The sequence below is a fragment of the Lissotriton vulgaris genome, chromosome 1_1, assembly GCF_964263255.1.
Source record: "Lissotriton vulgaris chromosome 1_1, aLisVul1.2, whole genome shotgun sequence".
Lineage (NCBI taxonomy): Eukaryota > Metazoa > Chordata > Amphibia > Caudata > Salamandridae > Lissotriton > Lissotriton vulgaris.
In genome coordinates, this window is record NC_141685.1 from 1,920,639,095 (window position 1) to 1,921,792,527 (window position 1,153,433).

The window sequence follows — 1,153,433 nt, forward strand, 5'->3', positions numbered from 1 at the left end:
AGATCAAGCGGGGGAAAAGGTAGATCCGGAGGGGAACAGCTGGGCAAGTGGAACCGAAAACCTGTAGATATAGAAAGCAAGGGATGAGTGGAAAGATAACCCTCAGCTGGTACCTAGCTAACCAATACACTACACATTTACCTCACCTGCAATATCCTACAGGTGTGCAGAAACGAAGGAATGATATAAAGGGCTTCTTCTAGATCCCCTGGTTTTCCTACTATAAGACACAACAAAAGAAAGCATCAGTAAACCACTGTTTCACTCCCTTTCAGTAACCTTAATCAGATGGACAGAAAAGATGTAGGTAAACCTACCCAGAAATGGGGATGAAGATAACCAGAATGCCCAGTACATAAACTCAGTAAATAACACTCCTTTCCAGTATCTTCCTAATAACTGATAACGATTCCCCCTCCGAGGAAATGTATGATTAGAAGGTTACAGGGTTAGCGCAGGAAGCTAAAGAATCAACCCCAGTATGATTCATACATCCCCTAGAATGTTTGTTCACCAAGTAAGTTCCTGGTATGAAAGTAATAACAAAATTGATGCCCAGCGCAAAGCAAAACACAGCGTCTGTACAGATTCTTCTCTGCAAGCGCAAACAGGAAAGTAACATTTATAGAATGAACAAGCGGCACCTAAGCCTAGGTGTCCTGCAGTGACAGGAGCTTCACGCTCCCCGTAGATAGTTCTGGAGCAGTTAAACTCAAACACAAGCACCCCACTCGATATAAGGGAAACCTGAAACAGCGTTCTCCGCTCTCGATATGGGCGCTTCCTAAGCCCCACCACAGTAATCCACAATCCAGGTGTAGAGAACACCGGTAAACCGTTCTCGTTGCGGGCGCTTCCTAAGCCCCACCACAGTAATCCACAATTCCGGAATAGCGATAACGTGAGCTTACCGCAGCCCACCTCCACAAAACGCCAGCTAGATCTCAGGAAACACGAGCAGAAAAACTACTCGCCAGGCAGGATAATCGGCAACGCTTCCATCGAAAATCGCCATGATATCCTTTTCCGGTCGCACAGCGTCATTCTAGCGCGCTGCGCGAAGGTTCATGGGAAATGTAGTTTTCGAGCTCTCACTGACTCGCATGGCAGTCAGTGATTTACCAGCGGCCGGGGAATCCTGACACAATGATAGCTGGCGCCACCTCCCTCACATACAAGAAACTCATAAATAACTCACCTAACCCCCTGAACTCCCTGAGGGAGGCATGGGAGACAGACCTTGGGCTGCTGGTGGAAGATAACTAGCTAGAAGTGGTACAGAGTCCCCGGGTATAGCTATACTGGCATGCTTTTGACTTATCCAGTAACAACAAAACTTCCATAGATCTTACTCTTCTAGGACACTTCTGGTTAGGCTGGGACACTGTGTCTCCAGGTATTGGGCTAGGGGTTGTGGCAAAGTAGACACCTTTTTTCACATTATCTGGGGTTGTCCTTACATCCACCATTATTGGAGGGACGGCACACAGGTTATAACCAAGGTCATGGGATTGGAGCTCCCTCCCGGTAGAGCCTCACTGGCTCATCCTTTATGTGACGGGTGATACAAAATGGCCTAAATATCATATAATATGGCTCAGGGTGGCGGCAATAGTAGCAAAATGGAATATTGCCACAGCTTAGGGGGGGTGCTTGAGTCATTCACTGCAACTGCTAGAATGGGAAAATGACTGAGACTGGTGCTGTGGGGCCAGAAAGTGCTATAGGCTGTCCACGTAAATGGGACACGATCTGGGGTATGTGTAGGTTGTACAGAGGCTACTGAACAAGTACCAAAGGGTGGCTGCGAAAACTTGAACATTACCAATGGTCAGATGGTGTGACAAGGGAGCAAACACCCAAAAAGTAAGGGGTGTTGGGGACTAAAGATGTGGCCTTTACACTGGGGGTTATTGAATCCTGGTGTCAGTCACTGGAAATTGAAGGGTTCTCTGCCCACCACTCCAGTACATAAGAAGAGGGGACTGTTTAGTAAAATATTCGCTACAAAGCCTGAAGGGGAGGGAAGGGGAAGATACAGTTGGTGCGCACAGGATAGAGTCTGATACCATTGAGGGACAGCATAGATCTGTCTTAGGAGGATTGTGGAGGGAGGGTGGTATGTTGAATTTTCCTGTAACTGATGTAAGCACTGTACAATTGCTTTGCTTGTTACATTGGCTGTAAACTGAGCAGACGTTAATAAAGAGAGGTTTAAAAAAAGAAACTTTGAAACCGCTTTCAATTGAAACATTCAGTATCAAAAAAGTTGGGAATGTTGACTTTTGTCATATTGATATCCACACTTCATTAGTACTTGACAAAGTAGGATATTTACAAAACAGTAATATGTTGCTTGTACGAAACTCTAATGAAAGATCTATACTCCAAAACGACTAGGTGACTGCTTGAAAACATGTAGTCAAACAGCCAGCCTTTAAAAAAAATATACAGAAGAGCGGGTGGAAATCCTAAAACCGATGATCAAAGCCTATGCAATTTAAAGTTTAGTTTTTTCAAAATTCTGTATGTATTTTTTTATTTATTTATGTATTCATTGTTTTCTATAGCGCAAACTAGACCCAAAGTTTGAGTGTCAGAGCGCTTTACATTTCCAACACCTTCGATATCAGCAGATATCACAATACTTTCACGACAAGAATCTGTCTATGTATTCCACTAATATTTGCATATATTTATCCATACACAAAACAGATATAATGAGGAATAATATAAATCATTAGATTACAATCCAAACTGTTGCGTCGTATTTAAGTTTAAGATAGGACCATTCCTGAGTTCTTCTATATCCAAGCTGGTAATAGTATTGTTATGTTAACACATTGATCGTTAAGGGAGACATTTACCCATCAGAAAGGACTTAGGGCTAGATGTAGGTAATTGAAATTTACTGATTCCAAAATACCGAATTTTACCGATTCGGTATTTTAGAATCGGTAATTGGGATGTAGGTAAAAGATCTGTATTTTTTACCGATTCGGTAAAATTCGGTATTTGCCATTCGGATTTTACTGAATCGGTATTTACCGATTCGGTATTTACCGAATCGGTACTTCCCATTCAATCCTATGGGCCTTTTGGCCCATAGGAATGAATGGGAAATACCGATTCGGTAAATGCCGAATCCGTAAATTCCGATTCGGTAAATACCGAATCGGAAAGGAAAGGAAAGTGAAACTTAGGAGTCAGCCAATCAGGTACTACCACCCACCCCCTCCCAACCAGAAAGTGGCTACACCCAGGCAGCTGGAAGTAATTAGAAGCTTTTGGAGAGGCTGTGAAAGCAGAGCTGAGTCCCTGAGCCACAGGAAAACATTTGTGCTTTTAAAGTTTGAAAATGGCAAGCAGCAGTGAAAAGGAACTTCCAGAGAGGAAGAGGAAAATCAAATTTAGCACCATGGAACTGCAGGTCCTCGTGGAGGAGTTGGTTAAAGAACACCACAAATTGTTTGGAAAGCAGTCCCTGACTGTGGCTGAATCTGCCAAAAGAAAGATTTGGCTGGAAATGCAGTCGAAGGTGAATGCTGTAGGAGTGACTCCAAGGGACATAGATGACCTGAAAAAGAGGTGGTATGACCTCAGGAGCATTACTAAGAAGAAAATTGCAGAGCTCTACAAAGAGGCAAACAAAACTGGAGGAGGGAAGAACTGTGCACCTCCCGTGACTGAGCTGGAGGAGCTGGTGGGGTCCAACATTGAACCAGAGAGCGTCTGTGGACTGGGAGATGCAGACAGCTCAGCCAGAGCTGCCACCAGAAAAGGTAAAATGCATGCACAGCAATCACTCCCCCCATCACCCTCCCTTTTCCCTACGTGGCAAAGTTCACCCCACTCCAGTAGAGGTAGCACTATACAGGAGCAATGCATTATGGGACATGTAGTCATTAAAAGACCTACCATGTCATACAGCACAGCAAGCAACAAGTTAGGCAAAACATATCAGTCATAATGAAGCTGAGGCAATGTGTACAGTGTTTCAGTGAGAATAATTTAATTGTAGAAGCAGTGAGGCAGGAGCACAGAGTTAATGTACGCTTTTATGTCCACAGGCGAGACGTCTCGCAGGCTTACCAGGGAGAAGGAAGGCACTGCACCACAGAGGGATGACGGCCAGGAGGCAGGCACAAGTGCAGAGAATGTCACAGAGGACACTGGTGCATCAACACCACTGCCACCATCCCAAGACCTTGAAATGTCTCCACCTCTGAAGGCGTCCCCAGAACGTTCAGGATCCCCTCTGCTACTGTCCACACCTGACCTGCCTGCATCATTGCCGCAAACAACACATGCAACTCAAAAGAGCAGGAGGCATGCAGTTGCTCCACTGGTTGAAATGGAAACTTCAGCAGGTGAAATGGAGGGGGATGACACTCAAACCTTGGCTGGGGAAGGAAGCACTGGCACATAGCAGTCCAGTGCAGATGTTGCCCGTACATATACCAGACGCCGCAGGCCCAGAGATAGCAGTGCTGCACAACATGTGGAGGGTCCCAGTGTCTTCCATGGGCTGGAGGGTAGCATAGTAAAGATTCAAAGAATGCAGGGGAAGGCCATTCAGTCTGTGCAACGCCAGATGAGGCACCTGAATATAAATATGGAAAACATAGGGAAGGGCATCAGTGCACTGGTGGATGAGAACAAAGAGATGGCATCAAATATGAGGGTAATGGCTGCAGGGATGCGGGAGATGGCCACAGGTGTGTGGGACATGACACAATCGGTGCAGCTTCTGTGCACTAAACTGGACCAGGACAGGTTAGCAAGGCGCAAGGACAGGCAGCAAGCGCAGCAACAAACTAAGGCAATGAACCGCCTGGCCACAGCCACTTCCCTTCTATGCAGACGATGCATCAACATGCAAGAGGGACTAACACACAGCAGTAATGAGGTGTCTAGGGGCCTTGCATGGGTGACCAGTGCTGTAGAGGTGCTGATTAATGCACAGACAGCACAAACTGCTGCTCTGGATGTACCGGAAAGTGAGGAAAGCACCAGTAGGAGCAGCATGACAAGCCCCCCTGTTGTTGAGACACGGAGGAACAGCAGGCGCCATGGTGAGCCAACAGCCCAAACATCCAGTGAAGACAGTCAGCCACTTTCATCTGGCACTGGTAGGTGTGCCCGGAAATGACTTGTACAGCCCACACTCCATGACCTTAAATGGGGAAGTGAGCCAGGACTACCATTATTAAATAAATGACATTCATGTTTGCACATTTGTGCTTTTGAGTACCTGTATAGTGCCAAATATTAAACTACGTTGGGTGCATACTCCACCTGTCTGTGTCTCTTTACTTACTCCAAAAAAGTTCTGTGTGATCTCTGCCCGTCTCTTTCTGCCATCTGTTGGTTTCGTAACTCGTGCTGTGTTTGGCTCAGGCAGTGCATGTTCATCATTGTGGTCCTCTTAGTCGCTCAATTCCACCCCTGTGCCCTTCTTTGTAGCAAGGTTGTGCAACATTGCACAAGTTGCAATTATCTTACAGCAGATGATTGGTGAGTACTGCCGTGCCCCTCCACTTTTGTAGAGGCAGCGGAACCTGCTTTTTAACAGCCCAAAGGTGTGCTCCACAACGTTCCTAGTGGATTTGCGTGCCACGTTGTATTGTCTCTGGCTGGGGGTTGAAGGGTTGAGGTAGGGTGTCAGGATGAATGAGCAGACGGCATATGCACTATCCCCTATTTGTAAATGAGAAAGCCATTACTCACATGCACACATACACATACATCTGCAATATCTATCAGGGTGTGTCACAGTGTGTCGCCTAGCAGGTATCCTTCACCAAATTCCCCCGCTGTCAGGTGTGTGTATATCCCACTGTTATGAAAGATGTAGGAGTTGTGGGTACTTCCTGTGAACTTGGCCACAATATCTGTGATTATGTTGTTGGCATCACAGATTACCTGTAAATTGATAGAGTGGGTTGACTTACTGTTTCTGTAAATGTACTCTGTGGCAGCAGGTGCACATATAGGGATGTGGGTGCCATCAATACAGCCAATGATGTGTGGAAAATGTGCAATTTGATAAAAGTCAGTCTTGGTCTTCAGCAGTTCCACGTGTGTGATAGGGAAGCAGATGTAATGATGCACTCTCTGCATCATGGCCTCTAGGAAGTCCCTGAAGAAACAGGACAGGCAGCTCTGAGACACCCCACCTACAAGAGCAATCACCCCCTGGTAACTCCCAGATGCAAGCAGGTGTAGGCTACAGAGCACCTGCACATGGGGTGCGATGGCATGCACCCTTGGGGTTGGGTGCACCAAAAGTGGGTACAGGCCCCTGATCAAGTCCAGGATGGTTTGGGGGTGTATCCTGTATCTTTACAATATCTCTGGCTCAGTGATTTGAAAGAGCGTTATCCTCTGTCTGTAGACTTGCTCCTCCCTTCTCCAGACCCTCTCTCCTGCTGCCTGTAGCCGTAGCTGCCTTGCTATCATGTAGAATGCTGCCATTCTGGTCACACTGTTGCATTTTGGGGCCTTTTTTATAGCCTGCACCTGGTTACCACCTGCTTTCAATCCATGGTAAAAACCGACTCTTACATACTGAATTTTATGAAATTCGGTATTTTAGTAGTTTCCTACATCTCAAAGCTCATTTTTTACCATTTCTTATTTACCGATTCGGTAAATAAGAATTCGGTAATTTCCGAATCGGTAAATACCGAATCGGAAGATTCCGATTCGGTAAATTACTGACTCGTATTTACTGAATCGGTCTTTTTTGGGCCCCTACATTTCAATATCCAAATACCGGTCTGTAACGGCCGAAATTCTGTATTTTCGGCCGTTACCGACTGGTATTTGGCTACCTACATCTGGCGCCCAGTCTCCTTTTTGAATCATGGAGCATAGGTGATTCTTCTGATATTCGGTGGGAGCAAATTCCAAATCCTTGGTGCAGCTCCCATGAATGCTCTATCGTAAGTTTTTTCTTATGGAAGAATGCTGGTTTCAGTAGAAAATCCTCTGATCCCCTCGAGGGTCTAGTGCCTCGGGCACCATATAAATTGCATAGAGCGAATCTTACCCCTACTCCCGCCTTCTGGTGCTGCGAACAAACTGAAGGGTACATGATGCATATCCCCTGGTTATGGTCTATTCTATAGATTTATTGGCAAACCATGTGGCATACTCTGAAGGAAACAGGCAAGTTGAACAATGAGCCCTCACCGGAGTTGGCAATTCCACATAATATCCAGGACGACACACAATTCAAAATACTCAAATTAAAAAATAGATAGCCTTCTCCCTGGTAGTAGAAAAGATGTGGAATGGAAATGGAAATCTAATTTACCGCCCACATATAATGAATGGGAGGAAGCCCTATACACTTGGGAGACGTAAGCTGAATGAGCAAATACAGATATTAAAAATATTGTGTCCCCATTTTCCTCTTACTAGCCTAATTTAATCCTTATATAAGGAGTGAACATATCAGAACTGAACAGAGCAACACAAAATAAATATAATGGAGTTCCACTGTTTCAAAAAGCAGAACAGATAGAATACATTCACATTAACAGTTAACTCATATGTGTTTTAGTCTTGCCACCTACGGAAAAATAGCATTAACTGTTTTTTAAATGCTCTTTAGAAAGTACGTTGAGATTTACAAACCCTATAATACTAACAGGTCGAGGTTTGCGAGTAACATTGATGCTAAAACATTCTTTAAGATCCTTACATATGTAAGTAGATATGTCTAACAGGAAAATCAAACAGATTTGCTATCTGACACAACGTTGTTTCTACCTGGAGGTATGTGTATGGCTTTGATTCCCCTTTTCTCTTTCTTTTCACATTAGTCGTACGGTAAACACACAAGCCACAAAAAAATTCTGATTGTTAATTACTGTATCCTATTGATTCACCTGATGTATTGATGTTGTTGGATGTAAACATCTCGTGCAATACTCATTAACATGTTTATAAATGGATAATCCATATTAGGGTAGTGCTACGTTTTCCTTTTGCAGTAAATGCACTAGTTCTACCCAAAAAAAGTTCTAACGTTTTCTGTTCAGCCACAGTGAAGACCTGCTGTATAAGCAGTAAAGAATTCTACTTTTCAGAAGGAGTGTACAAGATTTATAAAGATAGCTTTAATAGACATATAATACGTAATACATCTGCACTAGTCATGTTTTCTACTAAGATGAATGTGCTGTGCTAAGGAAAAGTGTTTATTTATGTGGGACTTTATCCTACTTAATGAAGATGCATAGATTAAATTAGGACTCCTTCAAACCTATAAACATTTTTGTATGATTAGTTGTTTGTATGACTTTTTATATGACATTGCATTCGTGATTAAAAAGAAGGGGGTCATATTCTGATTTTTTGAATGCCATTGTAAAATGAGTTTTATGCATTACTTATGTTGTAACATTTATTTTCTTTTTTTGCATTGACATTTTTTAAATGTTGTGCATCTCTCTTCTTGAAATGCTATTTCGCGAACACCAGTTTCATAATCCAGTTATTGACTTCTGCAAGAGAAAATGTTCTTTGCTAACAAAAATGCATTTATTAATAATGTACAAAGCCTTATGTTTAAATAGCACAGATACTAAAAATGAAGATTTGCAATAGGCAATCATACTTAAATGTTATATCATAAAGGTGAAGTAAATAAGTGCAGGCTTAACTTAGCCTTACAGTCGATGCCATGTTGTTGTACTATGCCATTTCTGCAGAGTTATCATCAACATTTTTCTCTTCCTTTACCTATTATTCTTACCTTCTTTTTGTTGGCATTAGGACTCTGGACACTATACCACTACTAATTAGTGCTAAAGTCCATATGCTCTCTACTTTCAACAGGGTATGGTTGGTTTACCCCTGTTTGGCATGCTTAATTTACCTGTACGACCCTTGTAAAGTGGTATCCCATTTACCGAGAGCTTGTAAATTACTTGCTACTAGTGGGCCTGCAACACTGCTTGTGCCCCCCACAGTAGTAGCCTTTGAAACCTGTCTCATGGCCGGCCACTGCAGGGCCTGCATGCGCAGTTTACTACCACTTTGACTTGCCATTTAAAACTGCTTGCCAAGCCTTAAATGCCCCTTTTATCACACACAGGTCACACCTAAGGTGGCCCTAGGTAGCCCTATGGGCAGGGTGCTGTGTAAGTAAAAGGTAGGGCATGCCTGGCCCATGCCGTGGACAACCAAGGAATGGGCCAGGCGGACTAAAACTGCGCTGTGGTTCAATAAAGAGCTAGGGGCGCCCAAAGCGGCGTGCAAACGTCTTGAACGTAGTTGGCGTAAAAACTACAACTTAGAGCACAAACAGCAATATAAAGACAGTCTAAAAAATACCATTGACTCATAAAAGTAGCAAAAGGTGCATTCCTGAAAGAGAGGATAGAATCCGCAGATAATTCATTCAAGGAACTGTTTACTATACACACAGAGCTTACGGCTCCAACTAGGATAACAGCCCAAGACATCTTTTCTGAAGAAATCTGCAAATCAATTGCGGACTACTTCGTGAATAAATTAGAGAAAATATACGCCTCCTTTCCGGCTGAGACTGATCAGCTTACTAATCATTCCAACAAAAGAATGACACCTGTCAAAGAAATGTATTTAAAATGCTTTACAGTACCCCCCAGACAGGAAATGCTGAGACTAGTGAACAGTATTCAATCAGGCTCCCCTAGTGATGCAGCTCCACCCAAGTGTTTTAAGAACCAGCTTGAGGTGGTAATAGACCATATTAGCAACATGGTCGCTCTCTCATTCAAGGAATGCCACGTGTTAGATGAATGGAAGAGGGCTCAGGTGATACCCCTGAAAAAGAAACCTAACCTCCACATCTCTCAGCTTGCGAATCTTCGCCCTATTTCTCTTCTCCCGTTCTGTATGAAAATAGTGGAAAAAGTTGCCAACACTCAGCTCATGGTGTTCTTGGAAGAGGGCCAGCGTCTTCACCCGTCTCAGTCTGGGTTTAGGGCTTGATATTCAACCGAGACAGCCCTTCTCTTCTCTACAGAGAGGCTTAGACAAATAGTAGATGAGGGACAGACGGCAGCGTTGGTACTATTGGACCTGATTGCGGCGTTTAACATCTTATCTCATACCACGCTGCTGACCCGCCTTACAGAAATAGGAGTGGAAGGACCGGCCCATGAATGGATACAATCCTTTTTAAAAGATAGAAGTTTCCAAGTTCACTGTCCTTCGTTTAAATCTTACCCTAGATGGTTAAGGCATGGCGTTCCTCAGGGCTCGAGTCTGAGGCCGACGCTATTTAATATATACATGGAACCCCTGGCTAGAATTGTGGCACCGTATGGAGTGGACATCGTGACATACGCAGATGATGCGCAATTGATGATTACCCTAGCACAAGGCCAGAATGAGGCAGCAGCAAACTTTTCCTCCTGCCTTAAGGAGGTATCTGAGTGGATGAATGACAATTGTCTACGCTTTAATGGCGATAAAACTGAGTTACTGGTGATTGGAAGAGCTCCCACAATCTGGTCATCAGCCTGGTGGCCATCTGAGTTGGGGCCCACACCCTCCCCCTCAGAAACGGTGAAGAACCTCAGTGTCTTCTTGGACTCAAGCCTATCCTATGGACAGCACATTGGAAGGCTAGTGGGCAAATGCTATGGAGTCCTTAAAACCATACGTAAAGTACTCGACTATTTGCCCATTGACACCAGGAAATCTGTCATACATGCACTAGTCACCCCCATCTGGATTATGGAAACTCCCTGTTTATTGGTCTGAGTAAGAAAGGGTTACAGCAGCTGCAACGCGTACAAAACTCGGCTGCCAGATTGGTCCTGAATTTGTCCAGAAGAGCCTCAGGGAAACAGGCTGTTAAGATCCTCCATTGGCTACCCATGCAGGAACGCATCCTGTTCAAATCACTATGTATTACACATCGTGTAGCCCATGGAAAAGGGCCAAGCTATCTTCAAAAGCTTCTTACGATCCATCGCCCAAAACGCAATTTGAGATCATCTGGGAGCATGCTGTTTCAGGTTCCTCGCATCTTCAAAGCACGAATGGGAGGTCGCTCGTTCAGATACTTAGCTTGTAAGAGATGGAATGAGCTCCCTATCGAACTCCGCATGGAACCATCGGAAGCAAGATTCCGACTTAAATTGAAAACATACCTATTCCCTCAAACCTAAGCCCAGTATTTTTACCTCGTCCCCCCTTTGTGGTGCCAAGTGCAGAAGTTCTTGCTCGCTGGACGGTTTCTCTCCATAGCGCGGGGACACACTGTTATAGTGTAACCATGCGCTCTACAAATGGTTTTATTATTATTATTATTATTATCACAGTAGTAGCCTTTGAAACATGTCTCATGGCCACCCACTGCAGGGCCTGCATGCGCAGTTTACTACCACTTTGACTTGCCATTTAAAACTGCTTGCCAAGCCTTAAATGCCCCTTTATCACACACAAGTCACACTTAAGGTGGCCCTAGGTAGCCCTCTGGGCAGGGTGCTGTGTGAGTAAAAGGTAGGGCATGTGCCTTTATGTATTGCATGTCCTGGTTGTGACTAACAGCCTATTATGTTTTTCACTGCTGTGAGGCCCACTCCTTTCACAAGCTATGGCTGGGATTTTTAAAATATATTCTTAAGAGATCATTCCTGATCAGAAAGTTGCCATGACCGGAATGTTTAGAATAGTGCTGATAAATCATACTTTTCTGGCGTAGTTAGATTTTACATTACTATTTTAGAAATTGCCCTTCTAGAAAGTGGGCATTTATCTGTGCTTATGCCTATTTGTGCTTTGCAGTCTGACTTCAATACATGTCTGAGCTGGGTGACAGCAACACGTAGTGTATACTTTCCAGACAGCCACAACACAGAAAGGGCTGGGTGTGATAGTGGATACATCTGCATTCCTCTTCATACAGATAGTCTTCCTGGGAGAGGAGAGGTCGTTCACACTTTACATTTGTATAGGGTGTACCTTGCCCTCACACAAAGGGCTGATTTATTCCATTCTGATGTTTGAAGCCAGAGCTGGGTTGAAAGGTATTGTTGCACTGTTCTAAGGTTTCCTTTGAAGTCACCCCTTTACTAAAGACATTTTTGAGTATAAGTACAGGAGCTCTAACCCCATGTTTTTAGACACTGCGTGGGACTTGTTACTAGACGCTGCTGACTCTACAAACTGCACATTGCCAGAGGACTGCTCAGAGTGTGGGAGCCCATTGACTGCACAAAGCACTGAACTAAGTTGAGGCTGCCTTCACCTGGACCATCAGCAGTAGTGTGAAGCCAGCAGGGTCGGACAGAGGAAAGTGCCTGATCCGTGCTGCACGTGTGAGCTTGCTTTGCTCTGCGCAGGTCACGGAGGAGCCAAAGGACACTTTTTCGGCATAGTGCCAGTGTCCACGGAATTGGTTGCCTTCTCCCCTCCTTACCAAGTGGAGCGGGAGGGCGACGGCAACATCGTAATTCCCATGAGGAATCCGGAGGTTGAGCCCAATGGAGAAATTGTTTTGGGATAGTAATCCCAGAACTTACCATTAAACACCTAAGAGAAGTCCAGGCCTGCCTGTGACCTACAGCTTGGGTTTTAAATCCCACCTTTTCAACCAGGCTCAGAAAAATTACTATAACTTCGTGCTAGGAGTGCATGGGTTCCTGTGCTTGTGAGGGCTTATTGTTACTGATGTGCTTATGGTGATATTTTGTGATTTATGTACTACTGGTGATATTTGGTGAGTTATGTGCCTTTGCTCTAACCAAACTGCTACATTTGATGCCCTGAAGTTATGATGTATGTTCTTTTGATCCTTGTATTGTTCAGGATAAAGTACTATCTCAGTATTGTCATAATAAGCACAGTATTTATGATTCATGTCGTTTTGGTCTTGGTTTATTTATAATATTCTATATTTGTATGTAATCTTGTGTGGAGTTTCTTGTGGTGTGTTCATTGTGTTCCTGTGTGAGTATGTTGTGCAAACGCTTTACATATTGCCTATGATGAGAAGCCTGACTTCTTTGCACCAAGCTACCAGAGGGTGAGCACAGGTTACCTTCAGTGTTTAACTTACTTGCCCTGAATAGAGTGGTGGGTCCTGCCTGACTTAGGGTTATACACTAGCCAATCTTAAACCACATTTCTAATGCATGTTAACCTTAAAATAATGCATTAATATTGAAAGGGCTTTTTTCTCATTTAGATTGTTGTTTGCGTGAGTTGTTTTTCTTCTCTTTTCAGCAAATGTTGTAATTTTCCAGAGGTCTTCTGTTACCTAGTGAATAGGCACTTCTTTTGTGTTAAACTACTAATAGTCAGGTTCTCACCAGGAGGAGAAGAGGCAAACGGAAGAATAAGTAATGGGAAGAACAGTCTGGACCACAGAATGCGGGCGATGTAACTTTTCAAGGTCTAATGTCAAAAGACAATTGTACCAGCATGAGAAAATCGGGAGTTTGTCTATTCCATGGAGTGTACTGAAATTCTGTTGGAGAACATAGGAGATGAACAAAAATAATTGTGCAACTTAGAATATTATGTGTTTATATTAGTCTGTGTATCTAGAGTAGTGGCCAGACCAAATGATTAGGGATTACGAATTCCTACCCTAACTCTCTAAGAGAACTTGTCTTTGAGTTTCTAATACTTCTCTACATGAGAGGTTGCTTAGTGTTTATTTTGAATTGATTATCTGTTGAATTTGAGCTGAGAATACTTTCCAGCTTATTATGCAAAGACTTTATGCTTGCGCATGGAACACTTTCCAGCTGATTATGTAAAGGCTTTATGCTTGTGCATGGCTTCTGTCATCAGAACTCTTTATTGAGTATTTCAACTGACAACTTATTTTCACCTTATCCTAATATATTTAGCTTAGGGAACTTCCTTTATGGAACACGCTTGCGACATTAGGATAATAATATTGTTTATTGTTTTGACTAATGTATTATTTAACAGTAAATCGAAACATCAATTATTGGATTATGTTAATTACTAATGCTGATGCTTAAAAGTTTCATTCGTAGCGAATAAAATTGAGAACCCTGACACACTGAAAAAGTAAACACTTTTAACTCTCAAACTTTTCCTTTTTGACTGTACTAAAAGTTCTTTAAGATTTAATATGTTATTGGACTAACATAGATGAATGCTCCTTACATCTCCTTCTCAATGATCAAAGGTCAATAGGGGGTATTTAATGATTACACCTGAAGATTAAGGAATAGAAAACCCTGATCCCACACTGTTCTGCTGACAGCTGCAAGAAATAAACAGGTGATGGAAGGGATGCTTGATTTAATCTCAGGCACAGGCGATTACTAACTTACACATTCCAGACAATTGTTTTTTGCTCACTGTGCCATTCTGGAGATAGACCCACCTTCTGCAAGTCAGTCTTCTTCCTTCTTCAGTCCAGCCTGAACTGCCAGGCCATGCCCCCTCCAGATGGAAAGAAAAGCAATCCCAGACCAATTTGAACATGATTACGGCTCATCAGTGAGTTGCAGCTTGAGTCCTCTGATACACCAAGTGTGAGACTCATATCTGGTAATAGCCATTGCACCTAGGGTGTTCACTGCAAAAAGCAAGGTGATGAAAGGAATGCTTCAATTAATTTTATCCACTGGTGATTGCTTGGGTTGCATTCCAGACCATCGTTTTTTGCCCACTATGCCAGTCGAGACAAAGGCAAGGGTCTGGAACAAGGTCCAAACATTTGCCAGGCACCTAGATGAAATCAAGCATTCCTTCACCAAAATTGTTGGTTTTTGCAGTGATGTGCCTAGTCGTCGGTCCAGTGCTCATTGTGCCATAGGATCACATATACTAACTGCTTTTCTAAATAAATCTCAAACAAATTGTTAAAAAGCAATTCTTCAAGAGAATTCCTAAACTTCGGATGGTATGCCTCACTGTGTAGATACTCATTTTAAAGGATATATATTTTAGCCATGAAACTCCCCATTTTCTTTTCAATTTGGAACCTCTTCTATAACATGAGACTCCTCAAGACTCAGTCACTCTAGTGTGTCAAATAAATTGGTTTTGAACACAGCAACCTTCAGTGTCCTCCTTTTACTATAAGATTAACTGCTGGAGTAAACATGCTCTTAGCAGGTTGTGGAAGACATATTATAACACACATGTTCACAAATGAAGACTGAGCAAGCCAGCCTATTGTCTGGCTCAGGCTAACATCTTTGCTCAGGTGGGGCCCGTGGAAAATTATCTTTTCCTACTTTGTCACCCTCGTTTTTCTTTTCTTTTTTGGACACTATTTTTGATGGCATTAGGACTTCCTGTGCAATGTGAAACTGTTTTTCAGTGCCATGGCATGTGCTCAGCCACTTATATGGCACCGTTGAGATTGACTTTCATCATTTAGTTTATTTAACATTCCTGTAGGTCCTTAGTAGATAACTCAGAAAAGACACCAATAACATGGTAGTTAACAATCATATGTGGGCTGCAGTGTGCATTTACTCAACCCACATAAATTACAAAAATATATGGGCTTCCAGGAGTACAATTGTGTTCTGGTTGAGGTACATGTTAAAAGCACTGCAGTAACAGATAGTAAGGAAAAGTGTATTTTTCATGAAAGAAATCCTATTTGTATTTATTGTTAAGTCTTATCCAGAGTGTGCCTTGTAATAGAAGGATACCAGATTTCTCTGTTCACAGCCTATGAGGCCCTTATACAATGAGGTTTTCTGATTTTGGAGAAGATCGCCATCTTGCATCTTTCCAAAAATGTTGTATTGGGTGAGACTGGCAAGAGCCCATGGGGTGCACTCACTTCTGACTTCCTGGACTCTGGGTAATCTTCCTAGAGCTGGTTACACCACCTCCCAGACTCTTCCTCTAGGGCTGCTAGGTAGTGGACCCGTTGAAGTGCCACGAAGGAGGGTCATTTAGGACTTATTTGTGATTTGACCTATTGTGATGCACAGGGAAGTGGGCAATGTGGACATTGGCAACTGTGTACTATCACCCTGTGGAACACTGAAAGCTTGGTTGAATAGGGAGTGCATTTGCAGAGTGGTCAACTATGGAGTACCTGGCAGAAGCTGTGTAGGATGACAGCCTTCGAGACAGTTCAATAAAGCTGATGTTTCTCAGGAGAAGGGAGCAGTGTTCTCAGTGGCTTTGATGGGCTTGCGAAATGCTGAGTCAGGAAGGCCATTAGCTGCTTGACCAGGTGGCTGGGAGAGGCCCCTGGGGGAAAACGCTGCAAATGGCAATAGAAATGGTGCACCAGGGACCAGGATAGTCTAATTTCATCTGATTTAATCTTGCTGCCTTTTACCCTTTTTCATCAGCTGTCTGGGTGCCTTGAGACTGGGCAGATGCAGCAACTTCTTCAAACTTGACTGCATGCTATTTCATTGCAGCCCTGTGAAGAGGGCTAGGGTGAAAATACCTAAAGCATAATAAGCACAATTAAAATACCACCCTGTGTCGGTTTGGTTCCTCCTAGAGAGAAACTTACTGGAAATTTGCGCTGCAGCAGACTTGCATTCTCAATGGCAATGGAGAATGAGTCCAGGGGCCATGGTACCATTGGGCAGACAGGGAAGGCCTCCACTTCCTGAAAACAGCTGCTCCTGCTCCGAAACTATCTCTGCTCTGAGTCTCAGGAGCAGGTAAAGGAAATAAGTGCACCTTCAGTGTGTATTTGAAGAAAATAGAAACCTTCTCAGAGGTCTCACTGATACCTGGTCCTTTTAATCCAACAAAGAAGAAATTGGCACAAAAGCTGAAATATAAAATACATATTTATTTACCTCAGATTAGGGAGACTACGTCACACAATACCTTCAGAAACTGTGTGAGGCAGTCTAAGGAGCACAAAGGAGGGGCCTTACATATGCTTAGGGTTACATAGTCAGCATAAGACCAAGGGGCAGTCCTAGCTCATGTAAGCATGCAAAATGCCTAATATGGGCATGCAAGATCAGCTTGCTCAACAAAGTGGGAGGAGAGTTACTTCTCCATCCACCAGCAAAAATAGCCTGACAGTTATACAAGAGGAGCAGGTGCATTCTACTAGCTAGGCCCTTCTGAGCACGTGCAAGGTTCTGAAGAGGGAAACAGCACATGGCGAGCACATGGCTAACTAAAATGGCTGCCAAATACAAAAATGGCTTTCAGCTCATGCTAACAAATCCCTGCAATCTTTAACAGATGGTCCTTTTAGCATGAGCTAAAGACAATCTCATGATCCAGTAGGAACACAGAAATTATTTGCACATTAATTTTCAAAAATGTATCACTATCCTAATTCATTGCTAGGTGGCCATTTTCCATTCTAAACATTTCATTAAGCGGGTATATTGAAGGTATAAGCAGGAATACAAAGGGAACAAAGCATTGGGTCATAATTAACATACAAATAGCAGGAGAGAGTAATGACCAATATCACGAACAGAATTATCCTTTTTCACAACCCTAAGCAAAAGCAAACCCTAGAATCATCTAGTAAACATTTTCAGAGCTCCTATGCATTTAAGTGACCATTCATTTCAATTTCAGAATCGCAAAAAGCACATATCTAATATATACAATTTCACTAGACTTTTACAGTGTTTTTTTATGAGGGCTAGAACATCAATTTAATACATTCAAGGAAAGGGCAAAGTCACATTTTTCAATTGCTCAGAAAAATGTTTTTCATGCAGAATAAATAAAACTAATGCAAATATTAAAGCAACTAAACTGATTATTACAAAAACAATCCTGGCTCCAAGGGACCAGGAGGACCCCCAGGGCCATAGGAATTAGGACAAAGAGCTTCAAAGGGCTGCTCCTCCTCAAAAATGGGACGACTAAAGGGGTACATTATTAAGAAGAAAAAGAAGAAGTCCTTGGAGAAATTGAAGCCGCTGTACAACCAAGCCAGAGGGGAGTCTTCTCCCTGTGTCTGTTTGAGCCTCAAAGGCAGGCTCTTGTTGTTTCCACGGTGGAGCTGCACAACTCAAACTCTAGAATCACAGCCCAGTTTCAAGGAAAAAGTCTCTTCTTGTAGGATAGGGCAGTCACCCACCAGGGCAAATGCTCTCAGCGATCCTGTCCAGTGTCTCAGGTAGTGCACCAGTTTCCTTCACTTCAATCTAACAGGCACCAGAGACACAGCACCTGTACCATAAACTTAAGTCCTTCCCTAACTCCTGTATTGCTTCTGGTGCACTGCTCATTCGTTGGGGCCACCCATTTTCATCTAGTGTGCTCAGGTATCTCTTGACCAACAAACAAAGGAGCAAACTTGTATTCACTTTAGGACCAGGATTCAGAGACCTGATGCTGGGATCTCTGAAGCAACCCTTGTTTCAAAAAGGGTCACCTCAAGCAAAGCTTCCTTGCCGTTCTGGTCGGTCTGTGACTCTCAGCTGGGCATCAAAAACGTACTCCACAATTTATCCTTTCTGGTTTGTGACCCCGTCTTTCGCCCAAGACAGTGGCAGGGATACACAATTCATCCAAGGGCTTCTGCCTTCACTGAGATCCTAGTTACCAAGCTGGTTACCTTCACTTTGGCTTCAAGCTGGACTGGTGCTGACGCTGACTCCCCAGGCTGAATCTGATGTCCGTGCCCCTCAGGCAATGGTTGTAAGGCAGCAAATATCTATTGGTGGACAGAACAAAAGGTCTTTAGACAAGGCACAGAAACGGTCTATCAACAGAGAGGATAGTCTCAGAATATTTCCTAGTCTTGGGATGCCCCATATTTTAGCAAGACACCCAAGAACCACTTTCATCTATCTATGTGAGAGTAAACAAAACAACAGCCTGGACCATTTGGTAAGTATAAACGGAACTCTTTGTGACCTGACAAGAGTAATACATCACCCAATCCTGAGCAGCCAAGGAAGTCTGTATTCATTTACTAAATTGTGAGGAAAGGAGAAAAACAACACAGACATACCCTAAATCCTTACATTGGTGTATTCCTCTGTACTAATCTGAAAACCCTCAAGAGGAAATGTTCTACATTTTTGCTCATAGATTTTACATTACTTGTATAGGACTGCAGACACTTCTAAAATGATTTCTCTTAATAAAAGCACCTACATTGTATGCTTAGGACCATGCTCCCATGTTATAGGAGCAACAGGAAAATCTAAAACTGCTAATTTAACAGGGGTTCTTACCTATAAAACAATATTTCCTTCAATAATTTTTGCTAAGGATCACGTGGGCATCTTCCCTGCGTTCCACTTTTCATGATCCAAAGCAACATCAGCTCTAATAAGGACTGCCAGTTTATTTACACAGACTAGCTAATAAAAACTAGCAATGCCCTTGCAAAACTATGTAGCATGAGAACAACATACAATAATGATGTTATCACCTAAGAATTTTAGAACAAAAACTACCCACATCTAGTTCCCCTTAAAGGTCAAAATAAGGGAACAACAATCCAGACTATTCATCCTGTCCTAATTTCATCAAACAGGATAAACAGTAACATAACAAATATACTTATTCATTTTATTAATGCTAACAATGTTTAAAACGGTATTACTGAATAGCCAATTAAATGTCTCATTGCTATTTCACAGACAGCTTAGACAGGCTAAAAAAAATTGAGAAAGGGAGAGATAAACATACATTTTACCTGCCCTTAATTTGTAGAGAAGCCAGCTTTTTTCCCCCATTTCGACAGTAGGAAACCTGAAACAGGTTTCACTTCTGTCAACACTATCAACCCCTATTTGTAGCAACTGGGCATAAACAAAGTTGGTACATTTCAAATTTAAGAGAGCTATAGAACATGAATAATTAACCGCCAATTCCGTTAACAAATGTACAAGTGTAACATGAGGGCACATGAAGTCAAACTAAATTTCATTGCCTCAGCTTTTGTACAGTAATCCTGACTAAAAGCATTAGTGCTGTTATGTATATGGCAAAACTTTCTGTTAATTAAAGTTCACATATACCATTATATAGTTTTCTATCATATGAGCACATAAAGTGCTTGCTTTTGCCAAAAAAAGTAAAACTTCTCCTTCTCTCCCCTGTCATCTTTCAAAAAGTTTCAGAGGTCAAAATGTCAAAGCAAACCTTGCTCTGGGAGCCATGCTAGGCTTCTAAATATAGAACTGACAGTTAACCCTTCCCAGCTGTCCTATTCTGTGTGCAAGGGTTCCCATGCGGCTTTCTCAATTCAGAGTCACCTTTAAGACAGAAAGCTGGAATGCAGACCCATTCCCCTGTTTTTCAATTTAGAGTGCAGAGAATAACTTCTGCTGGTTTTATATGAAATGAAATGAAATGAAAACAATATTTAATAAAGCGCACTGCTGCCAAGCGGCTTCCTGGCGCTGGGAGACCTGGGTCAGAACTCACAGAGGGGGACAGAGGGAACCTAAGAAGGAAAAGCCAAGGAAAAAAGAAAAGTTTTTAGGGCTTTACGGAAATGACTAAAGATAGGGATGGAGCGAAGATGAAGTGGGAGACTATTCCAGAACTGGGGAGCTAGGACAGAAAGACGAGTGCCCCCGGATCTAGATTTGCGAAAACGGGGAATGTGAAGAAGGGAGAGAGAAGAAGACCGGAGGGTACGACTGGGAACGTAGGAAGAAATGAGGGAAGTGATGTAAGCAGGGGCAGAGCGAGAGTGGGCACGAAAGGCAAAGCAGGCTAGTTTGAAAAGGGATCTGAAGCGGATGGGGAGCCAGTGAAGGGATTTCAAAGCCGGAGTGATGCGAGAGGATTTGGGGAGGGAGAGAATGAGACGAGCAGCTTGGTTTTGAATGGCCTGTAAACGTCGGGATTCGTAGGAAGGGATACCCACGTACAGGCCATTGCCATAGTCGAGGCGAGAGATGACTAAAGCCAGGACTATGGTTTTAAGCGCGTCAATGGTAAAAAAACGAGAGATTTTCCGGATAAGGCGGAGGGAAAGGAAACATGAAGACACAACAGAGCTAATCTGGCTGTGCATGGTTAAGTCAGAGCTGGCTTTAATGCCAAGGGTACGGACAGAGGAAGAGGGCGTGGGGGGGGGGCCAAAAGAAGGGGGCCAGTGAGCAGGGGACCAAGGGTTAGAAGGGCCACCCGTGAGGACAAGTTCCGTTTTATCAGGGTTGAGCTTGAGATGGTTAGCGCTCATCCACTCAGAGATGAAAATAAGAGTGGAACTGAACTTGGGAATAGAGTCGGGAGAAGAAGACAGATCAAAGACAAGCTGGAGGTCATCTGCGTAGTTATATACAGAGACCCCCAGCTTGAGAAGGGAAGAAACAAGAGGACAAATGTACAGATTAAAGAGGAGAGGGGAAAGAGAAGAGCCCTGAGGAACACCACAGGTGACCGGACGGGAGGGGGCAGAGAAACCATAGAGATGAACGGCCTGATGCCTATCCTGAAGAAAGGATGCTAGCCAGGAGAAGGCCGCGCCCCGAATGCCCGCTGCGCTGACACGGTCGAGAAGAATAGAATGGTCGACCGTGTCAAACGCAGCGGACAAGTCGAGAAGCACCAAGGCTTGGGGAAGGTTAACATCTGCCTTGCCCTTAAGTTCATCCAAAACCGCGAGAACCACCGCTTCTGTAGAATGGCCAGGGCGGAAGCCTGCCTGGTGGGAAGCTAAGAGGCCATTGTCCTCTATGTATGAGGAGAGGCAGGAGGTAACGTGGGTCTCTAGGATCTTACCCAGGTAGGGGAGAAGGGAAATGGGACGGAAGTTAGCGGGGAGGGAGGGATCTAGACCAGATTTTTTTAGAATAGGGAGGACGACAGCAGATTTAAAGGAAAAGGGGACAGCACCGGAGCAAAGGAGAGCCAGATTTGACTTTAATCAGGTAGTTGTGAAACAAGTCAGAAGAGATAGGGGGGAAAATGTCGAGGGAAGAGGAAGAGGGAGTGGCAGGGCTGGTGAGGATAGGCTGAGGCACAGTAGGAATGTTAGCTTTAATTTTCGCAATCTTGTCAATAAAAAAGTTATTGAGTGAAAGACAGAGGGATTGAGAGGGAACCAAGCCGGGGGAAGAGCGATCAGAAGTGGCAAGATTGCGGACCAAAGAGAAGATTTCGCGGGGTTTATTCACGGAGAGCGATACTCTCTCCGTGAAATAAGAGGTTTTGGCATTAAGGACTGCTTTTTTGTAGTTGGTAAGAAGTTGTCTATACTGAACGCGCAGAGGAGGGGAATACTGACGTCTCCAGAGGCGTTCCGCCCGCCTGAGATCAAGTTTTAGTGCCTTGAGCTCAGTGGAGAACCATTTGTGCGCGTCGTATGGACGAACCGCTTTGATCTTTTTAAGCGGGCCACACGGTCACACGAAGCAGCAAGCCATGAGCCCAAGGCTTTGGCCTGGGATTCAAGGGGGAGACAAGTAAGGTCAGGAGTGGAAGAAACCAAAGAGAGTGAAAGGGAATCCAGATCGGTTTGATTCCAATTACGGGCTAGAAGGTTTTTAGGGGGAGAGGGTTTGTCAACCACACCTAGGTGAACAGAAAAAGAAATGATAAAGTGATCGGACCAGATACAAGGAGAGATGGAGGGAGGTGAGGCTAGGGGGCAAGACGACCAGATTTGGCCAAGTATATGGCCATGCACGTGGGTCGGGACAGTGACGTGAGAGGTAAGGTTCAGACAGTGAAGAGTGGCAGAGAAGTCTTTGGAAGAAAAGTCTTCCTTAGGGTCTCCTGGCCAGAAATTGAAGTCACCAAGAAGGAGCACAGAGGAGTTATTGACCACCAGGGTGGCCAGCAACTCCTGAATAGAGGCTACAAAAGAAGGCATCAATTGAGGAGGGCGATAGACAAGGACCACAGTGAGAGGGGAAGGGAGGTTGAGGGAACGGGCCACCAGGTAGTCCACGTTAGAAATGGGGGGGTGAGGAAGAAGCTGAAATTTCAGTGGCGACCGGACAATCATCGCCACCCCCCCACTTGCCTTACCATCTGGGCGGTCACCTCGGAGGGCATAGTAGGTGTCAGGGAGGATGGCTAGAAGATCAGGAAGGGAGTCAGTAGTGAACCAGGTTTCGGTCAGAAATAAAAAATCAGGAAAATCAGTGGTTAAAAAATTGAAAAGTGCAGTCTGGTGTTTAACTGCGGACCGGGTGTTAAGTAGGTAAGCAGAGGCAACCGTAGGGGCGGGAGGGGGACGAGGAACCGGAGGTGAAATAGAGGGGAGAAGAGGGGAGTCAGGAGAGAGAAGGGTAGGGTGGGGTAGAGAAGAAGAGAGAATACCGAGTGATTGTAGGTGATGAAAGGGGAGAGGGGAAAGCGAGGGAAAGGCAGATAGTGCAATAAGTTACAAATACATGCAGTATACGTGTCTAAAAATATAGAAGTCCGCTGATTGTATTATTCCTAAATGTATGCATTTACTGAAGCCCAAGGCAGTTTAAAAGCTGCTCTGAATGGCAGAATTTGTTTTCAAATTAGTGAATTTTACCCAATTTTGATGTTGATATTTGAGGCACTTAAAAATTAACATCCTATAATTGTTTTGCATAATAGTCATCCTCAGAATGTTCTCTACACAGTCCAGAGATGGGACATTAGAAATATCTCATGTATACCCTTATAAAAATGAGATTTTTACGCCTGCGCAGAGTGATATTTCATATGCAAATTTCCTCATTATGCGGTACAATACAACTTAAATTTAATTTTGATGCTAGGAGGTCACAGTATGAGCATTAAGCTTTATACATATTAAAAAACTAATTTAAAAGCACTTATTTTTTTAAGAGTTTTTTTTCCATTTAATTTTTTTTAAATAAAAACAATCATTTTGATAATTTCACATATGAAAAGCAAGCTGCATCCCTTGCCTGTCATATTTAGACACATTCATTCATAAGCCTAAGCACAGAAGCCTAACTTGAAACATGCAAAGTTTTGCGCCAATTTTTTAAATAGACGATCATTATTTAACATCAGAACCACGGATATGCTTATGTAAAAAGGCTTTAAGGAAGGAAATCCTTACTTTAAATGTTTTCCTGTTATCCAAAATAATGAACCTGATTTTTGTAACTTTTTAAAGCAGCAGTCTGAAATCCAGGATTTTACACTGTGTTTCCACTTAGCTGAGTCAAAGCCCTTCCTCTCCATGGCCTACAATCAAAACAATATCTGTTTCTCAGCGGCAGTTAAAACACAGCTGTTGGAAAGCTTTTTTTAGTGTTGAAATGTAAGCATGGTGACAGTCTATTTAAAACTGAGGCATTTCAATGCATGCTCTATAATATGTGTTTAGTTCAGCAACATCCAATTTACTCAGATGATGTGTTTGCCCGTTTATATCTAACACAATGTATCTAAGGAAAATGCTGTAACATGTTATAATTGTTTATTTATTGCAAAACATACAATTTCGTTTTTGAGGCCTATTTTATTCCTATTGAATGTGAATTCTAATTTTATCTTTTAAGCATTAGCAGTTTGTACATGTGCATAGTTGCTTACTCTATCAATTTAATAGTAACATGCAGTTATTTAGCATATCATATCGTTCATTTCTGGATTTTTATTTAATTTTTATTTAATATTAAATGAACGACATTTTGCATAACAGACTGATGACAGCAAGAAAACACAAACAAACACATTGACCTAATTCCAGACAAATAAGGAAGGGGTCATACACTCAGAACACATAATACAGCGCGCTTAAGGCTACCCATTATTCCACAAAGAGCGCAATCGCTATTTACTCCTGACGGACAATTGGCTTACCACTGACTCCATGGTCTCCACTAACCTGGCCCTACCGGCAGGCTATAGGCTGATTACCCAGAACAGGCTTAAAGGCAGAGGGGGTGGTCTAGCAGTCATATTTAAAACTGCCTTTCAATGTTTATTATCCTCTCTGTCTATTCCTGATTGTGAAAGCGCTTTGTGCAAAAGCTCTCTCTCCCACAACATTACCTATACCGGGCTTCTCATTTATCGCCCTCCTGGCCCAGCCAGGGCCTTTCAAGAGGCTCTAGCTCATATTGACTCTACCCTTGTTTTAGGGTCAGCCAATTTAAATATTATAGGGGATCTCAATCTACATTTAGATTGTCACGACTCCCATCAGATCGCCAATATTTTGGATGACTTGGAAGCCTATCAATTGGTTCAATTGGTTGTGGGACCCACACATCAAGCTGGTCATTTACTTGACCCAGTCTTTTCGAATGTTCAAAAACTGATAATGCTTCCCCCCTTCCGCTGATATGGACTGACCATTACCTTATCTCTATGTACCTGGATTTAGAAGAAACCACACTGAAAGACCCGCCAATCGTTGTGGAAACGTCCCTAGCACAAACTGGACAAAACCACCCTCCAAGCTACGCTAATAGCTTCCTGTCCGGTTTGGCCCCCTGATACTGAGGCAGCCGACAGAGCATTTAGGGTTTGGATTAATAATTCACTCAATCGACATATCCCGAAGAAACTGTCTGAGTCCAGGGGTGCTCTAACTCACTCCTGCTCTAATGAGACTCTTCGAGTAGAAAGGAAAAAGTGTAAAATCTTAGAGCGGGCATGGAGGTGGTCATACGACGACGTTGTCAAACACACGTACAGAAAGGCTTTAAAAATCTATCACAATTTAGTTCAGAAAACGAAAGCCTTTTTTTATGCTGCAACCATCGCTTCCAGCTCTAATCCCTCTAAAGCCATCTTCTCCTTCGTGAAAGATATGCTGCAACCTGCAATAGGCTCCAATGATATCATATCCTCCAACACCCAATACGACTCCCTGGCAAAATTCTTTATTAATAGGTGGACTTTATTTATAGCGCCTTAGACTCTAAGCAATGTTATGTTATGTTACGAGTTTGTTGAAGCGCGAACAGCTGCCCCAGCAACGGGGCGTCCCGGCGCTGAGAAACCATAGCATAACCAACTGAGAGGGGGGGAGGACAAGGGATTAGGGCGGTGGGAACAGGTGAATTTTCATTGCCTTGTGAAAGGCGGACAGATTGTCAAGGCGGCGGATGTTCGGGGGAAGGGAGTTCCAGAGTTTTGCTCCTAACACTCTGAAAGAGCGACCCCCAACACGGCAGAGTTTCGTGTGGGGAACCACTACTAGATGTTGCCCTAGGGAACGCAAGTTGCGCTGGGGGGTGTAGGGTGTAAGAAGCAGGCGGAGGAGTTCAGGGCCATCAGTTTTGAGGATTTTAAAGGCAGTGGTAAGGGCCTTAAATTGGATTCGAGCTTCCACTGGGAGCCAGTGGAGTCTTTGTATAGTAGCTCTAGCAGAGCATCTTCTTGGAAGGCCAACAATGGCCCTGGCCGCAGAATTCTGAATTTGTTGAAGCCTAGTTGTCTCTGCTTTATTAGCGCCTAGCAATAGGACGCTAGCATAGTCCAGCCGGGAGAGGATGATGGATTGGACTATGAGCTGACGTGTTTTGGGATCGAAGAACCCAAGAATGGGATTAAGGCTTCTTAGTAGGCCAATACACGTAGCTGCTACTCTTTTGGTGTGAGTTTGGTAGCTCAGCGAGGAGTCCAACCAGACTCCCAGGTTTTTTACCAAGGATTTAGGGGGAGGGGTGGTGCCCAGTGAGGATGGCCACCAGTGGTCGCTCCAGCAGCTGGGGTTCTTGCCAAGGAGCAGCACCTCGGTTTTCCCTGCATTCAGTTGTAAGCAGTTATCCGTCATCCAATGGGCGACTGCAGCTAGTCCATCCCTAAATCTCTTGGCAGAGGTTGAGGGGGCCTCAGTGAGGGTGATTACCAACTGTGTGTCGTCGGCATACAACACCAGCGTGAGGTCCCATTCTCTGGCCACTGCCGCGAGAGGCTGCACATACAAGTTAAAAAGGGATGGACTGAGTGCCGAACCTTGTGGGACTCCTTGGTCGATAGAGTGGGATCGAGAGGTGAATGGGGGTGCTGAGACACGGAAGGATCTGCCCGTCAGAAACGAGCGGAACCAATCGAGGGCCTGGTCACTGATCCCTATATCTTTCAGGCGACTCAGCAGGATGTTATGGGAGACCGTGTCAAAGGCTGCGCTGAGATCAAGTAAGGTCAGCGCAGCACTTTGACCGGCATCTAGTACCTTCCGGAGATGTTCATTGCCCGCCCAAACCCACGGCAAACCCCATTACCTGGGTAGCCTCTGACTCCTTAGAGACCTTGTCACCTGTGTCCTCTGAAGACTTACTTATTTTGACAGCGAAAGTTAAATCCGGCTCACCTGACGAACCTGTAAAGCCCGAGACCTTTAAAAAAACTCTACAACTGCTTGCTGTTGGAGGGTAGGACATTTATCAACAACTCCCTCCAATCAGCTGTGATTCCCAATTCCTGGAAGCATGCAAAAGTTGTACTGCTACTTAGAAAGCCCACTCTTGATTCATCCGTACCAGAGAACTTCAGACCTATATCTCTGCTTCCATATTTGGCCAAGATTATGAAATCCCATGTCAACACCATCCTGACTAACTATCTAGAGTCCAATTCTATTCTAGACAGCTCTCACAACGGGTTCCGCTCAAAACACAGCACGGAATCAGCGCTTTTGGCTGTTACTGAGCAGCTCCGGGCAGCACAAGACGAGGGTAGTACATCGGCACTGGTTTTACTCAATCTTAGTGCCGCCTTTGACACGGTCCCCCATAAAATTCTTCTCCAACGTTTGGAAGAGATCGGAGTCAAAGGTGGAGCCCTGGCCTGGTTCACGGCATTCCTGTCAGAATACTCTTTCCAGGTTCATGCCCCCACTTGCTTTTCCAATATCTACCCTCTAAAGTGCGGTGTCCCCCAGGGCTCGGCTTTGAGCCCTACGCTGCTCAATGTGTACGACCGCCCTTTGGCTTTGTTAGCCAAAGAACGTAACATCAAAATGACATCTTATGCAGACGACACCCAGCTGGTGTTCACTTTTACTAACAACCCGGTTGCTGACCAACTGAAATTACGTGAGGATGTCATGGCCATCTCTGACTGGACGACTAATAACTACCTGCAGTTGAATTCTGCTAAAACAGAACTGCTCCTGGTAGGCCGTGACACCCATAAATGGGATTCCTAATGGTGGCCCATGCAATTAGGCTCCCCCCACAACCTAATAACACTGTCAAAGATCTAGGGGTCTTGATGGATACTGCCCTTACTTTTGAGCCTCTTCCGATTTTGTAAAAGGATGTGACAAAAAGCATTCATCTATAACTGTGCTGACTACAGCCTTCAATCTACACTGTGGACAGCAGGGTTCACAACTTGAATTCAGCTTTGCATCAACACTATGGACAGCATTAAATCCAGCCTTGCTTTATTTAAGGCAGAGACAATTGTACTGTGTCCTCAGATTCTGTTAACTGTTACAAAATAGCATTCATCGATCTTTGTGTCGACTACTGCCTTCAATCTACACTGCGTACAACAGGGCTCATAACTTGAATTCAGTTTTGCATCAACACTACACACAGCATTGAATCTAGACTTGCTTTATTTAGGCAGAGAAAATTGTACTGTGTTCTCAGATTCTGTTAACTGTGACAAAATAGCATTCATCGATCTTTGTGTCGACTACTGCCTTCAATCTACACTGCGTATAACAGGGTTCACAACTTGAATTCAGCTTTGCATCAACCCTACGGACAGCATTGAATCCAGTCTTACTTTATTTAAGGCAGAGACAATTGTACTGTGTCCTCAGATTCTGTTAACTCTGACAAAATAGCATTCATCAATCTTTGTGTCGACTACTGCCTTAAATCTACACTGCTTACAACAGGGTTCACAACTTGAATTCAGCTTTCCATCTACACTATGGACAGCATTCAAGATATCCTTGATTTATGTAAGGCAAAGATTATTTTGTTAAAGGATGCCACAAAAAACATTCCTCAATGACTGTAGTGAGTACTCTTTTCAAATGTACACTGCAATCAAAAGAGTTTACTGCTTGATACCATTGGCGCACAAGCACTACAGACAACATTAAATTCAGTCTCGGTTTATTTAAAGCAGAAAAATAGGACTGTGTCCTCAGATTTTGTTAAAGTATCTAACAAAAAAAAGCATTCCTCAATGTCTGTGTCAGTTGAATGAATAGTGGGAGCCAAGCCATGGAACTCGGCTGCGATGGTGCCGCCAAGCTCCACTGGAGAGAGAGGTGACTGTGCGATCCCTGGGTGAAGGCGGCGGGTGGAGCGATGCTCTGTCCCCCATGGAGCTGAATGCAACTACACCATGACTTTGGTGCCAGCTTTTTGCCTCGGAGTTGAGCACTGCGAGTGCCCGGATGCACAGTCGGTGAGATTATTGCAGCTGATACCCGATCCAGCCCGCGATTGTCTGGACCCGGGCCAGGATTGCATCTCTGCTTTCTCCCCCCCTCCCACCTCGTTTGTGACCCAGCAGCTGACGGCCCAGGGAGCATTGGCCGTGAATCATAGCCCTCTCCCTTCGGTTATGGAGGACTGATCCCAGCAGTGGAGCTGCGCAGTGGGCGAAGGGCGGCCCACTGCATATAAATTATTGAAGCAGCTATTTGGGGGCGACAGTAGGCACAAAAATGAGCGAGACATCCAGGGCAATGTTTATAGACCAACTCCCCTGAACTCTGAGTCAAACTAGAATCGGTGCTGCCTGACTTCAAAATGGCGCTTGCGGAGGACATAATGCCTCATCATATCTCCGGGCCCTCTCAAACAACCATACCCTCGCCAGGGTATCCTTTCCTATGCTGCGTCCCTCCTCTATTGGAATCCTGCTCTCTGTGTTCTTCTTCTAGTTTCATGACTTTGGTGACTTTTGTGCATCCCGCCATTCTCTTTTTTTTCTTTTTTTTGGGAAATTGTCTCCTTCTATACCAATGACCCGGACCCGCCATTTTGTCTGACCTTTGTCCCGTTCCCTTTTCCCTCACAACTCCTCCTGATGACCCTTGATCGTTTTTCTCTTTTTGCTGGACTGCCTTAAATATATATATATATATATGTAAATATGTATTATATAATTGTCAAAGCCTAATTGCTGTTAAAATGTAATCCTGTGTGAATTTACTATTTGTATATATAGAACTCTAACCACTAGTATATCTAGTAGACCTTTGTACTTACTACCATTCCTATTTGACTTTAGAGTTTTTCTGTTTGTATCTCTTCCTCGAGTGACTTTACAACTTGTACATGTGCAATTTTTTCCTGTTTTTATCTCTTCCTTGAATGACTTTACACCTTGTACATTTGCATTTTTTTCTGTTTGTATCTCTCATACAACTCATGTAATCCAAAGTCCTTATTTAACACAACTGGTTCTTATGTAAAGCGCTCTGACACTTTCGGGTAATGTTCGCGCTATATACAATCACATTAAATAAATAAATAAATATAATACTCTGCGGACAGCAGGGTTCACAACTTGAAGTCACCTTTGCATGTATACTACGGACAATAAGGAATTCAACCTTGATTAATTTAATGCAGAGACAATTGTATTGTATATGTTCAGATTTTTTCAGATAGAATGGCAATTGTACATGACGCATTCCAGTAGACAAGAGACATTATACCACTGCGACCCCCCCAACCAAAAATCATCACAGGGTACACACACGCTGAGTTCTTTCGGTACCACTAAATAACTGCACCACAAGCCATTTCCCCGTAGCCTTATTAAAGCACAATTCACTAGGCAAAAATCATTGCTCCCAGTACAGCCCCCCCCCCTGCATTACGCATTAACGCTGGATACGTACAAGCTCAGCGCCAAAGATACTACTAACTCAGTGGACCATAAATCTTCGGAAAGAAGAGTGAGCAGTTTTATGTCAGCAATGAGGCATACTATCACTTTTAAGTGGAATTCATGCAGAATCCAATCGACAAAAGACTTTAATCCAATAACTGTGCCCCCTCCCCCCAGACCATGCATCATCGCAGAATATGTACACGCTAAGCACCAAAGGTACTAGTAACTCAGTGCACCAAAAATGATTATCACGTGGCCTTACTAAGGCACCATTCACAACACAAAAAACATTACTATCAGTACAGCCTAACCAGACCACGCATCATCACAGGCTCCACAGAACCTTCTTGTTTTAGAAACCACTAACTCAGTAGAAACCAAACTAAGTGTAACACCAATCAAACCCTACACAATATCCCTTTATTATGCTTTCTTGAAAAACGTATTCTATATCACTTATAGATTTAGTTGAATATTAAAATGCACGCTGCATACATGTTCGATCTTCCACTTCCACTATATTTGCAGATGATGCACTCCACCCTAAGATCTACACTGCGGACAGCAGGGTTTACAACTTGAATTCACCTTTGCATCTACACTATAGAAAGTAGGAAATTCAACCTTGATTTATTTAATGCAGAGACAATTATACTGTATGTATTCAGATTTTGTTAAAATAAGTGAAAAAAACATTGTTCTGTAACTGTACTGACTACTAGTTTCTATGTACACTGTGCACAGTAGGGTTCACAACTTCAATTTACCTTTACATCTACACTACAGACAGCATTCAATTCAGCCTCAATTTATTTAAAGCAGAGAATAAAATAGTGCTGTTGCCCTGCTCGTATGTGCAAGCACCTTCAAAGGTGAATCGTGTGAACTATGATAACAAAGAATGTAGAAGATTGCGCCAAAATGTACCTCCACCACCAGCAATACCAAGTACCTCTGGGTTATCACCTTCAACATCGCCACCAGACATACGTCCCCAATTTGAGAAAGTTATAATGCACTGCATGAAGAGGAATCGTTTAATTTGTTATGGAGAGCAATCAGTACACCTAGTTTTCACAGCAATTGATAACCATCAGTGCTAGATTTTTTTCCCCCTCATAGTTCATATAGTCTAGTATGCAACAGTGAATGATTTCAATGCAGCCCATTCAGACCACGCATCATCACAAGGTGAACACATGATAAACACCAGACGTACAGCTAACTCAGTACACCGTAAATAATCGCCACTTGCCCTTGTTAAGGCAAAATTGAATAGTCAAAACACAGTTTTACCAGTGCGGTCTGCCTAGACCACGCATCATCGCAGGCTCCACACAAACCGCCCCTACCTCAGTGCACCACAACTCATGAACACTTTACAATAGAACCTTCTGTGTATTATTTGACATACAATTCTCCTACCTTTGTACAGCAAAAGTCATAAACCGTTTATAATTAAATATCTGTATATGAAATCGTGATTACTATTCTACTTCTTACCAACAACAACGTAATAAAATGGAGTCCAGCACAAGTGCCCATACCCACTTCAACTATTTATCTGTGTCTGTATATTTATTATGTTTGTAAAATGCTGCTCCTGCACCCTACCACATTATATTGTGCTATAAATGGCGTATGCAACCATCTTACCTGTGACAGTAAGTGTGGGCTATTCCTCCTTTTTTTTAAGCATATTTATATAGCGCAAAATCAACCCAAAACTAATAAATTTTCAGGCACGTGTACGTTAAGTCATTACTCTACAATAACAGGATGTGGACGCAACTCCGAGGCTCGAACACTGATTTCCAGCACCAAGTTCTACAGTGTACCTGAATAACCACATATGTATATATATATATATTTGCTGCCCTTCATGTGCCAAAAACTGCAACTTAAACCTTTCACAGCCCTGTATTACTACAGCTTCAACACTCCACTGAATGTACAACATTCATAATCACAGAAATACGTCATGTCCACCATCTTTTATATGTGCAACTATGAACGAATATAGAGTCAGTAATACCCCGTAACTTCCATGTTGGCCAAGTTGTGGGACTTTACAGATATAATGACACATTTGTTTTTAAGACCCGGGTGACGTCAGCACTACAAAACTGACACCCAAATTACTTGATTTCTCATATAGCTCACGATGGAACCACGCTCATAGCTCTAAAATCATGGTTCAGAGCCTCGCGCAGCACTAGCATACGTCAGGCCAGCCCACTGCACTTACGCTTCCAGAAAACACAACAACGCTACATGGCCCAAATTTAATTGTAGTGATTTCTTAGTTCCAGGTCTAGTTGTCAGAATGGCACACACACACTCCCTCATGGCTGATAAACACCCACACCACACCCATCCAGAGCATCTGTCACTACACACGTGACCGTACCAATAAAAAAGCCGGGGCACACGTGTTCTACGCTATTTTACAGTTGCTCCCATCCCAGCACAAGCACTGTGATGGCCCGTCCTGGTGGTTCAAACACCTCATGTAGGCCCGAACCACCGAGTTGGGGGGCCCACCACTACGTGTGTGGCCTCTTTGGTCACTGAGTTAGTGGTGTCAGAACAGAAGCACTGAGCGGGTGAGGAACCAGCGATAATAATGGGAGCATGAATATGTCGTTAGCCATACTGATATCAAGACTCGGTACCATATATGAGACTTCTTAGTGGCAGATCGGGACTACATGATGCAGAAGGTGTCCTGTCCACGGAAAGGTGAGCATTGAGGCCTGGGTGCGCATCGGAGGGAGTCGAAGGGCTGTAGCAGACTGGATACAAAGAAGCAACGCAGCGATTTAGACAAATGCAGTCCTATATAGTGTATCAAATTACATGTACATTTTTTTTTCCAATAGCATTAACGTTTTTATAATCACTCAAATGTCCGGAATATAAACTATACAAATAGTTCTTTTAAATGTGAGAGGGAACGTGTGTGAAAGGCCGATGTTATTCAACTCCACATTAAGATAGTAACAATTACTAAACATAACATATTTCTTTTACTAGCTTTTAAATGTAGAGCTTCAGGGTGCATTATGTCCCAGCACGTGGTGAAAAACATAATGGTAACAGAAAGTTGAGCTGTGAATATTCTTTGCTGTCACTCTCTCACTTCCTCTCTCCTTTGATAAAAAAATTACACACAATGTTAACTTCCTATTCATCTTACAGGTTGTGTTTCACAAATTGGTGTCCCCCCAACACCTCTAAAACTGAACGTTCGAGGATTCTGCAATGAAGCATGGCCATCGTAACAATGTTTGAGAAGGCTGCTACGACACGTGGTGCACCGTCTTTGAATCACGCCAATGGCACAAGGTGAGCTAAGAAGCTGCTTTCCGAAACAACAACAAGTCATCTGTGAAAGGCGAGCGTGGGTAGTGTGCAGCAGCTTCACTGCGTAGGAATGTACAATTCCCTCAGAGCAGTGACAATAGATAGATTACAACAGTCTGAGAGGCAAATCTACAAGCCCCTTACACCACTTTTGTATATACTATACTATGACTAACTCTATATACTATATTTCAGATCACTAAACTGGAGGGTGCACTATGAACCAGCACATACTTGGACACACAACCAAGGCAAAAGGTGAGCCTCGAGTATTTTCTCCACTATTAACTGCTCCATCTATAACTTCCACTGTCTCACAGTTTTATTGCATTATTCTCTCTCTTTCTCTCCCTCCCTCTCACATCATTTCTCTTTGTCTTTTAAAGTTATGGACGCTGCTGTCCTCTCTTACATGTAGAACCAAAGCTGAATTCAAGTTGTGAACTCGTTGGTCACAGTGTTTACACAAGGTAAGCAGAGAGACCTAGATATACAATGCCTCTGATTAAATGCATTACAAATGAAAGATCTTATTTAAAGCCCCTTTCGCCACTTTTGCGTCACTTTCAACACGACAAAAGTAACACAAAACTGGTGCAAGAGTCTTGTAAATAAGCCCAAAATAATATTGTCCTGCATAATGACTTGATCTCTCACCTAAATCTGTCTCATCTCTGAATCATTTTAAAGACCTGTGGATCTGTAATGTAAATCTGACGTAGTACGCACTTCCATACAGACACCGCTTGAACGCAAGCCTATAAGACAAGTGAAATGTATCAGACACACTGCACACGTTAAAAGAAGGAAATATTCTCAACTGTTAATTTGATTTGTAATGCTTGACCTCATTTAGTCACATCCATCTAATTTTAAACACTAATTTTCTTTTGTGTTTTGCAGATTACCTACCGTACTTCTATTGGAGTCTATATCTCATTTTGTTTATTATATTGTTTTGTTAAAGTTATGTTTCTAGTTGTTTATTGTATTGTTATCTTTAAGTTACGTTTCCAGTTATTTATTGTTTTAATAAAAGTTAATTAAAAAAGAATTTATATATATACGTCTTTTTGGGGTAGCGGCCCCCAATAGAAATTATATTTGTAATTTTAAGTATAATTCTGAGGCTAACTCTTTATCATATCTTTACCAGAGTCTATACCTACGACTAATGGTTCCTATGGAAAAGTTTAAAAACTCCAGCACAGTAACTTTTTTCCATTACCAACATAGTGTGGTGAATTTCTAACCTCTGTGCTCATTTAAGTGTTACATGAACTGTTACTACGGTAACAGGCAGAAGCCCGTTTGGTGGTAGAGTTGAAAGGCTGTACAAAAACTGTTATATTAACCCTGGACCCTCTACAAGACCAAAAAGGAAAGAAAAGTAAAACAAAACACTGTGTACCAGATTTACAACCCCCTTGCACCACTTTCGCGTCCAAGGCCTGCCCCCTACAAAATTAAAAGTATGTGGGCCTCAACGACCCCCCTCAAGCCCCGGGAACCACCACCCCGGTAATTTGTGTATTGTGAGAGACAAACTGCGTGACCCTATGTCTAGAGCCCATGAGAGCCCTGGAGACCGCAACACCCCACGGCCAGCTCGTGCAGTGTCCCGGGGTGCCTACCCCCGGTACACTGCTGTTGGCTTTGAGAGGGTGGGAGTCTTACGGCTCCCGCCCTCCCATAGCAAATTTAGTTTGCATTTTGAAAGACAGAGCAGAGAAATCTGTTCTCACTTTCAAAATAAAAAGCAGATTGCATTTCCACATACAAGTTAGCATCTGCCCTTGCAGAAAAGCAATGCCGACTCCCGAAGAACGCGTGAAGCCGACTGAACCGTGGGGGCATTGTAGCTCCCCTCACGGTCCCCAACATTTTTTATAAGACCCCGGGGATAGGGTCCCCGGAGATATTAGAAATTACTGATAGGGGCTATTTTTTCACTGTAAAATTACAAGCCGCGCACCCAGCGCAGCGCTCAGTTCGGCCCTCTAGTGTGCACGCGCTGGATGCATGACTCTGTAGGGTGCGCGACTCCAACGTCTTCGATGCACATCTTCTTCGCGTTTGGGGGCTGGCATTACTTTACCACATCAGGAGCTACTGACACACAACTCCCCATGTGGAGAAGCAATCTGAGAAAACAGATTTCCTTGCTATGGGAGGGCGGGATGGACACCCCGGAGCACTGCAGGAACCGGCCCTCCCACAATACATAAAGCCCCAGGGCGTGGTGGTCCCTGGGGCTTTGGAGACCTTACAGCCCCCCCCTCCCTCGCCATACTTTTTTTGTAGCCCCGATGGGTAAAGGGGCTCTCGAGTGCTCCAGGAGGGGAGCCACGTAGTCCCCCTCCCACAATACATAAACCCCCGACAGGTGATGGTCCCCGCGGCTTTCCGGACCTTCAACCCCTCCCCCCACCATTTTTTTCTTTTTAGCCCAGGGCGCTGACGATCCCCAAGGCTGGGTGCCCCTCTGAGCTCCAAATAAAATTTTATAACTTTGCCTCTGGTATTTAAGCCCCCAGAGATGAATTATTTTTAAAAAACTCCTTTATATTTTATTTATTTTACGGCATTGTCCACGCACCCTACACGCATCCCGTTTTATTCCCCCCACAAAATATGTGGGGACCCCTAAGCAGGTCCAGAGGGTAACATTATTTCTACCCGGCCCCCTTTCTCCTTTTTGAACACATATTCCACTGACTTCCTCAGCCTCGTTTCTACCGAGGCACAAAATGTCTGCCAACAGTTCCTGCTTTCGAATGTTTACAACCGCTTGACAGCCAATTAGCATTAAGCGCGTGATCGGGATGGTGCGCTTATGCTACAATACCAATCCTCGCACAATCCACGAATCCACCGCGCCTATAGATATATATGTACATTTAAATGTCATTTTCTCGATAAACTACTGAACAGATTTACACCAAATAAACAAAAAGCATGAGTCTGAACTGAGGACTACCTCTCTGCTAAATTTGGTGACGTTTTGGGACCCCCTTTTTTCTCTGCCCTGCTTTACGAATCACCCCCAAACTTTCAGGGAAGGAGCGGAACTGAGCTGGCAAAAAGTTTGGAAAATTTCAAGAAGATTCGCGAATCGGCGCCAAAGTTATTTGCAATAGAACATTGCAGTTTCCTATGGATAATAGGTCCTAACTATAACCACCTACTGACCCTCGGACCGCAATGTGCTCAACTACCGGTGCTCAGCGTAGGGGCCGGATCATGGCCCAAACAACAATTTTAGTCCAAGGATGCGGCACTCCAGACTCGGTATTTATTCAAAGCTTAGTTAATTAACACTTCAGCTTGACCAACTCGTTTCAGCCTACCTCTGCTTTTTTCACGGTAAGTGAGCCATCCTTTGTTTTTACTTTATATCTCATGTCTGCCGTAATGGGGCATTATGGGATATGTAGTGTTCTTATAATCATACATTGTATTTACAATTTATCAGACGTTTATCTCTTTTTCACTTTTTAACTTGTAAACATTGCAAAGATAATTGGCAGCAAGTTTACGCGCTTACTTTAGGGTATGGTACCCATTTTTATACACACATGTTTGGCAGCTTCATTTGAAAAACAACATTATTTCAGCTCTCATGTTGCATTCTGGAATGAGTAGCGCAGCCTTTTACAACCAATTGCCAAGCCAGTCATTAAGTCTCTAGTCCTGGTCTCATTGTATTTTTTTGGCATGATATTAATGTGACCATACCAATGGTTTAGTACTTTTCATGTCATGAGTGATGTCACTGACCATGTCATGAGTGATGTAATATGTGACGTCATCAGCAGTGCATTGTGGGCACGTGAGTTATAGATAGCTGAATTAACTGTAACAGGGGAATTTCAATGGTTTTGTATGAGTGAAATGTCCAGCTAACTATAACATGTGGGAAACCTATGTTTTTTTCAGTGAATTTCTAAGGTTTTTTAAATGCTAATTCCTAACTATAACATGTGTGAAACCTATGGTTTTTTCAGTGAATTTCTAAGGTTTTTAAATGCAAATTTTGAACTATAACATAGCTGAAACCTATGGTTTTTTCAGTGAATTTCTAAGGTTTTTTAAATGCTAATTTTGAACTATAACGTTGCTGAAACCTACTTTTTTTCAGTGAATTTCAAAGGTTTTGTAAATGATGATTTTTAAATGTAATACTTGTTATCTTTTTTATACTGATTTAATACATTATTTTAAACCATTTATTTTTAGATATTTAATTTTTTTAATTACATTACATATTTATAATATAAATTGTTTTTGTTTAAATATTGAAATTGTAATATTTTTTTTATTTAATATTTTTTAATTTATATATATTTTATATAGCAGGCACTGATATTCTATGGAAGGAAATTCAAGTTACTGGTAAGTAAAGTTACATTTACTTTTCAGGAATAGTAGTGAGCTAGATTGGGTAATTAATTCCTCTTCAATCCAGAGGTCCCCTGTGAGCCAACTAGCCCACCAGGTACCTCCAGTATGCACCAGGCAGCAGTATTGCAGAGAGTCGTTCAAAGGGCACGCCCCCTTTTTACAACACTCTGCAATACAGCTCCGTGGCGCTTACTGGAGATACCTGTTGGACTAGTTGCCCCCTAGGGGACCTCTGGATTGAACAGGAATTAATTCCCCAACTTAAAACGCCTCAGGGCATGTTTGCACACACATCACCTCAAGCCCCGCCACCTACCTTCACCACTGTGCTAACGCGCCCTGTAGAGTGTTCTAAGTTGGGGGATTAAGTCCCTTCACATACTGGGGGTACCTGGGGGCCAACTAGCCCACCAGGAACCTCCAGTATGCACCAGGAGGCTGCATTGCAGAGACGTGTAATGAGGCCATGCCCCTTTTTACACCTCTCTGCAACGCAGCACCCGGGCATGTTTATCCCCTTGCATACTGGGAGTCCCTGGGGGCCAACTAGCCTTTTTACACCTCTCAGCAACGCAGCCCCCAGGCGTGTTTGCAGAGGGGGAACTAATTCCCCTTGCATACTGGGGGTCCATGGGGGCCAAGTAGCCCACCAGGAGCCTCCAGTATGCGCCAGGGGGCTGCATTGCAGAGAGGTGTAATGAGGCCAACCTCTTTTTTACACCTCTCTGCAACGCAGCCCCCTGGCGCGTTTGGAGAGAGGGAGAACCAATTCCCTTTGCATACTGGGGTCCATGGGGGCCAACTAGCCCACCTGGAACCTACAGTATGTGCCAGGGGGCTGCGTTGCTTTGCCTTGGGGGGTGGTGGTCTCCGGGGCAGTGTGGGGAGAATTGGGGCCCCCCAACACTTCTTTTATACTATGTCCCCGGGATTTGGTCCCTCTGGGAGGTAATTTGAAAAAAAGCAGACCGGAATAAAAAAAAAAATTAGGACCTTGAGGGTCCTTGTGGGACCACCTGAGCAGGCCTCGGGGGTCAAGCTGTTTCTACCCTGCCCCCTTTTTGCGTTCTACATGTTAGTTTTTCTGCTTTCTTGTGCCTCGGTCTACCAAGCACAAGATGGCTGCCAACACTTCCTGGTTTTGAGTGTTCACAGCCAATGAGCATTCAGCTCGTACTCCGGAAGGTGCTCATACGGTACTCATACAGTACTCGTACCCCGCAATTTCTGTCCCCCCAAAAAAATTGGGGGGGACTTGGGGGTCCTTGTGAGACACTTTGAGCAAGCCCAGGGGGTCAGGGTGTTTCTACCCTGCCCCCTTTTTGCGTTCTACACATTTGTTTTTCTGCTTTCTTGTGCCTCAGTCTACCGAGGCACAAGATGGCTGCCAACACTTTCTGGTTTGGAGTGTTGACAGACAGTTGACAGCCAATTAGCATTCAGCTCGTGCCCGGGAAAGTACAGAGTACAGTAAGCTTACAGTAAGCTTACCGTATGCACCTCTAAATATACTTATGATTTTACTTTTGATTTTCGCAGGAACTACTGAACCGATTTACACCAATTAACAAAAAGGGTCATCAGCGAACCGAACTCTACCTCTCTGCCAAATTTGGTGCTATTCCGTTCAGCCATTCGGGCTGTAGCCCTGGCTAAAGGTCCTATGGAAAATTGCATGGGGAATACATGTTTTGGGACCCCCCTTTTTTCTCGGCCCCTGCTGCACGAATCACCCCCAGACTTTCAGGGAAGGAGCGAAGCGGAGCAGGCCATTTTCTTGGAGAAATGCACGAAGATTCATTCACCGGCGCCAAAGTTATTCCAAATAGAATGTTGCGGATTTCCTATGGAAACTAGGTTTTAACTATAATATATATTCACTGAAAAAACCATAGGTTTCACACCAGTTATAGTTAGCTGGAAATTTTACTGACATAAAACCATAGAAATTCCAACGTTATAGTTAGTTGGACTCACTATAACAAGAGCGCCTGCAATGCACTGCTGATGACGTCACATATTACATCACTCATGACATCGTCAGTGACATCACTCATGACATCACTGATGACACCAGCCAGTGAATGTGTGTCTTTCTTTAAAATTTATATGTTTAATATTTGTATTTGTAAAGGTTGATGGAAGAATAAATGGTTAAATAAGTGTGTAAATGGATGTTTTTAAAAAAAAAATGATTGGTTAACTGCCTTATTAAGTGCATTTTATTGAATACATATATTAGCGAGTAACTTTTAAATATTGAAATATATGTATCAGTGTTTCACTTTGTGTATAAGTAGCTGCATGGGTTGGTGACTGACTCACTGTTTGTATGTGTTTTGAAGACAGCATATGTGCAGGACTGTATGGGTGGATGAGTGTGTATATGTGTGTGTTAGTGAGTGAATGACTGTCTCACTATTGTCTTTTTTAGTAACGACATATATTTTAATCTAGTGTATGTGAGTTTTGATGTATATAAGTGAGTATATGTGAGAGTAAGAGATTGTAAGAGTTCCTGTTTAAATAAGTATAATTTTATATAAGTGATTGTTTAAGAGAGTAAGTATGTGTAAGTTTCCTTAGAAGTAAAGAGGTAGTGTGTGTATAGTTTTATATGCAAATAAATGGTTGTTCAATAATTTATTTGCATGTGTGAGTATGTGTGTGAGTAACTTTTGGATGACTGTCGGTGTATAACAGGATGTATAGATGTATCACTACATATGATGAGTGAGTATATGTATGAGTGACTATATAGAACTGTTTGTAAATGAGTGGATGTGTATATAGATGGTGGAATTACTGAATTGGTTGTTGTAACTGGTATGGGTATCTCTATTTTTTTGAAAATGTTAGTTTCTATTTTCGAATATCTATTTCAAGGGTTACATTACACTAAAAGGAGGTCTGTCACTCTATAAAAAAAGGATGGTGTCATAAGTGATGTCATGAGTGATTTCACTGACGATGTCATGAGTGATGTAATATGTGACGTCATCAGCAGTGCATTGCAGGTGCGCTTGTTATAGTGAGTCCAAATAACTACAACGTTGGAATTTCTATGGTTTTATGTCAGTAAAATTTCCAGCTAACTATAACTGGTGTGAAACCTATGTTTTTTTCAGTGAATTTCAAAGGTTTTTTAAATGCTAATTCCTAACTATATGTAGGGCCTAAAACCTATGAAATGCAATATTTTTTTATAATGAATCCTATATTGTATATTTATATACTTTTTTATTTATTTATTTATTTATTTATTTGCCCTAGTGCGCTCCCGGTGCGCGCCCTGGTGTGCGCACTGGAAAGCGCATTTTTTCAGAGCGTCCCGGGTCGCGCACCGGTGAGCGTCCCGTTAGCACTATTGCAGCGAACGAAAACATCCTGACGTATCGCGTAGCCGCGTCCGCGTGATACGCATGGCGTAAGCGCACCCGGAAATACTCGAGCGAATACGATCGCACAACGTATTCATCTGACGCGCTTACGTGATGCGCCCCGTGGCGGGCCCCCGAGCGCGCCCGGGGGTGCGACGCGTAAGCGCGTCGGGTCATGTGACCTAAAAATAACACTTTTTATTGGTGCAGAACAGTTTTGGTTTCTAAATGATGAAAGCCCGGGTCATGTGACCGAATAACACTTTTCATTGGTTCAGGACAGTTTTATTTTCCAAATGATGAAAGACCCCACCTTTTTTCCTTATTCTGACTTTGTCCTTTGACTGAGGAAGACCTGTTTGGAAATCTATCAGAAATAATTTGTACTTTAAAATGGCTACAGTAGTAGCAGCAGCTGGAGCATCTGCACCACCACTACCACCACCAAGAGGACCACCACAACATTACATTGGTGGTCAAGAAGAGGAGGAGGAGGAGGAGGAGGGGAGAAGGTGGCGGCAAGAAGACAATACCCCATACAAACCAAGGCAGCACATTGTATGGAAGTTTTTTTCTATCCCAGAGGGCAAGAAGAAAGTCAATGCGCCCAAGGTGACTTGCCTAATCTGTGGCATGGAACTTTCAAGGGGGAACCCTAACAAAAAATATTCTTTTGGTAATAATACCATGATTAGACACATGCAGCGTTAGCATCCGAACAAGTATTCTGCCGCAGAGGTGAGAGAACTGGCTAGTAACCCTCCCCAATCTTCAACCACCACCTCCAAAAGAAAGCAACCCACTCCTTCAGGACCAGAGACAAGGGAGACGATCCCTTGCATACAACCACGGTTTGAGGAATTCAGATTTACATGTATTTTTTCTGGTAAGACCATCTCCTATGGTGAACAGAGCATAAAGCTCATCCTCCTTGCTGGTGACAACCACAATTGCCCCCCAAAAAAACAATTTTTTTCCAGATTTTTTTTTGCTCCAGTTGAGCCATTTTCAATTCCCTGTTTTTTGTTTTTCCCCATAAAAATAACAAAAAAATATAAAATAGTTCATAAAAGCCAAAAAAAGTACAAAATGTTAAAAAAAACATTAAAAAAATATAAAACAACAAAAAGAAGAAAAAAACAGTTCTTTTTAAAACTACCTCCAATTTTTAAAAAAAGGCTACATTTTTTAAAAACTCTATCATTCTTTTTTCCCATGGAACGCTTCCCGGTACGCTCCACGGTGCGCGTACCAAGCGCTCCCCCCACGCAAATCAAAAAGAAAATATTTTTTATTGCCCCGCGGGGCCTTTTTATAGCACCAACATCAAACCTAGGAGGTCAGGGGGGTCTACTCTGCCCCCTTATGGTCATTTCCCCCTTTGTTTTTGCCACCTCTTGTGTCTCGATCCTACCGAGACACAAGATGGCGGCCGCTCCCGACTGTTTGGAATGTTGACAGACACCCGAGATTCAATCAGCTTTCCGCGCGCGAACTCACGTACCGGGGCGCGGCCATATTTTATTTTAGCTGTTTTGTAGCGCGCTCATATACTACCAGAGTGTCCTGGCGCGTAAAAAGAGAAACAAGCAAGTGGCCGGAGGAAAAAAGTAGAGATCTAAATTTTCTTTTTACTATTAGTATTTTAATAAGCCGTTCTGAAAAGATAAGTTTTAAGTGCCTTCTTAAATATCACAAAATTTTCAGTTAATCTCAGGGAAAGGGGGAGGGTATTCCAAGTCCTAGCCGCGGTGACAGCAAGTGATTGGCCTCCTAAACGAACTCGCTGAAATCGGGGTACTCTTAAAAAGTTACAGTCAGCTGAACGCAAAGCCCGAGTAGGGACATAGCGGGTAAATCTTTCCCTCAAATAAGAAGGGCCAAGGTCATGAACTGCTTTAAAGGCTATGGTAAGAATTTTAAAAGTTATCCTCTGCACTACTGGCAACCAGTGTAGTTCCTTCATGTGAGTCTGAGTACTTTCTCTATATGGCACATTGCACAGTAGGCGAACAGTCGCATTTTGAATGATCTGAAGCCTTGCGATTAAAAAAGCCGGAGAGCCACACAGCAGAGAGTTGGCATAATCGAGCCGTGATAAAATAAGGGCCCTCGCAACCGACTCTCTTGCTGAAGACGGCAGATAAGGAAAAATCTTCCTCATGGCTTTTAGGGACCCGAAGCACACCCCAGTGAGTCTTTTTATGTGTGCTTCGAATCGCAGATCCTCTCCAAACCAGACTCCCAAGTTTTTAGCAGGAATATTGACGGAGCCTGGCTGGGGAAAATCGGAAGGCCACAGAGTTTCTCTGAAGTTGGGCGAGAACTGGCCATACAGCAAGATTTCTGTTTTATCTTCATTGCACTTCAGCTGTGCTGCTGCTAACCAGTTGAACACAGCGGAGAGGCATGAACGCACAACCTCAGTGTTAGTATTCGCATCTGGCCACGTAAACAGGAGTTGCGTGTCATCCGCATACGCTATTATTTTTGCTCCCATTTGTTCAGCTAAAAAAATAAGAGGAGTGAGATATACATTAAAAAGGAGGGGGCTCAAAGTAGAGCCCTGGGGTACTCCTGTAGTAAGGGGTTTAATCGAGGATGAGTAAGGAGGAATCCAGACCTGCTGAGACCTATCTGAAAGAAAGGATTTCACCCATTCCAGTGCAGAACTCACTATGCCGATATCGGCCAGCCGTGCCAAGAGAAGTGCGTGTGGAACAGTGTCAAACGCAGCAGAGAGGTCCAATAAAATTAGGACCGCTCTGCCGCCACTGTCTAAACACCCTCTAATCGCCTCTGTAACCTCTACCAGCGCTGTCTCTGTGCTATAGGCTGCACGAAAGCCAGATTGGGCTGGATGTAACGCCCCTGAAGTTTCAACAAAGGCATTAAGCTGGGAAAATGCAAGCTTCTCCCCAATTTTAGCCATAGCTGGCAGAAGAGAAATAGGTCTGTAGTTGCTCGGCACAGCTGGGTCCGCGCCTGTTTTCTTTAGCAATGGCAAAAGCTTAGCCTGTTTCCATATTTTAGGGACAGTTGCAGTAGTAAATGATAGTCCTATTATTTGGGAGACTTCAGAAGCCACTACTTCGGCTGCTTCGGCCAGCACCCGGGCCGGGCAGACATCCCCGGGAGCACCAGATTTTAATGATTTAATTGCTGCCAGGGTATCATCGACCGAAGGGGGGATAAGTCTCTCCATGATGATGATGGGTGGAACCTTAGTTTCATTGTTATCCATCATCTCATATCCTCCTCCAACTGTTCTCAAACTTTGTTGAATGTTAGCAATTTTCGTTAGGAAGAAGGAGGAGAGCTTTTCACACCATTCGGTAGAAGGACTCATAGATACCTGCTCAGCACAGGGAGAGAGAAAGCTCTTCACTATCGAAAAGATTTCCCGACTGTTGTTATTAGCTCTCTCAATTCTTTTAGAGAAAAACTCAGTTTTTGCATGTTTAATGCTAGTATAGTAATCTCGCTGAGTTGAGTGAAACACTGCTTTAGCCTGTGGACAGTAAGCTGATCTCCATGCTCGCTCCAGTTTCTTGCAAGCAAGTTTCAGAGTACGGAGGTGGGGCGAATACCATGGTTGAGAAGGAGTCATCCTATTTCTGCCTGAATCAGCCTTCTTCGAAGAAGAGGTCACCGCTGCTTTCATCCATCTGTCGTAAACCTGCAACGCAGAATCCATATCTGCCCCTAAGATGGGTCTGTTCAAATCAAGGTAGGTCATCAAATTACCCACGTTGATTTTTGGGGGGCCCATTGTTTTAGCAGACTTGGGAAGATCTCTCAAGGCAGACCAAGAGAATCTAATCAACTGATGGTCGGACCAAGTAACTGCTTGTGGGGCCTCGACCATCAGTGGGAAGTTAGTGCATACAATGTCTAAGATATGGCCACCAGAGTGGGTAGGGGAGGAAACCCATTGGGTAAGGGAGGCCAGATCAAAGTAATCATATAGCAACTTTCTTTCTCGGCAATCCTGGACATCAACGTGGATATTGAAATCACCCAGCATTAAAAAGCGTGAAAACCTCAATGCACGGGGAACAAGAGTCTCAGAGAGAGCTTTAAGAAAAGGGCCAGAAGGACCTGGAGGCCTGTAAATAAGGGAACCACCCAGTGTGAAATGAGGGGATAGACACAAGGCAAAATTTAAAAGCTCACCATCAGCTAAAATATCTGAGTCTTCCACCTTAAGAGCCCAGCATTCTCTAAAAATAATTGCTAGCCCCCCGCCCCTGCCACCCATCCTGTCCTTCCGTTGAATTTTGAACCCTCTAGGGATTGCCAATTCAATATCAGGAGCACAGGAATCATTCAGCCACGTTTCTGTAATAAACAACAGGTCTAGAGTACCTTCTTCTAGTAGAGCGTAAATGTCAGAAGCATGTTTGCTCATAGAGCGGGCATTTATTAGAGCTGCCGAGATAGAGCCCAGCTCAGAGACGGGTTCAGGACTGGCCATATCATGTATACAGCAAGTAAAACCACAGGTAGAGCACGGGATAAGACTTACAGGGTCAAGTATAGTACAGTTAGATCTTTTGTCTAATGAGGGGCGAAGCGCCATCAGAGTCGCACGAGTATATATAATGATAGGGCTGGGCAAGAGCGATGAATGTCCGCTAGCCCGCCCTGCGTCCGCCACGTCCGAGGCGCGGACGGGCGCAGACGGGCTGACCTTTGGCTTACCTTACCTTACCTTACCTTACCTTACCATAGATATATATATATATTTTTTTAACCTAAATTACTCAAAATCCACTGGAGAACATGTCTTGAGACATAGCAAAGGCACATTGGGCTACCAGTCCCTACAATTTTGCCAAGTTTGGTGGAAATCCATTCAGCCGTTCAGGTTAAATGTGAGGTCGACCGCCCTATGGAAATTAACATGGGGAAAACACGTTTTGGGACCCCCCTTTTATCTCAGCCCCCGCTTGACGAATCACCCCCAAACTTTCAGGGAAGGACCGGAGCGCCGCGAGGCAAATTTGAGGAAATCTTCAGGCTGATTCCTCAACCGGCGCCAAAGTTATTCACAATAGAATATTGAGATTTTGCATTGAAAATAATCCTGACTATAACTACCTACTGGCGACCGCCAGTAGGTAATATATATATATATATATATATCTATATATATAAAAAAAATATATATATATAAATATATATATATTTGTTGCAGTTTCACATAGCGCTAAATAGACCCAAAGGTATTGGAGCGATTTGCATGAGCACCAATTAAGTTACACAAGGACACATTCAAGTGTACTATAGGGGGCCATTAACCGTTTGGTGGACAGGAAGTGTGACTGTACATTGACTGCATGCCTGCCTCGCGAAACCCACACTTCCCTGGCCTCATTTAGAGATAGGGAACCCCTAGGATTCAGATGGCAGAGTCTCAGCTGGGTCCAACATCAGAATTCCTGTAAGGGAGAGAATGTGGCCTTAAGGCCAGAGTGGGTCAACCTTGACGCTGGGGGACACTCAACAGCCTGTGATTCTGGGCAAATCACTTAATCTCCCCGTGCCTAACCAAAAACAAGCATTTTCAATGCAATAGGTCTCGCATTTGTGAGAGTTTGAGCTATTGACATTGTAAATGACAAGGCCTTTTATTTATGTAACATATAGCTTTACTTCACATTTCCAGATCTCTGTTGGACTAATAAACATACACTTTTAACATGACCTGCAGTCATTCCCAGAAACCAAACACCAGAAGCATATCTTGTGTGGGACTTTCAAAAAGACATTTGCTTGCAATAGTCCCAAGAAGGTTAAAACTCTGCTGTTTTTAGAGGGGATATGTTCCCCTGCACGCTGGTTTTAAACTAATTGTAGAGAAAAACCTTGTCAAGTCATGAGAAAAATGTGAGCGCTAGCTCTGGATATTTGTACGAAGGCATACAAAGAAAGGAATTGATGTTGGCATGCAGAGGTGGAGCTTATATGCGACTACACTCATCCCTGCTGGGGAGGAACGAGGTCAACTCGGAGCTGCACTTTGCCACCTACAGGTGAACAGGAACCAAGCTGTTTTAAATCTTCCACATCAAGTCTGATGCCTGGGAATGTTCTAAATGGAAAATCTGTGGTTAGAAATATCCATCAGAATTCAGAAACGTCACCAATGATTGTGCAGTTGATAAAGGCCACATTCTCCCTTCCGCAATGCTTTCTTTATTTATTTTTTGAAACATTATTCCTCATTTTACAGTTGAGAACATAAACATTTACATTATCCAACGTCTTCACCAAATCTCTGAGAGCCACAGTTGAATTGGCTTGGGTTACTAGTTATGAAGCCAATCAAACATTTATTAAATACTTTCAAGTCTAATGTTTATGTTACTCAAAAACCAGCATACCATTGATGTCTAAAGTATCACCTGTTCGACAGCCCTCTAAAGTTATTCTTGTCTATTTATGTCTCAAGCCACTAATCAAATTCTCCCTCCATTTTACTACCCTAAATGAGTGCATCAGAAATGCTGAAATGGTTCGCTTTAACCTGATTTGTTGCTCAGGTATCTTTGTCTTTTGTGTCCTCCTCTAACACCATTCATACTGCTCTATGGAGGTCTGGTGGGTTTGGCAGCTTTTCGCATCATATCCACCTGTGCAGCAAGGCCATCTCTTACCTTGTCGTCTTTCCTAGACGCACCGATGTCTTTCCGCTGCCAAACCCCATTCAACAATATCTTTTTCTAATCCCTATAAAATTGGACCTCAGGAGTGCACCCAATGTATGAGTATCTAGCGTTTCGCCAAGTCAGTGCCAAATACTGTCAATTTGTGTATCATCCTTCTGTTTTGGGTTTGCAGATTATTACCATCAGTCTTAAATGTTAATGTTGGCATATTACCCATCATCGGGTGCAATCTAGAGTAATCTATTATCCCCCTACATAATAAACTTATATGTATGTAATTCGCCTCTGCGCCCCCCTCCCCCTCCCACAGACAGACACATCTTGGTCTGTTTCCTGGTAAATTCACTTCAATTTCACCGTGGGATGAATTACCCCAAATCTGCACACCACAAGTCCAATTTTTGCTAATTTCACTTTTCCGCCAAATTAAATACTAACACTATCAATGCGTAATAAAATGCATAGTTCTGCTGCAGTGAAACAGATCCCCCTAACATTGCTTCTTTCACAGTATTATTGAGGACAATGTCTTAAAAAGCATACGCCAATAATGACTTCTAAAAGCTGGTAATCCGCCCCCTTCAAATCCAGGACTGCCTGCAGTTCTAAGAGATAATCCCTAAATCGCCTTGTCAGCCACCTCACTCCTCAGCTCCACGGTGATTTTGGCATTAAAGGAAAGCTCTTGATCAGCCATGGGGGGAGATTGCCCTTCACTTACTTCAATCCTTTTTCTGCAGCAAAATGAAGCTCGTGCCGCTGCAGCAGCCCCTCTCTCAACTATTTTCCTCTGCTGGGAAATTAAGAGAGGAAATTAGCTTTGTACCCCATCGACAGAAAAAAATCGAAATTAGGACGGCCATGTTTTCTAAAATTGCATTAGGAATGATCTATGTAAAAGAGTGAAGTTGTTATGGGAACAAGTACAGGGCGAATATAGATTTTCATATTTACACAAAGCAACTACTGTCGATTCCAACTGTGTTTCATCAACAATATTGATGCTTTGCTTTGCTGCCTTTGTTTTCGCTGGCGGCTTGGGAGGATGGCTCGACATAGACTATTAAAGTAACTCGTTTAGCATCTGTGATCACGTGATCAGTGTTAACAAGTTTGCTCAATGACTTAACACTGTAAACGGAGAGATGTTCTTGATAAGGCTGTACTTGTTACAAACTAACATCACACTTGCAGCCTGCAGGACCTGTGTCTTAATGGAACAGGCGGGTTTATTCACAAACGTGAACTTCCTGAAAATGTGGCGGTCGATCTCAATTATACCGAGGCCGTTTGTTATTTCTTAAATTTAGAAGTGACCAACCAAGCAGCCTGAGTCAACAGTCTATGGCAAATGTCTTAAACGTAAATTGATTTTGGATTTAATCTTTTCGATCTTACACACCAAAGGAATACATTGTTGGCGCAGTGCAAGTCCAGGCAGCTCAGCGAGGCACATTTACAAAGAAACCCACCACCACCCATGCATCAAGTGGAAGCGCTTCTTTCGTCGTTAACTTTAACTTTTTGCAAGGATTACCTGTACTTCTCAATGTAATGCCCGTCGCAAAAACTTCAATTGCTATTTTGCGATACTTTGCCACACAGCCTCAGCTAAAAGTGACCATGGGGGTCTGTTCACAATCGGCTGCTGTACTGAGCTCTCCTCCAAGAATTCAGATCCGACCGAATCTGTATTAAACTTTCCAAAATAAGTACACTGACTTTGAGTTCTTCATGGAAAGTTTCGTTCAGGCGCATCAAGCAGTGGCCAAGAAAAGAGGGGGTCGTAAATGTGACGTTTTAACTCTTAAAGGAGTCTTTACTCCTGGATACAGAAACAAAATTGGCTGAAGGAAAGAATATTAAACTTGACATAAAATAATACAGTGCCTTTGCTTGGTTTGGTGTAAATATTTACAGTAGCTTTTGGAACTAATGTGTTCCGGTCTGGCAATGATGAGATGAAATCTTAGAGAATTCTGCACTGTTAATTTGCAGATCTGTAAATCCACAAATGATTTACAAATCCACAAAAAAACATAAAGGCACATCATTGGATGCAATATGCTTTACACATTCACAAATTTGCTGGGCTCAGATTGGTTGTTCATTACAGAAGATCTGCTACGGAGCTCATTACCAAACACAGTTCACTGAGCACTGTGTTGGGGCAAATATAACACGCACTGGCAAAGTCAAAAGTTCTGGACTATCCAAGAGGTAGTGGCATTGCTGATATGTTTTAGCAATGTTGTGCACCATAGTGGCTGCTGTGCATCAAGGCAAAAAGTAAGTTGGATAAAGGAGAGTGGCATGGAGTGCGTGGCATAAAGTAGAGTAGAGCAGTGTTGTGGAGTGATGTGGAGTGGCATACGGTAGAGTTGAGGGCCGTGGAGAGGAGTGAAGCGGAATCTCATTGAATAGCACATAGTGTCATGGAGGAAGTGTAGTGTCATAGAGTGGAATGGCATGCAGTTGAGTGGCATAAACTGGAGCACAGTGTCAGTTGATTAGAGTGATGTAGAGTGGAGTGGCATAGAGTGTTGTGGAGCGATGCAGATCAGAGTGGAGTGGCATAGAGGGTGTTGCATAGAGTGGAGTAGTGTTGTAGAGTGGAGTGGAATACAGTGGAGTAGATTGTCATAGAGTGCGGCATAGAGTGGGGTAAAGTGGAGTGATGTGTCGTAGAATAGAGTGGAGAAAAGTGGCATGGAGTTGCATAGAGGGACCTTGTAGAACGTTGTAGAGTGAAATAGTGTTGTAAAATAGAATAGAGTGGAGTAGAGTGACACTGAGTGTAGTAGAGTGTCAGTGGAGCAGATTTGAATGTAGAAGAGCATCATAATGTGGAGTAGAGTAGAGTGGAGTGGAGTGGAGTAGAGTGTCCTAGAGTGAAATGGCATAATGTACATTGGTGCAGAGTAGGTTGGTGTTGAGCGCAGTGGTGTGAAGTGCATTGGTTTTGAGAAAAGTGATGTAGAGTACATTGGTGTAGAGTGCAGTGACGTAGCATAGCATAGAGTGCTGAGGCATAGAGTAGACCGGTGCAGAGTAGATTTTAGTGGTGTAGAGTGCAATGGCATAGAATGGAGTAGCGCAGAGTGGAGTGGACTGGTGCTGAGTGGAGTCGAGTGGCATATTGCAAAGTGGCTTAGAGGGAAGTGGTGCAGGGAAGAGTGCAGAGGTGTAGAAAAGAGTGGCATAGAGTTGAGTGGTGCAGAGTAGAGTGCGATGGCATAGAGAGCAGTCATGCAGAGTAGTGTGTCAGAGTGCAGTGTTGTTTTAAGCAGGGTCATATAGTGTTGCAGAGTAGAGTGGTGCAGGGTAGAATAGAGTGCTGTAGAGTGCAGTGATGTAGAGTGCAGTGGTGTAGAGTGCTGTAGCATGCAGTGGCACAGAGTGCAGTGGCATAGAATAGAATGTTGTCGAGTTTAGTGGCGTAAAGTGCAGTGGTGCACAGTAGTTGTCATAAGTGCAGTGGCATAGTGTGGATTGGTTTTGAGTAAAGTGGGGTAGAGTGCATTGTCATAGAGTGCTGTGTTGCAGAGTGGAGTGGTGTGGAGTGGAGTGGTATAGCGTGCAGTGGCCAAGAGTGCAGTGGTGCACAGGAGAGTGGGGTAGAGTGCACTGGCATAGAGTAGAGTGGTGTAGAGTAGAGAGGCATACAGTGAAGTGGTGCAGAATAAAGTGGCGCAGAATAGAGTGGCACAGAGTTCGGTGGCCGAGATTTCAGTGGTAGAGAGGTAAGTACTGCAGAGTAGAGTGCGGTAGAGTGTATTGGTTTTCAGTAAAGAGGTGTTAAGTGCATTGGCATAGAGTACAATGGCATATAGTACAGTGGCATGGTGTGGAGGTGCATGGTGCTGAGTGACGCTGTGGCAGAGTAGATTGTTTCAGAGTAGAGTGAGGTGGCATAGAGTGAAGTGGGATAGAGCAGAGTGTAGGAGTGCAGTGGTGCCATGTAAATTAGAGTGGCTTAGAGTGGATTGGCGTAGAGTGCAGTGGTCTAGAGTTCAGCAGCTTAGAATTCAGTGGCATGGAGTTCAGTGGTCTAAATTTCAGTGGCATAGAATGGCGAGTGGCAAACAGTGCAGTGTTGCACAGCATACTGTTGTAGAGTGCAGTAGTGTATAGTAGAGTGGCAAGAAGTGCATTGACATAGAGTGCAGTGGCACAGAGTAGAGTGGTGTACAGAGCAGTGGCATACAGTACAGTGGTGCAGAGTCGAATAGAGTGCATTGATGCAAAGTAGAATGGAGTGGCATTGAGTATAGTGGTGTAGAGTGATTTGGTGCAGAGAGTGCATAGGTTTAGAGTAAAGTGGTGTGAATACATTGGCATAGAATGCAGTAGCATTGAGTTCAGTGTTGCAGTGTAGGGTGGCATAGAGTGGAGTGGTGCCTAGTGGTGTAGAGTGTAGTGGCGAAGAGTGCAGTGGTGCATAGTAAAGTAATGTGCAGTAGAGTGCATTGGCATAGAGTAAAGTGGAGTGGTGTATTGTGGAGAAGCGGTGAGTAGAGTGGTGCAGAGAAGAGTGCAGTGATGCAGTGTGGAGTGGAGTGGCGTAGTGTGGAGGGGTGCAAAGTAGAGTGCAGTCGTTGGAGTGGTGTAGAGTAGAGTGGGGTATTGTGGAGTATACATGGCATGGTAGAGTACCGCCATTGCAAACATTACATCTTTAATTGAATTAACATTACATTTGCAATCACATACAGTTTTACTGATAAACTTATACAGCTCACAAACAAGAATGTGTGTAAATGTTATCAACCAATGTATTGATTTAGTCATCAGCAAAGTTCATTCATATACATTTAAATTTTGTTGTGTGCTAGAAAATCAAGCATTTGCAATGCAATAGGTCTCACATTAGTGAGAGTTGGTGGCAATGCAATAGCTTAAACTCTCACAAGTGGGAGACCTATTGCATTGCAAACATTTGTTTTTTTACTAGCGCCCACTCGGCACTTTCACATTCTTGAATACCGTGCCCTTTTCTTTAGACAATTCATATCTAAAGAACGGGGCGTGTCTGACATTAAAGTGAAACCGCGGCCTCTATGAATGTGAAAGCGCCTCATGGGCAGTAGTAAAAAATAAAAAAAATAAGCACAGCCTCTAAATGTGGACTGCACTGCTAAAATAAATGAATAAAAAAATGCAGCCACTATAGTTAAAGCGCACCCCCATTAGAAAAAATTTAAATAAAAGCGGGTCGCGTGCTGCGAGGTAGTGGTGGAATAGGAAAAGAGCATTAACTAAAATAGTGCTCCTTGACTTATAAAGCAGACCATGTACCAACACCAGTAAAAGGTCCAGTCATTATGGGAGGTAACAAATTCAGACAAGGCATTACCAAGGAGGGGCTAACAAGCCAAATAATGGCTTGGAAGCCAGCATTTACGAAGGACGATGACACAAGCCAATCAAAGTCATACTCCACTACTGCATGCCTTGCAGCAGCACATGCGTGGACCAGGCTCGACCTAAAAACATCTGTACAGCCTTCCTAAGGCAGACGTCCACTAGCCAGCATGGTTGTCACATAAATCCTTTCACATTGAAGTCAGAGAAAGAAAAACAAACTCCAAGTTCCCTGGAAGACACAGCCTGACAATTGATCTCTGTCTTTGTATGCATTACAAATGTGACAATACATGAACAAGATTTAAAGGCCTGTTTACAGAAAGCTTGTGGAACAATACAGTAAACACATTTTGGGAAATGAGAGCAGGCTGGACTGGCCCTAGCGGGCCCTGGGGGTTTCCCAGGTGGGCCGCTAGGGTGGGGGGTGATTTTGGGCCCCTGGGGGCCGTTTTTTACAGGGCCATTTTGCAGCATAGCTGAAAAATCGACCCTCTAACAAAATTCCCTAAAACCGACCCTGGCAAATGGCTCGGCCGCTCCCAGGGGGGCCGGCCGAGCTCTTTGCCAGGGCCAGTTTTGGTTCCCAGTCCGGCCTTGAATGAGAGGGACAAACTCGCGCTGGACAGCCTAAAGCGAATAAAGGCAACAAATAGAAATCCAGAAAATGTGAGTTACAAACCACAAAGCCAATCGTAAGCAGCTGGTGGAATGCATTCCTAGGTCAAATTCTGAATGCCCCCAAGATGTCTTTAGCTGTGCTGTCTAGTAGGCTGGAAGCTAGGAAAAAAAAGGTTATTTGTGCATGGTGAACCTACCCTAATCTCCAGGCCCAAGCAGAGGGCCTAAGAGGGATCCCTCCAGAAATAAAATAAACATTAAAAATAAAAATGTATTGCCAAGCACACAGTAAGCTGATGACATGATGGTTTATTTCAACTGCAGTAGTTGTCTTCCTAGTGTTGAACTTGCTATGGTGCAGATGTATGATTGCAACAAATATCTATCTCATTTGGTTTCTTCACCAGGCCCATTTACCGGAAGAAAGTCTTTTTTTTTAAATGCTTCAAATATGCTTGAACAACCCAGATGATGCTAGCATGCAGGGTGTTGAATAATTGTTTTAAACATTGAGATGTGGACCAGTGGACATGTATTATTCTTGTGTTCTGATTTGATAAAGAAACTTTTGCTCACACCACTAAGATTCCACAGCTTTCCTAACTTACTGTGCAAGAATTTTGTGTAAGATTTTTGATAAGCATGGGCGGAAAATTCATTCCGCTCGCGGAATTTGCGGATTTTTGGCAATTTTGTGGTCCGCAAATCGCGCAAATTTGCCCCAAAATCCACAATTCGCTAGTTGGCGATTTCTTTTTGCTTGGTCGCGCTTCAAAAATACAATCGCGCGCACGGCGTTGACTTACCGTGATTCTGAGTTTGCCGAGTTGTTTTCCTCTCGGTTTTCGTGCGCTGCACCATTTTGGATCTGGCTGCATGATCGCGTGAGACTTTTCGACCGCGAGTACATCATGGAGTCCCGCCATCTTGCACTGTGAGACTTTGATAACGCGAATAGGTCATAAGGGCCCACGATCACGCATCGCGAGAGTAAACAATTGTGATTACGTAGATGCGACGCGCAGCTGACATCCGGCGGGCGATTTGCACAGCTCGCTTTCCCGAAGTCGGAAAAATTGCAATTCTGCACAAGAAATCTATCGCTTGCAGCATAAATCTTCTGAAAATGATGATTTGGATTAGAATAACTCCTCAGATTGACATTTGGCCGCACTTTTGTTTGTGCAAGGAGTCCATTTTTGGGGGGGTGGGAGGAAGGAAGTGCCCCAGAGTCTCCAACTTCCTGTTCCTGTCCAGCAGGCTCCTTCCAGTGCTTTGTCCATGTGCTGGTCACTTTTCATTTGGATTTGGAGCTGGAAGGAGTACTCTTTGTGGCTGCTACTGGATATTTGTATTTGAGGACTTTTTGTTTGGATCAATTTTGGATTTGAGATTTTACAAGTAAGTTGGTGTTGTTTGTTTGGGGCATTGCAGTTGCTGCAACTACAATTTATAAACTTTTTCACAACTTAAAAAAAAAAATTGTGGGTAGCCACAGTATCCAGTAGGCCCAGGGTTAGTCATGGGTGCATGATACAACTGTTTCTGTGAGTTGTGTTGAACTTAAATATTTGCGACATGGATGGCATGGAATTGAATAGCTCACTGTTATATGTGGAAGTTTTTTTAAATTTTGGGGTGCATGTTAAAGCCACACTAGCCAGTAGGCCCAGGGGTAGTCAGTAGTGCATGGACCAAGTCTTTCTGTGAGGACCACCACCAGACTCTATACCCACTGTCTAGAAAAAAGACACACACCTGAGAGCATACAATGGCTCATCCTTGAGGCACACCCCACTATTACACAGACCGCCCTATTCAGACTAGAACAGAGATGGGTCCACCGTTTGCAAACAGCACTCAATGGACTCAATTAAGAAATACCGTGGGCTCTACTATCCCGATGATGGGGTTCCTTTATATCCCCCTGCCTCACCATCCATGTATAAACTTCTTTGAGGGGTTTGTAACACAACAATGGAGTATAACCCCCTCTTCCTCAAAAGTAACAAGACCGGCCCGCAACCCCCTTTTCAAAGAAGACACATATCCTACTCCCCCAAGAAATAGGTGTACATGTCAAAATTCAGTCTGTAAGAGGAACTAACGTGCCAATTGAGTAACTGATACACAGGGATAGGACACATTAGTGTATCCCTGACTTCGCCACCAGTCATTTACCCTGGAGTACTTAACCCACAACTACCATCAAAAATGGCCGTAACCTTTCTTTGTTCGGACGAGGAGCATAATGTGACAAATAACCATTAATGAAATAATTCCTGTTTTTTCACATAAGAGATAATGACTACTGAGACATGGGTAATTACCCTGGCTTTTGAAAACACACACGTCCTACTCCGTCGAAAAATAGGAGAACATGACAAGATTCAATCTGCAATATTAATTAACGTGCCATTTTGGTAACCTTTCACTCAGAGCTAGGACAAGTGAGTAGATCCCTGACCTCACCACCAGCTAACTACTCTTTAGCACTACACCCACGATTCCCATCGCAAAATGGCCACAACTTTTCCTGGTTGTGACAGGGAGCTTCACTTGAAATAATATACTTTTACGAAACAATTTTGTTTTTTCCACATAAGACGAAATGACTACATAGACATGAGTAATATCCCTCTTTTTATAGTTATTCTTCCCTTTTCAGAGTATTATCTCGTTATTCCCCGTCTTTCCCTGACATTTCCAAGATAGCCAGCACCACCCTACGATGGCTGACACCCTCGAAAGACAGCCCAGGCCAATTCAGCCCCACCAGATAACGGACGCAATCACGCATACCCACGCTCACCACCAGAGACGCATCCCTGCCAGAACCAGTAATCCATGGCATATTTATACGAGCGACCGTGGAGCACCCATTACCACCCTGAAGAGCGGCGGTAGAGGTAGGTCGTTCAGGCAGTTCCGGTACTCGGAGTAGGTAAGCGCCAGGATGGGTTCTCTTATAGAGGTGGCTAAAAGGGTCCGACTTACTCGCCTAACCAGCCTGGGTTCACCAAAGGGATACTACGGCCCCTGTGAAACCTACCTATCCCTGGGCTTGTTTGGGTGAACACGACCGTGGAGCAACTTTAGTCATAGCAAACTGCACCCATGACCTTCATAGTGCTTCCTTCGCCGGCCTCGCCGCCTCCGGTATAACCAACGCAATACGGGGGCGAACACGAGTGGGGAGTCGGTACAGGCATGCCGCTTTGACATGTTAAGGTTGATCTAGACACATCTGATCCTCCCGAGACGTGTACAGATGTGCCACACTTACCCCACAACCCGGAGTTCTGCTCATGATACGGGACCGAGTGCCGGGGCAGGTTGAACACTATCTTTGGTGTCTATATGGGACACCAGTGACCTTGACCATCTTTGCCTCCTGGAGCATCTGAATTTAGTTCTTTGGGCCAATGGTCTGCTGCTTGCAGTCGATTATACCGTCAGGCACCTAAATGTTGTGGGGTGTCTAGGCTTGACCCCCACCCACAGAAATACATCCTGGTTGTTTTGACTCTCCTAAACTGTTTTTTAACCTACCCTAGGTACACTACTGTTGCCTGTCTTTTTTACCGCCGCTTCCAGATGAGGCTCGTCCTTTCACCATGTTAGGTGAGTCCCATAAAAAAGCGGCAGATCAGAATCTCACAGCACTGTACTAATGTGTTACCAATATCGATATTGACATGGGTTTCGGAGTGTAATTGTTTTTAATATAAATGAGATAGGCACAGATATGGCACTATATGTACTTCGTTCACCTACACTTTAAAAACAAGTCATGTTCTTTAATTAAACTAACCATGTTTTTTTAAAGATACTTTTTGTACATGCCTTTCCTTCCATGCCTCTCTCTTTCAACAGGTGGCCACATCTCCCTAGGAGGATTCCCCTAGGTGGACTTCCAAAGTGGCAAGTATAACCGCAATACTTTCCACGTGAAATTGTAGATAGTAACTTTTTTACACGGTCCTGAAGAATCGCCCTAGATCTCTCCTAGACAACTTGATGGCCAGAAACATGTTGACCACTAGGGAGTAGAGTAGAGTTTCCTGTACCTTACACAGAGAACACACTACCCTCCTTTCTCTTTTAGTCTAGGTAATGTATCCAACTGAATAAAGCCTCACTGAGGAATCCTTGACCTAGTTTGAACTCACCTCACGGACATCTACTTGAGATTAGGCCCTCTCACCCCCACTGCACCTTTACGGCGGAACAAAATATCTCCGAAAAAGAGCCCCTTCAATGCATTGCAGCACCGGCCCAAACGAGGTGCAGGCTCAAATGGTGAAGCATGACACCTAGATTGCTGGGTTTGTGAGAGCCCTAGTTCCACAAGGAGGAATTCCCCTCCTCCTTTTACCCTGCTTTGGCCCCCATGTTTTCCTTCCTCCACCGACACACTTGCTCAGGTGGTTTTAGGTGACAACCTATTCACCTAGGAGCTGGGTACTATTTCTTTTTTTTCACATGTGGGTGGGGGCCATTTTGAGGCCTGGTCCAGGGCCTGGCCATGTGGGTGGGGGTCTAGGGGCCATTTTGAAGCCAGGCAGTGTGCTTTGTACCATAGGCCTGCACCCAGTCTGCCTTGCTTTCATCCATTATGCCCAGGGGTACTCAGTGGTTCATGGACAAAGTCTTTCTGTGGGGTCTCTTAAATTTAAACATCATTTAGGGCATGGATGGCATTGGATTGGGGTGATTTTTGGGTGTATTTCGATTTTTGGGTGTTGTTGGGCCCTGGTCCATGCCCTGGCCATGTGGGTGGGGGCCATTTTGAGGCCTGGTCCAGGGCCCGGCCATGTGGGTGGGGGCCATTTTGATGCCTGGTCCAGGGCCTGGCCATGTGGGTGGGGGCCACTATGATACCATTTCCAGGGCCTGGCCATGTGGGGGGGGGGTCTAGGGGCCAATTTGAAGCCAGGCAGTGTGCTTTGTGCCATAGGCCTGCACCCAGTCTACCTTGCTTTCATCCATTACAGTGGTGCATGGACCAAGTCTTTCTGTGGGGTCTCTTGAATTTAAACATTATTTAGGGCATGGATGGCATTGGATTGGGGTGATTTCTGTGTGTATTTTGATTTTTTGGGTGTTGTTGGGGCCTGGTCCAGGGCCTGGCCATGTGCGTGGGGGCCCTTTTGAGGCCTGGTTCAGGGCCTGGCTATGAGGGTGAGGGTCTAGGGGCTATTTTGAAGCCAGGCAGTGTGCTTTGTGCCATAGGCCTGCACCCAGTCTGACTTGCTTTCTTCCATTATGCCCAGGGGTACTCAGTGGTGCATGGACAAAGTCTTTCTGTGGGGTCTCTTGAATTTAAACATCATTTAGGGCAGTGTTTGCCAAACTGAGGTCCGCAGACCCCCAGGGGTCCATGACAGATTCCCTGGGGGTCCATAGGCAACAGTTTTAAAAGCACAGAAAAGTTTCTTGTATAATTAGCAGCTTTCCAGCAACAGTAAAAGTGCCAAGATCATGCCAGTGATTAATGTACCTGCTGGAGTGTGAGGAGAGTTTTGGCAGCTTTGACTTAACTAATGTAGCACAGAGGGTTAATGTGTCTACTGCAAAGAACGTAGTATTTTATGTGCATAGGTTCGTGGTTACTGCTTTTGTCACAGAGATTCTTTCGTTACTGTGCATTCACAAGTGACAATTGTAATGTAGCAGAGGGACCTATAAACTGTCATCAAAGAGCTGCTTGCAAACTGCATTGTATAAGTTAGTAACTTATGTTTTTCCCCAGTCATTCATTATCCTGATGCTGCTAAAAACATTTTTGATGTTAAAGTCAGTGCTAGCCACCGTGTTATGTTCTAAATCCTGAGTTTGTGCTTTTCCAGACCAAGCACTCTTTAAACATTTTATATACACACTGATTTACGTGTATGATTAAATGTCTCGATATGTGTGTGATGTAAAGTGCTCTGGCATCCTAGAATGGGATGAGAGATTCTATAAAAACAAATGAAATGCATGTGACAGAGGGGCTATTACTTCAATATAAAATACTAAGGGCCAGATGTATGACCCGTTTTTATATGTGCAAACGGGTCCGCGAACCCGTTTGCGCATGCAAAAACCTATTGGGCCATGTACATTGCCTATTTCGCCAGTCGCAATTTTTTAGCGATGCGCTAAATACGTTTTGCAACTTGCTATTTGGAACGAGCATTTCCTTCCAAATAGCGAGTCTCAAAACCATGTACAAATCTTTTGCAGTCGCAAAACATTCGCAATTACCACCTACTTCAAGTAGATGGTAATGCATTTGCAAATCGGAAGGGGTCCTCAGGGGACCCCTTCCGCTTTGCAAATGCATGCAAAATTACTTTTTAAGGGCAGGCAGTGGTCCCAGGGACCTCTGCCTGCCCTTAGAAAATGAAACAAAAATGTTCCATTTCCTTTTTCTTTAAATGCATAGTAAATGGGCGGCATTTTCTTTTTAAAACTTCTTTATTTAAAAGCAGTCTCATACATGGTGGCCTGCACAGCCCAGCAGGCCGGATCACTGACAAAACATCGACAGTCAAAATATCGAGAGGACAAAATATCGAGGTAAAAATATCGACTGCAAGAATATCGACTTCCTATCTTCAAACAGGCAAGTACAAAAATATCGACTCCAAAATATAGAGTGTTAAAAATATAGACTGTCAAAATATCTAATTTTTTAAATGTCTTAAAAGTAAATTAAAAGTAATATAATAATTAATTAAATTAATTTAAACATATTTAAAATACTTAAATAAATGTAAAATGGAGAAATAATCAATGTAACAAAATAAATATATATTTTAAATACATATATTACCTACTGGCGGTCGCCAGTAGGAATATATATTTAGGATTTTTTCTCTATGGGATTTTTGAAAATTCTATGTCTAATAACTTTGGCGTTTGTGGACGGAATTGGCTGAAATTTTCAGGAAAATGGAACATTTTGTTTCTGAGCAGCCCCTGACAATTTTGGGGGGTTTCATCAAGGGGGGGCCGAGAAAAAAGGGGGGTCCCAAAACGCGTTTTTCCCATGTTAATTTCCATAGGGCGGTTGGCCTCACTTTTAGCTCGAACGGCTGAATGGATTTGCACGAAACTTGGCAAAATTGTAGGGACTGTTAGCCGATGTGCCTTTGCTAGGTCTCAATATATGTGCTCCAGTGGATTTTGAGTAATTTAGGTTCAAAAAAATATATATATCTGGGCGGAGCCTAACCACACATCTGATCTGATTGGCTGTCAGCACTTCATCCAAGAAGTGTTGGCAGCCATCTTGGGACCAATATACATGATAGCACCTCATTAAAAAGCATTGTAGTTAATAGAGGGTTTTAGGACTTTAGTTACATTATAAATCATTTGTTGATGGTACCATACTCGTTTTAGGAATTGTGGTGGGTTCTAAGGTGATTTTACCATGTGAAAAAGCCTTCTGCTGTGATATCATGAATATTGGTTGAAAGAAAACTAATATCTCATGATTTTCCCACAGTGGTTTGGAAGGGGATCTATAAGCTAAACTGAAAGCATATTTTCTGTAAATTCACATTATCTTTCTCAGTCATGTGAAAATGAAGTCTGACATTCTCAGTAAAACATGTACATCCAACAAGGACAGAGACTGTCAGTTGATTCCTTTGTGCTCTACTGCAGCCTCCTAAAGTGTTCTAAAGAACAACTAGAGCGCTAACAGTCCTACGTATTACAAAGGTATAGCACACCTGGAGCCATCGTGATGGGAATAAAGTGGTAACTCTTAAAACATTTAATTTAAAAAGGAACAAAATGAGGGGGTATATTATGCAATAGAAGGTATTATTAGTGCTGCAGAAAGAAAAATTAGAGCACATTTTGAGTGACTTTTCAAATCCTCTTCTATTTCATTAAAACATTCTGACATGCAGTCTCCCAAAATGGCCACCAGAGACAAAAGAGCCCAAATGTAGCCGAAATATCACCCAGATGTAGCCCAAGTATAGCCCAATGACAGAATGTCCCAGAGTGTTCTAAAGAACAACTAGAGCGCTAACAGTCCTACTTATTACAAAGGTATGGCACACCTGAAGCCATCTTGATTGGAATAAAGTGGTAACTCTTAAAACATTTAATTTAAAAAGGAACAAAATGAGGGGGTATATTTTGCCATATGAATTATGATTAGTGCTGCAGAAAGAAAAATTAGGGCACATTTTGAGTGACTTCTCAAACCCTCTTCAATTTCATTAAAAAATTCTGACATACAGTCTCCCAAGATGGCCACCAGAGACAAAAGAGCCTAAATGTAGCCCAAATATCACCCAGATGTACCCCAAGTATAGCCCAATGACAGAATGTCCCAGAGTGTTCTAAAGAACAACTAGAGCGCTAACAGTCTTACTTATGACAAAAGTATGGCACACCAGAAGCCATCTTGATTGGAATGAAGTGGTAAGTCTGAAAACACTCAATTTAAAAAGGAACAACATGAGGGGGTTAATTTTGCCATAGAAAGTATGATTAGTGCTTCAGAAAGAAAAATTAGGGATCATTTTGAGTGACTTCTCAAATCCTCTTCTATTTCATTAAAAAAATTGTGACATGCAGACTGAAACATGCACTTTGAATACCAGCAGCAGACGTCCCTGGTGAGCAGTAGCTTTACTACAGTGATCTAATGTGCAACTAGAGTGCTAACATTCAGAATTTATGGCAAATGTGTGACACATCTGAATGCCTTCTTGATGGAACCAAAGTAAACAAGCATTGAAAATGCAATAGATCTCGCCCTCGTTTAAGTTAAAGCCATTCTGTTTGTAATGAGGTGGCTTTTTAGCTTTGCTTTTATTAGTGTTTTTTCAACTTTCATGTAAATAACATGCATCTGTATGCATATATGTATATGTATGCATGCATTTATGTTTGTATTTATATAGATATACAGATGATATATGTTTATATATGTATGTATATATATATATTCACTGAAAAAACCATAGGTTATAGACCATATATAGTTAGGAATTAGCATTTACAAAACCTTGAAAATTCACTGAAAAAACCATAGGTTATAGACCATATATAGTTAGGAATTAGCATTTACAAAACCTTGAAAATTCACTGAAAAAACCATAGGTTATAGACCATATATAGTTAGGAATTCGCATTTACAAAACCTTATTTTACTCACACAAAACCATTGAAATTCCATATATAGTTAGTTGCACTAAGAGGTCCCAGGGACCTCTGCCTGCCCTTAGAAAATGAAACAAAAATGTTCCATTTCCTTTTTCTTTAAATGCATAGTAAATGGGCGGCATTTTCTTTTTAAAACTTCTTTATTTAAAAGCAGTCTCATACATGGTGGCCTGCACAGCCCAGCAGGCCGGATCACTGACAAAACATCGACAGTCAAAATATCGAGAGGACAAAATATCGAGGTAAAAATATCGACTGCAAGAATATCGACTTCCTATCTTCAAACAGGCAAGTACAAAAATATCGACTCCAAAATATAGAGTGTTAAAAATATAGACTGTCAAAATATCTAATTTTTTAAATGTCTTAAAAGTAAATTAAAAGTAATATAATAATTAATTAAATTAATTTAAACATATTTAAAATACTTAAATAAATGTAAAATGGAGAAATAATCAATGTAACAAAATAAATATATATTTTAAATACATATATTACCTACTGGCGGTCGCCAGTAGGTATATATATTTAGGATTTTTTCTCTATGGGATTTTTGAAAATTCTATGTCTAATAACTTTGGCGTTTGTGGACGGAATTGGCTGAAATTTTCAGGAAAATGGAACATTTTGTTTCTGAGCAGCCCCTGACAATTTGGGGGGGTTTCATCAAGGGGGGGCCGAGAAAAAAGGGGGGTCCCAAAACGCGTTTTTCGCATGTTAATTTCCATAGGGCGGTTGGCCTCACTTTTAGCTCGAACGGCTGAATGGATTTGCACGAAACTTGGCAAAATTGTAGGGACTGTTAGCCCGATGTGCCTTTGCTAGGTCTCAATATATGTGCTCCAGTGGATTTTGAGTAATTTAGGTTCAAAAAAATATATATATCTGGGCGGAGCCTAACCACACATCTGATCTGATTGGCTGTCAGCACTTCATCCAAGAAGTGTTGGCAGCCATCTTGGGACCAATATACATGATAGCACCTCATTAAAAAGCATTGTAGTTAATAGAGGGTTTTAGGACTTTAGTTACATTATAAATCATTTGTTGATGGTACCATACTCGTTTTAGGAATTGTGGTGGGTTCTAAGGTGATTTTACCATGTGAAAAAGCCTTCTGCTGTGATATCACGAATATTGGTTGAAAGAAAACTAATATCTCATGATTTTCCCACAGTGGTTTGGAAGGGGATCTATAAGCTAAACTGAAAGCATATTTTCTGTAAATTCACATTATCTTTCTCAGTCATGTGAAAATGAAGTCTGACATTCTCAGTAAAACATGTACATCCAACAAGGACAGAGACTGTCAGTTGATTCCTTTGTGCTCTACTGCAGCCTCCTAAAGTGTTCTAAAGAACAACTAGAGCGCTAACAGTCCTACGTATTACAAAGGTATAGCACACCTGGAGCCATCGTGATGGGAATAAAGTGGTAACTCTTAAAACATTTAATTTAAAAAGGAACAAAATGAGGGGGTATATTATGCAATAGAAGGTATTATTAGTGCTGCAGAAAGAAAAATTAGAGCACATTTTGAGTGACTTTTCAAATCCTCTTCTATTTCATTAAAACATTCTGACATGCAGTCTCCCAAAATGGCCACCAGAGACAAAAGAGCCCAAATGTAGCCGAAATATCACCCAGATGTAGCCCAAGTATAGCCCAATGACAGAATGTCCCAGAGTGTTCTAAAGAACAACTAGAGCGCTAACAGTCCTACTTATTACAAAGGTATGGCACACCTGAAGCCATCTTGATTGGAATAAAGTGGTAACTCTTAAAACATTTAATTTAAAAAGGAACAAAATGAGGGGGTATATTTTGCCATATGAATTATGATTAGTGCTGCAGAAAGAAAAATTAGGGCACATTTTGAGTGACTTCTCAAACCCTCTTCAATTTCATTAAAAAATTCTGACATACAGTCTCCCAAGATGGCCACCAGAGACAAAAGAGCCTAAATGTAGCCCAAATATCACCCAGATGTACCCCAAGTATAGCCCAATGACAGAATGTCCCAGAGTGTTCTAAAGAACAACTAGAGCGCTAACAGTCTTACTTATGACAAAAGTATGGCACACCAGAAGCCATCTTGATTGGAATGAAGTGGTAAGTCTGAAAACACTCAATTTAAAAAGGAACAACATGAGGGGGTTAATTTTGCCATAGAAAGTATGATTAGTGCTTCAGAAAGAAAAATTAGGGATCATTTTGAGTGACTTCTCAAATCCTCTTCTATTTCATTAAAAAAATTGTGACATGCAGACTGAAACATGCACTTTGAATACCAGCAGCAGACGTCCCTGGTGAGCAGTAGCTTTACAACAGTGATCTAATGTGCAACTAGAGTGCTAACATTCAGAATTTATGGCAAATGTGTGACACATCTGAATGCCTTCTTGATGGAACCAAAGTAAACAAGCATTGAAAATGCAATAGATCTCGCCCTCGTTTAAGTTAAAGCCATTCTGTTTGTAATGAGGTGGCTTTTTAGCTTTGCTTTTATTAGTGTTTTTTCAACTTTCATGTAAATAACATGCATCTGTATGCATATATGTATATGTATGCATGCATTTATGTTTGTATTTATATAGATATACAGATGATATATGTTTATATATGTATGTATATATATATATTCACTGAAAAAACCATAGGTTATAGACCATATATAGTTAGGAATTAGCATTTACAAAACCTTGAAAATTCACTGAAAAAACCATAGGTTATAGACCATATATAGTTAGGAATTAGCATTTACAAAACCTTGAAAATTCACTGAAAAAACCATAGGTTATAGACCATATATAGTTAGGAATTCGCATTTACAAAACCTTATTTTACTCACACAAAACCATTGAAATTCCATATATAGTTAGTTGCACTAAGAGGTCCCAGGGACCTCTGCCTGCCCTTAGAAAATGAAACAAAAATGTTCCATTTCCTTTTTCTTTAAATGCATAGTAAATGGGCGGCATTTTCTTTTTAAAACTTCTTTATTTAAAAGCAGTCTCATACATGGTGGCCTGCACAGCCCAGCAGGCCGGATCACTGACAAAACATCGACAGTCAAAATATCGAGAGGACAAAATATCGAGGTAAAAATATCGACTGCAAGAATATCGACTTCCTATCTTCAAACAGGCAAGTACAAAAATATCGACTCCAAAATATAGAGTGTTAAAAATATAGACTGTCAAAATATCTAATTTTTTAAATGTCTTAAAAGTAAATTAAAAGTAATATAATAATTAATTAAATTAATTTAAACATATTTAAAATACTTAAATAAATGTAAAATGGAGAAATAATCAATGTAACAAAATAAATATATATTTTAAATACATATATTACCTACTGGCGGTCGCCAGTAGGTATATATATTTAGGATTTTTTCTCTATGGGATTTTTGAAAATTCTATGTCTAATAACTTTGGCGTTTGTGGACGGAATTGGCTGAAATTTTCAGGAAAATGGAACATTTTGTTTCTGAACAGCCCCTGACAATTTGGGGGGGTTTCATCAAGGGGGGGCCGAGAAAAAAGGGGGGTCCCAAAACGCGTTTTTCCCATGTTAATTTCCATAGGGCGGTTGGCCTCACTTTTAGCTCGAACGGCTGAATGGATTTGCACGAAACTTGGCAAAATTGTAGGGACTGTTAGCCCGATGTGCCTTTGCTAGGTCTCAATATATGTGCTCCAGTGGATTTTGAGTAATTTAGGTTCAAAAAAATATATATATCTGGGCGGAGCCTAACCACACATCTGATCTGATTGGCTGTCAGCACTTCATCCAAGAAGTGTTGGCAGCCATCTTGGGACCAATATACATGATAGCACCTCATTAAAAAGCATTGTAGTTAATAGAGGGTTTTAGGACTTTAGTTATATTATAAATCATTTGTTGATGGTACCATACTCGTTTTAGGAATTGTGGTGGGTTCTAAGGTGATTTTACCATGTGAAAAAGCCTTCTGCTGTGATATCATGAATATTGGTTGAAAGAAAACTAATATCTCATGATTTTCCCACAGTGGTTTGGAAGGGGATCTATAAGCTAAACTGAAAGCATATTTTCTGTAAATTCACATTATCTTTCTCAGTCATGTGAAAATGAAGTCTGACATTCTCAGTAAAAAATGTACATCCAACAAGGACAGAGACTGTCAGTTGATTCCTTTGTGCTCTACTGCAGCCTCCTAAAGTGTTCTAAAGAACAACTAGAGCGCTAACAGTCCTACGTATTACAAAGGTATAGCACACCTGGAGCCATCGTGATGGGAATAAAGTGGTAACTCTTAAAACATTTAATTTAAAAAGGAACAAAATGAGGGGGTATATTATGCAATAGAAGGTATTATTAGTGCTGCAGAAAGAAAAATTAGAGCACATTTTGAGTGACTTTTCAAATCCTCTTCTATTTCATTAAAACATTCTGACATGCAGTCTCCCAAAATGGCCACCAGAGACAAAAGAGCCCAAATGTAGCCCAAATATCACCCAGATGTAGCCCAAGTATAGCCCAATGACAGAATGTCCCAGAGTGTTCTAAAGAACAACTAGAGCGCTAACAGTCCTACTTATTACAAAGGTATGGCACACCTGAAGCCATCTTGATTGGAATAAAGTGGTAACTCTTAAAACATTTAATTTAAAAAGGAACAAAATGAGGGGGTATATTTTGCCATATGAATTATGATTAGTGCTGCAGAAAGAAAAATTAGGGCACATTTTGAGTGACTTCTCAAACCCTCTTCAATTTCATTAAAAAATTCTGACATACAGTCTCCCAAGATGGCCACCAGAGACAAAAGAGCCTAAATGTAGCCCAAATATCACCCAGATGTACCCCAAGTATAGCCCAATGACAGAATGTCCCAGAGTGTTCTAAAGAACAACTAGAGCGCTAACAGTCTTACTTATGACAAAAGTATGGCACACCAGAAGCCATCTTGATTGGAATGAAGTGGTAAGTCTGAAAACACTCAATTTAAAAAGGAACAACATGAGGGGGTTAATTTTGCCATAGAAAGTATGATTAGTGCTTCAGAAAGAAAAATTAGGGATCATTTTGAGTGACTTCTCAAATCCTCTTCTATTTCATTAAAAAAAATTGTGACATGCAGACTGAAACATGCACTTTGAATACCAGCAGCAGACGTCCCTGGTGAGCAGTAGCTTTACTACAGTGATCTAATGTGCAACTAGAGTGCAAACATTCAGAATTTATGGCAAATGTGTGACACATCTGAATGCCTTCTTGATGGAACCAAAGTAAACAAGCATTGAAAATGCAATAGATCTCGCCCTCGTTTAAGTTAAAGCCATTCTGTTTGTGATGAGGTGGCTTTTTAGCTTTGCTTTTATTAGTGTTTTTTCAACTTTCATGTAAATAACATGCATCTGTATGCATATATGTATATGTATGCATGCATTTATGTTTGTATTTATATAGATATACAGATGATATATGTTTATATATGTATGTATATATATATATATATTCACTGAAAAAACCATAAGTTATAGACCATATATAGTTAGGAATTAGCATTTACAAAACCTTGAAAAATCACTGAAAAAACCATAGGTTATAGACCATATATAGTTAGGAATTAGCATTTACAAAACCTTGAAAATTCACTGAAAAAACCATAGGTTATAGACCATATATAGTTAGGAATTCGCATTTACAAAACCTTATTTTACTCACACAAAACCATTGAAATTCCATATATAGTTAGTTGCACTAACTATATATCGCGCACCCGCAATCCACTGCTGATGATGTCACATATTACATCATTCATGACATGGTCAGTGACATCACTGATGACATCACTGATGACATCTCAAATGACATCACTGATGACATCACTGATGACAACATCCAGTGACTGTATGTTTCTGTAAAGTTAAAATATGTCTTACATATTGAAGAATGAGTGGATGTATAAGTGTCTGGATGAAGGATTTAGTAGGTGCATGACTGACTGTATGAGTGAGTGATTAAATGTGTCTCACTGAGTGCATGGGTTAGTGACTAAACTGTCTTAATTTGTGCATCATTATGTCTGTTGTTCTGTAAACTGTTGCATGTGTTGATAAGTAGCTATATGAGTAACTATATGGGTTATTGATTGGTTGCTCAAGTATTTGTATGGGAGACTGAGTGTGTGTGTGGGTGGCTGGGAGGTGTATGACTCTGTGCATAGATGTGTGAGCAGTTGATTCACTAGATGTATGGTTTCAAAAGTGCATGTGGAAACAGCTGTATGGGCGGTTGACTGTGTGCATGAGTGTATTGGTGAGTGAATGGATATCTCAGTGCTACATGTCAAAGTCAGTACATATGTAAAACACAGTACAAGTGAGAGTTGACATATATAAATAACTGTGCATAAGAGCCAGTGAATGTGTGAGTGGCTGTATGGATAATTGTGAACTTGTATCAGGGATTGTATAAGAGAGTAAATATGTGTTAGTATATGTTTGAATAAGTAAAGTTTGTATAACTGTATAGTTGAGGAAATGGAGGTGTGATTGATTCTTTGCATGACTGACTAGGTGTGTGAGTAACTCCATGGATGAGTGACAGTCTGTGAGTGTCTGTTTACACTGATTGTATCTAAGGTTATATTAGAGTCTGAAGAGGTTCATCGTATTATCACATGAATTATATCATCAGTGATGTGATCAGTAATGTCAAATGAGATGTCATCAGTGATGTCATCAGTGATGTCATTTGAGATGTCATCAGTGATGTAATTTGAGATGTCATCAGTGATGTCATCAGTGATGTCACTGACCATGTCATGAATGATGTAATATGTGACATCATCAGCAGTGGATTGCGGGTGCGCAATATATAGTTAGTGCAACTAACTATATATGGAATTTCAATGGTTTTGTGTGAGTAAAATAAGGTTTCGTAAATGCGAATTCCTAACTATATATGGTCTATAACCTATGGTTTTTTCAGTGAATATATATATATATATTATTTACAAAACATATACAATATTTTTACCGTAGGATAGCGAAAGGGTTAAATTTACTGTAACGACTCCAATGAGTACAACAGTAGGGAAAGCATTGGATAGCGTAGGGGTAAAAATTACTATTCCCACTCCAGCGAGTGCAAGAGTAGGGAAAGCGTTGGATAGCGTAGGGGTAAAAATTACTATTCCCACTCCAGAGAGTGCAACTGTAGGGAAAGCGTTGGATAGCGTAGGGGTAAAAATTACTATTCCCACTCCAGAGAGTGCAACAGTAGGTAAAGTGTTGGATAGCGTAGGTGTAAAAATTACTATTCCACTCCAGAGAGTGCAACAGTAGGGAAAGCGTTGGATAGCGTAGGGGTAAAAATTACTATTCCAACTCCAGAAAGTGCAACAGTAGGGAAAACGTTGGATAGGGTAGGGGTAAAAATTACTATTTCACTCCAGAGAGTGCAACAGTAGGGAAAGCGTTGGATAGCGTAGAGGTAAAAATTACTATTCCCACTCCAGAGAGTGCAAAAGTAGGGAAAGCGTTGGATAGCGTAGGGGTAAAAATTACTATTCCCACTCCAGCGAGTGCAACAGTAGGGAAAACTTTCCATAGTGTAGGGGTAAAAATTACTATTCCCACTCCAGTGAGTGCAACAGTATGGAAAGCGTTGGATAGAGTAGGGGTTTAAATTACTATTTCAACTCCAGTGAGTGTAACAGTAGGGTAAGCGTTGGATAGCGTAGGGATAAAAATTACTATTCCAACTCCAGAGAGTGCAACAGTAGGAAAAACATTGGATAGCGTATGGGTAAAAATTACTATTACCACTCCAGAGAGTGCAACAGTAGGGAAAGCGTTGGATAGCGTAGGGGTAAAAATTACTATTCCCACTCCAGTGAGTGCAACAGGGGAAAAGGGTTCATATTATATCATCATATAAGGACCGTAGAGTTACTGTTAACATCTAATTTGAGTATACATCAATTGTGAAAATAACATATAAAAATAGTGACAACTATTGTTTTAACAACAAGTAGGAATCAATAGGAGACCAGAAGGATTGATAAGAAATCTGATTATGATTAACTCCATATAATGATAACTGGGCACCTCTTCTTGTGAAAATATTCCAGGACCACCAAGCATGAATAGAGAGAGAAGAAGCATCTTTCCAACAAAAAGTGACTGATTTTAACGCAGCCAAAATTAAGAAATTAAACAATTTTGCTTCAGAATCTTGAAGAGGATGAGTAAGCACAACTGATTTACAAACTAACAATTTATAAGAAAAAACATCCTGAATAGGTAATATTTTTAACAAAACGTCCCAAACTTCAGACAAAAATTGTGAAATTATATGGCATTCAAATAGCATGTGGCGTAAGGACCCAGGATGTAAATTACAGTGCCAACAAACATCAGATGGAAGTAATTTAGCACGATTCAGCCGTAATGGTGTCTATAAGGAATTAAACAAAATATAAGCATTAGTTTGGTAGAGAGACACCGGTAACTACCCAGAAATGCAATTAAGCCAAATAGCTTTCCAAGAATCATTAGATAAATGAATGGAAAGTACAGTGTTCCAAAATGTTGAAATGATTTCAATATTGGTACCTAATGTAGTGGCAAATTGTTTATACAAAATGGATACAGTATTTGAAGATGATGAAACAGCGTGGAGATAAATTATCAAGTCAGTTGTAACAGTAGTGGGTACACCATTCGGGAAAGAATCTAAAATTGAGTTACACAGAGATTGATATTTAATTAAATTATTCTTAGGCAACTTGAATTTAGATTGCAAACTGTCAAAAGTAATAAAAGCATTATCACTAAATACATCTTTAAGGTAAAATATACCCGCCTTAATCCATGAGTTCCAAAAATTCACATTTCTATTCAGTTTAATAATAGTACTATGCCATAACGATATATCCATTGTAGAGCTTAAAGGAGAAGCAAAATTGACATCTAAATCATTAAAAATTAATCTGGATGATTTGAGTATGGATGAATGGTGCACAACAGTAGATTTACTAGACATTGTGATCAAAGAGGGTAACGGAAAAGGAGCAACAAGTGATTTTTCTATATCCAACCAAATAGGAGGGTTAACAACAGGTGAAACAGTGAACCATAAGGAACTTTGTTTCAATATGAATGATTTGTGATAAAGAAAAAAGTCAGGAAGGCCAAACCCTGCATTATATCCTCCGCAGCTTGCTCAGCGCCATGATGCTCCCCTGGGAGCGAACGTCCGCGCTTTACAAATGCACATAAATATCAAATATCAAATATTTAGGTATTTGTAACTTTCTATAAGCAATGCGAGGAGGCATATTATTCCACAGAAATGTGGATAGCAATTTATCAATATCTTTGTAGAATTTTAAGGGAAATTGAGTGGGTATCATAGCAAGGGAATAAAATATTTTAGGAGCAATATTCATTTTTATAGACTCCATTCTCCCCCACCATATGAGATGGAGAGAAGACCATCTAGATGTTTTATTTTTAACATAATCAAGTATAAAATTACTATTTAATTTTAACGTTGATGGTAAGGAGGAAGAAAATAAAATACCCAGATATTTCAATTTGTGTTGTTGCCAAACAATATCAGATAAAGGTAACATATCAGAGGTACAAAGAATATTTAAAGGGAAAAATTCTGTTTTATTAACATTAAGTTTATAACCGGCGATTGCGATATATTTGGCAATAATGTCTAATAATGAGGGAACAGATGAAATTGGATTACTAATAAACAATAACACATCATCAGCATAGGCTAAAGTTTTAATGGTGACATCTTTAATTGTAATACCTTGAATATCAGCACAATTACGTATATAATTAAGAAAGGTTCAAATCCTAGCAGAAATAAAAGCGGTGAAAGGGGGCAGCCCTGTCGCGTTCCTCTAAAAAGGGAGAATTGAGTAGAAATTTGGCCATTGATAAATAAACGAGCAGTGGGAGCAAAATAAAACACAGAAATCATACGAATAAAAGAGTTAACAAAATTAAATGATAATAAAGTTTGAAATAAAAATTGCCAATGAATTTTATCAAAGGCTTTTTCTGCGTCCAAAGCCATAACTCAACCGGGAACAAAAAGGGTAGGACTTTGTTCAATAACATGTAGTAGGGTTCTAGTGTTATTAGCAGAGTATCTATTTTTCATAAATCATGATTGATCAGGGTGAATAATAGAATGGAGTACAGGAGCCAATCTAGAGGCAAGGATTTTAGCATATAATTTACAGTCCTGATTTATTAAGGATATAGGATGGTAATTGGAAACTAGGGTAGGATTTTTATCGGGTTTGGGAAGAACAATAATTAAAGCATCAGCAAAGAAGCCTGAAATGGTTCCAGAGGAGCTAAAGTATGAAAAAAGCTGAAATAAATAAGGTAAAAGATGAGGCTGGAATTCAGCAGGGATACCATCAGGGCCTGGAGATTTATTCTTTTTAAGTGATTGGATGGCTTTCAGAATTTCACCCTTAGTAATGGGCAAATCCAATCCAGTTCTATCTGAGGGAGTAATTTGTGGTAAATCACAAGAATTCAAAAAGGTATGAATTAAGGAACTATCACAAACTTTGGTTTGTTGTGTAAGTTTGAATAAAAATCAAGGAACTCTTTAACAATATCATTATGTGACAATGCAATCTTACCCCGAGGACCATGAATTGATGTAATCTGCATTTTATCTCTTTTAATGCGCAAATAATTTGCAATGAATTTTCCAGACCTATTGGAATTGAAACGAAATCTAGCATTGGATTTAGCAAGTTGAACCCCAGCTCTTTTACTAAGAATAGAATTGAATTCATAACATAGTTTTTGTAATTTAGCTTTGTATTGGAGATTATTAGTAGTAATAAATAACTGTTCACATTTTGCTATTTGTTTCTCCAAATGTTTAATATTATCATTAAATAACTTATTCTCGTCAGCCATAATGGAGATTGTAGCACCTCTAATGTAGGCGTTAAATGCGTCCCATCTATTGATAACAGAAGTAGAGTTTTCTGGATTAAACAAAAAATAGTCTTGAATAGCTTGTAATAATTTAGGTTTATTATGCTCATTGAGAGCGATACTAGTATTCATACGCCATCTGGTTTGCTTAGTAAAATTTGATGAGATATTTAAAACAAAAGAAATTAAAGCATGATCTGATATGTCAATATTACCAATAACTGGTGTAGTTGCAGTTTGAATAAGAGATGGAGAAATTAAAAAATAATCAATTCGTGAGTGAGAATTATGAGGGTTGGAGAAAAAGGTAAAACATTTTTCAGTAGGGAAGTGTAGCCACCAAATGTCAGCTAATTTGGTAGTTTGAGTAAACAATTTAAAAGGCATGAAACACCTTAGGGGGACGCAATCTAGTTGTAGACAACCAATCTAGCAATGGGTCAGCAATAACATTAAAATCACCCCCAACAATTATTGGAGCATTGGGCGAATTTTGCAAATTCACGATCCGCGAATTTGCGGATTTACGAATTCGCGATCCGCAAAATTTGCGAATTTGTGCGAATTTGCGGATTTTTGTTTTTTGCGTGTTCGCGGGGTTTTTTGCGTGTTCGCGGGGTTTTTTGCGTGTTCGCTGGGCTTTTTGCTTCTTCGCGAGCCGCTTGCATAGCGAAGTTACCCGTGCAGTCGTTTATGGGAGAGGGAGAGAGAGATAAATAGATAGATAGATAGATAGATAGATAGATAGATAGATAGATAGATAGATAGATAGATAGATAGAGAGAAAGAGAGGGAAAGAGAGAGGGAGAGAGAGAACGAGAGAAAGAAAGAGAGGCCGGATCTCTGAAGGGCCAGATTCCTGAGTTGCCCCTACAGAACATACAGCTTTTTATTTTTAGCAAAATGCATATGAAAATTGTGCTGTAAAGGTCTCTTTTAGTTTAACCCCTCCTGACAACTCAAAATGGGTGTATTTGCCATCCTCTCCCTTCTTCCTGTTTTTTATATCTGTAAGTGCTTCCTGATGAGGTTTAATTCCTTGGACAGGTGCCTCGTTACCTACTTGTAACTTTTCTCTGACCCTGCTTCAAGGGTCAGAGCAGGGTCAGAGAATAGTTGCAAGTAGGCAACGAGGCGCCAGAAAGCAATTAGCAGCAGGTGTCCAAGTTGAAGTTAATTTGTTTGTAACCCTTTTGTAAAAGGTTACAAAGAAATTAGGTTCAACTTTTCCACCTGCTGCTGTAACCCTTGCTTGGCTGAAAATTCGTCCCCGCTGATTCGCGGATTTTACTGCGATTTCGCGAGATTCGCGGATCGCGAAATCGCGGAAAATCCGCAAATTCGCCCGCGAAACGGATTTTACACCGACCCTTAACCCAACTTTAAAACTTCAGTGGTGATAGAAGACCAAAAAGTGGGATCGTCCGCTGTAGGTCCATAAATATTAAGTAAAAATAAAGTAGAATCATTAATTTTAATTTTAGCTATTATATATCTACCCTCAGAATCCGTAATTTTATTAAAAACCTGACAATGTAACCGCTTCGCAAAGAAAATAGCAACTCCATTTTTCTTTCCATTAGCCGGTGAGAAAACAATAGTGTCAACCCATTTTTTATTCATATAATGTAGTATCTTATCTTCAATATGAGTCTCTTGCACAAAGCAAATATCAGCTTTACAACTACCTAAATAATCCAAAAAATTTGTACGTTTAACTGGGTGTCTCAAACCTTTCACATTAAGAGAAACAATTTTAACATTGTGAACAGTAGCCATTATAAAAAGAAAAACAAGGATAAAAGGCAATGGGACAAGAAGAGATGAAGAAAAGCAAAATTGAGAGACAGATTAAAACAGCAACTCTATATTTTAGAATAGAAGAGGAGGAAAAGAAAATAGGGAGAAAGGAACAAACAAGATACATAAATAGAAACATAGAAACGCACACACGTTCCACAAGCATGGCCAGAACCGTTAAAGCCCATAAAGATAAAGATGAGTCATAAATGTGTCATTTAATTTCTGACTAGAAGGAGTCAAGTATTAGGGTCATTAGTATCCCTTGAAAGTGGAGCTTGTTGGTCAAGGAATTGCTTCAGGTCTTCAGGACATTGAAAAGATTTGGAAAAGTTATCTTTCCATATGCGCATTGTAGAAGGATCAAAAAGTCCATATTTGACACCAAGGCTCCTGAGCTGTGGACGACAGGCAGAAAATTCTTTACGTAAAGCAACCGTCTCTTTGGCAAAGTCTTGGTGAATAAAAATGTTGTGACCATTCCCCATAAGTGAGGGAATGTCTCTTGCAGCTTTCCTTATCAAGACAAGATGGCGATGATGCAGTACCTTAAATATTATTTGCCTGGGTTTAGTATGGCGAGGGTTACGATGTGAAGGGATTCTATGGGCTTTATCCACTTCAAATTTTTCCGGAAACTGGAGATTCAAAAGACCAGGAATCAGAGATTCCAAGTATGATCGACAATCATAACCCTCAACTTCTTCAGGCAAATAAAAAATGCGAAGGTTGTACTGTCTATTTCGATTTTCTAATTCCAAAAGTTGAACATGCATAGGATGAATTCTAGCCACAAGAGGTGTAAAAGCATCAACTTTACTTTTATTATCTTGTATTTTGATGGCATTATCAGAAATTTTCATTGACAGAGAAGCCATATCTTTGGCACACTTTTAATATCAGAGGCAATAGCGTCAGTATTAATGCGTAATGCCTGAATTTCTTCCAAAATTAAGGACAAGGAAGGTTCAGAAGACTCCACCACCTTAGACTTGACTGGAGGAGGGGAAACTTGCTGTCTCCTTTTATTGTTGACTGGATTTTTTTTCCCATTGTGAGGAGAAAAAATCCACAAATAGTCAAAAACGATACACAAATGTGTAAAATAGCACACAATTATTAATTGAGTTATGCAGTGAAAAGAGCAGTGAAAAACTCTTAAAAGCTCTTAAAAGTCACTGGTGCAGCAGATATATTGGACTGTAGGCGTGGCTAGGCCCAAGCCAGGCCCTTTCCTGAGAAGCACTCCTCCCCCTGAGTATACAAAGCAGGCAGTACCTTCATGTGCAGCTGGGAGCAGGAACCAGGAGGCAGGGAAACAGGCTTCCAGCTATAAAAACTGCACCAAAATCGCTTAGGAGGTGAGAATCCATGCAAGTCCCCTCATAAATTCAGTGAAGTTGACAGAAAATCATCGTTTTTGTGGAAAAACGGGCCGACGATTTATCGGAGCCTAACTGGCGGCAGCCATCTTAATTGACGGGCTCGCGCGTCTCCATATTTAAATAATTGTAATGAAATTACTTCCCACCCTATTCCCCTATAAACCCACAACCCGCTACAGAAAATAAATTACTAAAATTAACATGTTTATCAATGAATCAATTAAATGTAATTACCAATTATATTTTCATTAATTGCCAATCAATAATTAATTATCAATTAAGTCTAAATAAATACCCACAAATTAAATTACATATTTAATTAATTATAATGAATTTACTTCCCACCCTATTCCCCTATAAACCCACAAACTGCTACAGATTTTTTTTTATAACATTAACATATTTATCAATTAATCAATTAAAATTAATTACCAATTATATTTTAATTAATTGCCAATTTTTAATTAATTAACAAACAATTCTAAATAAATACCAATAACTAAAATAACATTTTTAATTTATTATAATTAAATTACTTCCCACCCTATTCCCCTATAAACCCACAACCCGCTACAAAAAATAAATTACTAAAAATAAAATATTTATCAATTAATCAATTAAAATTAATTAGCAATTATATTTTAAGTAATTAGCAATTAATAATAATTTAACAATTAATTCTAAATAAATACAATAAATAAAATAACATATTTAATAACTTATAATTAAATTACTTCCCACCCTATTCCCCTATAAACCCACAACCGCTACAGAATTATATTACACAAAAATTTAATATTTATATTAACTTACCTTAAATTCGATATTTTTGTTGTCTATATTCTGTCTAGTCGATATTATGTCCATTCTATATTTTTGATTCGATATTATTGCTATTCTAGTCAATATTAATTTTATCTAGTCGATATTTTTGTAGTCTATATTATGTCTCGTCAATATTATGTCTATTCTATATTTTTAACTCAATATTGTCTCTAGTCGAAATTAAAAACTCGATATTTTGACTAGTTACCCAGCAGGCCACCATACCTGGGAGGGCTGGCATTCCCAATGTGTTCGCAAATTGCGAGCGGCTCATTAATATTAATGAACCTCGCAATTTACTACCCCATTAGGAATCCCAAACAGTGTTAAACACACTGTTGTACATTTCATTTAGTGACTCGCCATTTGCCACTTGCCATGTGTCGCCAATTGTGAGGTGCTAAATGAAATGGTCGTACATCCTTAGTACTTTGAGTATTTGTTTTGTATGTACACGTGTGTATTTTTTTCGAATTACTGTATTAATATTTGAAATTTAACTCATACAAATTGCTTGGGGGTCCCCGGCTTCCAGTGGTGACTCAATGGGGGTCCTCAGGAGTCAAAGGTTTGGGAACCACTGATTTAGGGCATGGATGGTATTGGATAGGGGTGATTTATGTGTGTATTTTGATTTTTGGGATGTTGTTGGTGCCTGGTCCAGGACCTGGCCATGTGGTTTGGGGCCATTTTGAGGCCTGGTCCAGGGCCTGGCCAGGTGGGTGGGGGCCATTTTGATGCCTGGTCCAGAGCCTGGCCATGTGGGTGGGGGCTATTTTGATGCCTGGTCCAGGGCCTGGCCATGTGGGTGGGGGTATCGGGGCCATTTTGAAGCAGGCAGTGTGCTTTGTGCCATAGGCCTGCACCCAGTCTGCCTTGCTTTCATTCATTACAGTGGTGCATGGACCAAGACTTTCAGCGGGGTCTCTTGAATTTAAACATCATTTAGGGCATGGATGGAATTGGATTGGGGGGATTTTTCTGTGTATTTCGATTTTTTGGGTGTTGTTGGGGCCTGGTCCAGGGCCTGGCCATGTGGGTGGGGGTCTAGGGACCATTTTGAAGCCAGGCAGTGTGCTTTGTGCCATAGGCCTGCACCCAGTCTGCCTTGCTTTCATCCATTACAGTGGTACATGGACCAAGTCTTTCTGTGGGATCTATTGAATTTAAACATCATTTAGGGCATGGATGGCATTGGATTGGGGTGATATTTGTGTGTATTTCGATTTTTTGGGTGTTGTTGGGGCCTGGTCCAGGGCCTGGCCATGTGGGTGGGGGGGACATATTGAGGCCAGGCAGTTTTTGCCATAGGCCGGTAAGCTTGCGGTTGTGGGCCAGTAGGCCTAGGGTTATATGATGAATGGGTGCATGAAACAACTCTCTCTGTGTGGTCTCTCTTCTATTAATTTAAACATCCATTTTTGATTAGAATAGCAATTTTTATTTTGGATCTTTCTGTTTTTGGGTGTGTTGTGTTAATAATAATAAATGCCTAGTTGCAATAGTATTAATCGAAGCACGACATATGCAACATTTATTTAACTGATGTTCCTCTGGCTTCTTTGCTTTTAGGTGCACAAAGACTGAGAACCAGGAATGTCCTGCTGCAGTGTGTGCACAACGTCACGTGACGTCACGTGTGGCCACAGACAACTCTGCAACTCGTGCAACTGTGTCCTGCTGTTCTGACATCTGAAGAAGATGGGCCCAAAGAAAGGTGGCCGTAGCTGCTCTACCAAAAAAGTTGCCAGTGCCACTGCCAGTAAGATGGATCAGAAGAAGCAAGTGGCGCCACTTACCAAGGAGACTGGTGTGCCGACCGACACTTAATTTGGGGGAAAAAACTGCGCCTGCAGCAGCGGTGTCCACCAGGGACCAAGCTGGGAGCAGCACTTCCGCTTCATTGGTCTCAGTGCCACCACGCCAAGTTAGGCCCAAGCCCATAAGTGCCGCAGAGGCAGCCACTTTCATTGTTTTTTCACCATCGACCAGTGATGTTGGAGTTAACTCATCGCAAAGTAGTATCCAATCAACACAGGGTGTAACTCATCTGACGAGTGTTCAACCACAGCCGCAACGACAACCACAGGTGCAGCAAGGAGAGGCGCAAGGAGAGGCGCAAAGAGAGGCACAAGGAGAGGCACAACTGCCCACAACGCTTGTTCCTCCAGAAGTAGCTGCACATGAGGAAATCGAGATTCATGCAGAGGTATCAGCTGAGCAAGCCACTCCTGATGATCCATTATCTTCCAGATCCCCAGCAAGGAAAAGGAGGGCTACTAGTACAACTTCTTCTTCAAGCCCACTTCCTTCTGATGATCTAGATCTTGATTGGCACCCACCAATTCAGTCTGAGAAGGAGGCACGCCATGAGCCGACAAAGCTAGGTAAAAGGAAGGTTCCAGCAAGGCGTTCAGTTATGGCTGATGATGAAGAAGAAGTAGAAGTGGTGTATTCTGCTGCTGATGAAGAGTCTGACGATGACTACCCAGTCATCACAGTCGTCACTCCAGCCCCAGCGGGCATGCAGCAGACAGACATTTTTACCCTATCCCGAAATGCTGCGCTGGATGTGGGAGGGGTGGCAAACACCACAGCATCCAGTGGGAGGCGCACCTAAGTAACATCCGGAAAGCCAAAAGTACAAATCCAAATGTAGCCATTGATATTGCATCTGGTGATGACGAGGAGCTGATCGTGCTGGGGGAGGTGAAGAAGCGAGAGACATTTTTTTTGGTACACACAGTACCCCTGGCAGCTGCACTGCAGTGGTAGCGTCCACACCCTCTACCCCAGCAAAATCTAGGAGGCACAGTAAGAGTCTGGTAGAGACACCAATGCGGAAAAAGTACATCAATGAGCCTAACTGGGTTGAAGAAGTCTGGATCATCATCACATATGAAATCGGTCCAGACCACCATTAAAAGCATGGTTTGGTCGGAGGCGCCATTTGAACGCAACCACCCAACAGCACGTCTGTATAATGCAAGGCTGGCTAAAATGTTAGCTCTGGACCTTCTCCCTTTTTTCGTGGAAGGGGTGGGTTTTCTATAATTTGTGGCAACAGTCTGCCCTAAATGGAAGGTTCCTAGCCGGTCCTATTTTGCCAGAGTTGCGGTTCCAGCACTACATCAAGATGTGCTGGACGTGATTGGGGCAGCTTTGCAGAAGAGTGCTGTTCACACTATCCACCTGACAACAGACATGTGGACCAGTTGCCAAGCAGTTGTTTACATGTGCATCACTGCACACTGGGTCTCTTTTGTGGGGGTTAGAGAGAAGATAGCTACAGGTGTTGACAGTGTCACAATTTTTCAAGCTACTCAGAAACATGCAACTGTAGCCATGTTTGCCATGGAGAAATCTCATTTGCAGTAAACATGTTGGAGAAGTTTAACAGTAAGGTCTTTGAATGGCTGCATCCAGAAAGTGCATGATTGGTTATGTTTCCACGGATAATGGCAGTAATATAGTTAAGGCCATGGCTGATGGTGGCTATTTCAGAGTGCCGTGTTTGGCGCACAGCATTAACGTTATTGTTCAAGATTTCTTGAAAAAAGAAAACACAGTCCGCAAGTTACTGACCACCTGCCGAAGAATCTGCACACATTTCAGCCATTCTTTTAAGGCCCGGAAGCAGCTGAGGATCATTCACTGTGACCGTAGAGTGCCAATCAGAGGACTCATCCAGGAGGTGGCAACATGTTGGAACTCAACCTTCTACATGCTTGAGTGTCTGTTTGAGCATTACTTGGTAATCAATGAGTATGTCTTTCACGCACGGGCTGCTTCTATGAAAGACATTAGGCTAGAGGTGGAGGAATGGGACCTAGTTAAAAGCCTGACAGACATGCTTTGTCCTTTTGAGGTCTTCCCCGTAAAGTCAGCAGGGAGGACTGTACTTTGGGCAAAACTATACCATAACTGAAGGCGGTGTCTTCAACGTTCCGAGTTGATGCTGAAAAACAAGATGCATATTGGTTGGCGGAGAGCTTATTAAGCCGCCTAGTTGACAATGCAAGGCTTAAAGCAATACATTCAGAACAACATTACATTTGTGCCACTACTCTGGATCCACGGTACAAAAAGGCACTGCCCAGTAATACATTCACTCCTTTTTCTGAAGCAGATGTTTCCAAGTACAAACATTGGCTAGCTCTGTCAGCCAATCGGTTTGAAAAAGAGCGGCAGGAAATTGAAGGAACCACCACAAGTACTACTGAAGCAGCAGGCCATCCGGCGTCAAGGTCCACTTCTTTGTCCGAAGGCAGTCACTTTCCGTCAGAGCCGTTACCGACACCAGCAACCGTATCATCATCACCTGCACCAGACCCAGCCATAATATTGTCGGAAGCGGATTGGGTAACTCATCAAGGGTTTGCTCGTTCCAGTGTTGATGCTAAGGCAACAGATGGTACACAAAGTGGAGCACCCCTTGAGGACCTTGAGTGAATGGTGCATGGCTATCTGGATGACCCAACAGAGGTCTTCTTTGATCAGAACCCATTGGTGTATTGGTATGGGAAAAGGCCTCAATGGCCACTGATCACCAAGCTGGCTATAAATTATTTGTCTTACCCACTCGCAAGCGTGTCTTCTGAATGTGTTTTCAGTGCTGCTGGTGCCATTGTAACTTCAAAAAGGACCCGCCTCTTGCCCTAAAATGTGGAGAGGTTAACAATGATCAAGATGAATCAGCACTTCATACCGCCAGATTACAAAATACGTGAATCCACGCAGGAAGAAGAGGACACCGACTTAGGTGACGGAAGTTCTTCTCTGTTAGCTGACCTACTCCCATTTCAATTCACAGAGTTTGAGGACGAGCTCTACTTCCCTGACACCTAGGCTTAAAATACTTACTTTTTTCGTCCTTATTCAGTTTTATTTCTGTGTGTCTTTCTTTGTTTTGCAACTTTAAGCACAACAAAACTCTAATACCAACAAATCCATCAACAGCACTGTCTTCGTCTTATTTCCATATTGAAGCAAGGTGCCGCTGTCTGCATTCCTGAAGTTCACAAGTTCACAACTCAGTCATGCTTCTCTATTCTCCATCTCCAGACTCCACCTATCCATTTTCCTCAAGGCAGATGGCCGGATTATGCAGAATCAAGAAACTGTTGCTTCGTAGCCAAGTAACCTCAAAAGAAGTGGAACTGGAATGACTGACTATGCTGACTGTTATTTCTGAAATTGACACGAGAGGCTGCCCTGTGGCCCTTCACTTAAGAATAAGATGCTGACAAACAGTGGAACAGGTAATGAATGATGAGATGGCATGCAGTGGACAACACTGGCTGTCTGGCTCTGATGAACGCAATTGCTGTTTGTTTGTTGTGCATGAAATGAATCCTATGTGTTCTGTTATTATTTAATCTTTTACACACTAAATGTAACTCAAGTCTACTCTGTTTACCTTGTTTAATGCAAATTGTACTTCTATGCAGGGGCCACTACGTTGTATTTTTTAATATGGAAAATGTCCTTGGACTCACTGTGTGTAGAGTAGACTGTGACTGCATGAACAACATTGAGTTTGCCAACACCATGATGATGATGAGTCTAGGCATGGGCGAATTTTGCGAATTCGCGATCCGCGAATTTGTGGATTTGCAAATTCGCGAGCCGCAAAATTCGTGAATTTGTGCGAATTTTTGTTTTTTTGCGTGTTCGCTGGGTTTTTTGCGTGTTCGCGGGGTTTTTTGCGTGTTTGCAGGGATTTTTGCGTCTTCGCGAGCCGCTTGCATAGCGAAGTTACCCATGCAGTCGATTATGGGAGAGGGAGAGAGAGATAGATAGATAGATAGATAGATAGATAGATAGATAGATAGATAGATAGATAGATAGAAAGAGAGAGAAATAGAGGGAAAGAGAGAGGGAGAGAGAGAACGAGAGAAAGAAAGAGAGGCCGGATCTCTGAAGGGCCAGATTCCTGAGTTGCCCCAACAGAACATACAGCTTTTTATTTTTAGCAAAATGCATATGAAAATTGTGCTGTAAAGGTCTCTTTTAGTTTAACCCCTCCTGACAACTCAAAATGGGTGTATTTGCCATCCTCTCCCTTCTTCCTGTTTTTTATATCTGTAAGTGCTTCCTGATGAGGTTTAATTCCTTGGACAGGTGCCTCGTTGCCTACTTGTAACTATTCTCTGACCCTGCTTCAAGGGTCAGAGCAGGGTCAGAGAATAGTTGCAAGTAGACAATGAGGCGCCAGGAAGCAATTAGCAGCGGGTGTCTAAGTTGAAGTTAATTTGTTTGTAACCCTTTTGTAAAAGGTTACAAAGAAATTAGGTTCAACTTTGCACCTGCTGCTGTAACCCTTGCTTGGCTGATTCGCGAGATTCGCGCATTGCGAAATCGCGGAAAATCCACAAATTCGCCCGCGAAACGGATTTTACGCCCACCCTTAGATGAGTCATGATGACCAAAGTTACATAATATCTTCACAGTCACTCACGGGGATGGATGGATCATCATCGTCGATTTACGGAGGAACTATGGCCATTTCGTGAGTGGCAAACAGGTAAACAAGTCAACAACAACCAAAGCAGAACTACATGTCTGTCTAGTCATGGTATGGAGTGGTCGATCCAGTGTAGTGTTATGCCAGAGTCCAGACAGCGGTTCATGTAAAATTGCGGCTATGAAATTGAGGTTTAACACCGTCTCAGATATAATAAACTGTGGGAGAACCAATTGAGATACATTTTGGGGTGTTCAAATACTGGGGTAAAGTTTTGCTCCCACAGTAGTAAAATCTTAACATAAATTAAACAAAATTTCAAAAAATCTTTGAAAAAACACAGCTATGGTAAAATTATGGCTACAAATAAAAACTTACAAATCACTGAAATTCACCAATAAGCTACCATGCCATGCACTACTTTCCACTTAACATCCTTCATGACATGCTACATGACACCAATGATGACATCACTGATGACATATAAAATGACTTTGATGAAGACACGGATAACACCATCTATAATAGTGCTATTGACATCAGACTGCAAACTGTGAAAGCAATAAAAGAAGGTGCCTATGGCTGTTATACAATAAAGATTACCTGTCTGTAGAGGAGTAGGCACAGAGCCTGCCATCAACATTTTCAGTACACCGCCGGAGGACCAATAAATCCCTGACCCTCCGTGGGTCTCAGGATTTGTGAATCATGCAAAAATACTGTTCTGTGATCTGCATCGTACACTTTCTTTGCATCAGGCATATTAACCTTTGGATGAGTCAAAACTGTCATTAGGCACAACTCCTGCTCTCTTCAGCATGAACACTAATTACCAGAGTTATCTTGCCATTTTTATGGTTGCATGAATCCTGCCTGACACACAAGAAACACATCAATTTAAAAGCATCTTCTGCAAAGTTATTTCCTATCACTGCGCCCCTGAAACCATTGCTCCCAAACTCAGCGCCATGTGCACCTGCACCTGTCTCACCAAGCTTACCTGTCTGCGCATGTGTGCTCTCATTGGCTTTATGATGTGCTGATGGGGATAGATTAGTGGTTGTAATGTAATGATGGACCCCTTTCTTCTTCCTAATAATGTAGATCTTGGCACTGCTGTTGGCACTCCTAATTTACTCGTAGGCCACACCCTACACATAGAAATTAATATTAAGTATAGTTATGCATCATCAAGGTTTGACCCTTAAGTCTCTTTAAAATAGCTTAGTGTTGCTAATGTGCCCAAATTTCAAAATGATGTTTGACATTCGTCCTATTATATTGCGCCAATATGGGGCCGTTTTTTAATCTTCAATTCCATACTTTCCATCCTGTTCTCCTCATCTGCTGGGTCCCCCTGAACCTCTTGTCTCCACAACCTTGCCCTGCTGCACCGCTGTTACCCCTTCTGCCTTCCCTGTACACCTACCCCCTTCTTTTGGCCTTTCCACTTGCACTGTGTCTATTCCCTTATGGTCCACTATGCCCACCCCGTATCCTTCACATACATGCCTTTCTGCAGCTTTGTTCCCCAACTCTCTTGGTCTTCTCCAGCAACGACACCTGTTGAAACCTTCGCTGGCAGTTTTTCCCTTGTCAGTTCCAATCTACCTGGCATCAAGGTTGAAGCTGACACTGAAGTCTGCCGCCTAGCCAGCTGCACACATCTGTCTTGAAACTGTGTACCACTGGGCCTCGCCTGTGTTCTGTTTTCATCCTGTAGCACACTAGGAACAGAAGGATTAGCATCTCTCCCGACTTTATTGGCACCTTGTTGTAAACCACCACTGTTCAGCCTCCAATGTGACATCATCGTCCACCACCGCGCCTTCCTCCAAACTGTCCATGTCATAATCCAGGAGGCTGCTCTGAATGTTCCCGCTGGCGGCATCAAAAAATCCTCCCCAGACCTTCTTCTGTCAGTGATTGTCCACTCCCACAATGAAGTCCGGCCAGCCGTACCAGGCCCACACTTTTCTTCCCCTTGAGGTGTGTGAGTCGCACCATATTCTCCTGAGTCTGCCGCTTTGTCGTTCTCTGCAAGGAAGATGATAGGACTGGTGTGCTGGCCCCTTGCACCCTTGACCCTTCTGGCACCCAACACCGCCTACCTTGCGCCTTCACTCCTCTCGCCTGAGCATTCCCTTCACATGTGAGCTATCTGTCTACTGGGAGCACATCCCAGTAGGTTAAGCCCTCCTTTCACTTCTCAACTCCCTGAGGCTCCTGTCTTCCACTTCCTGCTGGTGTGACACCATCCCACACCGCCCGGGTGTCCAACTTCCTAGGCCGCTGCCTTTCTACCATCAGCGATCCCTCCTGCATCTTGCTTGTGTCACCTCTTCCCTTCCCCGCCTCAGCCTCCTCCTCCTGACTGCAATAAAGAAGTGCTGCCCCCCATACTGAGGCTGGACCTCTGTCTGCCACTTTGGCCGTGCCTCCTCTCCCTTGCCAAGTCTGCCCCCCTTCCATCTTTCCCCACTCACACACTACCCTTAACCAGAATTCCTCTGCTCTTCGCCCCATCCCCTAATGTCACTGTTTGGCCCTCAGGCCCGCCTGCTATGGTCACTTGACAGCCCTCGGGCCTGTTCTGCTCACAGGACTCTCCCCAACTGGGCCTCTTTTTTCCCTTTCGGGACTCTCTTCGCACTCTTGAGCAGCTCCAAGTGCTAACCAATACTGCCTTCTTAGGCAGCGTTGCTGACGACTGTGAAGGGGAACAAGCACAGACTATGGTCGACTCTCCCTCCAATGCATGACGCTCCGGGTGTCCCAAAACCACCTCAGTGCTGGCCGCCACGACCCACAACATTCTCAGCACATGCATCACTTTGACTTCTGCCATCCTAAGCCAAACAAAGTACCACTTTCTACCAAAAGACAACGTTCCCAATTTTCTCCTGCTGCAATTCCTTAACAGCCACCAGGTCATCTTCATGTGAAATAACGGCGATGTAGCCCAAAGTGTGCAAGTATACCCTACTTGGGCTACCACCTTTAACAGAAAGTAGCCCAAAACTCCTATTGCCAGTCATCTAGAGTGCACCACCTCCCTCAACATTCCCAGGAGACAGACCTCCCCTTGGTCGATAGCCCCCAAACCCCTAATTTCAGAACATTTTTAAGATCAATAAATCACATGTCAATGAAAGGAGCAATCATCAACTACCTGAGAGGAGAGGTGATCAAATGTTTTACTTTCACGATTGATTTATTTATTTTAAAGCCCAAATAGAACATGGGAGAGAGCAAGTTCGCACAGCGGGACTGGTTTGAGGTGAAGTGGCACATCAGCAACCTATAGGGACAAGAACCTGGCATTGGGACAAGGAACTGGCACTTAAGAAAGTTTTTATGAGTTGGCCTACACAGATAGTTATTGCTCACAAAGAACGAATTCTGATTGGTTACACAGGGGTGCTAATGAAGAGTAAAGACCAGCAGGAGTAATTTATTCAAACTCCTGGCACCCGACTACTAATACCCATGAGTACATTGACCCGGAAGTACACTAAATGAACTCTGAAAAACGTAGGCCTTTTATTCGCTTACTGCTGTAAGTGGAGTACTTTTGTTCAAAGCTTTATCGCTCGCCTAGCATTTCGTCTAGTACTCCCCAAAGGCAGAATGACTAAATTGTCGATAGCTGGGATTAGAGTTTCACTGCACTCACTACATGTTCATTTTCTGCCACTTCATAATTCACACACACAAACGCTCAGTGAACGCAATTAGATGGAATTTTGTCGTCGATGTAAGTCATGTTCAAGATTTGAAAGGCTTTTTGCTGCAAGAGTATTCTCGCCAATCTCTGCAATCAGCAAAATTGCCTATCATATATTAATGAGATATTTAGATTTGTACAACTAAGTGGTCTTTCCTTTATCGAGGGTTTGTATGAACAAGATAATTAGTCCAAGAGTAAAGTAATTTCTCTGGAAATTACTGTACTTCGCCGGAAGGGACTGGTCCATTTTTTCAACTTGATGCGTGCAAATTCTTTACCATGCATTTACAGAAATACTTGTTAGGATAATTGATTTAATTTCAGTGCACGTCAAGATACTGCAGTTTCAAATGTAGACATTAACCATAATTATGATAAGTATGTGGATTTATATTAACGTTTTTCACTTATCCTTCCCATGAAATGTGCTTATTTTTAAATTCAAATGTAATTCCATGCAGTGGAGTTGCATGGAATCCGACCACGTTCTCCTTCGAACCTTCTACGTAACGCAGGGGCATATTACCAAGCAATAGCGATAATTATCGCTATTGCTTGGTTAGCGGGAAAAATTTACCGCTGAGCTGCGGCGATTTTTACCGCAAAGAAACCTTGGTATTACCAAGGTTTATCGCAAATGCGATAAAAATCACCGCAATGCATGAATATCGCTGAAAGGTCAGCGATATTCATGCATTACCGAGCTAATGCTCTTAGCCATGTTATCCACCTCCCATTGGATAACATGGCTAAGAACTGCTCAGGGCAGGTGTTAGCTTTTGGAGATATTCGCGCTTAGTGCGAATATCTCCATAAGTTGGTAATAGGAGATAGCGATGTTAGTGACTGTTTTCAGTCGCTAACATCTTGGCACGCCTACTTTGCATGTCATTAGTGATAAATATCACTGAAATGCAAAGTGGGGCCCAAGATGGTCGCTATCTCCTACTAGCTGTCGCTAACTGGTGTTAGCGACAGCTAGGTAATGGGGAGATAATTTTATCTCCGCTTTCTTGGCTTTTAAAGCCAAAAAAGCAGAGATAAACCCCCTTGATAATATGCCCCGCAGTTTTTCAAGTGAGACATAGGAATTGCACTTCTTGCATAACGTCCGCCATTTTAAAAGTGACATTTTGAGAAGTCCTGGCTCTTAAGCATATGCCGGACATGTTTAATTGTTCCATTTATACCAGTCTTTTTTCGATTATTGCATTATTATGGAGTTTAATCTTTCTTGCTCCATTATTGATTTTAATAATTCCATTGGGGTATCCTCCTAATCTCTCACTTTACACCTCCCATTCCTGACCTACTTATTCTTCACTAGCACACCTGCTCCATTTTCATCTATGCACTCAATGTAGTGGCCTTGGAAGGATGACATATGCATGGGCGTCGATTCACCAAAATACTAGTGGCAGCAGAAGTGACATCATACATCCGTTGAGTCCAGTGAAACAATTGACCATCATCTAAAGAAAAGCACAGTCAATGACATCCTTCCACAAGAAAGTAAAAAAAAAAATAATAATAATTGACTATGAATCCCAGTTAAAACCTGCCCAGATTTTATCAAGTTTCCTCAAAGAAGAAGAGACTCTTCCTTTAACCAAGTCCATTTCAGACTCGTAAACGTGTCTCAGGAGGGCCCACCATTCAACTGTCTTTGGGGGAATAGCATAAATCCATGCCCGGGCTATACATAACCAAGCACAGACAATCATAATTGTCAATAAGCACTTGATTCCCCCATCGTACTCTGACTTGACCCCCATCAGTATCTCTTTAGGGGATAGTGAGACTTGGAATCCAAGGACAGAGGACATTTGCTTGGTGACCCCATCCCTGCTGGGCCTAAGGCAAACATATGCACAATATCAGCAGCTAAGAAAGTACATTTGGGGCACCCGACTTTATCCCTAGGTATATTTGTGCCCCATTAAGAAATCTTCTCAGGAGTATAGTATAATAGTCTTAAACTGTTACAATTTGAAATTACTGGAGTGTACCGAGCAATCGACGATCTCCAGTGCCCTATGATTCTCACAAACACGGATATCGGAGGATAGAAGCCGACTCTATATTGTTGCCAATACCTCATTATCATGAGTGGCATACTGAGAAAAGTCCTGATATATTGCACTGATCTATGGTTTCTTACCTAATTTATATAGATTTAAAATTAACTCTATTCCTTCAAGATCCACCAGGTGCTTACACCCTGACAAAAAGTAGTCTCTCACTTGTAAATACTTGAAAAAATAGTGTTTAGGGAGCTCATGGATGGCCTGCAGACTGGCAAATGAGTAGAAGCCATTCAGATCGTACAGCTGTCCAACAGTCTGAACCCCATATCGTGTCCAGGCCCTACCTATAGAATACTGAAATACTGATAGAAAGCCAGGATTATTGCACAGCATGTTTTTTTATTTAAAAAAGCTATAAATAATTTATTACAGATTTCCTGCCAAATTTGAATGCATCCTTATACCCTCTTATAGTAATTAGGGTCTCCAGCTGGTCGAAGAGAAGACTAAACTCAGCCCCTAGAGCTAGCTAGAAGCAAAAAGCTGCTCTATCTGGGTCAGCCGGGATTAATAAACTGTGCAGGTGCCGTGAGAACATCAGATCAGGGAGTTGAAGCCCCCCATGTTTAAATGAAAACTTCATGAATCAAATTGCATGTCTTGCCCGCTTATACCCCCAAATAAAACTTCCAATAGATCCTTACAACTTCCTAAAAAAGGAGTCAGGACCCGTAGTCGGATTGTCCTAAACAAATAGAGAATTTTTGTAAGAATATTCATCTTGACAATATTGCATCATCCAATAAGACTAAGGGGTCAATTAAGAAAGAAAGACACTGAATCGGATTAGGGTCTTCGGAATCTGATTCGGAACTTGTCTTTCCGATTTGGAAAGGTTTCAGAACAAACGCTTACGATGATCATAAAGCATTCAGGCTTTCCGACTCCGTTCCGGATGGCATTCGGATGAACCGAGTAGTTCAGATCCGACTCATACAGGTCTACAGACCCCGTCTCTGACCTAGAGATAATGCTGTCAGATTCGGACAGCCTTTCCAAATAGTTTTTTTCGACTCAGAATGGCAGTCGAAATCTGACTAGGGGGGGGGCCATAGCAGGCCCCCCTTCACCCCGGGCTTTCAGAACCAGTCCTGTGGGGATCCCCCTTCCCACAACTATGCACAGTGTGGCAGACACAAAGGGGTGCCCACCACAGCGTGCACAATTTTCCTCAACTACTCATTTTATTCAAAGGAGAGCCTGTGTATTCAGTCGGAACAGAGGCCCCTATGAAGTCAGTGTGAGTCCGATAAAATCATATCCGGAAGCATCGAAATCGGTCAGTCGGACTCCTTAGATCCAATTCGGTCGGAAACCATTCCAAGACCAATTAGGTCGGAATGCTTTTCCAAATGACGTTGCATTCAACCCCTAAGTTGGAGTTTATTCCAGGATTTCATCTTAGTAGTAACTGATAATAATTAAAGGCTCATAGTTCAGTTTAGTTATGTCTCTAACCTCCAAGCATTATTTAAGCCCCAGGTTACCCCTGAGATTGGAACATCTGGCTTGTAATTCAATAAAACCTGTGTTTTTAAGATGTTGACTTTGTACCCTGAGAATCTCCCAAAATGGGCGACCTTCTTAACAACCTGTCCCAATTCTACTTCTGGATTTAATGCAGCATCCTCTGCATATGCAGTAAGTTTAAGTTCATGCCCACCAAACACTCGAGGCTGGATACCCATGTTCACATGCAAAGATCGTAGATAAGGCTCCATATACAGAGCAAAAAGAATGGGAGACAACGGGCAACCCTGGCGGATCCTGCGGTGTATAGAAAATGTATTTTAACAACTCCCTATATACGCCACTGAATATGCCACCCTAGCCAGTGGAGTCTTATATAATATTTCGACCAACTGAATGAATTTATCCCCAGGCAACATGGTCAACGGCCTTCTTCATGCCTAATAAAATCATGCCCATTCTGGTGTTGGATTTTGATGCATGTTAGAAATGGGGGTCTCTAGTTGGCAGAGGTAGGTACCTTTGTCCAATTAGGGACCTTTGCTTCTAGTCAGGGTAAAGGGGATTTACACCTTAGATAACCCCTGCTCACCCCCTTGATAGCTTGGCACTAGCAGACAGGCTTATTCCAAAGGCAATGTGTAAAGTATCACCTACGGGTCACCTACGTCTACCTGTCGCTGCTCGGGTGCGCCCGAGCAGTGACAGGTAGACGTAGGTGACTCGCCTTTGTCCGCTTCTTCCAACTAATATGTTGGTTCCAGCGATGCCCCTACCTCCTGCTTGATGCAACTCAACTAGAGTTCCTCTCCAGTTTTTATTGACACCCTACATTTTAGGAGTGTCTCCCCAGAAGTAGATTTTCCTTCTGGATGACCAAGGAGTTAGGACAGGGTGCGTCTTTTAGGGGGCGCACCCCTCCCACTTCCTTGTTTTGGTCCTGAAGAATACCGGGGATTGCCCCACAAGGTAGAAACATGTTGACCAACACATAAGTAGAGATAAGTAGACCGTAACCCTCCTACTACTATCTCACCAATATTTTTAACATTGTCCAGTTACTTTTTTATTAAAATCTATACAAAAGCATTAACCAGGACAATTTTAACACTTACACCTTTTTTTGTTTACATCCCACACTTCACTACCTGCTCCACTGTAACTCAGGTGTTGAAGCACACCCAAGTGACGCTAGGCCACTTGGGTGGGCCCTGATGATGAAGCAAGTCACCACTAGGTGGTGAGTGAGGGGTTTACTAACAAAGGAACAGTGCTTCCTCACTTCGGATAAAGCCTTCATCCTCTTCATCGGGTAATACTCCTTCATTTGTTCTTTTACAATCAGTGCTGCAGCATTTGATGTACCTGCCCTGGCATACTTAGTGCACTTTACTAGGGACCTACTGGTAAAACAAATATACCAATCATGGATAACCAATCACAATAACAACTTACATAGACAGCATATTTACTTTAGCACTGATCAACAGTGGTAAAGTGCAGTGCCCAGAGTCCTATAGCCAACGAACACAGGTCTGGAAAAAATAGGAGGAAGAAGCAAAAAGTTTTGGGATAACCCTGCAAAAAGGGCCATTTCCAACAATGCAACACTAACTGCTGCAATTGCTGTGTTAGTGTTACTAGTTGTATCCCTTCGTACAAACCTGTCCTGCTGTTGGGAACTAAGACGGAAAGTATGGTACAAGTCGCATTGCTTGAATCTTGGCGAACAACTTGACGTCTAAGTTAATAAGAGGGATAGGTCGATAAGACCCCATATCCTCTTGTATTTTTTCTAGAATAGCATAATATAGTCATATTCCACAAATCTGGAACATGTCCTCCGCTCATAAATATATTGAATCAGATATAAAAATTCAATCGCTATTAGTTTTTAAACAACTTTGTAAAACTCCAAAGGAATTGTGTACTCACCCGTGGCCTTACCTGACGGGAGAGACACCATGGCAGCCTCCATCTCTCCAAAGGAGAACTCAGCCTGTAACACTCTGGCCTTATCTTCCCCCCAATGGGGCTGCCTGCACCGATGTGCATACTCAATAAATCCAGATTTGTTCACTACTTGGGCCTGAAAGTATAACTCATGGTAAAATGAACCAAACTCCTCCATAATTGCTTCAGTGTTATGGTGAACTGTACCATCTAAGCCTTTGATAGGATGAATAATACTTTAAGACAGCCTATCAGCAACTTGATGGGCTAGCACATGACCCATCCTGTCTCCATATTCATATTGCAGTTTTGTTCTTAATATACGTAGCTGCTATCTGCTCCTTCAGACCCTGCCCAAGTATAGATGACTTTTCAATCAGTTGGAGAAAGATGGCCTGCTCGCCCCCACCGTCTTGAAGAATTTTTTGTGTATATAATATTTCAAGCTGAAGGATATCTTACCTCAGTAGATGGGCACCCTCTAGAGCAGTTCTATTTTCTTTAATAATAATTGCAATGTAATACCCAAGACTAATGAGGGTGCTGCTGTGCCTGTATTAGTGGGGAAGAATTCCCTTAAATGACCTGTAACATACCTTCCATATTCGCCATTAGACAGAAGATGGTGGGGTAATGAAAACACAGAGTGACTAGCTCTAGCTTCCGTAAGACAGAATGTAAATAAAATTGGATTGTGATCAGAAACAATCCTGAGGCAAACCTCGATTTCTGCACTTGCTAAGAAATGCTTGCGAGCGAGAACCATATCAATCCTGGAATAGTGTTTGTTTGGGCATGAATAGAAAGTATATCCTGGATTGGTAGGATGGGCAGTCCTCCATGCATCACAGAGTCCATGTAACCAGAGAAAGTCATAAATTGAAGCCCTGGTTCTGGGCATACGTGGAGTAGTGTACTTCCATATACAATTACAATCGTCCATTATGATTAGTTCACCCGCCCGGTCCAGCAACACAAATGAAATCATGTCGAAAACACCCGGGCCATCAACATTTGTCCAATAAACTGCACAAATAAAAACATTTCTGTGAGTATAATTTCAACTGTGCTAATGCCCATCTCCTCCTGGAATTCACTTCAGTTTTCAAGACCTTAAATTTGAAATTCTTTGCAGATAAGATAGGCACCCCGCAGATGGAAACCAATTGTGAAGTACAGATAATTGTATTATAGCCATTTGCCTAAATAAGAAACTATCCTTGTATGCCACATGAGTCTATGTAAATGCTAACATTTGGGGTCTATACATCACAATTTCCTCATGTACCAACTGCCGCTTGCTTCATGAATTTAAGCCAGAGACATTCCAGTTCATACATTTTATCCTAGCCATTATCCTATGAGATTTCACCAGGCAGCCCCCCATACTCTGGACCTTATTTTCTGAAAGCTGTAGAGAACAAATACAAATATCATTGAAAAGTTAAGAGCATTCAGACATATTTTACTCACCTCCCACCCCCACCCTCCACACCAGGCCATGTTCTCTGCTTAAGGAGGCTGTCTAGTGTGGCCACCCCACTCAGCCCAATGCCAAACCCACAGCCAACCCCTTTGTTCATTGGAAGAAATCATCCCAGGTCACTGAGCTGTCAAAGGATTGACAGCCATGAAGAGAGTGCCTCCCTCCACTCCGTGTCTTGACACCCCCCCACCCATCAACCATCAAATCACCAAGTCATATTAGCCAGCAAGCAACCAGTACTACTGAAAAAAACACAAAAGAAATTAAAACCCTGAAAAAAAAATAGAAGAAGAAAAGGAAAAACACATAGGAATTGTATTAAGAGAGAGAGAGGGGTTACAAAAACTACATTACAGACTGCCATAGGCTATAGAACTAAGTTGTAGAGTCCCTCATACGGCTCAGGGTCTGTGAGGCATCTGTCTCCAAATAGCACATCAGGATACTCCAATCCTTAATGATCTTAAACCGGGCTGGTTCTTGCAAGAAAACGTGCAATAAATTGCTGCAGCTTCCATTGTCAAACCATAGTAGCCTTGCAGAAGTCTGAGAGTGCTAAAATCGACATTCCATCTACTGAGACAGGTGCTTTAGGGAGTACCTTAAGTGAAATTGCCGGCCTAAGGAGAACGTTCCCAACATAGATTAGGATTGGGCTGCGCTGGTTTAGAATTACTCAGATTGTGATTAAGGTGAAGACAGTCGGCCCGCTACATTTGTGAAACCCAGTTCTAATCCATCAGCTCTGGAAAAGCTTTTGCAAACAGTTGCACAGTGTATTGGCAAGGGTCTGCCCCCTTCTTCCACCTGGTATTCCAAATATCCTAAGGTTGTTTCCCCTCTGGCGACTCTCCATATCTTCTATATTGGTTTGGAGATACTCCTACTGACTGCTATGATTCCTGATAATGCAACTACAACTGTCCCAATCTCCACACATCAGACACTCGTTATTGCAGCTTGGTAAACTCTGTAGGAAGGTGGGTAATCTTTCCCGACATCTCAGCAATTGATGACTGCATTTTCAGATTGTCTGCCCATGACTGAGCATAATATACCTGTGCCTTAGAGCGCTGGACTCAGGGAAGCTATAGAATTGCCATGAGAGATGGTTTTTGGGCAGTTCTTGAAAGTTATCCTCTTTGCAGGCTTCCTGAGGTAGCGGTAGCTTGGAGCAGTTGGAGGGGGTACCACAGGATAAATCAGCAGTTGATTAAGGGTGCTGGTTTTAGCCATTAAGGTGAGAATGCTTCTCTAAAGGTTGTTTACCTTCAGCTGCTACAGTCAGCACTGCTGATAAATGTGGAATAAGTGCCATCACTTCCCCCTTTAAGGTAACCCTCTTCCGGAGAGAATTGCTCTTAGCACCAGAATCCCCCATCTTTCCTGGCTGCTGTAGCTTCAAAGGTTTACTAGGCTGACATTGTATGAACGCCTCTGGTAGCTTCCTCTTAATATTACCACACCCCTCCTGAACGAGCTGCCCATCTTCCTCCTGACTGCAAAGTTTATCGCTGCCGTATGAAACAAGGGGGGGCTCACCCTTAAATAGCTGCCTGTCATGGTGGCCTGCCTGATGTGAGATTGGCCGGCCATTAGATTCTAATGAACCTGCATTAGAGTCCCAGTCTGAAGCCACTTCTGCCCCACCTCCTTGTTCCCCCAAGGAATCTGATACTGCACTCACTGCTTTTGTGCAGCCTTCCAGAACTTGCTGAGCTGCCAGGTGGGACAGTTTATCTCTTCCAGGAGAAGGTGAAACCGGAAGATCGCTATGATTTCCGAGTCGAAGCTGGGGACTGGTAGAGTGATGCATACCAGGCTGCTCTGCCAAATCAATAGCAAGATGATCACCTTCTGTCACCGAATCCTCAGAGGATGTGGCTACCACAATACTACCTCCAGTCACAGCTGCCGACATTAGTGCCTCCGTGAACAAAGCCCATTAACCAGAGGCTGATCCCTCGTTGACTACCAATTGAAGGCATGCCCTTGCTGCACCAAATTGCAGCAATTTCAAAATAAGGGGCTCAACTTGGGATTTTGCATGTGAGGAGTCCATTGCTTGGGGGATTACCTCACCCTCTTCATTGGGTGGCCACACCTGACCCTGATCCTGGGTCTCTGCCTTGTGCCCCTTTGCTGCTCCTCAGGTGCCTCTCCCCTGCATAAAGTCGTCACTCACTGAGGAGCCAATGTAGAGACGTATGGCCAGCTGCTGCAAATCAGCGGCTGAGAGTATACTCTTGCAAGTCAGCGTAGCCTGTTAGAGAGCCTCCACACACCTTGCTCCCTCCTTCTATGAAGCCCCACAGCACCCTGATCATCCTGAGCCGTACTTGCTTTGTGTGGCTGCTGCTAATAGAGCATCTCTTTCTCGGCTCCATCTCAGTGGGTAATGCTGCTTGTCACTGCTTCGAAAAGCCAGTTGAGGGCATTGCGCAAGGTCACAAGAGAGCTGTAAGTGCTCTGTGATGGGATCAACCTCCATCTTTCTTCTCCCGATCAGCGTATTTAATTTTTTTGAACTGGAGGATAATGTGCAAGAAAAAGTTATTGGCTCACAGCATTCCTAGGATTGTAAATGTTTATATTTATGATCTTTGACGACTCTAATCTCAAAGGTGAAGATATGGTTGCAACTTAATTTTTCATGTATTCACAATAAAGAAACATGATCATTTATTCATCAATGTTAGTTTTTATTTCACTTTCTTGTTTATTCAAAGTAGCATTCCTCTGCTGAAATTCCTTATTTTAAAGTACTGGATCCCAGTGGGAGCAGCAGAACATAAACAGTGCTCATCAAGAGGCTGTTTACCTTCTGATTTTGGGACTGATTTTGCCACCTCTGTGGCCAGGGGTCCGAAAGGAAGTGCCATGGTAGCAGGAAGCAAGCCAAGGGATGCATCTACGACCCCAGGTGACCCTTAAATGATGTCCTTGTTCACACGTTGGTGTTTTTACATGATCTTCCTTTATTTTACTATTTAGCATAATGCAAATACCCTTACCAATGGCTCCTATCTTTTCTTATCCTCATTCTTATTATATTAACAATTTAATTAATAAAACGAATTTCGTAGTGCGCCTTGCATCGCAAAATGCAATGCAGTGCGAGCTACGAAATTCGTTTTATTAATTAAATTGTTTACTTACCTGCAATTATCCATATGCCGGTTTTTAGCAATCTCCACCCTGCCCCTCCCCCTCCCCACCCTCCTGCCCCACCGTAACTCCCTCCACGAGCCGTCGCTGTTGTATGAGGCGTTTAACTTACCTGCTACTAAGTGAATCGTGGTTCTAGAAATAAAATAGCAACTTAACTTTTTATACACAAACAATCGGTGTGGCTTCAGTCTTTAGGTGTGAGACATAATTTCTTACTCGAGGGTGTGCAACCAATATATAACACTATCCTCCTAATAAGACAGACTGCTCAACCACACTACCACAAAGGAGAGTAAGGTATTATCTACTTTAGTCTCGGCTATACCTCTGGGTATCCACTGGACTCTGTTTACACTATACCTTTCGTTGGTATTATATAGACAGAGTCAACTTCCTACAGTCAGGAAGCACTTTGTCATGAGAATTATGTTTTGGGCAAATTTTAATTTAAAATGAATTGACACTAAATTACAACATGAAAGCCTTATTTAATTGTCCTTTTTGCAGCAAATGTAATGAAGTAAGGAGGAAATATTCCCTCTTTGACAATGTCCTGCTTACATTCCACCACAACCATGCTTGTTTGTTTGTACCTAAAGTTACCATCACCGCATGTATTCCTCTGGCATTCATGGAACCTTTGAGAATGTGGTGACTACATGAAAGGTAAAGCCAGCGTGTTGTAACTTCTATTTTGTGTGTGAATATGTAGTGAATAATACACAATGTGAAAGTATACAATTATGTTTATTGAACGACAGCACTAAAAACCAGCTCCCTGTGAGCCAACTGACCAAAAGCCTGGCAACATTATATTAGTACACATTAGTACAACACAGAGCAATGTATATTGCACACGTCACTCTTCCTTGAATATAAAACATAAAGTGGTGTTAGAAATTGTAACATAGTGCAACTTGGACTCTATGTTCAAAATACCTACAGCATTCTCATATGTTATCTCACAATTTTACAGGCAGATAAACACTACGTTTTTCACACTTACCGGCACTCACTGCTGCGCTTCATTCTTTTTGCATCTTCACTCTCATCCATCCAATCTCAACTTCATTTCCACTTCTTGTTCTTGCTAGACTCTCCTCACTATTGACCCTACTTGATATATAACTCCATTCTTCCATTATACTTTCACAGTCTTACTCCTCCAGTTACAAACAGTCCATATTCTCTTACTTCCAAACCCTTGAGGCGGGTCATACACTACACTTCCATTTAACCTTCCAAAACACATGCATAAACCTTCATCACTTTGCATTTTCTTACCACAAATCATAATACTTCTGAGATGCCAACACACATCTCTTCATTTACCCATATAGGATTGGTGAACTTAGATTTCGCCTTTAAACTTTTTAGCACCTGTCCGTGCTCTAACCAACAGAACTACTTTCACTCCAATATAACTAGCACCTATGACTCTCACCATATTGTTTCTTCTACACAGCTTCGGACTTTTGCATGCTGCTTTTAACTTTTTTAGCTGACCACATGCCTTCTTATCCATTGTGGGCTGCCTTTAGAAAAGGGCAATCTGCCCCACATTGCACTAAAAGACTTAAACCTATGGCATCATTAGTTTTGACTCTAAAGGACTAAATCGCCTTTTCCCAACCCACAATTGATCCTTTCGACCTTTCCATTTCGACAGAGATGCTAAAAGTGCATTTATGCTCACTTCCTAATGCTTGCAAGAAAGTTTCCACTTTTCCAGGCTCAGGGTCTTTTGTTTAGACTTTGGCAGAGTGGGAACACTGAGGTAAATGGACATGCTCCCACCCCACTCAATTCAGTTTCCCCACAGCAAAGATCAGCAATCGGGTGCTGTAAAAACAATGTACTTGGTCATAGTTTAGAGAGACTTCACAATGAAACTATCAGGCCGGGGTCACGCACGTTTTCTGATAACCAAGCCAAAGTTTGGTGGTTGCTCTAGGGCTCTGAGAGTGGCACAGAGAAGTAGCCTTGAGCGCGACATTGCTTTTCACTCCAAGGAAAGAGGTTTGACAGACGGTAGGTAGGCAGTTATTTCTCGCAAAGAAGGTATGCTGTGCAATCCTTTTTAAGATACTTGAATTATATGCTTGCTGTTTTCTGCTTCTGCTAAATGTTAACAAAGCACTTAGACTTAGCAACAAGGTGTTAGGATGCTAGGAATGTACTAACCATGTTAGTACTGTCCATGTTTTATCCGCTGGCCAAGTCATACACTGCTGCCTTTATTTTCAAATTCTGTGTGGTTACCGTTCATGTTTTATGCACTAGGCTTGGATTTTAGAAATAAACATTTTAACATTTTACTCTGTGTTTCTAAGTGCTAATTTGAGTGTTGTATTCATTAAGGAAAGACAGTTTGAAGTTCTACTCTGTCCCTGATTTAATCTAGAGGGACTAATCATCGTTACAGTATTGATTAGCAGGTTGTGTACTGGATTTCTAATTCGTGTTGGTGGGTTGAACTAAGTCCTTGCACTAGGGGTTTAGAAATCTGACTCCTGCATCTTTGGGTGGTGGGGAGGGGGTAATGGGGTTGGGGGGTGTCCAGATCTTGACATTTGGTGCCCAACATTGGTGTTCTCAAACTATTTGGATTCTTGAGTTGATTTTATAACACCCTCAATAAAAAAATATTACAACTATACTGTTGTAATATTCATCTCCTCCTTTGGATCAAACAGGAAATAAATATTTTCTGTAGGTTTGTGAAGCTTGACTCTTAAAAGGTATTCCTCATCTGTGGCCATAAAATGTGATGAAATTGCCTTCTGGATTGATCGCACGACCAGCCAATTAGAAGTGGTCTATCCTCATACAACACCTGAAGACAATTATAGAATTCTGAATATGTATGTGTCTTTCCCTTATAATTGTACCATCCTTAGAGCAGTGCAATCCTTAGGGAAGTATATTTGCATGTATGTACACTACTTCCTATGGCACACAGTCATTGGCTGTACTATCTGATGTCCTAAAAAAGTACAAAATTAACACAAAACTGAACCAGCTTTTGACCCAGAAATGAATTTAATAGGGATTTTTTAAACAGTTTGCCGAATTATTCTGAGCAACATCCTCTAAGAAGCAGCAGCTTTTGTCATATGCAATGGACTTCCAACAGTTCCCATTCTAGAGCACAAATGGGAATTGCCTAAAATAAATTCTAAAACATACATCTTTGGGCCGTTACCCTTTGGTATCATAAGCTGCCAAACGGTATCACAAAACTAAAAATGAGACTGAGGGTTCAGTTAAAGAAAGAGCTACAGAAGAAACAGAGAGGAAAATAAAATAAAAGGACTGGATCTCCATCAACCCAGGAGTCCAGCCGGGGTGATTGCACTTTGAGGGACCATGACAAAAATAACAAGCATTTGCAATGCAATAGGTCTCGCAATTGCAAGATTTTGAGCTACTGGCATTGTAAATGGCAATGCCTTTTATTTATGTGCTTAAAAACCAGCAATAATGAAAGGAATTGTCATTTATAATACCAATAGGTCAAAGTTTCTAAAATGCGAGACCTATTACAATGCAAATGCTTGTTGTTTACAAGCACCCCATGCTGTGCTTACATGTTAGTAGAGGCCACACCCCTTTCTTCAGACAAGCCGTTTCTAAAGAAAGGCCTGCGGCCGCTATTAAAATGAAAGCGCGGTACGGGGCGCTTTCACCAAAAAAGCATTTGTTTGCCAAGTTGACAAACTAATGCTTTTTTTGTAAAAGCGACCAGTGAAAGCACACATGGCACACTGAATGTTGCAGGACAGCATGCTGTGCCTGCAGAAGGAGGAACTCAATAAAGAAAATAGCGCTTACAGACTAAATAAGAGTAACCTGTAACAACTGAAGTAAAAGGGCCAGTCCTCATGGGAGGTTACAAATGAAGACAAGGCGGTACTAAGGAGGGACTAACAAGCCAATGCACGAATCAGAAGCCAGCACTTACGAAGGACAATGACACATGCCAATTACAAATATGGGTGGAGAGTGGGCGTGGCTTGCTGTCCGTACTCCAATACAGCATGCCTCGCAGAGCAGCGCATGCGCTGCCCAGGCTCGACCTAAAAAGGCATGATGCTTGGGTCATTGCAGGAAGGATGCAGTGGACCTCTGTCTGCAACATTGTCCGTCTCTGTAGCACTGGGACTGCTCTTCTTTGCTGTAGGTACCTTGATGTGGCACAGCTGAGGTTTAGGCAAGCGTTTTTTGCCGTGTTTGCCTACTTTCTTCTTCACATTGTGCAGTAGTGAAACACTTGTACTTGTACAGTGATCAGATGACTGCTTTCACTAGTACACTATTTCCAAGTGTGTGTATCCAATTGCCTAAATTGACAGGCTCACACACTACAGCTACCACGATGCACAGCATGTAATATAATAGGTCAGTCTTAAAAATGGTGTGCTCTTGACGGGTTCTTGCATGTTTCCATTACAGGAGTCACCATTAGCAGTGACGGAACATAACAGACTGCTTCTGAGGACAAGTGGGTACTAGGAGGTGTAAGGCCCCATCTCTGCCTAGTGGATGCAAGTGTCTGCGAATTTGATGCTCAAGGATACTGAGAGCTGGCTGGCACGGGCTGCAAGGGGTGGGAAATGTTCTCTGGCTCCGATTGGGAGGGAGTCTCATAAACAGCTATTAGGATACCCAGGTAATGGTTGAGTTGCTCATCCCGTTCAAGTATTTTCTTTCCGTTTCCAGTTCTGGATATGCCATTATACATCTAGAGCTTCATTTACCTTGATGCAAATAATACACCAGGCCAATTTATTGTGTTCTTGCAGTTAATAATAAATGCCTCCCTGGGTCAGATCTGCAACCTTCCAAAGTGTGAGGTCAATTCCCTGACAATAGTGGCCATACTGTGAGTGGAAGAAAGGCCAATTTATAAGACATTAGTTTTTTGCATTCTCAGAGAGTCATAATCACAATAAGAGGTAAAAATCAAACAGTGTATCCCAAAAAAGTCTGTTTACGTATATACGTTGGACTATAGTACACTGCTCCCTCGATGGGCATCTACCTATTGTCTCCTGTGAATTTTGTGGCATGTTGGTGCCATAATATTTGCATAAAAAACATATTACTGCCCACATCATAGAGGGTTTGGCAGGGTTTTAATAGGAAGTGGCAGCAGCCCAGCATTGTGAGTACCTTACCCCCATTCATGATGAGTAACTCTATAGCTATTGTACCATTGCACTTTACGCTGTGGTGGTACTGATGTTGCCAATGGATACAAATCATGTGAGGCATTCACCACTTCCTGACATATTCATGATTAGTGGATTGAACTACCACTCCACCATGTTGTGTAGTGGAGTTCCTGTATTCCCAATAGGCTCTGCGCATTGGAATAATATATCCTATAGATTTGACGTATGACTTAGGTCGACTAGGTGTCTATCGAATATATTAGACTTAATTGTGAGTGCCAGCTAGCTCAGAGGTCACTAGTAACTTTCTCGAATACACAAGAAGGGATTCGTTTCTGACAACCGCATAAACATGACAACTTTGTTTCCCCAAGAATAAATGTATCTTCAGAGTCGTGGAAACAATAGATAGATATTTTACTCAGTCAATCGTGCATGCTTTGTTTCATCAGAGGTGCAGAGAACTAGAGAGACAGGCGTTTTCAATAAAAGGATTTATTGAACTGTCTTCTTTCTCATGCAAGTGAACCGTAATACTGGTTGCAAAGTATAATGCGTACAGTAAGAAGAGTATTATAAAATAATACTGTAAAAGCATTGTATGGTTTCTGAAAGATAGATAAATACATACATAAATAATAAAGGTTAAAAAGTACTCAAATGGTGCTTCTAAAATACGCCTACACCAATGTACCTAACCTAAGTCTAGTAAAAGGAAAGAAGTAAGTGTGGTGTAGCATAGGTTTAGTTTTTCTTTGCCAAGAATCTAACCAAGATTTCTCTTAGGGCCTAATCAGCTCCGTACCTTGCTTTTAGAATGAAGGAGGTCTGGTATATCTGTTTCGGGACTCGATTTCCCAATACCCCACGAGGGGATCTTGGAAACCCTGGAGCTGGATTCTCAGTGAGAGAAATGCAGCCTCTTGATCAGTGCATCAGGTGGAGGGTCGGCTTCCTTCAGCCTTTGCTGTAGCGAGCTGCGTCGGGCAAGTAGATGGTCGAGCTGCTCCAAACCACAGTGTGTTTGCTAGGACGAGTGTAGGCATATTTATACCTTGAAGGTGCCTAGTTTGACGTAAAGTTGGGTATAATAACGTCATCAAAGAATCCCAAGGGAATGGTAGTTCTTTGAAAACTCCATGAGTTCTTGGACAAATCAATATTCAAGGAAGGGGACGTCCCTGACTGCTGAAGCCGAGTTTTCCAAGAAATCGTTGTGGCTTTTTGGAACGAGTGGAAGTAGCCATGCCTGTATTTGGACTGCATGGGTTATGTCTAAATATGGTTATGATTGTTATGCCTATATAAGGGCAATGTGAATTGTACCTATATAAGGGCGTGAATCGGTAAATTTCGCTCGGATCCTAAAACGCTATACAACAGTTGGTATGAAAATGGACGCATGGTTTTCTGTTATTTTAATGAATGATAGCACCTGTCTCATTATTTGCCAACACCTTCTATGCTTCATTGTCCAAGATCACGAAATAAACTAACACTGTGCCATAAACCAATAGCCATCTTTATGTAAAATTGTGTTTTATAATAAAAATGCATACCAGTTTCCTAATCTCAACCCTTTTTTTGTTTACTTGATGCCCGTGTTTTTCATCTGGAGACGGTGGGCATGAGTAAGAGTTGGGCAGTGATGCAAACCCTCCAGTTTCTTGAACAATTGCTAGATCTGTTGAAATAATGACTGGCTCAATCCCCTACTTTGATAAAGCAAATTCCATCTGTCTATTTCCCTCCAGTCCAGAACTACATAAGGCCTCTATTGGTTCAGGCCATGCCAGTTGACATGAATAAATAGCAAGCTTGCTTTAAAACCACTAAATATGTTTTCCATCACGAGCAGGGAGCATGGAAAATAAAAGCACTCACTTACTTTGAGAGGAGAGTGGCAATTTGTAAAGTCTGCTTTGTGGCTGCAATGACTCCTGCAGCAAACACTGGCCAGGGAATCGTGAGGCTCAGCAGGTGCACAGGGACTCTGACTGGTGTGCCTTGGGCGGCTGGACCACCCCAGCTGCCGCCAGTATGCATCTCTGCCACTGGTGGGGAGGGTGACTGGTGTCAATTCAGGCACCTGAACCCCTTAACTGTTTGGGGAAGGGTTCTGGAGCCATTGGCACAAGCAGGGCAGCACTACCTCACTTCCTGCTAAACCAACCCAACCCCCATAGACCTTGTGCACACCATACAGAGAGTCAACACCCAATAGAGAGCGTGAGCGCTGGCCCAGTACCTGGCCACATTGCTGAGAGCGCAAGAGGGGAGCGTGTTTTCAAAAAAGGGTTGCGTCATGCTCATGTAACAGAGTAAGGTAGTTAATAATAATTTAACCCATTTAAAAAAAACGTGTAAAAAATAAGCTACAGCTGGACAGAGGTCGAAAAATAAAGTAAAGGAAGTACGATGCTAAAGTAAGGAACAGTGGGCTCAAAGATGTCAACGGCAGACTAGAAGCGTGCGTCTCGTCCGTGCAATTTTTTGGGGGGGGTCGTGAGCCACAGCCTCCGTCACAAGCAAGAGGTGGGGCTCCCTCTGTAAAGGACTGTGGAAGGAGGAAGTGGCCTCTGCCCATCAGGCCAGTCATTTGAAAGTAGGAAACTTGCACCATGCCCCCTCACAAGCGTTCAAACCATAACAAGCAGCGTGCGCGTCCCTGCTCGCTCCCGCTGCAATACTCCATGGGAGAGAACTCACAAGAAAAAGGTGGGATGTGCACCCACCATTAGCCATTTGCAGGCTAGTATTTTTAAATGACACACAAAAGTCAATCCAAATCGTGAGAGGAGTCAAACTCCACAAAGTACAGACAATAGATCGCCTAGCAGCGCAAGCGCTGTTTAGGCTGGACTTAAAAAGCTGGATTGTTATTAGTATTCTGATGGCGGTTCTACACATTCTTTTCAGGGCTCTGGCAGTAAAAGGTCAGATAGGACTGGACCAATTGAGAATCTAAAAAAAGACAAGTACACAAAGCAGAAAGGTCATCCGGGTATGACGTTAAGGTTAGTGTAAAGGAAGAAAAGGAGATATTACCCTCCATGATTCACTTAAAAAAAATCTGAAGCAAGCTAAGAACAAAATCTGTGTGCTATGTACACTTATGTGGAATGGGATTTGGGTGACAGCGCTTCTGGGCAGTGCAACAGAACTGGAAATAGTGCACTAGCCTTTTCAAAAGCTTCTGGTGGTAATTTGAACTGAAGGATATATACTCGTTCAAACTCCAGATGGACATATAAACACTCCAGATATGGTTTATAATGTAAAAAGATAGACTGAGTAAGAAAGACCTTTCAAAATTAAACCAATTGTTTGGTCACACTTACCAAATGTCTAAGATATCTTTCTTGCAGAGGATGGCTGGCCGCCACACCTTTACACAGAATGTTCCCTGATGAGAGGACGGAATACTGTCAGAATTTCTTTCCTGCATAGCTGAGGAACTCTGGGAAAAGTATGTATAAGAGTGGGTTTAAAACAAGCTGCAGCACTATATAAACTCGGCGTTATGGGTAAAATAATTTAATTAACATTTTCACATGTCAATCCCTTACGGAGTGAACCTCAACTAAAGGCTCAAAATCCTCTGAAGGCAGACAGTAATCGCGACATAAAATCTATTTCAGATCAGCTGCAATATCAAGGCCTCATGGTGTCTTGTAGTTCCACAATCAACAGCCCTCTTTTCTGAGTTTTAAAATCTGACAGTTCATATAGACTACTTTTAGACTATAAAGTTTAACTCATGCGCTACACAAAACGTTCATATCACAGGACTCATGTCAAACCTGGTGTGAAAGATATATAAAAGTGAGTATCCACCTGCCTTCTAATTTCATGAATTTCAATTCTGTTTCGAATGATTGCTGATGGGCTATAAGACTAGTCCTGGTTTATTTGTAGCATGCATTATGGAGATCTTACAAAAAGATCAAGAGGCACTATCTTACATTGATGACATTTACAACACAGTTAATGCCTTAAAACAACGCCTAAGGTGGACAATACTGACTACACACAGTTACAAAATTTAAAAAAATCTAAAATTGCTTACTTGAAAGTGATTTCCCTCGTATATGAATTATCCTGCGAGTTTAGGGGCTTGGCACCAGACATCTTGCAGAAGTGTGCCACTTTGTAACGTCCAAATACATTAAGAAAGTTAAATGCCCTAAGGAGATTTCATAACTTCGGAAGGACTTATTTGCCATTTTATGCTCAGCGAGTGAAGCCTTTGTACACCCTAATCTCTCCCACGTTTTCTGAAACATATTGGACTGTAAAATACACAGCTTTCTTAAATGGAGTGCAAGCAGATATGTTAGAGATTAAGGGGCATCATTATAAACGTTTTGTGTCCCCCTTGAACCACACAAGGGGGCACAGGGAAACTCAAAACCTAAGTAGGATCTATCAATAAATTCAAGGCCACCTTTCATGGCCCTACATGGCTTGATAACTACAAAGCAACGCAATGCAGCGCAAATTATTGCAATGCGTAACTCTGTCCCATTGAGGCGTTCCCTGGATGAAATGTGGGTGTCCCCATGCATCCATCGATGGATTTTGGCACATTCCCAGATTTACCATTACTGGTAGACCTGAAATGCATCAAAATGCTACTCATCTCCAAGTGAGGCAAAAAGTGGAGACATATCTTTATTTCTCTTTATTTGTTCCTCTTTCTATGTGTGCATTCTGCAGCACAGATAGAAAGAAGGAAAATGCCTCAGAGGAATGTTTTTGTCTAGGAAGGTCTACCTTCCGGCAAAAAACAATTATGTCTGCAAGGCAGGCACCCTTGCACCATGGTGCTAGGTTGCCTGCGTTGGGAGCCAAAAAGGAGCCAGTGCAAGGAAAGGACAAGAATGCATTGTATTATGTTAAATATGGTGCATCCCTCCCCTTTCCCTTTCATGCACCCAATAAGGTGTCTTGCTGCACAATGTGAAAGCTTCATAAATATGCCCCTAAATGTTTACAGACAATATATAACAAAACAAATGTAGTTGTAAGAATCATCCCCAGTTTCCTGGACTACACTTACATAGTTTTCAATGTGGGACAGATAGTTTCTATTGTTTACAAATAACATTTGCATTCCACAGGCGAATTACGCTTCACTCCTGTACAGAATATTCTTACTGCAGCACAGAAGTCCATTTTGAAAGATCGCCCTTTGGCACAAGGGAAACTAAATTATAGTTTCTCCTGTTCCTACACTAGAAGTGGAGACAAAAGTAAATATACCTAGTGCTCGTGCTGTACCATTGTATTGGATGCAGTGGACAACGTCTTTAAGTGCAGTTGATGCACCTATGAGTATGATTGGACTAATTTCTCCAATATACCCAAAATATACAACAACCTTCTAATATTCTACCATTGAGGACTATAAGAACATCTTTTTGGTTCTGCAGACCCGGGGGTTGTTCCAAAGCAGAAATACTCTGTGGCTGGCACAGCAATGCAGGGACTTTTTAAAAACAGTGAATTCAAACTGATACAGACTCACACTAAAACGTTAGATGATTGCACTCCACAATTTGCAGAAATTAATGCCTTGTTGTTAACACTACACAATGTTGATCCATCTGTTCCCAAACTGTGTGGGATTCATTTTTCTGTGTAACATTTTAATTTAGCACATTCGCAACTGAATGGATTCAGAGATTCAAAAGTGAAAAAATCCCAAAAATAAATAACTCTAGAGAAAGGTGGCTGTCTTAAAAGATAAGCTTCATTTGGTCCATGTTCAACATATCGAAGTCCATAAAAGTGAGGGAATTCATGGCAAATTGAAAATTGCAGTTAAATTAGCTGCAAAGGCAGCGGTTCATACTTTTAAAGTAGCAGCGGTAACCAGATCTCAAACTAAGATTAACACAGACATGTTGGCAGTGATACAAGCAACAGCTAACTTTGACTGGACTCCAGATGGCTTTTCCTGCTAATACTCCTATACCCTCAATCAAGATAAGAGCTAGGCAAATTCCTAATGAGCAGGTTAGATTAGACCTAATAAAAGCAGCTCATGTGGAGTTAGCGTCTACTCTAGCATGAGTACCACAGTAGCCACTGCCCAGCAAAGATATTTGTGGCCTTAACTAACTAAATAGACTTAAAACTATGTATGGCAATGTAACATCTGCCAACAAAGAAAATGTTTGACTGTTCCACGGCCGGCGCAGGCTCCCTTCATATCTCAAATTATCCATTTGGGATAATTTACTGTGATCTTTTCAGGTCAATCAATCCAGTAAACTTATTTAGGTATATATTTGTTGTTACCTATTCATGCTCCAGATTCCTCTGGGTTAACCTGAAAAAGAATGCTGATGCTTGAGCAGTAATAAATGACGTGCAGTGCTTAGTAGCAATGGGTGCAGTCCATAACTTTCATTCAGATAATGTACCCACAGTTGCCCCAAAGGTGCTCAGGGATGCTATGTCTGCTTTTGGGGTATGGCTGCAATACTCGCAACCATTTCATGAGGAGAGCAATGGGTTAATAGATGACGGAAAACCTAAGCAAGTCTTGACCTCCAGGGTATTAAATATGGGACTGAGTTGGCTATATATCGTGTATGGAGTTCAGACAGCATTAATTCATTTGCATAGAGGAGTTTTAGGTGGTTTCACTCCACATGAGATGCTCTTCAGTGTATCAATGTATTTGCTCAATCTTGATAGTCCTGATAGGTGGCAGAAGTAAAAACATTTGACCTGGGCCAATGTTTGAATGTCTTGCAAAATGTCCAATGGATCTGTGACTAGATATCTAATTTGAAGCATTTTGACTCTGCCACCGGCGAAGATAAGGTTACTAGAGCTGCTGACGGAAGTCTCCCCAAAGTTGGTGAGCTAGTTCAAGAAAATATCCCTGATAAACAAATGTTTAGGCCATCTTGCAGACTAAACATCCCAGTTCTTGGTGTAGTTGACACAAAAATTGTAATCCTGCATCTGTTACCTCGTTTACAGCAAGGTGTTTATTTATCACATTACAAAGCACTACATGGCTGGTTCTGTTCACCAGACCACCCTTGACATCAAAAGGTCTTTGTAGTGGACCTTTACAACGCCTCCCTTAATTTTTTCGAAAAAAGATAAAACAAAGCAGCCATGCTGAAAGCTTGAGTTTTAAACTATGCACTGTAGAGCTTACTATGCTTCCAGCTTTACACCAAATGCCAACTTCTACAGAAGAGCCTAATACTGTGATTTTAACAATCCCAACAGTTTCTTCTACTGCTGTGGTTTATTTTGAACCACCAAATGTGTCAACCTCAATTGGAATGATGCCTTTGAAGGAAACACCACTTTATGAAAATTACTCTGACTTTGAACTAGATGAAATGTTGACACATTCCACAGCTGCTCAACGTTTCTGCTGGCTTTATGTTTGCTATTGGTCTACCTATACATTTCCCAAACCACTGTGGTCCTATTTCAGGATTGTTAATTCTACTAATGTGGCTCATCATGTTGACAACACTCTTGCTCTCCAATAAACAGACATTACATTCCCGATGAAAGTGTGCCACTTCACGTAGTTTATAAACTGCAACCACATTTTTCTTCTCACAAACATGGCAGGAGCATCACTCTGTGAACATCACATGTATATCCTATGCTACACTGCATATTTTGGAGTAAGGTTTCTTATTAGATCATGAGATCGAGTGAGATCCTATAGATACTGTATGTCTTTAACATTGCTCTTAATGATATTATAATACCTGGTCCCTTTTCAGATCAATGGGACATAACATTTGTTAAAAGAATGTTCAAGGACCCCTTCAGGCCTATATCACTTTGACCAATGGAGATCATTATTTAAATGCTGACAATCATAAACAATGTTTTGTTTCCACCACTGTGGTCATTATTAAAAGCACAGAACTACCACTCCCCAAGAAATATTTAATTATACAGAGTGTGAGCAATGCTATGTTCCATTCATACATAGCAACCCGAGTTCCCAGATTTAGAAAAATCCTTATTTCAGTAGTATTGACAGGTCAGATCCCACCGACTTCTACTATTTCTAGAAAATAAACCTCAACATAACCTGATTACCAATCACAAGCTGATATATTCCCATCAATTTGTTGAAAATCATGCAATGCAAGGCTATGAGTATTGCAAAGAACATAGGAAAGAAACATGTATTTGGAAACCAAATTTCAGCAGCTAAAGGGCAAAGAAACCTTATTTAAAGCATCTGTAATTCCAAAATAAAGTAAAAAATCTGAACAAAGCTGTCGAGCAGACCACATGCTTAGCATTTTGTTTCATAAGAGATTTCAAGGAACCCCCAATTCCAACAATCATAATAACCCAGTTTTCAAAATGGAACCGAAAAGAAAACATTACCGATTCCAGGATGTATGTCGTTACAAAGTATAATTTTACAACGCATACCTTTACAACGCATTTTTTACACCGCAACATCCATTACAACGCATTCCATTACAACGCATGCCATTACAACGAATTCTTTGAAACTACCTTTACAACTCATTCCACTACAATGCATACTACATTTACAACGCATACCATTACATTGCATGTATGGTAAGTATTGGATAGGGTAGGGGTAAAAATTACTATTCTAACTCCAGGGGGTGCAACAGTAGGGTATGTATTGGATAGTGTAGGGATAAAAATTACTATTCTAACTCCAGGGGGTACAACAGTAGGGTAAGTATTGGATACTGTAGGTATGCATTGTAATGGTATGCGTTGTAATGACTGCGTTGTAATGACATGCGTTGTAGAAGTATGCACTGCAGTGACATGCGTTGTAATGGTTGCGTTGTAATGGTATGCGTTGTAATGGATGTTGCGTTGTAAAAGTTTCCTTGTAAAGGTAGTGCGTTGTAAAAGTTGCGTTGTAAGTGTTGTTTCCCCCGGTTCCAAGCTAAATAAATTGATTCAGGATGGCACTTACAGTTCAACCATGTTACAGCCAAAAGGGCTATCCCTGTGACCAATTGATATTGATGTATGCATATTGGATTCTTTCCAAAGCTCCTGGTCTCTTAGCTGATATCCAGACCCTATATCGAGTAAATATAAACCTATAACTGTCACCACATACAATGTGGAAAAGCTGTGTTAACAATGGTGAGCACATTTCAGCTTCATGGCTGTGAAGGAACATCTTTCCTCGATTTAGATTTTTCACAGGCTGGTGGACAGAAAGTGTGGATTTTATTAATGATACAGAGGCTAAGATTATTATCTCCTTTTATTGTCTGATCACAGCAGCAACTATAGAGAGAACCTCAAAACATTCCAACAAAGTATAAAGTCCAGCAACGCAAGGCCATCTGGTCCATCTTATACATTTGGTCCATTGTGTAGACTAGGAATATGTTCTGTCACAATAGATATTTCTTTCCTCCCAAAAGTCTTTTACCAAATCTGCTAGATCTTTTGAATGTGGTCTGCCCATATTGTTAATGTACCTCATGGCCGACGCATTGTCCATATGGAGCATCACACAACATTTCTTCATTCCTTGGGTAAAGCACCATATTGCAAATAATCACAAAAACTCACATCTGACTCTAGCGCTACTTCCGGCTCCTCCTCGAAAACGGCTGTGCTGTGCCATGCCTCCGCATTCCTGAGCTATCACTCTAACTCTTCTTTCAATTCCTGATCTAGAGATATTATCTGGGAATATGACCAATTGAACCATAAAATTTCGCTTTAAGTCTCTGAAGGCCCTGATAGTACTGCTGACCAGGGAATATTGCCTAAATTGTTAAGGCTAACAGGCCCAGAATCCTTGCCAAAACATTTAAAGGCATTCCCTTATTCTCTAACACCTTCCTCAATTCCTTTTGTAATTTCTTTAGTTTTTCCCTTTGATAGTCTCAGCTTTTATTGCTACGTGTTCACAATAAACCTTAGAAACTGAGTTTCCTGTCTTGGGGTCACACAATATTTCTTTATAGTAATTTATAGTCATTTCTGTGTGCCTCAAAATGACTTCCTTGTGCTGACCCATAATAAGTATGTCCTCCAGGTAAATCATTAGCCTTGCTCCTATCATCCATAGCCATGTTGCCACCGGCTGAAGTTCTTTGGTAAAGCACCCGTGCTAAGGAGAGGCTGAACGGGAGACTGCAAAATTGTCATAACTTGTCCATCCAGCTGAACTGGAGATATCACTGATGAGGTGGCCAAATTGGTATAGTCAAATGTACATCCTTGATATCTAGCCTCATTAGCCAATCTCTTTCATTAAGACATCCATTAACAGATACATTCCCTTAATTTTGAAGTGGCGATACACCACCCACTCATTTATTTCTGTTAGGTTTATCACTAGTTGCATACCTTTGTATTTTTTCTTGACAAGGAATATATTGCTGATGAAACCTACACCACCATCTCTGCCCTCCTGAATGGCCTAATTTGCCAATAAATCCTCTACTTCTTGTGTCACAAGCTTTGAATCTGCCTCTGAAAATCCTATTTCCTGAGGTGTCTTTATCTGAACTGGAGTATCTATAAACTCCAGTTTATATCCCATGACTATAAAATTTAGGGATCCTGCGTCACTAGCCTCCAGTTCCGACAAAACGGGGCCAATCTGCCTCCCACTTTTATAGAGCTAGCTGAAAGGCCATTCAAAACTCTTACCTGCAGATATTTCTCTTTTCCTTTGAGCTCCTCTGGAGGACCTGCACAAACCCTTTGTTTCTGGGAATACAAACCATGGTAGGATCCAAACCCTGACTGGGTGTCGCATAAAGGGTCTCGACGAAGGTGGTCCTCGGGCGAGGAAACGACTCCTCGCTCTCCCGTCTTACCAAAAATCCCATCCTGAAAACCGTATTGATACCTTTTTGGGACTTTTGAATGAAGCTAATGACTAATGTTTTTGCCCATATCTTTGGCAAAATCATCTCAGAAGAGATGACCCAGAGAGGTGGAAGTCTTACCTTATTTGGCAGCTTGATCGGATTCGGATTGATCTTGAGGAGAATACCGTTCCTTCTTTCATTAGAGGGAACAGCGTTAGCATTGCCCAAAAGGCAAATGGCTCTCTGAACCCACTAGTGTAACTGATTGACACCAAATGGCGTCTCATTAAGATAGGCACCCTCTGCCACATCAAATATCTTGGTCAGGGGGCCAATTACGTCCAAAAGATGACTTTGGCCTTACTTTAATCCTCTGTCTAGGCCCTTCCTTGGGTCTTTCCCCCTTTTATAAATAAATTCCATTACTATGGCATCCAAATCTTGGGTTATAGCGATCTTATCAGGAAGGGAAGTGTGCAAGCACTTGGATCTCAGCCGAGATCTTACCTCCTTAGGTATCTCCCTTCTTAACCAAAAGGAAATGTAATCAGCTACATGCTGTGACAGCACCCATTTGGGGGATACAAGGTGTTTTTATTAAAAAGGGGTTGAACATTTCTTTCCCTAAAGGATAAACTATTCCCTTCTTTGAACCTGAGGCCGTAGATGCCTCTTCTATTTCTCCATAACCCTTTGGTTGAAGTTAAATTCTAAGGTGTAAGAGAGATCAAATTCTGGCTCTGAAGCCCATCACTATCAATGGATACTGGAAAATCTGGGCCTTTATCCTGCCCATCCATAGTGGCAGAAGCACCTATCCTGTCATCAACACCATCAAGTGTCATGTCTTCCTCTTTTACCTTTGCTTTCCTGGTTTTACTATTATGGTTGTCATCTGAAGTTCTTTTTTGTAGAGTCTTACCTACTCATCCTGAGCATTTAGGTTGTTCTTAAAACCTTATGTTTCCTAGAAAGCACTTCAGATTTCTTGTTGATGGTGTCTTCTAACAACTCCATCAACATCCCAAGTTCTTTGTTTACCAAACAGACTCCAACTGCAAAGAAATCCTTGCAAACATAATTCAAATAATGCCCAGCCATTACAATGTTTGCATTAGTTATAAGGGATACAAATGTCCCAAGCTTGCAAAATGGCTGCTGAGGCTCATGCCCGGAGTGTCGCCAGCAGCTAGGGTATTTTCTTCAAATGCACCCTTTGAGCAGGAAGAATTCCTTCCACATCAATAGGTGCAGACGCTTACTCGGAGAAGTAAGGGGTTTTGTTTGTTATGTAAATTTTCAGCACTGTTAGGACTTGTTTAAGGGCAATCAAAGTACCTAAACCTGAGATCAATCAGCAGCTGTTCAATTAAATTCAAAAGAAAAAAGTTCCTAAGACAAGGAACACAAGATGTTACCACACTAACATCATATATACAATGAATGATTAATAAAACATGAAACCAGGATTTTTGTTTGTCTGAAAGTTATTATTTGAATTCAAGGCAAAAGATATAAATTTCTGTACAAAAAATGAACATTGACATAGGACAGGGTACATACATAGATATAATATGGATATTCAAGGTGTTGGTTGCTTTTCCTTTGACATATCCAAAAATAAAGTCCAGACTGCTGGGACACAGTACTTAATTGATTTCCACTACCAATCAGAAGAAAATCAAAAGCTGACATGAAACAAAATATGCAGAATTGGACTAAACAAGTCGACGTTTCGGTCTTTTTTCGAATTTTCTTAAGACCATCATCAGGACAAAATAGTGGTATATACAGTTGATGACCCTCTGTAGAGAAAACAAAATGTATTATAATATGTACAGTTATATTTGAGTACCTGGTTTACCAGCTCTTAGCATAGAGTTACTTATTTATTATACAAATCTAAACATATTTACATTTTAATAATCGCATTTAAAGTAGCAAAGTTATTTAAAACAGTCGGTGTGGCGACTGGTGCGATATGCATTAGAAAAAACAATGATAAGTCAGCAGGATCCCAGTTCGGATAGTAATTACGGTGATTCCTGATTGCTGTTCAATTAATGGTAGCTTACACTCACTTTTTGAATCAAAAACACGTCAGTTTGGAGTTTGTGACGGCACCCGCACCTTCAATTATGGCGTAGAAATCGGGCAATGAACTAAATCAATTTTACGTAGCATACACTGTAAGAGATGAAAAGCGATTTTTAACTATTGTCTTTACTACAATACAACACGTGGCTATTAGCGTATTTTCAAGGTCAGCAAGGATTACAGGAATTTACCTCGTAGTGAATACAGTGCTGTAGTGGGCAGGTTCTGGCGGTTAGTCCAATTTATGTCGCTTTTCAAATCGCTCGAGTTTGTCTAAATAAAAAAGCAATGCATGGGTATTTTAATGGGGAAGATTTGACTAGTTGTGGTCATGAGTTGTTGCATTATGTCCGATATATCACAGGAACAATGTTAAACGAAACATTTTGCAATTCTCAAATAATTAAAACCAAAGCGGGTTCGCCTTGACTGAAAGCATTAAATGTTATGCCAGACACATAACATTCGTGAAGATGTAGGCTAATTTTAGCCAAAAGAATTGAGCAACAACCAGGTGTTGCATTCTGGGCAATAGGTTTAAAAACCAAATATTTGCACAAAGGTCGGTATTGTAGCCGAGCGTAAGGGCAAGGCGTCATCAATGAAGTATTTGCATGGAAATGGTGGCGGTGCAAGCTAATCTTCGCCATATAAGTAAACACCAGAGGTTGCATTATGTGCAATAGGTTAAAAATAAGTGTTTAGGCTAGAGGTAGAAATTTTAGCCGAAAGCAGGGGCAGTGCACCCAGGGCAAAGTATTTAACCGGAAAAGTTATAAGCTAAACAAGTTAAAAACAAGGAAGCTGCCGAGTTGGCAAGCATTAGCGGTAATTGTGCCTTCAATTTACTTACTTGGAGTTTTTGGCCACAGAACGTCAAATCGGTACGATCAGGATTGCAACAGTGTAGCAGTTTCACTGTGTTTATATACCGCTGTTCGGCAGATAACGAGTCGCGTAATATCGCGATGTTACGTGGTGGTGCTTAGAACTTAGGAGTTGACTGCATCCAAGGTGGCCATCTTAGCATATGTTGTTCGTGTTGCAAAGCCGTGGCTATTGCCATGTGGTCTATTATTTAAGGATTGAATCAGGTTATTTATCTATGTTTTGGGAATGATAAGTCGAGTAGTGATATATTTTATCTAGATCAGGCAAATTGACTAGTCATCTTTAAACCGGATTATAACTTGTGTAGTTTGCATTAGTGATTCAAACTTACTGCGGGTGCCATATCTAAAAAGGATGGCTTGACCAAATTATTTTGTTTGAGAGTATTTAGCAATTGTGCGATGTAGCATTATTAAAATAAGAAAAGTGATTTGATTGTCTCAAACAGCGAATCACTCTTATAAGAATATTTTGCACAGTTATTTTCAAAACATGAGAAAATAAGAATATAATATAACAAGTGGCTATCAGTACTGTCACCAATACGGTGCTCACAGTCTAGCTACTTATAATCCTTCATATCAGAAAAATAAATCATCTAGTACAGTATACATATTTACTAGTTGAAAAGTACATAGCATATATTAATGTATACAACTTGAACTGGATTACATTATTAACAGAACAGAGTAAGCAGATTAAGTCAGGCACGCAAGGGTATGCCATTCAGTGCATGAGTTCAATCAATTTTTTACACTTTTGGCTAACTCAATCCAGCGGTTTTCCTTAATGATCAGACTTTTGTCGCATTTCTTTTGTCTGATAGATGGTTTAACAACATCAATTACCCACCAGATCATATCATTTTCTGAATGTTTGACAGAGGAATAATGTTCTACTAGGGGGGCATTTTCCACTTTGCAGCGAATCCGTGATTGATGTTGATGGATTCGCTGCTTGATCATTTGGGTGGTTTTCCCTATGTATAGTTTGCCACATGGGCATTGTATACAGTAGATTACATTGGTGGTTTGACAGTTGGAAAAGTGTCTGATGGTGAATTTGCGTGCATTAATCTCAAATGTTTTGATGTTTTTGGTTGTTTTGCAGGCCATACACTTATTACATCTGTAGTGGCCGAGGATTGGGGATAGCTGTTTCATATTGTCAACTGTGTTGACATCCTGTTTGTCATACGCATGTACCAAATGGTCTCTTAGGTTCGGCCCACGTTTGAATGAGAACATCGGTTTTTCTATGAATTCAGGTAATTCCTGCAAGAGAGACCAGTTTTTAGTCACAATCTTTTTTAATTGCTGGCTGTATGTCCCAAATGTAGTCACACAGACTAAAGGTGCCTGGTTATTTTTGATCTTGGTTTGCAATAAAGTTTCTCGATCATTGTACCAAGCTCGTTTCATGGAATTCTTGAGGAGTTTGTTTGGATAGCCTCTCTCAAGTAATTTGTTCTTCAGAATTCTCGCCTCATGGAAATAGTCACACCGTTTGTAGCAGTTTCTACGTAATCGTAGAAATTGCCCAAAGGGTAACCCATCGCGAAGGGATTTCGGATGGTGGCTATTATATTTGAGCAAGGTGTTGCGGGTAGTGGGTTTAGTATACAAAGTTGTATAAATTGTATTTTCCTCACTAGCTCTAATTGTTAGGTCGAGAAAGTTCATTTCATGAGCATGGTAATCCAAGGTAAACTGTAGGTGTGGATTTCTTTGATTGACCCATATATGAAATTGTTTCAGTAGTTCTTGTGAACCTTTCCATATAAGGAACACGTCATCTATGTATCTTAGCCAACATGATATGTTGGCTAAGAATGGATTGAGGTTGTTATAGATGAACTCATTTTCAAAGTGGTTAACATAAATGTTGGCTATGTCGGGGGCAAGTTCTAAGCACCACCACGTAACATCGCGATATTACGCGACTCGTTATCTGCCGAACAGCGGTATATAAACACAGTGAAACTGCTACACTGTTGCAATCCTGATCGTACCGATTTGACGTTCTGTGGCCAAAAACTCCAAGTAAGTAAATTGAAGGCACAATTACCGCTAATGCTTGCCAACTCGGCAGCTTCCTTGTTTTTAACTTGTTTAGCTTATAACTTTTCTGGTTAAATACTTTGCCCTGGGTGCACTGCCCCTGCTTTCGGCTATAATTTCTACCTCTAGCCTAAACACTTATTTTTAACCTATTGCACATAATGCAACCTCTGGTGTTTACTTATATGGCGAAGATTAGCTTGCACCGCCACCATTTCCATGCGAATACTTCATTGATGACGCCTTGCCCTTACGCTCGGCTACAATACCGACCTTTGTGCAAATATTTGGTTTTTAAACCTATTGCCCAGAATGCAACACCTGGTTGTTGCTCAATTCTTTTGGCTAAAATTAGCCTACATCTTCACGAATGTTATGTGTCTGGCATAACATTTAATGCTTTCAGTCAAGGCGAACCCGCTTTGGTTTTAATTATTTGAGAATTGCAAAATGTTTCGTTTAACATTGTTCCTGTGATATATCGGACATAATGCAACAACTCATGACTACAACTAGTCAAATCTTCCCCATTAAAATACCCATGCATTGCTTTTTTATTTAGACAAACTCGAGCGATTTGAAAAGCGACATAAATTGGACTAACCGCCAGAACCTGCCCACTACAGCACTGTATTCACTACGAGGTAAATTCCTGTAATCCTTGCTGACCTTGAAAATACGCTAATAGCCACGTGTTGTATTGTAGTAAAGACAATAGTTAAAAATCGCTTTTCATCTCTTACAGTGTATGCTACGTAAAATTGATTTAGTTCATTGCCCGATTTCTACGCCATAATTGAAGGTGCGGGTGCCGTCACAAACTCCAAACTGACGTGTTTTTGATTCAAAAAGTGAGTGTAAGCTACCATTAATTGAACAGCAATCAGGAATCACCGTAATTACTATCCGAACTGGGATCCTGCTGACTTATCATTGTTTTTTCTAATGCATATCGCCCCAGTCGCCACACCGACTGTTTTAAATAACTTTGCTACTTTAAATGCGATTATTAAAATGTAAATATGTTAAGATTTGTATAATAAATAAGTAACTCTATGCTAAGAGCTGGTAAACCAGGTACTCAAATATAACTGTACATATTATAATACATTTTGTTTTCTCTACAGAGGGTCATCAACTGTATATACCACTATTTTGTCCTGATGACGGTCTTAAGAAAATTCGAAAAAAGACCGAAACGTCGACTTGTTTAGTCCAATTCTGCATATTTTGTTTCATGTCAGCTTTTGATTTTCTTCTGATTGGTAGTTGAAATCAATTAAGTACTGTGTCCCAGCAGTCTGGACTTTATTTTTGGATATGTCAAAGGAAAAGCAACCAACACCTTGAATATCCATATTATATCTATGTATGTACCCTGTCCTATGTCAATGTTCATTTTTTGTACAGAAATTTATATCTTTTGCCTTGAATTCAAATAATAACTTTCAGACAAACAAAAATCCTGGTTTCATGTTTTATTAATCATTCATTGTATATATGATGTTAGTGTGGTAACATCTTGTGTTCCTTGTCTTAGGAACTTTTTTCTTTTGAATTTAATTGAACAGCTGCTGATTGATCTCAGGTTTAGGTACTTTGATTGCCCTTAAACAAGTCCTAACAGTGCTGAAAATGTACATAACAAACAAAACCCCTTGCTGGCCATTCTCTATTATAATAAACTCTGCCCGAGCCCGCAAGGGTATATTGGGTTGCTCACCTTCTTATACATTACTCGGAGAAGTGGCACACCCAATCCCAGCAACGATGTTTGCCAATAAATCGGTGCGGTCGCATGTTGCTAAATGCACCGCATCGAAGCACCAGGAGTAGGCTGGGCTCCTCAGCACAATTCAAGGAGCTATACGGGTGCCAATCAGAAATTTGGTGCATCTCCCGGTGGCTGTGAAAACCGCTGGAGAGAGGCTGGAGGCCCTTCAGAGCTACGGATGTTCTAAACAAAAAGGGTAGAGCTACGGATGTTCTAAACAAAAAGAGTATACTCCACAGACTGAGCCCACAGCAAGTGCAAACAAGTTTATAGCAAATATGAAATCAGAAGTGTGATTAAGTTACAACAAATCAAATATGAAAGCAGCAGGTCTCAGTGGGGGGAAGACACTTTACATGTTGACATTTGCCCATCTAGCAGCATGCACCACTCACACACGACCATGCAGGCACTGCCCAGCAAAAGTTCAGTATAATGGCAGAGCGCACTTATCTTGTGAGCAGCAGCAACAAAAGAAGTAAGATGGCTGTGCATTGCTGGACTTTATACTTTGTTGGAATGTTTTAAAGTTCAGTTCTCTCTTCTGTTGCTGCTGAGAGCAGGCAATAAAAGGAGATTTGCATGATGTGAGCCTCTGTGTACTGACATAATATTAGTGAAACAATGCTTTTCAATGCCTTATTCCTGGGTCTGCAACAAGCCAAAGTTAAATACTTTGCGGGTGATTAGGATGGCGGGCGGACTTAAGTCCATCCACCACCCTAGCGGTAATGGAACCGCCCGCCAGCCATGCGGTGGTCTCACCACTCCATTCATGATGTGACCGCCACCGCAGCGGTCGCATCAGGCATCTTCAACTTTGCGGCGGGTGCACCCGCTGCAATGGTGAAGATGCCATATTGTGCATTGCCATGCACAACATGGCAGGCACTGTGCAGCTCCTGCCACCTTGTGCATGGTATTGTAGGGAGGTACCATAGGGGGCCCCCGAGTGCAGCCCTCCACTCACCCGGGGGCCTGCAATGGCCCCCCAATTGAAATCCCCGCCAGCCTATCCATGGCGGCATTGCCACCATGGAAAGGCCTTGAGAGCCGCATATCCTAATATGGATGGCGGTGCCTGCTACTGCCATATTGTGGCCCAAGTCCACCCGGCCAGCAATCGGAACAATTGCCGACCGGCAGAAAAACGGCAGACTCACTTTGCATCCATCGCAATACCCCCGCCATTATAATATGGCGGGGGTAAATCGGGTTGCGATGACGGGTGGATCGTAACTGCCGGGCCAGCGGTGGCAATCCGCCCACCATCCTTATCAACCCCTTTCTGTTTGCAGCCAGTTATGCAATATATAATGAAATGCAAAGATACTCGGAAAAGGATGGAACCAAAATAATTCTCCAAATGAGTCTATTCTATAAGCACAATAATGTCATTGTCCCTTGATCTTCTAAAACAAAACTTAAATCTATTACAACATGGGTGTGGTCATTGCCTTGGCAGCCTATCAGTGAGTGCTATTTTCAAGACCTATTATCTGACCTCAACAAAAATAACCATGGCTATAAAGGTATCCACCTATACTCTACTAATTATTGAAGAAAAGAAAGATGCTCCATTTTCTGTAGCAGAAGACTCACTTATCACATGACTTCAACATGGAATAATGTCACTGACTCGGATTATCTTTCATGTTTATGAAAACCATAAGCATTAGTCCCTAGGTGGTATAAAAAAATGCAGAACGCTTTCCTCCACCTAGTATGGGAGTTACCATTTGAATATACTTGTTACATATAAGACAATACTGCATTCATAATCACAGTGGACTGTCCAAATCATGTAAGTCATTAACTCCTGTGTGATTCCATTACTCTGCAGGGTGCCTGTAATCCTTTGAAGCCACGATAAAGGTTTACATTGGTACCTGCACCTATTTCATCACAGCCCACCATACCATTGTAGAAGTCAATAATTAATAAAGCAAACATGCAGTAAGATTCAAAGTAAAATACTTTATGAAACACAGTATAATGGAGACAGCCTTACAAAGGTGGATGGCTTGAAGCGTAATAAGTTAGCGGGGTTTTTATATCTTTTTGATACATCACCCCTCATTAGCACACCCAGTCAGGGCATTTACGTGGCTTAAGGTATTGGATATTTCCAAACATTTATGCAATCATTATTCGAGAAGTCATTTAACCCTACTTTGATATTGATTTGCAACTGAAGAAAAGTGGTAGTATGCTCATAGTCATTTGCTTTCCTTTGTTTCTCAGAGCCTTAAAGTCACTAAGAGTTCAACCGGACAGCAGACCTTTAGACACTCTGCAAGCTCCTATTGAATGTCACAAATGAATCTTGAAACAAAATAAATTCCACATTTCCCTCTCTGACTCTTAATAGTATCATTTACTCAGTTTCAATGGCCTTCATTGCCATTCTTCCTGCTTAATGGTATGTTTCATTAGATTACATTCAGTTCTACATATTGTTCAGTTATTTGCTGGGGCCTGCAGAGTATATTGTAGCTCAGATGAAGGAGCCACAAAGCGGCACAACAATTACTATTATGCAAAGAAGTACCGAAATACCAAGTCCTACTAACACTGCCTCTAGTATACATGTTGTTAACTATCCACACAAGTCAATAACCAGAGAATCTGATAATCCTGGTTCTTGTTTGTATGGTGCCTCTTGACTTATGTGGTGGACTTCATTTATTGTCTGACTAATATTGTTACTATTGGGAGATATGAATGTGCAACACTGCTGTCCCAACACCATGCACACCCTACACTCTTTAGCCAGCAAAATATCCAGTGTCATCTTGTTCTGGATAACTACAACCCTCATTGCTGCCATTTCATCGGTAATAATTCCTAGGACAGCTGTTGAGTCATCAGACATGTCATCATTTAATTTTGCTAATTAATTTAGCTGATGACTAATATGAGATACCTCAAGCGTGGTACTAGCCGTAGTAGGCCTGTCAGCATGATACTAACCCAGTTAGCCATTCTCCTTTGTCTCATCATTGCTTTATTTGCTGCTGGCTGCACTTCAGGAAAATGTTGGACATGGAACATTCTGGGCATAAAAAAGGATCGGTAACCACTCCCATATCACCCCACAAACCTCTGGGAACAGTTGGGAGTGTGTTGACCATCCACATATAAACACTCCCTTGTATGCAAATATTTCTGTATTAGGTCCTGGGCTCTTTCTATCCTGTGTGTGAATCTATTAAATCGATGCAGGTTCTATTTCCCATACATATATGTTCCTGCACTGAGGTATATTTTCCCATTTATTGTAACAGAATGTCAATTACATGATATTATATAGTCAGCATAGTCAGTGGCACCTGTTAGAGATCAGGAATGGAGTGGAATATAAAAACAAAACAACACTTACCTTTTTGGACAACCGTGCCTCTCCTCCGCTTCTCTTTACCGGAAGAAGCTTAAGGAAGCACCCAGCGAACAGGCTCCCCTGAGCAAATCACAATGCCGTGAATCGGCACTCACATCGCGACAGGGAGCCTGTGCATATTCCCCACCAGGCCTTCCATTATAGCCTGGCGGGTAATATGCCAAGTGCAGATGACTGCTTGGCCAGCCAAAAATGTCCAGGCAGCAGTCATAAGCACTTAGAGGCCCATTATGATGGCAGGGGCATTCCGCCCGCCATCCACTCTCGTTTTCACCCCCGCCATATTAGTATGGCGGGGGGACCTCGGCGGACGGAAAGACCATCCGCCGCTTTTCCGCCCCGGTCCCCTTGCGGCCGGGGCGGAAAAGGAATAATATGGTGGCACTGTCTATCAGACACCGCCAGCCATATTATGATGGGCTTTTGGCAATGCCTTTCCGTGGTGGCAATGCCGCCACAGAAAGGCAGGCGGACTTCACTCCTGGGGCACCCTGCGGGCCCCCAGAGTGAAGGAGAGTAGGGGGGTACACACCCTTCATTTGCATTGACAAAGCGGCAGGCACCGTGCGGTGCCTGCCGCTTAGTAAATGCAAATGCAGAAATGCATTTTTAGCATTGTGGTGGGCGGTGCAGAGAGCACCGCCCGCCACAATGCTAACAATACAGGATGTGCCCGCCACTGTGGCGGGCATATCCTAATACCCCCCACGGGACCCCCGCCCTTATGGTGGGCGGTCCCTATTACCACCAGGATGGCAGGCGGGCAAAGTCCGCCCGCCATCCTAATGACCCCCTTAGTGTGCACAGTCCTCTCCTCCTCTGACCCTGATCACCCAGCCCTGCACCGCCCTAACCCTGCCGCCAGCCAACAAAATAAAACGATAATAACCTTATTTTTGTTTTCTTTTTTTCCCTTTTCACTGCTCTATGAACAGACGTGCGATGCTCCTCCGCCTTAGCGGAAGAGCCGCCATTGGCCATTGTCAATAATGACAAGCAAGGGGAATGCACAACAAAAGGGCCAGAATATATGCATAATAGTGCCACTATTCAGTGGTCAATTCTCAGACTGGAGAACACTTGTTCACATTTTGACAACAATAAATTGTAATTCTTGAGCCCTTTCTCTGGAAACTCCCGCTGGTGATTCAGGAAGAGATTTTTTTTCTTGGCATTCCCTTTCAAATCACCGAATTGTATGCAATAATATCCTGCCTCATGAAACATTTCCTATGTAGCTGTTGTCAATGACACTACAATAATGTAAGTCATATTGTCTTTGATGCTGGTGGGCAGATGTGTGCAAAGATAACAGCTTTGTATATTTAAATCTGAGACAAATCTCTCAAACAATACAGCATAATAATTTCCTTTGTACATATTTTCTAATTTGGCCAGCCTCTCTACTGTAGCCACAGTACCAGAGATTTCAGTCACTAATTTGTAATCATTCACAGTTCCTCCCTTTCTACCAATCTCTGAACTTTGATGTGTTCCTTGAAAACATGAGCAAAACAGTCACTATCATTGCTAACACAAAGGAACACAATACTATCACTAACCAGGGCCACTTTCTGGGGCTTCTTGCTGAGGTCTCAGCCATCACGCATAGAGAGGTCAAACCAGTACTTCCTGTGTACTTGTCTTTGGCCTCATTTGACCATTGGTTGAAGACAAATAGGTTTCTTTGACTTTAAGTTATGGCCTGCTTTTGTAGTAAGAGGTGCACGTATCTCTTGCTTAGAGTTGACAATACTCTCCTGCCTCTATTCTGCAGGAACTTTTCACTTTCCATGCGAAACAGACACTCATGAACTCAGTCTGACACATTGTCAGTTTTTAACAGTTCCTAAAATTGGTCTTCCGCCGAGGCTGAAGGCAGTGGCATCTGTTATAGCCTTCTCATACATGTGATCATCAAGGTGTAAGATGTGTCCAATAGTTGCTGATGGATCAGGAAGGGTCTGCAGTATCTGATAATGAATAAAGACCAATATGTCTGTTAATTTCTGGCAATAGTGGAGTGCCATGTGGCTTCTCCTTTACACTGCACCCAATGCTCGTGGGTCGTTAGTAGAATTTTTACATCACGCCAACCCTTCTGCAGATAGCATGGATTACTCAGGAAACAAATGCAAATGTGTTGCTCAAGCTGAGGAGCCTTGAAACCCAATAGCACTGATTCAGGCATACAGCAAGCCATGGCATCACAGTTCTTTATTGGGTATGATCCTATTATGTGTAAACAATCACCAGTACATATTTGAGTTTGATGATAAAGGGAATTTCAATAAAATCAATTTGCAAGCTTTCAAAAATCCTTGAGAGGGGCTACTCCAATTCTTGTTACAATGTATCACATACTGACAGTACAAGATTTGTAAAGTTTCTCAGCTTGTGAGGGCACAGGAAATAAATGGTCCTTTGATAAAAACAGAGCTATTGGTACAAGAGGGAAGCAAAAAGTTCTGGGATGACCCTGAAAAAAGGGCCAAGTCCAACAGGAAGGTTTATGTCTGGCAATGGGTTAGATTTGCCAGATCTTAATGGCAGCTTAAAACTGCATACTGGCTGCAATGGCTGGCCTGTGACAAGTTTAAAAGGATAGTGAAGTGGCTGGCACAATAAGTACAGCAGACCCACTAGTACCATTTAGGTACATATTTGGTCAAACCATATCTCCCTACTATTTGCACACATCAACTGATTTACATTTTGTAACTTGTTGCTGCACATCTCATGGCTCAAAATAGTTATTCAGGGGCTAATTATGATTGCGGATTTTCCGCATCCTCCGGGCCGGCGGAAGCCACCGCCGGCCCGGAGGATGCGGAAAATCCGCAGCGGACCCACCAAAGACCCACCACCACATTAGGATGGCTGGTGGGTCCTGGTTTCCGTCCGCAGATTTTCCTCCGCGGTTGGCTTACAACCGCAGAGGAAAAGCACTAATCTGGTGACGGTGTCTCTCAGACACCGTCCGCCAGATTAGTATGTGCCTGCAAACATGCTTTTCCGTGGCGGCTTTTCCGCCGTGGAAAAGCATGTGTAACTTCACTGCGTGGGCCCGTTGCGGCCCCCTAGGTGGAGGGGCGGTTGGGGGGGTGCACATGGGGGGTACCTATGGTACCCCCCTGCATTTGTATGCAGAAAGCGGCAGGCACCGCGCAGGGTTATCCCTAAACCTTCTGCTTCTTTCTCCTATTTTTTCCTGACTTGTCTTTGTTGATTTTAGGACTCCAGGCCCTTCACCACTACTGATCCGTACAAAAGTGCATATGCTCTCTGTGTAAATTGTGTTATGAATTGGTGTGTCCATGATTGGCATATTTGATTTACTGGTAAGTCCCTAGTAAAGTGCACTGAGTGGGCCAGGGCCTGTAAATCAAATGCTACTAGTGGGCCTGCAGCACTGATTGTGCCACCCAGAGAAGTAGCCGTATAAAGGTAACTCAGAGTCTGCATGCAGTTGTGACTGCCATAAGTCACCCCTAAGGTAGGCCCAAGGTACCTTTGTTGCCAGGGTGCTGTGGATGTTAATGGTATGACATGTACTTCTGTGTGTGTCCTGTCCTGGTAGTGAATTACAGTGCATTTAGTTTTTCACTATGGAAAGGCTATCTGTCCCATAGTGACAGTACAAGATTTGTAAAGTTTCTCAGCTTGTGAGGGCACAGGAAATAAATGGTCCTTTGATAAAAACAGAGCTATTGGTACAAGAGGGAAGCAAAAAGTTCTGGGATGACCCTGAAAAAAGGGCCAAGTCCAACAGGAAGGTTTATGTCTGGCAATGGGTTAGATTTGCCAAATCTTAATGGCAGCTTAAAACTGCATACTGGCTGCAATGGCTGGCCTGTGACAAGTTTAAAAGGATAGTGAAGTGGCTGGCACAATAAGTACAGCAGACCCACTAGTACCATTTAGGTACATATTTGGTCAAACCATATCTCCCTACTATTTGCACACATCAACTGATTTACATTTTGTAACTTGTTGCTGCACATCTCATGGCTCAAAATAGTTATTCAGGGGCTAATTATGATTGCGGATTTTCCGCATCCTCCGGGCCGGCAGAAGCCACCGCCGGCCCGGAGGATGCGGAAAATCCGCAGCGGACCCACCAAAGACCCACCACCACATTAGGATGGCTGGTGGGTCCTGGTTTCTGTCCGCAGATTTTCCTCCGCGGTTGGCTTACAACCGCAGAGGAAAAGCACTAATCTGGTGACGGTGTCTCTCAGACACCGTCCGCCAGATTAGTATGTGCCTGCAAACATGCTTTTCCGTGGCGGCTTTTCCGCCGTGGAAAAGCATGTGTAACTTCACTGCGGGGGCCCGTTGCGGCCCCCTAGGTGGAGGGGGGGTTGGGGGGGTGCACATGGGGGGTACCTATGGTACCCCCCTGCATTTGTATGCAGAAAGTGGCAGGCACCGCGCAGGGTTATCCCTAAACCTTCTGCTTCTTTCTCCTATTTTTTCCTGACTTGTCTTTGTTGATTTTAGGACTCCAGGCCCTTCACCACTACTGATCCGTACAAAAGTGCATATGCTCTCTGTGTAAATTGTGTTATGAATTGGTGTGTCCATGATTGGCATATTTGATTTACTGGTAAGTCCCTAGTAAAGTGCGCTGAGTGGGCCAGGGCCTGTAAATCAAATGCTACTAGTGGGCCTGCAGCACTGATTGTGCCACCCAGAGAAGTAGCCGTATAAAGGTAACTCAGAGTCTGCATGCAGTTGTGACTGCCATAAGTCACCCCTAAGGTAGGCCCAAGGTACCTTTGTTGCCAGGGTGCTGTGGATGTTAATGGTATGACATGTACTTCTGTGTGTGTCCTGTCCTGGTAGTGAATTACAGTGCATTTAGTTTTTCACTATGGAAAGGCTATCTGTCCCATAGAATAGAAGAAAACTAGGATTTTATTTCTCACAGCACACCATTAGTCATTATTTAGTCATTTGCAATTTTATCTCATCTGTGGGTATGAATAACCCCAATTCTTTTACTCAGATACAATGTCAACAATACCAATCCAGAAATTGGAATTCAAAACAATTAGTCTTTTTGTTTCTCAGTAATCTTTATTTCCATATTTCAATTGATTCATATAAAACTCCCAGCACACGATTTGCCTGTCCCATAGAATAGAATGGGAGTTTATTTATAACATCTTATAAATATACCTCCCATTGGGACCAGATAGGAAGGTAAAGTTTGGTTTGCCTGAACTCAGAATGTTAAAATCCATCTTTTAGTGAGGGTGATTTTTACATTCTGGGTTTGAAAATACCACTTTTAGAAAGTAGGTATTTTCTTGCTTAGACATCCAGTGTGCCTCTGCTAGGATGTGTATCGACTGTCTGGCTATGACATGACAGGGGCTGGAGAGGTGCAGTGGCTCAAGAGAGTCTGGATAAGTCAGGGCTAGGCTTCACTAGCACCTGAATAGGCCCAGTCTGCATTTAGAGTGGTGGGAGGAGCTTTTCCTTGCACCTGAGTAGGCCCTGTCTGTTAAGCAGTGAAAGGACTGGAATGAACTTTCTGCAACTTCCTTTTTGTGGGTTTCCCCAAGGGCTTGAGGTAGAGGTTGCACCCTGTTCAAGAAGTCTCAAGAACAGGAAAGACTTCAAGTTCTTCTGTTACCAGCAATGGGGACTGTGTGTTTTGTGCTACAGCAGAAGAAAAAGCAACCCAACGCCGTAAACGACGCCGCATCCGACGCCGCTGACGACTTCGTGTCCTGAAGGCACCGTCACACTTTGCACCGCAGCCCTGGCCTCACCGACGACGCCATCTGATGCTGCCATGAGCCACTGCTTGCATCGCGACCTGTGGGCAATGCTCTCCACACTCCCTTGCGTCACGCCGCCACCATGGTATCCCTGACGATGATGCTCCACGCTGATATCAATGCCGATGCTTGCACCATGGTTCGAAGGCACCGCTCGTCCTGCACCGCAGCCTTGGCCGACTGATGCTGTCATCATCGACTCCAGTTCTTCAGCCGACTACAGCGTTCCAGCAATGACCAGGCCACTGCTTGCAACGTGACCTGCCAGCACTGCGACGAGCACCGCATCACTTTGCACCGCAGCCTTGGTCTCACCGATGCCGCTGGATAAATGTCACTGAGCCGCTGCCTGCTCCACGACCTGAGGGCACTTCACCCCACACCGCTGCACTTCGCACGGCTGCCAGACACCTGCCAACCCTGGCACTCCCATCTTCAACCACGAGGTGTTCAATCTGCAATGCATGTGGCTTCAAGGCCAAATGACTTCTGCACTGACCTCTGGAACCAACGCCTGCGGACACCGCCCTTACAGGGTTCATCGAGAGGTCGCCGACACCCTACATTTCTGAAGGTACTGTTTTGCGGGTCTTCCCAACATCATAGCTGGCCCGCTACACTAGGGTCTGCAAGAACTGTTTGAATGTCTTATTCAAGACGCTGTGATGGTGCAGAGACAGAATATCAAATAAAAAATATCGATTTACACAATTATCGAGTTAAAAATATCGATTTTTCTTTCAATGTTATGTATTTTAGTATATATTTTATATGTATGTGAGGTATGTTTTTTGTATATGATTTGTTTGTATTTTTAATATATTTGTTATATTTTTAGTAGTTATTAATTTTTTTATGTGATTTTTGCATTTTTTATTCTGTAGCGGATTGTGGGTTTAAAGGGGAATATGGTGGGATGTCATTTAATTATATTACATTTCATTAATATTTTTTTATTTAATATTATTTGTTTAATTGAGATATTATAGTGTTAAATGGGTAAGGTAATGTATTATTAATTAATTTATATTGGTTGTTAATTAATTTTAATTAGTTGATTTTCAATTAATCATGGTAATTGTGTAATTATTTTGAGTGTGTGTTGTGGTCTTTATAGGTGTAAAGGGTAAGAAGTCATTTATTTTTAATTCATGTATTAATAATTAGTTGTTAATGAATTGTATTTAATTAGTAATTAATGATGGTAATTGAGCAATTAATTGTAGGCATGTGTTGCGGTGTTTATAGGAGTAAAGGGTGGCAAGTATTTTGTGTTTAATTATTATATAGTTGTTAATTAATGTTAATTATTTGATATTTATTTGGTGTAATTATTTATTTTTGTGTGTGTTGTTTTTACTCTTAAAGGGGTAAAAGGTCGTTATTATAAACATTCTTAAATATTTAATTATAGTAATAGTTTTGCTTTTAAAAATAATGTTAAATATTGTTTTATTATTCTATAGTTTAGTTTAGCTGTGTTGTGGGTTTTATGGTGTTAAAGCATCTATACTCAATGAATGTTTTTTATTCATACGATTGTTTTAATTGATTATTAATTATGGAAATAAATATAATTAAAAATGTTGAAGTGTTTTGTTATTGGTGTGGTGTTATAAGTTAGGAAATAAAAGAAACACATTTATATTTTAATTAATGTTTCTGTTTGTTGATATTTGTTACTTTTAAATAATTATCGTTTATAAATGTATTTATTAATTTATTTTCTATATTATCTATAGTTTTTTATATGTAGTTAATATTATAATATTTGTTCTTTTTATATGTTTAATATATTTAATGTTATATAGTAAAATATTGTTTATTTATTTTTATGATTTTAAAAATATTATATTTTTAGTTTTTTTCAATAAATTGGTATTAGTAATTTTTGTTTCTCTGCTATCAAACACTTGCACTAATGTTGCAATCACTGCAGTGGGAATAGTAATTTGTACCCCTCTGCTATCTAACACTTTCCGTACAGTTGCACTGTGGAGTAGGAATAGTAATTTCTGCCCCTCCGCTATCCAACACTTTCCCTACTGTTGCACTCACTGGAGTGGGAATAGTCATTTTTACCCCTCCGCTATCCAACATTTTCCCTACTGTTGCACTCACAGGAGTTGGAATAGTAAATTTAATTCCTCCATTGTCCAACACTTACCCTAATTTTGCACTCACTGGAATGGGAATAGCAATTTTTACCCCTCTGCTATCCAACACTTTCCCTACTGTTGCACTCTTTGGAGTGGGAATAGTAATTTTTGCCCAGCCGCTATCCAACACTTTCCTGACTGTTGCACTCACTGGAGTAGGAACAGTAATATTTACCCATCCGCTATGCAAAATTTTCCCTACCGTTGCACGCACTGAAGTTGGAATAGTAATTTTAAAAACTCCGCTATCCAACACTTACCCTACTTTTGCACTCACTGCAGTGGGAATTGTCATTTTTACCCCTTTGCTATCTAACACGTTTCATACTGTTGAACTCTTTGGAGTGGGAATAGTAATTTTTTCCCCTCCGCAATCCAACACTTTCCCTACTGTTGCACTCATTGGAGTTGTTATAGTAAATGTAATTCCTCCGCTATCCAACACTTACCCTACTTTTGCACTCACTGGATTGGGAATAATACTTTGTTCTTCTCTGCTATCCAACACTTTCCCTACTGTTGCACTCACAGGAGTTGGAATAGTACATTTAATTCATCCGCTATCCAACACTTACTCTATTTTTGCACTAACTGGAGTGGGAATAATAATTTTTACCCCTCCACTATCCAACACTTTCCCTACTGTTGCACTCTTTGGAGTGGGAATAGTATTTTTTTCCCTCTGCTATCGAACACTTTCCCTACTGTTGCATTTATTGTATTGGGAAACTTAAGTTTAAGTTTTTTTTGTAGTTTAATGTTTTAATTTATTGTAGAATTTTTTTACGATTGATATATATATTTCATTACTATATAATCTTAAAGTTTAAAAATTAAATAAAGAAAATACTGAATATTTTTAAGTAAATATATGTATACATTTTTATGTTTGTGTGTTTATATTTATTTAATTTAGTTTATTTGTTATATTTAGTTAAAATATATATTACATTTTTATGTTTGTGTGTTTATATGTATTTATTGTACTTTATTTGTTATATTTAGTTAAAATGTATATTACATTTTATTTATTTTGTTAAAAATAACATTAATTTTAATATATTTACTATATATTATTTTATGTATATTTTTAAATCAATATTTTTTACATCAATATTTTTTACCTCAATATTTTTTTTCAATATTTTTGCACGTACATATTAAGTTATTGGAGTCGATATTTTTGTAGTTGATATTTTTTATCCGTTATTTATAACAGTGATGTTTGTTACATCGATATTCTATCAGTGAACCCGCCATGATAGCCCCAGACAGAGCTATCGACTTCAAGGAACTGTATTTCAAGTCTATTTTGATTACTGAAGATTTCTGAGAACTGTATGGTGGGTTTTTATCATTTTTGTTCTTGTTTTTGACATATAAAAATATTGGATACATTTCTGAACTGGTGTTGTGTCCTTTTGTAGTGCTATTACTGTTGGTTATGTGCAAATTCTTTACACACGGCCTCTAAGATAAGCCTGACTGCTTATGCCAAGATACCAAGGGAATAAGCAGGGGTCATTTTAGGAGTCTAACTTCCTTATAGTGACTAGAATGAAGGGTCCCTACTTGGACAAAGGGCCAAACCCTGGCAACTAGAGACCTCCATTTCTTGTAGTTGCAAGTTCTTTTGTTTTGCAGTAAGCAAATGCATCACCTAGTGACACCTAATCATCTGATGACGTTAGGGAAGCACATTTCTTTATGGGAATCTTAGATGGTAATAATAGGGCTGGCAGAAGGTCATATGTAAATGCAAACCGTTTTTCCTTCTTTTATCCCTCCCCTATCCTTCTCAATCCAAATAAGAGACTAATATCTACCATTCAAATTTATTTCATATTTCACTAAACTAATTCAACACTAATCCTTTATGGGTCCCGGAGTAGCTTGTTGCCAAAAAGCACTCAACACCCCATCAGGGGTAACAAGCGCTAAATGAATGCAACCCTTTTTCCCTCTTCTATCCCACCGCTAATCTTCTGAATCCAAATAACTGACTAACATATCCACCACTCAAATGACTTTTATTTCAATATACTAATTCAACACTAATCCTTTATGGGTTCCGGAGTAGCATGCTTCTCACCAAAAAAGTGCTTTGACGCCTCGCCAGGGGTAGTAAGCGCCATATAAGTGCAATTACAATACAATACAATATGTAAATGCCACAGAAAGCTATGAATGCAATACATGGCAGTGATTCTTAATCACAAGTCATGAGTCAAATGTACATGTTCCTAAACTTGCCTTCTCCCATGAAAACATCAAAAGTTGTATTCTGTCAAAAGCATTTCACAACTGTCTCCATTCAGAGAAAACAACAAACAGTATGGTTGGCATCTATGTGAAAACTGACAGTTTAGAATTTTATAGAATAAATGTTATGCCTGGCACATTGGGTCACATGGGCCATCCTGGTACATGCAAACAAAAGATACCTATGAGCACCTGACCACCACAGTCAAAATGAATGCCAAATTAATGCCAGGTTAAGGGGACAATGCTATCACTGCCTTCTAACTTTCGCTATGTCCCACCCATGAAACTCTTTCTCCTTCAACCCTGATCCAACCTTCTTCAACTGCTATTGACATTTACTATATGCTGCTGAGTCTTTCAGGTAATTTTCAGTCTTAATGTTCTACAACTCATTCACATACAGTAACCAGAAATCCACATACAGCCTATCTAATGTGTCCCCCCTTACAAATGCAAGAGCATTAGTCTTAAAATACAACACTTCTAAATATGTCATTTCATACTGACATTCCCAAACTGTTGTTGCAGGGTGAACTTTTCACCCTTTAAATGTGCTATCTATAATAATAATACACGTGTGAAATGCAGGAACTGAGTCAGAGTGGCACCATTTATTAAAGAACAATTTAAACAAGGAATGTCAAAGGCAGATTCTTAATCAAAAATAGCATTGTGTAATCTAGAAGAAAACAAGTTTCAGAGACACCTTCCTAGATGAAAAAGTAAATTATGCAATTTTGTAAGTGTAAAAATCATGGCAATGCAGAGGAGAGAGAAAGAGGCAATTTCAAAATATAATAAGCATTATAGCCTCAGTCAAACTTCCTAGAGATGGCTGAGGTGGCACACACATGCCTCATGACTCAAGGGTTCATTTGTGCGAGGTAGTCTGTTGAGTGGACTGAAGAGCAAATCTTGTATGCCTCGCTGATGTACCCAGGTACTGCATGTCTAGAATGGGAGGTAGCTCCCTCTCTGTCATTGCGGCCACGGCTTGGAATGCCTTGCCCTTTGAACTGCGACATCAGCCACCTCAGGCTGTTTAAAAAACATTTAAAAACTTTGCTTATTAGGTAATCTTCCAGCCGGGTCTGCCTCCCTCTCTCTCCACCATTTGGCTTTCTCGTCGGGACACTTCTGAGTAGCCGTGTGCGTTATAAATGGAGGCTAACATAACATAACATAACATTATACTCTTTTAATGAGGAACTATTGACCACAGAATAACAACATTAGCAGGTGATTTGACCCCAGAACATGACACACTTTAATCACTTCTTGGAAACATTAGGAGGAACACAGAAGTGACACTAAATTACAAAAGTTTACCAAAAGGTCACTTGATGTTTGACCATAAATTATAATGAAATTGAACATTTATCGAAAATGATATGCGCCACTTTTTGGAAACTTTTTAAGAAAGTAGAAGAATACAAAAGCACTTCTCAGAAACTTTTTAAGAAAGCAGAAGAATACACAAGGTTTGAGGCCACTTGTAGTTTTTAAAGCTATGGAAAGTCCCATTTGGCCCAGTCGGCCCCCACTCCTACTCTTGGCCAAATTTGTTTTCCTAAATGTTCCGAAAGATGTCATAGGAGAGATACAGCTGAATATACAGGAGGGCTTGGGGCCTACAGCCTCTCTGGACGCTCAAGGCAGGGTGGACAATTTTAACACAACCATGTCTCTGGGCCGGCAGGGACTTATGCTTCAGATGTGGACAGAATGGGCCTGGGTACTATATGGTAAAACTAGAGCCTGCTTTATTCCCTCCTTGTGTTCATTCTTGAACAAAAGTCTTACAGCATACCTTGCAGGCCCTCCTTCTAGTCGGTGTATAACAGGGGTGTCATTCACACATTTGGAACATTTGCTCTCCTGCATCTTCCATAACTCTATATACTTCCCTTCAGGTATGTCAATGAGGGATGTATATGGTGTCTGTGTAGGTGATGGTGGATCCATATTTAAATCCTATCTCAGTTAGCATCTACTGCTAATGTTTTTGCTGAATATTTCCTAGAAACACAAGATTTGACACATGATTATGCTTTTAAACATAATTTGACATGCAAAATGAGAAATGAGGAAAAAGTTTTTCTGAATATGGTAGAAGAAAGAAGACAACAATATAAGAGACGAGAAAAAGTGAAACAGACTAAATCCACAAAATGGTTATTTTCAGATGATAATATTGAAGGACATAATGTAAATGTGGTTATAAGAATAGATACACCATGTTAGGGAAATTATGTATTCAAAGAGCTAACACTGTGTATGACAATTACTTTGTGGGTGCTAGTCAATGTGAAGATACATATTTTATCAAAGGGGGATGGGGATTTAAAGGTGGAAATGACACAGTTTTTCTCGGAATTTATTGTCTTTGTGGGAATAAAGCTTATCATAGGTTACCTGACCACTGGTATGGTTCATGCTATATTGGATTGGTCTTTCCAAAAAATGTTCATGTTGACAGAGGTACGAATAGAATTCATGAAATAGGTAAATCACTAAGTCGTAGAAAAAGAGAAACTGTAATTGAAATAATAGGGGATGTTTTTGGAGCACTGATACCAGCAGTAGGCATATCATTTAATGCAAATCGAATTAGAAAATTGTTAAAAATAGTAGATAAACTGTTAACAGTCACACACTGGAGGATTTATAATGGTTAACACTGAAATGTTTTCTATGAGAAGTATGGTAATGCAAAATCGACTTGCTTTAGATATAATTTTGGCTAAAGAAAGAGGAGTCTATGGAATTTTAAAAGTCCAACACTGTTGTACATACATCCCTGATAAGAGTAAGAACGTTGAGAGATACTTTACAAATATTACACAATTGCATAAAGAATTAGAACCACTAGAAGTAGAAGGTGTTCTTGAGAAACTTGGTAGAAGTTTATCAGCAGTTAGAAATTGGTTTCATGAAATAAGTAGATCTATAATAGGTGAAATACTAATACCAGTAACTGTAATAATAATAGTGAATTTAATTTTGAGATTAATTTGTCAATATAGGCAGAGAAGAAATTTCATAAGGTTGTAGAAAGATTGAAGAAAAACATGACAGGGAAAGAGAAAAAGGTGCTATTGAGATGGAACAATTTAAAGAAACGTTTTATCAAGATACAAAGAAATTAGAAGAAACAGAAATGTAACAAGTACTAATTTAAAAAAATTGAAACATGTTGAGTTCAAAAATTTCTAAATTTTGGGAGGTATTTGGTGATAAAATCACCAAAGGGGGAAGTTGATGGAGCAAGGTGGAAACAATAAATTTTGTATACCCCTTGTGAGAATGACTTTCCATAACAGTAATAAGTACCAAATGTGTGGATTTGAAAATTAGCCAACATAGAATAGAATGCGCACACAAATACATGTGGAATATTAATTTGCATGGAATTGCTAAGCATAATTTACTAATTTGTCGTATATTGTGTCATAAAGAGTACGCATTTGTTATAATCTAATTGAGAATTGCATGAATGTGCTTTTGTCTGTTTATTTGTTGCATAAATCATGAAGAGTGTTAAATCAAATTGCGCATATATGTTGCTTAAAGCTAGGTAAATACTAACCGGGATCTCATTTGAAAAGGGGAGGTAAACAGAAAGGGCTTTATTTCGTAAATGTACATTTATTTGTGATTGTTTCTGTAATAGTTCCTAAATTGAGGCCTATGTGAGCCAACAAAGATGGATGCTGACTGAAATTCCGAGATGGCGGTAGAAGTGCGCAGGCACCAGATCGGAGATGTGAGCTGCTTGTGACTGAGCAGTCTGGGTCAAGGACAGTGTGGCCCATTTCATGGGACCCAAGCCAAGTTGTTGAAGTCGTCTTATGACGTGGCGTTTTCCACACTTGGACTATCTGCAGTTTCACGGATGGTGGACTGGCCGGATGACTGTCGAGTGCATCTCTTGTTGAATGTTTTTCTGGGGAGCTGAAAGGCGTTGAGGTTACCCCGCGAGTCAGCTGAAGGTGTGTGAAACGCCCATGTGTGTGTTTAGACACACGCCTCTGGAGTCTTTACGTTGTTGACCCAGAACCGTTATTTTGGAGTACTAAGGAGAGCCCGAACTGTATGTCCCTGAAGAGGAGGTTGGCTGTACCCCCAGGGTTGTGTCCCCTAATTGTTTGGGGGGGACCGCGTGAGCCTTTTAAGTACCCTTGTCCTGATGAAGCCACAAGAAACTGTTGGCGGAAACACGACCGCGACTGCGTCGACATCTGATTAAGGAGTCCTACCATACAGTATATTTTGTAAATAATATCAAGCGCTTTTTGTAATCATTACTTTGATTTTGATTAGGAGAAATAATAACTTTTGCGCTATAAGGACTACCTTGGTTGTGATACTCCACTCAAATTGAGGAGTGGGTATTTACAGAAAATTGATTGTGCTTTTCTCTTTTTTCTTTTTGTTTAGGGTACACACTGTTGTATATATAATGTATATATTGCATTGATAGGTTTATTTTTCTTATTGTATATTGTATATATGTTGACCTCCTTGTCTTTTGACTCTTTATATTGTCCTTATTAAATCATATCATTTAATGACGACAGAAATCACAGTAAATAACAGGATAATAAATTGTATCTTGTTTTGAAGTAGCTTATACGTTATTGATTCCTCAATACCTCTTTTTCTATTTTTTCATCTTCATGATGCTCCTTGCCCAGGTATGGGAGGGTAATTTGGGCAGAACCCCTGTTCATTACGTAGAAGTTGTTGAAGTCAGCATATTGATTCGTGGGAAAAGTACATCAACTAACAATTTAAAGGACACTTCTAAGGCAGTAAAAGTTAGGACAATGGTACCCCAGTTTTCCGCAACACAAGGATCACTCCGCACAAAATTGAACTGTAAAACGATGAGGTGATGCTCATCCGACTCTAAATTGACCAATCACAGACATTCCAGGACATAAGAGTTACGAATTTAGACAGATAAATTAGTGAAAAAGGGTATAAAAGAGGACATTTGAGACATTGAGAAAAACTCGCTTTTTTACTTGATCTTTGCACCACGAGACGCTGTCGGTCTGCCCAATTTTTCCTATGGCACAGGGACTTTTACATTTTTCTGAATTTTAACTTTTGAATGGGTGCGAATTCCTTGGAGAGAGAGAGAGAAAGAGACAGAGAGGTTTTAGTTTGGAACTATTACATTCTATGCTGATGTCTGAATCTCAATATCTTGGTAATATGCCTCTGACTTATTTTTCAAAGCTGTCATGCTAATAAATGAATGTTATTGAAATTTAACTTTTCTTTCAGGATTTATTGCATAACTGAATTACTTTCATTTTAGTAAAACGTAGAGCTCATGCTAGGAGATTAAGGGGCAGATGTATCATCCGTTTTTTTGTCGCAAACGCAGCGTTTGCCACATAAAAATCTGCAAATGCGATGTATGAAAAAAATTGCATTGCAAAATTAAGGAATCAAAAAATTTGCGATTCCTTAATTTTGCGCAAGCATTTAAGGAATCAAAAGCGATTCCTTAAATCCTATGTAAGAAACATTAAAGTTTTGCGATTTCACACTGAGAAATCGCAAATTACCACCAACTTGTAGTTTGTGGTAATTTGCGAATTCTTTTACAAATGCACTTTTTGGCATTTGTAAAGGTGCCATGTGGCGCTCATACATGCCCTTAGGGCATGTATGTGCGCCATTTGCGCACACATGTAAATTTCAGGGGTGAGGCAGGGTGTCCTTAAGACACCCTTGCACCCTTGAAATTATTCTCAATTTGCGATTAGCAAATTGCGAATCGCAAAATGAGAATAACTTCCCATTCCTTCCTATGGGCCTCCTGGCCCATAGAAATGAATGGAAAATTATTCCTTAATTGCGATTAGCAATTTGCTAATCGCAATTAAGGAATTTGAAGAAATCGCTAAAAAATTGCGATTTTCTACATCCCAAATTTCAATTCTCAAATAGCGATTTCTAAAAAAACGCTGTTTGAGAATCGCAAATGATGGTGATGATACATCTGCACCTAAATCTCGAAATAAAAATTTAATAAATGGAGAAGTAAGCAGGTCTTGTTGTCCTTTAGTTAACTTTTACTAGCAGATCCATTAAATAAATGAATAGTTGGGTGTTTTAGAATTCTTCTTGTAGAAAATCATGGTATTAGAAATAAACTGCAGTTGTAAATAATGTATATAGTTTAGTTCAGGCACTCCGCTATAGCACCGTGACTCCTCTTTTGGATCCTTACTGAATACTTGGAGCAGGGTAAATGTGTGAATGAATGCAAGGTAAGAATGATGGGCCCAGTTGTGAGAAAATAGTAAGTAGCTCCGCGGGTTAAGGTAATGTTTTATTAAGAATTTTTGGAGCCGCGCAGCACCACTGTGTGTTTGTGGGCTGATCTGCAGTTGCTTTGCTGCCAAGGAGAGGGGAAGGACTTTGCTGTTGCTGTGTCCCTTTGCTTGAAGAGATCTCCAAGGGCCTGAGGAGAGCTGGCCTCCTGTTAAGAAGTCCCAGGAACAAAAGGACTTCACCACCAGCTTCCCCCTGAACTCTGCTGTATGAGTTCTGCCCTTCCTAGAGTGCTTGATCCAATTGTGCGGCCTCTGGAAGTTGTGCCTGCTGTTTGGGGAATTGGACAAGAAGAAAAGAAGAAGATCTGCAATTTCCACGCATCGCTCGCTTGCGGAGCGCATACCTGACAGTGCGAGGAAATTCCCGCTGCCGCGAAGATCGAGATAATTACAGTGCCTGTTGCCGCTGCAAGAACCGATGCATCGTTGGTTTGCGGAACGCATCGCCCCGGTGCGGGAAGATTCCTGTTGATGCGAGTATCCTCACAGAGCCTGTCGTCGCTGGGTGTGATTGCCGCACAGCTTGCTTGCGGACCGCATCACGTCACTGCGAACATCGTCGCAGAGCCATCGCTTCGAGTGGCCGCGAGAGGAGATCAACGCTGCGCTGCGCTGCGCATTGCCGCCGCACCTGAGATCGTCGCCGTCCTGAAGATCGTCGCATCGTGCCTGTGCGAGACACTTCCTACCGAACCAGCGCACCTGAATCCATACAAGGTATCGCATCCCTCCCCATACTGACCGGATACATCGCAACACGCCCGCTGCATCCAGCGGGGCTGTCACATCGCCTCCCCAGGGTATCAGGAGTGACGCATCGCTAGTTTTTCAACGCTGCAGCTTCCATTTGGAACTTTTATCGCATCTACAGGTACTTTGGGCTAAACGTGTGGCAACTGTGGATTAATTTGACTTAACCCCTAGAACTATTTTAAAATCATATTCTTGAACTGTGTATGTTGGATTTTTGTTGTTTTGGTCTTCTGTAGTTTAGATAAACATACTTTATTTTTCTAAATTGGTGTGGGGTCCATTTGTGGTGTTTTCCCTGTGGTACTGTGAGTGTTGGTACAAATACTTTACACTTTGCCTTTGATAAGCATGTCTGCTCGTGCCAAGCTACCAAGGGGGTGAGCAGGGGTTATCTAAGAGTGTATCCCCCCTTACCTGGACTAGAAGCAAGGGTCCCTATTTGGACATTGGTACCTACTTCTGCCAACTAGAGACTCCCAGATCTAACATTGGTGGTCAGCGGTGAGGATTTGAACTTGTATTTGTACTTGACCCACAGTAATTGGTGTACATCACTAGTTTAGTGCAGACCACTGTGCAACCACATACCGTGTTTTGATTTTTGGTTCTACTTTTGAGTAACTCTTCAAAGCATCATGTCTAACCATGAGAAGGCAACAAGTGAGCCAGCAGAATTGGAGTTTTGCATTGAGGATCTGTATTCATACAAAGTTGAGCAGCTCAAACAATTCTGCAAGGATCGTGGTTGCCCAGTGAAAAGCAGCTCTAAGAAGAATGAGCTGCAGAGAATCTTGAAGGCCTGGTGGGAGGTCCAAGATGGAAATGATGCAAGTGGTAGGGATGGGTTTCAACCCCAAGATTTACCTGTGAGCAACCCAGGCTCTAGGCCTGGCAGCACCCATTCCAGAAGGGGTTTCACTCCAGAAGAGTTAGAGGAGAATCAGAGAGTGAGAAACTATGACTTGGAAGTCATGAAGTTAAAAATGAAGCAATTGGAAGTGGAGAAAGACAGAGAAAGGGCGGCGAAGGAGAGCAAGAATATCAAGGCCAAGGAGTTGGAGTCCGGTTCAAATGGTGGCAAAGATTTGGTACAGAATTATAACAGGAGTGAGGATATCTATGCCCGGGTCTACCTCGTTTGAAATTGCTTTAAGGATAAATGGTGTGCCTGCACAGCATTGGGGGGCGGGCCTGTGGAAACATTTTGAGGTTTCTAGGAGACGTGCTCTAGAGCCTTTAGAATTAGCAGGTGCCATGACCTACCCCAATATGAAGGAGGCCTTATGTCTCAGGTATGGACTTACCCCCTAACAATATAGGCTGCAGTTTAGGAACTCCAAGAAGAAAGAGTCTGAGACTTGGATGGAGTGTGTGAATCTATGCTCACATGAACTGGAAGGTTGGATGAAGGGCAGCAAAGTAACTGATTATAAGGGGTTGTTGCATTTAATGAGTAGGAATCACTTGAGTAGTCTTTGTGTTCCAGAGCTGTGCCAGCATATTTAGAATGCAAGCTGACAGACCCCATTGAGCTTGCTAAGGAGGCGGACCGCTGGACCAGTATCAGGGTCCATAGAGGAATTGTGGGTACCACAGCCAAATGTGGGCAGGGTCCCCAGCAGAAGAGTGGGGGAAAAGGAGTTCTCTCAAGGGCCCCAAAACAGTTTCCAGGGAAAGGAGTCCCAACCCCCCAGACCTAGACTAACCTAGCCCCCTAGGGGCAGGCGGGACAATCGGGATCCCCCTACCTGCTATCACTGCAATGAGGTGGGACATATTGCCCCTAGTTGCCCAAAGAAACCGACAGCACCCACTGGTTCTCAAAGACCGGGTTTAGTGAGTGTAGCTTTGAGAGATGATTTAAGTTCTAGTGAAGGGGTGGGACCAGCAGTAATGACCCTTGTCTCTTTAGGAGACCAAAAGATGGTCCAGGAAACCTACCTGCCCCTGAACACTAAGAAATACGGGCAGTGGGTGACCATCAATGGGAATAGATGCTCTGAGAGACACAGGAGCCAGTGTGACATCTGTAAGGTGTCAGTGGGTGTCTGAGGAGCAGGTCATTCCCAATGTACTTCACCCAGTAGTTGCAGCTGACAACTCGGTGCTCCTCTGCATGGTGGCGCAGGTTCCATTTGAGTGGAGGGGGGTCTCAGGTCTCTTGAAGGTTGTTGTGAGTCCATCCATGCCTGTAGACTGTCTTATAGGAAACTACCTGGAGAGTTCCCCATGGAAGGAGGTGGAATACAAGGCTCATATGGAGATGTTGGGTCGGCCTGAGTGGATCTGTGTGATGACTCGGTCTATGGCAGCCAGTAGGGGTGATTCAGCAGACCTGGAGCCTGAAACAGTGGCCCAGATGCCTGCCAGGAAGAGAAGGGGCAGGGGGCACAGGAAACCCGGCCCAGTCATTCCCACAGCCCAGGAAGGAGCAGAACCTGAGAGGGATGCCCTGGAGCCTACCGGGGAACAGGTGGCTGAAATGGGGGACCTACCTGAGCTGACCCATTGGCAGCAATAAGGTGGCCCCTCCAGGGAGGAGTTCTGCAAGGTGCAGATGGAATGCCCTTCTCTTATTGGTGTGTGGAAGCAAGCTGCAGACCAGGCAGCAGGTGGAGAGTCCAAGGATCTCTAATTCTCTACTGGGAATATGGGTTGCTTTATAGGTCACTGAGCCCGGTGCAGCCCATGTGCTGGTGGTATCCGAGCACTTCAGGGCCTTCCTAATGAGTCTGGCTCATGACGTGCCTCTTGCAGGACATCTGGGGCAAGACAAGACCTTCTAAAGGCTTGTCACCACCCACTTCTTCTGGTCCCAGCTGAAGAAGCGTGTCAGTACATTCTGTAGGACTTGTCAGACTTGTCAGGCAAGTGGCAAGAGCGGAGGGAAGTGCAAGGCACCCCTCCAACCCTTTCCTGTGGTGAGCACCCCTTTCGAGCGGGTGGGCATCGACATTGTGGGGCCACTGGACCCCAAGACTGCCTTAGGCAACAGGTTCATCCTGGTCTTGGTGGACCATGCCACCTGGTACCCAGAAGCTGTCCCTCTCAGGACAACCACAGCACCCGTGGTGGGCCGTGCATTGGTGGGGATATTTTCCCGTGTGGGGTTCCCCAGAGAGGAGGTCTCCGACCGGGGTACCAACTTCATCTCTAGGTACATGAATTCTCTGTGGGAGGAGTGGGAGGTAACTTATAAGTTCACCACTCCTTACCACCCTCAAGGAAACAGGTTGGTTGAAAGGTTCAACCGACCTCTGAAAGGTATGATTATGAGCCTTGTGGAGCCCATGAGATGGAAGTGGGATTGTTTTTTACCGTGCCTGTTGTTTGCCTACAGGGAGGTGCCTCAGAAGTCCTTAGGGTTCAGTCCCTTTGAGCTTCTGTATGACCACCCTCTCAGAGGACCACTCACTCTGGTGAAGGAGGGGTGGGAGAAATCCCCCAGGGAAACCCCCCAGGGAAACCCCCCAGGATGTGTTCAGCTATATGCTGGCCTTCCGCAACAAGACACAACACTTCAGGAAGCTTGCTCAGGAGAACCTGGAAGCTAGCCAGGAAGAAATGGAAAGATGGTACGACCAGAATACCACTCTGGTGGAACTTCAAGCTGGGCAGAAAGTGTGGGTGATGGTGCCAGTGGAGCCTCGTACGCTCCAAGACAAGTGGACTGGGCCATATGAGGTGGTGGAGTGCAAGAGCGAAGTAATCTACCTGGTTAACTTGCAGACACCCAGGCAACCCCTAAGGGTCTGACATATGAACCGCCTCAAACCCCACTTTGAGAGGTCTTATGTGACAATGCTCCTGGCTACAGATGCTGGAATGTAAGAGGAAAGTGACCCTCTGCCTGACCTCCTGGCAGCCAGGGAGCAAGATGGGTCAGTGGATGGTGTGGTCCTCTCGCCCACCCTGACCCCGGAACAGCAGAGGGACTGTCGCCAGGTGTTGGGTCCGTTTGCCTCCCTGTTCCTGACTGACCCCAGGTGCTTCCATGATGTGGACACTGGAGATAGTCTACCTGTGAAACAGAAATTTTACAGGGTAACTGACAAGGTCAGGGACAGCATCAGGGAGGAGGTTTCCAATACGTTGGCGCTAGGGGTAATTGAGCACTCCAGCAGCCCCTGAGCTAGCCCAGTGGTCCTAGTACCAAAAGCTGCTGAACCCAGTGCCACTCCAGAACTCCGGTTTTGTGTGGACTACCGTGGGCTCAATGCAGTCACCAAGACTGATGCACACCTCATCCCCGGAGCTGATGATCTCATGGATCGGTTGGGCGCTGCCCAGTACCTCAGTACATTGGACTTAACATCTGGGAACTGGCAGATTGCATTAACTGAGGGGGCCAAAGAGAGGTCTGCATTCTCAATGCCAGAGGGGCACTTCCAGTTCCATATCATGCCCTTTGGGTTGAAGAACGCCCCTGCCACGTTCCAGAGACTGGTCAACCAGGTACTGTCCGGGCTGGAGAAATACAGTGCTGCATACCTGGATGACATTGCTGTGTTCAGCTCCACATGGGAAGAACACTTGCAACACCTCTGCGAAGTGTTGAAGGCTCTGCAAAGGGCAGGCCTCACTATCAAGGCCATTAAGTGCCAGATAGGGCAGGGATCTGAGGTGTACTTGGGACACCAGGTAGGGAGCGGTCAGGTGGCGCCCCTACAGGTGAAGATTGATACCTTTCTGGCTTGGGAGCCCTCCAAGACCCAGACAGAGGTGAGAGCCTTTTTAGGTCTCACATGGTATTACCGAAGGTTTTTCAAGGGATATGGCAGCATTGTTGCGCCCCTTGACAGAGCTGATTACAATGAAGCAGCCCGGGAGAGTGAATTGGACAGATGCCTATAAAACTGCTTGTGATGCCCTGAAGACTGCCATGTGCACAGCCCCAGTGCTCAAGGCACCTGATTTCTCCAGTGAGTTTGTAATGCCGACAGAGGCTTCACAGCATGGTGTGGGTGCAGTACTCTCACAGATCAATGACGAGGGCTTGGACCAATCTGTAGCCTTCATTAGTAGGAGGCTACTTCCAAGGAAACAGAGGTGGAGTGCAATTGAAAGGGAAGCTTTTGCTGTGGTCTGGGATCTGAAGAAGCTGAGGCCCTACCCATTTGGGACTCACTTCCGGGTTCACACAGACCACAGGCCCAACAGATGGTTAATGTAGATGAGGGTTGAGAGCCCAAAACTGTTGAAGTGATCCATCTCTCTACAGGGAATGGACTTTACGGTGGACACGGCCCTGGCACAGAACACGCCAACGCTGATGGTCGGTCCTGGTTTTTCCGCCTTAGCGATGAGAACTCCCAAGAGGGTGGGTAGTTCTCCCAACTTTCAGCTGGAGGGGACACGTGTTAGACCTGGCATCTTTGGTATGGTTTCCCCTGACTTTTTGCCTCTACCTCTTGTATTTTTGACGCTGTGCTGGATTTCGGTTTTGCTGGTTTAGATGCTTTGGGCGCTTTGCCACTGCTGATCAGTGTCAAAGTGCAAGTGCTCCCTGAGTAAATTGTTATTGTGATTGATTATCCATGATTGGCATATTTGTATTACCAAGAAGTCCCTACTAAAGTGCACAAGAGTGTGCCAGGGCTGCTGATTCAAATGCTACCAGTGGGCCTGCAGCACTGATTGTGCCACCCCCATGAGTAGCCCTAAAATGGTGTCTCAGGCCTGCCACTGCAGTGCCTGGGTGCAGTTGATAACTGCCATGCTGCCGTGGCCAGTGTCCATACTGACCAGGCCTAACCCTTCCCTTTCTGTACACATTGTACACTCCTATAGAAGGCCCTAGGTACCCCCCTGGGCAGGGTGCAGTGTATATGAAAGGTAGAGCATGTACTGGTTTGTGTTACATACTCTGGTAGTGAATTACAGCCATTTTCGTTTTTCACTATTGAGAGGGCTATTTTGCCCATAGGCTATAATGGGGAATGATGTGTATAATGTTTACCAGCATATCTTCCTATAGGAGCAAGATAGAAAATTAAAGTCTGGTATCCCTGAATTCAGAATTTAATAACCTATCTTTTAGGAAGATCTTTTAAGTTTTTAAATCCTGTGTTTGAGAACAGCACTTTTAGAAAGTGTCAGTTCTCTTGTCTGACCTTTCTGTGTGCCTTGGCCTGTTTGTGAATTGACTGTATGGTTTGTGAGTGACAGGGGCTATGGAGCCCCCAGGAGGCTGGATGAGTCAGCCCTAGGCTGAAAAGCTGCATCTGCATCTTGAGTGGTGGGAGGGGATAGCACCTGGGCCTGAATAGGGCTGTGCCTGCCTTCCAGAATGCTGGCTCCACCTCCTGCCGGGCGGCTGACGACCCTGCCCCTCTCCTTGAATGGAAAGGAGAAGTCAGGAAAACAAAGTGCTCCAGGACTGACCAGAACTTGTTCTGATTAAGCCAAGGCCTCTCTGCCTCCAGAGAACAAAGGAAAGACTGGTATAAAAAGGCTACCCAGACTACAGAACACTAGATCATCCTGGAATCAAGAAGGAACCCCTGCCAAGGAGAAAGCTGGAAGACTGAAGAGGAAGGACTGTCCTGCTGTATGTTTGTGGGCTGACCTGCAGTTGCTGTGCTGCCAAGGAGAGGGGAAGGACTTTTGCTGATGCTTTGTCCCCTTTCTTGAATGATCTCCAAGAGCCTGAGGAGAGCTGGCCTCCTGTTAAGAAGTCCCAGGAACAAAAGGACTTCACCCCCAGCTTCCACCTGAACTCTGCCATATGAGTTCTGCCCTTCATAGAGTGATTGATCCAATTGTGAGGCCTCTGGAAGTTGTGCTTGCTGTTTGAGGAGCTGGACAAGAAGAAAAGAAGAAGATCTGCAATTTTAAGGCATTGCTCGCTTGCAGAGCGCATCCCTGACAGTGCGATTAAATTCCCAACCCCGCGAAGATCGAGATCATTGCAGCGCCTGTTGCCGCTACAAGAAGCAACACATTGTTCACTTGCGGAACGCATCATCCCGGTGCAGGCAGATTCCTGTCGCTGCGAGTATCATCACAGATCCTGTCATCGCTGGGTGAGATCGCCGCACCACTTGCTTACGGACCGCATCACGCCGCTGCGAACATCGTCGCAGAGCCATCGCAACGAGGAGCCGCGAAAGGAGAAGATCGACGCTGCGCTGCGCATCGCCGCTGCACCAGAGATTAACCCCGTCCCGAAGATCATCGCATTGTGCCTACCGAACCTGTTCACCGGAACCCATACAAGGAATCACATCCCTCCCCATACAGACCGGATTCGTCGCAACACCCCCTCTGCATCCAGCGGGGCTGTTGGATCGCCTCCCCAGGGTCTCAGGAGTGACGCATCACTTGTTTTTCAACACTGCAGCTTCCATTTAGAACTTTTATTGCATCTACAGGTACTTTGGGCTAAACGTGACGTAACTGTGGATTATTTTGACGCAAACTTTTTTAAAATCATATTCTTGAACTGTGTATGTTGGATTTTTGTCGTTTTGGTCTCGTGTAGTTTAGATAAAGATACTTTATTTTTCTAAACTGGTGTCCATTTGTGGTGTTTTTACTGTGTTACGGTGAGTGTTGGTACAAATACTTTACACATTGCCTTTGATAAGCCTATCTGCTCATGCCAAGCTACCAATGGGGTGAGCAGGGGTTATCTAAGAGTGTATCCCCCTTACCCTGACTATAAGCAAGGGTACCTATTTGGACATTGGTACCTACCTTTGCCAACTAGAGACCCCCAGATCTAACAGGGACAGTAACCTAGCACAGTGTGGTGCATTATAGAGACACTAAACCATCGCACTTCTCTGGTTCACATGGCCACCAAACTACACAACAACATTTGAACACAAAATCACCATCCAGCACATTCCTAAAGCCAAAAGCCAGGAACCTTAGAAAGCTCATTGCAACAATCTATTAACCAGACTAAATGAAAATATCCAACCAGGAAGTGCTCAGTTAAGTGATCTTTGGAGGCTAATGTTATTGAATGTGATTAAAGAGATGATAGTATCAGAATCAGTTGCATAATCAGTTAGTGAGATGGAGACATATCTGAAACTCTACAGTGTTAGTAAGTAAAGGGTTAGTCCCAACACATTTATTATTCAAAGAAAATACTTTTTCCAACTCACCTGGACTAATGACTTTATCTAGGTAAGGTCCCTGCAAAACATTGACCTGTTTTTGCTTATTTTAATTTACCACAACGTCCCTTTTTTTATAATGTATTCCCTTTCTTCCATATCATATGTGCTTCCTTTTCTAATTCTAGGTATTGTGCAAGTGAATTGCTATTTTCCACATTATGAACAAATGGTTTTAGAGTGATTTGGCATACCACACTTGTTGCACCTTAGTGCCACATACTCACCAATGTTACCTGCTCCTTCAGGACATTAACCATCTACACCACACTGCATTTGATTGATACTAGCCCACTATATTGCACTGCATCTTAGACACATGGGCACATTATATAGCGCTCTGTTGTAGAGACACTAGCAGAACACACAGTATTGCATTTAAGGGATGGAGGGCCCTCACACTGCACCATATGGATACTAGGTCTTTAACTCTTGCAGTTCAGAGGCACTAATAAAGAACACTACTAAAGCCAAACATCTACGCTATAGTCAATCTAGGACCACCACATCTATGACCAATAACTAATCATAGTGAACCATTGGGATGCTAACAAACTATACTGCATGGCGTCCCAGGGGTGCTAACCTGCCACTCAGCACATAAAGTAAACTAAACCACTGTACTACTGTAAGGAATTGGGTTATTAATTGAGAGGAGTAATAACCAACCTCAATAAATAATCACATTTCTTGTCAGGATGAATCACTAAATTCATTAAATATACCTGAACTCAATCCTCCTGTAGCTATGGCACAGAGCAGATAGACTTAACTTAGGGCAATGTATAAAGTAATAGAGTCAAAAAGCAAAACAATAAAAACCCAAACTGAATTAATATTTAAGAAACAAAATGATACCAAAATACATCGAGGGGAACCAGCGTTATGAGTTTTTCAAAATTAAAGGGAACATAGCACCGAAAAGCACAAAGCGTCATAGTCTTTGATCGCAGTAGACCAGGAGCTAGTTTCAATTTGAAGCTGACTGTGGTGGTGCATGGGCAAAAGAAACAATGGATGGACGGATTGCTGGACAATGCAAACATTCATCCCCAGTCACAAGGATGAGGGTTAAATCCATTATTCTTTTGCTCACCACACCACCACCATCAATTGTGTGTCTTTTGCTTTCTCGCCCTAAGTGTGCCGGGGATGCCCGACGTGGGTCCCAGGCTCACTGTGCCACTGGAATCAAGCTATCCTGGTTGATGAGGGGTGAAACCCCGAAACCGATCCTGGGATGCTTGCTTCCGGTCCAGGGATGACATGTCTAGGCAGTTCGAGCTGGACCGTTCCCCCTGAGGCACAGGGTCAAGAAATGAAATGAAATAAGATTTGTAAAGTGCATGGCTGCCCGTGAGCGTCCCAGCGCTGGTGAGTGTGCTAAATAAGAAACGTTAGGGAAATAGCCAGGTTTTCAACAATTTACGAAAAGAAAGATGGTTGGGTTGTGCCCGAATTGCAGGAGGGAGGGAATTCCACTGTTTGGAGGCGTTATAGGAGAAAAGACGTCCCCCCGTTCGGGCTTTCTTGATCCTGGGCATAGAGACCAGGTGAAGGTGAGTGGAACGAAGAGCTCTGTTAGTTTTGTAGGGCACAATGAGATCCTTCAGAATGGCAGAGGGTAAGGATTTAAAGTATACTCTTTCATGTATAGGCATGTATAGACAGCCAGTGAAGTGACCTGAGAGCGGGTTTAGCTGAACAGTGGGGCTTAATGCCTGTAAGGAGCCTAGCAGCTGTGTTTTGGACAACTTGAAGTTTAGCAGTTACCTTCTTGGGGGCGCAAAAGATACAGGGCATTGCCATAATCCAGACTTGACAAAATGAGGCCCTGAGTCAAGAGCTTCCTAGATTGACGGGGGAGCAGAGGTAGGATTTTCCGGGAGGTGCGCATGAGGCAGATCACCGCAGTTTTCCTGGCTTGAGTGTTAAACGTGAGTTCTTGGTCCAACCAAATACCCAAACTTTTAATGTCAGGTTTGGGAGTCGGGGGCGGGCCCATACAAGGTGGCCACATGGTTTCAGGGCAGAAGTGTGATTGATTGCCCATGACCAGGATCTCAGTTTTGTCATTATTTAACTTAAGTTGGGAACTGCCCATCCAGCTAGATATGTCTTCAAGACAGGAATAAAGATCCGAGGGAGGACGATCCAGCTGACTCAAGGATACGATAAGCTGGGTATCAGCATACGTCAAAGGTTTGACCCCATGTGGGGTAACTATTTCCTCAAGGGGGGACATGTACACATTAAAAAGCGTAGGGCTCAAAGATGAACCCTGGGGGACGCCACAGCGTACCGGAGTAATATTGGAAATAGAGTTCCCCTCAGCCACCTGAAAAGTGTGGCTGTGGAGGAAAGATTTCAGCCAAGGTAGGGCAAGCCCCGTAACTCCCAGACGCTCAAGCCGGTGGATCAGGGTTAGATGGTTCACGGTGTCGAAAGCTGCGCTCAGATCCAGGAGGATCACTGCCACTGATCCTCCTGAATCTAAGATCTTTCTGGTCTCCTCTACCATCGCAATCATTGTCGTTTCCGTACCCTGACCAGGGCGGAATCCTGTCTGAGAAGGCTGGAGTAAGTCCCCTGATTCAAGGAAGGCAGTTAGCTGATGGTTAACATATTTCTCTGCCACCTTGCTGATACCTGGAAGTAGGGAGATGGGCCGATAATTGCTCAATACCGAAGGATCAAGGTTGGGTTTTTTGGGAAGGGCTTTTACTATTGCCCTCTTCCAGTTCGGAGGGACAATGGCCTGTGAAAGAGAGGTGTTAATCAATCTGACCATTGGGGTAAGGATGGTAGATGTAACTAACTTTAAGATGTTAACTCGAGCTGGGTCTCGCGGGGAGCTGCTCATGATGGATTGAAAAATAGGAAGGAGTGTGTCTTCAGTGATGGGGAGAAAAGTGTCAAGAGTAAGAAATGCTTGCTGGGAAACTGCTGAATGCCTTTCTTCCGGCTCAACCGGTTTACATGGAGGGAGAAGCCTCAGAATGTTTTGGATTTTAAGATCGAAAAACTCTGCCAGCTCGTTACAACGATGGTTGGAGGGATCCAAGGGAGGAGAAGAGTCCAGGGTTTTAAGAAGTTTCTTCACGATACGAAAGGTTTCCCTGGATGAATTTGATGAGGATCTAATTTTTTCCTCAAAAAAGGCCGCTTGTGAAGATTTTAAGGCCTTTTTGTAGTTTAGAATCGTGTGTTTATAATCTGATTTTTTTGGGGGGTCGAATTCTTTCCTCCAAGCCCTTTCCGTCTGTTTACATAATATTTTTGGGAGGCGAAGTTCATTAGTAAACCTGGGGGAAGCGGTTTGTCCCCGCGGTTTGAGGGCGGATTTTTTTGGGGAGAGCTATATCTAGTGAGCTTTCAATCCATGCCGAAAACTGAGCATCTACTAATACAGGCTCACAATCGGAAGTTGGAGGGGAAAGTTCAAGGATTCGCTTCCATTCTTCCGGAACAATTTTTTTCCAGGGACGAACCTGCATACTGGTTGTTGGCCTAAGGCGGGAGGTGTCGGGAATCCGCCAGCTAAATGGTACCAGGAAGTGATCCGACCATGGCATAGGAAGAGGTGCCAGGACTTTAAGCTCAGGGATGTTGGAAAATATGGGATCTAGAAGGTGCCCTGCTATGTGAGTGGGTTGGCAAGTCCCCAAATGAAGTTGATAGGCTGCAAGATCGAGTTTCAGTTCAGTTGCTGCGTTATCTCTGGAGCTGTCAAAATGGATATTTAAATCTCCTAAGATCATAAAATTCGGTAAGGTGCTAGACAAAGCTAGGGAGGTTTCCAAGAGGGAACTACAGAACTGCCTACGGTACCAGGAGGACGGTAGATAAGAACCCCAGAGAGTGAGTTACAAGGGGAAAGTTGAATGGAAAACTGAGCGTTTTCGCAGTCTAATACAGGGCTGCCATGAAGGCGGCAAATAAGGTAGTCTTTATAAATTATTGCTTTTCCCCCTCCCTTTCCCTTCGGTCGGTCGATATGTTGGATAAGGAAGCCCGGGGGCAGAGCCGGAACAATATCTGGGGCTGAGTCTGATCAAAGCCACGTTTCTGTAAGGAACAGAACCTCCATCTGATGGTTTTCTAGCAGTAAAGCTAATTCATGTGCGTGCTTGGGCAAGGACCTGCAGTTCAGCAGGGTCATGTTGATATCACGATCAGCAGTGTGGCAAGGCTTATGATTGGATAATGCATACGTGCAATGGAGGCAGTGGCTGTGGGTATTCCCAATTGAAATAGAGTGGGCACATGACGGCAAGGGGGGCTGTCTTAATTGAAGCAGATTGTCCCTTGGGTAGACTGGGGATGTCAGGGAGTTGGGGGGTATGGTACTAGGCCCTGGGCACGGTCTGGCTCGGACGGGCGCAGACGGGCTTACCTCTGGCGCACCTCCGGCGCGCCAGCGGCAGGCCCACTGCACGTATCCGCTGCGCTGTCGAAACATGGCGGTTTTATGCAACTCCTCCTGCCGCCTAGCTCCAGCGTCGGGCGTGCCAGGGGGAGTGTCGAGCCGTGTGTGTCCGCCCTCCACTCAAACAGCATCAGCTGCGGTGGAACGGGCCTGGAGCACACGAGCCTGGGGCCTGGGGACAAAGTGCCTGTGCCATGATTTGCATATGGCCAGGTGTGGCATGGTGAGCAAAAGAATGATGGATTTAATTTAACCTAAATCTCTTGACTGGGGGTGAATGTTTTGATTTGTTCTCCATTCCATCCATCAATTGTGTGTCGTTTGCTTTCTCGCTGCAGTGATGCATGGGTGAGGTACAGTACCCAGGTTCATCCACAGGAGACCACTTCTAAAGCACCCCAGGACCTCACGTGAGGCACTTAGAAACTCACAGGATTTAAGGCAGAGTCCTACAACATGGACCAGTCCAGGTCCAGTGGCACTGATTAGCTGGGTACTTTCAGGAAAATGTCTCTTGTAGCTTAGTGTATCCCTAGGGAAACAGCCTTTACAACAAAGTCCTTATCATGCAATGCGTTTTCCACACAACCTTTACCAAACAGACAATGTGTAAAGTATTTATGCAACACTAAAAGTGAAATAAAGTCGAAATACTACACAATTGAAAAATCTCCCCAAAAATTAGAAAAACGGGAGTAAAATGTTATGAATAAAACTACAAATATCCAACAAGGGGAGCCGGAGATACTACTTTTTAAAGTTTTAAGTAGAAATAATGTCAAGAACCACAAAGTGCTAATAATTATCACCGTAGAACAGGACATAGACACAGTTTGAAAGTGACTGTGATGGAATATGGGTCGAATCCACTAACCAAGGTTCATCCTGGTCAAAGCTTTTACCTTCTGACTGTAGTCTTTTAAGTCTCAATTCACCCTAGAAGTACAGTTGTAAAGGTCCCTGAAGGGAGCCACTTACAGACTCCCAGGTGTCAAGTTAAGGCCCATTTGCAAGTGGTCAGGTGGGCAGTTGTAGGAAAATACCACAAATAACTTGTTGTGTCCATGTAGCTTTAACGCAACTGTCTTCTCCCAAGGTGAGAGGCTACTTATTACAATTTTACTGTTCCTTACCACCAGGTTTACAGTAATCAACCAAACAAGATTGGAGTACAACAAAACTAGTCCCCTTACATCTGAGGGACACCAACTTACTGCAATCCACTGTACGCTAGGAGCACCAACCACTACACTGCTTCCTATGACTACTCCTCACCATAATACATTGTGCGCCACTGACACTGCACTAGCCCCTAGAATCAGTAACTCATAAAAGTGCACTCTTGAGATGCTAAAGCATTATACTGCACTTCATCTGTGGACCACCATTCAACTACACCAAAGGAACACTAAGCCACTAAACGGTGTTGCATCCTACATAGATTAGCCCATTAACACTGCATGGTGAGGACATTACCCACAATAAATGGCAATCTTGGAACAATGGACTGCAGTTTCAGGAAGCCAAATCACCACACGCTATGAAACCACTTCAAAAATACTATACTGTGTGTAAACTCATAAACATGTACTCAATGCTCATTGACCCAAAATATTGAATTGCACTTTAGGGACACTAATCCTTCATACTGCTTGCCCACACTGCACACTACAGAATTTAGCACATGACACTTCATTGCCTCCAGGAGCTAATACTCCACCACATTGCACCACACAATATGAACACCAACTACTCAAAATGCATTATATCCTACAGACATTAACATTTCAGTCTACTCTGTAACCAGGGAACTCTAACCCTCTACACAGCATTGACTCCATGTGACTCTAATGTAGCGCAATACTAGGGACAGTAGTCTAGTAGAGTGTATTCTACCAATAATAACACACCACATTTCACAGCATTCTTGGAAGTCTGGCCTTCGGCACTGTTCCTTATAGACAATAAGCCATAATACAAGCCAGCGGAACTAACCACTTGCACTGCAGTTTAGGGACACAAAATCTTTACAATGCAGATTGTAATACTAGTGGCCAAAACACCTCACAGCACTGCATCTTTTCATATTTCTGGTAATAATGCTACACATAACATCCTAGAAGTACTAAAGCCACACTGAGCCATAGTGGCATTCAACTTCATCCTATGGATGTTAATATTCGATGCAACACATAATCCAAGTTTCACTAAACTACCGTTTTGAATCTTAGAACCAATATCCACAAACCTTTACTGCATCCCAGAGACATTCAACATGTGGCACCTTAGTTACACTAATCAATTACATTCCACTACTTCCTATGAATACTAAAATACCGAAAGCCATTCCATCTCATGGGTAGTAGCACATATATCCATATATGACATCCTAGGAATATTACACCATCACACTGCACTCTATTCCTAGGATACAACCTACAATGCAATAAAGGGCATTAATTAATTGAACTGCAGTGCACCCTAGAGATACTGACCCACTCCGCTGCACTATATCTCAGGTTCTTTAGACGACCCAATTATGAGTAGTGGGGAATAAGGTGTGGTATTTACTGCAATTGGTAGGTTATTGACAGAGTATAGCAAATGCCCCCATTTCAGAAGTAAATCTTCTCTCTTAAATTCCCATTGCCTGTGCTTCCCTTATGGCACTGCAGTGCATACATTCTTAAGGAGTTGAAACTGTGGTGTTAATAAGAGGCACTGTAATATGAAACCTCAAGATACACATATTTCAAACACTAACTTCTTTAATGGCTGAAATTCACTAACCACAAATATCTAGAGGACCTTTTTATCCTTACAAGCGTAATCAAAAGTTCAAAAACGTTCCTCTATTTTTGTAATGTTAAAATCTTCCACAGTACTTCGTTTGTGAATAATCCAGCCTCTGATATTTCTGTCTTCAGGGTTTCACTGAACCAAAGGCTCAAAATTTCAATAGAACCAAAGGCGCCAGTAAAAAGCTGAGGAAGGGAGAATGATTCTGCTGAAACGTGCTGTGTTGCTGTGGAGACTGATATATGAGATATATGGGACAGTGGGGTTTTCACAAACGAAATGCTATGGAAGATTTTAACTTTCCAAAAATAAGGAATGTTTTGGAATTTTTTAAGCAAGCTTGTACGGATTAAGTGAATTCATATATATGTGTGTTGAGTGGATTTTTGCAAATTAAGAAGTTTTTGTTTTAATACAATAAATCAATTTCTGAGTTTTTCAGGTAGGAAGAAGTAGTAACAGGCATAATCTGTGTTACCTTACTGAATTCTTTGTGTTTTGCCTTTTTACACAGCTGTAATGTAATGTAAGTTGGATTTGTAGAGTGCTGCTGTACCTGTACCTGCAGTGGGGTGAGAGCATACTGTTCTGGCATACACAAGAGATACATTCAATTATTTCTTTAGTAACTTAGGATTTAGAAACTGTCAACAACTTGTAGCTCTGGGCCTACAGTGCAGGCAACTTAAACACACAGTTACATTAATATGAATATAATGTCATCCTGCACATTATGCATACAGAAATGATGGTGTCTCTAATACATATACATTCTAATTAAAGGTGCACGTTACATTTCTATGTTTAAGATGTAGAATAAATTCATTTAATAAACACAATACACTGCAAACTATAATAACACATGTAAATATATTGATTATGAGTATAATGCACCAAAATAATGTAGAGTGCTGTAAGTGCTCTATCAGTCGGCCCCTTTTATGACTAGTGTCATAACACCAACATCTTTTACTCTCTTACAGTTTTCTTTGCATAAAAGAGATCAACCTAAACAAACGTTGTAGGTTGCCGTCCCTGTCTGAGTCTTTCTAACCCTTTGAGATGCAGATAATGACTGTCCTGCAGTTGTTCTAACTGCTATTCTTGTGTCTTCAAGGAGTAGTTCTCATTATGACACTCCTTTTGCCATTTGTAAGCTTTGATGGCTCCCAATAATACAATGATACTTGTGACTGCTATTATGATGGGTTTCAAAATGTATCCCATTATTCCTTGTCCCAAGCTTCTAAACCAGCTACCAATCTTCCCAAATCTCTTGCTGATTTGTTCCCAAATTCCATCTGCAGCCAAATCACAGAAATCTTGATGTATCTCAGAAATATTACTGATATATTTTCGTGTAACCCGACTATTGTCAGGAATGTACGTGCAGCACTGTTGAAATTTCAGTAATTTACAGACTCCTCCGGCTCTTGCCAAGAGGACGTCTAAAGCTAGATGATTTTGAAGAACCAAAGCCCTTATCAAGACCATTTCTCCATCAACCAGTAATACAATTTGGGCCGTATTCACAGAGAGTTTATCTACTATTGTTGCCAACTTTCTGATTTTCACATCATTCAAGATCCCATCCACACTTGGAATCATAGCTCCAAAAACATCTCCAACAGTTTCTCCAGCACTTGCACCACATTTTCCTCTGTGAACGCCTTTTCCTTCTAAGGGCTATAGATCATTTACATGAAAGATTTTGGGGAATACCACTGCTAAATCGCATGTACCATACCAATTCTTGGGCAATTCCACATAAGCACTTTTTCCACGGACAAAATACACATTTGGTACTATGGTCAATTTGTCCAATAACACCTTTGTTATTGCCTCCTCTATTAAGATGATGTGTTCACAATCACTCTCACCCACAAATATTTTGTCATAATAAGTTGATAGGTGTCTAATACATAACTTTCCTTTTTGCCAGAAGTCTAAAGCTTTTGGATCAGAATTTCCCATTGCCTTATGATCTAATTCTTCCTGTGGTACAAAAGGGGGTGGTGATGGATGGAGCACCTGAACCAATCAAACACTCACACCCAGTCAAAAGATCTGGGTTTAATCCAGTTCATACATGCCATATGCAAATCAGTCTGACCCTGTGCCTCATGGAAACAGTCCAGCCCAAACTGCCAGGCCATGCCTTTCTGGACCGGAAACAAGCTCCCTAGGACCGGTTTCTGACATTCCAGCCGTCTTCACCCAGGCTTGCTTGAATCCAGTGGCAAAGTGAGCAAGGGACTCACGTCTGAGCATACCCTGCCAACTTATGGCGAACAAAGCGGTACAAAAGGGGGTGATGATGTACGGAGCATCTGAACCAATCAAACACACCAAGTCAAAAAATCTGGGTTTAATCCATCACCGTTCTTTACCCCACTCTGCCACCCCAGTTCAGACATGGCCATATGCAAATCAATCTGACCTTGTGCCTCATGGAAACAGTCCAGCCCGAACTGCCAAACCATGCCTTTCCTGGAATGGAAACAAGCTTCCTAGGACCGGTTTCTGGCATTCCAGCCGTCTTCAGCCAGGCTTGCTTGAATCCAGTGGCAAAGTGAGCAAGGGACCCACGTCTGAGCATACCCTGCCAACTTATGGTGAACAATGCGGTACAAAAGGGGGTGGTGATGGACGGAGCATCTGAACCAATCAAACACTCACACCCAGTCAACAGATCTTGGTTTAATCCATCACTGTTCTTTAGCCCACTCTGCCACCCGAGTTCAGACATGGCCATATGCAAATCAGTCTGACCCTGTGCCTCATGGGAACAGTCCAGCCCGAACTGCCAAGCCATGCCTTCCCTGGACCTGAAACAAGCTTCCTAGGACCGGTTTCTGGCATTCCAGCCATCTTCAACCAGGCTTGCATGAATCCAGTGGCAAAGTGAGCAAGGGACTCACGTCTGAGCAGACCCTGCCAACTTATGGCGAACAAAGCGGTACAAAAGGGGGTGGTGATGGACGGAGCATCTGAACCAATCATACACTCACACCCAGTCAAAACATCTGGATTTAATCCATCCCCGTTCTTTAGCCCACTCTGCCACCCCAGTTCAGACATGGCCATATGCAAATCAGTCTGACCCTGTGCCTCATGGGAACAGTCCAGCCCGAACTGCCAAGCCATGCCTTCCCTGGACCGGAAACAAGCTTCCTAGGATCATTTTCTGGTATTCCAGCCGTCTTCAGCCAGGCTTGCTTGAATCCAGTGGCAAAGTGAGCACGGGACTCACGTCTGAGCATATCCTGCCAACTTATGGCAAACAAAGCGGTACAAAAGGGGGTGGTGATGGACGGAGCATCTGAACCAATCAAACACTCACACCCAGTCAAAAGATCTGGGTTTAATCCATCCCCGTTCTTTAGCCCACTCTGCCACCCCAGTTCAGACATGGCCATATGCAAATCAGTCTGACCCTGTGCCTCATGGGAACAGTCCAGCCATAACTGTAAGGGTAACAATGCCCTTTCATCTGTCTATACCAAAATGCCATTTTCTCTCTTTTCACATCCTGCTTTAACCCATGATGCTGTGAAACAGTAAAGGTTTTGGATCCAACAGCTGCCCAGCCCGGATCTCAACAACAGGGAAAACAGAACAGGGTGGCTGGACAGGGATGTTAACAAAAACAAATTCCAGTCACGTAGTCAATGTATACCACGTGACCACCTGGTAGAAATCCCAAACTGAATTTATTTTATTTTAACTTAAATTGTTAAGGGTTCAAAAGCACGGACACTAACAAAACAACTGTTACAACAGTGAGTTCAGTGATGACGCTATGTACAAATATACAGATTATACAAATTTACAACACTTGCAAAGGTGAATCAAGCAAGACAAATGAGCAAGACACACCAAAAAAAATATACAAAGTTCAGTGAACAACATCAATTGTCATTATATACAGTGCAAAAACTTTCAAATGTAAGGCGAATATGTGACCAGTCCATAAGAGTATAAGACCATGGGACAGGCGGGGAAGATGGAATGCAGTGCCTGCCTGTCAACCAAACCTGTGGCTAATTGTTTATAACAGGTTTGCCTAGCTAGGATCCACAGTAGCTAATGAAATTCTATCCTAGGGGCATCCTTTAGGTTTGCCACAGGGTGGGAATGTCGACGCGTTTCGAACCAACGTGATTATAGGTTCTCTTCAGGACGGGGACTGGGAGCTGTGATTCTGCACAATGGCACAATAGCCGAAGTGTCGGTTAACCTCCAACAGGAAAGATTTCTGTGCTTCAACCAGCAGTCGAATGGAGGTAGGGTGCCCGTGGGGCGGTGCACAAATGAAGACGGAGACAGCTCACATGTTGTAGCGTCTCAGTGTGGGAACTGAAATCCCACCAAACAAGGAAGTCTATTCCACGCCAGCAAGCAGTGAATGCTGTGGGTTCGTATTTTGAAGCAGAGATTAAATCCGGCGATTAAATCCGGCGTACCGATCAGCGCTGCTGATCGGTACGCCGGATTTAATCTCTGCTTCAAAATAGAATAGATGGTCACTCGAACGCCATCTCCGATAGTACAGGCACGTATCAGAGCAATACTCTGTTCAAACAGGCAGCTTCAACCACCCCCACGGACAGCAAAAGTTGCTCTCAAACACCCTTCATTGTCTCTTAGACATGAACCATCAACAAAAACTATCAAATCAGATTCGAGCAACGGACAATGTCAGGTCTGGGTTTGGTAGAAAGTTCAGTGACATCCAGACAGTCATGCTCTTCTCAATCTTCTCCTTCCTCTTGTGGAAGAGACAACAGTGAAGCAGGGTTCAAAGTTGTACAACGTTTTAATGTAACATTTTCAGAAACCAATATAACCTCCTCATATTTTGTAAGTCTATTATTTGTCAAATGTTGGGTCTTTTTTCTTGTCATTAGTAGTTCAACTGAATGTGGCACATAAACAATAAGAGGGTGACCCATTACTATGCTCTCACATCTCTCAATGCTGACACCTGTTGCAGCAAAGGATTTGAGACATCGGGACAACGCAAAAGCTACAGGATCTAATGTAGTGGAAAAATAAGCCATTGTTCTATGGGCACCTCCATGTGTCTGTAAAAGGACCGCTAATGCACATCATTCTTTCTCACAGTAGAAGAGTGAAAACGCTTTATTATAAACTGGCATTTCCAGGGCTAAAGCATAACATAGGCTCTCTCAGAGCTCATGGAAGGCTCTCAAGCAATCATCATCCCATGGTACTGGATCACTAATGCCCTTTCGAGTCAACCTTGATAAGTGGCTTTGCTTGCAAGTAAAAGTTTTGGATCCACTGTTGACGATAGCCAACCATTCTCAGAAACATGCAGACTTCTTTCTGTGTTTTCGGAGTTCCCATTTGCAGATTCGTCTCTATGAGATATGGTGACACCCTTCGTTTTCCCTTTTCAATTCGGTGACCTAGATACTGCACTTCTGTTTGACAATACTGAAGTTTATTTGGGGATACCTTGTGTCAGTCTCTGATGCGACCAACAGGTCGTCGATGTATTGGACCAGAACTGAGCTCTGGGACATTAAGAGCCCTTCAAGATTGTTTTTCAAACACTGGCTAAAAATAGGGGGACTTCCTGTATACCCTTGAGGGATTCTACACCATGTTAACACACGGTCATCTATCATAAATGCGAAAATATATTAGCTATCTTCATGCAATGGTATGGAGAAAAACGTCTGGCACAAATCGATGAACATGAACCATTTGGCCTCAAATGGAATTGGAAATAGTATAACAGCTGAATTCGGTACCACAGGGCATAATGGGATCATGATTTCATTGACGCTGCGCAAATCCTGCACTATTCTGTACTCGCCGCTAGGCTTCTGCCGTTAGTTCCATTATAGGTGAATTACAGGGACTTCCTCTTATCTTCTTCAAAATGCCTTATGCAATCATGGACTCAATTACAGGTCGTATCCCAGCTACAGTTTCTGGAGTCAATTTATACTGCGGGATTCGTGGGAATTCAGCATTTGGTTTGACCTGTATCAACAGGTTCAACCCCTCGGATCTATCCTATTTCCTCACCTGTGAAATCCCACACCTTCGGAGAAACTGAATCTCTCAAGTCGTATGGTAGGTCTTCTACTGGGAGGACCACGAAATGTTCTGCACACAAACTCATATTGGCCAGCTTAAAATCGGCATCATCTTCATAGGTTTGCAACTCAACACCCCTCAGAGTGCATGATATGGTACAATTTAGCTTCCACAAAAGATCTCATCCCAATAGACAGACTGGGCTAGAATCACATACCACAAATTGATGTGTGTCCTGAAAGGGTCCTATTCACACAGGTAATTCATTTGTTAATGGGTTAGTAATTTTCAAATTAGTTACTCCCACCACTTGGATCGATTTTCCTGACAGGGTTAAATCTGGGACCACTTCTGTCGTACTGTGGAGCGTGCAGCTCCAGTATCTATTACAAATGTAACAGGATGTCCATTCACCTTTGCATCTACGAATGGTCCACTTTGATCTACCTCCAGGTCAGCACCAAGTGCACTCCACCTGCACCCCCTCTGACACTCATGAGGATCTTGTATTTGATCTAATCTATATTTTATCTCAAAATAAGGCATCTGGCGATATGTCTGATTACTTATGGGTATTCTTGGAGACTTTAGCATCTGCACTTCGGACTCACAACCTCCCCATACATGGATCTGGGTCGTGTCACAGTATTTACACCTTCTGACATTTGTCCCTCTCGCTCTTATTGCAATTGATTTTCTGGATTCAACCTACACTCACGCTTCCATGCCCGATTTTGTTACAATAGTGGTAAGCAGTAACACTTTTTTGATTTGCCACCCACTCAGCTCCCATACCTGCATCTGCACCCCTTCCTCTACCCTGTCCAGGTTGAGGCACCGTCTGTTGGCTCATTCCTCTACCACTTCCTCTTCCTCGACCCATTGCTCCTCCAACTCCTTGTACCCAGTCAGGCCTTTCGGCATTTCTCAACTGTACAAACCTCCATTTTTTTTCTTTTGTGCTGCCTCTACCTGTTCACTGCAATATTCTGCATATCTCAAAATTTCGTTGACAGATTTATTCTGCCAATATATCAAGTGGTGCTGTATCATCAGACTGATATCAGATCTCAACCCTAACACAAACTTAGAAACAAACTGTCTTTCTCTGAAATTTCGGAGCGACCTGGCAGTGGTCGCTGAGTAGATTACCGCCAACTGCCTCCAGCTGAACGCCATTAAATCAGAGGTGTTGTTGGTGGGGAAGGACCATGGTCTGTGGAGTGAACCCTGGTGGCCAGAAAGCCTGGGTAGTGCCCCTCCTCCGAAGCAGGCTGTCAAAAATCTGAGGGTATGGCTGGACTCATCCCTTAGCTACCAAGTTCAAACAAAAAAAGTAGCAACGACCTGTTTTGGGATTTTATGGAGGCTGAGACCCCTATTGGGCTTTTTCAATCCACCCATCCACCGGACCATAATTCAGGCATCCATAATGTCCAGATTGGACTATGCCTGCTCTCTGTATTTAGGGGCTAATAAGGCAGAGATTTTGTGGCTACAACGAGCACAGAATGCAGGAGCCAGATCCCTGATGGGCCTGCTTAGGTCCTGTCCGGTGTCAGCCATTATTCATCAGCTACACTGGCTGCCGGTGGCCAGGACAATTGAATTCAAGGCCCTCTGCATCACTTTTAAAGCTCTGAAACTTAACACTCCCAGTATCCTGGCCGATATAGTTACTCCCTATGTCCCCACACGTGAGCTACGCTCACTAGGTCAGCACCTGGTATGGGTCCCTAGGTTCTGGAGAGTGCGGGCAGGAGACCGTTCTTTCTGCAGTAGGGCAGCCCACCTCTGGAACTCACTGCCTACCCACATTCGGAGCCATACCAACTATTTGGCGTTCAGGAAGGCCATTAAAACCTACCTGTTTTCCACAGTGTAGCCACTGAATTTCCATTTCAGTTGCTTTGCTGTAAGCGCCGGACGCCCCTTTGCTGGGGCAGCTGTTGCGCTATACAAATAGTAGTAAGATAACATATCATAACATATCTTTTGGCTCATCAGTATTCAATCCACTATGTTTTTTAAATGCCACTAAAAGTCTCTCATAATAGTCATGCACCGATACTTTGGGGTCCTGAGTAGTACAATCAATTTTAAGCCAATAGACAGTCTGCGGGGCCACTTGAGACAGCAATCGTCAATCATGTAATCATTTGTTCATATTTATTCATCACCTCAGCTGAAGGAACATTAGTCACCAGATCTCTAGCTGGTTCTGCAGCAGGCCATTCGACGGCAACCTTATATGCTGCCCATAGATCACCTGGAACGACTATATCAAACAAGGTATTCAAATCAATCCATGACACCTTCGAAATCTTAACAAACCTATCAATTTGTTTATACCAGTTGGCAGGTTTCTCACTCAGCTACGAAAATCATTGGTAAATGTTGCTAAATCGCCCCTGCTTCATGGCAAATGCACATATCCCCCATTCTACACCTCTCTCAGAGGAAAATTTCCTGCTGCTCTCATCCCCCCACCTGGAGGCGGAGTATCTCCTTTCACACTCTTGGCACTTTTCTTTTTAGCCCATCTTTCTTCCCATTTATCTAATTCTCTCCACGGTCGCATTACTATAATAAAATCTCTAATCTGTGCTTTTAGCCCTGTTGTTCGCTTTTTCTCTAAATCTTGCTCAGTATAATTCAATCTGCAACTTCCCTGCATCAATTTCGCTTTTGGCCAAATCCACCTTATACCGTCTTGCCAACTGTACCAATGTTTTATGAGCTTGCTTTGCCTTTTTAGTAACATCCTTAGCTACAAATAGCAACTCACTTGGTTTATATGTATCAATCTTGTCCAATGGCAGATTCCTTCTATCACTTCATCTATTTCAATTTTCCATCAGACCACATCTAACAATGTTGCCTTCGTTGCCACTTGTATAGTCCTCTGACCCCTCTCACTTCCTGTTTCTTTCCTGCCACAGCGTTGTGCCCTCCTTAGACCTACACTCTCCTCCATTCTCAACACCGGACGACTTTATTTCTCACAACTTCGACTTCTCCAATGGTTACCCTCACACAAAGCTTGTGGTTGAAACATTACTCTGGGGGCTTCCCGTCTCATATCCCGCTCTTCACTCAGTAACACTGATTCCCTCACTGGTCGAACCCACATTCTGATGTCCGAACTAAAATTTACCAAAGGTCCTGTTAGTCTTTGTTCTGACCCACTGTCCATCCTCGATGGATCCTCAGTGGTTGACATCGGAGTATTAGCTTCCACTGGTATCTGAACCATACCTGCACCGCTGATTGTAAGACTACCTCCTGACATAGTTTCTTCCCCTTCTCTGGTCTGCTGTTGGCTTTCATTCATGCTCTCATTTGGGTTATAGTTTGAAACCACAGGTCCAATGGTAACTGGTACCTTAAGAGAGTCTGGTAACTGCATGACACATGCATTACCATTGTGCCCAAGATCTGCATATCCTGGCCCTCCAGATCCCATTGGGATCCTTATTAATACCGCCATTCTTCCTCGTACTCCTGCTGTCTGCTCTTATGAACCTGTTTGATTTACTCCTACAACTTCCCCAGGCTGCTGCATTCTCTCTTGCTCCGATCTAGAATCATAAGGTGGAGGACGTTCTGCCAGCAATCTCTCTAGAAAGCTATCATCTGTATCACTATCCTCTTCTGCCTTACTCTGTTCTTCAAACCCTTCTTTTAGCAACCCTGTTCAATGTGTACGTCCAATCCCTGGCAGAGGTAGCCAGGAGGCACGGAATGTCTCTCGTGTCCTACGCTGACGACACACAGCTAGTGGTGGCATTAAATGACGAGAGTTGCCACGGCGCCCAAAAATTCCACCAAACGCTCGTCAACATCACAGAATGGATGACGGCGAACTACCTCCAGCTCAACACCGGAAAAACGGAAGTGCTGCTGGTGGGAAAAAAGACAGACACTTGAGGTAACAGCTGGTGGCCAGAAACCCTCGGCCAATCACCTGAACCAAAGGACTGTGTCAAAAACCTAGGAGTCTGGGTAGACTCTGCCCTAAGGTTTACCCACCATACTAAAAAAATGGTGGCCACCTGCTTCGGCATTCTACGGAATCTTAGTCCTATCCTAGGATTTTTCGACCATCAAACCCGTCAGATGATAGTCCAGGCAGCCATTCTCTCAAGGCTGGACTACGCCAGCTCCCTCCTGCTAGGAGCTAACATGGCAGAAAAAACTAGACTCCAGCGAGTCCAGAATGCCGCCGCCAGGGCTCTGGTAGGACTCCCCTGCCATACGTCTGTGGCTAGCGTCATTACAAAACTCCACTGGCTTCCAATGGAGAAAAGGATTCACTTTAAAACGCTATGCCTAGCATTCAAAATCCTAAAAACAGCCTCTCCCCCATGCTCTGTCCACTCCTGTCAACCTACGTCCCCCGGCGTACTCTACGATCAGAGGGGCAGAATCTAGCAACCGTACCTCGCATCAAACTAGCCAGGATGGGTGGCCATCATTCAGATATCTGGCCGCCAAACTCTGGAATGGCCTCCCAGACCAGATTCGAGTGATGCAGGACCTGCTATCTTTTAGAAAAGCAATCAAAACACACCTCTTCTGTTAAACAGTATTCTCCCTACTTTTCTCCCTCTGACCCTATCCTCCGTCCAATGTCTCATACAGAAAGCGTCGGGACGCCCCTTCGCTGGGGCAGCCGAGCGCTATACAAGCACATATAACATTAACAACATTAACATATAAGTGTTCTCCCTCTATGGTATCTACTCTCCAACTCTTCAACTGTGTATCCCACCTAGCATCCTGATATGCTTTCATTGCTTTCTTCATTCTTCCCTGTGAAGCGTCTCTTCTTTTTGCCATTGCTGCTCTCATCCATGCATCTAATGCCTTAAATTGTGATGGTCTAGGTGGAGGCTTCAGAGAATACATCACTCCTCTCAGCTGGTACAGCACCTCCATCCGAAATGACCCATAAAGAGGAAAAGTCAATTCTCCCTCTTTCTCTGTAATTTTATGCCAATTTTGCAGCCACACTATAGTAAGGAGTCCTACATTGGTTGCCATATAATGAGCTGGCGTATCCTCTGGTGGAGCTTCTTCACCCACCCGAGTTCCCACTCCTGTGTCGCCTCTACATAAATCACGCAACACCTTAAACCATCTCATTGTGAAAATCAATTATTTGCAATCCTGAATTCAATATTAAGCTCTTGATAAACTTCCACCAATCCCAGTGCGGCGTTACACCAATCGACCAATCCCAGCGTGGCTCGCACTTACGTCACAACTCCCTCCATGCAGCGGCTCACCCTCCTTTACAATTTCACTTTGTACACTCGCTCACACATTCGTACACAAGTGACTGTATAAGTAAAAGTTATTATCCGAGTAACTGCTTCCTACTACAGCCACAAAAACTTACAGTCACATAAACAAGTAATTGTCCGCCCGCTAAAAGAACGATCGAACACTCTTACAAGAACATCCACTGTGACCCCCGACATGCGTTGGTCACCTAATCGCCGTAGTCTACCCTTCATACCTGAGGGTTTCCACCGCAATGTTACTGCTACATTCACACAAAGTTCCCTACCACAAGTGGATCGCCAATAGTGCTTCACGACACCCACAATTTTGATCGGACAATCACATATACAAAACTATCCCGTGATCTTGGACTTCTCTTGAGTCCACTCACCAAAACCTTCATGATCCACACGTGTCCAGACCAGTAAACCGATTAACCCACAGTCACTCAACTTGCATTCTCACTTTGCAAGACAACACACTTAATTCATCACCGCAATCTAACACACCACAGTTTCATACTCACGCTACCACCGCTTCCAAAACACCATCAGCATCAGCCGACCTCCGTCAATATTTGTTTCTCGCCATCATCTACTCCAAGTTCAGAGCCCAACATTCCACCGCTTTTTCTCTAAATCCCTCAATATCCCCTCACTTTAGAGGCAAACCATCCTCTGCTACCATTTGATTACGCTAAATTTAGACCTTGCCTTCCCTTCCAAATTTAGCACTGATGGTCTTTTATTTGCCTGCTGAAAGTTGTTGAGGGGAATAAACACGCCAAGATTATACTTACAATTTAGTCACATTTAAAGGACCACAGACTCCGAATTCCAGTTTATGGATTTATTATAAGGCCAAAAATAGTTGAATATACATGCATCGAAGAATCAATGAATACAGGTACATAAAAATCAATACCGAGCCGAACCTACGCATATAAAAAATAATTCAGCATGGAAGGCATAAGGTGACAAATTCAAGGAGTAAAAAACAACACAGGATGGAGGCTGAATTTAATTCTTTATTCATTAGGAAGGAAAGCATGAATTATCTTTCCCTACACTACTCTCTCTCAGGTTTCTGGCTTGAGTACCCTCACTTCTTTCCCAAAGGTGTCAGCACGTGTAGACTTCCTAAGAAGTACTCACGTCAAAATGGGTCAGATAGCTTTTAGGCTATGGAGCTCGCTATCAAGGTGTTCCTTCTCCTTTAAAAATCTACAAGTCTGATTTTCTGTCCCTGCACATAATACTAAAAGACAAGACTCAGCACCACCTACATGCATCACATGACAAATTATTTTTCTTGCAAGGTTCCTCAGTAGATTTCCATTACTTTGTTAATTAAATTGTCTATTCTTCTAGTGGCCTTGCGGTTCAGATAGGCCATGCACAGAAGTTATCCTCCCTTCCCGCTTCTCAGACACTTCAAAGACATTTCGGTTATATCCTTAAACTAAGAATAACGAGGTTGAATTCCTGTACCTGCTGTGGGGTGAAAGCATACTGTTCTGGCACACACAAGAGATACATTTAATTAATTATTTAGTAACCGAGGATTTCGAAACTGTCAACAACTTGTAGCTCTGGGCCTGCAGTGCAGGCAACTTAAACACACACAGTTACATTAATATGAATATAATGTCATCCTGCACATTATGCATACAGAAATGATGATGTCTCTAATACATATAAATTCTAATTAAAGGTGCACATTGCATTTCTATGTTTAAGATGTAGAATAAATGCATTTAATACACACAATACACTGCAAACGATAAAAAGACATGTAAATACGTTGATTATGAGTATAATGCGCCAATATAATGTAGAGTGCTGTAAGCTCTCTATCAAGGGTATCCAGGCGCTGAGAAGGTGAGTGTAGGTGTGTGGTGAGGCTGGGCCTGAATACAGGCAGTTAGGATGGTCCTGCAAAAATAATAATTAAATAACCAGGTCTACAGCTTCTTGAAGAATTCAGGAAGTGAGGTGGAGACCCTGATGTGTTGTGAGAGGTCGTACCAGAATTTGGAGGCTAAACCAGGAAGATTTGCCAGGTTTTTGCACAGGCTACTGGGAATTCTGATTTAAGACTCCATACGGTACTCTAAAGACGTTACCCATGATATTGCATTCTATGTTATGTCTAATAATCCACTGGACTGCATCCTAGGTCTACTAACCTACCACATATTATTGTACGTGATGGACACAAAACCAGCACATTGTGTAGCAAAATAGTGACAAAGTGCAACTAAATTGCATTGCATTCTAATGGACCTAGCTCAAACCATTACATTCCTTTAAGCCACTGCACTGTATTGTACTTTACGAGCACTATCACATCACAGTGAATTTACCACATTGCACTGAATGTATTGAATCATAGAGATATTACACAACCACACAACACTGTGAGGATGCTAGTACACTACACAGCAACTTAGGGGCATTATCCAGTTGCACTGCAAAGTACCTAGCACAACTTACCGACCACACTTCACACCATACTACAAACACTAATACAACACACTGAGCTCTTGATACACTAACCCATCATCTAGTCCACTGTACCCTCTGAATGACAACTCAATAGACTACACTACGACCAAGAGGCACTATCCACTGCACTGAATCTAGTGGTCACTAACCAAACACAATACATTGAATCCATGGTAAACTGTATTACATTTCAAGGTTGCTAAGGATCACACTGCACTCTAGAAAAGCTATGCTAATGTAGTACACTGAATAATAACTCCACACATCACCTTATGGACACTAACCTACCGTACTCCACCCTACTGACACAAACCCACTACATTGCAATGCATCCTTCTGAAACCTACTCGTCACATGCCCTTCTGGTTTTTAGGACATCAAATGTTGACATTGCATCTTATGGAAACTTAACATAGCACATTACACTGTACTTTAGAGCTATATATCAACAACATTGCACTTTACCCAGTGGGCACCAATACAAAAACAGCATTTCATTCCAAAGATACTAACTCGATATATGGCACTGCATTCTATGAGACACTCACTCATCCCAATGAAGAACATTTTAGGGATACTAAAACACACACCAGTTGACCACCCTGCTATACAGTGTAACTTTCCCACTACTCTGAACTTTACTCTAGGAACATTAACCCACTAAACTATGTTGCACCAGAAGAGCACTTATCTACTACACTGCATTACAATTTGTGCATCCCTGGGATACTCTCAGCCAATGCTGATGTTAAACCATACAGAACAAGCATGGTGGATCTTTTGTGCCCATACTTATAATGGAATCCTTAAACTACAAGTACTGGTGTGTTTAGTGTTTCCTACTGAAAAAGTAGGGTTGGCTGAGAGGGACCCTAATAACAAGATGCATGGTGAGAGGTTTATGTAAAACCTTGATATAGGTCTGAGAGCTGTTTACAATTTGATAAGGATGCAGTGAGCCAACCCTCTTACCATTGACTATCCGGTGGACTTCTTCGCTGATTGAAAGGTATAGAGAGTTAGGAATCAATCAATCAATTTCAATTAACAGTGCAACCCATTTGACTACACAATAGGGACCAGGAATCAGTGACTATAGTTTAGAAAGTGGATTACATGTTAGCAGTCAGGTTAAGATAAAAGAAATCTTAGTACCCTAATGTAAAGAGACAGATAACAACCGGAAAACTCAACCTTCTGAATAAGTTTAGGCACACCAATAGAAGGCAGACAAGAAGTTCAGTTACAGCAATACAAAAGATAAGAGCAAGATTTGAGGCTCAGAGAAGAGTTCCTGATTTTCTCTTCCATACATGAGGGAAGTCTAAAATCTTCTAAGCTAAGTCCAGACTAAGGAAGATGGTTCAATAACCTAGCAGGATCTCAAAAATCAGGGAAATATAGAAAAATAGGCAAGCGTGTGAAGTGCGTGAAGGTGTTAGCATTTCAGGAGCTCGGTCAAGAGTTTTCTTGAGTCAGGGGAATAAGTGTTAGCCTAAGCCACATTCAGCAAAGAATCAAAGGGAATAAGCATAGAGGTATAAACCTCTCTAAATTCAAGGGAAAGTGGTTATATCCTCAAACAGGATGAACTTCAGCTATTTGCACTAGACTCTCCCAGGGAACACCCCTCTGTTTGCATCATCAGGGGATTCATTGTATTTTCCATTCTCGTGCTTAAGCTGCAAAATTTACCAAATATCCCAGGCCAAACATGGGTACTGTATTGTTCTTTTTTCAAGTACAATTGTTTGCAACAGTGCTGAATGGACACTTTCAGTTAACGTCTGGCTCTCCATATTTCTTGTCAAGGTCCTTTTCCCAGGCCCTCTCTATCTATCACTAATACAGTGTGCATCTATTCTCAAACTAACAAACCATGTGAATGTAGCTGCAAGGAAAGAGACTTGCAAGCAAATAATGGAAAGTAGCATTTTATGCAAGAAGAAACATAGGCCTCTTCCTGACAACTTAAAGCATTAAATCAATAGTGCACATTTAATATATGTGTGCACATTCAAAGATAAATGAATACAACTCTCAGTACATAAGATTCATGTTAAAGTTCATAAAGGTAAAATAACTTTGAGCATAAGTCTTTAAATGTGACTAAGAACTACATTCAAAGGCACAGGTGAAACATTAGTAAACACATTTCATCAATCCATTGTCTTTTCTAATGTGGATATGTGTCAATAGTGTGAGGATGGTTTATCCAGTCACAGAAACAATAAATGTTCATTTAATAAAGTTAAAGCACACAGTATACATGAATTCTCTAATCCTACAATAAATGCTCTTCAATAATGATGTCAAGTATAACACTTTACATTAATATTGTTAGGGCACAAAGCAAACAGATGCTAAATGCGAGTTTATATTGTGTATTTGTGATGTGTAAGGGTGGAGCCCAAAATTACGCTGCTCCACCATACTACGCTTCCAATCGGTCACCTCACTTCATCCACTGTAAGTCAAAAGATACCGAAACATAAATCTTGATCATCCAACCTGAATTCAACACCATTTGTAAGAAGGAGATCTCCACAAATGGATATGACATACTTATGCTGTTTTCTTCAAAAGAGGTACAGTGCTATGTTTCGGAAAACATATGTTGCTGTTTTAATTCTTATTTTATTTCACTCCTAAAATCAATGGTGTCCTGTGGTTTTGATGTTGAATTGGGGATTGATTCTTTTGTACATATCTATCTTATCTGTGTTAGTGTTTTGATATTGGAACTTGGGAGTAATGCATGCTAAATCTTAAACCTCTATGTCAAAGTCTACAAATTCTCCAGTTCCATATGTGAATAGCTAATCTAGTTGTTTTTTGCTTCTTTGCATTCTGGAATTTAGAGTGCTGATTTTATACCAGGATCAACAGCACTAGAAAATCTCAGAATGCAAAGAAAAAAGTGAACTGCATCAGCTGTTCATGCATGGGACTGGGAAATTTGAGAGCGCTGCTATATTTAGCATGCAAACATTCATATGTGTCAAGAGTCACATGGCAAAGGTCTATTGTTACAGATTACTCCATGTTCTCAAGGACGTTGTGCTCCAGTACTGAGTTATCATTTATCAACCGTATACATTATTTGAGTTTTCCGTAATACCACCATTTTTTCCAATTGATTTACCACATTTGAAACCCATAATTTATCAATGGAAAATCAAGCCCTGGAGCTGCTGGTTTTTGTTCACATGACGTCTCACAGTAATTTAGGTAAGTAATTTTATTTGGTTGAAAAGGGTGGGGGGGGGGTCCTTGAAAAGTGGTGTGAACAAAGAAGTGTAACTAGAAGTTGTTTCCAGAAGAGGGAGCTTATGTAATTAACAGCACAGCTAAAAACATATAAACTGCAATAGTGTTCATCAAATGGTGTTCCTCCTGACCAGAATGTTTGTTACTCTCTGATTTGATTTTTCTGTTTTTGCATTCAGGGATATCACAACTCAAACATACGCCTAAAACAAGCCAGGCTAATCGGATGGCCTATACATGCTTGCAATATCAGATACATGGGCAACAACAATGATTTTATTGCAAATAAGAATTGAAAATGTTTCAATTCTAAAAATATGAAACTGTGAACTAAACATTACTAACGTTTGTAAAACAGGTAGCGGTCTTCAGAGTGTCTCAATCATGCTTGTTCACCCCTTAATACCACTTTCTTCATTAGTCTCTCACACCTATGCCCGTTTTCTTCCCACAATTTTCTTAAGTCCTCTTCATCACTCTCTTTAATCTCTCCTTCTGAGTATACTTCCTTGCATCACCTCCCTTTCCCATACTCAGTCTCTCACACATAGGCACTCTCTTCACCTGTCAACATAGCATTTTGTTTTCCTTTATCAATGTCACTATTTCAACAGCTATGTATCACTTCTTCACACACACTGACATAAGATGGCAATTACAAAACAGTTATGTGTGTTCTGCAAAAAAGACCAAGGATTAGATGAACATGTAGGCTGAATATCTTAAGATCAAGCAACAGGCCATTACAAATTAGCACTGCCTTCAATCTTAACTCCACTCAATCACGTGCAGTCACCAACACACCTAGATGTGACTCTGTTCACAGTATGCACTATAGCAGAGTCAAGTTGCATGAAAAGCACTGCAGAAACACAGCATTCAGCATCAGCAAACGTTCTTAGGGAATGCAAGATGAAGTAAACATGAAGGATATGAATAGGAACTGGAACACTGACTTAGATGAACTTAAAGGTTTTCTTTTTACAGTAAGTGTTGAGAAATTGATCAGTGCTTTCCCTGTAAAGTTAAGGACCTGAATATGTGGGCTGCAATGTCAGTTGTGACGGTCCCACTTAAAAACATGGAGTCTCGGACGGTTCAGGATGTGTAGCCAACAGCGCAGTGTAGTTTCCTTTTAGACATAGCAAGTAGGGCCTCAAACCTGGTCCGTAAAACACTCTTGACAAAAAAGCTCGAACTATATCAGTTTCAAATATGAATGGGGGTTCTTGTAACTACACTTCTTTCGCTGGTTTGCAGGGAGACACTGTTTTTAACATGAAAAAAAAGAAGTAAAACATGGCTTCAAGCCGATAGAGCAATGTGTTTTTGCTTGACTTTGGGGAGTGCTTGTGTAGTGCCTAAGTATTGTAGCGCCTTCTGTGAGAAGAACAGAGCTCTTCCCTTGCCCTGAGGGAATAGCATATATCTGACCACTTCTTCAAAATAATATTATGAGTGTGGATCCATTTACTGATGCGTCGGTCTGTGCTGAGGGACGTGAAGGCTGCTTGCCTAATCGTTCTTTTAAAAAAGATTGTTATTCGGTGCCTTGGTTTGATTGGCTCAAATAAAAGGAAACACACACTAACCCACCCAAAGCACGTTTGTTGGTTAAATCAGAGCAAATGATCCTAACCATGCTAAGAGTTTAAAGCGAATGGCTTAAAACCTCAACCTTGTTGAAAGTCACCTTGATGATCGCAACCCACTCCTGGTAATCTGACCCCGGTCTTGTCACCCGGTCTTGCTCACTCGCCGCGATGCTCTCTCATTATTTGCCAAGAGTCACTGAAGAGGAGTTGTTATAATTTGCTATTTATAAATATATATATCATTATAGAGTTGTAAGTTACTAACTTTATAATGCTGTATCAAAAAGTGTATTCACTCACACTATGCAGTCTCTTCCGCAACCCCTCACCCCTTCCTACTTTCCCTACATGGTATGTTCCAGTGTCACTGACGGTTGGAATGTTTCCATCAGTTGAGCCTGTGAGGTGACACCGCAGGTTATATGAAGATTTCTGACTAAAGATACATCTTTTGAAAGATTCTTCTTTCATTATAACAGGTGTCTTCTCTAGTCCTGTGTTTTTTGTATTCCATTCTGCTGGTTATAGCCCTTAATCATAATGGAGAAAATAACTAAACTGCAGAGCTCTCGAGTCCATGCCTTAATAACCCTTCCGGCCATCGTTTTTTTTCCTTTATGTTCCTTCACTTATAGTCTCGTGGTCAACAGAACTACAAATCCCAGAATTCAAAGAAAGACATTTTTATTCATTGATCTGGTAACTTGCAGTACTAACGTGCGTATTTAAAGCACGACTAGGTATATTAACCACCAGACGTTGCATATTTAGAAAGCAATCACGTCATGCCTGACTTACAGGTGACGCTTTCAACCAACCCAGGTATTTCAGACTTTGCATGCTGAGTATTTAGACCCATGCCCCATTAGTTATATTGGGAAACATGAAACTACAAGTGCCATAATGCGAATAACGATTGGGTAAAATTAACACCAGGCAACTGAGAGCATGACACGATGCCAGGTGCACGCGTTTTCTTCGTAGTAGAAGGATGCTAAAGGCATCTTTCAGGGTTGCACTCCTTGCCGCTCAGATTGCATTATTCGTATAGCGGGCTCCACCTTTTAACACAATCCCTTTATTTTTTTTTTAAAAAAATGTAAGCTATTTATGTACACAAAACTTAAAATGGTACCCAATGGTTGGGAGACGGTTAACGCGCATTACTATTTTGTTAGCATGGTGAACCTTGTCACATGGTGCGCGAACACTGTAACCTAGGAGATAGAGATTGGTGGGTGGAACCACAAGAGGGGGCTCTGGTAGAAGTTTCCAGTGTGTCTGATGCTGGGGACTGGAGAGCTCAGCGAAAGGAGTTCCTGCTTCATCTAAATGGTTGGACTGCCTATTTTTTCATCTATGGTGTGCAATGCAAAGTGGAATAATTAAAGAGCCCGCTGGATGTCCAAGCCACTCTGGGGTTGCATCAGTCAGGTAAATGTGCTTTTTATTCATCATATGCTGCTGGGAAAGTTGGGCTTTATCACAGCGTACCAAGCGGTGTTTATTCTAAGGCTAAGCAGGTGGCTGCACATGCCTTTCTCTTTTGTGTGAGAAATGCTGCTGCCTGCCCATAGCGCTGCTCACGCAAGGACCCGCCGGGCGTGTGTAACGTGCGGCGGGCGAGGGGTGCTTCGCACGGGGCATTGTCACGCGCTGTATGTGCCGAGCCTCCGAGGAGAGAGCGTGTGCCTCAGTGCATTGTGAAGCGTGCTGTGTGGGGATAATGTGCTTACAATACAATGCGCCTTCATGGGAGCCGCGGATAGCAGAGTCATGCTTCCAGGAGCGCCGGAGCAATGCGATTTGTTGCATCCTTGGGGCATCAGCAGATTGAAGCATGCGCTATTTTCTCTCATGTATGGTTTCATTATTGCAAACGCAACGGAAGAAACGGCTCTCCAGTGAAAGTTAATGGCATTCAGCGGCGTTCGCCTGGTTACCCTGGTGTCACGGGTGTTTGCTGGTGCTCAGCACTAGGTGTTAGCCGTCAAGCAGTCTCTCTGTTGTGCCCCCCTTGTTTAGTTCTGTCACCAAAGCCAGTGCTCGCCGAGCATCCTCTGAAATTGTATGTTATGTGTCTGAAGCGAAGGAATATGCCGCGGAGCTACCACTCACAGGGAATTATGCGTCATGCCAACAACCATGTGTGCAGAAAGGTGCCTCTCCCCTCCCCCTTTCTCAGAAGGCATCTCGGTTCCGGCTGACGCGCGAACACCGTTCCTCTTAATTGTATGTTGAATGTGTCTGACGGGAAGCAGCAGCCCTGTCTTTCTTAAGTTTTAGTCGGCACGTAGTGATTTTTTTGCCTCATTTGTCATTATTGATTTTCCTCTCTACAGTCCTCATCCCGCCCTTCTTTTTTGGTTTTGCTTGACTGAAACCATTGTTATAGAAGACAGTGGGGATGCGTTGCTTTTAATCCAGACCTGTCAGACACCCTATAGGAATAGCGGAGGGTGCAAATAAAGTTCAGTATTCTGCCCATTTAGGTATCTTCTGGTGGTGTTTTGGTGATTTATACTTACTTCACCCGCAGGGGCGTAGCTTCAGGGGGGTGTTTGGGGAAATACACCCCATAACAAATGTACTTTATGATCAATGGTTGGGTACAGGTGCTTTCAGTTGGTTATGGTGAAATGCCTGTCGGATTTAACCAGGAATGTTTACGTAGACTCAGACAAAAATGCACACACACTCTCTCCCTCTCTGTTTTGAAGAATATATGACGTTACAACGCAAACCATTACAACACATGTTTTTACAACGTGTTGTTTACATGTCAACTACCATTACATCGCATGATTTTACAACGCATACCAAAACAACGTATTTTTTAAAACTACCATTACAACGCATTCCATTACAACGCTTTACATCACAATGCATAACATTACAACGCATAATACTTTTAGTGCAACAGTAGGGTAAGTGATGAATAGTGTAGCGGTAAAAATTACTATTCCCACTCCAGTGAGAGCAACAGTAGGGAAAGTGTTGGATAGCGCTGGGGTAAAAATTACTATTCCCACTCCAGTGAGTGCATCAGTAGGGAAAGTGTTGGAAAGCGAAGGGGTAACAATCACTTAACGCCTTCCAGTGAGTGCAACAGTAGGGACAGTGTTGGATAGTGTAGGGGTAAAAATTACTATTCTCAACTACCCCTCATCCCATTTCCACCCTTAAACTTAAAATGTTACATTACTTACCTTACAATGCACTGTGATGACATGCTTTGTAATGGCATGCATTGTAATGGCATGCGTTGTAATGACATGTGATGTAAAGGCGCTTGTGTGGTAAAAGTGGCGCTGTAAAGGCATTGCGATGTAATGACTGCATTGTAATGAATGTTTCCCTGTTTTGAAGGTCCTCGAAAATGTTGGTTATTTAAAAAAGATTGTGTTTTCTCTCTTAATACTCCTACTAATCACATACCTCTCCCTTCCCACTGCCCCTTAGGCCCCTCTCAGTTCCCCTGCTTGTGGTATAATGTATTTTAACATTATATGTCATCAGCTTGAACATTGAAAATTTCGAAGATCAGCCCCCTAATCTTACTGACCAAGCTGCGTCCCTGTATACATGTGCACAAATTAAACAGGTACACCTCAGTAGTGTAATGCTAAATGATGCCCCCCACAGGATGTAATGATAGGCCTCTGTGTCCCCCATATGTCACACATATATTTTGGCTGTGGGCTTACAGAGGCCCCTTAAAGTGCTGCCCTCCTGAGCCGCTGGTGCACCTATCTAAGCAACCCATGATTAATAACTGGCTATTTTGGAAGAGTTCTGTGGTAGTGTGGGTTTATGTTTTAAACACTCAAACTCTAGGTAGAAGTTTTAAACATTTACTCCACAATGCTCTCAAGATTCTCAGGTCCATGCGTGATGTGCTCCTTCAGTAAATGTTTTTATTTTTTAATTCTGGGACTTGTAATCCTGTTTTATAGTGATATAATACGCAATATAGCAATCATGAATATGAAAGCAAAGTTTATACTTATTATTAAAATCATGCAGCTTTTTTTCTTATTATTTACTTTCAGCCTATGTTACCTATATCTTATATAACACGATTTTCTTGGGAACATGTATGCTTGATCTTTGTATTAATATGGTAAATGCATTGTTCCAATGTACCCTCCAAAAAGAGTTTGTACTTAGCTGCCTTTATCATTGATAAGATACATTTTGCCAGGCCCTATGGACACCCTGAGCAATTTGCTAAAATGCACTACACGCATTTCGAAAATGAGCTGAATAGCATACAACCATTAGAGTGATGCTGCTTACATCACTAGTGTGAGTTAAAACACCTCTAGGTACATCACCCCTACATTCTACATTATTCAACACTCTCCAATAGCTCAAAATATTCAGTGAATGCCATGGAAATACACATTTACACCTTAAAAATGTCCTTGTTATGTAGAATTTGTCCGTAGCAGTGTATTACAATTATTTAACTTGAGTGCGTGCCCAGACATCCACTAGTATATAATCTATTGCCAATGGTCATGCTGGCTTTTCTCACAGATTATTTTGTAATAGGCCTCGGCCTTAAGCTACAACTTACTATGAAACATGCCTTTATAACCAACATGAGGCACCCCCAGCCTTTACCTTGTTTAACATGGAGTACAATTTTCACCCTATACTTTACTGCTTAGAAATGATGCACCATATAACTTTCAACATGTTCAACCACACTTGCCTCTAGTGCTTACACTGCTTCCGTTATATGCACCCACATGTGTACACACAGAAACTCTATGCTGTAATATCACCATAGTGTTATTACTTATGTCATAAATTATGTCATTTTATCATGTCATGAGTGATGTAACATGTGAGGTCATAAGTAGTGAATGGTGAGGTCGCAGGTTATAGTTAGCCCAGTAAACTATATCTTGTGAAATTCCAGATTTTTTTATTGCTTTTTAAAATATTAATTTTAATCTATTACACCTAAGTACAACATCACTTTAACCTTTTGTTTCTTTATGCAAGCATGCACATATACTTACAACTATAACTCCTCTCAATCTCTATTTGAGTTTTTTCTTTACTGTTTTGTGATATAGTATTTCATTCTTTCTAAACTCTTTCACTAGTATGCAGTGATTGCTGTGTTAAAGTTGTTTCTTTGCCACATTTCTGCTGCACTTATGACATTAAAATGAGCTGTAGCAACATTTATCTGAAGCCTTTTTGACAGTTGTCAACATTTTTGATAATCTTTCGTACTACTACCTCTGGCTTTGAGGAGCAGCCAAGATCTGTCTTCTTTCAAAAAAGATCTTAAGACCTACCTGTTCCCAAGAGCAATGTAGTGCACCTCACCTGATGGTTAGATATGGTCTCAGCGCCAGGATACCCTTCTGGGTGACAGTCGCGCTTAATAAGCATTAAATACATACATACTACTGGAACATTGATTGCAATGGAGCATTGATTTCACTATAACTTCTGGCTACCTCATCCGAAGCAAAAAATTAAAATACATTCTTGTGATAAACAATTCCTCATGGAACGTTATTTTTTTATGACTGAATGATGTTTAGCTGATGTGAGTCTAGCCACACCTTGGACTTAATATGAGTACTTGCGAAGTCAGGCCTTCAATTTCTTGCAGAATTCAAGAAGTTACAAAGAAGCTCTTATGTGTAGCAGCAGGTCATTGTAGCATCTTCTGGTCCCCCATCTGCAAGGCATTTTGGGATTAAGTGTACACTCTTAAGTGATTTGCTTTTCTCCTAAATCTCTGCACTTGGATGCTTAAAATGGAAATATTTGGTTATAAATCCAACTGGTGACACGGTCTGCCCTTGAAACTACCTCTGTTACTCACATGAAATAGTTAATTAGCATAATTTGCAGCAATGTTCTGTTTGAATCGTATGAGGTGAAGCATGCACTGTGCTAAATATCGAAGTTGGTTCAGAGCTATAGAGTACTATGGTCTCATGTCTTAAATAGATGTAGCTATTGCTAAACTAAAAGTTGGGCCAAGTGAATGGCAAAAACTTAGATCATTCTGTTTAGAACACATGCAAGGCTGAATACATTTTGTCAAAGTGGAACGTTTACCAAGAATCTTTCATCTCGAATCCCCTCTGGTAAAAAGAGTTAGCAAGCATGGGGAATGTCACCAGGTCTGTCTTATAAATGAACGTGGCTCTTCCATCACTGATGGGTCTAGGTGCTCAATAAGTCATTGTAAATTGACTGTGTCACACATTCTTGCACTCATGTACCCATTATCTATCCACTAAGGCATTCTTTCATTTACCCCGATACAAACCTCCAATAAAACACACACACACACACATGCACAAATGCAAGATAAATTAAAAAAGAAAAGTAGAATAAAGAAAACATGCTGCCATCTAAACAGCACATTCATATGCTTGCAACATCAAATACATTTGAAAGTAAATGAGGTAGGCCATCTTGCAATGGTTTTGTACATAGTTTTACATTGTTTTCATGTTCCAGCATGGCCGCCAGATGTCGAACCAACATGTTGGCTATCATGGAATGGCAAAACTGTGTTACACCATGGACAATATTATTTCATGATGGTTGCCTGGCTTGGAAGCCGTGATCCTGCTGCACAGTTCAGAGGAAATGAAAGGCAGGAAGTGGCCAAATAACATTGTCCAAACAGCAGTAGTTTACTTACCCTTTACGACATCATGTAAGCTGTCATAGATGGAAGCAGAGTGTAAATGATGCTCATACAATGGTAGAGGAGGGATGACCAAAAGCCCCTCTATATATGTATTTGCATACATATTGCAATTTCAAAAACTTTATTCGACAGAATGTCATAAAAGCAGAAGACATACATTATATCACCAAACATTATAAATAATACATATTGCACATAGTTTTATATATATTTTTTAAATATGTTGATTACAAGGTGCTGGCAGACAACTATGCCTGCCAGGCCATCTGAAGGGAATGGCACAGGAATTCTTTCTGCTCTTAGGCTTGGTAAAACATGAACACCAAAATCGTTGCCCACAGTAGTAATCTGAGATTTTATATAATAAAACACTTGCTTTAATTGACAATCCACACTAAAGGTCTATTGTCAATAACATATGCATTTGATGATAAACAATAATAAATAAATCCTGTCCACTGCCTTTATTATAACTTTTCATATTAAACAGACAAGACCTACAGCATGAGGCATAATGTTTCCAAGTGAAACAATAGGGTATGCAGCTTTTATAATTGGCTTGGCTCCGGAATCGACTCAGACCTATTGTGCTGAGCATAAGCTTTCTCATGAAACCTTCAGATATACTGTAATGACATTTCAAATATGTAGAAAGCTAGAGCTGTCAAAACAATATAAACTCTGTCATAAGAGAGGCCTGAGAAGAATTTTCATGATGCAAATATTCTATCCCCATGTTTGGCACAAGTGGGCCATCAAAACCAAAATCCTTGCCACTGTTATGTTATGTTATGTTATGTTAAAAAAATTTATACCGCGCACGTACACCGAGACGGTTTCTTGGCGCTGATAACAGACATAACAAACTGAGGCAGGGAGCATTACTCAAAGGCTAACTTAAAAAGGTGAGTTTTCAGGGTTTTACGGAACAATTCGTAGGTGGGGCAATGGCGAAAGGAAGAAGGGAGGGAATTCCAAAAAGTGGGACCTAAAAAGGAAAACCGGAGGCCGCCGTGTTTTTTTCGGCGGATCAGTGGAATGCAGAGGAGATTATCGGCAGAAGATCGAAGGCTGCGGGATGGGAGGTATCGCTTGAGTTTAGAAGAGATGAACTCAGGGGCGTGGTTGTGAAGGGATTTGAATAAGGTGCAACCGAGTTTAAAGGAGCACCGTTTGGCCACAGGGAGCCAATGAAGGCTCTTCAGAAGGGCGGAAACATGCTGGTGTTTGGGTTGACGAAACACCAGGCGAGCAGCCTGGTTCTGAATTAACTGGAGTTTTTGAAGCTGGTAGGCGGGGATCCCCGCATACAGGATGTTAGAGAAATCGACCCTGGAGATGACCAAGGCCAAGATGGTTAGAATGAGTGCCTCTCTGGTTAAGAATCTACCGATCTTGCGAATCCTGCGCAGCTGGAAAAAGCAGGATGATGTAACTGCAGAGATCTGAGGTTTCATAGATAGATCCTCCGAGATGATCACTCCTAGACTTTTCACGGTACTGACCGGGCGAGGGGGGACGCCAAGGGAAGGGGGCCAAAAATTGTCATCCCAAGGGTTGGTGGGGCCGCCCACCAGGACGAGTTCCGTTTTGGACGGATTCAACTTAAGTTGGCTATGAGCCATCCAGTCAGAAATTAGTAGCATTGTAGTTTGGATGTTAAGACGGGAGGTGGGGGAAGTGTCCAGGGGGAAAATCAGTTGCAGATCATCTGCGTAGTTATATATGGTGGCTGGGGAGTGACGAAGGGATGCCAGAAGTGGTTGCATATATAAGTTGAAGAGAAGCGGGGAAAGGGCAGAGCCTTGGGGAACACCACAGGTGAGGGGGGTGAAAGGGGCGGAGAAAGTGGAGAGGTGGACAGCCTGAGAGCGGCCTTGCAAGAAGGATCGAACCCAATCAAGGGCGACCCCACGGATCCCGGCGTTGCTGACACGGTCGATCAAGATAGTGTGATCGACCGTGTCAAAAGCCGCCGACAGATCTAACAAGACAAGAGCCTGGGGGATGTTATTGTCGGCACCGGTCCTGAGAGTGTCCATTACTGCCGCAATCACCATCTCTGTGGAATGTAGTGGGCGAAAGCCAGCCTGATGAGGGTCAAGGAAAGAGGAAGTTTCCATAAAGGAGCTGAGGCACTTGGTTACATATGTCTCCAAGATCTTTCCCAGAAAGGGGAGGAGAGAGATAGGTCTATAATTACTCATCACAAGAGGGTCTGCGCTAGGCTTCTTCAAGATGGGTAACACAATGGCCTGCTTGAAAGCCTCGGGAACAACCCCTGATGTCAACGAGGAGTTGAGAAGGGCCAGGGCAGGATCGGGGCAGAGCCTAAAGATTTCTTTAAAGATGTGGGGAGGGCAGCAGTCCCTGGGGGAGCCAGAGCTAACTTTATGGAGAAGACTGTGAAATTCAGTGATAGAAATAGGAGGGAAGGTGTAAAAGTTCTGGACATTTTCGGAAGGGAGAGGGAAAGAATTGGAGGGAGAGGGTGGGGAGATATTATTTTTAATTGTGGAGATCTTGTCTTGGAAAAAAGAGTTGAGCTCATCACACAGTGCCTGGGTGGGAGCAGGCGGAAGGGTGATGCGATCGGGGAGGGAGAGCTCATTGACGATTGAAAAGATGTCCTTAGCTTTTGAAGCCGACTCCAGAATCTTGCCTGAAAAGTAAGAAGTCTTAGCCTCAAGAATAGAAGATTTATATTTACTTAGTAAAGTAGTAAATTCAGTCTTGAGTACAGGGTCGTACTTCTGGCGCCAGCGACGTTCAGCCTGGCGAAGGGCCAGTTTATCAAGTTTCAGCTGGTCCGTGAACCATCGCTGGGCGTCATGGGGGCGAGAGATTTTAATGGACTTTAGAGGGGCTACGACATCGGCCGCTGCCTTCAGCCAGAGCTCAAGAGTGGAGGCTTGGTGGGATACGGATTCAAGGGCAGGGGGAGTTGAGGCTGCCAAGAGAGAATGGAAAGTGGTCATATTGGCGTTTTTCCAGTTACGGGCCATAATGCCAACAGGGCGCGGAGGACGGTGAAAACTGGGCAGGTCGACAGAAAAGGAGACAAGATAATGATCGGACCAGGTACAAGGGGTGATCAGTGGAGGCGAAGAGTCAAGATTGGCCAACCAGACCTGGTCGAGTATATGTCCCTTGCAATGAGTGGGAGTGGAGATCAACTGCTGATAATTCAGGCTGGTAAGAGTTTCCGTAAACAGTTCTGACAGTCGGCTCTCTTGGGGATCAGAAGGCCAATAATTAAAATCACCCAGGAAAAGAATTCTGGAGTGATTAATAAGAAGCTGGGAAAGGAGTTCCCCAACTGAGAGAGCAAAGGAGGGCATATAGGTAGGGGGTCTGTACATGAGGACACAGACAAGGGAGGTGGAGGATGAGCGAAGCAGAATAACAAGGGTTTGAGAGTGAGGGATAGGGGTGCAGTCTAGGATGGAAAAGGCGTGTTCTTTGCGGATAATGGCTGCGACTCCACCGCCAACTTGCCCTCCGGGCCGATTTACATGCAGGATATAGTAGCCGTTAGGAAGAGCCCAAGGATATCGGGTACAGAGTCTTCTGTCAGCCAAGTCTCTGACAGAAAGAGAATGTCTGCGTTGGTGTCATCTAATAGGTGGAAGATCTCAAGTTGGTGTCTCACCATGGAGCGCGTATTGAGATAGAGGATCTTAAGGGTAGCAATGGTAGGGGTGGGAGAAGGGGAGTCAGCGGAGGCGGGGAAGGGAACAGGGCCAGGTGGGGAAGGGAACGCCGTGCAAGGGAAGTTGGAAATACCGCAATCCTGAGCCCTCCTGAAGGCCTCAGGGGGCAGCGGGACAGGGTGTTGTAGAGAACATAGGTCCGCTGATGAGTAGCGGAGCGTAGGGACAAGGTGGGAGGCAGCTAGGCGCGGCCCGGCGCGGACGGGCGCAGACGGGCAGGACTTTGGCTTGACTTCGGCGCGACGTCGGCGCTCCCGCTGCGTTCGTCCGCTGCGCTTCCGCCAATCCGCCATTTTATGTGGAGAGGGCGTTTAACCACTAGCACGCTGACCTGCACTGTGTGAAGCAGGGCGGAAGTGGGGAAAGGAGGTGGGTGAATGGCGCTCTGCAGGCGACCCTCCGCGCAAACGGCACTCAGCCGGGGCGGACCGGGGTCTGGAGCATGAGGAGGCAGGTAGGGAACACTCGCTGAACGCGAAATAATAAAGCACCAAAAGATAAGAAATTACTGTCTCATTTAAAAGCACAACAGCGCTAAATGCAAAAGATGCGGAAAACCGCTTTAAAATCTGTTAATCAGCTCTACAGTATGGTAGTCTTGACATTTCATGTAGCAAAATACCTGTCTGCATTCACTTGCGTGTTGTAATAGCAACACACATTAAAAAGCTTATTGCATTTGAAATGCTTTTCACAATAGGCAAGTCAGGCATACTGACTTTGTTATAGTGGAGAAGTGTGGCTCAATGATTAGAGCGGCAGACCCTGATGCAGAGGTCTGGCCCGGGACCAGGGTTCAATTCCCTGCCTCGGCGGGTCTTGGGCTCAAAATTCCACGGACCTGATAATTCTCGCCTTGGTGCCTATTCCAATCATGGAGTCCCACTCTGCAACTCTGGGCAATAGCTTGCTTAATCTCCACAACAGCCCCCACAACGCTAAGGATGCCTGGCTTCCACCCTGGGGGTGCCCAGGAGTGGACGCCTCACAGGGAAAGCCAGGATGGGTTCCACAGTGGTATTGGTACAAGCGCCTTGAGAACCTTGCGGGTGAGTAGTGCGCTATACAAGTATCAATTTACATTTTTACATTTACATAACTTTTCATAATGAGCAGACCAAACATATGGAATCAGGCAAAGATTTTCCTGGTGCACCAAAACCTTCTACAGCCTTTACCACTGTAATCAGCATGTGCCTAATAAAGTGTGCATAAAGCTGGCAACTATCATACATACTGTTATAAAATTTCAAATGTACAAAATCACTGTTGGCAAAACAAAGTACAACTCCATTGAAAGGATCTAACAAGGAATGTCACAGTGAACCCTTTATACACTGAGGGTTTTGTGGAGGGTGGACAGGTGTGCCAACCCATATACCCTTGCGTGCTATGGTAATTTGTGAGATTTGGGGTAACAACATACTTGTCTACCACCTCTAACACAGTGTCTGTCATAAACAGATTAAATCTATTGCACTGGGAATAACCTTTGCTAGTGAGCCAATCAGCCTGCGGTCTTTATAATTGACTGGTTAGTAGAACCAACTCCCACCTACTGTACTTGAGCATACGCCTTTCTACAAGGCAACCATCTGCAACAGTCATAAAATGATAAATGCATACAAAATTACATATCGATAAACAAATCGAACCTCTGCTAAGAGGACCTAAAATAGGTAATCACAGTGCAAATCTTCCCTGTCCACAGTTTGTCAGAGAGGATAACCAAAACCCTTGCCTACTATGGTAATCAGATACTTCACATAAGGAAATAACTCCTTGTAGTCTTTAATACTGACTGATAGGAATCCCCCTTTAAATGATTATTACCTTCAACATACATTTAATACATTAAGACATCTGACTTTATATTAACTTTTCATAATAAACTGATCAATCCCAAAGCCTTGATGATTGGATCTTCACTCCTGATGTAATGAGCATAAGCTTTCCCACAAGACAAAAAGCAATACAAAGCACTGTTTTTCTGTGTACGCAGATAACCTCTGCCCATTTAAATGCTGTACTAAAGAAAGCCAATATGTAGGTGGGATGTAAGCCACTCTGTCAGAAGTACTTCTGAAAGCTCACATAAGATCTGGCAACAACTTCTTTGAAAATGCAGATTAAAAGATGCAGGATTTTACCTCGGTGATTCCATTTCTGTGTGTTTCAATGTTGTCTGGATCACAAACAATGTGGTATTTCATGCCTTGAGGGTGAATTATATTTTTTGTGAAGGTAAAAACCAAGGCAGGCTATAAGTACAAGAGCTGGCTGATTATAAAAAACAATATTCAAGAACACAAGAAATTGATAAAAATGATTACTGCAATGGACTGAAATGATATCAAAAGAGATACTCTTTAATATAAATATAAAAGATAAATGTACACATAAAGTTAATAAATTACACAATAAACATATTAAATCATGAAGTTCATGTGATTATTTTCAGAATATATAAAAAGACTTCATAACATATAAAAATGATTCTTTATCTTCAAAAGTATTCTCTAATTGTAGAGAATGAGGCTGCGTGTCGTGTGTCAACGCGTTTCGACAAAAACATTTGTCTTCATCAGGACAATATTGGATGGTCAGCCAAATTTTTCTAGACAGAAAGATACAATGATAACATTTAAAATAAATTTAAATTTAAGATCACAGTGCATTGCTTCTCATAGGACATAAAATTATTCTTAGATTAATCAAGTTCATCAGCCTAGCTCATGTAATAATGCGAAACATATTTAAGAAAAGTAGTAGGAACAACCACATATACATATTCCATCTTTCACAATTATCATACACAGGACTTAATCCTTTCCATTTCAATTACAGACATGTATCATAACCTCATAGAGGTTGGTGTATCATCCATATCATTTAATATCCTAAGAAAGTCACCCTACCAGTTTGTCAGAGAGGATAACCAAAACCCTTGCCTACTATGGTAATCAGATACTTCACATAAGGAAATAACTCCTTGTAGTCTTTAATACTGACTGATAGGAATCCCCCTTTAAATGATTATTACCTTCAACATACATTTAATACATTAAGACATCTGACTTTATATTAACTTTTCATAATAAACTGATCAATCCCAAAGCCTTGATGATTGGATCTTCACTCCTGATGTAATGAGCATAAGCTTTCCCACGAGACAAAAAGCAATACAAAGCACTGTTTTTCTGTGTACGCAGATAACCTCTGCCCATTTAAATGCTGTACTAAAGAAAGCCAATATGTAGGTGGGATGTAAGCCACTCTGTCAGAAGTACTTCTGAAAGCTCACATAAGATCTGGCAACAACTTCGTTGAAAATGCAGAATAAAAGATGCAGGATTTTACCTCGGTGATTCCATTTCTGTGTGTTTCAATGTTGTCTGGATCACAAACAATGTGGTATTTCATGCCTTGAGGGTGAATTATATACTTGGGTTAAGTTTAAGAACATTTCTTTTCCAAATGAAAGGACATTTGATATTACATTATGCCAACATGCACTCTCTAAGTATCACAAAATGTTTTGTGAGACTACACGGCTGGTACATGCTGAAAGTATACCTAGTTTTCAAGTTCAGAAGAACGGAGTTTTTTCAATGGCCTTATGAGATCTGTAGTGGCTCAGAGTCATAGTTATAATAAAGTTTAAATGTATATTTGTGCTTTTCAAATGCAGAAAGGGTCACACATTCAGATATAAAGAGATAACTATACATCAAACATCGGGGTAATTTGATATCAAGGAACACATGTTTCATCAGACATCCCAATAAGGTCAAAGGTTCATAAGTGACCCTTACTCTCTTCCGAGATTCATTGTTAGCCTGTACTGCGCTCCCAGACCTAAAGCCATGACTCAGAAATTGTTCCTATCCCAACCTTCATTTATCATGGTGAGTAAGTTATAATTCATACAGTGGGAAGGGTTTCTGATATCAGTGTTGATGTCTTGGGTTGTACTGTAATTAATTTGCTACTCCATCGAATCAAAAAATATACCTGTAATGAGTACATAGGATTACTTTTCATATATGCAGCCCTTACATTTGTTTTTCAGTTCCATCTTCAGAGAACCATTGGAATGATATTCAGCAACAGTAGACATTGAACTCTGTGAATAACATTCAAACTACATCCAGAATATAAATTAGATGTAGTATATTCAAAAACCTTAAATACAGTATTCAAACACCTGTACAAAAAAGGGGTTTTCGCAGTTATGAAGTTACATAGAAAGCATTGAGCAGTACATCATTTTCAATGAAAGTATCTTGATGGGGGCAGAGTCACCATGCGGAGGTGTCAAGGAAACTTGCAAATATGAGGGTGCTTCAAAGGGGCATCCCCTCCTAATATTGAATCGCAATGAGATGTATTAATTGTTTGTACCTGTAGTGCCTGGCTGGTCACTGTTCTAGTGGTTATGTTACCAGCCTCTCCCAAGAGCTGGCTTACACCCCACCCTACACCCATCCACCACAGGACATGAGACCCTGACAGTAAAAGAGGCTGGGCGCACGTGCCCCGGGCCAGTTCTACACCCTAACTAACTGTGTCTGTGTCCTTACTCTTTATGCACGGGACCTAGGGCCCCTCAACATTACAGCATCCTTTACAGCAGTTTCAAATCACTGAAAAGTTACTGACTCTTCAAAGGAAGTGGGTAACTCAATTATAAAGAGACGTTATAGTCTCTGTATAGCTTCCCATGGGGGGCCTCAGGGGGAGCAGAGAGTGGCCTGGAAGACCACTGCCATGCACCCCTAAAGTCTTAGGCTAACTGAAAATGCTTTTATTTTTGAAGCAGCTCCTCTACTTTAACGGGACATGTTGAAAAAAAAACGTTAAAGTTCTCGTCTGGGAGTGCAAACACAGGGATTGAGGTTTGCTGTTCCTTGCAGGCCTTCATTGCTGTGTTCACAGCCAATCACGGGGGAGTGGTGATGTATGACAACGTGCCTTATTAAAATTCATTAACCAGGTCAATCAGCCACCTCCAGCAACTGTACATTTTGCAATATAACCTTTCAATACATATGTCACATAGCAAAAGGTTTGGGCAAAATTTGCTTCCACGATTTGTCTCATGCCATTTTGTAGCTCAGGCTCAAGGTGCTATATTTAGAATTTTTCAGATATGGAACATCTGCCAAAAAGTGGTGCCAATCCCTCACACCTTGTATAATGTACATAGAAGCCCCTTACGCGCTAAATAGGGAGGTTAGGACATCACACATTTTGGGTGGTGTCCCTTATATGCCAGTCATTCAATAACGCTCAAAGATAAAGCGTTTATTACCCATGCAGCAGTTTCACAATTTGAGACGAGTGACATTCTACATGTTACTAATTACCACTCTGGTACTATCGAAGGGCCCCATATATTGCGTGGGGCTCACATTGAGGATACTTTGAATTAATAACTGTGACCCTCATATATCTTGGCTACTACGTTTTTGTTCCAGTGCTTTGCCAACCTAACAGATGTCGTAAACATTTGTTCCATCCCCGAGGATGAAAATATGTATCGAGTGTACCAGCATATTACCAGGCAGATCCGCGTCGCCGTCAGATTATTAATAGAATCATACACAGATACAATCTCAGAAACAAATATCTTTAAAGTAGGTAGATTTATGACAGTAATGCATACAGCAGTGCACCTCTTCATATCAAATAGGCACGCCTAATGAAAACTGACTCAACATTTTGTCTTTCGAAAAGAAGTGCATTTCTTCAGAATATTAAATGGGTCTGCGGCTAGATTTAATTCAAGCCCTGCCGAGGGAAGATATAGATTTGTGTCAAATTTCGCAGACGTCAAGAAATAATGCTGCAACATTTTTGCTTTCTGCATATTTTTGATATTCTTCTGTTTATGGGCACTCTTTATGCCGTATTATAAATATCAAAAACTCGTAGAGGGGAAAACGCTCCAAGAAATGTGCACTGCTGTTGAACAAATGTTCAAATTACACTAATGTATTCTGTGCTCATCTTGCATTTAGGAATTTAATGAGAGTGCACGTGCCTGTTCTATCGTTGCCACCTCATTATTTCGCAGCTAAATTGCACACTGAGAGTTCACAGTATGGATTGATTTCCATCAGATTTGCATTTCCAAAATGCAACCTGCCGCTTTGTTATGTTGATGCCCCAGTGCATTGTGGTAATTGCTGTTTGGTCAATTCCTTATATGTGAAAACATATAATTTGGTCATATGTTGCAAAGAGAAGGTTTGGAGCGCATATGTATAGTACTGAGAATTAGGTATGGGAATATAATAATGCTTGGTATGTATTCTTTATTTGACTACTAATCAGTGAGATGTAACTGGATTTATGGTCTCTGATGTCTGATTTAATATTGGATTACAGCAGTCTTCAAAATTCCCAGATTTAGGAGTTAGGTTGTCATGTACAGTATGGACGGAACCGAAAATCCTCCATTTTCTGGAGGAATCTCTGTATACAATGCAGAATCCACTAGGCTAAAGGTATTCCTGGAAATCTATTGTGGAATAAATTCACTCTCTGGATTTTCTTGCGGAAGAAATTCAGAGTTAAATGCCGCTATTTAGAGTTTCCTCAAAATGTTGGGGGATTTTCAGCGAGACCCGACTGGGAACTGAAACCGACCTGGGAAAAAGCTCAGGCGGCCCAGGGGGAAAGCGGGTGGAAGGTTCCTAGTGGAAAGCTTTTTACCGCTTTTGTTTCAGGGGGCAGATATTGCAGCTATGCTGTAAAACCAGCCCCTGGTTACAAAAACGTCTCCTCAGGGGTCTAAAGCCAGCCTCCACCCTGGTGACTCACCAGAGAAACGCCCGCTGCCTGCTACGGCCAGTCCATTCACTTTACTCCGTTCGGCGTTTGCCGGAGTTTACTGCCCCCCATCCTGCCCCGCCCCGCCCCGCGCACTCCCTCGAGGACCCGCCACTGGGCTTATCCAAGGCCCACACAGTGTTAACAAGTGTAAAAGCTACATAATAATTAAGTAATACTATCAAAAAATGTACCCCATTACACCACATCATTTCTTTTTCTTGCCGCATAATTCACTTAACCTTGCTGTATAATTTGGCCCTCCCCTGCTGCATGATTCCAGTTGCCCTGCCTTTAGTTTGTAGAAAGGTCATGTAGCATCAAGACGGCTGAGGAGTCTCTGCCCAGTGGTTTGAGCTTGTCCTCTGCCAAATCGAGCAGAACGTTTTTTTGCCTTTGGTTTGTTTAAAGGCCAGTTGGCAGCCATGCAATAGAGACTCACTCCATTAAGGTTTTAAAAAGTAACTTCTTTAATCTTGCCAAACTATGGTGGCAAGTTGTGTATTGGCTGTTAGCTGGAGGGTACTTTCTATCAGGTGTTAATTTCTTCACAAATAATGTTGCTTGATTGAAAGCCTTTGGTCAGTCCTTTTTGAGGGGTGGTGATGTTAAACATTAGTGCTGGCAGTGAAGGTCAGAAATCCATTGGAAGGTGGTTGTTTTTTTTTGTTTTTTGTTTTGTTCCCTAGCAATTGTTAGGGAATGATGGCTGTGTAGAATTATATTTCTGAGTTAATCCAAACATCATTCTTCCATATCTCTGTGTTTAGTAAGAATTACAATGTCTTCAAATAATTTGTAGACCATGTATTATTTTTGGCTGCTGCCAATTCAGTGAATTCCAAGCAGATTTTCTGACGCACTTCCTGTCATAGTGTTTTGTGTTGTCGAACGTTTTATGGTTGTCTTTCATATGCTGGTGGCTGTGTTATGTGTTACGCTGCACATTGGTACTGTACCATCACCATTCCAAAAGATAGCCAGCCCTTTTCAACATAACCTGCTTTGGGTTGAATCATCTATTGGTTAGATTACGTTATGGTTTTGATCTTTTCAATTTGACCTGAGTCTCTGTATAGAACTCCAGTGATGTTTTCATAGAAGTTCTATGGAAACCACACTAGGCCAATTTCTTGATGTTTGGTTCTAACCATTTCAAATGTCTCATAATTTATCATTGCAACCCTTTGAGGGACACTTCCAGTGTCTGACTGAGTGATATTGTTGCTGTCCCATTGAGCAGAGCGGTAGGTGCTTGAACCGTGAGCATGATAATTGAATAGTGTGTTTCATGACTCGGGTTGTCCCTTCACATTTACTAACTGTTGTAGCAGGGACCCAAGTCTAATTGTTGCCTGCCCTTCATGTGGAATTGATAATTGTGTAAATCAGAATTGCTGTCAGTCTTATTTATCCTGTACAGTGCTCTGCTGCCTTTTGGCTAGTTTCACATTATAAAAATACCATTAACATACATGCACCCAAATAACATTCACAACAAGCAGTTCTCAGACAAAGAGGCTTCATTGGCGCTGGTGTTGGCTGCTGTGTTCCTGCCCTTGGCTGTCTGGAGCATCCCACGTGCTGCCTCACTTGTGAACCAGTGTGGAGCCGGGCTGCTGGAGTCACAGCTGGGGACCCCTGTGTAGGGAAGTGGTGGCCATGCCACAGTGGGATACCTGTGGCGATCCAGAGCCACATGAATACTAACTTGCTGTAGATCCCCATAGGGCAGGAGGTGGCCTGCGGGTCATACTACCTGATAGACTAGACCCAGAGCTTGAAGGCCCGCCTCTTTGCTGGCTGTCTCTGTTTGCTGTGCTGGTATTGGCCGAGGGAGCACATGAGATGGGAGCGCTTCCCACCTTTGCAGGCTCCTTTTTGATTTTTGACCATGAGCCTTGGGGCGTCCTGATATCGAGCGCCTACCTGGAGGAGGTTCCCCCTCAGTGAGGAAGTCCTTATTATCTCTCACTTGGCCCGGTGCCCAGCTGTTCAGTGGGGAACTTGGATTTTTCCTGTCTGCATTTTGAATCTTGGTGGTTTGGCCAACACTGCCCCCCTACCGGGACCTAAATTAACGCTGAGTCTGTGGTGGGACTTTGTCCCCCCAGAGTCCTATGAGGCAAGGAGGGGCCAAGAGTGACTAACGCTAAAAGTACTAGAGGGAGCCCCCTGTGCAGGATGCAACTTTGCCAAGAACGGGTCCTTCTGTAGCCAGACAAGGCTGGGCTGGGCCCACTCTCTTTTGCCTCAGAACCTTCACCTATTACCCATCTGGTAAGTGATACTTGTTATCAGTATGGGCAAATGCAAGGCTGGCATGGGTCCATTGGGCAAGGGTGACATCCCTTGCTTTACTACCACCATTGACAACATGTTAGTAAAGGGGCATGAAGATAATCTCAGAGGAAATCACGGTGACTGAGCGCAGATTATCACATGACCTTGGCCCTGACAGCATGGCCAGCCTGGGAATACTTCCACTGAGTAATGTATCGAGTCCTGGCATCACTGAGTCTCTGAACCTTTTACAGATCCCTCCTGTCTAACAGAATCCGATTTTTATGCAACAGAAGGGTTACCACTTCCCCAGACTCCCATCTGCAATTTGTTAGAACCCGAGCCTTTGGGAAAAGGTTGTTGCAAAACCACTCGTGAGAAGATCCAACGCCGCATGACAGTGCCAACTGTCTAAATGTCATCCTACCCAGTCACATACCAGATCGATGCAGACTACGTTCTGTGCCAACACGGCTCAACCAAACTACAATATTTTGTGCAACAGGCTATGTGCTCTTCTAGAGTAAAAACTGAAAACCATTAGGACACATCTAAGACACATTGAAAGTACTACGACTGATATTATTCCCAAACAAAATTCTTCTGAGAGCACTGGCCCAGTGTTAGCATCTCTGAATGACTCCATATCAAATAACAGGGCGATTTCCCCAAGTTGGTCCCTAGCAAATGGTGATATCACAGCAACTAGAAGTCACATATCTGGGCAAGGACTGACTTGGAAGAGGCATTAAGGATTCCAAGAGGAGCATCCAAGGGATGATCAATTCCCACCCCGGGAATTCATCAATGAATGATCAATGACAATGCCCCCCAGGACAGAAATCTTTGAAGATTATACATACCACGGAGATGGAACAACATGGCTCATACCTGGTTGGAACTTTGACAGAACTTTCAATGAACCTTTGATGATGCCACCTGGGTGTATACCAAACTGTTGGTACTTACCTTTGTGCACGAGCAACCTTGGTTGATGCCCAATGGAGCTGTCATATGCAGCTACAGAGGAGTATGGCCCTGGCTTCACCCCCTCTGACTTAACCTACCCAGTCGGACATCTGTCATTGTTTTCCTCGTTTCCCCGTTGTGTTTCCTTCCTTCCCCCTCCCCCCGTGATTCGTGATTTAATTTATGTAACCTGTAACTCTCTGATTCTCATGTAAAGCGCTCTGATACCTCCGGGTCTAGCCAGCGATATAAAAAACTTTTCAAGTAAACTAAAGTTGGCCAAGGGAAACCAAAGGGTACTAGAGCAGATCAGACCCAACTGGGGCTCAACCTAATCCCTCACCAGAGGACGTCACTGACGAGCTCAAGCTCGACACGCAGGGGAACAGTACCAAAAAAACCCACCAAAAGTGGTGGCTGTTAACATTTGAAAGTGGTGAGCATAAACGTTGGGCATGACTTTTATAAGGCAAGCAATGTTAACAAGTTCTATGCACAAACCTGGGGTCCAAGGGTAGTCCCTCTCCTGAGAAGGAAATGAAAAAAAGATTTGCAAATGGTGCATTTTAAAGCAAATTAATGTAGCGATAAAGCAAGGCTTATTAAGCAGTGGGAATGTATAGTCTTGAAATATTAAACACCTTAAAAACTGCCCCATATCTTCTTGCATTCATTTGTTCAACAATTAAAGTAATGTGTAAATTGTTCTGCATGACAGCTTTCGCCCTTTAAAATGTATGCTTGCCCCGTGTCTTGCACTGCATGTAGCATTAACTTTGGAAAAATATGCTCTAACCAGATTTCTAGAAGCACCCTCAATTCTAGCTGGAACCAATCATATAGAAGTATGTGCAGACAGGTCTTTAAGTGAGATGATAAAAGTGTGTGCTCTCTATAAAGGAACATGCCAAATACATTTCTGTGATTGCCATAGTGTGCCATCAGACTGGTATTTTGTCTAGATAAATGGCTCAGCAACTGACATACACCTAAAGCCTGTCAGTGTGATTGGTTTTGTCACTGGGTGTTAGCTGTTTAAGATAAACGAGTAAGAACAATGATTTCTTATAGATAATTAACGTTTGAAATATTTTAATTCTGAAATAGTGTGTCTGTGAATTAAATAGCATTGAGGCCTGTGGAATGAGTTTTGGCCTTAAATTATGTGTGCTTTATGTTAGATATGTATCCTCTCTTTCTCTGCATATCTTGTCCATCTGCACATCTTCAACCCCCTCTCTTTCCTCTACAGCATCCTCTTTTCATTCTTCCCCGAATGCCCTTCCTCGCATCTCTGTCACTTCACCGCCCCCATTATGCACTGCACTTCCCTCAAATTTAAACACTTTAATTTCTCTTAGTTTTGCCTTGAAAATATTTTGACATCAGTGTACCCTCTTCACACACACATCGACAGAATTCCAGTTGCAAATTGAATTCCAAACATTGTTCTGTGTGCTCTCCAGAGAAGCCAACCCACTGACAGGCATTTTGTTTGGCTTCAGTCTTAGCACCTGAGTGCTCAATCAAAGCCCCTCATAAACACCTGGCATGGCCCAAGCTTCAAAGTATGCACAAAGAAAATATAGATAAACAACATCATTATAAAATAGCTAACTTGTGGGGAATGCAAGATTAAGTAAAGAATGTAAAATAAGAGAGGAACTAAATCGCTTAAATGCATGCCCTCGATGTTTTTAACATTCATTGTTTGCAAATCAATCCATGTATTTAGCGTCAGTGTTAACTTAGGGGCATGTACACAGGACAGTTTTAATGCCATCCATACATCAGAGAACTGGCCACTGTAAGCACATGTTACACAGTAAGCAAATATCTCTTGCTTTGGGCCTGACTCGGATATTTGGATTCATTTTTGCAAGGGAACAAGAGCGAACCCTGCTCCTTATTTGGATCCATTTCACAAGTGAGCAAATGCCGCAGTTCCACTTCTAAAGCAGCATGCAATGTGCGGCGAGGGCCTAGGGTGTCTCAGTGGGGGAGCTTAGAATGATGAGTGGTCTCAGCGCAATATACAGAACACAGCATTAGCTTGCAAACACTTACCGTTACCGAGAACAAGGCACCGGATCTGACATGCTTGCATCCACTCTCACGTATGAAAGGGTGGGATCTACGCCGATGGATGTCTGAAATCACACAGTGATGACGTCTCCTACACCCAAAACTGTGACGCGTACAATGTGCATACAACCAGAGACCCCAAATGGCAATGAAGGGCTTTAAAGCAGAAAACCCTTCTCTGTGCGTCACGTTAAGAAAGTTGATTTACTGCCAGTCTTTTATCTCCTACTTCAGAGCGAAGCGGGACAGGCAGCCTGAAACAGATAACCCATACTTAAGTACATCAATTTATTTAGAGATACGACAGTCTCTCTAAATAAATCGATTTATTTTATATTTTTTAATGTAAAGGTGGAGGAATTTTCAGCCCCCTGGCCTAATGGAGAAACCACCCCTGCCCACCAATCTGGAACACATTTTGCTGCTAATAAATCCCACATGGATCTTCCCCCTGCTTCTTGCCCCTATGTTCTGGTGTTGGCAGGAGTTCCCTTCCCTCTCTTTAAGGAATCCTTCAACAGAATCCTGGACTGAGCTACGCAATATGAGTGCTGACTGGCTCATCAAGTACAAACGCTTTACTAGCGCACATTTAGAGTTTTATATAGCACGAACTAGACCTGAGACATCAGGTATCAGAGCGCTTTACATGAGCACCAGTTTTGTTACAGAAGGCCACATTCATTTTTGTTAGGCACAGGGAGATTAAGTGATTTGCCCAGAGTCCCAGGATGTTGAGCGTCCTTGCCGAGACTCGAACCCGGTTCCCCAGCTTCGAGGTCGACCGCTCTAGCCGTAAGGCTACATCCTCTCCATCTTAATGAGATATTAATGGTGCATAGGGGGATGGTGGGTGTACCCTTTTTTAGGAAGGCTATTGACAGGAATTGTATTGTTGTGAACTTTCGTGGACCCCAAACTGTAAAAAATTTGTTCGGAGTTCAGGAGGCAGCCTGTACGATTAACACTAACATATGTTTACTACACCTGGGCTACTTTTATAAAGCAAATGTGTTAGGACCTTCAGGTAATCTCTTAACACACAGTACTCTTAGGCCTCTGCTCATAATAGGTTTGCCCTATTCAGCGTTCTTGAGGGTTTAGATTGACTGGGTCTTTTACCTACAGATAGTAAGGCAGCTTTATCCCCCATTTTGTGAAACAGCCACAGTGTTTCACCATTACACCTCCCGGTAATACTGAATGCCAGTGAGACTTGGCCCTGAGAATATTGGGCTGGAACGTGGTTGGCCTTCAATCTAAAGTCGCAATACCTGAATGCATAACCTTTATAAGGCATGTTTCAAGAAACCTCACCTATGCAGGAACTATTCGTTGATGGGTTTAAATTCCTTAGTTTCCCTGCAATTCCTCCTCAATCCAGGCACAGGAGGGGTGGCCTGCCTAAATGGGTGAACCTTTCAGTGGGAGGTGGCATTGAGGCGATCGAAACCAGTAATGATCATTTCCAGGTCATGAGACTTAAGCAAGATATTATTTTGTATTTCATAAATGTTTGTAATAATGACTTCACTAATGTCTTGAATACCAAGTTCCCGATTTTATTTGATTATATCTCATACCTGCAAAATGTAGTTGCCAGTAAAGGTCTTTCTGTAGAAGTTTGTTTGGCTGGGAAGTTTAATGCTAGGCTCACTGCTGATACCGACCTTTTGTTAACTCTGGCCTCAGATGCAGGAAGCACCTTAACTAAATCAGTGATTTGCACTAATAATAGAGGATCTGAGTTGGTGAATCATTTGGCCATGCAGGCTCTTATCACTGTGGTGGACATTACTGGTAGCAGTGACCACACAATACCTACTGATTGGGGCAGAGGGTGTTCTTTCATAATAGATTATTTCTATCTTTCATTCAACCAAACTGATCTAGTACTACAAGGGAACGAACCCCCCTCAATTTATGGGGGCCATAACCATCTTGAAGTGGTAATTGCCCTGCCTCCTAATCCCAAATTCAGGGTGGAGTGTGGAGCCAGCAACTTGCCAGCTTCAACTGACTGTGATTAAGGCGGAGAGCTGTTTAACCCGCCAAACTTTTCCATACTGTGATTATTGACAACCTAAATTTGGTAGAGATATGTCTAGCAGACTGTTAGATCTGGGGGTCTCTAGTTGGCAATGGTTATCACCTTTTCCAAATAAGGATCCTTACTTCTAAGTCAGGATAAGGCGATTACACTCCTTAATAACCCCTGCTCACCCCCTTAGTAGATTGGCACGAGCAGACAAGCTCATCTCAGAGGCAGTGTGTTAAGCATTTGTGAATATACACAGTAATACAGGGATCCCACTACAGATGGACGCAACACAGGTTTTATAAAAATAAGTATTATTTATATAGACTCAAACACAAGACCGCAAACGCAAAAATCCATCATACTACACTTAACATTACTTAAAAGATGATTAAAGTCTTTTAGTTCAAGTTGATGGTAAATGCGACAAAGTTCACAACAAAGTACCTAGATACGTAATGCAAAGTGAACAAAAGGCTCACAAGAGGGGAGATGCATCAGTTCCGTGACCCGGGGGAACGGTTGCGTCCTTTCTCAATGCTTGCGCAGAGTAGGGGACTCGTCGTGAGCCTTACCGGTGTGGAGGTGATGCGTAGATTCTCGGTCTGTGGGCACGTTGCGGTGCGCAAGATGGGGGAGCATCCATTACCACGCAGTTTTTACACCGCACTACCATTACAACGAGGGCTTTACAACACAAGTCGTTACCACGACTTGCGCTGGAGGGCGCTCTAAGCTAAGGAATAGTAGATTTACTATCCCGACACCTTCCCTACTGTACGTAGGCTGGTGTTGGAATAGTAAATCTTACTATTCCTAAGTCCAGCACCCTACAGCGCAAGTCGTGGTAACGACTTGAGTTGTAAAGCCTGCATTGTAATGGCATGCGGGGTAAAAGCCTGCGTTGTATTGACATACAACCTGCAAGATGGCACCTTGATGCGATGCGATGATCCAGTTGCGATACGAGACGATAGGGCCCTTGAAGCGGCAATGTGATGACGATGCGATGACGCCCTGGCAGCCTTGCGACGACTCTGTACTTTGGAGCCGCAACAGGCCCTGCGACACGCTTCTCCGGTGATGCGATGGCGACTCTCACGATGGCTTCACGCTTCTCCGTTGATGCGACAGCAGACAACTTCGATGAACACACGATTCCAGGGAGATGCGACGAAGGGTCGCTTCTATGGCGTTGCGATGATTTCAGCTGCGGCGGTGACACGCTTCTTCTCAATGCTTCGCGCTTCCAGCTCCCAGTGGCACGCAAGTGACTGCAGTCAGAATTCCCAGCAAGGAAATTCAGGAGGGAGCTGGAGGTGATGTCTTTTGTCCCTGAGATTTCAGCAAGAGGCAAGCACAGTTCAAGCCCTATATTCTGTAGATGAAAGTCCTTACAAAGTTCCTTCTCCTTTCCCTTGGCAATGAAGCAACCACTGCAGGCCAACCCAGCAGACAGCACACTGGCAGAGGGGCAGTCTAAACTCCGGCCGCTTCATTGGTTCTTCTCCTTGGCAGAAAGGTTTCTTGTTCCAGAAGTGATCTAATTTCTTGGGATCAGGGTCCCAATGTTTATACCCCAAAATCCTTTGTTCTCTGAAGGCAGAGAGGCATCTGCCTAGTCCAAACCAGTTCCTGAGCACTTTGTTTACATGACTCTCTTCTTCCTTTCACTGTGCAGGGCAGAGTCATCAGCCGCCCCACGGGAGGTGGAGCCAGCACAGGGGACGGAAGATACAGCTCTGGAGCACTCTGTTGACATGATTCCTCCTCTCCTTTTAACAATGCAGGGCAGAGACATCAGACAATCCACAGGGGGTGGAGCCAGCATTGTAGAGGGAAGGCCCAGCCCTATTCAGGTCCCAGGTGAAACTCCTCCCTCCCATCTAGATGCAGATCTCTCCATTCACCACTAGGCTGCCCCAGCCTGTCTCCTGGAATTCCCTAACCCTGTCACTCACAAACCCAGACAAGGAATACACAACCCAGAAGAGGCAGGCTCAAATGGTTAGGCAAGCAAATACCTGATTTCTATAAGTGGTATTTGCAAACACAGAATATTAAAATAAACTTTGCTAAAAGATGTATTTTATTATTCTGAGTTCAGGCATACTAAATTCGAATTTCCACCATGTTCCCCGAGTAAGTTAGGATTATAAGAATGTAATAATCTTAACTGCTCATTCTGGCCTATGAGAACAGGTAGTGAAAAACGAAAATGGCTGTAATTCACTATTAGGGCATGCTACACACATCAGAGCATGTCCTACCGTATACTTACAATGCACCCTGTCCTTGGGCCTACCATAGGGGTGTCTAATATGAAGCAAAGGGAAGGTTTAGGGACTGGCAAGAGGGTGCACTTGGCCAAGTTGACATGGCAGTGCTAGACTGCACACAGGCCTTGCAATGGCAGGCCTGAGACACACTTTATAAGCTGCTACTGTGGGTGGCACAACCAGTGCTGCAAGCCCACCAGCAGCATTTGATTTACAAGCCCTGGGCACATATGGTGCACTGTACTAGGGGCTGAAAGATGAATCAAATAACCCAATCATAGAGTCCAATCAGTATATCAATTTAACATGGGGAGCACTTGCACTGTGGCACTGATTAGCAGTGGCACAGTGCCCAAAGCATCAATCCAGCCAAAACATATTAAAACAGAGGAGGCAATCCGTCAAAAATGGAAGGGAGACTCAAGCCAATGATGTCAGGTCTAACACAAACAGTGACCCAGAACATGAAGAAGTTCGGGCTTTCACCCTGCTCTGCCTGAATATTCAGAATATGTTATCATGCCCACGCAGTATGTCCTCTACTAAGCCTAGGTGTCACAACCACAAATGTTCCGTGGCAAATCGTTAACTGCGGAAGTATTTAAATCACGTTGCCACCCCAATAACCTGCCATATCACCAGCGATGTCTGATTAACCCATTTCAGCAAAATGTATCCTCCTACCCCAGCATTCCAATAAGGGAGCTCCTCTGTGGGAAATTTCAAGTGACTTCAAGCAAAGTGGAAGACACCATCAGTCAGAGCAAAGGTGGTAAGGCTGAAGGGCCAGATGGAATGTAAATCGATCTCATCAGGATTAAACGTGATTTCTGGGTACTGTTACAGCTGAACGTTTTTAATGTCCTGACTCAATCTACTCTTCACTGCACATGGAATACGTAGACCTGTCTAGTTGATAGACACCATTGTAAAAATTCTTGGGATAGTCCTCTATAAGCGAATAAGAGAGCTGGCAGTGGAAAAGTCCAGTCTGTATCCATACGGCTTTAGGAACCAAGTTGGCATGATAGAACAATGTTTAAATCTATCTTCAATCATTAGGAAATATACCATTGCTAAGCAATCCCTCGGTATTTGGCTTTTATGGACCGGACCACAGCGTTTGACTGTGTTATTTGCTAAAAACAGTGGTAAAATCTTCTCTTGCAGGGTTTGGATGAGGCACTGGCACACTTTCTCGCATATTTTCACAAGGACATGAGGGTTAGGGTTAGAGTATCCACAGCTGGAGAGGTCATGCCTGACATAGGTGTCTTCCATGGTGTCAGACAAGGTTGTGTCTAGGCACCAGTTTTATTTATTTTATATATATTAACAATCTCCATCCATTTTTAACGAATATTACTTCTGATGTCCCTAAAATCAATGGCTCCTTGCTATTCTCCCTCTTGTGACACTGTTCCGATGTCTCATACTCCTTGAGACTTGGTTTTGTAGATTTTATGGCCAATTTTGCGAAATCTTATATTATGGCCTGCGGGCCTAAGAAATGCTGTATGTCCACATTTTTAATAGGTAATATCACTTTAAATTGCACTGGCACTTTTTCATATTTGGGTTCAACATTTGCAAATACATGATCCTGGGCTCAACACATAACGCATTGCAGGATTAAACTCACAAAGGCATTTTGGTAAATATAGTTTAACCCAGCCTAGTGGAGGGGGTGCTCTACTAACCTTAATACAAATTTATAAAACAAAATGTATACCCACTGCAACAAAATTTGGCGCATCCGTAATTATAATATTGTACAGAATGAAAAAAATGGTTTTGCTGAAGAGTTTTAATGGGACCCATCTTGCCCTCTAACTTACAGAACCGGGTATGCCATATATTGAAGACTACATCAGATTCTGGCGACCCTTACTATGGCTGTCTGTTTGGAAAAATAAGGAGGTGAGCCTTACTAGAGATATTATTAAGGACTGCCTCAGCTGTGACAAAGGCTTTGAAATCCCCTGGCTTACCAGTGTGGAATCTAGCCTGGCCCAGTCAATTTACAGCAGGCATTTACGGACTCTGAATCGCACCTAAAAGTAAATAAAAAGCAGTTTGCACCAGACCCTATATGATTTAGCTGATACTGAAAGAACATCTGTAGAGAGGTAAAAGACAAGTGTAGCTGCTTATATGAACTCTGTGTCTTCGGACTAGCTCTTGGGATACATAAACAAGCCAATGGGGCATTGGGAACAGAGCTTACAGTTTCTCCACTTGGCAGGCACAGTGAAATATGTTATGTTTCCCATTGGGCTACAGTTCTAATCTTGATTCCCTGTCCTTTCCTTGTGATGGGAAGTCTGCCCAAATAATGCTGCACTACACATATTTCTGTGGATATTACTGCCATGTACACAAGACATTTTCTGGTTCCTTTTTTAAAAAAAAGTCATATTAGCAATTTTAGAGAAGTTTCAAATGTATTTTTTCAACTTATGGATGATGAAATGATTATTTCGGTGCATTCTTGAGGGCAGTGGTATGAGCTTGTGGGTCTATGAGCACTCTGCAGACTTGCTATAATGATTGATGTACTTTCTGTCTGTTACTTTGCGGAAGTTGGTATCCTAGGCTATTGTTTGCATTTCTTTTTTTTATTTTCTCTCATCAAAAATTCTTTTAATTGAGCATCAAACAGAGCAAAACAATTAGGATGATGACCTCAAAGCCAACCGAGGGCACGCAGGCTCCGGGGTTGCAAAACATTCAGCTATGATGGGTTCAGCTTCATATGATCCTGAGTCCAGTTACACCCCCTCTCAAAATGAGTGATGCCAATTTAAAGAAAACATAACTTAAGGAGATTCGGGATACGAAATACTCAACCTCAAACCCCCCTGCCAAAAAATAACACCCCCCCCCCCACAGTGAAAAAGTGAAAAAGAAAGAAGAGAATACACATGAGGCAGTTTGTGTCCTGGCATATTGACTAGCGGAGAGTTTAAGACAGTCTCAAAGTATACCTTAGGGGTCTCAGTGTGTCAAAGTTTCCAAGCACCTCGGATCTCTGCTGGCGGGGAGGAGGGCTTCAGGGGGACCTCAGGCATATATGGTGGGATTGTCCTAAGATACGGCCTTTCTGGGATAAGATCCTCTCTCATATCAAAGACATGTTGGGTTATCCAATTCCGATCTCCATAGATTTTGCACACCTTGGAGTTAAAGACCCAACCTTGGACCACCAAACTGCAGCCGACAAGGCGATTATGTGGACGTGTTTGGGGGCGGCCAAGCTTACTATAGCAGCTGCATGGAAGAAGGCGGATACTCCGTAGACATCATTATGGCATGCTATACTGTGGAGGATACTTTCCATGGAATGTCTTGCAGACATTTTTCGCGACAATTACAAAGACTTTGAGCTCTGCTGGGGCCCACTGGTAACCTTCCTATCTCAGGGTCTGCCTTCTGCGGTTTGCCCTCCGACTGTGCGGGCCAGGCACCTCTTCCAAATATAGGTTTCCCCTTGGACGTTTACATTGCTTTTAATGCAAGTATATTTTACTGTGCATATTTATGGATACCTAATATTTGAAAAAAGTTTTACATTTAAAAAAAAATTCAAGACAAGCTTTTTTCCTGTCTATAAACCCAAAAGTTGAAGTCTGCTCCATATTCCCTGCAGTCACTTACCCTGGTTGTGGTATAGTTAATAAAATAGTACTATTGGCTCTCTAGGAGGTAGATATTCATAGAGAAGTATGAACCACTGGAGCTTACCACACAGCATGATTCATATTCCATATGGAAGATTTTCTGGTTCTGTAGTATGGCATCAGTGAATATGTTTTAGATCCCAGTGAACACAAAGACACACCACTATTCCAAAATCAACAATTTTTGAATCTCCTGGTATTTTATTACAGCCTAGTCACTGAACTAATCTACCTTGATTCATAAGACTGTTGATAACTGGGTGTCCCCGTGGAATCTTACGGTCCAAACAAATTCAGGCTATATAGTGGATCTGTATATAACTGGGCTCTACAATAGGCATACTCCTTGTTTTACATGTATTGATGCTGTTTGGAACACTGGGCTCATACAGAGGTGAACTGGGGTAGAACAGTAATAGCGTCTTACATTAATCGTACAACATTTAACATTTCCAGGTGATCACATTCAGATAGGGAGTGTTTTTGTGTTATAGAATTAATGATTTTGTATGGTAAGTATGCCTTATTTCATTCCTGATATCTAAATATACTCACAAGGATCATTTGAAGAAATCCTGGTCCATGGTATTTAAACTGGACATCTTTATAACTAGACCATTTATATCAGACTTACTGTCCACACTGTTTGAATAACAGGAAGTGACTTGTAAATTATGGTCTCCCCCCATATTTCAGAGTGAGATCACTAGGGGTTATTCTTGAGGAGCATATTCTGTGAAGAGAGTTCCCTCCATTAGATGGGAAAATTCACATGAAAATGAAAGACAGCCCCCAGATGCCCCAGCAAACATAACATTGTGGAATGGGTGCCAGGGCAGGAACACAGAATGTAATTTCTAAAAGAGTAGTAGACACGTTTTAGTCCTTGCAAGTGTATATTTGTAAGGGGCTTGATGTTCCCACTGAGGAGAACGTTTTGAATTCAACTCAGATAGGATGATACCTTTGATTCCACTGCCAAAGGTAACATAGAGAGCAGATTTGATCTAATGACTACATAGTTGAATTTGAATTCCAATTAAGTTAATCCTAATCTTGGATTTGGAACTTGACCAAAAGTTACTTGATTCTGCTTTACCTCATTGCACCTTAAATTGTGAGTATGCATAGTTGTGTTATTTGTATGCGCAACATCTGTATAAAAATGTGAAAATTGCCTTCCTTGGGGAATAATAACCTCCACCAGGGCTACTGTGTGTGTCTTTTTTTTTTTTTTTTAGTTTATAAGATCAATACAGCTTCCTTCACAAAATAATCATATTTGTTCTACTGAATCAACTCACTGTATGGAAGTACAACATTACATTTTAAGAAATTTCATGAAATAAACCAAAATCTGTGGTTAGTTGGTATCTTGCTTGACTTGTTTTATGTAATGATATGCTGAATGTAAAAAGCTAGGTGCGTTACTGGCAGGAGGCTGGTTCCAGCAGAAATAGGCTGTCAGACATTTTCTGCATGAACAAGTCTGTGGCAAACAATTACAGAAATCATGCAATGTTCAGTTTAGGGGGCATTTTTCGAATTTCAACTTTACAATTAACATTTTGCCCAGGAGGACACATTATTATAAATACAACATTACTTTCAATCACGTTTCTTCATTTGTTACACATATATATAAATACATACAATATTTAAATCTTTTCACCATACCAATGAGGCACTACCTGATAATTATCTATATGTAGTACAGACAATACAAACAAAAGTGTGCCTGAATGTTTTAGGTGAATAAACTAATTTACCTTAATTTACCAAGTTCAGCATTCAACCATTATAAGGTAATGGCAACAAATGTTTGCTGATGCTCCATTTCGGCCTGTTCATTCTGCTTTGTTGCTAGCCTTACTCAGAAACAAATCAATGCTCTCATTTTATTCGCTCATAGGTAGCCAAATTGATTCTTTGCATGGGAGAACAAAGTACTTTTTTCAACTCTGTACAATATAATGCATTTATAAGAGATTACTTGTTTGCCGTTTGCTTTTAATCACAAACATGTGAACATATGAATTCAACAAGCACAAGAATAGAGGAAAAAAAAACACATTGTACAAGTAAATCAGTTAAATCAATAGGACAATGAGGTGCAGATGCAATAAAACAGACAGAAAAGAACAGTTGCATGCAATCAGAGTAAAAACGCTCATTAAGAGAGATTCCTACCTGGGGTAAACTTAAGTACTATCAAATAAGATGTGAAATTTGAGGAGCTGTTAAATGACTACTCAAATTTGCCATTTGTATGGAACATTTATTTCAAAAGTACTTGTCCATAATATTACATTTCAAGACTTTATTCGGATGCAACGTAGTCTCCATAAAAACAACACACAATAGAACAAGGACATAATAATACAAAGTGCCAGAGGATTACAAATATAAAAACAGAATCAAAACAGAACAATATAGCAATAATATCCGCAAAGATTTAGACCACATAGACCTAAGAGCTCGTACAGCAGATCTTAAAAAGGTCCCAATTTGCAAAACAGCTCATCATTGGAAAATTGAAGTAAGAACCTAAAAGCATGACAACATTGTCTGACATTATGGTAACTCTTTTTTTAAATGGATTTAAGAAAAATATGGTGTAACTTACAAACAATTTACAGAAAAAAAATGCAAAATGTAACATTGATTGACCTGATACTTAAGGACAAGGCCTTGGATCAAGATTCTACAAGAAGCCTAATGGAAAACATAGCAGATATTTTATTGTGTCTGAACATTCCTATCGACCCTGTGCCCACCGGATATAATTAGGGGGGCAATCAAATTCAGTCACTCGTAAATAAACAGTAACGCTGGTTTTCCCTTCCACTTCCTTTAATCGTCGGGAGTCCTCCGATTTATAAAGTGCTTGTGCAACAATCATTTTTCTTAATCAGTGTTAAAAATAGGGGTCTGTAGATGGCAACGGTTTGCACGTTTGTCCAAGTAGGGACCCATCTTCCTTGTCAGGGCAAGAAGGATACACTTCTAAAACAACCCCTGCTCACCACCTTGGTAGTTTGGCACTAGCAAACAGGTTTATCTCCGAGGCAGTGTGTAAAGCATTTGTGCTCCAATACAGTAATACAGTGAAAACACTACAAATGGACACCACACCACTTTAGAAAAAAAAAAGTAATCTTTGTCTAAACCAACCAAGACCAAAACAACAAACTATAGATGCAACACTCTCAACACAAAATACCTTGGATGCGTCACAATCATAAACAAAACCCGCTTCAGGTAAGGTGATGCATTGGTTTCTTACGTGCAAGGAAGGTGATGCACTGGTTCCTTACTTCAAGGGAGGTGATGTTTCAGTTGCATACTGCGGTCCTGGTGTCCTTGTAGATTTGGTGCCCCGGTGTGATGCGTCGGGATCAGGATGCGTTTGTTCGAGAGGCGGCAGCAGCAAAGGCAGCAATGGCACTGCATTGTTCTCTCCAGCTGCGGTCCCAAGATGCGTTGGTTCTTGCACAGCAGGGCCAGCGTCGGAATCGGTGCTGTGATGTCGTACTTCGGAGATTGGGGCACTGGATTTAGCGTGCAGCGATTTCTGCAGTCACGGGCAGGCCATGTGTCGGTTTCTTTAGCCGCATGCTGCGATGTGTCAGAAAACAGTTACAAATGTGTTGTGCATCTCTTTTACAGCTCCCAACAGCAGGACAACCTCCAGAGGCCCAACTCAGCAGCAGACACCCCTTGGCAGGTCAGAACTCCCAGCAAGGATGTTCAAGGGAGCTGGTGGGGAAGTCTTTGTGTCCCTGAGACTTCAGAAGAGGAGATAAGCTCCACTTCAATCCTATGGAGATCTTCTTCAAGCAGGATACACAGCACACAGCAGATTATTTGTCCTCTCCTTTGCAGAAACAGCCACTGCAGGCCAACCCCACCAAGCACACGGCAAAGTAACAGTTCTTCTCCTTTAGGTTTCCTAGCTCTTCTCCTTGGCAAAGGTTCCTCTTGAGTCCAGAAGTATTCTAAAGTTCTGGGGTTGAAACCCCACTATTTATGTTCAATTTCTCTTTGTTCTCTTGTGGCAGAGAGGCACTGTGCTCAGCCAAAACCAGTTCTGCCCTCTCTGGTCTAGCTTCCCGGCAGGAGGTGGAGACAGCATTGTCTAGGGAAGACCAGGCCCATTCAGGTGAAAGGAAATCCCTTCCCCCTACTCCAACTGCACCCCAGGTCTATTCAGCCCAGCCCTGCCTCATCTAGGAAAAGCAGGAGACACCTCAACCCCGCCAGTGGCTGTCTACAGCGAATTCACATCCCCAGCCCATGTCATTCCACAGCCAGACAGTCAATACACAACCCGGCACACAGGATGGCTAAGCAAGAAAATACCTACTTTCTAAAAGTGGTATTTTCAAATCTAAAAATCATCTTCACTAAAAGATGTGTCCTTATATTCTGAGGTCAGGCATACTAAACTTTACCTTTCTATATTTTACCAATGGGAAGTTATATTTATAAGATGTTCTAAATAAACTCCCATTCTATCCTATTGGACAGATAGGCTTTAAATAGTGAAAAACAAAATTCTCTGCAGTTTACTACCAGGACATGTTACATACATCAGAACATGTCCTACCTTTAACATACACTGTACCCTGCCCACATGGGTACCCTGGGCTTACCTTAGAGGTGACCCACATGTAAGAAAAGGGAAGGTTATGGCCTGGCATGGGGGTGCACTTGCCAGGTCGACATGGCAGTAGAGACTGCGTGCAGGCACTGCAGTGGCAGGTCTGAGAACCCTTTGCAAGGCTGCTTGTGTGGGCGGCAAAGTCAGTCCTACAGGCCCACTTGCAGCATTTGACTTACCGGTGCTAGGCACCCACAGTGTACTGTACTAGGGACTTAGTAGTAAGTCATCAAGCAAATCACAGAAACACCATGATCTTCTATGTAAGGGAAAACAAGTTCTTTATGAGATATAAAATGTGAACATGATCTGTTTGCAGACAGACGTTTCCAATAAACTCCATTCTCTTTGAGCTGAAAAGCCTTGCTATTTGTCCATATAATGTCAACAGATCCTGACAGAAATGTGTATTATGATCTATTTAATAATTTGAAATTGTTAATATGTGGAAGAATATTATAGGTTTCCTTAATCTTTCTTCGATCACTTATAGTGCTGTGCCTACTTTAGAATGAAGAAGTTGATATGCTGGTTGTTTGAGGTTTCTTTGTAGTTTCATAAAGAGGGGCATGTCTATTTGTTAATCTTCTGCCTGTTTACTGTGAGGTCATGAAATTCATTGAGTTCATAATTTCATTTTCCTTAGAATATTTGCTGCATGATGATGCGGTTAATGCTGCCAAAGGACATGTTTGTGACATGTGCTGCTTCAGTGGTCAGTCTTACAGTCTCAAATCTCAAGTTGTATACATAAATGATAGTAGATGGAGGATCCTTTCTTTAAGACACAGGCATCACTCAGTTCCTCCTAAAACTCTACAACATCAATTAAATTCTTGCAAGAACAGCTTCCAATCATCAGTGTGTGCAGATTACCATCTGCCTTCAATGAAATTCTACTAAAATATCATTCCTTCTATCGCTTGAGTCCTACTGGGATTATATAAAGCGATTCCGCATCCCTCAAGGCACAGAAAACACCACCTTTCAGAAAGTTGAGATGTGACAGCTTCTGGAGTGTTGTGGACAGGGAACTTTGATCATGTTTCCTTACTTTTGAAATGGCTACCCTGGTTGCAAATCGAGATTTTCATTTAATTTACGTTTATCTGTTTAACACACATTAATTAAGAAGCAGTCCCAGTAGGATCAAAATATTCAGAAGGAAGCCATTGTGCAAACTTTTGATAACATATCCTTGTTCGTAAAGCAGATAAGCTTCTCTAGCTCTGTGTTGTTCCCAGAAATATGAACACTTTTTAGCAGCTTTATAAGCACTTTTGTCAGATCATACACACTTTGATTATGTATCTGGTTGGTCTCCCGATTTCTGCTTGAGTTTCTTTCTTCCTGATTAAAGAAGAATCATTTTACCCTTTCCCTTTGACTGTGGCAATGGAAGTGTGTTTTAAACGGCTCCCAAAACTGTGCAGTAATTATTAATAAACATATCTAGTATAATAATTGAAAAAAACAATGATAATTGGGGTTGGAAAGACACACAATCTAATGTTAAAAACACCAGAAACACTGAAAAAAGTTATACTTTAGTGAATTAACTATAGCTTGTGCCCCCATCATGCACTACTTCTAACTTTCCATTTTACATCACTTATGACATCACTGATTATATTTAAATAACAACATCATCGAAATTATTAATACGATCAGTCAATGACTTTTACAGTGAGTTATAAGCTTTGCGAATGAGGAGTAATAAACTACATAAATAGATGGTTGGACACTTACAAACTTGTGTGTAAGCGTTCAAAAGATGCAAAAGAAATGGGATATTTCAAAAGTGAAGCACCTAGAATAGATATCATAGTCTTTTGAATTGTGTTTACCCAAATGATGGGTACAGTGCGGGTTTGTCGCTTGAGGAGAACTAACAGTTGAACATCATTGATTAATAGACCCTTTGGTAAACCTTTTGCTGTGAAGGGCTGATGGCTGAGCAAGTTGAGAGGACACATTAGAGTGGAAGATGGCAAAGCACAGTGGGGTTGGCCACATGCAGGCGGTAGGGCTCAGGGCCTGGAACTAGGTCCAGCCCACCACCCAACCCCTGTTGTATGTTGGATGCAGAATCTGCTGTGACACCAGGCTTTAGAGACAACCCTCACTGCAAAGCCCTCTGTGAACGTGTCTACATATGGCTAAAAATGTTGTGCTGTTGAGGTTTTATAGTTGTGGAGGGGAGCTGTACAGGGCCTTGCCGAAGCCTAGGAACTGAGCCCAAGTTCTGACCAGGGGCTATGACTTAACAGGCTCAGACTGGGAACCCAAAGCAGCCCTGGCAAATTTTGTAAGGCCAGCCTACATATATTCTGTAGCCAGGGAGCAGAGTAAGGGAGCCTGCCCACTATAAGAGGGGTTTGTCCTTTCTCCCCCCAAGAAAATATGGAGGCAAAAATTGTGCGTTCTACAACAGTTTTCATTACACATTTCAATTGCATTAGCTTTTAAAGCATAGCAAATAATGACCTTAGAGCGGCGATACTCAAAGTACGGCCTGCGGGCCAATTGCGGCCCGCCAGGCCATTCCATGCGGCCCCCGTGGAAATCAGTAGGGACGAAATCGGCACCATTTCTGCCTGTTGTAATTCCTCGGGGGCCGCATTTGCCGGCAAAAGCATGAAAAGGACATGCGATGACAACCAGTGTCTCGCATGCTCGCCGTAGCCCCCATCCTCTTCTGCCTCTCTGCGTCACCTGCCATTGAGGCCGTGCTGCGCTGCTCAGGCCGTGTGGCCTCTTTAATCTTTCAATTGGTGCCGGTAAAACAGAGCTGTCTCTGTAGTTAAATTTGTTTTTAAGGCCCCTGGTTAGTGTTTTAGCCCAGCCCAGATTTTCCTTCTGCATGGTGTCATAGCAGCCGCAAAGTGTACAAAGAATAAAAAAAATAAGGATCCAGCAATGTCCTCACATGAATCCATGGACTGCCCTAACCTTTTGTTTATGGCATGATTTCACTTTAGGTATATGGGATGCTACAGGCTCTCGTTTCACAGTGGTGCTAAACTTTACAAGTAGAATTGGGGGAGATACACCTCGGAATCAGCCCAGTAGGATAATTATATATAAAGCCCAGCTTCTCACTTTATTAATTTGTGCTATTCCGCTTGAAACATTTATGCGCCTGTGTTACACACCATATTTCTAACATTTACACAGGCAATTCAGCTTGCTTTGTGCATTGCTTTAGAAAGTGTATGACTTTTTAGTCATCCAACACTACCTGTCTGAGTCGTGGCACAGATGTAGGATCATTTGTTTTTTTTACACTGATCCCTCCCCTCCCACCGACCCCGCCCCCATCGCTCTGGTCCATCTGTGCGGCCCTCGGCCACAATCAAGACTGCAATTTTGGCCCCCGAGAAAAAGTTTGTGAGTACCCATGCCTTAGAGTTTACAAGGATTCAGAAAAGGGGGTGGTGATGAACAGAGTGTCTGAATTAAGCAGACCACTCTTACCCAGTCCAAAGATCAGGGCTTGATCCATCACCGTTATTTATCTCACTGCACCATCCCAGCTCAGAACCTGGCTATATGCAAATCAGTCTGTCCCTGGCCCAGTGCATCATGGGAACAGGGCAGACTAAACTACCAAGCCAATTCTTCACCAGAAAGGAGACAAGCTACCGGGGACCAGTTTCTGGCATTTCAGCCGTCTTCGGCCCGGCTTGCTTGAATCCTGATGGTGCAGTGAGAAAGGGACTCATGTCTGAGTATACCCTGCCACACCTATAGTGGCCAAAAACGATTCAGAAAAGGGGGTGGTGATGAACAGAGTGTCTGAATTAAGCAGACCACTCTTACCCAGTCCAAAGATCAGGGCTTGATCCATCACCGTTATTTATCTCACTGCACCATCCCAGCTCAGAACCTGGCTATATGCAAATCAGTCTGTCCCTGGCCCAGTGCATCATGGGAACAGGGCAGACTAAACTACCAAGCCAATTCTTCACCAGAAAGGAGACAAGCTACCGGGGACCGGTTTCTGGCATTTCAGCCGTCTTCGGCCCGGCTTGCTTGAATCCTGATGGTGCAGTGAGAAAGGGACTCATGTCTGAGTATACCCTGCCACACCTATAGTGGCCAAAAACGATTCAGAAAAGGGGGTGGTGATGAACAGAGTGTCTGAATTAAGCAGACCACTCTTACCCAGTCCAAAGATCAGGGCTTGATCCATCACCGTTATTTATCTCACTGCACCATCCCAGCTCAGAACCTGGCTATATGCAAATCAGTCTGTCCCTGGCCCAGTGCATCATGGGAACAGGGCAGACTAAACTACCAAGCCAATTCTTCACCAGAAAGGAGACAAGCTACCGGGGACCGGTTTCTGGCATTTCAGCCGTCTTCGGCCCGGCTTGCTTGAATCCTGATGGTGCAGTGAGAAAGGGACTCATGTCTGAGTATACCCTAGCACACCTATAGTGGCCAAAAACGATTCAGAAAAGGGGGTGGTGATGAACAGAGTGTCTGAATTAAGCAGACCACTATTACCCAGTCCAAAGATCAGGGCTTGATCCATCACCGTTATTTATCTCACTGCACCATCCCAGCTCAGAACCTGGCTACATGCAAATCAGTCTGTCCCTGGACCAGTGCATCATGGGAACAGGGCAGACTAAACTACCAAGCCAATTCTTCACCAGAAAGGAGACAAGCTACCGGGGACCGGTTTCTGGCATTTCAGCCGTCTTCGGCCCGGCCTGCTTGAATCCTGATGGTGCAGTGAGAAAGGGACTCATGTCTGAGTATACCCTGCCACACCTATAGTGGCCAAAAACGATTCAGAAAAGGGGGTGGTGATGAACAGAGTGTCTGAATTAAGCAGACCACTCTTACCCAGTCCAAAGATCAGGGCTTGATCCATCACCGTTATTTATCTCACTGCACCATCCCAGCTCAGAACCTGGCTATATGCAAATCAGTCTGTCCCTGGCCCAGTGCATCATGGGAACAGGGCAGACTAAACTACCAAGCCAATTCTTCACCAGAAAGGAGACAAGCTACCGGGGACCGGTTTCTGGCATTTCAGCCGTCTTCGGCCCGGCTTGCTTGAATCCTGATGGTGCAGTGAGAAAGGGACTCATGTCTGAGTATACCCTGCCACACCTATAGTGGCCAAAAACGATTCAGAAAAGGGGGTGGTGATGAACAGAGTGTCTGAATTAAGCAGACCACTCTTACCCAGTCCAAAGATCAGGGCTTGATCCATCACCGTTATTCATCTCACTGCACCATCCCAGCTCAGAACCTGGCTATATGCAAATCAGTCTGTCCCTGGCCCAGTGCATCATGGGAACAGGGCAGACTAAACTACCAAGCCAATTCTTCACCAGAAAGGAGACAAGCTACCGGGGACCGGTTTCTGGCATTTCAGCCGTCTTCGGCCCGGCTTGCTTGAATCCTGATGGTGCAGTGAGAAAGGGACTCATGTCTGAGTATACCCTGCCACACCTATAGTGGCCAAAAACGATTCAGAAAAGGGGGTGGTGATGAACAGAGTGTCTGAATTAAGCAGACCACTCTTACCCAGTCCAAAGATCAAGCCCTGATCTTTGGACTGGGTAAGAGTGGTCAGCTTAATTCAGACACTCTGTTCATCACCACCCCCTTTTCAGAATCATTAGAGTTTACAAGGATATGATAATCTTTTTCGGGGCCCTCAATGATTCCCTTACTATCATCCTCCAACTGTTTCCCTCATCTCTCCATAGCCCCTCTCTCACATGTATTTTGTTTGTTTGTTTTTGAGTGCCTTTCATACCAGTGTGGGGTGTAGGAGCACTTTACATCTTACACACACATACATACAGAAAATGCTACATGAAACAAAGGGGTCTATGAGGTGTAGGAACTTTTGTGAGAGAGTGATCAGGAAAAGCACAAACTCAGGATTGAAAACTTAATGAAGTAGTTAAGGTTGGCATTACGAATAAGAATTTATTTATACTCAAACAAATCCTTTTTTAGCAACATTAGGACAATGAAAAACTGGGAAAAATCATACATTTCTAACCTGTATCATACAGTTAGCCTGCAGCTATTTGATGGCAGTTCATAGCTCACTGAGATAGATTATGATTACAATTTATTAACTGCAAAATAGCAAAAGGATCTCTGTGACAAAAGCAGTAACCCTCTGAGCTACGCACATAAAATACATTTCTGTGATTTGCATGATATGCGTGTTTTGCAGCAGGCATGTTAACCCTCTGTGCTACCTTAAATGAGTCAAAACTGCCACTAGACGAAACTCTGACCCCTCTCCAACTGGAATATTCATCACCAGAGATATCTTGACACTTTTCTTTTTGCTGAAAACTGCTGGATATACAGGGAACTCTTTGCTTTTGAAACCATAATATATTTCAAAACAAAGGGAGGAAAGTGAATGATTAATGGAATATTCTTGTTTGCTGATTTTATTACTAGGACTGATATTGAAGGACTGTTGCAAAACTGTCCCCCAGTAACAAAATATACCCCCACCTTTCCAGCCTCCCAGGGAAACAGCCAATGGCTGGTATGGCCAGTCCAGCCCTGATTAGTGATGTCATCAATGATGTCAATGAACATTTCATGGGTGGTGTATTGTGATATCATAAGCAGTGCATGTTGGGGATGCAAGATATAGGAAGATCACTAAACAATGACTAGTGTATTTCAGTGTTTTATTTTTTTTATGTTAGCACGTCTCGTTCCAAAACTTTAATAGAATGCCATTTTAACATATGTTTATTTCAATATAAATGAATGCACGTTTATCTGTGTATATAGATATATATTTCACAAAAAAAGTTACAGGGACGTTATAGTTAGGAAATAACATTAAAAAACAAAGAAATTCCATGAAAAAAACTAAGGTTACAGAGACGTTATTGTAAGGCTACAGAATGAAAAAAAAATCAGAATTGACTGAAATAACCAAAGGTAACAGGGACGTTATAGTTAGGCTCAGATTATAGATGCACAAAACCACAGAGATCCAGCAGTTACAGTTACCTGAGCTAACTATAACTTACACACTCGCAATGCACTGCATATACGACTTCACATATTACATAACTCATGACATGGTCAGTGACCTCACTGATAACTTCTCAAATAACATCCCTTATACTACATTTCGTATCAATTTTACCAACCGGGGACCGTTCCCTGAGTTCTGAAATGGCAGCTGTAACTTTCTACTTTGGTTGCGACCAACGAATCACTGCATTGCAGTTGGCGCATGAATTCAAGAACTACTGCAATGGATTTGTGAAGGATTTGCTCCTCTAGATATACAAATTTGGTTTCCATTTAATATCTCAAACCACTTAATTGATTTACACCAAATCACAAACAGCACTCCTTCTGGAACAAGATCTAGCTTACAGCTGAATTTGGTATAATTCAGTTTAGAGGTTTGGGCTGCACTCATGTCAAAATTCCCTATTGAAAATTACACGGGGAAAATGCGTACTAGGCCCCCCTTTTTCTCAGCCCCAACTTGACGAATCACCACAAAACTTCAAAGACAGCAGCTGATCTCGGGTGCTTACTAGTTTTGAAAACTTCATGAAGATTCGCCAAACGCCATTAAAGTTATTAGCAAAACAAAAAACCTTTTTCTGTGGAAAATAGGGGGGTGATTACGAGTCTGGCGGTTTTTGATGGTCAGACTCACAGTGGCGATTCTGTGGCCGTCCTATTCTGATGCAATTTGGATCACCACAGCTGCGCCTGCTGGGCAGTGTTACAATGAAGAACAGACACCCGTAGTGAAGCAAGGCTACAGCAAAAACAGGGGATACGACTATCCAAAATACCCCGTTTTCAACTAGAACAAGGCAGCACACCGCGCCTTCTTAAACGTTTTTTTGACAACAAGTGGTCCACATATATTGAATGGTTCACTTAGCCCATCCCCAGAATTGGCCCAGCAGCACTCCCTGACGTTTGCCAGATATAACGGTCGGCTAATTATACAAAAACGTCCACAGATCGACGGACCTGAACTAAATTCCACAATCGTTATTGGATAGGAATGACTATAATAGTCCGCAGATGGTAAAAACATCTTTTGATTACCTGAGAATCACAGCCACTACAACTTATAAGAAACAATACGTTAAAGAAACATACAGGAGACCTATGAGGATCCAACTGTATGACAGACAACGAAAATTACAGTCTTGATAAAGGTGGCACCGAATCAAACGCAAATCCACCGAAACGCGTCGACGCAAGCTTAAGTACAATTCATGTTGTTCCTCCCTGATGCATATAAGATTGTGAGGTTATAACACCAGGGCAGTTTGAAACTTTTTCTGTGAATGTATGCCTTGTAAAACTTTCAAATTTTATGATTTACATTTTAGTTTTGTCTGTCCTATATTTTTGTGCAGGTCACAAAAAGATATATCTGTTTTTAATTGTGTGTTTATACTATTTTACAAATGTATTGTAAGCTTTTTTAATATCTCAATAAATTGTTATGTACTTTGAATGTTGTTTATATTCTTAATTTGAGGAGCAAAATTTCACTTTGTTATAGCTAATGTTTTAGCTTTTCGTGCACATTACCCAAGGGAATCAATCTGTTTCTTACTCAGTGTTACAATGGACCAGGGTGTCCAACATGCAAGGCGGGACCGCTGTGGTCCGCCAAGTATATTTCGAGTTTCCCAAACAACCAACCTTTTTATGGCAGTGAGCCTGCCATGAAAAGGATTGTGGTGGTGAATCCTCCTTCATGGAGATGCACAACATTTGCCACCCTGTTTGCATGCACTCCAAGTTCCAGAATGGCATTGACTTCACATACCTTTTACATACACTGCACCCTGCTCATAGGGCTGCTCAGGGTCTACCTTATGAATGACTTCTATGTAAAATAAAAAAGGGAAGGTCTGGGCCCGGTTATCTTGCCTGGTCGAAATGGCAGTTTAAACTGGCTCTGTAATGGCAGGTATGAGCCATGTTTAAAGGGCTACAGAGTGGCTGGCACAATCAGTGCTTCAGGTCATTCAGTATTTAATTTACAGGTCCTGGGCGAATATAGTGCACTATACTAGGGACTTATAAGTAAATTAAATATTCTAATTGTGGTTAAGTCAATGTTCCCATATTTTGAGAACAGAGCATATGCACTTTAGCACTGGTTAGCAGGGGTAAAGTGCCCAGAATCTTTAAAGCGAGGAAAAATTAAGGCATCAAAACAGGAGGTCAGAAGGCAAAAACGTCAGGGGAAACCACACCAAGGATGCCAGGTCTAACAAGCCCTTCTTTATTTCCAAAGTGCCTCACATGTAGAAAAAGTGAGCATGCACCTGCTGAGTTACTGGGCTTATATAATATACCCCGTGGAAGTCTGTTTGATTCTGTGAAAAACGCCCTTGAAGCACAAAGGTTTCATCATTTTCTGATACTTCAGTATGCTGTGACCAGTGTTTTAAATATTTACATTTCCTCTGTTTTTGTGGTCTGCTTTGTTACAGACCTTTTAAACAACCATCATTTTATCTCAGTTCTTCAAGCCTTAAATGATACGTTTTGGTGTTTTACTTCTTTATTGTTCATGTTTATTTTCTAACATAAACATTTTGCTTCATTGAAATTGGAAAAATATGCATAGTATAAATAGATATTCTGACAGCAATTGTATTGTAACAATACTCCATTTTTTTATTTTCTTTTTCAGTAATGAACTGGGTAGTCTCCATTTGTGAGAAATAAATTTTAAAATCAAATTTCGACTTGCACACCATATTAGAATTGCACCTTAGAACGTGTTTAATCCTTTGCAAAAATATTTTGCATAGAAAAAAATAACACGTAGGGAAATTGTGCCTGCTTTAAACGTGTAAAGAATCACTTTAGAATGCATTTTAACTCTGCGAAAAGAATGCATAATTGAATCACACCTAGGGGAAATGTACTTGCTTTAAATGTGTAGAAAAATAACCTGAAGAAAAAAAGATAGCCATAAGCAGTCCTGATGACATGTTCCTTTAGGACGCGAAGATCTTCAGTTAGAGCACTGCATCAGGTCCTAGCCGACCACCTATTCCATCCCTGTGATATTTTGACAATGTGTCTTGAAATCTCCCTGAGTCTTTTTGGGTTTGAGAGTGCCTCATAATTCTGGTCGATTCTGTAACTGCAGCGATGCTCAGTCATGGCCTGCAGTCTCCTTTAAGCGTGTATGGGGGTGTTCACTTAGACCACCAGTCTCGGAGGATGCACTAGGCTAACTGAAGCAGAACCCCCCCGCCCAGCCCATTCCCCTGTTAAAATATCAGTGATAGAGGAATGATCATTGCAATCAGGCCCAGACTGGCCGTTACGGGCACCGGGCAATCCCCCGGTGGGCCGCATGGTTGGGGGCCGGTTTTGGCCCCCTGGGGGCCGTTTTTGTTACAGGGCCGTTATGCTGCAAATAGCATTAATCAAGAAGAATCAGGATGAATGAAGGTAGTCACGGTCAACAGTAGCTACTACATTTCTTTTTTTTTTTATCTCACTTGGAGTTGTTAACGAAAGACTAGACAATTGACTTTCCGTTCCTAGAAATGGGTTTTAATGTAGCATTCAGCATTGTAACACATGCCTGAAAACATATAACAACCCCTTCTGGAAATCAAGTTCATCCTTCATGTTTGCATACAACATTGACGTAGAGGGCATCTTGATCCGTGGAAAAGGGAATTTAAAATATTGCACACAAATCATCTTAAATATAAGCATATACCCTTCCAGTGAATGTGGTGAATGCATGAGATTAAAAAAGAAAGTAAGACATCTAAAAAAGTTTCAGGAAGGTGCTAGACTAGGAATGCCCAGTATCAGAGATTCGTAAGCCTCGTCTGAGGCTCGTTCATCTGTGCTTGGCTGGATGAACATGCTGTGATTACTCCAGTGCGCTACAAACCAAAACTGTCAGGCCAAGAAAAGCATTTTTAAAAACGTCTGTATCAATTATTTTTCAAGCACGCATTGATTTTATTTATTTGAAACTTAAGTATGTAATTTATGTAATGAAAAAATTTAAAGTTATTGACCGCGGTAATTGCATAGGGTTAACTTGGACAGAGCAGGAGACTACATCCTTCATTCTGAGCAGCCTGGTCAACCACTCGATCATGTTGGACCCCCATAGTAAGCAATACCGGGGTCCTGGGGCCAAGTTTGCTGGGGCATTACAAGTGGGAATCTGGGGTCAGCCTTATAATTGAAGAATTCCCATGGGAACTGATAGTTCAGTCCCTTATTCGCCTAGTAATGTATTTATTTCTCCACGGAGATATCAGCTGCTTTGCAGCAGAACTCGTAATTCCGACGTGGCTGGTAACTCCTATTACCGATCCAATTAGAATTAATAGGCCACTGGTAATGAGGGTCTAAATAGCATGTATCTTGTTGTCAGACAAGGACAATTTTGATGTGAGTAATTAATTGTTCTGTTAGAAAACATGCTGTAAGCAAGGTAGATGTGCCGTTATGTGTTGTATGATATCTCTGTTATCCTTTTGTTGTGGAATGTGCTCATCTTTCCCCCCCCCCCCTCAACGTACATAATAATTACGTTTTTTTTTACTCATTTTCTTTTCTAAACGTAGGATTGAACGCCTCAGTATTTAAATCACAGAGATACTTAAATGTGTGTTTGTGGCCTGACCTTGGGTATTTCTTCCCAAATATTGTTTTCTGGTTCCATATCTTTTCTTGAGATGCTGTTCATTCTTCCCAGGGACCTTTTATGGTGGCAGCATTTTAACAGTGGGGAAGAGGCTCCGAATTACTAAGGTGTCATAGGTGAGCTGCAAAGCTCGTATCTGCACATCAGCAACTTTGTTTTGTCATCCTCCTTCATCGTAGGTTGCAAATGCTTCTATAGGTGGGCCAACTAGAAATGAGTTACAACAGTGAGCAGCTGAGCTGTTAAACACACTTTGAAGGGCAAACATTGTTGATGTTTTTGCATCTAGAATGAGATCATATCAACAAAAAGAAAGGAAATAGAGTTTCTTGCACAAGCAGAATTTCGAACAAACACAATTTAGTAATGGGGTTAAGTAGTTGAGTAGAAAGAGCAAAGACCGAATATGTCAATTGGGAGAAGCAGGATCTGGGTGGGAAGAAATGTCTGCTGTTGGGGTGTTGCCTCCTGGAAATAACGAAACACAGACCAGGCGATCAAAATGGAGAATATGCCCGTAAATCAATCAAAGCATTTATATAAATTTGGGTGTCGAAACGCGTAGCGTTATCCGGAAATAAATCTTTCCTGATTGAATCTCCTTGAGTGCGCGGCTTTGCTTATGGGCAAACTTGTGAATTTTCATATATATATTTATATATATATATTGTCTAATTATTTGAAAAGCAAATCTTCACTTCTAAATCCACATTCGGACTCGAGCCTTTAATCTTTGAACTAAGTCTGACAAACTATTTCCAGATTATTTTCTTGGTTATTAATTTTTAATGGCAAAATGTGATCAATCAAGTATGTGTGCTACATACTGTAAATGAAGGATCTTGTAACAATTTATAGCACCATACAAAGCTTATTGTAAATCGCAAACAAGCATATTATTTTAACTAGGATTTTTATCTGACTACAACAGATAGGGCCAGGTGTAGGTAATTCCGATTTACCGACTCTTAAATACCGAATCATACCGATTCGGTATTTAAGAGTCGGTAAATCGGAAGGGGGCAGATGTAGGTAAATCTTATTTCAGAATTACCGAATGTGTATGATTCGGTATTTACCGATTCGGTAAATACCGAATCGGTATTGCCCATTGATTCCTATGGGCCTTGAAGCCCATGGGAATCAATGGGCAATACCGATTCGGTATTTACCGAATCGGTAAATACCGAATCCTGCAAGGGTGCAGGGGGTGTCACTTTGACACCCTCTAGCACCCCAAGTACAGGCTTGTGTGACATGTGGCACACATACATGCCCTAAGGGCATGTCTGTGTGTCACATGGCCCAGGTGTACATTCACAGATGTGCTGTACACCCGAATTCGGTATTTTACCACCCAATTGGATTGGGTGGTAAAATACCGATTTCTGAAGGCCTGTAGCACTGTAAACAGTGCTACCTACATCTGGAATTTACCGAATCGGTCAAATTACCGATTCGGTATTTTACAGAGTCGGTAAATTTACCGATTCGGTACATTTACAGAATCTGTAAAATGAAGGGCCCTACATCTCAAAATCCAATTACCGGGCGGTAACGGCCGAATTCGGCCATTACCAACCGGTATTTGGCGACCTACATCTGGCCCTTAGTGTCTTAAAATATTTTCTATTCCAGACGCTCCTGTTCCCCTACACTTAAGCAGTTGTCCTTACCAAAGTTGATCTTTCCTCAGAGAAAATATTCATGTTCTGCTGTGCATTAATGATAGAGCTGTTTAGAATACAAGCCCTGGCAAGCAAATATGCCTCCCTTATTTATGAAGAAATCTTGCCAAAGCCCATGCTCCGACTTGTAAGTGAAAATACAAGCCAGACCTATTAGCTTTGGCAGTGCTTGTTCATATTGCGAACTCAGTTCAACTAATGACTGTGTTGCTTCTCTACAATTGCCAAAAAAACAAGATTTAAATGAACCCAACGAGTACCAAAAACCCTAGCCAAAATGAGACATTCCATCATTTTTTTCAAGCTGAAATGTTATATGCAGTTACTAGCGGTACCTCGAGTCAGACATAAGCCCTTTCCCCATCTTAGGCAGTTACTAAGGGCACTTGTGCCAGTTACAAGCAATTGCTGTAAGCAGGCTGAAGTACCAAAGGTAGTTACTAAAGGCCCTACATGTGTCCAGCATTGCCAGCCTCAATCTCAGGATCACCAGAGAATTATAAATAATGCAGTAAAACATAACACTGGAAAGAAACAATGTCATGAAATTCCACTGTGCTTTTATGTTCATCATGCCAGAACCAAGACAGAGTGGCTTCAACTTTTACATTAGCATATTCACTTTCACAGGTCTAATCATTGTTCCTTGCGTTCGGTGACATCAATTAAAATGCTTGTGCTTGATCATGATGCTGATAGCCATTATCAAGGATACAAAGATTGGGCAGAAAGTCAACCTAACACTGAAAGGCATCCCAATCACATGTATATGGGAAAAACTTCCGTTACAGTATGTAGAACAGCTTTCAAGCCATTAGAAGTAGTCCTGGCTCTGAGACTCTGCTTGAAATCAGTGCCACATATTTTTTGCTTTTTTTATTATTATTCTTTTAAAGATTTTGAGTCTATCTGAATGTATGTTTGGCTTTTAGCTATGGCATAGTTTACGATTGAAAAATGTGCTGCTCTTAAAGGTTGAAATAGTTTGTGTTTTACAACCAAGTGCTCAATTTGAGACCTTTGGAATGGTAGGCTGTTACTGGGTATCGAAAACCTTCATTTTGCTGTGGCCTCAGTCATTTCCGACGTATGACCGAACATGTCTCTTGGTTTCACAGTAATCCAGCGAGCAGATGAAGTGCTGATAGTGTTTCACCTCCATGCCCCATTTCAATGATCACCCTCTGAGAGCCCCTGTCATTAAGGGTCTGAGTGTGTGTAGTGACCTTCTTTACAAGTGAGTCAGTCAGTCTTTCAAGAACTGCAATTGATTTCCCTTATCATAGCGAGTGAAGCAGTGCAGAGTCGGATGCATGGCATGCAATGGGAGACAGAAGATGAAAGTCTGTGTAAGACAATATACAAAGTACAGTTATTGTATTGTATTGTATTGTAATTGCATTTATATAGCGCTTTCTACCCCTGACGAGGCGTTGAAGCGCTTTTTCGGCGAGTAAAATTACTATTCCCACTCCAAAGGGTGCAACAGTAGAGAAAGCGCTGGATAGCGTAGGGGTAAAAATTACTATTCCCACTCCAGAAGGTGCAACAGTAGGGAAAGCGTTGGATAGCGTAGGGGTAAAAATTACTATTCCCACTCCAAAGGGTGCAACAGTGGGGAAAGCGTTGGATAGCGTAGGGGTAAAAAATAATATTCCCACTCCAGAGGGTGCAACAGTAGGGAAAGCGCTGGATAGCGTAGGCATAAAAATTACTATTCCCACTCTACAGGGTACAACAGTAGGGAAAGCGCAGGAACTCAAAAAAAATAATAAACCATCTGTCAAATTTAGTATAAAATTTAATGTAGATTATAAACATATTTAATATATACATTTAAATCTATTATTATTAACAAACACCTACACACCTAAAATTAATTACTCAATTACATTTAATATTTACTAATTAATTATTGATTAGTATTGTATTTTCAAAATATTTACATAATTAATTGACAGCTTTCACACCATATATAGTTATAAACACCACAACTCAAACTAAAATGTATTTACTCGTTTAAAAATAATAATTATTTAATTATAATTAATTAATCATTAATAAATTAATTATTCAATAAAAATGTAATTACTTGACTACATTTTCACTTAAAAATTCCAGTACACACACCTAAAATTAATTAAACAATTAACATAATTATATATCAATTAACTAATTGGAAATAATTAACTAATAATAATTAAACTATTTATATTAAATTAACACATTAATTAATCAATTATTTTAATATATTTAAATTACTTCCCACCCTATTCCCCTATAAACCCACAACCCGCTACGGAACTATTAACACTAAATTCAACATAAAATACATTATTAACTAATAAAATGCTACAAAATATACAAAATTGACAAACAATACTCATTAAAAACACTAAATTACTTATAATTATTAAAAAATCGATATTTTTGTAAACTATGATTTTGTAAACGATATTTATTACAACTATATTATTGTTATCGATATTACTTACCTGTCTGTTGATATTCTGGTCAAACTATATTTTTGCTATCGACATTTCTTCTTGTAGATATTTCTGCGGCGATATTAATGTAACTCGATATTTTCCCGTCGATATTCCCGCTCTACACCGTTTTTTTCTTGTATGGTGGGATTTTGAGGTGAGATGCTCCTTTAAAGCGGAGATTCCTTTGTTAAATGTGTTTGGTGATTTTATTCCTGATGAAGAGTGGTCCTATTCCATGTATTGCTTTGTGGGTGATACAAAGCAGCTTTAACATGGATCTTCTGGCAACCAGTAACCAATGCAGGGCTTTCAAGGCAGGGGAGATGTGGTCTCGCGGTTTGATATGCAAGAGTGGTCTGGCAGCCGAGTTCTGAATCCGTTGTAGTCTTTTCATGGTTGTTAAAGCTGATCTGTGGTAGAAGCTATTGGCGTAGTCGAGTTTGGACAGAACAAGGGAGATGGTAGCTTGAACCTTGTGTGGAAATCCCAAATGAGGGGAAATTTGTTGCAGCGTTTTTATAGTAGCAAAGCTTGATCTTGCTAGTTCATCCACTTGGGCATTCATCGACAGCTTGGAGTCCATGGTCATTCCGAAGTTTCTTACTTCCTTCGATACTTTAGGCAGTGATCCCAGTTCATCAGGCCATGCGGCAAGCGGGTTGTAATTTTTCCAATCGCCACATGTATTTCAGTTTTTGAAGCATTCAATTTGAGATGGCTCTAAGTCATCCACTGATCCACGGCTCTGAGACAGCTGAATATTGGTGATTTTCCAATGTCGTTTGAGCATTCCAGTTGTAGGAGTATTTGCGTGCCATCTGCATAGTTGCAGCACATGAGGTGAAAATTATTGATCAGTACTGGTAATGACTTCATGTAGATGTTAAAAATCATGGGCGAGATGATAGAACCTTGAGGGACACCTGCTTTTGTGGAGTACGGTTTGGACGAGAAAGGTGAGGTATGGATGACATTAGTTCTGTTTCGTAGGTAGGACGCGCTCCAGTCTAGAGCAGTTCCCTCTATGCCGGCTTCATAAAGTCTTTGTTTCAGAGTGTCATGGTCAACCGTGTCAAAGGCAGCTCAGAGGTCCAAGAGGAGTAGCGCAGCAACCCGGTTGCAGTCAGCTGTATTCTTTGGGTCATCCCAGATGGCAAGGAGGGCAGATTCAGTGTCTCTTCCCGGACGGAATCCTGTTTGGAAGTCTGAAAGTATGTCATTCTCTACAATGAATTGTGACATCTGGGCATACGCCGCTCTTTCTATCAGTTTGCCCAGGAAAGGTCCATTTGTAATGAGTCTGTAGTTGTCAGGGTTCAGCGGGTCCAAGTTTGTTTTCTTCAGTAAAGGGCGTTTGTATGACTTTTTGAGTTCTTGTGGAAATATTCCAGTAGTTAAGGAATCGTTGATAATTCTTCTTACTGGAGTGGCAGCAGAGGTTGTTAAAAGAATTGTCTTGAAAGTTTGTGGCGGACAGGGGTCAGAAGGGCTGCCGGCAGGCCTGCTTGCTTTGACCAGGTCTATAAATTAATTGTGTGAGATGTATTGGAAGGAACGAAGAGACTTAATTTGAACATTCTTGTATTAATGTTTTGTACAAGGGTTAGTGCTAGTGCTTTGTTTCTGTTTTAAGTACGAGTCCAATGTTCCTGCTTTGTCCGTGAAATGATTTGCCAGTTTGTCTGTGAAATCTTGAGTAACAGGATGAGTTCCTTCTAGGCAATTTGGTTTGGGAAATTCATTGAGTATTTTATAGAATTCTTTATTTGCACATTTAGCATTTTGAATTCTGTCAGAATAGTACCTTTTCTTAGCTTTTTTGATAGCCGACTTGTATAATCTGTTAATTTTCTGTAGGTGAAGTTTGTCTTGTTTGGCATTTGTTTTGAGCCAGGCATGTTGCAGCTTTCTAATTTGTTGTTTTATGTCTTTTATTTTTATGTTTCTCCAAGGCGCTTTTTTTCTTTTGTTCTGTTGTGTGGTTTTGAGTGGTATCAGGATGTCAAAAGCTTCCTGTAGCCACTCATATAGACTTTGAACAGAATGTATGGTTTCCAGATGTGTACTGGATGGTAGCTGTGTTTCCAAGTGTTCCAAATTGAGTTTGTTCCACGGCCGATAGGTGGGTGGATGTAAGGTAGTTTTAGGTGAGTCGCTTAGCGTTGTTTTATGTTGGAAAGCAAGCAAGTGGTGGTCTGATCATGTGACTGGAGTTATAGTTTGAAAGGCAACTAGTTCAGTGTTAGCAAAAATGACATCTAGGATATGTCCAGCGGTGTGTGTCGGATTGTGGACAATCTGATGCAGGTTCAATGCGTCTAGGCCAGTGATTATGGTTTTTGGATGGGTCATGTTGGGTTTATCAAACCAAATGTTAAGATCACCCAGAACGCATAGGTTGGAGTGTATTGTTATCAGGTTTGAAACTGTGTCTAGAAGTGCTTCTGGGAATGTTGCCTTGCTAGGTGGATGTCTGTAAAGGAGCAGGAAGTTACAGGCGGAAGACAGTGTAGGATTGCATCTTGTTAGAAAAGCCGCACAATTCTTTATGGAGATGTTGTCAATTTTAGTGATATGTATTGTTTGCCTGAATACAACAGCTAGACCACCTCCTTTTTTTGGATATACGATTTTGGGTGATTATTTGATAGCCTAGAGGAACTGCTTCATGCAGGACTGGAGCCATATCCTCTCCCAAACATGATTTGGTTATGAATAGTATGTCGGGTTTTGCATTGGTGAGAAGGTCGTAGATGTGACCAGTTGCTAACACATCTATGTGAAAGCAATTAAAACAGAAAACAATACATTAAGGTTATTTCATAGATGTTCAGCAGTTCATGTATTTTGGGAAAATAGTCAAATTAAACGTTAGATTTCGGGATACTGAGACACACAATATTTAAAGGTGCTATGCCCTAGTACTTTTGATACCTACACAATCACAAAGAAAAACGTGAGAAAAATTCCTAATTTGATTGATTGAATAACAAGCCCTAAAATATCATGGAATGAGTATAAAAAAAGGAGGTTTAAATGTTAAGGGAAAGTCACAAGAAGCGGAAAACACAGAAAAATTTAAAAAATAAAGGGAATTGGAAAATGCGTGCACATAAAATGAGAAAGACAAAACTGGATTATCAAATGCAAGCTGTTAGTGTTGTAGGGGTGTACTTACTGCAGTAACCTTAAATAGAAATACGAGTAAAAGTAGAGGACAGAGGGATGATACAAAGAGGCCAAAAATGGGAAATTTAAGGTGAGGAGTTTTAAACGAGCATGATGCACTTCAAGAAACTTTCACAGTAGATACTAATAAAATATAGAATGGGGGTAAGAATGAACAACCAGTGACAAATGTTGTAAGAGTTAGATAGAGTATACTGGGTTGGCAAAAATGCTACCAAGGGATCAGACTTCAGACATGTGAGGCTTTGCAAGTCCTGCTGTGGAGTGAGGGAAAAAAGTGGGGATTGGAGGTGATTATCTCTGAAAACGGTTTGTGACCAGAGTATATACCCACATCAAGGGGGAAAACAGAAGAAAATGATCTGTGGTGACCCACTGAAGAACACAACCTGGGGGAAATTAACATGAAAGGCTTGTCAGGAAGGGTCGGCCAACTTTTTTTAATCATTTTCTTTGTCCATGTCAATTCCAGCCAATGGCATAATTAACCAGGCCCTGCACCAATCCCACATTAACTTGTGGTGGGATTATTAAAATAGGTGCTCATTTCTGGAGGAGACCTGGCCTGCAGTTTGGGCAGCACTGTCCCTATTGGAGCAGGAAGAAGACTGATTTACATAGGGCTGGCCTCTGTTTATATTAGCACAACAGGCCACTCTTCTCACAGTAGGAGGAAACAGTGTCCTTGAATATGGCACCAGGTGATTACCACGGTCTGAGATTAACTCAATCATTCCTTCCATCACTTTTTTGCTTGATATAGTATTTGTTAGCACTCCTGCACTGTTCATTCCTTCCCTCCAACCATTCTTGAAGAGCATGTAGGCAACCCCCCAACTCTTTTTGGGAAGATTGGTGGTTTTGCAGAAAGGCATTAGCTTCACTCACCCTTGTAGGACATTCTGATCCCCAGTGGGGAGATGAAGGGGTTCTGTGGTGCAGGCCTCTGGAGTGTGTACAGCAAAAACTCCAACTCTTGAGGGGAGACATCTGCGTCCTCATGATTAAGTCCCTAACTTCACTTACCCTTATGGGGTATTCTATCTCCCAGTGGTTAGATGCAGTGGCTTCAGGTGCAGACCCACGTTCTGTAGCCCCTGTAGCTTTGCTTAAGTATCTTCATGTAACCCTAGAGCGCACTGTGGTAGAGGACAGCTGTCCCATGGTGCCGCGTCTTGTGCCCATTAGCCATTGATGGACTTATGAAAAATATTGTCAATCGCCTTGGTTTTCTACTTTGTCTACATCCCTCAAGAGGTGCATGGGCCTATAACAGGAACCTGTATGGGGCTGACAGAGATTCATTGATTTTGGTTGTAACAAATTCCTGTGTAAATCCGGGAATATTTGAATGTGCATGTTCTTCAAAAATGACCAGTTAACTGCAATTGATTAGGGGTAGCATCACAAAAGAAAACGGTAGTAAGTTCCATTTGTGTGATACCAGATGTTTGTTTAATAAAACTCAACATGCATTATGGTCTGGGTTTGGCCATCTTTCTACTTTATACTGATACGACAAAAATGTAAACTACTATTTTAAAATCTGCTTCCGTAGCTCATGAAGAAGTGGTTTTATTGTGTTTCTTTCCGTTTTACATATGCCCAAGCATTCTTTTGAATATGGTGAATATATATGCAAATGTGTGAACGCTAGAAACATTGTCTTTTATCTCAAATTTCCTCTGTAGCCGCTCCATGAAGTGCACAACCATTATAAAAAAAGACTGAAGTCTTTCCACACCTGAAATATATTAAGACACATTTATAGCCAGAGTAGTTAACAAGCTATTTTAAAACAGATTATATTAAGTCTGCTGGCTAAAATGATCAGGAATCACTTTCTTTCATACACTGCAACAAAAAGGGACTAATTTAGAGCAATACAATAGTGAGCCTTGAGAGGGATCCCAGGGGTAAGCAATACTAACTGAGAAAGTCCATGTGGATTCTGCCAAACCTCAAGTTGAGTTTTCATTACTATACAGTGTTGTTGATGAATGGTTCTGAGTTTTGGACTAGGGTGACTCTCTGTCAGAACCCGCTGCTATAATTTAATGTTGTGCATAGATATCATAACTTTGGTCATAGCATAGGGTGGGTTAATCTTAGATTCAGCTTTCGGTGTGATGTGTAATAGAAAGCCATTGACGGTATCCTTGTAGGGTCTGAATTTTTAGTTGCATTGCCCTTAAAGTATGCTATAGGTGTGTTCTTTTCTTTGCTTACAATGCTTGGTAACTGATTGCTACATATATAGTTACTGAATGTTATTGCTTTATGTATTCGCTATCTTCTAAATAATTTACCTTTTAAGCCAGGTACCTGGGTGCCTTATCTGCTTTTTGTAAATCCTTTTTTATTTTAATATTTCTTTGTCTGCATTTTGCATTGTTTTAATGTCATTTAGATTTTAGACAATGTAAGTATCGACATTTCGTTGGGCAATTGGCAATGTAGGATTCGTGTATGTCATCATATTTTCTCAGTTGCATTGATTGCTCTCTTGGGTGGGTGTCATCATATAAATATATTGGTAATCCCAGTGTTGGATTTTGTTAACTTCAGCAAAAATAATGCATGCCTATCTGTGAGTCTGCTTGCTCAATCTATAGAATGATTTTCCTATATGAATATAGATTTTCCTTTCAGTATGCAGCATGACGACTCCATCTTTGCTATTTTTGTTCAGTTTGCGCTAGTGAAGTGGAACCCTGTTTGGCCCATCGGCAAACATACTTTGCCTTCTTAGCAGACAGCACGGACTAAAATCAAAAATTGATAACTAGGTGGAAAGTTAACAAGCATGTCTAATGATTTGCATTCGGTTGCCCATAAGTTCAATCAGTGTATGTTCAGCATTATATGCTGGATGAATGACAACTCATTAAAAATCAATATGGACAAAACCGGTCTTTGGCCCTCACACTCCCATTTGGTCTACTGCCTGGTGGCCCGCAGACTGCGGTCCCCTTCCTGCTTCCTGTTCTGGTCAAAACTGCTAAAAATCTGGGGGTCCTCTCTGATGAGGGCTTGTCTTTTGACGCGAAGGTGAACCAAACAGTCAGCACCTGCTTTCACGTCCTCAAAATCTTGAGGAAAGAGTTGTGATACATCCCTTCGGAGCTGCAACGGCTCACCAGCATTACACTAGTCACCTCCCGGCTAGACTACTACAACGCTCTGTACCTTAATATCAGCGCAGGTTCCCTGAACAAGCTTCAGGTGATACAAAGCGCTGCGGCAAGGCTGATTCTTAACATCCTGAAATATCAGTCAGCCAAGGAAGGAATCCGAGCCTTGCACTGGCTTACCATCAGGAAGTGCATCTCCTTCAAGGTTCTGAACTTGGTGTACAAAGCTATGCATAGCAAAGGCTCACCACATCTTAAAACCATGTTTCAGTGGTACACTTCATGGAGAGCCTTGAGCCTCTGAAAAATTTTGTCTCTCCCAGATTTGCATGTTCAAATGGGGTAGGCGCTCATTCTCTGTGGCAGCCGCCAAACTTAGGAACTTTCTCCCCCCTCCTATTTCCATGGCAGACTCACTTCCGGTCTTCAGGAAACGTCTGAAGACCTGGCTCTTTGCCTCCTAGCTGGCTGTTGGTAGTCTCACTCTTTTTTGTTTGCCTAGCACCTTGACATCTTTTGGTATAAGTGCGGTCTATAAATACTACCCTATCCTTTCCTTTTACTACATGTAAGGCACCTCTAAGGTAGGCCCAATGGAGCCCATTCACACATTGAAGTGTATTTTAAAGGTAGGACATGTACTGGTGTGTTTTACATGCCATGATAGTGAAAAACTGCTAATTTCATTTTTCACTATTGTAAGGACTATGTCTCCCATTGGTTATGGTTGGAGCTGCTGGCAAGTGTAACTTCCAAATGGGAAGAGATAGAGATTTGAAGTTTGGGGTACCTTAACTCACAATTTAAAAATGCATATTTTAATGAATTTGGTTTTTAAATTGTGTGTTTGAAAATGGCACTTTTAGAAAGTGAGCATTTTCTTGCTTTACCATACTGTGCCTCTGCCTGCCTGTGCAATCTACATCTGTTGAATAGTGACAGTTGGACTATTTGTGCATTCACTCTATACAGTCACGCAAAGGGAGCAGGGGTGTGCCCTGTATATCCTCATGGCCCATAACCAGGCTGATGGGTCTTCTGAGCTAGAGTGGTGGGAGGGGTTGTCACGGATACCTGGATAGGGCTGTGCCTGTTCTCATACAAAGCTGTCACCTCCCCCCTCCTTACTACCCCCTCCCCCCAGAGTGTGTCTGGAGCCAGGTCAGAGAAAAGCCAGGTCGTGTTCACTGCAAAGACTTTCCTTTGAAGTTGGCCTACTTCAAATGCAGAAACTGGTATATACGTACTGGAGCTTTGAAACCCTATCTTCAGAACACTTCTGGACCAGAGGACATTCTGCCAGAAAGAAAAGCTGGATGTGGTTGGAGGGGAACTTCTACTCTGCTTGTTGCTTTGTTGTGCTGGTCTGCTGCCTACTTCTTGCTGCCTCTGTCCTGGAAGTGAAAGGACTGGACTCTGCTTTCTACATCCTGCTTGCCAAGGTTCTCCAAGGGCTTGTGCATAATTGCCTCCTGTTAAGAAGTCTCAAGGCCATCAAAGACTTCAGCTGCAGCCCCTGAACTCCTCTACTGGGAGTTTCAACCTGCCTAGTTGTGACAATTCCATTTCTGGGCCCCTGGGGGTGGTTTTGCTACTAAGAACCACGAAAATCCATGCATCGACGCTCTGCGCCTATTTTTCGGATGCAACATTATGTGTGGTCGAAAAACCAATGCATCGCTGATTTTGGCAAAGATCAAAGCAGTGCCTGCAGCATGGTGGACAGAACACCGAAGCCCAAGTCCAGAGCACTGCGTCACCAACGTCTGTGACACACGCTCCGAATCAGACTTGAGCCCTGCTGCATGACTGAAGAAATCAATGCATCACCTGCTCCGGTGCTGGGAAAGCAACGCAGCCCCTGTTCCGCTGCAACATTGACCCAACACGTCTGGAATTTTGATGCAGCATCCCTGTGCGCCAAGTTATTGCCCCCACAGTAATGCACCGAGGCTGCATGTCCAGAGATCAATGCATCACCTCCATTTGCAGCAAGGAACACTTCACCCTCCCTGACAATAAGGAATTAATGCATCACCTTCCTTTTGCTGCAGTAAGGAACCCATGCATCACCTCCCCTGGCAGTAAGGAACCAGCGCATCAACTCCCCTGGGAGTATGGAACCGATGCATCGCTTTCCTTTTCCGGCACCTCACCTCCCTTGCACCTGTTTTCATCTTTGCTTTTAATGCAACTATTTCAAACCTTTGTAAAGTGATATCTCAACTTGTGCATGTTGGATGTTTGTCATTTTGGTCTTGTTTGATTCAAATAAATATTGGTTATTCTTTTAAGCTGGTGTGGTCCTATTTGTAGTCTTTTCACTGTTACTGTGTGTGTATGTACAAATGTTTTACACATTGTCTCTGAGATAAGCCTGACTGCTCATGCCAAGCTACGCTACCAAGAGGGTGAGCAGGGGTTATCTAAGCAGTGTAATGCCCTTACCATGACTAGAATAAGGGTCCCTACTTGGACATGGTGCAACCACTGCCAATTAAAGACCCTCATTTCTAACAGAGAGAATTTATTGAACTGTGAGCGGAGAGCTCAAATATGAAGTTTCTCCTCCTCGCTGCCTTACTTTTCCGCTTCATTACTCTTCCGTGCCTAGGCGATTGTATGCTGAGGTATATATATTTATATATATATACATACTTATGCACACGTTTTCATCACTTAAGCTGCCGAACACATATGGGTGGGTTATCCATCGTGAGGATGCACTCACATAATATTTTTAAAATGTAGAGGGTCTGTCCATGTTGTCTTCTATTATAGCAGCAATTGAGAAAGGCATGTGAGCCGAAATAAGTCTTGCTAAATAAATTGAATGTCCTGTGAGATTTGTGCATGTTTGTTCCCTTGTATCTTTTCCTTTCCCTGGGAGAACTTTGTTTTAAAATATTACGTGAGTCCATCCTCATGACGGAGAACCCACCCGTCAAGTGTTCGGCAACTAAAGTGATGGAAAACCTGGAAACTGAAGTAATGTGGAGTCTGGCATAACAACCACAGCCTGATTAGCCATTTGTAAAATCGTGAATCATGAATGCCGGATAGCCAATGCCCGAACCACTGCAAATGGACTAGTGATACAAGTAGAACATGAAAGTTATATTCAAATCTGTGGCGAAGGCTCTTTTGGACAGCCATACAATTGGAAACAACGTGGTAATAGGCTGAATGGGGCGAGCAGGAATATGTGCTTTTGCTCTTGACATGGTAGGTTGGAATGAGATCGGTTCCTGAGAGTAACTGTGAGTGGCTCATATAGAGCGTTATTATGAGGGGGCTTAAGTATATGGCCTATCTGTGGTACGGTGATACATTATTACTGACTTCGCTGTGCATTGCCTATACACCGCTCTATGGGAATTGTCATTTTTACAATGAGGCGAATCATATTTGAAGTGAGTCGGTATGGCAATAGGCAGGATATTATGTCACAAAACCAAGATGGCGGCTAGAAGGAAGTAATAGTCCCCTCGTTTGCCCTGAGTTACTCTCCAATGGGAATGACCTTTGCACTTTTCAAAAGTAGCAGGTCTATCCATGTTTGCTTCCATTATAGCTGCAATTGAGAAAGGCTTGTGAGCGGAAACGTGTTTTGCTGAATAAATTGGATGTCCTGTGAGATTTGCGCCTGTGTGTTCCCATGTATTGTTTCCTTTCCTGGGGAGAACTTTAGTTTAAAATATTTTCATTTTTTGTTTTGAATGCACCCTTGGCGTTCTGGCTGCACACCGTACCACGCAGGACTGGAAAAAGTGTGTGTATGTATATATGTATATGTATATATATTACCTACTGGCAGTCGCCAGTAGGTAGTTATAGTTAGGACCTATTTTCCATAGGAAATTTGCAACATTCTAATTGCAATAACTTTGGAGCCGGTTGACAAATCTTCGCGAAATTGTAAGAACTTGTGGGGCGCTCCGGTCCGCTCCTATCCTGAAAGTTTGGGGGTGATTCCTCAAGCAGGGGCCGAGAAAAAAGGGGGGTCCCAAAACATGTTTTCCCCATGCAATTTCCCATAGGAACCTTTAGTCGCAGCTACAGCCCGAACTGCTGAACGGAATTACACCAAATTTGGCAAAGAGGTAGTACTTGGTTCAGACTCATGCCTTTTTGTTAAATGGTGTGAATCTGTTCAGTAGTTTTTTATATAATAAAGGAAAAAATATATATATATTTGGGGGGAGCCTAACGATACATCTCATTGTGAGATCTGATTGGCTGTCAGCACTTCATCCAAGAAGTTTTGGCAGCCATCTTGGGACCAATATACATGATAGCACCTCATTAAAAAGCATTGCAGTTAATAGAAAGTTTTAAGACTTTAGTTACAGTTTAAATCATTTGTTGATGGTACCATACTTAGTTTAGGGATTGTGGTGTGTTCTAAGGTGATTTTACCATGTAAAAAAGCCTTCTGCTGGTATATCATGAATCATGTTCGAAAGAAAACTATTTTCTCATGCTTTTCCCCCAGAGGTTTGGAAGGTGATCTATAAGCTAAACTGAGAGCATATTTTCTGTAAATTCACATTATCTTTCTCAGTCATGTGAGAATGAAGTCTGACATTCTCAGGAAAACATGTACATCAAACAAGGGCAGAGACAGTCAGTTGATTCCTTTGTGTTCTACTGCAGCTTCCCAGAGTGTTCTAAAGAACAACTAGAGTGCTATCAGTCTTACTTATGACAAAAACATTGCACACCTGAAGCCATCTTGTTTGGAATAAAGTATTAACTCTTAAATCATTTAATTTAAAAAGGAACAAAATGAGGGGGTTCATTTTGCCATAAAAAGTATGATTAGTGCTGCAGAAAGAAAAAAAGTATGGCTCCTTTTGAGTGACTTCTCAAATCCTCTTCTATTTCATTAAAAATAATTCTGACACGCAGACTGAAACATGCACTTTGAATACCAGCAGCAGACTTCCCTGGTGAGCAGTAGCTTTACTACAGTGATCTAATGAGCAACTAGAGTGCTAACATTCAGAATTGATGGCAAATGTGTGACACATCTGAATGCCTTCTTGATGGAACCAAAGTAAAAAACTGAAAGTATTTCCTTCTGATGAGACTGCAGTAAATGAGGAAATTAAGAAACTTCATAACAAATAAGTCTCCCAATATGGCCACCAGAGACAAAAGAGCCCAAATGTAGCACAAATATCACCCAGATATAGCCCAAGTATAGCCCAATGACAGAATGTTCCAGAGTGTTCTAAAGAACAACTAGAGCGCTAAGAGTCTTACTTATGACAAACGTATGGCACACCTGAAGCCATCTTGATTGGAATAAAGTGGTAACACTTAAAACATTTAATTTGCAAAGGAACAAAATGAGGGGGTTCATTTTGCTATAGAAATTATGATTAGTGCTGCAGAAAGAAACATTTGGGCACATTTTTACTTCTCAAATCCTCTTCTATTTCATAAAAGAATTCTGACATGCAGACTGAAACATGCACTTTGGATACCAGCAGCAGACTTCCCTGGTGAGCATTAGCTTTACTACAGTGATCTAATGAGCAACTAGAGTGCTAACATTCAGAATGTATGGCAAATGTTTGCCTTCTTGATGGAACCAAAGTAAAAAAATGAAAGTATTTCCTTCTGAGGAGACTTCAGTAAATGAGGAAATAAGGAAACTTCATAACAAATAAGTCTCCCAAGATGGCCACTAGAGACAAAAGAGCCCACATGTAGCACAAATATCACCCAGATGCAGGCCAAGTATAGTCCAATGACAGGATGTCCCAGAGTGTTCTAAAGAACAACTAGAGCGCTAACAGTCTTACTTATGACAAAAGTATGGCACACCTGAAGCCATCTTCATTGGAATAAAGTGGTAACACTTAAAACATTTAATTTGCAAAGGAACAAAATGAGGGGGTCATTTTGCCAAAGAAATTATGATTAGTGCTGCAGAAAGAAAAATTAGGGCGCATTTTGAGTGACTTCTCAAATCCTCTTTTATTTCATTAAAAAGAATTCTGACATGCAGACTGAAACATGCACTTTGAATACCCGCAGCAGGCTTCCCTGGTGAGCAGTAGTTTTACTCCAGTGATCTAATGTGCAACTAGAGTTCTAACATTCAGAATTTATGGCAAATGTCTGACACATATGAATGCCTTCTTGATGGAACCAAAGGAAAAAAATGAAAGTATTTCCTACTAAGGGGACTGTAGTAAATGAGGAAATTAGGAAACTTCATAAAAAAATAAGTCTTCCAGACGTGGGTTCCATGCTCTCCATGCCACGGGAGTCAAGCATCGCATCCCATAATGCGCATGTGTTGCGAAGGCGTGGGAGCAGGAGTCGCGGACTGGTCGCATACCAATCACGCACATCACGTTATATTAAATGTATATGATGTAACTGAAAATCACGCAGATGTCGCACACTGTATGCGGATCCTTCACAACTTTTCTAAAATGGCGGCTACAATCTGCGCACCCACCGTGATGTGTACGCTTTGGGTGTGCAACTCAGAAAAAAATTGGGAAAAAATGTAAAAAGAAAATTATATAAATATATTAAAAGAAAAAGAAAATGAAACAATATTTCAGTTTGATTTAAAGGTTTTTTGTTGCAATTTTCTGAAAAATAAATAATGTTATTAAATGAATAAAATATTTATAAAGAAACAGTCAAAAAACTGTAGAAAATCAGTACAAAAAATAGGTATAACTACTATTACACTTTAAAATTAGCATTTAAAAAAACTTTAAAATTCAATGAAAAAAACATAGGTTTCAGAGACGTTATAGTTAGAAATTAGCATTTATAAAAGCTTTGAAAATCACTGAAAAAACCATAGGTTTCAGAGATGTTATAGTTAGAAATCAGCATTTAGAAAACCTTAGAAATTCACAGAAAAACATAGGTTTCATGGGTGTTATATTTAGCTGGACATTTCACTCTTACAACACTATAGAATTTTCTCAGTTATAGTTAGTTCTGCTAACTTTAACATGGGCGCCCGCAATGCACTGCTGATGATGTTACATATTACATCATTCATGACATGGTCAGTGACATCACTGATGACATCACTGATGACATCTCAAATGACATTACTGAGTACATCACTGATGACATCACACATGTGACAATCTGATACACCTCATCATACACTAGTATAATCTTTCATCACTCACTGTAAAATACACAGTACCATATTTGAAACCATTGACACACCAATACCAGTTACTACATACCCACTCACTGATTCCTAAGTCTACACACACACCTACCCATTCAACAACAGAATCACTTGTACATGCAGTCACTAATTAATAGAACACTATCAAATGCACTTATACACATATATAGACATTGACACATCAGCAGTCATCTTAGTCCGTTATGCGGTCCTATAGCCCAATGACAGAATGTTCCAGAGTGTTCATGAAAAAAATGTATCACACTTACATTTCCTCACTTACACAAATATACACACAACACCTAATGTATTCAAACACATAGTAACTCATATTTAATATGTTAAAAAATCATCATTACAATTATACACTCATTCATATAGTTACTCTCACAATCACTGACTCTTACATATACCTATTACCTATTTATGTACCCCAACTCTCACATACAGTGCCTTTTATTTGTTTTACTTGGTTGAAGATGTACAACTAAAACATATATTCGCTTACCAACACATATATAAATACATTCAGTCACCCAAACAACTTTTTCCACATGCACTCTTAAACCTATACACCTAGTCAATCAACCATTCACACATCTATGAATAGAGTTACACACAGCCCATCCAACCACACGCAAACTCAGTGTCCCATACAAATACTCACCCAACCAATCAATAACTAATGTACACACTCATGTAGTTAGTGACCAACTGATGCAGCATGTTATACAACAACAGAGACAGTGATGCACACATTCACATAGTTTAGTTACTAATCCATGTATTAAGAGAGACACTTTTTAATTGCTCAATTAAACAGACAGTCAGACAGCTACTAAATCCTCCATCCAGACCATTATATACCCACTCAATCTTCAATACAGATTGGTATATATATGTAATACATATTTAAATTTCAAACTAAACCACATTCACTGGATCATGTCATCAGTGATGTCACTGACCATGTCATGAATTATGTAATATGTGACATCATCAGCAGTGCATTGCAGGCGCGCGAGTTATAGTTAGCAGAACTAACTATAACGGAGGAATTTCTATGGTTTTGTATGAGTGAAATGTCCCAGCTAACTATAACACCCCTGAAACCTATGGTTTTTTTCTGTGAATTTCTAAGGTTTTTTAAATGCTGATTTCTAACTATAACTCTCTGAAACCTATGTTTTTTCAATGAATTTCAAAGCTTTTTTAAATGTTAATTTCTAACTATAACGTCTCTGAAACCTATGTTGTTTTCAGTGAATATATATATATATATATATAGATATATATCTATATATATATATAGATATATTCACTGAAAAAACCATAGGTTATAGACCATATATAGTTAGGGATTAGCATTTAAAAAACCTTATTTTATTTGCACAAAACCATTGAAATTCCATATATAGTTAGTTGCACTAACTATATATCGCGGACCCGCAATCCACTGCTAATGATGTCACATATTACATCCTTCATGACATGCTCAGTGACATCACTGATGACATCACTGATGACATCTCAAATGACATCACTGATGACATCACTGATGACATCTCAAATGACATCACTGACTTCTCATTTGACATTACTGATTACATCACTGATGATATCATTTATGTGATAATACATCTTCAGACTCTAATATAACCTTAGATACGCTCAGTGTAAACAGGCACTCACAGACTGTCACACATCCATGGAGTTACTCACACACCTAGTCAGTCATGCAAAGAATCAATCACACCTCCATTTCCTCAAATATACAGTTATACACACCTTACGTATTCAAACATATACTAACAAATATTTACTCTCTTATACAATCCTTGATACAAGTTCACAATGATTCATACAGCCACTCTCACATTCACTGGCTCTTATGTTCAGTTATTTATATATGTCAACTCTCACATGGAGTGTGTTTTACATATGTACTTAGTTTGACATGTAGAACGGAGATATCCATTCACTCACCAATATACTCATGCACACAGTCAACTGTCCATACAGCTGTTTCTACATGCACTTTTGAACCCATACACCTAGGGAATCAACCGCTCACACATCTATGCACAGAGTTATACACCTCCCAGCCACCCACACACACACTCAGTCTCCCATACAAATACTTGGGCAACCATTCAATAACCCATATAGTTACTGATATAGCTACTGATTTAAACATGCAGCAGTTTACAGAAGAACATAAATATTGATTGCCAAATTAAGACACTTTAATCACTAACCCATGCACTCAGTGAGACACATTTAATCATTCTCTCATACAGTCAGTCATGCACCTACTAAATCCTTCATCCAGACACTTATACATCCACTCATTCTTCAATATGTAAGACATATTTTAACTTTACAGAAACATACAGTCACTGGGTGTTGTCATCAGTGATGTCATCAGTGATGTCATTTGAGATGTCATCAGTGATGTCATCAGTGATGTCACTGACCATGTCATGAATGATGTAATATGTGACATCATTAGCAGTGGATTGCGGGTCCGCGATATATAGTTAGTGCAACTAACTATATATGGAATTTCAATGGTTTTGTGCAAATAAAATAAGGTTTTTTAAATGCTAATCCCTAACTATATATGGTCTATAACCTATGGTTTTTTCAGTGAATTTTCAAGGTTTTGTAAATGCAAATTCCTAACTATATATGGTCTATAACCTATGGTTTTTTCTGTGAATTTCATTGGTTTTTTAAAAGCTAATATCTATAGCTGTAAAATATATTCTTTATTAAGTGACGTATCACGTAGCCCGTGAGACGCCTCATGATGCATCGCATAACCGTGACGTATCGTCTCTGCAGCGCAAACCAAACCCAAAACGTAAGTGCGCCAGAACACGCTTAAAGATATATATATATTTTTTTAACCTTAATTAGACAAAATCCACACGTGCACATATCACAAACGTTCAAAAAACACAATATGTCGGACTCCCGTTACGCTGCCGGTTAGCTGCCCGGTTAACGTACCAGGAAGCACCTTTACCGCGAAAAATCGCTATTTTTTTTTTTCACCCCCCAGGGAACTTTAATAGCCCCCTCATCAATCCTAGGGGTTCAGGAGGGGTCTGCCTTACCCCTTTCATTCATTTACACCTTTTTTTTTTCCACCTCTTGTCTCTCGATCCCACAGAGAGACAAGATGGCGGCCGCTCCAGACTGTTTACAATGATAACAGCCAATCAGCTTCTCCTCAGACTCCCGTTACACTGCCGATTAGCTTCCCGGTAGCTGCCCGGTTAGCTGCCCAGTTCGCGTACCAAGACGCGTCTCTACGGCGAAAAAATCGGATTTTTTTGTTTGTTTTTTTTTGGCCCCACGTGGCTTTATAATATCCCCCTCATAAATCCTAGGGGGTCAGAAGGGGTCTACCTTGCCCTCTTTCCTTCATTTCCCCCTTTGTTTTGGCCTCCTCTTGTCTCTCGATCCTACCGAGAGACAAGATGGCGGCCGCTCCGGACTGTTTACAATATTGACAGCCAATCAGCTACTCCTCAGACTCCCGTTACACTGCCGGTTAGCTTCCCGGTTAGCTTCCCGGTTAGCTGCCCGGTTCGCGTACCAAGACGCGTCTCTACGGCGAAAAAATCTTATTTTTTTTTTTTTTTTGGGTTACACTGCCGGTTAGCTTCCCGGTTAGCTGCCCGGTTAGCTGCCCGGTTCGCGAACCAAGACGCGTCTCTACGGCGAAAAAATCGGATTTTTTTTTTTTTTGGGTTACACTGACGGTTAGCTTCCCGGTTAGCTGCCCGGTTAGCTGCCCGGTTCGCGAACCAAGACGCGTCTCTACGGCGAAAAAATCGGATTTTTTCTTTTTTTTTTTTGGGCCCGGCGTGGCTCTATAATATCCCCCTCATCAATCCTAGGGGGTCAGAAGGGGTCTACCTTGCCCCCTTTCCTTCATTTCCCACTTTGTTTTGTCCTCCTCTTGTCTCTCGATCCTACCGAGAGACAAGATGGCGGCCGCACCGGACTGTTTAGAATGTTGACAGACACCGGAGAGCCAATCAGCTTCGCTTCGCAAAGTTCCGATACGCGAAAAGTTCGCGAACCGGAGCGCTGCCCGGAGCGCTGTTACAGATATATATCTTGATTTAAACGTTAATTTCTCAAAATCCACTGAAGCACATATATTGAGACCTAGCAAAGGCACATCGGGCTAACAGTCCCTACAATTTTGCCAAGTTTCGTGGAAATCCATTCAGCCGTTCGGGCTAAAAGTGAGTCCAACCGCCCTATGGAAATTAACATGGGAAAAACGCGTTTTGGGACCCCCCTTTTTTCTCGGCCCCCCCTTGACGAACCCCCCCCAAATTTTCAGGAGCTGCTCAGAAACAAAATGTGCCATTTTCCTGAAAATTTCAGCCGATTCCGTCCACAAACGCCAAAGTTATTAGACATAGAATTTTCAAAAGTCCCATAGGAAAAAAATCCTAACTATATATACCTACTGGCTATCGCCAGTAGGTAATATCTATATATAGATATATATCTATATATATATATCTATATCTCTCTCTCTCTATATATATATATATCAGAAGGAAGTTTTAAATATGAAAGTGCTTTGCCATGTTGTAAAGTATGATTATGTTAGAAATTTCTAAGCAAATACTGGATTTGTATTGAGATGTAACAACGGGGTAAGTGATGCTAGTAATATTGTTACAGGTGATAAAAGCTGAGCTCACTGCAGTACTGCCAATGGATTTTGAGAAGCAACATTCCCGCTCTGGCATCATTGTTGTGCATAAGTATGACTTATGTGTATCTCATAATAAGGGCTGATGGGCTATGTATAGAACTGACTCGTATTGCTTTGCTTCTTGCTGTAAACACAATCTCCATATTGTAGTGATTGGGAAAGATTTATCTTGAAAATGGCCATGCAAAAAAGTTCCAATTGCCAATTAATAAATCACAGTTTGGAAGTCACTCTTGGATTGCCCTTTTTCCCACTGCGTAACTTCTTATTGTTAGTCTACACGTCCCAGGATGCAACAAAGGTGTGTTCTCCAGTTGAAAACATCAAATAGTTTCAGTGTCATAATTGTTTGTCTACAGTGATAGGGAATAGTTATACTTCTTTGCTTTCCATTATTAGAAAGGGAAGTGGAAAGTGATGGAGCCCTTTGCCCTTCAAACAAATCTACTTCTTTGGTCAATAAATCCTATAGTAGCTTGAAAGGTAAGAGGGAGGTAAACAGCATTCTCAAAATGTATTAACAGTTTAACACATTTGGTCACACAATAAATCCAAGACTGTTAAAGATGGTTAAGTTGATTTATTACCGACTCAAAAACAAAGGGATATAAATGAGTCTCAAAAACATATTATAAAAATATAAAATGACTAAAATGAGTCTGAATCTCTGAAACAAATTTAGTCTGAGAAACATGAAACATACAAAAAACTCAGTAGCGGCAATACAGAATATAAGAAACAATATTTGCAGATTGAATTGTAGATTTCGAACTTCCTGCCTCATTCTGATTAAACTCAAGAAAGTCTAAATATTCTACTCCACTATAGTAAGGGAAAATCTTAGTGAGTCAAAGGTGTCAGCATACTGGAGACTTCAGCACAAGTACTCCAGTGTTTATCATAAAACCACACTTTGAGATATAGTAGTGAGGTCTGTACCTTTGGCTAGTCAAAAAGCATCTGAATTCTAACTAGCAAAACAATACCAAATAATGCAAAATGCTCATAGAAACTCCACGCCCTTGCCTCCAATACTTTTCCATCTACCCAGTAACAATTAGAAATTCTTATTCTCTTCCACAGTCTCTAGGAACACCAATTGACCATGAGCTCCTCCTTTGTGTCATGAAACTCGTCTCCATCCTCGTTAACATTTTTCTCTTGCAAACGCAGCCATCCCGTACCTTGTTATCACTACATTGGACAATAGCCTTTCCACTAGCTAACGAAGCCTAGCTTCCACCTGCAGAGGAGAGGAATAAAACATGCAAGCAGACAACTTTGACTCTGAAGATTAAACGTAAAAATCACCAAAAGCATTAGTTAGACCTTTAGGCATGCTATAATAATCATTGTGCACCCGACATATGAATATATATGTATATATGATGATTAAAGTTACAAAGTGAAATATTCATGTAACTATAAGGGAGAACAATAATTTAATATGAAATCTTTAACCATTAGTAAACTCTGATAAACCCACTGCACCAGGCTGCATTTTAGCACATTGCTGAGCAATCTAAGCCTTTAGAAGATTCATATCAGCAATCCAGAAACTTATGCAAAGGAAAACATTAGTATGCACACACAAATTAAAGGCACATAATGCTCTGGTTCCTTACCAGCAATCTTCATTACTCCAAGTGCTGGTCTTCCTCGCCACAGTAATCAACTCAACACATGAGCTTTAGGCTCCCACAGAAACTCTAAGTAAAAGAAAGTCAGCCTACTAGCCTCCCATCCCTCCAGTATGGCCCCCATCTCCATCCACCAATGAGATGAAAAGCGGCACCACACAACACAAGACCTGTAACCAAAGTCCCATAAAGATGAAGCCCCCAAAGAACGGCCAGGAAACTATACTGCGGTGAGGAAGACCAGGACTCGGAGTGATGAAGATTACTGGTAAGTAACCAGGGCATTACCTCCATGTCTGTCTTCTTCAACACAGTAATCCACACATCAGCAGATACCAAAGCAAAATCGGCTTCATCGATTACAGAAGACAGCCAACACACAGAAGGCAGCAACAACTCTTTAATGACACCACATGGGGAAGAAACAGAATCTTAAGAATCAATCGAATCAACTGAACCCAGAACAGAAGTGCAAAAGCAACAGAAGCACTTACCCCAACCTCAAGCTAGTAATGCTTCATAAAGGTATGAGGAGAAGACCTCGTGGCCGCCCTGCAAATATCCTCCATGGATATACTCATGAACGCGCCCAAGATACTGCCACAGAATGAGTAGACCTGCCCTGAACAGGATGAGTGAGAACACTGTCCTGGGTCTCAATACCAACAGAATAGCTTGCTTAAGCCAATGACTAAGAGTAGAAAGGGAAGGCTTCAAGCCCTGCCAAACCAAAAGTGACAAACCGATTTTCCACCTTACAAAAAGAAGAAGTGCGTGACAAATAAATCAACAAAGCATGCTTCACATCCAAAAGGTGCAACAAAGACTCCTCTGGGATCGGGAAAGAAAACAGGAAGGACCACCTTCGCAGCCCTATGAAAGAAAGAAGCCACCTTAGGTACTCATGCAGCAAAGTAGGCCTTAGGGCATGGACTGCTTCGAATCCCTATGCACCTTAGGCACAAAAGTCGGATGAGTCCGCAATACCATCCTATCCTCTACAATGCTCAAAAAGTGGAGATGAACAAAAAAAAGACCCCAATTCACCAACAAGTCTGGCAGAAGCCATCTCCACCAAGAAGACCACCTGCAAGGTCAAAAACTTCAAGTCCGCAGACTCCAGGGGCTCAAAGGGAACCCACTGCAAGGCCTTCAACACCAATGGAAGATCCCACAGAGGTGGGGACCACATTGGTTTAGGGCTCCAAAAAACCAGACACTTCAATAATCGAGCAACCAGAGGCTCAAAGGCCACAAAAAGGGAACAATGAAATGCCTGAATAGCTGCCCACTGGGCCCAGAGAGTAGAAAGGGCCAAACATCTATTACATCCTTCTGTCAAATAATGAAAAACACCAGCCGGATCCACCCATCAACAGACAACCGCTGACGCAGACACCAACCAGAAAAAGTGTCCCAATGCTTAGCAGAAGCCCTCAAAGTAGCCTCCACTTGGGAACAACCACTATAGATCAGAGCCTGCCATTCAAGAGCCAAGCCTGAAGGCTCAGGGATTGGAACAATGGAAAGGGAACCCGAGGGCCCAACAAAGGATATGGATGAAACTGAAACGTCCAACCAAAACGCACCGCCAACTCAAACAACAGAGGAAACTATGGGCGAGAAGCACTAAAGTAGGCCTGGGCGGTTAATTACGTCCTGCTTGCGGAATTTGGGTAATTTCGCTTTCCGCGGAGAACGCGAAATTGCCCAAAATTCAGCTTTCCGCGACTTTGCAAAATGTTTTGCTTGTTCGCGTTCTCATAATGCGTGTTTGACAGATATTTACCCCCGAGCATGCAAACAGCAATTGCGAACAGGAAAAAAGCATAGAGAACAAGCAATTCCGCATGTTCGTGGAATTTCTGCGTGTTCGCAGAGATTTTTACCGTTTCGCGGAGATTTGCGTAACACGATTACGCAAATTCCACCCACCCCTACACTAAAGCCCCATCCCTCCTGATCATCTGCAGATCTGCCGGAATCAGGGAAATGGGGGGAAATGGGGGGAAATGCATACAACAGACCCTGAGGCCATGGGAAGGACATTCCATCCACCTTACAAGTACTGGGACATGGAGATAAACATCCTGCTGGTCTTGGGAAGCCAGACAATGTCCCTGATTGATCAAGGGAAGAATCAGTTGTAGTAACACCATCTTGAATTTTTACAGGGTGGATGAACCAATTCAGCCATTTCAGATCCATCACTGGCCTAAGGTCTCTGTTATGTTTCTCGACCAGCAAAAGAATGGAATAAACCCCAAGCCCCAACTGTTATGGTACACCAGAATCACAGCACCCTTTTCCCCGAGACTCAGAAACCCGCCCAGGAGAGCCTTTCTTCTCAACCCATCCAGGGAAAAAGGCGTGATCTGAAAATTGTCGGGCATCAGTAAACACCAATACGAAACCCCTACAACACCACCTGAAGGACCCACTGATCCGAAATGGAACCTATCCACCTGTCCGCATAGAGAAACAGGTGTCCCCCCACTTGGACTCCACTCACAGCCATATAGTTGGGGTTTTGCAGCAGTGGCGGAGGCGGAAGAAGAGGCAGAGAACTGGGACTTGTCAGCAGAAGGAGCCCCCTTCCACAAAAGGGCTGGTGAGCCCTTCCCTGCCGAGTAGAACCAAACTTCCTCCTAGCACCAAAAAATCGAGGATTAGAAGACCTCTCTGGAGCCAGAAGTTTGTGATCCTCAGCAGACTTTTCCACTATATCCTACAGAGAGGTGCCCAAAGAGCTTTACCCCAGAGAACGGAATCTTCATCAACAAACTCTTTTGAACAGCATCTGCCTTCCAAGAACGCGACCACAACTGTCAGTGAGCAGCGACAGAAGGGACAACCAAAGAGGCTGCTGCCCCCAAGGAATCAAAAGAAATGTCAGAAAGAAGCTGCAACTGTTGCTCCATCACAGCGATTGTGGGAGAAGTGTCCTCGCCCTGGTACATCAACTCAACCAAAGACTGGAAGTCTTTCATAAAAGACTGAATAGCATATGAGGAATAAGCAGCAGCTCTAATAGAAAAATTGGAAGTAGCAAAAATACATTTAACAGCCGAATCCACCTTATCAACAGGGTCTGCCGGAGAAGCATCCTCTGAAATATTAGCACCCTGTGAAGACAATCCAGCTAGCAATAAATCTACTTTCACAGAAGCAGGAAACGTATTCGCCAAGTCCTGCAAAGGATAGCTCCACGTCAGAAACCGGGCAAACCCACGTTTATCAACATCCTTCCATTCAGTTTCCAAAACTCTAAGAATGGAAGAGTGAAGTAAGGACTCAGCTTCCTTCTTTAAATACCGAGAACATAAATCAGTGTCGTCCTCAGATACGCCTGCTTCAGGAAACAACAGATTAGAGCGAATGTGTTGAAGGACGTCTGTCAAGTCCGAACCATGCACATAACGACCATTAAGCTCCACATCCTCCTCCCCATCAGAATCAAACGAGGTACTCGGTTCTAATTTAGACTTTTTAGAAGGAGGAGCAGTCTCTTTGTCCTGAAAAGCAGCAGCCACAGCAGACTGAATAATCTGCGGAATAACTGCTAAGGAAGGAAGAGGTTCCAATGGCCCTACCTCTTTACTGTTATAGGTTTTCTCAAAGGCCCACCATAGGACTATTGGCAGGAAAGAAACACCAACTGGCTCTGCAAACACTCCATTTAAAAAAATGCCATGGTCATCATGGAAACATTTCCCCAAATGCATTGGGGTGGCTGCTGTCAGGTACCAAGCATGCTTGCCAACAATAAACAGACCCCGAAGGCCTGGCGTGAATGGGAACCATTGCCCACCAAGGGGCCGGCCAATATGCCTCCAACTGGAAACAGGGGACCGATAAAGCGCAGCTGGACCTCTTCAACCACATACGGCTAAAAAGAGCATCTCTTCCATGTAAAGGCCAGGTACTACTCGATTCCGACCATGCCTCCCCATTGAGAGTAGACGTGGCTACAGAACCAAACAGGATGGAGGGCCACAGAAACCACACCCACAGACCACGACCCACGATCAAGTCCGCTCAGGCAGGACATAACAGGTCAGATTGACGTAAATAATTAATTTACTCTCTTAATTTCTATGCAGGTAGGTACTTAATCAATAATAACTCAATCAGAATGAAGGAAAACAGAGTCCGTGGTGTAAGAGTTTCTAAGGGGTTTATTCCTCATAAAGGAATCAGGATATCATGTTCTGACCACCACACAGGGTGTCAGAAGGGATAGAGCGCTAACATTTTATTAACAGTACATAGCTTATATACTTATTTCATTCCATAAGTCACAGTGCAAGAGGCGTAACAGCTGAGAGAAGACAAGATAACAATATTACACGTGGTACATGTACGTAATCAAGAGGCGTGAACTAGAGGTGTGTTCTGGAAAACGTCACTGAAAGGTGTCCTAAAGGGGTGGCACTAACAGAAAATGTGGCAATGTCAGCAGAAATCGGAAGCTTGGATGCGCGCGCAGCTGGATGACGTGTAACTGGAGGGGTGCAGGGGACTTGACATTTACACTGACGGAAAGAGACAGAAGTCTGGCATGTCAGATCAACTTGTGCTTCTATCATATCTGATATCTGATGTTTGGGAACTAAGCTATCTGGGCAGAAAGGTCTCTAGAGCAGAAGCTATTCTATACTTGCTGTGAGTGCGTGTATAAGCGCCTGGGTGTCTGTATGAGAAGCGTGGGGCGAGGGGCCTTCCATGAAAGCATGGCAACGGAGCTATGAATTACTTGCACAGAGACAGGTCGGCCCTTTAGCCCTGTAGCTGAGGAGGGATGTTTACTGAAACTAGCAGGAAGGAATGTATTTTCGGGGAGGGAAACAGATAACTCGAAGGTTATAGTCAATCTTGGCAGGCAGCAGGCTGAGCTGAGCACGGAGGGCCGCGCTAGAAGTAAGTCAGAGTTCACGGATACGGGGGCTGCCTGGGCAGAGATTTCTTGGAGTTAGAAGCCAGAAAAGAGGCTCGGTGGCAGAGATTCAGGGCCTACTTCAGCCAGGGCTGAAAAACGTAGGAGTACACTACAAAAAGACGTTGGCATAGCATACTTAGGAACGGACCATCCAACCCATTCATGGTGGGTCTGAAAGAGGACAAGTTAACGTTGGACGCAAATGTATTTGCGTCTTCATAGCTGGTACAGGAGGGAAGTTACATGCACTTTAACTCGTACATGGAGTCGGTGGGGTACGCGCTAGGGAACATAACTTGACCATAAAATTTATATTACCTCATTCCCTCCTTGTTCCCTACGGACCCTTCATGATATATCGATCCTCATGAATCGATCAGTCTGTTCTTGTAACATTATATGTTCATCTTTCTTTCTTTGACTGTTTGAGAGACAACTGGAATGCTCAATGCAGGATGTGGCACACAGTCCACAAATCGCTGGCCCACACTGTAGGCACAGGCAGCAGCTGAATACTATAACAAGGCCAATGCCTAGGAAGGATAAGATCTTCCATCCCCAAGCTGTTAACGTAGTCCAGAACCAACCGGACCAAGTCCAGGTGCCTGGATTCTGATGTATCTGATTTGCAATTTTATGCAGACGGGTAATAGCTTGATAGACAGATGGTGCATTTTGTGGAATGAAAACACAGCAACTTGACCCGATGACCTTACAGGCTCCACCTCTATCTGCCAAGATGACGTCAATTACAAGACGATTTTGAAGGACAACAACCCGCATAGCAGATTGCTCCTCAGTTAAGTTACCTAAGGCGGAGGCAGTTTCATGTACTACTGCTTCAAGTGTTCTGGTTAATCTGCGTATCAATTTACTGTTTTGGACAGGTCCTAGGAAGAAAAAGAATCCTTTATTGAAATCAGTGTACTGTTCCCATGCCGTTTCTGTGTAGTCGACAAGGGGAATATCTCTTTTGGGTCTATTCGGTGCTAGATTCGTATTTCTATGGTAATCAGGGGGAGCTAGAAAAACAGGTGGCAGAAGGAATGCAATGTAACAGGTACCATCCCAATCTGGAGGCAAACGTATGTATGCGGTATGACCACAAACAAAGTAGGAATGACTGGTAGCTTTAAAGGACGATTTACCATGATCACTGAACTCGACCACAGTAGTGCATTTACTATGACCCACGTGTACTGAACCTTTCTTGCTAACACATAATTCACCTGTGACTGGTAATACTAACATATGGGGCAAAACTGGAGCAGCTTCGGATTCAACAGTAAGGATCATAAGGCTAATTGTGTAATTACCTAATCCATATACTTCATTTTCTAGATCAGTTCCTATTCGAGTGGGAAGTCCCTCTTTATCAGGGTAACAGACGTTGAGCAGGACTAAGTTCAAGTTTCCCCAAACCCAGCCCCCATCGAAAACAGCAATATCAGGATCTAAGGAATTAATTATTTTAAACCATGCTCCACAGGAGCCATTGTGAGTGAACGGGTACGGAAAGAGGGGCAGAGCTCCCTTGTAATTCTGGTAGGGAGGGAGTCGGCCACATATCCAACAGTCCGTAGCATTATTTGTCTGATGGGAGTGATGTAACATACTAATGAATGTATTGTTGCGCAGCGCAAGTCGGTAAGAGAGTTCATGTGCAGGAAGTTCACTAAAAGTGTGTTCAGCAGAGACATTGTAAGCAGATTGTTCACGCCTGAAAATAGGCCAATATATAGGTAGCAGAATGCTGGCAATAATAATTAGAATACTTAGAAAAAACATTATTAACAACGTCACTATACAGTGACTACGCAGTGATTTGTAGTAAGTACGTTTCTTTGCTTCTCTCTCTCTCTCTCTATCTCGATCTAGGGGATACATGTCAGAAACTATTTAACCGATTCACCTAGGGGAGGACTTAAACAATTAAACTGTCTGACTTGCTAGATCGGAGCTTCATTCGATATAGTTCTTGGGGAGTCTTTTCTCGTTTGCTAACGGTAAAGTCTTTCGTTTCAACACAGTCTTTGGTGGGGGTGGACGAGTCAGAGTCCTGTTTCAGTCCGTTTTTTAGTTCATTGCAAAGTTTGATGTGACTCGAGTGGACCCACCCCTTTCTCCCCTCGATTTTCACAGCGGTCCTGGTCGTAAGGAGGACGGTCTTCGGAGACTTCCAGCGGGGCTCCAGCGGACTTTTCCGGTCGAAATTCCGGACGAGTACCAGGTCCCCAGGACGGACCTCATGCGCCTTCACATCGGTATTGTCAGGGAAGGCTGCGGCAACCTGTGAACGACATGATTGGAGTGCAGACATCAAGGAGGCAAGGTAATCTGTCAACATATTACAATCAACATCTGTGATTTTCTTCGGAATGGGCGTCCCCCACATATTCGGTGGTCTGCCAAAGACCACTTCGTACGGGGATAGCCCTGATCTTGAGTGGGCGACCATTCTCATGTAGAATAGTGCCACGGGCAGGGCGACTATCCAGTCGACCCCTTTTTCCTGACAGATCTTGGCAAGGCGGATTTTTAGTGTCTGATTATGCCTTTCTACAAGGCCTGCTGCTTCGGGATGTCGGACACAGTGGAACCTCCACTGATATCCTAGCAAAAGGGAAACCTGTCTCATCAACTCGGACGAGAACGGCTGTCCGTTATCTGAATACACGACACGGGGCAAACCGTACCGTGGGAAGAATTCACGAACCAACTGTCTGGCAGTGGTCGGAGCAGTGTAGTCTGGGACTGGGTATGCTTCGGTCCAACGGGACAGAGCACAAACAATTACAAGGACATATTTAAAACCTCGACAGCTATTCATCTGGATATAATCCATCTGGAGGACTTCAAAAGGGTGATCGGGAGGATGAAATCCTCCTTGCTCAACAGGGACGCTTTTACCTGGATTGAACTGACAACAGATCATGCAAGTACGCACTTTCTGTTTTGCTGCTGCTCGTAAGTGTTTGTTGTACCAGAGATTCTGTAAACTGTCTAACATCGCCTTCTCTCCTAGATGGGCCGGGCTATGTGCTGTATTTATCATGACTTGAACCATTGCGTCAGGGAGAAACCATATAGATTTTCCCTTCGTCACCCAACCTTGATCTGTCTGAATCCCTCCTAGTTCAGTCCATTTCTTTATCTCCTCTGGAGTAGCATGTGTCTGGATATCAATTACGTCTAGGGCGGGATCTCTAACTGCCATACACTTTGTTGGTACTATTGTTTTTGTTATGTCAGTAATCTGGGTGTGAGTTAGTGCTGTATGTTTTGCTGTCTGATCTGCCAGGTCGTTACCCTGGGAAACAGAATCTGTGACTTTAGTATGTGCCTTACACTTCATGACTGATATGCCCGAGGGCAAATGTATTGCTTCTAACAGTGCTTGAATGAGGGGGCCATGTTGTATCTTGGCCCCATGGGAAGTCAGAAAACCTCGTTCTTGCCAGAGGACTCCGAAGTCGTGTACAACTCCGAAGGCATAACGGGAATCAGTATATATGTTAACATTTCTGTTCTTGGCTAGAATACAAGCTCGGGTCAGAGCGATGAGCTCCGCCGCTTGAGCAGACAGTGTGTCAATACGATGTGTTTCTTTAACTTCGGTTTCAGTGGTCACGGCATACGCGGCCACTAATTCTCCTGTACTTGTTCTCATGCATGAACCGTCCACATAAAGTGTCAGATCTGGATTTGTCAATGGGACATCTGTTAAGTCTCGTCTAGGCTTAGTTACTGCATTAATTATTTCTATACAATCATGTGGGGCTGGATCTGTCATAACTGTAGGTAACAGTGTTGCTGGGTTCAAGATACTGCAGCGTCTGATTTCTATGTGTGGCTGGAATAGTGTTAATTCATAACCTGTCAATCGCGCTATAGTCAAGTGTTGAGTCTGGGTTCTGTTTAACAAAACCTCTACAGAATGTGGAACTTGTACTGTTAACTGATGACCTAGAACAATTGAATCGCTCTGTCTGATTGCTAACGCTGTTGCTGCTACTGACTTTAAGCACGCAGGCAGTGCTTGGGCTACTGAATCCAATGTACTAGAAAAATAAGCACAAGGCTTATGTGAACCTGCTTGATCTTGAGTGAGGACAGACAACGCTGTACCATCACGTTCTGTAACAAAAAGTGTAAACGGTTTGTTGTAACATGGTGTCGCTAAAACTGGTGCTTGACATAAGGCTTTCTTTAAGTCTTCAAAAGCTTGTGTGTGTTCCTGAGTCCAAGGGAGGGCAGTCGAAGTCGCTGCCTCCTGTGTCGTTAACTGGATGAGTGGCTTGGCTAGAAATGCATACTGGGGAATCCATTGTCTGCAGTACGAGGTGAGGCCTATGAAGGCCCGCACTTCCTTTTGTGTCTGGGGTTGGGGCATATTTGCAATTAACTGAATGCGATCGGGAGTGAGCTGTCTCCCCACTTTGGACAGCAAGTGACCCAAGTACACAACTTGCTGAACACAGAATTGTAGCTTCGAAGGAGACACCTTGTGTCCCTTGTCGGCCAGAAAGTGTAGAACTGTCAATGATGCTTTTTCACATTCGGGCTCACTTCGTGCGGTGATCAGCAGATCATCGACGTATTGTAGTAAAGCGGTGTTAACTGGCATTTGAATACAATCTAGTTGTCTCTTCAGTGCTTGACTATAGATGCTGGGGCTTTCTGTGAATCCTTGAGGTGCGCGCGAAAATTTGAAACTGCGTCCATTTAAACAGAATCCGAAGAGATATTGGCTCTCTGGATCAATAGGCACGCTGAAGAAGGCGTTCTTGAGATCAATTACAGTGAAGAACGTTGCTTCTGAATCAATAGCAGTCAATAAGGATGAGATATCGGGGACCACAGGATACTGTGGGATAATGCATTTATTCAATTCTCGAAGATCAATCACCAGCCGATATACTGGCGGTGCATTGGGATCTGTACGTTTAAGAATCGGAATGATGGGCGAGTTACAGATATTGGAGTCGGTCTCGACGACCACTCCTTGGGCAATGAGCTCTTCAATGATTTTCAGTAAAGCCACTACAGCATCGGGTGGTAACTTGTATTGTCTGATTCTGGGTAATACAACACCTGCCTTGAGTGTAACGCGGTATGGTGTAATGTGCATACATCCTACATCTGTTGGGCCTTTTGCCCACAAGTAATCAGGTACATTTTTTAATCTGACGTCAAACTCACGCAGAACATAGTGACCCTTGAAATCCCGCAGAAAGAGTCTAACTCCCTCCGGGGAACAGCAGATTATAGCTCCTAGAGCCTTCAATGTTTTAATTCCTAATAGATTTTCTGGACATGATTTCGTGAGTAATAAGTCTGTAACACGTGATAATGGACCCACAGCCAGGGGAACTGGTTCGGACACTTCATTTACAATAGGCTGTCCCGAAAAACCAAGGGAAACATTTTGTGAGCCTGAGAGGGGTGCCCCTGGAACTTCGTCATGACTTATTGTAGTGCGACTTGCCCCTGTGTCAATTAAAAATTTTCTGTCTTTTCCCAATACTTGACTGTGTACATAAGGACCTTCTTGATCTACAGGAATCTCAATAAGAGGCAAGCCACCTTCCCTCTCTAGGCTGTTTCATGTATATCGGGAATATTCGGGGTAAGCAGACTGGGCATACTGGTACATCTGCTGTGAAACCTGCTGAGTTGCAGCAATGGGCTGTGGCTGTGGTACTGCTACGGTCTGTGCTGTCTGTGCGGATGCATGCATAGGCTGTGTATTCTGTGTAGACTGATGCTGGTTATGGTCTTGTCTAGGCGGATGCGGTCTTTCTTTAGTTTTACCTGTCGCTATGTTATGTTTCAGAACTGGGCATTCGTGTACGTAGTGACCTGGCTGCTTGCAGTAGTTACATGTCCCTTTAACGGGAGCCGTAGTGTGACTTGTCTGGGTCGTACCTTTTCTGTGACTGTCGGATGGGACCGTCTGAGCTACTAACATTTTCATTTTCGTGTCTTTCATACGTTTCTGTTCCTGATCTTGTTCTTCTCTAATTCTGTTCTGGTGATATTGTAACATTTGTAACATCTGGGATGGCGTATTTGCTTGCCATGTACTCTCGACCTTGTATACTCGATTTTTAACTAACGGTAGGGAATTCTCTACTAACTTTGATACAAAAAGATGTGGGTACGACTCGCTACTTGGCTGGAGGCCACTATTAATAATAAAACATTTCTCGAATCTTGAATAGAAGTCACTAGTATCTTCATCATGTTTCTGTTTACAGGACGAGATTGCATCCCAATCCTCCTTTCTAGTTGTCAATAATCTGGGCAGGACCTGTACTATCAAACCTGGTAATGCTTTAGTTTTGTCCCCAAGGCCTAACCCTGGGACCCGTTTCTTTTCCTCTTCCTCTATTTCTGCCCAGGCAATCTTTGTGTCTCCCACCTCCCATTCCTTTTCCTTTAATTTCTCGAATATACCCGTGGGCAATAATACTTTCAACATTTTCATGATATCATCATATGTGTAGTCCCCCATTAATAACATGTCTTTAAGCTCTCTATGGAAACCTGCAGGGTCTTTATCATGGCATGGTACTAGTTTCTTCATTTCTAACAGTTCTAATTTAGTCAGAGGCGTGTGTACATACACGCGTTTCAAAATTTTATCCTCACCCATAACAGGGTGTACTTCTCGTAAGGGGTTCTGACTTTCAATACCACCCCCGCACTGCATATGGTACATTTTCCTTTCGGGAGGTGGGGCGGGAACATATTCAGAGCTTACAAAGGTATCATATCTGTGTCGTTGTTCTAGAATTATTTGAATTAATTTAGTGCTTAAGCCTCTCCATCTATCCATCAGTAGTGCTTCTAGTGTTTCGTGTAAAGGACCTGGATCAGAATAGTGTTTCCTGTATTTGATGAGAAGGTGCTGAATCATGTATACACCTGCTAATTTCTGTTCGTCGGGGGAGAGGTTCAGAAATGTCTGCGCTACTGTGTCATCATTATATATGTCTGCATTTTCGGCCCATGATACAGCTGATCGGGCTAGTTCTTGTTCATCCATAGAATTGAGTACATGGTACCCAACTCGATCTCGAAGCCGCTTGTCAGTTTCCTGGAACTGATGCTCAGCAGAATTCGGATTTGTTAAGGCAGAGAAGAAAACTCTCTTGCTCTCCGGACGGATACCCTTCCTAAGGTAAGTTCCCTTACCTACATATGCTATTGTTCCTATATCTCTTTCGGATTCTTCCCGTACTTCTTCCTCCTCGGAGGAAGCCTTTTCTTTCTCTTTCTGGTGTACTGCTATCACTGCTTTCTTAATCTTCTTATACATAGACTCTATGCAATTTTGTCTGTCATGTTTTCCATCAGCTATATTTTGACCCCACTTGTTCAATGCGTCTAATTCACTCTGATCTGTTCCGGGCCTGTCTCGTTCTCTTATTAGACAGTTTATGAAAAATCGTAGTATCAGTGCTTGCATGCCAACTTTCTGTCTCTCCATGGCATCCTTAATACTGTCAGAGTCCTTTCCTGTTTGAACAAACTCATATATTCTGTCTAGACGATCCTTCATTCCTGCATAGCATAACAAGCTATCAGTAGCGGATCTTAACCGTAATGATGCCAATATCATTAAATCGTCCTTTCCGGGTACTGGATCATATCTGCAGACTGACATGTTTTCTTTCAATGCGTCGAGGCGGGATGAATTAGAGGAGTGGGGAGACCTGTAGGTGAGAGGACTCTGCATATCTTTGAGATTGAATCTGTGAGTTGGTGGCGGGGTCTGAGGACCCGCGGTCGCACCTCCTGAAGCGGAAGCTTGTACATTACCTCCCTGTGGAGTCTGTATCTGGACTGGAATTTGTCGTTTAGGTGGATCAGGTAAACGTGGTTTCGGTAGGTCAGTTTTGAGTACGGGAAGTGGCGGGGCTGGCGGAACAGGAGAAGTCTGTTGTGGTACCGGCGGAACGTGACCTGGGGGCGGAATACCACCCCCGTCCCTGTCTGTAGGCAGGGCACGAACAGGCAGATTGGTGTAAGCTGGTGCTACATCGTCTAAGTATGAATTTAGGAATATGTCTTTAGTAGTCTTATGCATTACTTTAGTTGGAACTAATGGTGACGGCAAATTTTTCGGTATTTCTGAAATGGCGTCAGGGGTACCTTCGGCCAAAAGATACATGTTGTTCACTTGGCTATTTCGGATGCGATCTATTTGTTCTGATTTTATTCGAATTCCTTCAGTAACTAATTCGTTTTCTTGAGCCTTTTCTGATTCTTTAAGTCTGTCTTCTCTACGGAGTGCTCTTTCAGCACGTTTATGTGATTCCTTACGCCAAAATTCTATGGCGTCTTTCTGAGATTGTCTGGCTTTCTTTTTCCGTAATACCTCTTCTACCTTTATGATGCACTCGGCATCCCATGTTCCGTTAACTGGCCATCGGTATCTTTCCTCTAAGTGCTTGGTATAATCGGTCCATAATTCTAGATACAGGATGGCGTCTATGCCATGCTTATTATACATGAAATTACCTGGAGTGTCCCTAGGGGGGATTGGAATCTCTTCCTCTAACATCCCTTTCCTAGTTCCTATCTGCTTTAACTTGTTGAAAAACGGCATTGTGCCTACTTGATACTGAAATGCTTGATTCTTGATACTCAATTTCGATTGTAACTATTTATACAAGAAAACACAATAATGCACAAAAACATTCACATTCATACCACGACATTAATTACAAAAAACATTTAAAACATAGATGACTACCCCTCTATACTAGATGTACTGCTCAACAGTACAGATACACTGTTGTAACAGTGCAGAATTTCAGAAATTCGGAATACTAGATATACTGCTAAACAGTACAGATACACTGCCTAAAAACAGTGCAGACCGGACTTGCGTACCCAAACCCGTCTAGATACGACCCAGCAATGGTACTCACCGGGAAGCACGGAAAACAGAAGGCCTCGGAAAACTCGACTGGACTCGACTCGGAACTTCGGAAAACTTCGGAAAAACTGGTGGGCCTCTTCACACCTCGGACCTTGCTTCTTTCGGCTGGGCTCTGGTCGGGATCCTCCGCACTCCTCACCGCCTCGTCTGGGCACTGATTGCAGTCTTCGTCACCTCCGTGGGTCAGAGGGAGATGCAGGAAATCCTGCCAGTACACGTGTGTTCCATCTAACTGATGGCAGGGGACACAGTATGCAACGCGCCAACCGGCGCGTGAGGTGGGGGAGGGGTCCCTGTTCGGGCGCCAAAATGACGTAAATAATTAATTTACTCTCTTAATTTCTATGCAGGTAGGTACTTAATCAATAATAACTCAATCAGAATGAAGGAAAACAGAGTCCGTGGTGTAAGAGTTTCTAAGGGGTTTATTCCTCATAAAGGAATCAGGATATCATGTTCTGACCACCACACAGGGTGTCAGAAGGGATAGAGCGCTAACATTTTATTAACAGTACATAGCTTATATACTTATTTCATTCCATAAGTCACAGTGCAAGAGGCGTAACAGCTGAGAGAAGACAAGATAACAATATTACACGTGGTACATGTACGTAATCAAGAGGCGTGAACTAGAGGTGTGTTCTGGAAAACGTCACTGAAAGGTGTCACAAAGGGGTGGCACTAACAGAAAATGTGGCAATGTCAGCAGAAATCGGAAGCTTGGATGCGCGCGCAGCTGGATGACGTGTAACTGGAGGGGTGCAGGGGACTTGACATTTACACTGACGGAAAGAGACAGAAGTCTGGCATGTCAGATCAACTTGTGCTTCTATCATATCTGATATCTGATGTTTGGGAACTAAGCTATCTGGGCAGAAAGGTCTCTAGAGCAGAAGCTATTCTATACTTGCTGTGAGTGCGTGTATAAGCGCCTGGGTGTCTGTATGAGAAGCGTGGGGCGAGGGGCCTTCCATGAAAGCATGGCAACGGAGCTATGAATTACTTGCACAGAGACAGGTCGGCCCTTTAGCCCTGTAGCTGAGGAGGGATGTTTACTGAAACTAGCAGGAAGGAATGTATTTTCGGGGAGGGAAACAGATAACTCGAAGGTTATAGTCAATCTTGGCAGGCAGCAGGCTGAGCTGAGCACGGAGGGCCGCGCTAGAAGTAAGTCAGAGTTCACGGATACGGGGGCTGCCTGGGCAGAGATTTCTTGGAGTTAGAAGCCAGAAAAGAGGCTCGGTGGCAGAGATTCAGGGCCTACTTCAGCCAGGGCTGAAAAACGTAGGAGTACACTACAAAAAGACGTTGGCATAGCATACTTAGGAACGGACCATCCAACCCATTCATGGTGGGTCTGAAAGAGGACAAGTTAACGTTGGACGCAAATGTATTTGCGTCTTCATAGCTGGTACAGGAGGGAAGTTACATGCACTTTAACTCGTACATGGAGTCGGTGGGGTACGCGCTAGGGAACATAACTTGACCATAAAATTTATATTACCTCAAGATACACAATTATTCTACTGCAGGCAGCCCTCCCATAAGACTCCAGAACCTCGCTCCCCTGAAATCCGCTAAAGCAGGACGCGGGGAGCGTGAAATACATAATAAATACAAAAAGAGAGGTCACCCAAGCATGCCTAGCACACCTCAACCTCAGGGATACCAGAGTCTGATAAAGCAGGACCTCGAACCACCTTACCTTCAGAACAGGAAACCGCACTAAAAAACAGGTCTTGTGTTGTGTGGTGCCACCTTTTATCCCATTGGTGGATGGAGGTGGGGGCCATGTTGGAGGTATGGGAGACTAGTAGGCTGACCTTCTTTTACTTGGAGTTTCTGTGGGAGCCTAAAGCTCATGTGTTGATTACTGTGGCAAGGAAGACGGACAAGGAGGTAATGAATCCACTTTATATATTCAGTGCACCATCTTTCAATTGTTTACATTGCATCACACAAATATATCAGGCCAAAAATAGAATATATGTGGCCTAGCCAAATGTATTAGAGGCGGAGCCAAAATGTAGCTGCTCCAAAAGAAATGGTGAATAGATGTTATAGACTAGAGAAATTACTATCTCCTTGATAAAGTTGTTGGTTGAATAGAGAAATGTTTAAATAAAGACTCCTTGATAGATTGATTAATTATTATTGTGGCGCAAGGCATGCTCATAATGACATGGGAATGGCTGGTAGAACATTTATACCTACTCGCAAACGGAGTAGGTCTCCCCTTTACTTTTTAAAACGGACTGCTGCCTGAAGCTTGTATGTCACTTACCAACGATCACAGGGGTGCATCTGCGCATCTGTGCATATGAACACTCAACCATTTTGCGTTTGTACACGTAACAGTTTGTTTGCTTGCGCAGTTTGCAACTACCTCATTTTTAAGGTTCAAAATTCATTTTAAAATCATAACATATGAAGAAGCAGAAAAGAAACGTGCATCTCTTTTAGTACATTTTACCTTGGCACCAAAGTATAAAGAGAAGCTCTAGATATTGTTATTGTTATACATACTTGTAAAGCGCAACATTCATCCTACCAGGATATCACGGCGCTGCGAGATTGAGCAGTAAAACCTAGGGCAATTACCTGGGACTTATTGGTTATTCTGGTGTGGGGAATAATGCAGTTTTTAATTTTTTCTTAAAGATGGGGTAGGAGTCCGTGAGTCGGAGGTTGATGGGCAGATCATTCCAACATTTGGCAGCAATGTGTGAGAAGGCACGTCCGCCCAGCCTGGATAGCTTGATCCGTGTGATGGCTGCTTTGGCTGAGGCTTGTGAACGTAAGTTCCGTGCTGGAGCATAGAACTTAATTCTATTCCGTAGAATGTAAGGGCCAGTGTTGTGTATTGTTTTATGGGCGATGCATAGCATTTTGAACGTGGCTCTTTGCCTCATGGGCAGCCAATGTAAGGCTCTCAAGCAGCTTGTAGCTGAATCATACTTTCTCTTATTGCAAACCGCTTTAGCTGCAGCGTTTTGGACCAGTTGTAGTTTTCTAAATAAGTAGTCCGACATACCAACAAATAGTGAATTGCCATAGCCCAGCCTGCTAACTAGTAGTGACTGAATATGAATATGAAATATTTCACCAATGAACAGGCTGTTTAAATGTTTGAGATTGTCACTTTTCTTGTTTAGAATTATGGAAACTGAAAAAGTGATGATTCTCATGTAAAATGTATATATGCATACATAAGCGTGCCTCCTTATCCAGCATAAAGGGGTGCAGGCCGCAGTAGTGCATATTATTTTTTTCTTCTGCTGATTACAGGTGATATTTTATTTCCCTCAACTCATCTTTGCTCATATTTTGTACTGGATGCACGGTATAAAGTACACAAATCATAGCATTCATTATACAAACCTTTAAGTCACGACTTCATTTTCAGAATCATTTTCTTTATTTTAGGTTGGGTCTATTGGTGAGAACGCAATGGATTGTGGGTGCCTTACGTGTCCGTGGCGTAGGACGTGGCATTTGCTCTGTTCTTTGCGTGTGCTTAGGGCCGCTGCGTGAGAAGCAATGGGAAGCTAATTAGTGCATTGTACCTAAAATTAAACTCACTTAAGCAGGACCACATGCTGGCTTGAATTCTGAATCTCATTAGGTCCCGTTGAATCTGGTGATGTGAATAAGCAAACCCTTCCAATCGCAGGCTGCAGATTGTCATGGTTATCAAGTACCACAACATCACCACACATCCTTCATTAGGCTCCTGGAAGAAGAATGAATGTGAGCTCTCTTGTCCAAATATTGTTCTGTCCTGCCAACTACACTATGACAGGCGCGCAACAACAGAAACAACGGAGATAATCAAAGTGGTTTCATTGTTGCCCTTTGGCTAGTAAACACTTCAAAGGTATTTATTTATTTTATTATTATAGCGCGAACATGACCCTTGCGAGTATCAGAGCGCTTTGCAGAGTTACAGCGAGCAGAGTAGTGAAAACAGTAATGTTGCATGAAATACACCTCACTACCAACCGATTCTCATAATTCCATCGTTCATAACAAAATATTGTCATAGTTCGGACCACTGCAAGCACCAGGCAGTGTTGAGTAGCAGGGCGTAAAAGATGTGACTGCACCGAAGAGCGCATTAGGTAGCCGGAGGTAAGTTGTTTTGTAAGCTATTGGGGAATGTGTTAATAAGGAGTTCCTTGACTTCTTTCTTGAATGATATAATTAAATAGAGTGTCAATCACAAGCACATATGTCAGACTCCGTACATTTACACTCTCTCCTTTCTGGCCTGACAGGACAATTACTAATCGCCATAAAACACACGGAATAGCCGTTTGGAATATCTTGAAGTTTGTTATATTGCCCCGGCCGTTTTTCTCGCGTTTTCTTTTCTCTGTAATCACCTCACCATGTACGTCACGCACCATGTAAATATGATTTTCAATAAAAATGTACTGAAATAAAAAAAAAACACATGGAATAGCTTGAGCATGGGAACATAAAACAAATTGTCAACTATTCACCCAGAAATGTGGAAAAGAGTGTAGAAACACCATCCCCATAAAATATTCGTCATGTAAACATACATTTGCAGTGACACAACAATTAAACGGTGCTCTAAAACAATTTACCCAAAAATCGCTAATGAGGGCATTTGTGTTTTTATAGGTTAGTAATTCAACATGGCATTAATGCCCAGGAAAACACGCCCATAGTATTTGTTTGAATGAGGGGATGGTTGAGGTTTTTGGGGGGATATTGATCGTTGATTTGTATACTATCTGGGGCAAGGTCTGTAAACCGGGTGTGAGAGGTCAACTTAATGAAATAACATCTCTTTTCCTATTCGTACAGCAATCTATGAGAAGAGGGGTTTTCGGTTCCTTTTCGGTGTTGCAAGTGATCCATCTCCGCAGAGTAATGTGGCATCGCTTTAATATAAAACTGTACTGAATTCATTATGAGACTCTTCTGCATTTGTCTGATTATTACTAGGAACAAAAGGGGAATCAAGCAAGAGGCAGCCATACCCGGCGATATTTCTTAAATGTTTGCCACTGTGCCAGAGAGCTAGCTCTCTTGTAATTAAATGAAGATTAGATTAGGGCATGGCTTCATATTTCATTGCACGGTACATTCATCTTTGATGAAAAATACTTTGTTCATTTGTACCAATGTGCATTCCAATGTTAATTTTGCAAAGACAAATGCACGCAGAACAGTGCTTAATTTGTAAATATAAAGTGCCAGGGCTCTGACCAGGAGACCACTGCAGCTTGCACCACCAACCGGCCCTGTCATTGCTGCCAAAACAACTACTAACCATCTCTCTTGCATGTAAATACTATAGTTCAGATTATTTCAAAGCTAAAGGAATGGCTAGGGAGGCAGGTATTAGCAATTTTAATGTATATTGTATTCCTTAACAACTGTTGTTCTGCTCATTTCTAAATTAGATGAGAAGTGCCACCATGTGGTAGACTGTTCTAAGTATGGTGTTGACAATTAGGTGTCGATACTGAGCACCGGAAACCAATAAAGTTCCAGTGCTGAGCACCGGCTCAAATTAAGCACTGTAGAAAGACTCTACAACTAATGACCACTTGCGACTGGTTGTGCTAGAAATATCACGAGGATTCTGTGGGTGGGGGTTGAGGGAGGATCTGTGCTGATGACCTGTGACTCATTTGAAAGAGGGGCAGATTTACCACACCATTCACATGCAGATGTCCTCTGTAATTGCTATTGCCTTTAAGAATATTAGTCCTATTCATGTCAATTATCCCTGACTCCTCCCAGGCCACCTGATGTTTTAATGGTGCGTGTAGCTTGGTCCATTTTTAACTCCTCTCATTCAGGTGTTTTAAAGAATGCTAATCAAAGCCTAGTACAAAGCACTACGGCAGCTACACTGATGTAAGTCGCAGGTGTCTGCCTCAATCAGTCAAGAACAGAATAACTGCATTGCTCTATCAGTGGCCTAAAGAAACTTGAGGGGGGACTCCTGCAAAGTAAATGTACGGCCCCCCATGCTCCAGGCCCTGTCCCGAGTCCTCAGGCTAAGGACCTGCCAGTGCCTGAGGGGGCCTCCAGCGCTTGGGCTCCCTCACCCTGCACCATTGGGGCAGCGGGGGCTTTTGTTATGCCACTGTGCTCTATGAATAGCGTGGCTGTGTTCGAATTTTACAATGCCTCTCCAATCACATTTTGAAGGGCATTGGTAAACTACTATATGCTTCTGCCAGTTCCTAACTTAAGGGCCAGTTATATATTAAGATATATCGGTCTGTGGTGATCCTTATGACCACTTCCCCAAACCCTGCATGTATCTGGGCAGGTTTATTAGGGTAAGCAAGCATGTCTGCTGTTGTGTGCTGCAAACAGGGCACCATCGTCTGGAAGATACATTAATTGCAGTCTTTTGATGGCATTCGTAAAAATCTGTGATGTATTAATGTTCTTGACAATTTCAGTGGCACAAAATAGTTTCACTTAGATTAACATTATTTCCTATGGAGTTGTATTTTAAGTGATTGCCTGCATTATTTTCTGTGGGAGGGTGTTACATTAGCAATGTTTGGCCATGTGTAGGCCTGAACATAATACTGCACCCGTTTGGATGGAGTAATTAAACTTTGTAAATCTGGCTCCCCCCGCCCCCTGTTTCAGGGTACGGAGACGTGTAAAAACACCCTTCTGAGTAACTTTAACTAACTTGTAAATAGCGAATAGCCAAAAGTAGTAAAGTTACTCAAAATTGCAAGAGTATACTTACATGTTAACTTGCTCACAAATGGAAATTACCTTTCTATACAGCCTATTGTAACTTTTGTTTGGAGGGGCTGTACAGGTGGCATAATTACCTCAGTTAAGTTTTCAATAGTAGTGATTCATACATTGCTGATTAACCAGAACCTGCATGCATAAAATGTACTCCTAAAACGAGCTTATCCTTGCAGTCCATTGACGCTGACAAGTCTTGCTGCTTTAGTATATCTAGTGCGTGGTCCTTTATGATGATGTGAATGCTGAGCTTTGAAAAATGAGTTCCCATGTGACTCATCGCGTCTGTCTGTGGGATACACGTTCCATTCCAAACTTGAGCTAATTAAGAGTGATGGCAGAAAACATTACTTGATAGAATCGCTTATACATTCAGCAGTTGAAGTTCAAAGCAGGTTAAGCTTGTTGCTGGGTTAAGGAATTTCATAGTACAAAATATACATGTCATGTTAGGTTATCTATTAGTTTTAACTAATTGCTAGGTTACTTTCTTAAAATGTTTATTTGATCTTTTGAATATCTACACTGAAGGCCTGATTCAGAAACAGTTTGTACATCCTAAGGTACATAGATATATGCTTAAATATTACGGTCACTGTCAAGTACTTTGCTGGTTCAGCAGTATGGAAGGAAAATATGATGTGTACACCGTCTCTGGCATATGCCCATTTGCTCGAAGCTTTACATGTGTAGAATAATCACATTTCAGGAATTATGCTCGCATTACAGACAGAAAATAATGAAAATCAAAGATGTATTTTGAAACATTTTTGTGGAAATCATTGTAGCTGCTAATGTTTCTCTTTCCTGGCCCTCCAGCCTGTGGCGATAGGTGTGATGATTAACTTTACCACACTGTCTGCACCACTCCTATAGGGTTTATTCAGGTGTAAGTAAATGATGCGTCTAGGAAAGTAGTTTACAATATTTATGAAAACCCTCAAAGTCACAGCTCTCTGGTTATAATCCTCATTTGCATAGCATTTTTCAAACCTTTCACCGGTCATAATTCTATACATTAAGTATTGCTTGCCAATGTGTATGTTAAGCATCCTTTTCATAAGCTCTGATATCGTAGATGGCAAACTCTGCACATGTAACTTAGAATTTCACCCTTAATAAATCATTATCTACTGATGTGTGCATGACTCGATATTATTCATGTGTTAGTTGGAAGTTTGGTTAACTGAACTCATTTTGTCGTGAGCTTCCCATTGAGGCTTTTATCAATAATTGAGGTAAGGTGTTCATTGAAAACATTGGTGTGCAATCAAAGGATTCAAAGAGTTTATTTTGCTATATATTACTATCTTAAGGTCAATCACAAAAATGTTTCCTTTTTTGATTTTTGTTACTTGAAATAGTAATTCAAATACAGGAAAGCAATGAAGAAATGTTCTTGACCTAAAGTTATCTCTACAGTGAGCCAGAGCACTACACGTAACATGTACATTAAAGGAAGCAACAGCTGAGCCAATTATTATAAATGATGGAAGTTTGAAGAGCAGTTTCTTGCTGACAATATTAATTATTTTTAAAAATGCCATTAAATGAAGAATCCTAAGTACTAGAGTATATGTGCCATCAATCAGACACGGGGTTACATACTTAACTCTCTGCCAATAGTTAAAGGTTGCTCATTCAGTAAAATCCCATTAAAAGTCTGACTATTGTGTTTCACGGACTTTGATAAAGTAACACAATTGGTCATATATCAACTAGATGGAGGCCATAAAAAAAAACAACACATTTTCTGGTTAATAATGAACTGTTCCAGAATTGCAACATGCAGGGCACAGCTGCCGCGATAGAATAGTAAGAGTATTTGTCAAAGATAGCATATGAAATCAATCTTCTGTATAGGGTTAGTGTACGTTTGCCCTTGGTGGTTACAAAATCTTGAGTTTCTTTCAGCAATATATGTAGCTATTGAAGTACATCCCAAACAAATTCTGATTATATTCAAATGTTGTTGATATAAAGGCTGCTTTCAGCTCTCTAGCAGATCTGGTGTAATCCGCACCCTTAAAATATTCAGTGACCTGACTTAAGACCAGAAAATAAAACCCTACATTAAAGGTGAGAACGCTGTAGTCTATTTACGGTATGAGTAGGATAATTGGATGACAATAGTGTTAACCTGTTTATGTGACGAGGGATTTTCATAAATTTGTACTAACAAACAAGGAAGAATTGGGTGAATCTATATTTCTTTGTCTAATTGATGCAGAAATCAGCTAGACAGAAAGAGAAGACCATTTTAGGCCTTTTTCTGTTGTACACTGAGTCTACTTTTTGCATAGAATTTTAGATTAGAAGGATTCCGTAGAAGCCTTTGTGATCACTTAGACACTAGTTACCATTAAGTGAACTGCAGTTCAGTCACGGGAGAATTGTTAAACAAGCTCTGCATGTTACTTATGAAGGTACGAAATTGTGACCCATTACGTAATGCGGTGCTATGAATATTAGGAACTAGTCGGGAAATCAAAACCATTACTGAAAATATCTGGCATGTGGGAAAACTAAGTTCTTGCAGAAATGACTAACCAACATACAGAAGTAAAGGAAAAGGTGATTGACTTTGTATTTCAGGCATTGTAAACTAGAAATTGGGCCATAAGAAGGAAACCTTGGAGAGAATTTTAAATCTGCTGTACTATTTTCCAGTAATTGTATTTCTTAAGTTCAGGCACAATAGAGTAACTGGATGGGCTCCACATATGCCAATGTTTACTAATCCTTTTTCCAAAAAAAATTAAGTTACCAACCAACTAAAAGAAATTCATGACAACTTAATTCAAAATAATGAGACAGACCTCTTTAATGTGTAGTTTATCGAAAATAATTATTTCTATTTGTATATTTTAAGTTGGATTGGGCTTTAATGGAGCTTTACAATAGGATTTTAAAACATTGGGATTTAATGTAATATTGATTTGACTCTAAAATGTTTAAATTACTGAGTAAATGTAGGAAAGATGCTTTCTATTGAGACCATACCCAACTGCTCAATCAAAGACAAAGTTACTGTGTTGGCAACTTGCGAAATTAACCCAGACTTATTTATATATATATATATATATATTTTTTTTTATATATATATATATATATATATATATATATAAATAAGTCCGGGTTAATATATATAACCTACTGGCGATCGCCAGTAGGTAGTTATAGTTAGGACCTATTTTCCATAGTAAATCAACAACATTCTATTCCCAATAACTTTGGTGCCGATTGACGAATCTTCGCGAAATTTTCAAAACTCGTGGGGGAACTCTGGTCCGCTCCGATCATGAAAGTTTCACGGTGATTCGTCAAGCGGGGGCCGAGAAAAAAGGGGGGTCCCAAAACATGTTTTCCCCATGCAATTTCTCATTAGAAACTTTAGCCGCAGCTACAGCCCGAACTGCTGAACGTAATTACACCAAGTTGCTTAGAAAATCAAAAGTAAATTTCCATATATATCTATGGCTGCGCAGGATCCGCGCACCCTCCCGATGACAAGCTGTATGCTAATTGGCTGTCAACACTCCAAACCAGGAAGTGTTGGCAGCCATCTTGTGCCTCGGTAGAACCGAGGCACAAGAAAGCAGAGAAAAAAACTCAAAAACACGAAAATGGGGCAGGGTAGAAACACCCTGACCCCCTAGGCCTGCTTAGGGGGTCCAACAAGGACCGCCAGGGCCAAATATTTTGTTAAAAATCGGCAAAATCCGCACCGGGTGTGAGGATCCGGCTGATAAAAAAAGGAAGCGCAGGCTCCCGCGCTTCCTTGCTAATTAGCCCCTGTGGTTGGGCAAGTCCTGGGGGCAATATTGAAATGTAATGGGGTCCCAGAGGGGCTCCCCAGCCCCGGTGACCGCCACCCCGGGGCTTTATAAAATTGTGTGGGGGGCTCACAGCCCCCACCTGCCGGGGACCGCCAACTCTGGGGCTTTATAAAATCATGTGGGGGCCTAAAAGCCCCCCTGACCCGGGGACCACAACCCCCATTGCTTCAAAAAAGAATGGGTGGGGGTTTAGAGCCCCACCAGCCCCAGGGACCACCATCCCAGGGCTTTAATTATAAAATAATACATTCTGTGAAGGGGAGCTTAAGCCCCCCCACATGCCCCGGGCCCCGGGACCTCCCCGGGGCGCTAAGTATTATAATTGGGGGGTCCATGATGGTCCCTCATGCCCCGGGGACCACAACCCCCCGGGGCTTTGAAAAATAATAAGTGGGGGGCTCAGAGCCCCCCACAGCCACGGTGACTGCCACCCCGGCGCTTTATTTATAATATAATTAACCTGTGTGGGGGCGGCTTAAGCCCCTTACATGCCCCGGGGACCACCACCTCCCGGGGCTTTTGTAATGTTGGGACGGGGGCCGCGCAGCCCCCCTCCTGGAGCCCTGTCATGGCCCTCTAGACCGCCACCCCCCAGGGCCAGCTCCTGCAGTGTACTGGGGTGCCCACCCCTGGGACACTGTAGTTTTCTATGGCAGGGTGGGAGCCTCGTGGCTCCCGCCCTGCCAAAGCAAACTGCTTTGGTATTTGGAAGCTCTTCCAAATACCAAAGACGATTGCTTTTCCACATGGGGAGCTGCATCTTTGCAGCTCCCCATGTGGAAAAGCAATGCCGGCTCCCTCAGGACGCGAGGAGCGGCGGGACCGTGGTGGGATTGGGGACCCCCCATGGTCTCCAACAGAGAGGGCCAGCCCCAGGGGATGGGGTCCCCGGGGCTATTAGTGGGCCGGGAGGGTGGCCACGCAGCCTCCCTCCCCCCCAAAAAACTAAATTAGCGAAAAAAAGGCCGGCCCAGGGGATGGTGTCCCCGGGGCCATAAATGGCCTAAGGAGAGGGGCAAAGCAGTCCCCCCTCCTAAAATTCAAAGAAAAGAAGGCCAGGCCCTGGGGGAGGGGGTCCCCGGGGCCAATTATAGCCTCGGGTGGGGGGCCACATGGCTCCATTCAAAAATATTATTTTAAAAAAAAGGGGTCAGGCCCTGGGGAATGGGGTCCAAAAGATTAGGAAAAGAAGGTGGCCCACACAGCCCCCTTCTCAAAACAAAAAAAATATGAAAAAGACTGGCATCGGGCTGGAGGCCACGCCCCCTTCTTGCAGCACTCTGCAAACGCACCCCCTGGCGCGTTTGCAGATGGGGAACGAATTCCCTTTGAATACTGGGGGTCCCTGGGGGCCAACTAGCTCACCAGCAACCACCAGTATGCGCCAGGGGGCTGCGTTGCAGAGAGGTGTTCTGAGACCACGCCCCTTTTTACACCTCTCTGCAATGCAGCTCTAAGGCGCCTATCGGAGGTGACTGGTGGGCTGGTTGCACCCCAGAGACCCTCAGGATTCAAGGGGAGTTAATCCCCCAACTTAAAACGTGCCATGGGGCGCGTTTGCACAGTGGTGAAGGGAGGGGGTGGGGCCTGAGGTGACATGTGTGCAAACACGCCTTATGACGAATTTTAAGTTGAGGAATTAATTCGTCTTCAATCCTGGGAGTCCCTGGGGGCCAATTAGCCCACCAGGTACCTCCAGTATGCACAACGGAGCTGCATTGCAGAGTTTTGTAAAAAGGGGCTTAGCCTCTGAACACCTCTCTGCAACGCAGGTCTCTGGCGCATACAGGAGGTTCCTGGTTGGCTAGTTGGCCCCCAGGGACACTCAGGATTGAAGAGGAATTAATTATCCAACTTAAAACGTGACACAGGGTGTGTTTGCACACATGTCACCTTAGGCCATGCCCCCTTCCTTTACCATTGTGCAAATGGGCCCCGTGGCGAGTTGTAAGTTGGGGAATTAATTTGCTTTCAATACTGAGGTTCCCTGAGGGCCAACTAGACCAACAGGTATCTCCAGTATGCATCAGGGAGCTGCGTTGCAGAGAGGTGTTCAAAGGCCATGCCCCTTTTTACATCTCTCTGCAACGCAGCTCTGTGGCGCTTACTGGAGGTACTTAGTGGGTAGTTTGACTATAGGCACCCTTAGGATTCAAGGGGACTTAATCTCTCAACTTAGAACGGCCACAGGGCGTGTTTACACAGTGGGGAAGGAAAGGGACGGGGCCTGAGGTGACATCTGCAAAAACTCCCGGTGGCGCGTTTTGAGTTGGGGAAATATTTCCCCTTCAATCCTGAGGGACCTGGGGGGCCAACTCGCCCATCAGGTGCTTCCAGTAAGTGCCACTGCGCTACATTGCAGAGAGGTGGTGCAGGCTGTTCCCCTTTTTTACACTTCTCTGCAGTGGCACTTACTAGAGGTACCTAGTGGGCTAATTTGACCCTAGGGACCCTCAGGATTCAAGGGGACTTTATCTCCCAACTTCAAAATTGCCACAGGGCGTGTTTACACAGTGGGGGAGGGAGGTGACATGTGCAAACACGCCCTGTGGCCCATTTTAAGTTGGGGAAATAATTCCCCTTCAATTCTGAGGGCCCCTGGGGGCTAACTAACCCACCAGGTGATTCCAGTAACCGCCACTGCTCTGCGTTGCAGAGAGGTGGTCCAGGCCATGCCTCTTTTTACACCTCTGTGCAAATCAGCTCTGTGGCACTTACTGGAGGTACCTAGTGGGCTAGTTGGACCCTAGGGATCCTCAGGATTCAAGCAGACTTTATCCCCCAATGTAAAACGCCCATAGGGCGTGTTTGCACACATGTCACCTCAGGGTCCCCCCTCTCTTCACCAGTGTGCAAATGCACCCTGTGGCGCATTTTAAGAGGTAGTTTTAATCCCCCTGCCCTATTATGTACTAGGGGCTTACAGAGGAGGTCATGCTAATCACAGGGGTACCCCTACGCAAAGTGTTCCCTAGTGTAGGTAGGTGTTTTAACTGTATTCTAAGTGTGTTTTAGCATAGCACTGGCTATACAACTGGTTAGTCAGACTTAGTTACCACCAGTACCCATCTGAAAAAGTTGGGGGTACAGGATGATTTTGCAACAAGGCCTCTTTCTGCTCCTCTGTTTGTTTTTTCTGCACGTCTTACTTGTTCCTGCACTTTTCTTCGTCTTTGAGGATTTTCGTTGCTTCTTTCTGCATTTCTTTTGTTTCTTTCTGTGTGTTTTTTCTTCTTTCTTTGCATGTCGTACCTCTGTAGGCATTGATAAAAACTAGCATTTAAAAAAACTTTGAAATTCACTGAAAAAAACATATGTTTCAGGCATGTTATAGTTAGGAATTAGCATTTAAAAAACCTTAGAAATTCACTGAAAAAAACATAGGCTTCAGGGGTGTTATAGTTAGCTGGAGATTACACTCGTACAAAACCATAGAATTCCTCAGTTATAGTTAGTTCAGCTAACTATAACTTGCAGGCCCGCAATGCGCTGTTGATGACGTCACATATTACATCACTCATGACATGGTCAGTGACATCACTCATGACATCACTGATGACATCTCAAATGACATCACTGATGACATCATCCTTGTGATAGAGTGGCAGATCTCCTCTCACCCTAATATAACCTTTAATACATAACTTTTTCAAAACAAGGGACCGACCAATACCATTTACAACACACCTATTCAGTAATTCCAAAATCTACACTCACATCCACTTATTCACCAACAGGCCTATACAGTCACTCATACATGTGCTCACTCATCATATGTACCTATACACCTATACATCCTGTTAGACAATGACACTCATCCATAGTTACTCACACGCATAGTCACATGTGCAAACAAAGTATCAGACATCCATTAAAGTGCATATACAGTGATACACACAACGCCACACTTACTGCTACAGAAACTTAGACATACTTACTCTCTTAAGCAATCCCTTATAGAAACATATACTAATTTATACAGGAACTCTTCCAATCTCTCACTCTCACATATTCTCACTTATATACACCAATACTCACATATACTAGTTTAAAACATATGTAGTTACTCATAAAGACACTATTGAGACATTCCTTCACTAACACACCCAGACACACACTCATCCACAAATATTGGGCCATATGTATCAAGCACAAATGCGTTCGCAAATGCCGAAATTCTCTGAATTTTGGCGTTTTCGATCGCATTTTTGCTAAATGGTATGTATGAAGCAAATCTGTGTGCAAAATTTGTGATTCCTTATTTTGTGATTGCATTTAAGGAATCGCACATTTTGTGATTCCTTAAATGCAATGTAAGAAGGACCAAAAAAGTGTCATTTTGCCTTAAAGAATCACAAATTACCACCAACTTCAAGTTGGTGGTAATTTGCGATTTCTTTGAAAAATTCACTTTTTTGCATTTTTCAAAGTGCTATGTATACAGAGTACTATATTTGAATCCATTGACACACCAATACAAGTTTCTAAAAACCCACTCAGTGATTCCTAGATCTACACACACATCTAATCACTTACCTATAGATTCACTCATACATTCTTTCAATGATCGATAGAACACTATCAAATATACTTATACACTTATATCGACATCACACAACAGCACAAATCCTATTCAGTTATGCAGTCATCCTACTCACTTATGCAATCAATTGATCATACTTACATTTACACAGCTACACACTTATACAGACACCACTTTATTTATTCATATAGATAGTAACTCATACTTAGTGTGTTATAAAATCACTATTACAAGTATACAGTTCTCCATACAGTCACTCAAACAATCACTGAGTCTTATGCATACTTATTTATATACAACAACTGTCACATACATTGCCTTTTGTATTTCTACTTTGTTGGACATGTATCATTGAGAAATATATTTACTCATTGCTACACCCATAAAGACATTCACTCACCCAAACAAGTGTTTCCACATGCACTCTTAACCTCATATACCTACTGAATCAATTATTCACACATCTTTGCACAGTCACACACCCACACCCAACCACACAAACATTCACTCTCCCATACAAATACTCAGCTAACTAATCAATAACTAATATAGACTTGTATGTAGCTAGTAACCAATTGATACAGCAGTTTACACAACAACAGACAGAGTGATATAGACATTCACACAGTTTAGTCATTAACCCATATATTTAGTGAGACACTTTAAATTAGTCACTTAAACAGTCAATCAACCTGCTACTAAATCCTCTATCCAGATATTTATATATCCACTCATTCTTCAATGCAGATTGCTATATATATAATATATATTTAAATAACGAACCAAACCACATTCACTGGATGATCTCATCAGTGATGTCATTTGAGATGTAATCAGTGATGTCATCAGTGATGTCACTGACCATGTCATGAATGATGTAATATGTGACATCATCAGCAGTGGATTGCGGGCGCGCGAGTTACAGTTAGTACAACTAACTATAACCGAGGAATTTCAATGGTTTTGTATGATTGAAATGTCCAGCTAACTAGAATTCCCCTGAAACCTATGTTTTTTCCACTGAATATATATATATATATATATATATATATATATATTTATATATATATATATATATATATATATATATATATATATGTGTATGTGTATATATATATATATTACCTACTGGCTATCGCCAGTAGGTATATATAGTTAGAATTTTTTCTCTATGGGACTTTTGAAAATTCTATGTCTAATAACTTTGGCGTTTGTGGACGGAATCGGCTGAAATTTTCAGGAAAATGGCACATTTTGATTCTGAGCAGCCCCTGAAAATTTAGGGGGGTTTCGTCAAGGGGGGGCTGAGAAAAAAGGGGGGTCCCAAAACGCGTTTTTCCCATTCATTTTTCCATAGGGCGGTTGGACTCACTTTTAGCTCGAACGGCTGAATGGATTTGCACGAAACTTGGCAAAATTGTAGGGACTGTTAGCCCGATGTGCCTTTGCTAGGTCTCAATATATGTGCTCCAGTAGTTTTTGAGAAATTAACGTTCAAACCAAGATATATATCTGTAACAGCGCTCTGGGCAGCGATCCGGTCCGCTTACTTTTCGCTTATCGGAACTTTGCACGCAGAAAGCTGATTGGCTCTCCGGTGTCTGTCAACATTCTAAACAGTCCGGAGCGGCCGCCATCTTGTCTCTCGGTAGGATCGAGAGAGAAGAAGAGGTGAAAAACGAAAGGGGAATTTAATGAAAGGGGGCAAGGTATCCCCCTCTTGACCCCCTAGGAATGTTGTTGGGGTTATTAAAGCGTCCCGTGGGGAAAATAAAAAAAAAAATGATTTTTCACGGTAGAAGCGCGGCCGCGAACTGGTAGCGAAACGGGAATTCGCCATTTTGTGCTTCGTTAATTAAATTACTAGTTATAAGTGGGTGCGGGAGACGTATCCTAATCCCCTATGTTTCCTGAGGGTGGCTGAGGAGGCTGATATATGTTGATACATCTCTTCCAGCGGCTGTGCGTGAGCTTTTTTTTTTTTTTGCTGCGTGACAGTCCGGAGCGGCCGCCATCTTGTCTCTCGGTAGGATCGAGAGAGAAGAAAAGGTGAAAAACTAAGGGGGAATTTAATGAAAGGGGGCAAGGTATCCCCCTCTTGACCCCCTAGGAATGTTGTTGGGGTTATTAAAGGGTCCCGTGGGGAAAATAAAAAAAAAATGATTTTTCACGGTAGAAGCGCTTCACGGGCCGCGAACTGGGCCGCAAACTGGTAGCGAAACGGGAATTCGCCATTTTGTGCTTCGTTAATTAAAGTACTAGGTATAAGGGGGTGCGGGAGACGTATCCTAATCCCCTATGTTTCCTGAGGGTGGCTGAGGAGGCTGATATATGTTGATACATCTCTTCCAGCGGCTGCGCCATCTTGCCTTTTTTCGAATGCCACAATTTTGTCGTGCACGGCAGCCATTTTAGATGCCAGGCTGGCCCCAGGCTATCACCTAACCCTGCGGATGTAGTTTATGGCCCCAGCTGTAGAGAATTCAGACATGCCAATCCTCCTGATTCAGGCGTGTGAGTACTGATTTCAGTGCTAGTCTCCCGCCTCCCGATTTCTGCAAGCAAAAACCCGGGGGCATATTACGAACAACTAGCGATAATTTTTGTCTCTAACTTGTTTAGAGACAAAAATTATCGCCGCACATCGGCGATTTTTATCGCAGATAAACCTTGCTATTATCGCAGAAAAGTCAGCGATATTCATGTATTATCGAGCAAATGCTCTTAGCCATGTTATCCACCTCCCATTGGATAACATGGCTAAGAACTGCTCAGGGCAGGTGAAAAGTCAGCGATATTCATGTATTATCGATCTAATGCTCTTAGCCATGTTATCCACCTCCCATTGGATAACATGGCTAAGAACTGCTCAGGGCAGGTGTTAGATTTTGGAGATATTCGCGCTTAGCGCGAATATCTCCAAAAGTTGGTAATAGAAGGTAGCGATGTTAGGGACTGTTTCCAGTCGCTAACATCTTGGCACGCCACTTTGCATGTCATTAGTGATAAGTATCACTGACATGCAAAGCGGGGCCCAAGATGGTCGCTATCTCCTTTTAGCTGTCACTAACTGGTGTTAGCGACAGCTTGGTAATAGGGAAATAATTTTATCTCCGCTTTCATGGCTTTTAAAGCCAAAAAAGCGGAGATAAACCCCCTTGATAATATGCCCCACGATTCCTTGGGGGTTTCAGCTGACAGGGCTTGGTATTGTGTTACATGGTAATTTTTCCATGAAACGTCAGAGGGTCGATGCAGGGGTTCTAGAAGAGGTGATAAACCATTTAAGCCTCATGAACAAGCGCATGGTCTTTTAAAGATTTGTGAAGTACTCGGGGCGGCGGTGTGTGTGTGCCCTCTTTCAGGAGCGGGCGGGGGGGCACTGCCAGCAAGTTGGCAGGTCAGGTAGTGTTCAACACGTGCATCACCCTTTCTCTGCCTGCTATTGCGCTCCATGCTTCGGAAAGGTAAGAAAAAGAACGTGCATTTGAGTTTGAAATGTCCGATCCTGCAGCAGCACACTTCCAAAGCCCACACATGACAATAACCCGATTCAAGGCCCCATTCACCCGTTTTTAAAAAAATAGATAACACTCCAACAAAGTAAGGTTATAAAACTTTATTAACAACTAACTTTAACGAACGGAACAAAAACTAAAAACATTTAAACATTTCTCAACACAAAAAGCAACAATGGTTAGAAGCTGTCTTTTGTGCGAATAGTCCCAAGGCAGCACAACGTGCAGAGTTCTGGACGGCACCCAGGTGATGTCGCCTGGGTGCCGCACTGGTTTAGGGATCCTACAATGCTGCTCCGAAAATTGGCGTGGGGCGTCCCGGGTGGGGCGGGGGGAAGCCTCGTCAGTAGCGGTCTGTTGTGCGAATAGTCCCAAGGCAGCACAACGTGCAGAGTTCTGGACGGCACCCAGGTGATGTCGCCTGGGTGCCGCACTGGTTTAGGGATCCTACAATGCAGCACAGAAAAACAGCGTGGGGCGTCCCGGGTGGTGCGGGGGGAGGCCTCGTCAGTAGCGGTCTGTGTCCAGTGTCACATGGCTGACACAACATGTACGACAGGCACCCAGGTGATGTCCAGTAAACTGCCGCACTGGTTTTGGTATCCTACAATGCTGCTCCGAAAATTGGCGTGCGGCGGCCCGGGGGGGGGGCGTGGGGGAGCCGGCGTGAACGGGCCTCCCCAGGTGGCGGCCATCTAGCTGAGTTGCGCTCGCTCTTGCGGCCACAGCGTCTCGCTCACCATGTTGTTGAGTTGCTCCCACTCTTGCAGTGCAGCGATAGGCGGCTGCCACATGGCTCTTAAAATGGCGGACAGCTCCTCGGTTTTAGGCCTGGTCCACTGAAATGGTCCTGGGACACTTTGGAACTCGGACGCTTGCCTGCTAGGGCTTGGGCTCCATTCTCGAAAAGCGTCCCCTCAGCCGTGAAGATTGTATAAAAGTCTTGGGGGCCCCCGACTCCCGCAGTCTTCCGGTGGGGAGCGGCTGCCATGATTGCTCGCGGAATGACCACGACGGAGCCACGAGATGGTGGTGCTCTCATGCTGACGCCAGCTTCAGTCTGAATGATCCAGAAACAAGGTGGGGCTTTCATCGTTTGGGAAAAAAAAAATTTCTAAACCAATGAAAAGTGTTATTTTTAGGTCATATGACCAAGCCTTCCATCTTTAGGAAACCAAAAGTAAAATGAACCAATGAAAAGTTTTATAAACAAGTCACATGACCTGTTATGCGGCATAGGGCTACAAAAAGCGTAGAAAATCCGTTGGCACGTGAGGCGGCGTCAGTAGCGGACCGATGTGCGAATAGGCCGAAGGCAGCACAACGCGCCGAGATCCGGATGGCACCGAGGTGGTGTCCAGCAAATTGCCGCACTGGTGTGGCCATCCTACAATGCTGCGCCGAAAGACGGCGTGTCCAGCTGAGTTGCGGTCACTGTTGCGGTACAGTGACTCGAACGCGCCGAGATCCGGATGGCACCGAGGTGGTGTCCAGCAAATTGCCGCACTGGTGTGGCCATCCTACAATGCTGCGCCGAAAGACGGCGTGTCCAGCTGAATTGCGGTCACTGTTGCGGTACAGTGACTCGAACGCGCCGAGATCCGGATGGCACCGAGGTGGTGTCCAGCAAATTGCCGCACTGGTGTGGCCATCCTACAATGCTGCGCCGAAAGACGGCGTGTCCAGCTGAATTGCGGTCACTGTTGCGGTACAGTGACTCGAACGCGCCGAGATCCGGATGGCACCGAGGTGGTGTCCAGCAAATTGCCGCACTGGTGTGGCCATCCTACAATGCTGCGCCGAAAGACGGCGTGTCCAGCTGAGTTGCGGTCACTGTTGCGGTACAGTGAGTCGAACGCGCCGAGATCTGGATGGCCCCGATGTTGTGTCCAGCAAGTTGCCGCACTGGTGTGGCCATCCTACAATGCTGCGCCGAAAGTCGGCGTGGGGTGCCCCGTTGGCTTATGAGGTGATGTCAGTAGTGGACCGATGTGTGAATAGGTCGGAACCAGCACAAGGCACCAAGATCCGAATGGCAAGTCCTGGATGTTGAGTGCCTCAGTTGAGAGTTCTGAGCAGTGCTTGTAAGACTATCTGAAGTTTATTATAAGAATCAGAGTAAGTTGAAGACTGTCTGAAGCTTATTTGCACCTGCTGCAGCTTCACTAGGTCCGGCGGAACTTTTTTCCTTTTCCTTTCTGCTTCTTTTCCTACAATGCGTTTCATCTGAAGACACGACCAGGTCCCTGAATGTGTGCAGGAGGACGCTATTGATTGAATGAAAATGGCGGCTTGACACAAAGCTGACTCAAGCGTTACTGTTGGTGCTATACAGACAAAAATTGGTTTTCAGTTTGTACATTCTTCAGGTTTTTTTTTCCATCCAAGTCTGATTGAGAGTTTGTAGAAAAATGGCTTCAGATTTTCCACATACTACTCTTCAACATTCTTCCTAAATGTAACAATGTGAAACTCACTAGGAGAACGGCTGTTTCTGTTTCCTTTCAAAATGCTGCCACCAATATTTTCTGAATGGAAGACACCATCTTGTAGCATAAAGGGCCGAAAGGGGTTCTGGTCTGGCCGATGGTTGGTGGAGACATTTTGACTATATCTTGGACCTGCCCGGCCTCGCCCAAAATGGCGCCGGTATAAATGGGACTCGTAACTCCTTGCCCGCAAATGTATATCTAGAAAATGTTATTGTAAGTGGCCCTGTCGTATTTTAATTACAAAATGTACGTCCACCGATTCCGCAACTGTTAGACACCTTTGTTCTTGTCACCTAATGGCCCGCTCGTTACGTTCTTCTACAATGTAAATGTCTCCTCATCATATACGATTTCAGTTTGCTCCGTGGCCGGCCCACGTGGTTATAGGCCCGTATTTGTATACTGACAATTTCACAATAAAGGTTTTTAAAACAAAACACGGTAGTAGTATTTACATTTGTAAAGTTTTTACTTTTAGTGACTGTTTTCGAATCAGTAAAAGGCAAGTGAAATAAAGCAGTCCAATTACACGACAGATAAAAGGTATAATATGTAGGAACGCAGTAAAGATAAATGGTCAAGGGCAGTTGTGTTTTTCATGTCTGCAACATAAAGTGATCGATAAGAATCTGATAATCAGGCGTATCGGCGACTAAGACAGCAGGCCGAATCTCTTTTACTCAACGGCTCCGTCATGGAAGGAAGAAACGCCCTTTTTCTCGAAAAAGGAATATATTTTACTTGCAAGACAGTTGTAAATTTTCCGGGAAAGTACATTAGCCTGGAATATTATAACATGTGTTTGAAAAAAAAATATTGTTCGAAAATAATAAAAAGCGTAATTTTTAGGTCATATGACCAAGCTTTTCATCATTAAATTAACAAAAGTAAAATGAACCAATGAAAAGTTTTATTAACAAGTCACATGACCTGTTATGCTTTCGTTACGCGCTGCGCGCCGCGCCTCGGATCACTTCCGGGTGCGCTAACGCGGCGTGTCATAAAACGCATTACGCGACAACGTAGGTCAACAATATAGTCTAAATGTCTCCACCAACCAGCGTTCAGAACACAACCCCTTTCAGCAGTCCAAAAAGTTCTGTTAAATGACAACAGAGGGGACAGGCAACAAGAACCATCAGTCAAAGAGGGGAGGGCAAGTTCTTCTCTTCCGGGTCATGTTGGGGCGCTACCGGAACTGATCGAATTGGTAGTCTATAGTGTTTCTGGATGTTTCAGACTAAAGCTGGCGTCAGCATGAGACCACTACCATCTCGTAGCTCCGTCGTGGCCATTCCACGAGCAATCATGGCAGCCGCTCCCCACCAGAAGCCTGCGGGAGTCGGAGGCCCCCAAGACTTTTGTAGAATCTTCACGGCTGAGGGGACGCTTTTCGAGAATGGGACCCAAGCCCTAGCAGACAAGCGTCCGAGTTCCAAGGTGTCCCAGGGCCATTTTAGTGGACCAGGCCCAAAACCGAAGAGCCGGCCGCCATTTTGAGAGTCCTGTGGCAGCCGCCTATCGCTGCAGCGCAAGAGCGGGCGCATCTCAACTACATGGTGAGCGAGACGCTGTAGTCGCAAGAGCGGGCGGTAAACAGCTGAATGGCGGAAGAGGCACAGTGTAGCAAAAGCGGGCGGAATGGCAACTAAAACGATAAAGGGGCGCCCCACTACAGCTTGTCTTCAGGTCAAACGGATTGTGGGACAAGGTCCAGAATTGAAGAGTCATCAAAAGGCAAAAAGTTCCGCCGGACCCCGGGAGCCGGCCGCCTATGTCAGGGGCGATCTCAGGCTACACCAGTGCTATAAGACTTGGGGAGGGTGTCGGAGCCAAGCGTCTTCTCCGAGTCCATGGCCATCACACCGCCCCTCAGGGGCCTCCGTCAAGCTGTTTAGGAAGGTAACATATCACATTGTTTTCTAATGCAGTCAGGTCCACAAACGACACTCACTTACTTTGAGAATAGTGAAGCTGCAGTAGGTGGAAATAAGCTTCAGACAGTGTTACAAGCACTGCTCAGAACTCTTAACTATGGCACCCAACATCCAGAACTTATGCTATTTGAGAATGGTAGTGACATCGAAGCATCTCAGGGACCAAAACCATTAACGTACTTTCACGTATGAAAATCTTACTTGGGGAGGGGGCAGGAGCGAAGCGCCCCCTCCCAGTCAGCGCCACCACACCGTATGTTGAAAATCTGAAGCCATCGTTCTACAAAGTCAACCAAACTTGGATTGAAAAATCTAGAAAAATGTACAAACTGAAAACCAGTTTTGGTCTGCATAGCATCAGTAGCAACGCTTGAGTCAGCTTTGTGTCAAGCCGCCATTTTGATTCAACAAAGCACAGGCATTGAAAAAGGCTGAAATTCAGAACTCTAAACTATGGCACCCAACATCCAGGAGCTTGCCATCCGGATCTTGGAGCCTTGTGCTGGTTTCGATCTATTCACACATCGGTCCACTACTGAAATCATCTTATAAACCAACGTTATGTAAATAGTTTTTTAATAAAATGTTTTACCCTGTTTCTTTGCTGGTGTGTTGTCTATATTTTTAATATTTGCATAGGGTTTGTCGTTATTTTGTGCGGGATGGGTGATGGAGCCGAGCTGTCTTGCAGCCCTCATGGTGTGGAGCTCAGTTCATCTCACTATTTTCGTATTTCTCATGAAGGGTTGTTCCTAATATTTCTATTTTAGCGAGGTCAAAAAGAGATCCAATTAGTGGCCTACTGATTTTGCTTGATTACTTTTATTTTTTTACACGATTTTTCACTATCTGCAAAGACTAAACAGGGTATTGCGACTTTGTGCTTGTTTGTAAATAGAGAATGATCCAAAGAGAACCAATTCTAAAACAGTAAATGCTTGGACAACAATCAATCAAATGGAGAGACAAGCAGGCACGACGGATTACAACGGTGGTAAAGGCCTGCGTTAACTACCCTTCAGTATCTGCAAAGAGAGAGTACTACTAAGACAAAAGAGGGGAGGGGGGGGGTGCAGCGTTCAAAGCACATCAGCGTGCATAAATACGAAAATGTTTTTATCTATCACGTACTTGACATTTTAAAGCTTTTCATATTTGCTATTAAAAAACCAATGAAATTCACAGAAAAAACCATAGGTTATAGTGGATATATAGTTAGGAATTTGCATTTAGAAAACCTTGAAAATTCAATGAAAAAACCATTGGTTTTAGGCCATATATAGTTAGGAATTAGCATTTACAAAACCTTATTTTACTCGCATAAAACCATTGAAATTCCATATATAGTTAGAAGCGCTAACTATATATCGCGCACCCGCAATCCACTGCTGATGATGTCACATATTACATCATTCATGACATGGTCAGTGACATCACTGATGACATCACTGATGACATCTCAAATTACATCACTGATGACAACTCAAATGACATCACTGATGACATCTCAAATGACATCACTGATGACATCACTGATGACAACTCAAATGACATCACTGATGACATCTCATTTGTCATCGCTGATCACATCACTTATGTGATAATACAATGAACCTCTTCAGACTCTAATATAACCTTACATACACTCAGTATAAACAGACACTCACAGACTGTCACTCATCCATGGAGTTACTCACACACCTAGTCAGTCATGCAAAGAATCAATCACACCTCCATTTCCTCAACTATAAAGTTATACACATCTTACTTATTCAAACATATAATAACACATATTTATTCTCTTATATAATCCCTGATACAAGCTCACAGTGATCGATACAGCCACTCACACATTCACTGGCTCTTATGTTCAGTTATTTATATATCTCAACTCTCACATGTATTGTGTTTTACATACGTACTTACTTGCACATGTAGCAATGAGAAATCCATTCACTCACCAACACACCCATGCATAGTCAACCGCCCATATAGCTGTTTCCACATGCACTCTTGAACTCATACTCCTAGTGAATCAACTGCTTACACATCTATGCACAGAGTCACGCACCTCCCAGCCACCCACACACACACTCAGCCTCCCATTCAAATACTTGGGCAACCAATCAATAACCCATATCGCCACTCTTATAGCTACTGATCAACACATGCAGCAGCTTACACAACAACAAACATACTGATGCACAAATTAAGACAGTTTAGTCACTAACCCATGCACTCAGTGAGACACATTTAATCACTCACTCATACAGTCAGTCATGCACCTACTAAATTCTTCATCCAGACACTTATACATCCACTCATTCTTCAATATGTGAAACATATTTAAACTTTACAGACACATACAATCACTGGATGTTGTGATCAGTGATGTCATCAGTGATGTCATTTGAGATGTCATCAGTGATGTCATCAGTGATGTCACTGACCATGTCATGAATGATGTAATATGTGACATCATCAGCAGTGGATTGCGGGTGCGCGATATATAGTTAGCGCTTCTGACTATATATGGAATTTCAATGGTTTTATGCGAGTAAAATAAGGTTTTGTAAATGCTAATTCCTAACTATATATGGCCTAAAACCAATGGTTTTTTCATTGAATTTTCAAGGTTTTCTAAATGCAAATTCCTAACTATATATCCACTATAACCTATGGTTTTTTCTGTGAATATATATATATATATACGTATATATATATATATATATATATATATATATATATACATATCCGCACACTTCTCCAAAACGAAGAAAGAGGCCACACCAGGGAAAGGCTTGGAGGGAGCTTTAATCTCGAGCACATCACAACATGGTGAATGCATTTCGGCTATTACTGCCTTCTTCAGCGCCAGGGTTAGTAGTAAGAAGATCGCAGCCCAACTACCTGCTTTAAATGTCCTGCTGCGTCCTGGTGAATAGACATTTGCTCCGCCCCTCTAGGTCCCAAACGCTAACGCCTCCTGTGTGTTGCCTGGTACACGGCAACTACAGTTCCCAGAATGCCCCAGTCCGTGTTTGTGAGGCATTGCGGTGGCGGAGCAGTCATTCAGAATCCAACCCCCAAGTTCCTCAGTGCGCCAAATCAAGCTCTCTCCTCCAGTCCCTGACTGCAGCAACCCCCAAGTCTCCGGAAAGCAATCGGCGGTGGTAAAGCAGGAAATCCGCTTCTCCAACGTGCAGTCAATGACTAACACCCCGCCCCACATTTTTCCGAACCTGGAGGTGGACCAAGGATATCCAGGTGAGTGGAAACAAACAAATCAGCCGAAGCAGGTACCAGTAACCCAAGGTCAGCTTGATGCTGCAGGGGCCCCCAAGTGTGGCACTGGAAAACCACACTACAATGTCCGCACAGGGTTAGTAGTAAGTTAGTAGTAAGAAGATTGCAGCCCAACTACCTGCTTTAAATGTCCTGCTGCGTCCTGGTGAATAGACATTTGCTCCGCCCCCTAGGTATATATATATATTATGTTATGCAAAAAGACCCACATAGAACTGCTGTGATCAAAGAACACATTTTGCTCTGAGCTGTGCTTACTAGGTTCTTTTAAAGTATTTTATATAATGCTTTAGAGAAAAATAACTTAGAAGCCTGTGTAAAAAGGGAAATTATTCTCTTTGCCATGTTAGTTCTTAAATGTTGCTACAGTTAACAAGATACTCGTACTTCATAGCAGTTGATTGCCATAAGATGTTTGCCAATTTACATTACTCAGATTTTAGTTCAGAAAAGTCTGGGGTACACCAGTTTCTGCAAAGGTCTGCGCTCCTTTTTAGGTCTTGCGCCTAGCGTTGCAGTGCACAGCAGTGCTCAAGCAGCATAAGACCTCTTGTAAGGGGGTTTCGAAAGCTGACCACACGCTCGTGCGAGTGATCAGGCTTTCGCCGGCAGCCATTGTTTTAAAAAGGAATGTGATTGGGCAAAGGAGGGCGCATGTCCCGCCTTTGCCCCGCCCATTCCTGTCCGTGTCTAGCTGCGCAGCAACGCGCGTTCACCTTGCTGCTGCGCTCCCTCGCCCCCGCTCCTCTGTGGTGCGCGCGCACCACTAGTTTCGATACCCGGCCCGGCTCCTCTGTGGTTTAATCTGTTCTGGGTTTTTTTGCATTCTCCGCGCTGTGAAACAAGTAATGAGAAAATAATATTAATCATTGGGATTTTCTGTAGGTGAAGTGGTAAGTGACTTCTTAGTGTTTACTTTTGATGTAGAGAGCTTTTATTCCACTTCCAGAAATATATTTCCTCTAATGTAATCATGATGAAAGATTGTATTTGTAACTACCTGTTCTAACACCCAGTGAAAATAAATGTGATGCCACATTTCTCATGATCTCATCCTGGTGAAAGGCGTGATGTCCACACATGCTGCCACTTGAGTGTGTATTCTTGTTAATGGTATAACGTCATATCTGCCCCTTGGTCAAAAGAGCTCTGCACCCATGGTTCCTGTCCAGTTTCTCATGCCTTCTTCCTTTTTCAGAGCTGCTACTTTTACTCCCAAACGGCACTGAGACAGTGTCTACATTCACCACCAACTCTCATCGCTGCACCCCCCTCCCCTCGATGCTGCAGGCAGTGAGTGAGTTTTGTCTTTGAACTGCTCCCGAACACCCCTTGACAAACGTTGTTCATTGACTTCTTCTGAAAGCACACCTCTGCAGAAGTTCAGTCACTACTGCTCCTACATTTACACCAACAGGATTTCAAAGGTCACTCCCACATCTTTAGTCTCCCTTCCTATAGCACTCTAACTACAGACCGTACACCCCCTAGTAGCTCGAACCCTGCCCTCCACACCCTCCCCAGTGTGTCGTGATGCTGCACACTTGCTCACGCAGCACATTATAGCGCATTCCTGGAGCATGGAATTTTTGATGCGGTTTCCCAAGAGTTTCTTTGGCAGCGCCCTTTATGGAGTCTGCTGTGTTTCCGCTTTGCTCTGGTCTGTGCATCTGCGGTAACTAGGAACTTCTGTGTAATTATGAGTGACATTCAACGACTATGAGTGACTCTTTCTCACAATCAAAAATCAAGCAGTGAAAATACTGGAAATGTCTCATTGTAAGTTTTTTATTTAGCCACATATCCTAGAATAAAACAACGTATAATTTAAAAACAAATAATTCTTATAAAGCCGTATTTTATTAATATCAGCAATATTGTTGTTTTATGTGAAACATTTCGCTACCAATGCCGGAATTTCTCTGTTATATAGATAGCACATTAAAATAAAATAAATATTCCAGAAGGTGACCTTATACCTTCCTAACAAAGTTTGCTAGCAAGTATAAGGATATTGATGTCAGTCTGCAAGACATGACAAAAAGGTGTACATTATTTGAATGCGTGATTAGGTTGGAGCGTGAGATACTGGCAGCAGAGAAGGTCATTCCTGGGTCCAGACTTGCAGTTTGGACATGTTGATTTGTCATGTGAGGTCAATGTTATTAACATGATCTGGAGAGCCCCCAATGTGCAACATCAGTCTGGCATGAGAGGTTGCTCACTGTACTCGATGCGTGCGCCCAACAGGATTCACTTATCTGGCTCCATAATGCAGCAGAAGTGCCCAACTTCCTGCCACTGAAGCCAAAGACAAGCAAGTCAGAGAGACAGGAGCAGCTCAATGAGACAGAGAGGCAGGTCAACAAAACGTGCAACAAAAGGAGCTTGAGTCCTCTCATAAATTATGATAATACTAGTCGCGACAAGCTGACAGACTGATTCGGTCTGCAGCAGATCAACAACAGTTTGAACTCCAGGCTACTCTGTCCCACATGGGACCCGGCCGACTCGAGTCTTCCAAACAGGATGTGAGATGCCCCAAACACGAATTCTTAGCTGCCTATATCAACCAGCATTTGCAATGCAATACTTCTCGCATTTATGCGAGTTTAAGCACTTGACATTGTAAAGGGCAATGCCTTTTTTTATGTTTTAAAAACGAAAACAAAAATAAAAGGCATTGTTATTTGCAATGTCAATAGCTCAAACTTGCGTAAAAGCGAGACCTATTGCATTGCAAATGCTTGTTTTAGTTGATAGGGTGCCCGCTATCAGTACTATAATTCAGAAAAAATCATGTTCAGAACCATATAAACAGTGCAGAATCTTTGATCTGAATATCTTCTGCATGTAGGAGCCGTCTAATATTTTTAAATGCAAGGTTTCTTAACTTGGGCTTATATCATGATGCAATTTAGAAGGGTCTGTGTTTAAGATTGACTGAACTGTAACCATGCACATTTTAAACTGGATCATGGTCACATTAGTTCTGTATATACTGATAGCAAGCAATGAATCCCTTAGGTGCACTGAATTGTGCATCAATTCTCAGGGCCTTATCTGAGTAACCAATAGCTCTTGCTAAGTAAAGGTTTAGCCATTTTGCCATAATCACCTAAAATGTTTAAAATGAGTTAAGGTTTTTCTGCGCCTCAAATAAATGTAAGCTCTTTAAAAGTTCTAAAAGATGAATCACAATGTCTGACTTAAGAATTTAGCCACAGAGGACACAACTGGCAAGATATTTTCCACGTGAAATTGTAATTTGCATGCAGAAAAGTGGAGGTTGTGCATATAAAACCCAAATCCCAATTAACTAAGTCAGAATGTTAAAATGTTTATTGTGTAGGTATTTGGGATAAAGTACCCCCCAACTTTCAAAAAGATCTCAAGTTGCACAGGAGATCTGCACCCATACAGAATCACGAGGTCATAGGTCGAGTACCTTTTACGAGGCCGCTGAAATACTCGGTGACTTGCAACATCATTTTTTAATATAATGATGGGAGTGCGTTATTTACTATAACGTGGGCCATTTTATTTCCGTAGCCTACCCAAGTGAGCTCACATTTTTCTAGGTGAGGTGTGGCATCTTCCAGGTATACTTTTTCTTTTGACTCGGGCTGATAATTGTCAGTGTTGTAAGAGGAATGCAAATCTTGAACTACATTGTGAAAAACATGGCAATGTATGAAAACAATAGAGCACAGCAGTGCCACAAAATGGAGAAAAGAGGGAACTGAACACCCTTTAAGTCAGTGTTTGAGAGGCAGCACTTTAAACTCGGTGAGCCATCAAACCACCTGAGGTCATGTTTGCTCATCATACATGCTATCTTTTACTGGTGCTGAGCATCGTCTGGCTTCCGTGCAGAGGACTTCCGATGGAGTGATGGCAAAGAGATGCCAGGGAAATAGTCCCACTTGGAAAGAGTGAAAGAGCATGTTATGCAAATGTACTGCCTCCGTTTAGGCAACCAGACCTCCATCTTATGATTGTGAAAGAGACAAACAGTGGAAGGCCGTGTTGACTGGTGACCGTGATGGATTATCGTGAGCTCTTCTCTGTGAAGACGCTACAGGGCTCCCTCTGCCCATGGGCAAAGATATGGAGTGACGTAGAGGGGAACGCGGATGATGTAAGGAGGAGAAGAGGAGGATGTGCTCTGATGTCACCACTTCCTTGTAATTAGTTATTACAAACACGTTGTGACAAATGTATCCGAAGTACAACTTCCTTTTTAAACAAAGGAGGTGCCTTTTTTATAGCTTTTTCGAAAATTGTTCGTTAAATGAACAATCATGAGTAGAAAGCAGGCTATTATGAAAGTATGTGTACTTTTATGGCTTTAATTTATTACATGAAAGCTAGAAGTCCCACGTTACTTTATATTCGGAATTATTGCTATTTTTTAAAGTGCCATGTTCAATTGCATATAATATGTTTTGCTACAAGTTACTGGCTAAATATTGGTGCGTTTCGTTTTTCACTATATAATCTGCATTTGTTCTACTTATTTGCAAATATACCTCATTCTGAAGGAGCGAGAAATCCAAAATATCATCTTTTGTAGAAGGGCGTTAGTATGAACATACCCGATAAAATACCTTCTCTTGTACATTAAAAGGACATTGCAAATCAGCGCAGAGTTACATGGCCTTATAACATACATTATCTTTAGAATATGCAGCAGGCTATAGTTCATCCCGAACACATTTCCGCTCCTCCTTTTATATTGCGATAGTGCGGGGAATGAGATTTTGGTATCAATTTATGATCAAATTAATAATCTATCTCATTCGTTAATTTTGGACCGCTAATATCTGTCGTTGAGTAAAAGACAACTCCCACATAGGTTTAGTTAAACCCCATTAAATGACGCCACTCTGAAGAACCACTTACAACTGATAAAGTTTTAAAAGGTTTATATAAAATCAAATTTGAATGCAAATTACAATCCTCTCAGGATAAATCTCAAAGTATACAAAGAATACAAAATCAATTAAAGCTTCGATGTAAAGTGGTTCCTTTGCGTCATCTACAGAAAGAGAAAATAATCAAGTTAAATCTGTCCCTACTCTATACTAGGTGACATCCCTATTCGCAAGTTTCTTCCCTAAAAAGGTGTCAGCAGTTTGACTTCCAAAGAAGTTCAAACTCTCTTAGCCTCTAAAGGTAACTTAAGTTTAAGAAGCAGTACCCTCTCTGCCTACCCATCCGCTCTTCTAAGGGTCCTCGGCCTACTGCTCCCTTGCGCTCTGATCTCTCTCAGCGCATCTGCTCAAGGCATCTACCCTTGCCTTCGCTCTGAGCAATTCACCTCGCTGTTCCTAATCTCCAATTGCTCATTGCTACCTCCTCCCCGGGGTGCTGTCCCTAAAATACACAATCACAGTGTGGGTGGAACGCCCCTTGACGCCCACCACGGACTTTCCCCGATGATGTCAGTTTCTGGCTCTTTCCATTGCTTCATCTCCTCGCGTCATCCGTTAGGTTGACCCTTCTCCTTAGATGTCATCTTCATCTTCTCGTTGACGACTTTTAGTTGACACTTTCATCCAAAGTCAGATAACCTTAAACAAGACCTTAACATTACAACTCTTTCTCTGACCTTACTAGATCCTGTGAATGGTCATTCAAAACAAAGCTCAAATTCCAATCGCCTCCTCTCATGTTTAGGCAATAAACTTCGTTCGACATTTGTCACCTTAAATCTAACAAATGCTAGACTCTTCGGCTCGCACCTTCATGTGAAGACTATTCATGACTCCTGTGAGCCCACTAAATTACATACATTGGACTACACTCTTGCGAACCCTTGGTCATTCAGGTTATAATCACAAATGACCTAAATTCTTCTAGCATTCCTACAAACTTCTTCTCCACAATATAACCTTTAACATACATTTATATATAATCGTATCTACCAAATACTTCGTTCATAAGTGAATAGATCTTAGCTAAAATACAATTTCGTAGAATATAAACCTTAATACATAGAATATAAATTTCATAGAATACAACTTTATTCTCATTGGTTACTTCGTTATGTATGCTCTCTGCACGTTTCTCCATGTTACATTTCTCGCCGTTTCTGCATTTAAAGCTACACACGTACATGAATTCTACTCTGCACGTTCTACTGTTCGTAGGCATTTCTACATTAGCCCACTACGTATACGAGCCTTCTAAATCTAATGCATGTTTAACGTGTAAATACATTTACGTTTCCTATACCATAATATCACTTTAATTGACTTTATGCTATAGTCATCAACTTCACATTACGATATGCATTTCATTCCTACGTTTATAACATATACGTCTAAATATGGCTACGATATACTTTATATTCAAATTGCGCTCTCTCAGTTCCCCCCTTTGATGACTTTTAGGAGTCATCACTAAAAGCAATTTGAATACAACCCTTTATACAGAACTAGTTACATCATTTCCTCTTTTCATCATTTCAAGTGCTCTCAAACTTTTATACTGTTGATCTTGTAAAGCAGCTAATCTCCTTTCTTGTTCTTTCATCGATCTTTGTAACCGGTTCGTCTTATACCATTTATATAGTTTCACAAATCCTAACAATGAGATTATGCAAATTAATACTATTAATACAGGTTTTAATATATACCATATAATACTTTTGCCAAGGTTAGCAAACCAACTCCCAACTTTTCCTACTCCATTACCTACTTTTTCCCAAACATTTATTTTTGTCAAATCTTCGATTTCTTGGTGAATCTGTGTAATGTTTCTTATAACCTTCTCAAGTGGTTTTGAATTATCAGGAATATAAGTACAACATTCCTGAACCTTCAAAGATTTACAAACTCCGCCTTCTTTTGCTAATATTACATCAAGAGCAAGTCGATTCTGAAGAACCATTGCTCTAATCGATTGCATCTCACCTTCTATTAGCATTAATGATCTTGCAGTACTTGCAGATAATCTATCTACGACTGTAGCTAGTCTCCTGATCTTAACATCGTTAAGTATTGAACCTAACATAGGAAACATCGCTCCAAATACGTCTCCTACTACTTCTGCATCTCCTACTTCCCTTTTCATTCTTGTCGAAGCCTTTCTTTCTATTATCGCTAAATCCTTTGCATGGTATATTTTGGGGAAGACAATTGCCAAGTAACACGAACCATACCAATTGTCAGGCAGTTTTACATAGGCATTTCTCCCACATGCAAAATATACATTAGGAATAGCCTGCATCCCTTTCATAAAATCTTTCGTATAATACCCTAGCTTAAAAGCATGCTCACAATTCACTTCACCTACGAATTCACTCTCATAATATGTCTTGCTTCGAGTTAAACATAACTTCCCTTTCTGCGTTCTATCCAGTGCTATTGGACCATTGCTACCTTTCTTTTTATGTGCCTTCTCTTCTTCGGTCCAATCAGTTTTCCACTGTCCTGACATTTTTAAAATTTTCTGCCTTCTGGATCGATCATCTACTTGTCCTATAAACTTCTTTTCTACCTCTGACACTTTGCAAGTCAGATTATTTCTGCGTGCATATGATGTATCTAACGTATCCCAAGGAAGAAAGAATTTGGCTAGTCTATCCTCCTTTTTGTAATAGTCCCACTTATTCATTTGCTTATAATTCGGAACTTCTGGCAGTACCGAATCATAATTTGAAAAGTAGTACTCGAATCCTTCTCTACCATAAAATATACTAAGCAGTAAGCTACATGTTATCCCATAAGTCAATGGGAGATGATGATATTGGATGCCCTCGTCTACAGAAGCCGGCAATTGCATACAAACGTAGCAATCTTTGGCCTCCATGGCATCGATATATTCGTACAACAGTTTAGCATATGCGTTTGACCTAAAGTTTCCCTGTGACTCATCTACATGTAATCTACGAACTTCATCTGCTAGTAACGCCTTTTCACGTATAACATTGCTCTCCTCCTTCTTTCCCTCCAGAGCAGGTTTCAAAGTCGTTACAATTTTTACATCTGCTATTTCTTTATCGGTTTCATGTCCTACTATGTATGATATTGTCACTACTGTAATTATGAGAAATATCACTATCGCTATAAGTGTACCTACTATACATCTAGCTTTTCTGTTTGGGTTGCCGTTCTCCATGTTGTCAAAACAGCGTGACTCTTTCCCTTGCGAAAAAGTTTATCAGTTCAGTCCTTAGCTTGCCTTGTTTTCTTCTCGGTTTGTAAAGTTCTTTTTATCAACAAAAGTCTCTTTTTCGCAACAGTGTCTCTTTATTTTTAACAACAGACAACCCTAACCCTTCTCCGTTCTCTAAATGTAAACCCTAATTTTATTCTTCTTTCCACTCGGCGCTAGGTTATCTTCTTCTTTATAACTTATATACAAAAGTCTTTATACATCAACAATTATTCTCGTACCTGCAGCTCTTGCAACAAGTTCCAATAATTCAAAACGAATGACTTTGTCTTCTTCCTCTGATATTTGATGACCAAATGTTGGAAATTGTAATCTGTTCAACACTAAATCCTTAATCCGACTCAAGTATGGGGGTATGGGAAGTGTGAAAGTCAGTAACCCCTCAGTCTCGAGTCCAGGCGTCAACATCCATATCTCCACTGCCACAAATGGATCGAGATCGATTACTTTCACACTCTTCACTCTCCCAGATTTCTGTCCCCAAGACATCTGCTAGATAAGTCCACTCTGGGGTGGCGTACCTTCTGCAGGGCACACGTACCCTTCTCGACCTTCGTGGACTCTCAGTTCCTGAGTCTGTCGTTTCTTCCTCCTGATCCGATTCTTCAGCGATCGGGACAAGAGTTCTTTCTTGCTTTTCTTCCGAGCTTGGCCTTTTCTTTCTCTCCGGCCAACTGGCTTCTTCACTCCTTGTTCTTCTGCTCCTTGTTCTTGGACCAGTCTCTTGGTCCCTCTCAGCTTGTTCGGTATCCGATTCAGTCTCCCAGTTACTTTCTTCTCCTGAGACGACTTCGGTCTCGCTAGTGTCTTGACCTTCGTCGACTTGTTCCAACACAGGTTCAGCCTCTTCGATCACCTCCACAGCTTGGCTTTCCCCCTCTATGGCTTCTCCGCTTTCCACCGGATTCTCATCCGAGAGAGGAGCTGTTTCTTCTAGAGGTGTTGGCACTCTTCGAGTGTGTGAGGCATGTATCCAGTTTGGCAGGCCTCCACACTTCACCGCTGTGTTCGTGACAAGTATGACTTGAAACGGTCCTCTCCAGCGCACGTCTAAGCAGTTCTTCCTGACATGCTTTTTCACCAGGACCCAGTCTCCAGGACTCAGGTCATGGCACAAGTCTTGTGCTGATGGAACCTCTGCAGCCTGGACCTGGAGGGACACAGAATTAATGGCATCAGATAGTCCCTTGCAGTAGTCCAAAATCAAGTCGTCTGTGATGTTCACTAGCGCTGCAGTTGGAACCAATGGCAATCTCATAGCTCTCCCCATTAGCACTTCATGTGGAGAGAAGCCTGTTTTCCTATCAGGTGTGCTACGTATGCTCATAAGAACCACTGGAAGTGCGTCTGGCCAACTCAGGGATGTCGATGAACAAACTTTAGCCAGTCTGGACTTGATTGTACTGTTGATTTGTTCTACAATCCCTGAAGCTTCTGGTCGATAGCTGCAGTGTAACTTCTGATCAATATTCAAAGCTGAGCACAACATCTTCACTATTTCGCTATTGAAATGAGTTCCTCTGTCCGATTCCAAAGAGGATGGCACCCCAAACCTCGGTATTAACTCTCTAAGTAACAGTTTCGCTACTGTAAGTGTATCGCATCTACGTGTAGGGTAAGCCTCAACCCATCTAGAAAATATACAGACAATCACTAAAACGTATCTGAGTCTGTTACATGGAGGCATTTCTATAAAATCAAGCTGCATTCTATTGAAAGGCCCCCCAGACCTTCCTATGTGACTCAATGTAACTGGTGTTCTCTTTCCCACGTTTAGTTGCTGACAAATCGCGCATCGCTGACATACTGCTTCTGCCGCTACTCTAAACTTAGGATTAAACCATGTCTGTCTGAATACTCTCACCATTGCATCTCTTCCTATGTGTGCTGATCCATGCAATTTCCTTGCCATTGGACTAACAAGCTCATTTGGTAAAACTGCTCTCCCATCGGCAGAAACCCAAAAATTCATCTCGCTTTTCTCACAACCCGCTGTTTCCCAGCCCTTTTTCTCATCATCTGGTGCATTCTCCTGAACACTCCTTAATTCATCCCACGTATCCACAGTGTCTAACAACATTGTCAATTCAGTTCTTTCTTGAATTCCCCCCACTTTCACATCAGTGTGAGAATATCCTTGTTCTGCACAATAACGTGCTACTTCATCAGCATAGCGATTGCCCTGCGACACAAAGTCTACGTTCTTCGTGTGCGCGGCACATTTGACAACGGCTATGGCTGACGGACCTTGCAATGCTTCTAACAAAAGTCTCACGAATTCTCCATTCCTAATGGGAGAACCCGAGGAGGTCATGTAACCTCTTTGAGACCATAACTGCCCATAATCGTGAACTACCCCGAAACCATACTGGCTATCGGTGTATATGGTGACTCGAAGTTTGTCGCCTGCTAAGCAAGCACGAGTCAAAGCAACAATTTCAGCTACCTGTGCGGAGTGTACTCCTTCCAGGCAAGCGGCTTCTACAACTCTGGTAATCGTGCAAACTGCATAAGCTGCTCTCAGCTGACCGATATCGTCTCTTACGCATGAACCATCAACAAAGAAAATTTCATCAGGGTCAGTCAATGGCTCATCTACGATATCAGGTCTCGGTTTGGTGCATAGTTCAGTCACATCAAGGCAGTCATGATCTGTACAATTTTCATCTTCCACTTCATTCGGAAGTGGCATCAAGGTAGCAGGATTCAAGACGGAGCATCTTTTTAGGGTCACATTCTCGGCAGCCAGTATGACCTGCTCGTAGCGTGTGAGCCTACTATTCGTCAGATGCTGAGTCTTCGTCCTGGTCATTAACAATTCCACAGAATGCGGTACATACACCACTAACTGATGTCCCATCACCACGCTTTCCGATCTCTCAATGCTGACACCCGTTGCAGCTACGGATTTGAGACATCCGGGCAACGCTGCGGCTACTGGATCTAATGTAGCCGAAAAGTACGCCACTGGCCTACGCGCATCTCCGTGGATCTGAGCTAAAACTGCTAAAGCGCATCCCTCTCTTTCGCAGCAGTAAAGCAAAAATGGTTTTGTATAGTCAGGCATTCCTAAAGCCGGGGCGCGACATAAGTCCTCCCTCAGCTGCAAAAACGCCATCAAGCAGTCTTTGTCCCATGGTACCGGATCCCTCACTCCTTTGTGCGTCAGTTGTAATAACGGCTTTGCCTTCAGTGAGAAGTTGGCTATCCACTGTCGACAATAACCGACCATGCCTAGAAACATCCTGACCTCTCTTTGTGTGGTAGGCGCGTTCATTTTCATAATCGCCTCTATTCTGTCTGGAGACACCTTCCGTTTCCCCTTTTCAATCCTGTGGCCCAAGTATTGCACTTCAGTCTTACAATATTGCAATTTACTTGGTGACACCTTGTGCCCGTTCTCGGCCAAGTGATTTAACAAGGTGATGGTGTCTTCTCTGCAAGCTTCCTCTGTTTCTGACGCAACTAGGAGGTCGTCTATGTACTGGACTAGAACTGAGTTCTTGGGCAGTATTAGACTTTCAAGATTTCTCTTTAAAAGCTGGTTAAAAATCGATGGGCTTTCTGTATACCCCTGAGGGATACGACACCATGTTAAAACGCGATCTTCCAGCTTAAAAGCGAAAAGATACTGGCTATCTTCATCTAAAGGAATCGAAAAGAAAGCCTGACACAAATCTATCACAGTAAACCATTCAGCTTGGAACGGTATCTGAAATAATATCACTGATGGATTCGGTACCACTGGACAACATGAGACAACAATACTATTAATCTTTCGAAGATCCTGCACTATTCGGTATTTTCCACTAGGCTTCTGTAAACCCATAATCGGTGAGTTACATGGACTACCCACGATCTCCTTCAGTATTCCCTGTTTAATCATGGATTCGATCACAGGCTTTATTCCTGCAATCGTCTCTGGTGTCAACTTGTATTGTGGTGTTCTTGGGTACTCAGCATTGAGTCTTACCAAGATCTTTACTGGTTCTACTCCTTTGATCAAGCCTATTTCTTCTCCAGTAAAATCCCACACCTCAGCTGACACTTTCTCCCTCAAGTCCTGTGGAAGCTCCTCCACTGTCAGGGTAGGATATAATTCCACACATTCCTGCGAATTTACAACTTTGAAATCGGCATCTTCATCGTTGGTCTGTACTTCTACTCCTTCAGGTGTGCAATGTATTGTGCAATTCAGTTTACACAACAGGTCTCTTCCTAACAAACACACCGGGCTAGAATCACAGATCACGAACTGATGTTCGTCACTGTAATTCCCTATCTTTACTGACACTGGTTCTGTCAGAGGATTCGTCATCCTCTTGTTTGCGACTCCTACCACCTGAATCATTTCTCCTGATATCGGCAGACCTGGGACTACCGCTGATCTCAACGTGGATCTAGTGGCTCCCGTATCCACCAAAAAGGTTGTAGGACATCCAGCTACTTCAGCTTCTACGTATGGTCCTCTCTGATCTACTTCCAGGGCTGCTCCTAAAGTACAGTCTTCTTCCCTATTCACTCGTTGCCCTGTAAGAGGATCAACGTAGTAGCATTCTTCTCCTCCTACGAATAATGGCATTTGTCTGTAGGTTTTCCCTCCATTCGCAATTCGAGGCGGTTGAGGAAACGGGGCTCGAGGAGTCTGAGTCCCCCCTTTGATAAACTTTCCCTTCGGGACTGTTGCTCCCTTAACCACGTTGTTCTGTACCTCTTCCTCCTCCTGTTCTAATTCCCCTGTCTCAATATTGTAAGGACACTCGCGTCTCCAATGTCCCACCTCGTTACACTGATGACACCTGGTTGTCCTTTTCAGTGTTGCGATATCCATTCTCGGTCTCGGTCTTTCTTCCTCTTCTCTGCTCTGATTATTCGGTTTCTTTGCTTGCGCTCCTGTTCCCTGCTGTCGCTGTCCACCCTTTCCAGCTGCTTGCATCTGTACTAACATTAACTTTTCCTTGAGCTTCTTCGCCTTCGAGTCTATCTCATCGCTACAGTATCTTGCATACCTCAGAATTTCGTCTAAAGGTTTGTTCTGCCAACAGATCAAGTGCTGTTGAATCATTAGGCTTATGTCTGGTCTCAGTCCGAGAACAAACTTCGACACAAACTGTCCTATGTCCTTAGGATCCATTACGTCCAACCCACTATACTGTTTGAATGCTTTCAGTAACCTCTCATAGAACTCGTGAACTGTCTCTTTAGGCTCCTGAGTTGTTCGATCTATCTTAACCCAGTCTATGTCTTGCACCGGCACTTTCTCTTTCAGCCATGTTATTACCCTTTCGTATTTTTCCATGACTCTGTCTGATGGACCACCTGTCTGGGTATCTCTCTGAGGCTCACAAGTGGGCCATTCAATACTAAGTTTGCATGCCGTCCACAAATCTCCGGGTACCACGATATCGAACAATGTGTTCAAATCGATCCAGAGAACCTTAGAGATCTTCACGAATCTCTCTACCTGCTTGTACCACTCAACGGGATTTTCTCTAAGTTTCGGGAAGGAATTAGTGAATGCCGCTAAATCCCCCCTACTCCATGGTACATGCACGTAGTTTCCGTTCGCGATTTCTCGCAAAGGAAAAGCTTCCATTCGCATTAGGTCTGTATCCTGAGACTTCACAAGTGTACTCCGTCTGACAGATCCCTTCTTGGACCATCTTTCCTCCCATCTATCCAGATCTCTCCAAATTCTAATACACATGACCAATTCCCTTATGTGTACTCTCAGCCCAATCGTTCTGCGCTCATCTAAGTCTAGATCCGTGCAATTCAGCCTATGATTGGCCTGCAAAGCCTTAGTTCGTGATATGTCTATCATGTACTTGTCAGCCAGTTCAGATAACTTTTCATGAGCTGCTCTTGCCTTTCGAGTAACATCCTTGGATAAAAACAGTATCTCATCTGGAGCGTACAGCTCTAACCTCTCGATTGCCACTGTGCCGTCAATTATTTCAACTAAGTCTGATTTTAAACTCATTACATCTATGCGTCTTGCTTTTATTTCGGCTTTCAGTACGTCAGTCCTAGGTTGTTCTCTTGCATCCCTCTCTCCTCCACTATGCGCCCTACGCCTGAGCACAGGTGAGTTATGAGGAATCTTTCTTCCATCTCTTTGTTCCCACCTCTCTAAATCCCAAGCCTTTCCATCTTCCCTTGGGGTGTGGTGGAACAATACTCCATCCCTTAATCCTACACTCCGTCTTTTCGGTTCGGTTTCTCCGGATACAAGATAAGATCCTCCGTGCTGTTCTAAACCACTGTAACTCGCTTGCTGTCTGGTATCACTTAACAGACGATAAGGTCCTTCATGGCTCTCCATGCTCCCGCGATCTCTTTCGTGATCACCGGATGTATGGCGAGACGTTTCGCGACTCCCTAAATTCTCATGACTTCGTCCACTATCACCGGATGCATGTCGAGACGCTTCGCGACTCTCCATGTTTCCGTGATTCCAATGTTGCACATTTTCATCCGGAGTATGGTGTGTGCATCTGAAAGTGTTCCGGTATTCCTGCGTCTTTCGTTCTCCTTCACTAAAGGTGACGCGAGGCACTTCGCCACACCCTGCACTCCTGTCATCGCACATTTGCCTATTGCCACTAATGGTAGGGCAGTTATCTCTTCTGCTTCCTTGACTCCCTCTCTCCCACTCTGGGCTGCTTTTGCCAGCTCCACAATGAGAGAGGACCTTATTATCCTGGTCTCTCCATTCAGCTCCTGTTTCTAAACTTTTATTCCTAGCCTCCTCAGCAGTGTCCCATTCTTTCAGATATTCCCTTAATTCCTTATAGGATTTCGGTTTTGGTCCCCTCAAATCCATCGATCCTCTTTGACCCCCTTGTTCTATCCAGGGACCCGTTGCGGAATCTAATGGGGTACTCCGACTTACTGGTGCTAATCTCTGTCTTTGAGGATTCATCGCGTTATTCCTATTCTCCATCTCTGCCCTTTCCCTGTCCCATCGTGCCTGTTCCTCCTGCTGGACCCCCTCTGGGTTGTAGATTGACACAATAGGGCCTATGGTAACAGGTACTTGTAAAGCGTCTGGCATTTGGTACGACCTTGCACATTGCGTCTCTGGCACCTTCTGGACCACGAATCTTCCCACTACTCTCTGTTCGGAACTAGTTTGGGGTATTTCCTCACTCTTGTTGGAGTCCCACTCTGTTACTGGGATCGATTTATATTCTCCCCATCTAGCTCCTTCCCCTTGCTGTAATATGGGACTTGCGGATTCACCGCTATACGGAGGTGGTCTCTCTGTTAACAGCCTCTCTAACAGTTCTTCTTCCGTTTCGCTATCCTCGTCTTCCTCTTCTAGGGGTTTCTTTTCTCCCGTAGCTTCTATCATGGTGAACAGTTTGTCTGCTTCTATCTTTTGCACTCTCCACTTCTTAGCTTCCTCATCCCATTTAGCATCCTGTAATGCCTTTACTGATCGTCTCACTCTTTCTTGACGCCTCTTTACGCCTTTTGCGTGTGCTGCTCTAAACCATGCACTAAGAGCTTCGAATTGTGTTGGCCTCGGTAGAGGTCTTGTTGCAAGCATTACCGCTTTCAATTGGTTCAACACGTCTAGCTTAAACGTTCCGAATCTCGGAAACGTCAATTCCTTTTCTCCTTCTGTTAGCCTATTCCACTCAGAAATCCATAATATCGAGTGTAAGCCTACATTTACTGCCATATGATAAGCTGGTGTGCCTTCTGGTGGAGCTTCTTCTCCGGCATATAAGTTCCTTCTATTCTTCCTAAAGATCTTTCTTAAACCCTTAAAGCACTTCATTTTTGATGATCTACGATTTTCCTCTTATTAATTCTCTTCCTTATTTACGTCCCGATGACAACCACCAATCCCGGTGCGACTCTCGCTAGTCAGCCTATCTCAACGCTGTTCTACGCCGACTGACCAATCTCAGCGCGACTCTACGCTGACGTCACTTGTTCCCTCTGCAGCAATTTCCTTCGTTTCTCAACTCGTCTCGCGATCTCACATGCGTTTCATTCATACGCCGAAAAATGACTACTTCCGTCCAAGCGATCACTTTTCTCTGACTGTACGGCCACAGTCTAACTGTAATTGCCACCTCAACTGGCGAGACGTCTTTCCTCGTACGGTCAGACGTTCACCTCAACTGATAGGTTACTTTCACACAGTAAACGTACGACCAGCATGCGTTTACTCATACACTCACTCAAACGCTCCCCCTATCATCGGTCTGCGGGCGATCAATGGTACCTCATGACCCCCATTACATGGTAGACAAATTACTCTGGGTGTTCGATACACCCGAACCACTTAAGCCCTCTGGACATAAGATTTTATCCGGTTGCGCGCGCTCACAACCTTCCCTCAATCACACTACAGGCATTCAACTCCGCTTGACATTACAACACAGGAACAACATAAAACACCGCAATCTTACAACGCATGACCCTTATACTCACTCTCGACCGATTCTGCTGCTTTTCTCTCGACGCACCGTCAGCACCTTCTTCGGCAGGGATTCGTCTTCTGGTCGTCGATGACTAGGGACCTTGGGGTGAACTAAACCTGGCCTAGGTTGTCTTCCTCAAGAAGATAACCATCATACTCTGCTACCAACTGCGGGGAATGAGATTTTGGTATCAATTTATGATCAAATTAATAATCTATCTCATTCGTTAATTTTGGACCGCTAATATCTGTCGTTGAGTAAAAGACAACTCCCACATAGGTTTAGTTAAACCCCATTAAATGACGCCACTCTGAAGAACCACTTACAACTGATAAAGTTTTAAAAGGTTTATATAAAATCAAATTTGAATGCAAATTACAATCCTCTCAGGATAAATCTCAAAGTATACAAAGAATACAAAATCAATTAAAGCTTCGATGTAAAGTGGTTCCTTTGCGTCATCTACAGAAAGAGAAAATAATCAAGTTAAATCTGTCCCTACTCTATACTAGGTGACATCCCTATTCGCAAGTTTCTTCCCTAAAAAGGTGTCAGCAGTTTGACTTCCAAAGAAGTTCAAACTCTCTTAGCCTCTAAAGGTAACTTAAGTTTAAGAAGCAGTACCCTCTCTGCCTACCCATCCGCTCTTCTAAGGGTCCTCGGCCTACTGCTCCCTTGCGCTCTGATCTCTCTCAGCGCATCTGCTCAAGGCATCTACCCTTGCCTTCGCTCTGAGCAATTCACCTCGCTGTTCCTAATCTCCAATTGCTCATTGCTACCTCCTCCCCGGGGTGCTGTCCCTAAAATACACAATCACAGTGTGGGTGGAACGCCCCTTGACGCCCACCACGGACTTTCCCCGATGATGTCAGTTTCTGGCTCTTTCCATTGCTTCATCTCCTCGCGTCGTCCGTTAGGTTGACCCTTCTCCTTAGATGTCATCTTCATCTTCTCGTTGACGACTTTTAGTTGACACTTTCATCCAAAGTCAGATAACCTTAAACAAGACCTTAACATTACAACTCTTTCTCTGACCTTACTAGATCCTGTGAATGGTCATTCAAAACAAAGCTCAAATTCCAATCGCCTCCTCTCATGTTTAGGCAATAAACTTCGTTCGACATTTGTCACCTTAAATCTAACAAATGCTAGACTCTTCGGCTCGCACCTTCATGTGAAGACTATTCATGACTCCTGTGAGCCCACTAAATTACATACATTGGACTACACTCTTGCGAACCCTTGGTCATTCAGGTTATAATCACAAATGACCTAAATTCTTCTAGCATTCCTACAAACTTCTTCTCCACAATATAACCTTTAACATACATTTATATATAATCGTATCTACCAAATACTTCGTTCATATGTGAATAGATCTTAGCTAAAATACAATTTCGTAGAATATAAACCTTAATACATAGAATATAAATTTCATAGAATACAACTTTATTCTCATTGGTTACTTCGTTATGTATGCTCTCTGCACGTTTCTCCATGTTACATTTCTCGCCGTTTCTGCATTTAAAGCTACACACGTACATGAATTCTACTCTGCACGTTCTACTGTTCGTAGGCATTTCTACATTAGCCCACTACGTATACGAGCCTTCTAAATCTAATGCATGTTTAACGTGTAAATACATTTACGTTTCCTATACCATAATATCACTTTAATTGACTTTATGCTATAGTCATCAACTTCACATTACGATATGCATTTCATTCCTACGTTTATAACATATACGTCTAAATATGGCTACGATATACTTTATATTCAAATTGCGCTCTCTCAATAGTGTGCTGGTTATTTTGCAGCTGTGACATTTATGCCCATGGAGCTTGTTATTAAAAAGGGATGTCAGTGGAGTGTGTAATGCATATGCTGTACCATTTCATGAAGTTGTATATACGTAGGTGTTTGCCATTTACGATGCCATCTCTCTCAGATACTTGCACATTTTAGTCTGCATTGCAGTAGGTAAATTTAGGAAAGGGTCAAGCTGACACCAAACTGAATCCTGAACGAGAATGATGGCCGGAGATTTAAGGTTTACACACACACCAACAGTTTTTTGTTGTTGTCCCTTAATGAATTCGTTAAGGGCATGTGGTCTGTTCCATAAGTGTTGGGAGTAAAATTGTTAAAGTGTTTGAAGTTAGCACCACAGGACACTCGGTATTATTGTAATTATCATTCTTTCCAGAGGTATTTCAAAAAATGAACATGTGCACAATACATTTAAATCTAGGTACTTCTATATCCATGACCACTGACTACTTCAAATACTGCAGAGAGAAAGATGTATGCCTATGGAGAAGAAACAGGATCATGGACAAAAGAAGGCGGCTCCATGACTAGGAAAGGATAGAAATAAAGCAAAAGCTTGGGTAAGCCTAGGGGTTTCCTGCTATTGAAAAGAAGGGTCATATTCCCATACTGATGGTTACATTGTTTGCTAGGAGAAATTCTGCGCTTTGTGACAAGAGCCATAGTAACGGTGAATGCTGTAAATGTAAACCCAAGTTAATTGAAAACATTAGATTTAAAAGGCATTAGTGATGAAGTACCGTTTTTATAGTCGCGCAGCACTACTAAAATGTCAAATAATATTCACTTGGTACATATTTAATCCTGCCACAACAGAAGCATTGTGTGCATTAAAAAAAAGATGTCACTATAGCAACAAATTCTGAAGTGTACTATGATAGTGTGTTTATTATTCTTGAACTAGGATCCGCATGGAAGTCATTTGGCAATCACCAGAGGTTACAGCTGTGAACCCAAGCTGCTCCTTGCGACCCTGAGACTACCTTTGGGACCCCTGGCCTGAGATATCACAAAGGCAGTGGCAGGAACTGAAGGGGAAGGGGGATCATATGAGTCGTGTTTATCCTCAGTGGCTCTAGACAGGATTTTTAGGGGGCACACAAAAGGGCTACAGATAATACTTGTGTGGGGAGGGGCAGGGGGAAGAGTGAAGGAGAGGGAGAAATGGAGAGAGAGAGAGATTTCATTAAAAAAACAAAGGTTAAAGTAATGTTAAAGTTAGGCAAGGTTAGGGGAATATGTCCCTGACAACATTACTGGTTTTATCAAAAATAACCACAGGCATGCAACAGTTGTAGTTAGCATAGCTAACTATAGCTTGCACCACCACCATGCACTGCTTATGACCTCACATATTACACCACTCATTTTCTATGGCATTATATGACATCACTGATGACATCTCACATGACATTCTTTTGTACAAATTGTTCTATAAAAAAGCTCAGAATATGAAGCAACATTACTGGTATCATACATACATACCCCGTAGGTAAAGCAAGCTTGTGTTATGTGCAACATTGACCCTATACCACACACTCAATGGGTACTATGAACCACAGATGAAAGGATAACCTATACTGCACAAGGTGTTTAATCTGTATACAACCGTTCAGGGAAAGCCAAGTTTCTCAAGACACTGAAGCCCTGTTGCATAACAAATACCCTACTATGGACAGTCTTTACCTGTATCGAACCCTTGACTCTCACTGAACCTACATGGAGAAATGAAGTGGATATAAGAAGAACAGTGGGTAATGTTAGCACTTTACTCGATGGAGAGATTTTACTCTGTACCACACTGTTTGCAGGCAGTGACACTCTCATGAGTAAAACACCCATGTGCGTCATTTAGAGGTAGTCAGGGGTAGCAGCTGTGATCTTTAGCTTGCTCCATGCTACTCCTGGCACTTCCTTCGAGACCCCCTGGCCTCAGAGGTGGCAAAGGGTTAGCCCCCTCTGAAGCCAGCGCTGCAAAGGAAGTGCCAGGAGTATCAGGGAGCAAGCTAGATGGTCACAGCTGCAACCCCTGACTACCTCCAAATGATATCCATGAATACATCATGGAGTATTAAGAAGTATCCACTGAGAACAGAGTGCACCCCAGGCAAAACTTGCTTAAATAGTGAATAGTCATTTAAAATAACCAGGGTCTGAAGGTGCTGAAGAACATACTACCTGCCGTTTTCATACTGTGGTGAAAACATTACAGATAGCCCATCTTCTGAAGCAAAACAAGCACATAGGTTAGTGCATGGTGTATAAATTGTTATGTTAAGATGATTCTGTCTAAGAACACAAGGCTGCTTGCAAAGCTTATTAAGTAGTTTATAGAATCCTTGCCCTGCTGGAAACCTTTTCTACAGTACCAAAAATCTTGTGTGGAACATACTGGACAGTTAAGGCAAGGTAATGGTAATTTTAATATGCATGATTAACTAAAACCGTTGCATTTACATAACACATGTATTCAAAATGAATTATACAGTTAAAATACAATTATTCTTCCTATTTAATCTGTTGTGTCAATTTAGGGATTATTTACGGTTAGAACCATGATGGAGCATCTCTGGGATCCATTTGTCCTTTTACCCTGTAATGTTGTTTTGGCTGCGAGGGAATCCTACAAAAATGTGTGTATTGAAAAATCTTGTGCAAAATGCCGCATTACAAAATAGGCTTTAAAAAAATGTAGATCTAGGTTTCCTCCATGACAGTCTTAAACCCACAATCCTTGTTTTTTTGGCTTGAAGTTTGCTGTTCTGCCTTTTAATTTAAGATTAGTATTGTTATGTCATATGCAAAATGTTGCCGTGCATAATAGGCTTTTTGAAAACACATAGGTCCAGGTTTCCCCCATGACCGTCTTGCACCCACAGTCCTTGTGTTTTTTGGCTTGCGGTTTGCTTTTCCACCCATTTATTGTGAAATTAGTGTTGTTATATCTTTGTGAAGATTATGTGATATACAAAGCTGGTATGGTTCTGTCTGCAGTCTCCTCTCTACTATGTTGAGGAATTTTGTGAAACAGCAGGTCAGTTGCATGGAAACAGCTTAAAAGAAAGCCAACACCGACTGTCTACAGGAGTGAATCCCAATTTGATTGAAGAGAGGGTGCAGGAGTATGTATCATTCTTTTGCTAAACTTGTGCAGTTGCAGATTATGTGGACAACATCTTTCAATCTGTGGCTACATAGTCGGCAGGTGTTGTCTCCAGGTTTCCTCTTCAATGGTGGAAGGTGAGGTAAAACCAGTGATATGCCCATCCAATATTTTAAAAATTTCTCTTTCAGAAGAATATTGAATCCTTCGTTCAGGTATATTTGTGGTTTAGCTGTAACATGGTTGTTTAGTACTTGTTAGCCATGTGCCCTCTTCACAAGTACAGCCTTTTCTTCTTCCATTGACAACACTTTGAAGGATTTAGTAACTGCTTTCTTAAAGCTTGTGTGGGTCGCTGTTGACTCCTATAGGCTATTCAGGCCTAGTTGGCGTTGGCAGTCTCTAAGGTGCACTCCAGCTAGTGAATTCCCTCTTAGTGATAGTTCAGCCTAGAGTTGCCAGTTTAATTTATATTGCTCTTCCACTCTGATCTTATGCCAACATTTTACAAATGCACCCCTTCTAGCCAAGGGTTGTTTCTGTAGTCCAAACTCTATTTTTATTTGTGCGGTAGTACGGAAGATCAAAAATCGTTCTGTACGACCTACTGATAATTTTTTCCACAGCTGTGGCATCTCTTTCTCGCATTTTTGCATTGCCACGCTCCTGCATGTTTTTGACAGAAGGGGTTTTGTCTGCATGACCTCGAGTAGGAGTGCCAGAGAAGGCCCAGCAAGTGTTTTTTTTAGCCTTCATGGTAACGGTTATTATATTGCCTTTTCGTCTTAGTGCTTCTATTTGAGGGTTGAAGGAACATTTGTTGTCCACCAGGAGTCCTAGGTATGTGTAGTCCTCTACCCTTTTTTAATAAGTTTGTGTCCAGATGCCAACAGGGTTTTTACTTTTTGGTGAGATTTATGGCCATTGGTTTTGTTTTGCCTAAATTGATCTTCAAAGAATTCTTGTGAGAGTAATCTTGACTTACGTTGAGTAAATGCTGGAATCCTATTGGTGTTCGACTTACTAAGACTAAATCATCAGTGTATAGAAGGTTGGAGATGGTCGTCTTGCCCAGCTTGGGGGCGTGCGATTTGCATTTCAATAGCCTTGCAGGTAGATCTGCCCTGAAGAGGTTGAATAACATGGGAGCTAGGACACACCCTTCTTTCAGCCCCTTGGTGATTTGGATACATCTCGATAGGTGTGTTCCAGCCCACAGTTTGACTTTTACCCATGAGTCTGTGTGTAATAGGACCGGTTGTTTTAGTAAGGCTGGTGGTATGCCCCATCTTTTCAGCTGCTGCCATAGTTTCTTTTGATTAATGTGGACAAATGCTGGGCTGTAGTCAATGAATAACATGTATAGCAGTTGTCTGGCTTCCTTTGCGGTGCCAATCAAAAGTGTTAGTGTCATGATGCTAGTGGTTGTTCCCATGTGTTTGCAGAATCTGGTCTGGTTTATTGGTATGATGGATGAGGAGGAGGCCCAGGCTTTCAGTTCTTCCAGGATCAATCCTGCATAGTATTAGACATCATTGTCGATCAGGGTGACAAGGTGGTAGTTTTTCACATTGCACATGTCACCCTACTTGTGAATTGGCGAGAATATTGAACCTTTCCACGATTCTGGGATTTTTCCGTTGGCCATGATCTGGTTGTATACAGGTACCAAGATAATGGACCAATACTGTGGGATGTGTTTGTATAGCATTGACTAGGTCCCGTTTGGACCTGGGATTCCTTCCGGTCTCCCTTTTACATTTGCCTCATTATCTGTTGTTTGTTATGTTAAATGTTTTTTCTTGCAGATTTTAAAGTGCTCCATTTCCAAGCCGTTCTTTTCCTGCTTCAGAATAATTTTTGAAATTTTTAGGTCCAAGTTGCATCTCGTTGCCTGTGTTTGCCTCAAAGGCTACCTCATGTCCGTTTCTTCCTGGGCCAGGATTGTTGAAGTGGTCTTTTTGCAGTTTTTAGGTTCCAGTTGCATATCATTGCCCGTTTTTGCCTCAAGGTCTTCCTCATGCCCATTTCGCTCTCGGCTAGGATTGTTGAAGTGGTCGCAAAGATATGTGGCCCAGTCTTCCTCTGGAAGATAGGAGTCTTTTCCTTGATGGGGATGGCATTATAAGGAGTTAATTGTTTGCCAGAGCTTTGCACTGTTCATGCTTTTTGAATCTTGGAGAAGCTTTACCCGTATTGTTTCATTTTCTTGCCTCTCTGTGGCCTATTTTGTCTTTTTGATGCTTGCCTTAAAAACTTAAAACAGGTCTCCCCGAAGGGAGTTCTCGTATGGTTTCCGAAGGATCTTCCTTAAGGTTTGGATGATCACAGATTTAAGTTTTGTCATTTGGAACATGTTGTCATTAGGTGGGTGTGTCTTGCTTAGAGTTCCTTTTCTGGTTCCAAACTTCTCCCTGAGGGTGAGAGTTAAGTTCCCCCACTTAGCTAAAGGGCTCCTTTTTTGGTTGGAGCATTCAAGAATGATAGATTTGGTTAATTCTAAAAGCTTCTCCACTGAATCAGGGTTGCACTTGATCCTTTTGTTGTTAGTGGTATATTCTGTACTATTGCTGTAATTTCTGTGTGTAGTGGGAGAGTGACATTACACAACAACATGAAAGGGAGGTTCCCAAAAATTAAGCGGACCAGTAGGTTCCGAGATTAACAATTGCCCACAGAACAGCTGATAATCTTTTAAATTATTTTATTTTCATTTTCATTTATAAAAAATTAATTATTTCAGTAAATCGCACAACATATATAGTTAATATAGCGTAAGCCCAGAACTTAAAGAAACATTAAAAACATTTCTGCTGACTCATTCATCCAAGCATAAAATCAGTCATACTCATACAAAAACACATGTATCTAAGTACCAACAACTAAGCAAAGAAAACACTCAGACTCTCATCAGTCAGACAGAAAAAAGCGCTCGCAGACATCGCACGCCAGCACAACCTCAACATCATCTCCTACGCCGACGACACCCAGCTGATCCTCTCCCTTACCAACGACCCCGCCACCGCCAGAGCCAACCTTCACAAAGGGATGAAAGAGGTAGCCGAATGGATGAAGAACAGCCGCCTGAAACTGAACTCAGATAAGACGGAAGTCCTCATCCTGGGATCCTCACCCGCCGCTTGGGACGACTCCTGGTGGCCCCCCGCCCTAGGCAGCGCACCCAGACCAATAGACCACGCACGCAACCTGGGCTTCATCCTGGACTCCTCCCTCTCCATGACCAGACAAGTCAACGCCGTCTCCTCGTCGTGCTTCAACATCCTGCGCATGCTACGTAAGATCTTCCGGTGGATCCATACCGAGACCAGGAAGACGGTCACCCAGGCCCTCGTCACCAGCTGTCTGGACTACGGCAACACCCTCTACGCCGGAACCACTGCCAAACTCCAGAAGAGACTCCAGCGGATCCAGAACGCCTCAGCACGACTCATCCTGGACATCCCCCGTCGCAGCCACATCTCCGGACACCTGAGAGACCTGCACTGGCTCCCGGTCAACAAGAGAATCACCTTCCGTCTCCTCACCCATGCACACAAAGCCCTACACAGCCAAGGCCCAGGATACCTCAACAGCCGCCTCAACTTCTACGCTCCCAAACGCCAGCTTCGATCGACCAGCCACGCCCTCGCCGCCGTCCCCCGCATCTGAAGAGCCACCACAGGGGGACGGTCCTTCTCCTACCTCGCTGCCAAGACATGGAACTCCCTCCCCACCCACCTCCGCCTGACCCAGGACCACCTCGCCTTCAGGAAGCAACTCAAGACCTGGTTGTTCGAGCAGTAGCAGATCCCCCCCCTCCCCCAGCGCCTTGAGTCCCTCTGGGTAAGTAGTGCGCTATATAAATGCGATGATTGATTGATTGATTGTTCTGTGGGCAATTGTTAATCTCGGAACCTACTGGTCCGCTTAATTTTTGGGAACCTCCCTTTCATGTTGTTGTTTAATTTGACTCCCCTGGTGGGTTGTTCCCTTCCTGCATCCTTCTCTTAGGTTCTGGTTCAGGGTCCCTCTTCTGTTTTTGTATAGTGGGAGAGTGACACCTTTGAAGATAACTTCATGTGGTGAGGGATCGCTCTCGATCGGTTCTCCAAATCTATATGAAGAGATTTTGTGAAACAGTGAAAGTATCTTGAATGTGCAGTCGATATATGACAGGCTGTACAAGCTAGCACACTCATTGGATGATGTCATCAATGATGCAATTTGAGATGTCATCAGTGAAGTCATTTTTCAGGTCAGGGAACATGGTATAAGTGATGTAATATGTGAAATATTATGCAGTTCATGGTGGGGGCAAGTTATAGCTACCTCTGCTAACTGTAACCGGTGAATTTTTGTATTTTTGGTGTTCAAAAGTTAATGTTGCACTGACATATTCAGCTGACTAGAACATTATTTTAACCGTTAGATTTTTCTGTGAATCTCTCAGTTTAAAAATAAAAACAGATCTTTTTATCATACCTAACTATAACGTTACTTTAACCTCTGTTTAGTTGAGTGAATTTCAAGCTATTTTTAACATAAAGTAATATTTTATTAATATACAGCCCACAGGGTTTTATATTTTTTAAAGAGGAGGGTGCATGTGGTCCTCCTATCAAGTTCTTATTAGTCTCTGGGGACCCTGCCACACATTGCCGTTTATTTTGGGGTTCTTATGCACAGGGAGAGGGCCACTCAGCCACCCTCCCCGAGCCTTTAATAGAGCCTGAGGACCCCATCCCCCATGCCCATGGTTTTTTAAGGGGAGGAGGCCACACAAACCTCCTGGGGACCCCATCCCAGGACCTTTTTTTAAAATGAAAGGGGAAAGGGCAGCATGGTTTCCCTCCCAAAGCCTGATTCGCCAGGGTTTTTTAATGTTGGGAAGGTGTTGCTTGGAACCCCTCTCCGAGCCTTATTAGGCCCTGGGGACCCCATCCCTGAGGTCTATGTTAAAAGGAGAGGGGCCACACAGCCCCTCTCCCTGAGCTGTTATAGGTTCCGGGGACCCCATTCCCTGGGATCCATATATTAATGGTGGGAGCTCCAGTGCCCACCCAGGGCACCCACTATAAATTTGTTGGGGGCCAGCAGGGGGATCACCAAGGCCCCCACAGCTGCAAAGGACTCCTCGCATGCAGCGGGAGCCAGCATGCATTCCTCCCACAGGGAGCAGCTTCCAAAGCCTCCCCCTGCGGTTGGGAGCAATATTTGTATCTGTTTCCCTACATGCATCAGTGCATGCAGGGAAACTGATCACATGTCTGCTCCCTGCTAGAATGATTATTTTCAAAGCTCCTGCCCACTAGGAGCAGACTTTGTGTTTGCTCCCGCTTGGCAGGAGATAAAAAAATGCTCCCACCAAGTGGGAGAAACCAATGGTTTCCCTGCCTGCGCAGGTTAGGGCAGAGTCTGTGTCCCAGGGTGGACTCCCCGATGCATAGCTTGTGAGGCGGTCCCAGGGAATAGGTCCACCCGGGGTCTTTAAAGGCTTGAGGAGGGGGCTGTGTGGCCCTTTAGACATATTTTGGCCCTGCGGTGGGTCTGGTATGGCTCAGGGAGTGCAGCGCTCTCTCCCTAATTTGAGACATTTAGCGCCAGGGATATGCTCCCCAGGAAACGTCATTGCTTCGGGAGGCAGGCCACATGGCCCCTCCACTTATTAAATGATTTTAGCTCCAGGGGTGGACTCCCAGGGCCTCTGATAGCTTGGGGAGGGGGTCAGCATATGCCCTCTCCACATATACATGAAGATAGGGGCTAGCTAGCTAGATTGCCTGCTAGACTCAAGCGCGCAAAACTATTAAGGATTTACAAATGTTTAAAACAGATTAAACATTGAACTTAAAGCATGATAATCAATTGCTTCAATTTATTTTTTAACTAAAATATTTATTATATCAACTTTTTGTAAGTACTCAATTTAACAACTTCACATAATCAAAAACAACTTCACTGTGGTTCTCAATAAACACGAAAAATATATAGAGTTGATTGATGCAGTTTTCTTTCTTTTTAAATAATGCAGATGTTGATAGCCCAATGCATTTCGGTACTTTTCATTGTCCCTTCGTCAGGGGAAACATACCTGAGTTATGTTGTCGATATCACCCCACCGTGATTAGTACTTCTTCTTTTGGAAAAAGCTCGAATCAATGACACATTTCCGTGAAATAACAATACCTTAAAACTCGGGGAACAAACACTTCCTAGATAGCCCACATATACCACGTTTGACCCCAGGGGTGGGCTCCACTGGGCCTCTGATGGCACACGTAGTAGGGGTCAAATGTTCCCTACTATTAATAAATCATTGCAGCCTTGGCTGTCATTGGGCTTTGGGTTGTTTTCAATCCCGCTGGAGTTCTATGGTATTGTGGTAATATATGCCAATTTTACTTATATATTTATTTTTTTTGGGGGGGACAGGGTTGGTTTTGGCCGCACAGTGGTCCCTCTAGGTCTCCCAGTGGGGCTTAGAGGGTCAAGGCACACTGCCCCCTTTATATATATATTTTATAAAACATGTTATGGACCGGGGACTAAGGGCCAGACGTTAGTAAGTTCCATTTACCGATTCTAAAATACCGAATTTTACTGATTCGGTATTTCAGAATTGGTAAATTGTATGTAGGTAAGTATTCGGTAAAGTTTACCGAATCGGTAATATTCGGTAATTACCGATTCGGTAAATACCAAATTGGTAATTCCCATTCGGGAATTACCGAATCGGTAAATACTGATTCGGTAATGGGGGAACACATTCAAGGGTGGCAGGGTATCACATTGACACCCTGTTGCACCCCTGAATAGTGCATGGGTGCACATGTGGAACACATACATGCCCTAAGGGTATGTATGTCTGCCACATGGCACTTTTGAAAAAGCACAAATTTGCTTTATTAAAGGTTTTTGATATTTACCACCAACTTTTATTTGGTGGTAAATACTGAACTCTTAACCATGCAATGCACTCATCTGAGTGCTCCCTACATTTCAGATTCAGTTATTTACTGATTTGGTATCTTAAGGAATCAGTAATTTACTGATTCCTTAAATTACCAATTCGGTAAATTACCGAATCTGAAATGTAGCCACCTACATCTCAATAGCCTAATACCGGTCGGTAACGGCCGAAATTCAGTATTTTCGCCCGTTACCGACCGGTATTGGGCTACCTACATCTAGCCCTAAGTCTCCAAGGCCTGTAATGGCTGCAAGCAACATTTTTCTCATGTTTATGGCTCTTGCAGGTGTCAGACTCCATGGAAGCCAGATGACCCAAGGGAAATAAAGCTCCCAAGGCCAATTAGAGCACAATATTTTTTAATTGGCGCTCCTGCAAGAGTCTCTAAAAACACTGTCGGACCCAACATCAATCAATCAGAGTACTTGTAAAGGGCTCTACTTACCCGTGAGGGTCCCAAGGCACTGAGGGGAGGGGGGTGCTGCTACTGCTCGAAGAGCCAGGTCTTGAGGAGTCTTCTGAAGGTAAGTAGGTCTTGGGTCTGCCGTATGTGGGTAGGGAGGGTGTTCCAGGTCTTGGTGGCGAGGTAGGAGAAGGATCTGCCGCCGGAGGTCGTTCGTTTGATGCAGGGGACAGCGGCGAGGGCGAGGCTGGTGGAGCGGACCTGACAGGTGGGGGTGTGGAAGCTGAGTCTGCTATTCAGGTAACTGGTCTGGCGTTGTCGAGTGCTTTGTGTGCGTGGGTGAGGAGCTTGAAGGTGATTCTCTTGTCGATGGGGAGCCATCAGGTGGGGGGTGATGTGGCTGTGGCAGGGGACGTTGACGATCAGTCGGGCGGAGGCGTTTTGGATGCGTTGTAGTTGTCGTAGGTGTTTGACTGGGATTCCTGCATAGAGTGCATTGCTATAGTCCAGTCTGCTGCTGACGAGGGCCTGTGTCACCGTTCTTCTTGTTTTGGTCGGGATCCACTTGTAGATCCTGCTGAGCATGAGGAGGGTGTTGTAGCAGGAGAAGGAGACGGTGTTGACCTGCTTAGACATATAGAGGGAGGAGTCGAGGGTGAATCCTAGATTGCGTGCATGGTCAGTGGGTCTTGGTGCTGTTCCCAGTGTGGTCGGCCACCAGGAGTCGTCCCAGGCTGAGGGGGTGGGTCTGAGGATGAGGACCTCCATCTTGTCCGAGTTCAGCTTCAGAAGGCTGCTCCTCATCCAGTTGGTGACGGCCTTCATTGTAAGCATGAGCGTGAAATCCGTTACGCTCGCGGATTTTGCGGATTTTCGGGAAATCCGCAATCCGCGAATTTTGCGGATTTCCCGCAGAATCCGCAAAAAAAAAATCCGCGAACGTAACGGGTTCAAAAGTTGAACCCACACTCATTTAACTATTTTACAATGGCGCCAGCAAGCTGCCAGCGCCGTTGTAAAATAGTTACAAAGTTAGCTTGCACAGGAACCACTAGATAAAACGAAGCAGGTGCTTCCTGTGCAAGCTAACTTTGTAACTATTTTACAACGGCGCTGGCAGCTTGCTGGCGCCATTGTAAAATAGTTACAGCCTTACACAGGTCACTCAAGGGACCCCTGCGCCCTTCAGGGCGATTGCATAGTAACACACACATGGTCACTCGAACTAGTTGATGCTCAAAATCAGTGACTCATTCATTAGCCCAAAAACAATCATGAGCGTCTTCGAGGCTGGACAGGTGTGCCTCTTCCCAAATCTACTGTGGAAAATCAGCTGTGATGCTGGGTAGAGGCCTTTGCATCCTTGACTTTCATGAGCGCAATCCCCGTGCTGTTCCTGTGACCAGGAGCTTCTTTCTCTTTTTTTTTTATGTTCGCACGGGTTGCTGCAAGTTCGCACGCGTTTTGTACAATTTCGCAATTTGCGAAATTGTACAAAACCCTCGCGAACTTGCAGAAACCCGTGCAAACATAAAAAAAAAAAATCCGCGCGGATTCGCGGATTTTGCGGATTTTGGCAATCCGCAAATTCGCAAATCCGCAAATTCGCGGATTGCCAATCCGCAAAATCCGCTCATGCTTACTTCATTGGCTCGTGAAGGTTGGTTTTGGCAGTGTGTGGGTCCTTGGTGAGGGAGAGGATGAGCTGGGTGTCGTCGACGTTGGAGATGATGTTGAGGTCGTGATTGCGGGCCACTTGTGCGACGGGGCCATATAGACGTTGAACAGCGTCGGGTTGAGGGATGAGCCCTGGGGGACGCCGCAGATGATGTCAGTGGCTTCGGATCGGAAGGGTGGGAGGCGGACGCTCTGATTACTGCCGGAGAGCAAGGACGTGGTCCAGTCAAGAGCCTTCCCTTGGATTCCGGCTTCTAGGATGCGTGTCATTAGAGTGCGATGGCAGACCGCGTCGAAGGCGGCTGACAGGTCCAGGAGGATGAGGGCTGATGTTTCGCCATTGTCTAGTTGGTGCCTGATGTCGTCTGTGGCTGCGATGAGGGCTGTCTCTGTGCTGTGGTTTCGCTTGAATCCAGACTAGGACGGGTCCAAGATGTTGTTGTCTTCCAGGTGGCAGACCGGTTGCATGTTGAGGGTTTTCTCGATGACCTTTGCCGGGAACGGGAGCAAGGAGATGGGCCGGAAGCTCTTGAGGTCCTTGGGGTCCGCGTTGGGATTTTTGAGGAGGGCGTTGATTTCGGCGTGCTTCCAGCTTTCCGGGAATGTCGCTGTTTCAAAGGAGATGTTGATGACTTTCCTTAGTTGGGGTGCGTTTGCCGTAGACATCCAGATAAACAATTTTTTTTCAACCTTAATTTCTCAAAAACTACTGGACAAATTTACACTGAATCAAAAAAAGCACAATCTGTGGACCAAGAGCTAGCTTCCCGCCAAATTTGCCTTGTCTAAAGAAGTGTATGGAAAATGTATGGGGATTCTATGTTTTTTGGACCCTTCCCTTTTTTCTTGACACACCCTTGATGAATCACCCCAAAACGTTCCATGCACAATAAGTCCAAAAGTAGCTAACACCATTTTGGAAATTTTTGTGGAGATTTGTGAAACGGTGCCAAAGTTATTAGCAACCCAAAAAATGTTTTTCCTATGGAACAGCTGACCTTAATGGTGACCACCTCTAGATAATAAGTATAAATACATTCTCTTCACACTGGTTGGAGACTGCAGAGCAATCTGATAAAGGGTGATATCGAATGGCACAGAACTAGCCCATTCTAAAATCTGTGCTTCAGTAAAGAGTGGCTTCTACGCTCAGAGAGTGATAGTGTGATAGTTTTACTAGTCCACCTTTAACGCATATTGGCCACTCCATACGGCCTTTTTTCACAAACAACAAGTGCCATATTTGTGCAACTATACACAAACCACTTCATGTGTCATAAGTGAACATAAACAAAATTAAAATGAAAAATGGATCTAAAAAAAAGATGGTGATTGGCTGCCAACTACATGAAATAAATAATTCAAAGTCTCACAATACATTTTATGCAACTGGGACACCCAAAAATATTAATTAATACAACAACCTTTTGCATATGTTGACAAAATCAGAAAAATGAGTTCAGCCTCAGTGGACAACGGTGAATATGTGTTTATCTCTATATCTGTTTGTCAATGCTCACCATATTGAAAAGAAAAGGGGGATACATAGGAAGACTCGTGTTCAAATTGGGCTGTGAGGTCCTAGGACTTTAAGGATCTCATAAATGTGTAATTAAATCCTCTTCCATGTTGAGACCTCCTTGTGTATTCTGATATATTCCTGTTGATTATGTTTTTTGTATACGCCAATCATCGATCAAGTATCAGTCTATCTGTAAAGGAGCCGGAAAGCTCTATCGTGACACGTGGAACACAGCAACTCAGAATTGAATTTAGGTATTGCCATGTATAATGAAGGTACATTGACATCTTGGATTTATTTTCAACTTTCTATGTATTATTGTTTATTGTGATGTATTGTTTTTTCTTATATATACATTTATAGATGACTAGATTAATAAAAACGAATGCAAAAGGTTTCTAAAGCAGATACAAGATACAAATTATTTTTGTACCACATCTGTTTGTTAGCGTGTGTCTGTATATATGTGTGTGTGCTGGAGTTCTGCGGGTCTGTGTGGCCCTTATCAGTGTTTCTTTAGCCTTGGTGAGCTAATGTTCCCCGGATTTAAAGAGCCCATGGGGTGTACCCTGTGTGCCCCCTCCTTTTTTTTTATCAACAAAGCCCTAAGGAGCTGGTGGTCTCTGAGGCTCAATGGGTCATAGGGGACGCCATCCTAGTGTTCCTCATTGAACATCAGATATATACAGAGCACCTCTTGGGAATTCCCAAACAAAATACATGGCGTCTCATTTGTGAGTATATTGGTAAACATGCGAGTCCGTTCTCTATGTTGTTGCAGGCCATGTAATGTTTAAAAACATGGCTGCCCGACGATTCGGTAAACATCGAGAAATGTTGTTACTGAAACGCGTCTGTTGGTTGTGCGAGTTTTTCTGTGAAAATAAAACAACAGAAACGCCCCAGGAGTGCTGTTCTTCTTTACACGGGACCGTGGTATAGAAGGCGTTTTGGGATATATATATATATATATATATATATATATATATATATATATATATATATATATATATATATATAGTGAGGTCATGGAATTAACTGCAGACATTGCTAGGTTAGTATTACTTCGTATATTCTTCGCAGCCATTTGCAAGCGTTTATATATGGCTTTATTCTCGTGGAGAAACTGCTGGTGCATTTGTGCATGAGAACTGTCTGCCCTTCACACATTTAGCTGTACACTGTGCTCCTAGTCTGCACAGCATGTTCAAAGTCGAAAAACAATGTATGCTGTTGATTCACTTTGGTCAGTCCCGCGCCCATAAACACAACATAGGACACAGCTGCACTACTGAAAGTCAGGTGCTTTTAATATGGCATTGCATGCATGAAAAGGCACTTGGAGAGATTCATTCCAGCAAAGAAGAGCTGTGCTTGTCCTGAGATATGATTCCTTGCATCTAAACATGGAGATATGGGGTCACCCTGACATTATAATTAATAATTAACATTAGTCCCTTTGGTTTTGAACATCAATGGCAGTTAAGGATTCAGAAGATCACGCCTTATGCTATTTACTTAGAGACATGGACTGGCACTAATTAATAGTACGCTAGCCGTACCTAGATGACTGAGTGTTCCCTAGGGGTATATAGTCCCAGCGTTCAATGCCACTTTGATTATGTGAAAGTTTTTACAATACACACACCGACAGTACTATTGTTTATATTGCAGGCAGTGTACATAAAAGGAGTTTGCACACTGTTGTTGATTGCAATTGAATTGAGAAGATATAGATGGACACGTTTTTTGCATCTCGTTGAATTCAGTCACAGAACAGACAGTATCACATTGTGAAATATCGCCCAGTTGTCATTTTCAGCAGTTGCAGCTCATCCGTAGTAAGTGAATGAGTACATTGTGGAGTACAGTGACTTAATGTATCCTAGCGCAGCAGTTCTTTGTTCTAATGATTGGTATGGTTTTTTTGTTTGTTGATATCAGCAGAATTACATGCACAAGTTTCCTTTGTCTACAACATTTCAGTTCCCTCACCTCATATTATGAGTTGAAAAGTGAGTATTGCTGCACTTTCAGTCTCACATTTCTCACACAGTTGTGTTAGTCTCACCTTGGTATCTCATTATAGGAGTTTTTTCAAAATGTTTTTTGTTTTGTATACACGCTTATGGTGGCATTATTTTTCACTACTCTTTTGGCATTTGGTCTCATAGTTGCACAACTTTTTTGCGGTGACGGTCTTTTCTATTATTTGTCAGTTTTCCCTACTATTCGGTTTCATTCTTTCATATTTTCTGGGTTCGTTTTGACCTAATATGAAGCTCATAATTCATGCCTATGTTCAGAATGTTTTCTCAGTGTTGTTGGTATTCAGAACTGCCAACATAAATATTGTAAATAGTGAATTGAATTTTTTGTACTAATTATAAACATCACAAGTTAGTGATAGGTTGTTGATACTATGTTTTAATTTTTTTGCAGTGCCCCTGAAGAAGGGAACCCCCCGAAATGCATTTGGCCTTTTCCTCAATTTTGTTCTATAATTTCATAAAAGTCATTTTTTTGCTGTAATCATTATAGTATGACAATTGCGTGACAATGCTTTTATAACAGTTATATGACATTGATTTTCTCAAATTCTGTATGAACTTGTTTTTGATGGTAATTTTGAAATTGCAATAAAAATGTATTGATTCAAAAAATACATGTTTATCTTTTGCAAAGAGATTTTTCTGAGTGATTACTTGGTGTTTCAACAAATAATAGATAAAGCTTTTTCATACTTGTTATACCTTTAAAAAATTGTAGTGCGTTTGGTATACTAGTGGAATTTCCACCAGTGGTTGATTATTGTCTTGGGCTGGCTGCCTTCTAACCAAACAGCACACAAACACAGTCTAACTGTTTCTACTATACTGAGTACTTGACGTAGAAAAGGGTGTGCGCAGGCAAATAACTTTTTCGTCACCCTGACAAAGCCTAGAGGTCTTCTATACATATGATAAACAAGCTTATAGCACGGGGAGGGTGGTAAGGCATTGTAGCCCTGTTTCCACTATTATTATTAGATGATTTCCCCTTTTGTGCTTTATGGAATTGTAACCATGCTGGTTATATTGTTCTTATGCATTTTGCTGCTTGTGTTGGCTAGTATACTGCATTGTAGAGCACGTTAATTAAAATAAACTTTTAAACTATACTGTGTCTATGTTTACTCATGTTGTGGACAAGTATGAGTGTTTGATTGAAAGAGTGTTCTTCTTCCCGCGATTCCTGAGAGGGACGGAGTGGCATGTTCTAGGATGTCTAATCATTGGTAGCTTCGCTGTAGTATGGAGAACGAATGAAACACTATAGCTAGTCGGATTGTGGTTCTGGATAGTGAGGTGGGTTTTCTGGTACACCACTACACACCGAGGTCCTGGTTTCCTACGCATAGTTCTGTGTATGTGCAGAATCTCTGCAACAACATATATATATATATACACACATATATATGTATATATGTATATATATATATATATATATATATATATATATATATATATATGTGTGTGTATATAAAATTAGTATCTGCATTACAAACCTGCTGCATTACTATATTTATCTTGCACTTAATGTTGCGTCTTTAATTTATTGTTGCTTCTTTTCTTATTTCATCAATATTAATAACTTAATGCCATTATGTCAAAGATCATGTTGCAACACCTCCCCTAACAATATCACTGTCAAAATGTAATATGATGTCACATCCAGCGATGGCATCAACATTTGGGGGATGTTGCGTCTGCTATCATTTTGGTAAGTAAATGCCAATGAATATGAAGTTGGGAGTAGTTTTGCAATTTTGTGAACGGTCTTTTTAATTGCATCCCTCTCCTTTAACACCTGAATACACATGGTGGCAAATCTGTGAAATTTTACCTGATGAATTATCTTTGCCCCAATAGTACATGAACTATTAGTCTGGGCTAATGTCTCTTGGAATATTTCTGAGACATAGTATGCAAAAAATGTTGTCTCTCTCTTCAATTGGTGAATCTGCAATTTTCTCAATGTTCTTCCTCAGAACTGTAACAGTAACACTCCTGCCCTCCAAAATCCTATAAAACCTCCTCAGCTATTTTACATTGCTGCTTTTACTGCTCCTTCTGGGAGTCGGCAGTATCTGTCACAGCTATGGTCATTGACCTGATTCCAAGCGTGTCTCTGGAGGATTTACTTCTGATGCCTAGAGTCCTATAATGACATTCACAAGGACCCCCAATATGTTCTGATTCAGATAGGATCTTGGTTCTGTAGTTTTGACTGGACTGTTCCTATTGGAGTAGGGTCAAGATTGATTTGCTTATGCTTATAGCCAAAGTGAGGTAGCATCGTGTGGAAAGTATCGGTGGACTGGGTTGTGGCCCGAGTTATTACTGTGACTGGGATTTATTCAAGTATTCCACCCATACCTTTTTGTATACTTCAGAGTCCTATAATGGCATGGACTAGGACTTCAACTCTCTCCCTCTATATCTTCTTGGCAGCCTTCCTCAGACTACACCTTCCACAGCAGAGGGAAGGTGGATCAGCAAACCACAAGGGTCAAGGGGTCGATCATTATGATACTAGAGCCAGGTTATCACAAAGAGCATGTTATAGAGAAGGAATACATTAATTACATACAGAGGTAATCAATCACTCTGGGAAATGATAAATATGAACTCCTCACCTCTGCCAAAGTTTGCTGAAGCATGCACAGGTCATCTTTTTTGCTTGACACAAAGAGTGTTAAAATGGGTCAGTTCAGGTTGGATATCTGCCAGGCAAGAAGGGTACAAGAGATATAACAAGCTCTCTTAGTGCGATTGAAGGCAACTCATCCACTCAGTATAGGTTTCACAGAGTTGTTGTGTAAGTTATTACAGACATTCTCCTCCTAAGAGGTGAGTTGAGTCTGAGAAAGTTTCACTTCTTTTTTTGAATCTTTTCATGGCTTATCTCTTGCAATCCAGCCCTGGTGGGCAGAGGTACAGGGAGACTTGGTTCTTCAATAAAGCTTCGATAGTGTTGGCCGAGTCTATTCTTCAGTCTACTGTGAGTGTTGGGACTCCTCAGCCGAGGTAGTTGCAAGCTGTACAAATGTCTTTGATTGATTGATTGATTTAATGCATTGAGCATGTATTATCCCTACCCTGGGTGGCAGGGAAAGACAATGAAGTGATACAGAGATGCTGGAACTCGTCAGAAAAGTGAGAGACGACGATTTTACCGAGCACAGTAGTATTCCTATTAAAACATAGATTTCCTACTCCAATGAATACCATGCCTAACACCTTTCAGCTTGATGTCACTTCCTGTGGTTTAATTTTCTATGATGTTACATCACATGCACATTAGAGGGGCCCCGCATGTTCCATTTCAGCCGGTATCGCAAAAATCCTTGAACCAACCCTGCATGTGACCAGTGACTGAGTCATTTACTTACAATAAATGTGGGTGCTTGCTAGGCACTCATGACAGCTGCTTGACCTGTGGAATAGAATTGTTTATTCTACCAGCTGTGTCACTTTCATCAACACTTTGTAAATACCTTGTGCCTTCCCCAAGCTTGAGCCTTGAGTTTTTAGTCATGACCTCAGCGAAAGTAGTGCTGAAAATATGCAGCTTTCATTTTCCTTTAAGAATTAAAAAAAAAAAAATTCAGGAAAACACTGATGGGCCATGCATATGTTTACTGCAGTTGTTCTAACAGATAGCGAGCAGCTGCAACGATTAACTTAAGATCCATAACAATTTTGCAACAGCAAAGTACCAGAGTAATTTATCTCACATGATGCCTTTGAAGGATCCCTTTTACGGTTTCCGCTTCAGCAGCTTGATTCCTACGAATATAAGGAAGGGGTATTTAAAATCACTTCATAAAATCAATTTTGCGACAGGAAAGCCCGCTTGCGATAACATTGGCATTTTGTCCGTTTTCCATCATTTCCTATATGGCTGAGATACCCGCCACCCCCTCTCAACACACTCCCCAAAGGAGGGAAACCGGAAACAGTTCTTGAAGTTTTTGGAAGAGGGAGGGAGTGACCCTCCCCGGCCGTATTTATTAAAACAAAAAATTATAACATTAAACAGTTTCATATTAATGTACAATTTCATTACCACATTGCGATGTTTGGCTAACCTTAACAGATTCTCTAATACAGAGGTTCTCCTAGCCGAACTAACAACCTACAAAACATTTTCTTGAAATATTGAAATTGTACATCCTAACGTTTAAGGGCCAACGGCAAGGTCGTAACCGGTGTCAAGATCCCTAACCAGAAATACCCCCCCCCCACTTGGGAGGGGCGACAGCACTGAGGCGTACCTCAAGTGCAACTACCAATTTCCCTTGACTTGACGGGGGCCCCAATAAACTCGACGCCACTTAAAGGTCGTTCGAGGACTCGTGTGAGTATCTAGAAGGTAGCGTAGACCTCCCCCCAAACCCCACACAACTTACCACATCTGCCGTCGCAGACGTCACTGGCCCCGGGAAATTCCCCAGGAGGGGGCTGTAACCCCTCCTACACAGGAAGGGGCCTTGACCGCCTTTCCTTTCCTTCCGGCGGCCTCTCCTTAGACAGGACCGCCTCCCCGTTGAGGGGCCAAAGGCCACCTCTCCCGAGCGCTCCCATCCGTGTTGGGTGACGCCCACTCATAGGGATCTTCCAATTACTGCTCACCGATCATGACCTTACCGCCCGACCAAAATAAATACGACAATGCTAACTAAACCAACAATACATTGGCCACTATGACCAAAATAAGCATGCTTATAAATGGACACTAAAAAACCGCATATCTTTAATCACAAAACATACATAAAATCGACCAACTTTATTACATACTCAATATCAACACGATAATACCACAACCTGTAAACGAAATAGAATTATCGATCCATTTTATTACAAACAACTGGCTGTCTTCAGGGGCTGGTGGGTGGGTCAAAATTGGCTCTTCGTTCCGTCTCGAGCTCACGTGCAGCGAGGAGGTGCAGCTTCAGAGCACAGGAACAAGAGGATGTCTTCTGGTCTTGCGTCCCTTTTTATCCGTCTTCAGGGCGGGCGTAAACCCGCCCCTGCCTGCCCCGAGGGCGTGGCCAGCCGCGTCAGTGTCTAGGCCAGCCCACTCTAGGGCGGGAAAGGGCGCGCCCCGGCTACGCCGCTTCGGGCATACCAGCCGAGACGCGCCTCCCGCCCAAAATGGCTTCCCGGGGGGATCGAGGCACTCTGCCATACGTTCGGGGGGACCGAGTGGTCGCCCCTTTCCATATGGCTGAGATACCCGCCACCCCCTCTCAACACACTCCCCAAAGGAGGGAAACCGGAAACAGTTCTTGACGTTTTTGGAAGAGGGAGGGAGTGACCCTCCCCGGCCGTATTTATTAAAACAAAAAATTATAACATTAAACAGTTTCATATTAATGTACAATTTCATTACCACATTGCGATGTTTGGCTAACCTTAACAGATTCTCTAATACAGAGGTTCTCCTAGCCGAACTAACAACCTACAAAACATTTTCTTGAAATATTGAAATTGTACATCCTAACGTTTAAGGGCCAACGGCAAGGTCGTAACCGGTGTCAAGATCCCTAACCAGAAATACCCCCCCCCACTTGGGAGGGGCGACAGCACTGAGGCGTACCTCAAGTGCAACTACCAATTTCCCTTGACTTGACGGGGGCCCCAATAAACTCGACGCCACTTAAAGGTCGTTCGAGGACTCGTGTGAGTATCTAGAAGGTAGCGTAGACCTCCCCCCAAACCCCACACAACTTACCACATCTGCCGTCGCAGACGTCACTGGCCCCGGGAAATTCCCCAGGAGGGGGCTGTAACCCCTCCTACACAGGAAGGGGCCTTGACCGCCTTTCCTTTCCTTCCGGCGGCCTCTCCTTAGACAGGACCGCCTCCCCGTTGAGGGGCCAAAGGCCACCTCTCCCGAGCGCTCCCATCCGTGTTGGGTGACGCCCACTCATAGGGATCTTCCAATTACTGCTCACCGATCATGACCTTACCGCCACAGGCCGGATAGTTGACCGGCTATCCGGACCCCCCAAAAAGCTCCTACCTAAAGGTCATGCTTTAACGTTTTTAACCATGCTAAGAAGTCTCCTATGAGTAAACCATTCCCCACCCGAGACAAATGCACACCATCCCCCGCATACATACTGTCATCATTAATACAGCCATGCGAAATAGAATGCAATGTCCCGGAACGGAACAACCTACTCACTTTGTTATTAAGCTTTCTAACAGACTGATTCAAAGCAGGAATAGAAATAGCCCCCCGCCACACCTTTCGTGGGATCATATGGGACCACGCAATTGTGCACCCCGGAACTCTCCTCGCCAACCAACTTACAGTGGAAAGCATTGCCTCCAGGAGAAGTCGTCTACCGGTGGTGACCAAATCATTGCCCCCTAAATGCACTATGACTATAGACGGCGGTGACCTCGTCCGCCCTAACAAAACCTCAAAATATGCTTGAAACTGGTCAATACAGAGACCGCCTCTTCCGTAGAAGGACACCCTGTACCCGTATTCCCCAGCTACGTGAATCATATCACCTGCTTTGAATACGTCCGCGGCACGCCTCACGTATGAGTGGCCCACGACCCACACCTCCTTTTTCACAGCCGGTGATGTCTGACCGCTGGCCCGGTGTTGGGTCGACTGCATAGTCCGCCCCGCCTCGTAGGCTTGCGCAACTGAAAACCAAACAAAAAACAAGAGGCGTGAGTACGTCATTACAGCTTTACAACATGTGCAACCGCACATACCTCTTATAACAATTGGAGGACCAACGCCCCACTCGTTTCACTTGTTCAACATTAAGACCCCTGGCTGTAGCTTCCGTAGCAGCCCCTATCCGAAAGGAATGGGTCCCAAACTCGCCCGGGTTCAAGCCCGCAGCGGCAATTGACATCGCAAGCACCCGCTGAAACTGAAATTTCGTCAGTGGGGTGGCGTCCGCGTGTCTCAACAATGTCCCCCCCATAGTGCCACTCTTCGTGCTAGGTAATCTTCTAAACACTTTACCGGACACATGGAGGACCCGGGAATCCTGCGTATGATTATGCAGTCACCCATCCCGTCTTGATCGGTCTTGGACCTGACAAAGGAGATAGTCATTGCCTCTCCTCTGATCTGAACGTGCTCTCGGCACAAACCCCCTGCCACATCCTGTTTGTTCCTTGCCACCAGTTCGCTTACCCGCATCGCCCCGTGAAATGCTAGCGTAAAAGCGGCTCGGAACAATACCGCCTCGAACTGAGATGAACATGTGGCAGGGAGTGTAGCCAACAACTGGGTCAACCTATCCAAACCTATCGGGCGCCTCTCATCTACTCTGCGACCCTCAAGGCGTTGCCACCCACGCAGCGCTTTCTGTACAACGAAAGACGCTGTCGGGTCCTGGATACTATGAGCCCTGGCAACAAAGGAAATAGCAGCACGATGCCTCTGGGCCGTAGCCACAGATCTCCCAGCCCTACGTAAGGACATCAGAAAATTCACTACCCATTCCTCGTGGCCCCAAAGCCTCTCTCTATCAGTCCCCAAAAAGGCTACGTAGGACCTAAACGCCCCTTCATATGCTTTCCTCGTCCGTGGTGCTAGACTCTCTCCCACGAGGTGACGAAGTTCGGGGCACCGAGAGACCAGAGAGCTTCGGGGAAGGGTGCCGGCTCTGGGTCCGCTGAGGGAAGGAAACCCGAGAAAGCCTGCATATGAAAACGAGACAGTGCATCAGCCGCCTGATTCATTACCCCTGGGACATGTTTTGCTCTGAACAGCACATTCAGTTGCATACACAGTAAAACAATTTCTTTGAGCAGTCTTAAAATCAGTTTACATCGTGCTGCCTGACTATTGATGCACTCGACCACGGTCATATTGTCAGACCAAAATATCACAGAGTGATCTTTGAACCCTTCTGGCCAGGTTCTCAGGGCCACCAAAATGGGAAAAAGTTCCAGGAAAGCAATATTACTTGTCAGACCATTGTCATGCCACCATGTCGGCCACCTTTGTGCCGACCATTTTGTGCCGAAGATGGCACCAAAACCTATGCTACCTGCTGAATCTGTCCATAGCCCCAGCTCTTCAGAGGATACGGCTGGTTTGTTCCAGATGACTCGACCATTAAAGTCCGCCAGAAATGCTAACCAAATACGCACGTCCTGGCGGACCTCAGCCGATAGTCTCGTGCGATGATGGCCCTCCTTTAGGCCGACCATAGCCTGGGCAATTGAACGAGAAAAGGGGCGGGCCATCGGTATAACTCTCAGGGCAAAATTCAACTGTCCCACCAACTGCTGTAATTGATGCAGCGTAACTTTAGATCCATTTAGACACACTTGCAGGGCTGCCCTGAACTTCCACACCTTGTCAGTTGGCAAACGAAAACAACCTTCTCTGGAGTCTAACTCGATCCCCAGAAACTCGAGGCAAGTCGCAGGACCCACCGTCTTACCTGGTGCCAATGGCACACCAAACTGCTTCATTAATACACAAAATTCGGCCAAGGCCCGGCCACATTCTAGATCCCCGGCTGCCCCAAGGAACAGAAAATCATCAAGGTAATGCATTACATGTTGGAAACCCGTCTTCTTTGTGAAGACCCATTGTAGAAAACTACTGAATTTTTCGAAATAGGCACAAGATATAGAGCACCCCATCGGCATACACTTATCCATGTAATAATAACCCTGAAACATAAAACCTAGGAGACGCTGATCGTCCGGGTATACCGGGAGCAACCGGAACGCTGACTCGATATCTGACTTCGCCATCAGCGCCCCGGGCCCCAGGCGATTCAAAATGGCTACGGCCTCATCGAAGGATGCGTACCGCACCGAACACACTTCTGGGTCTATTGCATCGTTTACAGAAAGACCACGTGGAGCTGACAAATTATGAATCAGTCGAAACTCACCCGGGTCCTTCTTGGGGACCACCCCTAAAGGAGAACAAACAAAATTCTGTACCGGGGGTACACTAAATGGGCCGGCGACCCGACCTCGAGTAACCTCTTTCCGGATCTTTTCCTGAACAACGGTCGTATGCTGCAGGACGGAAAGTTGATTTTTACACTCCTCCACGCCCTGAAAGTCCCCTACCGGGATGCGGAAACCATACGAAAATCCGTTCCGCAGCACCCCAGCAGAAGTACGATCCGGGTATTCACTGAGCCAGGGAATCATCGCCAAGGTATCAATCGGGGTAGGTAAAGGCGCCCCTCGGACTACGTTAGACCTGTTTGGCGCCTCCTCTCCCCCCGTTATCACCCGTTTTGGCTCTGCACGTGGACTCAGGATGGGACGACCCGCACCCACTACATTCATGTTTAAATTTACACGATCCCTGGGGCCTGGTACATTCAATTTTAGACCTCCAAGTTTTTTAACGTGCAACACTTGAATTCTGCACTTTTAGAGAAGGTAACGGAAAATGCCTGCAGCACGTTACATGTGGAAACGGGCGACCACTCGGTCCCCCCGAACGTATGGCAGAGTGCCTCGATCCCCCCGGGAAGCCATTTTGGGCGGGAGGCGCATCTCGGCTGGTATGCCCGAAGCGGCGTAGCCGGGGCGCGCCCTTTCCCGCCCTAGAGTGGGCTGGCCTAGACACTGACGCGGCTGGCCACGCCCTCGGGGCAGGCAGGGGCGGGTTTACGCCCGCCCTGAAGATGGATAAAAAGGGACGCAAGACCAGAAGACATCCTCTTGTTCCTGTGCTCTGAAGCTGCACCTCCTCGCTGCACGTGAGCTCGAGACGGAAGCTCGAGACGTGAGCTCGAGACGGAACGAAGAGCCAATTTTGAGCGTTGTAATCTTTCTTTTTGTCTTACAGATATGTGAGACAGCAATTTCAAACGTGGAAAATGAAACACTTACGTCTAAAATTGAGATATAGTCAGATAGCCCTGACTTTCTATCACAAGCTGCTTTACATTCTTGATGTTGTGTTGACCCTCATCTGCAAAGTCAAACTTTACTACCACAGCTAACACAATGCAAAGTGGAGGGATATCAAAATATTTATCTGCCTAAACTTCTCGCATATAAAATGAGATCGCACCAGAGGCTTACTATTGCTGTGTATTTTAAGATCATGCGCTTGCACCTGATTGGCAGATGGCGCTAAATCATAGTGCCTAACCCCACTGAAAACAACAAGCACACCGTCTAATACGCAGGCTAATCTGAGTAGCCGGGCAGGTTCGTGTGTCAGTTGTGGCACTTTATCGTTTTTCTAGGTTCACTAAATTGCATATTTGCATTACTAGTATTTCCTTTTGCACGCTATTGCCTTCGGGTGCTTGGCTCCAGTTTGATTAATAGAGGTGAACAGAGCAGCCAAGGCACACATGGGCAGATTTACAAACCCCTTGCGCCACTTTTGTGTTACTTTTTAACATGGGAAAAGTGACACAAAAGTAGTGCAAGGGGCTTGTAAATCTGGCCCATAATGTATTAGCTAAAAGAAGGCAAAATGCAGTAAACTTTCTGTTCTGATGACCAGCATCTAGTCATCCTGTCCTTTTGGTCATGTGTCAAGTGCCAACTTGCTGTCTCAAATGAAATTGCAGAGCTTATAGTCCTTGCTGCTGCAACACCAAATACTACAAATGTATGTTCCATATACTTTTTAACAAGCTCGAATCCCCATTTCATATGCCGAAATGCATGCTTGTCAATTTATTTATTGCAATCCGTAGTTCAACAAATGAGCACTGCCCTGCACATCATGGTTCTGTAAAGGCCTTTGAAATTGAGCAACACTCATAAAAGCGTTGAGGTTCGATTACATGAGAGGTTTCCAGCAGTAGTAGTGCATAGATCGCAAATAGTTCAACTGATTATCTTGTATACAGGAAAAAACAAGACGTGGGACTGAATGAGTTTGCAATACCTTGGCCCAGGATGCTATGGCAGCAGCTCCTGACCGCCGGTCCAATAGGCGGCTTGAAAATGATAAGCTACTGAAGGAAGATAATGCTCCAGAGTGCTGTGCCAAACCCTTATTGGAATATTTAATACGTTTCTGCTCAGAACAGCCTATAAACTTGCCCACGTTCTAACCAATGTATTTGGAAAAGTGTTTTGTTCAGTTATTGATTCAACCCCATTACACTAAAGTAAATCCAAGTTGCCATGTGCAACCTTTTCATCCAGTCCTGGCTTTTAGTCTGAAGCAAATTGCTTTTAGGGATCTTGTAATCTGCCAGCATACAAAGTGTGATTGACTAAAGAGCCAGAACTGGTCAGAGTGGTGTACCTCACTGACAAGCCCCAAATAGATCTAAATCAGTCTGGGATGTTTGTGTTCCCATTTAGAGGGCGCCTGGCCTTCCTATTCGGGCTGGATTGTTGCTTTTAGAGCATTACCATGGCTGATTTGCATATTGCTGTTTTGTGTCTGAGCAGTATGTTGGTCACAAAATCAATCAACTGGAATGAAAGCACTTATTATTTGCCAGTGGCTGAGATTAATTTACGCATTCTACCAATCACTCTTTTGTCTTCCCACATTACAAAGGGCTACCTACCTGAATGACCACTGTTGACATAGGGCCACTTGACTGCTTTGTCAGTGGCAGCAAATCTCTCCATCACCTAAGCCTCTTTGTCTATCAGTACAATACTTCCAGGCTCGGTGCTTGATTAGTAAAATATTAAGTGCCAGGGCTCTGACCAGGAGACCACTGCAGCTTGCACCACCCATCTGCCCGGCCATCACTGCCAAAACAACTCCTAACCATCTCTCTCGCAAGTGAATGCTACAGTTCAGATTAAAGGAATGGCTGGGGAGACAGGTATTAGCAATTTTAATGTATATTGTATTCCTAAACAACTGTTGTTCTGCTCATTTCTAAATTAGATAAGCAGCGCCACCATATGATAGATTGTTCTAAGTATGGTGTTGACAATTAAGTGCTGATACCGAGCACCGGAAACCAATAAAGTTCAAGTGCTGAGCACCGGTAAGCACCGGCTCAAATTAAGCACTGTCTAGGCTATATTTTGCCTCATCACACCTGTAGCCACTCCTAACCATTTTCTTTGATATTGACTCACTTCAACTTACCCAGTCCTGATGCTTTTCCGGTGTATTCTGTGTTCACTTCTCTGCCCTTACTTCCAACCACTGATTTATTATTATCCATTCACCCAGCCATTCCCATAAAGAGCCTCACCTATTGCCTTTGCCAGTGTATTTTCGTTTTACAATTTAGCATTCCATTGAAGCGTGAGTGTTTCCTTCCTCTCTACCCTCCTTGTTTTTGGGTTCTCTGTGCATTTTTTTAAATTTCTTTCCTCCTTCCCTGATCTCCGCTCCGCTCCCAGGCCTGATTCTTATTTTAGTTTTTGCTATATTTCACAGTTATAGAGTGCTACTGGGCTGCTTGCTCACTTTATTGGTAGTTACACAGATTGAGCGGAGGAGCTTTGCCCCAATTAAAAATCCCCCCAAAAGATAAAAAATAAAATGGTAATTAGTTACCATTTTATTTTTCATCTGCCGAGTGTCAGGGCAGCGGCCGGCCGCTGCTGAGTGACAGAAGCATGTCACTCAGCAGGGAGGAGGGTGGGCTGTTATGGTACTGTTTAAAGTGAGCATGTCTTTTGGCCAGTTGATTTGCGATGGCCAGTCACACATAGGCACGCTAAACACCACTAACCCAGCTGTCTTATGGCAGCTGGGTTAGAGAAAGCCAAAGTCTCCAGAACATTGTAGAGCAATGAGTGAGGCTGTTCCCACCAATCCTAGGTCTGCTCTCAATCTGATGAGTACATAGTGTTTCCGTTGGGTAGCAAATAATTCCTTTAGGCATGCAATAGTAATAGTCATTTTGCAGATAAACATGAATTTTTAGACACAAACACACTACACCAAATTTTCATCAATAGGTATATATATATTTTTCGTTTTTTATTTATATATCAAATTCTTTTTGTGGAATGTGGGCTGCCAAACAATACAAAGTGTAGTGGTTCGATAGTGACTGTTATGACATAAAGTGAAAAAGTGAAGGATTGAAAACAAAAATGAACAAGCATTTGCAATGCAATCGAGCTCGCCTTTGGGACCTTATATGTATTTAGCTATGCAGCACATTAGCCTGGGTGCTGAAAAATCTACTGTTCTTTAACATGGGGGGAAAGTAAGCTCCAAACTGCATGACACGCCAGGTGTGGGCACATATTTTGAGAAATACCTCCTTTCAGCGAGAAATGGTGAAGTCCAAAGCTCTGGTTTTAATATAAAATCAGGGCCTTCATGGTCATATCACTGAAAATACAAGATTTGAAAAATATATTATTGTCTACGGGTACTCGTGGAAAACAATTTCTATGGACTGGAATCTAGAGAATGCTAAATTGATTCTGGTATTTTACTGACCTCTGCTGGTCGTTTTCTATGAAGAAAGTTAAATAGAGGCAGTTGCCAGAAAAATGTAAAAAAGAAACTCTCTAAGAAGAAAACAATTCTAGTATTTTACTGACCACTACTGGTCGTTTTCTATCAAGACAGTTAAATAGAGGCAGTTGAACAACCAGAAAGCAATTCTGGTATTTTACTAACCTCTACTAGTTGTTTTCTATCAAGACAGTTAAATAGAGGCAGTTGAAAGAAAAAAAGTCCCTAACTGGAAGCAGACAAGTCCTAGGGCTGATCTCCAGATCTCACAAATTACATACACATATAAGTGGGAAGGGGAACGGACTGCTGGGGGGACACTTGGTGGCCTCTGGAGCTCGGGCCAGCTCCTACACCGGTGATGGAACTTAGAAACCTGGGAGTATGGCTCGACCACACCCTTTGCTTTACTACCCACACTAAGAGAATGGCGGCATGCTGTTTTGGTGTTCTGCGTGGGCTGAGGCCGGTGCTCACATTTTTTGATGCTCCGACGAGACAGTTGGTCATCCAAGCGACGATCATCTGCCGGCTGGACTATGCCAGCTCGCTCCTGCTGGGAGCTAACCAATCTGAGATCGTTCGCCTGCAGCGCGTTCAGAACGCGGCTGCGAGAGTAGTGGTGGGTCTGCCGAGGTCCTGTCCCACGTCCAATACTTTGCGGTCCCTACATTGGCTACCAATGAAAAGCCGAATCCACTTTAAGGCCCTTAGCCTTGCCTTTAAAATCTTAAAAGGATCGGCACCTGAGATCCTCAATAATCTCTTATCCGCCTATGTCCCGACTCGCTCTCTCAGATCTCTTGGGCAATCCCTCGCGGTTATCCCGCGTTTCAGGCTTAGCCGGATGGGCGGTCGTTCTTTTCGTGTGAGAGCTGCTGCTCTCTGGAACTCTCTCCCTTTGGAAATCCGCCTGTTAGAGGATCTATTAGCATTCCGTAGGGCCGTGAAAACTTACTGTTTTAACTTCTTTTATGCTGACTCCTGCACTTTTTGTTTCCTTTTGCGTTGTGTTATGTTCACCTTTTCCATGCGCCAGGACGCTCCTTAGCTGGAGCATCTGTGCGCAAAATAAATGTTGATAACATAACATAACATAACATAACATAAGTATATACTTAAGTATATACAAGAGGTCTCGAATGCCCAAACTAAAAAGCAATAATACATAAATAACACAAATAATGGTCAATATATTTAAATCTCTGTCCGAGAGAATAATTACAGTGGTAACCTGAAATTTCAATTATTTATGGTTACACTGTTATCGGACATGAGAGAATAATACGTCGACGGTTAGACCCAAAATGTAGGTTTCATAAGGATATCACACTGGGTCTTTTTCAGGAAGGAAGGGGGTGTGACAGCAGAGTCTTGCGAAATAGAAACCCCTGATTTGGGAACCGCTTTGAACGATTTGGCCCGTACACGGTCTCAGATTTCACCACTTTTTAGTGGCCGCCCCACTGTATCACTAGTCAACTGATTACCTTTTGGTAGGAGGATTTACGCCTTGTTCCTACTTCGAGAGGAAAACACCCTGATGGACTTTTCTACCTCTTGATGATGCCCTGACAAGACGTCCTATTGCACTCCATCCAGGATTGGAGGAGTACATTGCTCTATGACTCAGCTGTCACACCCCTTTCCGCTGAAGAACACCCACCACCATGTCCTTATAAAACAGACATTTTGGGTTGAAACGTCAACGTATTATTCTCTCATGTCCGATAAAAGTGTAACCATAAATAATTGAATGTTCAGGTTACCACTACAATTATACACTTGGGCAGGGATTTAAATATATTGGCAACTCATTTTTGTAATGTATGTATTATTGCTTTTTCATTTTTAATTTCAATCCTTCACTGTTTTCACTTTATGTCAACAGTTACTATTGAAACACTACTCTTTGTATTGTATGACAGCCCATTTTCCACGAAAAGAATTTGAGATATATATATATATATATATATAAAAAAAAAGAAAAATATGTATATACCTATTGATAAAAAAATTGGTGTAGTGTGTTTGTGCCTAAAAATTCATGTTAATCTTCTAAATGACTGTATTACTATTGCATGCCTGAAAGAATTATTTGCTACCTGACAAAACCACTCTGTCGGTTAACACGTCAATACCCAGGTTCCGAGGGACACTGGGTTGCCCCATTGTCTTTAATTGTCTCAATCTGATGAGGGCAGCCTTAAGATTGGCTGAGGAAATTGCTGCTTCTGGTTCCTGTGTTGGAAAAAGAGGTCCAGAGGGAGGGAGGGAGGACGTCACAGAGTTCAGGTAAGTTTTTTTTAATATATATATATATATATATATATATGTATATGTATGTATATATATATATATATATATATATATATATATATATATATATATATATATATATATATATATATATATATTATTTTAAGCGTGCGTTCCCCCGACCTCCTCCCACATAGATGCTAGCCACCGCTATACTTACACAAATCTTGTTTTTCTTTTTTTTCCTGCTAATTTACTATTCTAACATGGCTGTCCACCTATATGTTACTATGCATATGCACACATGCATTACTATACCTGCATGCTCATGTATCACAACTCAAGCACACATATCAGCAATATTTTGGAATGGGTCCTCTTTAATAGAAAATAAATTGCAAAATTGCCAGACATGCTTGTGCATTCATCATGAATGTGTTTACATGCTATGGGCAGTAGTAAAAATGGTTGGCAAAGCATATAGCTTTCCCTTTTAGAGCTGAGACCCACTGGCTTTGCACATGATTGCTTGTTTTTCGGTTTTAGTGTCATTTGCTAGCAAACATCCATCTGAAAATGCCCTCCTGTCACACACAGGTTCAGCTTCTCTGCTCCCATGATGAGTGACCTAACGCCACCGCTCTCTAATGAGCTGGCGCGGCACACTAAGCTTCAGGGTATGGCAGAGATTTGATGGGATTCTTTTCCAGGTATTTGCCTCTTCTCACTTGAAGCCTTCAGTAGATAAGGAATATGCAGTGTTCTTGCACATGAGATCTGTTTTTCATAGAGCATTGCCTTCAAATGTCTTTCTGTGCATACCTGCGAGAGAATATAACATCCTAAAACAGTTTTTTGTTGTCCAACAAATACGTGAGCAAAAAGCACCTTTACACCCTTTCAAATGCCATTGAAATTGATGTTTGAAATAAACTATAAATCATTGCAGTAGTAGTGTGGCATCTGTGTCTTAAAACAAAATAAATTGGGATAATTGATGGTTTTTCCTGTCTGCACTCTTGCCTAGGCACCCTTGACAAAAATGGCATGTGCTAACTAATTTATAAAGAGGCATCTAAAATGTGTCAAAACCAGACTATCATTGCACATTCTAGGAGTATCATCTTTATCTTGCAATTCTCCATTCAAGTACATAAATAGAAAAAAAATGTCATATCCACATGCGCATTGAAATTAACTACTACAAAATTTAAAACACAAACTTTCCAAGCTCATTAAAGCAATCTGCCATTGTGGTACTACAGCGGAATTGGTAACATTGTTTGTATTAATTAGGAATGTACACGGATCGTGCCTTAAATGCTACTTTAAATAATCAGTTAGTTGTAGGAGGTTTTGTGTCTAATCCATACTTCACAAGCATGGTAGAGGTCCTCTCCTGTTCTCAATTAGTCTGAAATAACAATAGTCCAAACAATTTGTACCTCTGTTTTCATAGATTATTGTAAATCAAGGGAAGATTCATATTGTCCTCCAGACCATTAATGATTCAAGTGCAAAATTTGCAGAATGCATTATTTCACCACCACATTTTCAAGAGCAGTCATGTCAAAACAGTACATCAGAGCACTGATTCTTGTAATGCATTTCATTTGATCTCATGATCTTTGCCGTGCCGTAGGTTTAAAACTCACGGGGTTCTTTAATCAAAGAGAATACCCTTAGGAATTAACCCATTAGAACAATGTGTCTCAATCGTCTAACTCAAATGACGTATTAGCTCTCTTTTAGAAACAAATAATACACAAAAGCAGTGATTGTAAATGTCCAAGGCAAGGGCATAACACAAGCCCCTGCGGCACACTTAAGGGGACTTCCTTCTGGACTTCCTTCTGGCAAAGCAAATGAATATCTGTGAGATATGCGATGCGATGCTCTAAGGGGTCCCTCATCATTTTCTGCCAAGGCGCCCATTCATTTTGCTTTAAGTCAATAGTCAAAAGACCTCAAAAGTATATCCGCACAGAACATCTAGGTATGTGCAGTGCATCAGCTGGATATCTTTAATTTTCTGACTATGGCTTCTATTTTTGTATTATTACTTTCATATGCAATGTTTTGTTACAGAGTAATTGACTGAGTTCAGCCTCTATGTGAGTGAGAAAAGAGGCAGTTTATTTCCATTGTAAGAGCAGATATATGTGTGCAAATCAGACTCCTGTAGCAACGATACGAACATCAGTTAATGTCTTGAAAATAGGCTGTAAATAGAAATTATGTATTAAATTGATTCTTGCTGAATGCTCACTTCATTACTTTAACGAAGGATTAATAAAGGGTGAGAGAGTCTCGGGGTATCTGCTCTAACAGACTCCTTTGCTCCTATTTTACTTTTTCACGCTTTATTCACTGCTTTTTCGTGATTACATATCTTTTTATGAATGTTTATCTTTTTCTTTCATGGTATTTTTTCATAACGGGCGCTGACTCTCTTATGCGGTAAGAGGACCAAGGCAATGATTTGCACGTGGTGTAGAGGACATAGGTACCTTTTTCATGTACTCTACTTTAGTTAGGTCACTACAGTTTTTTTTAGATTAATATGTTTTCACACTATTCAAAGTCTAGGCATGTTCTGGTTTATAATGTGCACGTTTTCCCTCTCAATTTCTATTCATTTGTTGCATTGTAATTTTGATTAATTACAGAGAGGATATTAGTTAGTGATTCTGCAATTTTCTTTTTTATAATAGGTTATATGTCCATTTTTTATTTTTTCCTTTTAAAAAAAAATACATTACTGTTTGTGGTCACTATGTGTTTATGGTGCGTGGCAATATTGTATATTACTTTGTTATTGAAAGACATTGTATTGGCCCTGATGAAGCAACTTTGATGTTGCAAAACATGTTTTGGACTCTTATCTATTTAGGTAAAAATAAAACTGAGATACTTCAAGCAATAAGAATTCCCCTTTTTTTGTTCTCTTAATGAAGAATTAAAATATTTAAGTCAACCACTGATCCAGTGTCCAAAAAATGTCTGTATATTAATCTCGATAGACTACACAAAGCATTGAATCACTATTTTCTCAAGTCAAGCCAAGTCTTGGCTGTCTGTGTTGCACATATTTGTGAGTGCTAAGGGGAAGGCGCCACATTTTTTTGAAGGTCTGATCGTCGGGTTAGTAGAGCCTTTTTTCCCTTCCTGGGTTCAGCCGACTATCTCTGGGTGAGTTTAATTTTCTCGACCCACATCATTTTCCCACTTTTCAGAGCCACACCACTTTTATGTTGGGTTCAGATAGTGTTCCAAGCCTCCAATGAAATTAAATGAAATTTTGTTATAAACCTCTTCCAAGATCCACAATGTGTTAAAATAGTAGATACAGATTTCCAATTCCATAGTACCACAACCTAAAATAAAGCCTCCAAATTTACAACAGAATATTAATAGGCCACTCATGTCTTTATTGGCCTTCTTAAAGAGCATCTGAATTTAGATTGACCATGATCAAAACTTGTGAAGGTGAGCCCCAAGGAGTTCTATTGCCTGACAACCTCCAAATCAATTCCCCTTATTGCCTATGTAAAGGTGTGCTCGATACTACCAAGTTGTATGAGGATTGTTTTTCATCCACTAGTACGCATTTTTTGATAATAAGGTAAGCTTGTGTATGTTCCAAACTAATATGGCAAACTTCTGCTACATTGCCAGCATTGGGAAGGGACCAGGTCGACACAGATTACAAATCGCAGGCTCATTTAGGATCTCCATACTGAAATCTACAGCATAGCAAACATGGCAGGATCTGTAGAATGTCTCTGTGATGCTCTCCTGTTTGACCTGTGATTTCTTTGCACCACATCTCTTCAGCTGCTCCTCCCAGCTTCATGAAGATCAGTGTACTCAAGTGAGCCAGATGGATCAGAAAACCTCTGTGCATGCACGATTAGTCCATGTTGCCTACAGCATCCCCTTGTCATCTAATGCACAGATTGTGCCATATCAAGAAACCCTCATGTTAAACACACACACACACACACACACACACACGCACACACACCCACCCACACACACACACACACACAGACACGCTCCCTCTCTCTCTCTCTCTGTTTTATTTAATTGAAATGTTTCATAAGCAAGCACTGGTCAGCAGTGATGTGTGCAGCAAAATGTGTTTGAGGGAAGGATAATATCCTTTATCCACCTATCCTTTTTCCACATGGAGGCGTACAGAACAAGTTTGTTTAAATGTTCTCTCTTGTGCATTTTTGACACAGTGGAAGGAAGTGGAATACCAATATCACTGCTATAGACTGGGTGCAAGCCAAGTAACCGCCATTTGGGATTAGCACAAAAGCCTCGATTCCCGCACTTTGCAGTAACAAAGCGGTCAGATACAGCTAACATGTCACTGATCATTCCAAAACCTCGCTCTGACATCTCCAGAGTAGTGCATCGCTCTGGGCTTGCATGCTCCAGGGTATGCAGGAAGGAAGCAGTCCATGGTTTTAATTTGGCCAAACCCATAACAGGTGCATTGGATTGTGCACGTCTCATACCTTAAAGTGCAATGTCAGAATCGTCGGCTAGAAACGTGGGGTGCATTAAGGGTCGAATTACACTGCTATTATATTTCTCTTGAGTTGAAGGACTACCGTGTATCGATACTGCTGTTCGGCTGCATAACAATGCCCGCTTGGCTGCTTGAAAAGGAAGTGCAGGACCACACTCTGGGTTTCCGCTCCCATTTTAAAACCAATCCCTCAGAGCGGTGTTTCAGTTGTGTTTGACTTGCAGCTCATGTATCAGTAGATGAAAATGGTTCGTCGTTTTGCTTTGTTTTCTTTCTTTTTTATTACTTCCTGCCCCCCTTCCTTATTGCAATAAAGATTAGCGGTTGATTTGTCTGCTCGCCGTCCTCCAGCTCCATTTTTCATTTCATAAAGATAATACTGCACGATACGTGGGTGGTGTTCTGCCTTCTGTGATTTAGAACCTGGGAAATGTTCCTTCACAGACTGTGTTGACTGGAATAGATGTCTGCAGCTCGAGCTCAAGTGGCAGAAAATTTCGACATGACATTTCAGTTTTTCAGTTTTAATGAAACCTGGGGAATGAGGCTTCTGAGTAAGGCGGTCATTAGGCAGCACGACTTTCAGCAAGAGCGGCACTCAGATCTAAGGCGGTTCTTTTTTTGTAAGAATGAGTTATGCTGTAAGTGTGTTGGGGGCGATGCAAGTGCATGTCGCTGCGTGTTTGCGTTCCCCGCCTTAGAAGCGGAAGCATGTTTTTCTGTTACAAATGGAGTTTTCGTATTCAGCACCAATGTTCTCTTGGGTTTGTCAATGCTTTTTTTTTCAGACATGTTGACCAGAAACGCAGACTGCTGTGCAGCATGGCTTAAAGAAAAATAAGCGCTAAGACGTGGCCAACGTCGAGCGTGTCATGGCGTTTATTTTTTTTTACACAGGTTGCGTTGCAAAATGGCGTAAAGTAAAAATAAAAACAAAATGACATGGCCAAAGTTGACCACATCATAGCATTTTTTTTAAATCCAGGTGTGAGGGGGTTTAAACTACAGCAGGGAGGGAGCAGCAACAATGGACAGGAGTAGAGGGAAGCATTTGACCAATCTCAACCATCTGCCCGTTTTCTGCACTAGGTTGTTGAAGGAATAAGAGCTGAGCTCCCCAAAGGTCTATGCTTCCATGGCACCAGCATCCCGAGGCTGATGCTTAATGCAAAGGCCATTACTATGCCTTAGGTCCAATCAATCTTAATTTGTAGAAGGAAAAAAATATATAGTTTCCGGCTTCTACTGGACTAGCATGTGTGGTGGCATTTCTTAGGCTCACAGAAAGCTTGCGCATCTCTGCCTCTCTTCTCTAGCAGAGATGAGACTGTGCTGTGCAGCCAGCAAGGGGAGGACAGCTCAGGATGCAAGTGCTTTTAGAAAGAAACTTATTAAAGATGTATGTGCCCTTAAATGACAGTTTCCTTATCTATACCTTGCAGTTGAAAAGGGTACTCTAGGTTACACCCATATTTCTGCAACAGCTGGTATTTTACTTAAGGGCGTTTTTGTTGATGGAAACCATTTCCTTAGAAACGACTGGAAGTACTTTTAAACATATAATCACAAAAGGCACAGAGATCTATTAGGTAGAAAACTACAATTCCTAACTGTGCCTAGCAGTTGGAATGGCTGCAAATGTGTAATACACGTTTGCTGTAAATGTCAGAGTATCACTTTTTGAAAGGGGAGAATAGCTCTGGGGAGAGCTGGATGTCTGTCTCCCTGGCAGTGACGTTGATCTCTGTTTGGTGGAAGGTTTTGCTATACAGTTTAACAAGAAGCTTTAATAGTGTTGGGCACTTACCCTGTGATTTACCTTTCTAGATGCCTCAGAGGTAAAGAGGAGTTAACACAATTAAACAAATTCAATCTACAGTGTAGCGGCGGAGCCCATTTTGCCACATATTAAGGAGCAGTAATCCGTAAATAGGGTTAGATTTGGTTTATTACAAATTAAGGGGCAAATTGATGTATATAAATCTCAAGAGCATATTATAAAGATACAAGATCACCGCAGAATATCCAAAGTGTCAAATGAAATTAAATCTATACAACATAAGACATACAAGAACCTCACTTGCAGCAATACAGAGAATAAGGAACAAAATCTGGTGATCAGTATATACGTTTGATCCTCCAGTTTATGCATGAGTCAATATAACATAATTTTAACTAATCCTAAACTTGAATTAGGAAATTGGGACCCAGTTAAATTTGGAACGTGTCAGTATTGAGGAGACTTCAGTAGAAGTTCCCCATATCAGTAAAATTGCATAACAAGAAGCCACACAGTAAGAGCAGTGTGATAGGCCTGTGCTCCTCAGAGACTCTCTGGAATATAGTCTAGCGACTAAAGTGTGAACGCCTGTTAAACCCACAGTCCATTGGAATGTTACTTAACTCCAGTAACATTCCACCTATGAACAGTAGGAATTGCCATCAACTCGATCCTCCTCTTCCAACATTTCATACATCAGGACATCCTTGAATGTCTCCCATCTCCAAATATGACATGAATAGGTCTGCACATACAATTACAATAAATGTAAGATGTTAATGAATGTATCATTACTTGGAAAGTATATTTCAAGTAAATGCAATATAACTCAAAATACACAGATGTGAATGTGTATGAGAACTACAAATTGTAACATTATAATGAAGGGATAAGAACACATAGTTATATAAATGACTACTTTCTACCATGACAATACTCTGGTAGTAGGTGTAATGCGTTATTGCACATTAAAATGCTTAACCTCATCACTCCGGCGCAAATTCCGCTGCAGTGCTGAAGGTTCTAATCGCGGGCGCGTTCATGACGGCTCCCGGCCGTCATCAGCACACGCCCACCGTGACGCATGACGGCTGGGAGCCGTCCTCAGCATCGAAGAGGTTAAGACGCACAAAATATATTATGAAAATGCACATAAATATTGAGCTTCTATGACGTACAGGAGTGGAACTTAGATTGCTCGTCTCCAATAGCCCAATATGAAAGGACATTGACATAAAGCTGAACAAAAGCCTCTTCTGTCCCTGCTGGGGGCACGCTGAGCAAAGCAAACTTTATACAAAGCTGCTGCAGCAAGTCATGAAGACATGGTTCAAAGTTAGAGTCAATCAATCAGTGTTGGTGAAGTGTAACTACTCACCTGCGATGGTTTCAAGGCGTGGAGGAGGGCAGCTCCGTTGAGTGCTGGGGTCATCCAAAGAGACATGTCTTCAGGTTCTTCCTGAGCTGGTGCAGTGTAGGGTCTTGTTGGAGGTGGAGGTCGTTCCAGGCCTTGGATGCGGGGTAGGAGATGGATTTCTCAGTTTTTGCCAGTCTCATCTATAGGCAATACAGCTGATTTCCTGTAAAGGGTGAATTGCATGAGAGGCCAAGGCGTGGCTTCCATTGTTTAAAATGTGATTAAAATAAAGGCTTAATTGACAAATGATGAGGATAAAGCGTCAAAATAGAAAAACACGTCAAACTACAAACTACACAAGGACAGGCCGAAGGTTGTCAATGAAGGAGAGGAACTGCAGAGATATGACTTCTGAGTGCATGTTAAAAAGTACAAAACACTACCTGCAGGAGTCTGAGGCCACTGAAAGGACACTGAGCAAAGGTAGCAGTGCTTGGTCCATGCTCCATGATAGGGACAAAGATTCAAAGCCCAGGAGGAAGCCAGTGTTGAGAAGGAGGCGCTGACCAATAGGAAGCAAGGAAACAAGAGTGACGTGGGAGTCAACCAATGGGAAGTGAAGATAAGTAATGGGAAGGTCCTAAGCCCCTTTTAAGATTTATTTTTTCTTTACAAGAGATTTTACAAGCAGAGAGCAAGCCCTTTGCAGGCAAAACTTAAACAACAACCTAAACTTAGCTCCTAGAAACCTGTCTCACCAGATTATGTAGCAGAGTGCCAATGTGCACCAATGTGCTTTTTAAACCTCAGTGACCTATTGTGAGGGTGTTCTATTGAGCACTATTTTTTAGGTAGCTGATGTTGTTTGTGGCACCAAATAGAATTAATGGTATTTTGTCAATGTAGAAAAAAACATTCATTTATGCTTCTTTAAAATGGCACTCACTGCCACAAAAGAAGTTGCACTTACATTGAGCAAGATGCAGCTTAGTACCATATGTTACATGTTAAGTAATGTTGCACTGCATTGCTTTATTTCTTGTAGAGAACATTGCTCTTTTGTAGGAACACACATTGTTTGTATGAGCAATTATTTTTTGTCACTGCTAAACACTAACTGCTGCAAATAAATAGCATAACTTTACAGTCTATAAAATGATGATAAATAGCACTTCAGTTCAAATTAGCACCACCCTTGCAGATTATGTACTGCAGCCTCTATACATTATTTATATGCAAAAAGAGAGAATGGATGGACTCAGTTGTCATTGCATTCTCAATATCACAGAGGTACTAGAACTTATATAATCTCACAGATAGTGCCAACATGTAAACTGTGAAAAAGATAGGAAATCGCCTATTTTAGGAATCAATTTTGAAAATGAATAAAAACTGTGGGATTATTTGCTGCAAGGTGATATGGGGTAAAAGAGTACAGTGCGGTTGGTGGGTTGATGGTGCAGGAGGAGCAGTTGCTTGATTGAATCTTGTTACATTATAGAAGTTTTATGTACCTGTTGCCCAATTTCCCTTCTCCATTTTCCCGCCAAATTTCCAAAAAGGCGTTAGTGTCCAGCTTTCTCTTATGTAGAGGCTCTCCATCTGTTGTACTCCCAGCAGGCAGGGTTTCAACCATTGCACAGCACTGAGGCAAGTCTGCTAGTCATCATGGATTACATCCACATAAAGTTGGACATCAGGGAAGGAGCTACACTGATTGCTGGATCTCAGTGCCGCTTTTGACATCATCTATCACTTGCTGGCTATATCTCGCAGATACATCAGGACACTGATTTGCGCTGTTGTTCCCGCTAGCAGCTGGACCTGTTCAAGCTATTAGGGCTGATCCCGCTAATGTCATGGGAAACCTTTGTCAGACAAGATTTGGTCCCATTATGCTAAGGCCGATTTATTCTGCCTTTTCTAATTTCATTTAAAAATTGGTTCATTCAGCAGAAATCAGCTGACTGCTCTCACTTCAAATTACATGTCCTAATGATGACCCTTATTCCACTACGGTCCATTGACGACTATAGCAATAGGAACTGTTTATTTTAAATTATTGTGGTACCCAAGATCCTGGGACCCAAATTGTACATTACTATTTTCCACTTTCTTTTGTATCATACATCCGCTGCACTTTACTTCCTTTTTCACTGACTGTGTGATCACCAGGGCACTGACTAACTTTTATTAAGCTGCAAAATATATGTATGAAGTTTACAAGTGGGCCCTCTTGTCTTTCATTGCTGTTTTGAGCATCTACATTATTTGTATATTAAATAACGTTTGGAGTTATGGGTGCCAATTTTAACGAGGGTTTTTAACATGGCTGCGGAGACAATGACTCTACCAACATGGGGCACGGCTATTATAGATCCAATTTTTAAGAAGGGTAACAAATCTGTTCCCAAAAATTACAGGCCTAATTCACTTTTAGATTCACTGATGAAAGTGAGGAGTAAAGTCTTGCTATAAAGACTTGAAGAATGGACCTGGGATTACACAATACCTTTGCCTGTCCAGTTTGGATTCAGGAAAGGCCTGGGGACCTCAGAGCAATGTGTGAACCTTGATCTACTCTTAGGCAAGTACACCTGCGCCAAAAGCTTCAGATTATACCTCCGTTTTGCTGATATGAGCAGCACCTTTGATGTAGTCGATCCTACTCTTCTTTGGTGTACTTTGCTTGCTATGGGGGCACCAAGGCCAATGATCTATTTTCTGGCCAGATTATATGAGGATTTGATGAGTAAAGTATTTTTATGGCCCAGGAGGAAATGCACCAACACCTTTGCAGTTAAGCGAAGCATTTGGCCAGGCTGTGTACTAGCGCCTCTGTCATTCTATTAGTTTATTAACGGGGTAGACAAGACCTTACAAGTAGTGTATGCTGATGCACCCCATGTGGCTGGGCAGCCTATTCGTGTACTTTTGTATGCAGACGATGCTGTCCTGCTGGCCAGGACTCCAGTGGGGCTGCAATGTTTAATGGATGCTTTTAGTGATGTTATTGCCTCTAAGAAATTAATTATGAATAGAAGTAAAACCTATACTATGGTCTGTGGGTCACAGAATAAACAAAGTAGAACCTTTTTTATTGCTCAATCGCCTGTGACCACGGCTGACACTTTCTGTTAACTGGGCATTTTTTTCCCAGGTAACGGGTCGTGGACTCATGAAATTACTAATTTCATGAACAAAATGGCTAGAAGCACCCATGGTATTTTTAGGTTTTCAGCAAAACTGGGCTCTAGACTGGTCAAGGAGATGACAGCAATTTGTAGGGCAATTTTTTTATCGAGTGCAACTTATGGGGCTTATAGCTGGGGTTACCACAATAGTTCTGCGCTACAGACGTAGGAAAACAGTTCCTCAAACGCCTCCTTAGCCTACCGACCTCGGCTTTTTCAGCGATCATACATAAAGAAGTGGGGCTACAGCATCTTATAGATATAGTTGCATCTCGTCCGTTCCTGCTCTGGTACTCAATATCGTCCAAGGAGGAAAACGGTTTTACAAAATCATTTATTTTATACTTTCTCTTCTTGGATAATGCCATGCAGATCCCCTGATTAGGTTACACCAGTTAGCAGTATAGTAAAGTATTTAAGATGCCAGTATGGGCCAATCCCTTCCAAGTATTATTACTTAGGAAGTTGTTTATCAGAGAAAACTTTATGAATCACAGGAGGGAAGTTCGGCTTGATTGTGAATGCAGTAAACCACCTGTAAAGTTTTATTTAACACTTCTTTCTGATGTGGGCTATCAAGATGATCTAACCTTCATTCCCAGCCTTATGCATCGCTTTGTATTAATCAGATTCGGACTAGGAATTGTCCACCATTTAGTGGCTTTCCCCAACATGAAAACTTGCCCTCCAGCCATAACCCTTTGGCCATGTGATGGATAGAGCAAGAAGAGCACCATGTACTTCATGGTGATTTTTGTTTTTTGTTTGGGATTTAGGAATTAATATTTAAAACCATTTTTGCTTGCATATGGCAGTGGTTCGCATCTTGCCGCAGTAAAATACTTGTCTGAAATTAACAATGCCAGGGTTTGCCTTAATGTGGCACTTTTTATTATAAACGCCATCAATGCACGTAAAAGTGTTGTATCAAACCCATGACATTTTTTAAGAAATTGAGCTACTTTTTAAAATATAATTTTTTACGTGTTTTAAAGATGATCAATTTTGGTCCCATGTTGCAGACCAAGCATTCTCTGCTTCATTTTTTTAACTACTTGATATTTTTCATGTCTAACGCAACCACTTTTAATCTATGCACATTTTTAGATTTGACTGATTCTGGCCCCATGTTGCACATCAGATGTTATTTGTCGTGTTGTTATTATATACGTAATTCAATTAGTCTCGATATGTATGTACACTTTTATGGTTGTTTTACACATACCGAATAAAGTTTTTGAACTGAACTGAAATCTTTAAATTAATTAACTTTGGTACTCTAATTGAGCACACCCCAAGGAACCTCTGTTCAATTTGCATTTACATGAAATGTTCCAGGCAGTTTTTGAGCTGCCTATGTTTGATAAAACCAATTTGAAAAAGATAGTCAATGGTCCATTTTATGGATTAAACTTGAAAATTAATTAAAAAACGATTGAAATGTTTGCAGCAATATGACATTTGGATCGTAAGAGTATGGTGCAGTTGATTGTTTGTTGGTGGAGGTGGAGCAGTTGCCTGGTGGAAGCATATTACATTATAGAAGCTCTATCTGACCAGATGACCACCTTTATCAAAGAGAACTCCATCCTAGACACCTCCCAATCTGGATTCCGCAGCAACCACAGCACCGAGACCGCTCTCCTCACCGCCACAGATGATATCCGCATGCTACTGGAGGAGGGACACACCGCGGCCCTCATCCTTCTAGATCTCTCTGCAGCTTTTGACACCGTCTCTCATCGCGTCTTTGCAGCCAACACAGTGATTTAAGGAGCCGCCCTCGACTGGATCTGATCCTTTCTCTCTGGCAGAACCCAGAGGATCAGACCCCCTCCCTTCCTCTCCGAACCCACCGATATCAGCCGCGGAGTACCCCAAGGCTCATCACTCAGCCCCAGCCTCTTCAACATCTACATGGCCCCCCTCGCCGCCATCGTTAGACAGCACGGGCTCAGCATTGTATCCTACTCTGACGACACCCAGCTCATCCTCTCACTCAGGAAGAATCCTGAAGACACCAGATTCTGTTTCCAGGAAGGGATGAAGAACGTGGCAGCCTGGATGAAAGACAGCTGCTTGAAGCTCAACTCATAGAAGACTGAGGTCCTTAGCCTTGGATCCTGCAACTCCGCCTGGGACAACACCGCGTGGCCCCCGCCCTTGGGAACCCACCCATTCCTACTGACCACACACACAACCTCTGCATCATCCTCAACTCTTCCTTCTCCATGAACTGCCAACTCAACGCCATCGGATCCTCCAGCTTCAACTGCCTGCGCATCCTCCGCAAGACCTTCAAGTGGATCCCCTCCGACTGCAGAAAGACCGTCACCCACATACTCATAACCAGCAGACTGGACAACGGCAACACCCTATACGCTGTAATCAACAGAACTCTACGGCAGAGACTCCAGACAATCCAGAATGCCGCTGCTAGACTCGTCCTCGGAACTCCGTGTCCCGAACATATGACCCAACACCTACGAGACCTCCACTGTCTTCCCGTCGAGAAAAGGGTCACTTTCAAGCTCCTTATCCACGCCTACAAATCCCTCTACAACATCGGACCCGAATACCTCAACGAGAGAGTCTCCTTCCACGTACCCAAGAGGAACCTCCACTCCACCGACCTCGCACCTGCAGAGATCCCCCACATCCGCAGAAAGAGAACATGCGGGAGAGCCTTCTCCTACATCGCAGCCAAGACCTAGAATGAGCTAACCGTGAACTTCAGACGTTCCCCAACCCTGCACACCTTCAGGAAGGACCTCAAGATCTGACTCTTCGACTGACCCGGAGCTGCCCCCCGCGCCTTGAGACCCTCACGGGTGAGTAGCACTCATTATAAACCCCTGATTGATTGATTGATTGATTGATATCCAACTTTTGCCCAGTTTCTCTTCTCCCTTATCGAGCTGAAATTCTGAAAAAGGTGTTAGCGTTTTGCTTTCCCCTTATTTAGAGGCTTAACGTCTGCTGGACTCCCACCAGGCAGGATTTCAACCATTGCATGATACGAGACAGCTTTGTTAGCCATCACGGATGACATTTACATGACGTTGGACAGTATTAGTCATTGCTGGATCTCAGCACATCTTTTGACACAAGATCCCATCCCATACCATTATTAATCAGCCCTAGAATACTGGCATCTGTGGCCTCACTGGAACCAGTAACAGGCGGTGTATCTTAAAGCCAAAGCCACTAAAATTATGCAGTAGGGGAGCACTAAATTATGTGACAGGGTTGACTCTATTTTGTGGCTAGAAAAGGCAAATTAGGCTGCATAATGCAGCACATTTTTTGATATTATTGATTCTTTTGTGATTTTTACACATGGCAATACTGTCTGGGTACAGATTTCACCTTATTAGTCTCAGTGAAAAATGACCAGTTGACCTTTGTGAAGGGTCTTCCAGTGTGACACAAACATGTCATCAAGTTTTTAGTAACTTTCGATCCGTCTGAGCTAGAAGCATTTTTTTGCTAAAATGTGTACACTATGCAGCAAACAATGGATTATGTGGCAAATCCATAATTACGTGAACAATGCAGTGGACGCAGAATTGTATCATTTCAGTGGGTCTGCTCTGGCTCAGCTTAAGCCTTTCAGATCCAGCTCTAAGCCAGAGCAGTGTTTAGTTTCACAGGGTTCCATATTAAATCCCCACTTTTCAACATCTCTGTTTCCCAATACTAAATTGATTAGCTGTTTTGGCTTTGCTTGTATATCCTATGCGGGTGACACCCACATCTTAATCTCTCCACAGGGACTAAGTTTCCCCAAGGGTAAGTTGTTGAGCTGCATGTCTGCTGTTGCAGAATGGATGAAGGGTCATTCTCTGAAACTCAATGGGGATAAAACCAAGATAATTCTCTTTTGTGGACACTTCAGTGTGTGGGCCTTGAACGGGTGACGAAAGAATGTAGGCCCTGGCCCTACTCAGAAAGACATAGTAACAAAAAAGTCTGGGGATAAAAATGGATATCTTTCGATTTTTTCAACCAAATCAACTTATTAATATCCCCTTTTTTTGATTATCTTGTTCCACTAAATGAGGTAATTCCTCTATGTGACAAGTTTTGAGCAAGACAAAGGTGCATCCCATCAATCGTTCCTTCATAGACTACTATAATTTGCTTTATTTTGACTTTCCAAGAAATCAAATCTACTTATTCAGAAGATTCAAAAGGTCACTGTGAGAGTGCTTCTAAATCTTTTTCCCTTCGGCCCTGCGTCTTCTCACATATGTATGCCGCACTGGCTACTTATGCAAGTACACATCCAGTTTAAGGTGCTACGTTTTTGTCATAAAGCCTTTTGCAACAAAGGATCTAGCTTTCTACTATCTAGACATACACTCCATCCCATGGTCTTAAACCTCTGGACACCCAATGTCGGCTTTTTTTGCATGGTCAACCCAAAATGTTTTGCCTTCATCCTCCTGTTTTCTAAGCTAATTTTTGTTGGCCTTTAGAAATCTGCACACTCTACCACTGCTAATCAGTGCTAATGTGCTTGTGCTCTCTCCTTAATATGTGTTGAAATTGGCTTACACCCGCCACATTTCATTTATGTATAAGCCCCTAGTAGAGTGGAACTACATGCACCTATGGCCTGTAAATTAAATGCTATTAGTGGGCCTGCATCACTGATTGTGTCTTAAGAAGCCCTTGAAACATGTTTGAGACCTGCCATTGCAGCATGTGTTTGCAGTTTTAAACTGCCATTTTGACCTGGCAAAAGAAACTTTTGCCAAGCCTAAACCTTCCATTTCAATATATATGTCAGCCATAGCATAGGCCGAAGGACCATAGAGCAGAGTGCAGTCTATTTAAGAAGTAGGACATGCATTTTTAAGTTTTACATGTCCTGGTGGTGAAAACTTCTTAAATTTGTTTTTCACTACTGTGAGGCCTATCTCTTCCATGGGATAACATTGTGTTGCCTTACTATATTTAATAAGTGCTAACTTTTAATTGAGAACAGCTCAACCTTTCATGTTTGGTGTTTGAGAAATTAAAATTAAAAATACAATTTAATAGTAAAGTCGTATATTAAATTACAATTTTGAAAATGCCTCTTAGAATTTTCCTGCCCTTATTACTTGGAGCCTCCAGTCAGGTCACATGACTGGGTGTAGGTGACAGATGAATTGTGTTTATTTCCGAAAGACAGTCTCACAATAGAGGAACTAGGAGTGTTGGCATGGGCCATCGACCGGCACAATGGGGGGGGAGGGGGTTTGGGGGGTTAACTGAATAGGCTGTGCCCTGTATTCAAACAAAGGACTTGTCACCACTCCATTGTTCATACAGGCAGTTTGGAGTTTGGTCAGAGGAGGCAGGGAGCATCAAGGCCTACAAATGGAATTATTTTGAAGCTTCTCTTACTTATAAGTGGGCTCCAGATATAAACCTCAGACCCAACTCCTGAGTATACTCCTGGGTTTATGAATGCTACAAAAAGACTGCTGTGCTGCTATCCTGTCAGGAGTATGGCCACTCTGCTGCCCTACTACTCTGCTGCTCTCTTGGCTGAAGCCCTGCTTGCTGAAAAAGAAGACTGGACATGTACCCTTCATCCCAGGCTGAAGTAACTCAAAGGGTCAGCAGACTGACCTTCTGTTCTGCGTAAAAGGGACATGACATAAGCTCCAAAGGCTCCCTGCATCTGCCCAGCTGACCTGCTGCCTGACCTGCAACTGGGCCTGCCTGAGCCCTACTGGCCTCTGATGGGGTAAATTCCTGACCACTAAGATGTGGCCCATAGGTCCTGATCCCTTGGTGTGGCCTCAGTTGAGCTCCTCTCTAGTGAAAGGGAGAATTCCGGACATTTTAGGGTCTTTACGAACATGAATGGGCCTGTTCGTGCCAAGGTGCCAGCAAACACAACTTCACGCCACAGCGACCACCGAGGACACCCAGCAGCGTTAGATTCACCAACGCAAAGCACCAGCAATGACCGTGTGCGATGCTCAACAGGGTTTTTGTGCTAAAGTGTCAACCGTTCATGATGACCATCCTGCTCTTTGTTCTACATTGACTGCCGTCTGCGAATTCCTCACTGCCCCTCGAGGCCCATTCCATCGTGAATGGAACTCTTTGTGCTGTACTTTAAAAGTAACTCTTTCAAAGGGACTAACCTGGTCCCTGTATCTGGCTCACACTCCATCACAGCCGGCCTGAACGTGTGACTTTTACTCGATAACCATATGTGGTGCTTTACTCACGTGAAATCATGTGATATTGCATATCTCCGGTTCTACTACTTGGATTTTTGTCATTTTAGTGTCAAATAATTTATTACATTTTATCTATTTTTCTAAATTGGTGTGGGATTTTTTTTGCGATGTTTTCACTTTATTACTATTTGAAATGCTGCATGAATACTTTACACATTGGCTCTGAGTTAAGCCTGACTGCTTTGTGACAAGCTACCAGAGGGTTAAGCTCAGGTTAATTTGGGGTTTGCTTGTGTTTCACCCTGACAGAGATTGTGGCTCCTGCTTGAGTAGGGTTTCACCCCTAAACCAGTAACCCAATTGCCAACACCCAGCTCATGGCTCTGCCTCGCTTCAAGGACTCTTGGTTGGGGGACAGAGCATTTGTCTTGGTCCCACTTCATGAAACTCTCTGTCACTCGACTTAAGGGCAGAACTCACTCTCTGTCACTGGACTTAAAGGCAGAGACTCACTAAGGTCGGATTTTTGCCTTGAAAGTTATTCTGCAGGTCAGCTCTTGGTGCCAGGATATTTATAAGGTAGGTGCTGCACTTTAAAAACCATTTCTTGCTTTCATTCATTCACAGCTTTTACCACTGTTATGATTGCAGAATGTCCTCCTACCCTTGAGATGTAAGTAACCCACAGCCAATTATATTAAAGCTGATCATATCACTCAGAACAATTCCATGCCTCCAGACCTTAAAAGTCATCAATGTTTGGGCCTGCCCATAATTGAAGACTGCCTTAATCTGCAGATAAAATCAAACAATGATAGGAGAGGAAATGGCTCTAGTGCGGTGCATTAAATTAACTACACAGGGCACCAAAGATCTAATCCAGATAACAAAAAGAAACCTACTGGGGAGTTTATCACAAAATATTCCCAAAATTTCATAAATCATTTGGCTCAAGAAATTGAAAGGGTGAGCAGAGAAATCACAAAATCCACGTTACCATAATTCACACAGTCAAGAACTGTAAAATGCCTTAGTCAAAATAATTAGAAAATATTGAATAGGTGTCCTGTGGAAATAAAGTAGTGCACAAGCCTAACTGCTTCACACCAAAGTGACATACTAATATTGAATTTCATGGCAGAGAGCCAAGCCTTCAAGTGTTAAAACTGATCAGGAAATCAATCTCTCCTTCTCTGTCGACAAGGGATGCATGCCAGTACTGAGCAATCCCAAATGGTCCCACCTCAATTCGTGGTCCAACTGACCCTAATATTTTTTCGCAAAGCCTGGCAGCATTTTAGCAGTGGAGAATGAAGTATTTTTTCAAGGAAGGGTGAAGTGGTATTTTCATGATGGTGTTTGGATTGCAATTGAAAATTAGGGGAGCCGGCTTGGAAAGGTAAGGTAAGGTTCCCAGGTCTCTGACACATAAGAGTACCATGTGTTTGGGAATATCTTTGTTGTAATCCATTCAGAAAAACCTAACCTACTCTTGATAGTGTGTTTCTATCTTGCAAAATGACAGCTAAAATGTTTGAGGTTTTCATTTTTGCTAAATCATGAGATTTGCAATGTGGTATGCAATGTTATGCTCTTGTGTTGAACTGTTAATGTTTTTGACCTGCTGTAAGAAAAGAGAACACAGAGCTTGCCCAATGCTTTTTAGGTCTCGCCTGGTGTTAGCAGCGTGCATGCACTCCTCTCGCCATGTGAGAGCTTCTTGGAATCAATACGGTTCCAGAAGTCATGTCGCTGCTCCGACTGCAATTTTGATTTGTGCGCGTCGTTTTGCGTCATGGATTATGCAAAACACAGTGTAATGATTGCACCGGAGGCAATCATTAAACTGACGGTTGCCACCCTGTCAGCTTTTAGCCCTGCCCAGTGGGCATGGACAATGTGCTCTGTACAGTAAAATCCAGTGAGCAGCGAAGAACTGCTTGGCAGTAGGGTCAGAGGGGAAGCAAATCGCTCTGTACACTAGAATCCAGTGAGCAGTGATGAATTGCTGGCAGGATGGTCAGAGGGGAAGCAAGTCGGGATCAGATTCTCTTCAAGCCATCCTAGATTTAAATACAGATGTCTGTGAGGGCGCTGCTGAGAGCGCCATTTCCTTAGTTGGTTATGCCCTCTCTCCTTTTCCAAACACACTTTGAAAATGTACCCGGGACAACTGCTGCATGTCCCTGATCCTGGCCGCCCCACTGTACACGTTGGACTGACTGCACAAAGATAAATCCGTACTTGGCGCATCGTTTGCTAAGCTAGGTTGCCTGAGGCCGCCAGCAACAACTCTACGCTGCGAGAGAGAGAAATATGCCAGGCAGTGGTGAGCATGAGTTTTTAACACACCATTTCCTTGTTCAAGTCATCATTCTCGGTTCCGTTTCATTTAATCTTACTTACAAGGGAACCCTTTTGAATAATTCAAAATACATTTAAGAAATTTTTACAAATGAGCCCGAAAGCTAAATAAGCACAACCCCTGGCATATGGACGCGTAGGGCGCTATTTAATACTCCAAAAGTTGAGCTTTTGCTTCTAGATTGCAATTGAGGCATAACCAGGCCTTTAAGTGGGGCGGGTCCTGCCGGTGCTCAACCCCGCTATTTTAAAAAGCAGGTGCTTAGACGAATCCCTAACAGGCTCTCCATTTTTGCCCTCTCCTTCAGGGTAAAAACACTTTTTAACTCGGCAGCAGTATCACCCTACATTGCCTTCGGGGTAACTTCAAAGAAACGCATTAGTACTTTCACAGTCTCATCATGTCGAACAAAAGCATTTTTAATATTATATATAGTTATGCCAAAGGTGTTGCTTATTTATCTTATGCAAATAACGATTGACAAAGCCAATAATCCTAGACTGTTGTGGGTGTAATGTTACATGTTGTATTATATGTGTGGATGCAATGATAAAAGCAGCAAAATACCAGTGCTCAGCAAAGATTTTTAGCTTAGGTGTTTTAAGCCATGCCAATACTGATATCGACCATGCCCCTTTCAGAGACCCCCAGTTTATTCATCTTACTTAAAACTCTGGGCGTAACACAGACTATAGTACTTTACATCCCCCTCACAATGGGTGGTCCCTGATTTAAACTAAAGCCTTTGAATACCTGTGACACATGACTCTTTGGGCAGGGTTCTGCATTACATTCTGCAGGGACCCCATCATTTTGTGTTACAACACTAGTGGATATCCTGGTTTTGTCAATATTGGTTACGTTGGTGACAATAATGGGTCTCACCTTTGGGACATTATAAGTGTTCAGCCATGCATATTGTGCTGCATAATTAAATACTTATAAGGTCTCAACAGTAAGACGTATTGGCTATGCCAATGCTTGTTGCTTTTATTACGGCACATGCCACCTATCTGGGACACATAACAAATGGACCTGCTGAACCCTATTCCACAGTCAGATTTTCAGGAACATAGTTGGAAACACCATAGCAACCACATGCACGGTTTAGTAAGGTTTAGTATAACTATGAGAGTTTGATTTCAGAAGCATTTAAGAGAACATAAATGTTTGTCAATGCTATTCATGCAATAAACCGCTGTTAAATGCACCACTCGGATGTGATATTTTTTGGGCCATTACTGTATGTGTTTAGTACTTTAGTGAGTGAATACGACATGATCCAGGTTACAAGGGGCTCGTTAAATTGTGATCACTGTGCAATACATTTGCCCAGGGATCTCAATTACAAGTGATGTGATGTGATGATCACGAACAGTAAATGCTACCAATCATTACATTTCACCAGGTCAAACCTACCAGAATTAAATAATTGGAAAAGGCCCTGTATTTACCAGGACATGTGGTTTATGGTTCAGTAAACTCAACATTCCCCAAAAGCTCAGAATATTCAATAATTATCACATCCGATAAATTCCAAACACCACAGTATCTAATTTTTATTAATCACAGCCAATTTTCTTTCACAGCACACCCTTGTATTTGAAGAAAAATTAGTGTTGGGAATGAAGTATGTAGTAAGCGACTACTGACATTCGTAGATGTTGAAATAATTAAGATTTATTGCGCACAGGTGCCCTGCAGCAACCGGCAGGGGAAGGATCAAAGGGCAACTGCCTCACAGAACACAAGTTGCAAACAACATTCTAAATGAGAATTATATCTAACATGCTAGAGGATAATGGTAGATACACACATCAGAGATAAGACCAATAGAAAGTAGCTATTTGTTAAAATATGACCCTAGCTATCAATGTGATGAAACTGAAGGTTTATCTAATCTTAATCTTTCCTGAGGCAGTTCCATTCTTTTTACTGGTACTATGCGAAAATATTCTGTGGTCCACTGTACCTATTTTAGGGCAGCCTTTAAAGCACAAATCTTGCCTCTTTTAACCCAAGGGGTCAGGACTCAAATATGTATATTCAGGATACCAACATATGCTAATAATAAACCCATAATCCCTAGGTTCCTTAGTCCCCATCTGATTCATCACAGGTGGAGTGGAGATGAACAATCTCCCAGACAGAGAAAAAACATAAGGAATGCTGGACCCCCTACGGCACCCCCTCTCACCGGGAGTACTTAACCAGTACTTACCCAGCATTCGTTCTCTTCTTTTTTTCTGACAGCCAACAAAATGGGATGAGGAACATACTGGGAGCTGCTCCTGCTGGGCGGAAGTGGTGGTGTCCCCTTGGGCCGTCCTGCCTGCTGGGTTGCAGGACAGTGGTGGTTCTCGTGCCTCCTGGTCTCCTGGGCTTTCCAGGAGGCTCGATTGGCAGAGTCCGACCTTTTGTGGCTGGGCACAGGATCCAGCTGTGCATGAAGACCAGAGTGTGTTGAACATCTTACTGGAGGCCAAGCCATGGGAGTACATGCTGTGTCTTCAGCTAGTCCATTGGCCTAAGGTGGAGGCACCAGGGTGGACTCCTAGTTTGCCTGGCTTCAGACGAGGAAGGACGGCTAGAGTCCAGGCATTCTGGGAGTGGAGTGGGCACATACGCTTCCCCAATGGGTATCTGGGCAAAATACAAGGGGGAAAGGATTATTTCTGGCGGCCTCAGGGGTCAGTACCGCATAGCGGTTTTGAGAGTATTTTCACTGGATATTGTGCTGCTGTTGTGGGTTATTCCACATCATTGCAGTGTATGCTGGGAAGAGAATGCACAATGGGCAAGCACTCTACAAAAAGGAAGCATGTGAAAGAGTCCTCCTCCCCCACTTCTTTCTTCTCTTCTCTTTCTCCTCTGGCCTCTAAGTGTCCTAGTGAAAGCAAAGACACTAAGCTGATACTTCTGATCAAGGAGACATTAATGGAGATGGGAGACTCTGGTAAACTGAAAGGGGTGGTGCCTGTCCCTTCTTCACCTCTCTCAGGTTCAGAAGAGAAGAGCTAGGGTTCAAAGGAGCATTAGGGCAAATATGTTTCAAGACAAATGTTGCCTGCCCTAATTAGGCATGTAAAGGTTAACATGGGGTTTACAGTTTGGGAACAGCCTGAAACTTCTTCTGGTGGTCTTCCGCAACCGTTTCTGAGTGTTGCGCCTCTGGTTGTGCTGGTGTACTCTTATATTACAAAGGTCCAGAAGTGCAGATGGAGGGATTCAGACAAGATTATGTGACTGCACTCAATGACCAATTTGTACGCTTTGCAGGATATGCAGAGGAAGTTGTTAGATGCCATTCCAATTGACTCTTTTGTGGCCAGTCTGGTGGGCAGGACAGCCTTGACGGAGGATGCAGTAATCAAGGAGTAGATAAGAAGGGGGATGCCTCTCTTTGGAAGGTGCATTCCAGCTTCCATGTGGCTGTTTGTGCTGAGATTTATTGGATCTATGCAGCTCAATCCCTAACTATGGATGTCAAGGCACAGTATAGATCCTTGGACGATGCTTCTGATTTCACTGGGCTACTGGAAAATATTGTGTACCAGGTGGAATGTCTCTCAGATGTGTCATTTGATGTGGTGCGGGCTACAGCCTTGTCTGGAGGAGCATGTGTGGCTGTTCCCTGGAACTTGGTTCTGAAGGGCTGGCAGACTGATTCTGCCCAGAAGGCTTCTACTCTTTGTTTGCCTTTTCATTGGGGAGAAGAAGTCCTTTAAGCCTAAGTCTCCTTTTTGCCCATCCGCCTGGAGACACTTTCCATGGCGTCAGGGGATGTTCTCAGCAGGAAGGTGTCAGGATCGGAAGGAGAAGTGGAATTTATGGTCAGCGGTCACCTCCAGTACTTTCTCAAGGCATGGTCAATATCTACTTTAGACACCTGGGTGTGGGACATGTCAGACACAGGTAACGGATCCTTTTTGGGGTAGTTCCTTCAACATCTGTGGTCCACCCGACTCCATGGCCCTCCAGGGAGGAATAGCAGGTGACATTATTCTGGAGGATTTGTTCCTTGCGGAAAGAGAAATCCATTCAGGAGATTCCCTCATTAGAGAGACACAGAAGATTCTACTCCATTTTTTCTGGTACCAAACGCTACAGTAGCTTCCAGCTGGTTTTGAAGGATCTAAACCAGTATTTATCACAGCTTTCCTTCAAGATGAAGACGCTGCTGAGGGTCATTCATCTTGTGTTGCAGGGGCATCTGATGTTCACCTTGGATCTGCAGGATGCATATTACCATGTGTCCATCCATCCACATATCCAGAAATTTCTGCAGTTTTACATCCTGGTGTTCATTATCAGTTCCTGGTACTCTTGTTTGGCCTGTGGTCAGCCCCCAGGATAATTACAAGGATGGTGGTCCCACTGGTGGCGTCCCTGCATCTCCAGGGGATTCACCTTTGCCCATATCTGAATGAATGGCTGCTCCATGCTCCCTTGAACGAGAGCTTCTTTCCCATCTGAAGTTGGTGTGTGCATCCTGAAGGCGCATGGATTTCTCCTGTACTGGGACAGGTGTGAGATGGTGCCTTCTTCGGATATGATGTTCATTGGGGCTTGGTTCAGGACTGACCACATTTGAATGTTCCTTTCTACTCCAGGATTGAGGGGCTACAGTCTCTGGCCCGGAATGTGATGAGCAGGACCTGCCTGCCTGTCTGTCAGTAGTTGCACCTGTTAGGGTTCATGGTGGCGAGCAAATTTATTGTCCCACGGGCCGAGGTTCATTTCCGGCCTCTGTGGATTTATCTGCTGTCTTTGTGCAATCCTTGTTCCAAAGACTTTTCAAGTGGATTGTGCCAGTTTCTCAGGAGATTCTCACACAGCTGGAATGGTGGTCTGTGCTTAGTCATCTGTCTCTGTAAATGTAAATGTAAATGTATTGCGATTTATATAGCGCACGTATCACCCGAAGGCATCAAGGTGCTTGCCTTGGGAACCCGTCCTGGTATTCCCCTGTGAGATAACCCCAGCAGGGTATACACAAGGTGAAAGCCAGGCATCCCGCCGCGAGGGGCCGTAGTGGAGATTAAGCAAGCTATTGCCCAGAGTCGCAGAGTGTGAACCCATGAGTCGAGTAGGCACCGGGACGAGAATTATCGAGTCCGTGGAATTTTTGAGCCCAAGACCCGCCGAGGCGGGGAATTGAACCCTGGTCCAGGACCGATCTCAGCTTCCGGGTCTGCCGCCTCTAACCCCTGAGCCACACTTCTCCACTCCACTCTCTCGCTCTCTGGGGATACCTTTGCAGCTGGAACCTCTGCTGGTATTTACGAATGATGGCAGTGCCTTTGGCTGGGGGGCAACTCTGGGGGAAAGGTCCCTGCAGGCCCGTTGGTCTTCCAGAGGGGAGGGGTTTAATGGTAGTATCCAGGTTGTTCTGGAGTTTTAGCCTCTGCTGGAAGGGGACAACCTGGTGATTTGGTCCCATTACTAGGTGACGGTTACTTATCTGAATATTCGCGGGGTGGGTCAATGTCCCTAATTGCGACAGTTCTACTCTTGCTACAGTGGGAGGAGCGGCATCTTCAGTCCCTGGTGGCTGTCCATAACTGAGGGGTGGACAATAGGGTGGTGGATGCCCTCAGTAATTTTGTTCTTCCCTCTCCCGAGCTGACTCTTACCCGAGGGGGCTTTCATCAGATGTGCAAGAGATTTGGTGTGCCTTTCCTGGATCTATTTGTTTCCTGGCACAATGCTCAGGTTCTGCGGTTTTGTTCTTGTTCTCCTCAACAAGGGTCTTAGGAGATGGATGCTCTGACTATTCCTTGGCCGGGCCACCTTATCTGTGGAGGGAGTCCAGTGTGGTGGTGTTGATGATGTAATTCTGTCCCTGTCAGTCATGGTTTCCCATTCTCAAACTGATAGCAGCTCAGGGTCCAAAGATGATTCCTTGCTTTTCCTCTTCTGCTACAGGCAGTCGAGTCTCCAGCTCTCCCATGGCTTCAGCTGTCGATTTGGAAGTTGAAAGGAGGGGGTTGCAGAGCAGGGGGCTTCCGTGACCTTTAGATGTGGCTATCCAGCAGTGTTGTCTGCCTTCTACTTTAAAATGTGATGAGTGGAATTGCTGCAATTTTCAGCGGTGGTGTGGGTCACTCCAGCTGTCTCTCCTGGAGTGTTCATTGACAGATATTTTGTAGTTCTTATGGGATGGGTTTGAGAAGCTCTTGGCAGTATCTACCTTGTGGGCCCAGTGGGCGGCTATTAATGCATTTAGGGCCCCCTGGGTTAACCTGGCTGAATTAAATGATCAGGTGGCTCGGCTGCTGCTCTCTTTCCAATCCTTTGCTGACGCCCCTGTTACCAATATTGAATTTGCCATTGGTGTTGAAGGCTCTGTTTTCTACTCCCATTGAGCCTTTGGAGTTGGTGGACATTACGTATTTTTTTCATCCTCAAGGTGTTTTTCTTGGTGGCCATCACTTCCGCCTGGCGGATTGGTTAATTGGGGCTCCGATGGCCAGGAAGCCCTATTTGTCATTGCAGAGGATGTTGTGGTCCTGCAGTTGGACACCTCCTTTTTTTTCTAAGGTGAATTTTCAGTATCATATGTCTCAGGTGATAGTTTTAGCCGCTTTGGTGGTTGACCCTGGCTCAGAGGCTGGGTTGCATTGGGCCCTGTTGGACATGAAGAGGGCATTGCAGGTCTATTTCGAGCATATTGGTTATTTTTACAAGTCTGAGGCTTTGTTTGTTTCCTTTGGGTATCTTTTGAAGGGGGATAAGACATCCTTGCTGTCCATCAGCTGATGGCTCAAGCAAGTGATTGGGTTGGCTTATTCACTGGCAGGGGCGAAGGGTCATTCAATGAGGGGGGTGGCTGCTTCCTGAGCCGAGTTACGGAGCGTGTCCATTACTGAGGTTTGTTGGGTGGCCAATTGGGCTTATTCTAATACCTTTGTCATTATCGGCTTCAAAATGTATTGGGGGGATGATGTTAATTTTGGGTTGGGAGTGTTGTAGGCTGTGTGATCCTGACTGTTTTGCTCTTGTACTGTGTTGAATAAATCACTTTGGGTACGGCTGTATGTTGTGGTGTCCTTAGTGTTGTCTTTTTAGGCTATGAAGGAGGGGTCTCTGACTGTCTTTGGCACTCTCTACTTGTAATGAATGGGACGACGTCTAAGGAACCTAGGGGTAATGTCCTAATACTTACCTATCATTTTCATTTCTCCTGGTTCTGTTTTTTTTTTTTTTTTTTTGCGTTTTTTTTTTGCGTTTTTTTTTTTGCGTTTTTTTTTTTTGTCCTCATTAGCCAAAAAGTCGATCCAACAATACTCTTGTCCTCTCAGACACGAGGACCGACCCCCCCGTAGCCCCTCGGAGCCCAATGTTGAGCTCCAGGTGCCCCGAGAGTCAGCCTCAGTGTCACCAACAGAGCTTGGACGGACATACTCCCTTCAGACCAGTTCGGCCAGATGTCCCGTAGCTATACGATACCACCATATAGGACAGAGAGATTTTAGGCCTAATCATCGGACCCGGGGGAAAAAAAAAAAAAAAAAACCCCGGGTTGTCTAACTATCCCTCGTCCAATCAATCAAAAAGTCCCAAAATTTAAGCGATCGAGGGCTGCATGTTCTCGATAGATCCAGCCTTGATGTTGCATAAAGTGAAGACAGCCACTCTGCATGTGTTGGGGGATTTATGTTGACCCAATTTTTACAAATTTCTCTTCTTGCCAGTAAGATGGCATAAAACAGGAAATCTCTCTCTAATCCCTTAATATTGTGGTTTAGTCCAAAAATTATTAAAGACCATGTGCACGTAATCGTGATACCCAGAATAGATTCAAGTGTTGTTCTGACTTCATGCCAAAAAGTGGCTATATTTGGACACTCACAAAACATGTGAAGGTCTGAAGCTGCTGGTAAAGAGCATTTACAACAGCACTTCCCTGTTTGAAATTTCGACAGTCTTTTAGGGGAATAATACGCTCTGTGAAGTGTGAAGAAGTGGTTGCATCTCAGCCATGCTGGCTTGATGATTTTGTAAAGAAGGGTGAAAGATTCCTCCCAAATAATCTCTCTATCTGGTTCTCCCTCCACACCCCAAAGTTTTTCCGGGAGGTTAAAATCACGCTCACCATCCTCTATAATATGCCAATAGAAGAGTGCAACTTCCTTTTTCCCCGCAATTTTTTCCACTAGGATATTTTCTAAAGGACTCTCCTCTCCCATCATTCCTTTTTTCTTAATTTGAGTCCGAAACCAGCTTCCTATTTGTAGATATACTATCCAGGAGAGTGATGATGTTACTTTTTGCTTGAAAATTTCCCAGTCAATGATTGATCTTTCCAACAGCAAGTCTCCCCACTTTGTGATCCCTGCGTCTGACAGGACTCTTTTGACTATGTTGACTTCTTGTGATGCTAGCCCAGGTAGGTCCCAAATTGGTGCATGTTCAGATAGGTATCCTATTCCGGCCTTGGGCTTTATTTGAGACCATTCTTTCAAGATGCTCAATAGTGTCTTTAGCCTGATTTTTTTGAAAAACTTCTGGTGGCCGAACTTGAAAAGAAAGCCATTAACCGGTAGGTCCGAACCCAGTAGCATTGCCTTGTACATAAACCCATTTGCATTTCCCCAGGGGAGCTTAAGTAACATCCTAGAATGGGTTAGATGAAATGCCCAAGCGTAATATTCCAGGTCTGGCAATGCGAGCCCTCCCTTTTCTCTTCTCCTTCTCAATTTTTTCCAAGCTAACCTGCTGGATTTATATCCCCAAATGAAGGAATTAATGTTCTGCTGACATTTTGCAAGCTGTTTGGTATCAAAAACTAGCGGGATGGCGTTGAAAATAAAAGTAAATTTCGGGAGAATACTAATTTTTATCAGGCTAGTTCTCCCATAGATATTAAGTGGGAGGAAGGACCAGGCTTTCATCAAAATTTGGGATTCTCGCGAAACACGTGCTAGGTTATTTTGCGTCAAGTGTTCTAAGTCGTTAGTTATTGTAATTCCCAGGTATCTCATTGACGATTTTACAGGGAGTTGAAGATTTGGAATATTCCAAACCATCATCTCGGTTTTTCCTGCATTAATTTCGTAACCCGAGAATCTCCCAAACATCTCCGCCTTCTGTATAATTATGGGAAATGCCAGTGTGGGGTCAGTTGTATAAATGAGTATGTCATCGGCATAGAGACCAATTTTCTTTTCCCAGCCCGAAAAAGTAAAATGTGGAATATTGGTATCCTCCCTGATGGATTGTGCAAACGGTTCAACATATAAATTAAAAAGGAGAGGGGACAAGGGGCAGCCCTGCCTTGTTCCTCGGCTAATTTTAAAAGGAGTTGTCTGTGTACCATTTATTAATAGGGATGCTCTAGGGTTGTTATATAATAAACCTATGGTCCTACAAAATTTGGGTCCGAGCAGAAATGTATTCATTATTGAATTTAGGTATGCCCAATTTACTCTATCGAACGCTTTAGTAGCGTCAAGGGTCATGATGGCCAGGGGTAGACCAAAGGTTGAGGCAATGTCCGTGGCTCCCACCAGATCGTAGGTTAGATCAGCCTACTGCCGGCCTCTAATAAACCCCTTTTGATCAGAGTGGATTATCGACCCAATCTCGCTTCCCAATCTCGCAGCCAAAATTGAGGTAAATATCTTATAGTCACTATTGAGAAGCGAGATTGGGCGATATGAACCACATTCGGCTGGGTCCTTGCCTGTTTTTAATATTAAGGTTATATTTGCCTCCCCCCAGGAGCTTGGTGGTGTCTGCCCTCTGATCATTATGTCATTAAAAAGGTTCGTAAGGACTGGGGTAAGCGTAGTATTGAGTACTCTATATAATTCTCCTGGGAGGCCATCTGGTCCCGCGGCTTTGCCCTGTGACAATTGCTTGATGGTGTTAGAAACTTCTAGTTCCGTTATGTCTTTATCTATTTTATCCGTTTGGGAGCTCTCCAATACCGGAAGAATTATGTTATTCAGCCATTCGTTCCTTTCCTCTACATTAACATTCAGTTCCTCAGTGTATATATTCTGGAAGAACTCATTGAAGGCTTCCCCTATGGCCATGATCGTTGACCTACTATTAACTTCTCCAGCGACCCTCACTTCTTTGATAAAATTTCTAGATTGATCAGCTTTAATTTTCCAAGCCAACAATTTTCCTGCAGATTCACCATATTCGAAGTGGGCAAGTTTGCTTGCCTGCCATCTTTTATTTATCCTCTCCTGTAGTAGTATGTCTAACTTGGCTTTTAATTCTGTCTTCTCCTCTTGATTGTCTGAAGGGAGCTGGTCTAATGCTTCAAGATGTATTAATTCTTGCTCAATATGTCGGATTCCCTCATCATATTTCTTTCTCCTGTATGAGGCCCTTCCTGTAATACACCCCCTTATGAAGGCCTTCCAAGCCTCCCATACTGTAACCAGAGAAGTAGAGCCTAAATTTTGCTCTAGAAAGGAGGCTGTTTCATACATCAAATAATCTTTCTCCTCTTCCTCCAATAAAATTGTTCTGTCGAACGACCAGGAATGGTGAGTGGGCTTCTGATCTAATTTTACAGAGAAAGAAATAGCAGAATGATCTGACAGGTGTAAAGGGAGGTATGTTATATTTTTAACCCGATCTTTAATAGAGCGACTGAATAGAGCGTAGTCAATCCGTGATTTATGTCTGTATTTGTAGTTGTGGTAGGAGACTCCCATAGCATTGCCAGACCTTTGTCTCCATAGGTCTATTAAACCAAGATTCGACATACATCTGAGTAGTGTGCCCCTCATATTACTATGCGCAACCGCTCTGGAAGTAGGGGATTTATCTAGCTTTGGGTCTAGGACAAGATTAAAATCTCCCACCCATATTATAGGATCGGAACAGGTAATCAAATGGTTCTGCAGGGTGTTTAAATAAGAAGGATCGTCCTGATTAGGTCCATAATAGCTGATAATAGTAGTGTCCTTCGAATGTAATTGAACATTAGCTATCAGCCATCTACTACTCACATCCATTTCCCAACTCGTGATCTGGGCCCTAGCTGCTTTTTTGAAAATGATAGCTGTGCCGCGGATACTGGTATTGTGGTCCGTGGTTATAAATTTATCAACCCATTTGAGCTTTTTAAGTATATCTGTAATTTCCTGTTTATTCAAGTGTGTTTCCTGGATCGCAATGATCTGTGCGGGTGAGTCCCTTAGGTATTGCAAGATTCTATTTCTTCTAGCCCTAACACGCAGACCATTTACGTTCCAAGATATGAATTTAATGTCTGCCATTGATATTTAGCCAAGTTTCCTGCCCCCCTCCTCTAATTCTTATTATTTTAAAAAAAAGCCTGTTGTTAATTTTATCTTTAGCTATTTTGACCAAACAGCTGCTTTGAGAGACTGATGGATCTATATTCTTCATAATTATTGTATTCGGTTTATGAGGACTTTTATTTTTTGCTTTTCCCTTCCCATCCCCCCCTCCCCTGGAAAACCCCCCCCAACTTACTCTGGCTTGATGTATTGCCAGCTTGTCGTCTCTGACGTTTTCCTGCTCCATGCCCTAATACCTATTTTGTTGGTCTCTATATCTAAGATAAAGGTGGTGTTAACTCCTAAAGTCCCAATTATATTTCTTTATGTATTATGCGTTATTATTATTTATCTTTTTATTCCCAATGAAGATTATCGGGTGATCGAGGGTGGATTTCAGGCGCTAATATGGGGATTGAAAATAGTCCCAATAGACGTTATACCTCGAACTTTCAAGAATAAATAAGTAGATCTATAGTAAGGTTCTGAGGTTGATTAACTAATGTTTATCTGTCACTCGCTCCTGTTTAGTTTTCCTGGATTTAAACTCAAAATTATATATCCAGGCCCAAATTTAGATACTTTGTGTTTTAGCATTTCTTTATTTGTCCCTTGATTTTCCTTTTCTTTTTTTTTTTTTTTTTTTTTTTATATTTTTTTTTTCACCCCATTTCCTATTTCCTTTTTCTTTACTTCCTTTTTCCCTTCCCCTTCTTCCCTACTACTTTTTTTTTTTTTTAATTTTTTTTTAATTTTTTTTTTTATTTTTACCCTCTCCCTTCGTGAATTTTGTTCTTTTTCTTGTTTCTCAATCTATTTTATTTTCACACCCCCCTTTTTTTTTTTTTTATTTAACTCCTTTTCTGATATTATCTCATTTAACAAATTTCTCTGTTATATATTTATATTGTGTTATATTATTATTATTTATTTATTTATTTATTTTTTTTCACCCTTGATCCGGAGGGTTCGCATGTTCGCTAATAGTAACAAGTAACTCTTCAGCTTCCAAGGGGGATTTGACATTGTACATTTTGTTATTGTACATTACCCTTAAAAAGGCAGGGAATCTCATTTGAACCGTCGCTCCTAGGCTTCTGAATTTTTCCATCCTTTGGCCTAGCTCCCACTGTCTATCCAGTGTAGTTTTGGACAGGTCCGACCTCACTTCAAAAGAGAAGTCTAAAGCTTTCAAAGTCTTGGCTTTGAGGGCTGAAGTCAAAATCCTCTCTTTTAGAGAATATGTTAAGAAGTTCACCAGGATCTTCCTTGGCTTATCTCTCCCAGGTTTAAGGCGGAATGGGTCCCTGTGTATCCTCTGAATATCCGCTTCTATCTCGGACACAGATTCATCCATATTTAGAGAGTCTTTTAATATAGTTGCAACAAAGTTCTTTAAGTCTCCACCTTCTTTCCCTTCCGGTATTTTTAGGAGCCTTAGGTTATTTCGTCTAGAAAAGTTTTCTAGGGATTCCACCCTCTCTTTTACTGTATTACCTTCTCGTCTTAATGTTTGAATCTTCCCCTCGGCAGCCTCCAGTTTTGCCTTGAGTTCTTCAACACAATTCTCTAGACCCCCTGTTCTTAGTGAGAGACCGTCCACCTTAGACTCTAGATTTTCGCACATTGCACGGATCTCTGATTGCGTGAGTCTGGATTCCTCGAAGCATCGCTTTGATTCCTCAAATCCGTTTCTAATTTCTTTCCTCATGCTAAGAAGTATGGCTTGAATAGTATCATCACTTCCATTATCCTCAGCGTCATCTTCGCAGCCCCGTCTGCTTAGAGACAAATCATTTGTATTACTTCCCGCTGCATCGGTGAAGGCTTGCTGTTCCTGTGGGAGGGTTGCATCCGCGACTCGGTCTACTGGGTCTTCCATCCCTATACCTCTAGCTGGGTCTCCTTTCGCTTCTAGTTTTTTTTCCTTATCTCCCAGATTCTCGAGTGTGGCTGTAGGTGTTGCAAGGCCGGCCAACACCCCTGACGTAGATGCAGATTGTGCACAGGGAGGTTTTTGGGTCTCTTGATTTATGTTTAAGACCTGGGGGAGGACCTTAAAGTAAGACTTCAGTGAGGGTGTGATTCGAGGGATATTTTTAGCTTTTGTTTTGGAGCCCCCTTTGTTTAGACTGGCCTTATGTGGCAGCTCCTTTGGAGCGGTATAGCGCAGCTGACGTTCTTTCCCCCTCTTCGATAACCTTTGGGCAGGAGGTTGTAATGTATCAGTTGCCAATTCGGCCTCAAATTCAGACTCAGATTCAGACTCAAGCTCTGCGTGAGGCTGCTCCCCTAGGCTTTTTTCGGTCCCCTGCACTTGGGCTATATCACTGGAACCTTTAGCAGCAACTAATTCTTTGCCTTTATTACTGCCTTTTCCTTTCCCCCTAGCCTTTCGCTTCCCCAGGATTCTAACTGTAGTTATACTTGAAGTCTCACTTGATACCTGGCTAGAAGTGTGTTGTGCGTTGAATCTGAAGGTACTAGATATGGGGTCTGGTTCTTGCGAGCGGTGATACCCCTGTATATCTATGGGGTCTATAAGGCCCTGGCTATCCAAAGACTGTAGCTCGCCTCTCAAGGCTGACAAACCCCTCCCCCTCTGCTGGTCCCCTTTGCCGCACCAAGTAGATGTTGCCCCTTTTCTTACTGACACCGCTGCCCTTCTGCTCCTACGAAGCTCCACGGCTGCGTCACCCCAGCGGTAAGGTGCGGGGGAAAAAAACGTACCCCAGCACATTGGTAGTTCTATCAAGGTTTGCCTTTTTACGCAGCACTAGTACTTTTCCTATGCTTTCTAGTTTTCAAACTTTTCCTAGGTATAGCAAGTGTAGCAGAGTGGCAACGTGGAGTAACACAATCAGACCCTGTGCCAACTCGAATAACCCCCACAGGCAAAGTCTCCGTGACAACACACTTGAATCCAAATTGAAAATCAGAATTAGAGACCCTTTTTTTTTTTCCCTACTCGACAATCTTCAGTATCACAAGTGCTGCTATTTCTTTAAACTGTGTTTGTTCTGTGTGCCTTGTGCTCACTTCCTGGAAACATACATCGCCTAAAGTAACAATGTCCCGGAGAACATCTATCAAAACCAGCGTTTTTTTTTTCCTTTTTTACACAACGCTCTTACACTGTTCACTGTTTACTGTTCACAGCTGCAGTTCACCGTGACCTTAAAGCTTAAAGCCCCGACCGTCTTTACATTCCCTTAAGCTCTGAAGCCCTCTCCCGTCCTTCTCCAGTCCACCGCTACAATACCTAAGCTTTCCCGGTAGTTTTCTAGGGGTTTTAAGGGCTAGGGCTTAGAAAAAAAAGCACGTTTTCAGCCCGTTTTCACTCGCCGCACAGAACACTGCAGCCCTGCAGGTCAGGCGGCTGCAGCACGCCGCGGAGTGCGTCGCGAGCCCCGAGAACTCGGAGCTGCACTGGCCTCTCCCGCTCACTCTCGCTCCGATGTGGGGATCACAATCTACTCACAGATTTTTCCGCCGAACCATTTCAGGCGGACAAGGACACACGAAGGAAGAAAACCAGCCCTGCTGAATCGCGCCCGGGCATATCTTCAGGAGCTCCGTCAAAGACGAGCGCGCCGCTCTAGTTCGCGGCCGCCATGTTTTCCCTCGACCTATTTCTCCTGGTTCTGTTGTCATCATCCTATTTATTATGCCCATCCTCCCTCCCGAATGGATGCTTTCATATTGGAGGGCTTGGTAGTTTAGAACAAATGCTGGGTAAGTACAGGTTAGGTACACCCAGTGGGAGGGTTGGGGCCGGAGGACCAGCAGTCCTCATATTTTTTTTCTGTCTGGGAGATGGTTCATCTCCACTCCACTTGTAATGAATGGAAAGAGGACAACAAGACCGGTGGTAATGAAGATTACCTGCAAGAAATGAGGTGGCTAATGTCCTATTACTCACCGGTAATGTCCTGATGTAAAGAAATAGTGAAAAAAGGAAGGTGATGAACAGATGCAGATAAGTTTCTATGTGATGTCCGAATGATAACCTGACAACATTTGAAACACTTGGTTGCATTGGAATCAGAAATGCTCATTCAACCTTCAATGGACTACTTGAAGGATTTCACTCTGATGAAAGAATAATTCTATCAACAGTGACCGAGTCACGAAAATGAGGGGGGTTTGCTGAATAACTATGTGCCCTATTAAGTAAAATGCAAAACAGTATCCTACACTTTAAGACCATTTTATTCTGCCTTCTATCTATTTCAGACTGGAAATTATTCAAACAAAGAAGTCACAGATGTTATTTCCCATCTCAAAATCTCACTGAAAGCAGAACAATTCTGAAAATGACATTAAGTGGCTATTTGATTAAATAATTAAGACATCTTCGTTGGTAGGTCTGAATAATAATTTATTTAGGGAGTGGCTAAGAATCTCTAAATCATGCCTACTGTGTATGCATTCTTTTTTAACTGCAACTAACAAATCTGAATTGGACCTGGCAATCGTATCAACCGTAAGGTCCTTTGCTACATACTGCAATGTTCTGTCCTATCTTATTAACCATGCTTTTAAATGCCAAAATGTGTCTTGTAGTTCAAGTAATCAAACATCATCATTGTTAATTCCAGATTTACTTAGATGGCAGATTACCATGAAAATGGGACTGGAAAAAATGAAAGTCACTAACTTTTTAGACCGAATACACCTCTGGAGGAGGGAACTCCTCAGGCTAAATTGTGTGAAATCCAGTCATCACAGTGGGTGGTGCAGGAACAGACCTCGGACTTTGAATGACCTTAAATAGTGGGACTGCCTTGGCCCCAGCAGAAAGCCAAATCTTGGAGCAATGGCTAAACTTAATCTTACCGTTGTTACACAAATAACCACAGTGGTCAAAACAAACTTGCTTCAGAAAATACTTCTGTAATTTAAACTTTCTAAAAAGTCAATCTTGCATAAGTCTTGGTATTGTCTAGTGAGTGTGCAGAGGCAATTTAAAACACTGCAAGCATTAAAACAGTTTTTCCCAAGATAAACAGATTTGAACAAAAATCCCAGAGTGCCCCTCTCACGGGGATAAATGGTTGTTTCTAATCCCTGTTCGATTCTCTTAAATGTTGCTGGACCCGATACACCTTACTCCGGCAGAGCTACATCCATGGAGGTACAGTGACATTTTCTAAGGGTTGCATGTCCAAAAATGAGGGACCATGACACATTGTCTTTTTAAATATTTCTGTCTTTGGTGGAAGAGCTGAGCGGCCAGCTTTCCTTCTTTGTATTTAAGTATATTGGGCGAATCAATGAGACGGCTAGAGGTGGCTGCTACTAAAATGTATGTATGTATGTCACCTTTTTGAGAATATCTCATGGTGAAGTCCAAGGAGCTTTTTGCAAGAACAACCACAATCTATATTGACACAGTTTCTTTAACGGTTGGGGTGATGACGTTTTTTTGTTTTTAATCATACTGCTGAAGCAAAACATGGAATTTGGTGTGTTTAGAAACTATTCTGCAGGTTATGCCTCATTTGGAAATTAACAGTGGTGGCTGCTCGGGATCCGAAGCTGTGTGGCGGGAGAGAGGGGAATACAAAAATAAGCATAGAAAGGTAAAGTGCTTGAATCAGCCAAAGGGAATTAGTTGAATAGCCAGGTCTTCAGCCTCTGGTAGAATTTAAGGAGCAAGAAAGAGGTCATGATGTGGGGAGCGAGAATGCTAAACCGTCCGTTCTGCTTTTGTGGCTACTTGGGTGTGTGCGAGTGAGTGAGACTGAGCACAGTTGTCTGGAGGAGTTGGTTGTTAACCCCTTCTATGCTTATGACGAGCTCAGCTCTTCATGAGGCACAGTGGAGCTGAGCTCATGACGAGCTGAGCTCGTCATAACGGCCGCGGACGGCCCACGTGCAGCTAATTCCCCGCCTGTGTGAGGGTTCTATTGTTGTGGGCAGAATTGTGACGAACTCAGCTCGTCATGAGCACAGCTCCACTGTGCAGCATGACGAACTGAGCTTGTCACGGGCACCTCTGCGCCACGCGCAGCCCTTCCTCCCGCACCGCGGGGGAATTAGTCCTGCATCGAAGGGGTTAAGCTATATTACTCATATTTTATGCAGTGCCTTGTATGCGTGCATCAGGAATTTGAATTGCCACCATTTATGTATGGAGAGCCACTGGAACCCTCTCAGATGTGTGTGCAGTGTGGGAGGTCTTTGATGAGTCTTGCTGTGGTGTTCTGGACGGTCTGGGGTCGGGGGTTGAGGATTCTGGTGTAAAATGCATTGCCGTAGTCTGGTCTGCTTGAGGTGAGGGCTTGTGTGATGATACGTCTCTTATTCCGTGGTATACATTTGAAGATATTGTGAAGCATGCAGAGTATAATGTAGCAGGAGGAGCTGACTTGTTGACCTGTTTTGTCCTGTTGAGTATGTCATCTAGGATGATTCCTAGATTTCTTCTGGGATTAGTTGTGGTGGGACAGAGTTACTGGATCTCAGGAAGGTGCTGGAAAATGTCTGCATTATGCAGCCAGGGCCCCTGGAATTATGCTATTTTGTGGCATTCTCCACACAATTATGAATTTGCTGCATTTGCCACATAATCCGCTGCATAGCATATACATTTTCACAAAAAAAATAATTGTTTGCGCTCAAAACAGATCTAAAGATACAAAAAATGCAGCAACACATGTCACCATGCAGTGGAAATTATTTTCAAAAGATCAACTGGTTGCCTTTCTGTTCCTTATTTCTGTATTAGGGTGCTAAGCTGGTAATATTGAGGTGAAGTAATAATACCACAAAATATGCTGTATGATTTTGCTTTTCATGCTGCATAATCCTGTTGGAGAAGACCTTCTTTTGCGTGGTACCCCCCCATATTTTTGCCTTCCAATGCTGAGCCCCATTCTGCTGCCTAAAAGACTCTGCATTTTACCCTTGCCTCCCAGAGGTAATGTGATTGTGTTTCCCCTTTTAAACATTGGTAAACTGTCTTATACCTAATTGGAACCTTTAATTGACTTTCAAGTCCCTAGTATTTTTTACTACATGTACCCAGGACCTGTGAATGAAATGCTACTAGTTGGGTGCAATACTCATTCTGCCACCCACTAAAGTAGCCCTGGAAAGCAGATCTCTAGGTCTGCCCTTGCAGCTGTGTGTTTGCAGTTTTTAACTGCCATCGCAACCAGGCAAAATAAATCTTTTGCCAGGCCTAACCCTTCTTTTTTACTTCTTATAAGTCTCTCCTAAGGTAGGTTCTAAAAGCCCATAAAACAGTTTGCATGGTAGGACAAATATGGTCAAAGGTTTGCATGCCCTGGTAGAAAAGAATCTCCATAGTCCTATTTCACTGCAGCCATGCTGATTCTTTCATATGTAAGCAATTTCATAACTTCACTTTGGGACTAGCTAGAAAAATGGTTCAAGTACTCATTGGAATTTAAAATTCAACATGATGGTCAAGTCACTTTCAGAAAGTTGGCATGTTCCTGCCTAAACCAAATGTGCCTTTCTACCAGTATCCAGGGTTACCTGACTGTAAATGGCTCTCCTGTGGTGTAAAGTGTAACCCTACTAGACATTGGACAAATGGCCTAGGTGCAGAAGAGTGAGGGTCCTCCTGATAGGATGGATGGGGAGGAGCTGTGCCCCAGCCCTGATTGCATTTCAAAGTGTACCCATCCCTTCCTGACTTCAGAAGAATTGTACCCTGTCACTGGCAAATGGAGCTCAGAACTGGGCCTGACTGCCCTCTGTTTCACTAGACAGGCTTGAGCTAAAACGCAGGGGAAAGAGAAGACCTGACCAGATCCAGTTTTGCGGTAAGACAAAGGGGTGTCCCCATCGATAGACTGGCACTGGGAATAAAAATGGCATCCCCAGGACCTTAACTCAGAATACTCCTGGACCTGAGAAGACTGAGAAGAAGGATTGCCCTGCTGTCTGAAGAAGGAACATTGGACTTCTTGCCTTGACCCCAGGACCTGAGAAGTGATTCCAAAAGTCAGTTGGATGATTCCTGTTTGAGGTTAAGGGACATAACAAGGTTCCAGAGTAAGTGTGAGCGGGAAATCCGTTACGCTCGCGGATTTTGCGGATTTTTGGGAAATCCGCAATCCGCGAATTTTGCGGATTTCCCGCAAAATCCGCAAAAAAAAATCCGCAAGCGTAACGGGTTCAAAAGTTGAATTCCCACTCATGCAACTATTTTACAATGGCGCCAGCAAGCTGCCAGCGCCGTTGTAAAATAGTTACAAAGTTAGCTTGCACAGGAACCAGTAGATAAAACGAAGCAGGTGCTGCTTTATTTTATCTAAGTGCTTCCTGTGCAAGCTAACTTTGTAACTATTTTACAACGGCGCTGGCAGCTTGCTGGTGCCATTGTAAAATAGTTACAGCTCACAGCTCACTCAAGGGACCCCTGCGCCCTTCGGGACGATTGCATAGTAACACACACATGGACGCTCGAACTAGTTGATGCTCAAATTCAGTGACTCATTCATTAGCCCAAAAACAATCGTGAGCATTGTCGAGGCTGGACAGGTGTGCCTTCTTCCCAAATCTACCGTGGAAAATCAGCTGTGATGCTGGATAGGCTTTGCATCCTTGACTTTCACGAGCGCAATACCCGTGCTGTTCCTGTGACCAGAAGCTTCTTTCTCTTCATCTGCTGAACTGATCTTTCTCTGACCTTTTATTCACACAAGACGAGGCACATACCCTACTGGGGACATTGTGTTCGCACGGGTTTCTGCAAGTTCGCACGCGTTTTGTACAATTTTCGCAATTTGCGAAATTGTACAAAACCCTCGCGAACTTGCAGAAACCCGTGCGAACATAAAAAAAAAATCAGCAAATTTGCGGGAATTCGCGGATTTTGCGGATTGCGAGTTCGCAAATCCGCAAAGTTCGCGAACGTGAGATTCGCAAAATTCGCCCATACCTATTCCAGAGGCAATTTCTGCTTTCCGGATTCAACTGGACCTGACCTGATCTCCTGTCTTGGCCTCTGAGGGGTGAATCCTGACCACCTAGTGCTATCCTCAAGGTCCTGGACCCTTGGCTGGTGTCAGAGTGTACTTCTCCCTAGCTTACTGAAGGTCTCACAGGATGTGATGTAGAGCAATCGAGGACCTCGCATTGCAGCACTGCACCGCTCCTGATGGGCAGCCTTACTGGATACGACACAGAGCCATGCTTTGCAGCAAAGTGCTGTTCCTGATCACCAGCTTTATTGGAGGCAGTGCAGAGGCTCACATTGCAGCACCGGGCAGCCCCCGAAACAAGGACAGAAGGTACAACTCCCAGTAGGTTGAACCTGACCCTGTATACCCTATATGCTGCCCGAACTCTAAGGGTCAGCCTGAACTTTAAACGTTGTTCTGGTCTTGCTTGACCAGATACCTGAAGTTGGCGCTTTATGATGCTATTTTTACCAAAAACTTTAAAAACACGAAACTCTGGTTTTTCCGATTGGATTTTGACATTTTGGTGTAATTTTATTTATTAAAATGTACTCTGTCTCTAAATTGGTTTGGGATTGTTCTTGTGTTTTCAATTTATTATGGTTTCAGTACTGCATAAATATTTTACACATTCCCTCGAAGTTAAGCCAGACTGCTTTATGCCAAGCTACCAGAGGGTTAAGAACAGATTTATTTAGTAAGTTTTGTGGTTCACCCTGACAAGGATTGTGATGATTATTTGTGGTTGGTCCTCACCCTCTCAACTAATACCCAAATCTTTTACGCCCTGCATTTTGTTCAGTATATCTCACTATATCAGTACATACTATCACTTTTAGAAAATAGCCTATTGAAAGCACTTGCTATATGTATATTCCACCTATATAAAATCTTGAAGGTAACTGTCAGATTGAGTAGATCTCCACTTTTTCTTTTGGGTCCCCATTTAAATCTTTTTCCTTTTCTGGACATTTTGTGAGACCCAGATCATTGTTTTTCTTTTGGTCTTGTTTGTGCGGTTCTTAATTTCATAGTAAAAGGCTTCTATCATTTCCAACAGTGGCTGAAGAACATTTGTGGAAAGTGCAAGCAGGATTGATTCATCCATCTATAGTAGACGTGGCACCTGGCAGTGGACTATCTCTTGGTCATCGTGAGCGGTTGCTACCTTCAACAGTCATGCTGCACTCGTCATCCTAGCGCGTGGAGGCTAACCTTTATCTGATTAACTTCAGGCTGCTCAGATGGTGCATATTATAGGTAAGGCTCTTTAATCAATGCAATTCTAATTATTTAGGAACTTTAAGTGTAGGGGAGGTGTGTTTTAGTCACATATTAGCCATGAAAGAAGGAACATAGATTTCGAAACAGAGGCTTTAAGTGCTTATTTCACGGCTATCATGACAGTTCTCTCAAGGAATAGGTGAATCATTAGTGATGTAAATTGAGAAGAGAGTATAGCATCCTCTTCACTGCCTGTCAGGCCAAAAGTATTTCTTTCAGGCAATTATAAATGATCAAACTCCAATCATACTAATACGTCTTTGCCTTGGTACAGGAATTTTGACATGCTTGTCTCCAACAGCTACTTCTATGCCCTTTGAGGAATATAGTGGACTTGTTTCGGTCTGTATGAAAATTGTAAATTAGCTACACTTGACGTGTGATGGTCATTATAGGATAATCGAGGATTAAATATGGCTCATGCTCTGATTTGTCGATTCTATAGCCTTTGGTTGAGTTGACTTGATGACGTATCATTATAAATAGAAACTAGTGTTTTCAGGGTTTAAAGTAAAGCATTATTTTTCATACCAAACTGTTTTAGAGAAGCATTTTGTTTTGGGCTGCTTTGCTGTGACCACCAAGAACAGACAGTTTGACTCCTTGAAACATAACCTTAGTTCTTCAGTTGTAGCAACATCACTAAACTGTTTGTGTCATAATGTAAGAGATGAAACATCTTTATCCCGAAATTCTTGAGAACTCTAGTTTTGAAGCAGCTTGAGATACATGGGTGTGGAAACTGGGTTCACATGAGGGAGTATTTAGACAAACGAACCCATGTGTATCAAAAAGTATGTGCTGTGCCAAAAAAAGAGAGCAGCCTGACTGAGAAACACAAAAAACTCAATAAGCTCGTAATGAGTTAACAACCAAAGATTCTTTGTGTTATGTATGGGGACACCATACATCCCAAGTCGGAAAACTTGGTGAAATGTGCAGCTGTAAATGTGGCCAAATGTAGTTAAATGCTTCCAGTTTCAAAGCAAAGACAGGTATTTCTGTGATTATATTAACCCATTTCTCGAGCACCTTGAGCAGGTGTGGTGATATTGCAACTTGAAATTACCACACCCCACGGTATTGGGATGTCCAGGAAAGGAGTGGTATTATATAGCATTAGGGCGGTAGGAACTCTTAATGAGGACCATAGAGACGTGAAGACATGTCAGGCCAACGTCTCCTACCGCGTCATCGGCCTGGTGGGGCTGGCACTGTGCAGTTTGGAGATAGGTGCTGTGCAAGATGCATTGAACCGTGTCGACGTTACACTGGTTGTAGGCAGAACATACTATGCAGTGTTTGCCCAAGTTTATTTATTCTTGAAGCCCAACGCTAGACTCATGTAAGGGTTAACAAATCCGCCGTTTCCTTAAGCTTTACTTTACTCTAAGCTACGTTGTCTGTGTTTAGAATTTGAAGCAGTTTGTGTTTCAGAAGAAAGCCCTATTTAAGGGTCAGCCTGATTTGTGTGCTGGAGGATGGTCCTAGACTAAACCATGACACAAGCACTGTTCATGTACCGGTGAAGCATTTTATTTTATTTGTAATTGCATTTTTTCGTGAAGCAGCAGATGCAGTGGCTTTCAGGCAGGGCCCAAAATGAAAGAAAATATACAGCGACAGGTTTAAGATTATGAGCAGGAGGAGTTTTACAAGATGGTAATTGGATAATAAAATGTTCATGAGAGAGGCGGGAAATATTTGTATGTTGCTTTCTTATAACCAACAATTTATTGAACCAGGTGACTTACGAAGCGCTGAATTTTTTCGTCTTAAAGTTCTTAGGAATTTCGTATCCTTCAGCCTCTGAACTGGTGTGATGCTTTCCACAGCTTTGAATACTTTTCGCACTTGGTCGTCTTTCTCACATTCCCATGTTTCTTTTCGCTTTTAATATATTACACCTTTGCAAAATATGATTTTTTATTGTGCTAATCCTGCGATTAGATGTACTGTTTGCTCATTTAAGTGGTTAGCTCCTGGAAATCCTTCATGCGCTCAGAATGAATCTAAAGTTAATATTTAGGGGCCAGATGTACGACCGTTTTTTCCGCAAAATGTGTCTGGCCCATGTACAAACCCTATTTTGCGAAACCAATTACCAATTCGCAAAATAGGGCTAGCGACTCGCTATTAGGAAAGGGCGTGCCAAGGGCGTCCCTTCCTAATAGTGAGTTTAACTGCAATGTCTGATTGTTTTGCAACCGCAACCCTCGCAGTTTACTACCTACTTCAAGTAGGTGGTAAGCCACTCGCAAACGGTACGTGGTCCCCTAGGGAACCCCTTCTCCCTTGTGAGTGTGTGCGAAAATATTTCTCAAGAGCAGGCAGTCCCAGGGACCAGAGCCTGCCCTTTTAAAATGAAACTGAAAAGTTTCATTTTTCTTTTTTAAATGCATCCCGTTTTCCTTCAAGTAAAATGGCCAGCATTTTTTTTTAACTGCTTTTAAAAAAAAGCAGTCACAGACTTGGTGGTCTGCTGACTCCAGTAGGCCACTATCCCTGGGAGTGGTAGCCATTCGCAACGGGGTCGCAAATAGCACCTGCCTCATGAATATTAATGATCAATTTTCGACCCCATTAGGAATCACTAACCGTCTGAGACACTGTTGTAAATTACATTTTGCAAGTCACAAATTGTGAGTCGCTAAGCCCTAGGTTTTTTTCATGTAAATTCAATCATAAAATATTGTATTTGTGGTTATCTTAAAGATACCGCTGAAGATAACTTGTGCTTTAGACAGTAGTTCATTTGTAAAACAAATAACTGCCAGGGCCTTTGTCAGAAGGTCACTGCGGCTTGCACCTCCGGAGACCCTCACTAGTGCTGCCAATAACAGTACCATCACAACTAACCATCACACTCGTACAAGTGTGACAAGTCAGACTTTAAATATACGTTTCGTTTCAAAAACTTTATTCGATACATAAAATGAATCATAAAAGTATTGAACATACAATTCATCTTGCCTCACAGTGTTAAAAAGAATGCCAATTTGAAAGCACATTTATACCAGAATTTTTTTAAAAAGACATGATGATAACAGTAAAAGAATATACAGAACATGATATTCATTTAAGAAATTTCTATACATGTGGTACTACCCATACTTCTTCCTAATCTTTAGTGAGATTCTAATGAAATTTAACATAGAACAGCAGATTTCTACAGAGGATAGTGAAGACAAATATTCGCACCCTTCCTTATAAGTGAGAGGTTGCCTCCCCTTCAGGATTGGTTTGATAAACCGGAGTCTTGGCTCCTTATATAAGGAGCAAAAGAGGACCAGATGTAGGGTACTTTGCCTATCCCTGTTATTACAAGGACAAGGGGGCAGCCTCTCACACCAACCCCCTTGTTTCGGAAATGCAAATAGAAAATGGAGAATCTCCAGTCTAAACCTTGTTAAAAGGAATCGCCATTGCACGTTAAGGGTAAATTTTAAATAGAACTGTGGTTGGGGTTTACAGGCATGTGCAATACCATTATCAATAACATTATCCATAGACGGCTGGTTCAGTGACTTCAGATACTTTGTCTTTATGTCCACCTTATAATTTCCCTCAATTTTTTCTGGGTTATAAAAATAAGAACTAAGTCCAATTTTATTCAACATGTTACAGACATAAGACAGCCAGGGAATCTGTTTTGAGTTTTCTAAAGCCATGCAATCCATGATAATATTCTTGGTAAGTTGCAGGTCTTCAGATTGCCAGATTTTGCCCCATAACAGTAAGGGGGACAGGCGGATTGTATCAGAAACACTGACCATACCGATTTCATTGTGGCAAAAAGTGTTTGAAGAACTTTTTGGAACTGATAGGACCCTTTTTATAAAGTTATTTTCCACCACCTGTATCACAGATGGCGTTTCGGTCCCCCACACCCCTGCCCCATAGGTGGCTACGGATAAACATTTTGAGGTATAAAGGGTTCTGAGATGCATGATGTGCTTTTGCCCCAGTTTGCTACAAAAGCGGAAAATACCCTCTATCGCCCTTGTCATATTCTGGGCTCGGACCTTCATTACCGGTATCCAACTTAGTTTACTATCAAACAGATTACCAAGGTAGTTGAATTTTCCCACTTTCCGAATTATGCGATTGTTTACCACGAACTTCCTAATGGTTGACCCCTTTGGGCCACAAGACATTACAAAGGATTTTTCAAAATTTACCTTTAGATCGAGATCAAGCATGAATGTGTTAAAAGCATCTAGACACACTTGCATGCTATTTCCTGTCAATGTCATTAGGACCCCACTTTAAATATACATTAAACATGACTAACACATGCTGCCCAAGCTCTTCTTTTGGGATTTTAATGTATATTTATTTATTAAACAACTGTTGTGCGAGTGCCGAGCACTGGAAACCACTAGCTCAAATTAAGCACTGGCGTTAGAGTGTATATGCAAGATTCAGTGTTTCTTTTGCAAATGTTAGCTCTGGTGATGTTTTAAGCATCATGCCCTGCTTGATCATTCGGTTTGGCTTGTAACATTTGGATGTGCCAGAGTCTAATGGAAGGACGATCGGATACAGGCTGTGGTGTGAGTAGTGGCAATGTTGACTTTGTGTTTGGAAAAACAGTTAGTGTCATTCTTCAGAGAATGATTTTTGCTTATTTGCATGGATGTCATCTAGTGGTATAAATTGGGACCATGACACCAAACACACATTGCCCATGTGTGTTTGGTGCCGGGGTCCTTATGGGCCTGGGGGCTCGGCCCTCCCATTTTTGTGCTCTTTTTCAGTTTTACCCTAGGCAGTGCATGCATAGTGTCCACAACACATTTTGTTTACATACAGTGGTCTTACAGCCCACCCCTAGCTTACCATTTGTTAGCTTCAGCGATGCTTTCATTTCCTTTGTTCCTGTTTGTCTTGGAATGTCTGCGTCATGTCCTTTTTTTGTGTTTGGCCTTCCCCTAGAGCACGGACAAAGAAACTGTGTCTTTCCACTGCTCCTGTTATTTTAGCTCCTTTTCTCTTGGGTTCAAGCACTTAGGGGCAGATTTACATTGCCTGACGCATCTCTGCAAATCGGCAGAGATGCGCCAGGAAAGATACGTCACGCAAATCCATCCTTGCGCCACCCATGATGCAAGGAAGGGCAGATGCGTGACGCATCTTTTGGCTTACGGGCGGTGCATTGCTGGAGTCGCGTCACAAGCGCGACGCAACTCCTGCAATGCACAGGGACCATCCATACATTACATGGTGCATCGCTCCTTACGCCTGCTTCAAGCAGGCATAAGGAATTGACGTAGCAGCTTTGGGTAAGTGACTCAGTGAAATCTTGCAGATTTCACTGAGTCACTTTCCAGGGGCGTTCCTGCGACGGAACGCCCCCCCCCCTGCACCGGAACGCCTACATGAAACCTGACGCAGGGCCTTGCACCGTGACGCATCTCCATAGATGCGTCATGTTGTAAATGCCTCGTAGGGATGCGCCACGTTTACGCCGCCTTGCGTGAAGCAACAGCGGCGTAAACGTGGCACAAGGGGCTCGTAAATCTACCCATTAGTGCTTGTGTTGTCAGTCCATTTCCCATATCTCCATCCATGTAGCTTCTGTAAATTCCCTCCCACCCCCTTCCATTTTGCTTCTTTTCACTCCCAATCTCCTACTCAACAATGTCAGCAAATCAACTCATATATGGCAGAGAATAGGTCCGTCATTGTTTCACAGAATATGCATATCCTAATACTGTGAAGTGAGTGTGATCCTGCAAGCCTTCCAAATAAACACTACAGCATTATTCTTTTTCCTTAAATATCATACAGAGTAAAATAATATTTCTGATGCATTCTTCTACTTTGCCCAAAATACAATACTCACAAGTGCAGTGCTTCTGTGAAACCTTGACAAAACGCATGACAATGGGTTCTCTTCAGGCATTAGGAATCCCGGAGAACTCTGAGACACTGACATTGCCATTTGAAAGCATTCCTCGAGGGCACTTCATTCTAAGCCATTGTACTCTGCACCACTCTACATCGCTCCACTCTACACCACTCTACTCTGTCACTCCACTCTGCACTACTGCATTCTACACCCCTGCACTCTACAATGCTCTCATCTGCACCATTCAACTCTACTACTACTATGCCACACTACTTTGCAACACTCTACGCCGAGGTACTCTACTCTATGCCATTCTACTCTCGGGCACTCTACTCTCTGGCACTCTACTCTATGTCACTGTATTCTATGCTACTCTACTCTACGCCACTCTACTTTGTGCTACTGCACTCTAAGCTATTGCACTCTATGCCACTTTACTCTGTACCACTCCACTCTCCACAACCTACTCTGTGCCACTCCACACTATGTCACTGCACAGTACACCATTCTAATTGACTCTGCGTCACTCTACTGTCACTGCACTTTGTCACTGCTCCACGCCACTCCATTCTGTTGCACTCCGTTCTACGCAACTCCATTCCACGCCACTCCCCAGAATCATTAGTCAGGCAGTTCATTGCCCGATAAAGGCAAAGGCACTCAGAAAACCAATGTCGCATGTGGATCTTTTTTATCTGGTGGAAAGATGATTTAGAGAAGCACCATGAATGATAATACTTGAAATTTAGGAGCCATTTTTGCCTAAGACTGAGGAAGACCAAAAGAAGCAGGATAAACCTTAAATGTCAACATAATCAAGATGTTATAAGCAGGTTATTTATTTTTTCAGCAAACGAAGAAGATAAGAAGTTGTCCAAACGAAAACCTGTTTTTTATGCTTTCATTATACCAAGCTGATGTCCATCAATTGGCTTATGTCATGTAGGCCATCTTCAAACCGTGATGTTTTCTTTGAGCTCATTGCCTTAAGGGACTTGTGCTATGTTTTAAAAAGTATAAATAAATGGGTAAACATATCTGGTTGCAAAATACCAATGATCAAAGCCCAGGATAGGGTGAAGATATCAAACATGACCTGAGGCATGTGGACGTGCTCCTCCCTACTACACCTCACCATGGACATCCGTCGTACTTTATTTTGTGCCCCTGAGCTTTGAGTCACCCGATTTTCCCATGAGACATCTCACCCTGTGCTGACCTGAGGCGCGTTTTCCAGTGCTTGCCTAAGGCGTGTCACCATGTACTGCTCTGAAGTGCAACACCTTATGTTCCGCTGGAGACGATCGCTTTGGGCACTCCTGATGCACAAAGTCTTGTGCTCCTGTGACGCACTTCACTTCAATGTGTCCCTCTTCCTGCACATCATCCTTTAGTGTGTCTGTGATACACAGCATCGAGGGAAAAAAACAAGTGAGCTATCTGTTGGAAGTGTTTGTCAAAATGAAAATGATCAATTCATCATTCGTATGGTAAGCTAGATACTTACTGTAAGGATGGCTGTGTTCATGATGTGTACATGCCTACAGGTATTAAAGACCGTGCCAGATTGAAAAGCAAAAGGGACCAGCCCCAATACTGCATCAATAGCGGATCAAGTCTGACCACTGTTAATGGTCCTCCCCCCAAATATTTTAAGCAAGCATTGGCAAAGCCAATAGTTCTCCCCTATGCAAGAGCTATTGGCTTTGGCAATGTGTTTGAACCATGTTGTACTCCAGTGGGGCTGCTGTTCAGCATGTCTAAACGTTAGTGTTGTGGAGTGTCATAGAGTGGTGTGGCGAGGAGAACAAAACAGAAGGACATACAAGAAGTTGTCCTTGCACAATTGCAGGCAAGTTCTGGGTGTTCTGCCCCAAAAGCACACTAAAACCACATTGAATTCAACCTTGTGTAATGTAACTTGTGCTCATGTAAAGCATTCGAATACCTAAGGTCTAGATTTCACAATAAAAAAAATGTTGTAAAAAAATAATGTCTGTCAGGTTTTAAGAGCTGTGCTGCGCTGTGTAATAACCAAAGCTTGAATGTGCAACTTGCATCCCTAGCTGCTATGAGCCATGCAATTCGGGGTACTGCATAACTATTTGCTGGGAAAACAGGCTTTCATTACTTCAGGCTCAAATAGAAGCTCCCACAAAAGCGACATTCATCTAATCTAAAACCTGCAGTGTTGCTGAAAAGGCAGTCCCTTGAAATCATGGAATGTCATGAAATATGGAGCTGGTGATCAATGTTTATGCTGGCATCTTTGTTGATATCTGCTGAGGTTGTTGGTTAGCTCATGACTTCTTCTGTGCTGTCAGCCAGGGGCGTAACACAGGCCCTGGGGGCACTTTTGGGGCCACACCCTTTAAATGGGCTCTCGTTCAACCCAGGCGCAATCAATAGTTGTGGAACCTGGTAGACTTGGTGGCCCCTCATCAAATCCTACAGTGCGCCCCAACATTTTGTATTACATTACTGCTGCGCCGAGTGAAGTCACGTCTTTGGTTCCTTCTGGAGAGGGAAGATTGTATCGATAGAACCATACTTCTCTGGGAACCGCAGCATACCATACACCTGCGCAGTCCCAAGGTTGGATCATCAGGTTAAGTCACAATATCAATCTCCACTATCACACCCTGAATGCCAGATACCCAGGATCACATAGGTGGTATTAGTCCATGGAACAAAACAATTATTGACAGTGTTTGGTGCAGATGTACTCTTCTCCTGTTGAATTCACAAACCTTTCAAGAAAAATCCACTATCTGATTCACACCACGTTCGCACACATCTGAAATACTCGAGATTTTGGCAACATCAACCAGCATCTCTTAAAAAAATTACTTTCTAAGTTGGCAGGATTCATATTGGCCGGTGCATAAATTATGCTAGCACTTGCCACTCACAGTGTGCCAGTTGCCTTTCACAGGGACTCCCAGTGTGTCACGCATCCACTCACCTATTTCTAAAAGAACACATACACAGCACAGATTACATGTCGGCCGCATATTTCTAGTGCATCGCTGGATCACAGTTCTATAAGATAGCCTAGTAAGACAAGGGTCTGACTGCGAGCGAAATATTCCTGAAGAAGTACACGCTTTGTGAGCTGAGCTGAGCTGTGCTATGCAGCACTGCTCGTGTGCCATGTCTGAGTTACTGTATTGAAGATACATAAGTCAAGGGCATTGAATGTAACTTGCATGGTGAAACAGGGGGGCAAAAGAAACTGAGCATTGTAAAAAATTGGGTTTCTGTTTGGTGGGGGGGGGGGGGATTAAACATAAGCCACAATCCTTGTCAATGTGAAGTCACAAGCAAAATCTAAATTAACATGTCCTCAAACCTCTGGCAGCTAAGCACAAAGCAGTCTTGCTCAACTTAGAGGCAACGTGTGAAGTGTGTGTGCAAAACTTCAATCAGTAACATAGTAAAAACACACCATGAAAGAATCCCACACCAGATTTAGAAAAAAAGATAATTCCTTTAAAAAATAAAACAAGATCAAAATGAAAGAAATTCAATCAGTAGAACCGGAAACATGTAGTTTTAAATATTTCAGTGGAAATTGTGCCAAAAAGCATAAAGCCCCAACTCTGTATATCAGGTCATGCCGGCCCAGAGAAAAAGTCACAAGTTCAGGACAACCACCATAGAGTGTGGACTGGCTACAGGAACCCAGTGAGGCTCGCTGAACAAGAGTACCTTAAATCCTGGTTTGCAGAGTGTTGCGAGGTCCTGCACCGAGTATGTGTCACGCAGCCGAGGTGATGCGTCTGTTTCAAGGAACTGAGGAGCTATGATGTGAGGTCCTGCATCATCGTCAAGGATCCCATAGGTCCTGCATTATAGTCGAGGATCTTGTGGTTGAGGGCTTGTGATGTGAAGTCTGGCATAGAAAATGTGTCATGCAGACGAGGTGATGAGTCAGTTCTGACAAGCTGAGAGGCTGCGATGTTAGAGCCTTGATGAGATTTTTCAATGTGAGGGTATAAGTTGGTGAAGCGTTGCACAGCAGTTCCAATGTGGGCTGCAAGGTCAAAGCGGAGTTCTTTGCATCAGGAGAACCCCTGCAGCAGATGCAATGTGTCGGCTTAGATGTGTCCACAGATGAGCTGGCAGAACTCTTTCAGGCCCACTTGCAAGGGCCCCGGACTGGGGAGACAACACTTGGAAGGGTAGGACTCACAGAGGGCAGAATCCAGGAACTGGGTTCATGGTTGTTGGAGCCTTCTGTCCCAGATTCTCTGGTCAGGAGAACAGCCAACTAGCCCTTGGAATCACTTTGGGGTCCTAGGTTCAACAGATGCAGGCCCAGTCCTTCTAACCCAGGGCAGCAGGCAGCAGATCAGCACAGCAGGGTAGCTCTTCCTTCAGAGTAGCAGTCCGGAAGAGTGGCAGTCCTTTCAGCAGCACAGCAATCCTTCTTCCTGGCAGAGTATCCACAGGTTCAGAAGTGTACAGAAGATGTGGTGTCTGAGAAACCTATAGAGAATATTTACAAAGTACACTGGCTTTCTGCCTTCCCTGCCCTGGTCCCAGAATAACTACAGTGGGTATACAGCATTTTGTATGGGGCAGGGCACAGCCTATTCAAGTGTAACTAGTGCTGTGCCCAGCTCGGCCTTCCCATCATGCCAGTAATGGCCCATCCAGACTCTCTCTATTGTGTATGGCAGTCTAGGAGGAATATACAAAGTCCAACTGTAAACTACACCCAGTCATGAGACCCGGAGACAGGCTACAGGTAGTAAATGGGTAAGTCAGGAAAATGCTGACTTTTTAAAAGTAGAATTTTCACAATTGTAATTGTATAATCTGACTTTGCCATTACATTTCTGAAGACCCCAAACATGAACATGTCATCTGCTTCCATTTGGAAATGATCACTTATTAAATGTAAAAATGTAACTCCAATGTTAGCACTAATCAGTGCTTCAGGCCCACAAGTAGCATTTAATTTGCAGGCTCTGGTTTCTTGTACTACCACTATACTAGGGACTTTAAAGTAAATTAAATATGCCAATTGGGAATATGTCAATGTTACCATGGTTTAAGGAGTGAGCACATATCATTTTGCACTGGTCAGCAGTGGAAAAGTGCACAGAGTCCTAAAAACAAGATCAGCTAAATTTGGGGTAAGACCACACTACAGCTGAAAGGTCTAACAGGCATCTCATAGAAAGAAGCTTGTTGTCTAAAGTGATCAAGGTTCAATCACAAGACTACAGTCTCCTGTTTATTTCTACTTTCACTTTTCCTACAGTTCACTTTAAATGGCAAATCAATTAGCATCTGTAATTACTTCACAAGACCTGTTTCTGAAAGAGGAAATAGTTTCTCAATCACAGCACAAGCAGCAAATGATTGCTAATTAAGAGAAATCAATTTGTACTTCATCCATGCGCCATACAAAGAAGGGAAGTGACGAAGGAACTGACACCTGGGACAAGCTGCTGAATAAGAAGGCATTTAAGCAGAGTGATTATGATACTGGCGAATGGTAAGTAATGGGTGGGCTGAAGCCCCTTTCAAGGACGCTTTTTGTTTTAAATACAACAGGTCGCCAAGCAACAGCAATGCATCTGCGCTGCCTGCAGGCTTGACCTAAAAATGGGAAAAGATTAGTGCATTTGACGACACAATTTTCATTGTATATTGAACTGCTTTCAATTGTAAACCTTACAGATATTGAGAGAAATATAAGAGAGATTGATTCCGTGTCAAGACATCATGTCCCCTTTCGTGGCCTTTAATTTTTAAACTATGTGCATTCTTGGGCTTTCAGCCTTTGTTTGTTTCAATTGAACAAAATGTTTGACACATCTGATCTCGATTTGTGAAAGGAAATTCCAGTACTTAATACAGTTTCTCCCATTGTATCTCCCCAACGTGGGGTGACAATGAAACCCTAGATTAAGTTGTTACTGCGCAACAGTTAAATAAAAAGTTGTTACCCCGGTATGATCTTTTTAATGCTCAAAGCTGTCTAGAAAGCTGTCTGCCTCTCATTACCTATCATTCAACCAGCTTCCTTTTAATGCTCACGCTGTCCTAAGAGATATCTACCTCTCATTCCCTTATCATTCAACCAGAGTTAGGCAACACATTCGCACCCAGAAGACCCAGTATTAGCTCCAGACTTAACGGAAGTAGAGCCAAAAAAAGGTGTAGTATGCACAGAATTTACAAATTGTAACCTGACAATGTATATTGCGTTTACAATCTTATTTATTAAAAACTGATATTAAATTCCACGAGAACAGTCAATGTGGACACTCTTTGTCTTGCAATATCCAACACTGATGTATCATAATCACAACACAATTTTTGAAATGCACTGTTTTGTATATGTGTCCAGGCTCAAAAACCCGGAATTTATTTTTTTCATGTATCAACAATCAAAACGCAATTTTATAAAATGCAATTAAAAACACAGTTATTTATATGTGTCCAAGCTTAAACCCAAAGGATTGTTCGTGTGTCGACGCGTTTCGGTGGTATCTGCCTTTTATGCAACACCTTCCTCAGGACAAATGATTAAAAACAGTATATTCTGCGAATAAAAATTAAAGACGCATATTCACTATTACGTTCTAATATATATTGTGGCCATATTGCATACATCTTTTAATTCATACATGGTTTGATTTAGTTACTACACAGTACACACCCCTCTTGAGGAAGAAAATCCCTTGATTTCAAGGGTATAACTCCGGCCTCCGCAGGTTCTGTGGTGCAGGTGGGCCCTCATCACTCCAGAAGTCCCGTTACCCTTCAAGGGGCTCCATTCAGTCTAGGATCAGTGAATACATGTGAGATATTAGAGACTCAAGGGCCTCATCACATTCTGCTTGGTGTGGCCATCATTTTGCGTTACTGAATGCTCTGGATTACCATCATGTTCCAGGGTATGCATTTGTTCCACTGTGAATTGACGATATGCATAATATTGCATTTTAAACCACCACTTGCCAGGAAAACCTTGTTAAAAGGACAATTGCTTATGGAATTGCAGAGCAGAGTTTTCTCACAAGCCCTTTGGAATGCAAGATGCTCAGACATAGTCTGTTTAAAGCACATCAAATTATTCATTCTTGATCTTGAGCTCAGTGTTTTTTGTGGATGTTGAGGACTTCCAACATCTGTTCACAGTGCCATTTCAACTTCTAAAGTATGACCCTGCATGAAGCAGGGGTGTCTCAGGCTTGATGAATGCACTGCTCTGTAGGAGTGGGTAGTATGATAGCTGATATTGCGCGTATAGTGCAACCCCAGAATGGCAAGCAAGTGTATTTAAATCATGAACATGAAATGTTCCGTGAGTGGAAATTGAACGCATTAGTTATGCCCTGGCAACTACTGTCTGTACAGTGACGATTATTTATTAGGCCTATCTCATCCAGAGTGAGGAAGAAATATGATCACATCACCCCCATCTTGATGGAACTCTAGTATCTTTCATCCCCAGCCTGGACAGTCTTCAAATCCGTTTATGCAGCCCAGTACGTGCACCTATCCGGCTGACAAGATCACTGTTTCTGTGGCTTTTGGCACATCCACAGCAAGGCTGCCATTGCTTTGGAGACAAAAATTGTTAAAAAAAAAGATAAAATGTATCATAAAATAAATATATATATACTTAGAAACATAGAAACCCTAAATAGAACATTTGTAGAAGAAGCTGATTTAGAGCCTTTGTTCCATTTCATGTCATTGGCTTTTTTTTTAATACCTGCATATGCATTATCCAATTTACTTGTCTATTGTTGGCCTGGCCCTAGGCATCCTTAGTGCTCATCATTGCAGGAGGCTGGATGGGCTTAAGCAGAGCAGCAAATTCCAATAAGTTTCTCAATGCAGCCTTGGGATAAGCAGCTAAGTTGTGGCATATGTAGACTCTGTGGTGTGAACAATGTGTCTTCAAGCTGACATGACTCCTTCCCTGGCTCCACTCTTTCCCCTGCTCTCACAGAGATAGGCGAGGTCAGCAAGCCTCACACCCCACCCACCCTACCCTGAATCTGTACTACTCTGGTAAAAGGTTTGCTTAGCGAAAAATGACTAAGTACAGGATGGAAACCAATGTCCCAGGTTCTGTCATGCCTTGGTTAAGTTATACATGTTGGTAGTGGGCCCCACTCCTTTCAATGCAACTTGTTGCTCAAAGGCACAGTACCACTTTACGTTTTCTGATTAAGACCTCTTCAGACGTCAACACTAAAAATGATTAATAACTGTACACTGGTAAAATTACATCATGAAAATGATGAACTGGCAAAAGAAAAAAATCATCAAAGGAATTCACAGATAATACGAAATAAATACATGACTGAAACATAACTACAGTGGAGAGGTGTATTTTTCCTTATTACAAAACATCTTATTTTAAGGACATAAATAGCACAATCCATAAATCGTGTACCAGTCCTTTGACTGTTATAATCATCTTAAAATAGACTTTAAAAATGTACACTGATAATGGGGTACCAACTATTTTGCAGGGGAGTTTTCCAGATCAATTCATCCACTTTTGTTAATTTACATTTGAAGTACAATGGAAGTATATAGTGTTTCCTAACTTCAACAACAAGTGTATTGGGACAAATATGGAGTACGTGCCTTAGGCCTTGTGCCCCACTGGGACAGATCAGAAGTACTGATCGCAATTCCGGTACCTGACCAAAACCCTTTGTAAATGTTCAAAGGCAAAGTGCCCATCTGAGCATGAGTGTTATTCTTCTGATACTGTGATCCAAAGTTGTAAGTGGATATTTTAGAATCGGTTTGAAGGCAACAATTTCAGGAAGAGGTTTCTATATTTTTAAAGACAAACGGTGGGTGGTACAACATGAATAACTGAGCCTATGTGTTTATCTAAAATAGCTTAAGTTGGGTAGGGTTTCAGATGCGCTATTGAACATTGCAGTCGTAACAGAGCTACAAGGAGATTTACATTAAAAGTGTAATCTTTCGTACATGCTTCCAAGGTTTCCCGCTTTAACGAGGCTGTCAGAGTGCTGACAGAGGCATTTATTAAATTATAGGCCCATCTAACCATATTTGCTGTGGCTAGAGTTAAACAGACTAGATAAATGACCAATTTTCAGGTGAATGCTTGAACAAGGATTGCTTGACCTAGAGAAAGAAATTTACAAAGAATCTTCTATTTGTAAAAGCTTAAAGATGCCATTATTGAGTGGAATGTACTCAAGTGCATAAGATATCACTTTATAAATTTCTAAAACAAACCTAAAATGGTATTTACCAGCGGAATTATAAAAAGCTTCCGAATGGGCTTAAGCCTCTTTTACTACTTGTGATTAAATGTGACTTATTTTCTGGATTCTGTGTGAAGGCTCTGCCCAAGTAAGTATATATTTGTACACTCTCCTCTAAAAGGCATCGTTTTAGTCTTTCCAATGTTTATTTTCAGAAAATGATCCCCAGCATACGCATGTAAAGCATCCAAGTTACGTTGTAGACTTATCGGAGTGAGATCAAACATGACCATGTCATTTGCATACAACAAAACATACAGGTCTTGAGAGGCAATTCTAGGAAGAACATTCTTAATGTTACGAAATTGGGCTGGTAGATCTTGATGATAGATCAAAAAAAAAAAGAGGAGCTAATATGGAGCCCTTTTTCAAACCATTTTTTGTGGACATTTTTGGAGTTAGACCTTTATTACCACCCATTATTATTTTACACCAAGTGAACGAGTGCAAGGGAATGACCAATTTTACTAAATCAGAGGATATTCCTAGTCAGACTATTTTCTTCCCGAGTTAGTCTGTCCACTCTGTCGAATGCAGTTGAAAAAACAACAAGAATGGTGTATAAAAATTGTGGTTTTAACACAAGGTATTTTTTGATCAGGGTTTGACAATCGCTATGTTGTCTGTCACTGAATGTTTACATCTAAAGCCGGCCAACACCATAAGAAATTATGCTTGTTTTGTTGACCTATTCTTCGATGTTCTCTAGAATACTAGTTGCAAATATCTTTCCTATGGCGCCAAGAAGGGCTATTTGCCGATAGTTACTTAGTATGAAGCCGGAGCCTTTCATGTGCTGTGGGACAACTATACATCCAGCCCAGGAATACAGGATTGGCCCTTTTCCATAGCAGTATGTAAATTAGGGGGCTATAAATGTGCTCCAAGCTCTAAGAGCCTCCTTCAGGACTTTTACTGGAATCAGATCCGGTCCCATGGTTGCAAAAGATCTTGCTATATACTTCTAAGTCCCTTGATCTGCTTAGTTGTTGGATGTTTTATTCTTTTGAGGTGAATGCTTAAAGCTTGTGAGGAAGATGGGAGTGCCTCACATTTATCTTTGCCAATGTTTTCAGCATAAAGTATAGAAAAGTAGTTACCACTCATAAGCTGGGTTACGGTTTGGAGGCAGGAGTTGCTTATTTCCATTAGACTTCGCAATAAGATTCCAAAATAGCATGTCATTTTTCTTAAGTGCAGCTTGGTGTGAATCTATCCAATTTTGTCCTGCTATTTTCCTTTTAAAAGCAGAATTAGTATTTTTCATTTTTTCCATAAAATAAGGATTTATTTTCTCCTATATTCAGAGAATTCGATTAATTGTTGCCACAATAGTTTGTTCATTTCTCCATCCCTGGGATCTTTTTTTAATTTTGCCTTCTTCTATAGTGGTTTACTAGATCCATGTATCTTATGAACAACTGTAGAAATGTTCTCCTCAAAGTCATGGAAGAGATCTGTCTCACCTGCTATTCTTTGATCCCAAGAAGAGGTAATAACACTACTCATGCTAGAGATATTGCAAGAGTTTTAGAAAATTCTAAATTGTCTTAAATCAATTAATGCAGTGCCATTAATGGCTTTTAATGACCAGTTTGAATTTGTGGAGCTCTGTAACTCAAGTATCAAGTGCATGATTGTATGGTCCCTGCCTTAATTAAATTATACATGCAGCTGAGAAAACTTACAAAACAAGTTGTAGCTGGAGATAATACAATCAATTATTAAGAATCCAGAGACTCCTCTTTTTGTGAAAGATGCTGAGATTTCCATTTTCAGCTCTCTCATTTAGGTCCATCCCATTGATGCCGAAAAAGTAAGTTGAGGAGTAATCTACCAGGTTTATCTGTCTTCCTTTAAGAGGGGAAGATGGAATCGGGAATGCACCACACTTCTTTAAGTTCCTTATTTTTGTGGGCATTTAATGCTGCATTTGACATTTTTAAATCTATTATATTTACAATATTTCATGAGATGTATTTACATGTTTAACTTTAAATTGGTGCAGTATCTTGCAGTGCTCTGCTCTGAGCACTCTGTGAACAGCAAGTGCAGCCCAGGTGAAGGTCCACAATCCCACATGCTGGCAGTGGCGGCTTCTCCAATAGGGCGGAGGAGCGTCCCCCCCACTAGTTTCTTGCAGTACGAGAAGCCTAAAAATAAACTGGTGTTTTAAATACCATTTTATGTTTCTGCTTCTCGCACTGCGAGAAAGCAGAAGGGTATGCCTGGTTGGTTCGGGGAGGAGTGAGCATAAGGGTATGCCTGGTTGGGGGCGGGCGGATTTGCTGAGGAGTAGCTTGGCCAATGCTGTGGGCCCTGACTGTTTGGTTGGCCCTCTGGGGCCAACCAAACCAGTCATGTGTACTGTGCCTCTGTCATGTGCACTCTGCACTCTGGCCTCCTCATAGGCGCACAGCTGGGCGCTGTCCCCACCAATCGCAATGCTGCCATTTCAGTGTTGTGATTGGCTTAGGGGAGGGAGGCGGCCTGTGTCTGCTTCCTGTTGAGAAAATGCGGGACTAGACCAGGAGCTGAGGCAGCATGGGACCCAGTAAGGTAAGTTTTTAAAAATTTTAATTAAACCCCCCTCTGCTTCCCCCTCAAAAACCCGCATGACCCACCCCCACCCAGCCCCCCACCCGCGAGTCATGCTGGCTGCGCCTGCATGCCAGTCCCCCAGACACTGATAATTTGCTACTCCTTCTAGTGAGGGCCCATTGGTGTAGGTGGGCAGTACTAGCAGTGGGGGCTCCTTCGCTAAGGCGTAGAAGTGTCGCCCCACGGCTCTGTGAGCAGTAGTTAAAGAAAACTAAAATGATAATAACTCTAGTTATTATCATTTCAGTTTTCCTTTCCTGGTGCAGGGCAAGGCAAGGCAAGGCAGGGCAAGGCACGGCAAGCCTGGGCTACCAGAGAAGGGCAGGGGAGGAGTGGTTTGCCCACTTCAAGGTGTGCAACAACACTTTGACGGGCCCTCTTGGCTAGCCATACCGTCATGCGCACTTTGCATGTTCTGCAGCCAAGCTGCATTACAGTTTGGGTGCAGATTATGCCCCAAGCTCCCATTCCCTACCTGATTGCAGATCCACGGTGCTCAGACCAATCACAGCGCTGTATTGCAGCACTGTGGTTCCCTAGCCAACCAAGCAGCCTGGGTGATTCCTGTTCCTTCTTCCAGGAGCCGGAGGCGGCGGTTAGCAGACCGAGAGGCGGTGGCCGGCCAGGTGGCCAGCCTGACGGTACGCGTTTTTTTTTCATTTGGAACCCTTCTAATCCCCCAGCCCTGCCACCCCGGTAAATAGCAGCTGCCACTGAGGGGAGACTATTAGTGCTATGCTATGTCGGGCTTACATAGTCTGCTGCATTAGTTGCTTACTAATGATGCACTAGATGGCATAAGTAATGCAAATGTATGCCCTGTCCTGGCCTGCAGCATTAACCAGCACATGCAAGAGACGGTTACAGTGGTACCCAGGCCACAAAAGTATGCCTCTGTCCTAATGGGGGATTGCTTGGTGACTGTTGACAGCAGACTGACCCGGATTTAAAATTATTTGGAGTGTTTGTTCAGTGTAAATCGATTACATACAAATTCACCCCTACCCACTGAAAGAATTGGCAAGCCAGCATCTTCAGGTAACAATACCACTGATAATGAAGGATGAGAGAGACCTACCTCTCCTTGAAAGAAGCCAGAACTAAGATCCGAATCTTTTGGCATCAGACCCAGTCACACTCTTTTATAACTTCCAGCAAATCTCGCCCCAGTCTCAACATAGACACAATATCCCCTCAAGTGCCTACAATCTATAGGGAAGGATGTGTTTAGAGATGGAGAAGAAAGTTTGCTCTTGTGTCTAGTTTTGACTGTATATGCCTGTCAGCCAGTAGATAGCTGGGCTGCCTACAGATGTCAGCTATGTGCTATCTAGGTGAATGGATTTCTTGTGTGCTATATGAAATGTGATCTTTGTTAAGGTGCTTGAGCAGTGCTTAATTTGTGCAGGAGCTTTCAGGTGCTAAGCACCTGCACTTTTTTAACAGGTATTGAATTTTTCTCCCCAGTGAGATGAGCCCAATATTTTTTTTTTTTTTTGTGTTCAAATCTTTTTTATTAGACAATGAAGGGAAAAGGGAAAAGAAGTCAGTTGTGGACCAATAATACATACAATCATGTCAGTACATTGTTGAGATCAAGGAAATAAGAACTAAGAATAACAAATAAGAGAGAAAAATAAATAAATAATAAATAAGCAATAAAATGGAGTAACACACCGCTCTATCCAGAGCCACACCACAGGACGGGTATACAGTCAAGCATGAGGATGACATTGTGACACGAAGAGACAGTGTATTCACAGGAGGTGTGTCCGAAATGGTTATGACAACCAGATTACAGTTCCGCAGTACGATGTGAGGGAACAGCATCCCCGTGCTCTCGGTGTGGGTTTGATTAAAGTTAGTTCCCCAAAATAAAATATACAGCATGTAAGCAACCATCTTGTTCATGCATATTATGTCAAGAATACAGCTTATGAAACCACAATGGAACTCAACAGGGCAATTGCAAAATCATACCTATAGAGTATAGTAGTGTGTTGAGCAACTATAGAGTAGCAGTATGTCTCCGGGTGGGCACTCATCAGGCGTTCTCGGGTGTCTAGTGTTTACTCGGGCACTTACACGGCGGGTCAAAGGAAAAGGAGGCTATGTCCAGGGAGGTCCAGAGTTTCTTGTTGGTAACTTGCCAGGGAGATGAGTGTAAGGCGGGATTGTCTACTCCTCTGATACAGGATAACCACTCCTTCCAAGCAGTGAAAGAGACCTCTGAGGCTGCTTTCCAGTGACAGAGGACCACCTTACACGCCAGGGTTAGTAGGAGGTCGAGGAGTTGGCGATCATGATCTTTTATTAACATCGGGTTAATGGCCCCCAGAATTATGTAGATAAATTCCCTCTTTGGTTTAATGGCAAATACGTGTTCAATGTAGTCAACGACATTGGACCAGTACTTGTGTAGCATAGGACAGTTGAACAGCATATGCGGCAGGTCACCGTCAGCTAGGGAGCAGTTCCAACACGTGGGGGTATCTTTTAGATTAAGTTTAAATAATTTTTGTGGGGTCCAAAACACTCTGTTAAGTATCATGTATTTGGTTTGCGAGAGGATTGGAGAGACTTTGCGTGTAAGAGCCGAAGCGTGGATCCTGTCCCAGTCAATAACTATCCCTGTATTGTTAGGCTCTGATTCCCATTTAAGCTCGTTTCGCTCAGTGATTTGCTTGGTGTTGGCGCGAGCAATTTGTAAACTTTTGAAATAAAGTGTCCCGATGATTGCAAGTGAGGGAGCGTCGACTTCAACCAAGGTGTTGAGAGTGTGAACAAGCGTGTGGACAGTGCTGACTTTAATTTTAGGAATGTGTAGAAGTCAATTGGCTGAAGGGAGTATTTCGATTGGATCGTTGCAAAAGGCAGTGGCGTGTGCCCATCGTACAGATCCGACACTACATTGATTCCTTTGTCTGACCAGTGTTCCCAGTTAGGGGGTGAACCATTGACCTTTATAAGTGGGTTACGCCATAGAGATGAGAAAGCCGACTTCTTTATCTGGAGGCCAGACTTATGTGTGTGGTCTAGTCTCAGGAGAGCTCTTTTGGTGTTAAGCATGATGTACTTAGAATGTGTGAGGTGTGATAGATCCATGGTGAATGTCGCTGCAAGTTGGGCTTTGCCTATAATCGACTTTTCAATATTGATCCACAACGGCGTGTAGCCAGGATCTTCGACGAGCCAGGAAGACCCTTGCTTACACAAGAAAGCGGTTTGATAGTTTCTGAAGTTGGGTAGGCCTAGACCACCTTTAAGCTTTGGAAGCTGCAGTTTTTTCATAGAGATTCTTGGTTTCTTCCCTTTCCATAGGAAGTTACTAAGTAATTTGTCTATTTTTTGTAGGAAGTCTTCTGTGAAGGTCATGGGGAGCATGCTCGCCATATAGTTAATTAAAGGGGTGATCATCATCTTTATTGTCTCCGCTCTACCCCACCACGACCGGAATTTTGGGGACCATCCTTCCAATAGTTTTTGTACTTTCTTGAATAATATATCTTCATTAATTTTTAGAGTCGTGATTAAGTCTTTCTCAAATTCCAAGCCTAGGTATTTAAAGCTCTTTGGTTGCCAGGTAAGCCCAGAGTCGCCTAAAATATTTTTATCGCCCATATTATTTAGCATTTTCACCTCGGTTTTGTCCTTGTTGAGGGAGTATCCGGACACACAGGAGAACTCTTTGATCGTGGAGAGCAAGGCAGGTATAGCTCTATCCGCCTGTTCACTCATGACTAAAACATCATCGGCATATGCTGTGAGCTTGATAGTACATTCTTTAAACTGAATCCCTGCGATGTCCGCATTCTCCCGGATTTCGTATAGAAAGGGTTCTATTGCCAGGAGGAATAGTGATGGGGACAGGGGGCACCCCTGTCTAGTCCCTTGTTCTAGTTTGAAAGGGGAGGAAAAGGCTCCACCAGCCCTTACTCTAGCAGTGGGGCATGCATATAGCGACATTACCATTTTAGTAAATAGAGGACCCAACCCGAATTTATGAAGGACTGCCTCCAGGTATGTCCAGTCCACTTTGTCGAACGCCTTTTCTGCGTCGAGTGTAATCACCGTAGTAGGCGTGGAGAGAAGCTTAGCTTTATCGATTACATGAGCTAGGATTCTGGTATTATCACTTGACAATCTATTTTTCAAGAAGCCAGCTTGTGAAGGGTGTATTAAGGACGGGAGCACCTTCTGGAAGCGTCTTGCTAGGATTGAGGCAAACAGCTTACAATCCAAGTTTATCAACAAGATGGGCCTGTAATTTTTAGTTAGTTTCAAGTCCTTCCCTTCCTTGGGTATCACAGCTATCACTGCCTCAGCTAACGTTCCTTTCACTACTCCGGTAGTACTCATCTCGTGGAACACGTCTAGAATTGGTGACTTAAGGGTTTGGGCAAAGCATTTATAAAATTGTGCCGTAAACCCGTCTGGTCCGGGGGCCTTCCCACTCTTAAGGGTCTTGATCGCATTAGTGACTTCTACCTCCGATATTGGTTCGTTTAAGGATTCTTGTTGTGAGGGCGTAAGTGTTGGTAGTGCACATTTGGAGAGGTAGTCCTCCACTCTCTCTCTCCCCACGTTCGCGTTCTTAGCGTATAGTTTCTCATAGAAGTTCTTGAATAAGTTGGCAATTTTATTGGGGTCTGAAATGGGGGTGCCTGTATCATCCAGTAGAGAAGTGATCGTGTTTTTTGAATTTCAAATTTAAGGTAGGCCGCTAATCCTTTTCCTGCTTTATTAGAGTCGCAGATTTTAAAATGTTTTCTTCTATCTAACTAGACTCCTGCCTTTTCACTTACTAGTTTATTGTATATATATTTTTGATTGGACAGGTCAGTCAATAACTTGGCACTTCTACTATTTAGATATTCGTGTTGGAGTTTTGAGATGTCTTTTTCTAGTTTTAAGAGGGCAGCATTGCGGTTTTTATTAATTGCAGATGATATTTTTATGATGAGTCCCCTTACGGTGGTCTTTAATGCTTCCCAGCGAATTAAGTCCGAGGTGTCTCCCTTTTTATTGGTTATTAAGAATTCCTTGAGAGCGTTCCCTATGTTTTCTCTATGTTTCTCATCATTCAAAATGGCCTCATTAAGGCGCCACATCGACTGACGGATAGTCGGTTTGACATTAGTTAGACTGAGTGATATACAAGAGTGGTCGGAGACAAGTCTTGGTGCGATGGCTGTGTCCTCTATTCTGGCTACAGCGTTTCTAGTTATAAATATGTAATCAATTCTTGAAAAGGAGTCATGGGGCGGGGAGTAAAAAGAGTAGTCTCTACCGTCTGGGTTTTGAATATGCCATGTGTCTACCATGTGAAATCTGTTACATAGCTTAGTGAATTCCTTATGGGCTTTGCCCGATCGGAAAGCGCACTTAGAATCCCTATTCAGGGCCGGGTCACGCGGAAGGTTGAAGTCCCCTGCTAGTATGTGGACTGCCGAGTCCGGGATGGTGTCGATCTGCTTCACTAGTTCTAACCAGAAGGAGGGATCATGCGTATTGAGTGCGTATACCGTTGTAATGTAAAATTCAGTATCATCTTTAATCAATTTCACAGAGATCCATCTGCCCTTGGTATCCACGGATGAGGAAACTACTTCCACATTCGCTTTCTTAGCTAATAATATCACTACCCCTTTTTGTTTGGATATAGCTCCGGAACCAACCACCTCAGTAAAAAACTTGTTACGAAGGGTGTGAAAGTGTTTTGCCTCCAGCTTCGTCTCTTGTAATAGGGCTATGTCTCCCTGTTGTCTGCGTAGGTAGTTGAGTACTTTTTGACATTTGATCGGTTGGTTCAAACCCTTCACATTTAGTGAGAGAAATTTAAGGTTAGCAATGGTTGTCGTTCCTATCGGAGTATCTATATTAGGAGCCATCAACTATCATGTGTAGGGCATATTGACATACCAAAATGAGGCGTATTAGTAACAACGGGCGTGTTTTGGTCTGAGCCCAGGTGGAGCAGCACCACGTCGGAGACAATGTTGGCATAAGCAATTAACGTAATAGTTTCAAGAAGCACATTTGGTTGCAATAAAGGATGCACAATAGAAAAACAAGGTAAAACAATACACAAAATGCAAAAACAATCCCTCCCTCACCCTACAAACCTCCCTCCACCCTCCTCCCTCGCCCACAACCCACCCCTCCCACCCCAATAGTAGAAAAGGAACATGGCGACTCGGGAACGACGACCTCGAGACCGCCTCCAAACAGCTTACTCACAACTATTAATCCTAGCGGCTGCAAAACACATTTTAGAGGAAAAGTGAAACAAGTATGCAGACAACGAGATATAACAATGATGCTGTAACAGTGAATTCAGCAGAAGCCACTACATTGATTGTAGCAGTGGGAACTAAGCACACCAGTAATAGCGGGTGAAGTACCATGAATGTACATAAAACCTAGGAGGTGTGCTACAGAATAAAGCTATAGCATATCACGTTATTTTAAGACATAAGATCACTAGCATAGTAGTTAAATATAACTTGTGAAACAGGGTCTTGAGAGACTGTTCTGACACATTCAGGATATTAGCAGAGTCTCTGGCATAGGGCCCAAAAGGATCGCAGAACAGAACAGAACAGAACATGCCGCCAGGTGGGTAGACTTTAACTGAACAAAGAACAATCATATTCGTGGCAGTTTACCATGCACCACTTTCGGTCATTGTAGTTAACAGGTGGAGGACACGATAAGGATTTTACTCATAAGTAACGAGACAAGTAATGAGATAACAAGGCCATTAGGCCGACGGAGTACACTGGACATAGTGCAAAGCAAAGACACCCAAACCTAGATCAGGTCAGGTTAGGTGCATTATGAGGAGCCAGGAAACATGAGACTAATAGCACCGGTAATCAAAAGCTCATCCTAGGCCGGATTCAGGGGCGCCCTGTTGAGCTGAAGGGGAGACCTCCATGTTGCCGTCTCCCTGGTTGGACAGTTGGTGTCGCAATTTTTGTGGGTCAGAGAACACATGAGTCACACCCTGTATTGTTACTTTCAACTTTTTCGGACCAATAAAGCCATACATGTGACCAAGTGTCTTCAGTTGTGGTCTCAATGCAAGGAAAGCTTTCCTGGTTTCCATAGTTTCCTTACTGAAATCTTGTGAGATGAAGATTTTGTGACCTTTCCATAGCACATGGTTATGTTTGCGTACGAAGGTAAGTATCTGCTCTGTGTGTTGGAATCTTAGCGGTTTGCACACAATCGCTCTCGGGCCCTTCTGATCCTTAGTGATTCGTCCCGGTACTCTATGTGCCCTATCGAACTCCAGTGGCTGAGTGAAGGTTAGATTTGTGGCCTGTGTGAACCACTGCTCAGGGAAGGGTATGCATGATTCATGGGATTCTTCCGATTTTTCTGGCATACCAAAAATTCGCAGGTTCCCCCTTCTATTTCTATCCTCCAATTCCGCAACTTTCCTCACAAGATGATCCGAGCATAAGGAGAGATTCTTGATGGCTTCACATGTTCTATTTTCGAAGTCTTCCAATTTACTTATCCTGCTCTCGGACTCCGTTAGTCTCGAGTTGATGACTTTTATATCCTGGCGGACTGCAACAACCTCCTCTTTGGTAGATTTGGCCAAGTCCCTAACTTCTTCCAGTCTCAGAATTGTCTCCATAGCTTCTGCCATTCCTTTATTCCCTTTGACTGGCGTCGGTGGGTCAGATTTCAGGCGCTTAGAGTTTTTACCATTATCCTTGTCCCCCATTCTTAACTTGTTTACTGCGATTTGCTGTGGTATTGCCGCCGACTATGGATTCTAATGGTTGGACTGATCTGAGGCCCTGTTGTAGTACTGACCATCAGTGTGCGCCACCGAGCCTAACTTAGAACACAGTTGTTATCCTATAATTATCTTGGTATTATCTTGGTGTTCACCAACCTCACAGCGCTGTGTCTGAGCTGTGTTGTGACAGTGTAGGGCAGCACATTAGATACTTATCCTGCCTTATTCCGGTGCTCGTGAGTAGTGAATAGCGTTTTACTGATCGGAAGATATGTATGTATTACCAGCATATTGGCTGCAGAACTCCCCATGAACACTCATCGGCAGGAGCCGCCATTTTGTATATCGCGTGTGTTTACTCCTTGTAAATAGCAATTGCAAATGGCTGCTGCAAAGGCTGAGGTACTGGGTTTTCTCGGAACCAATACTATTACAATAACCCAGCGGTGTCAGGGCAACACCCAAAGACCCCGGATTCCCCTGTCTTGGCAAACAGAGACACTGGATACTTCTCAATGACGTCAAAGACCAAAGTTTATTGGTTGCAACCAGGGACAGAGGTCTACGAAGTACACACGGGTAGTTCGACAGAGACTGCACCATCTCAATGAACAAAACTCGGTCTTTTATGCCGAAAATTACGCTTCTGGCAACATCACAATTTACATTCGGTGCATACAAAACTGACCAATGAACAAGTAGCATTTCAAAAAGTAACGAATCACGACAGTCAAAGATAATCCCACTTTCCGTTGTCCAACCCACCAAAACGATCGCACACATGTTAGTTTCCTGTTCGATCAGGCCGGACAAACCCATCATAAAACCTTCAACCCAGATCGATGAACATGTCGTAAAGGAAAGGCAGAAACAGATGGAAAGGAGATAGAGGAGTGGGAACGGTGGGCCATAAAATCGGACCACGTCCTGTTCTTTGATCTTTATCAGTGCAGCTGCTGAACCAGGAACTAGTGCAGCTGCTGAACCAGGAACTGGTTCAGCGGGATTCGCCCCAGGCGAGGAGTCAGTTCGGCCAGGTCAACCAGAAGTCAGCTAAGGCGTACGTGTCAAGGACTCGTTCGGCCACAATCATAGGGCCTATGTTAGGGCAACCATACAAGATGGCTGCCACATACAAAATGGAACCAGAGGGTTCAAACTAAATCCTCAAATGCAGAGTGTTCTATATCGATTCATACGAAAACACTCAGACACGTTAGACTCGTCATTTGCGGTCTGCTGACACCAAGATCGTCCATTTCCGACAATCTTTACAAATCGGGTTTCGGAACTATCGAACCCAATTCGGGACCACGGAACCACAGACCCTCCTTTTGCCCTATCATAGGCAATAAACCCAGACCCATTTTAATCTGAATCCGGATCTATATTCATCAGGTCATCGATATGCTACTGTAGCATCATCTTATTACTATGCATCTCTCTCCGGACAGGTTTCCGTACCCACAAAGTAGCACAAAGACCACAAATAGCCGGAGCACACTGTACACAGAGACAGAACATGAACAGAATCGCTAAGACCATCCCAATGACCATCTAAATCTTCCAACCCCAAGTGGATATCAATCCCCATAACCATCCCATCAAAGACCAATCCCCTTTGTCCAAATGGACAGAATCGGAGATTTTGTGCAATTTGGAAATGGCTTGGAAGACTGAAGTGTCATAAGTCTATCCGACTGGAGCTCAGCAGTCAGGTTACCAAGGGCACCGGCAGTCTCAACTATGGTGGACTCAACTACTCTCGTAAGCTGACGAATATTCCTGCTGTTAGCCATAGGTCCCCAGAACGGCAGAAAACCCTTAAAGAAATCACCCAATTCTTGTCCTGCAATGTCTTCTTGGCTAAAGACACCTCTAGCAATTCTCATCTTGTGATAATCTGCCGCAGCTGTAAAAGTGGGGGGGGGGGTAACAGAAAGGAAACAAAACATGTGCCCGAAAAGTCATGGGGCAACCATGTGTATGCTTTGTCGTAGCAAACAAAGTAGGTACCCTTAGCAGCTAAGAACGCTGGGGAAGACTGAGATGGAAACACGTAAGTCTCAGCGCAAACGCTCTTCCCTAACTGAGCCTTCGGATTCTTACCGTTGCCCTGCAGACAATAGTAGCCCTTATGGGGCACTATCCAGATCGGTAGAGGACTTTTCGCACGCTGGTTAATACTCAGACTTACTCCATATCCAGTAACGTTCCAACCACTATACGGTTGCCTCTCGTCTTTCGGAATAGTCTCTACTGCATTAGTCCCTTTAATCATGTCGACTATGCCTCTAGCTATAGGACTATTCTTCGGATTATCTCTCGGTGAACGTAAGGGGTCAACACTGTGGGCATATATGAACATGGTTCTGTAAGCTCGGATCGAACCATTCAAACTAAAGGGCAAGACCAAATAAGGAATTCCTTTATCGGTTGTATGAGGCATCAAACCACAGATCCAGCAGTTCGTTGTATTGATCACTAACTGATGCTGGTGCCAAAGCTGTATGAAGGAATTATTAGCGAACTCCTTACGTCTGACTACCTCATATTCAGGGAAAGGGTGGAAAGAATGAGAGGAAATAGTAGGTGAAGGTGTAGTTTGCACAGTGGAATCAAACGTCATTTTAGAAACAAATGCTACATAACCAATTACAAAAATCACAAAACTCAATAGTAAAAGTATGCATGGTATCAAAAAGCATTTCTTCGACATTATTTTGCAAATGTGTTTTCTAAAAGTCAGTGTCTGCACAGGTCTCTCCAACTCAAAGAAATCCATCCTAAACTAAGGGTGCTGCCCGCGGTGGTTGGTTGATTCTGCTTGAGAGTGCCTCTGCTGCACCGAGGAAGGCTGCCTCAGACCAACAGAACCCAAGACCTAGTGTCTCAGACTTACACTCCCAAGACTGGTAGCAACCGCGACCCTAGCAGCAAGAACCGGATGGCAGCTCAGAAAAACAAAAATACGTAGATCCTTGGTGGAGAATTAACCTGCAAACATTAAAAAAATCAACTTTATTAATCTTTATTTGTCCTTAATTCTCGATCTCAAATTGTATCTGTCTCTTCCAGGTAATTCTTGATCGGCAAACAAAAGATGAGGCTCGGTAGTGTCCAACCGCTCTGCAGGAGGTATTGATGCTTGCAAAAGACGATCACTCTCCAGTTCTGAATTAGTCCCAATCAAACGAGCATCACTGAACGTCACAAATTTCGGGATTGTTTCTGTTTCGGAATCTGCAAGACCATCCTGAACCCACTTGTCATAAGGTAAAGGTAAGGGTGCTTTCTTCGTATGGGAGCCGTGGATCCAGTGGCGTTTCCCACGTACTCGCACCGCAGATCTCGTCGACAAAAGGCCTTGGTAGGGCCCAGTCCAGCGGGGCTGCTTGTTCTTCGTAGGCTGGAAATTCCTAACGAAGACCCATGAGCCAGGTTCTATGGCGTGACCTGGATCTTCTGTAGCTTGTGGAAGAGAATTGTGTACCTGTTGGCGTAAAACACTCATTTTAGTTGTCAATTCACGCAAATAGTCAAGCAAAACAGGGTTTTCGAGGTCACTAAACCTTGTTGGTCTTGGTACACCCCAAATATTCGCCGGGCGACCAAACACAACCTCATACGGACTCAAACCCATTCGTGAATGCACAGTCATTCGGGTGGACAAAAGTGCTAATGGCAAAGCATCGGGCCATTGTAAACCAGTGCTCTCTTGAATTTTGGCTAATTTAAGTTTCAGAGTGCCATTATAACACTTGACTAAACCAGCTGATTGGGGATGATTTGCAGCGTGGAATTTCTGCTTAATCCCAAGACCGTCACACACTCTCTTCATCACTTGACCCACAAACTCACTTCCGTTATCACTCCATATGATTCTCGGCAAACCGAACCTAGGGAAAAACTCTATTATCAAAGCTTTCGCAGTGGACAAAGCAGTGTTGTCCTTAAGGGGGTAAGCTTCTACCCATCTAGAAAAAGAGCAAACAATCACTAACACATACTTTAAGTTGTTGCATCTTTCCATATGAATAAAATCTAGCTGCAAAGCCTCGAACGGATACGTAGGAGGAGCAAAATGACTAGCTGGTGTTGGAGTTCCCTTGCCAGGATTATGCAACAAACACACCATACAATTCTTGACCAAATTCTCTGCACATCTGGGTATTCCTACATTCTGCCAAACCGGAGTCAACAACTTGCAAATCCCTTTCAATCTAATGTGTGCCAATCCATGTGCCATTGTAACAACTGGAAGCACATACGCGTTTGGCAGCAACCATCTCTGATATTCGGACAAATCAGTCCAACAACCATTCGAATCCAACCTACCCTTACTCTCTCTCCATTCATCCAACTCTTTCTCTGTAGCCTCACTCTGGATAATCTTCACGCTCTCAATGGTGTCTTCGCACATGCTTTTCTCTGGAACCCATCTCGCTGGTCCCACAACATACATTCGACTCATCACATTCCTAGCAGTTTCTTTCGCAACTTCATCCGCAAACGCATTACCACGACCAACATCATCCGTAATCTTTCTAGGGGGACTACATTTCACAATCGCTATTTGCAAAGGTAGCGTAAGAGATTCAAGAAGTTCATTCACCAGCTGCCCATGCTGGATTTTCGTCCCATGCGATGTCTAAAATCCACGTTCACGCCACAATCGTCCAAAGCTATGAGCCACACCAAAGACATACTGACTATCAGTATACACATTCACTCTTTTCCCTTTCGCCAACACACATGCTCTCGTAAGTGCAATCAATTCCGCCGCTTGAGCAGAATTGTGCGGGATACGTGCAGCTTTGACAACTGTATTTAAAGTCGTCACGGCATATGCTGCAGTGGTATCGCCATTTGGTAATTTAAAACACGAGCCGTCAACCCACAAAACATCATTACAATCAGGAAGAGGAGTATCCCTCAAATCTATCCTCCCTTTCGTCTCTTCTTCAGTTCTCAAGAAACAATTGTGTTGCTCTTCGCTATCATCGTCTGTCTCAAGCGAAATCGGCAACAACGTAGCCGGATTTAGGGTATTGCACCTCTTGATGTGCACATGGCTCACTAACAATGTAAGCTCATACCCTGACAAGCGAGCACTAGTCAAGTGCTGTGTCTTCGTCCGATTCAACAAGGTATCCACTGCATGTGGAACCATAACCACTAGCGTATTGTCCATAACCAATCCAGCAGATTGTCGAATCGAAACAGCCGCTACTGCAGTTGCTCTCAGGCAACTCGGCAACGCTCTAGCCACAGGATCTAAAGTTGACGAAAAGTACGCACATGGGCGTTGCTTCCCGCCAAATTGTTGAGTCAAAACCGATAATGCACATCCCTCTCTTTCATGGACATACAATGTGAAAGGCTTGCTGTAGTCGGGAGTACCCAACACAGGAGCCGAACACAACGCATTGCGTAATTCAGAGAAACTCTTTTGGCATTCCTCAGTCCAAGGAATCGGATTTGGAGTATCCTTAACCGTAAGAGCTATCAAAGGCTTCGCTAAAAGGGAAAAATTTGGGATCCATTGTCTATAGTACGACGTAATACCCAAAAACGCATGTACTTCTCTCTGTGTCGTAGGGACACTCATTCTCGCAATAGTCTGGATTCTTTCTGGGGTCAGTTTCCTTCCCTCCTTCGATAAGAGGTGACCTAGGTAGGTAACTTCTTGGCGACAAAATTGCAATTTCGAAAGAGAAAATTGTTGATGGCATTTAGACAAATGAGACAACAAGGACACAATGGCATCCTTACATATGTCTTCAGTATCGGCAGCGACCAACAAATCGTCAACATACTGGATAAGGGCCGCACCTTCAGGTAAGGCCAACAAGTCAAGTTGCGTCTTCAGAGCTTGACTGTAAATTGATGGACTCTCGCAATAACCTTGAGGAGCGCGCTTAAAGCGGAAACTTCGTCCTCCTAAAGAGAATCCAAAGATATCTCTACTCTCTATGGCAATCGGGATGCTGAAGAAAGCATTCTTCAAGTCGATCACCGAAAACCAGGTAGCAGAAGCTGGAATCAATGTCAGTAACGCAGTAATGTCGGGTACAACAGGGAATTGCGGAACAACGATTTTGTTCACTTCAGGAAGGTCGATAACAAACCTATATACAGGAGGCTGTGAAGAATCAGTTCCCTTCAGGACAGGCAAAACCGGACTATTACACACATTACCTCGAGTCTCTTCAATAACGTCCTTGTCAATCAGATCATAAATGATCGCTAAAAGCGCTCGCTCACCATCACTTGAAATACGATATTGCGGAATGCGTGATAACTGAGCATTCGCTTTCAACGTCACAACATATGGGGGAATGTCTAACAGGCCCACATCATTTGGACCTCTAGCCCACAACGAATCTGGTAAAGAAGACAATTCAGGTGGGAGACAATCTTTCGAGACATATATCGGAGAAATCACGTTCTCACCTAAAGTAAGATGTACTCCTGACGGAGAACAGTACAAAGTCGCATACAATCTCTTCAACAAGTCAAGGCCTAGTAAGTTCTCATTACAACCTGTAGTCAAAAGAAGGGGAGCTTCAAACCTACGAGGACCAACAGAAAGAGGCAATGGAACGGAAATCGGATTCATATCGGGGGCGCCAGAAAAACCTATAGAAACATTATTAAAGCCAGACAAAGGTGCGCCAGGGAGTTTAGAATGCATAATAGAACTCTTCGTAGCACCAGTGTCTAGCAGAAAAGGCTCTGACACACCTGATGCAATCACTTCCACGTAAGGTCCACTCTGATCTACCGGAACTGAAACAACTCCCTCTCTTTGTCCATGGCTGTCCTAACAATCATTACCTTGCTCTCCATCGCCTTCAACATAGTAATAATCTACGTAGTACTGTGTAGACCTACCAGAAGAATTCTGCTGTTGATCTTAACTGTTCATTGAATTCTGCGGAGGTAAAGGGCGCGCGTTCTGTCCGCGACCTCTACCTCTAGGCACTTGTTGAGCACCTCTACCTCTAACACCAGGAGCACTATTTGCACGTTGCAACAAAACCGGACAACTGTTCTTATAATGGCCTTCTTCTCTACAATATGCACACTGATTAGGCTCATACTGAATACGCTGTTGTTGAGGAGTCTCGTCTCTTTGCGAGTTCCTCGAATACTGTTGAGGCTGCTGATAATCGCGCTGATTATTAACACGAGGTGGATAAGCTTGTTGTAGAAGAACTTTAGTCTTCAATTCCTTAGTCTTCTTATCCGCTCTCTCTAACTCATCCTTACGCCTATTCTCGTAGTACTGAGCCGTAGCAAGAATTTGCGCCGAAGTAGAAACAGGCCAAGCACTCTCTGCATCCTTTAGCTTAGTACACAACTCAGGAAGAAGATTGTGCACAAATTTATCAAGGAATAATCTCTGGCCACCTTCGGTAGCCATATCCTGACCACTATGATCAACAAAAGTTTCCTCGAAATGCGAGAAAAAGTCTGAAACAGACTCTTCTTTCTTCTGCTTAGAAGCTGACAATTTGTCCCAATTAACACGGGCTTCAGGCATTAAAGTCTTCATGAAAGTGATAATCCTACCAGGAAGTTCAGTAATAACATCTTCAGGCTTAGCACCTCCAACTTGTCTATCATTTGCTGCAACAAGATTCACCCACGAATCGCCCAATTCATTATCATGATTTGTATGCCGAATGACATTCCAGATGGACTGTGGAACAACATTCCCAAACAGCATATCTATGTCCGCCAGATTCATAACGCACGAATTCACAGTTTGCGTAAGTTCTTTATAATATCCTGCCGGATTCTTCTGCGGATCTGGGAAAGTCTGCTTAAGCGACAGAACTTCTGCACGCTTCCATGGTACATGAACCCACACATGCTGAAACTGCGCTAAAACAGGTGGATTAGCAGCAGCATCAGCAGGTCTCCATACTGGAGGAACCTCCCGCATCGAATATTGACGTGCATGTCTCCTAACTGACGAATCTGGCTCAAACAGCCGTTCAGTAGGAACATCGCTACGGAGCAACAGTAACGTCGATACCGCTTTCTCAGCATCAAGTAGTCTCACAATCGTTCCTTTGGCAAACTCCGAACGCAATCGGGACAATTCTAAAGGAACTCTACCCAACTCGTCCATCCATTGTTCATGAAGGAATGCACACATAAGCTCAAAAACATAACGCTGCTTTGGTGCTTCCCATTGTCGGAAAACATCCATAATACCTTCTAGATCATACTGGGACTTATACGTCACCCATCTACGTACCATATGGTCAAGGACCACTCGTTCATCTGTATCGGGCAATTGGCTACGCGACTGTCTACGCTCACTCACAGGAGACATACCCATTTGTCCCAAAATAGGAGTCAGAAAATTAGAAAAGGCAGCGGTCACCCGCTGTCTAGGAGAAGGAACAGTCGAAGGACAAGTGGAGACGAAACAGTAGTAGTAGTAGGATCCATAATCGGAACAGGCATAGAAACAGTAGTAGCAGGAAAAGGCAAAGTTGGCAACCCTTGAGAAAGCTGCGCATAAGGAACAACAACCAACAAAGAAGCTGGCTGCGGAGGAATAACAGGAGGCAAAGCAACAGGAGCTTGCACGGCCACAACAGGTTGTGGTGGTGCCGTAGCATTCTGCACATAAGGTGGCGGTGAATTTAGCAAATGCGACATCAAAGGGTCTTTCACAAGATCCTTTTCGTCTTTCTGCTCTTTAGCCGGCAAGACTGGGTAGCATCTATCTACCGCTAACTTCCTCACTCTAAGCATCTGCTCACTGTCTTGCTCTTCTTCATTATCTCTGTATGCAACGGCAGCTTGTACCATTGACATACCCTTCCTATTCTTCTTCGCTAACTTAATTTCTTTCTGTTTGGCTTCTTTGCGCCATATGCGGAAAGAGTCAAACATCGCCGGCCGGGCTTTCTTCTTGAACAACTTCACTTCAAGATTATCTAAGACTTCTGTCTCAAAACTACCATAACGGGGACACTGTAGGACACCGTCATTCTTCGTATATCTAATCCAGACCTCATTATAGCTAATAGGACCCCCACCATGCTTCACATACAAGTCGTATGTAGGAGTTCCGATCGGAGGAACCGGACACGAATCCTCTAACCGGGAATCCCTCATAGTACCACAACTAAACAACTTCCTAAGACTGCTAAAACCAGGCATCTTGCTCACTAGTCTAGCTTCAAACAACAAGGGTAATCTAAAATCAATAAGCTCGTGAATACACGAATCCCTTGGCTTTGGGGCCTGCAAGTACCAAATCAAAGCTATCCACTAAAGGATACAAAACAAACTAAGAACTAGGAGACACTCCCTTTATACTTAACTGAGTTGTCGATGGCGTCACTAGAAGACCCGTCAATCGTCTCGCTCTACAAACGTCTAAGGCTCTAAAACAGGGCAACAGTCAGGGCAGCAGTCCTTCGTAGCCGTCGGGACGCGGGAAACCTCGCAGCAAAGACCTTCTGTACCACGTCGACATACAAGGGTCGGTGAAGTGGCTGGCCAACCTCTGGAATTTTCACACGAAGCTCCTCACGAACCTCTGGTTTGGACCGGTACCGTTGAAGTCGCCCCACGTTGGGCGCCAATTGAGAACCAATACTATTACAATAACCCAGCGGTGTCAGGGCAACACCCAAAGACCCCGGATTCCCCTGTCTTGGCAAACAGAGACACGGGATACTTCTCGATGACGTCAAAGACCAAAGTTAATTGGTTGCAACCAGGGACAGAGGTCTACGAAGTACACACGGGTAGTTCGACAGAGACTGCACCATCTCAATGAACAAAACTCGGTCTTTTATGCCGAAAATTACGCTTCTGGCAACATCACAATTTACATTCGGTGCATACAAAACTGACCAATGAACAAGTAGCATTTCAAAAAGTAACGAATCACGACAGTCAAAGTTAATCCCACTTTCCGTTGTCCAGCCCACCAAAACGAGCGCACACATGTTAGTTTCCTGTTCGATCAGGCTGGACAAACCCATCATAAAACCTTCAACCCAGATCGATGAACATGTCGTAAAGGAAAGGCAGAAACAGATGGAAAGGAGATAGAGGAGTGGGAACGGTGGGCCATAAAATCGGACCACGTCCTGTTCTTTGATCTTTATCAGTGCAGCTGCTGAACAAGGAACTGGCTCAGCGGGATTCGCCCCAGGCGAGGAGTCAGTTCGGCCAGGTCAACCAGAAGTCAGCTAAGGCATACGTGTTAAGGACTCGTTCGGCCACAATCATAGGGCCTATGTTAGGGCAACCATAAAAGATGGCTGCCACATACAAAATGGAACCCGAGGGTTCAAACTAAATCCTCAAATGCAGAGTGTTCTCCTATATCGATTCATACGAAAACACTCAGACACGTTAGACTCGTCATTTGCGGTCTGCTGACACCAAGATCGTCCATTTCCGACAATCTTTAAAAATCGGGTTTCGGAACTATCGAACCCAATTCGGGACCACGGAACCACAAGGCTCAACCAGCATAACACACGAGTCAATGCTACAGCTTTTGTCCACATATGGATGTTTCAGGTCACCAGAGACTTAGTGTCTTTATAGGTCTTCTCAGTTCTGCTCTGACATTGAAACACAAGTTAGACACTGTGGGCGCTTATGCCGGTTGATAGGCACTTAACTTGTCATATCATTGACTGCAGCGATATATTCAAAATTGTGCATGATCGGGAGGGTTAATTACCTGCACACAGTTCCTCGTACTCACTATCGGAGGCCACAGTAATGATCACGGTATCGGAGCGCAGGGTGACTCAAGCGCGATATCAAACACGCTGGGGAACCGCCATTTTAAACGGTTATCTCCCGCACCGCTTTTCTCCACATTTGCACGTTCGCCAGCAGTCTTATTGCAAGATCCATTTACTCACGACTCTGTTGCTGCAGCGTGTTGATCCATAGCCGTGCTTCGCTTTGGACGGGCATTTCCAGCAAGTGTGATGTGACGCGACCGGCGATCAGGGAGACCGCGTGGATGTATCCGGGTACGGGCTCCGTCATGCAGCACAGTTTCCACCGGTCAGGGCAAAACGATCAATTTACTCCTGTTTCCTTGGGCGGATCTGGCTCAAACTTTCCGCATCGTCAGTTCTGGTGTTCCGACAGCCAGGCACCCGTTTTGGCCAGGAATGGAGTCGGATTGCAGCCCTTTTTAGTACAATTAGTCACAGACACTTGGAGGAGGACAGAATTACGCCGCCATTTCTCCGGCGTCCAAGCCACACCCCCCCGAGCCCAATATTTATTAAAAAGAATTGTACCTACCTGTGCTGCGTCGTCCTCCTTCCTGCAGGATGGCCCTCCCAGGTCCAGGCATGATGACTGCATAACGTTAGTGATGTCAGTAGTGCACGCCTGCCTTTCAAGGAGCATTTTCTTTCACATTGGTTGAGAGAGGGCTGATAGGTGGGCAGACTGGGTCCTGGAAAATTCCGGTCTCAGCAATAACCTTAATACGACATCCTAGCTGCTTCCTATTAACAACTTGCATGCACTGAAATGAAAACCCAGCAGAAGCAGGCCATAAATTATTCCTTTTGACTTGTCATTTGCATTGCATGCTGATGCTCTTGACCTGGGCCGGGGGCCCACCAAAACACATTAGTTGCCAGTGATCTATTGGAGCCAGTGCCGAGGAAACTGCAGGCCACAGGACTAATCTGGTCCGAAATAAAGTGCATCTTCTTGGGGGAAGAGGGGGTGATTATCTGCTTATATGTATTCATGTGCAGAAATATATGTTTTTAATATGAGTTCTACAGAGGGCAATTTAAGATTTGAAAATATCAGGATTTCCCCACATTTCACACATATTTTACATTAAAGAATATGGTTTTCATGAAACTGTGAAAACGCACATGAGCTGTCCGGAGCAGAAAATGCAATGCTATGACACTCGATGAAATAGCGCGGACATTGACTGAGGATGTGAATGTTCCCTGGATAGCTTTATAGATGTTTACCTCTGCCCTGGGAAACTCGACTGTTGTTTTCTCTGGTATCCCAACTTAATAATCATGCACAAGTGGAGAGGCTTAGGCCTGATGGAACGTCCTGAGAATCAGAGCATGGTTCTGTGGATGGGTGCACTAAGCAGTGGACTACTCTTGGTGTCCATGGACATAATCATGAAGGAGCGGTGGCATCATGCTATTTTTCTCATCTGTAGTACATGACAGACCTGTTTCCTGCTCTTGAATAGTGAGATGGTTACCAGGCTCTCGGTAAATTTCCACTATGTTATTTATGTTCGGGCTCTGTGCTGACATCTCTGAGTGAGTGGCGTGTGCATGGAGCGTATATAGGGTGGCTGGTAGTGCGCCTCCATAATGAATGCAAGTATGTGACTGTGAGGCCAATGGGGTGTATTTTGGAACACCCCTGATAAAGCATGATACAAGATGGAAGACGAGAAATAACCCTCCCCAGGCTGCAAAGGGGGTTGTTGCCATTCCCGCAATTTGGGCTGAGTTTGATGTGGTGAGATGAGGGGGGTGGAGACAGGGCAGCTTTAGGTATAGTGTCTGAGGCACTGCATGAGTGCCTTATGGGCCACTGACAGAAATCTGCTTACGCTATTCACAGAGAACCTGCACCTATGAGATTATTCTAAGCCTGATATGTTTTTGCCAATTTTCCGTTTATTACCTGCTACAAACACCAGTGCCCAGGAACATGGCCCTTTACGTGGTATTTTGCTTTGTTATAATAAAGTACTTCTCTTTTATAAAACAGAAGCACAGACGTGGACATTCACCATTTCATGGTTTGTGGTATCTGTTGAATTTTGAGTCTCCCCAGCTACTCTGAGGGCAAGTGCTGAAAGTGCGTACTTGGCGTTCAGGTGGCAGTGCCCTGGCAGGCTGACCAGGCCCAGGACAAAGGGCTCAAACACCAGGTTTGTAGCCTCGCAATCCCTGCTGCCCCACGGGCCTGGCAGCGGCCGATACATTACACACCCTCTAACGATCAGGAACATTTTCTGCACGTAACAGAATTTACGTACTAATTTGAATGCTTTTCTCTTATCCCAAATGTTCCAACATGACTGACATTTTTTTTAAGTTCATTGCCTTTTCCAAAATCCTATACTTAAACTGTGAATAAGTTCTTTTAAAGAGATTTATAAAATGGGTAGTTTCAAAATATGTCCCAAATCGTTGAGTATAGAACAGGTATGTAAATGCAGAACCACGTTAGACAAAACACTCAATGAAACCTGAAATTCGAACTACTGTATCCCTGGGTACCTGTGCAGTAAGAGGGCAGGTCTGTTCTCATTTAATTCCAAAAGGAAATGGACATGTTTCAATATCTATAAATCATCTTCCAATGGAGAACAGTAGTGGTCTATTCATTGCCTAGTAACTATGTTACGAGGCATCAAGCTCAGCAAAGTGTATTATTAATGGTATGGAAATGCACTTTGCGATGACTTGGGCTATGACCACTTTATGGTTAGATTTATATCCTGGAAGTGATTAAAGTATTTTGCCGACTGAACAGAATACGTTTCCCCTTCAACTCATTTGTGGTTTATTTATGTGCCCAAGACATTCCATTTAGACAAATGCATCATGGAGTTTTCTCAAATATTTAGCAATGGCTGCAGCGTTGAATAGTGGCAAAGATGTATCTTTGTTTCAAGGGGTCATGGGCATTACTTGGAAACTTCTCCCTGCTATAAATCCTCTACATATTGTGTACATTAATCTCTTAGCAACTTCCTGTTTAGTGCAAGCTAGCCAGAGTCGATGACAAGTAATTGTACTACCAGGCACTTATTAGCAACCATGAACGCAGCATGATATGAAACTCATTTGAAACGTTCCTTTCCACACAAAGATACCGTCTGCAAGAAATGGTAGAATTGTCTGCAGGGTTTTAGCTTCATCTAATTGACCGTATCTGTAGAGAAGGATCATGAATGAAGGCATGCCGGAGAAAACATTTACTATTTTGCTGTAGTAAATTGTGCGAGATATATAGAAAATGTGGTTGTTTATGCTAAAAAACAGAACCTGTGTTATTGTAGTTCTTTTTAGGTCTTGGCCATGAGAGCACTGTTGTGAAATACACCTACTTTCAACGATAAACGTAGAGTGGGGTTCGGGATCCCCCTTTCAAGCACTGGCATACTTAAACCAGCATCTTCCACCCTTTGGCTGGAGACTTTGTCAATCATGTCTTGGTGTAATTTGGTGTAAATGTAGCCCTGAGTGGCAGCAGTACATGGAATAAGGGCTCTGAGAAGACTGCACCCTGCAGATGAGCATTGGTGCCTCCACACCACTGGAATCCCACCCTAGGAGCAAGCTTCTGATGGGGGACCTTCATAAATGGCACTTTGCAGAGCATCCCTCATGCATCTGCTATCGCACAAGGCTGAGGACCTATCTACCTGTGACAAAAAAAATGCATCATCCCTATGCATTTCGGGCGGGGCCCTTCGTCAGGGGATAGCAAAGAATCGATGGGTCAGTGTAGCAACGCGCCAAACGCCGTGTTGCCGGAGGTTAGACTAACCTCCGGCAACACGGCGTTTGGCGCGTTGCTACACTGACCCATCGATTCTTTGCTAACCCCTGACGAAGGGCCCCGCCCGAAATGCATAGGGATGATGCATAGATCTATGGATGTTGTTTAATCGCTTTCCTTAACGCTTCGTTTCACAAAGGAGTTACTATGAAGATTTAATATGTGACCCATTAAATAAATGAACTTTCTAAAAAGATTACCACGACTACACTTGTTTGAACTACTTGAAATTTACTGATGAAATTATAATCTAGGAGCTCACCCTCCAACCGGAGTGCCCTTGGAAACAGTGCAAGCCATTCTTGCACTCCTTTGTCTTTTGTTCAAGTTCCAGTCCTTACCGGCCGGAAGGGACTATTTCCTGGCACCCTAAAATACTTACAATCTGTTTACTTTATTATTTTGATGAACATTTTATACTACGAGTGCCGCCATCTCCCATCACTTTTGACAAAAAAAAATGCCCCACATGGCTGCTAGTTAGTAACCCGTGCCCTGATTCCCCGCTACTGCATGTCCAGCCTTCAATGCATGGAACATCTTGAAGCAGGGTCTCACAGCCAAAACCTGGCCTGAAGTGAAGCTAGAGCACAAAAAGATTTTTTGAGGTATCCTACCCAGAAGAGGACCAGCTGAACACAGATGTACAGGTGTGTTCAAAACCTGTCAAGTGAGCTGAAAGATTATGATCCTTCAATTGTATTGATGGGGCAAAGGTACGTAGGAGGAGTAAATGTAAACCTGTTTCATAGTATGAGTGAACGGAACAGATGATTTAAATAAACATAGCCGTGGTCTAACCTAGCAGTGTTGCATCAACTTATATATGCGCCAAAATGGAAAATCAAATAATCCTTAATGTCATATTATCCCTTAATTACTCTACACAGTCTTTGCTTTACTCTGTCACGGCTAGATTCAGAGTCTGAACAAAAGATGTAAGCACCTCACCTTTGATTGAACCTGGTGAAGAAGCATTTGTTAAGTAGTGACTCATCGGGTGTACCTTACATCATAAACCCAATGAATGATTCTATCACCAAGTGGATAATCCCTGGGCTTGCAAAGCACGCCATCATAATTGCCATGGATGAAATGCGTTTTGGGTGCTGTTTCCCTGACCTTGGTAGACAGTGATCTGAGTTCCATTTTTTGTTTCTGCAATGAAAGAATAGCATGCAAGTCTTTGTATCCGTGTATGCCAAGGAATAGTAATATAAACAATTTAATGCACCTGTATTGTAAAATTAAAGCTGAGCAGTTTGTTTAATAGCATTTACATTTTTTTCCACATCCTGGTTCCTGTAAATCTAGGCTTGGCGAAACCCAACGCCATTAAGTTATAAGTACAGCACCTCATGTTTGTAGGTGTTGGAAAGTGGTTTTTAATAGCAGGGGTAATAAGACCACAATCACAAGAAAAGGTCCAGTCAAGGTCTCAAAGTACTCCCTTGTTATGTTATGTTATATGTTTAAGTGGATTTGTAGTGCGCACCAATACTCTCGAGTGTTCTGGTGCGGAGGTTGGCTGGGGTCAGAGCGAGAGGCACTTTAGAAGGCCTGACTGAACAGATGGGTTTAAAGATGTTTTTTAAAAAGTTGAATCTCTTGGATAATTTGAAGATCTGGAGGGAGCGAATTCCAGGCCTCAGCTGTTTTAACAGCGAGTGACTGGCCTCCCAAGCGAACTCTTCTAGCGCAGGATAATCATCCGGCGGAATGAAGCAGATCGCAGAGGGCGGTTCGGCACATAAAGGGCAAACCGCTTCCTGAGGTAGGTAGAACCAGAGCCGTGAAGGGCACGGTGTGCCAGGATAATTGCTTTAAATAGTACTCGCTGGGCCACCGGCAGCCAATGCAGTTCTCAGAAATATTGTCGGGTGCTGGATCTCCTCGAAGCGTTGAAGAGGAGTCTTGCCGCGACATTCTGTATAATTTGGAGTTTAAGCAGAAGACAGCCGAGCAGGCCTATAAACAAAGCATTGGCATAGTCCAGCCTCGACAGGATCAGGGCACGGGCGATCATCTCTTTGTCCACCCTCGGAAGCAATGGAAAGATTTTTCTGAGTGCCTTGAGGGTACTAAAGCAGACTCCCGTCAATTTTTTTACATGGTCAGCAAACCGTAAGTCCTCGCTTAAACATACCCCCAGATTTCTGGCCGGTCCATCCTCGGAGCGTGGGCTAGGGAAGTTGGGAGGCCATAGGCAATATCTAAAATCCAGAGGAAACTGCCCATGAAGGAGGACCTCAGATCTATCCTCATTACATTTGAGAGAGGCTCAGGCCAGCCAGCGAAATGCTGATGTTAGGCACTTCTGAGCAGCATCAGTGGGCAGGTCTGAGCCCCTCCAAGTGAATAGCAGCTGCGTATCATCAGCATACGCTATCACTTTTGCTCCCAGCTCCTCAGTCAGGTAGACCAGAGGGGTTAAGTATATGTTAAAAAGCAGGGGGCTTAAAGTGGAATCCTGCGGAAGCCCCGTTGCTAAGTTCCTGACAGAGGAAACACAAGACCCCATGCAAACCTGCTGTGAACGAGAATCCAGAAAGAATTTCACCCATTCCCAGACCAGGCCCGAGATCCAGATCGCTGAAAGCCTGGCCAAGAGCAATTTGTTATGTTATGTTATGTTATTACCATTTGTATAGCGCCAAAATCACCAATGGTCTCTAGGTGTTTGTGAGAAACATAAATCTATACCAGGGCTACACAACCCGATGCTTGGTCAATCTGGGCGAGGATTAACCAAAAGCCTGAATAAACAGAAAAGTCTTTGGTTTTCCCCTGAAGGGGATAAGGGAAACTTCTCTGCGCAACCTCTCCGGTAGCTTGCTCCAAAGCTGAGGAATCATCACTGAAAAAGCTCAGCCCCCCATGTGGCTTTGTCAAACCATGGACAGGACAACAAACTTGCCCCAGATGATCGGAGGCACCGTCCTGGCACATAGCTCTTCAGCCATTCCTTGAAGTAATCAGGTGTCGTTCCATGCAGGGCTTTGTGTGCAATAGACGGACACTTAAACGTAGCCATCTGCTTGATTGGGAGCCAATGCAGTTCTTGCAGCAATGATGTGGCATGTGCTCTTCTGGGAAGTTTGAAGATCAGTCTTGCTGCATCATTCAAGACCATCTGAAGTTTCCCTGATAATATGTCAGGTAGCCCGATGTATAATGAGTTACCATAGTCCAGTCGTGACACAATCTGCCGACATTTATGGTACGCATGGTGGAGAACGACAGGAGGTGTACAAGTTTCTGGAGTTGCCTCATAAGGCCCACACAATTCCCCACCAAAGCGGTCACCTGGTTGTTCAGTGTTAGCTTGTTGTTCAACCTAATGCCCAGACTCCTTGCTCAACCTTTGGTAGCTGGCAATGAGCAGACAGGCTTAACTTAGGAGACAGGTTTTGTAAAGCATTTAAAAACACCTCTACATTAAAGAAAAATTAGTGCTTAGAAGTGAATGCCACTTAAAGGGTTAAAGTTATACTAACTATCATTTTGATACTTTGAAATATAATTTTAGCTACTCTCTTTAAATAGTTATAATAAAGTACCTATGGAGCCATTCGCTGCAATGAGGAAAAATGTAATTGGCAGCTTTTCCCGCACCAGGGCAAATAAAACACATTTTATCATGTCCATGTTTATAGTTACAAGGCACCCACCCCTGTGGCACCCAATGGAGACTTTAGGGGGTGACTTATATGTACAAATAAGGTAGGTTGAGACTTTGGAAGAACTTTTAATTCAAAAGTCGAATTTTTGATGTAATTTAAGTTCAAAAGCAGCCTGCAAGGCAGCGCTGGCTTAAAAAAATAACAGCAGGCACAACAGTAGTGAACACATAAGTATATTAAATCTACTGGACCTCTAAACCTACATGTCCTACCATATACTAGGGACTTACAGCGCAAACAGGTCCTGGTTTCTCACAGTAGGGAACATCATTACTTTAGCAGGGGCATCACAAAGGGATTCTTCTTTCCTTGGATCTAGCTCCACACTATATCAATACATGAAAGATACAGATTATGGCCAACTACAATCCAGTGTGTAGTTTCCCTTCACATGCAGGATTATGGATTGCAAAAATTCTAGGCAAACTTGGAGTTTATAAAGTGGCTTACTTAAAAAACTGGACTGTTGATCAGGTAGGAAAGTGTGTACAGATGCAGAAACAGTATTGACCTGCATATGAAATATATTTCAAACTACTCTGATGATGGTAACCAGGGCTCATTGATTCTCCTTGATCTCACACTAGTTTGGCACGGTGGCCCAAGAAATTCTGAATAAACATCTGGAATATCAGCATTGACCCTAAATTAACCTGTGCTTAGCTCTCTGGTAACTTGGAATGAAAGCAGCCAGGCTTAACTTGGAGGCACTGTGCAAAGTATTTGTGTAGCACTTAAACAGTAATAAACTTAAAACACAACAGAAGAAAAAGTCCACACCAATTTTGAAAAACAGAGTAAAAGGCAATACATTATTTAACACCAAAAGGACAAAAATTTAGTAAACATAACTGTAGATATGCAATTTCAAATGTTTCAGGTACGTATAACTCCTATAAGCATATGGCATCATATTCGATTATCTGATCGTGCAAGACCCGATGAAAGTCACAAGTTCAGGTTGACTGTGATGGAGTGGGCTGAATAAAGGAACTAAGACAGTCCTGCTGAAAAAGTTTCCTTCTAAAGTCCAGCAAAAAGAGTACATCCAATTTGCAGTGGAGGAGTCTGCTTGGAGAGCGTTGCAAATGGTCATCACCTGTAGCACCAAAAATCAGGCTGGTCATCGCAGACAGTCTTCACTGTAGCCTGAATACCTGGTCAGGCATTGTGGATGCTCATTGTTGGAGATTCGTGTTGGAGGTTACCATGGGCTGTCGATGCTGTAGCACGAAGTACAGCAATGTTGAGGACCACCGCTGGCAGTCGCTGTAGTGCAAAGAGTTGGGTTCACTGGAGCTTTGCAGTCAGTGTGGGATTTCTCCTTTTCTTCAAGGAGGAGCTCAACCGCTACCACGTCAAGGGTCCAGCACCTGGGAGGTACCTCTTTGGGGTCAGGAACTCACTCCAGCAGGGCTCAGGCAAATCCATTTATGGGTCCAGTGGGTTCTCATGCCAGCACGTCAGCTGGGCAGTTGCAGAGAGGTCCCTGAAGCTTGTTGTGTCATTGTAACTCAGAACAGGGGATCAGGCAGCTGACCCTTGCAGTCACTTCAGCCTGGGCTAAATTGAACAGAATGAGTCTTTCCTCCCAGAAAGCAGGGCAGGCCTCAAGCAGTAGGCTGGCCCTCTGGCAGCAGGGAAGTCCTCCTTCTGTGGTATCCACAGGTCCAAGAGGGTCCTCAAGAGTGGGTTGAGTGTCCCCTTTTTATACCTGATGCTCCCTTTGAAATGGGAGCCACTCCTGGAGTTTACCCCTACATAGGTGTCTGTAATATCCTGCCTCCTTGCCCTGGCCCCATTCTGTCTGCAAGCACAATAGTCTAGTGTGAAGTCATTTGAGTGTGAGCTGCTGCTGTGTCTCTGATAACAGGTGACATCCGACCTCCTCCCCCCATCAAGTCATGATGGCTCATCCTGCCAACATCCAGGTCCTCTATTGTGATACTGTCTGTGAAGAATCTACAAAGGCCCACTGCCAACTACACCTAGTCATGTGACCCAGAATATAGATGGAAGGCACCACATGGTTAGGACAAGAAAATGCCACCTTTCTAAAAGTGGAATTTTAAGAATTGTGACTTAAAATGAGACTTTACCATTAAAGAGGATTTAAAATTACAATTCCTTAGACCCCAAACAAGAGATTCCTACTTGCTCCCAAACAAAAGTTAATGAAGATGTAATCCTTACATAGTGAAAAACGAATTTGAGAGTTTTTCATTACAAGGGCATGTAAACTTTAAAGGTACATGTCCAACTTTTTTAATACATGCCTGCAGGCTGTGTATGGCCACCCTAGAGGGGGACTTGTATGTATTAAAAAGAGAGGTTTATTTTGTCAGGTCAAAATGGCAGTTTAAAGCTGCACACACAGGCTGCAATGGCAGACCTGAGACATGTGAATAGGCTACTTTAGTGGTTGGCATAACGGCATAACGACTGCTACAGGCCCACTAGTACCAGTTAATTTACAGAGCCTGGGGACATGACATGCAGTACACTGTATTAGAAACCTTACTATATAGAACTCTGCAGCTTTCACAGAGCAGAATGTTTTTAGTTTTCTGTTTTATAACCTCGCCTAATGCAAAAATGCAATCCTGAATAGAATTTTGCGATGTTAGCATCTTTGTTTAACAATTAGCTTTATATGACTGTAAGGCTGTAACACATACACTCTATAGAATTAGCGCTTTCATGTTACATACAATTAAGGCTAGCTTGCATGTCACATGTACGTATTATCAACACATATTCTGCCACACACTGCACACAATTGACACTCACATCTTTATCCACCTAATCAGCAAACAAGGGAATTAATATTACAACACTGTGTTTCTAGATCACATCTATGCCTGGATAAAGGAATCTATATCTAACCCGCTATACTGTTTTCTAACCTGGCCTGTAAATACCTCATTAAATTGCATCAGCAGGTGAAAAACCTGCAAACCAGGCTAGGACTTAATTTTAACATTATATTGCACATTAAAAAAATTCCATGCAGGGAGAGTTAGAGATTTTCCTCAGAACTGGTTGCTTACTAGGCAAGTAAATGAAAAGAATACTTTTGGCGTACCCCAAAAGTCCTTGAATGGCACCAACATGAGGCCCGTATAAAAAAAATGGTGTGCTTTGTGGACAAAGGCCTACTGGAGTAAAGGACCAGTCAATCTTCTATCTCACTTAGTGGCAAGTTGGAATGTCAGATCCATTTACCACCCTCCCACTAATAGTCAGATGTCAAAAATGGAGGGGCTGCACCCTCTCAGTCTATGCTCAAGACAATGGAGTGCCTTGAATTTGGCATAGAGATTTTGTCCCTAAGACTCCATTAAATATGCCTACCGAAAACATTATTGTTCTGGGTTGCTGTTTGAATAACATTAAACATAAAAGGAAAAAGCTGATCCATGAATCCCAATGTCACGGTCAAACACTGAGTTGATTGCACACACACATCTTTCAAACCTCTTCAAGAAGAAAGACAAGTTGTATATAACAAATTAAATGGTGAGGAAAATTGCCCCATGCTCTTATCTGTTATACAATAGAAAGGAATATCAAACTATTGCACTGAAAGGCAGTATATGGAGAAGGACCACAATTTGGGGCAACGCCTCCTATTCAGGCAAATTCTAACTATCCACAAAGTATGTTATTTTCCTCCCCCTTTTCCTTATTATCAGTTTAATTCCCACTCTTGAGTACTGCATCAAGTTCAGTAGCAGAAAGATACTGTTGACTTCAAAATATTTACCCATGCTTCTTTGACCCAAATATATTATAACATCCTTTCCTTTATGAAGGTTATATCATCTAAATAAAAGTGAGCTTTGATTGAACTGAAAGATAGTATGTCAGTGGTCTACAGAACTGATGCAACTAAAATATAGTAAGTGAGGATGCACTCCTTCCCTTATAGGTTTCATATAACTTTAATGACCTTCATGTTGTAGTGCGTGCGAACAGATGCAGCGAAACGTCCCAAAATCGCAGCTTTCATACTGAAGAGTCCCAAATGGCACATGACTTCTACGCCAGTCTGTCGCACTTCTGAATTCAGGAATTTTTCCTTTTCAATAATCTGCTCCATACTATTTTGCCAGTTTTTATCTTTAGTACACCAATGGTTATCCATACACTTTTTTTCTAAATGCTTCACGTTTAAAAATCACTGCGGAGACAGCGTAGTGCTACCATGATTCTTTATTTTGTAATTTTCAAATGAATACTCAGTGCCCATCCAGGCCTTCTATAGCATCACGTTTCAAATGAATAACACATCACAGTATACTTATATACTTCCACCCAATGCATTTCGAGCAATGTGGCTCTTTGTCTGGGGTCACTGGAACACAAAAAAAAGGAAACAGCTCAACCCTCGACTAAATGCACTACGCTGTCTCCGCGGTGATTTTTCAACGTGAAGCATTTAGAAAAAAGTGTATGGATAACCATTGGTGTACTAAAGATAAACATTGGCAAAATAGTATGGAGCAGATTATTGAAAAAGAAAAAATCCTGAATTCAGCAGTGCGACAGACTGGCCCAGAAGTCATGTGCCATTCGGGACTCTTCAGTGGTCTACGGAACGCCATTGCTAAATAATAATGTGTTTGCTGTATATTATTACAATATTACACACCTGCTTATTCTGACGCTCAATGTGTAACCCGGAGAACTTTCTGCATTACATTTTGATTTAGAAACCTCTGAGTTTTAACTTCAAGGAACATTTTCTGGATGAATTTTATCTTACTACCATTTCTACCTTGGCGTCTGGCATTTTTCCTATTTAGTTTGCTCTGTACATCTAGGGGAGTAAAGCCTTATTGAGCAAGTGTGATTCACAAGTGGTGCATTAAAGTGGGGAGTTGATTTCACATATTTAAGTTCTGCTGTTAGATTTCAATTATTTAAACGGTTTCCATAGTAATATAAAGCAACTTATTAAATTCTGTCAATGCTTTTACAGATGTAATATTCATAGTGCCACACGTGCAATACATTTCCTGAGGCTGTGGCCTACAAAGAATACATATAGAGAGTGGCCCAGCTGTAAAGTGTTCATGTACTCGGTCAATGGAATTTCTTATGAAGATCAGTAGTCTGCGATTCCAAGGACCTACTTTTTTTCCCACCCTGTGTAAGGTGACCCGCAAATTTGTATATTTCCCACATGGGTCATTGAATCCCTATGAAATGTAAAGATCCAAGCAGCTACTGCTAGCTATCCCCAATGCTTGAAATGAATGAGAAAATTGTTTGATCATTCTTACATAGTCACCATGTTGAGCCATAAGTCCCACAACAATTGTTGAGTGATTCCCATTATAAAATGCCATATCCTTCATCTCTTAGTCATCTTCACATCTAGATTTACAGAAATAGGTGACCTTTGTCGCCTTGTAATTCTATATAGGTGTGTATATGATATTTGTATAGTGTGAAAATAGCCAAAAAGCAGAGGACTGCTGAACAGGGGACTTTGATTTGTAAACTACTAACTATAAATAATTCATGTGGACAGCAGCATCACTGTGCAACCTATAAGGAAGCAGAGTGAAGATTTCATTCTCTCCTCATTGCTAAACAATTCACAGACACCTGCAAGGTGAAATCTCCTCCATGCGAGGCATCTCTTCTCCAGGTCCGGACATGTTGCGGGCAACGGGCAATCCCCCGGGGTGCCGCAAGGGTGGGGGCCAGTTTTGGGCCCCTGGGGGCCGGTTTTGGTTCCCAGTCGACCCTGTTCTTCTCTAGCCTTTTCAGAAACTTAATTAAGGCTGTGAAATTATTAATTCACGCGAACATGAAAACTATAGTATAAGAGAATAGTGATCAGTCATGTAGGCTGGATGAGACTTCAAACAAACTCAATTTGGATTGATCTACAGCAACAATATGAGGAAAACATTCAATTTTATATTGAATAGTGCATTTCACTGCCCATTTACTCTTTTGGAAAGTCCCAAAATTAGGAAGTAGGACAAAAACTCATAGGCGTAAACAAAGCAGTGCCCAATCATTATTGAAAAAAATATTGAAATGTATCTCTCTGTAAAATCTAAAATCATGAAGTGCAATTAAAGTTTACAATAAAAAATTACTACATCCTATGTTTTGTGTATTCCTTTCATTTCAAACATCAACAATTCACTGATCTCAAGCAGTGGGAGAGCACAGCACTACTCACAAATGCATAACTGATTTTTGAATTACAGTTTTTAAGCAAATTATGTCTGTGTAAATTAGCTGATATTATTGCAATTTAAAATACGGCTAGAACAAAGGGGGCCCCTGAGGTTGAATGGGGGTGGAGACACAGGGGAATGAGGGCAATACAATACAAGAGAGGTCTCCACCCGAAATGGATCAAAAGGGCGCTAGTAAAGACACCAAAAATTGGATCGCCCTCCCAGCAAGGTACAGCAAATAAACAAGGTTAGAACATATTCAAAAATTTGCTTTATTCAGCATTTATTTATATATACAGTCAATTAATGTTTTAAACTTTTCAGAAAAAAGCGGAGAAACCCCAATACTACTCAGTAGGTCTAAGAGACAGATGGCATTCCTACACCTATATCGTTTTAAATGAAAGTTTAACAAAGAAAATCAATTTTCAAAGATACACTTCACTTATATCTTTGAAAATTGATAGTTTTTTTAATTTAGCTTGAATGATTGGATCCTTTATGGATCAGGACGAATGAGATTGTGTGAATGAGGAATATGTGTTGTGTTGAATGCTTGAATGATTGTGTTGTGGGGATGTGTATCTTTTCTTTAACTTTTTCTTTTGGGATTTATATTAATGAACAATAATCGACTGTATATATAAATGAATGCTGATATAAGCTCATTTTTGAATATGTTCTAACCTTGTTTATTTGCTGTACCGTGCTGGGAGGGAGATCCAAATTTTGGCGACTTTACTTGCGCCCTTTTGATTCATTTTGGATGGAGACTTCTCTTGTATTGTATTGAATTTAAAATATGGAATGTGTGTTGTTCTACACATATCACTAATTCTGCATATAGTGATTAATAATGCAATTGTTCCTCTCAGGAACTATTTATAGTTACGAACACACTTGTATTCAGAGTACAACAACAATGCTGTGACCATTATTTTTATGATCACATGTAAATTGAGATAAGCAAACACGATGTGATGGATGTTCAGGAAATAGTCATAGATCGGAATGTGTTGTCTATGGAATTTTGTTTGTGGATTCAGGTCGTCAAATCCTGGATAATGAAAAATGTATCTATAAATGCTCTTGATTCACTTTGGGAACTTCTCAAAAATGCTGAGCTGGTAAACACTAGTCCAAAATAGAGTCACAAATAAGGGTGACCTAACGCAAACAAACCAGATTATTCCTTAAACTGTTTTTGCATAATTATATATGAAAGTTTTATATTTGCGTTCTGCATGTGACATTTAAAAATAGTCTGATACACTGATATATATCCGTGAAGTTTTGTTTTCATAATCTCACAAGCCATGTGCCCAGGCCTCGCACTTACCGCACTTACCACCTCCCAGTTACTGTTCTCTAATTGGCTGTTTAAATACTGAAGGTATTTTAACTATGGAGATATTATCACTTACTCTGTAAAAATATACATTGAAAAAACTGTTAAAATACATTATGGATTCGAAACAAAATCTAAAACCCACCGGATTTGTCTAGCTATGATTAGCTGTACAAACCTCATTACAAATGGCAGCACAAATCACAACATTTATGTGATCCCTCATGACCTCTGTTATCAGCTCACCCTTGACTTAATCTAGGAGGTCACCATGGGTACTGAGTAATATACAGAGTAATTGGGTTTGATGTGTGCAATGCTTGCTTCTTCTGTGGCAATCATGCTGTAATAAATACTTACTTTGGGTTAGCCTTCTGCTTAATATTCACTCGGTTTTTCTATTGACTGTTTAGGTGTGTACTTCCACCTCCATTAGTAAGTATGAGGGACTATTTTAGATCTGAAATCAGCCGGCAAGTGGCCCAGAAGCACTAGGGAGCAAGAACCGAAAATTCATCAGAAAAATAAATGCTGCAAGAAAAAAGGCTTGCTTTATTTTCTATAGCATCCTGTAAGAAATTGTGGGGCATATTACCAACAACTAGCGATAATTTTTGTCTCTAACTTGTTTAGAGACAAAAATTATCGCCGCACATCGGCGATTTTTATCGCAGATAAACCTTGCTATTAACAAGGTTTATCGCAAATGCGATAAAAAACGGCCAAAATGCATGAATATCGCTGAAAAGTCAGCGATATTCATGCATTATCGAGCAAATGCTCTTAGCCATGTTATCCACCTCCCATTGGATAACATGGCTAAGAACTGCTCAGGGCAGGTGTTAGCTTTTCGAGATATTCCCGCTTAGCGCGAATATCTCCAAAAGTTGGTAATAGGAGATAGCGATGTTAGCTACTGTTTCCAGTCGCTAACATCTTGGCACGCCCACTTTGCATCTCATTAGTGATAAATATCACTGACATGCAAAGTGGGGCCCAAGATGGTCGCTATCTCCTACTAGCTGTCGCTAACTGGTGTTAGCAACAGCTTGGTAATAGGGAGATAATTTTATCTCCGCTTTCTTGGCTTTTAAAGCCAAAAAAGCGGAGATAAACCCCCTTGATAATATGCCCCTGTGTTACTGGTTTAGGGAGATAAAACCCTTCTCAAGTAACAACCACAATTCTTCTCAGGGTGAAGTTACAAGTATAACCTGAATTTAACGTGTACTCAACCCTCTGGTACCTTGGCACAGAGCAGTCAGGCTTAACTTAGAGGCAATGTGTAAAGTATTTGTGCAACACTTCAAACAGTAACAAAGTGAAAATACATCACAAAAGGAGCCCACAACAGAGTTAGAACAGAGAATTTTTTTAAATAAATAACACAAGAGTAAAACAACAAAAATCCAATCAGCAGAACTGAAGATAATGAATTTTAAAGGTTTTTTGTAAAAATATCACCAAAAGCCTCAAAGTGCCAACTGTGGATATCTGGTGGCGCCAGACCAGGACAAAATCACAAGTTTAGACGGACTGCAGTGGAGCACGAGGCAGCTACAGGGACCCAGTTAGGCCCACTGAACAAAGTACCTTCAATATTAGTTTGCAGAGCATTGCAAGGATCTGAGTCGAAGATGTCAAGCAGCTCAAGTGATGTGTCGGTTCCCAGATGCAGTGAGGCTGTGGTACGAGATCCTGTTGCATAGTCAATGAATATCCCATTGACAGGGGACTGCGAGACTCATTTTGGAGTCACGGAGGCATCACGCAGTAGGGGTGGTGCATCGATTCAAAGAGTGTGATGCAGAGCCCGTCGTCATTGTCGAAGCTGCCATTGAAGAGATGAGACAAGGATGCGTCACACAGTGGCAGTTTTGAATGCAATGTGGACTGCAGCAGCTATGCAAACCTTTGTGACAGGTCCAGTTTATTCAGCAGCAGCAGAGATGCGGTTCTGCTCGGGTTTGCACTGTGCAGCAGAAAAGATGAGTTGGTTTTGCTGTATCCACAGAGACTCTCCAAACATGTTAATTCCACTTCCAAGAGTCCAGGACTGGGGTGCCATCACTTGGCAGGATACACTCACAGAGGTCAGCGCCCAGGTGCAGGGTAAAGGTTGTTGGGGCCTTCTGTCACTGAAGCCCAAGTCAGGAGGCCAATCCACTAGCGCTTGTAGTCACTCTGGGGATCTGGTTTCAAGAGATGTAGGTCCAGTCTTTCTCACGCAGGCAGGGGCACAGCAGGTCAGCACAGCACAGCAGTCCTTCTTCCTGGCAGAGTATCCACAGGTCCAGATGTGTACTGATGTGGTGATGTCTGAGGTCCAGTATTTATACCCAATTGGGCATTTGAAGTGGGGGAGAAGCTGCTACAAGTTTCCCTTTCAAGTACTGAGGCATCCTGTCTTCCCTGTCCTTGCTCCATACTAACTACAAGGGGTTTTCAGCCCTGTATATGAAGGCAGGACAAAGCCTAATTCAAGTGTAAGTATGGCTGTACCCAGTTCCTCCTTCCCATCTGCCCGGGTTATGGCTCATCCAGGAACGTCTAAGTTCCCTATTGTGTGTGGATGCTAGGAGGATTACACAAAGCCCAACTGTAAGCTATGCTTTTTTTATGGTTGTCACACATTTTATACTGTAGCATTGTATTCACATTTGGGTCGATCCTGTAGTGCTCTAATCATGTGTATTACTCTAGATTCCTTCATTAAAAATTATATTCTTGATAGTCTTAAAGTACAGGATATTGAAGTTATGCAGTCTTAAACGGATTAAAGCTTGATAACTATTATAGTCATTAATAGTAAACTGTTATGGTACCTTAAAATTGAGAGTGCTTTTTGAATGCCATTTTGGATAACCCTTGCATTCTTAAATTAGTCAAGACCTCAGATTTACCATCTAGCTAACAATGAGATTTCATTCTGAAAATTGGCAGGGCAGTAATTACAGGAAAGGTTTATCACTATGGAAGATCTCTTGTACTAATCACCCTATGTTTTCAAATGATTGACCTGATAAGCATCTTTTGACTTGATTTATGGCGTTTTATAATTTATGCAACATAAATGAGAGCTCAAGCATAATTGACTTTTGCTATCAGGGTAGGAGGATTTGTAATCTGATTCTTAAAAAAACATGTGCTCTTTTTTAGTAATGTTACCAGCCCTTAAAGTGTTCATAATAAGCGCAATGTTGTGAGAACTAAAATATGACTTGGCACACTTTGATTGTTGGTTCTCTATCCAATCTTTACAGCATATTACATTGCAAGATATTTGGATATTTATTATGCTTGTCTGCATATGGCTCATAATGCATTACAGACTATTGAGGAGTGCTTGGATGATAAGGCTGAGAACTTTAGCATTATTCAGGCTTCTCACCGGCTTAGTTAACCCCTTCGATGCTCATGACGAGCTCAGCTCGTCATGAGGCACAGTTGAGCTGTGCTGATGACGAGCTGAGCTCGTCATGAACAATGGTAGATCTGGGAATCCAGCCCCGGGGGGGGGGGGGGGGGGGGGGGAAACCTCTAGCAGCCAAGGTGTTAAAGGATACCTATATGTTTACATGCTACAGAGGCTGTTTTAACTTTGCGTGCCGAAAAACTCACAAAGAACTCAAAATGTTATGTTATGTTATGTTAACATTATTTATACAGCGCACAGCTGCCCCAGCAAAGGGGCGTCCTGGCGCTTAGACAGATACTACAACATAACACGCAGGAAGAGAGAAAAAGGAGGAACGACTACCCAAGTACAGGAAACAAAAAAGTTTTAATAGCACGCCTGAAGGCGGACAGATTATTCAAAGCTCGAATGTGCACTGGGAGTGAGTTCCACAGCCCTGCGGCAAGCAATCGGTAGGAGCGGCCACCCATTCTGCTAAGTTTAAAATTACCTATTAAAGACTCCATGCCAGAATGAGGTTGCTTAAAAAACAATTTAGTAGAGCTAGATTACTGAGGATGTTTCAACTGAGAGAAACATCATAGGTAGATATAAATAGTTATTTTACAAGCAGCAAATCAAGTAATTTTTTGAAGTGTGTTGCCTTATTTAGGCAAGGCAATGCAGATGTTATATTACAGGAAGGAGATGTCTCCACTGATTGTTAGCATGGGCACTGTGAATCCTAATATGCTGGTAAAGATCATCGGCCAGATTCATCAAGCTTAATTGCGCTCGCAAAGGGCCAGATTCTGAGAATCTGGCCCTTTGCGAGTGCAATTTTTGCATTTGGGATACATCATCCCAAGTGCAAAATTCGCTATTAAAGTATTCGCACATTTGCGAGGAATTGCATTTAAGGAATCTCTATTTGAGATTCCTTAAATGCAATTCATGAACCATTTTAAAATTGCGAAATCGCAATTTTGGGCCGCTATTTACCGCGAGGTCAAACCTCGTGGTAAATAGCGAAAACTTAGAAAAATGCCGTTAAATGCATTTTTCTAAGTTGCATGTTACACACACACATGTCCTTTGGACATGTGTGTGCGCAACACCAATGTAGATTACATTTCAGGGGTGCTACAGGGTGTCCTTTGGACATCCCTAGCACCCTTCAAATCGCTTCCTTATTTGCGATTAGCTAAGTGCTAATCGCAAATAAGGAATGACTCCCCATTCCATTCAAATAAGGAATGACTATGGGCCTAAAGGCCCATAGTCATTCCTTATTTGCGATTAGCAATTAGCTAATCGCAAATAAGGAAGCAGTAGGAATCGCAAAATAAATTGCTCTTGTAATGTACGAACTGTGAAGTACTTAATTACCTCACTAGTCCAAATACAGGGTAATGAGCCTAAGAGCATGGACATCAATTTATTGAACTGCCAGAGTTAAAAGACGTGACATTAGGCACCTTTTGCCTTCTGGTATGAAGTTGATAACTTTACTCACTTTGGTCCCACAAAGTATGATACTAAAACGTGAGGAAATATGGAAGGAGTGAAAACTGCAGTGAGTACATCAGACCCCAGAGACCAAGATTAATTAGCAAGGGCGGTGCAGAGGGTACCAAACAGCTCCATAATGAATGCTCTCAATTGACGCCCAAGCCTTTACATGGGTGAGAGATGGGAAACTTGTTGGCATCAGCAGACTTCAGTCTTTTCACTCACATGAACCATGGGAGCTAACGCCTATTTTAGCAGTGAGGCTCTCTTATGTACTATGAAGGGCTTGCCAGCTCTTGAAACCTAAATACTAAGGACATGATTACTCGTCTGGCAGAGTGGAATTGCTGTGCAGAAATCTTCTCTGAATGATTACAGCTGGTTCGGTGTTTCTCCCCAGATTTCTCAAGGGCAAAAACGCCAGATCTCAATTTTACCACCCAGAAAAACACCGCTGGTAAAATTGCTTGAGAGGTTGGCTGCAACAACAGCCAAGTCTCTGTCCCCATCCATGGCCACGCATTTGTTTTTGGCAATGGGGGCACAATTAATGCTCCCCACTGCCAGGGCGTATTTTTCCACTTTCCTTCCTTCAAATTCTCAATTAACCTTTACTGACATGCCCTCCAGGGATGTATGACATTATGACGCATGCTTTTACAACGCATGCTGTTACAACGCAGGTTTTACTACGCATACCTTTACAACTAATTACACTTTGGGGTGCTGGATAGTTTAATTTACAATTCCAACTCAAGTCCCCGTGGACACTAGGGAAGGTGTTGGATAGTAAATTCAACTTACTCCCTATCCTAGAGCGCCCCCCAGTGTAATGCGTTGTAAAGGTATGCGTAGTAAAACCTGCGTTGTAATAGCTTTGCGTCGTAAAAGTTTTGTTGTAAAGGATGTTTCCCGCCCTCCAGCTCACATTTAACAACTGCTCAAGGCAGGTGGTAAATGCAATCATTAATCCCCTCAAACCAGGGAATAGTGTGGAATTCTTCCCTGTAAAACTGAATCCACTAAATAGTTCTGCGTTCCAGAGTGATTAATTGCACAGCACAGACGGGATGTTACCACACTGTAACATTAACTTAATGTGCTGAGTTTGCGCTCAGCAGTACAGTGCAACTCCTAATCATATAATATTTTCTCATTTTCCATGGTGCTTGGTACATCGACAAAGAGTCAATTTGCCTAACAAAAGAGCTTCATTGTACTGATTGTATACATATATATTCCTTAATTTTTGCATGTCACCAATACAATAGTTTACTACCCCCCGCCCCCCATCCAAGCAAAAACAAAACAACAACATCAAAAAAGGTTTTGTTGCCGAGCAGGCGACAAGGTGGACTTGTATATACGATAACAACAAATAAGTGTTCTGTGTTTATCAAATCATAACACAAAGTAAACAAAAAAGAAAGAGAAACAAAAGACCTTAACAGCAGTAAAGTCCCAAAGAAGAAAATCAGGAGCGTGTGTTCATGAAGAAACGGACAGATCCTCCCTGTCTCTGTGTTACAAGCCATCCCCTCACTGGGGCCCAGATTTGAAGCCCCCTTTTTCAAGCTCAGTTACCTTTGTGTGCATAAACAGCCCTTTCTATATGATACATTGAAATTAACTGGGCTAGCCATTGATTAACTGATGGAGGAGCAGGTTCAAGCCAGGCTGTTGATGGGCATAGTCTAAATACAGCCATAGCGAGAAACAGGAAAGGAGATGGAGCCGAGGAGAGAGCTTCCTGCTCCTGGACCCCTAAAAGAATCAATTGGGATGTAACCTTGATCCACAGGTTTATTTGTACCTCAAAACAATGAGTGATATGCCTTCTCGAATTCACTAGACCCGTGCAGTCTGCCAACATATGAACCAAGTCTGCCCCCTGCTTCCTGGCAACGTGGACGGTTCGTACCAGAGACCCCATCCCATTTACAAATTTTGGCCGGGGTAATATATAGATTAAACCAAGTTTTATAGTGTTGTATCTGCAAGTTGGCGGATATAAGTGTTGAAAAAGCTAATATTAGAGAAGAAAGAGTGTCCTCCTCTGTTGACAACAATAATCCCAACCATCGAGTAACATGTTTCTCAATATCATCCCCCATCCTATCATTTATTAGTTTATAGATATTTCCAATCGAAGGTGTATTCCTTGCTAGCAGATCTAAAAGTTGAATCCTATTGAACCCCTCCTCTTTTCGTCCCTATGAAATCCCTAATTTGTAAATATTTAAAGAATTCATTGTTTCCATAAAGGAATTTACTCCTCATATTTTCAAAAGTAGTAAAACTCTTGTCAAAAAACAAATCCGCAAAAATAAATGTGCCAAGGGTTTTCCCCCAGCACCTAACATAGGGATCATGGAATATATCCGGTAAAAGAGGGTTATCATGAAGGGGGTATAAAGCAAAAACGTCCGACCCCAAGTTTTTTCCTGACACTAGTCCACACTCGAAATGCAAATAAAAGTACCTTGAACCTAACCTTTTTGAAATAACCGAATTCTAATTGCCGGAACAAGCATCCACGAACCACAGCTCCAAGGGTTAATTCATAGCATGATGGAAAAGTATTCCGTGCAAGCCCTTCCTGATCTGATTCAAACAACAGGGGGATTATTTGTTGCAGCGCCGAAGTTTAGTACTGCCCATCCGCTCGTTCCCTGGGAAGGGAAAGGAACTTCAGGGCCCTCCGGGGTCTAGCATGCGCCCAAAGAAACATCCCAATCATGCTGTCCAAAGCCTTGAACCACATGTTATCCACCTCAAGAGGTATAGCTCTGACAAATTACAAGTTTCAAGGAAGGAACTTCATTTTTATTAAATTACATCTCCCAATCAGAGAGAGTCTGAGATTATTCCATCCAAGTAACTCCACCTTGGTTTCATTAATCAATTCATTAATCCAGTCCAATAGTGCTGCATCATCAATGATGGCCCATAAACAGAACAAAGTGTAAAAACCCTACCATCATGAGTGCCTTCTACAATGGCCCATCTTTCAAGTTTGTCCACCCTGGGTCTGATGTATCGAATCTTGCCTTTGCGTGCAAGTATCACCACCCCACCAGTGCGGGGGCCTTGCAGAGTTCTGGAGATAACTTGATACCCTGTAAGTTCCAGTAGATATTTCTGGGATCCCTCAACATGTGTTTCCTGCATACAAAGTATATCGGCTTTTAAATACTGCACTTCAATATTAACCTTCTGCCTCTTCTGATAATTGTTCAGCCCATTGATATTGATTAGGGCTATTCTTAAACTAGTCATCTTTTATTATAATACAGTGTTAGCTGGAAGATGCCTGCCCGATCAACCACAAACTCAACCCACCACCATGCTTGGATTCAAACAACCCCCTCCCTGCCCAATCCACCCTCTCCCACCCCCCACCTTTGCCATGAGCAAAAGGGTCACTCCTGACCCTGGTGATTGTGCTTACCCGCGAGCTACCCCTGCTCCCTCAGCCGGCTGCCCCAAATCACCCAGCCCCCTGTCAAAGCCCGAAAGAAGAAAAAAAAGAACAACATCAAAAGGAAAAGAAAACCCCCTTCTACAGAAAACCTGGATGGCCCTTCCAGAGAATCCAAGAAGATATACTCTCAAAAAAGAAGATCAGTTAGAGGAAGAGATACAGGCTAGCAAAACACCGCTTTTCAGCCAGAAAAGAAGAGATGCAGCCAAAGGTTTGTCTTTTCTTTTTTTTCAACCCAGTCCAGTCTTGTTAGAGTATTCTTTCAGGTATTCTTGTGCCTAGACCTCCGAGAGGAAAGTCTGAGTATTTACCTTGAAGATCACCTTGAGACAAGCTGGATTTAGTAGGAATACTTGCCATCCTAGCTGTTGAAAAGGGGAAAATAACTGCTGGAGTCGCCACCTCCTCTCGACTGTCACATGGCAGAAATCTAGACAAACGAAAAAGGTATGGTCTCTTTGCTTCCGGTCTTACCTTGTCAAAGATCACCTGCCATAAAAGGAAATTATCGAAATAGAGCAGGATGGCTCTAGGTCTCTCCGGCTGTTGAGAGTTGTTTTTCTTGAGATTCAAGGGGAACTGGTGAACCCTTTGCACCTCAGATTCCCAGTACCATTGGGCAAGTTTGGGAAGACACCTTTTACGTAGTTCCAGCATAAAGTGTCTAATGTCACTTCCCTCAACATTCTCTGTGAGGCTGAGAAACCATATGTTGTTTCTACATTGCCAGTTCTCAAAATGCCCCGGTTTCCACATCAAGTCAACAAGCTGGGTCTCTTGTATGTTTTGCCTTTTCTCAACTGTTGCACAGCCGCCTCTGCTGCCTACATCTGCTCCTCAACTAAGGTGATCTGCTGTGCCATCTCGGAGTACATTTTGGAAACTTTTCGCACTGCGCCTTGTATTTTCTTTGTGGCTAGATGAGCTCTCTTATGATCAACTGTGGCCTTGGACTGCATCTCTTTCAGCATAGAGTAGGTCGCATCCATTGTGAGTGCAGGATTTGTGTCTAGTGGTGGCACCCTCTGTGGTGTGCCCAATCTCTCTACCTCCACATCGCTATATATCTGGCGAGTTGCCGAATAGACCCACTTCCGTTGCCTGGTGATGCTTATGGTGGCGCCCTCTGTGGTGTGCCCAATCTCTCTACCTCCACATCGCTATATACCTGGCGAGTTGCTGAATAGTCCCACTTGCGTTGCCTGGTGATGCTTAGCTCATGTCCAGATTCCTTCTCACTCCTCCTTGATCTTCCACTGTGCCTTTTTGAAAGAGAAAGATGCTTTTGCATTGAAGGCTTTGACATTCCCCCACTCCGGCTATCACCCGATGAACATGGAACCAAGTCATCATCTGTCAATTCCTCACTGATGCAGGAGAGGTCTGAATCGTCTGTTAGGGAGAAAAACGTTTCTGTAGCCTGAGGGGATCCTCCTATCTGAATTGTGTCCTTATATTCTGGCCTATCCCTAGGGGGGCGCTCTTGTCACCCCTATTCAATTCCCCATTCGAAAATTTAAAAGTACTTGACGCTGCCCTAAGCCCCAGCCTCCACCGTCTGAGCAGTAAACTCTTTCTTTTTTCCCACGTTTTTTCCCAAATCCATTTCCTTTTCATTTTTTCTTTGCGCTATGCAACCCGGCAGATTTAGATCAGTCTCAACAGTCCCCCCTGGGCTATTACCTTCTACCATCGCAGGCACAGCGCGGGGAGATGCAAAGGCAGAGGACTTACCCCGGTCTTTTAACTATAGCCCCACATTTTTACCAGAAAAAGATTCTGGTATAGAAGGTTGTCTTTCTCTGGATGTTTCGAGAGAGGTCATAGTCCTTGGTGCTGTCTGGGAGTCTGCTTTCGGCCCCTCTCTGCCACTGAGGTATTTCCCAGCTGCGGTCCCCGTTGTTTCCTTAGTTCTCCTTTTAGAGTCATCATCTTGTTGTGCAGAGAGGAGCGCGCAAGAAGGTGACCGCGGAAGCTCCACCCTCTCCCTTTGTGGTTGGAGTGTTTTAGGCAGTTATAGAGGTCTCTGTGGTGGCTGGAGCCAAGGGATGGTCCCGCAATTGCTGATGGAGAAAGCATGCAACTCTCCAGGCGATCCTACCAGCTACCAGCAGTCTGACGGTGTAGCTGAGGTGTCGCCGGAAATGCAAACTGGCACACTCAAGAAAGGAGGTAGATTTGAGCATTGGCGCTGGGAGCTTGGAGCAGGGACGAGGATGCAGCCACTGTGGAAAACTAAGCAGCAGCCATCTTGCTCCTCGGCATGTTAAACTGGATATATTGCATATATATATATATTCTAAGGTAAGTCGCAGCAGTATAATCTAAGATGAAGAATTTAATATCTGGTAATAAGATGGAGCCATCAAACAGAAAAATAACATGGTTAACTCCTTATAAAAAAAGGCTTTAATTTAGTTGGCTGACGGTATTGCAAAAGTTAATTAATGAATTAAATTGTAATTACATAATTTGGACTTTTGCAATGCTTAAACGTTTTTAGGTAAGATCTGCTATAATACAATTTTGATATGTGCAACGGGTATTGGGCGCAGGGACAGCCCTGTGCAGGGCCACGGGGCCTATCATACAGCAAGGTCTGTAGCTGGACTCACCATAGTTGACCATGCCGGACTATGTTTCACCTCTGGCTAAGCTTTGTTCCCAATTCTACACTGGCGGGCACCCCTACTGCGCACAGTCTTTTGACTTTCCACAGGGAAGGCTGGCAGCAGGTCTGGGCGACTTACCTGGCTCTACACCCAACCCATTATGGAAGACCAACCCCACATGCATGGGCTTTGACAATGCACAGTGGGATAGGTGAAGGGTCTGGTGTAAGCCAGGCATTACACCCAAACTACAGCAGGTAGCAAACTCCCACAAAGCATGTTTTTTAATATATATATATATATATTTTTTTGTGGGTCCAGTTAGAGGATCCACAGACTTGTGGTCTTTGTTGGATTTCTGGGGTATCTGTGGACCTGGTTTTGGGTTCACAAACCGTGCAAACAGAACAACAAGGACCTTTGAATCATGTTGTGGGTTCACAGTCCCATGCCTGTAAAAGTTGCAGAGGGTTTGTGAACCTCAGCCGAGATTTGTAGATCTCGGCATCCTACCAGGATCCAAAAGTCTGGAGTCAGAATCCGAGACACCACAGCAAATCAACTTTTCTTTTATTCAAACACAGGGGAGGTCCTTTGAGCCAGAGTCTGTGGTACTGTGTGTACTCACCTTACTTCTTTTTTCCAGAATGTAGGGACAGAGTCCAGTCTTCTGGTAATTGAGACTGCTGTATTCTTCCTTAAGTCGGTGCCACCTAATCACTTTGTTCTGGGTTCTCTGACCCAAAATGGATGATAGAAGAAAATCTCACTCATTCAATGGAATTTACATTTTGTTTTTGGGTTTGCAGAGTTCAGCAAACCTGGATTTACAGACCTCCATTAATTAAATTCTCAGATGGCCCTTAAAATGAACCTCTTCATGCCCACACTGCGACACTTTTTTAAACATTAATTACTCAAACTACTAAATTGATTTACATCAAGCCAAGCCTTGAGTAAAGTTATACCAACATGCCAAAGTTGGTATAATTCCATCCAGCTATTTTCTTCTGAATCAAGGAGAAGTAAATCCTACAGGAATTAAAATAAGAAGTGCCACTTTTTGAACCCTATTTTTTTTACTTCTGAAGACAATATAAGGATGTAGCCACAGTATCTGTTTCTCATACATTGCAGCCATTAAGATGGTAATGTCCCCTGCATGGTATGCTGTGCGCCTGCTGTGAGTGTTTGCATGCATGTCTATCTGGTATTGTGTCATGCACTCACCTGGTGCCAACCGCCGAGACAACACTGGACCGATGCTGGACCATCTATTCCTCTCAGGTCCTAGCCCATGCAAGGAATGGAAACTCCTTAAACAAAGTGCGTCCCCTGGGGGTGGGGGAAATGGGGTTGCGATAAAATAAGAAAAGAGAGACTTTTGATAATTGATCTGCTCTGAGACCTTCTATGTTTGTGAAGTAGATTTGCTCAGGACCTGAATCTCTGTTTTTGCGATGACACAATGTACTGGCAATAGCAAGAGAAAGCAGTTGCCATCAATATACTAACAAGTCTCTACATACAATGAACATTCATTAACTTCAGTGATACAAACTTACAGGTTTCATCAGCAGCTCAGCATGGGAGCAGAATAACCAGAACCACAGATTAGAGTGTATCACTCCTAGGAATAAACTTGACTATGTACAATGTTCATACATGTATCAAAAACTCTGAAGAGCTTTCTCTAGGCACTACTGTTCATCAGAGAAACACAGAGCTCAAGTATTTAATCCTTGTAAGATACCATTGTAGCGCCACGGTAGCAGGAAGGGTTCAGACTATAAACACACAAGAACTGTTGGAGTAATTCACAGAGAGGACATGGAGGAAAAGTCTATAGTCTTTGAAAATGGGGATACTCAGTCCTGTTTACTACTGTAATAGGTTTAGTGTGCACTAATTTGAGTACTTAGCCTAGTTCTTCTACTTGACTGAAGTTAGTAGAAGATCTCAAAGCTTTGACTCAGGGGGTCCAGAGTAGCTGTGCCGGAGGGAGTGAGAAAGTAGACAGCAAGGGACCTCATGCCAAGGGAACCACCGGTTGGGATGGACTTGAGAGAGACTGAAGCGCTTCTTGTTTCCGGCTGGAAATTTAGGTGAATGGGAAGGGTGAAGCTTGTTCCACAGAGAGCTAGGCCAAGCCACGATTCAGATTTGGCAGGGTTTATATACCCTCTTGAAGGCTCAATAGCTGTAGCTAGTTCAAGTGTGGCAACCGGGGCACATGGCCATCTGGAAGGTACTCGAACCATGGGGGAAGAACATGTTAGTACACTATTTGACCTTACTGAATGGACAGGTGCAACTTGTTGATCGGAACCAAATAACTGGAAACTAATGTATCATTTTCACTCGAACGTGCATAATGGAAAACCACACCAAGGCCCTAGGAATAGTGAGAGCAGTAAACACATTGGTTCACTAGATTTGGGGAACGCTTGCAGGGGTTCAAGAGCAATGGAAATTACACTGCTGGGGAAGCATCGGTAATGAGGGTGCAGGTGAAACATCAGTCCTGATATTACTGCGTCCCATAAAGCGCCATTGAGGTGAAACAATATGAGCCCTGCGTGCTAGGCATACTAGACAGAGGGCACATGAGGGGGTTGTGGCATATTGCAACTTTCATTTTTTACCTGGAGGCGCGCTAATCTAGCCTGTGTACAGAGGCTTAAGCTTGCCACTGACAATGTGAGGACGAGGATCAATCAGACAATCAATCAATCAGACTACTTGTAGAGCCCACTACTTACCCGTGAGGGTCTCAAGGCGCTCAGGGGAGGGGGTGCCGCCTCTGCTCGAAGAGCCAGGTCTTGAGGAGTCTTCTGAAGGCGAGTAGGTCTTGGATCTGCCGTAGGTGGGTAGGGAGGGTGTTCCAGGTCTTGGCGGCGAGGTAGGAGAAGGATCTGCCGCCGGAGGTCGTCGTTGGATGCGGGGGACAGCGGCAAGGGCGAGGCTGGCAGAACGGAGCTGGCGGGTGGGGGTGTAGAAGCTGAGTCTGCTGTTCAGGTAGGCTGGTCCGGCGTTGTGGAGTGCTTTGTGTGCGTGGGTGAGGAGCTTGAAGGTGATCCTCTTGTCGACGGGGAGCCAGTGTAGGTCTCTCAGGTGGGGTGTGATGTGGCTGCGGCGGGGGACGTTGACGATCAGTTGGGCGGAGGTGTTTTGGATGCGTTGTAGTCGTTGTAGGTGTTTGGCTGGGATTCCTGCATAGAGTGCGTTGCCGTAGTCCAGTCTGCTGCTGACGAGGGCCTGTGTCACCGTTCTTCTTGTTTCGGTCGGGATCCACTTGTAGATCCTGCAGAGCGTGCGGAAGGTGTTGTAGCAGGAGGAGGAGACGGCGTTGACCTTGCTTAGCCATGGAGAGGGAAGAGTCGAGGATCAATCCTAGGTTGCGTGCATGGTTGGTGGGTGTCGGTGCTGTTCCCAGTGTGGTCGGCCACCAGGAGTCGTCCCAGGCTGAGAGGGTGGGTCCGAGGATGAGGACCTCCATCTTGTCTGAGTTCAGTTTCAGACGGCTGCTCCTCATCAAGTCGGCGACGGCCTTCATTCCCTCGTGGAGGTTGGTATTAGCGGTGTGTGGGTCCTTGGTCAGGGAGAGGATGAGCTGGGTGTTGTCGGCGTAGGAGATGATGTTAAGGTCATAATGGTGGGCCACTTGTGCGAGGGGGCCATGTAGACGTTGAACAGTGTCGGGCTGAGGGATGAGCCCTGGGGGACGCCGCAGATGTTGTCGGTAGCTTCGGATCGGAAGGGTGGGAGGCGGACGCTCTGGGTTCTGCCGGAGAGGGAGGACGTCCTGTGACTTGGAGGAGCACGCTATGAGAACTCAAAGAGAACTAGTGTCCCTGTTTTGGGTTTAGCACATAAGATGTTGATGGCAGCATACTAGGTTTTGTGAGCTTGTTTAGTTGTTCAACCCTTTCTATTTGTGCTAAGCGTGTGTCGTACTGGTCCTGCTTGCGTAACTGTCCTCTACTATGTGAAAATCTATTACCTTGCACTGACATCCTGTGTGTAGGTTGTATGTTTTGACACTGTTGCAGCTGGTGACCACAGATTATGGTTTGGTTTCTGAGGAATAGGAGTATCTCTGTGCAAATTTGTGGTTCTGGTCACATCAGAAGATTTGTTTGCACTTACCAAACCTCACAGGCCAGGGCATTAAATTCTGGCTACAAAATCTTTTCCTTTCTTCACTAGTTCTAAAAGAGTCCATAGAAGGCGGTAAAACATGGGGGCTGCAGCCCCTGAAAGAAGACTAGGTATGCCGTGTATGTTTCAGGAGACAGGCAGAGACTGATGCGCATCCTTCATGAAGCAATTTTCTGCTTTTTGCTCTCTTTCCTGGAGCCCACCTCTGCCTCTTATTGGCTGATCATCTGACAATGAAAGGAGGAACCAGTATCTGGAGGTTTAGTCCTTGATACATCAAAGCTCAGGAGAGCCAATTGCTTGCCCTGAGGAAGGAAAAACTGCTGTGTCTGGAAGCACCCGCCTGCTCTCCGCCTAACAAATACACACTGCACAAGTGTGATTTGGGCATCCTTGACATCACCTGCCCTCACTTCCCCAGTCTATAGCTGCGTACACAGACTACTTTGCTGCTCTTCGATTGCCAGACTTGGCAGTAGAAGAGTAGCACAACAGGCTGTTCTCTTCCTCCATGTTTTTCTGGAAGGGCATAGTAATGGCCCCAGCTATTCCTGAGGTACTTGTTGATCTCCAGTGATTTTTAGTCTCATTAGGAGATATGTCACCTTTGATTTGTTTGGAATAGTTGTTTGTCATGAATTGTGGAATTAATTTGATTTTACTTCCTTTCATGATTTATTGTTGATTTGTTCATGTGTTTGTTGTCCTTTTTAATCTCTGCTATATAAATATACTGATATTTTCAAACAAATAAGATGGGAGGCGGACGCTCTGGATAAGATGGGAGGCGGACGCTCTGGGTTCTGCCGGAGAGGGAGGACGTCCCGTGACTTGGAGGAGCACGCTATGAGAACTCAAAGAGAACTAGTGTCCCTGTTTTGGGTTTAGCACATAAGATGTTGATGGCAGCATACTAGGTTTTGTGAGCTTGTTTAGTTGTTCAACCCTTTCTATTTGTGTTAAGCGTGTGTGGTACTGGTCCTGCTTGCGTAACTGTCCTCTACTATGTGAAAATCTATTACCTTGCACTGACATCCTTTGTGTAGCATGTATGTTTTGACACTGTTGCGGCTGGTGACCACAGATTATGGTTTCGTTTCTGAGGAATAGGAGTATCTCTGTGCAAATTTGTGGTTCTGGTCACATCAGAAGATTTTTTTGCCGGAGAGGGAGGACGTCCCGAGCAAATAAGATATTCCTGTGTGTTTGTGCTCTCAACTTGCATACATTGTTGTTGCCTAATGACACTTTGGTGAATGTTACCCTAGGACTCATCCCTATATTATTCCTTCCAGAGCATTGCTATTTGGTAGACAGTAGAGGTGACTGGGGTTTTCTGTTCATTGGGATGACGTTTTTAGGTCAGAACTGCCTTTTGTCTATCCCGGATTGCTACTTCAAATAACTGAGGACAGGTACAGGTGTAGAAAACTCACTTTTCATTGTGCCCATGTTGTGGGTGCTCCAGTTTGGAGACATCCCCAGTGCTATCTGTTGTGGGGTGCACCAATGTACTTAAAGGTTGTGCCTAAAGAGCAGTCTAAGAAAGTCAGTTGAAAGAAAACCACCCCAAACTGGTTCTAAAGTAGGAGACAGTGGACCGACACCTCCTTTCTGGACAATTTACATAAAAGTGGGACCCAACCCATCCCACTTCATTCTAGTTAATTTTCTCATGAAGAAGAAATGGCTGCTATGTGGCCAGGGCTGGTTTCTGCCTTACAGCCAGTCTACCAGAGGTGTAGGAACATGAACTGTATTCTGCACATTCTCCTGCAGGAGGGTCTGCCTCATGCCTCTCAACCTACCTACTTGCCTGCCTGCTGAGAGAGGGGTAATGGGATTTGTCTGTCCTTGCAGAAGGAAAGACTGTCTGTCCAGGAGGAGACACAAATCAAATTCCTGGCTTGAGAAGCAGCCAGGGTAAGTGGACTGTCAGAGACATAAAGAAAGAGAAGCCAAGAGTGACCGATGCTAGAGTGGGACTCCTGGTCTCCCAGCAGTTCCTGTGAGAACTTCTAAAGAATACAAAGATCCACACTCCGACCCAAGGAGGGCTGCATCTACCTCCTCATGTGTATTGTCCCTTATTCATGCTTGGAACAACTGTGCCATATGTACTGCCCGTGACAGGGCTGTAACTGCCTGATCGCCGGTATACAGCATATCAGCTTGGGTTGGGCTGAAACTGCCCCTGCGTGTGCAATTGCCCAGGATGGGGTGCAATAGGCATGAAAAGCCTCTGTGTCAGCCCATAAGAACACTACAATTGCCAGGAGCATGTGTGCAGTGTTGCAAAGACCTGTCAAATTACTCCAGATGTTCAGGGTGGCTATACAAGATTCTCCTGACTTCCTTGGTGGCTGCCACTGAAGCTATACTTAATGGCCACAGTCCTCTCCTGCACTGGGACTGATTTGTTGATCTCCTGCTAAAGCAGTGCAAAGGATTAAAGAATGATTCTCTATCCACTATGACAACGAAGGTAAGAATCTGAGTAAACATTGACTGACTGCGCATTTGACTCGTTGGGAAATGTAGTCTGCACTTGAGCTTTAGTCATGATTTTATCACAGTTTTGCTGGGGGACATATCCAAATAGGGCAATCTAAGTGGGTGACAGCACAGAGTGAGAGGAGAAACATAGTCTTGGGTATCATGTTGTATGGCAGTTTGAGCTGTGTAATACTAAGTTCTGAGATTTATAATTTTCTAAAAGACTACTACTGGGCTAAACCTTAAAGTTATTTCGTCTGTGGGTTGCTTGCCTGCTGTCTATAGAGCTTGTCCTCCGTTTGCTACCTCCGTGAGAAGCCTGTGAGTACTCGCCCTTGTTACTCTAATGGTTAATTGTGGAAAGGGTTGTACTGGGGTCAGTTTTCAAAGCCATAGACGGACGGGCCACAAGACACCATTGGTAAAAGACTTCAACCTCCCCGATTGGGATCTATTCCCCCTTTTTTGACCTGAGGGCTCACCGAGCAGACTCCGAAAAAAGAGACTTATTGGTATATGCATAAATGAATGCCAACTGACGATAATTAAAAGGAGTCATGAATGAAAAGGGTTGAATAATTAGAGAAACATTTTCACTGTAGCTGACTGCAAAGTCTTCACCTTGTGGCTTTCCTGGAAATTGTGCTTGCGAAAATCTAATTAAAATTTAAGCAAGATAAGAAATTGAAGGGCTTATTATATAAAGAGAGTGAGAGGCAGACACCATCCCAAACTTATGTTAATTAAAGCTGAACTATACAACTGCTGCTTCTCGTTCCGATGCATAATGGTACGTTGAGCACGCAAACATGGTTGGGCTCATTGCCGTGCATACGTATGTTTATACACCACTCAATCAATTCCATTTATAAAACGCACTGCTACCTCACTGAGAAGTCTTGTCGCTAGCAGAAAGAACACCCAAAGAAGAGAGCAGAGAAATGGCTGACAGCTGCCTTAACTAGATTGAAAAAGATGATTTTTAAGGACTTTCTAAAGACCGCTTTAGACGAGCCGCTTCTCAAATTAAGAGGAAGTGCATTCCACACCTTAGTTGCTAAAAAGGAACTGTCTCCTCTTCTGGCCCTGTAAATACAAGGGATTGGGAGGAGTTTGGGATTATTGGTTCTCAAGAGTCTTGCTTGTGTGTAAGGTTTGAAATGGCTCCTAAAGTAGAGAGGGCCCCTTTGATGATAGGCCGTGAAGACGAGGATCAGAGCTTTAAATTGGATTCTCTTATTAACAGGTTCCAATCTAAAGATAGTGCCAGATACAGGACAGATTGGACATGCCCTAATGAATAGACTTGGGACAACCTCTACTGCAGCTGCTCGTTCTGCTTGCCATTGGGACTCGACTCACCCTGGGCGATGGGGAGGGCGTCTCTTCAAGTCCTGTGCATTTCCAGATCATGTTCCTGTCACCGATGCATTCTGGCTCCGTGTAAAGCCCAAAAGGGCCAACCACAACACACTCTGACGACTCTAGCCTAGAAAACACTTCTCAGAGTGTGAAGGACCAACAGAGCCACACACATTGGAAGAGTGTGTACCTTTTTCCACATTCTGCTTTTTGTGATAGACAACTGCATATTGATGTACCACACACGTGAATTATGCCACCCACTGAATAGTTAAAATGAACCTTGAATTGTTTCTATCTGGTCAAACATTACAGGAGCAGGTTGAAGTCTCCGTTAAATACATCGAAATATGTGTCATTGCTGTAATACCTTTCCTTACTATTTTCCACTTCAGTCTGACTTTAATGTGGCCTCCTATTAAGAATATTATCTTATTGCATGTTTGCTTTTTGAATGCACTGATAATGTTGTTCTCAAACTGTGCATTGCCTATAGAGGCTAGGAATGGAAATCTGGCGTAGCCCAAATCAAATCTTGCTTTATTAAAATTAATTGCGTCTATGGTCAGAAAAGCAATCCCTCCCAGCCCAGAACCGCGACTTGCTCTTTTCAGTTAATGGACTTGTAATTAGATGCCTTGCTGGGCTTTGTGCAACGTGTTAGGTTTTCAGTTCATTACGGATGTGGTAATTTCGGAATATTCCTTTTTTTCTCCTTTTTAATAAATGTGATCACTAAATAGTTGTTAAAAAGCTAAGAGGATTTTGCCATTGGATGGTCTAACGTGCATTATGAATTCCCAGCAGCATAAACACGCCAGGCCAGATTCAATTAAGCAGGGCGGTGCGCTCGCTCGCGTGGTACAATCTGTTAGTCACAAGACGCGAACACATTTAATAGCACCGAAGGCAGCTGACTCTGGGCTCTAATAAGAGTCTACTTGGCACATACTCATAGAAACTGGCAACATTTGTGATCCTAGGATTCGAATTGATAGCCATACATATATTTTTTTTAATCGAGCGTGTTTTGTTCCGAGCCAGAGCAGTCGACTTGTCATTTGAACGTACCTGTGCGAGAAATCTGTTCATTGTAAATCTGCCAAGATCGGTTCATTAATGCATGAATATTTCATGCAGGCGCGGGCTGATAGAGGCTTTGCGGATGCGCTCATTGTTGTGTCTCCTTTGTACATCCTGATAAGCGGTATCTGTCTCTTGTTGTCTTTCTTAACATCCCACATTCGGGTTGAGACACTGCAATCATTGGTACCACAACAGAGGAAGTCGATGCCCGTCCCTTTTCATTCAATGTGTTTTGCCTGCTCAACCTTGTCTGCGCGTGGCACTAAAGAAGCGTCGCAGATCTGGCTCGGAGGTAAAACGCTGTGAGCGCAACAGCCCCCAAAAGCTATGCTTTGGAAGCTCGCTACCTCACCCGGGAGCTCTTAAATGGCGGAATGATGACTCAAGGGTCCACGTGGGACCTGCTAATGCAGGCAGGAGAGGAAATAGAAGTCACCGCCCGGAACAGCGTCCTCCTGGATTTTCTCTATCGCATGCATTGGGTGTTTCATCACATTTAATGGTTTCCTCTGCGTGGGCAACCACGGTGCTTGGAATATTGAAAGGGAAGGGGCCCAGCCTGGGTTTTATTGCTGGATCTTCTGTATGTGTATGGGCTCGAAATACTTCATTTCTCCACAGCATCCTTTCTAGGAGCAGGAACTTACTTGCCTTTCAAATGAACGTCAATGCTGCACTACTGTCCCAGATAATGTTTATTTATAAATTACCCTGGAGCAAATGGTATTTTACAGCAATTCTTTTTCTGCTGCGTTATCTTGTAAAAAGATTAGGGTCGGCAATTAGATCCAATCCATCCTTCTAATCAGAGGATGTGTATGAACGCATCCGCAGTACGCTGAACGGGCCAGGCCGCGCGCAGTGACGCGGCCTCTTCTGTGAATTTGCCAGCACGCAAGCTTCTTTCGGGAATCGATGCATCACTCCGGAAGTCTCCCGTGGGATTTATTACCTCATACCGCCCTTCCTCCTGCTTAAATATTCAGTAGGCAGTCGCACAGAAAACTGCTACCTTTAAAATAGGCGGCGCGGGAGGTCGGAGGTCGCCTCGAGAGGCGACCCTGCAGTGTATGTCTCTTTCATATTCTAAAGAAGGCACCCGCTTTGAATTTGCATTTAAAGAGCTGTTCGCGGATCTTTCAATTGCTTGGGCATATCTCTAAAATAGGGGGACATTTATCATAGAGTTTTCTCTCCGATCTGGGAGTGCCGAAGGTATCTTTAAGCACCCTTACAATAATTTGTTATGTGACAATAAATCACACTGTGTCACATGATTACTATGGCAACCGCCAGGCGTGCCTTGATCGAAGCTTTACAGCGGGAGGTGCAATTTTCTGCTCATCAAGTGCGCGTGGTGATTTACTCGTTGACACCGCACGGTGGCTGTGGCAGTGTTAATGCCCCTTAGCGTCTCCGGGGACCTCCACCAACCCCCCCTTTGAATCCCTTCCTCACACCGACCTTGGAGAATCGTCGAGCACTGTACAATCTGTAAATACGTAATACAGCACAGGTGGCGAAGTTAAAGCTGCTTTTTGTTTTTAAAAACATAGTAGTTACAAGTGGAGGCTTTACTGTCAGTTGCACTTGGGAAAATTATGTGTATAGTACTGTATTCGTTTAAAAATAAATTAGTTGACTATAAAAAGAAGTGGCCGAGCTGACTGAACTTGTGTTCCTTTACAATGGCAGCCACAGTAGTTCGTAGCAAGTAAAGCCTAACCTAAAGAATGCATCAGTAACTATTAGTTACCCTTTACACTGATTTAAGTATTAGAATACACCACCATACAGAATCTAATGTAAATATGCTCTGGAATCTACATACACACCCCCACATAGGGATCTTCATCGGACCCTCGAGATCAGAAACGTCTCATAGCTTTACATTTTCCGCAGGTTTTGTGTAATCAATGCAATAAGTCCCAGCTTTTAAGACAACAATAATTTGCATGCCAAGACTTTAGGTATTTTTCTATTATAATGTGCACAAGCCTCCATCTTCCAGTTCCAACATGTAAAGTCCTGTTGACTAGCTGACATGGAGTATGTTGTTGCCTGTGAACTCCTTCTGCATTACATTTATATAAGGTCAACGTTTATTGTTCAAAATGCTTGAGTTACTCTTAACACATAAACACAACCACCCCTCAGTGATGATTTAGGTGTGAGAGGGAAAAGGAATAATCAAACGTGAACTAAAAGCAGCGCTTTAAATGGGTGGTACTGTCCGGTACGGAGTACCAACACTTTTTTGTTTTGAGAGGGAGAGTACCGACCTAGACCTGCCCATTTCTGCTTTTCACTCCAGGTCAAAATTTAAATTACTCCAGCACAATTTGCAGTATTTCATGAATTTTCCCTTACACTTGTTATACGAAATTCTGCTATTGTGGCACTTAAAAATATACTGCAAATGCACCATTGGTGGTAACAATTTAACACAAATGTACAGGAACAACAGGATGCAAGTGGCTGTTATTCATGGTGCTTCTACGGGTTTGCACCTTTTTTTATACAACAATAAAGTGTAATTTTGCTAAAAGATTGCATAATTACACAAACACAGTTTATGCACACCCAAAAGCAAACCCACTGGCTGTGGCACTGACTGTCTCCAGTAGCACCAATTGTGTTTCTCTTGGAGCACTGTCCCTCTCTTCCTATCTTTATATAGTGAGCACCTTCTCTGTACTCTCCATTTAGGACGCTGTGCACTTTAACGCTGCTTAACAGTGCTAAAGTGTCTGTACTCATTCCTTAAAACATGGTAACATTGGTTTGCCTCCAATTGGTATATTTCATTAATTCACAAGTCCCTAATAAAGTGGTACTACATGTGCCCAGGAGCTTTAGAATAAATGCTACAAGTGGGCCTGCAGCTCTTATTGTGCTATCCACTTAAGTATCACTTTAAAACATGACCCAGGCCTGTCATTGCAGCTTGTGTGTGCAGTTTCTAACTGCCATTTCAACCTTTTGCCAGGTCTAAACCATCTTTTTTATACATATAACTCACCTCTAGTGTAGGCCTTGAACAGCCCATAGGGCAGGGTACAATGTATTTAAAAAGTATGACATGTGTTTTAAGTTTCACATGTCCTGATAGTGTAAAACTCCTAAGTTCATTCTTCACTGCTGTAAGGCCTATCCCTCCCACTGGATAACATGGGAGTTACCTTATTACATTTAATAAATGCAAACTTTTGTTTGGGAATAGATAGGGATGTCAAGTTTGGACTCAAATGAAGTGTAATTAAAAATCCTCTTTAATGGTAAAGTCAGATCTTTAGTCACAATTCTGAAAATGCAATTTTAAAAAAGTTAGCATTTTCTTGTCTTAACCATCTGGTGCTTGCTTCCTGTGTCCAGGGTCACATGACTGTGAGTAGCTTATCTGTTGGCCTTTGCGTATCCTCTCAGTGAGTGAGAAAAAGGGGGGCTAGGTGTTAACAGGATGGTCGGCGCAGGGCTGTTCCTTTACCCACTTAGATTTTAAATGACTGTCTCCAGAATACACACAAATGAACCTGGCACTAGTATGCTTTCTCCCCGACTGCTAGGAGCCTTGGCAGGTGAAGGGAGGAACTTTCCAGAACCTGATATGGGGTAGCCATGATGTTCCCCTCACTTCAAAGGACAGCACCAGGTACAAATACTGGAACCTCAGAACACCTTCTCAGTACACTCCTGGGCCCGTGGACACTACAGAAGTATTGCCTTGTTCCTCAGAGGACTGCCTCGCTGCTTGAGGCCTGCCTAGTTCCTCAGAGTACTGCCCTGCTGCATGAGGCCTGCCTTTTTCCTCAGAGGACTACCTCAATGTTACCAAAGGATATTTCTGCTGCTTGAGGCTTGCCTTGTTCCCCCAGAGGACTGCTCTGCTGCTTGAGGCCAGCTTTGTTCCCCAGAGAATTGCCCTTCTGCTTGATGCCTGCCCTATGCTGTAAAAAATAAGTCTGGGCCTGCTCCCTTCATTCCAGACTACTTGAGTGACTTCAAAGGTTAGTTGTTTTACCCCCTGCTCTGAGCTACATGGACGCAATAAGCTCCTGATTCCTACCTAAAACTGCCCAGCTGACATGCCGCAGCTATACCTGCAGGCTTCTGCTGGAGTGAGTTCCTGATCCCCAAGAGGTGCCTACCCAGGTTCTGGACCCTTGACTGGCATCCGCGAGCTCCTTATGTGTAAAAAAGAGCAATCCTGAAGTGTTGGGCTCTTTCTGACCATGAATCGTCCCATTGACACAGAGACTCTGCTTCCCACAATGCCCACTAAGTTCCAGCTCCCTTGAACCAAACTCTTTGCACCTCTGCGAAAACCAGCAATGTGAGATCTGCACTTCGTGCTACAGTAATGACAGCCCACTGTGACTGCTAACGTGAAGCTCAAGGAATGCCCATCGTCAACGACCATCATCAGTGCCTGACCAGATTTTCGCACTACATTAGCGACTGTCCACATCACCAGGCCTGCTCTTCGCCCTACAGCAACGACCTTCTGTGACGCTCCTCATGGCCTCCTCTATCATAAACTGAACTCTTCCTATCAGAATTTGAGAAGGTAACTTTTTCAGCTGGACTTACCAGGTCCCTGTATCTGGCCTTCACTCCATCACAGTCGGCATGAACTTGTGATTTTTCCCCAGTGTAGCACGACCAGATGACCACAAGTAGAGCTTAGGAGATATACTTACTTGGAACTTTGAAATCTATTATCTTCCATTCTACTGATTGAATGTTTGTCATTCTGGTATCATTTTATTTATTAGTTTTTTCCTATTTGTTTTAATTGGTGGGTGTTTTTTCTTGTGTTGAGTTTTCTCATTATTACTGTTTGAGTATTGAATAAATACTTTAAGTATTGCGTATAAGTTAATCCTGACTGCTCTTGAGCCAAGCTACCAGAGGGTAAAACACAGGTTAATTTAATTACTTAAGTGGTTCGCCCTGATAAGAACTGCGGGAATTGCTTGAGTAGGTTTGTCACCCCTCTCAATCAATCACCCAATTTCTTACATAGTCCACCCAGAGACTTTATCAATCAGCATGAGGAGGTGTGTATGTTTTTACTCTGAACATGATCTTGATCCTATGGGGGCAGATGTGACCTTTGTAGTCAACTTTTTATCAGTTCTAGAATCCTAGGGCCTTTCAGACAGAACAACCAATTCCCAAAGCTAGGTTCTGTCTGCTGAACATTCTGTGGTAGCAGACCACTCAGTGGAGGGCAATTCTTTGGTTACTGAGCTCCTCAGGGGGATTAGATTTGTTTCTTTCCCTTAACCCAAATATTCAGTCCTATGAGACATTACCATTGTGATTCGTTTTCTCCAAGGTTACCGTGCTAATTACTTTTTATTCAAAAAAACAACTGTCAAACAAACTCACCATGTTGATCCTGTCTTGCATCTTATCAGAGAGTTCCTGATATTAAGGTCTTGGATTTGGCAGGTGGTAACTTCACTCCAGAAGGTCATCCAAATGAACTAAAACTGATTAAAAATGGATCACATGCCCACATTTCCCCACAGATCCCAAATTGTGTGTTGCCTGTGCTCTTGCAAAATATGTTGTGAGATCTCAGATCATCACTATCTAGCCACTTCTTCATTTTCCTGCTTTGGCCTTATAGCTCAGTTATGGTACCCACATTAGACAGGTGGTTTCATTATATTTTTGTCACAGGTCAGCACAGATTTATCCAGTTTTGGAGTGCAATTAGTCATGTGTGCTGTGGCCTTCAATTTCTTCGCATTGGATGCAAGCCTATAGGCCATTAAATGCATGGCTGTTGGTCATAGGGGTACACATTCAAGCAATTCTATTATGTGCCAATAATTCATCCCCATCTTCACACTTGAATAATCTTCAGCCTCCGGTCCTAGTATACAATTAAATATTTTCTAGCATTTGGAGCAAGAATGTGGAATTCTATTAATGACACAGGGGAGAGAATTATTCCACCCTGTGGTGCATTGCAAATATTGATCGGGTAAATATTTTGCATTTGGAAGTGTTTTGAATACTGTTTATTAACCACCAGTTGTTTTAATCAGAGAAAATGACTTCTTCAACTAGTGCTCTTTTCTGTCATCAGAGATCAAAAGCAAGAATGAAACTCTTAGAAGATATGGCAGGATGTTTTCAGAGAAATAAAGAGAGGTACTCCAGTGGTTAAGTGTGTTTTTATGTTATGTTTGGTGGGTGAGCTCCCAACTTGGGAGTGTTAGTTGTTTTCTATAAGAACAATGATTCTTGTAGTTTATGTTCCTGTGTTTGATGTTCCAGTGTGGCTTATAGTTAATAAAAGCAAGAAGGAAAATACATAATCCTTGCCTTTGTGTCCTTAAAAGAATTGAATTTCTTGTTCATGAATGGTCGAAAGTTTTAGATTTTTACTAATAACACGAGGACAAGCACAGCCTGGATCAAATGAAGTGACGCGCAGCCAGAATATTTAGGCCCAGAGAAAAGATTATAGGGCACTGCATGCCTGAAGGAGAGAATTTTAGTTTTCTAGCTGGTGTGGAGATTTCTACTCTAAGCAGTGTTATATGGGGGTTGTAGTATATGTGGGTGTAACAAAGTGTATTAAGAAGTATTATAATGGAATGTATTTAATGTAATGTTTGTGTTACCTTGTATAGTTCTGGAACTCAGGGACACACTGGAACATTCTTTAAAAGACACAGGTTGTGATTGGTCGTTGGTTTTCTTAAAGCCTACATTTAGCATGAAAATTGACCTTGGTTAACCTGGAAGAAAACGTGCTTGCCATTAGAAAATGTGTTTAACTTAGTCATGATTATAGAGAAAAACATAGAAAATGTTTATTTAAATATGAAAAATAAATCATGCAACTGCAAACCATAGGAGAAGATGTTTTTTAATGTGTAAAACAAACGTGCAACTTAAATAAAGTAGTGGGCCCTCAAACTTAGTGTGCTTCTATGACTAGCCCTGAAAATTTCTTTAGAATTGTGTTTGACATTGAAATAAATTGCCTTTTGGGGACTGCTGACCTAATATGACTGCAAAATCATTCATCAATTTAAAATGTGCTGTTCTAAGAGAAATATATTTGTTTGCTCACACCATATGATTTCCTTTTTTCCCCCAAACCATTATTTTTAATGAATAGAGTATTAGTAATGTTAAACTTACTGAAGATATTGTTTTGCATGGTCTAATCAAGACATTACTGATAGAAATGTTTTGTTGCTTTAGACTAGCCCTTTGCCCAATAGGGTTGGGCGGAATTTGCGTAGTCGCGCTATGCAAAGGTCCGCGAAACGGTAAAATCTCCACGAGCACGCAAAAGTTCAGCGAACAGGCGGAATTTTGTTTCGCCCGTTCGTGATGCTTTTTTCCTGTTCGCGAACACTGTTTGCGTGCTCGGGGAGAAATACCTCAAGAAAACATGCATTTTGAAAGCGCAAACAAGCAAAAAATTCCACAAAGCTGCGCATCGCAGAATTTTTGGCAATTCCGCGTTCTCCGCGGAAAGCGAAATTACCCAAATTCCGCAAGCGGAATGGAATTTACCGCCCAGGCCTATTGCCCACACAATGGGATACTGGCAACAGTTAGTAAAATAGGCGTGCAAGGGTTCTCATGAGAACCTTCCTTCATGTATCTAGTGCAAGATTTTAGAATTTTTTTTTATAGCTTCTCACCGGCATGAATGCTTACCATGGGAAATGGGAGGAGAGACGACAGACCATTGAAAGTCCCATTTCCATTGGACAAGAATGACTTAACCGTGCTGACTGTTGCAATAATGTTCTATGTTTTCATATAGACCTGTTCCTCGTCAGAGATAATTAATGCCATTCTATCTTTGATGCCTTAATGCCATCCTACCGTGTATGCTTTATGCATTGTTTTCCCTAATTCCTACCCAAATTGCTGTGTTCTGCTCCCAACAATTCCTTTTACTCGGACTCTTTTGCAGCAAGCTTTTCTCCTCATATTGATCATAGCTACTGCTGTGGTTAATTTATGTTGATTTATTAACAGTTGCTTCTGCAACTGGATGAGGAACAAGGCTGAGTTTTTGGAATTGCTCTTTATGAGGAGTTCCTTCTATGACTAAATAGAAGCTCCAGAATCTTTCTCTTTTCAGAAAGAACTCTTTATGGGTTCTTATTTAGGTTAGGACTCCTAGATTAAGATTGTGACTATTTCCTTTATGGAACACGCTGTCCATTTATGATGACTCTACTAACGAAACCTTTCTTGACATTTCTGTAACTTGACTAATATGAATAAAAATGACAAAAACAATTACTAATCTCTCAATGGGAAAAATAGCTTGAAAATGATTCCAAACCTCTCATCATTGACTGAACATTAAGATACAGAAAGTTGATGATCTTATTTGAAATGCATTCAATTATAGCTCCATTTAAAAGTGGTGGCAACGATCCAGTTGTCTGAAGACAGAGTGATACCAAAAATATGAGGCCGCTGCCGTTAGTGCTTGGGGTTTGCACTGGTCATCAATTTGCCCCTTGTGGGCGCTGATAGATCAATTCTGAAATAAACTCAAGTTAATTTGGATTCATTGGAGTTTCTGTACCCTTATTTATCCTTGTTTGCAACATAATTTTGGCAACAATTGAATTTTTAAGTTTTTGCGACCCACCGACCTGTTTCTTTCTTCCCTGGCTGTTTGCGTGCATCTATTTTCGCTATTTACAGGATAATTAGGAAAATATCTGTAGAATTTTACTTTGATGAGAAGTATGTGGCAGGCAGTAAAAATATTAGTCTTCGCTTTCTCTCATAGTTATCTCTGGTAGAGAATGTTTATAGTGCAGGGCATTGTGAGGAGTAACAGTGTGTAATGACTATTTCTGATGCCACTGAACCTTGTAAATTTGCTGAGAATGGGTGAAGGGAAATTTGTATGAGTGATGAATGTCTTTGCAAAGTCAAGAAGTACCTTGTTTCTAGCTGGCCTAGTGACAGAAATATGTACTTTAAATTTCGCTCTTTTGCACTGGTTGCTTTAGAATTGTCTTTAGGTACTGGCATTGTTTTGAGACAGGATCGTTTTATTCCACCTGTTGGTTTGCAGGCTGTGATTATTTCTATTGTACATGAAGGCTATATGAGCGTCACAGTGATTGCTAACAGGGTGAAAAAGCACACTGGTGGCCTGGTATTGATGGTAAAGTTAAAACCTATGTTGACAAGTGTGCAGAGTGCTTGTGCTCGGATAAGCATTGCAAGGTGAGCATTAGTCCCTTATGTCCAGTAGAGTGGCCCAATGTATTGTGGGAGAAGATGGGACTTGATTTTGCTGGTCCGTTCAATATCTTGAGCAATAAGAAAAGATATCTAATTATGGCAGTGGGCTACTTTTCCAGGTGGCTTTATTTAGTATTCGTCATGATGAATGATACCCTTATTGTTGTTACATTTTTGGAACACTTCTTTCAAGTGGAGGGTCCATGTAAGGAAATTGTAACAGACAATGGGTCGCATTTTGTTAGGTGAAATTATGTTGTTTCTTAGGAAGCATGCTATTAAGCATGTTATAATGCCTTTGTATAGTCCATCTTATAATGGCCTTGTGGAAAGGGCTAATTGCATGCCTAATGAAGGGGTGCACACTGCAGGGGCAAACCAGCTAAATGTGAAAGATTATTTACAACAGGAGGTGTGGAGTTACAATATTTCTCCTCACAGCATGACGGGTGTTGTCCCTTTTGTTCTTTGGAGAGGTAGGAAACATCTTTCTTGCCTCAATCCAGCTTGGCTAACTGACAAGGTTGGTAGTACCACCAGTAAAATGGATTTAGATGTTATTTATCAACACGTAAGAAGCAAACAGAGTGAAGTCGAGCAGTATTTTGATTTAGCTAAGTTTGTGAAAGAAATGGATGTTGTTCCTGGAGACTGAGTTTTAGTTTAAAAAAAGACTATGAGAGTGATGAAAGGGGAGTACACATTTTCCAACCCTGTCAGAATTTAGAGAGATCCCAAACAGGCAGTGCTTCTAGAAAACAAGGAGTGGTGGAACAAGACTACTCTGGTGAAGCTCAGCAATGAGCAGGCTGTAATAATTTAAACAAATCTCAATGGTCTGAAAGCGGCGGAGGCAAATGTGAGTAATGGGGATTGGTTCCATCTAGGTGTTTTAGCTGATAATACTGGTCAGGTGCTGGATGCGAGGGAGCATGCTGATGTTGGTGTCAAGCACTGCCCAAGCAGGTTAGAGCAGTGGGGCAAGGGAGTGGGGGAGGGATTCGACCTACAAAGATGAGGGATATTTAAATAAAAAAAAAATTATATATATATTTTTTTATTTTAAGTTTCCCTCGGTGGTGTATGTTGACCCAACCGAGCCCGCCCCACCGCTCTTACATGCAAAGTCCACGCCTGGTTGGTGGTTTGAGTGAAACTGTTCATGACAGTAGTGAAGACGGTTATGTGGTGCATTGTGATAGTTCTAAGAGTGTAAGAACTAGATCAGCCTCTATCAGATTTAGAGATTATCTTAGCTTTTGACTTTATTTATATGACAGTTCTGGTAATATTAGTATTAGACCTGATCTCTTGGGTTTCATATGTAATATTACGTTTTTTATTTGTTTGTTTTGCTGTGTTTAGTTTATTTAAATTCAAATTAAAAAAAGCTTTATTTTGGCCTTTATGGACATAAAAGCACAGAGGAAAAAATACAGCACAGTTTATAAATATGAATCTTACAGTGATAAAATGCATGTGCATTACAGTATTAAAAACAATTTTGAATATGAATATTAGAAAAGTACTACTTAACAAAACACATTTTCTAACGTTTAAAAAGGGAGTTAAAATTATGAATATGTTTTTTACAATAATAAACTGAAATGATCCAATTGACACAGATTTTAATATGGATAGACGTGCACACCACATAGAGAATAAATATCGGGAGATTGAATACACAATGGGTAGACTGGTGTCATATTTTAGGAGTCCATAGGCCTCCACACAATGCTTTGTCCCAAGATTCTGGCATAACTTTTGTAGTCATCGGTATCTAACCTTCTTGTATGCCGGGCAGGCAAATAGTACATATTGATCCATCCCCGGATTATCTGCACCGACCGGACAGCCCTGGGTCAATGTGTCTCCCCATTTATTTGTAAAGGCACGGAGTGGTGATACACCGTGCCTAAATTGTAAATAAAGTTTTTTAGCAAGGGGAGGCTGTATGACATCAAGAACAGGTTCTAGCTTATATTGATCTTTGGTCTCTAAAAAAGATAGGGTTAGTATGCCAGTGTCGGGATTGGCCTTCATCTGGTTGAGTTTAAACCCACAGGTCTCCCATCCTCATAGCAGCCAAGGTGTTTTTAATATAAGACAGCCATGGGATTTTGCAAGCTCTCTGTAAATTTAGCACCCCCTGTAGCTCTTCTCTAAAAAAAACTCAAGCTCTGGAGTAATACAGAGACGGCTCCAATAGAGATGGGGCCTAAGGGCAACTTCCTCTGCTATTGGGCTGACCCCAAGGTCCATACGGAGTGGCATCAGTGGTGTACTTTTAGGGTGACCTAGTAGCTGCCTAATAAAAGAGTTCTCACTCTTAGATAGGGGATCAGATGGTCGATGCCCCCAGATTTCTGCCCCACACAAGGCCACTCCCCTACCCTGGGCTTTGTAAATTTCCATTGCTGGACCAACCATTGTGTGGGTGCACTTCCTAGAAATCTTTGCTATCCCCCTGGCTGTCTGAGCCAGCTTTATGCTAGCCTTCTTAATTTGTGCATTCCAATCCATTTTATCAGTGAGTACTAAGCCTAAGTAGTCAAAGACAGTCACTTTCTCCAATGGTTTCCCATCTAAAAGAGGGTTTTGTCACGTGGTGTTACCTGCATTAAAAAAAAACATAAATTTAGTGAGTTTATCTCCAAACCCCTATTTTTACAAAATAGATGGAAAATATCCAAGGCTCTCTGTAATTCCATTGGGGATTTGGATAATAAGAGGGTATCTTCGGCGAACATCATTACCGGGACCTTGTTGTTGGGGCCTCTATGTCCCTCCCAGCAGTCAAAACCTCCACCAGGGCATTGATAAATAGGCAAAAGAGGGTCGGGCCAGGACACACCCTTGTCTTATCCCTCTGTCTGTTGGACTGGGATCAGTAAGCTCACCATTTTACCGTACCAAACTTGGGCGTAGTTGTGTTCATGGAGCTGCTTCATCTGGTAACAGAGGTAAGGGGGTCCCCCAAATCTAATCAGATGGACCACAATTTGTCCCTAGTGACCAGGTCAAAGGCCGGTTTTGGGTCCACAAAGATCAGATAGAGACTGCCTCACTCCAAGAGCACTGGCTTCCAGTACAGAAGTTGCAGCCTGAGTATCTGATCTATTGTGGACATCTTAGCTCTAAAACCTACCTGGTAACAGCCTAGTATAGAATGCTCCTCCATCCAGCTTTTCATTCGATCCAGTAGCACTCCTGCATATATTTTTTGGGTGACATCTATGAGGCTTATTGGACGATAGTTAGAGGGGAGGAGTGGTGAGCCCTCTTTATAAATTGGAATAATCTCCGCCCCCAACCATGACGAGGGAATCAGCATTCCATGTCGGATGGCATTAAACAGGGTCCATAAGGAAGGGGCCCAGATATTAGGTTTGGTGCGCCTTAGAGGGGGATACCCTTCTCAATGCACCCATTATCTCTTTCAGGGAAAATTCTATGGCAGCAGAATTATCGGACTGCAGGTAAGTACACTCATTAGTAGCTCTTCCTGCTTCTTCCTCTTCCCTTGCATAGAGGGCTTCAAAATGGATCTTCTAGATTGCTGCCCCCAAATTTGATTCTGTTGCCAATTTACCCTCTGTGGAGCCAGTATTGACTGAATTTCAAAAAGGACCGCATATCCCTAGAACATAAGTCAGATCTCAAGCGTTCCCATTTGTCTCCGTCCCACCGTTTTTTTTGCTGTATTATTTATGTTTTTATGAGCTATCCGCTTGTCTTTTATCATGGTGAGATCTTTAATTTTGATAGCTAAGACTAGAGCTTTCTTAGCCCACCAGCAAACACCATTATACAAGGGTATAGGTTTTACTAAAGGGAATGCAAAGTTTGCCAAATCACACACTAAGCCTTAATGGATTTTCCTAATTTCTGCTCGGGCAGTATCGGAGGCAACAATATAACTAAGTTGATTAGCTGCCTCAAGGTAAGGGATGACAGTTTGATAAAGGGAAGATACCCTTTCCTGGGAATTGCAGAGAGCCTCCCATTTAACTCTCCTCCTGCAGTTAGTTAAGAGTGGCCTAGGTCCAATTGGGTATTGATTTACATGAGTATACATGGGACAAATTGATACCATCTCTAAAATCAAGGCATTATGATCGCTATCGTGACGGAGAATGATCTTAAAATCAATCACTCCATGCCAGGATTTAGTGACCAACAGGCTATAATCCAAAATGGAGGAGCAGCCCGGTCTATTGTAGGCATGGTTTGCCAGGGAGTCAAATTTAGTGCGCCCATTACAAGCACTAATAGAATGAGTCAGTGTGAAGGTATTCATTTGGAGTACCAGGAGTAGTTGTGGGGTCCAAGCCTGAGTGGCCGGTGCATTCGGTTCTGGTATAGCCCAATGCTGGTCTTCCTCATTAGCGTCGCTCCCAATTAAGTCTTTCGGGGTTTCATACTGGCAGTTAAAATCACCAGCGAGAACCACCAGGGTATTATCTGGGATAGTGTGCAAAAAACTTGACAATTGTTCAAGAGTTGTCAACTTCTGGCCCATAGCTAACTGGGTGGGAGTAGACATTGATTGTAGCCACTCTGATCTTAGTGGGAAAAGTCAGAATGACACAAAGGATATCTTGTGAAGATGTCTCAACCTGTTTCGCAGTGCAGCCCAGATGCATGGCAATCCATGTGCAAAGACCTCCCACAGGTCTACCCCTTCCCCCACTGGTGGCTGCTAGGCAAAAGGTGGCATAGTCTAGTCTATGGGTGCCCTCCCTGGCCCAGGTTTCTTGGTACATGCAGATGTCATTTGCATGGATGAGGGCTAGCCACTTTGGATTTTCTAGTTTAGAGGTAAGGCCCACAATAGTCCATGATAAAACATAACGTTTAGATAGATTTCATAGTGGCTGCTTTGGGTTATCTGTAGCTGGTACAATCGCTACCCTTGGGTTTTCATCTAGTCCCATTTCTATCACTATTCCTCCTGCGGTCACGTGACGAATTTCGTATCACTCTTCATAGAGGGATCTAACTCGCTTGCACTAATCAACCCGATCACCGAGCACTCGGCAAACGCCCACCTAGCTTCACAAACGAACATGGAAAATACACGGCGTTTATTCAAGTAAGTGAAAGAGAATACCATTCTCTCATAGCGTACAAACACGATCCTCGTGTTTGGGTAACATTGAAAGCCGTTCTGGCGTTTCTGTTAAAACCTTAGATAATTTACGTAAGCACACGTTACTAAACTCGCACTTCATAGTCACTATAAATGGGCCTTTAAACAACCAGTCACGATGACTCCTTGACCTTTAATCGGCACACCATTTAAGTTCACTGAGCATGCCATCCTATCTACAACCCGTATTTTTAACGTATACAAACGCCATTAGACCACAATCTCACTAATAGTGCCCGAAATCACACCCTCTGGGATATTGAGCACAAAGATTTTCACAACATTCAGATGATAGAGCGCGCAGGTCACCCGATCCTTTTTATATCTACGCTGGGCCCAATACATGTTTGTCACTATTTACCATAAATCAGGTAACCCACACACCGCTATCAGTAATTCGAGGATTTGTCCTTTCTATTTATGTACGTGTACCTGACTTACCAAATCCTCGAGAACAGGTACCTATGATCACCATGGATCAGGAGCTGAGTTTGAGTTCAAGTAGATAAACACCAATACCATATACATTAAATTTGTTATACCTTGTAATAACCACACACTCAAGAAGTTTCAAAAACCTTTATCTTATTAAAGTTCGTTTTCATATGCCATGAGAATAAGATTTACACAGATCAGACTATCAATAACTAAGATCAGAAATACAGTGTAGCTATGAATCAATGTAAGGAGCATTTAGAATTTTTTTTAGGAAATATAAGGGACGGAAACTAGAAACACGCTATTATAGTCCCTGAAAACACATCTCTTCCCCATATAATGCCCCATTGGTGCCTAGCCTCCAAGTTCCATGATTTATCAGCGCTGGGACGCCCCGTTGGGGCAGCTGTTGCGCTTTACAAAATACACAAATAAAAATAAAAATATAGTAAATAGACCTTCAAAAATGTTACTAAAGGCGGGTAAAGAAAGGGAACATACTAATCAAAAGTAACTTTCCTAATATGCTATCAGTTAAAGAGAAAAACGTAACTCATGAAATTTCGATATCAACCAGTACATATTTCCTATAGGGAGGGTAAGAATGGGACATACTATATATGAAAACAGTTTCAGTGTTTGACTAAGGGTAGGGGGAAATATGGAACAGGCTAGAAAACCATTTGCATGAAGGACAATTTTATATAAATATAGAGAAAAAAACATAGGCAAGTTTGCTTTATTAAGGAAATAGGAGAGAAAGATTTAGATAGACAAACACCCACATATATTATATTTACCTAGGACAGAATGAGGACTAACCCTGGCCGCGGGTCAGTTGGGAAAGGCGGGAAAGGACCCTCAAGGACTTAAGATGCCAGTAGGCGAGCAGGTACAGCTCATGGACAAATCAGGACAGGATCACCCCAGGATTGGATCAGGACTGGGCTCATGGAAGGGTACGACCAACACCTGCAGCTTCGGATGCAACGCCTGCGCTACGCCCTCTCTGCAAGGAATCTGCCAATAACCCCGATTGTGTTCTCGAATCTCCCAGCAAAGTGCTTCACCAGCACTTAAAGGTTTCTCCACCCCAGACTTTTGTGGAAATTACGGACAGAGTGCTCCGCAGCTCTCTGTATCAATCACCTATAGAGTTTGTAGGTTCAGTGACAGATCAGCTATTCGGACAAGTCGGACAATTTCTCTTGCTAAACCTAGGCCGTTATACTGTTTTTGGGTCAGTAGACCACCCACAAATGTTGCAAGTGTATGGATCCCCAACTTCGGATTGGACAAGAGAGGTGGTTAGGTCATTGTCACCACCTAGAATTTGGTGTACCCACAATTAAAATTCAATTTCTTGAACCCACCCCTTACAATCCAGTTCCCATGGCATAAGAATACAGAAACAATAGCTCACACAGTGGAATTTCAAAATTGTAACAATTTCAGGTGCAGTTCGGCTCTTCTCGCTGGGTCGTAGGTCGATTCCCAGGAGCATCTCAGCTTTGGCAACCAGCTGGCTAAGTTCCACTACTGCGTGATTCGGTTTTCCTTCATCACGTGGTTAGTGCTACATGGGCTTCAAAGATGGAGTGGCTACCCGCTCCCAGGCCCACAATAAGCGATACATGAAAAGTAAGCGAAAACAATTTAGAAACATAGAAAAAATGAATACACTGTATACCATGATTGGCTTCACTATACCCCTTACTTTATAATATCTATAGCATTAGGAGTTAAGCAGAACGAAACATCTGAGCAAAAGCAGCGGTGGCAAGCAAAGAGCATGTTAGAATTAAGCGGCAATTTTTAGCAGTACTGCGCATGAGCGAAAAATCCCTCCAGAACTACGAGTGCGTCACATCACATGGGTATGACCGACGCATGCGCAGACTGAAATCCCGCATAGCAGCGACCATATTAGTTGCAAGCGTAGTTAGGATTAATAAACACATAGGCAAGCGTCTCTGGGACACCCGCGTGTAGTGTTAAAGTTTAAAATTAATAATCAAAACAAATTGGTTATTACGTTAAACATTATGCAAGGTTTTTGAATTCAAGCAAGTCGCGTAACATGCGAATCCTTGCTCCATCACAGGCACCCTCAGCACAATACTAACTGTTCATACTTTGTAGCATATAGACATGACAAACATACCACATATGTCGTTTTTTTTGTAGATGCTCCCAGATGAAGGGTTTTCACCCAAAATGCATTGGAGTTGGAAAACGCCATTGTTGAAACAGTTGAAAAAGTAAAAACTTTATTGATGATGTGGAGAAACAAGCATCAATGAACATAAAAAATAAAACTTTATTTTGAACTCTTACAAGACCAAATACATTATTTCATCGCTATATGGAGGATTATTACCCCAATACAAGTGTGCCCTATGGGATGCCATCAATTTTCAATTGACAGCACTATTAGACATTACAATCGGCTTAAGGCCATTCCCATTATCATCAGACTTAGTGGGTATAGTTGCTGTGGTTGACTGCCACTGGGCTATAGATGTTTGCACAGAGTTCAATGATGTGACTGGTGTGGTATAGTTATGGAAAGACCCCTCCATCCCCTCATTTTGGATGCTTTCCTCCCTGGCAACCCTCCTTACTTACTGTATTACTTTCTATCTAGCGCTAACGGAAGTCTTGTACAATTTCCTCCCATTCGGGTGGTTTCCCCGATAATCCCTCTGCAAACTTAGCTCTGATTTCAGTGGCTTAGATGCTTTTAGTCAATCAACTTGTTCTAAGGTTGCAAATCTATTTGCAAGTGGGAGATTAGAAAACAACAAATTCAGTTGGTCTTGACATACAATGGAATTTTGCTCTCACCAGTATCTGGGTCATGCCCTGCAGACTGTCCACGGGCTGCTTTCTGGGATAAGTCTCGGGGGATAAAAATAACTCAATGGAAGGGTCTTATGCCCCCTTCATGCCTTTGATGGATTCGCATTAGGAGGGTCCTTACAACCTTTGGATTTCTAAAATTGATTACAATAATGTCACCAGGTATGTCTTTTCCACCCATCCTAACCTGCGCGTGAATAAAATCTCGTTTCGATCTCTATAGGAAAATTGAAGTTGATTTGACAGCCAGAAAATACATTTATTTTTTAAGTTATAGTGTGATTACCTTTGTCCTTTTTGAGTTCTGGGACTTTAGCTACGATCAGAACATATGGTGTGGAATCTGGGGGGAGATTAATGTATGATAAGACTGGGCTACCCTCTAGTGCCTCTGTTCTTAGGTCCTGAGCCCCAGTTGCTCTATGCTCTAATCCTGGGTTCCGTGTATTATGTTCAACTTGGGCTGTTTCTTCAAAGGGTCTTTGTTTCCTATCATCCTCCCTACCTCTTCTGGGCTCTTGGCTTTGCAGGCTAATAACCTCACTTAACTTGCTCGATATATTCGTGTGGGTGACGCCACCCTCCCTATTGTTCTGTATTTGCGTGGGCAGGCTCAGGATAGATTCCGGGGCATGGTCTTTTTCCTGGTGTGCAGTGCAGGCAAGAGACATACATTGGTAATGTGGGACATCCACCCTAGAGTCTACTTTTTCCATATAAGCACCTAATAAGGCTGTTAGTTTGTCAACCCGAGAAATCAGAGTAGTCAACTCCTCAATTATATTTCTAATTTCTGAGTGTAGATCCTTTACCAAATTGTATACCCAAAATGGTTTTTCTGTGCCTTCGTTCACATCCCCACCCAACACTTCCCTCTGCAAATCCCCATTTTTTTTTACAGGATATTTAGTGCCCCTCTTCTGAGACCAGCCTGCTTTCATAGCAGATGTAATATATCCTCTCTTCCGTGATCCAGGAGGAAGATCCTCGATATGGAAGTTCAAGGGTGGTGCTTCATGTACCAGGGCCCGACTCTTAGAATGGGCCCTTAGGAAACAGATTCTGCAGATTGTTGGACCAGCAATATTTCTGGGCTGGACAGGGGAGGAACTAGGTCCAATGTTATTGATAACTGTCTTTCAGTTTGTTCAATTTCATTTGTAACTACACCTATAGACCTCTGAAGCATCTTGTCAATCGAGGTTGACTGATGGCATGTTGGCGATTGCACAGTTAGTGATGTTTTTTTCCCTATACAGGGACATCGCCCCATTTTAGCTATCTAACAAGCATTAATTATTTTTTATCAGTATTCTTTATAGCAGATAGCAGTACAGTACGTGGGGTGGGTACAATCCAGCCAAGGGCTGCTGTTAGGACACAGGGCTCCCAAGCAGGAGAGGATGTGCCCAAGTTAAAGAGGCAGATGGTCCGTTTTGATCAGTCAGCAGGCCAATTAAACTGCAAAGGCACCCACCTTAAAAACCTGCTTCCCGCATATCTCCATAGGTTGAGAGTAGTTTTTCAACTTGAAGCCAAGGGGAATGTCCCTGCCCTGCCACCTCCTGTCGCTGACGGGCACAGATGGGCCCTCCTCTGGCCCGGGCACGCCCGCACGCATCCCACGCTGCAGGAGCCTGCCGTTCTTTTTAATGCGCCTCCGGGCGCAGGAAAGGTGTCAGAACTGGCCCCACTGCCTCCTGGGGGCTGTAGTCTGCGGCACAAGCCGTTCCTCTCACGGTTGGAATTACAGGCATCCCATGCTGTGGGAACCAGCCACTCTTTTTAACGCGCCTCCGGGCACAGGAAAGGCATCAGAGTTGGTCCCACTGCCTTCTGGGGGCTGTAGTCTGCTGCACAAGTCGTTCCCTTCACGGTTGGAATTAGGGGCGTCACGCGCTTCGGGAGCCCACCGCTCTTTTTTACGTGCCTCTTGGCGAAGGAAAGGCGTCAGAGTTGGCCCCACTGCCTCCCGGGGGCCGTAGTATGCTGCACGAGCCGTTCCCCTCACGGTTGGAATTACGGGCGTTGGTTTATTGTATAAGGGGAGATGGTGTTATATGGGTATTGTAGTTTGTGTGGGTGTCATAAAGTATGTTAGGAAGAATTGTATTGAAATGTATGCACTAGGTAGAGTTCTGCAACTCAGGGACACACTGGGCCATTCTTGAGGAGGCACAGCTTGCAATCGAATGGGGGTTTCATGCTGAAATAAACTCCAGTTCTTTTGGATTCATTGGAGTTTCTTTGCCCTTACTTATCCTCATTAGGGACAGGGAGCCAGCTAAGTGCACTGTGTGGAATATTTTTAAGCAATGACAGCTAGAGGGTGCGTAGCTTTCCCAGTGTATAAAATACTGAAAGGGTCAAAGGTTTTAGATTGTGACTCTGGCTGAAAGCTTAACCAGGAGTATGTACGCACTCTGCTGGGTTTCCCAATTATGAATCTTGTGCTTAGCTTGTGCTCATGACCTGCATTCCACAAAGGCTGAGACAAGCTAATTTCCTTTAAAATATGTATTGAAATGCTTTTCCTAACACTTTACATAAGTCAGGTAAAGCTCTTGACCACTGCTGTGACAATGTGCAATGTTTATTGCAGCTCTAGGGTTCATCTTTCAAAAGACCAAAGTGAGGGACTGACTGCCTGTTTTTAATGTTCAGAAAGTGTCCTGGAAATGGTTAGGGGAATATACAGATGAAGGAAGCTATGCCCTGCGGTGTGTTCAGAAATTGAACAATTTGAAATGTAATGTTACCATAATTATTTCAGAAACCGAATGTCCAGAGAGCAGGGATCTGAGCCCTAAAGGCAGTTGAATAGTGAATGCGTAGTATTATAACCAGAAAGTAACCCTTACACTACAGCCCAATATTCATGTTTAATATCATATTTAGAGTTGGTGGATACACATCACTTCATAGGTAATGGAGCAGTGCATAACATGCTCCAACCTACATCCTTTCTTTTCTCAAAATAGAAATTTGCAATATTAAGAATTTAAGAATCAAAAATATTCTAAGGTTAAACAAATGAATCTGCATCTACTCTTTTTAAAGCGTGAATTTCTTTAAATGCCATTTATGAAGAAAATGCATTGATAATTCTATAAAGCAACAGTGGAGGGGGATCGGGAATACTAAAAAAGCCAGACTCTTCCATTTTCCATACATACAAGAGACACAAGAGTGACATTTTGTCACTGAAATCTTTTTTTGTTTCATGTTCTTAAATCAGTGTGAGCATTACTTGAAAAAGTTAGATTTTCAAATCAGAATTGGAGGTTTCTCTCCTAAATACAGAGACAATGTTTAGTGACGCACCATTTATTCTCTCACCAGAAGCATAAGATTACAAGTATTACATTGCAAAACAAATTCTATTGGAGCCAGCTAACACCTAATGTGGGTCAATGTGAGTCTCGGATGTTCTTAATCCAGCACTGATCCAGTTTCATTTGCAACAGTCCATTCTTTTTTTAAGTTTGAAAAGCTTTATTGAGTTGAAGAAAACAATGTAAAACATCAGTACAATAGCACAAAGAAAGAGCAGTAGGAATTAAAAAAAAATTGGGGAGAATAAAGTGCCAATGAACAAGAAAGGCCCCAAAAGGGGGAAAACATTATACAAAGAGAAAATGCTTTTATAACTTTTCATTTTGTGTTGAAGAAAGAGAGAAAGAAAGAAGGAAGAAAGGGAAAAAAGTGGGGATGGAAGGAGAAGAGCAATAGAAAAATTTATGGTATTAGAGATAAAGAGGTATGAAATACAGAGAAGTACATAGTAATAATAATAACAGTAATACTAAATATAACAATAACATGTGATCAAGAGGCACTTTTAGATAAAAAGTCTGTTAAAGGGGACCAAAGTAAATCACGTTTTATCAACAACGGAATAGAAGAAGCACATGCACGATCTAGTCTATGATGATGGCAGAGCAAATTCCACCAAGCATTATAAACCACGTTTGTAGTGTCTTTCCAATTAGTTGTAATAATTTGAAAAGCGATAGCTATGCAAAGATCAATAAATTTACGAGTATGGAGTGGGACATCCCAAACTGGGGCCAAACCACCCAGGAATACAAAAGAAATAACAAAGGGAACATTAGTAGATACAATCTTATTAAGTGTAGACCAAATGTGGGACCACATAAATTGGACCTTAGGACAAAAAAAAACCCATGTGAACAAAGTCACTAGGAGTGCATGAACAGGACCAACACTTCTTAGTGTCTAAGTGCTGGAAAGGTTAATAAGGAATTGTCAGAAATAAGATGTTGGTAAGTGAGAATTCCTTTGTCAATCCATTCCTTCCAAAAGAGCGCATGATTGCGTAGTTTAAGAGATTTATTATACCAAAGTGGGGTATTCATATGAAGAGTAGATGGTACAGAGAATGAACGAAAAAGGGCAAGTGTTAAAGCTTTGGAGTGTTTGAAAATGGGAGAAAGTAACTTAGGAGGTGGTTGAGTGAGATTGGAGGCAATAAGGAAAGAGAAGGGATGAAGTTGAGCCAATTCCAGAGAGCTCCAAGCCGTAATAGGAGGAGACGAGGTCTCAAGGAGAAAAGGCCAAATTTGCTTGAGAGTAAAAGCAGAATGAAAGCGTGAGATATTGAGGAAGTTAACACCACCAAGATGTTTAGGTTGTTGAAGACGGAGGAGAGAGACTCTAGCCTTACGCTTATTCCACAGGAATTTGGAAAAAAGACTATTGATAGACTTAAAAAAGAAATGGGGGAGAGAGATAGGAAGCATGGAGAGACAGAAGTTCACAATAAGAAGGAGCATCATTTTAATAGTGGAGAGACGACCCCACCAGGAAAGAAAGAGAGGGGACCAACGATCTATAAGATTAGAGAGCTTTTTAAGGATATCGGAGTGATTAATTTTGACAGTTTCTCTAATTGTGTTAGCATATAAAACACCAAGACATTTGATAGAGCCAGAGTTCCATTGGAAACCAGAACCCTGAAACATGTGAGGAAGACAAAATTTATTGAGGGGAAGGACTTCAGTTTTATCAATATTTAATTTATATCCAGAAACAGAGGAATAATCATGTAATAAAGAAAAGAAAGTGGGAAGGGCAACAACAGGGTTAGAAATGTAAAGCAAAATATCGTCTGCATAAGCAGTAAACTTAATCTCAACATCTTTATAAAGAAAGCCAGAATAGGAAGGGGATTGTCGAATTTTCTCAAGGAAAGGTTCGAGTGCCAGAACAAAGAGAAGGGGGGAAAGTGGACAGCCTTGTCTGGTTCCTCTATGAAGGGGAAAATAATCAGAGTGCATACCATTAATCCATATAGAAGTAGAAGGAGCAGAATAAAGCAACTGAACAAATTTAAGAAACGTGGGACTGAAACCGTGCCAGCGAAGGGCGCCAAACATAAAATCCCAGTTGACACGGTCAAATGCCTTCTCGGCGTCTAGAGTAATGGCAGCCAACGGACCGTCCATTTTAGCAGAAGGATGAATGATATTGAGAAGGGTTCTAGAATTGTCTGTAATGGATCTTCCCTTAACAAAGCCAGATTGATGAATGTTAACCAAATCGGGGACAATGGAATTAATCCGCAAGGCCAGAATTTTCGCATACAATTTACAATCAGTATTAATGAGGGAGATGGGTCGGTAATTTTTACATAGGGAAGGGTCTTTATCTTTCTTTGGGAGAAGAACTAGCATAGCCTGCGAAAAAGAACCTTTAGATTCACCAGAGGAGAGAAAATGATTAATTAACTGAAGAAAATGAGGAATCAAGATAGATTTAAAGTGGAGAAAAAAACGAACAGTAAAGCCATCAGGGCCAGGTGTCTTATCTTTGGGGAGAAGAGAGAGAGCAGCAAGAATTTCCTTTTCTGAAATCGGGGCATCAAGAGAAGAGAAATCCAACGAAGGATTGGGAGATTTGGGGACAGAGGTAAAGAAAGAGTCTAATTGCTCTACAGAGGGGGAAGACTCAGGAGTGTAAAGAGAGGAATAAAATTGAACAAAGCAATCCAGAATGTTGACATCAGAAGACTGGAGCGAGCCTTGTGAATCTTTAACCAAGACTATTTTCGATTTCTGTTTTTTAATTTTGAGATAATTTGCCAGAGCCCTACCAGCTTTATTGCGACCACCATATACCTTTGCATTAAATTGAAGAAGGTGATTGGAGGCCGATTCCCAGGAATGTTTATTAAATTGCAATTTAGCGGAGATGAGAGAGGAAAGAGAGTCAGGAGAGTTGGAAATGTAGGAAAGATGCTCTAGTTCTTTAATGCATTTTAAATAGGAGGAAGCTAGGGATAGCGCTTTCTTTTTTTTACGTGAAACAAAGTCAATAATACAACCCCGAGCAGTGGCCTTGAAAGCATCCCAAAGAAAGTGAAAGTCAGAGGTGGAGTGTAAGTTAGTAGTGAAAAAGTCATCCATGAAATGAGTAAAGTGTTCAGGAGAAATCATTCCAAAAGGAAGAATCAATGCCATTCGGACCATAGACATTACAGAGAGAAAGAGGAACATCATTAACAATGCAATCAAGGAAGAGCCACCTGCCATTAGTGTCAATAGTTTCATTTAAAATTTGAACAGACAACGCTTTATGAAATAAAATAACAACACAATTTTTGTGATTAATAGCAGGAGAGCAAAAAACATCCCCAACCCATTGTCTGCGTAACATCGATAACTCTTGAGTAGAAAGATGTGTTTCTTGTAAAAAGGCAATTTGACATTTTAAACGAGCAAGATGAGATAAAACACGTTGTTTCTTGATAGGTTTACGAAGACCCTTAACATTCCAGGAAATGAGTCGGAAACCTTTCATATGAGGAGATTAAAGAAAAAGTAAAAAGAGAGAGTAAGACAGGTAAAAAGGGAGAATTTATAGAAAGAGTGGCAAGGAGAGCTAAAAACAAGCCAGATATAGTAAAAAGAGGAACAGTGGAAGTAGTAAAGAACCCCAAGTAGAAAGAGCGAAAGAAATAGGAGTGGAGGTGAAATAAGGAAAAGTGAAGAAATATAAATGGAGGAGAAAGAGGAGAAATGAGTAATAACGTAGTGCCAAAAGGAAGAGGAAAAAAGAGGAAGAGTAAGGTAGGTAGAGTAGAAAAAACACCATTGCGTCGGAGAAGAGGAAAGAAGAATGATAGGGGAAGGATGAGTGAAGTAAGGATGCTGAGAAAGACCAAAAAGGAGAAGGAAACCAAAAAGGAAAAGAAAGGGAAAGGAGAGAATAGTGAGGAAAAAGGAAGTGGGAGCAAAATGCTACCCAAAAAAGACAGTAAGAAGAAGGATGGCAAGGGAAACCAAAAAGGTTCCAGCCATACAGAACAATTAACGGAGAAAAGAGACAATAAAGTGAGAGCGGGAGCAGCAGGGAAAGACGACCACACAGAAGGGAAAATGTCAATGAACCCGGTCCGAGGAACATGAAAGAGAAAGACAAGAATAAGAACAGGGAATAAAGGAAATAGAACCCAAGACCAAACACGACAATATAAACAAATGGAGAAGACTTACCGAACAGTTAGGCAAGAACAACAGCGAATTGGACTATTGAAGACTAAGACAGGACAGTACGATGGAGGGGCATACAACCAAAACATAGAACTTCGAACCTAGAAGACAACGGAAGACAAGAAACCAATTAGATCATGTGAAATAAAACAAAAAAACAACACAAGTATGGACGATAGGCAAAGCACAAAGAGGAAGACATGAAGAAATCAAGGGTCGCCTTGTTCCATGGAGTCTTCTCTGCGAGAGTGGATGAATCTGCGGAGATCTGCCGGGTCCTCGAAGCTATAAGACCTTTCTTTGTATGTGACCTTGAAGAAACAGGGATGAATAAGTCTGTATCTAGCATTCATGGAGCATAGTGTAGGCCGCATATCCAGAAATTCCTCTCGACACGTCGCAGTCTGTTTGGAGACATCCTGAGAGAAAAAAAGTTTATGTCCTGACCAAAGTAGTTGCTTGTGTTGCTTGGCTGAATGCAAAACAGACATGAGGTCAGAATATAGAAGAAAATAAGCAATAATGCCTCTAGGTTTTGAAGAAGAAGAGGAATTTACTGGTCCAAGACGATGTGCCCTTTGAATATTCAGATCCACATGTTTAGGCAAGCCGACTATTGGTAGGACTTGTGACTTCAAAAAGAGGATGATGTCGGACCCCTCTGAATTCTCCGGAACGCCGTAAATACGCAGGTTATTGTGTCTATTCCTGTTTTCCAAATCCTCGGTCGTTTTCTTGAGGACTTGAACTTCTTTGGTGAGGATATCCACCTTAGCGACAACAATCTGAGCATCGCTGATTTTTTGTTCAACATTGGTGACCCTTTGATCTAGGCTGGACCACTTGTCGTCTAACCTCTGCAGGGTAGTAGTGGTATCCGCAATAAAGGGACGAATTAGACGAAGTTCCTCCATGAGGTCCTCAAGGGTAACTGGAGGCGGAGATTTAGAAGGGGACGGAGGATCCGTCTTAAGACGCTTGCCGTTGTTGTAGGTTCCTTGCGTGACGAAGAAGCTGCGGTGGAGGCTTTAGTGCTGTGTGCCTGCTGCATGGTGACTGAGGCGAAAAAGCAGCGTGAGGTAACGAGCGAAGCAACCTACCAAGCAGTGGGGGTGAATGAAAACAAAGCTAACTGCAGAAGTGGAGACAGGAACACCCCCAATAAAGAACAATGTGTCTTAGTGGCACAGAATAGCGCACAGAGAGGAAGTAGTGAAGCACCAAGCAGGCAAGCTCAATGTAAATATGAGGGCAGGAGCAAACGCCAAAAATAGTGCCAGGATACCACAGGGCTCCTCAGAGAAAATCAAATGCCTCCTGGAGCAGTAAAGTAAGGCATAAGTCCATTAAAAAGCCATAGGCAGCAGAAAAGGCAGTGGAAGTATATTTGAGGAGAAAAGAAAACAAAAACAAAATGGCGGCCGGAACCGAGGCGCCGACATTTATGCAGAATTCGGACACCAAAGATGCATTTTCGCATTCAGGAACATACACATGTGTTGGGGGGCAGTTCCGACATCGAAATCAGCCGTTTCCGACCTGAAACGCTGTCTAGAAGCGGGACCTTCGTAAATGCAGCGCCGCCGAAATCGGGGAGCTCAGGGAGGGGCGGCCATCTTGTCCGCCGCGTCGCGCGCTCGAACCGCAACAGTCCATTCTAACAGGGCAGGTCCTCTTAAGACACAGGAAAGCAACCCAAGACCGTTTGGCCTACTTGGGCTTCATCATTGACCTATAACCTACCGCTCGAGTCTTATGCCAAAGCGACAAACAATGAAACAATAAAAGATGTCCTTGGACTCTTTCCAACGTAATCTATTGCTGAAGCCATATTCCAGTCCATCGCTTTTTGCACATTGTTCCACATTCTTTGACCAGTTATTTGCAGATCGGTCTATTACCTGCTTCTATTGAAACAGTGCATCCAATACTGGGAGATAAGGGCCCTGCCAGAATGCTATGATGGGCAAAAAAAAATAACGGACTGGAATGCAACCCATGTAATGAGATGTGACCGACATTAATACAAGCATTCTACCCATCATTTTTTTTTCTAAAAATACTTTTATGATTTTCGTTATCTACCTGCTCGTTTTCTGTTCTGTAATGTATATCAGAGATCAACGTGTCTTGCTCTGTGCTCAATTCACAGGGTACCTCCAGGTGAAGAACACCTCAGTATACAAATGAAAATTAAAATAGTTTATGGGTGCTTACTATCAAACCATACTATGACTATAACGAGTGAATACTGAGCCTTGTCAGAACAATCTATCTGCTGCACCAAGTAATTGTAACTTATCTCAATTACAGAATTGTCAAATTCAAGCTGCAAATACAACTTCAATAAGAGCGGTCTGCAAGGAAATTTACAATCTTTACACAGACCCCAGTAACTAGCCAGATGAAGTAATGTTATCTTTGTCATTTTTGTATCTCATAAATGTTATCATATTCTGATTTTCTGTGTGTGTCCATGAATATTGGGCGTAGGTCCCTGCAAAAGCAGCTGTCGGGGATTAATGGTAGCTGTTACCGATATTAACTTGAATTTGCCTTCAATCCATTCGTTTCAGGCAAAGTAATATGTGAGCTAGTAAACCATCTAAATAATCCCACAACTACTCGGTCAATTAAATGCATTAATTAGGCAACTATCTAGATCAGATAGTCAGTCAATTGTATAATTTGTGTGGAAAATCCAATTGAATTATTTGTTAGGATAAACAATCTGTTAATTAAGCCAATTAAGTATTGCATGAATATTTTATAATCAATTAAATCAACCGATTAAGGAAACCTCTCCCAATCTTGAATTAAATACTGCTTGTGAAATGGGTTAGTGAAGGTGCTATGAAAATGGCATTTGTGTGAGCAATGTTGAAAACCTTGTTTGTATGAAATAAAACAAATTAATTTTGGTTTGGGTTATGTGCACACTTACACATTGCAAACACATTTATGATTGTGTCAAGCTGAGTAGAGCACAATATTGTTCTTGTTTGGGTGAGAACTATTGTGCTATATAAGGATGTGCAGGGTGGGGCATTATAGTGGAACTGAACCAGTTCCATTGTTTGTGCCGACCAATCGGGGCACACGTTGGTGCAAGACTAATAAGTCTCTTCCAATTACATGTGCAGTCTGTGCAAAATGATGTAAAATAGTCCCAAATGCAATCCCGTCTACCCTGCGTTAGCAGTGGTACTTCATAAATAGTTAAATAGGCTGGTTTATCAGTGATCAGAAAACCATGCGTATGATAAAGTAGGAGATGTGGTCAAGTGACTAAGCAACCGACTTAAGGGCATAGATCGTAGACTACCTAGCATACACTAAAACAATTCAGAGTTTAAAACATCAGAATGTTACCAACAATTCAAATATAAGGAGGAATCACCCAAATTAATTAACCTATCACTTAATAAAGAACAAGATCCAATTCGTTGATGGGGAGTTAAATAGTCACATAACATTGCTGTCAATGTGTAATAATTATTGTAGTACAATAAAAGCAAATTTAAACAGCATTGAGGTCCTCTTGTTAATAGTACATCTTAAAGAGGAACTGGTGTGGTGGCTTAGTGGACTAATGCTTCCACTGTTGGAGCCTGTGTTTAACCTTGTGATCACAGGTTCTAATCCCACTGTGTCCACTCAACCTATCATCCTTTCAAGGTCAATAAAATGTGTACCATTGAGCTGGGTAATGATAAAACGTGTTATTCAGTGGCAAGATACCCTTAGGTAAAGGTGTGCTTTACAAATGCATGTAAAGTTATGTAATATGTTAAAACAGTTCGTTGGTGACACCAACATCTGAAGATATTCCAAGGCTGACAATGAACTTCAAATGCCCTTTTTCCTAATAATGGGAAGTAAATACATCTAGCTAAAATCCTAATACAATTTACAAAAGAAGGTAAAATGTAATGAGCTCTGGGGTGAAACTTCATTGCATATGCACATCCCAATGTTAGACACGTCAAACTGTTCCAGAGGGAAACCCAGATGCCATCTCACATAAATAACATAGCCGCAAGCGTTTGAGTAACATTCGGTCCCTAGAGGAGTCAATCCACTCCAGATATGATGCCATACCTGGGGTATTGTGTAGGGCAGTATTCTCTCTAACAGTAATTTTGGAGGACTCGTTTGTTTGTCTTAGGTTGTGTTTTTTAATTTTGTACAGATATTTTGCCCGGTCCATATCATGCTTGGACAAAGTTTCAGGGTTATGAAAATCTGCAACTCCTCCAGATCCAACAAAGAATATTGCACATAGTTAATTCAGAGAGTATTCAGCCCTCTATCACATGATAAACTGTCTAAGATTATTTCCAGTTGAAAGCAGCATTCGGGTTGATCCATATCAAGCACCACGACAGAAGTGAGTCTAGATTAATGGAGACTTCACATATTCCACCCCGAATTTCTGGTGCAGGATAAAGGTGGAACACGTAGGTGGAACACCCAGGAGTTGCTTCCTACTCTTACTTACTTTAATTAGTCTTTATTCGATATGTTTCAATCATAAGACATTTAACACAAAAATTTGTTGTTTTTGTCCCACCCCCTCCCCCCAGCCCCACAAAGATACAGGATCCACAGTGATTTAATACAATAGATAAAAATAAAAATAAAAAGTCTTCCTATCTCATCCTATTTACATTTTTACATGATCTTAAAATATCCTATTTACATCTTTACATGATCTTAAAATATCTATTAAAATACCAAAAACAGTAAAATTTAGAAAACTAAGTTCATTAATACCAAAATGCAAGAGTAAAAAAGAAAGTAACAATTACTTATATGGTTTGCATAGTTTATCATTAATTAATAATGATTAGCATTCAAATAATCGCAGACAGTACGACAGACAATAACAGTCCTAAAGTTACTCCAAACACATTTTGCGTGCCCGAATTATCCACATCCAGTGGAGAAATTTTGCCATGGCTATAACAACGGGCTGAGAGGTATCTGTTCTTAAAATCCTAACAGCCTCTTTTGCCGTTCTTAAACCTAACTGAATGCAAATTGGTTTGAGCCATGAGCGTCTGGGCATTCTATATTCAGGACAGGCAAACAATACATGTCCGATGTTTTCATTATGATCCGGACAAAAGGGGCACCTTGGGGTTTGTACCTTATTCCATTTCATTATTAGGGCATTTAGAGGTAGGGTCCCCACCCTCAACTGATGGTATCTCTTCCGGTCCCCTGGAACCGTGATCCAATCCCAATACGATTCGAGGGCCGGTGAGTGCTTGAGCTCCAAGTAATCGTATGTAAAGGAGCGATCAATATGATTCCTAAAACACTTAATCTCTAACATGCTCCAATAAAGTTCACGGAGTGTCTTTTTAGGTGGAAATACATTATTTAGGGGATCATCCCACAATTCGGATAAACCCAGTGCCCTATATAAAAGTTTAACCTCTTTCATCCAGACTATCTTACAGCCAATATCCAGGGTTCTCACCTCTAAGAAGCCTTGGGCATACTGGGAGAGTTCTGGGGTTACCCATAACCTTCTCCAGTAGGCCACAATTCTGTACCTTGCTATGTCCCTAAAACTATAAAATCCTAAATCATAGTTTAAAGGTATCAGTGGGGTTGACATAGGTAAACCAGTAATGTTGCGGAGAAATTTGTTCTGTGCTACCGTCAACTTGGTAAGATTACTGGACCCCCAGAGTTCAGCTCCGTAAAGAACTGCTGCTCCAACCTTAGCATTGTAAATTTTTAGGACAGGTCTAATTGGTTTGGTATGAGATGAAAAAAGCTCCTTTGTGAGGACTCCTGCCAGTTGGGCGTGTTTTGTATCTAGCTCATTTGTGTGCTGTTTCCAATCTAGATTATAGGACAAATTAATACCGAGGTACTTAAAGACCTGGGTCTGTTCAAGCTGGACCCCATCCATAGTAACTCTACCTCTAATGTGTCTCCGCTTATGCATAACCATAAATTTTGTTTTGCTTGTATTAATTACAAGTCCATGGTCAGTGCAGAATGATTCAAAAACCCTAATGGCCCTTTGGAGTCCCTGCTGGGTCTTTGATATCAGCAGGGTATCATCCGCAAACATCAACAGGGGGATCAGTCTTCCTGCCAACCTTGGGGCATCTGTGGGCTGATGTTCAAAATAACTGATCACCCTGTTGATGTATAGCGAAAAAAGCGTTGGTGCGAGTACGCATCCTTGGCGTACTCCCCTCGCAATGGGGAATTTCTCAGTGGCACTACCCTGCTGATTCCACCGTACTTGCGCAAAGTTTTTTTCATGCATTCTAATCAATAAGGACAGGATTTCTTTTGGGATACCCTGATCATGTAGGATATTCCACAACTTATGGCGGGGAACTAAATCAAAAGCTGATTTTAAATCAACAAAAGCCGCAAAAAGCATCCCGCCCCCTAATAAAACTGTGCGCCAATACAATAAAACAAATCTAAACACTTGGTCAATGGTACTGGTATGGCTGCAAAAACCAGCCTGCAGGGGTGATAAAATGTCATGGTCATCTATCCACCCATGTATTCGCTGTAATAATAACCTTGCCAATACTTTTTGTATACATGCAATCAGGCTAATGGGCCTATAGTTGCCTGGATCCGAGCATGCCCCCTTTTTAAAGATGGGGATAATCTCGGCTCCTTTCCAGGTCTCGGGGATAGGCGAACCCTTTGCAATAGCATTAGCTAACAGCTGGATATAGGTGGCCCATAAGTCCTTGTCGTGCATAAACAAGTCTGCAGGGATAAAGTCTAATCCCGGAGCTCTGGCTTTAGGTATGTTGTTCAAAGTTTTTAGAACATCATCTTTGGAGAAGATTAAGTGGTTCATTAAAGTATCTACTAGGGCTAGACACTCCTCTTCACCTTCATCCTCAGCGGCAAACTGGGTAGCATAATGGGATACCCAGGCTTCCGGTGACACATAATTCATGGGTTCTCCTCTATTAGCCCCCCTTCCCCATTTAACAATGTTCCAGAAGGGTGTCATAGATCTTTCCCTGCTAGCTTCGAGGAGATCCCTCCAGTAGCCTTCCTCCCAATCCCTTTTTGCACTAATTTGCACTTTTTTATACATAACTCGGGCCTCCCTTATCTTGGTTTTATCCCTAGTTTTTACAGCGTCTGACAAGAGCCTATAGGCAATCCTACAGGGTTTATCATACCACTGATCCTCCTTTCTTATTGGTTTACGTGGCTTCTTCTTAGCTTTCTTAACAAAAAACGGTTTTAACTTGTTAAAAAGTTCATCATGGATCCTGCTAATTTCAGATATCGGAGTATTTTTATCAATTATACCCCGAACTTCTTGGATGGCCTGGGTTGTTAAGTCTCTCATAGCTATTATGCTTTCCTCATTGGCTACGCAAGTTGCCCATCTGATGTGTCTTTGGTCATTTGAGAGGTTTATTTGAACATTTTCCCTCTCTTCCTCTTTTGTCACCAGATCAAACAATTTAAAAGTTAAAATCAATGGGTCATGGTCACTTTCCACCCTTGACTCGATCCACATATCAAGAACATTAGCCCAATTCTCTTTGTTAGTCAAGATGTAATCAATACGACTATGTATAGTTCCATTAGAGAAGGTAGGGGCACCCTGTTTATCTGATAATGTTCTTCCATTAGTGGCCCGCAGCCCAGACTCGACACATAGTACTTTTAACTGTAAGGCAGCCTCAGACCATTTTTTAATGGGTATCAAGGAAAGCTGTGGGATTTCCCAGATGAAGTCCTCTTCAGTGGTGAGGTCTACATCCTGATTATCAAGTGGTTCAAAACAACAATTAAAATCACCACCAATAATAATGTCAGCATTTAAACAGTGTTGTTTTAATAGGGAGTCCAACAGGTCAACCGCCTCAGTGGATTTACCACCCGGTAGGCCTCTTGAGTATATGTTAAAAATGAAAAGATCCCTACTGGGCGGTCGCTGTAATTTGACCAATAATATATCAGAACTATTGGTATCTATTTGTAAAACTGAATGGTCGTTATTCTGCTTAATCCATGTTACCAAACCACCTTTTGCCCTTCCCCTTAAGCTCGGGGTAGCCGGAATGAAAAAATGTAAATATCCCTGGATTGGATCTGGTTCTAACTGCCAAGTCTCCTGAAGGAGGATTATATCCTTTGAATCCAGGAAAGTTAGCAAGTCCTGTGAAGAAATCTTATTTTTTAACCCTGCAACATTCCAGGATACTAAAGTACATTGTACATTGATATTATCAATGGTAGATTTGATACTACCAGTTTGGCATTCACACTGTTGCTGGGTAAGATCATATTCATTTATGTTATTATCTATAACAACCAATTCAAGCGATAAATTTTCATTTAACTCATTTATCTCATTATTATCAACATGTTCGAAACATTCATTACGATGGTAAACATTATTCATAGTACCAAGTTCATTCTGTATATTGGTTCCATTAATCAATACATCAGTTAATCCAATGTTTAGCTGGGTAGCCATTTCCCTGGCAGCGTGATCACCAGAAAGAATTGCATTTTTTTTTAGGACTTCTGCCCAGTCAATCACAATCATTTAGCCCTGATAAGGCTTCATATCTATTGCCTAAAACCATGCCCCATTCATTAAGGGGAGCCCTTGGACCTCTGTTATTTCTCACGATGTTCCACAGAGGTCCCGGAGTCCTCGGAAAAGTCACATTCTGTTGCTCTCAGTAGAAAAATTTTAAGGTAAGAGGAACGACAGATCCTGCTCTTTTTTGAGGAGGGTAGATATGATTTAAGAGATTGGGCAAAACACCTGGATGGGAAAAGGTCACTATAACAGTCTCCCTTAAACCTTTTCGGTCGATTTCCAATCCACGCAACCCTCTTTACGGATTTAATTTCAGATGCAAGTTGGTGTTTTCCTCCCGGTGCCATTTGCATATTGTTTGTTAGCCAATAGAGTGCCTTGCTAGACAAAGATGCTGGCGTTTCAGATTGTGCATCCGTTGGCGGGGGAACATTAGCCAGGACCAGTACAACTGGGGAGGCTTCTTCAATAAATTGGAGGGGATCTGTTTCCTGGCAGTTTATTGGTGCAATACCTATTTGCCCCGATACACCAACAGTATTCGAAGGTCGATTGGTAGGGTGAGTTTCATTTCGGGCTGGGCTTCCAGGGAGCGTTGGACTGCTCTCTTTTTCTATAGAACTCCTCGCCTTAGGTTCAGTTGGTTTCACCATTTGTGTCACTAAGATATTAACCATCTCAACCCCTTCCATAGCTTTAGTTTGAAGACCACTCATCTTTTTTACCTCCGCATTCAATTTGTCGATCTTGGCGATTAAAGGCTTAATGATGGTTTTGATTTTAGAGTCAATAATGTCTGCTATTTTCTGAAGCAAATCATCCTCATTATAGCTTTTGTCGTGATAACTTTTATCAAGAACATTATTATCACCATCATCAGAGGTTTTTGCCTTGTTTTTTCCTGTCGGAGTAGCTTTTTTCCGCCTATTTCCTGAGCGTAACCCCGTCCGCCGTTGCTGGGTTTTTCTATGCTTTCTCGAAGGTCGAGTTTCCTGCTCAGGGGATGACAGTTCGTCGATATTATGGACCAAGATCTCATGTTCGAGGTCAGTGTTGATTTCTTGATCTGGTGGCACTGTATTTGCTAGACTGTTCTGGTCATCCAAATTTGGAATTGGATGATCCGTTATGTCTATTAAGTTAATGGAGTCATCAGGTGCTAAAGAAACTGAGTGTTGGGGGCTTTGGGTTGGGCTTAGTAACTGTAAATTTGGCGACTGACTCAGCCCTAATGATTGTCTTCTTTCGTTGTTAATTTTAGCGACGACTTGGAGCATATCATTTTCTATAGGCTTGGTATTGGTAGGTGGCTGTTTTTTAGTTATTTTTTTAGACATGTTGAGGGCTATGTTATTGATTTGCCCAGTGTAGAGGAGAATGACACACTTCCACACCTACTCACCAGACCTACTAAGCAGCTGAAAGTTAATAAATGCAGGGTGCTGTATAGTCTTTGGCAGTAGTCACTTGTTGCTTTGCAGAATCGCGGGTATCAGTTAATTTAGATTAGATGCAAGCAGTAAGCCATTCTCAATGACATTGCATAGAGGAATTAATAGAATTAAAGAGATTTCCTTACTTGCTTGGGTTGCAGATGTTAGGGGGGTTGCCCAGTCCAGTCCCGGCCAGTCTAGGACTGTCTAAGACTGTCCCGCCCTTGTCCCGGGCTTCTCCCGCGCGCGACTCGCGAGGCGAGTGGGGGGCGTCTCCCTTCCAGCGCCGCCTGGCGCTCCTCTCGCGTCACGAGCGCGTCACCCCTGGTGCTGCTGGGGGCTGTAGTGCACTTGCTCTCAGCGCGTCCTGCCGATACTGCCGTTCACCTCACGGCTTCACTGCCCGATGGCTCTGCTGGTCCGCTTAGCTGGTGAGTGCCCTGGAAATGAAAATCTGCTCCCTTCCTACTCTGTTTTGAACACCTTGGAGTGACGTAGGGCTACTATAGCCCCAAATGCCTGTGCGTACATTAAGATGGGGAGACACTTTCTCCTATATACCTCTAGTAAAGGGACCACATGCTTTTTCCCAATACGTCTGGCCAGGTTACAAAATGTACTCTGCTTAACCAGAAAATGTATGCCAGACTACAGAGAAGCAAGGTCCCCAGTTCCCCTTTGCATCAAAAAACTACACCAAGTAGGAGAAGTCCTGGGTGAGTTGCATAAGGCCCTTGATACCCAGCAGCTTGGTTTGCTTTAATTTGAATGTATTTATGACAGTTTTGGAGCGATTAGTAGCCAAATCCAGGGAGCCCATGAAGGTAAGAAAATCTGGAAATAGTATTGTTAGGTCGATGGGGGTTCTTGATAAAAAACAGCATTGTCGGCGTACAATAACACTGGAACCTTTTTGACACCAATGGAAGAGTGATCAGAAATCTTGGTAGACAAAGCTGCACGTAGACCATTTATGTACAGCAACAACAGCAGGCGGCTAAAACACACCCGGGAAGCAGAGAGGTCACAGTGGAGGGCTCTCAAAAACTAGACCAGATCACCATCGATCCCCATATCAATCAATATTTCTCAGATATTGGACCTCACCACATTGTTAAAGGTACAGATCAGATCCATGAAAACCAGGCAAATGAAGCCCTGCTAAGCGATGGTGTATTTACTAATCAGCAGGTGCATATTAAGGCATTGCTTCATTGTGCCAAGCCCCTCAAGGAATCCGTACTGCATGTCTGGCAGAATACCAGTTACACCAACCCAGTCTAAAAGGCGGGCCAACACCATACTGCCCACCAGTTTGACAGCAGAGTCAGTCCAGTAATGATAGGGGGCAGTAGCTTTCTGTGGTTTTGGGGTTTCCCTTTTTAAGATCAGGGATAATTATGGCTGAACACTAAGATTGAGGTGGACCTGTCTTACAGGCATTATTAAAATAATTGCATAGTAAAGGGACTCAGAGATCTGGAGCAGATGTCATTGGCACCCCATCAGGGGCAGGAACCTTCCTGCATGGGCTTTAATTAATTGCCTTTCTTACTTCCTCTTCAGGAGAATTCCACTAACAAGGCAAATGCCACCTCCACCTCAACAACCTCATAATCGCTTGAAGAGACATTCCTTTTTTTAAATGTTCAACCCAGACTGCCTTACTAATGGTGGTTAAACAGTATTCAATATTACTCCCACTGATTTGATGTTTCCTATGGCAGCCCAAAAGGCTCTAGTGTCTTTCAGTCTGCAACCCTTCACCAACTCTTAAATATATATATATATATATTATACACAGATTGAAATATTATGCTGTGTGTTTACGGTGTGGACATCATGAAACAAACACCTTCATGTACTAGAAATTAAAGAATAGTGAGGCTGAACCCACTCAGATGCTTTTTATTAATCTTTAAAGGCTGGACTATATGAAGTTGTTTATTAATGGACCTATTGGGCCCCAGAGGCCATGATCGCTGAGAATCACGACTGGCATTCACCCTACCTGATTGTAAAATATTTACTATTGACTGCTAAATATTTTCCTCTTATGCTCTGAAGTAACCAAAAGGCTATAGGTAGCTCAAACCCGAATTCCCAAGTAACACATAATGAAATGGAAATGCATACATTTGCAAATGATGTACAATGCTCCATTGCTGTCCAGATAAGTCAACAGTGTATAAACGCCAGTGCATGCATGGAATATAACATGCTAGGTTAATGTCAGCATTTGAGTTTAGAATCAGGATGAGATGAGACATAGGGATGAGTTGGAAATGGAGACTTTGGAGAATGGGGCTATGAAAACTGAAAGGACTAATACAGTAGGCCCCCTGACATTTATCTGTAGACTACACTCACTTCTTTTTCTTAAGATAGTGCCAGGCCAAAAGGGATGGAATCAGGTTTTCAGGGTGTAGCCAACATGCCGATGATACCTGTCTTTAGTTGTTGTCGCTCGCCATATTCACTGGTTCCCGCCCATTCTTGCATGACTCACCCATGATGTTTTCCTCCTGTTCGGGTTCCCTGGAGTCCATAGTCTTCCTACCTATTTCCATTGTGGTTGTATTGTGTTCCTGATACCTTCGGGTACACTGTTTCTCTCTTGCTTTCTTCCTCCGCTCTTGTCCAGTTTGGTTTGCAGTTGCGTTCACAGGTCTCGTCCTGTTTTCCTGATTTGGCGGAAGTTAGTCATTTAAGCGCCCACCATTGAAACCATTCAGCCGAAGTCTTGGCCGTGCTATTCTCACATGGTCTTTACCAGTTTCCAATAGTTGTTTATGCTTTCCCTACCCCTTGCAGCCAGTGCAGTGATATACCATACTCCCACTAGTGAACCCACAGTGCCGTTACCGACATGTGCAGAGTAAAGCCTATGGTTGAACTCTAGTTCAGCGGTTCTCTCTCACTCACTTTCCTGTCTATCTCTGAGTCGCAACTGTGAGTGAGTAATTGTTTTAATCATTCAAGTAATAGTTCAGGCATGGCAAGGACCTTCAGTGGGTCTACACATCAGAAACAGCTGAACAGTGATCGGTTGGTCCGTGCTTGTTTTACCACCATTTAGCTGTTGCGGATTCATGTTCTAAACAGCTTCCTTGCCAGAAAAGGTACCTTGAGTGGGCTTTGGTTGATGGTAGGTTAGCTGATACTTGCTCTGCGTGTAATCACCAAGCGATTATTTTTAAATTATATATTGTACAAACAATGATGAGTTTGAATGCAAATTAAAATTAAACGAGGTTGTCCCAAAATAACAAAAATCACATTGTTCGAGAGATGGATGTTTTATATGGCTTCTGTGCAAGATGTTAGTGTCTTACAGATGAAGTAATGAGGAGACCTGAAATTTCACAGATGCTGGAGGGGCCTTGTTTTGATGAAGACTTTGATTTTGATTTGTGCACACAAACTAGGGTTGTGCAAAATGTAATGCAGCTACACTTTTAGATCAGAATGTGGTTAATTGGTATCAAGTGTGACTTTTTAACAAGGGCATGCACTTCATGAAAAACAGTCTTGTGAAATACTGGCAGGACTCTTCTGCAAGAAGGAGCCTCAAGAGTGCAAAGAAATATGCAAAATGTCGGAAATCTTGCATGCTGCAACATTGAGAACATGCGGAACTTTCACCAGCGTAGGTATAGTTTTATCTAGACCTGATATTGCTCTAGCTTTTAAGTAGAGAGACTTCAGGCTTGTCAAAAATGTCATTTTCCTTGTATTATTCCTAACTATGGTAGTGCTCCGAATACACGTTCATATTCACATAAAGAAAGTTTCCTGGCAGAGGATTTCTTTGTTGGAGGTGGTTTGGTTAATAATCGGTGAACAAAGTATAAGATGTGGCTGCATTTGTTTAAAGAATAGGGCTGGGAATGTCTGTGTCCTGTCCAATCCCTGTACCCCAGGGCTAGAGACGAATCAGAATCCTGTATGTATGGGGCAGTATAGATGTACGGTAGTCCCTGTTATTACTTTTGTAAGTTAGCGGTTTAGCCTATTTATAAGTCTGTAACCTGAATAATTTCTGCATGATCGCTTTTGCTTGGGCTTATGCTTATTTGCCACCAATGGCCTGTAGTCACGGCCCTGGCTACAACGCAACAGCAATTGGCTGCCACCAACCATAACAATGAACATGGTGGCTGGGAGGAAAGATGTTTGTTATTGTTCAGGGTCCAATGGACCAGATGCGGGGGGAACCGGATGGTTAGAAACGCAGCCACATGCACTACCTGAGAAGCAGGTATTTGTGGGTACCCTTGCAGATCTTAGCAAATAATACTCTCCTGTCTACTGCCGCTCGACCTCCGGGTTGTGAGCTGAATAGCCATGTTAGACTAAGATTTCCATTCCAGAACATTTGTACCACGAATGCAGGATGCTGTCCTCGTTGGCGACTTGATTGTGCACAAATTACTGCTGCAATAAAAATTCTTTTACAAAAAAAAAAACAATAAACATGGTGACTATTGTTTCTTCATCTAGCCCTGAGCTTTGGCTAGTTCCTACCAGAGAGCTGAAAGTGAAAACACTTGAAGATAGGAGGGCGAGATGTTGAGCGGGGAGGGAGTATGCAGACTGCGAATGAGGTATGCCAGACCCGGATTACTCCCCCTTGATTGACTGTGGCACGCCTTCCCGTCCTTTGCGGGCCTTTAACCTCCGTGTGTCCTTTTAGTTCTCGAGCATCTCCTGAGTTATGTTTAGTTCGGTATTGTAGCCAATAGGTTAAGTCTTCTTTTTTTTTTCTACCCTTCCCTGGTTATAATATAATCTTAATTACCCATCTTGTTTGGTTCATTTTACTGTGGAACTCTCAGGCGTTTTATAAGATGCTCTGAAAGTATGAGTGTGCAATATTTTGTTGGTCAGGAAGACTCTTGACACTGCCTGGTCATGCCTTAGCATTGGGGTGGCCCTCTGCAGAGATTGAGTAAGAGCTTATGACTCCCTCACTTTTCAACTTCAAAATATGGAAGGGACTCTACAGTTTTAGGTGATCACCTCATCTGGTGCCAATATTGTATGTTCATGTTAGCTCATCATCAATGTAAATAACCATGCAATACATGCGAACAGCATTGTTATTAGAATTGTATCTTCAATCATGTGAGCATGCTTTTCTGAGTTCTTCTGAATGGAAACCACACTTTGGTATCAGGCAGGTTAAAGGGAAATTACAGAATATCAAAGTTAACATAAATTACAAGAAACCGAAATTAAATTGAAGATCAAGGTCTGAATATTATCACACATAAACGGCTATCTACTTCCACGTTAAGGAGAATCGAGAAAGATTGTATCATACAAAGATGTGATTCCAATAGTAAAATTAATCCAATATTTCGAATTCCGTTACTCCTAAAGGAAATGACAGCCCTGAATCTTGTAAAGTTTGGACCACATAACGTTAAGAACATAGCAGCACCTTTACCTGTGTCAGTCTAGACAAGGGCACTGGAATTATGCAATTGTTCGGTGGTTTTTGAATAATTATAGATTTTCCATAAAGTCAACAATTTGATATATAATCTGTTGGTTTGAACAAAAAAAGATTGTGTTTCCTGCTCAAATGGTTCAAGAAATACTAAAAATGCAGCGAAAGTGTTGCCACGCAGTGAAAAGCACTATGCAAAGCTAGACCAGTCACCTTTTTGTTGCTTATTGCTACTTTGGGGTATTAAAATGGTACTAATGAGGTGCAATCAATGCCCAGACAGTGTTGCCAATACTAAAAATTATGAAATAATAAAGTAATACTATCACATAATGTGCCACATTATGCCGCATAATTTGCCTGTAGTTGCTGCATAATTAACTGAGCCCTGCCACTTAATTCCAGTGGTAATGAGTATAGCTGAGATGTATATAGTAAGATAGCGAGTGTAAGTAGAATTTGTTAGAATGGGGGTCTATAGTTTGCAGAGGTAGGTACGAATGTTCAAGTAGGGACCCTTCTTCCTAGTCAGGGCAAGCGGGACACACTTCTGAAATAACCCCTAATCACCCACTTGGTAGCTTGGCACGAGCAGACAGGCTTATCTCAGAGGCAGTGTGTAAATCATTTGTGAACACATGCAGTAATACAGAAAAAACACAAAAAATTGACACCACACCAGTTTAGAAAACTAAGTAATCTTTATCTAAACCAAACAAGACCAAAACGACAAAAATCAACAATACAGTAATAAAAAATATGACTTTCAAATAGTAAAAATAGTTCAGTTCAAAGCAAATTGCAGATGTGACACTTTTCACACAAAGTACCTTGGATACGTCACGCACTCAAACAGAAAGGGTCGTAAGAAAGGTGATGCATCGGTTCCTTACACTCAGAGAAGGCAGTGCATCGGTTCCTTGACCCAGGGGGAGGTGATGCATCAGTTCCTTACTGTTACGCAGGAGAGGTGATGCATCTGTTCCTTACCAGAGAGGAGGTGATGCATCAGTTTCTTACTGCATGGGGAGGTGATGCGTCGGTTTCTTACTGCCTCCCTTAATGATGCGACAGACTTGTCACCTCGATGGGATGCGACGATTTGGGACGATGCGTGGGTTTTTGGCAGCCTCACAGCAGGCCTTGCTTCGGAATCGATGCGGTGATCTCAGACTTCGGAGATCAGTGCACCCGATGCAGCAATTTCTTAAGCCGCGGGCAGGCGCTGTGACGATTTATTCCGCGATGCATCAGAAACAGGTGCAGATGTGTCACGCTTCTTGAAGTTGCATTACTTTTTTCAGCTCCCAGCGACAAACAGCCTCCAGAAGTCCAAAACAACAGCAGGCACCTTTTAGAAGGTCAGAACTCCCAGCAAAGAAAGGAGGTTCAGGGGAGCAGGTGGTGAAGTCTTTGTGTTTCTGAGACTTCAGAACAGGAGACAAGCTCAGTTTCAAGCCCTTGGAGATCTTCCTCTAGCAGGGGACACAGCAAATAGAAAAGTCCTTTTTCTCCTTTCCTTGGCAGAAAGTAGCTACTGCTGGCCAACCCCAGACAGCAAATAGCAAAGGGGCAGTATTCCTCCTCAGTTTCTCCAGCTCTTCTCCTTGGAAAATGTTCCTCTTGATTCCCAGGAGTGATCTAAAAGTCTGGGTTCTGGGCCCCTCTTTTTATACAGTAAATATCTTTGTTCTCTCATGGCCAAGGGCTCCGAGCCCAGTCCAACCTGTTCTAGGGGGCACTTTGCAAGTGCACAACGGGAAACATCCTTTACAACGCAACCATTACAATGCATACCATTACAACGCATAATATTACAACGCACAGTACCCCTACACTATCCAAAACCTACCCTACTGTTGCACCCCCTGGAGTTAGAATAGTAATTTCTACCCCTACACTATCCAACACTTACCCTACTGTTGCATGCCCTAGAGTTAGAATAGTAATTTTTACCCCTACACTATCCAACACTTACCCTACTGTTGCACCCCCTGGAGTTAGAATATTAATTGTTACCCCTATACTATCCAATACTTACTTTAATGCAATGTAATGGTATGCATTGTAAAGGTATAATGCGATGTAATGGAATGCGTTGTAAAGGTAGTTTTTAAAAATGCGATGTAGTGCCATGAGATGTAATGGAGTGCGTTGTAAAAGATGTTGCGAAGTAAAAACTGTGTATAAAGGCATGCATTGTAAATGTATGCGTTGTAACGTCATACATTCGTGCACAACAATCTCTTAGTTTAACCCCAACGCTTTAACTTGGCTCATAGCGGAATTTTTTGATGTATCCCGCCAAATGTAGAAATAGCTCATCAGGATGAAAATATGTATTGGGATATATTGCATGTGAATCCTTTCTAAATGAAATAAAAACGAGAAAACATTATTAGTGTGGAAGATGTAGGCTTTAAAGCAAAGGTCTTGATATGTGAGTCGTTTTAAATTTATTTTAAGAGTAAAGAATGTGCCTAAATGTATCTATCTGGTGGTCTATAAATAATTTAAAGCATACACAACATATATTAATCCTTAATTTCACATAATAATGTATCATTTCAGGTGACATGGGAGTTGACGCTCATATCTCACTAGAAACTATTACAGAAAAAAATGTGGGTCTGAAGGAGCTCTCATGAAAACTGTAGGAAAGTGTGCACCTGATTCTGGTAGGGGCCTGGTTTCATGGTTTCCTGGTGCCATTATTGAGAATTGCCTCTAGCCATGACATACATTTATAGGTGATCATGAGCTTGAGGCAATTAATGGTTTGAATATTTCTGTGGGTATTTTGCAGTGCACATTTGGTTTAGTATAAACGTGTGCTTTAGAGTAATACAGCAAGCACGGTTTTGCACGTGTGTATTTGTGCTTTATTGCACGCTCTAATGGAAAGCCAGTTCTGTTCCATTGTCAGGAACATCAATATAGTATGCAGTAATTCTGGTAAGTGTAGGAGAGGTATATCACAGCGACCAATCAAGGTAGATGGACATAAGCATGAGGAACATTTATTGTTACTTACATACATCATTTAGAACATGTATATCCTGAATACTGATTTCTCGTAATTATGATTGAATCCAGTTTTAAGAACACATTCACTACTTCTAAGATGGAATCAAAAATGGTGAGTGTTTGGTGTATCTCTCCCAAACCAAGATATCCACATAGTCATAGGCCCCTTCCAATGTAGAAAAAATATGAACTAGAATGTGGCGTCCACCTTTACATTCTATTATATCAAGGCACTCACCTTCGAGAAGCTTGCTTCCCAATGGCCATACTCACCGGCTCACATATCGCTCAGTTTGAACACTAAATTGTGCTCCAATATTCTCTGGAATATTCTCTTTGTGGTATCAGCGGAATTTCTTCAGTGGAACAGAATGTTCTTGAAATGCTGCCCTCTGTGCTTGTATGGGCTTCGACATTTCTTCAAAAGCGGTATCTTTTCTGATTCTAGTGGAATAAAGTTACGCTTTCATCTTTGAAGTAACTACCACCCATTTCTTCTAAATACTTTGAATCACGTACTTTAGTCTTCTGAACTTACTGTAAACAGCATTGGAGCAGGAGAATTAAGGCTGTATGCATACGGCTGGGTCTAATCTAAGGTGGTGTTGTGGGCAAAAAAAAATTAATACGAATACTACCGAAGGCAATTGTTAAAGGTTAGACAGGGACTGTTTGCAAGCCTTCCTCACATCACTTTTATTTATTTATTTATTTTTAAAATTTGTAAAGCGCATCGTATGCCCTTGGGCGTCTTGGCGCTATGACTCATTAGTGCCTCAGAGTGATTAGCGTGCAATTTAAAAGGTGATAAAGAGGAGAACGGAGCTACTGGTCAAACAGCTAGGTCTTCAACAGTTTCCTAAATTGTAACAGTGTGGGTGTAGATCAAATCGCCAAAGGAAGCGTGTTCCAGAGTCTGGCTGAGGTGTTAGTGAAGCATCTGTCTCCCCAAGTGACAGTTTTGGTCCTAGGTACCACTAGTTGGTGTGAATTTATGGATCTTAGTTGTCGGGTGTTAAACCAATGGCAAGAGTTAACCCCTTCGCTGCGGGGCTAATTCCCCCGTGGCGCGGGGGGAGGGGGTTGCACGCGGCGCCGCGGTGCTCGTGACGAGCTCAGCTCGTCATGCAGCACAGTGGAGCTGTGCTCATGATGAGCTGAGCTCGTCATGACTCCACCCACTTAATGGAACGCCCCGCACAGGAGGGGAATTATCCCGCATGGGCGTTCCACAGATGTTATGACAAGCTCAGCTCGTCATGAGCACAGCTCCACTGTGCCTCATGACGAGCTGAGCTTGTCGTGAGCGCCGAAGGTGGTAAAAGCGAAGGCATACAAACTATGCATAAAAATTGCACCTCATTAGGGTCAAGGTATTCTCCATTCCAGCCCAAACTACATGAAAACAAACTACGTCGCCCACTTTGCCTTGTACATGTAAAATAGGCATACCTTCTAATATAGAGGTTTTCATTCAAGGAATAATCCCGAACATCATTAAAACCACCATCTGTGAACTGATGTACAGTGATGACATTTTGATGTTGAGGGGAGGTAGAAATGTGAAGTATAAAGTTCAAAACTTCTTTCTTTTTAGCAAAATCGCTTCTTAAAAATTCCCTGAATGGAGGAACAGTTCACTCATTGCTAGGCATGGCTAGAAACTGTGTCCACTGCATCAGGGACTTTGACACTGTCAGAAAAGACCTGTAATATTTTACCTCCCCTCACTGCTCTTAGAAAAATTGTCACCTTGGGCTTAATTTTCTAAATTGCTCACTTTTAAGTTAAGTGTTTGGAATACTGTCAGATTGCCAAAGATGACTAACACCAGGATCTTCATGCATTCTTATCAAGATCTTAAAGAGATAATATTCAAGGCTGAAGATCCAGCTTCTCTCAAAGCATTTACATTTTAAAAGAATGCTTCATTCATGAAGCCAAAGGATGAATGCTGCCATCAGTTTTGTATCTCATATAATATCTAAATGTATCTGATGCAGAACTAATCCCAAACAAGTTATCCCATGTTGGAAAATTATTTTAAAAGGCTGACTGGGCCTTTGGCAATGTGTTGAATTTACAGATCTGCTCCTTGAAGTAAGCATGAGCGGATTTTGCGGATTGGCAATCCGCGAATTTGCGGATTTGCGGATTCGCAATCCGCAAAATCCGCGAATTCCCGCGAATTTGCGGATTTTTTTTTTTTTGTGTTCGCCCGTGTTTCTGCCAGTTCGCGAGGGTTTTTACAATTTCGCAATTTGCGAACTTACCTGTCGGGTCGCAAGTTTTGCGAACTTGTTGTTTCTACGTGTCCAGCCTGTTTGGGACACTCTTCTTCATCACTGCCACTCTCTGTCACCACTGCCACTCTCTGACTACTCATGCCACCCTCTGGCCCACCCATGCCACCCTCTGTTTCATCACCACACCCTCTGGTTGTCCAGTGTACATTATTTTCGGCAAAGCAAAGCACACCTTTCCTGCCTCAAGTGACCTGAATTAATTTGGGGCTGATTAATGTGTCACAGAATATTTTTTTAGCTGGCACCTGCTTCCTTAGTGCGCCCTGATTAGTGATCTTTTTCATTGTTGCAAAATTAGTTACAACACCTGCCCTGCCCCAACTGACAATAATGAATTAGGGGCTGATTAATGGATTTTAACTTCCAGCCTGGCTCCTGCTTGTCTCCCTTAGCTGCAATTCAGGACCTTTGTGGCATATGTGTAACTATTCTGAGGTTCAGAGCAGGGTCACATAATAGTTTCAACTGGCAACTGAACTCTGGAGGGGCCCCTCAGGAAGCACTACAGGAAATGGCTACTAATGATGTGCCTGAACTTTTGAACCTGGTAAGTAGTTACTTTCAGTTTTGCTAAAATCGTATTTCTGCAATTTTGCACTTATTCGCGGGGCGCGAACTCACGCGAACAGTGCGAGCAGCGCGAGCAAAATCCGCTGCTCGCGGATTTGCGGATTTTGCGGGAAATTCGCAAATCTCGCGGATTGCGGATTTCCCGAAAATCCGCAAAATCCGCGAGCGGAACGGATTTTCCGCCCACGCCTACCTTGAAGTGCCACATATCTTTAATTCAGATGATTTGTGACTGAGAAATACTCTGAATACACTGCTTGGCGCGTAAAACCAGTTCTAATATTTAACATCGGCAGGCCTTCAAAGTGGTATTTGTTTAATAATAATAATTATTTTTAACTATGGGGGAGGGGGTGCATGGCTCCCCTCCCCAAGCTTTTAGGGCCCCAGAGAGCCCTTCTCCTGTGGCAGGTTTATTCAATTAAGAGCAGTGGGGCAAGCAACCCCCATCCCCAAGCATCCTACAGGGCCCCATCCGCCTGACCTTTCTTGTTTCAAGGGGAAGGAGTTGCGTGACCACCCCCCCTGCAAAGCACCAAAAGGCTCCAGGTACCCCATCCCCCAGGGAATTATTTGGGTGCTCCAGTGGCAGTGGGGCATCCACGAAATACTCTTGTGGCCCATGGTGGGGGTTCTGCAACCCCACATGCACCCATACGAGTGCATCAGGAGCTGGCATTGCTCCTGCCCAGTTGGAGCGGATCTTTTTGACTGCTCCCGCCAAGCAGAAGTAATCTGAGTGTGCCTGTCTGCACGAGTGTAGGCAGGAAAAAACCCATGTCTGCTCCAACCCGGCAGGAGCATTTTTAAAGCTCCAGCCAGGCGGCAGAAGACATACCTTTCCTGCCCACGCTCCTGCAGGCAAGGAACTACTGTGTCCTGGGAGTGAGCTTCCTGAGACACAGTTAGTGAGCCAGCCACAGGGGATGGGGTCCCTGGGGCCTTTTCGGGTTCTGGGAATAAGGCTACACACCCCTTCCCATTTTTTTCTATTTGGCCCCAGGGGATCCGGTTCAAAGGGCATTTTCAGGCTCTGAAAGGGGGGGGGGGTGGCACACACCCCACCCCTTTTTTCTATGCAGCCCCAGAGGATAGGTCCCTGGGGCCTTTTCAGACTTGGGGGATCAGTGTGGGGACCATATGCACTCCTCCACTTCCTATTCATGCATCCCGATGCCTCCCAAAGGCTCAGGAAGGGGAGCCTTGCATAGCCCTTCCTATATATTATATTGTGCCCTCCCCCCAAGCTCTTGCCCACCGCAGGAGGTTTATTTCTCTGGTCCGGGAGAGCACCCTTTTTTTCTTTCTAATTTTGTTGTAGATTCACGGATTCCCTTCATATTTGTGACAACATTGTTTTAAAAGACGGTTTTGTACATGGCTTAGCATAGCTGGGTATCCCTACACTGCCATTTATATCTAATTTTGGTTTGTTTGTTTTTTAGGACTCATACTGGGTCCATATTCCTAAAATGCTTTGTATATATGTGGTGTAAACTGATCAGATTTCCTCTGGAAATCTGTTGGCCCTGCAGAACCTCAACGGTGTAATATGCAACTTTTCCCCCTTTAATAGCCCAAGAACTACTGAACGGATTGACAACACATCACAAATAGCATGCTTTTTTGACTAAGATCAAGCTTTCTGTGAAATTTGGTGTAATTCCTGTCAGCAATTTTTGCGCTTTTGCTAATCAATTTTCCTTTTGAAAAATGAATGGGAAAGCATCTTTTTCTCTACCCCTGCTTGAAGGATCACCCCGAAAATTTCCACGAAGCAGCTGAGATTGATGAAACTTTGTTCTGGAAGTTGCATGGAGATTTGTTGGAGCCAAAGTTATTAGGAAAATATAATTTTTTCCTTTATTGAAGCTAATGCATTTACTGAATACTGAAATGTAAAGATTCCAAGAAACAGGCCGCAGCTGGCGTTAGGTATGTCATCTCCTTGTAAAAGTGAAGTGAAACTATTTCAACAATCAAAGTCTACAAATCCTATCAAAGATGATTTTGGAAATCACAATATACACCATTCCTCTTTTGTTGCTCCTAGTAACACATCTTCGCATTTATCTTTTCTTCCTAACGCAGGGATAACCCTTCAGCCCAAGGCCATTGGACATTTATGAGATATGGGCCCTTATTAAATTATGCAGGAGCGGTCCTATCATCTTGTGTTCCTCCACTGCCATGACTGGTTATTAGTGCAACCATCTTGAAAACTAAAAGGGACTTACTCTGCAGAGCCAGTTCGTTTATTTGTGACTTAAGGTTGAGTAGGACATTTGTTGTCCAGATTCTGTCACTGCGGGCTCAGAGCTTGGAGTGGACCTGCAGCTCCCAGTAATACATCCCAGGAGGATACACTGCGTGGTGTTCCCATCTCGGCTCTTTCCTCCTCTACACTGATTACGAAGGAATGGGTTATCTGCCTCAGCCAGGCAGGTAAATATGGGAGCTCAGTGACACACAGGCAGGTTCGGAAGTCTTTGGACGTACTATCGATTCAGTTATATGAAGGCTTCTTTGTGGTAGGTTTGTTGCTGATGAATTGATTAATGCATAAAGTAATGTAATTAACACATTTCAGTTTGACTCAAAAAAGATATCAAGTGTGGCATCTCACCGGAAATAAGTGTGATATTGTTACAGTTCTTTGAAATGTTGAAATAACTGCCTTCAATATGCCTCAGCTGTGCAAGCACATCTTATCTTCTGCTTCATGTCACTGGCTTTGAGTGATTATCTGTTTTCTGTGCTGCATCCAGTCCTCAAGTGCCTTGTCTGACAGTGTTCCTGAAGCACTTTGAAATATTTCATTTAGTGCGCATGATAACTATTGCTTGATCGATCCTTTTCAATACTTTCACTTATTAATGTAATGGCGGATCCTATCCATCAGGCTGAATATTTCTGTTTCTGTGTTTGTTAATTTTCACTTACCTTACAGAAATACAATTTCTATCTCCATTATAGAGTCAACTGTGGTGGTTTGTTAGCACTGTTGAGATTATTTTAGTGATAACACGTTATTGAGCCGTGAAAACCAAAGTATGATCTCGTTTGAATATAGAAGGCATATTTAAGTATACATTTTTATTATCTATAAAATGACTGGAAATATTCATAGAGTTCCATTCAACACCACACGTACGTTGCATATGAAATTCCGCATCTTGAGTGTAGAAACAAGTGTTGGCAAAGTTCCATTTTAACTCGTGCGATCAAATAAGTATATTATACAGAAATAGTAAACTTTTGCCCTCATAAGTAGAAAGGGGAGCCCATCACAGAAACTTGTGTAGTGTAGTTTACTTAAACTATATAGGGATGTCCCTAGGGCCTGAAAGAAGGTGTCTTTTTAGTGGCAAATACTGTCAGCCTCATGACTAAAAATTGCAAGTCATCAAAAGTTTTTGGGGTGGTATTTCTAGTAAGGTGATGTCGTATTTGGCCCTTTCTGCAGGAACATCCAAACATTTTTTCATAGCCGTCCTCTTTTTTATTTTTGCTGAATTAGTTTCTGTTGACCTTGGGACAATGTTCACTTTATCACTGTTAACCGGTACTAAAGTGCTTGTGCTCTCTGCTTAAAACATGGCAGAATATGCTTATACCCAATTGGCATACTTAATTTACTTGTCAGTCCCTTGTAAAGTGGCCCAGGGCCTGTAAATTAAATGCTACCCGTGGGTCTGCAGCAGTGATTGTGCCACCCATTTATGTCACACCTTATCTCAGGCCTACCTTTGCAGAGCCTGAGTGCAGCTTTAAACTGCCTTTCAACCTGGCACAATAAACCTTTTGTCAGGCCGAACTATCTTTTTAAATACATATGAGGTACCTCTAAGGCAGGCCCTGAACAGCCTAGAGGCAGGGCGCCATGTATTTAAAAGGCAGGACATACATTTTTAGAGTTTTGAACTACCAGGACATACAAAGCCTATCTCCCCCATAGAATGTGCCGTATTACATTTTTATAAGTGTAATTTCTAAATGGGAAGAGATACCCAACTCATGTTTGGTTTCTCTGGAATCACAATTTAAAATCCTAACTTATGGTGAAGTCAGATTTTTAATTGCAATTCTGAAAATGTGAAAATCCCACTCTTAGAAAGTTGACCTTCTCTTGCCTAGCCATTTTGTACCTGCAGCCTGTTTCTGGTCACATGATTGCATAGGTGAAGCTTGAGCTTTGTGTATTCCTCCTAGACAGCCTCCCAAAATATGGAGCTTAGGTGTGGCCATCAGATGTGGCAGGATGGGAGGAAGGAGTTGGGCACAGCCCCACTTACACCTAAATATTCTGTGTCCTGTCTCCACACAACAGGCTGCATACCCCCTGTAATTAGTCTGGGGCAGGACAGGGAAATAAGATGTGTCCACGGCAATCCCACCTGATTATAACATCTTCAGGAAGGATAGAGCTAAGGGAAGGGGTGGTGGAGTGGCATTGGTGGTCAAGAAAGGCACGCCTTGTACGATTCTGCCAGTGGAGGACATCCGAGGCTCGGAGACCCTCGCTTTTTCTATCACTCTGTCTCCGCATCAATCAGTTAAGGGATTACTCGTGTATAGACCACCTGGTCCACCCGGAACGTTCTTTGAAGATCTGGACTCCGTGTTGTTGGGGCTGGCCCTGAAAGCGGAACATTGCATCGTGGCAGGGGATTTTAACTTTCGGATGGATGATGCGTCTGACCCTGCTGCCATTAAACTTTCTGAGGCTACGGCCCCGTTGGGACTGATCCCTCATTTGCAGGAGCCTACGCACGAGAAGGGGCATACTTTTGACAAGGTATTCTCGTCTTCCCCTCTTGAGGTGATTGAGATTATCCCGGTACTATGGTCAGACCACTTGCTTGCCAAATTCACGATCAAAGGCACAGTTAAACCGGTGGCTACGGTGGCACAGCCGCAGGGTCGAGTCCATAGGGCATATCATCGAGTGACCCCAGAGATGCTGGCCCAGGCTGCTGTGGATCACCCATGCTCCCTCTCAGGCAATCTGGATAGGGATCTGGAGACCTTGCAAGCTTGGCTTTTAGACAGGCTAAATGATCTTGCCCCGGAATTGACACCCCGCCTGACACCGAAACGGGTCTCTGTGCCATGGTTTACCGCAGCACTGTCAGCTACGCGGCAGCAGTGTAAGGTGGCCGAAAGAGCATGGCGGGCACAATACGATACTGTAGCCAAGCTGACCTATAAGACGATGGTCAAGGCCTATCACCGGGACATTCGCCTGGAAAAAAAAGCATATCTAGCTGGGAGAATAGAAGCTGCTTCTAACTCCTGTAAGGAGATTTTCTCCATTGTGAGAGAATTTATTTCCCCACGGTCTAACACCTCGGACGAAAAACCATCTGGTTCCTGGGCTTTGGACCTTGCTGATTTCTTTACGAGCAAGATCCAACTTATACAGGATTCTTTTCCATCGCCTGTGCCTATGGGCCCGACTAATCCTGTGGCCATCTTGTCCCCGCGGGCTTCGCCTGTTGTGACGTTGGGTGTGTTCCCTCCGATCTCTGCCCCTGACTCTTTAGCGCTAATGGGCAATCTCAAATCGGGCTCGCCCCTTGACCCATGCCCTGCTAAATTTTTGGCGAAAGTTGCAGAAGTGATCAATCCGCTGGCGAACCCGCTGCTGAATCTCTCGTTGAGTCAGGGAGTGGTCCGCACGCCTGGAAGCAGGCGATGGTGATTCCACTGCTTAAGAAGCCTGGCCTAGATCCGAAGGCCCCGGTCAACTATAGGCCTATTTCTCTGCTGCCGGCTCTTACGAAGATTGTGGAAAAGCACGTTCAGGTGGTGCTCTCCAATTTCCTTGAGACCAATGAGATCCTGCACGCCACCCAGTCGGGTTTTCGTCCCCATCTCAGCACAGAGACTGCGCTTCTTGAGGTCTCAGAAACCATTAAAGGGGTTCTGGACTCTGGGGGCAAAGCCATGCTGGTGATGCTGGACTTGTCGGCGGCTTTCGACACCGTCCCCCATGATGGCCTTCTCGCAAGACTCTATGAGATAGGTCTGCGGGGGACGGTGCTCGGCTGGTTTTCCTCCTTTCTAGCCGGCCGCCGGCAAACGGTCTGGGCCTCGCCAGATTCCGCCGTGATGCCGCCTCTGGGAGTTGGGGTCCCACAGGGCTCTATCCTGAGCCCAACCCTATTCAACATCTTTATGACCCTGTTGGCGGCGTTGGCGGAGTCGTATGGGGCCCAGATCGTATCCTATGCCGACGACACCTAGCTCCTCTTCTCGTGTAAGAGAGGAGGAGACTTTGACGGGGAGAGTATCCGGGATTGCCTTGGGGCTGTTTTCCAATGGTTCCAACTGAACAGCCTCAAGTGCAATTCCGATAAGTCCGAGGTACTCTTCTTTGGGTGCGACACAGAACCAGACTGGCAGGCCTGGTGGCCGATCAATATGTTTCCTCCGTCTTGTTCTTCCCAAGTCGCCAAGAATCTGGGGGTCAAGATGGATAAGGGGCTAACATTGAAATCCCAGATCCTCGGGGTATCGGGCACCTGCTTCGGCATCCTTAGGATGTTGCGGAGGTTCCTTCCCCTGTTGTCCGAGGAGCATAGGAAACTGACAGTGCAGGCTCTGATCTGGTCCAGGTTAGACTATTCTAACATTCTTTACCTGGGCCTGCCAGAGTATCTGCTGCAGCGGCTCCAAGTGGTGCAGAACGCTGCCGCGAGAGCAATCTTTGGTTTAAATAGACGGGCCAGTGCAGCGGGCCTGTTGAAAACCTTGCATTGGCTTCCAATCCGGAAATGGATCGCCTTTAAGGCTCTGACTCTGGCCTATAAAGCTCTCCACGCGGTGGGAGCAAAGTATCTTCAAAAGAGACTGGCATTCTATCAACCGACTCGGTCTTTGAGGTCGGAATCTCTGTTTCTGGCGGTTGTTCCGCGTGTGAAGAGAGCTCGCCTGGGAGGCCGCTCTTTTGGACTACTGGCGCCACAGTTGTGGAACTCTCTGCTGCTCACTCTGCGGGGAGCTACCAGCCTACTTGCCTTTAGAAAAGGCCTTAAAACCTGGCTGTTTACCCAGTAGCCTGTTTTTCCTGTATGTGTTCGTTCGGCCTTCTGTCCTTTTTCTTTTTAACGGTGTTATGTTATTGTGTTGCAGCTCCCCTTTTCCAAAAGCGCCGGGACACTCTTTTTGAGTAGCCGTGCGCTATACAAAAGAATAAATAACATAACATAACATAACATAACATAACATAACATGCCTGGGTACTTCACAGGGAAACCTCAAAAAGCTTCTCCTCCACTTCAAAGGCACAACTGGGTATAAACACTGGACCTTAGACACCAACTCTTCGGTACACTTCTGGACCTGTGTATACTCTACCAGGAAGAAGGACTGCTGTGCAGCTACAAGGACTAACATTCTGCTGGACAACTGCCGCTCAAATCGAACTCCTGCTCTGCTGACCTGATCTCTTGCCTGGGGTAGAAGAACTGAACCTGCAACTTCATCTTGAACCCATGACCCCAGTTTGACTCTGAGGGCAAGTCTGATGGTCTTCTGGTCTGAGCCTCGGGACAGAAAAGTCATCCCAACCAGCTCCTGGACCAAGCAGCAGCGAGTCCCTGACCCCCAGGTGGTTTCTCTAAGCTGTTGGACCCTTTGTGTGGATCACCATTTGATAAATCAAGCTTTTAGGCTCTCTGCAATTGCAAATGGGACCATTCTCACTGAGACCGAACCACTTGCACCAAAATCCAATGCAAGACACTGCCAACCCATCTCTTCACACTGCAGCAGTGACAGGCAGTGGGGGACCGCCATCACCAATCTTCAGCTTGCCCATCAATGACGCCCAGCAAGCTCTTCGCGCCACGCTGATAACCACCCTGGGCACTCTCCTTGGGACCCTCTTCAACTCTACATTTCTAACATGGTGTGGGATCGTTTTGTGTAGTATTTTCACTGTTTTACTGTTTGAAGTTTTGCACAAATACTTTACATATTGCCTCTAAGTTAAACCTGACTGCTCAGTGCCAAACGTCCAGGAGGTTGAGCCCAGGTTAATTTGGGGTTTACTTGTGCCTTACCCTGACAAAAATTGTGGCTACTGCTTGGCCAGGGCTCACATCCAAGTCAACCAGTAACACAATTTCTCTCTGGTGAATAGAAAATTGTCTCCAGGTGTAGTGTGTTGAATTACTTCAAGTCTTCAAACTTTATAGGACAGTGTCCCAATAATTTTATTATGCCATCAATGATGTTATTCGAGACGTCAACAGCAATGTAATCAATAATGTAATTTAACATGCCATAAGTGATGTAATATCAGGTCCTAAGTAAATGGTGAGCGTTCAAGTTACAGTCGGCTCAGTAAACTATGAACTAATGGATTTAGGTTTGTTTTTTAAACAGTGTTTTTTTATCTTATTTCAATATCTAACTATAACGTCACTTTAACCTTTTTATCAGGTATTTTCTAATGTGTTTTTAATGGAAGCTAAGATCTTATTAAGCTGAACTATCATGCCACTTCAAACTTTGTTTTTTTTGTCAAACTCTTTTTTATTCAGATTTTTGCTTACCAAGGCATAGCAATGCAAATGTTAAGAGGTCTCTTTATACACCATCAAAAGCTACATCATAACACAATGTTATATAGGTGGGGAATATTAGTCCTAAATTAAGATTTGGAGATTGCCATGGCAATAAAACCAAGCGTACATTATGATTCCACACCAAAACTTTAACCCTCCCCTCATCCTTTATCTCCTCCCCTCCTTCCCTTGAACAACGAAAGCAATAAAAATAAGAAAAAATAACTAAGGTGACATGGATGTACATCTGTCACTTTACAAGAAATCATAATTAGAATAGAGTTTTGGTTGGAAATCGTATACAATAAGGCCACACTGAGTTTCAAAACTGGCATAAATTCAGTGCTCGTATGCGTGAGGAGAAGGCGATGAGTGGAAGACCCCTGGAGAGATAGCTTACGAAGGGACCCCAGGGATATTCAAAGAATTTGAAAGCGTCTCTGAATATAACTGCCATTCTTTCTGTTGTGAGCACCTGCCATAATCATGTGTGCCATTGTGCCAAGGCTGGTGACTCTCTCTTTCGCCTCCCCAAAACATAACCACAATATCGCTTTGTCACTCTTAGTTTGATGTTGCAGAAGTCATCAAATTAGCGTAGGAGTTCGAACTCCGGGGCGTTTGGAAATTGGTAGCCCAAAATGTCTTTAATTTGAACCAAACTTTCAGACCAGAAGTGTCTTATTGTTGGGCAGTCCCATCAAATGTGACAAAACTTCCCCAACAGACTGCATCCCCTCTGGCATAGATCGGAAGTATTTAGGAAGATTAGTGGGGTACAAGTACCAATCATATAGTACTTTATGGTGAGCCTCTCTCAAGCCTAAAGAGTGGTTCTTTTTTCGGATGTCTTTCCAAAAGTGTCCTCCAGTTTCCTTCATCGATTTCCTTCCCCAAAAAATAACATGACGTGGCTGTGCGGAGTACAGCGTGCTAAGTAGTCGGGAATATAGAACGGAAATGGAGCCCTTAGAGGAGCCAGCGCCTCTCACGAAGTGTTCTATGGGTGTGAGCTCTCTATTAGCCCCTTCCTGGACCTCAGAGTGCAGTGCCTAGTACTTCAGTTGCAGATGGCTGAAGTGTTCTGTTTCTGGAAGATGAGTCACATTGACTGTGTTCAAAGGTTTGTATATCCCAGTTATGGAAAAGATCAGATGGGTCAAATGGAACAGGTTGAGCGGCTGGAAGAAATACCTGGTTAAAATTAATCTGGTTGAACGGGGAAAGCAAAGTCGTCCTATGGCTTGTTTTTTCACCTCGTACCTTGTTTTCGTGGAGGGGCTTACGTATGCATTTTGGGGTCAGTGTGTTTTTGGCTTCCCAAGTACATTCCAAATGGCTCTCCCCACAATTTCCCTCTCTATGTGCAGCCAATGTATGTATCACTCACGCAGAGACCATTCAGAGATTACTCATAACTGAGCTGCTTTATAGTAAAAGTGGAAGCTTGGGAGGGCGAGGCTGCCCTCATATTTAGGCCATTTGAGCAATTTAAAGGGTCTCTTATTCTGCCAAATAAAGCACCTGATTAAGGTTTGCAGTGTTGGAAGAAATTCTCAGTCTAGATCAATGGGAAGGGTTTAGAAAAGATGTAGGCATTCGTTATATTGATTGTGTGTATTCTACCTAGACATGACGTGTACATGGGTGCACATCGCTTTAGGTCTTTTGTTTTGTTTTCGCAAAAGTGGGGGTTAGTTAGCTTGGAATATGGTAGATAATTTGTGTGTAATTTTGATGCCAGGACATTTAAGGTATTTTTTTTCCACTGGAGGCAGGTCCATTCTACTAACCTCTACATGTCTGTGTCGGGCAACGTCAAATTAAGTATGAAAGATTTAGTCAGGTTGATACAAAAGCATGCTACATCCTCAAAACGCCGTAGCTCTTCCTGCAAGGTCAGGGAGCATAGAAGTGAGGTAAGTGTTAATAAAACATTGTTGGCGAATAATGAGATTTCATGTTCCAAAGATCTGAACATGATGTGATGCCACTAATGTTTGGCATATCTCTGATCTTTGCAGGTAAGTACTCTATACTTAGTGTAAAAAGGAGCAGTGAGAGGGGAAACCCCTGTACCGTCCCCCTTCCCTGGTACAAAAAGCTCTGAACTGACACCATTTACTAATACTCTGCATAATTGGCTTTGACCATAGCTATAAAGGCATCACAGATGCAAAATCACCTCAATGTGTGAAATAAGAAGGGCATGAGTTTTTTGTATCTTTTTCGATCAGGTGAATCATTCTTCTTACATTGTCATGTGTCTGTCTGCCTTTAATGAAGCCCAACTGGTTTGGATGGATTAGGTCTGGCATCTTGTCCTCCAGTCTTGAGGCTAGTATTTTTGGGTACAGTTTGGCATCCGGATTAAGTGGTGCAGTAGGGCCCCAGGAGCGGGGCTACTTCCCGAATTTTGGTATAACCAAGACAAAGGCCTCACTCATGGAGGGTGTGACAGGTTTTCCCTGTGCAATGTGGTTGAAAATTGAGGTCAGATGGGGAATTAGATCGGAGCTAAAAGTCTTATGGAATTGTACTGTGAGTCTTTTCGGTCCAGGGGATTTATGGAGTTTTAGGGCTATAATACCCCTTCGAATATCTTCTTCACTAATTGGCTCTTCCAATAGCTCATTTTGGGTAGGTGTCACCTGCGGGAGATCTAATGCAGCAAGATAGTCAAGCTGGGACTGGGTATTAATTTGGTCAGACTTATATAGAGTTTAATAGAATGTTCCAAACACACAGGCTTTCTCAACATCGGAGGTTTCTATTTCCCCTGACTATCGAAACATTCCCCCAATGTGTTCCTTCTCCCTAGCTGCATGTGTCCCTACCTTGTTCCCGTGTATATAGGACGTTTGTTTTAGACGTAGGAGCGTTAAATTTGCCCTAATGGTGTAAATCGCATTAAGTTTCCCTCTCAGCACCATCTCTATTTGTTGGAGAGTCAGCATTGGAGTGGCCTTGTGAGCCTGTAGTGTCAGTCGCTCCTTCGATTTCGGTTTGTTATATGCTGAGACCAATGCCACACATTTACCACTTAGTACTACCTTGAATGTGGCCCACTTGTTAGAAGGCGTGGTGTCCTGTAGGCGTTTTATTTGAAAGAATTCTTTGATGGCCTTCTGCAAGTCATTTTGGAGTAGCCTATCATGTACGAGGGGGCTAGGGAAGAACCAGCTATTGTATTTCCGTGGTGGGTTGCTCCAGTCTAGGGAAACTGAGACTGGCGTGTGGTCAGATATCATGATCCTTGCTAAGGAATATGTAGTCTAGATAAGAGTATGTACAGTGTAAATGTGAATAAATGTGCTGTCTCTGGTATTGGGGTAAAGGGTCCCCCAGGCATCAAGTAGTGGATCAATTATTTTATTACCTGTTTTAGAATTTTCTGGAAGCTACTTGTGGCTGATCAATGTTCATATGTGCTGTCAATACCTGAGTGCCATGTCAGATTAAAGTCCCCCATCATGGCTACCAGACCTTCTGCGAATCCCCCTACTAGTGTTAACAGAGAGTTTACAAAAGGTGCCTGCTTAGTACTAGGTGCCTATGCTGTCTGATATCCCTCAGGCTGGAATTTTAGAGAGAAGTGAAATAGTAGCGCCATGCTGTAGGGTTTTGTAGATGCTGAGGATTTATAAATCAAGGGGTATAACTTGTGTTTTATTCTGTGATCCTCAGCTCTTTTGAGATGGGTCTCCTGCAAAGCCACCACGACATAGTGCTTGTTAAGCAGGTATTTCCATACTTTATGGAACAGAACTGGAGAGTTCAGGCCCCACACGTTCCAGGAGAGCGTGAAAATCACTATAGTGTTGGGTGTCCACTTATTCTCTTCGCCTGGATTCCATGTTTATCACATGATCTCACCTCCCCTTCATGCTGTCTTCTCACCCCAAACCCTCATCTCACCTCCCATGAAAGCCCTGCAATTCCACTGCATCTTGCAACATCTTCCACTGTCTGTTTAAAAGACTACCATCCATATGCCTGATAACAAAACAACAAGAATCCCAACATAGAAACCACTGGGACACTGGGTCCAAGTCTTTTTTATCATCCAGAGAAAAATAAAATGTAATAGGCGATTCGGTCAGAGACCACAACCATGGCATTAGAGTGACTTAATCAGTTAAGACCCTATGATGATGTGTAGGGCGCTCAGGGATGGAGCCACTGCCTGTCCAAAGGTGCCGTAGTATTGGACGATTTCTGCCCATTTTGTTGGACCATGAGATGAGGTGCTCCCATTGTGGACTGTGTTACATATAAGTGCTATAACTGTTGGTAAGCCTTATTGATGCGCTAACTGGTGTGTGTTCTAGAGATTAGGTTAGTTGGTTCTTGGAAAAGCCGGCATTTCTTAATCTTTCCTCTGCCATCACGGATGGCGCTGTGAGAGCCAGAGACCCTCTTCCTGGGATCTGTTGGTGCCGTGCCTCGAGGTGCTTGGTTCCTCTTTGGAGTTGTGCACTTTGGGGTTGGGAATATCCAAAATCATCATGGCTCTTCGAAGTCTATGAAATGATGTGATTTATTATGAAAGTAAAAGGCTAAGCCAAACGGATACGTACAGCAATATATGATGTGCTCTCATCTTAGTTTTTCTGTTACTGGCCTGAACAGTTTGTGATGGGCTAAGATCACCGGAGCAACATCTTGATAGAGTGTGCAGGTGGCCCCTTGGAATCTTATTGCATACCATTTTCAAGCTGCCTTCACTTTGAAGGAATGCAGCTTTGCTAGCAGGCCCGGACTGGCCGTTGAAGGCACCGGGCAATTCCCCGGTGGGCCGCATGGTTGGGGGCTGGTTTTGGGCCCCTGGGGCCGTTTTTGTTACAGGGCCGTTATGCTGCAAAAACGGCCCTGTAACAAAAACGGCCGAAAACCGGCCCTGTCACAGAGCGCGGTTGCACCTCTCCTCCCGGAGGGGGGGGAGGGGGGCCGGCCGAGCACTTTGCCAGGGCCGGTTCTGGTTCCCAGTCCGGCCCTGTTTGCTAGTACATCGCATGGGCGTTTCCTGTCACCTGTTATTGGTTTCCCTACCCTGTGAACTCTCTCTAACTTGACCTTCATCTGCACACTTCCAAGCACCACTGAGAATAGATCTATAACAAAGGCCTCCTTCTAAGTCGCGCATCCCTATGTTGGTGTGTCTCAACCTGTTTTACGAGTCTTTGTTCTTCTGGAGAGATGTTTGTAACTACGCAAAAAGTGATTGCATGAGGTCTCCTATTTGGTCAGTGCGCTGCTCCAGCTCAAGTGTTTTGATTTCCAGATCTATCACCCTTGTACCCACAGAGTCCACGACTTGCTGGACAAAGGCCAGTTTACTGTTCAGGTCAGCCTTTAGCACCTCCAGCTAAGATGCCATGTCTGCTTTGAGCTCCTCTCTTAGCTCTTTCTTGAAATCTCTCAATGAAGAGAGGAGATCATCTTTAATGAGGGACATTGTGTCAGTCATCTGTTTCCGTGGTCAATTGGTTGCTCCATACCACTTTGGGGCCGAAATCTCTGGAAACTGGTACTCTGCTGTTTTTTCAGTGGCATAAAGTAACAGAGGCTGGCAAGGGGAAAATTTGGCAGTGCACAAAATTGTCCTAGTGTTCTCTACTTCGTGGAGCTTCAGCCTTTGTGTGCAATAAATGTGGTGCTCATGGGAAGGCCATCGCTCATTGTTGAGCCTCTGTCACCTAAGTTGGGCCCACCCAGCAGGGGTCTGCCTGTGTGGCCAAGTAAAGCGTGCCTCGGTGGCGGCATACCTGAAGCACAGTAATTAGTTCCTATGCTTAATTGTAACCACGGCGGGGGTATTAGGATGTTATGAAGGGTATCTCCATCATATATCCTAGTCTAAGCCACTGCGTCGCTCCTGCCTTGCCAAAACACTTTGCACTGCCCCTGCAAGCACTATCTTTGTTGCGAGGCCGGGGCATCCCTGGGCTAACATTAAAGTTCCTCCAGAACGTGGTGTTTGAGTTGTGGTGTACCTGTCTCACAAGGGAGGGGGCAGCCACATGGAGTGTTTCGGCTATGGACAATGAGTGCATACTGACGTCATGTAGCGCGCTGAGACTTTCATTTTAGGGTCAGGCAGTAGATACTGCCCTATGTGCCCCCAGGGTTGAGTCCAGACTGCAGGGGCTCCCAGATTTCTCCAGTTTTGGTTAGTGCTGTAACTTTTAAGCACAATTGTTTTTAAAATGGCTGCAAGGATTTACACAAAATAGCATAAAACACTCTTTATGTAAAGTTATAGCTATCTGCCAATTTGTATGCATTTTATTTTGTGAGTAGAATATAAAATCACTGGTCAAAGCCTACATAAAGTCTGGGATTTGACTATTGATTAGGAGAGGACTTCGCGTAAAGATTATCACAAGAAGTCACATCCGATTGCGATTGAAAGTTTGGTCTGGAAGCCTAACAGAGGGTGATGTTTTGCCTAGACCACATTTTTCCCCTAGGGAAGAACTTTGATAAAGGACAGCTGCATTAGCTGCCAACAGGTATGACATGCGATCATCCTTAATAACCTCAAGAGGTATGCCTAGGAATATAGTATAGTTCTTAGAAAATACTATTCTATGTTAGAATGCTTGGAACTTTCAAAACATGTTAGAAGTGTTCATTTTACTCTTGCAGCTTATGATGTGCATAATTGCTTTTATATTTGAATACTGTATAGTTATTATGCAAATTTTAAGTGCTAGGTTTACATTTTTCAAATAAACATTTTAAACACATCCCTGTTGCTCCTTGTGCTATACTTCATTTTGTTATTCAAGAGAAAGATTGTTTGGATTACCTCTGTGTCCCTGAAACCTGATTGGAACTGATAAGTAACCTGACAACACTACTCAGTCAAGGCTGATCAGGGAGTCAGTGATCGGGCACAGTCCAAATTTTATTTCTTCCTCAGTATAGTCAATTGAATCAGGCACTTGCACTTGTGGGTTAGAAAACCTGGAAAATCACATAATTCATAGCATAACTGGTCAGTGTGAAACCTTCCAGGAATGAACTGAGGAGGATGCACTTTGCTTTGAAAAGTTTTGTGCAAATTCGCCAAACTTCTCTAAAGTAATCAGCAAAATGGAGTGTTATTCTTATGGAAACTTTGACCTAACAAGAACTTCACATTGGTAACTGCAACTATGTATTTATATATATGTTCATTAGTTAATAAGTTGTATCTGGATAAACTTTGGACATAAACAAAACATGCTACATGAACTTTTTACCAGGCCTAAAATGTAACATTGGAAAGTGTGTTTGTCAACTGAGCAACCCCTTTGGTGGCCGTCCAGTGATGTTTTCCAGAGAATTGGTGTGCCCAAAGGTGAGCAAAATCTAATTCTAAAAGCCCATGCTTGTGTTTATTTGAGAAAATAATTCCAGTCCCAAGTGAAAACTTTTCCTTTGAGTAGTTTTCATATTTGTATTGCATGCTTTATTAGTACTGATAGTGCGTATTGGGGCCAAACATTTAATAATACGGTTCACTGTTTCAATTACATTACTTACAAGGTTAAGCCCTATCCCCGTGCTAGTCTCCTCTCCTCTAGTTGTTGGATCTTTGCCGCCATATTATGATTCAAAGAGCTATTTTGGCAAATGTCATATACAATTCCCTTCCAAACAATGATGAGTGTTTGAAGAAGTTTTGAAAGCTTTATTCTAATTTTAGAGATTAGTAACTGTCTTTTTATTCTTTTTCTGTATTAATATTAGTTCTCAAATCTTTAATAAGTTTACACAAATCTCACTAAAAGGAATGGTTAGAATCAAATATACAAATAATGCATCAAGCGTGTTCCATAAAGGAATAAAACTGTCTCCTAAAAGTTCAGACCAGAATTTCAGAATTAGTACCATGAAGAGTTCAAGACCAAAAGAAAAGAATACAATGAAAGGAGCTTAAAGCTCAAAGCGAATTTTAAGCAGCAGCACTTCCCATAAAAGTAGTTCGTGAAACTCAGTCAAGTCTTAGTAATTTGAGTAAGTGGTCATACAGCTGCTGTAGGAATCTGCAAAAATAATGCCTCAAAAATAAGTAAGGATAAACAGAAGCAGCAGTAGCCACACCTCCAGTCTAGGATAAGAAGGTAGGTTGTAAAGCATTGAATTAACTAGAAACATGCACTAATATGAAAGACATGAATACATGTTGCAGACATTGTAGCAGTATTCTTCCTCTCCGAACCAATCAAATGGCATCTCACCTCTGTGAGCAGGTTCAGTTCCTCCTTTCCCATGAAAATACATGCAGATTGTAAAGCCCTAACGCGTTTCGAATCCTGGAGCATTATTTACAGAATTCTCATCAGGGCGCTGTGATTGTAGTCCATGGAGATTTAATTCCCGAAACCGGCACACCAGCCGAAGGGTTGCTTTAACTGAAGGTAACCTTTAACTTTATGCATCTTGTTGCCAGTAAGCACCCCCGGCCATTATGCAATGTTTATTTAAATCTTGCTCTGTTGCAGCTCAAACCCGTATGGCATAGACGATCTTTCAGGAGCCATTTCCGGCAACAAAACAAATGGTATTCCGCACTTTGATGCGTGTTTTGTTTATCGTCACGATTGGCTAGAGGACCATATTCATTAAACAAAATCCCCTTTTCCCTTTTTTATAAACAGTTCCCATGGACTACAATCACAGCGCCCTGATGAGAATCCTGTAAATAATGCTCCAGGATTCGAAACGCGTCGGCACTTTCTCTGTCATTAAGGGTCAATGTTACTGATGCATAAAATGGGCTTTCCTTTCTGAATAATACAAATTGATTTTGTTCGACGAGTTGAGGGTTGAATTTTGAAAAAAACTGTTTCCTCTCGCTCTCCCTACAATTGTGATTTTTTTCTGTGAACTGTCTATTTTTTTGACTATGTTCATGAACGATTTTGTCCATGTACAGAGTGTGAATGTTTTTTCTTTAAATGTTCATTATTGTTTTCTTGCACTGTATATATGCACAAATTGCTTTTTGAATCGTATGTGGCTAGATATGAGGTTGATGGCGATCCCATGTCTGTTGTTGTAAAATGAAGATAATTGTTGTTAACTAAGTAATGACTCAAAGACATAAATCATTGTCGGGGTAAACTAGGGAAAAGATGGCATTTAAGTCCTTTTTTTAAAGGAAGACAAATCCTTCAAGCTCCTCAAAGAGAGTGGCAGAGAGTTGCAAAGCTTGGCGGCGTTGAAGCCGAAAGAGCGGCCACCCATCCTCACCCTTTGAATTCTGGGAACCGTAACCAGAAAGGCTGAAGAGGACCTCAAAGTTCTAGCTGCTGAATACCAAGAGAAGAGGTCCTGCAATAGCACAGGCCTCAATCCATGGAGGGCCCTGAAAACTATGCAGAAGGCTTTAAAACAGATCCGCTGATGAACCGGCAGCCAATGGAGGTCCTTTAGTGCCAGAGAGGAAAAGGCAGAGCGTGTTCAAGAAAGTGCCAGCTTAGCTGCCATATTCTGGACGCGCTGCAGCTTTTTAATCAGGATGTTAGGAGCGCCCAGAAGCAGCGCATTACAGTAGTCAAGCCTACTGAGGATGATACTGCGCACTACTTCAGGTCTAAGCAGAGAGAGAGAGCAAAGGAAGAACTTTCCGCAAAGATCGAAGTAGCATCATACATGTTGCGGTAGTCTTATTAACCAAAGCGTCCAACTGTAGGTTTGGACCAAACATAACGCTCAGATTACGGGCAGAATTTGCTGCAGCAACCGTGCCCAGAGTGGACCTAGGCCAGAACTCCTCAGGCAAAGGACGAGGCGTAAGGTCCAGTGAGCAATGAAGCACCTCTGTTTTTGACCCATTGAACTGGAGAGAGTTCCGGCGCAGCCAGTCCGCCGTGGTTGTCATGCAGTGATGAAAAGTCTCCTTGGAGACCACATCACTACCTTCAAAGGAAAAAATAAGCTGTGTGTCATCGGCATAATTGATGACCGTTATGCCGAAGGACTTGATCAACCGGATCAGCGGGCGGAGGTACAGATTGAATAAAATAGGGCTGATCGCCGAGCCCTGAGGAACCCCTTGCCCCACCCTTCTATTGCCAGATCGGAAGGGCGGCAGAGCAACCGCCTGTTGCCTATTTTGAAGGTAAGAGGCCAGCCAATCTATGGCCAGGCCGGCTACCCCGATCTTCTGAAGTCTGCTAATTAAAATGGCATGGTTGACCGTATCGAACGCGGCCGACATGTCGAGCAGCACTAAAAACGCCGCTCGTCCCATGTCGACCCGCGAGCGAAGATCGTCAAGAACAACCACCAGCGCAGACTCCGTACCATGAGCCGGCCTGAAGCCAAACTGAGCCAAATCCAAACAGGCATTAGTTTCAAGAAAGCTAGATAGAGATTAGGGGCCCAATGTAAGTACCAAATACCGGTCGGAAACGGCCGATTTCGTCCGTTTCCGACCGGTATTTGGCCTACTGAGATGTAGGGGACCTTTTTTTGTCCGAATCGGTATTTTACTGATTCGGTAAAATTACCGAATCGCAAAAATACCGTATCGGTAATTTTACCGATTTTTTAAATTTGGGATGTAGGTGGGACTACTTTCAGTCCCACAGGCCCTTCAGATTCGGTATTTTAACACCCAATCCAATTGGGTGTTAAAATACCGAATCCAGGTGTGCATGCACATGTGTGCATGCACACCTATGCCATGTGACAGACAGACATGCCCTTAGGGCATGTCTGTGTGCCACATGGCTCACATGCCTGTTTTGGGGGTGCTAGAGGGTGTCAAAGTGACTGCACCCTTGCACAAATCGGTAATTACCGAATCGGTAATTACCGATTCGGTAATGCCCATTGCTTCCTATGGGCTTCAAGGCCCATAGGAAGCAATGGGGGATACCGAATCGGTATTTACAGAATCGGTAAATACCGACATCTCCCCCCCTCTAATTTACCACTTCATAAATACCGATTCGTTATGATTCGGTATTTATGAAGTGGTAAATGTAGATTTACCTACATCGGGCCCTTAGTGACCAGTTTCTCCAGTATCTTTATAAGGAAAGGCAGCAGCGAAATTGGCCTATAATTCGCCGGGCACATAGGGTCCAAAGTAGCTTTCTTTAGCAAAGGGGAGACCCCTGCAAGCTTCCAGCTATCTGGGCCCGTGGCCGTACTAAGGGACTGGCAGCAGATGTAATAGAGAGGGGGAAACAATTCCTCCTGAAAAAGTTTCCAGCACTTATGGGGTAGCGGATCCAGGGGAGACCCTGAGGGCAAACTATTGGCCAGCAGACAGAAATCCTCGTAGGAGGGGAGAGGGAAAAAGGTCAGTTGCGGCTGCACCAGTTCATCCCTAGTTGCACCTAGAGTGCATGGCGGAGATGGTTCGAAAGATAGATCAGGATGAGGTTGGGGGCCAGGCATACAAGGGGCCGAAAGGCCACTCAAGATGTTTGTGATCTTATCTTCAAAGGCAGAGGCCAAAGAATCACACAAAGCCTGGGAGGCCGGAATATTGTTCGTGGCGCAGGCAGGATTAGAAAGATTATTAACGATCTTAAACAGAGTCTGGGATTTATTCACTGCCTGGGCCAGCATGTCCTCCAGGTATTTGGCTTTAGCACACTTGATCTGTGCTTTATAGTCCAAGAGAGATTTTTTATAAAGCACTCTATCAGGTTCGAGGTAGTGCTTCCTCCGGGATCTCTCGGCCTGCTTACAACGCAGTTTCTGTTGAAGTAGGTCACTGGAGAACCAAGGAGTGGCCTGCTTAGACCTGTCCCTCGTCTTCCGCAGAGGAATCACCTTATCCAATGTTTCCAAAATCTGCTGACAAAGGCCAATATAGCTCTCCTCTACTCCCTTTTCCAATGAAAAACCCCCGGGAATTAGGGAGGGTAGGATGGAACTCTTCAAAAGTCAAGACCATTGCCTACTGAGCTTGGTGTTTCCAAGGCCACAGCCTCTAAAGAAACCATCTGGCAGGAGAATAGAAAAGTGGATAAGAGCATGGTCGGTCCAACATTGAGTCACAATCTCCCTGATCAAAACCTGAGAGTCTTCCGCAAAGACCAGATCTAGGATATGGCCCTTCAGGTGTGTTTGGGAAAGTACCAGCTGTTTAAGATGTATATTACTACAGGCCTCACACAGCTCTCTATAGGCTGTATCAGAAGGGCCATTTAGCCAGAGGTTAAGGTCTCCCAAGACTATGAGCCTAGCATGTGAATTGGACAGGTCATAAATAAGGTCTATCAAGTCCTGAGAGGCTCACAAGGCACTACCGGCGGGCCTATAACACAGCAGGCCCGAGACTAAAGCCCCACTCTGGCCTTTTAAAGAAAAGCCCAGAAGTTTGAAGCCTTGAACCGCTTTGACCTCAAGCTCATAGAAAGCAAGTGTGTCCCTAAAGGTAAACCTCACCCCACCTCCTCTTCCGCACACCCGCGGGTTATGCCTGATCTTATAACCTGAGAGACAGGCCCAGCCAAGTTCTACTCCGCTGTCGGCCCTAGTCCAAGTCTTGGTTAGAAATAGCACGTCTAAATACAGGGATTCGATAAGAATTGCAATCTCCGCATGATGTTTGCATAAAGATCGGACATTAAGCAGGCCGCAAGAGAGGGCCACCGAACTACTTTGTAGTAATACCAGGTTGGCTGCTCCTACTAGAACGATGACCTATCTGACATATCTCATCCCTGGAGTAGGCTAGGCGAACAGAGGCAGAATGGCTGGCGCTGGCAGCAACCGGCGCGCGAACGGCGCAAACGGGCTTACCTCTGGTGCACCTCCGGCGCGCCAAGGACGCGCCCGCTGCACGCCGGCGCTGTGCGCTTGGCCACTCGGCATCTTTTACGCCGTAGAACACGGGAATCCTACGAGGAAAACCTCTAGACCCACGACAAAGATGGCGCCTGCTAATCGGTTCCTTCCAGATTCACCCACCCAAGATGGCGGTCAAATCGACACGACGCGGATGCAACGAGCCCAAAAATCGGCCTGAGTCCCGCAAAGTGAGGGTGAACAACCAATTATAGTGCAGGTAAGAGCTAAGCCAGAATTTTCGCCCCAGAGATGTCCAAAGGATTTAGGGAAGCGCCTGCGTGCTGAGTGTGACAGCGCGATCGTGCACAGTGAGTTAAAAAAATAAAAAAGCTTGGCAGCTAAGAAAAATAGTAGCAGGGTAAGCGTGCGCGCTATAGATATGAGAGTCTACCTGTTCAAGAGTAGAGAACTGCTTTTATATGCTCTTCCAGAACGCGGGAGTCCTCCGAGGAAAACCTCTGGACCCGCGACAAAGATGGCGCCTGCTAATCGGCACCTTCCAAATTCACCCACCCAAGATGGCGGTCAAATCGCCGCGACGCGGATGCAAGAAGCCCAAAAATCGGCCTGAGTCCCGCAAAGTGCGGGTGAACAACCAATTATAGTGCAGGTAAGAGCTAAGCCGGAATTATCACCATAGAGATGTCCAAAGGATTTAGGGAAGCGCCTGCGTGCTGAGTGTGACAGCGCGATCGTGTACAGTGAGTTAAAAGAATAAAAAAGCTTGGCAGCTAAGAAAAATAGTAGCAGGGTAAGCATGCGCACTATAGATATGAGAATCTATCTGTTCAAGAGTAGAGAACTGCTTTTATATGCTCTTCCAGAACGCAGGAGTCCTACGAGGAAAACCTCTGCGCCTGCTAATACCTTCCAGATTCACCCACACAAGATGGCGGTCAAATCGCCGCGACGCGGATGCAACGAGCCCAAAAATCGTCCTGAGTCCCGCAAAGTGCAGGTGAACAACCAATTGTAGTGCAGGTAAGAGCTAAGCCAGAATTATCGCCCCAGAGATGTCCAAAGGATTTAGGGAAGCGCCTGTGTACTGAGTGTGACAGCGCGATCGTGCACAGTGAGTTAAAAGAATAAAAAAGCTTGGCAGCTAAGAAAAATAGTAGCAGGGAAGCGTGCGCACTATAGATATGAGAGTCTGCTATAGACAAGTATAAGGGAGCTGGAGCATAGTCTTCTTGATGGTTGCTGGAAGTTCAGGTGGTGGTTAATGTATGTGGGTCCTTGGTTGTGTAGAGCCTTGTGTGTGTGTCAGCAGCTTGAATTGCCATCTCTTCTGGACAGGCAGCCAGTGGAGTTGCCTAAGGTGGGGTATGATGCGGGTTTGTTGAGGAAGGCCAAGGATGAATCTGGCTGCAGCTTTGTGTACAGTCTGACGTTTCTGTGGGAGGTGTACGGCGAGTCCTACATAGAGGGCATTTTTGTAGTCCAGAAGGCTGGTAATGAGGGCCTGTGTCACACTGCATCTCATGCGTAGGGGTAGCCACTTGAAGATCTTACGTATCATGCAGACACTGAGGACAGAGACCAGGAACACTGACCCGGGATGTCTGAGAGTACTGCGCACTTCGCGGTATGATCTGCTTTCACCTCATTTGTCATCACTGGCGAGTGCGATTGATTTATGAACCTGACCCACGACTTTGGATTCACCTTGAATATTCAGGACATCCCGGTCTCCAGTACTCATTCCCTTTCCGATGCCACATTATCGGAGGTGACTTTCTTATTTTTCGGCTTCCATTACATTGGTCAAGGGCCCCACCGGGTCGGAAGTATCACCGGCAGAGCGACCTCCTAAGTATTTTTCAGTAGCGTCCGAGCCCTGAAGAATCGTGTGAGCGAGGAAACACGTGTCGGCTGGCTGGTGTATCACTTTGATGAAAATAAAGAATTGAAGATTTCAACATATACAAGACTTCTTCGTCTTTCTGCCACTTTACCTTGTGTTACTCCGCTCTAATCCCACGATATAATTTACACTTGTACTCTATATGTGTGTGCATAGGGTTGTTGTTTCAAGACACTGAGGAGGCATTGGGAGGATAAAGTGTTGTTCTGTGAGCTTGTTGTCAATGATGATTTTGAGGTTTCTGGCATGGTCGTAGGGAGTTGGAGCGGGTCCTAGGTCTGATGGCCACCAGGAGTCGTTTCATGTCTTGCTGCTGTTACCAAAGATCAGTACTTTTGTCTTGTCTGTGTCATTTGCATGCAGTTGTTCTTCATCCAGTTGGTGACAGTTGTCATGGCATCTGTGGAAGTTGGTTCTAGTGGTGGTGGGGCCGTCGGTGAGTGAGAGGATGAGATGGGTGTCATTTGCGTAGAAAATTAGGTAGTGACAGTGGGATTTCATGATGCTGGCCAGCGGGGTAATATATGCATAGAAGAGATGTGAGGCTGAGGGATGAGCTCTGGGGGACACCACAGGTGATCTCCTTGGGTTCAGAGGTGGAAGATGGAAGGTGGGTCCCTTGGCATCTACCAGCGAGGAAGGAGGCAATCCATCTGAGCGCGTCCCCTTGGATGCCGATATGGTGGAGTCTTTCAATCAGCGTGTGGTGGGATATGGTGTTGAAGGCTGCTGAAAGGTCGAGGAGGATCAAAGCTGCTCTTTCTCCTCAATCGAGGAGTGTTCAGGTGTCATCAGTGGCAGCGATCAGGGCATTTTTGATTCTGTGATTGCTGTGGAAGCCAAATCAGGAGGTGTCAAGTAGTTGGTTCTGCTCCAGGTCTGTCATGGGTTTATTGTTGATGCTCTTTTCCAGTTCCTTCACTGGGCCAGTAGTGTCTGAGTTCACTGGGGTCAGTGGAGGGTTTTTTGAGTAGTGTTCCGACTTCGGCATGTACCAGGCATCGGGAAATGTTGCAGTGGTGATAGAGGTGTTGAGTAGGGTGGTGAGTTCCTGGCCGATACTTTTTTTTAGATTGAAGATGAGGTGCGGGCATGAGTCTGTGGGATCTCCTGAGTGAACGGATTTCATGGTGGAGGTGGTGTCCTGGGTGAAGAAGATGTTCTAGGTGGTTAGTGTCTGGTTTGTGTTGGTATCGTAGTGGCTATCTGTCGAGGAAGTCCGTAGGTGTGGGTTGGGGTTCAAAGCTTCTGTATATGGTTGCGATTTTGTTGTGGAAAAAGTGGGCAAGGTTGTTGCACCGCTCCTGTGAGGGTATGATGTTGTTTTAGTTGGAAGCGGGATTTGAGAATTCTATGAAAATATTGAAAAGTTCCTTGGTGTTATTGGCACTGGGTTTGATGTGTGCAGCAAGGGCTGTCTTCTTTGTTACCCTCAGCAGGTGGTGGTAGAGGTTGAACGAAGTCTTAAAGGCTGCCCTGTAGGAGGTGTCCTTGCTGGCACGGCATCTCCTCCCCAACTGTTTGCTGTCACGCTTCGCTGTTCTGAGTGGGTGTACAAGCTGGCCTTTTGGAGGATTTTCTCTGGATGTTCCTCTTGATGGGGATGATGCTGTCTGCAGAATTGGCAATCAATGCACTGAAGTTTTTCACTCCCTGTTTGAGGTTGGTGGCGGTAGCAGGGTTGAAGGTGTTGAGGGATTTTGCCCAGCTGGTCTCTGAGGTTTTGTTACCTGGTGGTTGGTCATCTTGGGGTGGTGGTGTGGTGGCTGGGGATGCTGAAGTGGATGATGGAGGGGTTAGTCCATGTGAGTTCTGTGACATAGCTCTATTGATGCTGTAGCTGGAGGTAGAAATTGGGTCCAGAACATGTGCTGTTGTGTGTAAGGTCGTGAATGATCAGGATCAATCCGAGGCTGCTCATACATTCGAGGAGTTGTGTGGTGTTTTTGTCATTCGGGTAGTTTATGTGGAAATGTGGGTTGCTGAGGAAGATGTAGTCTTTGGATTCTAAGACTAGGGGCACAATGAAGTCTGCGATGCTATTGCAGAGGCTGGAGTGCAGGCATGGGGGTCAGTATGCCTGGGTGACTTTGATGGTTGTCTTGTCATCTGTGTGGAGCTTGAAGTTGAGATATTCTATTGGGGTGGTGGTGTTATAGGTGATGGTGGTACACTGTGTGGTCTCTTTGTGGACGATGGCTGATCCTCCACCCTGCTTGTTGGTGTGGTCCTGGTGAGTAATTATATATCCATTGGGGATTTCTCTGGAAATGTCTGGGGCAGATGTGGGTTTAAGCCAGGTCTCAGTGATGCTGGGTGTGAAGGTGGCAATGAAATCCCATAGTTCACTGGCATGCTTGCATAGGGAGCGTGTGTTTAGAAGGGTGCATGCAAGTTTGTGTTTTTGTTCAGGTGATGTCTGTGGTGTGTTTGGGATGGGACTTGCCTGTGGGCTAGTGTGTGTGCAGTGGCAGGTGAAGTGGCAGTGGGTGCAGGGGAAAGGTTCCACTGTACAGCGTCAGTTGGCATTGTGGTTAGTTGCAGCATTTGGTTTCTAGGGTATAGAGCTCAGCGATGGGAATGGTGTATCTTCGGGGGCAGGAGGTCCTGGTGTTGTGGCGCTGGGCGCAGTCCAGGTGCAGATAGGTGAAGATGGGCTTTCCTTTGCCATGCTTTCATCACACCAGTGGCACAGTTGTGCTGTGGCCTGCATTAAATAGGTCCTGGGGTGGGAAGGGCTTCTGTTGGTGGGAAGAATGGTGAGTGGGAAAACCCAGCTTTGATGTCATTGTATCAGTCTGGAACAAGCAGGAACTGGAGGCCACAGGCAAATGGCAAGCTAGGTGTCTAGTAATGCATTTCATTAATACGAACAAGAAAAATTGTTATGAATGTGCAACTACACTTTTCAAGCATTATGTGAAATATTGTGAGAATCAGAAGGTTAATTATTGCAAACAACATGTTGCTTAATAAAATAATACATTTGATTAAAATTTGATCATTCTGCAGTTTAGGTGAACATTTCTAAGCATCTCACATTAAGGTGAGACTTCTGAATTATATTTACTAACCTTATCAGTACTTATGTTTACTAATTTGCATGTGTTCTTCACTTTGTTGATCATGTTGACAGATTGTGCAAAAGCATCTTTAGTCAGTTGGTCCTTTTTGGTAGGACTTACTTTTTCCTCCGTTATTTCACCTGGAAGCGATAATATGAAGCAAGGAAATGTGAAGGTAGGCTAAGTTGCCTTTCATTTCGGCAAAATTGTTTACTGCACATACGGGCATGTGCTTTTTTCTCTACAAACCGATAGTACCTGACCTCTGCTAAGTGGACTCCTTGAGGGCCGGTACCCTGGCTTAAGATAAGGGTGCATTCAAACCACAGAAAATAACAGTCTAGATGCGAGTTCCTTATGATCCAATGGTTTACTCATCTTTTTGTTATTACTAGACGTGGGCTCAAAACAATGGGTATGGTTTACTAAAGCTTTTGTACCTCTTGAGCTTTGCCTAGGCTATGTGTAATACACCACTTCACTTTCCTCCCTAAACCTATATATTGATCAGAATGTTTTATATGATTTTTATCATTGTGTTAGTGCACTTTGGAACAGCAACACTGAAGACATTTCTTTATCTCATGTTGAAATAAAAATATGAATTCATCATATTGCTGTTCTCTAAATTTCTTTCATACCCTGTATTTAATGGCATTGTTCAAATATTTATTTCATAGCTGGCCTTTCTGAACAGAAAAATGTATCAGTGTACTTTCTATCCACAGATCTCTAATGAACAGACTCCTGTGATAACGAGGGTACATCTTTGTAAAAGATCCTTGACACTGCTGCTTGTTAAAGCAGCAGTGGGTCTCTGCTCATTAATCCACAGCCCCTCTAGCTTACATTTCTCATTTACGAGCCCACAGCAGACAGAAATAGTGACCAATTTATATTTGTAATTTCGGCTCTGGAGATGTACCACCAATTACCAGAGTTGTGAATATGTGCGGGCCTGGTAATGGGCTGAATGCAGCACATACCGGTCCTTCACCGAGAGAGCGGGACAACAGGATGACTTCCCGGCTACAGAATGTGAAATGCTTCTGATTATTTGTATTGCAAGCTTAGATGCAGAAAAGTGAGGCCACATATTCTTTGATTTCTTTTTATTTTCTCGGGTGCGATGTGAAGTAGTGTGCAGGCAGGTTTCCAACTGAGAATGCAGGTCCCGGCAGAGGGAAGGCAACCACTAAGGCACAGCTTTCCAAACTGTGTGTCGCGACACGTTACTGTGTCGCGCCCCATGCGTAGGTGTGTCGCGCGATGGGTTACGATGACGTATGGGGCGGCCGATATCGGGGAATGCGACTCCAGCCTCGCTCAGTGTTTACGTCGTGCAAGGCGGAGTAGCAGCGAGCCTCGTGGAGCCTCGTGGTCAGGAGCTCCATTCAGCTACACCGAGGCTCAGTGGGGGCATTGTCAGAGTCTCAGTAAACGGTGTCCCAAAGGTAACCCCCTCCTCCCGCCCCCAGCAGTTCACTTGAGACCCATCCATCTTCCTGTCCCCAAAAATGCTCCGAGGAAGGTTAGCATTGGCCGAGGGAAGACAAAAGCGAACATCAACTCCAAGAAACTCCAAGAAACTACAAGGAATGGGGGCTGCAAACTCTGCTCTGAGGAACTTCTACCCACCCTGTTGGACCATAAACCGCTCACAAGTGCACGGGGTCGGGGAGATGGGGGCCAAAGAGAAATGGAAACTGAAGAAAAAAAACTGAAATGACAGTGGGAGGCCTGAGCCGCTGGAAACGGGGTTATAAAAACACGCCTTCAAAAGGTTTTATTTTGGGTGCAATTTACAGGCCAGCCAAGCCTAACACACAGAATAAAGAAAACAAATACAAGGGCTGCCACGGGAACATTCCAGGCATCACACAACTTTAAAGTAGCACATGCATGTACATGGGCAGGCAAGTTCTTGCATATATGTCAGCCACACTTTAAAACACTGCTGGAAATTCCACATGACCAGCTGCTAATGGGTTCTATTGGGTTCTGTAGCTGGCCTCTGATATTTAGATATTTTATTAATCTATTTCAATTTACAAATGAGTTGACCTCACTGTGCATAAAATTGTAAATATGTGTGGAGTGTAACATGATTGTAACTATATAAAATGTAATATCACAAATGTGCAAATCTCCTGTTCATGCGCTGTTACCAACCATGTGGGGTTTATTCAGATCCATACAAAACATACATACATTATCTGGGGGGGAGGTGTGTGTGGGGGGGGTGTGTGGGTGTGTGTGTGGGGTTGTGTGTGTGGGAGGGTTGTGTGTGGGGGTGGGGGTGGGGTTGTGTGTGGTCAAGGGTGTGGGGTTGTATGTGGGGTTGTGTGTGTGTGGGGTTGTGTGTGGCGTAGTGTGTGGGGTTGTGTGTGTGTGTGTGGGGGGGTTGTGTGTGTGTGTGTGGTGTGTGTGTGGGGAGGGGTGTGGGTGTGTGTGTGTGGGGGTGGGTGTGTGTGTGTGTGTGGGTTGTGTGTGTGGGGGGTTGTGTGTGGGGGTGTATGTGTGGGGTTGTGTGTGGGTTGTGTGTGGGGTTGTGGGTGGTTTGAGCTAGCTCGCTGCGCTCCCGTTACTGTGTCCCTGAAAAAATGTTCACAAAAAGATGTATCACCAACATGAAAAGTTTGGAAAGCTGTGCACTAAGGTTCATAGGCGTTGTGAGTAGGAGTGCTCGGGAAATTTGTCTTTGTCTTGTTACTTTTTCTGTGGGTAGAAAGCAATTTCAGGCGATGTTTTCGGACAAATTGTTTGTCAATTGTTTAACATGGAGATTGGAATTTATGTGTCATTCTCTAGCTAAAAAGTGAGAAAATGTTGTTGACTAAAAACTATGTGGCAATCCTGCTGGAGTACAGGGACTGTGAAATGAAAGTTTGCAGTGTAATTTTTTTTAACTCAACAACAATTAAATACATTTAAATACAATGATATATATATAATCGCTGAAACCTGATTTCCACACATTATTTGTGTGATATATAGTTTTATCAGGAAACCGCATAATTGTGAACATTTAGGGCCAGATGTAGGTAAATCTTATTTACAGACTCTAAAATATCGAATTTTACCGATTCGGTATTTTAGATTTGGTAAATAAGTTGTAGGTAATTATTCAGTAATTTTTACCGAATTGGAATGATACGGCAATTACCGAATTGGTATTTACCGATTCGGTAATTGCCATTGATTCCTATGGGCTTTGAGGCTAATTACCGAATTGACAAGGGGGACAGGGTGTCACTTTGACACCCTGATGCACCCCTGATTCAGGCTTGTGTGCCATGTGACACACATACATGCCCTTAGGGCATGTCTGTGTGCCACATAGCATAGGTGTACATGCACAGATGTGCATGTACACAGGAATTTGTTATTTACCAGGCAATAGTATTACATGGTAAATAACGAATTCTTAGGGGCCTGTGGCACTGTTTGCAGAGCCACCTACATATAGATTTACCGATTCGGTAAAGTTACTGAATCGGTATTTTACCGAATCGGTAAATTTACAGATTCTGTAAAATAAAGGACCCCTACATTTCAATACCCAAATACTGGTCGATAACGGCCGAAATCGGCCGTTACCGACCGGTATTCGGTCTCCTACATCTGGACCTTAGTTGCTAGATCAATGAAAACCATGCTGTCTATAAATCATAGTGCGCTATCACTCCATGACTAAGTAATATATGTTTGCAACAGTGTGATCCAAAATGCACCGCCAGCTACTCTTGGGTTTTTCACAATGCCTATGACTTCATTTGACATTGATGGCAGCACCCCCACTCTCACAATTGTTTGCAGCACCACTGTTAGCTGTATGCAAAAATTGTGATCTTTGCTTTCACATAATTACGCGAATTAACAGCAAAATTTTGCGTAATTACTCAAAATGCAAATCTGTCATTCCATCCTACATTTTAGTGCGAAATGCGCCTTCTCTACAATTTTTGCTACGAAGACGCATTGAATAAAAGCACAGCGAACAACAGCTACTTACGTTCTGCTGTTCCAGTGCATTTGCGGTAAAGGTTTTACCACAAATTGTACCATTTGTGATACATTTTTGCAAAGAATGGCACATACTTATGAGAAGTGGCATAATAGTTTAATTCCAGTAAGTTTTAGTAAGAAGGTAGCGCAAAATTCCGGAACTTGTGTGAATTTCAATTTAATCCAGGCCTAATTTTCACCTCTCCACCTAGTATGAAAGGCAGTAGGATAGTTAGGACGGCACAGAGAGATTATGCAACAGCTATGACATCTTTGAGCTGCAAGCACGCAGCTGGGACTTTCACTGCTGTGTGTTGAGAAGCTCACCTTGGTACACGGTTTTTGGCAGCAGGGGGATTCTGTTGTAGTAATGCATGTTGCTAGAAACTTGAGGAGTGATGTTGAAAGAACAAGAATTGGGGCCTGATTAAGGAGGGACAGGAATATCAGAGTAAGAGAGAGAAGTAAAGCGCCATAAAAAATTAAGACTATTCAACGGGCAGGTAGGATAGACTAAATGAAATGGATGTTGGGAAAGGTGAAGAGTTCAGAGGAGCAAGGAGGTCTAAAGTTTTTCAAATGTTGGTTAACAGTTTTTTATTAAGAATGAGAGGAGGGGGTATTTGTAAGAGTGGGAAAATGTTTAGAGGGTCCGGGGAAGGATTTGTCGTTATCTGTTAGTGCATTGTTTAGAGATTGTTAAAGTGTATGGCATAGACGAAGGATGTGTTTATTGTGAGCCTAACTTGCTCCCAAATAAAGCTGCCTTCTCCCCATGCCCTGGCAAGATGTCAGACTGTTTCCTCTCCCAACGTTTAGTTTTCTTCGGAGGTATATGCCAAAGGAGCACTTTAGGTGCCAGCTGGGGCTCCTGATAGTTTTCATTCCAGTATCCCAGTTTTTATTTCAAATTAAACGTATCCTCCGGTTACAAACTAAGGTTTCTTTATGCCCTCTCAAGGAAGACCTACTTTTACTTTGCTCTCTGAACTACACATAAATTGCAATGTGTGTTCAAACAAATTTTCTATTGCCAAAAGTGTGCATATGAACATTTTGGCTTGTTTTGCATATGTATTGATGGTGTAATTTTTTTTAACCATACTAGTATATATTTAGATTCTGAAAATATGGTTAAAGTAATTTCTTAAGACCTCACAGCTAAATGGAAAGCTGTTGATTTATTCTGACAGTCTTATTGTAAGTAGATGTTTTTAAATTTAGTTTGTAAATCCTTGTTTCCTGAAATAGCTAGTACACATACCTCCAGTATCCACATAAGTATTTGTGTGCCCTTCTCCCACTTCAAAGTTAGTGTATGGTTTTGGGCAGGGCCGGACTGGTCATAGCGGGCCAGTACCAAAATCGTCTGAAAACCGGCCCCGGCAAAGAGCTCGGCAGCACCTACAACCCCCCTGACTGGCGAGGGGGGCCGGCCGAGCACTTTGCCAGGGCCGGTTGTGGTTCCCAATCCGGCCCTGGTTTTGCGGTATGATGGTAGATGAGCCACTTTCATTCTCAGTGCTCCAGTTCCTCTAGAGAGAAGAGCAAGCTTTTTTTCCATTGTGACCATAGATCTGGGACAGAATGAGGAGCGGGCAGTTGACAAGCCTTTATGTCCTTAGGGCGGCCTTAAATAACCTGGCACACATTACACATGAGCTGCGGAGAGGTTCTGGTTAGGGGACTGCCTTAGTTTATGTGTAAAATATTAAGGAGTGTTAGACCTGACATCCATTTGATTGGTTTCTCCAGACTTTTGCCTTCATTTTTGCTGGTGTTAGGATTCTACGCACTTTACCACTGCTAACCAGTGCTAAAGAGCGTGTGCTCTTTCCCTAAAACATTGTATCATTGGCTTATCCCCCCATCAGAACATTTAATTTACTTATAATTCACTAGTAAAGTGCACTGCAGTTGTCCAGGGCCTGTAAATTAAATGCTATAAGTGGGCCGCAGCACTGATTGTGCCACTCGCTTAAGTAGTCCATTAAATTTATCTCATGCCCGCAATCACAGGGCCTGTGTGTGCAGTTTTAAAATGCCACATCGACCTGGCCAGGTAGTTCTTGTGCCAGGCTCAAGCCTTCCTTATTAAGACATATAATTCAAACCTAGGGTAGGCCCTGATAAGCCCAGAGGGCTGGGTGCAACGTATCTAAAAAGCAGGACGTGTATTTTTGAGATTTACATGTCTTGTTAGTGAAATATTTTTAAATCCATTTTTCACTACTGCATCTTCTATAGGATTACATTGAGATTACTTTATTACATTGTATACAGGTAATTTCAAAATGAGAAGATATAACTGTCCAGGTTTGGTGTCTCTGGGATCATAATTTAAAATCCTAACTTATGGTGAAGTCTGATTTTAAATTAAAATTCTGAAAAATGCCACTTTTAGAAAGTTGATATTTTCTTGCTTCATCCATTTGGTGCTTGTAACCTGTCTCTGATCACGTGACAGTGTGTAGTTGGCAGTTGGGCAGTGTGTGTATTCTCCCTGACAGCCACACAGAAGGGTAGTTTAGGTGTGACTTGAATGGCCGTTCTGGGAGGATGGGAGGGAGAAGCAGGGCAGAACCTCACTTATACCTGAATGGGCTGTATAATGTCCACACACAAACGTCTGCATATTTCTCTGTAGGGAGTCTGGAGCCAGGTCAAGAAGGGAGGACTTCTGAGCACTTCAAGGCGTGCCTTTCAAGTCTCCTTCACTTCACAGGCACCACTGGGTATACGTACTGGACCTCAGACACCATCCCATCAGTACTCTTCTGTATCTGTGGATGCCCTTCAAGGAAGAAGGACTGCTGTGCTGCTGAAAGGACTGCCACTCTGCTGAACTCCTGCTTTGCTGTGCTGACCTGCTGCCTGCTGTCCTCTTCCCTCGGTTAGAAGAACCTGACCTGCATCTCTTGCTCCAGAGTGACTCCAAAGGCTAGTTGGCTGGCCTCCTGATCTGATGCATCAGGGACATAACAGGCTTCCCACAACATTGTATCTACACCTGGACTCTGCCATCTCTTAGTCTACCCTTCCAAGTGGTGCCACCCCAGCCCCTTGGAAGTGAGCCTAAGGTGTTTACCAGTGAAACCGACACATCTTCACTGCTGAGCAGTACATCCCCCAGCCAAACTCACTCATCTCTTCACTGAGTGGTGCATCCTTGAGCAGAATGATGCATCACCACCGCTGCATGGATTGGAACCAGCGCTGAAGTCCCGCATTGCCCTTAAAGCCCTCGCAACCAATACATCATCAAAGGCGCAGTGCAGGTCTTTGCATCCCTCATTAACAGCAGCCTTGATGGCGATGGCCTCGCCGCTGTTCAAAACCAATGCATTGCCAAATGCACACCACATCCCTGAAGCTAGGATTTCAAGCCCTGTCGAATGGATCCTCGAAGATGATGCCACAGGACCGTGTACCGCAGCCTACCGCACCTCAGAACAAAAGCATCGCCCCTGCCATCCACAAACAGGATTTAAGATACTTTGTTCAACGGGCTTAACTGGGTTCTTGTCGCGAAGCCTCTATCCTTTGCTGTTGGCCTGAACTTTTTGGTTTTGTTTAGGTCTGGCGTGACCAGATATCTCTGGTTACACTTTGTGCTTTTTGGCACTATTTCAACTTACAACTTTAAAATTCAGTATCTCCAGTTTGCTGGGTGAAGTTTTGTCATTATGTTCTACTTACATTTATTAAAATGTAAGCTATTTTTCTAAATCTGGTGTGGGATCTTTCTGTGTGATGTTTTCACTGTTTTACTGTTTGAAGTGTTTCCCAAGTACTTTACACTTTGCCTTCAAGTTAAACCTGCCTGCTCTATGCCAAGCTACCAGAATGTGAGCACAGGTAATTTGGTGTTTTCTTGTGCCTTACCCTGGCTAGGATGTAGTTGCTGCTTGACCAGGGCTCACACCATAGTCAACCAGTAGCCCAATTTCTAGCAAGGAGTCACATTGGAGAAGATGTCCTGCACAACACTTTTGAAGGATGTCTTTACTGTTAGGGATCCTACTAAGGAGGAATCTAAACACCCAGAGCAAAGCAGAAGAAAGCCCAAAACCTTTAGAGGACAATGTCTGAAATGCACAAGATTGAGTTAATCGACAATATGCATCTCCTAAGAGGGTGACTTGGGAATAGGGAGGAGCCAGGCTACAAATATCCCTTCTCTTCTAAGTAATAGTTGCACTGTTTTTGATATCCACATCTTGATGTAACCCTAACTTCACAGAGTGATAAGCCACCAAGGAGTACTGTGTCATAAATGTGCACAAGGCTGCAGATAGATTGCTTAGGGGGCGTGGTTTGCAAATTAATGATGGACTGGGATGCAGCCACTGGAAAATTACCAGTGTCTTAGATTAATTCAAGCATTCCACCCGTCACTCTTTTCTGTATGCTTCAGTGTGACACCCTTAATAGGATGGACATGGCCAGACGTGGATCTTGTGCATACTGTGCCACTGGAACGAAGCTTGACCCTGCTGATGAGCCCTAATTTTTTTTAAAACAGTTCTGGATTTCTTGTGTTCTGATTCAGGAAGGGCCTGGCCTGACCATTCGGTCTGTACTGGTCACATTGGAGCAGGGCAAGATTGATTTACATATGCCCAAGTCTAAGCTGAAGTGAAATGGTGTGCAAAATAATGATAAATTGGGATACAGCCCCTAGTAATGAGCCCCTTATTGGCTGAGATTAATTCAAGTATTCCATACATCACTCTTTTTGGTGTGCTCATGGTGCTTTCTCTGGGCATAGAACTGGATGGCGACATTTGCCATCATTGAAGAGCCTGTCATTGAGATACATAATCCTATAAAATAGCAAATGACAAAAAGTTATCTGCTTTTTAGGTTGTATATAACAAGGTTGGTGTTGAAAATGTTGACTACATTAAAGCTGAATTGAAATTGTTAAGTTGATGAAGTCATGCCCTTCATTATTATCTATAACAACCTCAAAAATGCTGAATTTTAAAAGGTGTATTTATTAAAAGCACTCTTTAATTTATCTAACAGTACCTTAATGCCCACTTAGTGCCCTTTAGTGCTTCCTAGACCTGAGCCCTTAAAATCCCAACCTATCCTTTAATGCTACCCTTCCCTGAACCTTACCTTAAATACCCCTTAATGCTATCCTTCCCTAAACCTTAAAAAACCCTTCCCTGTGTCCCTACTCTCCCATGAACTATAAAATATTTTTACTACAAACGTCTTTTCAAGCCATTGATAGGTGCTGTAAAGTTGAAAAGTGATAAAATGTTGAGAGGGTGTATCAATTGCAATGTCATTATTCCAAGGGGTACTCTGTGTACATGGGCACATGAGTGCCTTCAATTACGTATTGGGAACATCACCAACGATAACCCTCTCAATAAGCAGGTGGACATCCGTCTTCGCGTTCTTGGAATGTGCAGGTGCGGTGAGGCCTTATTTCTTCAGAGTGGGCGTTAGGGCTTCAGGTGGTCCCTCCGCTGTCATACTGTCAGTGGGTGTTAACTGACACCACCACTAGATTATTATGTATTGGATAAAGTACTCCCTGCTGTATATTGTAATGGCATTGTAAGTCACCAAAGAATTCCTTAACCGAGGCCAAATGCGGATTTACTGTATAATGTCATAACACTCTGATATGAATGGCAATATTCTCACAATGTATGGCAAGGGGTACTTTATTGCGTATACTAAATGGTCACACTATCACTGACCCCACGTACCTCCTGAGCCCTTGGCGTTGTGCTCCTTCATCTGAAAGTATGGTTAAATGCATGAAGAACAGAAGCAGGATCTGTTCTGTGAAACTTAATGCCCTAAAAAGCACAAGGTAACTTTCTGAAAAAACGTATCACACGCAGCGTAAGGTTATGCCGATTAATACAAGGATTGTTGCTCAGATGAGTATTAGCACAGATATTTTTTTCCCCTCTCATGAACTAAATGCAAAAAAAAACACCTTGCCATGTATCTCTACTTTACACCAATATCTGCTCTTTGTTAGAAAGAAGAGTTCGTAAAAATGAATAGACAGTTCTTATTTTTTGTTGTTGAATCTGCACTTGCAAATATGCGTCGTAACCTGCCTTTCACCGTGACTACTGCAGCAGCTGTGCCATTTTCTTATTACAGGTGATTATAGACGTTACAACTGGACTGTAATACGAATTTTAGAGACAGGATTTTAGGGCTGGGATTTCGTTCGTTCAGGTCTGTGCTCAACCCCCAGCTTAGATAGCCTATCCCAAGGACTCTGCCATAGAGTCTGTTAGACCAACTAATTTCCCTGCCTGTACCCTAGAAGCCAAGAATATGCAGATGGTATGTTATGCCGCCCAGCTGATGATGCTTTGACCAGAGTCAGCAGGCCACTTGTTAAGACTCCTGCATCCTGGGCTCTCAATTAAATGTGCACGGAGTCCCTGAAGCTGTTGGAAGATGTGTTGATTAAGTGCTCATCCACACCACCCTGTGTAGTAAACAAGGAAGCAGAGAGCATTTGTAAAATTGAGCTGTCAGAAGCTCTGATTTTGACATGACAGCTCGACAAAGGAGGAAAAGAAGGGACTGCTTTGTTCCTTTGTAACCATTCATGCAGTTGCCTGGGCTGATCCAAAGTGCAAAGGACAGCCCATTCAGCTTAACCAGCCATTGTCTGAAGAGGGCTGAGCTAAAGCTCCTTTCTCTATGTAGGTATGTATGTGTGTGTGTGTAGTGTGCTGAGAAGTGTGTATTGGTGACAATGGGTCTTGATGAACAGATAAACTGTATGCAGGAAAAACCTACAAAGTTTGTGAGAAGGTGAGATGAACAGGTGAAATGGAGAACACTTGCGAGCAAGGTTTGAGAAAGTACTAACCTAACTAGAATGCATGGGCAGGTGATTAATTGCCAGATGCCAAATTTATGTCAGGAGAGTCAACTCTTGTGACCTGGTCAGGGAAAATGTTTGTTAGATATTCTACAGTATTTGCAGCACATGCAAGAACAGAACATTCTACAGTCTTTGCAGCACATGCAAGAACAGAACATTCTACAGTCTTTGCAGCACATGCAAGAACAGAACATTAATAAAGTGAGATTTTACTGTCAATGTTTTGTTTGCGGTTACTCTGGTGAAACGTTTTGTTGGATCTTCTAGGTCCTTGAATGGTGTATTCCAAGCATAGCAGTCAATGACTGGGCTAGCGTTGATCAATCTAAGTATGGTATAGGGTTGTCTACATGATTCCAAATATATAATTCCAAAAAACCTATGTTTCATTTAGTCTGAATGGTCGACAGGCCAGAGAGTGGTTTGCCTGCGCACCAGTTTTTGAAGTGTAGTGTTTCCTTCTCCCCTCCCAAAGTAAAAGCAAAGAAAGTTAACAGGGACTTGAACATCAAATTGTATCCTCAGACTAACATTAACATATATTTCTACAGGATATGTTCATACAACAACTTGAAGATAAGTTGACTATCCTAAATAGGCACTACCAACCCAAAAGCAGTTGTTGATTCAAGCTTCAATAAGATTAAAATATTATTTTCCGCTGCATTAGAAGGCCAGGGCTTCCTTTCACACAGGGTAACTTACGTGAATCAGCAGGCATATCACTCTGACAGAACAGGGACAGCATGTCACCGGTAACGCAACCACTCTTTACAACATGGCAGCAGTAATAGAGACTTCACTCACTCTTGTGACAATTGCAGAATAGCGGCAGTGCACTTATCCCTAAGTGTAGAACAGCTCAGCAGCAAGCAATTGAAGGAATGTCAGAGATTGTTTAATTTCAATTATTTAGTCATTTTGGGCCTTTTTTAGAGTTTGAAGGTGGGAATTTTAGATAACAAACAGGGCTGATGTAAACATCCGAAGTATTCAATCAATCAATCATAGCATTTGTATAGCGCACTACTCACCCGGAGGGTTTCAAGGCGCTTGGGGGAAGGGGGGGGGGTCTGCTATTGCTTGGACAGCCTGGTCTTGAGTTGTCTCCTGAAGGCGAGATGGTCCTGGGTCAGCCGAAGGTGGGAGGGGAGGGAGTTCCATGTCTTGGCCGCCAGGTAGGAGAAGGATCTTCCTCCGGCGGTGGCTCTTCGGATGCGTGGTACGGTGGCGAGGGCGAGGCTTGTCGAACGTAGCTGACGGGTGGTCATGTAGAAGGTCAAGTGGTCGTTGAGGTACTTGGGGCCAAGGTCGTGGAGGGACTTGTGTGCGTGGGTGAGGAGTCTGAATGTGATTCTCTTGCTGACGGGGAGCCAGTGCAGGTCCCTCAGGTGGCCGGGGATGTGGCTGCGTCGGGGGATGTCCAGGATGAGTCGGGCGGAGGCGTTCTGGATGCGTTGGAGTCTTTTCTGTAGCTTGGCTGTGGTTCCGGCGTACAGGGTGTTTCCGTAGTCCAGTCGGCTTGTGATGAGTGCCTGAGTGACCGTCTTCCTGGTTTTGGTCGGGATCCATCGGAAGATCTTGCGGAGCATTAGTAGGGAGTTGAAGCATGATGAGGAGACGGCGTTGACTTGTCTGGTCATCGAGAGGGAGGAGTCCAGGATGAAGCCCAGGTTGCGTGCGTGGTCTGTTGGCTTGGGAGTGATGCCCAGGGCGGGGGGCCACCAGGAGTAGTCCCAGGCGGAGGGCCATGGTCCCAGAATGAGGACTTCCGTCTTGTCTGAGTTCAGTTTCAGGCGGCTGTTCTTCATCCACTCGGCGACGTCTTTCATCCCTTCGTGGAGGCTAGTTCTGGCGGTGGCGGGGTCTCTGGTGAGGGAGCGGATCAGTTGGGTGTCGTCGGCGTAGGAGATGATGTTGAGGTTGTGTTGGCGTGCGATGGCTGCAAGGGGTCTCATGTAGACGTTGAAGAGGGTGGGGCTGAGTGATGATCCTTGCGGTACGCCGCAAATGACTTCGGTGGCCTCGGATCGAAACGGGGGGAGGCGGACTCTCTGTGTTCCTCCGGCGAGGAACGAGATGATCCATTCCAGAACCTTCTCTTGGACACCTGTGTTGCTGAGGCGTTGGACTAGGGTGCGGTGGCAGACAGTGTCGAACGCTGCGGAGAGGTCCAGGAGGATGAGGGCGCTTGTTTCCCCGTTGTCGATCAGGGTTCTGATGTCGTCGGTGGCTGCGATGAGGGCGGTCTCGGTGCTGTGGTTGGCTCTGAAACCGGACTGCGAGGGGTCAAGGGATCCGTTCGTCTCTAGGAAGGCGGCAAGCTGTCTGTTGACGGTCTTCTCGATGACTTTGGCAGGAAAAGGGAGGAGCGAGATGGGGCGAAAGTTCTTGAGGTCGGTGGGGTCCGCTGTTGGTTTCTTCAGTAGGGCGCTGAGTTCGGCGTGCTTCCAGCTCTCCGGGAAGGTGGCGGTGTTGAAGGAGATGTTGATGATGTCCCGGAGTTGGGGTGCGATGATGGAGTCGGCCTTGTTGAAGATGTGGTGGGGGCAGGGGTCGGTTGGAGATCCGGAGTGGATGGTGTTCATCGTACGGGCTGTGTCTTCGGTGGTCACCGTGGTCCATGTGTGGAGGGTGGCGGTGGGGGGCGTTGGTTCGACGGTAGGGTGCGTGGATGGTGCGCTGAAGCTGTTGTGGATGTCTGCGATCTTGCGGTGGAAGAACGAGGCGAGAGAGTCGCAGAGGTCTTGTGAAGGAGTGATGTCGTTGTTGCCAGTGCTGGGGTTGGAGAACTCCTTGACGATGCTGAAGAGTTCCTTGCTGTCGTGGGCGTTGTTGTCCAGTCGTTCCTTCAGTGATTTCTTCTTGGTGGTGCGGATGAGCTGGTGGTGCTTGCGGGTGGCTTGTTTGAGGGTGGTCATGTTGTCTGTGGTCTGGTGGAGGAGCCAGGCTTTCTCGAGGGTGCGGCAGTTCTTCTTGGAGTCCTTGAGTTCGTCGGTGAACCAGGTGGCTTTCTTGCTTCCGGGTCTGTTGGGAGGGTTCTTCAGTGGCGCGAGGTCGTCTGCGCAGGCGGTCAGCCACTGTGTGAAGTTGCGGGCTGCTTCGTTGGGGTCCGTTGTGCTGGCGGGTGTGTTCTGGCTGAGGGAGGTGGTGAGCTGCTCGGCAGTGATCTTGCTCCAGCTCCTGTGAGGAACCTGTTGCGGGTGGTGGTGAGTCGTTGTTCTTCTGAAGCTGAAGTGGACGCAGCTGTGGTCGGTCCAGTGAAGTCGGGTGGAGTGGCTGAAGGTGATGTGCTAGCTGGATGAGAAGACGGGATCATGCGTGTGGCCGGCGTAGTGAGTCGGGGTGTTGACCAGTTGCTTGAGTCCGAGGTTTGCGAGGTTGTCCAGCAGGGCGGCGGTGTTGCGGTCCTTGTTGTTCTCCAGGTGGAAGTTGAGGTCCCCATGGAGAACGTAGTCCATGGAGGGGAGGGCGTGCGGGCTGATGAAGTCCGTGATGTCTTCGCTGAATTGTGTGCGTTGTCCCGGGGGTCTGTAGACGAGGGTGCCTCTGAGGGTTGTCTTTAGGTCGGTGTGTATCTGGAAGTGGAGGCGCTCGGCGGTGGGGAAGGTGTCGTTGGAGTCAGTCGTGATGCAGATGGTGTTCTTGTGTACGATGGCGATGCCTCCTCCAGTCTGGTTGATGCGGTCCCTCCGGGTGATCTTGTATCCGTCCAGGATGGCGATGGCGATGTCGGGCGCTGAGGAGGCGTTCAACCAGGTTTCCGTGAGGAAGGCGACATCTGGTGTTGTGGTGTCGAGCAGGTTCCAGAGTTCGACGGCGTGTCTGTGGACGGAGCGTGTGTTGAGCAGGATGCACTTCAGGTGGTTGCTGCGGGTGCTTGGCTTGGCGGGTGCGGTGCAGGTCCGGAGGCAGGTGAATTTGCAGGCTTGGCAGGTGAAGGGTCCGTGGGTGCGTTCTGTCTGTCGGTGTGGCTCGGTAGCAGGCGGGGGTTCGGCCGGCGTTGAGTGCGTTGAGGGCGGCGGCGGCGTTGGTCCGTCATGTGGGCAGGCGCATACGGGGGCCAGGGGTTCTGGCCCTGGGCGCGGTCCAGGCGCGGACGGGCGCAGACGGGCTTGCCTTTGGCGCACCTTCGGCACACAATCGGCGCGCCCACTGCGCGTGACCGCTGCACATCCCTGCGGTCGCCATTTAAGGCTAAGTGGGAGGGAGGAGCAGCTGGGAGGCGGGAGATCGAGACTGCGAGCAGCAGCGAGGGGCACACACACAGCTGGGGGGCCGTGTGGTGCGGCGGTGTCCTGAGAACAGGTCACACTCACCTGCGCCGCGCGTTCGCCATTTAAGGCTAGGAGGGAGGAGCAGCTGGGAGGCGGGAGCAGGGAGGACACGGAGAAAAGGGGGCGTGGCCGCGGGAACGGCAGCAGAAGCGTGGAGCGGGGCTAACAGGCAATACGGGAAATGCACAAAAATACTTCAAAAACAAAGATACAGCAGGGTAAAATACAGAGAGGCAGTGGTCAACAATACCAGCTATGGAAGCAGGCAAAACAGCAGATCGAGACTGCGAGCAGCAGCGAGGGGCACACGAGGGGCACACACACAGCTGGGGGGCCGTGCAGGTGTGTTATAGCCTATGGCACTTATAATATGGCAGATGGGAAATCCAACACATTTCCTCTCCCACAGTATCCTCTCCACCAAATTCTAAATAAGACCTTTAGTTCCACCAGTTGTTTGAAATGGTATTTATTGGGATATGAAATCTACTTTTCTCCATAATAAGAATACAGTTATGCTCAGTAATAAGTGTCCTTCTCTCAATTGTCTGACTGGTGCCCGCATCACTGTGACATTTCACTGTTTCTTGGCCCGCCATCACTTGCTTAATTCATTCCAGCTTCGCTGTTCTATGGACCACTAGAAATGGATTGATAGAGGACAGTTTCGAAGAGGAGTTCAGCTATCCTAGGATTAACATCCCTGTTAGGCGGAGAATGTATGCTACAAATTGGCCAACAACTCCAGGAAACCTACCTTGGGTGGATAAGTTGCCTTCAGACATGCTTAGAGGATTTGGCCTGTATTTTTACTGCCACCTGGCCTGTCAGAGGCCATCCTAATCTGACCCTTGATAACACTCCTCTATGTCACTATGTCAAGCATAAAAGGTGACCTGTCTGTTTCTTGCCCAGTCCCCTGTGGTGGAAGGTGTTGTCTGAAGTATGCTTCCCAGAGGAGTATGAGAGAATGTTCCAGAATAGTAGACAGGTACACCATTTGTCCCTCGCTTGCATGTCACAGTAGCTCCTTGTGGAGCCTATAGAACAGGAACCTATAAAATGTTAAAAGATGGCAGTGGGCGACTTCCATTTCTCGGGCACATGATGCTCATTTCTCCCACTTCCAAGAAAGTTCAGACAGAGGAGAGATCATCTGTGTTGAATCTGTAGATCAATATTCAGAGATAACAGGTGTGCTGCTGTTCTCTAGGACATAAAGGTAGGGTGAGTGTCTCGTGCATGGGTGCTGCTTAGATCAACACAGTTTTATGAGGGAATGTAGCAGGGATATCCAAGAAACACAGTCCATAAACATGTTTGTTTATTTCACCGAACATAGGATCCATGAGCAAATGCATCCAGAGAGTCCATGGAATCATCAGCAACTAAACGCCCAAGGATAAACATTTGTGAGCGGGTTAAAATAGGTCTAGGGCCGTCCTAACCGAATGTGTTTATTCCCAGGGGGCACTAGCCTAATTATAACTAATCAGCCCCAACTGGATATAATGATCCTATAGGGCTAGTGTGGTGCATAGGGTCGACATGTTTCATGCCAGGTTAGCCCTACCGGGTCTGGTGGCACTTCATCAGGACCAAAAGAATGATAATTAGTATTTTGGCACTACCGCAATCTGGTTCAGTGGTTCCTTAACTGATAACCAGAAGCAGTTAAACGTCCCGGGTTGAGTGATCCCGAGGTGAAAGACCCCTAGAGATTAGGCCTTCTGCTGGCGGGGATGGCAGAGCACCTCGTTGCTCTGGTTGCAGGGAGGCAGTGCAACTAGTGGCACTACACTACACTACACTAGCTCCGGGACCTGTAAGGGAAGAGCAGGGTACATGCAAGGGTGCAGTAACAGAGAAGCCGCCCTAGTATCATAGATGTTTTTTTTTGCTGGTGGGTCTGTCGCTCACAATATTGCTTCCAGCTGCTGTACTCAGTGCAGACACTGCAGCTGTTAAGTGAGTGATAGCCATTACAATGCTTCCCTTGGTGACAGACCATGGAAGTGTCTCTCAGTGGTAGGCTAAATTGGAGGCTTGCAGGCAGCTACTGCGGCAGTTCACTGAGTGACAGATACTGCAGTATTTCACACCATAATAGACAGAAGGATGCTACTCTGTGCCAAACATAAAGGTGTTTAACAATATGAGCAGTTATGCTTGCACTCAGTTAACTAGAGTCATAAAGGGGCAGACTTCAATGAGTGATGTACACAGGCATGTAGCACTTAGTGATGATGCATATAATGGGCCAAATATAATACATCCTGCAATTTGCCTAAAATGTTGACTCTCAAAGTACAACACAATTCTGACAATAATCTGGGATTAAATGAAGAGTTTGTGTCCAGCCCCACTGACTGCAGGGCACACTGTGAATGGCACTGAATTTATTATCACATCCAGACAGGGGTGATTTTTGTTGTGGGTAAGCACTTCAACCACCAAGCCGTTATTGGTGGGATTAGATAAACATAGTTTATTGGAGGTTACTTTTAGATGCTGCTGTTCTGGCTGGCAAATTAATCATTAACTAAATGAAAAGCCTTGGCAAGAAAATTATCACGCAGTTAGGAATGATTCTGGCTCTTACCAGACCCAAACACAGATGGAAGAACAGCAGCCTTTCTTTCCCCCCAGTAAAACAAGTTATATAATTCGAAAATGAAAGGTCATTGGCAAAACCAATATATTGTGCTTATATAAGAGCTATTGGCTTCACCAATGTGTTTTAGCCATGTTGTACACCAGCATGGCTGCTGTTCACCAAGGCTAAAAGTTGTTGGCATAGAGAAGAGTGGCGTTGAGTAGAGTGGAGTTGTTGCCATTAGAGTAGAGTGGAGCAGAGTGGATAAGAGTGGAGTGGTGCAGAGTGGATGTGCGTAGGGTGGTGCAGTGTGGAGTGGCATGTGGAGGGGAGTAGCACAGAGGGGAGTAGTGTGTTGTGGAGTAGCGTGGAGTTGCCTAGAGTGGTGTTAGCACTGTGTGGTAGTGAACTGCCATTACAAACAAAACACTTTTTCAATTGAAATGACCATTACATTTGCACTCATAGGTTTACTGATAAAACTATATTGTGCACAAATAATGTGTGGGAATGGCATCACTAAGTGTATTCATTTGTTTTGATCATATTAATATTTGTTTCCTCACCACTTCCGAATTACAAAAAATGTGCTTCATTTCTGCTTTCCTAATTCAGATATATTCTGGAATATTTGCATAGTTCATTCACAGACATTTAAATGTTTTTGAGTGCTAGAACAAAAACATCCTACTGCCTTTCCTATCACATGAGTAGCCAGCAGGATTGTCATATAAATCCTCTAACTTTGAAATCAGAGAAAGAAAAGTAAAAACTAAGCTCCCTGGAAGACAGAGCCTGACATTTTACCTTGCTCTTTGAATGCAAAGCAATGTGACAAGATAAGAAAATCATTTAAACTCCTGTTCACAGAAAGCGAGCACTTGTGGAACAACACAAGGAGTAATGATGAACAGGCTATGCTCCACGGGATGAGCTATCTCAAGATAGACAGCCTAAAACAAATAAAGCCAGCAAATGGAAGTCAAGCAAATGTGAGATGCAAATCGCAAAGCCAATGATAAACAATGGACCTTAAAAGGGGAGCCCAGCCTCTTCCGGCCACTGACTGGTCACACCATTATAACATAATGGGGTAACCCCAAAAAAGTCCACAGACCTGGGTATCAAGTGGTACAGAAGACAAATGGTCCTAGACTAATTTATTAGGCAGTTGAGTTGTCCTATATTTGTAATTCGAAAAACACATTCAAGATACCAATTGAGTTAGCAAAAGACCTGAATGTATCTGCAATCTTTTTTTAAAATACATACATATGCACACTCTCATAAACGCAAAAGGCACCCAGTAAATTTGCAGCAAGGTCTATTTTATTCCTATTCTTTAAACACTCATAACATAAACAGATTGCTATATTAAGTAACAAAATGAGAAGGTTGCTCAACAGGAGGAGAGAAACAAGCGATGGAAATGCAATAGGTCTCGCATTAGAAAAGTTGGAGCTGTTGGTCTTGTAAATGACAAATATTTTATTAATGTGTTGGTTTTTAAAATAGCTAAATTGATAGCTTTGTCATTTACAATGCCAATAGTTATAACTTTCGCGAATGTGACACCTATAGCCTTTGTAATGCAACATGTTTTGTATTTACGTGACTTAGATGGCAGCTCTGGTCGTTAGGCCACATCTCTAGAGAGATGTACGAAGTACTGATGAAGACAAGATAAACTGCACTTCGATAATGATGTCGAAATTAAGTTAGTACCTCTTTGATCGTTTTACTGCAAAATTTTGAAAATTATGAGACTCTAGTTCAGAACAGTTTGAATTTAGCTGTAGGACAAGAAGTGCCAGTGCAAAGTGTTGGAAGTAACTGTGGCCAAGCATCTACTGTAAACAGAGGCCACGTTGTCAGTAAACTTGGGAACATATGTAGCCTGGCCCAACATTAAAAGTGTTGCAGTCACTGGGTGTAGGCCGTTAAAAAAACAAGAACAGAACATCTTTTTGTGACATTTGTAATAAAGCTTGAAACATTGAGAGAATATATTTGAACCAGTTGTTGAAGGGAGGGCGATAGAGGGAGGGCGATAGATAGATAGAGTGAGGGTGATAGATAGATCGATAGATGGTTGTGTGGGGGGGTTGTGTGTGTGGGGGGATGTATGTGGAGGGGGTTGTGTGTGTGTGGGGTTGTGTGTGTGGGGAGGGTTGTGTGTGTGTGGGGTTGTGTGTGTGGGGGGGGTTGTGTGTGTGTGGGGTTGTGTGTGTGGGGGGGGGTGTGGGGGTTCTGTGTGTGGGGTCTGTGTGTGGGGGTGTGTGCAGGGGGTTTCTGTGTGTGGGGTTGTGTGTGTGTGTGGGGATGTGTTTAAGGGGTTGTGTGTGGGGGTGGACGATCAACAGATGAGAAAGGAGAGAGCGAGAAAGAGAGAGAGAGAGAAAGGGGGGGTGAGAGGAGAGGTATAAAGGGAGGGAGGGAAATAGAAGGAGGAGGAAGAGAGAGTGGGAGAGAGAGAAAGAGATAGGAGAGAGACAGAAAGAGAGTGAGGAGAGATAAAGAGAGAGAGGGAGGGAGAGAAAGGGAAAGACTGAGAAAGAGAGTGGGGAGGGAGAGCGAGAGAGGGGAGTAGAGAGAGCCAGAGAGGGGGAGAGAGAGCCAAAGAGAAAGAGAGCGGGAGAGACAGAAAGTGTGAGGAGAGATAAAGAGAGAGAGAGGGAGGTAGAGAAAGAGAGAGATAGAAAGGGGAAGAGTGAGAGAGAGAGGGGGAGAGAGAGAAAGAGAGTAGGAGAGACAGAGAGAAAGAAAGAAAGAGACTATGCGCCCTGGTGGGAGCTGTGGGAAACAGGTTCAAACAAATTCTGTTGAAAAGAAAGGGTGACATACGTAACATTATTAGATGGATTCTTGAAAAGCACCCCGGCTTCTTGCCTGGGCTCTCAGCAGGCATCAGCTTTACACAGCGTGTTTTTTTTTTAGCCTTCCTAACACAGAGCACATAAGGTGTTCAAATGGGGGAGGTGATGTTGTTTAAAGGGGAAAACTGCCAATGAACGAGTTTGAAAACTAGATTTTAATGTCTGATTGTGCTTAATAGCCTGTGATTGTGGACGTATTCTTATACACACCAAAAATAAATATGACCTAAAGTGGAGCTACGCTACTAATTTTATTTGTGTATAGCTGCAAACACGCAGTGACAGCCGCCGTACTAGTGCTTAATTTGTAACAAAGGAAGTGCTGGTGTTGTGATCAGGCAGCAGCTTCATACTCTATAATTCTTTTGTTAGTTTGCGTAACAGGGAGAGCGCACATAAACTGAAATTTAATAATGACTTGGCTACAGCCGCTTTCAAGTGGCTGTAGCCAAATTACTAGTAAAATTCGGTTTATGTGCTCTCTGTTACGCAAATTAAAAACGGAAGATGGGGGGGGGGCGGTTAGAGAGATGCGTGCGAGAAAAGATGCCGGGAAACAGAAGGAAAGAGGGAGGAGGGTAGAAAGGAGGAGTCGAGTTAGACATGAGCGCCTGGAGCAGGGCGGCGAGGCAGACATGCACGAGGGGCACGGGAAGAGGAGACGAGGGGTCAGAGAGAAGTTAAAAGTAAAATTAGAGATAGGGTGAGGGTGGGAAGAGAGGGTGAGTGGGGGGAGGGCGAAGGAGACGTACACAGAGCACATAAGGTGTTCAAATGGGGGAGGCGATGTTGTTTAAAGGCGAAAACTGCCAAAGAACGAGTTTGGAAACGAGGTTTTAATGTCTGATTGTGCTTAATAGCCTGTGATTGTGGACATATTCTTATACACACCAAAAGTGAATATGACCTAAAGTGGAGCTACGCTACTAATTTTATTTGTGTATAGCTGCAAACACGCATTGACAGCCGCCGTACTAGTGCTTAATTTGTAACAAAGGAAGTGCCGGTGTTGTGATCAGGCAGCAGCTTCATACTCTACAATTCTTTTGTTAATTGTTAGTTTGCGTAACAGGGAGAGCGCACATAAACTGAAATTTAATAATGACTTGGCTACAGCCGCTTTGAAGTGGCTGTAGCCAAATTACTATTAAAATTCGGTTTATGTGCTCTCTGTTACGCAAATTAAAAACGGAAGATGGGGGGGCGGGTTAGAGAGATGCGTGCGAGAAAAGATGCCGGGAAACAGAAGGAAAGAGGGAGGAGGGTAGAAAGGAGGAGTCGAGGGAGACATGAGCACCTGGAGCGGGGCGGCGAGGCAGACATGCACGAGGGGCACGGGAAGAGGAGACGAGGGGTCAGAGAGAAGTTAAAAGTAAAATTAGAGATAGGGTGAGGGTGGGAAGAGAGGGCGAGGGTGGGAAGAGAGGGTGAGTGGGGGGAGGGCGAAGGAGACGTACACAGAGCACATAAGGTGTTCAAATGGGGGAGGCGATGTTGTTTAAAGGGGAAAACTGCCAATGAACGAGTTTGGAAACTAGGTTTTAATGTCTGATTGTGCTTAATAGCCTGTGATTGTGGACATATTGTTATACACACCAAAAATAAATATGACCTAAAGTGGAGCTACACTGCTAATTCTATTAGTGTATAGCTGCAAACACGGAGTGACAGCCGCCCTACTAGTGCTTAATGTGTAACAAAGGAAGTGCCAGTGTTGTGATCAGGCAGCAGCTTCGTACTCTATAATTCTTTTGTTAGTTTGCGTAACAGGGAGAGAGCACTTAAACTGAAATGTAATAATGGCTTGGCTACAGCCGCTTTCAAGACTTATCTGCTGCCTTAATGCCTTCTAGTATACTGATGCCAATATCCAAGTTTTGTTCTTGTTGGAATAGATACAAGTTCAACAAGTGAATTAACAGGCAAGCTTCTGTGTTCTGCGACACGGCGGGCAGGGGAGGGGGCGGAGCGGGGAGAGGTGCGACACGGCAGGCAGGGGAGGAGAGTAGGAGGAGAGTAGGAGGAGGAGGGGGGAGGAGAGTAGGGGAGGCACGGCCTAGCGGCAGTGCAACCAAGAAGTGAGGGGGCGGAGCTGGGGGAGGCTGTGAGAGAGAGAGTGGGCAAGGCAGGCGGCTGGGGGCATGTGCACGCGCTTTTAAGCTCAATGCGCATGCGCATTGAGCTTAAATTTCACGGGCACTGCAAGGAATCGCCACGATTCCTTGCAAGTTGGTTAAAGACTGTTTAAGCCCCCATAGTCTCGCAAGCTCGATGCGCATGCGCATCGAATAGCGAGACCTAAAAAGAGGAAAGGGGTGTGCTCATGTGTGGGGTAGATGAGAACAATAAAGGGAAAGGATCCAAAAATAATTGAAAGGAGAATCAATTACACTTCTTGTACCTAAGGAAAAAACTGCCTATAACTTTACCGTGAGACTAGTTTTTCATCAGTTTGTTGTTTTCGATTTTTTTTTTAATGGTGCACAGAGGTATGTCATCTGTGGGTTGGGCAAGGTGGGGGTGGTACGGGGCAACCGTTTTATTCTTTAACCAGGCTGTAAAACACCCTTAGAAACCTTGGGCAAAGCCATCATGTCCCAAAGGCAAGACCTATTGACTTTGCTAATACTCGTTGATTTCCCTGGCTAAAGTGATGACCATAATACAACAGCCTATCACAGCAGTAAGCCCTCTGATTAAATAAACTCACAAAATAAATACATGAGCCACTAGCCCGTGTAAGAATTAATTGCATTACTATTGACCAATTAATACCATTTTACATGTAAGTAAAAAATACTTCAAATGGTCTATCATGGATGCTCTTGGCCCTCATTTAACTTTGAATTTGAAATCCTTACAAGTAAAAACTTGACCATTCCATGTGCTGGAGATTCCTAAGCGAGGAATGCCTGCCTTATGCAGTGCATGAAAGTGCATTCATTGTATTATGTGCTAATATAATATTTAGGCAAATGAAAATAATATTGCAATTTCACATGATTCCCCTTTATGTTATTGGAGTTCCTCTAGGTTATATACCCTGGCTGTTACTGTATGATTAATGTTGGACCTGGCCCTTTCTGCAGAGTCACCCTAGAGTTTTTGTTTATCTTTGCTGAAAGTGTTTTTATTGGCTATTGACCTGCACACTTTTCCTCCTGCTAACCAGTGGTAAAATGCTTGCGTGCTCCATTTTAAACTTAGTCAAATTAGTATACAGCTTATTGGTGCATTCAATTTACTTATAAATATCCAGGGCCAGTAAATTAAATGCTTCCAGTGGGCTGCAGCATTCATTGCACCACCCAGTAAAGTAGCATTGTAAAATATGACTCAGGCCTGCCACTGAACCTGCAGTGCCATTTCAGTCTGAGAAAACAGAACCACATGCCAGTCCTAATCCTTACTTTTTACTACTTATGTAACCCCTAGGTTAGGCCCAAACGCAGAGTGCATGCTATTTGAAAAGTAGGACATGTGTACTTAAGTTTTACATGTCCTGAAAAGGAAAAAACTCCTAAAGGCACTTTTCAATCTAGCAAGGCGAACCCTCCCAGAGATTACACTGAGTTACTTCATTACAATTAAGAAATGATAACTTCAGTGTGAGAGCAGATAGAGAAATTCTTTTCCACTTATTTGAATTTGAATATAACATTCTCTTTAATGGGGAAACCAGATTTTACGTTCCTTTTCTGAAAATGTCACTTTTAGAAACGTGACATTTTATTTGTACAAACCAAATGTGTCCAAGGGCACATAACTGTGAATAGCTCTTATGTGATGTATATTTCTTCCAGGCATGGTACTAAAAGGAACCCGGGTTTAGGGAACGGTGTTCTCCTGAGAAGGATGGCCTAACAATTGTCCTGAGCTTCAAAGGTTAGTCTTGGGCTGTACTCAACCCCTTTCTGACTTCTGAAGATGCCCGTGTTGTCAATGGCCTGCCCATTGTCCCAGTAGACAAGTTGGAGCCAAATCCAAGGAAAAGGGGGGAACTGACCAGATTCAGTTTAGGGTTAGACATAGAAGGTGACCCCACCCACAGTCTAGTACTGAGTATTCAAGTGGCATCCTCAAAACCTCTCATCAGAACACTCCTGGACCCATGGAGACTCCAAAGAGTGAAGACTGGGCCTGCCTGCTTAGAACCAAGGACACATGATGTGACAGGCAATGACCTCCCGACCTCCTGTTTGAGCTACAGAGACACAAAAAGCTTCCAGAGGCCTTTCTTGCAACTGCTGGTATCCAACGCTACAGATCTAATGTTTATTAGAGAAATACTTATTTCTCAGTTAGATTAGTGAGACCTTCAGTTGGTCTATCATGCTGTGGTCTTGAAGCGATAACTCCCTCTATTTCTTTGCCCAAGTCCTGGTAGGTGATAGATAGCACATTACAGTTATTGGGGAGGAGTAGCTACACCCAGGGATGATGACTAGTCACTTTACCTTATAAACTAAATGTGGCAGCCTGCAGTATCTGGGACCCCTTCATCTCTTTTAATAGAACACCTTGGAAAGAGTTTAAACAAAAAAGTGATCACAATCACCTTAAGTGTGCCCATCAATTAGGTTTGACAAGGGACATCTTTTTAGTTTAAATGACGAGCGGGAGGCTCACTTCTAGTGCACAGACTGCAAAAATGCATCCAGAAATCAATACATACAATACATCCAGTATTCATCACCAGCGTTTGGTGTTTAATGCCTTGAGACTGCCTTGAGACTGCTATGACATTTTATTGAAGGCTCAAACTTTTAGACCCTCAAGCAACAACCCTGTTGCTTGATGCTGATAGGGCCCTGGATAATGTATGTATGAAAAGTATTGAGTAGCTGTGAGAAAATATAGCTTTGGGTAATTTATGGTTCCATTGTGTTAATCCACAATCTAGTCTTGCAAGGCTTGTGACAAAGTTAATGGAATCTGCTCATTTTGGATCGAATTTCTTCAAAATGCCCATCAGAGGTTCCCCTTCACGCCATTTTTGTTTATATTAACATTAGAACCACTTTAACACACATTAGCAAATTGTCTCTATATTAATGGGATTCTGGTGATAAGGAAGACATCCTTCAGTTTACTGTACAGGAAGGAGAAATAATCCCTGTAGTCTTGGTCAAAATAGACCAAGACCATTTCGGACTACACCCTGAATTATTGTAAAACTGAGATTGAAGCCGTTAAAGGCAAAGCACAGAGAAAAACATGATGTTCGCTCCAGTGATAAATTACTTAAGGAGTAATTTGAGAAATATTTATCATGCTAGTGAAATTTGTGAACCTCACACATTATGAAATTTTACAACTTTTTTGGGCCTTTAATTTCACTCATTTATTTTACACCCGAGACCTATTTGAGTAGAAAATATCCTCTGGCATATTTCTTCTCAAATCTGTCCCTTTGCCAGTATTTTGCATGATTGTTTTATGTGAGGTATCTCTCAAGTTCAGTTTTGACACAGTTTGCAAAATTTTACATAAGTCCATATGATGAGGTTGGTGGTGCGGGACCGCTCTGCTCCCGCCCCGCCAAAACCATGTACGAACCGTCTGTCAGATCAATTTTCTCCTCTTTGGTGGGTGGTTCTTTTGCGCTCCCAGGGCGGTGCCTAGGAAATAAGAACTGCAATGGGAACATCAAAGACAAAAACTGCATGGCATGGAATGCTGCAGTCAATGGTGTGCAGCTACTGGTGTGCATGCCAAGAGGGGGCACATGTTGTGTCCCCCTGTGTGCAACCACATGGCGTGAGGCAGCTCTGTTTCTTCACCACCACATTTTTAATGGCGGTCGCACCGCCATGAAGAGTATGGCAGTGAGGAAACTCATAATATGTTTGGCGGGTCTGCAGTGCCCCTGCCAAGCATACTGCCACCTCAAGACCATTGCACCACCACCAGGGATCTCTGATCCCTGGCGGTTGCGGTGGTCTCAGGGAGGCCCGACCTCCCTGGTAGTAATGGGGGGATTGAAAGACTGTCACCGACATGCCCCGGCAAGTCTGGCAGTTCATGGACCGCTGGACTCTTAAAGCCCATAATGTTCTTGTGCCTTAACAAGCCTACATATAAAGCTTTCCCTTTCATACTTTGACTCTATTGCTCTCACAATGAAGGTTATGATGGTTATAAGCTAGATTGTCGACACACATTTGGAATAACCATCCTGGTTACAGAAAAGCAAGCACAGGACGTTGACAGCCATTGCCTTGGCTGATAAATTAATACCCACACAATGCTCTGCAGTTTTCTCAACTTCATGACAACCATATAATGGTAACCTGGACTTCTGCAACTTCATGAATCCTAACATGACTTCATTATGTGTGGTTTCCCAGAGAAAAGACCTCAAATTAATCAATTGTTTTGCAAGGGTAATCAATAAAGGTTATATTGCATCTAAACTAAACATGATGGTGAAAACAAAATCTATTTACTCACTCAATCACAAGCTGATAGCTCTGCAATAACAGATGATGAAATGTGTTGCTGTTTCCAAAGCAGTTAGCGGAGCAGTGTGAATAAGTATGGAAATTGACTTTTAAGTCAACAATACAGCCTAATATTTCACACTGCTGTTTCTTGATTCTGATGCTCCAACAATGGACATGCCTACATCTTTTTATTACAGACTCATTGAACCTTTTTGGTTTGAAAACTCAAAGGAAACTTTCATTATTTTGTTCATGGACATATTAATGACTTTTTCTACAGTGTCTTTGGGTATGAAATCCATAGGTAACTGTTGGCCATTTCTTGGTCATGGATTAATGATTTTATGGCCTTACTTGGGCTTTGAGATGTTTCACATAGTATCCCTGTTAAAATATTTTTTTATGTGATTGATGTGTATTGTCGTGGGCTCATGTCCATTTTCTAATCATGTGCTTTCATTTTGGGGATCCATCTAGGTTGTTGGCAATTGTTTAAAAAATAAAGTGTGATGCCCTGTTTGATTTTTTTAATATCTGTACTGAAAACATCATCTTTATTAAAAAATACACAACTTCAAAGCAGAAGAGTAAAAGCTGCTGTATTGCAAGTCATGTCATTCTGATGAGCTGCAAAAACAAATAATTACATTATCAATTAATGCAGTCGCAAAGCTGGGCATGATAAAGTAGAACTGTGATGATTCATTTATTCATATGATTATTATGTTGCTTATGCAGCAGTGCGGTTGTAGTTGAATTTTAAATCATAGCAGGATTTGAGCTGTGTTTAATGTGGAAAAACAAGTTTTGAAGATATATTGTACAAAAATATCCTTCTGGAAATCAAATTTTCCTAAACCATGCTGAGCGTTTTGGAGTTAAATTGCTTTCAGCTGTTTTGATTAACATTTATCAGCATTTTGGAAATGCTCTGTGATGTCTATGCTTCCAGGCACAGACACAAACAATGTGGCAAATGTTCAGGGACACTTTTTCAGCAGCTCTAGCAAACGGAACTGGCATTACAAAATGTGCTTTTCAGACCGAGGATATTTGCATGCAATATAAAGGGAGGGTTACATTCTTATTTAAATCCTACTTTTACAGCGCTGATCCTAGGAGGCATTAAAGCAGGCAACTACATAAGGTGAATTGAGACACTGTGTGCCTGATTTGGATGTTGGTTGTAGGTGTGGTCGGAGGCTTTCTGACTGACATCTAAGGTTTAAACTCCAACCACTGTATTACAAAGACAGGGGATGGAGTTTAAACAGGCTGTTTAATCTGACTGGGTTCCGATGAGCTCAAGGAGCTTGTTGGCCAGTTGGAGGGGCCTCATAATTCCTAAGTAATGGCGTTTCTGCAATCAGGATTATGATAGCCCTTTCCGACAGCAGTGCCATGTCGGCCTTTCCAACATGAAAATGCTGTCAGAAAGAGCATTTGAGGGCCCCTAGCAGGGCCCCTTGGCCCTCTGTGGCCCTAGGGATGCCCCCTTCACATTCCTGCACCATTTGGCAGGTCCCATTTTTCAATGTCAGCTTAAGTTGCGGGCGGTTTCGGCTCTCCGCACAAGCTCCCATTGAAAAATGGAAGTTTGTACCCACACCATGTGCTGTCACATCCTAATTCGGTGTGCAGAACCGCAGACCTATGGTTGGGCGGTTGCTTCACCGAAACAGCGTTGGGTGGACACAAGTCTGCCTGACAACATAAAGAGGGCCATAGTTGTGACTGTCATCCCTTGCAAACAGGCACACATGTATTTTTACAAAAAGCGTAACTCCTCTCCCTATTCAAAGAAAATGTAACGTTCCTCCACACCCACCTAAAAGATAGCCATTATTGCAAACACATGTTTTCAATTGTATCTTGACCACACGATTAAAACCATCTCATTACCAAAGTAAAATCTTGTCTGGCATTTTAGCCAGATACTTAAAAGTATATTAAATGTAGCCATTTTAATTTTTTAAATGTTATGTTGGGTTTTATCTTTTGTCATATAAGCAAAGTTTTAAGAAACAATGCAAAGGAAAAATGGTTTTGTAAAGAATAGAGAATTCAAGAAGAGTATATTCTTTTACACTTAGGCAGTCTGGTAACATTTATTTTATTCCATACAATTTGTTATATAAAAGTAAGCACAATTCCCACATTTCTATATTTTTTTAATTCTTTATTTGAATAACAGAGAATTCACAAGCATTGATAGATCGGATCACACTGATGGAAATAATATTTTTTGTCTCCAATTTTAGTTTTTTCCCACAAACCCAAACCAAATTTTACTCCTTTTTTAAAGCAATCAGCTGTGCATAGCCCATGCACCCCTGAAAAACCAAACCGCCTGCCCCAGACTCCCAGATTCCCATACACCAAACCAAAGCCCAAAACATGGGCCATCCCTCACCCCCTTAAAATATGAAAAATATATCCGACCCGACAAATTGCTGTACAGATTGAAGCCTCTCAAGCCGAAGATATAACATAGAAAAAGAGGTTAAAAAAGGAAAAAAAATGTTAAGTAAGAAATCAGCACAATATCAGAAAATCAGAAGAATGGATCAGAAAAAGAAATATTAGATAAAAAGACAATAAAAGGGAGGAAGAAGACCCCGCCCCTCCATGAGCGACGAGTGAACATACAAGGAAAAAAGAACAAGGATAGAAGTAGGAGGACCATTAGAAATCTAGTGTCTGCTCGAAAGCCTACAAGAAACAGACCAATGACCAACCAAAAGAGTCAGATGTAACAACACAATATTTTTCTTGCAGCTTTTTTTGCAACAGATCTGCAACCTTAGCTGCATCAAAAGCAAAGTATATTTGGCCCATGTACTTGATACACAAATTAGCAGGTTGCATTAACGAGATTATAGTCCGATGTTTTTGAAGAGCAGGAATATGTTCAAGGAGTTGCCACCATCTGACTGCTTTCTCCTTATAAAAATCTGAGCAGACAAAAAACTCAACTCCACAAACTTTGGTTGGTGACCTTTGGTGGAGCCACATAGAAGATCTACTTATGCTATAAAAAGTTATAGACATAGATCAAGATAGCTGTGAATATTGAGTTGGCTGACCCTCCTTAGGCAGGTACATTGGAAAGCTATGAGTCCTTTCGATCATAACAAACATGTCCCAAACATTTAGGGCAGGTAAAGACTCCTTGAAGAGATGAACTATATATCCTCAGGGGTTGCCCCCTCTGCCCCTTCAGGAATGCTAAGGATCCTGAGTTTATTCCTGCAAGATCTATTCTCCAAGTCCTTAACCCTAGATGAGAGATTAGCCATCTAAGATTTGTGCTGGAAGGAGTCCAATTTGACTTTTCCCACTGCAACCTGCAGCTCCATCTGAGTTGTCTCAACTTTGCCAAGACACGTGTGAAGAATATTCATATTCCTTGAGCGTTTCCTCAATGCAACTTGTACCTTGAGAGCCACAGTTTTTAGCATGAGAAAGTCCTTGCAACACTTATCTCTATGCTGTTGTAGGAGATTGTAGATAGCAGATAAAGAAGGGGAGCAGGCTCGGTAGTGGCAGTAGTAGCAGTGATTGGTAGGGTCCACGCCCTTTTACCCATGTTTTGTGTTGGGTGATGAGCAACAAGAGAGGTTTGAAGAGGTGACAATCTCTAAGGCTGGAGGAGAAGCATTTATAGGGGTAAGCTCCATGCCACTGGGGTCCCACAGAGTTAATCCTCAGATGCTGATGCAGAAGCCACTGGATTGAGGACACCTGCGTAAAGGCAAGTGCAACCAATTCGGTCAATGGTGTTTGATGATAGGCTGACTCCTTTATTTTTAGCTCTAACAGGCAACCAACCCTTAAGACTATTTATAGCAGCAGTACTTCCTGGTTAGTGATCCCCAGAGTCAAAATCTGATATACTCCCAGCGTCGGATAATGTAAAGAAGGCCTCCGGGGGCTCCTGAGATGGGGGTTGTTGTGCAGTTATGACTGTGTCCGTGTCAAGATCCCCTGTTGCTACAGTATCTGCGAGGTCCTCTGATGTACCAGAAAAAGGACGGTAGTGGGCTTCTGTCTTCTGGGGCACTCTTTGAGGTGGCCCAGGATTAAGCCAAGGAGCAAGGCTAGTAGAGATTGCGGCCAGGGCTGCCGCCCCTGATGACAACTCTTGTGGGGCAGGCGCAGGGGTCTCAGACACGGGCACCCCAGAAATACTTGAGTGAAGTGTCACTATCCCCCCAGCCATACAGGCTTCTGCCTGAGAGAGAGAGAGAAATATAGCGATCTATAGTTCTCTGACAGAATGTGGTAAAGTCTGATACCGGGAGGGAGACTGCATCTGTAATGACTGGTAGATCCGATTTGGCCCTCAGAGTCTTCTCCTGATTTTGAAACCCACAGGTCTCACCAGTAGGCAGCATAGCAGATGGCTGTGCCCCCACACTCCCCAGCCTTAGTAGAAGCACCAAGGTTAGTTGTTTAGCAACCGGGGCTTTAACAGGCTGGCGTCTCTTTCTCTCTGTCCTCTGTAGACTGCGGGTAGATGCTAAAGAGGTTTGAGCAGCAACACCCCCAGAGCCAAGGAGTTAGCTGCCATCCTAAAGAAGTAGAGGCTGGAGGTAATTTGCAATAAAGACTCCTTAGCCTAGAATTTAAAAATCCTTCTCCTGCTGTCTTGAGCAGTAACTGTAACAGGGAAAACCACAAGGGAAACAGTCTAAACAATGTTGCGGTTGAGTGTCTTGGATTTGTATGGCAGACACTCCTGCTGCTGCAACTTTGTAATCCCTTTAAATTGACAACGGGAGCACCAGGAAAATGAAGACGCTCATTGCACTGCTCCGGGCTTCAGTTAGTGCACCTCCGTCTCCACCCCATGCCCCTATACCACTCTGGGAGGCGCCTTCTCTCAGTCTAGTCATAAACTCTCATTTGTCCATTAAAACATCGCTGACTGGGCCCCAATCCAGCAAATGTTTCTCCCAGAAAGCACTTGCCAGTAGGCCGCCAAACCAATCTCTCTCGCCGGAGGGAAGGCTCCGCCCACTGCCAAGTGGCTGAGGAGATCATTTGAAGAATCCCAGCGATCCTGTAAACTCAGCAGCACTGCCACAACCCACTCTCCATCTTTGACAGGCACTGGTTAGTGCTCAGGACCAGGTTGGCAACATCAGGTTCCCGGGGGAGGAGGGAGTCCGGCTACATGTCTGAGAATGCCATCAATCCATTGAGGCTCGGTGCTGCTTAGGAAGAGGTCCAGACAGGGCTAACCCAGCACCACCTTGTTGCTTTGCCCAACCTATGGCTTCCAAAACGTTTCTATAAAATGCATTTGGCTGTTTGATATTAGCATATTTTTCTTCATTCAGTAGCATAGGAGTACATAGGAGTTCTTTCAGCCAACACTTATTTTGACCGTACGCTGCTTGCAGTCCTTCTCAAGGCCGTGGAATTTTAATCATCCAAGTATAGAACTAAACGCATACAAGTTTCTCTCTTTAGTATGGTTTCCCAAGTACACACACCTCAAGAGCTCATGTGAAGTAACAGCAAAATGTGTTAATAGGCATAAATCACTTGTATGTTATGAAGGAAAGAGGAATATATTATTAGCTTGGAAGAGAGTGGCTGTCTGTGGTAAATCTGTTATAGTGCAGATTACAGAAATCCATCACTTCAACATATTTTCTGCGCATGCCCAAAGCTACTAAAAGAAAGGAGGATTTAATTAACAGAAATATTTAACAACATGAACATTTGAACAAGAAGAGAAGCAGTAACCACCTGGCTCGGTGGGTCCTCAATCCCCCTAGTCTGCAGGGGGCTAAAACCTTCAATTCTGTATTTTAAGGAAATTGGTCAAAATCCTGTGGAGACCCAAACAGATTCTTAGAATTACTGGAACATACAAAAAACTTGTAAAGATAATTAGCTGTTTTACATATGGGTTTTTATAATGACATCGTTTTTTCAATTTTAAAAGATTTTTTGAATTGCACTTTAGATGTAGAACAAAGACTAACTGTTTTAAAATTCTATCAATGGTTTTTATTAGTGTTGCTAATGTTGCTTAGTAAAATGTTTTTTTTCAAAGACCGAACACTTAAAATAACTGAAATAAATATACTAAAAATAAAATAAATACAGAAATCGATCCAGTTTTAAAGGGGAAAGATTCTGTTTATAAGCCATTTATTTCCACTGTGTGAGAACTTATATGCACATTTGCCTTTTTTGGCAAAGGAACAGCCTTATTGAAACTTAGTTATACAGTTTAAGAGAGGGCCATTTGCAAGCAGGGCAAAGCATCCTTTCTAAAATGTTCATCAAGTTGGATTGGTGAGGTGCATTAGCAGTAAACAGACAACAAAGAGAGATGGGGGCACATTTATCAAGAAATCAAACAGCGCAGCAAGCCATATTGATAGGAAAAGGGCAGAAATGCATCGTATTTAACATTATACTGCATATTCCTGTCTTTTCCTTGCTCTGGCACACAATGTGCTGCCTAGTGCCAACGCATGCGCTATTGCACTATTCTGTCCAACCCTTCTAAGGTGAAGGGGGTAAGACTGATCTCAAACGGAAGTCAATCAAATTCAAACACTGTCACAGCTCAATTTGGTGACAGATGTGATCCGACTAATTGCCAGAGGATACATTTATTTGGGAATCTGCCATCCTTCCCCCCCACCCAACTCCCCCCTCGCCTTGTCTAAAATACTCCACGGAGAACACTGGAATGCCACTTAGATAGTAATTAGAATACAAGGCTGGCCAGTTTGAAAGCGGATTTTGTTTATAGGAATAACAAAAAATATAAAAAAGCGTACCCGATGAGCAAATAAATTATTTCACAGATCTGTATTTCATAAACAAAATGAACTTGTTTAAAGGACCAAGGCCTTATAGTGAATCAGTGTCCTTATCAGTACTGGTATGCACAGAATTGGGTGATGAATTACAGTGGCAAGTACCAAGGAGCACAGCTAGGAACTAAGCTGATCCGATGAATAGGAATATTTCATGCACTTGGGTACATTAGCATCTTACCTGGTGCACGCTGCCAAAAAATAAGTTCTTATCATTTTCAACCTGTTTTGCCCGTAATCCTAGTGTTCTATTTTAATTTGGAAGGAAGGACCGAGAGAAAGGAAGGGGCGGTGATTGCCGTGTTCTTTAAGGATCATATGAGTGTGAACCCCTTGTCTTAGCAGACATGATAGGTGCTGAATGTCTGGGTTTTCGCTGTAATCTATCAGCACAATATTGATTTGCTGGGATACTGATCTACACGCCACCAGGTACATCTGGTAATTTTGTGGGCTCTCTGCAGGACTGTATCACAGGACTTGCATTTAAATACAAACAGCTTCTGATATTAGGAGATTTTAATTTGCATATGGACACACCCACAGACCCACAGTTAGTGGCGTTGCAGGAAATTACCTTGGCATACGAGTTAACTCCTTTTATTGAGAAGACCACCCATGAGCTGGGGCATGTATTGGATCAAGTATTTTTTAATATTGAGCTGAGTATGGATCCTCCAATCCCACTAACGTGGGCAGTCCCCTTTTTAGTCTCTTTCCAGATTCCTATAATGTGTAAAGTTCGGCTTTCTGAGACTGAACCCACAGAGTATACCTGTAGGGCCCTAAATAAAATAGATTTGCCGCTATTAAGGAGGGCCCTTGTTACATCTGCACCTGAATTGACAGACAATCCATCTGAAGATGCTGACGCCATTGAAGGGTGACTCCAGACCAACATAGATACAGGTGCACCACTAATAGTACGTAAGTTGAGAGGTTCTCAGCAATCACCTTCCTGGTTTAACGAACCTTTGAAAATTAGTAGAAGCAACTGTAAAAAGCTGGAGAGAAAGTGGCGTAATCTCTACCTTGAGGAAGACAGAGCAGTCTTCAAGGCAGCCCAAAAAGCTCACTATAGATTAGTGAGAGAAGGAAAGAGGAATTACTGGCAAGAATGAATTACTTCAGCAACAAATAGGAGTAAGGAGATCTTCGGGATAGTAAAGTCATTTATAGCACCAAAGGCAACCAATAGAGTGGGTCCTGTCTCGGAGGACTGGACGTTTTTGCTGGTCAACTCGTTCCATGCAAAAATAGAAACGATCCAAAAGTCTTTTTCCATGCCAGTTAAGGAGAAGAGGGCGGTGGAGGGGATAGCTGTACCCCCCTCAGGGGGGCTTGCCTATGGGCCTCCAGTACATAGCCAACAACTGCTGCATTTTCCAGCTATTTCAGTAGATGAGTCTTTGTCTTAACTGTAGAGCCTGAAGTCGGGCTCACCTGTGGATGCTTGCCCGGCGAAGTTGCTTCCAGATCTAGCTTCAACCATAAATCCGCTTATTAATAAGGATCTTAACTCCTCTTTGGCTGGGGGAGTAGTGCCATCTCTTTGGAAAAAAGTGAAGATTCTGCCTCTTCTCGAAAAGCTGAGTGCGGATCCACTTATACCCACAAACTATATGCCCATATCCCTCCTTCCAGCCCTGTCCAAAGTGCTTGAGAAACACGTGAATAAAACAATGATTGAGTTTGCGGAACACAATCATCTGCTGCACCCCAGTCAGTCGGCTTTTAGGGCTGAGTACAGTACAGAAACAGCACTACTGGAGGTGATAGAATCTATAAAGGAAGTTCTGGATCGAGGAGTCCATGCAATGTTGATTTTGTTGGAACTGTCGGCAGTGTTCGACATGGTGCCGCACAGGAGACTCCTCGATAGGTTGGAAGGTATCGGTTTCTGTGGAACAACCTTAGCCTGGCTAACCTCCCACCTGGGTGACAGAGAGCAAGTGATCTGGTCACCCCCTTTTTCATCTGCTGTGCCCAGCCTTCAAGTCGGAGTACCACAGGGCTTGTGTCTTAGTCTGACATTGTTTAATCTTTATCTATCTCCATTGGCATCTCTGGTAGAAGCACAGGGTGTAAAGATTATTTCATATGCGGATGACACGCAGTTGGTTTTCTTTTGTGAAAAAGGAAGCAAGTTTGATGGAGATACAATCAGAACCTGCTTTATGGATGTGTTCTACTGGGTAGATGAAAACCAGCTAAAGTGTAACTCCGACAAATCTGAAATTGTCTTCTTCGGACAACCCACAGTCCAGGACTGGGGTCGCTGGTGGCCGGTTGAATTTTCACCCCCCAACGTTGCTCAATTTACAGAGAGAAACTTAGGAATCAGAATGGATGATGCTCTCTCTCTCAGACCCCAAGTTCAGACTCTGGTGGGGACCTGCATGGGCCTACTCTGGATGGTGAGGAAGTTCCTTCCTCTCTTGCTGGTAGAATGTAGGAAGACCGTGGTCCAGGCGCTGATTACTTTCGAGACTGGACTACAGTAATGTCCTCTATCTAGGTGTACAAGAAGGGCTTTTAAGATGCTTGCAGATGGTACAGAATGCTGCAGCCAGGGCGATACTTCATTTAAAACCCAGGGTCCATATGGCACCACATCTTAAATCCCTCCACTGGCTTCCTATGAGAGAGAGGATATTGTTCAAAATGCTAGTAATATTTTTTAAAACCCTCCATGGCAGGGGTCCCAGCTACCTTAGAAGAAGTGTTGACTGGTATGTCACAAAAAGGGCTTTGAGATAAACTTTGGAGGCCTATGTATGTGTTCCCAAGGTGCGGTTAGCACGCAAAGGTGGCAAGTCTTTTAGCCGATTAGGGGCACAGGCTTGGAACAAGCTGCCGTTGCCTATTAGACTTGCCCAGGACCTTTTGTGTTTCAAGAAGATGTTAAAAAATTGGCAACCTATAATCATCTGTTATCTCTGCTCAGTGGTCTGTGAATCTGCAGCGCCGGGACACTGCTTCGGGAGTAGCTGCGCGCTTTATTAACTTTGTCGTTCTTTCATTCATTCATTCATTCAATAAGGAGTGAATATACAGTCCAGTGTGGTGAATTAAAAGTGTTTCTGTCCCCACAGTTGCTGCATATTATCCTCATGCAAACAGTTATACTATCTTTGTTAAATGTCAACCTACCAACCTCCATTCTATTTAGCTACACAGTATTCTTGTGTACAGTTTGCTCTGCTAAATAAGTTAAAGTATAAGTAAATAAACGTCTAATTGAGGATGTTCAGAAATCTTTATCTTCTCTATCGCAACCATGTTTTTTTTGTTGATTAACGTGACTTTAACATTCCCTGTGCCTCCTGTACCTATTCTTAAGTAAAGAGCAAGGAATGGATATTGCAATTCAGTACCAGATGTTTTTTAAGTATAGTACGGGATGTTTTGTGCATAAGAACACGTGTTTATAGTGCTTCACACATTATGGGAGATCATAGCATCCCTTCAGAGCAGCAATGAAGGCTTCTCAATATTTTTCGAGGAAGAGCTTGACATACAAAGAAGAATACATAAATGTGGGTACAAAGACCTCAATCAACAGCAAATAGCCATTGTTACATAGCAGATGAATGGCAAGTGTCCATCAATTTCATGAGGTGAGTTTAAAGCTGTTCGAGTCATAGTTATAGAATCCTGTTTTACGGCTACATTGGCATATTATACTATATGCCATTCATAAAACCTTTTATCTGCTGCAGATAGAAAAGCTTTAAGCTGAAGTATGTGGCAATCAAGGGTACTTAGTCTGTAAATCCTTTGTTTTAATAGTTATATCAACTTTTGTACTTTTTGAACAGTGAAGATGGTTGGTCACAGTAAGCGAGATCTAATATATATAAATAAGAAGTGCATATGTTAGTCTTAATGATAGAATATTTGTTTCACCTGTGTGGACTGGTCACTAGATAAACCTGTGCTTAACCCTCCGGTAGTTTAGCACAAAACAGTAAGGCTTAACTTAGAAGCAATGGGTAATGTATTTATTCATTAATCAAACAGTAATGAAGTTAAAGCGGCACATAAGAAAATCCTTAACCTAATTAGAAAAGTAGAGGATATTTTAATGAATAGAAGTACATCACAACAATTAATATTCAATTAGGTGAACCAAAGATATGATTTTTTAAAGTTTGAATTGAAATAGGACCAAAAACCACAAAGCGCCAACTGCAGGTATCTATCTGGCTGTGCTAAACTGGGGCAGAGTCAAAATTTAAGGCCAACTCTATTTGGTGCAGATCAAATACAGGGACTAGGTTCATTTTGGTGGAAAGTTTACCTTCTGAAATATTGGGAGAAAAAGTGGTCATCTGTGCGTCAAGCTGCAAACTGGATCAGAAGCAGGGCTTGACAGCAGATTGCTGAAGAATGGGTTCCTGGTGCAGTAGTCGATGATGGTATGAAAGTTCTTAGTGGTTAGAGTCTGTACTCTAAACGTCCTCAACATCTACATGCTTTTGGCTCAGCAACAGTCTTGGTGAAGCCTTCTATGTTTGGACTTATAAACTTTTCAGAAGTCAGATGTGCTTCAGCGTGGCACAACAGAGTTCGACCGGCTTTGATGCAGACCCTGGTCCCTGTCAGTTCTCCAGGCAGAAAGTTGGCAGAAAGTTTCTACGTCCCACATATTGCAGTTTGGGGACAGGAGGAGTACACTTGAGCACCAGCCAAAGATTCAGGACCTGACAGTTAGGACTCAAGTCAACAGAGGCCTGCCACAGCTGTGGAAAACAACGAACATTAACATAAAGAAGATTAGCAATAACCTCAAAATCATGATTGGAGAAATAATCCTATTACTGGGTTGAAATCACTTATTGTCAGGTTCGCCGAACACTTGCACATTACAATACATAGCTCATACAAATTTCAAAAATGTTGTGGCTACAAGAATTTGTTGTAACTCCTTCTAAAGGTTATCAACTGCAGGCGTTTTGGCAAAATGTCAAGCTGTTACAACCTAAATGCTATGAACGAATGCTGTCAGAATCCGTCTGCTCTTAATCACCTGGTTTTCACCTGGGCAGACCATGTTGGAACTGGTCAGCTGGGCAACTGCAGAAGAAGGGCCACAGGAAGCTTGTTTTATCCCTTCAAGCACCAAGGCAGTCCTTCTGATTCATTTTTCACTGGTCTAGGAGAGTTCTGAGGGGGGGTACTGTGAATGCCACATTTATGCCCAATGCCAGGCTGTGTGTAGCTGGAACTCCTAGCCACTCTATAACCAATGCAGTGGAAGTTCCAAGGAGCAACCCTAACCACTTGTGCAGCACGTTTTCTGTGGAAATGGTGACTTCAAACAACTATTTTCCATACTTAACGTTGCTTTACATATTCAATGCCTTAGATAAAAAAATGAAGATGAGCAAGATTAGTACAGGCATACCCATAGTTAATACTTGCCTTAAGAAAATGGTGAATGACCTGATACCTCAAGTTGACTTAAGTTTTGTAAAATTTTTCAGTGTATTTGTAACTAATAACTTAAGTGATGTGCTGCTGTTGTCTGCTTGGTAGTTGTCGTTATGCAGTAAGTCATAAATATTTATCTTATTTTTAGATTCTTTAGAGAGCAGCTAGCACTTCAAAAGGAGACGTTTGGCTCTGGAATAATATCTGCGCTTGAGCAAGCATTTAGGTCCAGATTTACGACCCTAAATTGCATGCGAAACGGTTTTGCGACCTGTTTGAGCATGCAAAAAGCTATTAGGGCCTTGTACAATTCCTATTTAGCGAGTTATAATTTGTTTGTGACTCTCTAAATAGGACTTGGACTCGCTATTAGGAAGGGGCGTTGCAAGGGTGTCCCATTCTAATAGCGACTCTCTACCCCATGTTTACCGCCCTCTTCAAAAGGGTGGTAATGCACTCGCAAATAGGAAGGGGTACCCAGGGGACCCCTTCCCCTTTGCAAATGCAGGGGAAAACGTTTCATTATTCTTCTTTAAATGCATCCAATTTTACTTTAAGGAAAACGGGCTGCATTTTCTAAAAAGTAGTCCCAGACATGGAGGTCTGTTAAGCCCAACAGTCCACCGTCCCTGGGAGGGCCAGCCATTCCCAATGGGGTCGCAAATTGCGAGTGCCTCATGAATACTGATGAGGCATGCAATTTGCGACCTCATTGGGAAGCGCAAAGATTCTCTCAGACACTGTTGTACATGGCATTATGCGACTTTCAAATTGCGAATCGCAATCGAGCGCAATTTGCGAGTCGCAATTTGTCATGGTCGTACATCTGGCCCTTGGTCAGCAAAAAGCTAGGTTTCAAGACTTTTCTGAAACTGAGTTGCATGGGTAAGGTGCATATCTCTAGAGGAATTTAATTCCACAATCTAACCTCCTGGACCTCAATCTATCCCTCACCCACCTTGATGTAACTTGTTGGGGGTACTTCAGCCATTGGCTTAGTACAGCATCTAAGGACGAGGATTGGGGTGTGTTGGAAAGGGCCCTCCCTGAAGAGTCACTCCTATAGTTGTTGCCGTCCTCCTCCACTTTTTGATGAATTTGTTTTTGTTGGCTTTAGGACTCTATACACTTTACTACTGCTAACCAGTGCTAAAGTGCTTATGCTCTCTCCTAAAAAAACATGGTAACATTGTCTTCAACCTAATTGACATATTTAATTTGCTTGTAAGTCCCTAGTAAGGTGGCACTATCTGTGCCCAGGGCCTGTAAAATAAATGCTCCAGTGGTCCTGCAGCACCGATTGTGCCACTTACTTAAGGAGCTCTTTAAACAGGTCTCAGGCCTGCCATTGCAGAACCTGTGCGTGCAGGTAACCTACCATGTCAACCTAGCAAGACAGACCTCTTCCTAAGCCTAAACCTTCCTTTTTAATACATATAGGCCACTCCCTACAGTAGGCCCTAGAAAGCCTCAAAGGAATAGTGCAGAGTATTTAAAAAGTTAAACATGCACTTTTTTTTAGTTTTACATGTCCTAGTAGTGAAAACCTCTTAGTCATTTGTCACTACTACAAGGCCTATATCTCCCATGGGATAACATTGGGATTACCTTATTACATTTTATAGATGTAATTTCCAAATATGAAGAAATGATCGACTCCAGTTTGGTGCCTCTGAAATCACAATTTAAAATCCCAACTTATGGTGAAGTTGGATTTTAAATTGTAATTCTGAAAATGCTACTTTTAGAGAGTTGGCATTTCATACACTAGCCATTTGGTGCCTGCTGCCTGTCTCTGATCACATGTCTGGGGTAGTTGACAGTTGGGCTTTGTGTATTCCTCCTAGTAAGTCACACACAATGGCAGCTTAGGTGTCACCTGATGGGCCATTCTGGCAAAATGGTAGGGAGGAGCTGGGCTAGTCTCCCTTACACCTGAATAGGCTGTGTCCTGTCCACACTCAAAGGGCTGCATAACCCCCTGTAGCTAGCCTGGAGCCAGGGCAGGAAAGACATGGACTCTGTACTTCTAAGGCATGTCTTTGAGGTCTCTCCCACTTTAAAGGCACAGCTGGGTATAAGTACTGGAACTCAGACACCACCACTTCAGTACACAACTGGACCTGTGGATACTCCTCCAGGAAGGACTGCTGTGCTACTAAAAGTACTTCCACTTTGCTGGACTGCCACTCTGAAGGAGCTGCTGCCTTGCTGTGCTGACCTGCTTCTCTCTTGCCTGAAGTGGAAGAACTGGACCTGGAATCCATCTTCAACCCAGGACCCGAGAGGGATTCAGAGAGCTGGTCTGCTGGCTCCCTGATCTGAGCTCTAGAATCCAATTGGAATGTGGACTATCGCACTCCAGGCTTACGTGACTTATTTGAAATTACTCCTGGTGGTGGGTGCCGTATTGGTAAACCTTCCTGGGCATAAGGGTAAATGACAACGTTGAACACGCTTTTCCTCTCGTGGTAGTAACGTCCCCAAAATGCCACACCTTAATAAAAGATTCAATAACGTTTAATAAAAGTCTTATTGCTGGTTATCCATGGGTTTCATTTTATTCTTGTTTGTTATTCATACTATTCCATTCATAGTACATGTGAAAACTTACTTCATTCCATATTAGTCTGCCCAATGCATTTCGGGCGGAAGCCCTTCATCGGGGGACTTTAATTCTGAAAGTATTAAGGATGATCAGTTTTACCATAAAGCACAGGAAAAAGCTTTGAATGATTAACATAACAAAATCGTCAGCAAGCTCAGGAATTGCTTATGCTGTGTGATTAAAAAGTGTTCTAAGATGATGGTCTTTTAGTGACTGTGCATAACAACATATGTGTTTGGGAAATTCCGACGTGTGCCGTGACTCATGCATTAACGACTATGTTAGTGCCAGTTGGTGTCTAAGAATTAACAGGTCAGTGAAATTTACTAAAAGTACTGTATTGGCTGCATTTATGCTAAACTTGTGTCAGTTAGTGACATGAGAAAACTAAATGGGAGAACTTATGACTAGTGTCGGATCAACTGTGTTTTTACAGAGCTGACTACGATGAACTAGCAACTATTAAAAAATATACGCGGCGCTCGGGGGAGTGCGAGATTATACTGTCTTAGTTGGTTTTCTAACCTGGCATGGAGTCTGCTTTGCGTGGTGTTTTCACTATTTTACTGTTTGAAATTTTGCACAAATACTTTACACATTGTCTCTAAAGTTAGGCCTGACTGCTCTGTGCCAAGCTACCAGCGGGTGGGATGGGTTAATTTAGGGTGTACATGCGCCTTACCCTGACTAGGATTGGGGTTACACCTTGACCAGGGCTTATACCCCAGTCAACCAGGAACCCAATTTGAAACAGGGAATATTTCTTGGACTTGTTTACTACGAACTTTGGTGCAGTGCCATGGTACATTTTGTATATAGTGCAGGAAGCCTTAAAGAGGATATGCTTCCCCACTGGTAGCCTGTGTAATTGTTGCAGACTATTGGATACTGGCTCCGATTTCTTTAAGTTAATGGCTGTCTCTATCTATAACATACTTAATTTTTTACAAGCTTTGATATTTTCTTTGGCAGTCCCAGAACGGTTGGATTGCCATTATCTATATACTGTAAAATAAAGGCATCGGCTACCTTTATTCTCTGGCTAATAGGGAGAAAGGGTAGGATTCGTCTGACAGCAACAAGCCGATAGGAGCATGTTTTGGTAATGTTAGCAATATGTGTCTACATATTGAGCTTGAATTAAAGCCAAGATCCCTCATAGAGTGGACCTGTTTGAGGCACTCGCCCATAGAAGGCTTCCACAGAGAGGCTTACTAGAGATTTGTTGTATTGCAGCCCCTAGATTACTGTGGAAAATTCCCATCTCCACACCTACCACCAAGTACATCCGCGAACTGCACTGGCTGAAAATCGAGAATCGGGTGAAGTTTAAATCTTTATGCTTTATGCATAAGATCTCTACCAACAGTGCACCCAAGTACCTACAAAATCTAATACATCCCTACCGCCCATCTTGAACCCTTCGTTCAGCCACGGCCAACCACTTTGTGATTCCAAAAATCAGGCTGGCACGAATGGGCGGAAAATCCTTTTCTTATCTTGGACCCTCACTTTGGAACACTCTTCCGGTGACACTTCGGCAGGAAACCAATTATATGAAATTCAGGAAGGCCTTAAAAACCTGGCTGTTTAACATCTAAGACCTGAATCAATCAAAGCACTGGATCACTAGCGCCGGGAAACCCTTTGTTGGGTAGCTGTTGCGCTATACAAATGAAATAAAGAAATAAATAAATAAAAATAAATATTGTATATTGGCAAAAAGTCTGGGAGGTTTTTCATTTAAGGTAGTTTTAATTTATACATTTGAACACAGATACTAAGGTGATAGAAAAAGCGGGAACTTGGATTCCTGGATCATCGTCACTAAAATCAATAGTAATTTGAGTATCATCTGTACATAGATAAATGACCACTTTGAATTAGATAGGATTTCAAGGGTTTGAATGCAAATATGCCACGAAGTTGATTTACTACTGCACAAGTGTTTGCACTGATGGCACAGAAATAGCAGTAATACATGTGTGTACACCATCCAGGAAGGTTGTTGTAAATTCCTGACAGGCATGAATAAGGTTTTTTTGAGCAGTAAACCTTCCTTTGTTAAAAAAAATTTGTAACATACAGGAAGGAGCAACCTAGGACAAAACAAAATCACAGCCCCACATAACATCTAATGGTGTCCTCCACCAAGGTTCAACACAAAGGACACGAGAATGCCAGCCTAATGATTCATAGTCATTGACCTCTACAATTATTGTAGACAATGTGAACTTGCATGTGTTTAACAGGTTTTTTTTTACATTCAACTTGTGTGACATTTAGTTGGTATTAATAGTCTAAATGTAATTAGGTGAGGCAGGAAATATAGCAAGCTACACTAATAATGAGTTGGATTTACAACTATTTAAGTGCATTTCAAAGCAGTGTGTTAATTAAAATAAAAGATAATCAAGGTTGAAGACAAAAATGCAATTTGTTTTGTATAAACAGGGTCACTGGAAAACCGTGCTTTCTTGCAGTTTCTGCTGTAGTGTACTTATCATGTAATCAACGATTTGATGCATAATTCACATAAATGAACCAGCACGTTTTTGTTCCGAGCACACAACGATTGCAAGTTATTAACCTCAGCACAGCTGATGCAAGCTTGTTTTTGACACTTTGCAAGATGTAACTAGTCACCTTAGAGCTGCTAATTCCTGAAATGTGTGTACTACTATTTGACATGAGATGGGGGGGTTATTTCCTGTAGAAAACAAAAGCATTGCACACTTAAGTAGAACGTAAAACGGGGCAAAATTGTTTATTCTGGGCTAAGCATATTGGTTTACCTACCTGTCACTGTTCCTAAAGTAGTATTGTTTCCAGGATTAAACATGAAGAATTTCGAAGAATTTGGCAAATAGGGAGAGTCATAAAATGCCTCCTACTTAGATATGCACATCAAATATTTCAGTCTAGCATACTGTTCTAAAGGGTTATTTTTCAATAGGAGTAGATACTGCCAAAAGCACAATACTGTGAAACACATTGTAAATCTGAACCTGTAGTCAAGTTTTACTGGGATGTGGTGAACGAATGGGACTCATATTATATAGCAAGATATATCTGTACGAATGATTGCTTCTGCTGATTGGGACATTGTGTATGTTTTACTTGCAGAAAGTGGAGTGCTGATGTAACAGTATTACTGTGCTTTTAGGCAAGCCAAAATGTTGTTGGTGATTATCATTCTGAATAGGATTTGCTACATATGTACAGTTTCCACTACAAAGAGTCGTAATTGTATGGCGCTGGAATGCCTTTCTTTATCCTGGTGTGTTAAAATGTCAATCTATATAGATAACTCAAAATTGACTGAATATGCAGCTCAGTTCATCCTTCCTTTCGAGTGAATTGTCTTTCCTTGTTACATAATGTAGTCAGTTCAGCTGCATCAATTTGTCCTCCATAACCACATAATTCCAGTGGTCCTGATTATAAAAAACATTATATTGTTATGTACAAAAACGAAAATTCATAGATGGTAATGAGTTTTATTTGATAAATCCAAGTCTGCTGTACCGCTTATGAACTGTACCTCAGAGCAGAATTTATTCTGTTTTAAAGAACCATCCATACATTTAAACTGTTTACAGTGAATAGAAGTAATCAAAATGTACATGAAAACATGCACTTCTTCTATTTAGTCCACCCCGGAGCCTGTAGTAATGTTGAATAGGCAGTACCTCATATCTTCATCACGGTTGAGTTGTAGCATCTTAGGGGCATATTACCAAGCAATAGCGATAATTATCGCTATTGCTTGGTTAGAGACAAAATTTTACCGCAGAGCTGCGGCGATTTTTACCACAAATAAACCTTGGTATTACCAAGGTTTATCGCAAATGCGATAAAAATCGCCGCAATGCATGAATATCGCTGAAAAGTCAGCGATATTCATGCATTACCGAGCTAATGCTCTTAGCCATGTTATTCACCTCCCATTGGATAACATGGCTAAGAACTGCTCAGGGCAGGTGTTAGCTTTTGGAGATATTCGCGCTTAGCGCGAATATCTCCAAAAGTTGGTAATAGGGGATAGCGATGTTAGCAACTGTTTTCAGTCTCTAACATCTTGGCACGCCCACTTTGCATGTCATTAGTGATAAATATCACTGACATGCAAAGTGGGGCCCAAGATGGTCGCTATCTCCTATTAGCTGTCGCTAACTGGTGTTAGCGACAGCTAGGTAATAGGGAGATCATTTTATCTCCCCTTTCTTGGCTTTTAAAGCCAAAAAAGCGGAGATAAACCCCCTTGATAATATGCCCCTTAGTTTTCTAAAGTAAGAGAATTGCATCACTACTGTTCTAATGTATTAGGTTTGAGTTGTGAAATATTAGTGCCTGCTTTAAGAGCCAGTGTCGAGAGTGAAAGAAAAGTCAGTAAGCCGAATTACCCCGGCGCTTAAACGTGTGTTTTGTCTGCTCCGTTTCAAAATTTTAATTCTATGGCAATTCACCATCATTATGCAATAAGGGTACATTTATATTGCAATGTTTACCTAGTGTGCAGATAGAGTTCATTGCAAGGCAGTAATAATTTATCTTCTGTTTACCACACATTGTAAACCATACTAGCTTTGAATCTTATATATAACTGCTTAAGATACATGGCAGCAAGAAACTGCGCAGTGCATTTTAGCATGTTTATTTTAGCTGTACAAACATCACATGTATTTTATATATAAGCCGAGAGAAGGAAAACCATTAATTTAAGAGGATTCAGGCAAATTATTGGTCTGACCATGTGCAATTGCGAATAAACATTCCCTACTGCAGGCATCAGAGTTCAGCAATTTGAAATATCCCTAAAATATATATATATTTATTTATTTATTTATTTTTTAAACTTATAAAGCGCAAACAAATACCACGAATGGTGTCTCGGCGCTAGGCTGACAGAGAGGCAGACAAAGAGGCAACTCCTATATGATAGATTGTATTTCTTCACATATATTGAGGACCATTTGGAACATCACAGCATGGATGTAGTACGGATATAGCATCACTGCCCCACTGTAATGTATTAATTTTGACTACAGAATTCCTTAAATTAAGGCCAACAGAAAGTTCACTGCAATCTGGTGCAGTAATTGTCACTTACATTCTTACTTAGCCATTAGCTAGCTTTTGAGATTTACTTATTTTAAAATATCCATATATAAAATATCCATTATAATTTGCATTCCGTGGATGATGAAAATACATTTTTGATATTGACTGCACTGTTAGGCAGGTCGGCACAGGTGAGCATGAAACTATTTGTTCCAAACATTTAAATAACAAAGCGTCTTTGAACTTGGCACATAATAAATTGCTTTGAATATAAATTTGCAAAGGAATTACCATCTGTAAATTGTTTTTATTTGCAAAGTATAGTTAATATTCACTTCATATCTATGCAACTTAAATATCAGCTAAACCAGCGGGAGCAATAGACAAAGAAATGATGCTTCTACGTGGCTGCAATGATGTGATCTGTGACAATGAATTAAGAGGAATAAAGTAACCTTCACAAGCCTAAAATATTTAATTAAAAACCGTTCTGATTTAATGATCTAATAACGGAACTGATTTATTCCTGTAGCTTAAGGTGGGGTCGGGGTTACTTTAGCTTGTAGTAGTAATCAATTTTTAGTAGAGTCTTGTGCTTAATGCGTAATTCTGAGATCAGTAAGGAGAAAAGAAAGACTTTGTTCTTCAATGCTCTTCAGAACTTTCCAAAATGAATATACTTGGTCAACCAGATTCCCAGAAGTTTTTGGTTAGGGGGGTGGTGATTTTTAGGGTAGTGGCTATCTGGTAGACGTGGGGGATTTTGTTGAGGTAGTACGGTGCAGAACTATGGAAAACGGTGTGCACTAGACACCAAATACAGAGGTCAACGTGATTTGGTAGCATCCAGTGAAGAGGAAGAGATTTTATGGCCTGGGAGATCAGGCATTATTAGGCTGAAACAAGGAGTGTGAAAGTTGTGGGATACATTTTAGTACATGGCAAGTTATTGCAATTCGGTGATCTGTCCAAGACAAAATATCAGTGTCTATTAATATAATTCTTTTGGATGTGAATGAACAATGCGCACCTGTGGCCTCAGTATTGCCATGAAGCACAAATTATCATACCTATGTCCAGGTATGGGACTGCAATTTAGTGAGGAGGAAGAATATGGTAGGGTGGGCATGTACATTGTATTGCACGTTGATCTGTGTGTACTAAGGTGTACATTCTTAGCATTAGAATGTTCTATTAAAGACAATTGCTAACCTTTTAATGATGACTTCAATTCCCAGTAAATTTGAGGTGCACCATGGTATATCTACCCCATGTGGATTGCAAAGCTGATCTCATAGCTTCTCCATCTGAGCACACCGAAGGCTAAACCGGATTAATTTACTCATGCTTTCAGATACTCAAATTCTCCCTTGGAACATCAACATTTGTCTCTGATATTCTCATTTCTGATGCAGATCATCCAGTTGTACTGCTTGCTTGCCTTTCCTAGCATGCTGTCCACATGGCTCACCCTGCCCAATGATTTGTGTTTCAATCCTTATTTAACTTACTACAATAGTTCGGTCTAGCCCAGAACTGACTACAGTGTTGCCTAAGTTTATAAAGCAATGCCCAGTTTCTATTGGTCTACATTTGCCTGAAGGCTGCCCTACTGAGTTCACTGAAAACACTAATTGATTGGTGATTACAACCCATTTGAGGCTCAATAATCCTTGATGACTATTTTTGAAATCATGCTTGTTATTCCCTCTCAAAGAAGCGTGTTTAGCAGAAAAGATCTCCTCTCCATCTCTTGTAATAATAGCCAAAACCTCTGTCCATGTTATTTTTTGTGAGATGGATTTAGAGAAATTGAAATAATGCAATTCATTTAAAGGAAGGCTATGACACCAGTGATTGGTCCCATTATCTATCTAATCCACTAGGTACTACAGCAATGAGAAAGGTTTTGCATCTTCATTTCCTGATAATTCCTATTTATGAGATGAGATTGGGCTAGGCAACCTGTACATTCCAAAACGATTTGTGAAGATGACATAGTAAGAAAGAAATTACATGTGATCTGTATTTGTCCAAGACGCTTCACACATTGGAAACAGTGGCTAAATCTAATGTTCATTAAATTCAATACAAGAGCTTAAATTGTAACCATAATTTTCACTTTGAGTTGTGAAAATCTATTGCTTTGAAAGCTCCTAAACCTACATCTTCATTTCCTGATAATTCATACTTATGAGGTGAGATTGGGATAGTACCAGTACATTCTAAAATGATTAGCCCCATCGGGACATGTGTGCTTTGTTGGGGGCAATCTCCCCTGACCATTGTGATATCGCTGTGGCTATCTGCAGGATTGCAAGAGTTTCCTGCCCACTTGTTTGCCTGTTAGCATTGCACCTTTCCACCTGTGACCCATCAGTCAGTGATCCCGGGCCTAGGTTGCAGGGTCTGCCTGACTACATACTTGCGTGTTGAGATAGATGTGGAGTTTGGGACGGGGGATTTTATTAGCAAGGACAATAGTTCATTTTTGTTGACAAATGCATCAATATCCATATTAACATTCCCCCTCTAGTTGATTATTCAACTACACAATCTAACTCATGCATTTGTACCATTACTTTACTAGGTTTCTACTGATCTCTCTGCTCGCATTTGACTATGACAACCTTTCTAGTTATTTGCATTCTACCGTACATGAGAACTTCATTTTTACAGCAGATGATCCCCAATTGTACACCCCCACAAACCAACAGGAACACAATAACAACTGGCTACAGAAATTTGCACAAACCGGAGATCCATTGTGAGAGACAGGAGAACCAAATTGAACACCACTCCTGCTCAAGTGCTTCTCCTTCTTCACACATGCTTTGCTGTAGAATATGAAGTGCTTGAATACCAAGTGTTTAGGTTCCATTGTCCATGTCATTCCCTGGGATGAAAGTACAGCAGGCAGCCCTGGTCTTCGCACAGAGCCCCCCCTCCATGCTGTCATTAAGTCCCACATACCGAAATTGCATTACCATGAGGCAGATGACTCATTTCGTCCTTGATAGAAGTGAGGTCCAGCTTAGTGCTGTTCAACATTTTGAGCATTTAACACCTGGTTATCTGCAACCAGTGGGCATTTGCATTTCTCTGTATGACCCCCCTGCCCCCGGCTGTGTCTCAGTGAACAGACTTAAGGCTTCTGGGATGTCCTTGAACTGAGCCTAGCCAAAATAGTCCACCGCTCTCTTTCTGCGAGCTTGCTGCAGCAACTTGGTCTTTTTCTTTAAGAGGTGCTGGTGCAACTCTGTTAGTTCTTCTCCGGGAATAACCACTTCGCTGCTGCCAGAATTCCCCTGCTGTGCTGGAGAATTCTACGCGTGCGCGGTTCGGACGGCCCCCGGCCAACCTCCGCACACGCCCACTGTGACGTCAGACGGCTTGAGGACATCTGGCGCATGGAAGCAATTAACCTGGGTTGGCATGTGCACGGTCACCCAGGAGTATATTCCCCTCCAACCGGGAACTAGTTGGATGTAGGAGTGCTCACTCCAGTGCCAGTAGAAATCCATGAGCATGGAGGTGCACCATTGCATATCCATAATGAACAATATCACGTCACTGTTGGCATTCGCGCCCATTGGAAGCAATCCTTTTTCTCTGAAACATAAGGAATACCAGGTAAGGTTCAGTATAATCTGGTGTTGACCTTTCCCCCTCTAGCCAAGTGTATCCACCCACCTTGGTTTCCCAGATTTCTGAACATGGGTTAGCTAGACTTTTCTTGAACCCTCCTCTATGCGACTCATTCCCCTTTTTAGCCTCAAGCTGGACGCCCTACACGGTTGGTGGACCACTTGTTGTTTAAGAAGACCACCCCAGACTCTCTAAGGCCCACCCTGGGCCCACAGATAGATGAAAGAGCAGATGTGTTTGTTCATTGATTTGGGGGTTAGCAACCTCCAAGAATCTTCTCTGAGAAGTCTCGGGCCAAACAGTATCCTCCCCTGTGGTGCCCTTTGTATGCATCCTGTCCAGCTCGGGTTGGATATCACTGAGTTCAGTGAAGAGGAATAATGCTGTTGGATTCAATTCGTATCGGGGTAGGTTCATAACCACCCTGTGAGGTTCTATCTTATTGGGCTGGATTCTTGCCCTAACCTTACCTAAGTAAAGATGAATAAGGTACTTTGCTTTTTCCGGGGCTACTTCTTGGGAAAGTCTATCTGTGCCTACCTCATGCGGGCTCAGCGTACAGACATAACATGACCTGGCTGATGTTTGGAAGCTGACTGGGATTATGTTTTGGTACCAAGTGTTATGTAAGAGGGTGCTATGTAATCCGTGCGGGATGCTAGTGTTTGGCTTAGTGTAATTATAGGTGACATACAACAGGTCCCTTAGAGGGCGCTGTATTTTTCCATTAGTCACTCTTTTTTGACTCATCAGTTCATCAATGGTGAGTAAGTGTGGAATTACCCGTAGCAGACAGATTGTACATAGGCATAGAAATATACATAACTTTTGTCGTGATATTATCATTCATGGTTGGATTCCCTTTGGAGCTGTCTGTGCTTTTCATGTGCCTGTGTTTCTTCTGTCCAATTGCAAAATGTTCCCAAAGTTGAGTTCATGGATTTAATCACCTTGGAAGGGCTCGACCACATGATGGAACGGTGCACCCACTCAGGTATTAAGCAGGCTGTGGGTTTCTCCTCCTTTCATTGGTTTAAGTGCGGGAATTGTCATTTTTCTCTTTCTTGCTTAGTGAAAGCTTATGACACGTTGTTTTGTTGCACTTTGTTGTCTTCTCTGTTACCTGGTTTTGAAAGAACTTTGTTGGTTGTTAACTTATAAACATTACATATGCTCTGTAATTAATGGTTTTTGGAATCCCTGTATTTTTACCCTAGCTGTGATTTCCACTCCACTAGATCTAGTGGGCCACCGGAAGGTGGCCCCCTGTTGGGTATATTTTAGTACTTAGGGGGATTAACTGTGATTATTATTTATCATACACAGTTCAAATCTTTTTATAAGCCATTGAGCCCCCCTCCAATCCTAACTGGATGCTTAGATTGGCACTCAAAATGTTTGTGGGGTGGTCTCATGTGCATAAGGAGGGGTAGAATTGTGACTTTTAGTCAGAGTCCAACGGCTGTGCTATATTTTGTTTTAGGCACTTTGCCCGGTGGCTAAGGGTCCAATTGCTGTGCAGTCCCCTCCCATAGTTATTTTCTTGGATGGGCATTAGATATTTTGGTGTTACCCTAAGTTGCATTTGTTATACTCTGTGTAACTTAGTATCTCTATAGGTGAGTGGAACACGTGGAAAAAGGGGGCATATCGTCGCTGGAGTTGCTAATGTCTGTCTCTTGCTGTAGGTGAGTTTTGGTGTGTATGCACCTCCTTGTTCCCTGCACTTGGTGTGTAATGTGGCTTCCCTTGTGTCTTCCAGGTACCTGACTTTCCCTGATCATGACCCCGCCTTTGTATGTGGAACCTTCTTTTAAAGCTAGCTTTGGGCAGCTTCTCTTTAGTCTTGGGCGTTTCCCTTTATCTTGATCTATTGCTTGACTAGTCATATGGGGGAGAGGATCGCTGGTGTTCCGTGGCCCCATTTTCTTCCATCTATGCCTCCTCATGATGTCCGAGGTCTGGTTACCTGTTTTCTCTGGATGGAACCTGCAAAGTTGGAGCACCATTTAGTCTCTATGCTTAGAATGGAGATGAGTGCACCCAGTGCCCTATTTTCATCTGGAGCCAGGATCTCCCCTACCGGACACCCCGCTCCCTCAGACCACACCCTCTAACTCTAAGCATATTGGTGGGCCCACTGTCCCTAGCGTGTGGCTAGGGTCACTACAGTTGTGTGTTTCCTAATGAACTGGTGCATCTCATGTCAAATTTTGCAAGGGTGCGGCAAGGTAACTGGACTTCGGAAATCAAAAAACAGGACAGTCACGGAACATAGAAGAATGCTGGCAAAGTTAGCATTCGCTTTAGAACACCAAAAACATAAACTCCAGGGACTTTTAACCAAAGAATTGCAAAGGTCTTGCAGGTGATGATGAAAAACCGGGACTGCCTCTACAAATCCGGGATGCCTGACCACCGGGGTGAAAAATCCCCCCCCCCCAATGGAGGCTTGGGCTCGACATCATACTGAGTCTTTAGCGCTTATTGGCTCCTTGTGTGTACGCTGTACAGTCTTTTACGGATTTATCTTCCCAGGCACATGAGAATCCTGGTTCCTGCCACCAAGGACACCTTCATTTTAGAAATGAAAGGGGTCCTCCATTGGTACAGAGGCTTCAAGCTTTTGGGGGCGCTATTGGGACCACACGCCATGAAGGAAACATTGATCCCGGACATGGTGCCCGAGAATGGGGACAATTTAAAGCTTAGAAAAAAGACCCATCCACCGAAAAGCTAACCACTTTCAAGAACGCCACCCGTAAACACCACCAACTGATCCGTTCCACCAAGAAATCAGCATTCAAGGATCGAATCGACAACAACGCCCACAGCAGCAAGGAACTATTCAACATCGTAAAAGAATTTACCAACCCCTCAGCCGGCACCAACAACATCACTCCCTCCCAAGACCTCTGCGACTCCCTAGCATCTTTCTTTCACAACAAAATTGCCTGCCGACATACACAACAGCTTCGTAAGCCAGCCAAGCGATCAGTCCACCCCACCCACCTCCGAACCTAAACCCTCCCCCAACATCCTCTGCACCTGGAACCCAGTCACCAATGAAGACACCATCCGCCTGATGAACTCCATCCACTCAGGATCGCCTACCGACCCATGTCCCCACCACATTTTCAAAAAAGCAGACTCCATCATCGCACCCCATCTCCGAGACGTCATCAACTGCTCCTTCAACTCCGCTACCTTCCATGAGAGCTGGAAACACGCCGAACTCAGCGCCCTCTTGAAGAAACCCACAGCAGACCCCACTGAACTTAAGAACTACAGCCCTATCTCGCTCCTCCCATTCCCTGCCAAAGTCATTGAGAAAGCTGTCAACAGTCAACTTGCCGCCTTCCTCTAATCCAACAAATGCCTCGACCCATCACAATCCGGATTCCGAGCCAAACACAGCACCGAAACCGCCCTCATCGCAGCAACAGACGACATCCGAACGCTGCTGGACAACGGAGAAACTGTCGCCCTCATCCTACTTGACTTCTCCGCAGCCTTCGATACAGTCTGTCACAGCACCCTTATACAACGCCTAAGCAACATCGGAATACAAGGAAAAGCTTTGGAATGGATCATCTCGTTCCTCTCCGGAAGAACGCAGAGAGTCCGCCTTCCCCCTTTCAGATCAGAGGCCACCGAAGTCATCTGCGGCGTACCTCAAGGTTCTTCACTTAGCCCCACACTCTTCAACGTCTACATGAGTCCCCTCGCATCCATCGCTGGCCAACACAACCTCAACATCATCTCCTATGCAGACGACACCCAGCTGATCCTCTCCCTCACCAAAGACCCAAACACCACCAAAACAAACCTACATGAAGGAATGAAAGAAGTAGCAGATTGGATGAAAAACAGCCGCCTAAAACTGAACTCGGACAAAACGGAAGTCCTCATACTGGGATCGTCCCCCTCCACTTGGGATGACTCATGGTGGCCACCGGCACTGGGAAATGCCCCCACACCTACGGACCACGCACGTAACCTAGGCTTCATACTGGACTCCTCCCTATCCATGACCAGACAGGTCAGCGCCGTCTCTTCGTCATGCTTCAACATCCTACGTATGCTCAAAAAAGTCTTCCGCTGGATCCCCACCGAGACTAGAAAGACGGTCACCCACGCACTGGTCACTAGCCGACTGGACTACGGAAACGCATTGTATGCCGGAACCACAGCCAAACTACAGAAAAGACTCCAACGTATCCAAAACGCCTTAGCCAAACTCATTCTAGACATCCCCCGCAAAGCTCACATTTCCAGCCACCTGAAAGACCTCCACTGGCTCCCCGTCAGCAAAAGAATAACGTTCCGTCTCCTCACCCACGCACACAAAGCCCTCTACGACCTAGGGCCCGAATGCCATAACACGCGCCTTTACTTCTACACCCCCACCCGCAAACTTCGATCGTCCAATCAAGCCCTCGCCGCAATACCACAGATCCACAGGACCACCATGGGGGGAAGATCCTTCTCCTTCTTAGCGGCCAAAATATGGAACTCTCTCCCCACCCACCTCCGCCTCACACAGAACCACCTCTCTTTCAGAAAACAACTCAAAACCTGGATTTTCGATAAGTAATTACCCCCTTCCCTCAAGCGCCTTGAGACCCTATGGGAGAGTAGTGCGCTATATAAATGCCAAACTTGAACTTGAACTGCCCCTCTTCAGAATGACCTGCCCCTGAGGCACGGCTAGCCAACCCCACACTGAGGGACCAGCAGCAGAGTGGGGCCACAGAGACCACCCTTCGATGACTAACTTGATGCAGGCCCCCTGTTGACACAGCTCTCAGCCTCTCTGGATTTCTGGAAGCAAGTAAAAAATGTTGTGTTTTAGTCTTTTCTTTTATCTGGTAGTAGTTTGGTGAAGAGGGTGAGTGGGTGTCGGTCCTGGGTTTAAAGTTGCTTGGTTAATCCCTACTTGTGCTGGGGGTTACATTTTTTTGACTGCACAATTTGGCTCTGTGCTTGTGTTAAGGTGCTACCTCCCCATACTGCCCCCCTTCCTGCAGGTGTTGAGGCCCCAGCCTCTGTTGCATTGGATTTCCTGTCTGTGGCTGATACTGCCACGTGCTCACCCAATGGCTGGATCCTTGTTGTGGTTGTGTGGTGACTGGTGGGTCTCCCTGCGACTGAACGTAGGGTGCTTTCTGATTCCCCTGTGCTTAATACTGAGGGGGTAATATTCATGGGGTTTTGTGGTGGTTGAGCCTCAATCAAATCAATCAAGTCAAATCATTGGTCTCTGCTGCTTTTGCTGTTTAGGATATTCATTTAACAGGCATCTCTCCACCAACTATTCTGACCTATGGAAATAGTAGCACTCCTTAGGGTCTGGCTGCTGCCAACCTCCCTGGCCTCTACTGCCATAGCCTGTTTCCAACCCTCTGAGGTTTTGCGGTGGAGCCCCCATTGAAACTGGTGCCATCTGCACAGTTGCGGCCATCGCTGCCCCCTTTAGGGCAGTCTTTTTCAATTTGTGCTGAACCAGTTTTGCAGTGTCTCTCTGGGCCAGCTCCGGCTCAGGTATCGTCACTGCGACCTGCTGTATGAGAAGTGCGTGTGTTTGCCCAACCACTCCGTAGGCAGCCTTCTTCACCAGGCAGTTGAATGGGATTTCACTGCGATGTGCGCTGTGCTCTTTACTACAGCTATACTTTAGGTACAGTAATTATCAGCTCAATGAGGTCCTTGGGCTTGGCGGGTGTAACACATGATTTTGGGAAGTCTCGTCTTTTCCACCTCCGGATACTTGGATGCACTAAGATGTGACATAGCCTGAATCCCAGTAACTCACGACCTGCAGCTTTTCCGAAGGTGTGTGGTTTCTAGCTGTTACTGCCACTGCCACCTTGTGTCTTACCCTGTTTCCTGGTCTATCACAGGGGACCCTTCAGGCGCATATGTAGCTCAGTCATAAATGTCTTCTATCTCCGGCACTTCATTGGTTATAAAGGATTGTGCCCTTTTAATAGCCTCAAGTAAGGGACAAAAGGGGCATTATGCATACTGTACCCAGCACCTAATGAATTTGCCACGATGCAAGCATTTTTACATGTGAAGACAGTCGGATCTGCAGGTGATGTCCTCATTTGTCTAACTGTGCTGTGGGGGTGTTTTAATGGCATATGTCTCAGGGACGGAACCTCAGGGGAGGAGAAGGCCATAGTTCTGTCATCAGAAAAACTTGATGGTCATGTTTAGTTTGGCCATCAAATCTTGTCCCAATATATTAGTTGGGGACGAGGGAAAATATAACAGTTGTCCCCTCACATAAATGCCTCCTGTGTCCAGTTCCAGAGGTTTCATTAATGAGATCCTTGTCACCGTACCCAAAAATGCTTGCGTAACCATAATGTCTTTTGATAAAGGGAATGTCCTCTCCCTTAGGCATGACCTTGTTGCTCCTGTGTATATTAGTAAATTGTATAGTGTGTTGTTTACAAGTACTGTTACTATGGGTTCCTCTTCTGGTCAGAGCATGATTGAAAGTACGAGGCATGTGTCGTTGTGTGCCATTTCTTTCTCAAGCATCAGATTCTGATGTTCCCCCTCGGCTACCTGAGCAAATCCTGTAGCCCCACTCTCGTCATTGGTTCCCAGGGGACTGGGGCTCTCTTCATCACCTGAGCTTGTTGAATCACTTCAAGAACCACCACAAACGTCCCTGACTCCTGCTTACACTTGCCTGACCCAGTGGGAATGTATATCCTAACTGCTCTTGAGGTGTCACTGTCATTGATGGTGGATGGTAAGTCAAGCTTTGGGGACCCTCCCTAGGAACTTGAGCTGTGCTGGAGGTGCATGGGTCAACTTAGTTTTACTTTTCTCTGACGTAGATATGACTGATCTTCTCCCCTAGTGAGGGGCTTGATGACTTTTATTACTGCTGGGTTGGAGTATCCTAATGGAGGGGGAGTGGGTGTGAGCATGTCCATCCCTGCATATGGTGGGGCAGGTGCTGATGCTTTATTTGCTAATGGCATTGTAGGGCTATTGCCTCTTCGAAGATTGCCCATTAATGCCTTGACTCTCTTTCGACCTGCTTATTTGAGTTTTATTTGTGTTTTAAAATTTAGAGTGCTCGATTATGTTCATGTCAAATGTTCCCTTCTTAGACGAGAGAAATGTGTGTTCCTTCATGTGTGCGTGCCACTCTTGGCAAAACTTATTTAGTATTTTTACATACTTGGGGAATTTAGTTTCCATGTGCTTTAGGGGGCAATCCATGTCAATTCAGTAATTTGGCTAATAAAATTCAAATGACTTTTCCCAGTTTGGTATGTCAAATCGTTGGGACAATTTGTATGTGGTGCACTCTACAATTTTATGTACTGGGAGCTCAGAGCTATTCACAAATGCATTACACAGTTTAAAGTGAGCATTAAAACAAACACAAGATAACAATGCATATGAAGTACAGCAACATAGAGGGAGAATGCAATATTGTAACAGTATCTCCACGATATCAATTTGTGCACATAATATAGTTTGCAATAAATAACAGCACCATAACATCACATACGCACCACACCAACTCAACAAATGTTGACAGAAAAAAAAGAAAATTGCTTCGTCAAAAAATGTCTTAGCCCGCTCCTAGTGCATGTTATCCTGTAAACAGAGGAAGTGTGGCACACAGTACTACGTGAGCCAAATAGTCTGCCAATATCTGCAAATGTTGTTAAAAAAACAATAGCACTGACAAATCCTTTTTTACCCAAAAACTCTGGGATGGACGTGCCAGCTCTGCCCATACAGGATAGCTGTATCACACAAATAGGGTCCTGGGAGCGATAAATGGATATACAATAAATATTCACCTTTCCTAACAGGCTGGCTATCGAAAAAAGGGGACTTCCACAGGATCGCCTCCGAGGACGCCATACGACTGATACAGGTATGACATATAAAATTGGTAATATGCCAGACCCTGTAAGTGACAGGACACTCCGGTTATCTTTTTATACTTCTCCCTATCTTGCCTACGCCAAATGTTATTATAGACAATTTTTCAGGTCCGGATGTCGTCTCTTACCCTCTCTGATGGCTGCTTCAGGACAGACCTCTGCATGCAATTTCAGAAAAACTTTCAATCAATTGGGGTGTCTGCCCACCTTTGTCGATGCTCCATGTGAATCCGTCCGGGTGGGGTCACCTTTCTTCGGCTGCACTCGGGTACGATGTCCCAATTCTCCTGACTGGCTAGCCAAAATACTGCTCTGGTTTGAATTCCTTAATTGGTTGGTTTAGCAGCAAAACCAACTTGGAAAGCAATTCTCTCTGGTGCGCCCCGTGCTGCTGTTCGCACTGATTTTTCAGCACAGAACAAGCTTCCGGAGCTAAAAATCAGCACAAGCAGCACGATGTAAATGTACAGGAATGTAAATGTACAGGAATTTATATAGCGCAAATCACCGAGCGGTTTCTGAGCGCTTGCTTAGGGAACCCGTCCTGGTATTCCCTTGTGAGATAACCCCGGCAGAGTATCCGCAAGGTGAAAGCCAGGCATCCCGCCGCGAGGGGCCGTTGTGGAGATTAAGCAACCTATTGCCCAGAGTCGCAGAGTGTGAACCCGTGAATTGAGTAGGCATTGGAGCGAGAATTGTCGAGTCCATGGACATTTTAGGACTCAAGACCCCACCAAGCCGGGAATTGAACCCTGGTCCCGGGCTGACCTCAGCTTCCAGGTCTGCCTCCTCTAACCAGTGAGCCACACTTTTCCACCGATGTACCGATTTCTGCCTGTGTGCGGAATTTGGCGGATTCTCTCTGAGTTTTCATACAACTCCAAGGAATTCTACAAAGTGAACTCTGCAAGGTCCGCCCACCCCTAGTAAGTACAGGATTTCAGAGAATTAGTTGGCGAGCATTCCTTCGCTATCTCCGCACCAGAAAACTGTCATGTAGTCATAGCACTGAGCCTGTCAAGTGATTCCAGAAAACATGGCTCGGCCATGTAAAGGGGAGTAAGATTTGAAAAAGATGAAGATGTGAATGAACCCTAATACCGTGCCACTCACAGTAAAGCTGCTATTCTACTATTGCCAAAGTGAAAAGCAGAGCCAGCAGTAAAAGTACTGAGGCAGAGGGGCCTGTCTGTAGGGCACAACATATATCACTAGACAACAGAGCTTTTTATCACTTGTATATGCAACAAAATTGGCCCAAGGACATTAGAACCCTATAGGTTACATTATACAAGGTCAAATTATTATTATTATTTTAGGCATAGGGAGATTAAGTGATTTGCCCAGAATTGCAGATTGTTGAGCCGAAGATGAAATTTAAGACTGATTTCCTAGTTCCAAAGTTGCCAGTTCTGGTTCTTAGGCTACATCTCCTCCGCCTATTTGGGCCCCTCTTTCATGGAGAAACCAACTAAAGACAGTCACCAGTCTAACATAATAGCCAATGCTATGTTAAGAAGCATTATAGTTTACACAAGGCACAGGCAAGATACCACTTCACTCTCATTAGGTGTCACTCAGAACCCTTGGTGAAAAACATCCCCTTAATTGACTGTAATCCATCATTTATTACTGCTTCAAATCATGCAGAAAAGAGTAGTCTAAAAAGTATTTACATGTTAATTATTGCTTGTAATGTGGGAAGCTGCAACCTAAGTCAGCAGTACAACGTGGTTATGAATTATCTGTTAGAGCAAGTGAATCCCTCAGGATGTATAGATCATTTTTAAATGATCATGATTTCTGTAGAGAACTAATTACTTCCTTCTCCACAGATTCCCTCACTACCACCCTCTAACAGTGCCCCTCATCTCTTCATAACCGCTCTCTCACAAACATTTCATTTTGCTTCATAGCACTACTCATACCCGTGTATGATGTCAAAGAACTCCACCCACTTTACACGGAGACAATTAATCTTATGGCAAGACCGGAGGCTCCTATTATGCTTTTCCTTATCTTGCTTTATTACACAGCAGCCAAGATAAGTGAAACACTACAGTTCCCAGGGGCCCAAGCAACAGGCTGGCCAATGGGAACGGAGAAAAAACGGCATAACTGACCAATGGTAGTCAAGCATAGTAATAAAGGTCACCACTGACTGCGCAGCTTCCTCTTTTCTTGCTGCTCGCAGTCAGATAAGTGCCTTTATCTTTATGCTCGATATTTGCTGTATTTGCTTACGGTTACATGCTTAATTTTGCTACCCTTTTACATTTGTTGCAAATTTATTGTGCTTTGCTACTGCCCCGCGCCTCCGGCACTCCTTCCTTTCGTCTTTCTGCCCGCTTTAGGTGCTCAGCGCCGCTCGTATTCTACCACCCCCCCTCCCGGTTCCTGTTCCAGTGGTTTCGGCCGCCTGCGCGCATCACGCGCATTATCCACTCAACGCTCGGCGCTCACCTGCTTCAGTTCGGTGGCGCAAGCGTTTCCTCCTCATTTTGGGCTTCCCTTCGTGTTTTTGTCACCCGGGCTCCCATATTTCACTTCCTCTGCTGCCCGGAGCCTTCGCCATACTCCAAAGCTTCCTTCTTCTGGGCACTCCCCCGGCTCTGCCTTCGGGTCGACTGGCCACTCCCCCTGCCTTCTCCATTAACCCTCGCCTGCCTCCTGCACCAATTCAAGCATGTATTCAATGGAAAGCTCTCCAGAGCCTATGCAACATAATGAGGAAGGCGAAGCCTTCAGGAAAGACCTAATAAATTCATAAATAATTCTGTTGAGACTGCAGTTGAAGTCTCTATGAGGAAAATGTCCAAATCCATTGAAAATATGATGATAAACCTTGTGTCCAAAGCTCTGGCCCAATCTGCGGATGAAGCAGAAGAAGAAAGGTGTCCTCTTCTGTTTCTCGTGCTTCAAAAACTGTGTCTGGATTGACTAGCGAGGTTTCCTCGCACTTGTTTGAGGCCAGGCTCCTCCCAGGCCTCCTTCTATGGAGGGGTTTGTTGGTACCGAGGGCAAGTCCAAACAAAAAGCTAAGCACGCAGAGTCTCCAAAATAGAAGTTGGTAATTTCCACCATCTTGGACACTGATGATGATGATGATATTCCTGACGCAGATGATTTATTTGCTGTTTTTGATTACGCTGCCCCCTCCCCCCCTCTAAAAAAGCAAAAACTGATTCCTTTTCTTTTGAGCCTGTGTTTGATGCCGAAGGTCTTCCAATGTTTGACCCTTCCTCCATTCCTCATCCAAATTCTACCGAATGGCTTCCCGCTTCCCATGTGGGTGAATACATTGCTGCCAGGCTCCGCCTTCCCCTAGAATCCACTGTTAGGCCCCGTCTTAAATCTGAATGTCCTAAACCTTCTCTTCCTGACAAAATTACCCATGTTCCTGCCACAGACCAGTCGTTGCTTACTTTCTTTTCAAAATTTGGCAAGGACCCCCGCAGAGGGGTGGATAAAGACTGGTCCACTTGCCAGGATAAATTGTTGGACGTGGTGGGTCCACTGGCTCGTGTTCTTGATATGGCTGAGTCGGCCCGCCTTGATGGTTCTGACCTGTCGGCGGAGGACGTATCCATGTGGGCACAACGTGCCTTTTGCTTGTTGGGTAATGCTAATGCGGCCATCACTCACAAACGGCGCAAAGGCCTTCTTATAAAACTAGATCCAAAATTGGCCAATCTTGCTCCTTTGGACCCAGGTTCCAAGGCGAATGGTCTCCTCTTTGGTGCGAACCTTATCCGCGATCTTAGTAGGTTTGTTTCTACGTTCTCATCTTTGGACAAGGCTCAACAGTCTATCAAAAAAGTCTTCGGCCCTCTGGTTTTTGGATGGGCCGGCAGAGGCAGGGGTCGCTCTTCCGGCCGTCCTTACAACAACCAAGGCTCCAGAGGCTCGTACAACACTTCCCAGGAGTACAAACCCCAGTTCTACCCTCAGCGGGGTAGAGGTTTCCGTGGCAGAGGAAAGAAGAACTTCCGGAATAACAACTCCAACCAACAAGGTGAGCTTTCTTCCCCCTCCTCCCGTAGGGGGTCGATTGAGACTATTTCTACCCAAATGGCAAACGATTTCCACAGACCCATGGGTTCTCAACACAGTCCAAGGTTATCTTATAGAGCTCTACTCTCCGCCTTTCCAGCCTTCTCTTCCTCCTCCTCTTGTCTTCTCCTCAGACATTGCCCTCCTAATCTCCAACGAAATTCACACTCTCCTTCAAAAACAAGCCATCCAAATTTCTCCCTTTGACTCCTCAGGCTTTCACAGCTCCATTTTTCTGGTCCAAAAGAAAAACAAGAAACTGCGCCCAGTGATAAACTTAAGATGGTTCAACCAATTCGTGGTATATCGCCACTTCAAAATGGAAACTATTCTCCATCTTTGGGACACTCTCCGTCCCAACGATTGGATGGTCCATCTGGACCTTCAGGATGCCTATCTTACTGTTCCCATTCACCACTCCCAATCGATATTTCTGCAATTTCAGTGGTCGGGAGTGACGTACAGGTTTACTTCTCTTCCTTTCGGTCTTTCTTCAGCACCCTGGTGCTTTACAAAACTCCTCAAACCGGTTGTGGCCTTCCTTCGGTCACTCGGCATCAGACTCATCATATAACTGGACGACATTCTCCTCATGAATTCAGACAAGCAGCTTCTCTTATCCGACCTACAGGTGACCCAGAGTCTTCTGCTGGATCTCGGTTTTCTCATCAATACCGAAAAATCGTCTCTTATCCCGTCACAGAACATGGAATTCTTGGGGTTCATGGTGGACTCCCCTGCACCTTCTCTCCGTCTTCCTCAGGCCAAAGTCAGAACGATCAAGGCGGAGATCGCCAAGGTCCTCGAAACATCTCTTATCTCTCTTCGCATCTAGGCAAGGATCGTCGGTCTGCTTTCCTCTTCCATCCAGGCAATATTTCAAGGCCCTCTTCACTATCGTGCTCTTCAGCGCCTAAAAATCAAACACCTGCGCCAAGGTCTGGCCTACGCCGATCTTATCGCTCTGAATCCAGAGTCCCGTGATGAACTTCAATGGTGGACAGACATTTAGATGCGTGGATCGGTCGCTCTATCTTTGCTTCGGCCCCAGATCTTGTGTTAGAGTCCGATGCCAGCCTGTCGGGTTGGGGCGCCTGGTGTGGTCAATTATCGACTGGAGGTACAGGGTCTCTAAAGGAATCCAAATTGCACATCAATTGTTTAGACATGCTTGCTGGTTCCTTTGCGATCCAAAGCCTCTCCAAAAACAGGATCCGCTGTTCCATTCTTCTTTGAATGGACAATGTTTCTGCGGTCCGTTACATAAACCACCTAGGTGGTACGAAGTCCAAACCTCTGGCGGAGCTGGCGAAAAGTCTTTGGGAATTTTGTCTGTCAAACCTACTTTCCTTGACAGCGGAATATCGTCCAGGAGATCTCAATTCAGTAGCGGATTGGCATTCACGTTTTCTCCGAGACTCCAGCGATTGGAAGTTGCTTCCGTCCGTGTTCCTTTCTCTATCTCAAAAATGGGGTCCTTTTTCCATAGATCTCTTTGCATCCCGCCTCAACTCTGTTACCCTGCTTCTTCAGTTGGCGACCGGATTCGTTAGCCTTAGCAACGGATGCTTTCCTCCAGGACTGGTCTCGCCATCTCAATTATGCCTTCCCTCCTTTCCTCATGATCAGCAGAGTTCTTGATCAGGTATGCCGACAGTCGACCTCTTTGGTCCTTGTGGCCCCCTTCTGGCAATCCCAGATTTGGTTCCCTTCACTACTAGAAATGACAGTGGATTTTCCAGTACTTCTCCCGTCTTGCGACAATCTACTCTTGAGTCCCCAGGGTGCACGTCACAATCTAATTACGTCCTCATTTCACAGGAAGCTGCGCTCTGCTTTAGCCAAGCCTGGGCTCCCGGGACTTCCAAAGCCTACAGATCTGCCTGGTCTCTTTGGACAAGCTGGTGTCTGGAAAGGAACATCTATCCCCTTTCAGCCCCTCTAAATTTTGTTGTCAATTTTCTGGCTTCAGAAGCCAGTGCAGGTAAGTCCTATCGCACCATCAATCTTTACCGTTCAGCGATTTCTCTCAACCATGCGCCTATTGATGGCAAACCAGTTGGCTCCCATCCTCTAATCTGCCGTTTACTCAAAGGAGTTCGCTGTGCCAAACCTCCGTTGGCTAAGTATTCTTCTTCATGGGATGTTTCTGTTGTTCTCAAACTGTTTTCGGATTGGCCAGATAATTCCGCCCTCTCCCTCAAAATGTTGTCTGCTAAACTTACAATGTTGCTTTGCTTAGTTTCTATCAAACGTGTCTCTGATGTTAGAGCATTAGATATTTCTTCTCGACAATTTTCTCCCACGGGTGTTGTGTTCCAGATTCACAGAAGAACAAAAACTCATTTGAATTCTGTTTTCTATCCATACTTCCCTTCTCATCCTAAACTGTGTGTTGGGCAATGTTTAAAAGTCTATGAACAACGGACTTCTGATCTCAGAACGCCTTCTCATTCCCAACTCCTTATTGCTTTCCGTAAACCACACCTACCTGTCTCCACTCCTACCCTCGCCCGTTGGGTCCGTTGGGTTATGTCCCTCGCGGGCATTGATGTCTCCTTTTTTGGAGCACATTCCACCAGAGGAGCCATGGCCTCTAAGGCCTTTGGGCAGGCTCCCGTCTGGAGGACATTCTGAGATCAGCAGACTGGTCAAATGACAATGTTTTTTGTATGTTTTATTGCAACCCAATTAATACTGTGGCTTCTGTTGTAATTGACATGCTTTAAACAAGCATAATAGGAGCCTCCAGTCTTGCCATAAAATGTAGATTTTCCTAGTTATTATGATGGAAAGTCTTAATTTTATGAAAGACACGGAGGCGAGTATTATCCCGCCGCAACACTACTAATTTCTTGTGTTCTACCTCCCTCTAGCGAATCCAGCCCTGCCTCCCGTGTCATCATAGGAAGACCTCTCTTTATCAGCTTCGAGCTTCTCCCCAGAGGACCTTCTTCCCTTTCAACCCGGATCCTTCATCTAGAATTCCAGTTGAACGTTCCACATGGTTTCTACTGATTCAAGGAGTTTGTTCCTGGACTTTGGCGTTTTCTCTTGTTGCTGCAATATATCCTTTGTTTTCTGACATTCTCTGATCTGCTCGCCAGAGACAAGAGGAAGCTGCGCAGTCAGTGGTGACCTTTATTACTATGCTTGGCTACCATTGGTCAGTTATGCCGTTTTTTCTCCGATCCCATTGGCCAGCCTGTTGCTTGGGCCCCTGGGAACTGTAGTGTTTCACTTATCTTGGCTGCTGTGTAATAAAGCAAGATAAGGAAAAGCATAATACTCGTCTCCGTGTCTTTAATAAAATTAAGACTTTCCGTCATAATAACTGGGAAAGTCTACATTATACATGTGTAAATCGGCCTTTAGGAAATGCTACATAAAACAAAGACTTGGACATAGGAATCACATAGCATGCATACCAGCCAGCAGTCTAATTTAAAAGTGTTTGGTCTGGAGTAGCATGAACTCAGGATTTAAAACGTACCACAGTGGTTGGAGTTGGCTTTACTAATAAGAATGTATGTCTATTGCAATGGACACTTTTTTTGCAACATTAGGGTAATGTCCGACTGGGGAAAAAAATCATAATTTCTAACCTATACCATGCAGTTTGCTTTTCACATTTCTTAGGTCACTGTGCTATATTACGATTGTAATTAAGTACTTAAGTTACAAAAGGATCTACAGCACAAAAGCAGTAGCTCATTGAGCTAGCCACATAAAATACAGTTCAGTGATCTGCATGGTACAGGTCCTTTGCAACAGGCTACTTTATTACTAGTCAAAACTGTCACTAAACAAAACTCCGATGTCTCTCCAGCATTAACATTAATCTCCTGAATAATCTTGACATTTTTTATTGTTGCCTGAAAACTGTGCGGCACACAAGGATCTCAGCAACAGTTGCTTTAAAACCCTTATGGTATTTCTAAACACAGCGCCCCCCCAAGCGCAGCATGCGCAGATGTGAAGGGGGAGATCATCCCGCTGGGGAGATTAAAACGACGGAACACACTTCCTGGGCCCCTCTGTTAACCATTAACGTGTTTGACCTCCCTCGATATTGGCGCCATTTCTTTTAAGTGGAACAGGCAGCTGGTATAGACTGTACTGAAGCAACTAAACCAGCAGTGTCTGGAACACAGTCAGTGCTAAGCTTTTACCGACTCACTCAAGGTTGACAATATTTGCAGTCAAACTCTCCCTTGTAAATGCGTATTTAACACCTTGTTAAATTTAAAGATCCCGGAATTGAGCTGTAACATTTTTAAGATTGTTGACAGTCTGGATCACGTGCTGCCTGGGAGAGAGAAACTGATCAATCTTTTTCTTTTTTTTTTTTACAGAATGAGCAGAAAATAAATAACCTATTACACATAACTAATGACGCGCTGATTTCCTTAGATAGATTTCAATGAGTTCACAATCTGGTTTCGATATTGTATATCAAGAGAACAAGACACAATACATATATATTTCATTAAAATGCAATTTATGACTGTTTTGCTTTGGCTGCAGTCCAATGCCCAAAGCTTGGTGTCTGCCAAGTAGACAGTCTGTAGTATTGCTGCCGCCTCCATGAATGGCCACTAAAGATGGCCTGTCTTTGTGTGTAAGAAGGCATTCCAAAATTGTCAAAAGCAAGGAAAATTCAGACCAAATGCATCAGAAAAATACAAAATATATTTGGCGTCCCATATTGTTTTTTTTGTAGATTATGTTGCTAGATATTATAAACTCAATCAGTGAAGCCGTGGTTGATCCTGCAAGTTTAAAATGAGATCTTTCTTAATCCTAGCCCTGAATATTTTTAAGGTGCCCTTTTCAAGGTCCCGCACTCACCTCATGCACCCGTTCTTACTCACTGCAGCTACGGCCACAACCAGAAGTGGCTAGGGAGTGACAGATACAATGCTTACCTTGTGACAAATGTACTAGCACAGTATATGATTAATGGGATTTCACTCTATCTGTGACCAAGTGCTCTGAAAGGACAAACTGCAGCATATCGGAGAAAAAAACCCTTGTAATATGCTTTATTATTAATTTCTTTATTTTCCTTAGGTCCAAATTAATATCCATAAAACGGCAAATACCATACAATTCGAAACCTACTTTTTTTTTTACATTAACGAGCATGCATGCACATAGTGCGATACCTGACTGTATGTTTAATGTTCTTGTCCATAATAAAAAAAAACAATGATTAACATTCAGTGTATTCTTAATTGTTAATGCACACATTTTGGGTCATATTAATATCTTTCAGTTTGATTTTCAACTTTAATCTCATATACCTACGTAGAAGGGTGAAGGTTTGATTACTTTTTATTATATTCCACAACAGTTTTATTTGCTAGGATGCTTCTACATACATCATTAGATCGAAAGACATGGTATACATAATAAAGGAGAGCGTATAGCATCTCTCTCCACAATCAGCTCCCTAAGCGACTCCTACAAACCTACTACACTTGCCAGTGGAGGAAAAGGAAGTTTGTCTGGATGCAAGGACCTCTGATGGTACCGCTCCATCACCTGCATCCATGATCCACTTTGGACTCGTTGGGCAGGGCGCTCGTAAATCCAATGTCATTCGTAGTCTCCTCACCTCCTTCCAGTCTAATATTCCGGATATGAAGAAAAATCAAAAATGAAACAGCTGAAGAGTAGTCAGAAAAGCTTTAATTTAGCTTCCAGTCACGCGGATGAAGGTGTGAAGAACTTGAGAGATGCAAACCTGACAACTCATGGTGGTACCCTGTGATGCATGGGTCCAGCATTCACCCAGGAGTCACAATAAGACTGTGCACCCTATGGTGAGCTCGAATCCATAATCCAAAGTGGGTTTCCAGCTTGTGTATGATGGCTCTGTGCTACAGGACTTCATTTGGTCTTTTAAAATCATCTGGAACACAGGAATCAATCAATCAATCACATAATTTGTATAGCGTGCTACTCACCCGGTGGGTCTCAAGGCGCTGAGGGGCAAGGGGGGTCCGTTGCTGCTCGAAAAGCCAGGTCTTGAGTTGCTTCCTGAAGGAGAGGTGGTCCTGGGTCAGTCGGAGGTGGATGGGGAGGGAGTTCCATGTCTTGGCTGCCAGGTAGGAGAAGGATCTTCCTCCGGCGGTGGCTCTGCGGATGCGTGGTATGGCGGCGAGGGCGAGGCTGGTCGATCGTAGCTGGCGGGTGGGCATGTTGAAAGTCAGGCAGTTGTTGAGGTACTTGGGGCCCAGGTCGTGGAGAGCCTTGTTTGCGTGGGTGAGGAGCCTGAACGTGATCCTCTTGCTGACAGGGAGCCAGTGCAGGTCTCTCAGGTGGCCGGAGATGTGGCAGTGTCGGGGGATGTCCAGGACGAGTTGTGCGGAGGCGTTCTGGATGTGCTGGAGTCTTTTCTGTAGTTTGGCTGTGGTTCCAGTGTAGAGGGTGTTTCCGTAGTCCAGTCGGCTGGTGACGAGTGCCTGGGTGACTGTCTTTCTGGTTCCGGGGGGGATCCATCGGAAGATCTTACGGAGCATGTGCAGGGTGTTGAAGCATGATGATGAGACGGCGTTGACTTTTCTGGTCATCAAGAGGGAGGAGTCTAGGATGAAGCCTAGGTTGCGTGCGTGGTCCGTTGGCTTGGGAGTGGTGCCCAGGGCAGGGGGCCACCAGGAGTCGTCCCAGGCGGAGGGCGATGATCCCAGGATGAGGACTTCCGTCTTATCTGAGTTCAGTTTAAGGCGGCTGTTCTTCATCCACTCGGCGGCGTCTTTCATCCCTTCGCGTAGGCTGGTTCTGGCGGTGGCGGGGTCGTTTGTGAGGGAGAGGATCAGCTGGGTGTCGTCGGCGTAGGAGATGATGTTGAGGTTGTGTTTGCGTGCGATGGCTGCGAGAGGGCTCATGTAGACCTTGAAGAGGGTTGGGCTGAGTGATAATCCTTGTGGTATGCCGCAGATGACTTTGGTGGCCTCGGATCTGAACAGGGGGAGGCGGACTCTCTGGGAAGGAGCCCAGAGGACTTGTTTTTTGAGAAGAGAAGGTGAAAGTTGGGGGTATTAAGGTAGGTGTGGCAGTCCAGCTCACAAAAACCCTAAACATTCTCTGGGGCCTACAAAACACCACCTCCTCGTTTCCACTAAAGTCACACCTTGAAAATGGTTTCAAAGTTGTCAGTTATGGCGCAGGCACAAGGACTATTGAAAAGGAATTCTTTTAAGACTGGGCCAGAACATTTTTCAACTCAAATTACCCTATCACTGTTTTCACTTCCTTATACCTTGTTGCTGTAGTGAGAGTTTACATGTATCCGCAGGTAGATCATAGATCAAGTTATGTGGGAAGGGAATACAATTCTGGAAAGGGAGATTCACAACAAAGCACTGACAAAGGGAAGATGGCAGAAATCCATCGCAGGATGATGAGGCCCATAGGTTGAGTGGGATTACATTAAAGCTTTCAAGGTGGCAAAGCCTGAAGTGGAAGGGTAGGTATCCCTTGGTTGTTGATTGCTTCTGCTTAATAAGCCTTTGTTCTGCCATCTGTAGAATATGGTGCTTCCCTCTGTGTTGGAACTGGCCCTTCTTGCAGGGTTATCCCCAAACGTTTTGCTTCTTCGTCCCTTATTTTTCCTGACCTGTTGCTGTTGGCAATAGGACTCTGTGCACTTTACCAGTGCTGATCAGTGCTAAAGTGCATATGCTCTCTGTGTAAATTTGTATTGTAATTGGATATACATGATTGGCATATTTGTATCACCAAGAAGTCCCTAGTAAAGTGCACTGGGTGTGCCAGGGCTGGTGATGACAAATGCTACTAGTGGGCCAGCAGCACTGATTGTGCCACCCACACGAGTAGCCCTAAAATGGTGTCTCAGGCCTGCCACCACAGTGCCTGTGTGCAGTCTTTGAACTGCCATGTCCTCCTGGTCAGTGTCCCCACTGACCAGGCCTAACCCTTCCCTTTCTGTGCACATTGGTCACCCCTATGGAAGGCCCAAGGTACCCCCTTAGGCAGGGTGCAGTGTAAGTGAAAGGTAGAGCATGTACTTGTGCAGGTGACATGCTATGGTAGTAAATTACAGCCATTTTCGTTTTTCACTGCTGCAAGGCTATTTTGCTCCATAGGCTATCATGGGGATGCTGGCTACAGTGGCTACCAGCATATCTTCCCATAGGAGCAAGATTGGACATAACAGTCTGGTATCCCTGAACTCAGAATTTAATAACACATCTTTTAGGAAAGGTGGTTTTTAACTCCTGTGTTTGAGAATAGCACTTTTAGAAAGTTGCTGTTCTCTTGTCTGACCTTTCTGTGTGCCTTGGCCTGTTTGTGAATTGACTGTCTGGTTTGAGAGTGACAGGGGCTGGGGATTACCCAGGAGGCTGGCTGAGTCAGCCCTAGGCTGAATGACTGCATTTGCACCTTGAGTGGTGGGAGGGGATAGCACCCGGGCCTGAATAGGGCTGTGCCTGCCTTCCACAATGCTGGCTCCACCTCCTGCTGGGCGGCTGACGACCCTGCCCCTCACTCTGAAAGGAAAGGAGAAGCCAGGAAAACAAAGTGCTCAAGGAACACCCAGAACTGGTTCAGACCGGGCTCAGAGCCCTCCTGCACAAAGGCAACAAAGACTTTTAGGGGTATAAGTACAGGACCCCTGACTACAGAAAATTAGATCATCCTGGAATCAAGAAGGAACTTCTGCAAAAGAAAAAAGCTGAAACTGAAGAAGGAAGACTGACCAGCTGTTGCTCTGCTGGACTGACCTGCTGTTGCTTTGCTGCCAAGGAGAGGGAAAGGACTTTACTTTGTGCTGTGTCCCCTTGCTTGAAGGAATCTCCAAGGGCCTGAGAAGAGCTGGATCCCTGTTTTGAAGTCCCAGGAACAAAAAGACTTCACCCCCAGCTTCCCTAAACTCTGCTGAGAGAGTTATGTCCTTCCTGGAGTGCTTGGCCCATGCGTGGTGCCTCTGGAAGTTGTACCTGTGTTGGGGAGCTGGAAATCAAGGTTTTAAAGATTTTGCTACAAAAAATGTATTGCAAACCCGGCCGAGCGAGAAAATTACCCCCGCTACGAAGACCGAGATCGTCGCAGCGCCTGTCGCCGCTGCCTGAAGATGTCGCTCCCTTCGTAAGCGGGAAGATTTCCGCCGCTGCGAACATAGTCGCAGAGCCTGTCATCGGTGGGTGAAATCATCGCATTACGTCGCTGCAGGAATTGTCGCAGAGCCTTTGCATCGAGGAGCTGCGGGAGAAAGATTGATGCTGGACCGCGCATCGTCACCCCGGAGATCGTCGCAACACCCGAGAATCATCGCATGTTGCCTTTGCGGGAGAAAACTTCCTACAGAACCTACGCACCGGAATCCGTACAAGTGGCCTTCCTCCCCATACAGACCGGATTCATCGCAACACGCCCGCTGCTGTCGCTAACGCCTTCCCAGGGTCTCTGGAGCAATGCATCGCTTGTTTTTCACCGCTACAGCGTCTGTGCTTGAAACTTTTTATCGCTATCAAAGGTACTGTGGCTAAACCGTGACGCAACTGTGGATAATTTTATCGCTAACCTTAAGAACATTAAGAACTCTTTTGCAACCATATTCTTGAACCATGTATGTTGGATTTTTTGTCATTTTGGTCTTGTGTAGTTTAGATTAAATACCTTTATTTTTCTAAACTGTTGTGGGTTCAGTTTGTGGTGTTTTTACTGTGTTACTGTGAGTGGTGGTACAAATACTTTACACATTGCTTTTGGATAAGCCTGACTGCTTGTGCCAAGCTACCAAGGGGATGAGCAGAGAGTTATCTAAAGAGTGTTTCCTCCTTACCCTGACTAGAAGCAAGGGTCCCTATTTGGACAGTGGTACCTACCTCTGCCAACTAGAGATCCCCAGTTCTAACACTCAGCATTTCTAACAAGCTCATAACCAATGTGGTTGGACTGTGTTGCTGCAAATGGCAATTTTCCAGTGAATAGCTTCTGTGATAATGGGTGTTATATGAAGCTTCAACATCCCCTATGATGACAGAACAGACCAGAGTTGGTAAAGAGCAGCCGGCCCTCAAACTGGGGCATTTCTTCTCCTTCATTCCTTTGTATCCTACAAACGCTACTGCAGCAGCAGGCACCTTGATGGGAATGAGTTTCCAATGGTTCACCGTTTCTTGGTCCTGCTCTGCCCTCAGAATATGTAGACTCCATGGTGTTATCTACTGGCCTTCTTCTGGATGCATAGAGAGAAACAAGGAACAAAAAAATGAAGGAGGTAAAAAATAGAATTGGAAAGTGTTATTTGCTGTAAATTTCAATCCATCCCTGTGCATCGACTAATTCACTGATGAATTAGTAGACATGCGAGGAATATGAAGGCTAAAAGCATTTTGTGAGTCCTGCTAATAGATGTTTGAATACAGGGGAGCATAAAGCAGTACACAGATAAGGTAATCTATAAAAATATATATAAAATCATTTATGAGTCCACATCCTCCCAAGGTTGGCTCTTTCCATCTGCTTCCCCACCCTGGATTGGACAGCGAAGACAGGGTTTCTTCGGCATAGAAGGGCAGTGCTCACAACTTCTGACCTCTGTTGGAGCTGGAATCAGTGATTGAGGTGTCTGCACATATGTACTGTGCTCCCAGCATGCTCATGTACTCTCAGATGCTGCACCTCTTCCTGCTTCAAGCCAAGCCATACTGCAGCAGATAAGGCCACCATCATATGTAGATAAGCTGCAGTTCTCTTATCTGTTCAGCGTGATTAGTGGGCACTACAAATGACCTGAATATCTCTCCATTTGTCTACAATTTCTGTGCTTATACGTAGGCGTCCTGACTGGGTGGAATGGTGTGCAAAATAGCTATGGACATAGATACGAACCGAGTAATTACCAGTAGCGGAAATTAACTCAATCGTTCCACCAATAATTATTTGTACAGTGAACTGCCAGCAGGTGAGGCATGCATTCTGTTCTGTACCCCCTCTCTCAGACAAAATTCATGGTATTCCTGAAAGCCAAAGGGCCTAGTTTGCTGCACAGCTAATCGAAATTTGAGATGGCTGCCTTAAATTGAGCTTCTGTTGTTTTAGCCTAAATCAAGGTGAACAATTAAATATCATGAGATGCTTATAATTTTTTCACTAAAGGGAGGAGCTTTTGAACACATCCTTGTACCACAACTCGTTCAGGAAGTAAACTTTACCTCACATTTTTACCTCCTAATTCCCAGCTTTTCTCCCTTTCTCCTGGATTGTATTCTCTCAGGAATTCTTTGCACCTGTAGTTTCATCTTCCTATAAGTCCTATTTTCAGTTCCAGTCTTTCCCTTCAGCCCTGGAAGACATACATTCCTCTCTCCACCTCTTATGAGATGTTTTGCCTTTTTCCCGTGAGGGCTCTTTCTGGGTTGCACTGGTTGCTGGATGTGTTGTTTTTTGACACCGGTGATATTGTGCCTACTGGAAGGAATTAACGTGGCAGATGAAGACAAGAACATTTTGCCTGACTAGACTCTCAGCCCTTGACATAGTGTTATGAAAGCAGGTTTCTGGAGGAGGGAATGTGCAAGAAGAATGTTTGTTTATCTTTTTCGTGTTGCATTTTCTTTCTGGTGGTGATTTGTTCTGTTGAAATTGTGCTGTTGTGTGTTTCTGCTGCATTATATCAATTTAAACCACACGTTTATGGAACAGTCATGATAACCCAAATAGTTGAAGAGCTACAGCAGTGCCATTTACCACCTTATTCTGTGATAAAATATTGCTTGTCAAAGGAATATTCAAGGTATGTACTGCTTTTGACTGGAAATATAGCAGCATGTGTTGACATATCTAAAGTAAACAACTGAACTTCTTAAAATAAGTTATACAATGCAACATACAAACATAAATAAAACATACAGTTTGATACAGCGGAAGCGTTGGGGAATTTTTGTCAGTTAACCTATCTACACCAACCACTATACAGTAATCGGAAGCGTAACTCTGATGATGGACCCATAAGTCCTTATCCTACAGTTACCAATATCAAAGGTCCTCTGATGAATCTTTGGTAGAGCTGAAAGGGACCAAATATTGAAAGACAGTATGCTAGTTCTCCATGAGGACCTACAATGAAGAAATATGCTAAACATGTGTCATTGTAGGCATATTCAAATAACTCAGTAACTCTGTAATACAGACAAACACTAATCTTTTCTATTAGTTTTTCTTGTTATTTCATAATATGAATGGTCAAACACAAATACAAGGTAGAATGTAATCATTCTATTCATAGAATACATAATTGATACACAATAATCATCCCAGATCATTTACGAAAAGCATCAGAATATCAGGTGTGGAGGAGAGAGAGAAAACATCAGTGAAATAACGATTCACTTACGAAATGAAATACTAATGCACAGCGTGCAATTAGTCTGAAAAGCTACCTCCATGGCTGTTGGAGTATAGCAAAGGAAGCATCACCAGCCGGTGATGTGCAAAGTCTCTAAGAAAGTCTCTAAGGAACAGCAGCAGTTTTTGCCAGCCAGAGAATCAGGAATCAGCACGGCATGCAGCATACCACGAACACAGGACAAGTCACCAATTTTGTGTACGAGCCAAGGATCCCTTTCCCACAGGAATGTTTATACTACGCTACTTCCTTTCTCCTGATAAAATGTTGTGCTCTCTCTCATCAGCAAGCTTCTCTATTGGTTCTTTTCAATGGTATGACCATCTACTGACAGTGATTTTACTACTAGTTTCTAAACACTCTTTGTCTAAATATTGTACAACTTCCAAGAGAGGAAGAGGAAGGAAACCTCGTTACAAGTGTATCTAGAATATTTTAACAGTTACATTAGTCATCTACATCCCCCGCCTAGACAGGAAAGAAACCTAGAAGTCTTTTAGAAACAGGCTAAATATCTACACTCTAACTATTTGCAACATTTGAGGACAGGAGCATGGAAAGCATATCCCCTGACAATTCTAAGGCCTACATTATTTGTGCAAAACAGATAATAATTTCTAAAACCTACATTACTTTCACGTAGATTAAATACTGTTTCTTTGTTGTTTATTTTTCTAAAGTTAGGAAGATAGAATACCATTCAGTTATCATTATTCTCATTTAAAATCAAACTATCATGCCTTGTGCACATTTCACGTTGTACACTCTCATGTTATTGTTAATAATCCAGCGCATTTTAGTAAAAAGCATGCGATTCGGTGGATTTCATCAAGCAGATCCTATTTACAAAAATTGTGCTTCATCAAGTTTACATCATAATACAACAAAACAGTCAAAATAGAACGCAATGTAACAACATGGTGCCTTCTATAGTTATGGGCAAACTGGTGTCTTAAGTAGTTGAAAAACTTCAGAAGTGCTGTTTTACAACATTATGCAGTGGTAATTAGGTACTTGATACATACAACAGAGCATAACAAAGTAACATACTCAGAGCTAGATAACCCTTTTCACAACGCAACATTCACATCATAACATAAGAGCACATTCACCACACTTCAATAATGTAACATATATATATATAATGCTCGAAATTTCCTCAATATCAAGAAGAAAAACAGCACTCCAGAGGGGGCAATTTCAACAGGCTTTATTGTTAATAAAGCCTGTTGAAATTGCCCCCTCCAGAATGCTGTTTTTCTTCTTGATATTGAGGAAATTTCGAGCTTTATGTTATGCAGCGTTCCACAGCCGCTAACAGCACCCGCCTGTGAGTGCACAGGACTTTTGTGGAAAAACGAGCGAATATATATATATATATATATATATATATATATATATACACAATACGGTAAAAGGAGGACAGAATAGACAGTTGAATGTGTTGATGGTTCTGCACATCTACAAATATGTTTAGGCTTTTTGGTGATGACACTGGTGAAGTATCATTTATGGTTGAGACTTGTATGTATTTTAAAAGTGATTGTACCTGTATGCCCTGCTGAATGCACAAGATCTTTTTTTGCAAACCAAGCACAGAAACTAGCCAACTAATTATTTCCTAGAGGTCACTAAAATGATAAATAGAGTCTAGAAAGTGACTATAGATTTTTTTTCTCATTAAACCATCAAATGCAGGCTGAAAAAAATGGTGGATGTCCAGCAGTGGATTTTATTTAAGATCAGTTTGTTTGACCTCTGTGTATCCACGCTATCTAGGAACTGAGGAATTTTTAGATGCATATATACAAAATACATCTTATGGGCTTATATTGCGGTAGGGACCGCCAAATCAGTAGTATAAGATATCAGCATTTGGCTGACACATGTATATACGCCACCAAGAAACTGATGGGAGTTGGACAAATTATATACAAGCACGGGGGATTCACTGCTGTGCATAACAAAATGGAGGTATAGTGTTTTTCCAAGATAGATATTCGCCTTTTCTTTTTGTGTAGATACATACTTCGGGAAATGTTTGGAAATCGTATAAAACAATTAAGTGTGTTCAGGTAGAAATCTTAACCTATCTCCTATTTTTGTGAATTGGGCCCCATGTGTGTCTCTTGTAGGGTATCGTCCCTCAGCCAGTGGTTAGAATTATTGCAAGGAACCTCCCATCACCTTTGTTTGTTTCATGTACCACTTTAAGTGGCATGGGTATGCCCAGACTTAGGTCCCCTGCTGACTGTGTCACTGGAATCAAGCTGTACCTGGCTGATGAGCCCACAACTAGGTTGAAACTGGTCCTGGGTTGCTTCTGTTCCGGTTCATAGAGGACCTGGCTTGGCAGTTCAGGCTAGACTGTTCCTATGAGGAACAGAGTTAAGACTGATTTGCATATAGCTGTGTCCAAACTAAGGTGGCATGGTGAGCAAAAGAACAATGGTTTAGAATGCTATCTGAGCTATTGCAAGTGGCTAGACGTCCTGCAAGCAGCCTCCCATCACCTTTAGCGTGTTTCAGAAAATATAATTGACATCCAGTGAAGCCAATAAAACAGAAAAATATTGCCTATTGCTTAGATGTTAAAAATGTTAAATGTTGCTGCACACCACCTCGTGACAAATATGGTGTGCTACAAACGAGAGAACTCTGATATTTGTATCAAATGTAAGCATGAAAAGGGCTGGGCCTATTATGGTTATTTTTGTCTATGCTTACATATTTGAATTAAGCTAGCACAATGGAATAGAGACCTTCTGTCGTGCACCACTTTTTAATGATTTTCTTGATATTGGCTGTGTGTTCATACCCAAATCTGAAACACATACCATACGATTACAGAACTTCTCACTTACTTAAGGCAAGTGTATAGCAATCTTCGTGTCATTTTCTCAAATTAAGTGAAGAACATGTTGCAAACGTGGTGCTTTGGACAACAGCCCTACACACAACAAAGGTTCAATCCTGGATATATTAATCTCTAAAAGAGATAGCATTCTGCTAGAGTCGATCCAAACCTGTGATTGGTCAGACCATCACATTATTACTTTTTTTATCAAGGAAATAGTGAAATTGAACTCGGTTCAATCCACAAGACCTAAAGTATGGAAAAGAGACCTCAAAGAAATCAACCCTAACACCTTACCATCACCCAGTTACAATCTATTTCTGCCCCCTGCAGGAACTTCAGAAGTCAATGACCTTACCAATCACTACCTTAATTCCAAGACCACGATAATAAATGAGGTAGCCCCACTGCAACTAAAGAGAGCCTCCATAAAAGACTCTAAGCCTTGGTACAATGGCATACTCAACGAAGACAGACGCTCTCTCTGAGCCTCTGAATGCACCTGGAGATCAACGTCATCCGCCAAGCACCTAAACACCCTAATGAAGAAGAGAAAAGCATACTTCAGAAAGATCAAGCGCACCAAATCAGACTTCTTCAGCCACGAACTTGACCAAGAAATAAATCATCCAAAAAAACCTCTTCGATCTGATCAAATCCCAATCTAAGGATGCTCTCCAACGTCCAAAACACATTGCGTGCCCGCAACCCAATTGTGAAGAATTTTCTGCCTTCTTCACCCTGAAGACCGATACAATCAAGAATGACCTCCTCAATGACCTTATCTTACACGCGGGACTGCACACAAAGACCTCCAAAGTAATCCCATTTGCACCATACCATTTCCCATTAAGGCACAACCTAAAAAAAACGCAGATTGGTCTTCCTGTTCCACATATTCTTAAGAAGCCATATGCAAAATACTTGGTGCCCTGAACCCAGCCAACTACTTCACCGATCCTCTCCCCGCTAACGTTGTTAACTCCACTGCTCCTGCCTCTCTGGACTAAGATCATAAACAGCTCACTTCAACAAGGTTGCATCCCGGACACCCTCAAAGTTGGACAAGTCTCACCCTTTCTAAAGAAACCCACAGCCAACCCCACAGACCTAAACAACTATCGCCTTATCTCCTATATCCCTACCTTGGCCAAACTATTGGAAACATGTGTACACCTCCAGCTGACAAGGCATATATACCACTTTGACCTCCTTAACAAACACCAATCTGGCTTCCGAGCGGATCACAGCACTGAGTCTGCCATGACACATATAATTGATGATGCGCTACAAATCCTTGATCAGAATGCATCTTGCCTACTCATCCTGCTAGATCTCTCCTCAGCCTTTGACACGAAAACCTGATAGATCTTCTGAAGCATAGAATGGGATTATCAGGATCAATAATAAATTGGTTTACCTCATTTCTCCAAAATCGAACTCAACAATTCAAGGTCAACAACGCCATGTCCAAACCCGTCCCAGTAACGTTAGGAGTTCAGCAAGGGTCCTCTTTATCCCCAACACTGTTTAACCTTTTCATGAAACCTCTCACCAAAATTCTTCAAGCATCTAACGTGCAATACCACATGTACGCGGACGCCACTCAACTATACCTTAAGATCTACACCTTAGAAGACATCAAACTACTTAACACGCATAAAGCCCTGCATCACAAAGCTCCCAACTATCTAGCACAGAAATTGACGATCTCTGGTGGGATCAGATCTTCAAGAAGTGCGGAAAACCTATTACTGAAATCACAAAGATTCAAGAAGAATAAAACATATAACCGAACTTTCTCAGGTATGGCACCCAGAATTTGGCATGCTTTACCCCGAGAAGCCAGACTGAACCCCACGACTTCTTCCTTTAAAAAGGAGGTAAAATTAATTCTCATGGCCAAATTCTCCTAAGTTAGGTTCAAAGATATATTGCGACCTAATGTACCCTCGCTATTACCTCCTGATGAGAAGGACCACCTAATCAATCTAGACATTTTATCTTCCTTGTATCCGACGCAAGGGGATAGTTTCTAGCTGTGCCTTACCACTGTGCCTTTACAAATTGTTTGTATACGTGCTTTAACTAGCCTGTTATTGATGTATAGAGAACTGTATTTACTGTAAAGCGCTCTGATATCCGCAAGGGTGTTGTTCGCGCTCTATAAAACTCTCAAAATAAATAAATAAACACGCTTCAAAAGGAGGGTGGGGGTCAAGCACAGAGGGTGTGTCTCAAGCCACTATTCTAAGGTGCAGTTGGAGGGCGAGGTTAGGAGAAGTGTAGAGGGAAGAGGCTGGCCCTGATTAAATAGAAGAAAATGTGGTCTTTATTGGCTATGAAGACACACATAGGCCTAGCCACACAACACATCATGCATGCACTGCTTGTGCTGATGAACTGAGTGCAGCTCAACGGATAGCCAGTGTGGCGTCAATGTTTAACCCCTAAATAGTGTAATGTCTACATCAGAGAAGAGAGTGTGAATATGTTGAGGTATATTGCGAACCTTGGTCAGAAAAGCAGTAAACATGTTTCAGCCCATTTATTAATTGGCCTTCTCTTCAGTGACTACTTGCCAGCTTCAGATGTCTCAGGTCCACGAAACAAAACCCTCTGTTCACTTATGTGCAACATTTTTTTGTAACGGTTTCTTGAGTCATTTAACGAAATATTGTAAGTCCTGCATAACACAATGTGAAACATATTGCTTTGTCTATGGTTGCTTTGCCCACCCCTTTACAACAACCAGCATTCTGCAAAACATCTCTAGCTGGGAAGAGTTGCAGTAGACCAACGCAAACGCTTTTCCGAATAAACAATTCACTGCATTCGTATGAAGTGCTAAATATGACAGCTGCCTGGAAATAATCCATGTTTTCTGGCATTCTAATTCACCATGGGAACAAAGCAGGGCGGCCGCTTCACAATACAATCTTCTGTTGACCCTGGAGTGCTTTTGATTAATTCCTAGTACAGTGGCTGCCGTCACATTAAGCATGCTCCACGTGTCCTGTCTGTCCTTTTTTGCCTGCAGATGCTCAGGAGAAAAGTAGCATCTCTGTGAGATAATCATATTTTCCATGGACTGCTCCTTGTACGTTTCAAAACGAGTTCTTTTCATGAATGTGTTATCAAACTATTGTTTTAAGCATTCTAGGTGCACCAGAGACTGTATGGGAGGTAGGGGCACCGTTGCTTGATCCCTTAAGCAGCGTTATTATTATTACTGCTTGATGCATTTAATTGTACTGTTCATTACTGGGTTGTCAGGGTGTAGATTAAAGCTGGAACTCTCCTGGGCCTGGCTGCCAATACTCATGCTGTGGGTTTCAATTATAGAATAATTCTTCCAATTATTCAGTTTAATTCTGTGAAGCAAAGGTCATACGAATACATTTAACTTGTGTGAATAAGCACTGGCGAAGCTGCCTGAGACTGCCCTGTTACCAAGAAAATTCATCCCGTTTTTAACACTAATGAAGAAAATGAAATACAACTCCCACCCATCTCGCACACACATTTTATTAAATTAAAATAATGAACTAAGTCTGGCACTTTTTGTAAATGTCGTGCATTTCTAAAATGTAAAACTGAATCAATCTGATTTTTTAGTATTAGATAATTAAATCTCAGAACTGTCCTATAGTTGCTTTCATCCAATTTGAACAGTTCTATTGGAGATGGGAAACCTATTTGTAGTCTTGAATAACCAATGGTGTTCTTTGCTAGTGCAAGCCTTGAAAACCTTCCAACAAGCATTTACAATGCAATGGTTTTGCCTTTGTTAAAGTTAGAGCTATTGGCATTGCTCTTGACATTATTTTTATTTATGTTTTTTTTAACATAAATAAATGGCATTGTAATTTACAATGCCACTAGCTTTATCTCTCGCAAATGACACACACAAACACACACAGAGCCCCCACACACACACCCACACAGAGCCCCCCACACACACAGCCACACAGAGCCCCCCACACACACAGCCACACAAAGCCCCCCACACACCCACACAGAGCCTTCCACACACACCCACACAGCACAAGCAGGCAACAGGGGCACACGGAGGCACAAGCAGGCAACAGGGGCACACGGAGGCACAAGCAGGCAACAGGGGCACACGGAAGCACAAGCAGGCAACAGGGGCACGAAAACGGAGGCACAAGCAGGCAACAGGGGAACACGGAGGCACAAGCAGGCAACAGGGGCACACAGAGGTACAAGCAGGCAACAGGGGCACACGGAGGCACAAGCAGGCAACAGGAGCACACGGAGGCACAAGCAGGCAACAGGAGCACACGGAGGCACAAGCAGGCAACAGGGGCACACGGAGGCAGCCAGTTAACGAGGTATGGAAAAATTGACCCACAACAACTAATTGCACTTTTGTAAATACCTGGGAGGACAGAAGGGTAAGACAGTAAACTTAAGTACTCCAACCCCACAACAAACTGGAGGGAGAATGGGACTGCAGAATCAACACGTTAAAGTGCATGTCCTGCAAGGTCAAGGACACCATTTGATCTTGAGAATCCATGGCAGAAAGGATTTGAACTAGTCTTGAGAACCAGTATTGGCTTCACTCCTCACAGCTCACTTCTCCCACCTGGCCCCTAAAGAAGTATTGATAGTAGCATCTTGCGCCCCGTGCTGCCTTGGGTCAAATTTGATCGCACAACTGGCAAACAGCACCCAAACGTTTCTGATTAGAATGCTGGCATGCTCTACCAATGTCTGATCACCTACTGGTGATACATGTGGAGGGCTGGACAAAAATGGAAGGGGCGTAACCAAGTTGAACAATTTGAAAGACCTGCTGTTCCAGAGTAACGGCACGTCAGTGAGATGAGCAAAATCGGATTCTCCCTCATAAGACCTATGTGACACGTGTAGGGGAAAACTAAAGCAGCATGGTGGCAGCTATATCGAGTGATGAAGAGGACGAGGATTGCTAAATCTGTCATACCCTGGACTCTACCACCGTCTCTCCCTCTAGAGCCATGAAAAAGCTGCACAACCAGTGAGGGCTGCCTCTGTCAGTACAACAGAGTACAACACTGTTGGTGGAACTGGCTAGCTACGGAAAGTAATCCGCCACAGCTATCCCTCAGCTCGAGGTGACAAGAGATGCTAGCGTGCATGTCGACAGCAGCCACTGCAAACAGGTTCCTCAGAAATGATAATTAGCGGGTGCCTAACAGTCTCCCGCAGCGAACCACAAAGAAGTACATTTTCCACCTACAGTTCACCCTGCCCTTTAAAATACCCCAGACAGAGATGCGACTTACCAGGTAGATCTCCTCATATAATGCTTCCAGGCATCGCTGCCAGATACCCTTCCGCCGCCGGTATGCTTATCGCCACCTACAATGCACCAGAGCGGTTACTTGAAGCGTGGGCTGCGGGGGGCGGGCACTTCCTGCCGGCCGCGCTATGATTGGCCGGCCGGCTAGTCACTTCGGGTCGCCGCGGGCAGCGCGGCGGCCCGTCTCTAGCTCAGGCAGGCGGGCGGCGAAGTTTCCCAAGGAGATGGAGATGGGCGGGGGCTCTCGACCAGCAGTGACGTCCACGCAGCTCAACCAATCAACGCTAACAGGAGCAGGAAAGCAGGTGCCGGCAATGCCGGACCAGATTCAGGGGCGTTCCCGGCTTTTGGCTGACGTAGCGTTACGTAGCCAAAAGACAAAAATTCTCGGGAATGCCCCCGAATCTGGTCCGGCATTGACGGACAGGCCCGTCTTCCAATGGCTAGCCTCCATTTATGGAGCTAGCCAATGAAAGACGGGGGCCGTTCCTGTCTCCCGTACCATACTCATTAGGTTTTCGCCAGGCAAAACCTAAAAAAAACACTAGAAATGTAGAGATTAGATTTCAAAAGTTGTATAGATGTTTTCAAAGAGTAGTGAAGAAGCTGAACCACAAAAATAGGAATAGGGGAGCCTGGTTCCACCTCAATTCGAACTCTGGCAGTGCGCTTCGAATGTTGCTAAAGTTTTATTTGCCAAATTGTCAATCGGGGTGGGCTGCTGCTTCCTTGTCATGTAGTGCAGTGTATGAAATGCCCCGCACTGGTTGCAGCTTGATAAATAACAAAGAGCAATATTCGGGGTTCAGCAGGCCCCTCGGGCCCCCTGACCCTGGTGCCACTGCACCTGCAGCACAAATGGAAGCTACGCCCCTAAGCGAACAAGAAACCGGCGAGCTAAGGATGAGCTAAGGAGGATGATGCTGTAGCAGAAACCTCGGTTGACCTCTGGTATGAGTTTTCGACAGCACTCTGCGGGTTTCTTCAATTACTTGAGCCCTGACACCCCCACAATGCACTGAATGCTACTGCAGGGCTGAGAAATGAACACACTCGCAGCTTGGGAATTTCCTTTGGAATTCTCTCCTCTGTTTTTCTTGCGCCGCCCCCTCCCTCTGGGGAGTATGCTGCATCCGTCTGCACAGAGCCGGCCGCAGACTGCATTCCAAGCGGCACGGAGGGGAGACGGAGCTGAGAGTCTGTCGGACAGACAGAGAGACTAGCTTGTCCCGCCACGGTCCTGCCTCGTAGCCGTCGCTGTGCCGCCCTCTAGCGCCTTCACCAGGCACTGCAGCGCAGCTCTGGGACATGTGCTCTCACTTCCATGAAATCACCCAGAACTGAAGTTCAGCGAATTCCCTTTTTTGGGAGATTTCCTCGGCGCCCGCATTCCGGACCAAAAAAAACTTGCGAAATAGCTCAACCACTTCCTTCACTCTGCTCCCGAAACGTCATCGTATAATTCTTTTTTTTTTTAAAGTTAAAAGGGTCTCTTTGTATGGACTGTGTCAGGGGCAGGGCCACCCCCTCCCCGCATGACGTCATGCCGCTGTGAAGGAGGGGATTTTTTGATTTGAGGGAAGCTGCGGAGAGGTGGCTTTATGGCGAGTGGACACTTTGTTGCTGCTGGACAAGCTGCCAGAGAAAAGAAAGGAGGAAACCTAGAAGGTAAACTTTCTTGTGCCAATGTTTGTTTCACAGGCTTGGATAACCTTCTGACAGGCCATGTGCTGTGTGTTTCCTGCCTGGTATTTTGTGAGCATTCGCAAAAAACTTTTTAACACGGAGGGGGTCGGAAGGGAATGTACCCTGTGCGTTGTGTTGTAGACTGCTGACTCTAACGGGAGGGAGGGGGTTAAGTCCAGCAGTGAGATGCGTCCGTAGGCACACAATGGGCTATGCTGACCACAGACCGTGCGCCGAGATGTTGCGATCTCTGACCCGGCGAGGTTGCGTCTATTACCTTCCCACATATCCGTGTCTACTATTGTGGTCTTCTAGCGCCCTGAAGTTCTGTGATGTATAAGCGCTCCCTTCTATGCTCACACACAAAACCTGCGCCAATCTTTTTGTGCCCAATGAGCTTGCTTTATTCGAGGCGGGAACATTTTAATTTTTAACATGAGAGCTTACTGTGTATATTCGGTTCCACGCTGTTTGCCTTACAATCGGTGCTCCTATCAGCCACACGTGAGCTTCCAGGCGCATTCGAGGACTTTGGGTATTGAAGCTGCAGTTCAGCGACATGCAGACGCTGTAGAAAAACTGAAACGCGTTTTGATAATATGATCGAAGTTAGCATGCATGTTTTAGACCAGGGCGTACAAGCCGCATCTGGACTAAAGCATGTGCCTTCCATTAACCGTTACTAATCCAGTCAAAGAGTGAGGGGGCGGCCAGTCACGGGGCGGGAAACGGGGGAGAAGAGACGCAGTAGTGCCGGCAATGCCGGACCAGACACGGGGGCGTTCCCGGCGTCCCGTGACGTCGGCAAAAGCCAAAGAATGTCGGGAACGCCCCCGTGTCTGGTCCGGCATTGACGGACAGGCCCCTCGTCCAATGGCAAGGCTCCGTTTACGGAGCCAGCCAATCAACGACGAGGGCCGAACCAAGCCACACTATTCTTCTCATCAGGTTTTCGCCTGCGCCGAAAAGATGCGCAGAGCGCATCTTTGGCGAGGCAAAACCTAAAAAGTCTAGTGGAACAGACTGGATGCTCGTAGAAATTTATAAGTTATTTCAGACTGAATTGCTTCCCTTTTTAGTAAGTTTGTTTAATGAAATTAAAGATGGTATTGAGGTTCCTAAAAGTTTCAAAGAGTCGTTAGTAATGGTTCGGCATCTGGAAAGGTTACCATTAAACGCGGTACCCGTCAGGGATGCCCGTTGTCTCCTCATTTATTTTCATTATTTATTGAACCCCTAGCCGAGAAGATCCGGAAAAATATAGGGATAGTCGCTCCGATAGTTGGAATGTCAAAAATCAAGTTATATGCAGATGTTATTATTTTTTTCATGTGTATCTGCACGGGAACGCCTACTCTGCATCTCATTAGCATTAGTTGGTGGTGTCCGCCGTGGTGTTAGGTTTTGGGGCTGTTATCGCGGCAATTCTGACGATGTCTGCTGTTTGCACCAGCTTGTGAATGGGGTGTTAGTTCCACTTTTGATGCGTTAAGGTGAAGATAAATTGGAGGTAAGTCCTTGTGAATATGCCCCTCACTTTTCTAATGAGACATTTTCTCCTGGGGCCTTTATTTACTGAAGGCTGCATACTGTAATGCCTAGTTCAAAGATGAATAATCTTGACTGTTTTCTGTTTTTTATTGTTTATTATCTAGAATGTCTAAATGTATTATTAAATTACACAGCTATACATATTTCTCCACAGTCAATACATATGTGTGAAGGATTCCTAATTATAAATGTAATAAAGCTAACTTTTTTAGTCTAGATTATTTTAGGGTTTTCTCTAATATGGCTTTGTTTTGAAAATTGAGATGTTCATAACTGGGCATCGTAGACCAGATGGTGGTCTCACAATTAACATATTAATCAATCAAGTAGCCGAAATGTTCTCATTGTCACTCCCAATATATATGTGTTTCCTCCTAACTGCGCAGCTAAAAAATAAGAGTATTTAAGTCCTCAGGAATGGCACTAGTGACTTTGGTTTCTTGTCGGAAGGGTTTCAAAATGCCATAGCATATGGAGGCTTGACCTAGGGCTATGTGCTCATTTTCCATTGCTCCTTCGTTGCTGCTGTATTATCTCTAATGAGGCAGCTACAGATACATAAAGTTGTTAGTAAATGTTCGACGTTTAAAAAAGAAAACTACAGCATTGAAAATTCATGGTTGAATATTCATGAACTGAAAACCGTCCAGACATATACCGCCACGGCACATGTTGTTACTTTGCAATATTACTTAGAAACATTCTAGATTTCGTTTTGTATGTGGCAGAGGAAAACCCAGGCATCAATAGCCTGTCAGGGTATTGTAGCAAGCTGCCCGATAAGAACAGGTCCAACAGTTAAGTACTTACAGGTAAAAAAAAAACAAGTTAAACAAGTTTCATTGATTGTACTGTTAGCCAAGCTTTAAGAAATGGGCAATGGCAGAAATGCAATCCTTTGAGAAATTTATTTTATGCATAGCAACTTAACCAAGCCAAAAGCACAATAATAAATACATGTAAACAACCAGTTCAGTTAAAAAATATATAAACAGAAAACTAAAATGAAGAAAAATAACAAATGGGACACACATGTTCTGAGAAAAAATAAAAAGTATTCATGGGAAAAAAGATGTTACAATCTAAATAAATTGAAAATCAAAAGGAATGTAAAGAATCATCATTACAACTCAATGGCTAATCGGTTTTCATTAAAATTGTTTGATAAATATAATGGCAAGGTCCGTAATGAAAATTAAAAGTACTATGTTATGCACTAAATCAATGGAAATAAAACATTTGTTTGTTAAACATAATCAATGAGAAATGATAGTAAAACTTAATTGAAAATCAATGAAAGCCCAATTCTGAAGGTAGATAAAGAAAATAATGAACACACTTCTAACTCTCTTTAAGAGCTTCAACCAGGATTCAATCATTACATAATGCAATTCTTTCGAAAGGATGGGATTGGTTAAAAGGTGGTGGTTAGTAGCCAATAAATGATTTACCTTTACAGCTAAGAAAAAACAGAACTTAGAAACTTGGGCACCAGCTTTTTAACCATTACAAACATGAATGGACTTCTCATTGGCGATCATGGAGAGCGTGGATCATTATATGGGTGCCGGGGTTCCAGTGCTCATCTTGGAGCCGGTGAGGACACCTAGGGCCATAATTCATTTCTTTACTTCTTAGAGAAATTATCTTTGAAATTAATTTAAATGAATGCGTAAGCTGAAGGTTTGAGGTAGAGAAACCTATTCAATTTTCTTTGGTGATTTCATTTTTGTGTGTGTATTCCTACTTGTGAATAACGGATGTTCAAATTTGCTAAACCTGACTTTTCTCCTAGCAAAATAAAAGGGTAGGTGGGAAACTGGCACAAGCAGCCGTGGTTTTGCTCCTTTACTTAAGCCGTACATATGAAGAGATGGTTGTAAAATGGATATTGCCTCTATTTAGGCAGCTGAGCATGGACGTCATTTGGGGTTTGCCAGAGGTCACAACTGCGACCTCTAGCAGTTCCCCTGCGAGCCCTGGCCTCTATGGGGAAAAGACAGCACTAGAAAAATCTCACTTGAGATTGCAACTTGCAACTATTGCAGTTCGGCTTGAAAAGCGTAGGTGTCACCTAGCAACACACTCCTTGGGCCTCCCAGGTCACAGAGAGCCTCGAGCATGAGAATACGTGTCCTGGAGGCTTTTAATATTGTTGTGCAACTCCACTGACCGATTAGTCTAGACAAGACAAGGAGTTCAGTTTTCAGGTGTTTGAAATGGACCATTGATGTCCTTGTACTGCCACAATTCCTGTCAACAGCCACAGCCAGTTCTTAATTTGAGCCGGTGGTCCACATTTTTGAGGATCAAAACGTATTTTTCATCATCAGACTTTGGCCCAGAATAAAAGCATGAAGGGCAGAAAAGGGCAAAAGAAAAAAGAGAAAGATGTAAAAACAGTGAAGGTGGGAAAACGTGAGAGTTTGGTAAAGTGGCAGGGACTGTCTTGGTGGTTGATGAAAGAGGCACGGGTGAGATCAAGACTACACAGTCTTCGTATTCTGCAAGCCAGCCATTCTGTAGCACTGGCTACATGCTACTGAGGAATACTATGGTCACCGGTACTTATTATTTTGCAAATTAAGCACAGGCCACGGACAGTGATGCTTTCATTTACTTTATTGCTGTTTAGATCAGCGCATGATTAGTTTGCCACTGCTGTTGCATTACATTTTCTAAAACACTATAGTTCAGCAGTGGTGTAGCAATTGTGCAAAGGGCCCTAGTGCAGACAAGTAAAATGGTCCCTCTAACTGCTGGGTAAGTAGTACGGTGTAGCTGTAATCAGGCTCATGAGGCCCTTTAGGCCTTTAGAACCTTGTGCCACTGCACCTGCTGCACCATAGGTAGCCATGCCCATGCTTTTCAGACATTTTATTTCCCTTTTTCCCTCTCTCACACTGAGAGAGTAGTGCCTATGACTCACACTATCACAGAGTTATGGTGCCTTTTTAAAATGCAGAATCTGTTCATCCCACTTGCAAGACCTCTGCTAGTCATATTCTATAAGGCAAGTCTGGTTCTATGAAGTGAAAGTCTTGCTTTTAAAGTGACTTCCTGCAAATGACTAGTTCAGAAGTGAGAGCCTCTAAATGCAGAGTATCCAGTTTATGCAAGTTTAGGTACCAGAGAAAATTCATTCATTTAGGGCCAGTGATATAGTTTTACTTTTGGCAAAGATTATTGCCTCATGCATTAGAGAGGAGTGCCAATGAATAGTCTGGTGAGGGAACAAACTGAGGCATTGAAAAGAAGGTAAGACTCTGACAACAAATGCCTCACCGGCTCACCAAAGCTGAGTTTAGTGTGAGTCACTCATATGAATCCTCCACTCTTCCTTGCCTGCCATCTCACTCCCAGTCCAGGACAGCAATACTTTCCACAACTTTGTGTTAACAACACAAGTTGTGTTTCTGTGCACAAATGCTACAAATGATTACAAAAGTCACCAGTACACTTTTATTTGCATTGTTGATAGTTAAGAGCAGTTTGTTCCTTAAAAGAGCCACCTCCAAAAGCCCCCTCCCCCTGCGCTTGCCCCTATACTAAGTAACCTAATTGTGTAAAGTACAGGTAGCTGACAGTTGAGGCGTTTTAGACAACCTATAATACTTGCACTGGTGAGAATTAAAATACATCAACCTGAATGCAACAATATGTTAGTTAAAAAGAGAATACTGGCTGATAATTTTGCATAATGAGGTCACTTGATGGCTATGACAAACAACGGCTACACTAACTGCTAGAATATTTTTTGTAGCAGGTAGTACCAGCTTTTGGCCAAAGACTTTTGCTCAATTGATATAATTTGCTAGAAAATTGATTGTATACTTGAAATAATTACAAAAATATACATTTCATAATTGTGGACAGGTATTTTACTTGTCCGATAATTTCTGGGTTGAAAATGTCCTCTAATGAATGCCACAATAAAATAATGACATGTCAGTAGGTGGGAGATGCCATGAATTCTGGCCACAAACTGTGCAGGGTTGTAGTGAGTGCTCTATATTTATTGTATTTTTGCACTAGACTTCAAAACCATGTACACTTTCATTTAGTAGAATTTTAGTTAGTGTTACATTTTGCACAATTTTTTTAATCTAACTAGGTTGTATAACGTCTAGCAGAAACAAGCATTCTGGCATGCAATGTGTTCTGTTTTTTTTATCATGGTTATTTTGGAACCTTTGATTAACTTCCAATAGCATGCTGCTTTTGTGTATGACCGTTTCAGCCTTGCCTGCCTTTTAAACCACATTGTTTTCTGGGACTTGTATTTCCACATTGGTATTGAACTTTAACATACAACTTTAATAAACTAAGGGACTTTCACCAAAAGGCTTTGTAAATTGTTCATTCCAGCATCAAAAAAATGGTCGGACAGGGACAGAAAATAGGCATGGGCACCCCCAAAAAAAGGCCCGATTTCTGAATCAGATAGCTAAAAAAACATGTTTGAAAATTGGGGCTGTTTTGAACTTGTTAAGACATGCTGCATTGGTGTTCGTTAGGTATGGAAGACTGCATGGATTTGAGCTTGCTGCAATGTTTGTTTTTTGATTTCAAAGTATTTTATTAAAGTTTTTTATACAAATAATATCAGGCAAATCAGTTGTAAAGACCGGCCCAGCAGATCATAAAATAGCCCCTTAAACAAACAAAAACTGTCCCACACACTGACTCATCAGACCAACCCTTCTGACACTGCTTGATTGCCCTATAGGCTAGTTCAACCCTGATCACAATTCTTTCCAGTACAATCATGCTAGAAAAATAAAATTGTTCATCAATTTTAAATAATAATTTTTCTAGGCTATTTCTAGACCATTACATTGTAGAAGCTGTGGCAATATCATATTTATTTGATTCCTTGGACATAACTGCTGTGTTCTACTCACAATAGATTGTCAAAATGTCACACATAGGGGATTGAAAAGTCACACAAAGCACACGGAAAACATGGAAACGTCACACATAGACACACTTGAAAATTGGCAGGTATGTGCATGGGGACTACCATCTTCCTTTGGTCCTGTGACTAGAAGAACAGTGTTCATTGCTGCATGTCGAGACTCAGAAGTATAATAGAGCTGCGTTTGGGTCCCAGCACTAGGAGAGCAGTGGTTGGGGGGTGAGGAACATTATCGAGCTAGTGGGGAATTCTAGTATGTGCAGACACATTGATGATTTTTACATAGAAGTAATGAGGTATATGGCAAACCAACATGTGCGCCCCATTTCTGGAAGAGCAGAGTTGGACAAAAATGGCACGACTGAGATGTACGGATGCATGTGGATCCCCCTACCCAAAGAACAGTGGTGTGTGTTTGTAAGACATGGCTGAGGTGTATGATATGACCGAGTGCAGAAGTATTTGCGTTGAGCACTGCAGGTGAGATTTCAAGTGCCAGTAGTGGAAGAATCGGCCTGGGTGCTTCACTTGAGGCTTAAGCTCGAACAGCAGAGATGCAAGTTGGTGCATGTATTCTTATGGAATGAGGTGAATGTAGAGGTGCCTGTGATTCTCAGTAGTAAAAGAGAAGTGGCTGTTGCTTTGGGTCGGGAGGCACATAAAGAGCTGCACATAGGTCCAAGAACTGGAATAGCTGTATGTAGGGGCTGGAGGTTAGAAGGTGCATGGCAGTACTGCATGTGGTTCCAGTCCTACAGGAGTGTCTGTCTGAGGATATGTGAAAAGAAAGGCAACTACAGATTTGTTTGATTTCAAGAAATTTGTATTGATTAAAATCTGTACCTATCTCCTTTCCATTTTATTATTTCAAGTATATCTGTTAGGAGAGTCTGAATGGGGATTAAACAAAATATGTTTGCATTCTGTATTATTAGCTCTGAGACACAAGAAGATATTGCCCATTCTGCTTCTACCTCTGTTTCATCAGTGTAAACAGCCTAAACATTATATAGAACTAGATTGCGGCATGCGTGCTGCACAGCATCATTGCCACCACTTTATTTGATCACCAGAGGCAGCAAAGAGGCTCTAATTCTACTACTGTGGTGATTCCCTTACGGCTAACAATGCACATGTTGCTTCCATGTATATTTTACAAATTAGACCAGAATTTATAAACTTCTTTAGATTTCAATTACGAGGTCTGTATGCACTTTTATCTTCTTATCCTAGCATTATTTGGTAACCTTTTGATAGGATTTGTGTTAATTATAGTTAACTCTGGCGTGTTTACAGGTGTTCTAATCAATTTCAAAGTGTTTTCATTCATTTAGCATATAATTTGATCGACAATATCACCTCCTGCAATGTCCTGTGTTTCAATTAGGCATCATGCCACTTCTTCTATAATAGCATCAGAGTCAAAGGTCACATGATGTCACTTCCTGAGCTGTCATTAGAATAAAGTGATGTCACTTGCTGCGATGTCACAGAGTGTCAAAGTACACATCACTTTTGCTACACCAGACGTTTTGGAGAATCAACGCCCTTGCAGCTGACCTACAGGTATATGGGAAGTTGTAATTAACCCTCCTTATGGATATTATTGTAGAGCACTCTGAGTTTGGTTCTTTCACAAGCCAGTGAGGTGCACTGATTGGAAAATGCTTTTAGTGTTCCCTAGTTGACGCTAGGTTCCAAATGAGATGTATGCCCCACATTTCTGAACCCTGTGGGACTCTGACGGCAGATTAGGGAAAGGTGAAAACATAATCGTGAAAAAGGCTTCAAAGAGTGCTTGTAATTCTCAGGCTGTAGGCTAATTCGAATTTAGGCCTGTCTGTGCATTTCAGTAATACCTTTTCAAAATCTGCATTGTGTAAATGATAAAATAGGAGATTCAAAAAAACTTGGATCCTCTGGAGATTGATAATGGGAACCTGGCTTGGTAAGGACCTAGAACATCCATAGTGCAAGTGCTTTTGTGACTAGATCAGCCAGAAAATTGTGATTAATTTTATTTTAATCATCCTCTTATGATAGACTGCACAGTGATTCTGCTTTATACAGAATTAAGGGTCAAGGCGTGTGTAAGAGATCGACCTCTATTGTGAAGTTATGGTTGAAAGGAGAACCAACCTTAGTTTGCACCCTGCTACATTGCATCGCTGTCGAAATGGAGGCAAGGCACATGACCAGGAGTTTGCAGGGGCACCAGTCCAACAAATTCACTCTCACAGATATATTTATGTTATTGCTTTTAAAAATTGAACTTTGGTATGTGGAAATATGGCTGGCTCTGGCTGCAGGAGTAGCGAAACAAAATATTGCTAGGAGGTGGGGGGCGAAAGGTGCCCCCGCAGTGGGAGGAATGGAAGTGGGACCTCGACTGGTGCCAAAGGACTGAGGAAACCACATATAAAAGTAGGGGGTGTCTTAAAAAATGGAAAAAAGTGTGGGCACCCTGGCGGAAATACAGAGAAACAGGGGCATTAATGGAGGGGCCGTAGCATTGAAGATGGCTGAATGTCCCTGTGGTTCCCTGATGATTATTGTTCTGATCTTATCTGTAAATCGCCCAATGTGATATGTATACTCTATATTGAAATGTATGGTCTCTTGAGCATTGTTAATAAAAAAGAATTGAAAATAAAATTGCACTTTGGGGTGTATTGTCTTTTGTTTGCAATTTGCTTGTTGAATATTACATTTTACAATAATAAACAAATATGGTCAGTAGTAAGCTGCACTGTCTGGGTACCAAGCTACCTAATGGCTCAAAGTGTGGCTCTGTGGTTTGAAGTCATACAGTGGGGTGACAGTAGTTTTTTTCCAAGTCCAACTTGTTTTAAACATTTATGATTAGGATAGATTTCCACATTTATCACTTTTGGAAAATGTAAGAGAGGTGTCCTGCCACAGGAACTCCGTAATAAAGAACCCATTATCTAGAAGCAGCACCATATAGTGTTAATAAGGTAGAGATCCTGGTTGGCATTGACACGTCTAAAGTCAATTTCCTACGTTTTCTTTGATTGATTTCAGGCAGAGGTTTTCAGCCTCTTGGGCCAGATGTCTTATATTTGCATATATTTTTGGTCTTGTAAACAAACTCTTATATTTTTGCATAGCAGACAAAAAGTTACATAATATCTGATTTAACACAATTATTTTTGTCCAAGGAATAAGACTGTTCTACCTGTAATAAATACCAGGTAGCTTTTGTGCTGAGATTGGTTTTGGAATTTCATTTTCACAGATCAGAAGGTTTAAAAGCTGAGTAGCTTTGCTTGGATATAAACTATCAAGTTGGCTACAAATCTTTGCAGCATGTATAATTAACTCAGTGTCCTATCTAGTCAACTGAAAGATTTAGCTTTAAAAACCTTTTTTAAAAGTGATGTTATGGATAGGAATTTTAATTATATCATACTTAACATTAAAGAAAAGCTATTAAATTCACTGAAAAATCAAAGGTGAAAGCAATATTATCGTTAGGGAACGTTTCAGTGACAATGAAACAGTGTAAACTCCCCCCCAAAAAAACACAGAAATACACCACTTAGTTATCTCTTATAAATATAACTTGTACCATAAAGTAACTATAAATTATGCCCATGCCATGCACAGTCTCGCTATCAATTATGTCATTTCAGGTGTTGCAGTCATGTTATCAAATATGTCATAGATTATGTCACTCTACATTTTTATCTGTAAGCCATTCTCTCTTCTGTGAGAGGTCTGTCAGGGCTCAGCATTAAGCCCCACTCTGTTTAATGTCTATGTTACCCCCCTGACAAAGTTAATATGCTCTTCTGGGTTCTCTCTAGTGTCCTGTGATGATGGCACCCAGATAGTGGTTTCCATTTCCACTGACATGCTTAAGGTAGCCAGACACTTTTGTAATTGTATGCAGGTGGTGGGAAAATGGATGAACAAAAACTGGCGTAAACTCAACTCAGGGAAGACTTTGGTCGTAATACCTCATTCTGGCCCCCAATATTGTGGCTGCAGGATCTAGGAAACTTGCCATGTCTCATTAGAAAAGTAATCTATTTTGATGATAAGATAACCTTACCTATGCAGTTCACATTAGTCAAGTCACTTCAGCATATTTCTATCTGTTCAAAACCATGAGGAAAATATTCCACTTTATACCTTTTGAGCTCAGAAAAACGCTAATTGTTGCCCTTCTACTATCTAGAGACAACTAATGGAATGCTTTATAGATGGGCTTACTATAGTGACAGCTGAACAAACTTCATATCTTTAAAGATTCCCCTGCCCAGCTGCTATTAAAAGCCCCCAAATTTCAGTTCACCTCTCAGGCAATTGTTGATTTACAGTGGCTGCTGGTGAAAAAAAGGAGTCACCCTCGAGGCTCTTTGTGTGGCTCATGAAGCTTTGCATGATTCTGTACTGGAATGCTTAAAGTCAAGGTTCTGATGGTATCCTGTCAGTAGAAAACTATGTTCAGCCTTTTTCAAGAACATAAGGGTTCCAAGGTTTAAAAAGGCTCTTTGGGGTGGTAAGAGCTTTTTACTGTCTACTGGAAAAGCATGGAAGAAGATACCCATGCACTTAAAAACTCAGTCCAACTTGTTCCTCTTTAGAAAAGGGCTTACAACCTGGCTTTTTTTTATTTAACTGGTTTAAATATTTTTTTCTCTGTTTCTCACAGTTCACTAGCACCAAGACACCTTCAGCATTCATACGCTTTATAAAACGAAACGTTATCAAACTAAACTTAATGAGTAATGTAATAAGTGGGGTAATTAGCAGTACATATCGAGAGCATAAATTATAGTTAATTTAGCCCCCCCCCCCAAGGGCTAGAGAGGCAGGATAACCCTACCTGGTAGCTAAAAGCTTCCTGCCCAACTTGGCCTAACGATCTGGAGGAAGCAGACAAGGTCTAGAGGAGCTGGCTTAAGCAGTACATTAGACTGCTGCATTCCCAAAAAATCGACTTGTACTAAGCGTACTAATGTGTGGTATAATGAGTCTTTAAGGCAGGAGAAACAACATTGCAAATCCTTGGAACGCTCCTGGAGACGCTCCTATGACCCTTCAGCAAAACAACTCTATAGACGGGCGATCAAAGCCTATCATAAGCTTATTCAAAAGGCCAAAGCCGCATACTATACCAACCTAATCACTTCAAGCGCCAATCCCTCTAAAACCATATTTTCCCTCATCAATGATATGACAAAATCCATAACAACCACTAATAATTTCGTCTCCTCCAACCAGCATTGTGAAGCTCTAGCCCTGTACTTCATCAATAAAATTGACCGCATCTACACTACACTTGATGTGCGTAGGGCGACACCGGATTCTTAGCCCCCTATCACTATCGATGACTCCTCTCCCCATGTACAAGCCCTACCCACACCTGTCCTGTAAAGACATGGACACCATCTCCAACAAGGTGAAATCTGTCTCTCCTGCCGACCCTGTCAAACCTGACATTTTCAGGAAGTTCAAAGACTGCCTCCTGACTGAAGGGAGGGTACTGATTAATAGATCACTCCAGTCAGCAGTGCTCCCCAAATCACAGAAGCACGCTAAGGTCGTTCCAATCCTAAAAAAGCCCACATTAGATGCATCTGCCCGTGAGAACTTCCGGCCCATCTCATTGCTCCCTTACCTGGCAATGGTCATGGAATCCCATGTAAACACCACCCTTGCCAAGTATTTATAGGAGAATGAGATTCTGGATAAGTCACAAAACGGGTTCCGGTCTAATCATAGCACGGAATCCGCCCTGCTGGCAGTCACAGAGCAGCTGAGGGCGGTACTGGATGAGGGCGATACTGGATGAGGGCGGCACCACTGCTCTGGTGCTGCTTGATCTGAGTGCGGCTTTGACATGGTCTCCCATGTGATCCTACTCTATTGACTCAGGGAGATCAGGGTCTGTGGAACGGCCAGGGCCTGGTTTGCATCTTTCTTATATGAACGTTCTTTCCAGATTCATGCCCCCATCATCAGTCCAATATCCATCCTCTCAACTGCGGTGTCCCACAGGGCTCTGCGCTGAGCCGTACACTATTTAACGAATACATTCGCCCTCTGGCCCTTCTGGCTAAGGCATGGGGGATTAAGATGCTATCTTACGCAGATGACACGCAGTTGTTGTTTACTTTCTCCAAAGACCCCGGCCTAGACAAACTTAGGTTCCAGGAAGACATCCTGGCAATCTCAGATTGGCTGGAAGACAACTACCTCCAACTTAACTCCTCTAAAACGGAGGTGCTCAGTTTTGTGAGAGACTCGCACTACTGGGACCACCAATGGTGGCCCGCTGAGTTGGGCCCTCCCCCCAACCAAAGAACTCAGTAAAAAATTTAGGAGTCCTAATAAACTATTCCCTGTCCTTTGAACTGCATGCTAAAAAAGTGGCAGGCACCTGCTTTGGCCACTTATGTGGGCTTAAACCCATCCTAGGATTCTTCGCAGCCCCCATCCATCAGATGATCATTCAATCAGTAGTCCTGTCTCGTCTGGACTACTGTAACGGACTTCTACTGGGTACCACTAAAATGGTCACGAAGAGATTACAATGAGCCAAGAATGCTGCTGCCTACACTCTGTTTGCCCTCCCTAAATACTGTCACACCTCCCATCTCTTGCGATGCTTAAAACTGGCTCCCGATCGAACGAAGAATTCATTTTAAAACTCTCTGCATTCTTCACAAGATCTTGTTTAGCCAAGGCCCCCAGATTCTGTAGGGCCTTTGCTCATTGTATGTTCCCACACAGGTTCTGCACTCCGCTGATCTGCACCTGGCCTGCACTCCCAGGGTGCACAGGTGCAGAGCGGGATGGTGCTCTTTCAGGTCTCTTGCCCCTCTCCTTTGGAACTCTAACCATATCGCGGCCCGGTGCACCAAAGACCACCTGGCCTTCAGAAAACAGATGAAAACCTGGCTGTTCGCTTCCATCTAGCTGGGGCGTTCTCTAGCCCTGCTTCACCTGTTCTGGTCTGTGGGCTGTCCATCCTCCTAGCTTCCTCTCTACCTCTGCCACGCGATCTGCTAGCGCTGGGACGCCCCGGTTCTGGGGTAGCCATGAGCTCTATAAATGTTGCTAAAATAACATAACATAACCTTGTCCCCATACCTTTTTTTAAACTCCTTTTCAGGACATTAATGGCCACTGCAAAATTTTGTTCATGTGTGGCCAGCCAATCATAGACCTCTTCCCCCAGGGTCATGTTTCTTTTAAGGGGAGGCGGGCCCTGTGGCCCCCCGTGCCCAACAGAGGGGGCCACATGGATTCCCTCTCCAAACCTCATTGGACCCTGGGGACCCCATCCACCAGGGCCTTACGTATTTTCAAGTGGGTGCCTCCCCTAGCCTTATTAGGCCCTGGGTACCTCATCCCCCAGGGCTGATTTTGATAATTAAAGGGGAGGTTGATGCATGATCGATGTCCACGAGCCTTGGTGGGCTTTGGGAACCCCGTCCACCAGGGCCATTAATGAAAATTTAGAGGAAGTGGGGCCTTGCGGACCCTCTCCCTAGACATTATGGGCCCTAGGGGGACTCCATGGCCTTCATTACTTAAAGGTGGGTGCCCTGGTGCCCACACAAGGCAACCACTATATGCTCATTGGGAGCCACAGAGTGCCCCACAAAACCCTGCTGCCTCCCGGCATACTGGGGGAGCCTTCATTGCTCCCACCCCCCGCGAGCTGCTACTTAGTCTCCTCTCTCTGGGCAGGAGCAATATTTTGATCTGTTTTCCTGCCAGCATCAGTGCCGGCAGGGAAACAGATCAAAAGTCTACTCCCAGCTGGCAGGAGCATTTTTAAAGCTCTTGCTGGCTGGGAGCAGATTTTGTGTTTGCTCCCACTTGGGAGTTTTAAAAATGTTCCAACCAAGCGGGAGCAAACACAGTATTTGCTCCCCACAGGCGTGCGTGCAGAGAAACTGCCCAGGTTCATAGGTAGTGAGCCGGCCCTTGGGATTTTGGTCTCCAGGGCCATTAATGGCTCAGGAAGGGGGGCCAGGGAGAGGGGCCACATGACCCCCCATCCCTGTAAATTAGTTTAGCGGCCCCGGGGAATGGGTCCCTGGGGTCTTTAGTGGCTTGTGGAGGGTGGGTGCACAGCCCCCTTCCCATTTTGAAAAATGTCAGCCCCACGGGAACCCTCCCTGGGGCTCAGGGATGGGGGCTAAGCAGCCTCTTTCCTCATTTTCAGAAACTTTGTCCCAAGGGGTGGATTCACCAGGGACTGTCATGGCTCAGGAAGGGGGGCCACAAGGCCCCCTCCCCATTTTGAGAAACTTCAGTCCCGGGGTGGGCTTCTCAAGATGTGTGATGGGTCTTGGAGGGGGGGCCACATCCCCCCCTCCCTTTTATTATTGAAATTTGCCCTGGAGAATGGGGGTCTCCAGTGGCTCTGGAGAATTGGAAAGGGATGGGTTCCCCAGAGCCTGTAATGGCTCATGGAGTAGGACCATGTGCACCCATTATTGAATATGGGTGGGGGCCTATAATTAATGAATGTGGCCTGACTGAAATTTTTTTCCAATCTTTTTTTAGACCCCGTGGAAGTGAGACACAAGTTTGCAGCAATGTTTGACAGTTTTTTGGTGGTATCCCCACCCATGTGCCAATTAGAATGCTCTATTGGTAAATTGGCGCTGCCAGCACAGTCTCTTGAGCCTGTCACAAACCCAACTGTCCAGATATACACTTATTTGTTACCTTAATTTCTCAAAAACTACTGACCGATTTATACCAAATCACAAAAAGCACATTCCATGGACCAAGATCTAGTTTCCTCCCAATAGTGATTTTGATGCCAATTCCCACCTAAGGCTGTATATAGAAAATGCATGGGGTTTTGCGTTTTAGACTCCCCCTTTTTTCTCTGCCTTTGCTTGACGGATCACCCCAAAACCTTTAATGCACAAAATAGTAAAAAAAATAGCAGCTTTTTGGAAAATTTGGTGGAGATTTATCAAAAGGGGCCAAGGTAATTAGCAACACAATAACGCTTTTCCTATGGAACAGCTGACCTAACTAGAACTATCCATGAATACATAAAAATATATATTATATATGAGGCTCCCAGTTTTCAATTTTTACTGACTTTAACAGATAAATACAGACAGAAAACAATGTGTTTCCTGTATGTATTTATTTTTTAAAGTGGAAAAATACTGCAAACTTGGTTTCTTGTGAGGGACTCTGCATGCTGTTTTCCATTCATTCAAAGTCAACAGCTAAGCAGATAGCATGAAGAGTTAAAAACAGGATGAGATTTCATGAAATATCCAGCATATGTTAACATATTTGTAGTATAATGCTAATATTTACCTGTTGGAGTTGTGCTTTGTTATATTTGGCAGCTTAATTTGCTAAAATATGACAGGTATGAAGGTATGAGTGCATATTTATTAGTTAAATAAATGTGGAAAAATACAATTTTACATCTTCATCTATTCTCAAAATACAAAATAATTATGGGTAACTTCCAATAGGATGGCCAAAAAATAAATACCGATGGAAATGTTAAAAAGATAAATACCATAAACTGGGAGCCTTGAATACATATAGCAATATATAACATTGAACATTCCTAACTATAATGTACATGTAACCTTTGTTTTTTTTCAGTGAATTTCTATGTTTTTTTAACTAGTAGTGAATTTCTATGTTTTTCAACTAGTAATCATGTTTACAAAGTGGTAAAGAAAGGGGCCTGGGCCTTGAACCAGCTCCTGCTGAGTATGACTTACGAGAATTGATAGTGGGCGACCCAGTATACCCTTGAGGGTTTGGGCAAAGAGTATGATGGGGTAAAGATACCTTCAAGGGATTTTAATAGACACAGGAATTTTGAAATCACTTAAAGGATGAGAAAATGACATATATTAAAAGCTGTTACTTGTGAGTAATCAGTCAGGAGAGAGAGCAAAAAGAGATTGAAAAACGGGTGTATATAAACAAAGAGAATTTAATCTTTTTTTCAAATCAAGTTAAAATGTTGGGTACAAGATAAACAGCAAAGATGTAAAAGGGTAAAACCATTAATCCACACAGCCCTTGTTACATCCATTGCTCAAGCTTTTATACCTAACACAAAATTAATTAAATATTCAATGGTAGATAAAGCCACATTGAATATTTAATTAATTATTTAAGTAACAGCTTTGAATATATGTCATTTTTGTTGTTGCATAACCAGCATTATTAGGTCCAAATCACTAAGCCCACACAATCTCATCCTTTAAGTGATTTCAAAATTCCTGTGTCTATTAAAATCCCTTGAGAGTATGACTTACAGCAGGTAGGAGAAGGGCTTCTTGGCCCCTAGGGTCCCTCAGGAGTAAAGTGGACTTCATCCCCCAATCAGTAGTGCACCATGAGCCACGTTTTCAGAGTAGTAGAGAAAGGGGACGTGTAGTCCAACACTTCCTACCAATCAGCTGTCCTTAGGGCCCAACTACCCCTCCTGTTACCTCCAATAAGTCCCACAGAGCGGGATTGGTGAGACTTCAGAAGTTACAGTGATGTTATAGTTAGGATCAGATTTCAGTCATATAAAACCAGTGAAATTCATCAGTTAAAGTTACCTGAGCTAACTTTAACGTATGCCCCTGCAATGCACTGCATATTACCTCACAAACTACATCAGTCATGACATGGTCAGTGACAGCACTGATGACGTCTCAAATGACTTCTCTGATGAAATCTTTCACTGAGTGTAAGTTTTTTTAAAGAGTTTGATTGTTAAGTATATAGAATAAGCAACTACAAAAGTTAAATTAGTATGCTAGGTTTACAACTAAATCTATTTCTAACATAAATAATGTGAGTGACTGTGTATCCATGCTTGAGTGGGTGTCTGAGTGGCTGTATGTGTGTATAAGTGGCTGTGTAAGTAGCTGTATGGGTGAGTGAGTACCCGTATTGGTGAATGAGTTGGTGTGCCAGTGGCTGTATGGGTGAGTGAGTGGCTGAATGGGTAGGTGAGTGGGTTTGAGTGAAGGTATAGGTGAGTGGGTGTCTGAATGGCCGTGTGCGTGACTGGGTGTGTAAGTGGCTGTATGAATGAGTGAACAGCTGTTTGAGTGTTTGTTTATTTAAGTGAGTTTGGTGTGTGAGAGGCTGGATTGGAGAGTGTTTTTCTGTTTGAATGGCTGTAAGGGTGAGTGAGCAAATGTGGGAGTGCTAGTATGGATGTGTGAGTGGCTGTGTTGAGAGGCTGTTTGGGTGAGTGAGTGGTGAATGACTGGTTGTATGAGTAGCAGTATGGATGTGTGAGTGCTTGGGTGGATGTTTGAGTGAGTGAGATGGTCTGAGTGCCTGTATGGGTGAGTGGCTCTATGGTTGAGTGAGTGGTTGTGTGAGTACTTGTAGGGGTCTGTGAATGTGTGTGTGAGTGGTTGTGTGGATGATGTCATTAGTGAAGTCATTTAGATGTCATCAGTGATGTCACTGACTGTTAGAACTGGCTATTTCTGGTAGTCTAAGGCTGACGCCAAAGCCAAGCAGAAACCACCATTCTAGTCAGGGCAAGGAAGTCACACGCCAAGATAACCCCTGCTCACCCCCTTGGTAGCTTGGCACGAGCAGTAAGGCTAAACTCGGAGGCAATGTGTAAAGTATTTGCGCCAGCACACAACAGCAACAACATACTAGGCACACCACAAAAGAGACTCCACACAAGGTTATTATAAAATAACTTTTGTATTGTAAAAACACATCAGATAGTATCACACATGTACATTGTGCCAACTGGCAGGGGCAATATTCATAAGGGATTATATACAAGACAGGGCCACATGGGCCACTGTCAGAATCAGCACTTAGTAGAAATGAAATACTGTCAGAAATTAGAATAAAAGAATATAAAATCCCTGTAGCACAACATAGCAGTTATAAATGACATCCAGTAACTACTGGGAACAGGTACCAGGACCTCACTAGGACCACCTGTACTTAAAGCACTACCACCTAAGAATAAAATATATTTAGGGGTATAAACAAGAACACATTACCCATGATGCATGAAACACATTCAGAGGAGTAATAAAGGACAAACTCATGATGCCTAAAACATTCCGAGGTGTAAGGACAACCACCTAAGTATCACAGAGCGTTTAGGGGTCTAGGAAAGAACACATTACCCATGATGCATAAATATACATTCAGAGGAGTAGTAAAGAGAAGCACATGATGCATAAACCTACACATTCAGCGGTGTTAAGAACAAAGCACATGATGCAATAAAATACATTCAGAGGTGCAGTGCAAGAAGGCACATGATGCCTAAAAACATTCAGAGGTGCCCCAACATAACTCAATAGCGCAAAAACACACAGTAGGCAATTACTATTAAATAAAAACATAGAAATCACATTGCGCAGAAATCACATACCAGCCCCCATCTAATAAAGGGACTAAGAGCCCTGTGTCCAGAATGTCAGGGCGCGCTGCCATGCAGCGCCAGTCAGGGGTGCGCCACTGGCGCAAAACCTAAACGTAGCAGGGGCCCACTACTTGCTGGGCACCTGAGAACATCCCAAGACCTAAACAGTGCAGTTGCCCACTAATTGCTGGGCAGCTGGGAACTTCAACCTGCGACAGGGTCCTCACTGACCCTTAGAACACAAACTGCACCCAATCGTTGGAGCCACACAGGCTCTGACACTGTTGTGGGGTGTTGGAGCCATCTGGCTCTATAAATACCCGTGCCCCCAAGCGTTGGAGCCACTCAGGCTCTAAAACATGTGCCCCAAACGTTGGAGCTCTCAGGCTCTGGCACAAAACATGCCCTCAGGGAGCCTCTCGGGGCTCTGGACTGCGTTGGGGCGACCCGCTGCCAACTGGGGCCGCCCTAAATTGCACCACTATGAACTGAGCCTCTAACGGCAATAAACAAGTGCCGCCTTGCGGAGCCTCGCGGGGCTCTTCAACAATTATGGCCCCCTTCGTTGGAGTCCCTCGGACTCGTGAACACAGAAATGCCCCCGGCGCCCTCTCAGGACTCGTGTACACAGATGGGGGCATTGGAGCCTCAGGCTCCGCCGAAACATTGGGGCGGCCCACTGCCAACTGGGGCCGCCCTACCTCTGCTCTCGCCCCATGTGCCACTCTCCGCCACCAACAGCAGCCGCACCAAGCCCCCCCCCAGCCCTTCCGACTCACCGGGCTGTCTCCTGGGAGGGGCTCCTTCGGGCGGCGGCCTCTCTGCTGGGCGGCGGCTCTCCTTCGTTCTCGGGGCTCCCTCAGCACACGGGAGCCCCGCAAGCACCACCAGCCTTCCTTCCTCGTGATGCCTCATCTCCCGGCCGCACTTCCTCTCTCTCGGGCTGCAGGGGCGGGACTTCCGGCCGGCCGCGCTGCAATTGGCCAGCCTAGCACTTCCGGGTCGCCGCGGGCAGCACGGCGGCCCGTTTCAGGGACTCAGAGGCTGGGGGAGAATTTACAGAGGAGTGGGATCCCTCGAGTAGAAATCAAAAAATAGCAAATAAGCGAGGTGGGCACTCGCTAGGGCCACCATAAGCAGGGTGGGCACCTGCAAAGCAAATAAAGCGCTCCCAGCGCTAAATGACAATCCACAGTGCTCCCAGACGCTTTTAAAGCAGGAATAAAGCGCTCTCAAGCGCTAAAGGAAATTTAAGGCAAATAAAAAGTCCTTCAGCAGTCCAGGACCTCAGCAGTCCAGGAGTAAGAGAGGGAGCAGCATTCCCCCCAGCAGGAAAAGTCCAGGGGCTGGGTAGGGTCCGCCCATCAGGCCAGGCAAGGCAGAGGGGTCCCCCAGAAGTCCTCCAGGCATACAGGGGCTGGGCGGCGCCCGCCCCTGGTAGATTCAAGTCAGAAACAAGAACATTTTGGAAGGGGACACAGCCCCTTCTTATACACACAAAAGTCTTTGAAGTCTTTGTGTAGGCAGTGTGAGAACCAGCTAGAACTGGTTATAGGGAAGTCCTGTCAGTCTCAGGGACAGAGGTGACAGTCGCCCAGCGGGGGGTGGAGCCAGCATTGTGGTTTGGCAGGCACAGCCCTTCACTATCAGGTGCCATCTCCTCCCACTTCCCTGGCAGCAGATGCTGCCTTTCATCCATGGGCTGACTCAGACAACCTCCTGGGCTCTCCAGCCCCTGTCACCCTCAAACCAGACAGTCAATCCACAAGCAGGCCCAGGCTCACCAGCCAATCACACGCTAGACACAAATTACACAAATATGCCAACTTCTAAAAGTGGCACTTCTAGACTAGACACAATCATGCCGCATATACCATTTCGCAGCATTCAGTCTCACAAGTTCTCTCACACCAAACTCCCCCCTGCACTCCCCACACATCAGGAACTACCATGGGCATACATATTCCCCATTCATTCCTATGGGAGGGCAGGTCACTCACCACACATACACAGAGAGCTCAAGCACTTTACACGGTACCACAGTGAAAAAGTGCGCAGAGGCCTAAAATCACAAACACCAGGTCACAGAAACAGACTGGGAAAAAGCAAAAAGTCTTTTGGGTGAACCTGCCTAAAGGGCCGGGTCCAACACTGACCATGTCATGAGTGATGTAATATGTGAGGTCATAAGCAGATCATTACGGGGTCGTAAGTTATAGTTAGTCCAAGTAGCTAGAACTGCTGAATTTCACTGGTTTTGTACAAGTGAAATCTGAGCCCAACTATAACGTCCCTGTAACCTTTGTTTTTTTTCCAGTGAAAAAAAAATATATATATATTATATATATATATATATATATATATATATATATATATATATATATATATATATATATATATATATATATATATATATATATATATATATAGTTATTATTTAGAAGAATTGTAATGTTTGCAAGGGTAAATGGATAGAGGAAGGTCATTCAAGATTTAATAGCAAGCATAACAGCTTTCTGTTTGAAAACACATTTAGTGCTTGCAACAAGCTTTCTGTAAATGCAATGCTGCATAAATATTCAAAGCAGGAAGTCGGTCAATCTCATTCCTGACTGATTTTTAAAGGAAACCTGAATGTAATCAAGAAAGTGCCTTAGGTTGACAAAACTATCTTTGCAGTCGTCTTTCTTTCAATCAATGTTCTTCATGTTACAATTGATTGGTTCATGGCTACAAACAGTAATGCTGTGAACACCCTAAAGGAAATCGTTGAGTTGACACTTTTCTGCTAAATCAATAATGTTCTTCATTCCAAAGTAAAATACTTTTATTTAACCCACTAAAGTTACGTCAGGCTGTACGTACTGATACATCCAGGTATAGAATTGATTTACAATGAGATGTGAAAGGCGGGTCTTGATGGGCTGCAACAATTGCCATGCCTCAATCAGCACCAGACACCATGCAGTTTTACTACGTTTGCTAGTGCTGTCACGTGGCCAATGGGAAGCGAGTAGCATTATCCCTCCATGTGCCCCCCAAATGAATATGTAGACAGTTGCACCAGTTGATTTTGAAACATTCGGGTCAGTGCAACATGAAATGTGACTTAATTGAGGTGTTGGACAGTTTTTAACTCCAAAAAGATTTAACTCTGTTTTTATTCTTGGTAATACTGCCTCTGCTTTGTAAGCAACAGCCTAATGTGTTCACTTTTAGCTTTCTGTATGTCACTTGTAGTTTTTCATGCTTTCTCAGTGGAAGAATTGTCCTGTAAAGTTTCCTATTGACCTTGTTTTTGAAGAGCATCTTCGTGTATTTAAAGTACTCACATTAGCGCATGCAATGGAACATTTAAATTTGAACCGGTTTAGGAGCAATAACTACATTATTTCCTCACTAACAAGAGTTTATGTGGCTGCCTCTTTCCTGCTCCTGTGTGGTTCTCACTGTTTTCGACTTTATTCTTAAGTAAGTTGCTGTGTTGTATCTTCTTGCTTCTTGGTGTTTGCATGTCGTGGTAAGTTGTGGGTTATCTTTGTGCTGGCACAGTGAGATTTCTAGAGTGGGCATTGGATGCAGAGATACCTAGGTGGTTTAGCTGGTGCTGGGCTGCAGTGTGTGAGGAAGGAATACCTGGTTGTGTGTTAGATACCTGAGGTACGTTTTTAAAGGCGGAGTGCTGAAGGCAGGAGGGTTGTCAGTGCAGCATTAGCCGTGTTGTGAGGTGGCAGAGGGTGATGGCTGTGCTTTCTCCAAGAGGCTGAAAAGATGGCGAGTGATCTTATTAGATGGTGTGTCCAGTGGCACACACTCTGAAAGTCAGACGCAAGTGTCTATATCATTATTCCCGTTTGTAATAGGCACTAATGGCCATAGAATTTCATTGGATTCAATTTTGGCTCTCTGGAGAGACAGTCTTAGCAAAAAATGCCATTAATATCCAGAAATTACTGCTTTTGTCAGTATGGTTACTTCAATGAAAGCATGGAGCATAAACACAAAGTAGGAGGCGACAGTGGAAGTCTTCTCAACAGTGAAAATGGGGTGCAGATATTTGGATCCTCATTTCTCATGTTTGCAAATGCTAAGGACTGTTAACTGCCATTTAGCATGAAGGGCTGACTGGGCGTTGCAGTCATTGCTGCAGCATGAATAACCTGTCTGGCATCATGGACATCCATTTCTGGAGATTCATAGCACAAAGTTCAGGTCTCGCATTGCCATCGCTGTAATACGAAGAGTCAGGTTCACTGGAACAGTGTGTTAGTGGGTAGCAAGCTCTTGATACAAACAGGCTCATTTGGTGTTGTGAAGAGCCCAACACATTTCAGGATTTCTCCTTTTTGAGTCACAGTAGTAAACTCAGCCAGTTCCAGTTGGAGGTCCAGTTGCAGTTATAAGCAGCAGGCCAGCAGGGCAGATGTAGGGAGGCCTCTGAAACTTGATATTTCCCTATAGCTTTGATTCAAAGGGTCTCTTGACTGACCTCCTGTTCTTTCAGCCTGGGAAGAAGGGAGCAAGTCCAGCCTTCCTTCTCAGCAAGCAGGGCAGGCCTAAAGCAGCAGGGTGTTGTCTTTCTGTAGGATCCACAGGTCCATGAGTGTACTAAGCGTGGGTGTGAGGGTCCCATTTTATACCTGGTGCCCACTTTGAAAACTGCTGGAGTTTTACCCCCAGAGAGGTTTCTAGAACTTCCTGCCTCTATGTCCTGGTCCCAGTCTCGCTGTGGGCACTATAGGCTAGGTTGAGGTCCTTTGTGTGTGAGCTGGCCCAATGTCTTTGAAGTGCTAGTGTGGTAGGTGTCAGCTTCGCAGCCTCAAGTAATCAAGTATGGCCAATGCTGCCAAAAACTAAGCATGGGCGGAAAATCCGTTCCGCTTGCGGATTTTGCGGATTTTCGGTAAATTCGCAATCCGCGAACTCTCGCGAATTTACAGAAAATCCGCAAATTCGCACGCATGGGATTTTTTTTCTTGGTGATACAATATTGCGGCGTGCGGCGTTCACTTACCGTCATTCAGCGTTTGCCGAGTTGTTTTTCTCAATATTTTGCAAGTGCTGCGCCATTTTGGATCTTGCTGCGGGATCCCGCTGGAGTTTGGCGACGCATCGCAAGAGTTCGCAATTGCGAACATGTAGGTGCGGCGGGCAGCAACAATCTTGCACTCGCGAAATTACAAAATTTGCAATTCTGCACAAGAAATCCACTAGCAAGCAGCATAGACCTTCTGAAAATGATGATGTTTATTAGAATAACTCCTCAGGTTGACATTTGCCTGCACTTTTTTGGATTTGAGGCCTTTTGACTTTCTTTGGATCACTTTTGGATTAGAAATCAACTTTCACAAGTAAGTTTGTTTGGGGCATTACAGTTGCTGTTCTGCAGAAAAACGAGTTTTGCAAAACTGAACTGAAAGCACTAAGCAGGTGCAGAAGTTCACTCATCATTAGTAACCATTCCCTGTAGTACTTCCTGAGGGGCCTCTCCAGAGTTCAGTTGCCTATGTTTGTTTGGGGCTTTACAGTTGCTGTTCTGCAGAAAAACGAGTTTTGCAAAACTGAAAGCACTCAGCAGGTGCAAAAGTTCAAACTCATCATTAGTAACCATTCCCTGTAGTGCGATCCGAAGCAGCCCTATGCCTCTGTCTGGCAAATGCAGTGAGGGGCAAGGATCCCTCACCGGCCTCCTCTGTGCTGCGACAGTGGGACGTGGAGTGAAGTCTCCATTGACTTTGCTTCCCTTCCGCTTGGCCTTCCACTCGAATGGGCCCCACCCACAACCAGGCTCAGGAAGCATGCCTGGCTTCTGGTTCATGGCGTGGCTGCTCTCACCATGTTTTCCATGAAGAGCACACTTCTCCGCTCGGAGGACAAATTGTGGAGCACCCACCACGTGCTTCTATGGGGGCACAAGTTTAAAATGAAACATGCTGAATTTCAGAGGGCACAATCAATAAGCGCTCAGCCTGTATCTCACCTGAAAACACCAACAGGGAGCAGGCTGTGCTCTTTGCCAGAAATCCACAAGGGCAGAATTGGGCACAGGCAGGCCAGCACACAGGGCCTCCCAGCAGAGGGCAGCCCCTCCTACCCCCTCAGGCAGCAACTGGGTCCCACGTGGTTTCTCCTGGCAGGGTGCTCTTCAAATCCAAGTCAGTTCAATTAAAAAAACATGGGGCCACAGTCCCAGTACTTACAGGACAAATGTCTTTGTCCTCCCCTGGCACAGGGCTCTGACCCCTCCAAACCAGTTCTGGGGGGAACTTGGCAAGTGTACACCACTCCTCATTGTAAATGTAGACCCTAGCCCCAGACACACCAATGGGGGCGGAGCCATCATTATGGAAGGCAGGCCCAGCCCTACTCATGTGCAGGTGCTACTCTTCCCACCACTCCAAATGCAGACCAGGCCTATTCAGCCTAGCACTGACTCATCCAGACTCTCTTGAGCCACTGCACCTCCCCAGCCCCTGTCACTCCAAGGCGAGACAGTCAATACACAACAGGCAGGCACAAAGACACATAGCGCCCAGAAATGCCTACTTCTAAAAGTGGCATTTCTAAACTAGTGATAAAAAATCTGTGAACACCAATACTCAGCACTTATCACCACTATTCCAAACATACCGAACTTGATCACACTACCTCTCTCATGTCGGGAATTATCACTGAAGCACATATCATGGAATCCCCAATGCATCCCTATGAGAGGGCAGCCTCACAGTAATGAGAAACCAAAAAGGCTGTTTGTCACAACCAGGACATGCCACACAGTTAAGGCACATGTCCTACCTTTTACCTACGCCGCACCCTGCCCATAGGGCTATCTAGGGCCTACCTTAGGGGTGACTGATATGTAGCAAAAGGGGAGTCACAGGCATGTTAACCACTTTATGTGCCACGTCACAGCGGCAGTGAAATTTGTGCGTAGGCCCTGCAGAGGCAGAGGCCTGAGATAGGTTTGAAAGACTCCTTTGGTAGGTGGCGCAAGCAGAGCTGCAAGCCCACCAATAGCATTTAATTTACTGGCCCTGGGTATATAAGATACAAGGGTCTGACAGGTAAATTACTATGCCTAACAGGTGTAGACCAATCTTACCAAGTTTACCATAGAGAGCACATGCACTTTAGCACCGAACAGCAGTGATAAAAGGCACAGAGTCCTAAAACCACCAACAACAGGTAAGAAACAATACAAGAGGAAGGCAAAAAGTTCTGGGGTGACCCGACAAAAAGGGCTAAGTCCAACAGGAAGGTTTACGCCTGGCAATGGGTTAGTTTTGCCAGGTTTAAATAGCAGCTTAAAACTTCATACTGGCTGCAACGGCAGGCCTGAGACAAGTTTAAAAGATTGTTAAGTGAGTGGCACAATAAGTGCAGCAGGCCCACTAGTACCATTTAATTAACAGGCCTCTTTGTACATGCAGTACCACTTTACTAGAGACTTACAAATAAATTAAATGTGCCAATGTGGTGTAAACTAATTTTACCATGTTCAAAGGAGAGAGAGCAAGTGCTTTAGCATGGGTTAGCAGTGGTAAAGTGCACAGAAGTGCACAGGGTCCTAAAGCCAACAAAAATGGGTTCAGAAAATAGGGGGGTTGAATGCAAAAAGATTGGAGGTGAATCTGCAGAGAGGGCCAAGTCGAATACTGTTTTGTTCAAGTTCATCTTTTTGCCCACTGTGCCACTTTAGATAAACCATCTATATGGAAATCAAAGTAAGAACTGTGAAAGTAAGAACAGCCCATTTCTAAATGACAGGCCTCGCCCTCTCTAGGCAAAAACGCAAGCAACCCAGACCGATTTCAGGCATCTTAGGACCCAGAAATCTGAACTATTAAGTATCAACTCTTCTGATTGAGCCCTGTATGTTCCTGGCTGAAGTATCATTTGGGCATCAATATTCATCACATTGGCCCCAGCGCTTAATTAGTAAAGGAATAAGTGTTGGGGCCCAAAGTTTTGGCCAGAAGCCTGTGAATAGCTGTATGAACGTTAGGGGTTGAATACCAAGGTTGTATAGTCTTGAATCCACCTTATTCTTTCATAAACTGCTAGACCGTAATCCTCGTTTATCTCCCTCTTGCAGGTTCTTTTTCACCTCCGCTTTCTTACTTTGTCATTATTTTCCCCTTTTGTGTTTGCTCTATCTTGCTCTGTGAAATTCTGGTCCCACCTGCAGCTACTGCCTGAAATAAAGCACATATAGGCAACTTATTAGAAGTGTAAGAGCAAATTTGAATACCTCTATAATCAGGAGTTCCTTATTGTCGAAGTAAAATGTGGGAAAATAAGGTATTTCCGAACCCTGTAAATATTTCACTACAGGGTATCAGTAAGAATCTGGTTCAGTAAATACCTGACCTTTGACTAGCCCACTCATGGTAAGGGCTAAAGCTGCAAAAAGCAACAATTTTAGAGGGTACTTTATATTCTTAAATAATGGATATTTGCCATGATCTAAATATATTGTATTTCTTTGAATTGTAACTTAGTATTACAAAAACTCTGAAGCTTCAAAGATCTCTTTAATCGTGAAATATAAAATGCTAATTCAGTCAAATTAAAACGTTCCAGGACTTCATTGAAATGCGTTTCAGCTGATGTCTTTTTAGGGTGGAGCCTGCAAGAGCATGCACTGGAACATGCATCTCACTTGAGAGACACTATTGTATACAAAAAGGGTTTCGAGCCTACTTGTTGCTTATCATTTGTCTACTTCAGCATCACTCTTCTTTGCAGCTCTGTTCATTGGCCAGTGAAGCCGATATGTCACTTTTGATGCTTGCTGTGGGGCAGGGACCAAGCACAGGTTGATTCAACTTAATCAGTGACCATCTACTGCTCCTGATGTGATTTAAGTACTATTTTTTGTCCACTCTCCCTCCCTGCTGCTCCATCCACAGTCCTTGCATGAGTTACAAATTGCACTACCCCCACTCCGCATTCTTGCTTGCCCCATCCCCTAATCACCCTCCTCACTGTCTCTTGCTCCCTCCCACACTCCCTTGGCTGCTTGCCCCATCCCTTTCCCAAGGTCATGGTTTGTTGCTTGTTATACAAATGCAAACCTTGCTTAGTCTTAACTTGTGATTGGATCTAACACTTAGAAGACCTCCATTCAAAGGATTCATTAAACTCCTAATTTTTACACTTAAAACTACACAACATTTACATATTTTTGTAGTTCTTGCGCAAAATACCTGAGTTTACCAAGAAAAAAATCAACACATCACTACTGATCTGACCACCAACCAGCAATGCCATTTACGCAGGAAGCAATGGTGGAGCCACTAGAAGACGAGCTATTCTTCCGATTGTCTACTGTAACTTGTTAATAGATTTTGGTTTCAAAATTAATATACATGCCAGTTTTGTTTTATTGAGCAAAAGGTCCTGTCCTGCTGTGCTGTTTCTATAGCAATGTACTGCTTTCACTCAGCATCCTCTGGGTGTGCACACCCTGCTTTGTGTTCAATCACGGCTCCAGCAGGTCGTGGCCATGTCTTCAGGCTGCCACATGGCGACTGCAGCTTTTTCAGGGTTACTCAATGGGGAAGGAGGAGGACCCCAGTAAGCATGCTTTATATTTTACCATATGCTAAAAGAAAAGGATATCGAAAGGTGCAAACAGAGGAGTACAGAGGCAGTAAGAATCTGATATCCTGATCAGCCATACAACAACAGAACTGATTTGCTGCCCCAGTGAACAGAGGAATTTGCTTGTAAATTCTTACTGGTTCTTTCACATGGTGATTAAATATCTCCACAGGGCAGCGAGTTGTGTTCATTTTTGACCCCTTAAATGTGCAAAATCCACTTGTTGCTCAGGCAGTACATGCAATACAAAGGTAGCCCTGTTTCCTTAAAACACAGTATAACCTAGTATTGTATAGAGTTTAACTTATGTGCAACCTGTGCTTTAATATTGGTTGTTCTTAATATAAATATATAAGTGAAGTCTCTGAGGTGTAACTCCTCTTCATTCTACAATTTATATGTTTCTGATTTTGTGTAGCTCCAACATCACTGACATAATCTAAAGACATCAGAGTGCTTTATGGTGACTATGGTTGATAGTATTAGTTTTTTTTAGTGCACGTGGTTGCGGCATAGCTGGTCCCAAGAGTGACACATTTATTTCCGACATACACAATGTGATGATCGTTATAACTGCACAAAGGTTCTTCAAGTGCAATTCTCAGTGTCAAAGTTCAAGTGCAATCAATGTCATATTTATTGAAAGTCCCTGAGCGTGAGATGTTACCTTGTGTTACCTTGTGTACCATGTCAGAAGATGATGCTCAGTGTGTTATGTCCAATGTTAACAAAACCTGTACCTGTGCAAAGTAATGGGAAGTGCTCATTCTCATGAATATTCATCAACCTACATAGAATCTTAATAAGCATCCACAGGTCGCAATGCAGAGATGAGAACAATTTCTAATCAGCAACAACATGCCAACAATTCTAATGTCTATTCCAAGAAAACCTACCAATGTTTAGGGAATGCATATCAACAGAATGTTACGGTAGATACCTGTCAGTCATCTGGCCACTCCACACTGCAGCACTGCACTCTCCTCTATGCCCCTCCACAACATTTTAATCCATGACACTCTAGTCTAAGACACTCTATGCCACTATACACCACTACACTCTACACCACTGCACTCTATGCCACTCCACTCACCACTCTCCTCTATACTACAAATGTTTAGCCATGCTGAACGTCAGCCAATCTTGTTTTCAACATAGTGGTAAAGCCACTGGCAATTGCATAGGTGAGACCTATTGGCTTTTCCAGTGCTTGTTTAAACAGAAAGTGGCGCTCACCTGAAAATCCCCCAGATCTTTCCTCACTTCCAAATTATAGAAAGTTAGACAATACGAGACGAGAGCTGCAGAACTATTAAGATATTCAGTTTACTTTTCAATCATTGTGACCTCAAACATGTTAGAAAATGTATCTCCTCTGCATGGGAGTGGAGAACCGCAGCCTTAAGGCCCGGCGGCGCAGGGTACGCCTGAAATCTCCGGGATTGACCTGCCTTGTCAGAAACAGAGACACGGACTCTTCGTCTGGCGTAGAAGATTGTATTTATTAGCTGCAGCTAGTACAGTGGTCTTAGAAGTCGTTGACATAACGAGGTTCAAAAGAGACTGCCACTTAACTCCGTGGCGCACAGGTTTATATACATTACAATACAATGCAAAATGCAAACACACAAGAGCATGAGGCATAGGCAAATGTTATAGACAATGCTTTAAGTCTAAAGTAACTCAAGTTCCCAGTTATGTTTGTCACTCGACCCCTTAAGCAAATTACAAATGAATCCGCACAATTCGCTGTACAGGCAGAGGAAAACACAGTTGTATACTCTAGAAGGACAGTGGTGAAACAGGAGAATGCATGAGACGTGTAGCGAAGGACAGCAGATAAGATAACCTACAGGAAAGAATGGTGCGAACCCACAAATAATCCGGACGGGGATTAATCAGCTCAGACAGGAATTAGTGTACTCGGCCAGACCCTGACACTCGTTAGAAAACAAAGGCAAAGGAGCCACCTGACAAGTAAATGCAGAAACGACAAAAACATCGCACTCGCCGCGCTGCCTGAGTGAGGGCAACACAAAATGGCGGCGGCCACAAAATGGAGGCTGAGCACGAACAAATTCGCAATTTATAGAACCTCAGGAGTAATCCAGATTTCCCAGTAGGTTGATTCCATTGCCTCGAAGCTGGACTGGCCACTCAAGCGTTTCCCCTGTGGGCATGGCGGCTTTTAGGGCTGGATGGGCTGCCCAGGCCCAAATGTGCCCCCTCATAGCTCCACTCTTCTCGCACCCCCTTCAGTGATTTACAATGCATCTCTGAACTTTGTTTCTGCAAGTATTTTGTACATATATATATATATAATTTTTCAGTTTACAGACAACTCTGCTTGCTGTCAGTCTTTCTGCCGTTAACTTGGAGACAAAAATTACCTTGATGGGGTACGGTCCATACTGGAGAAGGCCCACCCTTTCTAGTTTTGTCGCCAAGGCTAGAAACATAATGGGTAACATTCTATCCCTCATAAGCTCTCTTCTCGTCTAAGGGAATCTTATTCTTCTCTACGATCTTAGCCATCACCACTATACCCTTAATTAAAGAGCTGTGGCTGAAATCCAATCCACTTCCAAAAGTTTTAACGGAACTTCTGAATCTGTTGTGGTATGCGGCCAAAAACATAGCCAGATAGGCCCAAGCTGAACCCTCATATGAGAAAGGAAGAACCAAATATGGCATTCCCTTATGTGTATTGTGTGGCATAAGTCCGCACACCCAACAATCAGTCATATTAATAGCCAACTGATGCTGATGTAACAGCAGGACAAACGTATTATTCATATATTTCGCTCTCCTTATCTGCTCATGCGGCGGTAGAGTATGCATTTTATGTGAAAGGACAGAAAGATGAAAAGGCAAAGAAATCGTAGAATTAACAAAATTTTTCTGCTGCAGAACATGTACGATCCAATCTGTGCAGGCTAATAAAATACACAAAAACATAAAAACACACAAAGTTACGCCAAAACGACTACGTAATAATTTACAATACTTCGATCTCATTTCCTGCTTCCTATTTTCCCTACCTACGATTGTTGTACCATCCATCTTTATCTAAACAAATATGTTGCTCACGGCAATCTCCCTCAATCACTCAGCTACTCACTTCTGTATCCTGACGCACTAGCCACTTACTAAAAGAACGAAAACCAGGTTACAGTCTGAGTCTCCTACCGTGACCCTGCAACGGAGACAGATGGCACATCTAATACTAAATATCACACAAAAAACAAGGGGACAAAAAGATCAAAAGGAAATGTCTTTGGGTAAAAAAAAGAAAAGAAAATGTTCATAGTGTTTTGTTCCCCTGGTCAACTTTCGACCTCAGATTGTAGCATGTTTTGCTTGGCACAGTCTGGTCCTTAAACAAAGTCTCTGGATTGGTAGTGTCTATTCGAAGATGCGCAGGCACAGCGGCTTGAAGAATGTCGTCATCAACTTTCTCAGACTTGGTTTCATAAATTTGAGGGTCACTGAAAGGCACAAAGTAAGGAATCGCTTCAGATTCAGATTCCCTTATGCCACTGCGGATCCACTGATCAAAGGGTAACGGCAGAGGCACTCTCTTACAGTGCATGCCATGTACCCAATTCCTCTTCCCGGCCACTTTCACAGCTGTGCGAGTGACAAGCAGAACTTGTCTAGGCGCTGACCAGCGAGGCTCCAAGTTCTTAGTCCACTGAAAATTATTGATGCAAACCCAGTCACCGGGCAAGATGGTGTGACCTGGGTCTGTGGAAGCCTTTGGCAAAGCACTTTGCACCTGTTGGCGAATAACACCCAGTTTAGCAGTCAAGTCATGCAGGTAGTCAATTAACAAAGGATATGGTATGTCTGAATATTTCCTGGGACGAGGGACACCCCAAACATTTGCTGGGCGTCCGAATACCACTTCATATGGGCTAAGTCCCATACGAGAGTGCACAGTAGTTCTGGTTGACAAAAGAGCTAGGGGCAAAGCCTCAGGCAAGGCAAGACCTGTGCTAGCTTGAATCTTAGCTAGTTTAAGCTTGAGTGTACCATTATAGCACTCAACCAAACCCGCTGACTGTGGATGGTTTGCCGCATGGAACTTCTGTCTGATACCAAGACCAGAACACACTTTCTGCATAATTTGACCCACAAATTCACTTCCATTGTCACTCCAGACAATTCGCGGCAAACCAAACCTGGGAAAGAACTCTTTAAGCAATACCTTAGCAGTGGACAGAGCAGTGTTATCTTTCAAGGGGTAGGCCTCTATCCAACGGGAAAAGGCACATACCACCACCAGAACATACTTGAGGTTGTTGCATCGATCCATGTGAATGTAATCGATCTGCAAAACCTCAAAAGGATATGACGGGGGAGCAAAATGAGTTGGGGTACCCTTTCCTGGGTTATGCATTAAACAAACAATGCAATGCAAACGCATTTCCACGACCAACATCATCTGTGACTTTCTTATGAGCACTGCACTTTATAATCGCTATCTGTTTAGGTAAAGTAAGTGACTCAAGAAGATCAGCCACCAACTGGCCATGCTGAATCTTTGTTCTGTGAGAGGTAAAGAATCCTCTCTCCCTCCGAAATCTACCGAAGCTATGTGCAACGCCAAAAGCATACTGGCTATCAGTGTATACATTCACTCTCTTTCCCTTTGACAACACACACGCTCTAGTCAAGGCCATTGATTCAGCTGCTTGAGCTGAATTATGTCCGACACGTGCCGTTTCAACAATTGTGCATAATGTGGTGACAGCATAGGCAGAAGTAGTGTCCCCATTTGGAAGCTTGAAGCAAGAACCGTCCACCCATAGGATTCCATCCGGGTCCTTGAGCGGAGTGTCCTTCAAATCAATCCTACCCTTTGTTTCTTCTTCCGTACAAAGAAAACAATCATGTTTTTCCTGAACGGCTTTCTCATCTGGGAGTAGCAACAGTGTAGCTGGATTTAATGTATTACATCTTTTGATATGCACATGACTCGCCAAAAGTGTCAGCTCGTATCCAGACAAACGAGCACTCGTGAGATGCTGTGTTCTTGTTCTATTCAACAGGGTATCCACTGCATGTGGAACCATAACAATGAGTGTGTTATCCAACACTAATCCAGCAGACTGTCTGATAGAAATCGCTGCAGCTGCTGTAGCTCTGAGACAACTGGGCAAAGCTTTAGCTACTGGGTCTAGTGTAGCGGAGAAATAGGCGCATGGCCTCTGCTTATCTCCAAATTGCTGCGTCAAGACTGACAATGCGCAACCCTCTCTCTCGTGAACGTACAGTGTAAAGGACTTGCTATAATCTGGGGTACCCAACACTGGAGCAGAACACAGAGCAGTACGTAGGTCAACAAAACTTTTCTGACATTCATCCGTCCAAGGGAGCGGATGGGGCGTATCTTTCAACGTAAGTGCCAACAATGGTTTAGCCAAAAGTGAAAAATTGGGAATCCATTGTCTACAGTAGGAAGTGATACCCAAAAAGGCACGCACTTTTCTCTGCGTGGTAGGTACAGACATCTGAGAAATAGTCTGAATACGTTCTGGGGTCAATCGCCTTCCCTCCTTCGATAAGTGATGACCTAAATAGGTAACCTCTTGGCGGGCATATTGCAACTTAGAGGGCGACACCTTATGATTTAGAGCAGACAAATGATGCAACAGCGCAACAGTCACACTCTTACACACAACTTCCGTATCAGCAGCCACCAACAAATCATCCACATACTGAATGAGCATAGCGCCTGGAGGCAAAGAGAAAGCATCAAGTTGTGACTTAAGAGCCTTGCTATAGATGGAGGGACTTTCAAAATAACCTTGAGGTGCTCTTTTAAATCGAAAACTTCGGCCACCTAGAGAGAAACCAAAAATATCCCTTCTCTCTTCAGCAATAGGAATATTAAAGAAAGCATTCTTGATGTCTATCACTGAAAACCAAGCTGCCGAAGCAGGAACCATCGTCAATAAGGCTGTAATGTCCGGAACAACAGGAAACTGTGGCACAACAATTTTATTGACTTCTCTAAGGTCAATAACAAATTGATAAACAGGGGGCTGTGAAGGATCAGTTCTCTTAAGAATTGGGAGAACAGGGCTATTACAAACATTGCCTCTCGTTTCTTCGACCAAGCCCTTCTGAATAAAATCATCAACAATAGCCAAAAGCGCTCTCTCACCATCGCTAGAAATACGGTACTGGGGAATGCGTGGCATTCTAACGTTCTTTTTAATTATGACAACATACGGTGGGATCGCAAGACGACCCACATCATTTGGACCCGTAGCCCAAAGACTTTCAGATGAGAAAGCAACTCAGGTGGAAACTGGTCTCGGGACAAATACATAGAAGATGTCAATTTCTTCCCTAACGTAAGATACACACCAGAAGGAGAACAATACAATGTTGCATGTAGCCTTTTCAACAAATCTAGACCCAATAAGTTCTTACCACAGCCAGTTGTCAGAATAAGTGAAGCATCCATTTCATAGGGACCAATCCAAACAGGCAAGGAACAAGAAACTGGATTACGAACTGAGGCGCCAGAAAATCCTACAGAAGTATTTATTAAGCCAGACAAAGGTGCCCCAGGGAGTTTAGAATGAATAATAGAACTTCTCATCGCACCAGTATCCAAAAGAAACGGCTCTGAAACACCCATAGCATTGACAGTGACATACAGCCCTTTTTGATCTACTGGAATCGACACAACTCCCTTGCTTCGTCCTTGGCTGTCCTATTCAGTATGAAAATCTTCAAACCTATCTTCAACACAATAATCATCATTATAATACTGCGCAGACTGGTCTCTCTGCTGATCAAAGAAATTCGTAGCGGGTGGAGGGAAAGAACGCTGCTCCTGAGAGTACACATCTCGTCCTCTACCTCTATATCCTGACTGAAAATTACCACGACCTCGTGGAGCAGGTGTCCCATTATTACGCTGTAATAAAACCGGACAACTATTCTTGAAATGTCCCTCTTCCTTGCAGTACGCACATTGATTAGGACCTACCAAAGATCGCGGTACAAAAGACTCAGGCTTCTGGAACACCTTCTAAAACTGTGAAGGTTGAGAAAACTGAGACTACGAAGGACGTGGAGGATAAGCCTGCTGTAAAAGAACCTTCGTTTTCAAATCTTTATTTCTCTTCTCTTGTTTCTCTTTCTCCTCCTTATCTCTATTCTCATAATACTGTGCAGTAGTCAATATTTTAGCAGGGGAAGAAACAGCCCATGCACTTTCAGAACTCTTCAATGTATTCGATAATTCGGGAAGCAAATTATATACAAACTTATCCACAAACAATCGCTGACCACCCTCTACACTCAGATCCTGACCACTATGGTCAATAAACGTCTCTTCAAAACGAGTGAAGAAATCTGAGACGCTTTCATCTTTCTTCTGCTTGCATGCGGCTAGCTTATCCCAATTTACTTGCACCGCAGGCATCATTGTCTTCATCAATTCAATTATTCTGCCAGGTAAGGCAGTAATCACATCATCGGGCTTTGCACCACCCACTTGACCTCTATCAGCGGCTCTAAGGGCATCCCAATCACCACTAATTCAGCAGCATGATTTTCTCTACGAATTTGTGACCATAATGCTTGGGGAACAACATTCCCAAATAACATATCAATATCAGCCAAATTCATGATACAAGCCTCAACTGTTTGAGACAATTCTTTATAATATCCAGCAGGATTTTTACGGGGGTCCGTAAGAGTCTGTTTAAGTGCCAATACTTCAGACCTTTTCCAGGGTTCGTGGACCCATATACGCTGGAAATGGGCAGGGACTGGAGGTGGACCAACCACCGCTTCTCTCCATACAGGAGGCACTTCACGCATCAGATAATTCTTAATACCCGTCTATTAACAAAATCAGCCTCAGAAGGAGTCAGGGACAGAAACATGGCCCGAAAGGCAACAAGTTTATTCACTGCTTCTTCAACTTGTGGTCCTACAATAAAACCTTTATCAAAATCAGCTTGTAACTTCAGTAGCTCCGAAGGAACTGAATCTAGCTCCATATCTTCCAATCCTTTAATAAGAGTTTGACACATGACATTAAAAACATATCTCTGCGTGGGCTCCACCCATTGATGAAAAAAACTCATAATGTCTTCTGTACTATATTCTAGTCCTCTCTCAATCCATTTACGAGCAAGAGATCCCAAAACTACTTTCTCGCCCATAAGAGGAAGTTGGCAGCGAGATTGTCGCCTAGAAAAAGCTGGAGACATATTCAACGACCCAAAGAAAGGGGAAAAGAAGTTCGAGACAGCATCTGCTATTCTCCTATGTGAGGTAGGAGAATCCCTCAAAAGAACAGGAGACATGACAGATGTAGAAGGCAATGGAGACTGAAACGTAGCTGATTGAGAAACAGGAGCAGGGGATTGTGGAGAAGGTGGGGGCTGAATTACAGGGTGCGAAGGCGGAGCAGAGACAAGCAAAGGAGCATTAGTAGGCTGAGCTAGTTGCTGAACAACCGGCAATGGAGCAACCACTGGTTGAGCAATAGGAGGGGGTAATGGAGGTACATTAGGAGTTTGGGCATAGGGCGGAGCTGAATTCAATAAACAAGACATTAGGGAATCTTCTTCCAGTTCCTTACTTTTATCTGAAGAAGAAGTAGGCAACATCGGATAGCATCTATCTATCGCCATGCGATGTTGTCTCTCCAGTATCTCATTCGCACCATCTACTTCATTATTTTTAAACTTCTGAGCAGCCTGCATAATTGACATGTCTTGTGCTTTCTTATCTTTTTTTGCTTGCTTAATTTCTTTCTGTTTGGCTTCCTTACGCCAAAAGTGAAAAGAGTCAAACATTGCCGGCCGGGCTTTCCTTCTAAACAGAATCGCTTCCAAATTATCTAATATGACGGGGTCAAAACTACCATTTTGGGGCCATCTTAAAACTCCACTATTTTTCATGTATCGGACCTATGTCTCATTAACAGTAATGGGACCAATACAATGTTTCGAATAGAGCTCATAAGTGGGAGTTCCAACTGGAGGAGTAGGACATGAATCCTCTAACTGGGAATCCCTGGTAAAACCTAAGCAACAAATTCTTTTAAACTTACTCAGTCCAGGCACCGTTACTTCTCTAGAATGCTCACAAAAAACAAGGGGTATAAATCAATGAAACAGCACAAACGTACTTACCCCTTGGCTTCAGGTATTGCAATAACTGAATAAAAAACCCAAAAACAAAACAAAGTTTGTGGGAGCGACCCACCAAATACTTAACTAAGGATCGTCCTACACCAGCGAAGGTCCGTCTATCGTCTCGCTTTACCAAACGTCATTAAAGGGTCCAAGGCAGGGCGACAGTCAGGGCAGCAGTTGTCAGCAGCCGTCAGAAAGGAGTAGCCGCGCTATAAAAGACCTTCGGTACACTTCCGACATACAGGGGTCAATCACGAGGTGCGCTTCCTCAGGAACTTTCTTGCGGGGCTCCTCACGACCCTCGGGCTCAACTGCTACCGCTGAAGTCGCCCCACATTGGGCGCCAGTTGGAGAACCACAGCCTTAAGGCCCGGCAGGATTGACCTACCTTGTCAGAAACAGAGACACAGACTCTTCGTCTGGCGTATAAGATTGTATTTATTAGCTGCAGCTAGTACAGTGGTCTTAGAAGTTGTTGATATAACGAGGTTCAAAAGAGACTGCCACTTAACTCCGTGGTGCACAGGTTTATATACGGTACAATACAATGCAAAATACAAACACACAAGAGCATGAGGCATAGGCAAATGTTATAGACAATGCTTTAAGTCTAAAGTAACTCAAGTTCCCGGTTATGTTTGTCACTCGACCCCTTAAGCAAATTACAAATTAATCCACACAATTCGCTTTACAGGCAGAGGAAAACACAGTTGTATACTCTAGAAGGACAGTCGTGAAACAGGAGAATGCATGAGACGCGTAGCGAAGGACAGCAGATAAGATAACCTACAGGAAAGAATGGTGTGAACCAACAAATATTCCGGACACGATTAATCAGCTCAGACAGGAATTAGTGTACTCGGCCAGACCCTGACACTCGATAGTAAACAAAGGCAAAGGAGCCACCTGACACGTAAATGCAGAAATGATAAAAACATCGCGCTCACCGTGCTGCCTGAGTGAGGGCAACACAAAATGGCGGTGGCCACAAAATGGAGGCTGAGCACGAACAAATTAGCAATTTATAGAACCTCAGGAGTAATCCAGATTTCACAGTAGGTTGATTCCATTGCCTCGAAGCTGGACTGGCCGCTCAAGTGTTTCCCCTGTGGGCATGGCAGCTTTTAGAATGGATGGGCTGCCCAGGCCCAAATGTGCCCCCTCATAGCTCCACTCTTCTCGCACTCCCTTCAGTGATTTACAATGCATCTCTGAACTTTGTTTCAGCAAGTATTTTGTACAAATATATATATATAATTTTTCAGTTTTTAATAGCGCAAATTTGACCTGAAGGAATCAGATAGCTTTACATGAGCACCAATTGCTTTTCAGACGAACACATTCATTTTTGTTAGGCACGGGGTGATTAAGTGATTTACCCCGAATCACATGATGTTGAGCGTCCCTGCCCAGACTCGAACCCGGTTCCCCAGTTTCGAGGACGGCCGCTCTTACCTGTAGACCACATTCTCTCCCAAGTCTGAGAAAGTATGCTTAAAGCCTGGCATACGTTTTGAAACAGGCCCAAAATATCCCTCGGTGCGTAACAGAACAGAAAACCCAATCTATGTTAATGTACTCAGGCTTGCCAAGTGTCAGCATCAGAAGTGACGCTAACACATTTCAGTGTGGTATTCCCGCATCACTGCACTGAAATGCATTGTCACACATTTGCCACTGACCACCGGCACTCTGGTGACAGCTCTGAAACCGGTGCCTGATCACCTGGCTGTGTGCTGTGGGCCCGACCCGGGCCGCAGGCAGCACAGACTTACTTGCCAGGCTCAGACTAGTAACAGTTAAAGAAAAGATCTCAGTGGCTTGGTGCTCTGCTACAATGCTAAAAATCTGCCCTGGCTGCTGCCTGGAGACCTGGGCGGAACCTGCCCTCAGCAGAGACTCGTTCCGTTAACAGACAGGCAGCTCTGTGGCGCCATGGGGTGGTCGAATGTGACCTCACATCCGTCCTGGAATGGAAAGTGGGTTCGGAGAAGAAGCGGTGGGGCCGGGGTCAGACTAGTTGTGCTGCCTGTGTCGTCGGAACGACCACTGACTGGTCAACATCATGGCAGTGCGGCGGGGCATCATGAGAGGGTGCCTGAGTGCGAGGCATGAATGATCATCGCCGCAGCCTCCGGACCAGGCCCCTGCGCACAGGCTTAGCTGTCACGTAAGTTATGAGCTTCATTTTAGTATAAATTAAACCTGAATTTCATGATTTGGAACTTATCTGTACTCACTGTACACAGGATCCATGAATTCCCGCAGTTTTACTTTTGCTCATTTACATTGCAGTTTATTTATTTTATGTTTCCTGATACGTGTACTGATTTTTAACATACTTTTAAATTTGAATCTTCGCCAAATCCATACTTAATCAATTAACACTTTATTCGCTTTAAAAGCAATCCAGTACGAACATTAATGGGAACCGTTTTTGTGGCCAAAACCTAATCTAGACGAGTACAAGCGCTTTTGTGAATCTGTTTTCTTTTCTATTCTGCGTTGCATCAGTGCAAATCCCGACACGCGTTGATAAAGCAGATCACAGATTCATTTGACCAGACGCATTATGTATTTCTTTATTTTGTAGCGCACTGGCTTGTGGTGGAAGGCACTGCGCAGCACTGTTTTTGCCACATCCTGTTCAAGGGATTAAGCTGCAGTCATTGTAATAAAGGACCCTGTTTGCTCGATGGAAAACACTTTCTACTTCTTTTTCTCACAGTTTTGCCAATTTGTTCTGTAATGTCAGCAGCCTGCACGCACATGCGCACTGCAGATCTGTGATCATGTGATCATTATTTTATCTGCAGGGCTGCTCTGTCTCGTCATCCTTTTGGTCAGGTAGCCAGCTTGCCACTGACTTTAGTAGTGTTGGTACCTTTGTCAGGTTACAGAAGGGAGCACTAGGGTTAGTGCCCTTCCATTTCTGGTGCTCTGAAGCAGTTTCAAATGGCTGTAATTTCTGATATTTAGAAGTTTCCCTTGTCTTCGTTGCAGGATTTTTGCTCGCCAGAAAGTGTCACTCATAGTCATTGAAATGTCACTCACAATTTCACTGAAATTATAAACATGTCACACATGACAATCTGAAACCTTGGCAGCTATGTGTACTACTACTGCTAAGAATGAAATAGTACAGTGACATCATATAACATTTGAAAGACGTGCTCCCTAATTGTGGGAGCCATCGGCCCAGCTGTTTGCTCATGCTCAGTCAACTGCAGTCTTTTCTCCTGGACTGGATGTGATGAGATTGAACATTTTAGTTCATGCAATATTTATTACAGGCTTGTAAATTTTGCTTTAGTGCCTGCTTGGCTGCCCTTTGCTTTCCTTTAAATTGTCTGCAGCGTGCAACACAGCCTTTTTTTGTGGTTTTGTACACTGTATGAAAAGCAGGTTTTTGATGTCTTGTTGGCATTCTTTGATCACACAGAACAGTCTCAGAACTGCACCATCCCTGCAGCTCTGAGTGTGAATGACAGGCGCAGAAACCTGAGTCTTCAGCAAACGGCAGGTTCTTGTTTTTGTAATATCAGAGTCCCAACTAGTAGGATTAATCCTGGTGCGTCTGCAGGAAGCATGCTTTTTATTACCCTAGCATTTTGAATTTGCTTTATTGCATCTCAGTGCAGCTTCCTCGCACTCACTTCAAGCAATTGTGAGTTAAGCAGAAGCTAATCAAATCTAAAACAAGGGCAAAGGGCTATTTTAACAAAGGGTAATTGGTTTAGAGGTGACATTTCATCCAAGCAGAGTGAAAAATGAGATAACAAGATTTATTAAAGGGGGAGGGGAGAGGCAGCCAGAGACTGCCACAGAGCAGCGAATCCTCAAAGCAGGAATGGAAGGAACCGGGATTTAAACGTGTTGAAATCAGCGAGCTGGCAGTTGAAGGGGTCAGACAAGAGACAAAACAGATTAACAGTGTTGAATGCGAGTGAGGGGTCAACAGCCAGGAAACTGGGTTATGTAATCACGGGGTGAATGCCCAGGCAACCTCGGAGCAGAATATACGTGAACAGAAGTAATTATGTCCCTCAAGAAAGCGTGTACGAACAGGATGACGTAAAAAACGTGCCAGATACACTTCTTCTTTTCTAATGAAGATCTACGGTTTGACCATAAGCATTTGCAACTCAATCGGTCTCGCATTTAGGAGACTTTGAGCTATTGTCGTAATTGACAATGGCTTTTATTTATGTGATGTTTTAAAAAAAGATAAATAAAAGGCATTGTCATTTACAATGCCAATAGCTGTAAATCTCGCAAATGCAAGACCTATTGCATTGCAAATTCTTTCGGCGCCTGTGCTGTAATTTTTTAAAAAATGTTTGGAGAGAGTGTCAGGACAAAACTATTTGAAAAAATAGTGCTTGGATGCTGTAATTAAAGCCTACCGAGTAACAACATGCGTGACGGGGGTTCGTCATGGGAGGTTACAAAATGAGGCAAGGCTGTGCTAAGGAGGGACTGCTAAGCCTATTGATCAATTAACAGCCACAGTTTACAGTGGACAATGACACAAGGCAATGAAAAATATGGGCCGAGTGGGCGGAGCTTCAAGTCCCTACCTGAATACAGCATGCCTCGCAGAGCAGCGCATGTGCTGCATAGGCTCGACTTAAAAATGGTGCGTATTCCTGTCACAAGACAAAATGCATTACCCAAAATAATTCCTTGCCCACCCTCTTTTAGAATGTTTAGCAGGTGTAATGTAGAAGCGTCTGGTGATCTTTGCACATATTGGCATATAAGTATCTGTCCTAATTGCAGCGGGTTCACCGTTTACCATGGATTCTGTAGAGGATCTCCCTGCTACAGCATTTTGAAAAATAATGAGACAAATAATGCATTTTATAAACTATACAAAAAAGCGATGGATGGAGAATGCTTGAATTAAACTCAGCCACTGGTAATTATTCAGGTCGCAACCAAGTCTATCGTTATTTCACACACCGTGACACCTTAGTTTGAACCCAGTCATATGCAATTAAGTCTTGAACCTGCAATCGGAACAGTCCAGCCCGAACTCTGCCAGGTCAGTTCCTCTCTGAAGCGGAATGCAAGCAACCTAGGATGGGTTTCGCCGTAGTTACAGCTCAGGTATAGCTTGTTCCAATGACAAAATATGTACTATTCAAGCATTCCGTGCATCACATTTTAGTATACAAGCATTCATTTTATAGCACAATTTTAACTTACATGCACTAAAAAGTCATAGGCTGTGAAAGGACACTAATAAAACATTGGACTTCTTTCAAGGTGCTAAGCACGCGTAACCTGCCCAGTGGTTTTGGTGGCTTACCCACTACGGGTAATCTATTTAGATAATAGTGTTAATAAATGCACCACTCCCTCCTTCTACCCTAAAAATATTTTTTTTAATGCTTTGATTCTAAACCTGTAGCTTTTCATAGCATTTACCAACATTTCTAAATTTCACTTCCTTTTGCTCTTCCACCATGGCACTTTCAAGTTGATTCTCAGCCATGTTGTGGCAGAAAATTTCCTTGGGATGGGCACAGTGATTATTTATTTTTAATTTTTTTTACAAAGTTTAAAATCTTACTCAGAATAGTCAGGTTTTGCAGGCTCATTAGAGTAGTGTTACTGTCCAGATCATACATGTATGAACAGCAGAAGGGTCTCTGAAATCTGTGATTATTACTCCGCTATGAGCTTCAAATGTGTATTTGTAAATGCATTACTTTTAAAACCAAATATCACAATGTCCGTTTATAAAGGTCCCAGTCTGCTATCAGACACCAACTTAACTTTTTTGAAAAATAAAACTAAATTCCCACAAAAGAAAGTTGAATTTTAATGAACGACTACAACCTCTGCTCTGAAGTACAAGCTTTTAAGTTACAGTACATATCTAGTTGGTGCTCAGACATCGATTTGTCAAACTTTTCAATTTGATGAAGTACTGCCACACTTAGATAGATTGTCCCATGTAAGGTCATGTATCAACATACATAATTTTCACGGATGTCCCACAATATACCATAAAATAACAGTTAAAGCCACTGTTATACCAAGGTTGGGCATCATCATGACACTGATGCCTACAACTGAGCAGGACTCCCACTATGTCAGGAACAGTGGTATCAAGGATAGCAAGCACTATGCCATGAACACCCACAATATGCCATAAATAGCTACCAATATTCCACACGTAGCATTATACCTGGAAAGTGCTCAATAATGCTGGACCTGCATTAAACTTGCCACTATTATGTCTAGGCCAGAATTACACGAAAGGTGGCAGTGAGCATCATGGTATGAAAGGCAACAATATGCTACAGATCACCATCATTATCTCAAGGCCAGGCTTTTACCAGAGTTGCCCACCATCACACAAGTTGCTTATTCTTCTGAACTACCTTTTAGATGAATAGTCTAATATATTTTGCTGGTGCTCACGTTTACTGCTGTCAAACACTAGAGCCCAGGCAACATTAAATGTTATGTGAATAAAATCTACGTATGTGTTTAGGAATATAACATGCCCCAATTCAATATTTCTGAAATAACAAAATAAAAATGCTTTCAAAACAGCCTATGAACTGCAATTTTGGTTCCAGGGCCGGACTGGGAACCAAAACCGGCCCTGGCAAAGTGCTCGGGGGGGGGGGGGGGTGATGTTAGAGGTGCGGTCGAGCGCTTTGCTAGGGCCGGTTTTCAGCCAATTTTGTTGCAGGGCTGATTTTGCATCTATGCTGCAAAAACGGCCCTGTAACAAAATTGTCCCCCAGAGGCTCAAAACAGGTCCTCACCCTTGCGGCGCACCGGGGGATTGCCCGGTGCCCCCTATGGCCAGTCCGGGCCTGTTTGGTGCATTGCAAAGGTTTTTGCCAAATTCTTTTGTAATGTGTATTTATAAGGCACACTATCACCGATGAGTGTGTCCTGGCACTGAGCAGAAACGTATGTGCCTAGTGAGGCCTAAAGTAGGTTGGTTCATTTAAAAGGCACCTTCAGCTTCTTACTGAATTCAAGAAGAGAGGAGGAGGCTCTGATATACAGTAGGAGTATGATCCACGCTTAAGGAGTGATGTAAGAGAATGCCCTTTCCCTTGGTATGTTTCTGTGTATGCATGATATGTGTGAGTGTTGGAGTCCTGCTGAGTGGAAGTGTTTGGGTGGTTGGTCGAAGGAGATGAAACTGTTCAGATAGATATGGCCCAAGTTATGTATGTATCTTCTAGTGAGTTGCTTGGTAATCCTGGCATAGAGGGTATTCCCTTAATTCAACTTGCTGGTGAATAGGGTGTGAGTGACAGTTTTCTAGTGTTGCTTGGGAGCCACATGTTCCGTCATACCAACAATGAATATCAAGAGGCCATTCTTTATACATATCTTAAAGACCTGATTATCATTGACACTAAAATACTCGAGGGTCGACAGCTTGAAACACGCTAGTGGAGCATACAAACAGGACTCAATTCAAAGAAACAGAACTTGTTTTACGAAGTAACCTCACTAAACACACCTCAGCAGCAGACTATGGTCCAACTCGCCTCCAATGTTCGATAGTCACCACAATGGTGATCTGAACTGGGGACACGTTGTCCCAATGTTAACTGTGTTGAAGATTGATTTCCGTCCCTCTTTTCGCTCTTTTGTCTTTTTCGCTTTTGTTTTCATTCTCTTTTCTTTTTACTAGGACCCGGGCACCTGGGGTAACGTGGGTGGAACAAAGAGGGGCAACATACACTGGAGATACATAAACGTGCAACCTGGAAGGAAGGGACACGGGTGGAGGCCGGCGTAGAGGGAAGAGGACTGGGGCATGCAGGCAGAAGAAGGCATACAAGGGCTAGCTAAAAGGTACACACAGCTGTGATGGTAATCACCACATTGTCATGGAATGTTAGAGGTATGAATGCCCCCTCCAAACGTCAGAAGATCTGGAAATATCTCACTGACAAACACTATGATGTGGTGGCTCTCCAGGAGACCCACCTCAAGAGATCAGAAGACCCGAGAATAAAACACAAGGCATACCTACTGATATATAAATGTTCTGCTTCTACAAAACACAACAGAGTCGCCTATCTCTTCTACTCCTCCCTCAAATTCCAACCGTATGATTATAAAACTTATAAGGAGTGGAGAGTGGTACTGGTGAAAGGCTGAATATGAGGACGGCTCTGTACATTTGCGGCGTTATATACGGCCAGTGCTAGCAAGGTGGTTTTCATTCACAACACCCTGTCCTTCTTGGGGGGCTATGCAGAGGGAGATATACTACTGATGGGAGATTTCAATCTTACCTGGCACTCAGGGATAGACAGCACACACCCTCATAGAGTCCACAATTGAAGCTTCCTAAAGAATCTGAAGCCAACTATACAAGAGCTGGGTGACAGAGACCCAGAAGATAGGGATTGTACCTTCTTCAACATCCATCCCACCTATTCGCGACTCAACTAAATTTTTTGAGACAAGCCTTAAACATGCAGGTTGGTGAAGCCACCATACATACTAATATTTTCTCTAACCACATTTTCTCTAACCACACACCAGTCTTGGTCACCCTAGAGTGGTCCAACCCTGAATACTAATTTAAGAGGTGGTTCTTCCCCAACACAGTAGCCCGAGATAATGCACTGCACGATGCACTACGTACATCAAACAGGGAATTCTTACAATTAAACGATCCCCTGGACACGTCACCAGTGAACAACTGGGACGTGTTCAAAGCCATGGTCAGGGGCCAATGTCTAACACTAATGGCTGCTCTCAATAAAGAGGGAACGACAGAAAGACTAAAGGGGTATTTGAAAACGCTAGAACAAACACACAAGGCCAACCCCACGCTTGCATTCCAAAGACATGTCACAGCCCTGAAGGGGAAACTACACGTGATCTGCTCTAACAGGGCAGAGCTGACACTGATACGACTTAAACAGACCTTGTATGTACAGGGCAACAAAGTGGGAGCACACCTGGACCAACAACTATGTGTCAAGAGGGAAAAGGATTACATTGGAAACATAGAGGTATACTCAAGTACACAGACACCGAAAGAATTAGGGAAAGCACAATTATTTAGGGACTTTTATAGCACACTATATACAGCTGAACAACCTAATCCTCAAGCACAAGCGGACTACCTTAGCACGGTAGAGATGCCTCAGATCACACCGACCCAGAACGAACAATTGAAAGAACCTATAAAGGAGGAAGATGTACAGCAAGCACTAGGGGATCTGAGCGGACACTAAACAGGTAACAGACACTATGCATGAAGCACTTATTACCGTGATTCCTATACCTGGGAAAGACCCAAGGCAATGCGGATCGTACCACCCAATAGCACTTCTCAATCTCAACGCCATCTTATATTCCAAAATCCTGGCCACTCGTTTAGAGAACCGGATGCCGGGCTGGATACACCTGGACCAATCGCGTTTCCTGAGGGGCCGAAAGACGCACCACAACGTGCGCAGAGTGACTCACTTAATATAAAAAACTACTAAAATGCAGATCCCCACTGTTCTTCTCGGTTTAGATGCTGAGAAGGCGTTTGACCGGGTGGACTGGCCCTATCTCTTCCAGACCCTCAAACGGTTCGGCTTCTGCAAGACATTCATAAACATGATAAAGGCTATCTTTGCAGCCCCAGGTGCGAGAGTCTTGGTTAATAGAGTGGCTTCTGACACTGTTTCCTGGGAAGGGGAACAAGACAGGGGTGCCTCCTATCCCCACTCCTCTTTGCGCTCAGCATTGAACCCTTAGCCGCAAGGATCAGAGAGAATCAGGGGAGTTGAATTTAGATCAGATGAACTTAAAATATCACTATTCACCGATAACATTTTACTGGCATTATTGGACCCAAAACGATCCATAGTAGCATTCCGAGGGTAGCTGGGATGCTTCGAGGTGGTAGGGGGGCTCTATTATATCTGCATAAATCTTTCCTCCTTAACCTGACACTACTAGAAGCTGAGATGGGTGACCTGGTGGCTTCAACCCCTTTCCAGCGGGGCAAGAGAAACTAAACATACCTGGCACTAAAGTTGACCCCCAACATTTCAGGCCTATTTGCAGCTTACTATCCCCCACTCCTGCGCCAGCTCTAGGCTGACCTTAAGCAATGGGCACCACTATATCTCTCTTGGATGGGTAAAATACATGCCGTTAAGATGGTAGTTCTCCTGAAATTCTTGCATCTATTTCAGAGTCCGCCTATTGAGCTTTAGAGACACTTCTTGCACGGAGTCCACACACTGATAAAGAAGTTTGTATGGCAGAATAAAATACCAAGCCTCCAATTTACTCTTCTATGGAAGCCCACAGATGAGGGCGGCCAGGTGATGTCCGATCTGAACCTCTATTACAAGGCAGTTCAAAACTGAGTCATGGTTGAATGGTCCCAGCGTGATGGAATGGACTACTTTCCCTTCACTGTTTACTCCCATACACTACAATCCTGCTTTCCCACCAGCATTACAGCCGGGCCCCTTCGATGCATGGAGAGAGGAAGGTGGCCTTACCTTAGCTGACATTTTCCATAACTGGGACATTTTAACATTTGAGCACTGCCAAAGAGACTTCCACTTGCCCAACACAGAACACTATCGCTATCTCCATTTGCCTCACTGGGTCCTACAATCCAGGATTAGAGAAGCCATTATTAGAGAAGGGGCGATAAGGGAACTCACAACACTAGAACAGTACGTGAAAGGAGCCAGCTCAGTAAAAGGAGCCATCTCCTTTCTTTATTCCCTACTGCTTCACACACTCTCATTTAGGTGCCCACAACATTTCCAATTTTGGGAATGTACACTAGGCCAGGATATCACAGACACACAATGGAAGGATATAAAACATCACAATCACTCCCTAGGCCAGCGCGACGCCCAATCCATGATACTTTACGAATGGTATCTCTACCCTACGAAATTGAAAAAAATATTTCCTAACACATCGGACCTCTGTTGGAGAGGTTGCGGCCTTCTGGGTGACTTCCGCCATGTATGGTGGGTTTGCCCGACAAATTCGTCCCTGTTGGTTTGAAATCCTGGCACAAGTTAAAGTGATATTAGGTTTCCTCATGCCAAATTCCCCAGACTTTATGCTTCTTGGCCTTCAAGACCCAGATCTGAAATACCAAACAACAGCTGATCAGGCCATCACGTGACTCTGTTGAGGGACATGCAAAACAGCAATAGCTGCCGCCTAGAAGAAGAAAGAAGCCCCAGCCATAACACAATGGCACACATGGTTATGGCAGGCACTCGCTATGGAACGTGTGAGCGACATTTACAGGGATGAATTCAAAAACTTTGAATAATGCCTGGGTCCCCTGGTCTGCTATCTACCTAGCAGTCTCCTGCTGACCGCCTGCCCCACGAGGGTTAGAGAACAAAACATGTTCCAGTTCTAATCAGGGCCAACATAGTCATCCAGGCCTACTCCAAAATCAGATTCGCAAATCCAGTTCGCCCAGGATCCCGATTAGCCCAGTCATTAGTTTTGTTTCGTTAAGGTTTATTTTCAACTTTCCTCCTAAATATAGTCTTGGTCTGCTTTTCCTAGCCCTCAACACACAAATGGAAGCAGTAATGCACTCACTCTTCACCGGAAATAGATTTGTGGGAGGGAGGAGGGTTATGGGAAGAAGGGAGGGTTGAATTTAAAGAGAATATGTTATTGTTTTTTATTTCTCACTTGGCTGTAGTGAAATGTAGGTTTTAGGTAATACCTGAAGAGAGAATTGCAGGGGATTTGACTCAGTTCATCCGATAGACTCTGTACAAGGAAATAGATTGCTAATAGCTGTATACGAGTATATGGACAAAATGTATTAACATACTTGTTGATCAATGTCTTGGAAAACCTAATAAATAAAAGTGTGACAAAAATTAGATATGCCAATTGGGTATAAGGAAATTGTCCTGTGTTTAAAGGAGAGGGCACAAGCACTGTAGCACTGGTTAGTAGTGGTTAAGTGCACAGAGGTCTAAATCTCAACAAAAACAGGTTAAGAAAACAGGAGGATAAAGGCAAAAATTCTGAGGATGATCTTGCAGAAAGGACCAAGTGGCTGAGTTGATGGAGACATCGAGTATGGGTGTTAGTTTTTCGATCATTGGTAGGAGTCCTTAGGTGAAGGAGAGATGGTGGGAAGGGCCTCAGAATCGAAGTTTGGACTCTAGTGACAGTGGACCACAAGGTCATGATTAATTATTAGTGTGTGAGGGGAAGTTTAGTTGCAGTAGTGACAGAGTCCAGTTGAGGGTCTAAATTTCTGCATATAGCGATGATTTTGTTACAGAAGAATTCTGATAGCTTGTTGCAAAGGTCTTGTGAAGTTTCTCCATTTGCACTCCAGTTAATTGCAGTGGTGTTTCGTCAGCCTGAGTTCCTTTGATTAGCAACTGGTCTGTGGTAGGGCTCTTGCTAATGGGTTGGACTTGAGGAGAGCTAGGGTTTTATCACATGAGGTGATCAGCTATTGACGTTCTTGATAGTTTTCATCAAGTTGCTGGTGTGCTTGGGTTGGTGCACAGAGAGGGTGGAAGTTCACTTCTTTTCTGTAATGCACTTCCAGCTGCAGTGGGTGGTTCAGATGATGGTAGGTCTTTGGTGGTATGGACATTCTGTATAGGCGTATTGCCATTCGGGGGACTCTGCATGCATTTGTGCCTACTGCCGGCAATGTTTGTGTTAATTTCAAGGAAATCAGCAATAAAAACCGGGCCCAAGATCATGAAACGCCCACAAACTGCCCAAGAAAGATCCCACACTCTGATCAGTCAGCCCAGCCCTTCTGGTACTGCCAGACTGCCCTATAGATTAGTTCGACCCTGGTGTTCACCAAATAACAATACTGACTACAAAAAACTGGTGAGAGATAATTCATAGCTGTTAACCCTGTGTTCCTTCATATACCATGTTTCTTAGGTAGACAAATGAGCAAAGTGTCCTTTTCTGCTTTGCTTCCTGTTCTTGCTTTAGATTGTCAACAAACTTAGAACGTTGGCAAACAGCAGCTTGCATGCTTGGCCTCTTGAATGACTGAGCCAATTTCTATACATCTGCATTCAGTAAAAAGGGGTCATTTTAGTAACATTCTGGACAGAGATAATGTACATTTGATGTCAATTTGCCAATATATTCTTTGATGTCAATCTTCCCAAGAAAAGGCTTGAGAGTCCCCTTATTTCCAGTCAAATCCCAAGTCCCATTTCTTGATCAAAAAGATCACGTTAAATTTTCACCTAAAAAAATCGGTGGAGAAAATAAATGAATAGAATCATAAACAACAAGGCGTTTGGTGCTTAAACCATGTAGAAACTTTAAACACATTATTTCCCATTAGTAATGACAGAGTGCGGAGCAGGTTGTGCTCATGTTCTGTTTCAGGAAAGCAGTTTGCGTGTATCTTCTTTCTTCCAATGCTCTTCAAGGTTGCAGTAGCCTCCAGCTGCAAATTGGGCTCTTTTTCAAGTGGTCCCTACCATGACTAGGGGCTTAATGATGCTGAAAGCGCAGAGCCAGTCAGCAGGCATGACCATCCATCTTTACTTCACTACGGAGAAGTGAGGCTGCATTAATGAATGGGAGGCTGTGGAGGACCTTCAGCGAATGGGAGCTAGAGTTAGAAGGCCATTGTTATGCATTGCTCACTGCAAAATTGTTTCCATTTGGACATCAACAAATTGCAGCTGCAGTCAAGCAGAACTAGCTTTATACATGGTATTGTATTTCACGGTGGGACTGTTAGCGCCATGCTATGGGAAACAGACACAACGATGAATTGCAATGAATTGGAAGCAATGTGTTTGGACCACAATGTTAATATGCTAAAAACATACTGATCGCTTCTGTAAAAGTGTCCCTATGTCAATTAAAGGAGGGCTCCCTTAGTCCTGAACGGTGAGTTGCTTCATTGTGGCAAAACTGACTTTGAATAACATACACTTTTCTAGCAGAAAATAAACGCCAGTGAAAACTCATAATGTATGCATGTCTGTTTAATTTGCACATGAATCACATAAGCTAATGAATGCATAAGTTTACAGTGTCTGTGGTGCTTGTATTTCTTGGCTACATTATGCATGAATAATCACTCCGGTGGGTATTGGAAAAGTGGTCATTCTGGAAGGACTGTCTAGCGAGTGGCTAATTACAAGTAGAGGAAATGTGGTTATCACCCAGTAAGCATTACATTTTTGGGCACTCACAAACATTTATGAATGCAAGTGCTCCATAAGCAAAGAGATTGTACACACGTGGATCCGGTGTAAACTAATGAGAAGTGAGGTATCATTAACTAGTTAGTCCAATTATTTCAAGGTAGTGTTTAAGACAAGCCAAACAAGTCCAAAAATTATTTACCTGGAATGATGCCAACGGGCAACAAAAAGTTTGCAGTTCTACAACCCTGCGTGTGTGTAAAGTATAAGCAGGTAGTGCTGGGAAGAATAATGTAAATCACTATATGAGGGTGTAAAAACCATCAATCTACATATGCAATACCTGAATTGCATGGAAATATACATGAATAGGAAGAAATCAAGCATGTGTGTAGATGAAGCTGATGAAATCCTGGGGGGTAAAGCAGAGATTTGACAGACTCTTACTCTAACTGTAGTCCCAGAGTACGTGAGATTGTGAAAGAATGCTGGGACACTCCAAATGACATGGCCACGTTGGTGATCACATACAACCCCTCAGATGATGGAGACTCTTGTCCAAAGACATAACCTGAAATGAAGCTGCCGCCCTGCAAGAAGTGCTGAGGGGTCCCCTGAAATGCCTGCATTTCCGAGTTACTCATGTAGGTTTTAGGCAGAATGTGTGGTCCCCTGAAAAGCTGGGTACCGTCTGAGCCACCACAGTTTCAGAGTTTTTTTTTCATTCCCGCTTTTGTCGGACCCCTTCATCTTTGTGGTTTATGGGCGCTTGAAAATAATACACATGGACAAAATAAAAACAGAAAACCTAGAACTGTAGGTTTTATACTTCTAGTTTTTACATGAATAGCTAATATATTCTATCTGTCTCTTTTTCACTGCACATTTTTCCTTCCTACCACCTTGCACAAGTGTGACTGCAGCCGTCTAAGAATAGATCTGTCAGGCGGTGTTACACGGTCCTAAAAGCAGCTGTAGGATTTCTGAATCGGAGGTGGCAATCCCGGCGCCGCTCATCACCAGTGATTGTAAAGGCCCGGCACGCGGGCAGAGATGGATTGTAACCTCCCTGACAGAAACGCCTAATGTCATTAGAAGAACCTCAGCATCCATAGCTCTTCAAGGCCATGCCCCCGAGAGCACATCGGCTTCAAACAGGAAACCAAAAGGTATTGATAAAAATATAGAGCGCGTTTGAAAGCGAACACGGGATTGGAGATGTTTTGCCGTGTCGGCTTTCCCAGAGCTACTACTGTAGGAAAAGAAATCTAATATGTCTGTGTGGAGCGGCGCAGAGGTTTTTTGAAACCTTGGTGACCGCTGTAAAGCGGGAGTTGTTGTGGAAAAGTGTTAAGAACAGGAATAAGAATAAAGTTTAAAGCCAGGTCGACGATATATATATATATATATATTATATATATATATATATATATATATATATATATACACATATATATATATAATTATTTTACATTAAATAAAAGAAAAACCTTGGAAATTCTCTAAAAAAAAAACAAAGAGCAAAGTTTAAAGGGACATTATATTTAGATGGAAATGCCAGTTAAAATATATCGTTTTAAATTAGCAAAACCAAAGAAAATTCACCATCTATATGATATATTTATCTCAAGAAACTATAACATATAGTAACTATCTCACGCCACCGGCACGCACAAATTTGTCATCAATGATCACATTTCAACTGTTGCAGCGATGTTATCAATGTTGTCATCAAACATGTCATGAACGATGTTATATTGGAAATAAGAGCAGTGCATATAGCTAAGGATATATACAAAATCAGTTGTACATATGAGTATTTTTTAATTACATATGCTTTGAATAATCAGTGCTGACATATTTTGTCCTCTTGTCTTGCGCAACCTGTCTACTCCCTTAGTTTGTTCTAGTGTGTCTCACAAACCAGAAAAAGTTGTAATAATTGTTATTAATATTCTATAATGGTTGCATTTCTCCATGAAATAGTTTTAAAATGTGACATGTGTTTCTGGGTGTTGAGCATCTATATGACTCTTTAAATAAAAAGAAAGGATAGGCAATATGAATTGGTAGCATAGTTATTATTGGTGCAGCTACTCCAGTGGCACCAGGGCCAGGTCTTGGTCAGGCTGAGCCAAGGTCATCTTGACAGACGCTCATGTTCAGTCTAGGCAACCAGGGCCATATTACATCAAGTGCCCCAGCGGTGCAACGGGCATTTGCACCCGCTTTGCGTGCCCAGAGGGCACTTTAGTATTCCAGAAGGGGGCGCAGATGCTTGTGCGGCCCCTTCTGAAATACCTAGAGTGCCAGAGGCGTTCCCTCATCTTCATGGGAGCGTGGCTCCATGCAAATGAGGGACTCCGTTTGTCTCTGTGCTCTGCCGTATTACAGGAATGGGGGGGGCTCACTGACAGCGTTCCATCTAAAAGGTGGCACACTGTCAGTGTGCCCCCTGATGGCAGTCCTCTGGAGGGAGGAAGGGGGTCCCATGGACCCCACAGACATCCCCTTGCAAGTGGGTGCAGTCACTGACTGCTCCCGCCTGCAAGGATATCTCTAATCCCCTTCAAAAGTGCAGGCTGGTTGTTGCCTGCACTGCGAAAACACAGAGCGGCTGTAAAGCACCTGCTCCGTTTTTCACAAGAATGGGCAGCGCGAGTTTGCGGCTACACTGGGGGCAGTGCGTTCATGGTAATAGGGCAGCTCAAGCTAGACTTTGCTGGGCTGAAGATTTCACAGCTGTGAGGGCGTGACATTCTCAGCCCAGCAAAACTCCGCCAAGTCCTCCCCCTCATGACGTGGGAGTATGTCACCGATAGACTTTATCGTAGGCACTTACATTTTTAAGACCTGTCAAGCCCATGATTGACTGTTGATCAGAGAGGCATTGTCACAGAGTGGTTGGTTTCAGCACCTCTCATGATACCACCCCATTTTGTGACAAGTGAGGGAGGATCCTCTTCTCATTGGCTAACCCAAGGCAAAGTCAGTCAATGAGGAAGCAACAAGATCTTCTTGTTTTCCCTATAATGTCAGGCTCCTTCCAGTTCTTTCTGCTTCCCCTCATGCTAGATCTGCTATCACTGCTGTGGCGGGTAAGCATCTTTGTTTTTAATATTTATGTATGTGCATGTATGAATGTATGTGTTTTGCATAGGCTCTGAAAGTTGGAATGTGAGGGGTGCTGCAGCCTCCCCAAGAATCACCATACTTGAGTTCAGAAGGTGAATGAGAACTAAATATGCCTTTATAGTTTGTCTATTTCTTATCCGTTTTCTGTTCCTTCAAAGACAGAGGCCAAATGTCAGGCTATGTCTACTGCCAATTTGCTGCTTATTTTTTTAAATTTGCAGATTAGTGTTTATTTTTCATTCTCTGATTACAAAGTGAGAGGATTTTTAAAAGTGAATTATGTTACAACATTGCCGAAGTACAGGGAGTATGAAAGGAAAGGCTGTATGATATTTTTTTCGAACACAACAAAATGTAAATACCTGAAAATAGACTGTACAAATATTTCAAAAGAAAACAGAAATAAAAAAAGGCCCAATGCAGCACTATTTTAATTTGACCAAAACAAACAAAAACAATTTACTTAGTGGCGCACAAATGATAATTATTACCTGAAACCTGATTTCCACATGTCATTTATGTGCTATATTGTTTTATCAGTAAAACTGCATGTCCGCAAATTTAGTGTCCATTTCAATGAAAAATGTGTGGTCTGTAAATGACAGTGCACTACCACACCATGCTTTAATAATACATTTGTGACAATGTGCTACATAGCTGCTGAATGGATATGGTTCATTTGCTGTCCTTATTCTTTGTGTGACGCTTATATTTTTCTCAATCCCTTTGACGTGGGTGATGTAACACTGACGGCAGCACCCCCACTCTGGAAATTGTTCCGCACCACTGCTGTGTTTTTGCTAGTGGATGCTGTGCATGGGTGTGTGCATGTCCTTGTGAATGGATGTTGTGTGTATGTATGTGTTCTTGTCTATGGATGGGTGTCAATGAGTGTGTATGTGCGTGTGCGCTTGTGTGGCCAGCCCCGCTGCTCAGCTACACTTTGGGCCGCCACTGTAAACTCATCTTGCTGAAATGATGGTCTAAGGCGATCTTGGTATATGACTGACACCAAAAACATGTGAGATGCGAACAAATGATATTTAGTCGGAAAGGTCTTCCCAAAGCATCTGAAGTACTAACACCATTAGTCCATGTTGTATGACTTCATCAGTTGAAACAGTGACCCTGATCTCACGCGCTCATAAATGTAGGTTACAGAAACAACTGTCTCAAAGTGAGGCTCTTTGAACCGTTCTAATAGAATGCATATCTTTTTGCACATAAATGAAATGTTTTCAATATATACAGACTTTCTCTGTCGGAGGTCTCATTGATGTTACCTGGTGGGTCTCGGAGATGGGGACGTGCACACATTGGAGAGACCATGCTTTATTTTCTCTCTTCATTGAGAAACCACGTGGTCAGTTGGGCATTTTAAACAATGTTGCAAATGTTGTGTTGTCGATGCTGTGAGACAAAATGTCTTACAATGTAGCAATGAACACACGGTTTTGGTGTAGGTTTTTGCCAGTATTTGGATGTGGGGAAAAAGAGTTTTGGCTTGAAATAGGATGATAGTATTGTCCAGTATAATGACCACAACAGAATAAATTGTCATTTGGTGCTTGTCATAACACTTTACTACCCTCACGAATGATACCTGCCGCTAGGTACATGTATTCAAGCTACTGAACTATTGTACCATGTGTATACTTAGCTGCCTTGCAAGATGGCACCGAGGAGTGCCAGAACTATATTAATAAATATCTTTTAGACACAGGCATAAACATTACAAGAGTGGGTGTCATTGTTTCAGTGTTATTTATTTCATCATACCTCAGATTAGAGGTAATTTTATAATTTTGAATATTATTCAAAAACACCTCTTTACTGGGTAAGATTAAAAAACCTGCTATTTCTAGCATTCAGAAATGAAGTATGTTGTTCTATAGAAATACAGGCTATTATTCTATCCAAAGATACTTGATAGTAGTGAAGTTTAATTAAAATGTAAAATGTGTATGCTATTGTGCTAAACATTGAGTCTAAAGGCATAGAAATAACCCTCAGTAGTTTGTCTTAGAGTGTATGACTTTCCCTTGGGTATAGCGTATTAATTGTAGATTCCATGCAGACATCCTTGATGTCCGTCAGATGCTCGGTGTGAACAGTGCTTAATTTCAGCTGGTGGTTTCTGGTGCTCCACAGCAACAGTCAATTGTCAAAACTGGCACGTATGACGGAGCACATTATGGTGGTGCTGTCTATCTAGTTTAGAGATGAGCACAAAAGTTGTTTATTAATTCAGTATATGTTATAAATGACTAATGCCTGCTGCCCAAGCCATTCTTATAGCTTTGGGGGCCTGCGACAGTTCGAATTGTCAGACTTGTAGGAGTGCGATTGCTAGTTGTTATGTTGGTACTGTCATTGGCTGTGCTGGTCGTGGCAACGGGTGGCGCTGAAATGGTCTCCTGACAAGGGCCCCAGTACTATTAATTATTACAAAGTAAGCACTGGGTGAGACCCATCAGCAGTCCTCGGTTAGTAGCACTGTGGGTAAAGAAATGCAAGTGTGAATAGCTACTATGAAGTGATACGAAAGAATACTTATGTTGTGGTTGTCGTTACTTTTATGTCAAGAGAAATGTGGAGGAAACAATGTGACTGGCTTGATGAGTCTCGTTCATTAGAAACTCAAATTCATTACATTTAAAGCATTATAGTGTCATATCTGTCATTCCAACATTGAAGGGCACTTATGACTGTGTATTTGTACTACCCTTGCAGGGATGTTGCTGAGCAGTCCAAAACAATGGTACCCATTGGCACAGAATTCAGGATCACTGATGTCCTTGAAAACACCAGAGAATTTTACTTGGGGGACCCTGAAAACATCACTTAAACAATACTTGTTTGAGAGAAGGAATTTTTATCTAAGGCAAATGTACTCTGTTTATGCTGGGAAGTAAGCAGCAGGGGATTGAGCCCGCTGAACTGCCTTGTTTTGCATCCTCTGGCAGATATATTGAAGTAGAGGGTCAAACATGTCATGCCCCTTAACTAGGGAATATAGCACTAACTGAACAATCAGTTTAAATTATTGATTTCCAACCCACCATGAGATGAAGTGCCAACAGGGGATGCATTGGATAGCAACATGAAGAGCTATCATGTAAGTCAGCCTGGGACACAAGTGTTTAACAGCTGTATCCATTCTGGATGCTACCTAATAAGTGATGACAGCCCAACACAGTGACAAAATGCCTCAGAGTAGGTCTCTGAAGATATGAGTTTGGATGACTTTGGTACGATGGGAAAAGAGAGTAAATGGAAGCGGGAATTAAAGGAGAAGTTATTCAAGGAAACCATTTCTTTAACCATTAGCATTGTTGTTTATACATTTTGGACTTGATAGAGGATTGTTAAACAGGAATACGAGGGAACTGTGTAATGAAGGAAGGGAGCTATGACAACTATCTGCATGTTTATTGACACAGTGAGGGAAAGGTCAGGCAAGGTTATTAGGATACTTGGGGCCAGTTGTAGGTAATCCCAATTTACCTATTCTTAAATACCGAATTTTACCGATTCGGTATTTAACCGCATCGCTGCGGCGGCTATTTCGCCGCAGCGCTAAGTGAGCAGGGCGGCCGCGCGGCGGCCGCATGCTGGTGACAGAACCGCTCCGTCACCAGCCGCGGTTGGGCTGTGCTTGTGACGGAGCAGTTCCGTCATGGCCCCGCCCGCTCAATAGAACGCGCCGCGCAGGCGCAGCGGCAGGGCCTTGACGGAACCGCTCCGTCATCAACACAGCCCAACCGCAGCTGATGACGGAGCGGTTCCGTCATCAGCATCGAACGGGTTAAGAATAGGTAAATGGGATGTAGATACATTTTCGGTAAAAATTACCGAATCGGTAAGATTTGGTAATTAAGAATCGGTATTTAACAATTCGGTAATTCCTATTCATTCCTATGGGCCTGGAGGCCCATAGGAATGAATGGGAAGCCATTTAATATTACCGATTCGGTAAATACTGAATCGGTAATAGGGGGAACTCATGCAAGGGTGGCAGGGTGTCACATTGACACCCTGTTGCACCCCTGAATAGTGCATGGGTGCACATGTGGCACACATACATGCCCTAAGGGCATGTATGTCTGCCACATGGCACAGTAAAAAAAGCACAAAATTGCTTTTTTTTAAAGGTTTTCGAAATTTACCACCAGCCTTTATTTGGTGGTAAATACTGAATCCTTAACAGTGCAATGTACTCATTTGAGTGCTCCCAACATTTCAGATTCGGTAATTTGACGATTCGGTATTTTAAGGATTCGGTAATTCACTGATTCCTTAAATTACTGATTCCTTAAATTACCGAATATGAAATGTAGCCACCTACATCCCAAATGCCCAATATCGGTCGGTAACGGCCGAAATTCGGTAATTTCGGCCGTTACCGACCGGTATTGGGCCACCTACATCTGGCCCTAAGAATTGAGGGACACTGTCCAATTATCGAAGAACAGACACAAGAAGAAATTTATACATGAAAATAGGGGCCAGTTGTGCATGCGTAAAGGAGTAATAGAGGGAACGGCATGGTCACACTAATGAGAGATGAGGTGGGAAAGAAGAGCCGACTGATGCTTGTCAAACAAGCATTAGAAATCCAATAGGTCTCGAATTTTTTTGAGTTAGAGCTAATGGAATTGTAAATGGCAATGTCTTTTAGCCATGTGTTATGGAGTGTATGCATGTGGTGTGTAGTGGAAATATGTGTGTTGGATTGGAATAGTAGGAATGGTGGCATGCCGCGCTTTAGATGGATATGTTTAAAAGTAAAGTAAACCATATTGAAATTGCTATAATAGTTAATTGTGGATGTGCTAACAATTGATGTGTGCACTGATGGGTGGTGGTGTGTCTGCCTGTTGAAATTGTGCACTGATGGCTGGTGGTGTGTGTGCTTGTTAAAAGCGTGCACAGATCGCTGGTGGTGTGTGTGCTTGGTGAAAGGGTGCACTGACAGCTGGTGGCAAGTGCGCCTACTGAAAGCATGCACTGTCGGCTGGTGTTGTGTGTGACTGGTGAAAGTGTGCACTGACGGCTGGTGGTGTGTCTGTGTGTGTTTGGTGAAAGCATGCACTGACATTTGGTGTTGTGTGCGTGGTGGAAGCCTGCACTGACGCCTGGTGGTGTTTGTGCTTGATGAAAGCGTACATTGATGGCTGGTGGTGTTTGCGCCTGGTGAAAGCGTGCACTGACTGCTGGTGGTGGGTGGTTGTGGTTGTGTGAGTAGTGGTGAGTCTGTGGGGGTGAGTCTGTGGGGGTGAGTGTGAGGTGGTGAGAGGCTGGTGTGTGTGGGGTGTGTGAGTGAGGTATGTTTGTGTGGTGTATGTGTGTGTGGTGTGTGTGATGTGGTGTTTTATGTGTGGTCTTATGTATGTGTGTGGTGGACTTAGTTTGAGTGTTCGTCTCCTGCACACTCACACAGTGCCCCTACACACTCATACACTGCTCTCCCTGCACTCTCACACTGTTCACCCTGCATAGTCTCACACTGTTCATCCTGCACACTCACACACTGTGCACCCTGCACACTTACACACTGTTCACCCTGCACACTCACACACTTTTACCTTGCACACTCACACACTGCAGTCACTGTCACTCTGCAGTCACTGTTACTCTGCAGTCACACTCACTCTGCAGTCACTCTGCAGGCACTCTGCAGTCACACTCACTCTGCAGTCACTCTCTAGTCGCACTCACTCTGCAGTCACTCTGCAGTCACTCTGCGGTCACGCTCACGCTGCAGTCACTCTCCAGTCACACTCACTCTGCAGTCATTCTGCACTTGCACTCACTCTGCACTAAATCTGTACCTGCACTCACTCTGCATTCACTCTGCAGTCACTCTGCGGTCACGCTCACGCTGCAGTCACTCTCCAGTCACACTCACTCTGCAGTCATTCTGCACTTGCACTCACTCTGCACTCAATCTGTACCTGCACTAACTCAACACTCACTCTCCAATCACGCTCACTCTGCAGTCACTCTGCAGTCACCCTGCAGTCACACTCATGCTGCAGTCACTCTGCAGTCACACTCACTCTGCAGTCATTCTGCACTTGCACTCACTCTGCACCTGCACTCACTTTGCACTCACTCTGCACCTGCACTCACTCTACATGCACTCTGCACTGACACTCATTTTGCACTCACTCCGCACTTACACTCACTCTGCACTCACTCTGCACCTGCACCTGCACTCACTGTGCACTCATTCGGCACTCACTCTGTACTCTGCACTCACTCTTTCTGCACTCACTCTCTGTGCACTCTGCACCTGCCCTCACTCTGCACTCACTGACTGTGCACCTGCACTCACCCTGCACTCACTCTGCAACTGCACTCACTCTGTCCCTGCACTCACTCTGCACTCAGCACTCTGCACTCACTCTGCACTCACTGTCACTCTGCACTCATTTTGCACACATTCTGCACTCACTCACACTCTGCACTCACTCACTCTAACTATGCAGTCATTCTGCACTCACTCTGCACGCTGGATTCACTCTGCACTCTCTCTTATTCTGCACTCACTCTCCCTCTGCACTTATTCTGCACTCACTCTACACTCACTCACTCTGCACTCACTCTCACTCTGCACTCACTCTCACTCTACACTAATTCTGCACTCACCCTGCACTCACTCTGCAACTGCACTCCCTTTGCCCCTGCACTCACTCTGCACTCACTCTGCACTCAGCATTATGCACTCACTCTGCACTTACTGTCACTCTGCACTTATTCTGCAAGCACTCTGCACTCACTCACACTTTGCACTCACTCTCACTCTGCAGTCATTCTACTTTCACTATGCACTTGTTCTGCACTCACTTCTGTCATTCTGCTCTCACTCACACTCTGCACTCACACTCTGCACTCACACTCTACCATCACACTCTACACTCACACTCTGCACTCACACTCACACTCTGCACTCACACTCTGCACTCACACTCTGCACTCACACTCTGCACTCTACACTCTGCACTCTACACTCACAATCTGCACTCCACACTCTGCACTCACAATCTGCACTTGGACGTCTGATTGCCTTTGATTGGTCTAACTGAAAACAATGTGCCAGCATAGTAAAAGGAATCAACTTTCCAAGTCCCTGAGATACCACAGAAAACTCTTCAAAGCGAGATGGTTTCACATTTTTCACTAAAGCACACCAGGTGTGGGTTAGAGCCAAGCACGAATTGATGATCTACTTTAGTGTGTACTCTATAACAATGATCAGTCTAATTTCACCTAGTCACTGGCATGTCTACACTTGTTAGCTGCCTCTCACAAATCGCTCTCACACCTGGCACATAATGCATCATTGTTCAATGCTCTGAACGCGACCATGGGGAGGCTGCCATCTCATTACGCATAAGGGAGACCACCTGGAAACACTCTGGCTGTGAATTCAGAAGATCTAGGTTCTAGTTTAGACTTCTCTACTTGAAAGCACTGTGTACTCCTAGGCCTTGGGATGATAGAAGATTTACAGGCATGTTGTATTAGCACGGGGTCACAGAATCTACACTTTCGAGTATTGATAAACCAGGAGTCATAGCGTGGCCACTCTGGAGGACCTGCTGCTCCCCCAAGACATGCGGCTATGGATCTGTCACTACGATGTTTTGGTTACACCAGGCGCCTGTGGTGTTTGAAGGAATTCATTCATCTCTGGGAGTGAGCTCCCTGGAATCCAGCAGCTGTGCTTTGTACACACTCACCCTCCCCGCCCCCACGGCGAAAGCAAGGGTGGGTCACCGGGAACGTGATAGAGACCCTGCTACGGTCTGACGTCTTCCACTAAATACAAACGCCCACAGCCCTCGATGATGGGTATCACAGCGCTACCTTGCAAGAAAGCGTGCATCCGTTTGGAGTACGCTCGCCACAAAGGTGTCACAGTCTCATGAACCCCGTAGTTGCTTTAAAGGCAGCGGTCTGTCTCCCTTCGCACTCGTTGCTGGCCAAGGTACTCTCAGGGTACATACAATTTCTGATACATGTTGTAAAAATCCTCATACTGCATACTCCATCTGATGTATGTTGGAGGAACCCTCCGAGTATACATAGTGTCTTTTATATGTTGTAGTAATCCTCAGGGCGAGTACTCACCCATGATTCCTCCGCACATTAAGATTCAATGACACTCGCAGATGTCTATATTCACAAATGCAATCACGACCGAGAGCTTTCCCTTTCATCAGTATTGCCAGCAATAAAACCTCTGTGCGGAATACCGCTAAACCCTGTGGAAAGTGTTGCTTTTTCTGAGGTACAAGCAATTTTTGAATTTCTGACCTGAGATTTTAAGCGTGTTGTCTGGCACACCTCTGCTGTGCTCAAAGCTTGTGCATCGCTTGCTTTCAGGTGCCTTTAGACAGCTTGATCTGCTTTTCTGCTTCGTAATTTGCATAACAGAATGCGGACGGGGCGGGAACACCCAGCTGTCAACAAGCAGCTGGAGTTTGGTATGCTCCGCATTTAGTGGGTTTGTTTTCGTGACAACGAATATCTTTTCCACTTATACTGAATTGTAAGCATATGTCCCACAGGTAGAAGCCATGAATTGCCTTTTTGCGGATGTAGAAACCGTTTATAAATATAGGTAGACACACATTTCCCAAACTTGCGGCTGGCTGCGAGAGTCAAACAGTCTTTTTTTAAAAAACATTGTGGTTTCCAGCGTCTGAGTCCGTTTAACTGTTTTGTATGAAGCTACGAACTTTCACTTTCCATGGGCAGAAAGCGCAGCTTTAAACTTGCGCCCAGCATCAAACTGAAGAGTGGTGCACACGCGCCCACGTAGGCAAGGGGGCCTGGGGCGAGAGCAACGGGGGTGGCCACGCAGTCATCGTTTCCCAAACTCGCGGCTGGCAGCGAGAGTCAAACAGTCTTTTTTTTTTTAAAAATGGTGGTTTCCAGCGTCTGAGTCCGTTTAACTGTTTTGTATGAAGCTACGAACTTTTATTTTCCGCCGCTTCCACAGGCAGAAAGCGCAGCTTCAAACTTGCGCCCAGCATCAAACTGGAGAGTAGTGCTCGCGCGCCCCCGTAGGCAAGGGGGTCTGGGGCGAGTGCAATGGTGGTGGCCACGCAGTCATCGTGCTCAGCTTTCCACTACACAAACCAGCATGGGCACACAAACAGCTGAAAAAAAAAATGGAGAGTGGTGCACGCGCGCCCAGCATCTGTCTTAAATTACCGCGGCCCCTGACAGCTGGTAATTGAAGAAATATGCCCTTCTGCTGCTCGTGTCCGCAGGGAATATGCACTAGGCGGAGCAACTCAAACGCCTATGGCCTATTGCGTGCTCTCTTGCAAAAACACACGCATGCGAGGCCCAATTGCCTTGCAGCTGGCAAAAAAAAGGACAAAAATTCACAAGCAGCTAGGAATGTGTTAGGTAAGATTTCCGAGACCCTCACACAAGGACTCTTGGGCTCCGCCCACACTGCTATGCAGTATGACGTAGGCCCGAGCCCTAAAAACAGGTTGTCAGCAAGGAAAATGAGCTCCTAATGCTGTTAACTAGAGTGAATCAATATTAGCAGGCATATTTCGGCTACCAGCTGATGAATATGGCTGTCCATGTTAAAGGGTTAGGTGTGGTTGTGGAAGTTAAAATTGTGTCAGAGATGTTCTGCACTTGATCAATCTCCTCAATAAATACACGAGCTTTTATAGAAGACAGCTGAGGAGCACAGTGTTCAGATGTTCAGGGTAGTACAACATATATGTTGTTGTGGAGAAGTGTGGCTCAGGGGTTAGAGGCGGCAGACCCGGAAACTGAGATCGGCCCTGGACCAGGGTTCAATTCCCCGACGGGGGTTGGGCTCAATAATTCCACGGACTTGATAATTCTCACTCCGGTGCCTACTCGACTCACGGGTTCACACTCTGCGACTCTGGGCAATAGCTTGCTTAATCTCCACAACGGCCCCTCGCGGCGGGATGCCTGGCTTTCACCTTGTGGATACCCTGCTGGGGTATCTCACAGGGGAATACCAGGACGGGTTCCCTAAGCAAGCACATAGATGCCTGCGATGTGGGCGATTTGCGCTATATAAATACATGTACATTTACATTTACATATAAGTTTGTATTCAGAGAATGAGAAATAAGTGGTGAAGACAAACAAATAGAAGATGCAACCATCCCCACCTCTCTAATTAGTGATGTACTGTGAGTGGATGAAAGTCATGCAGTGTGTGCATATGGCAGCTGTTGTGCAGGTTTTGTTGTTGGGATGGAAATGAGCTATTGTTTGACAAAATCGTGATGGGAGGGGGGATAAGAGCCACTGTGGCCCTAATGGAATTTTAGAGATAAAACTCACATAGAGATACGACTTGTTAGAGAAAAATTGTACACGGAGGTACAATGTGTATACATTGTCACATCACTTTGCATCATCATGGTGAGCTGTCATCGGGGATCACGTCTGCAGCAGATTCCTCATCACTATCAGTTCTGGTAATGTCACAAATTATTACCATGAAATTAATCATTTTAGTCCAACAACACAATAACCATCTTTATTACAAATAAACCATTCCTTCAAGTGCACAGCTTCTGTTGCTCTTGACTCTGGATGGCTGGAGTTGCTGCAGTGCTTGATTTTGATACCTCATTTGAACCCAGTGTGACACCAAAGGTGTGGTGGCTTCAGTCTCTGGCTTATTTGTGTGTTTTTTGGGAAAATATCATGCTCATTGTCTGATACATTTGTGTGCTTGATGTTACGTCCTAGGTAGCCAATAATATGCCCAGGCATGGAGCCCTTGCTAGCTGTGCCACAGGATCTAAGCTATGCCTCCCGGATGAGGCCTAACAACACTGAAACTAGTTTGGTGTTGCTGGTGTTCACTTCTCGAGGGGCTCTCCCCTGGCTCTTCATGATGAAGTGTTCCCCTCAGGAGCAGAGTCAGTGCTGATTGCTTACGGTGGCCCTTGGTCTTGAGTGGCACTGTTTGCCCAAACTGATGGATTGCCAGTGGTCTAAACTGTTTGCAAGCATTCTTCTTATAGCCTTTTGCGTGTTCGTGGAACATATGTCATTGAAAGCTTTTGGCATGTTGATTTTTCTATTGTATTGTTCAGGTTCTTGGGCTGTGAGAAATATTAGCATGTAAACGTCATTTCATGTCAGAGTTGACAATCTCGGTCTTAAGTGAGTGTCGTGTTTGTATGATCCACAAGAATGCTACTTACTGTTAAATGTGTTGCACAGCAGTCTTCAAAGTAGCATACGTAATATGCATGTGTCTTGAACCAATGAGGAGTCTTTTTTTTAAATGCTATTTTGTGTCTTTAAAACTGATAGGGCGAGTATTTATCACATTGCGTAAATTGTCGTACAGCTGTTTTATATTGATTTGTTTACCTTGATGGTCTTCGACCGAAATTAAAAAGTATTTAAAAGACTACTATATATTGAGTAAGTTGCTGCTTATTTTGTTACCCTTGATGTGGCACACTTGATTGCATATTGGTTGGTTATGTTGCTAAAAATCCATGTTTACTGTGAGCTGCGACACTTGATGTGCACCGCCGATTTGTGCTTCTGTAGAGAGTTTGAGAAAGTATGTTTCAAAATATGTGTACATGGGAATTTCGCCTGGTAAGCAATGTAGTATCTCGCATCAACATGTAATGGCGTTTTTGAAAATCTTTCTCATCATTTATAACCTTTGACATTTGGCATTTGGCATTGCTTTGATGGCCCTTGCAATCGATTGTGAAACAATCCATGTTTTAATCTGCTGACCGCTGCCGGCCTGAGAGTGCCTTTGAATGGGGATTAAGTGTAAATCTGGGGCTAGATGTATTAAATGGTTTTGCCCATTCTGTGTCTATGGGAAAATGTGTTCATGCATTAGGCCCCTGGTGCCTTGACTGTTTCTCTGTGACCCCGCACATCTGCGCGCGGAAGTGCTTTTCTACTGCCATTGATATGTCTAATTGATGTTTTTTTGATGTTTTTGCAGTATTTTAGGATGGTCATGGTTTCATATCAGTTGTCTGTGTATATTTAATGGACAAATAAAATATGTGTTAAATGAAGCCACACAAAATGAATGTTTGTTTAATTGAGTCAGATCCCCAGGTTGCACAAACCTGAAATATTAATACCTGGAAAATCAGTAATCACGTGGGAGTTTAGTCTGTTTAGTGAAAGTATTTGACTGAATTCCTCATCATTAGAATATGTGTGGAAGGCAGTGAAGGAAAAAAGCTTACTGTGCATATTCGCTTCCATTTTAGAGAACTGCATTTAGCTTTTGTTAATTAATCTGATTGTGCACACGTCGCCTTGATAGCGCTGCGCTTCTCAGCTTTGCTTAATAACCCATTCAGTAGATATCGACTGCTCTTTCAATGTGGAGGCGGGCTATGATTAAATTGGTCGTTCTGAGTTTAGCTTTTGGGACTATCTTTTCACAAAAGTAATTGCTAATTGGAAAGTAGATGTTGGATGTCCAAGTAGGTGATCATAAAACCAATGTCGCTTTTCAGGTTTAATAGCCTATCTTCATCAAATGATTATAAATTGATCATATTTGGGCAGAGGTGACTTGTGTTCTCCTTTACCAGAAGCCTGTTAGGAACTGAAGGTCATCGACATTATTCACTCTAGGCAAAACACATTCCTTTCAATAGAAAGAAGCCAGTGCAGAAGCATAGCATATTTTATTTAGAATCTGGTTTCAAAATAGCCAAACTCCATTCCATTCAACCCAGTGTGGAGTACATCATGCTCATAATTACACTTAGGCCCACATGCATCATTGTTAAATTTTGCAATTTCTTAATTGCGAAAATTAAGGAATCGCAATTAAGAAATCGCAAAATACTTTGCATTAAAAAATCGCAATATTTTTAGCGATTCCTTATTTTTCCTTAATTGCGATTCACAATTTGCGAATCGCAATTAAGGAATCCCTTCCCATTGATTCCTATGGGCCCAGAGGCCCTTCGGAATGAATGGGAAGCCATTCTCATTTTGTGAATCGCAATTAAGGAATCGCAAAATGGGAATCCTATTTCAAGGGAGCAGGGGGGGTCCCAAGGACCACCCCTCTGCACCCCTGAAATGTAACTTTATGAACATTTTTCACACACACATGCCCCAAGGGCATGTGTGTGTGTGTAAAATGAAACTTTCAAAAATGCACTTTTGTGCATTTTTTAAAGTTTAAGAAAATGACCATGAAGTTCAACTTCATGGTAATTTACCTCTTCCTATTTGCGAATTCGCAAAAAAAAAATAATCCTGCATTGAATTTAAGAAATCACAAATTGCGATTTCTTAAATGCAATCGAAATTTAAGAAATCGCAACATAATTGCGATTCCTTAAATTGCGAAAAAATAAAAAAACATGTTGCATCCCAAAAAAGGAAATTGCATTCGCAAACGGCTGAATTTTGCGATTCGCACCGTTTGCGAATGCAATTTACCTTGATGCATGTGGGCATTAGTTTAGTTTATGTAGTTTTCACATCAAATATATAATCCTTGGATTTAGAGTTATTGAACAAACACAAACCTAAGGAGGGAACACCATCACAACGAGGCTGTTACCACTTATTACCATTACAATGCGGCCGTTACAATGCAAGTACCGCTACCACGCATAACCATTACCGCACAAGATTTTATAATGCATATGCCATTACCACAAATTTCATTTTAAAGGCATGAATGGCAAAAGCATATATATTTTAAATGTAAGCATTAAGGGGGTCATTATGATGGCGGAAGGACATCAGCCCGTCCCCCATCATATCGTATTTGGGACCACCCACCTACAATGGGACAGTCCCACATGCCCATGTTTTGTATTGCGGCGGGTGCTGCTCTCTACAGCACCTGCCACACAACAATACAGACACCCCACACATATGCCTGCTCTACATGGCAAGCACCTTGCGGTGCCTACCACATTGTGTAGGGATATGTAGCTGGTGTCTACGGTGCCCCCAGTGCCTATGTCCTTGGCCCAAGGGGGCCCTCTACAGGTTGACCACCGCAGAATGATCGGAAGAAAGGGATATTGTAATCCCTACGGCGGTGCCTGACAGGCACTGCCGCCATTCTGGGACTACAGGGAGCTCCAACAGGCGGTCAGATACAGACCGCCTGTCGAGTCTGTGGCGGTCAGACTTTCCGACCACCACCCGTCCAGGAGCAGTTATAATATGATGGACCAAGATCCCTGTCGGTGGCAGTCTCCCTGCCGTCGTAATCAGGCCATAAGTGTTTTATATATTAGAGAAAGTTTTTTAATAAAGGGTTTAGTGTGGGCATGGGTTGCATTTGAAATGTAATGTATATATATATTTTTTTAAATGGTTTAGGCTGGGGATTTTTAGGGATTCGGGTGGGCTTGGGTATTGAAGTGGCAAGAACAATTTTAGGGTTTAGGGTCGGTATGGGTTTTGGGTTGGCAAGGTAATTTTAGTGTTTAGAGTGGGTATGGGTTTTAGGTAGCAAGGATAGTTTTAGGGTTGAGGGCGGGTTTGGGTTTTTGGGTGGCAAGAATAATTGTAGGGTTTAGGGTTGGTATGGTTTTTTGAGTGGCAAGCGTAATTTTTGGGTTAATAGAGGGTATGGGCTTTTGGGTGGCAATTTTAGGGTTTATGGTGATTATGGATTTTGGGATGGCAACCCCACACTAAATCTAAAAACACCCATCTAATTAAATCAAAGCCCCAGGGAGGTGGCGGCCCCGTTGCTGCGGGGGTCCATGCGGCTCCTGCAAAAGATTTACAATAAAGCCCCGGGGGTTGTTGGTCCCCGGGATTTTGGGGGTCTGAGAGGCTCCCCCCATTTAAGAGGAAATAAGCCTCGGTGAGGTAGTGGTTCCTGGGTCAGCAAGGGAGGCTGTACGGGCCTCCCTCACATAGTTATTTTGAGAAGCCTAAGAGGTGGTGGTCCCAGGGGCATAATGAGCCCCAGTAGGGGGGGCCTGTGAGCCCCTACTACATTATTAAAACATTGCCCCTGGGACCTGGCCAACCCGGGTTTAGATAATGAATGAAGCATGGGAGCCCGTACTTCGTTGTTTTTAAAATTTCGGCTGGATCGCTCGTGAGTAATCGTGCCTTTAAAAAAATAATCGTGCCTTTAAAAAGACGACAACATATATTCATGAATTGCCGTGAATAATTCGTAAGCCTGGACCATTAATTTTGCCAATACCTTATAAATGCCTCATGAACGTACCTCATTATAAAAAATGGGGTAACCCAAAACGGTTTTTGTTGGACCTGGGTAGTCAATATTGGCATAGAAACAATGGCCCAACCCGCAATCGATTATTGGCTCAATGAATCAGTACTCACAGTTGATCATTTTTGTGACTGAATAGGTGTTTCAAGTTAATCACCTCTTGTAGATTTTATCAAACAACTTAGAAATGCATCCACCTTGGAAAATTAATTTATTCAAAAAATAAGGAGTTTTAATGGATTACTCCAACACAGCGAGGAAATTTCATATATACATTAGTAAAAATTTTTAACAACGAACGGTAACAAAGAGAGCAGCGTGCTTCTATAAAGGTGCCGGAAAAATAGAAAGAAAAAGTGATTTTGATAGAAAGGGTGTAAGCCTCAACAGAATAGTGACATAGGGTTAGTTATAAAATTAAAAAAAACACAGTGCTGTACAAAAAACAGCAGAAATATGTACAAAGGCCACTGATTGCTTATTTCTCTTTTAACATTTATACATTCTTTTACTGGCATGTATAATGTTTGAAAACGGTAGTGGTCCTATTTGGCGAAACTCCCTAAAAAAATAATCCATTAAAACTCCTTATTTTTTGAATAAATTAATTTTCCAAGGTGGATGCATTTCTAAGTTGTTTGATAAAATCTACAAGAGGTGATTAACTTGAAACACCTATTCAGTCACAAAAATGATCAACTGTGAGTACTGATTCATTGAGCCAATAATCGATTGCGGGTTGGGCCATTGTTTCTATGCCAATCATGAACGTACCTCAGCGAATCTGTATTAAAGCGGTGATCGCGTCTTGCCAAAAACTGCTATACTCGCCCGTTGTATTTACCGCGTAATGATACCATTCAAAGTTTGATAGAGTTCCTATTAGTCAAGTGACTAAAAACTACTGTGCCTTGTGGGAGTGATAGTTGTTACTATTAAACAACTGTGATCGCTGAAAACACCAGCTAAAAAAGTGCTTAAGAGCGTTAACAGCATTTACTGTAATCACGTATGCAGTTCTTAATATTGTGTATTAATGGAATGTGACTTACCAGGAGCAGTATCTTCTGCGCCAACATAAAAATAATGGTTGTGGTTGTAATAGACGGACATCTACAATGTACGTACAAGCGGAATAAATACTAACTGTAAGGTGGGAATAAGTCATCGTTCTGATGTGTTGAGAACTCGGACATTTCACGGAAATTGACTTGCCTGAAGCAGTGCCGATCTGAGTCAACATAAACTAGACACACAAGCTTTGGCAGGGAGCCAGCTTGGGGGCGCACACACAGCAGAAAAAAAAGGAACTGGAGAGTGCTGAATGCGCACCCACCATCTGGCTTCAATTACTGCGGCCCCTGACAGCTGGTAATTGATGATATATGCCCTTCTGCTGCTCGTGTCTGCACGGAATATGCAGGAAGTGGAGCAACTCTATGGCCTATTGCGTGCTGACTAAAAAGACAGGCATGCGAGGCCCAATTGCCATGCAGATGGCAAAAAACGAACACGAAAAATCACGAGCATTCAGGAATGTTTGGGTAGCTTTTCGGAGACCCTGATTATAGGACTCTTGGCTCCGCCCACACTGCTTCGCAGTGTGTGACGTAGGCCCGAGCCCTAAAAAGGGGTAATTTGGATCCATCAGAGTGATTTGTCATCTCTCCATTTAATTTGTTTCACCCTTTGCATTATTTATAAAACCCATGTAGAAATATTACTTTGATCATATTCCTGATCAGCATAGCGCATCTAGCACAGTTGTATGTCAGAATATCATATACACAACTGTCGTCTGACATAAGTATTCTCTTCTATGTGTCTTTTATGAAAATATTTTTCCACTGAATGTAGATTGTCTTTTATTTACTCAAAAGGGTAGAATTTTTGTAAATGATGTTAATGGCACAATATTTATGTCAGAGGCTACTTTGCCACTGGTATTTTTATATCATGTCATCATCTTAAGGTCTACTTCTAGTTTCTAGCATGCAATTTCTTTCAATCACTTGATTTTTCTTAATGTTGCCTACTGCTTTGTAAAGGTCTCTCAGCTGCTGACAATGGCACAACCTATGCAGCCCTCTCACCATGGCATTCCCCTGCAATACTCTTTCATTTTATGTTGTGTCCAGAGCATGACACATGCCATTCAGAAATGATTTACTAGATCAAGTTAACCTTGTATTCTGTGCACTTCACTGTTTACACTCAGCTTTAAACTACACCTGCCTGTCTTCCCTGTTTCTCCTAAACCAGGGTTGAATGGACATTTATGCTGTGTGGGGCACAGCCAATCTGTTACACCATTCCATAGCACTTTCAATGCAAGCATTAGGGAGTTTGACTCATTCTGTTGAGTCAAGGCAGAGGTGTTGAACTACAGTAACTCATTAAATGTATTTTAAGAATACATCTCTCCTTCCTTCCCATGCAACCTTTGGCTTCTGCTAGCCAGGGAGCCTGCAGCATACACAATAATGCCCATTTGTGGTACTGGTTCAGGTTCACCTGATATATTGTGTAATTGAACTACCTCTCAGAGAATCTTAAACAGGTAGTGCCACAGCAGGAATGGCTTCAAATAAGAGAACATTTTTTCTTCCTCCCGCATATTTTCTTCCATTGGGCCTTCCACACCCCAATGATGTCTAGATATTTCATCATCTCCTTATCTATTCATAATACAGGCATTGGGTGAGGGCTTTCATCAATTTATTTATCATTTTGGAGGCCTAGAACTCATACTGGGATTCTTACTGTTGGCCTTCAGACCTTATCCCCACACCAACCCCGACTGAGCATGCCAGAGACCTCCTTATCATCCCAGACAGCAAACTTACTCTGGCCTCTCAAATCAACACCGTTACCTATGCATGTTATGCAAGATATTCAAATGACTCCACCAGTACTCAAGGTGCACCATGACCCAGGCCTTTGTCACAAGAAGTTTGGGTTATGGCAAAGCACTCTATGCAGGAACACCAGTGCACCTTATCCAGAGACTCCAGACCATGCAGAAATCCACCAGGCTCATCCTCCACAACCCTCGAAGCATCCCCATCAGTCCACACCTCAGACAGCTGTACTGGCCCTTGGTCCAGAAATGTTGCCAGTTCAAGCTAATCACACACATGCTTTAGCTGGAATCAGTTTAAATAAAACTCTGATTTCACGTTGCAAGGACACAGGTCTGATCACGGATTACAGTGTTGCAGCCCAACAGGTCAACGAAGCTTAGACGTTGTAGATCAGAAGATCAGCTGCAAATCATCACATAAATATTAATCACAGTCTTGATCTAAGTTCAGTCTATAATGAGAATGTTTAAAGATTTGAAGGGTTTTAATATTTCAAAGTTTACTAGATCATCTTTATTCAGGATAATATATTTTATTCATATTAATCTCAAAATATTCACTTGTTTACCGAATTGATAAAGAAATATTGGTGAATTCAATAAAAATGCAATGCATTAAACATGACCATAAAGGAAGAAAATCCCTATTCTAAGAATGGGACAAAAGGTGTCAGATGGAACCCACAAAGAGTTCAAGTTCGAAAGAGATTGGGATCAAGCCTAAAGCTCATATATCCAAAGGTCATCAATAGATCAAAACAGAACCTCAAATAAATAGACATTCATGAAACTCAGTAAAATCTTAAAAGCAATAGGCAATAGGCAAGGGAAATTGTGCAGCAGCAACTGTATAAATAGCGAGGGTAATAGAGTTGGGGCATGTAAAGGCATGTGGAAAGCGTCTCTGGAAAAAAAAGGCATCAGAAAAAGTGTAGACCTACTCTAAGATCTCATACTCTTATAAACAGTCAAAATGTATGTTGCAGTTATGTTGCATCTTCTCCTCCTCTTGCCCAATCATCTTTCAGGGATCTTCCTGTGAACAAGTTCCCTCCTTTCCTTCTCGCGAGTACACAATAGTATATAGACCTTAATCTTCGAGAGTGCAACTTTGCTATTTTAGTCTGACTACACATCAAGCCTTTTAATTCTAAACATCCTTTCACACATATAGGATTACATTTCTAACCTTCTAGTGAAGCAAATGATATGTTAGTAAACAATGGATTATGGAGAAAATGAAATATTTGCACTAACAAAAGATTACTATTTTTCATGTCCACATACCTTGGGAATAGAGCAAGTATGTTAAAAGAGGTCAAGTTCATTTTATGGACTGTATTCTGCATGTCCTAATTTTAGCAATTGAAAAATTCTAAACAAATATTCAAACTCTCCTTCTATAAGTTAAAATATGTTGTACTGTTATAGTAAACATTTATTTAATAAAACATGATTATGGAAAGGTAAAACATTTAACATTTGATGCAAGCATCAGCACGTTTTAGTCAAGCTATTCATTAAGCAATGCTGCTTTATACAGTTTTGAGGCCAAGTACATGTAAGTGTGGCTATCTAAAATTTTGCACATTTTTAAAGGCATTTTATTTTGGTTAAGTGTGCACGTTAATATTGCACATATACTAGCAGTAATAAACTTTATTTTGTAGCCAAGTACCATCAAAGTGCGAACATGCAAAAACTTTACGATAGATACATCATAAAACCATTTTAAGACATGTAACAGAACAATTCATTCAAAGAAACCAAACTTGTTCAAGCGTCATAATATCTTTAGCCATTACTTATGTGCAAAATGGAGGCAAATGTCAAGCAGAACTATGTGCAAATTGCGCAATAAATACATAAAAACACATGAAAATTATCTTCCCGCGTTATAGATAAAGTCAATATTTATAAGAAATAAAACAATCACAAAAAAATGTGCCCTAGTCGCTTGGGGGCACAATAAGTAATCTACCTCGTTCGTGCCATGCCGCCTGGAAAAATGGGCGCAGAGCAATGGCTATTACTGGAGTGGTTTCACTCCTTAGTATTCTAAGGGCCACTATATATTTTGTTAGTTTCAAATTTTGGCACACCGGAATGATCCATTTCCTGCGCGGGTCATGGTAACTCGGGCAGAAGAATAATATGTGTGCCTCCTCTTCATCTGCCAGGCCACCTACCAGACAAATACTAATGCTGAGGGCCTGTGCCATTCCATTGATTTGTTACTGATCTCAGAGGCAAGGTGCCAAGCCGAAAGCAGATATAAAGACTTTTGGCTAGAGGGAGGAAAGTAAATCTAAAATGTCCTCGTATCGAGAAAATTGCTTAATATCTAAACATCTGTTTGTTAATGTACCAATTGAATCGTTATTGCACATATATATTTTAATATATTTGTTAGCGTTTAGCTCGCAATGCCTCATCAATAGGTTTTCAAGGCACTGCACAACACTGGACACTCCTACCTCAACCACCGCCTCCACTTCCATCAAAGCACCAGAAGCCTTCGCCCACTCACCCTACATATGTAGACGCTGAGCCAGAGGACAATCCTTCCCCTACCTGCAGCTATGACCTGGAATGACCTTCCCCTTCCACGTCAGGTTCTCCACGTCACTGCTGGAATTCTGAAAGAAACTGAAGATTTGGCTCTTTGCCCAGGGCTCTAGTCCTTACAACAACTGCGTGCAGCCAGACTCCGATGTCATCAGCTAAGCGCCTGGAAACCCTCAAGGGTGATAAGCTGCACTCGAGGAATCTACTGACATAGCCTAACATAACCGAATCGAAATTCTCATTTGAATCCCTGACCAACTCATGTTACAAATAAGATGCATCATAATGCCTTCTGGGGTCACGTACGAGCACATCGTGCTATCCTGTGTATCCTCCCATTCTGATACAGCAGTAATAATAAAGAGTTCAGCTTTTCAAATCATTTCTGGAATGTATTTCAGTATATTCTGAAATGATTATATTCTACATAAATGAAATCTTTTTTGACTTTCCAGCTCTGAAAAAACAACTTTATCATTAGCATTTGTGAATACAGACCTTAATGTCACTTGTTAAAGATTTCTTAGAAACGCGGTCAATGCAGTCCACAGCTCCTGCTTGTTGACAAATGTCAAAGAAAACTGAATTCTGGCTGGTGTGCTTTATCAAGAAAAGAAGGAGTTAGGTCCTTAGCGGGACTGAGGGTGGGCTGGACCTTTATACTGAAACTTGAAAAAAGGAAGGTGCCCAAACCTCATATCATAGTCAAACAGTTATTTCATCAAGACCAAATGCCAATTGATTAGACCTGGTCAGGTACTTTTATTTATACCAATTATTCGTATTTTTTGTTTATATCCTTTTTCTTAACTTATTTTTCATAGGCAAAAAAGAATATACATTTACAACATATACAACATGGCATTACAAACTAAGCATTTGGCAAACAAAACATAAATTGGTCTAATCAATTGGCATTTGGTCTCGATGAAATAACTGTATGACTATGATATGAGGTTTGGGCACCCCCCCTTTTTCAAGTTTCAGTATAAAGGTCCAGCCCACCCTCAGTCCAGCTAAGTAACAAGAAAAGAGGCCACTGGTCACAGATTTCAATGAAAATACCTTTCAAATGGGAGAGTCAGTGGATTAGTCAAGCACAGTACCCTGGCGTGACAGCTCTTGACTGAGCCCGAAGGGGGGAAGGCTCCATGTAGCTTGCAGAGGGGCACCTCAAGCTTTGTTATGCTATTGGGGAGAGTACTTGTACCATCCCTTTAGAAAGCAGGGCACAGTACCCATTTCAAAAGAGCTACATAGCTGACGTCTTCTCTTAATGTATCCATGGAATTACAGATACAACTCAAAGGGAGCAGGCTCAGCAGGGAACTGAAGGGCACTCTTTCAAAACAATACATATAGGGTCACCCACCATCTTCAGCTCTAGCTCATGCACCTCATTCTATTGGTCAGTTCCCTCAAGGTGACCTGCACCTCCTATTAATATAAGACCCAACACCATCACTGTAGGCTTTCCCCACAATAATCCATCTCACTAACATGCCTTCGCCGTTTAACAGGTATCCGAGGGTTTGGCGTTTCTTTTAGGCATATATGAGCATATTCACGACTTACTGGGGAACATCTTTACGGTAGAAGGGGGTCGTAGATGGGCATGTGGAAGGAAGACTGAAATGAGGATTTAGCAGTGTTTCCATGAGCTTCTTTCAGAGGCCATTGCCCAAACCCGTGTCTATGGCTCTTAAACAATGGGGCACTGGATTTAGATAAATATGCCTCTTTTGGGAGGAGAGTGAGCTAAGGCTAATTGAGAAGGAAGTTTGTTGTAATGGATTAGAAAAGCATTTTGCAGCTGTTCCCTCGTAATTAAAGCACTATTAGAATTCACATTGGGACCCTTTACGTGCGTGCCAGTTATCCAAATGCAAGTGTACAGCATAAATGAGAATATGTCATGGCACCAACACTGTACTCTTGAGTTGTTTTCACAACATAACGTATAACTTTCGATCGGAAACAAATGGAGAAATGTGCACGTGTGAAAAGAGGTCATAAGTGGCAAAAAATAGTGGTCGGGTGTGCTAATTTCAGTAACCCGTTAAACCGCGTTAAATTCATTATATCATGATAGGGCTCTGCATGGGTAATATTGGAACCTACAGAAAAGGATTTATTACCATGATGTGAAATTACAGCATGACCACTGTTTTAAACTAAATCGACCACCACCAAAGGGAAATTAGAAAATGGGTAACATACACTCATCATTACTTGCAAAGAGAAGAACTCTTCTTGAAATGGCACGAAAAGCTATTTAATGGGTGCGGTTTCAATGTTTATCCTTATTTGAAATAAACTTAAATTATTGTACATTAATCCAGAACAATGGTATACAATAACTAAAATATAATACTTCTTCTTATTTTTGCAGACTAAATTGTACCTGTCAACACAAGGAGGCAGAAGTGAATAAGACCTAGTGATGGGAATTCTTTTAATGGTGAGTTTATTTTGTTTAAAAGAATCGCTTTTGACAAATCCTTACAGGCAGCCAAAACTTGAAGGAGGATCTTTCTAGTCTGTTTTTCAGTGACTTGGCTGTGAACCTCTGAATGTAAAGGAAAGTGACAGTGCTGTGTTCTTAGAGGTTGTCGGTATTTAAAGAGATTTGACGTGCACAACAAAATACTGAATATTTTTAGACGCACTGCTGGCAATATCTTTTTTATGGAATTGTAACTTAGACATATGTAACTGATTGACAGTAAATCTTCACAGAGAGAAAAGACATATTTGACAGTAAGACAGATCCAAATATGTGTGTCATGTACTTGTAAGCAAAAGGTAATCTATTTAACTGTTCTAGTAAGTTTCGGATGATCACATAGTGTGCCTTTCATCACTGTCCCATCTATCTAACCTGAAGCCTAGAGTAGCAGAGGCTGAACCCCTAAAAAAAGCAATAAAATCAGAAGACCATATTGACTTTGTCCACTAATTTTTCAAACTAGCACTACACGTGCTGCACAGTGCAAAACGCATCGGTTTCTATTTTACATTTAAGTGCAAACACCCCCCATGGAGACCTGGTAGTGTAACCGAATGATTATCTTGGTATTAGTCAGTGCTTAACTTGTAAAACAATAAGCTTGTGCTTGGCCCAAAGTTCTGCTCCTCATTCATAATCCATCCAAGACCAGATGCTCCCTTCCCCTTTATTACACTTTTTCAAGTTCTTTTCCATCCACGCTTTCTTTGTCTATTTTTTTCTTCCTCGTTTCCTCCTTCTGTGTTTTCCTCTCTCATGCTCTGGCGACCGTTTAATGAGGAAAAATAAAGGTTGTTCCCCAAAAATGAGTGCCGGTGGGTCCCACCAGCTCAAGTTAAGCACTGCAGGTATTCATTTTTGAACAGTCTCAAAAAGATGCCCTGTTTGATCCTGCGTTTCAGTTGCAAGGGGCAATTAGATATTTATTATCTGGTTTGGTAAAGACCATGTAGAGGAGCGCCAACTGCTCATTTTATGTTTTAATGCATGCAACAATAACCCATAATGCTCTGACTGCCACGCTCAAAGAACTGAATTAATGATGTAATTCTTGAATTTTAATCTCCCACAGAAGCAATACTAGAATTAATGTTAAGCTATAACATCTTAAGGATTCTCTGTAAACTCTGTCTGTGTTTGACTTCTAGCCTGATTACATTAGATTAGATTAAAATACTTGTAAAGCGCATGACTGCCTCGGCAAAGAGGCGTCCCAGCGCTGGAGAAAGAATAAGCAGGGGACCAGACCTAAGGGATTAGACCTGAGAAAAGAGCCAGGTCTTCACAAGACGTCTGTAGGCCTGATAGTCAGGGTTACTTGGATTGTGTAACCCCTCCGCCATTACTGCCGCCATGGGGCAGCAAATGTTGGGACCACCAAGGGTGTCAAATGGCCTAGCTACACCACTGCATATATTTGAGGCATATTCAGAAACACATGCCCAATGCACACAATAACTGACCTGTAGTCCCCAACAGGCCTCTGTCCTAGAATGGAATTTGGCTAGCGTTACATATGTACCCGGCTCGTGCACATACAATGAGGTGCTGGACGCACCTGACCTGCATAGCATAGGTATGTCCAAATGTGTACGACCAGTTGATATACTTGACTCTATCAAATGCAACTTTCTGATCCTGTAGCTGGTGTTGTTTCTCCTCAATAGTTCAATTAAATTTTATTTACATTCTCATCATTGCCATCCTTAGTACACTGAAAATCGCACACAAATGTTAACTGATCATTTCCTCCCCTAAATACTCTTGTAAGATGAATTCAAGTCATTCTTATGAGGATAGGTCAACATAGTTGTACTAGTTATTGAAATGGAAATGTAAAATATGGTTGCTTTCTAGAGTACCAACAAGCTTCCTAAATGCAGGCTTTGTGTTTTTGAGGATATTCATGTAAGGGAATACAACCAAAGGCCTTTTACAAACTCAATTTGAAACATATTATTGTGATCAGTGGTAACTATTGCTCGGATCTCTTTAGGAAAGAATGTGCTGGTGCATTTGGAAGAAGATATTAATTCCAAGGCCATAGCTTTCTCTAGGGTAAGCCTCCCCATTCTTTCATTGTGCTGTATTGGTCTAAAGGTAGAGCATGTGTTGTAACCATGCTACCTACCTTTCTACTGGGAGGGGTTTTGTTTTTAAAGCCCTGCATACATGATTTGGAGAAGAAAAGGAAATGTAACATACTTTTTGCATCAGACATGCTGACCCTTCTATTCATTAAAATATTTTAGAGTAGGGCGCAGTATTATTTTAGTTTAGGGCACGAGATTTCCAGTATTTCTAAAGTTTATATTTCATTGCAAGGATGAACATTACACATGCTAACGGGCATTTTGTATTGCTCTCCAACCCTGCGGTAACCGAAAGCATTGTTATTTTTTGATAATGTGGCTCAGGAGGATTTAGCTGAAGCAAAGCCATGGTGGTCCATTCAATCTGCCCGTCACTCAAAGTGAAAGGTTTTCTTTGGTAATGTAAGAAAAACATCACCTCAGTATTTCAAGAACTGTCAATGCTGGATTTTTTAAAATCCCATTGTTCATGACGAGCTCAGCTCGTCATGAGTGTATGGAGGTGTACATCATGACGAGCTGAGCTCGTCATGAGCGTCCAAGGAGTTAAGATTGGTTTGAAGTTTCATTTACAATTTTGCAAACAATGAAATACAACTAGCGTACACAACAGTAAGACTATCAAACAGAGAAGACGACTGTAGGAGAATTATTGGGAAACACAAGCCATTTCTTTTCTACAAGTTATCTTTACACAACAATCAATACAAATATGGTCACTTCAGGAATAAACTCAAGATCTGCCTTTTTGACTAAGTCCAGCAATCGAGCGCCTGTAAACGCTAACAGGTGATAAGCCGTACTCTACAAGTACTAATTGATTGATTGACTGACATGACAAAAAATGTAGTTTTGCTTAGTAAATATATATCTGGTCAGGGATTGCAGCAGGCAAGGGGCTCATGATCTGGGTCCCAATCCGTCAGTAAATATCTTAGGGAAAGTATCGAGACCAAGGCAGGTTTGATTTTGTATTTGCAACTAGAATAAAGATTTGCATAACCTTTGTCGACACTTACACAAAATCACCTGAGGCAGACAATTTGTTTGTGTAAAGTTAATGGATCCCCTTCCAATTCCCATAATAATGAGCAATATGTATATACGCCACTTTTGTTTAAAGTGTCATTGGGCAGCCGGCACAGAGGAACCAGGAAAATCTAATGAAGGATAAAGTGCAGAAGGTATCCGCATGTCAAAAAATTGTTTTACTGAAGACCATGAATGATAATTAAAAGATCAACGCTATAAGATTATCCATTGTTTGAGGACAATTATTTGTATGCCTGCCTGCGAATACTCCCATGAGATGATGTTCTCTGAATCAAATATTTGAGTACAATGATAATTATATGTGACAACGACAGAACTATTGGAACTCTGTGATACTTCTAACTGGCGATCCGGCTGGACCCCGGTTTTGGAACTCTATATGAGTCCTTTGAAATCTGGATTTTTGAATAAACAATATATTTACTCCCTGGTCATTGCAAGTTTGGAGTGATTATCTGGATAGGTCCTGAGGAAGGTGGTCTTTACATCTCAACCCCACCGAAACGCGCGTCGACCTTGTGTGGAACCCCGAGCATGGTATTGTGGTTCAAGTTGTGGCAGGTTTTTCCTGACCACTCATTACACTCAACTGTGTACAGATACAGGATGTATGTGGTGGTGTGAAAGTGGATGAATTTGAATGATTGTTGTATGGTTGTATTTATTAAATTCTAACCAGGGGGATTGTGTGTTTTTTTCTAAAAAGTATTTCTTTTGTTATGTACTTTTATGTAATTTCTTGATCTGTAAACTTATTAACCAATGAGGATGGATTTATAACCATGTAAAGCTAAGAAATAATTATTTATAATATGTTTGTTTAAAAAAGTGCCCAAAGAAAAGAAAAAATATATTTTCATCTTCAGAAAAAGAGAAACAAGCTTTTGATAAAATAAAAATAACACCAAGATGATTACATGTGTCACTGTTGTATTCTGATGTTTGTTTAAGCTAATATGAACAATGTTCAAATGAAAATGAAGTATAGGCTATGAGGGAAATATCTAGTATTGTAAAGACTTTAAATCCCCTCTTTTCCTGGCCTAAAATACGGTTAGAGGGGGTCCCGTTTTTTTGCTATTCGCCACTTTTGGCACATATGTCTTGACCAGAGTTGAAGAGTGGTTAGCACAAGCGGACAGGATTTATTTGTCAAAGGAATTGATTGACTATTTCAAAATCTTATCTCATTTCATATATTGGTGTCCAAGTTTTAGCATCCTAATTAGTTTTCAAATTCCATATGGATGTTAAGATTCTCATCTTGTTACTAGATTTTAGTTTAGCTTTAACCATCTTGCCAACATTGTGTAATAAAAACAAACTGTAAAGAAAAAATGTATACACCAAAACCGGTCCCTGGTTGCTTGTTTCCACTCTAGTGAGGACCTGGCTCCGCAGCTTGGGCTGGAATGTTCCCATGAGGAGCAAGGGTAAGACTGATTTGCATATGGCTGGGTCCAAACTGAGGTGGTGACCAAGAAACTAGGGACTAAACCCAGATCTGTGAGTCGGGGTGAATGTTTGCATTGTTCAGCATTCCGTCAATCTGTTGTTTTCACTTTTAGAAAGTTGGCACTTTTGTTCTCTAACCATTTGGTGCATGGAGCCTGTTCCCGGATCACATGACTAGGTCTGAGTGGCAGTTGGCCTTTGTGTATTCCTTCCAGACAGCATCATAATAGAGGGTGTTGGCAGGATGGGCAATCTCTGATTTGATTGGCTGGGTCTAGGGCAGGGAGGCAGGTAGGTTTAGACACCTCACCTCTTCAGGGAGAAACTCCAAAAGTTTCTCCCAACCAGGTATAAATATTGGACCCACAGAGCCACTCTCCAGATGATTTCAAAATATGTGGACGACTCAGGAGAAGAGCTGCTGTGCTGCCCTACTGCTCTGCTGCAAGAAGCACTGCTCTGCTTCCATAGGAAGAAGGACTGGACCAGCACCTTCAACCCAGGACCACCAGAGTGACTCCAAGGACTAGTTGGCTGGCCTTATGATCAGAGCCTCAGGGACAGAAAAGGCTCTAACTATCTTGCACCTGGACTCTGCCGGCTGTAAGTTGTAACCACTCAAGTGTTCCCTCTTTTGTATTGGACCCTTGGAAGTGGGGATAAAGGTATTCTGCCGACCCAGCTGTGGTCTTCCTCAAAACCGATGCAACCCGACACACAAACCTGCAATGCGGCCTTCGCAGCTAACTGGCAGAAATTGACATGGATCTTGCAGCTCCTTATCGAAACCAATGCAGTGCGGCACAGCTTGACGTGGGACCCCGCATCACACCTTGCACCAAGCACATAAGGTACAATTTTTAGCCGGCCTAACCTGAACTTATGAATTCGACCCGGTCCGGCGTAACCACAGTTATGCGTCTTGTGCTCTTACGCACTATTTTTACCAAAATATTTAGAATTACTTATCTCCTGTTCTACTGATTGGAATTTTTATTTTGATTTCAAATAATGAATTAAAATGTAAGTTTGTGTTTTCACTTCATTACTGTTCAAGTACTGCTTCAATACTTTACACATTGCCGCTAAGTTAAACCTGCCAGTTTTTTTTTCAAGCTAACAGACGGTTAGGCACGGGTTAATTTAGTGGGGGTTTTTGTGGTTCACCCTGATGAGGATTGTCGCTGTTGGTTGAATTATGTTTCACCACCCTCAACCTACAACCTAGTTTCTCAAGGTTGTCCCAAATGGAAGTTAGCATTTACCGGCTGGCCTAGTATAATCTTGTGCCAATTAGTCTACCAGCCCCTCTACAGTAATAATGACACTGGGGTGTTTTTACTGTCAGAAAGTGCAAAACTCAAGATCATGTCCTTCTTTTTAATATTCTGCACCCTGCTTAAGTACTTTCAAGGCCTACCTTAGGGTTGACCTACAAACGTTATAAAGGGAGGCTTGGACTTAGGAAAAAGGTTTATTTTTCCATGTTAACTTGGCAGTTTAAAAGCTGCCTGACTAGGCTGCAATGGCAGACCTACAGCTGTGTTTTCTCATTGTCACTGCAGTGTTGGCACAATAAGCGCTGCAGTCCACTAGAGACATTTATTTTACAAGCCCTGGGTACACTTTGTACTGTATTCTAGAGACTTCCAGGTATGTTAAATATGCCAATCTGGTGTTAGCCAATTGCTGATACACTTTCAGGGGTCTGAGCACATGCGCTGGGACCTGGTCAGCAGGGCCCAGTGAACTCCAGAGTTCAAAAGCCAGCATCATCAGTCCAAAAATGTGAGGGGGAATCATACAAAAAGTGGCATTTCCTTCCATAGGACTTCTGGAAACATCAGAATGTTCATGCTGCAGGGAACCAGGCCTCAGTAGAGACATAAGGCGTGTTTTCAGGGTAACAAGGTGGATTGCACAATATAGTGCTTAAGTCCAAATGTGACATTCAATTTTAGATGCCATAGGTGTAGTTATTGCACCATATACAATGGCGGTTTAGTAAATTAAAATATGCCAAATCAGGCTTTAGGGCAATTTTGACTTTGTTTTATGGGTCAGAGCACATACATTGGGCTCTGGATAGCAGTATCACAGTGTTGCAGTTCAAACGTTACAGCAGGTGAGTCTAAAAAAACCCAGAAGAAAACCATGGGTGTTCACCTATGAAGGGGGCACTTTGCAACACAAACATAGATCCGCTTTGGGTGTGCCCTATTCATCCATTGGACTGTTCAACCCTCATTCACATTTTACTTCTGTTCGCCACAACATACAGTATGAAGCAATGAGTCAGCTCACTTCAGCAATTGGCTCTTGCAGTGTGCCTGATGTGGATATCTGCCTAAAAAGAAGTGTTCTTTGCTAATGCTACCTTCTTTCTTTGCTTTATATGTTTATTTTATTTTATTATACATCCTAATGTGTTTACACTATGTCTTTGAGTTACAGGAATTCAAAGCCAATAGTACCATTTCTTTGCATCATTTACAATCATAATTTTCTATAGAGTGCATTAGAACTAACAGTATTTTCATTCCTGTTATGAGTGGTCTGTCTTTCTGGAAGCAGTTGTACTGTTCAATCAAAATGTATACGATTGTTATTTAAAAAACAATTATAAAAGGCATATGTAGGCCACGTTTAGGTGTTTCTGCTTTTGGTTTTTATTTTTGTGCCACATGCTTTCAAGTAAAAGGAAATGCAACCATTACAGCAGCCTGCCAATGTTGGCTTTGTCAAGACTTGCTTTGTGTGTACGTTGTTTCTTGCACCTCTATCACCTCTGGCAGTGTTGAGTTCTAGGCTACCCTTGGAGCAGTCAAGGGTGCCAACAGGACAACAAAACTTAAATCCTTGTGCAAGCTGTGATACAAACAGGTTTGCTGGGTCAGTGTTATACTTTTGGCTGCAGGGTGGATAAGCTAAAAATACTTACAAGAAGGGCTAAAAAACACAGTTCCAGCTAATTTTATGCTTGCACTGTCCCAGTCAAAGGATTGTTTTATAGAGTCACTGCTCCGGGTAGTCTATGGGTAACCTTTGTACAAGCTCAGTTATAGTTCTGGTGAAGAATTGGCTTGGTAGTTTGGTCTGCCCTGTTCCCATGATGCACTGGGCCAGGGACAGACTAATTTGCATATAGCCAGGTTCTGAGCTGGGATGGTGCAGTGAGCTAAATAACGGTGATGGATCAAGCCCTGATCTTTGGACTGGGTAAGAGTGGTGTACTTAATTCAGACACTCTGTTCATCACCACCCCCTTTTCTGAATCGTTTTTGGCCACTATAGGTGTGGCAGGGTATACTCAGACATGAGTCCCTTGCTCACTGCACCATCAGGATTCAAGCAAGCCGGGCCGACGACGGCTGAAATGCCAGAAACCGGTCCCCGGAAGCTTGTCTCCTTTCTGGTGAAGAATTGGCTTGGTAGTTTGGTCTGCCCTGTTCCCATGATGCACTGGGCCAGGGACAGACTAATTTGCATATAGCCAGGTTCTGAGCTGGGATGGTGCAGTGAGCTAAATAACGGTGATGGATCAAGCCCTGATCTTTGGACTGGGTAAGAGTGGTCTGCTTAATTCAGACACTCTGTTCATCACCACCCCCTTTTCTGAATCGTTTTTGGCCACTATAGGTGTGGCAGGGTATACTCAGACATGAGTCCCTTGCTCACTGCACCATCAGGATTCAAGCAAGCCGGGCCGACGACGGCTGAAATGCCAGAAACCGGTCCCCGGAAGCTTGTCTCCTTTCTGGTGAAGAATTGGCTTGGTAGTTTGGTCTGCCTGTTCCCATGATGCACTGGGCCAGGGACAGACTAATTGCATGTAGCCAGGTTCTGAGCTGGGATGGTGCAGTGAGCTAAATAACGGTGATGGATCAAGCCCTGATCTTTGGACTGGGTAAGAGTGGTCTGCTTAATTCAGACACTCTGTTCATCACCACCCCCTTTTCTGAATCAGTTATAGCCCATAGCAGCAATTACCATATCTCCTACATGTGCCTACCTCCACCTAGTGTCTTACATATATAAAATTGTATATTACACTTTAAAACTGACCTGCCTTCCCTGCTTCTATAAAAATGAGTTTGTAACATGTAGAGGTATCAATTCAAAAAACGTAATTCCTATCTTCCTTTTTATGTTGTTACAAATGTTGGCAACTTATGTTTAAAATGGCAAAGCCATGGTATTTAAAACATAGACCCATGTTCTAAGGTCATAATAATCCTCACTCAGGAACAGACAGAAGTTTATGACAAAATCGGAAGCGCAAGCAATGCATGAAATTGTGGATGCTCCGTGCAGATATTTCTTTGGATAAAATCGGAAGTTTCTGAGTTTTGCATCTCAAAGCGGGAACACCTAGAATTACCGAGCAATTCGCCATTACAGCATGTGGAACCCATAATGATGCAGCAGTACCTCAACTGGGAAAAAAGAACGTTTTGGTAAATCGACGCGCAGGATTATAGTATCATGTCACTGATAATTTGCTCCATGGTAGGATAAGGGTTTGTGTCACTTTGGACAGATTATTATCACTGAGAGCTCATGATCAAAGCTACCAGGAAACAGTCATTGAACTTATCACTATAACATATTTCAGATTGAACCAGTAAAGATGTCTGTGTACATATTTAACCTCAAATGCACTAAGACCATTAGGCAGCGCGTTGGAATTCATGAAATCTGAATACCAAATCAATTTTGACTCAACTTCATAACCAAGGATTATACTCAAGTTACACGAATATTGACTATTAAGAGAGGAATTCTAAATGCATTGTAATAATCTGTAAACCTTTGAGGGTTATTTGTAGTATACTAAGGAAGGAAGATGAGAATATAAAGTACAATTTACCCATGGTTGAGAACATAGCCTGTACACTTAATTAAAAAGTTACATTTGATGTACTTAAATTTATTTTGACATATCTGTGCTACGCAAGTCATGTGTACCCTAGAGAGAGCGATTCCAATGTAGGAAAGAAGCCCTATGTGGATAACATGTCACTGCTGTCCCTTCAGCATGGTTTTCTGAATGAGCTTCAAATATATAGATTATTTTATTAAGAAAATCTGGGTGCTGAATTACAGTGAGTTCCTCAGGTGCGTAACTGGTATTGGTGGCCCTGGCTCACAATGGGCACAATAGCAGAGGGTGCAAATGCTTGTGCAGCTCCTTCTATAGTACAGGTCTTGGTGCACATTTTGCTTGAAGGTACTTATGAGGGGGCATTCCTACATTGGCATGTGGACATGGTCCTATGCAAACCAGGAAATCCCTTACCTCTGCACCCACGCTGTATTACAAATGCTGGTAGAGAGGCTAAGGAGTTGTCGGGGGCACACTGATTGCACACCAAATAGAGGTGATGCAGAATCAATGGGCTCTCTTTGGGAGCCCCTCTGAATGCACCAAATGGTGACAAAGGGACTCCCTAGACATCCCCCTGCAAGTGAGCGCAGTCACTCACTGCACCCACCTGTAGGGGATCTCAGCCTCCCTTTAACATGCAGAATGGGTTTCCTTTTGCATAGTGAAAGGCAGATTGGAGACTTAAAACAGCCAGCAGGTCTTTTATTAATGTGCAGCATGCAGGGCAGGTGCTAGCTTGTTGCTGCACTGGGGATATCACATTTTCTGTACTTGGGCGCACCATTTTATCCTGCGCTTGATGCAACCAAGTTGGCCACAGTGAAAACAGGAGAGTAAGCGAAATTGGTAATAGAGATCTACAGCACTGGTTTTTGGTTTCAGACTTAAGTAAGGCTAGTGCTGTACCTCATTTGCTACATACAGTGATCAGGTATTGTTTCTATATGCTATGTGATATACTTAAATGTACTAAATCAGTTTTGGTGCTAAGGTCCTACAGTCAGATACAATGCTATTGCATCCGTTCTTGACTGGGTGTGTGCTACAAATGTTGCTTGTCCTTGACCGTGCATTAGATAGAGGGGGCAACTGTATATTGTAACTCCACCTGCCGACCTTCTGAGGCTCTAGTGGAAAGTTTTTCATCAATGTCACAAATAACAATATTCCCAAATATCTTCAGGGATCCAGATAGATGTATGTGGACCTTTGTGTATGTCATTAGCACTTTGAAATAGATTATCTTGTAATGGAAGTATTTTGTTAGCAGTCAAAAATATTTTGTAACTGAGCTTCTGTAAACTGATATCAAGCTATTATCATGTTTTACGCACCTTTTTGAATACTAAAATTCATATGTCTCTGAAAGAAGCAGGAAGAGAGCAACGGTGTTTCATTAATGAACTTATCTAAAAGGAAAAAAATAAGAGGCTTTTGTAAGGCTTTGAAAAATGTAACCCAGTACTCTAAAGTTTACAACTTTGGTTTGTTCTCGTAAATAAATTAAATGAATACATGAATCAAATCATGTGAGCATGCCAATAAAGCTGTAATCCACATGAAGCACATTAGAGAAGTCAAAAAGTATGTAAAGGATTTATCTAACAAACCATAATACCATCTTCCATCTAATTAATCATCCATGATTGCACTGCAATTGTGTCATTGTATGTGATCGTGATTTATCAAACCGGCAGAGAATTTCCATCAAAGCTGACATAATTCTATTTTTGAGAATTCCCCAAGATAAGAGTATGGGGACTGTTGCTTGGCAACTCCTGAGAAAATAGGGCAAAATTAAGTAAAACATACTTTTGGTTTTATATCTATCATCATCTTGAATGATCAACACCAGGGAATGTAAATATGGGTATTATATATTATAAACTGCAGGAGTATTGTTTTGCGCTGTTCCTTGTTTTTAGTCAGGAAGAGGTCTTGGTAGAATAAAAATTGGAATGAGATTCTCTATCCTATTTTAATATTTCACACACTTTTCTTTTTGCACTGCACCTACCCGTCTTATCAGATTCTTATGGTTGTCCAAGTGTTAGCTTGTGTAAACTATGAGTCCATAGATGGTACTATATTGTCTCAATGATCTAGAGACACTAGACCTAGGACGGAGGACCACATGAGAATATTGATCATACATGATATTGATGGGAATCCAATATAGCTATTCACTTTGCTAACACAGGGTTAACCATCTTCTGGATGACGCCTTGAGCTAGTACTCTTACCAATCTGTGGTTGAGACAATAGCTCTATTCCTGATAAATGACTCAGATGTTAGACCCATAGGTTTTCTAGGTTGCTCGAATGTAAATATGGGGTCATCTAAAACCTTTTGTGCCAATGTGTACGCTTCTGTGACAATCCTTTGATTATTGTGGTTGTCCATTAAAGAGGGCACAACATGCACATGAGCCAAGCAGGTCCTGGTTAGTGCAGATTTTCCACAGTTTTAATGGTTAGAAAATCAAGAGTTTATTAAAGGCACAGAGGCTAATATTATGCATAATCCCTTTATTGCCCTCATAAACAGCAGCAACAATTGAACTCAGAATCAAAATTATAACATTAAACATTCTGAAACTTCTAAGAACATTCCTATACCCTGGAAACTGCAGCCATCTTTCTTCTTTTTGCTGCGAAATGACGCAAAGTTCAATTCAACTCTTAAATAAAAAATATCTCTTCTGCTGTTTATTCGTAATTGTTTTCCCTAACATTAACACTCTTTTTTCTTTAGACACCTTCTTAATGTTATCCTGTAAAACAAAAATTCAAACACATCAATAGGGTTGGAAGGACCATGTGAGGGTTATTAGCCTGTGTGTCTTTAATAAAATCTTGAATTTCTAACAATTAAAGCAGTGGAAAATCTGCATTTTATGTCAAGTCATGGAGGCTAATATTATGCATGTTCAAAGCCCATCCATAATATTATCTACAGCATTTTCCACAGGTGTAAAGTAACATTTCTTAAATGTTGTATGATTAGACCAATCTACTGCCTTCATTATACCACTAAGACTACTGCAGGTCATATAAGCCTTGCTCTCCATTGCCCCTCTAGCAGAATGTTCACCATAATGACTCACATCCATGCCTGCCTTCCTCATTACGTCTCTAACCCATCTAGCTAGTGCAAGTGTAGACACTACACAATAAGGATGTCTAAAAGATATCAACAACTGAGTACATCCATTAGCTCTCAACTCGAAAGGTCTACTCTCATACTCCTTCAAACACCTTACCACACATAGACTATCATGAACCTTCATTCTAAGGTAAACCATCATCCTTGACATTATCTTTGTGTGCTTTATTACCTCAAAACTCACACCTTCTGGTTGAAAATATCTTTGACACTTCCAAAGCCCTTATGTCTGAGCCCCCCCTAAATGAAAACAAAAAAAAGCAAATCAATCATCTTCCAAGATAAAAACTTCAAAGGAAGCAGTCTCCTCCTAGTTTCTGTTCTGATGATGAGTGTCCTTTCCCTCTGGGAGAGCTTCAGCATTTGTTGGACCCCAGCTATAACAAAGCCTAGGAAGTTGCTCCTTTGTGATGATTTGAACTCGGATTTTTGTGTGTTGACAATGAAGCTCAGGCTCTGAAGATTTCTTGAATTATTTCAGCTTGATTGCCAGATGGCGCTCCTTGTCCATCTTTTCGACGAAGTATAGGTTGTTTAGCACCCCCATATGTGCAAAGAAACTGGCACCACTGCCTCTTTGTCTAGAAGGGCTTCCACTTCGTGATCTATAATCAGCAAATCTTCTTCTGAAAAGGATTTGGGGGTGGGTCTTTTCCTCTGTCTTGGTGTTCCATAGAACTTTATCTGAAAGTCCACTATGGTCTACAGCACCCAAGCATCGCCCATCATCTCCCTTCATCTGTGTAAAAATAATCAAAACCTTCCACTCTTTGCTGGGAAAAAGAGCTAGTCTCTACTGTGAAACCACCTGGCACGTTTCTTGCACTGCAAAAAGTTCCTCCTTTCACCCGGCCTCTGCAGATGATTTGGGTTGGAAAGAACCTGCCAAATCTTTTCTTGTCCTGCCACTGGAATGTTTTTTTTTATGCTTGGTACTTCTGGGAGACTAAATAGAGTGGATGGCCTGTTGAGCATACTCCTATACTATCGGCCCTTTGAAAACATTCTGGTCACACATTTTCCACATAGACTGTTGAATAGAAGGTGGTGACAAATTTGCTAATTTTTTTAATGAAGAGAATCCCAAAGTGACTGCCCTCAGCCAGTGGTAGCTGACTCACACATCTTTGGGACAATCTTTATTATAAAGGAATGCATCTTTCTGTGGATATCAGCAGAGAGAAGTCTGTTTCTTAGGACACATGAACTGCCTGCATCCGACAGGGTGTCCTGGGTGATTCTGTTGCAAAGTTTCCCTGGGCTCCTCTGCTATATCCAGATTCTTAGTTATGAGGCCACAATGTACAAGATCTTATCTTGGCATTATTTGCAGAACAGTCAGTCCCTTTTTTGTCTCTTTTACAAATTTGGTAATGAATATGGAAGTTTCTTGCCAACTATATTGGGTGTTGAGTCCACTTTCTCCTCTGGGGATGGTCTTGGCCACTCTGCTTTAATGTGTCACCTGTCTTTATCCAAAATCTTCCTAATCCTCCTGCTTACTTATTGGTCTACTTCTGCCACCACAATCCAATTCGCAGACTGTAGATGGTATATATCTATTGGGTCCAAAGGTGTTTCTTTTTTCCAGTCGGAACCTCTGAGGGGTTGTTTTCCCCCTTCGGACGTTTGGGACTGCAGGTATTTCAATGAAGTAAAAGAGTTTGCCTGATTTAGTTAGCTGGGAATCGGGTGGCAAATGTTGAGTTGGGAGGATAAAAGAAGCTGACTGGCCTGTATACGCGAACACATTCAAACTCTGTAGCTGCAGGCATTTCTAATGTCAACTACAAGAGTTCAATAATGCTAACCTAAGGTCAGGAGGTCTTTCTTTCTCCTTTTGAATCATAGCCTATGGATTCAACGAGCCTCATCTTTAACGACGTCGTAACGTACCATCTTTATGGGGGGGGGGAGAATCTTCGAAAAACTACAGAAAAGTTACATTCTATTTTTGATCCCCTTCTGTGTCTTCATTTTGTGTGCAGGTTAAGTGCTTCGAAGCTTATAGACATAAGAACTGCAAACATGAAATCTATTTAGGTGATCCTCCATATGTGAACCAGCAAAGGAGAGATCTATGCTACAGTGACCTAAAATGCTTTCCTGTTTATAGGATGCTTACTTTTGGGGAGTTTATTATTTGGGGTTCGCCTTCGAGGCATAAACCTTCATTAAGATATTTGGGAAACTGATGATTCGGCCAAAAACGGAAATTACCTATCGGTGATATCTGCATATCGAAAATGACCCGAAATGAAGGAAACTGGTGGAGAAGAACGGATTCTGCAATTTTCAGCTTCAAAGTGTCATGTCTGTAATAGTGTGCTAATAGCGCCTCTATAAAGCAGTGTATCCTGCGGTGTCTGCAGCTCTTACATTGATGTAGTCAGTATTAAAATCAAAGTTTGACAAGCGCAAGCCTAAACGAGCGCGCACTTAGGACCCGGCCCCCCGGCCCCCGCTCCTACCTCGGCTAGAGTTCCTGGCAGCTGGTCCACCCAATGGGGTGGCCGGCCGCGTAAGCCCTTCCGGAGCATCCTGTGACGCGTTTCCGGTGGGACAGAGGGCGGGGACAGGGGACCTATTTAGGGCCCGGGGGCAGTGACCTCTGTCTCTTAGCCCTCTGTTCCACCGGACCGGTTGCTGGTCGCGGAAGCGTCCTCCCCCACTTCCCGCCTTTTATAATTTAACTTAATTTAAATCCCCATTCTAATCGAGGCGGAGGTCGGCAGATCCTCGGGTGGCAGCGAGTCAGCACAGCAGTTCCATGGCGAGGGACGATGAGGGAAAGAGCGTCGAGGTCGGAGGCCGTTCATCTCGCCAGGTAAGGAGTCGGGTGTGCTCGGGGGCCTGGGTGCAGCCGCGGAGTTTCTGTAGGTAGTGCGGGGACTAGGTTGCTTCGGTGGTCTGCGGCTGCCGGCAGGGCCCTGGGCTCACGGGCTCCTTTCTGGGCGACGTGGACGGTCGGGGGTGGGGACCGGGTGCGGGGATCCCCTTCCCTTTGTTTGTAAAAATTTTTTAATTGAGGCCAGAGTAAAGAAATTCAATATCAGCCAGACTTTCGATAATCCGGTCCGTTTACTATACGAACTGGGGTATGGGTTCGAGCCTCGGTATCCACGCTAACCATCCTGTGAGTCAGGGCAAAACATTTAATCTCCCAACAAATGATGGTGTCTTTATGTAATGTAACTGGTGCTATGTAAGGCGCTCTGATTCATTATTCATGTTCACGCTATACGAACTGGGGATGTGGGTTCGAGCCTCGGAATCCACGCTAACCATCCTGTGAGTCTGGGCAAAACATTTAATCTCCCAACAAATGATGGTGTCTTTATGTAATGTAATTGATGCTAGGTAAGGCGCTCGGATTCATGCTTCACGCTATTTAAAACCATAGCTGCCAGGGTTTCAGATTGCTATGTGTGTCGTTTTTAAACATTGATTTAATGTGTGAGGAATGTTGCTGGTTTTAGTGGTGTGTACGCAGGGTTTCTTGGGGCACATACATTAAGACTGGTGTTACAGGCAAGGCGCGCACATGCCCATCTGGGTGACGAGTGTACACTTGGTGAACTGTTGGTCATAGGCGACTGAAAGCAGCTATCTAACCTCTGCTCTAGAATTTATTATGACACGGAAAATGCGTCCTATTTCATATGGAATAATGAGTACGTAATTTTTAGTCCGGATATTGGTTGAGCCACTTCCCTCTATCTTCATGCATGGAGGGAAAGATAACCTTTTAACCCTGCACAGCTTTGCATTGCCTGTTGACGAGATTTGGGCGGTGCAAATGCTACTTGTGTACACTGGAAAATTATTACCTCTTCGTCCCATGCCTTTACCGTTTAACATTACATTTGATTAGACATCTGTTGTTCAGCCCGAATGTACGCTGGGGTATACGCATGCTTACGTTATCTGTAAGGGCCTGGTACCAGCTGTCAGTTGGCCTTTAGGGTCGGCTAGTCTAACAATGAGCAGGAATAAAAAGCCATTGTAGCGCTTTAAAACAAATGTGTTAAAGCTCTTTGTGTCCCGATTTCCCCCGTGTCCGCCTGTGTGTTGAGTGTATATTCTGTGGCGGCTCTTACCAAACAAGGAGAAGTAGGGCGGGGATGAATTCCTTTATCTGAAGAGGGAAGTGCGGAGAACATGTCTAAATGAGTCGCACAAGGGGAAGTACACTGCAACAGTGCAACTTGATGCGGTCTAGTCACTGCCTGGCACCATTGGTTCGTAGACTTCCTAGATCCATGCTAAGGAGAAATTCCCTAATCAATCACGTTTCTCTGCATCACCTGGTCAGGCACTGGTTGTATTTTCAAGGTTTGATGAGCACAGCACAAACCTGGTAATAAGGGGGACACGTACTTTGGTTAGTACTGCAGTTAGGACCTTGTTTTTGAGTCCTATGTCAAGCAGTATGATCTTGGGCAGATTACCTGCTCCCCTCATTGTGATATGCAGTTATACTTAGCGCACCACTCATAATAATTGGATTTAAGCACTTTCATTACAGAGTATGGTACTGTGGTTGTTTTTGTATTTTATGAAGATATTTCAATAGCGCTAACTACCCCTGGGTGAGACTGAGGCTCTTGCCTGCATGGAGAGCAAACTACACAACTTTAAGGGTGCTGTATTTGTTTTGTGATAGGAGAAAAGTGTCTGCATTTATGATTTTGTCCCGTTGTACAAAACTTGTGCTAAAGGAAACATGCTTCAGTAGTGTTTTCCTTTTTCAGACAGATATCTCTGACAACAACAAGCCTCACATTTCTAATTGGGGGCCCAGCCCAGTAGGGTTGCAGTACCTTCCACAAATCACAAACAACTTGTTCTTGCTCCTAGCTCACTAAATGACTTTAAGGCATTAGCTAGGTAGATGCGAATGAATATGATGGACCCCTTAGGCAACAGCCTTCAAAGCAGCGGTCTTGTTTGAAGAAAAACGTACACACAGTGGACCTGAAAGCTAGTACATCACGACCGTCCTCAAGGGCTTTGCGTTTACATTAGTGATGTATTTCAGGAGGTCGTTTCTCACCACTATGATATGAACCGAGTGGTCTGAGACAGTTAAAACGTGTTAAAAACCACAGTTAAATATACACACATTTTATGCCCGTTATTGACTAATGCACCTTGAAGCTCTGGGGGCTTAAATAAATGTAATCGCTCATCAGCGCACAGTCACGAGGCTGATGCAGAATCGATGTTGCTGATGGCGCACCTTAAACCAGCATGGACTGGTGGCCTACTCAGGGGTTGGGGGGCCGTGGTACATACAGGTAGTGTTGGTGATGCGATGCACCAATGTTATGAGATATTGGTATGCAATGATAATGAAGTGCCTGTTACACTCAGGCACAATGGCGAAGGCGGCTCGGCACTCTTACCCTACTCACTTACTTGCGAACTTACAAGGTTTGAAAGCTGGCAACTTATGCCTCTGCCAACAGGCGGGAACTGCGGCGCGAGGCTTAGCTGTTTGATAAATGAAAGGGGTATGGTACGACACCATTACACAGCCTTTTGCCGGTTTGAAAGTGCCCGGTGCAAGTTTAATGGTAAACAAAAGGGCATACCAGAGACCACTTAATCGAACAATACTGGCCCTAGTCCCCATCCTTATCAGACCGGAAAAGGCCGGTTTAATCTTCAGACAGAACTATAACTAGGGGAGTGACATTCAGGGGGGTAAGTGTAACATGGACATGGTGGTCCACCTCCCAGATTGATAACCGGATAAATACCCAGTGAATAGTCCTTAACAAGACTCCCGTAGCGTCATAGGCCCTTGCGTTATCCTTAGTACGAACACCACTTTAGGCCTAAAACTAATAACGGATAAATGCCGCAGTGTACAGTCCTTAACAAGACTCCCGTAGCGTGATAGGCCCACGTATACCCTTAGTACAAACACAACTTCGAAAATAAAATCGTGTTCAGTCTTCGAAGAGCGCCGGGTTGGCATTATAAATCGAACTAGTGTTAAATACAGTGGGCAGCAGCTCTCTGAGCTCCTGGGTATGCGCGAGGAATTTTTTCGCGCAAACATAATATAATACTTATTCGTATTTAGTGACTGAATGGGGGAACAAAACTCGCGGTTCTAGGGACGAAAAATGGCACGGCCGGGAATTCCAGTGTTAGGAGAGTCGTGTTTAATAATACAGCCCCTGTCTCACAATAAAAGCGTTACAAATAGATCCCCTGAGATATGTGGGTGCACCGCGTGGCTTTGCTCGGCAGTGCTCCATGCAATCAAGGTGTACGCAGGACTGCATGCCATTTCGTATTTTTGTAGGCCCCTGTGCAATGTTGGTGGGTTGGCCGGAACTATCTGGTCGCATTTTGTATGCTACTGGCAGGTAGTGACGATTGGGCAGGGCCAGCCCGAACCCGTGAGGTCATAGTTACCATGGTAAAGACATGTATCTCATTACTACCTGACGGATCCCGCTGTATTTTTAGTTGGGACATGGGGGGGTCATGACTCACAATGGTAATGAGTCCAACACAATACTGTGTCCGGCTGAACGCGGGGGTGGTATTTCTCACACCGTACCTGGCGGGATCCTGAGGCTGGATGATAATACGGTGCCCCAATGTTGTTACTAGGCATGCGGGTGGTCAGTTTGTTTTGCCACATATCGAGCATGAGTGACGTTTGCACAAGGGTTACGACTTCGTCATGACTATGTCTGAATTTGCTATTTTTTCTCCTGTGCATTAGTGTGCCCTGTCGAGAGGGGAGAGTCACTGGAGAGCCTGGCGGCCAATGAGGCGCTGCTGAACGAGTATGCCTGTCGGGCGACACCACGCAGGGCAGAGGGCCCCAGGTGCAGCCAGGAGCCGGGAGGGTTTCGGTGAACCGACCCACTTGCAATGGGCCAAGTCGAGCTCAGTGAAGGGCCACTTGCGTCACATTGATGAAATTTGGTGAGTTGCGAGATCTCAAGGAAGGGCACGGAGCGCGGCCAAGAGCCTGGAATGTCTCGAGGGAGGCGGCTCAATGGGGGAATGGGCCGGGTTGTGCTCAGTGAAGGGCCGCCCGCGGCACATTCCACACCTAATGGTTTACAGTGAGGTGATGTATCATAAAGAGGGAGTACAGTTAGCACACACTTCTACGGATACTGGGATTAGAGACTGTAGGTCTTTCATGGAGCGCTGGTGGGGAAGGTGACGGACCTGTGGGCCCTGGTCACCTTTGTGGCGGTAGAAAGACCTTGTAACAGTAAAATTGACCGACGGAATGGACGGAAGTCCGCCTTGCGTACTCCCTAGGTCAGCACTGAGGGGGGGAGACGGTAAGCTCCCCGGTGGAAAATATGACCCCGGCTGGGGAGGCTAGGGCGACAGGTTACGAGCCTCCTGGGTCCCTGGGCAGCCTGGTGGTCGGAGGGCGGGCCCCTGGTGAGAACGGACAAGGATCAGAGGTTTGGGGCCCAATCCTCATGGGCGCAGGTGCGTGGATGCACCTGCGTGGATGCTCGGCAGGGAAGATGCGAGCTGGATGGCCCCTTAGTGCTGGAGGATGAGAATCTTGCTGAAGAAGAGAGAAAAAGACAAGAATAAAATTATGTTGATAAATAATAAAATTATGTTGATATAACTGAATAATGAATTTGAAATGCATCGTCATGTTTATGAAGTGTCAAAGAATAAACATGGCCGTTTTACACCCACGCAAATCTCTGTTGATGATTTAATGTGGGTCTCAAGTATCGGGTGGGAGCGGGGAGCATGCTGGGGGATCCGGGTCCTATGACAAGCGCAAGCCTAAACGAGCGCGCACTTAGGACCCGGCCCCCCGGCCCCCGCTCCTACCTCGGCTAGAGTTCCTGGCAGCTGGTCCACCCAATGGGGTGGCCGGCCGCGTAAGCCCTTCCGGAGCATCCTGTGACGCGTTTCCGGTGGGACAGAGGGCGGGGACAGGGGACCTATTTAGGGCCCGGGGGCAGTGACCTCTGTCTCTTAGCCCTCTGTTCCACCGGACCGGTTGCTGGTCGCGGAAGCGTCCTCCCCCACTTCCCGCCTTTTATAATTTAACTCCCACCCACCCGTCCCTTCAGCTCAGTAGTTAGAGGGCGTGTTGCGGTAGAAAGACCTTGTAACAGTAAAATTGACCGACGGAATGGACGGAAGTCCGCCTTGCGTACTCCCTAGGTCAGCACTGAGGGGGGGAGACGGTAAGCTCCCCGGTGGAAAATATGACCCCTGCTGGGGAGGCTAGGGCGACAGGTTACGAGCCTCCTGGGTCCCTGGGCAGCCTGGTGGTCGGAGGGCGGGCCCCTGGTGAGAACGGACAAGGATCAGAGGTTTGGGGCCCAATCCTCATGGGCGCAGGTGCGTGGATGCACCTGCGTGGATGCTCGGCAGGGAAGATGCGAGCTGGATGGCCCCTTAGTGCTGGAGGATGAGAATCTTGCTGAAGAAGAGAGAAAAAGACAAGAATAAAATTATGTTGATAAATAATAAAATTATGTTGATATAACTGAATAATGAATTTGAAATGCATCGTCATGTTTATGAAGTGTCAAAGAATAAACATGGCCGTTTTACACCCACGCAAATCTCTGTTGATGATTTAATGTGGGTCTCAAGTATCGGGTGGGAGCGGGGAGCATGCTGGGGGATCCGGGTCCTATAAATGCTGCTTTGAGCCTGATGTCGCAGAAGCCATTAGTTCTTTAAATTCAGCTTTGTAGCTATTAAAACAAGAGCATGGCCAAAGAAAGCGCGGCCATTAGAAGCCGGCCTGCAGGAGAGGATGAACTCACGGGCCGAGGCGTCAAAAAATGGCTAGAGGCAAGGGACTCGGGGGAGCCAGCTGGCTACTACTCACTTTTATAGCAATAAGTGAAGTTTAATTAACACTTGGAAAATATACAACAAACGAGGTTAAATGGAAAAATGTCAATTTAGAGAGCTAAAGTCGAAACTATGAGTAAGACAAAGAACCAGTGTTGAATGCAGTCTTGCACAGCGCGGTCAGATGTGTTCTGGAGTCAGCTTTTCTGCTTCAGGCCCGTGTTGCGCACTTAGACAGACACTTGTCGCTTGCGCGAGGCCCTACGGCATTGACATTCTCTCCCCATCGCCTGTTGAGCAGGTATAGCTTTTAGCATTCAGAATATTCTCGAAGCTGAAGCGCTGCCCCTTTTCGGCACTTACTGTAACTAGATGCTCAAACGCGAGCCCCACAACCTATTTACGACATATGAAATGTATTTTGTATACGGAACTATTGCACCTATCTATTTTATATGCCCCACGTTAGTGACGTTCCTGGCGGTATCTAGTTGTGCTATCCTACCGCCGCTCTTTAAATTGTTCGTTATTTTTGGTTTCGGTTTTTCGTGCACATCCCTTTCAGCAGTTGCGAAACAATGAAAGTGTACAGCAGTTGTGAAAGAATTAAAGTGTAGCTGGTGAATGCACGAAACAGCACAAGGAGGCGTTTAGTGCTGATTTGCATGATTTTGCAAAATAAGATGCACGGTTGAGAAATTATTTCTCCCCCTGAAGGAGGTCAAGATTCTGCCCTGTAATTTTCCTACGGGAGGAAATTACAGATTGTTTACAACAGCAGATACATCTCTCCTCATTAATTCTTCTGCTCTCTTTAAAGGAAACTAACTCTTGGCATGCTGGTCTGTTTTGTGTCGAAGATTTCTTGACTTCCCAAAGCTTTCTAAGCACAGAGGAACTTATTTATGAGAACCCTCCGTCACTTTTGCACCACGTTAAGTGGTACATGCCTACATGGCCTGCTTGCGGGCAGAGCGACTGGTGCGGCCGCGCTGGGCGTTGACCTGGGAGGGAGGGGTACTGTGTTTAGCAATGATACATTATTTAAGAACACCTGCCTCATATTTCCTTCAATGTCCATTTTCCAGGCAGCATTAATAATGTCAAGATAGCTCTTGTGAATCATGTTACTTCTAGAGAGATCAGAGTTTTGTCTAATAGCAGTTTTGATTCACCATAAAGTAGCACAGAGGGTTAATATGCCTGCTGCAAAAAACGCATACCATGTAGATCACAGATCTGTATTTTATGTGGCTAGCTGAGTGGATAACTGCTTTTAACACAGGGGTCCTTTTGTTACCACAGTTCATAAGATGCAACACTAATATAGAACAGTGACTGTTACGGATTGTCGCCAAGAGCTGCATGCAGACTGCATAAAATAGTTTAGGAAGTTATGTTTTTTTTCCTAGTCTTTCATGATCTATTCCTATAGGTTGCTGAAAAGAGTTTGTTTGGGTAGATATACATTCTTATTATTAAAGTCAGCATTTACCTGTGCTTTAAAAAATATGAACTGTATGGAGAGAGGGGCACACGGAGAGATATGGGGCCCTTTTGTCAGTGGTAGTGAGGGAATCTGAGGAGGAGGTCATGGGGGGTGAGGGGAATGATAGAAGTGAATATCGCACTGGGTGCCAACTTCGCTAAAGCCTAGCCTACATACCTGACACAGGGATCTTATAAAGATGTAATGAAACCACACAAAGCCACCCTGCTTGACTTTGAGTGGCCTCATAAATTATGAGTAAGGAGACACAGTGCAAATTTCTGCATTGCCTTTCTCTGCGTCCAAGAGGCGTTTAATGGGCGTTCTTTGCCGAGGCCCTGTAAGTTAAATACTACTAGTGGGCCTGCAGCACTGATTGTGCAACCCACTCTGTAGCCCTTTAAACATGGCTCAGGCCTGCCATTGCAGAGCCTGTGGTTGCAGTTCGACCTGGGAAGTTAGACCACTTGGAAGGCCCAAACCTTCCCTTTTATTACATGTAAGACACCACTAATGTAGGCCCTGGCAGCTCCAAGGGCATGGTGCAGTGTACTTAAAAGGTAAGCAAGTACTTTTGAGTTTTACATTACCGGGTAGTGAAAAACTGCTAAATTAGTTTTTTAATACTGCAAGGCCTATCTCTCCTATAGGTTAACATGGGGGTTACTTTAAAACATCTTTCAAGTGTAACTTCCTATTGGATGTACATGGAAAATTGGATTTTGGTGATCTGCACTCGTAATTTTAATATAAAAACACACATATCTTAGTAAAGTTGGATTTTAAATTACAGGTCTGAAAATGCCACTTTTTCGAAAGTTGGCAATTTCTTACTTTACATAACACCCCCCCCCCCCCCCCCCCCCCTCGAACTGTACCCAGAACAGACTGGCTTCAGGAAAAAACATGGTACCCTAGACAACCTTACTGCTCTTCGAATCCTGGTAGAAAAATATGTTACAGTTCGTAGAGGAGGTGTATATGGGGCTTTTATTGACTTCTCTACGGCCTTTGATAAGGTCGACAGATCTCTGCTGTGGAGTAAGTTAATTAAATAAGAGATGCCCCCTACTTTATTAAAGTTAGTCATTGCACTGCACACAGACACCTGGTGCAGAGTATTAATGGGTGGTGAGAGAGGACTATCCAGGGTTATACCTACAAATAATGGACTTAAACAGGGCTGCCTATTGGCTCCCCTGTTGTTTTCTTTATATATTGCTGACCTCCCTAAGGCTCTATTATCATCTAGTAATGGTATTGCACCAGTTTTGGGGAGATCTCCAATAGCGTACTTAATGTACGCAGATGATATTTTAATTTTGGACCTTACCCCAAAGGGTTTGAATGGCCGTTTACAAGCTCTGTTCTCCTACGCTGAGGCTCATTTCTTAAAAATAAATATCTCAAAAAGTAAAATAATGTGCTTCCGGGGAAATAGAAAATCCAAATATGAAAATTATTACTGGTCCGTTGGGGGCGAAAGACTAGAAGTAGTCAAATCCTACCCCATTCTTGGAAAGATTGTCACGAGTAATTTAAATGAAAAAACCCACACTGAGAACAATAGCAGGAAAGCACTTGCTCAAGGGAAGAGTCTTATCTCTCTTTACAAGGCGACAGGTAGAAGGCACTTTTCCATATTGCTCGAGGTTTTCCGAGCAAAAATTCCCGCATCCCTAAACTACGGACTAGAAATAGTAGATATGGCATGTTGGAATTTTTTGGATTCTACCGAAGGAAAAATATTACGCAACTTAGCTTCTGTAAATACTGCACATTCTACGTCTTCGTTAAGACAAGAATTCGGTTTGCGCAGCTCTTGGGCTCAGGCAGCTGCGAGTGTGGTGCGTTGGGTTTTTAATATAGCTGGAGGGATGCCTGGCACACTGAGGTACCTAATAAAAAATGAGCTGTTGGGTTCCTTCAATGCTTATTCTTCCATTGTAAGGAATTTCCGACAGGCTGTTATACTACTACAGCTAGATGAACAAGGCCTCTTTTCATTATCTGCAGCCCAATTAAAGTTATCCTTAAAATCTGCCTCTTGGGAGTTGAGTTTTAGAGTAGATAGTGGGACAAGTAAAGCAAAGAGAGGAATGTTCCCTACTGGTAAATTTTGTGAAATAAAAAAACCCCAGCCATACATTTGCTGGAATCTCCCTCATGGAGTTAGGCGATTTACCCTTCTGTTAAGGTATAATTTACTCCCTCTGAACTGTCTTCTGTCCAAATGGTATGGTGGTTCAGATATCTGTGATTTTTGTAACTCTAACTCCCAGGATATGTACCATGTTATTTTTGTTTGTCCGGTCCTTATGGCTTTTAGACGCAAATGGTTAAGACCTATGTGCCTTCAATTGGGTATTTTTGACTGCTTTTGACTTTATTGAAGCAATGTTTAACCCTCCGAACGAAATGTTTTGTTTTAAATTGTTTCATTTCTTTAAATGTTTTTTACCATTATATTGATATTTTAAATTTCTCTTTTTCCTTTTTAAAGAAATCTTGTTGTTTTTTTTGTTGAATTATTATGTGGACCTCAATTGAGTTCCGTTACCATAAATAAATAAACTTGAAACTTGAATGGGATTTTACCATTACCTTGCATCCTTTACCTCATGGAACTTTACTTCACTGATCAGCATTTTTTTTAAATAACTGTTAGAAATGTGGTTTAGTTGTGCTGGATGTGAATCCTGCAGAATAGGGACACAATTGTCTTAGTACTGGTAACCAAGCAACCCATTGCACCCTTTGACTATCTCATGATAGGATGGCAAAGCAGTCCATTGCCTTCTCGGTGGAGGTGGTGTAGGCTAGCAATCTTCATTTGTTGGTACGCAATATTAACACTCAAAAAATGATTGTCCAGCCAGTGCTTTTTCTTTGAAAAAGGAAAAGTACATTTATTACTCATGCACTACTAAAAACTATGCATTAATTACAAATATATGGCAAATGGTTTAGTTGACGGGTGTTAGCAGGGTTCACACACAGTAGGTCATGACCCGATTGTGTGTTGTGCAAAAACCAAAGCGGTGGTTTCACCCATATACCGCCTTGATCCAAGTGTTGTGCTGTGTGATTGGTTTTATGCTCTTCCAAATGTAGATTTAAGGGGTAGTAGAATCCCCAAATTTAATTTTCTGAGTTATATATGCTAAGAAAATGAGAACTCGTCTTTGGCATTTTATCCCTTTTATTGCAAGTCATGTGAAGGAGCAGAAAGACAGCAGACACATGTTTTGCACAGGGGCTGAAAAGCCAGGGCTTTCTCAAGGCATGGAAGTCTTTTTCGGTTGGTGTCGATAATAGATTTAACAACTACGCACGGCCGGTCCGGATGAGGTCTGAATAGTGTTATTACATTTGGGGATTCTACTACCCCTTAAATCTACATTCGGGAAAGCATAAAACCAATCACACGGCAAATTACAAATATATACCTCTGACAGATGGAAATACTTTTAGTGACAATCTGAAATCACATTGGACCCCTAGTGGGCCATGACTCACAAAATCCCAGTAGCCCCCCCCCAAAAATAATTATACCAAATAGAACATCACATTGTAGGGGGGTATGCTTTTAAACAAAGCAGTCCTATTGGCTTTGTCCTGGGATCACCACATCAATACATAAGGCAAGACTATTGGCTTTGTCAAGGGATCACCACTTTAAAATATAAGGAAACCCTATTGCCTTTGTCAAGGGGGTCACTGCATTAAAATATAAGGGAAACCTATTGGCATTGTAGAGAGGACACCACTTTAGAATATAAGGCAAGCCTAAAGGCTTTGTCAAGGGGTCACTACAAATATAAAATAAAGGTAGCTAATTATCTTTGTCAAGCGGTCACAACATTATAGGAACAAGAATCACATGTTATAACATCTTCATGATCTTGACTTATAGGTAGTTTTAAAACATCTAAAAGGGGGCGGCTGCACTTCGCGCAGACACCCTCACAGTGGAAAAATAATGTTGGTGTTGCCTCTGGGCCTCCTTGGTGGCACTACAGGAAAGAGAAATAAGGAAAACAATGCCTTGCAGGGCATTATGGGGTGGTCTCAGCATTAAAACAGGTTCTCCGCTGCGCTGCATTTCCTTAGTTGCTTCCTGGTAGTCAGTGTGGAATTTTTAAAAACAATAAGTGCCAGGCCCCTCATCAGGAAGCCACTGCTGCATTCACCACCCATTGCCCTTGCCACTGTAGCCAATGACAGTAGCAACACAGGTACTAACACTCACACTCCTACAGGTGTGATAATTCCGACTATTCTAGGCCACAAAGCTGTAAAAATGGTTTGGGTGGCAGGTATCAGTCATTTGTAATGTATATTAAAGTAATACACAGCACTTGTTGTGCTCACCTCTAAATAAAACAAACATTAGCGGCATGTGGCAGGCTATCATCTCTGAGTTAGACAAGCAGTGCCATCATGTGGCAGGCTGTCATCAGTGCTGGTGTTGACAGTTATGTGCTGGTGCCTAGCATCAGAAACTGCTGGCTCAAACTGAGCCCCGCTGGTGGGAGCAGTCTGTCTCCTGCTCCTGTTCCCAGTAGGAGCAGCCATGTGTGGCTGGGCCACTTTGGCCTTTGTTCTAAGTCCTGGCTCCTGCCCAGAAGGAGTCTGGGGAGGGGTTCCTGGACACACCCTCTCCCTGAGCACAAAATAATTAACCTTGCACCCCCCAAACACAGGCTTACCCTAGGGGTAGTTTTAGAAATCGTGGCAGAGTTCCATGTGCATCAATTCTTGGCACAAGTTCATAAGGTGAAATATTTAAAGGAGCATAACTCTGGCCCAAATTGACTACTTTCGGCGATCTTAGGCTAATTTTACTCCTGGGCTTGTAAGCTCTAGCCACTTTCAGCAGGCCCCTGGCCGTGTGGGGAGCTAGATTTACTGGTTCCCTGTAACAGCCATCTTTTCTCCTGGCTCCCGGTCTTCTCCTAACTGGTCTTCAGGTGGTTTAGGGGGCCAGAATCACTGGCTCTAGAGAGACCCATCTACTCTTGGGATCAGCTGTAGACAGAGTCCTTAGTCCATCAGGGCATCAGGTGATGTGTCCTTCCCAAATGTCTGCCATGATGTTGTTACCAGGCAAGTCCAGGGTCTTGCTCATCCTTTAGGTTCTGGGGATGCCACTTTTCTTTCAGTTTGTCCCTTGGGTTTGGCCCCAGCCTGGCTAGTGAAACAAAAGCAGGAGCAGGCCTGGTGTCCTGTTCCTTTGTACATGCTGAACACAGGTTCCTTTGCAGTGAAATCAGGGCAGTGTATGCTACTTCTCAGCCATCCTGTCAGGATGATCCAGTCCCTCACAAAACCCAGGCCCTTTTGACTCATGTACAACTTTAACAATGGAACAGCTGTCACTAACCCAGGCAACTGGCCATTCTTTTAAAAGCACCAGAAACTCTAGATAGGCAAAATAATTTTCAAAATAATAATTAAACATACCTTTGTGCAATTAAAGATTTTAAAATACAATTAAAATGATTGGAAAAATGATTTCTCTACCTGCTACCAATCCACATTTATCATTGTATACATGTAACAATGTATCCCAATGATTAACCAATGGGAGTAGCCAAACTTTGGTGGGTAGAGATAATAGGGGTCCTGTTTACAAGAGGTGAACACACTGGTTCATTTTGGTTTAGCTTATGATGTGATATTCACAATGAGCTGTCTTTTTGAACATGTTGTCTTTATAATCTAGACGGCATGTTCTGTAAATGATTTTAAGTATTGTGTTAATTTTCGTGATTTTAAGTGAGTCGCCTTTGTATAGGAACACTACCACGTAATTTCCAAAATATAAAGGCTAACAAGACGGGAATTTATTGTATGGCAACATTTGGGCTTTCATAGACTTTCAGGTCTGCCTGTGCTGCCCATTGGTGGGACCACGTGTTAGAATGGGGAAGTGGATGCGTTTGCCAAGAGAATGTTTGAGTGATAAGGAGAGAATGCCCTTGCACTGTCTTTGTTATTATGGAACTTTGACCAATACATTTGTTAGGAAACAGTATTGAGCATGCTGCATTTAGACAGGTATTTTGACGTGTCGGTAAGTGAGTTTGTGTACAACATTTTGTGAAATAACTGCTTTTGCCAAATATTACGGCCTGTCCAATACCATTACATTATTGTTGACAAAATATTATTTTAATCTATCCTTGTGGAGAACCTTTATTATAGTAATGTTTGATGCCCATGTTCTGTTCGGATTACAATTGGCTTCCCCTTTGTGTGTTGTATGCTCTTTAACAAACAAAGCATGTCTGATTATCTGTATTTAGAAATTATGCCAAGTCTAGTCTAAGAAATGTAATCTGGCCATTTTGTAAGGAGTAAAAAAAAAATTCTCTGACTATGTGAATAAGAAATATTCAGAAGAAGCACAATAAAAAAATCGTAAATAAAAACAAGAAAAGTAAAAAAAGCAATTCATGTAATTGACAAAAGTAGTAATAAATGTATTGAGAGAAAGACCATTGATGGTTGAATGGGCTAAAGGATAGAAAAAATTAAGACGATTACAAAGTAGATGAAAATAATTATGAAAAAAGTATTCGGGTGCTATGGAATGAAAGAAAAGCATGTGGTAAGAACAAGAATGGGATAATCCTCATCACTCCTCTCAATCATTTCTCTGGCCCACTTGATTGAGAGCTTTTGATTCATTTGCTGGCAATGAGGTGCTCATTTATAACCTAATTGTGCAATCAGCAGTCAGCAGACCTAACCTCTCCTTGCACACGTGGAATTTCAGCAACCACACCCAGCACATCAAGTTAGGTCCTTATCTTTCTTCCATTGCTATCATTGATTATGGTGCCAGGGTTTTTTTTCTCTCCCTGATACTTTTTAGGACCTGGATGGTCTTGCTAGGCTACTTTGTGGATTCCTTCACAGCAACCGTGATTTGTTTGCCAAGGGTATACAGGTCTACCTCAAATTAACCCCTCCCATGCTGGTGATGAACCCCAGCCGTCACGCCCCGCGGTGGGCGTGTGCTGATGACGGCTGGGGTTCGTCACGGCCACGCCCTGTTCTTTTGTTTACCGCACAGCGGTAAAATCGCGGCAGCAGCGAAGGGGTTAAAGAAACAATTCAGGGGTCTTAGAGTGGCAAACAGAAAGATTTCCAACATTGAATTGAGCCCAATTGTCTCTGCTATGAAGGTCAGTAAACCAAGATCTTGGCCCAGGCTCAATTTGTCCCTCACTCTCACCCATGCGTTTACATGAGCAGTTCTTGTGATGTTTATCTGCTGCCTGGACTACTAACATGCCATCTATATAGGTTACATAAGAAAGACTGTGCTGATCTCCCCAGTACCTAAATCCACAGAGCCTGGCTCAGTCGTGCAAAACAGTACTCTGACTCCTTGCCAAATAAATATCACAGTTCAGAATACTGTAACCAAAGAAGTTCTGCAGTACAAATATGCTCCGCTCACTCTGACACTCGTTGATTGCTAATACCATTCATATGTCATGTTACTGTTGATTACATGCCATTTTCTTACTGTAAAGCGCTCTGTTACCTTCGGGTCTTGACAGCGCTATAGAAAACTTCCTAAATAAATAAATAAAATAAATAATTTGTTGCCCGGCTCCTAATCATCTTGCAGATATACATGCCATGCAGAAAGCTGGGCTCAGCCAACAATAACCTACTTTTCAGCCAGCAATACAGATGCAGACGGTTTTGGGGTCAGGTTGTTTTACATTGAACAATCTTCACTATGGAGCAGCTTGCATGCTCACCTGAGACGCAAGAAAAAACTCCTAAAGTACTGGGAAGTCCTTTAGACCCTTTCTGCTCAGTCACTAAGATCTTACTATTTTAACTGCCTCTTCCAGATTATACCTTACACTCTTGGGTCTGTCCATGTGACTAAAGACTGATGCACCACACAGCCAAGCCACGATAGTCGCAAAAGCTACGTGATCATATTCAAAACTTTTTCATCATATCTACTGTGGCTACTTGCAGTTTCAGGTACAGCCTGGAGTACAGCGGCTTCGCTGCTTCTTCTGAACTACTCCTGCACCGGTCTGTTTCACCCAAAGCTTCTAGATGTATGACACGATTTATAAATACCATAAACAAAGCACTGTTCGCCAGTGCTTTTATTGTAACAAAAAATGGAAATATGTCAACAAACATTGATATATATTCAAGGTCAGAAATTGAGCAGTTTGCTCCATATTTGTAAATGTAATATATATATGTAATGTCCTCTAAAATGTGTACAACTGACCCTGCCACAGCTTGGTTACAGCACAGGTGTCTTTTTAAAACTCTTGTATTCATTCTTATTTTAATCTCATCACTGTGAGCGTCCGTGGATTGTTTTATCATTATTCACATCGGCGCTCGAGCGAGTGCTACCTGTGCTCGTCACTTTTGAGTAATCTTTTCCAAGCACCTATGTGTCTTATCTCTTGGAATGTTTTTAATGTGATTTGGAAATGGTATTTTGTGCTGAAAATGCTGTTATCTACAAATAAAGCTCAAATCGCAACTTCACTTCTCCTTTGTATTCTCAGTTCATTTGGATACCAATCGTCATTTAAAATTGTAAAACACATATTTAGTTCTCAAATTGTAAGGCTGAGATTGTAAACATCCATGGATAGTTCGTGACAAATGTCACATGATCAGGCTAACCATGCTTCTATAATGAAAACAATAGGCTTATATCAGAATGAGGTCTTTTTGAAAGATCATAAAAGGTGCACAGATGACAACATTGAGAGCTGTGGTTGCTATGGAAATTTTCCTTTCAGTGACAGATGCATTAGTAGTTTTAATGGTCTCTCTAGATGTGATAACAATGTCATGAAAGGTAGGAACAGCAGTGTCCGCTTCTGTAAATGCATTCGCCTTTAATATAGCATCCCTTACTTTGTCGTAGCTTTAAGACATGAATAGCTTCTTTTCGTCATTATTTCAGAGGGATTACGTGTTTGGAATGAAAAAATTGCTATAGGGGAAAGTAATAATACTGCTGCATTACCAGGTATCAGAGTGCTGCGAGGGAGAGATATGAAGGTATTGCATTGGTTTTTGGAGGCAGATTGCAAGTGCCTTCCTACTGATGATTGAGTTAGCTGAAAATGCCTTTTAGTGGCTTAAGAACATTTTTTTATTTTTTTTTTAAGTTTGAAGTTTATTAAGGCATAAAGAAGTAAAGACAGTACATAAAGAAACAGTCATAAGTTATAAAAACAAGAAATCTCTCTTACAAAGGAAGGAATTCATCAAAGAAATATCGTATACAGAAAAATAATTTGCAATAAAAATTCAGGAATATTTGGGTAGGAGGGAAAACATTGGAATTGTATAACGTATAAGTGATATAAAAGAAACATAGGAAGCAATCAATAATCTTGCATATAATTAAGATAAAACAATCACGGTGGTTTTTGAACTTCTACATTGCGTATTGGAGAAGTGGGAGAAGGCCTGGCAATTCTGGATAAATATTCGGTAAGGGGGAGCCATAGAAGGTCACGTTTAATTGCTAGGGAAATTGGGGAGACAAAATTGGTGTCTAGTCGATGATTGAAACAAAGTGTGTTCCACCAAGCAGAGAAGGAAACATCCTTAGCTTGTTTCCAATGCGATGTGATATGATGAAAAGCAATGGCTATCAGGAGATCAAGTAATTTGTGTCTATGGTGGGATCCAGAAAGATCGGGGGAAAGGGAACCTAGAAAAATGGGAATGATTGAAAAGGGGAGAGTGAAATTGAAAATTTTATGAATTTGGGACCAAACTGCTTGCCAGAAAAGTACAATGGGAGGGCATTTGAAGAGCATGTGTTTCAAATCGGCCAAAGAGCAGGGACAGGACCAACAAGTGGAGGGAGTGTCTGAGGAGAAAGATGACAGAATTAAGGGAGTAAATAGTGTACGATTATAGATAAAAAATAGAGTTTGGGTAGTGTTAGCAGCTCTAGATGTGCTGTGAATTTTAGACCAAATTTTATCCCAGAGAGTAGAGGGCCAGATTTGAGATAGATCTTTTTCCCAAGCCAACTCAACCTTAGATTTAGTGCGTTCAATAGGTGATTGTAGAGATTTATAGAGAAAAGAAGCAGAGGGGGATTGGTCAAGAGCATTCGAAATAGAAAAGTGTGTTGCAGGAATAGAGTTGGTAGCAGGGAGGGAGGAAAGATACTGGGTAAGGGAGGGGATCAGCGATAAATATTGTTTACGAGAAGGGGATGGCAACGAAAATTGGGTTTGGAGGAGATGAAAAGGAAGAGGATGAGTATCAGAAAGAAGTTGAGAGATCCATTTCAAACCCCGCGAATGCCAAGATTTCCAATAGAGTGAGCGGTTACGGATTTTAAGGTGTTTATTATGCCAAATAGGTTGGGTATGAGTAGAAGAAGTAGAAGGGTAGGAGGATAACAAGTAAGGCTGAAGAAGAGAACGAGAGTGAGTAATAATGGGAGATCGGAGAGAAGATACAGTAGAGGAAAAGGAAAGAACCTCAATTAATTCATAAGGATGAAGAAAAGATGATTCTAACGTCAGCCAAAGTGGAGGATAATAGGGAAGATCCGAAGAAAGCCAACGCAAGGCTTGTTTTAAGGAAAAGGCATTATGATATGTTTTAAAATTGGGAAATTTGACTCCACCTAGAGATTTATCCTTCTTTAAAACAGAGATGGCTATTCGGGATTTTTTACCTTTCCATAAAAACTTTAACAAAATAGAATCTATCTACTTGAAGTGGTGATTAGGGATGCGGATGGGAATCATAGAAATAGTGTAGAGGACCAATGGAGCTAGCATCATCTTGATGGAGTCTAGGCGACCCCACCAAGAAAGAAAGAGAGGATTCCAACGATTGATGGATGTAGAGAGCTTAGTAGAGAGAGATTCGAAATTGAATTTGAGGGTATCAGAGAGACGAGGGGCAAACCAGACACCTAGATATTTAATCTTAGAGGGTTGCCAGGAAAAACCAGATGTATCAAATAGATGTTTTTGACATAAAGGATTTAGGGGTAGAATTTCACATTTGTCCGTGTTAAGTCGATAGCCAGAGACCTTAGAGAATGAGGAAACTTGATTCAGGAAGGAAGGTAAAGTTGTTTGAGGGTCTGAGCAATAAAATAAAATAACATCAGCGTATACCGATAGTTTAACTTGCTTTTGGGGACCATATTGAAAACCAGAAATATTATCATCGCGTCTAATCTTGGTTAAAAAGGGTTCTAAAGCTAGAATAAACAAAAGAGGAGATAGAGGGCAACCTTGACGTACGCCGCGGCGAAGGGGAAAATAATCGGAAGTGATACCGTTAGCAAAAATGGAAGCGTGGGGGCTAGAGTAAAGTAAAGAAATAAGAGAGATGAATTTAGGAGGGAAACAGAACCAACGAAGAGCTTGAAACATAAAATCCCAGCCTATTCTATCAAAAGCCTTCTCGGCATCAAGAGAAATGGCAGTTAGTGGAGAAGAGAGGGAGGTGGCCTTACTCAAAATGTTAAAGAAAACACGAGAATTATCTGACGACAAACGACCTTTAACGAATCCAGATTGTTCAGGACCAATAAGTTCTGGTAATAGAGGATCTAGTCTGAGGGCTATAATCTTGGCAAAAATCTTATAATCTGTATTTACTAGGGAGATTGGGCGATAATTTTTACATAGGGTATGATCTTTATCTGGTTTGGGTATTAGACAAATTAATGCTTCTTGAAAAGTTCCCTGAGAGGAACCAGAATTAACAAAGGAATGAAATAATAATAAAAGTTTAGGGAGGAGAAGGGAAGAAAAGTGATTGTAGAACTCAATGGTAAAACCGTCTGGTCCTGGAGCTTTGCCACGACGGAGGATCGAAACAGCATGTGAAATTTCAGAGAGGGAAATAGCTAAATCTAATGATTGAAAATCAACATGAGAAGAGTGAGGGGAAGGAATATCCTGAAAATAAGCAAGAAGATCAATGGGGTCAGGACTGGATTCAGGAGTGTATAAATTTTGATAGAAAGAGACAAATTGAGCCAATATGTCTTTGTCTTTGAAGAAAGAAACACCAGCTGGACCCTGTAAAGATTCGATCTTTGTTTTTTCTTTGCGTATCTTGAGGTAATTTGCTAGAAGCTTGCCCATTTTGTTTTGGCCGCCGTAATAGCGGGAATTACATTTAAGGAGAGAATTTCATGCCGCATTTGTGGTAAATTTATTAAACTCAATTTTGGCAGAAATAAGTTCGCGAAGTGAAGATTCAGAGGTAGAATTATAATAGGTATATTCTAGTTTCCTAATTTTATCCAAAAGTTGAGTTGATTTGGTGATTGATTGTTTTTTCTTTTGAGAAACGAAATTGATGATAAAACCTCTAGCAGCTGCTTTGAAGGAATCCCACATTGTGACAAAGGGAGTCTCAGGGATGTGATTTAGTGCAAAGAATTCAGAGGTAAAAGCTGTAAATTTAGTGCAGAAAATGGGGTCTAGAAGTAAAGAGTTATTAAATCTCCAGCGTCCTGAATGAGGAGAGAAGGGGATAAGATCTATATCGACATAAACGGGAGCATGATCTGAAATTAAAATGGAACCGATGTCTGAGTGAGTAGCTAGCTGTGCTAGGGGCTTGCTGAGGAAGAGGTAATCAATACGGGATTGGGAGTGATGGGTGGGGGAATAGAACGAGTACTCTCTAAGGTCAGGGTTACATAGTCTCCAAATGTCAACTAGAGCATAGTTTCGAATAGAAGTAATAAACTGGGAATGCATCTTAGAGGGAATAAACTTGACTTTGGAATTTCTATCTAGAAAGGGGTCCATAACTTGGTTGCAATCACCACCAAAAATAACATATTGCTCATTAATTGTAACCAATTTGTCAGAAATAGCAGGCCAAAATAGTTTATCAACACCTGTAGGAGCATAAACATTGAAAATAACGATAGGAATTTTATCAATAAGAAGATTAGTAAGAACCCAACGGCCATTAGCATCATTTTCATGGGATATAACTGAAACTGTTAACTTTTTATGACATAAAATAACAGTACCATTTTTCTTACCTAAGGCAGGAGATTGAAAAACATGACCCACCCAACAACGTTTAAGTTTGTTAGCCTCCTTGTCCGAAAGGTGGGATTCTTGGAGGAGAGCTATGTCGGCTTTAAGCCGTGTCAAGTGTGTTAGAACACGTTGACGTTTAATGGGGTTATTTAACCCCTTAACGTTCCATGTAACTACTCGGAATTTGCAACTTCAGTAAAATGATATAAAAATACGAAAAGATAAGCTGAAAAAGTAAGAGAATAGTAATGAGAATGGAAAAATAGTAATTGTAAGAGAAAGAAATCAGAAGCGAATAAAGAGAACATAGTAAGAAAAAGGAAGAGAAAAGGTTGAAGAAGAGAATAGAAAAAGAGAACAATAGTAAATATAGAACAATGCATGAAGAGAGTAAAAAGATCTCAACAGATAGAAAACAAGTCAAAAAGAACTGAGGGATGACGACGTCAGAAGAGGACGACATCAACAACGGAGACTTACACCGTCGAACACCGGAGGAACCAGCGAAGGAACAAATTGAAGGAAAATATGGGTACACCGGGATGAAGAAACACGGGGAGAGGATCTGTAAGAAGATAAAAAATCATAAGAAAACATTATAGATACATGTGGTAAACAAAACAGAGAAATAGCACGATAACACTGCACAAAATAGGCTAGATATACATGGGTAAGATGCACTCAATCATATACAGGAAACAAAAACAAGATACAGCAGGGTAACAGAGAGGCAGACAAGTAATAAAACATGGTAAAACAAAGATGGTTAGACAGGTCTTGCAGTGTCCATGTTTTCGGTTTCGTGACGACAAAGGAACTCTTCAAGGACGAGTGGATCTTCAAATGTTGTTGTCCTGTCTTTGTAGGTCACCTTGAAGAGGCATGGATGTAGTAGACCAAATCTGGCACCGAGGGTTCTCAAACGTGGTCTCAAATCGAGGAACTGCTTTCGACGATCAGCTGTAACTTTAGCAACATCTTGAGAAAGGTATAACCTGTGGCCCTCCCACATAACTTGCTTTTTAGCCTTTGCTGCCGAAAGTACTTGAAGGAGGTCAGTATATTTGAGGAACAGCATGATGACTCCGCGGGGTTTGGTGGAAACTTTCGGGCCAAGTCTGTGCGCACGTTGGATGTTAAGTGAAGAGGAAGGAGGAAGATCCAAAATTTTTGGTAAAAAGGTTTGGAAAAAAGCTGTTGGATTGGATCCTTATGTAAGTTCCGGAAGATTATAAAGGCGTAGGTTATTTCTCCGGTTGCGGTTTTCCAACTCCTCCGACTGTCGTTTCAGGAGAGAGACATCTTTTTCTAAGAGTGAAATTTTTGCGCAGGAAGATTGAAGAGACTCTGTAGATTGTTCCACCAAAAGAACCCGCGATTCCAGAGTAGACCATTTGTCATGAAGAAATTGCAAGGTTTTAGTGGTTTCGGCCATGAAGGGTTTAAGTGCACGAAGTTCCTCCAAGATAAGATCCATGGACGCTGAGTGCGATGAAGAACCTGGAGAGGGAGGGTCTTTTTTCAGCCGTTTCATTGAACCAGGTTGTAGAAGCTTACTGGATGGAGTAGCTTTAGGAATTGCGCCGTGAGCAGCGTTTGGTTTATGGAGAACAGGATCATCCATATTTTGCGCAGCGGAGTCAGAGTCTGAGGAAAGTTGTGGTTTGGCCTTAGAAGCTGTAAGTTTGAGGGTGCGGAGCTTCCCCATATATGGCTAGGGAAGGAAGTGCAATGTCACCACAGAATTCAGATGAGATGTTTTGTAAATAAGAAACAGGAGTTACGCTTTATGGTGAAAAACTGTGAAAAGCGTAAATATGTTGCACGAGGAATGACGAGATGCAGCCAAATGGTAGTCCCAAAACAAATATTCTCTCCGCAGAAAAAGCCAGAAAAAATTGTGTAAATATAGTATCACCGCATGGCAAGGAATAACAGATTGAAACGCCTATGTCGACTTGAGAGGTTCTATAGGTGCTATGCAGATTAGCGTGTCACCATATTGTGTGGAGAAAGGCGTCATACATGAGGAATGAGCGCTAAGGTTGGTTGAGAGGAAATGGCGCTTTTTCATCAAAAAATAGGCAAGGAGTGTCTCAAGTGGAGAGACATGATGTATAAGAGAGTCTCGTTAAAGCATGAGGCTGGCGTAGGAAATATCTGCAGCAGGCACGCTGAGGTAGAAAAGCGGCGCTTGGTGGTTGAAGAAAGAGCGCGGCTGAATGGAAGAAAATGGCGGCCGCTGGAATAGCAAACCGCGTCACCAAGGAGAAGAGCGCATAAACGCTGGAGTAGAGGAAAGCAGGTTAGCTCATTCTGCTCACCTCATGTTCCGACAGCGGAATATGCTATTAGCGCCTACAATTTCCCGGTGAACGTGGAGAAAGTCGCCGGTTCCGGTGATCGACCAGCGGAGCTCCGCTATCAAGCCGCCATCTTGTGCGGCGTTCAAGCCACGCCCCCGCTTAAGAACATTTTGAATGGCTAAATAACACCTTTTCAAGTCTGCATATTGAGTGCTCACACCCTCAGTATGAACAACAAGGTACTGCACTGTTCCTAATGGAAGTGAGTGTATGGGTGACACAGGTGTTTGGATGTCGTAGGGTCTATGGGAGTCCTACAGTTGGGCATCCATTAGTTGGATATAATGTCCTCACACACCCTTGCAGGTGTCATGCTTCATCATTGGCAATGCTCCTCTTTGGGTCGGCGGTGCAATACCCAACGGGCGACACCTCTAAGGCTCTTTGGCGGAGATCTTCAATCCAACAGCTGTATGGGTGAAGTGCGGGTGTAGGGCCAGGATGGTGTAGATGTTCTAGTGAATTAAAATGAGGCTAGGAGTACCAGGATCAGGTTTATTCTGGGGGTCCCCTGCTTCAATTAAAAGGAAATACTAGCCTGTACTCAATGGGATATTATGCTCCCTTATTCGAGACTCGACTAGTGTGTGTAGGAATTGGTTGACATGTTTCTCGCAAACGTACAGTGACTAGCGATTCATCAGGACCTATGTCAGTAGTTAATCTTTATAGGGAAACTGTGTACACTAAAAAATTCTACTAAGTTAGGTACACATCACTAACTGTAAAGTGAAAACAATGTGGTACCTGTGTTGCGCTGTATCTGCTTATGTTGGGAGACAAAGGAAGCAAATCACAACAGGTTTTACAACCAAAACAAAAAAAAAGGTAACATCTTACACTCAGTGTAACATGCTAGTGAAGGTGCATCTAGCATGTGAGTTAAAAACATAAACAAGTATGATCCTCAGTGAGCACATAGGTGAGCATGCCCCTTTGGAAAATACAGTTTAAAATGCACGAACAGCAGCTGTCTCATAAGATTATGAGGAACACCTCACTCACCTAATTGTTCAGGAATAAGCACAACAACAGTACCCGGCAGTACATCGGGTAACGACCTCTGTAGTATAAGGCTGGATATAACAAGAAAAATGACAATAGAAATGTTGAACTGTGGGCCTCCTGTCCCACCTTCTGATCATGCCTCACAGCTGGGAATGTAGGCTAGGCACAGCTGGCGGAGCGAATTTGGCCAACATCACTACCCTGATTATCTATTAGCCAGCAAATAGTGCATGCATGGGAGTCCCGACTCAAGTGGGTCAGAAAATTGTATTAACTACGTCATGTTTCAAGCAGCTGGGAAACCACACCTGAACCCGGTTGTGCATTGGTCAGGAGCGAGCATGACACCCTTGAAAGGAATCAGGGTAACTGACTCATGTGGGGCAGTCATTGTAATATCACCGCTAAGTGCCAAGCTGCCGGGGAACCACTGCAACCCCAGGGACTTCAATGTCCTAAGTGGTAGTAACGTCACCTAACCAGAGACCACGGGATGTAGCGTGGCCTGAAGTCTAATATGTGTTTGATTGAGTGGGGGCTCCCAAATTTAAGCTGCCAGTCACAGTTGCACAAGCCTGCCAGCGGGGATTCACACGAATTGACCTCTGGTACTTGATACGGCGTAGTGTGTTAGAGCTGGCTAGCATGCCAAATGATGGTATAGGTTATACAGACCATGGGCCGGGACGCAATGCATGTTTCAAATATTAGGGTCCCCTTATATAAACAATCCCCAGACTCAGGTGTCATGAAAAGGGCCGTTTGTAAACTGCCAGGAGAACCTCAAAGAAGCCGGCTTCTGGCAATAATTGACACGTGAAGTGTTGGAGCTGGCTCGCGTGCCCTCAAATATTATGGGTAGTATGATCTACTGCTGGGCTGCTTCGCATTGCGTGTTTGCAAGAAACCGAGTGACCTTCTAAATAATACCCTCCCTCTGACTATGGGAACTGGGCAGTCGATAACTGAAAGGGAACCAACCTGGCCATTAAATGAAGTGTAGAAAGGAATGGGTAGTGCCGGCTGTGGTAACGGTCCGGGCTGCCCTCATCCAACCCCCTTTCTCTCTCCTATCCAGGCTATGTGGCATGCAGGGAAAACGCTTAGGTTGTGCCCATAGTGCTCACACCCTCACACATGATATAAATTGCACCATTGTTGATACAAATGAGTGCATTGTTTAAAAAAATCACAAATTAAATCCTTTGTGACATCACTGATGGGACATCAAACCCTGTGGTTCCCATTCAGAAAAGAATGAACATGGGGCATATTATCAAGAAACGGTGTTAACATTATCGCCACTTTAGCACCAGAAAACAGCCGCTACAGCGGCGATAATGGGCTTGATAATACGCCCTTGTGAATTCCCATAGAAGCCCATGTTCTGGTGTGAACATGGGCTTTTATGGGAATTCTCTACGGCGCATTATCAAGCCCATTACCGCCGCTGTAGCAGCAGTTTTTTGACGCTAAAGCGGCGATTATGTTAATGCCGTGTTTGATAATATGCCCCATAGTTTTTTAATTTTTTTGCATTCATCAACATTCACAGTTGTACGCCTGGAATACTAAGACAAGTACATGTTTCCAGGCATACTCCTGGGAAAGTCAGGTGACTATTCCTGTGTGCTCCTATTTCTGCTCTGTGGAGTGCTACATAGCGTAGAAGTCTCCACGGAGGTAATAGAGCCCGATATGCAAAAGCACACTTTTAGTCTCTGCGGATAAAGTTCTCTCCCTGCCTTGCCATCAAACTTGTGAGGGATCTATTCCCTTTCCTATCCGGCAAGGATGAGTTACCACACCCTCTGGCTGCAGTAAATCTGGACGCTGTGGCCGTTTGAAAGGGGTCAAAGAAGAGTTTGTGAACGCCCACAGAAGCACAATTGTGTGGGTGCTCTCAATCTTCCAAAACAAACAGCACCTTTGAATTCCCATTTCCCATCAGTGTAGTGGAATTTATGCTTGAAAAATTCTTTGGGTTAGAGCAGAGAAATAGTCGGCAGCAAATTTTTTTACAGCCACCAGCCATTACTGGCAGACAAAAAAATGGTATGGACCAAAATCCCTTTGTGAACAGGGAACTATGTTACAAATATACTGGTTTAGAAACCATAACTGAAGGATCTGTTCCCACCTCGCACCACTGTAAAATCTCCCTCTCCCTGTCCGTGCTTTCAGCTCCCATATAACTATATATTTATTTAGACAGACTCCCAATTTGGCAAACCAGCCTATTAATATATAGGTCTGTTCACAAAATCTGATTCTATTAACAAAAATTAGTTGCAAATGTTGCACCCATTTTTTGGGACTCGAGTCTTAGTACATCAGCCTCCATGTCTTGTGCTGCCAGATCTCAAGCTCTGGGACATGCTGTCGGGAAAGTGCAAGGGTAACATTGTTCTGCTTTATAAAAGCTCTACCCCACACTTTTAAAAATATCCCACTGCTAACCCCATATAGTGGGCACACTGACGTTTTATGTTCATGTTCTTGCTTGACAGCACAAATGTTACCAGAAAATTATGTGAGCATTACTAGAGAGGGGCTTTGTCTCTGTCCTCATGTTGGGAGCCCGGAGTACATGTTTTGACTGGGGCTGAAGGTGTGTACTTCCACAAAAAAGTACTTGCTCTCCACACAGCTGTGATCATTTTATTTATCCAGGTACCTGAGCTTAAACTTTCAGAGACACGCACATGACACTGTAATGCTAGTAAAGGGTCTTAGATAAGTATATCATTTACAAGTAGAAAAATAGCTTTCAAGCACACACTAGTTCATGTATTTTAGAGTCCAACTCGTATCGAGTATACAGGCTGTTGATGAGAAATGAATCCAATCCATTACTTTATTCTTTTACTTCACAATCAAAGTCACAGGTAAGGAAATCCAAGACATTGCAGCCGACACTTGTTTCGTACGCCTAGACTTTTTCAATGCTACAAAAGCATATTATATTGATTTTACAAAGCCACGGCTCGTGCCGGGCGTTACACCGAGCGGTGACGTCAGGCAGAGGAGGGGCAGTGTGAAGGTTGTAAAATGTGGGATACGGACGATGTCAGGTACGTACAGAAAAAAAACGAATGCATCACATTTGGCGATGCAGCACGGGTAACGAAATTCGGTTTTTTCTTTTTTTTTCGTACTTACCTGACATTGTCCATATCCCGCATTTTACAACCCCCCACCCTGCCCCTCCTCTGCCTGACGTCACCGCCGGTGTAATGCAGCTTGATTTATTTGTATGTCTTCCCCTAAGGAATATTTCTGCCTAGGTAGCGCTGTGATGCTCCAGGGTGATTTGAGCGCTCTATAAACTTTAACATAACATAACATATCATATAGTAAGCCCCTGTTACACTGCTCTAAGCTTTACAATCCAATGGGTTTCACACTGCCTAAGTCTGAGTGTTCTATCCCCTCCTCTTGGGAAAGGTCTTACTTGCTCAATTCCATGAAAGCTAATGTTCAACATTTCATTACCCTGATGTACCTCCTAAAAATGCATAGCAATGGGATAATTAGGAGTATTTTTGTGTATTGCTCTGACATTTTATTTGATTCTTGCCTTCAGGGGCCTGACTGTGCTCCCAATATATATTAGTCTTAGTACATCAGCCCCTATGTCTTTTGCTGCCAGATCTCAAAGCTCTGGGACATGAAGTCGGGAGAGTGCAAGGGTAACATTGTTCTGCTTCATAAGAGCTCTACCCCACACTTTTAAAAATTATCCTCATATCCCACTGCTAACCCCATATAGTGAGCACACTGAACTTTTATTTTCATGGTCTTGCTTGACAGCACAGATGTCACCAGACAATTATATGAGCATTACTGGCTTGACCGTGCAACTCTCACCTGACTTTTTTGACCTACACCAGTATTATTTTGCAGCTCTTTCATAGCTGCCAAGGTTTCAGATTGCTATGTGTAACATTTTCATAATTTCAATGTAATTAGGAGTGACATTTCAACGATTAGGATTGACACTTTCTTGCGATGAAAAAAAGCAAGCAATGAAGATCGGGGAAACAAAAATATCAGAAACAAGGCCCATTTGAGAAAAGAAAAAACTCTAAAATACCTTAAAACTGATGCAAACTAATGTGGTGATATTACAAAACTGTCACGTATATCAATCTAAAAAACCTTGGCAGCTATGCCACTACAGAGCGTGTTTCAATAAGTAGCAGGATAAAATACAACTCACAGTAAAGATCAGATATGAAAATAAAAGTGGGGCAAGCAGTGAATTAATGCAAGAACCAACAATGAATTGGCGCGGGTACACATAGCAGAAAGGGCAGACGTGGCGTGCACAAAACAGTACATCCAGCAGCCGAAGTCCATGCTCTGTGGACTCAAGAAAACGTCAACAATAAGCATGCTTGCATAACAGTACGTGATTGCTTCTTCTGGACTATTTCATTTCATTATTAAATTGCATCCATTCCAGATTTTAGTTCATGTGTTTGCTGTGATAAGTTGTGGGATCTTGATGTCGGTATTAGAACAAGAGAGAGCGGCGCCAATCATTTTGACAGACTAGTGAGTATGGAAAGGGGCGACCAATCGGTCCCCCCGAACGTATGGTTGGGGGCCCGGATCCTCCCGGGAAACCATTTTGGGCGGGGGGCGTGTCACGGCTGGTATGCCCGAAGCGGCGTAGCCGGGGCGTGCCTTTTTTCCGCCCAAGAGGGGTTGTCCTAGACACCTACACCGATGGCCACGCCCAGTAGGCGTACCGGCGGAGGGTTCACGCCCTCCCGAAGAGGAATAAAGAGAGCGGGAATCCGAAGTAGCATCCTCTTGTTCCTGTGCTTGGAAGCTGCACCCACTCGTTGCACGTGAGCCCTCGACGGAACAAGGAGCAATTTTGAGAACTTGTAATTCTTGTGTTTCTCTTTCAGCGATTTCGAGGCTAAGGATCCAGGACCTTGTCGATCAATTTTGATCGGATATTCGAAAACAATGTCTGGCAAGAAGGCAGGAAAGAAGCCCGAAACTGACCAGGTGCTTCGCATGCTAGTGAGCAGAATGGCGAAGATCGAACGGAACGTTGTTATGGTCCCGGCGCTTGGCCCAGACACGGCCGAAGAGGCCAGGTTACTAATGCAGCAGTTGCGGCAGTCGCGAGATGCCGCAAAGGCGAATCTCCCTTTTGTCCCACCACAGGTGACCCCGGAAGGACCGGCAGCTGGCGTGGAAAAAACGGCGGGAACGTCAACGGAGCCGGGTAAGCAGGCATTGCCGATTGCGGGGGGGGGCTCTTTGCCCTCAAGACGGGAGAAAGTGGTTCAACATATCCCGTTGGCCACGAAATAATTGATTTGGGCTGACAAATATGTAAATATGTTTTCTCTGCTGACTGACCATCGCGAGATGGAGTATGCTAAGGCGCAGATAGATTTGTGGCACCCGAGTGTCTGGCGAGCCAAGATGGCGGGATTCAGGGTTGATGAGACAATCACAAATTGGGCCAAGGCCTTTGCGATGTTTACTGCAATTATGGGAGAACCTAAGCCCGAGGTTTTGCCTGAATTGTCTTGCTATCAGGCCCGAATAATGGATTTTTATTAAACATACGGAGGCAATGAGTGGATGGGTTATGATATGAAGTTTCATAAGGCCAAGGAGTACGATTCATCTCTGACGTGGGATTGTCTCGACTCAGTTTCTTGGCAGAAACAGCTCCTGCCGGGCGCGACGAAGACGTCCTCGCCAGGCGGGAATGGGTCGGGGTTTTCCCGCCAACAGCCCGCGGTGCCCTTTCGAGCGGGCCCCGGTGGCGACCACCAAGCAAGGACTGGTGGTAATGGGGGAAAGAGAGGGGTCTGTTGGAGCTTTAACAGGGGTAACTGCACCAGACCACAAGGGACTTGTAAGTTCAGACATGCATGTGCAGGTTGCGGGAATTCCTCGCACCCTGAAAGTTCGTGCAGATCCAGGAATGGCGGGTCGGGAGGTAGAGGGGGGTCCAAACAGGACTGAGGGTGACCGCTGTGTACCATTACCTACCCCCGTCGATGTCATGGCAATGATCCCCTGGCTAAACGAATACCCTGATCATGTCTCCGCTGGGGTGTTGAGGAATGGATTCTTATATGGTTTCCGCATCCCGGCGGGGAATTTTCGTGGGAAGCACTATGTAGAAACCAACTATCGGTTCAGCATAACCCAGCGGTGGTAGAGAGGAAGATTGCGAAAGAAGTTGCCCTGGGTCCGGTTGCGGGCCCATATGGGCACCCGCCAGTATCAAATTTTATCTGTTCCCCGTTAGGAGTGGTCCCCAAGAAAGACCCCGGGGAATTTAGGCTGATACATAACTTGTCGGCTCCGAAGGGTCTCTCGGTAAACGATGCGATTGACCCGGGAGTCTGTTCGGTGCGGTACGCATCCTTCGATGAAGCCGTCGCCATGTTGAATCGCCTGGGGCCCGGAGCGCTGATGGCGAAGTCAGATATCGAGTCGGCGTTCCGGTTGCTCCCGGTACACCCACAGGATCAGCATCTATTAGGCTTTGTGTTCCAGGGACGTTACTACATGGATAGATGTATGCCAATGGGTTGCTACATTTCTTGTGCTTACTTTGAGAAATTCAGCAGTTTTTTGGAATGGGCATTCACCGAAGCCACTGGACATAGTCATGTTATGCATTACTTAGACGATTTTCTGTTCTTGGGGGCAGCCGGCGACACTAAATGTGCGCAGGCCTTACAGGATTTTTGCATCCTCATGAAGGAATTCGGAGTGCCATTGGCACCAGGTAAGACGGTTGGACCAGCTACTTCACTGGAGTTTCTGGGAAGTGAACTAGATTCTGTGGAGGGATGTTTCCGTTTGCCAGTAGGGAAAGTAGCGAAATTCAGGGCTTCCCTGGAACTGTGCCTTAGTAAGGAGAAAGTGACCCTGCATCAGTTACAACAAGCAGTGGGTCAGCTTAACTTCGCCCTGAGAGTAATACCAATGGCCCGCCCCTTTTCCCGCTCTATTGCACAAGCTATGGTTGGTCTCAAGGAAGGACACCACCGCACGAGACTGTCGGCAGAGGTTCGCCAGGACATGCGCATCTGGTTGGCATTTCTGGCGGACTTCAACGGTCGAGTGGTATGGAGCAAGCCACCAGCGTCGTCAGACGAGCTTGGGTTGTGGACAGACTCGGCGGGGAGCGTGGGTTTTGGCGCCATCTTGGGTAATCGATGGTCGGCACAAACATGGCCGTTGTGGTGGCACACCAGCGGTTTCACAAATAACATTGGGTTCCTCGAGTTATTCCCTGTTTTTGTGGCTCTGATGGCATGGCCGGACGAGTTCAGAGATCGCTCTGTGGTATTTTGGTCCGACAATATGACCGTTGTTGAATGTATAAATAATCAGGCAGCACGCTGCAAGTGGATATTGAGATTGTTGAAGGAAATTGTACTACTTTGCATGAGACTGAATGTGCAGTTCAGGGCGAAACATGTGCCGGGTGTATTGAATCATTCGGCTGATGCACTCTCTCGTTCACATATGCAGGCGTTCAGGGGTTATCTACCTACAGCGGACCTAGCGGCGGCACCATTCCCCGAAGTACTCTGGCTACTCGGTGCCCCGGATTACAAGACCTCGTGGCAGCAAGCTTAGCCCCCAGGACAAGGAAGGCATACGAAGGAGCATTTCGTTCCTATTGTGCATTTTTGGGTCCGGCAGGGGAGCAGAAATGGGGTCAGGAGGATTCCTTCCTAAAGTTTCTGGTAGCATTACACAGGGAAGGCAGATCTGTGGCAACGGCCAATAGGCACCGGGCGGCCATTGCATTCATGGCGCAGGTGCATGGCATCAAGGACCCGACAACTTCCTTTTTGGTAAAGAAAGTCCTTCGTGGCTGGCAACGCCTCGAGGGTTGTAGAATAGATGTGAGGCGCCCGATTGGGTTAGAAAGGTTGTCCCAGCTTATGGCGATACTACCCACGACATGCTCCTCCCATTTCGAAGCAGTCTTGTTCCGGGCCGCTTTCGCATTAGCGTTCCACGGGGCTATGCGGGTGAGCGAACTGGTTGCAAAGAATAAGAAGGATGTGGAGGGAGGTCTGTGTCGGGATAACATCATGATCAGGGGTGATTCCATGGTAGTCACAATAGCTAAGTCCAAGACTGATCAAAGAGCTATGGGAGACAGTGTTGTTGTCCAGCGCATGCGAGGGTCCCCCATGTGCCCGATAATGTGCATCGAGGAATATTTGGCGCTGAGGGCGGATACATGGGGTGGGATTTTGCTGAGACACATCGATGCCACCCCACTGACGAGGTTTCAGTTTCAGAGGGTGTTAACAATGGCAATCGCAGCGGCGGGCTTGGACCCGAGCGATTTTGGGACCCACTCCTTTAGGATAGGGGCTGCTACTGAGGCTACAGCCAGGGGTCGGAGTACTGAAGAGGTGAAACTGTTAGGCGATGGTCCTCGAACTGTTTTAAAAGGTATGTGCGGTTGCACATGTTGTGAAGTCAAGTTACATGCACTCACGCTTCTTGTCTTCTGTTTAATTTACAGTTTCGCGAGCATGTTATGCGGGGTGGAATTGGCAGTCGACCCAGCACCAGGGGACCAGCTCAGAGATCACCGGCTGAGGAGAGAGAGGTGTGGGTCGTGGGCCACTCATACGTGAGGCGGGCCGGGGACGTATTCAAAGCAGGTGACGCGACTCACGCAGCTGGGGAATACGGGTACAGAGTGACCTTCCACGGAAGGGGCGGGCTCTGTATTGACCAGTTCGAATCTTTTGTTGAGGGACTCTTAGGGCGGCAGAGGTCACCGCCATCTGTAATCATAGTCCACCTGGGGGGCAATGACATGGTGGCACTCGGTAGGAGAGTATTACTCGAACGAGTTTTGTCCACCGTTAGCTGGCTGGCGAAGAGAATCCCCGGGTGCACGATTGCATGGTCCCACATGATTCCCAGGAAGGTATGGCGGGGGGCCTCTCGGTATCGGCACTGAACCATTCAGTAAAGAAGGTCAACAACAAGATTGGTAGGTTGTTTCGCTCGGCGCAGTTGCACAGTATTCTGCATGGGTGTATTCGGGGTGACCACATGTATCTAGAGGATGGGGTTCACTTGTCCCGGGAAGGGAATGTCTTACTCATAGGAGACTTCATAGCTTGGCTAAGGGGTTTGAGGAAGCATGACCTTTAGGAGGAGTTGTGGGGGGGCCGGATAGCCGGTCATCTATCCGGCCTGTGGCGGTAAGGTCATGATCGGTGAGCAGTAATTTCAAGGTCCCTAGAGGGGGGCGCCACCCACTATGGATGGGAGCACCCGTGGGGAGGCGGCCATTGGCCCCTCCCACGGGGAGGTGGCACCCACTAACTATGGGTCGCCTAGGGGAGGACGGCCATAGGCCCCTTCCAGGGGCGGAGGCGGCTATATGCCCCTCCTACGAATTTCCCGGGGCCCGGATATCCGCGACGGCGGATGTGATAGACAGTGTGGGGTGGGGGGGGAGTCCACGTGCCTTCTTACAGACACCTCACACGGGTCCTCGGACGACCTTTAAGATGCCGTCGAGTTTAAATGGGGGGCCCCCAACAAGACAAGGGAAATTGGAGTTGGCACAGAGGGTACAGTATTCTGCGCGGCCGCCACTCACACCGTGAGGGCGAGAGTTTTGGTAGTAGGGATCTGACACCGGTTGCGACCTTGCCGTTGGCCCGTAATGCCAGGGTGTACAATTTTAATTTAGAAAGTATGATTTGCAGGATGCTAGACTCGGCTAGGAAAACCTTTGTATTAGAGATTTGTTAAGGTTAGCCAATGGACATGTCTGCATCGAAATGTAATAAATGAAAATTGTACATGATATGAAACTTTTATTTTAATGTTTTAATTTTGTTTCATATTTTAATAAATACGGCCGGGAGGGTAACTCCCTCCCGCCTTCCAAATGTTCAGAACTGCGTCCGTATTCCCATCCTTGGGGATTGTGTTGGGAGGGGGTGACAGGCATCCCGGCCATATAAAAATCGACTTAATAAACAAGAGGCAGCGTGTGGGTGGTAGAGAAGGCGTTTCCCATACACAGTTTTGCACTGCTGCTGTCCGTGCTGCTTAGGTAGCTTTACTCGTCATAACAACTTTGCACTGCAATTTCAAAGTGCACTGTGGGATTGCAAACGGAAGGCGGGCTGGGGGGAACGGGGATTTATAGTTTAAAAGGGGGCGCCGCATGCAGGGTGCAAGTTGGCACAATGCCTGCCAGTCCGGAAGACAAATAAACACTTCACTTACTCTGTCATGTCAGCGCCAACCCTATTAATGTTACAGGTGCGACGATTGCCCTGGCATCTCAGACAGTCCCGGGCAGTGCCACGGCCGCAGTCTGGATCAGATACTGACTCCAGAGTTTCCAGGCCGCAGCTGAGGCAGTAGTCATCATGGGCACGGTCGAACCATTACGTTAGCCGGGCCTGCAGCTGCATTTGAGAGCTACAGCGGCAGGCTCGGAGCTGCTGGCTGTGAAAGAAGTGAAACTTTGCCGCGCAGCCGCACGCACCCATGGCGTCTATGGTGATTGGACAAATGTATTCATGGGACAGTCGCGCAGCCGCGCAACCATGGCGCCTATGATGATTGGACAAATGAATTCATAGGACAGTCTGATTCGTGTTGTTAACTCCGTGAATGTGCGGTATCAGGTGAAACATTACATTGAAGCCAGCCACGAGCTGAGCCAGCCCCCAAGCTGCCTAAGACCTTTGGCAGTCAGTGGAGACTGGAGGTGCCAAATAGCAGTGCCGCTGCAGACAGGTGAGGAAATGCGTGACAATGCATTTCAGTGCGGTGATGTGGATCACCACACTGGAATGCGTTACTGTCACACCTGAAGCGTGAAGCTGCTCTTTGCCTCCACACAAATCCAGATTCATTCACATGCTATGGACTTGTAAGGCTTGACATTACAATACAACATTCTTTCAAAGCCAGGCCTATTGGCATTGCCAATGCTTGTTTACGTGTTAGAATGTGCTTTCTTTCCGAATGACCGTTGGGATATCTTTTTTTTTCCTTCACTTTACAAAGTAAAGGTTTCTGATGCATTTCGGCCATAGTTCTCTGAACAACTGCAAACATTGATGCAGTGTACCATAATTACATTAAACTCATAATGTCACATTTGTCAATTTAATAAGCAGGCATTTAAAATAATATAAAATTAGAAAATAAGGTGTGTGCTGAAATAAACATTTATTTGACCTCAAAGCTCGGGTACCCGCAATACCCTATGCTCAATAACAAAAAGGAAACAAATCAGTAGAGACTGAAAACGCATCAAAAGCCTAAAATTCGGTGCATCAGCTAATGTTTGAAGGGATTAAACTACGGCTGGAGATCTAAAAACAAACTCCTCCTAGCTTTGCTTGGTAACTGCTTCAAGACAAATGTATCGCCCCCTTTAAGAAAGACTATTTTCTTTCTTTTCACAAAACCGGAAGCATGCTCTGACTGCGGATTACATTTCCTCTGATAATTTTTGTAGCTAAACTAGGTTCGGATTCATGTGCGAAAACGACTGGAAAAAACTGTAAAATCCGTCAGAGAAAAGAGCTAATATTAAACAGCTAATTATAAATATGTAAGTGATAAATGCCTACGTGAAAATAAGGCTATTAAACATGGCTTGAACAAGAGCATCCACAGAACCTGGGGTTGCCGTTTGGGTCGGGTTCTGTCTTCCGAGGATATTAGCAACAGTGTCCCTCATGTGCCCGAAAGTGGGCAGGAAAGAAGAGGGCAGCAACTAAATAAATCACTGTGGCTAATTTATACATCCATTAAAATCATTATCAATGATCAGTGGCACGGATGATGAAAAAAAAAACAATTATGATGATACAAATGATGTTACCCAAAATCTGCTTTCAAAATATTTATGATATGATTAAAATGAACCAGCGATGGAAATTGCCCGTAAAAGTTGGTTTAACACTTAAGAATACGTACACATCTGAATAACTACAATATTTGTGACTGGCATGCGAAGTTGCCAATGTGTCCTGAATGCCCGCTGGCTGCAATATCCCTTGAAGTTTTAAAGCCAACGGAATTATGATGAAGGAGGCCTGGATTGCCTTACTGCTGTCTGCTGGATGTGAGTGCATTAAGGAAATTCAGTCTGATTGATAAACAGATCATTTGTGCTCTGTGTTACCCAGAGGGCAAAATTATAGAACACTGCTATTTGTTTAACCCCCTGAGTTCTGAGCGCCAGCCTCTGGCATAGTCTCCTGCTTTATGCAAGACTGTAACATTTGATTCCCAATGTAATAATCTTTTTTTCCTTAGCCCGAACAGTTATTTTCATTTCAATATGCTAATGCGTTTATTGTTGAAATGCTCATTCCTTGCAGAGTAAATATTTTATAAACTTTTTCCCACCACCTTATAAAGACTTGCATGTCACGCAGAATTTTGAATTATTTAAGTGTCTGATTATGATGAATTTATATCAACCCCAATTACATATTCCCTGTGGGTCGCACCATTAAACCCTGCCTGCCACATGCCAATGAAAGCCATTGTGGAACGGTTACAATCTCTTTCTTGCAGTTATTAGATTACTGAAGCAACTTTGCAAGAGATGCTGTTGTTTGACTAAGTGAATGGTCAACGAGATCCTGCATTGATGTTGCTACGCACAAGCCAAGAAGATGGAGTGGTTGGGGACAGCCGCGGCCCGTTGAGGGAGTTCGGGTGGGGCAGAAAGGCCTCCAATTATCCATATTCCGGTTTTTAGCACCCCTCACCCTGCCCCTCCCCCGCCCCGCCTTTCTGCCCCACCGAAACTCCCTCCACGGGCCGTGGCTGGTTGGTGAGTACAGATAACAAACAATGCATGTTACCCAGTGACGGCCGCCACTGCGTAGTTGTGGTTACATTGTGTTTCAATAGAAAAACATTTTTTTGTTTTGCTTATAACTTTGTAGCTGGTTGACAAATCTAAAGGAAACTTTTTGAAAAAATGTTCTTTCTCCTCCGCTCCTTTCTGGGAAATTTTGGGGTGATCTATCAAACGGGGTGCCAAGAAAAATGGGGATCCTTGGAGCCTCCCAAAAATGTTTGTTCTGTTTTATTTGAGCCCGAGGGGTGCTCTAGGGGAAGAGAGTCCAGTACTCTCAGGCTATGAGTCTGTTCTTTCAGCCTCAGCCCTGGATTTCAGGGAGGTTGACTGATGCAAGGGACCTCTCATGTTGAGACTTGGGAAGAGTCTGCAAAAAATTTGCTGTGAAAGTTATTGGACTGTGATTGGGTCAGTGGCAGATGCCTCTCCCTTTACCCCTAGAGCGCACAGTGGGGACCGATGCATCGCTTCTGGGGAAGGACAGCCACTTTGGAGAAGTGGAGATCATAGGTCGCTACTTTGCCTAGAGGGGCATTTTGCCTACTCGGTCCTGCAGGACATTCTGGTTTGGTTCCACTCACAGATCCACCTCCAAATAGGTACCGCTTTCTATCTATTAGAAAGGGGAGGAATCTACAGCCAGCTAGAAGTCTTTATCAGAAGAAAAAGTTGCTTGCAAAAAAGTTACTTGCCTTCAGTTATGTTCTTTCTGCTAGACACTCTATGTGGTTGCAGATTCCTCACTGACCCTCCCTTTCATCCCATTCTCTGATTTGTCTCCTCATGTTGATAAGATCTAGAAGAAGTCTAGGAATCTGCAAACTACTTTCGATCCGTATATGTCTTGGGTTTCAGCGCCTGAGGAAGAGGACTGTCTAAAAAAAACATGATGTCAGTGTGCAGAGCTAACACCAATATAGGATCTGCACATTATTTTCGTAGCAGAACTGCATTGGTGTGGAGCCGAACAGCACCAATTAGTCACAATAATTTATTGCATACTTTGGCCTTAGAAAAATGTACAATTGTTCAGAGGGAGAGCCTAAATCAGACTCATGCTGCTTTACTGATTTCTGCAACTTATTTGAACCTTATGCTAATTCCCTATAGTATTTAATATGGATGTTGACTGATTTTGAGAATAACTATATTTTGCTTTGTGTAGTGAACGTTAATTATTTAATAGAAACCTTCATGGTTTCTAACTTATAACTCATCTCAAGAAGGTATATTTAGTTGATTAGGCTATTTGATTTGCTGACAATTAAATATATGGTGAGGCACATTTCCTCATATGTTATTGAAGACAATTCCACCCCTAATCCTGTGTAGGCACTTTATCTTTAGATTATCCAATAATAATTGATCATTTAGGATGGGTTGTGCTATCCCATTACTCTGACTTATCAGTTACTATTAGTTTGTGCTAGAAGAGTAGGGCAACAAGAGAGCTACTAACAAATAAAGATTTCTGCCATTAGAGATTTCCAGAGAATTTGAATTAGTGACATGGAGGCGCCTTTATAAATCTTCAAATATTTTCATTATTAGTAAATGGGAGCACTGTTCTGCTAAGTGAAGGAGTTCGATTAATGTTATGATGTATATATGCTCTCATGTGTAGAAGCTTTATTGCCTTCTTGGCCTAAAAATCTTTACTAGTGGGCTTAGAACTAGGGTGGCCAATGAAGGTCCAAAAGGGCCAGATTTTCAGGATCACAACATTTTAAACTCTATTTAATTTCATCATATTGAAATATATCTAATATAGAGATTCTGAAATTGTGGCCTGTACTAAGCCTACCTGGATCTACCGTAGACACTCTTGGTGTGAGGTAGCACCGATGGGGATAATAGTTTATAATACATGGGACACTGCAATCCCGGTATAGAATCCTGTCTCTAATTTTCTTATTACGGGCACCTCTGACGTTTCTTGTCACGGGTAATAATGAAAAGACATAGTTTCTCAACTGTAATAAGTCATTACAGTTTAGTTCTGCTACCACAATGCCTCCCATCAAACTCGATTTACAAAAGGGGGTGGTGATGAACAGAGTGTCTGAATTGAGCAGACCACTCTTACCCAGTCCAAAGATCAGGGCTTGATCCATCACCGTTATTTATCTCACTGCCCCATCCCAGCTCAGAACCTGGCTATATGCAAATCAGTCTGTCCCTGGCCCAGTGCATCATGGGAACAGGGCAGACTAAACTACCAAGCCAATTCTTTACCAGAAAGGAGACAAGCTACCGGGGACCGGTTTCTGGCATTTCAGCCGTCTTCGGCCCGGCTTGCTTGAATCCTGATGGAGCAGTGAGAAAGGGACTCATGTCTGAGTATACCCTGCCACACCTATAGTGGCCAAAATCGATTTACAAAAGGGGGTGGTGATGAACAGAGTGTCTGAATTGAGCAGACCACTCTTACCCAGTCCAAAGATCAGGGCTTGATCCATCACCGTTATTTATCTCACTGCCCCATCCCAGCTCAGAACCTGGCTATATGCAAATCAGTCTGTCCCTGGCCCAGTGCATCATGGGAACAGGGCAGACTAAACTACCAAGCCAATTCTTTACCAGAAAGGAGACAAGCTACCGGGGACCGGTTTCTGGCATTTCAGCCGTCTTCGGCCCGGCTTGCTTGAATCCTGATGGAGCAGTGAGAAAGGGACTCATGTCTGAGTATACCCTGCCACACCTATAGTGGCCAAAATCGATTTACAAAAGGGGGTGGTGATGAACAGTGTCTGAATTGAGCAGACCACTCTTACCCAGTCCAAAGATCAGGGCTTGATCCATCACCATTATTTATCTCACTGCCCCATCCCAGCTCAGAACCTGGCTATATGCAAATCAGTCTGTCCCTGGCCCAGTGCATCATGGGAACAGGGCAGACTAAACTACCAAGCCAATTCTTTACCAGAAAGGAGACAAGCTACCGGGGACCGGTTTCTGGCATTTCAGCCGTCTTCGGCCCGGCTTGCTTGAATCCTGATGGAGCAGTGAGAAAGGGACTCATGTCTGAGTATACCCTGCCACACCTATAGTGGCCAAAATCGATTTACAAAAGGGGGTGGTGATGAACAGAGTGTCTGAATTGAGCAGACCACTCTTACCCAGTCCAAAGATCAGGGCTTGATCCATCACCGTTATTTATCTCAATGCCCCATCCCAGCTCAGAACCTGGCTATATGCAAATCAGTCTGTCCCTGGCCCAGTGCATCATGGGAACAGGGCAGACTAAACTACCAAGCCAATTCTTTACCAGAAAGGAGACAAGCTACCGGGGACCGGTTTCTGGCATTTCAGCCGTCGTCGGCCCGGCTTGCTTGAATCCTGATGGAGCAGTGAGAAAGGGACTCATGTCTGAGTATACCCTGCCACACCTATAGTGGCCAAAATCGATTTACAAAAGGGGGTGGTGATGAACAGAGTGTCTGAATTGAGCAGACCACTCTTACCCAGTCCAAAGATCAGGGCTTGATCCATCACCGTTATTTATCTCACTGCCCCATCCCAGCTCAGAACCTGGCTATATGCAAATCAGTCTGTCCCTGGCCCAGTGCATCATGGGAACAGGGCAGACTAAACTACCAAGCCAATTCTTTACCAGAAAGGAGACAAGCTACCGGGGACCGGTTTCTGGCATTTCAGCCGTCTTCGGCCCGGCTTGCTTGAATCCTGATGGAGCAGTGAGAAAGGGACTCATGTCTGAGTATACCCTGCCACACCTATAGTGGCCAAAATCGATTTACAAAAGGGGGTGGTGATGAACAGAGTGTCTGAATTGAGCAGACCACTCTTACCCAGTCCAAAGATCAGGGCTTGATCCATCACCGTTATTTATCTCACTGCCCCATCCCAGCTCAGAACCTGGCTATATGCAAATCAGTCTGTCCCTGGCCCAGTGCATCATGGGAACAGGGCAGACTAAACTACCAAGCCAATTCTTTACCAGAAAGGAGACAAGCTACCGGGGACCGGTTTCTGGCATTTCAGCCGTCTTCGGCCCGGCTTGCTTGAATCCTGATGGAGCAGTGAGAAAGGGACTCATGTCTGAGTATACCCTGCCACACCTATAGTGGCCAAAATCGATTTACAAAAGGGGGTGGTGATGAACAGAGTGTCTGAATTGAGCAGACCACTCTTACCCAGTCCAAAGATCAGGGCTTGATCCATCACCGTTATTTATCTCACTGCCCCATCCCAGCTCAGAACCTGGCTATATGCAAATCAGTCTGTCCCTGGCCCAGTGCATCATGGGAACAGGGCAGACTAAACTACCAAGCCAATTCTTTACCAGAAAGGAGACAAGCTACCGGGGACCGGTTTCTGGCATTTCAGCCGTCTTCGGCCCGGCTTGCTTGAATCCTGATGGAGCAGTGAGAAAGGGACTCATGTCTGAGTATACCCTGCCACACCTATAGTGGCCAAAATCGATTTACAAAAGGGGGTGGTGATGAACAGAGTGTCTGAATTGAGCAGACCACTCTTACCCAGTCCAAAGATCAGGGCTTGATCCATCACCGTTATTTATCTCACTGCCCCATCCCAGCTCAGAACCTGGCTATATGCAAATCAGTCTGTCCCTGGCCCAGTGCATCATGGGAACAGGGCAGACTAAACTACCAAGCCAATTCTTTACCAGAAAGGAGACAAGCTACCGGGGACCGGTTTCTGGCATTTCAGCCGTCTTCGGCCCGGCTTGCTTGAATCCTGATGGAGCAGTGAGAAAGGGACTCATGTCTGAGTATACCCTGCCACACCTATAGTGGCCAAAATCGATTTACAAAAGGGGGTGGTGATGAACAGAGTGTCTGAATTGAGCAGACCACTCTTACCCAGTCCAAAGATCAGGGCTTGATCCATCACCGTTATTTATCTCACTGCCCCATCCCAGCTCAGAACCTGGCTATATGCAAATCAGTCTGTCCCTGGCCCAGTGCATCATGGGAACAGGGCAGACTAAACTACCAAGCCAATTCTTTACCAGAAAGGAGACAAGCTACCGGGGACCGGTTTCTGGCATTTCAGCCGTCTTCGGCCCGGCTTGCTTGAATCCTGATGGAGCAGTGAGAAAGGGACTCATGTCTGAGTATACCCTGCCACACCTATAGTGGCCAAAATCGATTTACAAAAGGGGGTGGTGATGAACAGAGTGTCTGAATTGAGCAGACCACTCTTACCCCTTGATGTAAATATTTTTGTCCACCCTAAGCGTGGAAGGGTATTCTCAGATGTGAGACCCTTGCTCATTGCACCATCAGGATTCAAGCAAACCGGGCCGAAGACGGCTGTAATGCCAGAAACCGGTCCCCGGGAGCTTGTTTCCTTCCCAGTGTAAGAATTGGCTTTTGTAGTTTGGTTTGCCCTGTTCCCATCATGCACTGGGACAGGAACAGACTAATTTGCATACAGCCAGGTTCTGAAACTGGGATGGTGCAGTGAGCTAAAAAACGGTGTTGGATCTAGCCCTGATCTCTTGACTGGGTGAGAGCTTTCTGCTTAATTCAGAGACTCTGTCCCTCACCACCCCTTGATGTAAATATTTTTGTCCACCCTAAGCGTGGAAGGGTATTCTCAGATGTGAGACCCTTGCTCATTGCACCATCAGGATTCAAGCAAACCGGGCCGAAGACGGCTGTAATGCCAGAAACCGGTCCCCGGGAGCTTGTTTCCTTCCCAGTGTAAGAATTGGCTTTTGTAGTTTGGTTTGCCCTGTTCCCATCATGCACTGGGACAGGAACAGACTAATTTGCATACAGCCAGGTTCTGAAACTGGGATGGTGCAGTGAGCTAAAAAACGGTGTTGGATCTAGCCCTGATCTCTTGACTGGGTGAGAGCTTTCTGCTTAATTCAGAGACTCTGTCCCTCACCACCCCTTGATGTAAATATTTTTGTCCACCCTAAGCGTGGAAGGGTATTCTCAGATGTGAGACCCTTGCTCATTGCACCATCAGGATTCAAGCAAACCGGGCCGAAGACGGCTGTAATGCCAGAAACCGGTCCCCGGGAGCTTGTTTCCTTCCCAGTGTAAGAATTGGCTTTTGTAGTTTGGTTTGCCCTGTTCCCATCATGCACTGGGACAGGAACAGACTAATTTGCATACAGCCAGGTTCTGAAACTGGGATGGTGCAGTGAGCTAAAAAACGGTGTTGGATCTAGCCCTGATCTCTTGACTGGGTGAGAGCTTTCTGCCTAATTCAGAGACTCTGTCCCTCACCACCCCTTGATGTAAATATTTTTGTCCACCCTAAGCGTGGAAGGGTATTCTCAGATGTGAGACCCTTGCTCATTGCACCATCAGGATTCAAGCAAACCGGGCCGAAGACGGCTGTAATGCCAGAAACCGGTCCCCGGGAGCTTGTTTCCTTCCCAGTGTAAGAATTGGCTTTTGTAGTTTGGTTTGCCCTGTTCCCATCATGCACTGGGACAGGAACAGACTAATTTGCATACAGCCAGGTTCTGAAACTGGGATGGTGCAGTGAGCTAAAAAACGGTGTTGGATCTAGCCCTGATCTCTTGACTGGGTGAGAGCTTTCTGCTTAATTCAGAGACTCTGTCCCTCACCACCCCTTGATGTAAATATTTTTGTCCACCCTAAGCGTGGAAGGGTATTCTCAGATGTGAGACCCTTGCTCATTGCACCATCAGGATTCAAGCAAACCGGGCCGAAGACGGCTGTAATGCCAGAAACCGGTCCCCGGGAGCTTGTTTCCTTCCCAGTGTAAGAATTGGCTTTTGTAGTTTGGTTTGCCCTGTTCCCATCATGCACTGGGACAGGAACAGACTAATTTGCATACAGCCAGGTTCTGAAACTGGGATGGTGCAGTGAGCTAAAAAAACGGTGTTGGATCTAGCCCTGATCTCTTGACTGGGTGAGAGCTTTCTGCTTAATTCAGAGACTCTGTCCCTCAGCACCCCTTGATGTAAATATTTTTGTCCACCCTAAGCGTGGAAGGGTATTCTCAGATGTGAGACCCTTGCTCATTGCACCATCAGGATTCAAGCAAACCGGGCCGAAGACGGCTGTAATGCCAGAAACCGGTCCCCGGGAGCTTGTTTCCTTCCCAGTGTAAGAATTGGCTTTTGTAGTTTGGTTTGCCCTGTTCCCATCATGCACTGGGACAGGAACAGACTAATTTGCATACAGCCAGGTTCTGAAACTGGGATGGTGCAGTGAGCTAAAAAACGGTGTTGGATCTAGCCCTGATCTCTTGACTGGGTGAGAGCTTTCTGCTTAATTCAGAGACTCTGTCCCTCACCACCCCTTGATGTAAATATTTTTGTCCACCCTAAGCGTGGAAGGGTATTCTCAGATGTGAGACCCTTGCTCATTGCACCATCAGGATTCAAGCAAACCGGGCCGAAGACGGCTGTAATGCCAGAAACCGGTCCCCGGGAGCTTGTTTCCTTCCCAGTGTAAGAATTGGCTTTTGTAGTTTGGTTTGCCCTGTTCCCATCATGCACTGGGACAGGAACAGACTAATTTGCATACAGCCAGGTTCTGAAACTGGGATGGTGCAGTGAGCTAAAAAACGGTGTTGGATCTAGCCCTGATCTCTTGACTGGGTGAGAGCTTTCTGCTTAATTCAGAGACTCTGTCCCTCACCACCCCTTGATGTAAATATTTTTGTCCACCCTGAGCGTGGAAGGGTATTCTCAGATGTGAGACCCTTGCTCATTGCATCATCAGGATTCAAGCAAACCGGGCCAAAGACGGCTGTAATGCCAGAAACCGGTCCCCGGGAGCTTGTTTCCTTCCCAGTGTAAGAATTGGCTTTTGTAGTTTGGTTTGCCCTGTTCCCATCATGCACTGGGACAGGAACAGACTAATTTGCATACAGCCAGGTTCTGAAACTGGGATGGTGCAGTGAGCTAAAAAACGGTGTTGGATCTAGCCCTGATCTCTTGACTGGGTGAGAGCTTTCTGCTTAATTCAGAGACTCTGTCCCTCACCACCCCTTGATGTAAATATTTTTGTCCACCCTAAGCGTGGAAGGGTATTCTCAGATGTGAGACCCTTGCTCATTGCACCATCAGGATTCAAGCAAACCGGGCCGAAGACGGCTGTAATGCCAGAAACCGGTCCCCGGGAGCTTGTTTCCTTCCCAGTGTAAGAATTGGCTTTTGTAGTTTGGTTTGCCCTGTTCCCATCATGCACTGGGACAGGAACAGACTAATTTGCATACAGCCAGGTTCTGAAACTGGGATGGTGCAGTGAGCTAAAAAACGGTGTTGGATCTAGCCCTGATCTCTTGACTGGGTGAGAACTTTCTGCTTAATTCAGAGACTCTGTCCCTCACCACCCCTTGATGTAAATATTTTTGTCCACCCTAAGCGTGGAAGGGTATTCTCAGATGTGAGACCCTTGCTCATTGCACCATCAGGATTCAAGCAAACCGGGCCGAAGACGGCTGTAATGCCAGAAACCGGTCCCCGGGAGCTTGTTTCCTTCCCAGTGTAAGAATTGGCTTTTGTAGTTTGGTGTGCCCTGTTCCCATCATGCACTGGGACAGGAACAGACTAATTTGCATACAGCCAGGTTCTGAAACTGGGATGGTGCAGTGAGCTAAAAAACGGTGTTGGATCTAGCCCTGATCTCTTGACTGGGTGAGAGCTTTCTGCTTAATTCAGAGACTCTGTCCCTCACCACCCCTTGATGTAAATATTTTTGTCCACCCTAAGCGTGGAAGGGTATTCTCAGATGTGAGACCCTTGCTCATTGCACCATCAGGATTCAAGCAAACCGGGCCGAAGACGGCTGTAATGCCAGAAACCGGTCCCCGGGAGCTTGTTTCCTTCCCAGTGTAAGAATTGGCTTTTGTAGTTTGGTTTGCCCTGTTCCCATCATGCACTGGGACAGGAACAGACTAATTTGCATACAGCCAGGTTCTGAAACTGGGATGGTGCAGTGAGCTAAAAAAACGGTGTTGGATCTAGCCCTGATCTCTTGACTGGGTGAGAGCTTTCTGCTTAATTCAGAGACTCTGTCCCTCACCACCCCTTGATGTAAATATTTTTGTCCACCCTAAGCGTGGAAGGGTATTCTCAGATGTGAGACCCTTGCTCATTGCACCATCAGGATTCAAGCAAACCGGGCCGAAGACGGCTGTAATGCCAGAAACCGGTCCCCGGGAGCTTGTTTCCTTCCCAGTGTAAGAATTGGCTTTTGTAGTTTGGTTTGCCCTGTTCCCATCATGCACTGGGACAGGAACAGACTAATTTGCATACAGCCAGGTTCTGAAACTGGGATGGTGCAGTGAGCTAAAAAACGGTGTTGGATCTAGCCCTGATCTCTTGACTGGGTGAGAGCTTTCTGCTTAATTCAGAGACTCTGTCCCTCACCACCCCTTGATGTAAATATTTTTGTCCACCCTAAGCGTGGAAGGGTATTCTCAGATGTGAGACCCTTGCTCATTGCACCATCAGGATTCAAGCAAACCGGGCCGAAGACGGCTGTAATGCCAGAAACCGGTCCCCGGGAGCTTGTTTCCTTCCCAGTGTAAGAATTGGCTTTTGTAGTTTGGTTTGCCCTGTTCCCATCATGCATTGGGACAGGAACAGACTAATTTGCATACAGCCAGGTTCTGAAACTGGGATGGTGCAGTGAGCTAAAAAACGGTGTTGGATCTAGCCCTGATCTCTTGACTGGGTGAGAGCTTTCTGCTTAATTCAGAGACTCTGTCCCTCACCACCCCTTGATGTAAATATTTTTGTCCACCCTAAGTGTGGAAGGGTATTCTCAGATGTGAGACCCTTGCTCATTGCACCATCAGGATTCAAGCAAACCGGGCCGAAGACGGCTGTAATGCCAGAAACCGGTCCCCGGGAGCTTGTTTCCTTCCCAGTGTAAGAATTGGCTTTTGTAGTTTGGTTTGCCCTGTTCCCATCATGCACTGGGACAGGAACAGACTAATTTGCATACAGCCAGGTTCTGAAACTGGGATGGTGCAGTGAGCTAAAAAACGGTGTTGGATCTAGCCCTGATCTCTTGACTGGGTGAGAGCTTTCTGCTTAATTCAGAGACTCTGTCCCTCACCACCCCTTGATGTAAATATTTTTGTCCACCCTAAGCGTGGAAGGGTATTCTCAGATGTGAGACCCTTGCTCATTGCACCATCAGGATTCAAGCAAACCGGGCCGAAGACGGCTGTAATGCCAGAAACCGGTCCCCGGGAGCTTGTTTCCTTCCCAGTGTAAGAATTGGCTTTTGTAGTTTGGTTTGCCCTGTTCCCATCATGCACTGGGACAGGAACAGACTAATTTGCATACAGCCAGGTTCTGAAACTGGGATGGTGCAGTGAGCTAAAAAACGGTGTTGGATCTAGCCCTGATCTCTTGACTGGGTGAGAGCTTTCTGCTTAATTCAGAGACTCTGTCCCTCACCACCCCTTGATGTAAATATTGTTGTCCACCCTAAGCGTGGAAGGGTATTCTCAGATGTGAGACCCTTGCTCATTGCACCATCAGGATTCAAGCAAACCGGGCCGAAGACGGCTGTAATGCCAGAAACCGGTCCCCGGGAGCTTGTTTCCTTCCCAGTGTAAGAATTGGCTTTTGTAGTTTGGTTTGCCCTGTTCCCATCATGCACTGGGACAGGAACAGACTAATTTGCATACAGCCAGGTTCTGAAACTGGGATGGTGCAGTGAGCTAAAAAACGGTGTTGGATCTAGCCCTGATCTCTTGACTGGGTGAGAGCTTTCTGCTTAATTCAAGACTCTGTCCCTCACCACCCCTTGATGTAAATATTTTTGTCCACCCTAAGCGTGGAAGGGTATTCTCAGATGTGAGACCCTTGCTCATTGCACCATCAGGATTCAAGCAAACCGGGCCGAAGACGGCTGTAATGCCAGAAACCGGTCCCCGGGAGCTTGTTTCCTTCCCAGTGTAAGAATTGGCTTTTGTAGTTTGGTTTGCCCTGTTCCCATCATGCACTGGGACAGGAACAGACTAATTTGCATACAGCCAGGTTCTGAAACTGGGATGGTGCAGTGAGCTAAAAAACGGTGTTGGATCTAGCTCTGATCTCTTGACTGGGTGAGAGCTTTCTGCTTAATTCAGAGACTCTGTCCCTCACCACCCCTTGATGTAAATAATTTTGTCCACCCTAAGCGTGGAAGGGTATTCTCAGATGTGAGACCCTTGCTCATTGCACCATCAGGATTCAAGCAAACCGGGCCGAAGACGGCTGTAATGCCAGAAACCGGTCCCCGGGAGCTTGTTTCCTTCCCAGTGTAAGAATTGGCTTTTGTAGTTTGGTTTGCCCTGTTCCCATCATGCACTGGGACAGGAACAGACTAATTTGCATACAGCCAGGTTCTGAAACTGGGATGGTGCAGTGAGCTAAAAAACGGTGTTGGATCTAGCCCTGATCTCTTGACTGGGTGAGAGCTTTCTGCTTAATTCAGAGACTCTGTCCCTCACCACCCCTTGATGTAAATATTTTTGTCCACCCTAAGCGTGGAAGGGTATTCTCAGATGTGAGACCCTTGCTCATTGCACCATCAGGATTCAAGCAAACCGGGCCGAAGACGGCTGTAATGCCAGAAACCGGTCCCCGGGAGCTTGTTTCCTTCCCAGTGTAAGAATTGGCTTTTGTAGTTTGGTTTGCCCTGTTCCCATCATGCACTGGGACAGGAACAGACTAATTTGCATACAGCCAGGTTCTGAAACTGGGATGGTGCAGTGAGCTAAAAAACGGTGTTGGATCTAGCCCTGATCTCTTGACTGGGTGAGAGCTTTCTGCTTAATTCAGAGACTCTGTCCCTCACCACCCCTTGATGTAAATATTTTTGTCCACCCTAAGCGTGGAAGGGTATTCTCAGATGTGAGACCCTTGCTCATTGCACCATCAGGATTCAAGCAAACCGGGCCGAAGACGGCTGTAATGCCAGAAACCGGTCCCCGGGAGCTTGTTTCCTTCCCAGTGTAAGAATTGGCTTTTGTAGTTTGGTTTGCCCTGTTCCCATCATGCACTGGGACAGGAACAGACTAATTTGCATACAGCCAGGTTCTGAAACTGGGATGGTGCAGTGAGCTAAAAAACGGTGTTGGATCTAGGCCTGATCTCTTGACTGGGTGAGAGCTTTCTGCTTAATTCAGAGACTCTGTCCCTCACCACCCCTTGATGTAAATATTTTTGTCCACCCTAAGCGTGGAAGGGTATTCTCAGATGTGAGACCCTTGCTCATTGCACCATCAGGATTCAAGCAAACCGGGCCGAAGACGGCTGTAATGCCAGAAACCGGTCCCCGGGAGCTTGTTTCCTTCCCAGTGTAAGAATTGGCTTTTGTAGTTTGGTTTGCCCTGTTCCCATCATGCACTGGGACAGGAACAGACTAATTTGCATACAGCCAGGTTCTGAAACTGGGATGGTGCAGTGAGCTAAAAAACGGTGTTGGATCTAGCCCTGATCTCTTGACTGGGTGAGAGCTTTCTGCTTAATTCAGAGACTCTGTCCCTCACCACCCCTTGATGTAAATATCCCATCAAACTCAGCAGCCAAGATAAAAGGCATATCACAGAGCATATTTACAGCTGCAGTTTAAAGAAGAAAAACTGGAACCAGCTTTTCTTTTTTTGATACCTTTCTTTTGGAACCTTTTATTCTTAAAAGAAAGTGAACCGCAGAAAGGAGATTATGGCAACATGTAATTAGGAAGGTCATTACAGGGACAGTAGAAATTGTGCATATTCACACACATCATGAAGTACAGCATTTTGTAAATCTGACTTACATTAATTAACCTGATTCTAAAATCTTTGTGAAAAAAATAGTAACTGTTTTTGCTGTGATTAATTTCATACTACAGATTCTGTTCTTATTTTTCTTCTCTACAATGAACATGAAAGATTAAAGCATCAAGGATTTAAGTGGTGTGAGGGAAGGGTGATGGTGTTACCATGTACTTTAGGGAATAAAATATCCTCTCCTTACATTAAAATGATATTGCATGTCACCTTGGAGTACCATGATCTTATAAAGGAACTCAGTCTTTGGCATCATTTTTATAGATGTACTGGACATGGAACTCATTGGTGACTTCCAATATCCTTGTCATATATACACAAAGGGGATTTCATCCTATATATTAACCACAATTTGCTACTTTTGAACATGTAACTGCATTATGCCAATCTGATATGTGTAAACCTTTTCAACCAGTTACAGGATTCCTTTACCTTCAATTGTCAATCTGCTGGCATTGGTTGTTTGAGCTGCTTATAAGGATCGAAAGTCTGACAGCTATCTTTAAAACATATTGTCCACAGTTTATACTAGGCTGTGTCTTAAACCTGAATTTCAAATCAGGAACTAGCACTATCAATTACTAGTATTCCTAGTAATGGCATACCAATTGGATCACTATAGAGGAAAAATGGATCCAATGGACCTACTTCTTTGATGACAGTACAACGTTACCTTTTGAAATCCCTGTTCATACTACAGATAGTCAAACAGAAAATAATACTGCATTACCTAGTTAGCAATATCAACTGTTTTCATTCTTAAGGTGCATTATAGATAGGATAAGCAATTTATTTTTTACTAATAATTTTGTTGCTGCAAGAGGAACAAAATTTGGTAAACACTTGAGCGACACAAGTCAGGTACTTCATTTCAATTTGTGTGCATATTTGTCAAGGGACAAAATTCTTGAGGACCATCTGAAAAATTCTCTTTCTAAGTTGGATAGGAAATTGTACTCTCTGCTACTGTAAAATCTACTTAATGTAAGTACTCAAAGATAGAAATATAGTCAGCTCACATGTCTCTTTGATTTGGTGTAAATCAATTCAACATGTTTAAGATATTTGCATTACAAACAAATGTATGTCAGCTTGAAAGTGTTAATCTTTTGTTTAATAGGGACCATAGTTCATTCAAAGTCCAAGGATCTGCATCTATGGACTGTCCGAGAGGCAAAAAATAATTAACAAACAATTCTGTGTGGGTGAAAGACTTTCCACCCACTTTTGAGATCCACTGATTTTCAATGGGTTGGCTGACCATAACAAAAACATTTTACACCAACAGTTAAGTGATTCCAGAGTTTAAAGGATCCAACATCGTGAGAAACATCTGGACAATATTAAAGCCACTAGTGAACAACCCCAGACTACAGAAAGAGCCGATCGTTCACCCATAATAAAACAATAACATCTTGGATACAGAGGTTCTGACTAGTAATCAAGGAGTCTGTGTCAGAAAAAATAATAGGCAGGGTAAGTGATATATATAAACGTCTAGTGACACCATTGTTGATGCATATCTGAGGAACCAGACAAGATTCTCTGATCCAGACAATCCCTATCATTCCTTTTGGAACTGGAAAAGCTTGATGAGTGCCCTCCCGGATTATTGGGCCCACAATTCGATAAAAAAAGCAAGGCTTCATTGACAACATGGCCACTAAGGGTAGGAGACTGAGCACAGGATGTGCCCATCACTCAAGAACAATGCACAGAGTCTAAGGTGTAAAGCCGAAGGGCATGCTCAGTGGGTCATGGGGGCATAATGGCTGCATGCAGAGAATGGGTAGAACCCCTGTCAGCTAAATTCTATTGTACTGAATGTGCTGTATGTTCTGGGGCATGGGAGATGTGACCTTGCACATGGTCTGTATGTGAGTAAGTTTGCGAGGCCAGAGGTCATACCTTTCAGCCACATTTTGCTGCACATGTGTATGTCCCGCTAGTAGAACGGCATGCGTACTAGACGCATGATGTAGCTGCAGGCTAAAAAACCTCTTTGCAAGCACGTTACCTTCCTGAACGGATTCTGAAATGTCCTCCCAGGGCAAAAGTAGTTGCATAGTTGCGACAGATATGGGCAGATAATTCAAATGTTAATAAAGAAATACTGAATATTTTAACCATTTAAAAACTTTCTTCAACCTTCAGGTGTAATTATGAACTGTTTTATGCTGATCTTGCTTCATTACCAAATGGTATACATTTGTCGGCTCATCGTAATTGGACACTGCATTTCTTATTTCACTTAGCCAAAAGACAAAACCATATGAGAAAGTTGCAGTCCTTCAATTACATATTGCCCTTATTGATTTGTATGTGTCCTGGACATTAAAAGCTATGTATCTTATCCTCCACTGTTTTCATTTCACAGAAACTGTTGAAATGTTCATGATCACGTTGTGATTCATCACTAGACGTTGTCAAGCTCCACAATTATTCTGGTACTGGGGAGTAGCTGCGAAGGATAGTATTACACCTTTCCTTTCTTCTTCTATGCAAAACCTAGTGGGTAAGAGGCAAGACAAGTACTTTCACTTTCCTTAAAGCATGCCAAAATACATTCTAAGCTTGGTTTGCAATATGTTTCATATTTCTGTAATATTTTATTATTACTGAAGGGCTTATATAGGTTGCTCTGAATTGATGGTGGCACCCTTGACAAAGAATTTTTAGGACTGTATATCTCAGGAGTGCAAACTGTTAAACATGCATCAGGCTCAAGGGGCCTTGTTGGCATTCAGGGAGTTATTTCACCTTTGTAACCTTTGCAAGCCCTTTATAGGGTGTTGGCATTGGTATTTCCATCTGCCTATATGTACATATTTGCTATTTTGTGCGTAGCATTAGGTTTAGTTATTGCATTTCTTTTCCATTTAAAAAAAGTCACTGGACATTAGTTCATTAAGTGTTGTTTGATGTATTGCTGAATTGTCGATCTATGGCCCAAGAGTGCCTCACTATGTCAACCTTGGAATTGTCTGCCTAACTGCCCTGAGATGCAAGAACTAAAATAGGTACTTAATTCCCAGTTAGGTGGCTGCCAGTACAAGGGCCCCAGGACACCAGAATCGAAAAGACCCTGTTGTTACTGTTGAAGCACCATTAACGTCTGATTTTCCTGTGACCCTCAGACATAGCTAACTCATGCGAACATTTATAATTGTAATCTATTCTGTATCAGAATGTGTCACCGGTTGTATATTCTTTATATGAAGAACTACAGGGCTTCTTCCTTTTTCCTGGTTGTTGTTTACATGTAAGTCTGTTTCAGAGATATTATCTGGAGGCAGAGAGTGTGGTGTAAATGACATACATAATACATTAGTGAATTGTGGTGTACCAGAAACTCACTTCAGTACCTAGAAAACGCCAACCAGCTAGCATCAGTGTCACATTAGCTCTTCGTCCTATAGCAAAGTAACCAATGATTAGACAACGTTGAACATGCGACTTAGGACCATCTCAGGAATGGTGGCAAGTGAGAATACTCTTTTGTTATACTCTCATATAAGTCCACAACAGGAGTAAAAAGAGACATGGTAAGGTTAAAATATTTATTTTAACGACGTGATCTCATGCGTAGTATTTTAGTCAACATAAGCAGACATATGATTAAGAATAATAGGGTCGGCATGGTTACAATTCCATAAAATACAAAAGGAGGAATCATATAACAATGATAGTGCAAACAGGGCCTCGTTTAAACACCCTCCCTATATAAGAACGATGTACTATAAACTAAAGAAGGTCTCTTGGGCTTGTTTTGGGGGACCCCATTATCTTTTCACTCAGTAAGTGTAAATGACATCTGGATCAGCAAGGCTCTCTGCATCCCTGGAATCTTCCAAGTGTGTGAAAATTATGGCAAGTGTGCTATGATAAAGGCACCCGAATCTGGCTTGGCTCGCAGCTGCCAAAATGTTGTGTCTAGAAAGTGTTATTCGAACATGTCGATAAACAGGCTCACATGTTATGATAACCTTGACCTCAGCACTCACTGTACAGACTGGGGGCACGATGTATGTCTAGAGATGTCGAAAAACAAACCTTTTCTCATGTATAGTTCTTTGTGAAAGCTAACTTGCCAAAAAACTATTATGCAGTGTCATGTGCAAAAAGCAGCATAAGGTAAAATGGCGTTTAAACTTCTAATAAGCCATGCTAACATAACAGGCACGCAAAAGGAGGCCCTAAACCATACTAAAATTTCACACCTCTGTCGCTCATTTTGCTGAACTAGACAATGTTATCTTTGCCATTTCAAAGTGCCTGCCTGAGACTCACATGAGAATGACAAAAAATGGATAAAACCTTATGTGATTGCCACTGAGGAATGATTGCACAGATGAGAATTTACATATAACCAGCCTGAGCGCATTCTTACAAACACAGCAGACTGTTATTCAAAAGTAATTAAACATTGCCTGTGTCACATAAATGTAATCATTGGGAGACATTTGTTTGCGATTGGGTACAGGTTTGATCAAAATAACAAAGCACATTCCATATAGGAAGATGTTACATTATCTGATAGTTTCTCAAATACAAAGTTTGACTCAAAATGTTAAAGCCTTGCTGATTATGGAAACAAAATAGTTTAGAAAAAACAAGACAAACATTTGATTAATAATCAAGATCCAATTTTTGTGTGGCAGATGTGTCTTTCAGAGATCCAGTTAAAATCCAGCCCTGAGCGCCTCACCAGGATCTAATAGAAATCAAACTGCGAAGAGCAAAGTTACTACAGAAATAATACCTTTGTAATGTAGTTGACCTCTCAGTCTTCAACTTCTTCGATTAGCAACATCCCATTGATGTTCTTTACTCTTCAACTCTAAGTACATTTTATGTGTTGGTATTTATACATCACAAACCTTGCTGTGAAACAACAAAGCACTGTACACTACTTGAGGCCCTGGGAAATGATCTACAAGATCGTGTAGATTGAGTGAGAATTACACAAATACATTTTACACACACATTTCTCATTCCTAAGCACAAGGAGATTAAGTGATTAGGCCAGAATCACCCAATGCTGAGTCCAGCGCTGAAGTTGTGATTCGTACCAGGGTTACAAAGTTCCAAAGACAGCAGCTCGAGCCACATCTCTGCCCATGTTATTTTATTTACATTCCAATTTATTACATATGTTATGATCATCTAGGTGCTCTGGCAGTCACTCATTTAGAGTCCTTCAGGTCAGTTCAAAGAAAGTTTCTAAACACCTTAAAATGGTTACCAAAGACCAGTCCGGATTCTTTGGTTCAAAGTGTATGTAGTGTAACCAAATGGGTTGAAACACAACAAATGAAGTAGGTGGTCCATTTAAAAAAAGTAAGTATGTAGTATTAAGTTTATAGTATGGGTTAGAGTGAGAGAGAGGGTTAGGATAAGGATGAGGATACTGTTTGGGATGTGTAAGAAATTGGGTTACTGGATGAGGGGGGTAAAGCCCCACTCAAGCAATAACCACAATCCTTGTCAGGGTGAAGTCACAGAATTCCTAAATTAACCTGTGTTCCACCTACAGGTAGCTTAGAACAGAGCAGCCAGGCAATGTGTAAAGAATTTGTTCAACACTGCAAAATGTAAAAGAGTGAAAACAGATCACTAAAGGCTCCTACATTAGTGTACAAAAATAGAGTTACTTTTAGTAAATAAATCAAGACCAAAATGACAAAAATACAATTAGTAGAGCCGGAGCAATTCATATTTTAAAGATTTCCGTGAAAATAGTGCCAAAAAGGACAAAGCGCCAACACTGGTCGTGCTGGACCAGGACAAAAATGTCACAAGTTCAGGCCAAATATGATGGAGTGTGGGCTGGCTACAAGAACCCAAGTAGGCCTGCTGAACAGAGTAAATTTGATCCTGGTTGCAGAGGTCCCGCACTCTAGATGCCTTGTGAAGCAGAGAAGATGCGTTGGTTCTAAAGAGTTTAACAGCTGGGATCTGAGATCCTGCATCGGCGTCAAGGATCCGGTTGACAAGGACTTGAGATGAAAAGTCTAATGTTTGGGTTGATTGTGCAATTGAGGCTATGTATCGGTTCCAAGGATCTGTGAGGCTCTGATGCAAGAATCTGCATCCTTGTCGAGGCTCCCGTTCATGAGAGATTTACAGCGTGAGGCCCTGTGTCAGGTAAGCTTTACACAGGCAGCGGTTCCAATGCGGGCTGCGAGGTCAAGTAAGGTGAACCCTCACAGCAGAGGCGTTCTGCTTGGGTTTGCACCACCCAGCAGAGAAGATGAGTCAGTTCTGCTAGGTCCACAGTTGGGTTGGCAGAACATCTTCACGCCCCCTTCCAAAAGTCCAGGAGTGGGGTGGCACCACTTGGCAGGGTAGGACTCTAACTTGGCAGAGTCCAGGTGCTGGATTCAAGGTTGTTGGGGTCTTCCGGCCCTGAGACTACAGTCAGGAGGCCAGGCCATTGAAGTCACTTTGGGATCCTGGGATTAGCAGACGCAAGTCCAGTCCTTCTCACCCAAGGAAGAGGGCAGCAAGCAGCTGGTCATCACAGCAGTGCAACTGTTTCTTAAAAGTAGCAGTCTAACAGAGTGGGAGTCCCTTCAGCAGCACAGCATTCCATCTTCCTCACAGAGTGTCCACAATTCCAGAAGTGTACTAAAGAGGTGGTGTCTAAGGCCCATTATTTATACCTAGTGCACTTCATCTGGAAGATAGGAAAAGCTTCTACAGCTTTCCCTTTGAAGATCTCAGACATCCTGCTTTCCCTGTCCTGGCTACATATGAACTACAGAGGGTATGCATCCCCTTGTGTGGAGGCAGGACACAGCCTTTGCAAGTGTAAGTAGGGATGTGCCCAGCTCATCCATCCCATCTTAACAGTGATTGCAAAAACAACAAGTGATGGACTGAATGTGGATCAATGTCACACACTCCCCCAGTCAAAAGATCTGGGCCCAAATCCATCGTTTTTTTGCACTCCACACCACCCTGGGTTAGACAATGGCGATATGCAAATCAGCTCTGACCCTGTTGCCCCATGGGAACAGTCCAGTCCGAACTACAAAAGCCATGTCCTTCCCAGAACGGAATCAAGCATCCGAGGACCGGACCGGTTTCGAGGTAACACCTCTCATCAGCCCGGCTAGCTTGACTCCAAGTGGTGTGGAGTGCCTGGGACCCACGTCTGGGCATCCCCAGCGCACTTAGGGCGGCAATTGCAAAAACAACAAGTGATGGACTGAATGTGGATCAATGTCACACACTCCCCCAGTCAAAAGATCTGGGCCCAAATCCATCGTTTTTTGCACTCCACACCACCCTGGGTTAGACAATGGCGATATGCAAATCAGCTCTGACCCTGTTGCCCCATGGGAACAGTCCAGTCCGAACTACAAAAGCCATGTCCTTCCCAGAACGGAATCAAACATCCGAGGACCGGACCGGTTTCGAGGTAACACCTCTCATCAGCCCGGCCAGCTTGACTCCAAGTGGTGTGGAGTGCCTGGGACCCACGTCTGGGCATCACCAGCGCACTTAGGGCGGCAATTGCAAAAACAACAAGTGATGGACTGAATGTGGATCAATGTCACACACTCCCCCAGTCAAAAGATCTGGGCCCAAATCCATCGTTTTTTTGCACTCCACACCACCCTGGGTTAGACAATGGCGATATGCAAATCAGCTCTGACCCTGTTGCCCCATGGGAACAGTCCAGTCCGAACTACAAAAGCCATGTCCTTCCCAGAACGGAATCAAGCATCCGAGGACCGGACCGGTTTCGAGGTAACACCTCTCATCAGCCCGGCTAGCTTGACTCCAAGTGGTGTGGAGTGCCTGGGACCCACGTCTGGGCATCCCCAGCGCACTTAGGGCGGCAATTGCAAAAACAACAAGTGATGGACTGAATGTGGATCAATGTCACACACTCCCCCAGTCAAAAGATCTGGGCCCAAATCCATCGTTTTTTTGCACTCCACACCACCCTGGGTTAGACAATGGCGATATGCAAATCAGCTCTGACCCTGTTGCCCCATGGGAACAGTCCAGTCCGAACTACAAAAGCCATGTCCTTCCCAGAACGGAATCAAGCATCCGAGGACCGGACCGGTTTCGAGGTAACACCTCTCATCAGCCCGGCTAGCTTGACTCCAAGTGGTGTGGAGTGCCTGGGACCCACGTCTGGGCATCCCCAGCGCACTTAGGGCGGCAATTGCAAAAACAACAAGTGATGGACTGAATGTGGATCAATGTCACACACTCCCCCAGTCAAAAGATCTGGGCCCAAATCCATCGTTTTTTTGCACTCCACACCACCCTGGGTTAGACAATGGCGATATGCAAATCAGCTCTGACCCTGTTGCCCCATGGGAACAGTCCAGTCCGAACTACAAAAGCCATGTCCTTCCCAGAACGGAATCAAGCATCCGAGGACCGGACCGGTTTCGAGGTAACACCTCTCATCAGCCCGGCTAGCTTGACTCCAAGTGGTGTGGAGTGCCTGGGACCCACGTCTGGGCATCCCCAGCGCACTTAGGGCGGCAATTGCAAAAACAACAAGTGATGGACTGAATGTGGATCAATGTCACACACTCCCCCAGTCAAAAGATCTGGGCCCAAATCCATCGTTTTTTGCACTCCACACCACCCTGGGTTAGACAATGGCGATATGCAAATCAGCTCTGACCCTGTTGCCCCATGGGAACAGTCCAGTCCGAACTACAAAAGCCATGTCCTTCCCAGAACGGAATCAAACATCCGAGGACCGGACCGGTTTCGAGGTAACACCTCTCATCAGCCCGGCTAGCTTGACTCCAAGTGGTGTGGAGTGCCTGGGACCCACGTCTGGGCATCCCCAGCGCACTTAGGGCGGCAATTGCAAAAACAACAAGTGATGGACTGAATGTGGATCAATGTCACACACTCCCCCAGTCAAAAGATCTGGGCCCAAATCCATCGTTTTTTTGCACTCCACACCACCCTGGGTTAGACAATGGCGATATGCAAATCAGCTCTGACCCTGTTGCCCCATGGGAACAGTCCAGTCCGAACTACAAAAGCCATGTCCTTCCCAGAACGGAATCAAGCATCCGAGGACCGGACCGGTTTCGAGGTAACACCTCTCATCAGCCCGGCTAGCTTGACTCCAAGTGATGGCACATCCAGGCAAACCTAAGTGCTCTATTGCGTGTGGCTGTTTAGGAGGAATTCACAAACTCCGAACTGTCTGCTACCCCAGTCTTGTGACCTAGGGACAGGGTACAGGCACTAAATGGCAACTTTCTAAAAGCAGACTTTACCATAAGAGTATTTTTCATTACAATTCCAAAGACACCAATCATAAACTGCTTACCTGTTCCCATTTGGTAATTGCATATTATTAAATGTAATAAGGTAACTCCAATGGTATCCTATGGGAGAGGTAGGCCTTGCCTTGGACATATCAAGCTTAGCAATACATGTCTCACATTTTGAATGCACTACATCCTGCCCTCTGGGCTGTTTCATGGCTTACAGTAGAGGTGACTTATCTGTATTAAAAAGAAAGGTGTGGGCCTTGCAAAAGGTGTATTTTGGCAGGTTAAAATGGCAGTTCATAACTGTGCACACACAGGCTGCAATGGCAGGCCTTAGATATCTAATGGGATATTTAAGTGGGTGCACACTAGTAGTATTTAATGTGTAGGTGTTGGGTGCATGTGATACCACTTTACTATGGGATTCGAGGTAAATTAAATATGCCAATTGGGGATAAGCCAATATTACCCTGTTTTAAGGAGTGAGAGGAGTTAAGGAGTGAGCACATACACTATAATACTGATTGGAAGTGGTAAAGTGCACGGATTCATAAGGAATACAAAAATGAGATGAGGAAAAAAGAATGGAGGAAGAAGGCCGTTAGGGGGAAAACCACACTAAGGCTGACAGGTTTCAGCATCAGTTAGTCTTAGAGATATGGTTAGATGAGATTTTAATTGATGAAAGTTAGGGCTAGGAATAAAATTATATGCCACAAATAGACACACAGAATGGCTTAGGGCTAGAAATAGGGCTAAGAGTTAGGATTATGTTTAGGGATAGGATTAGAGCAAAGATGACTGGTAAATGTCAGGGTTAATGGTAGCTTATTTAGAAATCCAGGAACCTGTGGGTTTATGATACCTGATTGCTTGTGATGTGACCCCAAATCATGGCAAATTAGCTTACCACAATTGGCATCTCTTACTTTTGTATAGGGGACATACATGTTAAATTCCACATATGGGCTGCAAAAAAAAATAAACAGAGCTGCCCCTTTGACTGTAACCTGCTGCAGACTCAAGCTAAAGATTCACCATGCTAAAATAATAATTGGAGCCAGATAGTTGTGCGAGCATACCAAATGTGAAGCTGGCATGTATCGGCAGTAACACAATTCACAAATGCTATTTATTGTATAGATTGAGGATATTTTCATTTGTTTCAACGCAAGCCTTAAGTATAAAGTCATTATACCTGTAAATTGATGAATGAAAAAAATGAAATGTTCATCTTCAGGGCAGTTTGCTATTTATTAGACATCAAATTGTTTTTATAACGGAAATACCAGAAGGATGATTTTTTAAATAAAAGCTGAACATTGCTGCTTGCACTTTGGCATCCCCTATATTGGATTGGCCAGTCTCACAATCCATGCACTTGCTTATATTTCCTCAGCCCAGTGGGAAGGTAAGAGTGGCATGCATTAGGGACCTTTCAGGCAAGTAATGATCATATGTGCCAAGTGCATTGCTAAACTATTCCGTGCAGGAAAATAGGGAAAATTAATTACAGGAATTTCCACCCACTATTAAGGAATGTGCAGAGAGGGGAGAGGATATTGGCATTGAACGGCTTTACAAAGTTCAGACAGACGCTCTAATAATGACATATTCACTCAAAAATAGGCTTATTGTGTGAGCATACCTATAATGCTGGTCTTTCTGTAGTCAGGCTTTTTCCTATAACCCTAGGAACACGGAACCATCTGAATAGGCATTCCTGTGGTTTCAAGAAAGTGGTTCTTAACTATAATAGGCATGCCTCTGGTGGACTCGTGGAGCTCTGGCAGTGGAGTTGGCCTTCTGCTACCTTGAATACTTCACTGAATCATGCCCATTGAGAAGGTTCGGGGTCCTACACCAACAGCTGTTGAGATACTACCATTAATTGGAGTTCCCACCACATGCAGATCCTATCACCACTGGACATGGAAAAAGACAAAAATGACAGAAAACATGCTGGGACGGAGGTTGTGAATCTTTATCTCCCTAGCAACTAATCTTTAGAAGTGATTCTCAAAGACCAAACCAGTTGATCTTATGTAGTCCCACATAACAAGGGAAAGAAAGTCATGTTTACAAAATGATCAGTTGATCATAGAAGTAACCAGAAGGAAGATATTCAGGAACTTTGAGGAATTTATTAAAATCCATAGGGGCGAAACATTCTATTGAGGCCAAATGATCAAGTGAGAAAAGGCCTCCAAGTGATCCCAGGTATCAAGTTGATTCAAGTAGGTACTTTTGATAGCAAAATGTGAGGCATCAGTGAGACTCAAAGTATACTATACCCAGCCTTTAAAGAACTCTTTCTAGCCACAGACTTTTGCCATGCCCCATTGGAGGATTTTGACTTTCATCTGCAAGTCTAAATCTAAAGGCAAACCATTTGGCTATGGTGAATGGGAAACAACCTTTACAATGCAGTCATTGCATCACACAACCTTTATATAGCAGTCATTACATCGCAACATCCTTTACATCGCAGGTCATTACAACACAGCCATTACATTGCATGTCACTACAACGCATGTCATTACAATGCAAGTCACTACAACGCAGGCATTGTATCGCAAGTCATTACAACACATACCATTACAAAGTATAGTACCCTTACACTATCCTACTTTTGCACTCACTGGAGTTAGAATAGTAATTTCTCCCCCTACAATATCCAACACTTACCCTACTATTGCACACACTGGAGTGAGAATAGTAATTTTTACCCCTACTCTATCCAACACTTACCCTACTGTTGCACTCACTGGAGTTAGAATAGTAATTATTACCCCTATACTATCCAACACTTACATTAAATGCAATGTAATGGTATGCATTGTAATGATATTTGTTGTAAAGGTATAATGCGATGTAATGGAATGCATTGTAAAGGTAGTTTCGGACAATGCGATACAATGGCATGCAATGTAAAAGAATGCATTGTAAAGGATGTTGCGATGTAAAAACTGTGTTGTAAAGGCATGCATTGTAAATGTATGCGTTGTAATGTCATACATTCATGGTTAATTGCTAGTCTTTATCCAACTTGGACTCTATCACTCCCATCCAGAAAAAGGAACAGGTTTCCTGCCCATAGACTAATATTCACTTTGGCCTTCCTATATTCTCCCATGGACAATGATACAATCCTAATAATTGATCTCTTTACTTGATTTTTATCTTTTGGTGTTGTTTACCTATTACATTCCTTCTGTTTTCACTATATTAGTTTGAACGTTTTACTGTTTGATTGATTAACTTTAATCTTGTACTGTAACTCCTCCAATCAGTTGCAGTACGTAATAGGCAGTTGGGGTGGGGTGGACACACACATTCTCACTCACTCTATCACAAATGCTCACACATATGTCCACCACATACACATGCACACATCCATTCACAACATGCACACAGGCCCATTCATATATACACACACCTAACTTTGCAGAACAAAAATGGTACATATCTCGGTGGCAGCAGAGAAGCCTCTGTTCTGATGAAAGGGACAGAACAAGGATCCCTCCACCTCCTTTCATTGGCTGACCTTGTTAAAGGTCAACCAATAAGAGGAGGACTGCCCTTGCTGCTTCACAGAGTGGAAGGGGGTGGGGAGTCAATGAAACTTGCTGACTCCACCCCAATCAGCGATGAGCATTACAGGGCACCTCAGCGTTAAAACTGAAGCACCCAGGGCCTCATTTATGTGGCCTTGCGTCAGTTTTGCGCTGCGGATGCGTCACTTTTTGTGACGCATCGGCAGCTTAAAACATGCGCCTTGTTGCGCCATATTTAAAAAGTTACGCATCTAGGTAGATGCGTCAATTTTTAAACCCCTGCGCCACATTATACCTGCGTCAGGTATAATGTATGCAGAGGGGGCGTTACCCCGCAAAAAGCCTCGTAATAGTGACGCAGTGAAATCTATGAGATTTCACTGCGTCACTTTTAGGATGCGGTTGCGTCAAAATCTTGCGCCTGCCTCACAGCAGGCGTAAGACTGACGCAAGCCCTTTCACATGGGGCTTTCCCCATGTGAAAGGACGCATTGCTGGAGTTGCGTCACTTTTGTGACACACTCCAGCAATGCGTCACTTTTGCGCTTACAGATGCGTCAGAAATACTGACGTATCTGTAACTCCTTGCGACATGATGCGTCATACATTAAATATGACGCATCATTGGTGTCGCAAGGAGTGCGCAGTGAAAAGTGAGGCATCGCTGTTTTCACGCAGCGATGCGTCACTTTTCATAAATGAGGCCCCTAGTTCCTTGTCTATCGGCGATCCTGCCCTTCGTAATGAGGGAGAGGCTGAGGAGGTTATGCCCATCGGGCATTGAAATCATCAGACTGGCAAGTTTGTCTCAGGCAGCGAGGCACTGCCGCATATAACTCAGGCTAATAGACAACCTTCATGCCACAATTATGAATCTACTTGCAGTGAATAAAACACATTTTAAAAAGTATATATTCAAATCAATAGATTCAAAATAATGTCCATTTCTATAGAAATTATAAATTATAAAATAACTGCAAATGAATCTTTAGATTAGAACTAAATGCTTGTCTCACTAATGCATTTACACTCTATACTAGAATCCTAAAAAAAACATGCATTTGTGTTCCTGAGAAATCTTTGCGCTCTAAATGTATATTTTTTCGGAAGTTTTGCAAATGGGCGGATGTGTTAGCTTGTCTCTCTCCCAGGAGGAAAAGCCCATTTTGACATGCATAGCAAATATGCCTGCCACTGAATAAGTTTCATAAGCTTGACAAGCTGTCTCCGGATCTGAGCACCGTAAATCGGAGCACACAGACTTCGTTTTAGTACTTTAACTAATATCCTGCTGCATTGTTCATTAAAATGTGACGCAGAAAACCTGTTTGTGGCTTTCTATATTTTGCTGCAAGTTCGAATCTAATGTATATAAATTCAGATTTTCCACATACCTGCTTGATAGAGCTTAAACATGGGTTCAGAAAGCATTTTATAAAATGCTCCTCATTAAGGTTCTCCATGAATTTCCTTATGTCTTCCGTTAGGTGGACCCCCTGAGTGCTGTTTACTGTGGTCGAATATTTTGAAGATGAAGAGGGCTTTATATTTACTTATAAAGTTTTATATTGCGCGAACATGACCCACGGGGGTATCAGAGCGCTTTACAGTACATAATTATCACATATTATACATACAATCGGAAATCGCATATAATACAAAAGAGGTAGACATGTCTTATATTCATGTGAATGCCTATTTGTGTATTAAAATGCAGCCACAATTTATATGAAAATACATTGCTGTGGAACATCCAGTTAAAGACATCTACGGATCACACTTTTGGAAGAAAAATGGTAATAGGGGATTTGAGATGTCACAGGGAATGACCACATTAGTTTACTTTTAAATTAACCAGAGCTACAGACATTGTGGCTCTCATATTAAGATACTGGTGGTTCTGACAAGATATGATGAAGTCAATGACCTACAGACATGGAAGAGATAGGCTTAATGCATTTTACTTAAGCTCCCACATGGACTACATTCCGACATTTACAGAGATGAACAAACATCCCTTTAAGCCGAATGTGCTATGTTCTCATACCAGTTGGTACTGATGCTGAGTTCAAGACTTGAACCCTGCAGGAAGTGTATATTACTATAAAGTAGATTGCAAAAATAACAATAGTTTAATAATTAAAGCCTATTTGAAGTTAGACAAAAAGGGCGACACCCTCATAGTGTAGAAAAGATTCTGTATTAATATGAATTTAGTAGGATTACTTTATTTCTTAGCAACAATGATATTTCTATCTGCGCCTCTGAGATACGTCACCCAGTTGACCCAGCCTTTGTATGGGGTCTTAGCTGTGTCCTTCCAGTTAGACAGGACCAGTTTCACTGCTGCGGTCAATAGGAGGTCTAGCAGATCCCTGTCATGCAGTGAAGCAAGTCCTGTGGTTATAAATGCGGTGATGAGGGAAGAGAATTTAGGAGCTAGTGTGCACCCCAGAGTCTTTTTAATGAAATCAAAGATTTTCTCTCAGAACATTTTGAGTTTTGGGCAGTAAAAGTTAAGATGTGCTAGATCCCCCTTCTACTTGTCGCAGTTCCAGCATAGATCGTTTTCCCTGAGGCCTAGCAAGTCTAACCAAGCGGGGGTCCAGAAAGACTTGTGGAGTAGCCAAAACTTTGTTTGTGATAGTACTGGGGAGATTTTATTACGTGAGGGAGAGGTCCAAAACAAAGCCAGCTCTTGCTTATTAAGTGAGATATTGCCTTGTGTTACCCAGTAGCTAGTTGCCTTATCGTTAAGTTTGGTGGAGTTTGGGCATAGAAGTTTGTAGAGGAGCGATACTTGATGACCTAGTTTGTTGATTTTTGCTATATACTGTATAATTGACGGGTTGGTCGGTGATAGTTTGGGTTTGGTTAGGGCTGTTTTGATTTTTAGGAAGTTGTAGAACTCAATGACCTGTAGTTTATGTTTATCTTTCAGTATGGCAACCGTGATGGGGTGGCACTTTTCCTCTAGTTGGGCTGGGTAGGAGATGCCTTTCTCCATCCATGTGTCAAGGGTTAGGCATTTCCATTTGTCTTGCTGTTGGCCCAAAGAGACTCCAGTTTCGAGTTTTTTACACTGTTCCCAATTTACTTGTCTATTTTAAGTAGGGCAATTTTTGTGTTTTTGAAGATTGGGCTGGAGGCATGAGTGAATTTGTTAGCTGTTAGCAGCACTAGCGGGTTGAAGTTGTTTAATATGGCTCTCTCGACTAGTAGCCATACCAGCATGTATCCTTGAGGGGGTGACATCCAGCAGGCCCCTTGTTTTGCTAAGAATGCTGTTTGGAAGGTTCTAAAGTCTGCTAGATTTAACCCTCCCAGTTTTTTATCCAGCCTTTGTTTTTTAATACTTAATTGTGCCTTCTTTCCACGCCATAGGAATTTACTAATCAGGTTATCCACTTTGCGGTGGAAGTCATATGTAAGTAGTAGTGGTAGCATGCTCAAAAGGTAATTGATCATTGAGGTGTTCATCATCTTGATCGTTTCTATTCTGCCCCACCAGGTTATAAATTTGGGGGACAAGGACTCCAAGAATTTCTTTATTTTTTCTATCAATAGCTTCTCATTTTGGTCTAGTGTGGTCATGAGGTCGTACCAAAGTGGATACCTAGATATTTGATGAACCCAGTTTGCCAGGCCAGGCCCGAACCCCCTAGATTGCCCCTAGTGCTGTGGATGTTGAGGGGTATGCATTCTGATTTGTCCCTCTTGAGCTTATATCCTGAGTGTCCTGAGTATATCTCCATGGTTTCTATTAGGGCCTCAATAGAGGTCTTAGGTTGCTCTGTCACAATAAGAATGGCATCCGCGTAAGCGGGCAGTTTTATTTCCATGTCATTAATATTGACTCTCTTTATTTTTGCATTCGCCTTGATGTCGCTAATCAGGGTCTCCAATGCTAGCAGAAAGAGTGTGGGAGACAGTGGGCAGCCCTGTCTAGTGCCTCGTTGCAGTGTGAGTGGTTCGGAGAGTGATCCATTAATGACAATGCGTGCATTTGGGTCCCAGTACAGTGCCATCACCTTCCGTATGTAGCCTTCCCCTAGGTTGAATGAATGCATGCATTGCTCCAGGAAGGTCCATTAAACTCTGTCGAAGGCCTTCTCGGCATCAAGGGTGATAGCCAAAACTGGCTCTGTTAGTTTAGGGGTATGTTCTAGTATGTGGCAAAGGAGTATGGTATTGTCATTAGACATACAGGTCTTTAGGAAACCTACTTGTGAGTTGCTTATTAGATTGGGTAGGATGGGGTTTAGTCTTGAAGCCAGGATTTTTGCGTATATTTTGCAATCCACGTTAATTAAGGAAGGTCCATGAAACTCTGTTGAAGGCCTTCTCAGCATCAAGGGTGATAGCCACAGCTGGCTCTGCTAGTTTAGCGGTATGTTCTAGTATGTGGCAGAGGAGTCTGGTGTTGTCATTAGACATAAGAGTCTTTGGGAAACTTGCTTGTGAGTTGCTTATTAGATTGGGTAGGACGGTGTTTAGTCTTGTAGCAAGGATTTTCGTGTATATTTTGCAATCCACATTAATTAAGGATATGGGACTGTAATTCTTGGGTAGCAGTTGATCCTTGCCTTCCTTTGGGATGACAATTATGTTGGCCTTGGACATGGATGCGATACCAACCCATTCTCCGCACAGTGGTTGAACATCCTTTTCATGGTTGGTTTCTGGTGCCCAAGAAAGGACTTGCAAAAGGTGGCTGTGTACCCGCCAGGCCTGGGGCTTTGTTGTCCTTCGTAGACTTGACCGCCATTTCAATCTCGGCCGTACTGATTTCTTGCCCTAATCTCTGTGCTTCTACATTGGTTAGCTATGGGAGGCTGAGTCTGTTAAGGTATTTTGTGCATGCCTCCAGGTCTAAGATCTGGTAGTTTTTATAGAGTTCCTGATAAAACTCTTGAAAGGTTTTTAAGATGTCATTGTGTCTTGAATGGGTTTTGTGGTGTGAGTCTGTGATGGATGAGATGGTAAATTGGTTACATTTGTGTTTTAGGTAGGAGGCTAGGAGTTTCCCCGCTCTAGTAGCCTCATAAAGTTTAACGGCCATGTATTTGTTGATCCACAGTCTGGCCCTCTCACTCAGGATTTTGTTGTATTCATACTTTTTTCTTGTTAGGTCCGTTAGGGTTCTAGTATTTTGCTTGGTCCGGATATGGGTAGTTTCTAGGTTTTTAATATGATTTTCTGTCCAGTATGTGGTGCAGAGGTATGTTAAAATCCCCCGCCACCACCATACGGTCATCCTGTGGGAGGCTATCAAGTTTGTGCAATATCCCCCCCAGAAGGCGGAGTCGTCTATGTTTGGGACATATATGTTGGCAACGTGAATAAACTCCCCCCTTCTCAAGTGTGTTATCAAGAGTCTTCCTACCTTGTCGTTATATTGTGATTCTATTGTTAGGTTGGAGTTTTTTGATATCAGTGTAATTACCCCATGTTTCTTCCCTTCTTCCGGTAAACACGCCACTTGTGATATCCAGTTACCTTTCACTAGTTTGAAATCATCCTGAGACGGTTTAGTTTCTTATATCAGGACCACATCTCCCTTACTTTTAGCGAGGTAGTCTAGTATCTTCTTGCGTTTGATGGGGTGGGTGAGCCCCTTGACATTGAGGGATAATATCTTTAGATCATATGCAAGGTTGAGCTTGTTGGTGGGGGCCATTATCTATGGTGAGTTATGTCTGTTAAGCCTAATCTGTGCCCCCAGCTCTCTTTCATTGTATTTCCTCCCCTCCCGCTTGTCCCAGCCATCTGGTGTAGGGTGGATGTCTGTCCCGTGCAAGCCCCTGTGTTAGGTCTCTCACTTCTGAGTGTTACACGGGTCAAAGTGTACCTTCTTGTAAAGAAATGTGAGAATAAAGAAGTGAAAATAGAAAAGAAGTCAGCGACAAGAGAAAATGAGGAAATCAGTGCCCTGCCTCACCCCTTAGCCACCCTCCCCCCTACATGAAAACATTGTATACTGAAAGTGCGATGACAGGGTCGCCGTTCCATCTCCCTGGGATTTGTCAGTTGATGTTCTGTGTTTCGCCTATCCCAAGAGTGCGTCATTACAATCTCTTTGCCCTGCAAAAATCTGTGTTAATGTTCCCCCCACCCCTCTTGCCTTGCCATGGCAGATTAGACAAAAAGGATATGGTGATAGATATCGATTCCGTGCGAGCAGACAGTGCGTCAATTCTTGGACTTGATCTGCACCAATTCCCCTTCACTAGTTTTAGGGGTGCTGGAAGTTCAGAAGTGATCAGACTATTGGTTCATCCCTTTGAATATATAAGCAGACTCCCAGCTTCCAGCCAACCAACAGTCAGATACTGTGGATTTTGGATGCTGTTGATGATCTAGCTCGTTTGGTGGATCCGGCTGAAGTTGTTCTGTCCCTTCTACCCCTTGGTTTATGCCTTCGCTAGCTAACGAAAAGCTTCATACCATAAATGGCACCAAGCCTGCAAATCTGATCACCAGATGAGATTTAAAATTGCCATGAAAGCTTACCATAAATTAATAAGGGAGGTAAAAAAGACCTACTTCACTTCTCAAGTGGAGCTTGCCAACAATGATTCTCCAAGTCCTTTTTACAATCTAAAACCTCATCAGAGATTCTCTCCATCACAATACCTCTGTGACAGGCTGTCAATTTATTTCAAAGAAAAAGAAAAAAGGGCGTTGTGGTTAATGGCCCTAAGTAGAGTCACTCTCAACGGGTTGGGCAACCTGTTCTGTCTGCATAATCTTCTTTAGAAGTTTTTCAGCCTATCTCTCTGTTGCAATCAAAACACTCTATTCTTTCCTGCAAATCTGTCTCTCCGCTTTATCCATGCCCACCTGTCAACTTCAGTAGGGCTATTGAAATTGTGAATCCTATCATTAATCACATACTAAACACCTCCCTGGAAGTAGTTCCAGTGCCCTGGAGAGTGGTAGTGGTTAAACTTTCAGCTGATTTTTTGATTATGGACAACTTTAGGGCTATCTCGCTACTTTCTGCTCTAACCAAAATGTTAGAAAATCGGGTAAATTATCGATTGATGACTTATTTGGAAAATAATAAGGCTTTTCACCCTCTTCAATCAGATTTTAGGCCGAGACACTCCATGGAATCAGCTCTGCTGGAGGTTTCTGACACAATGAAGATGACGCTGGATAGTGACAATAATTCTTTTGGATTTGCCAGTAGTATTTATTACCATCTCATATTCTCTACTCTTTCAGTGTCTCATTGATATCACCAGCAAGTCTTGGCCCTGGTTTAAGTATTTTCTTGCAGAGAGATGACAATTGGTATTTATTGGGCAGCTTTAGTTGGAAGAAAATTACTAACATTTGGGATTCCACAGGGCTCTTCACTTAGCTCTTCTTTATTTAATGATGCATGGCCCCACTGGTATTGCTGATTAGCTCCTTTATCATTTGAACTAGCTCCTATGCTGATGGTACTCAGTTGATTATGTCCTTGGAAAAAACTCCTTCAGGTAAGAACACAATATTAAACTGTTTTACTGACTTAATTCACTGGATGGAAATCAATGACCTGAAATTCAAAACAGACAAAACAGAAATACTCTTGTTTGGGAAGCAACATTTGTTATCCTCCATAATATGGTGGTCTGGCTTTTTGCCTCCCTCCCAAGTCCTGTTGAGGTGGCCAGACATTTGTGTGCAAAATTTGACAATCTGTTGTCTTTTCTCCACAAGACTTGTCAGTTGTGGGCAAATGTTTTTCCTTATTTAAGTCACTAAAACAATTATTTGATTTTTCTCCCGTTGGAAAACGGTAGCCTGTGTTACTTTAATCTCATGTTTGGATTACTTTGCCTTTATCTAGGCATCTCTAAAAAATTGCTTCACAGGTTCCAGGTTTTCCAGAATTCGGCCTCTAGACTCGTGCTCAGACTTCACAGACAGCTCTGCTATGCTTGTCTCAGAAAGTTGCATTTGCTGCTTATTAATATGAGTCTGGTTCTGTTTTTTAAGGCTTTCCACGCTACTAGACCCAAACATTTATATGATCACTTTTGGCACTATAGGACACGAGGACCCTCAGATCTTCAAATTCTAATCTTTTAAATCCTCCTACCTTCAGACTAAAATCTATAAGAGGCAAATCCTTTGCTGCCTTAGGTTCCAAGGCTTGGAACCAACTGCCTGTAAATCCGAAAACTTGGTTGTTCTCAACATTGAATACACTTTCTTTGCCTTGTCAAACTCGCTTATGCGTAGGTTTCTTCGTTCTTTCCACTTTCTTTGTTCACTCTCTTTTTAAGTGTTTTAGGCTGATTCTTTTTTGCAACGGTTTAATTGAGGAATCAAGCGAGCTCCAGGTTGCTCTGTTTGAGCCACTGTGTGCCTTACAAGTACTATTTTCATTCATTCATTCACAGTTACAGAGATGGGAGCTGATGATGCTTTAATGTCCAGACCTATTGTTTTGGATTAGTTGAACATGAATGATCTAAGAGTCATCCAGAGACAGATGACCTTTGGACTGTCTGAGACTTGTAATAAAAGCGAAAAAGATTGGGGTGTCATTGCCATACAGGTGACAAGAACCCAAATGAGGATATAATGTACCCAAGGGGGTGCTGTACAGTGAGAAAAGCAGAGCCATGTGGTATGTGCACTAGAAATGGGGTGGACTCTACCCTCTTAGAGTCCCACTTAACTGTAAAATAGTGTCCCAAAAGGTACAATATGAGTCAAGTCAAAAAAAGTCAAAAGATTTATATAGCGCGCTACATACCCATAGGGTCTCAAGGCGCTTGAGGAAGGTTGGGGGAATTACTTGTCGAATATCCAAGTTTTAAGTTGCTTTCTGAATGCTAGGTGGTTCTGAGTAAGGCGAAGGTGAGTAGGAAGAGAGTTCCAAGTTTTAGCTGCCAGGTAGGAGAAGGATCTACCTCCCATGGTGGTTTTGTTGATGTGGGGTACAGTGGCAAGGGCTTGGTTGGAGGATCATAGTTGACGGGAGGGGGTGTAGAAGGACAGTCGTGTGTTGAGGCATTCGGGTCCAAGTTCGTAAAGTGCTTTGTGTGCGTGGGTTAGGAGGCGGAAAGTAATCCTCTTATTTACGGGGAGCCAGTGGAGGTTTTTCAGGTGACCAGAGATGTGTTCTTTACGCGGGATGTCTAGTATGAGCCTGGCTGAAGCGTTCTGGAAGCGTTGGAGTTTTTTCTGGAGTTTTGCGGTGGTACCGGCGTATAGGGTGTTTCCGTAGTCCAGGCGGCTCGTGACCAGTGCGTGGGTGACCGTTTTACGAGTTTCGGTGGGGATCCAGCGAAATGTTTTTTTGAGCATGCGAAGAATGTTGAAGCAAGATGATGAAACGGCGTTGACTTGTCTGGTCATCGAGAATGAGGAGTCCAGGATGACGCCCAGGTTCCGTGCGTGGTCTGTCGGGATGGGTGCTTTTCCAAGGGCCTCTGGCCACCAAGAGTCATCCCAGGCGTAGGGGGAGGTGCCTAAGATGAGGACTTCTGTTTTGTCTGAGTTCAGTTTCAGACGGCTGTGCTTCATCCACTCGGCTACTTCTTTCATTCCTTCGTGTAAGTTGGTTTTGGCGGTGTTAGGGTCTTTGGTGAGTGAGAGGATCAGTTGAGTGTCGTCAGCGTAGGAGATGATGTTGAGGTTGTGTTGGCGAGCGATGGCCGCAAGGGGGCTCATGTATACGTTGAAGAGGGTCGGGCTGAGAGAAGATCCTTGTGGCACGCCACAAATGACTTCAGTGGCCTCTGACTTGAATGGTGGGAGGCGGACTCTCTGGGTTCTTCCGGTGAGGAACAAGGTGATCCATTCCAGTGCTTTTCCTTGGATTCCGACGTTTCTGAGGCGCTGTAGAAGGGTGCTATGGCAGACTGTGTCGAAGGCAGCGGAGAGGTCGAGGAGGATGAGGGCGACTGTGTCTCCGTTGTCCAGTAGAGTTCGAATGTCGTCTGTTGCAGCGATGAGTGCGGTCTCAGTGCTGTGTTTGGCTCGGAATCCGGACTGTTAGGAGTCGAGGGATTTGTTGGTTTCGAGGAAGGCGGCAAGCTGGTTGTTGACAGCTTTCTCGATGACTTTGGCCGGGAATGGAAGAAGCGAGATGGGGCGGTAGTTTTTGAGTTCGGTGGGGTCAGCTGTGGGTTTTTTCAGAAGGGCGCTGAGTTCTGCGTGTTTCCAGCTTTCCGGGAAGGTGGCGGAGTTGAGGGAGCAGTTGATGACATCTCGGAGGTGTGGTGCTATGATGGAGTCTGCTTTGTTGAAGATGTGGTGAGGGCATGGGTCAGTTGGGGATCCTGAGTGGATGGAGTTCATCAGGCGGATGGTGTCCTCAGTAGAGATTGGGTTCCAGTCGTTAAGGATGTTCAAGGGGGGTGACTGTCCTGCAGAAGGTTGGGTGGGTTGGTCTCCGGGTCGGTTGTCGAAGCTGTTGTGGATGTCTGCGATTTTGTTGTGGAAGAAGGAAGCTAGGGAGTCGCAGAGGGCTTGGGAGGGGGTGATGTCGTTGGAGTTGGCTGATGGGTTGGTAAATTCTTTGACGATGTTGAATAATTCCTTGCTGTTGTGGGCGTTGTTGTCCAGTCGGTCTTTGAATGTGGCTTTCTTGGCAGACCGGATTAGTTGGTGGTGTATGCGGGTGGCGTTTTTGAAGGCGTCCCTGGTGCTGGTGTTTGGGTCTTTTTTCCAGGTCTTCTTGAGGGAGCGACAGAGTTTCTTCGATTTCTTAAGATCATCGTTGAACCAGGAGGCGTTTTTGCTGCCTAGTTTGATTTGACGTTTTTTCAACGGTGCTAGGATGTCGGCGCTGTTGGATAGCCATTGAGTGAGGTTAATGGCTGCTTAGTCGGGATTTGAGGAGTGGGCGGGGGGGTTTAGAAGAAGCGATGAGGAGATCTGGTCGATGGTGATTTTGTTCCAATTTCTTCGCAGGGTGGGTTGAGGATGGTTGTGGATTGTGGACTTATTGTAGATAAAGTGAACGCAGCTGTGGTCCGTCCAATGAAGAGCTGTGGTGTGACTGAATGAGACATGTTTGCTGGAGGTGAAGATAGGGTCGAGTGTGTGACCTGCCAGGTGATTTGAAAGAAGACAATAGTGTAGACTTTCAACAGAGTCAAGGAAGCAGGTAGGTCTAAAAGTAAGAGGGTAACTGAAAGATGATTGTGATGACGTTGGATAACTGTAATAGCGCAGTTTCCATTGAATGGAGGGCACATATACTTACATGTGGGAATTAAGTAGTTTGTTAGAGATGGAGTGGAAGGTAGTTGAAAACCAGTCATTTTAGCACCTTGGGGAAAAAAAGGATTAGACAATGTGAGATAGTTGGAGGGAGCACGAGTCAGCAGTATTGTTTTTCTAGAAGAGTAGAATCACTATAGATCTGTAACAAGTAGAGTAGGTGCCAGTGGTGAGAGAATAGTCAGGCTATAGGGATCAGGCAGGGGAGGCTAGGTCATAAGAACAAGCGCTCTATTGATCTGAGGGCTGAATGCTTCAGATGAAGTGCAAGAAAGACTAGCAGCCTTTGTAGCTGGAGTTCATTCGGAGATATTGTGACAGCTGATGGGTGGTAAAAAGGTGTAGTGGGAATTGAATGAGATAGGAGGTGGAGAATATATTTACTCTGCTACACCTCCTATCTAATTCATTCATTCATGAATTCATTTTTTTACAGAAGAGTGCAAAAGTCACTAACTGTTCTGGAATGGTCATTGTTAAGTGATAATTAAGAAATCATATATCTTGGTATGTGGCCCCAAATCCAGGAAATCCCAAACTTTTATGATGCAAGCAAAAGAGATGGAAAAAAGTTAAAGTTTTTTTGCATTTGGATAAACCTTTTTTAATACACAGTTGTTATGTGACTCCCTGTTGACTTCAAGAGGGCAGCAGACAACTGGAGCCTTGGTTGCATTTTTTCTGTTTCCTGCCGAATTGGGGCAGAAACCTGTAAGAAAAATGCCTCTCCTTCGCCACTTACGGGGCAGGATTATGGGGGTATAGCAGAAGATAAGAGCTTCAAGTTACAGAGAATAATTTTATTAGAAGACTAATGATGGTACCCAAAAGTGCATCCATAAAATTCTGCCACTCTGAAATAGGGCTGGAATATATGGAGGACTGTATTGTCCTTGCCCCTCTGTTTAATAGGGTTAAAGATTTGGCTATCTGAAGATTTAGCATTTTTGAGAGACATCATCAGGGACTGTCTGTCGTCTCTACTGATGATAAGATTCCCTGGTTTTATTCTTTCAAATGTATGTTTCTCGAAATTATCTTACGGGACTTCTATGAAAATGCCCAGAACATGCCCTCAAAAGCCAAAGACAGCATTAAAATGACCTTCTCTGTCAGGGCTAATAATTGTCATTTTCATTCACGGGAACATTTTGGAAAAGTGTGTCCTGTGGGGCTAGCCCTTTGCCCAATCATTTACAATTTTATCTTGTATTTAGTAAGCATGGGCGAATTTTGCGAATCTGGCGTTAGCGAATTTGCGTATTCGTGAATTCGCAATCCGCAAAATCCGCGAACTCTCGCGAATTTGCGGATTTTTTGTTTTTTTTGTGTTCGCAAGGGTTTCTGCCAGTTCGCGAGGGTTTTGTACCAGTTCGCAATTGCGAACTTACTTGTCGGCTCTCAACGATCGCGACTATGTTGTTTCTACGTCTGGTTCATCATCACAGGTTCACAGCACCCTCTGTATCAACACTGCCACCCTCTGGTTCACCCATGCCACCCTCTGGTACATCACTGCCACCCTCTGGTTCATCACTGTAGATTATGGGGGAGGAAAGCAAGCACACCTGCCCTGCTTCAACTGACATGAATTAATTTGGGGATGATTTATTAATGTGTCACTGAATTTAAACTTCCAGTCTGGCACCTGCTTCTTTATCTGTAATTTGCTTTCTGTTGCAGTGCAATTTTGTTCCCCAGGACCTTTGTGGCCTACTTGTAGCTATTCTATGAGCCTGCTGTGAGGGTCAGAGCAGGGTCATAGAATAGTTGCAAGTAGGCAACTGAACTCTGAGGGGCCCCTCAGGAAGCACTACAGGGAATGGTTACTAATGATGAGTTTGAACTTTTGCACCTGCTGAGTGCTTTCCGTTTTGCAAAACTCGTTTTTCTGCAGAACAGCAACTGTAATGCCCCAAACAAACGTAGGAAACTGAACTCTGGAGGGGCCCCTCAGGAAGCACTACAGGGAATGGTTACTAATGATGAGTTTGAACTTTTGCACCTGCTGAGTGCTTTCAGTTTTGCAAAACTCGTTTTTCTGCAGAACAGCAACTGTAATGCCCCAAACAAACTTACTTGTGAAAGTTGATTTCTAATCCAAAAGTGATCCAAAGAAAGTCAAAAAGGCTTCAAATCCAAATATCCAGCAGCATCCACAAAAAGTAATCCTTCCAGGTCAAGAATCCAAATGAAAGTGACCAGCACATGAAGAAAGCACTGAGAGGAGCCTGCTGGACAGGAACAGGAAGTTGGAGACTGTGGGGCACTTCCTTCCTTCCCCCCACCCCAAAATGGACTCCCTGCAAAAAAAGTGCAGGCAAATGTCAACCTGAGGAGTTATTCTGATAAAAATCATCATTTTCAGAAGGTTTATGCTGCTTGCTGGTGGATTTCTTGTGCAGAATTGCACATTTTGTAATTTCGCGAGTGCGAGATTGTTGCTGCCCGCCGCATCTACGTGTTCGTAATTGCGAACTCCCACGATACGTGATCACGGCGTACTCGCTGTGCAAGGTGGCAAGCCGCAATGACTTAATCTCGGTCACCAAACTCCCGCGGGATCCCGCAGTAAGATCCAAAATGGCGCAGTACTCTCAAAATATCGAGAAAAACAACTCGCCAAACGCTGAATGACGGTAAGTGAACGCCGCGCGCCGCAATATTGTATCACCAAGCAAAAAAATCCGCCGCGTGCGAATTTGCGGATTTTCGGTAAATTCGCGAGAGTTCGCGGATTGCGAATTTACCGAAAATCCACGAAATCCGCGAGTGCAACTGATTTTACGCCCATGCTTAGTATTTAGCAATAATTTACAATATAGATTTTCCCTTACAAGGTTTCGGTTAGGCACAGTGCACTTTTCGGGAGAGTTTCCAAGTCAAGTAGGTGGGTCAGACCAGCTCATGTCATGTCCTTGTGACAATTTGTATAAACACAGCACTTTGCACTTTGTATTATGTTGTGCACTTTACAGCACAACAGAAGCAAGAGTTTTGTTCCTAATATTGAGAAAGCAACATCCCTGTACATATAGAGAAGGCTTTAGATATCTGTATAAATTGGCCTCTATTGACATCTGTACGGCAGTTGTGAACTTCATCAGAGGTGCTCTTGTTATTAGAAAGCACTATGGGCAAGATTGTAAGGGCAATGATGATCTAATTCATTGTTGTACAAGGTTTCGAATAATGTTTACAATTAGGTCTTTTTTATATTACTTTTTTAGTTCTGCATCTCCCTTGTACATTCTCATGTATATGAATTGTTTGAAGGTTGGGTTCAAATCATTGTTATGATGACCTGAATTGTTCGTAAATTTTACCAAATCTTTGCTATTATGATTGTAATAGATGGGAGACATGCAACCCATTTAGGTTTTATATTGTAAAAATGTTTTTATATTGTATAATACTGTAAGTGCACAAATGTTTTTCTTAGCCATCCCAGGGAGTTGTTGAATTGCCCTTACTAGAAAACAATACAGATAGCTCTGGGTGACATACCGGCCCCCTTAGGAGCACATTTTCAAGGTTCCTCTTGTTGAGGTTTCTGTCCCACTGCTTTTGATCTTAGTTCTGGGGTAACATTTTGTTAATTGATGTACTATGACTGGATTTTTCTTCAACATTTTTATACTGCCATTGGGATTTGTGTTTTATATTTATGATTTTTTATGTAATTAATATATCTTTGTACTGTGCACTGTTATGGTTCATTGAACTGAAATACAGTTAATAATACTGACTGACTGAGTCAGGGAGGTGTTTTTTTGGTGATAATTAATGGAGGAAGAACTCCATAGGGACGTTCACTGATTATATTGGGAAGGGTTAAAATGAGCTTTGAATAGGATTTTCAAATGACCTAGAGGGTTTCCAGCCAATAGGTTTGGGTGAGATATGCCTTGAATAAACATGTATTCTCATAGCCCTAAGAAAATCTATAGTGCTAGGCAAATGTTCTTAAAAAGGTGTAGATGAATGTTTTTACCAAGACAAAGCTCTGTGTCTGTGCCAAGGTGAGATAGAGCCCAGTTTACCATCAGCAGAAGCTGAGACAGCGTGACAAAGTTAAAATTCCCACAAAGCAAAGTTCTCTCAAACTGGAGCTGGCCACAGCTGACAATAAAGTTAAAAATCCTAGGATCTACCCACAGAAGTGTATGATCTTGATGTTTAGTGTGCGAAAAATGCATCCATCAAGGGCTGCACTAGTGGAATTCAAAACAGAATGCAAGAATATTTGATTTAAACTACTGTGCTTCCATTTGCTTCTCCTGTGTGCAAACTCTCTGGATTTTGGAGTCATGGAGGTCTGTTGAAAACGCAATGCCAATTCCTGGTACTTCTCAATTTTTTCTTGCCCAATTCTCACTTTCTTGATGAGCTTGTTTCCTGCACTTCTGTTTTGTGACTAGTTTTCAATGCAGAATTTCAGAGTGTTTAGAGTTCAAGAGTTACTCATTACCCTTCAGGATACCTGGACAAGATTACTGTGTTTACCTCCCTGAGGATATGTGATACTTTGCTTATCAGCCTTTACATGGCGAAAACCATCAGTTGCAAATATGTAAACTGACAAAAATGTTGTTATCTTACTCTCAGCGGCAATGGTATCACCATGTGCCCCTCTTGGTTTTCTAATAAATGCACGTGGCCACTAGGCCCAACGATGTTTGAGTACTTCCACGCATGGCTAGAACTATTTATCTAGAATGCAGGCATCGAAAACGTTGGTCCTCTCTTGAACAATGTGGCAGAGGTCCGAAGGAGATGCTACACACTCCGTCCAAAAACCTGTCACTTGAATATTAATTTACCGATTCCAGCATTGCTGCAGTATATTGGTATGTGACAGGTAACCAGCTGTGGAGATAATAGTTTGTCACCGTGGAACTGGTGCTGTAAATGGCTCTGACAAAGGCTTTTGTTTCAATAAGCACTTGTTAACAAAGTGGTTAAAAAATGCCCTAATATTCAATTTAAGTTTGCTAGTGCATGTGTATGTTCACTAAAACCAGGCAGTCCAGATTCTCTAAAATGAGCAATTGCCCAGTCCACAATGGTAGAGCCAAAACAGTAAATTCAGTATGCTGGTCCAACCAACCTGGTTGTTTTTTCTGACCTATTTCCATGTTAGCACTGTGGAATTACAGTACCACCTCTTCTCCACCACTTTAGAAGAACTCAGGCCTAGTTGGTGAAATAATTACACAAAGCCCACGAAGACATCAGCACACATGTTTACGCGGAGAACGTTCCAATTCACCAACAACATCTGTGCGAAACAATAGGCACCCCAAAAGCGACAGCTTGGGTACAACTGGGGGAAGCCCACAGGACCCCAAGGACTGGGCCTGGATCGCAAAAACACTGAATGACAAGCATTCCTAGCAAAGGAATACAAACATCGGAACCGGTAAGGGAAAACATGGAATCAACCAACATCTCGCTCTGTTCATGGAATGTGCACGGCTTTAGGGACATGGGCCAAGACCAAGATACAGTAACTTTCTTAAATCAACAACAAATAATCATGCTTCAGGAAACATGGAACATGGGGGCAACCTCAATACCTGGTTTCATTGATCATCATTGCCTGGCAGAAAGACACTCAAATTATGTCCATCCGAAAGGGGGCCTTTCAACCTTCATAACTCAAAAACTGAATTGGGAAACCAAAGAAATAGACACAGGGGCAAACTGGATCCAAGTGACCAAGGTAACCGGCAAGGAACAAACCATTATCCTCCTCCTAATAAATGTTTACATCCACCCTGAGAAAAAGAAGCAAAATGGTAAATACACAACTCTTATAAAACTGCTAAAAGTATTGCAGAAAAGCCATACAAATGCTCAACTGGTGATCGCCGGTGACTTTAACACCAATCTTTTAGCGACCAATCGGGGAAGAAACCGTAAAGTATAGAACGGTGCGTTGGACTTTGTCCGCAAACTAGCAGCACTCGACTTAATAATCATGAACGGTAAATCCCCGGGGGACTCGCCTCCAGTGGCCATACCTGAGTGGAAAAGTGGCTTCGACAATAGATTTTATTATTACGAGTACTAAACAGCTCTCAGAAATAAACGTTTCAGAATAATTACACGAGCGGAAAGTGATCATCTGCCGCCAATACTGAATATGAAGAATAGAACAAACTTCGCTCAGATGAATAATGCCATTACGCAGCATCCAGAAACGTTCAACCTGAGTAAAGTAAAATGGCGAGGAGAGGCTCCTGAACTTATTGAGAACAAAGTAATGGCCTTCATTGAAACCCAAAACGTAGTTCAAGAACGTGTGTATGTAAGCCATTGGGAGCAAATGGTCGAGTTTTTACTTCAAACCTTCCCGGTTACCAAGCCACAGAGGTCTTTAAAAACAGCCAAAAGGGACCCATGGTTCAATCACGATCTCAAAACGCGCAAAAGAGAGATCGCGAGAGAAGTGCGACGTCTATCCCAAGAGGGAGAAAAGGACCTAAAACAAGAACAAACAAAGTTGCAGACACTAAGGAGAGCTTACAGAAAGAAGTTGGGGAAAGCAAAATCAGAGTATAAAGAATCAATCTGGCAGCAATTACTAATAGCTAGCAAAAAATCCAACATCAGCGATTTCTGGGGGATTATTAACACGTTAACAATGGGTCCAACACTTCAGCAACAGGCAGGAATCGGTGCAGAAATCTGGACAGACCATGTAAAGACCTTGTTTAACCAACCCAGGAGGGATATAGAACAACATCCCCAGGTGTAACACCATGAGCAAAAGGAGGCACAAGCCGGACCGAGTCATGCAACACCAACAGCTAATTCAGCCCATTTAAACTCCTCTTTCGAAGAGCAAACTCCTCTGACAAATGAGAAAGAACTAAAAATCCTCATAAAAAAATTAAAGTTAGAGGGAGCGGCTGGGCCAAACGGCATTCCAAACGCAATCTTCAGGAATAACCCAGAGCTATGGTCTGAAATCCTAACACCAGTCTTCAACGAGATCTATGTAAATTCTAATATCCCAGCTTCCTGGAGGGGGACTGTCATTTACCCCATATACAAAAAGGGAGATCACGGTAAGCCAGGGAATTACAGATTAATCTCCTTGATTGAAGTGGAAGCCAAACTATACGCCTCGTGCCTATTGAACCGTCTGCAATGCTGGATGGAGGAACAAAACATCATCCCCAACTTCCAAACAGGATTCAGGCAAGGCATGGGCACTCAATCAAACCTTGCAACCCTAGCTCTCTTGACAGAACAGGTGCAAAGAAGGAAAGTCAGCCTCTTAGCCTGTTTTGTGGATATCAAATCAGCATTTGACAGAGTGAGCAGGAATCACTTATGGAGCAAACTTAATAGATGGGGCATACCAAATACACTCCTCACCGCCATCGTAACCTTGCACACTGACACCTGGACAAGAGTCAAGCTGGGAAACGGGTTGAGCATCACCGGAAGTATTCCTATACAAAGTGGTCTGAAGCAAGGCTGTGTCTTGGCCCCAAGCCTTTTTAATCTGTAATTATCGGACATTGCCCGACACATTGAAAACCCAGACTGCCACCCCCCGAAACTGGCCAACAAGCCAGCCACAATCCTCCAATATGCAGACGACATAGTCTTGTTAAGCCAAACCCCAGTGGGACTACAAAGATCAATAAACAACCTGGCATCCTACCTGGATTCTGAACAGCTAGAGATAAACAATGATAAAACAAAAATAGTTCGTCTGGTGGACAGTAGGAAATTAAAGTTCAAATGGAGGGTTAAGGGGGCCCATGTGGAAGAAAAAGGTTCATACAAATATCTGGGCATAATAATCGGGCAGGGCACAAGTCACAAAGAACACAAAAAGTCCCCCAAAGCAAAGACCCAGTCCCCGATCTATGCTTACAGATCCTTGCACAGAAAATTGGTCTGCCCTAACCACTCGCACTTGTTAAAAGTTATGGCTGCTCAAATCCAACCAAGTTTATCATACGGTCTTGTCCCCAGGTGTGACAAGTAGTGATAAGCTGGCTGGAGGGCTCGTCATGCATCTTGTCTGGCCGAGGAGTCAAGTTTATGAGATTAGTGGATGACCTTTAATTAGAATTGCATGTAACATATCCCCATACTTTTATTTTGGTTGGTACATAATTTTAACTTTTTTGCTGTAACTTGATCTAAACATAGCTTTAGAATGATTTTATAATAACAGAATGTTACACACTTGAAATGTATGGGAGACAGAGCACAGATGTACATTTGCATATATGACACTTCTAGCTGTTGAGTAGACTAAACTCACTTATTTTATGTAGGGGGGCATTGTGATGATTTTAATTAATCAAGCAATAAATATTAAACTAAACTAAACTACACTCTAGCACAGGCCATGTTTCGACGCTACACAATAGACTATTGTTGCAGTTCTTTGAAAGGATTTTTTTTAATAAGCATGGTGCTGAAATTTCCGCTCTTGAAATAACAAAGAACTGCTTTGCGTCAAGTGAATCTGTGAACATTATATTCTTTATTTCATGTTATAGAGATAGAAGAACCACAAAATCTACTGCCTGCGGTAGAGTTGTCACACTTGACATTTCTCAATAATGTTATGTGTAGTAAAACTTTGATGTCAAATGCTTAACATAGAAGCGATTCTTCCACAGAATTGTGATTGCAGATGGTAAAATTTGTGACATGATAAATGCCACCGGGAGAGACTCCTGCTTAATGATCAGCTTTGATTTATGGGGAAGAAACAATAGGATTTTGGAGAGTAAATGCAAAATAGATGGTCACAGACTTTGCTCCCATACCTATCACAGGAAGATGGCACACCAGTTTACTAAAACAAGTCTCTGATGATATTGGTATAGACAGGTCTGTGCAGACTTGGGTAACCCCCTCACGTCAGGTATTTGTGGACACGGTCTCCTGTCCTGAACTAAACACCTACACGTCATTGATTTCAGGTGTGTTAGTATAACTAGCTCAATGGAAGCAAAATAAAACTACAACACCCAGAATACATTAAGCTAGTGCATAATAGTCCAGGATTTGAAACAGTAGTCTATAATGACCTGGAAAGAGGTGGTCACCTTTGTGCAGACAAGGTTTGCACCAGTGGCGTAACAAAGGCCCCTGCAGGCCTCACAGTATAGGGGTCCCAAGCTTCAGGGGGCCCCCTCAGCACAGTATACTGGCCTGAGAGCTCCTGCGTTAGTCTGAGGGGGGCTCCTCTACGTAGTTTGCAGGAGGGACCCCTCAAGCCAATGTTTTGGACAGGCACTCCCACAAATTGCCATTACAAGTAGGGTTTGAAGTGTCCCTGTTAGAAATTGGGTTTCTGGTTGGCTCGGGTATGCACCTAAGACATGCAGAACCCACCTCTCAAGTCAGGGTAAGGGAGTTACACACCCAAGATAACCCCTGCTTTCCCTCTTGGTAGCGTGGCAGAGCAGTCAGTATTATCCCAGAGGCAATGTGTAAAACGTTTTCTCAACACATACGCACACACCAATGACACTGTAGGCACACCACAAAAAGAGACTCCACACTAGGTTATAAAAAAGTATCAATATATCATATATAACATAACATAACAACATACCATAACATGTGCAATTGTAAAGCGCACACATCACTCAAGGGTATCAAGGCACTGAATAACAGATGTTTATTATTATAAGACACGTAAATCACTTTGATTTATGTAAAGCACATTAGACCACAAGCACAAAAATTACTTTGCCATAGGAAATGGCCATTACAATGCATAGAGCCATAATCCTTTCTGCCAACTACGCAACTGTCATGGATGCACAAGTAGTGTACTGAAGTAAACCCTTATAACTTGCACGGGTTATAAAAACTTTGTAAAAACATCATACGCTACATTTAGTGCAATGAATTAACACGTATAGATTGCACGTGTCATGCAACATCATGAACACAACATTACTGTGCATGTACTATGAGGCCCCTGAACTACTATAGGGCAAGACTACCTATGCACTAGCATCCAGGCATAAAAATACAGTCAGCCGTTAGGGTACACATCAGTTAGAGCACACACAAAAATCACCAGATATCACTGTTCTGCCAATATACATAGGGCCTAGGGGCCTCTGCGCCCATTCTGATGGTACCCCGGAAATGCGGCAAGATTTCCAGGCAGCGGCATCCATCAAGGCTCCACCCCACAATGCCCCCATGTCAAACAAGTGCCCCAATTGTATGGACCCACATTAGTGGGGAGACCTTGCCCGGTCCTCCCCTTGCACAGATTTGGAGTGCAGCAGCCCACAGGCTCTAGGCAGAACGACTACAGCCGGTGTGGAGACCCCACCGGGTTCCCCCACACAGCTGCGCATGGTAGCGAGACTCATCCTAACTCCATGAGAGTTGGCAATCCTTCTGGCCACCTCGGACCCCTGCAGGGTCAAACAGCATGCCCCTCATGGGTGATGGTCTCGATCAAGCAGAGGGGTGTCTCCAGGCTCCCGGGGTGGCGACTGCCCCTGCGGAGGCTCAACAGCTGCTGCACCTTCTGGGGAAGAGCCCTTGTGCTCCAGGGGATGGGTGGGGCTACACTTGGCTCCAGCAGGTTGACAGGCAATTCTTTCTCAGCCCGGGGCAACATCGGGAGACACCAATGTGGCTCCTTCTCTGCAGGGCCTACTGGCCCTGAGCAGGCACATGAGGTATAGGCTGCAGAGGGGGAGAGCACCTTCACCCTCATGCTCTCCCCTCCCAGGCCCAAAACGTGTGGGGCAGCTTGCGGCACACACTAGCCCTCTCGTGCTGCCACTCAGGTCAATTAGAGGTGCCAAACATGCTGATTGTAGTGTAAGGCGATTACCCAAGAAAAGCGCTCGCCACTCGCTTTCTGGCACACAGGGCAGTTTTCTTATCTCCATATGAGGAAGTACAGCTCTCACCACAAGCTGGATAGTCACATACAGCGCTCCCCTCACACTTGAAGATCAAAGGAGGAAGAACAGCCCAGTCCTTCTCCTGCTCCAGACAGGAGCAGCAATTGCAGGCTGTCCCACCCCACACACAGCAGGGGCGGTGCTCCACCCACGGTTCCCCAGCCCTCCTTCCAGGCAGTCTACTTCTAGACCCTACAAGGATCTTTCCTGAAGTCTTTAGTATCCCTAAGACTTCCAACAGGAGGCCTGCACACACAAACCCTTGGAGATGCTTTACAAGCAAGATACCACAGCAGGGAAAAAAGAGTCAGTCCTTTTCCTCCACCAAAGACAGAAGCAGCAACTGCAGGTCAACCCACCCCTCAAAAGGCAGCGCTCCTCACACAGTCCTACCGCTCTTCTTCTAGGCAGGGTCTCTATTCCTTGAAGTAGTCTAAAGTTTTGGGGTTTTAGGTTCAGTACTTAAACCACAAATTGTTATTGTTTTCTTTGCTGTAAGGATCTCTGAACCCCGTCCAAACCAGTCCTGTCCTCCCTGGTGTAGCATGACCACAGGAGGCAGAGACAGCATTGTGAAAAAGGGGACACAGCCTATTCAGGTGCAAGCAAAACTCCTCCCACCACTCAAAATGCAGACCAGGTCTATTTAGCCCGGGATGAGTTGCCCAGGCAAGGCAGGACACACCTCAACCCCCCCGCACCCCAGTGACTGTCTAGAGTGAATTCACATCCCAGCTCCTGTCACTCAAACACCACACACACACCGAATGGTAAAGCAAGAAAATGACCACTTTCTAAAAGTGCCATTTTCAAACACAAAATTTTAAAACCAGGTGCTTTAATAAATTCTGATTTCAGAGAGCCTAAAACTAATTTTTATGTCTTGTAACTGAGAGAGCGCAAACTGACCTGAATGTATAAGTATGTCACACTTACACGTAGTAAGCACAAGTCATGAAGAGAAATGCCATGAGTGCTGATATTATATGCATCTGTAGTCCAAAAATGTAGCTAATCTAGAGATTTATGTAGAAGTGGAACTAATGCAGAAATGTGTGAGATGTATAACTTTATTAGACGTGATTAATCTCGAATCCATGTTGTGTAGCTGCTAAAATGTAAGGACAAATTGTGGTTAAACATAGAACGTGGTAGGCCTTAGGGTCAGAGCCGAAAGGAACGGGAGAGGGGTTCATTTTCACGACATGGATTGCACTAATGTCATTTAGTAATTAATAGTAGGGATGTTTTATAGATGTGTTTACCTAATTATAGAGTAGAGTATTAACATGCCATTAATCAATGAAGGATTTGAAGAAATATAATCACTATAAGAAATGTAGTAGGCCTGAAACGTTTAAAAGACACTGATTTACACGTATTTAGTCTGTGCTGAGCATAATGTTGCAACTTTGGCTGGAAGTCTATGAGAATTGGGATCTTGGCTGCAGGTGTCTGTCTGCAAGAGAAAGGGGGGATTCAATTATAAATGAAATGAATAGAGGGTTGTTCAGGAGCCGGCACAGACATGGAGGAGGGTTCCGGAATGTTTTAAGGGGTATCAGCGGGCCGGAGAAGAGTCTGAGAAGCAAGGTCAACTCTAACGCACGAGGCCCAACACAAAGCGGCATGGAAAAAGCCAGAAGCTACACCACGTGAGGGGCGTCTCACGAGGGGCGTCTCAAATGTTGTTGACTGTTTTGTATTAGGGACAGCACCCCGGGGTGGAGTTAGAGCAGATGCCTGAGGACCCTTTAGAGAGCGGATGGGTAGGCAGAGAGGGGCCATGACTGGAGAACTGTAGGTTTTCACCAAGAGACTAAGAGTGGGTGTCTTCCCTAGGAAGTCACTCACCGCTGACACCTTTTGATAGGTTGGGATTTTGTTAAGTAGGGATACCATCCAGAACAGGGTAGGGACAGCCTAACCTGTGTTTTCCCTCCAGCCTTAAATGACGGAGAGATCTCAATACGTGTCTATGCTGATAGCTTTGTTATTCCTAGAACTTGTACTGAGGGTTTTCAGAGAGCACATGTATGTAGTTGGGCCTGTGTATCTTGTGAATCTCATCTTGAGATGCCTGTACTTGCAGTTGATCCTAACTTTATAATAAACCTTTGAAAGCTAGAAGTTGTTTGTGATCCTTCGGAGCAGAGTCCATTATTGGGTGAACTAACTTGGTAAGAGATGCACTTTCTTCCCTCAATGACAGGCAACAAAGGTCCAGTCGACCAGAACGGGGTTTTAGATCAAGAGTGATAAGGTATCGATCAAAATCTCGCCCCCGCAGTTGGTAGCAGAGGATGGTTGCCTTCTTGAGGAAGGTGATCTAGGCCAGGTTAGATTACCCCAAGGCCCCTAGAGACCGATGATCAGAAGAACCGCCCGCCGAAGAAGGTCCGGATGACGTGAGACAGAAAAGCAGCAGTATCGGTCGAGAGTGAGTATAAAGGGTCATGCGTGTTAGATTGCGGTGTTTTTGTATTGTATCTATGTTGCAATGTCTGGCGGAGTTGAATGCCTGTAGAGTGACTGTGGAACAGGTTGTGAGCGCGCGCAACCGGTGGAAATCTTAAGTTCAAGGAGAGCTTAAGTGGTTCGGGTGTATCGGACATCCAGAGTAATTGTCAACCAGTGTGAAGGGGGTCATGAGGTACCATTGACCGCCCGCAGGACCGAGATAGGGGGAACGAAAGAGTGAGTGCGTGAGTAACGGACGCTGGTCGGAAGTTACTGTGTGTATAAGCAACCTATCAGAGAGACGATAGACATTTCGTCAGTTGCGTTGGCAATTACAGATAGACTGTGGACGTACAGTCGAGGGAAGTGACCGCTTGGTCGGAAGTAGTCATTTTTCGGAGTATGAATGGGACGCATGCATGACCGGGAGAAGAGCGGAGAAAGGAGGGGTGCTGCTGCGAAGCGGAGACGAGTGACGTCACAAAGTGCCGCGCTGGGATTGGCCGGCCGGAGAAAGACCGCGCTGCGATAGGCCAGCTAGCAAAGCCGCGCTAGGATTGGTGGATTGTCATCAGGAAGTAAATAGAGTATTGAGGCTGGAGTTTGTGCGTATAATCATGAAGTGTTTTAAATGGTTAAGAGCGGCTTTTAAGAAAGAGAGGCGGGGATCTTATGAAGGGGAAGAAGCCCCGCCGGAGGGTACGCCAGCTCGTTATATGGCGGAAAATGTTGGGTTGCATACAATTTTGTGGATTACAGAGTGGAGTAAGATTACCGAAGGAAATGAGGAACTGACGTTTCCGAAGTACGGGACGTTCAGATTAGAGGTGCTACACCGATTAAAAGCAGTTATGACCGCAACGAGACCCTTGCCTAGACCAACCCAGTTTGAAGCTCTCAATGCATGGATTAGGGCAGCGCACGAGAAGAACTTGAATAGACGACAGGAAAGGGTGAAAAGATCGGTAAGAGCAGTGCAGGATGCCAAGTGGGATGCAGATGCAAAAAGATGGAGAGTGCATAACATGGAAGTAAATAAATTGTACCCAGTGTTAGAGGTGCCCGAAAACAAAAGCCCCCTAGAAGAAGATGATGAGAGTGAAACAGAGGACAGCCTGATGAACAGATTATTGACAGATAGGCCACCCCCGTATAACAGAGCAGGGGGAGAAGTCGAGCACAGTGAAGGGGAGGGGGGCAACATAGGAGAGAATGGACTGCTTCCCAGTTCAGATTGGGATCCCGCTGCAAAGAAAGAATTGCCACAGCCTAGTCCGATGCAGCAGGTAGTTGGGAGGTTTGTGGTACAAAGAGTGCCGGAAACGGAGTGTGCCACATCCTACGCACTGCCCGATGCCCTACAAGTACCTGTTACCATAGGTCCTATAGTATCGATTTATGACCCAGAAAGAGCTAGAGGGGAGGAACGGGTACGGAGGGACAGAGGAAGAGCAGAAATGGCAAGGAGGAACGATACGATCAATTCCCCAAGTCAGATGCCGATACCAAGAGAGTGGAGCACCCCGGTACACACAGCAGAGGATCCAGTGGGGGATCCTGGGGGCCATAGATGGCCAGTGGAGATGAGGGGATCTGGACGGAAATCCTTTCAGGAGCTAAACGGGTACATGAAGAAGTGGGATGAGGCAGTAGAGGCTCACAAGAGCATCATAGCTGCGGAAGCTGACAGGGAAAGCCAGGATAGCGGAACCCGGACTCACTGCGGGGCTGGGGAGAGCAGCCCGGAGTGGGACGGGAGGGGGAAGGGCAGTAGGGGAGTCACCCACTGGGCCCGGAGTGGGGGTAGAACCGACCTGGAAAACGGGGGTCCCGAGAGTGGGGGGGTGTCCCGCCCAATACTCAGTGAAGGAGAGAGGAGAACGCAAGAGTACAGAAACAGCTTTAAGTGTACCCACTGTGTGCCCGGCACCAGAGGACAGAATGGGAGTTGTGAGAGGCCGCGCCACAGTCCCTGCGACGACGGACATGAGCGCAGTCCAGGGAATATGGGGAACCAAGAAGGATCATATCAGATACTGAGTGATACTAGACAGAGAGAGGAGGGCGACCGGAGGGAGAATAGCAGAGAGTCCTACTGTGAAAAGAAAGAAGAAAGAGAGAATGGGCAGAGTAAGATTGGGGGTAACAGGCCCGTGTTCCATCACCTTCCAAGATCGGATGGCCGAGCATGGGACCTGGAGAGATGGGAGCAAGGGAGAACACTCCTTAACTCTCCCGAACCCAAACGTAGGGCCCGGAGTTGGGATGGGAGAGAAACTTGTGAACCCCCTTCGAAAGACATACTGCGAGCTGAGATAAAAGCCAAGAGACTCGATGTCGCCAGCTTAAAGTCAGATCTGGATGACATGGTAGACGGTACCCTGCCTTTAGAAAGAATGGAAATGTATGAGCAGGATGAAATACTGTTCATGGCAAAGGACGTTACCCGAAAGGCGAGAACAATCCATGAGAAGTTAGTCGAACTAGCAGGCAAATATATGGTGGACCTGTCAAGGACCAAGGCATTACAGGGGAACCACAGGCTACATTATTCTGATCGAGACCTAGATGAGAGGCGAACAATCGGATTGAAAACACACATAAGGGAATTGATCACTGGAATAAGGACGTGGAGGGCACTAGATAAATGGGAAGAGAGGTGGTCCAAGAAGGGGACCGTAAGGAGAAGCATACTTGGTATGACTCCAGGAGGACTGCAGAGAATAGAGGCATACCCTTTGCGTGAAGTTTCAAATGGGAACTATGTACACGTCCCATGGAGTAGGGGAGATTTAGCTGCTTTTACCACTTCCTTCCCCAAATTGCGGGAGAACCCAGTGGAGTGGTACAAGCAAGTTGAGAGATTCGTAAAAATCTCAAAGGTCCTATGGATAGATCTGAACACGCTGTTTGACATTGTAGTACCAGGAGATTTGTGGACAGCATGCAAGGTTAGCGCTGAGTGGCCCACAACAGAGCCAGAAAGGGATGCTAAGACTAATGGGCCGTCCGAGACCGTAATGGCAAAATACGAGAGAGTGATGACTTGGCTAAAAGACAAAGTACCAATGCAAGACATAGATTGGGTCAAAATAGATCGAACTAGACAGGAACCCAAAGAGACAGTTCACGAATACTATGAGAGATTGCTGAAGGCGTTTAAACAGTATAGCGGTCTGGATGTAATGGATCCAAAGGACATAGGGCAATTCGTGTCCAAATTCGTCCTGGGCCTGAGACCGGATATTAGTTTAATGATTCAGCAACACTTGATTTGTTGGCAAAATAAACCCTTAGATGAAATCCTGAGATATGCCAGGTACTGCTGCGATGAGATAGACTCCAAGGCAAAGAAACTAAAGGAGAAACTAATGGTGGTACAGATGCAGGCAGCCGGGAAGGGGGGACAGCAGCAACAGCAGCAAGGAACCGGGACTGGGGGAAAGAAACAGTATAGCCAGAACAAGGGCAATGAGGAGAACTCCACCTTCAGACCCAGAATAGACATAGCTGCCTTGAAGAAAACGACTCGGTGCCACCAGTGTAACGAGGTGGGGCATTGGAAACGCGAGTGTCCCTATAATGTCGAGATAGGGGAACAAGAGGTAGAGGAGGAAGAGGTCCAGAATACACCTGTGAGAGGGGTAACGCAATACCAGGGAAAGGTGCTCAAAGGGGGGACCCCTCCTCCACGAGCCCAGTTCCCACAGCCACCCAGAGTAGGGACTATGGGTAAGACATATAGACAGATGCCCCTGTTTGTAGGTGGAGAGGAGTGCTATTACGTAGACCCACTAACTGGACAGAGAGTGGAAAGGGAGGACTGTACCCTCGGGGCCGCCTTGGAGGTGGATCAAAGGGGACCCTATGTTGAGGCCGAAGTAGCAGGGTGCCCCACGACATTCCTAGTGGACACAGGAGCCACTCGATCCACGATCAGATCAGCCGCAGTTCCAGGCCTGCCCATGTCTGGAGAGACGATACAAGTGGTGGGGGTCGCAAACAGGAGAATTACCAGCCCATTGACTGAACCAGTGCAGGTGAAAATAGGGAAATACAGCGATGAGCACCAGTTTGTGGTTTGCGATTCTAGTCCTGTATGTCTGCTAGGAAGAGATCTTTTGTGCAAGCTAAATTGCACCATATACTGCACCCCGCAAGGAGTGGAGGTATTGACCAATGACGACGATGCTGACTTCAAAGTCGCAAATTCCAGAATCTGTGTGGAGCTGTACCCCACTCTGACCGTAGACGAGCTCCCCTGGGATCTGAGAGAGACAGTGGCACCAGAAGTGTGGGATTTTACCGGGGAAGAGATTGGACTGGTCAAGGGAGTAGACCCAGTGAAAATTGTAGTGAAACCACATGCTGAGTTTCCGAGAACACCCCAATATAAATTGACTCCAGAAACAATTGCAGGCATAAAGCCCGTGATTGAGTCCATGATTAAGCAGGGGATATTGAAAGAAATCGTGGGTAGTCCATGTAACTCCCCGATTATGGGTCTGCAGAAACCAAATGGGAAGTTCCGGATAGTGCAGGACCTCCGAAAGATTAATAACATTGTTGTTTCATGTTGTCCAGTGGTACCGAATCCATCAGTGATACTGTTTCAGATTCCATTCCAAGCTGAGTGGTTCACTGTGATTGATCTTTGTCAGGCTTTCTTTTCGATCCCTCTGGACGAAGAAAGCCATTTTCTTTTCGCATTTAAGCTGGAAGGTCGCGTCCTAACATGGTGTCGTATTCCTCAGGGGTATACAGAGAGCCCATCGATCTTCAACCAGCTTCTGAAGAAAAATCTTGAAAGTCTAGTACTGCCCCAGAGATCAGTTCTGGTCCAGTACATAGATGACCTCCTTGTGGCGTCAGAAACCGAAGAAGCTTGCAGGGAAGACTCCTTTGCTTTGCTAAATCACCTAGCTGCAAATGGGCACAAGGTGTCCCCGGGAAAGTTACAATACTGCCTGACAGAAGTGCAGTATTTGGGGCACAGAATTGAGAAGGGCAAACGAAAGGTGTCACCAGACAGAATAGAGGCAATCATGAAGATGAATGCGCCCAAGACACAGAGGGAAGTCAGAATGTTTCTAGGGATGGTGGGTTATTGCCGACAGTGGATAGCCAACTTTTCACTAAAAGCAAAACCACTACAAAAACTGACGCACAAGGAGGTGAGCGATCCGGTACCATGGGACAAAGACTGTTTGATGGCATTCCTACAGCTGAGAGAGGACTTGTGTCGTGCTCCGGCTCTGGGAATGCCGGATTACGATAAACCATTCTTGCTCTACTGTTGTGAGAGAGAGGGTTGTGCGCTGTCTGTGTTGGTCCAAATTCATGGGAATGCCCGTAGACCAGTTGCCTACTTCTCAGCTACGTTAGATCCAGTAGCTGCAGCGTTGCCCGGATGTCTCAAATCCGTTGCCGCAACAGGTGTCAGTATTGAGAGATGTGAGAATATTGTTATGGGGCACCCGTTAGAGGTATACGTGCCCCATTCCGTTGAACTGTTAATGACCAGGACCAAAACACAGCATCTGACCAACAGTAGGCTCACGCGCTATGAGCAAGTCATACTTGCTGCAGAGAACGTGACCCTCAGGAGATGCTCTGTTTTGAACCCTGCCACCTTGATGCCACTCCCAAATGACATAGATGATGATGAATGTACAGACCATGACTGCCTCGATGTGACTGAACTATGCACCAAACCTAGACCCGACATCGTGGATGAGCCACTGACTGACCCAGATGAAATTTTCTTTGTCGATGGCTCATGTGTAAGAGATGAAGTTGGGCAGTTGAGAGCAGCCTACGCTGTTTGTACCATTACTGGAGTTGTGGAAGCTGGGTGCCTGGAAGGAGTACACTCCGCTCAGGTAGCCGAGATTATTGCCTTAACGCGTGCCTGCCTGGCAAGCAATCAAATTCGAGTCACCATATACACCGATAGCCAATATGGTTACGGGGTAGTTCACGATTACGGGCAGTTGTGGTCTCAAAGAGGTTTCATGACTTCTTCAGGCTCTCCCATTCGCAATGGAGAGTTTGTGCGCTTGTTGTTAGAGGCGCTGCAATGTCCAGCAGGTATCGCAGTTGTGAAGTGCACCGCACATACCAGAAACATGGACTTCGTGTCACAAGGCAATAGATATGCCGACGAAGTCGCGCGGTATTGCGCGGAACAAGGGTACTCTTTCACAGAGGTGGAAGTGGGTGGAATAAATGTAAGAACTGAATTAGCTATGATACTAGAAACTGTTGACTCTTGGGACGAACTAAAGTGCATGCAAGAAAATGCTCCTGATTTTGAAAAGCAAACATGGGAAAAGGCAGGATGTGTGGTGGGTGAGGCTCATTTCTGGGTCTCAGCAGACGGAAGAGCAGTGTTACCAAATGAGATGGTGAGCCCGATGGCAAGACAAATCCATGGTCCCGTACACCTAGGGAGAGACACTATGTTGAGAGTTTTTAGACAGACGTGGTACAATCCTAAATTCAGAGTAGCAGCCGAAGCAGTGTGCCAGCGCTGTGTGACCTGTCAGCAGCTGAATGTAGGGAAAAGAACGCCAGTTGCACTGAGTCACATAGGGAGGTCGGGGGGCCCATTCAACCGCATGCAGTTGGATTTCATCGAATTGCCGAGGTGCAATCGCCTCCGTTATGTTCTGGTAGTTGTTTGCGTATTCTCCAGATGGGTTGAGGCATACCCTACACGTAGGTGCGACACCCTCACCGTAGCTAAGTTACTGCTTAGGGAGCTCATTCCGCGCTTCGGGGTGCCGGCCTCTTTGGAATCAGATAGGGGAACGCATTTCAACAGCGAGCTCGTGAAGATGATTTGTGCGGCTCTGAACATAGATCAGAAATTACATTGCAGTTACCGACCAGAAGCCTCGGGAATTGTGGAGCAGATCAATAGCACTATTAAGGCCAGAATTGCAAAAGTGTGTTCATCAACGTCCTTGAGTTGGCCTGACGCTTTGCCATTGGTCCTTATGAGCCTCCGTAGTACCCCAGACAGAAGAACGGGGCTGTCGCCTCATGAGGTGTCCAGCTCTGAGCCCATCATCACAGTGGAAGTGCAACTGTTAGTACCCGGAGTCGAGGCAGAAGGGTCACTGACTTTCACGCTCCCCAGCCCTCCCCGCCTCAGCAAGCTAAAGCACATGTTTTTCACAGAATTACAGTTCCCCGACTTTGGTACAAAGATAACAAGCCATGAAGAGCACATTCTTCGTTTGGAAATATTGAACTATGCTGTCAAAGCTGCAGGCACGAGCCTGATTGTAGATGCTTAGAGACTTTGTAAATAAGCAAGAAGAAAAGAAGATTACCTAGCGCCCAGGAAGCAGAAAATCTTAGGGACCTTCCCTTGAGTTGACGGAGAAGGGCTAGGGTTGTCTAAATTTAATTGCTAAAGAACTTTCTGCAAAGAGGTTGCCAGATTCCAGATGTGTGGTTCCAAGTGCAGATAAAGTAACAAGGACTGTAAAGGAACAAGGAGAAAAAGAACTTTGTACGGAGAAAAGGAGAGAGCCATACTGTCTGACGAAATGGAGGACGGCACCCCGAACCGCAGAGCTAAATGTATAATAGGCACACTAATAGTAGGAGTGATAATATTAATAGTTTTAGTAGTCACAGTTTCTTATGTAAAGGGACAGGAGGATGAGGCAAAGGTAACCGATGTGAAATCTGTAGTGACACCTAAACCCACTGTTGCAGGTGAGAAAGGAGTAAACATACAGGAAAAAGCGTTATTAGCTGCAGAAGCCCGCAGGTTACACGTGGATGAGTCCCAAGGTGACTTTAGGTCAAACGCTTATGCTAAACTTCTGTATGAATACGTGGATGCCGTGGAGGTTAAGGACTGCTATGTCTGCATGCAGTTGCCGGCGTCTGTTGATGAAGGCATTCAATATCATCACCTCCCGTTGACATATGGCATCACATGTAGCTTATTGCTTAGTATATTTTATGGGAGAGATAGTTTTGAATACTATTTCTCCAATTATGACTCAGTGTTGCCAGAAGTCCCAAATTATAAGCAAATGAACAAATGGGACTACTGGAAGAGTGAAGACAGATTGGCCAAGTTTTTAATTCCTTGGATTACCTTAGATACTTCACATGCCCGTAGAAATAATTTGACGTGCAAGGTGTCGGAAATAGAGAAGAAGTTTATAGGGCAGGTGGATGATCGATACAGGAGACAAAAGATTTTGAAAAAATCTGGACAATGGAAAACAGATTGGACCGAGGAAGAGAAGGCACATAAAAGAAAGGGTAGTAGTGGTCCAATAGCTTTGGATAGAACGCAGAGAGGAAAGCTATGTCTTCACCGAGCCAAAACGTATTATGAAAATGTATACGTGGGAGAAGTCAGCTGCGAACATGCTTTCAATTTAGAGTATTATACCAAAGATTTCCTGAAGGGAATGCAAGTGATTCCAAATGTATATTTTGTTTGTGGAAGGAATACCTACGTGAGACTACCTGATAACTGGTATGGATCATGCTACCTGGCAATTATCTTCCCCAAAATATATCATGCCCAGGACTTAGAGATCATCGAGGGCAAGACATCAGCGAGAGGAAGGAGAGATATAGGAGACGCAGAAATGGTCGGAGATGTATTTGGAGCTGTGTTCCCTGTGTTGGGACTAATCCTTACTGATGTCAAGATTAGACGACTGGCAACAGTCGTAGACAGGTTGTCTGCCAGCACTGCTCAGTCCTTAATGCTGGTGGAGGGAGAGATGCAATCGATAAGGGCCATGGTTCTTCAGAACCGTCTTGCCTTAGACGTCCTGCTAGCAAAAGAGGGCGGAGTCTGTAAGGCTTTGAAGGTCCAGGAATGTTGTACCTACATTCCAGACAATTCAAAGCCCCTTGAGAAGGTTATTATGAACATAACTGATATTCACAAGGAGATCGAAGACCTGAGTAGAGAAAATGTTTGGGAGAAGGTGGGCCATGGAATGAGTGAAGCTGGAGGGTGGTTTGCCAACTTAGGAAAAAGCCTTGTGTGGTATGTGTTGAAACCTATCATCATCATATTGATCTGTGTGATCATGTTGTGGGGATTGGTGAGGGCATTCAAATGGTACAGAGCCAGGAGAATTGAAAGAGCTCGGGAGGAACAGCTGCAGAGATTAGCTGCCATACAAGACAATCAGTACAGGAGCCTGAGGGCTCTGGAAACGCGGAAACGAGGTCCATTGGCGATTACTTCAGTTTAAATGTTAGTGATGACCCCGAGAGGTCATCAAAGGGGGGAACTGAGAGAGCGCAAACTGACCTGAATGTATAAGTATGTCACACTTACACGTAGTAAGCACAAGTCATGAAGAGAAATGCCATGAGTGCTGATATTATATGCATCTGTAGTCCAAAAATGTAGCTAATCTAGAGATTTATGTAGAAGTGGAACTAATGCAGAAATGTGTGAGATGTATAACTTTATTAGACGTGATTAATCTCGAATCCATGTCGTGTAGCTGCTAAAATGTAAGGACAAATTGTGGTTAAACATAGAACGTGGTAGGCCTTAGGGTCAGAGCCGAAAGGAACGGGAGAGGGGTTCATTTTCACGACATGGATTGCACTAATGTCATTTAGTAATTAATAGTAGGGATGTTTTATAGATGTGTTTACCTAATTATAGAGTAGAGTATTAACATGCCATTAATCAATGAAGGATTTGAAGAAATATAATCACTATAAGAAATGTAGTAGGCCTGAAACGTTTAAAAGACACTGATTTACACGTATTTAGTCTGTGCTGAGCATAATGTTGCAACTTTGGCTGGAAGTCTATGAGAATTGGGATCTTGGCTGCAGGTGTCTGTCTGCAAGAGAAAGGGGGGATTCAATTATAAATGAAATGAATAGAGGGTTGTTCAGGAGCCGGCACAGACATGGAGGAGGGTTCCGGAATGTTTTAAGGGGTATCAGCGGGCCGGAGAAGAGTCTGAGAAGCAAGGTCAACTCTAACGCACGAGGCCCAACACAAAGCGGCATGGAAAAAGCCAGAAGCTACACCACGTGAGGGGCGTCTCACGAGGGGCGTCTCAAATGTTGTTGACTGTTTTGTATTAGGGACAGCACCCCGGGGTGGAGTTAGAGCAGATGCCTGAGGACCCTTTAGAGAGCGGATGGGTAGGCAGAGAGGGGCCATGACTGGAGAACTGTAGGTTTTCACCAAGAGACTAAGAGTGGGTGTCTTCCCTAGGAAGTCACTCACCGCTGACACCTTTTGATAGGTTGGGATTTTGTTAAGTAGGGATACCATCCAGAACAGGGTAGGGACAGCCTAACCTGTGTTTTCCCTCCAGCCTTAAATGACGGAGAGATCTCAATACGTGTCTATGCTGATAGCTTTGTTATTCCTAGAACTTGTACTCGTAGTCTTCTTTGCTCGTCTGAGGGTTTTCAGAGAGCACATGTATGTAGTTGGGCCTGTGTATCTTGTGAATCTCATCTTGAGATGCCTGTACTTGCAGTTGATCCTAACTTTATAATAAACCTTTGAAAGCTAGAAGTTGTTTGTGATCCTTCGGAGCAGAGTCCATTATTGGGTGAACTAACTTGGTAAGAGATGCACTTTCTTCCCTCAATGACAGGCAACAAAGGTCCAGTCGACCAGAACGGGGTTTTAGATCAAGAGTGATAAGGTATCGATCAAAATCTCGCCCCCGCATCCCTATGGAAAGCTACACATGTAAAAATGTTAAAGTGAAACCCAAATGATAAGCCTATCGGACAGACAGCCTTTCAATTATGAAAAATGAAATGCACAGTATTTCACTACTAGAATGTCACACACCAGTACTTGTCCTACCTTTCACAAACACTGCACCCTGCCTATGGGGGTACTTTGGGCCTACTTTAGGGGTGGCTGCTTACATGTAAGTAAAGGTTACGTTTGGGCCTGGCAAGTCGGTGCACTTTCCAGGATGACATGGCAGTTTACAACTACACTTGCAGACACTACAGTGGTAGGTCTGAGATACATTTACAGGGGTACTCATGTGGGTGGAACAACCAGTGCTGCAGCCCACTAGTAGCATTTGATCTACAGGCCCTGGCACTTTACCAGGGACTTACCAGTCAATCAAATATGCCAATCATGGATAACCAATCACAGTACAATTTATACAGAGAGCATATGCACTTTAGCATTGATCAGACGTGGTAAAGTGCCCAGAATCCTATAGCCAACAATAGCAGGGTCAGAAAAATAGGAGGCAAAAGGCAAACAGTTTGAGGATGGCCCTGCTTGTAGCACGCCATCATGGACTGACACATAACATTTGTGATCCATGAGGGTGCTCTGTACATTCTGTTTCACCTACTTCTACTGTTCAGAATATCATTGCCTCCTTTACTTACAATTAAAAACTCCTGAATTGTAATTCACGCTCCTCTCTTATTTTTCCATTTCCAGTCAATGCATCCTCTGGAAATGGGTGGTGCAGGAGAAAAAATGGGAAGCAGCAAAGTCACACGATCGGTGAATTTACAAGGTTATGTTGTGTGCATCAGCCATCACTGAAAAGCTTGTCTGGTTACACAGCACAGTGCAGTGTAATGCTTGTTTCTAATGACAGCATGCATCCGAAGCAGCTTTAACACTTCCAGGCAGCTTGTCTCTTCACAGTATTGGCTGTTAGGAAGGATGAGCTGTCACCACTCTCGATTTGTGTAGTGAGCAGAGGTCTCCTGAGATAAGGCTGTTCATTATGCTTCCGGGAAAACCATTAAATTTTTATCAGTTCAATGTGATCTACTCCTGGGTGCCGACATTTTCTCAGCACTACTGTGGGCAAAAAAATCAAGGTAAATGCCACTTGAGCAATTTGCACTTCTCAGACGATTTTAATGATGAATTCCGTAAGTAGTAACAGGCAATGTTACTAAAGAGCAGTGCTGTGTCACTATCCATGTGCTGATGTGTACGCCCCGCACTTCGACTGATCAAAAGAACCATCATTTATTAAATGGTACTGTAGCAGTTAAAAGGAATTTCTCCTTGCCGAGTAATATTGTAGTTTCGTATTTGTTGTCAAATGTATTCCTTGGTGGAGTCGTTGTCATATCAGCTAAAAGTTTTCTCTGCCGGTATTGGAGCACTTTATATTAGCACCAGTTACATTACACGAGGACACTTTATTTTTTATAAGGCACGAGGGGATTAAGTGATTTTGCCGAGAACAACAGGTTGTTGAACCGTCGAAAAGAATTGAACCTGGTTCCCTAGATCTAACATAACATAGGCAGCTCTGGCCGCAACGCCACCTCTCCTAAAAAAAAAATTATATATATATATTTATATTTGTATTTTTTGTTGTTTTTTTTTCTTCAGGGGTGGTGATTTCTATTCATCTGAAATGCACTGCACTGTCTTTGCTACCTCCTCTTTTTTAGGGGTCATGAAGGTTGGGGTAAAAAAGGAATTCAATTGCCATGTTTACTTTCTGTAGTACCCATCTCATCACAGGATATAGATGGCTGCAATAGAGACTAAGGGTGAGTTAGTGGGCAACTGCCTGACATCATGGGTGCTGAAGGATGTAAAATGTCAGAATCAGAGAAGCCAGAACAGTAAGGCAGTTGTAAAGTTTTGAAAAGAAGCATGGTAATCAAACAAGTCTAAAATGCAAAAGCGATACATATTTTAATGAAGCTTTTTTCAATTCGGCATGGTAAAAATTGTCATTGGAGTCAAGTGTTGATTTGAAGCTTATTGAAGATTCCAGTTTCTGAGACTATATATATATATAATAGAATTTCAACTTTTTTAAAGTGAGGTGAAACCCCTTTTTAGCTCCCCTTTTATACCACACTTAATAAACACGTTTCCTCAAATTTCTGTTTGTTTTGTAAACACCACTTAAGATATGGGGGAGGAATTTTAATAATGCACAGTCTGCCATTAGTATATCAAATGTGTGGCGGGAGCAGGGGTGTATGTGTATGTATGTGGTCTGTTCCTCAGATCCCAGGGCGATGGTGGCAGATTGATGTAAAAATGTGTTTGTAAAGAGTGAATATAATTTGCACATTCTACCAGTTTGGTGTTACTTAATTGTGTGTATGTTGTTAGTAGTAATCCAGGTTCTATCTAGGTCCTGGTGGGAGTTAGACTATATCCAAACTTTGCGTACATTTTAAAGAAAGGGAAACGCTGTATCAAACTGCATCACAGGCCCATTCAATAGTTTCAAAATTGTTCCTTTAACACCTCAACTACATAAATACAAGGAATTGTCATTTGACAGGCTCTCGTTTTTAATTTCACTTATGGCCTAATGTTTCTGTACAATAGACCAATAGGATACTGGTCGGACACATCCTCGACTCCATCTTCGCAGTAAAGACAAACACCTACTTCAGACACACCACACAGCCCCCCTGGACAGATCACCACTGTGTACACTTCACCTTCAACACCACCACCACAACCAAGCGTGCCCCGCGCCTGCCACAAAGGAACTGGAGCAAGGACACAGAGGAACACCTCAACACCAGCCTCTTCCATGACCCCCCTACACCACGACCAACATCAACTCTACAGCCAAAGATCGACACAGATGGATCACCAGCTGTGCAGGCAAGCTCGCAATGCCTCCGTCACCCCGTCAGACAACACCCCCTGAAGGCCGCCTGGTTCACCACCGACCTCCAAGAAGCCAAGGCACTCCAGCAGACACCTCGAGAAACTCTGGAGGAACAGGAAAACCACTAAAGACCAGAAACCTACAGGAACAGCCATGCCTGAATACCACCAGTGCATAAGAGACACCAAGAGGACCTTTATCAAGAGCAACATCCACACCAACACTAGTAGTGCAAAGGAACTCTTCAGCGTCATACAGCAGTTCACCAAACCCCCCAGCGAAGCCATGGACATCACACCATTCCAGGACCTCTGCAACAACCTTAGCGTCTACTTCCACTGAAAAATCAAGATCTTCTACGACAACTTCAGTGAAGACTCCAGACACCTCCCTTCTCTCCACCACCGACAACCAGCCCACCATTACCACCTGGAAATCGGCTACCAACGAAGACACCACCACGATCATGAAGAACACCCACTCAGGAGCACCCACGGACACCTATCTGCCGCACATCTACCACTGAGCTGCCGCCGCCATAGCACCCGAACTATGATGGACCATTAAAACCTCCTTCGAATCCGGCATCTTTCCAGATGACTGGAAGTGGGCAGAGGTCAGGCCCCTCTTCAAGAAACCCTCGGCTCCGTAGAGTCACAACCAAGGGGACGAAGTCATGAAGTTCCAAGTAGAGCAGATGGACTAGAAGCTGGAGCATCAGGGCCTGGCTGGCGAGGATCAGGGGAACCAGGACAACCAGAGCCACAAAGACAAATTATTATTATTATTATTAAATTACACTTGTATAGCGCTATCTACCCGGAGGCCTCGTAGCGCTCATGACTGACACTTTATTAGCGCGGGAGCAGGGCAGATCAGTGTGCTTTTGCATACAAGTGTGTTTTAAGGGTTTTCCTGAAGGCAAGATGGTTAGTGGTTTCCCGAAGAGATAAGGGGAGGGCGTTCCAGAGCCTGGCCGCGGTATGTGAAAAGGGGCGACCACCCCATCGAGCCTTCTTGACTCTGACGGAGGTGGCCAGCTGAAGGGAGCCAGAACGGAGGGAACGCACAGGAACGTAGGGGGTAACCAAGGTCTGCAGAATTGCGGGACCAGTGTGATGGAAGGCCTTGTGTAAAATACACATAGCCTTGAACTGCACTCTCGCCGCAACAGGGAGCCAATGGAGTTCTCTTAAGGCATCCCTAGCTGACTGTCGGCGAGGAAGATTGTAGAGAAGGCGGGCCGCACTGTTTTGGGTGACTTGGAGCTTTTGGATGACAAAGGAAGGGGCTCCCAAAAAAAGAGCATTCCCATAGTCCAGGCGCGATAATATCAGGGCCTGGACCAGTATCCTCCTGGCCTGAAAAGGAAGCAGGGGGAGCACCGTCCGCAGCATCCTCATCAACCCAAAACAGGTGGCTGCAATCTTAGTGGCTTGTACTGAGAAGTTCAAGGCTGGGTCAAACCAGATCCCTAGGCTCTTTATCTGGGGCTTAGGAGTGGGGGGCTCACCCAGACATGGTGGCCAGATGGATGCAAAAACGGAGGGGGAAGAATTCCCCAACAGAATGACATCCGTTTTCTCCCCATTAAGTTTTAAACAGGAGGAATGCATCCATCTGGCGACCGCCTCCAGACAGGGACCTAAGGTGTGGGACGAACCCTCCGCGTGGTCTAAAGAGACCACCAGTTGGGTATCGTCCGCGTAGGTGACAATACGCACACCGAAGGGTTGGACTATCCTGTCTAGAGGCTCCATATAAACATTAAACAGGGTGGGGCTCAGGGAGGAGCCCTGAGGAACCCCACACCTGAGAGAATGTTTAGGGGACACTGCCTCACCCTCAAAGACCTGGAAAAACCGGTCGGTCAAGAAGGACGTCAGCCATTCCAGGGCCGCGCCCGACACGCCCATGTCCGTCAGTCGTTGCAACAACGTGACATGGTTCACCGTGTCGAACGCGGCACTCAGGTCCAATAGGATAATGGCGACTTTCCCACCCTGATCCAGCACAGCTCTTGCTTCTTCCGTGACCGCTAGAAGAGCAGTTTCTGTCCCATGTCGCGGACGAAACCCTGTCTGAGAGGCACGGAGGAGACTGTTTGACTCCAGATAGTTCGTTAGGGTGTTGTTTACGTGCCTCTCAAGCAGTTTGCTCAGCCAGGGGAGCAGGGAGATGGGGCGGTAGTTTGCCATGTTACTTTGGTCAAGATTGGGCTTTTTCAGCAGCGCTCTTACCATTGCGCACTTCCATGGCGGGGGAACGGATTTGGAGGAGATGGAGGTGTTAAGAACATCCAATATGGTGGGGCGGATCATATCCATTGCCAGTTTGAGAGTGTGTGGGGGTGCTGGATCATTGGGAGATCCAGAGGTGACTTTAGCAGTCAGTTTATCTAGTGCCGAAGCATCCAAGGGAGGGATTGTGTCTAGCCTACAAGAAGTCAAGGCATCGGAGGTTGGGGGGGTGCAGGGTTCCAGCTCGTTATTTGTGTTAAATGGGACCAGACCAGAACCAAAATGAATAGGCCCATCCCAACAGGACCTAATAAGGACCAAGACATGTGGGCGCAGTACCAAGTGGACCACAAAGACCAGGAGCAGGGCAATAAGAGTTAGGAAGACCCAAACCAGAAAGACTAGGTGTGCCACATCTAGGTAAATCAGGACAACATGGTTAGATAGAGAAGGACCCAGCAGAACAATAGGATCAGGGTGAGGATCAGTAGTACCAGGAAGATCAGGAGGCCCAGGAAGGGCTCATAAAACGAAGGGCCATGAAGATGAGGGACAAGAAGAACTAGTACCAACAGATTAAGGAAACCAGTATCAGTGTGACCAGAATTAGTTGGCCTGGATGAGGATCAGGAGGAACAAATCAACCCTGAAAATTAGGCTCTGGAACAGGACTAGAAGGAGGACCAGCACCAGAAAGCACAGAAGAACCTGTAGGATAAGAAAGAAGGCCGGAGCAAAAGAACACCTATGTGATTCTGTGCCACATGAATTAGTACACCATTTCAGCCCACATATAGAACTAATACGTTTTTGTTGAGAAATCAGAGCATGGAAAGGGAATAAAAAGGCTGGTCTGTTATACTCTGACCTCGGAGTGATAGCTGACAGTGTCTGATGCTGGCATAGTAATCTAGGAGTGGATCTGATGGAATGAAACTAGGCAGAGGGGTATAAAGTTGGATGGGTGAAAGGGAGTATTATTTGTGAAGAACGGTAGAAAGGGTTTGAGTATTTCACCTAGCTGAAGTCAGCAAAAATGGTTAATGTCTACCAAAAGGATCAAAGGATTTGGCAAATGGCAGAGGAGAACTCAGGAGCATAAGAAGACTCAGATGATCAGAAGAGGGGAGGAAGGAGGGTCCAGACATCTCAGATGGTATAACTAGGGATTCTAAGTAACAAAGGGCTCTAGTTGCCAGCAGTGTTATCACTGGGAACCAAGACCAGCTCCAGCATAGCTCCAGCTTCAATGGTCTAATGGTTAGATGAAGCATGGTGGAGATACATATGTGCAGCACCCTTTGGAAGCACAGCAAAGAGGCAATGAGTGTCAAGACCGGTAGAATAATCTGTGTGACTTACAGAACTTTGAGTTGACATTCCATGTGTGTGTTTGTGGGGTGAATATGTAGCACGTTTGTAGTAGTAAGTGTATAAGCGTGTGTGGTGAAAGTCTATGTGCATGGGATGCATTTCGCATAATGTGATGGATAATAAATAGAGCTCCCCTAGACAGTGGAATGGTAGTAACTGCATCCCTGTGGCTGGAGACCCAGACATTGAAAGATGATGAATAAAAGGCAACCCAAAGAAAAATTGTAAGGTCCTTGTTAGCAAAGGACTCCTGATCAGTCCTGAGTGGCAACATAGGTTAGATAGTAGGAGTGAGTTGCAGGTCAGATGTTTCTCTTGTTAAAGGTGACAAAGTTGCTTAGCAAAACTGCTCTTTTAACTGTGCCTGGTGAATTCTCTGGAAGGCTGAAGAGAGCAAGGTCCTGAGATGTCACACTTCAGTCACATTTCAATGTGTCCTTGTTTTGAATACTCCTGCTTGGAGGCATCACTATTGCTACTACTATATAAGACATCACCTAGCACAAAAGCTGAAAGAGAATCACCCCAAATCAGTTCTGAACCCACAACCATGGATCCACATCCTCTGTCTGGAAAATGACTATGAAAATGGAACTGTGAAAGAATGGAGGTAATAATGTATGTTTATTTTGTGTCTTATTTATTACAATATTTGGAATAGGCAATGAATAAAATATTGCTGAGTTTATTTTCTTCTGTGTCTAATGCCTATATGTATTTTTTCCATTCTCTTGGAATATTTATTCATATTCCAATAACATTCATTTCAATTAACTACAGTCTCATTTCTTTGCTTGTGGCTACTCAACAAAATACTTTATCTATTCGCCCGACAGAAGAGGGTTCGTCAGAGGAGGGGCATTATACCATATACCCTTTTTAGGGTAAAATCTGGGTGTGAGGGACAGGAAAATAAATAATCATCCGACACCCTAGGAAAAGACTTCCATCGTGTAGACCTTATTAGTTTTTTGTTTTTCAAAAATAAACTCCCACTTTAGGAGTTTGTTTTTGTTGAAATGTTTGCCTTCGAGCAGGCCATCATGTCGGACAATATTGTTCAGCAAACTTTTCCTGCATAGACAGGAACCACCATAATGTCAGCTCCTGTTAATGTACAGAGCTGTCCACAGGGCCATCATGCAACTCTTAATCTGACAGGTGTAGATCCCTCAGGATGGCGGAGGTGTTGTCCTCTGCCATCCTGCCATCCTTAATGTTATGTTATGTTAATAAAATGTATTGAGCGCACAAAAACCCAGAGGTGTCTTGGCGCTAAGACTGTGGTAAGCCCAGGGTGAAAGCAACTATTTCTGAAAAAGCCATGTTTTAAGAGCAAGTGTTTTAAGAGCAAGTGGTTCAGATATCAAATGGAAGTTTATTCCATAATTTTGCTGTGCCGTACAAGATACGTTGGCCTCCCCAGCATGAGGTATGGATCCTTGGAACCCTCATAAATCTGGCGCCTGAGAAACATAGCTGTCTGACTGGGTGGTACCAGAAAAAGAGATTTTTGAGAAACATTGGTCCGGTGTTGTTCAGGACCTTGTAAGCTAGGCATAGCGACTTGAACTTGATACGATGCGCCACCGGTAGCCAGTGAAGTCTTCAAATTTCCTTGGCTACAGACTCTTATCTAGGGACATTTATTAGTAGTTTTGTGGCTGCATTTTGAATCCTCTGAAGCTTTTTAAGGTATTGTTTCTGCATATTTAGGTAGCATCCATTGTAGTAATCTAACTTTGACTGCACAAGTGCGGTCATTACCATCCTCTTGGAGTCAACAGGAATATAAGGTAGAATCTTCTTCAATTTCTTGATCAGAAAATGGGAGGTGGACAAAATGGCATTGGTCTGCTGCTGCTGAGATAAGGTAAGTTTGTTATCAATCAGGTTTTTTGCCTTCTGGACTGGTTTTGGCAGTTCCCTATTTCTGCCGGCCACCAAAGCTCATCCCATCTGGATTGCAAATTTCCAAAGATCACTACTTCGGTTTTCACGTAGTTAAGCTTGGGACAATGCTTTCCCATCCACCTGTTTATTCCCATCATACAGTTTTGAAACTGCATTGATGGGGAGGCTTGATCTTTATACACGGTCACTACAATCTGGGTGTCGTCAGCGTATGAAGTGAGACTAAAGCCAAAGTCTTCGATCAAAGGGGCTAGTTCTGATACTTAAACATTAAAAAGTGCTGGACTGCGCAATAAACCCTGTTGGACTCTGCATGGAAGGACATAAGGTGTTGACTTAAACTGGCCTGGTGACACTGTTTGTTTCCTTTGCTTCAGAAAGGAGGATAGCAGGGCCAGTGCCATACCCTTAACTCCTAATGTTTCCAGACGCAGTAGCAGTAGGTTATGATCCACAGTGTCAAAAGCCGCCGAAAGATGGAGGAGGATGAGGGCGGCAGCGCCCCCTCTATCCATCACTTTCCTGATCTCATTGGTGGTCTTGATTAGTGCTGTTTCTGTACTGTGTTCAGGACGAAAACTGAATTTGAAGGGATATAGTAAGTCATTTTCTTGTATGAACTGAGTTAACTGTTTGTTCATAATTTTTTCCACTATCTTGGCTGGGAGAGGTAGCCTGGATATCGGGCAATAGTTGTTAGGGTTAGAATCGTCCAGATTGGTGTTTTTTTATCAGTGGCAATATTGAGGCATCCTTTCACAGAGCCGGAAAGGTGCCAGACGTGAACATATTATTAAAGATTTCTGTGAGCTAAGGGCACACCTCCTTCGCTATATCTTTCAGGAATGTGGGAGGACAAGGGTCCAAAGGGGATTCAGATTTAATTTCTTTGATGTATTTTTCCACTAGTTCAGTAGTAACCTGTGAGAAGCTGTGAAAGATCTTTCCACTGAGAGCTAAGCATGGGGTATGTCAATGGGAACACGAGTGGGGATGACTTCAAAAGAGTCATAGATGTCTTTAACTTTATTTCTGAAGGCCTCTGTAATGACCCCGCCAAAGGTGTGGTTGTTCTTGGTGCATTTTTCCTTAGGTAGAGAGGAAAGCTTCTCTACTACCTCAAACAACTCTTTGAGCGAGTTCTTGGCTTTTTCAATCTGCCTGGTAAAGCAGGCCTTTATTCTGCGATCAGCAGAGCGTTGTATTGAATGAATGCAGATTTATAAATGCCTTTGTCTGTTATATCATATTTTGTTGTCCAGCGACTTTCGAGTCTGCGATACTTTTTCCTGTCATAGGACCTCGGTAAACCAGGGGGCAGAAGGCAAGTTATGGTTCCCTGAAATGTTACCAGTGTGTACCCTGGCCCCAATCGCCTCATTAAGCCAGTCTGTATATTTGCTGACTGCTAGGTCTAGGGACACATTTAAAAGTGGTCATGTCCTATCCAATTGGGAGCGAAACATGGTTTTATCAACCTTGTTCCAGGCATTAAATGTTACTGAGTGGGATTTAACTACCCCTTCTTTCTGGGCTTTAGGGATAGTGTAGTCGAATGTGATTAAAGAGTGGTCTGACCATTTGATGGAGTGAACATCTTTTACTGTTAGATCCGATACAGATGTGAAAATGCCGTTGAGTGTGTGTCCTTCCTCGTGTTTAGGCTTGTGCACCACCTGAGATAAGCCTGGTGTCCCTAGAGTCTCTAGGAGAGAGCTAGTGTATTTTTCCTCCCTATCAGTACACATGAAAATCATCCAGAATAGTGAACTCATTAGTGGAGAGGATGGGCTCCATGAGAACATTGAGGTTGTTGGTAAACGTACTTCTGGTGCCTGGGGAATGATGTAGAAGTATGCCCCTAAAGGTTTTTTTTAGCATTTGCTTCTAAAGCAAAGTAAAGTGATTCATAAGGGGTGGTAGCTTTGAACTTTTCACTGTATATTACAGCCACTTTACCTCCCCTCTTGATTGGCCTGTTTACCCTAAAGGATAGAAAACCCAGAGGGGCTGCAATCACAAAGTCCAGGTCTGAGGCTGTATCGGCCCAAGTTTTCGTGAGGAACACGTATGTGATGATGTAATGTCATACTTATGTTTAGCAATGGATCTGACATTGATGAGGCCACAACGTGCTTTTGTCTAAAAGCTTTGCCTCATGATTGTTACTAGTAGTTTGGAGCGCCTTGACTATTTGCTGTGATGGGAGCGAGAAACCACAAGCACATTTTTGCTTTTCATACGCTTGGTTTTTATTCAGATTGAGTGCACCACAGCTCACTTTGAACTGGGCGAGCTCATAGAGTTCCTTTCCTGTGAACCTCACTGGATTGTAATTTGACAGACCAGCATTAGTGGCCCTGGCCCCGGTCCAGGCATGGACGAGCGCAGACGGGCTTTCCCACGGCGCACGTCCGCTGCCCTGCTGCACCATTCCAAACTGATATAGTGTGGGATGGCGGAAAGACTAGACCGCTCACCACGGGAATTTTGTAAAAGTGTAGGCCAGTGGAAGTTGGAGTCAGCGCTGCAACGCCCTCCACACAATCGGCACGTTAGCTGTGGCGGAACAGGGCGGGAGCTTCACTTACAGGAAAGCAGCAGAGAGCAAGGGTAAGTGCAAACAGTATAACAAAGTTAAAATATGGCAAGGTAAAAAGCTAAAATCACACAATGTTAAGATTAAAAAGGCTTGGCTAAGATGCTAAAAATATCACAGTATGATCGTCTCTGTGATCACCTTAATAAAAGGAAGGACTCTTCAGCAAATAGCACGCACAATCGGGATAACAAGCAGGGCTTACATAGGTCCCCCCTAAACTGTAAATTACGCCCATGATTTTTCTGCCTTCCATCATGAGATTGTAATCAAGCCCCTTAATTATACTGTGTTGGTGACTTCATAAGAGGCCCTATGCAAATATTTCGATTTTAAGATCATAATAAATATCAGATGGCACTTTGTCACTGATAAACAGAATTTCCACTTCTGCACTTTGCTTTTACAAATAATTTTTTTCATGTGTTTAGCTTGATTTGTTTAATTGAACTGAACCAGAATGTACTGATCTGCTGCAGAAAAAGAATTGTTCTGTTAACAGATAATTTTGGTAATCCTTCATCTGACCTTGGTACATTCCCAGGGCTTTGCAAGTTAGAGGGAGTACATAACTGTAGAAGAGTAAACAGCATCAACTAGTCTAAAGGTTCTAATCATATTTATCACTAGCCACCTTCTCTGCAGGTAAACTTAAAGGAATAGGACCATGTGTGGAGCACGAGACAGCTCCATATACTGTCTTCCAAGTTGCTGTGTCTTGGCCCATGGTACATTGAAGTGGCATTCTGTGTCATGTCTGTCAAAATAACTTGAAAACATTTAAACAACTGTGACTTTTAGACCTCTAAGTAGGTGTGGGTGTTACTTGCGGAATTACAGCCTAATTATGAGTAATTATATGAGTGGCGTAAGCTGGTATTTAGCACTGTTAGTTTAGTGTAAAATGCAAACTCACTTCCAAAATGGACCAAACTATGCAATCTCCACTACGAAAATAGCACTAAATGCAACAGAACAGGAGCAGCAGCAGCCACTCGCGCTAGTGAAGTTTGTTATTCCTGTGCTCCTGCGGTAGGATTTGTATCCTAAATTACTCCTAATAACATGAGTGTGTATGGTCACTTAATTCTTGATATTTTCACATTGCAAAAGTAATGGGGAGTTACCTAAATTAATTTGATTCCTCTGGCTTCATGTCACAAAATTACAGGATATGTGACCACAAAAGTGTTTATCATTACATACAAAACCACTTTTTTGAGTCCCACACTGTTTAATGTATATGTAATCCCCCTTATCAAGCGCATTCAAAGTCAGGGATTAGCTGTGTTCTCCTATGCTGATGATCCACATATAGTGGTTACTATCTCATCGGATGTGGATAAAGTGGCTAAAGATTTCAACAACTGCAAGACCTAAGTAGACTTGTGGATGCAGAATAATTGTTTGAAATTGAATACGGACAAAACAGAAGTGTCGTTTTTTGAAAGGAAACCTCTACCCACACCTGTCCAGAAGGTTTGAAATCTAGGAATCATATCGGACACTAAACTGTCTTTTTCTAAGCAGATACATTCCTTTACCTCTTCTGTTTTTTTGTTGTTGAAGATTAAAAAAAAATCTTCCCATTTATCTCCCATGACCTTCAGAAGACAGTAATATCAGCTATTGTTTTCTCTAAGCTTGATTACTGTAATGCTCTGTATCTGGTAGCTCAGAAGTGTGTTATACAGAAAATGCGGGCTTTGCAAAATGCAGCAGGGAGAGTCCTTCTATAAATTCCTAAATGTAGCCCTGTGTCTGATTCAATGCAAAATCTTCACTGGCTCCCAGTAAGGAAAAGGATTATCTTCAAGGCCATGTGCATGGTTCACAAGGCACTTTATCTGACTGGTCCAAGTACCTGCAAGAGTGTTTCTCTTGGTATTTGCAAGTAGAAACCTCAGATCCAGCTCTATACCCTTTGTTAACACTTCCAGATTTAACAAGGCTATATGGGGGCGAGGGCTTTTTCCTTATGTGCAAGTAAATGGTCGAACCTACTCCCTCTCTCGCTGAGAGGGCAAGCCTCCCTGATGCAATTTAGGAAGCAGTTGAAAACTTGGCTTTTCACAAAAGTAGTAGCATAGGCTGTCGTATGTACCAGGTTCATTCCTACCGACTTTACAGTGTTATATTTTCCGCCACGCCTTCTTTTTTCTTGCTCTTATATTTAGCGCTACGACACCCCTGGGTATGTGCGCGCTTTATAAGATTATTTTCATTCATTCATTCATTTGATTTGTAAAGGGTCTTTTGTGATTGTTTCTGAATTACAGCAAGGAGAGGTCAGGAGCGGGCCCACCCTTTCCATCTCAGGAAGGAATTCATTAATAGTTTACTGCTGCAGTTGCTGTCACAAACCATTGGTGAAATAACAAAGTTGGGGTATTAACTAATTTGCAAAGGGGAAGGGGGAAAAGATTCTCTTAGGAGCCCTTTGACTTTGGAAATCATGTTGCGAACCTCTGGGGAAGAAAACTTACAAAAATGGAAGGCTTTTTTTCTTGAAGGAGCACTTGTTTCTTTAAGGAACAAGGGCTGCTTTTAAAAAATTGTTTTTCATTTTGGAATACAGTCATAGCGATAATGGTAAGTTGACCCTTGAAGGTCACTATCTCTCTGATTACAGTCAGTCACAGATGGTCACAAATTGGCAAATTGAATACTTTTTAGGCATATCATTCTGCAACCTCCTGAAATTAAGTATTTTGTGAACCGGTCTAATAATTTATAGGTTGGTTTGTAAAATACTATTGCATTTGCAAAAAGTATGCGTGCAATCTGGACCATATTTTGCAAATTGAATAATTATACATCAGGACTCTAACTTTCATGAGGAGATGGATGCCAATTGTATTCACTCTAAGTTTGCAATTCTACCTGGTGATAAGTACTTGAGGAATTCTGCATTAGGCATAACACACAGTTTAAGCTGTTTAAACACTAGTGGGGAAATAGTGAAGCTCCTCTCTTATCTGCATGGCTACTGGCCAAGTTGTGCAATCTGTCTGCTACTTAGAAAGCCATCAGGTAAATAATGAAGTTTCTTTTCTATTTGCAAGGCCACCGGCAAAACAGCATATCATTTCTGCTATTTAGCCAGCAGCAGGGTAAACACTGATTTTTTGTTGTTGCTATTTTTGTTAGTTGACAGATTACCAGTGAAATAGTATACAATATCTGATATTTAACCAGCAGTCATGGAAATAAGTTAAATAGTATACAATATCTGATATTTAACCAGCAGCCATTACAATAATTAAGTTATTTGCTATTTGCAAGACTGCTAGTCAAATTGTAAATAATGTCTGTTTTTTTGCTGTCGGGTAATGAGTGACGTTTATTTGCTGTTTGCTTGACTGTTGGCCAAATTAGTTCAAAACCTGTGCTAGGTAAATATTGATGTTTCCTTGTAATTTCACCAGGTGCTGGGCAAACTGTACAGAATCTCTATTTAGCCAGCAGCTGGGTAAATAGTGAAGTGTTTCTGCTGTTTGCATGTATGTTTGTCAAGCAATGCAAAATCTCTAATAATTAGGCAGTGGCTGAGTAAATAGTAATTTCTCTGCTATTTTCAAGGCTGCCAGCTTAATAGAAAATCATTTCTATTGTTTAGCTCACAGTGAAGTAAATAGTAGAAAACATTCAGTATTAAAAAGCAGCTATGTAATATTTGGTTTACATAACCGGTGTTACGACCAAGTTCAATTGAACAATCTGGGAAGAATGAAAGGCTCAGTCATCTTTTTTGCCCGTCATTTGGCCGAAAGTGATAGTAACTCCCACCCACCCACCCTAACCACTAAGGGGCATATTAACAAGGGCTTTATCTCTGCTTTTTTTGGCTTTAAAAGCCAAAAAAGCAGAGATAAAACTAGCACCCTATCAGCAACAGGGTGCTAACACACAAATTTGCATGTTAGCACCCATTTTACTCTACGCTTCCCCTTGCATCTCTAATGAGATGCAAAGGGGGCATTCCAGAGTAAAATAATAGGAGAAATGTCGCTAAGCGACATTTCTTCTATTATCAAGTATATTGCTAACCCTGTTAGCGATAAAAAAGCAGTGCTAACCGCGGTTAACGCTGCTTTTTTACGTCTGGTATTTTTCTGACTTAGCCATGGTATCCTACGTAAGGTGGATATCATGGCTGAGTATGTCTATCTCTATCAGCGAGCTGTCGCCAAACCTTGTGGGATTATCGCTGTATTTCCAGCAATAATCTCACAATTGGCAGCTTGCGCTCTGAATTTTATCGCTTTGGAGATAAGCGTTGCTGATAGCACACTATCTCCGCGATAAAATTCAGAGTTGGCCAACGATAATTATCCTAGCGCTAAGTGCGCTTAGCGATAATTATCGCCTGGCCTTGTTAATATGCCCCTAAGACTAGTAGTCAAAGTGTGAGGAAGGGAAGCAGGTACAATCTGGAACAACCATGAAACTAAAAGGGATCAGAGATAGCCTGTGTCTGTGAAAATCAGACATGAAATACTGAGACTGCCGGGGACAGCCTGAGATGGTAAAGAGCCAGAAGGAGTCCGTAACTAAAGAAATATTAATGTGAACACACACTGAGCAATTCAAAGGGCACAGACTATACAGGGCTGTAAGGTGAAATAGAAACAAAAGACTATCATAGAGCGATTGAGATATTGCAAAGATGTACAGGGATGGCCAAAGAAAGGTGGAAATAAAGGCAGAGAGGCTTGCATTTGAAGAGCAGCGACTCGAGCAGGAGCTAACAGCCCCAGGCAGCCTGTTATATGCATCATGCCCCATCCTCACTGTGGCAGTCCCCTAACTCTTCCACAACACCCTTCCTCCCCTGCTTACTACTACCGTAGTCACCAACTTCCCTTGATCTACAGTGAAACTTCAGCTGTAATCTGGCAACAGGCTTACTTGATCACAATGTGTGCTATTTAATCGGTGACTGCATAAATTGTAAGGTTTCTCCACCAAATGGTTTTTGTCCATGTCTGAGTGAATAGTGAAACATCTTTGCTATTTGGATGGCCGCTGGCCAAATAGTACATGATTTCTACCATTTAGTTGGGGGAAGTTGGGGATAGATAAATAATGAATTTTCGTTTTCATTTGCACTGCCGCTGGCCAAATAGTGCATGTTTCCTGCTTTCTACTCAGTGCCCAGGATTATAGTGAGCCTTCTTTGCTGTTTGCACGCCCGTCTGCCATATAGTTTATGCACTTTGTCATTTAGGTGCCAGCTGGGCAAATAGTGAACTTTCCTTGCGTTTTGCATAGCCCTTGGCTAAATTGTACATAATCTCTGCTATTTAGTCAGCAATCAGGTAAATAGTGAAGTTTATTTGCTATTTACATGCTATAGACAAATAGAACATCATCTCTGCTACTGATTCAGAGGCACAGGTAAGTAGTGATGTTTCTTAGCTGTTTGCATGGTAGCTGGTGAAATAGTGCATGATCTCTACTGTTTTGGATGGTAGCTGGATAAATAGCTAAGTCGCTTTGTTTGCACTGTCACTGGCATAAATAGTACATGATCACTCTTATCCAGCCAACAGCCCATATATTGCATTATCTCTGCTATATAGTCAGTGCCATATAGATAATTAAGCTTTTTTGCTCTTTGAATTGCAGCCGACCAAAAGTACATGATTCTGCCATCTACTTGGCTGCTAGATGAATATTGTTGTTCCTTTGCTATTTGCACGTCTACTGGCCAAATAGTAGATACTCTCTATCTAGTCAGCGACAGGGTGAATAGTCAAGTTTCTTTGCTGTTGCATGGCCGCCTGCCAAGTTGTACATAATATTTGCTATTCAGCCAACAGCTGTGGAAATTCTAGTGGAAGTTCACCATTTACCCGGCTGCAAGGCAAACAACCTATACCATCAAAGATGGCCTATTGTAAACAATCTCACTTTACTTAAATTGCCCGTGTTGTAGTAATGTGTCTACATACTTAACTAAACTAATGACTTTATTTGAACATATTGCTCATCTGGCAGTCCTAATTCCTGTGCATTGGCTGAGTAAGTAGAATGTCCTTCAATAATATATAGTCTGCATCCCTGCTCGGGTAGCAGCAAGACAATAAAACTAGTTGGCGCTTCTGCCCTGTTATCTACTTGTGTATCTGGTAATATGCTCCTGCTTGTTGTCAGAGTGACAGCACTACCATTGAGAGTGAACTGAGCCCTTCAAGCCGCTCACACTCTGATTGCGACATGTTAGGAATTGTGATGAGCAATCCTACCTGTGAAGCTGAGGCTGTCAAGCTGGAGGATTTTTTTAACAGTCTGAATAGTGAGCATCTGAAAATGCAAGACAAGTGGCAACAATATAAATTGTATGTTCACGAATGGCATTTACAGACCTTTGTCGATGGTTCATTCTGTGTGTTTCTAAGATTCTGACTTTTGGTTTGTGGTGCAGAGTACTTATAAATATACAAGGAGGTTCTTAAACTCATATGATTGTACCTGATTGGAGCAGAGGATTAAAGTCCAAATGTATCCCATTAAGTAACACTCATGGTCAAACACATTTGGTGTAGGGTGATTGAAATAGAGTTCTAGCCATCCTCCAATAGAACCTATCCTATGTCGGGCACACAGTGCTATATAAATGCAATTGCAATTCAATCAATGTAATGTTATAGAGACACGCTATCGCACATTTTCAAAAACTTTATCTAAGCTATTTCGTGGGGAACGCACATCAAATGTATTCCTTTAAGTAGCAATAATGATGATGTAAAAAAATACAAAAATGTTACAAGGGGTAGGAGGCACACGAAATGCATAATGATGTGACTTTTTGGCTTGCGCAGGTATTGCACAGAGGGATTCTACAAGTGGCAATGGCCAAAGAACTAGTACAACAATATCTGTTTGAATCTGAATTCTTGATTACCTCATTTTTAGGTTGAGCCTAGGCAGGGCATGGACTGTCTGGAAGACCTGCTGTAATCACTATAGTAGTGTTATCCCGTCTGCTGCTTGCCATTGGTTCACTCCTGCATCACTATTCTTTGCTGACTGTTCATTGGTTGGTGTTGCCGATACATCACTTCCCTTTTCCCTCCGCAGCACTGACCAACTACAGTGTCCCTGTCCTGTAAGTATTTAATGTGTGCCTTTGGGGACTTCTTGTTTTGTTTGCCTTGGCTCATGTTTATTGTGTCTTATAATCACAGGAGCTACATGGGTAGAAAACAGGTTGTCTCCCACTCTTATAATCATACACAACTCGGGACCTGTTCACACGGTGAATCTAATACTCAGATCCCTACCAGTTCGTTATGAATTCTGTTGGACCAGCGGTTAATCATATGCCGCCTGTACTATTCGGATCTGGGCCACCATTTTTTTTTAAAGGAGTTAAAATTAACTGTCGCGTTGGTTCTAACTAGTGTCTCCTTGGTCAATCGCCTTTCTTCATGTGATGCGATCACGCTTCAGATGAGCGAGAAAAATGTAGGAGTGAGAAAATATGAGATGAGGTTGGCGGTGCCTCATGGAAGTAACACCATGGGAGTGAGCCGGAAGGTACTTACCTGCTTCCTCAGGTTCTCATCATTAGCGACCACCAACCTATAAATAAAATGTGCAGAAAAGGTGATGGAAGAAAAGAAAAGCAAACAACGGTGTGATGTCAAAAACTGCCTGTGCACCAGACAGTTTGTCTCAATGTGCGGCAGAGTCAACCCAAAGATTGGGATTGCGGGTTCCAGACCATAGCTCCGCCCCTCCCAGTTAAAACTGAGCTAGATCACACTGGCTGTTTAATTTTATTCAGTGTTGTGTGTCTGCTCATTTAAAAGCCGACATGTTTCATTGCCAATGGAAAACTCACCGCAATTTCTTCAGGGCGTGGGTCAATCACTCCACCCTGCACCAATATTTCTCTAATGTTAGTGTTCCTGCGGGAGGCACAAGTAAAAACAATGCAACATAATCAGTTGGCACCTGATCACAAATGCAAATAACATTTCCTCATTGTAAAAACCACCCTCATGTTGTCATAAATATTCACCAGGATATTGATGTACTGTGTATATGGATGGGCTCAGAAACTAGACTGATGGTGTTTCTAGTCTGGCTTAACAATTTAGACGAGTGCTTGAAGTTTAAATGGACGTTCAGTAGATCTGCAGCAACATACCTTGATCTTGACATTCAAGCAGCAAACAACAAGTTGGTGCCTAATGTGCACCAAATACCAACAAATAAAAAATCACTGCTACACTACAGATCATATCACCCCAGGGCCCTCCCAGACAATCTGCCAGTGGGCAATTTTTGCTTTACCGCCGGAACTGTTCATCACTACAAACGTACTCTGTACAAGCTGATGAACTATCCAAAAAATTGCAGGAGAGTGCCTATCCCCAGGAGGTCATTACGCAGGCTAGAAAATGAGCACTTAACACTCCCCGTGCCGCTCTGCTAGAAAGGACACCTAAGATCAGCAGAGACTGCATTCCGGTGGTCACCACTTTCGGACCACTTTCCACTAAAATTAGACAAATCATCATGAGGTATTGGCATCTATTGAATACAACAAACATGAGAATGCCTCAACCCCGATTTGCCTTTAAATGATCAGCCAATTTGTGCGATCAATTAGTGCATACCCGACCCAAACAAGAATTGAGAGAGACCAGTGTGCAACAAGGACACGTCCCATGTGGCAGCTGTTCGGTGTGTGAGCTTACAGCCCCGGCCAAAAGTGTCACCCTTGTCAGTAACAAAACCTGGTATTTGAATAGGTTTAGTAACTTTAACACCACCAGTGTCATCTACAGACTCACATGTCCGCGTGACCTACATTATATAGGTCTCACGACAAGGAGAGTCAAAGTCAGGCACAGGATCAAGACTGATTTGCATATAGCTGGGTCTTAACTGAGGTGGAGAAGTTTCTAAAGAACGATGATGGATTCAACCCAGATCTGTGACTGGTGTGAGCATCTAAAAAGTTTCAGTACTCCATCCATCATCTCTTTGTGTTTTCTTTGTTTGCCCTAAGTCAGCAGGGTATGCCCAGACATGGGTCCCTTGCTCACTTTGCCACTGGATTCAAGCTAGCCTGGCTGAAGAGGGGTGTTACCCCGAAACCGGTCCCAGGATGCTTGTTTCCGGTTCAGGGAAGACCCAGCTTGGCAGTTCAGTCTGGACTGTTCCCATGTGGCACAGGGTCAATACTGATTTGCATCTAGCTGTGTCGGAACTGGGGTGGTGAAGTGAGCTAAAGAACGATGATGGATTCAACCCAGATCTGTGACTGGGGGTGTGTCTGAAATGTTCCAGCGCTCCATCCATCATTTCCTTGTGTTTGCATTGACCTAGTACAGCACATGACTACCTTTTGGCTAAGTTTGTGTTATAGAAATACACACATATATTTACACTTCTGACACCCAACAAAATCACAATACCCAGCGCCACTACTACTACAACCACCCCTCCTGACCCCTCCCCCTCTACTACCTCAGAGGCAGCGTAAAACAGGACAACGAAACTCCCCAAAATAATATATCCCCTCAACAGCACACTTGCTCAATGTTCAGAGATGTGGCACCCAACTATGTATAAGGGAAGGAATTCACACATCAACAATAATGTACACAATGCTAACACTACTGGTGATATGCTATACACAACTCACTATACAAATCAAATACAAATCAAAAACTTTTCTGTGTTTAGATATACCATTGATACGTATAGTGTACTGCAAAGTGGACGCAACCATATTATCTCAGATTCTGGGGAATATCTCTGTCATGTTGCTGTGCTGTCTCCTCCCCCTTCAATCAGAACTGAAGTGGGCTGATCACACGTACGCAACATCAGCATAAGAGTATAAATAATTAGCATACGTCTAGGGCGTGGTTCACTTCTGCAAAGTGAAAAGACTCTGCCACAGCGAAGGTCCTCACCCTGCCACGTGGCTGCCGCCATGACCACGTGCCTGCTCGATACAGGCCGATTGCGAACTCAGCGCCACAGCACCGCAGACATGTCTGTATTGAACTGCCTTCCATCTACACTGCGGACAGGAGGGTTCCCAACTTGAATTCAGCTTTGGATCTACACTACGCACAGCATTGAAGTTATCCTTTATTTATGTAAGGCAGAGACAATTTTCTTAAAGTTTGAACAGTAGGAAATTCAGCCTTCATTTATTTAATGCAAAGACAATTCTACAATTTGTCTTCAGATTTTGTTTACATAAGTGACAAAAAGCATTCGTCCATGTCTGTCTCAACAACTGACTTCAATCTACACTGCGTAAAACAGGGTTCCCAACTTGAATTCAGCTTTCCATCTACACTACGGACAGCATTCAAGTTAGCCTTGATTTATGTAGGGCAGAGACAATTTTGTTAATGGATGCTACAAAAAAACATTTGTCAATGTCTGTACAAAAGTACTGCCTTCAAATGTACACTGCGATCAACAGAGTTCACTACTTGATACCAGAAGCGCAGAACTACAAACAACATTTAATTCAGTCTCGATTTATTTTAGGCAGAGACAATTGTACTGTGTTCTCATATTCTGTTAACTGTGACAAAATAGCATTCATTGATGTTTGTGTTGACTACTGCCTTCGATCTACACTGCAAACAGCAGGGTTCACAACCTCAATTCAGATTTCCATCTACACTATGGACAGCATTCAAGTTATCCTTGATTTATGTAAGGCAAAGACTATTTTGTTAAAGGATGCCACAAAAAACATTCCTCAATGACTGTACTGAGTTCTGTTTTCAAATGTACACTGCGATCAAAAGAGTTTACCACTTGATACCAGTGGCGCATAAGCACTACAGACAACATAAAATTCAGTCTCGATTTATTTAAGGCAGAAAAATAGTACTGTGTCGTCAGGTTTTGTTAAAGTATGTGACAAAAAAAGCATTCCTCAATGTCTGTGTCAACTACAGCCTTCGATGTACTTTGCAGATAGAAGGGTTCACAACTTGAAGTCACCTTTTCATGTATACTACGGACAGTAAGGAATTCAACCTTGATTAATTTAATGCTGAGACAATTGTACTGTATGTGTTCAGATTTTTTCAGATAGAATGACTACTGTACATGACGCATTCCAGTAGACAAGAGACATTATACCACTGTGACCCCCCGAACCACGAATCATCACAGAGTTCTTTCGGTACCACTAACTCACTGCACCACAAGTCATTTCCCCATAGCCTTATTAAAGCAGAATTCACTAGGCAAAAAACATTGCTCCAAGTACAGCCCCCCTACATTACGCACTATCGCAGGGTACATACAAGCTCAGCGCCAAAGATACTACTAACTCAGTGCACCATAAATCATCGGAAAGTAGAGTGAACAGTTTTATGTCAGCAATGAGGCATACTATCACTTTTAAGTGGAATTCATGCAGAATCCAATCGACAAAAGACATTACTCCCATTACTGTGCCCCCCCTCACCCCCAGATCACGCATCATTGCAGAATATGTACACCCTAAGCACCAAAGGTACTAGTAACTCAGTGCACCAAAAATGATTATCACGTGGTATTACTAAGGCACCATTCACAACAAAAAAACATTACTATCAGTACGGCCTGCCCGGACCACGCATCATCGCAGGCTCCACAGAACCTAGTTGTTTTAGATACCACAAACTCAGTGCAAACCAAACTAAGTATAACACCTATCAAACCCTACACAATATCCCTTTATTATGCTTCCTTGAAAAACTAATTTTATATCACTTATAGATTTAGTTGAATAATAAAATGTACGCGCAAGGTTCGCCGTATCCGGCGAACCTTGCGCGTTACCTCGGCATACAGCCGTTTTGTTGCATTGATAGCAGGCAATACCCGCCTCTATTTGAACCAAGAGCTGTTTATCCTTCAGCCTCTCATACTCGTTGCACACTTTTTTTGTGCTTATACTTGGCCCAATACACCCGACTAGGACCGGGTTGGAATTATCACCGGTCCCCCGATTAAACATTTCTACACACGCTCTCAGCCCTGAAGAGTCACGGGTACACACCCGATTTGACGAAACACGTGTCGGCTGGTTTTTTTCTCCGTGGGTCTCCTTTGATAGAAGGACCATCCACATACCCATTAAAAAAAAGATAGAAAGAACACTTGTGTGTGACCTTATCCTTAACTTCTGACTCTGATCACTCATATCATTTCATTTGTTTTGTGCACTTGACTTGTCGTTCTACTTATCAGAAGGGTTAACTTCCCCACCCTTTGGTTTCAGAGTTTTGGGTTTTCTCTGAACAAGTAGCACCAACTAGCACTTCCCATCGCTGAACTTGAATTGTTCTGCATTCTGTCCATCAACTGTTGTTTTTGCATTTGTCACCCCGAGTGGGACAGGTATGCTCCGACGTGAGTCCCGTGCTCTCCATGCCACTGGAATCAAGCTATCCTGCCCGAAACCGGTCCTAGGATGTTTGTTTCCAGTCCAGGGAGGACCTGGCTTGGCAGTTCGAGCTGGACTGTTCCCATGGGGCACAGGGTCAGGACTGATTTGCATATGGCTGGGTTCAAACTGGAATGGCATGGTGAGCAAAAAAACAATGGATTTAGGCCCAGATCTCTGTACTGGGGTGAATGTATGACATTGTTCTGCATTCTGTCCATCAACTGTTGTTTTTGCATTTGATTTACAGTGAGGCTTATTGCTTCCCTCCCTGTCTCCTTTCTGGCTCGCCCACCAGGACTGGATATTCTGCACACGCACTGCACCACACAACACACTCGCAAGATGCCAGCTTTGGCAAGGGAGGAGCAGCAGCCTCTCTGTTGCTCGTCTCGGTGCTGCTTGCTGCTAGCCTCAGTGTTGGACTTTTTGGAGTGGGCCGAGCGCACCCCACCGCCATTACCTCCTGTTGCTGGCTCCAGTCCTGGTAGTTCGTAGACATCTTTGTGCACACAATCCCTGGCAGGGGCGCTCTGCTTAGAAGCACCGCTTGCCATACTTTCACCAACAGGCTCTAACTTGGGACGTGCAGAGTGCCTGTCCACTCTGTATTGTTCGAAGAATTACTGCAAGCTTGTTTTAGTTGTGGTGGTTTTTCATTTCCAAGTATTTGTATAGCCCTCGGCTGCTGCAGCGTGGCTTCATAGCGCTGTAGACTTCCTGGGGGTTGAAGTTTCATTTCTGCACGGCTCTTACAGCACAGTGTACAGAGGTGCTCAAGTCCACAACAATTTCATCATCCAATACACAACTAACAGAGTACTTACTCGACCCGCCACAATACATCCTGCCGGACAAAGAGGTCAAATGTCGTCAGGAGCGGGTAGCCAAAGACTGAAATGTTCTAACATTTGAATAGCTCCTAACGTCCTCTTATGCTGTTTGCAGCACCCACCAGAAGAACTCTACGCTCTTGTCTTCAGAGTCATGTGACATTAACATGTTTGACAAACTCCACACATGAAAATGAGTGAAAGGCTTGTGTAGCGCAGCGCGGCCTCTTTGTGTGGTATGCGTGGCTTTAGTGAAGATTCTCTTTTTCTCGGAGGAGGTGTGTTATCTCCCTGTGCAATTTCACGCAGAGGTGCATTTTAAAGCAATAGTTTTAAATATATAAACTGATTAAACAGTCCCGGGTTTTGCAGGCTCTTCCGAAGTGTGGCTCACGTGACATCATCTAGCAGTTCTTCAACATGTGCCCAGAGGTGTCGTCACTTCCGCCTGCCACATTCTATCATTTACCCAGTTTGTACCTTCCGAATGCATCCTCCAGACCATGACAGAAGATGTACTTCGGGTACAGCGTAGGAATACAAAACGTTGCACAGATCCCATAATCACAGTCAGTGGGGAGTGGGGAGTGGGTCTGTTCATCTGTTTAGAAAGCTCCCCTGGGCCCAGACACGAAGGTCCCCAGATTTAATACACCATGCAACAAGTTTGCATTGCAAAAGTGTCACAACCCGAGCAAAGTGTTTAATTGGCATTCACTGGTTAGCGCAAACTATATTTTGCGCTGATTAGCAGTCATAAAATAACGGAAAATAGTGTAACTATGCATCGAGGGAGACACGATGGGTGGTGTATGGGCATTCCTATTCAACCACTTCTACTTTTGATACGAAGCTGAATCTACTAAACTAGCATTTGCAAAGCAATGGGTGTCATTTTTAGAAACTTTGACATATTGGTACTGTAAATGACAATGCCTTTTATTATTGCAGGTTTCTTTACACAAATAAATAAAAGGCATTGTAATTTACAAGGCCAATAGGTCAAAATTTCGCAAATGCGAGACCTATTGCATTGCAAATGCCTGTATTGTTTTGGGGCGTTGAATCTACCAAACTGTTGTAAGTGACCTCTTCCAGTACATTTCCATTTATTTGAGTGGAATTACCACAATGATAGCCTTAAGCACGCATATATTTGCATCTGAATCGTTTGGCAGCCAGTTGCATTTTGACTCAGCTGTGTGTTTTCTTTTATGGTGTTGGTGGCTGTGCGGTTGTGGTCAGCCTTGCTTCACCAGGGGAAGTGTCTCTGTTTGTGTCTTATCTTTTTCAGCCATTAGAAGTGGAAGCTGTTAAGAGATAACCATTTAAACATGTCCAAGCGATTACTCGGAGTGAGGGAAATACTTTGCCATCAAATGTTTGTTTTCGGTTTAGGGGTGCTGGAAAGTCATTTGAGAGAGTTTCTTTGCTGTTTGCTCTCCCTCGGTGTAATATTTAATTAACAGTGGAGCATCGCAGCAGCGAGGCTACTGTAGAGAGGCAGGAGTCCTGTTTGCCAACTTCAGCGCCGGATGTGCGGTCTGTAATTTGAAAATGTAAATAGCAGAACAGCAAAGCAGTGTACTCATTTAGCTGCCCGCGCGCCGCGCTTCCTCTCAGAGCTGCTTGACAATTCGGGGCCGTATTTGTTTATATTAATTAAGTTAATTGGAAAATGATGTGCTTCACATGTGTTGAATTGCGAAACATCCAGCCCCCTGTGAATTGGAGCGTGCTGGCTCAGCAAAAATACTCTGCTTGTTTCCCAGTGATATCCGTTCATCCCGGGATGCTGTAGCCAGACTAGTCACGGGCCAGTCGTTTCTTTTTATGGTACATCGAGCAACAAAACACAACTTGGCAAAAATAGTATACCTTCTGGAAGCATCAAGGGAGGAATTAACCAGGAAAATAGATGTATGCAAGTTTGGAGTATATATCTCAGGGCTTTCCTTGGGTTGAAAAAACTAGTAGGTCTCTCGAAGGGGCGTGGCCCATGAAATTAAGGGCGTGGTTTAAAAACACTTGAGCTAAAAACCATAGTGTGCCGCCCAACTAGTATTTTGCTGTTTTTGTCAGTGCATCCAGAAATATAATACAACAAATAAAATTACAAATACAAGAACCCAGGACTATTGGCTTTGCCAGTGGTTGTTGGTTACATAAGTCATATAAGCAACAACTATGGCTTCTTTGTACATCATATTGGAAACGCTTCACTGTTAAGATTTTTTTCTCCAGCCTGAGGGTGCGGGCAAAAATAGAGGGCCCGATAGGGACCTGTCTCAGCACCTGCTTTTTAGAAGTGCCGGTGCTGAGCACCCGCAGGACCCGGCTCACATGAAGCCCTGCATATCATATTATGCAGTGATGCTAACAACTGAGTGAAGTTGCAGAGGATTTGCTGAATCTGGTTTGAAATGTATTCCAACTGTCAAGTGGCAGATGGTTTCTAATGGATCCAGTGCTGGCGCATTGGCTGATCCCTTGCACTACCATGCAATGGAAGGAGTGTGGTAAATAGCCATCGATTGGGACAATGCCCTGCCTCCCCACGGTCAGGACAAACAAATCAGTTACTCTGATGGCATTATTCCCATCATGATGGGCTCCCCTAGCCAGCCAGCACCATTTTCAAATCCAGCTGCATCATTAACAGAGCCACCATTACAGGACCTCCTCTTGCAGACAAAACTCACCATCTCTGGAGGTTCTCATCACACCCACAGCCAGGACACTATCAAACTCCAGAAGTGTAAAAAAGAAACAAACATTAGCAAAGCCAATAGTTCTTGCCTAGGTGTGTGCTATGGACTTTGTCAATTGGTTGGGGTTGGGTAATGGGGTTGCGTGTTGGGGTGGATAATGGAATGATTAAAAAATAAAAACTATGAAGTGGCCAGAACTGAGTGCTTCTTAGTGCTTTTTTCCCACTTCTGTTGGGAGGGAGAGAATAAGTTGATTGGGAAAGGTGGGAGAAGAAACAGGAATGGGAGGGCGGGTGGATAGTGGGTGAAGAGACAGATGGGCAGGTGGGAGCTGTCAAAGAAACAGTAACGGGAGAGTGGGTGATGGGGAGAAAAAGTAGGGATGGGAAGTCAGGGGGGAGAAGAAACAGGGACGGGGTGGGGAGAAGATAAAACGCTGTGAACAAGTTGAGTGCATCATAGCCCTTTTTTTTCAGAAGATATATTACCCAAATAACAGTGCAAGCAGCAAATGGCCAGTAGGCGGACACTAATAAAACATAATTAATCTATGCTTGGTCTGAGCATCACAAAGAGAAATTGATGCATGTAAAGTACTTCACAATTAGAAGACAGCAAAGAAGAGCAACAATGATGCCAATGAATGGTAATTTATGCGCGGGTTGCAAGCCCATTATTGAACACAAGATTCTCGCAAGCAAGAGGGCATATGCTAATGCATGCTCACACAGGTGAGTCCTAACAAGCAAGAGAACAAGCCTTTCCATCTCTGCACCCAGGATCTGGAATAACATCCCCTTATCCACCCGGACTGCCCTAATGGCTGCTCCAATTTGGAAAGAGTTGAAGACGCACCTCTTTAAAGAACACTGTTTCACACAATACATTAAGAGACCACAAAGCAGTCACCTATCCTATGACTCATTTTACTTCATGCTTGCGTTTGACCCCATACAAGTCTTGGCTGTCTTTTGGCTATGTGTGTGCCATTGAAATAACATATACATACACACATACAGTGAACCAGGTGACAGGCACATTTATAGGATTCATAATGGTTACCATGTAAGAACGTAAAATTGTCATTGAGGGATTATAGAGTCACATAAACCACCGGGTCAAAGGCAGAATATTTTATAAATATAATCATAGATTTCAATATAGGAACTTAACATTTTCCATGATTTATTTTTTAGTTACATATTTCATTTCAGGTCAATAACTTTATTTGGGTGCAAAAGCATCCATAAAAGTACCCAATACAAGAATAAATCATACAAATAGAGACACAATAAATACAGTTTAAAAGTCAGTGACAGCGATCTTGCAGTATAACAGCCAGCCGCGGCCCATGGAGGGAGTTCGGTGGGGCATGGAGGCGGTGCGGGGGAGGGGCAGGGTGGGGGGAGGTAAACAACAGAATATGGAGAATTGCAGATAAGTAAACAATTTAAGAAATAAAACAAATTTCGTAGCATGCCCTGCATCGCAAAATCCGTTGCAGCGCGTGCTACGAAATTGGTTTTATTTATTAAATTGTTTACTTACCTGCAATTATCCATATTCCATTGTTTACCACCCCCCACCCTGCCCCTCCCCCGCACCGCCTCCCTGCCCCACCGAACTCCCTCCACGGGCCGCGGCTGATAACAGCACATTGAAATTCGGGAATTACACACACATATCTCAAAGCTTATAAAACAGGGGTGCTAGTTTAATCAAAGTGCATTGTGCTATGGGACCAAACAGCAGATCTAAACAAGCATTGGCATAGCCAATAGTTCTCGCCATTTGGGACCTTATAAGTATTTATTTTATACAGCACAATATCCTTGGTGCAACATCAACTCAAGCTTTGCCCTCTCGCCGAGCAGCTGGCCCAACTGTATGGGCACTCCGCCTGACCCAAAGAAGGAGATTAAGAGCCTGGGGGTCTGGCTGGAGCCTGATCTGTCCTTTAGGACACACGCCAAGAAGATCGCTGGCGTGTGTTATGGACTGCTCCGGTCGGCCCGTAAGGTTCTCCCCCTCTTACCTGAACTCTCCCGGAAGCTGTTAGTCCAAGGTCTAATCATCTCACGCCTGGACTACAGTAATGCACTCTTTCTCAGAGCACCGGAATCAACGTTCAAAATCCTGCAACAAGTGCAGAACGCGGCAGCCAGGCTGCTGCGGAACGTTCCGGCCAGGCAATCAGCCAGGCCCGCTCTAAAGGCACTCCATTGGCTCCCGGTCAAAGAGAGAGTGACCTTCAAAGCCCTCTGTATTGCTCACAAGAGCATTCAGGGGAAAGGACCTGCTATTCTGAAGGACATGATTCGGCCCTATAAGCCCACCAGAGCCTTACGCTCCGATAATAAACACCTCCTTCAGATAAAGAGAATTAGGAGAGCCCGTTCAGGTGGCAGGAGCTTTTCTATCCATACTGCACACGCCTGGAACTCCCTCCCACTCTCACTACGCTCTGAACCAAACCTGCTCAGGTTCAGGAAACATTTGAAAACTTATCTATTTCCAGAATAATTCTAAATCTGTTCTGCTTCACATAGGCAGCTTGCTCTGATTCTCTATAAGCGCTGGGATGCCTCTGGGTAACCGTGCGCGGTACAAAATTCGTTAATAATAATAATAATAATAATCAACTGTAGCATATCTACACACTTATAAGGTCCCAATGGCAAGACCCATTGGCTATGCCAATGCTTGTTTTATTTTAGGACTTGTTCCCTGCCAACGAGCAAACTGTAGGCCTAGATATCAAACCTCGTCTTCATGACCGAAGTGAAATACACTCAATTACTGGCAGTACTAAGGGCGCCATTTACACAAAGTGCTCATCAGTTCATTTTTTTTTTTTTTGTAACATCATTTTTATTGCAGTACCAAAATTTTGCATACAAACAGTACACTCATGGATAATAAATCAATACAGTGTGATGGTGTACAGTTGTTCGACGACCATTATTATACTGCCCGTGCGCCCTCATCCAGAGGGTCGAGCTGTAGTGATAGTATGTGCATCTCCTGCACCTTTTCCCGATATCCAGTTCTTGAGAGCACAGGAGGACGTGGAGTGCATTTAACTTTTCGCCCCTCCCCCTCCCCCTATCAAGAACCCCCTCAAACTCCCCGACTCCCCCCCCCCATGGCTGCGCTGTAGTGGGATCCTAGAAGATGTAAGGTCCGGTTAGTGCAAGAAGGACTGTAGCATTCGCTAATGGTGTGTTCCTGGCGTGTTGGTGGGTTCAACTATATCAGAGTCCGTGTCCTCCCCTTCCTCCTCCCCAGTACCATCCCGGAGTGCCTGCACTATAATCTCCCACGCCGATGCCCTCTCCAAAGCTTTCTCATCCGCAGTCCTTCTAGCCAGCTGAAATCGCAAAGTGCTTTCGCACGCCGCCCACTTCAAGCATTCATTGTACCAACGCTTGTACGTGGGCCCCTGCCTTAATTTCCAATTCCTGGTGATTTCCCTCTTCGACAATATTAATCCCATATCTATAAACCTGCTGGTTGTTTTATTTTTAGGTGTATGAGGGAACCAGTGTAACACTCCCACTGCTTTGGTATATTGTATCTCTCTATCTGTGGCGTTGTTCAGTGCTTTCCAAATCTCCTGCCAATATTCCCTCAGCTGGGGGCAATCCCAGAGCATATGCCCCAAGTCCGCCTCGAGTGTGCTGCACCTAGGGCAGGCCGCCTGTTCCACCCCAAAGTACTGCTTCAGCTACCCTGGAGTAAGATATGCCCTGTGAAGAATATAGAAATGTATAAGTTGGAATCTGGCGTTTCTCGTGCTCTTTCGCGCCCTCCGCAGCAGTTGACCCCAGGTGGTATCGGGAATCTCTATTTGAAGGTCCAGTTCCCATTTAGCTTTTAGGGTGGTAAGCGGCTGCAGTGTTTCTCGCAACATTCGAGAATACAGACAGGTCGCTGCCTTAAAGGTTCCCGCTGCCATCATCGTATATTGGCACGCCATAGAGGCAGCAGGTTCCTGCAGCCCCTCGCCCCAGTGCTCCTGCATGGCGCCAGTCACTGCCGCGTGCAAGAGATAATCTCCTCTGGGTAAGTCAAATCGCTCCTGCAACTCCTGGAACGGAAGCAAGACTCCGTCCTCGTAGAGGTCGCCCAGCATCTGGACCCCAGCCTCCTCCAAGCCCAGCAGTCTCGACCAATCCCCCCCATGAGGTAGGGCCGTGATCATGCCCAGCGGGATCTCTGGTGCATACATTCGACAGACTCCCGCCCGTTTGCGCGCCCGGTTCCAGCAAAGCCGAAACGTCTGTTCCTCCACCGTCAGGTCCCTGACAAGCAGTTTCTGATGAAGAGTAATATACGCCAGCACATGACGCGGGGTGCCCTCGTCTCTGCTTTGTTCTGGGCCTCGGTAAACTCTCGCGACCTCCTAGGTAAAGGTTTGTAGTTGTGCCGCCAGATAATAGCACTCAAAATCGGGAACTGCCATACCACCCTCATCCTTGGGCCGCAAGAGGGTATCCAGCGCTATTCGTCGCCTACCCGTACCCCATATAAACGCTATTGTCAGCGATCTCAAGCGGCGGAAGACAGAGTCTGGTATCCAAACCGGTAGGGTACGAAAGTAATATAATAGCCTAGGGAGCGCCACCATCTTCAGCAAGGAGATACGACCCATCATCGATAGTGGTAGGGTGGCCCAGAAGTCCATATTCCCTTTCAAGGCGTTAATGCAACGGGCGATGTTACCATCCAGCATATCTGCAGGTGTATGATATACATAAACCCCCAAATAATGCAGGCAATGAGGCTCCCATCTAAGTTCCTGTGTGGTGAGAGGGCATGGCTCTCCCCGTCGAAACGGGAACAGGCAAGATTTGGTCCAATTGACCTTCAGGCCCAATAGGCTCTCGAGCAATTCGAGTAGTCGCCTCGCACCCTCAATTCCACATCTGCATTAGCCAAAAACATCAGCAGGTCGTCCGCGTATAGCGAGATGGCGTGCGGTCTGGCCCTTTAGACCAGTCCCCTATAAAAGCGTCCCGATCTGGCTACCGCTGCAAAAGGTTCCATCTCCAACGCGAACAAAAGGGGGGAAAGTGAGCAGCCCTGCCTGGTACCGCGTCGCACTGGATATGGACTCGAGATCAGTGAACCCACTCGAACCCGCGCTGTGGCTTCCGTATACAGCACTTTGGTCCAGCCGATGTAGCCCTCCCCTAGGCCAAAACGCCTCATCACTCCATATAAATAACCCCACTCTAGGCTGTCGAAAGCCTTCTCGATATCTATGGAGAACACTAGGGGAGTGGTCCCCTCCGGCAATTGAGCTCCCAGCAGCCGAGTCAGCCTGCAGATATTGTGGGTGGTGTTCCGCGTAGGAATGAAGCCAGATTGGTCTTTATGAATCAGGCCCGTCATGTGGGTTAGCAATCTATTAGCCAATATTTTGCTCAGAATCTTATAGTCCGTCGTGAGCATGGACAATGGGCGATAGGAGGAGAGGACGCTACTCACTCTACCAGGCTTCAACAGAGGAACCATAAGAGCCTCACGCATGGAGTGCAGTAGTCTCCCTCTCGACTGCGCCTCATTGTAAACCGATTGCAATTGCGGGGCCAAGTATTCTATATATTTACTGTAGAACTCAATCGGCAAGCCGCCAAGCCCAGGGGTTTTATTTCTGGCCATCTGTTTCACTGCGCACCCTATTTCCCCAACCGTTATAGCACGGCCCAGCTCCTCCGCCTCCGTTTGTTCTAGTTGTGGCAACTGCAACCCCCCAAGAAAGGCGTCAAGTTCCTCTTCCCCGCCCACCCTCCCACTCTCATACAGGCCCTCATAATACATCCTGAACCTATCCAGGATTCCGGCTTGGGTGTGGCAAAGCCCGCCTCCCTCCTCCTCGATGGATTCGATTGGAGTACCCCGCCGAATCGGGTTGGCAAGCCAGGCCAACATAGTCCCCGCCTTGCCGCCCTCCGCATGCGCTCTAGTCAGGCAGACCTTGTGATCGAAACTACGCAATCGCTCCAATTCCACCGCCATTGCTTCTCTGGCTTTACTAACCTCCTCCTGAAGCTCGGAATGATTCGGGCGTTCCCGTTCTAACTTCCTCAACCCTCGCTCCGCACGGTCGAGGTCATCCAACAGCGTCTTGCGGGCACCCGCAGTGGCCCCAATGCAGTGCCCTTGAAACACCACCTTAACCCTTTCGCTGCTGATGACGAGATCAGCTCGTCATGAATAATGGTATTAAAGGATCTGCAGCACAGGGCAAAAATCCCCGCAGCAGCCATGTGGTTAAAAGCATCCCACTCCACAGCCCTGGTGGACATGGTGCCACTGTTCTCCTCGAAGTAACGAGTCACTCGCTCCCCCAAGGCTTCCCCAAATAACAAGTCATCCAGTGTATCAGGTTGTAGTTGCCAAGTTGGGACACAAGAGACATCTACCATCCAGTTCAGGGATGATAACAAAGGATTATGATCAGACAATGTGCAGGCCAAGTATTCCGCACTCCCCACTGCTGCAAGCACGGGAGAAGAGCACAAAAACACATCCAGCCTGGCATGTAGGTCGTGTATACTAGAATGAAAGGAGTAATCCCTCGTCCCAGGGTGTAGTGTGCTCCAAGCATCTCCCAGATCCCAACTCTCTTGCCAATCTAATCTTCGTTTCGCTAACCTATGTACTGGGGACGTGTGTAATGGAGGGTGAGACCTATCCAATGTGGTGTCCACTACCGAGTTAAAATCCCCTCCATGATTATTGGACCCGCCAAATAACTCGCTAATTTGCCCGAGAGTGTTGTCAGGAAGGCGGGCAGATCCACATTCGTAGCGTACACACTGCACAATGACACCATTCGCCCCCTAAGTCTCCCCTCCACAGCCACGAACCTGCCGTCTGGATCCACTACTTGTTTGGTGACCTGAAAGGGAACCCCAGCACGTATCCAGATCAAGGCGCCCCTTGCAAAGGCCGAATATGTTGTATTAAACAGCTGCCCCCTCCATCGTCTCTGTAACGCCACTCCTTCCTGCTTCGTGAGGTGTGTCTCCTGAAGAAAGGCTATATGTACTCCCCTACGTGTCAGATAAGCATGGACCTTGTGCCTGCGCACCATGGTATGTAGGCCCCGCACATTCCAGGTCACACATTTTAAAGCCCCGGTATTAGCCATATCCCCCTGCATCCCCAGACATAACAATGACAATTTCCGACCATGCGCTTATGCCAACACAATTCTGAGCCCCCCACCCTCTCCAAACAACTAAACCCCACACCCTCCCAACCCCAACCTGAGCTGCCCCAACTACTCTCGGTTCCCACCCCCCCAGGACAGGACCCACCTCGATCGGAAGAGTGCTCATCAGTTCATGACTAGATTCTTGGGAAAGGATGAAAAGTAGGCGGGAATTAGGCGTCTTCTGGGGCGTCCCTCTAAGCCATCTGACATGTTCTTGTTACTAAAAAAACACATCCAGGCTTTGATGCGTTGTGTGCACAAACTTCAAATTTTTTAGGTGATTATCCGTTAAGAAAGTCACACTCCTAACACTTTGAACCATCACTGTCCTAAATGCCGCATTGGACTGTCCTTTGTCTTGAAAGTCATAGATTTCTATTTGTCCTATATTAATAGCCTTCCTGAGAAGAAGTGATATATGTTTAAGAAAAATATATGCAGCTTTACTGAAGAATAGTGTTGACAAAGAAATCTGGGACACACACGCACACACGCAGGCACGCATGCAGTCTCTCTTGCTCTCTCTCACACTCTCTCACTGATTCGAACATTCATCTCTGCCACTGCTCATCAGCATAACAGGCACAGGACTTGCATTTCACACCTCCGTGGTCTCGCCCTGTCATTCTCCTCAAATTCATATTTGTAGTTACACATTATGTCTAGTCATGTTTTTGTACAGATATACTCGCAATCGTTTCAGACATTACACAGATATTGTGACCGTAAAATACGTTGCAATTTGACAAATGTGGACAACTTACAAATATTGATTTGGCTTTCTTGGCCCACTATTAGAAATACTTTCGACCTACTCTTGGAATGGCAAGAGCACGTATATTTTGGGCGCATCTAACTGGAGAGGCGATCGTCACGAGAGTGTAGCGGTTAAAATTCCAGGCAAATGGGAAATGGCACCATGTACTGGAATTGGCCATGTTAAGCAGCACAGATTGCTAAGGGAATGGAATGACCATTGCGTTTAATTAAATATATATAATTTGCTTTATTTGCGTTTTATAACACGGATTATTAGGTATAATATTCCTTTTTACTCACTAAATGGAAAGTCGCTTGCCTGAGTTGCTTCTTCCAACGTACGCAAATCGTGACCCCTTTTACAAAGTGAAAGAGGATCTCTTATCTTTATGGGGCGATGTGTTTAAAGACATGGCCCCATAAAGATAAGAAACCTTTCACGGCAGAAGGAAAGCAGGCAAGGCCGTCCAAGTGAGACGGCTGAAAAAGCCTAAAGTATATGTCATGAGGAGCTTTTTTCCAAAGGCTGGCTACCGTTTAACATAGCGTAGAATAAACAGCAAAAGAGTAACTTGAAAGCACAAATTAGGAAGTGGATAAATAGAATCAGTTACCACAACCAAAACTTGTTTCAAAAAACATAATAAAAGGTGAGTTAGTAAACACTGTGAAAAGAGAACCCTCAGGTACCGACAAAAGTCAGTAACCAGTCATCTTTATTGGGTCCTTGATGTGGGTATGTGAATTAGTACCATATGGTGAAAAAGTGATGATTAAAAGGAGTTATAACTATTCCCAAACCTCGAGAATTCATTTTAATAAAGGGATAGTATATGCTCCGTTAAAAACAAGTGTGAAAGGACGGACATAAAACGGTTGAGTTCATTTGAACCGGATGTGTCCTAAAGTGATTATACTAAGGTCAACATGTTTCTGCTTTCATGAGCTACCTGTTGGCTCAGCATTCGTCAGGACCATACATACCCCAACCGACGTACGATGCACGCCAAGGCGCCAACTTAAAGGAGGGGAAACAGACTACTATACTCCGCAACACAGGAAGTACTATGTGCAGGCCCTCATACATTAGAGAGGTATCCCATCTGAAAAAGGAAATAAACAAACATATGGAAATTGTGCGTTTTCCAGGAGAGTGTTACATTTCAAACAATTTAAATGTTTGAAGACTATTAGAACCTATCCTATCTATAACACGGAGGATGGTCAATTTATAGTGTAAAGGTAACTCACCATGCCCAAAGTGCAAAGAGGATTTTGTATGATATCAGCGCATTCAATTATAGAATACGAGCATTTGCCTTTACAGATACTCTGGGCGTGAAGGTTTCCCCTGCCACGAGCCCTTGTTGTATCCTCTTCGTAATCGCACAGTGAGTGTTCAGATGCCGTTTCTGCTTTCATTTACAATGTTTTTGGTCTTCCATAGTACAAGGGGTTTTTCTTACTCCCTTATTTATTTTTACGGGCACTTGATGTTACAAAACCCCGGTTACCATACACCATTAAGGGTGTTGCGATCTAAATCCCGGTGGTGAATATGTAATTTGCTCTTCATTTTGTTATAAAAAACGACACCAGTTACACTGTATTTTGGCGCATTGACACACTGCAAACAGTATAAAAAATCCAGGTACAACATGGGTGTGTTCCTTGTGTTCGGCTTGCATGGCATAAATGCCTGAATGCACTAATATCATACAAAATCCTCTTTGCACTTTGGGTGTGGTGAGTTACCTTTACACTATAAATTGACCATCCTCCGTGTTTTAGATAGAATGGGTTCTAATAGTCTTCATAAAAAATGTAAATCGTTTGAAATGTAACACTCTCCTGGAAAACGCACAATTTCCATATGTTTGTTTATTTCCTTTTTCAGATGGGATACCCCTCTAATGTTTGAGGGCCTTCACACGGTACTTCCTGTGTTGCGGAGTATAGTAGTCTGTTTCCCCTCCTTGAAGTTGTCGCCTTAGCGTGAGTTGTACGTCGGTTGGGGTATGTATGGTCCTGACGAATGCTGAGCCGACAGGTAGCTCATGAAAGCAGAAACATGTTGACCTTTGTATAATCATTTTAGGACATATCCGGTTCAAATTAACTCAACCGTTTTATGTCCGTCCTTTCACACTTGTTTTTAACGGAGCATATACTATCCCTTTATTAAAATGAATTCTCGAGGTTTGGGAATAGTTATAACTCCTTTTAATCATCACTTTTTCACCATATGGTACTAATTCACGTACCCACATCAAAGACCCAATGAAGATGACTGGTTACTGACTTTTGTCGGTACCTGAGGGTTCTCTTTTCACAGTGTTTACTAACTCACCTTTTATTATGTTTGTTGAAACAAGTTTTGATTGTGGTAACTGATTCTATTTATCCACTTCCTAATTTGTGCTTTCAGGTTACTCTTTTGCTGTTTATTCTACTTGACTCTAAGGGGTATAAGAGTGGCTTATTGACCCGTTCTCTCCTGTTGATTAACTACCGTTTAACATAAACGGTGACGCTGGCAAATGAAAAAGAGGGGTGGGGCTAAGCCCTTTACTGAAACTCTTCTAATTCATTAAATCTCACCAAGGGAGCTAAGCATGTGCGCAGCCACGCTAGCCGAGACCTAAAAACAGAGCCAACATGGAGACTTTTCTAATTATCAGTCACTTGTACTAAAACATTGTGAGCAGCCTGGGTTGTCTAAAATTCATAAATGTAACGAAGGGAATTAAAAATTGTTCAGTGTATTTTATATAAAACTTGCTGAAAAAAGCAAAGTGCAGCATAGTTTGCTCAGACCTACCATCAGATAGACAGGGGTTGGTGTCAAGATTTTTCTGATAACCCAGCAGAAACACAGCAGATACTTTACTGTATCTGCTCTAAAACAAAACAATTGACTGCGTTCTCAACACCCCCAAGCACTTAAAAGTTAATTTTAGTCGGTAGAATGTCAATTGTCCTGCTAAAATAAGCTGCAATAGTGGGCTTACACCTTTCCACATTGAGTCCCAGGGAGCGGCCTAGATTGCATAACAATAGTTGCACATGTTATTATTTAAACTACAGCTAGACCCAGGCTTATATAATAAACAGGGCAAATGGATTTTTGAAAGATTCCCTTCACATATGCTAACCATGAAATAGAGAGACCTTTATGACACTCGAGGCAATCGTTGATAATGTCTCTAGTTAAGAATGCCTCCTCAGTTCTCCAGATGGCTACCCACAGCAATGGGGCACTTGTTCTAATACGATCGCCCAGATAAGTCAAACCGATTTTCTCATCTATACTACTAGTATAAAGAGAGAACAGAAACCTTTTGGCAAGGTAAACACGGGAACCACAGCGCCAATCTACACACCCAATACATTGTTGGAATCCTCAGGGTGTGTAGATGGATATAGGCGACATTAAAAAAAAAAAAACGTAAATTAAAAAATAAAAATTTCAAAACAAAGTAGTCCCCTAAAACTAGCGCCGGCCGCGACGTAGCGCTAACCGCGACCTAGACGTGATGACGACATGCGGGGGTGGAGCGGTGACGTGCGGCGAGGAGTGGCGGTGGAGTCTGGAGTGGGCCGCTCAGGTAAGGCAAAGAGCGGCGAGGAGTGGCGGTGAAGTCCATTGCGGGTGGCTCAGGTAAGGCAAAGGCAGGCTGGAGGCGGGAGGTGGGCGGCGGGCGGGAGGATCGAGGCGCGAGGCGGGCTGGGCATTGTCGGGGCGGGAGGCTTGCTGGGCAATGTCGGGGCGGGCGGCGGGGGGCAGAGGCGAGGCGGGAGGGATGCGGTCTGGGCAATGTCGGTGCAGGCGGGAGTGCACAGAGCCTTAAAATTATGCCCCAGCCCCCTTCTGCCCCGGGCAACGCCGGGGCGGGCTGCTAGTGAGAGATAAAATGAGAGAACTATACAGAGGCGAAGAGAGCTTTTCTGCAGAAGTGATTTTCTTCAACCTGGATAGCTTCACAGTTTGCAATGCCCCATATCTCTGCCCCATTAGCTTCAGTGGGGACACATTGAGTCTTATAAATCTGTAGTAAAGGGAGAAGGGTCCCCCCACCCTTGGGGGACTGTGGTAAACTAAATGGTGAGCCTGCTACCCTAGATAATTTCATCCTGCGCTGCACAGTATTAGGAGCCAATCATAAAGCTGCATCGAGTGTGACACCTAGGTAAGAAAAAGTGCAAGTGCTTTAAAAAATGTGTTCAATAGAGAGAGTGGAGAGTTGCTTACTCTTTGGGTCACAAGCCATTATATATGATTTAGAAAAATAGGTTTGTAGTTTCAGAGCAGCAATAAATTCAACAAATGCATGCACCAATAGACACAGTTCTTTTCGTGTTTTGAGCCATCAGCACTGTGTCATCCACATATAATAGTGTGGTGAGCAAAGCACCTTTTTACAATATTTGGTACATCCAGAGTAATGGTAATTAAGGAAGGAGAAAGCTCATTAATAAATGAAATAAACAACAAAGGTGCCAGGATGCAGCCTTGCCACACATCTCGGGAAAAATTTATTTCATCAGAAAATTTGCCATTTGTCCGGACCTTATCCTAGCATTCATGTTCTTGTGCACATTTTTTAAAAGTGCACCAGTGCCTCATGCATTCCTTTGAACAGTAGGTGTCACATAATTTAGACGATTCATACAGTTGAACGCTGAAGTCAGGTCCATGAATACCAGGGTGTTTGCTTGGCTACTGTGTACTTGCCTAGATAAAATGTAGGTTCAGGCATTGCTTGATCGTACCTACAACATTCCTGAACCCATATTGGTAGGGATATAAATTTGCCACATCTTAAATCAACTCCTTAATCCAATTATATAGGACCCTCTCCAGTCTTTTAACAGTTGTATCAGTGAAATGAGCCTGTAGCAACTTGGCTGAGACCAGTCACCTTTCTTTACTATGGGCACAATAGTTGAGTTGGACCATGTACTAAGTACCGGGCAATGAGCAAGGTTGTTTAAAACATTTGTCGGTGACAGAGCCCAAAACTCAGCATTGAATTTGTTCTAGTCAAATGGGACTCCATCCGGGCCAGGAGTCTTGCCACTAACACTCTGATGGATAGAATAGTCAACTTCTATTAGGGTAACCTGAATGCCCTGCCGGTTTATGAAATTAATTCAGAACTCAGTGGTTGATACTGTAGTAGAATATATATCAGAAAAGTGGGAAGCCCATGCCTCACTGGTAATATTGCAGCTACTCGAGGACACAATTTGATTTATACCTCTCATAGCAGCAACAACAGACCAAAAGGATTTGCTGTCTTTCATAGTGGCCACTAATGAGAGTGCTGATCGTCAGCGCAGCAGACAAATCAACAGAGCACATGCCACATTTTCCTTGATTTAACTTCTGATGGACTGCGGGAAGAGTGACCGCCCCCCTTTGTGTCGAATACCTTCCAGATGACCTCAATGGACCAGACTTCAACCAGTTAATTAATTTTTATAGTCATCAACATTTCTCTGAGGGTCATTCAACAATTGAAAGCACCACCCTGAAGATGGTCTAGCAGATATATCTACCACATAGACTGAAACATCAACAATTTCACCCATTTTCTTTGTGATTTTCATGATAGGAATTGTTTGCTGTATGATACATTATAATTTCTTTATGTAGACATTGTATGGAATGGGTGATCACATTAGTGAAAATCAGAAACTAGTGGCAACAAGAAATCTATAAATTGCTGTCACTGTGTATCTATATGTATAACATTTTATGTACCCCCCTAAAATATATTTTTCCAACATAAATTTCTATTTCGAAGAAGTATACAACTGTGCCTTTGTTTTGTTCCTTCACAGTTCTTTATTTGATCTGTAACAATAGGTAATTCATTTTTGTGAATAATTGATGTAAGCTACTATTTAGAGCTTACCAATTATGATCTCCAGAAAATCACTGCAATCCGTCAAGCACCGAAGGCTGAGGTCCGAGGTTTTCTAAAGCAATACAATATTATAAAGTCTTTCAAAAAGTTGTCACTTCAGTAAACGTATTTTAGAACGGAGCTCTGCCACATTCCATCCTAATATTTTCAGTTGAGGAGCTCGTGGATCAGCAGTGAAATTCTTAGCTATAAGAGCACTGGATCGAGATATAGATGTTGGATGATTAAGGCTTCCTTATTAGCAACCGTGAGGCATATTATCAAGGACAGGCGATACATTATCGCCGCTTTTATCGGCAGGAAACTGCCCATAAAGCGGCGATAATGGCCTTGATAATATGCTCTATGAATTCCAATAGAAGCCCATGTTAGATGTGAACACATCTAACATGGGCTTCAATTGGAATTCATAGAGCATATTATCAAGGCCATTATCGCCGCTTTATCGGCAGTTTCCTGCCGATAAAAGCGGCGATAATGTATCACCTGTCCTTGTATGCCCCCATGTGTCCCCCAGTCAATCAAAATCAGTTAAATTATTCAAGGCTGTAAATCTCTTCATACATACAACGAGAACCTGGGTTTGGGGTAGCTGCATGAAAAGTAGTGCACTGAGTTCACCTTTGATTTATAGAAATACCCTAGCAGTAGTGTAACAATCCCGGACTCAGCATCTTAACCATCCTCATTCATCCAGAGTATATTTCTTACACAGGATGGATGTCTAAAATTTATCACAATGAAGTCACCCTCTATATCTTTACTTGAGAGCCTCACCCAACCAATTCTCTGTAGCATTTTTATTTAATTTAATTCCCTTGTGTTAAAAAGTTTGTGCAGAGCCAGTGAGTTGTCTATTACACAATTGATCCTATGATTCGGATTGATCTTGTTTCAGAGGGGGAATGCCCGCTAAAACCAGTACATATGGTCATGCAGTAAGGTCAGTGTATTGTTATTGGGAGCTAGCTCTGTCGCTGTGTTCTCTCTTCTTGTTGCATAGCGCTCTTCTATTGATTTACCAGTTGAATTGCCATTACCGGTGGTGTCAGATCAATAGGTCCCACCCGCTGACTTTCTGTTGGGTGTTCCTGGGAGGTGGTAGGAGAAAATACAATCCTCGCAGCTATTTCCGGAGGATTAGTGTTTCCTAAGGTACAGCAGATATGAGTGTCATGATCAGGGTGGAGTGGGGGGGGGGGGTGGATTCCCACTAGTAATTATTATATGCTGTTTGGGCAATCCAGCCAAATGACTCTCTATACGATCTATGCTGTTGACAAAGATGTTCCTTTAACATAGTGTGGAATTTCTCACACAGGTTTGTGAGGCATGGCAAACCCAGATTCAAGTAATCTCTGGCCTGCGATGGCTGTGGTTGAGGATAAATCCAAGATAAAAGCTGGCAATTTTGCTGTCTATTTTGCTTCCGCTAAACTGCCAATTCTTTGACCACTGTTTTTTCCTCCTAATGGCTGGACCTAAGGGTGACCAAGTGTTCATAAGACTCAGCAGATATGGGTGGGTATCTGCTTTATCTACATTTTTAACACAGTCACTGATTTAGTTGTTCGGTTGCGATGCTCCCCCCACATCTATTAATTATTATTAACTACTATTAAATATTATTGTCCATGTTAGAGCAGCCTCTAGCTTTATTAAATACTGGTTGTAGCTCTAGCAATAGCCTGCTTTCAGTAAGCTCACTTTCGTTTGATATTATTCCCACAGCTCTCAGGCATATTGCTATAGTGACCGTTGGAAGTGTTGCAGAGACAGACCCAACAGCTTTATGTTTTTCGACTAATTAATATGTTTAGAAGATCGCTCACATCTGCACGTATGGATGAGGCAACTGCTGCTAACAAGCAAGGAACGTGGGCCCAGCTCAGCCTCTTCCTGCCGCAGACGGGTGCAGACCAGGCCTCCCTTGGCCTCGGCTTTGTCTGGGCGTGTCTCATAGGAGGCCAGTGAGTGCTATGTAGCGCTAGGGGAACATGCTCACCACCCCTTGTCGGTGCATTCAGACGCAGGGATGCTGAGACTTGGAGTCCCTCTCCAGGCAGTTACAGGCAGCAGATGCTGCAGAAGGAGCTTCGCCATGTGAGGTGAGTGAGCGATATATGGCATTAGGTGAACAATCTCCGCCTCCCCTTCCTGGAGCTCTTGAGCACAGTGATGCTGGGACTTGAAGTCCCTCTCCAGGCAGTGACAGATGCAGATGCAGCAGAAGAGATTACATGTTTATAGCTTTGTCTTTTGGTAAAATGTTTATATTGGGGGTAATTGGGTTGAAAATTAAAATTGTCTGTCAGTGATTTTTTTCTCAAACGGAGTTATTTAAAAAAAATTATAATTGGAATACTGGACTTAATTTGAGAATAATACTTAACTACATCGTTCTCTTCAAGGTGCTGCTATCAATGAACACTGTTTAGAATGACAATATTTAGATTGTATTTAATTTTCATGAATGGATTATTGCTAAAACAGACGATGGTCATGGCTAAATGAATTAAGTGATTCTGCGATATTTACCATATAATTATGCATTTACCACACTTACCACATCATTTGTAGATTGCAATACAAACTGTTTGCTTAAAGGGATCAAAATAATACTGCCAGAGAATGTGCCACATAATGCTGAATAATTAATCTTTTCTTGCCTCTTTAATGCATATAACCTACGCCATAACTAGGTTCTCTATTGCAACATAATCCTTGTATACCTGACAATGGTTAAGTTGTGCAGAGTAGCATGAGGGCTATCACTACAATTATGAAACTAATTTGACAGACACCCATTAAATATTTCACAAGTCCCTAATAGATAATGGTTTTCAAGCCAGTACATTTTGTGCAATATAAGCAATTAAACATGTAATATATATGAATGTGATTATAGACATAGTGTACATTGCAAAAGTCAGCATCCTACAGCTAAATCCAATATCACCCTGCTCTAACTAGTCAAGTCAAATTTCTACCAGCAAGTAATTTTGAATGTTGGTGAGAACCTAAGCATTTAATCCTACATACCACTAATTAGCAAGATGAATGGAAGGTGCAAGTGAATGTTATGTGACTTATTCAGCTGCCGTTCAGCCCTGATGAGTTCTGTACAGGCTGTTGGGAAGAAATCTACCACTCAAAGTTAAATGGTACTTTGAAGAGCATGCCAGCCATCTGGAAATATATACTCCGATTTAGTCCAGTTAATATTGGCATCAATAATTGCTATACATTTTTATTCTCATCTTGTACACGTTTTATGTTAGGCAAAAGTGTCAAATTCATTATTTTTGGCACCATCGCGATAATTATGTGAAAAATAATTATGCCTGCTAAAAATATGCTTGCTACAGTTACAACTCATGGAGCAATTAGTGACATGTAACGAGGCCAAGATAGAATGCAGCTAGAGAGAGCGGTAATAAAGGTAATGAGCTATACTACCATGAATGATATTAATACACATGGTTGTTTTAGCAACTGAGGATCTTTATTATTAAATGATAAATGTTACCAAATGTATTACATTTACAGCAAACACAATTTATTATGAGAAGATTTCTCAGTAAGAATGCTAGTTGAAACGCCACCACGACAAGTTAAAATAACGCTCAAAATGTTTTACCCGACTTTCAAAATTCTAATTTTAACAGTGAATACGTTTGAAATGTTCGCCACTTTATATAAAATTAAAATATCAGGAGCATTGACCATAATTTGAATATAAAAATTAACAACACTTTCTACATCAATTTAAATCGGATTATTGGCTTTTTTTCAGTCGAATCCTCTTTTTATTACCTTTACTTGCAACGGTCAACATTTGTGCAAACCTCTCTGCACAACTAGCAGATATTTTGTCTATCTGCAAACACCGAACTTCGTAACAAAGAGGCTCAAAATAGTTTATTCTTAGTGCCAGTAACATCTGCCTGCATCTACCTATATTTTACCTCACTGTTCTTCTGTAATAATCTAAACAAATCCCTCTTATTTATGTAAGTAATTTTCGTAACAGGAAATTGATTACTGTAACCATATGATAGATCACCCCAGGATCCACACACTGGATTATCAACAGAAGTACTTTTAATTTCTGTACCAAGAACCTAGACATAAGGCAACAAAGTACTGTACAGGGGCTTAAAGAAAAGCATGAAGTCAACACAATTCTACTCACATTAGTTTGCTTTTGCCTCCTTCTCACAATTGTTTTTTTCTTTACTCCCCTCATCTTCCTGTACCTTTCACACTAATTCCATCTTTTCTATATAATGTGTATTCAATTTTGGAGGTAATTTCAACAGTCTTGGACCCTCATATACAAAAGTGGTTGGCATTCACAAAGACTGTGAGGCGCATAAAACGCTGGGTTTGTGATAAAGAAAAAACAAGTTTTTATGTATTCAAGACGATTTAAGTCAGCAAATAATTTGTGACTCCTAAACGTGCTTTTAAAATTAATTAAAAATTGAAAATATCAAGGAGCATGAAAGGAATCCCTGTTCCTATTTGGATTTTTTGCAGTGGAATGTATCAATGTTTTGTGAACACAATTGCAAACTATTAGTTACCAACACTAGAGATAGAGTGATAACTGATTTACAAAGCACTAGTCATCCCTGTGTGACAGATATCAATTTCGGAATTGTGTTGGCAGCCTAGGGTGGAAGGGTGGAAGGGTGGTGGGGAGATGAGACGAATCTCAAACACTAATAAAGTAAAAGCACAACATAAGCAAAATCCCATACCAATTTAGAAACAAATAAATAATTTGACACCAACATGACAAAAATCCAATCAGTAGAACCGGAGATATGCAATTTAAAAGATTTAAGTGAAAATAGCACCAAAACACCACTCGCAGGTGCTGGACTGGTCCTGGGAGACCAGGAAAAAGTATCTAATTCAGGCCGACCGTGATGGAGTGTGGGTTGGATATAAGTATCAGGTTAGTCCCACTTAAAAGTACCTTCTCAGTCTAGCGCACAGTTCAGTTTGTGGTGGAGTGAGACACGAGGATCTGGAATCGCTAAGGGCTGTCATCTCTGTAGCATAAAGACCCTATTGTCCCCATGAACAGACATGACAGAGCATCGCAGTGACAAACCCAACAGCAATTGATGCTGCACTGCAAAGAGTCAGGTTAATGGGACTCCGCTTTGGTGGGCAGTGTGGGCAAGAAGGTTTTGACACCAGCAGGCCCATTCGTGGTCACAAAGAGCCCAAAAACGTCAGTTTCACTCCACTGAGGCCACATTAAAGGTCCAGGAATAGAGGGACACCACTTGGAAGTCAGGGGGTGCTTCCAACAGGATACGGGTGCTGGTTCAGGTGGTTCAGAGCCTATTATGTCCCTGTGGCTCTGAACTGAGGTCAGCAGACTAGCCCTTAGAGCATAGGTCTGGAAACTGTGGGGTGCGCCCCCCTGGCATGCGCAGCATCCCTTAAGGGGGGGGTGCACTTCACCCCACCACTTCACCTTCCATTGTTGCTTCCAGGCGCGAGTCGTGTGTCTCAGCCCAGGCTGCTGCAGCTCCAGCTGCTGGGGGCTCGGCTGAGAGTGTCTGAAGTCACAGGTCAGAGGCCAGAGGTGCAACAGTTTCGAAGGGTGTGGTGGGGGGGCTAATTCTTCCAGCAATAGGAAGAGTAGACACTCTCCACTATTGGTGATAACTGATCCCCTGAATGCTTCACTGCAGGAATCTGTTATTCCATCGACATGGAAACATGTGATGATCCATCCCCTCCTTAAAAAGGCAAATGGGACCATGAGGTGTCCAGTAATTACCGTCCTATATCTCTACTTACTGTCTTTTCAAAGATTCTGGAAAGACACATCCTCTCACAATTAACTCAATTTGTGACAACACACGGACTTCTCCATCCTTCTCAGTCAGGCTTCCGATCCGGCTTTTCCACCAAAACCACCTTACTTGGGGTTACTGAAAGCACACATCACCATCTGGACAACGGGGACCCCATTTCGCTCATTTTACTAGAACTGAGCACGGCCATTGGTATAGTGTCTCACACTGTGCTAATAAATACACTTAAGTCACAGGGTATCGGCGGGCCTGCCTTAAACTGGCTCATTGCTTTCCTTTTAAATCGTACTTTCCAAGTCTTCTCCCAAACTGCCTGCTCTGAAGTACACTCTTTAGCCCCTGGGGTGCCACAGGGATCCATCCTCAGCCCCCTGTTATTCAATCTTTATGTAAGACCACTGGCTGAGGTAGCTGAGAAATCAGGCTTATCCCTTCTCTCTTACGTTGATGATTCCCAAATTATCTTCTCCCTCTCCTCACACAATACAAACGCCTCCTCTTCTCTCAAAATTGGCTTACACAATGTAGCGTCTTGGATGCAACAACATTTTCTTAAATTAAATGGAGATAAAACAGAGGTATTGGTGTTAGGAAAAAAAACAGATCTCTGGAACCATCAACACTGGCTCTGTGAAATGGGTGATCTTCCGTCCCCTTCTCCCCAAGTTCGTTATCGGGGCATCGCAATCGATGATTCACTCAGCATGCATCCCCAATCAGTTAAAGTCGCAGCGACTTGTTTCACCATTCTCAAATGGTTAAGAAAAATCTGCTGGATGCTACCGGAATCTACCAGGAATACCGTAGTCAATGCCTTTACTGCATCTAGGCTTGACTATGGTAACATACTCTATCTGGGCTCAAACAAATCTGTAGTCCATAGACTACAGATGGTACAAAATGCTGCTGTCAGATTTCTGTGTGGAGTCCCTAAGACCACTTCCATCTCGATCTATTGACGCAAATTGCATTGGCTTAAAGTCGAAAACCGAATAAAGTTCAAGGCACTTAGTTATATGCACAAAATCAAATCTTGCAGTGCCCCTCGCTATCTTCAATCCTTGGCCAGTCCATACTTTACTTCACAAAATCTCTGCTCTGCCACCCAAGGAAGGTTCGTAGTTACTAAGTTTAAATTAGCCCAGGTGGGCGGCAGGTCGTTCTCTTACCTTGGTCCCTCTTTCTGGAACTCTTTACCCACAGCACTCCGCAACAAGATGAACTATTCTCAGTTTCCCAAGTCTTTAAAAACTTCGCTATTCAACAGATACATTTCCTTCTTTCTATCCTCTAAGCCCTGACTTGCCTTTTGTGCCAGGAAACCCTTTTTGGGTAGCTGTTGCGCACTATAAATTTAAAAAGGAAACTAAACTAAACTAAACTAGGCATACAGGGGCTCTAAGAAGGGGTGAAAAAACAACACAACCTTGTTTATGCGTAAATGGTCTTTTAAAGACCTCTGAAGTACTAGGGTGCGGCTGCCAGCTCCAAAACGGTCTGTGTCTGTGCCCTGGAAGCTGTCTTATCCCGGGCTGACACACATGACGAAGCCCTTTGAGCCATATGGACTTTGCACACCTGATGTGAAGGCATTTTTATCCCCCAGGTCTTAGTCAGAAGCCCCTTTATGGGCGGCACCCTTATCTGGTCAAAATACACTACTGGGCCCAGCAGCTACCTCATCCCTCTGGTCTTCGCAACTGAAACTTGTCAAAAGAGTATGCCTTTGTTCCGGATTTCTCTTATCTCTGACCCACACTTTGGGGGCCCTCCTGCACCCACAGGGTGTGTCCAAACTGAGACCCTTTGCAAGTCGAAACTGGTCAGACAGGAGGCCCTTTATGTTTTTTAAGGCCTTTGACATGGCTGCCACCACCGATTCAGATACTGTCAGATACTACACGACCAAGGCCCGAGCTACCTCAACAGCCGAGTCAACTTCTACGCTCCCAAACGCCACCTCCGATCTGCCAACCACGCCCTCGCCGCCGTCCCCCGCATCCGAAGAGCGACTACAGGAGGAAGGTCCTTCTCCTACCTGGCCGCCAAGACCTGGAACTCCCTCCCGTCCGACCTGCGCCTGACCCAAGACCACCTCTCCTTCAGGAGGAAGCTGAAGACCTGGCTGTTCGAGCAGTAGCGGCACCCCCCCTCCCCAGCGCCTTGAGACCCTACGGGTATGTAGCGCGCTTTATAAGTGTCACTGATTGATTGATTGATTGATTGATTGATTGTCAATTCTTACATGATGATAAAATCCGTGTCCATAACATTTCTCACTGTTGTGTCCTGTCTCACGTACCCATGCTCTTCAGCCATGTCTGTGTGGAGGTGAGTGACAAAGGGGGACTACAGATTATCAGTGTTTAGCAATGCACTCAGACCCCATGGACCTAGCTGCTGTTGAAACATACAGGAAGGGCAGAGATTGAAATGGGACAACTCACAGGGGAGACTGACCACTGGAGCTCTCCTCGAGCCATGTGAGTTCTAAAACCGGAAGCATGGCAACACCTGGCCGTACTCCACATAATCATAGATTTTTCAATTGTGTCAGAAAGCATGTTTTTGGAACTTTTTTTCTGATATCTTGTTTAGGGGCAAGGATGTGGCACAACAGCCAGAGCTGATGACTCTAGAGCTGGGAAACTAGGTTCAATTCTTGATGTCTGCTGAACATCCTGTGATTCTGGGAAAATCACTTAATTTCCCTGTGCTTACAAAAAATGAATGTGTGCTTGTGTAATGTAAAAAATGCTACTGTGAAGCGCTCCAATACCTTTAGATCATGTTCGCACTATATAAACCTGCAAAAAATATATTACCAAAATTTGTAAGCACTCCCATTTCCAGGCAATGCTCAAAACTGGAAGTGGAGCTCAACCTACGGATGGCAGAAGCAAGAATCCATCCACTGATTGTCTCTGTGGAGAAAAACATGCACTCCCACGCCTGTGTCTTGGGAATGTTTTTGCTAATCAATCCTAAATTCTGTGTTTTATGTGAAAAATAAAGCACCAATGTAATTTTTTTGTGCTAATTTTTTTCTTCTTGGAGACTTTCATTTGAACTTTAGAATAAGCACATGCACTACGAAAACTTCAGTTTACTAAACACTGTACCTTTATGTAATATTATTTGCCCTATATGACAAGGGCTCTGCAGGAGGTTAATGGCCATCAATGATGCAGAGTACTAGCTTCCAGAACTTTTTGTCAGGTAGTGGTGGTGGGGGGGTGGGGGAGGGGGCTCGACGTGTAAAGAGGTTTAGATGGGGGGCTTGGCTGACAAAATTTTGAAGACCTCTGCCTTAGAGCCACTCTGGGAGTCCTGGGTGCAGGTGCATTTAAAATCACTCCAACTTAGGCAGCAATTCAGCAAGACAACAGTCAAGCAGAGTGTCAGTCCTTTCAGCCGCCCAGCAGCCTTTCTTCCTAGCAGAGCCTCCACATGTCCATAGTTTACAGAAGAGTTTGTTTCTGAGGTCTAATATCCATACCTTGTGTCTCCTTTGAATTGGGACAAGCTTCTATAGGTTTCCCTTTGAAGTGCACAGGTTTCCTGCCTTCCCTACCTAGGCCGTCTACCATCTATTCACAATGGAAACAGTGAAAGATATGGCTGTGTTTAGCAAATTCATCCAACAGTCACACCAGAAACTGACGGCCCCTCACAGCTAGGCCAATGGCCTGGAACAATGACTCTCAAACCATCGAGACTTACCAGTCCACGTAGAAATGGAATAACAAACGCAGTTTTTAACTATGTTTACGTTTTTATCCATTTTGAGCTTCCCCCTTTCCCTTTGCTTGACAATAATGTTTTATTATAGTTTGATGTCTTATTTAATGGTTTTGAGTAACCACAAATAAAGTTTTTATTCATTATTCATTCATTAATTCATTAATTCATTCATTCATTCATTCATTTCCTACCCAGGCCCCACTTTCCATGTCAGTGATATTTATCACTAATGACATGCAAAGTGGGCGTGCCAAGATGTTAGCGACTGGAAACAGTCGCTAACATCGCTATCTCCTATTACCAATTTTTGGAGATATTCGCGCTAAGCGCGAATATCTCCAAAAGCTAACACCTGCCCTGAGCAGTCCTTAGCCATGTTATCCAATGGGAGGGGGATAGCATGGCTAAGAGCATTAGCTCGGTAATGCATGAATATCGCTGACTTTTCAGCGATATTCATGCATTGCGGCGATTTTTATCGCATTTGCGATAAACCTTGGTAATACCAAGGTTTATTTGCGGTAACAATCGCCGCAGCTCTGCGGTAAATTTTTGTCTCTAACCAAGTAATAGCGATAATTATCGCTATTGCTTGGTGATATGCCCCCAGGTTTTTTCTCCTGTGCTTTTGACTTTTAGATTCTTTAATCTGGTAGGAAAAGTTTGAACATTCATGGATATACTTTCACTGGCTGCATGCTTATTTTACTGTCATCCATGGGAGCTCAATCAATGCACTCAGTATGTATTTAGAGTACCTTCTGTTTGTGCAGTTTTAAACCTTTGTATGAATAGAACAATAGCAACAGAATGGGGAAAGTTTAAAGGGTACGAGGAGAGTAGCCCCAAACTATACAGAATTAGGAACCAATTTAAAGAAGAAGAGTTTGGTACAGAAATGTAGATTTCTGCCGTGAAGGCAGTTTACCAATTACCACTATTCATAAAGAAGAACAAGCACTGACATAACTAATAGGTCTCTGTTGAAAATCTGGTTATTGGATGAGGAGAGTGAACCTCTACTCAAAAAGCAAACAAAATATCTGTCAGGGTGATGATACACAAGTAAACCCCAAATTCACCTGTGCTTAACCCTGTGGTAGCTTGGCATAACATCAGTCATGCTGCGCTGAGAGGCAATGTGTAAGGTATTTATAGAGCACTTCAAACAGTAAGGAGGTGAACAAACAACACAAGAAAAGTTCAATACCAATTTAGAAAAAAATGGAGCAAAATGAAATAAATGATTTGTCACCAAAGTGATAAAAATACAATCAGTAGAACTGGGGATATGTAATGCCAATTTGTTTTGTTAATGTAGTGCCTAGAAGCACAAAGCCATGGTTATCAGGTTATGCCAGACTAGGACAAAGTCACAAGTTCCGGCTGATGGAGCAGAGGCCCGATGAGGGACCCTGTTGGGCCCTCTGAACAAGAGTATCTTAAATTATGGTTGTGGAGACTTGAGAGATCCTATGTTGAGGACTAGTCCTGCAGAGGAGGTTCTGAGGAGGTGCAAGGCTACAATGCAAGGTACTGAGTTGTTTTCAAGGATGCCATCAACAAGGGGCTTGCGATGAAAAGTCCTGTTTTGAAGATGTGTTGCACGCCAGCTGGGTCTAAAAAAGTTGGAGGGCTGCAATGCAGAGTTCTGTGTTATGGAGGGTACCATCAGCTAGGGGCCTGTGCTGGAAAGGTCTTAACTGGGTATACATCACGCAGTGGTGGTTCCGAGGAGACTGCGGACTGCAATGTGAGGTTTCATCATTTAGAATGCGTTGCACTGTGGTGGATCCGGAGAAGTTTCGAAGAGATGCATTGTTCTACTCACAGGACCACAGCTTGGCTTGCATAGCACACTCAGGCCCACTTCCAAGGGTCCAGGACTGGAGTGACACCACTTACGGGGGTAGGATTCACAGCAGACAGAATCCAGGTACTGGGTTCAAGTGGTTGGAGCCTCTGTTCCTGAGGCTGTGGTCAGGAGGCCAGCCAACTGTCCATTGGAGTCATTCTGGTGGTCCTGGGTTCAAGATGCAGGTCCTCGGGCAGCAGGGTAACAGAGTAGCAGTCATTCTTGCAGAGCACCCTTTTTGAGTCTTCAAAAAGTCCAAAGGTGTACTGAATACTTAGGTCTGAGGGTCCAATATTCGTACCTGGTGCCTGGTGAAGTAGGGTAAGCTTCTGAAGGATGTATGACGTTACAACGCATACTTTTACTCCGCATACCATTACAACGCGGTATTCACAACGCATACCACTACAACGCATAGCGCTTTGGGGTGCTGGATAGTGGTAAGTATAATTTACTATTCTAACTCCAGTCCCCGTGGACCCTAGGGAAGGTGTTGGCTAGTAAACTAAACTTACCTCTTATCCTAGAGCGCCCCCCAGCGCCATGCGTTGTAATGGTATGCGTTGTAATGCCTGCGTTGTAGTGGTAGTGCGTTGTAAAAAATGCGTTGTAACAGGTGAATACCGGTTCTGAAGGGTTCCAGCACCAGGGGTGCATGGAAATTTGGACCTGTGTGTCCTGGCCCCAGAGTGTCAGTGGTCACATTAGACTAGTGGCAAACACTTTGCGTGTGTACTCATGCAGAGCCTTTGTGATGTGCAAGTGTAGTAGGTGACAGCTCTTCTCCCTCATCAAGTCAGAGATGGCCATCCTGCCAGCACATAAGGGCATTCCCTCCGTTGTACTATCTGGAAGCAATACACAAAGGCCAACTGCCAGCTTCACCTAGCCATGTGACCCAGTGAACAGGCTGTAGGCACCAAATAGTTAGGATAAAAAATTGGCTACTTCCTAAAAGTGGCATTTTCAGATTTATGGCATAAAATCCAAATTTACCATTAAAAGGGCTTTAAATTACATTTCTTTGCACACCAAACTGGATATGACTACCTGCTCACAATTTAAAGTTATCACTTAATGAATGTAAGAAGCTAACTCTGTGATATCCAATGGGAGAGGGGGTGGAAAACAGTAGTAAAAAAAGTATTTGTGTGTTTTACTACCACGACATGTAAAACGTTAAAGTACATGTCCAACTTTTTAGATATACTGCAACCTTTCCCTCTGGACTGAGTAGGGGCTACCTAGGGGTGACTAAGGTGTATTAACAAAGGGAGGTTTGGGCATGGCAAGAGATTTATCTTGCCAGGTGGAAATGACAGTTCAAACCTGCACGCGCAGGCTGCATTGGCAGACCTGAGACATGTTTAAAGGGCTACTTAAATGGTAGCACAATAAGTGCTGCAAGGCCACTAGTAGTATCTAAATTACTAGCCCTGGATACATGGAATGACACTTTTCTAGGGTCTTACAAGTAAATGTCAATTGAATATGTCAATTCCACCATCTCTGTAGGAATAGAGCTCAAGCACTTTAGCAGTGCTGAGCAGTGGTAAAGTTGCACGGTCCTATAAGCCAACAGAAATAGGTTAAGAAAACAACAGGGTGAAGCCAAAAGGTTTGGGGATGACCCTGCAGAAAAGGCCAAGTCCAACAGTCTCACTTTTCTTAAGCATTCACTGGCAAAACCTGGCTTTTTGTTGGGGGAATTGTTTGGCAATAGTTATGGACTTTTGTGTGTCACTAGCAGGTGTTCCAGAAAGAGAATGCAATAATTAAACTACCCTTTAGACTACAACAATATGGAAGCTGGGAGTATGGTCCCCTTTGTTGAAGCTGTACCCACAAAGAGCTTTGTAATGAGTCAATTGATTAGGTTTATTTTGTGTTGGGTGCAGGAGTGGCCTTGCAGGTAAGAAGGGAAAATTAATACTTTATTTAATTTTCCCTCATTGTCGTCTGTTGAGCCCCCCGCCCCAATGCCCTACGGCTCTTACCTGCACGGGCCACTCCTGTTTGAGTGGTGAAATTACATGTCAAACCAGCAAAATGTTTCATTGTAGTTACTTTTGACAGAGGGTTACTATTTTTGGTGCAGCTATAATAAATCTTATCTGCATGCATGTCAGATTTGTGAACACAAAAGCTGTAAAATCAACACGTTTTCTAGCCACAAAATAAACTTGCAAGGGTAATTAGTGAAAAGCCTTAGCCTGCCATAAAGACACTTTTCCTAAGCAAAAAAGTGACAACCCTGCAATTTAAAGCTTGTTGTGTCAGTAAAGTAACTGCATCAAAGAACACACGCTAAATCTGAATGAAAACTATACATCTTGCCCCTTTGGTATTTTAAGAAAGGGACTACTTTACCGCCACCACCAGTAGGAGCACAAATGGGATAAGGTAACAGATCACAAAATGCCACCGCTTTAATGGACAGCCCTAAAGACAATGGCAAACGAAGTAAAGCCCATGCAAGCCAAAGGCTGAAGTGGGCTGACTGAAAGCTCTCTCTTTTAATGCTTTCATGTACTTGTAAAAGTATTAGGAATATGAAGCCTTTCAGACAGCTAGATGTGTCTTCAGTGAGTCATAGAAAGCTTCAGGCCTGCTGGGGATATTCATAGAGGGGCATATTGTGGCTGCATCTGTAAGAGCGGTAAGATTGTGTTCCTTTCATTAATTCCTTTATGAGCCTGGGTATAAGTTCTTTGAAGCTCGGAATGAAAAATATAAGTTTTTTATTTGTACTTTTTTTATGGAGTGAGTATAAAAAAGGCAGGTGAGTGTCTTTTTTAAAAGCATTGTATTTAGCTTTCCTTTGCCTGATCTTTTTGCATCTAACAGGTCCGGTCATCATTTGCTGGCTCTCACCCTAGTGGAACGTGTGACTGTACTCAGGTCTAGCCATCCATTTTTTTATCAGCTGCTGGTGCTCTAGTGGAAGTACGCTACCCACCTGTCAATGACACGTGACTGATGACAGATGGAGCAAAGACATTTTTAGAATGTAGTTTAAATGGTGAACTACTTTGGTTCTGGAAGAGTCCCTGGAGAATGTCAAAACACGTCAACCAGATACTTTCCGGATACTTGGAAGCAGGTAACCTTCTGCTGCGTCCCAAACTGAAACTGCCCTATTGGCAGTTGTGGAAGATTCCAGAAGGATTCTGGATGCAGGAGGTTCTCTGGCCGTGCAACTTTTAGATCTTAGTGCGGCCTTGGATACGGTGTACCACCGTATCTTGGTCCAACGCCTCCAAAACATTGGCTTATCGGGAGTTGCTCTACACTGGCTGCGATCCTTCTGGAGGACAGATATTTCCAAGTAGTTGAAGGTGAGGCCATGTCAAGCCCTCGGCCCCTCCACTGTCGGGTGCCCCAGGACTCGTCACTGTGTCCAACTCTCTTTAATATTTACATGGCCCCTCTTGCGGATATCGTCCTCCCTTTTTGGGATACATATTGTCACTTATGCGGACGACACCCAATTGGTGGTCGCCTTGAACCATAAGGACAAAGCCCCATTCGTCTTGACCCTTGCCAAGAAGTGACTAGATGGAGCAACACTCCCATTTAAAACTCAATGGAGAGAAAACCAAGCTTTTGCTCCTTGGTAATCCCTCCCCTTCTGAGGTAGCTTTTTCATGGCCAGTATGTATGGGCCCCATCCCGACCCCCAAACCGGAGAAAAAGAGCCTCGGTTTCTGGCTAAACTCTGAGCTTTGCTTTAAATCTCAAGCTAGAAAGGTTGTTGCATCTTGCTTTGGCATACTAAGAATGTTGCCCAAAATACTCCCCTTGCTACCTTCTAAAGCAAGAAAGTTTGTAGTACAAGCAATTATTCTATCGCGATTGGACTATGGAAATGACCCGTATCTAGTCGCTCAGTGCTCGCTCCTGACTAAGCCTCAAATGATGCAAAATTGTGCTGCCAGGACACTCATGGGCACTCGGAGCTCCCAATCGGCAAAGCCGGCTTAAAGGGCTCTTCATTGGCTTCCAGTGCGTGAAAGAGTGCAATTTGAAGCTCTGTGTGTTGTCCACAGGCTGATTGGAGGAAAAGGACCAGCTATTATTTCCTCTTTGGTCCTGCCCTACCATGTAAACAGGCAGCTAGGATCAAATGACCTTCGTCTGGCTCTCGTCCACAGAATTAAGAAAGCTAGAAGCGGCGGCCGCCTCAACTCCTACAATGCAGCCAAGCTTCGGAACTCTCTCCTGCTTCAATTAAGAAAGGAACCCAAATATATGGCATTCCGCAGGATGCTTAAAACGTGGCTGTTCCCTGAATAACACCAGGGCTCTTCTCTGAATAACATCGCTGCTGCCTAATAATGCTCGCAGCGCTAAGATGCCTAAAGGTAACCACGCGCTTTATAAATGCTGTTTTCATTTCATTTCATTTCATGAAGGTGGGACGCTAGATACTTTACTGCTTATTATTAGGTTGGAAGAGGTATTCTAGGGTAGTTCCTGTAGAGCCAGACACTCGTTATTATGTGCAATGCTTGGCTTTTACTGACCTCACCCCTCCAATGGAACACAGGAGCAGGCAGGTTCTGGCTGTGCCATGATAATTTAAACCCTCATCAAACAGACTGAGGCCAGTGATCATCAAAAGTAAAGTTCTGCAGAAGCAACGAATCCTAAGTATCAGAGAATGGATTTCAAAGGTACAGTCAGGGTTACAGAAGCACTTGCAGAGAGTTGGAATGAGCCGATATTCCACACAGGCAGTCAGTGCTGAGAAACTAAATTAATGGGCAACCGACTGATGAGAGGGAGACGTGATTAAAAGGTTCAGCTAGTCAAACAGCTAGGAAGGTGAAAGGCAATTAGCAGGCAGAACTACAGCAGAGGAACTCTGGGATAGCTGAAGAGGAGTGAGTAGTTCCCACTCATGAGGTATTCAAGGAATGCACTGAATACTGACAGTGGCACTGGATTACATGCATCAGTTGTGAACGAAACATGCTTTTGATCATGTGTTTGCAGAACAAGGAATGTCATAAATCAGAATCAAACTGCCTGTTTGTTAGACGGTGGTTCCGATCACCTGAGCGTCCCTGACTTTTTCGCTTTTTGAACACCTAATTTTCGAGCTTTTACTGTGGGAGGGTCTCATAAGCTGGGACTCGCCCACAGTGAACTCATGATGAAACAGACTGCATGTGGATTGCACCATTGTCCAACCTTGTGAGAGAAGGCTGCAATGCTGCAGCCGGGGTAAGGGGAACCGGACTGGTTACATGTAGACATGTGAGCATATGTGTGCACCCGTGTAAGGGCTGCGGGGGAGATTCCTGTTGTGCTTAGTCCAGGAGCAGGTACAGATAGAATGGTGTGGCAGGAATTATGCAGAGTTGGGTGTTGACATGGAATAGGCTTTATAATGGGGAAGACACATGTGAGGGAAAGTCAGTGTGCTTTACTGTTTTCACTGTAGGAACACTCCAGTACCCTCCGATGAAGATGGGGACCACATGGGGTAGTTTCACTTCCCTAGGGCCTACAGATTCCAGACACGCACCAAAGTACACTATAAGCTGTGTAAAAAGAAGTATTCTGCTGAGTCCAAAGCCATATCTGTACTGCTTATGGGTCATCCAGAAATGCCATATTCCTCTGACTGAGCTCATAGCCTGAGCCTGGCTGGGTGTGACCCTGCCAGGCTGGATTAATTACCTTCCTCCCCAAGCTGTAGCATCAGAGTCCTAGCCCTTCACAGCAAGCATTCCAAGGGTGAAGGTCTTCTCTCCAAGACAGTGATAGGGTAGAGCTGCAGGTGATCCATCAGCGGCTGTCACCCGGTGCCAGCCATCAGGCCTGCTCCGGCCCATGAAGGGAGTAAGGAAGGAAGAGGGCTTTTCATAGACCATGTGGCATGAGCCCTCTGGACAGCGCCATTTTGAACTATCCCAGAGGCCTGTGCAGGAGAGAGCAGGGGCAGAGAGGTGAGGTGTCGCTGCAGGATAGAGCAGAAGGGCCTTCCTGCCAGCCCCCTTTAAAATTCTTTTAAAAGGTCTTGCACAGGAAGAGGAGCTTTCTCTGCGGAGTCGTCTTGCTGCGGAAGAGTGGTGCTTGACCCTGGCACAATGGGAAGGTGGAAGGAGGAACCTCCTGACTGTCCGGGACCCTGGACTGCACCTTGGGGGGAGTCCAGAGCCTGGGCCTCTGCGAAAGCAGAAGAAGAGAGGCTCAGAAGGAGAACCAGCTGAAAGGCTGGTGCAGGGAGCCAGTGAAGACAGCTCTCTGCTGAATTCATCCCCTTGGAAGCCAGGAGGGTGGTGAACAGTGCTCCTGGTGACTAGGGCTGGCCATCAGGAGCGAGAAGAGGCTAAAATGGTACAAATCGGTCCCCTGGGGGCTGAGATATGCACCCCAGAAGGTAGGCGACCTTTGACCTCTAATGGGATCAATGACGAAGCACGTTGGGCTCTGCCATGGTCGTGGATGTGCCCTCAGGGTGGGTCAGGACCCAGGGGCTGCCCCCAGTAGATAAGCAAGTTGGGGAGCGGCATCACGCTCCCTGAGAAATTGCACCAAAGGGGGGTGCCAGAAGCCCACCCTAGCCCCCTGACGACACACACCGGAGGTAGGGAAGCGCCTTTGCATCCCCCTCGAAGAGATAATAGATCTCTGGGGCTCAGGATCCCCAGGTCCGGGTCCCAGTGACTGCGGTGAGGAGGAGGGGGGGTGCTGTCACGTGTCCCCCCTGATGGGAGAAGACAAAGCCGGGATGCGCGGTCGCCACAAAGATTTCCCTGGGACCTGGGACCACAACCCCGGGCCCCAGAGAAAAGGTGGAAGTCGGGGAGCGCTGTCGCACCCCTGATGATTTCCCTTGCGGGCCTGGGATTCCCAACTCTGGGCCCCGGTGTGAGGGGCCCGAAGCAGGAGGAAGGAGGGGGAGTGCCACCACACTCTCCAGAGGCAGCTCCCAACTGGTGGCATCATCCGCGTCTGCCTGAAGGAGCTGGCAGACCAAAATGAAAGTCAGGCACCCGCGGCAGCACGTGAGAGTGCTTGCCAGTCGGGGAGATGGCAGGAGCCGCCGGGGGTAGGCTCCCCGAGCAGCTCTCCACCCATACCTGGACTTGGGGTGCCCAGGTGGGACCATGCCCCCGAGAAGTCAGAACGCGGTGTGAGACTGCCAGAGAAGGCAGCATGGCTCTCCCCAGAGCAGCGAGGGAGTCGCTATACTGATATGCACGTAAAGTGCAGAGAGCACCCCATAATGCCTTGCAAGGCATACAGAAGCCTGTTGGTATCGGCATGCGGTGGCCCCAGGAGGATGGGGCCATCGCTGTTGGTGTTTATATTGTATGATCAGTATAAGATGCTCAGTTAGTGTTACGTGTCACTAGGCCAGGAGTTCTCGTTATAAATGCTTGTTGAGATAATGGGGTGGGTCACCACTGGGATTGTGCCAGTGGGCAGGGCCCTCACTCCAGGTTATGATCAAACTACTGCATTAGGGGGCAAGATGGTGTGCATACATGGGAGTGTTGGTGCTAGACTCCACCCCCCTACGGGAGGGGTGGAAATGTTATGCAATGTCACAAAGTAATATCAGCAGCTTATGTACATTTCGAAATTGATGCATAGTATTGAGTAGTGCGTGTGTGTAATAAATGTGCTGTTCCTTTTTATAAAGAAAAGTATGGACTGGATAATCAATTATTGAGTGTTATTTTTGCGTTCTGGTAAATGGTGATTACTAGCCCACACCACCTCCCTTGAGTAAGCCTTGGACAGCTCTGCAAGGTTACCCTCAGTAAGTCAAGCTCTACAATGGTGTGTTTGGTTCCCAGTGAAGGACATATATAGACATGTTATTTTTGCAGGCCTGACAGATACTACCTCGTGTTCCAACACTGTTGTATTCCAAGAGGTGTACTTGAGGCAGCAAACAACTGAGTTGATCCTCTGATTGTATTCCTATTTAAACACAACCTGTATACGTTCATTATACATAAACACATGTGCATTTGTTATAGATGCAGTGCAGGACGTCTGCACATTGAAGTACAAACACTAAGGCACTTTATCACCCACTTACATCATCCAGTAAGTGTTGTGCTGTGCAGAACAACCTTCCAGATACTGTAGGGGTACTAGCTCTCGGGCCGGACTGGGAACAGAAACTGGCCCTGGCAAACTGCTCAGCTGACCCCCCCCTGGGGTGAGGGGGAGTGCAGCTGAGCAGTTTGCAAGCGCCGGCCCTGCTAGCTCTGCCCCACAAGTTAATTGTGCAAACTGACTCTCCAGGAACTCTAGGAAGTATCGGACACCATCAATTTACGTATTTCATGAATGGATGTCAGTCACTCTCACACCGGCACAACCTCACAGACTCACAAACCAGAAGGATAGAAAATACATTTTGGACTTGAATCGAGTCATCATGTGCACAATTACAATAATTATAATGGGTAATTGTGATGACACTACTTGGGCATTTACGATTCAGTCTACATCAACCAGTACAAAAATCAGGGCAATAGTCTTGAGTATTGGTGAGCTATGCGTCACCCCAAACAGTGAGCTCGCAGGCAATCATTGGCAGTCTCAGTATCGCAATCAAGTACAGTTTATTCCAAAAGACCTTCAATTAAAGGGGCTCCCTTTGGCTGTCATTACAGTGAACACAAGTGCTAATTATCACGTATGCCCTTGGATTACCCAATTAGTCCCAGTTTCTGAGATAAATTCCAGAGAAGGAATCATCCACATCTTCTCGATCGATACCCTGCACATCACAATTTGTTGTACTGCAGTCTCCTACCACCAGAACAAGGCTGACAGCTGCCTTAAAGTCTCTTGTGGTCCATGAGAGGCTGCTGGTGCCTTGAATCATCACACTAGGCGGGCCGGTGTGTCATTCTTCTGATCCCTCCTCTTCAGTGTCTGCATAAGTAGGCCACTCACGCTCATGTTAGATGATGTTCTTGATTACCTCTCATTTGCAAACATGGGTCTTTTGGTATTATTGTAGTGACTTTTACCATAAACTGAAATGAAATTCTATTTTGTTGTATGTTTTGCTTTGATTCCATAACATAGAAACACGTTTGAATATAAGCAAATACATTGATAATACTGCTCAGTGAACTCATGGTTAGTGGGATGGGTAATTTGCGCATTATCCAAAGTACTTCCCTGACAGATTAGAATGAGTATTCTTTGCATACCAGATGAGATGTGTTCTAGCAGCTAGAATTGACACCTTTGACACCTTTGAAACCTTGGGACCCAGGTCCAAATCCTACACTTGATTCTTAACTCAACATCGTGTGATTCTGGGCAAATCATTTAACAACCTGTGCTTAAAACCGTGAACTTTAATATGTGTGAAACGTATTTGTGTGATTCCCACTTGAGGAACACTGTTGTCTCTCAACACTCCCACGCACAATACAGAGCACTCTGTTGCTTCATAACTAGCAAGGCTCTGTAACAATACATACATCTGTGTCACAGAATTGTAGGTTGCATTTTTATGTTTGTGTTTGCATTATTTAAGCTATTGATTTTGCCCTTTGCAGAGAGGAATGTGCCGTGAAAATGAAAGAAGGCAGAGTATAAAATACAAATATGTAATGCTCTTTTTTTGTTGTTCTTCACAGATTCCTTGACAAGCTGTTATCAGTTACCAAGATGGCGAGGTGTGAAGAAAGACACAGATAGCGGCTGGTGCAAAAGGCCTGTTTACCTCTTTGCCGTGTTTGACGTGCCAGCCATTTCCAATCGCGATGCAGATGCAGCCGGTCTCGGGCGGGAATTGTAAAGTTTACTTTCTCCGTCGGATCAATGGGGTTTTTAATCATTGCTTGGAGTCGATGAAGTTCAGAGGAGGCGTGTGATGGAAGGACTGGCATGTTGGCGTGTTGGGCTGCTCTGCTCTTCGGATTAGCCGGCCGCCTCGCTGAAGAGACCCCCCTTTGAAGGACAGCGGGCGAATGTGATGGATTTATCGTCGGAGATGAGCAAGCATGGGCGAAATCCAGTTAGTCACAAACTGGAAGATCAGAAGAAGGTAGGAATACCCGGGTGCTTTGCTTCAAATTTCTTTTGAAGACGCGCTTCAATTATACTTGTGAAGTAATTGCAATGGGCACCAAGCGGGGCCGCCGCCGCCGCCACCGATGCTGGATCGATAGTTAGTTCCAAATTGGCAATTTAAAATAATGGGCATTGTGCTGAAACCACGGCCTGCAGTTGTTTATTTCATTTGCTGATTTTCTAAAGCGCACTTAGTGTCCGGATTGTCTTCGCCGGGCTGTTAGATCAAACAATGGAGAGAAATGGGCTGCCGTGCTGTCATTCTGCTGGCTTGTTGCTGCCTGGCGGAGGGTTTATGTTTGCAACGCGCCTGTCTACATTGACAATTGTGTTTCGAGGGTCGCCTCTAAAGTCTGCTTGCCTCATTAAGTCTGTATGTTTTTCATTAATTAGAGCCTTGCGCATAGGTTTTTGATGGCGCTGTAAGGAAGCAAGCTGGAAAGGTCCATCTTGACTCAGGACAGCACCCGAGGTCAGCTGCCGTCATGGCAACAAAGAACAATCTCCAACAAAGCTTGCTTTAAATCTCAAAATACTTAGTTCTAGAAACAATTCTTGGAAAGTTTGAAGCGGGTGGGATCTCCTGTGATTGGTCGTCAACGGTGCCTGAATAATAAAACAATCCTCTGACATTCATTAGTAATATCTTTTTGCAGGTGTGCAGATAGAAATTGACATTTCCGCAGAGCTAATGATCACTATTAATATTGTGCTGCAGCCCCCCTCAAGCAGTGAAATGAAGAAGTCTGCATTTATTGCAGCTGTTCATCTGAACAGAGTAGTCCTTGGGGGACTCTGATGCGCTATGCGTGTATCAGATAGCCAGAGTAAGACGTCTATTACATGCATTGCACAGTTGGCTGTTGTGTTGGAAGCATCATAATTTGATGAGATTGGCTATTAACTTACATAGGTTGAAGGGCTGACCTTGGACATTATTGAAAAGTGAGGTTGTACCAAACAAATTGTCTCTTTTGCTGAAGTGCTATAGTAAAGTGATCAGAACAGTGGTTGGTGGTTTAAGGTGTAGTTGCTTCAATAAGAAATGTGACTTTTCCTTGCTTAGCTTATGACTTGTGTTTGTCAGTTGCATTTTTAGCCCTGTTGTGCAGTTGTTCAAGGATATCTGGAAAGCACATTCTTACTAAATACAAGAAATAGTTTCCCTCAAGCTATGGAAACCTTTGGAGATGCCCATAATTGTAGATATGACACATCTTATCGCCTCGTGTTTTCATGGTGCAAAGAGTTTTTTTGGGGATGTCATTGGAGATGCGTTAAATCTAATGATTCAATGTGCAGTAACACCAACAATCTTAAAGTTTCGGTGGGCACTCTGTCAAACCTCACTTTCAGCTAGACATAAACGATCATAGACTAGACAGTAATGTAAATGGCTGCATTAGAGTCAGCTGAAACGGCGGAGTTTTGTTTGTTTGTGGGACTTCCATGCCATCTCAGAATGAGCATGGCTCCTGGTTTACCACCACACTTGAAAGGCTATTTGCCTCTTTATACTTGTTTTATGTCTGTTTACAATTTCTTTAATTACTGATATTTGTTTCCAGTATTCTTACCACACAAGGCAGCCTTTGGAGTGAGGAAAAGTTGCTGGACCCCAGTCAGTGCATTTTAGACGCCCCCGTTCCCCCCCATTGATTGCTGAAGTTTATAGTCCCGCTTCGGAGCTTGGCCTCGCCCCCAGTCATGCCCCTTTTAATGCCAGCCCTCGTAAAGGACGTCCGCATTAGAGTCAGCTGAAACAGCGGAGTTTTGCTTTGTTGAAGACACTTCCATGCCATCTTAGGAAGTGCCTGGTTCTTTTTTGTACTGCCATACATGCAAGGCTGGCTATCACCTCTTTGTACTTGTTTTATGTGTTTTTAAATGTTTGCACGTTTTCTTTAATTCTTGCTATTTCTTGCCAGTATTCCTACCACACAGGGGAGCTTGTGTGGTGAGGAGGGGTTGCTGGACCCCAGTTAGTGCATTTTAGTCGCCTGGCTCCGTTAGATGGCTGAAGCGCATAGTCACGCTTTGAGTCTTGGCCACACCCTCTGTCATGCTCTTGACGGCACGCCAAAGGCACACAAATGGCAAGCCCATCTGCACACGTCCGTGGCTGGACAGCGCCCTTCGCTATTACCCCTGGCAGTTTAACTTTAACCCCAGTTGTATTCAGGGGAAGAGCTCTTGGAGATCAGCAACCAAGGCAGGAACAATCTCTGCAATTCTTTTAAATGTCATACTAACCTTAATTGCAGATACTCATTTAAGGTAGATACTGTGTCACCAACAGAGGCACAAATTACCTTGCACCCTCCTCTCTCAACCCCTGAGTCTAACACACCGGTACACATGCTCTTTTGATAAAAAATAAATGTGATATTTGGAGTGAGGGTCTACGTGTATTCAGAATTTGGCTCCTCACTCTGCAGATCACCACAGTTTGAGAGTGGATAAACCAATCTTTGTATTCTCCTCCAACTGCATGTACCATTGTGGTAGGGTTATGTTATGTTTAGACAGGATGATTTGTGCAACACGTTAAAGCAAACATTTTATAGACAAATAATTTTACTGATATTTTTATATAGTCGTAACATTAGCTTGCTCAGGACACAGGCAGATTAGTCAAACAAATGGGCTTATTTGAACTATATAAATCAGAGAGCATGTCACCGAGAGGGAGCTAGTGAACAAAGAAGTACAGCGAGGCGTGTGAGTGAGGATCAGTGTCAGTGAATTATTTACATGACTAGAGCATTATTTACATGAGGCTTTGGCTATGGAATAGTTGCGTGTGTATGAGGATAGTCAAGTATTGTTCAATCTTCTCCTTACCTGGCCACATTTGTCTGCTCCTGGACTGCCTCAGTGCTGCTTTGTGATGGGCTTTTAGTGTGCATTGTGTGTGAAAAACATAAATGTACTATATCTCAGGTACACATAATAATTGTGTGATTTCTTTAAAACTTGCGTCTGTCTACTGTTAAGCCTACGACTGCGCTTTAGCGCATTGCACAATACCTGTTTAAGAGATACAAGCAGGGTGCAGGGGGTCTTTGGAAAGGACTTTGGATCAATTCCTTTGATTTGTTCCTACGATCTGAACTTCGTGAAAGTTCTATTACTGGAATAGTAAAAGGCATGGCATGTCAGATGTGAGGTACTTTGGTAGTGCTGGGTGCGAGTCAATGTACTGAAGTAGATATGGGATTGCTACACAATAGGACTGTGGTGAGTTGAGAGAGCTTTTAGTATGCAAGCTTGTGTGTGTATGCATAACTCATTACATCACATCACCACACCAACACACACCATTGTAGCCATGTTTAACATAACATCACACCTTCACTACCATCACACAAATAACATTACACACATTCACACTGTGAGTGAAGCTTGTACCGCTGATACCTCTGGCGAATGTGTGCTGTATGTGGGGAAACATGCTATGTTCAATCCTGTACTGTACCTGTTCTCTGTATTTGGTGTGTCTGTGTCTATGTCAATGAGGGAAACTTGAATTGCAGTTGCTGTTCCCTACCCACTTTGTTTTCATTATGTTAACACATGCACTACTATTGCTAAACTGGTTCCTTTGTGCTATGATGGTGAAGCTTTGTAAACATTTATTTCACTTTACAAATGCGAGAACCACTGGCAGTGTCGCAGCTTGTTTCAAAATGTCTCACTGATTCGACAATTTGTCGAAAGTACAATAAAAATCTCTAACTGCGTAGCACTTCTTAAATCCCTTGCTCAAAGGCAGCACATACTAAAATGCAGCAAACATTTCCTACCAATATGTCCCCAAGTAATCGTCATCTGCTCAGGGGAGTCCCAGCCAGTGCTATGCATCCTGGGAAAGATAGTTTCAAATTTTACCCATGTTGGATTCACCACACAATTGAGTGCCAATATTCCTGCTCCTGCCAATGCAAACAAACAGGGCATTACCCCTGATGTAGAATTCTGTGACACCGCAACACGCTCCCCCAAATAAGGCTGCCAAGGCCCGCAAGGATTTCTCTTTGGTGCTCTTCATGGCTGCATTGGCCGTAATACAAAAATCCAACAGAGTTTCCCCCAAGCCAAGTGCACTCATTCAGAGAAACAGTTATCCATGGGAGCAGCCACAGTGAGTCACAGGATACAGCAGTTCAAATGCCTGACGTGTTTCGGGATACGGTCCCGTTGTCAAAGGCAGCACATAGTAAAATGCAGCAAACATTTCCTACCAAGATATTCCCAAGTAATCATCATCATGCTCAGGTGAATCCCGGCCAGTGCTATGCATCGTGGGAAAGGTAGTTTTAAATTTTACTCATTTGGGTTTTGCCACACAATTGAGTGCCATTGTTATTCCTCCTGCCAATACAAACAGACAGGGTATTGACCCCTGATGTAGAATTCTGTGAAACCGCATCACGCTGCCCCAAAAAAATGCTGCAGCGGCCCGCAATGATTCCACTGTTGTGTTCTTCACAGCTGGGCCGGCCATAATACAAAAATCTTACAGAGTTGCCCCCAAGCGAAGTACACTCTTTCACAGAAACATTTATTCATAGGAACAGCCACAGTGAGTCACATGATACAGCAGTTCATGTGCCTGATGCCTTTCAGGACACAATCCATTTCCCAAAGGCAGCACATACTAAAATGCAGCAAACATTTCCTACAAATATATCCCCAATCATGTTCAGGTGAGTCCCGGCCAGTGCTATGCATCCTGGGAAAGGTAGTTTGAAATTTTACCCAGGTGGGATTCACCACACAATTGAGTGCCAATGTTCTTCCTCCTGCCAATGCAAACAGGGCATTGCACCCGATGTAGAATTCTGTGAAACCACATCACGCTGCACCAAAAAAGGATGCCGCGGCCCGCAAGGATTCCGCTGTGGTGCTCTGTTTGTTTGCATTGGCAGGACGAAGAACATTGCCACTCAATTGTGTGGCAAAACCCACATGGGTAAAATTTGCATTTCGGTGCAACCAAGCTCATTGGTCATGACACTGACCGTTACACCATTCACCATATTTAACCTTCTAAGTGAATAAACTTTGGAAATGGACAAGTACAATGCATTTAAAACATCTGGCCATTTTGTAGTGGCTATCTTTGCATTATATATCATCAAGTAGGAACAGTCTTTTGCTTGCTTCACAACATTTGACGTTTTCTGTTTATAACACTACAGTATTTCATTTAGCTTAAATATTTCCTTCATATTTTTGTCTTCAATTTTATTGCATTCAAGGTAAGTATATACCCCGACTTTATGCTTTTTGGACGCCATTTTTAAAGGTACAATATGCACACTGTGCAGCCCCATTGTGCAATATTTGTATTCAAAATGCTATTTAGCATGTTATGCCCTAGTGGGTTATAACTTCCTTCAATAATCAGCGCATGATATCATATTCCTTAATTTTCAATATTACTTCTAAGCATTTAACAAACCAATTCAACTTCTTTCATTTTAACTCAAAATTCAACTTCTTTCATTTTAACTCAAAAAGCTCAAACCAGCACTGTTGCTGTGACTCTGCAGTAGAAGTAGTCTATAAGTTTTCCGCTATGCGACTTCTTAAGCTGAAATGCATATAATCTTTCCCTCCTGTATAAAGAAAAAGTGTACACATAAAATATTCAAACAAGCCTTGAATGTATCAAATGATCTCAGGAGCTGGCAGCTGCATTTAAAAGAAGTCAGGGTTTATAAATGTACATGGAGCTCTTTGTCTATGTTTAACCCTAAAGGTTCTGAAATGTACACTGACTCCAGCCTTCTAAGCTCTTTTTCTCTGTTTCCCTCTCTATTTTTTTAGGCATGCAATTAATCAAACTGCATTACAGTACCTAATGTTTCCCTGCATAGTGTTTTGTGAAAATGCTGTGCTACTCAATAGGTATTATCATTGTTTTTTATTTGCTCTAAAGTGCTGTTGAATTGATTGGTGTACTGGCAAAATCGTACTCCCAACAAACCATTTGGGACAGGGACATGACATGATATATAATGCATGGTCAGGTTTACAGTTCAGACCTTTACGAATCTTCACAAAATATTCACAATTAATACGATGCACTATTCAGCTGCTCTCTGAAAAGTTTTGGGTGATAGGTCAAGTTGGGGAAGAGAAAAAGAGGGGTACCAAACCTTGTTTTCCCCATGTTAATTCCTATATGGATTTTGAACATGACTGCAGCCAGAGCTGCTGAATGGAAGTACACCAAATTTAGCACAAAGCTTGCACTTGGTCCCTAAAGCATGCTTATTGTGATTCAGTGTAAATTCAGTCGGTAGTTTTAGAGCTATTAACTGAAAAACAAATATGTATATCTAGGGACATGGATCCTTCTCGGATCCACTATGTATTCGTGAATCCATGCACCAATTAAAATGCTGTGATTGACTGGCTGCAGCCTGAGAGGAAAGTTGCAGCCACCATTTTGTTCACCGGGATTCAGTTCCCTTACAGGAAAAGAAAATTAAAAAGTGATAGGAGGGGTCAGGGTTGAGGTAACCTGACCCCATGAGACTAAGGGAGAGGTCTGCGAGGGACCCCTCACGGGCAAGACATTGTCCAAAAACCTTTTTTTTTTACCAAGCAAGGATCCGTCGATCTTCCCAGATTTGGGTGAATTTGGATGTGCGGAACCAAACCCCAATTAAAAAGAAAAAACATTCACTCACAGACCCAAACACCTACTCACATACTCACACACCCACACAACCACTCACACATCCATACAATCACTCACACACCCATATAGTCACTCAGACACCCAATAAAAGTCTCTTAATACCACTCACAAATCCACTCACAGACCCACACTGTTTTCACACACCTGCACAACCACTCACACACTCATTCCAAGACCCTCAAAACTACTCACACACCCACTCACAGAACCACACAGGCCCTCACATGTGCACTCACACACCCACTTACACACTACTCACACTTCCACAGCCACTCCCACACCCATACAGTCACTCACACACCTACTCACAGACCCACAAACCCACTCACACACATACGCACACACCCAAAAATCCAATCCAACACCCACTCAGCCAGTCACACACGGACTCACACAACCAACACACACACACTTATACACACCAATGTAATCACCCACACAACCACTCACACAGCTTCTCGCACACCCAAGTTGCAGGGACATTATAGTTAAAAAATTGCATAAAAAATAGAAATTCACTGAAAAAGACGAGGGTTACAGGGACTTTATAGATATGAAATACAATTTTAGAAAGCTTAGAAATTCTCTGACAAAAATAAAGGTTGCACGAATGTTATATGTAGGTTCAGATTTTACACACACAAAACCATATAAATTCACCAGTTATAGTTGTAGTTATCTCATAGTGACTATAACTTGTGCCTAAAGGTAACTACCATCACCATGCACTGCTAATTACCCTACTTATTATATCACTCATGACATCTTCTATGACATCTTAATATCACTGCAACATTTGCAATGAAATTATTGATGAGAAAACTGTGCACGATGAGGGTGTGAGTTATAGTTACCGTAGGGTATACATTATAGTCACTTGAGATAACTACAACTATCACTGCTGATTTTCTATGGTTTTGCATGTGTAAAATCTGAACATACCAATAACGTCCCTGTAACCTTTGGGTTTTTCAGTGAATTATATATATATATATATATATTCACTGAAAAAACCATAGGTTATAGTCGATATATAGTTAGGAATTTGCATTTACAAAACCTTGAAAATTCAATGAAAAAACCATTGGTTTTAGGCCATATATAGTTAGGGATTTGCATTTACAAAACCTTATTTTACTCGCATAAAACCATTGAAATTCCATATATAGTTAGATGCGCTAACTATATATCGCGCACCCGCAATCCACTGCTGATGATGTCACATATTACATCATTCATGACACGGTCAGTGACATCACTGATGACATCACTGATGACAACTCAAATGACATCACTGATGACATCTCAAATGACATCACTGATGACATCACTGATGACAACTCAAATGACATCACTGATGACAACATCCAGTGACTGGAAGTTTCTGTAAAGTTAAAATATGTCTTACATATTGAAGAATGAGTGGATGTATAAATGTCTGGATGAAGGATTTAGTAGGTGCATGACTGACTGTATGAGGGAGTGATTAAATGTGTCTCACTGAGTGCATGGGTTAGTGATTAAACTGTATTAATTTGTGTATCATTATATCTGTTGTTCTGTAAACTGCTGCATGTGTTGATCAGTAGCTATATAAATAACTATATGGGTTATTGATTGGTTGCTCAAGTATTTGTATGGGAGACTGAGTATGTGTGTGGGTGGCTGGGAGGTGTGTGACTCTGTGCATAGATGTGTAAGCAGTTGATTCACTAGGTGTATGAGTTCAAGAGTGCATGTGGAAACAGCTATATGGGCGGTTGACTGTGTGCATGAGTGTATTGGTGAGTGAATGGATATCTCAGTGCTACATGTCAAAGTAAGTACATATGTAAAACACAGTACATGTGAGAGTTAACATATATAAATAACTGTGCATAACAGCCAGTGAATGTGTGAGTGGCTGTATGGATCATTGTGAACATGTATCAAGGATTGTATAAGAGAGTAAATATGTATTAGAATATGTTTCAATAAGTAAGGTGTGTATAACTGTATAGTTGAGGAATTGGAGGTGTGTTTGATTCTTTGCATGACTGTCTAGGTGTATGAGTAACTCCATGGATGAGTGACAGTCTGTGAGTGTCTGTTTTCACTGAGTGTATCTAAGGATATATCAGAGTCTGTAGAGGTTCATCGTATTAACACATGAATGATGTCATCTGTGATGTTGTCAGTGATGTCATTTGAGTTGTCATCAGTGATGTCATCAGTGATGTCATTTGAGATGTCATCAGTGATGTCATTTGAGTTGTCATCAGTGATGTCATCAGTGATGTCACTGACCATGTCATGAATGATGTAATATGTGACATCATCAGCAGTGGATTGCGGGTGCGCGATATATAGTTAGCGCATCTAACTATATATGGAATTTCAATGGTTTTATGCGAGTAAAATAAGGTTTTGTAAATGCAAATCCCTAACTATATATGGCCTAAAACCAATGGTTTTTTCATTGAATTTTCAAGGTTTTGTAAATGCAAATTCCTAACTATATATCGACTATAACCTATGGTTTTTTCAGTGAATTTCAATGGTTTTTTAATAGCAAATATGAAAAGCTTTAAAATGTCAAGTACGTGATAGATACAAACATTTTCGTATTTATGCACGCTGATGTGCTTTGAACGCTGCACCCCCCCTCCCCTCTTTTCTCTTAGTAGTACTCTCTCTTTGCAGATAGTGAACGGTAGTTAACGCAGACCTTTACCCCTGTTGTAATCCGTCGTACCTGCTTGTCTCTCCATTTGATTGATTGTTATCCAAGCATTTACTGTTTTACAATTGATTCTCTTTGGTTCATTATCTATTTACAAACAAGCACAAAGTCGCAATACTCTGTTTAGTCTTTGCAGATAGTGAAAAATCGTGTAAAAAAATAAAAGTAATCGAGCAAAATCAGTAGGCCACTAATTGGATCTCTTTTTGACCTCGCTAAAATAGAAATATTAGGAACAACCCTTCATGAGAAATACGAAAATAGTGAGATGAACTTAGCTCCACACCATGAGGGCTGCAAGACAGCTCGACTCCGTCACCCACCCCGCCCAAAATAACGACAAACCCTATGCAAATATTAAAAATATAGACAACACACCAGCAAAGAAACAGGGTAAAACATTTTATTAAATAACTATTTACATAACTATTTTATACTTTTTATTGCCCGATCCGGCTAGCTCAATCGATCGAGCATGAAACTCATGCACTCTGATAGCAAGCGTTGCTACTGATGCTATGCAGACCAAAACTGGTTTTCAGTTTGTACATTTTTCTAGATTTTTCCATCCAAGGTTGGTTGACTTTGTAGAACGATGGCTTCAGATTTACAACATACGGTGTGGTGGCGCGGACTGGGAGGGGGCGCTTCGCTCCTGCCCCCTCCCCAAGTAAGATTTTCATACGTGAAAGTACGTTAATGGTTTTGGTCCCTGAGTTGCTTCAATGTCACTGCCATTCTCAAATGGCATAAGTTCTGGATGTTGGGTGCCATAGTTCAGAGTTCTGAGCAGCGCTTGTAACACTGTCTGAAGCTTATTTCCACCTACTGCAGCTTCACTATTCTCAAAGTAAGTGAGTGTCGTTTGTGGACCTGACTGCATTAGAAAACAATGTCATATGAAACCTTCCTAAACAGCTTGACGGCGGCCCCCGAGGGGCGGTGTGATGGCCATGGACTCGGAGAAGACACTTGGCTCCGACCCCCTCATCAAGTCTTATAGCACCGGTGTAGCCTGAGATCGCCCCCGACATAGGCGGCCGGCTCTCGGGGTCCGGCGGAACTTTTTGCCTTTTGATGACTCTTCTATTCTGGACCTTGTCCCACAATCCGTTTGACCTGAAGACACGCTGTAGTGGGGCGCCCCTTTACCGTTTCAGTTGCCATTCCGCCCGCTTTTGCTACACTGTGCCTCTTCCGCCATTCAGCTGTTTACCGCCCGCTCTTGCGACTACAGCGTCTCGCTCACCATGTAGTTGAGTTGCTCCCGCTCTTGCGGTGCAGCGATAGGCGGCTGCCACAGGACTCTCAAAATGGCGGCCGGCTCTTCGGATTTGGGCCTGGTCCACTAAAATGGCCCTGGGACTCCTTGGAACTCGGACGCTTCCCTGATAGGGCTTGGGTCCCATTCTCGAAAACGTCCCCTCAGCCGTGAAGATTCTACAAAAGTCTTGGGGGCCCCCGACTCCCGCAGGCTTCTGGTGGGGAGCGGCTGCAATGTCTGCTCGTGAAATGGCCACGACGGAGCTACGAGATGGTAGTGCTCTCATGCTGACGCCAGCTTTAGTCTGAAACATCCAGAAACACTGTAGACTACCAATTCGATCAGTTCCGGTAGCGCCCCAACATGACCCGGAAGAGAAGAACTTGCCCTCCCCTCTTTGACTGATGGTTCTTGTTGCCTGTCCCCTCTGTTGTCATTTAACAGAACTTTTTGGACTGCTGAAAGGGGTTGTGTTCCGAACGCTGGTTGGTGGAGACATTTTGACTATATTCTTGACCTACGTTGTCGCGTAATGCGTTATATGACACGCCGCGTTAGCGCACCCGGAAGTGATCCGAGGCGCGGCGCGCAGCGCGTAACGTAAGCATAACAGGTCATGTGACTTGTTAATAAAACTTTTCATTGGTTCATTTTACTTTTGTTATTTTAATGATGAAAAGCTTGGTCATATGACCTAAAAATTACGCTTTTTATTGTTTTCGAACATTATTTTTTTTTAAACATATGTTATAATATTCCAGGCTAATGTACTTTCCCGGAAAATTTACAACTGTCCTGCAAGTAAAATATATTCCTTTTTCGAGAAAAAGGGCGTTTCTTCGTTCCATGACGGAGCCGTTGAGTAAAAGAGACTCGGCCTGCTGTCTTAGTCGCCGATACGCCTGATTATCAGATTCTTATCGATCCCTTTCTGTTGCAGAAATAAAAAAAAAAAACTGACCTTGACCATTTATCTTTACTGCGTTCCTACATATTATTCCTTTTATCCGTCATGTAATTGGACTGCTTTATTTCACTTGCCTTTTACTGATTCGAAAACAGTGACTAAAAGTAAAAACTTTACCAATGTAAATACTACTACCGTGTTTTGTTTTAAAAACCTTTATTGTGAAAATGTCAGTATACAAATACGGGCCTATAACCACGTGGGCCGGCCACGGAGCAAACTGAAATCGTATATGATGAGGAGACATTTACACTGTAGAGGAACGTAACGAGCGGGCCATTAGGTTGGAAGAACTAAGGTGTCTAACAGTTGCGGAATCGGTGGACGTACATTTTGTAATTAAAATAAGACAGGGCCACTTACAATAAAATTTTCTAGATATACATTTGCGGGCAAGGAGTTACGAGTCCCATTTATACCGGCGCCATTTTGGGCGAGCCCGGGCAGGTCCAAGATATAGTCAAAATGTCTCCACCAACCATCGGCCAGACCAGAACCCCTTTCGGCCCTGTATGCTACAAGATGGTGTCTTCCATTCAGAAAATATTGTTGGCAGCATTTTGAAAGGAAACAGAAACAGCCGTTCTCCTAGTGAGTTTCACATTGTTACATTTAGGAAGAATGTTGAAGAGTAGTATGTGGAAAATCTGAAGCCATTTTTCTACAAACTCTCAATCAGCCTTGGATGGAAAAAAAAATCCTGAAGAATGTACAAACTGAAAACCAATTTTTGTCTGGATAGCATCAACAGCAACGCTTGAGTCAGCTTTGTGTCAAGCCGCCATTTTTATTCAATCAATAGCGTCCCCCTGCAAACATTCAGGGACCTGGTCGTGTCTTCAGATGAAACGGATTGTAGGAAAAGAAACAGAAAGGAAAAGGAAAAAAGTTCCGCCGGACCTCGGGAGCCGGCCGCCTATGTCATGTGCGACCTTTGGCCACACCAGGGCAATAGTGAAGCTGCAGCAGGTGCAAATAAGCTTCAGACAGTCTTACAAGCACTGCTCAGAACTCTCAACTGAGGCACTCAACATCCAGGACTTGCCATTCGGATCTTGGCGCCTTGTGCTGGTTCCGACCTATTCACACATCGGTCCACTACTGACATCACCTCATAAGCCAACGGGGCACCCCACGCTGACTTTCGGCTCAGCATTGTAGGATGGCCACACCAGTGCGGCAACTTGCTGGACACCACCTCGGTGCCATCCGGATCTCAGCGCGTTCGAGTCACTGTACCGCAAAACTGACCGGAACTCAGCTGGACACGCCGTCTTTCGGCGCAGCATTGTAGGATGGCCACACCAGTGCGGCAACTTGCTGGACACCACCTCGGTGCCATCCGGATCTCGGCGCGTTCGATTCACTGTACCGCAAGAGTGACCGCAACTCAGCTGGACACGCCGTCTTTCGGCGCAGCATTGTAGGATGGCCACACCAGTGCGGCAATTTGCTGGACACCACCTCGGTGCCATCCGGATCTCGGCGCGTTCGATTCACTGTACCGCAAGAGTGACCGCAACTCAGCTGGACACGCCGTCTTTCGGCGCAGCATTGTAGGATGGCCACACCAGTGCGGCAATTTGCTGGACACCACCTCGGTGCCATCCGGATCTCGACGCGTTGTGCTGCCTTCGGCCTATTCGCACATCGGTCCGCTACTGACGCCGCCTCACGTGCCAACGGATTTTCTACGCTTTTTGTAGCCCTATGCCGCATAAAAGGTCATGTGACTTGTTTATAAAACTTTTCATTGGTTCATTTTACTTTTGGTTTCCTAAAGATGGAAGGCTTGGTCATATGACCTAAAAATAACACTTTTCATTGGTTTAGAAATTTTTTTTTTCCCAAACGATGAAAGCCCCACCTTGTTTCTGGATCATTCAGACTGAAGCTGGTGTCAGCATGAGAGCACCACCATCTCGTGGCTCCGTCGTGGTCATTCCGCGAGCAATCATGGCTGCCGCTCCCCACCGGAAGCCTGCGGGAGTCGGGGGCCCCCAAGACTTTTGTAGAATCTTCACGGCTGAGGGGACGCTTTTCGAGAATGGAGCCCAAGCCCTAGCAGGCAAGCGTCCGAGTTCCAAGGTGTCCCAGGGCCATTTCAGTGGACCAGGCCCAAAACCGAAGAGCCGTCCGCCATTTTAAGAGTCATGTGGCAGCCGCCTATCGCTGCACTGCAAGAATGGGAGCAACTCAACAACATGGTGAGCGAGACGCTGTAGCCGCAAGAGTCGGCGCAACCCAGCTGGATGGCCGCCACCTGGGGAGGCCCGTTCACGCCGCCTCCCCCACGCCCCCCCTCCGGGCCGCCCCACGCCAATTTTCGGAGCAGCATTGTAGGATACCAAAACCAGTGCGGCAGTTTACTGGACATCACCTGGGTGCCATCAACATCTCAGCGCGTTCTGCTGCCTTGGGACTATTCGCACAACAGACCGCTACTGACGAGGCCTCCCCCCGCACCACCCGGGACGCCCCACGCCAATTTTCAGAGCAGCATTGTAGGATCCCAAAACCAGTGCGGCACCCAGGCGACATCACCTGGGTGCCGTCCAGAACTCTGCACGTTGTGCTGCCTTGGGACTATTCGCACAAAAGACAGCTTCTGACCATTGTTGCTTTTTTGGGTGAAAAATGTTTAAATGTTTTTACAGTTTTTGTTCCGTTCATTATATTTAAAAGTTAATAAAGTTTTATAATGTTACTTTGTTGGAGTGTTATAATTTTTTTTAAAAACGGGTGAATGGGGCCTGGAATCGGGTTATTGTCATGTGTGGGCTTTGCAAGTGTACTGCTACAGGATCGGACATTTCAAACTCAAATGCACGTTCTTTTTCTTACCTTTCCGAAGCATGGAGCTCAATAGCAGGCAGAGAAAGGGTGATGCACGTGTTGAACACTACCTGACCTGGCAAGTTGCTGGCAGTGCCCCCCCGCCCGCTCCTGAAAGAGGGCACACACACACCGCCGCCCCGAGTACTTCACAAATCTTTAAAAGACCATGCGCTTGTTCATGAGGCTTAAATGGTTTATCACCTCTTCTAGAACACCTGCATCGACCCTCTGACGTTTCCTGGAAAAATTACCACGTAACACAATACCAAGCCCTGTCAGCTGAAACCCCCGAGGAATCGTGGGGCATATTATCAAGGGGGTTTATCTCCGCTTTTTTGGCTTTAAAAGCCATGAAAGCGGAGATAAAATTATCTCCCTATTACCAAGCTGTCGCTAACACCAGTTAGTGACAGCTAAAAGGAGATAGCGACCATCTTGGGCCCCGCTTTGCATGTCAGTGATACTTATCACTAATGACATGCAAAGTGGGCGTGCCAAGATGTTAGCGACTGGAAACAGTCCCTAACATCGCTATCTCCTATTACCAACTTTTGGAGATATTCGCGCTAAACGCGAATATCTCCAAAAGCTAACACCTGCCCTGAGCAGTTCTTAGCCATGTTATCCAATGGGAGGTGGATAACATGGCTAAGAGCATTTGCTCGATAATACATGAATATCGCTGACTTTTCTGCGATAATAGCAAGGTTTATCTGCGATAAAAATCGCCGATGTGCGGCGAAAATGTTTGTCTCTAAACAAGTTAAAGACAAAAATTATCGCTAGTTGTTCGTAATATGCCCCCGGGTTTTTGCTTGCAGAAATCGGGAGGCGGGAGACTAGCACTGAAATCAGTAGTCTCACGCCTGAATCGGGAGGGTTGGCATGTCTGGATTCTCTTTAGCTGGGGCCATAAACTACATCCGCAGGGGTAGGTGATAGCCTGGGACCAGCCTGGCATCTAAAATGGCTGCCGTGCACGACAAAATTGTGGCATTGGAAAAAAGGCAAGATGGCGCAGACAATGTTTATCAATAAGGATTCATTTATAACAAAATATTTTATCGCAGTGACAAATTGGCGGTCCACATTTCCTGATTTCCATCGAATCGAACGTTAACAGACGTCACGCAGCAAAAAAAATAAAAAGCTCACGCACAGCCGCTGGAAAAGATGTATCAACATATATGAGCCTCCTCAGCCACCCTCATGAAGCATAGGGGATTAGGATACGTCTCCCGCACCCCCTTATACCTAGTAATTTAATTAAAACGAAGCACAAAATGGCGAATTCCCGTTTCGCTACCAGTTTGCGGCCCAGTTCGCGGCCCGTGAAGCGCTTCTACCGTGAAAAATCATTTTTTTTTTATTTTCCCCACGGGACCCTTTAATAACCCCAACAACATTCCTAGGAGGTCAAGAGGGGTATACCTTGCCCCCTTTCATTAAATTCCCCCTTCGTTTTTCACCTCTTCTTCTCTCTCGATCCTACCGAGAGATAAGATGGCGGCCGCTCCGGACTGTCACGCAGCAAAAAAAAAAAAAGCTAACGCACAGCCGCTGGAAGAGATGTATCAACATATATGAGCCTCCTCAGCCACCCTCATGAAACATAGGGGATTAGGATACGTCTCCCGCACCCCCTTATACCTAGTAATTTAATTAAAACGAAGCACAAAATGGCAAATTCCCGTTTCGCTACCAGTTTGCGGCCCAGTTCGCGGCCCGTGAAGCGCTTCTACCGTGAAAAATCATTTTTTTTTTATTTTCCCCACGGGACCCTTTAATAACCCCAACAACATTCCTAGGGGGTCAAGAGGGGTATACCTTGCCCCCTTTCAATAAATTCCCCCTTCGTTTTTCACCTCTTCTTCTCTCTCGATCCTACCAAGAGATAAGATGGCGGCCGCTCCGGACTGTTTAGAATTTTGACAGACACCGGAGAGCCAATCAGCTTTCTGCGCGCAAAGTTCCGTTTCGCAAAAAGTAAGCGGACCGGAGCGCAGCCCGGAGCGCTGTTACAGATATATATCTGGTTTTGAACGTTAATTTCTCAAAAACTACTGGAGCACATATATTGAGACCTAGCAAAGGCACATCGGGCTAACAGTCCCTACAATTTTGCCAAGTTTCGTGCAAATCCATTCAGCCGTTCGAGCTAAAAGTGAGTCCAACCGCCCTATGGAAAACTCAATGTTAAAAACACGTTTTGGGACCCCCCTTTTTTCTCGGCCCCCGCTTGACGAACCCCCCCCAAATTTTCAGGGGCTGCTCAGAAACAAAATGTGCCATTTTCCTGAAAATTACAGCCGATTCTGTCCTCAAACGCCAAAGTTATTAGACATAGAATTTTCAAAAATCCCATAGGGAATTAATCCTAACTATATATACCTACTGGCGATAGCCAGTAGGTAATATATATATATATATATATATATATATATATATATATATATATATATATATATATATATATATATATATATATATATATATATATATATATATATATATATCCCTATTAGGGTATGTTACAGGATATGTAACTATTGTTCATACTTTGTCATTTAACATCCACTTATAACTCGGTGAATATATATATAGCCCCAAACAAAATATGTTTTTTTTGTGGGGGCAGGCTTGAAGAGCCCACCATGTGTATTTAATTGTCTTCAGTTCAGGCAGGTCTTTAAAGAATGCCAGGTTTGCCTGACTGGAAAATCTGAAGACTGTGATTGCTCTGATGCTGCTGTGCAGCCGCTGGTGTTTTGTTCTGCTGCTTTATTAGCTATTTAGTCACAGATGATAGGCTTCTGTACGGGTTGAAAATTCTTGGAAATACGCCAGGGAAAACATATGTGAACCTGTTAGTGCAGCGGGAGAACCGTTCTTTCAGACACATTTCTCCAGGAAATGCTGTGCGATGGTGTAAATGGCGTGTTTGACCTACAGCATGTATCCCCTTCACCATTTAACTGAGTGAAGGAGTTCAGTAGGATAGACAACCGCAGGCACACAGGAAGACCCACGCCCCCCCCCCTTCCACAAAGACAGTGATGGAAATCTATCTATATGGCAGACAATGGTAAGGTTTCAAACAATCTTGTACTCAGTACGCAGACGTCATATGCAAATAAATACATTGGATAGCAGCTATTTCTTTGAGAAAGGGTATCGTTAAGATGCTCTTCCTTAGAACCAGGGTTGATTACACCATTCGTTTTAATTAGGTTACCCAGGTATGTGTTATTCCTCCTAGAGTTGTAAGGAAATATTGAACTGCTGGTAAATCAGAAGAGAGGAGAACAAACACACCTTGTTCGCACAACCTGCAACTAAGAAACATTGTATTTAACTCTCCCAGACTCCGGCCATCTCCATACAGACGGGTTTCTCATTATGAACGGCTCATGCATCTGCAAATGCTCTTCTCTTTGCCCTTACAAAGGTCCAATAGCTGAAGGATGCGCTGAGAAAATACAATATTAAATCGGTTAATTGTTTCTAAAGGGCAAGGTTTGTTGAAGCATTGTTAATGTTCATGGAAGCAAAATCCTCCCTAAGATTAGAATTTTGATGACCTTATTTCCAGTTCCACATTAAGTAGGAGTACACAAATTAGTGTCCTTTGACTTTTTGTGACGGGTTTGGATATTTTGATATTTGAACACAAATTTAAGATAATGTATTAGTCCCATTTGCAAACCATGGATGTGCAAATTGCAAAGGGACCTATGCACCAAGGGACAGAGATGTACAAGGCTTTTTTGAGGTAGCAAATGGCCCGATTCGCAACTGCAAAAACATTTTTTTTTAATGTACAATCTTTATTTGCAATTCGGGAACCTATTACACAATCGCAAATTTGGTTTGCGAGTCAGAGTTAGGAAGGGGCGTGTTTGAGGCAAATCATACTGAATCGCAGTGGTATGTGGGAATTTTTTGCACCTGAAATGCGGTCACAAAACATTCCCATTTCACCGACTGCTTCAAGTAGGTGGTAACCCATTCTCAAATGGGAAGGGTCCTTCGCTTTTGAGAATGTTTGAAAACGCATTTTCTAAGAGCAGGCAGTGGTCCGGCGGACCACTGCCTAATCTATAAAAATGAAATGAAAGCTTTTCATTTTCTATTTGAAAAGCATCCAGTTTTCATTTAAGGAAAATCTGGCTGCATTTAAAAAAAATTTTTAAAAAAATTGAAAAGTAAACCCCAGCAGGCAGCACGGTCCGTGCAGGTAACAACGGTTGGGCGGTGGGGCCGTGTACGGTGGGATTCTGAGGGATGATGCAAAGGGAAACTTAAATAAATAATTAATCTTCCCTCTGCATCGTCCTTCAGGATCCCCCTTACCCGGCCCCACCACCCGCACCGACCGTGGCTGCCAGCAGGCCACCATTCCGGTGATTGTTGCCATTCCCAATGGGTTGCAAACCGAGTCCTACCTCATGCTTATTAATAAGGTGGGTCTATTTGTGACCCACTGGAATTCGCAGAAGATGTAAAGCACACTTTTGTTTGCGATTACCAAATAGCGAATCGCAAAAGTGTGCTCTTTGGTAATCGCTAACATTTAGCGTACATCTGGCCCCTAATCAATAATAATTAGGCAGGTTGCAGTTTGTGTTTCGTGTGATTGAATGGCAATACCTGTATTTGCATTCCAAAATGGGATTTTTTTTAATGCAGTCAGTGTCCATTAAATATACAGGTTCTGTCTTAAAAAAGAAGTCTTTATTCTTTTTGGTAGGAGAACTGGGGAGCAAGCAATGGTCTTCTGGAGTGCTAGCTGCTCATCCTGATGCCTCTGAACACCTTCCCTTTGCGAATCAGTTGTTGCCCCAACCTGGATATTCAGTAACTCATTAATGGTTTGCAACCACATTTGCTGTCACAAACCATTGATATATACATTTTCGAAATCAAAATGAAATCGCCGGTAATACTTTAGCGATTTGTAAAAGGTTTATTTCCTTGAGAGAAGTGCCTTTGCAGTCACAAACGCTGTGATTTTGAAGATCGCATGGTTTATGACCACAAATGGGCTATGTATATTGAGCTTAGTGATTGCAATCAGGTATGTGTAATAATTGCAAAAAAGGATTGCACATGTTAATAGCACTGCACTCACCTTTAAGGATATCTGTGAAAGTAACAAGGACATGCATATACACCCAGATTCATCAATGTCCCGATTTGCGAGTCCTTAATTGCGATTATTAAGGAATCGCTATTAAGGACTTGCAAATCGGGATTCATGTAGAAATCGCAAAATAAATTGCGATTCCTACAGCCTCCTTATTTGCGATTAGCCAAAGGCCCATAGGAATGAATGGGGAGTCAATCCTTATTTGCGATTAGCAATTAGCTAATCGCAAATAAGGATGCGATTTCAAGGGTGCCAGGGGTGTCCAAAGGACACCCTGTAGCACCCCTGAAATGTCAATGAAGACTGATGTTGCGCACACACATGTCCAAAGTACATGTGTGTGTGTAACATACCAAAAAAAATGCACTAATGTGCATTTTTCTAAGTTTTCGCTATTTACCATGAAGTCAGACTTCGCGGTAAATAGTGGTAAAAAATAGCGAATTCGCAATTTTTTACAGGTTCATGAATAGCATTTAAGGAATCTCTAATTGAGATTCCTTAAATGCGATCGCAATTTGATTAATCGCAATTATTTGCGATTTTTCAAATTTTGAGTTCATGACCCATTGATGAATTCCAAATTCCATTTTTGCGGGCACAAACGGCCAAATTTTTCGATTCACACCGTTTGTGCTCGCAAAAATGCTTGATGAATCTAGCTGATTATGTCTTAATAATCTGAGATGATGAGCACATAGATCAATTACCTCTACTTCATGATGCAAAATGTAGACAACAAGTAGGAGACCCTCATAGAATTGATTGAATATGAACTTTTACCTGCAAACAATTGCAAACACGGGTAAGGAGGTCACAGCCCTGATGTACACAGTGAATGAGCTCCAAAGCTGCCTAAGCATGGAGAACCACTGAAGTAAACAAATTATTACTATGCCAAATCTCGGTTCATCTTTGAATGCTTGGCCTGGGGGGGCTTAGTAGTCCTCAGCGAAACATTCAATGCTTTGAGTGATATATTTCAACCTATCATCAATTCTGCTTAAAGGAAGAAAGATCTTAAATGTCATATAATATTTAGGTAAATAAGAAAATATGTATTAAACTAGTAAACTCGTAATGCAGAAAATCAGTCCAGTGGATATTTAGAAAAAAATAAAAATGAATACACAAAATAATGGGCTACAAATAATGTGTAAATCGACTGCAAGTTAGCCTGGCTTTTGAGTACCTGCTATTTTTCTATGGTTGAAAGTTAGTCTCATCCATTTAAGCCTTGTGGCTGTGTCAGTCAATCCCCACTATGGCTGATTTGAAAAGTCAATGAACAACACCTTCTGACAGGTAAACATAAAAAAAAACTCTGTACAATTTCCTCAGATTTGGGAAGAGCTTCTCCTCTGTTGGTTCTCCTACCTTTTAATTGGCGAAAAAATAGTGAATGCTGTTAAAATCATGATGCAATGCACACGGAGATGGCGGCATGCCAGATGTATCCCTTTATGTTTGGTGCATTGAGTATTATGACTTTGGCAGATCCTCTAATCAGATAAAACCTCCTATTGCGGCTATACCTCGAACAAGATTTGATAAGGGATTTGAACATTTCACCAATTCAAAGTGGAAGACTTTGTGAGCTTGAATTTTCCATGGGGCATAGGCAGATAGATATACCAGCTGTCTCCAGCCACTCTCCCTTTCAGTACAAATGTTTAATGCTCTGGGGGAATGATGTGTCTCTCTATCCCACAATCTTATGAAGCAAATATTCACAATGGATTAATGTTAGAACAAAAGAGGTATAGCTATCTTATGCCTTTCAAATACTCCCCTGGTAACCACTGAAACCAGATCTACTTCAGCTGCAACCTAGCACCTTTTGATACCACTACAGCAAGTGTGGCCAGAATCTCAGGGGTGAACCCTCAGATGATAAAAAATATGTAATGGGAAAGCTCTACAATACACATGGTTAGGAAACAGTCTAGGCTTACCTTCCCCCACTATTCTCCTAGGTAGCTAAACTATGTTTTGCAAGATCAAAATCACTTTTATTTAGCCTTCTCATGCCAAATTCCATACGAGTGAATAATGTCATAATGGTTGCTATCGCCAAGCCTTAGGTAACAGGCTTCCCTAAATATAGTATATTTCCATACGGTATAAGGATTTGGGTCCTAGGGCATCACTCCAAGCAACAGTAGGCATGTTTTAGCCTCCAATTTTAATCAAGTCACTCATACGTCTCCTAAAACCACAACACCAATCAAAATAGCTTGTATACTAAAATTAGTTTAAATAATATAAATTATGAAGTTTACTAAAGTTATCTTAGGTTTACGGTTCTCAGCTTTAATCCGGCGTACCGTTGCAGACATACAGTAGCAGGGGCTACATTGGCTGTAGAAATGGAGATCTATTTTACAGAGTATGTGTAGGTGAGACCTGTTCAGCAATCTGCAAGCCATAACAGGAGTACAAAAATCTAGACACCTAAAAAGAAACAAAATGGTGAAGAGAACTTGGTAAATAAAATCCCTCCAGATGATGACAGGGCAGGAGTGTGTCTGTGTGCAGCAGTGCACTGCCCAAGTTGACGCGTGTTTCCCAGCGCGAATTGTTCACCAACCGCCCCACCACATCTCCCCTACTCGGCCCTGCTTTCCTCTTCTGAGTTAGTCAACAGTCTAGGACCAGCCTCCATAATTATGGCGACCCATGGGACCATTTTGGTTTGTCTACTGTGTGCTAAGTGGGTCTCTAGGGGCCACAGATGCCATTCTGCCGCTCTGCTGGCCATACACTTCCTGCTGACACTCCGTCGCAAGTGCCCATTATACCACCAGCAAAATAGGATTACTTTCAGTAACAAGCTGTCTGCAGACATCTTTTACCAAGCGAGAGGAGGTGTCACTCTACCTCTCTGTGTTTTTAAGGCATTATTTTATATATATTTACCCAACTGCCATAAGGTGTTTGGAATTCTTTGTGTATTCCTTTGCAAGCTATAGGAAGGGAATTGTATTATATAAACATTTATTTTGTGTAATTTCAAACGTAGTGATCCTTTGCAAGACACACATTATGTGCATTGCATATTTCACTGAATTGCTTGCGCTCCAGTTAGGAGAGTTACCATGATGCAGTTCTAACAATTCAAAAATCTTTTTTTAATGGTCATGTATAATTCATTCAGTATCTAACCAGTCTTTCTATTGAATGCCTAGGATTTAAGCTGCAAGCTGAGATTGGCAATGTCTAATGTGGCAATAAAGTCATTAATGTTTCCTGAAAGTCATAGGTGATAGCCTCAAAATTTGTGTTGTTTCATTTCGAATTTCCAGCCTGTGCACTGTGGAGGTATCTGAGAACCAATTGTAACCACCCCCATCGTATCTGTACTACAACCAAACATCTTTGCTTCATGATATTCGTTGGCTTTGAGTCATCATTTTCGAAGCAGACAAACAACAAAGTTGTAAGGGGCAAAATTAAACTGAGCAAAGTTCTATGTAAACAGGAGAAATATATTTTAAATATGCCCCATCTAGATTTCCACAGTTCATCCTGCAACGCGTGGGATGATCTACAAAGGCATAAAGTCTTTGAGAGTGCTTTGAAATAGAGTCTGAGGACCTGATCACTGTGCAATGGTTGCTTTGCTGACAGTGGCGTTTTGCGAATGATCAATCTGGCTAAAGGTACCCACACTCCTGCATATCATTCATAGTGATAGAGGGGGTATTAAACCTCAATCTCTTGGTATTGTCATTAAACAGAATCCAACACTAGTCGTATGAACCTTTGGTATTCAACTTAAAGCATTTAGGGCGAGCTGACATTCAGAACTCAGTTACATTTCAATGAATCAAATACAGTTCCAGAATAATGACAGAGAAGATGGTATGCAGCCATAAAGGTTTATTCTTGAATTAGTAAATCATAAAACAAATCAATACATTTGAAAGAGTTTATAAGATGCATTATTACAGGAAAAAATAAAGTGTCCGAACACTGACTTTAAGTTTTATAAAGTACAAGGTGGTAAATATCCAATATACAAGAATGCAAGATATCCAAATCAAGTGTTCCATAAATAAACTCTCTCTAACTAAATTATGTAATAAACCTGTGAAGGGGATTTCTAAATGTGGAAGGGTCAGCATCATGTGATCCTCAGTAGAAGTTCAAAGACAAATGAAAGAGTGTTTAGCATGAATCTTTACACTCAGGGAAATCAGAAAGATAGAGAGTTCTGCTCTTTTCCAAGTTGGGAGTTGGTCTCTAGTCCAACTGCTATAGGACATAAATTAAAAGCATAATCGAAATTGCCAGGAGATCCATATCTCGCTCCCACAGTCCAGAGCCAATCCTGTGGCGGCATGTGCAGAGAGCCAACAACACCCAGAGGGGCATATTAGCAAGGAATAGCGATATTAATCGCAAAATGCGCTTAGCGCATTTTTTTTATCGCTGGATATGTTAGCGGAGAAAAAATGCTATTAGCAACGTTTTTCTCCATTGCGCTAAAATATCCAGCGATAACGGCGAAATGCTTGAATATCGCTGGGAATCCAGCGATATTCACTCATTAACGCCAATGGGGACTTAATCTGACAATCCACCTCCCATTGGATAAACAGGTAAGTCATGTTTTTAGCAGGCGTTAGATTATAGCGATAATGGCACTTAACTCGATTTTTTTCATCACTTTGCCTGCCTTGCTAATAGGCGATAGCTGTTTCAGTCGCTAACAGTTTAGGTACGCCCACTTTGCATATCATTAGCGATAAATATCGCTGACATGCAAAGCGGGCCCCAAACCGGTCGTTAACACCTGGAAGCGGTCGCTAACTGCTGTTAGCGACAGCTTGCTGCTACGGCGTTAAAAAAGGCTGCTAAAGCGGCGATATGGCCCTTGTTAATATGCCCCTAAATGCCCAGCCCAACACAATTGGGTAAACATCTGCTCATCCTTGAAAGTTGCATCTCCCTTGTACGCCGGACACAGAACACTCCTTGAATCATAGTTTCTCCTTCCTTGCTGCCAACGTCTCATATCCACGCCTTTCTATCAGTCTAGTACAGAATAATGAGCCTTTCTCTAATTAATAAGGCACACGCAAATAAATGAATAAGCAATATAGTGACAGCTCAAAATGCGCAACACTGTTAAGGCCTAAAGTTACTTAGAAACTCAAATGGAAGTACAATATTGCATTAGTAACCATAAGGAAGAAAGTTATTGTCCTTATAACGTGTGAATTCAATAAATGTAAATAAATTAGTTATTTATTCACCCCACTATACTGCATTTAAGTTCTAAATGTGTACAATAATGTTATCTATGATAATGCATAAAGGTTTATCATGCATTAATGAGTTAAGGCATGTGTTGAACATACAGATTATATATCATGTCACATGAATGCAGTATATGTAGAGGGTGAAGTCTAAATTATGCTCCAATAGCATAAGTGCAAGCCCTAGTTCTCTCATGGCTTGACTGGAAATGATGTCATCTCTTTTCTATCAGAGCATAAACTACATTTAGCATTGATCCTCCTTGGGAACAGGAAACTTGTATTCTATTGTTTTATATTGCAGTAGAATTTCATACCCAACATGTAGCCGCACCTATGAATCTGATCAGTTCAAGGTCCTGCTTGGAGGTTTTTTTGTTTTTTTTATACAGTGTTGATTGTAGAGTGACCGAAGTGGGAGGTTTTACTGTAGTTGTGTAAAGTTTGAAGATGTGTGCCACAATGGTGCCGCATATTTCACAGCACATTAGCATGAAGTATTTTGGAGAGTGTGAGAAGAGATGCAGCTGTTCTCTTACTTACGAGTTTGCATGGGTCTTAGTCAATGACTTGTGTGTATAATGAAGGGAAGATCCATGTCTTTAGTTCTGTAATGCTTTTTCAAATGGAAGTGATTGTTAGTACTTCTTATTTGAGCAGTCATTGAATTCAAAGTTTCTCTGTGACTACAGAGAAGAGTTTCCACTAGTTTAAATCCTTCCGATGGGGAGGCTAGTCAATAATGGAGGAAGCCTTAAATGCAGAAATCATGTTTGTCATCCCAAGTGTATCTTGTGTGGAAGAAAGAGTGGGGTTGTCCGATGTAGTGTTTGGTGAGCTGTATATGGTGCTTCAAAGGTGATTTTTATTGTCACAGTGAGCCAAGTGTAGGATAAAGGAAAATACAGTTATGATTTTATCCACATGGGTAGGTTAAGGAGCTGTCAGGTGGCTGCATTCTGAATACGTTGTACTTTCTGTAGTATTAATTTGCACTCTTATACAGAGTAAAATTGGCATACTCAGAGTGGGGAGAGTGCTAGACCAACTTTGTTGAAAACCTCTCATCATGTGGAAGCTTTGTGTGGCCACGTCATTAAGTAGAGATAGTTTGATGTCCTTCAGCACTCATAAATGCGTATACTTTCACAGACAGTGTCTTAGTTCCTGAGGCCATACGGTTCATGACTGATGATTCATTCAGTTGCCCAATGGAAGAGTCTCTGTTTCTGGTTGTTGATGTTAAGTTGGTTAGCAAACATCCAGTGCTCAATCTCATAAAGCTTTTTCATATGGCACATGAGTGGAGGTCAGATGAACTTTAAAGATTTTAAATCATCAGAGTGTCATCTACACAGTTATGGCAGTTGAGGTTAAAGGGCGATCCTAGCGGTGGAGTGGAATGGTTTAGAGGAAAAACTGAGAAATTATATGGGGATTATTCTTTCAGATAGGTAAGATTAGTTCTTTGAATTGTTAGGTAAGAAAGTCTTTGAAGGAGGGTGATGTGATGAACTGCATTGAAAACCAACAAATGTTTGCATAGAAGTAGAGCCAGTACCCTATTATAGCCAGCAGTTCTCCTCATTTCATCTCGTCTCAATCAATAACACTGCAGTACCACTGTGTGGACAGAATCCATTTTGGTAATCTAAAAAAAGGTTTTCGTCAGTGAATTCTGATCTTTTAATCAAGGAACTTTTTCTAGAAGTCAATAAGCTCTAAGGGGTCAGAACCAACTTTTAATGAGTTTAGTTTAAATTAGTATGTCAATTTAAGTTCTTTTGGGAAGCTTCCAGTCACTAAGGAATTATTAAATCTGGCAAAACCCAGTTTACATTTTCGAGGGGTGTAGTCTTGAAAATGGGAACTGATTACAAGTCCACCTGTGATCTTGATTATCCTTACACTTTTGTTTTATTCAAAATGCTTTCGATGTAGCCATTTCACACTGCCCATCTCTTTAGATAAACCACGTTACACAAATAGCTGCATAACTTCCCAAGAAGCAAGTTCTTAAAACATCTTTCTATGGAAAAACCCAGACTTTCACACAATTGTGTTCAGAGGTTTGGGATTCATCGTGTGTGTGCTTAGATCTGTGTCGCTCACAATTTAACGATTCTACAGAAGTAGTAAACAAATCATTCTAATCTCCATAAAAATTCGGCAAATTTGCAAGATCAAATCTACAAAGGAATAACCCCATTTATATCATCAGCTTGACAAATCTGACGAGGCTGAAATCACTTCAAGGCCTTCAACAGCTTCGATATGGCTATTTTTAAAACTGGGCAGGTATTTCTGCAGCACAAACTCTGCACTTTGAAATCAAACAGATTATCACATTCAAGAATTGGTGGGTTATTCTTTATGTTATGTTATGTTATGTTATGTTATTTATATTTTTATAGCGCACAGCTGCCCCAGCAAAGGGGCGTCCTGGCGCTTTGACAGACACTATAACATAACACACAATAAAAGAAAGGAAATTAACCAGACACGGGAAACAGGAAAGTTTTAATCGCCTGCCTGAAGGCGAGCAAGTCTTCAAGAGCTCGGATGTGTACCGGGAGCGAATTCCATAAACCTGCCGCAAGCACCCTAAAGGAGCGGCCACCCATTCTGCTCAGTTTAAAGCATGGACAAACAGCCAGGTGAAGCCCCTCCGATCTCAAGGATCTCGAAGGAATATAGGGCGTGAGTAGGTTGGCAAGTGCCGGCGGCTTCCAAGCTCTAGCAACCACACATCGGAAAACCAAAGCTCTTCTACCCGATAACACATCATTACTACGCGGGCATTACTATGAAGTCCTATTACTACGCCTTTTTTAGTGCGCGTTTACCTTTACTGCGCATGTTTTTACATAGCATTCTGTTACTTCGCAAATGCTATTACTCCGCATTAGTTTACTACAACAGGACTTGCAAATAGGAGAGATGTAAGTGGGAGTGTGTATTTTTTAAGGGTGTTTGAGTAGTAGTTTTTTTAGTTTTAGTGTTGTGCAGGGGGGTTGTGTTTTAGGATTTATGGTAGTGTTGTAGTGTTTGTGTTTGTGTAGTGTAGGGTAGTGTTTGAGGGTTTAGGGTAGTGTTGTAGGGTTTGTGTGTTGTAGGGTAGTGTTTGAGGGTTTAGGGTAGTGTCGAAGGGTTGTGTAGGGTAGTGTTTAAGTGTAGGGGACGGACTGGTAGTAGGGGTAGGGACGTGCTGGGGTAGTGATTTAGGGTTTAGGGTAGTATTTTTGTTGTTTGGGTAGTGTAGTGTTTTAGGGTTTAGGGTAGTGTGAGGGGGTCGTTCAGGGTAGTGTATTAGTGTAGGGGACGGACTGGGGGTAGGGGTAGGGTCGTACTGGGGATAGTGTTATAGGGTTTAGGGTAGTGTTGTAGTGTTTGTGTAGTGTAGGGTAGTGTTTTCGGGTTTAGGGTAGTGTCAGGGGTTTGTGTAGGGTAGTGTTTGAGTGTAGGGTACAGATTGGGAGTAGGGTTAGAGTCGTGCTGGGGGTAGTGTTATAGGGTTTAGGGTAGTGTTGTAATGATTGTGTAGTGTAGGGTAGTGTTTTAGGGCTTAGGGTAGTGTCCCAGGGTTGTGTATGGTAGGGTTTAGGTGTAGGGGACGGACTGGTAGTAGGGGTAGGGTCGTGCTGGGGGTAGTGATTTAGGGTTTAGGGTAGTGTTGTAGCATTTGTCTAGTGTAGCGTAGTTTTTTGTGTTTAGGGTGGTTTCGGAGGGTTATGTAGGGTAGTGTTTCAGTGTAGGGGATGGACTGGTAGTAGGGTTAGGTTCGTGATAGGGGTAGTGATTTAGGGTTTAGGGTAGTGTTGTAGTGTTTGTGTAGTGTAGTGTAGTGTTTTAGGGTTTAGGGTAGTGTAAGGGGGTCGTGTAGGGTAGTGTATCAGTGTAGGGGACGGACAGGGGCTACGGGTAGGGTCGTACTGGGGGTAGTGTTATAGGGTTTAGGGTAGTGTTGTTGCGTTTGTATAGTGTAGGGTAGTGTTTTAGGGTTTAGGGTAGTGCCAGTGTAGGGAAGTGTTTGCGTGTAGGGGCAGGACTTTGGCACAGGGTAGGGTCGTGCTAAAGGTAGTGTTGAAGGGATTAGAGTAGTGATGAAAAGTTTGTGTAGTGTAGTGTATTTGCAATTTGTATTTTGCGTAGTGCAGGGGTGTTTATTTATTTATTAAAAGTTAGAAAAATAATTTAAAACCTTTCAAAGTGTTTGGGTGTTTATAAAAAGAAAAAAAATGTGAAAAAGATGTTCATTAAATTTATTAACCAACTATTATTATTAAAACTATATTGAAAAATACTCCCCCACCCAAAACCCCTATTTCCCTGTAATCCTGTCTCAGGGGTTAGGTTACTTTATTAAAAAAAAAAAGTTCATATTTACAGAGTAGTGGTCTGCGAAGTAATTAACTGCTCAGTAAAAGCAGTTTCTAATGTTACTAATGCATTAGTGGAGTAATGGTTTGCTAATAAAAAATATGCGGCGTAATGGTAGATGCGATGTAAAAACATCGCACTAAAAGCATGCAAAATAATGGCATGCTAAGTAGCGTCATATATTCCTTCTACCCACCTAATTATCCAAACCTGTCAATTATCAGCTGATTGACATCTTCAACCATCCAAGCTTCTTTAACAACCTAATCTCTAACAAATGAGCTGATGTAGAGCCCAGCCATGTATCTCAACTACATACATATGCTACAGTACTATAAATTGTGTCAGAAGCAAAACACCTGGTCTCTACCAAGACAACAAGCAAAGCCCTCTAGCCCTCACACAACTCCCACTCTCCTATGTAAATATACCCTGTCCCAACATCACTTAGCCTCACATAATGGGGGTATTGTGACAAGAGTGTGTAGAGTAGACCATGTTTCAAGACCACAAATGTAGTATATAACTGATATCATTTGGTGTAAAACAACTACGAAAGCAAGTAGGTCAGTTGCTAGGTCATCACTTTTGAAACATTGTGGACATTTCAGCCTTAGTTTTAGTACTTCCTATGAAAGAGTACCTTTTCAGATGTCCATATTCTTACATAATTAAGTAGTACATGGGGTGTTTGACAATACAACAGAAGACTGGCCAATATATTTGAAGGGTATTGCAGAAATTGCCCAGCCATGCTTGTGTTTATCTTTTGCCAGGTTATAGGTAATTACATTTTATTTAGAACAATGTTTATTCATTAAAACGCTTCAAGCATAAAATAGCATTATAAAGAAACTGCTATTCTAGTTTAGTTTAAGCTATCAATTTCTTCACAGGTTTCAGAGTTTTGTAATGTCTGCTTCATTTCAGGCAATTGTCCTAAATGCATCTTGTGTAGAACATGTATATACAAACTGCTTCTTTGCTGCTGATTGTTTAATCTACATTTTTGGCACATAAAGCTTCAGTCTGACATCTGGGAGTTGCACACAGTAAACTGAAAATGACTGAGCCATTCTGCACCAACTTTATAAAATGGTATACAATTAAATGTGTTTTTCCCCAAATGGAAAGTTTTCAGCAAGCTTCCCTCTTTGCCACCATAGATGATATCCACATGACTCTGGCTTCAGGAGATACAGAAGCCCTCCTCCTCCTGGGCCTTTCTACAGTACTTGACACAGTCTGCCATTCTATCTGCCTCCAATGCCTACAAGACATCAGAACCCAAGGACACACAATCCAATGGATCTGCTCCTTCCTGACTGAGAGGGCCCAGTCGGTTGCCTTGTACCGTACACCTCGGATGCCTGCGATTTCATCTGTGGAATTCTGCAAAGATGATCCCTGATCCAGACCCTCTTCAACCCACACATTATCCTTCTACTCAGTTCTATCTGCTCTCAAAACATCCATATCCCCTCCTACGCTGATAACACACAGTTCAATCTTTCCCTCATAGACAAAATACCAAGTACCCGGATCAAGCCAATTCCTGCATGACTGAAATCTCTCACATGATGAAGCAGTGGCGTCACTAGGGTTGGTGTCACCCAGTGCGGGTAACCTGTGTCACCCCCTCATGACTTACCCCATGGACCTCGTCTGTGACAGAGCCAAGGCCGCCTCGTCCGGTACGTCTTTCCGGTGGTCATCCTGGCTCCTGCAGACCTCTCGTTCGTCCACGTCCTTGGTCAGGGTGTCCCCTCTGGATCCGCCAGCCTCTGGTTGCGCTGGTTGTTCTCCCACCGCTTTCTCCTCCGTAGTATCCGCTACTGCGTCCTTCTCTGCACTCCTGCTTTCACCTCCTTGCTTCCGAGTCACCCCCTGCAGTTCCGGGCATCAGAATCTAAATTCCCTCCTCCCCCTTGCACCAGAGGTATTACACCGGCAACAGAGGAAGAGACCAGGAAGCAGGACTCCTTGGTGCCCCCGGGGATCCCACCACAAGCAACCAAGGCCTTTTACTTACAGTACTCCCCTACCAGGCTTTGCCAATTGGGCCAAGAGTCCACCGGAGCACGAGAGAGGCAGTCCACATTGGAGCGACGAACAAGGTAATACTGAAATGACTAGAGGGCCCATTTAATGGCAGAGGCGAGGATGCAAGTTTGGCCAGCAGCCAACACAGTGTAACCAGATTGGTGTCACCCCATGTGTGGGTGTCACCCAGTGCGGTCAACATCCCTACACCCTCCTAGTGATGCTACTTTGATGAAGACCAATTGTCTGAAGCTGAACACGGACATGACCAAAATTGTGAGCTTTGGGAAGAGCACTTCACTGTGGCAGTCCACCTGGTGACCAACAGAGCAAGGACTGATGCCACCCCCCTACCCATGCCAAGAACCTCAGAATTGTCATTAACAGAAAACTCAACATTACCACCCAGCTCAACCCCATCACTGCTTGGTGCTTCCATAACCTGAAGATGCTCTGGAAGATTTTCAAATAGCTCCCAATCAGCACCTGGAAAACCCTCACACACGCCCTCATCACAAGTAAGCTGGACTATTACTTGGATCAAAAAAAAAAACTCACTTGAATGCTGCGGACTGTTCAGAATACAGTAGCCATAATCACTCTTAATTGCACCCACTGCACTCTCATCACACAACACTGGAAGGAGCTCAACTTCGTCCTACTGAACACGCACAACAAACTTCTTACCAACAGTTGCAAGGCACTACATAACTCTGGCCAGCATAACCTAAAAATCGCATCTGCTTTCACAAACAATCCAGACCCCTCCGCTCAAATAGAACTCCTTCTTGCACACATCCCACACATAGGGAAAACAGATCTGGTGGTCTAACCTTCTACATCACTTCTAAAGTGTGGAATAACCTGCTGCTACACAAAAGAGGCTCCTTCTCACGTCTTGAATTCTGGAAGAAGTTGAAGACCTAGCTTTTCGAGTAGTCCCACTAGGAAATAGGTTTGGCTAGACTCACAGCTGCTACGTGCCAGGATACTCTCCTGGGTGATATACGCTCTACAGATCTGAATAACGTAACACATAAAAGTTGATAGAAGTGTGGCCTCAGCACAAGATCTTAGGTGTTAACTTTAAAAGCAGTATCGTGAGTGAGGGAAATTTTATGGTACGTCTTTTTATCTGGTACATAAATGTAGCCTCATTAAAAGTGCTGCAGTCAGAGCACTGGAAACAAGTACATTACTCTAGAGCAAACATAAAGGCAATGACTGCCATCTGCGTCGATTCTTTGAAGCCAAGTGGATTCGGAGTGGGAATTCTCATGGTGGTTTTTAGGACTCAACCTTACGGATAACTAAGTAAAGGCAAGCAACTGATTTCTCTTGGGATCATCACTGGTGCTATGTTATGGCCACTGAAAGATTTGTCTGACAGAGTTACCACTTCAAGGAAAGCGAGTGTGCAAATGGCAAAATATTATTGTGCCTGGGGCTCCTGAAATCGGCCCTGCAGCTGTTTTAGAACATCTTACTAAGCTGTATGATGACAATTAATTCTGATCGCCAGCACAGCAGGTCATTCTGCATCATTTATAAAACCCATTTTGGAAATATTAATTTCGTTTGTTTTGTAGTGTAAAGATTTTGGGATCACTTTGCAAAACTGCAAAACCTGTGACAATTGTAGCATTTTTTTTTATTGTTGTGACTTTTCTGTGGTAACTGGTTTTAAGGTTTTTAAAAGTGTTAAAAACATCATGAATTGATTGGGACCAATCATATATCTATTCAAAGCATTCCACGTATTTTGTACAAAGTGGCTTTCCATGCTAGCACAGGAGTAATTTGGAGTTGGGGAGGGGAGTGAACGCAGGTATTTGCATTTGTGTCCTGCAGAACCTATGCCGTCCTCTGCAGTCGAACTTTCAGGTTTCAGTTGAACCACTTCCTGAGTCACTTACCCTGTGGGAGAGGAAACATGGGACTCCTCAATGACAGTGACTAGAAGGAAGCGGGTCAAAGTAACTGATAGCAGAAGCCTCAAGAGGCACCCGCTAATCAGGGCTCACAACTAAAAGCCTGATGTTCCTCCTTTAAAATATTTATGAATATTTCAGTGAATTCCTATGCAATTTATACCTACTGCAGTAATGTCTTTCCTGTTCCAGTTATTTCATCATGGCCAAAGTTTTGGGGATGCCACTACCCTTGATTCTATCGAGATCGATAGCCATTGTTCCTCTGGCACTATATGTGATGTAATTGGGAAGTGAAAGGATGCGCGACTCCCATACTGAACACATTTCTGGACTTCTTGGAAACCTTCATTGGCCTCCCATTAATAAGTGGACCATTTTTACAATCCCTTACATACATTATTTGGCCTTGTTCAGTGCTGGCTTAATGTGTCTGAATTACAGATAAACTCTCTTCGGAAATCTTAGGGCAGCGACTACCCACCACCCAACGATCTGATCCCTCAAGCGCGAAGAGCTAGAATTGGAGGCAGAATGTTTCCTTATGAGCCCGCCCAAGATCTGAAACTCATTCCAAGCCATCTCCTTTCCCTTTCTTACCATCTTGCCTTCAGTAAGTTTTTCAAGAGCTGGCTCTTTAGCATATCTATGTCACACTAATTATTTGCTGCCCACAATCCCCTTCCTCCCTGTTCTTCACAAGTGCTGGGACACCTTTCAAGGTCCAGGCCGGGCTATATTAAATTGTACTCCTATTTGTATCACTTCTGCTACCACTATGTTTTATGAAAAGTGACTTTAATATATTCAAAATGGTTTCATTTGTCTTCATTTTTGCAGCAATTTATTAAATAGATGAGAAAATATGAAAGAGTGGAGCATAAAAAGATTATACCCTGAGGTAACTACTCATGTCTATAGTAGGAATTTGCCGGTAGTTGTCACAAATAAAGATGTAAAATGTAATTACATTCTTAAGTGCTCCCTTGTTGCCAAATGGTGCAGCGTATGTTGGAAAAAAGCTTACTATATATCGAGTGAATTATCTCCTTTAAAAGACTTACATGTAATAAATGATAAGACATTTTCATGAGCTATAGCTTAAAATCCTCATTTAGCAATAACGTGATCTGGCAGGATTCAAGCTTAGTTTGACATGGAATTTACATTGTGCACGTTGGGCATTTCAATGTTAGGCTCTCTCCCCTAGTTTGTAATACACTCGATGTCCTAGCACCAGCTAAAAGGAAGATGGAGGCATGGATACCACCAATTAAATGGTGAGTGCTCCATCTCTATCTGTGGCTTGAGCAATATCTGTAATAGCGAACTGAGGTGGCAGTAATCGTCACCCAATTCTTGCATTCAGGGAGGAAGGCTGATGGTGATTCCATCCGGCTCTGAGCTTTTGGTGCACTTGTTTCTTCATTATAGAGGCCCTGAGAATCCCCGGGGATTACCCCCACCCTTTTCTATGTGCAGCAGGCCAGGGGACGATCTCAAGTGGCCTTCTGAGGCAAGTGGATGGGGGAGGATTCCTTTTTCACCTTCACCTCAGAGAGCAATGGTAATCACTTGGATTGCTTTCTGTGGGAAGTGGCAATAACTGAGCCAATGGAATTTTTGGGATTCAACGTTTTTCCAGGTTGTGTATACACTCCAAGGAGGGGTGTTTGTATTTCCCCATGCCATGTTGAATCCCTGGGGTCTGCCCCCAATCTGATGGCAATGAGGAAGCTTCATGGTACCTAATGTTTTTAAGAGCTACAGTTTCACCAGACGGGATGGGGTATCGGCATGGATGCACCACCGTAGTGATGTTCACCAGTACCTTGTCACTCTTTGTAATGGCCAGACTGCACCTCAAATTAAGGTCATTTTGTTGGCAGCCATGATGGGAACAATGGCTGAGTGGTGGCAGGAAACCGGCTTGAGTGAGACGGTGACTCAATCCAGGTCTAATCAAGTCTTACAAAGGTCTGTTATTTTCGAGTGAAAATATGTGATTTTTCCATAACTCACATAGAGCATAGATTAAAATCTGAATGGGCCTCTTTTGTAAACCTTCCATGCACATAATCGTTCTCTCACTCGTCTGTGATTTGATTTTTACTTATCATATTATGGAACATGTAATAACTTATGGGTTTTATTTATATCATCTCGGGAATGTGAGAGCAGTTCATATTATAACACAGGGCATACACACACAATGGCTTGACTTCAAAAAGATAATAACAGAAATAAACATTTCCAAATACACACTCATTATTAAAAAAGTATGTTATGGCCAATTGAAAATAATGGAATGTCTTCTGCAATGTATCAGTTCTGACTGTTCTATGAATATATCTTAAACGCCTGCTGGCCTGTAACCTCTTGCAGTATGGATTTGGGTCTAAAGATTGTGATCTGAAAGCTTTAACAGGCATTTAGTGGAGCATGTGGCTGGAAGCAAAGTCGCCTTAGGGAAATAAGAAAACATTGTTTTGAGCATGAGCTTATAGAAAAATCATAGGTTCCCCTTTTACTAAGGGATACATTATTTAGGTTCTAAATGTACACTTTTCCGAGACCACAGGACAATTCGACAGTGCTTTGCAGAATAGTGCAGGTAGGTGCTAACAACTTGGTCTAATATTTCATGCTCGCCTTCTTCTTGTGGCAAGAATGTAAGTGCACAGTACGAGCAACAATCAAACAGGAGAACACAATACTGGCACAGGAGAACTGATAGGTTATTCCTCCATCAGAAGGGAATTGCATCCATAGGGTGCAGTTGGCAGTATTCACAGTGGTTAATTAACGGATGGTCTTACAGTAAGTCTCAAAACTAAGAAAGACACCAACAAATAGACATTCTTGCATCCCATTTGTTGGTGTTACAGAGCCCAGTGAAAAGAACTGGGTATTTCTCTTTCCATTAGTTGACCCTCCCCCGTGCACCATTGATAAAGCAGTCAATGAGTACAATGTTGCAATTTTTAAGATGCAGAATTCACTGCATGACATTAGATGGCCCCTTTTAGTGTACCATTAAGACATTGGCCAGTCTAAATAGGATGCTTAGTGTTCATCCAGTTTATGTCACTAGATGGGTTAAAGAAGAACACTCTCTAGAGCCTTCATTGTCTCCGCACAAGTGCAGGCCTTCTGCACTAACAACATCTAAGGCCGTATTACGGAAAGTGACCTGTAGTCACATAGGCATGTGCACCCACCTTTTGCGCCACAGTATTTTGGTATTAAATAAATGGATGCAGACAATTGTGCGGCTCCTTCTGTAATACTGATAGCACTCCCATACATGTAGACCAGCACTATTGCGAGTGCAAATGAGGGAATCACTTTGCCTCTACATCCACACTGTGTTATAGGTGTGGGTGCAGAGGCAAAAATGCCTTTTTGAGGTGCATTGAAAGTGTGCCACATAAACGCAGCGCCCTGTCAGTCGGCCCCTGAGGGCAGCTCTCTCAAGGGTTGCAGGTGGGTGCAGTCATTCACTGCACACACCAGCAGGGGAGCTCTCTCCTCTCTTCAAAGTGCAGGCAGATTCCCACCTGCACAGAGACAGATGGAGTGACTCTGAAGCAGCCACTCTGTATTTCACTGATGTTTAGGGCAGCGCGAGTTCACGTCTACCCAGAGGGTTGCCACCAGCACAGTGACAAATGGAGTGGGCCAGATGACATTTCAAATATTGAGGGATTGTTTACATTAATTTTGCAGTTGTTATGCTTGTTGCATAGATTTGCTCACGCCCTGCAAGCATTTTGGGGTAAATCAAATTTTGGGGACATTGGTATAGATTCATATGCAAGTACATATCTATTGTTTTTGCATACTGTTTGATTGATGTTTTTGTTGCAATTATTATATTGCTTACCACAGACAACAAATAAGTTCCATGGTCCATGATTTTAAGATTGGGAGCATCAGCTTGGATCAGAAGGACACCAGTCTCTGGCCATGCACCATGCACTGGGCCCGCGCAGACCGTTTTCTGATTTTTTTTTAACTATTCAGTAGGGTGCTGCTTGAGGTCTATGACCGTGTGAGCAGAGGAACCAGTCTGGGCATACTGGTCTCACTGAAGAAAACAACAGTGATGGGAGGAATTCATCTTAGCTGCACCATGTTGGGGTTTCTTATACTCCTCTTCAGAGGGGACCTGTCGTGGATGCTCGTTGGACTCTTGTGCAGCATGGTGGGGGAAACAATTTGAACTGGAATGTGGCCCAAGTAATTACCAGTGGCTGAGATTAATTCAAGCAATCCACCTGCTACTTTTTGTACACTTGAATTTGATACCTTGAGTGTGATAAATATGCCCAGACATGGGTCCCGTGCTCAAAGTACCATAGTGCCATAGTACTCAAACACCCTAATGAAAAGGTGCAAACAGGGCAAAACCGGTCTCGGGTTGCTTGTGTACATATTCAAGCCTGGCAGCTAGAGCTGGACTGTTACTATTGTACCAGGACTGAGGCTGTTGTGCATAAGGCTGGCTCCTGTCTGAGGTGGCATGGTGGATAAAAAATCAACTGGGATGCAGCCCTGAGTAATTACAGGAGACTAAAGGTCATTCAAGCTTTCCATCCATAACTTCTTTGTATACCTCATTATACTTCATTTGGCTCATCTCCCTCTCTCTAAGGGATATGTGACTTTGTATGCATGCCTACATTCTGGGCCATTACTGGATTCCAAAACCATCTCCTGCTTACATGTTTTTTCCTTCATGCTCTACAGGAGGCAGCAAAAGGCACTGGGCCAGGAGATCACGTTTCGGTCATCGCAAACCATCCTGATCTAAAGGCCGTCTCCTAGTCTGCTCCCTACCAGGGAAATGCCAGACTGGCTAGTTCGGCCTGGCATATAGTCGCCCATGCCAGTGGCGTCACTAGGGTTGGTGTCACCCAGTGCGGGTAACTCATGGTGTCACCCCCTCACGACTTACCCCATGAATCCATGATGCCCCCAGATACCCTTACATGGCCCCCACATCTGCCTCGTCAGAGCTGCATTATGGTACTTGTAATCACGTGTTTATAACAGAATGAAGAAGACTGCAAGAACAAGAATGCAAAACAAAAGCTCAGATTTTGGGGAATTCTCAGGTTTGCATCAGATCGTACACAACCTAAGTAACCTGGGGAGAAGTGAATTTGCAGTTACAGAGACTAATGGCAGGGCCACTGGAATGATCTGATTTCTGTGTAAATGTGGGTTTACCGCACTTGCCACATAATTCACTGCCGGATGCATTAAATGCATATTTCATCAAGAAATGTGCTTCTAGTTCACATGGATCAAACTTCACTACAGGAGAGTAACACACATGCTGCTACACAGTGGGGGCTGCATACAAAGGCGCACTGGTCTCCTTTTAGTTGCAAATTGCTCTGTTCATGTGCTAAACTGGTAATTTTGAGGTGAGACGCCTACGTGGACGTACAGTGTGTGTCGCTCTTGGCCACTATTAGGCCAAATGTCCCTTTTCTTGCTGCATAATTCAATTGGCGTTCATATGGGGACAGAGGAGATTTCACGACAGGATGCCGGGGCAGTGCCAGCCATGTCAGGCGTGACATGCGACCTCTTCTGCCCAGTCTCTGGCGTGCTTCCGGGGGAACCAGTCTGCTGGGAAGCCGCGCCGTTACCCTGGGGTCACCAGGCCAGCCCCTGGTTCCACCTTTCCAAGGCCCTGGCGCGTCTCCCTGCATCTTAGAGAGGGGAATTAGAAGGAGGCGCTGGTCGCTCCAGGGTCCTTCGATGGGTCCAGGGAGCCCCTCTAGCGCCCACTCGCAGGGGCTATCTTGCCAAAGCTCTAGCACCAAACACTCTTCCCTTCCTCTCCCGTCTCCTACTTTCATTACCAATTGCTTCCCTCTACTCTCTTTCTTTTTACTCCACTAAATCTTTCTTCCTTCGCTCTCCGTACCTCTCCATTTCATTTATTTTGCCTTTTCACTCCAGGTCTCTTTTACTTGCTTTGCCATCTAACCTCTCCTATGTTCAATTTAGTTACTTTCGAACCCTTCTCTTCCGGTCTTCCTCATCGCTGGGTCTTACTTTCCTTTTCTTTCCTTGTTCTTTCTCCTTTGCCTTCCTTCTGTCCCTCATCAATCTTTTCCCCTTCCCCTCAGCTTTCTAGACTACTGTTGGCATCAACTCTTTTTGAATGCATGTTTGCCCCCCCTTGCCTGTGCGCGCGGATGAAGGCTCTGCGCCAAAAAGTGACTTCTCATTGCAAATGCATAATTCAATTTAACTTTTCACCTTCTCCTCAGGTCTCTTGTCTTGCCATCTCTCTGTGAGTCTGTCTCCCCCCACCCCCAACTTGGCTGTACCCTTCGCCCCCCTCCGGTCCCACGTTCTATCCTTCAACACTCTCGCACCGCTGCCATGCGCCTCAGATGTCCTAACCCATACAAGTTACACACGCATATTCGTACACGTAACGTTTGTTTCGAACTCTGAATGTCAATAACAGGGTGCATGGTTCAACATCACAAGGGTGAAACGCCAAGTCAGTCCCGCTGGATTTTAAACATGCCACTTAGACACTCTGGACATTGGTGCTACAATTGCATTAACCCACTGCGCCACCTTACCACGAGGGTTGCAGCATTGGGCTGAGGTGCTTATGGAACACAATGATATTGGGTATGCAATAGTGGAACTATTGTGGATAATTTCCGTACAGGTAATGAGCCTGTCTGTGGGAGCAAGAGGCGAGAAAGACAGACAACCCTCTTCTATAATAAAGAAAACAAGGGAAGCCTCGGGCTCTCTGTGGCCATAACAAACGCCCAGCATTAACCCACTCCAACCCAGCAAGAAGGGGAGGATGGGCAAAGATGAGGCGAAAACACGGAAGAAAAAAAAAGTAACTTACAGGCTGGGGCATTCTCTCCTGGACTTCAGATGTGACGGAAAGTCGCGCAGCAGCAGTCAGCTCTGGAAGGAATTATTCCTGGGAGCCCATCGCCTCTTCCTCCACTCTGCCACTTGCTTTCACTTTGTGTTGGAAGGCAGGGGCCGCCCCTCCAGCATGGGGCTTCTAGCCGCTCAGCTTTTTCCACGGGGACTCCAGGGTGTAGGGCCAGTGCCTTCACATCACGCTCTCCTTCCCCAGGGAGGGGGGCCGGGGCAGAGACAGCAGGAGGGTCAGGCCTTGGCGCATGGTTGAAACACCACCAGCACCCAAGCGGTCTCGTGCAGGCATGCAATGGGAGGCTGTCTTATGCTGTAATGCAAGGGGGGCTGTCTCGTGCAGGCACTCGAGGGGGGGGCTGTCTCATACAGGCACTGTAGTGGGAGGCTGTGCAGTGCCAGGTGCACGCTTGTCTTCCTCTGCAAAACCCCAGGAGCAGTGCTGAAAACGGCGGGCTCGGGAGCAACGTCACGTGAGTGACGTTTCGAACGTCGCTGACGTCGTAGCCTAATTGGACAATAATCTTGGCCGGCGGCCGGGTAAGTTTCGAGAGACTAATATTATTTTGCATTTTGGTGTCATGGACTCCAAAATGCAAAATAATATTACTGTCTGTCGAACCTTACCCAGCCGCCGGCCAAGATTATTGTCCACACAGACCACGGTGTCACCCCATGTCATGGTGTCACCCGGTGCGGTCCGCACCCCCCGCACCCCCCTAGTGACGCCACTGGCCCATGCTGCTTCACTGTTCTTCATTGCATCACATGACTTCTGTGTTGTTCTTCATGGACAAATCACTCTTTGGCAGTTTACTCGAGATTTCCTACTTGCAGAGGAACTGGCTTTATAGCCGCAGTGTATTCGTAATGTTGGCAATTAACTTACATCATTCCAACAAGTTACGCCTTTATCTCTTGGGCATTGAGGTGACTGTACTCCTGTAACATTCAAACGGATTATGAATGCCACTTGCACCCTTAATATAACCGTGAGGTTAATGGTCTTTGAAGATTCTTGCTGTGGCATTCCTGCATGCCCGTTTGAGCTGTCAGAATCATATTTCTGCCTTGGATTCAATGATGTTCACTGCCACAGTGACACATTACCTCAGGCCTGTGGGCTTTAGCTTTCAAAGACAAATGCACTCTCCCTTGCTAGCTGCAAATTGAATGAACACTGAAAGGTGAACATTCAGAGACTAAATGACTAGCATGGAGCAACAGCGCGTCCTTATTCAAAGAGGCACACCACTGGAGGGGCACATCACGCGTCTCGTCTTCAGTGCACACTTTCGAAAAAGCTCTTAGGGTGCCTTTTGAATTACATTTGCATCTATTGAACGATTTGTTGCCAAAACATTTTACAACAAATACCGATTCAATGAAAAAAACAAACAGTGGCCTTAAGAGACCTGCTTTGTGAAAGACGATTTATGTTTTTAAATAGCTGCTTTAAAAAACATTTTGACCCCAAGAAGCAAAGTTAAAGTTTGACATTCACATGAGCCTCATTCATATTTCTCCTCTTTTCACTTCCCCTCCGTCGACGAGTGAGTAATTACAGAGTGAATAATGTATATTTTTATATGTATGGCTTGCGTGATCTTTTGTTGAAACAGCTTTCATACATTTCTGCAAATATATTGAAACACAGTGACTTTTAAGCTTACCCTGGAAAACCTTAGCATAATTTTACATAGGTTTAGGAAACGTCCTCGCACAGTGATGACCTGACTTGGTATCAGACAATATCATTCTTGTGCAGAACCCTGAAGGAGATACTTTTTCTGGTACCATATCTTCAGTCCCACAAGTAAAGGGTTCATTGAGTCTGTGTTGTGGGCGGTAAGTGGGTGTGTTGCCAACATCTTATCAAGAAAGGAGCTAACAGATCATCTATGTATTTTTGTAAAAGATCTGTTCTAAGGAGGTGTGCAAGCCTACTATCAATTAAGGGACATATCCGAATGCATGAGTTACTTGTTATCAGTGGTGGCAGCCGCCTTTCTAAAGTGGAAAGGCGGCAAATGGGTGGAGAGGGCAGGGGGTAGGGGAGAAATAAAATACAAGTGTAAAAATATAAAAACGACTTAACTGCCACTCTGCTCCCTCTGACGCCTGCCTCCTGCTCCTCTCGTCTGGCCGGAATTGCATGGGCTCACAGTGCACAGGTCCACACCTGATCCAGACACTGGTCTCATAGCAGTAGAGCAGTGCCAGGATTGGTCTGAGTGGCAGCATTTGCAGCTCAGATGGTGCATTGGAGCCTGTGGCTTTTCTCCAACCGGGCTGTGTAACACAGCTGGGTTGGAGAAACATAAGTGCGTATGTGTGTTTGGCCAGCATTAGAGGGCTGGCCAAACAGACATGCGCACTTATAAGCGCACACTACTCCTCCTCCCTTCAATGCCCGGCCCTGCCCCACCCTATACCTATTGTATCGCTGGGCCCAGACAGCATAAATAAAATGAGAATAACATTGTGTGATTATCCATTTATTTATCGTCTGCGGGCACGGGCTGTGGGGCCTGCTCCTCAGCCATTCCGGGGGAGACATCCCTGCTTTTGACCACTTTAGTATCTGGAGTTGGAGTGAGCAAAATAGCAGCAAGTTTATCTTGCGTTATTATCCGCGAGGGCTAGATGTAATGATTGCGTTAGATATAGTAAGGTAATTTACATTTAAACAACAAAACAATATACCAGACCACTCCTACACCTCGTTATCAGGGGACAGTAACGTAACAATACATACATTTAAATTAAACACCAATTGTGTACATTATGTTCCCCTGTCGGTCCTAGTGGATAGCCTGAGGCTAAACTGTTGTGTGATTTCTCTCCTTGTTCTTGGACTCAAGGTTTTTGGGAAGAAAGTTGTCATTTGACTAATGCTCCATGTGTTCATACCGATCTTCACCGAACATTTTTGAAGAAGTGATGCTAAAATTCATTGCCAAATATCATAAGCCATTTTGCTTGAATGAAAATGTAAACAAGATCGATGGGTAAAGTTTCCGGAGAAAACTAATTGCACAACATTGAAATGGATAAGAAGAGATGTGACGAGCTAGGCAGAATTCTCAGATTTTCATGTTTCACTTCCAAGAGGAAAATATTAGTTAGGCCAGTTAATGGGGCTCAGAGACATGCAAGTGATTTGAGGTATTCAGAAAGGTGCTAAATGTGTTACAAATATAGACAGCAGAATTTAAGCAAAACACAATATACAATTTGTGGAAGTATTTCAATTCTGTTTCTTCCTTCTATATTTTTAGGGGTGGTCTGTATTTTTGTAAGCTTAAATGTCTACAGAGGCATTCCTATGAAAATGCCTTTATTTAGTCAAAATGTGTGCTGTTAAACCTATAAATATGGTCGAGGGGTGTGTTGTCTATCTGGTATAAGGTTGAGTACATCCTCCTAAAACACTTTTGCTGCCAATGTGTCTAGCTGTTAGAACGGCATGATGTTGCTGTTCTCTGTTTTCTAATCTCACCCATCTAGGACAGAGTAAATATGTCGCTATAGACTAAATCTCCCTTATTCTTATCTACAACATTTCCACCTACACCAATTCTCTGGTGGTGCAGGGGTGATTAAAATTAATGTTTCTCCTATAAAAAAACATTAATATAATACATTTTTAAAGTGTAAACCTTGATGTGCAAGTACAGGTACACATTATGCATAGCATATCACTCTGCATCAAACATCAAGAAATATGCCTTTCACTTTAAGTGAGAAACAATCATGGGCAAGATTCACAAACTGCATTATGTAGTAATACACTTTGTACACAGAAGTACTCAAATAGTACAAAATGCAATTCACAGACTTGCAAACTTCTATCTTTTTTGGAAGTGTTAGAAATGGGGGGTCTCTAGTTGGTAATGGTTTGCACCTTTGTCCAAGTAGGGACCCTTTTTCCTAGTCAGGGAAATGGGGATACACTTCTAAAAGAACCCCTGCTCACCCCTTGGTGGCTTGGCACGAGCAAACAGGCTTATCTCAGAGGGAGTGTGTAAAGGATTTGTGAAAACATACAGTAATACAGTGAAAACACTACAAATAGACAACACACCAGTTTAGAAAGATAAGTAATCTTTATCTAAACCAAACAAAACGAAAACGACAAAAATCCACAATACAGTAATCAAAACATAATCCCTAGAAGGTAAAAACAGTTCTTCTCATAGCAAACTATGGATGCAACACTTTCAACACAATGTACCTCGGATGTGTCACAATCGTAAACAAAAACAGCCGCAGGGAAGGTGATACGTCGGTTCCTTATGCCCAGGGAAGTTGATGTGTTGGTTCTTTACTCCAGGGGAGGTGATGTGTTGGTTCCTTACTGCCACAGGGGAGGTGATGCATCGGTTCCTTACTGAAGGGGAGGTCATGCGTCACTTTCTTACTGTGTGGGGAGGTGATGTGCCAATTTCTTACTGCAGCCCCAATGTCCTTGTACACTTGGCACCCCAGTGCAATGCGTGGGGATCAGGGATGCGCTGGGTCTCGATGCGGCGGCAACGGTGCTGTGTTGGTCTCTCCAGCCGGGGTCTCACGATGCGTTGGTTCTTGCAGCCACACAGCAGGGCCTGCATCGGAATCAGTGCGGTGATCTCGGACTTATGAGATCAGTGTGGCGATTTCTCAAGCCGTGGGCAGGCGCAGCGTCGGTTTCTTCAGCAGCACAGTGGCGATGCTTTGGAACGGGTGCGGATGTGTTGCACTTCTCGTAATTCCATCCCTTTTCCAGCTCCCAACAGCAGGACAACCTCCAGAGGCCCAACTCAGCAACAAGCACCCCTTGGCAAGTCGGAACTCCTAATAAGGAAGTTTAGGGGAGCTGGTGTTGAAGTCTTTGTGTCCCTGAGACTCCAGAATAGGAGGCAAGCTCTACTTCAAGCCATTGGAGATCTTCAAGCAGGATACACAGCACACATCAAAGTCTTTATCATCTCCTTGGCAGAAACAGCCACTGCAGGCCAACCCCAGACAGCACACAGCAAAGGGGCAGTATTTCTCCTTCAGATTTCCAAACTATTCTCCTTGGCAGAGGTTCCTCTTGGGTCCAGTAGTATTCTAAAGTTCTGGGGTCTTGGTACCAATATTTATATTCCATTTCTCTTTGTTCTATTGTGACAGAAAGGCTCTGTGCTTAGTCAAAAGCAGTTCTATCCTCTCTGGTCCAACTTCCTGGCAGGAGGTGGAGACAGCATTGTGTAAGGCAAACCATGCAGGTGAAAGGAAATCTCCTCCCCTACTCTAAACGCAGCCCAGGTCTATTCAGCCCTACCATGACTCATCTAGGAGGAGCCGGGCACACCTCAACCCCCCAGTGGCTGTCTACAGTGAATGCACACCCCCACCCCCTTTCACAAAGTCAGACAATTAATCCACAAACCAGCAGAGGCACACAGGATGGCTAAGCAAGAAAATACTCACTTTTTAAAAGTGGTGTTTCCAAACACACAATATAAAAATCATCTTCACTAAAAGAAGCATTTTATATTCTTAATTCAGGCACTCTAAACTCCATTTTTCTATTGTGTCCCCGTGGGATGTTAAACCTATTAGATGTTATAAATAAACTCCCGTTCTATTCTATGGGACAGATAGCCTTTCAATAGTGAAAAACGAAATTCATTGTAGTTCACTATCAGGGCATGCTACACGCATCAGGACATGTCCTACCTTTCACATATACTGCACTCTGCCCACTGGGGTACCTTGGCCTTACCTCAGGGGTGACTCACATGCAAGGAAAGGGAAGGTTAGGGCCTGGCAAGTGGGTGTACTTGCCAGATTGACATGGCAGTACCAAACTCTGCACAGACACTGTAGTAGCAGGTCTGAGAACCTTTTGCAAGGCTGCTTGTGTGGGTGGCACAATCAGTGCTGCAGGCCCACAAGGAGCATTTGACTTACAGGCCCTGGGCAAACACAGTGCACTGTACTAGGGATTTAGTAGTAAGTCAAACAAGCCAATCATGGAAACACCAATCCATATTCACAATATATACAGAGAGCATATGCACTTTAGCATTGATTATCAGAGGTGAAGTGCCCAGAGTCCTAAACCAACAAAAAAGGGTCAAGAACAGGGACCCAAAAGCAAAAAGTCTGGGGATAAACCAGCTGAAAAAGCCAGGTTTACCAAGGCAGAGATCTCAACATGCCTAGGTATACAATTTAGCATTAAATGTGGCGAGGACCAGGGGGAGTAGTGGGAAAATTAGGAATAAGTATTGCAAAATAGGTGGGGTTACGGTACAATTAAAGAAGGGTTGGGGAGTGACATGCTATTACAAAACAAACACCCACAATTTACAAAATACACTTCTAATGTTACTACAGCCATAAAAGTTTCAATATAGGTGTAAATGTACTCCAGCACTGCATTAGAGTAAGCCATACACCACCCATAGCCAACCACCGGAACTGCGACACACTCCCATAGAAAGCAATGGAGGCAAGGAGTAAAATAGCACCCAACATGACCTAATATTAAATTAATCAAATGAGTATGTACATATCTCATCTATATAAATATAAATGAATACATGTCATGACAAAATTAGGAATAATTATTGATTATATTTTAATTTATTATTAAACATAATTTAGAAAACAAATTAAACTTTTAAACCTTTTCTAAAAAGCTCAGATGTATTTTAATTAATTCAATTCATACATTTTAACTAGATTTACTAATAATTAAATGAACATGAAATTGCTAGTGAGGGTGGGTATTTTTTAAAATGTAACAATATTTTTAATTTAAATTACTGTATTTAAATATTTAATTTTATAATACAAATTTATTTTGATGAGTTAGTGTGCTGTTACATTTTATTGTCTTAGTTCCAGGTAAATAACTATATAAATGTTTTGCATTTATGTTACACATTAAAATATTTACATTTTAATCGAATATATAAAGTTTATAACAATTCTCTTTTCTTTGCATGTTGAGATTTCCACCCAGTTGGCAAAGATTTCCAGCACCAGATGACAAGCTACTTTATACTAATACATTCTGTGCAATCAGGCTCCACACTGCACCCCTAATGCACTTAAAGCAGACCTGTCTGATCCCTGGTTTCTCAAGTTCAAGTAAACTGAGCCGATATCAATACATCCTCTGTAAGAATGGGCGGGTACATTGGCACTACACATGCCCTTCCTGAAATCGCTTCTCCCTTTACCTGAAAGTGGCACCTGCACAGTCAAGCCAATGGAAAGCTCAGATAAACTCTTGAACATTTAGGGGCCAATTCCGATGTTGGATGGACTCAGGTCTGTCCGACATCGGTCAGGAGCCGTCACCGACCGACCTGCTGTGGTCGGTTACGGCCCTGCTAGTACGATGCGACCGAACTCTGTTCGGTCGCATTCATATGTTTCACAATACAAGCATGCATTCTGACCGGAATGCATGCCTGATTTGAGAAAAGCAGGGGTGCAGTTTACCCGAAGGTGCCTACCACCGGGTGCAGGGATCCACAGAGGGGCACCATAGGTGCCCCAGGCTGCCTTGCACCCATGGGGGCCCTGCTGGGGGCCCCCAAAGACAGTTTCTGACTGCCTTTTCATGCCGGACAGACCGGCACAAAAAAGGCAGTGGAAAACTGCCATCGTACTCCCTCGGTCGTAAAGAGGCGACAGGAGGAGTACTGGAGGATTTCTGGAAGGCAGACGGGCTCTCTGACCCGTCGTAAGCCATCCGGAAGTCCGAGTCGGATTCCTTTCCTACCGAGCCCATCGGAATGGCTCGGTCCGAAAGGAATCCGTCCGACACGTACCGATTCGGTTGGAAGGGCTCCGAACATTGTTCGGAGCCCTTCTGACCCGAATCGGAATCGGGCCCTTAATGTTAAAGCTTCTGAGTTGTTTAGATCAATATTTGAAAATAAACTAAAAGAATCTGAATTTTACTGTGTAAGTTAAAGGAAATATATTTATTTGTAATCTTCTCCAAAAGGTAACCCATGGTGCTAGGTAGTCAATGAGAAAAAAGATGTCCCAAGGCTTTGGAAATGCAATAGGTTTATACCTCTAATATTTGACTAGCAATGTTATATAAAGCAAGATATATGTAAATGGTACGGACAGCTTTACTCATCAGTCCATGTACATGGGATGCTGTCTCCTTCAACAATAACTGTTACAGAATATTCAGCATAATTTTGCTGGGAGGCGTGTAATGCAGGGGTGCATGAGTGTGTGGAGATGACACATTTAGTGCCGAAACTGTAGTAACTGGCTACTGAGCGCGAGGACGCTCGCCCTTTGCTGATAGAATTGGTATGCAATTGCAAGAGGTGACTGGTTCAATGCTAGCCTTCTGATTGAAATGATTCTTACTCCAATTCCATACTTATTCATTATACAATTTTCTTTTTTTAAATTAATTCCAAATAACAGTTTAGGTTTTCTGCAGATTTTTCACGTGTTTTGTGTCCTGACTTTAAAATTGGAGCCAGCGACGAACAAACTTCGAACTTTTAAAGAGCCTCTGGTGATCAATGTTCTATTCCGAGTGAGCTCTCAGGGTGTGTACACAGTGGCAACAACTTGGCCGTCTGATTTCTAGGCATGTACCTCTTTAAATCTCTTGTAGATTGATGGGGAATGGTTATAACCTTTTGTTAGACACTTTACACTTTTATTTCTTTAGTAATACTATAATGAGTTCATGATTAATAGCCCACAGGTATCCTGTTGGCAATAAATAGTTTACAGGGAGCTGGGTTTGCTTGAAGTAATTTGGTGAGTGGTGCGCTGCACATACTAAATAATGAAACACAAACTTTATTACCCACTGAATCAATGTTTACAGTGAAAAGGGCTTTTATGCTACCTTGACTTGATTCTCTTTTTTTTGTATTTTGAGTAGTGGTATGGCCTTTTACTTTGTGTATTGATATGTGTACATGACTTGCCTACTTTTTTTTATAAACTGTTCGCTTTCTGCAATTTTTATCTGTATTGTGCAATGTGAAATATATCAGAGATTGCTACTTCCAGTGCCAAATTCAATGTTTATTATGATTTGGAACTCCTACGAGTCATAAGACATGCAAAGTAAGCTCCAAAACAACAAATCATACAGTTCTTAATAACAAATTAAAATACGTTCTGTAACCTAACAGTTAAAAATCTCATTATACAGTGCAAGATTCATAGCTACACTGATCAAAGTAAAACATATTCCACGTGTAGTAAAAGTCCATGACGTATAAAGTGAAGTGCGCCAAACAACATATATGGGGACAGTTGCACAAACCAATTACAGTACTGTGCAAGGTCAGTACAAGTGGCTTTAGCCATTTAAATATTCTAACAGCTTCAAAATTACAATGCATAATGCCCTGAGATTCCACTCATCATGTGCAAATTGTGCTACCTAAAAGGAGCCATAGTCAACAAATCAGCACTAAGCATGGTGTAATAATCCTTTCTAAAAGATATTTAAAAATGTATTAAAAAAGCTAAAGAATTTTAAAACATGGTGATTGAGAGGGAAGGGCCATAAGACAATTACGGGCCTCCTCTGCCATAGAGATGTTATACTTTAGAAACACTGGTCTTAGTAATCATCGATGTAATGGTTGTATTGGGGAACAGACATATAACACATGATTTAAATCCTGCACCCAGTTTCCACACATCGCAAAGTCTATCCTCCCTGGCTAATCCCTCTAATCCTCTTGTTATAATTCACAAGGGGAGCGAATTCAGCCTTAGTAACAGGATGGTTCTATGCACTCCACAGGGAAGGTTTCATGCGAAATAGGATTGAGGTTGTTTACACATGCTCCTCTCCACTATTATGTCATTCATAAAATGCCTTAAACACAGTACAGTATCTGTCTTGCAACTGACTTCATAAATTGTTTTTATGATTAGAGTTTAAATCACCTGCTTTGGAAGAGGGCATACTCCACTTTGCCCAATTTTAAACTGGTCTAAGACTTTCTCATAATTTCTAAAAAACAATTTTTTTTCCCTCAGGAGTGAAAAGATCTCCTGTTTTAGCACAGTCCGTATAGAACTACATCACTATTCAGTATGGCATTAACCCACCTTAGGCTTGCTGCCATGGCAAACACATAGGTTGAAAGGAGCCCAAATGTGAGCCAAAGGGCCGTTGAAGTGGATGCAAGTTTCAGGTAACAGATTTGGCACCAAATGCGCCCTTCCACCTTCTCAAAAAAGTCCCAGTGCTGTTCATCCACTGATTTACAAGTGTAACTCAATGAAGGCGGGATTTTAGTTTTGTACACCGATAAAACATGTGCAAAATGTCTTTGCCCACAACCTCTTTACAGCTTGCCAAACGTGGAGGCCTGATATATTGCCTTACTTCTACACTGGCCAATGTGATCACTGCTAAAGCACTTGCTAGAAAAAAATTGAACTAAATATGAGTACAGCTTCACTGCATCTAGCTTATCTTTCCCCAAAAACCAATGCATATTTTTCCTAGCCCAAGGGAACTGTATAGCGCATTCCAGGAATATCTTGTGATTCACGTATCCAATTTTCAGAACCGGTTTTCCAGAATTCCTCTTCATCCTTTTATTGGGAAACCATTGTAACTCTGCGAGGAACCATATGCCTCACATCTAAAGTAGAGATTAATTAAACCAGTTGCTTTCTGCCATACTGGGCCCGTTATATTAGGGGCACCCCAACCTTGATGACTATTGGAAGTCCAGACCTTCAGTCAAATAACTTGTAGTACCTTTATATGTAGCTTACCAACAAGATTTTCAACTGAGATGGATCCCTGAGGAAGGCAAAGCCGAAACGCACGTAGTATGTGTATAATTGACAGCCAGTTTATGCAAATGTTCCTGTGTGTTTTTTTATTCCCAAACACATTCTATTGTTAACTACACTCAGATCAACTCAGTTCAAACATTGTATTGCAGAGAATAAGCACAACAACAAGTGCATTACTTGGTTAGCACTACTATGTAAATGTAACTCATGATTATCAATTCATGCCAAGAAATTAATTTATTTTAAATATATACAGAAAAATGTCTATATAAAATATTTATGACTATTTTTCTATAAATGAAATAATTAAATATCCGATCTTTGTATGTCATTGTTTTTGTATGTATCCTATTCGTTAGTTTCTTTGTCATTATTAGCTCTAGTCCATCGCCTTGCCTTGGGCAACCCTTTTCCCTTGTAATTTTCCCTGCAGTTAGGCATTCTCATCCTTTAAGCAGGGGCCCTGTTCTTTCCCAAACTCTTATTTTTCCTAACCCTGTATTCACGGGACCTAAATACCATAATTTTACTTTTGGAGATATTTAAATATTTGTCTGCATAAAACACTAGCTCATTAAGATGCCTTTGTTAAAGGAGTTAAATCTAACTGTATGGCGTCATCCGTATAAAGTAAACAGCTAAGTTTCATTGTTCCAAACTTCGGTGGGTCCCCTTTACAGTGCCCCACCCTACTAGGCAAGTCATTGATATAAAGATAACAAAAGGAGAGGTGCCAATAAGCAACCTTGTTCAACCGATATGGGTTTCCACTTTACTCAAGAGGCCCTGATTCCCTCCCATCAGGACCTGTGTCCAAGTTGAGGAATGCAATGCAATAACCAATCTAAGCAAATGCACAGGAATCCCCATTGGGACCAATTTCCTCCACAGTGTCCCTCAGCCAACCCGGCCGAACGCCGTGGAAAAATATTTAAAGGCTGCATACAAGATCATACCCTTACCTATTGGATATTTTCAGTCATGTTATCTGAGCTACCACTATGTTTACGAAAACCTGCTTGCTCTGCAGGTACAAGATCATTACCAAATGCCCAGTTCTCAAGGTGAAGAAGTATACTCTTACAGTTTTCAGATTGCATACAATAGTGTGATCTGCCTGAAAATGGCAGGAGAAGTTTTGGGACCCTTTTTTTTTAATATTACCACTATGCTTCCTTTCCAAGAGGACAGAATGGTCCCATGTGCATAGTGGTAATAAAACACTGGATAGGGAAAAGAAGCCCATGCAGAGCTATCTTGTTTAATAATGGTTATCTGTAAATCATCCTGACCCATTGCACCAGAATACCTTGCTCATTTAACGAAGCACTCTTTACAGGACGTGGGCCATAAATATTCCAGAAGGGAGCTTCAACAATAGACGCCAAGTTAAACCTGGCCCTTAGAGTTTAATGAATATAACTGTGAGATATATTGAATCCATTCAGCATCAGATATTAAAATGGATTCAGCCTTAATTCTACAGTCCCAGTATTCAGCTATTAGAGCTCAATATTTACATGAGTCACCTGAATTTGCACCGTCCCCCAGTTTAATCCATTTTAAATCCTCCACTCCTCTGCATTCGGATACCTTCAATCTCGTTCTTGCCCACTTCAGTCTGTTGATTTCCCTTTCACTCATCAATGATGACTGCCTAAATTGTTCCCTTTCTAAGAAATTCAGCTCCCGATGTAACTTTTTTGTTTACCTCCCAGGAGGTAGCAATCGAGTGGTTAGTACCATTAGATCGTTTCTTACTTCCACATGATCTAAATAAAGCCATGCTTCTTAAACTAAACAATAGGATTTTCCTGTATGGGACCAGAACTCACATTTTTAACAAGTTCCCCACAAGCATGTCAAATTTTTATTCGACCAAGAAGTATGTTCATATTTTAAATTATACATGATATTATCATCTCTGGGATTCCAGGGCTCAAGCATCTTGAGTTCCAAATTAATGTTCACTGATAAAATAATTTGGTCACTTAAATTTGTCTTCAGTACCTTAAACTGAGTACATCCTCCAAAGAGTTGATACTACACCACAATGTAATCAATTAGTGACTGCCCGTGGCAGGAGTGAAAAGTAAGGAAGCTGGGGAGTCCCCTGAAAATCTCACATTTATAAAAACAAGATATTTAGTTCTCAGACAATCCAAAAAACTCAACCCTCACCTATCTGATCTAATATGACCGGGTAAAGTTGTTTCAGGGATGGTCCAGACATCTTCTAACTCCCGCTTACCAAAAGCCAAAGAGGATCAATTTGAGATTTTGGTGTTAAAATCTCCCACCATAATTATCAATATGCACTCTTCTGAAGAACTACTTCTATGCACAAAAGAGAAAATGGATTCAACGAGAGGGTCAGATGCCCTCCCAGGGGGAATATATACATTTCCCAGTAAAAAGGTTGAATACTGGCCTCCTATAACATTACCCAAGGTCAGTTTTAGGCACATGCAGAGATTTGACGGATGGACAAAGACCAAAGGATTCCAATTTATACTGACGCTAAGTAAAATAGCATGACCTCCGCTTGCATGACCTTTTACTGAATGTTTTGCTGCACAAAAGTCCATAAAAAATTTCTCAAGGGTAAAATCTACACAACTCCATGTTTCCTGTAGGCAAATTATCTTTGGATAAAATACCATTAGTAAGCTTAGCTTAGAGCTTGGGTGTCCTAAGCCTGCCATGTTCCAAGACAGGATCACTTGCAGTGCCATATTTTCTGTATCAAAAGGCACACAATTTTCTGTATCGTCATAAGGTTTAGAATAGAACCAAACTCTTATCTGGACACCTATAAAGCACTCATCCCTATGACTGCTCTACTGCTCCTTGCTCCTGGAGTAACTCTTTGGGTGACGGTTTTTGCGCTATATAAGTATCCCATACAATACAATACAATACACTGTAAAAGTATGGTCATTTGTCCCATCCATAGATTCTCTACTCCCCCCATCTACATGGACCACTATAATTCACTGAGCTTTCTTGCCCCCATCTCCTCACCGTACAAGGAAAACCCCTTACCATCTGCTGTACTACTTTTCCCAAACCACTTCTGTCAACCATGATTTCTATTCTTTCTGGAGTAATATTACCTTCTACTCCCCTTACTCTTTTGGAAGACTGTGGTCCCCTGCTTTAACCTTCCATGTCCTTGTTCCTTTCCTGTACAGTGCAATGTTGCCTCGTAGCTACATTATCACAGTCTTAATTGCCTAATATAGAATGTTACAAAACGATTAATTAAAATTTTTTCAATACAATTTGTATGAGCCAACTTTTAAAAATTGTGGATCCTGCAAAAAACATAAGATAGCATTGTGTGACTTTGTGTCCTTGCACTTTGATGTTACAGAAGAGACAATATGTAGAATTAATACTTTGGAGGTTTACTGGATGTTGCCTGATTTGGAAGGACTATTTATTTATTTATTTATTGAAGTGTTGTATAGCGCTAGCTGGACCCGGGGTATCAGAGCGCTTCACAGCAAATACAGATATGCAACAAAGGAAAATAGGGACATAAAAACAGGAATCAGAAACACAAGCAGGAAATAGAGTCTGTACAACAACAACTTGAGCGCAATATGGGACGGAGATCAGGAGCGAATCATCCGGCTCTGGGTTCAAAGATATAGCGGACTTTCACCGTCAGGCGTGGAGTTCTTGTTAAGCACCGGAGCGCTCTAGGAAGAGGGCTTTGAGTAGCGATTTGAATTGCGGGAAGGAGGCAGTCATTCTGATATGGGGGGGATGGAGTTCCAGATCCTGGGAGCATTCCCTGCAAAGGATTTATTTGAGGTTTTGTGTTTCTGTGATTTCAGAGGGATGAGTAGGAGTGTGTTGGAGCTTCTGAGGTTCCTGGATTGACCGGCCCTTTTAAGTTTGGTGGCCAGGTATTCTGGTTTGCCTGTATGCAGGGCTTTATGTGTGAGGCAAGCTGTACGGAAGCTGGCTCATTGGTCAAACGGGAGCCACTTCAGTTCTTTGAGTGCCGGAGAGATGTGGTCAAATTTCTTTGTTCCTGTGACCATTTTTGCTGCTGCGTTGAGGGTGGAGGTGAGAGGTCCCAGGTGCGACTTGGCTGTTCCAGTCAGCACTGCGATGCCATAGTCAATTCTGGAGAGCACAAGTGCCTGAGTGGCCTGTTTCAGGTCTTTTGGGGGGAGGAAGGATTTAATTTTGTAGAGAAGTTTCAAATTCAGGAACGCACTTTTGGCGGTTTTAGAGATGTGTTTATTCATAACCAGTTTGGGGTCGAGAGTGATCCCTAGGGATTTTGCGGAGTCTGTTGGCGTGAGAGAGACATTGAGGGCATTTAAGGCTTTGAGCCATTCCACTATTTGTGGGTTTTCATCTTTGTTCGAAATGAGGAGTACTTCCGTTTTCTCTTCATTAAGTTTGAGCTGGTTGGCTGAGAAGCAGTGTTGGACCTCCATGAGTGTAACATTTAGTCTGTGAATGACTGCGATCAAAGTGGTTTCCAAATAGAATTGTGTGTCATCCGCGTAAAGGTGGTAGGGGATGTTGGAGTTCCTTAGAAGTGAGGTGAGAGGTTCCATGTTATGTTATGTTATATGCAATATTTAAAGCGCTCGTACGCCCGTGGGCTTCATGGCGCTGTCGGGAGGAAGAGATGATACATGTTGCTGTGAAAACTACTATAAATAGGCTTGCTCAAACAGCCAGGTCTTCAAGCCATGTCTAAACATGAGCAGATCTTTACTATGTCTGAGTGGTAGAGGTAACGAATTCCAAAGGGTGGCAGCGAGGTGATGAAAGCAGCTGCCCCCTTGTCGTTTCCTTTTGAAATCGAGACACCACCACTAGTGTTTTCTGGGCAGATCGGAGGTGTCGTGTGGGGACATATTTTGTCACTAGGTTTTTAATAAAAATTGGTCCACAGTTGTTTAAGGCTCTGAAGGTTATACAGCAGGTTTTAAAAGCTATTCTCTGGGCCACAGGTAACCAGTGTAGCTCCTTCATGCCTGATTTAATTGAGTGCCTCTTGGGTTGTTTAGTTATGAGTCTGGCTGCTTGGTTCTGGACCAATTGGAGTCTTCTCAAGAGTCCCAATGGTAAGCCTAAATAAATGCTGTTTGAAAAATCTAGACGGGACAGCACCAGGGCTATAGTGACTTGAATGAGGGCAGAATGTGTGAGAAACTGAGCAATTTTTTTTATTTTACGGAGCTGAAAAAAACTTGCTGACACCACTGCGCCAACCTGAGAGTGCAGCGACAGATCTGATCTTAAAGTGACCCCCAAGCTTTTTACTGAGGCGGAGCTGACACGAGGAGTTCCCATATCGGTGGGCCAGAAATGGGGGCGCCAGCTGGGTGCGCTTTTCCCGGGCAAGAGTAGTTCCGTCTTGCCCGGGTTCAGCTTAAGGTGGTTATCATTCATCCAGCCTTGGATATGCCTCATGGTCTTCTGAAATTCAGTCACTGCATCAGGTGTATTGAGAGTGAATACCAGTTGTAAGTCATCAGCGTAATTGTACGCAGTGACTTTGAATTTTTTGAGAGAAAATAAAAGGGGACGGAGATACAAGTTAAATAGTAGGGGGGAGAGTGATGAGCCCTGCGGGACCCCACAAATGGAGTGATGTCTGGTAGCAGTGAATGTTCCCAGTTGTACTGCTTGGGTTCGGCCATCAATAAAAGATGCGATACACCTCTTAGCAGAGCCCCTAAGGCCGGCCTGCTCGACACGGTTGAGTAAGATGTTATAATCAACCGTGTCGAACGCGGCCGACAAGTCGAGCAGTATCAGAGCCTGCTGGACGTCTGCATCTGCATTGGCCCTGAGTGTGTCCTGCACAGCTAAAATCACCGCCTCAGTTGAGTGGCCCGGACGGAAACCTGCTTGATTAGGTTCCAGGTAGTTCGAAGTCTCCATAAAATTAGAGATAAAGCTGGAAACATGAGCCTCCAGGATCTTGGAGAGGAAGGGCAGGAGGGAAATGGGTCAGTAATTAGACATATCAGCAGGATCTTTTCCAGGTTTCTTTGTCAATTGGATAAGGAGGGCATTTTTAAAATCTGTGGGGACCTTGCCTTGTGAAAGGGATTCATTGAGAATCGGGAGAATAGCTTGTGGGAATGCGGTGCCTATTTCCTTGAAAATGTGTAGTGGACATATGTCGTTGGGTGAACCTGATTTCCCCCGTGTAAGCAGTTCAAGGAAAGATTTATGGTCAATCTTGGGTAACATTTCGAGAGTATTTAGATTCGGATTGTCTTCGCCATTGTAAACTAAGTTACAAGAAGGTGCAATGCTTTGTTTTATGGAAAGTATTTTATTTAGGAAGTAGTCATTTAAAGCGTCACAGAGATTGCGTGAAGGGACTGTCAGGGGGGCTGAGCGTTCATCATTGCACAAATCGTGAACAATTTGAAAAATTTCTTTAGTTTGATTTTGGGATTTCATAACTTTCTCCGAGAAATAAGATGTTTTCTTCTCAAGTAAGGTTTTCTTATATTTTTTTCTGGTTTGTTGATAAGTCTCCTTGTCTGATGTATAATAATGAGATCGCCATTTCCTTTCACTCTGGCGGACTTCTAGTTTAAGTTGTTTTAGTTCGGGGGTAGACCATTTGTGAGCCTCGCTGTGCCGAGAGCGGGAAAAGGTCACAGCGGGTGCATGCAAGTCAGCAGCTTTGAGAATGGCTGCAGTGAGGGTGGAATTCATGCAATCTACATCTCCGTCATTATCATGATGTGGCAAGGTGGCGGACAGGGTGTCTAAGAAATCTGGTAAATTTATGTTCCTCCATTTACGGGTTGTCCCGGCCACTGCTGTTGACACTTTCTGGTACCCCTTAACCATAAGGGTAAAGTGAATGAGGTGGTGGTCAGACCAGATACAGGGCAGAATCGTGATGGGGGGGATAGTAATATTCTGTGACCAGATTTGATCCAGGTTGATCCATGTACAAGTTGAAGAGTTGCGGGGAGAGTACTGACCCTTGAGGAACTCCTCTGCTGATGGGAGGGAGTCTGATTCGAAGCTGTTGATCTTTATTCTTTGAGTGCGGTTGTTGAGAAAAGAGGAGAACCATTTTAAGACTGTCTTTTCAATGCCCACTCTCTCCTGGAGGACATTAAGTAGGAGGGTATGATCCACTGTGTCGAACGCAGCCGTGAGGTCAAGGAGGATGAGAAGGCTACATTGGTTGGAGTCGAGTGACATATGCAGATCATCTAGGACATTTAGGATTGCGGTTTGAGTGCTGCAGCCCTTTCCGAACACTGACTGGTGTGGGTCAAGTAGATTAGTGTTCTCTAGATGTTGGGTTAATTGTGAAAGCACACATCTTTCAAGAATTTTGGATAGGAACGGAAGGTGCGAGACTGGTGTAGTACACACCAGGCCTCAAAACACATTGCAGAAGGCTAAAGGGTAAGCAGGAGTTACTGGGCCCAACTGTGGGGGTTGTGGCCTTTTACCACTGATGTCCCATTGTCAGCTCAAGGACTAGGGTGCTTCTCTTCCATGCATGCCACACTGAGAAGCTTTTACCACCCCCTTTCTGCTGTCAGTGGGATCAGCGCAAGATGTGGTTGCAGCCAGTGATGGTTTCTGGGTGCTGCTGCTCCTTCATGGTTCCTACCGGTAATTCAATGAAGCAGTGGTGTTCCTGCAGGCGGTTTCTGGACATGTTCCTAAACCCCTCAGCTGGTCATTTGAACTCTACTGAAACAGTGACGGCCCCAGTGGTGCTCCTGGCCTACAGGGATCTCAGATACAGCAGCAGTCACAATCAGGTCTGATCCTCAGGGTGATGGCTCCAGCAGTACCATTTTCTAATGCAGTGCCAACAGGAGTCAGTGGACTTGTGGGGGTGTGTATGTGTAAGCTGACCTATCCCTCCAGGATACTGAGGCCCTCCTCACATTTGGTATGACAGGTATAATTGCCTAACTTTGACATTTGTGGGGTACAGGTCTGAGCAGATGGCCACACACTAAGTCAATATGTAAATGCTCTGATGTCTTGGGCAATGGTAATGTAATATGATTCCTCAGCCTGCTGTGTCGTGGTTGTAGGGGAAATAGTAGTTTGCCCCTGCTACAATTGCTTTAATAAGTCCCTAAGAATCTGCTCCTTTATGATGCTAAATTTGAGCAAGTGCAATTCTTTGTTTGGAAAATTATTTCTTTCTAGCTCTTCTAAAACAATTTGAAGTAACTCCTCTTTTTTGTAATGATACATATCTCACTCATACTTTATTTATGTGTAATGACGCACATCTTTCAATTGTTGGTCCATTCAAACAAGTATTCTTGCTCTGTGCACTACTGAATAACCTGCCTCCAAGGAACTTATTTTGGACACGTTCTTAGCTGTTCCTTGAGTACTAGTCATGGAGGCGCAGCTCCTCAAGGTAACACACATGTGCATGAATGGATGTGTAAGGTTTGTATTTCTAAATCCACATCCATGTGCCCATGCCTGGTTCTCCTCTCCTAAGTGCGATTCCGTGCTTAATTTGTAAATTAATAAGTGCCATGGCCCTGACCAGGAGGCCCCAGCAACTTGCACCACCCATCACCATTGTCATAGCTGCCAAAACAACTTCAAACGATCTCTCTAGCCTGCAAGTGCAACAGTTCAGATTATTCGTCTAGGTCCCCAGAACTAAAGGAATGGCGGGGAGGCAGGTATTAGTAATTTTTAATGCATATTCTATTCACAAATGACAATTTTTCTGCTCATCTCTAAATTAGGTGAGCAGCATCACTATGTGGCAGACTGTTCTAAGTGTGGTGTTGTCAATTAAGTGCCAGTGCCGAACACCGAAAACCAATTAAGTGCCCGTGCTGAAAACTGGAACCCACTGGCTCAAATTAAGTACTGTATATTCAATCTAAAAAACAGGCACCAAACATGCTAAACTATTTTCGGCTACCGTGCTGGCACGCAGCGTTTTAGCAAATCCATGTGGAAATTCCAAGGGGTTGTTCAGTCCTGTAAGTGGTAGCATTGCTATTATATAAACACTCGAGAACTCTGAGAATCATTTATTTTACCTGTTCTCAACGAAGTACAGTTGTTTCCGAAGTTACAATTGAACCACAGGCTCCAAGTTTAAACTAGTTAATCACTTACAGCTTCCTCCATGTTTGGGACCAGACGAATGCCAATATCTATTTCTAAGTGTTTGTGGAGTTAAACCACATAATACATACCCTACCAGCACTTTTTAGTTGTTATGCATTCTTAGAAGTGGTTTTGATTATATTATGTCTCTGAATAAAGTAATCCTTTTTCAAAAGTATCAACATTTCACACCTTGTCAATCATTTTAGTTAGCCCTGAATGCAAAAAAAAAAAATCCAGGCTCGTTTTTGATTCTTGAATTCATTTCTTTTTAACAGACACTTTCAAATGTATTATTTAAACACATTTTCTGATTCAGACTCCAACGGGATTTGATTGGAAACTGATGCATGAAATATATTAAAGTAAATACCCTTGTGTGAGGGAATTTAAGGAATTGTGAAATTAGAGACGTTTATACATTTTGTTGGGGGTTGAGACACTTTGGGACTCTTTCAGAGTGCGTTTTTTGTTAGAAGTCCAGCTACTATCCCAAATCTTAAATATGTGTTACTTTCAGGTGGGCTTTTAACTTCCCATGGGTATGTTCTGCCAGGTTTTGTGCAATGGGAACTTTGGGGACTGGCTTGCATACTGAGCCCCGGTTGTCTCAGTTAGGGCTACCCCTATCAATGGACCAAAACTCAGCCCCAAGTTGCACCTTGTATTTCACACTCAGGGAGGTGATGCAAGGTACTCTAAAGCTATCTCAGGGATGGTCACTGCCATCATTTATAGTTCTTCTCAACCCAATGAGTGAATAATAGTCACTCTCAGAAAGGAGTGGTATCCTTCTTTTACCTATCCAGACTAAAGAGCCCCAATGCACACCACCATCTCTTCTCTACAGATCCTCATGATATGCAAATGTTTTTGTGTGTGCTGAGGCAAAAAAACATGCACGTGCATCTGCACATGCTCCCATGTGGATGCACGTTGAGAGTGCATGCTCCACTAAGACCAGCAGGGGAAATTCCTATCCCAACAATTACGATTTGGTGTGTTAAGCCAGCTTATTTGGTGATCTGCACCAAATGTTGTGGTGAAGTATTACTGGTTTCTTCAGCAGAAAATATTTGTCTACTTCCCTTTTTTGGATTGGCTTACAGCCTGCGCATTTTCAGGATATGTTAGACATTTTTATTATTAATTATTTGAAGAAATATATTGCAAATGCCCAAAAAGGAAAATCCTATATTAAGTGTTATAGAAAATGTCTTCCCTGAATCTCTCTAATGCATGTATTATGCTGGTGGTTGTGATTCTTGTAGTGTTTTCCCTATACACAGCCTTTCTTGGCAACTGAGCTAAGCACTGCCATGTTTCACTCTACTGCCCTTATGCGTACCTTGTTTAAAATCCACTTCTTCTCTTTTATGGGAACACTTATGTTGTGTTGGGGTGGAGTGCGTATTACCACCTCTGCATTGCAAGGAATGCACAGTTTCTTGAATGTCAGCATTGTCATGTAGTTGCAGATATGCCTCCTCAGTCCAAACACATACTGGTCTATCATTGTCTATCCCTCCAGCTGCAGGGTGTTTACAGCACAATCAGAGGTGGGTGGGCTGTGAAATCATCGAGGTGGATATTGACCCAGAAACAACACTGTGTTTGTTTGGCTTTTGTGGCCTACTGCCATGATGTTGACCTTTCCTCTTTCTCTCTTTTGTTTTCATTTTGCCCTTAACCGTGCACCTTTTTCGCTACAGTATTTTTCGTCCTGAGGAGAGGTTCTGGTCGGAAGTGTGTCATTGTGAAGAATACTGCATTGAAAAGTGTGTTTACCTGAAAAAGAATCAAGTTACATTTTTAATCAAGATACAAAGAATGAACAACACGTTAAATTCAATAGTTAATTTTTTATAAAAGAGAAATAGTAGAGTGAAAAATCTGAAACTGACAAAACACAGAATAGGGGAAGAGGGAAGGTCTCCATTCCATAATAATGCAGACGTTCTAAAAATCCTTATGAGCGAGTGGAAACTGGGAAAAGATCACTCATCATAAAAACGGTTATTGTTATTGTTATTGTTAACTTAAGTTTCTATAGCGCCAACTCACCTACAGGTCTCTAGGCGCTCAAGACCGATGACAAACAGCAATGATTGAGAACGTAGAAGGGGCAGAGAAAGGCCTACAATGCAACTATTTGGATGGACCAAATGCCTCCCTAAATAGAAGCGTTTTTAACAGCTTCCTAAAACGCAGGACATTTGCTTCTCTCAGAAGCGGTTCTGGTAATTTATTCCATACCTGTGGAGCCAAAACCGAAAAGGATCTCCCTCCTTTGGTTGTTAGCTTGTATCGAGGGCAGACCAGTATCTGGGAATCAGAAGACCTCAGAACTCGTTTGGGGGTATAGACCTCCAGGCGTTCTTTGATATAGACAGGGGCTTGCCCATAGATAGCCTTATGGGCCGTGCATAAGCTCTTAAACTCCACCCTCTGCTCAATAGGGAGCCAGTGTAACTTAAGCAGTAGAGGAGGGGCATGGGTTCTTCTAGGTAGCTTGAAGATTAGACGCGCCGCATCATTCAGGACCACCTGTAATCTGTTGGTCAAGATTTTAGGTAGACCTAAATAGAGGGCGTTCCCATAATCCAGCCTCGAGATGATGGTGGCAGAGACAACCATACGGAGCACGGAAAAAGAGAGAAGAGGGGCTAACTTACGCAGCTGTCTGATCAAACCAGTACACATCCCTACTACTGAGGAAATCTGACTGGCCATTGACAAATCATTGTCAATCTTGATACCAAGACTTTTTACTTTATCGCACGGTATCGGCGCGGAACCTAATTCCTTGGGCCAATATAGGTCACTCCAGGGTGAGGCTACGGTTGAAACCACCAGAACCTCCGTTTTTTCCGGGTTTATTTTCCACAGGTTTGCAGTCATCCAGCCAACCGTGTGTCTAAGAATGTTCTGGGTATTAGTCTGCGCCGGAACCGTATTATCAACACTCAGTAGCAACTGGGTGTCGTCAGCGTAGTTAAACACACGACAACCCATGTTCACTAGGTAGTCAATCAACGGTTGCAGGTAGAGGTTAAATAGTAGTGGGGATAATGCGGAGCCCTGAGGGGCTCCGCACTCCAGAATACCCACCTCGGAGATACAATCCCCCAGTTGAATCCTCTGCGTCCTGCCCGTCAAAAAGGACTGAAGCCATTGAAGGGCCAAACCCCTTATCCCAAAAATGGCCAGTCTGTCCAGTAGCAGGGAATGGCTGACAGTATCGAATGCCGCCGATAGGTCTAAAAGTATCAGGGCGCTCGGTTTCTTACTGTCAGCCATGCCTCTCAGCTCATCCAGCACCGAGAGCATCACCAACTCGGTGCTGTGGTGTGCACGAAACCCTGCCTGACGCTCCTGGAGTAGATGGTGTGACTCCAGGAATAAAGAAAGGGACTTCAGCACATGTTGCTCCAAAACCTTGGACAGAAAAGGCAGTTGGGATATCGGCCTATGGTTTTTTAAAATAGCCCGGTCGGCTCCAGACTTCTTTAACAAAGGCTTAACACGTGCCTCCTTGAGACTCGATGGTAAATGGCCAGTCTCCATTGAGCTGTTAAGAAGGGAGATAATATGGTCTTCTAGAATAGGACGCGCCAGACGAAAGACCCTAGGGGGACACGGGTCCGCCGGGGAGCCTGACTTGGTTTTACTCATAAGCTGCTCAAGACTTAGAGAGTCTATCTCAGGAAACCCAGAAATAGAAGCTTCCAAGGAAATTTGAGATTCCTGTGACGGAAAAGGGCCATTCAGGGTGCTGTTCTTAATCTCAGAAAGGATAATCTCCACTTTCTCAAAAAAAAGCGTTGAAAGCTATCTACGTTTGTTGTTGTTTCAGTCATTTCTGTTTTTTTACTCAACTCAGTTAAAATTTTAAACGTTTCTTTCTGAATATTCTCGGCCTGATTTATACGGGTTTCGTAAAATTCTGCTTTTGTTGCCATGATCAGTTTTTTATATGAATTGAGTGAGATTTTATATTGTTCCCGATCTATCCCGTCTTTTGTTCTCCTCCAGCTTCTTTCTAGATGGTGGAGCTTCTTTTTATGGTCCCTCAGGTACAGAGTAAACCATGGAGGCTCTTCTCCTACTCCTCTTGCTTTTTGTAGTTTCTCAGGTGCTATCTGGTCAATCGCCTGACTCAGATTCCGCGTTATGTCCTTATAATCCTGTTCCAAATCCCCACTATAGGCTAATGATTGAACATGATCAGGAAGAATACTGGTCAAGGATTGTGAATCAACTTTTATCCACTGCCGGACTTTTTTCAGTTTTTGAAGTTTTTGGGACGGGTAACCTACAATTGGGATCTCACAGTTCACTAAGTGATGATCCGACCAGATACAAGGTAAAATGTCCACAAGGTTCACCTTTGGGTCTGAAGTCCAGATAAGATCCAAAGTATGCCCCTTAATATGTGTGGGGGCATCTACAAGCTGTTTAAAAACAAGTGAAGACATAGTATTCTCCAGGTGTCGAGTTACTGGGTCTTTCTGGGCTTTATCCCAATGCATGTTAAAGTCCCCGGTTACCACAATTTTTTGGTATCTTGTGCATAAATCAGACATAATAGGGGCAAATAAATCGTTGAATGCTGAGGTGGAGTTTGGAGGACGGTAAACTGTAAAAATCAGAAGACATGAATTATTGAGAGTAATCTTCACTCCAAGTATGTCGGCTAGATCTACGGTCTCAGCTGCTATTTTAACAGCCTTTAGATATTTTTTAAACAGAATTGCTACCCCCCCACCCCGGGCATTGTCCGCACGATTGTGCCATACCGCATCATAATCGTTGGGAAGGGCAGCTATATTGTCAGGCAGGGAATTTTTGCCCAACCATGTCTCCGTAAGAGTTAAAATATCAATGTCCTCATCTTGAAGAAGAGTGAAAATTTCAAGATGATGCTTATGCAGTGACCTTGTGTTTAAGCTGGTTAGTTTTAGAGAAGGCGGGTCTATCCCAACCCTCCCCCTAAAAGGTCGAAGGATATTCATATCTTCTAGATTAGTCATGATAGTGGGATTAACATCTGCCTACCAGTATCCAAAACATGTAGATCTCTAGAGGAGAATACCTGTCGCCGACCAGGAAGCCCAGCCCCTGAGCCCGGCCGAGCGCGGACGGGCGCAGATGGGCTAGAGTCTGGCGCGACTCCGGCTAGAGTCCGTCGAGCCCGCTGCGCATGACCGCTACGCGTTAACATAACCGTATTAAATAAGGGTCTAGCGTCCTTCTGATGACTAGACCGTCAGCCAAGATGGCGCCGCCAGGCGTCCTTCACTCCCTCAAGATGTCCGCCGAAATGGGAATGCTCGGCAAGGGGGCCCGCAGAAAAAGCGGTGATTAGACAATTACAGTGCAGGTAAGTGGGCAGAATATTAAAAACAGGGAAGAAGGCACAAAAATAAAATAAAGTAAATACCAAAACGGGGATGTTAAAAAATATCGCTACAAGCCTCACACATTTACACAAGTAAGCGCTGCACGCTCTAAATGCATGCTCGTGTCACCAGTCTGTTCTAGGGACTGATCGACTCAATCACTCGCCTTAAATGAGGGTCTAGCGTCCTTCTGACTACTAGACCGTCAGCCAGGATGGCGCCGCCAGGCGTCCTTCACTCTCTCAAGATGTCTGCCGAAATGGGAATGCTCGGCAAGAGGGCCCGCAGAAAAAGCGGTGATTAGACAATTACAGTGCAGGTTAGTGGGCAGAATATTAAAACCAGGGAAGAAGGCACAAAAATACAATAAAGTAAATACCAAAACGGGGATGTTAAAAAATATCGCTACAAGCCTCGCAAATGTACACAATTAAGCGCTGCAGGCTCTGAAGGCATGCTTGTGTCACCAGTCAGTTCTAGGGACTGATCGACTCAATAACTCGCCTTAAATGAGGGTCTAGCGTCCTTCTGATGACTAGACCGTCAGCCAACATGGCGCCGCCAGGCGTCCTTCACTCCCTCAAGATGTCCGCCGAAATGGGAATGCTCGGCAAAGGGGCCCGCAGAAAAAGCGGTGATTAGACAATTACAGTGCAGGTAAGTGGGCAGAATATTAAAACCAGGGAAGAAGGCACAAAAATACAATAAAGTAAATACCAAAACGGGGATGTTAAAAAATATCGCTACAAGCCTCGCAAAGTTACACAAGTAAGCGCTGCACGCTCTAAATGCATGCTCGTGTCACCAGTCTGTTCTAGGGACTGATCGACTCAATCACTCGCCTTAAATGAGGGTCTAGCGTCCTTCTGACTACTAGACCGTCAGCCAGGATGGCGCCGCCAGGCGTCCTTCACTCTCTCAAGATGTCTGCCGAAATGGGAATGCTCGGAAAGAGGGCCCGCAGAAAAAGCGGTGATTAGACAATTACAGTGCAGGTTAGTGGGCAGAATATTAAAACCAGGGAAGAAGGCACAAAAATACAATAAAGTAAATACCAAAACGGGGATGTTAAAAAATATCGCTACAAGCCTCGCAAATGTACACAATTAAGCGCTGCAGGCTCTGAAGGCATGCTTGTGTCACCAGTCAGTTCTAGGGACTGATCGACTCAATAACTCGCCTTAAATGAGGGTCTAGCGTCCTTCTGATGACTAGACCGTCAGCCAACATGGCGCCGCCAGGCGTCCTTCACTCCCTCAAGATGTCCGCTGAAATGGGAATGCTCGGCAAGGGGGCCTGCAGAAAAAGCGGTGATTAGACAATTACAGTGCAGGTAAGTGGGCAGAATATTAAAACCAGGGAAGAAGGCACAAAAATACAATAAAGTAAATACCAAAACGGGGATTTTAAAAAATATCGCTACAAGCCTCGCAAATTTACACAATTAAGCGCTGCACGCTCTAAATGCATGCTCGCGTCACCAGACAGTTCTAGGGCTGACGGTGATTCCACTGTCTCCACCTTGCCATCTTCCTCTTGTCCGATATTAGCCTATTGTGGTAAATCCTTTAGAGATGACTTTACAGTAATCTCTACCGGGACACTGCAGTCAAGAATCTCAACCATCATCTATTCTTGCATGTCTTGGGATTTGCTGCATGGAAACTCCAATAAATGCTTCACCTGTTTTACACCAGAACCATGTCACAATAGAAATGCACTTAGACAAATTCCTGATGAAGTTACTATTTTCCTATCAGCATTGAGCATACTTGGATCCTAAGAAAACACACTTCGCAGTACATAGCTCACTTGATGGTCTGACTTGATGGCACAGCTGTCACTAGACAATTATGTGAGCGTCACCGGAGAGGGGCTTTGGCTCCGCCTACATGTCGGAACATAGGAGTATGTGTTTTGATTGGGCAGAAGTTGTGTGCTTCCATAAAAAAGTGTAAGTCATCCCCACAGCTGTGATAATTTCATGTATTTATCTTTCTGCCTGAGCTTGAATGTTCAGGGGCGCAGACATGACATTGTGATGCTATTAAAGTGTCTTAGCTAGCTAGATAATTTATGGTGTTTTTCTTTGGTAGCAGCACAAATGGAAGGAAGGCTTCCATTAACCTACATGGATGTGAAGGTATGGATTGACAGTGAAACTGTCACCTGACCTTTTAACTTACACCCTTATTATTCTAAAGTTCTTTGCTTTTACACAAATACATATTCATTCCCATGTTGTTTACCTATAATGATTCACATTCCCATACAGCATTCCTTTAAAGCCATACTTATGCTTGTTCTGCGTAGTAGATAAACTGTCTTGCTAGGAGATAGCTATCGTCAATGTGTGTCTGCTAGATATTTAAAGAAGGATGAAACTTTTCTGTGTTGGCTCTGATGGATTATCCAGTGCCCTTACAGTTTCTCAGAACCAAAGAAACATGTCTTAGCTCCAGACAGAACACTTCACTTGTATAGAATTGTGGACCGCTGTTGAAAACTCTGCTGATGCATTTATATGTTATGTGTGTATTCAATTCATAGAGAGAAAGGATTTCTAACATTGCCAAGCTATTAGAAAACATCCAGCTTGAGAGTTACACTACTACACAACAACATGAAGGCAGGCCAGTTCATTTGCAAAATTTGGCGGCCAAAGCTTGCCATGAATGTATAAATCATGTTATCCAGCCAGTGATCAGTGTTCCAGGGTGGCAGATGATCCAGCGCTGGTCCAACGTTTTTACAATTGATTATATGATGGGTCTTTTCTTTGTTGACTGAGAGGTGGAATGGGGTTAGCATTAGTCAACCACATCAAAATAACAGTGTAATCCATTTGGCTTCACAATGAGTACCAGGAATAAGAGAATGAAGTTAAGTTTTATACAAGTTAAAAGTCAGGTTAATGTAAATGAATCACCCACCCATGCTGTAAAGATACAAGATTACAAACAGGATAGCCAAACCTACTAAAGAGGTTCAGGCACATCAGCATGAAACAAACAAGAAAGTCATTCACAGCAATACAGATCATTAATAACAGAATGAGATGCTCAAAGAAGAGTCACTGCTCCTCTCTCACAACCCCTGGCGTGCTTCTGTCGGCCAACGGCCCTCACGCGCATGAGAGAGCGCAATTTGAATATAAAGTATATCGTAGCCATATTTAGACGTATATGTTATAAACGTAGGAATGAAATGCATATCGTAATGTGAAGTTGATGACTATAGCATAAAGTCAATTAAAGTGATATTATGGTATAGGAAACGTAAATGTATTTACACGTTAAACATGCATTAGATTTAGAAGGCTCGTATACGTAGTGGGCTAATGTAGAAATGCCTACGAACAGTAGAACGTGCAGAGTAGAATTCATGTACGTGTGTAGCTTTAAATGCAGAAACGGCGAGAAATGTAACATGGAGAAACGTGCAGAGAGCATACATAACGAAGTAACCAATGAGAATAAAGTTGTATTCTATGAAATTTATATTCTATGTATTAAGGTTTATATTCTACGAAATTGTATTTTAGCTAAGATCTATTCACTTATGAACGAAGTATTTGGTAGATACGATTATATATAAATGTATGTTAAAGGTTATATTGTGGAGAAGAAGTTTGTAGGAATGCTAGAAGAATTTAGGTCATTTGTGATTATAACCTGAATGACCAAGGGTTCGCAAGAATGTAGTCCAATGTATGTAATTTAGTGGGCTCACAGGAGTCGTGAATAGTCTTCACATGAAGGTGCGAGCCGAAGAGTCTAGCATTTGTTAGATTTAAGGTGACAAATGTCGAACGAAGTTTATTGCCTAAACATGAGAGGAGGCGATTGGAATTTGAGCTTTGTTTTGAATGACCATTCACAGGATCTAGTAAGGTCAGAGAAAGAGTTGTAATGTTAAGGTCTTGTTTAAGGTTATCTGACTTTGGATGAAAGTGTCAACTAAAAGTCGCCAACGAGAAGATGAAGATGACATCTAAGGAGAAGGGTCAACCTAACGGACGACGCGAGGAGATGAAGCAATGGAAAGAGCCAGAAACTGACATCATCGGGGAAAGTCCGTGGTGGGCGTCAAGGGGCGTTTCACCCACACAGTGATTGTGTATTTTAGGGACAGCACCCCGGGGAGGAAGTAGCAATGAGCAATTGAAGATTAGGAACAGCGAGGTGAATTGCTCAGAGCGAAGGCAAGGGTAGATGCCTTGAGCAGATGCGCTGAGAGAGATCAGAGCGCAAGGGAGCAGTAGGCCGAGGACCCTTAGAAGAGCGGATGGGTAGGCAGAGAGGGTACTGCTTCTTAAACTTAAGTTACCTTTAGAGGCTAAGAGAGTTTGAACTTCTTTGGAAGTCAAACTGCTGACACCTTTTTAGGGAAGAAACTTGCGAAGTAGGGATGTCACCTAGTATAGAGTAGGGACAGATTTAACTTGATTATTTTCTCTTTCTGTAGATGACGCAAAGGAACCACTTTACATCGAAGCTTTAATTGATTTTGTATTCTTTGTATACTTTGAGATTTATCCTGAGAGGATTGTAATTTGCATTCAAATTTGATTTTATATAAACCTTTTAAAACTTTATCAGTTGTAAGTGGTTCTTCAGAGTGGCGTCATTTAATGGGGTTTAACTAAACCTATGTGGGAGATGTCTTTTACTCAACGACAGATATTAGCGGTCCAAAATTAACGAATGAGATAGATTATTAATTTGATCATAAATTGATACCAAAATCTCATTCCCCGCACGCACTACCTTCGTAGTGCTGCGGGCCCCGCCTACTACGCTAAACCGCCGCGGTTAAGAGGCTAAAAATGAGTAATGTCTAAACTTATATAAATTAGGGTCTGAACCATCGAAGGATGATTACATTTAAAAGGGTTTCAAAAAGTTGGGAAATTGCAAAAAAATAGAAGAATATATGCAGGAATGTGTCAGCATTGCAGAAGCTCAGTCAAGAGTCTTCTAGGGACAGGGAAATAAGTGTTAGCCTAAGCCAAACTCAGCAAAAGGAGAGAGCATAGAGGTCAGTACCTCTCAAAGTCCAAAGAGATTACGGCCAACATCCATCTGTGAGAACACCAGTTAATACTACATGAATCTTATGGTTAACACCCCTTGTTCATGCCATCACGGACTCAGTTGTCCTTTCCATTCTCACGTTGTGAGCTGCAACATTTGCAAGTTCTCCCGGACCAGTCCTGTAAACAATATCAATCTCGGATACCTGCAACTCCTTGATACATTACTGAATAGGAACTGTCAGAAAATGCTCAGGCTCCCCACGTTCTTTGTCAGGATCCTCTTCTCAGTCTATCACTAGTACAGTGTTACATCTATTCTCAAACTAACAAACCATGTGAACATACCTGAAAAGACAAAAGCACGCAAACAGAAATGGAAAACCAGTATTTTATGCAGAAAGAATTATGGCGTACTCATGTGCAGCTTAAATATATGGTTCAATGGTGCACATGTTATTTATGAGCATAAAACTACAAATAAATGAAAATGTCTTCACATAAATACAATATTAGATTCATGTTGTAGTTTAAGTAAATTTAATGTAACTTTACATTCATGAGAACAAACGTAAGGGCAAACTACATTCTAAATTGAAATGCGAAAACATTAGTACACACGGTTACATAAATCTTTCTCGTTTCAGAAGTAAATACATTTTAATTGTGTGAGGATGGTTTTATCTAGCCTGTAAAGACTACATTTCATTTTAATAAGGTTAAGGCCCACAGTGTATATGAATTTCTAGTTCTACCGTGCATGCACTTCAGTACTGAGCTCACGTTCAACACTTTCCATTTATAATGTTAAGACACAAAGAATGTGGTGCTAAGTGCACGTATAAATTGCATATTTGTGACTTTTAAGGGTGGAACCAAAATTACTCTGCTCCACAGACCGTGAGTCGTTTGGCCATCTGGTGTAACCCACACCTACAGCTCTTTAGAGACATTGGTACCTGGTCCCACCTTACACTGGAATCATTAGAAAAATGTTTTTTTTCTGGCATATAATGGGTTGAAGCTGATTTTTCCTTGTGAGGCTCTCCCACCATGTGAAACCTGAGTGACTTCCAGCCCACTGTCAAGCCTCTCCCGGTGTATCCAGACTGCTGTGCTGAGCAGTCTAGATGGGTTTGAATCACTACCAAAATTCAAGGGTTGGTAACAACAGAAAAGAATTTGCAGATTCTCGTGCTCATGAGTATTAGCAGTTAAAATCTTGATGAGCTTTTTCCCGCAGAACTGGGGCACCAGGGTCGATGACCGCTAGCCCCATCCCGTGAAACCAAAACCGATCCACTGCCTGTGTGAGGTTCTAACAGAGACTTGAACCCGAAGAAAAGATTAAAGAAATGTCGAGTAAAAGCCTTTCTTTGAAATGCTGTACTTTGAAGCTCATGTGAAATAAAGAATTGGCCTTAAAATAACCAAGAACATAGAGTTACTTCAATTTTACATTTATGACACCAACCCATGACACAACTAAAGAGTGTGTGTAAACATTAGTATTATGGATTGTCCACATTTACATAGCTGCCTTTACTGTGTATGCAGATAAGCATCGTTTTAAATTGATTGGATTTTCATGATTATTTTTAGTGTAAATCATAAATACATTATTGGGAGAAAACCTATGATACTAATACACAGTGAGGTTTAGTATCATTTGATTCCACTTTACCATAAAAGGACGCCTCAACACTAATGAATCAAAAGTCTGCTTTTTTGATAGTGGATTTCACTATTAAAGAAAACACGTTGTCATATTTTCGAAGCATTCAGCTTTCCTGAAACTAAATACATCTCATTTTAGGCATGTATGGAGATACCAGTGAGACTGAGAGAGTTGAATTTATTCGTGGAAATATTTCTCTCTGGTGTACAAGATGTGAATAATTAACATAGTCTGTCAAGGCATAGGCACGATACTGAGTATCACCAGCCATTTTGCATTAGACATTTCTGTGTGGATGATTTTTGAAACGAGGATGCTTCGTAAAATTTGTAAGACGTGGTCAAAGTAATGCAGCGGAAATTTCAATGCTCTCTAGGGGCAGACTGATATCATTACATGTTAGGTTTAATATTCTAGATGCAAGATATGGATGCTCTTTTTTAATTAATCTTTGTATTTAGTGTGTGTTGGAACAGTAGTTTTTGCCTTTGCACCATAAAAAGAAAAGTTAAGTATTGAATCACTAACATCATTTCTTTTTTTCCTGGCTTCACCACACAACTGTTGCTCAACCTTATGTGATCAAAAGAAGCACTACTTAGAGAGAGGCTTTGGCTCCAACCATAGATTGCTTTAAGGGATGTGATAGGGCTCCATAAGACTGGAATAGTGGTTAGCCTCAAATCCCGCCTAGGTACAATCAGATAACCAATGATGCACTTAACACTTTTTGGTGCTCTTTTCTTTTAAAACTTTTAAAAGTCATATCTTCGGTTCCTTTTATTGGATTTTTGTCATTTTATTTACTAAAATGTTCCCATTTTTGTGAATTGGAGTGGGATTTTTATTGTGTTTTCTCTGTTTTGATGCATCTAAACGCTTTACACATTTCCTTAAGTTATACCTGTCTACTCTGTGCCATGGCTACCTTGGGTTTAGATCTGGTTTACATTACTGCAATCTTTTGTGGACCAAACAAGCATAGTGACATTATTTCTTGAGATGGACTACAATCTACACCTACTAATACTCTGCTTTCTCACAATGCTGATCTGTTTTTTGTTGTGTTAGGATGCCGTTGGATGTATTTGTGCCGAAAACTGAGTCATTCACCGCTTCAGTGTCATCGACAATTAGTTGGCCTCATCCTAACATAGTTACAACCTAGTATCTGAAGCCAGTGCTAGGACAACCAGAGATCAGTCTTCTATGGGTTGACATAGATTTAAAGCAGTCAGTGGGTTGTCAGCTGCCTCTTCTGTCATCTCCAGCCAACACTCATGTCATTTCTCTTTCTCCATGGTGGAAAACAACTCTATTTTTTCCAGCTAACCATCTAGAATTCTTAATATTACCACACACATATATATGTGTGTGTGTATATATATATATATATATATATATATATATAAATAAATATATATATATATATACCAATGAACCCCTCCGGTCCAAGAAGGCACACAGCACTCTCCAGAACAGAACTTCTATCCTACTATAGGAATCACAAAAGCTGCTAAACAAATATAGGAAAATAGGAACCTACTAAATGGACAAATAGAACTGACTACTCATGGGACTTCAAAGACCAGCATGCCGCTGGTAGCCATGATGTTGCCACACCCACTAAGGGTGTTGTTCATTGAATAAAAATGTGCAATGAATGGAGTGGTGAGATCTTCTCCTTCTTTTCCTATGCAGAGTCCTGATGAAGAGGCGTTCCCGCCTTGAAATGCGTCGACATGGAAATGATATGAAGAAGGATGTAATCGCGTGTGACAGAAAGGCACGCATGCCGGAGGTGGGGAGAGTGCTGTGTGCCTTCTTGGACCGGAGGGGTTCATTGGTGGAACACATATATATATATATATATATATATATATATATATATATATATATATATATATATATATATATATATATATATATACATATATATATATATATATATATATATATATATATATATATATATATATATATATATATATATATATATATATATATATATATATATATATATATATATATATATATATATATATATATATATATATATATATATATATATTCTCTCCCACAGGTTGCCCTTGTAGAAATGCCTCACACGAGGGGGTTTCAGCACAAATGCTGCAGGTAGCAGCACAACAGCCTGTCACACATCCATCCTTTCAGGCCAAACGCGAAACGCGTATGGCCTGAAAGGATGGATGTGTGACAGGCTGTTGTGCTGCTACCTGCAGCATTTGTGCTGAAACCCCCTCGTGTGAGGCATTTCTACAAGGGCAACCTGTGGGAGAGACTATTATGCGGCTGGCTCAGTCGCGGAAATGCCCCGCCGCTGAACAAGGCGGATCTGCTGTGCTCTAACAACGGAGCCGTGAATGGAACGAGGGGGGGCCTGAGCTGCCGGCAAATATTGGCATCACAGCGGCAATGTTGCACTTCTTTCCGCCCACTTGGGGATTGACATTTTGAACAATGGAAGACTAAAGGCACCCACTGGGGGAAGTTGGCACGTGTACAAGTCAAATAAGAACTGCATCTACCAGCATGCTCCAGCTTCACTTGGGCGTGACTTGTTAATTCAAATAAAACACGTGGCAAGAGACAAGCCTCAGTCTTTCATTGGGCTGCCAGTGATCAAGGGCGAAAGGACGCCCGAAACGCGTATGGCCTGAAAGGATGGATGTGTGACAGGCTGTTGTGCTGCTACCTGCAGCATTTGTGCTGAAACCCCCTCGTGTGAGGCATTTCTACAAGGGCAACCTGTGGGAGAGACTATTATGCGGCTGGCTCAGTCACGGAAATGCCCCGCCGCTGAACAAGGCGGATCTGCTGTGCTCTAACAACGGAGCCGTGAATGGAACGAGGGGGGGCCTGAGCTGCCGGCAAATATTGGCATCACAGCGGCAATGTTGCACTTCTTTCCGCCCACTTGGGGATTGACATTTTGAACAATGGAAGACTAAAGGCACCCACTGGGGGAAGTTGGCACGTGTACAAGTCAAATAAGAACTGCATCTACCAGCATGCTCCAGCTTCACTTGGGCGTGACTTGTTAATTCAAATAAAACACGTGGCAAGAGACAAGCCTCAGTCTTTCATTGGGCTGCCAGTGATCAAGGGCGAAAGGACGCCCGAAACGCGTATGGCCTGAAAGGATGGATGTGTGACAGGCTGTTGTGCTGCTACCTGCAGCATTTGTGCTGAAACCCCCTCGTGTGAGGCATTTCTACAAGGGCAACCTGTGGGAGAGACTATTATGCGGCTGGCTCAGTCGCGGATATGCCCCGCCGCTGAACAAGGCGGATCTGCTGTGCTCTAACAACGGAGCCGTGAATGGAACGAGGGGGGGCCTGAGCTGCCGGCAAATATTGGCATCACAGCGGCAATGTTGCACTTCTTTCCGCCCACTTGGGGATTGACATTTTGAACAATGGAAGACTAAAGGCACCCACTGGGGGAAGTTGGCACGTGTACAAGTCAAATAAGAACTGCATCTACCAGCATGCTCCAGCTTCACTTGGGCGTGACTTGTTAATTCAAATAAAACACGTGGCAAGAGACAAGCCTCAGTCTTTCATTGGGCTGCCAGTGATCAAGGGCGAAAGGACGCCCGAAACGCGTATGGCCTGAAAGGATGGATGTGTGACAGGCTGTTGTGCTGCTACCTGCAGCATTTGTGCTGAAACCCCCTCGTGTGAGGCATTTCTACAAGGGCAACCTGTGGGAGAGAATATATATATATATATATATATATATATATATATATATATATATATATATATATATATGTATATATGTATGTATATATATGTATGTATATATATATATATAGATATATATAGATATATATATATCTATCTATATATATATATATATATAGATATACATATATATATATATTCACTGAAAAAACCATAGGTTTCACACCAGTTATAGTTAACTGGAAATTTTACTGACAGTGCATTGCAGGCGCGCAAGTTATAGTGAATCCAACTAACTATAACGTGGAATTTCAATGGTTTTATGTCAGTAAAATTTCCAGTTAACTATAACTGGTGTGAAACCTATGGTTTTTTCAGTGAATTTCAAAGGTTTTTGCATAGCAAATCTCTATAGCTATGAAATGTAATATTTTAAAAAATGAATCCTATATTATATATTTATGTTAAACAATTTTTTTTATGTATATTGTTTTTTTTTTTTTTTGCCCTGGAGCGCTCCCGGTGCGTGCCCCGGTTAGCGCCCCGGAAAGCGCAGTCTTTTGAAGTGCCCCGGTGCGCGAACCGGGAAGCGTCCCGTTAGCGCCAATATTGAGAACGAAAACATGATTGTGACATATCGCGTAGCCGCGTCCGCGTGATACGCACGGCGTAAGCACACCCGGAAGCACTCGAGCGAATACGATCACGCAATGTAAGCATCTGACGCGCTTACGTGACGCGCCCCGGGGCAAGTAGCGTAAGCGCGTAGGGTCATGTGACCTGAAAATAACACTTTTCATTGGTTCATAACAGTTTTGGTTTCATAATGAAGAAGCCCCTGGTCTTGTGACCTGAAAATAACACTTTTCATTGGTTCAGGACAGTTTTTTTTTCCAAATGATGAAAGCCCCCACCTTTTTTCCTTATTCTGACTTTGTCCTTTGACTGAGGAAGACCTGTTTGTACCTCTCTGTACCTTTTTGAACTATAAAATGGCTTCAGTAGCAGCAGCAGCAGGAGCATCTCAGCCACCACCACCACCTCCACCACCAAGAGGCCCACCACAACACTACAGTGGTGGAAATGAAGAAGAAGAGGAGGAGGAGGAGGAAGAAGAGGAGGGGAGGAGGAGGAGATGGCTGCCAGAAACCAATACCCCATACCAACCCAAACCACATATTGTATGGGAGTTTTTTTCCATCCCTGAGGGAAAAAAGAAAGTCAATGCAGCAAAGGTGACTTGCCTTATCTGTGGCATGAAACTCTCAAGGGGTAACCCAAATAAAAAATATTCATTTGGGAACAATACCATGATAAGGCATATGCAGCGCAAGCATCCTATCAACTATTCTGCCGCAGAAATGAGAGAACTTGCCAGCAACCTTCCCCAATCTACACCCAGCACCTCCAAACAAAAACAACCCACTCCATCGGGACCAGAAACAAGGGAGACAATCCCTTGCATTCAACCACAGTTTGGAGAATTTAGGGTCACCTGTATTTTTTGTGGAAAGACCATCTCATATGGTGAACAGAGCATAAAGCTGATCCTCCTTTCTGGTGACAACCACAATTGTCCCCAAAAAAACCTCATTTTTTCCTGATTTTTTTTTGCTCCTGTTGAGCCATTTTGAATTCCCTGTTTTTTGTTTCTCCCCATAAAAAAATACCCCAAAAAAATACAAAATAGTTCATAAAAGCCCAAAAAATTACAAAATGTTCAAAAAACATTAAAAAAATATAAAACAACAAAAAGAAGAAAAAAAACAGTTCTTTTTAGAACTACCTCCAATTTCTAAAAAAAGGCTAAATTTTTTTTAAAACTCTATCATTCTTTTTTCCCCATGGTACGCTCCCCGGTGCGCTCCCCGGTGCGCGTACCGGGCGCTCCCCCCGCGAAAATCGAAAAAAAACTGGTCATGTTCTGATGTTAGCGTGTGCTGGAGGATATCAGTTCAATAGCAAAAAACTGCACAACATAGCCAATGTTCCTAGTTTCTACTCAACATCTTTTGATGCATGATCAACACATTAACCAACTTAGAAGAATAACAAATTTTCTTCATAATGTTCAAGTGAGCCAGTCACGTTCTGGTTACTTCAATGCGAGATTCGAAAGTGTGTTACATTGAATTATTTTGAAGTCCTCCATTTAAATTTCTAGTGCAAGTTTAATTTTTCATTTGGTAGAGTAGAGTTCCACTCTAGCAGTCCGCCTTCTTAACAGAAGCGAGTGCTCACAAAATAGGCAACTCAATGTTGATTTTTGTGTCATGCCGTTTTCTGCACCCTCCCAAATTAACGTGAAACAGGTACTATGCAGAGCTTCATCTGGGTGATGTCAGGAACTGGGCTTGTTCAATAGATAATTATACATTTAAATTAATCGCACCAATACGTTCCTGTTAGACAGGCAGCAAATTAATAATTGTAAAGAAGCATTCTCAAAAAAATGACTGCTGGTATATTCTTCAAAAGGCACGAAGCATGTTTTAACCATAACAGATTCCATGCGTTCACTTTAAAAACACAAACTCCTCACAAAACCGATGGTGAAATTGAAAAGTGCACTGTCCTGAAAAATTGGCCACCCTGGGAGGCAGTTCATTTGTAAAAGCTCCATTAACTGATTCGGTCTCTTGTATCAGTGAGATCATCTATATTATAAAGCTTTAAGGATGTCTTTTGTTTGAAAGAAATGTATACTCTTTACCTTTGGTATGTATTATCAATGCACTGGGACAAAGTAACATTTCAACACAAATAATACAAATTTACAACATTGTTCGGTGTCTCTTTCAAAATCTAAGGGCAATATAATATGCTAGCTTGAAACTAAATATTCACAAATATTCGAGGAAGTATTCAGGTCACCAATTAGAATATCATTCCAAAATGAGGGCTGCATTTTGACACAATTCTTCGGCTCAATAAGGGGGGGGGGTTATAAAAGAACCCATAGCCACTACTCACTAAGGCAGTACATCTGACATGATTACTGTCATGGAGTTTGCCCTTCTCCTTTGACGCAGGGCTCATCTCCTTTCCCAGGCTCCAGCTGTGCAGGATGCCACAGATAATGTTACTGCAACTGCATAAACGTCAAACCATCTCATGAGGTTTACCACTGGTCGTGTATCTATGATCTTCTCCGATGAACCGATCAGCCAGAAGGATTCTGTGTGTGCAGCAGTAAGGTCAATGAGGACTGAGCTATCGCAGCAAAGACATGTACTGGCACAAACACTTCTGTTGATAAGCAAAGCTTACAATCGGTTACCTAATTGCCATTCAAAATCATTAAGAAGTAAATGCCGCTCTTACAAAGTATTCTAAAAGGCCTGAAATACGAAGGTGATTACACTGCATATATTACAGATAGCAACGCTTCGCGCAGGAAATATTTAATTACAGCGAGCACTTCATTATCAGGGTTAGAGGGAATGCTGTCATTCACTGAAATCCCATTTGAAGCACAGGCTTGCAGACAACCCCCTCTCCACTCCCCCCACCCACCCCAATCTCGATTCGAGAACACAGCCCTACGATGGAAAATATGCAGGTTTAATTTAATGTAAATGCATTTGCTGCAACACGAACACTGAGAAAATGACCTTCGTGGATATGCATCAATACTTTAGCGCAAAAGACTAATCACACCTGTGGGCTATATTTGAGACAACTATTTGTGCTGTCACTTTGCAAATGTTAGGTCTACCTATAGAGGCTTTCACCCAGCCCTCTTTGTCCGTTGTTCTGTTCGTGTGCTGTCACTTTGCAAATGTTAGGTCTACCTATAGAGGCTTTCACCCAGCCCTCTTTGTCCGTTGTTCTGTTCGTGTGTCTTTCACATTTTTACACCCACAACAGCATAATGATGGGTCAGTGAGGCAGCCCACTTAAGCCATTCTATAACTTCACTGCGAGTTTTGCCCTTCCACAAGGAAGACACTCACTCACAAATGACTTTCCTTCAGTGTCATGCTCCATGTCAATGTGGGCTTTTTGAGACCAAAAATATATTTGATTTTAAGTATTTTTTTTAATATTCTCAATTGGCGCAGCAGATTCCGGAAGTAGAAGGTTTTGCTAAAATCATGAAGAAAAAAAACAGCATTGACAAAACCAAAAAACTGTCAGTCAACACAGAACCATTTGCCAGTGCTTGTTTTTAGGGCATCAGAGTCTGAAGCAGCGTTGATTACGGTAGTTTTCAAGGTGAGGACTTTCATTGGACATTTAAAGAAGTAATTGGGAACAGCAGCAGGGTGCATCTTTTGAATACAAAGACAGAAGTGTCAATAGCAAAGGAGGCACAGTGGGGGTTATACTTCCCACAAAGGGACATCACAATGCATACAGCTGGAATGTGAGTTGAGAAATTGAATTCTATTGAAAAGGGACTATAATAACCATTCATATTTGCAAGAAGCTTGGTTTTGATTTGAAAACGCAAGGCCATATTACTGAAAGAACGTTCATAAAAGTGGCAAATGCCTTTTCAATGCATTTCTTTTATAAATTGGTATCGTTAGTATACACACTAAAAGGCATCAGAAGATAGTGCATTAGCAAATCAACGGTATCAAGAGTGGGAATTCATGCAAAAGTATATCCACTTTATTAGACTGAATCATTCCCTCTCTGGTTCTTAACCTCGGGATGGCAACTCCCTAAATGAAAATGCATGCACTCATGGTCATAGCTACAGCTGAAGGCCTGCACGTAACAGTATGATTTTTATTTCAGGTGGCTTAGCTTGAAAGAAGGGAGAAGCCCGTGTTGTTTCTACACACGGCAATATCTTCAGTTCATAACCTTTTTACATGTTGCTCTATATTACAACTTTTACAGCCTCTATGCACTGTACATAGTTGTTTCTTAAAACCTGCAAAAAAGGTTTCCCTTTCATCAGGAATGGAATAAAAATGTCAGATTTATTCACAGTTGTAGCTGGCTTTAGGGAAGAGTGGTGGGGAGGAGTTGGAGCAGGGGGGCTAGGGGGGTGAGGGGCGAAAAAAAAGAAAAAAAAAATGAGAACTTGCCTGCTGCCTGCCTCAAGGCTGATCTTATGCTCCACTGCAGGAAGAGGCTCCCAGCCTCCCCTGCAGCCAATCCTGAAGCTGCTGTCATCTATGAGAGCAGCTTCAGGATTGGCCTGAGCGCCAATGATTTGGGCTCCCAGGGAGACTGGGAGCCCTTGCCTGCTGTCTTCAACCCAGAAATGCTGCTGGGTTGGAAACTGCTATCAGTGTGCATGTGGGTTTGGCTGGCCTGAGACAGCTGGCCAAACCCGCATGTGCAACGATAGCAGTGCTGCATACCACTCCCTCTCCTTACTGCCCCAGCGATGGCCCCGCCCCCCGGACACAGCATGTAGAAGTTGAAAAATAAAACGATAATAAACCTGTTTTATTATTGTTTTATTTTTCAACTTTTGAAGTTGCTGGCGGGGTGGGTGGGGCGGCATTCCTCCTCCAATGCGGAGGTGCCGCAACTAGTTATTCGGACCAAGTCGCCTAAATTTCAACTTTCTACTAAACATTAGGAATATAGATTTAACAATTGCAAAACAATGCTTTCCACTCAGAATTGATCATTTTAGGGTCTGAACCACAGAGACAGTGGCTAAGCAATTGCTTTTTTCAATTATTGATTCAGAGATGTCCTTAGAGAAGCATTGTCTGCAATGTAAGGAACACTAAACAACTGTGAAAGAACAGTATTTACCGTCACAGAGAGTTAAAACATGACTGCATCTTGCAACTGGACATGAAAGAAACATAACACGCTGTATTAGCAGATACTACTATGAAAAACTGAAACTGGAAATAGAAGTAGTGTCGAAAAGAACTTCTGTATTCTATAGGTTTGTAAAACGCACAAAAAAGATTTTCAGTACAACAAGCAAAGTCACTCCTCTGAGGCACTTTAAGGAGAATTACCCAGTTACATCACCCCCACCTTATGATTGTCTACCCCCTGGTTCTATTTATGAAGCCTCAAAAAGCTGACTTTTGTTATAATCAACAACTAGTTAGATGTGTCATCTTTTGGGGCGTTGACAAGTTTAACATCAACTAACCCCTGTAAATTCATAATCAAAGAAACGTATTAACATGTCTTCCAACAACCAGGTTCTTTGTCTCAGTCTCATTCTGATATCTTTTTACTGTGGAGCTAGCTACTTTCTGGCCTCTAATCTTGGGGAATAACATCCTAATGGGGGATCCTGCATACATGTGCCTAGCTCTGTCATGTACATTTTTGCTTCAGATGGCTTAGCGTTGTACTACGTATTGCTATCTCCTTTTTTACTCTCTGGCCTTTTTCAGCTTTAAGGCATTGCTTCTCATCTCTCCGAGGATCGATTAGCCCTCTTATTCTCAGCGCTGAACAGTTTTTGCTCACCATTTCTCTGGGTTCCCATTCTTCTTTCTCTCCCAGGCTGGTTATATCAATTTGTATTTGTTTCTATTTGTATAATCTCAAGTATGACTTCTCATTGTTTTTATATGGAAATTAGCAATCATAGTCCCAATCTTTTTTGCCTGAGTCCTTTCTCGGTTTTTGAAATTCCCTTTTCCGACTGATTTCTTCTGGTTTGATATTAACATGTTTTAATTTAGCATAGGTTGATCGTGCCTGAAAACACCCTATTCCCAGACAAAATGTTGCTTTGTGGGTTACATATGTTTATCATAATGTTTCTGGGCTTTTCCTGCTATCTAGTCTTACTTGCTCTCAGTGGCGGCCCGTGGATGGAGTTCCGTGGGGTGTAAAGGTGGGGCGGGGAGGGGCAGGGTGGGGGTAGTAAACACCGGAATATGGATGATTGCCTCATATGCCTCCCTGATTATGCACAGAGGTAATATTTTAGCAGGGAAATGTTAAGGACCGAAGATATCTCCTCAAGCAGTCTTCAACCCATAGAAGAGGTGATGCATGTTGCACCCAATCCTGACCTGAAAATAAGCAGAGGTACTATTCCTCTTGTTATATACCAATTGAATTTTAGGAGACAATGGGGCTTCCATATTTCGAGCCAGATTTTCGCAAATGCTTCTGAAGCTTAGCACTACTATTACATTTGGTTTACATGATCTATAATGTGCGCACTCTTTGAAAAATCATATCAAGCATAAGCAAATTCATGGCTTATAGGACGTTACGGGCCCAGCACATCATGCATTATTTAAGCATAATATGATTATATACATTGTTCCTGTTTGCACACTTATTGATTTAGTTCCATTCATCTTTATTCAATCAATCACTGGATTTATATAGCACAAATAACCACCCGAGAGGGTATCCAGGCACTTGAGGGTCATGATGGTTCACGTGAGTCAATCAAACAGCCAGGTCTTAAGTGCTCTCTTGAATTTCAGTAGAGAGGTGGATGTCGGTAGCTGCAAAGCTTGGTCGTCCCACGTTTTCACTGCGAGGTAGGAGACGGAGCATCCTTCACAATTTTTTCGGTGGATGCGAGGGGTGTGGGTGAGTGAGAAGAAGGCAGCACATAGTTGTCGGGTAGGATGGTGGTAGTTCAGGCCGTGAATGATGGGGGCTGGTCCTTGGTTATGAAGGGCTTTGCAGGTGTGAACCATCATCTTGAATTGGCATCTCTTCTGCATAAGGAGCCAGTGTAGTTTTCTGAGGTGGACCGTGATGAGGGTCCACCTGGGGAGGTCTAGGATGAATCTTTTGGCAGAGTTCTGTGTGGTTAGTCTCTGTAGAAGGTGTGTGGAGATCCCAGCATAGAATGCATCGCTGTATTCTAATCGGCTTGTAATCAGGATCTGAGCGACAGTACGTCTGAGCCATTTGAAGACTTTTCGTAACATGTGAAGTGTGAGATAGCAGGCAAAGGAGATTGTGTTGATCTTGGACTTCATGGTCAGATTTTGCTGAGGTTTTTGGCATGGTTGGTCAGTTTGGGAGATGGTCCTAGTTCCGAGGGTCATCAGGAGTCGTTCCAAGGGGTGGTGGTGTTGCAGAAGATCAGCACTTCCATTTTCTCCATGATGAGTTAAAGGCAGTTTTACCTTCATCAAGTTGGAGACACTCTTCGTGCACCTGTGGAAGTTGTTTTTTATGTTGGTGGGATCTTCTGAGAGCTATAGGAAGAGCTGAGTGTCCTCCGAGGAGGATATGATTTTTAGTCCGTGGGCTCTGACGATGTTGGCCACGGTAGGTATTGAAGAGTGTGGGACTGAGAGAGGTTCCTTGAGGGACACTGCAGATGATGTCCTTGGGTTGGGTGGTGAATGGAGGTAGGCATACTTTCTGCGTTCTTCCATTGAGGAAAGAGGTAATCCATTTGAGGCTGTTACCTTAGATACCAATGGATGCAGTCTTTTGATCAGGATGTGATGAGATATGATGTTGAATGCTGCTGAGGGGTCGACGAGGATCAGAGTCACTGTTTCTCCCCAGTCGAGGAGGGCTCTTATGTCATTGGTGGCCGCAATCAAGGCAGTCTTGGTGTAGTGGTTGGTGCAGGATCCGGATTGGGAGATGTCTAGGAAAAGGTATTTTGTGTTCTCTCACTGTTTAGCTCACCTGGAATCTTTTTCAAAATTAAGAACAAAATGTTTTCTGTTATCAATGCAACTTGGATGAAGTAAATTCCCTGGCAAATAGAGTTTGCTTTCTTTCTCTACTTCATCCTGGGTAATCATTCTTGAAATTCAATACAGTATAAGGGGCCAGTTTGTTTAATGTCCGCCTTTTTCACTGAGAACAATCAGTACTTTCTTGAAATTAGTAGTCTGTTTTTCATAGTGACTACTTTGCTAAAATAAATCTGTATGTTCAAATGGACCGAAGCAGAAATGTGCAAATTGGTCACATCTGAAAATATCAGAAGGGTGCCTTTCCATTAGTGAAAGTATCTGTAGATTTTCTTGTTTGTGGGACAACAAGATACTTTAGTTAACCACTGAACACAGAGTTATTTTAACACTTTTTTTGTAGCTCCTTTTGTTCTAAAATTGGTGTGAATATAAACACCCCCAGCAATTAAATAAACCTTTCAACTTTAGTCCGAGGTACTGGAAGAATTGCCTAAAAAATACAAGTTACACCTTGAGTGTTACAGGCATAGTCCAAGATTCCCACGTGTACACTTTCATTATCTATCCATCGGGAGCCTTATTAGACACAAGATGACTATTATTGTAACTTAGCCAGATTGTCAGGCAACCATGGTAGAGCTTTTTCTAAACTCTCTAGCCTCTGACTCCAAATGAATTTCCCTAAAATAACTCAACCTCATTACAAAAGTCCTTTTTGTGTATCCAATCACGACATTCTGCAAGAGAAATGGCAGTTTTGAACTAATTGGCATTGAAAACTAGATCTGGTTGAAAGCACAATGTATAAGAGCTTTTTCTTGGTGACAGGAAGCCAGTGCAGTGAAGAAAAGGGAGATAAGGCGTGCAATTGGATTCGAAAGGTCTCTTCAGCATCACCATTAAAATGGACCAATCTTCATATTCTTGAAGAAACTGTAACCCTCAAACACACTGTTTTACAAAGTGTTCAGTGTTGTTTAAATATTTGGACTAGAGCATTTAAACAACGTTATGCATATAATGCTGCAAAATGCTTTTTGTTCTTACCATATATTATTTTGCGTTTTTTGTTTGATTTGGCCAGCCTATTACTACCAAGCACAGGTCATCATACAACAAGCTCTTCAGATAATGAGACCTGCATGAATCAACTATTAAATCTAGAAGTAAATGACATTTTTTAATCTGAGCTAATATATGTTGCCTGCATAGTTTTACCACAGTTAATTAAATATTTAACAGTGATGAAATCGGCTCATTCACTTCTAAAATGGGAATGAGTTTCCTCTTATAGCTCTCATTCCACCTGTTTCAGGTTATTTCAAGGTTTGCTGCTTTCAGAGTCTAATTTCTGTTCCTGTAATTGCTTTCTAAAATATCTTGTTTCTGGCTATTTGCATTTTTATGATTCTTATGGTGTAATATAATTAAACTCGCTGAGGATGGATTCGAGTTCTTTTCATGATAGCATGTGAAGAGGAGGCTGAGCTTATCCCCCACAATCACTGACGCGGGCTGTGGCCTGTGGGTGCCCGGAAGGCGTAGCCAACCGGATTTATGTTAGTAACCATAATGTTACATTATTACCATGGCAGTTCGAAAATGTCAGTTTGGATTTGCAAATGTCATGGTGCCCTGGCTGAAGTGTCAATCTCCTCAGGTCAACTTCCGTTTTTCCTCCCCTTCCGTTCTTACAAAGCAAGCAATCAAAGGGGGGTGGACGGGAACCGAAAATCACATGACTCAGTCATTTTCTGGAGCTTAATTGTGCACGAGGGCTTGCTGTCCACCCTGCTTATTAGCATTTACTATGTATTTACCATGTGTTGGTTCGCAATATTCTAGTACGAGAGGACTGTACTAGGCAAGCATTCGTCTACTATCATATTCTGCTAGGTTGGCTTAAAACCTATCCCTTTTTAATTTGCCTACTCAGATACTGCCAGAATGATTATTGTATCCTTCTCCCGCCTTTTCGTAGTACCAATAAAATAAAGGCTCGCAGTGAAGCGACAGCCAGTGATCATTGAGTTACTCTTTGAAAAAAACAGGATATGGATGATGATGATGGCAACAGGTGACTGAGTTGATTTTCGTCTGTTCTGATTGGATATTTCATTGGCATAAGCTGCTATCACATTCATTGAGCATTTACAGGGGGCATATTGTGATAAATGCTAGTGGAGAGTTTATAGGGAAAAAACTCGTCGAACAGTCACATAAAATAGTCATGATGAAATTGATAAAGCGACCAGTGATTATGAGGTCATTGGGTAGAAATAAATCAATGCAAAAGCTTACTGCAACAATCATTACAAAAAATGGGGGAAGATGATGGCCAGCATATGTAAATTAAGGGAAAACCTTCAAGAGGAAATGACATCAAATGTGAAGAGTAATTCAAATGCTAACAGAGCCATGACAGAATTGGGAATGTAATGACAAAGATAAAATATTCGACATAAATGATGGATGAGTTATGCGTATAAAGTTGATGATGAAGTACTAATTAGTGACCGGGAATTTCTGAATGCACAAAAGTTTAATGTTTGCATTTTGCGGCTGTTTTACATTGCATGTTGCCATGTTTATTGTTACTGAATATGTCTGAGGAGATATCTGCAGCTAACAGCAGGGCTCAAACCCACAGAGCATTTTGATACTCCAAAGTGAGTTAAAACCCTAACTCCATCCCTAATACGTCTCTAGAAGTTTGAGTTCCCCTATAGAAGTTATAGCAGAAACTCATACCCTTCTAGGTCTGTTCAGGCTGACACACGTTTTGTTATAGATTTTCCACATTAAAGGCAAAGTTTTGATGAGGTAGGCTGATGTATGAAGTATGCTAACTACATACCCAGATGGATTCCAAAATACTATCTGGGTCATGCCTACGGGAACCCTTGACCATATCCTACTACAGAGGAAGTCATAGTCCTCTCTCATCTTTCCACAAAAGAGCGAGAAGCAGAAAAGAGTAAACAAAGTTAGAGCAGCCATCTAGTGGTTGAAAAGGCTATAAAAATATAGAGGAAATAAAGGAGGCGTAAGAATATGATCTCAGGGACAGGGCATGCAGAGGAGATACCAAATATTTAATTGGAATTAAAACCCTGTTATATGTTTTCAAAGGTGCAGAAGTCATCAAATGTCACTTTTCATCAATTACATTTACAATTTACACTTTTCATCAACTACATTTCCAGAATGGTTTAAGGTACCAAAAACAAAGACATGCAAATGTGTGCAAAAATGCTTTTACCTGGTTGCCGGCCAATGAGTACATCACTATGGCCTTACTCTGCTCCACAGTGGACCACTCGAACCTCAAATGAGCATTGGTACTGTTGGGTTGTAATGGCATTAGCCAGGTAACTATAGACCGGGTATGCATAATCATGGCCCTGAAAACAAGGAGCAAGAAAATTCTAAGAAAAAACATTCAAGATAGTAAAACATTACTAGATAACTCTTTAGGCCTTTAAAATTTTTCAATAGAACTGTAGCCAGAAGGGACCTAATTCTCCAGTGCATGTGGTCGGTTATGAGTGAGTGAGTCTTGCTCTAGAGTTATTTATAGTACTAGAGGTAGACTGGATATAATATTATCTATGGTCATTCTGGCAGTGTCCTCTAAGTAGGCCCTCAGGTTAGCTCTGCTCCAGAGGTTATTTTAACTTTTTTAACATAAGCAGGTTGAAATAACACATAGTATTTATTCTCACTGAGTTAACCATACATATTTGTGGTGTGTCAGTGTTCTGTTCTAGTTTAGACTACTGCAGCCATCAATCGAGTAATTAATTTTGTATGACCGCGTTTCCTGGCATTGATGATTTGATACCCTAGATAATTGTCTACATATATTTTACACCTATATGTAAAGTAATTGCTTGATATGTTGCCTGCTGTTTGATTCCTGCTAAATAAGAGGGACAGTGAGTTTCTCTAGCTCCTCTATATTAGAGGGCATAACTCAGTTACGTTTTATAATCTTACAACATGTGTCACAAAACAAGTTTGTAAATCTTTGATGTACTTTCCTTAATGTATTGTAGAATAATGTAAATGTGTGAGATATATAGGATGTCATATGTTAACTACATATTCAGGTGTATGCATGCCGATGTGTTTTTGAGTTGGGAAGACGTGTTATACTGATTAATGCTCTATATAAAACGAATAGCCAAAACAATACGTCAAGAGACTTTAGCTTAACAGACTGGTATTGACGCAACTTTGTGGGGAAATTATCTATGATGAAATACCACAACTATGAATGCCTTACCAATATCTAATATTTAGCATGAAAGATGTTTACAAATATGATTTGGCATGAATATGCACTTTATAAAATGACTATTGATAAAGTTGTAAGGAACGTTGTTGCAATGGTGAGACGAAAGTATATGAATATTAAGAGTGAACATAAAGAAAATATATTTACATGACCATTTTTAATAACAACACTTGAGGTAAACAAGCAAGATCAAGTGGCATGTGTTTAATTAGAGCTTGGCCAATGAACAAAGTTAAAATCTGACATAGTCTCTTTTCTGAAACAAAATATTCACCTGCAGGATGGATTCAAAAGCTTAATCATAGAAGGGTATGCTCACTGGGGGATCAAAGAGCAAAGCAAACAGTGCATCTTGCTCTTCAAGTCCGTGATAGTTTTTCCATGTCAGTTCTAAATTTTCAACTACAGGTCTACCTTCAACTGCAACTTGTAGAAGCTTGTGCTGGAGAGTTTTGTGATCAAATCTAAGTCTAGAGGAAAGGTGCTTTGGGTGGGCAAAAGTTTTTTGTTTACTGAGATTGATGCTAGTATGTTGCCTCAGTATTCTGGGAGTCAGAATAATTCTCAGTCTATCTTTTGGAAAAGCACAATTGCAGTAATATTGCAAACTTTGAATCTCTAAAGTGTACTGGAATCTTCAAGTTCTTTCATTTCTGTTTAATGTTTATACAGTCAGGAACACATAGGTGAGCAAATAGTCTCCTTGCCATCCTCCCTTCTCTTTTAACTTCAGCCTACCAGACCAGCTACAACAAATGTTCTCCTGAAAGCAGAGCAGCAAAACAGTAGGTGGAGTACCTCACTGGTCTTAGGGGTATGTTGGGAGGTTGAATCTCAGCCCGGGTAAGCATATTCATTTAAACAGGGACACTAACAGGTAGTTGAGCATGATTTGCTTCTTATAGTTTCTTCAAGACTCAGAAAAGGCTCAGAAAAGCACGAAACACAATTGACTTCCAGGCAGGCTCTTTTACAGGAACAAGATTGATTTCTGTTGGAGCAATGGGTCAACTTAAGCTCTAAAAATGTAAGGATCCCCAATTTTACCCAATGCGAAACCTTACTATAATATGGCTTCACAAAAGCTCTGTATTAGAAGACTTTTGTCCACTCAAATGTCATAGGTTATATCCTCTGAAATCCAAGATGGCAGCAAGAACTCTTCCGACCTTAGTTTTGTTTTCCTCTTACAGTAAAGGAACACCATGTGAGGAGGCAGAGCAGGTGGAAGGAAGCACCTGCTGGGCTTATACCCAGGAGGTCTGTCCTAATTCCAGTATATGATAGTTGATGTACTGCCCGAATGCATCCACAGAATCTTCTCAACATGTCTATCATCCTAGGGATATCTCCACTCAACTCAAAGCAAAGTGTCTTGAAGCCTGAAATTTTATGTTAACCAATGGTCAAAAATATAATTCATGTAATTCAATAGAACAGGTCAGTTTATAAATTCATTCTCATACTTTGTAGTCAGTTTCCTGCTGCATCCCATTACCTAACTCACTGTCTGTCAGAGCCTCCAAACAAATCTCTGAAGACCAATTCAGAATGTTATATTGCCGTAGCCTGTTCCTCTTCAAATGCCTCTTAAGCTGGGTAAGTCTTATATTTCTGTGGGGCTAGTATGATGGTTCAACAGTGGAGGTAACTCCTCACACATCTATTGGATGGAAAAAGGTGAAACTCTGGGATGCATGTTCCTGCAGCAATATCAGTAACTTAGTATGCAGTCACCCCCTTAATGTTTTATACCTGCAGGAACAAGTATTCTGCTGAAGGAAAACCAGATAGTCTTCTAATTGTGAATATTGCCCTGAATGGTTAGTTGTGCCTTTCAGAAACAACGTAGAATGTCCCTATTTCGTATTTCCACAAAAGTGGGGTACAAATACACTTAGGGCGCATGTACATTCCTCATCATTTGTGCAGCACAGTATCAGAAAAGTTGCATGTCAGCCCAAGAAATAAGACACAGTTCACTTTAGAATACTACCCTTAGAATTTGTATCTTAGTTCTTTTAATATGTGTTGCCATTTGCCCCACACCCCTCTAAGAGACCACTGAGCAAGCTGTAAAAGTATATATGTGTGATCGGCCAAAAAAAGTCATTTATTAAGGTCAGGTCACTAATGCCTCTGTCCAATAACAGAGTTTGGTGCTGCAGCCCCAACCATCTAACCAAGTGCGTTTGGCTTGCCCCAAATATTAGCCATCATAATAACATGACCATTATCAGCATGTGATTAGCAGGGTGGCTCGCTCCATGTGACAGGGCATGCAAACCTTAGAAGGAAATAAATGGCATGGTGATTATATTTGATGCCCAAGACCCATGATGGAAATCTCAGTGTGCATATATGTGGTACCACCACAAACCTGAGCTGAGAGAAGATGCTGAGGTAAAGTAAAGACTTGGATTTTGTTGCTGCCAGAGTGAGGAATTGCAAAAAACAATTGCTGCAGGATTTGCAAAGGAAGCTTAGCAACATGTTATGCGAGTGAAGGGGGATCTGACAGGCCAAATATCACAACACCACAAAGGTAGGGCAATGAGAGTAGTCAGTTGAGAAAGGGCTATGTGTGAAGAAAGCACGGGTGCTCGTTCGTCTCCCCTGGTCATAGATATATATAAACTAAGAGAACCAGCTAAGAGCTGCACTCTAGGAAACCCAATCAACAGGATTATTGAAATTAAGCCTCCTGACAGGGAACCCAGTTGTTTTTTTTGACTAACCCTCACACACCAACCTAGTTGGTGGCATGCTTCATCATCGGGTTCCCACCCAGGAACCTGTGTGCCTCCTAGGTGAGCATTGACGTCTGATTACAGCAGAGCTATTTTTTTGTTTTTGTTTGTGAATAGTGGATATCGTGAGAGTGAAAGGTTAAAACTACCTCCAGGGTACCCAATCCTTTATTATATGGTGCCTGGGATGGGTTAAAAGGTAATTAATTGGACATGAGTGAGATAATGGTCTTGCACATCTGCTCAAAATATGTGAAGAGTGAGAAATGTATGTGAGGTGGTCTACATGTTTCAGCCAAAATGTCAGATTAAATGACTTTCTTCAGGACCCATGGCTCAGTGTGAGCCCAGAGCTCACGTAAACCATGCACACATGCCAAGGTGTGCATGGATTTGTAAGGTGTGTGACTTACGTGTTTTACTGTCAGAATTTCTCTACTTCAATCATGAGCACTTCTTGCGACATAGATCCCGGCGGGAAGCAGTGCCTTTTGTCACAATTGCATCAAGGTCGGCCCCCTATGTTCAAACCTGTTGGTTCCTTTCTTCCGAGATCTCAGCGAAATGAGTGTTCACTGGCATTTGATGATGTATGCAGAAATGTAAGTCTGACTCTATGCATATGTGACAAACGTTCATATAAGTAGTTGACTAAAATGGCAAAATCATAATTGGGGCCAAAGTGACACAAATTAAAGTCTACCTTGTTTTCACATAACTGCAAATCTTTATGTGGTGACCAAATGGCAAACAAGGACAAAATGGTTGCATTGCCAAAATATATTTAAAGCTGATATATGTATAATAATTCATGCAAGTTTGATACACTTGTTAATTGTGCCAAATTATTGGTGCTAAAAGGCACTTGATTCTATATCTATTATTTATTTTCATTAGTGTAATATGTGTCCTTCGAAATGATGTGCTATCGCTCATCAAAGCAGTAATTGTTTTGTGAGAGACTACGCTTGGAAGTTACAGTAGACAAACGCCTCTAAATCCTATGAGCTATTGATAATTTTTGGGAAAACTGTGCAAATCTTTCAGTGTTTTCATGGAGAGGATGAATCCCTGCTATAAGCATTGGAATATTTCAGGAATGGTCTTTCAAAATCAATGTTTTTAGCAGATTTATAAGAAAATGATGAATTAAATTTCCTTTTGATCAAATGTTAATAAAGCTGTTTCATAGAAAGGAGCCCAAGGAGGCTTCAGAAGAAGTTGGGCATATTCATTTCACTTTCTCACTTTTCTTGCTCACTCTCTCCGATTCATGGCAGCTATGAACATCCCAATACATTGAAAGGCAATGAGCTGCCACTGCCTCAGTGCATGGCGAGTGTGCCTTCCTTTCCTGGGCATGCCAATTTCAATTCAGCAGTCGCCATACTAGTCCATCTAACCCATTCCAATCACTATCTTGGATATGGAGTAGAGTAGAAATCTTCAAACTAAGGGACATGCCTCCATGGAGAGGCCTGATTTCATCTTGGGGTTTACCTGGCCAAGAGGAAAACATATTGAATATAGTGCAGTGTTTTTAGTGAAAAACAGACTGGCAGTGTAGCAAATTCATATAAGACCATCAATGAACTTTTTTGTCACTCATTTCCGGGCTGGGAGTGGGTATCGAAGGGGAGGTGATTGCTTCAATTAATTCTCTTCCATTTCTGATAAAGGATAGCAATGTGGATTGTTTTACACTTTAGGGAGACCAGTATATTGGTAGACATGGATTTGATTTAATTCTTTAATGGGATAACTGAAAATAAATATAATGTTTGAATTGTTAAATATGTTTACCACTGCCAATTTTATAGAATAGTCATGAGAGAATATAATTGCCGTTCTGGGAGGGAGCAATTTGTTTTTTTTACTTAAGTGAGCACAGTATCAAAATGTTTGAGTCCACTATCCTAAAGCTACATGATATATAAAATCCGCCCTGCCCTTGAGCAAAACCCCCAGCAATCATCTTCCCTAATAACAGTGAATATTAATAGTCAGATAAAACTGTAACATTTAAGTTTTCTCAAACCAAAAAAAGCTTTAACAGAAAAGAACTATGACATCATATATAGCACGCATGGGACCTTTGATCATATACATAAAGCCATCACTGGATGTGCAAAAGATCTCATCTTGAGTTAAGGTTAGAATTATTAAAATGATGGCTCTAATCAGCCTGAATTTGCCAAATCACAACTTTGGGGCCGATTATGATGTCCTTCGGAAACTGCTCGAAATGAATCGCTCTCTGAATCGTTTTCAAACTAATCGGGTCCAGCGAGTCTGAACGACCGATTACAATGCTTCCCAACATCGTTCAGTTGGACTTGCATTGACTAGAGTAAGGGGGTATCATTTTGGTGTTGTGCTTGAGGTTCAGAGTTGAGTTCCAAAGCCTCTAAGGTGAAATTGGGGCTCCACAGAAGTGTCGCTAATGGGTGTGAGCTGCTCATTAAGTATGTGAATACTAGTCGTCTTCAGAAAAGTGGGTAAGATGGTCTCTGGTTGCTGGGGCATTGTGGGTTTTTACTCTTTCCCCAACAGAAAGGAGATGGTAGGCAGGTGGGTATGCAAGTTGACATGTGGCGAGCTAGAAACTGCACATCCTACAAGTGGGTTGTGTGACTCCACCACGCTTTCCATTCCCATGCTTTTCTTAACTCGGGCAGAACAACAAATGCTTCTGAACCACGCATTCCATTTACAACACCAGTTGTTACAACGACTGGCCTTAATGGGGTGCTGTACTTTGGACTAGTATAATTTACTATTCCTACTCCATTCCCTGCAACAGTAGTGTAAGCTTTGGACTTTAAAGCCCAACGCTGCTTTACCTCCTGCATGTTGTTGTAACAATTTGCAATGGAAATGGAATGGGTGGTTCAGATGAACTCATTGTTCAGCCCGCTTTACAAAGGCAACTCGTTATTCGGTGGTCGTGGTATTTACTGTTTCCTCTGCAAGTGTTCTCTTTCTGCACACATTTCCTGAAGCTCCAACAGAACTTGCATGTCCTGGAAATGCCTACATGACACTCCAGGTGCACAACAAGGAGCTCTAGATGAGCTTCTTTGCTGTGCTTTGGCTCTAGAACCGTCGTAGGGGGCAGGCATTGACATTGCAAAATCACCTTCCACCCTTGTGTTTAAGTGAGGCCAAGTCAAAGTGTGAAACATAAAGGGGTTGTCAAGGGATGTGGTGCCAAAATCATTTCTATAACCCACTTAGGGGTGGAAATTAATAGAAGTGAACCAACTCCTCAGCTTTGTTACTGCACTTTCCCTTAACTGAGCTCAGGACCAGGTCTGGAGATCGAAGCTCGGCACACCCTGTCTGGGTAGGTTATGTGGCAATAAACACATTCCCGTTCCTTCCCAGAACTCAAAATAGCATATGACTTCCATGCATCCCTTTAACCTTCTCACTCAAATGTAGCACCGTTTGTGATAGCACAATATTTATGTAAATCTTCCTCTGCGAACAAGGCTCTTTTTCCTAATCACTCACCTGTCGATTTGAAAGGCTTGGCAAGGTGAGCTGGATACAGATCTCTGTACCAATTCTTTGAATTCTAGTCTTAAGTAGATGGAAGAGCAGAGGAAACTAGCTCATTGAGTCCTAAAGGGCCTCCTCAGGTGTGAGGACTGTCTGTGCCGACCCCAGTTGATATGGCTCGGCAATGACACGTACTCAATATATAAAAGACAAGTCATCTATAAAAACCCCAACCATGTTACGTCCCAAAGTGTTACTTCCATGGCCTGATAGTCATTGCACAGCCACCATGTGACTCTGCCCTTACTACAATTTAATCACTATTAACTCTGAACGTTTCCCACCCTATTAAAGTTAGAGGAACGGATAATATCAGTCCCTAAGAAATGTGCTTTGTGTCAGGTTTGAAGTGGAATGATGGGCTTCCTGGCTACAGAAAATGACAGTGCCATTCAGGGATAGTGTCATCTGTATATCTCATTTTACCACCGCCACTCAGCCTCAGAAAAGAGGGGGCACGAATGCAAAATGACGACACCTACAATTATCTCCGAGAGCGTTTGACAAACAAAAGCAATATAGAGTTGTGGCTGTCATCTACACACTCACGCTGCACGCAAAATGTATGTATTCATCTGCCAATCACGTTCGCTTATCCCACAGGGAGAGCATGATTTCTTTCTGTTGAGTTTTCCTTTAACAATAGGATTTAATGAACCTGGATTACTTGCTCTGCTGCTTAGCCAATGTTACAATGAACATATTGAATGAAGGGCTCATTCATGACAACTAAATAGCATTCGGGGAGACTCAACTCTATAATGTCACACAGGTCGCATGTATCAACACCAGGATGCACACTTTATTTTTGGGTAACTGCCTAGGTAAGGCTGTGCAGGGGAAGAACACAGTGCTGCAGCTCTTGAACCTCTCTAATGCACTCTACCCAGTGCCCACTACTGATGTTGATGGTTTCTAGTGATCATCTCAAACGGAAATGATGCAGAGCAGGGTGTGCAGACTCAGGCCCATAGAGAGCATAATCAGAGCTTCCAAACACTGATACACCCCCTCAAAATAAGCACCACCCAAGAAGACTAAAGACAAAGGAGAACAGGGATGAAAATCACAAGCTGTGACAAGTACATTTTGATCCCGTGCCCAAAGAAACCTGCTTTTAGCAAGGATTCTTGAGACGTCCTGACTCCAAATAGGACCTCCATACCAAGTGAGAGATCAGGTGGCATCTGAGCAGCATATCCACCGAGCTAGAATTTCAGTGCAGAGAGAGGACATTGCGGAGCACTGGTGGAGCCCGGCCTCACCCATTCCGCACACCCACTCCGTGAACAGCCACAGACCCAGGAACACGCGAGTCAGTTTAAAGGTTGAACTGAGGGTAGCTTGGTGAGCTTTAATTGGGTGGCTATTTTACCCCTAGTATGGTAACACTGATAATATTGTGTGCATGTTTTTCACAAACAAATGTTATTTGTAGACTTTTTAAGGACTATTAAAGAGGAAAATTATGGGTGGAAATGCAGTGAATTACATTGAATTATTTATTTTCATAGTTGTCTTCTAAGTCACTTATAAATGGACATTTGTATTTCCATTTCATGTTCTTTGAGGACTTAGAAGTCAGTATTAACCTTTGTGTTTATATACATACCCCTTTTCCTTGTGACTGTGGTGCTTTTAGGTGTTCCGCTCCTAAATATAACAGGAGGGATTGTTATGAATTAATTGAACTATTGGCATTTATGAAAATAGAGAAAAGCCAGCCCTTACTTCTAACAAAAGGAAGAGCTCTTCAACCTAAACAATATGAACCTCAGCCTGGCCAAGTACACCTACCCCACACCTCCCGTGCCCTCCTTCTGACAAATGTTTCATCTAAGACATCAGAGGACCATTTGAAATTATTGTATCTGATATCAAGGACCAGTTCACGCTGGATTGTACCCAATGATGGTGGAGTTTTCTTCTTTAAAACATGGGGTAGCACTCATGCAATTTGTGCTGATTAAAACATGTAAGCACTGCCTTTTCTCTTTCGTACAAATGTTGTAAAATGTTACTGACATTAGAGCAACCTCATACAATTCATAAAAGGTGATGCAGAATTACACCATCACTGGTGCAATCCCATTAATCAGTCCATGTTATGTATTCTGGGTGTGCTGCAGAAGCAGTGCTCATCTTGTGGAATTATCTGCACTTATCAAATCTCCTGAAATAATTTAAAGTGGAATTGATTAATCACAACGGAGGAGCAATGGGAATATAGTAGGCCTGGGCAGTAAATTCCGTTCCATAATGTTCATTGGTATACACCAAATGAGTGATTGAGTGATTCAATTATTTTTTTTAATATAAACATTTCTAGGCATCATGAATTGGGAGATATATATATATATATATATGTTTGCTTTTCTTAAACCCAATACCAACTAAATAAACACAGTTGAGTACTCAATCATTCTCGCCAAGAAACCTTTGGAAAATGGTGGTGCATCAATAACATTTCCTCATTTGTTCAAATCAAATGTATTGCATGCAGGTAAAACATCAATCTTAAAGGTACATGCCTTCTACAGCTGTAGGTATAAAACAAAAAAAAAAGCTTTATCCTTCTAGATACTAAAATTTCTACGCGTGATTTACCTGCCAAAAGATTATGGTTGTAAAGCTCCAAGCAAAGATCAACCATAATAATTTTCGTAATATCATTGTGAAATTTCACTCACATTTCTCCTTTGAGAAATTAAGGTACTTGGAAACTGTCATAATTTACAAAATCTCAAACTAACCTCTTAGAAACTGAGTGGAATTGTAACATGTGAAATTCTCCTGTCATTGAAATAAGTAGTTCCTGTCCTACTATTAAAAGCAAGGAAATCCAAATCCTTTGTCAGTGCTGTCAGATCGAAAGAGATAGGCACGTTTCCACTAATGGTAAAATATTGTCACCAGTGTTATAGAACAAGTTCGTAAATATTAATCCTGAACCATCTGATATTAAAAATTTTATTGATAAACTTGACTTGCCTGTACTAAGGTTTGAACACATATATGTTCTTAATTCCGAGTTATTAGAAAGGGGATTAAAAAGAGCAATGGGCGCCCGACACATCAAGCCTCTATCTGTGGTGACTTTCTGAATGCGTTTTATAACCCAACATAACCCAGAGAAAATATTTAAAAAACATGACACTACGTCATTTCATTGCTGTATATACCTGTGTCGGCTCAGACTCGACCTAGCCTATGTTCTGGTCCTCCTTATTGAAGTGGGGCATGCAGGTAGTCAGGCTCTGTCTCTCACACACCACATACACACCACATACCCCTGCACTGTGACTTGCAGCACAGGGCATACTCTTGGATAGCTGCAGTAGCGGCCTCTACCGGACCCGGGTGGTGGGCAGGAGGGAGCGGGGACAATGAAAAAAGTAAAAAAGAAACCCCACTTACCTGTGACAGCCGGCTGCCATCTCTCCTCTGTCCTCTTCTTCCTGTCTCTGGTCCGGAAGCAGGAGGAAGCACCTGGGCCTCCAGGCTCCCCTAAGCCAAACACAACGCTGCAATGCAGCATTGTGATTGATCTGAGCGCTGTGGTTCAGCACTCAGACAGATTATGGGAGCCTTTGCATGTTCCTCACAAGGCTGTGTAAAGCAGCCTGGTGGGGAAGATGCAAAGTGCGCATGACTGCTGGCTAAGCAGTCATGCGCACTTAAGGAGTACACACCGCTCATCTCCCTGCTCTGGTCAGCCCTGCCTTGCCCCAAGAGCCACTGAATTCAATAGGAAAACTAACATGATAATAAAGATACATTACTTTTCATTTTATTTTTCCTTTTGAGTAGAGGAGCAACGTTTCTCCGCCTTAGCGGAGGAGCAGCCACTGGTTAGCTGGCCTTTGCAGCATGGGGGTGCAATGCGAATGTTAATAGCGGGGAACAATAGTTTCAGTCTCCTGCTTTGTAACCAGGCCTAGTGTACCTGGCCTCCATGGAGCACAGCCACACGAAGAATAATACGCACAGACACATCCAAGAGACGTGGAGTTTCTACTGGTTCTGTGTGTAATAGTGAGAATGTGGCTTTATTAGCTATCAATGAACACGGCAGTGCCTTACAGATCCATACTCTCAAGTCGACAGCACACATTTCTTGTGGGTGGGAGCCTCAACAACATCCTCTTTGGCTGCTAGTTATTCCATAGTCTTCAACAAGGATGGTTCTATTGATGACATGTTTAGCTGGCAAACTTTGAGAGCACACCTCAATGCATTTAATTCAAAAGGCATAAGTAATGCGATATAAAAGTCATTGTTGCTTAAAAAACATAGGGGCATATTACCAACAACTAGCGATAATTATCGCTATGTTGGTTTAGCGGTGATATTTTTATCGCCGAGCTGCGGCAATTTTTATCGTTTAGGAACCTTGCTATTATCAAGGTTTATCTCCTAAGTGATAAAAATCGGCCGAAATGCATGAATATTGCTGAAAAGTCCGCGATATTCATGCATTACCGAGCTAATGCTCTTAGCCGTGTTATCCACCTACCATTGGATAACATGGCTAAGAACTGCTCAGGGGCAGGTGTTAGCTTTTGGAGATATTCGCGCTTAGCGCGAATATCTCTAAAAGTTGGTAATAGGAGATAGCGATGTTAGCGACTGTTTCCAGTCGCTAACATCTTGGCACGCCCACTTTGCATGGCATTAGTGATAAATATCACTGACATGCAAAGCGGGGCCCAAGATGGTCGCTTTCTCCTAATAGCTGTCGCTAACTGGTGTTAGCGACAGCTAGGTAATGGGGAGATAATTTTATCTCCGCTTTCTTGGCTTTTAAAGCCAAAAAAGCGGAGATAAACCCCCTTGATAATATGCCCCAGAGTGCCATTCATTCTTCCAATATCATATCATCGTTTTAAAAATGGCTTTATTTCCAAATCATTTACATTTTCTCTTCCATTAACCTTAGTTTGGTGTGAAGATGAAGTGCTTGCAAAGGGCTTGCAGTCCAAACGACCTAAGAAGAGTTTTGAATACGGTTGCGTTGGGTTGTGACAGTTCTTCTACTTTGATAAACGAATAAATTATGGGCTTGAACTATACATTCAACTTTGAATCAATATTGTAGCTCGTTATTTCTCACACCGCATGTCTAAGTGCCTAAAACTGCACGGCCAAGGTGCGGTCACTACTACTGTCAATCATTTGGCTTGAGCCGCCTACTTTCAAGGTCGCTCGGTTGGCACGGTTGAGGATGCATTTGAGTAGCCGTACATTATGCAGCCAGACACCACAATATAAATGATAGCAGCTCTTCTACTTAGCATTCCTCCGAGTGTTTCCTCGAGCACAGAAGCTGGCATCACTTAATGAATGCTAGAGCCTGTTAGTACACACGCATAACCTTTTCTATCAATGAGCTGTGATGTACCGAGCCATCCATCAGGCTGAGGAAACAAGCCTGAATGGAGTGGACACTTGTAAGTGGGACGGAATAAATATGGCCTGCTTATGAGCCCCTGTGAAATTGTCAGACGAGAATTCATATGTTCAGCAGAGGGTTCTTCACAGAGAATCAATGCTGATAAGTCAACAAGGTGAGGATAAAAAATGTAGCTTCAGGCCAGGGCTGTGAATGTGCTACCAATAATAAGGAATCTAAAACCGAGGCCAGCTGTCATTCTGATTGCTTAACTATAGGATACTTCTCGGTGTCCCTTAGTTCTGACGGACACATTTGCCCTTTACATTAATAACATTATTACATACTTATATGCATACATATAGTTTTTGGGTAAGCCTTCTTCGTCCATTGTCTTATTCAGCTGTCATTCACATTTTGCTACCAACCACCATAGTATACAGCATATGAAACTGGTTCCGCCCGCTTCAGCCATTGGCTCTTTTGCCCTGTAAGCAACGGCATTTTACATTATCTTAACTGCGCAGCAGTCTAAAAAAGAAGTACACTTCTGGGCAAGGGCTGGTGGATCAATACAATTGTTTGTCAATGTTTCTTTCTTTCAATTCTTTATCATCTTAAACTGTTTCAACAGTCTCATGTAATCAATCTCATAACTTAAAATAAGTATATAAATGCATCGAGGGGCTCTGTGTCGGCCACTTTCTCAATTTGTCTTTTAAGCAGCTTCTAGCCACCACAACTGACAGCATAGGACAACAGGTCAATCCAATCCAGCCATTGGCTTTCCCCTTACAACATTTTGCCTGGTCGTGTGCACATGTGGAGAAATGCAGTTCAGGTCCAGGGATGTTGGCTAAAACTTGACTTCCCCAATGGTTTTTTTCTTTCCATTCTTTATATTTTTTCACTTTATTTCTTTTGTCATTATTGCGTTCTTAAGTTATGTCTTTAAGGTTATCTTCAGATCAAAGTAATTAAAAACACATGGGTCCTTTAATTTGCACCTATAATAATCAGGTATTCTTGTCAAATGCATCATATCTAAAAAAAAAAATCTATACCTGCTTTAAGTACACATGCCTGGTAGGAAGCACTCCTTGTGCTTGATTAAAATTATTTATGATCGAGTTTTTTTAATGTAAAATTGTTGTTCCATACATAGTGCCACCACTTTTATGTAACGCCATGTTTTCCCTCTTTCTTTTGTTCTTCATGTTATTTGTGTGGCATATGTTTGCCTTATAAAAAAACACCATCTTAACAGTGTACAATAGATGTCTCTGTTAATGCTAGTTTTTAATGTTTCCTATCATAAAAAAGGCCCTATGCAACTGAATGTAGCATTAGGATTTACAGTACATTTAGGTGCATCAACATGTTGTGAATACAAGTTGTTGTTATTGAGTAACGTGAAGAGTAACGCGATTTACTATAAAAAAAAAGAAGGCTTCATAATTGCGAATCTTTATCCACCATCAAACAAGCCAGACTTTTTAATAATTCACAATTATTATATTACTGCGCACAGATAATGCCATCATGAAAAAAATCTGAAAACAGTAATGCACACACCAAATGCAAAAGGTGATATCTATACCATTAGTCCGGCACCTGTACACGAAACAACTGCAGGTGTACAATGAATTAGTCATTCATGCCAATAGAGATGGAAAAAAGATATAGATTCTCAGTTTTGATGAATGACAGTAGGCGGTGTACACTACAGTCCTTTCTAAATCACATGGAAGTCACATGAATCACATGAGCACGTCACTGCTATCAGAGTTCATATGCAGGGGATCTGCATGTGTGAGACTGAGCATTTTGCTTCAGTGTTTAGGCCACTGCTTATTTTCCCACTCCACTCATCTGTAGGGACGCGTCAGTCAAGACGGGCATTGGGCTGAAACTCCACAGATTACCTTTCTGACAATAATCCTCTGCTCAGTTCAGTTTGTGTATCCTCCTTGTCTAGCTGCCAGGTGCACCTGAAGCACCAGAAGAGGAGAATGTAGCACTATTTGCTGAGGTGAGTCTCCACTGACACATCCAGATGAGAGCTTCTACGGTGGTGCAGAGGCACTGAGTGACACAAAGCAGCTGCAAACACTTAGAATTTAGAAATGCAAAAAGACATAGAAATATTTCAATAGATGGTAGGAGATACTCCACTGTACATTGAGGTATTAACAAAGAAGCAAAGTACAAATGTAGGTGGTTTATAATACACGTTTGAGAAATGTGATTCCTGGTTGGCTGAGTTATGCACCTAGGTCAGGCACGAACCACCACTCTAGTCAGGGTAGGCTAGACACACATTTAAAGATAATTCATGCTAACTCTCTAGAAACTTGGCACATAGCAGGCAGGCTTATTTAAAGAGGCAATGTGTAAAGTATTTGTGCAACACACACACAGTAACACAATGAATACACCACAAAAAGACTCCACACAGGTTTAGTGAAATATACAATATTTATCTGAGTAAAATAAGACCAAAACAACAAAAACCCAAATAGCTGAGATTTAAATTTTTAAAGATTAAATGCAAAAGTAGTGCTTAAAAGTCCACAGCAGCCAAAAGGTTACTTGAGGTCACGAAGGACTGGCGCAAATCCAAAGTTCAGGCTGACCGCGCTGGAGGGCAGGCCAGCTACAAGACCCACGCAGGGCCGCAGAGAAAGTATCTTGGATGGAGCAAATCGTCAATGCTGAGGGCTTGATATGTCTATCTTTTCCACGCAGTCGGGTCGTCACTGAGCTTCGCTAAAGTGAAGGCAATGCAGCATCCTCCGGCGGTGCAGTATATAGATCCACTGTCATCGAATAAACTCTGCATCGGCGTCGAAGGGTGATACATCAGTTCCAATTGGCACAGTGGTGACAATGCGTCAGTTTTGAAGAAAAAAGCAGCAGAACCCACTTCTGAGGCCCAGAACTTGGAGAGGGCACCTCAAGCTAGGGTAGGACTCGTGGAAGGCAGAGTCCAGCGGCACCAGCAGAATTTTAGGATGTCTATTGTATCCCTGAGACTTCAGAAAACAGGAGGGAAGACAGCAAACCCTTGGAGATGACTTGGATGGAAGGCAGAATCCAGTTCTCCTTCAGCAAAGTCAGGGAGTAGCAGGCAGCAGGGAAACATGTAAAAAAGCAGTCTTTCCAGAAAAGCAGTCCAGTTGAGTTATTTAAGCAGCACAGGCAGAGGTTCAGTTCAAGACCCTTAAGTGTCTGATTTCAGGGGGGCAGAGTCCCAGTACTTATACCCAAAATTGCCTTTGATGTAGGGGATGTCTTCAAAGCATCTCTCTGAAGTGCACAAGGATCCCTTTCAACATATTCCTGTCTGCAAGGCAATATGTGGGGGTAAATCAGTGCTGTGTGTGTGGACAGGACACTAGGTACCAAAGTCTTAGTGTCCGCCCCTCCCATTCCATCCTTCCCAGGAAGACCCATAAGAATGAAGATGGTTGCTCAGAATGCAGATGAGTCTCACCTTCCTGCGTTTGTGGCCCTTCTTCTGTGGGTATCCCTATTAGTGCTACAGCCCACTAGTAGCATTTGAAGTACATGTCCTGGGTATATGGTATAACACATTGCAAGGGATATACCAGTACACCATATATGCCAATTAGGTAAACACCAATCTCAGCATGTTTAGGGGAGAGTTACATGCACTTTAGAACTGATTAGCAGTGGTAAAGTCCTCCAAGGCCTAAGGCCAACAAAAAGAATCAGCAAAATGTGGAGGCAAAAGGCAAAATGTCCAGATGAAGACCAAACTAAGGATGGCAGGTCTAAGATGTCTACTGGACTCCCATTTTACATTATCAGATTTAATACTTAAAGATGTAATTTATACATGATTATTTGAAGAGCTAAAAGAAATAATTCAGCCGTGATAAAAATTGCTCGTATTGTCCTAATAAATGTATTGTCATTCTGAAGAGAAATGCTAATTCCACCCAATGTAATGATGGCCAGCTGAGAAGAGTTGATACTGTCCACCACTGCACTTGGACCTTACTGGGAAGTGCAAGTACCAGTCACAATATACTAGCGACCCTCCTGGGCACTGTGTCTATTGTAACATAAACTAATGTAACATAAACATCTGATAAACTGGTTTGTAATAAATGTAGTGGTTATATGATTGGTCCCTGAAGTACATTTCGTATCTCCACTACATTTGTACTGTACCGTATGTTTGTGCTGTGCTGTCTTTTACCAACATGTCACAGGCCCTATTTTCTATTTCCAGCAATGTTTCAAATACAATGTTAAAAGTGTCATCCTCTAGTCTGGCAGCAGCTGTGTGTGACATTGCCCAGTTCCTTCAGTGACAGCTTAGAGTTTCAGCAGGAATCTACATTTATTATTCGACTTTTGTCTTTTCCAGACCAGTTTGGCATGCACTATTTAATTTTCAACAATGCCAAACACTATTTTTCTATCTACGTGACTCCAAAAATCTGTATCGTCCTTTCCCGTGTTCTTGCCTTCTTTTGGATCCTGAACATTTGTCTTGCGCTGTCAGTTATGATATGTGTAGCAGAGGAATTTAAGCTTGAAATAACGTGCTTTGTAAACAAATAGTGTAGACTTAAGGTAAAGTACAGTTTTTAACCACTTGTGTGCTCCCTAGTGCTGCCGACGGAGCCCCGCCCACCTAATAGAATGCCCGCACCGTGGTGGAAAAACCGCTGCGGTTAAGGCGTTAACATAACTCTCAATGTCTCTAATCGCCTTTGCTGTCAGCAGTGAAATATTACATGTGGATTTTCAGCAACTTTTTGCATTTGAAGTTATTTTTACAGAGATTAATAGGGAAAATTGTTCACACAACTATGTTTTACCTTTCATGCAATACATAATCATACTTCGTTTAATTTTGGATTAGAAGGAATATTTGACAATAGATACAAAACCTGTAAACATAAATAGTATAAAAGAGAAGTACCAGAGTAACATCCCACTATCGGATAGCTATTTTGGGGGACCCCCTCTAGGGTTTACTTTTAGGTCACGGAGAAGAGGGGAAAGACCAGCAAATGGGGATGAGTGTGATTAGGGTGTTCTCTACTTGGAATATGAGTTATTAATATGTTGTAATTGTAGAATTGTGTTTAGGAATATGTATTTAGATGAAAACAAATGATTTCTGAAATGAGAAAAGAATCTTTTTTATAATGTAATAAGGAAAAAAAAGAAATCAAATGAAAGAAAAAATAACTTAAATAAAAAATAATGCAAAAAAAGTAAGAACATTGTGACGTGTTGTTGCCCCGAAAGTCAGAGGTTGTACCCTGAGAGAATAGTTCAAAGGCCACGAGGGAGCTTTTTTCATTATTGTAACAGCCCACTACCGGAACCAAGGGGCATATTAGCAAGAACCTCGTTAAAATTATCACAGTTTTAGCGGCAGGAAACTGTCGCTAGAACGGCGATAATGGGCTTGCTAACATACGTTATAGAATTCCAATAAAAGCCCAGGTTAGATGTGCAGAACATCTAACCTGAGCTTCTATTAGAATTCTATAACTCATATTAGCAAGCCCATTATCGCCGTGTTAGCAGCAGTTTCCTGCCGCTAAAACGGCGATCATTTTAACGAGGTTCTTGCTAATATGCCCCCCAAAAACTTCTCCAATCACTTATTTATTGTAGCCTTGGCGCTACACAACGATATGTACGCCAAAGCCTTCTAGCGACATATACGGTATACATGCAATTTAAGATCAAGTCACAAAAAAAGATGAAAAATACTTTCAGAAAATTGATAATACTGAGAAAATATGAGAATTGAAGATTTTAGTTATGTGACATATTTAGTTATTTAGTTCATCGTAATTCTCATTTGATCTCTTCAGACAAATGTGTTCTATTAACTTTAAACGCAAAATGGGACAAACATGGGGCTGCAGTGACAGGGAAAACGCAGGGTAAACCCATCAAAAAATCAGGTGCTCCAATTGGCAGGTAAATAGGCAGACTAAAGAGGCCCATAATTGTTTTCTGAGGAGGCTGGCGAAAGATCTCTACCTAGTTTGCCCTATTAAGTGTAATGGCTTATAAAATTATATCAAACTCTCTTTAAATGCATTATTATACTGTTGCATTTTAGGATTGAACGTGGCTTCTGGTTCTGGTCACAGACATCAGGATTATCAGCAGGAAATTCATTAACATATGAGTAAAATTGATCTATGTACCGCACACCTATGAACAACCCGTACTGAATATAGTGTTCACAATCCGATTTCTAGCATATCAACCTCTCGCCATTAATTTGCAAAAACCTCACAGTTTTCTTTATCTTTTTAAGATTTTCATGATCAAATGAAAAGAATTAACGTGGCCATACCCAATAGAACCTCATGGTTTATTGATGGTGTCAGGCAGAGAGCCAATCTGGGTTACTGATTGGAACTTCACACCTGTTTTAGAGTATATTTTGGGGCAACCAGTGTATACCCATTGTTCCCAGTACTTTTCAGTCAAGATTGGGGTGTTTGGATAGGACTGAGGTCATCATTCTTGGAGGTGCTCAGTTGCTTTCTTCAGAATGCTGACCTCTGTCTAGGTGTCGACTGTTCTAGGCTGTCATATCCATCCTCAAATTATGTAAGTTCCATTGTCTGTATAGGGACACAGTGCACGATCCAGGCTGGAAAACCCACGTTGTCTCCAAACCACTGTTTTCTTCCACCAAGCAATGGAAGGGGGTCATATTTGGAAGCCCAGAATCTAAGACACATATACTGGTGACATCCATTGTTTTGGGGATTTAGTACTTCTGAAGCACAAAATCTGCCATTAGCAAAGCATTGCAACACCTTTCTGTAGTCAAAGGCATGACTTTCCAGACATTTTCCGTAACAAACCAGTCTGATTCTGTTTTGTGAAGGAGTGTGTTTACTGTGTAGAAAGCAAAGCTTCCGTAATAATGAGTTGTGAGGGTTTTTGGTTGGGTGAGAACACAAGGCAATTGTCTTAAAAGTTTCTTTTTTTGTTCCTAATGATAAGCAAAATGTTGTCAGACTTTAACTCTGCAACCGATCAAACGGCAACTCTCCTATGGTCTCTACAATTGTGAGTGTTGTATGTGGACTTAGGTGCACCAGTGGGCATGATCTTGGCTTAGCCCAGGGCGTTGATATGCACAATTGGCATTTGCAGCTAGCCAATGTCTGCTCCATCTGCTCACATATTATAAGCCTGTGAACATCGGCCTGGAAGTCAGTTTCTCAGATGTACTCATGCTAGTTTTTGCCTGTCATCTTCTATCATTATAATCCAGCAATGCGTTGGAGGTATTTGTAAGTACTTTGCTTTGTAAATCATTATATGTATCGACTTGTTAAGGTGTCAGCCATTAATTAGCTCAGCGCACCAACCGAGCATTTGGCATGAAGAAAAAGTGTCTGTTTCAGGTAGAAAGTCAACAAAAATGTTTCAAACTCACTTAAATCATGGCTTGGCAGGAAAAAAACACATTCCCACATAGCCCTTACGTCACTGTATTGAACGTCAATATCTTTGTAACATGTACCGAAGGTTTTCATAAATCCTTGTACATTTTACACATCTCATAAAGCTTTCTTCTTTTCACAATTACATAATTTTTTGTCAAAATGTGCTTATTTACGGATTTCTCAGGTGATGTTGCCAAATTCACTAAGCATCGCGTCTCAAGGTTTTACCTTTACATGCCCCCCTTTAAAAACTTGACATAATTCATAAGAAATTACTATCAGTGAGTGCTTCGTTTGTAAAAGGGTAAGTGCCGGAGTCCAAGTTTTGTCCAGAATCCCACAGTTTGCACTACTGAAGGTCTGGGTTCCTAGTCTTGATTCCACCTCATGCCTCTTTAGTCCACCACCAGACACTCATTGCTTCTTTTTCTCACTCTAGCAAATTCTTTTTTTTTTATCCACGCTTTCTCCCTTTGTCACTGTTTTTCCATGTTCCTTCTGCTTTCATCCTTTCATCCTTTTCTGTTCTTCTCTCTGTTGCTCTAAATCAAAGTCTGTTGATGAAAAATAAGTGTTGGCAGTGGGGTAACGAAACTTGAGGGGGGCCCTGACAAGTACATGGAGGGGCCCCCTCCAGAGTCAGTCAGGAGCTCCCAGGCCAGCTCAAGTTCCCCCCCAACTCTCCCCCCCCCTCCCCCGCAGCACTGGGGGTACAGGGGCCTATTATGCCACTGAGTGAAGGTTCTCAAAAGTGAGTGCTGTTGGGCCCAACCTGCAACCACCAGCTCAAGTTAACCACTGATATCAGCCCATCTTCCACACTTCAGACTGTTTTTTGCAATTGAACTGATCCACAGAATGTACTTCCTTCATACTTCAAGATATGATGTTTTCTCTCTGCAGACCTTGAGATGGTGTATCAGTTTTTAAACCATCAACTGTGCCTCGGGCAGGCAGGTTTACATCATATATTCCACGTGTTCCCGTCGTAGTATCAACTGGGTTTGACGTCAGCCTGCTGACTGTGTGCTACAGATGTGAACACTGCAAAGCACACAGGCTGCTGCCCACGCCCCAAAAATGAATACACACATTCTAAAGGGTTCAGAGACCTCCGAGAGAAACTAAGGAGAAGGAGGTGTGAAAATATAAAAGCAATACAAGAGATGAAAAGGATAGGGAGAGAAGGGGAAGCAACAGACAAGCTGGAAGAAGGAGAAGAGCAACACAGAGTGGGGGGGGGTGGCACGGATGTGAAGGGGACGCAGCGCACGGGCGAGAGAGCAGGAAAAGGTGTGAAGTGATGAAGAGAAAAATAAAAGTTCAATAAATGTAAGTAACGGAAAAATAAAAATTGTCCATTCAAAAGGACGGTAAAGAACCAATGCTCTAGGGAAGGGAAAACACTAAGGGGCAGATTTATGTTAACTGGCGCATCCCCAGGGATGCGCCAGTTAACATGCGCCACAGTGCGCCACAGCTCCGCCAGCGACGCAGCTCCAGCAAGGCTCGGGGGTGCCCCATTTTAACAATGCTGCGTCAAGACCTACGCCTGCTTCAAGCAGGCGCAGGCTTTTGACGCAGCATTGGCTTAAAAGTGACTGAGTGAAATGTCATAGATTTCACTCAGCCACTTTTGTGAGGCGCACCTGCCCCGGAACGCCCACCCTGCGCCGGAACGCCCACAAGCGGCGCAGGGCTTTACAACGTGACGCATCTGCCTAGATGCGTCACGTCGTAAATCGTTCGTAGGGATGCGCCACGTTTACGCCGCCTTGCGTGACGCAACAGCGGCGTAAACGTAGCGCAAGGGCCTCATAAATCTGCCCCTAAAAGAGGAAGGAAAGAAATTTGAGTACAGTGCAAGCAATGAGGAGGACTGTGCTCAAGAGGATAAGGTTTTCGTTTCCTAAAAACAATTCTCGCTAATGCCACAGACCATTAATTCTGCATCGTGTAGCATGACAATGGGCAATATCATTTACTGTGACCAGACATAGTACTTGCATTATGTCTACAATGTTAGTTCTTTAAACGCAGTGTATAGTTTGTCCCCAGAATACCATGTCTTTGGAGAGAAATACTACTGGCATTGTTTATAGATAAAGAATAAAGTGCCAGAGGATCGCCGAGTAGCAATCAGACTTGTATGGAGCTCTCTATAATTACCCAGAAGGTACCTCTCGCTGATATATGTTTCACGCTAAGTGCCCTATTAATTCATCTTTTAGCATCCCCCTCTGATGGATTGTAGAGTAGCTGTGAAAATGAACGCACGCCTGCATCTGGAGGCGCGCGGGCGAGGATATTAATAATACCAAGCACTCACAATAATTATTGTACACGTCAGAGGCGCTGAATCGAAAACAATTGCAAAACAACTTTAAAACTTTTCTTCTAAACTTGTTTATGATTTTCCAACAATTGCCCTCTCACAATTGTGACAAAACAAGCCACCATTTCTTTTGGAGGAAAATTATCATTTAAAACTACATCAATCATGCAGTGCTTCTATTGTAATCTTTCAAAGTTTTTTCAAAAAGAGACCGTGGGGAAAAATCTGTGCTTAATTTAAGCCGGTTGTTTTCGGTGCTGGCACCTGCACTTTAACTCTCAACCCAGGCGCTAATACCAGCCCACTGCAGAGTGGCGATGTCTGTCTTATTTTGAGATGAGCAAAATAACATTGGTTAATAATTCAATATACATTAAAAGTGACAATTCCACGCCATTCTTGTAATTTTGGGAGGCTTGGAATAGAGTGCAATGATTAGTAGTTGTGCTGGAACGGTTATTGGCGGTGGTGTCAGGAGCAAGGGGAGGTGCTGGTTCTAGTGGTCTCCACAGAAGGGCCCCGGCGCTTACATATTTTGAAATTAAGCACTGGCATAAATGGGTGGCAAGGGAAACGAGACTTAGCAAGGCTAAACTAGCAAGAAGTATTTACCCCTAGTGTGTAATTTCTTGCTCTGTGGTGTTGTGTCTAGTGTTATTTGAAGGGCTGGCTTTCAGTTTGACAGATCAGATGGTAGGTGTCTTCTACCTGTCTGAATTTGTTTGTTATGTGTGCTGCCAGCATTTGAGTCAGCCTAATAAAGGGACAATAACAGCTTTTGACTCTACTTTCAGGAGATCCACCCCTGAACCTCAAGTCTTTTTTCCTTTTTTTTGTGACTCCATTTCAGACCTCAGCTATGATTTTAATCTTTTTGGCTAAATGCGAACATATAAAGCCTGGCCCTTTTAGCTATTGCTAACATTTTCTTTGTTAGCTGGTTGTCTATTGGTAAGTCTGTCTCTTGTTATCTTCTCTGTTGGTTAATTGTATACTGATGAACCTTTTTCTTTTTATTTCCTCTGCTAGCTATTTTGGTTCTTGCTAACCTGCGCTTTGTATTATCGCTTATTAGCTTGTCTGTTATTGTTAAGCCTGCCTCTTTACATTATCTTCTCCCCTAGTTAATTGTCTACTGGAAGGCCTGCCTCTTGTTGCAGTCTTTTGTGTGAGCCTAGCTAACTGTGCACTCGGAAAGTCTTTCACTTGTTTTAGGGTCAGATTATGCAAGACACTTAAAACAGTAGTATAGTACTTTATATGTGGTTCCACTCAAAGGCCTGTCTTGTATTAACAAGCATTTGCAATGCAATTGGTCTTGCCTTTGGGACCTTATATTTATTTAGCTATGCAGCACATTAGCATGGGTGCTGAAATATCTACTTGTCTTTAACATGGATGGAAAGTAAGCACCAAACTGCGGGACACACCAGGTATGGTGACACACGGAGAGAAATATTGCCTTTCAGCGAGAAATGGTATAGTCCAAAGCTCTGTTATTAATATAAAATCAGGACCTTTGGTGGTCATATCACTGAAAATACAAGATTTGAAAATAATATTATTGTCTACGGGTGCCCGTGGAAGACAATTTCTATGGTCTAGAATCTAGAGAATGCTAAAGTGATTCTGGAATGTTACTGACCTCTGCTGGTTGTTTTCTATCAAGAAAGTTAAATAGAGGCAGTTGCCAGAAAAATAATAAAAGAAAGTTCCTCAGCAGAAAGCAATTCTGGTAATTTACTGACCACTGCTGGTCATATTCTATCAAAACAGTTAAATAGAGGCAGTTGAACAGAAAAAAAGTCCCTGAGCGGAAGCAGACAAGTCCAAGGGCTGATCTCCAGAGCCCACAAAGTACATACACATAACATATATCACGTTATGATAAGTATATACTAAAGTATTTACAAGAGGTCTCAAATACTCGAACTAAAAAGGATCGTGGAAGGGAAGCTATTCTGGAGGTACATGGCAGTCAAATGTGGCCTGAGGCTTCGAGGATTGGTGTACTGTGTGAGTGGGGTTCGGTGATGCTTTAGGACAGTGTTGCTTCAGTAACGTAGGCAGGCATGCAAAGGGTACATGCAATGCTTTATACTTTTTTTTTTTTGTACTTGTAAAGCGCAACATTCATCCTACAAGGATATCACGGCGCTGCAAATTTGAGCAGTAAAACCTAGGGCAGTTTCCTGGGACTTATTGATTATTCTGATGTAGGGAATAATGCAGTTTTTCGTTTTTTCTTAAAGATGGGGTAGGAGTCCGTGAGTCGGAGGTTTATGGGCAGATCATTCCAACATTTAGCAGCAATGTGTGAAAAGGCACGTCCGCCCATCCTGGATAGCTTGATCCGAGTGGTGGCTGCTTTGGCTGAGGCTTGTGAACGTAAGTTCCGTGCTGGAGCATAGAACTTAATTCTATTCCGTAGAATGTAAGGGCCAGTATTGTGTATTGTTTTATGGGCAATGCATAGCATTTTGAACGTGGCTCTTTGCCTCATGGGCAGCCAGTGTAAGGCTCTCAAGCAACTTGTGGCTGAATCATACTTTCTCTTATTGCAAACATCTTTTGCTGCGGCATTCTGGACCAGTTGTAGTTTTATAAATAAGTAGTCCGACATACCTACAAATAGTGAATTGCCATAGTCCAGCCTGCTAACTAGTAGTGACTGGACTAGGATCTGTCTGCATTCCAGTGGGATCCAGGGGAAGACCCGTTTCAACCTTTTTAGTGTGGCAAATCCTTTGCCACATATTGAGGTGACATGGCATTTCATCGATAGAGTGGTGTCCATCTGAATTCCTAAGTTTCTAGCAGACGATGTGGGATTAGGTGGAGAACCTAAGGAAATTGGCCACCAGGTGTTATCCCAGAACTGTTTAGCCCCACCAAAAAGGAGAATTTCTGACTTGTCAGCGTTTAGTTTTAAATAATGCATTGTTACATGAATTGCTTTGGGTAAAATACACAGTAAAGTGTAGTTTTTAAAATGCATTTAAACCATATGAAAATCTGTGTTTTTCCACAAAAAAAGAATTTAACCTGAAATAGTTTGGGTTTTATTTAATTGTATGGGCAAAAATATTCAAGCTCCTCCTTATTGAACTCTGTGAATATAATTTGAATTGGGCCACTGCACATTTCATTGAGTCGTGTAGACACATATAGAGTGGACAACAGTCGTTTTGTGGACCACTGCGTCACAACCAGTAAATTATAACAAAAAAGAAAGAATGTTGCCATGGAAGTAAACACTTGTCAAAAACAAATGTTTGTCGAGTACTGCACAAATGCTGAGAGGTTTGGTGAGTAGACACCATTTGAGATATCTAATGTTTGGATGGCTTTTTTTATACCAAAAGGAAGTTTGGATTGGCTGGTATTTGTAGCGGATGTGGGATGATGTTACTGTGTTGCTTTTCTAGATCAGCTGCTGTTCATTCAAGTAGCTGGTTTACAATGCACCGACACATTGCAAACCCAGTGCACATGAACGAGGCATGTGGTCCTTGGCACTGAAATCAAAAGCCGGTTGGGTCTGTTCATGGCATGTGATGTAGGCACTTGCATTTATATCTGGACTACATTGGAGCTTTGTCACGTGGTGTGTCATGTTAGGTTATTCCTTTTAATCTGGATTTTGTGTCTGATCATTGGTGACTCAGAACATTTTAAAGCTTCCTTCTGCCTGGTGTGATATCTAACAGTGTTCTGAATCTCTTGCACATAGAGTGGCTGGAGGGCGCTCAGGTGTCCAAGGTTCCCAGGTCCACTTAAGAAACCCTTGCCGGGCAGGATTCTTGTTGCATTCTGGCACCTGCAGTCCTGATATTATGAGGACTACAAGCTTCAGACCACCAAGGGAAACATTAACTGGAAGCAGGAGTGCTCCGGGCACAGCACACGGCCTTATGGGGCATTGACATAAACACGTGTTTCAAGTTCATTTTCAAAGTAGCCGCAGAGCTGAGAGATTTACAGAACGCAAATACCTACCCAGTCACAACACACACGGCTTTCATTCAGCACAGCTGCTCTTCCACTATCCCAAACGTACATTGTACTTTTTAAGTGGGAAACCCCTGCTTAATCCGCCATCTCCCTTTATCTGCTCTCCCCATTTCCAATTATTTATGCCTCATTTCATTTATGAGGAACTATTTTGTGTAAATCCAGCTGGGCCAGGCTAAACTGCAGTAAAATGAACGCAGTTAACCTTTATTACGACCGTCATGGATTCAAAGAAACCAAGCTTGGTTGCATGCCGCGCCTTGCTGCGCGTTGTTGCGTCGTGTATCTCCGTGTGACCTTGTGCTGATAGGCTTTCCATTCAGAACGAACAGACTCGTTTAACAACAGTTCACAATGGGATTCTCTTCTGTCCCTCGGCATGCGGCTCGATGTTTGCCTTTGTCCGTCTTGTAAGCCCGTCCTCTCTCTATTTCATCAGTGAAGAACATTGAAAAGGTACGGCATGTGAAAGGCAACCATACCATATGCTTGGTGATAATTAGCAGCATGCATTTTCTCACTTAAGTGACGTGGGGCGTCATAGTTGCCATGGCAACATGCATTCTGTTCCATTGACGTCGTAAGGTGCGTTCACAAGCTCCCGGTTTTTGTATGGGAATGCGGCCTTGGGATGAGAGAGAATTCATCCTTTAAATTTAAACATTGCTTGGCGTCCATTTTTAAAATTGAAGCCCGGATGATTTTCTTTCAGACAAAAGGAAGAACCATGATTGTATTTCTGTCGATAAATGACATTTTTTTAAACTACGATTTGATTTATAGTAATGTATCTGGAAAGCATGATTGTTGGTTCCCCTTTAGACTCTCGATCTTAACTTTTCATGGCGTACAACTAGAGTTACCGATATTCTGCTTTGCACCTAGTGTTGCATATTTAAATGTATACAGCATTGTATCAGGAATTTGAATGCCCGTTTAAAAGACAAGTGACAAGCGAACGCACGTGTACCACACTAAAGCATCTGTCTGAAAGGTTTTTCAAAATAGGTGACAAACTGGCAAAGATTTGCTTATTCCGACTTAGCTGTATATTGTTTTGCAATTTTATTTAATGTGAACTTGACCCAATGTCATTAGAGTGCTTTTTACAAGAGCACCAGATTACATCACACATGTATTTGGTATGTGGAGGGTAAGTGATTTGCCCTAAATCACATGATGTTGAGTGGAGTCAAACTTAGTTGCCCAGTTCCAAATCCGCAACTCTGGCCCTTAAGATACATCTCCTTTAAAAGAAATACCGAAAATCTGTGGCATCATTCAAAAGAATGTGTCATTGAGTAAATCTAGTGCTGCTTCAATGATTTAACATGTTGGCTTAGAAGTAGCAGGTGCTCACATTGAGACATGAACTGTGCACTCAAAGGTAGTCAAAGAACTTAAAGGAATATTCGAGGAAAAATCTTTGTAAATAAGAGCTGGGATTATCTGCATCTATCCAGAGATGACAAAAGACAAAAAAAAACACTATTATAAAGTTCCAAAACGTCATTCTTTTTTTCTTTTATAAGATGCTCCTCCATTGGCTGGACCACAGGTGATGCGTCAATCCAAAATAGGATATTAAATAAGAGTGAGCAACTGTCTCCACTGTATGGGATGGAGGTAAAAAACAGCTCATAACTCCAACCACAGACGCAGCACTATCTCTTACCTGAGGTCCATTTCGCTTTTAGAATAACTAATTTTTCAACTTTTAGGTGTAGGACAAATTTGCAGACAATTTATAATGTAATTGTCCTATAATTCAAAACATATTTTAAATGATGTCGTTGGTGCCTTCCCATTTCCAACAATAGTTAATATCCAGGGCCTCGTTTTTTTAAGATCCATAGCAAGACCTCAGATCATCTGGCAATGAGTATGGCTTCTAAGTACATTGAATGACGAGTAGCAAAAATGTGCTCTGCAATTCCTAATGCCCCTCTTTGCTGTGGCTGAGAGATTAAACAGGGTAAAAGAGGTTCCTTAGGGTTCCTTGGTTCGCCTTTGATAACTGGGCCACAGCATTAACATAACCATCAGTCTAAATGTGCCAGGTGTTACCTGTCGCAGCACTTTCAAACAACAATATTAATAAGAAATAAAGGTTCAAGCCAACTTGATTCCCATGGGGATCAAAGTTTGATGGACAAAAGAACATGATTTGCACAATCCAAAACATACTATAATGTGCAGCAGTACAAAGGGGCAATATTTTCATTACATCTTTAAGAAAACCTAACTGCGTACTAACCTTTGCTTTGTGAAGAATAAAAACTGTGAATCCAAAATGTTATTATGGCCACAAATAAAAAAATATATATATGCAAGAAAGATTAGTGAATACCACTGTTTATTTATGAAACCAAGCACCATGTACTTCCTAAATAAAAAGTAATAAACAAGCCATTAAAATGTACGCCTGTAAACAAGATACATCATAGAATGTCCATTAGCTCTTAATTAGAAGAAACGTCACTTTAATTCTACAGTCTAACAAACAATGCAGCGTTGTGATTAGTCTGAGTGCCATGACACAGCGCTCAGAAGGGGCGGGAGGGGTGGGCATGTTCCCCATGCAGGCCGTAATGCAGCCTGCTTGGAGAACAGGGAAGTGCGCATGACTGTTTTGGGCGGACCGAGAGTGCCGACCAAACAGTCACTGCGCACTTAGGATCGGACAAACCACTCCTACCCCGCTCTGCAGCCCTGCCCCACCCCCTCACACAAAGCCCCTGTAGCAGAAGGAAAAAATAAAATGATAATAACATTACGTTATTATTCTTTTATTTAGTGGGGTGGCGCTCCTCCACCTTAGCGGAGGAGCCTCCACTGCAAACAACTGGACTACTTGATTGCACTGTCACCAAATGTGGACCACAAAAAGGATAACCATCCACAGAAGGCCAATGGCTATAGAAGACTGGCCCAAAAAACTCTCTCTGTACTTCCCATTATAATTTTTTGAAGAACTGATGACATAATTCTTCCAGAGAGTTAACGAAGGAAAAGGTTGAAAAGAAAAAATACACTAATTGACAGCTTTTCCCATGTCATGAGATTAGAAAGATAAGCAATAATAGCACACTAATGATAGTATTGGAAAATGATTATTAATTGCCCCAATGTATCTAAAAACAATAAGAGAACATGTATCTCAAATAAAGGCATGAAATACATCTATGCGTCGCTCCAGGGCTGTGCTTTACATCTGTATACATGGAAAAGCACAAGTCTGCGGAAAAAAAGTCTTGTTGATCCGAATTTGAGAAGGTAAAGTCTGTTGACATTACAAACGTAGTAATATACAAATCAGAAAATAGTTATTAGGTGTCATAATGGAAGCAAACTATAAAGGAGCATTCATTTTGTGAAAGCCCAATACCCAGCCAAGAGATATGAGAGAAGATTGAATGTTCATTTTATTTGTTTTGTTGTATGCCAATAACACTATTCATTGTCTTCAATAGTGTTACTTGAACAATGCCCTCTACAGACCCCTTGTTGTCAGTATCAGAAAATGATAACAACATAAAGAAAACAGCAAGTAGAAAAATGATTCTTTCCAGCGCTGACTTAACTAGATAAAAGAAGATGATTACCTCTGTGTAAAAAAATCTTTACGTATGATTGACTGATGTTTCTTCACTGGACAATTGAAGAGGAAGAAATGAAATATCTCTTTGTGTCCACAATTCTTTTCCTCACAATCTAACACATCACTAAAGAGAATCAAAGTCTCTCGTTACACCCTATGATGATCTTCATCTGTAGATGCTTAAATACAATACGTTCTATAAGGAAACCAAAGAATATCACAAGGCTGTTCCTACTTGTTGGGATGAGAATGTTTCCTGATTGGTAAGCAAATTGTAGCCAAGCCCTCAGTGACATATCCACAGGTGTATGTGCAATCCTCATTTTTTGTTTGTCTAGCTAACATGTTAATTTAGAGTTAATCTACGACTCTCCATGGTAAAACCAGGTTCAGAAACCGGCAAGGTCTGAGCAATCCCACGGAGAGGGACTAACTGGTGGCAATAAGAATGGGTTCTTGGCCCCCAACGACCCTCTGCATCCTAGGGGACTGATCTGTCCTTAAGCTCCGCCCAGATATCCATATTATTCTGGCTTGGAAGTCCAGGCTGGACTGTTTCCATGAGGAGCAAGGTTAAGACTGATTTGCATATGGCTGGGTCTAAACTGGGGTGGCATGGTGAGCAAACAAGTGATGGATTTAACCCAGATCTAATGACTAGGGGTGAATGTTTGCTTTGTTCTGCATTTCATCCATCATTTGTGTGTCTTTAACTTTCTAAAAGTGGCATTTTAAGAATTGCAATTTTAAACCAGACTTTACCATAAATTGTGAATTTAAATTGTGATTCCAGAGACACAAAACTTGAAAGTCTATTTCTTTGCGATTGGTAATTACACTTCCATATGTAGTATAGTAATCCCAATGTTACCCTATGGGAGATATAGGCCTTGCAGTAGTGAACAATGAATTTGAGTGTTTTTCATTGCCATGGCACGTAAGACTTATACGTACATGTCCTGCCATTTAAATACATTACACCCTGCCCTGTGGGTTGTCCGGGGCCTACTTTAGGAGTTACGAATATGTACAAGAAGGGAAGGTTTGGGCCTGCAAGAATTTTATCTTGCCTGTCAAAATAGCAGCGTAAAACTTCACACACTGGCTCTGCAATGGCAGGCCTGAGCCATGGTTAAAGGGCAACTTAAGTGGGTGGCACAATAAGTGCTGCAGTCCCACTAGTACCATTTAATTTACAGGTCCTGGGCAGATTTATTGCACTTCATTAGGGAATTATAAGCAAATAAAATATGCCAATTGTGGATGTGCCAATATTACCATGTTTAGGGGAAAAAGCACAATCACATTAGCACTGGTTAGCAGTGGTAAAGTGTACAGAGTCCTAAAGCCAGCAAAATGAGTTCAGAAAAGTAGAGGAGGTAGGCAAAATGTTGTGGAAAACAACCCTAAGGCTGTCAGATCTAACACAGACACTATTTGGAAACAATTATGAGTGACTCCTGTAATGGGCACACAAAATTAATGGTCTAGTAAGATATATAATCAGCATATACAGAAGTATGAATCTCTCTGGAAACTACTGGCCAGCTGTTTTTCACTTAAATAGCAGCCACAGTGTCTGGGTGCAAATCCTGGAGAAATCGTGAATAACTATGGGGATTATTTGCGATTCCACCAGTAGTTCTCCGATGTACCCTCATGGATAAACTTGAGATCATGGGATATGCTTCCTCCTCTGGTGTCACTGATACACCCAATATCACTAACTATGGGGCAGGAACTATCGGTTTGATTTAAGACCATTTTGTAATCGGCCCCTAAACATTTTCAAATATGCGGTAAAAGGGAAATGAATATAGACACAGACACTAATTTCTCAAATTGCTTAAAAAAACAAGTAACATGTTTATTTGACCGCAAATTTTCAAAAATATAGCCCTTCTTGACAACTTGATCTAATTTAGGAGCACTACATACCTAAAATGAATTGGACAATAACACTGGACCAGAATAAAATGCAATAGCACAACACAGGATAGTCTTATATCTACCTACAGTTGGAAATAGTAAGACCAATCATGTCTTCTTCGCTTATTGCATGAGTGTACTATCCTGAAGAGCAATCTTTGAAAATTGAACAAATTGTATAAGGAACTATGGTTAGATCTAATAATTTTGAATGAAATGATGTACATTTTAGGTTAATGCTAGATGACATATTAGAGTGTCTGAAGTCCAATGTAGTTCTAAATTGTGATTTTTGTTTATTTGTAATACAAATAAGTATGCTCGCACAGAGGCTAATAACTGAATTTACAGCTGTTAAATTCAATTGAACTACTTCTCCCACTGTTTTAAGTGTACTCAGTCGAGTGGTCTTGACGGTGATTTAACACTTTGAAATACAGTGCACACCAAGCCTTAGCACCAGCTGTACTGTCACACTAAGCTATTACTCAAGAATACATGCCAACACTCCTGATTCAGGCGGAAGACAAGCGATTCCTGCATTCAAAAACTCGATTTCTCGGTGGGCTTCAGATTGCAGGGACTGGCTGTGGGTGACTTCGATTTTGCACTGCTAGTAACCTGCTCCTGCAGGCAAGTGCACAACTTTTTTGTCATGCTCTCTGCCTGCAAAACGTACATTTGCATTTCTGATATTCGCTCCTGCAGCAGCACACTTTCTAGTCCCATACATGTAAATAGACCTGATTCAGGCCACAATAGAAATATTCTCCCAATTGTTTAAATAAATCTCCTACTTTCCTCTTCCAAAATGTCAGTATGTAGGCATTCAAGCTAAGAAAACGTTAACATCTTTACCTCTGATTACAAAGTGATCTGGGGATGATTCGAGGCGACGGTTGCAAAGATAAGTGTTTACTTTAAGATATTTTATTCAACCTACAGAACTTTCTCATACAGTGTCTTTAATAATTTTAGAATGCATTTAAAATGGCTCGTCACAAATGTTTGCAGAAGAACACTTATAAATTCATGGCAGTCACAGGAACTCAGCCATAATCAAGGATAACCCGTCAATCATTACTTGTGACCAGAAGGAGGCACTACCTCATATGCAATGGCCATAGAAGATATGCATTAATGGCACCATTTGACTTTTCACCAGATAAACAAATATTTTAATTTTGATGAAATGCTTTACCAATTTCTCCACTATTTTCATTCAGAAACCAATGTACACCGTACTACCAGCTGATAAAATCAATGTCCAGTCAGTGCTTTACTTTTTATTTAAGAAAAGTACTTTGATACGCACAAGAGAGTTATACTACACATAAAACTAGGATAAACAGCGAAAACCAGATGTCTCTACAACCCTCTGGGCCAGAGTTCCGACCCCAAACAGTATTGTAGCACCTAGACAACAAGCACTATAAAATTTCAGTTAACAATTAGCATTGCATATGACAGACCATGTTGCACAGGGTTGTTCTTATTTGCTAGAGCCTTGATATTCAATATTTGTATTGAAAGGATAACTTATTCCCTGTCTGTGGGCTGCAGAAAAAGAAACAACATTTTAAGGTACTAAGTTTCTTCATTTTGTGAGCTCCATGTTAACTGCAACTTTGAAGTTTGGATGGCAATGATAAGATGATTACTCTGAGGGCTTGGAAGTAAAATTAAATATTTTCATGATATGAGTGAGGGAATTTTACCATCAGGCCGTAACGATTTTTTATGCATGATTTGTTACTTGTGGGTAATTCTTGGGGACTCAATTATACTTGTTGCGTTGAAAAATTTTAGCAAAAAAGTTATGGTTAAAGGGCCAGATGTACTAAGAAAGGTTCACAAAGAACTTGTTACAAATTGCAACTAATAGTTTTGGATCAGTGTAGTAATTTGCAAACTGACCTATGTAGAAAAAGGTCGGTACACAAATTATCAATTCCTAGTGGGTCACAATTCGACCTACCTCATGAATTTTGTTAACAAGGTAGGTCACAAAATGCGAACCTTTAATGGCAGCCATCACAGGGATGGTGGCCTGGTTAGGCCAGCAGACCACTGTATATATCTGTGATTGACTTTAAATAAAGGAAAACACTCACAAAGGGAAAAAGGTCCCTTGATGTCCCCTTCCCATTTGTGAATAGCTTATCACCTCCTTTGAGGACATGGTACGACCATAATTCAGTCGCGAAACATTAACACATACCAATCCGATTTGGTATTTGGAAGGGACAACCTAAACATGCCTCTTCCAAAGACCGAAGCTGTATTGGGTCTCAAACCCAAATTGTGATTTGGTAATTTGTTACTGAGTTGCAATTTGTTACCTGCACATAAGAAAATAGATTTTTGGTATTGCAAACGGCCCAATTCGCAAAAATGCATTGCACATCTGGCCAAAAGTTCCTTTGCCCTACAAGTAGGATAAACGCATGAACTTATCTCTTTTTTTGTGACTTTCCATCCCAACATAGACCATGAATATGTAAACCAGTTCCTTACTCGTTCGTACGGAGATGGCGCATGAACAGCGGAATTGTTTTGGACTAATTATAACTATCCCTTCCAGCCATGAAACTTTTCACTTTTGCATCTTGTCTCTTGACACTGCCAAGGATTGGTGGTGAATGAATGGGTGTCAGGAGTGTTTTTGTAAGATACGTGTACACTGTCTCTGAGTCAAATGGGGACAGTGTATCTACCATCTTATTTGATTTTATGATGTAATGTACATATTACAGCATAGGGGGTTTCAAAAACTGTATTGTGCTGTCTTTAGCCATCAGGTACTCCCTGTTGAATGTAGTCTTGTGCTGTCTGGGGGAAAGATTTGGTGTTTCGGACCCTGAGTAATTGTACAGCAGTTAACCAGCATGTACAGATTATTTCAAGTTCACCATAGAAGCTAAGAAACTACTACCGGTATTCAATGAATGCAGGTAAATTGGTACTCGGGTTTCCTGCTACTGAGGAACACAATAACAAACCTTGGGACAGATATACCACTGACTCTAAATAACCTGCGTATTCATGGATAATTTTGTTATAACACCAGCGCTATGTGAAATGCTTCCATGGATTCAGTTTGGAGAATATTCAGTCGGGCTCCCTAACGATTGGAATTTTAGTGCAGAGGCGGGCATCTGTAAGATGACCCTCGTAGCAGCTTTCTTAGTTAACCCTTGGCATTTGCTATCCTAAAAGGTGGGTTTTCAACCTTCAGTTCTGAGGTGCAAGAGGGAGTTCCATATAGTTGAGTCCTGTATGTGTAGCGAACAGTGCCCCTAAGCACCTAGAAGTTTAATGGAGGGCTGTTAACCATTTTCAGGGAAGCCTACCTTAAGCATCTTATCAGCTGATATTGCTGCAAGACCTGTGAGAGTATGTCAAGAATATGTGCTTAACATTGTTTAACCATTCAGTACATGTATGTGTGTACTGTGTGTGGGCAGGTGCTACTTAGACAAAGCAGAAACAACTGCAAATATTTGTAAATCTGATAAAAAGAGAACAGAAATGCTAAAATGAGATCAGAGAAGGTACTATCGTGGGAGATGGAACACCAACATGGCTTGGATACTCACCATTGCTCGTGAAAGTTTAACATTATCAATTTCTTTAGTACCTCGTAAACACATTTGCACAACAGGAGAGTTGTTTGTTATATGAGCAAGATATGCGTGTTTTTAAATTATAGAATGGATAACAGCTGAAAGCGTCACGGTGGCCACGGGTGAATATTGACTTTATAGTTATATAACCTCTTCTTACAGCGCCAAGAAACCCACGGTGTTACCGCGCTTTACAAATCCCACTTAACATAACATAACATAACATATATATATATAATATATGTAAAGACATTATAAACTATATCTTGTACAGTTTTAAATACAAATACATTAGTTTATCTTCTTTGGGTCTTTTCTTCCTTATTCATCTAGAAACCGAAACTAATCCTTTGAACAATAGTTTCAGCAGTCATCTGGTTTCTGCCATCCACTGGAACACAGATAAGTCTGAGTGGAACTACACTCTCTCATTCTTGAACAGGCTAATACACATACACATTAAGCATGAGGGCATAGTCCAGGGTGTCAAAAGCAGAGGAGAATTCTAACCTAGAAAGGAGAGATCCATAGTGTCAGCTGACTTTGATAGAATGTCTTCAAGAAAGTCAACCAGAAATGTACTTGGTTCTATGAATGCGACAGGGCCAGGGCTTGAGATGGGCAACATTGCCATGTTCTTCAGGACTTTTATAGCTTATTAGTCTTCACTTTTTCCAGTACTATAAATGGGCAGAGCATGGTAATTAAGAATCAATGTGTTGTTGGGAAAGCAATGATCCAACGAATATATTAACTACTGGTGTCAACAGAGAGATTTTTTAATGGTCTAGAACAATCACTCCGTTAGGATGGGCTAGGAAGTAGTAAAACCAAGACATAATGCAAACTGGTCACAAGTATAAAGTAGCAACTCTGCTAAAGTTTGGTAGGAAGAAAAGTCAATTTATTGAAAAGAGATAATTGCAAATGTTCCCATTCTTGTAAATTGTTCATCCAGATTCATCACTTCCCATATGAAATATGTCATATGTTAAATGTGGGTTTCTCTATGAGGGTAAGAATTGTGTTTATGGCCTGCATAGACTGCAACCATTTAAGGTGTGGATGAGCCTTGGTGATATGACTGATTTTAGATCCACCATCATTTTTGATTTGGATCTCCATCATTTCACTGGATGGTAGTGGTGTACATTGCTGTGTAAAACCTTTGCGCTGAAAAGTCATTCATTACAGACCATTTCTGCCTTCCTAGATAGCTTAGAAGCTCTCCAACATCTGATTTCTGCTCTGTAGTCACTACAGAGATAAAAATAACTTGCATTTGAGGGTGTTGAAATAATAATTAACAGGCCATTGGGATTCTGATGCTCACTACTTGGGAAATTGTCCATTTCAGATAAAGATTTTGGTGACCCAAACACAGTGACTGCAAACTGTGTTATGTAATTTGCATACAACTCCGAACTGGTGGGTGGATTAAGGTGTGCATGAGACTCATGTTTCCTGCTTTGGAGAATTAAGCAACACATTGACTATGCTGGTAGGACCTCGTCCAAATTAATGCATCAGCATACCAGTGTGCTGTTTTCTAACTCTTTATGTAATAGGCAGGAAGATGGTACAGAACTGAAAAGCAAGTCTCCCACTTACCTCTCCCCTGTCCGACATTATATCTCTCTTCAGCTGCTGCACACTGCTGTATATATACATATTATTGCTAAATGTCTAAACAAGTAATTAATGCCAACAAATGGCTGAGAGGCAGCAGGAGATTTGTGTCAAAAACATGTGACCAATTATTTGCCCTCTACATACTGGAAAACAAGAACAAGTGCTGAACAAAGACCTCTTTATTCCCATAAATTCGTGGTGCTGAGGCTTTTTGTTGTATTGTTTGCATTATATTGCCCAACAAGATGTTTGAAGTGTTGTCAATCACCTCAGAAAACATATATAATACTTTCAGTTTAGTTTTTCTTCAGTCTTGCTAATCTTCTCAGAGAACAATAACAATACTTGCAGTATATTTTTCATTTGAGGATAATATGTTTGCTAAGTGGTTAAAACAATTTCCCCACTAGAACGCTTTGTTGACATCTGGGCAAATTGTTTTAGCATCCGCCCTATTAACTGACAGATCTTGGGCGTGCCTTGAGGAGTTAGTTTCAGTTTAGCGTGTGCTGCAATAAAGCATGCATATCGTTTGCAGTTATTTTAAGCAACAAAAAAGAAATTACGTTTTGGCATTTTACATTAAACCAATAGACTGTATTCTTTTTGCAGAGTTTGCTAAAGTGACTTCAGCCGCGCTGACGTGAATACAAGTTTAAAAATAGAATTTTAGGATATATTAGTTCAGCCTGTGGTTCGGTTTGCATAACTAGAAAGGCTACTTGCCCAAGCTGTCCAAATTTAACACCTTCCCTTTGTCTGTATCCGCGTAAGGCATTGACCTGTTTTAGGGTATTTGCAGTATATCAAGATCTTCTGCTTTACACATTTTGGGTGTGTTGATCAATCCCATTCTGCATACATTTGACAAAGTATTGGCACTCTTATCAGTAATCACATTTTGCTGTGCCATATTTGTTTCCATGCCAGCAAACAGCTTAAAGGATCAATTATTCTGAGCACCCATTAGTAAAAGTCTCATAATGTATCTTTTCATTAGAAGAAGTATGTGGTGTGAATGTCTGCCCCACCCTGTATCAAAAAATGTGTTTTTCAGTTAATATATATTTTTGTAGCCTGAACAATCCAGTCTTTACTGACATTTTTAGAGAAGGTGTGTTCAAAGTTGCCATGCGCACCTTAATATGCGAGTTAATTTGCAAAAACCTCTGATTGGGTTGTTACAGTTTGGTAAGTCAAAGGGAGAACCCACTACAGATTTTCTTAGACTGCCCTTTATTGATGTGTTCGGAGTGACTGCCAAAAGATCATTCCTCTACCAGAAAGTAAACATTACTACCATGCCTGCTCTCAGAATATTTCCTTACCCAATAATGAAAATTGTAAGTATCCACAAATGCTGTGGGCTAGATCCAAAACATGATAGATCACCAGCAATTCGGTGCCTTAAGGAGCACCAAATCACATCAATGTCTAAAGAAGGTGTTGCATGTTGTACAGACTTAAGATCTAGCAAACAGCTCATGATGTTAATTACCAGAACTTAAAACACGTATGTCTGAGCTAGTGTCTAGAATACTGAAGTGGGTGATGCAATAGAATGTTAGTATTTGGTGTGGAGTGGAATTTATTTGATGGCGAAGTGAAGATCATAGGGAAAGTGATTTTGGAGACACTCACTACCTGGGGTAATGAGAAGGGAATCCTCGCTGACCTGCAATATGGGTTTAGACACGGGCAAGGCACAGTCGAGCACAACTTACATTTGCACCTCTTGATATCTAAGGGGGTTCTGTCCATGTTGCCTTTATAGACCTCAACTCAGCTTTAATCTGTGTTAACAGGTATAAGTTCTGCACTGAGCTGAGGTCCCTGGGGGGGGGGACCAGGCAATTGTTGTTTCTTTTATGTGAGACCTACATAATGGCCTAACAGGGGTGGTTAGATATACACCTGATGGGGAATGTTCCCAGTCCTTTGAACTTAAAAAACGCACTCGCCCCTTTTTAGGTCGAGCTTGTAGATCTGTTGTATATACTTTGTGGGATCTGGAGATCAGCCCTTGGACTTGCCTGCTTCCTCCTTTGCTTAGGGACTTTTTTCTGTTCAACTGCCTCTATTGAACTATCTTGAAAGGAAACAACCAGTAGAGGTCAGTAAAATACTAGAATTACTTTCTGCTTGTTCAACTGCCTCAAATTAAATGTCTTGATAGAAAACGACCAGTAGGGTCAGTAAAATACCAGAATTGCTTTCTGCTTAGGGACCTTCTTTTTTAATATTTCTGGGAAATGGCTCTATTTAACTTTCATGATAGAAAACAACCAGCAGAGGTCAGCAAAATACTAGAATGCTTTTAGCTTTCCTTGGATTCCAGGCCATAGAAACTTGTATTCAACGAGCACCCGTAAACAAGATTTTTTTTACTTCAAATCTGAGCACAGAAGGGGATGATTTTATATGAAAAACAGTTCTTTATTACAATACAATTTCCAGCTGATTAACAGTATTTCTCTTCATGTGTACTCATAATTGGTGTGTTCCACAGTTTGATGCTTACTTTACCTCCATGTTAAAGAACAGTAGATGTTTCAGCACCCAGGTTAATGTGCTGCACAGCTAAATACATATAAGACCCCAAAGCCGAGTCCGATTTCACTGCAAATGTTTGTTTATTTAGCATGTACATAAATCGGCTAAAGGAGGTGCTCATCAATATTGGCTCTGATGTCACTAAAGTACGTGAAGAGCTTTTCCAGTACGTTTATGTGCCTACAATGCAGTTTTAATTGCTCGTACAACCAGGAGCCTCCAATGACTTTTAGACACATTTATCAATTTCATGAACAGCGTGGATTTATCCACACATTTTAAGAAATCATATTTTATGGTGGTAGGCCAAAGAACACAAGCTCTTGTAATCTCACAGCACAGGGTCAGGTCTGAACCAGAGTGGAAAAAGTATCTTATCTGCAATCTGTTACTCAATTCAGATCTCAGTTGAAAACCTCTACTCACGAAAAACAGAGGGACTTTACAAAGAACCATCTCATGGCTATATGATTTTGCCAGACACATTGGGCACAAGTCCTTCAAACTTCTATTAGATGTATACAAGGCTAAATGCATCTCACCTTTGGCTTGAAATCTGGGATAAGCCAATATTGATTATGTCCAGATGATAGAAAATAAGTTTTTGAGAAACCTACTGGCCGTTAGTCAAATAATTTCTCTGAAATTATTCATGAAAAACGGGGCATGTCTTTTATTGCAGATTATATTTACGTTCATTCGCATTTACTGTGGTGTATGGTGGGTATGGCACAAGGAGGATTTACATTTTAACAGGCTCATACTTCAGGAATGTTTGCTTTTAGATAATGTAGCAAAAATCCAAGGGCTACAATAGCTTAAATCTTTCCATGAATTAGGGGGACCAGGTCTATTTAACAACCTTAGGGACATAGTGTAAAGGGATCCAGCATGGGCCAAACAGGTTTACTCCTAAAGGTTGGTTACTCGATGGGAAAATCCTGCTTTAACAAAGCAGATCATGCACAAGTATGTCCTGGTCAAATCTGTCGGTGGGACAAAGCTCTATCTCCTTCTGAACATGCCCAGTAGGCAATTTTGATTCCTGACACTTTTGAGGTTAGACAATTTTCACCAGCTCTTGTTTTCAATGCCGTTTGGTATAGCCATCTAATTTGCCAGCTTGTGACAGCATCTTAATTCGCAACATCATGCATATATTACTTGTTTGCCAGAAATATTCTAATCTTCAACATCAGACCTTTTCTGACCTCTGAATACTTCACTTACAATTGACCTGCATAACTCTTCTTACAGCTGCTAGCGACACCGAAATTGTGTTTTTTTGTATCTTACTTTCTTTTTTGTGTCCTATCTTATCTGTAAGCTGTTAGGTATTGCAATATTAGGTACCAACTCTTCGAGATAAATGATGGAAATTTGAGTATTTCTCATTTTTAATTATTTGTTCCTATGTACTGATGATAGAAAATAAGTTTTTGAGAAACCTACTGGCCGTTAGTCAAATAATTTCTCTGAAATTATTCATGAAGAACGGGGCATGTCTTTTATTGCAGATTATATTTACGTTCATTCGCATTTACTGTGGTGTATGGTGGGTATGGCACAAGGAGGATTTACATTTTAACAGGCTCATACTTCAGGAATGTTTGCTTTTAGATAATGTAGCAAAAATCCCAGGGCTACAATAGCTTAAATCTTTCCATGAATTAGGGGGACCAGGTCTATTTAACAACCTTAGGGACATAGTGTAAAGGGATCCAGCATGGGCCAAACAGGTTTACTCCTAAAGGTTGGTTACTCGATGGGAAAATCCTGCTTTAACAAAGCAGATCCTGCACAAGTATGTCCTGGTCAAATCTGTCGGTGGGACAAAGCTCTAACTCCTTCTGAACATGCCCAGTAGGCAATTTTGATTCCTGACACTTTTGAGGTTAGACAATTTTCACCAGCTCTTGTTTTCAATGCCGTTTGGTATAGCCATCTAATTTGCCAGCTTGTGACAGCATCTTAATTCGCAACATCATGTATATTACTTGTTTGCCAGAAATGTTCTAATCTTCAACATCAGACCTTTTCTGACCTCTGAATACTTCACTTACAATTGACCTGCATAACTCTTCTTACAGCTGCTAGCGACACCGAAATTGTGTTTTTTTGTATCTTATTTTCTTTTTTGTGTCCTATCTTATCTGTAAGCTGTTAGGTATTGCAATATTAGGTACCAACTCTTCGAGATAAATGATGGAAATTTGAGTATTTCTCATTTTTAATTATTTGTTCCTATGTACTGATGCAAGTTTTTTCAAAACTTGTATTCAATGTATTTTTAAGGATGCACGCTCATTTTGATATATTGCTTCTGCTCGATGAGGTGTACACTTTTATGAAATTTATCAGAAATCAAATAAAATGTAATGAACTGAGTCGAAGCTAGGAGAGGGGGACAATAAGGGGAAGGATGGAGACCCGACAGGACTTGTCTGTGGCTGTTGTAGCCTAAAGATCTAATATGAAATAAAGAACTAACCTATCTGAGTGGATCCAGGCTCCCATATGAAGCACCACTGCCCCTAACCACAATATTTTGTTACATACCTGCATGAAAATGCAGCAGAACTCTGAGGGCAGATGTTCACCATTTCCGACATGAGAGGAGGCCTCTTGTGAGAAGGAAGATGGACCTGTTACCATAAAGACTACTCTGGGGCCGCCCGCCCTAAAATCCACCATCAAATGATGTCAGCACTTCCTGCTAGACGGGGATAGGGGGAGGGCAAGAGAACGTTTTGAAATTACCTTATAATAAGTATTTGGACAGAGGTTTGGGAGGACTCGAGTGTACTCATGTTTTTGATATTGGCTGACATGTGGCAGAGCTGAGCTTGTGGCATTTATTATTGTGAACATGTTCTTGGTCCAGCGTTTTCTGGCCCCACTTGCTTACCAATGGTCCTCCGATAGACCTTTTTGTCCGACTGAGAGGTGATGGGAGTTAGCATTAACATTAATCAAATTCAATGGGCAGTGCAACCCATTTCGGTGCACAATGAGGACCAGGGATCAGTACCTAGGGTTAAGAATGTGTATTACACATTCAAAATCAAGTTAAGATACACAAGTCTTAAAACCATGCTATAGAAATACAAAATAGCCATATGCATTCCTAACGTGCGGGAGAAATTATGACCTACTAATATAAGGTAAACAAGCAATTCAGTCACAGCAATACAAAAGATAAAAAATTATATTTAGCGGTCACAGAAGAGTCACAAGTTTTGTTGTCTAACCACAAATGAATCTAGACTATCTATGATAGATTTCCTGTTAAATGATGGTTCAAAATGTAAAGAGTCCTAAATCAGATATTTCCATAAAGGAAATTAAGATCAGGTAAGGGAAAATTAGGGAGGGAAGGTGCCAGCATTTAAGAAGATCGGTCAAGAGTCGTCTCATGGTCAAGAAATAAGTGTTAGCCTAAGCCAAACTCAGGAAACAATCAAAATGGTCTAAAGTGTTTGAAAAGCATCTTAATGTAAAGGGGTTCGGAAGAGTTCTGAACTCCAACTGTGTGAACACTGTATTACAACACACAATTTTCCTAGGTAACACTCCCTTTCCTTCTTGGTGCCCAAATTGTGGAACATGCTCCCGCCTGAACTTTCCAGCCAATCCTCACTGGTGATTTTTCGTAAACTTTTGAAGACATGGCTGTTTTCCCTGGCTTATTAATTATTAACTATTACTATATCCCCTTCCTGTTTTGCTGTGACTATCTGTCTGTTATCTGCGTCTTGATGCCCTTTGGGGTTAAGTTATGTGCATTATAAGACACCCATTCATTCATTCATTTATATGCATGCTCGGGGTCCATTGTTCTCGTCCATTTCTCATGTTGCTGTCAGCAACATCGAAGAAATGTCTTACATTGAACATGGGAATAACATCTCCTTCTCAGGCACAAGCTAGTTCTCAACATTGCTGAATAGGCCTTTCAGTTGATGCTCTGGTTCCCCATGTTCTTTCATCAAGGTCTTCTTTTCAGGCTCTCTATCGCTAGTACAGTAATGTATCTATTCTACATCTAACAATGCATGCAAATACCTGCAAGAAATGTCACGTTAGTAGAAAATGGAAAACCATATTTATGCAGCATGGTGAAATACAGGCCTACTAAAGACAACTGCACATTTAAGCACAAATAAATATAAATATCTAGTGCATGAGATTCAAAATACAATTAACATTCAGCAAATCTTTAAAATAATAATGTGTAAGTGTGGTTAAGAACTACATTGAAATCATATATATGAAATATTAATGCACACATTAAATAACTCTTATCGATTTAAGTAAAATCACACTCTACATATGTGAGGATGGTTTCTATATAGTTTGCTAATCAATAAAAGTCATTCAATCATTAAGGCATGAATTTCATCTTTATAGTAAGTACATTATTTACTAAGTAATGATGAATTATTAATTACTCATTATATTCAGTTAAAACACATAATATGAGTAAATTCTCTAATCCTTCAGTGAAGACATTCTTTAATAATGATGTCAGGTGCAACACTTACATTCATTTGTTAAAACACACGAGACGTGCAAAGTGCTTGTTGATGCCATTTATCTGTTAAATATCTGTGACGTATTTGTGACATATAAAGGGTGGGCAATTTGCATTGCACAAACCGTTTCCCGTGCAAACTTGGACACTTTTAGTGTTTCAATTTGGGGCCATTCTTTTTTAAATATAAACTGCCAGTGCAGTCATGGCCCATAATGCTTCGGTGAATTCCAATACTGCATTTGGATTTGTGATTGCAGTCAATTGGGTACATGACCCTTGTACAAAATACAGCAGAGAAGCAGTTGGGAGCATGGCCACTTTTAATGATGTCAGCAGGGAATCAAATGCGCAACCTCATGAGCACTGAAATTAACACACTTACCACCGAGTAACAGATTAGTTGAATGCACTCACTGTGAATGCACCATTGGATCTACAAAGCTGTGCAGGCACTGAAACCAATCACCCTTGCATCCCTCCGGGAGAAATGGGAGGCTGAGATTTAAAAACCACTCCATGACAAAGAGTGGCAGCATGCACTGGAGTTTCCCAAAAAAGTGTTCCTCTGCATGAAGGAATACAATAGGATGGCCCATTTCATGGAGATGGAGTGTTTATGAAAACCCTTGATTTCATCCGAGGCACACCATTTATTGACCGTGCCCACCCAGGCCGCTAGCAGTGGTCCCTCAGGTGTCCTCCAGTGCATTGCTATGCATCCTCTGGTGAACGCAGCGACTGCACTTTATTACAGGTGCCACGCACTTCTTTCATCCTTATCCTGGATGACACACCCGGTGTATTACAGGCTTCGCTTAATTTCCTCAGCTCTATTACGCTTGACATACCTGGCGGATTTTGTGGGTCTCAATAAAGACAAGCGACTTTCTAATTATTTATTGTTTTTGCTTTGTCATACCCAATCAACGCGGTTGCGGGAGATATTGATTGGAGGTCTAACCCTGGGAGTGAATTTTGATGACTATTAAACCATATTGGAGTTGAAATCTGGAATTGGACCTCATTTCAGTCATCTCAAAAATACAGATGTTGCTGCCTTAAACCCTTACAGCAAACTTGACTAAAATAAAGAATTAGGAGGACATCCGTGCATGGACTGATAATAGTCATTGTACTCCAATTGATGTTACTCTTCTCAGCAACATCGTCACTTTGCTTCTTGTGACTAGCTATGAGATCTGGAGGTTGCTAGCTGGGAACAATCTAACCCGGGTGACTTATCTTAGTGAAGCTTACTAATCTTCCAATACCTTCTATTTTGCTCTGTACATAAGCCCTGACGAAGTTCCCGTGGCACTGGGGAACGAAACGCGTTGGCTGTGCTGCTTTTTTCACGAAAAGAATTAATAAAGAAAAGAACTTTCACACAAACCATTAGTGCAACTAACTTTATTGGAGTGCACCTAAGTATGAGCTCAAAATCCGTTCCGCTCGCGGATTTTGCGAATTTTCGGTAAATTTGCGATCCGCGAACTCCCGCGAATTTACCGAGAATTCGCAAATCCGCGAGCGGCGGATCCGGGGGCAAAAGTTAAAGTCTGGCCTGTTGTAACTATTTTACGATGGCGCCGGCAAGCTGCTAGCGCCATCCTAAAATAGTTACTAAGTTAGCTTCAACAGGAAGCTCTAATAGATAAAATAAAGCAGGTGCTCGATTTTATCTATTAGAGCTTCCTGTTGAAGCTAATTTAGTAACTATTTTAGGATGGCGCTGGCAGCTTGCCGGCGCCATCGTAAAATAGTTACAACAGGCCAGGCTGGTGTGCTTTCTTTTCCCAAATCTACAGTGGAACATCAGCTGTGATGCTGGATAGAGGCCTTTGCATCCTTGACTTTCACGAGCACAATACCCGTGCTGTTCTTGTGACCAGGGGCTTCTTTCTCTTCATCTGCTGAACTGATCTTTCTCAGACCTTTTATACACACAAGAGGCATGTGAACTCGCATTGAAGCCATGCCTGTTTGGCCCAGCCCACACACTCGCGGTGTGCACCGTCTTCCCACCACTTACCCACTATGATGGACAGCTCACTCAGGGACCCCTGCGCCCTTCGGGGCGATTGCATAGTAACACACACATGGTCGCTCGAACTAGTTGAAGCTCAAATTCAGTGACTCGTTCAGTAGCCCAAAAACAATCGTGAGCGTCGTTGAGGCTGGGCATGTGTGCCTTCATCCCAAATCTACTGTGGAACATCAGCTGTGATGCTGGATAGAGGCCTTTGCATCCTTGTCTTTCACGAGCACAATACCTGTGCTGTTCTTGTGACCAGGGGCTTCTTTCTCTTCATCTGCTGAACTGATCTTTCTCAGACCTTTTATACACACAAGAGGCATGTGAACTCGCATTGAAGCCATGCCTGTTTAGCCCAGCCCACACACTCGCGGTGTGCACCGTCTTCCCACCACTTACCACTATGATGGTCAGCTCACTCAGGGACCCCTGTGCCCTTCGGGGCGATTGCATAGTAACACACACATGGTCGCTCGAACTAGTTGAAGCTCAAATTCAGTGACTCGTTCATTAGCCCAAAAACAATCGTGAGCGTCGTCGAGGCTGGGCATGTGTGCCTTCATCCCAAATCTACCGTGGAACATCAGCTGTGATGCTGGATAGAGGCCTTTGCATCCTTGACTTTCACGAGTACAATACCCGTGCTGTTCTTGTGACCAGGGGCTTCTTTCTCTTCATCTGCTGAACTGATCTTTCTCAGACCTTTTAAACACACAAGAGGCATGTGCACTCGCATGGAAGCCCCGCCCCAAATCCGCGGATCCGCAAATCCGCAAAATCCGCGGATTTTGCGGATCCACGATCCGCAAATCCGCAAAATCTGCGGATCGTGGATCCGCAAAATCCGCCCATGCTTAAGTGCACCTCCCTCTTCCTATGAACACAAGAAGAGTTGATATAGTGCCTCTGCGGATTTGCAGCATAGTGAGGCAGAGCGGAAAGCTGGGGATATGCAACACACTTAATCCCCCTGAACTGGCTCTAGCAGCACACACACAGTCCTTTGTCTGGTAAAAATCCATCAGTACACAACTCCTTAGCAAGTGATATAGCCTCAGATGCAGTGTACCACAGTTAGGTCACCCCTGTTTGAAGAGTCCGGATTGTTCACACTACCACAGCAAGATGTACATCATAGTGCTAGGACGGTGGACTAGCACTGAACACACAGTACATACTATATGCGATTTCCCTCAGAAACATGTGTGGCATTGATGTGCCTTTTCACATCGACAGTGATAACTAAGTAAATAAAGCACGTGTTAAATACAGAAGCTTAGCTTTATATAATGTCATGGGATATGTTTCGAAGGATGTTTATTCCTGACATTACTGCAATGTATGTACAGTGTGGTATTAAGAAATGGCAGTAAAAATGATTTTGCACAAGAGTTGCAGATTTTGGTCTATTGTGCAATGTTATTCACAACCTAGGTGCTGCTTCCTTTTCTTGTTTAACAAGGTGTGGGTTTGTTCTTGTCTTGGTGAGACTGAGGGAGTATTGGAGAATTTAACAGTTGTTTTGGTGAATGTGTAAGCTGCAATTGTTGGATGTTGGGTGATTGTGAATGAAGGTTCTTTGTTGTTGTTTGTAGCATCCAATGGGTACCCTGTATATCTGAGCAAGCATCTTGAATTCTGAGAGTGAGTGATATAATACAATGTTGGCATGGGGTGAGGTGTCCACCTAGTTGAGAAGCACAGCTGGAGGGAAAATTGAGTCCTAACAGGGCCCATTTGCTTTTGCTGTAGCTTAGAGGTTTAAGGTGAAAGAAAGACCACAACAGACAGCAAAGTTATTATTGCTTTCATTTGCAGGATCCTTTAAATTCGGAGTCCTATCAACAGCACCAATTTGAAATTACAAGCTTACTACAGTTTTACAGTTTCTGTGATGCAAAGGACATCCACTTGAAGCTGATACTATGTTACATATGATATAAATGATGCTGTAATAACTGTGTGGAAAATCCAAGACCAGACAATGAAGAAATGTGAAGTTCCTAATGTTAACCATTACCAATTTGAGATAGATTTGAAGACGAACATCAGAACGAGTACTGTATCACTATAACCACTGCACAAATATGCAATTTATGCAGTATCCTACCAAATGGTATACTCACTGTGAAAAACAGACACTCTTGTGTTAATTCTACAAATCCAAAACCACACGCCTGCATGGAATTATTTGTCTACTGCACTGAAGGCACAGATTTTGTGTATGTTCAGAAAAGAGTTTGCCTGTGAAGCAAAATAAGGAAATACATTAAGAATGGCTGAGTGCTATATACCAAATGATAGTTTTCTGCTAATTAAAAACCTCATGTTTTGTCTGTAGTTTTTCGTTTGCCCAAAATCCTTTTCATCACTTCACAGTTTATTTGTAATGAACACTTGATTGAACATTGCCATTTACAGAACAAGATGTCATGATCAAAGAACACCCGCTCTTTTGAAAATCTATCAATTTATTTGCATTTTGGAAATACTGAAGCCTGTTTCAATATCTAATGGGTAAATGATGTGGAAAGCACCATCCTACAAAAAAACAGTGATATTTTTGGAATACAGCCAATGTCTATCTCACTTGTCTACCTGGACTACACTTGCTCAGCAAGTGCCGGAGAAGCAACTAGATCATTAAGATAGTCGTAATTTGTATACACTAGTTAGCAACTGACAATTTACCACAATGTATTTCTAAATAAATGTGTGAACCTACACAGTGGTTTCAGCCAGTTATCAAGTGCATTTTGACTAGGTTTTTCTGCAGTTCTTGGGACCCGATTGTTAGTCACCTACACCGTTATAATGGACTAACGAGCAGCCATATTGTTGCATTAAGTCCAAAATCCCAAAAGAAGTTACTTCAATTTACTACTTTTGACACCAAAAGCCAGATCACATAAAGTAAGCAGGGGAAGTGCTAAACTAAGGTAAGATCTGCACATGGCTTAGGACTGATTTGCTTGCTTTAATGTTAATGGGCTTAGATTTGGTATATTACCACTTTTTCTCACATGAATTTGACTGAAATGTGCTGTTTTTGGCTAAAACCATCAAAGATTTGTTGAATTCTGAAAAACACTTAGAGCACACAAGAAAACACGATAATGAAGCAGAACTAAATAAGTACAACAGAGCATAATATAACAAAACAGAAGAACGAATGCATCAAAAATAACAACAAATAAATACAACTCAGCATACCAATTACATAAATTGTGCATAGTAACTGTGTTGTGCTAGTCTGATGTTTAATTGTTTTCTTGTGCTGCCACAAATATATATTTTACAAAATAACCAAATATAACCAGAAAATAATATAAAATATATATTTGAAAGCAAATGTTGTAGCAGGCAGTCATACTTAATCATTTTAAACATGCAAAAAAATAATAATGTGCTGATTTAAGTTAGCTCAACTGGCAATGTCATATTAACTATCAAATAATAAATTAGCATTGAAAGGCCTGCTTTCCATGTTGAGCTGTATTGCTCAAGAAGACTTTTTAGGTCTCGCCTGTCGATGCGCATGCGCATCGAGCAAGCGAGACTATGGGGGCTTATCCACTCTTTGTCCAACTTGCAAGGAATCGTGGCGATTCCTTGCAGTGCCCGTGACTTTTAAGCTCAATGCGCATGCGCATTGAGCTTAAAAGCGCGTGCACATGCCCCCAGCCGCCTGCCTTGCCTACTCTCCCGCCCCCTCACTTCTTGATTGCACGGCCGAAGGCCGTGCCTCCCCTACTCTCCTCCCCCCTCCTCCTCCTACTCTCCTCCCCTGTCTGCCTGCCGTGTCGCACCTCTCCCCTCTCCGCCCCCTCCCCTGCCCGCCGTGCTCTCCCCTCCTCTCCTTTCCCACGCTCGCCTCCTGAAAGTAGTCTTCGTTTTGTCTCACCGCTCTCGGTTTACTTTCCTGCCTCCCCCTCTTTCACCCCTTTCTATTTTATATCCCCAATTTTCTCCTTTTTAGTTTTTATTTATTCCAGTTCATGTGTCGCCTCTTTCTTCCTTTGCCCATCCAACCTCCGTTTTTGTTCTTCCTTTGTCCCTGCTCAGCAGCCCCGCATGCCTTCCCCAGCAGCACCGCACACACGCCCCTCCCCCGCTGTCCCCGGAGCAGCGCGCAGACACCCGCCCCCTCCCCCGGTGACATGTCTCTCGCTGCCTCTGTTTGTGTTGGTGCAGCGAGAAATGTTCTGTCACAATCCCGTCCGTCAAATCTGGCTTCGTATCCTCACTCATAATGTCACGGGCACCGCGGCCTGTGCCCTCACACCTCCGACGACCACTCGGTGCAAATACGGACTCTCTCCCTCAGTACTGCGTCATCAGTGCCTCCCACGGCGACCCCCTCTTCCAACAGACCACCCTCCCAGACCAGCAGCCCTCCTCTCCCTTTCACCCCACAGAAACCGTGCCCGCACTCATGACGTACACGCCGTCCTTTCCTACCCACACACCTGCACTCACACTGCCTCTCATCTTCTGCATCTCACGGCGACAGTCTCTCCTATCCCAGGCGTCCCACGCTGAGTCTATTTCAACTCCGGCTTCCCACAATGACCGTTTCTCCCGCCTCATTGACAGTCTCTCGTTTCCAGTGTCTCTATCTCCTGCATCCCACACTGACAGTCTCTCTCGTATCCTGCACGCCACACTGAAAATCTCTCTCATTTGCTGCACCCTACATGACAGTCTCCCACGCCTCGTACACCCAGCAATTACAATATCTTACGTCCCCTGCACGCCACACCGACGGTCTCTCTCGCCTCCTGCACTCCATACTGACAAGTCTCTCTCTCATCCTGCACGCCACACTGACGGTCTCTCTCGCCTTCTGCACTCCACACTGACAAGTCTCTCTCGAATCCTGCACGCCACACTGACGCTCTCTCTCATTCCTATACTCCACACTGACAGTCTCTCTCGAATACTGCACGCCACACTGACGCTCTCTCATTCCTATACTCCACACTGACAGTCTCTCTCGAATACTGCACGCCACACTGACGCTCTCTCTCATTCCTATACTCCACACTGACAGTCTCTCTCGAATCCTGCACTCCACACTGAAGGTCTTTCTCGCCTCCTGGATCTTAGGCTGGCAGTCCCTCTCATCTCCAGCATTCTACAGTGACACTCCTCTTTCATCCTGCATGTCTCAGCTGCCTTTTAAATCATCTACGCTCCGCGCTCCACCAGACAAAGGCACCACGAAGCTTTGCTGAGCGGCTATAACTGTCAATGCCTAGAGCGTGGAAACAAATGTCTGGAGCTCGTGTTACAAACACCCTACAGTTGTAGCTAACATGGCATAGCCTCGGGCAACTAATGGTATAATATTGTGCTCTCCATAGGTACACAGTCCTGGACGGCTGCATTGCCCATTGTTGCTCCACCGGGGCAAGAGCTGTGCCACCCTTTGAAGATCCCCTCTGGCTTTGTAAATAAGCCCCGTCTGGGTTACATATATGCCATTTGGCTATCATTAACATCGAGCAGAAGACCTTTCTGTGCCTCCCCTACTCTCCTCCCCCCTCCTCCTCCTACTCTCCTCCCCTGCCTGCCGTGTCGCACCTCTCCCCTCTCCGCCCCACCCCTGCCCGCCGTGCTCTCCCCTCCTCTCCTTTCCCGCGCTCGCCTCCTGAAAGTCGTCTTCGTTTTGTCTCACCGCTCTCCGTTTACTTTCCTGCCTCCCCCTCTTTCACCCCTTTCTATTTAATATCCCCAATTTTCAACTTTTTAGTTTTATTTATTCCAGTTCGTGTCACCTCTTTCTTCCTTTGCCCATCCAACCTCCGTTTTTGTTCTGCCTTTGTCCCTGCTCAGCAGCCCCGCATGCCTTCCCCAGCAGCACCGCACACATGCCCCTCCCCCGCTGTCCCCGGAGCAGCGTGCAGACACCCGCCCCCTCCCCCGGTGACATGTCTCTCGCTGCCTCTGTTTGTGTTGGTGCAGCGAGAAATGTTCTGTCACAATCCCGGGAAATATCACCACCTCCGGGGATTATTTATTAACAAGCGGGCTCCTGCCCCGCCTCTCTCCTCATTCGATCTCTCTCATTCGGCTTCTTCTGCTGCTCTCCCCTCCTCTCCTTTCCCACGCTCGCCTGGGAGCCCTAATGAAATGTATTGACGCGGGGGCTTAAAAAGTTTGAAGACTAGGGCTCTAGGGCCTATTGGCTTAGCCTGTGGCCAATGTTAAGCTCCAAACTCCTACGAAAGGTGATGTCACCCATCAAATACAGGTAGCCCCGCCCATACTCCACAAACACCCTCTGCCTAACAGCTGAACAAAGCCACACTTGCGTCGAAGTGGAAAGTCCCCGACGATCTCTGTTCGATCTTTAGTCTGCTTTGCTTTCACTTTCTTTTAAGACAGTAAAGTTAGCATTTCCAGGAAAGGAAGGACACCCACGCGCAGTACATGTGAATGCCCTCACCCTCACTCACCCTCAACCCCTCACCCTCACTCACCCTCAACCCTCACCCTCAAACCCTCACTCACCCTCACCCTCACTCACCCTCACCCTCACTCACCCTCACCCTCACTCACCCTCACTCACCCTCAACCCCTCACCCTCACTCACCCTCACTCACCCTCACCCTCACTCACCCTCACTCACCCTCATCCTCACTCACCCTCAACCCCTCACCCTCACTCACCCTCAACCCCTCACCCTCACCCTCACTCACCCTCAACCCCTCACCCTCAACCCCTCACTCTCACTCATCCTCACTCACCCTCAACCCCTCACCCTCACTCTCACTCACCCTCACCCACCCTCAACCCCTCACCCTCACCCTCACTCACCCTCAACCCCTCACCCTCACTCACCCTCACCCTCACTCACCCTCAACCCCTCACCCTCAATCACCCTCAACCCCTCACCCTCACTCACCCTCACTCACCCTCACCCTCACTCACCCTCACTCACCCTCACCCACCCTCAACACCTCATCCTCACTCACCCTCACCCTCACTCACCCTCAACCCCTCACCCTCACTCACCCTCACCCTCACTCACCCTCACCCTCACTCACCCTCAACCCCTCACCCTCAATCCCTCACCCTCACTCACCCTCAACCCCTCACCCTCACTCACCCTCAACCCCTCACCCTCACCCTCACTCACCCTCACCCACCCTCACCCTCACTCACCCTCAACCAGCGACGGCTCGTGGAGGGAGTTACGGTGGGGCAGGAGGGCGGGGAGGGGGAGGGGCAGGGCGGAGGTTGCTAAAAACCGGCATATGGATAATTGCAGGTAAGTAAACAATTCAATTAATAAAACGAATTTCGTAGCTCGCACTGCATTGCATTTTGCGATGCAAGGCGCACTACGAAATTCGTTTTATTAATTAAATTGTTTACTTACCTGCAATTATCCATATGCCGGTTTTTAGCAACCTCCACCCTGCCCCTCCCCCTCCCCACCCTCCGGCCCCACCGTAACTCCCTCCACGAGCCGTCGCTGCCCTCAACCCCTCACCCTCACTCACCCTCACTCACCCTCACTCACCCTCACTCACCCTTACTCACCCTCAACCCCTCACCCACCCTCACTCACCCTCAACCCCTCACCCACCCTCACTCACCCTCAACCCCTCACCCTCACTCACCCTCAACCCCTCACTCACCCTCACTCACCCTCACCCTCACTCACCCTCACTCAGCGCAACCACAGCATCTTCACTAAATATATTTAATAAACTTTAAGCTATTGGCAATATAAAATAAAATCCATTTTATTTACGTATTAATTATTAATTGTTTTTTAAAGCCATTGAGTTTTTTAATATCAATACATATAAGTCCCGTTAATACAAAACATGTTGCTTTACAAATGCTAGAGGTGTCACATTTACAAAAATTATAACTATTGGCTTTGTAAAGAAGAAAGCTATTAATTTAGCCATTTAGAAAAAACAACACATAAATAAAAAACAAAAAAATAAATAACACCTATAGCTCAAACTTTACTACTGCGAGACCTATTGCATTTCCAATGCTTGTTCTCTTTTGCTGTAGATGCTATACCTTTCCAGAAGCCTTCTGTTAGCTAGTAAATAGTAATTTGTCTTGTATTAGACAACTTGTAGTGAGGTTCTTACTTGGAGGAGAAGAGCCAACAGGAAGAATGATTCATGGGTAAAACTGTCTGAATCACAAATTGTGGATGATGAATCTTTTAAAGGACCAATCTCTCTACCCTATTGTGCAGATGTGAGAAGATGGGGAGTTTACATATTCCCAAAGGTTTACTGAAATCCTATTGTACATTGCGAAAGAATATTGTGTCTTTATATTAGAGCGTGTTTCTGGAGTCGAAGGGGTGTTCTCTCACTTGCATCTTCTGGAGATCTATCTATAAGCTTTTTAATACTATCCCTTTCTACATGGGAGGATGCTTAGCCCATTTTCTGATGTCTGCTGATTTATAGCTGAGAATACTTTCCCGCCTGAAATGTTCTTTTAATTAGCATTCAAAGGCTATATGCCTACGCATTTATATCTCTCATAAGAAATAACTCTTTACTGGGTTTTTGAAAGGACACCTTATTCTATTTTCAAGGCAATTTATTTTTAATTAGGGAACTTCCTTTATGGAACAGGATTGCTTTATTATTTCAATGATAACTGTTATTTTGCCAAATATTGTGTTCTTTCTTATATTAAAATATCGATTATGTGATTATATTTATTTCTAGCACTGAATTCTTAAAAGACTAATGATGATTGAATAAATAATCTTAAAGAATTGAAAAATAAAATCCTTTAACTCACAAAAATGTTCTCTTTATTGACTGCACTAAAAGACTTTTGATTATTGCTATGTGTTTGTTGTAGATTATTGCTCCTTTTCCCTTCTCCTTGACAAGGAACACTTGTTCATATGTCCAGTGGTGTTTTTTTTAAATGATTATTATCAAAGATTAATATATAGAATACTGTGCTCCTTCAATTGTGTCATGGTGTTTCCTGTTGTTGTTTTAGATGGATTATTGTGTTAAAGTGTGTTGTATTCTTGTGGTGATACTATGCTATTCTGTTGTTGCATTTTGTTGGTGTATTTTGTTGCTACTGTTGTACCTTTTTGTTGCACTGTTGGGTTGCATTGTTGTTGTGCTATTGGGAGTGAAATTAAGTATTCACTTACTGTGGTGGCTGGGTGCTGCCACCTGAAGTCAGTGTGCTTGTACAAACATCCTTGTCACATATTACCACCACCACCAGAAATCCACTTTAATGACAGAGCGATAAAAAGCTGTTTGCACCTAGCACTGCACTATTTATAGTAATTCACATGTAACTGCGCCATTGAAAAAATGTTATGCGACCCGTGTCCACATGTATTTACTTTAATTTGCATTAGTATTGCTTTGTGCCACTTCCGAGTTCAAAACTGCGAGTGAAGCAATTCACTATTCTGAGTCTACCCCCATTCAGTATTTCTTGCCATCAAGTATCAAGTACTAATATGTGGATTCAAACACTGTGATCAGAATGTGCATTAATGCACATCATGCTAAAGTTTAAAGCAATACAAGAATTCTGTATTCCTTTTCATGATGGTATATTTTAATCAAACTGTTCTTCCTTTCTTATAGTTTTTGTTTTCATGAAATCCACTAATTTCTAAAATTATTTTATTTCATCTCACATCCTTCAAATCTTTGTTTATAATGATGGCTCTTATCTCTTAATCCTGGCCATTTTTCTTCAGGACAATGTTGCACCTTTTCAAACTTAAAAGAAGGGAATATTTCATCCTTCAATTTTCTTTTTTTAAAGTTGCTGAGACATGACTTCTTGCCATCTCAAAAAAAGTTTACCTTCAATGCCATCTTTAATGCATCAACTGTAACGGCTTTCTTTGGAGTGATCAAACATGATTTGGGTTATGATGTTGTAAAGTGGCTGCACTTTTTATTGGCCACCTTGCATGTGCTGGAATATGGGCTTGCATGTCTGTTAGATTTGTTTGCCAGATCTGCTGAATCTTTCATCAGCCTTCCTTTTGATCCACAATGTGGTGCTTTCCCCATTTCTTCCATCTACATAAGGGGATAGTGTAGTATAATTCTTGGAATACTTTTCATTGTTTCTGACTGATAAGTGTCAATTTAATTAATTCTCATGTTTTATTGGATTTTGATGTCTCGGAATTACCATATTTGTAAAAATGATTAACTGAAAATTCCTTATTATGAAATAATAAGTGTGTATCCATGCTCTTTCTCACACAGATGGGTGATTTTAGTTGCCTTCTGTGACAGTGCATGCACTGCATATGCTCTTGTTTCCATTCACTGTTGTTTACAAGAAAGGGCTTGGAGCACACCCATTGCATACCATTTGTTGGCTTCAGTGTCATTCTTCTTCGCAGCCACCTAATTGGCTGGTGCAGGCACCCATCACATCCATTCCTTTCTGTGGAGCACAGAATGATTCCACTCAATTAGTGTTTGTTCACTGTTCTCCCTTTGATTGAGGTACTATTTCCTAACCCACCCCATCCAACTCCCCTTGTGTGGAATCCCTATTTCCTTCCCTACACCTCTCTCATTTTGTTCTTCGTATAACTGCCTCCTACCGCAGCTCGTTATTGCTGGTCGTCCCCCCTCATGTTGCTTTTTTTACCTTCTGCTTTTTTAAAGATATTGCCCAGCCGTGCGGCATGTTCACATGTTGGGAACCCCTTCCGTGCTTAACCTATCTCTCTGTACCTGCCTAGGGTGACCACCCTATGATGTTAAAAGGACTCTCACTCACTGGGATTCCAAGTGGCATTCTTCATCCAAGAGTCCTCGTCTAGGGGGAAGATGTGGGGGGGGGGTGGAAGTAACCAAATAAGTTTACGACCAGAATGAAATCTTGGAATAAAGGTTGACTACAAGGTTCACTTGCCTCATTACCCTCACGAAGCTCTAAATAGGAAACGCTTACATAGAGACCAAATGGGTCTGTATGTATGGCATGCATGAGTATGGTGAATGGAAGTTTCACATTAAATGCACACAATAGGATACTAACGGGATCCTTGTGAGGTTCTGACGAAAGCCAACTAGCCTGGTGAGGCATTGGTGTGATGATTGAAACCTATTGATCCACGTATACGGAGGACACTAATATCCTTAGTGCATCCCCACCTGTTTTTAACTCTTTCAGGGTGCCCTTTGAAAATAAGATTTTCTCTCAGGGCGCCCTACACTATTTTTAATCTAGGATCCCACCCAATAACCAAAAGGTTCCCTCGGAAACCAAGATTGAGTCTGAACAGATACACTATGCATGGACTGGGACTCTATGTTGAAGCATGCCACTTTGAAACCCAGTGTGAAAGAGTTCTTTTAACACCATAGAATGATCCCCTTGGGTGGGTTCAGTGAGATAGTCTGGTATGGAATATAGTTTAAGCCATGTTGCGCATAAGCTTGCTGTGTTGTGCAACATATCTTAAAAATATTGATAAAGCCAATAGATGTCTCGTAGGCGAGACCTATTGGCTTTGCCAATGCTTGTTTCAGTTTGTTCCTGCTAAGGTGCCAGAATATCCTATTACATAACTTCCTCTCACCACAAGTCTGCACTGCTCGTTCATATTGTTTTTACACAGACCTCTATTTTCTGCCTCATCATTCACCGAACAAAACCAAGAACACTTGTTGAGAAACATAGCCCAGGTGGATCCCCATGTGTTGCTGACTCAAATCAGGGAATCTGTGTTCTTTTCATAGTGCTGCCTATTGGCAGTTTTAGATCTGTGGCAATGCATCAGACAACCATTTTTCAGTTTCATAGACACTAATATCTATATGTTGGCATTATTTGCTTTCTTGGGCTTGTTTTGTATACCTTTTACAAAGCACATCCACTTGCCTTGTTAGCGCGAAAAATTGTGAGTAACAATGGAAACAGGAAAAAACGGTTGTGAATTTGGTTGCTACATAATATACAGATTACATTAGGGCTAATTCATATTTGTACGTCCGGAGCCCGTGGAGGGAGTTCCGTGGGGCAGGCAGGTGGGCGGGGGAGGGGCAGGGCGGGGTGTTTTAAACACCAGAAAATGGACGATTGCAGGTAAGTAAACAATTAAATTTAAAAAACGAATTTTGTTGCGCCCCCTGCATTGTAAAATGCAATGCAGGGCGCGCTACAAAATTCTTTTTATTAATTAAATTGTTTACTTACCTCCATTCATCCATAATCCGATGTTTACCACCCCCTACCCTGCCACTCCCCCGCCCCGCCTGCCTGCCCCACGGAACTCCCTCCATGGGCCGCGGCTGTATTTGAGTTGTATGCTTCTACATTTCTACCCTTAGAGTTCCTTATTTGCCCTGCTGTTTTTCATGCAGGACAGCAAGCTGATTAAGCGGTTTTAATGTTTGGAGAGGTTTCCAGGTGACTTTTTTTAAGCTAAATGCCGCAAAAAGTTTATATATTGTGTTGAACCTTTATGGCTCAGTGATGTGTGTACATCACTGAGTCATAAAAGTTCAATGATGAGTCTGGATGGACTCTTCATTAACCTTCCAGACCCATACTAAGAGAGTGGCAGCTACCTGCGTGGGTCTGCTGAGAGGCCTTAAACCCATCCTCAAATATTTTGAACCAACGGTGAGGCAGATCATCATGCAAGCCTTGATATCCTCAAGCTTGGATTATGCCAGCGTGTTGCTTCTGGGTGCTAATAAATCTGAGATCCTAGGACTGCAAAGAGTTCAAAATATGGCCGCGAGAACACTGATAGGGCTCCCTCGTTGGTGCTACAATGAAAAAACTACACTGGTTACCGATCACATCTCTGATCCAGTTTAAAGCCCTGGTGATGGCCTTTAAGATTCTTAAGACTGAGAGCCCGGCCTTATTACGCCCTCTGTAAGACCTGGTATGTCCTGCAGCGCAGTCTGCGCTCGCTGGGGCAACATTTGGCGAAGGTGCCGCGCTTCAAACTATGCCGCATGGGTGGCCGTTCTTTCCAGGTGTTGGCAGCTAAATTATGGAACTCCCTGCCGACCTATATCCGTGGCATTGAGAATATGCTAGACTTCCGGAAGGCCATTAAAACCTTTCTGGTTCCATTACCATAGTCTTTCCCCTTGAAGTTTTCTGCACGGCCTCCGCTTTTGTTTCTTTATCTGGCAGCGCCGGGACGCCCCTTTGCTGGGGCAGCTGTTGCGCTTAAAAATATAATAACATAACATAAGTGCTATTATAACAGATGATACAAGTGCTATTATAATATTGATAGATAGAATTGCCCAGTACAGTTTGGTAAAATCAATTCAGTAGTTTTTCTTGGTAAACAAATGCTATGCCTAAAGTTTCAGGAGAGGGAGGGGAATTAGGGGTGCGATTTCATAAGGAAGCCAAATGAGTCTTAATCGTTTATAGCGCTATAAAAATCTGTTGTTTCTTAGCTTGATGCGCCAGTTATTTCAAGGAATAAAACTAATCCAAAAATCCTGAAATAATTTCACGTCTTTAAGATGTTGTTGGGAACGAGCGCTTTTCATTTCAGTCACAAAACATCTGTCGCCTCAGGTAGGGCTGGCGAAGATGCTCGCCTGCAGAGAGAAAGAATGGAAATGGTGTTGTGACTTCAAATAACGGCCACAGACAATGAAAAACTGTCAGGATTTAATCAAAATAATTAACTGCGCTCAACAGCTGGCAGCGGAAAACTCCTTCCAGGTTGACATACATTCACACGACAAAAGTACACAAATAAGCTTTGCTGAACAGATGTATGCAAACGTTTTCCACAACAAAATGGCATGCGTTGCATTTTGCTTGGGGCCTTCACATGTTATTTGAAAACATTTCAGATAAGATTATGATCAGTGAATAGTAGCAGTCTGATTGCATACATTTAGAGTATTTGTTTTGTAAAGCGTTGTCACTGGGCCTCTTATGTGTACTCAAGAAGGCCGTAACGCATCACCTTCTAATGGTGTGGTACCATCCGTTGAACGTTTGCTTCCAATGGTTGCGCGAAACATAATGTTAAATCGGCTGTTTACTTTCCACGTTTTGTTTGCCAACTGCTTACCCCCTACCAACGATACTCACAGTTCGGAGGAATAAAACTTAAAGCAACCAGTTTTGCTTTGTTAGATATAAAGGTACATTGCCTGGAAACGTCTTATCAAATCTCTCTTCAGTATTACAATATGAACCATGCTCACCCCGGTTCTAAAACACACTTTGGTAATGTCTCCGTATTTCCTTTTGGAAGATACCACTTTTGGAATTTAGGGTCTTGTTTTGTATTTAATGTGTTTCCAGTTGTGCAAAATAACTTTAAGTATCAACATATTTAATCTCCAATTACATTTTAAATATACCAAAAACTAACAGGCACTTTGCGAGTTGCTTGATGATATTATTTGTAAAACTCTTATACCCAATAGAATTTTTTTGCCAACATTTTCTGTAGACATTTTAGCTAATCCTATTTTCAATTAATCTCCAGCTATTCAATAGCCGTGTGCTCTCTGTCCAATTCAAGATAAAACACCTATGATTATATTAAACATTATTAACTGTGCTTCAGGTACTGGCACAGGGCCGGATGGCCGTAGCGGGCACCGGGCAATCCCACGGTGTGCCGCACGGGTGAGGGCAGGCTTGGGGCCCCTGGGGCCGTTTTTGTTACCAGGCTGTTTTTGCAGCATAGCTGCAAAATCGGCCCTGTAACAAAATCAGCCAAAAACGGGCCCTGACAAAGAGCTCAGCGGCACCCACAGCCCCCCAGGGGCAGGGTGGCCGGCTGAGCCTTTGCCAGGGCCGGTTTGAGTTCCCAGTCTGGGCCTGTACTGGCATTTCTCCAGTGCCAGCTGCACAGGCAGAGAGAAAGCTGTACAGCTTTATGTTCACCTTGTGCTGTTCCACAGGTGCACACTATTTTTGTGTTGGCTTTGTCTACTTTTTATTCTGACGAGCCAACAACAGGATACACCTAATGCTGTGCAAGTGTGTACTGTCTTAACCACAGTAGCGGTGGCTACCGTTTGGGACAGGAGGGGTGGAAAGGAAAAATAATTTTTAAAAACTTAAGTAGGCCGGCCGCCGCCTCTTCTCCGTCCTCTTCTTCCTCTCTCCGCCGGCTGCAGGAAGGAGCAGGAAGCACCCAGGTTCCCCATAGCCAATCACACAGCTGCATTACAGCGGTGTGATTGTTCTGGGAACTGGGAGGCTTTGCATGCTCCAGACCAGGCTGTATAATGCAGCTTGGTGGGGAAGATGCAAAGTGCTCAGAACTGTGTGGCCGGCCCAAGGGGGCCGACCAAGCAGTCCTGCCCACTTCAGGAGTGCAAACCACTCCTCTCCCGGCACTAGCCTGTCCAGAACTGAGAGCCACACACTTCAATGGGAAAAAGAAAAGTATAATAGCGATAATTATTATCATTTTCTTTTTCCTATTGAATTCAGTGAGGCGACGCTCCTCCGACTTGGCAGAGGAGCCGCCACTGCTAAACCAGACCTCAAAAGGGAAGGAGGAGATTTCAAACATTGGTATGTGATGCCTATGAATTTAGTCTCACTGAGCAAGGACAGAGCCTCTAGAACTTCTCACTGGAGTTGCCTTGTGAGGAGCTAAGTAGGCATGCTAAGGAAAAACTTAAAACATATGGAGCAAAATAGTGTATTTTCAGGCACAGGAAAGCCTAGCGTGGGAAAGAAATGAAGGTGGACTAGTATAAAACAGACAAGTAATTCAGTCACAGCAATACAAAAGACTAAAAATAACACGATGCTGAGAGAAGAGTTGCAAGTTCAGTTGTCTATGCATGAATAAATCTAAACTTCCTGAATCTAGTCCAAACTAATAGGATGGTTGTATAACCTAAAGGATCTCAAAACCAAAGATTTTCCAGGAAGGAAATCAGAACAAAGCAGAATGTAATTGGCAGGGAAATTTCAGCATCTCAGAAGCTCTGTCAAGAGTCTTCTATGAGCCAGGGAGTACATGGTAGCCTAAGCCACACTTAGGAAGAAATCAAATAAGTATTGCGGTATAAACCTCCATAAGTCTATAGGCAGGAAGGAAGACGTCTGTAAAATCTGCATGAATTTGGGGAAGATTCTGAGTCTCTGTTTGGGTGAACACTAAATTATGACACCCAAAGTCCACTAGGTAATACCCTCTTAGTACGCATCCGAGGGCCATTGTTCTTGTCTATTTCCAAACTGGACATGGGAACGTCATCTCCAGTTATCTATATTTGCTCAATATGCCTCTTAGTTGATGCTCTGGTTCCCCATGTTACTTCATCAAGGTCTTCTTCTCCTGCCCTTTCTCTATCTCTAGTACAGTATTGTATCTATTATACAATTAACAATGCATGTGAATACCTGCAAGAAATGTGACATTAGCAGTTATGCACTATAGTGAAAAAAAGGCATACTTAGAGCAAGATAAAGCATTAAAACAATGGTGCATTTAATATGCATGCATACATTTAAACACAAGTGACTATAAGTTTCTAGTGCATTAGATTCACATTACATGTAACATTCAGGAAGTCTTCAAAATAATCGCATGTCAGTATGGCTAAGAACTACATTTAAACCAAATAGATGAAGTATTAATGCACCCATTACATAATTCTTTAATTGTTTTAAGTAAAATCACATCCTCCATAGGTAAGCATGATTTCTTTCCAGTTATCTGAGCAGAAATTATTGTTTAAAATATCAAAGCACACATTATAAAAGTACCATTTTATTCTATATTGATGGCATTTTGTTCTAAATGAATGGTTTAATGTTCACAGTCATTTAGGGAAGAACACATAGATATGAGAAAGTTCTCTAATTCTACTGGGAATGCACTTTTTAATAATGATAGAATGTTAAACACTTACATTAGATTGTTTATACCATTATAAGAAATCAATTGCCAAGTGCACTTCTATGCATAAATAACAGTTGATGGACAGAATGCAGAACAATGTCATACATTCACCCCAGTACAGTGATCTGGGCCTAAATCCGTCGTTTTTTTGCACTCCACACCACCCCAGTTCAGACATGACCATATGCAAATCAGCCTTGACCCTGTGCCTTATGGGAACAGTCCAGATCGAACTGCCAAGCCATGTCTTTCCTGGACCGGAATCAAGCATCCTAGGACCGGTTTCTGGCTTTCAGCCGCCATCCGCCAGGATAGCTTGACTCCAGAGGTGTGGAGAGCATGGGACTCATGTCTGAGCATACCCATCCCACTTGGGGTGACAAATGTAAAAACAACAGTTGATGGACAGAATGCAGAACAATGTCATACATTCACCCCAGTACAGAGATCTGGGCCTAAATCCATGTTTTTTTTCTCTCTCCACACCACCCCTGTTCAGACATGGCCATATGCAAATCAGCCTTGACCCTGTGCCTTATGGGAACAGTCAAGCCCGAACTGCCAAGCCATGTCTTTCCTGGACCGGAATCAAGCATCCTAGGACTGGTTTCTGGCTTTCAGCCGTCATCAGCCAGGATAGCTTAACTCCAGTGGTGTGGAGAGCATGGGACTCACGTCTGTGCATACCCATCTCACTCGGGAGGACAAATGCAAAAACAACAGTTGATGGACAGAATGCAGAACAATGTCATACATTCACCCCAGTATAGAGATCTGGGCCTAAATCCATCGTTTTTTTGCACTCCACACCATCCCAGTTCAGACATGGCCATATGCAAACCAGCCTTGACCCTGTGCCTCATGGGAACAGGCCAGCCCGAACTGCCAAGCCTGTCTTTCCTGGACCGGAATGAAGCACTTCTATACCATGTGTCTGATACATATTTGGGACTTTTTGTGAAATGGAAATGGTGGGCACTTTTGCGCTTCACCAAGTACCCCTTCAACAAAAGTAGGAATACGTCAATTGTTGCAGCATAAGATGGCCTGAACATAGTAGGTCAGTTCAAGACAAATATATTCAGGCACTTTTTCCCCTCTCAATTCTAATTCAAATGAATACCTAGAAAATTCAGGAATATTTGTCAGCGTAAGCTTTTGGTCCGGGTGAGATGAGGCATTGAACAGCCACATATTCAATGAAAGTTTTGGAAAAGGAGATTTTTCACAAGGAAACCTTTTCCATAGAAAAATATTTTGTCCAAGGACAAAGACTGTGTACAAAATGCAAAATGTACTATAGCACAAGACTTAAAACAACAGGTTGCTGGCCTGCAGAAAAATGACTCCTCTTAGGTTTAACCTGTTCTGCATATACAATTCTTCATAAGTCTTACTGGTGTAAGCTGGAAATATCAAATCCAGAATATCAATGAAACACAATATCGGTACAGCAATAAAGAGGGGCAAGATATTGAAAGATACATTTCTGTATATTTTCTATACCTAACTCAACATGTATGTACCTTGGTGGTGTATATATCTTCAAGATATATAGATGTGGAAATTAAGAATTGGAAACAATTTCCTTTCTCTGTGCCTTTACTTACTTAGTTTTTGATATTTTGTCAATTGCTATTGTTGTAATGATATTCAGTCCCATCTATATTTGGGACTTGATAGACTATGTTTGCTTTATGAATCAGCCTTAAAGCCTTCCATATAATTGCTTAAAAACATGTTCAGGAAATGATCAAAACAACTAAAAAAATTAGCAGCAAGAAAATGCAAGCCATGGGCTTGTTTTTGACACGTTGATAGGCGTTATAACAATTTATTGATAAAAGAATTTTGTTTTTCAGTATATTCTTTAATTTGAGACCAGTATACAAAGCTTAGCTTATTCATCTGTTGGCTATATCCCTTAAGTTGAATTTAATTTGCTGAGACTGTCATAGTTATCAGCAAGAAAGCCAACACAATTTGATTATGTTTTAAAAAGTAAGCACTACTTAAAAATTGCCCAATTTTATTTTGGAAAATAAATACTTTGGGGAATATCACACATTGTACTTCTTTTAGTTGTTTCTATAGTGCTACATGCTACTTAGCTGAAACAAGGGGCAAGGCTGTGTCCTTCTGAAGCAGAATGGGAGAATATGAAAGATGAAAGGGACAGAAATAGTGCATGAGATTAAGCAGACATAAGGGGTAACGTGAATTTTCATTAAACACCCTTAGACAGGAACTGGCACATTCTAATCAAAGGTGAATATAAAGCTATTTGCTTTAGCTGTGAAAGGTTTTTCTGCATAAGCTGAAGGATTCTAAAAAAATTGAATCACAGGGTTTCTCTTGAAGTCAAATTAAAGTTGTGGTGTCCATGGAGTTCAAATGTTGCTTCCCAACCATGCTAATATGTGTGGCACTCATATTTGGCATTTATATGGACAGTATTGGCTTTAATTGGATCACATTTGGATTATGCCAGCTCAATTTAAATAGGAGCCCTAAAATCACCTAAAACTTCAGATTATTCAAAACTGAGTTGTCCACTTAGTCCTCAGTTCCCCCAAATTCTATCAAACCTGTCCCTTACTTTTCCAAATGCACTGGCTTCCTATAAAGGATCAAGTGCCGTTTAATGGTCTGTACAGTCCACCGATCAATTCATGACATATTTCTTTCTTTGATCAGCATTCAGCTTAAAAATGATTCGCCACATAGAATCTGCAATGGACCATAATAGTTTACAGTGATATAGCATGAGTTCAAAATGGTCAACACAAAGAGGCAATAAAAAAAGAGGAATCAATTGGCTATCTTGGGAGCCAAGGAGGTGCTAATTGCTTTTGCTCAACTGCCGGTTCCACAGAAAGGCTAAAAAGGCTTTTCCTTGCATCAATTTATATTCTGAACATCGGCTTTGAATGATACCTTTGATTTATTGGAAGAGCTAAAACAATAAAGCTGCTGGCCCCTCATGTTATGAGAAGAACTCCTTAAAACAAAACAAGACATTTGTATTTAAATCTTTAGGATCAACATTTGTATTGGTTCTACAAGTGTTTACTTTATCTACTGCACTACTGAAGGTTTTAGATATATATATGGTATTTCTATAGCACAAACCTGGCCAAAAGATAGAAGAGTGCTGTATATGGTTAAATACAAGCATAAGTCAATGAGTAATGGGAGAGGAGGGTATTAATGTATTGTAAATGTTGTTGTCTTTAAAGAGGTGAGTCTTATTCTCTTTTGCTAATTGGAGCATCATTGGTTTGCTCCTGATGGACATGGGGATGTTGTTTTATATCCTGGGTGGATAGATGGGAAATGTATCTTGCCTTTTTTTCTGTTTTAAACCTTCTTAGTCTGCAGTCCGATGGCTACGAGTGTGCTGAGAACTGTCACAGATGGTGAGAATTTCTGCAAAATAAGCGGGAATGTTTCTAGTGGCTTTGTAAATTATTTAATTGGTTTTATATATGGTGTGGGCTGACCAGGGAAATATGCAGGTGATTTGATAATATTTCTTCAGGCCCTGAAGGAGATGTCCTGCAGCATGCAGGGTGCCCCTAAGGTGTGCCTGTTTGGTGTCTGGGGAGGCCATGTTGCAGGGCTTTACCACCATGTTGCAGGGCTTTACCACCATCCAGATTGGGAGTATGTCTGCTTGAACAGCAGTTCTGAAGTCGCTTTCTGGAAGAAACAGTTTGACTTTCTTAACAAGAGAGAGTTGGTACCTGAGTGCCTTTGTGTTTGTCAATGTGTTCCACAAGGGTGAGGGTGATGTCCAAGGGGTATCCAAGTGACATCACATTTGGTAAAAGTTGGGTTGCAAAGCTGTCACGGTTCATGTCATTGAGCCAGATTTGTACTGTGTCTTGTTTGCTGTCCTTGGCAATAACATGAATTGTTCTTCTTTGTTGGGTTGAACGTCTAGTAGGTGCTGCCTATCTAGGTCTGGATGACATGCAAGCAGTGTTTGTGGTGTTGGATGTTTGAAGCAGAGGAGAACATCAAGTAGGATTGTGTGTCAAGCTGTCATTGGTATATTGGCACATTTTGATGCTGTTATCTGTTAAAAGAGCTCCAAGAGACTCCATGTAAAAGTTGAAGATGACAGGAGACAGTATAGAACACTGGGGAACTCCATTGGTGATTGGGATCTTTAGTGACCCGGAGGTGCTCTTAGGAATGAAAGGTAGGAGGAGAGGGTTTAATATAATGTTGATATGTATGATGCAATATGCTGTTGAATAATTTAATCATGGAACACAATAAGGAAAAGCAGCCAATAAGATTTAAAGCAGATTCTAGATGGAACTAGTGAACTAACAGAAGATGACAAGCTGGTCAATGTTCAGCACAGCTCTCTCTGGAAATGTCAAATAGCTGAAGCTAAATCGAAGACAGAAAATGCTTTTGAAGAGTAAAGAGCTGGCAGTCTATACCACTGCTCAAAATTAGCATCTGTTAGTTTGACCACAAAATACCCTGGATCTACTAGCACATAACTCGACAGGTATTTCTGGAAAAAGCTGTTTCATATGCCAAGAATCATAATGGCATATCACAACTAGGGATTAGTTCCGGCTAAAGTGAGAGCGTGATGCTGAGAGAAGTGGGAATGTACATCTAGGGTCCATAGTGGGACGAAAGGTTATGTTAGTGTAGAATGTGACTTCTTTGTGCCTGCAGGTGCCAACGGCCACCAGAGCACTGCAACAGATTTCACTAAGCTCTGCACAAATGCCTTCCATAGTTTCCAGATATTCCAGCACTCATTAGATCAATTCCAGTGATAGTTTTGCTATTATGTGCCTGGTGATGGATTATCCTGTGCCTTTCATCATCATATGGAACTGCAGCTTTATCCTCCTTAGCAGTGGATTAGCTGTAGGCTCCTGAACTTCCTGTTTGACCCTGGTGATCCCCCAATTTTCTAGTCGTTGGGGCATTCCACCGATAGACTAGTAAGTAAGTGTAGGATGATGGCTACTGAGATTTTAACCCCACCCCCTTCCTCTAGCAGAAGATTCTTAATCTAAGCTAAATTAACCTATTGATTTCACGGCCTTGATCCGCAAGCCGATACTGCTGAGTAGTTCATTCATGCAGCCAAGCAGATTAAAGGATGACTCTCATTAAGGTATGGTGCAAGAAAATATCACAAATCATAAAGTCTATTAAGGAGGCCAGGTATGTCCAAAGAAGAATTCGACGAGACTCTGTCCTTGTACCATTCTGGATGTGAAGATTAAATACAATCCCACATATAGTGTGTTTAGTGAAAACATCACACATGACACACTCTACCCTGGAGGAGTTCTTTAGGACCGCCCATTCTCCAATTAAGTCATATTTTGTCTGGACCCCATTTCTATACCACTCCTTTCTGTGTGCAGATACCTGACTTGACTCAGACAATAGTCTTGTTTACCCAAAATACATATGTGCACACATGTGTGCAACTTGTTCAGGGACTCTTTACCTGAGCTGTCTGCAGCAGATGACCTTATCTGAAAAGGTGACACCGAAGATTACAGAATACAATAATTACAGTAGTGTTTTATTGAGTGAAACACCAAAAGTGAAAAAAACAAGAGGTGTTTCTGAGTGTGCCCATTTCCTTACAGGAGACAGACTGGTTTATACCTTTGTTGCAGAGCTCTAGTTGTAAAAGTTCCCGCCCTTTTATGACCGCTCAAGGGGGTTATTCACATGATGTATATGCTCACAGCATACATTTTAATAACTGTTTGGCTAACTCAGTGTTCCTTCTGAGAGTCATACAATGAGTACCAATGAGTTGAATATTAATGTTAACTTACTATCAAGGGCCACCAAACAATTCTCTTTGTGCTGTGTGTTGTTACAAATGGTAATTCTCTGTAAACGTATTCATTTACACCTACAGTATGTTACATGTAATGTACATTTAGTAGACATTGTTTTCCTTCTCTAATGTGAAGACAAGAATAAGTACATCAGTCAACAATTTGTTGTTCAGTCTGTATTTTGTTGGCTTTACTTTTAAAGAATGTTTGCTTTTTAATTGAGTTTTAGGAAGTAGTTCACTTTCATATCTGTTAGTGGACTTGTGAAATAAATCACAGTGTATTGTGGAAGAGTTGTGACACCATCCAGATGTGTATCCACAAAAAGGAGGAACCTGAAAAGGCCATATTTATCGGGGTCCAGTGAACATGCCCTGACAATGGCTGAAACAGAAAGAGGTACACAGTTCCCCAGGGCAAAATGGACGTTTAAAAGGACCAAGCAAAGGAAGGAAAAGAGAGAAGGGGAAATTCCCCTTTTGGAACTAAAACCATCACACACTCAGCGAGCTAGGTGTCATGCTTCATCATCAGGGTTTTGCTCCTCGTCAGACAGACTGGCGCTGCAATGTCTGACGGGCACTCGCGAAGGGGCTCTTTATCGGAGATCTTTTGTTCCTGCCATTTGTTGCATGCGGGTATGAGGGCACTAAAAGTAGTGTAGAAGTAGGGAAAATGTGAGAGAGTTAAAAAAGGTCAGGCAATCCACGGATTAATTTTAATGATGTGGTTGCCCACCTTAATAAAAATAGTGAGGGAGAGATACACACTAGTACTATGGTCCAGTAGCGTATCTACTGCCTGTTAGTTTGGTCGACATGTTTCATGCTATTCTTTGCAATTCGTCAGGATCTAAGTAAAAGTAAAGTTCTACACACAGGAAGGGGTATACTACCTTCCTTTGAAAGTAACTGGGCAGGCCAGCTGGTCCTGCTCCAATGGGCGTAAACTAAAGGGGGACGACTGAGAACAAGGGTATTGGGCATCAAACATGGCTGCGCATGCGCGAAAAAGCTAGTAAACAAGGAAGCAGCGTCCCAATACGGAAGTGCCAGCAACACCCCAACGTGGACGCCATCTTAGAGTGTAGGCATAAGTTTGTCGTTCTGTAGGCATGTTGTAACAAACGGAGTGATTATTACACACCCCATAAATTGTGAGGCTGGCAAAGTGTTAGCAGTTATAGATAAGCTAAGGGGTGTGCAACAACTATGTGTAAGTAATGTTGCTAACGTCTCATGAAAGTCTCATGAAAGTCTTGTGATGAGCATGATATTAGTTGCACGGGGGATTAGTACTGCACTATAAATGATGGAGGGTTGGAGTGCCATGGTGATAAGGACATACACACAAGTAGACATATCTGGAGAGAGTGCCCCACGGAATTGAGTCATTAAGGCCCTCGCTGTCGGTTTTAAGGCGATAGACCCATCTTTGTTCAATTCGGAAGAGAGGCTGCTGAGTAATGTGTGGGTGTGCTTCAAGAATAAGCCAGCTGAGACTGTCCGCAGTATAACTCATATCCTTACAATGACCATACAATTTGGTGTGGGTTTTAAGACACCTGATATTACTTTCATGTTCTGTAATCCGTAGCTTGGCCTGTCGCATCGTCATGCCCACGTACTTTTGGCCACAGGGGCAGGTTAAGAGGTAGATACATTTAGACGTGTTGCAGTTAGTGTGGCGTTTCATATGCCAAGTAAAGGTTTTCTGTAAGTATGATCTCTTTGTATGTGTTAGTCTGTGGACAGACTGAGCAACCTCCACAGGGGTAGTGGCCAATCACTGGTGGGAGATCCCAAAGGGTTCTTTGGGTGTTGCTGTCTGGTACCTTAGGTCTAGTTTGTACTAGTTCGTCTTTGAGGTTGGTTGTGCGTTTAAAAGCAAATCTAGGACAAGGGATATTGAGATTGCCAGAATTGATGATACCCCAGTGTTTGCTTATTGTTTTCTTTATGTATGACGAGTTTCTCGTGAAGGAAGTGACACAGGTTATTGTGTCTGTGGGTTCCTTAGTTTGCACATCTAACAAGGCGTCCCGAGGGTTATTCATTGCCCTTTTGTAGGAGTTGTGAATCTGTCTTGTAGGATAACCCCTATCCTGCAGTTTGTGTTGTAGGAGACTAGCCCCCCTCTTGTAATCTGCCATATCCGAACAGTTCCTGTGGACTCGCAGGAACTGCCTGAAGGGTAGGCTGTCCCTCAGTGTTTTAGGGTGATGGCTCTCGTAAAGGAGGAGACTATTCCTATCTGTCTCCTTTCGACGGAGGTTGGTACTCAACCCTGTCTCACTGAGCCAAATCCTGAGATCCAGGAAAGGGATGTTCGATTCAGAGATGGTATTAGTGAATTTCAAGAATGGGTTCTGGGTATTGATCCATTCACAAAAAGCCTTGCAGGTATTGATGTCACCCCTCCAGAGGACCAGGATATCGTCAATGTACCTGCGCCACAAGGTGAGGTTGTCTCTATATGGATTGCTGGCACCCCTGATGGCCACCATCCAGATGTGCCCACTCTGACTTATTACACCTGAGCCCAGGCTGTACCAATAGCTACTCTAAATGCAACTGAAAATAGATTTAGAGGCTACCAGCTCAGCAATTATAGCTTTTGCGGAGAGTCCTTGCATTTCTTTCACTTTTAGCCTCAAGTGAAAATTAGACAACTTTATTATGGGAGGAAATTGGAAAATCTGAGAAGGATTAAGGGTTCTGGTAGGGCTAATTCTTCATATAAAATTGCAAGCTATTAAAGACTAGTCCCTGGGGTCCAAATTCTACCTAAATCACATGACATTGGTTTGGCCACTGGAATCTTTTGTAGGACGTGAATATGAAAGTTGTGAAAATGAATGGAATAAAGAAATTTGACATAGAGATTAGATCTCCTAGTTACATTTGTAACTTTTTTTCAATTTGCTTTTAGGAGATGGCACTCTGAAAAACTGAACATGTTTTTGATTATGGCATGTTGTCAGTGTTCCCCAAACATTCAGAATCGCAGTCAATAACACAAGAGTAATAGCATTTTGCCAGGTTTGTTTAATGATTGCTGAATGTAACCGCAAGCAAGAAGTCCCGGTGGCAGGAACCACCTAATGGTGCTGTCTGACACAATCCATTCTATTTTGGAATGAATCCCTATTCCTCTGTAGAACTTTCACACATTAATATTTTAAAAAGCACAATCAGCCACGGCCAGTCTTTAAATGATAGCAAATACAAAACAATGTATGATATACCAAAACAGGCCCAGGACCTCATTTTCACCATCAAAGTAATCCTGATTTACGTGGAAGTAAGTTTGTGCCCAAATCGGTATTACATGGGCCAGATGCATCAAAGGGTTTTACCCATTCTGTTTCTATGGGAAAATGCGTTGATGCATATGGCCCTTTGTGGTAATACCACACTTTTCCTGTTCAACTTTTTTGTAGAAAATAGCACATATTATAAGATTTGCGGTTTGCAGGGGGAAAATTTGCTTAATCATTATGTCACCCCACATTTCTATGTGATGAATTCTAATTGCAAACTTAATAACACACTTTTGAAAGAACCCACCTTTGAAAGCTAGCGTCAGTCGTACCAGTACATGCATTTGGTGCTGTGTAACATCTCAAACAGCAGTAGCAGACAATTAATAAAATAGCAAATGTAATTAAAAATGTAAGTGTAATAAGACAAAAATGCAGGATAATGAAAAAGTTATAAAAGGCTATATACATATGTGTGTATGGATATATATATTGATGTGTGTGTATTTATATATATATGTGTGTATGTGTGCCTGTGTGTGTGTATTAATACTAGTATCCACGAAAATCAGCAGCATTCAGTATGTAAAGTTATCCTTGTCATTTTAGTTCGTAAGTCACATCGATAGCATCAGTATCAGCTAACGCGTTTCGATCTTGGTCACGACTGGTAGTCCTCTTTCAGTTTTTGTATGTATTCCCATCTTGCTCATAATGAAGAACTCTGGGAAATTTAGCAGTAGCCAACTAAATGTAAAAACAATTTAAATGAAAACATTTACATTTTTTATAGAAAAACAGATTCTATGAACAGAACAAATTGTTCATCTGTGGTGGAATATCTGTTGTCCAGATAAATTCCTCTGCTTGAGGTCATCTTGCGATTTCTTGGGCATTCGATACAAGAGGTCTAAATGATACTCTTCTGAGTGAGCTGTTTGTGGAAATGAATCTTAACACCACTTGCTCACACTAGTTCTGATTTTTTCATCATATTATCCTCTTAGGGAGGTATTGTTTTTAGTCTGTTGTAATTTTTTGTTTTGACCTCGTGTTCTGTTGCATGTGATTAAGCTTCCTCTTGCATGGTAATTATGCCAGCGGTGGCTCGCAGTGAGAGTGCTGCAAGGCGGTGGGATCGGGGCTGGGTGGAGGTAGTGGATTCGGACATACAACGTCCACGAGTAAAGCAAGTAGATAAATAAATAAAACTATTTACCTTGCGCTTGCTGCAACTCGGAGATGCAGTTGATTTACTTGTGGACGTTATAAGTCCGACTCCACTACCCCACACCCTGCACATCCCCTGCCCCGCAGCACTCCCACTGAGAGCCGCCACTGCATTTTGCATATATTATTCCAGATGGCGTTACAATTCTCCGTCATTGTTGTGCTCAAATGGGGTCTTAGTTTGATGTCTAATAATATATCTAGATTATTTGTCCCATTCGCAGAATTCTATCGCCGCCTCTTTCATCTTCTTTAAAATGCTCAATCCATTTGTATTCAACTTCTTTCCAGGTACCGCCTTTTTGTTCTTTCATTAAATGTTTGGCAATTTCATATGGTGGATCTCTGTTCTCAATTGCTCATACATGCTCTAATATTCGTTCCTTACGTGGGCAGATGGTACTTACCACATATTTTAGGCCACATTTGCTTTCAAGAATGTAGGCAACACTTTTTGTCTCACATGTTATTCTCTGTTTGATTTTAATGATTTTCCCATTTTCGTTTTTGATTTCTTTCATATTTTTGCCTATTTTGCATTCTTTGCATGTCATGCATTTGTTGAAGCCAGTCATTGAGCTGTTAAGCCATGTAGCCTTCTGTTTTTCCTCAAAGTAACTTTGTATTAATTTATCTTTAAGGGGATGAATGGGAACATCACCAAAATCAACCAGAATAACAGTTCCTATGAGCGATGTGTTATTGTCCTGTCTTTTGCAAAGTTACACTGCAGTGGAATAATGCATTACTTTAACACTTACAAAAACACACAGTGTGTTATTGTGTAATGTGACTTGTTAAGATCCGGCAGTGTATGTCGATGTAAAATCGAGCTACTATTTTATTCATTATTTATGTTTGGCCGTCTGGTCATTTGTGAAGTATTTTGTTTATTTCAGAAATTCCCTGCTTGTCTCAACATATGGCTGTGCCAGCTGAATCAAATCAGTGATTACTGAGACAAGGGAGGGCTACATGCTGAAGCAGTTTAAAGACTTCACTTTTTGGCACACCATAATGTTTTTTTATTCTAATTGCAGACAGAGCATATGTGAACCGCACTCTTTCATCTCAAAATGTACTGTATAATCATTTACATACAGAGGAAATTACAGTATACTGATCAGTTAGAATAACATTCTCAACTATGCTAGAATTGTAACCTAACACAAAATTTCATATGTGGAAAAAGACAGTATCTTTATGAAACTAATAAAATTAAAGTGCCCATGCTCAATTATATGAAACAAGCCAGCCTGTTTAAGGTACCCGTTGGTAACCGGCTGTATCTGCTGGTTTCTTGAGGCGTTCATGCTTCGTTTGATGAGTAGGCTGCTGTAGTATGACCTGATGGCTATAACATTCAGTCAAGTGTCATGAATATTGCTAATTAGAAAAAATAGCCAGAAGAAAGACTTTGATGATCGAGATATCATTTTTGCGCTCAAGGACTTAGATTTCTTAGTCTGAGCAGTTATTGACTTCTCACTGTGTAAGCCATTATGATTACTGTATCTGTAACTCTGAATTTTCAAATTAATTCCTATTAATATCGGGCAAGCATTGTTCTTTTATAAGAGAGCGGTTGTTTTAGCTATACTAATTGAACATATAAGAAAGTATAAAAGTAAAAAACGTAGAGATCGCATTGCATCTTCATGTACAAGAAAGAAAAGATGTATCATTAATTTTCGATTTTAGAAAGTGCAAATGTTTTGGAGTATATTTTTTTGTATACAAAGGTAATCATTTTGTGAGCATAATGACTTGAAAGTTATATATGAAAGCCAAAATCCTGCTAACTGCATGCTCCATTTTCAATGAAATAAAACAAAAGTTAAAGGAGAGGTTTTATTTAGGTGAAAAGGTCATTCAAAACATACCATGTTAAATTAACAAAACCAGTGAAATGCAGCAGTTTTAGTTATCATAAGTAAATATAATTTCTGCCCTAAGGTAACTATACCTCATGCCCCCTCCATGCACAGTGTTGTTGTCATCATTCATGTCATTTCAGATGTTGCAGTCATGTTAATTCTGGGGAACTGGGTTTGATTCTCAGCACCGACTCTTAACATCCTGTGATTCTAGGCAAATCACTTAATCTCCCAGTGACTAACAAAAATCAATGTGTCCTTATGTAATGCAACTGGTGGTCATCTCATATAAAACACTCTGATACCTGGTACCTTCGGGTCAAGTTTGCACTATATAAAACACTGGAGAATTTTTTTTTTATAGAACATGGCATGAGTGATTTAAAATGTGAGCTAATGTGCAGTACCCCTTAAAACACAAATTACCTAAGGCCCTCTGGAAACCCCCACTAGGCCTATGGGGTCTGGATATCACTACCCTACCCCCTTATATATTTTTAATTTTATTTACTTTTTTCTAGGACCAGTGACTGAGTCCTAAAATGTGCCATTGTACTTTTGATTGATGATTTGGTCGCCAATCAGATCTTATCTACATGTCTGATGGCTCCTTGTTTCTTTCACAGTGAAAATTACAATGTTTTTCAGCGTTAATTTCTCTAAAACTCTTGAATGGGTTTACACTAAATCCCATAACTGGCATTTCTTTAAAATGTGTTGCAGTTTTTATTCCCCAATAGCATACACTCCCTGCACATTGTAGTTACCGTTTCACATTCGCCTCACCACTAGGCAGCTGCCTTTTGTGGCATCCGACTACGAAATTCCTCCTGTTCTCAAGAATGTAAACAACGCAGGTAAGCTTTCCTGCCTCGAGAGTTTTCACATTTACCTCTCTGTTCTGACCGTTCACTTTCTATTCTTCAGTGGTGGTCTCTGGGGCACTCCGGCTGCATACGTCATGACAAAAGCACATTTGCAGTTTTGCCGAGGTGCACCAAACCGCTGAGGGTCCAGAACATTGACGTCACTGCTGATGCCTCAAAATTACCACTTTTCCTCAACAAACAGAGTATTGTCTGCACTCCGGCATCGAGTCACAGGGGCATATTACCAAGGGCAAGTATCGCCGCTTTTTCGGCGAATTGTGCCGAGAAAGCGGCGATACTGCTAGAGCCCTATTAACAAGGGCATTTTAAAGCCTGGCCCAAGCCCACATTGCATGTCGGCGATAAACATCGCTAATGACATGCAAAGTGGGCGTTCCCATGTCCAACCACATGAAAAATGTGGTTGTAGGTGGGAACACCCTATTACCAAGGCAGGCGTTGGGAGGAAAAGACCTGCGATAAACTCGTTTATCGCAGGTCTCCCAACGCCTGCTCTGACCAGGCGTTAAGCATTGATAACATGGGGGTGTGGATCATAAAGCTGAATCCACACCCCCATATTATCAAGGCCAACATTAGCGCTTGAAAACAATGTTTGTTTTCATGCGCTAATGTGCCATATCGCCGACTATCGCTGGATTTCAATTCGCCTACCTGATGCGGATTGATTATTGCGCGCTAAAACGGCGATGAAATCTGGCGATAGCCGGCGATACGGGAATGTGCGTTGTGCGTTTTCCAACGCACTCCTTGGTAATATGCCCCAACGTTCCTTTATTAGCAGAACTGGCTCGCATTGCTCAGGACGCTTTTTGGCTATCTCCTCAGCCTTCATCAACTGAAAAGCACGTCGGAAGTTATTACATTTATAGACTGTACGTATATATATATATATATGTTCCTGTTCCGTCAATGAATGATGCAAGCACACCAGGGGCCTTATTTATGAAGGCCTTGCGCTGCTGGTGCGTCACTTTTAACATGGGAAAAAGTGACGCACCGGTGGCGCAAGGCTTTCATAAATAAGGCCCCTGGTGCGGACCTCCAGACCAACCTCGTCACTGCAGCATAAGATTTTTCCAAAAGAAGATGCAAATCCTCAAATGGATGGCAGAGTAAAGTTTTTATTTAAATTAAAGGACGAATGTCCATCCGACGACGCGTTTCACTCCTCTAGGGAGCTTGATCATATATATATATACCATTTCCGATTCTTCACACAAAAATCGATGCAAGGTTTATTCCTCCATTACTCTGCGATGCATTTCGACATTCACTGCCTTGATCACACAGTGTATTATAGAAAATAGGGTTGAACCCATACAGTCAAAGGGACCTGGGTGATTGATAAGTATACATAGGGTGGTCCCAGACAAAACACAACGAATTTGGGAAATTCACAAATTTCAAAATGAATTAATTCAAAAAGAATAAATCCTTCAAAGTGCAAGGTGTTTTTATTATCACCGCACCAAAATCAATCAATGATCAAAGAAACTTAATGTAAAATGTACACACAATATACAAAAATTCAATATGCCCACGGGGAAGGAGAAAGGTACTAGGAAAGGGATACACATTTACTGATAGTTCAACATCACTAATCAAAGTTTTTCATGTGCATGAATCAACAATACCATCATACAGATTAATAGATCCCCAAGCGTGGGGTCAAAAAACAATGTGCAAGCATCAACACAACTTTTCAAAAAGAAGCTCCTATTGAGCTGTATACATCTAGCTTTCCTTAGGAGTTCTGGATTGTAGAAAGAAGTCTACGTTTCGACCCTGGGGTTGTAGGACATTAAATCCTTACTGCGCGGGTCTTCATCAGGACGTGGAGGGAGGGAGGGAAGGGAAGGTGGGACTGTTTCCTAAACAGAAATAGAAGTATATTAAAACCGGTCTCTGGAGGAGTCCCAAGATAGAAATTAACAGGAAGGCCTGTTACTTTCAAGGTATCTACATTAGATTCAAACAAAATTAAACTACACAAGGAGGTTATACTGAGGATAGGGCCATGACTTTCATAAAAATACCTGGTGAGGAATCAAAAGTGGCCTGAAGGAACGTATCCCTTGTCGTTTGTTGTACCGTAATAATGCCAATATCGGCCGTATCTAAAGACCGTGATAGAAATGATGACAGGGGCGTCAGTTACTTACTATTATCGCCACAAGAAAGACAAATTAATAAATAATCGCCGTTATTTAATATGGAACCTACCCTTGCCTTAAGGTGTGCTTATCTCAAAGGAATCAATCACATCATTATCAAAATGCACCTCCATCGTTATGGGGTAGATTGGTTGAAGGTAGACTATCACTTGTTTCTTCTGAAAATGCAAGCGGTACAATAAAGAGTCATGACATACATGATACGGACTGCCTCATATAGCAGTAAGGGAACGCTGTAAAAGTATCCACAGATACTGCAATTCGACCACTCACCCTGAAGGAATCGATCGATCGCAATATTCTTAGTTTGCACCTCCGTCGTGGCGGGGTGAAAATGGGAAGGTTAGGCTTATCCCTTTAAATCTAGAAAAACGGTAAAAAACCGGGAGTCAGGATATGGACAGGCTGGCGGCTGCATCAAACACAGTGCGAGAGCGCAGGGGCAAACGCCCACACAGACCGCCCATGAGACACTTACCGTGAAAGGATTTCTCAGGAGCAGAAACGACGAAGCGTCTTGCACCGTCAGGCTAGCACCAGGAAGTGCTGCCTTGGTAACCATCTTAGGTTAACCCAGCTAGTGCGAAGAAAGACTAACGTTGCCATGGGGACACTGATGCGGTCGAGGAAAGACTCCCGTGTTCGAGAGATAACTACATAAAGTATATGTAGATTAATATTGAGATCCTGCTAGAGACAGAAATTGCTTTATAGTATATATGGAACATAGTGTGCTATTATTGGAAAATACCGGGTTGAGCGGACAAACTGGTCAAGGCGCTCACAAAATGACGGGCTGTCTCACTGGGTTGTCGAAGTATTAAGAGACCAATACATTATACCTTGCACAGCCAAAAATAAATTGCATTATTGGAGAGAACGCGCGGACCTACCAAGCATGGTGGTCAAGAGCGTGTTTAGACCATACAATACATCTTAGAAAAGGCCTCAAAGATGGGGTCATAACTTTACAGGGTCAATCAGCAGAAAATATAGTAAATAGTTAGGACATAGGTCAGGGTGCGATAACATTGTTATAAAGTCTGCGTGAACCTACCACAAGGTGGTTAAACGCACGATCTCTGCAAAGTGCGGCAGTTTTGTTATAGCGAATGATTCATGAGGTAGTCTGAGTGGGGAAACACACTATTGGTACTTCAAAAAAATGCGTGAACCTACCACAAGGTGGTTTAGACGCTCACTTACTTCAGAGGTTGGCCATTTGGGCGAAACTACTCTCAGATTCATTCAACCCTTTATGCACAGAATCAAAGAAACGGATCCATTTAATTTCCCCGACGTTGAGAATGGGTTCTATACTGCCGCCCCGTGGACCTAATCTCACTTGTTCCAAAATAGTCCACTTAAGGCTTTCTGGGGAGTGATTGAGGTCATTGCAGTGATCTACCATAGGGGCACCTTCAACCTTGCACCTTATGCGGCTGCAGTGTTGCAGGAAGCGTACTTTCGCTCGTTGCTGGTTCTGTCCTATGTATATTAAATCACACGGGCATATTATACAGTATATGACGTTAGTGGAGTTGCAGTTGGTGTGTGATTTTAAAAGAACTTGTTGTTGACCATGGGAAAAAGTTTTGATTTGCAGTGTTGCTGGACAGGCTTTGCATGAGCCACAGCGGTAGTGTCCCACAATTGGTGGTAAGTTCCACATGGATGTTATAGATGGTTCCTTCGGAGTTGTCAGAAATGAGCACACCACGTGGTCGCGAATGTTCTTCGCCTTTTTAAAAGCATGGAGTGGTAAATCACTGCAGTTTACATCCTCTGAGACCAAATTCCAATATTTATTGATGGTTTTCTTTATTGCGTTGCTTTTCGTTGAAAAAGTGGTTACGCAGATCAAACGTTGTTCATTGGTACTCTGTTTAGTTTCTGCTCCTGAGAAATCCTTTCACGGTGAGTGTCTCATGGGCGGTCTGTGTGGGCGTTTGCCCCCGCGCTCTCGCACTGTGTGTGATGCAGCCGCCAGCCTGTCCATATCCTGACTCCCGTTTTTTTACCGTTTTTCTAGATTTAAAGGGATAAGCCTAACCTTCCCATTTTCACCCCGCCACGACGGAGGTGCAAACTAAGAATATTGCGATTGATCGATTCCTTCAGGGTGAGTGGTCGAATTGCAGTATCTGTGGATACTTTAACAGCGTTCCCTTACTGCTATATGAGGCAGTCCGTATCATGTATGTCATGACTCTTTATTGTACCGCTTGCATTTTCAGAAGAAACAAGTGACAGTCTACCTTCAACCAATCTACCCCATAACGATGGAGGTGCATTTTGATAATGATGTGATTGATTCCTTTGAGATAAGCACACCTTAAGGCAAGGGTAGGTTCCATATTAAATAACGGCGATTATTTATTAATTTGTCTTTCTTGTGGCGATAATAGTAAGTAACTGACGCCCCTGTCATCATTTCTATCACGGTCTTTAGATACGGCCCGATATTGGCATTATTACGGTACAACAAACGATAAGGGATACGTTCCTTCAGGCCACTTTTGATTCCTCACCAGGTATTTTTATGAAAGTCATGGCCCTATCCTCAGTATAACCTCCTTGTGTAGTTTAATTTTGTTTGAATCTAATGTAGATACCTTGAACGTAACAGGCCTTCCTGTTAATTTCTATCTTGGGACTCCTCCAGAGACCGGTTTTAATATACTTCTATTTCTGTTTAGGAAACCGTCCCACCTTCCCTTCTCTCCCTCCCTCCACGTCCTGATGAAGACCCGCGCAGTAAGGATTTAATGTCCTACAACCCCAGGGTCGAAACGTAGACTTCTTTCTACAATCCAGAACTCCTAAGGAAAGCTAGATGTATACAGCTCAATAGGAGCTTCTTTTTGAAAAGTTGTGTTGATGCTTGCACATTGTTTTTTGACCCCACGCTTGGGGATCTATTAATCTGTATGATGGTATTGTTGATTCATGCACATGAAAAACTTTGATTAGTGATGTTGAACTATCAGTAAATGTGTATCCCTTTCCTAGTACCTTTCTCCTTCCCCGTGGGCATATTGAATTTTTGTATATTGTGTGTACATTTTACATTAAGTTTCTTTGATCATTGATTGATTTTGGTGCGGTGATAATAAAAACACCTTGCACTTTGAAGGATTTATTCTTTTTGAATTAATTCATTTTGAAATTTGTGATTTTCCCAAATTCGTTGTGTTTTGTCTGGGACCACCCTATGTATACTTATAGATCACACAGTGATCACTTCCTGGTTTGGCATGCATATATTAAAATACAGCAAAGTTACCCGATCACATGATCGGAGCTTTTTCATGAAACCGGAAAACAGACTATTTCGTCAATATAGCACCACAATTTCAAACATTTCATTGTGATTTACAATTCTTGCTTTGTTATACTCAATGTATACATGGAGAGTCTCATAATTCATTGTAAGGGGAGATTTCATTTCAAATCCACCAAATATATCAAACATTGTATGCAATACATTTCTATGTTCTCCTATCTACAAAATTGGAGTTCAATAAAGTGCAAGTGCAAGTGCAAAAATTAATTAGTAAGGACTCAATGATCTTTCACTGATTTCATAGTCCCTCCCATAGATTTGAGTAGTCCAATGGTGGGCAAGTGCCCATAAACCCCTGTGGAACCTCACATACGGGTCATTTTCTATTGTCTTCAAAATCTATGGATCTAATTTCACAGGACCAATTACATTCTCATTTATATGTCATGAATCATCGTGCAACATGGTGTTCATTAATAATAATGAAAACATAATTTGCATTAAAAACTCTTTAAAATCCAATGTGTACCTACTGCATACTAGAATACAATTGAAAACATAATTATAAGATATGACAATTCCATTTTGCGAGTTTCAATCCCCAACGGGCTATGAATATCAATCTGATATACATAGATTTCTCAATCCTTTCATGAGGGTTTTTCATTAAAAATGTATATATATATATATATATATATATATATATATATATATATATATATATATATATATATATATATTACAGCTACCGATACACCAGATGGTGAGGCACTCGTTCGGCGGGTGCTGCCTCGCGGTGGTGTGCCGCGATACAAATCAACGCTCCAAATCCTTGGAAAAGAAAGGCAGCACACCCGGGACACTCCAGTTTTCACGAAAGTTTTATTAACACGACAGACGCGTTTCGGGAAAGCTCCCTTCCTCAATGTCTAAACACACACGCATAAAGCGGCACCATTTTAAGACAGGTAATTCATTGAAATAAAAGAGGAGTATCGCCTCCTGCGATAACGCGGGCGCCATATTGAAAGTACAATTCTCTCATCATGTCGCGCACAAAGCAGTGTTTATGCATTTTTTTTTCATACATTTTTGCATCGACTACGTCACTTTAGACATTTATCTTGCCGTGGATCGGCAAAGCAACCAACTTGGGTTGCATGGCCCTCAAAATTCTACATAGCCTAAAACCCAACCACATCATCAACCTCCATATGTAGTAAGGATGGACTATACATAGAATTACCGTCTGCTGTATCTCATTACCTTATAAGTCTTTACATGAAACCAATACATGTTTTCCATTTCCCCTATTTTATCTAGCAATGAAGCAAATTATCCGTAAATAATGATACACAGTTCAAAAAAGTCAAGAAAAATTCATACAGATTTTCATTCATAATCATATGTGAAACAGTCTCAGCTCAAACCCGAAAGTCTTAATCATTTCTGACTTTAAGCACCAAGGTGCACCGCCAATTCTTCTCCGCTATTCAGGCCATTAGGTGCCTTAGTTTGCAAATCTACTATGTACCTGGACTCCAATCTGCGAAGTCTCTGCATTCTATCTCCGACTCTTGGATTCTCAGGTACATGATCCAGACAGAAATATTGAAGTAAATTTCTGTCCCCTTTATGTTTGATTGCAAAGTCCCTGGCTACTGGATAGGAGAAGTCCTTATTTGTGATCGCCCACATGTGTTCAAGGATCCTAGGCTTCACCGAGTTGATTGTGCTCCCTACATACTTCAGATCACACGAACATTTAAGACAGTAAACAGCATAAGTGGTATGGCACGACATGAATTTGTTGATTTTCTTCACCCCTTTGCATCCCTTAACCTCATAATGTAATGTCCTTCTACTATAGGCACAGGCCTTACATCGGCCACACAGGAAAAATCCCCTTGCCTCCTTTATTGACCCTGTTTTTTTGACCACTGGTTCAAGATGGCTATGTACCAGATGGTCCCACAAAGAACGGGCCTTTTTAAAGGTAATCAGGGGTGCCGGAGGTACATCCGAACCAATAATACTGTCCGTTTTCAAGACATGCCAATGTTTCCTCATAATGGATCTCAACCATGTGGCATCGCGTGAAAAGGTGGTAATGAATCTAAATTTACCCGTGTCTTTCAATTGTTTTTTTAACAGATCCCTCCTTGTTATCGATTCTACCCTAGTTAACGCTTTTTGGAGAAGTTCCTCTTTATAGCCTCTAGCCAGGAATCTATCATAGGTTTAAATATGTTTTACATATTGAAGAATGAGTGGATGTATAAGTGTCTGGATGAAGGATTTAGTAGGTGCGTGACTGACTGTATGAGTGAGTGATTAAATGTGTCTTACTAAATGCATGGGTTAGATGTGTGAGCAGTTGATTCACTAGGTGTATGAGTTCAAGAGTGCATGTGGAAACAGCTATATGGGCGGTTGACTGTGTGCATGGGTGTGTTGGTGAGTGAATGGATATCTCAGGGCTACATGTCCAAGTAAGTACATATGTAAAACACAGTGCATGTGAGAGTTGGCATATATAAATGACTATACATGAGAGCCAGTGAATGTGCGAGTGGCTGTATGGATCATTGTGTACTTGTATCAGTGATTGTATAAGAGAGTAAGTATGTGTTAGTATATGTTTGAATAAGTAAGGTGTTCTGTATATAACTGTATAGTTGAGGAAATGGAAGTGTGATTGATTCTTTGCATGACTGACTAGGTGTGTGAGTAACTCCATGGATGAGTGGCAGTGTGTGAGTGTCTGTATAGGTGTATGAGTGCATATGATAGTGTTGTATTGATGAGTGACTGTATGTATGAGTGATTCTTAGGGTGAATGAGTGAATGTGTGTGTAGACCTAGGAATCAGTGAGTGTGTATGTAGTAACTGGTATTGGTGTGTCAATGGTTTCAAGAATGGTAGTCTGTATTTAACACTGGGTGTATCAAAGGTTATATTAGAGTGTGAGGAGGTGCATCGTATTATCACATGAATGATATCATCAGTGATGTGATCAGTGATGTCAAATGAGATGTCATCATAGATGTCATCAGTGATGTCATCAGTGATGTCACTGACCATGTCATGAATGATGTAATATGTGACATCATCAGCAGTGGATTGCGGGTGCGCGAAATATAGTTAGTACAACTAACTATATAGGAGCAATTTCAATGGTTTTATAAATGCTAATTCCTAACTATATAAGGCCTGAAACCTATGGTTTTTTAAGAGAATTTGCAAGGTTTTTAAAGTGCTAATTCCTAACTATATAAGGCCTGAAACCTATGGTTTTTTAAGTGAATTTGCAAGGTTTTTTAAATGCTAATTCCTAACTATAATACTATATAAGGCCTGAAACCTATGTTTTTTTCAGTGAATTTGCAAGGTTTTTTAAATGCTAATTTTTAACTATATCAGGCGTGAAACCTATATTTTTTTCAATAAATTTCAAAGGTTTTGTAAATGCTAATTCTATTAGCGGATAACGTTTATATATGCTATTATCCTTCTGGAACCACCTGAGCAGCCATCTTGTTTCTCAGGAGAAGTGAGGCACAAGAGAGCACAAAACAAGAGTGAAAAACGCGAAAAGGGGGCAGGGTAGAGACCCCCTGATCCCCTAGCCCTTCTCAGGGGTTCCCAGAAGGACCACCAAGTGCAAAAAATATATATATATATTTTTAAATCGCGGTGTGCGTACCCCTCAATTTTTTCAATGTTTTCTTTTTTTTTTTTTTTTTTGCCCTTGGGGGTCCTTCTGGGACCTCCTGAGAAGGGCTAGAGGGTTAGGGGGTCTCTACCCTGCCCCCTTTTTGTGTTTTCCACTCTTGTTTTGGGCTCTCTTGTACCTCAGTTCTCCTGAAAAACAAGATGGTGGCCAACACTTCCTGGTTTGGACAGTTTGAAATGTTGACAGTCGACCGCCAGCCAATCAGAAACTCGCTCGCGCACGTAAGGGTACGCGCACGTACGCGTACCGTACGTGTATGGTGCGCATACGGTGAGCGCATATAGATATATAATTATTCAATTTTATCAACAACTACTGGAGGGATTTTCACCAAATATAGAAAAGGCACTACTGCATACCTGTCCCTACCATTTTGCCAAGTTTGGTGTAATTCCGACACTCAGATTACTGCGAGCACGCACCTAGTATTTTATAGAGAATATTTAGAGAGAAGATAGTTTGCCCAAATGACAAATGGGATTTCTCAGAGCAGTCAAAAACAGTGCACTATATTACATAAAACATGCAATATTCCCAGTGGAGGTGCAGCACTCCAGTCAAAGGTGAAGCAGTGGTTCGAGACCACCAGTTTACCTTTCAGTGCAAGGTGGCCAGCATGCTGCTGTAGAGTGTGCAGCTATGACCCACGAGTGAGTGACCACATCCACATTAAGGTAAAAAGATGCCTTTGGGGTTCATGAGACTTTCATGGTACCCTCCCAGGTGAAGCACTGAACGTACACCAATTTACACAGTAATTGCACCCTCTTGCAACCTGCTCGCTCTTCCAAGGGGACAGCCACCATGAAAATGGGACCCCCCCCTCGGGCTCTCTCAGGTGCAAAATGTGTGCTAATGTGATCTATATTGAGTAGTAGCTGCATAAATGGCCACAAACCCCCTTCTGTGATAGTATAAGTGACCCATGTGCAAAAAAAATGCATCCCTGGAGTACTCTCTGTAATATAGCCCACTATTTTAAATGATTTTCAGTGCACCAGAGGAATATATATTTTAAGTACGATATTTAGGTAGTTTTTAGATGAGCGCCTTGAAAGAAGAATCCTAGAGAAATTAGATCTGTAAAAAAATAGAATTGTCTTTAATTGCAATTTCACACACATTTAATTTTTATCATTAATTGTGAGATTGTATGGGTACAACATTTAAGATAAAGCTGAAAATCTGTCAACAGCAGATGATATATGGTTCCAGGCCGGGGGAATAACACAGGCCTCTGCAGCCCATGTGGGGCCTGGGGGCGAGGGGGGAAGGATCATTCGGTTTAAGGCCTATGAATAGCTGTGAGATGAGGAGTCGCAACTATCAAGGGCCCCTCAGCTCCTCCCGTGGGGGTGGGACGCATCATTTTGCGTTAAACCACTGATAGGTCGAGTTTGCAACCAGCATTTTATTTCAATTCACTTTGAAAATTGTGGTTTTAGTTTCCACCACAAAATACGGCATAAGCTCCCTTCGCATAATTTAACTATAAATAACACTGGCTAAACCAGAATTAGCTTTCAAATTTAGCAACAAACAAAGGGTGCGCTTTCAAGGTTAGATTATAAAAAAGAAGCGAAAGAAATCGCCTTCACCTTTTTGCCTTCTGGCATCCCTGAAATGACATTTTATTACATTAGGCCTTGATTCGAATTGTTATTAAACAACTCTTCGTAGTCAGTATTTGTGTTTGCTGTAAAATGAGTTTGCAAGCGCCTTGGGGCTTCCGTAAAACTACACAGCATAAATTAAACATTAATTTTTGTTTCATATCAGATTGGGAATAATCACATTGTCTAGCGATGAGCGACAGCCAGAGAAATATTGAAGACAGGAGAAAATAATTACCCTCCGTATTACACTCAAGACAAGCGCTTCTAAGCCACCGCACCTGCCAACTCCGTCTTCCACTCAATAATGAGCATGAAACGTGGACCTGCTACAGCTGCAGCAAAATGGCTGCGGGGCTTTTTTGAGATGAGTGAACACAGCAGGAGGGTTTTCCAGATCAAAGACTGACAACATATGTGAGGAATCCATTTTACGGCCTACGAACAGGTTTGAAACCATTTCTGAATCTCATAGGCGCATGGTGAGGCGAATGGCACCATAAAGAAACAAACATTGGCATAGCCAATAGGTCTTGCTTTTGGGAACGTATAATTATTTAGTGAAGCAGGACAATATCCTTGATGCAACAACATCAACTGTTGCATGGCTAAACACTTATAAGGTCCCAAAGGCGAGACCTATTGGCTATGTCAATGCTTGTTGGGACTGGATCGCAGAATAGCGCTGAGCCTGCAAAGGGAGCACCCAGCCATGCAGAGGAGCTGCTCTTTTTTTCCATCGGGTTTGACGCGTCGCCTGAACTGAATCCTCACTACTCAACCGATTTTCTATATTTTTGGTTTATTACCACATTTAACTGTATAAACCAGACATCATCAACACAAACAATTACAAATTAAGCTAGCCAGACAGCGCACGCTCGGAGTCTAATATTTAAACAAGGCTCCGGGGATTTTCTCCCCTTTAGACGAGGTGGGGGCGACGCTCGCCCGGAGAGTGAGGGCTCGTGGTGTGGTGAGAGCAGCCGATGACCCCTTCTGTACGGCGAGGGACGTAGGAAGCTGCGGTAAGTACTTTAAACTTTTGCCCAGTGTCTGAACCCCAAGCTTCCTGTGAGGGGCTCCAGGCGTGAGAAAGGAAGGGCTAGCTGGTCCTGCATTTTCTGGGAGTGGCAAGGGTTGAAGGTGAGTTTGAGCTAGGAAGGGGAGAGGAAAGCTCTAAAAAAAACTACACCTATTGTGAGCTGCCATAATGCATTAAGTATCAATAACTCTTCTGAACTAGCTCACCATCACCAGTGCGGAGCGTCTATGCGCTATTATTGTCCTACAAATTCGACATGGGTATCATTGGACTCAGAAAGTCAAGTCTGTCGTACTGCGATAGGAGTTTGTGTCCCCTGAGAGCTTAAGCCTTTAAGCTGAGTTAAGTCGCTGCAAAGGTTTGTGTAACTTTTCTATGTACTTCAGATAGTTTTCACTGCTGTAACGGGATGTATGATGATACATCGCCAACCGTAACAACGCAAGCAATTGCCACGCTGTTGTTAAATCGTAAAAGGCATTACATCATATGCATTTACTGCGCAAGCTGTTGCCACGAGATTGCAGTGTCTCTGCTGCTTTGGGGCATTACAACGCAAGTCACCAAATCACCTGCTCTTACATCGTTCTTTTCACTGAGTTGTGTGTGTTCATAAACGAAACCACCATTGACAAAGCCAAAGGTCAGCAGACAATGAAAGACCTATTGGCTTTGCCAATACTTATTCTCTGTGGTTCTTCATAGTTTTTGGAACTTAATGCATGACCATCGCCTCCGCTACCTGTGGGTGTTAAATAATTTCAAAAACATTTACTAGAGGAAAGTTTATTTTTATAAAAACGTATCTTTTTTGATACAGCTAACTCGACGTAATTACATCTGCTCGTTTTTGCAAAATTCATCAGGAAAATAACCTCAAATCTTTCACATATTACTGACTAATATGCAGCATAATACATTAAAAGGCTGCCGAAGTGCTTTAAAACGGCACCACTTTTTATATTGAAAAATAGTGATGATGTTGTGAGCATAAGCAATCGTATCTATCGGGCATTGAAGATGTTCCTTTCCTTTTTCTACCGCTTTCCGCTCTTTGACAGGTTCAAATGTCCAAAGATGCACTTAACAACTTTCCCTCTATTGATGTCTCATTATCCCCCTCTTTCGAGTCCATCTCCTTTGATGCCCTTTCGTCTCTGGTTTTCAATCTACTGCTTCTCTAGTAATGTAGTCACCTGTGTGCTTTGGCAGAAGTAGTGTTAGGGCAGTTTGCCTCCTTCCCGCTTCTCTCGTTGTGTTCCAGGCTGCTAATCTTTCTTCTATTTTCCTTGAGCCCACAGTGACAACCACTCCGCTGCATGTCCTCGGGCTGTGAGTGGCATCAGATATGGTTTCTGGCATCTCGCTTGCCCGTGGAATCTGAAAGCAGCCTATTCAGCTTTAGTGGGAGTCGAGCCAGCTCTGCGGCTTCAGGGCCGCCATCTTGCATTCTTCTCTGGGCGTCTATAATGTGTCAGCATGCTCTTTTACAGTAAACAAAACAACCTATTCTCAACTTTGATTCACCTTTCATCCAATCCTGAAACATGCAGTGGCTGAATCTGTAGTAAATCTTTGTGTTACTCTGCACATTAATGTGCATACCCAGAGGACATTAGGATCAAGGTGTTGATTTTTCCCCTAAAGGGCGCTTTTAAATGTTCACCACTTCAAGCATAATAAATATGAACCAGGCAACCAGCTATTAAACAGTACGTTCAGATATAGAGTGCTGATGGAAATCACAGCCGATATATTCAAAAAGGATTCTAGTGGATACAGTGGGTAGCCTGTGGGTTGCTGAAAACAGAGGTGGGAGGGGCTGTTGGTATTAAAAGGTGTCAGTTTGAGTCAAGGTGGTATACAATTTAGCCAGTAGTACTTTGCTTATGTTTTTTCTGCTGGACACAAAGAACAACTTCTAAAAATTACATTTGATTAAAGTAATCTAGTAAAAAGCCACTCACCAATTGAGTTTTCCAAATGGGAAAGCATATCGACCATTATTTCGTCTTTAAGCAAGCAACAAAAGTAAAAGTTCACACTTTCAATACTTGCTGTCTAGGATGCTCTGCCTCGCATCCATTTAGTGTATTCTCATTCAAGCTAAGAGATTGGTCATTTGAATTGTCTGAACAAATTGAGTCTAAAGTAGTCGTTTGTTTGCACGCGCGCTGCGTAGGTGAGACCTAAAAAAAAGGCTTAGGAGCGCTTCCAGGCCAATCAATCACGTGTACATATGACCTGATAGTTGCTTTGAACAACATAAGGATTAACAAAGACCATGCTGATCGTAGAATTTTCAAATGGTAGGTAGACTAAAAAAGTGACTGCTGGAATTAAAATGCCACTTAAGTTGAAAACTGGATAACGCTTTATGAATCATGTTCCCTCATAGGGATTGTCCCCAGAAATAAGTATATTAGTCTGAAATCTACTGCTGCTGATCGAATTCACAAGAGCCGGGACTATTTTATTTTTATTAATGTGCGTTACATTTTATAGTATCTCTCTTCAAGCTACAGATAATTGTGCCTGGCCCCATTGTGGAATATGCAGACCCACACAGAGGTCAGAAAGAAGTCAAATGTACTCTTCCTTTGTGGACGTGGTCCCATGTAGCACTTGCTTGACACTGACAGGTCCTAATTTAAGAAAACATGTCACTACACGTTAATGTTGACACAAAACTGGTATTGGGAACTAACTAGTAAATTCTGAGCAAACATTGTGAGATTGCTAATATACATGCTAAAATAGGACCTGGCTGACCCCACTTGAGGAGAACCTACTTAGAGTTGAGGGTTCAAGCCCACTGATCAGTGCTCCACTGCACCCTCTCTAAGATCGCCCTATACAGGTACCACAACATATATACATACATGCATGCATACATACATACATGAATGTATGGTTGAAACCTTTTCTATTCCTTGTTGGGGGAACTATAAGATATGCCAATGTTAGAAAGGTATATTCATGAACTGCACTTTGCTCTTGCAGTTGCATTTATGTAGCTCTTAATTCACCATAAAAAGAACTAGCAACTAGAATGCCAGAGGGTGAGCTGTGTTGGGAGGATGTTGTATTGTATTGTTGTGTATGATGGAAGGGTATGGGGCTTCTGCGTAACCAAAGGGGTCTGCTTCTCCTGTTACCTGTTGCTGCAGTTAAACAAGTAGTGGAATAAAGAAGAAGGAGGGATAGAATACTTGAGCTTTGTTATTGCTCTCTTTGAGTACAAGGGTGTAGAGTGTGGATGTGGTGCATGTGGGAAGGGTTTTGGTGTTTTGTACTATAAGTACACGATTGCGCTGCTTGTGCCACTGTGAATGTGTAGTTTTGCTTCTGCCTGGAGTAGAGTAATGATCAGTGGTGAAACAAAACTTGAGCCCGCCCCCCCCCTGCAAATTGCAGGAAGGGCCCCCCTGATAGACTCAGTCAAGAGGTCTCAGGCCAGGTTTACTGTGCTGATGGGACCACTTGGAGCTTGGGCCCCGCACCATCGGGGCTCAGGGCGTCTATATTACACCACTGGCAATGTCAATCAATCGATCAATCAATCAATGAAATTCTCTTTCTTTCAGTTAATAATAACCATAAAAGATACCGCCACGCAAGTCATGATTAAAAACATTCTGAGCTAAAAAAAAAACATTCAAATGGCAAGTGGGCAATTGAAAACAACGTGGAAAAAAGCATGGGTGTTCCCAAATGGGTCATAACTATATTGCCTCCGGCAATACAAGGCAGGACAATAAAACCACATGACTTAAGTGCTAGTGCATTTACATATATTATGTAGAACAGTCACCAAGTTTAAAGCCCAAACATAAGACGACAATACATAAATGCCCCTTTTTCCCTTGGTTACGCCGTTACTCTTAAACAAACAGTGACAAGATTAAAAGGCATAAAATTGTACCATAAAACAACTATTTACAATATGAAAAGTAGCAGCATTGGGAATTAAACCTCACTTGTCTGGTCATCACAATTTCCATTTTGTGTATCAGGGGCAGACAAGGGTGTTAACATCGCCCTCCTTCTAATTGCCCAAAATGGCCTAGGAATCTTGCAGTTGTACAAGCAAATAAAGGGTTTGCGTCCGATTTTAAAATGTGCAAGGCCTCTTTAGAGTTTTGAGTCCCTAGTTTCCTGCACGTAGGAGCTAACCATTTGCTCCTTGGTTTCGCTTAAGCTGTGCAGGCAAAAAGACCTGACCTATTGATTTATAAGGGCAGAAACAAGAAGGACAGCCCTTGGGTTGAGAATTATTTATCAGCCAGGAATTGGTAAAAGCGTTGATTGGTACGCTACCATGCCTGAACTGGGCATACAATTTGCTGTCGGCTGAAACCTTGATAATATCAAAATAGCTTTCCAAAAGACAACTGGTTTTCCAGTTTATAAAAACATCTGTTAGGCTACCCTGTTAGATTTTCAAAAATTTACTGTGCTCAACCCATGCCCAGTACAATAGCTTCACTTGGCCTCTGGTATAGGTTGGTGGATAAACCGTAACCTGATTTGGGCAGCCAATGCTTGACCGAAGACTATCTACATGTTTGATCCAGTCAATCTTTCTGGTAATATCCTAAGCAGAGACCTCACTGAAAGCTGCAGCATATGGTGCCCCTGGTAATAATGTAGAGTGATGAAGTAGAGGGGTGAAGTAGAATGAGAGATAGTGCATGCATTCTAGCCCCTGACTCCTTCTCAGGAATATCGATACTGGTTGTTAATGTTGATCCCAAGTAATCAGATGTTTATACCCTCCTTGTTTGGGATAATCGATCTGATTGATGTTCAATGTGTTCCTCCATCATACATCTGGGAAGAGACAGATTTTTTCTTCTTCCTGGATTCAAAGTAGTTTTGAATATTCTTTGTCTTTGTTGTATTGGAATTCGATAATGTTTTGTAATGGAACATAACTTGTGGAGGTTTATAGTAAGTACAGATGGCTGTGGCAAATTTGTGTCCACATGATCATGTGCAATGCTTTGTGCTATGGTGCTGTAGGTGCGTAATGCGTGGTTATTGTTTTTTGTGCCTGGTTAGTGTGTCCATATTAATGTATAACTTTTTTAACCATGTAGTGATGTATAGTTCTAATAGTAGTGTTAGCAGAACGTTGGCTAAAGCCATGTGAGACTCCATGAAGATTGAGTGCTTGCTAAAAATGATTTACAACCAGGAAATTCCAAATGGCACCAATTACAGATTTATTTTGGTATGGGTTTCACCATGCTGGGTACCATCAGCCACGGCCACTTCAGGTAAGAGCGGTGGGGCGATGGGGTTGGGTGAGGGGGATTTCGAGAGACGAGCATGAGGAGAAATTAAATACATAATTTATTTTCCCTCGCTTTCATCTCTCAAGATCCCCCCTCAAGCGGCCACACCACTCTTACCTGAAGCGGCCACGGCTGGGTACCATTTAGTTGAATAGTATTTGGCTTCAAGTTGGCATATTATGCAGTGGTCTTTCCCTTTTGTTTTCAAATTTTCACTCCCATCTAGTGTCAAGATGTAGTAACAGATATGTTTGGATTTTTCACATGCAAAGTTCCTAGTGGGTTTTCTTCTGCATTTTGGCAAACCGTAATTAGTGCAAAACCAACCTTCCCTTAATATTGATTACTTCAGGCGTGTTTTTATGATGCTCTTCTAGTGCGTGCAAACAGCTGCTGAGAACCGTCCCAGGTCCCAGAAATATCAAAATATTCCCAAAACGGGAACATTATTCACAAACCGAACAGTTGCACTGCAGAAATGGGAGATAATCCCTACAATTCAACCACTTCCTCCAAGGTTTTTTATGACTGTATACCAAATTTCATACCAATCGATTCTACCAATGTTCTTGCACATTTAGTCACCAAGGAGACAGAATAGTTGTGCCTGAATACTTTATTCACCAGTTTCAAATGTCGCCTAACGGCCATCAAAGCTTTCAACAGTGGCACTTGAGGTCAACCATTTTTTAAAGAAAGCTCTTTGTGTCATACCCAATGCATTTTGAGCCTTGCTGGCTCTTCGTCAGGGGTCACTGCAACATATTAAAATAAAACAACTCAACTTGCTGCTCAATACAAACATGCTATGTGAAATGAAATGTTACAAAACCCAATTCCTCAGCCAAAACGACCCTCTTTCCATCACCCAACCTCATCATTTAAAGAATACCCACTTGCTCTGACTCATATTTACCTATGCTCACTACATCCTCAATCCCCCTGCGCTAAAAGTGCCCTGCATCTCCATGTGATAAATCAAACAACTGGTGACAGTGAAAAAAAAACTTGATTCAAACACCCGTTAATTAAAAAAAGAATACTTTACCCTCTGTTAATTACTCCTCTTACAACAGTAACTCAACCCCACCTTCCAAAACAGCTTGACTGCCCCATGTCACACTAAATGTATACTTAATTAGTGAACATGTATGACAGCACTATACTGCAGATGTACCAAGGTTTACAAACATTTACTCATAAATACCAAAGAAGTGTCATGAGACCAAGAAATAGCACAAAATAATGCAACATTCCTGTTAAATATAATGTGTGTGTCCATTCAGCATTTTTTTGTCTTCATATTGAACGGTTCCTTTGGATTTTTAGTTCTAAAAAGTAACTTCATTTGGTGCCCAATTATGTTGTTCGAGCCCTTGGATTAATTGGTACCACATTTTGCATGCAGAAAGCATGAAATAGAAAGACCTTCATATCCAAGTTTGGTTAAAATTTGTTAAGGTGTCAAGGCAATTCAGGACTCAAAAAAGAGATTTCTAACGGATAGATTTGCCACTTATAAAGACGTAAATATGAAAATTTAAGACATCTAAGCGTTTAGGGTAAAGCACCTTGGGTGCACTAGTTGATTATACTGATGTGTGGAAAGATTATTATAATGAACACTGGAGCTCACTCTGTGTGGTCCAGCGCTTCAGTACCACAAATACCCCAGACAATAAATGTGAATCAGAGGAGCACCAAACAATTTCAAAAGATTTTCAACCGTCCAAAATGTTTGGGAGTCTTCCAATAATAAGTCCTTAGGCAGTATGTTGAATTCAAGAAGATTCTTTATTTTTTCTTTTTTTCAATGATCACAGTTCAAAATCCATATAACAAAAGCAGTCGCAATCTTCGGTGCACAGACATAATATCGAGTCCAAAATATCGTTTGGACATAATATCATGTATTTAATATCTTAATATCGAGTGGACAAAATATCGACAGGACAGAATATCGACTACAAAAATATCGTTATTAAGGTAAGTGAAGTAATATCGACTGTAAAAAATATAGATAGTTAAAATATCGAAGTATATAATATAGATAGTAAAATATATCGAATTTTTAATAACATATAATTTTTTATAGTGTATTTTTATGTTATCATATGTGTGAACATTGTGTATTTATGTTATAACTAATTATATTTAACGAATTTTGTTTTAATAATTTTTGCATAATTTTAATCTGTATCGGGTTGTGGGTTTATAGGGGAATAGGGTGGGAAGTAATTTAATTATAATTAATTAAATATGTAAATTTATTTATTGATAGTAATTAGTAATTAATTGCTAATTATTTATATTTGTTAAATAATTTAAATAAAATTGTTAATTAATTTAGAGTAATAGTATAATTGTTAATTATGTAAATTAAACTAATTTAATTCTGTAGCGGGTTGTGGGTTTATAGGGGAATAGGGTGGGAAGTAATTTATTTATAATTAATTAAATATGTACATTTATTTATTGATAGTAAATAGTAATTAATTGTTAATTAATTTATATTTGTTAATTAATTAATTTAAAATAGTTAATTAATTTATATTAATTGATTAATTGGTAATTATGTAGATGTAACTAATTTAATTTATGTAGCGGGTAGTGGGTTTATAGGGGCATAGGGTGGAAATTAAATTATTAATTATTAATTAAATAATAAAACTAATTACAATTTATTTATTTGGAAATAATTGTAATATTTGTTTGTTATAAAATATTTATTTGTTAATGTTTAATTAATTGGTATTAATAGGTGAATAATGTAATTAATTATTGTTAATTTTTTTTTTAATTAATTATTATTAGATATTTTTTTGTAGATTTTTGAATAATATATGAATTATTTACTTTCCCTAATGTTGTATTCTCTGGAGTGGGAATAGTAATTTTAACCCCTACGCTATCCAATGCTTTCCCTACTGTTGCACCTACTGGAGTGGGAATAGTAATTTTAACCCCTACGCTATCCAACGCTTTCCCTACTGTTGCACTTTTTGGAGTGGGAATAGTCATTTTAACCCCTACGCTATCCAACTCTTTCCCTACTGTTGCACCCACTGGAGTGGGATTAGTAATTTTAACCCCTACGCTATCCAACACTTTCCCTACTGTGCACCCACTGGAGTGGGAATAGTAATTTAAACCCCTACGCTATCCAACGCTTTCCCTACTGTTGCACCCACTGGAGTGGGAATAGTAATTTTAACCCCTACGCTATCCAACACTTTCCCTACTGTTGCACCCACTGGTGTGAGAATAGTAATTTTAACCCCTACGCTATCCAACGCTTTCCCTACTGTTGCACTCTTTGGAGTGGGAATAGTAATTTTAACCCCTACGCTATCCAACGCTTTCCCTACTGTTGCACCCACTGGAGAGGGAATAGTAATTTTTACTCTATTGTTATTGTACGTTAATAATATTGGCTATTATTTGATTATATTTTGTTACTATATATATGTTTTAAGAAATATGATTAAATATTTTTTATTTTTTTACTTTCATTAATTATTTACTTATCATTAGTTAATTTAAGTATTCTTAAGTATATTTTAGTACTTAGTTTTTAAAATTAATTTAATTTAATAGTGTTTTTAGTAAAGTCGATATTTTTTAAAACTATATTTCTGTAAACGATATTTTAAACTCGATATTTTTGTACTTACCTGTTTGTAGATAGAAACTCGATATTTTGTCAGTCGATATTTTTTACACGATATTCTTGCAGGTCGATATTTTGGAATTCGATATTATTTCAGTGATCCGCAATCTTCTTCTCTATTAATATAATTTGTATTCCACGCAAATTCCAAACAATACATAAGCTGACGCGTTTTGTCCTAAAAGGACATCATCAGTACTGAAATACAAAAAATAAAAAATAAAAAAATCAACACATAGCTCGTATTTATGGGTTTCTACAAAATTACATAGTTAATATTCACCCAATTGACAAATCCTATATACAAATCAAAAAGTCACTCTGCCTATATCCATTCTATGTAAATATTTAAAATTAATGAAGGAGAAAATCATATACTAATGTCAATCAAATGAATCCCATGTGAAGTTTGTTTTAAAGGCAGATACATAAATAGCAGTTCAATATTTAAGGTGAGGACCAATTTGATTATACCTATCATCACAAGTGTTAATTTGTTCGATACTCAACTGGGCATTATGAAAGAGGATACTATGAGGGGTACGTCATTATGAGCTCATAGGTATATATCCTTGACACTGTATTAAAACAAACTTTGAAAATCTGAAGGTAAATAGACTAACGTTCTACTGGTCATTCTTATTCTTGCCACATTTGTAAACAGTGCCATAATCCATGTCAACTCCTCTAATCCCAAACTGAAAAAATGCAAAAATCTGTGTGTTTGTTTTCTAGCACACTGAGAGTTGATCCATTCTTAACTCCAGGTTCAATTAAACTGCCTTTTTGGTTTTTTATATGTATTTGTTTAAAGTATTCCACAAAAGCCAACTCAATAATTTCAGTCAGAAAGATTTATATAATTGTCAAAGTACTGTGAAAAATGTGTGTGCAATTTACAGGTTGTTAATTATAGTTTTCAAGGGTAATTTTATTGTTTGCATGACAGTTTTGTTGGTTAAATCATTTTATTCAGATATGGATTACATCAGATAAAGATGAAAGATACCTATCTTGGAGATGATTTAAAGCAGAAGCTGACTATTCTGATGTGGTTTGAAGACGTTCACTGTTTCATCATACAAGGAAAACTAATATTTTTTGCCATTTCCAAAGTGATCACGATCCAACTTGGAGCATGAACCGTGTGCATAGACTTAGATGCAGTTTTATTAGAAAACAATAGTTTGGGAGCAGAACAAACGTATGTTAAAAACGCTTTTTAACGGCATCTTCTTTCTATACTTTTTTTTGCGTTGATGCATTTGGTTTTCCGCTTCCTATTGATGTCAGCTGGAAGTTCTCTGTTTTCAAATGCCTCTTTTATCAAATTCCACAGCACTGAAAACTTGGCACAGAATACTTTTAATTATTTGTACAGACAGAAAATCAATTTTTTCAACATGGGAATGTATTGGTTGGTGGTATTTTGCTGTCATTTTTTATTAAAGGTTAAATATAAATAACACAACACTATTAAAAGTATGAAGCTGCTTGTGGAACTATCAATTCAGGCATCACGTGGTGGAAATGGTTCCGCGAATTATGTGGCTGTATCCAAAAGTGCATAGTATTTTTGCTTATTGAATGAAGGGACAAAATTATCCATTAAATTCTATGCAACACAACTTTCGTGCCACCTGTAACACAGGTTTAAATTGCTGTTATAAGCTCACAAAATTTGTACAAGGGTTTGTGAAGCAGAAGCAAGCGGGTGTTGAAGAACTAATGAACATGAAATATCTGCTCATAGATTTACCCTGAAGAGATGATGTCTTAGTGACAAGATTTAGGGACGCTGATATCTGAAAGAAAAAATGACGTTTTTTTGTAATGAGCTGGAGGAGGAGCTATGCAGATGAATAAGAGACACAGGCACCATGAACACTTTTAAGATAAATTAGGAGATTTAAACTAGAAAGCAATCTCAGATTAGGGTGCTTAAGGATCTTTTTTCCATTTCGATTGTGAGTGGACACGAAGAGAGTAGTGGCACTGGTGATGCTCCATTATTGGTGAGTGATTACCTGAGTATCCCTCAGCACTCTCGGCGATGTGAAACAATAAGGCAATATTGATAGTTTTGCGTGGTTGTAAAATCTTTTTATGCAAGGTATTGTTAGGTCACTGGAATTCAGCAATTCTGGACAGCAGTATGCTGCGCACAAGTGAATATTTGCCACTTTTGGGATATATAGTCCACCATCTGCCGCAAAATTTGCAACTTTCTGGAACAAGTAGTATATAGCTCTAATTGATAAAAAGTTGTTTTAAAAGTTGTATGAGGCACTTTGGCAAAAATAACTGGTAATCTTTAGTGGGTTGATTTGTTATATACATACATTTGAAGAGGTGAGAGCCTTGTTCAGTTGATGTTAATATCCATAAGATATTAACTCGAGTAAATGTCTTTAGTCACTGTGTTAGAAATGGGGGTCTCTAGTTGGCAAAGTTATGCATCTTGCCCAAGTAGGGACCCTTGCTTCTAGTCAGGGTAAGGGGATCACACACTCTAGATAATCCCTGCTCACCCCCTTGGGAACTTGGCACGAGCAGACAGGATTATACCAAAGGCAATGTATAAAGTATGTGTACCCACTGCACTGTAACACAGTGAAAACACCACATAAGCGACACCACGCCAGTTTAGAAAAAAGTAATACTTTATCTAAATTGCTATGAGACCAAAAATCACAAAAATCTAACATAAATATTATCAACAGAATGAATGCAAATTGCCCAAGAGTGGGCCTGGTAAAACCGGCAAGAATCTGGCCTTAGAAGAGGGAGTGAGAGGTTACTCACAACTGAAGGTTGCCCAAGTGATCCCCGGTCCAATCACGGCATCCCCACAACTCCTGTGGCTGCTTCTTCCAGCTGCGCCACAAGGGCTCCTCTCATTTCACTTGTGCGTCTACAGCTTCCCGCTCTGGTGTCAGGCAAAAACCAATGTGGCATGGGAGCAGAGGCGTGTCTCCAGCTTTCCGCTCTGCTCAAACCCCAGGTGCATTCTGTCATCCCTCACGGCGGCCGGGAAGATGACTCTGCAGTTCTCCTCCAGCAATGGGCAGCCAGGTGGGGATGGACATCCTCCTTAGCCTACATGGTGGTTGCTCCAGCAACACAGGGACACCATCAGGGTACTTCTGGTAACTGAGCCACATTGCTCATCTGTTCTAAGCCTTCCGTCTCGGCTCAAGCTTGGACCACTCTTGCAGTGGCTACTGGGCAATGCAGGAAAAACCTGCTTGAAGTTTCCTAATCCCAGTCATGGTCCATGCTTACACAGCACTTTCAACACACCACCCACGGGTGCGGGTCAATTTATCACACTCTGGTGCTGTGGCTCCATTCCCAACATGGCACAAACTTCCTCAGCGCCGCGGGTGCTGTGGTGGGAGGAGAAAGAGCAGACCCAGGAAATCTTCAAGATGAGCGCAGGGAAGACCTTGATTTTCCAGAGTCTTATCCAACAGGAGGCCAACACACACACACCCTTGGAGATCTTCTCAAGCAGGATACCACAGCAGGGTAAAACAACTCCGTTCTTTTTTCGCTACCAAGAGCATTTGCAGGCCAACCCAACCCTCACACAACAGAAAGGGTAACGCTCCTCACACAGCTCTTCAGCTCTTCTTCTTGGCAGGGTCCTTTTATTTCCAGAAGTGATCTAAAATCCAGGGGTTTTAGGTCTACTACTTATACCCCATTTTCCCTTTGTACTCTGTGTGGCAAGATCTCTGAGCTCAGCCCAAACCAATTCTGTCCTCCCTTGTCAAGCTTGACCGCAGGAGGTGGAGCCAACATTGTACAAAGAAAACACAGCCTATTCAGGTGGTAGTAAAACTCCTCCCACCACTCTAAATGCAGGCATGGTCTATTCAGCCTAGCTATGAGTTACCCAGGAAAGGCAGGACACACCTCAACCTCTCGTGTGACTGTCAAGAGAGAATGCACATCCGCAGCACCTGCCACTCGAAAACCAGACCATGAATCCACAAACTGGCAGAGGCACACAGGATGGTTCCTAAAGTGGCATTTCCCAACACATGATTTAAAAACTACCTTTTCTAAAAGGTGTGTTATTAAATTCTAAGTCAGAGAGCCAAATCTCTAGCTGTTCCCAATTTAAAGTTACACATATAAAATGTTACAGTGCAGCTCCAATGATAGCCTATGGGAAAGCTAGTCCTTGCAATAGTGAAAACTAAATTGGCAGTATTTCACTACATGTAAAACACACCAGCACATGTCCTTCCTTTAACATACACTGCACCCTTCCCAAGGAGGTAAATTGGGCCTACCTTAGGGGTGACTTATATGTAAGAAAAGGGAGGGTTAGGGCCTGTCAAGTGGGTGTTCTTGCCAGGTTGACTCAGCAGTTAAAAACTACGCATGCAGGTGCTGAAGTGGCACTTCCGAAACACATTACATTTGGTTTACAGGCCCTGGCACACCCAGTGCACTTTAATAGGGACTTACCAGTAAATCAAATATGCCAATCATGAATAACCAATGATAATCAGTTTTCAGTTTCAGTTTTTAACGTCTTTATTTCGAATTTTCTTCATAAAAGACATGCATAATAATACAAAACATATAACAGAAATATGAAAATTTTAAACAGACAAGGAAAAATTTGTTTAAAAAACTCAATTAAATGTACATAAGAAGACGTCTATAAAAAAGGTTAAAACATGTATATATAGAAAAACAGTTCATTAATACTGCCCAAAATATGGTAGATAGGCTATAGCAGACTGTATTAATTTTTCAGCTTGAAGTGCTACGAACATACCTAGTTCTAATTAACCAGGCCCACCCAAGGAATTTTGCCAGCCCTATGGATAACCATTCGGCTGTGTTAAATCTCAGGATGATCAGTGCTTCTCTGCTCGCCCGGGTGTTTAGTCTATTACATATTGGCTTCAACCACTTGTGGCGTGGTTCGTGATAAGCAGTACATACAAATAGAAAATGACCTATTGATTCTTTGCATTCAGAACAACAGGGACAAGATGTGGACTCCGACTTCTGCCAACCACTAGTAAAATCCCTTAGTGGCAAAGTACCTATACGAAACTGATGGTAAAGTTTCCTGTCTAAACTTTTTAGGATAATATCCCAATAGGTCTCTGTATGTGGAACTACTTTATGAATCAAAAACAAGCCTGTCAGGTTAGGTTTCTCCGAAAGCACAACGTGTTCTTCTTTAACCATGGACCAGAAGAGAAGTTTAAAATCTTTCTTTGGTGGAAAGGTGTGAGAACCCGGCTCGGACCAAAGCAAAGGAAGGCCCATTCTAGTAAGAGTATTCTTAATAGACTTAAACCAGGGTATTTCCCCTGCCCCCTGTTGTGCTCTTACATCCTGTATCTCCTGGGCAAACATGGCAAGTTCCGGGGTAGACCATATGCGTCTCCATAACGCCACCATCCTATATTGGGCTTGATGTTTAATAGAATAAAAGCCCATATCCATCATGAGTGGTAGTGCTGGCGTTGATGGAGGGAGACTGACTAAATTGCGGAAGAATTTGTTCTGAATCCTATCAAGGACAGCCAAATCCACACTCCCCCATATGTCAGCCCCGTATAGTATGGCTGAGCTAATTTTGGCGCTGTAAATTTTAAGCGCAGGTAAAACTCTTTTGGTCAAAGAACACCGTTGCTCCTTCACTAAGCAGCCAGATAAACGAGCAAATTTCAAACTAAGCGCCGCTATTTGTTCTTTCCAGCGTAACCTATAGTCCATTTTAACACCTAGGTATGTCATGACCTCAACCTGTTCTAAGCTAGACCCATTCATCGTTACATGACCCTCAGTGGTTTATTTTTTGTCAGGACCATGAGCTTAGTTTTAGAAATATTAATTTCGAGGTCATTTTCATTACAAAAGTCCACACATTTGTTAATAGCCATCTGAAGACCCATCTGAGTTTTAGCCAAAATTAGGGTGTCATCAACGAAGATTAAAAGGGGAAATTTGGTCCCACCCAGTGTTGGTGCATCTGTCGGGGTAGCTGAGAGGAACTTAACCACCTGGTTGATAAAAAGTATGAATAGGGTAGGGGCCAGGACCCTGTCTCACTCCACGGGTCACGGGGAAGGAGTCCGTTACCTGACCCTGGCGACCCCATCTAACTCTGGTGAAATTTTCCTCATGCATCCTAATTGTAAGATCTAGGAGGGCAGTAGGAACACCCATCCTCCTTAAAGCTGCCCACATCTTTCCTCTGGGGACCAAATCAAACGCAGATTTGAGATCCACAAATGCTGCGAATATAGTGCCTCCTCTCAAGAACACAGTTTTCCAGTAGATCATAACAAATCTGAGTATTTGGTCAACTGTGCTAATATTAGCCCCAATGATAATCACAAATTACACAGGGAACACTTGCAGGAGGGGAAACTGTTTGTAGCACAGGTAGCATGAAGATTACCTTATTTTAAAAGGGATGTGTCTCAAAGTGAGAACCAGGCTCTTGTTTAGGGAAGAACTTTGGAGCCATCTCCATTGAGTGACACAGGAAGTTTTGCAGTAACTCGCAAAAGTAGGAAGGATTTCTGTGGAAAAGTTGGCAGTATTGAATGAAGGGAATATTACAATTAGGGGTGGGCCGAATTTGTGTAGTCGCACTACGCAAAGTTCTTCGAAACTGTAAAAAATGTCGACGAGCTACGCAGAATTCTGCGAGCACGCGGAGTTGCTTGTTCCGCCCGTTCGCGATGCATTTTTCCTGTTCGGGGGATGCTGTTTGCAAGCTATGGGGGAAATATCTTGCCCTTGCAGTCGCAGCCATCTTGTTTCACTTGTCCAGCCCTCTTGATATGCGTGTTTCCTGTTTGCAAACGCGGATGTTCGATGGCTTGTCCGTATGATGTGTTTGTGATCACACACTCTCGTGTGATCGCGCGGCCAGACGCAAACGGATAGGAAAACTTGTCGGCGAATGCAGGGATCCCGGTATCACCATATCTTCAACAAAGCCAGCACAGCATCGCACCGCATCTCCAGAGAGTAATCAACATTTCCTTTGAGACAGCAACCTTCCCGGAAAGCTGAAAGCACCCGAGATCAACTCCTTACTCAAGAAACCCAAGGCGGACCCCAAGGACCTCAAGAACACCCGACCCATCTCCCTGCTTCCGTTCCCGGTGAAGGTCACCGAGAAAATCTTCAACAAACAACTGACCCTCTACGGTGAGGAGAACAACATCGTGATCCCATCCCAGTCCAGTTTCCGCAGCAACCACAGCACCGAAATGTCCTCATTGCCGCCACCGATGACATCAGGACCCTGCTTGACAAAGGAGAAACAGCGGCCCTCATCCTCCTAGACCTGTCAGTGGCCTTCGACAGGGTCTGCCACCGCACACTATGAACACCGAACACGCCTCTACGACGCCGGAATCCAAGAGAAGGCCCTGGACTGGACCATATCTTTCCTCTCCAGCAGAACTCAGAGCGTCTGCCTCCCCGCCTTCTGCGCCAAGGCCACCGAGATCATCTGCGGCGTACCCCAGGGCTCATCCCTCAGCCCAAAGCTGTTCAATATCTACATGGCACCCCTCGCCTACGTCGCCTAACAGCACGTCCTCAACATCATCTCCTATGCCGACGACCCCCAGCTGATCCTCTCCCTCACTAAAGACCCTCTCACCGCCAAAACCAACCTCCATGAAAGAATGAAGGACTTCGTCGAATGGATGAAGAACAGCTGACTGAAGTTGAACTCAGACAAGATGGAGGTGCTCATCCTCGGCCCCACCCCCTCAGCCTGGGACGACTCCTGGTGGCCGACGACCCTGGGAACAGCTCCAACACCGACCGACCACGCACGCAACCTAGTGGTAATCCTCAACTCCATCCTCTCCATGACAAAACGGGTCAACGCCGTCTCCTCTTCCTGCTTCAACACCCTCCGAATGCTCCGTCACCCAGGCCCTCGTCACCAGCAGGCTGGACTAAGGAATACACCCTCTTTGCAGGAACATTGGCCTAGCTCCTAAGACGGCTGCAACGCATCCAGAACGCCTTGGCACACCTGATCCTCGACATCCCCCGCCGTAGCCACATCACACCCCACCTGAGAAACCTGCACTGGATCCCTGTCAACAAGAGGGTAACCTTCAAGCTCCTCCTCCACACTCACAAAGCTCTGCACAACACCCGCCAGCATACCTCAACAGACGACTGGGCTTCTACATCCCCACCCGGCAGCTCCGTTCTGCCGGCCTCGCCCTTCCCCAGTTCCTCGCATCCGAAGAACAACCGCCAGCGGCAGATCCTTCTCCCACCTCACCGCCAAGACCTAGAACACCCTCCCACCAACCTACGGCAGACCCAAGACCTACTGGCCTTCAGAAGACTCCTCAAGACCTGTCTCTTTGATCAGTAGCAGCACACTCCCTCCCCCCCAGCGCCTTGAGACCCTCACTGGTATGTAGGGGTCAAAAATCATGGGAGCGTTTCTGCTACCTCTGGGGTCTTTTCAGAGTGTTCTAGCGTATTACTGACATACCTTGATCAGGGCGATATCTAGCCAAAAGCATTGTCTTGAACAAGGAGGGATGCGCAGACTAAGTAGGCTGTTCCTTCTTAAGGGCAGTTATATCTACACATCGTTTGAAAAATAAAAAATACAAAAGAAAGAGACATTAATGGTCCAAAGGGGTCTATGTCTATATAGAGTTAAAAAACAGCAGCAGGCTGTTCTCTAGTCAAAATATAAAGTCACATTATGGCCTACCTAAGCGGTGTCACCACAGTCCGGAAGAAAGAACGTGTATTATTACGGGAGTTTCTTTTAAAGGGGCGAATAGGAGGAGTCACCCACTTTTCACTCTCCTAATCTCATCAATTTATTCTGCCCCATAGGAGGAAAAAATAAAAAGGCCAAAAAAGACATAATCAGTCAAGTTATGGCATGTTTTTAGCCGCGGCATGTCAGCTAAATAACGTCATTAATACGCAGGAGCATAAAGAACCTCCATCAAAAAGAAGTTGATATGGCTGAGATTTCGATCAATACCTTATCACTATCGATCTAAAACCCCGATCTGGTCGACTGAATCTTTATTGCCTGTCATTGAGAAATAAAGTGCATCTTTACCAAATTAGTTCCCCCAGTAAAGGACTCTGCTTCAAAGGATCACAAACAACTTCTAGCTTTCAAAGGTTTATTATAAGTTGTAAGTACAAGCATCTCAAGATGAGATTCACCAAATACACGGGCCCAACTACATACACGTGTTCTCTGAAAGCCCTCAGACGAACAACGGAAACTATCAATACCAGTTCTAAAAACAATAGTGCCGTTAGCATAGACACGTATTGAAATCTATCGCTCATTACAGGCGGAAAGAAATTACAGGTTAGGCTTTCCCTACCCTGCACTAGATGGTATCCCTACTTAACCAGGTCTCTACCTATCAAAGGTGTCAGCAGTGAATGACTCCCATAGGAAGCCACCCACTCTCGAACTCTTGATGAAAACCTATAGTTCTCCAGTCATGACCCCTCTCTGCCTACCCATCCGCTCTCTTAAGGGTCCTCAGGCATCTGCTCTAACTCCACCCAGGGGTGCTGTCCCTAATACAAAATCACAACAACATTTAGGACGCCCCTCGTGAGACGCCCCTCACGTGGTGTAGCTTCTGGCTGTTTCCATGATGAGGCCTTGCGGTTAGAGTCGACCTTGCTTTCCAGACGCTTCTCCGGCCCGCTGATACCCCTTAAACATTCCGGAACCCTCCTACATGTCTGGTCCATTTCAAGAACAGGCTTCTATTCATATTTAATAATTGAATACCCCCTTTTCTCTTCCAGACAGACATTTGGAGCCAAGTCCCAAATCTTATGGTTTTCCACCTGCGTCACAACATTCCCCTTTCCAGACTAATACGTGTAAATCAACATTTAAAGCTTTCCAGCCCTACAACAGTTTTATAATATTCGATTTCTTCTTTAATTGTTAGCATGTTAATACTCTTATTCTACTGATTAAGTAAACACATCTGTAAATCAAAAACCCACTCATTAATTCTAAACATTAGTGCAATCCACATTGTATATTTCAGTCGCCTTCCCCCTCCCGCCTTGCTCAGGCCCTGAGGCCTACCACGTTCTACGTTTCCGTATGCCATCTTGCATTTGACAACTGCACAACATAGATTCAAGAATATTCACGTTGAATAAAATCACATAGTATCACATTTTGCGAATTAATAAAAGAACTCACATCTATATAATATAGTCCTTCTGAATAATATAATGTAATCATAACATGAGTGCGGTCCAAGAAATGAAAGGTATACCAGTCTGATTCCTTCTGTCATGGCCATGCATGAGGCCTGTCTCTTTCCGTGCTCACAGCACGCCATCTTCCTATTAGCAGCTACATTTAACATGGACCATGATTAATCACATCTAATAAAGTTATACATTGCACTCATGTCTTCATTAGTTCCACTTCTATATGCATTCTCTAAGTTAACCACATAATTTCAGAATATAGATGTAGTTACTATCAGCACTCATGGCATTTCTCTTCATGGTTTGTGCTTACTACGTATAAGTGTGATGCATTTCTACATTTTGGTTAGTTTGCGCTCTCTCAGTTCCCCCCTTTGATGACCTCTCGGGGTCATCATTAACATTTAAACTGCAGTGATTGCTAGCATAACCCGTTTCTGTGTTTGCAAAGCCCTCAGACTTCGGTACTGACTATCTTGTATGGCAGCCAATCTCTGCAGCTGTTTACTTCGAGCTCTCTCTGACCTTCTTGATCTGTACCATTTGAATACCCTCACCAATCCCCACAACACAATCCCACAGATCAATATTATGATGATAGGTTTCAGTATTTTCCACACAAAGCTTTTGCCTAAGGTGGTGAGCCAACCTCCTGCGTCACTTATCCCCTGGCCCACCTTTTCCCAGACATTTTCTCTGCTCAAGTCTTCGATCTCCTTGTGAATATCAGTTATGTTCCTAATAACTTTATCAAGGGGCTTCGAATTGTCTGGAATGTAGGTGCAACATTCTTGGACCTTCAAAGCCTTACAGACTCCGCCCTCTTTTGCTAATAGGACATCTAAGGCAAGACGGTTCTGAAGAACCATAGCCCTTATCGATTGCATCTCTCCTTCTACCAGCATTAAGGACTGAGCAGTACTGGCAGACAACCTGTCTACGACTGTTGCTAGCCGTCTAATTTTAACATCATTAAGAGCTAATCCCAGAAGTGGGAACACAGCTCCAAAGACATCTCCAACCATTTCTGCACTCACATCTCTCCTTCCTCTCGATGATGTCTTGCCCTCAATTATCTCTAAGTCTTGGGCATGATATATTTTAGGGAAGATAATTGCCAAGTAACATGAGCCATACCAATTATCAGGTAGCTTCACGTAGGCATTTCTCCCACATACAAAATATACGTTAGGAATCACTTGCATTCCTTTCAGGAAGTCTTTGGTGTAATACTCCAAATTGAAAGCATGTTCACAGCTAACCTCTCCCACGTATACATTTTCATAATACGTTTTGGCTCTATGGAGACATAACTTTCCTCTCTTTGTTCTATCTAAAGCTATTGGACCACTACTACCCTTTCTCTTGTGTGCCTTTTCTTCTTCGGTCCAATCCGTTTTCCATTGTCCTGATTTCTTCAAAATCTTTTGTCTCCTATTCCGATCATCCACCTGCCCTATGAACTTCTTCTCGACCTCTGACACCTTACATGTCAGGTTATTTCTGCGGGCATGTGAAGTGTCTAATGTAATCCAAGGAATGAAGAACTTGGCCAATCTGTCTTCACTCTTCCAGTAGTCCCATTTGTTCATTTGCTTATAATTTGGGACTTCTGGTAACACTGAGTCATAATTGGAGAAATAGTATTCAAAACTATCTCTCCCATAAAATATACTAAGCAATAAGCTACATGTAATGCCATAAGTCAGCGGGAGGTGATGATAACGAATGCCTTCATCCACAGATGCCGGCAACTGCATGCAGACATAGCAGTCCTTGACCTCCATGGCATCTACATATTCATACAGTAATTTTGCATAAGCATTTGACCTAAAGTCACCTTGGGACTCATCTACATGTAACCTGCGGGCTTCTGCAGCCAATAACGCTTTCTTGTGTGTGTTTTCCCCTTTCTCACCAGCAATGGTGGGTGTAAGCGCTTCTGCAGATGCCACATCAGTTACCTTTGCCTCCTCCTCACGTCCCTTTACATAAGAGACCGTTACCACTAAAGCTATTAGTATTATCACTCCTACTATTAGTGTACCTATTATACATTTCGCTCTGCGGTTCTGAGTACCGGCCTCCATTTCGTCAGATAGTGTGGTTCTCTCTTAACTCAGCACAAAGTTCCCTCCTTTTCTTCGTTCCTTTACTGTCTCTTTTACTCCTTTTGTCCTGAGAACCACGCAACTGGAAGCTGACAACCCTTTCCGCCAAAGTCCTTTTTAGTTCAAATACAGACAACCCTAGCCCTTCTCCATCATCTCAGGGAGAGTCCCTAAGAATCTCTGCTTCCTAGGCGCTAGGTAATCTTCTTTTCTTCACGCTTATTTACAAAGTCTTTTAAGCATCCACTATCAGGCGCTCGCCTGCAGCTTCGACAGCAAAGTTCAATATTTCCAGACGAAGGTTGTGCTCTTCTGCGGCTGATATCTTTGAACCAAAATCAGGGAATTGCAATTCTGTGAGAAACATGTCCTTTATCTTGCTGAGGCGGGGAGGACGGGGGAGCATGAATGTCAGAGACCCTTCTTGTTCGACACCGGGCACTAACAATCTTATCTCCACTGTCACGATGGGCTCAGAACTGGACACCACCACCGCTCTGATCCTCCCCGTCACCGGTTTCGAAGCCATCTGTCACCAGATATGTCCACTCGGGGGTGGAGTATCTTCTGTTAGGCACACGCACTCTTCTTGACCTCCTCAACTCTGGTGCTTCAGCGCCCTGAGCACCGTCTTCTGGGTCTGAGTCTTCTGATATCGGAGGAAGGGTTCTCTCCAGAGTTGACCTTAGGCTAGAGCTCCTTCTCTGCGGCCAATCAGCTTCTCCGCGTACCCTTCTACTCCTTCTTCTCCTCGTTGGTTCACGCTCCCTGTCAGACCTGTCAGTGTCTGACTCGTACTCCCAGCTACTTTCTCCTTCAGTAGCGTTGTCTGTTTCGCTGTTGTACTGACCGTCCTCAGCTTGGTCAGACTCGTTCCCTGCTTCCTCTGGCACCTCTACAGCTTGGCTAGCCCCCTCTATGGCTTCTCGGTCCGCCTCTGGACGTCTATCCGAGAGAGGAGCTGTTTCTATCAGAGGTGCTGGAACTCTCCGCGTATGCGACGCGTGGATCCAATTGGGCAGGCCTCCCACTTTCACGGCTGTGTTTGTGGTCAGGATGATCTGGAAGGGCCCACGCCAACGAACATCCAAGCAGCTGCTTCTTACGTGCTTCTTCACCAGGACCCAATCCCCAGGAAGCAAGTCATGACAAGGGTCCTGGCACGATGGTACCTCGGCAGCCTGCACCTGAAGGGACACAGAATGAATGGCGTCAGACAGTCCCTTACAATAGTCCAGGATCATATCATCTGTGATGCTAATCAATGCAGCAGTTGGGACAGAAGGTAACCTCATTGCTCTTCCCATCAGTACCTCATGAGGAGACAAACCAGTTCTCCTATCCGGGGTACTACGGAGGCTCATAAGGACCAATGGCAACGCATCAGGCCAACTCAAGGATGTTGATGAACACACCTTTGCAATTCTGGCCTTGATGGTGCCATTAATCTGTTCCACAATTCCTGAAGCTTCCGGTCGGTAGCTGCAATGTAGTTTTTGATCAATATTTAAAGCTGCGCAAATCATTTTCACAAGCGAGCTGTTGAAATGCGTTCCCCTATCCGATTCCAAAGAGGCCGGCACCCCGAAGCGCGGGATAAGCTCCCTGAGCAATATCTTAGCTACTGTGAGGGTGTCGCACCTGCGTGTAGGATATGCCTCAACCCATCTAGAGAAAACGCAAACAACCACCAGGATATAACGGAGGCGGCTGCACCTTGGCATTTCGATGAAATCTATCTGTATTCGGTTGAATGGACCTCCTGACCTCCCTATGTGGCTCAGTGCAACTGGTGTCTTCTTCCCTACATTCAACTGCTGGCACGTCACACAACGCTGGCACACTGCTTCAGCTGCTACTCTGAACTTGGGGTTAAACCAGGTCTGTCTAAACACTCTCAGCATAGCATCTCTTCCTAAGTGGACAGGACCATGTATTTGTCGGGCCATTGGGCTCACCATCTCATTGGGCAACACTGCTCTGCCATCTGCTGAAACCCAGAAATGGGCCTCCCCCACCACACATCCTGCTTTTTGCCATGTTTCTTTTTCACAGTCAGGAGCATTTTCTTGCATTTCCTTCAGTTCGTCCCAAGTATCAACAGTTTCCAATATCATCGCTAATTCAGTCCTTACATTTATTCCACCCACTTCCACCTCTGTGAAAGAGTATCCTGTCTCCGCGCAATACCGTGCGACTTCGTCGGCATATCTATTGCCTTGTGACACGAAGTCCATGTTTCTGGTATGCGCGGTACACTTTACAACAGCAATACCTGCTGGACATTGCAATGCTTCTAACAACAGGCGCACAAACTCTCCATTGCGAATGGGAGAGCCTGAAGAAGTCATGAAACCTCTTTGAGACCACAACTGCCCGTAATCATGAACTACCCCGTAACCATATTGACTGTCAGTGTATATGGTGACTCGGATTTGATTGCTTGCCAGGCAAGCACGCGTCAGGGCAATAATCTCGGCCACCTGAGCGGAGTGTACTCCTTCCAGGCATCCAGCTTCCACTACTCCAGTAATTGTGCAAACAGCATAAGCTGCTCTTAACTGCCCAACTTCGTCTCTTACACATGAGCCATCGACAAAGAAAATTTCATCTGGGTCGGTCAGTGGCTCATCTACGATGTCGGGTCTTGGTTTGGTGCATAGTTCAGTCACATCGAGGCAGTCATGGTCTGTACATTCTTCATCATCTTCGATATCATTTGGAAGTGGCATTAAGGTAGCAGGATTTAAAACAGAGCATCTCCTGAGGGTCACATTCTCTGCAGCCAGAATGACTTGTTCATAGCGCGTGAGCCTGCTATTCGTCAGATGCTGAGTTTTAGTCCTGGTCATCAACAATTCCACTGAATGGGGCACATGTACCTCTAACGGGTGCCCCATCACTATATTTTCACATCTCTCAATGCTGACACCTGTTGCAGCAACGGATTTGAGACATCCGGGCAACGCTGCGGCTACTGGGTCTAAAGTAGCCGAGAAGTAAGCGACTGGTCTACGGGCATTCCCATGGATTTGGACTAACACAGACAGCGCGCATCCCTCTCTCTCGCAGCAGTAGAGCAAGAATGGTTTATCGTAATCTGGCATTCCCAGAGCCGGAGCACGACACAAGTCCTCTCTCAGCTGCAGGAACGCCATCAAACAGTCTTTGTCCCATGGTACCGGATCACTCACTTCCTTGTGCGTCAGTTTTTGCAAGGGCTTTGCTTTCAGTGAAAAGTTTGCAATCCACTGTCGGCAATATCCCACCATTCCTAGGAACATTCTGACTTCTCTCTGTGTTTTAGGCGCATTCATCTTCATGATGGCCTCTATCCTGTCTGGTGACACCTTCCGTTTCCCTTTCTCAATTCTGTGTCCCAAGTACTGCACCTCTGTCAGGCAGTACTGCAATTTCCCCGGGGACACCTTATGCCCATTTTCGGCTAGATGGTTTAACAAAGCAATAGAGTCCACCCTGCAAGCTTCCTCTGTCTCTGACGCCACAAGGAGGTCGTCTATGTACTGGACCAGAACTGACCTCTGGGGCAGTACTAGACTTTCAAGATTTTTCTTCAGGAGCTGGTTGAAGATCGATGGGCTCTCTGTATACCCCTGAGGAATACGACACCATGTTAGGACGCGACCTTCCAGCTTAAATGCGAAAAGAAAATGGCTTTCTTCGTCCAAAGGGATCGAAAAGAAAGCCTGGCAAAGATCAATCACAGTGAACCATTCTGCTTGGAACGGTATCTGAAACAGTATCACTGATGGATTCGGTACCACTGGACAACATGAAACGACTATGTTATTAATCTTTCTAAGGTCCTGCACTATCCGAAATTTCCCATTAGGTTTCTGCAGACCCATAATCGGGGAGTTACATGGACTACCCACGATTTCCTTCAGTATTCCCTGCTTAATCATGGACTCAATCACGGGTTGTATACCTGCGATCGTTTCTGGTGTCAATTTATACTGAGGTGTTCTTGGGAACTCAGCATGAGGTTTCACTACAATTTTCACTGGGTCTACTCCTTTCACCAACCCAATCTCTTCCCCAGTGAAATCCCACACTTCTGGAGCGACTGTCTCCCTCAAGTCCCAGGGGAGCTCGTCTACTGTCAGAGTGGGATACAGCTCCACACATATTCTGGAATTCGCGACTTTAAAGTCTGCATCATCATCATTTGTCAGTACCTCCACTCCTTGCGGAGTACAGTATATAGTGCAGTTCAATTTGCACAAAAGGTCTCTTCCTAGCAGACATACAGGACTAGAATCGCAAACCACAAACTGGTGCTCCTCACTGTACTTCCCTATTTTCACCTGCACGGGCTCAGTCAAGGGACTGGTCATTCTCTTGTTAGCGACCCCCACCACTTGTATGGTCTCCCCCGACATGGGCAGGCCTGGGACTGCGGCTGATCTGATCGTGGATCGAGTGGCTCCTGTGTCCACTAGAAATGTCGTGGGGAACCCTGCCACTTCGGCCTCAACATAGGGTCCCCTTTGGTCTACTTCCAGGGCTGCCCCGAGGATGCAGTCATCTCTTTCCACTCTCTGTCCCGTTAGTGGGTCCACATAATAGCATTCCTCTCCTCCTACAAACAGGGGCATCTGTCTATATGTCTTACCCATAGTCCCTACTCTGGGTGCCTGCGGGAACTGGGCTCGGGGAGGAGGCCCCCCTTTGAGCACCTTTCCCTGGAATTGCGTTATCCCTCTTGTAGGCGCACCCTGAGTCTCTTCCTCTTCCACCTCTTGGTCTCCTATCTCAATATTATAGGGACACTCGCGTTTCCAATGCCCCAGCTCGTTACACTGGTGGCACCTAGTCGTTTTCTTTAAGGTAGCTACATCTATCCTAGGTCTAAAGGTGGAGTTCTCCTCATTGCCCTTGTTCTGGCTGTATTGTTTCCTTCCTCCAGTACCGGTTCCTGGTTGCTGTTGCTGCTGTCCTCCCTTTCCTGCTGCCTGCATCTGTACCACCATCAGTTTCTCCTTTAGTTTCTTAGCCTTAGAATCTATCTCATCACAGCAGTACCTGGCATACCTCAGTATTTCATCTAGGGGTTTGTTTTGCCAACAAATCAAGTGCTGCTGGATCATTAAACTAATATCCGGTCTCAGGCCTAGGACAAACTTGGACACAAACTGCCCTATGTCCCTCGGATCCATGACATCCAGACCGCTATACTGTTTAAACGCCTTCAGCAATCTCTCATAGTATTCGTGTACTGTCTCTTTGGGTTCCTGTCTCGTTCGGTCAATTTTTACCCAATCTATGTCTTGCATTGGCACTTTCTCTTTCAGCCACGTCATTACTCTTTCGAATTTTGCCATCACACTCTCAGCCGGCCCATTAGTCCTAGCGTCTCTCTCTGGCTCTATGATGGGCCACTCAGCGCTAACCTTGCATGCGGTCCACAAATCTCCTGGCACCACTATGTCAAACAGTGTGTTCAAATCTATCCATAGGACCTTTGAGATTTTTACGAACCTCTCAACTTGCTTATACCACTCCACAGGGTTTTCCCGCAGTTTGGGGAAAGAGGTGGTAAAAGCAGCTAAATCCCCCCTACTCCAAGGGACGTGGACGTAGGTCCCATTTGCGACTTCCCTCAAAGGGTATGTCTCTACTCCCTGCTGTCCTCCTGGGGTCATCATAAGTGTACTTCTCCTAACGGTCCCTCTCTTGGACCACCTCTCTTCCCACTTATCTAGGGCCCTCCATGTCCTTATTCCAGTGATCAGTTCCTTTATGTGTGTTTTCAATCCGATGGTTCGCCTCTCATCTAGGTCTCGGTCTGTGTAATGTAGCCTGTGGTTGCCTTGTAAGGCTTTGGTTCTTGACAGGTCTACCATATACTTGCCTGCTAGTTCCACTAATTTCTCATGGGTTGCTCTCGCCTTTCGAGTTACGTCCTTTGCTATGAACAGAATTTCATCCTGCTCATACATGTCTATTCTTTCTAGGGGCAGGGTACCATCTACCATGTCATCCAGATCTGACTTTAAGCTGGAGACATCGAGTCTTTTGGCTTTTATTTCTGCTCGCAATAATTCCTTCGAGGGAGGTTGACAGGTGTCTCTCCCATCCCAACTCCGGGCCCTACGTTTGGGTTCTGGAGAGTTGGGGAGTGCTCTCTCTTGTTCCCATCTCTCCAGATCCCAGGCTCGGCCATCCGACCTTGGAAGGTGATGGAACACGGGCCTGTTACCCCCCTTCTCACCTTGCCCATTCTCTCCTCTCTTCTCACAGTAAGTTTCTCTACTACTCTCCTTTCGGTCTCCATTCTCCCTTGGCCTCGTATCACTCAGTATCTGATACGATCCCTCCTGGTTTCCCATATTCCCTGGGCTGCGCTCATGTCCGTCGTCGCAAGGACTATGGTACGGCCTCTCGCAACTCCCACTCTGTTCCCTCCTGCTGGGCTCACAGTGGATACACTTAAAGCTATCCCTGTACTCCCGAGCCCTCCTGTCTTCTTCATTATGTATCGGGGGAGACACCCCCCCGTTCTCTGGGCCCCCATTTTCCAGCTTTGATCTACCTCCACTCCGGGCCCAATGGGTGAATCCCCTACTGTCTTTCTCCCTTCCGTCCCACTCCGGACTGCTCTCTTCAGCCCCGCAGTGAGTCCGGGCTCTGCTGTCCTGACTTTCCCTTTCAGCTTCTGCCGCTATAATGTTCTTTTGAGCCTCAACTGCCTCATCCCATTTCTTCATGTACTCGTTGAACTCCTGAAAAGATTTCCGTCCTGGTCCCCTCATATCCTCTGGCCATCTAATATCCCCCAGATCGCCTGTTGTGTGTGCTGGGGTGCTCCAATCTCTTGGTATCGGCAACTGACTTGGGGAATTGATCGTATCCTTCCTTCTTGCCATCTCTGCTCTTTCTCTGTCCCTTCGTACCCGCTCTTCCCCTCTAGCCCTGTCTGGGTCATATACCGACACTATAGGACCTATGGTAACAGGTACCTGTAGTGCATCAGGTAATGCGTAGGATGTGGCACACGCCGTTTCTGGCGCTCTTTGCACCACAAACCTCCCGACCACCTGTGGCACTTGGCTAGGCTGGGACAGTTCTTTCTTTGCAGCGGGATCCCAATCGGAACTGGGAAGCGGCCCATGCTCTCCTGCATTGCCCCCCCCTTTCTCGGCATCTCCTTCTGCTCTGTTATACGGAGGCGGCCTGTCTGTCAATAATCTGTTTATCAGGCTGTCCTCCGTCTCGCTCTCGTCATCCTCCTCTAGGGGGCTTTTATTTCCGGGCATCTCTAACACTGGATACAATTTGTTTACTTCCATGTTATGCGCCCTCCATCTTTTAGCATCCTCATCCCACTTAGCATCCTGTACTGCTCTTACCGAGCGTTTCACTCTTTCCTGTCGTCTGTTCATGTTCTTTTCATGCGCTGCCCTAATCCATGCATTAAGGGCTTCAAACTGTGTTGGTCTAGGCAAGGGTCTCGTAGCGGTCATAACTGCTTTTAGTCTGTGTAGCACCTCTAATCTATACGTCCCGTACTTCGGGAACGTGAGTTCCTCATTTCCATCTGTCATCTTACTCCACTCTGAAATCCACAGAATCGTGTGCAGCCCAACATTTACCCCCATGTAATGAGCTGGCGTACCCTCCGGCGGGGCTTCTTCCCCCTCGTACGATCCCCTGCGCTCTCTTTTAAACAGCGCTCTTAACCATTTAAAACACTTCATAATTATGCGCAAGATTTCCAGCTTGAATACTTTGTTTACTTCCTGATGACAATCCACCAATCCTAGCGCGACTTCGCTAGCTGGCCTATCGCAGCGCGGTCTTTCACCGGCCGACCAATCCCAGCGCGGCACCTTCTGACGTCACTAGTCTCCGCTTCGCAGCAGCACCCCTCCTTTCTCAACTCTCCTCGCGGTCATGCATGCGTCCCATTCACACACCGAAAAATGACTACTTCCGACCAAGCGGTCACTTCTCTCGACTGTACGTCCACAGTCTATCTGTAATTATTAACACAACTGACGAGATGTCTGTCGTCTCTCTGATAGGTTCTTTACGCACACAGTAACTTCCGACCAGCGTCTGTTACTCGCGCACTCACTCCCCCTATCTGGTCCTTCGAGTGGTCACTGGTACCTCATGACCCCCTTCACCCTGGTTAATAATTACTTCTGGGTGTCCGATACACCCGAACCACTTAAGCTCTCCTTGAGCCTAAGATTTCCACCGGTTGCGCGCGCTCACAACCTGTTCCACAGTCTCTCTACAGTCATTCAACTCCGCCAGACATTACAACATAGATACAATACAAGACACCGCAATCTTAACACGCATGACCCTTTATACTCACTCTCGACCGATACTGCTGCTTTTCTGTCTCACGTCATCCGGTCCTTCTTCCGCGGGCGGTTCTTCCGATCATCAATCTCTAGGGGCCTGGGGGTAATCTAACCTGGCCTAGATCACCTTCCTCAAGAAGGCAACCATTCTCTATAGCTACCAACTGATATGGCTGAGATTTCGATCAATACCTTATCACTATCGATCTAAAACCCCGATCTGGTCGACTGAATCTTTATTGCCTGTCATTGAGAAATAAAGTGCATCTTTACCAAATTAGTTCCCCCAGTAAAGGACTCTGCTTCAAAGGATCACAAACAACTTCTAGCTTTCAAAGGTTTATTATAAGTTGTAAGTACAAGCATCTCAAGATGAGATTCACCAAATACACGGGCCCAACTACATACACGTGTTCTCTGAAAGCCCTCAGACGAACAACGGAAACTATCAATACCAGTTCTAAAAACAATAGTGCCGTTAGCATAGACACGTATTGAAATCTATCGCTCATTACAGGCGGAAAGAAATTACAGGTTAGGCTTTCCCTACCCTGCACTAGATGGTATCCCTACTTAACCAGGTCTCTACCTATCAAAGGTGTCAGCAGTGAATGACTCCCATAGGAAGCCACCCACTCTCGAACTCTTGATGAAAACCTATAGTTCTCCAGTCATGACCCCTCTCTGCCTACCCATCCGCTCTCTTAAGGGTCCTCAGGCATCTGCTCTAACTCCACCCAGGGGTGCTGTCCCTAATACAAAATCACAACAACATTTAGGACGCCCCTCGTGAGACGCCCCTCACGTGGTGTAGCTTCTGGCTGTTTCCATGATGAGGCCTTGCGGTTAGAGTCGACCTTGCTTTCCAGACGCTTCTCCGGCCCGCTGATACCCCTTAAACATTCCGGAACCCTCCTACATGTCTGGTCCATTTCAAGAACAGGCTTCTATTCATATTTAATAATTGAATACCCCCTTTTCTCTTCCAGACAGACATTTGGAGCCAAGTCCCAAATCTTATGGTTTTCCACCTGCGTCACAACATTCCCCTTTCCAGACTAATACGTGTAAATCAACATTTAAAGCTTTCCAGCCCTACAACAGTTTTATAATATTCGATTTCTTCTTTAATTGTTAGCATGTTAATACTCTTATTCTACTGATTAAGTAAACACATCTGTAAATCAAAAACCCACTCATTAATTCTAAACATTAGTGCAATCCACATTGTATATTTCAGTCGCCTTCCCCCTCCCGCCTTGCTCAGGCCCTGAGGCCTACCACGTTCTACGTTTCCGTATGCCATCTTGCATTTGACAACTGCACAACATAGATTCAAGAATATTCACGTTGAATAAAATCACATAGTATCACATTTTGCGAATTAATAAAAGAACTCACATCTATATAATATAGTCCTTCTGAATAATATAATGTAATCATAACATGAGTGCGGTCCAAGAAATGAAAGGTATACCAGTCTGATTCCTTCTGTCATGGCCATGCATGAGGCCTGTCTCTTTCCGTGCTCACAGCACGCCATCTTCCTATTAGCAGCTACATTTAACATGGACCATGATTAATCACATCTAATAAAGTTATACATTGCACTCATGTCTTCATTAGTTCCACTTCTATATGCATTCTCTAAGTTAACCACATAATTTCAGAATATAGATGTAGTTACTATCAGCACTCATGGCATTTCTCTTCATGGTTTGTGCTTACTACGTATAAGTGTGATGCATTTCTACATTTTGGTTAGTTTGCGCTCTCTCAAAGTTAACAAAGTAAACTTTCTTATGTTACCTGATAAGCGGACGATGTCCAAGTTAGTGTTCGCCCTCGCTCTTCACAGCATTATTTTAGGCGATTGGAAAAGAGGCGATTAGACGTTCGGATTTCAACACAGGTTACCTAAATGTGCAGGGGCCAAAGTTAAAGTCAGAATCTTACCACTAAGAAATGATTAGGCTAACGTTACGGGCTTTAGATGCAGCGTGGTGCGCACTTACCGAGTGGCTACAAAGTAGCGTAGTCAAACGGGGAGTCTGGAAACCGGAAGCCCTCAGCACTGCGGAAACGCCAGGAAAAAGTCAATCCTCCCGTCTCTTTTTAAAGCGATGTTAATTGATAGCCTCCCATTACATAGCTTCTACCGGAGGAAAAGTCAGAGCTCAACGATAGACTAGGGAGTCTCTTTGGTGAGCCTAAAGAGTCGGCCATCTTCGGGAGGGGTTCAAGTATACACAAATATCCCTCCATAACTGACAGCTGCCCGGAATTTTTATCACAGGGCTAGTACAGTCCGAGTATAAGCTCAAAAAAGAAAAAATAGAATTATTAGCAATCCCCAACGTGAAAGGATCGACAATCCCAGGGAGGTCCCGCTCATATAGACTCTCGGGGACGAACCGGGAAGTTTTTCTCATTGTGCACTTAGATAAGTTGTGCGTTCCCACTGGGGGTTGAAGGATATAGGGGTCTCGCTTGAGTAAAGGCATAGATAGTCAGAAACTCCCCGGCTGGATCACTCCTCGGGTCAGGGAGCCAACGGTTAACGGATCCATGTCCAATGGTGGATCTAAGTAGGAAGTAACAGGTAAACGGTGGGTATGCAGGATCTAGGGGACAGTTGTCCCTTAGTTACTAGCAAGTTTCAGGACAAGATTCTGGCTAAAGGTATCTCTCATGCAAGTTACTCACGGTCTGGGGCGAATCCCGAATCAGGGTTTTGGGCTCAGGGTGAACTGAAGGGCCACAATCTACATTTAGGGATGACTATCCAGGTATGAAAATTATGTGATAGCATTAGGCCAAGGGCACTCGTCGTTTAGGCCCTTCTTTACAGAGTTTAGAAAAAATATCCAAAAGACCTAATTACAATCACAGACTAGCAAACAGAACAAGAACTACACCACACCACACCACCACCACCACAACCTCCTCAGTACATTCTTGGAAGAGCATCATGAGAAAGAAAGAAGATTTTCCCAACTGCTGGGGAATGAAGACTAAAGAACTCCTGGTGCCTGCTATCACCCAGGGACTGAGGCGGCTCTAGAGGATCATGTGGTTCATCTCCTGCTACTACCAAAATGACACAAAATTCCTTTCCTCGAAGAAGGTCTATTAGACCATCTGGGACAGTATCATGAATAAAAGCCTTGCTTGTAAAAATCAAAACGGATGCCAAAAATCCCGCAGAAGGATGGAGGGGCCATAGGAAAGACCAGAAGTTACTTTTTCAGCATGCAAACAATGTTGTGACTTAGTAATTGTTTTGACTTTCAGGGGGACATGGTGCTGAGGTCACTGCAGAAATGTTGCACCTCCAGCTGCCATAAATATCAGGTTAATTCAGTTGAAAAGAAGTCATCTCAATTGGGTTTTGCTGTGAAGGCATCTTATCTTGTTGCTCCATGCCCGCTCTAAACCACCCTACGCTGCCCTACTGGTTGTGATTTTATGAACCAAAAATGTTACCAAGTCTGAAGGTAGAACTTGAAACAGAGGAGAGTTGAAAGTTACCCTAGTAGAAAAGTCCGCTCAGTGACTACGAACAAGATCCAGGTGTTTTTTTAATTGGAGATTTGGTTTGGGAGCATGTTGATGATGTATCCAACTTCGATGAATTCTTGCCAGCTTCCACATCCTGCCTTGTTCTGTTAGAGGATTTTGAGAACCTGAAAACCAAGTCCCACTGTCAAAACGTTTTCTGATGTGGCCTGCTATGCTTACCTGATACCCTGCTCTATCATAGTCGGCATGAAATTGTTTGTAGATCCAGTCTGTTGCAAACACTGACTTTCAATTCATGGTTTCTGATTTCTTGGTGCTTTCTCCTTTAAAAACCTTAAAATCCTTAACTCTGGCTCCCCTTATTTATTTTAAACCATTATTGCTTCTTTTTGTTTTTTACATTGTTCTTGATTTTTCTAAATTGCTTTGGTAACTGTATTGAGGTGTGCACTTAAATATAATCTTCTTTGGGACTGCTTAAACTGAGCACACGTTCCACTTGGAAATTGCTTGCTGCTTGTATCAACACTGCCAAGAGTTGAACAGATACATACTTACCACTGTCTGGTGGTATAGCCAGAGTGTGTTTATTAAGTGGGTAGGAGTAAACACCTCCAAATGAAAAATCCACTGTCTGACAGTCAGAAGAATTGTTTTACATGGTCTGTTAAATATGCATAGTTTTTTCATAAACTGTCCATTTTCTACAATATTAAGACTGTTTCTGTTTGCTCATAAACATGTTAAAATGCAAAATAACTAGATGATAATTAAACAGAATGTGTCCACAAATTTGCCTTAAATTCAAAATAGCCACAGAACTTGTTTTTCCATACAATGTGATTTTGCTTTCCATTTGCCACTTTTTTAGCCAACATAATTTTGTTTTTTATTCCTGCAAAATTCCTTTGCCGCAAAGAATAGAAACATGATTATGACATTACTAGCATTGATTGGTTATGTATTCCACACATTAAAATGAAACTCAAGTAAATCTATCTAAATCAATTTCCTGTCATACCCCTGCACATATACCTAATGGTTCAGGTTTTCGTAGAGATACAGCAATTAAAACTGACATTGAAAGCTACGTTACTCATCTAAAATAGAAATGTTATTTCTTCAAACTGGACTGTAATATTTTTCTCTAGAGGGAACAATAGAGCCATTATTTACGATCATCAACTAAGGATATACAATTTAAGATGTTGCAAAATAAGCAAGCAAAAAGAACAGTCCAGTTCCTGGAATTCAGTTTCTACGGTTAGTGATTCCTCTGAACATTGCATGGCAATGTGTTTAGGCTAGTAGAAAGAAGCCGAACAGGATAACACTTTGCATCAAGGACTAGTCCAAAATCAAAGACACATAAAAATTGATTTGCAATACAAATTGGTAACAGAAACTCTCCACCAACCACCAAGTGTTTAATTTCAGCAGTAAGTTAATTTCCTTAAATATTGCACTTAATTTCAGCAGATGGGTACCTTATCCTCTAGTATGAAGTATTACTCCAAACCTGGAACATAATATTTTCATTCAAAATCTACCAAAGAATTAATTTATGAATTATTCAATTCAGAATCATTCTGAGGACTACTTCTGATATGTTCATGGAAAAATGTATTTACACATGCGTAATTTGAACTAGTTTAAGGTACAATCTTTATTAAAAGAGTGTAATTTAGCATAGCACTGCCTTTACATCGTTTTTGTGTTTCATCTATTTGTTTTCTCCCACTTAAGTTTTTTCACATAATAGTCACACACTGTACAAAGGTTTTTTTTAAAACATCTCTAAGGAAAAGTGAGACTGGTAATGAGCCATGGCAGCATGGGCTGCATGATAAATGTTAAAATTCCAAACTGCAAGGAAAATTTATTAACCATTATATATGCCCAGGCATATTGGGGAGAGGATGTAGCCTTACGGCTAGAGAGGTCAACTTCAAAGATGGGGAACTGGGTTCGAGTCTCGGCAACGTTGCTCAACATCCTGTGATTCTGGGCAAATTACTTAATCTCCCTGTGCATAACAAAAATGAATGTGTCCTTGTGTAACAAAACTGTTGCTATGTAAAGTGCTCTGATACCCGATATCTTCTGGTCTAGTTCGCGCTATATAAAACTAAAATAGTATGTATTGCAAAAAGTGTAGTTTTTTAATGCACCTTAACTTGTATTGCTTATCATATGAATACGCCGGATGCGCCGGATGCGAAGGAGCAGGAATGTAGCCATGACAGAAGTGTCTTCCTGAAGGAAGTTAACAGTGAAGGAGCCATGTTTTGTGTTCAAGAACTGCACTGGACCCTCAGGTCGATGGTTCTTTGTATCCGAGTGAAAGCATGGAGGGGAGAGAATTGATTGGCAGGCCAATCATTTCAGTTCCAATTTATTATGACTCTCAAGAATAAAAGACTCCCAATTTAGGGCCTCATTAGGATGGCGGACGGACCTGCGTCCATCCGCCACCCCGGAGTAGGAGGGACCGTCCGCAGGGGCAGCAGCGGTCCCTCCGTGCAGATTAGGATGTGACCACCACCCTGGCGGTCACATCCTGTATATTTAACATTGCGGCGGGAGCTGCTTGAAGCAGCTCACGCCACATTGTTAAATAAGCCATGTTTTCCTCTGCGTGCACGAAGCTGCAGGCACTGTGTGGTGCCTGCCGCTTCGTGCATGCAAAGGCAGGGGGGTACCATAGGTACTCCCCATGTGCACCCCCCACCCCCCTTCACCCCTGGGGGCCCACAACGGGCCCCCAAAGAAAAGTCCGTATGCCTTTCCACAGCGGAAATGCCGCAGTGGAAAGGCATAGGACCGATGCTATCCTAATATGGCTGGCGGTGTCTGATAGACAACACGAGCCATGTTGGAGCTTTTCCGCCACGGTCAGAAGGCAACCGCGACGGAAAAGCGGCGGACGGAAAAAAGATCCCCCAGCCATCCTAATTTGGCGGGGGGTCTTTTTTCTGTCCGCAGCGGTTAATCCGCATCCTCCGGGCCGGCGGTGGCTTCCACCGGCCCGGAGGATGCGGTTTAACCGCAATCCTAATGAGGCCCTAAGTGTGGTTAGTTTATTACAAAGCCAAGAACAACTGGAAATACAGACACCTCAAGATGAGGGTGTAGAAATACATTGGAACTAATACAAAGCCAAATTTGTGGGTGAAGTGTAGACGTTGCAATATGCACAAGATAATTAGTTTGAGAATCAGGATACAAAAGATTATCAAGCTGACATCCAGGTTCCCCTTCATTGCAAGTTTGTGGATATAAAGCATATGGGTGTCCCTCCACTAGCTCTAACATGACATCCCTTCATAGCATTTCCTAAGGCAAGATCAGTTGAGGTGTCAGCCCGTAAAGTCTTCCTAAAAAGTCTCTTCAAATCCGTTGTGTCATGTAGCATAAAGCTTCAGAGCTCGTTCCAAGATGCTCTCTCTCTCAAGGCAAGGCAGAAGTTCCCGGACACTCTAGTTCCAATACATCAATACCAGGGTGCTTTGAAGATCACACCATCCAGTCAGGCCACCTCCTCGTAGATAACTTTCCATTAGCCCGCACTGCTCCCAACCTTTGGCGAGATGACCTTGATTCCCAGGCTTGCCCTGATAAGCTAGTACAACGGTTCTCCATTATCAGTATCAATGTTCAATGTATCCCCTTCTCCCTAAGTCTAATTCCTAAAACAAAGATGTTATTCTAAGTAACAAAGAGGATTCTTCCACCTGCACCAGAAATGCGAGAAAGAACAAATCCAACAAGCACATGAAATTCATCTATTAAATCTAATGCGTGAGCTTCCAGGGAAAATGCATTTCAGGCCTACAGAAATCGGGCAACATAAGGAATGGCACACAGGGCTTGTGAAAATATATACAAATGATCACTTTTACTGAGCACTTCTAATTTAATTCATTACATAAGCACATCAAATACGTGAATAATTGTCAGCAGCATGTACAATTTCTGCATGTTATTGTCTTCAGCTAAACACATGTGGATTTGATGTAAATCTTTGCATGAAAATATCCCTTACATACCACAATTCACGTGATTACAGTTCACTTTCTAATGTCACATGTTAATATGACATTGAATATATGAATGTGCAGACTACTTGTGATTATGATGCAGCCCTACAAATGAAAACGCTAAATTTGTTAGTAGTCACCTGAAGAAGATATAAAAGAAACTTCAAGCTAATTGCATTCTCCAAACATTTACTTAGTTTGGGATGAAATTTGAATGGCATTACTCTTTGATGCAGAATTCCCAATAATAAAGCTACTATGTCTGCTCGAATACTTAAGAGAAATTTCGGGGGAAAATGCTGCTGCCAAGGTACAATTATCTATCACGAGTGGCTGCTTGCAGTCCTGGTTATGTTCTGTTGCATTTAGCATTATTTTCTTAGCGCAAAATTCATCCTTGTGTCTCTTTTGGATGGGAGGGTACATTTTGGGCTAGGAAACTCACAATAAATGCTGGGATTAAGTTGGGGGAAAATCGTACCCCAAGTACGCATTTAGAAATGCGGACTTCATATTCTTGCATAATTCTATGGAATCTCATGGAACTTTTTAAGTAATTCTGCATTCTACAGAATTACACTAGTTAAGCCCACCTCTACTGATCTCCACAAATATATGCTCTGTGTCTTTGAAATACTATCTGTACCCTGAAAAAGTCATGTCTCCTTTGGTTTAGCACAGTGGTGTTGATTCTTTAGTTCTAAAGGAATATACACACAAATTGCATGCTAGATAGATGAGAGCCATAGTCAACAAAAGCCTTTTTAAGTATCCTAAAATGTCAGATTTTTCAAGAAGGTCAAACATTCTGAAACATCTCTGAAGTGCATTCTGGATCTGTGTATTGCCAAAGGATTCAAGCTTTAAAATGATAATGTTCCATGATAAATTTTCTAGGAGGAAACTAAACTTCGCTGGAGCTGAGTAAAAGGTGGTCTCAAAAGTAACAAGGTGGTGTGTTATGCATTTATTTATGAATTAGAACAGGCAACTTGAAAGTACTTTCTCCTTTAAGAGAAACCAGTAAATGGATGTAAGAATGGATTTCAAATGATCTCTTCAGTTGAATAATCTTGTTTAGCCAAGTTGCTAAATTTTGAAGGACTTGAACTTTATTATTTCAGAATTTCCATTGAGGACCCCCTCAATGTGACTAGTTACTTGTAAACTTCTATGTGACCTAGAAGGACATGTGACGGTTATATTAACAAAGACTTCTTTTTTGTTTAATGTAATCAATACATCATTTCATTAAGCTGATACCTTGAAGATTTAGAAAGTTCCAGAGTCCCATTTCTGAATATTAAATGCAAGAGCCCTGCAAAGGGCTAACTAACACCTTCAAAGTGATGACTTCCGGTGTGCAAGTAGCGTGCCTCATGTAAATCAGGGAATTTATGTTACTCAAGAGTATGTACCCATTAAATAAAATGACAGACCGAGCATAAAGGTTTTTCCAAATTTCCGTCAGAGATGCAAATCATTAGCTTGCTGAAAGCACATCCTCCAAAGCAGGCTTCTCTAAGGAGTAGCTCCCCAGCTACCCTTGAGTAGCTCTCCTGTGTGAAATTCCGCCCTACTAAATAAGAAGCTGTTGCTAAGCTGAATTATTATTTTTATAATAAAATTGAAAAGTGATTATTCAAGATGAAAATCTGTGCATTTGCAGAACTCATAAGATGATGTTTGGATTTCCAAAATACTTTTAAAGCTGAGTGATAAGTCATGTGACGTTCAGGTGACTTATTACTAATATTATTTCCTTGGTGCTATGAGCATTGAAGCTACAGTTGGTATATATTACCTATGTGAAAGGATTTCAAATTGACACTTTTCTAAGTTACTGCAGGCAACCCTTCCTAATGCACTGAGGTGAGGCCAGTAATACACATATACATATCCCTCAAATCAAAAACTTTTGAGTATTGTGATAAATGTTTCTTACGACACTCAATTTGGAGGCTGATTGATGAATTATTTGAGACCGAGGTCTATCCTCTTGGCTTCCAGTAGCAACAGATTATAAATGCAGTACCTATAGACATCAAGTGACTTTTGAAAGGCTATACAAAGAACACATGAACAGAAGTAAAACAGAAATTACCAAATTAATCAGAAATCAAAAGTAGCCTCAGTAGACATTTAAAAGGGCATAGGATGTCAGAATTAAAAGGCATAGATTTAGTTTCGTACACACCACAATTTTCTCTTTGATTGCCTTGTAGTCAAGGAGGATATTTTTCAAATGTTTGCATCTTTGGAAATGTTTGAATTTAATCTTGCTCTCATCTCAGCTTGGCATCAAAGGATAGGCATTTTTCCTTGGCACAAGTTGATTACTTTTCCAGAGGGATAGGCATAGGATTTGTAAAGGATTCTGACATCAAACTGTGATTACATTTTTAACAAATGTACTCTCAAGACAGCCTTTTCACAAGCAGATAGTGTCAGGCAGTGGAATCCAATTTGTGTTGCAGCCGATGAAAGAATGTTTTAATGACACAAACATTGTTCAAGACTGGGTGAACAGTTGCCCAATTTATTGGAAGGTGAGGCTACGTTACACAAGACATGTGGGGCCAGCACATTGTTTAGGGATAGCTGATAGATTTAGTAGGGCTACCGAATTTTTCAATAAAGTTAGATTTGTGTGGAAAAGGAAGAATTGGTGGATCAAGAAGTAAAGAGGTTGTTGCAGAATGGTGTGATAGCATACATTTTAGTAGAAACAAGGTCCCTCACAAGTAGTATATTACGTGGGGAACAGAAGGAAAAAGGTAGTAAGCCATTGAAAATTTGTGAGAGCTGAACGATTATGTTGGGTATTACCATTCTAAGATGGAAGAATCAGTCTGTTGAGAAACTTGTTGAGAAAATTAGTTTGGTTGACATGGTTCAATTTGAAGGGTTCTTACTTGACCCTGCCCGGCTGTTGGTAACTTCAGGAATTTCTTCAGTTTCTTTGGTGATAAAAAATGTTGGCTGAACTAGTTTTAGCTTTTGTCTAACTTCAAGACCAGGCTGTTTTACAACTACTCATGCTTGCAGTGCAAAGTACACGGAATTATGGGCCAAATGTATTAAATGATTTTGCAATTGCAAACCCTGAAATTTGCAAAATCATTGGGTTTGTCTTCTCAAAATTCCCTTTTTGTAATAAACAAAGCCCATTTTACTAGCAGAAAAATTTTTTTCATTTCAAGTTCAAGAAGTCTTTATTCGATTAATTCATCATAAAAGACATAAAATACAATATAACACATGAAACATTTAAAAAAAGTATTAAATCATTGGCATCAAATCAACTTCTTATAGAACTATACAAAAGTTTAAAAGGGTGTCGAGCACGACCATACTACCACAGTATACACAATATTTAGACAATCACCACTGGGTTATTTTTGATAAACCTACATCTGAGCACCCAGGCCCACCCAAGAAACTTTGCGACCCCCACAACAATAAACGGTTCCAGGTTAGTTTTTAACAGTCTCATAGCTTCCACAGCCGATCTGGTGCCTAGTTGTCTACATACCGGTTTAAGCCATTTGGCTCTGGGGGCTATATATAGTGGGCACACATACAAAAAATGATTCAGACTTTCCCCAATGCCATGACACTTAGGACAAAACCCCGATCTATCTGTTCCCCACTTTTTGGTGAAGTCCCCTATGGGAAGTGAACCACATCTAAATTGAAAATATAGTTTGCGGTCCAATGGTTTTGTAATAGTGTCCCAGTACCCTTCTAGCATGGGAGTGTCTTTATGTACAATAAACAGTCTAGAAAGACTGCTCGAGCTCATTTTTAAGTAGGTGTTGTGCGTCACCCAATCCCAGTAACATTTTTTAAGTTCATTTTTTGATGGGAAATTGGCTGACTCGGGCGAGCACCACAACTCACCAAAGCCCAAAGAAAATAAGGTGGCCTTGAGATCTCTAAACCATCCAATTTTAGTGGCACCAGGACTATTTTTTACCTCCAGGCAAGCTTCTGCATAATGTTGGAGTTCTGGCGTCGTCCACAGGCGGCGCCAAAATCTTAATGGGCGAAGTCTTGCTTGATCCTCCACCGTGTGGCACCCCAGATCGTATAAAAGGGGGATTAATGGAGTTGACTGAGGCAAACCTGTTGCCATCCTTAAAAACTTGTTTTGGCATGTTTTAGCGAGTCCAGATTACTTCCACCCCAGAGCTCTGCACCATAGAGGACTGCTGATAAAACCTTTCCTCCATAGATCTTAATAAGCGGCGACATAGGCCTCGTGAATGACCCTTTGTGTTCCTTGATCAGAGCCCCGCCCAACTGTTGGTGTTTCATGGTCATGAGCTCGATCTGATGGGTCCAACTCAAGGTGCCACTATAGGTAACTCCCAGGTAAGTGAAGTACTTTGTCTGTTCCAGGGGGGTACCCCCCATGGTGACCCTAGCCTTAACCTGTTTGTGCCCCCTTAGAACCATGAATTTGGTTTTGGACACGTTCACCTCCAACTCATGTTCGCTGCAGAAACTCTCGAACCTTGACAGTGCGTTCTGTAGGCCCTGTCTGGTTCGTGAAATCAAGAGAGTATCGTCAGCGAACATGAGCAGGGGGATTTTCATGCCAGCCAAACTAGGAGCATCCGTGGGAAAGTTGTCAAAGTACTTGGTAACTCTATTGATATATAGAGAAAACAAGGTAGGTGCCAAAACACATCCTTGTCTGACACCTTTCGCCACTGGAAAGTTCTCTGTCACCTCACCGGGTTTGCCCCATCTTACAAAAGCATATGTCTCTGCATGGAGGTTCACTATAAGGCGGACCAAAATAGGAGGCATGCCCATTTCTAGTAGGCAGTTCCAAAGCCCGGCCCTCGGGACAAGGTCAAACGCAGACCTACGGTCTACGAAGGCCGCAAATAAGTTTCCTTTACCCAGGGTAACCGTCTTCCAGTGTAGGAGCATAAAGCGAAAAGCCTGGTCCAGGGTGCTAGCATGAGGTCTAAACCCAGCTTGAAGCGGGGTAAGAACGTTGTAATCCTCTATCCAGGCCTGAACCCTTGATAGAACAAGACGGGTTACGATCGTCTGTACCGCGTCAATAAGACTGATCGGCCGGTAGTTCGATGGAACCGACCGGTCACCCTTCTTAAAGATGGGCAAGATCTCAGCACCAGCCCATGAATCAGGTACCTTGTCACCCCTGGCCAGCGCATTTACCAATTGCAATAGATACGGTACCCATAAATCTTGGTCCTGCTGGAAAATATCTGCTGGGATACAGTCCGGACCAGGCGCTTTACCCCTAGGGATGGCATTCAGGACTGTTTCAACCTCTTTGGCTGAAAACACAAGAGTGTCAAAAGTTAAAGGCCAACTAATGGGAACCTCCCTGTCACTATGACATCTAAACTGTTCCTCAAAATGGGACACCCATTTCAGTTGATCAACAGATGCGGGGCTTGGGCGATCATCCTGTGACTGTCCCCACCTGAGGAGATGCCAAAACTGCTGGAGGTTCCTAGAGCCGCAGGCCTCAGCTAAAAGAGTCCAGTGCTCATCATCCCATGCTGCTTTAGCCCGCCGTTTGACTTCATTATATGCCTTCCTGCTGGTTTTGATTAGGGCTGGGTTCTTAGATTTTAAAGCCTTAAACAAAAGCGAATGGGACTCGCGGCAGGCTTCGTTGTACCAATTAACAGGTTTCCTTGCCTTCCCTATACCCTTGTTAACAACATATTTCACAAATAGTGACTTTAGGGACAAAAACAGGCTGGCATGAATATCAGAAATTTTAGAAATTGACCGATCCAGGTTAACACACTTATCAATTTCCCTTAAAGAGTTAGAAACCAGAGTTCTGATCTTCATGCGTGCATTCACATCAACAGAAACCTTTGGCCATCGAACCCGCCTCATATCATTAGTTAATACCATGGCCTCTTGAACGGGATTGAGTTGTCGCACAATCGGCCCGGCAAAACTAAAGTCCTTCAATTCTGCTATGAGTGGTTCGTGATCACTTTCTGGTCGTGGTTTAACTATCATGTCCAATACTGTGGGCCACAAATTTATGTCAACTAGGATATAATCAATGCGACTGCTATGTCTGCCATTGAAGAATGTGGGGTTGCCCAACCTGTCCGAGCTTACGCGACCATTTAGGGCACGCAGCCCCCAGTTCAGGCATAGACCTTTGATGAATGTGGCGGCTTGAGACCACTTAGTGATCGGGGGTAGCTCCAGTTGTGGAATCCCCCACATCATATCCTCTGCCTCAGTTAATAACTCATCCTCCCTGCTCAGGGGTTCAAAACAAGTATTGAGATCACCCATTACAACCACATGACCTGTTAAATGGGTAGAGCCTAGGAACTCATCTAAACATATTAGGGTGGTTGAGACTCGACCACCCGGAATTCCCCTAGCATATACATTGAACAACAAAATGTCCAGCCCACTATTAGATTTCATGCTGATTATCAATATATCAGGGCAGTCGATGTGAATTTCCTTCACAGAAACCCCTGCAACTTGACGAACCCACGTAGTAAGGCCCCCCATGGCCCTGCCTCTTTGGCCTCTAACTGCAGGTTTGTTAAAGCTCAGGAAGCCTGGAAGATACACTGGAAGGGTTGACCATGTCTCCTGAAAAGACCAAACGTCACCTTGTCCGATGAAATCAGCCCAGTCAGGTGTACATATACAGGATTCAATTCCAGCCACATTCCAACACCCCATAGTAGTGCCCTTATCACAAACTTGGTCACACGGTGCTGTAGAGTCTATTGGGAGGGGTTCACTGGGTTGGAGAGGGGATTCTACAGGCAGAGGTACATCTGTAATCAACCCTACCCTTCTCAAGGATGTTAACCCAGCCTGAGTAGTTTGCTCGGGGTGTACGCCCGTGAAAGAAACATCCATGGATTGCAGTGAGGCGGGTAGCAGAGCTGATATGTCAAGCTCTCTTGAATAAACTAAACATCCCTCCTCACCACACTGGGGTCTGTCTTTAGAACTTTCAACATTACATAGAAGGATACTCGAGTCAACTCCCACACTCGGAATGTAAGGGTCGTCATCACTTTTCTCCTGTGCTGGTCAATCATTAGTCGACAGCCCTGATAATGGGTCGTATAAGTTCCTCAGGGGTATGTTCCAAAGCTCTTCAGGATGGGTAGGCCTATTGGAATAGAGATTTGCTGGAAAGAGGCTTGGGGGCGGCTGTAACTGTATGAAGGCAGGTGTTGTAGGAACCATAGGGTACGGGGGTTTGTTTATGAATGGCAGATCCAATAAGGCTGGGGGACCTAAGGGCTGGGTATATGACTTAGCCCAGCCCGGCGTTTGTACTGGGCAGTTGTAACTAGATTGAATGTAGGAGCGATATTGCGCCTCTGGGTTAAACTGGGGACCATGAAAACTTGGTGTAAAATTGGTCCATTTTAGGAGGCTTTTGGTGTTTTTAATATTTCTACCAGGGGGATGATCTGTTGGATTGATCAGGGTCTCAGGATAGAAATAACTTAGGTTCCTTGTAGAGATCCCTCCCTCATTGTTTCCCACATACCAATCTGTAAGATGAGATACAACTCTATGGTCCCTGAAGTTAATGATCACTATGTCCCCCTCTATGTCCTTAGGGCGCACCCCAACCCACTGACATCTTCTGACAGTAACAATGTCCCCATTAAGATTAGGAGGAAGGGGTCTATTTGTTTTCAGCCAAAAGATGACTTTGTTTTTTAAGCTTTTTTTTCTATCCCCTTCCGCAACAGGTGGCACACCTATCATAACAATAACAAAATTTAGAGAGTCTGGGGGCAGGTCTACATTTTTCCTCAATGGTAGAGGTTTGTTGGTTTTACCATTGGAACCAGCAGGTTTACCCATCCCTTTCTTTGACTGCGGTGCTACTCCCTTAACAAGTGGTTTGCTGACTACCACACTAGGGTTTGCTTTAACAGTAGGGTTTGTTGTAGAAGATTTAGCAACCGCAGACAGTGCTTTATTTGAAATAGTAACTGCTTTGGTAGCATTAATAATATGTTGACTGGTAGTACTAGTAATTTTGCCAGCAACAAAGGAAGAACCGGCGGGTTTATTGGATGGGCCCTTGTTCTTATCCAGGCAAGAGGAATGTATAGGCTCAATGGTCGCCTGTAGACGATCCAGTTTTTCACCCAAAGTCCTCACACGCTCTAGCAGGGGAAGCATATATGATTTAATAAGCTTCTCTATAATACCAATGGACACCTCATTTACCCCTACAGTTGCTAACTCTGGGGATACATGTTCGTATGTATCTGGATGAAGAGGCTCTACAGTATGTGAGGGCCCTGACTCAATAATTGATTTGGGTAGGGGTGGTGGTGGAGTCTGGCAGCTACGCCCTTTCCTTTTTACCCCGCCCTTTCTCCTTTTTTTCCTTGGTGGAGAATGTACAACCCTCTTAGCCTTATCGGACGTGGTTCTAGATTTACATGCACTCGTTTCAGGTATGTTCTCGCCTGGGTCGATACAAACCAGTGACAGGTTGGGCAGCATGGGGCTTGGATCTACTTCCCTGATAAGGGTCTCGGGGATATTTGTTTCAACAAAGCTTGAGTGATCAATAGGGGGACAAACTAGATGACCTCCACTGGTAGCACTGCTACAGGGCGGGGAGATAGCAGGAAACCTAAATATACTAGGGGTAAGGTTAAGATCAGTGACATTGCCCTCAATAGAGCTCAAACCTTGGGCGGCTAGTTCTTGTGTATTATTTGGAACTGGCAGTGGGTTTTTCTTTAGCTGCTCAATTGAGCGTCGGCGTTCAGCTCTTCTTTCTGCAAGGAGTAAGTCCATATCTACCTCCTTGGTAGATTTCTTAAAAAATGTGTCTAAGGGGCCAAGAACAGAGACACTCACACCGGGCGGGGCAGAGTGACTCATGTCATAGGAGGATAGTTTAGACTTATTGGCACTTAGTGAAACAACTAAAGAAACACTACTAGCTATACACAATGCGGGGATACAAGGACACAGCAAACAACAGTCAAGTTGAAAATGACCTAGCCCAGCCCGGCCTCCTGCGGCCCGGACGGCCACAGACGGTCCCGCCCTTGTCCCGGGCTTCTCCCGGCGCCCTCCCGCGCGCTCCCGCGCAGCGGGGATGTTACTTCCTCTTTGTAGCTTTACAAAGATCTCCGAGGGGGCGGGGCCGGCAGGGAGAGCAGCCCAGCTGGAAACGGGCGCGCGGGGACTCCTGGTCCGTGGAGTCCACCGCTCTATCCTCGCAGCCCTGCCGGTCAACAGGTGAACAGGTGAGGCCCCTTAAGTTCAACAGCCGCTGCAAGACCGCGAAGCGGGACCCACAAAGCGGGTCCGGCGAGGCGTGGCGGCTTACAGCAGGCTGGGTCAGAGATACTGTGTGGAGTTCACGGCGTCAGTAACAGGAATCCGCTGAGGGTGCTCTTGGATGCCGCTTAAGCCTTGCGGTGGTGGGGGCGGGGCCGGCAGGGAGAGCAGCCCAGCTGGAAACGGGCGCGCGGGGACTCCTGGTCCGTGGAGTCCACCGCTCTATCCTCGCAGCCCTGCCGGTCAACAGGTGAACAGGTGAGGCCCCTTAAGTTCAACAGCCGCTGCAAGACCGCGAAGCGGGATCCGCGAAGCGGGTCCGGCGAGGCGTGGCGGCTTACAGCAGGCTGGGTCAGAGATACTGTGTGGAGTTCACGGCGTCAGTAACAGGAATATATTAGTTTTTGCGAGCCATACCAACTTGCAATTTGGAAGGCACTTGGAAGGGGCATTCTTTTCGAATTGTGATTTGGTATTTGATATGGTGTCTGACTGCAATTTAGGTTACAAAGCAGACCAGTGGTAACTGATTCTCAAACGAGAAATTAACCACTGCCTTTTCTCCCTGGTGTTTTCTAAAATGGGATTTAGCTTTTTTAGGCAGCACCATTTCCTTCAGCTTTTTTCGTTTTGGAATTCAAACAAAGGGAAGGTAGTCTTCTGTTCATTGTGGACCACCATACCTGTATCCGTAAACAATTACATGTAGTCACAAATTGCGACCTGCCTAATTAATATTCATACGGAAGGTTGTTCTGTGACCGTTTATCAATGATGATTTTGCGAACAAACCTAAATGTAAATAGGTCTGTTAGCAAATCAGAGTCCATTCACAAAAAGTTGGCACACAATTCATGACCACGTTTTGTGAATAGACTATTAGTACTCACGCTCAAAATTACAAGGAAGCTTTCTGTATAGATCACCTTTGTTTCTTACATTTGGCTGGATTTGATGTGGTAACGCTGCCTCTGCATGTGCTTGCGCCTCAAAGCAGGGCGTCTCCTCAGTACGGGCAGGGGAGCGTCCCCCCCCTCTGGTCAGTCAGTCAGGCGGTCTAGTGAAAAATAACATGACCGCTGACTGGATGAGCCGATGCCAGCAGTGTAGGGAGGGGCAGGGCTGGGCATAGCAGGGAGGAGTGGTAGGCGCACTGTAAGTGCGCTTGTCTGGCCGGCAGCCTTAGGCCGGCCAAACAGACATGCGCACTTAGGTTTCTCCAACCCTTGCTGTGTTGTACAGCTGAGTTGGAGAAACGTCACAGGAGCCTAGGCATTGACTGAGTGCAAACCGCACTGCTCAGACCAATCCTGGTGTTACTCTCATAGCGTGAGAGCAGCGCCAGGATTGGGTGAGGAGCCAGTGTCCCAATGCATGCTGGAACTCGAGGAGAGCCACAGCCGAGGGCCGAGGCGGCCATGTACTCTGGTAATATTTGTTTAAATTATAATTCCCCTGTCCCACCCCCAGTTCAGGATTGCAGCAACCACCACTGCCTTATAACCAAACATGTTTACTTTGCAAGTGTTTGTTTCTGATTTTACTTGTCATGGGTGCAGTGGCTCAATATTCCAATAATGATCCACAGATCAGGTGTTCCCTTGATTTGGGAGCAGTGTTGCGTTAGAAAAATCCCAACGGGAGAAGAACAGTATCCAAATGGCACCCCACCCCCATTTCTTTTTAACATGCGCCGTGCATCGGCGCCCATCATCTGGCGCGGCCCCAGTGATTATCCGCCGCCTGTCACCCATTCACAGCGCAGCATTCGTTTCAATGAACGGCATTCAGTGCATGGCACGAGCACAATGAACCCGCGCGCAGGGTCTGCATGAAAACAGTATTTACAACCAAATTCGTTATCCGATCTTGTGTGCATTCTCGGTTTAAAGAACATCCTGATTATTATGACTCTGCGAGACAACAGAAACGATAAATTACATTAAGCCGTGTAATTGGATTAACATAAATAAGATCATTCATCTAATCCTTCCCCTCCCCCGTCCCCAAAAGATTAGAAACAATTAAAATTGTTTTCGTAAATGTCAAAATAGGGAAAGGTTTATAAACCAGCTGATACAATTGCAAATGTTTCAGTCAGCTTGGACGTGACGTCTATGTCTTGACACAGAAATGTATATTAATATGTGAGTCGGAAGCTGTGTGTTGGGTCTGCCATTTGTGTCACCTTATTGCTTTGTCAATTACTGGCTTTGTTGGTAGGGGTGAGCGGGGAGATGCAGTCAAGTGAGAGCCGACCACTATAAAACCTGTTCATTCCAAGCCATTAAAAATCAATTAATGTCATGAGTCATGGTTTGACAATTCAGTTACAGTCAATGGCCTTCCCCTGGTAATTGCATCAGTTCTTTGTGCCGCGTTTGACAGGGGCCTGCCTGCATCTGTCACTGCGTAGCCACGCACTTCAACTTCCTATACAGTAAAGTCCAAGGGTTGTGCTGACGTCATCGTTGGCGGGACTGTACCAAAGTGCAGGGAGGAACGAGTATAATACAACTGCGGATTTCAGATCTAGTATCAAAGAAAGGAGGAATGAAAAGACTTTGCAGTTTAGCTCATCAAATGAGCTAATATCTGAGGATAAATTCATCTCTCATAGCAGGGTGTGTTTTATTTTTGATTGCTATGAACAATAGGGTCTTGTGTATAGAAAATTAGATATTGTAAAAATATGGTTTAATGTGATGATTCACTTTAAATGAACATAGACTTGGCATTAGACGACATAAAATGTGGGTTATGTCGTTAAAACACCGTTTCGTCTCTGTTCTATAGACAGACCTTTCTCAATTTTCTATCATGTGCTGTTTGGCTGCACCTGATAGGATGCGTGAACGACCCCAGATGTATCTTACATTTATTGGCTGACTGTGCTTGAAATGTGCCTTCTCCTTAGACAATTCTCGTCTGAGCACCATAGAATATCAGTTATCGGAGAAAGAAGCAGAAAATACATTGTGCTTTGTAAGACCCTGAGACGTCGTGGGCCTTATCTGTCATGGAAGATTGTCGTTTAGAAAATGGTTTTGCAGAGTAGGCATTTTAGTGGAATACATACAATTCAGCTGAATTGTAGGTTTCATTTGAATGGGTTAGATAAGAACCTCTGGCTTCCCTTCACAAGGTACTGTACTGCGGGGTAACAACTAATTATGTCAGTGTTAAAAAGTGGGGCAACAAAAATGTTGTGCTTTAAAAAACACACAAGATTTGACAAACTCCGTATTTAAAGACGTGTTATAAGTAACGTTTCTTTCAGCTGTATAGTATGGTATTTCATCTGAGCGGTCTATTCTGGTGTAAGGCAATTTCTATTGTTGTGTTCAACGCCGCATGAATAGTATGCCATCTTCTGGGCAATTTAAGAACTGACCGTTAGATAAAGTCCTCCTGGGCTAACCATCTTTAACGTATGATGAAATATAAATATACATGGTAAAAACTGATCACTCGATCGGCACTTACGGTTAAGGTTTGGACACGACTTCAATTAAAAAGCACATTTGCACTTACCAACAGCTTGGCCAATCATAGTTCAACCCACCAAAAATGTTGCATTTTTGAAGCTGTCTCAACATGTTGTCAAGGGTGATGACTGTCTTTACCGATGTTTAAAACATACATGACGGGGACTTTTGCAAATGTTAAAATCTATGGTCAAAGAAGTTATCATCAAAACATGCAGATACCAGGTTATTTATAGTAAACAACATAAATATCCTTTCCTGCAGCACTTTAAAATTCCATGTTTGAACTTTCATTGGATCGCTGCTCATCAATGAATAACAATCGGAACATACCGTCTGATAGTATCTGCTTTGCATAAAATTGTTCATGTAAATAATCAAATTTGTAGGTTATTGAAAACTCCTGCCTTACCACTACCTACGTTTTTAAATAAGGGTATTTAAAACACGCACATGTACTTTATTTGGGACACATGTTACATACATTATTAATTAGAAAACAGGCTGGCTGTTTGCCATTTCAGAGCATAGCTACGCTCGAGTTTTACATAGGGGAGGGGTTCCATGTAAGTTAGACATGTGTTGTGGACGGAGGTTATACCTAGCATCGAATTAGATGAGGTAATCAATATTGGGGAAAAGGTGATCTTCCTCAGTCCTAAATGTGGCAAGAGAACTGGGAATTTAAGGAAAAATCTGCACTACTGTTGAAATACCATACGCTATATAGGAATAGAAGGTGCTAGGTCCAGACACGTGATCCCCACACGGGCCTTAAGGAAGATAGGCAACCTACCACCCAAGAAACTGATTTTGGAAATTGGACAGCACACTTCAAAAATTATGCACCATTGCAAAACAGTTGTTAGAAACGAACATACAGATAAACTAAGTATTAGTTTTCCCAAATGTTCACAAAAGACACACAAAGTTGTGACTTTGATTTTCTTTCTTTTATTCAGTTTTTGTTCTTTCTTTTCTTTTTTTGATAGTTGCGAATAGCCGACGCGTTTCGTCCGTTGCCGGACTTCTTCAGGGCTTAAAATAATCTTTCTGATTACGCTTTTCACAGCCGTCTTGGTCAGGCTTTCAAGGAGTTTCTTTTATTAATTGAAAGATCGTAAGCTAGATCACAGATCCTAGTAACAGTCGGTGTCGACAAAAGACAAAAGCAGGCCCACAGTAAGGTCAAGGGGCTGGAGCATACAGGAGCATCGCGATGTGGCCTTCTGGTTCTGCGACTCTACTGCTGCTTCCTATGGCAGTGAGTTAGTTAAAGACTTGTTTGAACAGGTTATATTTCTGTAGTCTTCTGAAAAGCAGGTAGGTAGACTATGTTTTTAGGTTGACAATACTCTCTAAAAAGTGGGTCTGTGAACTGTGCGGACTGAACTCCTTTGTTGGATTGTTGTTGAACAAACAAAAGTTAAGTGTAAGTATGTAGCTGGTGTTCAACTTTTGCTAGAACTGCAGGCTTCTTTTTAGGCCTGGGTTGAAGGCGCAGTTGTTACTGATGCTTTATAATTTAGGTAGTGTGTGTTTCGGCTTCACCAGGGAGATTATACTCTCTATCCACATGCTATTGGTGGTTAGGTGTATCATTCCACCTTCTTGTGGAGTGCGTGCATTGCCATGTATGAAGAACTATTCTATATCTGAAAAGTACACTGAATCATCACAAATTAACTTATTTATCACATATACATTGTATACAGAAATCACTTGTTTTTTGCTTTACTTTTTCATTGCTGTGGACTTCAAAACATTTTTAGTCGACTCAAAATGCAAACTAGACCTATTGGGTTTGCCTGTGCTTGTTCTTATAGACCTTGTTGTGAAGCAGGTGACAAGGAACCCCATAAGGCGCTTTTAGAACTCTTTTAATGTCGTTTTCCTGCTCTATGGTAAGACCCAATCAGACTGACAAACGTATAGCCACTGTGGCTGTTCACTTAGCTTGTGGATATATTTAATTGTAAAGGTCTAAATATAACAGGGCCAGACTCCAGGTGAGCTTCACAATATGGGTAGATTGTATTAGTGGAATGATCATTTTAAGCGTGGATAATTGGAGGTTGGATCTATGTAGCTAAACCACTGTGGCTTCCTGGGTGAGTTAGTCGATCCTTATGCCCAGATTTTTGACTTCCTGCATTGGCCTGATCCTGTCCCCTGATTGGTGGGCCACAATAACATAAATACCCCTTTTTTCCCAAGTAGTAGTAGTTCTTCAACTACTAGTAGAGATAATCGAGGCAGTCTGTAATAATGGCCTGCTTCCCTTCTTAATTTCAAGGTGAAGGTGATCAGTGAGTTCTTGGGCTACATGTGGTTTAATTTGATTACCTCTTTGATTGAGTCCATAGAAATATTGATTAGCAAGAACATGAGACTTCTCACCCAAATCCCTTTTTTTTAACCCGCATTGTAAAAAGATTTGGATTAACCTTCGTGATGCAACTGAAATGTACAGTCCAGTTTCTCAAAAGTCAAGAAAAGGTCAAGAAGTAGGAGCGCAGATGAATGACATTTGTGTGGGAAGCGAGGGCGTATTCTCTGATATTTCCTAGTTCAGTCATATCACAACAATTAGTTGGTTACATAACTTATTATCATGGAGTACATCACTGTTCACATATTCGTTTTCATAATGTTGCTGTTGTATTTGATGTGAACACCATGAGTAATATAATATGTGGCTTTTTTGAATGATTGTGAAATAAAGTGGATTATTATTTAGGGTGGGCAGTGATCCTCCCCGAGAATCACAACATTAACTTGCCAGGGTTAACCTCAAAAGTCACTAAATTAATCTGATCTCAACACCCTGATAGCTATAGCACAGATCAGACAGACTTAACATAGGGCAATGTGTAAAGTATTTATGCAGACTGGAGCAGTTATAGAGTCAAAACAACCCCCAAAAAATCCCAACCAGAATTAGAAGCCAAGAGTAATATTTAAATTATGAGTATATTATAATTAACAAAATGCCACCAAAATGACAAAAATCCAGTAAGGGAAACCAGAGATATAATTGCTAAACATTTGTTAGTAAAAATAGCATCAAAAAGTCCTAATGATGGTCTTTGGAAGATGTGGACCAGGACCTGGGAATGATTTAAGCCAGGCAATGATGGAGCACGAGTTGGATACAACAAGTGTGTTTGTGTCTTTCAAAGATTTTCCCTTCTGACATTTTTTAATGGAATTCAAAATCCTTCAGTGCGTCAAGCCTGAAACTGTTTCTGAAATTAGATACCTTTGCAGCAAGGTCCCATTAGTGTTTTGAAGGTCTTGGAAATCAAAAATGTTCTAATTCACAATTTTTCAGAGTTTCTAGAGCAGCTCCGTTGGGCCACCGCTAGTGTTCCCAGGACTTCAAAGACAACATTAGGGCCCAGGACTCACTCCAGCAGAGGCCACCAGCAGTCCAGGCCCAGTTAGTACTGGCAACCAGTCACTTCAGGATAAAGGACTCTAGCAGCATGATGTGTCCCTGAAGCCACACAAGTGGCCAGCCAACTGGTCCTTTGAGTCTTGTGTAGATTGACTCTTAGCCCCTCCCTAACCAAGAGGGTAAAGGTTCCCAGGATAACCCTACCCACTTTATCATCAGCTTCTATTTGCCCTACTGCAAAAAATCCGCAGTGCACCTTCCTCCTGAATCCAAAATGGGAGAGCCCTTCCTCCTATATGCAGGGTCCTTGTGTCACCAGTAAAATGAGCAATCTCTCGCACCTTTACCCACTCCAAACTAGTTCTGTGGGTAGCTTCTCTCCCACTGAATTTGGAGCCACCTTGGCAAGTGGGAGCCTGGAGAACACAGACTTTCTCCCTCCTAGGCCTCTCGATACACTAAACAATAGATTGACAGGTTTCACCTATGTCTCTTTCAAGTTCATAACATGCCTGGAATATTTCCATCTGTCCTTTGTGAGCTTATCACATGCCCCACTCTCAGTCCATATGCTGAAATGAAATGAACTACCAGCATTTGTAAAGCGGATAGCTACCTCCGGAGAGGTGTCCCGGCGCTGGGGGCCGTCAGGGAAGAATAAGCGAGCTATTGCCCAGAGTCACAATGTGCTGGGCTAACGTGCCGCCTGCACTGGGGATCGAATGGTGTGCCCCTGTGTTCTGGAGTCAGCCGCCCTGGCCGCTGCCCACCCAATTGTTTACCCAATCTAAAGCGTTGTCCTACTCTGGGATCAATTTTAATACCTTATTAAGGTCAAGCACTGGTTGGACAGCTGCTGTCAGTCTAATGCAAGTAAGCCTTCAGGAGCTACAGCCAGGGAAAGGGTAACTTTCTAAGAGTTAAATATTTATTTCAATCTAAACCAATGCATTGGATTTTTAATAAATATGAAAAATAGACTTGGAATGCCTATTCTAGCTGTATCTTGTCAAAAGTTTGTAATACAGTTTATAATCTATACATTAACATTTTCTAGCATCCAGCTACAGTCCTGACAGTAAAAATTGCATTTTGGGGCTAGTCACTGGAAGAAAATGCAAAATTTTAATTTTACATATGTTCCACTTTTAAATATCAGGCACCCTACCTTGTGGGCAACAATTTAGGGGTGACTTTTTAATATTTAAAAGCACTGTTTCCCAAATGTCAGAAAGGATTATTGTGACAGGTTTTGCTAGCACTTTATAGACTGCTGCAGTCAATTAATCATTGTAGGGCTGATGTCATGTTTTACAGGCCCACTATGTGGATGACACAATTAAAGCTACAGTCCACAGGTGGCATTTACCTTGAAAGCATTGGGGGCATTTTCTGCACCATATATTAAGAAGTTGTAGGCAAGTTAAATATGTCAATCAAGAATAAGCAAGGGTATCAAGGCGTTGGGGGAAGGGGTGCTGCTACTTCTCGAATAGCCAGGTCTTGAGTAGCCTCCTGAAGGTTAGAAGGTCCTGGGTCTGCCGTAGGAGGATGAGGAGGGTGTTCCAAGACATGGCAGCGTGGTGGGAGAACAATCTGCCACCGGTGGTCGCTCTTCGGATGTGGGGGATGGTAGCGAGGGCGAGGTTGGCAGAGCGGAGCTGGAGGTTGAGGGTGTAGAAGGTGAGTTGTCTGTTGAGATATGCCGGTCCGGTATTGTGGAGTGCCTTGTGTGCGAGGGTGAAGAGCTTGAAGATGATCCTCTTGTTGACGGTAAGCCAGTGCAGGTCCCTCAGGTGGGGTGTGATGCGGCTGTGGCGTGGGATGTCGAGGATCAGGCGTGCAGAGGTGTTCTGTATGCGTTGTAGGCGTTTCAGGAGTTTGGCCGAGGCTCCAGCGTAGAGGGTGTTTCCATAGCACAGCTTGCTGCTGACGAGGGCTATTGAAAAAAATAATCTTCACAATGTATGTCAAGTCTGTGTAAGTTTTGGAAGAACAGTGTGTATATAATTCAAGCAATCGTAACTAACAGGGGGAAGGGTAGTTGCAAAAAGAAACCTACAAATTTATTTCGATACAAAACTATATTCTTTTTAATGAGTTTTCATGTTAAAACCAAACATTATATACATCTACATTACACGAAAAATGACACAAAACACAAATTATACAATGCTATTAAAATATAATCACACAATATTAAAAAGGAAGAAAGTGGCAATCAATACTTTCTGGAAGTACCCTTCCCCCTGTTAGTTATGATTGCTTGAATTATATACACACTGTTTATTTCCCTGTCCTACGAATTATTAATTCTAATCAGTTGTTCACATTATACGTTTTGGAAGAAGTCATTTATTTATGTACAGAATCAGCCTTTGTACCTATCTCCATATGTCCATTGAGTTTATAATCCCTATATTTGTCACTTCACTTGATCTGGAACTTGTGTCTTGCTCCCAGTGAAGTGAGAGTTCTATTCACCATTGGTAAGAAATACAGTTTGTTCACCTGTTAGATGTTCATAAGCATCTATTCCAAGGTCTGTGTAATGGTTGATTCAGCTACAAATTGTGTTTCCAATTACAAACATTTTGGATTGAGAATTACAAGGAATGTAGGATTACAACAGCCATACATGTTATGATATGTCTGCAGTTAAAGCTACTTAAATCACCTCAGCTTCTTCCTGGAAAGTTTCAGGTGATCCGTAAAAGGGGGTTCCCAAAACACATCTTCCCTATGCAATTTTCCGCTGGAAAATTAGACATAGCTACAGCTAAAATGGCAAACACTTGCCAGAAAACTAGATATTGATCCAGAAACTGGGCTTTTTTTTAGAAGCTGTAAATCCGTTCAGTTGGTTTAGAGAATTTTAGATTTTAAAATATATGTATGTATAGAGACATAGAGCATCCATAGATTCAAGAGATCACAAGTTAAGCTATGATTGGCTGCCACCACATCAACAAAGAAATTTAGGGCTTGGGGACTAGCCAATAGCCAATATCCAAGCCAATAGCCGAGCCATGCACTGACAATTACCTCACATATTACATCAAAACTCAATGGTTATAAAAATAAATTCTAGCGAAATATGAATCTTAAGTTATACAACAAAAAATCCTACTGGGCCAATGATTAACAAGCCAAAATGAAGTCCTGATATATTACATTTCAATTTGAAAGTCACTCAGAAAGCAAAGTTATAAAAAAATGACACATTTCAAACACTGTTGAAAACAACCCACAAACTCTCTAATACCTTATAAACTAAAATAAAACAATTTCAACAAATATTTTTGGGAGAATCAGATATATGAAAATCACATTCAAACTCTGTAACCACAACTATTTCGAGGAAAATAATCCAATTAATGATAAGCAATTATCATTTGCTAGCTCTAGATGCTGGTCTGAAAATAATGGTTTCCAATGTACCAGAGATCTTTAACCCCTTCGATGCTCATGACGGAACGGTTCCGTCATGAGGCACAGTGGAGCTGTGCTGATGACGGAACCGTTCCGTCATGAAACTATAATGATAATGGAAAGGGGCGACCAACTCGGTCCCCCCGAACGTATGGCCGAGTGCCTCGATCCCCCCGGGAAGCCATTTTTGGGCGGGAGGCGCGTCTCAGCTGGTATGCCCGAAGCGGCGTAGCTGGGGCGCGCCCGTTCCCGCCCTAGAGTGGGCTGGCCTAGACACTGACGCAGCCAGCCACGCCCCCGGGGCAGGCAGGGGCGGGTATACGCCCGCCCTGAAGACGGATAAAAAGGGACGCAAGACCAGAAGACATCCTCTTGTTCTTGTGCTCTGAAGCTGCACCTCCTCGCTGCACGTGAGCTCGGGACAGAACGAAGAGCCAATTTTGAGCGTTTTAATCTTTCTTTTTGTCTTCTAGATACTTCGTCTGAAAGATGCCCAAGAAAGGCGCGAAGAGAATGTCGACTGACCAGATGGTTCGGGTCCTCATGAAGGAAATGTCCGAAATAAAGAAGCAGTTGGCGGAGCGAGACGGAGAGGAGGGATCGGGGCGTCCACCGGCCGGAGGGAGGCCAAAGAGGCCGAGAAGGGGGCCGGTCGGGGGAGACGTCCCGGTTCCCTGTTCCCCGCTCGAGGCGCCAGCCCCGGTACCGGCCCCGGTACCGAAGGAAGGGAATCCGATTCCCGTCATAGTCACCCCGACATCCGCTGGGGATATGCCTCCCGAGTTGGCGGCACAGTTAGCAGCGTGGTTGGGGGACAGTAGCGAGGGCGCCACGGCTGCCGAAGCGCAAGCACTCATGAAACAGTTGCGCGAGAAACGTGATACAGCCAAGGTGCCCGTGCCGGATGCGGTGATAGACAAGCCACGAGGGGCGGAAGCAGCGTTCGGTGCAGGTAAGCGGCCATTGCCGATCGCGAGGGATGAGTCAACACCCTCTCGTAGAGAAAAATTGGGGCAGCATGTTCCTTTGGCAATAAAGGAAAAGATTTGGGCTGGGGAATATGTAAACATTTTCTCCTTGCTTGTTGATCATTATGAGGTTGAAACTGTTAAGAGTCAAAAGGATCTGATGCATCCAAGTGTTTGGCGCGCAAAAATGGCCGCCTTTAAAGTGAATGAGAATATTGGCAACTGGGGCAATGCATGGGGAATTTTTACGTCAATTTTGGGGGAACGTAGGCCTGAATTGCTCCCTGAGTTTCCAGTATATCAGTCACGAATTATGGGGTACTCGACATCGCACCAAGGTAACCAATGGTTCTGTTATGACAACCTTTTCAGGAAAGCAATGGAGCATAACGAAAGTTTAACCTGGGACTGTTATGATTCTTTGACTTGGGATAAAATGAAAGAGTCAGGGATGTTGAAAATGCCGTTGGTGGGGAGTACTGTTGGTGAGTCCTCCCGCCAATATGGGGGGACGCCCTTTCGGTCGGGCACGGGTACTGACGATTATCCGAGACCCGCCGGCAATACAGGGAAGAGGGGTTTCTGTTTCAATTTCAACAAAGGTAAATGTACTAGGCCCCCGGGATCTTGTAAATTCAAGCATGAATGTAGTGGTTGCGGGCACCCCATCCTGAGTCCTCGTGCAGAGCCAAAACGGGTGAAAATGGGGGTAGAGGAGGCGCCAAACAGGTCTAATGTAGTCCGAGGGGCGCCTTTACCAACCCCGATTGATACCTTGGCGATGATTCCCTGGCTCAGCGAATACCCAGATCGTACTTCTGCTGGGGTGCTGCGAAACGGTTTTTCATATGGTTTCCGCATCCCGGTGGGGGACTTTCAGGGTGTCGGGACGTGCAAAAACCAACTTTCCGTCTTGCAGCATACGACTGTAGTACAGGATAAGATCCGGAAAGAGGTTATCCGAGGTCGGGTTGCCGGCCCGTTTAGTGTTCCCCCGGTACAGAATTTTGTCTGTTCTCCTTTAGGGGTGGTCCCCAAGAAGGACCCAGGTGAGTTTCGATTGATCCACAATTTATCAGCTCCTCATGGCCTTTCTGTGAACGATGCAATTGATCCAGAGGTATGTTCGGTGCGGTACTCATCATTTGATGAGGCCGTAGCCATTTTGAATCGCCTGGGGCCCGGGACGCTGATGGCGAAATCAGATATCGAGTCAGCGTTCCGTTTGCTCCCGGTATACCCGGACGACCAACGTCTTCTGGGATTCATGTTTCAAGGTTCGTATTACATGGATAGGTGTATGCCGATGGGGTGCTCTATATCTTGTGCATATTTCGAGAAATTCAGTAGTTTTCTACAATGGGTTTACACGAAGGAAACGGGTTTTCGAAATGTGATGCATTACCTTGATGACTTTCTGTTCCTTGGGGCCGCCGGGGATGACGAATGTGCCCGGGCCTTGACTGAATTTTGTGTATTAATGGATCGATTTGGCGTGCCATTGGCACCAGGTAAAACTGTGGGTCCCACGACTTGCCTCGAGTTTCTGGGGATCGAGTTGGACTCTAGTGAGGGTTGTTTTCGTTTACCAGCTGCCAAAGTGTCGAAATTCAGGGCAGCCCTGCAAATATGTATAAATGCATCTAAAGTTACGCTGCATCAATTGCAGCAATTGGTGGGGCAGTTGAACTTTGCTCTAAGGGTGATCCCGATGGCCCGCCCCTTTTCCCGGTCAATTGCCCAGGCGATGGTCGGCCTAAAAGAGGGTCATCATCGCACGAGACTATCGGCTGAGGTCCGCCAAGACATGCGTATTTGGTTAGCATTTTTGGCGGATTTCAATGGTCGAGTCGTATGGAACAAACCGGCCTTGTCCTCTGAAGAGCTTGGTCTATGGACGGATTCAGCGGGAAGCATGGGCTTTGGCGCCATCTTCGGCACAAAATGGTCGGCACAAAGGTGGCCAACATGGTGGCATGAAGAAGGGCTGACGAGTAATATTGCTTTCCTTGAACTGTTTCCCATTTTGGTGGCCCTCAGAACCTGGCCCGATGGATTCAAAAATCACTCTGTCATATTTTGGTCTGACAATATGACCGTTGTAGAATGCATCAATAGTCAGGCAGCACGTTGTAAAATGATTTTAAGGCTGCTTAAAGAAATTGTCTTACTGTGTATGCAACTGAATGTGGTATTCAGAGCGAAACATGTCCCAGGGGTGATGAATCAGGCGGCTGATGCACTGTCTCGTTTTCAAATGCAGGCTTTCTCGGGTTTCCTTCCCTCAGCGGACCCAGAGCCGGCACCCTTTCCCAAAGCTCTCTGGTCTCTCGGTGCCCCGAACTTCGTTACCTCGTGGGAGAGAGTCTAGCACCAAGGACGAGGAAGGCATACGAAGGGGCGTTTCGGGCTTATTTAGCCTTTTTGGGGACGGAGAGAGGGGGGCTTTGGGGGCATGAGGATTGGGTAGTACATTTTCTGATGTCCTTGCGTAGGGCTGGGAAGTCGGTGGCTACAGCCCAGAGGCATCGTGCTGCCATTTCCTTTGTTGCCAGGGCCCATAATATCCAGGACCCGACAGCGTCTTTTGTGGTACAGAAAGCGCTGCGTGGGTGGCAACGCCTTGAGGGTCGCAGAGTAGACGAGAGGCGCCCGATAGGTCTGGATAGGTTGTCCCAGTTGCTGGCCACACTCCCCGCCACATGCTCGTCTCAGTTCGAGGCCTGTTTGTTCCGAGCTGCTTTTACGCTTGCATTTCACGGGGCGATGAGGATAAGTGAGCTGGTGGCAAGGAACAAGCGGGATGTGGCGGGGGGTTTGTGCCGGGAACACGTTCAGATCAGGGGTGAGACGGTGACTGTATCCTTTGTCAGGTCCAAAACCGATCAAGATGGGATAGGGGACTGCATAGTCATTCGCAGGATTCCAGGGTCCTCCATGTGTCCGGTAAAGTGTTTAGAAGACTACCTAGCACGAAGGGTGGCATCATGGGGGGGGACATTGTTGAGACACGCGGACGCCACCCCACTGACGAGATTTCAGTTTCAGCGGGTGCTTGCGATGTCAATTACCGCAGCGGGCTTGGACCCGGGCGAGTTTGGGACCCATTCCTTTCGGATAGGGGCTGCCACTGAAGCTACAGCCAGGGGTCTTAATGTGGAACAAGTAAAACGAGTGGGGCGTTGGTCCTCCAATTGTTATAAGAGGTATGTGCGGTTGCACATGTTGTGAAGCTGTAATAATGTACTCACGCTTCTTGTCTTTGTTTGGTTTTCAGTTACGCAAGCCTTCGAGGCGGGGCGGACTATGCAGTCGACCCAGCACCAGGCCAGCGGTCAGACATCACCGGCTGTGAGAAAAGAGGTGTGGGTCGTGGGCCACTCATACGTGAGGCGTGCCGCAGACGTATTCGAAGCAGGTGACATGATTCACGTAGCTGGGGAATACGGGTACAGAATGTCCTTCTACGGAAGGGGCGGTCTCTGTATTGACCAGTTTCAGGCATTCTTTGAGGGTTTGTTAGGGCGGACGAGGTCACCGCCGTCTATAGTCATAGTACATTTAGGGGGCAATGATTTGGTCACCACCGGTAGACGACTTCTCCTAGAGGCAATGCTTTCCACTGTAAGTTGGTTGGCAAGGAAAGTTCCGGGGTGCATAATTGCGTGGTCTCATATGATCCCACGAAAAGTGTGGCGGGGGGCTGTTTCGATTCGTGCTTTGAACCATTCGGTTAGAAAACTTAATAACAAAGTGAGTAGGTTGTTCCGTTCCAAGACATTGCATTCTATCTCGCACGGTTGTATTAATGATGACAGTATGTATTTAGGGGATGGTGTGCATTTGTCTCGGGTGGGAAATGAGTTACTCATAGGAGACTTCTTAGCATGGTTAAAAACGTTGAAACATGACCTTTAGGTAGGACTTTTGTGGGGGGCCCGGATAGCCGGTCAACTATCCGGGCCTGTGGCGGTAAGGTCATGATCGGTGAGCACTAATTAGTAGATCCCTATGAGTGGGCGTCACCCAACACGGATGGGAGCGCTCGGGAGAGGTGGCCATTGGCCCCTCAATGGGGAGGCGGTCCCTTCTAAGGATGGGTCGCCGGAAGTAAAGGAAAGGCGGTCAAGGCCCCTTCCTTTGTAGGAGGGGTTACAGCCCCCTCCTGGGGAATTTCCCGGGGCCAGTGACATCTGCGACGGCAGATGCGGTAAGTTGTGTGGGGTTGGGATAAGGTCTACGATACCTTCTAGATACCTCACACGAGTATTCGAACGACCTTTAACTGGCGTCGAGTCTTTAGGTGCCCCCGTCAAGTCAAGGGAAATTGGTAGTAGTTGCACTTGAGGTACGCCTCCGTGCTGTCGCCCATCCCAAGTGGGAGGGGTAAGTCTGGTTAGGGATCTTGACACCGGTTATGACCTTGCCGTTGGCCCTTAAACGTTAGGTTGTACAATTTCAATATGTCAAGAAAATGTTTTGAAGGATGCTAGTTCGGCTAGGAGAACCTCTGTATTAGAGAATCTGTTAAGGTTAGCCAAACATCGCAATATGGTAATGAAATTGTACATAACATGAAACGTTTAATGTTTTAAATTTTGTTTTAATAAATACGGCCGGGATGGTCACTCCATCCCACTTCCAAAAACTTCAAGAACTGTTTCCGGTTTCCCTCCTTTCGGGGATTGTGTTGAGAGGGGGTGGCGGGTATCTCTGCCATATGGAAAGGGGCGACCAACTCGGTCCCCCCGAACGTATGGCCGAGTGCCTCGATCCCCCCGGGAAGCCATTTTTGGGCGGGAGGCGCGTCTCAGCTGGTATGCCCGAAGCGGCGTAGCTGGGGCGCGCCCGTTCCCGCCCTAGAGTGGGCTGGCCTAGACACTGACGCAGCCAGCCACGCCCCCGGGGCAGGCAGGGGCGGGTATACGCCCGCCCTGAAGACGGATAAAAAGGGACGCAAGACCAGAAGACATCCTCTTGTTCTTGTGCTCTGAAGCTGCACCTCCTCGCTGCACGTGAGCTCGGGACAGAACGAAGAGCCAATTTTGACCCACCCACCAGCCCCTGAAGACAGCCAGTTGTTTATAATAAAGTTGATTAATTTTGCTTCTGTTTTCGTTTACAGGTTGTAGTGTCATGTTGATGTTGAGTTAATAAAGAATGGTCGGTTTGAGTACGTTTTGCCATTAAAGAGATTCAGATTTAGTGTTGAATTTTATGCATGCTCTTTCGGTCATAGTGGCCAATGTATTCTTAGGTTTAGTTAGCACTGTCGTATTTATTTTTGGTAGGCGGTAAGGTCATGATCGGTGAGCACTAATTAGTAGATCCCTATGAGTGGGCGTCACCCAACACGGATGGGAGCGCTCGGGAGAGGTGGCCATTGGCCCCTCAATGGGGAGGCGGTCCCTTCTAAGGATGGGTCGCCGGAAGTAAAGGAAAGGCGGTCAAGGCCCCTTCCTTTGTAGGAGGGGTTACAGCCCCCTCCTGGGGAATTTCCCGGGGCCAGTGACATCTGCGACGGCAGATGCGGTAAGTTGTGTGGGGTTGGGATAAGGTCTACGATACCTTCTAGATACCTCACACGAGTATTCGAACGACCTTTAACTGGCGTCGAGTCTTTAGGTGCCCCCGTCAAGTCAAGGGAAATTGGTAGTAGTTGCACTTGAGGTACGCCTCCGTGCTGTCGCCCATCCCAAGTGGGAGGGGTAAGTCTGGTTAGGGATCTTGACACCGGTTATGACCTTGCCGTTGGCCCTTAAACGTTAGGTTGTACAATTTCAATATGTCAAGAAAATGTTTTGAAGGATGCTAGTTCGGCTAGGAGAACCTCTGTATTAGAGAATCTGTTAAGGTTAGCCAAACATCGCAATATGGTAATGAAATTGTACATAACATGAAACGTTTAATGTTTTAAATTTTGTTTTAATAAATACGGCCGGGATGGTCACTCCATCCCACTTCCAAAAACTTCAAGAACTGTTTCCGGTTTTCCTCCTTTCGGGGATTGTGTTGAGAGGGGGTGGCGGGTATCTCGGCCATATGATTTTTCAGCACAGGAGGGGAATATGTGTAGCAGCGATGAGGTTAAATCACACAAGTACAAGAAAAACGGTGCCACATTAGTTGTATTGTTAATGGCAGTGTTTATTAACGTTCCTTTCAGAGATGGAGTGCCCATGAAAGAGCTGAAATTACATTGGGTCTTCCCCTGATCAAAAATTCAGAATTGGACCCAGTCATCGCGTTTTCTATCAGCACTTTAGCATTGTCTTTCTAGCAATGGGAGGAACAACAATCTGCTCTGGTTATGTATAGGAAACCTATTAAAATGTGCTGATTAGAGAAAACTTACAATTGATACTTTTTGACCTGTCCACAGTATATATTACTACAGAGCTCCTCGTGATAAAAGAACAGTTCATGTAGGTGTTGGAGTTCGATCCATCAGACGCACTTTGTGATCATTCCCAACTGTCTCAAAACTTGTATGAAACATAACAGTAACAGAACTTTTTTTTCCCAGGTTAACTTGTAAATTCCATTGCAATGGAGTTCCAGGAGTAAAAGTAAGGTTAATTCTAAAGCAGCAGGAAGCAGTCTTTAAAATGTTTTATGAGAACAATCATTTGTACATATAGACTAGGAATTTACTCAGTGGCCAAGTCCTGAAAAATGTAAAATTGTTTGGAGATTTACATTGGTGCCTGAACATATGCTTTTCTCAATTATAAGTTTTTCCATAAGTGTACCTAGAAAGCAGAACCAGGGGCAGATTTCCAGGCATAACACTGGGAATGTTATGTGGTATATCCTGTGGCAGTGGCAGCTGGTGAATTTAAAAAGTGGTGAGGCATGAAAAAGATTTTGACTGAGCAGACAGTAAAGAGCATGATTTAAATTCCCAAGCGAAATATAGGGTGCACATCACAACAGACTTCCTTTTTAGTTTACTAATCACATTTTTATCAGATGGGGTTTATATCTCTAAGTCGGAGGCGATGTGGACTTGTGGCTACAAGTTCAAGTTCAAGTTCCAAAACTTGTATAGCGCACTACTCACCCAGAGGGTCTCAAGGCGCTTGAGGGAGGGTAGTGATTTACTTATCGAATATCCAGGTTTTTAGTTGCTTTCTGAAAGAGAGGTGGTTCTGAGTGAGGCGGAGGTGGGTGGGGAGAGAATTCCAGGTTTTAGCCGCTAAGTAGGAGAAGGATCTTCCCCCCATGGTGGATCTGTGGATGCACAGAATAGTGGTGAGGGCTTGATTGGATGATCGTAGTTGGCGGGAGGGGGTGTAGAAGGATAGACGCGTGTTGAGGCATTCCGGTCCCAGGTCATAGAGGGATTTGTGTGCGTGGGTGAGGAGACGGAACATTATTCTCTTGTTGATAGGGAGCCAATGGAGGTCTTTCAGGTGGTCGGAGATGTGAGCATGCCGAGGGATGTTTAAGATGAGTCTGGCCGAGGCGTTTTGGATGCATTGGAGTATTTTCTGTAGTTTGGCTGTGGTTCCGGCGTAAAGGGTGTTGCCGTAATTCAATCGGCTTGTGACCAGTGCGTGGGTGACTGTCTTTCTTGTTTCGGGGGGATCCAACGGAAGATCTTTTTGAGCATTCGTAGGATGTTGAAGCAGGATGATGAGACGGCGTTGACTTGTCTGGTCATCGAGAGGGAGTAGTCCAGGATGAAGCCCAGGTTACGTGTTAGAAATGGGATCCCTGGCTGGCCAGGGCTTGCGCCAAAGTCAGTCAGAGATCACCACTCATAAGTCAGGGCAAGGGAGTTACACGCCAAGATAACCCCTGCTCCCCCTCTAGGTAACGTGGCGCGAGCAGCAAGGCTAAACTTGGAGGCAATATGAGTTAAGTATTTGCGCACGCACCCCAGCAACAACACCCAAGGCCCACCACAAAGGAAACTCCACACAAGGTTATATATAAAAATAGCCTTTGTATTATACCAAAACACATTAGATAAACAATGCAGAATCAGGAAGCAGTTTTGAATCCCAGCAAATCTCCTTGTGCCAAAGAATGTAATGTAGTCTGTGTCTTTTGTGAAGCGCCTTTGTGTCCTTAGGCAAAGTTCGCTCTATGTAATCTGCCAAAAACAAAATGTGAAGTCTACCTTTCACCAATGCTCCAATGTCACCCTCCAAGGACCAAGGCCAACGCACTAACATTTGATGTCAGAAAGGGATATGCATCACAGAGAATTAAAAAATATCTGTGAGGATAAATAGTTTAACGGATTGTAACATAGCAGCAAATCAAATACCAATAAGACTAAAACTCTTCAAAAAAGCAAATTCAAATTGAACTAAACATTTTTGCTTTCCCAACACAACGCTCATAAATATACCGTACAGTTTTTAAAAGATGGTTTAGAAAAAAATGCATGTGAAATGATAAAATATTTATACTTTTCATGCATCAGGTGGTAATTAACAGTAACAGTCACATTTATGAGGCGTATTTTTAGGCAAGGCTATTGTTCATTCTAGAAAAAATGTGTTTCTTCATGAACTTTATCATCTTTTTGAAGTATGGTCTAAGCAGCGAAACGGCGTTTATTTTATTTATTTAAAGTTGCTTTTGCTCAGATGGCAGTCTCTTCTTGACAATTCTGTTGACCACTTGCTTCGATGTTGCTTCACAGGTGTTTTATCTGTGGGTACAGCCACTAAAGGGAGGAAATGTCCACTGAAAGAATGAGCCACGAAAGCAGACATTTCAGAACCCAGTGACAAGGTCATATCTCTCTACACTCTTGCTTGTTCTCAGACCTGCCGATGAACAAGTCACTGACTCAAACATATACTGTTCTTAAGAAAGTTTCTGTTTTTTTTAACATAATCTTTGATGAGAAAATTATGTACAATCACACGCATACAAACATTCATACACAATCACATACACTGGCGAACGCTCACAGACACATAACATAACATAACATGTATCTGTAAAGTGCATGTTCACCAAGAGGGGTTTCTTGGTGCTGAATAACAGATGTTTATTCTCACCCAACTCAATGGTACTCATTTTATCGACCTCAGAAGGATGAAAGATTGAGTGGAGCCGCTGGGATTTGAACATGTGGCCATGAGGTCGAACACAGGCCCCTACATTCTCCACTAAGCCACCAGAACTGGCTCATACATAAATAAACTTAAAAATGTTGTCACTTAAACACATGAGCTGGAAACTTACTTGGGACATGATTTGACATGCTGCACTGCCTAAGGTTACTGCGGCATGTCAGATATGTAATACTCCTACGACACGATGGGCTGTAACAGCCCACGACTGCCACATGCGGAATACAGCCCAGGGGACACCTCTTCTGGTGCAAGGTGATATTGCACGTTTTACATGTAAGCAAATGATCAGTAGGTCGTTTGTTTTCATTCAAAAGCCGAAACATGTAGTCAGTAAAATGTAGAGTGAGGCATGATATTTGGAAAGTCACCACCCCATGCTCCCTATGGTGCAAATCAGGAATATCGATGGGGAAATATCGTGGAACAAAAATATCGCAGCAGAAATATCGTTTGGAAGAAATATCGCCAACAAAAATATAGATGACAAGAATATCGACTGCGAGGTAAGTAATATCGATTACAAAAATATTGTTGTAATAAATATAGTTTACAAAAATATAGTTTACTAAAATATGGATTTTTTTAATAATGGTATGTAATTTAGTGTTTTTAATAGGAATTGTTTGTCATTTTATTATATGTGTTAGAATTTTTCTACCTATTAATTTATTTTAAGTTTAAGTTTGCGTTATTAGTTCCGTAGCAGGTTTTTGGTTTATAGGGGAATAGGGAGGGAAGTAATTCAAGTACGAAAAATTTATTTATTAATTAATGTGTTAATTTGTTAATTAATTATAGTTTATTAATTAGTTGGTAATTCATTTCAATAAGTTAATTAATAATTAAGTATGTTAATTGTTTAATTTATTTTAGGTGTGTGTTGTCGTGTTTCGATATATAAATGGTGTGAAGGGTGGTAAGTAATTAATTGTTTAATTAATAAATAATAACACATTAATTTCTAATAATTATTTAGTAATTATTAATTGTAATTGTGTAAATAATTTTAGGTGTGTGTTGTGTATATATGTGTAAATGGTGTGAAAGCTGGTAAGTAATTAATTGTTTAATTAATAAATAATAAAAAATAATTTTAAATAATTAAATAGTAATTATTAATTGTAATTGTGTAATTAATTTTAGGTGTGTGTTGTGGTGTTTATATGTGTAAATGGTGTGAAAGCCGGTAAGTAATTAATTGTTTAATTAATAAATAATAAAAAATTAATGTTCAATAATTAATTAGTAAATATTAAATGTAATTGTGTAATTCATTTTAGGTATTTGTTGTGGATTGTATAGTGCTAAATGATAATTTTTCTATCTTTGTTAATATTAATATATTTATGTTTATATATTATGTTAAAAGTAGAAATACAATTTATTGAAAATGTTGATATTTTTATTTTTTATTGTTTTGGGATTCTGCGCTTTCCCTACTGTTGCACTCACTGGAGTGGGAATAGTAATTTTTACCCCTCCGCTATCCTGCGCATTCCCTACTGTTGCACTCATTAGAGTGGGAATAGTAATTTTTACCCCCACGCTATCCTGTGCTTTCCCTACTTTTTCACTCATTGGAGTGGGAATAGTAATTTTTACCCCACACGCTATCGAGGGCTTTCCCTACTGTTGCACTCTCTGGAGTGGGAAGAGTAAATGTTACCCCTACGCTATCCAGCGCTTTCCCTACTGTTGCACTCACTGGAGTGGGAGATGTATTTTTTACCCCTAAACTATCCAGCGCTTTCCCTACTGTTGCACTCTCTGGAGTGGGAAGAGTAAATTTTACCCCTACGCTATCCAGAGCTTTCCCTACTGTTGCACTCTCTGGAGTGGGAATAGTGATTGTTACCCCTACGCTATCCAGCGCTTTCCCTACTGTTGCACTCACTGTTTTTATTTTGTTATTAAATGTATGTATTTTTTTAAATAGTTTAATGAGTTGATTAAATATAGAATATATTACATTTTTTCATCTATATTTTTACTTATTTATATATTTTTTTTATATATAATAATAAAGTTTATAAATTAAATAAAGATAATAGTTAATAAAATGTATTTAAGTTAATATATGTGTATGTACACTTTTTTGTGATTATATAATTTAAATGTAGTTTATTTGTTAGAATTAGTTAAAATATATATTGCAATTAATTTAATTTGTTAATAATAATAATATTAATATTTAATTAATTTAATTTAAGTTATGTTATTTTTTAAAGTTGATATTTTTTACATCTATATTTTTGAGTCGATATTACTGCACTTACCTTTTTAAGTCTAGGGAGGTGATATTTTTGTTATCGATATTTTTACATCGATATTTATTTCATCTATATTTTTGATATCGATATTTTAACATGGATCCCCCCCCCCTATGGATCAACCACCACTTATTCTCCCTGTGTGGAAATGTACAAGCATAAATTCCACCACAGCACATGGACACTCTGTGCAAATGACTATTTATGGGAATGGAGACATATAAACATTGATTATTATATTAAGAATAAAATCTCAACCCTGACCACATAAAGTCTAATAAAAGTGGCACAATAGTGTGAAATGCCTATAGTGATACAACTAGTAAGTATACCCATTATGCAGCGACGGCTCGTGGAGGGAGTTACGGTGGGGCAGGAGGGTGGGGAGGGGGAGGGGCAGGGTGGAGGTTGCTAAAAACCGGCATATGGATAATTGCAGGTAAGTAAACAATTTAATTAATAAAACGAATTTCGTAGTGCGCCTTGCATCGCAAAATGCAATGCAGTGCGAGCTACGAAATTCGTTTTATTAATTAAATTGTTTACTTACCTGCAATTATCCATATGCTGGTTTTTAGCAACCTCCACCCTGCCCCTCCCCCTCCCCACCCTCCTGCCCCACCGTAACTCCCTCCACGAGCCGTCGCTGCCATTATGGAATATAATAATGCTGTTCACACAATATGAACTATCACATGAACATGGTTGCAGATTTAAAGTTCAGAAACATGAAGAGCAAAAAGTGGCATTAAAGCTAAACTATCTTTCTAATCCACTAGTCAATAAGCATTTTTATTTTACAACTTTCGATGTAATAGACAGTGCATCAGTACAAATGGCATTGCGCAGCTCGTCCATATAGACCCAATACCCAACTAATTTAATATAGGAGATTATCAAGGGAGCTTGTAACATCTGATCAACATTTTCAGTGATCCTCCATTACATTTGGATGGAAAAGAACGTTATGAATTTGTATTACTTGGCAGCTCCTTGGTAAGGTCTACAAGCATTTGTTTTAATATCCTAGGAGTGAAGCAGGTGCAGCTTAGAGGTACTTATCTAAGTACTCTGTCAAATATTTGTCCTTCAAATGTAAGATAAGTAGGTTTAATATCAGTGGTTAAAACTAGCATCTCACTGCTTCACTGTGTTCGTGGACACCAAAGCAAGCACTCTGCCAGCTTAGTTTCATGGAGTTTCCTTGAAGGCACAAATCCACTGGCATTAGGATGAATGGGCACGTGATCTTTGAATGTTCTAACATGTGACCTTTTAGATTCAACTCTAGGATATACCGCCCTAAATCGCGAAAATTAAAGTTTTATCTTGGGCTAGGTCAGAGCAATATATAATTATACTGTGACTTGTTTCATGCACACTGCCCGGTCCTCTTTGACTCCCACTGTTCAGGTCCAATTTTTTCAGTTTTTCACATTATATAGCAGTCATTTATCGTGCTGTCATTAAGGGTTTCAGGATTATAACTAATATCTCGTCGTAGTAACCGCTGTATATGTATCTCTAGAGGACTTTAGTTTTGAAATGAAGCTATCGGCTCTCTGTTTGTAAAGGGAGCCCAGATAGTGTCATGTTGTGCTGTGTCTGTCATGGTATTTCAAGCAATGAACTGATGCATCAGAGATGGTTACTTTGTTTTTTTAAACATACAAACATTATCTAGATGGATAACGCATCTTGTTACCTAGCTTACAATTTTCTGAGGAACATATGATTATATATTTGGTGAGGAAAAGTAATAAAGTTCTTCCGTACTGTGCATAGCTTAAAGTATTGTTGAGATATAGATCCTAATTTTCAGTAAATACTTCATCATTTTAGGCAACATTTTTGAAAAAAAATGTCCAAAAAGTGATCGCTTTTTAGACCTGTTTTCAAATGATATGTGAGTCTCCATACTTAAAACCCGCTGGAATGATAAGGGTTATTCCCAATACTGTGTCACTGTTTGACACCGGAGCATTTCTCCCCTGCTGTGTTTCTGAAGTTTTGATGCCAGTTATCATTTAGAAGGACTTCTAGTTTTCTGGCTTTAAATATCTATAACATTGGCTGTGTTGTTTTTTTCTGTACTTGTTTGTACTTTTTATTCTTCACGCAACAGTACCCAGGGTTCTCTATTTTATCTCTTTTGTTTCGGTAGAGGTGTATTTAAGGTGATTTATGGATCGTGATGCACTTTTCCATTACGTAAATGTATTGAAAAAACATAAACTTATTGAGGAAAAAGCTTAAATATAAACAGTCAGGAAAAATTTGTAGTGAAAGTAAAAGATTTATAATTTTTTACCAATATAATGAAAGTTTTAATTTTATTATGCAACAGCAGCAAGATTTCCCTTCTTTCAAAATTGATATAACATTCGAGAAATGCTGATAATGCTAAGATTTTGGTAATGTGTTACACTAGATATAGATAGCAAAGCAAGTGTGTTGTATGTCTATATTTCTAAGCCACAAGTAATACATCAGTTTAAAAAAAAACACACACACACACTTTTATTTCCTTCCCCACACAGAGAAAATGCTCCTGATCCCTTCTGTTAATAAAATGCTTGTTGATGGAAAGAAACCTACCCTTGAGAGTACCGGAACGAAAATTAACTTAAAAAGTGATTTTTTTAAAATGCAAAAGAGACTGTTAAGTGTGTGTGCCTAAAAGCAAATATATTCTTCGTTCCATTTTCAAGTTAGTGTAACCCGGAGAATTGGGAAATAGGCTGATGCCATTTAGTGAGCAAATAGTAGATGGAAATCCAAACTGATGGCAGCAGTTAGCCTGATAAATTCATCCTGAAATCCATAGTTACTGCAGTGCCTCAGACACTGTGAAGAGTAGCTCGCATGCAAGAGAAGCATTGAACGCTGCGCTCAGTAAGGCATATATATCAGTGTGTGTGAGAAAAGGTTTTCCCTGCGGGCAGGTTAACAGAGTGATGGGTTTATCAATCTGTTTGCTAATTACACTTGCTTGCGGGTCTTAGGCTGTGTTCAGTCACACCGAATGTTTTGAAACTTAGGTAACAAATGTTGCTTTTTTTCATTTAGGGGACAGATACGGTGGGGATTTTTGAAACATAAATGTTAAATTGCTAAATTTAAATCTGCAGGGTAAAATGGAAATGCAAAGTTGTGTAGAGGGATGTGGGGGACAGTTCTTGTCCAAGCAATTTGTAACATTAATGGTAAGTGGTGCATTTTAAATCTAACATTCTCAATCATGTGATTCAAAATATGTTTGGATTTAAATACAGTTTTGCAAGGTAGCTTAAGTAATCTCCCTGAGAGTTGTACGAATTAAGAAATGGACATCCTGTATAGAATGTGTACATGCCTGACCCTTTCTTAGGTGACTTATAACAATCAAACGGTCTGAGATATTAATGCTGAGCAGTTGCTTCTGGAAGGGCTATAGCCCCTCTTAGAGAATGTACCACCCTCTTAAAGAATTACTGGAAGGAGAAATAACTGTTGAGGTTTTTCCTTACCCCCAGTGACCTTCATAGATTTCAACTGTTGGATTCTCCAAAATGCTGGTCCTGCCCCCATGTTAAGGGAGATCTTCTCCATATGTTCTTCCAATGCCCCCTAATAGTCAACTTGTGTTCTAACGTTTGGTTCAAATTAAACAATATTCTCATGTCAGACATTCCTTTTCACATTGAACATGTCTTCCTTGGTAACCTTTCACCTGTATTTGATAATCTTAGAGATTCTGGCAATGTTATCAATTTAGTTTTAGCTATTACTTTTCAGATTATTACCTCTGATTGGAAGGACACCTCAAAAATCCTCTTTCAAGCATGGTGGAATTTACTATGTCACCACCACAGAATGGACAGAGCTTATGCCACTTCCACTCCTTTGCTGATTAAAAGAGATTTACTATGGTTACCTCCAGCTAACTTTTTATCTAGAAAGTCACCTTAACTCTTATTTTTGTTATTTTATGCCTTGTTATATAATGTTATTCAAATTTATCCATATTGTAATTATTTCTCTATTTTACTCTTCCTTTTAGGTCTCTTCTCTTTTTCCCTCCTTCCTTTTCTCTTCCTTCTTTTCTTTTCTTTCTCTTTCCCCTTTCTCTTTCTTCCTTTCTTTTTAAAAATTCTTTCTAAAAATGCATTTCCACTTAGTATAGTCTTATTTCATAAGGATATTTTGTATTATTGCTTTTTATCCATGATACACGTTATTAGTTTGCTGCTTTTTCTAGACTCTGTACTTATGTTTTACATTGTTCTATTATTTGAATAAAGCCTCTTAATCTTAAAAAAAGAAATAACTGTTCAGGTGAGTTCCAAAGTCCTCCAAGAGTTGACGTACATTAAAGCTCCAGGAGAGGAACATTTTCCCAGCAAGTTTTATAAAAGTAATAAAATGGCCATGGCGCTCTTCCTGTTTACAAAGAAGCAGAAGAAACCAATGGCCTAATGAGTACAATAAGGCACTATTTAGTCTTTTATTCAAAGCAGATTAAAGACTCCAGACAGTGTGGCATTTATCAACCCATATCTTTGAACAATACTGATAACAAAATACTGGCAAAACCTCTGGCAAACCATTTCATACCGAGACATTTTCATAAGACCTAAGTGGCCCAGCCACTCATCGCGAAACCATATAACCTCTTAACCAATATATACAATGGCAGGTGAGAAATTACATTGATGACAAGTTCCTCCTATCTCTAAATGCAGGAATAGTGTTTGATAGTGTTGAATGGGCCTCTTCATTCCAAACACTTGAAAGAGCGGGATTGGTCCAAATTACATTACTAAAGTAAGGTGACGGTAAAGAGCACTGACTTACCACATTGACCGTGGCAGTCACATCTTCAAAGACCTTCTTGATTCACAATGTAACACATCAGGGGTGTCCTTTCTCCCTCTTTATTCGTGTTAGCTCTAGAACCATTAGCAGTTCCCATTAGACAGGGTGACTAGATGAGAGGTATAGCTGCAACTTCTGGGCCAGTGAAAGAAATGCTATATGCCAGCAACTTTCTCCTCACACTTAATGTACGAGACATGCCAATACTGCACCTCTATATTTGTTATACCCACACCTCATGTGCCTGATCGATGCCTTTTCAGTATTATTTGGGTACAGGATCAACTGGGCTAAATGATGTGCTCTCCCTGTTGGACCTGGCCTTTTTTGCAGGGTTATCCCCAAACTTTTTGCCTTATTCCTCCTATTTTTTCTGACTTGTTTTTGTTGGCTTTAGGACCCTTGGCCCTTTAGCACTGCTGATCAGTGCCAAAGTGCATATGCTTTCTATCGAAATTAAAATTGGGATTCGTTTATTCATGATTGGCTTATGTGACTTACTGGTAATCCCCTAGTAAAGTGCACTGTATGTGCCAAGGGCCTGTAATTCAAATGCTACTAGTGGGATTGCAGCACTAATTGTGCCACCCACTTGAGTAGCTCTTCAACCTTGTCTCAGACCTGCCACTGTCTGTGTGTACAGTTTTGAACTGCCACGTCGACCTTGCAAGCCCACCCACTTGCCAGGCCCAACCCGTCCCTTTTACTACATGTAAGGCACCCCTAAGGTAGGCCAAAGATAGCTCCATGGGCAATGTGCAGGGCATTCATAAGGTAGGACATATATTGGTGTGTTTCACAAGTACTGATAGTGAAATACTTCTAGTTTGGTTTTTCAGTATTGCGAGGACTATATCTCCCATAGGTTACCGTTGGAGCTGCCTTGTAACCTCTTACAAGTGTAAGTTCCAATTGGGAAGAGATAGAGATTTTGAGCTTGGGGTCCCTGAACTCACAATTTAAAAATACATCTTTTAATGAAGTTGGTTTTTAAGTTGCATGTTTGCAAATGCAACTTTTAGAAAGTGGGCATTTTTTTGTTTTACCATTCTGTGTCTCTGCCTGCCTGTTGTCATCCACGTCTGAGGGAGGGTGACAGTTGGGCTGATTGTGCATTCACTCTAGACAGTCACACAAAGAGAGCTGAGGTGTGCCCTGCATATTCTGATGGCCATCACCAGGCTGATAGGTCTTCCTTAGCTAGAGTGGTGAGAGGAGTTGTCACTGATAACTGAATAGGGATGTGCCTGCCCTCACACAAAGCTGTTTCCGCCCCCTGTAGAGTATCTGGAGCCATGTCAGAGAAAGGCAGGGTCATGTGACTACAAAGCATTTCCTTTGAAGTTTGCCTTCTTCAAAGGCAGGAACTGGTATTGATACTGGAGATGTGGCACCATGACTTCAGAACACATCTGGAATAAGAGGGCATTCTGCCAGGAAGAAGAGCTGGATGCTGTAGGAGGGGACTGCCACTCTGCTTGTAGCTTTGTTGTGCTGGACTGATGATTGCTGTTTCTGTCTTGGGAGTGAAAGGACTGGACTTTGCTTTCTACATCTTGCTTGCCAATGTCCTCCAAGGGCTTGTGTGTGCTTGTATCCTGTTAAGTCTCAGGCCCATCAAAGACTTAGGGGGTCATTATGATTGCGGTTTTTCCGCATCCTCAGGGCCCGCGGAAGCCACCGCCGGCCCGAGGATGCGGAAAAACCGCAGCGGACTGACCAAAGACCCACTGCCACATTAGGATGGCTGGGGGTCCTGGTTTCTGTCCGCAGCTTTTCCGCCGCGGTCGGATTACAACCGCGGCGGAAAAGCTCTAATATGGTGACGGTGTCTCTCAGACACCGTCCGCCATATTAGGATGAGCTATCAATTATTCTTTTCCGCTGCGGTTTTCCGCCATGGAAAAGCATACGGAACTTCACTGCGGGGGCCCGTTGCAGGCCCCCTAGGTGAAGGGGGGGTGGGGGGTGCACATGGGGGGTACCTATGGTACCCCCCTGCATGTGCATGCAGAAAGCTGCAGGCACCGCGCGGTGCCTGCCTCTTTCTGCATGCACATGCAATGACTGCATTTTTAACATTGCCGCGGGTGCAGCTTGAAGCCGCACCCGCCGCAATGTTAAAAATAGAGGATGTACCGCCAGGGGGGCGGTCACATCCTAATTGCACAGGAGGGAACTCCACATGCCATGCGGAGGTTCCCTCCTGCTCTGGGGTCGCGGACGGACGCAAGTCCGTCCGTGATCCTAATGAGGCCCTTAATCTGCAGCCCTTGCACTCATTTGCTGGGAGTTCAGACCTGCCAAGTGGTGGCAATTCCACTTCTGTGTCTTGAAGGTGGCTTTTGTTGATCAACCTCCAAAGCCTGTTTTTCCTGATGCAACACTGCTGCGTGGCTGAAAAACCAAAGCATTGCTGTGGTGCGGCTGAAGAATTGATGAGCCCCTGCCATGCAACTGATATATCACCGTAGCCTGAGTTCTGAGAACTGTCTCACTGACGTCCGTGGCACCCACTCCGACTCCAACTCAGGCCCACTGTGCAGCGGAAGAAATTGACGCATCACCTGCTTCGTGGCTGGAAAATTGAGATAAATTACTCAGCTAATTCTGTTTAATTATTGGTGGCAAATTTATTTGCTTCAAAATGTTAAAGAAATTCCATCAGTAATCAATGAATGTTAACAATTTTCCTATTCCAAGTCCTCATATAATAATTGTTTATCCCCTAAGTATTCTGGTCCCTTTCAGCAAAGAACAAGATTCATCAGAGGACCTAAAGGGATTAGTAAAGAACTTTATTTTGATCACTATAGATCATCAAAGTACATCGTAAAATAAGACAATTACAAACACTCAATACAAATAAGACATGACATTATAAATAAACATTCCCAGTCTATCTACAGTTGCAGTACAGGTCAGTCAAAGTGCATCAATGTTTGAATGCAAAAAAGGATCATTATGATAGCAGCATAATTAAAGGATAAAATGACATCATTTTTAAAATTTAAAAATTAAATCATAAAATGCTTAAAAGGAGAATACAATATATTAGTAATTAATTTCATTTAAAATAGCACATGGCCCACAATAGGACCTTAGCGGGCACCATAAAATGAGGGATTAGTATGGATAAGTATGGTTGCTGAGGTTATTCAGAGATAAGTATTTGACCGATGAAAATAATTTATGAGGCCCAACACATTCACGCTACAACACTAAGAAAGGGGTGAGTAAGGATTATCTTAGCCTTACCCTGACTAGAAAGAGGGTCCCTACTTGGACAGGGTGCCCCCATTCCTAACACTCCCTTTGACCAAATATCTGTTTAGAGCTAAGGACACTGAATACAGTTTTGCATGGAAATCTTAAAAATTAAAATATCTAGCAATCATAGTTAACATAGGCATGGAGAATATGGTAATGAATGATTTACAGCCATTGATACCAAAAACGTATAAGGAGTTCAGGTTAGTAGATTGTCCTCTCACTTTGGGAGTGGAGTACAGATGGTGAACATGATGACAGCCCAAATGTTCACAAATTCGCATGGGATGCTACCACTTCCAATTCCAAAATACTGCACACTATAAACAAACATATAAAGGACTTTATCTGAGGTGATAGGAGACACAGGCTTAACCCTTCTATATTACATGCTGATACTAAAATCAGAGGGCTGTGATTAGCTGACAAGTACATATGTGATCTTGCTCATTAGCTCTCACAATTAGTGTATTTAGCGATGAACATGATAATCCACTGTCATCGGTGTCAGTGTTGCATTCCTCTCTAGATGACCTATCCAAAAAGAGAGCCCTTTACCATAAACAGAGACAAAATACCCCATCCATATCCAGCCACAATAAAAGCCATGCTTACAACAAGAAATTGGTGGTGAATGGACATATATAACACAATGCACCAATATGATAAAGTGCAGTTATCAACATTGACAGAGAGACCATTACAGTGGCCAACATGAAACAGGTGTGGAATATGAATATTAGGAGACTTAGAAGTGTACACACTGAAATCTTAAGAGACACTCCAAACTGAGTATGGACTTCTGCCCTTACATTGAAGGCAGTACAGGTAACTGCAACATTGTAAACATGCAGGAAGTGCAACCATACTATATAGGCCATATAGAGCGACGGCTCGTGGAGGGAGTTACGGTGGGGCAGGAGGGCGGGGAGGGGGAGGGGCAGGGCGGAGGTTTCTAAAAACCGGCATATGGATAATTGCAGGTAAGTAAACAATTTAATTAATAAAACGAATTTCGTAGCTCGCACTGCATTGCATTTTGCGATGCAAGGCGCACTACGAAATTCGTTTTATTAATTAAATTGTTTACTTACCTGCAATTATCCATATGCCGGTTTTTAGCAACCTCCGCCCTGCCCCTCCCCCTCCCCGCCCTCCTGCCCCACCGTAACTCCCTCCACGAGCCGTCGCTGGCCATATACCAAACTTTCATTGATGACCTCTTTTCATGAGGATTGGAAAGCCTTGATGAAGATTCATTATTGTAACTTGAGACAAGATGGACTTAATTTCTCATATTTTAATTGATCACAGTGGCCATGCAAATTAAAGAAGGTCTGACAGATAATGAATGCTAATTCTTGCAGATGCAAGACTCCAAGATGAGTCCTTATGCTTATAATGTGGGTCTGTCCACAGTCAAACATATATTGGACAGTAGTATGGCAAATGCTACAAGACACTACCACCTGTTCATTTTAGGAGGCAGCCAAGGTAGCCAAGCTACATGCCACCTCAGATACATAAGACTGCTACCTCACACTGATGATAATGAGTTTTAGTCCACCTCACACTAATAATAATACGTTTTAGTAGCCTTCATGGTGGCTCAAATCTGTATCCTGTGATATTGGAAAAAGCCAAATAGCTCCAATCCAAGAGTGGTCAACTGGACTTTTTAGACTAGTTGCATATGAGAGGACTATACAAAGGCTTAAGGACTGAGCTCTGATGTTTGACCATGTTTGGGTGCCATTCTTACATTCTTGTGAGTCACATGGACAGGACTCATTAATTACTAAATCAATCAATCAAGAAATGTATATAGCGCGCTACTCACACGGAGGGTCTTAAGGCGCTTGGGGGAGGGGGGGCTGCTACTGCTCGAACAGCCTGGTCTTGAGTTGCTTCCTGAAGGAGAGGTGGTCTTGGGTCTGACGGAGGTGGATGGGGAGGGAGTTCCATGTCTTGCCTGCCAGGTAGGAGAAGGATCTTCCTCCCATGGTGGCACTTCGGATGCGTGGAACGGCGGCGAGGGCGTGGCTGGTCGAACGAAGCTGGCGGGTGGGAGTGTAGAAGGTCAGGCGGTTGTTGAGGTACCTGGGGCCCAGGTCGTGGAGGGCCTTGTGTGCGTGGGTGAGGAGTCGGGAACGTGATTCTCTTGTTGACGGGGAGCCAGTGCAGGTCTCTCAGGTGTCCGGAGATGTGGCTGTGACGGGGATGTCCAGGATGAGTCATGCGGAGGCGTTCTGGATGCGTTGGAGTCTCTTCTGTAGTTTGGCTGTGGTTCCGGTGTAGAGGGTGTTTCCGTAGTCCAGTTTGCTGGTGACGAGTGCCTGTGTGACCGTCTTCCTGGTTTCGGTGGGGATCCATCGGAAGATCTTCCGGAGCATGCATAGGATGTTGAAGCATGAGGACGAGATGGCGTTGACTTGTCTGGTCATCGAGAGGGAGGAGTCCAGGATGAAGCCCAGGTTGCGTGCGTGGTCCGTTGGTTTGGGTGCACTGCCAAGGGCAGGGGGCCACCAGGAGTCGTCCCAGGCGGAGGAAGATGGTCCCAGGATGAGGACCTCCATCTTGTCTGAGTTGCGTTTCAAACGGCTGTTCGTCATCCACTTGGCTACTTCTTTCATCCCTTCGTGTAGGTTGGTTCTGGCAGTGGCTGGGTCGTTGGTGACGGAGAGGATCAGCTGAGTGTCGTCGACGTAGGAGATGATGTTGAGGTTGTGTTGGCGTGCGATGGCCGCGAGGGTGCTCATGTAGATGTTGAAGAGGGTGGGGCTGAGTGATGATCCTTGTGGTACGCCGCAGATGACTTCGGTGGCCTCGGATCTGAACGGGGGCAGGCGGACTCTCTGGGTTCTTCCGGCGCGGAACGAGATGATCCACTCCAGTGCCTTCTCTTGGATTCCGATGTTGCTGAGGCGTTGTACTAGGGTGCGGTGGCAGACAGTGTTGAACGCTGCGGAGAGGTCCAGGAGGAGGAGGGCCACTGTTTCCCCGTTGTCGAGCAGGGCTCGGATGTCGTCAGTGGCTGCGATGAGGGCGGTCTCGGTGCTGTGGTTGGCTCGGAAGCCGGACTGCGAGGGGTCGAGGGATCCGTTCGTCTCGAGGAAGGCGGCAAGCTGTCAGTTGATGGTCTTCTCGATGACTTTAGCAGGAAACGGGAGGAGCGAGATGGGGGCGGTAGTTCTTGAGGTCGGTGGGGTCTGCTGATGGTTTCTTCAGGAGGGCGCTGACTTCGGCATGCTTCCAGCTCTCCGGGAAGGTGGCGGTGTTGAAGGAGCAGTTGATGACGTCTCGGAGTTGGGGTGAGATGACGGAGGCGGCCTTGTTGAAGACGTGGTGGGGGCATGGGTCAGTTGGTGATCGGGCGTGGATGGTGTTCATTGTGTGGATGGTGTCTTCGGTGCTGACCGGGGTCCAGGCACGGAGGGTAGTGGTGGGGGGCGTCGGTTCGGTGGTTGGGTGCATGGGCTGTGTGCCGAAGCTGTTGTGTATGTCGGCGATCTTGCTGTGGAAGAACGAGGCGAGTGAGTCGCAGAGTTCTTGCGAGGGGGTGATGTCGTTGGTTCCGGCGCTGGGGTACGAGAGCTCTTTGATGATGCTGAAGAGTTCTTTGCTGTTGTGTGCGTTGTTGTCTGGTCGTACCGTGAATGCTGTCTTCTTGGTGGCGTGGATCAGCTGGTGGTGTTTGCCGGTGGCGTGCTTGAGGGCTGTCATGTTGTCTGTAGTCGGGTCTTTGCGCCAGGCTTTCTCGAGGGTGCAGCAGTTCTTCTTGGAGTTCATGAGATCGTCGTTGAACCCGGAAGCCTTCTTGCTGCCGGGTCTGCTGGGATGGTTTTTCAGGGGTGCAAGGTCGTCAGCGCAGTTGGTGATCCACTGTGTGAGGTTGTTGGCTGCCTGGTTGGGGTCCGTTGAGCGGGCGGGAGGATTCAGGTTCAGGGATGTGGAGAGCTGGTCGGATATGATCTTGTTCCTGCTCCTGCGGGGAACCTGTTGCGGGTGGTGGTGGGTCGTGGTCCTTCCTACTAAGACAACATGTCTCTCAAGAGAGGACACACCCAAATACCCTTGGTATAAATGCCAGAGATATAAAAATACCTGGCGCCTTGTAGGAAATTGGCTTATTAGTTGAGAGGGTTGGAAGCCCAAGTAAAAAACACTATCCTTGTCAGGGTAAACCACAACATTTGCTATATTAACCTGTGCTTAACCTGCCTGGTAGCTTACACAAAGCAGTCAAGCTTAATTTAGAGGTAAAGTGTAAAGTATTTATGCAGCACACAGTAGTAGTAAAGGGATAACATAGCACAAGAAAAATGCCAAACCAATGTAGAAAAACAGAGCACATTTTAACAAAGAATGTGATGACAAAACAAACTAAATCCAGTCAGCAGACCCAGAGATATGTAATTTCCAAGTTTTAAGTAAAAGGAGCGCCATAAAGCTTCAAGTGACAACTGCGGTTATCTGGTTGAACCCAACCAGGGTAAAGTCACAGGTTCAGGCCAACTGCAGTGGAGTGCAGGTGGAGTAGAGGACCAAGTTCAGCCCACTGGAAGGTCTGCTTGGTTGTTCATGAGACAGAGATGGAGGGCTGGTGTTTTACAGCATCAATTTTGATGAGGCTGCCTATCAGAAACAGCAAGCTGTTGCAATGGGAAGTCCAGCATCAAGTTGTGTCTCACTACATCAGTTATGAGAGAATCCTCAGTTGGACAAGGAAGGGTACCCTCTGATGCCAGCCAAAGGTCCATGACCCATGAGAGCCCTCTTGGGAATCAGAATTCACTGCAGCAGAGGCCAGCAGCAGGGCACAGGCAGGTCCATTTGGGTGTAGTCAGCTGGGAAGATGCAGAAGTCGTCTCTGGAGTTTTCCATGTCCCTTTAGCTCATAGAGTAGCCAGTCAGCTAGCTCTTGTAGTCACTCTGATGGTACTAGATACGAGGAACAGGTCCAGTCTTCTTGCTCAGGCAGCAGAGCAATAGGGCAATCCTTCTAACAGCTGGGCAGAAGATCAGTCCTTCAGAAGTGATCTGAAGAGTGGCTCCAAAGGTCAAATATTTATACGTGGTGCCAGCCTTTGAAGTGGGAAGATTCCCTATTGTAAGGTCCCTCGATGCGTAAGTAGTGGCAGTCACGCACTCTAAAGGTCACAATGTTAAATTACAACAAACTGTGGGTTACTGGACTGAGAACATAAGAAAACAGAACCTCAAGACGGCCGCCAGCTCGAACCGTGGTCAGCAGTCTAGTGTTTAGCGAGCTGTCAGCGGAATCCAGGTGAGGGGCGTTATGAGAAGAATCTGCGCACTTCACCGAGGATATAGCCCTGAGCGGTAGCGTTTTCAGAGTTCTAGTTGAATCTGAATGTTAGGTCTGCGCTGAAACACTATCAGAACATCTATGACCTTATTGAGGAGGAAGCTCCGGACATATTTGCCAAGACTGAAACATGGCTACAGGATGCTGACACCGCTATTACAAATCTAGCCTGCCCACCCGGCTATTTTATGTACACCTTGAATAGGCTGTCTAGGGGTGGGGGTGTAGCGTTAGTGGTAAAATCCATCTATTCCTGTGTCTGGAGTGCCCTAAACATCTCTGGGTGTGAAAGTGCCTTGTTTAAGGTCTCTGTTAGCCCTGAGTTTACCCTGTCCGGGATGGTCGTTTATCGTCCACCCGGCAGTGATGTGGCGTTCAGAAATGCTTTCCCCGATATTGTTGGCCCTTTGGTCGCAGACGGTGCCAACTTCTCTATCATGGGTGATTTAAATCTGCATTTCGACACCCTCTCTGGCTTGACAGTGCATTCCATCTCCTCCGACCTAGAGGCCTTTCAACTTCCCCAGATGGTTTCCCAGCCTACCCATTTGGGGGGGCATATTCTGGATCCCTTGTTCACCAATCTGCCGGGGATTCAAATCACCTCTGTTTCTCCGGTGGAATGGACAGACCACTTCTTGGTGTCCATCCTATGCCCTGTCTCTGCCACTCCTTCCATCTCTACGGCTAGACGGGTTCAGAAGAGGGCTTGGAAAAAGCTTAGGTTAGAAGACTTTCATCGTCTTCTATTAGAGGAGCCGCTGGGCCCTTTGACGGATGTAGAAAAGGGGTATGACCTCTTCTGTTCTTGGATCACTAGGGCCTTGGACTCTCTGATACCTATTGTATCAATTAAAATCAACTCCAGAGAGTCGAGTCCCTGGTACGATGGCGCACTTCGGGCCCTAAAGGGTGCCTGCAGACGGGCTGAGAGGGCTTGGAGGAAAACCTATGGGGCTGATCTAAAAGCTGCATACGCCAGGTCCGTCAAGCTCTACCATCGAGCCATTTGCCGAGCTCGTGCGGCTTTTTACGCCACTGAATTCCGGAACAGTTCTAATCCGTCGAAAGCCATCTTTAAGGCCGTAAAAGATCTTACGACGAAGCGGACTACCTCTATGACCGTAAGCTCCCTTTCCCACTGTGAATCCCTTGCATCCTACTTCTTGGGGAAGGTCCAAGCTATTTATCGGACATTCCCTAGCATAGGGTCCAGTGGGGAAAGTACTAATGGGGCCCACCATCAGACTACTCTGCTTGTCTTCCCCCCCTTACCTTGGACGGCTTTGACAAACTTGCGTTGCAAGTCAAATCTGGATCTCCATCCGATCCAGTAAGGCCTGCTCTCTTCCGAGATCAGGCTTTTATGGGGCGTCCAGCTGTATGTTCCCTCGTCAACCTCTCCTTGGAAACAGGAGTTGTTCCAGCTAAGTGGAAACAAGCCGTGGTGTCCCCAATTATCAAAAAGCCCACCCTGGACCCATCCAAGCCGGAAAGTTATCGCCCCATCTCGTTGCTACCCTGGCCAGCCAAGATCACTGAGGCCCATGTCAATCTGGCCCTGTCTGAACATCTGGTACGGACCAATGCCCTCGATCCCACACAAAACGAATTCCGTGCTGGGCACAGTACGGAAACTGCGTTACTTGTGATGGTGGAACATCTCCGGGCAAGGTTGGATGCTGGTCAAACGGCGGCGCTTATTTTGTTAGACCTTAGCGCCGCCTTTGACACGGTGGACCACAGCATCCTCCTGCATCGGCTCGAGGAGACTGGCATTGGCGGTCAGGCGCTGCAATGGTTCCGCTCCTTTTTAGATGACCGCTCCTTCTGTGTTGCCATCCCTCCCTTCAAGTCCAATTACCAACCGCTAGCCATGGGGGTTCCGCAAGGGTCCTCGCTGAGCCCCACGTTGTTCAACCTTTACGTGAGACCGCTGGCTGATGTCGCTAGGCAGTGGGGCCTAACTTTGGTCTCATATGCCGACGACACACAGCTGGCGGTTACTCTCAGCGGGGATGCGGAAATTGAGGCCCCCAGGTTTCAGTCTGGACTGAAGGCGGTGGCTAGCTGGCTGACAGGCAATTGCCTTCAGCTAAATGCCACTAAAACGGAGGTGATGGTCGTCGGTAAGGGAATGGAGCTGTGGGGCGACCACTGGTGGCCCTCAGAGTTGGGACCTACTCCGATCCCGGTATCGGAGGTGAAAAACCTGGGGGTATGGCTGGATGCGGGCCTCTCCTTTGTAGGGCACACTAAAAAAACTGCGGCCTGCTGTTTTGGACTCCTAAGGGGCTTGAGACCTGTTCTCAAGTTCTTTGACGCCCCAACCAGGCAGCTGGTGATCCAGGCTACTATCATCTCTCGCCTGGACTATGCCAGCTCTCTCCTGGCTGGGGCTAACCAGGCCGAGCTAACCCGCTTGCAACGGGTTCAGAATGCTGCGGCGAGGGCGATTGTTGGCCTGCCCAAATTCAGCTCGGTGGCAGGTGTCCTTCGCTCCCTACATTGGCTTCCGGTTAGGAAGCGTATCCTCTTTAAGGTTCTGTGTCTTGCCTTCAAGATCTTGAGAGGTATTGGCCCGGAAATCCTGTCGAGCTGTCTTTCCTTCTATGTTCCTACCCGTAGCCTCCGTTCCCAGGGTTTGGCCCTCGCGGTGGTCCCCAGATTCAGGCTCAGTCGCATGGGAGGCCGCTCGTTTAGGGTAATGGCCGCGTCAGCATGGAACTCCCTGCCTGTTGAAATCCGTCTGATGGAGGACCTCTTGACCTTCCGGAGGGCTATAAAAACCTTCTTGTTTTAGCTGTTTTGTTTTTATTCTCCTGTTGTGTTATGTTCTACCTTGTCTCTGCGCCGGGACGCTCCTTGGCTGGAGTATCCGTGCGCACAATAAATTACCGTAACATAACATAACATAACATAGTTGTGAGGAGATAAATAGGTTAACGTAGTGTAGGAAAAACGTTAGTTAGTACTTTCCAATATCAGTTCCAGTTTTTCCCGAGTAGTTCGAGTGTGCTCATATAGTTGTTTCTGACAGAATACATTACCTGATAACATTTGTCGAGTCCCCGCAGTGTATCACAATAGAAGACGTCAGCGGTAATCGGCAGCTGAAGAAGAAGGGGTTTCCTAATCTGGACGTCGCAGTCTTCACCAGTCTACAGAACCGCAAGTAGAAAACCTACCACGGAAAAGAAATAAACCTCAGAATATATGTTTACGAAGTTATTCATTCTGAGATAAAAAGTTTTCGCATAATGTATTAGTAATACTTACCAAGTTCTGAGTAGAGCGAATCCATATAGAGGAGTCACAAGAATCTGAAAGGTCGTTTAAAATATCCTGAGAGAAAAAATCGAAAATACAGAATTTAGCAGAGTTTAATAAGAGGACAGATACAAGATAAACACCATTTAGCAATAGTAAGTCCGAGCTAACTAATCTTAAATATAGTTATAGAAAGGACGAATAACCCGAAGATTAATCACAGATTTACAAATGTGTAATTACTTCATAGGGAGATTGCAACAAGAGCAAAATAAGGCACCCAGGATAACTGAGCAGAAGGACAGGCAATAGAGTGAGTGAGAATAAATAGTTTTTGGAATAACTAATTTTAGTGAGAGTAATTAGAGACACAATAAATAATACAATTGTGAATTACAGGAAAGAATCACTAGAAAGAGTACAGCAACATTTGTGCCAAGAAATAAGAAGTAGAAGAGAGGGCAAGACTCTTGGAGACAATTGGTAGGTAGAGAGTATTGCGGATTCATAGAGAGAGAGGAAGAGAGATCTAGGGTCTAGGCTAATCTAAATTTATTTTCCTTCAGGATCCAGAGAGAAAAAGGTCTGCAGGTCGGACTGAGGAGTGGAACCAACCAATAGTGTCTCTTCTTTATTATTTTATCCAATTTTCCCCCTTCCCCCCCCAGAGGTTATACGCTGGAGTCTCGTTACCCGAGCTCTAGGTTGTTGCCCGGGTCGGATTTGGGAGCCAGCATCTCCGTTCCTGTGCAGTTACGAAAAGAGTATCCTTTAAGTTCTGACAGAGTGAAGTGCCCAAGTTGCACCTTGCACCCGAACAGAGATGACGGAAGAAATAGACCTGCAGGGTTTAGGAGTGATCTTAGACACAATACAGAAAGAGTTAAGCGCTGTCAGAGAGGAAAATCAAAACCTTAAGTTAGAGATTGTAAACTCAAGGAAAGAAACGGCAAACTTAGCACAGAGACTTAGACAACCTTTTAGTGCAGGACAGGACACACAAAATCCTCTTTTAGAGAGCACAAACAGGATGACCACCCAAGTGATCCCTTCCTTATCCCCAGTGATTCCCTTAGCGGCTCCCAAGCGATTTGGTGGGGACCCACAAAAGGCGCAAGTATTCATCACTAAGTGTTCCTTACACTACATGTGCCGCCCTTCGATTTTCCCTGACGCGCAATCAAAAGTCGCTTTCGCATTGTCTTATTTGAGTGGAGATGCAGCCGCCTGGTCCATGCCACTCATAACAAGAAATGACCCGATTTTGAGAAATTATGAGGAGTTCAAGGACGAGTTTCTACGAATATTTGACAGAAGGAGAATATCTCAAGTAGTTGACAATGAATTGCTGGATTTAAAGCAAGGGAATCGAGATCTGGTATCTTACTTAGTGCAATTCAATAAGCTTGTGGTGGAAACAAACTGGCCAGAGAGCAAACTAGCAGCAGTGTTCTATCGCGGCTTGAAAGATAAACTGAAAGATGCCTTGGCTGGAATCCCGAACAGGCCCACCGAAATATCTGTGTTAGTAGACCTGGTGCTGGAGATAGACTTCCGTCAGGGGGAAAGAAAAGGCGAAAGAAGGAGAGAATTTAGGTCTTCAGTTCCGAGATATGACTGTGTCCGGTCAGAGAGTAGTCAGAGTAACGAAGGATCATCGGGGTGGAACCCATGCAAATCGGAACGATACGAGGGCCTCTGTCAAAGGAAAAAAAGAGAGAAGAGGCGTAATAGTAATTCATGCATGTATTGCAGGGCTGGAGGGCATTTTGTCAGGAATTGCCCTAAGAAGCCCAAGATGAACTACAAGCCGAAGGAAACCTAATAGCACCACCTGTTGGAGGAGTTGAACAGGTGGGTGCGATTTTAGAAAAAACTCCCGAAGAACATCGAGTGGCCAACACCCTTCAGTCGGCAGCTCCTCATTTGAATCTATCAATGGAAGTTAAGTTCAGAGACATAACCTTAACAGGAGTGTTGGTAATGATAGATTCCGGTGCTACGGGAAATTTTTGTGACATAAAATTTGCTCGTAAGGTTGGATTACAGGCGATCATGAAAAGTAAAAGTGAACCAGTAAGAGCGGTGGATGGAACCAATCTGCCATCTGGTCCCATAGTCAGCCACACTGAGGTAATCCCACTTATTTCAGATGATGGTCATGAAGAAAGAATCCAGTTTAATCTGATTGATGCTCCCCAGTTCGAATTAATTCTTGGTTTACCCTTGGCTCACCGAGCACAATCCCACCATAAATTGGAGTAACAGAACTATTAGAATGGATTCCAAATATTGCATGGAAAATTGTTTTGAAGCCCAGGAAGGAAGACAAGAAGTCGAAGTTAGCCAGGCTCGCTCATTGTGCCAGCTGGGAGGATCAATATGTGTGATTAATACGCAAGAAATTCCTGAAGAGTATGCTGATTTCCAGGATGTATTTAACGAGGGTGGAAGCTGAACAACTACCCCCACACCGGGTCTACGACTGCAAGATAGAACTAGAACCAGGCTCAAATCTGCCCTGCAGTCGAGTGTATGCATTACCTGAGAAAGAAAATCGCCACTTAAAAGAATACCTGGACAAATATCTTGCTAATGGTTTCATTCGACCTTCCCAATCCCCGGTCTCGTCGCCTTTATTTTTTGTGCCGAAGAAGGAAGGAGATCTGAGGACCTGTATTGATTATAGGGCAATCAACAGAATCACTAAAAAGAACAGATATCCACAGCCCCTTATATCGGTGTTATTGGACCAGGTGAAAGGAGCCCAGTTATATACAAAGTTGGATCTGAGGGGAGCCTATCACCTGGTCAGGATGAGAGAAGGTGACGAGTGGAAGACGGCCTTCAGGACCCGCTTTGGATTGTTTGAATATCAGGTCATGCCTTGCGGACTTTGTAACACCCCGGCGGCCTTTCAACACTTCATCAACGACGTGCTGAAGGAATAAATAGATCAATGTGCCATTATGTACATAGATGACATTCTGATTTATTCCGCAAACCAGGAGAAGCATCAAGATCAAGTTCGGGGTGTCTTACAAAAATTAAGAGATAATAGACTGTTTGTTAAGTTGGAGAAATGCACTTTTAACGTTACTCAAGTTGAATTCTTGGGTTTCGTCATTTCCCCAACGGGCATACTCATGGACCAGCGGAAGATAGAAGCAGTAATAAATTGGAAATCCCCAATGAGTGTGAAGGAGGTTCAAAGCTTTATTGGATTTGCGAACTTTTACCGAAGATTTATCAGCGAATTCTCTCACAAGATTTTGCCACTCACTAAATTACTTAAGAAAGGTATTCCATTTGAAAGGACCAAGAAAGCTGAGAAGGCGTTCAATTCCTTGAAACAAGATTTCACCTCGGCCCCAATACTACAACATGCTGACCCGAATGAACCCTTTTATGTTGAAACCGATGCCTCTGATCAAGCAGTTGGTGGAGTTCTATCCCAACGAAACAAGGTTACAGGACAATTGCATCCGGTTGCTTATAGATTAAGGAAGCTATCTCCAGCCGAGTGTAACTATACCATCACCGAAAAAGAGCTTCTGGCAATAAAAGACGCCTTTAAGGAATGGAGACATCACCTCATGGGAGCCCAGCATCAGGTGACAGTATTTACCGACCACCGAAATCTGACATTTTTAAAGACTGCTAGAACTCTGACTCCACGACAGTTGCGATGGTCACTTTACTTCGCCGATTATGATTTTGTAATTACCTTTCGGCCAGGTACACCAAGAGGCTATGGAAAGTCTACAGATGGCTAAAGAAATATATAGGAGTTATGCAGACAAGAAAAGGCGAGAAGGTCCTCCCTTAGAAAAAGGAGACAGAGTCTGGTTAAGCACTAAGAACTTAAGACTGAAAAGAAACCGAAAGTTCCAACCTTGGTTTATTGATCCTTACCCAGTGGAGGAAAAGATTAACCAGGTGTCTTACCGACTAACCTTACCATCCAAGCTTAAGATTCATCCAGTTTTCCATATCTCATTGCTAAAAAAAGGCCCCCAGCAATTTGCGGAAGACACTACCACCAAAACCCCTCTATCTGGAAACTGGAACCAAGTACGAGGTTAAGGAAATACTGGATTCAAAAAGTTCAAAAGGAAAGATGTTTTATTTGGTAGACTGGAAAGGATATGGTCCAGATGAACGATCTTGGGAACGAGAGGAGGACGTTCATGCTCCAAGATTAGTTAAATCCTTGCATCAACGATTCCCTACAAAACCAAGAGGGAAGGAATCTATCTTGTTGGGGGTTACTGTCAGGTCCCTCGATTCGCAATTAGTGGCAGTCACGCACTCTAAAGGTCACAATGTTAAATTACAACAAACTGTGGGTTCCTGGACTGAGAACATAAGAAAACGGAACCTCAAGATGGCCACCAGCTCGAACCGCGGTCAGCAGTCTAGTGTTTAGCGAGCTGTCAGCGGAATACAGGTGAGGCGCGTTATGAGAAGAATCTGCGCACTTCACCGAGGATATAGCCCAGAGCGGTAGCGTTTTCAGAGTTCTAGTTGTGAGGTGATAAATAGGTTAACGTAGTGTAGGAAAAACGTTAGTTAGTATTTTCCAATATCAGTTCCGGTTTTTCCCGAGTAGTACGAGTGTGCTCATATAGTTGTTTCTGACAGAATACATTACCTGATAACATTTGTCGAGTCCCCGCAATGTATCACAGTAGAAGACGTCAGCGGTAACCGGCAGCTGGAGAAGAAGGAGTTTCCTAATCTGGACGTCGCAGTCTTCACCAGTCTACAGAACAGCAAGTAGAGAACCTACCACGGAAAAGAAATAAACCTCAGAATATGTGTTTACGAAGTTATTCATTCTGAGATAAAAAGTTTTCACATAATGTATTAGTAATACTTACCAAGTTCTGAGTAGAGAGAATCCATATAGAGGAGTCACAAGAATCTGAAAGGTCGTGTAAAATATCCTGAGAGAAAAAAATTGAAAATACAGAATCTAGCAGACTTTAATAGGAGGACAGATACAAGATAAACACCATTTAGCAATAGTAAGTCAGAGCTAACTAAACTTAAATATAGTTATAGAAAGGAAGAATAACCAGAAGATTAATCACAGTTTTACGAATGTGTAATTACTTCACAGGTAGATTGCAACAAGAGCAAAATAAGGCACCCAGGATAACTGAGCAGAAGGACAGGCAATAGAATGAGTGAGAATAAATAGTTTTTGGAATAACTAATTTTAGTGAGAGTAATTAGAGACACAATAAATAATACAATTGTGAATTACAGGAAAGAATCACTAGAAAGAGTACAGCAACATTCGTGCTAACAAATAAGAAGTAGAAGAGAGGGCAAGACTCTTGGAGACAATTGGTAGGCAGAGAGTATTGCAGAGTAATAGAGAGATCTAGGGTCTAGGCTAATCTAAATTTATTTTCCTTCAGGATCCAGAGAGAAAAAGGTCTGCAGGTCGGACTGAGGAGTGGAACCAAGCAAGAGTGTCTCTTCTTGTTCTTTATTATTTTATCTTATTTTCCCCCTTCCCCCCCCCTGAGGTAATAGGCTGGAGTCTCGTTGCCCGAGCTCTAGGTTGTTGCCCGGGCGGATTTGGGAGCCAGCATCTCTGTTCCTGTGCAGTTACGAAAAGAGTATCCTTTAAGTTCTGACACCTATCCTACCCTACATCTCATTCTAAGAGGTTCTCTCCTTCCCCTGGCAAGGCTCCAAACTGTATAGAGTGACAAAAGACTGGTGTCAGAGGGCAAGGTGCTTAACGTATCCCTCTCCACAGGCATAAAGCAGCAGATCTGGAAGCAGGGAAAACTTCTACCCCTTCTACCGAAACCAACCACAGATCAGAATGATCCGGCCAACTACAGGCCTATCTCTCTCCTCCCAGTTTTTTCTACGGTTTTAGAGAAACATGTAAACAGAGTACTCTCAGAGAACATCAAAGATAGAAACCTGTTGCATCGTTCCAAGTCTGGATTCAGGTCAAATTTTAGCACAGAGGCTGCCTTGTTGGAAGTAACGGAACACATTAAGGATAAACTTGATCAGGGAGATATGGCAGTTCTCATACTGCTCTACCGGTCAGTGGAATTCAACACAGACCTGCATGAGAGACTTCTTGACAGGTTGCGGAACATGGGCATGGGTGGGACCGCATTGGCCTGGATTACTTCTCTTCTGAAAGATAGATTGCAGGACATCTTGACCCTCCTTTTTCATCTCCAATGCCACATACAAATGTAGGAGTACCATAGGCCTCTATTCTTAGCCACACCCTCTTTAATATATATATGTCACCTCTAGCATCTTTGGTAGAGAAAAATGGAGTTAAGATTATCTCCTATGCTGATGACACAAAACTGATTTCCACATGTGAAAAAGGAGCCGACTTTATTGGGGACAGCATTAGATCATGCCTCACAAAGGTTTTCAACTGGCTCAAAATAAATCAGTTAAAATGCAACCTTGGACAAATCAGAGATTGTCTTCTTCAGTCAACCGGCAGTGAGTACTAGAGTACATGGTGGCCATGGAGTTGTCTTCCCCTCAGTTAGCCCAAGAGAGGGTTAAAAACCTGGCACTGTCATGGTCAATGCCCTTACCATGGGCCCTCACGTTCAAACACTGATTAGCTCCTGTTTTGGTATACTTCGTATGCTAAAAACATTCCTCCCTTTGCTGTCATTGGACAGTAGGAAGATCATGGTTCAAGCCTTGGTGATGTCAAAATTGGACTACGCTAATAGCCTGCTCCTGGGCATGCCTGACTACCTTATCCAGAGCCTAAGAGAGTTGCAGAATGCAGCGGCTAGAGTAGTGTAGTAAGAAAATATTCTGTAAGATTGCATGCGAGATATAAATACACTCCTTTGTAAGGCGGTGCAAAGTTTTAAAGTTTGTCTGCAAGATGAAAGAACTTTCTTAGCTCTGAAGGCCAGTGGGTAAACATTTACTGCTTTGCAGCAAAGGCGCGGCGATGCCATGACTTCAGGCCATGTGGAATTGTAATGCTGACTGCAGAGCTGCAGCCGTGTGCCTGCTGCTGCCCACCGCTCTCAGCGGAAGCTGGAACATTGCTCAACTAAGACACAGGCCCACGTCCGCTGCTCGGCTTTAAATCCTCCTTTGATTTTCAGAAACTTCGCTAAGCTGTCGATATTGTAAAAAAAATGTCAACTTGCAAGATGGAAGTCTTTGTAGTTTCACACATGTCTTGTGCTTTAATAATCATGTAAATGCATGTGAAGTATGATCTGATCGTCATCATCCTTTCAGATGTCCTATCCAAGAAAACATTGCAAGTGTGTGGTAGAAACATCTGCACATAGCGTGCAGGACAGTGGCAGAGCATACTGTTTCACCTGAAAGCACCACCCATCTTGGCTACTGTACCTTCAAGATCCAGCTGCAGCATTGACTCCCTAGAGAGCTCTAGCATAACAGTGAGATTTGGATATTGACCTGCCAAACTATGAGGGCTAAAATATTGTCTGCCACTGTAACTTTAAGGTAAGTATGCGTAGTTGAATATAGATTTCTGAAGTCCACATATATTTACATTAAATATATATAGATCTTCGAGGAACGTAGATGTCAGCCGCAGTCAGTGCAGCAGCCCGGCCCGTCGAGGGAGTTCCGGTGGGGCAGAAAGGCGGGGCGGGGGAGGGGCAGGGTGGGGGGTGCTAAAAACCAGAATATGGATAATTGGAGGTAAGTAAACAATGTAATTAATGAAACGAATTTCGTAGCACGCCCTACATCACAAAATGAGATTAATTAAATTGTTTACTTACCTCCAATTATCCATATTCCGGTTTTTAGCACCCCCCCCACCCAGCCCCTCTCCCGCCCCGCCTTTCTGCCCCACCGAAACTCCGTCCACGGGCGGTGGCTGCCGTGCAGGTAACAGCGGAAGGACAGTGGGGCCGGAAAAGGGGGCATTTCGAGGGACGGTGCTGAGGGAAAATTAAATAAGTAATTCATTTTCCCTCTGTATCGTCCCTCGAAATCCCCCCTTATACACTGCCCCACGGCTATTACCTGCACAGACCACGGATGGTAGATGTTGAGAGAAGAATAGGATACAGGGGTTTACAGGGTCTCTTCAATGCGCTCCATGGTAGCACCATCTCACCACAATCACACCACATTCTGTTAGTTTTCAGAAAACGTTTGAGGGCCTGCAACTGACATCAGAGGTGGATAGTCGCTCACACTTGAAGTGTCTTAATCTCAAAGCTATTTTACTGGTGTGTTCAAATCAAACTATCTACCAAGTTCACCCGCAGCCACGGACCACATCCTCATTGGCATGTACCATCCACCACTGAAAACATTCAATAACATAATCTGTTGCGACTAAGTGGCACGTATTGTCATAATAACACATATCCAGTCATTAATTTATAAATATATAGTTAAGAACTAGGAGCGAGCAATAGTAGAGATTCTAAAATGCATTAGTGAGTTATTAGACTCAGTTTAAGCTAGCTGTTTTTGTTTTCTTATCACTGGAACAAAATTGCAGACAACTATAATGTGCCTCTTTTCAAGATTTTTTATTTTTTATTCATTTGAATGATAAAGTGTTAAAAAATTATCAGATTGTTAAATCACGTCTTTATTGCAAGCCTAGTTTAAATTCTGAACTCCTTTTACTCCTATAGGTGGTTCCCCTTGGCGGTAGGCCTATGGGTTTTTATGGTCGGTGGTTTTTAAGATGGGAGGAAATGAAATGTCTGCTGTAAAATATGTTCATGGGAGCGCTCACTGTTTGAAATCTCGGTGAACTACAAAGAGTAATTTCAAATAATAAAGAATAATTCATGCTTTTTGGAAGCGCTTCAGTTTTGATGTAATTTATATTCCGAATATGTTCTCTATGAAAGAAACAGAATTTATTAGGGAGTTTTGCATTTTTACATAGGGTTCAGCTTTTCCAAATTGGACTGGAACTTCCAAACCCTTAGATAAACTAAATGTTCTCAGTTTAATGGACGCACATAATATGTATGAATCAAGGGGTTTTGCAAGTGTATTTCCAAAAGTAGTTACATTTCCGTGCTCATTAAACCATGGGTGCTTAAAGTACCAGAGGGCTTTCATAAACGGAGAAATAAGCATGGGCAAGCGTCGCACCACTGCTGTTTCAATAAAAAATTATTGAAATAAAAAAGCAGGAAAAATACAATTATTTTATTTTTTGTAGGTTCGGGCTGGGTTAGGGTGGAGCGGGGCTGGTGTCACAGGGGAAGGAGTGGTTTGCACACTCCAAGTGCACATGACTTTTTTGGCCGGCCATCTTTGTCCGGCCAGTCAATCATGCGCACTTGCATGTTCCCCCTTAGGCTGCAGTGCATAGCCTGGTGAGGGACATGCCAAGGCACCCATTCCCCATCTGAGTTCTCTACCACAGCACTCATACCAATAACAACGCTGCATTGAGCCTGTGTGCTTCCTGTTCTGGCTGCGGAGAGAGGATCGAGGAGAGGCGCGGCAAGGAGGTAAGTGCTTATTGTTTTTTTTTGTATTTCGTACCTGCACCCTCCACCCTCGTTCCCTGCCAGCTGCTACTGGAAATACGTTGTCTGTTTGTTTGGTTTTCTCATTTGTAATGCAAAAAGTACATTTGCCATTAAGACAAGCTATAAAGGATTCAATAAAGGCAAACATTGAAAATTAAAAATACCCAAACAGATAATACTATAAAATCCAATTATCAATTTAAATATAAACCATAGACAAGAGCATAGCAAATATCATCAGCGGACGTGTTTATTAATGTGATGAAGTAACAATTAGGGCAAATAATTGTGGGATTGTTTTTGAAAACCTGAAAAGGATGCTTCAGAATTAAGCAGTACTGTAATAATAGCTGCATCCCTATCAGCACAGGTTTCGTTCAAACTTGTGTAGTCAAAACACTCAGCTGATACTGGTGCAATCCCCACATCTAAAGAGAGACAGAGACCCTGTTATCAGTGCACGGTTAAGCATTTGGGTTTCAAGAGTTTAAACATGTGCTATATTCATCACAGAGTGATATTATGTGGGAAGGTACCTTATTGAAACGCAGGTTTGTCAAGATTTTCATGGTACAAAGAGCATCCTTCTACATAATGACTTTAAAGCTATTGGGATAACTCAATTGGTTGATTTTTCTACCAAATAAATCTGTGTGCAACTTATGGTTTGCATATTAAAATTCTAGCAAGTCTTCGCAGCTTGCTATCCTTATACGTTTACTATGGATAAGTTTGAGTTTGGAGACAGTAATGTTGATAACTGCAGATTCTCGGCAAGAATGAAGCATTTTTTGTTCCATCTGTAGAGGTAACACATTCCTGAAAATGCATGAATGAACCACATCCGAGTCCAGAATAAGTAATGCATACTCACTGAAAAAGCATTGTAAATCAAGCCCTATGATAACGTGATATTGAGGGACTCACATCTATTTTAGCACAGTTTTTTCATCAGTTCCCTATTTACTCCATCCACGTCTAGGACAGGGGCGGGGTCACTGCTGAGTGACAGCAGCAGGTGGGAAGGTGGGCTGGCTATGCACTTATGCTTAAAGTGCACATTTCTTTTAGGCCTGCTGTCTTGCAACGGCCAGCCACACATGCACACTTTAAACATCTCTGACACATCTCTAACCCAGCGCGCCAGGTAATCTTTGCTCATTTATTGTGCGCACTCCCAACATCCCCCCTCCTACCATAGATGTCAGTCGCTACTGTTGGCTTCATTCTCAGTCTCATTTCCATGCTTCTTACTCGATGGCTCTAGTTCATCTTCTTGTGTCTGTCCCTCCTCTGGAGCATGGCTCTTCTACAGCATTCCATATTGGTTAAATTGTATCTTTCCAGTGCTTTCAATTCAAGGAACTTATTATTTCGTTTTCTTTCAGCATTCTAGGAAGTGCATGTGGATTTGTTGCTCTTACCATGAGCTGCTTGCCCCTCCTATTCCCGCCCCTGCACTCTTTGTTGCTCCCCAGGTCGTCCATTGCTTCCTCCACCCCTCCCTATGCAGCTTTTTCAGACATGAAATAAGGTTACAATGACAACCGCCATTACTATAGCTTAGGAAAGACACACATCTGGCAAAGTGTTAATTGTTACGTTGTGGCATCATACCCATGAAGACTGGCAACCCTTCTCTCCTTTTAGAGAATCTCTTATTCTGTAAGCAAACTGAGTACAGAATTGCATGCCTTAAATTACCCATACATCCATGGCATCATGTTTGCATTACACATCTAAATGTCAGTTTGCAGAGGAATGTAAGGGAATCCTAAATAGTTGCCAAGTAGGGTTCACAGCTTCATCTACCTCAGCTGTACGTGCATTTACCATCTTAACCATGTAGACATAATGCACCATTAAAAACTTTTACCTACATTGGGAAAATAGAGTTCATATAGTGCAGCATAATATAATTACTAACGGCAACTTTCATTAAAAGATATTGAAAATAATTTCCAATCAAAGAAAACAAAAATGCTTGAAAGAAAGAAGAGCAAAAATGAAAAGCAATCCCATTTTCACGTTACGTTGTTAAATGAAAATGTTATTGAGAATATCTAAATAAGATTAATATTATTTTCAATTACAGTGTTTCTAACCTCTTAGTACATAGTCACCAATATGGTTCATCTGCATGGCTAAGGTTTGCTGATATGGTAATTTTCTGACATTTTTTTAATCTCGCTTCGTGGCACAGGATAACAATTTTGCTGAGAGAGAAAAAAATATTGGGCTACTTCAATCATTTTTACAGCCAGTCTTGTTTGCTTCATTACACCATAGGGCTCTAGCAATTTGCCTCTGAATAACATTGACGGCTTTTACCTTTCTTGGAGTGAGAATGTGAATATTACTTCGAGAATCCGCTTCCTTGGGAAAATAATTTACAAAGGAAATTTCATCCCGAGCAAAACGTTTCCTCTAATTGCTGAGGTGTAGCAAGAAGGCCAACTTAGCAACCACGTAAAAACAAACGTAAAAATAAAACGACAAATAATGCACAGCTCTGCCTGATCATGCATCAATGAATATGCGTGGATACATTCTCAAAATGGTATTTATTCTCAGTCGTAGTAAAATAGTAAGAGGGATGTTGTAAGGGGCTGCTCACCTCATTTCAGAACAAATAGAACACATCCACTGAACATAAATATTAATGACAACAGGAGGGGCCATTAACAAACAGCAAATGCACGCCTCTAGAGATTTTCATCCTTAGCCGGAGGCAAGGACATCTGGTGAAGGTGATTGTTTACTGCAAATGAGTTTCATTAATGATCATTAACAGTAACACAAAAGAGAATACCATATTGTATACTGGGCTAAGTGAAGAGAATGCTAGAGATGGTGTTTGTACATGATTTTCTTGGTTTGTGACTGAAGTCTGTACTTTTGATGGTGCTGCCATGAATGTAGTCGTTGGCTAAATGGTTTATTAAAAATAATGTGCAATGATATGTGTTAAATGCAAAATTCGTACTTGGCAACCATTCTTATAACCCATTGTCCTGTAACATAGCCATGAAACATGGATGGATTCTTAACTTGACAGACAACAGGAAGGATGATTCATGGGAAGAGGTTTTTGGAAAACAAGAAAGATCCAACATTCAATGACACATGTCTGAAAGATGATTGTCTCTGGTGAGAAGATGGGGAGCAAACCTGTCCCCATGAGCATGCTGAAATCTTATTGGTCAACTTGAAGAAAAAAAGAATTTCAATGTTGTAACATTGAAAATGTGCGTTTATATTAGTACATGTTCTTAGAAAGAGCAATAGCGGTATCCCCTTTTTGCTGTCTCTCTGAGAGGAGGCTCTTTGTTGAGTTTCTTAGACATCTCTTGATGAGAAGTCTTAGCTTATTTCTTGGTCCGTTGTTATTCAAGCTGATAATCATTTTCAGCTCATTATGCTAAAGCTTCATGCTTAAGCTAGATTCTCTCATCAGAACTCCTCATGAGTATCTGAGGTGACACCGTTTCCGTCTCGCTTTAAATCTTGATTTATTTAAGTTCTTTCTTAATAGAACACGCTTGTTGCATTATTAGTGTAATGATTGTATAATTAAATTGACTAATATATTGATTTAACTTGGTAACACATATCAATTGATTGATTACATTAACCTTTGATAATGAGTATTGGAAAAGAATTATATAATAAAGAAGACAAACGAAAAGAGATAAAATAAAACACTTTAAACTCACTCTGAATCTCTTGATTGAATGAATTAGAAGGAATAATAATTGATAATATTGTATATTGATCACAGCTCTCTACTTTGTCGACAGCAAAGATCTAGCAACCTGGAAGTGGGGTTTCAACTGATGAGTATTTTTGATGTCGAAAGAATCCCCATACTCCAACAACGGCACTTACAGAGCAGTGATTTAGTGATAGTAATTTGAATTCATCTGTTTCATCCATACTTGTTCATTAGCATCTGGGGTTATAATAAATAAACCACCCAAGTGATGCAAATTTGTACTAAGAAATATTTTGCAGTAAACACCTCATTACAAGGTAATGCTATTTCTTCTTTTCATTGTATGCTACTTTTGGCTGTTTAGTGGAATAAAATTGTCATGTTTATACTTTATTAACAGGAAGAGCAAAGAGGAGGTTGAATTGAGAAATGGGGGTATAAAGTGATTACACGGTTCCTGGATATTTACTTACATCAAGTTGGTGGTCTGGATGAGAGTGCTTTAGCACCTTAGCTGCTATGGAACGTCCAGCTCCAGTGCTGAACGTTCCATTGCGCAGGTGCCGCTGAAACGTCCAACGGCCGACGGCAGCACTCCCGAGGTAGTGGTGCCGTCGGCCGTTGGACTGGGCTCAGCACTTATGAGGTTAGAGTCTGGTGAATTGTTTACTCGTTATGTTCCACTGGTTTACTTAACACTTACAAAGTAAGGATATGCCACCAGTAGGATGCAAGTAATCTGCCTTCTTTTTTGTTGGTTGGAGTGCTAATTATGTACTTACCCATTCCCCTCTGAATGGTGTAAATGGCTGGTGCTCTTCTCTGGGCTGGACTTTGAGTGACAGTCAAATTATATAGATGTTGATAACAATTTCTACAAAACAGCAAACAAGCATTATTATGGGCTAGGAATAAGAGGGTCTGGGCACTTGCATCATTGTTGCTCCATCAGACCAGATGTCATGGAAAATGCTGATAAAGTTATCATTACTTAAAGACAGGTGAGCAAATGAAGTTAGTTCAGATCACAGAGGATAGGACGTTTTATGTTAAGAATAGTTAATGTAATGTACTTTGAAAACTTCACAGTTCTTTCCAAACTAAGGGGCTCATTATGATGGCAGGCAGACATCAGTCCACCCGCCATCATAACGGTGATGGTTCAGACCGCCAGACTTGCGGCGGTCCCACCAGCCCAATTAGGATGCGCTCGCCATGCTGTCGGGCGCATCCTGGCCTTTTACCATTGCGGACGGAGCTGCTGGCTGCAGCACCATCCACAATGGTAAAAGGGCATGCACAGCATTTCCCTACACCATGTGGCAGGTTGGGTCAGGGAACTGCAGGGGGATACCATTGGTACTCCCCAAGGGCCCCCACACTGCCCCTGCAGGGGTCCCGCAACGAGCCCCCAATGCCAATCCCCACCAGCCTTTCCATGGCAGCATCACAGGGGGTACTATGGCTACCCCCTAAGTGCACCCTCCCAAACCTACCCCCAGGGGGCCCCCAACGGGCTCCCAAAGCCAATGCCCGCCAGCCTTTCCATTTCTATGATTTGAAGGGATTAGATTGACTGTTGGCCGCTGGCAAGGATACAAAGGTCAATTGAAAAGTAGGGTTGTAATGGGCACATTTATTGGGTTCCCTTCTTTACCAGGTTCATTGATGACTGGAACCCTCCACAGCTATCCTGTGTTGTCAGATTAGTATGAGGCCATTTAACTTTGTCAGAAAATATGGACCAATTCTTGCTCTGGTCATGATCTTCTTAAACTGGTATTCCTATTCAACATAGTAACATGCTTTGTCAGTATTTAGCAATAGCATCTTTTTTTCGTATTGATCTGAATTACCACAATAACTATAGTAGTGTCCCTATGTGATTTTAAGAGGGGAGACCCAAGTCAAATCCCACCTTGGTTGAATGTTGCATGACAGCTCGCAGCCTACTGGCAAGGACTTTGACAAATATTTTACTGTCAGTGTGGAGTAGTGATATAGGTTGATAGTTGAAGCATAGCATAATAAATGTGTCTTATTTTGGAATAAGGGTGCTACGTATACATTATCGATGTTGAACTATGAAAGTCATTGTTGTCAACATCTTCGAACAACTTGTAAAGGAATGACTACAACCTGGTCTTTGTGATTCTATGAAAACTTGTGTCCTCCTGTTCCAATATACCAATCCCAGCAGTCTACAGGTTATGCTTGTTAAAACCAATAAACAGCAAAGGCATACCACAATTCCTAGAAATTCTAACTGTTATAAGCTATTACCGAAACACTCTCACCACCAACTTCCTACATGTGGCTTCTCATCCTGTCATTAATGTCCTTTGCTATTTCCTCTTCAGCTATCCTAGCTTCAAATTGTTTTCTGATGTCTAACATAAGCTGTGGGGTATTAACACCTTTTAAGAAACCTTCCCCTGCAGGCTTAGTATCTGAGTGGTCTAGGTTTTATAGGTGGTCACAAACTTAGAAAGTTATTTAGTGATACTCACAGATTGGGTCAGTTGTTTTCTGTCTTTGTCTGAAATTGCCAAATCGACACGCAAAGAGTGTTTTGCTTCAGTTCAGTGGCCAGGAGCCTGCCCATTTTTCCTCATGTTTTTGGTACTTCCATTTGATACATGAAATCGCATATTCAGTTTGAGACATTCAATTTCTTGGTGAGTCTCTATAGCTATATGTTTCTTTACAACAAAGTACCTCAGAATAGCCCTCTAAAGCACAGTTTCCCTGCCGCCCAAAGTGTGTAGCAGGAAGCGACTGATCTGTCATTCTAATTCAGGAAAAAACATAAATGTGATTGCAGCTTCCTTTTGTAATTGTGGCATATAGAGCTAATGGCGTTCATGTAATTTGCTACAGTAGTTACACAAAGCCTACAAATATGTGTAAATAATACCTGGGAATGGTCTAAGACAGAGGACAGAACAGAAAACAATACCAGCTATTACAAATTTTGAGGTGAGATAACAGTCAATTAATGTGGAAGCAGTAGCGGCTTCTGGAGGGAGTGCTGTGAGGAGGCGGGGGTGGGGGAAGGGCAGGGTGGGGGTAGTAAACTCCGGCTTATGGCCGATCTGAGTTAGTTAAAGAAAGAAATAAATAAAACAAATTAAATTGCGCCCGCTGCAACGCCAAGTGCCTTGCAGCACATGCAATTTAATTTATTGTTTTATTTATTTCTTTACCTTACTCCGATCGGCCGTGTACCGGAGTTTACTACCCACCACCCTGCCCCTCTCCCGCCCTGCCCTACTGCCCCGCAGCCCTCCCTCCAGGAGCCGCTACTGTGTGGAAGTGCCATCTTAGAGGATTGCATAGTCTCGTTGTTTGCGGTGTAGGAAACACAATTGTTCAACTGATGAATTGTCTAACATTTCATCTGACAGAATGTTTGTCCCTGATCTTGCAAACGTCAGGACTGCCTAATGTTCTAAGTAGACCTGTTCTTTGTCATATTCTAGTTACCTCTAGCTAGTACATTTCATTTCCACATTTCGGTTATGTACCTCACTGAATCTAAGAAATCCTAAATAAACTAAATCAATTGAAGCCACAGGCACTGCTATTTGCATTGACAAAAATATGTCTGTCCAGTTGATACGACCAGATTTTTATGGGTCTCACTGGCTGGTTTTCCAAACTGGACAGCTGGATAGTTTGGTGGCTCTTGTCATAGGACCGGAGCTAGATCGTTGGAGCCTAGATAGTTCATAGTCCTTTGCACATCATGCAGTGAGGGAAACCATTCACTACCAGAGATTCAACAGAGATTTCCAGGGAACAGTATGCTTCTCTAGGCACGTTTGATTTGAACAACAACCTCTGAGATTTCTAATATCCAGCAGTCACGGCAGAAGTATCATTGAGTTATACCTCCAAGGGGCCACAATTAGTTGGCTAAGTCAACAGCTCACATGAGATAGATATGGCCATCATTAAGACACATTGGATTTCCTTTGTTTTGGAAAGGGAGACTGGGAACATGTTGTGTTTAAGAGAAGGATCACAGATTGAGACATATATGGGAAAAAAGTATACAATCAATCAAAGTTTTCAAAGCTGTGGGCAAAACCAAAAGTTAAGAGGGTTTGCAGGTGAACTATGCACTCCGTAATCTTTTATTCCGCCCACCAGGCCAGTCCAAACTAACAGTGGTTATGGCAAAGCTGGGAGAGTAAGTGTAAACATCATCCTGATCTGGTCATGTGATACCCATTAGTCCCATAAGTTTCAACAAGGCAGATAGGGGTGTTTGTTTAGTCTAGTCAGCATATAAAGAGCAAGTGAATGTGACTTTCTGAAGGGGAAATTGTTTCTAACTTTGGTCAAGTATATTGGCACACAGGTGCAATGTCCTCTGGAAATTTACAATTATTGTCTCACAGGTGTCCAATTTAAAAGTGTCATCAGTTAGTTCAAGGGGATTAAGGTTCCTAGTTTGGTGGTTTCAGTGGTGTTCAAGATCCAACTTTGTCTCAATGCACAAACCTCTCAATGTTTCAGTCCTGTTCTGCTTACCTCCTGGTGCTACTTTCTTACTCAAGCAGTTCATTCAGTGCAGTGTTGGGACGTTTGTTGTGGTGGTGTTTGAGCATTGTCAATTTATGTTGGGAGAAGTGCATGGCACTCTTTTCAAGGGTTTCTAGGAGTATTACCAAATTCTCTGCTTCTTGTAATTCCTTTGATTTTGAATCGATTTCTCATCAGCAATGTGCCACTCATTCATGCAGAACTAACACTTGATATTCCTATCATGAGAGAAATCAGCAGATCTGAATATTTGGCTGTCACCATATTGATACAGGCCAAACTTGTTTTGCTGCCTCTATGACTTGCCCTTGTGGTTCACAAAGTTAATATATCGGTTTCAGATCTTTTGGTGTGGGGCACTCTGGAGCCTCCAGGGAACTCATCCATGAATGAATGAATTTGGATTTGTAGAGCGCAACTAAACCCGTATGCATCAAGGCGCTAAAAGATGGTACAACGGTTTGGTACAACTGTTTGAGAAAGAGGTGGGCAGATCACAGGTAGGCTTCTCGGAAAAGCCAGGTCTTGAGTGCTTTACGGAAAAGGGTGTGAGAGGCAAGCCCCTTGAGGTCATCAGGGAGCTTGTTCCACAGTTTGGGTGGAAGGGAACGAAAGGCCCTTCCACACCATCTGGCCTTGAGGACTCGGGGAACAGTCAGGAAATTTTTATTGGCAGAACGAAGAGCCCTGCCGGGGACATAAAGGGACATGAGGGAGCGAATGTCTTCTGGCCCAGTCCCATTTAGGGCGTGGTGCATAAGGCAAAGGCCTTGAAATTAATCTTGGCCTGAATGGGGAGCCAGTGCAGGTTCCTCCTGATGGCGGTGCCTGACGCACGCTTCGGGGCATCTACGACAAAGCGAGCCACTGCGTTTTGCACAATCTGAAGGCGTTGGACCAAGCCGTTGTTAATGCCTAGATCTAGTGCATTGCAGTAGTCCAGCCAGGAGGCAATAAGGGCCACCGCGACCTGTTTGCGTGCTTCTAGGGAGAGATAGTGGGTGATTTTTCTTAAAATTCTTAGGGCCCCACAACAGGTAGAAACTGTCCTGCTAACCTGTTTATCAAGGGTAAGGGTGGTGTCCAGGATGACACCCAGATTTCGGGCTAAACTAGAGGGCTTGGGACAGACACCAAGGGCAGAGGGCCACCAGTCCATTGACCAGGTCTCGTGTTTGCCTCCAAAAATGAGAACCTCCGTTTTCTCCCCATTCAGTTTGAGGAAGTTCTGAACCATCCAGCCTGCGACTGCCTCCATACAGTTTTTGAAATTTAAGGCCGCTATGTTCACAGATTGTGATATGGAGACCACAATCTGGGTGTCGTTGGCGTAGGAAAGAACTTCCAGCCCAAAGGATCTTACAAGCCTGGCGAGTGGGGCAACGTAGATGTTAAAGAGCGTGGGGCTCAGGGAGGAGCCCTGGGGGACCCCACACTTCACAGGTTTGACTAGCGGGAGAAAATCGCCCAGCTTCACCCTTTGCTTCCGCTGGTCAAGGAAGGATGTTAGGAGGCTGAGTGCTGGACTGGCCACTCCCAACTTACTGAGGCGGCTAGCTAAGATGGAAGGAGACAGGGTGTCGAAGGCCGCAGTAAGGTCTAACAGCACCAGTAAAGCAATCTGGCCCCTGTCAACCTTAGTGCGGATACTGTCGACAACCACTGTAAGCGCCGACACACAAATACATCTAAGCTTCTCGTAAAACCAGACGGGAGGCCCTGCCATTTCAAAGGCGAGCCTGGCCTCCACTCCTTTGACAGAATACCATCTCATGTTTTGAGTGATCCATACCAACCTGGCAGGCATTTCTCTGCCTTAGGTACACGTACCAGGCATAACATACTTAGAAAGGCATTTCTGGCATTAAAAGGTAAATATTTACAAATTGTAACATATAAACAACATGGTATTTCTTGCAGCGTTATATAAAAATCAGTAGTGATATGTTTAGCATACGTTTATCCTCATCTCCATGGAGTAATAAACTCCTAAGAATAGCGGCAAAATTAGATGTTAAGTGTAGCGTGAAATGTGGGTGAATACTATAAATACATACTGCAGGAGTTTCTTCTTTACTGCTTTACATGAGCGCGGGTGAGACTGAAATGGTCCTAGTGTGAGGTGTGTTTGCAAATGCAGTGAACTAATTTACTATTCGTTGGGTGTTCTAGTCTGTGATATTTCTATGTGCTCTTGTTTTTTCATGTTTTTTCATTTTTCCTTAAATTTTTAGATGACTGAGGAGTACACCAGATCCTTTCATGCTGAGCTTTCAAAAGAAGTTGAGTAAAATAAGCAAGGTGATTGCTTCCTGTTCAATTTGTAGTATGTAATAGTTTAATATTTATTACGTTTTATATAGTGCGAACATAACCCACGGGGGTATCAGAGCACTTTACAATATACAGTTATTAAACGTTAGATGGTTGAGGTAGTAAACATACAATCGGTATTCACTGTTCAGTGCAATAGAGATAGAACGTAATATATAGAAATACGCATAGACATGTGGAGCAATCATTAACAATAGGGGCTTTTTCCCACAGAAAATCACAGAGTAGGAAGTGTAGATTTCATGATGATCTTTCTTAAAACGTCACACATGGCTTTATCTTGTGTGCATTGTTGTTTGTGCGGCTACCTCTCAGTAGTGTAGCAAGGCTGCTGTGGGCCCTGTGCAAGCAAGGAAAATGTCCTCTTTGACTGCTGTTGGGGTAGTAAAATACATAAATGTCAGGAATCAATGGAGCACTTAAGGCTCTGGGCCAGGGTGCCACTGCACTGGCTGCACCAATGTTTGAAGTTTATTTTATTAAGTGCACTGTTAATTAAAAACGTAGCACTAAGTGCCAACATAAACCTTTAAATAGGAAATAGGAAGCTAACTCTAAAGTTAATGACAATGATTAAAAAATGGTGCAAAATGTTAAAAGATTATGCCTTATGTGACTGATATGTCTGTAAGATAGAATACAGCTTCTGTCCCAGGCTGCCTGATTGTAGTAAAATGACACTGCAATGCAGATTGCATGAGAGAGCTTGTTCAGGGGCCTTGAGTGGCCACAGGGGTTATAGCATCAACTGAACTGGGGATTCTCTGGTCAAGTTTAATCAGGTATTTTGAGAGTCTGCAACATAGCTGTATGCCTGTCGCATTAAAACAAGCTAGCATGGCAGACCTGCAGCCACGCATCCTCCTCTGATTCCAAGCTGGTCTTAGAATAAATCGTTAGTCTTTTATATTCGCTTTACAAATGTAGATCTGATGGACCAAGGTCACAGGATCTTTTCTGCAGGATCGGCAGAGCTCCTTCATGCTGGTTCACTTCCATGGAGGTAGATGTGGAAATGACGGCAGGCAGCCCACACTAAACCTCAGGAATTATGTTTTTAACTGGGCTTTGATGGCAATACCCAAGTATGGTTGAGGTGTTAGCTTGGTGTAGGACGTAAATGTGAGCCAAGCGTGCCATCTCAGTGCAAATGCCTCTTTGTCTGCAAGCAGCGAGCAAGTTTTATCATGCTTCTTGACTGTGATCTTATTTGGGAGTAGGCAGAGAAGGCCTCCCATTGTTCTGTTAGACTTAGTGATGCCGGGGAGCAAGCAAGGTAGTATCTGGCTAGAGAGTGGTCTCTACCTCTAATTTCTGTCGATAGGTGATGGTTCAGGGTCTCACTGCTGGCTTCCTTACGTTTGTGGCAGAGTTTAATGAAGGCTCCTTGCTTCCTATAGATTACTTCACTAGGCCGAACTTGAGGCGCCCTGGGCTAAAGATGAGTATATAGGCAAGGAAAAGACAAACGTAATTAATTTACTAATGGCGTTGTCCAGGAGACCGGCGTCTCTCCCCTTAAAGCTTCACTGCCATAGGCAATGGTGGGAGCTAGTTTCGCCTTAATTATTTTCAGAAGCGCTAGAAATGTGGATGATCTGCTTTGATGTGCCCGAAGGCAGCAGTGAGAAAACTGATTTCGGGCTTATAAGCTCTAGGTGTAGTTTGAAAGAGCCCTGTCTAAAAGCATACCCAGATACTTGTCTTCTTGTACCCCCTCAATTTTGTCCTTGCTCATATGCCATTGATGTGGACTCTGTTGTGGTTTTCCCGGAAGCATTATTTTAGAATTCTTCAGGTTAAACTCCATGGTGTTTACATTGGAGTAATGGGCTGTGGCCTCCAGAGGCCTTTGGAGGCCAATTTTTGTCCAGCTAAGACGCACCCAATTATAAGCAGACATCAAACACAGGAGTAGAGATTGTCCAGCTTAGGTGCATAAGAATTAACTTGTGCCAGGCTAGGGGGCAAGTCAGCTAAAAAGGGGTTGAAGAGGGTGAGGGCTAGCACACACGCTTGCCGTAGCCCTTGATGAGTTGAGATCCTTCCCGATAAGTGGGCGTCATCTCCAAGATAAATTCTGACCAAAGTGTCAGTCTGGAGAAGTATTAAGGCTCTCAGCCGTGAGTGGGGTATGTTTCACCTGGCCAACTTGTTCCACAGCTTACCTCTGTCCACTTAATCAAAAGTAGTCTTGTAGACTATGAAGGAGAAGTGAAGGGGCTGCTTAGTTGCCCTAATTTGGTCAGTACTGCCATGTCTAGGAGGTCTGTAGTCTTGTCTACTCCTTTAGTGAACCCTGTTTGGTTGAACAGGATTAAGTTCTTATCAGATGCCCATGATGCGAGGTCCTCAAGGAGACAGCCATCAAAATATCCGGATTCCACATCCAATAGAGCTAGTTGACAGGGTCAGTGTTGGTGCCCCCTTTATAGATCAGGGTGATTGTTGAGCCTTTCCATGATGAGGAAATAGTGTTTGAAATTGTTAGACCCTCATATACTGATTCCAGATGCCTTGCCCAATACGATTTGTCTTATTTAAACAAAACTGTTGGAATACCATTTGGACCCAGTGCCCCATCTCTTCAGCTTTTTAAGATTTGCCATTCAATTGTTGCTACTCAAAGGGACAGAGTGCTTGAGGCTGACAACCTAGTTTAGGTGATATTGGGATCGAGAGTGGCCTTCACTCGATGTTCGCTGACCTTGTGCAGGCTCAGCTTAGGGCCTCAGAGACCAAAGTGTTTTGAGAGGTATTGATACCATTTCTCATCAGGAACTGACTATAACTTTTAATTGGGATAGATCGTTTTGGTTGTTCACTACCTTCCAGAATTTGTTGCGCTTGTTGAGCTTAAGATCATGTAAAAGTTTAGCCGAATGATTATCGGTTGCCTCTCTTTTCATATTCTACAAGTGTTTTCTGTACGTGAGTCTAGACTTTACCAGTTTTGTTTTCAGCCTGTTGTTGCTTGGGTTTTTTGGGCATGCACAGAGGTCTTGATTTAGACTCCGTTTAAGCTCTTTAGATTTTTTGTTTTCTACCGGTCGGGGAATGCTGTACACATGTCTGGAGCATCGGCCAGTGGATTGATTTGTGACAGTTCTTCCTCCATGGACCACCTGACATTTGATCCTAGGCCGACTTTAAGTCTTGATTCGTGCCCGGGGATCCGTGATTGGGTCCAGAGGTGGGCCCTTTCTAAGGACAGATGATGCGGTGGAACTTCCTCAATTATCATCGCATAGATTTTGTCCCTATAGGCATTAAAGGAGCCTGAGATGATTGGCCCTCACAGGCACTAGACGTACTTGTTATGCTGGAGAGGGAGGTGCCCTTTTGTTCTTTCATTAAGAGCTTGACAATATGCTGAAGCTGATAGCTGGGGGATGTTGTCCTGGGATGAACAAGCAGCACAAAAGAGCAAGGCTAATGCACTGAGGGTGGGAGCTCACTCTTGCCTGAAAGCCACACCCTAACCTACCTGCCTGCTTCCGCGATCAGGGGACTAGACCCGGTGTGGCGTAACTAACCTCCACTACCCCTGCTGACCTGCTCCCTACCATACCCTACACTCCTGCACTCGCTCAAGTGTGCACCCCCAGCCCACTCCTGTGGCTTCAGCAGTCACCTTCATTGTTGTAGCCATGTCCGCTCATGTGCTGTGGTATGGGACCTAAGCGTCTGTTATCTCTGCATAACACGGGATACAAATATTTACTGCCAGTGAGCTGGCAGTGCTTGCATGCAGCAGTTTGCATTGCTGAGGCATGAGAACAGAGCCATACTGCCACTATTATCAATACTTTTACTTCGATGCATGTTTTATTAAAACTGTTAGTACTAAAAATGAATATTAGTTCCACTACTTGCAATGTTGTTGCTAGTGCTAAAATTACTGTTAGAACTAATACAAGTACTAATGTTTCTAGATGTAGTTTGCTTGGGATAATAGTGTTACTAAAACTACAAATGTCATTACTTAGAATATTACGTTTAGCAGTGACAACTAGTGTTATTAGAAATAATACCACTATTAATACTAGGACTATTACCACTGCTAGTTATCATACCAGCACTATGTTGCAGTATTAAATCTCGTCTACTTGCAGCGCTGCTGATAATATTACAAGCTTTAGTAGTACCACTACTATCACTGGAGCTAATTCGTATTGTATAACTTATACTTTTAACACTTATCCGCCCGCACCAGTGGTCATAACCACTTACATAACTGTTTTAGCAATACTAAATCTACTGCTGCTTTTTACAACTTGTGTTCAATTTAATATTTGGTTGTCTGGCCTTTACACAGAAATATATATTTGATCTGTGCTCTAGAAATAGATAAGGGTGTTAGTGGTGTAACAGTCAAATATGGTACAGGGCCACATTCTGGAAACTGGAGCCAACTGAAATGGGAGCAGAGATGTAGAAGGAACTTGTGAAGAGACCACAGCTTATATGTGTTCTTCCCACCTTGTGTAGCTATTTTTCCTTGCTAAGTAGAAGCCTGCTAGAGCCAAGAATCTGCCTTTTGTGTCTTAGAATCTTCCCACAGGCAGACACATTTAGAAAGGCAACAACCAATAAGCATTTTGCTACTGGTCTCTGCTTCATGCCCCTTTATTGGGTGGTACCGTGTGAGTCTTTGACTGAACTTGGAAGCTGGTAACAGGCTCTTCACTTGTTATAAGACACCATCACATCTGATTAACCCATGTCACCTCCGAAATCCTTTGCTCACTTTTACAAGTTCAGCTATGTTATGCTCCCAAACACAGAGGTTGAATTCTTAGAGAAATATGGTGGAACCACTAACTACAGTCATTGCTTTCCTTCATTTGTTCTTCCCCCTGATTTCACTTTCAGTTTTAGAAAGAAAATCGTATTTTAGGGCATAAAACAATGTACCATTTGACTAAGTGTTATAATATGTGACTGCTAATGTACATCAAATTATGCAAAACAGTTATACTAGGTTGATGAGCCATAATAGGAACGAAACTGGTTCTCAGTTGCTAGTGTTCCGGTTCAGTGAGAACCTGACCTGGCAGTTCTGGCAGGACTATTGCCCTTTAAGCAGGGTCAAGATTGATTTGCATATGGCTGGGTTCAAACGGAGGTGGCGTGGTGTGCAAAATAATGATGGACTGGGATGCAGCCCATGTAATTACCAGTGGCTAAGTTTAATTCTAGCATTCCATCCGCCGCTTTTTGTATGTTTTTTGTACGCTTCCTTGAAAATGTACGGCAGACATTTGATCTGGAAATGGATCAACTGGATAAGTATACGGTTTAGAAAGGCCCTATTTGGTTTCTATTTGGTTTCTAGGCAGCTGGATGCTACTTAGAATTCCATTCCTCAGGTATGAGAGTTGTGAGTGGATTTGTTAACGCAAATTCAGCCACCAATCGCGTACTATCTCAACAGACTGCAATGTTACTTCAGTTCACGTTCACTTATACCTTCCACTTATTCAGTCAAGAGAACTGTGGGGCATAGTACCGAGGGCCTTATCGCCGCTTTAGCGGGAATTTTTCCCGCTAAAGCTGCGATAATTTAATCGCCCTATTACCTAGCTGTCGCTAACACCAGTTAGCGACAGCTAATAGGCGATAGCGGGCATTTAGGGGCCCACTTTGCATGTCAGCGATAATTATCGCTAATGACATGCAAAGTGGGCTGGCCAAGATGTTAGCGACTGGAAACAGTCGCTAACATGGCTATCTCCTATTACCAACTTTTGGAAATAATCGCGCTAAGCGCGATTATCTCCAAAAGCTAACGCCTGCCCAGAGCAGTTCTTAGCCATGTTATCCAATTGTAGGTGGATAACATGGCTAAGAGCATTTGCTCGGTAATGCATGAATATCCCTAACTTTTCAGCGATATTCATGCATTTCGGCCGATTTTTATCGCTTAGGAGATAAACCTTGATAATTTCAAGGCTCCTAAGCGATAAAAATAGGCGAAGCTCGGCGATATAATTCTGGCCGCTAACCAAGCTTAGCGATATTTTTCGCTTAAGCTTGGTAATATGCCCTTTCATTCATGGTCCAGTGACTGTGCTGTCCATTGCTCATAATGTTGAAGCCATTGTTTAATACAGTAATTTGAGAGGCCACAGCCAAGCTTTTATGCTGTGACAGCGTTTCATTAACATACGTTCTTTGTGTCTCAACATTATTGAGAGTGAATACAGTGGTACAATTCAAAATAATGAACTTTTCCAAAATTTGGTGAGCTGTCCCTAAAATTTCATATTGGTAGGATGTTCCACAAATGGTCACTTGCTTTGGTATTTGCTGTCGGACGGTTCAATGCCCAGAGCTCTCTGCAGCACAGGGACGATAAATGTATTTTGGTTTTAATTAAAGTAATTAATACTTCTGTGATTACAAAGTTGCAGTCTTTTTCTGTTATATTACTTTTTCTCCACATGCCGTCTTTTATAAAAGTTCTAGGTAGTATCTGCGAATAAATGTTAACAGTTTTCATAACACAAAGATGTGCCCTCATAAACGTATTTTAAGTATGACCTATATATTTGGCATGGAAATACAGTTATCAGCGAAATATTTGTTATAATGTCATATTTCTAATTCATTTTACTGAAAAGTTTAGGTTACCACTCTAGTTTTCCCTTTCAAAGTTAGAATATCCCCCCTGTACTTGATCCAAGTTAAATATGCATGTGGTATTAAATAATAAAAAATTACTAACAAGCCAGATGCTTCGGTATTCTTTGAATTCATATTTTATGCAGTGGGATTAAATGTCTGTGATGTGTAACCATATTTCCCAATTATTTACAACCATTACTCTGACATGTATGCCAAGGAAATTACCTTAGACGACAGGGGGAATCGCACATACCTCTACCAGTATTCAGCTTTCATATCACCAGATAAATATAAAATGAAATGGGTTCGGTGGCAGTTTACAGGAATATAGAATATGAGCAGACCTAAATACCAGAAACAAATGTTTATTTTGTGTGAACTCACTTTATAAGTGCTTTTCATACTGCCAGATCAGAAACAGACTCTTAACTAATTCACTGCTGAAGTATTTTGAGTCACTATGGACTGAAATATAGATGCTTGGGTCCTTATCGAGGCAAAAAAAAAGGAAATGGATAGTTGAATACAGGAGAGATCTTCATGGCTATGTTCTTTGACTACTCACCCCAGTATAAGTATCTACTGACTAATGAGGCAACCTTGTCCCAATTTTTCTGAAACAAGGCTTTTCACCACTTTCATCTCACATTAACATAATTAAGTGCTCAACACTAAAATTACTTGGCGCTAGGATTACACTCTGGGTCACTGTGCATGCTGCATGCATTTTATTTATTCGTTCACTATTCCTTGTTTAAACCACTAGGATAAATTCTTCTAGGAACAGGGGTGATGTCAGAATTCCAGTTATAGGCCCTATTCTCTGGTGCATTTCACCTTCTTAAAATATTGAGGCCTGTTTGCAGGCTCCAGTTTGCCTGTAACCAGAAGACTATTTAAGATGTCTCTTGAAGTAGATTACGTCTCTACATTTGAAGTATCACAGCAGACCACCTTGGCTACCAACCAGTCTAGAAATAAAGGTGGTCGTCTACAAGATAAATGCTAATTCTTGGAACAAATATAGAGGTAATCATATTGTCATACGCTATCCACTGAAGGATATTTTAATTGAACTACTGTAGAGTATCCACACATGGTATAAAATCTATAAATTGCATTTGTTTATGTATATTAACTAACTGTGCTCACTAAGACCCAAATGTCACTTATAAAAACTAAGTAATTCCCGAGACATATTTAGTTTTATAATTTAAGTGGCATACGTATTTAGCTTTGGGAGTGATTTCGAGAGAAAAAGGAATTATGAATAGCCTTAGGGATTTGAGGTAACAAGATGGGCAAAGAGGATCAAGAAAATGCAAGAGCACATTTCAACATGTATGCAATCAATGAAAATGTTATATATGGTCCAATCAGCGTTTTGTTGTTGTAGCAAATGGGTGCTAACTGTCAGTGTCTGGCTTTTAACATCAGATAAGACTGTTGCTGTGCTGCTAAGGCAAGAGGCACTGGACTGGGTACACGTCAACAGGTGAGTACAGACAGAATATGTGAGAATACCATTGTACGCAGCTCAGTATCTGCACACAGGCAGCCTATCACAGAAGAGATACTGCAAGGATTGGTACTGACCTGGGGTAGACTTTATAACATGAGTAGGCATTCATGGTGTACATCTGCAGTGTTTACTGGAAAATTTGTACTATTTCTCTAACACCGCTCCCCAGCAGAGGGACTGTTAGAAATTGGGTTACTGGTTCACTGGCGTTTAAATCCTGGTTAAGCAATAACCACAATCCTAGTCGGTGAGGCACAAGAAAACCCTAAATTATCCCGTGCTCACCTTCTGGTTCCTTGGCACAGAGTAGTCAGGCAATTTGTAAAGCATTTGTGCAACACTTCAAACAATAAATCAGTGAAAACACAACACAAAAAGATACAAGACCAGGTTAGACAAACAGAGCGTACTTTAATAAATAAAACAAGATCAAAGTGAAAAAAATCAAACAAGTAGAACTTGATATATTGAATTTAAAATTTTATAGTGTAAAATAGCACCTAGAAGTGAAAAGCACTATTTGGGATACCTAGTCACTATCTAGGACAAAGTCAAAAGTTCAGGCTGACTGCGATGGAGCATGGGCAGTTTACAGGAACCCAGTTGAGCCCACTGAACCATGATACCTTAATCCTTGTTTTGGAGCGCTTGAGTGAATCCACGTCAAAGATGTGTTGTGCAGAAGTGGCAATGCGTTAGTTTCAAAATGTGATGTGGCTGCGGTGCGAGGTCCTGAAGTGTCGGCGTCGAGAATCCTGGTGACAGGCCTTGCAATGCGGAGGCAGGTGTCGAGGATGCAAGGCACAGTGTAAACTATGCATCTGTTCCGATAAGCGGTGAAGTAATGATGCGGAGGTTCCACACAGTCGTCAAGGCTGCCATTGACAAGAGATGTGAGGAGCATGCGCTAATAAAAGCGTTGCATTGTGCCAGTAAAAGTAGTAATCACACATACCCAATGCTCCGTTGCTTCTTTTATGAGTTTTTTGTAATGTGAGCACCATGCGTATGTTACAGGGCACCTACGACCGTGAATATGGTACTATCTGGCAGCCCCAGGTTCATAAGGGAGAGTGCAGGAACATCTGCCCTCCTATTAGGGACAATATAGCAATCTGTTCTCCAATTACCTAAACGGGTGCCTCCGTAGAGTGCTCTTGCGTTGTGAATACAAGGTCCCGTGCCACAAACACTCTGGCAACCAGGCAACCCTACCAGGTATGCACCCACTGGAAGAGGGGCCCACAATCATGGTGGTCTGTGGGGAAACCCGGCTCGGTCTTACTCACACACAGT

At 43.1% G+C, this 1,153,433-nt stretch overlaps 1 long non-coding RNA gene across 1 annotated transcript; it reads left to right on the plus strand.

The window, feature by feature from the left end:
- The first annotated feature begins 177,960 nt into the window (after positions 1-177,960).
- On the plus strand, positions 177,961-753,682 carry LOC147751394 (uncharacterized). Its single transcript, XR_015299990.1, has 4 exons — positions 177,961-178,108; positions 378,506-378,705; positions 686,000-686,068; positions 753,565-753,682. It is a non-coding gene; the product is annotated as an uncharacterized LOC147751394 (long non-coding RNA).
- The last annotated feature ends 399,751 nt before the right edge of the window (positions 753,683-1,153,433 follow it).